At 43.7% G+C, this 965307-nt stretch overlaps 1 protein-coding gene and 1 pseudogene across 1 annotated transcript; one reads left to right on the top strand and one right to left on the bottom strand.

Annotated features, from left to right (window-relative positions):
* Window positions 1-245640: 245640 nt before the first annotated feature.
* Window positions 245641-825682, bottom strand: LOC126184472 (uncharacterized; the record flags this gene model as incomplete). The annotated part of the gene is made up of 13 exons (XM_049926864.1): window positions 245641-250536; window positions 258636-258845; window positions 339942-340052; window positions 357862-357931; window positions 365224-365373; window positions 417523-417862; window positions 473713-473959; window positions 489785-489958; window positions 498859-498986; window positions 550552-550897; window positions 612663-612818; window positions 710998-711216; window positions 825584-825682. Coding segments are annotated over 13 exons (2802 nt in total), but the record flags the coding sequence as incomplete, so codon positions are not given.
* LOC126185501 (5S ribosomal RNA) lies at window positions 255292-255409 on the top strand (annotated as a pseudogene).
* Window positions 825683-965307: the final 139625 nt, after the last annotated feature.

Below are 965307 nucleotides of genomic sequence, written 5' to 3'. Positions count from 1 at the left end.
GAGTGGCCGTGCGGTTCTGGGCGCTGCAGTCTGGAGCCGAGCGACCTGTACGGTCGCAGGTTCGAATCCTGCCTCGGGCATGGATGTGTGTGATGTCCTTAGGTTAGTTAGGTTTAATTAGTTCTAAGTTCTAGGCGACTGATGACCTCAGAAGTTAAGTCGCATAGTGCTCAGAGCCATTTGAACCATTTGATAAAAGCATTCAACAAAACTTGTTACGTGAGCTTACAGTGAAGGACGTCAAGTCGTACATCAATTACTTAAGAATGGATAAGCATACATTTCTGTATGTGGTCATTGAAGTGTATCCTCATATCACAAAGCACAATATTCACTTAGGAACTGCTACATCTGCAGAAGACAGGCTCACTGTAACACTCCGATTCCTTGCTACAGGAGAGGGTTAGGTTAGGTTAGGTCAGGTCAGGTCTCCAATTTTCGTAATCTATTTTTGTATTCAGCGTGCCTCACATAGTAAAGCGCCTCATCAGCTTCATACATCTCTATTATTTTTGTAGTTGTCGGCACACACCAACTGTATTTACCCGAAATGTTTATAAAACCACTACAGACGACAGAATGCAGCGATGCTAACGCTCCATGTGGTAACATGTCACATTGCAGTGAACAGAAGACAAGCGACTTCTTTGATCAAATCTACAGCGAGGCCCTAGATTTGATCAAATATTGGGCGACAAGTAACAATGTTCCCTATTACACCATCAAATATCTTTGACAAAGATATTGGACAAAGATATTTGACAACGAAATTTGATAGTGTAATACCAGCCTTACCTCCCTTTCCTGTTCCAGTCGCGTATGGTTCGCGGGAAGAGCAACTGCCGGAAAGCCTCCGTGCGCTCTCGAATCTCTCTAATTTTACATTCGTGATCTCCTCGGGAGGTATAAGTAGGGGGAAGCAATATATTCGATACCTCATCCAGAAACGCACCCTCTCGAAACCTGGACAGCAAGCTACACCGCAATTCAGAGCGCCTCTCTTGCAGAGTCTGCCACTTGAGTTTGCTAAACATCTCCGTAACGCTATCACGCTTACCAGATAACCCTCTAACGAAACGCGCCGCTCTTCTCTGGATCTTCTCTATCTCCTCTGTCAACCCGACCTGGTACAGATCCCACACTAACGAGCAATACTCAAGTATAGGTCGAACGAGTGTTTTGTAAGCCACCGCCGGCCGCGGTGGTCTAGCGGTTCTGGCGCTGCAGTCCGGAACCGTGGGACTGTTACGGTCGCAGGTTCGAATTCTGCCTCGGGCATGGGTGTGTGTGATGTCATTAGGTTAGTTAGGTTTAAGTAGTTCTAAATTCTAGCGGACTGATGACCACAGATGTTAAGTCCCATAGTGCTCAGAACCATATATTTTTTTTTTTTTTTGGCAGCCTGTATCTAATACTTTCTGGGTCTCATGAAGAAATAAAGCGAGTTTGGTCGCACACGATCGCTATTTCCGGAATCCATGTTGATTCCTACAGAGTAGATTCTGGGTTTCCAGAAATGACATGATACGCGAGCAAAAAACATGTCCTAAAATTCTACAACAGATCGATGTCAGAGATATAGGCCTATAGGTTTGCGCATCTGCTCGACGAACCTTCTTGAAAACTGTAACTACCTGTGCTCCTTTCCAATCATTTGGAACCTTCCGTTCCTCTAGAGACTTACAGTACACGGCTGTTAGAAGGGGGGCAAGTTCTTTCGCGTACTCTACAACGGCAATGAACGAGATGGTGCAGCGTGTGGGACCCTGGTATTAAAGAAAAACGGAGTTCACATTGCCTCGCAGCTTACGTGATTAGGGTTTTTCGTGGTTTCCCTAAATCTTCTGAGGCAACTCTATAGGTAGCTGATGTTGATGATCCAATCAGATCTTGACAAGACTTCGAAGTGATGCATAGATTGGCAACTTGTTTTAAATGTTCAGAAGTATAAAATTATGCACATCACACAACGAATAAATATAGTGTCATATGAATGCGACACCAATACGACTGGCACTTTATTCACATGAACTAACGAGTGATATCGACAAAGGATCACAAGTTGATTCCATATTTCTACATTTCCAAAAGGCTTTTAACACCGTTCCTCACAAGCGGCTTCTAATTAAATTTCGTGCCTTCGCAGTATCGTGTCAGTTGTGCGACTGTATTCGTGATTTTCTGTCAGAAAGGTCACGGTTCATAGTAACTGATAGCAAAACACCTGGTATAACGCAAGTGATATCAGGTGTTTTACAAGGAAGTGTTATAGGCCCTTTCTTGTTCTTAATCAATAGACACGATTTGGGAGACAATCTGAGCAACACTTTTGGACGAAGATATCGTTTACGATCTAGTAAAATCATTAGAAGATCAATGAAAATTAGAAAATGATTTAGACAACATATCTATCTACACTACTGGCCATTAAAATTGCTACACCAAGAAGAAATGCAGATGATAAACGGGTATTCATTGGACAAATATATTATACTAGAACTGACATGTGATTACATTTTCACGCAATTTGGGTGCGTAGATCCTGAGAAATCAGTACCCAGAACAACCACCTCTGGCCATATTAACGGCCTTGATACGCCTGGGCATTGAGTCAAACAGAGCTTGGATGGCGTGTACAGGTACAGTTGCCCATGCAACTTCAACTCGATACCACAGTTCATCAAGAGTAGTGACTGGCATATTGCGACGAGCCAGCTGCTCGGCCACCATTGACAAGACGTTTTCAATTGGTGAGAGATCTGGAGAATGTGATGGCCAGGGCAGCAGTCGAACATTTTCAGTATCCAGAAAGGCCCGTACAGGACCTGCAACATGCGGTCGTGCATTATCCTGCTGAAATGTAGGGTTTCGCAGGGATCGAATGAAGGGTAGAGCCACGGGTTGTAACACATCTGAAATGTAACGTAACCGGTTCAAAGAGCCGTCAATGGGGGCAAGAGGTGGCCTAGACATGTAACCAATGGCACCCCATACCATCACGCCGGGTGATACGCCAGTATGGCGATGACGAATACACGCTTCCAATGTGAGTTCACCGCGATGTCACCAAACGCGGATGCGACCATGATGATGCTGTAAACAGAACCTGGATTCATCCGAAAAAACGACGTTTTGCCATTCGTGCACCCAGATTCGTCGTTGAGTACACCATCGCAGGCGCTCCTGTCTGTGATGCAGCGTCAAGGGTAACCGCAGCCATCGCCTCCGAGCTGATAGTCCATGCTGCTGCAAACGCCGTCGAACTGTTCGTGCAGATGGTTGTTGTCTTGCAAAGGTCCCCATCTGTTGACTCAGGGATGGAGACATGGCTGCACGATCCGTTACAGCCATGCGGATAAGATGCCTGTCATCTCGACTGCTAGTGATACGAGGCCGTTGGGATCCTGCACCGCGTTCCGTATTACCCTCCTGAACCCACCGATTCCATATTCTGCTAACAGTCATTGGATCTCGACCAACGCGAGCAGCAATGTCTCGATACGATAAACCGCAATCGCGTTAGGCTACAATCCGACCTTTATCAACGTCGGAAACGTGGTGGTACTCATTTCTCCTCCTTACACGAGGCATCACAACAACGTTTCACCAGGCAACGCCGGTCAACTGCGGTTTGTGTGTGAGAAATCGGTTGGAAACTTTCCTCATGTCAGCACGTTGTAGGTGTCGCCACCGGCGCCAACCTTGTGTGAATGCTCTGAAAAGCTAATCATTTGCATATCACAGCATCTTCTTCCTGTCGGTTAAATTTCGTGTCTGTAGCACGTCATTTTCGTGGTGTAGCAATTTTAATGGCCAGTAGTGCATATGGTGCTTAAGGTGGCAGTTGGCCCTAAATAATGGAAAATGTCAGGACATCCAGATACATTTGCGTTCCATGATAAATCCCAAAAATCTTAAGACACAAAGGAATTAACGAGGTTTAGCTCCTAGCGGGTATTGATTTACATGAAGCGTGAAGTTATAAATTTGTGCCGGACCGTGATTCGATCCCGGCTCTCCTGCTCACTAGGCAGATGCTCTGACCACGAAGCCATCTCTCTTTTTATTTATTTACTTTTTTACTTTTTTCCCTTAGCCATCTGGACATAGTGGTCATCGCAACTGCACAGACTACCATAGCTCGCCTGCAGTCAGTTCCAAATTTTCACGTTATCCAGACGCTACTGACGTAGTGCCCCTTTCCATTATCCTCATTACTCCCAACGTTCCGCCTGTTTCCGTAAGAGTTTGAGCGCGGTGTGCATCTGCACTGAAAGGCTCATTAGCCATCCTCGCCTCAAATATGTCTGTAGTATCTGTTCTTTCTGACATGACCGAAAGGACAGATACCACATATACACTCATCAAAAGAAGTTTTGCATCATCCCGGTTCCCAGAACTCCGTAAGATAGACGTCGACTGTGGGTACTGTATCACAGAATCACAGACACAGTCTCTTTGTTATATTTTGACTAAAGTTCAGTCTTGATCACTCATGTATGTTTTAATGATATAGGTAACCGGTTTCGGTTCTTTATACAGAACCATCATCAGACCCATGGCTCCCTTAGGATGGTAGGCGCAGCGAGGAGAGCTCCGCCTACCATCCTAAGGGAGCCATGGGTCTGATGATGGTTCTGTATAAAGAACCGAAACCGGTTACCTATATCATTAAAACATACATGAGTGATCAAGACTGAACTTTAGTCAAAATATAACAATTAATTGATCACTGCTTTCCAAAAATGTTTACCAAAATTGTGCACAGTCTCTTTGACTGTTCTGAGATGTCACTAAACCCGCCCAAAGATGTAAACAACCATGCATGAGCAGCACCAGTTAGACGCAGGGATCGGACAGCCGATCAGTTCCAGCCAGTCCGCAAGGAAGGAGATACACGGCTCGTGTTGGCTATAGTTCAGTCATGCCTAGACGGTCAATACCTCGGTTGAATCGCTTCAGCATTATTAGTTTGTGCCAGGAAGGATTCTAAGCAAGTGAAGTATCCAGGCGTCTCGGAGTGAACCAAAGCGATGTTGGTCGGTCATGGAGGAGATATATAGAGACAGGAACTGTCGCCGACATGCCTCGTTCAGGCCGCCCAAGGGTTACTACTGCAGTGGATGACCGCTACCTACGGATTATGGCTCGGAGAAACCCTGACAGCAACGCCATTATGTTGAATAATGCTTTTCGTGCAGCCACAGGACATCGTGTTACGACTCAGACTGTGCGCAATAGGCTGCATGATACGCAACTTCACTCCCGACGTCCAGGGCAAGGTCCATCTTTGCAACCACAACAGCATGCAGCGCGGTGCAAATGGGCCCAACAACATGCCGAATTGACCGCTAAGGATTGGCATCACGTTCTCTTCATCGATGAGTGTCACATATCCCTTCAACCAGACAATCGTCGGAGACGTGTTTGGAGGCAACCCGGTCAGGCTGAACGCCTTAGATACACTATCCAGCGAGTGCAGCAGGGTAGCATTATGTGGGGCCGACGTATAGTGCAACTATATCGGCAGCATATTGGCGAGGCATTCGTCTTCATGGACGACAATTCGCGCCCCCATCATGGTCATCTTGTGAATGACTTCCTTCAGTATAACAATATCGCTCGACTAGAGTGGCCAGCATGTTCTCCAGACATGAATCCTATCGAACATGCTTGGGATACATTGAAAAGGGCTGTTTATGGACAACGTGACCTACCAACCACTCTGAGGGATCTACGCCTAAACGCCGTTCAGGAGTGGGGCAATGTGGACCAACAATGCCTTGGTGAACTTGTTGATAGTATGCCATGGCGAATATAGGCATGCATCAATGCAAGAGGATGTGGGTATTAGAGGTACCAGTGTATACAGCAATCTGGACCACCACCTCTGAAGGTCTCGCTGTATGGTGGTACAACATGCAATGTGTGGTTTTCATGAGAAATAAAAAGAGCGGAAATGATGTTTATGTTGAACTCTTTTCCAATTTTCAGTACAGACTCCGGAACCATCTGAACCGAGGATGATTCAAAACTTTTTGATGTGTGTATAAAAAATCTATAGCCTGCCAATTCAACTAAATACCTAGGTATAACAATTACGAACGAATTGCATTGGAACGATCACACAGATAATGTGGTGGGAAAGACGAGTCAAAGACTGGGGTTTATTGGCAGAACACTTAGAAGATGCAACAGGTCTTCTAAAGCGATTGCCTACCCTACGCCGTCCGGGTGGCCGAGTGGTTCTAGGCGCTATAGTCTGGAACCACGCGACACCTACGGTCGCAGGTTCGAATCCTGCCTCGGGCATGGATGTGTGTGATGTCCTTAGGTTGGTTAGGTTTAAGTAGTTCTAAGTTCTAGGGGACTGATGAGCTCAGAAGTTTAAGTCCCATAATGCTCAGAGCCAGCCAGCCACCCTACACTTGTCCGTTCTCTAATGGAGCACTGCCGTGCGCTGTGTGATCCTTACCAGATAGTATTAAAGGAGGACACCGAGAAATCCCAAAGAAGAGCACCTCGTTTTGTATTATCGTGAAATAGGAGAGAGTGTGTTACGGATATTGTATGCGAGCGAGGGTGGCAATCATTGAAAAAAGCGTTTCTCATTGCGGCGAGATATTTTCAAGAAATTTCAATCACTAACTTTCTCTTCCGAATGTGAAAATATTTTGTTGACTCCCACCTGCTTATGGAGAAATCACCATCGTATTAAAGTAACAGAAATCAGAGTTTGCAGAAGGTGTTCATTTATTACACGTGCTATACAGGAGTGGAACGGTGGGGAAATAATCTCAAAATGCTTCTATGAACCGTCTGCCAAGCACTTTAGTGTAATTTGTAGAGTAGTCATGTAGATGGAGAATTAGTCATAGATGGTCACTTAGTACTGGATAATTTGAACGATAATTTTATCGAAATGATGTGGATCATTAGTGGTAACATTAATGACACGTTAATTTTTAGTGATACTCGTGCACCTTTTTTTAACTACCTGTTTTAAACATAAATTCGTCCAAGGCACAGAAGGAACTATCTAGGAGAAATGATTTTAGATCAGACTTAAATTTTACTTTGCTGCTTCTCACCATTTTATGTCTCGGCGAAAGATCAGAGGTTTTTGTTGCTTCATATTGACCTCCATTTTGAGCAAATGACAGATTTATTAATGGATAAAAAAGCTAATTTTTTCTTCTAGTGTCACGTTGTACAGATTTATGAGAATAATGAGGCGTAGGGATATGAAATAGGATTATCACATACGCTCAGTCATAGGTAAAGCTAGTGGTAGTCATTGGTTCATTGGCAGGATACGGGGGAAACGCAGTCAATATACAAATTAGACTGTTTACGAAACACTTGTTGGTCCCATATTACAGTAGTGTACAGGTGTGTGAGATCTGTAGCAAATACGAGTAACTGAGGACACTGAACGATAGAAAGAAGAGCAGCACGAATGGTCACCGATTTATTTTACTAACGGGAGAGCGGGACGGAAACTCTGAAAAACATGAGTTGGCGGGCACTTTAAGATAGATACCAATAATCTTGCGAGACTACGCACAAAGTTTCAAGAATGAGATTTAAGTGATTAGTCTAAAGATATTACTCAGTCCGATACGCATGGTTACCATAGAAATCATGAAGAGTAATTATAGCTCTCGAAGATGCATTTAGACAGTCGTTGCTCCGACGCTTCATAATTGATTGGAACAGGAAAAAAGGCTAACATGTGGTAGCATGATAAGACATCTCTGCCATATACACTCCTGGAAATGGAAAAAAGAACACATTGACACCGGTGTGTCAGACCCACCATACTTGCTCCAGACACTGCGAGAGGGCTGTACAAGCAATGATCACACGCACGGCACAGCGGACACACCAGGAACCGCGGTGTTGGCCGTCGAATGGCGCTAGCTGCGCAGCATTTGTGCACCGCCGCCGTCAGTGTCAGCCAGTTTGCCGTGGCATACGGAGTCTTTAACACTGGTAGCATGCCGCGACAGCGTGGACGTGAACCGTATGTGCAGTTGACGGACTTTGAGCGAGGGCGTATAGTGGGCATGCGGGAGGCCGGGTGGACGTACCGCCGAATTGCTCAACACGTGGGGCGTGAGGTCTCCACAGTACATCGATGTTGTCGCCAGTGGTCGGCGGAAGGTGCACGTGCCCGTCGACCTGGGACCGGACCGCAGCGACGCACGGATGCACGCCAAGACCGTAGGATCCTACGCAGTGCCGTAGGGGACCGCACCGCCACTTCCCAGCAAATTAGCGACACTGTTGCTCCTGGGGTATCGGCGAGGACCATTCGCAACCGTCTCCATGAAGCTGGGCTACGGTCCCGCACACCGTTAGGCCGTCTTCCGCTCACGCCCCAACATCGTGCAGCCCGCCTCCAGTGGATTTCGCGACAGGCGTGAATGGAGGGACGAATGGAGACGTGTCGTCTTCAGCGATGAGAGTCGCTTCTGCCTTGGTGCCAATGATGGTCGTATGCGTGTTTGGCGCCGTGCAGGTGAGCGCCACAATCAGGACTGCATACGACCGAGGCACACAGGGCCAACACCCGGCATCATGGTGTGGGGAGCGATCTCCTACACTGGCCGTACACCACTGGTGATCGTCGAGGGGACACTGAATAGTGCACGGTACATCCAAACCGTCATCGAACCCATCGTTCTACCATTCCTAGACCGGCAAGGGAACTTGCTGTTCCAACAGGACAATGCACGTCCGCATGTATCCCGTGCCACCCAACGTGCTCTAGAAGGTGTAAGTCAACTACCCTGGCCAGCAAGATCTCCGGATCTGTCCCCCATTGAGCATGTTTGGGACTGGATGAAGCGTCGTCTCACGCGGTCTGCACGTCCAGCACGAACGCTGGTCCAACTGAGGCGCCAGGTGGAAATGGCATGGCAAGCCGTTCCACAGGACTACATCCAGCATCTCTACGATCTTCCCCATGGGAGACTAGCAGCCTGCATTGCTGCGAAAGGTGGATATACACTGTACTAGTGCCGACATTGTGCATGCTCTGTTGCCTGTGTCTATGTGCCTGTGGTTCTGTCAGTGTGATCATGTGATGTATCTGACCCCAGGAATGTGTCAATAAAGTTTCCCCTTCGTGGGACAATGAATTCACGGTGTTCTTATTTCAATTTCCAGGAGTGTATTTCACAGAGGTTCGCACAGAAAGGAAGTAGACGGCGATAGTTCCTTAAATAAGACCTTGGCCAATACACACTGAGGTGACAGTCATGGGATGAGGATATGTAATAAACAGATGGCGGCAGTGTCGCAGGCACAAGTTATAAAAGGATAGTGCATTGGCGGAGCTGTCATTTCTACTCAGGTGATCCGTGTGAAAAGTTTCCGAGATGACTATGGCCGCACGACGAGAATCAACAGACTTTGGGGCCGGCCGCGGTGGTCTAGCGGTTCTGGCGCTACAGTCCGGAACCGCGGGACTGCTACGGTCGCAGGTTCGAATCCTGCCTCGGGCATGGGTGTGTGTGATGTCCTTAGGTTAGTTAGGTTTAAGTAGTTCTAAGTTCTAGGGGACTTATGACCTAAGATGTTGAGTCCCACAGTGCTCAGAGCCATTTGAACCATTTGAACCAACAGACTTTGGAGGCAGACTAGTAGGACGCATTGGACATTCCATTTCGGGAATCGTTAGGGAATTTAATATTCCCCAGTCTCAAGAGTGTGTCGAGAGTACCAAATTTCAGGCGCTACATCTCACCACAGACAACGCAGTGGCTGACGGTCTTCACGTAACAACCGAGAGCAGCGGAGTTTGCCTAGAGTTGTCTGTGCTAACAGGTAAGCAACACTGTGTGAAATCACGGCAGAAGTCAATGTGGGACGTACGACGAACGCATCCGTTACGACAGTGAGGGGAAATTTGATGTTAACGGGCTATGGTATCAGACGACTGGAAATCCGAGGCGTGGTCAGATGAGTCCCGATTTCAGTTGCTAACAGGTAATGTAGTGTTAGAGTGTGGCGCAGACACCCATGAAACCGTGGTCCCAAGTTATCAACAAGCCACTGTGCATGCTGGTGGTGGCTTCGTAATGAAGTGGGCTGTGTTTACATTGAATGGGATGGGCTCTCTGGTCAAACTGAACCGATCATTGAGTGAAAATGGTTATGTTCGACTCCTTTTAGATCCTTTGAAGCTATTCGTGGACCTCAAGCTCGTAAACAACGATGGAATTTTTATGAATAACTACGCGTCAAGTCAACAGGCAACAATTGTTCGAGATTTGTATCAAAAGCCTTCTGGATAATTCGAGCGAATGATTTGCCTACCCAGATCGCCCAACATTTATAGGAAATAATCGAGAGATCAGATGGTGCGCAAAATCTCGCACTGGCAACACTTCGAATTATGCGCGGCTACAGAGGCAGCATGAATCAATATTTCTGCAGAACACTTCAAAATACTCGTTGAGTCCATGCCACGTCGACTTGCTGCAAAAAAATGGTTCAAATGGCTCTAAGCACTATGGCACTTAACATCTAAGGTCATCAGTCTCCTATACCTAGAACTACTTAAACCTAACTAACCTAAGGACACCACACACATCCATGCTCGAGGCAGCATTCGAACCTGCGACCGTAGCAGCGGCGTGGTTCCGGACTGAACAACTCGATCACAGCGGCCGGCGAGTTGCTGCACTACGCAAGCCAAAAGGAAGTCCGACACGATATTAGGAGGTATCCTGTGACTTTTGTCACCTCAGTGTTCAATTGTGGCTTGTGCTCCGTTTCTCATTACCAAGACGTTCACAGTACGCTAAACTTTCTTCACGAGTGTACTTCGTGTCACCCTTCAACCGACCGTTTCGTTTAGCCGTGTGCAATTCTATTTAGTGCTTCGTTTCTACTGACTACACCCCCTACAGGGCGTCTAATTTTACCTCCTACTATGTTGTGTAAGACATACTTCTCCTTTTTCATTTGCCTTTCTCATTTCTTCTACGAGGTCGGCATTGTTATACAGGTTGTGGCAATGTTAGTGATATCTGGTGGCCGTATGCCCTTCTTGACGTCACCACTTCCTCCTTCCCCCGCCCGGACGTAATCTGTGTGCCCCATCCGTGGACGTCTAGAGTAAACCTAATGTTCAAGCGTGAGAATGTTTCCTAAACAGATACGTAGTGTGTGTGTGTGTGTGTGGGTGGGTGGGTATCAGCTTGGTATTTACCTTGGAAGATGTGGGAAACAGTCTGGAAACCACATCCAGGCTATCTGACACACTAGCGCTCGTAGTTAATCTGCGAGGCGGATTAGATCCGGGGCAGGTTCGTCTTCCCGTATCCCGGAAGCAGCGGTTCAATACCTTCGGTTGTCCGGGCGGGTCTGGAGAGTTAATTACTGGTCAGTAAAATTGCAGTAACAGTGCTCTACAACACATAAACTGACTGCCACATTTTTCGTGTCCCAAGCGGCCTGAATGAAAAGAGTTTGCCCCAGTTAGTGGATAAGATAAATATTGATAGGTCACAGGGATTTCATGTTATTATTCTACCCAGTATCAGACCTCGGAAAAGCGTGTACTACGACCCTACCTGCAGGGAGCCACTGATTTGTACGGTTATTGGGGCAGGTGGTAGTAATCGCCATACAAGTAAAAGATCTAACCGAGGGTAGCCTCCACTGACATAGACACATACACAGAATGACATAAGGAAATAGCATTCAATTATAGCAACACAAATATAACTGGGAACACTTCAGAGACAGAATACTGAATCATGAGAAGTAGCTTTCAGCAACAAAAAAAGGGGTTGGGGGAGAATTCAGTGAACCTTACAGCATGGCTGGCGCTGCTGCTCTCCCGTAGAATCGCGAAATAATCGTGGTCGGCCAACGACCGAAACGGCGATCAAATACAAGCTTCGTTATGAGACTGTACCCGAAGTTACAATGCGTAAAGCTTTTTCGTCGCATAGCGGAGCGTACGTATGTTCAAATGTGTGTGAATTCCTAAGGGACCAAATTGCTGAGGTCATCGGTCCCTACACTTACACACTACTTAAACTAAATTATGCTAAGAACAACACACACACCCATGCCCGAGGGAGGACTCGAACCTCTGGCGGGAGGGGCCGCACAATCCGTGACATGGCGCTTCAAACCGCACTGTCGCTCCGTGCAGCTGCGTACGTATGAAAAATAGGTTTGTCGCGGGCGAGACGGCACCTAGTAGACCTTCCAAGAAAATGTTTCAGAATAGGGCCCGAGCAGCTATGCTGAGAGCTGTTGTTAGCTGGTCTGCACCTTATACTAGTGTGTTTACGTCTGAAAAAAGTAGTTGCTGTGACAACCTGCTGGGTGATCGAGCGTCTAGCTGTTGCCTGCTGGGCAACAGACCTGGCCACTTCCTGTGTGTTGCAGAAGTTTCCTAACCTGGTGCAGCCTCGGCCGTTGGGGTAGCAGGATGTTGTGTGTTCGTGCGCGCCTCAAGAAGAAAAGACTCTCAGTTTGAAGTTGAATCTTTTTAAGGGCAGCACTATTCTGAAAAATAGATTAATTCCTCTCGAAATGACGGCAGCCAAGGTCTGTTTACGGATTTCGATTCCTCAGTGCACATGGAATTACTATTACAAGGTTTCTTTCATTTCTGTAATTATTTAGATGTTTTATTTCTCAGTGGACTCTTCAGATACTTCAAAATAAAATTGATATGCGAATTATGGATAGATCAGCGGTTTGTTCTATCACGTGATTTCATATTCATTAATTACTCTCGACCCATCCTTTGTCTCCGGCTTTGCACGGCCTCACACGCGCTCATCACTGCATGTAACGTTCTTGAGAGGGCTCGTAACATAGTATGTTACGTTACAATTTGGCCCTCCCCCCTCAAGAACTTTGAGTCTGAGACATGTCGATTAATTATGATTAAGTGATCCCCCCTGTTTCCAAAATAGCATTATCCTTCGTAAAATTATGTAACCTAAGACATGAAGGAGTCAATGGAAGAAATGAACACAATTATTAAATCAACATAAAAGGTACATCGGTACTTTTCATTCGCACATCTTAGCAAGAGCACTGAAAAGACAACACAAACAAAATCTTAAACATATTTCAAAGCTACCTGGGAGTGGCAACAATAAACATTTTCTTCTACAATGCATCGTTTTTATTACATGAATTAACACAAAGCGTCATTAACATAAGATCTCGCCCCCCCCCCCCCCCCACACACACATTTAAAATTAAGAAGTATGGATGGTGAGTAGCACATATGAGACTCTTGTCGAAGCAGAAGAGTTCTTCAAAAACAAGGAAAACACTATTAAGTTGATTAGTGAAAAGAAAGATAAAATGGCACTTCACCAAGTCATTACTTCCGATTTAGCGTTTGTGAGAGGAGCTAGGGTGGAAATGACTTTCCGTTCTCACTTAGAGGGAGCACTGTGGCTTACAGATGTGTTTGGTATAGCACTACACAGACGGGGAGAAGTGGGCGTGACTGTCGCGTGCTTTGACAGCCGACAGCTGGCGCGGTACAAGGGGATCGCCCATTCACGTCGAGCTATCCCCCATGCCGAGACAGACAGGTCGGCTGTCTGCGTGCGGGCCCACCTCCTGCGATCGGCAGACATACGAAGACGCCCAGCTGCACAACTATAAACACTAGACACCATACAACAAGAGGTTTCTCGTAGCACACTGAGTTGGATGTAGTTGCGCTTGATATTCAGCCACGCCTGTCTGTTAGCGCCAGGAGCTGTCATTTCTCAAAAACGCATATCACTAATGCCTTCACTTAATCTACATCTATATCTACACATCTACATGATTACCCTGCAATTCCCATTTAACTGCTTGGCAGAGGGTTCATTGAACCACAATCATACTATCTCTCTACCATTCCACTCCCGAACAGCGCGCGGGAAAAACGAACACCTAAACCTTTCTGTTCGAGCTCTGATTTCTCATATTTTATTTTGATGATCATTCCTACCTATGTAGGTTGGGCTCAACAAAATATTTTCGCATTCGGAAGAGAAAGTTGGTGAATGAAATTTCGTAAATAGATCTCGCCGTGACGAAAAACGTCTTTGCTTTAATGACCCCCATCCCAACCGCGTATCATATCTGCCACACTCTCTCCCCTATTACGTGATAATACAAAACAAGCTGCCCTTTTTTGCACCCTTTCGATGTCCTCCGTCAATCCCACCTGGTAAGGATCCCACACCGCGCAGCAATATTCTAACAGAGGACGAACGAGTGTAGTGTAAGCTGCCTCTTTAGTGGACATCTTGCATCTTCTAAGTGTCCTGCCAATGAAACGCAACCTTTGGCTCGCCTTCCCCACAATATTATCTATGTGGTCTTTCCAACTGAAGTTGTTCGTAATTTTTATACCCAGGTACTTAGTTGAATTGACAGCCTTTAGAATTGTACTATTTATCGAGTAATCGAATTCCAACGGATTTCTTTTGGAACTCGTGTGGATCACCTCACACTTTTCGTTATTTAGTGTCAACTGCCACCTGCTACACCATACAGCAATCTTTTCTAAATCACTTTGCAAGTGATACTGGTCTTCGGATGACCTTACTAGACAGTAAATTACAGCATCATCTGCGAAAAACCTAAGAGAACTGCTCAGATTGTCACCCAGGTCATTTATATAAATCAGGAACAGCAGAGGTCCCAGGACGCTTCGCTGGGGAACACCTGATATCACTTCAGTTTTACTCGATGATTTGCCGTCTATTACTACGAACTGCGACCTTCCTGACAGGAAATCACGAATCCAGTCGCACAATTGAGACGATACCCCATAGGCCCGCAGCTTGATTAGAAGTCGCTTGTGAGGAACGGTGTCAAAAGCTTTCCGGAAATCTAGAAATACGGAATCAACTTGAAATCCCCTGTCGATAGCGGCCATTACTTCGTGCGCATAAAGAGCTAGCTGCGTTGCATGAGAACGATGTTTTCTGAAACCATGCTGATTACGTATCAATAGATCGTTCCCTTCGAGGTGATTCATAATGTTTGAATACAGTATATGCTCCAAAACCCTACTGCAAAACGACGTCAATGATATAGGTCTGTAGTTCGATGAATTACTCCTACTACCCTTCTTAAGCACTGGCGCGACCTGCGCAATTTTCCAATTTGTAGGTACAGATCTATCGGTAAGCGAGCGGTTGTATATGATTGCTCAGCAGGGAGTTATTGTATCAGCGTAATCTGAAAGGAACCTAATCGTTATACAATCTGGACCTGAAGACTTGCCCGTATCAAGCGATTTGAGTTGCTTCGCAACCCCTAAGGTATCTACTTCTAAGAAACTCATGCTAGCAGCTGTTCGTGTTTCAAATTCTGGAATATTCCATTCGTCTTCCCTGGTGATGGAATTTCGGAAAACTGCGTTCAATAACTCCGCTTTAGCGGCACAGTCGTCGGTAACAGTACCATCGGCACTGCGCAGCGAAGGTATTGTCTGCGTCTTACCGCTTGTGTACTTTACATACGACCAGAATTTCTTCGGATTTTCTACCAAGAGACAATGTTTCGTTGTGGAACCCATTAAAGGCATCTCGCATTGAAGTCCGTGCCAAATTTCGCGCGCGAAGCTAGTAGACTCCTCGCAGACAATGGTGGGTCACTGGCTGATGCTTTATCTCCGCTACTAGCAGAGAGCAGTTAACAGTTCATAACTTACATAATAATAACTACTCTTAATTTCATACGTTAATATAATATACTTATTTAACTACGCCGGCCGGGGTGGACGAGCAGTTCTAGGCAATACAGTCTGGAACCGCGCGACCGCTATGGTCGCAGGTTTGAATCCTGCCTCGGGCATGGATGTGTGTGATGTCCTTAGGTTAGTTAGGTTTAAGTAGTTGTAAGTTGTAGGGGACTAATGACCTCAGAAGTTAAGTCCCATAGTGCTCAGAGGCATTTGAACCATTTGAACTTATTTCACTAATAAACACTGCAATGTGGGTCCTAAGGAATTCATGTCTCTTTGAGTTCGAATCACACAATGCTTTGATCAAATGGGCAAAACGTATTCAAACACATTAAATTTGAAAGCAGTATTAAGCTGTAGTCTTCCAGGAACTTGGGAGGGTTCACTGGTTTTTCTCTTAGTGCTTAAAGTCTCTAAATTAACCTAAATTCTTACTTTTCTAAAACAATGTACACCCTCCGAGCTGTCTGGACAGGACACATAGCAGGATATTACCGCATTAATTATAAATTATTAGAAGCAAACATGAACACTTTGACCCTTGTGGAGCAAATAGTGAAGCGATTTAAACCTAATATTGTTACCAATCCAGTGACGGAATGGCATGTAGACCCTTTCTATGAGTAACAAGTGTGACGAGGAATACAAAGAAATGTTCATACCAACTGTTTCTCTCAGCGTGCCGCGTGGGGTAGCCGCACGGTCTGCGGCGTCTTGTCACGGTCCACGCAGCTCCCTCCGTCGGAAGTTCGAGTCCTCCCTCGGGCATGGGTGTGTGTGTCGTCCTTAGCGTAAGTTAGTTTTAATTAGATTAAGTAGTGTGTAAGCATAGGAACCGATGACCTCAGCAGTTTGGTCCCATAAGACCTTACAAGTTTCAAATTTTTCTCTCAGCGAGCCGACTCAGCGACGGCCGAGTCTAATACAAGAGACAATGAAATTCGCACAGATCGTCTAAGTTTTTGGGGAGCGACAGCAAATGGATTCTTGGGGCAACGAGAGTTTTGTCTCTTCCCTGCCGTTTTTCGGAAACTGTTAGTTGAGCAAGAACCTCGTTCTGACAAGAGTGAGCGTTTGAATGTTCGTGTCAAAACTTCCCTAACTAGTAAATCACTTACGATACGTCAGCTACTTCACAGGTTAAAAAAAAAAATACATTGATCTGCTGCAGCAGTCACACACATCAGACGAGTCCTACACAAACTGGCGTCGTTAACTCTAACGACAACTGACTACCTCCAGACAAGTAATTTTTTTGCGGGTCGCGACGGAACCTGAAGAGTCAACCTTGCGAGAAGTTTTCGGTGCACTGCCTACTAGCACTCATAAATAAAAACAATCCAAGTGGGACATTATCTCTTACATGATTGGAATCAGTGAAACCAGTTTGGTTCTGCAGGACCACCAATGGCCTAGGACCACATAATGGCTGAATATCAAGAGACAATCTCACAGTATTCTGCATTATTTAATGCGATCTTACTAGATTTAAATTTGCACAGAAGCGACTGAAATGAACAATGATATTACACTGTACTTGCAATATTTAATAGCACCGCTGGAATAACACATAAATAACAGGATGCTTCTTTAAATAATCTTTAATTCTTCTGCGATATACTAAGGAGATAAAAGGGGCAGTCTATCTGAGGATTCTTTCTGAGCTCAACAGAAAAATATCTTCAGGTTACTTATATCCTGAAAACCTTTTTCAGGGCCGTTGTCCGGGTCTTATAATAAACATGAATGGACATCTACGATTTTCTGGCTAATTTCTCTATCTCTTGAAAACACTGTTCTTCCGTGTTTCTGGCCGCATGGCAGAAACTTGTCTGGGGTACTCCAATGTTCTGCGGCCGCATTTCGGTAATCCAGGAATGAGAGATGACCTAAATTTAACTCAGAGGCCTTTCAGTCTACGCCGGCGACACTTTGTTCTGCAGGAGCGACACGTTCTACAATTGTTGGGGATTGATTAAACCCTGCAATGCTGGCAGCACTTTAATCTGCCGGTGTGGGAAGGTCTACAATCGCTGGGGACTGACCAACACTGTCGTCATCGTTTCGTCGCTTCCTCTGCTTCCAGCAGCCATGTCGGAGACACGTCGGTGGTGGCGGTGGCTAAGTCGTCTATCACAGTTGCAGGTGCCGTATCTGTGGTGGCATCGCTACGCGACGGTGTGCTCCCCTCAGATTTAGATGCGGTGACTGGAGGCTGTGGTTCGACGCCATCGTTGGCCGGTTGGCTGTCGCCATGCAAGTTTTCGTCCGTTGTGGCGTGGCCGGTGCAGGCAGAAAAGTATTTGGTCTGCCTATGCATCTTCTTGCTGCACCAGCCTAACCCCCTTAGACTTTAAACCTTGTCTCATGACACTAGTTTAATTCTCTATAGCCTGATGACTCTCTCTCTCTCTCATCAATCTCTCTTTCACTCTCTCCGAAGTTCTTCAGCAATAGCGCCTGCCCAAAATAGCCAAACGTGGTCGAAGGATGTGTTTATTCCAGCGGGAAGGATTGTAATGCTGTTAGCGTGGCTACGTTCCTCGGATCTCAGACAGGGCCGGAATTCTAGGAAACGGTTCAGCAGGGAGCCGTAAACTTCGCAGCTCACTGTGACGTCAGTGAAAAGGACACCGCCTGTGGTTAACGTGGGCCCGAAACGGGTCCTGAAAACGGTCACCAAGTTGCGCTTCCGCGCCTAAACGGACTGTCACGGTTTTCGTATCCCAGGCGGCCTGAATGAAAAGAGTTTGACCAAGTTAGCGAGGGGCCATCGGGATCTCATGTTATTATTCGCAGGGAGCCACTGATTTGAATAGATACGGGGGAAGGTGGTAGAAATCGCAACACAAACAAAAGATTTAGAAACTAGCACAAAAAGACATATGTTATGAAATTAGCATACAGCAATGTACACCTAACCGAGGTCAGCTTCCTCCGGCATAGACACGTTGTAACCTCCCCCTCACTTATCGACCTTAATGACAGTGAAAGATTAAATCGCGTGTACCTAATGGAAATTTGGGAAAAGCAATCGTCACCGAAGTTAATATGTCGGTAAAGAGAGAGAAAGGGTTATATCTAAATAAAAGGAAAAATTCAAATGAAATTGGTGGAAACTAATTTTGAAAAAGGGTAAAGTTAATGGAGAAAGTAAATGTGCGGTCGTTACGTTAACAATTAACTGGCGTTAATTAGATCTTTGAGATTTGGGGAAAATTACGGTCGCCAGTCCTATGGACAACTACTATAATAACTGAAAAAGAAAAGTTAATGCACATATAACAGCACTAAAAGCGTGGCAACTGAAGGTTGACACGTGTTGTGTGAAAACTGAATGTTTGCCAGAAGTAATAAATTTCGCTACACTCTGACTTAATTTAGCAAAAGAATTAGTAAAACTGAAAAATTGAAAGTTAATTTAGTGGCTGAAATTAATAGTGAACTTTGCTTCTGAAGCACTACGAAATAAAATAAAATAAGGTTAGTCTTGGGCTACCTCAACAATCGTCTCAAAAGCTACTTGAATCTACGCAATTTAGAAATAAGAGATTTAACTTTGAACTTAAACTAAATGATTTTGAACAGTTAACAATAGCAAAATTTAGTACGTATCAAGCTGAGCTGTAGTCACAGGTAAGCTAAAATATGGTAACGAAACTCGCACTCTTAATTTGTGCTTGTGTAATCTAAATATTGTAGCCAGCTATGAATACTTTAACTGAACTTTAAAATTAAAGCAGTGAAATCGAATGATATTACTTTAATGCGAGCGTCTGAATTTCAACGACACTAGGGTTCATTCCGGAAAGGGAAGGGACCCTGCTTGGTAATGCAATTGGGACAATGAGCAACAAAGGTTCATGCTAAGTTGCTGTATTTTTGTGATGCAAATGTAACAGTTTGAAAAGCCGAGGTCTGCCATACAATTCTAAAACTTACCGTGGTTTCAGTCTTCCTTGTTGGTTGATTGAAGGTTTGAAGTCGTCGATCGAGGAGGCGGCGACAGTCACTTATTGTCGGCCGTCGCTGTTGTAGAAGCTGGATGTTGGCGCGCCTTCTTCTCAACACGGTCACCAGGCAAAACGGGCTCTTGATGTGTGCCAGCTAATGCTTCCTGTCCGCAACACCGTGCCAGAAAGTATCATAGCAAGTCGAGCGCAATTACATACTGCCAAACCCCGAAAGCGTGGCAACTCGCGGGAGCGTCACTCAACACACCTGATCCACCGCCCTACTCCAGCCAAACTCTCTCTTCCCGCGCTCCATGCGGCAGAGTTAACACTACCCAAGATCCTAAACATTTTGCTTCTCCACACGACCTATCGATGTAATCTTTCGATAGCATAGTTTTCCCTCGGCAAGACCCAGCGTAAAAACACAAATAATACTTACAAAACAAACCAATTATACATCGACATAAATGTAAAACAATTACGATATATAAAGACACAGAAATGTCATATCTTCAGGTAACAAAATAAGGAAAAAATTTATAGTACAATAGATGGAAATAGGAAGATATGCATTTCCGGCGTTACAACATTCACGGAATGACATATACACTTAGCATTCATCTATTGCTACACAAAATAAACCGACAACACTTCAGACATAGAATACTCAATCGTGATCGCCCAACAGCTGAAACGGCAATTGAATCCGAGTTTCGTTATCAGACTATACCCGGAGTCACGAAGCGTTAAGGTTTCCCACCGCACGGCGGAGTGTACGTATGGACAATAGGTTTGTAGCGGGTGAGACATTACCTAGTGGACTTTCGAAGAAAAATGGTTCAAATGGCTCTAAGCACTATGGGACTTAACATCTGAGGTCATCAGTCCCCTAGACTTAGAACTACTTAAACGTAACTAACCTAAGGACATCACACGCATCCATGCCCGAAGCAGGATTCGAACCTGCGACCTTAGCGGCAGTGCGGTTCCAGACTGAAGTGCCTAGAACCGCTCGGCGGACTTTCGAAGAAGACGTTCCAGAATGTGGCTCGAGCGGTTATGCTCAGGGCTTTGTTAGCTGGTCGGCACTTTAAACTAGTGTGTCTACGGCTGAAAAAAATAGTTGCTGTGCCAACTTGCTGGGTGGTCGAGCGGCTAGCTGTTGCCTGCTGGGCCATAGACCATGTCGTCTCCTTTCTATCCCAGAAGTTTCCTAACCGGACGCAGCCTAGGGCGTTGGGACGGCGGGATGTTGTGTGTTCTTGCACGCCTCAAGACGAGAAGTTTTAGTTACTGCCTGTATATGATATTGTAGGAAGAATGCATGATAAAATTTGTAGGTGATTTGAACGTATACAGAGTGTGAAAGTTAGTTTTCGTAGCTGCCCAATATGGGAGCAACAAGGGCTCTAACCAGAACGAGTATTGCATCGCAGTGAGCTGACATAAATGGGTAGGTAATTCCACGATGCTTTAACTCTATGCCATATTTCATCACTTGTAGCAGCTGGCGAGAGGTGGCGCCCACCCGCTCGGCAACCACTGACCCGCCGTTTCAGTGCTTGAAAGAACGTGCTGTTTGGGACAACATTCGATCGCACACCGTCTATAAGGTGTGTCCCAGGAAGAATGATCAATATTGAGGGATATGACAGGAATTGCCTACGAAGCAAACAGATATAGTAAACATGAGCATGTGCAGCACGAAGTCTTCTGTTATCTTGCTGAAAGAGATGTCATGGAGATCCCGAAGGTAGGGCACAACGCCGTGTGTAACAAGTCATAAATGTGACACCTGCTATTAAAACTGCCAGCTTTGTGACCCAGAGGTAATTGTGTTGTACCTCATGGTATCCCATACGGCCAGGACACGCACTAGGCCCATATATGAAGACGACTGCAATTTGGCAACGCTCACTCTCCTCGAAGCATTCACACACGGTTATGTCCATTGCAATGTTGTACACAAACTCATCTGAAAGATTGTGTGACGTCACACCTGTATCCAACGACAGTGGTGCACTTAATGAAAAGACTGTATCCAATTTTTTCATTAAGCACGCCACTGTCGCGTCTCGGACAGTCTACGACACGCCAGTCACGTAGGAGCCCTGAGAGTGTTTACTCGCGAGTACGGGCCCGTTGTTCGTTACGGTCAGGAGTGTTGCTCAGCGTTGTGTAGTTGTACTGTCTGAGTCGATGTTGATTTATCGTTCGCCTTGTAAGGCAGCGTTGTTATTTCGTACGCGTACCTGGTATATATCGGAGACAGGTGTTCGTGCCTATAGCCTGCCAGCGCCCTGCCTACGTCAGTCGGGCCGGGGCTAAACATGAATAGGGCCAAGGACAGGAATCCGCGGCTAGGTGACTCTTCCGCCACCCCTTCTCGCAGCAATGTGACACCGGCCACTCGACGGCCGTCCCTGCAAGCTGCCGGCTGCGCTGATACTGACACCACCCAACGGGCTAAGGACCGCACGCATCGTGCCTCCCGCCACAAGTCACCGATAACCACTGAGAGTGATACTAATTCACGTCAACCCTGTACATAGCGTCGCGTGAGGGACCGATTTTCGTCTTCGTCGTCTGACGATTCCCATGGCCGCCTGGTGATAGACCTCTCACCTAGTGACTGTCAAGCCATGTCGGCCCCCAGCATTAATACAACCGACCGCCACGCGGACGCCCGGTCGGGTGCTGCTTCTACTATACACCATCTCGTCGGCTCAACGGGCCTGCTGAGAATTCCGACCCTGTCGGTCCCCCCTGTGATCGACAGTCTAAACGATCTTCCGCTCGCACCCGTCACAGCGGTCGTGGTTCATATTCTGTTGCCTCCGCACCTGCCGCAGCAGCACCTGATGCTGCCATGGACCAGGGCGTGGGTTCCCGTCCCGGCCCCACTTCTCAGAATCCACCGCCACCACCACCTAATAAGGAGAAGATCCCTCCTAACTTTGTTTACAATCCCACGAACTACATTAAGCTGAACTGCAACGCCTTATTGGGGCCCACTGTGGGCCGTATACCAGAAAGACCATGTCAAGTACCTGCTTGACACCATGGAGCATTATCTCCAAGTCTTCAACTTTGTGAAGTCCAGGGTTCAAATGGTTCAAATGGCTCTGAGCACTATGGTACCTAACATCTATGGTCATCAGTCCCCTAGAACTTAGAACTACTTAAACCTAACTAACCTAAGGACAGCACACAACACCCAGTCATCACGAGGCAGAGAAAATCCCTGACCCCGCCGGGAATCGAACCCGGGAACCCGGGCGTGGGAAGCGAGAACGCTACCGCACGACCACGAGCTGCGGGAAGTCCATGGCTATGGACTACTACACTCATCAGGCTTCTGGCGACAGAAGAACAAAAATCGTCATTAAAAACATTCCTTGCGAAGATACAGAAACAGATGTGAGGGATGAATTACTCTGTCTCAAGTTCCTGGACCCTTTGGTCCACCAATACAATAAGAGGGGCCCTGAGGCCCGGATATTAATTGCTATGCCCACCCATGTTGGCTCCCTTATTAGGAGAGAGGACATCGAACGCATTTACCAAATCAAGTATCTCCTGTGCACCAAGGTGTCTATTGAATCATATGAAGGCCACACCAGCCCCTCCATCTTCCATAGGTGTCAACGTTTACGCCACACTGGCAATCACTGTTCGCTGCCTTTTTGGTGTGTCAAGTGTGCTGGCTCGCATCCATCAGAGGACTGCAAACTGGCCTCAGAGAATTCCACGTGTGCCCGCTTTTTTGGCACGTCTCACGATACCCACCATTTGGCTTTCTGGAAGGGTTGTCCCATATACCAGAAGGCTATGAAGTCTTCCCGCCCTTCACCAAGGAAACCAAGGACGAATCGGCCACCCTCGCCATCACGGGACCGCAATCATTTCCCCATCGTATAGGGTAAATCCGACGACCATCCCACCACTGATGCTCAGGCGCCTGGTGCATTTGCGACACAGGAGCCCCCTCCAGCTCCATCCCCTACGACCACATTCGCTGCTGCAGCTCAGTCTCCTCCTGCTAATCTGTCTTCTGTCACGCATACCAACGCCCACCAAGCTGAAAGACTGTCTGTAGCCTCCTCCTACCCACCTGCTAACGTGCCACAAACCTCAATTGCAATGCCTTCTCCACCAGCGATGTCGACCCCACTGCCTGTTGCAGGGTCAAGCAGCCCATCCAGGGTGTTCCTCCAGTGGTGGTGACAGATGCTTCTTTCGGGGATGACATGCGAGAGATCCTCCAGGTGATCTCTCTTTTCATGTGGCCCCAAATCAGGACTGTCATTCGTGAAACAGGTCAAAAGATCCGTCGGTCGGAGCACGAGCTCACTAAGGTCATCGCCCTTGTAGAAGGGCTCAGCCAGATTTTGTAATAATGGTGAATCGCCCACCACCCAACCATCAGCCCTCTCAGGATCAAGTTGTCTGTATTTTTAATGCTAATAGCCTTAAAGACATGAAGACTGAACTGAACGCTTTTCTCTGTGACCACCATGTGGACATTTTACTTGTCTGAGAAACCCACCTGAAACCCGCCGACGATTTTCGTCTCCACAACATGGTTTGCTATCGCACTGATCGACTCCATCGCCAAGGTGGGGGCATGGCAGTGTTTCTGCATAAGTCACTCTTCCAAAATCACGAGGTTCTCTAACCACTCGAACATATAGAGGCTACAGAAATTACTGTTTCTACCCGCCTTGGTGCTATAACTTTCGCTGCGGCGTATTTGAGGTCTAACTTACCACTTCTTGAAGCTGATCTCCATACCTTGACATCATTTGACAAACTCATTGTTGGGGCAGAGCTCAATACTAAGCATCTGGCTTGGCAATCTGGCATTGCTAATCCCAAGGGAAGACTCCTCCTTGACCTAGAAGACCTTCTAGCGCTGTCAGTCTATGATCCCCACTCTACCGCCCATATGCTAGCTTAACAACCAATGAAATTCAGTTTAAGAGAAGCCTAAAGGATTTATTGGTGGCCAACTCCTTCTACTCCATTGATGAATTTCTTAGTAAAACCAACTGATTTGTATATAAGTACAACATAACTTCTGCACAATTTCAGTGCAGTAATGTGTTCACTGAAAATTTGTGTGTCTGTGTGTGTGTGTGTGTGTGTGGTTGTGTGTAAGTATAATATAACTTCTGCACCATTTCAGTGCAGTAATGTGTTCATTGTAAATAAGTATTTCAGTAGTTGTATTACATGTTTATTACTTTATAAATAAATAAAAAAACTTTTTTATTTTAAATTCAGTGCATTAGTATTTGTAAAATGACTCTTAGTGTTCATTAAAATATGACGATCATTCCACTTGGGATCTGTGGAATGGTACATTAGCTTATTTGTTTTAGTTGTAAATATTTGTCATGTATTGTTGTTTTTCTGACATGTTCCACATCCTGGAGGATCTCCTCACTACGGATCAATTGGAATGAAAGTAAATCTAATATAATCTAAACTGTCAATGCCAGCCATACGTTTTGGATGTGGCCATTTTCAAGAACATTGCAGTGCAGATTTCGTTGGAAACACTCCACGAACTGGTCTCTGACCATGACCCAGTGCTCCTGTACCTTACTGATGTCGCTCTGTCTTTAGACATCTGTTCTACCTTGGCCATCATGGATTGGGACTAATTTTCCAGGATTCTTAATAACACCACTCGGCAACATCTCGACCTAACAACCCCTGCCAATCTGGTTAGTGCTGTTGATTACCTCACCACAAAAATCCAAAAGGCGATGAAGGCCTCTACTCCCATTGTCCCAAGGGCTTTAACCCCACTCGATGACTTGCCTTCCCTCTTGTGCGAACTCAAAATCCAGAAGAACCGCTACCACAGGCGGTGGAAGCAGTTCCATAATCCTTGGGATAAGCATCGCATGAAGCGTCTCCAGCGTGAATTCTGCCACCGGCTCGCCGACTGGAAAACAGGACAATGGAAGGACAAGATGTCTGCCTTCCTCCTCCAACATAAATCCAAATGGGCTTTTGTCCGAGCCCTGCAGCGCTCCACAGTGAAGATCAACCATCTCATCGCACAGTGGATGGCTTAACTTATGATGCCCTCTTTGTTGTAGAAACCGTGGCTGATGCGTTTGAGGCCCAAAACCAATTGCTCATCTAGGACCTCACGCCTGATGAACTCAAATATGAACAGGGTATTCTAGTAGCCGTTGCCGCTTTCAGACAAATACCAACTCTGACTGCCCCTCACCTTACGTCCACAGCAGAAATCCGACGGATCCTCTGGGAGAAACGTGGACAGTCGGCTCCAGGTTTGGATGGCATCTTAAACGAAAACTTCCGCCAGCTCCCACACAAGCCACTGGTCTTATTTACCAGCATCCTGAACTGCTGTCTCACAACTGGTGTTTGTCCCCCATGGTGGAAGCAGGCCAAAATGATTGACATCACACGGCCCTCAAAGCATTCTACTGTCCATACTAGCAACAGGTCCATTAGCCTTCTGAATACCATGGCCAGGGTTCTAGAATCTTTGATCCTCCACCGCATTTCCCAGCCACTGGCGGCGGCTGGGGCAATCCGTCTGGGGAAACTTGGATTCGCTTCTCACCTGACGGCCGAATTCCAAATCCTTCGGATCATGGGACGTGTTATCAAGGGTTTTAATTCCACCATGTCGACGCCAGCGATTTTCATGGACCTGCAAAACGCGTATGACAAGATCTGGCAGGACAATCATGTGTACAAAATGCTGACACAGACGACCATCACCAATATCTACGTGAAGATCTTGAATAATTTCCTCCATGATAGGACTTTCTTGGTTACTCAGCAAGATCAACGCTCCAGCTTGCGTCACATGTCAATGGGTGCCCCTCAGGGCTCTATGTTGTCTACCATACTTTTTAACATTTATGTTAACGATATGCCAGTCCTCCCAGCTCACTGCTTGCCTCCAGAGGCAGGTGGACGCGACAGTGACCTGGTGTAGTTCCGACAAAATTGCCCTCAATTCCGCCAACACTACGGCAGTCTACTTTACTAAATGGCGCCTCATCTTCCGCCACAACATCACTATTGCAGGTTTCCAGGTCCCGTGGTCCCCTGATACCAAATACCTAGGTGTACAGATGGATAAAAAACTGCTCTTCCATCGCCATGCCGAATATGTAACCCAAAAAGGATTGAAGCTGATGAAAGTGTTGTACCCTATGTTCGCCAGCAGGAAACTGAACCTTAACACCAAGCTCCAGCTGTACTGGATGGTAGTCCACCCTTCCCTAACCTATGGCTCCATTGTGTGGGCTACGATTAGTGCCTCCCGGATGCAGAGCCTCCAATGCCTGCAGAATAAGGTGCTTCGGTGGAGTTTGCATGCCCCTCCCCTCATGAGGGTAGTTACCTTCCATGAGGAAACGGACATGGCCACTTTCAAGACGACCACGCGAGAGAAGGCAAGGTGCCTCTATGCCAAAACAGAAGCTCTATGCGACACGGTCGCTGGCTTACAAAGCATTGGCACCACGCCTCCCAGGCACTGGCACTGATACCTTGTTCCTCTCGCCATCCTTGAGGACTCCGACTCTGACCATGGCTAGCGATAGCCTTGTTATAGCCACTCATGCAGCGCTAATATTGCCTTGACCACTCGATGGGTGTCGACCATCATAATCCACCAATATTGATACCTAATGTAGTTAGTGGTTTAGTTACCTATTATCTGCACCCTGAACTTCCACTGTCAGAGGGTGGTATGGGACTTCAAGTCCCACCGCCACACCTTGTCTTTTGTATGACATCACTGTCGAATGGAACAGTTTTCAGATCCACCAAGACAGTAAGACCGTGAGTCACTGGTGAAGCTGTATTTCAACCTCCAATAAAAATAAGTGTCTATGATAGTTGCACACCAGAGCAACTTCATAGCTAGCTGAAAACCATTCACGGTTCTTTGGTACGAAACTCTCCCCACCGAGTGCAGCAGCAGCAGCAGTAGTAGTAGTAGTAGTAGTAGTAACAGCAGCAACAGCTGCTCTTGCTGCTCATCGATAGTTATACTGTGGCTACCTCGCCACGGTTCCTGAGTACGGCGCTGACATCGCCGAGCTCACCAGACTCGTCTGACAAACGTTCGCCAGCACAAGCAGTCGAAGGCGTACATCGTCTACCGCGTCCAATATTCTGGCCCTCACAGAGTACTTTCTCTGCACCACATTGCGGGATGTCACCACTGACTTCATCTTCAAGCTCCCAACTTCTTGGAGCTTGAAGTACAACCAGCTCAAGAACATTCCACTACACGGTAATGAACACTATGCTAACACCAAGCCACACACCCAATAAGTATTGGAATTACATTCTCCAGGAGGCATGATTAGTCTCAGCTTTATCCTCGATAATGATAGAAGCTGAGATAAAGAATTAAAATTTGTGCCAAGTTTAGCATTTGAACCCAGGTCTCCTGTTTACCAAGCAGATATGCTATCCACTGCAACAGCCTGGCGTTCTGGCTAACACAGCTGCATGAACTGCCCTTGTTTAATGCCCTGCCTAACTTCAATGCACACCTCAGTCCATATTGATTTTCCCCATCTTAAATCGTCAGTATTGGTGAGGCTCACCAATATCGGAATAGCACCCAATTACACACAAAGCTGGGGTGCTATTCCAATATCGGATAGCGTTGGCAATACTGACGATTTAAGATGGGGAAAATCAAGATGGATTGAGGTGTGAATCGAAGTTTGTGTTAGGGAGGGCTTTAGTATAGGGTAGTCCATGCACGCGTGTTAGTGAGAATGTCAGGGTGGTTTAGTGGACAGTACATCTGCCTTGAAAGCAGGAGACTTGGGTTCAAGCCCTGTTTCTATACTTATCCAAGAACTATTTATTGTTATTCATATTGAATCTAGAAGTAGTAGAGCAAATTGTATTCTACACCACTTTTCATAACAAGTTGATATCAAATTAATTATGGAAATTAAGTAATTCATCAATTAATTATCCGAATCCCCTTATGACATCACGGATTTTCCCAATCCGGCATGTGGCTTACTTCTCCACAACCCCACCCGACCCCATCCGACCTCACCACACTCCTCCCTTCTTCCCCTTCCGCTCCCCTCCCGACGAAATGGTGGAAATTGAAATTTTGGTGAGAAATTGAAATTTTTTCGTGGGAATATCAAATTTTATGTGTTCACCTTGAGGTTCGGGGACCAACTGAGATAGTTCACAACTCTATTACCAGAGAACGCCATTAAACCTCCCCACTAACCTGTTCACCATTCACCCTCTTTCCCTACCCTCCTCCTCTTGTGAGTGAGCTTCAGTCTGTGCGCGGTAGGATGGACATAAGTCTTTATTTTGTACACCGTGCAGAACATTGTTTATTTAAACCATTTGGGTTGGGAAGGGGTAGCAGCCATTGATCGAGCACTAGACAGTAGCTCCATCCAGTTTCGTCAATAACTGCTGGATGTGGAGTGGATATTTTCGTTGTTAGTCTAGCACTAGACAGTTGCTCCAACCAGTCGAACCAATATCCCTATATGGGAAGGATGGGTAATAATAATAGGGCAGCAAGCTATCACTAAAGTACAGGCGAGTAGCTTTTTGCCGGTCTACAAGTGAACTGCCGCTGGGTGGAACATAAAGATGGGTAAAAATATTAGGACAGTGACCCACTGTCCCAGTATGCGTAACTCCCTGCCCCAATACACAGGACTCCTGTAGGAACGTCATTTGAGAATGAAACACACTTGCACCTATTTACGAGTTACGTCACATACTAACCAACAGAACCATGGGAAGCATATTGTACGATATTTTTTACAAATGTGGTGATCATTGTCTTACCTGAATACTATGTCTCAAGAGGGGTAAAAAAACTGACCAATCATCTCCAGTCTAGTCCAGCACCATTTACCGAGTATATTGTGTATTTAAAGAGCTGGCCAGCTGAGAAACCGCTGCTTGCAATGAACATAAGCCTCAACTTCCGGTTGCCCGACCCCCATATGACCACTCCCATCTCTGACTGTGCCACAATGCTGCGTGACTGGGAGTAACTGCAGCTCCAGCCCTGATATAGACTCCTCAGTTTACAAAATCCAAAATGGGAAAGTTGTTTTGTCAAAACACCTCGAATTTCTTACGTGGAATGTAGATTCCTCCCTTTTGTGGGAGCTATTTTTGAAGACAGAAGACCATACACGCGTTTTCACATCGCTGAAGTATCGTCACTTGTGAAAATCCTGTACAACACTATGGCTTAGATTATATTTCCTCTAAGAATTCTGTCATCAAGTACAAAAATATCTTTTCTTATCAGGTAAGAACTGCTACGTCCTGCATCACAGGACTAGAATATTAAATTTAGCCGGCCGTTGTGGCCGAGCGGTTCTAGGTGCTACAGTCCGGACTGCTACGGTCGCAGGTTCGAATCCTGCCTCTGGCATGGATGTGTGTGATGGCCTTAGGTTAGTTAGGTGTAAGTAGTTTTAAGTTCTGACGATAAATAGTTTGGACAAGAAGAGAATAGAAGCTTTTGAAATGTGGTGCTTCAGAAGAATGCTGAAGATTAGATGGGTAGATCACATAACTAATGAGGAGGTAGTGAATAGAATTGGGGAGAAGAGGATTTCGTGGCATAACTTGACTAGAAGAAGGGATCGATTGGTAGGACATGTTCTGAGGCATCAAGGGATCACCAATTTAGCATTGGAGGGCAGCGTGGAGGGTAAAAATCGTAGAGCAAGATGGTTCAAATGGCTCTGAGCACTATGGGACTTAACATCTGAGGTCATCAGTCCCTTAGAACTTAGAACTACTTAAACCTAACTAACCTAAGGTCATCACACACATCCATGCCTGAGGCAGGATTCGAACCTGCGACCGTAGCGGTCGCGCGGTTCCAGACTGAAGCGCCTAGAACCGTTTGGCCACACCGGCCGGCGTAGAGGAAGACCAAGAGATGAATACACTAAGCAGGTTCAGAAGGATGTAGGCTGCAGTACGTACTGAGAGATGAAGCAGCTTGCACGGGATAGAGTAGCATGGAGAGCTGCATCAAACCAGTCTCAGGACTGAAGACCGCAATAACAACAACAACAACAACAACAAGTTCTAGCGGACTGATGACCTCAGATGTTAAGTCCCATAGTGCTCAGAGATATTTGAGCCATATTAAATTTATTTTTTGCACATGACGGAGTGCTCTACCTGTGTCACACGATGCCTCCTCACTTTCAAATTCTCTTAAAGTAAACAAATGTCTCATAACATAAATTCTCACAAGGTAACAGCACAGAGAAGTTGCAAATATCAGGTTTATACTACGTATCACTTTACAAATGAGGTAATATAGCTGATTTTATTACGATAGTCACCCCCCTATGTGGGTTAGAGACTGAAATTTCGTTATAAGAACCACGACAAAACGCTTGATTATCGCTCCAACTCTGGAATCACATTCGTGGTACTCTCGCGCTCGCTACCACCCACCTAGCGACACCTCATTGATATCAAATTAATAGGCTAATTAATTAAGTTGATTGTGAGAGTCCTATTCATGGTGAGTAATTTTTTTTCTGCTGTCAGATTACACTCCCCAAGTAACCGATAGAAGCTTCCGTGACATCTATGGAGGCTTGCCACAGGCTAGATAGTCACTTCCTCTGATACCAAAATGGGTGGTAATCGTCGTCAAATAATGAAGACGTCCGTGATAATTGTGTTCTCAGTCTTGGTTGCCTTGTCATACTGGTGGAAGAAAGTCACCTAGAATTCTGGTATACTACTCCTGAGCTAAACTTGCTGAAACCTGTCGGTCTGTGGGTGCAGTAGGATGTTTCACTCTCTTTTTCTCGCCGCCACCCTTCCCGCCAGCGCCGCCTTCGCCACTGGATTGCATGAAAAAAGCTGCCACCACCGCCATCGGTTTGCGTGCCTCCATCCACGTGTCACGAATGTACTGCCCCCGGCCAACAACCTACTGATCACCGCGCCAGGCAGCTGTTAATGATTCTAGACCCGCAAAAGTTGTCCTATGCTTCTCAAAGGAACTGGCCACTTAAATGCCGTTCTAGGCGCTACAGTCTGGAACCGCGCAACCGCTACCGTCGCAGGTTCGAATCCTGCCTCGGGCATGGATGTGTGTGATGTGCTTAGGTTAGTTAGGTTTAAGTAGTTCTAAGTTCTAGGGGACTGATGACCTCAGATATTGAGTCCCATAGCGCTCAGAGCCATTTTTGAACTTAAATGCCGCTGGCGTAAATATCAGGATGTTGAACAATATGCGTCCCTTTATCCCTTCTGTAAATTGAAACGTTCTGAGATGTGCTTTCGAAATATTACAGAAATGCTGACACAGTGAGCAATAACAAAATACTTGTATACTGACTGCCAGATCTCAAACGTGTACGAGTCTGCAGACCTAGGTTTCCCTCAGAATACATCCCTATAGAAGTACACCTATTGTCTCCCGCCAAATTAGCGGGCAAATACTTTGAGAACTCAAATGGGAATCCCTGCAGGGAATGCGATGTTCTTTTCAAGGAACACTATTGAGATCCAACATTTGAAGCTGACTGCAGAACGATTCTACTGCCACCAACACACATTTCGCCTACGGACCACAAACATAAGATACGAGAAATTAACGCTCATGCAGAGAGATATAGACAGACTTTTCTCCCTCACTCTATTTGTGACTGAAATAGGAAAGGAAATGACCAGTAGTGGAACGGGGTACCCTCCCCCACACGCCGTACGATGGCTTCGGAACCAAGCTGAGATACCTAAATGTAAATTTAATCTGTCTTTTAATATGTCACTCCGTCCATTTATAGGCTCAAAAAACTCATGGAAGAATGTCTTCCCTTATTTACCGAAAAAACAAAAGACAGAACTTCTGCTGCTGATAGTCTGTTTGCAGAAACCTTCGTATTAGCCCCCAATATTCTCATTGCAGTCACCTCATGAGACGTATGTGAGAGTTATAATATGTTTTCTCACAATATTTAGAAGAAACGGCGTAGAGCTCTCTTCTCAAGCCCCTTTCGCTACAGCATTGCTTAACTGCTGTATTCTCCAGTCTTCGATATTTAGTACTAAAATCCACCTGATTTTGTTGAGTAACAAATGTCCCCCGCCAAGTTACAGACACGTGCTAATTCTATCAATATCCCATCACGTCCTGGAAGCACTGTTCCTTTAGGTAGAAGGCTGACAGGTAGAGCGCTGTCACAATGAGATAGGAGGAAATTCACAACGTACAGGAGGAAATTCACAACTATGCTGAGTATACGCAGACTGAACAATGAACTTCAGAAGCATAACACCTACAATATTTCGATATCAAATGACGGTCTATAAATATCACTCTGTACATGTCCTAATCTCCTTGATCATGTTCCTATGATTGCCATACTAGAAATACGACAGTGTAATGGTGTCTGAGTCTTCATTCACAGAACAGTGTCTCTCTCTCTCTCTCTCTCTCTCTCTCTCTCTCTCTCTCTCTCTCTCTCTCTCTCTTCCCTTATTACTTTTGTAATATCCAACAGAGTAAATCTATGAACTATAAAAACTTCACCAACGTCACTTGGTAGAGAAGGTAGGTACCATGCTGAGTATACGCAGACTGAACAATGAACTTCAGAAGCATAACACCTACAATTTTTCGATATCAAATGACGGTCTATAAATATCACTCTGTACATGTCCTAATCTCCTTGATCATGTTCCTATGATTGCCATACTAGAAATACGACAGTGTAATGGTGTCTGAGTCTTCATTCACAGAACAGTGTCTCTCTCTCTCTCTCTATCTCTCTCTCTCTCTCTCTCTTCCCTTATTACTTTTGTAATATCCAACAGAGTAAATCTATGAACTATAAAAACTTCACCAACGTCACTTGGTAGAGAAGGTAGGTACCATGCTGAGTATACGCAGACTGAACAATGAACTTCAGAAGCATAACACCTACAATTTTTCGATATCAAATGACGGTCTATAAATATCACTCTGTACATGTCCTAATCTCCTTGATCATGTTCCTATGATTGCCATACTAGAAATACGACAGTGTAATGGTGTCTGAGTCTTCATTCACAGAACAGTGTCTCTCTCTCTCTCTCTCTCTCTCTCTCTCTCTCTCTCTCTCTCTTCCCTTATTACTTTTGTAATATCCAACAGAGTAAATCTATGAACTATAAAAACTTCACCAACGTCACTTGGTAGAGAACTCAATAAGATTTTACCACGTCTCTCCCTTCAGATATATTGGGAAACAAACAAAATTTGCTTGTTGACATCGACCATATGTGGAGGTCCCATAAACATACATGCACTGGTCCACTGGAGCAGGTGACCAGTGATCGAAGCTGCTTCCACGGACCTGTGTGAAGTTCTTTCACCTCTACTGGAGGAAGACCATATCGACTACAAGTCACAAAGAAAGACTTCTTATGTTGTTTCATAAGCAGTTTGGTACATTGCTTTTTGCTGTACCACATCCAAGTTGTGTATGACTACAGTTGTGTACATAGACATACATTTTGTTTTCCTACCATAACTTTGAGGCCTGTGTCAGGTGCTAAACCGACGTCAACACGTTTCGATTCATTGGCTCTCACAGAAAGCTGGACATCTCATGGTGTAAACTATGCTGCTCTCAAAACACACACGATGGTTGAAATAAAACACAGAGATGGTGTTTCTTATTGACAGAGATGTGGAAGGCATCGCAACATATGGAAATTGGAAGAGTTCGCAGCATTGAGGAGTATTTCCAAATAGTTCTCCAAAGGTAATGACCTCTACATTTAATCTCATCTTCCGTAACAACCTGGTAGTAGATGTCTCGCTGTTCTGTTATGAAGAGAGCCAGAGCACTGATTCATCATATTACAGCCAAGCATGCGATCACTGTTTTGGTGCTGGCTATCTCTGGAATGTGTTGCTCCCACCAGGATTCTTCCCTCTCAAACAAGTGGTGTCAGTCAGTCATTATGTGATAATCAACAGCGTATTAGTGGACGGATGGGATGGAATAGACACCGACAATATGGGATGATGTACTGTAATAAGCACACCAGTTGATAGTGCGATCAGTGTTAGGAATTTTATCAGTTTCTACGTAATTTCAATGCCGAACAATGACACGGCAGCATGCATCCCATTTTCTGTATCATCACTAAGCCACGCCTACTCTGGTTTGTGAGTGCTATATATTAGACTGCAAATGTAGATAGATGACTGTGCAGTACATCCATTCATGGTTAATTCTTAGACATATACGTCAAGGTATACCAGACAGTGTCCTATAACGGTGCAGTTAGATTATCTACATATTTCTATCCCTTCGATCATAGTGCAGAATTTAAGATTACGATTGGTCACCTTTCTCTGTGTGGATGGGAGTCACAGAGTATTCTCGCATTCTTAGGATAAAGCTGTACATTGAAAGATCTCCTTGCATTGTCTTCGACCAACCCTACATGCAACACTTTCACCGATTTAATTTTCATCTGACGAGAAGTCGGCCACATTCCACTTCTCGTGAAGCAACAGAGCAAACCACACCTATCCAAGAGCACAAGATTTCTCGAGATGCGTGAATGTCGAGGAGGTTAGCACCCCTTATCGGTGTATAGTAAATAGGAAAGTGTTGTGATGATATAACAGATGGTTAAGAACAAGAAACAGGTGGTTTTTATGCATGATGGAGCTCCAGATGGGCGGAGTTTGAAACATTTAATGTAAATCACTTGTGCTAACAATTCTGAAGTATTGTTCCAGTGTTTCGTGTCCGTATCAAGAAAGTACTGGAAAGAGAGAAATTATCGTAGAACATAAACACATTCCAAGGGATACATGGTTTTGCACTTGAACATGCTATAACGTTAGAGCTTTGCAGTTTCCGACCTAATAGTTCTGTGGAATGCAATGCTGTTAATATTGCAATGTAAGAAATAGATTCCCAGCGCATGAAATACATTCTCCCTGCAAGTTTCTCTACGATAAACGGTGACGACAAGCTGTAAGGTCATAAAACAACTACTTTGCACACCAAAGAAAACATCATTTCTTTGTAACAGAAACACTACGTAGGTTTCCGAAAGTGTATGACGCCTGCATTTACAAAGTTCAAGCCCGATTACAGCTAGGAAATTATGATATGTCCACAACAGTCCTATAAAATCATCGACGGCGGCTGAAAATATACACGAAGAAACAGAAACATCTTACGAGGAAATAAGCACCACGATCATTAGCCAGAGGAGATGTAACAATGTTATCGCACTTTACCACCACCCCTGCTAATCTTCCTCTTGCACACACAAGTCCTGGTTCGATGTTAGATTGTATTGCTCATATGCAGGAAAATATGGCCGTTTCGCCTTGGCACCACATCTCTAGAATTCCTCCTCTTTCTCTATTAAGGTGTGTGTATGTAGCATCAGTCCACTCTCCTCCAGAACCCTCAACTTTATTGAGCGTGGTCAGTACTCATTTCATGGTATCCTGCCTCTAATGTTATGTATTCTTAATCAGTTTCTGTAATTTTGCTAGATTTTCGCAATTTTGCATATCTCATCGAATTTCCCCCAATTTAACGTACTTCACATCAATTTTTAATTTTTTAACCAGTTTTTAATCGAATTTTACCCATTTTATGTCATTTTTCACATTTTTGACTGTTTTCCGTATTTATATGGACTTATTGCTGACATACCCATCTCTTGTTTGATTTTCTACAAGAATACTTGCGCATGTTATACAACAACATACTAAAAATCCTAAGACTTCCCACGTTCCCGATGATCCACATGCATGCATTTTGGATAGGAAGATCATGAAAAGTGTAGTAAAGTCGCTTCATACCTATATGAGGCTCAGCCAATGGTGCAGCTGATGGATTTATTGGAAAGTGTAAGTCTGGAAACAATTCCGTGCACTGAGCCAATGCATCAGAGAGCCTGTCTACAGACCTGTGTAGTGTTGCACTTGACGTAAAATAAAAGTCTGCAAACAGTTCTGCATGTTCATTTGATTTCCACTTCATCATGCAGGGATCTGCAACAGGGAGTTGAAATGTGTAAAGAGTTGATTTCTGTTGCTGCTCAGCATTCTTTCTCATAAGTACAGGCTCTTATTGCTTACCAGATGTGCTTCACTATTTCTGCTTATACCTTCCAACTCTGATACGTACCCGCACCCCTATTAGGACATCTACAAACGATAGTTTTTGGGTATTTATTTTTATTAGCCGAGTAATAAGTTACTCATTAGTTGACAGTGTGTCGACTACATGTAACATCTTGTGCCATAAGAGTTCTCTTTCTGTCCATACAGAGGGTGTATCCCCGGCAGCGTCATTTATAGATGAAGAATCAGCAAGTTATGCATCCAAACCGCAACCCTCCACCGTTGACAGCTCTACGCACATACACAGAGAGACTCTGCATGCATATTACCAACTGCAAAGTCTCGATTTCAACCGCTTGTACTCTACTTTCGACAGTGTTACAATCCTGGAAATAACGAAGTACTCCTTGCAAAATGGTACTGTAGCATGAGTAAACATATTTAAATTAATCCTGCTAAATAGCATAACATCTTCGGTATAATTTATATTACCAATATTTGTAATAATATTGTGTAGATCCCCAGTAATAACAACCATCCAAGGTGTCCCACTGTGTCTATCACACCTCATTTTATATCTAAAGATCCACAATGACAGCACATGATCACCCCAATCACGCTATTTTGTGTGCTATATGTCCATTGGATGGAGGGAGACAGTCCTTCGTGAGTATCATTCTTATGCAGAAGATAGAACAACACATTAGTCAGACAGTATAGTATAGCACTGTACTCGAATGCATCCAACTACCTCTATTTGCTGTATGTCTGTGTCTGTGTGTGGGTGTGGATGTGTGTTGCGGATGGCTCTCATGAACGTGACCCAGTCCTGCCACTCGTGGATCCACCTTCAGACACAGAACACATATCCAGATACAATGCGTGATGTGTCCACCTTTGAGCCCCATCCTGGAAATAACCCATTGCGGATCCAACTCTAGAACCTTACCGGATGTAACGTGTGGTGGATCCACCTCCGAACCCTATTCCAGACATATCGTATTGTGGATCCGCCTCCAAACATTGTTCCAGATGTAATACATGATGGATTCACACCCGAACACTAATTCAGGTCTACTCCGGGTCATGGGAGCCATCTGCAACACACGTACAGCAGAGACATACATATAATAGAGCAAATGGACTGCAACTGAAGAATAAGTGACTGGACTCATTCAAGTACAGTGCTAGAAAGTACCATCCAACTAATGTGTTGTTCTGTCTCCTAAATAAGTATGATACTCATGAAGGACTGTCTCCCTCCGCCCAAAGGAAATCTAGCATACAAAACAGCGTGCTTGGTGTGCTCATGTGCCATCATCATGGAACTTTAGAGTATGTAAGAAGGTGTAATAGGTGCAGCGGGACTCCTTGGATGGTTGTTATTACTGGTGAATCTTGTTACAAACATTGGTTCAAATGGCTCTAAGCACTATGGGACTTAACATCTGAGGTCATCAGTCCCCTAGACTTAGAACTACTTAAACCTAACTAACCTAAGGACATCACACGCATCCATGCGCAAGGCAGGATTCGAACCTGCGACCGTAGCAGCAGCGCGATTCCGGACTGAAGCGCCTAGAACCGCTCGGTCGCAGCGGCTGGCTACAAACATTGGTAATGTAAATTATTTCGAAAATGTTATTCTCTTATAGCAGGATGCATTTAGATGTCGTTACACACCCATCAGGGGCTGAGCAGTAATTATTTGATCAATTAATTATTTGCATAATTAATTTTATATCTGTATTATATCAAAAGTGGAGCAGAACGCAGTTAGCCCTACTTCTTCCAGAGACTACCGAGCGAGGTGGCGCAGTGGTTAGCACACTGGACTCGCATTCGGGAGGACGACGGTTCAGTCCCGTCTCCGGCCATCCTGATTTAGGTTTTGCGTGATTTCCCTAAATCGTTTCAGGCAAATGCCAGGATGGTTCCTTTGAAAGGGCACGGCCGATTTCCTTCCCAATCCTTCCCTAACCCGAGCTTGCGCTCCGTCTCTAATGACCTCGTTGTCGACGGGACGTTAAACACTAACCACCACCACCACCTTCCAGAGACTGCTGCTCTCTTTGGTCATTGGCTAAATAAACTTTTATTATTCTCGCTACCTCGGTTTTCGTATCTTGTAACATGCCCGTTCACCTCTTGGACATTCCAATAGACATCATTGCACTGGTGACATGAATACTTGTCTTACAGAAAACAAACTCAGTTCCTATACTCCATTCACCATAAGAATAAACCGCATGTAAACATTACACTATGTATTCTTCCGCATTTCCTGGAGCCTCATTGGATTTCCTTTCACGTGGAGCAGAAGACAAGCAGTCTTGAGTACAGTCAAGTACGATAATGAGGAAAGGTTTTATGCTGTGTGTTACGCGTACATCGACTCAGCGATGACAGAGGACAATAGCTTTACCGGGGCACTTAACTTGGACAGCACTGGCCAGCCACGTGGTCCAGCTGACCTGCAGTGACGTGAACAGTTGTAGTAGTGACGTAAAAAGTGACGAGCAGAGAACACTATAGCCTTGAATGTCATTTAATTTTCGAACAGAAGGAAATAAAGATAAAGCTCAGGTGATAGACTTCTTAGGTGATGTGATGGAAAACATAACATGCTCTCGATCTCAGCTAACATAGTATTGTAAATAAAAACGAGACTGATGAAAATTCCTATCTTTAACAAGGGTAATTTTTTGCATGAGCTATGTGCAGCTTAAAAGCCCACTGCTGGGATTTCACCATGTAGTTAAATGCTGAAGCCACTGAAGGTATTACAGTCAGTCGTTTGGTAATCTCTGAACTTCTTCCATATCAGACTTTGGGGGATACAGTATATTTCAGTACCGCTACGTTTATAACGAGGCGATCAGCAACAGAATCCCAAGCCACCAAATAGTCCACATTCCCTCCTCCTTGTTCATGACGTGTTGTTCTGCTTTTCAGCAGTGACGCGTCACAAAGCTTCGTGCATTAGTTCCAGTAAGTTTGGCAGCCTGAATGTCTTATTATTTCTCCCTTAGCGTCGCTCCAGATCAATTCTGTTGGATTCATATCGCAGTGTTAAGGTGACAACTGTAAAAATGCATCATTTCTACAGTGTGCTCGATGCCGTGAAAATTATTGATTTCCTTGCTTCTACGACACTTATCACTCTGGCTCGTGTGAGACCACATCTGTCCTGTAAAACAATGGGCACATTCAAACAAAGAGTATTTTATTTGATTTTTCAATTTTCTCCAAAAAATTTAATTGTGTAATATTTGCCTAACTTCAAAATCTTTAACAATCTTTTATAAAGTATCGATTATTAAGAATGTGTATTTGAATAGAAACGAGAATTTTGCGTGTGATGTGTAATTAGAAACTAGAAGACGTGCATTTTTCTTGAAAAACTGATGGTAAGGTATGAGTTAATTACCATACATTTGATAAACTTCATATTTAAATGATTTAGGTATTCAAACCGTAAAAAAAATGTGTAGACCATGGCGGGACACGTATTGCCGCGCACGACCGCAGTCAGATATCAATCTAGGACGCTACCGATTACAATACGAATATAATTCGTAGTTTCGCCTTTATATTTATTAGATATTATTTCTCGGAAAACATCAAAGCTGATTTTTCTCTGTAATGTTGTGAAAAACATTAAGAACAACTTATTTCTAGCTATTAACGGTGTTCCTCGCGCGTGTTTCACTGCGAAGCAGGAAGCAGTGTTATCCGTTTTCGCGGCGCATATGAACAGCGAGACGATCAGATCTTTGAAATAAAAATTACGTAGCTAAAGTATGATTAAGGAAAATGTTGGGGGCTGTTAATACATGAAAATGTCTTAAAGTTTCACTTAAACTGTCATAGTAATGAGATATCTAATACATAAGTTGGATCTACTTCCAGAAGCGGAACAACACCAGTGTACGAGAGCTACAGTTGCTGACCAATCATCGCGTTTATGTTTGTGTACATTAGGTTTATTCTTCTGATGACTGGAGTATAAAACAAGTTATGAGACTTGGCTGTACGACCCTACACGAATGTCTGACTTCAGTATGTCTGACCTCTCGGGCGGCAATCGCGTGTGGCCTTTGAGATCTTCCATGACGTTGACTATACTCCTCACGAACACGTCGATTTCATATTCGCATGACAGTCGTGGGATTCCGACGAATGCAAGCAACAATACCCAGGAACGATAAGCCGAAGTCTCGATAGACCACTGTACTACTGCTGTCGAGGTTTCGCCTTCTTACATGAGACATAACACAGACAACTTCACAAACAACCAACGTTCAAACGCAATTTCTGAAGTAGAAACCTACTATGCAATCTTTCTTTGCATAAAAAAATGTAGATGACGTTCCTCCTATCTGCTTCGTGCGACCGCTCTGAAATGTTAATGATTTACACATCCAACGATACAGTAAACGTCATAGCACTTTTATGTTTGTTGCATGTCGCAGTTTTAATGCCCGCCACTGTACTTCGACTCATGAAGTCCTTAAGGGTGGAACGCAAGCTGCACAAAGAAAGACAAGGATCGAAGACGGGTTTAAAATCTTGTCGCTGAAACTACGGAAAACCTATCCCTGAATGACTGGACGAAGAGTGTCTTACTACTGACCAGCTCTCTCACTGAGTGGAAACTTGTAACACTATTGTCGATATTACCTATAATAGTGTTATCTAATTTCTTTGTCTGGTTTTGCTTAATGTAAGATCTGTATAACTATGCTCTTTGATGTAACATAGATGTAAATGTTTTATTCATTATTTACGAAAATTTATCTAATCGTAATCAAAATATGGATGTAATTTGAAAATAAATGTGCTATAAGAGAATGTAAAAGTTAAAACTTAAATTGTAGTACTGGTTCATGCATAGGAAAAGTAGGTTTGTAATCATGTAAAACTTGGAGGGAAGTCCCTCCGCAACGGAACTGAGCTAGGCGGGAAGAGAAGAGATGGATCTGGCGGTCGAACTGCAAGACTCCTGTGCGGCATGTACACTACTGGCCATTAAAATTGCTACACCACGAAGATGACGCGCCACAGACGCGAAATTTAACCGACAGGAAGAAGATGCAGTGATATACAAATGATTAGCTTTTCAGAGCATTCACACAAGGTTGGCGCCGGTGGCGACACCTACAACGTGCTGACATGAGGAAAGTTTCCAATCGATTTCTCATACACAAACAGCAGTTGACCGGCGTTTCCTGGTGAACGTTGTTGCGACGCCTCGTGTAAGGAGGAGAAATGCGTACCATCACGTTTCCGACTTTGATAAAGGTCGAATTGTAGCCTATCGCAATTGCGGTTTATCTTATCGCGACGTTGCTGCTCGCGTTGGTAGAGATCCAATGACTGTTAGCAGAATATGGAATCGGTGGGTTCAGGAGGATAATATGGAACGCCGTGCTGGATCCCAACGGCCTCGTATCACGACAGGCATCTTATCCGCGTGGCTGTAACGGATCGTGCAGCTACGTCTCGATTCCTGAGTCAACACACAGGAGCGCCTGCGATGGTGTACTCAACGACAAACCTGGGTGCACGAATGGCAAAATGTCATTTTTTCGGATGAATCCAGGTTCTGTTTACAGCATCATGATGGTCGCATCCGTGTTCTGCTACATCGCGGTGAACGCACATTGGAAGCGTGCATTCGTCGTCGCCATACTGGCGTATCACCCGGCGTGATGGTATGGGGTGCCATTGGTTACACGTCTCGGTCACCTCTTGTTCGCACTGACGGCACTTTGAACAGTGGACGTTACATTTCAGGTGTGTTACGACCCGTGGTTCTACCCTTCATTCGATCCCTGCGAGACCCTACATTTCAGCAGGATAATGCACGACCGCATGTTGCAGGTTCTGTACAGGCGTTTCTGGATACAGAAAATGTTCGACTGCTGCCCTGGCCAGCACATTCTCCAGATCTTTCATCAATTGAGAACGTCTGGTCAATGGTGGCCGAGCAACTGGCTCGTCACAATACGCCAGTCACTACTCTTGATAAACTGTGGTATCGTGTTTAAGCTGCATGGGCAGCTGTGCCTGTACACGCCATCCTAGCTCTGTTTGACTCAATGCCCAGGCGTATGAAGGCCGTTATTATGGCCAGATGTGGTTGTTCTGGGTACTGATTTCCCAGGATCTATGCACCCAAATTGCGTGCAAATGTAATCACATGTCAGTTCTAGTATAATATATTTGTCCAAAGAATACCCGTTTATCATCTGCATTTCTTCTTGGTGTAGCAATTTTAATGGCCAGTAGTGTAGATTAGTTTCTGGGTCTCCATGCTAATAGTTGAGCCACTTTAAATGTCATATTTCAATCACAGCAACCAATGATGAGCAACTTGCTACAAACATTCAAAGTATAATAGATCCAAGTATCACATATTTCACTTGAGCTAAATAATATTAGAAAGTGAATGTCCCTTGAGAATGCAAATAATAATCAGTACAAAAATACTATTACTTCAGAACTATTTCCATAGTAATAATTTCCTGTGATTAAACTGACAAACGGACGCCTTGTTCACGTCAGTAGTGTTCCAGCATTAGTAATAATTTACCTATAATTATAATTAGCTCCCTACTGTAATTTACAGTTAGTAAGTGCTACTGAGAGCCAGTTGTTGGCTAAATGTAATAAAATTTCTCTTGTGTAGTTCAAGTCAAATCACTGGTACATTACTTGCTAAATTGTCTTGTATGTTATCAACAAAACAGAAGTCTAGTATCAAGTATAGTGCACCCCAATAGTTAACTTCCTTTATGAATCATGCTAGTACATGGTACAACTTTGCCTAATTAGGCTGGCGGACGTTTCTATTTACGCAATTCCGGTTTACTTGGTTACTAATAGAACCTTGGTTTGATTCCCGTTTGTTTTGCCACTGCTTCATTCTAATAGGAATCTTTAGGGAAACAAAATTAGTCCGATATATTTCCATTACGCACGATCACAGTAATATTTTCTCATATTCTTTCACAGAAATAACATTATCGGCATAATACTTATTTTATAGTAGCCGGTATTGTTGTGCCGTGAATCTTTTTCTTTTCTTTCTTTCTTTTCTTTTTGATGATACCATGTAAATCGAAGTGTCACCGTCGACGATGATCCATACTTCATGGTGGAAGGTAATTAGGTGCCTAGGTTCACTTTATTATGAATAAACGTTTGGGCTCAACTTCTTAGAGCCTGTATATCTGTCCGTAAGATACCGCCTGTTGATGGAATGCGTTAGGACGTCATAGTACCAACGAACGTGGTACCTTATACCGCTGTCATGGGAGTCGTATTGTCCTGCCCAGAGTTCTTATGGGGTACTCCGAGTTACACAAAGTGTCTGCTTTGTTGTGCGAGGTTGTCGTCGGTTTGTGAACTGCTTCTACACTGAGGAACTGGTATAGGCATACGTATTCAAATACAGAGATATGCAAACAGGCAGAATGCGGCGCTGCGGTCGGCAACGCCTATACAAGGCAACAAATGTCTGGCGCAGTTGTTGGATTAGTTACTGCTGCTATAATGGAAGGTTATCAAGATTTAAGTGAGCTTGAACGTGGTGTTATAGTCGGCGCACGAGCGATGGAACACAGCACCTCCGAGGTAGCCATGAAGTGGGGATTTTCCCGTCCGATCATTTCAAGAGTGTACCGTGAATATCAGGAACCCAGTAAAACATCAGATCTCCGACATCGCTGCGGCCGGAAAAAGATCCCACAAGAACGGGACCGACAACGACTGAAGAGAATCGTTCAACGTGACAGAAGTGCAACCCTTCCGCAAATTGCTGCAGATTTCAGTGCTGGGCGATCAAGAAGTGTCAGCGTGCTAACCATTCAACGAAACATCATTGATATCGGCTTTCGCAGCCTAAGGCCCACTCATGTACCCTTGATGACCGCACAACACAAAGGTTTATGCCTCGCCTGGGCCCGACATTGGACTGTTGATGGCTAGAAACATGTTGCCTAGTGGGACGAGTCTCGTTTCAAATTGTACAGAGCGGATGGACATATACGGATATGGAGACAACCTCATCAATCCGTGGACCCTGCATGTCAGCAGGGGACTGTTCAAGTAGGTGGAGGCTCTGTAATGGTGTGGGACGTGTGCAGCTGGAGTGATATGGGACCCCTGATAGTCTAGATACGACACGTGACACGTACGTAAACATCCAGTGTGATCACCTGCATCCATTCATGTCCAGTGTGCATTCCGGCGGACTTGGACAATTCCAGCAGGACAATGCGACACCCTACACGTACAGAATTGCTACAGAGTGGCTCCAGGAACACTTCCGCTGGCCACCAAACTCCGCAGACATCAACATTATTTAGCATATCTGGGATGCCTTACGATGTGCTGTCCAGAAGAGATCTCCACCCCGTCGTACTATTTCGGATTTATGGACAGCCCTGAAGGATTTATGGTAGTAGTTCCCTTCAGCACCACTTCAGACATTAGTCGAGCCCGGGCCACATCGTGTTGCGGCACTTGTGCGTGCTCGCGGGGGCCCTACACGTTATTAGGCATTTGTAATAGTTTGTTTGCCTCTTCAGTGTAGTACTGTATCCATGTGGAGGGCGGCCTGCAAGTCAACGATGCGAGTATAGCGGCTGGCACGAAGGACCCATCTGAGTACCGTAACTTGTAAAACTTGTAGATGGCTAATGTGTGTTGGACTGGCAAGACCCCAGACCGAGCTGCCATACAGTACAGGGCTATTACAAATGATAGAAGCGATTTCATAAATTCACTGTAGCTCCATTCATTGACATATGGTCACGACACACTACAGATACGTAGAAAAACTCATAAAGTTTTGTTCGGCTGAAGCCGCACTTCAGGTTTCTGCCGTCAGAGCGCTCGAGAGCGCAGTGAGACAAAATGGCGACAGGAGCCGAGAAACCGTATGTCGTGCTTGAAATGCACTCACATCAGTCAGTCATAACAGTGCAACGACACTTCTGGACGAAGTTCAACATAGATCCACCAACTGCTAACTCCATTCGGCGATGGTATGCGCAGTTTAAAGCTTCTGGATGCCTCTGTAAGGGGTAATCAACGGGTCGGCCTGCAGTGAGCGAAGAAACGGTTGAACGCGTGCGGGCAAGTTTCACGCGTAGCCCGCGGAAAATTGGCTCATGCCACAACTGGAGACCGACTGCGCCGACTTCATCTTTCAACAGTATGGTGCTCCACCGCACTTCCATCATGATGTTCGGCATTTCTTAAACAGGAGATTGGAAAACCGATGGATCGGTCGTGGTGGAGATCATGATCAGCAATTCATGTCATGGCCTCCACGCTCTCCCAACCTAAACCCACGCGATTTCTTTCTGTGGGGTTATGTGAAAGATTCAGTGTTTAAACCTCCTCTACCAAGAAACGTGCCAGAACTGCGAGCTCGCATCAACGATTCTTTCGAACTCATTGAAGGGGACATGCTGCGCCGAGTGTGAGAGGAACTTGATTATCGGCTTGATGTCTGCCGAATCACTAAAGGGGCACATATCGAACATTTGTGAATGCCTAAAAAAACTTTTTGAGTTTTTGTATGTGTGTGCAAAGCATTGTGAAAATATCTCAAATAATAAAGTTATTGTAGAGCTGTGAAATCGCTTCAAACATTTGTAATAACCCTGAATATAATCGATGCTTTGCTGTGGTACTGAGGTCGGTACTCTTGAAAAAAGGGAGGAGTTCCTTGGCCATACCTTACCGAGCGAGGTGGCGCAGTGGTTAGCACACTGGACTTGCGTTCGGGAGGACGACGGTACAAACCCCCATCCGGCCATCCTGATTTAGGTTTACCGTGATTTCCCTAAATCACTTAAGGCAAATGGCGGGGTGGCTCCTTTGAAAGGGCACGGCCGACTTCCTTCCTCACCCTTCCCTAATCCGATGGGTCCGATTACCTTGCTGTTTGGTCCCCTCCTCCATATCAGTCAACCAATCTTGGTCATACCAAAAGCTTTGTTCCTGAGAAAGTCAACACGTTTACAGAGAAAGAAGCGTTTGTCCATAGTAACCCCCAGGTAAGTCACCGTTGCCCCCCATGGGATGTCCCGCTCACGCAGTCTCAAGTTGGTAGGCATCGAGGGGCGTTTCTTGTTGAAATAGATGGCTGCCGTCTAGGCGGGATTTAGATGCACTTTAGTGGTCTTACACCAAGCGGCTGTGGCATCTAGTTGACTCTGTGGGCGTCGAATGTTGGCGTGAATATGTCTGCCGCTGATGAGAAATGTCGTATCATCGGCAAATTGCGTAATTTGTACCCCTGTGACAGTTGGCATGTCTTTGGCATAGAGATTAAATAGTAGTGGTTATAAAACTGATCCTTAAGGCAGACTTGCCTACACCAGTCGGGTATCAGACGATTAACTCTCTACTGTAACAATCATTTTTCTGTCTGTCAAAAAAGTGGGTATAAATTTCACATAACAATTGAGTATCGACGTCAGTTCATCCAGTTTCCGAATTAGTTGTTCCCTCTATACCTTATCATAGCAGCATCTAAGAAGATCGCTGCAGTAGTACTAGACACACTGAAATTTCTGGTAACGTCTTCCGCCAGACGAAGGAGTCGCAGCTCGACGGATAGTTTACGTTGGAAGCCGTACTCTTCTGCCATCATTGTACCGTTTGCCATCAGTGGTTCCAAAATGTGGGCCTGGATGACTCTCTCGAAGGTTTCTCCCAAAACCACTAAGAAGACTAATCGGTCGGTAATTTGTGACCAGTCGCTTGGGAACAGGAACTAACTTGGCGATGTTCTACGCAGCGGTGAAATACTTTGTCAAGAGACCGCCATTGTAAAGTCTTGTCAGGAGCACTAATAGCTTACGCGTCAAATTTTTCATGTGTATGCCGGCCAGTGTGGCCGAGCGGTTCTGGGCGCTTCAATCTGGAACGGCGAGACCGCTACGGTCACAGGTTCGAATCCTGCCTCGGGCATGGATGTGTGTGATGTCCTTAGGTTAGTTAGGTTTAAGTAGTTCTAAGTTCTAGGGGACTGATGCCTCAGATGTTAAGTCCCATAGTGCTCAGAGCCATTTGAACCATCTTAATGTGTAAGTTGCCGATCTTGTCAATACCAGGCGTCTTATTCCGATTTAGCTTCCTGAGTATGGTTCGAATTTCGCTAGGTGTAGTTAGACGGGGACGGAACCAGTCAGGAGTGTCGATGATCCGATCGACGAGCTGTATGGTCGCATACTCGTGGTATCTCTGGGCTGTGTTCAGAGGCTCCCTCAGAAGCGTCATTTGTCGCTCAAACGCCGTCGCGAATGTTTCCGCTTTTGTGAGTGGGTGCTCTGTTAATCACTGAGGATTCTGAAGCGGTCGTTTGGGCGTGGGGTTGGCCTTCAAGTTTTTCACTAACCGCCATTCTTCTCTGGTTTGCAGGAGGAAGAGTGTCATCTTATCCTCTCAAGTTTCTATTCGCCATTAAAGTAATCGCCGTCGAAGCTGCCTTTCCAGGCGATGCAACCATCGGCGGTAAGCTAAGTTGCGAGACCGTTGAAATAACTTCCGGTACCGGTTCTTCTGTAGTTATAGTTCTTAAAGTAAGGGAGGCAACGTATCGTGGGTCTGGAAGTCCTCAAGCACCGTTATAGACGACAGTTTGTGGGACTTCCGGAGCTTCCGCATTAAGTAATCGTCGGCATAACCAATTTGGGCCATTGAACTGGGGCCAGTTATTTTTATGGTGAATTCACTGGTTCGGCGGTTACTCGTCTGTGGTAGCGACGCCACAACAGGATCATAGTTCGACGATAAGTGAGTGATAGCAACAAGACGAGTGTCAATTCCAAGTCCTTGAGTGATAACGATGTCAAGGACATCTGAACGTTGATGGCTGGGGGTGGGGGTGTGAGTCGGCTCAAGAGGCCCCTGATCTCGAGCTGAAAGTCCTGTTCCAGGCGGTGCAGCACCAGATCCCTAGGGTTGCTGGTACTTGAATTCCAGGTAAGATGCTTGGAGTTCCAATCGCCGCCAATAAACGTCTTGCCGTTTGGTGTAGATTGCAAGTCTTTTGCTGTGAGCTATGCTGCAGGGCAAAGATGTGCCGTCACAACAGTGATCTCTCCCAAATCTGTCCAGACTGAAACTGCAGTCGCCTCCAGCTGCTATAAGTTGAGTAGATCGACATGCCGGTGAGTAGTAGACTGCTGTTTCACCACCTCGTGCATGTCTGTTAGTGCGGTAACGCACCATATTTGGAAGTTTGAAAGCTTCATTTGGCCGTAAGTGAGTCTCTGACAGGCAGACGATGAAACTTATACTAGCGTGCGGTCAGAGAGCCAACTAGCGAAGAATACATAATACCGATCAGCTGTTCGTATGGAAGTTGTAGTTACGGCAGTAGAACAGAATGAGAGCGGCACATTACATTGCAATTAACCTGCTTCGGCAGATAACAGCACCAGGGAAAGAAAAAACGTGAACATGTTCGTAGGCGCGGAAGTAAGCGCCGACGACAGTTTGAATACCGACAAAATTTGCGAAAATGAGTTGTCAGGGATTACTAGTTGGTGTGAACAGATCGATTATCTGTACCAGGGGCCAAAGCAGTGCGAGTGGGAGGATTTCAAAAGGAATTGTGCGGCCAAAAGTTTAGGGAGTAGTGAAGAGAGAAAAGTGACGTCCAGTATAGGACGTGGTTCTATACCAAGAAGGAAATGGAAATATTTAGCACCGCGCAAAATTCGCGAGCACCAATTAGTAAAGACGGGGAAAATAGTGAGGACAATAGCGCCCCACAAAGTATGCGAGCTGCCAGAAATACTGGGATCAAAGGCAAGAAAAGAAATGCGGTTGCGGTGAGGAGAATGGAAGTAGATGAAATCCTCAGCGTTGATGACGAAGCATTCCTGAATAAGGAATCGCCAGCAGCACAAACTGTTATCAGTAGACCGGAAGAAGTAGATACAGACCACTGTTTACGAGTTACTGAAGTTCACGAAGACTACAAAAAATACGAGGTTAAGGTAGACGCCATTATAGCCGAAGTAAATAACACTTCAGACGAAGAGGCTACTGTGAAAGAAAAATAACTAAGAATAGTAGGAGGAAACCGCTATCCAGATTACTTAAGAACCGACAAAAGATCAGGTGAGGAAATTAACATGTGTCTAAGAAAAGAGTCTCTGTTAGAATATAACAGTGACCCAGAATGATCAGATATAGAAGACAGTTCAGATGAAGAAAATATTGTAGTAACAGAAATCGAGGAAGGCGTGACGAAATGTTGTTTTGTATCACCAGACAAAGAAACTTCAAAACAAGAACCAGGGGGCAAAACAGAACCGAGAAAGAAAGAACCACCTGACGATGACATATATTATCAAAAACGGGTTCAAGTCGCAAAAGACTTCGAAATCCCGAAACCAAAGAAACTCCCTGATATAGACATTGTGCTGTACATCTCTTACGATAAAATTAGACCTCTTCAAGGCTTATTGTGGCGCAATCAGGAAGATGAAATCATACTGTGTACAGTAGCACATACTGCCACCATAATTAGAGGATGTGGCGCAGATTGAATTCCAAAATTATTTCCAACGACCCATTTGAAGAGCAAGGAACTCCTCATACTGACGCTTACTATTTAGTATATCCAAAATCAAAAAAGCCCATAAATGTTCGTAACATAGCGGCCTTGAAACCATATGTTCACAGAACAGAATAAAAAGGAGCACTGTTTAAAAACATGTCATGAATAATATGTAAGCCTGTTATATTATAATATGTTTATTTTGTTTACAAAATATGTTTTGCAAATATTTTGAAGATTTGCTGTTATTGTTTTTCTAATATATGTCTATAAGTTCCAGATTCTTAACACTGCAACTATAACTGTAACTGTGATTGAAATGAACATTCCAAAACAGTGTAATCACATGCTGAAAGGTTGTACTGCCTAATGAATTGCAGCTCGATAAAATGGACTGCCAATATGTGAAATATGCAGCATAATTTCTTGGTAAGTGAACAGAGCGGGAAAGGGTGTTTCTAAAGGATTGCCAAAAAAATCTCAGTGGGCAGTCAAGTGGTAAACAAGGTTTGTAAACAACGTTGTTGGAGTGGAATGCCTGAAATTATGAAGGGACAGTGAGAAAGTCTATGCTTATTGTAAAAAGTGTTGTGTTGTTTTGTTAAACTGCATGAGGATTAACGCTGCCAGAAACTCTTATCTAGTGCAAGGGATAGCTCTTTCTAATTGATTTTCATGCACACAAAGTGAAAGTAAATACATTAGTAGTATCTTGAGAATAATAAAAAATTTAAAAGTAAATATTTATTTTAAAGAAAAACAAAGGATCCGCTGGGTAGCTCAGGTGGTAGAGCACTTGCCCACGAATGGCAAAGGTCTCGAGTTCGAGTCTCGGTCCGGCACACAGTTTTAATCTGTCAAGAGGTTTCAGAACCGCTTAAAGTTTGTAGTTAAAAAAACTATAAATACAGAACAATATTTAAGTAATGGCTATGTAAGGGTTTGTATCATAGTTTCTCCCCTGTTTTCATGTATTGATCGTTCTCTTATACAGGGTGTTACAAAAACGTCCGGCCAAACTTTCAGGAAACATTCCTCACACACAAAGAAAGAAAATATGTTATGTGGACATGTGTCCAGAAACGCTTACTTTCCATGTTAGAGCTCATTTTATTACTTCTCTTCAAATCACATTAATCATGGAATGGAAACACACAGCAACAGAACGTACCAGCGTGACTTCAAACACTTTGTTACAGGAAATGTTCAAAATGGCCTCCGTTAGCGAGGATACATGCATCCACCCTCCGTCGCATGGAATCCCTGACGCGCTGATGCAGCCCTGGAGACTGGCGTATTGTATCACAGCTGTCCACAATACGAGCACGGAGAATCTCTACATTTGGTACCGGGGTTGCGTAGACAAGAGCTTTCAAACGCCCCCATAAATGAAAGTCAGGAGGATTGAGGTCAGGAGAGCGTGGAGGCCATGGAATTGGTCCGCCTCTACCAATCCATCGGTCACCGAATCTGTTGTTGAGAAGCGTACGAACATTTCGACTGAAATGTGCAGGAGCTCCATCGTGCATGAACCACATGTTGCGTCGTACTTGTAAAGGCACATGTTCTAGCAGCACAGGTAGAGTATCCCGTATGAAATCACGATAACGTGCTCCATTGAGCGTAGGTGGAAGAAACTAAAATGAGCTCTAACATGGAAATTAAGCGTTTCCAGACACATGTCCACATAACATCTTTTCTTTATTTGTGTGTGAGGCATGTTTCCTGAAAGTTTGGCCGTATCTTTTTGTAACACCCTGTATATGTGTCATTCTCATGTTGGTTTACCCATCGCTATTCACTGCTCCATGTAACACAGAACTTATTTTCCACGGTGAAATGTTGTGTGTAATGCAACTAATGCCCTTGTGTGAATGAGGTCAAATGGTATTCTTTGTCTTTGTATCGCTGTTTGTGTAGAGCGAATACTGTTGTGATGTTGTTGTGATGTGTTTTCATATTTTCTTCATCTAACGCTATTGAAAGTCTTACGGATGTTTCACTGATGTATCCCTAAAAGGAAACATCACTGAAACATGGGGCATATGTAACACTATTATCAGTATTACCTATAATGATCTTACCTAACTTCTTTGTCTGTTTTTACTTAATGTGACTTCTGTATAGTTATACTCTGTGATGTAACATCGATGTAAATGTTTTATTCATTATTTGTGATAATTTATGTGATTCTAATTAATGTAATTTCAAAAGTAATGTGCTGTAAGAGAATGTAAAAGTTAAAACTTTAATTGTAATACTAGTTCATGCAGAGGGAAAGTAGGTTAGTAATCATTTAAATCTTGACACAAGTCTCTCCACAACGGGTCCGGATAGGCGGAATAGGAAAGTTGGTGATCTAACTGCAAAACTTCTGTGTGGCATGAATCAGTCGGTAGCTAGCAGGCGATGGGTGCGCATCTTGTGGACTGAAAGAGGCGAGAAGAACTGAAAGATTATATAATATAGCCTCGGAAGTGGAAGTAATTCGGCTTATTAATCATGGTATGCTTTGGTTACGTCTGTACTATAAAAATCCGACGCTAAGAAGAGAATTTTCAGAGCTTGTTACACAGGAAGAACGATGGATACGTTTGCCGCCTTTTTTGAACAGCACAGGAGATCGATGCTGCCACCAACTTCATTCCAGATTAACAGCTGAGTACTGTATAATTGCCTAGACCAGTTATATGGTTTCGTTTTCAATAACAATTTTGTGTTTAAACTTTGTGTCGAGCCACCTTATTTTACCCTTAGTCGTTTACCTATACAGGGTCCTATCCCATGTGCTACGATCAATCCGAGGATCCTAGTTCACTCAACTGAAAAGCAATTATCTTCCTTAACAAAAGCTAATAAATTTTGTGGAGTTGTAAAGTACATAATTGTTTAGTGAGTGTAAACTTTAAAATACTGCACATAGTTTTCATAAATGTGGAGTTAAAGATTCATCAAAGTACAAGTACTAAGAGAAGATTTAGAGTATTTAAGCAAAGAATTTTCTTATTGAAATAATAGTGTTTACAATTTCATGTGTTACGTAATTAACAATGTTTCCTATAGTGCGTTGTGACTGAAGTGTTCCGCCTCGATGTGAGTCTACCGATAGATTAGTTTCTGGGATTCCACACTGATAGTTGAGCCACATTTAACTGTCATGTTACAATATCAGCAATCAGTAATGAGCAACTGAATACAAACATTCAAACTATACTAGATCCAGATTTCACACTTCCCACTTGACCTAAATAATATTAGGAAATGAATGGCCTTTGAGATTGCAAATAATAATCAGTACAAAAATATGATTACTTCATAACTATTTCAAAGTAGTAACTTCCTATAATTGAACTGACAAAAGAATCTCCTGTCCACGTCAGCAGTTCTCCATCATTAATAATAATTTATCCATAATTATCATTACCTTTCTACTGTAATTTACAGATAGTGAGTGTTATTGAGATCCAGTTGTTAGCTAAACGCATTAAAACTCCTCCTGAGTAGTTCAAGTCAAATCACTGGTACATTAGTTGCAAAACTGTGCTACTGTCTTGTATCTTATCTACAAAACAGATGTTCAGTATCAACTAAAGTCAACCCCAGTAGTTAACGTTCTTTGTTAACCATGTCAATACGTGGTACAATTTTGCCTAATTAGGCTGGCGACGGTTTACTTGATTATTCCTAACACATTCTCAGTTTTCATGCCTCGTCAATTCGGGATAAAATCTCAAGCTTTCGACAATAGCCTCCATCGTCATCGTCAGGAGTAACTGACTGTCTTCACTGCTGCTGTGGTGGCCTTTTATAGACCGTGGACGGCTTCTGATTGGTCGGCTTATGATTAGTTGGCGATTGCGTAAAGCTGTCGCGGACGGTGTCAATGTGTGCGCTGGTGGGGCCACTGCTTCCGTTGGAACGTAAACCTTGGAAGGTTCGTCAGCTGGAGAAGCTGTGCGTCAAATATGCACAGTTACGGAGTAGTTTGGCATTTCTACAACTCTGTCGCGATAAGTTTGCTGTGGTTGAACACCATATCAAGTACGCTGGAATGAAGAATATATTACAGAAGACAAGTCGGGCGATCGTCAAAGAAAGGTTACGACACACAAGGTACGAATTGGGTATTAATGCACGAAGTTTATGTCGTTGCCATCTTTTGTTATCTACACGTGCTACAGGTTGTATCGGTGGAAGTGTTTTCTTGTACGAGTGCGTTTCCGTGTCGTATCGTTCTACTTTGCACCATATATCAGCGTTGTTTACCTGCGATTTCCGCGTTGGTATTTCGTAGTTTTTGCCCCAGATTAGCTGGGAAGTATTTGGTGTGCGTAGTCCTCTCGCGCTGGGCCCCTGGCTATGTCAGGTGGACCCATGTCTACCCTGGAGGAGTCCGCGGAGCGATCTTCGCGGTTCTCCGACGCTTCCACCGTCGCCCCTCAGGGTGAATCGCGTCGGAAACGCCGCTCACCCCGGCTTCGAGTCGCGCCTTGTGTTCCGCCCACCTCACAGCGGGTGAAGGATCGCTTGAATCGCGCCAATCGCCACAAATCGCCGGTGGATACCACCGGCACCGAAATCGATCACCGTGATCACCGTGACGACTGTCCACCGTCCCGTGTCAGGGACCGTTCTTCCGTGTCGTCGTCGTGCACGACTCACCTGACCGCTTAGTAATTGATCTTTCTCGTAGTGAGGCAGCGAACGCCTCGGCTGTGTCTGAATACCACCCAGCTGGACCTATGGGTGCACCTCTCACTACGTTGTCCCGCCACCGCGGCGAGTCTTCTGGGCAGCCTGATCCAGTCGGAAAGAAAGTCCTCTGGCCGTCGCTCCAGACGCTTCTCCGCTCACGCGAGCCATGGCGACGGCATATCGTGCTCAAATACCCCCCTTCCGGGGGACGCAGCACCGGACGGTCCTGTGGATGAGGCAATGGCTCCTACTTCCGATCCTCCTCAAGAGACCCCGTCAAGCGCTCTGAAGAAAGACATTGTGGCATATAATGTCACTAATTATACAAAACAGAACACTGAGCTCCAGCGGCTCATTTTCGGCCAATTGCGAGCTGTTTACTAAAAAGATCATGTGAAATACCCGCTCGACGGTAGGGATGACTATCTTATCATTCACGACTTTGTTAAATTAAAGGCGAGGCACTGCTTTGGCTCCGTTTCGAAGACCATTTTGTCCACCAGTATAGCAGGGGTGGAGGAGAGGAAAACCCACCACCACCCCACACATAGAAATAATGAGCCCTGATGCCCCTATAGCCGTCCATACCCGTAATTGTAAAAGTATTGCCAGTGAAGGATTTTCTGCATGAGCTGACCATTCGATGACGTCCCATAAATGTCCGGTGGGATTCATGTCGAGCGACCTGGGTGGCCAAACAACTCGCTCTAACTGTTCAGAATGGTATTCAAACCAATCGGGAACAATTGTGGCCCGGTGACATGGCCATTGTCATCCATAAAATTCCTATCTTTGTTTGGAAACATTAAATCCATGAATGGCTGCAGGTGGTCTCCTATTAGCCTAACAACTATTTCCAGTCGATCATCGGTTCAGTTGGCCCAGAGGACCCAATCCATTCCACGTAAAGACAACCCACATCATCATGGAGCCATCACCAGCTTGCACAGTACCTTGTTGACAGCGTGGGTCCGTGGTTTCGTGAGGTCTGCGGCACTCTCGAACCCTACTTTCAGCTCTTACCAACTGAAATCGAGTCTCATCTGACCAGGCCACGGTTTTCCAGTCGTCTGGTGTCCTGCCGATATGGTCACGTGCCCAGGGGAGGCGCTGCAGGCGATGTCGTGCTGTGTTAGCAAAGCGCCCATTAACGTCAAATTTCGCCACACTGTCCTGACGGATATGTTCGTCATACGTCCGACATTGATTTCTGCGGTTTTCACGCAGTGTTGCTTGTCTGTTAGCACTGAGAACCCTACGCAAACACCGCTGCTCTCGGTCGTCAACTGGAGACCGTCGGCCATTGCGTTGTCGGTGGTGAGAGATAATCCCTGAAATTTGGTGTTCTCGGCACGCTCTTGACACTGTGGATCTCGGAATATTGAATTCGCAAATGATTTCCGAAATGGAATGTCCCAAGTATCTAGCCCCAATTACCATTCCAGGTTCAAAGTCTGTCAGTTCCTGTCGTTTGGGTGTAATCACATCGTCAACTTTTCACGCGAATCACCTGAATACAATTAACAGCTCCGCCAATGCACTGCCCTTTTATATTTTGTTTACGCGATATTACCGTTATCTGTATACGTGCACACTGTTGTCCCATGGCTTTTGTCAACACAGTCTATTCTGTTGTGACACCAAGTCGCAACCTCTGCCAGACAGACTTCGCTCCATGCACTAAGGGTGAATGGGCAACCTCCAAGCCCAGGAGAAGCTAGTCCACCAGCAGCCTGTGAGGGCCGGCTGCAGTGGTGTGTAGCAGCACGGAACTACATTCCACGTCACTCATCACGCTAAACAAACAGAGAACTGTATTGTGAAACAATTAGAGTTAGCCTCAGAACAAGACTGTCCCAGGCTAGAAATGTTGTACAACGATATGCTCAAGTTCATATTCGTGTTTCATTAAATAAATGTGTGATTTTTGGAAACAGGATTATAAAATGGTTCAAATGGCTCTGAGCACTACGGGACTTAACATCTCAGGTCATCAGCCCCCTAGAACTTAAAACTACTTAAACCTAACTAACCTAAGGACATCACACACATCCATGCCCGAGGCAGGATTCGAACCTGCGACCGTAGCGGTCGCGCGGTTCGAGACTGAAGCGCCTAGAACCGCTCGGTCACCAACGGAAGGCAAACAGGATTATAGTCACTTCAGTTGCTGTGCTGATAGGTACGCGTGACTGATGAGAAGTTGGGAGTGGCGTGTCTGTTTACACTGACATCAGCAGCACCCTCGCTGTTTGTTGTCAGTATCCTGCTTTGGCCATGTAGTGTGGCTACAACATATATCATTGTGTAAAATACTTCCATATACACTTGCGTTTATTGTGGCGTATTCTGTTAGAGATAGCTTAGAGTACAGACACGATGAAAGACCCACAGATTGAACACCTTCACTGCATCTGAATGTGACAACAAGACAACGTTCAGTTTCTTTCTCCAGGTTTCCAGCACGTCTCCACACTGTCTGCCATATTACGTACCGGAGTCACACCTCCGTAAAAACGTCATTTCCTTCACAAGCATATAACAGGGTTGAGAGCTCGTCTCTGTAAAGCGACATCACGCATGCTTTCTTGCTTCTTGGCAGCAGTGCGTCGGTAAAATTCGGGGCCTATCACCTGTCTAAGAATTATTACGTTCCTGGGGGCGGAAGCTGTCTACAGCGGAAGTCTTCTGCATAATGTGATATTGATTTTTGTGTATGATTCTCCTTAAACCCTTAGAATTCATCGATCCCTAACAGTTAATGTTTCACAACAGGCTCATTGACATTAGACGTAGGGTACAGTAACTGCTGTTAATTTTGCCTTAACCAGTGGATCTCAACAGTCATGTCACCTTTATACTCACAGAATCTCCAATGTGGAATGATTCCAGCAGAAAACATCTGCATGTTGTCAGAAATGCACTTAACTGAGCTCTAATAAATATCTTGAGGAGGCTTTACAGTATGGTACAAAATTTATATTCGGTAGGATGAATTTTATCTTTCTTTAAATGTAGATAAATGTGAGTTAATTCATAGGGAAAACATTCTTGTAACGTACGAATGTAGTATTAATGGTATATGCCCGCCTATTTCACGTGGAGTAAATAAGCAAGTGATAAAGTTGCGAAAAAGCATGAAATGGATCGAACACATACGTTCAGTTGTAAGGTAGGCGAATGGCCAGCAACGGTTTATCGGGAGTGTCATGCGAAAGCGTATACCAAGTCACCAGCAGTTTTACAACAGGTATTGGGCTTAATAAGGTGATCCAACACGTAATGGTTGTGTATAAGGATTTTACTAAAGTTGTTCGGGTCACTATAGTGGCGAGGGGAAGCGAAGGGGTGGGGTGGCGGCTGAGAATAGTCTGGGTACGGACTGGGCTTATCACACAGGCCGTGACTTGGACTAGATTGCTATTGAAACTGCGACTACTGATATTCGTTTTGTATAGCTGTTCCTTCGTTACGGTCAACCACATCTTGACAGTGCCGTGCCGCACGTCAATATGGAACTTGAGAGGGCACTGAAGACTGCTAACAAGGCGCCCATTTCGTTGGTACTAGTTCAGAGTATTCATAAGTCCTACTATACTAGACACGGCCTATATCTTTATAGGGTTAAGGAGGGGTGCTTGGTGAAGCTTATACGGGACACAATAGTAAGAGGATCTGGGCAGACTCAAGGCTATAAATGTAAATGTCGGCCGGCCGGAGTGGCCGAGTGGCTCTAGGCGCTTCAGTCTGGAACCGCGCGAACGCTACGGTCGCAGGTTCGAATCCTGCTTCGGGCATGGATGTGTGTGATGTCCTTAGGTTAGTTAGGTTTAAGTATTTCTAAGTTCTAGGAGACTGATGACCTCAGAGCTTAAGTCCCATAGTGCTCAGAGCCATTTGAACCATTTTTTGTAAATGTCGTGTGACTAGGGCCAGCCGTCGGATAGACCGTTCGTCGGGTGCAAGTCTTTCGATTAGACGCCACTTCGGCGATTTGGGCGTCGATGGGGGTGAAATGATGATGATTAGGACAACACAACACCCAGTTCCTGAGCGGAGAAAATCTCCGACCAAGTTGGGAATCGAACCCGGGGCCTTAGGATCGACATTCTGTCGCGCTGACCACTCAGCTACCGAGGACGGACGACTCAAGGCTAAAGTTCGTTGATAACGTGTAGAAGGACTAGGTCTTCCTAGAATGAAGTCAGGCAGGCGCATCCATGCTTGGGGAACGTTCCTTTAACGCTGAAAGGTAGTTCAGTAAATGTAGAATGCAGATACTTTGGCGCAGTAAGCTTATTTCAAGCAAATATTGGAGGAATTAAAGGCAATGTAGATGAACTGATAATAGAGATTGACACTGACAATATTTGTATCTCAGAGTATAACTTAAGAGCGAAAAAAATGCTAAGACTTCCTTTGGAGGGGTACGTCTTACCTGATTCCTGTATAAGCGCGAGTAAATGTATCAAAACCTTTGTGAAGAGCAAATATTTGAAAGCTGTGCAGGAGAACTAGAATTTTCAGGGAAAAAAGCTTTTCTTCTACAAATCCATCGGTTCAAAATATAGGGTCTTCTCCTCCAGATTTGACACTACTAAGATCAGTTCTTACTAAAGACGTGTTGTGGATTTGTGTGGCGATTTCAATGTAAATTTTCTACCCCATTCTCCAGAGGAAATAATGTTAACGTTTTTACCGGAATCTTGCAGCCTAGTACAGACAGTACATCTTCCAGCTAGAGTTCAGGGAAACCCCACCTCGATCATAGACACAGTGTGAGAAAAATTAGTAAAAGTCTGTCAGACACAGAAGTACTGGAAGGAATCATGGCACAGTCATACCCCAAAGTAGTAAACAACAGATTTTGAGGTGTGAGTGCACTTACAACGCACACATTTAAAGCTAGTCTCCACGGGATAACTCGGAAAGAAAGTCTGTAATATACACGACTTGAATGATAAATACAATACTTTTGTCAAAGCTTTATCACTTTTGTAAATAGCTACTTTCCACTAAAAACGTGCAGACACGTATTTAGTACTCATAACCAACCGATTTGGATAACTAATGACATTACAGTATCAAGTAGGACGTATAATAATAGGAAGGACAGTCGGAGCCCAGTAACAGAATTTTACTATATACAATACTGCAAAGTGCTGAGGAATTTCATTACACAGGGTAAAACATTGCATCACATAAAGAGAACAGAAAGTTCTCAGAACAAAATTAAAACCATGTGGTCAGGTATGAAAGAGGTATCAAGGTAGAATGTGGGTGTTGAACATACTATATCTCGAATGAAATTTTCACTCTACAGTGGAGTGTGCGCTGATATGAAACTCCCTGGCAGATTAAAACTGTGTGCCGGACCAAGTTCGAGTCTCGGTCCGGCACACAGTTTTAATCTGCAAGGAAGTTTCATACTATATCTCTCTTGTGTAAGAATGAAACTGATATTTATCCATCAGGGTTGTGCAAAATATGTAATAATCACTAAAAGTCAATAGTTGGCAAGTTAAATCAAAATTTATTTAAAATGTGTAGAACCTTTGAAAGACAACACCCTTTAAACTATCGATACACTGGGAAAACCTCTGCAAACCTCTTTGCTCAACCTTGCCCACAGACTTCTCTCCCCAAAACCACCATCCTCTACTCATATCTACTTAGTCCTATCTTTTCTACAATTGAAATACTCACGCCTTCATTCACTCAGTTTCATGAGAAGGTAAAAAGAGAGCTAAGGAACTGTGGCTAGTGAAATAAAACACAGTTTAAATGCATTTTGAGATCCAAATAGTCACTGTGTGAGCGAATTATTACACGTGGCTTCTCCTTGTGCTACCACAAACTGCGATGATCAATATGAAGAACTCGTATATTGTCAGCCCGAAGACCTTAAATGGAGCCTGCAAACAGTACCGCTTCATCACTCTCCGCCTAACTGTTTTGTAAATGCCGTACGGGCTGTGTTTCCCTTACAATGACAGTCCTAGTCATTTTCTTAATTGAAATAACGTGAAGGAGTCCACTAATCTCCGCGGACCTCAGTACAACTTTATTAACACAAGAATCATTATGAATATTGTGCCAAATGCATGAATGAATATCACTGCAACAACAAAGACAATGAAGACATGATCAACAAATACATTGTTACTAGTAGCGCAATACCAGCCTATACGGCACTGAGATGGACGCATTTCGAAAGGCAGCATGATATAGCATCAATGAACAACTAACACAAATATTTCCACCAAAGAAAAATATCAGACTAACATCCAGAAAGTAACTGACATGATACTCTGAGTAGCGAGTGTAACGTAGAACAGTAACGAGCACTGAAGAACTGTGAATAGTGTATTAATTTACATGTTAAAGCAAGAATACATGAGTTATTAACAAAAATATATTGTCAACACCAACAATATAATAATTGTCAAAGAGGAACTGGCACAAACGAATGAATGAAGACATTTACATTTTACAGTAATGTTCAATACAAAAGTCAGAAGTGCATTACGAAGGAATAGACCGGTCCACTGATCTGTCAACAATATTACACGTTACTAGCCTTGTAGAGAATATTCCGGTTCAACACAAAACTTAAATATAAAAGTAGTACAACATTAGAACTATTCCACAGTACTTTTCCTTAGAGGTAAATTCGATATAAGAAATGTACTTTACAACTGTTCATTAGTGAAGCAACATCATTTTGGGTACAGACAATTAACTGAATAACTATTGAAAGCTAATTATACCAGTATGGCAAAAACAGTACAGATTCAAACATCAATATGGAAATGAAATAAATAAACAAGCAAGCAAGAGAATGACACTTCAAGCCACTAAATCATCTTATAACAATAAGGTTATTGGCGCAAAGAAAGTAATATAAAATGCGTATTACAGTCGTGACAGCTTTTCGCTCAAAACACAACACACTAAATACATAGCTCCACAGTTTCACAATTTACTACTCCCAAAATTTCACACAGAAAGCGCTGATTCTGAATCACCTTCTAGGCGATCAGTTGGGGAGGACACCCTTGCCAAGAAACGTTGAGGTGACCCTATCTTGATGTAATCGACGTTAGTCTTCTCCATGGTTTCATTTTTTTCTCCGATTCCGAGGACTGTACAGTCTTTGCGCCTGTGCAAGGCCACCTTTATTCGTCATCATTGTACTGTTATTCCTTGATCCTCCATATCGTCACACTAGTCCATCAAGTGACAAACCGAAAACTTTGCAAGCTACAGTCCACAGCAACGTAGCTGTCTATCATCGTCTTTATGGCACAAGGCAATGTTACAAGAGCTTGATCGAACAATTATGCTGCTGTACCACAACCAATAGCACTCAGATCAGGTAAACATGGGCATGTGTATTTGAAGCAAAACGAAACATGTACACTTTCACGGACCACCGTTGATTTGAGTGAGTTCATCATGACCTATCTATCATCTGTTTTCAATAATGGATCAATTTAAATGGGTTCAACATGGTCTAACCTCTTATCGGTTGATTCTCATGGATCACAGAGGATTCAAGTAACTTCATCATGACCTAGACTATTACCTATTCTGCGTCATGGATAAACTCAGAAGAGCTCATCACGACCGAGGGTGCAACTACGCTGACGGAAAAAAATTGGCAACACCAAAAAATAATCAGTGTAGAGTAATGAAATTTCGGGATTACATTTGTTTAGGTAATATATTTAAGTGATTTACATTGCAAGTTCAAAAGTTAATGAAAGCGGGAGATAAACCATTGCAAATGAGAAATGCTGGTCCATTAATAACCGGTGTAACCGCCAGAATGTTGAATCCAAGCATGCAAACGTGCATGAATTGTGCTGTGCAGGTGCGGTATGTCACTTTGTGGGTCGGAGTTTCATACCTGTTGCACCTGGTGGGTCAATACAGGGACGGTTAATGCTGTTTGTGGATGACGCTGGAGTTATCGTCCAGTGATATCCCATATGTGATCGACTGAAGACAGGTCTTCACCAGATCAGACCAAGACTACATGTTGACACTATGTAGAGCATGTTGGTTTACAAAAGCAGTATGTCGGCGAGCACTATCCTCTTTCAAAACACACCCTGGAGTGCCATTCATGAATGGCAGCACAACAGATCGAATCATTAGATTGAATTACCAATTTCCAGTCAGTGTGGGTGGGGTTAGAGTGTTCCTGCTGTCGTACGAAATCGTACCCCAGACCATAACTCAAGGTGTAGGTCCAGTGTGTCTACCTCACCGACAGGTTGGTTCCCTCAACTGGCCTCCATCTGACCGACACCGGGCCATCACTGGCACTGAGGCAGAACCAGCTTGCACCAGAAAACGCAACGGACCTCCTCCCTGCCCTTCAATGAGTTCTGGCTTGAGACCAATGAAGTCGCAGATGGCGGTGGTTTGGGGTCAGTGGAATGCACGCTACAGGGCGACTGGCTCGGAGATGTCCTTGAAGTAATCGATCTGTAACAGTTCGTTGTCTCACTGCGGTGCCAACTGCTGCTCAAATTGCTGCAACAGATGCATTGTGATGTACCAGAGCATATGCCAAACAGGATGATTTTTCCCTCTCGGTAGTGTCAAACGGCCGTCCGGAGCCTGGGCTTCTTGCGGCCATACTTCCTCGTGACCACCGCTGCCAGCAGTAATGTACAGTGGCTATATTCCTACAAGTCATTCTGTAATATAGCAGAAGGAACAGCCAGATTCTTGTAACCCTATTACGTGACCTCGTTCAAACTCAGTGAGATGTTGGTAACAGCATCTTTACCGCTTTAAAGGCGTCTCATCTCAAAGCTAACTAACAATCACGACCATTGCAACGTACATTTAAAACAAACCTGATTTGCTTCCTCTTAGTGGCACTACTACCCCCCTCCCCCCTCCCTTCCCCATGAAACATAGACGCCGTTGGTGGGGAGCCTTGCGTGCCTCAGCGATACAGATAGCCGTACCGTAGGTGCAATCACAACGGAGGGGCATCTGTTGAGAGGCCAGACAAACGTATGGTTCCTGAAGAGGGGCAGCAGCCTTTTCAGTAGTTGCAGGGGCAACAGTCTGGATGATTGACTGATCTGGCCTTGTAACACTAACCAAAACGGCCTTGCTGTGTTGGTGCTGCGAACGGCTGAAAGCAAGGGGAAACTACGGCCGCAATTTTTCTCGAGGGCATGCAGCTTTACAGTGTGCGTAAATGATGATGGCTTGCTCTTGGGTAAAACATTCCGGAGGTAAAATAGTCCCCCATTCGGATCTCCGGGCGGGAAATACTCAAGAGGACGTCATTATCAGGAGAAAGAAACTGGCGTTCTACGGATCGGAGCATGGAATGTCAGATCCCTTAATCGGGCAGATAGATTAGAAAATTTAAAGAGGGAAATGGATAAGTTAATGTTAGATATAGTGGGAATTAGCGAAGTTCGGTGGCAGGAGGAACAAGACTTTTGGTTAGGTGAATACAGGGTTATAAATACAAAATCAAATAGGGGTAATGCAGGAGTAGGTTTAATAATGAATAAAAAAATAGGAGTTCGGGTAAGCTACTCCAAACAACATAGTCAACGCATTATTGTGGCCAAGATAGACACGAATACCACGCCTACGACAGTAGTACAAGTCTATATGCCAACTAGCTCTGCAGATGACGAAGAAACTGAAGAAATATATGATGAGATAAAAGAAATTATTCAGATAGTGAAGGGAGACGAAAATTTAATAGTCATGGGTGACTGGAATTCGATAGTAGGAAAAGGAAGAGAAGGACATGTCGTAGGTGAATATGGATTGGGGGTAAGAAATGAAAGAGGAAGCCACCTTGTAGAATTTTGCACAGAGCAAAGAATCATAAAAGAAGGTTGTATACATGGGAGAAGCCTGGAGATACTGACAGGTTTCAGATAGTTTATATAATGGTAAGACAGATATTTAGGAACCAGGTTTTAAATTGTAAGACATTTCCAGGGGCAGATGTGGACTCTGACCACAATCTATTGGTTATGAAATCTAGATTAAAACTGAAGAAACTGCAAAAAGGTGGCAATTTAAGGAGATGGGACCTTTATAAACTGAAAGAACCAGAGGTTGTACCCAGTTTCAGGGAGAGCATAAGGGAACAATTGACAAGAATGGGGGAAAGAAATACAGTAGAAGAAGAATGGGTAGCTTTAAGGGATGAAGTAGTGAATGCAGCAGAGGATCAAGTAGGTAGAAAGACGAGGGCTAGTAGAAATCCTTGGGTAACAGAAGAAATACTGAATTTAGCTGATGGAAGGAGAAAATATAAAAATGCAGTAAATGAAACAGGCAGAAAGGAATACAAACGTCTCAAAAATGAGATTGACAGGAAGCGCAAAATGGCTAAGCAGGCATGGTTAGAGGACAAATGTAAAGATGTAGAGGCTTATCTCAGTAGGGGTAAGATAGATACTGCCTACAGGAAAATTAAAGAAACCTTTGGAGAAAAGAGAACCACTTGTATGAATATCAAGAGCTCAGATGGAAACCCAGTTCTAAGCAAAGAAGGGAAAGCAGAAATGTGGAAGGAGAATATAGAGGGACTATACAAGGGCGATGTACTTGACGGCAATGTTATAGAAAGGGAAGAGGATGTAGATGAAGATGAAATGGGAGATATGATACTGCGTGAAGAGTTTGATAGAGCACTGAAAGACCTAAGTCGAAACAAGGCCCCGGGAGTAGACAACATTCCATTAGAACTACTGACAGCCTTGGGAGAGCCAGTCCTGACAAAACTCTACCATCTGGTGAGCAAGATGTATGAGACAGGTGAAATATCCTGATTTCAAGAAGAATATAATAATTCCAATCCCAAAGAAAGCAGGTGTTGACAGATGTGAAAATTACCGAACTACCAGTTTAATAAGTCACAGCTGCAAAATACTAACGCGAATTCTTTACAGACGAATGAAAAAAACTAGTAGAAGCCGACCTCGGGGAAGATCAGTTTGGATTCCGTAGAAATATTGGAACACGTGAGGCAACACTGACCCTATGACTTATCTTAGAAGCTATATTAAGAAAAGGCAAACCTACGTTTCTAGCATTTGTAGACTTAGAGAAAGCTTTTGACAATGTTGACTGGAATACTCTCTTTCAAATTCTGAAGGTGGCAGAGGTAAAATACAGGGAGCGAAAGGCTATTTAGAATTTGTACAGAAACCAGATGGCAGTTATAAGAGTCGAGGGACATGAAACGGAAGCAGCGGTTAGGAAGGGAGTGAGACAGGGTTGTAGCCTCTCCCCGGTGTTATTCAATCTGTATATTGAGCAAGCAGTAAAGGAAACAAAAGAAAAATTCGGAGTAGGTATTAAAATCCATGGAGAAGAAATAAAAACTTTGAGGTTCGCCGATGACATTGTAATTCTGTCAGAGACAGCAAAGGACTTGGAAGAGCAGTTGAATGGAATGGACAGCGTCTTGAAGGGAGGAAATAAGATGAACATCAACAAAAGTAAAAGGAGGAGAATGGAATGTAGTCGAATTAAGTTGGATGATGCTGAGGGAATTAGATTAGGAAATGAGACACTTAAAGTAGTAAAGGAGTTTTGCTATTTGGGGAGTAAAATAACTGATGATGGTCGAAGTAGAGAGGATATAAAATGTAGACTGGCAACGGCAAGGAAAGCGTTCTTGAACAAGAGAAATTTGTTAACATCGAGTATTGATTTCAGTGTCAGGAAGTCGTTTCTGAAAGTATTTGTATGGAGTGTAGCCAAGTATGGATGTGAAACATGGACGATAAATAGTTTGGACAAGAAGAGAATAGAAGCTTTCGAAATGTGGTGCTACAGAAGAATGCTCAAGATTAGATGGGTAGATCACATAACTGATGAGGAGGTATTGAATAGGATTGGGGAGAAGAGGAGTTTGTGGCACAACTTGACTAGAAGAAGGGATCGGTTGGTAGGACATGTTCTGAGGCATCAAGGGATCAATTTAGTATTGGAGGGCAGCGTGGAGGGTAAAAATCGTAGAGGGAGACCAAGAGATGAATACACAAAGCAGATTCAGAAGGATGTAGGCTGCAGTACGTACTGGGAGATGAAGAATCTTGCACAGGATAGAGCAGCTTGGAGAGCTGCATCAAACCAGTCCCAGGACTGAAGACCACAACAACAACAACATCAACAACAACAGTGGCACTATTAGCGGCAATCTTGTGCGACTGGTGCGAAATTTCAATAGATGCCATCTTTCATATTTAAAAACACGCCAACCGACTTTTGTTTGTCACACTAGTCCTTTTTGGTGTTGCAATTTTTTCCCGTCGGTGTATAAGTACAAGACATTCCAACTCATCATTTAGCTTGCAATCAGAATGACCTACAGTGTCTCCTTGCTATGTTTGTCGCAACAAATGCTATACATTCCAGTAATGAATCTGTCTCACCTTCAGGCCTGCTCTTGTAGCGATCACAACATATGTCTCTTAATGAGTATAGTAACTAAAGTTCACATGAGTACCGTGACGTAAGTACTAATTACGACGTCCCTTCTTATTCTGGATCACTGTGTTCGCTTCTCGCGCTTGTATGGGTCGCTGCTCAATACCGCCGTGTTTGCTGTGTCGCGGACGCAGCAAGGGGGCGTGCCTCTGTGGCGCTCTCCCTTGTTGTGACGCCTGAGCGCTGGCGTGGAAAGGGGCGTGCCGCCATTGACTAGGCGTGCCCGCTCTGATGCCACTGCCGCAGCTCGGGCTTTGCGCCCCTCGGCTAAGCCGCAGTGCTGTTGTCGGAAGGGGGAAGCGGGTGGCCACTGCAGGATGCCCTGGCTGCTCATCTTGAGCCGTAATGCAGACACCGAGAATGGTACTGCTGCGGCGTTGCCGTCTGCTACCGCCACCCGTCGCTCAAGTCTTTCTCCTCTCCAATGCTTGGTTATAACATGCAGACAACTACACATTATTAAAAGTACTCGTGAACGCAAACCCTTACACCCTCTGTTCTCATGTATCTCCGTATACAAAACAAATTTGTTTATTAAATCTATTTTTTATACAAATAAAATTATTACTCGTTTGATTATACTCTCACAGAGTTCTCCTCCTGATTCACTTTACATAGGTTGACGGAGGAACTGTCTAATTCGAATAAATATTAATGCTGATATGATAGTACATAAGTTATCTATCAGAATTACTCGTGTAGCTTTACAGAATGTAAAATTTCAGCCTCATAAAATTGATCCATTCTCACTTACAACTATGTGAGGTCTTCCTTGTTATTTTACAGTCCGGAACCGCGCGACTGCTACGGTCGCAGGTTCGAATCCTGCCTCGGGCATGGATGTGTGTGATGTCCTTAGGTTAGTTAGGTTCAAGTAGTTCTAAGTTCTAGGGGACTGATGACCGCAGCTGTTAAGTCCCATAGTGCTCAGAGCCATTTTGAACCTTGTTATTTTAGAAGCACGTAATGACTGGATAGCTGCAGGAATAGGGATGTGATCAGGTCTGGTTTTATTTGCTACCCCGTCACCGCTACATTATCACTCTAACATATCCTTAATTTTTATTAAAAAAAAAGGAGAAGCCAACATCATTAATCGTTAACGTGATGTATTCCAGCCATCAACATAGATTATAGACTCCTCAACTGTCCTCTCAAACCTTATCACATCGAAAAATTTGTAGCAAACTGTTACTGAGCAAGTGTAGCTATTCTTATGATCTTAATAAGGCTTCATCATAAAATGTCATGATAGATATCTGTACTAACAGCAGCATAAAGTAAACGCAAAAGAAACATCAGATCAGCCTTACCTATCCTCAATTTTACGCACGTCATTCTCATACGAATACCTGTATTTGTTACAAATGATATACAGTGGGATATCACGTAGACCAGCAAAAGTTGTGCATCTCCTATAAGTCTCGTCGCAACTGAACGCACTCTCATCCTAAACTGAGAGCACATCCCCCACATCTCAGATCACAGTTTTCTGTCAACAAAAATTTTGCACAGATTAGTTTTAAACCAAACCACACTTCAAAATTTAAATCCTTCTTTAGGGCATAGTTATCACGAAGATGTAAGGTAAAGCTCATTATCTCAGTATAATCATGATAGCACAAGTACTAAGTACATCCTCTTCGTCTTACTCTCAGTCTCCTGTAACATATTTTCCTCATGGTTCAAATGGCTCTGAGCACTATGGGACTTAACATCCGAGATCAGCAGTCCCCTAGAACTTAGAACTACTTTAACCTAAATAACTTAAGGACATCACACACATCCATGCCCGAGGCCGGATTCGAACCTGCGACCGTAGCAGTCACGCGGTTCCGGACTGAAGCGCCCAGAACCGCTCGGCCACAGCGGCCGACTTTCCTCACGTATTGCAATTTTTTCAACTCACTTCGGCCAGCCAGAGTGGCCGAGTGGTTCTAGGCGCTACAGTCTGGAACCGCGCGACCGCTACGGTCGCAGGTTCGAATCCTGCTTCGGGCATGGATGTGTGTGATGTCCTTAGGTTAGTTAGGTTAAAGTAGTTCTAAGTTATAGGGGACTGATGACCTCAGAAATTAAGTCCCATAGTGCTCAGAGCCATTTGAACCATTTTGAACTCACTTCCTCCCAGTTTCTGTACATTTGCCCTTGAGCTTTTCTCACCTCCAATGTTTGTGAATTTAATTACCTTATAAATCCGTGTCTCTCGTCTTCATTGCCTCCGCTAAATAGCGCAACATCATAAAAAAAATTTTTTTCGGCGCCATCGGCTACCGACTAAAACAAACAAACAAACACATTCACACACACACACACACACACACACCACTCTCTCAGCGCAATTTCAATAGTGCTGTCTCCAATGCCTAACCTACAAATCTCCTCTAACACTCTTCTCAGAGTAACTACTTGTGCGGTACCTATCCAGCGATTTTCACTCTCTTGCAGTGTACACCTTCCATAGAGGAACAAAATCTCATAGATACAAAACAGATCCACTTTTACGCCTTCAGTCATCGACCAACATTACTAAACACCATCTATTCAGTATGAGGAACGGAAAGTTTTACCACATTACAGTCGTCATTTTACTCCTTGCTCTTTTCAGAGCTTAATGTTCGATACATGGTGAACTCTCTTGGATTTGTCCATTCGGCTCTTTCCAGAGCTTAATGTTCGATACATGGTGAACTCCCTTGGATTTGTCCATTCGGATTGTTTCAACTTTGACTCCACTAAGGTGTGCTACATGTTTAACTCTATAGGGTTTTGAGTATATATTAAAGAATTTTCTGCATATGAAACGGCTCTCTTTCGACAATTTATGCATCTTAATTAAAACCTTGTCACCAATTTGGTGATATAATTTCCTGATCTCTCCGTTTTAGTCACATTTTCTCCATCATGCTTCCTTCTTTATGTTTTCGATAGATAGTCTTTGTGCCTAGCTCTTCTTTTTTGTGGGAAATCTGCTAATTCTTAATCCTGTCAGCTGATGGTATATTTTTCAGTACCACTGTAGGACAGAGGCCTGTGGCACTGTGCAGCCTCTCTTTTAACATATCTCCAATGTCACTTAGATGCATGTCGCGTTTGCCACGTTGACGGTGGCCATATATTCTGCTAAACTTGACAAGCTCCTCGATTGTATGCTGCGCCAGACTTGAGGCTCGGTGCCAGTGTGAGAAAAAAATTGAATTTATTCTTCTTCTTCTGAGGATTGTCAACCACTCTTGATCTGTACTGCTGGCTGCTATCAGAAATAATTTTCTTATTCTTGCCGACGTCTCTCAAAAACTATCGCCGAATTGCAGTGCCAACCGTCTTTACAGTCGCGTTTCGCAATGGTGTAAACGTTACGTATTTTGACACCAGTTTAGTGACCAGTAGTACATATCGGTACCCATTACTCGACCCGAGGAAAGGGCCTAGAAGATTCGTGACACCTAGTTCTTTTAGCTTTGTTGAAACAGTGGAGAACATGGGTGCTCGACTACACATAGTGGAGTGTTTAGCCCTGTAATATGTTTTACTGTTTCTGAGCATTTTTTGTACCCGGCGTTCCACACTGTTGAAGTAATGGTTTCACGTAGCTTCGTACAGCATTTTCGCACCCCAAGGTTACCGTAACACAAGCGAGTGTACCATGTGAGTTTATTAACCATTTCGTCTGGGCTACACATTAACAGTTGGGAACTATCAACGTGGCGTCGATAAAATACACTCCTGGAAATTGAAATAAGAACACCGTGAATTCATTGTCCCAGGAAGGGGAAACTTTATTGACACATTCCTGGGGTCAGATACATCACATGATCACACTGACAGAACCATAGGCACATAGACACAGGCAACAGAGCATGCACAATGTCGGCACTAGTACAGTGTATATCCACCTTTCGCAGCAATGCAGGCTGCTATTCTCCCATGGAGACGATCGTAGAGATGCTGGATGTAGTCCTGTGGAACGGCTTGCCATGCCATTTCCACCTGGCGCCACAGTTGGACCAGCGTTCGTGCTGGATGTGCAGACCGCGTGAGACGACGCTTCATCCCGTCCCAAACATGCTCAATGGGGGACAGATCCGGAGATCTTGCTGGCCAGGGTAGTTGACTTACACCTTCTAGAGCACGTTGGGTGGCACGGGATACATGCGGACGTGCATTGTCCTGTTGGAACAGCAAGTTCCCTTGCCGGTCTAGGAATGGTAGAACGATGGGTTCGATGACGGTTTGGATGTACCGTGCACTATTCAGTGTCCCCTCGACGATCACCAGTGGTGTACGGCCAGTGTAGGAGATCGCTCCCCACACCATGATGCCGGGTGTTGGCCCTGTGTGCCTCGGTCGTATGCAGTCCTGATTGTGGCGCTCACCTGCACGGCGCCAAACACGCATACGACCATCATTGACACCAAGGCAGAAGCGCATCTCATCGCTGAAGACGACACGTCTCCATTCGTCCCTCCATTCACGCCTGTCGCGACACCACTGGAGGCGGGCTGCACGATGTTGGGGCGTGAGCGGAAGACGGCCTAACGGTGTGCGGGACCGTAGCCCAGCTTCATGGAGACGGTTGCGAATGGTCCTCGCCGATACCCCAGGAGCAACAGTGTCCCTAATTTGCTGGGAAGTGGCGGTGCGGTCCCCTACGGCACTGCGTAGGATCCTACGGTCTTGGCGTGCATCCGTGCGTCGCTGCGGTCCGGTCCCAGGTCGACGGGCACGTGCACCTTCCGCCGACCACTGGCGACAACATCGATGTACTGTGGAGACCTCACGCCCCACGTGTTGAGCAATTCGGCGGTACGTCCACCCGGCCTCCCGCATGCCCACTATACGCCCTCGCTCAAGGTCCGTCAACTGCACATACGGTTCACGTCCACGCTGTCGCGGCATGCTACCAGTGTTAAAGACTGCGATGGAGCTCCGTATGTCACGGCAAACTGGCTGACACTGACGGCGGCGGTGCACAAATGCTGCGCAGCTAGCGCCATTCGACGGCCAACACCGCGGTTCCTGGTGTGTCCGCTGTGCCGTGCGTGTGATAATTGCTTGTACAGCCCTCTCGCAGTGTCCGGAGCAAGTATGGTGGGTCTGACACACCGGTGTCAATGTGTTCTTTTTTCCATTTCCAGGAGTGTAGCACCTCATTCCTTAGCATATAGTATATGCTCAGCTGTTTCTCACTGACATCCTTCGCTCTTGCCCATGCAATTTTCAAGTTTTCTGCAATTTCTTGCTTTCTGCCTATATTGTTTAAAGCTGCACCAACACAGTTTCCAAAGTTTACATTCTTCATACACATTATACCACACTGATTCTCTTCAATTTCTCCATCGTTTCCTCGTAAGAGCGTCATAAGATTAGGCTGTAAATCATTGACAGCGGTATACACAGTGATATACACAGTTCTAAATCTTAATTCATGCAAATAAGACACCCATCTCAAAAGCTGTTGGTGCGTAAATTTTGCTGACAGCAAACATTGTAACGCTCTATCGTATTCCGAAAAGATAACAAAATCTGGCAAAGCCCCACACTATGGTGAGCGCTTAGATCTCTGTAGTTCTTTTGGCCATGTTCAAAACTCTGCTTGCAAACGCCACCGGTTGTGGGACAATTCTGCCATTTTTCTCAGTCTCTTGAAATGTGGTCACAGCAGTTCCATTCCGAGAACTGTCGGAAGACATGCAGAAATCCAGGTCCAGCTGAATGAACAAAGGCGCGTCTAACGGTGCTCTTTTGAGCTCGTCGAACTCGTGCTGTGCTCTTTCATTCCATCTCCAAAATGTTCACCTTCCTGTTAATCGACATAAATGTGGGACGGTTAGCTTGTCCATGCGTATGAGCCGACTGGAGAAATTTATAATTCCCAGAAAGGATCGGAGGACTGCGCAAACGTGTCATGAGGCAGCAGAATATTACAAAAACGGTGAAAATAACGCATCACTTAGATTTTGTTTCAGCACATGTCAGACTTTAAAATCCTCCGACAAACTTACTTGTCATGGTCAAAAAGAAGCCTTTTTACTGTAGAAATTAAGTAACGTCAGATGAGTGTGTAGCTCTGTACAGGGTTATTACAAATGATTGAAGCGATTTCACAGCTCTACAATAACTTTATTATTTGAGATATTTTCACAATGCTTTGCACAGACATACAAAAACTCAAAAAGTTTTTTTAGGCATTCACAAATGTTCGATATGTGCCCCTTTAGTGATTCGGCAGACATCAAGCCGATAATCAAGTTCCTCCCACACTCGGCGCAGCATGTCCCCATCGATGAGTTCGAAAGCATCGTTGATGCGAGCTCGCAGTTCTGGCACGTTTCTTGGTAGAGGAGATTTAAACACTGAATCTTTCACATAACCCCATAGAAAGAAATCGCATGGGGTTAAGTCGGGAGAGCGTGGAGGCCATGACATGAATTGCTGATCATGATCTCCACCACGACCGATCCATCGGTTTTCCAATCTCCTGTTTAAGAAATGCCGAACATCATGATGGAAGTGCAGTGGAGCACCATCCTGCTGAAAGTTGAAGTCGGCGCTGTCGGTCTCCAGTTGTGGCATGAGCCAATTTTTCAGCATGTCCAGATACACGTGTCCTGTAACGTTTTTTTCGCAGAAGAAAAAGGGGCCGTAAACTTTAAACCGTGAGATTGCACAAAACAGTTAACTTTTGGTGAATTGCGAATTTGCTGCACGAATGCGTGAGGATTCTCTACCGCCTAGATCCGCACATTGTGTCTGTTCACTTCACCATTAAGAAAAAATGTTGCTTCATCACTGAAAACAAGTTTCGCCCTGAACGCATCCTCTTCCGTTTGCTGTTGCAACCGCGCCGAAAATTCAAAGCGTTTGACTTTGTCATCGGGTGTCAGGCCTTGTAGCAATTGTAAACGGTAAGGCTTCTGCTTTAGCCTTTTCCGTAAGATTTTCCAAACCGTCGGCTGTGGTACGTTTAGCTCCCTGCTTGCTTTATTTGTCGACTTCCGCGGGCTACGCGTGAAACTTGCACGCACGCGTTCAACCGTTTCTTCGCTCACTGCAGGCCGACCCTTTGATTTCCCCTTACAGAGGCAACCAGAAGCTTTAAACTGCGCATACCATCGCCGAATGGAGTTAGCAGTTGGTGGATCTTTGTTGAAATTCGTCCTGAAGTGTCGTTGCACTGTTATGACTGACTGATGTGAGTGCATTTCAAGCACGACATACGCTTTCTCGGCTCCTGTCGCCATTTTGTCTCTCGAGTGCTCTGGCGGCAGAAACCTGAAGTGCGGCTTCAGCCGAACAAAACTTTATGAGTTTTTCTACATATCTGTAGTGTGTCGTGGCCATATGTCAATGAATGGAGCTACAGTGAATTTATCAAATCGCTTCAATCATTTGTAATAGCCCTGTACATAGTGAAATGATGTAAATTATGTGAAATATTAGTAATGTTCACATAAATCGCTACAAACAAATGTTCTAACGAACTGTTTACCTGTCAAGTAAGACCGTTGGTGCGAAAATACATTCACAAGTCAGAGTGTCTGTGCACTAATCATAGACGACACATTTAAGCGATAACAGCTGTAAGGTTCATATCGTAACATATTTTTACATCTGTTGACAACATACAGCTTTCTAGGTGATGAAATGGCTCTGAGCACTATGGGACTTAACATCTATGGCCATCAGTCCCCTAGAACTTAGAACTACTTAAACCTAACTAACCTAAGGACAGCACACAACACCCAGCCATCACGAGGCAGAGAAAATCCCTGACCCCGCCGGGAATCGAACCCGGGAACCCGGGCGTGGGAAGCGAGAACGCTACCGCACGACCACGAGATGCGGGCTTTCTAGGTGATGATATAGTGTTAAGGTGCAAGGGGACAGAATAAGAAACTTTATTTATAAATGAGTAGCGTAAACCTAAATATGTTATCCGTTCACATGTCTCACACTGACTTGGGCACTCACGCAGAATATGAAAACAGAACTCTGACATATTACTTTGTTTTACGTATTTATTGAAACTGATGAAAAAAACAGAAGACGTAGAATTCTCGCCAGTGATACAGTCAACAGCACAGCACAACACAACAAATGTGGACAATACGTCACGAGAATCTACCTCGGAAATACAGGATATGTATTCTTACAAAACCCGAATATTGGAAATTTAGGCATGCCAAACCATATGTACTTGTAACAATAAATTCCAGAATACTTAAAAAGGTTTCGATAAAAGTGTGAAAACTAATTATACGATTTACTGCTCAAATAGATTAGGTACGACGAGCCCACTCTAAAGATAAAATGAAAGGTAGACGATAAAATTAATTTACAAAAATAAAATTTATGAGAGGGTACTTGACCCTCCCTCGTTATCACGTATAAAACTTGCAGTACAATAGAAAACTTAGGGAGCACTGGTAAAACTTGTTACATAGCATTTATGAAGAGCTGGTAAAATACACCACTTAAGATAAGAGATTCTAAAAATAAGTGAAATAAAAAGTGGTAAAGCATATGATTCTTCCATGTTTCCAAACAAAAACGTCGTAAGCATCATACATGTTATGAAATAAGGGTACACACATTTCTGTTCAAAATGTTAGAACAGTAAACTTGCATCAGATGGGGAAGGCAATGTTTCCTTATGCTATATTACTTTCCGTCATTTGCTCGTGAGTTAGACTGGAAATTATCTAAAAATCTTCTATTTCTTAAGTCAGTTTGATCATTAAGTTAGTGGTCAGGATGATTTTTAATGTAGTTGTAAATTTGTGTTACTTCGAGAATGTTATGATTTTCTTACCTAATGTGCTGTTCGTGTGAAAATTGTTTCCTACGTTGGTTTTCTTGGATAACTGTCTGATTTTAACCGCGACTGTACCTAAGTGTGGTAATTTGGTAAACTTAGTCTGTTTGTACTTAACACTTTGTCGTTATAGTATAATTTCGTCATGTGAGCGGAAAGCTAAAAAAGCCAGTCTAGATATAGCTGATGATATTACGCTAGAAAAGAAAGTGCTAAATACAAAAATACTAAGTTTACTAAATTACCATACTTAGGTATAATCTCGAATAAAATCGGACAGGTGTTCAAGAAAAACAATGTAGCGATCAGTTTTCACACAAACAATACATTAGGTAAGAAAATCAGACACAGAACTGGTAGAACCAACCAGTTTGCAAGATCAGGTGCATACAGAATAGAATGTGGCACATGCACAAATTGTTATATTGGACAAACTGGGCGGGCTTTCAGCGACAGATTTAAAGAAAGTATCAGACAGACAGAGAGAGAGAGAGAGAGCAGTACCTCTACCTTCAGCAAACATTCAAGTCAGGACAAACATATGATGAGCAACATAGATTAAGCCCTTAAAATACTGCATACGGCGACTAAACGTGGAATTATGAACATTCTCGAAGAAAACTACATTTCACATAAAGTACATCATTTCACGATGTACAGAGCTTCACTGTCGTGTGATGTTACTGTAGTTCCAAAGTGAAAAGGCTTCTTTTTGAAAATTACATGTATACATGTCGGAGGATTTTAAAGTCTGACATGTGCTGGAGCAAAATGTAAGTAATGTATTATTTTGATCGGTTTTGTAACGTACTACTGTCTACATGACATGTTTGTCGAGTTCTGTATATACACTCTGTGCTTCATTTCTGTGTTCTTTTAGCTTTTGCATTACGACATTGACTGGCGCATGTGTTTTTCAACAGACAGCAGTCGTCACTTTCACTAGAACCAATAACTTTTTGTGTGTGTGTGTGTGTGTGTGTGTGTGTGTGTGTGTGTGTGTGAGTGTGTGTGTGTGTGTGTGTGTGTGTATATGTGTGTGTTTTCGTGTTCACGCACAATCTGAATCAATACTATTAACATTAGTGAGACAACCAGCAATAAATATTGTATCAAATATGACTGTAAAGTATTTTAATGCGATGGGGAGTTACAAACTGAATTTTTACCCAATCCATGTCCTACTATTACGTTAAGTGAGTAAAATCTATTAACTCCATACTGTCGTTAGCAGAGACAGTGCGCTCTAGTTGTCGCTGCTCGGGACAAGTGCAGCGATTAGCAGTGACCAATGCCGCCGCGATTTGTGTATGTTGGCTGTGCGTGAACACTGCAGCAGACGCTTCGCCATAAACGGAAAGAAATCACCTTGGCTGCAGTGAGCGGACATCACTGTCTGCATGTTCTTATAGTAACCAACGTTAGACTCTACTCACAGGTGCATTGGGAACAGGTATCATGTCATTAGTCATCATAATATTAACCAGTGATGAAATGTCCACTATTTGGATTCCAAGAAAACAAGAAAATAGGAATCTTCTCACAAAGTAATGTGAGGTGATATCAAAATTTATCGAACACACAAAAATTAACTGCAGAGCTTTCATGCACGCAGTGGTTTCACACAAGGAAATATTATGTCTTGGAAGCGTATACTTCATTTCCTCGTCTCATATCAACGTTCTTGTTTTAGTATGAAGCGAGAAAATAAAACAGTTTAGAGTTCTGGAGTATAATATGACCCCAGATTCTTATCGTAGGCCCTATCGTAAACGCAAAAGCAGGGAGCTGTCCATTCTTTTGTCCAACAGTTTGCTTCCTTTCAGGCATTCCTACCGCTCGCAGCTTCTTATTTAAGGACTTGAGAGCATCAAGCTCTTCAGCAGAATGAGCCTTATGTTATTGTGCTGATTGTGGTATGGAAAAAATTCAACACAGAAGTGGTCCCCTAGAGTAGTGAAGATATTTGCAAATGTCTGTATTCAGCAATGACTGCCAGCTGCCACAACACTTTACAGAATTTATGCTGCAGACAACACAACTGTGAGTGCACTTCAGACTTCATTCAGTAAGTCGTCAGGAGACGGACGGAAACGTCAAATTAACGTCGCTTTCCGAGTCATATTCCGTCCAAAATGAGGTGTTATTAAGGTAGTTACACTTTGATAATTTCCTTATGAGTATTCCGATAGCGGAAAGAACTCGATAGTGTGAAACCATCGGGAACTACATTAATATCAAACTGCAAGAACTCGAGACAATACGTAAACTCTTCCCTTCGCTGGATAGTCTCTTACTGTTATTTAGGATTCTGTGTATCCTAGGCGTAATGCAAATGGTACTTCACATTCATGAGGCGCTTTCCGCTATTCTTGACAAACATCAGCAACTTGTAATCACTGTGAGTAACAACTGTGTGATGATAATGGTACAGGTTGTCAGTGGATGTAGTGGTGTTATGCTGTCAAACCGCTCACAGTAACGTTAATGGTGGCGCACATTATCTAGCGCTGACTACCTCAGTAAAGATAGTGTGGTGGCGTCGTCACTTCTCTTTATTTGGCATCGGCTTGAGTAATCTGATTTAACGAACATAGTACTCCATTCACGAACAAGATGACTACAGAAATCATCGTGCGGGTGTTACATTTTCTGCAGTGAACTGCTTGACAAATATTACCGTCAACTATGCAGCTGAAATGAGTCACTACACAGGTACTTGCACTTGGTTAAGTGATCAGCTCGATGGAATCCTGCGTCTACTGTTCGTAAATGCTTGTACACTGATCATTCATTATTTGACTAAATATGCCCTACAATCTGATTTGCATGTATATGACTTGGGTTAGCGCTATCACAAAGCAAGGACTACGGAATGAATGCCGTTGAAGTCATGTTACATTGATGGCAAGACAAATGTTCACAAATCACCTGTATTGCTCTAAAAAGAATTGCATTTTAAGTATCGTAGGACTGACGTCCACACTGTTACAGGGCATTGAAATACAGCAACGGCGGCGGATGAAAATTTGTATCCGACCGGGATTCGAACCTCAAACTCCTGCTTATTAGGCAGACGCGCTGCACAACGGCAAACTTGCCTGCAGGATCTATCTACACACGCTCCGTGTCAGACGCAAATTCTCATTTTTGCCGCATACCACATACGCGGTACCCCCCCCCCCCACCCCCCTCGTCCATTATCCCTCTCGCTGGCAGCTACACTGTATTCCCGCGAGGGTTCGGACGATGACGTGAGTCTAACACTGGAAACTTTCGATGGTCCGTCGAAAACTGAATAATTATACAGGATGTTTCAGGAGGTTGGTTCAAATGGCTATGAGCACTATGGGCCTTAACATCTATGGTCATCAGTCCCCTAGAACTTAGAACTACTTAAATCTAACTAACCTAAGGACAGCACACAACACCAAGTCATCACGAGGCAGAGAAAATCCCTGACCCCGCCGGGAATCGAACCCGGGAACCCGGGCGCGGGAAGCGCGAACGCTACCGCACGACCATGAACTGCGGACGTTTCAGGAGGAACAGTAAAAATTGTATGAGGCGGTAGTATAGACAAAGTGCAGAAAAAGTGCCACATAACATGTGTCCGATTTTTGTTGAGTACATACAGCTGGGTTCAACGCATTTTCGTTTTGTTTGTTTGTCCTTACAGGACACCGTTTTCTACACTTCTTTGAAAATGAGCTTCCAGCACTATTGAAAGAGGTTCCTTTGGCTACAAAAATGCGTATGTTTCTCCAGCATGACGGGCCTCCAGCACATTCCAGTCGTCTGGTGACACATCATCCACACCTAACATATCCTGAAGATGGTTCAGTAGATGTGGGCACTTTTCTTGGCCACCAAGGTCCCCGTATCTTATCCCTTTGAATTTTTGCATGTGGGCACGGTTGAAAGGCGAAGTCTACAAAGAAAAAGTAAACCTACGAGCCGATTTGATCGTTTGGATTATGAACAGTGCAGCCCTCATAAAAGATCGCAAAGATGACCTTAGAAGAGCTACACGTGGTGTTATCAGAAGTCAAAAGTGCATGGAAGTTGGTGGGGGAATTTTTGAAAATCCACATTTAAAGTCATTTTCATTTACTTTTACTTTGTTAGGGTTGTGTTCTAACAGCTGTATTTCTGTACTCAATAAAAAGTGGACACATTTATATGGAATTTTTAATGCGATTCGTCTATAGTACTACCTGCTAAAATGTCTACTGTTCCTTCTGAAACACCCTGTATATTTGTGTAAGCGTGGTGTCTGTTCTTTCGGACATATCCGAAAGAAAATGCACCACGAATCTGGGTTCGAACCTGGTCAGGCACAAATTTTTCATCTGCCGCCGTAGCTGATTTTAACGCCATGTGACAGCCTGGTCACCTGTCCTTCGATATTTAATTGGTTAACGAGGCTGTCCGTTTCGGTTCGTAGTGTCTGTTTTTTCGGACACACACAAACACACACACACACACACACACACACACACACACACACACACATACACATACACATTTATGTCTTAAGTGCTATTCGGAAAATGTTTGGCAACTCAGTAATAGTGACGGACTGGAGCTGCATTACCATACTCATTTCACTAGATATAGTTGTAATTTTTTGAACAATTCATGTTTAATAAGTGACAGCGATTTGGAAATTTACGTTTGCTAGATGGTTACTTTATACGTTAATTACAGTGTCTCTCATCGTTTACTTCGTGGGAAACCTGCTTCTTTCTACCCTAGCCTAGACTACAGCAATGAGTGAATGAGCACATTATTGATACCTCACTGGATGTGCTACTGCAACTGTAGCCAAAGATTCAAATCCCACTGGAAAATAATATTTCCAGTCAAATGGTTTTGCTCCTCTTCTACTATAATTGAAAACGATCACAACGAAATTAAGTATAGGGATCCAACGAATCCCTTGAGTTCATACTGAAGTAGTTTTTCACAATTATCAGATGACAAATGGAGTTTATCAGATTTCACTGATTATGACTGAATTATTAATTGTTGGTTCACAGGCGCTTTTCTGCCCTTTATTGTAACTATTTTTTGAATGTTAGAGCTGGAAGAACAGAAACATAAAATTTTAGTCATACGGAATATTCGAATTCATCTTTAAGTCTTCACGTTTCGAGCAACAGCAGAATATCCGTCAGGAAAGCTGACAACAAGAAGCCAGGCCATGCCTGTCTTCCGGCGGGTGTGCCAATGGCAGTGATCTAAATAATAATATTGTATAGCAAACATACGTTGCTAACTTAACCACTAGAGAAGCTCCAAAATTGTGAATCGCTTCTGGTGGATACGCTTTCATGGTTTCGGTCCGATTAAGACAGTAAAACACAAATAATTGTCACAGTTATTCATTTATGGCGTTTCGTTTGCACTCATTACACTTAGTGCATCGGTGTATTACAAGTAATTACACTCTATCCCCTAAGCCTTTTTACAGAAATGCGAATAAGACTCATTGACATATAATGAGGATATTCCGGCCTTTGCCACCCACAACTTTGTGACAAAGCTATAGTCACCTCCGAGGTCACTCACATAACACATCAGCTGGTATCCTTCCTAGTATTATAACTGAAATTTGGCAACAACGCAGAATATGTTTGACAACTCTGTGACCGACGAGTTACTCCCTAGATGACACAGAATTATCCTGCTAAATTCACTCTATATTATCATACCATTTCAGTTGAATAATGTGAATGATTTTCTCTTGAGATGTGACATGAGGATATCAGTCAATTATTTTGAGTCAACGACTATCGTTCCAAACGGGAAATACAACTACTCTCGTCTCGTTTGTTGTGGTTTATCTGTCGTAGCGCCTACTGGGCCAATAAGTAAGAGAGACACTCCGCACCTCCTCGCTAGCTGCGAGGTAACATGCTTTGCATATAGGTGCAGACTGCTTTCGAGACTCGCTGAAAGCAATATTGTTAATTGTTTTGTAGCAGAGCTACAAGCAGGCAGATAGAAACTCAATAAACCCAATAAGGGAATCGTGAGACAACTCTCGAGCAAAATTCGTCTTGCTGCTTTCAGTACACCTTAGTGCCAGAGCAAAAACTTTATGCTGCTACAAAATAATGCCACTTTTATTTTAAGCCGACATATTTTTGTTGTTGTGAATACATAATTTTATCTGTTAACTGCCACATTTCCATAACACTTGAGTATGACACAGGACGTGAAGTAAATACAGACCTTTTGGAAGTCAAAAGTCGTTAATATCCTACTAATTCGTGTTAAAATAGGCACAGTCGTCGTACAGACGCTTAATGCTTTATTAAAATAAACTGCCGTCATGATGTTTCTGTAGTAAGTTGAAGTTAATTGGTATTAGTACAGTGAATATTTTAATCGCGTTTCCATTACTTTGTTGAACACGAGAGTAATCATAAAGAGAAATTAATCAGCAACAGTATATTCTTTCACAATATCTAAAACAATCTGACAATGCTAAAGTAGTTTATAAATTCTACGCCTGTAGAAACTTACTGGTTCTAACGATGTCATTATACCAATGTATTTTGAAGTGCATTTTCGTCTAGAAATGAATTGTCTTGATGACTGGGCAACAAATGCCTGGGATATGACTTCCCTATCAAAAAATGGCTCTGAGCACTATGGGACTCAACATCTTGGGTCATAAGTCCCCTAGAACTTAGAACTACTTAAACCTAACTAACCTAAGGACAGCACACACACCCATGCCCGAGGCAGGAGTCGAACCTGAGACCGTAGCAGCCTCGCGGTTCCGGACTGCAGCGCCAGAAACGCACGGCCACCGCGGCCGGCACTTCCCTATCAATACAAGTGCCTGAGAGATGACTTCCCTATCAATCTCCTGGGTTGTTTTGTTTCTCAAACCAACAGAGTGCGTTATCATGCAGTAGCACACGTGATGTAGTTTTGTCGGTCGATTTTCTTAAACTGCAACCGAAAGGCGTCTCGATTGTCGGCAACAAATTCCAGCTGTGATGGACACACCCTTGGGGAAGAATTCGTAGTGTAAACACACTTTTGAAGCTATCATTAGGAAAATATTATGTTCTCACTACTCTTTTCTCGAGTTTACGTCTTTTGGTAGGTCTCAGCCTTTCATTTCTTCTCAGGAAGTTAACGATAAAGGCATCATAACAGGTCACCAGTAAAAGTATTGCATAGGAATGTTCCATGTGCGACCTGATGACGTTCAAGCAAAACTGCAATAATAGTCTGTTGACTTTTGTTGTTTCGAATTAGAGCATGCAGTATTCCTACACCAGACTTTTGAACCTTGCCAGTTGAATGCAAATGTCGCATGATGGTTAAATGGTAAACTATCACTTATATCAGTAGTCGGGACTTCCTTAATGTGGAAAATCATTCACGACAGAACGATCTTTGTTGAAACAACAATATCTTTTTCTGGCGTATTTTTCCCAAAAGCCCTCGCTCCGCACACACTTCAAATCTTTCGAGCTGCCTCCTCTGCATTCACCCCTCTATTATACCAAAAGTAAATATTGTGTTACAGATGTTACGCCTTTTTCCACTCGCGACCCAATTTTGCAACTTAAGTTCATGACTTTCAAGTATGCAAACTCCAATGCTAAACAGCAAGATGATAACTAGAACTTCAAATTTGAAAATGACAGTTGATACATTCACTGAGAGCGTCGCGCCGCGTTCACCTGAGCGGCGCCCGATTTCACGCGGCGGGTGGCGTCTGGCCGGTGGTCGGTAGCCGCTGCAGCACGAGGATACGCTGTTCTGATCGCGACGCAGCCACGAGCTATCCTGCGGAATTGTTTCTGGAAGTAATTATTACTGGTGGATAGAATGTGAAGCGAATTATCTTCGATGTTCAATCAGACTCATAACTTTACAGAAGGGCTGAAATATGGTAAAAAAAAAAGGAGGCACAGTTGTACACGAACACATGACTATGAGTTTAGAACGCACGAAGATTACCACTTTTTTTTTCTTTCTCTATAGTTCGTTGCGTTTGGTCTGGGAGGACGCCACAAGACATCCGTTCAAGTTGATCGTTGTTTCCTTTAGTCAGTTTTTTTTTTTTTTTTTTTTTTTTTTTTTTTGTTACAGAGGTCAAGCAGCCCTCAGACCCAACACGCTGAGCTACCGTGCCGGCAGCACTAGATCACCGACTCACACAACATAACAACATCTCGGAAGTAGACAACACTTCCTCCTAACACTTATGCATCTTAGAGTGTTGCCAGATTGTGCAGATGGCCGGACTTAGAGTTGTCAGGGGCGGTCGGTTTTTTGGCCACCTTAAGTGAAGGACTCGGACTTATTCTCTGTGGTGGCTGGCCGGCGGTCAGTTTTTATGTCTAAGACAGTACAATGAGTATCTGTCGCTAGCGAAATCGCCTTATTAATTGTGTCTTCAGCTGACTTGCCTCTTCTAAAACCGTACTGGCGGGGCTCATCCCGTGTAGCAGTCTGTGATTTTGTTATCTTTTGCACAATAGTTTTTCAGATACCTTGATGAGAACGTTCAAAAGACAAACTGGTCTGTAGGATTTGGGTATCGTTGGATCCTTATCTTGCCCTTTACTAATCATTACTCCTTCATCGTTCTTCCACGGAGCAGGGACATTTTCTTGCAAGAGACGCTCGTTGTACAGCTCGCGCAAGTAACTATAAAATTGGTCACATAGAGATTATATTACTTCGGCAGGTATCCCGTCCGGTACTGGAGATTTTTTTCTTTTTCACTCCTAAAATTATTTACCTAATTTTCTCTTGTGCGAAGGGATACACAACTCGATTGTTTTTGTAATCTCCCCATAAATTTTTTCTTGAAACACGCTGGTCACCTGTCTCGCCTTCTCCTCCATCGTCAGGAAGTAGTGTGTGCATTAGGAGGGCAGCTGACTGTTCCCAACTTTCTGTTACCGTCCCATCATTCCTTCTGAGGTTGGATAATACTGTTCGTGATCGTATTTTCTCTCAGACTATTTTATATGGTACACCCCAGGGGGCGGTTTCTAAGCTAGCCTCCACGAATTGCTTCGATTGTTCTATTTTTCTTTTCTGTAACTCCTCCTTAACATGTTGTTTAACATATCCATAGCTATGCCACCTTCGGTCTCTTTCTTCTTGGCTCATGAAACTCTGGTACAGCTTGCTGGCTCTTCTTGTTTCACATCTTAATCTATGCAACGTCTCGGTCCATATGCACAGTACTCCTTTACAATAACATCTGCTGACAGGTATCGATGCTCTATGTACAGCTTCTGTCAGTTCTTACGCTTTAACATCTACTTTATCACCCAGCGATGAACATCTGGGAAAATAAAAACACACTTTTTAGTTCTTCACAGTTAGCGTCCTTGATGCTGTATTTGGGCCTGAAGTGCACGTTTTCTTTGCAGACTTGGATTTCCCTTCCAGTGTATGATTTTGTGGTCACTTGATGTATGTCATTCCACTCTCAACCTTCCAGCCTTTCACACGGCGCTTCACTGTCGTACTTGTTAAAGTGACGTCATCATTTGACGTTGCTCCGATCCTCTCTACGTAGGTTGCCGGATTGCAAGGTGCATTCAATACCTCTATGTTGCGTTCCATAATGATTTCCTCTTGTTGTCTTCCACGTCCCTCAGTCAGGCGGCTACGTCACAATACTAACTTCGCATTTGCATCAGTGGATTACACAAGAGGCTTAGTTCGTCTTAAGTGACTAATATCCTTTAGTTTTAGCACATACTCGTCGATATCATCACTAAATTGAAGATACATGGAAACCAGGATGCAACTGTCCCTTTCAGTTAATGTTTCCATACGATTACGGGTTCTGAACATTACTGTGATATATTTGTGTCTGTTATGGCCTTTGATTACTATTACTGCTTACATAGGACGTTGCCCTTGTGTGACTACCTGGGCAGTTACTGGCATACTGGAGATCTCTCTGCCTTCGTATACTGTTCTTGCAGACACAATATATCTAACTGCATATCTTCTGCCACTCTTGTAACCTCATCCAATACTCTAACACTTCCCATGGCATTAAAATGTCCTATTTTTATCTCAATTAGGTATGATGGGTATATATTCGACAACCTTGCCCTACTCGAATCCCATGATATACGACCATGTGTCATCACAAAGTGCTTGTACAACGTATTTAAAGAGAATGGTTCATTTCTTCTGGCGGAAACCTGCTTCAGTAACTTCTCCAGCTTTTCCACTTCTGTTGGCAAACTGTTCACTTTGAGATGGATTGTTGTTGTTGTGGTCTTCAGTCCTGAGACTGGTTTGATGCAGCTCTCCATGCTATCCTGTGCAAGCTTCTTCATCTCCCAGTACCTACTGCACCCTACATCCTTCTGAATCTGCTTAGTGTATTCATCTCTTGGTCTCCCTCTACGATTTTTACCCTCCACGCTGCCCTCCAATACTAAATTGGTGATCCCTTGATGCCTCAGAACATGTCCTACCAACCGATCCCTTCTTCTGGTCAAGTTGTGCCACAAACTTCTCTTCTCCCCAATCTTATTCAATACTTCCTCATTAGTTATGTGATCTACCCATCTAATCTTCAGCATTCTTCTGTAGCACCACATTTAGAAATCTTCTATTCTCTTCTTGTCCAAACTATTTATCGTCCATGTTTCACTTCCATACATGGCTACACTCCATACAATTACTTTCAGAAATGACTTCCTGACACTTAAATCTATACTCGATGTTAACAAACTTCTCTTCTTCAGAAACGCTTTCCTTGCCATTGCCAGTCTACATTTTATATCCTCTCTACTTCGACCATCATCAGATATTTTGCTCCCCAAATAGCAAAACTCCTTTACTATTTTAAGTGTCTCATTTCCTAATCTAATTCCCTCAGCATCACCCGACTTAATTCGACTACATTCCATTACCCTCGTTTTGCTTTTGTTGATGTTCATCTTATATCCTCCTTTCAAGACACTGTCCATTCCATTCAACTGCTCTTCCAAGTCCTTTGCTGTCTCTGACAGAATTACAATGTCATCGGCGAACCTCAAAGTTTTTATTTCTTCTCCATGGATTTTAATACCTACTCCAAATTTTTCTTTTGTTTCCTTTACTGCTTGCTCAATATAGAGATTGAATAACATCGGGGAGAGGCTACAACCCTGTCTTACTCCCTTCCCAACCACTGCTTCCCTTTCATGTCCCTCGACTCTTATGACTGCCATCTGGTTTCTGTACAAAATCTAAATAGCCTTTCGCTCCCTGTATTTTACCCCTGCCACCTTTAGAATTTGAAAGAGAGTATTCCAGTCACCATTGTCAAAAGCTTTCTCTAAGTCTACAAATGCTAGAAACGTAGGTTTGCCTTTCCTTAATCTTTCTTCTAAGATAAGTCGTAAGGTCAGTATTGCCTCACGTGTTCCAGTGTTTCTACGGAATCCAAACTGATCTTCCCCGGGGTCGGCTTCTACTAGTTTTTCTATTCGTCTGTAAAGAATTCGTGTTAGTATTTTGCAGCCGTGGCTTATTAAACTGATTGTTCGGTAATTTTCACATCTGGCAACACCTGCTTTCTTTGGGATTGGAATTATTATATTCTTCTTGAAGTCTGAGGGTATTTCGCCTGTTTCATACATCTTGCTCACCAGATGGTAGAGTTTTGACAGGACTGGCTCTCCCAAGGCCGTCAGTAGTTCCAATGGAATGTTGTCTACTCCGGGGGCCGTGTTCCGACTCAGGTCTTTCAGTGCTCTGTCAAACTCTTCACGCAGCATCATATCTCCCATTTCATCTTCATCTACATCCTCTCCCATTTCCGTAATATTGTCCTCAAGTACATCGCCCTTGTATAGACCCTTTATATACTCCTTCCACCTTTCTGCTTTCCCTTCTTTGCTTAGAACTGGGTTTCCTTCTGAGCTCTTGATGTTCATACAAGTGGTTCTCTTATCTCCAAAGGTCTCTTTAATATTCCTGTAGGCAGTATCTATCTTACCCCTAGTGAGATAAGCCTCTACATCCTTACAGTTGTCCTCTAGCCATCCCTGCTTAGCCATTTTGCACTTCCTGTCGATCTCATTTTTGAGACGTTTGTATTCCTTTTTGCCTGCTCCGTTTACTGCACATTTTATATTTTCTCCTTTCATCAATTAAATTGAATATTTCTTCTGTTACCCAAGGATTTCTACTAGCCCTCGTCTTTTTACCTACTTGATCCTCTGCTGTCTTCACTACTTCATCCCTCAAAGCTACCCATTCTTCTTCTACTGTATTTCTTTCCCCCATTCCTGTCAATTGTTCCCTTATGCTCTCACTGAAACTCTGTACAACCTCTGGTTCTTTCAGTTTATCCAGGTCCCATCTCCTTAAATTCCCACCTTTTATTATATCTAGGAAATGATGCAGAGGAGAAGTAATCTACTCCTCTTCTGGATGCTTATTCCTTAGATGTCCTAACGATGTAGTAAGCGTCATCGGCTCTTCGAGCTTAGTGAGCTGCATAAAGTTCTCTATGCTTTCATAAATCTGTCGCGGATCCGTTCTGGTCTGTGTTTTATTGTTTACTTCTTTGTAGTAGGCATTTGTTTCCTTTACGAACTGCCTCTGATTCACGTACTGTTTTTGTTGCAGACTCACGTCCTGCATTGACGAATCGTCTTTTACTTCTCTAAGTATCGCAGTGTATTCCTCAGGATGTGTGCTGTCGCATTCTATGTACAACTGCCCAGTTTGTGTCACTAAATCCTCATCACCTATGTCATATGTCACTTCTATATCCGCCTCTGACCTCACTTCTCTGTTATAGCACGTAGTTATGAATTTTATTGCAGTCTTTTCTCATACGGCCTCCCTCCCCACAATGTCTGCAAATTACTTCTTGGTTATCACAACTTTTTGCCAAATTACCAAGGTCTTGGCATTAAATGAACTGCCTCACTACTCTATTCTTTCACTGAAACCGAACGAGACACAAAATGCATTTTTGTCGCTTCATGAGAGCTGTTCTAACCTCAGGGTTCACTTCAAAAACTTGATGGACCACTTTTCTTCCCACTGATTGTGTCCTGAAACATACCGTAAAGCTACTTTCGAAGCTTTCCTTCGTTCATGTTCAATATTTTGCATGCATATTGTACCTTTTAGTGTCTTTGCATCTGTATCCTCTGGTATTCGTACAGTATCATTAAAGGTCCCTTTTTCTTAGGCTGTTAACAAATCAGTGTCTCTTCCACCGTTTTGTTGTTCATTATCTCTTCTATGTCCCTTTGCATAGCAGTTTCCGGGATAGAGTGTACAAACAAGTGAGACTTCTCTGCTGACACAATACGTAGTGAATAAGGTGGTGTAGAACGTGGACGAGTTGGCAGTTGCCATGGAACAGATTGCATTAAACCATGACACTGCGTCAGACCGAACACAACCTTTGCCCATGGTGGACAGTGAAGATGTATGTTCACTGCTTCGCTTTAAAGAAGTTCAGAGCAAAGTAAACCATATAAATCTGAAAGCAACCGTGGGTTTCCACCAGCGAATACAGTTTGACAAACGCCATAAGAAAGAGAAGCGAGAGAATACGAATTACAATGAAATTGCAGGCTGCAAGCACCGGTGGTAGGAAGACGAAGAGTTGTGTGATTCAGATGAGAGACTTTGTCTGTTACGTCGCTTGGGTGAAACATTTCGTGACACGCCCAGGGAGCCTATCGATGTAGACAAGGAAGACAGTGGCAGGCGCTTAGAGTCAGTGCAGACATATTCGGTGTTTCTCGATGCGAATAACTGCATTCACCGGTTATGAGAACAGGACCACTGGATCGCTCATTACACGCTTCCTGGGGACATTTGCTGCGCATGGAGTTCGTCTATAACCCCATACAGGGAGAGGATTTCGCACATGTGCAAATTGGGATGAAGGATTGTAGTAGGACACTGGGCTGCTATTTTAACTAGCAATGACTGAACATTAGTAAAGAGCACACACTAATGATTAGTAACTACTGAGAACTTGTGGCGAAACGAGCGCTGCATCATTTAAGGAATACAGATCATTGCTACAAGTACCATAATTTAAGAATGAAATTAAAATAAAAGAAACATTTCCAAAGTTTGTCAACATATGCTTCAGTATATTAATGTTTAAATTGTCAAATTTAAGAGTGATTATATTAAAATGTTTATCTAAATATCTAAATACATCGTTTTAAGAAAAAATAAGTGGCACTAAATAGTAAAGCTAGAAATCCAAAAATTGATCAAAATGGGCAAATGTATGTCAAAATAAACTGTTAAAAGTCTCAACTTGATTGGAATAATATTTTAGTCAGGATCGACATTTTTACGAAAAATTGAAGGCACTAAATATTAGACTTAGAAAGATGAAAATTCATATGAAACTTCGTTTCAATAGCTAGCCATTGTGGCCGAGCGGTTCTAGGCGCTTCAGCCCGGAACCGCGCTGCTGCAACGGTCGCAGGTTCGAATCCTGCCTCGGGCATGGATGTGTGTGATGTCCTTAGGTTAGTTAGGTTTAAGTAGTTCTAAGTTCTAGGAGATTGTTGACCTCAGATGTTGAGTCCCATAGTGCTCAGAGCGATTTGAACCATTTTTTCAGTTCAATATAAAAACATTAACTATGTGACCCCATTAAGCTACCTCTAATATTTTTCAAGTAATTTGCTGAAAACTAAATTTAGGACAAAAACATCCCTACTTGTAATATATTACGTATCACTTATATTAAGAGCTAGAAAGTTCTAATTACAGCACCTGATGAACCCCGTTAAATAATACAGCTATTCAAAGTTTAAAGACGTTGATGTAATTAACAATCAGTACAAGGTCTCCTAAAGATGTAGTTCAGAGGTAATGTTCTACTGTCAGTTCCGTTGTAAAAATTCTAGTCGGCAAAGTTGAAATGCAGTAGAGCTACAACTTTTTCCGTGACTATAGCCAACATAACTCCATTCATACAAAGATTCTAAATTAATACACAACAGTGTTATAAAATAATATGTGTCCGATAAAGCGGCCGTTTAGAGGCTACTGCTACGCCGTAGAGCCGATAACTGCAGGTGTTCGCTTCAAGCCGTCCACTGCGCCGATGTGCACTGAAGCGCCAAAGAAACTGGTATAGGCATGCGTATTTGAATACAGAGACATGTAAACAGGCAGAACACGGCGCTGCGCCCGGTAACGCCTATTTAAGACTACATGTGTCTGGCGCAGTTGTTAGATCAGTTAAAAAATGGTTCAAATGGCTCTGAGCACTATGGGACTTAACATCTAAGGTCATCAGTCCCCTAGAACTTAGAACTACTTAAACCTAACTAACCTAAGGACATCACACACATCCATGCCCGAGGCAGGATTCGAACCTGCGACCGCAGCAGTCGCGCGGTTCCGGACTGAAGCGCCTAGAACCGCAAGACCACCGCGGCCGGCTAGATCGGTTACTACTGCTATAATGGCAGATGATCAAGATTTAAGTGAGTTTGAACGTGACGTTACAGTCAGCGCATGAGGGATGGGACACAGCATCTCCGAGGTAACGATGAAGTGGGGATTTTCCCGTACGACCATTTCACGAGTGTACCGTCAACATCAGGAATCCAGTAAAACATCAAATCTCCGACATCGCTGCGGTCGGAAAAAGATAATTCAAGAACGGGGCCAGCGATATCTGAAGAGAATCATTCAACGTGACAGAAGTGCAACCCTTCCTCAAATTTCTGCAGATTTCAATGCTGAGCCGTCAACAAGTGTCAGCGTGCGAACCATTCAACGGAACATCATTGATATCGGCTTTCGCAGTTTAAGGCCCACTCGTGTACCCTTGATGACCGCACGACAAAAAGCTTTATGCCTCACCTGGGCCCGTTAACACCGACATTGGACTGTTGCTGACAGGGAACATGTTGCCTGGTCGGACGAGTATCGTTTCAGATTGTATCGAGTGGACTGACGTGTACGGGTATGGAGACAACCTGATCAATCGGTGGACCCTGCATGTTAACAGGGGACTGTTCAAGCTGGTGGAGGCTCTGTATGGTGTGGGGCGTTTGTAGTTGGAGTAATATGGGACCCCTGAGACATCTAGATACGACTCTGACAAGTGACACGTACGTAAACATCCTGCCTGATCACCTGCTTCCATTCATGTCCATTGTGCATTGCGACGGACGTGGGCAATTCCAGCAGTACAATGCGACATCCCGCACGTTCAGAAATGCTACAGAGTGGCTCCAGGATTGCTCTTCTCACTTTGAACACTTCCGCTGGCCACAAAACACCCCACACATAAACATTATTGAGCATATCTGGGATGCCTTGCAACGTGTTGTTCAGAAGAGATCTCCACCTCCTCGTGCTCTTGTGGATTTATGGAAAACCCTGCAGGATTAATGGTGTCAATTTCCTCCAGCACTACTTCAGACATCAGTCGAGTCCATGCCACTTCGCCGGCATCTGTGGCCGAGCGGTTCTAGGCGCTGCAGTCTGGAACCGCGCAACCACCACGGTCGCAGGTTCGAATCCTGCCTCGGATGCGGATGTGTGTGATGTCCTTAGATTAGTTAGGTTTAAGTAGTTCTAAGTTCTAGAGGACTGATTACCTCAGATGTTAAGTCTCATAGTGCTCAGAGCCATTTGAACCATTTGAACCATGCCGCTTCTGCGTACTCGCGGGGCCCTACACGATATTAGGGAGGTGTACCAGTTTCTTTGGCTCTTCAGTGCATAAATGCAGCCTGAGAGGCAGTGACACTTCACTTCGCATCCAACTACCATACTGTCCGCGTCAGTCAAACGCCGGCTTACGCGCTACTTCGTATGACGTCACAGCCAGGCTGCAACCAAACGCTTGTTTTCGGTACAAATTGGACGTGAACGCGCGAGGGCTGTACACCGTCCTGGATACCCTTAGATTTCGCGGAAGAAACCGTTTGTGCGCCACCCTGAGCCTACGCAAAGTACTTAGAGGCGTGCATTTGCCTTTCTTTGTGCCCATACTTCTTTCATTCTTTTGCTGTGAGCTTCTTTTCTTTCTTGAGAACACGTTGTTCCAGTCTTCTTCTTTCGTTTCTCCTCTTTGTCAGCTTGCCACTTGTGAATTTTGTATCTGAAGATTTCCCTGTTTTGCATATCCTCTGGTGTAATTCCAGCTAGTTTCAGATCTGTTTTGATTTCGTCAATCAATTTCATTGGGTCAGTTTTAGATTTACTTCTGTTTTCATAGAATTCAACTATTTGCTTTGTAAGTCTGTCCGGATTCATTCTTTTGATGTGACCATAGAATCTTAATCTGCGTTTTCTAATGTCACTGTGAATATTAGAGTATTGTTTGATTTCCTGTTTGCCTCTGAGCCGATACTGTTCATCTACAAGTTTTGGGCCTAAAATTTTTCTTATGATCGTCCGTTCCTTTTTCTGAATGTTTTCTATGTCTGTTTTCCTGTTTAAAATTAGTGTCTCTGATCCATATCGGGGATTCTGGTTTTATGACGGTACTGTAATGTCATAGTTTTGTGTAATTGGAGACACATTTCTTATTGTAGATATTTTGAGTGAGTCGATAAGCGGTGTCCATCTTTTGGCATCTGACTTCGTTGGCTTTCGTTTCTATTCCACGTTCCTGAATCGTTTCACCGAGATATTTAAATTGTGGGGCTCGTTTAATAAGGATGTTTAAGATGCAGACGGAAAATCCGTTGCTAAGTTTTGGTATTACCCGTTCCTTATTAAAAAACAACAAGTTACACGATTACTCTCAAATTGCAACGAAGGGAACGATTCGTTTTAGCCTGACTTGTTAACCTTCTCTCTTACCAAAATGTGTGATCAATGACGATTGTTGGCTGGGAAAGTTTAACAACTCAGATGACAATAATTCGCCAGTTCTGTTGCAATTGCAGGGGAATATTGTAACGTGGTGTGTCTTTAATAATGAACAGCTGGTACTGAAACTTACCAGAGGATTTTCATTCCACATCGCAGTTATACCTGACATATGGGAAAGTACTGCACATACCATATAATCTATCCGTTCCTATCCCTGTACTGAGTGAGGAGGGAATCCTATTACTACAAGTATTTTTTATTTCATCAATGATAATGACTTCGACGAATATTGGCAAGATTCTGCTAGTCGTCAATACGTTCACAGATTCAGTGTAACGGAATAGTTTTATTTGGTCAGTTCTACTCTTCAGTAAAAATGAAGTATTATTTTATTAGGAATAAAAAATTTGGTGCCTGTGTATCTGTGGTTAAGAATGTTACAAATACGCGATAGTTATTTCTTTATGAACCGCTTCAGACTACTCATTAAGTTAAAATAGATTATAAATATATACAGTCTATCTTCAACACATTAAAAGATAATTACGATAAAGAAGTTCACCAGTTCGCTCTAAATGGGAATAGGAACAGAAATGTGGTGCACTATTTACTTGAACTATTTTCATATTTATGTGTTGGAAAACAGGGAACGTTCCCTTCGTAAGTTTCCATTCCAATTGTTCACTATTAAAAATACGGTGGGTTACAGGATTCCGCCAAAACTGCAACAGAATTGGAGATTTATTTTCGTCTGGATTGTTAACTGTTTCTCATTTGAAGAAGCTTCATGAGTTATGAGTAACGCCTACATTTTTCTTTTTGACAAGTTTAATTTTGCATTTTTTTCAAGACATAGTAAAAGTTCTACAAACTCACCTTGCTATAGCTACTGCGACATAATCTTGAAACAAAATGTCTTATTAAAGAAGCAATAGACGACCAGGGTGGTCAATATCTTCCAGGAAATCTTTTGGTCGATTTGTTACAATATAAGAGAATAAATTTCACGTTTATTCCCGTAGTAGGAAGTTCTCTTTTCAGCAGCTGTCAAAGGCTCTTAAGAAATTACAGTTATGGATTGACAAAATAAAATAAAATCCATAGCTTTTGCTACATCGCCGTAGATAAGAAATTTCCGTGTGTTAACCGTGTAGCAAAATACTCTCCTCTTTGCGTGGTATTACTTGCCAAAATCTTGCATCGATATCTCCAACGGTCTAGGAGATATGAAGTATGTTATGAATATTTCATTCTTAAGGGCGTCCGCTCGGAAGTGTACGTCCTACATAAATTTCATTTACTCGAGACTGGAGACAGACAGAGACCTCCTCCCAAGTCTAAAGAAAAATTCAATGTCATGGCTAAATTTCGTTCTCGGCAGTATATGGTATAAAATGCACTAAACGCAAAATCATAGCGACCCATATTTTTCATTGCAATTTTTTTCGAATTTCTCGCAGCGTCTTACTTTGATGAGAATATCACAAGACGTTAACCATTGTCGAAATTTTGGGCACTTCACCATGAAGATGACATATTAAGCTACAAGTAACGTGAAAATCAATTTTTATACCAATTAGTTTCAAAAAAATCGTTTGAAAAAATTGCTGGGCGTGTGCCTTTATTCAGTCAGCCCAGAGCGTCGCCAACCGGTGCACCGAAAGCGGGCGATGAATGTTTCTCAGTGTAGTTCGCAAGCAGGGGCGTGGCCGCACCGGTCGGCGCCGCCACCTGGTTCGCTGGGTCAGGATCAAGCACTTCGCGGTGGGCCCCCTTGCGCAGGTGGCCAGCCTTCTTTCTGTACGCACCCTAACTGCCGTACCTAAGCAATTGCGATCATCTAAACTGTCCAAAACATGGAAATGACATAGTTTTCGAACATTTCCCTATCTAAGTTGCTTTTAACTCGCGCGTTTCTAGAGTGGTCCTGGATAACAGAGTACATTTTATCTAGTTTTCTCACCATACTAGTACACCCGGCGTGGAGACCTCCGCAGTCTTGCCTCTCCTACTACACAGTGCCTAAAAATGGCACAACCAGGGGCCAAAGTCTTCCAGTTTGAGCCGCTGGGGGGAAGAAGTCTCCCATTTGCTGAGCTGCCTGATGCCCTTTAAACTTCCGGTACTTTGTGAAAACCTCTGCAAACCTCTTTACTCAAACTTGCCCACAGACTACTCTTCGCAAAACCACCACCCTCCACTCACCTATGGTTAGTCCTATCTTTTCTACAACCCAAATAATTACTCCTTCATTCACTCAGTTTTATAAGAAGCTAAGGGAGGACCAAGGAAGTGTGACTAGTAAAGTAAAACTCAGTTTAAATGCATTTTTAGATCCAAATGGCCATTGTGTGAGTGGACTGTTTCACATAGCTTCTCCTTGTGCTACCACAAACTGCGATCATCAGTATAACAATCTCATTTATTACCAGCCTGACTGGCTTAAATGGAGTGCGCGAACTGTATCTCCTCAATATAATATACACTCTGGCAGAATGAAAAATAACAGCTATCATTTTTCCATTCTAAATCTTTAGAAACTTTTTTGCTCTTTTCCCAGGTGACCCTCGCTAGACGGAAACTATCTCAGTTGGGTGATGGCTTCAAAGGACATCTTGTCAAGGTATATTTTCGCAGTTTATTCCACAACCTTGTCATGATACAGAATTACACTCCCGTCATACGTAGCTGTTGTGCTTAACTCTCAGGAAGTATGGGAAGTCTGGTCACAGGATATCTTTTACATGAATGGTGGCGAGTTTTTTGTCCGTTCAGTTGCAGACATGCATTTGGTCTTCGCGTAGAAATATGTTGCAACCGCGAAATGCATCCGTTTAATATTACTATTAAATGGAAGATATATTAAAATATTTACTTAAGTTTGGGGAGACCTCCTTTCCTTTAGGGTTTCACCATAGGCCCACCCCTTGTTTGCATCTGACAATTATTTAAAAGGGATCAGCAACGAATAGCTATCTTTTACACTTAACGCGTAAATCGAGAAGACAGAATAGAACGTCTAAATTTGTTAATGAGGTTTTCAACTCACTCTTCCACAAACACACTAGAGATGGGGGATGGGATTGCAAGACAGAAATCATGAATTAAACTATGTAATCAAAACTATCCGGACACCCCCAAAAACATACATTTTCCGTATTAGGTGCATTGTGCTACCACCTACTGCAAGGTACTCCATATCAGCGACTTCAGTACTTATTAGACATCGTGAGAGAGCAGAATGGGGCGTTCTGCGGAATTCAATGACTTCGAGTGTGGTCAGGTGATTGGGTGTCACTGTACGCGAGATTTCCACACTCCTAAACATCCGTAGGTTCACTGTTTCCGATGTGATAGTGAAGTGGAGACATTAAGGAACACGTAAAGTACAAAAGCGTAAAGGCCGACCTCGTCTGTTGGCTGACAGAGACTGCCGACAATTGAAGAGGGTCGTAATGTGTATTAGGCAGTTATCTATCCAGACCATCACACAGGAATTCCTAACTGTATCAGAATCCACTGCAAGTACTATGGCAGTTAGGCGGGAGGTGGGGAAACTTGGATTTCATGGTCGAGCGGCTGCTCATAAGGCACACATCACGCCGGTAAATGCCGAACGACACCTCGATTGGTGTAAGGAGCGTAAACATTGGACGATTGAACAGTGGAAAAACGTTGTGTAGAGTGACGAATCACGGTACACAATGTGGCGATGTGTACCGTGGGTGTGGGTATGGCACGTCATCTGTTAGGGTGTGCAATGCCAACAGAAAAATTTGGAGGCTGTGGTGTTATGATGTGGTCGTGTTTTTAATGGAGGGGGCTTGCACCCCTTATTGTTTTGCGTGGAACTATCACAGCACAGGCCTAAATTGATGTTTTAAGCACCCTATTGCTTCCCACTGTTGAAGACCAATTCGGGGATGGCGACTGCATCTTTCAACACGAACGAGCACCTTTTCATAATGCACGGCCTGTGGCCGAATGGTTATACGACAATAACATAACTGTAATGGACTGGCCTCCACGGAGTACTGACTTGAATCCTGTAGAACACTTTTGGGATGTTTTGGAACGCCGACTTCGTGCCAGACCTTACCGACCGACATCGATACCTCTCCTCAGTGCAGCACTCCGTGATGCATGGGCTGCCATTCCCTAAAAACATTCCAGCACCTGATTCAACGTATGCCTGCAAGAGTGGAAGCTGTCTTCAAGGCTAAGGGTGGGCCATCACCATATTGAATTCCAGCATTACCGATGGAGGGCGCCACGAACTTGTAATTTATTTTCAGCCAGGTGTCCGGATACTTTGGATCACATAGCGTACTTTTTAACATGTGGTCCGAAAGGTTTATTAAACAATTTTGATTGAACGTATACCAGATACAGACAAAACAACAGTATTCTAAATATAATACATTGGTGTAGTCCTCTATTTTACACGATGGTTCAATGAAATACATCAGTGCACCAAATTGGACCAATGATGTGGGGTGGTTGGGATAACCAAGTGGAACAGGAATTTGGAAAACAAATCCAGCACTCGTACTCTCGCTCAGACCACAACACACCGAGATAAGCCCCGTATTATTACTACCAGAACTGCCACAAAACCCAATGGCTACTCAGCAGAGAATATCTAGGCTAGACATGTGAGACAGAACGTGGGCTGATCAACACGTGCTCGCACATGGGACAACACGTACTAAGAAAAACCTTGCCACACGAGATTAGCCGAACGGTCTAGGGCGCTGCAGTCATGGGCTGTCCGGCTGGTCCCGGCGGAGGTTCGAGCCCTCCCTCGGGCATGGATGTGTGTGTTTGTCCTTAGGATAATTTAGGTTAAGTAGTGTGTAAGCTTAGGGACTGATGACCTTAGCAGTTAAGTCCCATAAGACTTCATACACATTGTTTGAAGAAAAACCTTGGTTTTAGCTATGACAAAATTAACGGAAATATACTAAAGCGCACAAACGATCCACGAACGCTGTTGGCGTGAGAACATGTGAGGAAAATTAATGGAGGGACGGACTAGAAGTGGTCAAGTTTCATAAACCACAAAAGTTCTCTAAAGTACACAAATCTTGAACTACGAAAATAAGTTAGCTAAGTAAATACTTGTTCCTTACTACAGAATTAGATCAGTCTACTTACTGATTGTAAAAATGTGATACACTTTATTCTGCTCACGTTGTTCAGGAACCCAAATTCCCTCAGTGAAAAACCGGTTTACGACAGAAAACATCAACAGAAATTTGGCTTGCATGTCATACATGACTCACGCACTGATGATGCACACATTTACAACAACTTAACAAAGAATGGGATTAGGCTCTACCATTGGCCACGTGGCAGTGTGGCTGCACAAGGCTGCCAACTTTCAAGTTCCAAAAACTCATGAACGATTTAAAATTCAGTCTCGCGCCTCTGGAAATTTCGTTTAACAGGTTTACCCTATACAGTGAGAATGTATCCACTACACTACCCACATGGGAAGCCAAAGTCTTTTTGTTTTACCACACAGATGGCGTCCAGCTCACTCATAACGAAGTATTCTTACAACAATCTCCAGAATGATATTAAATCTTCACATGAAATTATTCCCAAGAGAATTATCATGACCATTCCTGACTACCAAACGAACTGAGATAAAAATGATTTAAGTTCACACACTAAATAATTCGAATATCTCTCTTACTTCGTGAGAATGAAGTCCTAGTTGTATTTCACAAGCACGTTTTTTTTCTGAAACTGTGATGACTATTTGTAAATAAATCGTTTTCTTAGAGGTAATTCATAATGTTCGAACATAGTATATTTCCAAAATCATACTATAAATCGACGTTAGTGATATGGGTCTGTAATTCAGTGGATTACTCCTGTTTCCTGTCTTAAGTACTGGTGTGATATGTGCAGTTTTCCGGTCTTCAGGTACGGATCTTTCGATATCGAGTGGTCTATTCCACATTACATTTCGGTGTCCAGATATTTTGATCAGATAGTGTTTATCACAACGCTTGCACTGCGCGGCCACTTGCTCGTAGAAATTAAGTTCAACACCAACTTTAAATTCTCGAATCCTGAAGACAGAGGTCTTATCTGTTCCGAGTCTAAACACCACGTCTCCCAGAGTCTCAACATCGAATTCCAGATTGCTACGCTTCCCATCCGCTGCGTCTGTTAGCTTGCTTCCTATTGGCTCCACTATCTTCTCTCCCTTACTCCGCTGGTCCATGCTAGCGACACGCACTACATTAAAATTTAATCAGAGAGTTTTTGAATCAGTTGGCCGACGTTAATAAAGAAAGCTCCAAAAAAATCACGCAAAAATGCGGATCAAAAAGATATCAAATACTATGTACCGATAACTAAACGAACTGGTTCTCATAACACATTACGTTATAAATTCTGTCGCTTTCGATGCGTTAACAATTGTAATTCAATCAGTTATGTTTTCTATCTGTTATTCAGTCATGAAGTTCAGTCAACGTAATAAATATACTTAAATTTAATGGTTCAATACTACGTACCTCAGTTCGTCATACCATTTCGTTAACAGGAAACTTTGTTGCTGACCGAAAACATATGTGATCTGCGTGTTTTAAGTATCAAGTAAGGATATGGAAATTTATAAATAAGGTGATCTAGTTTTGCATACTGCGGTGTGGGTGCATTCAGTGGTTGTAAGTTTGATCTGATGTAATTTCCACCCTAGTCTCTCGTGGTGAGAGCTGCATCTGTACACCAATGAAGATACGTTGGTGTCTGCTGGTTTCTGTCCTTTGACGAAGCTCAGCTTGGTCGCTAGAGTACCTTCTCCAGCTGCTAACAACCTTAACCATTTTAAACTGCATACCAGATCGCTTTCGATACAAACACACGATGTCCTCATGTTCCAGGTTTTTTCATTCACGTATGTTATCCAGCTTTATCCTACACCAGATGGAATCCATGTTAGTACTGATATAAGCTTTGAAGAATACGTAAGGAGATCACTCGTGCAGCAGGAATTCCATGTGACTGGAAAATGGCGCAAGCCACTTCTTTTCCTAAAAAGCGTAAAATACCGAATGAATGTAATTATACTGTCCTTCTGTAAAATTGCAGGGATGCAGAATAGATACACATTTCTTACCTTCATTAGACGAAATTCCAGCTACTGCCGATAGGCAGAAAAATGGTTCAAATGGCTCTGAGCGCTATGGGACTTAACGTCTGAGGTCATCAGTCCCCTAGACCTAGAACTACTTAAACCTAACTAACCTAAGGACATCACACACATACATGCCCGAGGCAGGATTCGAACCTGCGATCGGCCGGCGATAGGCAGTAAAGTACGAAAACTGTTCCTCAGGGAGGAACGAGGGGAAAGATTAAGGGAGGTTATAACGGAGTTCACGTCATTCAGACGTCAAATTCAGCACGATCCATCTGTTACGAGAGCAATTTCTAATTATTAAATTTACATACACACATATGCCCAGTTTTCAGTGGACGTGCTGAGGCAGTTGTTTGAGTGTTATGCCTGAAAGAAATCTCCGAAATAATCTACTGAAGAGATTTATTGAAACAGAAACACACGAGTAGTAGGTTACAGATTACATGAAATGTAGGAAAACCGTACCACTAATTTCTAGAATCCATTCAAGTCAGCCTTATGTGATCTTATTATAATGACATTTTGTTGTGCCATCGTTCATAAGGCGAACGTCTTGTTTGTATGTTCTTACTTCCTGTACGTAGACTTTTGTAGCCATTCATACTCACAGACAGTCTGACTGCGGTTCTCGCGAATAATGAACGAGACCTGTGTGGCTGATTCCGAAGGAACTTCTGATGAAGAGTAGAATATGCAGGAGTTCCGTCATGCTGAAAGAATAAGCCCTGTTTGGTTATCGAAAGAACCTCCACCAGTAATAGTGACAACTCAGTCTGTAGGGAGTTTCTGTTTGTGAGGTTTGTAAGATAACTGCTATGACAGTACGCCCAAGAAAGTGATTATCTATGAGAGCAGAGCAGTAGCAGCAGCATCAGCTGCGGTAGTAGTAAAAAAAAAAGGTCAAATGTGTGTGAATTCCTAAGGGACATGGCGCCTCAAACTGCGCGTCCACTCCGCGCGGCAGTAGTAGTACCTGCTTCGTTTCCATCGCTTAGTTTAGTAGATTTCTTACCTGCTTCTATGAAGAAGTGAACGGTAACTATTTATTTATCTGTTTTAGTAGTGTTATCAATCTTGTTCTTAGAGTTTCTGAATTTGAAAGAGTTAATATCGCGCAAGTTTGAGTTAGCTGTATACCTCTCGTCTGATAGTTTAATGCGGTTAAAGATATTGCTGCTCTCTGCTTGACGAAGCGCTGCCAACATTAGCAGTCACTAAAAGCTCCCTAAAATTCAGTACGGCAAGACAATATCTACAACCGATATTGCATATATGTCTGAAGGAACACTGCATCGCTCTTCTTAACAACACAGGCACTGCAATATCGTATTCATCCACCGACATCAGACAGAAATTTTCAATTAAAATGTCCTCCCCTGAACGGAAACTACATACTGTGTGTACGAGTACAAGTTGTGACGCAGGAAGGACTACATATGGAAGTCTGGATCTAGCAGTGAGTCGTGCGCGGATAGCCAAAACTATTAAGACGACCGCTCGTGTAAAGCGGGAAATCCGTTTTCGAGTCCCAGTCCATCACAAATTTTCGTTATAGTTATTCCCTCACACAGCTGATGATCATTACATTCACAACTGCGAATATATTTCATAGATATCTGCAGCAATAAGGAATATAAGGGAGACTGGAGTTTTTATTTCAGATTAATGCGTAGTTCATTGCAATGCAATAGTCTCTCAGAAAAAATTATGAACACCCAAACAGTGTATTAATCCTCGTCATTCTGAAATTAACAGCAACGTTGTGTATCCTTAACTAATAGCTAGGTGCTACATAACACATTCTTACTGCTTGAAATAAAATTCCACATTCACATTTAAATCGTATTGACAGATAACTGGTCGTATGCATGTCTGATTCAAATTAGTTTGTGAGATTTCACTTATTTCGTGAACAGTGAGTATGTATTTATTCCCTTCCAAGTTTACATACGACTGGTACTGCAGTATAACGACCATAGTTCATACTTTGCTTGAAATTCAAATAACCTCACCACATTAGTTCATAAATAATCAGTCTCGATATCATGATTAAATTAATTATCGCAGGCATGAAATATAAACATATTATTCAGATGTTGGACAAAACTATGGAACCATCGCGAAAAATGCATGCTTGAACATTAATACAGATGCTAAACAAGCCTCCAGTTTGCGCTGATATGTTTGATCACGAATGGTACCTTAGCAGTGTCCTCAATGTATTGCCGGTGTCAGTCGTGGGCCGCGCTGGGTAGCCATGCGGTCTTAGGGATCTTGCCGCGGTTCGCGCGGCTGCTCCCGTCGGAGGTTCGAATCCTCTCTTGGGAATGGGTGTGTGTGTTGTCCTTAGCGTAAGTTAGTGTAAGTTAGATTAAGTACAGGGTTATTACAAATGATTGAAGCGATTTCACAGCTCTACAATAACTTTATTATTTGAGATATTTTCACAATGCTTTGCACACACATACAAAAACTCAAAAAGTTTTTTTTAGGCATTCACAAATGTTCGATATGTGCCCCTCTAGTGATTCGGCAGACATCAAGCCGATAATCAGGTTCCTCCCCCACTCGGCGCAGCATGTCCCCATCAATGAGTTCGAAAGCATCGGTGATGCGTGCTCGCAGTTCTGGCACGTTTCTTGGTAGAGGAGGTTTAAACACTGAATCTTTCACATAACCCCACAGAAAGAAATCTCATGTGTTTAAGTCGGGAGAGCGTGGAGGCCATGACATGAATTGCTGATCATGATCTGCACCACGACCGATCCATCGGTTTTCCAATCTCCTGTTTAAGAAATGCCGAACATCATGATGGAAGTGCGGTGGAGCACCATCCTGTTGAAAGATGAAGTCGGCGCTGTCGGTCTCCAGTTGTGGCATGAGCCAATTTTCCGCGGGCTACGCGTGAAACTTGCCCGCACGCGTTCAACCGTTTCTTCGCTCACTGCAGGCCGACCCGTTGATTTCCCCTTACAGAGGCATCCAGAAGCTTTAAACTGCGCATACCATCGCCGAATAGAGTTAGCAGTTGGTGGATCTTTGTTGAACTTCGTCCTGAAGTGTCGTTACACTGTTATGACTGACTGATGTGAGTGAATTTCAAGCACGACATACGCTTTCTCGGCTCCTGTCGCCATTTTGTCTCACTGCGTTCTCGAGCGCTCTGACGGCAGAAACCTGAAGTGCGGCTTCAGCCGAACAAAACTTTATGAGTTTTTCTACGTATCTGTAGTGTGTCGTGACCATATGTCAATGAATGGAGCTACAGTGAATTTATGAAATCGCTTCAATCATTTGTAATAGCCCTGTAGTGTGTAAGCCTAGGGACCAATGATCTCAGCAGTTTGGTCCCATAGGAACTTACCACTTACCTCAGTCGTGGTCAGAACAGTGTTCTATGTTGTTGTGAGTACATTATGTCGGAGCTCAGTATTTTCGAACATGTTCAAATTGTTGGTTCTCATATGGTGGGTGCTACCGAAACCGAGATAGCCGACGTATTTGATGTGTCAAGAGACACGGTATCTACGATTTATACCGTATACAGGGAGAAACATCATCAGCTAAGTAACAACTCGAACGAAAATATGTGTTGAGTAACTGTGCTATCCACTGAAGAGGGTAGTTACAAAATGTAAGACGACGGCAGCTGCAAAAGTCATAGCGTAACTGAATGTCGCACTCGCGAACCCTGACAGCACCAAAACAACACGAAGGGAGCCCCAGAAGCAGGGAATTGCAGGGTGAGGTGGAATTACAAAACCACTCAACAGTGATGCAAATGCCCCTAACAGAAAGATATGGTGTCGAGCCATGGCGCTATGGAGTATTGGAAACAATTTCATTTGGTAGGATAAGTCTTGTTTCTAACTGTTTTCAACTTCTGGCCGATAATACGTCCCAAGAATGAAACATGGCGCGGGTTCGGTGACGAGATGGACAGCCATATCGTAATATTTCATGGACCTTAAGGTTACTCTGCAAGGTCGCCGTACTGCCATGAATTATGTGACCATTTGGCTCATAAAGTCCATCCCTTGGTACAGTGTTTGTACTCCCACACAGGTAACATAGTCGAGGGCTGGTTTTGTGAGCTCGAGAATGAAATGTCGCATCTTCCTGGACACCAGATCTGAACATTATTGACCTCTGTGGCCTGCTTTGGAGAAAACGCTGCGTCATGAGTCACCACTTCCACCGTCATTACCTGAACTAGCCGCTGTTTTGCAGGAAGAATGGTGTAGATTCCCTTGAAAACCATATGGGACATGTATTTTCAATTTCGAGACGACTGCTAGCTTTTGGAATACTAGAGGGTCCTCTACACCGTATTAGGCTTGATAATGTATTGTGTTTTTGATGTCTCCATATTTTTATCTCAACCCTTGTACGTCAACAATCTTGCTGTGCGATTACAATGCCTTCCTGACGATTCCGTTACAAAGTGATGTTGAAACTATGTCCGCATTATGATATGTGATTTTCCGCTATAATACCGATCTGCGTTGCACGCGAATGTATTTTCAACACTAAACAGCATGAATTGGTTAGCAATCTACTTTCGATAAAATTGCAGTTGTGTAAATTCGTAGTGCCCATAAAGGTATGGCGAAAAGGTGTACTGCCTACTGTTTGTCACACACCTGTATCTAGAACATCGATGCAATCTGAAATTCTTTGTGTTATTGTTATAGGTCTACTACTTACTAAGAAACGGTTTCCACCTCATCAAGATTCACTGAAACGCACGTTCGGAAGTAATGTGTAAACTAGGAACTGTACCAATCTCGAATACAGTTCTTGCGGTATTAATGGAGACAATGAGCTCCAAACTATAATCTCGGTAGATTCAGACGTCATAGTTGTAAATGCTAGACTGTTGTTTCAAATTTGGGCGGGCATTTCTAATCTGCCAGTGGCAATTACAGGCAGCTGTGCCCTCACTCGCACGGAAAATTCGAAATTTGCCATACAATTGCCTTCTGAAATATTTATCATTTTTCCTGAAACACCATTAAAAGCACATCTGACGCAAATGTCGCAATTGTATTTCATGTAGTAATAGCGTCTTTCAACAGTTCTTGAAATATTTATTCTTACAGTGAATTGTTGATGCCCTGACGAAATGATCATTGGCTATGTAAAACGAAGGAAGGAAGATTAGTTACACGTAACGTCGGTAGCGCTGTTATTAAAGACTGCTCTATGGAAATCTAATCTTTAGAAAATGTTTGCATTTCTACGAGTGAGAATATTTGTGTGCAAAATTGTGACTATAGGGTCGGTTTGCAAGCTTTCCGTATTCGTTTGAACCTGAGCTATGGACTGCTCAGAAGGAGAAATGGGTGATGCCGCTGACTTTCCACAATTGATCCACTTAGCGAACACTTGAGGGTCTGGCGAACTTGGCCGGGCACGTGGCTACGCGGCTTACCACTGCCGGCACTCACGTTGCTTCGGAGCCGAGTGAGAGGCGGGAATTTCCACAGCGCGTGTGTTCAGAGTTTTCATGTACAGGGAGTCCCAAGAAGAATGGTCAGTATTCAGAGATATGACAGCAACGATCATTCGAAGCAAGAAAGTCTAGTAAATATGGGCACCAAAATTCACATCTTAAGTGCTATGAGTAGTTCTTCAGTGGAATAAATATGTTTCACTGTAGCGAAGATGAACAAATACTCATAGCTCTAAAGGTATGCTTCTTAGACCCCGTGTTTGTTAGACTTCATTCCTCCTGGGACACCCTGCATAAGCCGGCCGTGGTGGCCGAGCGGTTCTAGGCGCTTCAGTCTGGAACCGCGCGACTGCTACGGTCGCAGGTTCGAATCCTCCCTCGGGCACGGATGTGTGTGATGTCCTTAGGTTGTTAGGTTTAAGTAGTTCTAAGTTCTAGGGGACTGATGACCTCAGATGTTAAGTCCCCTAGTGCTCAGAGCCATTTGAACCACCCTGCATACGGCACTGAGCTTGTGCACTTTGAGGCAACACTATATTTTGACAGTCTGCATTTTTACTTACTAATGAAGCTGGAGAAGAATGTGGCATGGTTAATCCGAAGTCATTTGACAGTTTTAACCGTAAAATATCCCTCTATGCGTTAGTATGGTTAAAATTATAGTTCTGGTTCTGGTTATATCTGAAACGAAAAACTGCACCTACGGGAGAGTAATTTCCCCATGAAAGTGTGTGAATCCAACATTCACTTCAGAAAAGTTTTAAAGTCCTGCAAGGAGCCAGCATCTTCCAGAAGCGATGTGAGCAGGAGCAGGAAATGGCCAGTGAGAATGCTCCTGATTCGGGTTGACTGGTAGGCTTCAACATTAAATTATTTCGTGGAGTGGTCTAGAGCTCGCGAAATCGAGGATTCGCCGGCAGCCCTCGTGGGGCCAAGAAGTCCTTTGTCCTCTTCGGTACAGTTGGTGTTTTCCATTGTGAATATCAGAGATCGGGTCTAGGTGATCCTTCGCGATCAACCAAGTTACGCAATGCACTACGGAAGTGTGCTTCCAGGAGTGAGCGTGGTATTCCACATACCGCTTTCCTGTTTTTTTCTTTGAGTGTTGCGGAATAATGAGCAGACGTGTTCGTTAAAATAAGGCCTCTGAGCAGAGCGTGGGGACATTAGCTAGCTGGATGTATTGTTGGATAAAAGTGACAGACTTTATTACAGTTAATTGATACCAATAAATTTCATTTGTTCCACGCCAGTTTGAGAGTGAGTTTTAAGTGCTTCTTTCCCTGCTGACATAACTGTGTTCCTGTTTTTTTGTTGTGGTTATCGGCGGGAGCTGCTAGTACCCAGTCGGATGCGGTGTGTTGAACTGTTATGGGTGAATACTCTTATATTACAGTCCATTGGTCGGATCTCGGACTCTTTTCCTGAAAGTAGTTTTTAATTATTGACTTTGGGGTTGTGACTAATTTACCCCTGTATCGACGGTCAAAGCGAAGCTGGCGACCCTTATTAAACTGATTTCATTGACACCCAACGCAAACAGAAGTGTGTTATAAGTTTAACGTGTGTATCTGTGTATCTATGGATCTGTCTGGGGCGTCGTAACTCCCAAACGAAAGGCGCGATTTTAATGGAGTCTTTTTCTTATTATTTGAAAGCTGATTTAATCGGAAATTGTTGCATGAAAGCCTATTCAGGCGTTTCAATTTCATCAGCTAAATTAAGTAAAAATGTTTTCCGCCATATTATGTACATCAAGTTACGCAGTACCACACTGTAGATCTCAACAAAATCTAAATAAAAGTCCGTGAAGACATATGTTTATCTTTTACGATTGACCAACAATAATGAAGTCGCCAGTTTCAGCATCTACAAAACACAGTAAGGGAGATTGTGACTCAACTGTAAAAGAATTTTTTGTAGTAATTTTTGAGGTCTAAAGTTCAGTACTAAACTAAAAGATTTTGCCCCAATAATCTAGGCAGCCTATTGCAACAGAACACAGTGACAGCAGACATTCTTTCTATTTGAATTATAATTATAGCGGCTGCTTATTACTTATGTTACATTTGTTGGATAAATGCAATGAAGAATCAAAGAAACTTGTACACCAGCCTAATGTCGGGTAGGGCCCCCGCGAGCACGCAGAATTACCCCAACACGACGTGGAATGGACTCGACCAATGTCTGAAGTAGTGCTGGAGGGAATTGACACCATGAATCCTCCAGGGCTGTCCATAAATCCATAAGAGTACGACGCGGTGGAGATGTCTTCTGAACAGCACGTTGCAAGTCATCCAAGATATGCTCAACAATGCTCGTATCTGGGGAGTCTGGTGGCCAGTGAAAGTGTTCAAACTAAGAAGAGTGTTCCTGTAGCCACACTCTGTAGCAATTATGGACGTGTGGGATGTTGCATTGTCCCTCTGGAATTGCCCAAGTCCGTCGGAATGCATAATGGACATGAATGGAAGCAGGTGATCAGGCAGGATGCTTACGTTCGTGTCACGTGTCAGAGTCGTATCTAAACGTATCAGGGGTATTATATCACTACAACTGCACGCGACCCACACCTTTACAGAACCTTCACCAGTTTGAACAATCCCCTGGTGACATGCAGCGTCCATGGTTTCATGAGGTTATCTCCATACCCGTTCAAGTCCATCCACTCGATACAATTTGAAACGAGAATCGTTCGACCAGGGAACATGTTTCCATTCATCAACAGTCAAATGTCGGTCTTAACGGGCCCAGGCGAGTCGTAAAGCTTTGTATCGTTCAGTCATCAAGGGTACGCGAGTGGGGCTTCGGTTCCGAAAGCCCATATCAATGATGTTTCGTCGAATGGTTCGCATTCTGACCCTTGTTGATAGTTCAGCATTGAAATCTGCAGCAATTTGCGGAAGGGTTGCACTTCTGACGCGTTGTACGATTCTTTTCAGTCGTCGTTGATCCCGTTCTTGCAGGATCTTTTTCCGGTCGCAGCGATGTCGGGGATTTGACGTTTTACCGGATTCCTGACATTCATGATACACTCATGAAATGGTCGTACGGGAAAATCCCCACTTCATCGTTACCTCGGAGATGCTATGTCCCATCGCTCGCGCGCCCGCCTACTGTAACACCACGTTCAAACTCACTCCCATCTTGATCAACTGCTATTGTTGCAGCAGTAACAGATGTAACACCTGTGTCAGTCTTTTGTTGACTAGCCGGCCTGTGTGGCCGACTGGTTCTAGGCGCTTCAGTCTGGAACCGCGCGGCCACTACGGTCGCTGGTTCGAATCCTGCCTCGGGCATGGATGTGTGTGATGTCCTTAGGTTAGTTAGGTTTAAGTAGTTCTAAGTTCTAGAGTACTGATGACCTCAGATGTTAAGTCCCATAGTGCTCAGAGCCATTTTGATCTTGTTGTCTTATATAGGCGTTGCCGACCGGAGCGTGGTATTTTGACTGTTTACATATCTCTATATTTGAATACGGATGCCTATACCAGTTTCGATGGCGCTTCAGTGTATATACTAAAACGGGAACACGTAAATCGCACATGAGGAAAAGATGTCCCGTCGTAAATTCGTGTTTCGTCCCGCCAAATATTTGTGTGAATGTGGGGATAGAGTGCCGATCGTACCGTGTCTACAAGTAAAATATAAAGTTTAAGCTTTTTAAGCTTGAAATAAAACTTAAACTGAAAATTAAAATAAAGATTCAAAAAACCTCTAAAACATAAATAAGCTATATGTTCTGCCCTTTGAAGTGTAAATAGCAATATTTTAGCTTAGCGTCGTCACGTCAGAGAACCGCTAAGTAAATAAAATAATAACAGAACACGTCTAAAAATGGTAAAGTATGAAATTTAAATACAAGTAAACTACCTAGGAAACGTAGACAAATATCAAAACAACAATCTCTAATCTTTGAGTTTCCGTCGTAAATAATTTACTCCTAAAAATTCGCAATACAGCACAACAGTTAACGACGCTAAGTCGACTGCCCGTTCGGGTCGCCGCTCTGTGTCACGCCCCGCGCGCCGACTACCACGCAGCGCGCGATTCGCGCTCGCAGTTTGATGAAGCATGAGTTAGTGTGCTGTCACCAGACCACTGGACGACCTAAGTATCGTAAGGTAGATTTATACACGAAACTAAATTCGTACGTAATTATGGAAAAAAGTGATATAAAATAAATAGTTAACTCTAATCCATAACAATGTTATGCTAATTAAAGACGGTATAGTTTTCATGTTTTATATAATAAGTAATTACAATTTCGTAAGTTATTTTGAGCTGTGGATGAGGGACGCGCAGGCCTGGAGGAGATGACGCTAAACGGAAGAGGCTTATACCCAGCAATAATAAAAGTATGCTGTATTAGAAAGGATACCTTGCTGTTAACTTCTTTTTCTTACGTACTTACTTAGCGGCCCACCGACGGGACGACGCTTGGATCAAAATATTATTGCCTACTAAACTCAAAGGCACAATACATATATTTTTTTTATTTTTAGAGGTGTTTTGTGACAGTGTTTTCTTTTAATTTTTAATTTTAATTTTATATTTGTAGCTGTAATTTATCGTAAATCGCATGAGCAAAGAAAGTTACCTAACGACAGGAAAATAGTACAGATCATTCCGGTTTTTAAAAAAGGCCGTAAGACAGATTTACACACTTATAGACCTAAATCGTTGACGTCAATCTGTTGTAGAATTACGGAACATGTTTTATGCTCAATAATTATGACGTTTTTGGCAAGTGAACATCTCCTCTACAAAAATCAACACGGATTTCACAAACAGAGGTCCTGCGAAACTCAGCTCGCTCTGTTCCTCCATGAGCTCCACAGCGCACTGGACAACGGCGCTCAGGTTGATACCGTGTTCCTTGATTTCAGTGAGGCACTTTGTAACGTCTACGCTCTTGCGCACGTTAGCTCTTTAAAGCCTGTACTATGGTAAGTTGACGGGCTTCACCTTATAAGAAAGGCTTTTAGTGTATATGTTGACCGCGTGTATCTGAATGGAGGCAAAATCAGACTTACGCCCACTCAGTAACAACAATGATACGTCAAGCAAGTCTAAAGTGCAACTACACGTTAGGACGGACAAGAAACATACACAGCAGATGCTACCAATTGTTAATAATACGGTCGCCAGCCTAATTAGGCATTAACTGAGTTTCTTCCCTGTACAAGAGGAATTATGTTCAAGCACAACAACACGTAGTAACACCGCATTATATGGTAAATTTTAGAACCAGAAAATCTACTGAACTAATATTTTCACTTTCTGTACTAATATGGACAAGCTATAAATACACAACAATACACTATAATGTTTACTACAAAATTCGTATTGTCTATTGATCTGATTGAAATCGGGCGTAGGTTACCCTAGAAATAGCACTTTCGAAACACACATACAATGTCAATTTTAAAAAGGGTAAAACACTGATAAATTTAGGATTTATATTGACTTTAACTTTGCTGGTCAAATCAGTTCAGTACACTTCAGAATTCAAATGAATAGAAAAGAGAAAAAAGACAAAAGGGGGGGGGGGACCCTGAAACTGTTATGATCACTGTATTGAAATTTTGATTATTGGAAGCATTAAGCATTTAAGATTTCCAATATATGAATTACTACTCTTTTTGTCTTATTTCCTGCTCATTTAGCTACCGTTATTTTTGTCTCAAATTAATTAAATTTCATTACTAAACCAATTTCAACATTTTCTTCCAACTTTGTCAGACCTATGTTATTTACCTATATATTCATTAACAACAAAGTTCTTTAAACATCATTCTAAGATAGATAGGTCTGCAGGTAATTATTATTAACATAAACTTTAAATCTTCATCTCGGGATACTCGGATTGCACAACATGTGGAAAGGACCCTGTCTAGGTTAGTTGTGAGGATAATTAAATGATAGGACAGTTCTGGTAAAATTTAAGTTGTTATTGAACAGTATGTAGCAAAAGTAACACTGGTCCACACGAATACAGTACTAAAAGTTTCAACCTGTTCATATCGATGAAGCGGTGGGCAGGCGGCGAGATGGCGAGGCACAAAGCACACATACAATTACAGCAATGGCTCTTGATGTACCGGCACTTTGCTTCTTCTTAGCGTCGCAATACTTTTCCTTTTAGTGCCTATGGAATTTTGCCCTGCTGTATCGGCGTCGGAAACGGCGCATCCGAGGCTCAACGAAATCACGTTTTCCAGGAGAGCCTCCTCGATCCAGAACGTGTTTCTCAGACCGACGCCGGCCGCGGTGGTCTAGCGGTTCTAGGCGCGCAGTCCGGAACCGCGCGACTGCTACGGTCACAGGTTCGAATCCTGCCTCGGGCATGGATGTGTGTGATGTCCTTAGGTTAGTTAGGTTTAAGTAGTTCTAAGTTCTAGGGGACTGATGACCACAGATGTTAAGTCCCATAGTGCTCAGAGCCATTTGAACCATTTGAACCATCAGACCGACACCCAACTCCGACTACTACTGCTGAGCCCGTTATGCCGTACAGCGCCCGTGTGTATTTTCCCGCGCTCGCCTGCCTCCACCTTTTCCTGCTCCCCTACAGACAGGGTATTCACCAAAGGTTTTGCATTCTACATGTCCTAATACATTGCCTACGTATGCACCAGGCGCACAATTACAACTTTAACATCTTACAATAGTTTCAACATTAGTTACACTTCACTTTGATAACAACATAGCTTGAAATTGAACATAAACATTAAGATTCACGTCGAAAATTGTTTACAGTTTCTTTAACATAATGGCATTAAACAAAAAAGAAATAAAATCAGAACATCGATTATACTAATTTATCGAAATTCAGGAGAAAAAACATTATTATATATACAATAGTATAGCGTTGTTGTTGTTACAACTTGACACCACCCCGCATTGTCATTTAATGGAAAAAAAAATACGAGCTTACGGAGTATCGGAGCAGACTTGCAATTGGATTCAAGACTTTCTTGGAGATAGAACTCAACACGTCGCTCTTAACGAAACAAAATTGACCGCAGGGAAGCGTGATAGGACTGCTGCTGTTTACGATATATATAAATGTTCTAGTAGAAAGCGGCGAACTCTCTTCAGAGCTGTTCTCAGATGATGCAGTTGTCTATACCAAAGTAGCAACGCCAGAAAATAGTATGAATCTGCAGAACGACGTGCAGAGAACTGATGAATGGTGCAGGCCCTGGCAGTTGACCCTGAGCGTAAATAAATGTAACACATTGCGCATACATAGGAAAAGAAATTTACTACTTTACATCTACAGTATTGATGACAAACAGCTGGAGATACCGTTTGCTGTAAAATATGTAGGCCTAACTATCCAGAGCGACCTTAAGTAGAATGACCACATAACGCACATAGTGGGAAAAGCAGATACCGGACACAGAGTCATCGGAAGAACCTTAAGGAAATGTAGCTCATCCACGAAAGAAGCAGCTTATAAGGCGCTTGTTCGCCCGATTCTTGAGTATTGTTCATGTGTCTGGAATCCCTATCACGTAGGACTGATAGAGGAGCTAGAGAAGATCCAACAAAGTGCAGCGCGTTTCGTCACGGGGTCGTTTAGTTGGCTAGAGAGCGTTACGGAAATGCCAAACAAACTCCACTGGCAGACGTTACAAGAGAGGCGTTGTGCATCACGGAGAGATTTACTACTGAAATTTCGGGACAGCACTTTTCAGGAGGAATCGGACAACATATTACTTCCCCCCATATACATTTCGTGTATTGACCACGAGGAGAAAATTCGAGAAATTAGAGCCAATACAGAGGATTACCGACAATCTGTGGTGTCACCGCCAGACACCACACTTACTAGGTGGTAGCCATTAAATCGGCCGCGGTCCGTTAGTATACGTCGGACCCGCGTGTCGCCACTATCAGTGATTGCAGACCGAGCGCCGCCACACGGCAGGTCTAGAGAGACTTCCTAGCACTCGCCCAGTGGTACAACCGACTTTGCTAGCGATGGTTCACTGACAAATTACGCTCTCATTTGCCGAGACGATACTTAGCATAGCCTTCAGCTACGTCATTTGCTACGACCTAGCAAGGCGCCATTACCAGTTACTATAGATTAGGAATAATGTACCGTCAAGAGCGATGTTCACCATTTATGGATTGAAGTTAAGTGTTCCAGCAGCTACGTACGTTTTTTGCTAAAGTCTAATTTCCTTGTCCTGTTCCAGACCTCACGCCAGCCTGCGTGAGCTAAAACGCGTGCCTTTCGGCTTCCTCGTTATTTGATCCTGTTTGGTGGAGAAAAAATAAATGAACTGCTGCCATTGCAGCAATAATAAATGGTAGTACAAAATGGAATGTAAAGAATCGATTTAATGTTAAGTTATCAACAGCAAACCCTCCCCACACTCATTGAACTAAATGAGTGTGGGGAGGGTTTGCTGTCTAGTATACCGGGTTGGCTCTCCTGCCAACCCACAACACAATCATTCTTCCCGCGCACTATTCGCGGGTGGAACAGGGTTGGAGGATTTAGCGTTACCGAAAATACCCTCTGCGACACACCATTAGGTGGCTTGCGGAGTATGATGTAGATGTAGATGTAACGGCGCAGAGATTTAATCCAGATCCGCCAATAAATGTTTCAAAATAAACCCGCTTATCAGTATGTGGTGTAATTTGTTTCGTGCGCCGCACATCGCCAAGAATCCTAAGTGATTTCACACCGCGGCCACGAGTGACTAACTGACAATGAGCGGAGTGGCGCCGTGGTTACCACATTACACTCGCATTCTGGAGGACGACGGTTAAATTCGCTTCCGGCCCTCCCAATTTCGGTTTTCCGTGTTTTCCCTAAATCGTCTAGATAACTGCCAGGATGGTTCCTCTGAAATGGCACGACCTATCTCCTTCCTCTTCCTTGAAATATTCCAAGCCTGTGCTCCGTCGCTAATGACCTCGACCTGGACGTCAAATCCAAATCTTCCCTCCTTTCTTCGCGCGATGCAATGGAAGCCTCGAGGAATGGGAGAAAGGCGCGTTCTTAACAATAATACCTGTCCATCAGTTTCCCCATTTCTTGCCCATAATTTGTAAAAGGTAATTAACGTTTTATGAGGTTACTATACTTACTGTTAAAAGTAGCCGTCCGGAGTGACCGAGCGGTTCTAGGCGCTACAGTCTGGAACCGCGTGACCGCTACGGTCGCAGGTTCGAATCCTGCCTCGTGCATGGATGTGTGTGATGTCCTTAGGTTAGTTAGGTTTAAGTAGTTGTGAGTTCTAGGGGACTGCTGACCACAGTAGTTAAGTCCCATCGTGCTCAGAGCCATTTGAGCCATTTTGTTAAAAGTAGTTTCCCGTTATCCACACAACTTGTCGTTATGGTGCGACAATGTTGCAGCAGGCTTGAAAAAAAAATGTGTAAGTGACGTAGTTATGACAGACATTTTATAAGGCTAATTTCTTTGAAAGATTTACTAGCCCGAGAACACATTAATGAAGTATTTCCGCAAGGAAGCGTACCTTTACCAATGTATAACAGTCAGCATCCGTTAGTTACGTAATATTCTTACACAAACTTAGGTCTATGTTACAGAATCACATGCACAGAATATGAGTACAGTTCTTGAACTAAAGAAAAGGGCCATGAACTAGCAAATAAAGAAAAAAGTGTAGAGCTCATTGTAGGGATTTTGTAGCGTCACGGGATGGAGCAGGGCCCGATGGCAAAATCCTGACGCATGCCGACACCGGCTCTCTTAGCACTTACGCCATCTCTACAACTGCGACTTGGGTGCTGGGTTAATAACCGGCTTTTAAAGACGTTTCGGTGTCAGTTGACGGGCCGCGCGCAACAAGACCTGGCCTGTCGTGCAGAAAAGCTGGGCGTCCAGTCAGAGTGGACAGGTTGAGACAGATGAACTTCGAATCGGCGTCCGCGGTGTGTTCGCTTCACGCACGAGGTCGCTATCACCCTTCCGCCATCCCGTAAGGACCACCTGTCGGGAGTCGTGCCGCCGCCGCATGGGCTGAGGAACGAACCGGCGCTGTCCTAGTCACAGAGCCACGGGGCGCCTGCCAGCAACCCACAGGCGCCTCATCTGGGCAGGACACTGCCCTGCGAGCAGCGTAACACCAGGCTGCTGCCGAGGTATGCCGACCACGCGAGGCCTTGGTCCTGCTGGGCAGCAGTTGCTGGCATCCACGTGACACTGCTTGGACTCCACCGTGGGGCGCGAGACAGACGCCTTAGATGCCACGGAACCAGGGTGGTGTGCGTCGACGCCAGGCCGCGGTACCGGATGAGAGCTTGTACTTGTCACCGCTGTAGCCTGTGGGAGTGAGAAGGAGTTGACATGCACGCCATCTGTCTTGATGCAGCCACCTTCTGCTCGCGACGGCCTCTCGTAGCCCTCGCCAACACATCAAACTCCCGCCAATCCTGACAACTAGAAGAACGGATGTGACTCCCCTGACCCCTTCCGACCCTCCCATAGCGATCTTTCCACATCCGATGTACTACAATTTCTTTATAAAATTGGAGATATTAACGGCACAATATATCAGCTCGTATCTAGTGGGTAGTAGGAAAAATTTTAGTTGTCATTGCCCAAATGCCGGCCGGTGTGGCCGAGCGGGCGTGGATGTGTGTGATGTCTTTGGTTAGTTATGTTTAAGTAGTTCTAAGTTCTAGGGGACTGATGACCTCAGAAGTTAAGTCCCATAGTGCTCAGAGCCATTTGAACCATTTTGCCCAAACAGTTCCGTCCATAATCATGAAACCAGTGACCATAAGCCTACCATCTAACTGTGGGTTAAAAATGGTTCAAATGGCTCTGAGCACTATGGGACTCAACTGCTGTGGTCATAAGTCCCCTAGAACTTAGAATTACTTAAACCTAACTAACCTAAGGACATCACACACATCCAAGCCCGAGGCAGGATTCGAACCTGCGACCGTAGCGGTCGTGCGGTTCCATACTGTAGCGCCTTTAACCGCTCGGCCACTCCGGCCGGCGTTCTAACTGTGGGTATTCCCATCACAAAAGGGCACTGTGTGCCATAATGAATTCATAGTTGTGCTAAATGTGAACGAACTCAATGATAGTAAGATAGTTTCCAATATACTGATAAGTCGTGGACTAGCCTGGACAGTGGTTCTCCCCCTTTTCACATGGTGTGCTCCTGGGTTACGTTACAGTTATTGCATGAACAATGAAATTCAGATAAAGAGATATGTGACCATGGTATAAGATATCAACTACAACCACTCAACAAACGTAAGATGAATGGAATTGATGTGATAGCTATACTGATCTGTATAAAGCATGTGGAATAATTTGTCGTCTTCCAGCAGCAGTCTGTTTTAGGCTACTGGACGAAAAATCGTGGATGCAAAAATGCGCAAGTCATTCCCATTTTCAATACTGGTCATCGAACAGATACACACAACCATAGAACTCGTACCGAATTATATTCATTGATATATTGAAAATGAGATAACACCACCCTGAGAGCCCAAATGTTATCAATTAATTCATTTGCCGGCCGGAGTGGCCGAGCGTTTCTAGGCGCTACAGTTTGGAACCGCGCGACCGCTACGGACGCAGGTTCGAATCCTGCCTCGGGCATTGATGTGTGTGATGTCCTTAGGTTAGTTATGTTTAAGTAGTTGTAAGTTCTAGGGGACTGATGACCTCAGAAGTTAAGTCCCATAGCGCTCAGAGCCAATTAATTCATTTGAAAAGTGATAAGTACATTGATACATTTATGTTTATTAGCAGATAAACAATGTAAATTACATCTCAGGGCCAGTTTGACAGGACATATACACAACTCAGTAACTGGGTATGCAGGAGGGGGGAGTAACCATTTCATCTCACCACTTACAGGAATGGACGCCTGATATGATGTCAGCATAAGTTGTTGTACTCTCGTGTTGTGTTTTTGCTCGCTGACGGATGGCTGTATTTTTCTTCCAAGTTTCGCATCGCTGAGGCGAAGACCTGGGCAGCTTAACCCTAATCATTCTCAAGGTAGAATGGCTCTGAGCACCATGGGACTTAACATCTAAGGTCCATCAGTCCCCTAAAACTTAGAACTACTGAAACCTAAGTAACCTAAGGACATCACACAACACCCAGTCATCACGAGGAAGAGAAAATCCCTGACCCCGCCGGGAATCGAACCCGGGAACCCGGGCGCGGGAAGCGAGAACGCTACCGCACGACCACAAGGTGCGAACTCTCAAGGTAGAACATAGCCCATTAGCCTGCACAGTGTTATTGCCCTCGTGCTCGGCGGCTGTTGTGTGTTGTGACTAACTCGCGGAGGTGGTGTCAATGAAATATTTTGAAGTTGAGATTAGACAAGGAGAAGACAGTAAAATACTTAAAGATTCAAGTACCGGACCACAAGGAAGTCCATTTGTCAATGAATGGAAGACGTGTACGTCACAAGGTCGCAACGAATTCAGAGACCCCACTCAAAGTCTGAAAACTGACTAAACAGAGGCTGCATGCCTCCAGAAGGCAAAGTTAGACTTGTTTTTGCAAAAAAGCACGAAAATCGTTTCTTCTCAGACATATCTCAGTTCTCTATCGATCTTCACTCACTGTCCATCTCACTACCTGTCTCTTTTCTTACTGACGTTTTGCTCTCCTGTCTCTTTGGGGATACCCCGCTCAGAGTTATGTTCATTGTTCTTCTGCTCTGTCCTCCAAGGCACTGAATATTCGGCTGTATCGTCTACCCCATTGTAAGGCTCAATTTGTAACTTCACCCAATGAAATATCGACATTGTCTAACCACGCCTCGCTGTCTTCATACAGGGTGGCCAAATTTCCAGTCTTGCGGTGGCTCGCGTGTAACTTGGCATGTCCTGTGCCACTCTCAGATGTTCCTCATACTGGCTTTAAATCGGAATGCTTCAAGTGTTCACCTGTATTTATAAGTTGTTAAGAAGGCTGTGACACATTAAAAAACTCCCTTGTTTGTAACAGGAAAGCATGTTCTTTTCTCTAGTGTCCCCAAGCACTTAGGACTTTGTTGCGTCTCTCTGCTGCCAGTTAACATTTAAATGTGACAATCCTTTCAAAGCGAAGTGAACACCTCACTTAAACCGTACATGTCTGGCCTTTGGGAATGCCTATGTCCAGATGTGGCTAAGTGGCGTCATTTTGTTCTGAGTGCCAGGTGGTGAGGTATTACAGACTATACGTCTAACGTCAGTCTTGTGAAACCCATCTCGTTCCATTCGTCTCTGAGACTCAGAAGGAAGTAGACATTAGCGCTCTGGTTGCTGCTGTGTTATTGACTTACGAAAGGCGTTCGAAACAACTCTGCATTGTCACCAAATGAAAAATATGAGAGCGTAGACAATACCATACTAACTTTGTGATTAGACTGTAGAATTCCTAGCAAATACAAATACATGTTGTTATTAACACAGAGAAACCTTCTGGCACGTAATTGTGCCCGAATCTTGAGTGCTCGTCAACTTGGGACACTTCCGTTGTAGCATTTATAAAGGAAATAGGGAATATATGAAGAAGTGTAGTGTGCTTCGGAGCGGGATGGTTTCTAAGTGCGGAAACGTCACTGACATGCTCGTCCATTTCCGGTGGTAGACGACAACCAACAGCCGCTGTGTATCACAGCGAGGTTCACTGTTAAAGTATTGAGAGTTCTGCAGAAGAGCCAAGCAACAGACGCTGAGGTAACAAAAATCATACGATAGCGATATGTTCAGATGGCGGTAGTATTGCATACACAAGGAATAAGAGGGCAGTGTATTGGTAGAATTGTTTTTGTACTCAGGTGATTCGTGTGGAAAAGTTTCTGACATGATTATCGCCCCACGACAGGAATTAAGACTTTGAACGCGGAATGGTAATTGGAGCTACATATATGGGACATTCCACAACGAAAATCGTTAGGGAATTCAATATTACGCGATCCACAGTGTCTACAGTGTGCCGAGAATACCAGATATCAGGCATTACTTCTCACCACGGGCAACGCAATGGCCGACGGCCTTTGCTTAACGACCGATAGCAGCTTCGTTTGCTTAGAGTTGTAAGTGCTAACAAACAAGCAGCACTGCGAGAAGTAACCGCAGTAGCCAATAAGGGACGTAAGACGAATGTATCCGTTAGGAGAGTGCGGTGAAATTCGGCGTTGATCAGCTATGGCAGCAGACGATCGACTCGAGTGCCTTCGCTAACACCACGGCATCGCCTTTAGAGCCTCTTCTGGGCTCCTGACCGTATCAGTTAGACACCACACGAGGAAACAGTAGCCTGATCGGATGAGTCCCGATTTCAGTTGGTAAGAGCTGAGAATAGGGTTTGAGTGTGGGGCAGGCCTCACGAATCCATGGACCCAGGTTGTCAACAAGGCACTGTGCAAGCTGCTGGTGGCTCCATAATTCTGTGGGCTATGTATACGTGGAATGTATTGGGTCTTCTGGTCCAACTGAAGCGATCGTTGACTGGAAATGGTTGGTTCGGCTACTTTGAGACTATTTGCAGCCATGCATGGACATCATGTCCCCAAACAAAGACAGGATTTTTATGGATGACAATGCGCCATGTCACCAAGCCATTCCCGTGCCCGGGTTCCCGGGTTCGATTCCCGGCGGGGTCAGGGATTTTCTCTGCCTCGTGATGACTGGGTGTCGTGTGATGTCCTTAGGTTAGTTAGGTTTAAGTAGTTCTAAGTTCTAGGGGACTGATGACCATAGATGTTAAGTTCCATAGCGCTCAGAGCCGTTTGAACCAAGCCATCACCAAGCCACAATTGTTAGTGATTGGTTTGAAGAACGTCTGGACACATCGGGTGAATTGTCTGGGCAGCGACTTCAAACGACTTGTTTAGTCCACGCTACGTCGAGTTGCTGCATTACGCCGGACAAGAAGGAGCTCAGACACGATTTTAGCAGGTATGCCATAAGTTTTGTCACCTCGATATATAGCTTCCTCTGGTATATAACTGGCGGAAAAACCATAAAGATAAAGTGAGAGAGATTGGAGTACACATTAAAATAATTCAACTTTTAAAGACAGAGGAGAAAGAGGGCAGTACGAAACAGTACACTGCGGGCCTTTATGAGGGGAGGAACTGAGTGCTAACATGATAAAAGAAGGAATGGGTGTCCATTCGGAAGACATAGAAGATGCAGCGTTAGAGTGAGAGCTTATCGGCTCTAGACGGGATAGAGAATGTTCCTTCGAAATTTATACAATGATTTGGGGAAGTCGTAAGTAAACGATTATTCAAGTTAGTGTGTAGGATGTTCAAATGGTTCAAATGGCTCTGAGCACTATGGGACTTAACAGCTATGGTCATCAGTCCCCTAGAACTTAGAACTACTTAAACCTAACTAACCTAAGGACATCACACAACACCCAGGCATCACGAGGCAGAGAAAATCCCTGACCCCGCCGGGAATCGAACCCGGGAACCCGGGCGCGGGAAGCGAGAACGCTACCGCACGACCACGAGCTGCGGCCTGTGTAGGATGTATGAGATTGGAGAAACATATCGAAATTTCGGAAAAATAACATCCACTCAATCTCAAAAATAACAAGCTTGATAAATCGGGAACTATCGCAAAATTAGGTTAGCACTTCACACGTCTAAATTACTGACAAGAAAAATATACAGAATAACCGAAAAGAATATTGGAGGTATGTTAGATAACAATCTGTTTGACATCAGTAAAGGTGCCAGAGAGACATTTCTGACGTTGTGCTTGATAACTGAAGCAAGACAACGAATTCGATACACTTCTCGTAAAATTGATCGGTCTATAAAACGCGTTTTTAAACGTAAAATTGTGAAAGATGTTTGAAATTCTCAGAAAAGTAGGTAAAAGCTGCAGAGAAAGACGAAAACTACACATTTACAAGAACCAAGAGAGAAATATAACATTGGGAGATAAAAGGAGAAGCACTGTTTTACAAAACGAGTCGGTCACCCCTGTACAGCCGTCTGTGTTGTCTCATCTGGGGGCTGTAGCACAGCAGTTAACGAGATTGAACAGAATGACCGGGTTACAGTTCCTCGTTTGGGCATCCGTTATTTAAGTTCTCCGTGGTTCCGTACGTCGAGTAAGGCAAATGCCGGATTGTTTAGGCCTATGAACCTTCCCGTCTTTCCCCAGTCCGAGATTGTGTTCCGTCTTTAGCGACAGTTGGGTTAGAACCTGATGTTTCTTTTCCGGCACACAGCCAATACTCTAGCTTATACAAAAGCTGTCTGGTCACTGTTGGTCCATGGTTCTAAACAGGCTCGGCCAGAAAATATAATCATAAACTTTACTTCCTACGGCACTCAATGCGCTTTAAATTGAGAAATTTGGAGATTGTGGGAGGTCGGTCCTAAAACTAAGGTTTTCGTTCGAATATCTCATCTTTGTTGCACTAAAATGTAATGATTTTCATAAGTGATATCTGTTCAGTGGTACCGCTCTGATAATTTTGGGATCTTTGTAGCTTGGGTAGCACTAGTGTGTGTAGTACGGTGTGACCCAGAATCCACCCTTTTTCTTGGCGGCGCGCCTTTACTTTAATGTCCAGTGTGGTCTAAAGATACTCAAACTCCTCGCAGGAAACGGTAGGACGCTGTAAAGCACACGACGATAGGTGTTGTTCTCGACTTGGACAGAACAGAATTTTAGTCTTCCACCTGTTCGTTTCGACATTTTAAGCGCTGCCATTCTCCATCAAGAATCTCCTCAGTTCTGGATACTATCCACACAACGTTATACCAACAGCGGTCAGTATCACAAGCGTACAAAATCCCAGTTTTTACACAGTCCAATCTAGCAACTGTCACGAATGATGATGAAATGATGAGGACAACACAAAACCCAGTCCCCGGGCAGAGAAAATCCCCGACCAGGTCGGGAATCGAACCCGGGACCCCGTGATCCAGAGGCAGTAACACTAGCGACTAGACCACGAGCTGCGGACATCACAAGCGTGATTAGTTATCGCAGTGCAGCGAGGCGGCTATGGGGAAGGCAGTGCGAATTAAGTTACACACGAGCCTCAGCGCTTCCCTTCCCTGTGGCCATAGCCACTGAACTCGAGCTAAGGGTGGCACGCTGAAGCGTGGAAAAAATCATGCAGTTCATTTACGAAGCCGGTAGCTGTCTGCAGCTAAAGTGCTTATTTGGAATCAAATACACTGAGCGAAATTGCGTCTCGGTTAAAAGATTCCGGATTAGTTTTCGAGAAGAACTAAGATCAAATACCATTCTATCCACCAAGATTTCGGCTTCTAGTAATTTTCCTAGATCTTTTCGGATAACTACTGGGGCGATCTTTTTCATTAGGCCGATTTTCTTCCCCATGCTTAACCACTTATTTAAGAATAGGAAAAGTACATAAGATTAAATTAAACAAAACATTCTCCTACTGATAAAGTGAATATCACACAGACATAGACGAAACAAGTGATTATTTAACAAAAGCACCTTTGTAGGCAGAAAACGTTGTAGGTACGTAGATAGCAAAGGGAAAGAAAACCTCTAGTTGAGCATGTCAGCTATTAATGAGAAGGAAAGGATTCGAAGTAAACGATTGTAGATACTTGGTGGACTATGCTAAATGAAACGAAATTATTCAGATATGTCTCAAAGAAAATGCGATAAATTACACTGGAAATTTGGTTGGTTGGTTGTTTGGAGACGGGGGCCAAACAGCGAGATCATCGGTGCCATTGGATTAGGGAAGGATGGGGAAGAAAGTCAGCCGTGCCCTTTCAAAGGAAACACCCCAGTATTTGCCTGAAGCGACTTAGCGCAATCACAGAAAAAATAAATCAGAATGGCCGGACACGCGTGTGAACCGTCGTCCTTCCGAATGCGAGTCCAGTGTGCTAATCACTGCGCCACCTCACTCGGTACAAATTTGACAATAAAACGTTTGTAAGCAATAAAGTGTGAAGAAACAGAAATAGACTCTTATATTAGGCGGACACCACATTTAATCAGTTAATATGGCACAGTTTCTAACACCAAACTCACAGTTATGCAAGTATTTGAAGATTTATTTAAATGTTTTGTAGTTCAAGAGGTAAAGCAATAGCTGATCATGAAAATAACGACATTCCAGAAGCATGCCAGACGTTTCGTGTAAATCCATTAGAGGTATGAAGGAAAGTAAGATACCTGAAAGTAGTTTTCAAAAGAAGAGGCCAAAACTGAAGGCAATGTATGACAAAAGGATCTTGTAAAGTTATTTACACATGGAAGACAATTCTCCAAAACTGAAACGCTGCTGTAGGTATTAATCCAAAACAAAGTGAAGACAAATGGTTCAAATGGCTCTGAGCACTATGGGACTTAACTTCTGAGGTCATCAGTCCCCTAGAACTTAGAACTACTTAAACCTAACTAACCGCGGTCTAAGGCGCTGCAGTCATGGACTGTGCGGCTGATCCCGGCGGAGGTTCGAGTCCTCCCTCGGGCATGGGTGTGTGTGTTTGTCCTTAGGATAATTTAGGTTAAGTAGTGTGTAAGCTTAGGGACTGATGACTTTAGCAGTTAAGTCCCATAAGATTTCACACACTAGGTGTGTGACATCACACACATCCATGCCCGAGACAGGATTCGAACCAGCGACCAAAGTGAAGACCTATCAGTCTACTAAGTGTAGTGTGTAAAACATTAACTGAAATAATCAGCTATGCATATAAAAATTGTATTTTTATCAGGCAAGGGATCAAGCTGGCTTGGGAGTGGATAGATTGGAAGCTCGTATTAATTCTCACTGTGACACAATGGGCAGTAGTTGTACTAGTGCAGTATATTGAGGAACAAAAGTCATGGAATACCTCTTAATATTGTGTCGGACCTCCTTTTTTCCGGCGTAGTGCAGCAGCCCGACGTGGAATGGACTCAAGAAGTCATTGGAAGCCCCTGCAGAAATATTGAGCCATGCTGGCTCTATAGTCATCCATAATTACGAAAGTGTTTCCGGTTCAGGATTCTGTGCATGAACTGACCTATCGATTATGTCCCACAGATCTTCGATGACATACGTGTCGGGCAATCTGGGTGGCCTAAGCATTTACTCGAAATATCCACAATATTCTTCAAACCAATCGCGAACAATTGTTCAAAATATTTCAAATAGCTCTGAGCACTATGGGACTTAACATCTGAGGTCATCAGTCCCCTAGAACTTAGAACTGCTTAAACCTAACTAACCTAATGACATCAGACACATCGATGCCCGAGGCAGGATTCGAACCTGCGACCGTAGCGGTTAGAACCGCCTAGAACCGCTCGGTCACATCGTCCGGCGAACAATTGTTGCCCTGCTACATTGTGCGCTGTCATCCATTAGAATTACATCGTTGTTTGGGAACATGATATACATGAATAGCTGCAAATGGTCTCGAAGTGGCCGAACATCAAGAGCACCCAGCACATTCCATGCAAACATAGCCGATGCCGTTATGGAGTTACCGCCAGTTTGCACGGACCTTGTGGACAACTTGGGTCCGCGCGAAGTGGCCTCACGGTTAGAGGCGCCATGTCACAGATGGCGCGGCCCCTCCCACCGGAGGTTCGAGTCCTCCCTCGGCCATACGTTTGTGTCTGTTGTTCTTATTATAAGTTAGTTTAAGTAGTGTGTAGTAGAGTCCTGCATGACCGAGTAAGCGAGCACAAAATACGAGGTGGGGCGAGCACACCCTAACTGGATAGGCTACCCGCACGAGTTCTTGTGACCGAGCATAGAAGCCGTGACCGAATATGTAGCACATAAGTTCGAACACATTGCACGTGTTATTATCCGTGTGAACCTGCAGCCAGTACGGGCTTCTTATTTGTGGTGTGTCTCTCTCTGTAATCATGCAGCGCGAGGAAGCCAGAGTAGTAAGACGTCATATTGAAACCAATGTTTACACATTAAAGAAACGGGAAGGTCTAAAAAGCCAAGTATGGAGTAAATTTCTGTTGGTTGTAGATGAAAACATTGCGTCGACTGGGTACGTATCGTGCATAAACTGCTCCACTTTATTGTTTTTCCAGTCGGGAACCACTCATTTAAAGAAACACAGTTGCAAGAAACCTCACAAAGATCGTTTCTTTGGCCGTCCTTCCGTTATCTTAATATGCTTGAAATAAGTGAAAAGCAGGAAATTCTTAACAATGTGCGACAAATGTGTGCTACGTACGCAGGTACAACATTCAATCATTAACATAATCGTTTTTGCATAGTTAGTGGAAAGTGTATTATAGAGAAACGGGAATGTTGTGACTCGTATAATATTTCATTAACGTAAAACATCTCGTTTTTATGGGAACGGGGGCCAGGTTGTTTGGGAGGAGAGACCAAACAGCGAGGTCATCGGTCTCTTACGGGAATGTTTCGATGATTTCCATATCAGTTCTGTATTACTTGTCTCTTTTGTTTATTATCATAGATCCTTCAAGTACTGTGTCATCACCACCCAGAAAGAGAGCTCGTTTCAAGGAATGGAGGAACAACAGATCATCCGCAGCAGATGAAGTAGATCTGTACATTTTAATGCACCCCGGAGATGATGATGACATCCTAAAGTGGTGGAGCAGACATGAAACAGATCTGCCAGGTTTGGCTGCAGTTGCAAGACGTATTTTATGTATCCCAGCAACAAGCGCACCTAATGAAAGGTGCTTTAATAAAGCCGGCATGTTACTAACAAATTGCCGCAGCCAATTAAATCCGGAACGCGTTAGTGATTTCCTGCTGATCAACAATAACTATAATTTTGTTTATGTTGCAAACAATTGAAACGTATGTAAATGTTTAATGTTCTTTGTATGCTTTCTTTATGAAGATGGTTGTCTTCTAGATTACAGAGAAAGCACATATTTAATGTTTCCTATAAATGAAAGGAAAAATATCTCTTTTGTTTGGAAATGAGACTCGTCTTCTATCCGCGATTGTATTGAAATATCATTTTACTTTCCAGGTGCTTTATGAATTTAGCTGTGTCACGTACTCGTTCTTGGAAATGTTACTTTTGTATTAAAAGAGAGAGAGAAAGAGAGAGAGAGAGAGAGAGGTGTTGGATTTGTACAGTAAAGTACAGTGCAGCGAGCCGGGGCGAGGCGAGGTGAGACGTCAGCGGTGGCCGGTCATGCTCGGTTATCCGCGTGTCCGGAATCCGGACAACAGACATGCAGCGAGTACGTGACCGAGCCGAGTCGTGTGGGGCCGGACACGAGCGGCTCGGTCCCCCCGTCAACAGGCGAGCCGTGACCGGTCAAACATGGAGCGTTGCAGTACTCTAGTGTGTAGTCTAGGGACCGATGACGTCAGCAGTTTGGTCCCTTCGGAATTCACACTTATTTGCACACGTTTGAACAACTTGGGGCCATGACTTCGTGCGGACTGCGCCCCTCTCATCTCTTACCAACCAAAATCGGGACTCATTTGATCAACCCACGGCTTCCCAGTCGTCTAGTGTCTAACCGATACAGTCAGGAGCCCAGGAGAGGCGCTGCGGACGATGCCGTGGTATTAGCAAAGACAATCGCGTCGGTTGTTTGGTGCCATAGCCCATTAACGCCAAATTTCAAGGCGCAGTCCTAACAGATACGTTCGTCGTACGTCGCATATTAACTTCTGCGGTTACATCACGCAGTTCAGCTTGTTTTTTAGCACTGACAACTGTACGCAAATGCAGCTGATCGGTCATTAAGTGAAGGCCGTCGGCAACTGCGCTGTCCATGGTGAGAGGTAATCCCTGAAATTTGGTATTCTCGGCACACTGTCGACACTGTGGATCGCGGAATTCTGAATTTCCTAAAGATTTTCGAAATGGAATGTCACATATGTCTAGCTCCAACGACCATTCCGCGTTCACCGTCTGTTAATTCCTGTCGTGCAGCCATAATCACGTTGGAAACCCATCGCATGAATCACCTGAGTACAAATGACAGATCTGCCAATGCTCTGCCGGTCGGAGTGGCCGAGCGGTTCTAGGCGCTACAGTCTGGAACCGAGCGACCGCTACGGTCGCAGGTTCGAATCCTGCCTCGGGCATGGATATGTGTGATGTCCTTAGGTTAGTTAGGTTTAATTAGTTCTAAGTTCTAGGCGACCGATGACCTCAGCAGTTAAGTCGCATAGTGCTCAGAGCCATTTTGCCAATGCTCTGCCTCTTATGCCTTGTTTAGGTAATGCTATCCCATGACGTTTTTCACCTCAGTGTATAGCGTACACGACATGAGACCTGTTTAACAGAACAAACATTATGGCTTTCGTGGTGTCACTGCCAGATACCACACTTGCTAGGTGGTAGCTTTTAAATCGGCTGCGGTCCGCTAGTATACGTCGGACTCGCGTGTCGCCACTGTCAGTAATTGCAGACCAAGCGCCGCCACACGGCAGGTCTAGAGACAGATCCTAGCACTCAGCCCAGTTGTACAGCCGACGTTGCTAGCCATGGTTCACTGAGAATTACGCTCTCATTTGCCGAGACGATAGTTAGCATAGCCTTCAGCTACATTTGCTACGACCTAGCAAGGCGCCGTATTCAATTGATATTGAGATTCTTTTAATGTATCATCAAGAGCGATGTTCTACAAATGTGGATTAAAGTTAAGTATTCCAGAAGCTACGTACTTTTCTTTATAGCATTCATTACGTATCCCGTTTCAGACCTCACGCCAGCCTGCGTGAGTTTAAGCGCGTGCCTTTCGGCTTCCTCTCATTTGTGTCTAGGCTGTCTTGTCTAGACACAACAGCTTTCCGAACTGTGTGTGACTTTCGAGTGGAGTGAAGTGAAGTGAACATACCTGTTTATTGCCTTGAGCATATCAGGTTTTATACCTACTAGATAGTATTTGCGGGAAATGTTACCCATCTGCTGTTTTCTCAACAAATATCCAGCGGAAAGTCATCGGTTGCTAGCGGAAGCGTATGGAGAGTTTCTCTGTGGGGAATGAAGTACAGACATTGGTTTCGACGATTCAGATACAATGATTTTGAGGTGAGTTACATAATATGCCCTGGAGTGTGTGGTGTACCAAGTGCTGCTGCAAGCGGATCAAACGGTCGATGCTGAATGCTACAACTAAACTAAACTCCTCCCGAACAGGACAAGAAGGCCCACCGGTACCGACCTGCCGCCGTGTCATCCTCAGACCATAGGCGTCACTGGATGCGGAAATGGAGGGGCATGTGGTCAGCACACCGCTCTCCCGGCCGTATGTCAGTTTCCGAGACCGATACTGAATTCTACGAAGCCTAATTACTCAATCAGAATCGCGCAAGCAAAGACAAGCGCCCGAAATATGCTCAGAGTCATGACAACGTTATTTTGCTTCTTGACAATTCCAAACCAGATGTTGTAACCGAGTGAAGGAAACCTGGAAGGGACTTAGATGTGATTTGTTACCCCAGCCGACATATCCTCCAGACATCGTCCCTTCCGATTATCATTTGTTTCGGTTTTTGCAGCATGGCATATCTGATGATGATGATGATGTTTGGTTTGTGGGGCGCTCAACTACGTGGTTATCAGCGCCCGTACAATTACCCAATCTTTGCTCAGTCCAATTTCGCCACTGTCCTGGATGATGATGAAATGATGAGGACAACACAAACACCCAGTCATCTCGAGGCAGGTGAAAAACCCTGACCCCGCCGGGAATCGAACCCGGGACCCCGATGGCATATCTGAAACAGTGTCTTTTAACGGTCTCGAAAACTGGCTGCACGAGTAGATCACCTAAATGAACGTGATTTTTTTGATCAAGGAATCCATTTGTTATCCGAAAAATAGAAAACGGTTCTAACTTCCGAAGGGCATTGCTGTCAGCAAATCATCTAAAAGAATTATATCAAAATAAGATAGTGTTTTCCATGAACCCAGCAGCGAAAATTAATTCAGACATAATGGACCATTTGAAGTCGTGAAAGAAGCTACAGACCGGAGCACTGAGTTTGGATTAGCACTTAGAGATCGACACCTGGAGAGAATAATTTTCATCAAAACCTGTATTGAGAACTCTTGAGAAAGATGGCACTGATTCAGTCCATGTTAGTGTAATGAAGACGATTATATGTTAATGCTACAGCTTCTATTAGAGTTAATCAGGAAAATGTGAAAGACAGTATAGGAATAGGATTCTTTCTGTGGTGTGATATGCAATGCTGGTCACACCACTTAAGAGACATTCGGAGATGTTAATGACGTGCTACAACCGTCTGCAAGCTGAATTGGCTTCAGAAGGAACAATTAGTTGATGCTGGCAAATTTTTGTCCATACATAGGTGATTAGGAAAGACAGGTGGCGAAGTATAACGGGTATGCGGAGTGGCATTGGGGGAATTAATGCTGTCAGTTGACAAGAGACGAAATTTGTGGTAAGGTCTCACGGGACCAAACGGCTGATGTCATCGGTCCCTAACCTTACGCGCTATCTAAACTAACTTGAACTAAATTACGCTAAGAACAACACACACACCCATGTCCGATGTAGGACGCGAACCTCCGAAGGAGAGGGAGGGGGGGGAGGGAAGCCGCGCTGACCGTGACAAGGGGCCCTAGACCGCGCGGCTACACCGCGCGGCGAACAGAGACGGATTGGAACCCATGTCACTAGCTGAAAAAGCGACAGAAAGCGTGTGAAACGTGCTGTGACCGTATTGATGATTTAAACGTAAAATTTGTCGAATTGAATGCACTTTGCTAAGTACTAACTATAATCCTAGAACTATTAAACGAGGGGCTCTCAAATGAAATCAAATACCCGCCGCAACGAGACCGTGGAATGGTTCCATTCGAAAGTAATCACCGCTCGCGTTAACACATTTGGCCCACTGCGAGACGAGACGATCAGTTCCTGTTTCGTAGAGTGCAGTTGGCCGTTGACGCACCTCCTCATTCGACTGAAACCGACGTCCACGCACGTGTTTCTTCAGGTCGCCAAAGGTGTGAAAAATCACTCTGTGGAAGGTCCGGACTGTACAGAGGACGTTGCAGTGTTTCCCAATCAAGTCGCTGAAGGGTATCTTTCGGCAGCTGGGGGCGGGCGATTCCGTCCGACAGCATTCCCTGGGTTTTTGGCCTTATGGCGCGTCGCAGTTTCTGCAAAGCGTCTTCGTAGCGCTGCGCGTTGATTATGGTTGTATTCTCGAGGAACTCGACGAGCAGGGGGCCTCTACAGTTGAAGGAGAAGTCATCATAACTTTATTGGAACTTGCGTGAACAGCTTTGTATATACACTCCTGGAAATTGAAATAAGAACACCGTGAATTCATTGTCCCAGGAAGGGGAAACTTTATTGACACATTCCTGGGGTCAGATACATCACATGATCACACTGACAGAACCACAGGCACATAGACACAGGCAACAGAGCATGCACAATGTCGGCACTAGTACAGTGTATATCCACCTTTCGCAGCAATGCAGGCTGCTATTCTCCCATGGAGACGATCGTAGAGATGCTGGATGTAGTCCTGTGGAACGGCTTGCCATGCCATTTCCACCTGGCGCCTCAGTTGGACCAGCGTTCGTGCTGGACGTGCAGACCGCGTGAGACGACGCTTCATCCAGTCCCAAACATGCTCAATGGGGGACAGATCCGGAGATCTTGCTGGCCAGGGTAGTTGACTTACACCTTCTAGAGCACGTTGGGTGGCACGGGATACATGCGGACGTGCATTGTCCTGTTGGAACAGCAAGTTCCCTTGCCGGTCTAGGAATGGTAGAACGATGGGTTCGATGACGGTTTGGATGTACCGTGCACTATTCAGTGTCCCCTCGACGATCACCAGTGGTGTACGGCCAGTGTAGGAGATCGCTCCCCACACCATGATGCCGGGTGTTGGCCCTGTGTGCCTCGGTCGTATGCAGTCCTGATTGTGGCGCTCACCTGCACGGCGCCAAACACGCATACGACCATCATTGGCACCAAGGCAGAAGCGACCCTCATCGCTGAAGACGACACGTCTTCATTCGTCCTTCCATTCACGCCTGTCGCGACACCACTGGAAGCGGGCTGCACGATGTTGGGGCGTGAGCCTAACGGTGTGCGGGACCGTAGCCCAGCTTCATGGAGACGGTTGCGAATGGTTCTCGCCGATACCCCAGGAGCAACAGTGTCCCTAATTTGCTGGGAAGTGGCGGTGCGGTCCCCTACGGCACTGCGTAAGATCCTACGGTCTTGGCGTGCATCCGTGCGTCGCTGCGGTCCGGTCGCAGGTCGACGGGCACGTGCACCTTCCGCCGACCACTGGCGACAACATCGATGTACTGTGGAGACCTCACGCCCCACGTGTTGAGCAATTCGGCGGTACGTCCACCCGGCCTCCCGCATGCCCACTATACGCCCTCGCTCAAAGTCCGTCAACTGCACATACGGTTCACGTCCACGCTGTCACGGCATGCTACCAGTGTTAAAGACTGCGATGGAGCTCCGTATGCCACGGCAAACTGGCTGACACTGACGGCGGCGGTGCACAAATGCTGCGCAGCTAGCGCCATTCGACGGCCAACACCGCGGTTCCTGGTGTGTCCGCTGTGCCGTGCGTGTGATCATTGCTTGTACAGCCCTCTCGCAGTGTCCGGAGCAAGTATGGTGGGTCTGACACACCGGTGTCAATGTGTTCTTTTTTCCATTTCCAGGAGTGTATTTGGCGGGGAAGATGTAGGATGTTTCCACTGCTGGCTTTGCCGTTTGCCCTCTGGCTCAAAATGGTGACATGGGATAAGGTCATGATGAACTTGTTATACGACTGCAGAGGCCGTCCGCACGTCGTGTTCTTCGAGCGTGGAATCACAGTCAACGCGTAGTGAAGTCAAAACCTCCAGGAACGCAGTTGGACGGAATCATTGCACGATAACGCCTGCCCCGATACTACCAATTGGACGATGGCTATGTTTCTGCGGTTTGATTGGGAAACAATACGATATTCATCATACAGCTCGAATCTTTCACCATGTGATTTTCACATCTTTGGCGACCTGAAAATAAACATGCGTGGAGGTCGGGTTCAATCCGAAGGGGAACTGCAAGAGCAGATATGTTTGTGCATCCGTCAGCGGCCGAGCGCGTTCTACGAAACAGGAACTGATCATCTAGTTTCCCAGTGGGATAAAGTTCTTAACGCGTGTGGTCATTACTTTTGGATGGAACCATTCCATGGTCCCGTTGTGGCGAGTGTTCGGTTTTCCATTGGACAGCGCCTTATAAATAGGAAAACGCCTTATAATGATTGCGACTAGCTATGAATAGACACGAAGCTTGATGATGCTTGAGGTTGTGGAACATTAGGGATGTGAATCTATGGCACTTCAAGACGCTACATCGGTGGATTCAGACGTGATTTTGTGATTAATTTAATTTTAATTTCGATAAAATTCTAAGATTATAGATGAAATTTTGCAAAGTGCATCCAGTTAGCAACAATTTCGATTTTTATGCTTCTTTGGTTAATAAAGGCACATGACATCCCCAAGAAACGAATTTACGTTAATCAGCATTGAACCACTGCTTCATTAAGACTCTTGGTAGCGACGGCCGTCCGACACCTGTTGTGATTAATTGTCGTGGTCACGCAGATAGCTGGTGCGCAGCCACAAGTGATCATCCAACAATTAGTTGGAATGATTACAGTTTTGTTTGTGATGGGCGTCACAAGACATCCTGTGAAACATTATTAAATGCATTCTCTGGAAAACACCTAGAACACATGGTCCGGAATACTGTTCATGAAAGAGAAGGAGGAGGAGATTAGTGTTTAAAGTCTCATCGACAACATGGTCATTAGAGACGGAGCACAAGCTCGGATTAGGGAAGGACGGGGAAGGGAATCGGCCGTGCCCTTTCGAAGGAACCATCCCGGCATTTGCCTGAAACGATTTAGGGAAATAACAGCAAACCTAAATCAGGATGACCGGAGACGGGTTTGAACCGTCGTCCTCCCGAATGCGAGTCCAGTGTGCTCGCTGCGCCACCTCGCTCGGTATATTCATGAGAGAAATACACTCCTGGAAATGGAAAAAAGAACACATTGACACCGGTGTGTCAGTCCTACCATACTTGTTCCGGACACTGCGAGAGGGCTGTACAAGCAATGATCACACGCACGGCACAGCGGACGCACCAGGAACCGCGGTGTTGGCCGTCGAATGGCGCTAGCTGCACAGCATTTGTGCACCGCCGCCGTCAGTGTCAGCCAGTTTGCCGTGGCATACGGAGCTCCATCGCAGTCTTTAACACTGGTAGCATGCCGCGGCAGCGTGGACGTGAACCGTATGTGCAGTTGACGGACTTTGAGCGAGGGCGTATAGTGGGCATGCGGGAGGCCGGGTGGACGTACCGCCGAATTGCTCAACACGTGGGGCGTGAGGTCTCCACAGTACATCGATGTTGTCGCCAGTGGTCGGCGGAAGGTGCACGTGCCCGTCGATCTGGGACCGGACCGCAGCGACGCACGGATGCACGCCAAGACCGTAGGATCCTACGCAGTGCCGTAGGGGACCGCACCGCCACTTCCCAGCAAATTAGGGACACTGTTGCTCCTGGGGTATCGGCGAGGACCATTCGCAACCGTCTCCATGAAGCTGGGCTACGGTCCCGCACACCGTTAGGCCGTCTTCCGCTCACGCCCCAACATCGTGCAGCCCGCCTCCAGTGGTGTCGCGACAGGCGTGAACGGAGGGACGAATGGAGACGTGTCGTCTTCAGCGATGAGAGTCGCTTCTGCCTTGGTGCCAATGATGGTCGTATGCGTGTTTGGCGCCGTGCAGGTGAGCGCCACAATCAGGACTGCATACGACCGAGGCACACAGGGCCAACACCCGGCATCATGGTGTGGGGAGCGATCTCCTACACTGGCGGTACACCACTGATGATCGTCGAGGGGACACTGAATAGTGCACGGTACATCCAAACCGTCATCGAACCCATCGTTCTACCATTCCTAGACCGGCAAGGGAACTTGCTGTTCCAACAGGACAATGCACGTCCGCATGTATCCCGTGCCACCCAACGTGCTCTAGAAGGTGTAAGTCAACTACCCTGGCCAGCATGATCTCCGGATCTGTCCCCCATTGAGCATGTTTGGGACTGGATGAAGCGTCGTCTCACGCGGTCTGCACGTCCAGCACGAACGCTGGTCCAACTGAGGCGCCAGGTGGAAATGGCATGGCAAGCCGTTCCACAGGACTACATCCAGCATCTCTACGATCGTCTCCATGGGAGAATAGCAGCCTGCATTGCTGCGAAAGGTGGATATACACTGTACTAGTGCCGACATTGTGCATGCTCTGTTGCCTGTGTCTATGTGCCTGTGGTTCTGTCAGTGTGATCATGTGATGTATCTGACCCCAGGAATGTGTCAATAAAGTTTCCCCTTCCTGGGACAATGAATTCACGGTGTTATTATTTCAATTTCCTGGAGTATATAGTAGATAGCAAAAAATTAAGCCGACCCCTCTGAGGACGATCACATCGAATCTGGTAGCAGCGACCACGAGGCAGTTATAGCAGCTCTGATTACTGAAGTACGAAGGACAATTAAAAGAATTTAAAAAAATTATATGATCAGTAAGCTGTTCTGGCCCATTAATCTATTTCTAATTAGACCTATATCTCAACAGGTCATCGAGAACTACAGCTTCAGGCGCTCCCGCATGAGCAATTCTGGTGATTAACCAGGAAAACAAGGAAGAAGGAGAAGACGGTAGACAGCGTGAGTTTTGATACTGAGAATAACTACTCAAAGAATCTGTTGTGTACACTGGAAGACACTTCAAGTTTCTGGAAATTCTTGAAGGGATCGACAGTTAATTTCACAGCTAATCAGAAACAGAGGTTTATAACAGGGTATAATATTAGTAAAAGATTCCGATTTATATCCGTAAATCGTCCACCTGGCGGTTTCTTGTACGTCGAGATTCATGTACAAGTTTTATGTATATCTTCAAATTATCCAAAAGGAGTACCAAAAATTTCGCTTATGTGACGTGCGAAGCCATGTATTCTTAAGTTCAGGAATTATGTGAAGGTAAGAAAGAGGTCTTTTTTTTTTTAATTAACTTTCAAGAAATTCAGCAATTGGATTCCGTAAATTTTTTTAAAAGTACCAGTGTATTCTTTATTATAAAACTGTTAATACTATATTCGTATTATTCCGAACGATACAGAATAACACTCGTAATCTAATTGCTGAAAAAATTATTTATATATCTCTAAAAGATGAAGCCCAGGCTGCTGATGACGTGAATACAAATGATATGGGAATTTAAGGTCTTGAAACGAAGATGGACTTGGTTTAATGAGGAAATTTACGTCCATAATTTAAGACAAACAGGCTTGATATAATAGCCTGATTGCGCTACTTGAATTTAAAAGGTATTCACTTTATATCCTGTTAAGCCAGTGATCACTCCATCACGATCTAACGTTATCCCGTAAATTGACCTTCTATCCAAAGGTAGTAAACTCGTCATTGTTAAATGCCGTATCCGGCAATGATTTCTTACATATTATTGCTATTGTAACATAACACTTTTTGAGGCCTTTAAACCACATTTGGCCGATTAAAAGTCTCATTATCAATTCTACTATTAACGACTTGATATTGATACTCAACTCAAGTTAGTTTTCGCTTCTGTCACTAAACTATTGCAGAAAATACATAAAATACAACTGTGTTATCAAACTAAAATATCAGTGGAAATGGTTTTGAAAGACACATATAACTGATTCGACAAGCCAACTGTCCATTCTGCAATGAATGGTATCTCTGGTATCTCGAAACCGTTAAAAAAAAAGTTACAGGATTCATAGTCAAAACGTATTGCTTAAAACGGGCTAAACGAAAAAATCCGAAACAACACATATGATTCTCTAACCTTCATACTGTGCTCGCACAACATATCAACATATGTTCTGTTGCATCCTCCTCATGCTATCTTGTGGGTGATGTAGGTAGAAGATATCGCCTGCTGTTGTTGACCTCAGGCTACTAACAGGGCGCAGACAATGTTTTACTGAGTGTTCGAATGATATCGCTCTCTTGTTCTTCAATTTGTCAGGAAACTCCACCTGCTGGCAACTGTTCTCCCTGTAAAACCAGAACACTCTTGCGGTCTGAGTTTAAAGCGACCAGTGGAGGGATGTGACAGATTGAACAGCGTAAACAAGCCTCACTCTCCTGTTCACGGCCCCAGATACAGTGCTCTGTACTGAGAACACAGGTTTACTTGTACCTCTGCAGGTGACTGTGAGTAGCAATTGTATGTGATCAAAGGAGTTTTGAGAAAGATGTTTCCGAGAAAAGAACAAAATTGTTCAAGGGGTGTAACACTTAATTTTTGCACTTTAATAATCTATAGCCGAGCACTTTCGAGAACCTGAGGTAGCTAACTACAGTTCGGATTTGACTGAAACTAAAAATAAGTGGGGAATTTCATCCTTTCGTATTTTAATAGGTCTTCATACAACGGTGGATATCCGCTTGTTGCAAAGTCCTAAGCAGGACGGCGTAATCCGCGGTGAATAGTTGCCGGTAAATTGTCGCATTTGTGAATACAGATGTTCCTGCTTCAACTGATTCCGTAGGAAATCTTGCCCACTAACCTTCTAACTCTAGAGCATTAGAGTATCACGTAGTTGAGATCCGAAATTTTATCTGGTTGAGCTTTACTCGGTGGAGACGTCATTTGTTTCATCCTCGAAATCCGCGACTCAGACTGATGAGAGTATTTGTACGTATATATAATTGGGATAATCCTGTTTTAGAGAAACGGTAGTTTCTTATGGATAGGGGGTTGTACTTTTGGATAGTGTCGTTACTAGTATAGCTATGGCGACTCCAGGTCACTTTTCGATGTAACCGGCATGCAAAACATAAGGACGAAAGTGACTTTCGCATGATGTGTCACTGCGAAGTGACTTATCTCGATGAAAGTTGTACCACACACATAGAAAGAACAGCTACACTATAGTGCAGAACGCAACTGAAATAAATATGCAGTGAGACGAACCAAAATGACACTTTTATTGAAAGGCAATAAATTCATTGAAGTCACCGCAATGTATGACGGTCCACTCGACATTGCAGAACGCGGGGCGTGGTTCTTAATAGAGCGTGTGATCACCAGGGATGGAAATGCACGCTGTGCAATATGCTCCCATGCTGTCCAGAAGGCCGGTAAGGAGTTCTTGTGGCAGGGCGTTCCATTCTTGATAAGCGCTTCATGGTTATTGGTGCATGTGGGCGGGCTGCAGTACATCCCCCAACGCACCCCACACGTGCTCAATGGGATTTAAGTCGGAGGTAGTCCATTCGCTGAATATTCTCTATTTCCAAGAGCTCCTCTACCAGCGCAGTTCGATGCAGTCGCGAGTTATCATCCATGAAAATGAAGCCGGCGCCCAATACTTTCCTGCAAAGAGATACATTGGGAAGGGGTACAGAATCATAATAACGTTGACCATTCAGTGTACTGTGCTTAAAGATTTGGAGGTAAGTATGCCCACGCAGCGTTATGCCTCCCCATATCATAACACCTTGATCACCAAACTGATCATATTTCACAATGTTCCTGGGTGCATTACGTGTTCCCATCTCTCGCCATATCAGGGTTCGTCCAGAATCACTACTCAGACAAAATATACTCTCAACCGAGAAGGGAATGTGACCGCACTCCTAGTTTTTCTCGACACCATCGCAAACGGTGCACAATGTTCCGGTGTCAACGGAACACAACTTATTGATCGTCGGTCAAAAATCCACTCCCATGCAATCGCCACTGTAGAACAAGATTGCGCCGGCCGATGTGGCCGAGCGGTTCTATGCGCTTCAGTCTGGAACCGCGCGACCGCTACGGTCGCAGGTTCGAATCCTGCCTCTGGCATTGATGTGTGTGATCTCATTAGGTTAGTTAGGTTTAAGTAGTTCTAAGTTCTAGGGGACTGATGACCTCAGATGTTAAGTCCCATAGAGCTCAGAGCCATTTTTGAGAACAAGATTGCATGCCTTGGATTCCTGTTAACTGTGGTGCCTTCTTGCCTGTTTCATTATGTAGCACTCATCTGATGCTGTAGTTAACCGTGATCGACCATCTCCTCTCCTTCTGGAAGCAGTGCTGTTGTTCGGAATGCTCCCCATGCAAGTGAGACACTGCTGTGGGCCGTACCAAACTCCTGTGTTACACTCGTCACACTTCGTCTTTCTCCCAGTTTCCCAATGATTCCTCCCCATATGAAATTATCCAAATGTTGTCTCCTCGTCATACTGTAATGTAGGTCACCACCACAGAGCATCGTGATTGCTCTCTGATTGACACACACTTTCTTCTCCCGTTCCTTCAACAACCTCTTGCTGCGAGGCCATCTCCATTCGGTGATATAATCACGCTGACCTCACGCCATATGTCGTCCAGCTTCCTGTGCACGATTGGTAGACCTCTGGAAGCATGATTCAGCACTTTCATTCATTTCCACCCAGTTAGTAATATGTTAAGTTACTATATCTGTCTCGTCCTTAAGTTTTGCAGAGCGATTGCATGTACAGTATACACAGTTTCGTATGAGTACCGTACCCCTCACATAACATGTGCAGGTTGCCTAGATGCAGGAGGCAGATGAGCAGCGGAAAGCACTGTCAGTTGCAGCCCGACAGAATTTTTAGCAAAATTTCTGCCGTCCCCAACTCCCTACCTCCCTCCCTCCCTCCCTCCCTCCCTCCCTCCCTCCCTCCGCCCCCCCTCTCTCTCTCTCTCACACACACACACACACAAACACACACACACACACACACACACACACACACACACACACACTACACTCACACTTGTGCTTACAGCATCAAAAATACATAAAAATGTTGACAATGGGTCGTCTGAATAAAGAAGAGAATGTTTTCCAGACAAGATTCTCTGAGTAAAATAACGCTCTCTGAGAAAGTTCTCAGTTTCGTATGAATAAAAAATTCGAAGGGTGTTCTCTGACGAGGGAGTTCTCTGTCCGTACCTCCCCTCCATCTTCAGAAGGTTCTCTGTGTGTGTTGTGCGCCGCGTCTTGCACAGAACACCCCCGTAATCTTACATTTCATTCAACTCGTTCAAACAGGCGAACTGTTCAGTGTGCAAGTATGGAACTGATATCAACGTGTTCTGGAAGAGTGGCACTACGTTTCGATTTTAGTTTTTTGTGCCCCAACAAATTATTAAGACGATTACGGACAGTTTACGAAAATGCATTTTCTGACGATGTTACACATTTTCGACCTGCGGGAAACGTTCTTATTGAAGTTACAGGGTGTTTCAAAAATGACCGGTATATTTGAAACGGCAATAAAAACTAAACGAGCAGCGATAGAAATACACCGTTTGTTGCAATATGCTTGGGACAACAGTACATTTGCAGGCAGACAAACTTTCGAAATTACAGTAGTTACAATTTTCAACAACAGATGGTGCTGCGGTCTGGGAAACTCTATAGTACGATATTTTCCACATATCCACCATGCGTAGCAATAATAAGGCGTAGTCTCTGAATGAAATTACCCGAAACCTTTGACAACGTGTCTGGCGGAAAGGCTTCACATGCAGATGAGATGTACTGCTTCAGCTGTTCAATTGTTTCTGGATTCTGGCGGTACACCTGGTCTTTCAAGTGTCCCCACAGAAAGAAGTCACAGGGTTTCATGTCTGGCGAATAGGGAGGCCAATCCACGCCGCCTCCTGTGTGTTTCGGATAGCCCAAAGCAATCACACGATCATCGAAATATTCATTCAGGAAATTAAAGACGTCGGCCGTGCGATGTGGCCGGGCACCATCTTGCATAAACCACGAGGTGTTTATGTAGATGTAGATGTAGATGTAGATGTGTTCGCAGTGTCGTCTAAGGCAGTTTGTACCGCCACAAATTCACGAAGAATGTCCAGATAGCGTGATGCAGTAATCGTTTCGGATCTGAAAAATGGGCCAATGATTCCTTTGGAAGAAATGGCGGCCCAGACCAGTACATTTTGAGGATGCAGGGACGATGGGACTGCAACATGGGGCTTTTCGGTTCCCCATATGCGCCAGTTCTGTTTATTGACGAAGCCGTCCAGGTAAAAATAAGCTTCGTCAGTAAACCAAATGCTGCCCACATGCATATCGCCGTCATCAATCCTGTGCACTATATCGTTAGCGAATGTCTCTCGTGCAGCAATGGTAGCGGCGCTGAGGAGTTGCCGCGTTTGAATTTTGTATGGATAGAGGTGTAAACTCTGGCGCATGAGACGATACGTGGACGTTGGCGTCATTTGGACCGCAGCTGCAACACGGCGAACGGAAACCCGAGGCCGCTGTTGGATCACCTGCTGCACTAGCTGCGCGTTGCCCTCTGTGGTTGCCGTACGCGGTCGCCCTACCTTTCCAGCACGTTCATCCGTCACGTTCCCAGTCCGTTGAAATTTTTCAAACAGATCCTTTTTTGTATCGCTTTTCGGTCCTTTGGTTACATTAAACCTCCATTGAAAACTTCGTCTTGTTGCAACAACACTGTCTTCTAGGCGGTGGAATTCCAACACCAGAAAAATCCTCTGTTCTAAGGAATAAACCATGTTGTCTACAGCACACTTGCACGTTGTGAACAGCACACGCTTACAGCAGAAAGACGACGTACAGAATGGCGCACCCACAGACTGCGTTGTCTTCTATATCTTTCACATCACTTGCAGCGCCATCTGTTGTTGAAAATTGTAACTACTTTAATTTCGAAAGTTTGTCCGCCTGAAAATGTACTGTTGTCCCAAGCATATTGCAACAAACGGTGTATTTCTATCGCTGCTCGTTTAGTTTTTATTGCCGTTTCAAATATACCGGTCATTTTTGAAACACCCTGTAGATGAACACATTGTGCGAAAGAAATCTAAAAAATACGTCACATTTTCATCTGCTCCAAACGAAACTTTGTCAGAATTTTCTAACACTAGATAAATTGGGTTAAATGTGACGCATAATGATCCGCTCGCGCGTCAGGTAACTAAGAGGTCGTCCGTGCAGTTTTACTGCGAGAAACAGAGAGCTAGGTTTGTAATAAACGAATTATTAACTTTTATGATCCACCTATTTATTTCTAACATAAAAAAGTATAAGATACATGCGGTGAGAGAACATGGTGAAGAACATCTGAAAATGTCAGGGACACAGGTGTCTGTTTTATACTTAAATCTTCTCCTACACCAGTCTGAAAACCTGGGTCAACTAAATAGTACAAAAACGTTTTCCCTTTCGCTTCGTTTGGAAGATCGTCCCCTCTTCTTTCATGAGTTTCCGGAAGGAAGTTCTCCAGCCAAATATGTTTCTATTTCTAAACCTATACAAACTTCTACAGTTTCTCTCTTCAGTATTTTTTCGGACAATGTATGTGTTTTTTTGCCTTCCCAGAAAAATAAATTCTGTCATTTTTATCAAAACTCGTTATGAAACGTGACCTCAAAAGAACTTACACAGCTCGAAATATGGTACAGGGCTCACTTCAAAAAACGAAGAATGTGTTCCGCTTGTGAGAAACATCTCTAGTTTTATTCATATGGAATCGGGGAATATTCACGTTGAGCAACTTCCCCCACCCTTTTATTCAAACTTCTCAAGTGAAGTATATTCCCCGAATAGCTTTATTCATGTGAACCTGAGAATGTTCTCGGAAAATCCAGCGGTGGAGTACATTCTCCGTTTTATTAATGAACAAATACTGTATTTCCATGTATATATTATTCATCAAAAAAGTAAGCTTCGTCAGTAAAACATACACACACGCGCACAGTAACATTAGAACGTGGATGTCTGCATGCAGCCAGTTCTTACTCTGTATGCTACTATGTGATATAATTTAGGCTATGCAGGACAGAGATGGAGTATTCTGTCTGTCATGGCTGTTCAAACAGGACATGATAGGTATCCGTCACAACAGAAACACAGAGTTCTGTGACACATAATATATTATGAAAATTTTTCATTACTTTTTCATAATACATCGACAATCACCTTGTTAAAATCACATTTTAATAATCCAGTTGTAACATGAAGGTTACATTTACATTTTCATTATACATCTACAATTAGGGTGTTACATTTTCAGAGCAGGATGTTATATAATTCTCGTCCACTGGAAATCGTAACAGCTGATCAGCACATACGATGAGGGCATTATAAGCAGGCGTCTCAGTTTATACCACAATATGGAACTGCTCATATGTGACGGTTGAGGTGTTTCTTCTTCTATTACCCTAGAAAATTTAAATATTGTTATCAAGATTAATACGATAATGTCAGTTATTTAAGTCATCATTTTTGCTTGTGATTATAAAATTACATGCTTTATCACACCATGCTCATTAACACATTTTGAGGAACGCATTTAAAGGCGCATCGGGGTTATGATGACTGAATACATCCTTCAGATTTTATAGAAGTTTTCTGTATGTTTGATATAAATCAAAGCTGTCTGTCTCAGGCAATATCATCGAAAATAAAAATCGAAAACTGCAACATTTCGTCGGGTGACATTACATCGTCATTGCTTGAAAATGTGAAATATTCGGTACGGTATCATTCAAGTTTTCAGATACTTGTAAAAATTTATACTTATACAGCTTAAGAATCTTGGTGAATATGTGAAGGGCTTATTTCAATACTGGTACAAGTCCATTAATTCCACTTTTCTGCCTATAATGCTTCTGAAATTAATGATCCAAAAAAACAGAAATAAAGGTTCATCTGTAGCAAGAAGCCATATGCTAGACTATTTCTGGTATCTCAACTACAGATTTTCAGCGCTCATTTAACTTTAGGACTGTGTATCTCAATATGAACAAAAATGGACTTATACCACTATTGAAATAAACCCTTCATATATATGTTGTTAAATTTGACAACATTTTCATGAAGGGGGCGTTTATTAATCACGTAGTATGGGCCAGGAAGTAAACGTATGAAATGATTAAATAGAATGCGATGTTGGAGTCAGTTGATTAGATGGAACATATAAGGAACAATACAATACATCCACCAGTTTGCAAAACATACAATGAGCAGACAAGATTCTGGCTGAAGAAGCATAGCAAAGGATGAAAGCAAAGATCAATGAAAAATTGATTGCTTTAGCAGCGGATGGTGCAATGAAAACTAAAGTTAAGATAAGAATAAGTATGCAAAAGGTGGAGAAGATGAAGTTGAAGATGAAGAAGAAGAAGAACAATACAAATATTATAATGGACAAAATAATAAAACATTTCGAAGTAGCCTTAAGTGTATGAGGTCAGACAGTAACCTCAAAGCAGCTGTGAACTTTTCTCATAAATTCGACTCGAAAATTGCTCGAAAAGCCCTATCGCTATGTAGGGAGTGTATGATTCCCATCCTCAAAACAGGTGGAAAAATACCTCTCATTCCAATGTTTGCTGCTTTCTCAGCTCTTGGAAGGTTAGCTGGAGGTACGGTGGGGATTTTTAAACCTCTTAATGATGCAAAAGCAGTTCCCAAACTGTTAAATGAAATTCAAATCCATAATACAACAATGTAAGCAGTAGCACTTCATGAAGGTAAAGGGCTGTATTTAGAACCATACAAGAAAAACGGGTTTGGTCTGCATTTAACAAAACAAAGTTCTCCTTAAACAGTACTCCAACGAGACCGCTTATTAATACTGACTTAGAACATTGTGCTAAAAAACTGGGTATGTTTATGAGAGATATAGTACTTTGCACAGAAAGCCTAAGGGTTATGATAGTGTGATTATTTAATATCCAGGCGGAAGTTAAACGTGGTTCACAATGCGTATCTTTCAAGATGCTGTGTATTATTTCAATACTTCGGCACTTTACCACCTCCTCCAGAAACTGAGAGGTATTTCAAAACTGTACAATAAAATAACTCTACAATAAATTTCAACGATCTAAAAGTCATAGGTGTAGGCACCGTTGTTTAAAGTTTCTGAATTCGAGATAAACTAGCAAATCTTTTAGCACATACTGACAGTGTCACAATGGTTTACATGGAAAACTGTGTAACACTTGAACTATCAGGTAGGAACTTTATCATAGCAGCTGCCTTTAATCCCACGCACTAAATTTGTCTCGTCACACACACGAAATTGTCTTACACAACTAATTTACCTACAATTCCATAGTGAATATTATGTCGAAAAACAACAACTTCTACTTTAACAGTCAGATAGGTGACCACGAAATTCTTGATAGAGTTACTTCAAACGGTGTAAATTATGAACTCCATGACATTATTTCCGCATTGTTGAGACAGATAGTCACAGAAATTCAAGAATGATTAAAAAAACGCTGTGAAGAAAAAGAAACACGAATCAAAGTAAAACTGAACATCACTTACTATAAAATTCACAAACAGTGCGAGATGAGGAGTAACGTATACGTTGATTTTTAAGCTGGATAATAATATAGGATCATTTTTAGATTTTTAGGGAGAAATAATTTGAAAGAAACCTTAAAGACGACAGAACATCCAGTAAATATTAAGAGTGTTAACGTCCTACGCGTTGACTGTAACATTTCTGGAGCTTCATTCCACAATACTGTTCCTATGCACACCTAACATCAGTTCTGGCCAGTAGTACCTTTCGGACGTAGCATTGTAGACTCACCATATCCATTCATTTGTGTGCCGGTTATGGTACCATACGTTTCAGAACCAAGCGTGTCAATCAGAGATCAAAACGGAAATCTTGTGGATTTAAATAGTGAAGAAATAAGTATTGCATTATATTTACGGAAACACAACTGACATCGTGTACAGGCAGCATGTTACGTCCGAACAGGAAAAGGTGAATACGGAGAAGAACAAGAAAGTGAGAAACGTTTTATCTCCCCACAGTCGTCATATACTATCATCACTAGGATACTTAGTGCTAACAGTACTACGAGTAACATCATTCTCCGCGAGGTCTCATTCGACATTGTGGTGAGTGAAGGAAAAGAGGAAGATAAATAGAAAAAGAGAAAAAATTCTCGCTAACAACTGTATTACTCGCTTTGAATATCGTAAGTGTAAACCATTTGGTCACTTTGAATATCGTAAGTGTAAACCATTTGGTCAACCACTGTTCGATCACAATGATTTTATACATACTGTGATACAAAATGAAAACATTTATACACTCCTGGAAATTGAAATAAGAACACCGTGAATTCATTGTCCCAGGAAGGGGAAACTTTATTGACACATTCCTGGGGTCAGATACATCACATGATCACACTGACAGAACCACAGGCACATAGACACAGGCAACAGAGCATGCACAATGTCGGCACTAGTACAGTGTATATCCACCTTTCGCAGCAATGCAGGCTGCTATTCTCCCATGGAGACGATCGTAGAGATGCTGGATGTAGTCCTGTGGAACGGCTTGCCATGCCATTTCCACCTGGCGCCTCAGTTGGACCAGCGTTCGTGCTGGACGTGCAGACCGCGTGAGACGACGCTTCATCCAGTCCCAAACATGCTCAATGGGGGACAGATCCGGAGATCTTGCTGGCCAGGGTAGTTGACTTACACCTTCTAGAGCACGTTGGGTGGCACGGGATACATGCGGACGTGCATTGTCCTGTTGGAACAGCAAGTTCCCTTGCCGGTCTAGGAATGGTAGAACGATGGGTTCGATGACGGTTTGGATGTACCGTGCACTATTCAGTGTCCCCTCGACGATCACCAGTGGTGTACGGCCAGTGTAGGAGATCGCTCCCCACACCATGATGCCGGGTGTTGGCCCTGTGTGCCTCGGTCGTATGCAGTCCTGATTGTGGCGCTCACCTGCACGGCGCCAAACACGCATACGACCATCATTGGCACCAAGGCAGAAGCGACTCTCATCGCTGAAGACGACACGTCTCCATTCGTCCCTCCATTCACGCCTGTCGCGACACCACTGGAGGCGGGCTGCACGATGTTGGGGCGTGAGCGGAAGACGGCCTAACGGTGTGCGGGACCGTAGCCCAGCTTCATGGAGACGGTTGCGAATAGTCCTCGCCGATACCCCAGGAGCAACAGTGTCCCTAATTTGCTGGGAAGTGGCGGTGCGGTCCCCTACGGCACTGCGTAGGGTCCTACGGTCTTGGCGTGCATCCGTGCGTCGCTGCGGTCCGGTCCCAGGTCGACGGGCACGTGCACCTTCCGCCGACCACTGGCGACAACATCGATGTACTGTGGAGACCTCACGCCCCACGTGTTGAGCAATTCGGCGGTACGTCCACCCGGCCTCCCGCATGCCCACTATACGCCCTCGCTCAAAGTCCGTCAACTGCACATACTGTTCACGTCCACGCTGTCGCGCCATGCTACCAGTGTTAAAGACTGCGATGGAGCTCCGTATGCCACGGCAAACTGGCTGACACTGACGGCGGCGGTGCACAAATGCTGCGCAGCTAGCGCCATTCGACGGCCAACACCGCGGTTCCTGGTGTGTCCGCTGTGCCGTGCGTGTGATCATTGCTTGTACAGCCCTCTCGCAGTGTCCGGAGCAAGTATGGTGGGTCTGACACACCGGTGTCAATGTGTTCTTTTTTCCATTTCCAGGAGTGTATCTTGCCTTGAATGACTCGTCTTTATATCGAAGGAAAACTTCTCGATAAACCAGGACTGCACTAAACTGCTGACACTGACTTAAATAAAAACTGCGCACTTCATTTGTTTTCAGAAACTCATTGTCGTTTGAATAACGAAATTATTGGTCGGCTGTACAGTCCAGGAATTGCAGTGCTGAAGAAAGGAGATGCATCTTTTGCGCCACTGATGCTCAAATCGTTATAGGCACTGAAAGCTGGCTAAAGCCGGAGGTAAGTCCAGCTGAAATTTCTGCGAAGAACCTAACGGTGTTACCAAAGGATAGGCTAAAGACAGTTGGCGGTGGCGTCCTTGTTGCTGTTAGAAGTAGTTTATCTTGTCGCGAAATTAAAGTAGATAGTTCCTGTGAGTTAGTATGGGCAGAGATCATTCTTGGCAACCGGAATAAAATAAGAATTATATCCTTTTACCGACCTCCCAGTTCAGATGATACAATTGCTGAAAGGTTCAAAGAAACTTGAGTTTCATTACAAACATGTATCCGACTCACACAATTATCGTGAGTGGTAAATTACATTTACCCTCGATATGTTGGAGAAAATACATATTTAATTCCAGAGGTAGGCACAATACATCATCCGAAATTGTCCTAAACGCATTCTCTGAAAATTATTTCCAGCGGTTAGTTCATGAGCCCACGCGAATAGTAAGCGGTTGTGAAAACACAGTTGACCTCTTAGCAACATATAATCCTGAGTTAATAGCATCAAAACGGACACAGGGATTAGTAACCACAGGGATGTCGTAGCGAGATTGAATATTGTAACCCCAATCCTCCAAAAATAAAAGAAAAATATACCTATTCAAAAATGAAGATAAAAATTCACTTGACTCCCTCCTGAGAGACAATCTCCACTCCTTCCAAATGAACAATATAAGTGTAGATCAGATGTGGCTTGAATGCAAAGAAATAGTATCGGCAACGATTGAGAGATCTATAACAAATAAATTAACAAACGACGGAACTTATCCCCCATGGTACACGAAACGTGTCAGAACACTGTTACAGAAACAACTAAACAAACAAGCCATATTTAAACAGACGCAAAATCTCGAAGATTGGCGATCTTTTACAGAAGCTCGAAATTTAGCGCGGACTACAATGCGAGATGCTTGTAACAGTTTCCACAACGAAACTTTGCCTTGTAACCTGGCAGAAAATACAAAGAGAGTCTGGTCGTATGTGAAGTATGCTAGCAGCACGACACAATCAATGCCTTCTCTGTGCGATAGAAATGGAGATACTGCCGGAGACAGTGCTGTCAAAGAAGACTTACTAAACACAGCCTTCCGAAATTCCTTTACTGAAGAAGACGAAGTAAACATTCAAAAATTCGAATCAAGAACAGCTGCCAACACGAGTAACTTAGAAGTAGATATCCCTGGAGTAGTGAAGCAACTTAATTCACTTAATAAAAGCATGTCCTATGGTCTAGATCGCATACCAGTTGGGATCCATATAGAGTATGCTGCTCTAATAGCTCCATACTTAACAATCATATACAACCATTCGCTCAACGAAAGATCCGTACCCAAAGACTGGAAAGTTGTAAAGGTCACACCAATATTCAAGAAAGGTAGTAGGAGTAACCCACTAAATTTCAGGCCCATATCATTAACTTCGATAAGCAGCAGGATTTTGGAACCTATATTGTGTTCGAAAATTATGAATTACCTCTAAGAAAACGGTCTATTGACACACAGTCAACACGGATTTAGAAAACATCGTTCTTGTGAAACACAACTAGCTCTTTCCTCGCGCGAAGTGTTGAGTGTTATTGACAAGGGATTTCAAGTGGATTCCGTATATCTGGATTTCCGGAAGGTTTTTGACACTGTACCACACAAGCGGCTCGTAGTGAAATTACGTGCTTATGGAGTATCGTCTGTTATATGACTGGATTCGTGATTTTCTGTCAAAGATGTCACAGTTCGTAGTAATTCGGAAAGTTATCGAGTAAAACAGAAGTGTTATAGGCCCTATGCTGTTCCTTATCTATGTAAACGATGTAGGAGACAATCTGAGCAGATGACTTACATTGCTCGCAGGTGATGCTGTCGTTTATCGACTAGTAAAGTTATTAGAAGATCAAAACAAATTGCAAAACGATTTAGAAAAGATATCTGTATTGTGCGAAAATTGGCAATTGACCCTAAATAACGAAAAGTGTGAGGTCATCTACATGAGTGCTAAAAGGAATCCATTAAACTTAGGTTACACGATAAATCAGTCAAATCCAAACGCCGTAAATTGAACTAAATACCTAGGAATTACAATTAAGAACTACCTAAACTAGAAGGAACACACAGAAAATGTTGTGGGAAGGGCTAACCAAAGACTGCGTTTTATTGGCAGGACACATAGAAAATGTAACAGATCTACTAAAGAGACTGCCTACACTAGTCTTGTCCGTCATCTTTTAGAATACTGCTGCACGGTGTGGGATCCTTACCAGGTAGGACTGACGTAGTACATCGAAAAACTTCAAAGAAGGGCAGCACGTTTTGTATTATCGAGAAATAGGGGGGAGAGTGTCACTGAAATGATACAGGATTTGGGATGGACATAATTAAAACAAAGGCCTTTTTCGTTGCGCAATAATCTTCTCACTGAATTCCAATCACAAACTTTCTCCTCCGAATGCGAAAATATTCTGTTGACGCCAACCTACATAGGGAGAAACGATCACCATGATAAAATAACGGAAATGAGAGCTCGCACGGGAAGATATAGACGTTCGTTCTTTACACCCGCTGTACGAGATTTGAATATTAGAGAATTGTGAAGGTTGTTCGATGAACCCTCTACCAGGCACTTAAATGTGATTTGCAGAGTACCCATGTAGATGTAGATGTAGTGAGGTAATCGCATTATAGAAAGCTGGTTGATGAACGAGAAATGTGCTAAAGGAATTTGTTGCTGACGATCGACGTTAAGGCTTCCGTATCCCGCCCAGTGCGGTACTTCGATTCGCAGAGGTTGTTTACAGGAAGATTATTTTAAATGCTTGCCATGAATTGTTATTGATTCGCAGCAGAGAAGACACGAAATGTATTAACTCAAATAAAACAGACACCAAGTCGAAAATTGTGTTCGAATTAATGCATTGGGAAATGCCAGATATACGAGTGTCTGAGAAAGAACAAATATCATAATGGAACATCTCGAAAAAAGATCTGATCTCAGTCTGGAATTCCATCATTGGGATTTAATTGAATTGATTGCATCATATGTTAGTACAATAATGTAGCAAATTAAATTCAGTACAGACCTCGACATACAAGGTACATAATTTCATCTTTTCAGTCAAACAAGAATTCAGTTTTCAATTATGGAAGCATATTCGATGCAATGAACATAACAGAGTTAAAGGTAGGTCTGAATTCGTCTAAATATCCTGTTGAGAATTATTCATTCGATTTTACCACAATGAATGCTGTGCAGACGTATGAAATGTACTGCAGTTTAAAGTGTCTGTACTATGAAGACAGAGGATCAAGTGGTACACAGTTCCAAAAGTGCCCCATACATTTTAACAGTCATTTGCGTCAAGACGAAGACACTGAAATCAGCTGTCGTTTACCCGAAAACTGAAATGCAAATCGAAACACTGTTCCCAATAAATCTTACTCAAGGTAAGAGAAACTTCCCTCATGCTATGACAGAAATGCGATATATTGGTCATTGCTATATCATATGCATGTATACCGTCCTCTTTGATTGTTGTTCTTCGGATATTGTGTGTTGCTATTAGTAGTGTAATTGCTACTGGAGATTTCATTTCACGTTGCACAACGCTCTACTATGATTTGGATATAACTTTAGTGAAAAATCATCATGATCACATCATTCGTTCAGCTGGAGTGTGATTGGAGATGTCACGAAATGGTTTACGCTCAGTTATACGAACATTGTGGTGTGTGTTGCTGAAGGGTTTGGAGAAAGTGAAGTAGGTTAAGGAGCTGTTGCCAGAGTATGATGTCTATAATATTGAAGTCAAGGGTTACCCGTCAGTTCCTACACTATGATTGAAAATGTGTTTTAAGAAATATGAGCCAATGACTGTTAAGTTAAATGTGAAGTTCTTGGATCAGTGGTAGTGCGATTGTCACACTCGAACTTTCCCATTTGATACTAATGAGCGATGTGTACTTGATGTTAATGTTTTTACAGTAAAATTTATACCTACAGTATTTTTGTATGATTGTTTTCCTTTCTTTTTGTAATATGTCGTAAACAGAAATATTTTATTGCTGATGTCTCATTCCAGCGAGATCTTACTCTTGTTGCTGACTTCAGTATAATCACCACACAAGCTGAAATAGCTGAAGAACTGCATCGCTCAACACACAAAATTTGTCTGAGGAGAAAAGCTATCATGAAATCTACTGACGACCTCCATCACACAGATTTAGATGACCTGATTGCAAGTTACAAACACGATTTGGGCTATAAATAATTATGAACAGTAATTTGTGTGTACTCCAGATATGCATGGAGACTGAAGGCTAAAACTGGTACTGAGGTTGCAGATGCACTTAGAAAAATATACAGAAGAAGCAGTAGGATTCCAGATAAAAGAAGTAGTACGATTCCAAATCATTTACAAACCAACTCAGGCAATGAATTTTGCAACGCCCATTTCAAGAAGCTGATACAAAAACTTAAGATTAATCGCTACTTATCATTTTCTCCTATTAACGTTTCAGTTGTGGCACGATTCAGTAGAACTCTTAAAGGTAAGATGTTTAAACGTTTCACTGCCTAAGATTCTTTCAGCTGGATTGGTTTGGTGTAAGTTCTTGTAAGTCAGTTCAATCACACGAAACATACATGTTGATGTGAAAGATAATGGCTTTTTGCCTACTGCGTGTAGTAATATGATAGATTCTCAAAAAGCTACAACAAAGGCGGTGATTATTTTAAAAATAAGCAAATATTACACAACTTTTGAAAAAGGTTTCATCCCAAACTCGTCTAGTGCGATATTCAAAAATCGAGCACATCAGGAAAAGACCGAAGGATATATCTGATGGAAAATTATATGCTTCAACTTGTAGCAGTAAGTTTCTACAACACTGATCTAAAAAAAACAGATACTCGTTCACATATACAGCGTTTAAAGAAAATATACGATATTTTGAGAGGTGGTGGTACGGGGACATGATGACACACTCATCTGTAATTGACCACGGATACAGTACGCAGTAAACATCTGATAGTGTTGTTACCGTAAACAGTATTCACAGTTCTGTGTAAGTGCAGTGCATACATCAGTTCTAACAGAACCAATTTGTATTTTGTTAATTTGCGAAAATTTTTTACGTTGCAATTTTATCTTTGTTCTTACCACCATAATGGAAGCCTATAATGCCACAGAGGAAGTGGATACCATATTGAGCACCTCCTTTAGTGATGGCTCTCAAGTGCAAGTCATAGGTAATAGCAAGCAGGTTACACTAGAAGCTCTGCTGTTTCATTGTAACAGAATAATGTTTTCTCCTATGCTTACTGCATACTGTAGGTCGTTTTTAATAGCTGCGAACTTGCAGTAGAAGAGACGTACAAAATAATAGCAAAAATGAAGAATTACTCATAGCTCTTAAGGTATGTATTCTGGATTCAATGTTTATTGGATGTTTTTTCTTGTTTTGGTCCATACTATCACATCACACAGTATGGAACACTTTTATAACAGCCTTAATAGCGGAAAAAACAAAAAAATAAAAAATGCTTCATAAACTGTTGGATTTTGATATAAAACACGATTCCTGGATTACTTTGTAAGAGAGTGGATGTGTAAGGGGTTGGTTGCATTTACACAAGCGCAATACACGCCTGCAAGGCAGACATTATGCTATTGGCAACAGCACTGTATGAGGGTTGTGCATGTATGTTTGTGCGTGCGTGAGTGTGTGCGTGAGAGAGATAGAGAGAGAGAGAGAGGGGGGGGATAGAGAGAGAGAGAGGGAGAGAGAAAGAGAGAGAGATGTGATATTTACTGATAAGGCAGAATTTTTGCTGACGAAACTGTTAAAGTTGCTGCTGAAAATATATCTCGCCACTCTTCTACCCTCTGGATCAAAGGACAGTGACGGCCCCAAGAGTATGGCTTGTGAGCCAAGCCCTGTCACGAGTGCCATAGTGCTCAGCCCTCAGCCTAGCTGCACACATCCCCACGGCCAAGGCACATTGTCTGAGCATGAGGAGGGGGAAACGGTGAACATTCCGCATTTAAATGGCAATGCAGTCACACCACATAAGACTATGTTTTATATTTCATACTTCTCAACCACACTGATCACAAACGAATTTATTTTGGGAGCACTGAAGACATAATATAATTTTTATTATTGCATTGACTGACTGTCGGCATACGGACAGCCACGGTCAATTTCATAGATTTTCCCAGCCAGGTTGCAACGTATTCGTGATTTATTTAGTACCATAATCGAAGAAAGGCCTCTCATACACGTTGTTCAAAATATTTTAACACTTTCGTAACCTAATTATGGAGATGAGGAGACTCTACCTCAGGAAAACAATTTAGAAGTCCTGGACAATTTTAACGTAAAAGGATTTGTCTCTAAAATGGGAATCACTGCATATCAGTCAACTACATCAGCACATACACAGAAGCGCTTTCAACTGAAATGGCAAACGATCTCGAAAATTGGTCGCAAAAGGATGTGAGATTGGCAGTGTCCTCGAAACGTTTAGAAAACTATCCTTGTATTTATTTGGAGGCTGTAATTAATTCTTCAGACTTCAAGTTTTCTTTGGCGCCAGTGCCAGTGAGCAAAGGGAAATTGATGGTGTTTTTTGTCCGAATTTGCTCATTCCACAATGCGATTTTCTTTTTAATTGCATGTGCATTAAATCCAAAAATTAGCTGTTTCTCACTTTGCGCTGTCTTATTGTATGCACTGTGTAGTCAAAGCCACTTAAAAAGCGAGGGCTGCAATCCTTTCCTGATACTCTAATTCCTGCAGTCCTCTTTCCTTCATAAATTCCATAACAGCGGATTTTAAATCAAAAAATCGTTCTAAGCATGTCCCTTAACTTAACCAACTTTTTTTCAGTGTTATATATCCAACGTCTCCATACTCGTCGTCCATTTCCACCGAAAACTTTTGCAACTGACAGTAGAATAACGTGTGAAACTTCAGAAATTCTACTATTCGTACCATCAGTTTCTTCACCTGCTTCATACCTGTTAATTTAGCTTTTGATGTATATAAAAATGAATTCTATCTAGCGATTATTATAATTTTTTCCTCTTTCATTGTCAACTAAACCTTCAAATTCTTTCTGCGTGGTAATGTAATGTCGTTTCACAACAAATTTGCAGTACCTTTCAATTATGCCATGCATAATAGATATTGAGAATTCTCATCGGTTTCTTCTTTCATTCCGATTCAGTTCTAAGGGCTTGTGACGATAGATCGCTCTTTTTGTGCAGTCTGCCACTGGACGATGAACAAATAGCGAAGGGTAAACAAAGCTGACACCAAGACTCTGCCAAACTGAAGAGAGTTGCGCAACGTGAGTTCACTATAACGTTCCTCAAACCAATGTAGGACTGTTATGGTTACGAGAAATGGACAATTACTAAAATATGATAGCGCCGTCGGGGAAGATATCGAGCATCAAGGGGTGCAGGTGGTTCGCAGCTGTCAGCGTGTCTTCGAATACTACCACAGGCGCCACGCAAGCGCAGGAAAATATCTCCCATAACATAATACTGCTCCCACTGGCCTGTGTCCGTGGCGCGCTGCACGTTTCGAGCCGCCGTTCACCTCAATGACGGCGTTTGCAGAGACGACCATCGAACCAGTCTAGCAAATACACTCCTGGAAGTTGAAATAAGAACACCGTGAATTCATTGTCCCAGGAAGGGGAAACTTTATTGACACATTCCTGGGGTCAGATACATCACATGATCACACTGACAGAACCACAGGCACATGGACACAGGCAACAGAGCATGCACAATGTCGGCACTAGTACAGTGTATATCCACCTTTCGCAGCAATGCAGGCTGCTATTCTCCCATGGAGACGATCGTACCTGGCGCCTCAGTTGGACCAGCGTTCGTGCTGGACGTGCAGACCGCGTGAGACGACGCTTCATCCAGTCCCAAACATGCTCAATGGGGGACAGATCCGGAGATCTTGCTGGCCAGGGTAGTTGACTTACACCTTCTAGAGCACGTTGGGTGGCACGGGATACATGCGGACGTGCATTGTCCTGTTGGAACAGCAAGTTCCCTTGCCGGTCTAGGAATGGTAGAACGATGGGTTCGATGACGGTTTGGATGTACCGTGCACTATTCAGTGTCCCCTCGACGATCACCAGTGGTGTACGGCCAGTGTAGGAGATCGCTCCCCACACCATGATGCCGGGTGTTGGCCCTGTGTGCCTCGGTCGTATGCAGTCCTGATTGTGGCGCTCACCTGCACGGCGCCAAACACGCATACGACCATCATTGGCACCAAGGCAGAAGCGACTCTCATCGCTGAAGACGACACGTCTCCATTCGTCCCTCCATTCACGCCTGTCGCGACACCACGGGAGGCGGGCTGCACGATGTTGGGGCGTGAGCGGAAGACAGCCTAACGGTGTGCGGGACCGTAGCCCAGCTTCATGGAGACGGTTGCGAATGGTCCTCGCCGATACCCCAGGAGCAACAGTGTCCCTAATTTGCTGGGAAGTGGCGGTGCGGTCCCCTACGGCACTGCGTAGGATCCTACGGTCTTGGCGTGCATCCGTGCGTCGCTGCGGTCCGGTCCCAGGTCGACGGGCACGTGCACCTTCCGCCGACCACTGGCGACAACATCGATGTACTGTGGAGACCTCACGCCCCACGTGTTGAGCAATTCGGCGGTACGTCCACCCGGCCTCCCGCATGCCCACTATACGCCCTCGCTCAAAGTCCGTCAACTGCACATACGGTTCACGTCCACGCTGTCGCGGCATGCTACCAGTGTTAAAGACTGCGATGGAGCTCCGTATGCCACGGCAAACTGGCTGACACTGACGGCGGCGGTGCACAAATGCTGCGCAGCTAGCGCCATTCGACGGCCAACACGGCGGTTCCTGGTGTGTCCGCTGTGCCGTGCGTGTGATCATTGCTTGTACAGCCCTCTCGCAGTGTCCGGAGCAAGTATGGTGGGTCTGACATACCGGTGTCAATGTGTTCTTTTTTCCATTTCCAGGAGTGTATATGATTCAGCCGAGGGGTCGACACGTTTGCATTGACTGACTGTCGAATCCCAATGGTTTCACTACAATAGTAATTGACAATGTCATTGGGTCAATTTGTGAACACGTAAGGATGGTCTGCTGCGGACTTCCATGTTCAATAATGTACAATGAACAATGTGCTCCGGAACACCTGTGCGTGCACCAGGATTGTGCTCTTTCGGCAGAGATGCCTCATATCACCATCTATCCTACTTTACAGAGCAGACAACCCTCCGAACCCCACGTCCAACGATTTAGTCTCTCGTTGTAGTTTCACTGTCCTACTTTTTTCTGTAGGTGCTCACGACAGTAGCACGTGAAGATTCGACCAGCTTCGCCGTTTTCGAGATACTCGTTAACAGGCTCTGCGTAATAATAACCTGCTCTTTGTCAAAGTTGGTTGTCTCAATGGATTTCCCAATTTGCAGTCAATATCTTCGGTAGGGTGATCCCCCGTCTGTGTCTGCTCTGTTTACATACTTTTGTTACTGCGATACGTGCCCGCAACCCCAGCTCGCGGCATCCAACGTCGCGGTGGGGTGAGCAACATCTTTACACCTGCTACGACAAAGTTCTTTGACCATAGCCCACATGTTTGTATGTAAGCACAGTGTATTTCACGAGTGCACGTCGTAAATAGTGAAATATACTGCTAAACTTTATAAAACTGAACTATGAACGTGAAAAAGATAACAAGTGTGCAACTAAGTGGAAAAACTGCGACCACAGCGTGATTATAATAATGACGCTTCATCTTTATGTAAATACAGACATATTTTCGACACATGCTGCCTTGTCACTTACAATTGTCCCACTTGTATGTGTTTAGTCACCAGCAAATATTTTTTTTTGTATTTATACAGTGATCTCCAGTAATATAAACATGTACATGAACCTATAAACACCTGAGGATGGGCACAAGCCCGAAACCGGCCGTGTGACAAATAAATAATCTTTTATTGTGACTGGTAGCGGCAATTTTTCTACACCCTGTAAAGGAACAGTCACGGAGTTCAACAGCATCCACTATGGATCAAATTCACATAACGTATTGGCTTATCAGTGTGTATCCTACGGTACATTAACAATCCAAAAGTGGCCTGTAGGCGCACTAACTACACTACTGTCGTCCTTTGTGTCATATGAGAAAACTGTCACTTCCTTTTTACCTACTTTTTCAGTGAAGGACAAAAGTCAGTATGAATTAATCTTAAATAATAGGCCAAAAGTCAGTATGAAGTAATCTTACATAATAGGGCAGAAGTATCACACTCGGCTTTGCCACTTTGCCTAATATCTCATTTTGTCTGATACTGGAATGGCCTTTACTAAAGTGATATTTCCTAATAGGCCTATGTCATCATACAAGAATGCAGTTAATTCTTCCTGAGAGTGAACTCGTTGGGGACGTTGCAGCTGCAGTATTCATGTAAGTAATATTTAAATTCAGGCACCTGAAGTTGGTTTCGAAATATGTTCCCTGCAACCAATGCAAAACACAGTTATTTGCAAAATTCAGTATTTGCTGATGTAGGCCCTCCCTACATCTTTGTAAGTAGAACATGTCTCTTTGAAGACACCATCGATTATTCCTAATATGTAGACCGTTTCATAAACGTTGTTCAGTTTGAGATTTCATTGTACATCGTATATGTTTACCACACCTTTGGGGAAGTCTATTTTACCATCTGTTCTTAAAGCGCTGTTAATATAAATGCATAATTTCATTTTGGATGATATGGGAGACGCAACAGGTCCCATGGTTAACTTAAATGCAGCTGACTGTTCCACAATTTGAAGCGTTTGAGAACAAAAAAGAAAACGTTTAAAACGAGCCATTGTAGTCTGCATGGAACTTATGCACTTTAGGTTTGAATGTAACGGGGTTGACGACAGTATGAAAAACACAATAATAAAACTTAAAATTTGTTTTCCTTTCTTGCTACATAATCCTAATGTACGTGACTTACGAAAATTTATAATAATTACGCAATAATATTAAAATATGAAAGCTTATGTATTACAGTGTGAAATATGTATTATACTAAAAATATGTAACAATATGTAATTGAAAACATTTAAATAAGAGTCCTTTCAGTGTAATTCATCGACATTTTAGTTTTTATTGCAACATATAAAGAAGCATTATATACAGGGTGGTCCACTGATCTCACGAAATAAGCGTCAAACGAAAAAGCTGCAAAGAACGAAACTTGTCTAGCTTGAAGGGGAAAACCAGATGGCGCTGTGGTTGGACCGCTAGATGGCGCTGCCATAGGTCAAACGGATATCAACTGCGTTTTTTAAAATAGGAAACCCCATTCTTTATTACATATTCGTGTAGTACGTAAAGAAATATGAATGTTTTAGTTGGACCACTTTTTTCGCTTTGTGATAGATGGCGCTGTAATAGTCACAAACATATGGCTCACAATTTTAGACGAACAGTCGGTAACAGGTACGTTTTTTAAATTAAAATACAGAACGTAGGTATGTTTGAACATTTTATTTTGGTTGCTCCAATGTGATACATGTACCTTTGTGAATTTATCATTTCTAAGAACGCATGCTATTACAGCGTGATTACCTGTAAATACCACATTAATGCAATAAATGATCAAAATGATGTCCGTCAACCTCAATGCATCTGGCAATACGTGTAACGACATTCAGCGAGTAGTTCGCCTTCCGTAATGTTCGCACATGCATTGACAATGCGCTGACGCATGTCGTCAGGCGTTGTCGGTGGATCACGATAGCAAATATCCTTCAACTTTCCCCACGGAAAGAAATCCGGGGACCTCAGATCGGGTAAACGTGAGGGCCGTGGTATGGTGCTTCGACGACCAATCCACCTGTCATGGAATATGCTATTCAATACCGCTTCAACCGCACGCGAGGTATGTGCCGGACATCCATCATGTTGGAAGTACATCGCCATTCTGTCATGCAGTGAAACATCTTGTAGTAACATCGGTAGAACATTACGTAGGAAATCAGCATACATTGCACCATTTAAACTGCCATCGATAAAATTGGAGCCAATTATCCTTCCATAATGCCGCACCATACATTAACCCGCCAAGGTCGCTGATGTTCCACTTGTCGCAGCCATCGTGGATTTTCGTTGCCCAATAGTGCATATTATGTCGGTTTACGATACCGCTGTTGGTGAATGACGCTCCGTCGCTAAATAGAACACGTGCACAAAATCTGCCATCGTCCCGTAATTTCTCTTGTGCCCAGTGGCAGAACTGTACACGACGTTCAAAGTCGTCGCCATGCAATTCCTGGTGCATAGAAATATGGTACGGGTGCAACTGATGTCGAGGTAGCATTCTCAACACCAACGTTTGGTCCGCTACTGATCCGTGGATTAGGCGCGACAGCAACTAAAATACCTACTTGGGCATCATCATTTGTTGCAGGTCGTGGTTGACGTTTCACATGTGGCTGAACACTTCCTGTTTCCTTAAATAACCTAACTATCCGGCGAACGGTCCGGACTCTTGGATGATGTCGTCCAGGGTACCGAGCAGCATACGTAACACACGCCCGTTGGGCATTTTGATCACAATAGCCATACATCAACACGATATCGACCTTTTCCGCAATTGGTAAACGGTCCATTTTAACACGGGTAATGTATCACGAAGTAAATACCGTCCGCACTGGCAGAATGTTACGTGATACCACGTACTTATACGTTTGTACCTATTACAGCGCCATCTATCAAAAAGCGAAAAAAGTGGTCCAACTAAAAGATTCATTTTTCTTTACGTACTACACGAATATGTAATAAAAATGACGGTTCCTACATTAAAAAAATGCAGTTGATATCCGTTTGACCTATGGCAGCGCCATCTAGCTGGCCAACCATAGCGCCATCTGGTTTCCCCCTTCAAGCTAGACAAGTTACGTTCTTCGTATTTTTTTCGTTTGATGCTTATTTCGTGAGATATTTGGCCCGGTCACTATCAATGGACCACCCTGTATAGTCAGATAAAATCTGGTCTCTATTGGTCAGCAAGCTGATATGCAGTTACATCAATCATAATTCTGCCTCGTTAGCAAAAATACTGCCACATCAGTAAATTTCGGATTATACTTACCAGTAAAACAAAACAGCTAACCTTTATGTAGCCACCATCTTTACCATTTTCAGAACGACCTGAATTTTTTGCAAACTGCTGCTATTTTTAAAAGTATCCAAATGACCTGAAAGTTTCATAAACTGTCACCACGTTGAAACGTACCCAAATGGTCTGAGTTTTGTTTAAATTAATGTCATGTTCAAAAGGATCCAAATGTTCTGAATTGAGGGTAATGTTTGTAAGTATCCAAACGATATGAATTATGTATAAGTTGATGCCAAGTTCAAAAATATCCGAACAATCTGAGTTTCTCATAATTTAGTGTCACGTTGTGGCTGAACGGTTCTAGGCGCTTCAGTCTGGAACCGGGCGACCACTACGGTCACCAGGTTCGAATCCTGCCTCGGGCATGGATGTGTGTGATGTCCTTAGGCTAGTTAGGTTTAAGTAGTTCTAAGTTCTAGGGGACTGATGACCTCAGATGTTAAGTCCCATAGTGCTCAGACCCATTTGAACAATTTTTTATTAATCATAATAATGTGGAAATAAATAAAAATTTAAATGTCCCAATGTAAATTCAAAGACCACTTAAAAACTGGTGAAAATTTAATCAGGGTATGATATGTTACACTTGCCGTAGCAATCATTTTCATACAATTTTGATAAATTAAAATTTATCACGTGATGGACGAGATACAATATGCAATACCTGTAAATCACAGTGAAGTTAGCATATTCGAACGTGCCAATGGAATGAAACGGGCATTGAGAATTGTGAAAGGGAAGCCGACTGGTTGCCTTCGGGTTATCAAGAGAATTTTGGGAAAGTTTGGTTTATCTGTAAAGTAGACTGCACATAGTACACTAGTGCGACCTGTTCTTGAATAATATTAGAGTGTTTGGAATCCGTACCTGGTTGGATTAAAGGAAGACATTGAAGCAATTCGGAGGCGGGCTGCTAGATTTGTTACGGGTGTGTTTGAACAACACGGAAGCATTAGCGAGATGCTTTAAGAACTCAGACAGCAATTTCTGGAGGGAAGGCGATGTTCTTTACGAGGAACACTATTGAGAAAATTCAGACAACCTACATTTGAAGTTGTACACAGACCGATTCTACTTCCACCATATAAATTTCGCGTATGGACTAAAAAGATGAGGTACAAGAAATTAAGGCACATATAGAGACATACAAACATCGTTGTTACTTCGCTCTATTTGCAAGTGGAACAGGAAAAGAAATGACTAACAGTGCTGAAGAGTACCCCCCGCTATGCAACTTACGGTGGCTTAGAGAGCATGCTTGTAAATGTAGATTTAGATCAGCCATTCAGACTTACAATTATTTATGAAGAATCTAGTTCAATTTACATTCTGCAAGCATGATGAGAACGGTGACATAAAGCAAGACACTAAGTTGTCTTTGATGTAAATAGATGATATGCAAGTTCGCTGAATGTCAGCTTCACTCTGAACGTATTACGAAGCCGTAGAGTACAAAAGTGGGAGATATTAAAGTTCGTCTTAAGTTCCAGGTAGCACAGTTACCAGGCGACACCAGGCACCAGAAAGAAACAATCAACAGTGTAAGTTGGACACATACATGAGCACATGTTACCACATCGGCACCAATCTGCAGGCACAAAATACACATTTACAGAACGTCCACTGATGGAGAGAGACAGAAACATATTCGTTGACTCTTTTTACGTGGAGCAACAAGCTGTAACTGAGATGCAATAACATCTGTCACAGACTTGACAGTGTAGTTAATAGCCTACAGCAAATTGTGAAGCAGATACTGCGGAATGAGGACCGCTGACCACAAGTAAAGAATTCGGTCATAAAGAACAGAGCCTTACATCATTGCCTCCTGTCCATCATATAAATATCGCAGTTCTCCAGCTCTAAATTCAGTTGGTCATTAGGATCGATGGCATTCATACCAAAGTACTTGATTCAGTGATTATTATTATGTAGTGACATCCATCTATCAGGTCTTCCAGTACTTATCGTGAACATACTGCTTGTCGTTCCCAAGACGACAGCGCCCAAGTTACCACGACCTAACATTCATGGGACTTCACAACGACCGCTGTGAGAGAGGTCTTCCAACACCAGTAAATCTCGCAGTGCTTATCGCACTGACGTAATCGTCACTTCTGGGTGAGAGAGCCTTCTGGTTCCTTTGTTCCTGATCATTGCTGTAGGCATTCGAGCACCAGGTCCTATGGGGTGGGGCCACGATCAGCCAACTACACGCCTTCTGACAGCACGGTACATTCCAATAGACCTTTATGGATCATCTTCATCTTCTGGAGTGGGAACGAGGACGCTCTAACGCAGTATGGGAGCATAATGTCACGCTACAACTTCACGTGCCAGCCTCAGCTCGCAAGACTTCGGCTGAAATCCTGGTGTCACTGGCACGAGGTGTTAGCCAAGCCTGACGTGAAGACACTGAACTGTAAACTGTAATTAACTTGTTAATCACTTCTTTTAGCGCCAAAGTACGGTCTACAGGTTCCATAACACAGTCCTCACAATGCAGAGGTGTCTCTGTTCGGCACCCCTACAATATTGTGTTATATATTGTTGGTTTCCAGTGTTGTCGTTGCAATGCCTTGAGCCACAAGTTTTTCCTTGCGCTGTCCTTCCTGAACATACATGTTGTTGTTGTTGTGGTCTTCAGTCCTGAGACTGGTTTGATGCAGCTTTCCATGATACTCTATCCTGTACAAGCTTTTTCATCCCCCAGTCCTTACTCCAACCTACATCCTTCTGTATCTGCTTAGTGTATTCATCTTTTGGTCTCCCTCTACGATTTTTACCCTCTACGCTGCCCTCCAATGATAAATTTGTGATCCCCTGATGCCTCAGAACATGTCCTACCAACAGAACCCTTCTTCTAGTCAAGTTGTGCCACAAACTCCTCTTCCCCCCAATTCTATTCAATACCTCCTCATTAGTTATGTGATCTACCCATCTAATTTTCAGCATTCTTCTGTAGCACCACATTTCGAAAGCTTCTAGTCTCTTCTTGTCCAAACTATTTATCGTCCGTGTTTCACTTCCATACATGGCTACACTCCATACAAATACTTCCAGAAACGACTTCCTAACACTTAAATCTATACTCAGAGTTAACAAATTTTTCTTCTTCAGAAACGCTTTCCTTGCCATTGCCAGTCTACATTTTATATCCACTTAAATCTATACTCAATGTTAACAAATTTCTCTTCTTCAGAAACGCTTTCCTTGCCATTGCCAGTCTACATTTTATATCCTCTCTACTTCAACCATCATCAGTTATTTTGCTCCCCAAATATCAAAACTCCTTTACTACTTTAAGTGTCTCATTTCCTAATCTAATTCCCTCAGCATCACCCGATTTAATTCGACTACATTCCACTATCCTCGTTTTGCTGTTGTTGATGTTCACCTTATATCCTCATTCCAAGACACTGTCCATTCCGTTCAACTGCTCTTCCAGGTCCTTTGCTGTCACTGACAGAGTTACAATGTCATCAGCGAACCCCAAATTTTTTATTTCTTCTCAATGGATTTTAATTCCTACTCCGAATTTTTCTTTTATTTCCATTACTGCTTGCTCAATATACAGATTGAATAACATCGGAGAGAGGCTACAACCCTGTCTCACTCCTTTCCCAACCACTGCTTCCCTTTCGTGCCCCTCGACTCTTATAACTGCCATCTGCTTTCTGTACCAATTGTAAATAGCCTTTCGCTCCCTGTATTTTACTCCTGTCACTTTTAGAATTTGAAAGAGAGTATTCCAGTCAACATTGTCAAAAGCTTTCTCTAAGTCTACAAATGCTAGAAACGTAGGTTTGCCTTTTCTTAATCTTTCTTCCAAGATAAGTCGTAATGTCAGTATTGCCTCACGTGTTCCAACATTTCTACGGAATCCAAACTGATCTTCCCCGAGGTCGGCTTCTACCAGTTTTTCCATTTGTTTGTAAATAATTCGCGTTAGTATTTTGCAGCTGTAACTTATTAAACTGATTGTTCGGTAATTTTCACATCTGTGAACACCTGCTTTCTTTGGGATTGGAATTATTATATTCTTCTTGAAGTCTGAGGGTATTTCGCCTGCCTCATACATTTTGCTCACCACATGGTAGAGTTTTGTCAGGACTGGCTCTACCAAGGCTGTCAGTAGTTCTAATGGAATGTTGTCTACTCCCGGAGCCTTGTTTCGACTCAGGTCTTTCAGTGCCCTGTATAACTCTTCATGCAGTATCGTATCTCCCATTTCATCTTCATCTACCTCCTCTTCCATTTCTATAATACTGCCCTCAAGTAAATCGCCATTGTATAGACCCTCTATATACTCCTTCCACCATCCTGCTTTTCCTTCTTTGCTTAGAACTGGGTTTCCATCTGAGCTCTTGATATTCATACAAGTGGCTCTCTTTTCTCCAAAGGTCTCTTTAATTTGTCCTCTAGCCATCCTTGCTTAGCCATTTTGAACTTCCTGTCGATCTCATGTTTGTGTTCCTTTTTGCCTGTTTCATTTTCTGCATTTTTGTATTTTCTCCTTTCATCAATTAAATTCAGTATCTCTTCTGTTACCCAAGGATTTCTACTAGCCCTCGTCTTTTTACCTACTTGATCCTCTGCTGCCTTCACTGCTTCATCCCTCAGAGCTACCCATTCTTCTTCTACCGTATTTCTTTCCCCCATTCCTGTCAATTGCTCCCTTATGCTCTCCCTCAAACTCTGTACAACCTCTAGTTTAGTCAGTTTATCTAGTTCCCATCTGCTTAAATTGCCACCTTTTTGCAGTTTCTTCAGTTTTAATCTAGATTTCATAACCAATAGATTGTGGTCAGATTCCACATCTGCCCCTGGAAATGTCTTACAATTTAAAACCTGGTTCCTAAATCTCTGTCTTACCATTATATAATCTATCTGATACCTTCTAGTATCTCCAGGATTCTTCCATGTATACAGTCTTCTTTTATGATTCTTGAACCAAGTGTTAGCTATGATTAAGTTTTGCTCTGTGCAATATTCTACCAGACGGCTTCCTCTTTCATTTCTTAACCCCAATCCATATTCACCTACTATGTTTCCTTCTCTCCCTTTTCCTACTTTCGAATTCCAGTCACCCATGACTATTAAATTTTCGTCTCCTTTCACTATCTGAATAATTTCTTTTATCTCATCATACATTTCATCAATTTCTTCATCCTCTGCAGAACTAGTTGGCATATAAACTTGTACACTGTAGTAGGCATGGGCTTCGTGTCTATCTTAGCCACAATAATGCGTTCACTATGCTGTTTGTAGTAGCTTACCCGCACTCCTATTTTTTATTCATTATTAAACCTACTCCTGCATTACCTCTATCTGATTTTGTATAACCCTGTATTCACCTGACCAAAAGTCTTGTTCCTCCTGCCACCGAACTTCACTAATTCCCACTATATCTAACTTTAACCTATCCATTTCCGTTTTTAAATTTTCTAACCTACCTGCCCCATTAAGGGATCGGACATTCCATGCTTCGATCCGTAGAACGTCAGTTTTCTTACTGTAAACAAAAAAATTTGAAGCTAGTGACTGAAAACATCGAAAGGAGCAGTGTATATTTAAGCCAAAAGTATTAATTTAGCTAATGAATTTACCTGCAGAAACAAACAGCTGGCTTTCCACTTCGTTTTGCGATCTGTGGGAAACATGAGTATCCATTTCTACACAAATTTACTTTTTTATTGCAGTGAATAACACTAAAATACACACATTCCCTTTACAGTGTTGAGGTCTTCCTAAAGTAGCGGAGTGCGCAAGTCATTCTACGGTTTATTTGCGGTCTCTTAGTTCTAAACTACAGCGTGATGTTTAAGACCTACAAGCAGCCCCCTCAGATTTAGTGGTAAGATGGCCCAGTGGATGCCCCGTCAAAAACTGAACACAGATCAAGCATGAAAACAGGAAGAAGATATACTGAACTGTGAAGAAAAATAAAAATAAAAAAAGTGAACGGTCCATGCTTAACAAATGTAATATTGAGCGCAGATGCACAGCCGTGGCGTCGTAGTTAAGGGGTCGCGCTGTTGTACTACAAAGCGTACGAGCCGGGTTCGAAAGTCTTTCGAGCCTTTTATATTTATTTTTATTTCTTTCACAACATTATGAACTGTCCGTTCGGTCATTGAAATATTCGTTCTCTTTCTGTAGTCTTGGCAGCTGTCACATTGTACAATGGTTATAGATTATGAGTCATGTGGTAAGAATACGTTACCGTCGTAAGTAAACGTGATGAACAGCGAGAGCCAGCGAGATACCATATAGGCGTCTCACGGAAATGAAAACGATAAGCAAACGGGTGTGAACTATGTTACAAGAAAGGAATTCAATAGTCAAAAATCCCAAAACGGAACGCATCTTCAAAAATGCTAAAAACATATGTTTTGACGGAACACAGAGAAACGGTGACTGTGAAACTGTTGCGTTCATTTGTTACAGCTTATGTGACACAACTATTATGTTTTTATCATTTCCTTTTCAGGGATCACAATCACAATCATACGAACACCTAAATCGGGCAAGGAGGCATACCTCACTCACTTACCAATCGTACAAATTAGGTGCGTTGATAAGAGATTCCTATTATATGGCACACGTACTGTCACTAATGCCAGACGTGTTTTCCGGTGGAGGAAAATCAGTTCGTGAGCCTGGTCGGGCATCGCCGCCAAAGCTTGAGGTGCGTACTAACGTATAGAGACACTGCTCGATCACGAACGATTACAAAGCTAGTCCGCCCCGTTATTTAGGTAGAGTGAGGGAGTCGTATCGACACTTAAATACCATTCCAGCGCAGACAAAGGAACCGAATGCCGCCAGGATGCTCCGGGCTATGTGTTAGGAGTTGGTAATGTTTGCACTACATATGGAATTCGTGAGGCCTGATGGACATTAACAAATTCGGTCTGTTGATGAAGGTCCAAAGAAAGAAAACGATGATCCACAAGTCCAGTACGGACGTGATGCAAGAAGCTCCGATAGTTAATGGTCGTCGTGCGTGAGATGTCGTCCGTGTAGTCGATACCAAGACAGCGGATTTTATCGCACATTCTGAGTGAGGCGACACTTGCAGATGCCATCCCAGTCCCAATAGTCAAAGCCATCGATTTATGTACATTTATACGGCACCCCGAAGTTTCGCCACAAGTGGCTAAACAATCCAAGGCTCTGCGAACATCATGTTCCCCACGAAAAGGTAACATCAGATCATCGGCATACGCAGTGCACCTAAAAACGAAGCCACCAAGAGGCAAAACCGCGAGGCGGTTCCGCAGACCGCACAACAAAGGTTATAATGCTGAAGCGTACAGTATAGCCGATAACGTACATCCCTGTCTAACACAGCGGCGAATTTGAAAGGTGTTCGACAGTCTACCGTTGACAAGCAGTTTCGATGTTACGCCGAGTAGGAGACGGAGTACCATTCGACGAAAGCGCCCAGGTAATGCATATTCTGAAGAACAGCAGTTAAGTACATATTACTTACGCGATCAAATGCTTGACTAAAGTTTGTCGCAGCCAGTGCTACCAGTACGCGACGCCACTTAGTGAGCGCAATCAGGTCCCTGTAGCGGCACAGGGCGGCTCGGATATTATGCGTCCCACCCATCGATGCCCGATCCACTGACATGACACGATATGTTGTACGGTGAATTCGAGCTGTCAGTAGACGTGTGAAGATTTTCATATCACAGTTCAACAAAGTTGATGGCCGGTAGTCCGTAATACGTGATCCTCCGCGAGATTTACGGTTTGAGATGGTGATATTTTCCACAAATGCAACTGGAAGTTGCACCTCTGGTGTCATGAGCTCTTGACATATACACTACTGGTCATTAAAATTGCTATACAACGAAGATGACGTGCTACAGACGCGAAATTTAACCGACAGGAAGACGATGCTGTGATATGTAAATGATTAGCTTTTCAGAGCATTCACACAAGGTTGGCGCCGGTGGCGACACCTACAAAGACATGAGGAAAGTTTCCAACCGATTTCTTATACACAAACAGCAGTTGACCGGCGTTGCCTGGTGAAACGTTGTTGTGATGCCTCGTGTAAGGAGGAGAAATGCGTACCATCACGTTTCCGACTTTGATAAAGGTCGGATTGTAGCCTATCGCGATTTCGGTTTATCGTATCGCGACATTGCTGCTCGCGTTGGTCGAGATCCAATGACTGTTAGCAGAATATGGAATCTGTGGGTTCAGGAGGGTAATACGGAACACCGTGCTGGGGACGTTTGCAAGACAACAACCATCTGCACGAACAGTTCGACGACGTTTGCAGCAGCATGTACTATCAGCTCGGAGACCATGGCTGCGGTTACCCTTGACGCTGCATCACAGACAGGAGCGCCTGCGATGGTGTACTCAACGACTAACCTGGGTGCACGAATGGCAAAACGTCATTTTTCGGATGAATCCAGATTCTGTTTACAGCATCATGATGGTCGCATCCGTGTTTGGCTACATCGCGGTGAACGCACATTGGAGCGTGTATTCGTCATCGCCATACTGGCGTATCACCCGGCGTGATGGTATGGGGTGGCATTGGTTACATGTCTCGGTCACCTCTTGTTCGCATTGACGGCACTTTGAACAGTGGACGTTACATATCAGATGTGTTACGGCCCGTGGCTCTAGGCTTCATTCGATCCCTGCGAAACCCTACATTTCAGCAGGATAATGCACGACCGCATGTTGCAGGTCCTGCACGGGCCTTTCTGGATACAGAAAATTTCCGACTGCTGCCCTGGCCAGCACATTCTCCAGATCTCTCACCAATTTAAAACGTCTGGTCAATGGTGGCCGAGCAACTCGCTCGTCACAATACGCCAGTCACTACTCTTGATGAACTGTATTGTGTTGAAGCTGCGTGAGCAGCTGTAGGTGTACACGCCATCCAAGCTCTGTTTGACTCAATGCCCAGACATATTAAGGCCGCTATTACGGCCAGAGGTGGTTGTTCTGGGTACTTATTTCTTAGTATCTATGCACCCAAATTGCGTGAAAATGTAATCACATGTCAGTTCTAGTATAATATATTTGTCCAATGAATACCCGTTTATCATTAGCATTTCTTCTTGGTGTAGGAATCTAAATGACCAGTAGTGTAGTACTAGAATAAGGCACCAATAGTCTGTGGTACTCCTATAAGACTCCAAGGATAACCTATCCAGTCTTGATGACTTACTGGGTGCCCCTTTTCCTATGGCAGCCAACATTTTCTTCAGTCACCGGTTCTAGCAGTTCCTTTTAGAGTTCCAAAGTAACCGTTGCGTGCATCAGACCAGCGACGGTAGTAAAGATCTCTGTATCAGATCTCCGCTCCGCGCATGGATGAAAATAATGGGTAAAGTATGCATTGTTTATGCCTCTTTGCGTGACGTGACGGACGCCATATTCTGTCGTCACCTCATGGATCAGTATCCTGTGTCTGCGCTTTCTTTCCATGGCTGTACGGTACATGGAGGACCGTTCGTCGTCGATTCCGACCGTTTGATGTGTACGAATGATGGTCCCTTCCAGGTGTTGACGCGTCAACGTCTTGCTCGATTGGCAGTCATCTGGCGGTTCGGTGATCGAGCCATAACGGAAAACTCCCTCAGGATGGCGTAGTATAGCTCTGTAGTGCTGCATCTCCATGCTACAGCTTCCCTACTAGAAGTCTTCAAGGTACGTCGAACGCTCGGCTTGATACAGTTCAGCCACCACTTTAAAGCAGATGTATACGCTCCCCGCCGTCGTAGGCACAGTGTCCACGTGTCTCCCACTGCCACTTGACATTCAGGTGAGGACAGGTGAGCGGTGTGAAATTTCCATGGGCTGCCTCTGCGCCACACCTGTTGGCGTCGAAACGTGATAGTACAGATGTAAGCAGTGTGGTCAGTAAATGCTGCTGGCCACAGCTCGGCTGCCGTGACCGCATCCCTGAGAGAGCGGGAGGTATAAATCCAATAAATTCTGCTAGACAAATGTTCCGTAAAGTGCGTGAAACCCTGTCTATCAGCATAGATGATGTACCAGGTGTCTACCTAACCGAGCTCGGGAGTGACAACGCCGAGTGCTGAGCGTGGTGAATACTGAGGAATTTGGTCCTTCCGAGATTGTGTACAATTAAAATCGCCCCCGATCACCATATCGTCTATCCTGACTTGGCATAATTGTGCTAATTCCTCAGTAAAGAATAGCCAACGTACACGCCTCTTGCTGGTGCCGGATGGTGCGTACACATTGACGAGGTGTATCCCTTGGACTGTAAGGGACATGCCCCTGGTATTCTGTAGGTAACGTATCGATGGCTATTAATCCTTCTTTGAGAAGCATTGCGACGCCATTGCCCGTCTCCAACGCGTGTGATATGCATGTCGTGCATCCGGAGATGTCCTGGAAACCAAGAACGTATATCTCTTGCAATAAGGCCACGTCATGCCAGTCGCAAGAAGTGTGTCACATAACAATGACAGTTTCTCTCGCGACGGGATGGTATTGATGTTAATCGTCGCGAATCGATACGAGTGTCGTTCGCCCTCGAAGGCAGCGGCAGTCATCGGTGTACGCAGTGGCGACGGGTTTGGTCACTTCCAAGCCACCCTGTCGTTTCTATTATCATGTCCGCTTGGCAGTACAACACCGTGACCACTTAACTAAGACCCCATTGCCTTCTCAGGCTCCTCTGTATTGCACTTCCTGTCCTTGGACCCTTCACTGTTTCTATTTTTTTTTTTCACAGGTCAGTACTCCTCCTTCCTGATTTCATGCTTAATCGTTCAGTTTTTGACTGGGCCCTCTTACCACTAAATCAGAAGGGGAGTGCGATGGGGAGCTTTCCTTGTTAGTAGAGTCTTCCGCAAGTTCGTAGATTCATATTATTTTCAGCAATGAGCTGGTCCAATGTAAGAGACGTCAGATTAGGTTAAATATACAAATAAATAAAAGGGACTTGCGATGATTTTCATGGTACATCACGATCGAAGAGAATTTATTGACGCAAACTATTTTTAAGTAGTACGCTGTACTGAGGAAAAAATAGCACATCAATCACTCATTGTACCTACAACATTTAAGAATAAGCAAAGTAAATGTTTATTAAACGAAACTCCAGCCACACTGTGTAGACGACGTTCATTTTCCACAGCCATACCGTGCTGAATTCGATCACTTACCAAGATATAGCAGAACGGTAATCGGGCGATACGGCGTGTGTGCGACCGCCCCCTAGACACAAAGGACGCCAACCTAACGAAGTCGGTTTCGCACAGTTATTAAACCGTACCATCAAACGAACAGTATTTACTTCTTACATTAAACTGTCTCAAATCGTTGCTGCTATCTATACTTTGAGAGCATTTGGCGCTACTGCTTCTTCTGTTTTCATTGTTATTATGACAGATAAAATAAAAATTTTGCTTCGAGATACACCAAAGTTTTCCTTATCCCAATGGTTATCCAAAATGTCGAAGCATTATTTTGGCTTTCAAAATTACTCTGTTTACCTTGTACTGAAATCTAGTTGTATTATATCGTCCGTATTGACTGTTTTATTGTACAGTATGTGAAACTACAGTGAAATGATTCTCAAGATACTGTCCTGTATGTCTACATGAAATGCATTGATGGGTTGCTTCCTGTTGTATCTCATATGAATTCCCATTTCCTTGTTAAATATTTTTGAGGTGGTGTAAAGAGAACGGGTGCATTACTTTTCAGTTACCCGTCGTTACCCTATTCTAGCTCAGAGTGACACCAGTTTAAGTGACCTAATGTAGCGAAGACTGTTTGCCAGTGCTCTTTTTCACCGGAAAACATGCAATTCACTCATTGGGCTCCAATAGTACACTGTAACAGTAATTTCTGTGTGTATGCAATGCATGCGGATTGTGGAATTTAGTGGTGCTCTCTCTTCCACTTCCGGATACAATATGCCTGACCTAAACGGGCCCTTTATAAGTACAGGAACTGGGCATTGCAACATCATACTGACAACAGTAATGTGCTTATACTGACAGACTCACTGTTCGTTTTAGCTGATTTTTTAATCATTTAAATAGAACAACATGACCTTCCAGTGGGAGACATTTCGTCTCCATTTTCCTTGTGTGAAATTTGTCAGTAAGCTTTTTGCCTTCCAGCCAGCGAAATGCGGCAGAGTACAGCCAGTAAACGATTCACATAACACGATTTAGTGCCGTTAAGACGATTTCTTTAAACATTGTCGTAGCTTAAGGAATTTAGTTGCTTTTTAAATCGTCTTATGCAGCAACGTTCACAGATATCTCAAATAGGAAAAGCTCTTTATCCAGGTACGAAGTTTGTAAAACAAACTTCCCACAGTTTATGTCAGGTTGATCTTTTCGTCTGGTAGCACTACATAAGTATTTTGTCTAAGAGGTATCACAAGTAGTGTTCCTGTAGCTGTGGGAATAATTGGTTGAAAACGAGTTTAACGCCAATGGGTACAGTACTGCCAAATATTCAAAATGATTATCAACCTAAGTCTGAGTTCATCCACAAACTGAGGCGTATTTATGATACGGTAGCTAGACTGTGTATCCTTGTCTTCTTTGAGTGGGCATTGGAAGACATTTACACACACGTATACAATACTATGAACACTTCGAACGCTGTAGCTATCGTTGCTCTCAAATCTAATTTTAGCAGATGGGAGGATACAAAGAAACAATCAGACTCATGGGTGTGGACAGAAACTAAAGGGCAGATGCGAGCACTGTGCAGATCTGCGCTCTTTCTTCTTCCGATCTATACAATTAATGTATACAAATCAGCGTATTCATCGCTTTCATAATGTTTCCCTCTTGTGTAGTCTTCTAATGAAGTGGATCCACACCCATGAGTCTGTTTCTTTGTATCCTTCCATCTACTATCTTTGTGCGTTACTGCTCGGTGTTGAAAGAATAATAAATTATGCCTGCTCCCACGAGGTATTAGAACGAGGTCGCAAGAAGGCTAACGAATTATAATCAAAATATATTGGACACCAATTTGTCCGTCGTCATGGTGTTAAGTCGGTAGAAATAGTTGGGTATTATTGCCTGCATCACCGGCATCCCATTGCTGTCTTCTCTTTCGTTTGTGTGTTGCTCATGGTGCAAGAAATATTTGTGTTTTGCTTGCTTCTGTGACGGGTTTCAGCGCACTGAATGAGAGCAAGCTCACGAATAGACTATCAATAATTGGAATAAGGCAATAGTACACTTAAAATGTGTATTTTTGCATTATGTATCCCGATGAAAATAACTGTAAATAGATTATGTGCCTACTTGCTTATTACTCGCGCTTCTCGATGCTTTCCTCAGAAAATGAAAAGAAAAATAAATAGAGGGAGAGAGACAGAGAGAAAACAGAAATTTATTTCACATATCAGCTCGGTGACGCCATGTTCGTCTCGTGATGTAAAGCAAGGATAGTTGATAGGTAGTATCTCGTTGTACTAGCAATATGTATGGCTACAGGGGTCGTTCTTTTCTCTCTGCAAACAACCAGAACAGAATTCAGTAACAAAGACGTAAGAAGACCTATGCAGTGCGACAGTTAAAAACTCAGTCTTTCTTGGTTATTTTGTTAATCCTTAACAATCGTCTGTAATGCAGTAAACATCTTTGATTACTGATTTTTTATTACTACCACTGTCATTGTTATTCGTCACCTCACAACAGATTTCCTATCACTCACTGCTGCCGATGCACGTTACGAATGGATCAGGATGAATGGAATGTGGGATGTTTCGTCACGGAGAATATACACATTTCTCTCGGCGTCTTATGTTCTGGGTAATATGAAAATCTCAGTAAGAGCAGACGTCAACGGGATGCCGGTGATAGAGGAAACAATATCCAACTGTTTCTGTCGACTTAACACCGTGACGACAGACAAATTGACGTCTCGGTGTATTTTGATTATAATTTGTTAGCCTTCTTGCGACCTCGTTCTAATACCTCGTGGGAGCAGGCATAATATTTTGTTTTTTGAACACCGAGCAGTACCACACAAAGATAGTAGATGGAAGGATACAAAGAAACAATCAGTCTCATGGGTGTGGATCCAGTTCATCATTAGAAGACTAAACAAGAGGGAAACATTACGAAAGCAATGAATACGCTGATTAGTATACATTATTTGTACAGATCGGAAGATGAAAAAGCGCTGATTTGCACTTTACTTTCTGTGTTAATGGGCATGATTTTTAGTTTCTTCTCTTCTGAATTTTCAAATGAATTGATTATTACATGACACAGAATAATCAGTTAAATCTGTTTCTTACAGCTTCCATTTGCACCAATATTTTTCTACATTCTCGTTCAATTCATGAAATTCTACCTGTATGATCACAAGACTGCACATAGATGCAATCGATTTCCAGGTGCATAGTGTTTGTTATCTTACTTTTTGTGACAGGTGGGCAAAGTTTATTTCCAAAAACTTTTTATTGTACTGAAATAATCTTTGGTCACAAAGTAACAAGGTAAGTGTTTTATTTGTATATTTTGTGGGAAACTAATCGTTATGGAAGATTATACACCTGAATGTTTGACACAACTGGTAGGAGAAAATGCTGCATATAAACCAAACCACACGCCTCCTCTCCGTATCCTGCTATGACATGAGCATGGGATTCTCCTCACATACCGCTACAGATCTGTTCCTAGCACAGCTAAGAATTGCCAACACCGTCACAAACATTTGGCAACACTGTGACAGTGAAATCACTTCCACTTATGGTACTGAATTGACTCGCTAAATTCGCTTGATATTCCCTTTCCATTTGAATGACTCGTGCTATATAATCCTCATGTAAACTAAGACACTGAGACTGAAAATTCAATTTTTTGGCTAAAGAAATTCTGTTCTTCACATAAGTGACAACTTTTATTATCTTTCACGATGTGTTATGAGGCTGAGCGACCAATACCATGATGAGAGTATAGTGCTCGCAGCAGTGTGTCCGTAGCCCCGTGGTAGAGCCCGTGTCTCGTGTCGCAATGGCTCAATGAATCGTCAGTTCTAACCGTGGTTGGAGCCAGCATGTGCGAGCTTTCTTTCTGATTTATTTAATGGAGCTACGAATTTCCAGAAAAAATTCTGTAACGAAATCGGAAGAAAAACCTTTACACTTTAAGTCCTCTTGGTAGCTCGACCCAGTAAGTTGTGTTAATGGTCATAGATCTTGGCTTTCTGACTGTCAAGCTGCTTCACAATACAAGCGTCTCTGAAGAAATTCGAATCGACTGTCAACGATACGAATTTCAATCTTGTTCTTCACATAAGACTCACATGCCAGGGTGATAAGTATGAAGGGAATGAACCTCTTGATTACTGTAGGGCCTCTATGCTAAATTTCTACAGTAGCAGTTGGGAACTCTCTGCAGACATTTACTAACAGTGGCTCTAGCAACTTACTTTTTCTCTGGGTAGCTTCAAATATGAGCAATTTTGTCGCCTTAAATCCAATTGAATATTTTAAATATCACTTCTGAACAGCGTTCACTTCTCCATTAATTAATGTATAGACCCCAAAACAAGCAATATGCCTGAGTAGCTATGTAGAAGGTTCTGAAAGATATTGACACTATGTTTTGCATCCATCTACCAGGGGGAATCAAAAAAAGGAACCAAACACATTACACTGCATTTACTCTCTGTGCCTTGACTAATACATATGAATCCACGAAAAAAATAAATTATTTGATGAATCCCTTGAGAAAGGAAAAAGAACAGGATATGACACTTTAATTATAGCGCACTGGATCACAATGAAATTAAATCTGTGCCACATTGATGTATTGCATACTAGTGTAATAAAATATTCACCAAATAAAAACGGTTTTGTGCCTCCATTGCAATACAGTGTGAAACACAAATCGTAGACAGATTTTATGGGTCACCACTCAACTACATTAAAGCATTTTCCATCGTCGAGAGTGAGGAGTGGAGAAGACGTTGCCGGCAGAAAGCGTGGCAGCGCAGTGCCTCAGCTCCCGCCGGTAGGCAGCAAACGGGTCACAGAGAACTCGAGACGCATGCGGTGTTCAGAGGCGTATGGTCGGCCAAGATATCTCTCGCTAAAATATTGTTGAACCAAACTGTTATTACGAATGTGACAGAAAGCGAAATATTTCGTATATTCGGTTGAAATACACTCATAGCTTCAGCACCGAGAGGAAAGGGGTGATAAAAATTACGTCGACATGTGCTCTTGGTCGCCAGATGTCATAGTAGCTAGTCTTGCGTTTTACCACAAGACTACAGTCACAGTGGAAAATGATGCACTCAGACTGCACTCAAGACTTCCTCCAGGAATTGACGCAGTCTACAATGTAGCCAGATCGAGCATATTGGCGGACATAGAATTCTGATGGTAGCACAATTGTATTGTCCACCTTACGGACATTTTTTTGTTGAAGACTGTATTTGCAACACATATTGCACGCTGAACACCCAGAAAAATTAACAAAACAGAATTATTTTATGAGAGCAACGTTAGGTACAGCGTTCGAAGTATCCATAGTATTGTATACATGAGTGTAATGCCCACTCAAAGACGACAAGGATACACAGTCTAGCTACCGTATCATAAATACGCCTCAGTTTATGGATGAACTCAGACTTAGGTTGATAATCATTTTGAATATTTGGCAGTACTGTACCCATTGGCGTTAAACTCGTTTTCAACCAATTATTCCCACAGCTACAGGAACACTACTTGTGATACCTCTTAGACAAAATACTTATGTAGTGCTACCAGACGAAAAGATCAACCTGACATAAACTGTGGGAAGTTTGTTTTACAAACTTCGTACCTGGATAAAGAGCTTTTCCTATTTGAGATATCTGTGAATGTTGCTGCATAAGACGATTTAAGAAGAAACTAAATTCCTTAAGCTACGACAATGTTTAAAGAAATCGTCTTAACGGCACTAAATCGTGTTGTGTGAATCGTTTACTGGCTGTACTCTGCCGCATTTCGCTGGCTGGAAGGCAAAAAGCTTACTGACAAATTTCACTCAAGGAAAATGGAGACGAAATGTCTCCCACTGGAAGGACATGTTGTTCTATTTAAATGATTAAAAAATCAGCTAAAACGAACAGTGAGTCTGTCAGTATAAGCACATTACTGTTGTCAGTATGATGTTGCAGTGCCCAGGTCCTGTAATTATAAAGGGCCCGTTTAGGTCAGTCATATTGTATACACAAGTGGAAGAGAGAGCACCACTGAATTCCACAATCCGCATGCATTGCATACACACAGAAATTACTGTTACAGTGTACTACTGGAGCCCAATGAGTGAATTGCATATTTTCCGGTGAAAAAGAGCACTGGCAAACAGTCTTCGCTACATTAGGTTACTTAAACTGGTGTCACTCTGAGCTAGAATTTATGGTCAGCGACTAAGTATAAGGTCAATAAGTCGGATGCGGGTTTTGCAACTGTGAAATACTTTCCTACATTATAGAAGTGAATATTAAATCTGAACTAATAATGCAAAAATTTTGTAGCTTACAATGAAACTCTTTCTGCTTATTGCAAAGGAGAACAATTGATTTTGTAAAACATTCTCTGCCATACACAACTTGAAACATGTCACGTCGACCAAATCTTGTGGCAGAACTGACAGCGACGTATAGCGGAAGGCAGTAAGATCCCTCGGCTTCTGGTTTGGCAGTATTCGACAGCCATTTCTAGGCGCGTGTAAATTAAGAAAGGCAGCGCGTTTTTGTTATCAAGTAACGTCTTCATCAAATACTTTAGTTTTAATGTAATCTGCGAGTAATTGCTGATGTTTGATATTAACAAGAAAAGGACTCCGTAGACAGGGAAAGAACCCCTTCTAGGGCAAGTACTTCTATAATGACCAAAAGGCATTAAATAATCTTCAAGCACATGCGTCCCAGCAACGGTATGAAGAAAGTGATAGTAACAATGACGGTAATAATCGAACTATCCGGTAACTTCACACTTCACAGTGGATTTTCTCGAACTAAGAAATTTGCTGAATTAGAGAATATTTCAAAATGGCTTTACATCGAGGCTATGATGCCTAGAAGAGTCGTTACATCCTGCTGACATGAGAAAAGCATAATCTCCACGTCGGAAGATTGCTTCTATTTAACCATTTAATAGACTCGCATTTTTTACACCGTGACTGATTTTGTAAGATAAGCATATCATCCGTTACAACACACGCCTGGGGCTGGGAAATGTGGCCACAATGGTCTGGTGGAACGAACTATCGCAGGTGCAATGCGTGGGTTCAGGCATTTTAAGAGGCACAAATAGATTTACTTTACCTCTGGTAACCTCAAGAGAAAGACGTTATAATCCAGAATCCGCTTGAAACATCACGTTCCTTCATTACCAATTGGGCAGAGACGGTTACCGTTGAGAAATGACATAGGCGGAAGTCATGCTAAACAGAAATACTGTCTCCAGTAAACTTACTTACATTAGAAAACTTTATTTTATTTGATGAAACGATAGCCATTTAAAGGAACAGGGCTCTTATTTTTCTAGTACTTGATTGAACTAGGGATGTGGAAAAATGTGGTGCTGGACTGTGATTCGAATTCGTATCTCATCTTTCGAGGATCTGAATCTCTCGGAACAGTATAATTCAATCATTTCGTTTCTTTTCCCAAGACTGCAATCTTCTTTAGGTCTCTTCCAAAGGTAAGTATGTGGGACCGAATCCTGATCCAGTACAAAAATATTCATAATTTCATTTCAAGCCCTATCACGTGCATACCAGTGTGCTATTGAAAATTAACGCGCATTTTTAATGTATCTTCATGTGTTGCCAACAATCGCAATAGGTGTCGTTATTTCTGGTCAAATACGCACACATCTTACTGTTGGTGAGTAAGCAAGTTTTACTTAAGCTATGTTCCTGGATGATAAAGAAGGACGGTAGGTGTGCGGTTCAATTGTCGCTCAGGCACAAAAATTTGTATCCTTATTTTAGATTCAAACATCTAGCAGCTGGTAAAGAAAACCGATACGTAACATCTGATTTTACTTAGTTAACAATCCGATTGCGTGCTGGGTTCGTATCTCCGTTACAGAACTTCACATCATGCGCTTCATCTTTAAATGCATTAACACTTTGTTCCTTCTGAATGGAGGTATATCACACATCTTTCGTGGTCAGTTAACAGGGGTGAAGGGTCTTTACAATAGTCCCAGTTTATTACGAAACTGTCTTTTTTTTTTCAAGTTTAGATTTGGTTACTGATATTGATGAAAATTTCTGTAATTCGTGCCTCTTCGTGACTAGTCAGCAATATGATTAGATTAGATTAGATTAGATAAATACTTGTTCCATAGATCATGAATACAACATTTCGTAATGAGGTAGAACGTGTCATTTTAATGAAAGATTTCTTTGCATACCATGATTCAGTTTCTTTGCAACAATTTTTTACTCTCTATCTCTCATTCTTTTTATTTTTAACTCTCTCCTTCACTCTCTCTCTCTCTCTCTCTCTCTCTCTCTCTCACACACACACACACACACACACACACACACACACACATACACACACTCAAACACACACGCACACACGCACGCACACGGTCTTTTTTTATTGTTATTTGTTTGTTGTGCTCGACTATCGGCGAGGCACGAAGACGTTCGTCAATGAATTTCTTAGTTTTGAGTACACTTACGAAAGATATATAAAAACAACTATGAGAGTTACTGATTTATGAAGCTTGGTATGCAGTCAGTTCTGAGTATTATTAGTAACTACCCTCCCGTCCCTACACCCAGTTACAGAAATGTGAATCAGACGGATTACGTATTCCAGGCCGTAGCAGCCGCGTCTTTGAGACGTCAGCTATGGTCACTTCCCAGCCCACTGTAGGATCACATCGGTTCGTCTTCTTCCTGCTGGTAATGTATCTGAGATTTGGCAACAAGGCAATGTATATTTGGCAACTCTGTGATCGACGAGTTACTTCCTGGTGTGCACGGAATTAAGCCTCAAAGTTCACTTGATTTTTCCTGTCACTTCCATTGAATAATCTGAGTTATTATTAACGCTTGAGCTGTAACAAAATATTGTAAATTTACGGTTTTCAGCACCGGAAAGTCGTCGCACGTGAAAATCGCATCTAATCTCGTCCTTTAAACAGCGGTTTACGAGTTCTAGCCACTACTGGTCTCGTAAGAGGAGACCTACACGCATGCCTCTTCCCTCGCTCTGTGGAAACGTGCTAAACTGAGAGAACGCGTCTATTATGGTTTACGGTTCCAATCTTGCTGACTGTAACGTTTTTTATCCTTTCTGTGAAAGAGCTACAAGCAGTCAGATCACACATACACATCGATAAGGAAATCGCAAGAAAATACTTTCGGCTCATAGTGCAATGGTGAAAAACTTACAATGCTGCACAACAGGTAACGGCTCTTTCCGTTGCTGACAAACAAATTTTGGGTTTCTAGGAATACATAACTTTATTTATGAAATGCCATATTTGCATATGACACAGCATACCAATCAAACACAGACCCAATCGAAATCTAAGTGATTAGTATTTTACTAATTCGTGCCGACAGAGGCACGCTTGTGTACAGATACTCAGTTTTATTGATATAGACTTTCGTTGTAAGGTTATCGTGGGTAGTTTTATTTCATTTCTTATAATACAGTGCACGATTTTCGTACGGTTTCTTTCAGTGTTGTTGAAACGTTGGTTAACATGAGAGAGAAATTAAACATCAACGATATATACGAATTCTCTGATGTTATCTACAACAGTCTGACAACGCACATGCAGTTTATTGATTACATGCATGTAGAAAACTTGTTCTGACTTAAAGCTGTCAAGCAAGGTTTTATGAAGAATAAAATGCCACTGCCACACGACAGCTAATGTAGAAAATACTTTTCTGACGTATTTTGGTACGATGCGCTCTCCCCATACATAATACAAAAGTTTCGAGATGCATCTGCAGCCTGGCCATCTATTAAACCTGAAAAGAACAAAATGTCGCAGAAGTTAGCCCTTTTTCCACATGCGACTATTTTGGGTTGAGAAGTGAAGGGAATTATGTTCAAAGTTCCATTAGATCGATAACGTCAGCAGACAGCAGTATGGCGTTTTAAAAAATGTTGCAGTGAATGTACCCAAACTCGCGACGTTTTATCAACATTGCGCGACGCTTAGCGTTACGCTACTAGCGGACACAGCTGCAACGCCTCCAGAACTCAACAACAATTCCTCCAGAACTTGTGCATTGCACAGTGCTGTGAGATAATGCATTTGGCCGCATCTAGACTTATGAGAGACAGACAGTTACAGCTTTTCTTTTGCACTGCACGACATTTTTGACAAACAGATAACGCAATAGAGTAGCTCAAGTCGAAAGGAACACTTCCTGTTTAAATTTATGCACCCTACACTGTTCGCAGTTCTGTGTAGGTGTCAGTTTCGTGATTTTATTTCGGTGATTACAAAATAGAGTCGAATGTATGCACTGGGTAGCCGAGGCAGCTAGTTCATGGCGATTCGGTCAACCAAGTAAATGAATGTACTGAACATGCTGCAAACCACTGCAGGGAGTGTGTCTGTCAGAATTCTCATCCAGTGATAGAGAATAAAATTTGGTGGTCTGTTGGATAGACGCTAGGTTCATATGGTTATGGTCTGGGTTCGACTCCAACTTCTGCTAACGATTTTTGATAAGGAGAGACAGAATCTACGCCGAGAGAGAAGGTATAATGGCATTGTGGTCTGACATTCATGTTAAACATGATATTCCTTCTCTACCAAGTAGGCGTTAGGTTGAACCACAATAAAGTCAGGAGTCGCGACACGTAGAAACTCTATCAACAGTAACCTATCTTATACTAGTTATTTATTTCTAGTGACGAAACAAACGCTATGTAGGGGCACAGGACGCTTATCCCATCTTTTATTTGAGCATCTGTATGTCGATAAAATTAGTTCTGATCTGGGAATGCAACTCACACCACCCTTAACGCGGAATTTGATCCCTTCGTGACAATACAGCTCGACTGAAATTTGTTGTTTGTTCAAAACTGCAGATTCTTCAACATCTCCACATATTGCGCGTGACAGGGTTCGAATCCTGGCCCGGCACTAAAGCTTTCATTATTATCAAGCTCTAGCATGAGAACACCTATCTGCTGGTGGGTAATAATTTTGATTTTTAATGTATTTTCATTCGTTGTCAACACTAACGGTATCTGACGTTTTTGAGTCCCAGTGAACAGAACTGTTTGCGAAATCATTGTAAATTCAAGGATGTTATTCCGAGCTGCTGGTGGAAAAAAATTCGGTAGCTGACGTCTCTTTGTGTGCAGTCAACAACGATATGTGTGGGGCTCGATTCCCAGTCAGCACTGAACTCTTCGTCATATTATTACTAGTTCAAACATGCTCACATATCGCTGCTGGTGTAACAAACCCATTTTTAACGTTCGCTTTCTCTAGAATATAACAGCGATAGGTGCCAGGTTGGTGTCCTGGGAAAGAAAAAATTAAATTTACGTCGCGTCATTTCAGTTGAAACATCTAGCTACTGCCGAGAAAATCCGATATGTCACAGTTGATTGTGCTTCGATGACAATCCAATTAGGTTCTGGGTTCGAGTCCCTGTCGACATAAAGCTTTACCTCACGGCATTTCAAGTAAGTTACTTGTGAAGACGCAATATTTAACATCTCTCGTAGTTCGTCAACAAGGACAATAGATGCTGGGTAGGAATTCGCGTCCGTTAACAATGTTTACGTTATGTAATTTAAAGTTGATATTTGCTAACTGATACTGTCTAAAATCGAGGTATATCACTCTCTGTATGTCTAGTCAGGAATGACTGTTAGTTTCCGTCAGTCACGAAGTCTTTGCTTAGTCTGCATGACTTGGGTTTGAATCCATATGCAGAACGAGACGGTTCGTCGTGTCATTTGAAGTTCATACATATTCTCAACTAGCTGCTCTTGAATAACTTAAATTTTTAATGTAATTTTGTGTTAAATAATAAGTACGGTATGTTATTTTGAAGAGGAAATCATGAATACGACGAACATACTACGTGAATTACCTATCTGACGTAATAATGAGAGTGGTAACATTTCATGTATGTGATTTATTGTAATAAACGTGAGCTTACAAGCCTGAAGAACCGTCTTATTTGTGATAAGATGTTCCCTGATATTTGTAGTACCTTGGTATTACTTTACATCTTGAGTTATTGCGATACAGAGCAGTGTTTTCTAGTGGTGACTTGTTGGAACCATTTTCAATAGTCAAACGACTGTACCGAGGGGCGATTAGAGGACCTGCTAGGCAGCTGCGCTATGCGGGTTGCATTCGAATCAGGCGAAATGCAATTCATGTCGTTTGGATACTTTTGTGCACGACTGTACATGACTGCGCACGTGACTGCCCAGTCTTTGGGGCGGGTTCGGTCCTTATAACCATCTCATGGCCAGTTTTTGTATCGCTCTCTTGTTCGGTCTTAGGAAACAAAACGAAGAACACGTTTTGCGGCACCATCTCTGGTAGGCTGCTTGAATTTGAGCGTGCAACACCTGATTGACTGAATTCAGTGCTAATTACCTCAAAAACGGCACAGAGTATCGATTGGTTTTTAACAATTATTTCTCAACACAATCTACCCTGTATATCGTTGACCTATTTCCAAGCTTATATTCGACAGAATTCTCCACTATTTGTGGGTGTGAACAACATCGCTGTTACTGCAATGCAGCGACACACATTTGTTTCCATTCCTCCCCAACACGTCGATCACTGAATGTAACTAAGTTGTCATTTGGACTGTTTGTGCCCTGGTTTTCACTATCTTGTAATCACAGCATACAAGAATATCCCTCCAAAATAACTCACTCACACACGCACACACACACACACACACACACACACACACACACACAACTATGTAAAAAAAAGTCAAACAAACTTTGTAGAACACTTTGCTTCTGTTAACATTATTTAAACAAAACAGTCTAGATTGGAGGAAAATTGTATATATTTTGTTTGGTGATTGGTGTTGGTCTTTTATCAGACCTCAACAGACCATTTGCTATTCTGTAAACAAGAGTATTACGTATTGTAAGTGGTCAAAAAATGAATACAATCGTAGAAGTAAAATAAGATAAAACAAATGGCTGGTATATCCGTGGTAACATCAGGAGCCGGTGGCGCGGAACAACTCGTTTTGGAGGCGCATGGAACACTGCCGGGTACAGATCAGTCGCTTATGGTTCCATAACAAAAGCACCGCCTACCATCTCCTACATAACGTCATCAACACCCAGTCGTAGAGAAACGTTACTGTAACGTGTGAGAGCTGTTTGTAAATGTGTATGAGTGTAAGTTAAAGTCAGAAAAACCATAGACAAAAAACATTAGGAATAGTATGAATTTAGATAAAAGACGTGGATTATAAAATGTTCTCGAATATGTCCAATGACACTGGCTCATTTCAGCCAATTACTTTTTTTTTTCTTTATTGATTTTCAATTCCCCCTGAAGGCGGCGGGCTGGCAGCAGCTTACTACGCTGCTCTACAGCCTTTCAGACTTTTTTTTTAGAGGAAGAAGAAAGAGTCAAGGAATAACAGGCGATAAAATGGTGAATTAAAGTGTAAAATGGCGGAAAAATGCGGAAAGTTAAAACAGAAAGCAAAAGGGGTTGGCAAAGTTGATAAAATACACAGGAATCAGACAAGTAACATAGTAGACACACAATTAAAAAAAACATGGCGACAGTCTGGTTTCTGTTCGCAAGAGATAAAAAATCACACCCAGCGACAGTATGATGGCTGTTCGCTACACTTCCCAAAAGACACAACACGGAACACTCACTGGAAAAACACACCGTAAAACACTGCACGAAAATGGCGGCACAAATATGGCACTCCCGATCCAAAGGCAGATGGGGGGGGGGGGGGGAGGGGACCTGGAGAACGGGGAAAAACAAGGAGGGAGGAAACAGCCAATTACCTGTGTGTAGTCATTAAGTACATCTCTGCCACGCTCACGTTGATACAACCACTTCTAGAGGGCAGCATATACTGAAATGAGCCAGCTTCATTCAGCGAAACGTTCTGTTCTATTTGAGAACAGTTTATGATGAAAATATTTTATGCATACTAATAATATCCCTAATTGTTTTTGGTATGTTTTATCTATGACTTTAACTTATAGTAATACACGTTTACAAATAGATCTCGCAGATTACAGTAAAGGTTCGCTACGATTGGCTATTGGTGACGTTACGCAGGAGGTGGTGGGCTGAGCCTACGCTATAAAAAAACCACGAGCGAGTGAGCTTTACTTAGCAGTGTTCTACACGCCACCAGAGCAGGCTGATCCATGCCACCGGCTCCTGATGACACCAAAGGTATGCAAACCATTTATTTTATGTAATTTTACTTTTACGATTGCATTTATTCCTTGACCACTAGCAATGTGTAAGTCATCCAGACTGAGACTTTCAATCTGCAGCGGAGTGTGCGCTGATATGAAACTTCCTGGCAGATTAAAACTGTGTGCCGGACCGAGACTCGAACTCGGGACCTTTGCCTTTCGTAGGCAAGTGCTCTACCAACTGAGCAACAGAAGCATGACTCACGCCCCCTCCTTACAGCTTTTACTTCTGCCAGCACCTTGTCTCCTACCTGCCAAACCTTACAGAAGCTCTCCTGCGAACCTTGCAGAACTAGCACTCCTGAAAGAAAGGATATTGCGGAGACATGGCTTAGCCACAGCCTGGGGGATGTTTCCAGAATGAGATTTTCACTCTGCAGCGGAGTGTGCGCTGGTACGAAACTTTCTGGTAGATTAAAACTGTGTGCCGGACTGAGACTCGAGTCGTGCTTGGGTAGCTCAGTTGGTAGAGCACTTGCCCGCGAAAGGTAAAGGTCCCGAGTTCGAGTCTCGGTCTGGTACACAGTTTTAATCTGCCAGGAAGTTTTGTAATAGTCATGTTTACACAGTAAAAAATGGTCTGATTATGGTCTAATAAAGGACCGAAACTGGTCACCAATCGAAATACATACAACCTACCTGCGAAGTAGACTTTTTTCTTAAAACAATTCTAAAATATACTTATCGATTGCTATTTTGCTAAGGGCAGTGTTCCAAAAAATACTTTGCTTCTAGTTTGTAGTTTAAGTAAGCCCTGGTGAAAACAACGGTAGTATACAACGCCGTTTCACAATGTAGGTTCAGTCACAATGCTGCCAACAAAAAATGGTTCAAATGGCTCTGAGCACTATGGGACTTAACATCTATGGTCAGCAGTCCCCTAGAACTTAGAACTACTTAAACCTAACTAACCTAAGGACAGCACACAACACCCAGCCATCACGAGGCAGAGAAAATACCTGACCCCGTCGGGAATCGAACCCGGGCACCCGCGCGTGGGAAGCGAGAACGCTACCGCACGACCACGAGATGCGGGCACAATGCTGCCAACTCTTAGCACTTATAATGCAGGGTGATCTTTTCACCATGTACAAACTCTAGGGATTGATCAGTGAGAGCACACGGAACAAAAATATCTTATGAACTTATGTCTGGAAATGCATAGTTTCCATGCTAGAGAACATTATTCAATCATACTCTTTTACAGAGACTGCGGTCTAACAGGTGCTGCACCACGCAGCCACAGTTACAGTTTGTGTTGAGAATGGTTACCATTTGCCACAGCGCATGCGTGTACGCACCGTAGCAAGTTCTGTCTCACACGTTCACATCGGCCAGCCTGCATTCGAACAGTATCAAACGTAGAATGAACACGCTGCTCCAGTGTCTCCACATCTAGAATGGACTCTACATACAAGATAATTCTGAGATGGCCCCATAACCGGAAATCGCACGGGTTGAGATCCGGTGAACGAGCAGGCCATGAAATTGGATCCTCTCGTCCGATCCATCGACCAGCGAAGACACGACTGAGAAGCGTCCGGACGTTAACGGCGAAATGGGCTGAAGCGTCATCATGTAGCAGCCACACAAGCCTTCGAACCATCAATGGCACTTCTTCCAGCAGAGGAGACAAAGTCACCCACAAGAAACGCCTATTGTTCCGGCCTGTTAGGTGACGTGGAAGGCAGAATGGTCCCACACATTCCGCCTGCACCGAAGCTGATAATTCGCTGTCACCATACCACTGGGGTACTGCCTACTATTCCACAGATGACTGTTATGAAAGTTGAAGATGTCACTCCACGTAAAGGTGGCCTCGTTTATGATTATCATGAATGACACAAATCGCGGAATCGTAATTGTGAAGAAATCATTGACAAAATTGCTCCCGATGTGGAAAGTCTGTCGGTAGCAGGCCCTGCACACGGTTTAAGTGATAAGGGTAGTAACAATTGTCTTGGAGAATGTTCCACAGGTCATCTGGCTTACCCTGTACTGGCAGACCAACTGCCTGGTACTGACATGGCGGTCGCCTGCTACAGTGTAAATCACATTTTCCTCCAGTCTGGTGTCTGAAAATTTCGGGTACGTCCTTCGTGATTTCCTGCTTCCTGAAACGACCCTGTCTCAGACAAACGGCGAAACACTGTTGCAATCATTGAATGCTGTGGTTGTTGTCGGCAGGGACCGGTCTCCTGATACAACCTTGTTGCCCGCCGCCCGTTGCCATTTGTCTTTACGTAAGTAAACATCACGTGGGCAAGCTCTCGATTCGAATACGGAACCATTGTGTTCAAATGGCTCTGAGCACTATGCGACTTAACTTCTGAGGTCATCAGTCGCCTATAACTTAGAACTAATTAAACCTAACTAACCTAAGTGTTGTGTCTAGACAAGACAGCCTAGACACAATGAGAGGAAGCCGAAAGGCAGGCGCTTAAACTCACGCAGGCTGGCGTGAGGTCTGAAACAGGATACGTAATGAATGCTATAAAGAAAAGTACGTAGCTTCTGGAATACTTAACTTTAATCCACATTTGTAGAACATCGCTCTTGATGATACATTAATAGAATCTCAATATCTATACTGGTAATGGCGCCTTGCTAGGTCGTAGCAAATGTAGCTGAAGGCTATGCTAACTATCGTTTCGGCAAATGAGAGCGTAATTCTCAGTGAACCATGGCTAGCAACGTCGGCTGTACAACTGGGCTGAGTGCTAGGATCTGTCTCTAGACCTGCCGTGTGGCGGCGCTCGGTCTGCAATTACTGACAGTGGCGACACGCGGGTTTGACGTATACTAGCGGACCGCGGCCGATTTAAAAGCTACCACCTAGCAAGTGTGGTGTCTGGCGGTGACACCACACTAAGGACATCACACACATCCACTCCCGAGGCAGGATTCGAACCTGCGACCGTAGCGGTCGCTCGGTTCCAGACTGTAGCGCCTAGAACCGCGAACCATTGTGTACAACGCAGTATTATATCCCCGTGTGTCTGCAAGATGAGTGAATCGGACACATTACCTATTACTATGGCAGACTAGAGCGTTAGGCATGACGTATGAGGAACAGTAGCATCCTCTAGGTGGAAACAACGTGTGCTGTAACTGTGGCTGCAGGGTACAACGCGTATTAGACCGCAGTCTCTGTAACAATGTATGGTTTTTATCTTAAAGCAAGTAAACAATTGGAAACCTTTTTGACTGATTTTTCAATATATTAATTACTAAAGCAACACTGAATCATAACTATAATTACGGACAGGGGGAAAAGCTTTCAACTCAGGATTCAGAGTCCTACATGAACAGAAAACACATTTGAAAGTCCTTCGAAAACACTGTACTGCCAATTTTAATTACTGAGTGGTCGTTTCATAAGCCGAATTTGGGTCTAGCTGAAGTATTACAGTTCAGAAGCACATTACTCTAGTAGTTGATAGATTTTTCCAGCGTCTGCAGCTTCATGAATAAGTCTTGTCGAATAGTAGTATTGGCATACAGGGTGTAATGGGTACAAGTGCACATGATTTATATGTGGTGCTTTAATACGTGCAGCCGACCGGAGTGGCCGAGCGGTTAAAGGAGCTACAGTCTGGAACCGTACGACCGCTACGGTCGCAGGTTCGAATCCTGCCTCGGGCATGGATGTGTGTGATGTCCTTAGGTTAGTTAGGTTTAAGTAGTTCTAAGTTCTAGGGGACTTATGACCACAGCAGTTGAGTCCCGTAGTGCTCAGAGCCATTTGAACCATTTTTAATACGTGCATACCTCATTTTGTTGGCTGTTTTTTCTCTGCGTCGAACAGTCTTCCCACAAACACGTCACAAACTTTACGGACTAATTGTTTTATTTTCAAGTGTCCACACTTCGACACCTGACCTGATGCCTAGGAGAAAATAAGTATTAATGGCTTGCCCTTGCCACACATACTTTGAAATAGCAACAAAGGCAACCGCTTGGGGTAGCCGCACGGTCTCAGGCGCCTTGCCACGCTTCGCGCAGCTGCCCCCGCCGCCTCCCCCCCCCCCTTTCCCCATCGGAGGTTCGAGTCCTTCCTCGGGCATGGGTGTGTGTGTTGTCGTTAGCGTAAGTTAGTTTACGTTAGATTAAGTAGTGTGTAGGCCCAGGGAGCGATGACCTCAGCAGTTTGGTCTCATAGGAGCTTATCACAAATTTCCAAGTAACAAAGGTAGAAACATCGTATTCCTAGTAGCTGTAATTACCAGCCTGCAAATGAAGTAAATACTGATGTAATGTTATTCAGTACACTGTCCTAGTCACCAACAGAAATATCTGCACTTACACCCATTACCCCATATTTTTCACTAACAGCCTCTTAAATACTGATCATTCAGCAAAATATATGCAGGAGACACAGTCATCCACATCAATTAGCCAGCCAAGCTCGTCTCCTTCTCGCACTTCCTTTGTCTGAAATGCAACAAACAGTTATTACCAAGGAAGTTACTATGCCTTAACGACCACGCACTAAAGTATGTGTTGTTTACGAAGGATTTCAAAAAAATGGTTCAAATGGCTCTGAGCACTATGGGACTTAACATCTGAGGTCATCAGTCCCCTAGAACTTAGAACTACTTAAACCTAACTATCCTAAGGATATCACACACATCCATGCCCGGGGCAGGATTCGAGCTTGCGACCGTAGCAGTCGCGCGGTTCCAGACTGTAGCGCCTAGAACCGCTCGGCCACACCGGCCGGCGAAGGATTTCTACAGCAACACTTGCACTGCATTACTGTTACAAATGATTTGTAATGTGTATAGACATTACACAAAATGTAAAACTTCACTATTTACAGAACTTAAAATTGCGTAATTCAGATACTTACCACAGCCAACAGATATCACCATGTAGTAGTCATCTCGCATTTACAGGAAGGTACCATAGCAAACCAGTGGTCAGCATGTCTGGCTGCCGTGCAGAGGACATGGATTCGCTTCCCGGTAATGCCAATGATTTTTCTTCAGTTGGAAAACTGAAACGGGGAGCACTCAGCCTCGAGATGATAATTCAGGAGCTTTTTGAATTAGAAGTAGCGGATCCAAAGTCAAGAAAGCCGACAACGTTCGGGAGAACGATTTCCTGTTCGCACGCCCCTCCATGCCGCATCCGACAACGCCATTGGCAGAGGATGATACGGCGGCCGGTGGTCCAGACTGACCGAACAGGACCAGAATGCGCTGCTTTGCTTGCTTGCTGCTAGAGTTATAAAACTACTGTAGGCTACCGCATACTATCGTAAGTAAGCGTAGATTACCGGTACGGTAGTTTTTCTAGTAGCTTCGGTCAGTTAAGATGGTAACCGCGTTAGCTGCACGTTAGACGTTTTGCATACATATTGGGTATTACCTCATTTCGATCGCTTTTGTGCGTATGACATCAGGTCTTACTAGATTCCCCTAGAAACCAGAAGCGATGAACGTCTAGAAACTGGCTGTGGATATGTAACTCGCCACATAACCTACGAAACATTTTTATTCTACATAGTTATCTTCCTGTCTGTTACTTAATAATAAGTAGCATTCATCGCAAAATTGAAACTGACATTGTTTAATTCAGGTTTTATTCAAAGTGTGTAGATTTATAATGTGGAACTGCGGGATGTTGCAGTAAAAATAAAAAAAAATACAGGTTTCTCATATAGCGATAGAAAACTCAATTTCCTCAAAAAATGGCAAAATTTTAAAGAATGAAAAGCTAGGAACATATCAAACATCGCTTCAATACTTCGTCGAACTTATATAAAACATGTTTCAGCTACTGCTAAACAACTTTCGCACTTATTAGTTATGACATGAAACCCTTGCCTTTGATTACGATGCAGGATGTTCTACTGAGTACAGTATAACAACAATAATTATATAGATTTATTGTGTTTGTGCATGTAAACTGTACTTGCATCAAAAGTAATTGTTTTGGTTACATAAAAGCGCAGAAGGTGCACGAGCTGCTAATTTTTTAACTTATGAAATTCAGTTTATATTTTGCGAGGATATAAGATACGCAATGGACTAACACTGAACGGTATGGTGCTCTGAATACGTGGAAGCAAACAAAAAACAGTTCCTCTCTCACACATTCATTTATGATAATGATTGAAGCAGAATAACATGGTTTTTTCCTCGGTGGGAGGACTGAAACGAGGTGCATTCAGCCTTGTGATGCTAATTCAGGAGGTTTCTTCAATGAGAAGTAGCGGATCCAAGGTTAAGAAAGCCCACAACGGCCGGGGGAGCGACGTGCCGACCCCACACCCCTCCATGCCTCATCGGCAGATAAAGAAGAGACTTAAATATCTCACGGAAAAATATAACATTCATTTATATTGCTTTCTGTGCAATACTACCGGCAATCCTAACATTTACTACTACCAAACCGTAGCTCTGGCAGGGCGCAACTCTGCTTGCTGCTATAGCGAGCAGTTTAAATTAGTTAGGCGGCCAACACATGAAACTCGCATTTACGCACGCTCAGCCTTAATGTTGTGAGATCAAGTAATGTTAGTTTTCCAACTAGTATGTGGTGCGATGCACGTCACCATAAATTGGACGGATAGGGGTGTGTGAAGTGGCGCACGAGGAGCTGCAGTTGTGCTGAGAGCCTTCCCCGTGTTGACTGCGAGAACAGCGGGAGCAGCACTACACGGATGCATTGTCCCTTTGTGCTTCGCTCATTACTGGCGCTCCCCCCTTCGCGAGTATCAGCGCGGCTCTTGTGGGTCTTGGGATGAGCCCGTCCGTTATAGCGCCGTCGGCTCTAACAGTCTTTTTTATGGAGTGCAAATGACAGCAGCGCTATAGAGCAAACAGCGTAACAGTGACATTATTCGGCGATAGCATTTGTTCCCTCGTGTGATGAGACAGGTCTATTGCAAATTATACAACGTAGCCGAAAGAAGGCTAGGCTGAGAACTTGCATACTGATAGGGGTTCTCTTGTGCGCAGTGAAGCATGCTCTGTGAGTTCACATATCTACGTAGTCATAACATAGGCACACATGATGGTTGATCCCAAAGCTTTAACTTGACAACAACATAAAATTTGCGCGGACAAATGCTGCAGATCCTGTTTTTATGATGTAATGACACAACGAACTTCAAATTTCACTTGTACAACTGACTGGGTCGTTGCTACGTTGACCGACTTTTCTGCAAGATACCTTGAGCCTGAACTTGGCAAAAGGCTCCCGGCGTTTGGGTTCGCTTCGGACAGCTTCCTTGAGGTATAAATCCTGTTAAAATTACGTAAGAACAAGTTTATCAATTGAAGACATGAAGTCTGAAAATGAGTCGTGATCATATTTTCGGCACCTTGTTTTACAGATCCGTCTTGATCGCACAAACTTCTACACTTCACTATTACCGGTTTCAGCTACTGCCGTCTTCAGATACGTTACAAACAAAAACGGTATGTAACCAACTAAGTTCAGTTTGCTTACGCTAAATCTGTAACAAAATTAGAATTATATTAACACCTTCAGCTGCTTACGGGCATTGATATATATCAACGGGGAGAGGTGATAATGGGTGCCCCGACCGGGGCTCGAACCTGAAATCTCCTGCTTACTTGGCAGACGCTCTACCCATATCTTTTTGTTTTTCTTTTTTTTTTCTGAATTTTGTGCGTTGTAGATCGTTATGTTTGTCGTTGCGGATATCACATGACGCTCGTTTTGCCATGTGAATTAATTTTAATTATTGACTTCGCCGCAGTGGTTAGACACTGGACTCGCATTCGGGAGGACGACGGTTCAATCCCGCGTCCGGCCATCCTGATTTAGGTTTTCCGTGATTTCCCTAAATCGCTCCAGGCAAATGCCGGGATGGTTCCTTTCCAAGGGCACGGCCGACTTCCTTCCCCGGCCTTCCCTAACCCGATGAGACCGATGACCTCGCTGTCTGGTCTCCTTCCACAAAATGCAATGACTTCGCATACCCCATTTTAACCATTACATTTGCGATATTGGTTAATCATGTACCCTAGCTATAGTGCACTCTGCTGGCCTCAGTTTCTTTATATAAATACCAGACATATTCTGATCATCACTAGCACTTACTATATACCTACATGTTTAGTGTCACGCTGATACTACATCAGAATACTTTACGGTATGTATGGCTGGCATACACAGCTGTTAATCTTGTAAACACCTTTTATCTTTCTTATGTAGCACCAGAACTTTTATAGATTTAGTGTAAGCAAACTGAACTTAGTTGATTACACATTGTTTTTGTGTGTAACAGATCTGAAGATGGCAGTAGCCGAAACCGGTAGTAGTGAAGTGTAAAAGTATGTGTGATCAAGACGGACCTGTAAAATAAAGTGTGAGAACAAATACCGAGAACAGTTTTAGGGGCTGTTTTATTTTCGCCATTAGGTATTTCAATATGCAGGAATAGGATCAAATAACGTGAAAATCATGGTATAAACTTCACACATATATTGTTTTGTTACTTGTAATACACTGGAGTTTTCTTTTGCTTTCATCTTCCAAAACAACATCAGAAGAAGTAATTTCGTCCATAACGAACTACGGGACATAAAGACCCCACTAAGGAAGGATTTTCAGCAACCAGTTAATTTTTAGGTTTCTAATTTATGATTGGTTTCGGGCGTTCTGACATTAGTCTACGAACAGTGCACATTTAGGTTGACTGCACAAATCACGAGAGAACTTTGACATTTTCTCCGAATTCTAGAATGCTTTTATTTCTTCCTATCTATACGGCTACGGAAATCTCAGCGGAATGCCTTGCATACACAGTTTGTAGGTTTTTTCCTCGCGAATCAACAACACAGCATGTACTATCGAAAAACAACCGGAAGCAAAAATCGGTTTTTACATTATCGACACACGCAATAATTACATATATTTCAAGTTCGTTTTTAGGCAGTATTATGTGAACGTAATTCAATAATTCTGTGGAATTACCTAGCTTTAGAACATAAATGTACAATAAACATAAAATTTCTCCACGTCTCTCGAAGAAGTGGGACCAGTTTTTTTTCCGATCAATGGTATGAAGATACATTGACAAGCACTTAGGATAAATATTCATCCATACCCAGAAGGATTCTCTCTATTACTTTCAATTCCAGGTCTGGTGGTTACTATTATAACCAACAGCTTTAGGCAACTAGATCCATCGTGAAGCATCGGTTTTCGCTCTGATGACGTTGGTGACGCGTCGTGTCATGGAATCCACGAAACACCAAAAACATTGAACAATTATAATATTTTTATGACGGCCCAGCCTCCGCCATCAAGTGGAGGCCTATTTCAGATCATATGTACACTGTGAGATCAAAAGTACCCGGGCACCCCCAAAAGCATCCTTTTTTGATATTAGGTGCATTGTGCTGCCACCTACTGCCAGATACTCCATATCAGCGACCTCAGTAGTTATTAGACATCGTTAGGGAGAAGAATGGGGCTCTCCGCGGAACTCACGGGCTTCGAACGTGATCAGTTGATTGGGTGTCACTTGTGTCATACGTCTGTAGTCTACGCGAGATTTCCACACTCCTAAACATCCCTAGGTTCACTGTATCCGATGTGACAGTGAAGTGGAAACGTTAAGGGACACGTACAGCACAAAAGCGACAGGCCGACCTCGTCTGTTGACTGACAGAGACCGCCGACAGTTGAAGAGGGTCGTAATGTGTAATAGGCAGACATCTATCCAGACCATCACACAGGAATTCCAAACTGCATCTGTATCCACTGCAAGTACTATGACAGTTAGGTGGGAGGTGAGAAAACTTGAATTTTATGGTCGAGCGGCTGCGTTGTGCGGCGTGACGAATCGCGGTACACAATGTGGCGATCCGATGGTAGGGTGTGGATATGGCGAATGCCCGGTGAACATCTGCCAGCGTGTGTAGTGCCAACAGTAAAATTCGGAGGCGGCGGTGTTATGGTGTGGTCGTGTTTTTAAAGGAGCGGGCTTGCACCCCTTGTTGCTTTGCGTGGCACTAACACACCATAGGCCTATATTAATGTTTTAAGCACCTTCTTGTGCTTTCCACTGTTGAAGAGCAATTCAGAAATGGTGATTACATCTTTCAACACGATCGAGTACCTGTTCATAATGCAGGGCCTGTGGCGGAGTGCTTACACGACAATAATATCCCTGTAATGGACTGGCCTGCACAGAGTCCTGACCTGACTCATATAGAACACCTTTGGGATGTTTTGGAACGCCGACTTCGTGCCAGGCCTCACCGACCGACATCGATACCTCTCCTCAGTGCAGCACTCCATGAAGAATGGGCTACCATTCCTCAAGAAATCTTCCAGCACCTGACTGAACGTATGCCTGCGAGAGTGGAAGCTGTCATCAAGGTTAAGGGTGGGCCAACACCATACTGAATTCCAGCATTAAAGATAGAGGGCGCCACGAACTTGTAAGTCATTTTCAGCCAGGTGTCCGGATACTTTTGATCACATAGTGTGTATGTTACTCGGGAATTTTGACGGCTATACTGTACTCTGAGGCGACAAAAGTCATGGGATAGTGATATGCACATATACAGATGGATGTAGTATCGCTTACACAAGGTATAAAATGGCAATGTATTGGCGTAGCTGTTATTTGTACTCAGATGATTCGTGTCAAAAATTTCCGATTTGCTTAAGGCCGCACGACGGGAATTAACGGACTCTAAACACGAAATCATAGTTGGAGCTAGAGGCATGGGACATTCTGTTTCGGAAATCGTTAGAGAATTCAATATTTCGCGATCCACAATGTCAACTGTGTGATTAGAATACCAAATTTCAGGCATTACCTCTCACCACAGACAATGAAGTGGCCGCGGCCTTCACTTAACGACCGAGAGCAGCGGCTTTTGCGTAGAGTTGTCATATCTAACGTATAAGCAACACTGTCTGAAATAACCGCAATAATCAATGTGGGATGTAAGCTGAACCTATACCTTAGGACAATGAGTAGTAAGTCGACACGTTGGGTGCAGTCGGGGATAATTTACTGAGCAAACCCAGCCCACCCACAAAAAGAGGATATAAAAAAATAAGATATAAAAAATTAAATCAATAAAAAAATTAATCAAAATCACACAATGAACTTTAGATAATGAAAGTCGTTATGATTATTTTTAATTCTCTTCTTACCTATATACTTTAGTTTAATATCACCATCTTTAAAAAACGTAATGTCCCAGTTAGTTATCATTTTCTTAAACTTTTCAGGCAAAAGAATTTTAAATTTATGATATAAATTTTCTCCACATATCTAGTTTTTTAACGTTCACAACCTGTAAAGTAATACCATTTATTTACCTCTAACTCACTAATATTTTTAAACAAATTAGAGTTGCTTGCGTTTTTTGATTCTCCAGTAGAGTATCCATTTATATAGAATAAAATTTTAATTATCTGTTAAATGTTTTAATCTTGTAAATATGACTAGTGTATAGGATAAATTTAAATTCGACGTTTTCTCAATACAAATAATAAACTGTGAGGAAGACCAGTTGAATGTAATGTCTGCAACGAATACTTTAAACCATCTTCAATTATAGAACATTTGAGAAGTCAGAACTATGAAGTAAAAATAAGTGATACAGAAATGTGTGAGGAAATAGAAAACTCAGATTCTCTCTTTTTTATTACTGTAAAAGTAATGGCAAATCATAATTTACCTATAAATAGTTTACCAAAAATTACAAAATTACATTAAGGCCTATTCGTCATTTTTAAAAGTTTTTCACTCTATAACCAAAACATCTGTGAGCATACATGTTGTTATATGGCTTATTACAGCTATCACAGAAATATAATGATCCTAGGAAATCTGTCATACTGTTAATTGCATCAAAATAGTTGTGATCTTTGTCCAGGCATTGAAATTCTCAGCACATACAACATTTATTTGAATATCCAACAATTGTTCAACATTTTTAATGTCATCTAGAGAAATCCTTCTTCATTGTATTCACCCAGCTGATTACATAATATGTCACTTAGCTCTTTTTGTAGATTGTATTTCTCTCCTACTCTGGTTTTCTTAATCTCATTTGTAGTTAGTTCTATGCTTAAAATTTTATTTGTATAGTATGTTAATGCCACAATTACTGCTTTAGGACAACCCAAATTGTCATTGTTATTAATTCTTGTGATTCATCTTTTAGTCTTTTTTCTTATTCCTCTAGATTTATTATATTTTTACCTTGGCACCTGTAGGAACTGCTATCATCTGAGCATTAATGAGGTATCATCTATATCATACTCTCATTAGATGTTAAGATATCTATCATTTTACTGCAAAAAACTTGAACAGATTCTCTAGTATTATCTGATGCTTTATATCCAGAAGAAATCAGATAAAACATATTTAGATTCTTGATTGCTAATTGAAACTTATCCTCTTTTCTAAAATTAGTTCTTGCTTTAGCTACTTTTACCATAGAATTGAGTGCTTTCGTTATACTGTATAATCTGTTTTTTAACTTATGGTATTGAGTTTGGCAATATTAGCATCATTAAAGACAATTTTATAGCCAACAGACCATACTTTAAATTTTTCATTAATCTCGATCTAATTTCGTTAATCTCGAATAATTCCTTTTGACATGGTTTATCCTCCTTTTCTTGCTCAAATAGTTTGCTACTGAAGGGGTAAATTTGATCTAGTCTCACTATTTTTTTGTATCTCAGTGGATGAAGCTTTTCAATAACGTTGTCATCAAATCTGTAGACAAAATTTATATTAGGTTCACATTGTGGTCTTGATCTTGTTGCCTGGGATACTTCTGGATGAAATTTAAACTCTTGTAATCCAATGGCATTAATTAAGTCTGATTTCTTTAATGTACTGTAACCTCTAATACCAAGATTCCTAGCTGTATCTATCAGTTCCTTTAATTTCAAATTATCGAGAATTCTTGTAGGAGGAGGCCAATTATTTGAAAACATTAAGCCAGTTAAATCAGCTTTTCTAAATCCACTATAAACTGATAAATTATTCATCCTGCAATAATCACGAAATTGGTCAACTGTAAACTTTGTCAGTGCAGCATCCATTTTTAGTCCTTATTTAATTGATATAAAAAACAATAGTCTATCAAAAATAATAGCAAAATTAAGCTTCATCTTCAGTCAATTTCTTGTGCTTATTAGACCATAAATATCTTTTGAGACCACTTTTAACTATTTCTTTTCCACACTTACACTATATTTTCTTTTTTGCTCATGTTCTAATTTACTTCAGAGCTTGTCCCTAGTTGAGCAGTTAAAGTAAAAACAATCGAAATCTTTAATTTCTTGACAACCAATACATTTTCTGCAGTCTGTTTGTTGTTCATTATCATCACTCAAAGTTCTGTTAATTTTATTTCATGGTTTATAATAATGCCGAATACATATCTTACATCTACTAGGTAGTTTGCTTTTAGATGGAGGATACGAGTAAAAACAATCAATCTTTAATTTATGAAAACCGATACATTTTTTTTAGAATTAGCATCAGTTTCTTGCTTTTCATCTCTTTCAGCTGCTATTGCATCAGATTCTTGCGTTACCATTGGCAATAACATTTGAGTATACTCTTCACTTGAAATTTGTTTTAAAAATACTTATGATTGTTTATATACTGTTAAAAATTTTCTTTTTATTATTATTATATCTCTTGTAAATATTTAATTACATTCTTTACAGATATATGCAGCCTTACCCTTTGAGTATTTGTGTGAATAAAAATTACCAATCGACATCTGCACTACATATTTCTTACACTTCTTGTACTCTTCCATTTATTAAGGCAATTTTTCCTTAGATTAATAAAATTTTTACGAGAAACTGATTCCACTTTCATGTTACTGTTCACTAGATAGTTGTGTAGATAAAAATATTTACACTCTTAATTTTTTTCAGTGTCACTAGCATTCCTACTATGTAGTTTTTATTTCTCTTATGAGTTAGCAGTACATTACACATTTTGTGAAAGGAAATTGTGATCTATAATAACATACTCTTAAGGAAATTACAAGTGGAATTCCAGGTGCTAAATATTTAGCTCCTGAAAAATTAACAGAGTGCTATAGAATCACAGTGGCCAGTGTCATGGCAACTGAGAGTGATATAGCGTTTTAATTTACTAAATATATTTATCTCCTGTATAATTAAGAGAGTGCTATACAATTTTAGTGGCCAGTGTCATGGCAACTGAGAGTGCTATAGAGTTTTAATTAACTAATGCATTTTCATTCTACACTCCTGGAAATGGAAAAAAGAACACATTGACACCGGTGTGTCAGACCCACCATACTTCCTCCGGACACTGCGAGAGGGCTGTACAATACAATGATCACATGCACGGCACAGCGGACACACCAGGAACTGCGGTGTTGGCCGTCGAATGGCTCTAGCTGCGCAGCATTTGTGCACCGCCGCCGTCAGTGTCAGCCAGTTTGCCGTGGCATCGGAGCTCCATCGCAGTCTTTAACACTGGTAGCATGCCGCGACAGCGTGGACGTGAACCGTATGTGCAGTTGACGGACTTTGAGCGAGGGCGTATAGTGGGCATGCGGGAGGCCGGGTGGACGTACCGCCGAATTGCTCAACACGTGGGGCGTGAGGTCTCCACAGTACATCGATGTTGTCGCCAGTGGTCGCCGGAAGGTGCACGTGCCCGTCGGCCTGGGACCGGACCACAGCGACGCACGGATGCACGCCAAGACCGTAGTATCCTACGCAGTGCCGTAGGGGACCGCACCGCCACTTCCCAGCAAATTAGGGACACTGTTGCTCTTGGGGTATCGGCGAGGACCATTCGCAACCGTATCCATGAAGCTGGGCTACGGTCCCGCACACCGTTAGGCCGTCTTCCGCTCACGCCCCAACATCGTGCAGCCCGCCTCCAGTGGTGTCGCGACAGGCGTGAATGGAGGGACGAATGGAGACGTGTCGTCTTCAGCGATGAGAGTCGCTTCTGCCTTGGTGCCAATGATGGTCGTATGCGTGTTTGGCGCCGTGCAGGTGAGCGCCACAATCAGGACTGCATACGACCGAGGCACACAGGGCCAACACCCGGCATCATGGTGTGGGGAGCGATCTCCTACACTGGCCGTACACCACTGGTGATCGTCGAGGGGACACTGAATAGTGCACGGTACATCCAAACCGTCATCGAACCCATCGTTCTCCCATTCCTAGACCGGCAAGGGAACTTGCTGTTCCAACAGGACAATGCACGTCCGCATGTATCCCGTGCCACCCAACGTGCTCTAGAAGGTGTAAGTCAACTACCCTGGCCAGCAAGATCTCCGGATCTGTCCCCCATTGAGCATGTTTGGGACTGGATGAAGCGTCGTCTCACGCGGTCTGCACGTCCAGCACGAACGCTGGTCCAACTGAGGCGCCAGGTGGAAATGGCATGGCAAGCCATTCCACAGGACTACATCCAGCATCTCTACGATCGTCTCCATGGGAGAATAGCAGCCTGCATTGCTGCGAAAGGTGGATATACACTGTACTAGTGCCGACATTGTGCATGCCCTCTTGCCTGTGTCTATGTGCCTGTGGTTCTGTCAGTGTGATCATGTGATGTATCTGACCCCAGGAATGTGTCAATAAAGTTTCCCCTTCCTGGGACAATGAATTCACGGTGTTCTTATTTCAATTTCCAGGAGTGTACATAAATGGAGGTATCTAATGCAGTTGTAGCTAGTATGATGAATATTTTTGAATTTATTCAACAGAAGAATTATGAATTAAGTTTGGGTTCTTGGTGTCGAGATATTTGGGTTCCATTGTGTAATAAAAAGCTTTGATTACGAATGACATTTTACGACTCATTCATTATGGAATTTCAGAGTCTGAGCTCCTGGACTCTGGAAAATTGTGAAAAATTAAAAATCATTTGTTGGAATGTTTAAACAATTATAACCTCAAATACAAAGAATACAAATATATCCAAAATGAAATCAAACAATTAATACCAAATGATTTAGTCTAAAAATCTTGGATTTTGTTATCTGTTAGAAATTTCAGAAAACTCATAACGAGTTTGGGAAGTAAAGTAGTTAATGAAAGAAAAGATTACTATATGGCTCTTGAAGAAATGTTTCATGATTATGCTGACTATGTAAAAGAATACAAAGCTATTCAAGCTCAACAACAAGCTATTGAATTAAAAGATCAAAACCTACAACTGCAGCTACATTTGGATGAAAAGGAAAAAGAAAGCTACAATAAAAGATGTAGTGTCTGATGTAGTAGAGATGAAGAAAGAACAAATTATATACATTGCGACATCAAAGCCGTATGATAGAAATGTTGTTGGTGGCGTACTATCTGAAAATAATCTTTCAAGAAGATTATCACACTATAATAGTGGAAGACATAAAGATGATAAAATATTTTATGTCAGAAAATAAAAATGTACTGATTATAAATTAATAGAATAAATGGTTAACATTTATTTTGGTGTACACAGAGTAGATAAAGGAAAAGAAATATATAATATGCACTTCAACAGCCTATGTAATTTTGTTGAGAAATTACGTGAACAATCCAATGATATTGCTGATGAAATAAATGAGAAGAGAAAAAAATTTATGATGGAAATTTTGACTGTTCCTGCTGTACAATTTTAATTTATTGATGTATTTCATTCTATATAAATGGAGGCGTTTAATGATCTAAAGAATGATAAGATCACTCATAACAACAAAATTTTTTGAATAATTTTTGATGAAAAAAAAATTACTCATGGTTTAGAGCAAAAGATGCTGCAGAAGTTTTAGAATATAAAAATACAGAACAAGCAATTTGTGTAAATATTGATATTGATGACACAAATAATTATGAAAATTTGAGGGTGGACCATCAGTCCCCTATTATGAATAATGGAAAAACAAACAATTTTCATCAATGAGGGTTGCCTATATTCTGTAATTTTATAATAAAAAAAGGAGAAGCAAACAATTTAAAATATGGGTTACTCATGAAGTTTTCCCAGCAATTTGAAGACATGGAGTATATAAGATTAGAAAAGAGATGATAGATCCTTATAAATATCAAATAAAATCTTTATGAGAAACAAGTGAACTGGGTAAAAAACAGATCGATATTTTAAGTGAGATGGTCGATATGACTCTTGATGTAATAAACAGGTAACACAGAGAAATATGTGCACTGTTACCAAATGTTGTTCCACAATTTAACGATAAAAATTTAAGACAGACTTTCATTATTTTAAGACTATGTAATTTTAGTTATGGTTAGTATGTTATTCAAGCACAATTCACAAATGCACAAAAGCAGATAGATTTTATGAGAAACATGCACTGAAACAGCAAACAAATTTTAAGAACTGACTGCATACCAAAATCAATAAAATTTCTGTCATCGAATGAAAGAAACTTTAAGAATTGTTTATCAAAATTATTTCAATATTTTGGATAACTATACACAAGAAGAATTGATTAACGACATAATGGATCTAAGACTGCTTTAGCTGTCTGACACAGTCTAAGACTGCTTCAGTAGTCACTAAATAAATATAAGACCGAAAAGTTCAACAAAAATAGGTGAGCTACATTTGGGCCCCTCACAAAAATTTAACTTTTAATGAAAAATTCAACTTCTTATTAGAATGGTATTATATAAATGGGAAATAAGTTGAGCAAATCAGTAGAGTGTTTTATCAACTCTAAAACATACAAAAGATACAAATTATGAAATAAAGAACTTTTGAAGAAAATATTTAGAGTTATGTGAAATATCAAAAACTTTAAACATACAAGGCTATTCTTACAAACATAAATGAGATTTAATAGAATGCATCGATAAAGTTCAAAACAACCATGCTGATAAAAAAATCGTATATCCTAAAGAATCGGAAATAGAGGGATTAAATGTAAAGCAACTCCAGGATGTGGCAAAAATTGTAAAGATAGAAAAATACTAAAACTATCAGAGAGAAGAACTAATTGATTTAATAGAAAACTATAAACATGTATTACAAAGACCATTTCCAGATAATTTAAAGATGATGAAAGTTGTCGAATTAAAACAAGTAGCAAAAGAATACAATACTCCTGGATATTCTTATGGTAATGGTACAAAGAGTATACAAAAGCAGATTTAATAAAATCAATTTTGCAAGAAGAGGAAAGGCTTAAGAGATTACAGGACTTTAACTTTGATGATTCAATATTTTTATGACCCATATGTTCGTTCACTTCTCAAAAATTAAACTTTTTCCATCGTTGATTTTTTATTCATTATAGAATTTCAGGTCCTACTCTCAGAGGGCCTGAAATAAAAAAGGGATTATTCCCCCTCTAGAGAAATCTGATTATTCTCATGAAGATATTCTTAGGCCAATATCGAATAAAAGTCAAACTTATAATGAAAAAAAGAACAATTTAGGCAGTCTTTCAGTGCTCCCACAAAAATTTAACTTTTATAATAAAAAAAGATAGTTGTTCATTTGCTACAGTAGCAAAAATTCAAACAAAATTAGTAGGGGACTGTTCATTCACTTACCAAAAATTCAACTTTCTGTATGGAATTGCAGAGCATATGCTCATATTCTCTGAAAATTTTTAACTTTTTTGTATGGAATTATAGAGTGGGCAATTTCCCTACTGTGCAGATGTTAAACAAAATAAAAAGGATTTAGCAAACATTTCTTTGTCATTATCAGTTCGCAAAGTTTTTGATACTCCACCAGTGAATATTTTTTCGAAAAATTCAACTACATTCTTGCCTGTTTTATCTTTAACTGGAATAGCCCAAGCAAATGTAGAAAAGACAGCTATAACAGTCAATAAATATTTATACCCTTTATTTATTTTCGAAATTCCTTTCAGTTTGGCAGAGCCCATGTCCACTAAATCAGCTTCCCATAAATCATCAATACTGAGAAAAACAATATTTCTTCTTTTAAAATGTTTTCTCATTGGATTATGCAATTTATTTATAATTTGCTCATGAATAAAAGTGGGAAAAGATTTACCAACATTTTCATCTACAAAATATTTTTAACTAATTTACCTTTCTCCTTTTTACAAATTGTACATAGACCTTCAATTCTTTCTTTTAAATTTGTTGTGGTGGCTCTGTGAGAGTCATGAGTATTGATAAATTTTTTACACAAATAGTAGATGAGTTTATCCATTTATGTAGATGGAAAAGTTATTTAAGTTCAAATTAATATAATGACCTCCATACTTCTAGAAATTTGGCAACTCTCTTCTCTAAACTTTTATTAATTTGTGAATCTAATGACTTAAGTTTGCTTTCTAGTGACTCTATTTTATCTAGTGCATGAAGGTGACTTGTTTTCATATTGTTTGTTTCTTTATTATGATGTTGCATGATACAATCGAAAATACCATTTCTTTGCTTTAAATCTGAGAGAATCTTGTTGTGTTCGTTTTTTGTAACAAGTTTTTCTATTTCTTCTTTATTGACATAATTACCGAATTGTTTAAGAACGCTTGTGTTTTCGGGTTTTGTTACAAGATTGGCTACCTCTTTTTCTAGATACTCTTTTGTAACAGCATCATAACCATTTACTGGATCTTTTATATCTACCATCCTTCTCCCTTAAAATCAATATAAGTCTTAGTTGATTTAAAACAGCTCGTAATTCTCTATGGAAATGTTTAATTAACCTTTCTATTTTTGGATCAATTTCAGTTGTGATTTTTTTTCTGATTCTCCATTGGCATGTTCATTAGTCTTATCCCAAAAATGTAAATTTAGTAGATTTAGAATATCATTAAACTTATAATTTTTGCGTAACAATTCCAAAACAAACAAACACAAATAACCACAAATTACTTCGTTGAAGTTTTGTATCCTCTCGCTACAATAGTACAGATCATTTTTTCCCCAATTAACAAGCTGTTTGGGGCATATTTCAGCCATATGAATCAAAAACAAATTTTATATCATTTGCTTTGTATTAACTATTCCAGTGGATGCCAATATGATCAGAAGTATCGAAATTTACTATTCCACTATCTACATCTTTTGGTTCATTGGGCAATTCATCAATCGTAAAAGCATCTCGAAAGTGTTTTATTTTTAGTTGTGTAACTAATTCTTCTATGTCAAAATTAAAGGTGTATCGTATTTTTCGATTATTTTTACGAATTTCTTTTTGTTTTTTGAGTCCAGAACGTGTATTATTTTCCATTTCCAAATTATGTCTTTTTTGTTCTTCCAGTTCTTTATCAGCTTTTTTCTTGTTTATGAATGCACTTGCAATTGCTGCAGATCCACAAGCAAGGGAACCAATTGTTGCATGATAAGGCAAAACAGCCAAAAGCCAAAGGAAGAAAACACATTCATGCTTTGTTTCTTTCTTTTTTCTTAGATAGTCAATGATTTTTTCACAACTGGAATAATTAATGTAATAAGCAAATTTCCACCAACAACAGTTTTGTTTTTCAACAACAGTCAAAATGGTTCAATCACATTTAATTGATCATCATTAAACTTTAATTTAATTGATTTTGGCTTAGTTTTGCCACTTGGAAGCAAGGTGTAATCAACCGAAAAGTTGTTCATTTATACAGATTCAAAATTAAATTATATTTCTAAACTCCCCAACCATTTTCATCTCGGCCTAGGCTGGCAACAGCTGTAGCAGACGCAGTCTGAAGACTGCTTTGGCAGTCGCCAGTCTTTTGACTGATTCCCATTCCTATTTTTCGTTTTCCATACATAATTCCTCGAACTGCAGTTGCTCCGATTTTTTCACATAAAGAAGCATTACTTGCATACGTTCTTTCTTTTTCAGCTAACTGATGTTCTTTATATGTTTCATGCCTATTTTTCTACATCTTTATGAGCGTGATACGTAATTTCATGCTCTTTGCAAGCTTCATCTAATAGATTTATTCCTGGATCACCATGTGCTAATCTTTCTTCTAGTTTAGTAACCGATCTGCAATAATTAAATCTCAGTAGACGCATCTCTGGCATTGTTATATTATTTAAAACTCAACTGACTAATTCTTTTCCATGTTTCTTCACTTTTCCAAAACGTATGAGGAAGATTAATCAAAATTCTGATCAAATATAGAATTCCATTTGGATTGTAGACGACGAAATTACTAAATTTATTTGTCAACATTTGTATTAATCTTACTTTTTCATAGGGATAATTTTTATTTCCTGCTAGTCCTTCACCATGAATAACTGCTAATCTGTGAATTAATTGATGAACATCATTCATCCAAACGTATTCGACTGGTTTGTCTGTATATTTTTTAACTACACCTTCACTAACTTTTTCTCCTTCACTTTGCAATGAATCATCTAAACTTTTCTGTCTCAGTGCTGGGAAAGTCATCACCAATTTCCTTTATCAAATATTTGTACTTATTTCCCATTCTCAATTTTTTATTTGGATTATTATCAGAAAATAATGCTCCTGAATTGTATAATATATCTGCATAATTTGGTAAATCAGAACCTGTAAATAATGTATTCATGCCTTCCATAGTTAACTGTATTTTAGTTAAAAGATTCATTAATGTTTCTGTACCTTATTATGTACTGTCACCAATAGTTAATTCATGTCCATCAAATTTTACAGGTAATTTACCACCGAATCTAAATGAACCAACAGGTCTTAATCCAAAAACTTTATCTTCACTGTGATTAATATATTCTAACATTCTTTCACTTACATTTTTATCGTTTTTCCTCTCTGTCTCTCTTTTCCATACTTCCTTAATAAATCTTGTATTTCTGATTCTCTTAAAGTATAAACACGCTGTGGACTTTCATATTGTTTAATTGATGGTACATCATTAAATTCTTCTAACTGATAAGGAGAATAAGCGACCATTTGATTTTGAACTTCTCTATTTTCTCCAGTAACTTTCAGAACATTAACACCTAATCCTTCGATACCTTGTTTAACCCTTTCAGTTGCATCGATAACTGGTTGATCTTCTTTTTTAAATTTTTCATACTCAGTTCTTTTTTGTTTCTTCCATTTTTAAACTCTTCTTTTAGTTGTTCCTTTTCTCTTCTATTTTGCGTAGCTCTTTTAACAACTTGTGGATTGTAAACTGAAGTTGTACTTAGTCCTTTAGGATGATCGTATTTTGCAAACATTTATTAATGATGGAAAAATATTAACTAAAATTTTTTTAGTATTTACATTCATAATAAAATTTGTATTGTATTGTGACCGGGGACCTAGAAACGACGGAATGGCTCTGTCCCCGCCACAGCCACAGTGGTCCACAACCCCACGACAACTACTACAGTCCACTTCACCCCTTCGCCGCCCCACACTGAACCCAGGGTTATTGTGCGGTTCGGCCCCCGGTGGACCCCCCAGGGAACGTCTCACACCAGTCGAGTGTAACGCCTATGTTTGCGTGGTAGAGTAATGGTGGTGTACGTGTACGTGGAGCACTTGTTTGCACAGCAATCGCCAACATAGTATAACAGAGGCGGAATAAGGGGAACCAGCCCGCATTGACCGAGGCAGATGGGGAACCGCCTTAAAACCATCCACAGACTGACCGGTTCACCAGACCTCGACACAAATCCGCTGCACAGATTCGTGCCAGGGACCAGGCACTCCTTCCTGCCTGGAAAGCCATACGTTAGACTGCACGGCCAACTGGGCGGACTAATAAGATTTAATTAGATGCCGTATTCTAAATATACATCTATCAAAATAATAACAACCACATGTGTCTGGTCCATATCTACCATCATTATCAGACCATACACAGTTGCTATAACGTTGTAGTGGGATCTTCTGCCACTGAATGTAACAGCAACACCAAATGTAGTGGGAAGATGTAGAAGGCTCCGTATTAAGACTTGCCCAAGCTTTACAAGTCATTTATTGTTTCCAGCTACAGTGCCCCCGTTCCTCTCGATCTGTGTCACTGGGTCCTGCAGTGCTGAAGACACCAATTTGCCATCTGCAAAATGGCTTATTGCGGAATGGCAGCCTCAGCGACCCGTACATGCACTGCTGTGTGTCTGCCTTGTACAGCAACAGAGTTGCGTCATCGTCAGGATGTCAGCAGTTGACTCAGCGGCCTGCGTTCTTGCCGACTCAGCACCACTCGGTGTAAGCCACAGAAGGCCAGCTGCATGCTTCTCACCAGCGTGGCTAAGATCGCGGCGACAACAAGCGCTCGCTATCCAGAGTCCGAATCTGCGGCACTCGCCTCGGGATGCCTCTGGCATGTGTTGGAAGCCAGGACTACTGCCCATAATGGCGAGCCATGAAGTGGCCCGTCGCTGGCTGGCTGCGGACCCCGTGTCGGCCTCAGAGGGTCAAACCAGTGACCCACTGTGGACTGGAATGCTGGTGTCCCATCTGCTGCTGCGTGTAGCTAGTGGTGTGACACGCCCCACCATCCAGGAGAGCTGCTACACTTGAATGAATCTCGTTAGAAACTGGCACCTATTTATATGCGGCTGGGCGCCTCTGTTTTGCCGTATGCACCACTTCATGTCATGTATTCATAACAGGCTAGGTTGGCCAGTGGGCCCCTTCTGCCTGTGATTTGTGACATGCAAAACTGCTACGTATACACTTTCAGCAATCTGACAGGCCTGTGGCCTCTATTCTACTTTGCAGCTGTTGGTATGTGTACCTCACTGTAATGCAGCCCACACCTGGCTGTAACTTGTGCTCAGAATATTGCACAAAACTAACTTTCCCTACCCTAAACGGTGGTTCCACATCGATGTTCTCCAAATCTCGATTCAATCTTATCTAATTTGTTGTTAAGGCCTTGTTATTGGAATTGAGTGTGTGTTCGACCCTGTAGAAGACTGTCTGTTGTGCAATCTTTCTGCAGGGGCTATAAGAATACCAAAAATTTGACAGGTGTATAATAACATTTCAAACCATCATGAAGGAGAAAAGATTATAAACTACATTCTGTCTGCCATTAAGTTTTAATTAATTGCCTGTAAACTATATGTAGGTTGTTAATACCGACTCCAACAAAGACGATATAAATATTATATATAAGTGTTATATTAAAGCTGGAAAACACGTCATCACTGTAAAAATGCTAGTTCTTCTACATTAGAAGGACAATGTGTGACAGCGAGAGGAAGCTAAGAAATATCTAAGTCGGCTAAAGGTGCAGTAGCAAGACTTATTTGATGATTACTTTGGGGAACTGTTAATCTGTCTTCCCCTATATTCTCGCCATTGAAATAAATTATTGTCTGCTTGATATACAGCAATTTTCGTCTTCTTGATTTTGAAATGCAATTCGGTTATTATAATCAGCACTTTTATTTCTATAGTTGCTGCATCACAATTGCGCAGTCATCCAGCAGTGCACCTATCCCATGCATGTCAGAGGGTTTTACTAACCTAAACTTCAGACAGCATGCTAACACCCATACCATCTGAGGATCTGCATCACCAAGTACTCTTCAGAATTGTAAAGGACGCCACATAAGGTGTATAAGGTAGGCCGAATTTTTAAGCTTGAACATTTGTTAGAGGCAAGAATATAGAGTCAGTTTTAAAGAAGTGGATGGTGTCTGTATTAAACTTCAATCTCATCTGATGCTTAGTTGACATGACTAGATTATTGATGTGTTGCACATAGCTCCGTTTGAGTAGCCTACTGCCAATTCTTTACATTTTAATGTCTCTGTTTACACATTTCGATTACACAAATATCGAAGTATACTAATTTGTTATTATTCTATCGAATGATGAACACTTTATCTCTAATCGGTAAGATAATAGAACTTAAAAGAGGGGAATGCATTATACAGTGGGAATAATCAGAACTTCCCTTATCTATATGTAGATTTAAGTGCTCAAAGCTTGAAATACCCTTCTGTTATTAGTGCAACACCTTCCAGGAATGGAATTATACGTTGCTTAGTATTTTCGTATTCGCTATCCTGCCAAAACCCTCAAAAATCTCCTATTTTAGATTATCTACAAAGCGGATAGTTAGACTGTTCATTCGCTGGGTCAAGTGCAAGTGGATCAGATGTCAAGATGTCAAGTTCCTCTCTGTGAAATTCGACTCCACAATAAAGATCCTATTTCTCGTACTTGATACGGACGGCGGAACAGCAAGAGGGATAATGTAAAGCAATTCGACAAAAATCCTATTACAGCCAAGGCAAAAAGTGCATGCGCCTGTTAAAAACGAGGTGGGAGTGCTAATGGTAATTTCCAACCTTGTGTATACTGTATTTAAACTTTGTGTGGTGTATTATGCATCTGTGGGTTACCATTTACGTTCTAGTTAAGTGCCACACAGTGTGCTCCACTAAGGTGAAGTGTGCACATAAGGCGTGTCGAGAAAAGATGAATTACGCATGACAATGTTCAAAACTAGGACAACCCTGGCTGCATCCAGTGCACTACAGAATGGTGGTGGGATAGCCATCATTACTCATTTAAATATAGTTGAACCAACATAAAAATGGTTACTATACAGATCCTATTGTGGGAAAAAGTTGAGGTGGTGGTTTGTTAATAACATCTCATCTCTGGAGATATTATAGTTGTAAAATTACTAGAGTTTGAGTCTGCCTACATATGATACAACCCACAGAGCATAACTGCATCTCTGCAGAGTGCTTGCTGGTGTATAGGCAAGTAGCCACAAGTCTTGTTAGGCTGAGGGCTGAGTGGGTGGAGCACTGATCAGAGACAAATTTCTATCTGATCCGTCTGCACTTGCTTGTGCACATGGCCAGTGAAAGTTCTCCGCACCCTCACATGAAGGTGCCACTGGATGCACTATTGAATCATTTTACACTTCATCTCCAGCCACATGTGGTGGCTGCTGGCTGCCACACTGACAGTGACCGTAGCAGCAGGGGACCGGATCCTCATGGCAGCATGAGTGGAGACAACCCAGATGATCAGTACAGAGGTCACACATTCTTTTGAAGCAAATCACAGAAGATATCGTTTGCTAGTTTTAAATACTATGCATATGTCTATCGCTCCTATCCAAGGCCAGTGGTGGTAACAGCAACACAGGTGTTGGGTATTAGTGTAATTTAACTAAGTCTTGTGTGTGTATATATATATCTGTAGAAACGTACCTCTGTGGATTTTTTTAATTTCTCACAGGTTTTACGTGTCCACAGTAATGTCACGGTGTTAGACTCCTCTTAGGTAGCCCGATTTTGACATCTTAGAGTGTAGACCATTGTTTTTAAAACGCTAATAATGCAAAGAGAAGTATCCTTACAGTGAGATGTACACCTGTTATTTAGCTAGAGTGTGTTTGTTTAAATAACACACTGGTGGTAACTGTTAAACATACCCTATATTTATGTGTGTCCGTGGATGATGACTTTGAAAAGTGGCATTGGGAATACTGGGAGAAAATCATTGTACCTAAGAGCTTCAGAACAGTAAATAGAAGTGGATGGTGGTCATGTATTGCAGAAAACGCCATTAATACCATTAATTAATAGTAATGCAGCCAATTCTTCCTACATGCAGTGAGTGTACTGTCGAATGTGTGATGTCATTCTTTGGTTCACAACTCATAGTACCATAATTACTATAATTCAGCCAAATCAGACATTTATACACCGCCCAATTGTACTAGAGGAGTGGTGAGGGAAGTACCTCCGTTTTGGGTCATAATTTATGGTAATTAAGATTAGATTTCCATAAACATAAATGGCAGCCATTTTTGATCAATTATGGTAACTGAGATTAGACTAAAAATATTTCGCCATAAATTAGACTTTCATAAACATAACTAAGTTCATACATATCTAGTTTGTTTACATTAGGATCATAAGTTCCACTGGTTTGTTTTCATAAGGATGCTTGCTAGGTCAAGTGGCCAGTTTGTTTAAATAAGGAGGACAGTGGGTCCAATTCATTTGAACATAAACTGCTCTATGGATCTGTGTTGACTGCTGTGTTGTTTTCCCAGGATGTATCCTCAAGATCCAGTTACCTCAAGAATTCCTGCGTTTGATGCAGAATTATACATCATCGTGAGGGCATTGGAACAGATGAGATGTGTTGTGACTGATAAATTTCTCAGTTGTCTGCTTCCCTGAGTGTCATTAACTTGATTCAGCACTTGTACTCAGCAGATGAAATAGTCCAGAATATTCACGATGCCTTCTGTACCTGCAAAGGTTCGGGAAGGAGGCGTGTTGTGATCATAAGATAATTCAGTGTGTCATTCCCCTACATGTTGACACCTCATTGTTGAGGTAAAGACCCATGCATAGATGGGTAAGGAGTGTCAGGACGTGATAAACAATAATGTGCATCTGGCAAAATCAGGAGCTTGCCCATGGTGTACCTCCTTCTGATCATACAGACGGGATGAGGTCGTCCTCACTGGACCAAGTATGATTCCATCAGGAACTGCTGTGCACAGCCACGACAGGAAGGAGAGGCACACAGCATTCAGCCGCAATCTCATTAGTATTTAGTATGCTCACAACAAACCCAGATTTCGACTATAAATAGCCATCTACAGTGCATTTCCGTAAAAATTCAACATACTCGCTGCAGTTCATGTCACCATAGGTTCTTACATATGTATAGGCTTGTAGGCCTGTAAGATCATATGGTAACATGAATAGCCGCGAGTCTGTTGAATTGTAACGAAAATGCATTGAAGATGGCTATTTATAACCGAAATCCAGATTTGAAGTGAGCGTAATAAAAACTAATGGGATTGTCACTGAATGTTGTGTGTGTCTCCTTCTTTCTCACTTCTCTTCACACAGGACACAGCCCTAAGACACATGACTTCTTGCTCCAGCAGAAGAACCATCCAGTGTGGTGCTAGTGGTGTACAGATAAATGTGTGCCCCAAGTAAGCAGACTGTTTTATAATCAGAGAAGATTTATTGTCTGATTTCCTAGCAGATTTGTTCTCTATTTTAATTGAAAATCGAACGAATGCTTTACGACTTTGTGGAAGGTTCACTTCTTCCTAAAATTCTGAGGGAGATGTTATTAACACGTCATCAGGGTGGGTGGCTCATCTATGTTTTTTGTAAGTGGTCAGCCTAAATTTATCTTCCCTCTTGTATTACTTGTGTTTTAATTGACAGTTTTAGAACATCCAATCGATTTTACTTACATTCAAGCATGTGAGATGGTGAGATTGTGTGGCTGACCCTGTGTAAGATTTGCAGAGTGTGAGTGTAGTGGTGTAAAACTTACTCTTACTTACAACAAAATAAAGTTTTGCATCACCCCGGTTCCCAGAACTCCTGAAGATAGACGTTGACTGTGAATATTGTATCATAGACGCATTCCCATTGACTGTTCAGAGATGTCACTAAACCAGCGCAAAGATGTAAATAACCATGCATGAGCATCGCTTATTACTGGGAGGGGATCTGACAGCCAATTAGTTCCAGGAAGGAGGTACACAGCCCGTATTCTCTGTAGTTCAACCATGCCTAGACGGTCAATACCGCGGTTCGGTCCTGGCCGCATTGTTACTTTGTGCCAGGAAGGGCTCTCAACAAGGAAAGTGACCAGACGTTGTTGTTCAGACATGAAGGAGATACAAAGAAATAGAAACTGTCGATGACATGTCTCGCCCAGGCCGCCCAAGGGCTACTACTACTGTGGATGACCACTAACTACGGATTATGGCTCTGAGGAACCCCACAGTAATGCCACCAAGTTGGATAATGCTTTGCGCGCAGCCACAGAACGTCGTGTTACAACTCAAACTGTGCGCAGTAGGCAGTATGATGTGCAACTTCACTCCCAACGTCCATGGCGAGGTCCATCTTTGCAACCACGACACCATGCAGCGCAGTACACATGGCCCCAGAAACATGCCGAATGCACCGCTCAAGATTGGCATCACGTTCTCTTCACCAATGAGTGTTGTATTTGCCTTCTACCAGACAATCGCCAGGGACGTGTTTGGAGGCAACCCTGTCAGGCTGAACGCCTTACACACACCGTCCAGAGAGTGCAGCCAATTGGAGTTTCCCTGCTGTTTTGAGGTGGCATTATATGGGGCCGACGTACGCCACTGGTGGTCACGGAAGGCGCCGTAACGTCTGTACGATACGTGAATGACATCCTCTGACTGATAGTACGACCATATCAGCAGCATATTGGTGAGACATTCGTCTTCATGGACAACAATTGGCGCCCCCATCGTGCATATCTTGTCAATGACTTTCTTCAGGATAACGAAATCGCTCGACTAGAGTGGCCACATGTTCTCCAGACTTGAACTCTATCGAATATGCCTGGGATAGATTGAAAAGGGCTGTTTATGGACGACGTGACCCACCAACCACTCTGAGGGATCTACGTCGTTGAGGGGAGGGAAAATCTGGACCAAAGTGCCTTGATGAACTTGTGGATAGTATGCCAAGACAAATACAGGCATGCATCAATGGAAGAAAACCTGTTACTGGGTATTAGTGGTACTGGTGTGTAGAGCAATCCGGACTACCACCACTGAAGGTCTCGCTGTATGATGGTACAACATGCAACGTGTGGTTTTCGTGAGCAATAAGAAGGGTAGAAATGATGTTTATGTTGATCTCTATTCCAATTATCTGTACAGGTTCCTTAACTCTCGATGCCAAGGTAATGCAAAACCTTTTTTTGATGTGTGTATTTTATGAGAGTTGAGACATTTTAACCACATTCACTTCAGTTAATTTTTTTTTGATAATATCATCACACACACACACACACACACACACACACACACACACACACACACACACACACACACACATACATGAATGTGCATGCAGTCAGTTTACTCCCACTGTCTGTGTCTCATGATTTAGCTACCCACTGTACCTCTAGTCATATGTCCTTCCTATTAAAAATTTTCAGTTAAAATTCCATACCTTGAATCATAAGGTAAATTATTTACACCATACATAATGATATACACAATTGTATCATTAGGTATATTTTCATTAAAAATGCATATAATTTCATTGTTGTTTTTTGAGTTATTAAAAGATTCGTTATTCTAGTCATATTTATAACATAAATTGGGTACTTTTCAATAAAATTTAATAGATTTACATATACACCATTACTTAATTCTGTGATCCTTTTAAAATCTCTAAAAGCATTGTAAGCTTATAAAAAGTTACTGAAGGGAACAAGATTCCATAATTCTTGAGGAACAACTTCATTCATTACATTTTTTATATAAATATTTTGTAATATAAAATGATGAAATAAAGAAGAAGCATTTAACTAATTATTTTTTCGATTAGTTAGGACAACAAATAAAGTAAAGTAAGGCACATGAAATTCAGCAGAATTATAATAATTAGTAATATCTAGTTCAAAACTTTTTTCCATTTAATCCAGCAAATTCCATTGTTTGTAGTTCAAAGAAAGAAATTGGAGTTTTTAGACTTTTCAGTCTTTGTCGTTCTAGTTCAAGTGAATATTCTGATTCATATTTAACAACAGAAACACTAATTTCCTTACTTTTTTAACAGTTTTACTTTAATATCATCATTAGTAATCCATCAAGGAATGGAATCTTCTTGATCTTTTCTTGAACTCCAAGTGAACAATACTGTTAAATCTCCTTCCCAAATTATTTCTGTATTATCCTTAAAAAATTCAGCAAATAATTCTAGACCATAAAGGACTTCATTTTGTTTGTTTTTAATTTTATAATTGTTAAGAATATGTCCTTTCATAGTTAATTCATTTAATAGAGATGAAGCTAATCGAATAAAAGTTGATGAGGAAGTAAATCGTTTTTCCATTCTAGATAAAATATTGTTTCCTTTAAATGTAATAACAGCAAACAATTTCAACATATAATTATCAGTTAGTTTGTTAATCGATTTAGCATTGTAAGATCCGTTCCACCTGTGTAAATGAGGATGAATCCATCCAACGCCAACATTAATACTATTTTCTGTTTCTTTGTTAGAAAGATTTAAATTATTTTGTTTTCTCATTAACAGGAAGTGAGTACCGTTGATTACTCTCGATTTTATTCATGATATATTAGGGAAAAATTTTATTAATTCATTTTTAAAATTAATGTTACACAAGTCTCACTGAAGTCAATAAAATTATAATTTTCATCAGTGACACTAATTATTAAATTAATTAATATCAAGAATTTGAGTATCTATAGGATAATTTGTTTCATAAATTATTGTTCAACCTAATTCAGCATTTTGTTTAAATGAAAAAATAATATTGTATTCTCTATGAAAAATGACCATGAACTTTTTTGAGTTACCATACTTGTAGAAGCAAACCTCCAATATATTTCTCATTTACGTCCAGGTTATTACATCTTATATTATTATATGTTAAACCCGGACACCTGGTACTTGCCATTCCATTATGAAAACATGAAGTGACAGAGAAAGAATTAGATAAGATGTTTGAATGGGGTGTAGTAAGGAGATCAAGAAGAACGTTTTACACTGCAGATCTTACTGAGGAGGAATTAAATTAGTAGTGGATTGCCTCAAAAAGGCTCTTGGTACAAAATAACTTACCAGAAGCGCTGGAGATCTTCTGACAGGCTTCCGAAAACCCAAAACTTCCTCCACAATATGATTACATCGTACAGACAAATTCCACTGTCGGAGGAATCCAAGAAGCAGAGAGCATTTCTAGTCAATGGCAAAAGCTACTAATATGCTGTGCTGCTATTTGCGTAAAACCCAAGTGCCACTACGTTTTGACGCACAGAGGGTACAGTGTTGAATCAAGACCATCCTACATCAATCACCTTGTATGACGATGACATAGTGACATCTACAGAGAACATCGAAGAGCACTGTGGAAGTGTATGAGTACTGTTACAATTATTGTCTCACGCTGTCATGACCCTCAACTAGGGAGATTAGATTTTCTGGAAGTTGAATTTCTAGGTCGTATTTTAAGTATGGATGGTATGTGAGAAAAGGAGGAGAAATTGGAAGCTATCTACCAATTTCCTTCACACACAAACCACCCAGCGTTAGTTAAGAGCATTCTTGTGTTTATTGGGATTATTCCGTTAGTACGTACACAGTTACACTGGAGACAGCATCCACCTTACGGTATTGCCAAAGAAGAACGCCATCTTCTTGTAGAGTGAATAGCATGAACGTGAGCTTTGGGTTATACGGAACTCGCTAGCTACCGTACACCATCCAGACTCTAGTAAATGTTTTCTGGTTCCAGATACCTCGCATCTGCCGTCAGAGCTCAACCCTACCAAGAAAACGTTGAGGAACATCATGCAACTTGTTCTGCAACCCGTATACTAAGCGACGGTAAGTGAGGCCGCATTATGATAGAGAAAGAACTATTAGTGGTAGTCTGGTACGTGCAATGGTTCTGGTAGTATCCCTCAGATAAACAGATAATGGCAGTGACTTATCATAGGGCACTAACGGTCCTGAACAGCTGTCCGCAGCTGAACGTCAGGCCTATTGAGGTGGAAACTTGTGCTTCAGAAATTTAATTATACCGTCCAGAATATGTCCAATAAGGACAACAAGGTTCAAGGTACCTTACCCCATCTTCCTCTGGGACTGTCCCGGGAGGATCAGGAGCATGCAGAGAGCAAAGAGAAAGAAATCTGCAGGATTCAGAACGTGCCAGATAGCACCGAAATGAGCCCCAAATTCAGAAAATAGAACCAAATCAAGTAAACAATGCCAGTCTATATATTATGCCTTTAGAATTACATTATCAAAGATCGAGATAACGAGGCTTTACGCGCTCGCTATAGGTTACAGAACTGGGAACTGTATGTCTTAACCCGTAGAGACAGCGAGTGATGGAAGCTCTGCATATTGCAGCAAATGGAGGCCGACATTATTGAATACACCCACGTGATATTCAGACATTACAGTGCTGAAAAATGCCTCATATTCTAGAACAGGAGACTCACTTTTAAAAGATGGAATTAATTATGGTGAAACAGTTAGCCAAGTGCATCCTGTGCCAACTGCAACATGTTTCCGCATCATCACCACATATTTTGTATTAATTGACATAATGGGTAGCCTCCCTGTAAGTAGACGAGGGATACACTTGGTGTTTACAATCCTACATGTGTTTTTTAAACGTGTCAAGTTACATCCCCTAAGAACAACTTCAACTATCATGTTGGTAAGATCCCTAAAGCGTTATGCACTAGAGTTTGGCAACCCCAAGGGCGTCTCATCGGAATATGGTCGTCAGTTCAACGTCCCTAAATGGGGTCAGTGAGAGGTAACAGTGCAGAAGCACCATCAATAGGATGAGAGTTTACCATTTCACTGCTAACACTGTCGCGAGATGTTCCTGAGTAGACAGAAAACCAACCCATATTCATTGTTCAGTAAAACACACCAAATGGTTAGAATATGAACAGCAGTTCAAATTTCAAATGCAGTTTGGGAGCAAACCCCACAGAGAGAGAATGGGAGCTGTTAAGTAACCATGAGATTTCTAGAGATTCGTTGATAGGAGCAGAACAGAATGTAGCACTTACTAAATTAGTGGCAGCATGTAGGTGGCTGGCTGCTTGTAACGTCAACCCCAGGCATTTGTTGCCTCAATTATTACATCCGTCAATACCATAGTCTTCCAATATGATAGAATTAATAGCAAGTCTGGACTCTGCAAATCTGATTCCAAGGTACTCGAGGTCAGAGAATTCTGTTATCTAGCATGACACGAGGACGTTTTAACTCTAGGGATGCCTTCTCCCAGAGGTGCCAACGTCTGCGAGAAATGGACCACGAGCAAAATCTGACTAGAAACAGATTTTCCTAATAGCCAACGCCACATTGGGATTTTTAATAGAAGTGTTTCATATCAACTATACACTACTGGCCATTAAAATTCCTACACCAAGAATAAATGCAGATGATAAACGGGTATTCATTGGAAAGATATATTATACTAAAACTGACATGTGACTACATTTTCAAGCAATTTGGGTGCATAGATCCTGAGAAATCAGTACCCAGAACAACCACCTCTGGCCGTAATAACAGTCTTGATACGCCTGGGCCTTGCGTCAAACAGAGCTTGGATGGCGTGTACATGTACAGCTGCCCATGCAGTTTCAACACGCTACCACAGTTCATCAAGAATAGTGACTGACGTATTGTGGCGAGCCAGTTGCTCGGCCACCATTGACCAGACGTTTTCAACTGGTGAGAGATCTGGAGAATGTTCTGGCCAGGGTAGCAGTTGAACATTTATCTGTATCGAGAAAGTCCCGTACAGGACCAGCAACATGCGGTCGTGCATTATCCTGCTGAAATGTAGAGTTTCGCAGGGATCGAATGAAGGGTAGAGCCACGGGTTGTAACACATCTGAAATGTAACGTCCACTGTTCAAAGTGCCGTCAATCCGAACAAGAGGTGACCGAGACGTGTAACCAATGGCACCCCATACCATCACGCCGGTTGGTTGGTTGGTTTGGGGGAAGAGACCAAACTACGAGGTCACCGGTCTCATCGGATTAGGGAAGGACGGGGAAGGAATTCGGCCGTGCCCTTTGAAAAGAACCATCCCGGCATTTGCATGGAGCGATTTAGGGAAATCACGGAAAACCTAAATCAAGATGGCCGGACGCGGGATTGAACCGTCGTCCTCCCGAATGCGAGACCAGTGTGCTAACCAATGCGCCACCTCGCTCGGTCCTCGCCGGTTGATACGCCAGTATGGCGATGATGAATACATGCTTCCAATGTGCGTTCACCGCGATGTCGCCAAACACGGATGCGACCATGATGATGCTGTAAACAGAACCTGGACTCGTCCGAAAAAATGACGTTTTGCCATTCGTGCACCCAGGTTCGTCGTTGAGTACACCATCGCAGGCGCTCCTGTCTGTGATGCAGCGTCAAGGGTAACCGCAGCCGTAGTCTCCGAGCTGATAGTCCATGCTGCTGCAAACGTCGTCGAACTGTTCGTGCAGATGGTTGTTGTCTTGCAAACGTACCCATCCGTTGACTCATGGATCGAGACGTGGCTGCACGATCCGTTACAGTCATGCGGATAAGATGCCTGTCATCTCGACTGCCAGTGATACGAGGCCGTTGAGATCCAGCACGGCGATCCATATTACCCTCCTGAACCCACCGATTCCATATTCTGCTAACAGTCATTGGATCACGTCCAACGCGAGCAGCAATGTCGAGATACGATAAACCGAAATTGCGATAGGCTACAATCCGACCTTTATGAAAGTTGGAAACGTGATGGTACACATTTCTCCTCCTTACACGAGGCATCACAACAACGTTTCACCACGCAACGCCGGTCATCTGCTGTTTGTGTACGACAAATCGGTTGGAAACTTTCCTCAAGTCAGCATGTTGTAGTTGTCGCACCGGCGCCAACCTTGTGTGAATGCTCTGAAAAGCTAATCATTTACATATGACAGCATCTTCTTCCTGTCGGTTAAATTTCACGTCTGTAGCACGTCATCTTCGTGGTGTAGCAATTTTAATGGCCAGTAGTGTATAATTAATCTGACATGATAGCCCTATCCTACCACAACACATTGTTAGTTTCAGAATTTCACACATAATTAATTCATTGGTAGAGATTCGCATATTAAGCTTATGTAGGAAGCAAGGCTCCACAGACTGGTTTTGACAAGGCATTCGTTACCGACCGGCCGCCATGTCATCCTCTGGAAATGGCTTCTTCCAAAAGCGTCATGAACAGGTATGATGCGAGCACACCACCCTTCTAACAGCTGTCGTCCTTCTTGACAACGGAGCGGCTACCTATCTTTAAAGTAGTTCTTCATTTAGCTTCACGAGGCTGATGCAACCTGTTGCAGTCCTCCCTCTAAGAAAAAATCCCTGACAGTACCACGAACTCCGGCCTGTGTGGTCGAGCGGTTCTAGGCGCTTCAGTCTGGAACCGTGAGACCGCTACGGTCGCAGGTTCGAATCCTGCCTCGGGCATGGTTGTGTGTGATGTCCTTAGGTTAGTTAGGTTTAAGTACTTCTAAGTTCTAGGGGACCGATGACCTCAGATGTTAAGTCCCATAGTGCTCAGAGCCATTAGTACCACGAACTGAACCTAGGTCCCACACACAGAAGTCAGACAAACTGATCGCTTAGCCACAGATGTGGACATTAAGTTTATGTACTTAATATACATGTAATCGACCCGTGATTGAATCCATTCCATTCGTAATTTCATTAGCTGTTATAATCTGTGATGGGCATTTATTTGTTATGATTTACAGCATGCTCTTTCTTTGGATGGGCGGAATGTATTGGTTGACATGACCTCGCCAACACGTGAATTACTCCAGAAATGTCTATAATCTACAACCAGTTGTTGTTTTCCAGTGTGTAACAGGGCTATTAATACTGATAATCCAGCAGTGCGTATGAGTGACTCCCCTAGTGGTAAGGCTGCATCAAGTTTAATTTGTATTGAGGAATATATCTAAATCATGTTAAAACTCGCCTAACTCTCTCTTTTCTGTAACCATCCATCCTGTTCCAGTATATTCATATAACAAGTCTGAACAGAAACACTTGCAGTACGAAGATAACTCCGGCGCTGATGTAGTTATGGTGCCCCAGGCAAAGGGTCATTAGTTACACCAGAAATTAAACTGTTTGAAATGGATTTGGAGAGATCGTTGGGATTTATGAAGTGTAGGATAGAGAGCAAGTAATGTGGTGTCACACTGAAGGAGGTGGGCTGGTGGAGTTTACCAAGTTTGAAAAGGAGACTGGAATGCCATACATAGTTGAAGGCTTTCTCCAGGTCAGTGTCGAAACTTGCTATATGAATATACTGGGACAGGATGGATGGTTACAGAGAAAAGAGGTTTAGGCAAGTTTTAACATAATTTAGATATATTCCTCAATGGAGACAAAAACATCATATTTATAGGCACTGAACTGGTGGAAGAGGAGATGGGGAGTTGCAGGAGCTGGTCATCAGAATAGACGATGAGATGGAAGTCACACTGGTTTGTGGGAAGGCATTGATGGATACAACAGAAGACGATAGATTCGAAGATCTTGCTGAACACTGAGGTGAGACAGTTAGGGCAGTAGGAGGTGGAATGAGTAGGAAGTTTCTGTGGTTTAAGAAAAGTATGATTTTGAAAGTTTTCCACAGCTAAGGATAATAACCTGTGAAGAGGATTGTGGTATAAAGGATTGCAAGTGTTACGTAAAATCTGATGGAGCATTCTTTAAGGTGTTGATAGGTGATGCAGCAGTGACCAGGAGTCACTTGTTTTATGTCATGTGTGCTAATATGTGTATTCAATTCTATTTATGATGTGTTGCTCAAGTATTGCAAGCTGGGAGCCAGGAGTGGAGCAGCAGCATTAGTACGTTTGTGGATGGGAGGAAACAGGGAGTGATCAAAATGAGAGTCATCTGGGATGGAGAAGATTTTCGAGAGATAGAATACAAAGTGGTCAATTGCTGAGGCTTTGACCAAAGCCTTCGATTTGTAACAGTCAGGGAAGAAACTGCGCAAGCATGAACATACCAAATTCGGTGACCAGTAGTACAGATATGCTGATCAGTAGCCATAGAGACAGCTATGCCACCTGTTGTACAATGAACACATGCACATTGGCTGTCAATCATATTGTGCACTGCTGTTGGCTGCCCTAGTGCCCTCTGAGAGCTGCCTGTAAGAAAAACGTGTCTGCTCTGGCATGTGCCCATCCTACTGCTGTCAACCAAATATCTATGTCACCATCATTGCTTCATCCCTTGTACGACCTTTGTAGTCACTGCGATTTCAATTTGGCCAGCACTGGATCCCATGCTGTGCTGAGTTGTTATCCTGTGTCACTGCCATAAACAGGAGGCTTTGGTTGGTTGGTAGTTTTTTGGAGAAGGAGACCAGACAGCGAGGTCATCGGTCTCATCGGATTAGGGAAGGACGGGGAAGGAAGTCGGCCGTGCCCTTTGAAAAGAACCATCCTGGCATTTGCCTGGAGCGATTTAGGGAAATCACGGAAAACCTAAATCAGGATGGCCGGACGCGGGATTGAACCGTCGTCCTCCCGAATGCAAGTCCAGTGTCTATCCACTGCGCAGGCTTTGGTCACAGCCTTAGCAGAGTGCTTTCTGCACCTGAAGATGTCAGTCAGTTGCGTCAATGAAATATTGTCGAAATTTTACAATGATTTCCAAAGTCTCACCTGAAAACCATATTTAGAAATGGATTTTTATGGGGGAATTTGACATGCTCATTCAATAGAGGGATCCCAAATTAGACAATACGTTTTATCAATAGGTTTTAACAGAAACAGTAAAACTCAAACAATAACTAGTACTCCAGCAGCAACTGAGCAGTGCTGCTACATGACAGTAGTAGTCAGTGCAGGCCAGTTGGTGCTCTCACTGTTGGAGTACTGGTTATTCTTCGTGTTTCACTGTCCCTGTTACACATATAAATAAAACAAATGTCAGACTAGACAAACTTTGGACCACTGTATTGAATGAATACATAAAATTCTGCTTTAAAAATCACTTAGTTTGTATGAGGAAATAAACTGACACTTACCATCAATGATGGGTGTTGTGGTGTCACCGCCAGACACCACACTTGCTAGTTAGGTCCGCTAGTATACGTCGGACCCACGTGTCGCCACTGTCAGTGAATGCAGACCGAGCGCCGCCATACGGCAGGTCTAGTGAGACGTCCTAGCACTCGCCCCAGTTGTACAGCCGACTTTGCTAGCGAAGCTACACTGACAATTACGCTCTCATTCGCCGAGACGATAGTTAGCACAGCCTTCAGCTACGTCATTTGCTACGACCTTGCAAGGCGCCATTTATCCTTTGCTATGTATCTAATGAAGCATGTACATTAACGAGAGATGTACACCAATTATGGATTAAAGTTAAGTATTCCAGAAGCTATGTACTATTTTTGGCTACTATAATTCCTTGTCATTTTCCAGACCTCACACCAGCCTGCGTGAGCTTCAACGCGTGCATTTCGGCCTCCTCTAGCAACACTGTGTTGGCTCTTCTGCCAACACTACATTGGCGCCGAGGATTGGCGACGAGCCCACTTTGTATTCGTCTTGATATTGCTTTGCCCTGATTTACTTGTGTAATGGCTTCGCCACATTCTCCAGATGTACTGTCCGATTTTTATCGCTTGCAGAATCAGCAGACGCAGGTCTTATTGGATGCCCTGGGACAGCTCGTCCAGGGTCAACGAGCACTGCAAAACGATGCGGCCGCCGCCGCTCCGCCGCTACCGCAGCCACAACATGCTGTTGCACCACCTATTCGTCCATTTGAAACTGCACTGGAAAGCTGGACGGAGTGGTCACGCCAATTTGGATTCCATCTCGCCGCCTACAGAATTCAAGGTAACGAGCGGCAGCCTCACTTATTGGCGTGCGTAGGCATCCAGACGTACCGAGTGATAGTGAAATTGTTTCCCCGACGCAACATAGCAACTCTGTCCTACGAAGAAATTTGGTCTGCTTTAGATGCCTATTTCAAAGAATCAGTCAATGTTGTTGCAAGAAGGTATACTTTCTTTCGTACAAAACGTACGACCGGTCAAACTAATCGGGAGTGGGTTGCAACATTGCAAGGCCTTACAAGGGATTTTGCTTTTGAGTGTGAGTGTGGACTCCCTTATTCAGATACTATGGTGTGTGATGCAATTGCACAGAACGGTTCTGATGTTTGCATAAGGGAACAGATTTTGAAACTACTCAATCCCTCCCTTCAACAAGTGATGGACATATTGGATAGGCAAGACACACTTGACTTTGCTCAGGAATCATTTGAAACTTCGCCAGCCGTGTGTCACATTAACCGGCCCGCCGTGCGAGCTGCACGGAACTGTAAACAGCCCTCGCGCCCGTCTGCGCAGCCGCGTGTGCCGCGTAAGCAAGGAAATGCAGTGCTAAAATCATGCCCGCGGTGTGCTACTAGACATTCGCGTGAGAATTGCCCATCACGCCAAGCTATTTGCTTTTTCTGTAATAAAAAAGGACATGTTCAAAGTGTTTGCCAGAAAAAGCTCCGATCGGACACTCACAACCATTCCAGGCCCTTTGATTCGCGTCGGAATCGAACCAAGCATACTCAGGCTCCTGAACCTTCACCTATGGAAATTCATGTAGTTCATGCCACTTCGCCCAGTGCTACTATCTCTAACAGTGACTGGGTTCGTCCCACAAAAAGTGTGCGTCGACATCGACGGAAATCCCGTCTAGTCGCAAGTGCTTCTGTCCCAGAAACAGTTCACGTTGCACGAGACAGTCGCTCTTGTCGTCAGCAGGACAATAAACTTTTTGTAGATTTGGACTTTGGCGGAAACGTGATACCATTCCAGCTCGATACTGGAGCTGCAGTTTCTCTAATCAATCACGACACGTACATACAGCTGGGCAAACCTCTGTTGCGTGCCGCAAATGTTAAGCTAACTACATATTCAGGTCACAAGATCCCTGTGTTAGGACAGTGCAGCCTTCTTGCAACATACAAGGGACAAACAAAACTTGTGTCATTTTCCGTCATTCGTTCTTCTGCTGAAGTGAACTTGTTTGGTTTAGATTTATTTCAGTTGTTTAACTTGTCTATCGTCAATCAGGTCCTATCAGTGAACCAGACTGTGCCTTCAGCGAGTGTTTCTCGTCTATGTGAAGAATTTGCAGACATTTTTGCACCGGGCCTTGGTTGCGCTAAGAACTATGAAGCACATTTGGAACTGAAAGTAGACGCGCAACCGAAATTTTTCAGGGCGCGCAATGTTCCCCACGCATTGCGTGATGAGGTCGCAAGAACATTACACGATTTGGAATCACAAGGTGTAATTGAACGTGTGCAGGCTTCTCTCTGGGCATCACCCTTAGTAATTTTGCAAAAACCTTCCGGAAAATTGAGACTTTGCGTGGACTTCAAGGCAACAGTGAATCCACAACAAGTGACTGCAATTTTTCCTTTACTCCGCCCGGAAGATCTTTCTGACAAACTGTGCCCTGGTAAATATTTTTCGAAGTTGGACCTAGCAGATGCGTACTTGCAAATACCGGTGGACGAAGAATCCCAGCGCATATTGGTGGTTAACACGCATCTTGGTTTGTACCGATTCAAAAGACTGCCATTCGGGTGTGCATCCGCCCCTGCATTGTTTCAGCAATATTTACAAACTGTTTGTGCGTCAGTCCCTACTGCAGCAAACTATCTGGACGATATTGTGATCTCCGGAAAGATGGAAGAAGAACATTTAGTCAACCTCAGAACATTATTTCAGGTCTTGCGACAAAATGGTCTTCGCTTGCGGAAGGACAAATGTGTGTTTTTTGCTCGTGAATTGCCATATCTGGGACATGTACTCAATGCCCAAAGCATACATCCCAGTCCAGAGCACCTCCGTGCCATACAAGACTTGCCTTCGCCGCAGAATTTGAAGCAGCTACAGAGTGTGCAGGGAAAAATCAACTATTATCATAAATATATCCCCCATGCCTCTTCCATTTCAGCTCCGCTTCATCACTTACGCCGTAAAGGTGTTCCGTTCGTCTGGACGACGGAATGCGAACGCGCCTTTCGCCAGTTGAAATCGGCGTTGCTTTCTAATACTTGCCTTACGCCATTCGATCCCCAGAAACCCCTTTTGCTGATGGTAGATGCATCGGATTTCGGGATCGGTGCTGTGCTTGCGCACAAAGATGGTTCGCATGATCGCACTATTGCCTTTGCGTCCAAATTGCTCTCGTCTGCGCAAAGAAATTATTCACAGATCGAGAAAGAAGCATTGGCTCTCGTATTTGGTGTTACTAAGTTTCATGATTTCTTGTATGGTCGTCAGTTTACCATCATCACAGACCACAAACCTTTGACATCGCTTTTTCATCCGACCAAGCCTGTACCTCCACGTACAGCGCAGAAATTCATTCGCTGGTCTATTTTCCTCTCGCAGTACCGCTACGATATCTTGTATCGGTCCACTCCTAAGCACGGAAACGCCGATGCGTTGTCCCGTTTGCCTGTTGCTGAGGATAGAGCATTCGATTCCTCCGAACTTGCTTGCATGTTCATTGATTCGGAAACCGATGACGTGGTAGAATCGTTTCCGATTGATTTTCGTCGTGTAGCTACAGCCACAGCTGCAGACCCTGTCCGTGCTACCGTTTTGCGTTTTGTTGCTACGCAATGGCCCTTGTCAAAGTCACGGATCGAGGATCCGTTGGTTCGCCGATTTTTCGCTCACAAGGAGAGACTTTTTGTTCGACGTGGTGTTTTGCTGTTGCGTTCTGATAATGATCAGTCCAGGGTCGTGGTCCAACGTTCGTTACAGTCCTCTGTCTTCAAGCTTCTCCACCAAGGACATTGGGGTATAGTGCACATGAAACAACTTGCTCGTCAGCACTGTACTTGGTTCGGAATCGATGCTGCGATTACGAATATGTGCTCTTCTTGCATGGCGTGTGCTGAACAACAATCCGCACCACCGTGGAAATTCTTTGCATGGCCGAAAGCCACTTCCCCTTGGCAACGCTTACACATCGATTTTGCTGGTCCATTCTGGAATGCTCGATGGTTGTTTCTGGTCGATTCATTCAGTAATTTTCCTTTTGTTGTCCGGATGTCTTCCACGACGTCTTCTGCCTCCATCCAAGCGTTGTCCGCTATCTTTTGCATTGAAGGTCTTCCGCAGACTATTGTGTCCGACAATGGCCCACAATTCCTGTCCGCAGAATTTCAGTCGTTCTGCAAGGCCAATGGTATTTAACATCTGACATCCGCGCCATTTTCGCCTCAGTCCAACGGTGCCGCTGAACGTTTGGTCAGGACTTTCGAGTCACAGATGTTGAAGTTGAGAGTCGCATTCGCGGGAGGACGCGTTGCTGCTCTTTTTGTCCTCGTATCGCTCTCAGCCCCGAGGTGGTCGCTCGCCGGCTGAGTTGCTTCATGGTCGCCCTCATCGAACCTTGATGTCTTTGCTACATCCGCCGCATCAGGTTCCTGTGCAGCGGCAGACACTTGCTTTTGCTTCCGGCGACGTTGTACACTATCGCAACTTTCGAGGTTCACGGCGTTGGCTCGCCGGGCGCATTCTTCGCTGCCTCGACCGCGCTATGTATCTGGTTTTGGGGGCCTCTGGTGAGGTGTGTCGGCATCTCAATCAGCTGCGCCTCTGTCGTCGCACGGGTTCTGCCGCTCCCCGTCTGCTTTCAGCTTACCGTCCGGTTAGCGCCCTGGGGACCCATCTACTGGCTCGCCTCATCCCCAGGTGTTACCGACGCTGCCTTCCATTTTGCCCCATGGCGACGCGCCGCCGCCGCCTGTTCTCCCGCCGGCGCCGCCCGCAGTGGACGCGTCGCTGCAACTGCCATGCGTCTCCCTGGGTCACGCGCCGACGATCGCTTCCCGTGACCAGTTGTCCTCCGCCATGGAACTCTTGCCCGCTCTGGACCATCTGTCGTCTTCGCCAGTCGGGTGCTCCGACTTGATGGAGGTCGACCCTTCGGCCCCTCTTGACTATCTACGGGCGCATACACTGCATGTTGGCGTGCACCCTGGACTAGGTTTTCAGGCGTTTCCTAGCTCCCCTCGGACCGAAAGGCCGGGTGCGGGTGGCACAGCCTCGCCTGTTGTTAGGCTCCCCACCTCGTCGCATACGTCAACATGGGGTCCTCCCCACGGCGGGCGGAAGCCTTATAACACAACCGTTCGCCGATTTGCGGGGGAGGAATGTCGTGTCACCGCCAGACACCACACTTGCTAGGTGGTAGCCTTTAAATCGGCCGCGGTCCGCTAGTATATGTCGGACCCGCGTGTCGCCACTGTCAGTGATTGCAGACCGAGCGCCGCCACACGGCAGGTCTAGTGAGACGTCCTAGCACTCGCCCCAGTTGTACAGCCGACTTTGCTAGCGAAGCTACACTGACAATTACGCTCTCATTTGCCGAGACGATAGTTAGCATAGCCTTCAGCTACGTCATTTTCTACGACCTAGCAAGGCGCCATTTATCCTTTGCTATGTATCTATTCCAGAAGCTATGTACTATTTTTGGCTACTATAATTCCTTGTCATTTGCCAGACTTCACGCCAGCCTGCGTGAGCTTTAACGCGTGCATTTCGGCCTCCTCTAGCAACACTGTGTTGGCTCTTCTGCCAACACTACAGGTGTCACTTGAAAGATGTGATGAGCAGTATTTGTTAGAACCAACTCTGGCCACTCATTGAAAAAGAAGAAATTGCAGATATCTGCCAAAACACCAGAGAAAATACCTGATGATTCTTGGGAAGAAAACACAATGTACGCAACTGAAAGAAAAGAGACTTACACACCAGCCAAGTATCAGCAGTAAGCAGAAACCATGCATCCAAAGTGATCAAACCCATTTAATTTCACTTGTTCTTACAGGTCTATGTGAGAAACACCATTGCCATTTGAGTGAGTTTGGAATTCAGGTACAGCCTCCTTGGCTCTATTTATTTTCCTCCACTTGCAAATTTAGACCCATACACGAGAATTATAACAGTGTCAACCATAACGCTGGATGATAATCTCATAATTAGGGACTGTAGGTATGATACCACAGCAAACCATACTCCTAAAGACATTGTGTATGATTGTGGTCCATTTAACTGCTGTTATGTAAGTACACTTTTTAATTAAATAAAGATGATGGGATTCTCTTAATGACAACTACTTCTAGACCAGTTAACATCTCCATTAATTCCTGAAACTCAGTGCTCTAACTAGAACTTGGTCTTTAGTTTCTCTTTTTCATTCCCAGATGTAATGATAATTTAACTATGATGAAGTGTATTTTCCCCTAAGGTTTTCTTCATATGTCCTGCAGTAATAGGGAAAATGTGTAACACACTTATTCCTTGTGGTAATTGGAATCCATGAAGAAGTGACATGAAAAAAGTTAATTCTTATTACTTTGTAGTTGGAAACATAGAATTCATTTGTTACAATAATAATAGTAATTCCTTGAAGCTTAATGGCCTGGTTCAAGTTTTCCAATTAAATGCTGCTTGGATGACTAATATGCACCTAACATATGCCAGTAATTCTACTGAAGGAAGGGGACCTACTGTTTAAGGGGGGTAGGATGTCAAATGGGCCGACTTGGAGCAGGAGAGGCACCACAGGACATTTTAATTTCCACTGTCTATACTTTTACAAGTAAATTCATAAAACTTTGTCAGCATGACCGGGAAGGATTCAGGATTCACACTTGTAGCAGCAGAAGTTCAAAAACATAACAAAATATTTTTTTTTACATGTGAAATTTCATCATGTTTTCGCTTACTATTGGCTGCATTTGTTGCTATAGGTACACTTTTCTTCATAAGAAGAGAGACTGTTCGATGAATTTTGCACAGCATACAAACCATACTTACAGGTGTCTGAAACTCTAGAATCTATTTAATTTATGAAAAAATGAATGAGCTGTTACGTTTTAAACTTTATGTTTAGAAAAAAATCTAATTTTGTAGTTAATTATCTCAATTTTTACCACAGTTCTTAATAGATTTGGAAAATTCTAGAATTTCATACACCTGTAAGTATGGTTTGTATGCTGTGCAAAATTCATCAAAGAATCTATCTTACTTGTGAAGAAAAGTGTGCCTATAGCAACAAATGCAGCCAACAGTAAGTGAAAAAATTATGAAATTTCATATCTAAAAAATTTATTTTGTTATGTTTTTGCACTTCCACTGCTATGAGTGTGAATCCTTAATCCTTCCTGGTCATTCTGACAAAGTTTTATGAATTTATTTGTAAAAGTATAGACAGTAGAAAATAAAATGTCCTGTGGTGCCTCTCCTGCTCCAAGTCGGCACATTTGATGTCCTACCCCCCTTAATGCAGCATCTGAACCACAAGTTGTTCCTGATAGTGTCACGTCATTGAGAGGTGAAGGCCAGGTTAGAGACCAACTGGAATATTTCATAGTCTGACCAGAATTCAGTCCCTTGATCTTCCAGTTTCCAGGCAATCGTTTTACTACTAGACCACCATGCCTAGCAATGCATGCAAGAGACTATTAAATTGTCAATTTCGAGTATATTATTCAATTAAAATAACAGCAACATTCTTTGTCACTATTATGCCTTTGCTGTCTACAAGTACACAAATAAGTTGTGGGATATGTATATGAAAATATAGCCAAACCTTTACTTGTCTCACATTTTGAGAAAAGTGGAGCAACTTGTGGTATAATATACAAAAATTTACAAAAAGCTAGATAGTCTTAAATATTTTATTCAGATAAGCATTGCAATCAAATACAGTTTCTAAGAAACATTTACCACATGTACTTCTGTTGAGGTTTTGTATTGAGATGTGTAGTAATGTGATGTCATTGGATGAAACAAAATTGTAGAACAGAAGTAAAAATACCAGCCTCTCAACAGATGTTCTATTAATGATAATGTGGAACCTGATCCCAAATGAGGAGTACAGTGATCATAATTATGCTTATGTTTGGTTTGTGGGGCGCCCAACTGCGTGGTCATCAGCGCCCGTTCAAAGTACCAATTTTTTCACAGTCCAGTCATTTAGACAGTTCAATCTAGCCATTGTCATGAATGATGATGATGAAATGATGAGGACAGCACAAACACCCAGTCCCCGCACCAGAGAAAATTCCCAACCTGGCTGGGAATCGAACCCGGGACCCTATGATCCAGGGGAAGCAACGCTAGCCACTAGACCACGAGCTGCGGAAAAGGAGTATAGTGCAATATCTCTTGTCACGCCAGTTATCATTTCATTTACTAGAGGACATTTAGAGATTCATTCAGTATTCAGAAAGAAAATGAATGAAAACTCCATTTTTTGTTATTCCTAGATGGTAATTTAACTGTCACTGTATCTGTAATACCTGAAATTTTGTTGGTACAGCTATAGAGATATACATGATAATGGTCAGTTGTCCATATTTAAATTAGGGGAGACTGAATTGACACATATCACCAGTTTCAGTATTCAACCATGATCCATTGAATTTCATGTCATTTTCTCATCAATCAACACTCTTGAAATGGGAAGCAATATGTACACTGTCCAGTCACATTATTGTGATCATCTGTCAGAAGCCTGAATTATCAACTTTTGCAGCACAAGATGTACAGGAAGAGAGTCAGTGAGCTTCTGAAAGGTACTGATGGGTATGTGGAGCCATGCTGACCCTGTTGCCATCGCCAGATGCACTCGGTTTCTTGGTCGAGGGTTCATAGTGCAAACAGCCTGATCAAGGTTCATTGGTTTGAATCCAGGGAGTGGTGTAAACTCATCTTGGTCTCTTTGAACAATGCACATACACTGCAAGCAGTGTGATGCATTGCAGTGTCCTGCTGGAAAATTCCATTGTGCTGAGAAAAAACGATCTGCATGTAGTGGTGGTCATGGTACCTAAGGAAAGATGTACACATGTGTGGATCCATTGTGCCTTCCAAAACAACGAGACCATTCAGGGAATGCCACAAAGCGCTCCCAGACCATAACACTCCCCCTAGTTGCAGGGCATTTGTTTTCAGACATTTCACACTCTACACACCATCAGCCATCTATCCATTGGGGTATAAAATGTGATTCACTTAGAACGGTTGCTTGTCTGCACTCAGTGGATGTAAAGTTGTGGTACTGGTATACAATTTCCAGCCTTCATCACCAATGAATTGCAATCAGCATGGGCTCATGAACCAGATGCTTCCCACAGAGGCCCACATTCAGAAATGGTCATAGACAAGACAGTGTTGGTAGCCCCTTGGCTGATCTGGGTATTCAATTTCTCAACAGTTGCACATCTATTCGCCTGTACACATCCCCACAGCTATTATTGACATCTGTCATCTATGGCCCATGGTGCACAACAGTTGTCTTGCTGCAAGTTTTGCATAGTGCCACTTTCTCATGCACAGTAAACTTTAACCATTGTGACATGTGAACAGTTTACAAATTTAGCCATTTGGGAAATGCTTCAACCTTTGGCCTGAAAGCCAATGATCATGCTCTTTTGGACATAAAGTAAATCACTCTGTTTCCACATTATGACAATGACTATACTGTTCCCCATGGCTCTCCCCCTCCTCCTCCCCCCTTCCCACTGACCAACATGGTTGATATACCCTGCTGTCACCTGCCATGTGTGATGGTTATTGTACACTGATGTTGAACAGAGGCCATGGTCACAATAATGTGACTGGACCAAGTATAATAAAATTCTGACTATTATCTGTCTTCTTGGTACATTAGAGCTTGGTGGTGTTTATTAGTAGTATGTTAAACTAATAGAAATAGCCTCTTGAAAAAAATTTTCAATATTGTATGCTCACACTTTACTTTAAGAGAATATGAGAAATGTATCCATTCTGTTGTCATCATGTGGCCAAAATAAATTATATCAATATGTTTAAGTCTAATTTATATATTTTAACTTTTAATGACTTGGAAATCTAATGGAACTTTGCTCACATTACTGACATGTCCCTCATAGCCAGAAATCTATGGCATGAGGATCAGGTGAATGAGGAGACCATGTTATTCCACATTCTTGACTGAGGCAATGCTTATATTAGGTTTGTGTTAGTTACTGTAGTGTGGGATTTTGAAAAGGTGACTCATTGTACAGAATGACAAGGAATGTAATTTATGAACAATGGCACATATTCATGGCAAGTGATTTTTCATATATACTTACCAGGAGAATGTTTCCATATGCCTTTGTGTGCTTGAAAATGGTCTAAAGCCCAGATCTGGCTAGTAGTGTTAAATAATGTATTTATTTTAACGGAACACACTGGTGGAAACGTTCTTGGAATTTATTGAAGCTGTGGTGCCCAATCAGTAGAAATCAGGGTATTAAGATGATGAATATTTCAAAGAGCTTATGAAAAGGAGGTATGATGATGCAGCGGTTTTTTCTGTGACAGTTTTACTACTTTTCCAGCAAAATTTGTTCAAAGAATATACAAACAGAAATTACAAGCTCCTTCCAATTAAGAGCGTAAGTACTAATGTAAAACAGCATAAAGTTTATTTATAGACATAAGTGCTATGTCCTCCAAGGTGTGCACATATTGTGCTAGACTCAGTGAAACTTGGCATTAGGGTCATGAGCACACCTTCTCTCGTGCCCAATTTAAGGAGCTTCTGCACATGTGCAACTGGCATGACATAATTGCCTCATGTGCCAAATACATATGGACTTGATACACAATGTGCACAGTTCATGGCATGGACTTACCAGTCAACTACAAGTTTACATCAGTGCCACCAGGTAGTAGCACACAGCAGCAGACTTTTATCCACATTTACTTGGCATAAATCCCTCTAGGTGGTAGCACACTCCAGACATGCCAATTCACTCACTAAAGAGTAAACTTAGATCAGACATCAGTATATGTTATAGAGCTATACTGAGAGAAAAAACCTATTTTGTGGGATTCTGAAAGAGATATTATAGTTAATTAAGTTTTGGATTTTATCATACAATAATCCATTTGAGGCATTGAGAACCAAAAAGCACATCATTGTCGATTGTGAGATTTATTTATTCATGCTTCTGACATCCCTCGATCTTCTGGTTGGTCAGATTTATTTGTACTGTAGGCCCACATTGTAGGTACATCCGCACATTCATGAAAAGCTGTCTCACTGGTTTCTTTGATATTCACTTAAATATGGGGTGTCAAAGATACTGTGCCTTTGACCCTTATGACTCTCAGCACCTCATTTGTATTCTAGTCAACTGACTTTGTTGGTAGATAATACTACTTGAATTTAATAATTTCCATAATGGCAGTTTGTGTTTGGAATTGGTTGTTTACTGTGCAGGAATCGGCTTTCTTGTGCAGTGTCAATATGAACCCTGTTGAACCTGTGTTAAGTGCCAATAGAGAAGAAAATTACCAGGAAAAGTTAGACACAAAGGAAGTAGAGTCTCCCAGACCAGATCCGTTGTCTGAGAAAGTGATATAATGAAATAAGTGTGACTAAAAGTGAGCATTTAACAAAGAAGTGTATAATAAGCATAAGTTGCATGGGTGCAATGTAAGACTGCCTGATTTCACCCAGAAGTTAATTTGTTAAATAATACATGACTTACGGATCCTGTAAGTCTTTCTGAAAAAATAAAAAGCACAAAAACTCCCACTTACTCAAAAATGTGAAACGGAGAGTAGCAATTGCTTAAACAGTATTTCGTTCTTGCTTTAAACTGTACCTAATTGTGTACAAAGCAGCAAAAGTCCACAAAGACAATTCTTCCTTTTTTAAGACAAGTTAGGCATATTGTTGTTGTTGTTGTTGTTGTTATTATTATTATATTTGAAAGTGGTTGAAGTTATATAAATAGGTTGATAAGCATAACTGTTATACGGAAGATGTTATTAATTTCACACTCTCAAATTTATCTGAATTTAAAAATTTGTGAACACCCAGAATGTATATCTATGAGCCACTACTGGTTTAGTCCAAATTCTGCAGAGGAATATATCATGTGCAGTCTCTGCGACGTTAGAATTATGCAAGGGACAATTGTCCAAACATGTTGTTGTGCATTGTGTTTGAGGATTTAAATTCTCTCTAGGCACCCTAATGGTCGAGATACATCAAAGACAACTTTGTGTTCATTTTCCTGTCCTGACTTATTTTGCATCATAGAATTATGTGTCAAGAACAGCTACATAGTCACACTGAACTGGCAACTATTGGCAGCTGTTTGATCATGATTTTTGACTGACAACACTATGCACTGCACACAAAACATTAAATTCCATTGTTTGTTGATCACAGTGTTTCTACAAACACAAGAGCAGATGGATTTCAGAATCAGTTAATTAATTTTGGGTGTTTGCATATATATTTCTGTAGCCACAGTAGAAGCTCAAAACAGATTAGGACTATGAATATGCATTAATCTGCCATGTGATTTAAGTAGCCAGTGCCTTAGAGTGAAGATATAAAATGCAATACCAGCCAAAAAAAGGTAGGCTCATGGTCATGTGCAAAGTGTATAATCCAAAGTCAGAAATAGTCCAGTGTAGATAGTGACATGGAAAGTGAATATACAATTTTCAGCAGAATGGTTGAGAGTTGTAGTCCAAGAAATGGAAAATATGGGTCATAAAATTATAGAAATGAGTTAGGACCACTGCAGGTAATAGGTGCTTCTGTAATGAGAAAGTGAAAATGTACCACTGAAATATACTACTCCTGTAAAACTTCATTTACTAGTACCACAAAAGCTTTGACAGCTCTGTCTTACTTCATTTAATTAAGTATGTCTCTACTTTTTGAACAGCACTTAGTTCTTGACTACATCCTCAAAAATAAATAAATAAGTAAATAACAATTAAAATAAAAAACGATTGTAAGCACCAAGCTCTAATAAATCTTCAGATGATGTAGATACTGAAAAATCACAATATGAATTCTGTTGCTTGTGAGCTCAATGGAAAATGACAAAGCCATAGTTGATAAGACTGTGGACCCATATGAATGTGGCCAGAGAAATGATAAAAGTGAGAGGTAAGTACAGTTGTGTGAATAATATGAGCTAATTGTCACTAACACCTAGTTCCAGGTATCACCTTGCCTCTTAGGAACTTGGAAATCCCACTGGACTGAAGGCAATTGATAAACCAGAGACAGATCTACTCCCTTATCACCAAAATGTGCTTTCAAAAGTGTGTGGAGGAGTATGCAGGCATGGCAACAATCTTGTACAGATATAATTGCATCTGACAGTCTGTGTCAATCAGGAAGCAGATTAAGTGAATAAAGATAAGAAACAGAAATATTAATTTGAAAACAGCTTCTCAGTTAATATTAATGGCAGGTATAAACACTTGGCCTGTTCCACTTACAGAAGAAACCTAGAAATCTCTTAAAGAGTCAGCTATAGTAAGAGCACTAGATATACTAGGTTTCCAAACTTGTAAGAAGAGAAAAAGAATGGGCAAGTTATGCTACCTCATACTAAAAGAAAGGATGAGGATTTTGAAGAGGTAATAAATTGGTTTATGATAGAATACAAAGACTCTTCAGGTGAACAATACCAGAAACAAATGATATGGGGCTAAATAAAAAAATGTGGAGGAATAGAAAAACTTCATATTGTACTACTTGATAACTTCAGTTCCCATAAGACTATAGAGAAAGTAACATATACTATTCAGAAACAAGCTCAAGCAAAATTATTTGGAAGTATTAATGAATTAACTGTGTATAAAAAAAGAGCGAGTGAAATTATAGAATAATTATATCACAGATGTCTTCACTAACCATTGATGAACCTGATGCTAAAGAGGAACTAGGGGACCTAAATGTACAGAAGGAGGTACTGAAAAAAGCAAAAAGGTAGGCAAATCCTGCTGGAACAACTGGACCAGATGAAACAAGTCAAGAGTTTATCGAACTTGCAGACACAAGTGCTACTTACACCTAAACCTGTTCAACCATTCAGTGATTCATACTATTCAATTATTTCATTCAGCCAGATATACCTTGATAAACATTGAAACTCACCTTCATAGTTCTGCCTAAAACGTTTAATGCTAAATAAATGCTGCAGTGAGTAAAAAGTTATCTGCTTAATAAATTATATTCTGTACTGGTACCAGATCTGACGGTGAGAGTTTTACATGGCTGCCAATGGAGAAAATAATCCAGCACAAAAGAAATATATTTCAGATTTAGGCACTTTCTTTATTTTCTATCTAGGATGTTGCCCTAAAAGTACTGTCTTGCAAGTACAATTTTTCCTTGCTTTGTGTGGAAAGTATTAGCAGTTGACATCAAATAGCACAGCCTTGCTGGTCATCTTTATTCCATAGTTGCTGAGGAAAAGACAGCAATATGATTGAAAAGCTATGCTAGAATCAAACCTCCTACACATTATAGACAACATAAGAATACAGGAAGATGTGAGATATGCATATTATATTCAACACTCAACATATGTTCTACGACAGTTTCATAAATTCCTTGGATAATGTTGGTAAAAGAAGAAAGGTTAGAGGTAAATGGTTCAGATTCATCCATTTTTCACATAACATAGTGGTATTAACAAACAACAGAGAATTTTCGATGCTTTCTAGACAAATTAACATAAGCAGTGAAGAATTTTAACCCTAAAACAGTTTGCTTAAAAGAAAAATCATAGTTTTGTGCCAGGAGAAGAGAGACAACATGACCATCAATTATGATGGGAATGTACTTGGCAGAGTAACTTAATTATAAAACCTTACATCATGGTTAAACAAAACAAAACAAAATCCAATTCAACATACGGTAAAGGATCATGAAGCACTATGTATTATCAGAGCTGATGAAGACTGAACATTCATCTCATCCATGAATAGGTTGCAGTTGTTTGAAACATGCATGTACCATTGAATCTTAAAAATGTCATGGCTGGACCCAGGAATCAGTGGTGAAGAACTTCATCTTGGCGGCAAAAATCACATGAATTCTAATTATGTCTTGGATTCATTTGATGTGTTTGAGGTCTGGCAACCATACAGATCAGAGTGAAAGCATTCTTGAAGCTCTTGCAAGCCATAAAACTCAAAAATTTACCATTTGGGCCATGTATTCTGTAGTGAGAAGTGTAACCTTATGCTTCTCGTCATTAAAAGAAAGTTGGGGGAAAAAGTAAATCCAGGAAGAGAAGAGATTTATAATCACAGAGTTGTTGACAGTTGCCAATCATTGCAAATATTGTCTCCTTGATTAGATGGTTGCCAATCTGCTGTAAGGTTATGACACATGAAGAAGAAGAAGAAGAAGATGCATTTAAAGAAGCTGTGAAAAGCTGGCTGTACTTTTCAGAAAATTTGAAGATGCAGGGATAGTAAATCATCTGCAATATAAGATGTAAACTTTACAAAGCAATACCTAGAATCATCTATTGTAAAGAAACAAAGCTACACAAAATGGTAACAGTAAACTATAGGAAGTGTATTTATGCTCTTGCATTTGTCTAGCATGTTTAATTTTAAAACTGGCCATTATAATGATTATCTTAAGTGGTATTGAGAAGAAATGGACTGGTGAGATAAAAGTAGATTATCTTAATCTTCCAATAAAAGGCAGTTACATAATGAATGAAATGATAAACTACTTCATTTCTGTGGACATGTGGATCAGTTGTATCTTCCATCATCTATTTGTCCTCAAATGTCAAGAACTCAGAGCAACTATTATGTTACAGGAGACAGTAAGTTGTGCATACTGTATATTTCTGGCATTTCTTCAGAGGAATTTACAACTAAATTGCCCATCTGTTACATTTGAATACTATTCACTGATGTAAGCAGCTTGTGGTCTTGTGGTGAATGTTGGCAACTCTCAACTGCAGGGCCACTGGTTGGGGTTTTACTCCCTGCAGGATTGAGTGTATGTGTGTTGTCCTCATCATCATTTCATTATTATCAATGCCCAAATCATGAAAGTAGTGTCAAATAAAGACTTGCAGCAGATGGCCAAAAATCCCAGATAGGGCCTCCAGCCACCAATGATACTGTTCACTGACAACATGTTGTCGTAACATAGGAATTCACATTTGCAATTCACAAGGAACATGCAGTATTCCATGAAAATACATGGTTTATGTCTTGGCCTATTATGTATCCATAATTATGACTTACAAACTGTATGTGGGACTTAGACAGACTAGATTTGACTGATACTGCAACACCTGCATGACAGTTGGTTCAGCTAAACAAAGCTGTACAGTATACACCAAAGACAAATGTTTAAATAGAAGTCGTTATTTGTATGACATAGTGATGCAGACTGATAACAGCTAAAATCTTCAACACTTTCCACACCAAATTGACATACCTAGTGAAGAATTTGGACTTATGAGCAATTTATGTGAAATGAAAGTTATGGTTTTGTGCCAGAAGAGGATGGTCAACACGTTTATTAACTTGGATGAGGATGTACTTGATAGAGGAAACTGAATAAGATACCTTTCATAACATATCATATTCTTTACTTACTCACTCTGGGTGATGAAACTTATTTCTAACAATGATATTGTAGCATACTTTCCTCATCTTGCTCAACATGTGGTACATTTCATATGAATTTCAGTTTTTGAAAATTATCAAATAGCATCACATCCTCCCTGTTTACCAACTTTGAAAAAAATATAGGAATTTATACTGATTGTTCCCAAACATTGTTTCAACAGTGTACTTTAATCATCTAAACTAATAATACTAAAAGCTTTGTGAATGACTGCTATGAGCATTGCTAACACCAGAACCACTAAAAACTTATCACATTCTGGGGGGGCTAGCCTCTAAAGAACATATTTCAAGGAACTCAGGAAACAGAAAGAGATACTCTGTGGTGATGGACATTCTGAGGATCTGTGGATAAAAACAAATTGAGATACTTGCACAACAGTTAAAATATGGAATGAATGCTAAAATGTCTCCCAAGCCAGTTTTGATCATTTTTGAGTTTATTTTACTATACAGTCATGACATTCAAAAGTCAACAGCTCTAAAGCAATTAAGCTATGTAAAAATGATTTAAGAAGTAAACAAACTGAATAGCTAAAGTGCTGAATGATTAATTCAAACACAAATACTGCTTATATGGCTACATTTCTCCGACTTACTGCATTGTTTATGTGACTGTCAACAACTCAGCACCTCAAATATTTGGCCAGTTATTATTATCTCTGTTTCTTAAACCATGTGTTTTCCACAAAAGATCTTACAATATCAAATTTATGTGAAAATGGTGCATGTACTTGGGGCACTGAAAAGGAGTAGTAAAGGTAATGATTCAAAGAAATTTGCTGTGGAAAGAATATGAACCATTTACAGAGCATGAAATTGATGATGCCACAATAACTGTTTTTGGATTTCTTAAAGAACTGTCTATGATTTTGAGCATTGTGCTACGTATGTACACAGCACACAGAAGCCAAGACAGTGCCAGTTGACACAATCTGTGCAATGAACCAAATTTCAGCTAGACTGTACTACCCATATGTGGAAGCAAGTAGAAGAGTTGAGAGCAATTAAGTCACCAGGGCTGCATGGAACCCATTTCTGTTTTACAGAGAGTGCTGTATAACATTGATTCCTTACTTAGCTCAAATTTATCTCGAATCTCTTACCTAGTGCAAAGCCCCAAGTGATAGGAGAAAAGTACAGCGGACTCCTGTATATAAGAAGGGTAAAAAAATATAGTCATGCAAAATTACATACCAATATCCTTGACATCAGTTTGTTGCAGAACTGATGAACATTTTCTGAATCTGAATACAATAAATTTCCTTGAGAGGGAAGAGCTTCTGACCACAGATCAGCACTGATTTGGAAAGCATTGTTCATTCAAAACTCAGCCTGCCATTTTCTCACATAATATCCTGCAATATGTGGGTGAAGGGCAACAGACAGTTTGCACATTCCTAGATTTTCAGAACGTATTTGACATGGTGCCCCACTGCAGACTGTTAATGAAGGTACAAGAACATGAAATAAGGTCCCTGATACGTGATTGGCTCAAAGGTAATAGAACCCAGTACATTGTCCTCAACAGCAAGTGTTCATAAGAGACAAAGGTATCAGGAGTGCCCCAGAGAAGTGTGACAAGACTGCCCAGATTCTGTATTCATATAAATGATCTGATGCACAGGGTGAGCAGCATTGTGTTGCTGTTGCTGATGATGCTGTGATATTTGAAGAACAGACATTTGAAGTTGACTACAGAGTGATTTTGCATGAAGACCATGAAGATTAATAAGTGAAATTAGTGCTCGTACAGGGGCACATAGATAGTGGCTTTTTCCTAGCTCTTTTTGAGACTGGAACAGCAAATGAAATGACCAATAGTGGTACAAGGTAACCTCTGCCATGCACCATACAGTGGCTTGCAGAGTATGCCTGTAGATGTAGATCAAGATTTAGATCTAGAAGATTTACCTTCCATATTGAATGTGTTGTTGTACATGTCTGTCATGTTCATTCATTATGACAATGATGTATCAGTTCACATAGGAACTGCAGTACAAATTAGGACCAATGTTGTACCTCAACAGTCAGTTTTGCATATCAGTGAAAAGAATTGCCCAAACATGTTGTACATATTGGTGCCAGTAGCCCAAGGACAAATTGCATAGTCATTGTTCTTCGCAATGATTGCAACATATGGATTTACACCTGGATTATATCAGAGGAGCAGTCACTGCTCATTTCACAGCAACTGCCATACAAATTAGTATCAATGTTACACCAAGATAGTCTGCTGAAACTATTACTTACTGCTTGACAAATGTGGGACTATGAGGAACAGCCATGAGTTGGCATTCCTCCGAAATCTCATCAGTTTGCAGACCATCTATAATGGTGTAGCAAAAGATATATTATGATGAATAAATGGCTCATAGTTGTGTTTAATGATGACAGTATATTATATTTCGGCTTCTATAGTGTTTATTTGTGAGAGCAACACTGATCGGAGTGCAAGAACTACCAAATTGTAACCACAATATGTGCATGCAATCAAGTGCCAGTATCATGTTGTAGGGACCCATAAACAATGATGCTCATACACTTATAGTGTTTGCTGAGGGGTATTAAACAGTATAGCGTACTTCCAGAAATTTATCCATCCCACTGTGTTGTCCTCTCTATAACCTTCAGGATATGCAGTCTTCCAGCATGACAATATCCATGTACGCAGTTCTCAAATTACCCAACATGCTGTTAAAGAAGTTCACCAACTCCCATAGCCATAATAATTGCTAGACCTGTCGCCCACAGAGAAACTGTGTTTCTGGTAACATCCAAGCCAATTGTAACAACAGATGAAAGTAGCATGGAACAGTATGTTGGAAAATGACCCCTAACACCTACTTAGTCATCTCTGTGTTCAGTAGTAGGACTGCATTGTACCTAGGTTGTGTGATAAAAAATACTGAAATTGTTCTCCTAGACAACCTGTTAATAGGTGTATAATGGAACACAATTTACACTCTGTATAATATGGTTTTTAAAGAGGATGGATTCATTAAGAAGCTATGCTAAGCCCTGTTTCTGTTCACCATACATTGTTCATTGTGTCATCTGTTAGAAAGATTATGGAGTTTTATTATAAAAATAGAAATATAGTACAACATTTTTCTGTTATGATGTAGCAAATGAGACAGTAGTCAGAAGTTTGAGCTCTTCTTGCTGAGCGTTATCTCAGTTATGATACTTATTAGTGCTTGTAGGGATGAACACACCACACATAACTATCAAAGAAAATTTTAATGGTAGGTGTGTCTTATATGAAAAAATAAAACACAGTCTTTTTAAGCAATAATATTACTTATGTTGGTCTTTGGTATTTCACAAATCAGCTGAATTATAAATTATGAAATCATTGTTCACAATTAAGAAACATTACATATTTATGATAATGTCTATTAACAGAACATAGAGTGCAAATCACAGCAATAAAAAAATGTGACACTGGATGTAACTAATCTAAATGCAGACTTCTTTAATAATACCACAGTCACTGATCAATTGCACTGTGCCCAGACATTGTTCAGTTAACTTTGGTTATAATTTTCCATTCCACAAGGAATTTCAACAACATGAAAAATTAACTGTAAACCTGAAATACTATTGTAAAATTAGGTGATTTTTATGTACATAAAAGATACATAAATCATCTTGTCAACATGCATACATTTGGTAACAAACATAAATACTATTAACATTTTACATAAAAATAATTTGTATACTTCCAGGAAATGTTGATATGACTACAACAGTTTCAGGTTTTGCTAAGATTAGTCATTTTTGTAAACTACAATGATCATTATAAACGTTTTTCAAACACAAGTTGAACCTGAAAGATTGTTATTCAGTTACTTAGTGAGCTTGCATAACAATCTTTTATTCTGCGTAAGTTTTGACAGAAAGTATATATTTCCAGAAGAGAACAAATTTACATTTCTTTAATATTGCTGGAATTTGAGAGGTTGATGTTGGACATTTAATTCAGTTATTTTACTTAAAGAACTTTCAGTACATAATATCTCATGTTTCCAGTACTTTGTCATTCATCTTATCATCCTTAATGAATTATACACTACTGATGTTTGGTTAATTCACAGATACATTTGAACTGTCTTAGAAATTTTCAAAACTGTTGCTGAATAAAGGATACCAAAAAAAAAGAATGAGAAATTTTCTGGAGAGAATTTAATACAATGATACCATAAAATGAAATAAATATTGCTTCCACCCATTAAAACATTTGCTCATGAGACTGTGCTGTTCAGAAGGTGTCATTCACAATTTCATTCATTGATACCTTCAGTATATCTGTGTCCTAGTGAGATTCAAAACAGAAAACTGTTTAATAAATTTAAATAGTTATCACATAAAAACCATGAGTGCTGCTGTTTACAATATCAAAGGAGAATATAACTCCCATAGCATTGTGGCACTAAATAATGAGGATCATCCATCCATTATCCAAATATGATTGGAGAAAACTGAAATCCATACGCAATATACTTCAGAGTCACAACAAGAGTGAGATACCATCAGCATAATCCTTGGTAAACACTATTTCAATTTTGTTTTATAGTTGCACGTGATATGTAAGTGTGAGCTTACAATACTCAATAAAATTTTATTTTGCTTGAGCTGAAATATTTGGAAAGCTTTAAATTTCCACACATGGTAATATCAGAGGCATTGTATGAGAATACTATCTACTCTGAAACCAGACTATGTCTGTACAAAAGGCCACATCATATGTCTCTTAAAAATATATCTATTTCATCCAATATTTAACAAACAACCGATCAGTATTTTTAAATTTTCCACACAATAGCCACAATCAAAATGTAATTGCCTCTGCATCTTTTAAGCAACCACTGGCTGTAAAACAGTTCACTAAATAATTTTTTTGCATGATACATTTTGATACATTTAGGAACAACAATTTATCTGTAATTTTTATGCTGCTACTATTGTCTCTTTGAATTATATTTACTGAAATGCAAATTCATATCTCATACAGGTACCCGTTAACTATTACCAACAGGCCTAGGCTACTGAATGGTATGTCATTCACTAACTGCATGTAGCTGAAAAATAATGAATTTTGGATTACTGTGCATTTCATATTTTAAATAGACACTGAAGCAACATAAATATATTACTATGTTGACTAATTTTATTCATGATATATGCCTGGCTAGTGTTTAATGCTTCTTACAAATATTTTTTGTAAGAAATCAGCAACAGAACTGCATAGATTCCATGGGTCATTTAAGTATAATGTTGACGGAGTACATAAAAATGTGTACTCTTTCAGCTGAAGTTTTTCTTGATGAGAAAATACTTTGTTCCTTCTGCAAACTTGAAAGAGTACTTTTAGTCATTGAGCAGTAAATTCTCTTTTCTTTTGGGATCATAGTTCAGCACACAGTGGACAAATGTGATGAGCTTGCTTTATGTTAAAAATAATTGACTCCTTATTTCAATCCATATTCTCCCACAAGACATGATACAATAAGGAATGCTTTTTCTTTATACACAGATTGTTTGCATGAGAATACATTTATACTTAAAAGCAAGAAGTTCTTACTGGTACAATTATTTTAATACTTCAGCACTGTACATCAGTTCTTTGCATTGCATGGGATTATAATGATATACTGTTAAATAGATAACCTTAATGAGGACTACTGGTGGCAGAGGATCCCATTCAGACCGGTTACACATAAACAGCCATGTAACTGACTTATTATGCAACTACTCACCATCAGGCTTCACAAGAAGAGTGTGGAAGTAAAACTTTAAGACAAAATTTTTGTGTGCCAGAGTCATATGAAAACCACAGTATGGCAGTTAATCAGCATTCCCTGAGGTAAGATGATTTACAAAAACTGGAATTAGCTACCATAAGACACAGCTCCTGGTTTTCAGTCACTGTTGTTTTATGCTGAAAATATAACATTCACAAATATCTACCTCACGAGCACAGCATGATAATGAAAACTTGAGATATCTCCAAAATTAGTCGTAGAATTGTGAGTGTCGCATGAATTATGACTGATGTACCAGTAATTATCTGTTTTTGTGAAACTGATGGTTTCATTATAACAGTATGATAATTAGATTCTGATAGCTGCAGAAATATTTGTTTGTGGCACTGTTAATTCCAGAAAACTCTGCAACTGATGCCTCAACAAGAAAGAGAAGATTTATCTACATCTTTCTGCAAGCAAAGTTCATCTCTATTATTCCTTAATCTTTGTGCTTCTCACCCTACTTATGTCTAAGCATACCTAATACAGTTACAAAAACAGTAACAATAAATGTTTAAAAAACAAACTGTTGAATACAAAAAAGAGAAAATCCAGGAATAAACATGATTTAGGCATTCAGGCATTTTACAAGATTATTAATACAAAACACACCATGCTCTTCATTGAGAAACCATTAGCCTCAACATACATGGAAGAAGTTCATAGTATCAGTTTCTGTTCATCATATGTTTGGCTATTTATAATTCTGTAACAAGACATATAACCATACAACACTATATTGATATTAATATAATTCTCTTTGCAGTGATTTCTTATTACATTTATAAATTACCTTCCCTGCTGCCATAGTTGATTTTGGACAAGTAATAAGTCTCCATTGAGTAAATGCAAATAATTGGACTAATGATAGTGTGTGTGTGTTTTTTTTTCTTTTCCAACAGATGAATAAATCCAAAACTGCAAACGTAAATTCAAAGTTAACAGTCTCTCTACTTTATGACTGCTGAAGTGTGACAATCTTATAGTAGCATAATTGTGTATGCCTTTCAACACCAGCAACAGCATGAGCCTAATTATGTCTGTTTCATATCACGCAACACAGTTATTGTCTTATAAGACCTACAATAACTGGTCTCTAAGGCATACAGGTAAGTTAGACCATGGATACACATCACTTTATTGTTGAAACTGTATTAGCTCATGCAGGATCTCTCCTGATCGTAACATTCAGCTAGTTTCACCAAAGGCTGCATTCATTTTTCAGCGAGCAATAGAGAATTTGTCATGAACTAGCGGAAATAAAGGAAATGGAAAAGTTTTATACATAGTGGTGTAGGATGAAAAAAAACAGTAGATGGATCTGGTCACTATTGTCATAATGCTCCAACACCTATATATTTAAACTTTCAGCAACATTTATATGAAACTCAACATGTGTTTATCTATAGCTGTGAGGTAGAAGATTAATAATCAGAACAGTGTCCAATATTTGAACATTTCCATCAGTCAGTTAGTAAAAAAAAAAGAAATAAAGAAATAAAAACCTCATTGAATGTGGCTTGCAATTGAGAAACAGAATTAGGGGCAAATGCAAAGGAAATTATCTTTCAGATTTTATTTTCTCCAGCAGTTTCTCATTACCGGAAATTATCTGCAATATGGTGCTTACCAATGAAACATTTACATTTGTCTGATTTATTGATACTGGTTTTGTCCTTGAGATATGAATATAACAACAAGATGTATATTGTGGTTCATCTGTTTCCAAGAAAAATATTTGTAAAACAAGCAACTCTACTTACTGGGTCACTTTACCTAAAATAGGACACTTTGGTAACATCTCCATGAACAATACACTTATCATATAATCAGGGAATCACATTTACTTTCATCTTCTTCATCTTCATCTGCAAACTGAATATTGTCTAGTATATCTGCATGTGCAGAAGAAAGCTTTTTCAGTGTGCTTTCCTTACTGTTGACACTACATATTTGATGCACTTTGACTGGTGACTCAGATTTCTTGGAAAATTCCTTCAACATTACATCCTCTTTGGATCTGACATTCATGACATGACCAAGACTTCCAACTTTGCTATACTCCTGATGATGCAAGGGACCTATTAACTTTGACATACTGTCTGAAAGTCTAATAGTATTAGCGGCATTATTTGTGTCTGTTTTTTGATCTTTAGTACTGATGTTGCCTGTAGATGCAGTCTTGTTGTCCATGAGTTTGTCTACATCTGTTGAACAAAATGTTGTCACTTCATCCTTAACCTGCTGATCCTTGCACACTGATGGAGGTACTTGTGTGTAGTACTCTCCTTTGAGTGGGAACACATGCAGCTCATGCTGTGATTGAAGCTCTGGCTGATTACTGTATGAAAGTAAATTGTCACCTTCCTCCTCCTGAAAAAGGAAGATTATTTTAAAGTTAAATAATGCAGTTGTCTTTTATCATGTTAGGGAATGTATGTTTTTACTGTGAGGTGGTAGAAAAACATCAGATGTCTTCAGTTAATGGCAGTATTAAAGTACTGGTATATGTACTTAAATGTATCAGTAAAAATATTTTTTTGTTACATGAGTGTCTAATTAATTTTCATATTAGTTTCACAGCAACCAAAAACACAGTGATAAAGAAAAAGTGAAGAGAATAATTTAGGACCAGCTACATGTGCCATGTTCGTATAAAAGCAACTGATGAACAATAAAATTTCCAAAATGTAAGAGAATGCATATGCTACAATCTAAATGCTTTTTTCTCTCATTTAAATGCTTATAATAAAATGCAGAATACAGTTGCTCTAATATGTACAGTAATTTCAAAAATAGAGATTTCATATCAGTACCATATTTCATAGTTAAGTTTGGTCATATCTTCTTCATATATAGCCTGTTTATTGATGTTTATCATATAGGACTATGATATTATAATTAATTGTAGATCTAAATCTTCATGAAGCATTTACTTTAAGACGAAGTACTCTCTTCCAAACATATGAGACTAACTCTAGGTATTATCTCTTTTTCTGTATGGTTTATGTTGTATGCTTCAGACTAATGATAGATAGTCTTTTGTGCCATTAGTGTGATCTTAAAAGTTCCATTAAGAAATGTACAAATATTTTCTCTCATAAATTATAAACAAAAGAAAATAGGAATGTAACGAGATAGTTTTTATTTTGAAGGGCTACTGTTATCTAACTTGATTTATTAGTGGCCATCTGAAGTCGCCAATTTACATAATGTTTGTCACTTAACTGTAGATCTCAGATCTGCTGAGGACAAAATGAATTCCATGAAAATATAAAAATAGCCTGATTCTTGTAGCAACTGATAGACTATACCTAGCAAGGCGATCCAATGGTTCAGTAATTCCAGTTGTATTTGAAGACTTCTGATACAGATCCCTGTAATATGTATATAATGTGCGTCAGTGTGCTCTTTGTGTATATGAAAACTTTGTCTTTCAAATCACAACATAAAAATGTAAAAAAGTCCCATTGTGACTAGTTGATGCCATAGTGTGCAATATCAGTGTTTTGAGTCAGTTGAAATTGTGCATAATGATTGATTGTCAAGAAATGGGCTTATAATAGATTCACATTTTGGCTGTTAAAGTGCATGCTGCTTTGACGGTGGAGTGAAGAAATGGAAGATTGTAGAGCACAAAAATAAGCTGGTATCGTACCAAACAATGTACCCAGAGCACAGGATTACCACTGTTTTATATGGATTCGTACAATAGACCACACAAATTCTTCCATAACATTGACTCAATACTGGACCATTGCAAAGGTATGTCCCGGTGAATGGCTTGGCACAATCTAACATAAACTAAACTGGTGTCAACTTCCATTGACCTGAAACCACAAATGCCACAGACTGCAATGGACCCATGAATGCTGTCATTGGCATGCTGAGTAGAAAAAGCAATCCCAATGGAATCCATTAAATGGTGGTGGTTTCATAAGTATTAGACACTAGACACTACTATGTTGACTGCCGTCTGGCAGTTTGGTTGTTTAGCTGCACAACAGACAAATGGAACTGCAATATGTCTGAGGTACCATTTGGTAACAAATGCCGTCTTGTATCCTCCATAATGGCATTGACAGTTACTGCCACGTAAAGGATCATTTAAAGCCCAAGATATTGACCTTTCTAGTTATATTTTGTTATATTTTAGTAAGAAAATGCACAACCACCATATTTGCTGAGGTATTTGCTAGACATTTTTGATGAGTGCTTCGATAAAGCTATAGGCTACGTGCCTCCCTGGTCATTCTAAATGGCGAGCACTTCAAGGACCTCAGCATTTGTTTGCTGAGTATGGTCTTGGCCAACCTAGGTTTCCTGAGCTGAGGACTTGTGGGCACTGCCAGTCTTTGTAACCTTTAGCTCTGGGCACGCTTCAGCGACCATGGGACAGAGTGGTAGTGGAGCATTGTGTGTCACAGGGAACGAGGATCTTGGCTTAGCAGCTTGGATCACGAGTATTGCAGAAACCTCTATATATTAAGAAAATCAAGGTGTGCTGCACGCCGATGGGATTTACGACAGAGCAGTCATTAGCATGTGACATGTGAGGAACCTTCCACACCTAATTAGTATATGGTGAGTTCTAAAAGTCATATTTCTTGGCATTTAATTTACCCAAGTACCTGGGTATATTCCGGCAGGCTTTCTGTTCCTTCAAGTTAGGCCCTATGTACCTAATCCAATGCACTGGTTTTAGTGTCAATTCTTTGGGCATACCACCATTGGTTGCAACCGTCAGGGTAAGTGTTGAAAATAAAGCTCTGCTGTCCCAAACCCAGTGTACAACATTCTGCACTGCCCAGGTGTGTGAGTTGCTCCCACACTCATCCAGTTTGGAGCAAAGAATTTCCTGTCTTTGCATAAGGGAAGATAATCCAGGAGATTAAGGTGACACAGCGCATCACATACTTCGACGCATTGAAAATATTTAAGGCCTCGCAGCTATCCCATTGTGGACAGTCGTTTACCTCAGCATAGAACCCGCCTGTACAGAAAAATAGTGTTGGCACGCTGACATGGACAGCAGCACAGACCACATCTGCATACAAGTGTCACTGTAGCTGCAGAGCTGCGAAGTGAGTCGAAATATCAAGCATTTCTACAACTGAAATACTAGTGTAAACAGAACCAAAAACTTTATTTCCATTAAAACGGCCGTATCTCCATCGCCAAAATCCAAGATGGGGACAAAAACGAACAGGCCAAAACGATCAGGTCCGAAGCTGGATCAGATGATGACCATACTATGGTATGGATGTCGACGTTTGCCTGAATGGCAAGTCCCTCATGTAGCCTCCTCCCATCCCCACCATGCTGTCTTCCCACTATGGCGGAATGACAGTGGGAAAGAAAGATGAAAACCTCTCCGTTGAGATGGCTTCCATACTTCAGTGGAACTTAAACAGATGAACTATGTCTATCAGCTCAGGGAAGTCCAATGTTTGCCACGCGGGATTAGCCGAGCGGTCTTAGGCGCTGCAGTCATGGACTGTGCGGCTGGTCCCGGCGGAGGTTCGAGTCCTCCCTCGGGCATGGGTGTGTGTGTTTGTCCTTAGGATAGTTTCGGTTAAGTAGTGTGTAAGCTTAGGGACTGATGACCTTAGCAGTTAAGTCCCATAAGATTTCACACACACAAGACCAACGTTTATTTGCCTTCAAGAGACACAAATTAATTTCTCAGACGTGCCTGGACTAGGTAGCTACATTCTCCACAAGAAGGACGACCTTCGTGCAGATAGAGGTAAAGGAGGAGTGGCTATTTTCGTAAACAATGCCCACCACTCCTTGCTTCTCTCCCTCACGACCATCCTACATGCAGTCGCTATATCAGTGTATGTGTGTCATACGCTGGCAATATGTTCACTCTGCACAGTCCACTCACATTAATGTTACCACCGTCTACGTTCAATGTCAATGTGCAATAATCGCTCAGAGACGACAGGTGGCAGCACTAGCAGTGGGGGGGGGGGGGTATATAAAACATGTTGGGGAGATACGGAAAAGAATGCAGTTAGTGTCGTAATACGGAAATGGAAGGGTTTTACGACGTCCAAAAAGAATGTAATCATTCGCTTTGGGGTCAAGTGTGGAAGCATTTCCTAAACGGCTAAGTCTGTAAACTATTTGCGTGCCTCAGTGGTTAAAGCATACCCTGCATGGCACAATGTCACCATCCAAAACCGTCGCCGAGGCAATTGTGGTGCACCATGGGCCATAAATGACATCGTAAACGGCTGTGGAGATGTGACCAGGCGAAACTGTGAACAACTGAACTCCCAGATGAACCAAGGTGCTAACAACAGTGTCTCCTCAATGACTGTTCAATGGAAGTTGCTGCATATGGGCACTCGCCGCAGATACCTGTTTCATGCAGGGCCTTTTCAGATGACAAATATCCACTGGCGCACACATTGTGGAACATCTGAAAGCAAACACCGTGCAACAGTAATCGGAAGGCTCTAGGCCAGAGGAGGGAATGTTTTCGTAGCATTCCCTGGGTGACAACGTCATTCTGGAAGGCACAGTGGTTCAACAACAGTCTGTATCTATTCTTAAGAACCATGTCCACCACATACATGCACTATGTTTTTCCTCAGCAGGATGGTATGTATCAGCAGGACAATACAATATATCACAGGATTTGCAGTGTATGAGTGTGGTTCAAAAGGCACCAGGATGTTTGCTGTACCCCCCTGGACACCAGATTCCCCGAATTTAAACCCAATCGAGATTATATGAAGCCGCCTCAATCGGGTTGTTTCACCAGGATCGTCAAACCAAGAAACCTACCGCAGCTGACCACAGCACTTGAGTCGGAATGGCTTCACATCCCTGTCAGTACCTTCCAGCACCTCATTGACTCTTTTTTTGCATGTCTCACAGCGGTCCACACTGCAAAAGTTGGTTATTTAGGCTTTTGACAGGTGGTCAAATTAATGTGACTGTATGGTGTATCTGCCCCCTCATGATGTACTAGACGAATACACTCTCAGTGAACACCTCACTTAGCTACCCAACCACTGATCCTCTGTGGTGATTATAACGCCCACAGTGTGCTTTGGAGCTCTGCAACCACCTGCTTCAGGGGCAGAACAATTAAGAGCCTTCTCATGTCCTCAAGGCAACGGCCTTGCCGCAGTGGATACACCGGTTCCCGTCAGTTCACCGAAGTTAAGCGCTGTCGGGCGTGGCCGGTACTTGGATGGGTGACCATCCGGGCCGCCATGCGCTGTTGCCATTTTTCGGGGTGCACTCAGCCTCGTGATGCCAATTGAGGAGCTACTCGACGGAATAGTAGCGGCTCCGGTCAAAGAAAACCATCATAACGACCGGGAGAGCGGTGTGCTGACCACACGCCCCTCCTATCTGAATCCTCAACTGAGGATGACACGGCGGTCGGATGGTCCCGGTGGGCCACTTGTGGCCTGAAGACGGAGTGCTTCATGTCCTCAGGTGCGTGCTTGTTGAACATGGGGCAGAGTATGTGATTTAGCACTACAACAGAGTGGTTCACTGCTGTGGATCTCTCAGTATGCTCTCTAGTCCCTGCACTCACCACTCTGTGGGATGTGTTCGATCACTTCCGATCCGGATTCACCTGCCAGACAGAGTGGTGCTTCAAAGGAGTCCGACAAGTGCAGAATAGAGAGTGGACTCCTTACAGCCGACTTGTTGTGATTGAACATCGTAACAGTGTCCAGGAATGGGTGAATAATACTACCAAAATGACCCGCCACACAGCTGAAGCATCCATTCCACAGTCTTTGGCTACCTGAAAAGGCAGCCTGTCACTTGGTGGAGCGACGAATGCTGCCCTGCAATCAAAAATAGTCGGGCGGCACTGTGTAGTTTAGAGTGCCGGCCAACTGCAGAGAACCTCTAAACCTTGAAGCTTAAAGGAATGGCTCCACCAGGGATATAATCTTTTTGTTAAAATTAAAATTTATTCACATAAACATTGTGATACATAGGCGTGGAACCAACTTATCGCAGATATATTAAACGAGTGCCACCTAGACAGACCATCCGCAACCCACAGTGCGGTGGTTAAACTCTCACGAAATTGCTTGAAATTGGCTCTGTCGCAGACAAACTGAAAGATGGACTACTGAAAACTGCTACAGGTGTAGCAACATCAACTGCTTTTCTGGCAGCATTCAGTACCAGCCCAGAGTGAAGTACTGGCACCATCTCACAGGGAATTGGGCTCTGCCCTACACCAATAAAGATAATTTTGACCTCACATGATACCCTAACATAATGCCAAATTTCCGGGATTTAGGTCCATCAAATTTCCATTTCTGGGGACATGTGAAGGCAGCTGTGAATGTTTTGAAGAGCAGAAACGTTCCACACCTGAGGGAGCGGATTATTGATGCTTATGCTCGCATTGCAGTACATATGTTGGTTAAAGTGGAACAATTCGGTCACATCCTTCGATCACAGCCTTTTTGTGTTTTATTTGCCTTGTTCTGCACGAAATATGACAAACTGGAGAAAGAATAAAGCTGTGCTCAAGTGAAAGGTACCGTTGTTTTTCTCATGCAATTGTCCATCTGTTTGATGTGCCACTTGACATCCTTTCCATTTGAAAATTATGAGTTGCAGCCAAAATGGCAGCTTCCAAATTGGCTACCATGCCGGTAACAGTCTCACAGGTTTTTCTTCTCTCCCATCTCATACTACTGGACGTTCAGTGTGTGTTCATCCACCTGTTTGTGTCTCAGAACGATGGTTTTACATCTACTACAGGCCTGTTTCTACTTTTAAACCAGTGCCAAGATTTACATCAAAATCATTTATGCTCTGACCTCGTTTTGATTCATATTTACATGTACTTTACCCGACACTGTAGTTAAGTGTAGTCTGCCTGAGGATCATCAGTTAGGAAGCACAGGTGACATGAATATAATCTCTATAATCTCAACAGGTGGAGCTGTAAAATGTCGTAAATAAAACATTGAGAATTAGGTGGAATGACAAAGTAGAGAATGAGGAAGCTCTCCACAGAAATTGCAGAAGAAAGGAACATTTGGAAAACACTATAACAAGAAGGGACAGAATGATAGGACATGTGTTTCGACATCAACGAATAGCTTCAGTGCTACTAATGGAAGCTTAGGGGGTAAAAACTGTAAGGGAAGACAAAGATTTGAATACATTCAACTTCGACAAATAACTGAGGAAGTAGGGTACAAGTGCTACTCTGAGACGAAGAGATTAGCGCAGGATAGGAATTTATGGTGGACCGCAACCAAATTAATCTAAGACTGATTACAAAAAATAAAGAAAATTAATCGTATTTTAAGACACGTGTCCACGTTATTTCCGGATTCACGTGTGGTCTGTGATTCTTAGGAGCTTAATAATGACGGGAACTATGAAAGAAACCTGAAGAAGTTTGTAATCTGCTGGCACAACCATTTGCTGGGATTTGTTGTAATTCGTGGACGTTTCGACAGGACATATGCTGGAGATCTCAACACTTGCTGAGTTCGCCGTTACCTTATATCACCTTCCATTTTAAGAACTGCTTTCTATTTTAAGTTGAAAATGCCGCGAAAATATAAGAATAACGATACTTGTGGACAGTGGAATCTAGAAGATAAGGCAAAAGAAACAAAATATATTCAAGAAAATAAGATTTTTCTCGCTGCAGCTTCGAAATCAGTTACTATACCAAGAAACACACTGCGATGTACACTGATCCAAGGGACGTCAGAAAACAGACCAACTGATACAGAGGTAACCCCGGACAAATATTCGGGGCACTAGTCAGTAGGCCATATGTATATGGTGACTACAAAACACTTCAAACTAAACGAATCCTTAGGTATTAAATGATTGGAAAGATCAGTGTCACTCAGGGAGGAACTGATATACATACATATGCAAATATGTATTATAACCAAACAAATGGACAGAATGTCATAATTACAATTTCGTTAACGAACAACTAAAATGCAATTTTTTTCTTAAAAATGTCAGAAATTACAAAAAAATCTTTTTTTCTCTTAAAGTATCGGATACCCCTAAATGCGGCTCATTCTTCTCTCACGCTACGCAGACAAGTATGACAGCGTAACGCATTCTTCCAATCAGTATAGGTAGTCAAAAAGGAAAAAGAAGAAATATTTATCGTATTCGGTCCTCGATTGACTTTGTCCTATTATTCATTACGTTGCTGATCACGTATTTATTTCTCGCTCGTTACATTAAGATTCGGTAGTTTCTAACAAGAGATTAACACTGAACATCGTAATCGGATTCGAACTCGGATCTCTAAATTTGTTGGACATTGTGTGACCGATAAACTGAAAGTTTCGCTGTTCTGTAATAACATTCTGTTCCACATGTTACAATATTCCCTTCCAGCAATAACGTGTCGCACATATTTTGTAAGCACTGCTTGCCTGCAGTAAGCTATACTTCACAACTTGTTTTGTTTGTATGGTTGTACACACCCAACATCCTGGAGCGAAAGGTGGTATCCACAGTAGGTAGGCGGGGTCCATGCCCAGGAGGGAGCCTGGAATGCCTCCAGCGTTTGTGACGTTGTAGTCGTAGTAGTCCAGCTCCAGGTCGTGGTCTGGCCCGGACAGACTGAACTCTGATCCAGCGAGCTGACATTCACGGTTAGTCAGGTCTTTCCGTGCCTTGGGAGAGCTCACGATCTGAAACAGAATTTTCGGTACGAATTAGAAGCATTTTTGTCCTTTATAAACTATTCCTACGATCAAAGAACGAGAAGGGAAACTGCAGTTAGTCTTGCGTTTACAGAACTCAAAACAATTAGGTAAATCTTTATTCATCGTCTCAAAAGAACATCTTAAAGCGATCACAATGAGAAAAGAATCAATGTTATGATACCCTGTGTTATCAAACTGTGAAGCACTACTTACATCCTTCGCACTCATGTAAATAATGAATACATTAGTTATAGGTACTGTCAACATAAAATAATAACGTATAGTTTGAAATACTTGTTGCGCACGGACAATATACACTACTGGCAAAACTACTGCTTGAACACGGCAGCAAACAGCAGACGTTGGACACATGTGTGTATTATCGTACGAATTGCTACATTCAATAAGAATTATGTCTACTGACCACTAGAGTAATAAGAAGCATGCGAGGTCACATTAAAGTCACAATAATTTTTTACACACACACACACACACACACACACACACACACACGCGCGCGCACGCACACACACACACACACACACACACACACACACACACACATACGCACATGTAAATACCAAACACAAACGAGCACAAATTGAGACCAAATTTCTGAAATCATTTTTTATACATCTATTCAAACACTTCTTTTTGGGTTTAGTGGTTAAACAAGATAAGTTAGCGTAAAAAAGTAATTCTCAGCTTCACCCAGCTGTTATGCTTGCCTTGGCTACCACACTTTGGAGAGGATGTCCTAATAACATTGAGGTGCATCTGGAATAAGGGATGTCATAAAGATGCGTCACTTGATGGCTCAAATTTTTTTCTTTTTTTCTTTATTTTTTGGGAGGGGTGAGGGGGTTTTCCTGGAGAAGGCTGAATTCTGGTTTTGACTTCTGAGACAGCGCACGGTTTTAGCATCCCAGGTACATCATTACAACACTCCACTAAGCGTAATGCGTAACAGATACAGGAACAGATAGTGAGGGATTTTAACACCATTCTTTACCAATGTATTTCAAAGCTTAGTTTGAGACCGTACCCCAAAGTTGTGTAGTTAAACATGTACCGTCTCAGTTTCTTTATTTAGACCCTTCATGGCATTGTCTTGAAATATTTCCAGGCCCATCGGAATGGTTGGTTATAATAAGCGCCGTGGTCGTAGCCTTTCCCTGTACATGATTATCATTAGGAATTTCAAATTAAACTCTCAGGGAACCACACTCCTTTTTGTATTCTTATTATTGTTCTTAAATTTATTTAATTGACTTTCACTTAACTTAGTGGTACATTTCGTGGTTATGGCCTCAGTTATATGATACACTCTTTCACAAGTATTTCAATAGATATTACTTAATTAATTTTTCAGCTTGTACCTAGACAGTTTAAGGCTCAAGAGATAAATAAGATAAATACAAGGAGTGGGCAAAAATATGGAAACACCAAAAACATAACACATTACCATGCCTAATAAGGTGTAGAAACACCGTTAGCATTCAAAACAGCTTCCAGTCGTCTCGGAATGGATGAATATAGATCCTGTATGGTTATAAAAGGAACATTATACCATCATTACAGCAAAATAGTGGCAAATTCAAATAATGATGACGGAGGTGGATGGCGTTAAGGCACCCCTCTCTCCTATGTAGACCACAAAGGTTCAGTAATGTAGAGATCTGGTGTCTATGGTGGACAGGGAACGTGACAATTCATCATCGTGCTCAGAAAAGCAGTTCTGGACCCTGTGAGCTATGCGGACAGAGGCCTTGTCGTCTTGGAACTCAGTATCGCTATTAAGAAACAAATATTGCACCATCGGAGGGCCCTCATCAGCCAAAGTGGTCACAGAATCTCTGGCGGTAGTGGGATGTTGCAGAGTAACCATACTCCCATGGGATACCACGATATGGCTGCCAGAATCATTACCGAAGCACTGCTGTGTTTCACATTTGGGACGTAAACTCGGCCAGATCTTGAAAACGTTATGAAATGAGACTCATCCGACCAATAACTTTCTTCCATTGCCGCATAGCCCAGGTTTTATAGCTTCGGCAACACGTTTTCCTGTTACATGCATTTCAGTCACCAATGAGTGATTTTCCCGACTTTTGGATCTCCCTTCGTGTTGTTTTGATGCTGTCAGGGTTTGCAAGTGCGACACGTTCTGTTCTGCAGTGACTTTTGCAGCTGTCGTTCTTTTATTTTTTGTCACAATACTCCTCAATGACAGTACGTCACGATCACTCAACGCACATTTTCGTCTGCGTTATGATTTAGCGGACGAAGTTTTCCCGCTTTCCATGTACACAGTATGAATCTTCCATACGGTGCAGGCCAAACACTTCGGCTTCTTTGTTTTCGGAAATACTCACCATACGAGCACGAACAATTTGCCAATGTTCTTCGGGGTGCACTCAGCCTCGTGATGCCAGTTGAGGAGCTACTCGACCGAATAGTAGCGGCTTCGGTCAAGAATACCATCATAACGACCGGGAGAGCGGTGTGCTGACCCCACGCCACTCCTATCCGCATCCTCCACCGAGGATGACACGGCGGTCGGATGGTCCCGGTAGGCCACTCGTGGCCTGAAGACGGAGTGCTTTTCCAATGTTCGGTCACATAGCTTAGACATAATGCACTCCCAGCTGTACAGAAAACTGTTCTGACCACGAATGAACCTTGCAAAGTTTTGAGGACAATGCACAGGTTCCGTTTGTGATCAAGTACAACAGTGCAACCAGCAGGCTTGGTTAGCATCTTCATTTATGTTCAAGCATGGATTTGTCTCGGTGTTTCCATATTTGTGACTAACCCCTGTACCATTGTTTCAGAGCCTACCATCACACTGAGTCGTTCTTAGTTCTACTTAGATGACAGGTACCACGAAAATAAGTACCACAAGCTAAAGCATTGCAGTACATAACATATTAGAGAATATGACAGTATTAAAAATACTCACAGATGATGATGGTGCAAAGGTGCTGAAACATATTCAGGCATAAAGAAGACTATCTGTCTGCCTGACAGTCAGACCTTAATTCCTATAATTTATCTACAAACACAGTTGCTGTTAGAATTTTAGTTTTAATAGATGTGCGATAATGATAGAAGCTAATGAAATGATTTAAAATTTGTCCCACGATCAGGACCTGAAACCATTCTCCTGCTTACTAGGCGGCTGTGTTACCCATTACGCCACTGTAACACTATAAATACACTCCTGGAAATTGAAATAAGAACACCGTGAATTCATTGTCCCAGGAAGGGGAAACTTTATTGACACATTCCTGGGGTCAGATACATCACATTATCACACTGACAGAACCACAGGCACATAGACACAGGCAACAGAGCATGCACAATGTCGGCACTAGTACAGTGTATATCCACCTTTCGCAGCAATGCAGGCTGCTATTCTCCCATGGAGACGATCGTAGAGATGCTGGATGTAGTCCTGTGGAACGGCTTGCCATGCCATTTCCACCTGGCGCCTCAGTTGGACCAGCGTTCGTGCTGGACGTGCAGACCGCGTGAGTCGACGCTTCATCCAATCCCAAACATGCTCAATGGGGGACAGATCCGGAGATCTTGCTGGCCAGGGTAGTTGACTTACACCTTCTAGAGCACGTTGGGTGGCACGGGATACATGCGGACGTGCATTGTCCTGTTGGAACAGCAAGTTCCCTTGCCGGTCTAGGAATGCTAGAACGATGGGTTCGATGACGGTTTGGATGTACCGTGCACTATTCAGTGTCCCCTCGACGATCACCAGTGGTGTACGGCCAGTGTAGGAGATCGCTCCCCACACCATGATGCCGGGTGTTGGCCCTGTGTGCCTCGGTCGTATGCAGTCCTGATTGTGGCGCTCACCTGCACGGCGCCAAACACGCATACGACCATCATTGGCACCCAGGCAGAAGCGACTCTCATCGCTGAAGACGACACGTCTCCATTCGTCCCTCCATTCACGCCTGTCGCGACACCACTGGAGGCGGGCTGCACGATGTTGGGGCGTGAGCGGAAGACGGCCTAACGGTGTGCGGGACCGTAGCCCAGCTTCATGGAGACGGTTGCGAATGGTCCTCGCCGATACCCCAGGAGCAACAGTGTCCCTAATTTGCTGGGAAGTGGCGGTGCGGTCCCCGACGGCACTGCGTAGGTTCCTACGGTCTTGGCGTGCATCCGTGCGTCGCTGCGGTCCGGTCCCAGGTCGACGGGCACGTGCACCTTCCGCCGACCACTGGCGACAACATCGATGTACTGTGGAGACCTCACGCCCCACGTGTTGAGCAATTCGGCGGTACGTCCACCCGGCCTCCCGCATGCCCACTATACGCCCTCGCTCAAAGTCCGTCAACTGCACATACGGTTCACGTCCACGCTGTCGCGGCATGCTACCAGTGTTAAAGACTGCGATGGAGCTCCGTATGCCACGGCAAACTGGCTGACACTGACGGCGGCGGTGCACAAATGCTGCGCAGCTAGCGCCATTCGACGGCCAACACCGCGGTTCCTGGTGTGTCCGCTGTGCCGTGCGTGTGATCATTGCTTGTACAGCCCTCTCGCAGTGTCCGGAGCAAATATGGTGGGTCTGACACACCGGTGTCAATGTGTTCTTTTTTCCATTTCCAGGAGTGTAATATACCTGCAAAGACTACCCTAATCCGACTCTCTCGTTTGTTCCTAAGACAAACTTCAGTTCACTTGTTCAGCCTATTTTCCACTTCTTAAATCGTCGGTATTACTTACTTTCTTCAGTACTGGAATAGCACCCATGCTTTTGTACGTAATGGTTGAATCCTGGTTTTACCTCAGGCATAGGTGATATATTCAGATGATGGAACTAAATTTTCCTTGAGACATGTGAGTCTCAATTTTACTTTCCATAGAGATAGAAACTGAAGGAATGAATTGAAATTTGTGCCCTAGCTGGGATTTGAACCCAGGTCTCCTGCTTACGACGTAGATTTGCTAGCCGTTACGCCACTGTAGCAGTATGGTTAACAATGGACTACGGCGCTAAGGTGCTTTAATGCAGAGTGGTACTGTGCTGTAACGGCTAGCACGTCTGCCTAACGTCTGCCTAGTAACAAGGAGACTCAGGTCTAAGTTCCGACCATGGCACAAATTTTAATTCATTTCTTCGGCCTCTATCATTATTGTAGATAAAGTTGAGACTCATATGTCTCAATAAAAATTTAAGTCCATCAGATCAATAGATAGAGGACAATGGACTAGGGTTTTCCGTGCAGGTGTGTTACCTCTACTGCTAGGGTGTTGCAATGGTTAGCACATATCCCCACTAAACAGGAGACCCGCACTGAAGTTCCACCTGTGGCCCAAATTTTAATTTATTTATTGAGCTTCCATAATGATCGTAGATAAAGATGAGACTCATATGTCTCAAGGAAGTTTTAATCCCATTTAATAGATGTGTTGTACAGCAACACTCTTCCCGTATGCAATATTAAATTTTCGAAGCTATTGCTCGACACATACGTTAAACAGACCGAGTCCGACTCAGATCGCGTGTCACAGTCATAATCTAGAGCTCGCGTAGAGTGTCAATACTACAAAAGCAGGGCAACGCCCCTAGCTCATTGCCACACAACGAGCACATTCGTAACAAGGTTCAAATGGTTCTGAGCACTATGGGACTTAACTTCTAAGGTCATCAGTCTCCTAGAACTTAGAACTAATTAAACCTAACTAACCTAAGGACATCACACACATCCATGCCCGAGGCAGGATTCTAACCTGCGACCGTAGCGTCGTAACAAGGAGTGCAATCGGTGAGGTATGACAGTACCCAGAACGTCGTTCTACAAACTCTATAATACTGAGTAATAACATGCAACATACGAGCTCCGCCACTCCAAGGCGTTCTAGTCCTGATGAGAAATGCAGAGGCATGGTAAACAGTCCGTAATTGAGACACAACAGTGCGGACGGGACCACTGACACCTCTGGTTAAAAGAGGGCAAATAGTTGCCTCCATTTTAAGGGCTTTCTTCAGCATTAAATTTCATTCGTTCTCATTCAGCAGAAATCGGAAGTTATCGGTCACAAAGCATTCACAGCAAATGAAACTTATCTGCTATGGATGAAAGGACGTCATGAAATTATACACAACGAAATAGTCCATTACCTAACACAGAGGACTAATGGTGAAGGACAGTTATCTCTCGTATGTTTCCCATACTCATTTCAAACCTAAGATCAGGAAAAATGCTTACCATGACTGGAAACGTGAATGGCATGTGTCTCAGCAACATAATGGCAGACACATAGCGACCAAGCAACATTACATCTCTCTTCGACCATAATTCGATATTGTGGAGCTAAGTAAACGTCATGTGACGTCCATCATTCATACGAGGCTGGCATGTGGATGTTACTCCGCACAATTACATCGGATTCATTCTAGTTTCTGGACGTTGTGATCAGACTGATGTAAGATGTTTGTCTAAGAATGCAATTTTCTCTCTTTTTTGACATTTTCTTCTTTGATATGGGTCGATCATATTTTGGCAGTGGATAAATACTGGATAAGCCTACACCTGTTCGTACATCAGCTCTCTGAACTTCATTTGTGTTACGGTTCTTGGTGTTTTCCTGGTGACTGCACAGACAAATCAACTGTTACTGAGGAGCAGCGTTTGTCCGTGTTACGGCGTAAAGTCAAGCGCTGGCACACCAGTCGGGAACGATCGAGAAGAGGTGGCTGTGAGAAGACGTCAGCCATTCGTACGCTGACCGACCCTTCTCCAGGATGACAACGCGACAGCAGCGGCTCCTATGCAAAGAGGACATAAGCGCCGCGCCCAACTGGTCGCAGCCCCAGTTGAATTGTAGCTTCAAGAATAGGCACTTGTATAGCGGCGTCAACACTATTCACTTTGCTAGTACTTCCTATGTAGCAGCGACTTGTGATTGGTTATACTGAATAACATGGCTTGTTTCGCATCTCGCCCTTTGCTCGCGACGCATTTGTATAATTGAGTTAAGTATTGTAATCTTTTTATTTTGTAAAAACTCATGAATATGACTTGATTGAATGTTGTCTAGCGATCCGAGAAAGCAGGTTTCCTAGACCCCCCATAATTGACGACTAGGCTGGATTTAACAGTCCGTGGGCTCCTGTTAAACGTATTAGCCCTCTTGAGTTGTTGGAAATCCGGCTCGCTCAGTGATTTCTGGTGGAGCAAAGTCTTCTGCTGTGTATACATCCGGACTAAACGGAAATATTCCCATTCACTCGAAGGATTTCTCAGCCTTTCGGATTGCGGATACTCTAGAATATGCAGTACGAAACAAAGCACTCAAATCTTTCTGCCAAATAGGTCTTTCTGGATTAGTAACAGTTAGAAACGAAGAGGGAGGGGGCGGGAGGAGGTTAACAGTACACGCGGAGTCTTTTCCGCTATCTTACAGGTACTCTTAACCGATGCGCTACACAATTTAAAAAAAAAAAATATCACAAATGGCAGTCTCTGCTCCGTTCCGCTGTTCGTAGCGTCGTGGTCTGTTCCTGACAGAACGATGCTTCTTTTGGCAAATAACTTTATTTTCCAGCGCATACCTAGACAGTACTTACAGCTTAAGATTACATAATTTGAAACAAATCTTATATTTACCTGCTATAACCAATAAATCTGGTGGAGCTCCCCACGATTACATGTGATGGCGCCAGTGTAGAACCAACAGCTGAATGTAGTTTTTCGTTGTCGGTGAGTGTTGCCAGCGAAGAGAAGATGCCACTGCGAACTCAGACGCGTCCTCTTACCCCACCTTACCCTGTATGTATGCGCCTGCTTCTAAGGTGACTAATTACGATAGAATGGTTCACATTTATGATATGGATCCGGTTCGATGTACTGAGGAGCATACTACATTAGATTCTGCGAACATTTACATAATTTACCGAGCAACACCGGTGTACATATACTGAAACAGACTGGAACTATAGCAATCAGAGCCGAGTGGCCAGAGACAGTCGGCCGCGAATATCCAGACTGACAAGGAGCCCCCTGAGTGCGACGTCACAAAACACCAATGATGTTCACCGCATTCTACACCACCCTACATCTTGTCTACCATGCAACGACAATATTAACTGCTAATGCCAACAAGGGATGGGAGTGATGACCACAGCATGAGGCTTCGGAGCGCAGTTGAACTGCGTAGTCGACGAGTAACTCACAACAACGCTACATTGCTAGTGGTACTGATACAAAACAGAGGAATTTCAACAATGAGCTAAGTAAACATTGCATTATATCTACGACAACAATTGCCGAAGATGACATTTCGACAGAAAGGGAACCAAGGAATTTCGCAGAGTGAGAAAGAAGTGACAGATGAAATATTAGCGTTTCTGAAAATGAGTCATTGGAATGTGTGGACTCGTATATGCTCGACTGTGCGAACAATATACAGGACGATACGTGCATAACAAGTGAAAGTGATACTGAAACAGGTGTCGAGCCCTGTAGCTCATCATCCTTGTCGGACAGAGAGCCACATATCCCGTTTCCAGTGAAACTTAGTAAAGGACAATCGTTGTCAACGGACTGGGTATGAAACATATTTATGTACATGGAAGGTCATCCACAGCACAGAAAAGAAAACAATTATGAGCATATTTCGTACAAGTGCGCAGGAGTATGACCGTGTAGAAAAACTACGGATGTTCATGGGAGGACAAGAAGCAATGGTTACAAAAACTGGGCTAAGCGCGTTTCAAGAACGCTCGATATAATTTACAAGATGTGCGTGATGGTGACCTACGATGTTATACACATTAAACTGCGCTATACATAGATTGCAGTGGTTTCAAGGGAAGCAGTGGATGGTTGCATAACTTCAAACAGTGCTATAGAATTGGGAGACATAAGACAACGAAATTTCAAACAAAGTGTCAACTGGACGATGTGCAACAAAGTGTGGAATTGGCCCAAGAATTTGTAGATGAGATAAATAAACTTATCCCATCGTTCAGTAAGAAATTTGTTTTCAACTCCGAGCAATGGGGATCCGAAGAGGAAATGCACATGAAAGGAACCCTGAAATTAGAGGTACGAAGAGAGTTGTATCAAGATCATCTAACGTCAATGCTTTAACGCATTCGTGATCAAATATGTCGACTCTTTGCGATTTCAGTCTTTCTCGGCGTATTCCACTCATGAATTCTTCTCGGGTTATCAGCCGAGTGGTGGCGTCGTCTTGTCGCGAGCTTCGTACCGATCATCTTCGCCAGAAGATGATGGGAACGAAACTCATTGAAACGTTGCGACAAGACGACGACACCACTCGGCTGATAACCCGAGAAGAATTCATCATGTCGACTCTTAATCTGGGTGGTAAACTAACTGGAAAGTTATGCTGTGAGAAGTCGAAGATGCTCTGCTGCGTGATTCATCACTCCAAATCACTCGTTTTCAGTCACCCACTGTCCAGTGGGTCGCTCTTTACATCACCTCAAGCGTCTCTTAGCATTTTCTACAGAAATGTGGGGCTTACGAGGAGATATTCGACCACTGTAGGCCACTCTTTTTATCCTTATGCTGAGTCGTTGTGCTGGACTTCCGGTACCATTTCTGAACTCACGAGTAATCCGTTCCACTGATTTACTGCGATTTCTACAGCCATTCTCCGCATTCCTCAACTGTTCACAATCACATCATCAATAGTCGACTTAGGGACCTTTAGATGAAGTAAAATATCCCAGATGGATTTGGTACTCAGGTGACATCCAATGACTAGTCCACGTTCGAAGTCACTGTGACCCATTCGGCTGTTACTGGTGTTCTACTGACAACACAGCATTCCCCTCCTCATTTTATTGTGGTGGGTGGGCCTCTCGTCACATTGGTGACCAATTCAATATTCAATTATAAATTATGTTTTGTATTTAATTATATAACGGTAATTAAATATTTTTCATCAGAACGTGTATTTGCTCGGATCGGATTTCTTCCTCTCGCTTCTCTTTCTCACCGTCATCAACAACAAAATCATAATCGTAAACGGTACACGTGAGTATCATTGTCTCCTACGCTAGTCGGATACATTAGTGATACAATACACACATTACGAGAAGGATAGGTGCCATTGTGCACCAAGAAGGAAATTCTTTCTTACAAGTCCTCGAGTTTCTCCCACGTACCATGAGCATACTACTCTCCTTACTATCACTGTGTGCACTGCATCGCTGCTCGGATCAGTGCGCTTCATAACAATGGAACGAGGGCATGCTGGAAAGTACTGCCTCTGAAATTTTTATGTGAGAATTCTTAGAGCTTTTTAGGTGCAACAGACTTTACTAACAGTCTACATCTCTATTCTTCACTTCTACATATCTGTTTCTCAACATACTCATCTTGTCGACGAGCTGATACCGTCATTGTAGAAGTTTTGACTTTGTTGTCGGAGCCACTATCCTATCTCTGCTTGCATCGCTTCATCCCTATCAAAGTAAATTCCTTGAAGCCTAAGTTTGGGAAACAGAAGAAAATCGGATAGAGCCAATTCGGGACTATATGGAGCATGGTTAGTGACAGTGAACTCAAGGTGTCGGATTGTTCCAAGTGTCGCAGCGCTCGTGTGTGCTCTGGCGTTGCCATTCTGAGTGAGAGGGTGCTTCATGTGTGCACGAACTCTTCGGATTCGTGCTTTCAGTTGGCTGATCTCGCAGGAACTTCAAGAATTTGTTTTGGTGCCTTCAGGCATGAATTCCAAATGCACCACACCTTGAACATCTCAGGACTCTGTGAGGATGATTTTGCCTGCGGATGGCATGGTTTTGAAATTTTTTCGAGTCGTTGGTCATTTGTGCCGGATCTCTGTTGATGATATCATATCTTCGGAATCAAAATGGTGAACCCAGCTTTTATCAAATGTCAAAATATTGTTAAGGAACCCATCACTCTCACTCTTAAAACGCAAAAGAAATTGTTGACAGATGTCTAATCTCCTGTATTTCATGTCTGGAGTGAGCATTCGAGGCGACCACCTGCAATAATGGACCTGTATGCGCTCTCAGTACATGCCACACTTACATCTACATCTACATCTACTTTATACTCCGCAAGCCACCCAACAGTGTGTGGCGGAGGGCACTTTACGTGCCACTGTCATTACCTCTCTTTCCTGTTCCAGTCGCGTATAGTTCGCGGGAAGAACAACTGCCGGAAAGCCTCCGTGCGCGCTCGAATCTCTATAATTTTACATTCGTGATCTCCTCGGGAGGTATAAGTAGGGGGAAGCAATATATCCGATACCTCATCCAGAAACGCATCCTCTCGAAACCTGGACACCAAGTTACACCGCGATGCAGAGCGCCTCTCTTGCAGAGTCTGCCACTTGACTTTGTTAAACATCTCCGTAACGCTATCACGCTTACCAAATAACCCTGCGACGAAAAGCGCCGCTCTTCTTTGGATCCTCTCCATCTCCTCTGTCAACTCGACCTGGTACGGATCCCACACTGATGAGCAATACTCAAGTATAGGTCGAACGAGTGTTTTGTAAGCCACCTCCTTTGTTGATGGGTTACATTTTCTAAGGACTCTCCCAGTGAATCTCAACCTGGCACCCGCCTTACCAACAATTAATTTTATACGATCATTCCACTTCAAATAGTTCCGTACGCATACTCCCAGATATTTTACAGAAGTAACTGCTACCAATGTTTGTTCCGCTATCATATAATCATACATTAAAGAATCCTTCTTTCTATGTATTCGCAATACATTACATTTGTCTATGTTAAGGGTCAGTTGCCACTCCCTGCACCAAGTGCCTATCCGCTGCAGTTCTTCCTGCATTTCGCTGCAATTTTCTAATGCTGCAACTTCTCTGTATACTACAGCATCATCCGCGAAAGGCCGCATGGAACTTCCGACACTATCTACTAGGTCATTTATATATATTGTGAAAAGCAATGGTCCCAAACACTCCCCTGTGGCACGCCAGAGGTTACTTTAACGTCTGTAGACGTCTCTCCATTGAGAACAACATGCTGTGTTCTGTTTGCTAAAAACTCTTCAATCAAGCCACACAGCTGGTCTGATATTCCGTGGGCTCTTAGTTTGTTTATCAGACGACAGTGCGGAACTGTATCGAACGCCTTCCGGAAGTCAAGGAAAATGGCATCTACCTGGGAGCCTGTATCTAATATTTTCTGGGTCTCATTAACAAATAAAGCGAGTTGGGTCTCACACGATCGCTGTTTCCAGAATCCATGTTGATTCCTACAGAGTAGGAATTACCCGAACGCTGTGTTTGTGCTACCCGACGATTTTCTCTGATGAGCTCCATCAACCCTATTCCGATGAGTCTCGTCGGTTGCCGTAAGCGGTCATGCACTCCGAGCTCTATCACACAAGTTGAGGTTAGCGCCGCTATTTCCCTTATTACGGGAAAGAACAGCCCACCGTCACACATTACTGAAGTCAATACAGCCATCACCATACACAGCTTTCATTCTTCGATGGATTTCAATTAGAGGGACCTTTTCTGCGGTCTGAAACTCGATTACAGTACTCTGTTTCTCTCGCAACCGCTTACTTATGTTGAATACCGCCATGTTACACGCTAGAGAGCCTATATAGGGAGAGAGTGGCCAATCGGCCCGTATCCGCCATGTTTTTACCAGATTGCGCGCGGGACGTGCAATTAGGTAGCGACGCAAGCAGAAAGCTAGCCACTTCACAAGTAAAATAAGGCATGTGTTTGACACATGAGACCAAAGTAGATCTTCTAGCTTAATACTCGGTACATGATTAAAACAAATGCCATTCGTCTGTGTTTATATAGGCCTAATAAATATGTGAGCAAATGAAAAAATCGTGAATCAATGTGTATGTCTGCCGAATTTCAACAGCTGTATTTTATGATGCTATATACACATTGACAACTGATTAATGAGAAAAAGAAGTTTCATTTGATGTATCTCAAGGTACATGATGCTATTTCATATTTTTCCGTGCAGGTATTCATCGCTGAAATTGGTAAACTCTTGTCTCTTTCCGTCCCCACATAATGCATTTTAAGTGTGTGTCGATCTTACAACATTTTCTTATGATGGCAAAACATGTCATTCTGTACACACCTTTAGAAACTCTATACCACAGAAAATCGGGAAAATACCAATGTTTAGTTACTCTACTGAAACAGCAGGAAGTAATTCAAAATAGGTAACTGAATATCCACACGATAATTATAATTTACAGGAATGTGAGTAGCCAAGACTACAGAGCCAAGTGCGAGCCGTCAGTCGGAAGTAGGAAGACTTAGGGCTCCGTATACGTGTTAAAACACATCGTGTAGCATGAATTGTCTCCCTAGAACCATTAAAAGTCTAGAAAATAATGTTTAAGAAAACAGGGATTGAGCAGGATTTGAACTCACGACCTTTGGATTACGAAGTTAAAACTCTAACCTTATGCCTTTTTAAATCTCATTTTGCTTGCCTTCGTTCGTTGCATCTGCTCGGGGCGGACGTCTAAGACATCCGTTTAAGTTCGTTGTTGACCTGTTAACTCCGTTTTTTTATTACAGAGGGAGCTAACCCTCTGACCGAACACGCTGAGCTACCGTGCCGGCGCCATAAAGCCACGTTAGGAGTACTATAGTGTTCATATACTTTTACTGTCATGGAGGGGATGTATCAGTAAAAAGGTTATTCTGTAATTTTTTAATTTCGTTTTGTAGGCATTATAAGCAAATAGAAAGAAATAGATTGTTCGATACACAAAGAAACCAAACGAACTTTCTAACAGTTTCTTCATTTCTTGGGAAAACGAGCACCATATATCTGTCTTCACTTCGGTTTTTGCACCCAACAGCGGAGCAACCAGGCATTCCTCTTGACTGTCCTTGATGATTTTGTAATTCATATGATCAGTGACGCTCAGTAAATCACTTTAAATAAAAATTTTGCCTCTAAAATTGCTGTGAAATTCTGAAAGTATCGTCATAGATCCGATCAACAGAGTGACTGTAAGGTAATTTACGCAAACAGAACCGACAGAGAACATGCAAAAGTTCTTCATAATTGTACAATGGAACTGGTGTTCGAAGCGTTGAAGAGAACCAATGGTACAGAATCATAGACAGTATTTATTTATACTCGTACCAAGTCAGCGTCAGTTTGATAAAGACATGGCGTCCGCGACACTTAGCCAATCAGCTACGCTATCACCAGTGGCCACTCTCTCCCTCTATATGGGCTCTCTATTACACACTAGAGAGCCTGTATACAGAAAGAGTGGCCATAGGTGAAGTTGCCCGTGATTGGTTGGTTAGCTTTGGCGCCGTTTTTCTGCCAAACGTCTCCCGCGCTTCCTATGTTCGCCGTGCTTCAGAGAACTTTTGGAAACGATTAAAAGGCATTTGAATTATTGAGAGACTTGTTATGCGTTGTGCCTGCATGTTCGATTTAGTTGTATATCGTTTTTAGTACGTAATTAGCGTCTTCGATCTTAAATACGAGTTGAAATAATGAAGCGTTTCGTGATGAAGTCGGTAGGCCTACATGTTTGAAGTAAACACGTTAGTAATTGTACAGTATTGTTTTTGACATCTGTAATTCGTTCTGCAGACAATAGGCGTTATTTTGGTTTCAGTATTATTGCCTGACCGTTGACGCAGGCAAGTTGCAAGCACGTTTTCCGCAGTTGTCGTGGTTGAGGAAACATTATTCGTAGTAAATAATTGTAGGTACTCTTGAAGACAGTTTTTAATAGGCCTACTTACTGGGGGTAGAAGGGATACGATAGTTTTCTTGTTATATTTGGTCGTTAATACAGTAGACTACACACCGTTAGGCCGTCTTCCGCTCACGCCCCAACATCGTGCAGCCCGCCTCCAGTGGTGCCGCGACAGGCGTGAATGGAGGGACGAATGGAGACGTGTCGTCTTCAGCGATGAGAGTCGCTTCTGCCTTGGTGCAAATGATGGTCGTATGCGTGTTTGGCGCCGTGCAGGTGAGCGCCACAATCAGGACTGCATACGACCGAGGCACACAGGGCCAACACCCGGCATCATGGTGTGGGGAGCGATCTCCTACACTGGCCGTACACCATTGGTGATCGTCGAGGGGACACTGAATAGTGCACGGTACATCCAAACCGTCATCGAACCCATCGTTCTACCATTCCTAGACCGGCAAGGGAACTTGCTGTTCCAACAGGACAATGCACGTCCGCATGTATCCCGTGCCACCCAACGTGCTCTAGAAGGTGTAAGTCAACTACCCTGGCCAGCAAGATCTCCGGATCTGTCCCCCATTGAGCATGTTTGGGACTGGATGAAGCGTCGTCTCACGCGGTCTGCACGTCCAGCACGAACGCTGGTCCAACTGAGGCGCCAGGTGGAAATGGCATGGCAAGCCGTTCCACAGGACTATATCCAGCATCTCTACGATCGTCTCCGTGGGAGAATAGCAGCCTGCATTGCTGCGAAAGGTGGATATACACTGTACTAGTGCCGACATTGTGCATGCTCTGTTGCCTGTGTCTATGTGCCTGTGGTTGTGTCAGTGTGATCATGTGATGTATCTGACCCCAGGAATGTGTCAATTAAGTTTCCCCTTCCTGGGACAATGAATTCACGGTGTTCTTATTTCAATTTCCAGGAGTGTATATATATATATATATATATATATATATATATATATATATATATATATATATATATATATATATATATAATGAAAGGAAGTCGTAAGCAGTTGTTTACTTGTGATATGCAAAAAGTTTGAAGACGGGACAAGAAGTACTAATACGTCTCACACTTTTTGCATGTCACAAGTAAACAACTGCTTACGACTTCCATTCATCTGACGTAATACAGGTACGTTAAATATTTAGCGTTATGCACTTCCGATACAAAACAAATGCTATACACTATATTTTTTTATTTACGTTACTTTCACTGTATTATGTCCACTAAACGAACTTGAAAGGAGATAAATGCAAGTAACAAATAATTTTTACAGCCACTGTATCAAATTTTCCTGTGCTGTACGTAGTAGGCTGCTATGAGTATATTATCGCTGTAAAGAAAGGCATTTAACGAATGATTTCGCCATATTGTCTTGTGCTTTTGATTCGGTGAGTCTGTACTCCACTACTGGCCATTCAAAAGTTCCGCCTGCAGTTTGGCAGGAAAATGGCAGCCGTATCGTCCGTCTTTTTTTCCTTTCTTTATTGTGATTTCATTCCCCTGCCCCATATGGGCAGGGGAGGGCTGTCAGCGGCACAATCCGTCGCTCTTCAGCCTAGTGACATGACAAAATAAGAATAAAATGTTACATACATAAGGTGATAAATGGGAAATTAAAACAGAATAATGGGAGAAAATGGAGGTAAAAAATAGACTAACACGGAGACGTTCATGGAGGACAGTTAAAAAAAAAAGTCACCAGAAAGTTAAAAAAACACAGTTGGCGATGCTTCAAAACTCGGAGAAGACACTGAATGGACATGTAAAGATTAAAAGTCGGCCTCAGTAGTAAAAACACTCCGGAACAACACTCTTAAAACCCACTTGGAGCACACACGACGAAGAATAGAACTGCAGGGCGTGACCTGCATCGTCCGGTTGGCCACTCTCTCCCTATATAGGCTCTCTATTACACACTACAATTCGGAGCCCTCTAGCGGCAGGGGGTTGTAACTAGCGTCAGCGAACTGAGGAAGTTGACATTTCAAACATATTGTAGTTACGAACATAAATTCTTTGTGTGGAGCTGTGTTTTCATGTGCTACTAAACCCCTGTTACTTGTTCTACAGTTTGTAGAAATACAACGACAGTTAATATCTTAAAGATAATACTGCGATTTTTTTTTATTTTTGCAAATAAGTGTGGTTTCTTTCTACTGCTTTTCTCGGTTCCGTATAGTCTTCGCACCCTCCGACGTTCGTAACGTGTTTGACGCGTGTCTGAATGCTGCGGCGTCAGTCAGTGGAGAGGAGAAGCAGCTGAGTGTGAGGCGGCACGGTGGAGTGCGACTCGTCAGCCGGCGTGGCGAGTGCCCGGAGAGGAGCGCTCGCAGCTATCAGCTGGCTGCAGCTGCTGATGACCGCTGGCCCATAAATACCCTCCACCGCGGCCAATCGATACGGCGCTCGCCTCAAGTGCCGCTCCGACTCCGCAAACATTAGAATGCCGTTTGTGACGAAACGCGGGCAGAACGCTCGCCTCCCGTGTAAATATACGATTCTCGAATAAATTCGCGGGCAGTATGCTTACTTTCTATGAAGCAGAGAATGCACATTGACACTTGAGAGGATCTTAATTGGCTCGTATTTCTATAATGTCTCGATGTCACCTACGGACGCTGGCGTCGGATTTTAACATCTCTCTTCGTTTAATTTCCATGAACATTGTAAACAATATAAACACAATATTATACTGCACAGGCACTCATTACAGGTCTGCCCAAAGGTGTGTGTCATCGAACTCGGCTACGGAGGAGATTTTCTCGCTTAGAGACTGCACTTAAAAAATTTCGGAGAGCCATGGAACAAATTCAACGAAATGAGTAAATAAAATGCACGAAGGTGTCTGTAAATGATACTGTAGTAACTACCGGGTTGTTTATTCCTTGCCGCCATCTTTTGTTCCATATTTATATTCTTTTGTATTCGATTTGTCTCTCTAATTTATACAATAGCACGAAGACATCGTCAAAGTTTGGTATTCAGATACCGACTCGCGCGTACGCTGTATTTCATTATTTTCCTTTTTTTTAATGGTGTCGTACCTCAATCGGTGAAAACGGAACCCTTGTAGTATAACTTTGTTGTCCGTCCGTCTGTCTGTCCGTCTGTCTGTCTGACTATTTAAGACCCCTTTTTGTCAGATCGGATAGAGATATAAAGTTGAAGTTTATGTCACATTCTGAGGTCTACAGTTCCTTTAGCGGTATGAAAAACTTAAGCTTCTAAGTTAATGCAGTCCAAAGATTTGGCCAACATATGTCACATATTTTTACACTTGCAAACTCGCTCAACAAAACTTATAGGGTAGTCCCGTTGACCTAAAACCATGAGTTTTGACAAGTCGCAACGTTTTGTAACAGAAGTAAAAGAAAAAAGAACGAAAATTGTTAATTTGTAATTTTATCACATGAAAGATATTTGTTTGCCATTCTTGTCCGTCTGTCTGTCTTCCCCTTTGTTAACAACCCTTTTTCTCAGGAAAGGTAGATTTATCAAGCCGAAATTTATTTCAAAACTACTAAGGTCTACAGTATCTTGGCGGTATAAATAATTTAAGCTTCTAAGTCTCATCAGTAGAAAGATACGGGCATATATATATCACATATTTTTATACTTGTAAACTCACTCAGCAACGGCTATATATGAACTATCTTCATGTTTCGAAGTTAAGCGCTATCGGGCTCGGCTACCACTCGGATGGGTGACCGTCCCGGTTTGCCGAGCACTGTTTGCGATCAGGATGCACCCAGTCCTTGTAAGGCCAATTGATTGAGACGTAGCGGCTCTGGTCACGAAAACTGACAATGGCCGGAAGAGAGGTGTGCTGATCACATGCCCCTCTATACCCGCATCCAGTGTCGCCTATTGGCTGTGGATGATACGGTGGCCGTCGGTAGCGTTGGGCGTTACGAGACCTGTTCGGACGGAGAGGAGTTATGTACACGTCGGGCCTAGTGGTCTAGCAGTATAACGCGTGACTGCAAGCACAGGATCACGGGCTCGAATCTCAGACGACGGACTTTTCAATTTTCATTTTAAGCTAGCCGTCGCGTTACAACGATGTAAGGAGCAGCCAGAAACAACACGTGGTTCGGATTCCGTGTTAAACTGTAGGTCTCTATTAACTGGTTACATAACTGGGGTAGATTAGGGGCACACAAGTCGCCGGTGTAGCACCAATAGGAAAACTTGCACGAGGCAGCTGAGCCACACGAAATTATTATTATTTTATTATTATATTTTTATTATCAATCAACTATACACGTAATTACGGTTGTACAGAATGCTCAGAGAGCGAGCTATACTCGCACTTGTCCGGTTTTTTTAAGCTCCATGCTATTCGGCTCCGAACTAGTCAATATCACATAATTCACAGAGATCTGATTAAAAAGGGAAACATGACACTAAGAGATTCTCGATAGTATATACGCTAGATTAATATAATAAAGCGAAAGACTCTAAACTACAGCAAGGAATTCCTCTACGCAATTAAATGTGTGTTCTGCAAGGAAACTTTCCAACATCGGTTTGAAAACGTAAGGTTTATCACTCACTTTTTTCAGCTCTGTTAGAAGACTGTTACGGTTAAGACATTTTTATTCGAGCCCGTGTCGCTTTTCTACCTAATGTTCAATGAGAGTATGTTATAGTTCCTTTCACTTGAGGCCATATTGCTAAAGGCACGTTCGCTGGTCGGGTGTGGCATGAGCCATTTATGTCATCCCGATTTCCAGGTAGCGGTTGGCGCCTGCATTACCGTACTGTACTCTTTCTGCTACGCTAACCGTTTCCTGGAAACTATGCTAACATACATGGTTCGTACCTCATCCGGCCCGAGCTCAAGGTCCTATTTTTCATAAACAACTGACCATCTGGAGCTGCGACTTCTATCACTTTCATATCTGGCCAAGCCTAGCACGTACCATAAGTTTAGAGGAAATCGATGACAACGATTGGGCGTGGTCCCCTTGTAAGTAATCCCTCATGAACGCTCAGAGTTCCCCAGAAGTATAACCTTCAGAGTCATTGAAACTTCCTGGCAGATTAAAACTGTGTGCCGGACCGAGACTCGAACTCGGGACCTTTGCCTTTCGCGGGCAAGTGCTCTACCAACTGAGCTACCCAAGCACGACTCACGACCCGTCCTCACAGCTTTACTTCCGCCAATACCTCTTCTCATTCTTCAGAGTCATTGTTCGCAGTCGTTCTTTTTATCCTAAAAACAGCATTCACTTTTTACACTATATACTGAATGTGATTTTTTTAAAACAAAGCTTTGTTCTCTCTTCAGTCATAAAGGCTTGAAATGTTGGACTTCACTGAAGATTTGTTCATACTAAGATAATAATTTCTCTCTTTTACAAAAATGTGTGTCGAAACTGTATGTACTATCAAGTTTGTTGGAGTGGCCATTTATCCATATTGGAATAAGCAGAATGTGTTGCGTGTGATCGAATACATATTGACTATATTTAGAAAATGTTTGTCAATGTCGGCCCCATTGGTAGAAGGTGACAACCGATAGATCGCCGGACCTCGAAACTCCAGTTAGTACGGGCAGATCTGATCACGAAAAGATGTCGTGAAGATATTTTTTGTTATATGTAGTTTTAGAGACTACATCATAACCAACCAATGTTTCAAAGCAAAGTGCAGCCTTATACACACTGAGTCGCCTACGAGTGGCACTAGAATGCCACTAAGAGGATGCAAATCAGGTTTGCTTTAAATGCACACTGTAACGGTCGTGAGCGTTGGTTAAATTTGAGATTTGGCATGGTGAGTTGATTCTGGTCAAGAATGTCTTTAATGTGACAAGGACGCCAATATCAGCATCTCACTGAGTTTGAACAAGTTCGTGTAACAGGGCTACGAGAAGCTGGATGATCATTCTGCAATGTTGCAGAAAGACTTGTCAGGAGTGCAGCCACTGCACATGATTGCTGGCATAGATGATCACGAGAATGTTGGGTCGCAAGAAGATCGAGATCCGTACGACCACGTGGCACTGCCGAGAAGGAAGACTATCGTATTCGGCGTATGGCTCTGGCTCATCGTACTGCATCTGCAACAGCAATTTGAGCAGCTGTTGGCGCGACAATGACACAGCAAACTGTTACAAATTGGTTACTTCGAGGACAGCTCCGAGCCAGACGCCACACAGTGTGCATTCCACTGATCCAAAATCACCACCTTTGCGACTTCTGTGTCAAGCGAGAGCTCACTGGAGGGCAGGGTCGAGAGTTGTGTTTTCTGATGAAAGCAGGTCCTGCTTCGGCGCCAGTGATGACCGTGTGTTGGTCAGTAGGAGGCCAGCTGAGGGCCTGCAACCAACCTGTCTGCGTGCTAAATACAATGGACCTACACCTGGAGTTATGGTCCGACCTGCGATTTTGTATGACAGCAGGTGCCATCTCGTGGTTATACCAGGTGCCCTGATTGCTAATTTGTACGTCTATCCACTGATTCTACCTGTTGTGCTGCCATTCATGAACAGCATTCCAATGGGTGTTTTCCAACAGGATAACGCTTGTCAACATACCGTTCTTGTAATCCAACATGCTACACAGAGTGTCGACATGTTGCCTTGACCTGCTTCATCGCCACATCAGTCTCCAGTGGAGCACATATGGGACAGCACTGCATGACAACTCCAGCGTCATCCACAACCGGTATTAACCGTCCCTGTACTGAACGACGAAGTACAACAGACATTGAACTCCATCCAGCAAGCTGACATCTGACACCTGTACAACACAATTCATGCACGTTTGCACGCTTGCATTCTACATTCTGGCGGTTAGACCTGTTGTTAATGTAGCAGTATTCCACATTTGAAATGGTTTATCTCGCGCCTTCATTAACCTGTGAACTTGCAATATTAATCACTTAAATATGTTACCTAGACAAATGCATTCCCGTAATTTCATTACTCTACATTTATTATTTTTTGGTGGTGTGCTTTTTTTCGTCAGCGTATTAAGTTTCCAATTTTATTGCTGCTTATTTGCAGAGGTTCAAATGGCTCTGAGCACTGTGGGACTTAACTTCTAAGGTCATCAGTCCCCTAGAACTTAGAACTACTTAAACCTAACTAGCCTAAGGACATCACACACATCCACGCCCGAGGCAGGATTCGAACCTGCGACCGTAGCGGCCGCGCGGTTCCAGACTGTAGCCCCTTTAACCGCTTGGCCACCACGGCCGGCTATTTGCAGAGGACAACATTCATGGACTATTGACGCATCCATATCAGACTCTCGTGAGTTTTACATGTTGAGCTAGGAGATCTGCAAGGCTTTTGAAGGGTCGAGTCTCGTTCGTACTTTGTAGATCGGTTTGAAATTTAAAACCGCAACCGAGAATTACAGAACAAAAATGTTTACTTTTGTACTGTTTAGCATCTGGTAAATGGTCTGCGATGAGCAAAAATGACGATCCATTTCTACTGGACCCAAAACCAGTGGAAGGGAGGAAGTTTAGAGCTTAGCGTCTCGTTGCCCTTGAGGCCAATGGGCGCGGAATAGTAGTTCCGATCGGATGAGGATTTGAGAATTAATGAGACACGATCATCTAAGCTTTGAAGAGCCATCTGGCTATGCCTCTCTGAGGCATCCGTGCGCGCCCAACAATCCAAATCACAGCTCAGTCTTTGCCAGTATTTCTCTCTTCTAACATTCATCGAAGTTCTCTTCCATATCTTGGCTGTCTAACACTTGTAGGTAATGAATGTGATTAGATAAATAACTTGTCCTCAGGTCGAGACTTTCCTTCTTTGGGGGAGGGGGGGGGGGGGAGGCGTAGGCTGCAATACAGCTACCTGGCATATTACGAGTTTGCTCCACACTATGACCCAGTCGCAGATCTTTGTCTTTCGCAAGTAAGGCGGGCGCTAATTGGATCAGCTGAGTGCGCCCCACTTTTCTACTGAAAACTTTAATCTGTCTGTGGCGTTGTTCTTCTATACCAGACCCCACTGTACTTCTCTTGAACGCTTAACAAGATTAACAGCCCTATGGAAACGTATATGACTGATAATGGCTGCATACAAAATGTATCCTTCTTTCTGCAGCGGAGTGTACATAATAATCAAACATCCAGACAGATTGAAACTGCGTGGTGGACCGTGTTGGAGCCAAGATCTTCACCTTGTGGGTACTTATCCTGCCTATACTTTTAACATGTCGGGATTTTTCATTACGACGAGCAATGCACTGCACCGACAAAGATTTTATCTAAAGATTTTTTTTTTCGTTTCTGATAAAGGCCGTTGCTCATGAACACGGAAGTATTACCATGAGGCAGCTGATAGACATAAAGAATGTAATGAATCTGTAATGAATCTTGCCTCCTCAGAACTTACATACTTGAATTGGAGTGTTCGATTCCGATTAAATTTCGGCCTGACTTGAATTAATTTTTATTCTTACGTTTTATACTCCACATCTAAAGATAATTTTTCGTATACACTGATGAGATAAAGCATTATGCCCACTGCCCACCACGACGTTGGATGACATCTGGTGCGTTGCGGGTACGCGACGCGGTAAAAAAGTACGTAAGCGGAACAGGCACGGACAGAGAATCGCCCTACTGAAAATACGTGCTGAAAATGGGGAAATCCACTGAGATAAGCGACTTTGAGAAAGTGCAAACTACTTTTAAGCAAAGCCTGTGAACGGGTATCTCGAAAACGGCGAAGCTTGTCGAATGTTCACGTGAGCATCTACGGAAAGAGGTAGAAGGACATTGAAACCACCACTAGGCTCTAAATGGTTTGAGGTCCACGACTCTTCACAGAACGTGGGGTTCAGAGTCTTGTCTGCTCTGTAAAGTAGGATAAATGGTGATCTGAGGGCTCTCTGCCGAAAGAGCACAATGCTGGTGCACGCACAAGTGTTTCGGAGCACACTGTTCATCGTTCGTTATTGATTATGGAGCTCCACAGCAGACCACACCACATGTTGACCCAATGACGCCGGCCGGTGTGGCCAAGCGGTTAAAGGCGCTACAGTCTGGAACCGCACGACCGCTACGGTCGCAGGTTCGAATCCTGCCTCGGGCATGGATGTGTGTGATGTCCTTAGGTTAGTTAGGTTTAAGTAGTTCTAAGTTCTAGGGGACTGATGACCTTAGAAGTTAAGTCCCATAGTGCTCAGAGCCATTTGAACCATTTGACCCAATGACATCAACAATTATGATTTCAGTGGGCACGGGACCATAGGGATTCGGCCGTAGATCAATGAAAACATGTCGGCTCTTCGGATGAATAACATTTTTGCTAATTAGGTCGATGGTCGTCTCCACAAACGCCGTCATCGAGATGAAGGGCGGCTTGAAATGTGCGGCGCGCCATGGACGAAGGCGGATGGGAGCAGTACTATGCTACTGGAGACATTTTCATGCCCTTGTGTGGTACCTGTGGTAGTAATCGAAGACACGCTGACAGCTGCGAACCACCTGTTTCCTTTCATGCCTGATGTATTCGACGACGGCGATGTCATCTTTCAGCAGTATAATTGTCCATGTCTCCGAGCCAGAACTATGCTACAGTGGTTTGAGGAGCATTACAGTGAACTCACGTTGATGTCTCGGCGACCAAATCCTATAGAACCTATCTGGGTCGCTATTGGGTGCCATCACCGAGTACGCAAAGCAGCGGCCCGTTATTTACGCGAATTACATGACCTGTGCGTAGACATCTAATGCCACATACCTCCACAAACCTACCAACAAGCTGTAGAAGCCCTGATACGCAGAATCAGTGCTGTATTTCATTCCAAAGCCGGACAAGAAAGCTATGAAGCAGGCAATTATAACGCTTTGGCTCGTCAATGTAGATATCATCGCACCGACTCCCGTGTGGAGGGCATAGTAATAAGTATCGTTAGGGTGGAGAAACAATTGATAGAGTCGAAAGCTAGTAAGTCGCCGGTTGCTGATGGAATTCCAGTTCGGTTTTACAAAGAATACTGTACGGTATTGGTCCCTTACGTATCTTGCGTTTATCATGAATCTCTCGCCCATAGCAAAGTTCCAAGCTACTGCAGAAAAGTGCAGGTGACTCCTATAAGAAGCGTGAAAGAACGGATGCACAAAATTACAGACCAATATCCTTAACGTACATTTGCTCCAGAATCCTTGAACATATTCCCAGTTCGAAAATAAACTTTCTTGAGAGGGAAATGCTACTGTCCAAAATCAGAAAGCATCGCTTGTGCGAAACTCAGCTTGCCCTTTTCTCACATGAGATCCTGCGTACCATGGATGGAGGGCAACAGGCGGATTCCATTTTCATGGATTTCCGTAAAGCATTTGACACGGTCCTACACTGCCAAATGTTAACAACGGTGCAAGAGTACGCAATAGGTTCCCAGGAATGTGAGTGGCTCGAGGACGTCTTGAGGAACATAACCCAGTATATTGTCCACGACGTCGACTGTTCATCAGAGACGAGGGCATCGTCAAGAGTGCCACAGGGAAGTGTGATATAGTCGCTGCTATTTTCTATGTATATAAATGATCTGGCGAACAGGGTAAGTAGCAGTCTGCGACTGTTTGCTGATGGTGCTGTGGTGTATGGGAAGGTAACGTCATTGAGTGATCGTAGATGGAAAAATGGCTCTGAGCACTATGGGACTTAACTTCTGAGGTCATCAGTCCCCTAGAACTTAGAACTACTTAAACATAACTAACCTAAGGACATCACACACATCCATGCCCGAGGCAGGATTCGAACCTGCGACCGTAGCGGTCACGCGGTTCCAAACTGAAGCGCTTAGAACCGCACGGACACACCGGCCAGCGATCGTAGATGGACTTCTAGTTGTTATGACCAGTGACAGCTAGCTCTGAACGTAGAAAAATGTAACTTAAGGCAGGCGTGTAAGAGAAACAAACCGATATTTTTCGAAAACAGTATTAATAGTGTGCTGCTTGACACAGTCACATCGATTAAATATGTAGGCGTAGCAACGTAATATGAAATTGATGGCAGGGAAAGCGAATGGTCGTCTTCTGTGTATTGGGAGACTTATAGGAAAGTTTGATTCATCTGTAAAGCAGATCGTATTAGTTCACTAGTGCGACCCATTCTTGAGGACTGTTCATGTGTTGGGAATCCACATCGGCTCAGATTAAAGGAAGATATCGATTAAATTCAGAGGAGGACTGTTAGATTTTTTACCGGTAGGTTCGAACAACATGCAAGTATTACGGAGATGCTTCGGGAACTCAAATGAGAATCACTGGATGAAAGGCGACGTTCTTTTGGAGGAGCACTGCTAAGAAAATTTTTTAGAGCCGGCGCTTGAGACTGAATGCAGGACGATTCTAGTGCCGCCAACGTACATTTCATGTAAAGACCACGAAGATAAGATTAGAGAGGTTATTGGACTTCTATGGAGACATATAGGCAGTCGTTTTTCTCTCGCTCTATTTGCGAGTGGAACAGGGATGGGAATGACTAGTAGTGGTACAGAGTATCCTCCGGCACGCTCCATTCGGTGGCTTGCGGAGTATGTAGATGTAGATGTACAGTCGTGGACAGAACGAGCGAGACCCCTCGCCTTTTCGTTATGCTGATCCGCACAGCTTTAAGGTCTGCTACACAGCATGAAAGGCAAGGCGACGAAGTGCTACCAACATACTATGCACAGGCGTGAAACTGAAAAACTGTCCGAAATTTGTCAGACTATTTTCAATCATGTGTAAGACTACGTCAATGCTGATTAGTGTCTTAACCACAACACCTAAATATAAGATATAAATGAAAGAAGAAACGCTAATTAGTATGAACTGTATTAATAAAAATGAATTTCAGCTTATCGAGATAACATAACTGTTTTAGTTAGACAAATTATCCCAGATCGTTACGAATTAGCAAAATATTATGCGCATTCGGCCGCGAAATGGTCTGTGTCAACGTTCAGACCAGTCATACTGGATTACCGTTGCTGACCTACCATGAAAGTGTGCAAATTTAGCAATGCGTGAAGATTCATAACGAAATTCAGTTAAAAATCATTCAGTGCCACACTTAAGTCAATTCAGTTATTGACAGAAGCGGAAAAAGTAGGTAGTAACAAGTATGAAATTCTACAAGAGTTTCATTCGACATCCACGGGGCGCCGGTACAGAATAAAGGTAGCAATAAAACGTATTGGGGGTGCGAGAATTTCTTAAAATTCCTTTACTGATAGTCTATCTGCCTCCATCGAGATTAGAACCGAAAACAATTGACTGGGTGTTGTGTGATGTCCTTAGGTTAGTTAGGTTTAAGTAGTTCTCAGTTCTAGGGGACTGATGACCTTAGATGTTAAGTCCCATAGTGCTCAGAGCCATTTGAATCAGCCAACCATCCCTCTATTATTACCCCAGACATGAATAAACCGGCAATTTCCCAATGAAAATGGCAAAATTATCTGCAGTTTCTGTTGCACAGAGCTTTCTGGACTCAAAAACATGAATTGTCTACCGTTATGTCACCGCTTATGTGACAATCATTCGGGATGTTTATCGAAATAACAAAAAACTGTTATTTGCGATTAAATTTTGTAGGATAATTCTGTACCAACCCAGGAAATAAACGGCGACGTAGCTGCCAAACGTATTCTACAATGTTTCGAATTCTCCATTAGACGTGCCACAGCCAGAAAACGTTCATTAGCCGAGGTGTTCCTTAAGGTAGCTAGCAATGGGAATGCTCGCACAACTAAAACGCGGTGGCATTAATAGTGGGATCTGAATTACTACGTGTATAGGCAAATGGATTTTATTTACATTCCTGTAAACGTGATTTGAATCGAAAGCTTAGTTACGATTAATATGCTGATGTATCGACTGCAACTGGAACATTTCGAATAAAGAGTAGGGGAAATTATTATGCGGCCCTCATCTTCAGTAGCTGTCGTAGCTATTTACGTTGTTAGGATTTCGTTACGTAAAACGGTAAAAATGGAACCCTACTAGTCTCACTTTCTTGACCGTCTATCTGTCTACCCAACCCTTAAAACCCATTTACCTCGAGTACGGGTGGACATAATAAGCGGAAATGTATCGCACTTCCTGCGGTATACGGTCCCTTGGTGGTGTAAAAAAGTGAGCTATGTCAACGCAATCTAAAGATCGGCCGTTTATGTGAAGAAAATTTACGCGAAAGGTCAAAACATGACTCTAAGAACTATGCCACCAAACTGCTTAGGTCATCAGTCCCCTAGACCTAGAACTACTTCAACCTACCGAACCTAACACACACCCATGCCCGGGGAAGGATTCGAACTGACGGCGCAAGGAGCCACGCGGTCCGCGATTAGACGCCGTTGAACTAACCCGCGCCGGCAAGCTGTTAATATCATCTCGTGTTACTACAAAGTTATTCACTTCTGGTGAATGATTTTCTGCGCAGTTCTTTTAAGAAAGAATACCTAAAATATATTTGATGTTACTGAAGAGGAAGGACGCCTAATTCATTTCCCCTTGTCTTTATTCATGATGTTAGATTTGCAATCTGAGCATATGTACTATCCATAACCACAATTTAGATTGGCTCAAATGGCTCTGAGCACTATGGGACTTAACATCTATGGTCATCAGTCCCCTAGAACTCAGAACTACTTAAACCTAACTAACCTAAGGACAGCACACAACAGCCAATCATCACGAGGCAGAGAAAATCCCTGACCCCGCCGGGAATCGAACCCGGGAACCCGGGCGCCACAATTTAGATCCAAGTCATAGTCACAGATATGCGAATACAACACACTGGCTTATACTTGAGGTATTTCGTTTTTCACGAAGTGGTGGCAGACGATGCTGTGGTGTCTTCGAAGCGCGAGTTTCTCCAGCACATCAGCTGAGCGAACTTGCATAGTATGTTGGTAGCACTTCGTCGCCTTGCCTGTTATGCTGTGTAGCAGACTTTAAAGCTGTGCGGATCAGCATAACGAAAAGGCAAGGGGTCTCGCTCGTTTTGTCCACGGCTGTACATACACGGCGGACAAATTCATATGTGGATTAACAACAACGGCAGGCAGTCAGAATTGAACGGCAGCCAACAGCGTGTAGCGAGCGAGGAGAGGAATGCCAGAACAAGCGCAGCTGAATAAGTGAAGCGCCGCCGCCAGCCATCACAGTGGAGCCGGCTCCGGTTTGCCCCAGGCCACAGATGGCCGCTCACCAGCATGGCCAAACACCTTTCCTTCACTCAAAGACCAAGCAAGTTTCCTCGGTGTAACGTTTAAAGCCAAAAGCACCGAACAAAACGTATCTTATTAAGCCGTTCCCGTTCTTACTGCGGTGGAGAGAAAAGAAAAATCAGCCTTTCAAGTAATAGTTTATAGACGAGTGCAATTTGAGCTTCTGTGTTAGTGATAACGACAAAATACAACAGTATTAGCGATTAATTACAAGGCTTTACAAATATGGTGCTCGCTCAATAAACTTTTTCTTCATTTTCTTGGGCCTTTGTCCGCTATCGGTGCAGGGTCGACATACTTATTTACGGATATTATAAGCGGTTCTTGGAGGAAACTCATGACAGTCTTAAAATAATCACTAGCTGTGGGACACAACATTTTAAAAAAAATATACGAACAATTTATTTTCGAAAATTGGCTGGATTTAATTGAATTTATCTTTCGATAGCAATTAGTAATGTGTTTGTATTTCGACTACGCGATAAATGACATAAATCTAAAGGCTGTGAATACAATTAAATACCTGTGGATTGCAATTACGAATAACTTAAAGTGGAACGATCACATAGATGATGTTGGGAAAGTTAATACTTGGCTGAATACCTAGGAGATGCAACATGTGTACTAAAGAGACTGCTCATATTAGGCTATACCTTAGGTAAGTTATCATAAATATTAGTTAGTCAAATCCAAGTATATTTTTAAAACTACAGAATTCTTTAAAAACAAAACGGAATAAATTATTGCATTACGCGACGCGTAGTCTCACTGTGATCCTGAGTGTGGCTGACTCTGCCTGATCAACCATTGAAAATATTTAGAATTCACTAACAAAAACATAATAGTTAAATATGGATGACACCAGAACGACTGCAAAATGCTAAGGCAACGTCGAAAAGCGACAGCCATCACAGCCAATCAGCCATTTCCAAAAACACATAAATGTTACTAGTATATATGAAAAAAGTTAAAATCCAGTATGTTATGTCAGATTCAGTGATATTAATAGTTACCGAATATAACTTTCAAAACTTAAGTAAGATTGCTGTAGTCCAAAATTTACGGAATGACTTTGGTAACAACCAAGAAATGTTCAGTTTCAGAGAACCATACAGATATCTTATGTAAATTATTTTGCAATTCGATTTGGTCGTCTGATGACTTTACAGGACGGTAAATGACAGCATCATCTGCAAACAGTCTAATAGGGCTACTCAAATTGTCTGCTATGCCATTAAAATTGTTCAGGAACAATAGAGGGCCTATACACTTCCTTTGGGAACGCCGGATTATTACTTCTGTTTTACTCGCTGACTTTCCGTCTATTACAACGAAATGTAGCCTTTCTGCCAGGAAATCACGAATCCAGTCGCGCAACTGAGGCGATATTCCATAGACACGCAGTTTGGTTAAAAGACGCTCGTGAAGAACAATGTCGAAAGCCTTCTGGAAATCTAAAAATATGGAATGAACCATACATCCCCTGTCGATAGCACTCACTACTTCATGAGTATAAAGAGCTAGTTGTGTTTCACTAGAACGATGTTTTCTGAATCCGTGCTGAGTATGTCTCAAAAAAGCGTTTTCTTCTAGGTAATTCATAACGTTCGAACACAGTATATGTTCCAAAACCCTACTGCAAATCGACGTTAGTGATACGGGCCTGTAATTCAGCGGATTACTCCTATTTCCCTTTTTGGGTATTGGTGTGACTTGAGCAATTTTCCAGTCTTTAGGTTCGGAACTTTCTGTGAGCGAGCGGTCGTATATAATTCCTAAATACAGAGCTATTGTATCAGCATACGCAGAAAGGAACCTGGCTGATATACAATGTGGAACGAAGGCCTTTCCTTTATTAAGTGATTTAAGCTGCTTTGCTACAGCGAGGCTATCTACTTGTATATTTCTTATCTTGGCAGTTGTTCTTGATTGGAATTCAGGAATATTTACTTCATCTTCTTTGGTGAAGGAGTTTCGGAAAACCGTGTTAGTAACTCTGCTTTAGTGGCACTGTCATCAGTGACTTCACCGTTATTAATTTAGAAATGACCGTCTCTCAAGGCAAAATCGAGGGTAGAATACATGAGGAAGAGCAGCAAATATATTGTTGGATCAAGCGAAGAAGATTCCCGGTTTACCTTTTCAAATTATATTAAAAAGCGCTGAAGGTCGCTTTGTATGGAGACGTCTAATCAGAGATTCAGTAACTGCCGAAATGAGGTCATCACACTAAGTAATGAGCAAACTGACTGATGATCATGACAAGACATAAGAATAATGACCAGAAAGAATTCATATTCTGAGAATATGTAAAATGGGTACCAGCTCCATTGGTTCAAATACACATCGAAGACGAACCCATAGTTCGAACAGCTTCCTGTGACAAGAAGGGCAGTGTTACACAAAGGTCTGTCAATAGAAGTGGAAATGTGAAAGCAACTGTCAATATGATTTGTAGACGTCATCTGACACGTTCTGCCCCGCCATCGACGTCAAATGTCCAGAACCTACACACGCCTCAGTCTGCTTGAAACAAGTGAACACCGCAGCTAATTAGCCAATGGCAGCATTTTGAAACGACTCCCGCCACAGTGTGTTTTGATGGCTATGGCTGCATACATTCTAGACGCTATCGTGGCGACCATAATCCGTAACCTGCGCTAGGGATCGTCAAGAGGAAACAAATATGATATTTTAGACATTACTCCACACAATATATATGTTGTGGACTGACAAGACAGCCAGTCCACAGAGACGGGTAACCGAAAGGCACGCGTTTACACACGCCGAGAGGCGTTAGGTCTGAAGCAGGATACGTAATGAATGCTATAAAGAAAAGTACGTAGCTGCTGGAATACTTAACTTTAATCCATCATTTGTATACAGCATTCTGGATGATACAAGTGAGACTCTCTCTAGAAATGGTTAATGGCGCCTTGCTAGGTCGTAGCCATGGACTTAGCTGAAGGCTATTTTAACTGTCTCTCGGCAAATGAGAGAAAGGCTTCGTCAGTGTAGTCGCTAGCAAAGTCTTCGTACAACTGGGGCGAGTCCTAATACGTCTCTCTAGACCTGCCGTGTGGTGGCGCTCGGTCTGCAATTACTGACAGTGGCGACACGCGGGTCCGACGTGTACTAATGGACCGCGGCCGATTTAAAGCTACCACCTAGCAAGTGTGGTGTCTGGCGGTGACACCACAATATATACACCTGTATTTTACAAAGAATGTGACAGAGAGTACCTCATGTGCCACTTTCATTTTTCCCATTACCTGTGGTGCAAGACGCGAAAGGCGCACGAGAAGAACCTTTTTTTTTTTTTTGTACTCTTGCGTGAAAGTAATTTCTCGGAACTTTAAAAGTAAACCTATTCCTGATGAAGAATACATTTATTGTAACGTCAGCCATTGGAGCGAACGACTCCTTCCATGATGCTTCTGTGCTTACCAAACGAATTCGTGATGAACTCACTGCTCATTGATCATCTTCGTTTCATCTCTACTTCGTCTACTTCCTCTACAATCCTCTTTGATAACAGACCCAAACTGACGTGAAATACTAAAGCCTCAGTCTTACGATGAGCCTGTAAAATGTTTTGTGAGCTACCTCCTTCTTAATTTCACTATATTTACTGAGAATTCTTGCTATGAATACACGCTTTTGTGGTCGTTCCATTTTCCGAACGCATGCTCCTATATACACTGACGAAAAAAATCGGAACACAAAAAAATGATTAATATAGAGTAATGAAATTTCGGGAATACATTTGTGTAGGTAACATATTAAAATGATTAACATTGCACGATCACTGGTTAATGAAAGCGTGAGATAAGTCATTGAAAATATGAAATGCTGGTAATGGCTCTGAGCACTATGGGACTTAACATCTGAAGTCATCAGTCCCCTAGACTTAGAACTACTTTAACCTAACTAACCTAAGGACATCACACATATCCATGCCCGAGGCAGGAACGGAACCTGCGAACGTTGCAGCAGCGTGGTTCCAGACTGAAGCGCCTAGAACCGCTCGACTACAGCGGCCGGCTTGAAATGCTGGTGTAACTGCCAGAATGTTGAATACAAGCTGCAAATGTGCATTCGTTGTGTTGTACAGGTGCTGAATGTCATTTTTTTGGATGGAGTCCCATGCCTGTTGCACTTGGTCTGTCAATACAGGGACGATTAATGCTGGTTGTGGATGTCGCTGGAGTTGTCGTCCAATGATGTCACATATGTGCTCGATTAGAGACAGATCTGGTGATCGAGCAACCCAAAGCGCTATGTCGACACACTGTAGAGAGTATTGGGCATGGCGCTTGGGGGCGTGGGCTGTCCTGTTGAAAAACATCCCCTTGAATGATGTTCATGAATGGCAGCACAACAGGTCGAAGAACCAGACTGTCGTACAAATTTGCAGCCATGGTGCAAGGGATAACAATGAGAGTTCTCCTGCTGTCATACGAAATCGCACCCCGGACCATAACCCCAGGTGTAGGTCCGTAGTGGCTAACACACTGACAGATTGGTTGCAGCCCCTCAACTGGCTACCTACTAACCATCTTACGGCCATCACTGGCACCGAGGAAGGACCAGCTTTCATCAGAAGACACAACAGACCTCCAATGAGCTCTCGCCTGACACCATTGAAGTCGCAAATGGTGGTGGTTAGGGGTCAGTGGAATGCACGCTATTATGCGTCTGGCTCGGAGCTGTCCTTGAAGTAACCAATTTTTGACAGTTCGCTGTGTCCCTGTGGCGCCAACTGCTGCCGAAATTGCTGCTGCAGATTCAGTACGATGCGCCAGAGCCATATGCCGAACGCGATGATCTTCCACCTCGGTATTGCCACGTGGCCGTCTCGAGCACGGTCTCCCTGCGATCGGACATTCTTGCGACCACCGATGCCGACAGTCCTTTAGAGTGGATACGTTCCTACCAACTCCTTCTGCAATATCACACAAGGAACATCCAGCTTCAAGTGGCCCTGTTACACGACATCGTTCATACTCAGCGCAGTGCCGATAACGGCGTCTTTGGCGCCTTAAAGGCATTCTTGATTGACATCAACTCACCACGTCCGGTCTCAAAGATAACTAACACCCGAAACCGTTACAGCGTGTATTTACAGCAAAACCTGATTGTATCCTCATAGTGGCGCTACTAGTGTCTGGTGCGAAATTTGACTCGACATCATCTTTCAGGTGTAGAAACACGCTTACCAACTTTAGGTTGTGTCTCACAGATTCTCCTTGGTGTTGCGATTTTTTCCTGTCATTGTATTTATTGAATGTCATTCTTTTCAGCGGTTTTTCTGCGATCATTAATCAAATAATAACGGATATTACTCCAATTTGCGCACAATATGTTACATTTACTTATGTTTAGAGCCAGTAGCCAATCCCTAAATGAAACGTCGATCCTCCGCATGTCTTCCTTTATTTCACTAAAATTTTTCAATATTGTGATTTCTCTATATACCAGTGACTTTCAAACTTTTTGGGTTCACGGCTATCTTGGCCTGAACATAAACATCCGCGGCTCCTTTCGATACATGAGATCCGACACGAACTTTGGTTATCCCAATAAAGGACAGTTTCGAAAAAAATGAATAACGGTAATTATTTCTTCACTAAATGCTGACATAATATATTTTAATCAGTTTTTAATATCATCACCTCTTACCTTTGCATCGAAATCAATCGCAGAATGAGCTTGCTTCTTCATTAGCAGTTCTTAAAATCTCGGCGCAAGATAGAAAGTTGTGTCTCGCATTTCTTTCTCCACATTCATTCGTGATCTGTAGTTCGTGTTGATGATTTCCAATGGTGCGAAACCTTCCTCACATAAGTAGGATGTTGCAAAATTTATTGAAACTTGTAAAGCCCTGTTACGTACTTGTGGATACTCTTGCTCCTCCAAGCCCCAAACCTAAAGCAGTTCAAAAAATGGGTCTGAGCACTATGGGACTTAACATCTGAGGCCATCAGTCCCCTAGAACTTCGAACTACTTAAACCTAACTAACCTAAGGACATCACACACATCCACGCCCGAGGCAGGATTCGAAACTGCGAGCGTAGCGATCGCGCTGTTACGGACTGAAGCGCCTAGAACCGCTCGCCCACAGTGCCGGCTCCTAAAGCAGTTATGAAGAACGTCGATTTCGTCATGGAGTTTGAAAGTTGCATAATGTTCATCTCATTACCTTGAACGAACACATTCAATGAATTTTGTTTCGAAGATGTTCCAAAGATACACATGCTTCAAAACAAAGTCACTTTCTTCTAACTTGTACGACCTCAAATATGTCCTGAGCTCATTTGCTCTTTTCAGGTATTCCAACCTGCAAGTCAGTGAGAGTTACTGCAATAAATTAGGAATATGTGCTCAGCCACCATATCAACGCTAATTTGTTGAAAACACCTCTTCTTAAGTGGCCGACTTTTTATGTTCGGTCACTTGTTTTCGGTGAATAGAACAGCATGTCCTAATAGCATGAAAAGCTTCGTTAGCGATCAGAGCTTGCAATCCGGCGTAATAGCCAGCCATACTGCGATCACCACCTGTACACACAATTTTCCAAATTAGTGTTGGTCCCTGCCCTAAAAAGGTGTACTATTTCAAAGTATTTCGAATCAGATGCACATTATTGTGGTTCACTGTAGCTTGATTCGCCTGAATAGCGAAACCTGAAAACTTACCAGCTGCTTGGTAGTTGACTCACGTACCAATAGCGAATACTATGTCCAAAGCATCTAGTAAAATAAGGTATTCCGTTGTGGTGTGAGGTTTCTTGCTCTTTGGTATACGGTAGGCAACTTCGTAAGATTAAAGAAGAAGAGCCTTCGTAGGAATCGAGGTTTGCATAGCGAAAGTATTTTTTGTTCTGTTATTTCTTTTGTTACCAGATCTGAGTGATTTGACTTCAAATGTCATTTCATTTTATTAGGGAGCATGATTTGCAGCGGATAGGACTTACAAACAAATGGCAAACTGTGGTCGTTCTTCATTTCCAACATTAGTACCTGAAAAACCGGAAGTCAAGTAGCTGTCGTCATACTTCCTGCATCTTCGTCTATTCATGTCTTTTGAAACATCACATTTTGTATTTACCTTTAAAAATTTGTCCATGCTGACAGAGGAACACAAATCATACGAGGCAAGCAACAACTAAAAACGATCTGCATTCGACAAAATAAACCTTCTGACTGACTTCTATTAAATAAAAATAAATGAGTTTTACTTGTCGTCCCGCTAAATATCATTATTAGGACACATGTTGGTCCTTTACTCATGAAGCAAATAAACAAAAATATTATTTTTATGAAACCACCGCCCTGCTTCTACTGTATAGATGCGACGCATCTGGGAGCGGTGACTCACAATTTGGAAAGACTTCATATGTACAATAACGTCTACAGTCCATTAGGTCATTCATCGTAATGGTCCTATCCCACGCCACTGGGGTACGGCCGAATTTTCTTTTACGTCGGTAGATTTCTCTCCCATCTTTGGTGTGACGTCATAAGCGAGTGACTGCGTGTGAGATCGCTCTCTAAGTTTTCATATATTTTTAGGTTTCAGATACATATTTTAACGGTTTTTGTGATAATATTTACTATATAAGTGACGTATTAGTGGTTTCTTCATTCACCTCTGCCTTTCTTGTGTTGTGACCTGATATTTGTGAGTGTTTCGTATCGAGCAACTTAACCTCTTGCCTGTGTTTACATTCCGCGCTGACCAGTTGCAGCTGTAGCGGCGCATCGAAAGCTAAGTACTAATTAATTGTTTGTGTATAGTGGTTTATGTAGGAACTTCAGTAGTCTTCAACCGGTTTTCTTGGTGTTTTCTGGTGAAATAATTTCAGAAGAACCTTTTGGGAACTGTTTACAGCTTCGTTACTGTGTCATTAGACGTTTGATTCTCTTTCTGTATTAGTCTTTTGTTATATTCACATTTGTTGTTTATTAATACTGTTAATAATAGTAGTTACTTCCCTTGTAGGGTAAGTTTGTGATTATTGTAGTCAGGTTTTTAACATCTTCTTATTGTAGTAGCGAAACTTAGAAAATGTAAAATTTTACCATGAGTGAGAAGTGTGGGCTTTATCGTAGGTTCGTGAGTAGTGGATTGCGGTGTGAGACTTGTTCGAAGTATTTTCACTGAGGGGAATGCAGTGGGGAAGCCAGTGGGCATTCTGGTGAGATCCTCTCCTGGAACTGCAGGTTATGTAGCAAGAGTAAATTGATAGAGGAGCAGGAGCGTAAGATCTGTGCCCTTCAGGTGCAGTTGAAAAACGCACAGGAGGAGCTAGATAGGATGAGGAGGGAGAAGGGGGTTGGGGAATGGGAGCTGGCTGTTGGCAAGAGATCTGCTAGGAGAAGGAGATTTTCAGATAGTTTTACTATTGGTGTTTGTAATAGATATGACCAACTGTCAGAGTCTAGTGGAGAGGAATCTCTAGTAGCTGTAGATGTAGGAAGTATGCAGCAGATCTCAGTAGTTACTGTGCCTAGAACGGTTGCAAAGTCGAAGAGGAAGAAGGAGGTTCTGCTGTTAGGTAGTTCTCATGGCAGAGGTGTAGGCCAGCAGTTGCAGGAAGTGCTGGGGAGTGAGTACCAGGTCACCAGCATTGTGAAGCCTTATGCAGGGTTGGCTCAGGTGACATAGGGGGGTTATGTAGGGATTTTACTAAAGAGGATCAGGTAGTGATTGTGGGTGGGGCTGGTAATAGTATTGATAGGGATGGGGAGTATAACATAGATGGTGACCTGGAAAAGATAGCCACTCAGACTGGCAACACGAATGTGCATTTCGTGGAACTGTTTCAGCGTCACGATCGACCTCATCTTAATACAGCCGTCAGGCGTAATAACATGAGACTTGAAGGTGCGCTGATGACAGAAAGCATGGGTCGCGTTTCATTGGTGTCGGTGGAGTCTATCACCAGGACGGGTTTTACTAGACATGGCCTGCACCTCAACAGGTATGGGAAGGGGAGGTTGGCAAAGCTTATAGGCGACAGCATAGGTGGGGTTGGTGGGATCACTCATGGGAAAATTCCTGCAGTAGTGGGTGTTAGAGCTGCACCTTTCTTAGATTGAAGTCAGCTGATAGGTATTCCTGCTTAAGGGAAGTCTCTCTAACAAAGAAACCACTTTCGACAAAGCTTAGGTATCCGAGTAATGAGGGAATAAGTATATTTCATCAAAATATACAAGGTATTAAAGTTAGTGAACTGCTTATAGATGTTGACTCTGAAATTATTGGTATATCTGAACACTTCTTAAATAAGGAGATAATTCAGAGGCTTCCTTTACCAGGATACAGGTTGGCTGGCAGCTTTTCGAGGAGCTCTTTGCGGTGTGGGGGAGTAGCCATGTATGTGAAAAACGGCATCCCATTTGAGTCAATTGATGTTTCAAAGTACTGCACTGAAAAGGTGTTTGAATGTTGTGCAGGTGTGGTTAAATTTAACGGAGCTAAACTTGTAACTGTTGTTATTTACAGATCCCCAGACTCCGATTTCACAACATTTTTGCTAAAGCTAGAGGAGATTCTTGGTTCACTTTATAGGAAATACAAAAAGTTAGTTATATGTGGTGACTTCAATATTAATTGTATAAGTGATTGTGCAAGGAAGAGGATGCTGGTAGACCTCTTTAATTCATATAATCTTATGCAAACCGTATTCTTTCCAACGAGAGTGCAAGGGAACAGTAGAAAAACCATAGACAATATTTTTGTTCATTCTTCATTACTAGAAGGGCATTCTGTTAGCAAAAAGGTGAATGGTCTTTCAGATCATGATGCGCAAATTTTAACTTTAAAAGATTTTTATGCTGCAACACGTGTTAAATATAGTCATCAGCTGTTCAGGAAAGCTGATCCAGTTGCTGTAGAGACCTTTGTAAACCTTATAAAGGAACAAGAGTGGCAAGATGTTTATAGCACTGATACAGTAGACGATAAATATAATGCTTTTCTCAAGACTTTTCTCATGCTCTGTGAAAGTTGCTTTCCGTTACAACGTTTAAAACAGGGTACTAGCACAAACAGGCAGCCTGGGTGTCTGACTAAGGGATAAGAATATCTTGTAGAACAAAGTGGTAATTATATCAAAACGTTAGAAACAGTCAAAATCTAAATGCAGCAGCCCATTACAAACAGTATTGTAAGGTGCTTAAAATGTTATTAGGAAGGCAAAAAGTATGTGGTATGCAGATAGATTAGCTAAGTCTCAGGATAAAATTAAAACCATATGGTCAGTCGTAAAGGAAGTGGCTGGTCTGCAGAGACAGGTCGAGGATATAGAATCAGTGCGTAGTGGGAATGTCCGTGTTACTGATAAGTCGCATATATGTACAGTATTTAATAATCACTTTCTGAATATAGCAGGTGAACTAAATAGAAACCTAGTCCCAACAGGGAATCACATAGCGCTCTTAGAAAAAAGGGTTCCGAGACTGTTACCTGAAATGCTCCTCCATGATACTGACAAGAGGGAGATTGAGTTAATAATTAAATCATTAAAGACCAAGAACTCTCATGGATATGACGGAGTATCTAGCAGAATACTGAAGTATTGTTCTATGTATGTTAGCCCAGTTCTCAGCCATATCTGTAACTTTTCCTTTAGGAGTGGTCGGTTTCCTGACCGATTAAAGTACTCGGTAGTGAAGCCACTTTATAAAAAGGGAGACATTGATAATGTTGACAATTTTAGACCTATTTCTATGCCATCGGTGTTTGCTAAAGTTATCGAGAAGGTTGTATATACAAGGTTACTGGAGCATTTAAATTCACATAATTTGCTGTCAAATGTTCAGTTTGGTTTTAGAAATGGTTTAACAACTGAAAATGCTATATTCTCTTTTCTCTGTGAGGTTTTGTACGGATTAAATAAAAGGTTGCGAACGCTAGGTGTTTTCTTTGATTTAACGAAGGCTTTTGACTGTGTTGACCACAAAATATTACTGCAGAAGTTGGACCATTATGGAGTAAGGGGAGTAGCTTACAATTGGTTCGCCTCTTACTTTAAGAACAGAAAGCAGAGGGTAATTCTCCGCAATATTGAGAGTGGTAGTGATGTTCAGTTCCAGTGAGGCACTGTTAAGTGGGGCGTTCCCCAAGGGTCGGTGCTGGGGCCACTGCTGTTTCTTATTTATATAAATGATATGCCTTCTAGTATTACAGGTGATTCAAATATATTTCTATTTGCTGATGACACCAGCTTGATAGTGAAGGATCTTGTGTGTAATATTGAAACAGTAACAAATAATGTTATGTCGTATGGTATTATTTTTTGGGGTAATTCTTCTGATTCAAAAAGGGTATTTTTGGCTCAAAAACGGGCTGTTCGAGCTATATGTGGTGTGAGTTCGAGAACCTCTTGTCGACCCCTATTCAAAAACCTGGGAATTCTGACATTGCCCTCACAGTATATATTTTCTTTAATGTCGTTTGTTAGCAATATTAGCCTATTCCCAAGAGTTAGCGGCTTTCACTCAGTTAATACTAGGCAGAAATCCAATCTGCATGTGGAATGCACTTCCTTGACTCTTGTGCAGAAAGGAGTGCAGTATTCTGCTGCATCCATTTTCAATAAGCTACCACAAGAACTCAAAAATCTTAGCAGTAGCCCAAACTCTTTTAAGTCTAAACTGAAGAGTTTCCTCATGGCTCACTCCTTCTATTCTGTCGAGGAGCTCCTGGAAGAGCTAAAAAATTAAGCTAATTCCAGTGTTACATTGTTGATTGTCTTCATTTAAACTTACGACTTGTCACCTGAATATGTTTTTTTTTTAATATTTCATTTTATCTGTTTCTAATATCACTTTATAATTTCATGTATTGACTCGTTCCATGACCATGGAGACGTCTCCTTAATTTGGTCCCACGGAACAATAAATAAATAAATAAATAAAGTTAAGAATGACGTGTTGTCTGTTATTTAAAAGGAACCCTTCAGTCCAGTCGCAAAGCTGCTCTGATATTCCGCACGCTCATATTTTGTTCATTAGGTGACAGTGCGGAGCTGTATCCAGCACAAGCACAGCGAGCTGGATTTCACAAGATACAGTCTTATCTGTTGTGTACTGAGGGCAATCTGAGAAATTACCAGTACAGGGAGAGCAGAGAACCCTAGCTACTGCCACTCTTTCTAGCAGCTGCAAGTGTCATATTGTATCAGAGCAATGTATGCTCACGTTTGGCAAGGAATTTGTCAGCCTTTTTCCGAAAATAACGAGTGACATTGCTTTCCTTGCCTTCACGTTAATGTTACTTTGACTGTGTCAGGGTACTGGCTGGTTGGTAACTCTGTTGTGCCGGCCGGTGTGGCCGTGCGGTTCTAGGCGCTTCAGTCTGGAACCACGTGACCGCTACAGTCGCAGGTTCGAATCCTGCCTCGGGCATGGATGTGTGTGATGTCCTTAGAACTACTTAAACCTAACTAACCTAAGTTCTAGGGGACTGATGACCACAGATGTTAAGTCCCATAGCGCTCAGAGCCATTTGAACCATTTTGAACTGTCGGCACTCGAACCTTACGAACTCGTAAACAAATCTCACGTACGAAAATTTTCCGAAACAAATCCAGGCCCTTTTTCGTTCCTTGCTACGGAAATAACATTCTGATTGTAGCACCATACTGTGTCCTCAGAGTCAGAGAGCATGTAAAGCTCTGTAACCCTCGAAACTGATACATTCTCATGTAATTGTCCGTGGAATTATGTGCAGTACAGACACATGTAGACTTCTGGGCGCTGAAATTTTCAAAAACTTTAGTATGTGAACGACAATGGACACTGTTTTATTCGATTATTTTCTTACGAAATTTCTTGAAAAGGCTACTATTTACAGTGATATACCGAATTTAACGCCATTTAAACATAGTTCTTCCAGTAATATACACGATGAAAGGAAACAGCACTAGATTAAGCCCTAGTAGCTGTCACCAGCGTAAGGCATACCTAACATCATACGTTTCATTCATTTCAGAGTTTAATATTATGATTCAGTTTATAGTAAACGTCATTTATTGACATATGTGTTTTATAAAGGATAGCTGAACTTCGCTTGTGGAACAGCAAACTGTACAGCGGTCGTGCAGCAAGTGAGAAATAATTTTCAGCAGCCCGCCCAGTCACGAAAGTTGCAGCTTGAAGAGCGTTGTTGCGGAGTACACGGTGGCGGCAGATCCATTATAATTATCGATTAAATGACACCGCCCCTTGGGTACCGCAGATAAATGGCTTCCTACTTCAGCTAGATCGCAACGCGATGGCATTCCAACGACACTAGGCTTTGTAGATACTCCACTTTCAAGCCCATAATTAATTAACTGAAGCAGCGTACATTTGTGTATTAATGCACAGTTTGTTTTGGAAAGTAGTATAAGAGGTTGAAGTTGAAAGGCTCTTCTGCCGCTATGAGGATTCAAATTTGAGAACTATATGTTGCTTGACGTATTACCTGTTAGCTCTTATCTCGAGTTCTTCAGCCGACGTTTGTTTCATGATTTTTCTGTGATTTGACCAGCCACTCATGCAGGCGAAACGTCAGAAAAGTCGTCAAACAAACATCGACAGAAGACCCCGAGACAGAAGCCTAGATGCAATGTGTCAACAAGCAGCACAAAAGCCTCAACAATTTTGTAATATGTTGCTTGTTAATGACGAGGAAAACGGTACTAGTGATTTTGTCACGTGGATGTCCTGAACGTTTCCGATGTTCGTAGTAACAGTGCACTGAACCTTGGCATTGTTCACCTTCGCTGCACGGTTTCAGGATAATCTTATCGTACGGTCTGTGAGAAAATATCTTCCTTCCATAGAATCGCAGTATCGCACTAAAACTCGATGTGTGTTTGCGTTTAGAAGATCCATTTCTCAATTTGTTATACAGTATGTTCGATTAGCCACCAGAGTAGTGATTTATACCTAACGCCTGTATAATTTGTCAAAATATAGAAACATTGCACCACAGATGACAGTTAGGTTCGTGCCAGAGAGTGTATTGCTTCTCGTCTCAATATTTTTTTTTCCCCTTGCTCGTGGAGTGAAACACAGACAGGCTGAAAAGAAGACATTTATAGTTACAGATGCTGGAATAAGGTTTTTTTTTCAAATTATTTCGAAGTTTTCTAACTCAAAAGCATAAGCCTGTAACATCTTTGGAGATGGCCTTCAACAAAACTATGGTGGTGTTACGCTTGTAATGACTTCCATGAAAATGAGGCGCATATTCTTTCCTGACTTTGTTCTGGCACTGGACAAACGCTAGTTCCACCACTCAGCGATCTTCAGAGGTACCGTCTTCTGTAATATCAGTCGGCCGGAGTGGCCATGCGGTTCTAGGCGCTACAGTCTGGAACCGAGCGACCGCTGCGGTCGCAGGTTCGAATCCTGCCTCGGAAATGGATGTGCGTGATGTCCTTAGGTTAGTTAGGTTTAATTGGTTCTAAGTTCTAGGTGACTGATGACCTCAGAAGTTAAGTCGCATAGTGCTCAGAGCCATTTGAACCATCTGTAATATCATATGCTTATCAAAACACACAATATTCTTCTGGAAGTCTGCCATTGGACTTTGTTTACGTATATCACTACTACGATCGCATTCATAACTTTACTATATTCGTAAACTAATTGAATGTTGTTAAAATTACGTATTTTCGTGAAGTATTGATTGACAATTTATAGACGCTTGAGTTCTTCGGCCGACGCGGTTTGCTTACACACACACACACACACACACACACACACACACACACACACACACACACAAAGTTTCTAATGGCTCTATGCACAATAGGACTTAACATCTGAGGTTATCAGTCCCCTAGACTTAGAACTACTTAAACCTAACTTACCTAAGGACATCACACACACACATCCATGCCCGGGGCAGGATTCGAACCTGCGACCGTAGGAGCAGCGCGGTTCCAGAGTGAAGCGCCTAGAACCGTTCTGTCGCAACGGCCGGCACAGATAACACACTTCACATTGCAAATACCCTTGTCATTGCAAACGCAAACTAAGAAGAATTAGGTACTATATTAAGGGTAAAGCGTTGTAAGTAGACATCTGTAAGTTTTGGTCTGTGGTTTAATAAAACCTGCAAAACGACGAAAACGCCAGGACTAACAAAGAAACTGACAGGATAGCATTGTGGAAGACAAGAAACAAAATTTCGGCTACTTACGTCAGCAACTGCGAACATCTCACCATTCGCTAAGCAATATATCAATGTGTAGCTCCCTTATGTAGGTTAGGCATTGTTTTACATAAATGTAGTAGTTCCAGATGCTGTTTCGTAGATCCCTTATGTAGATTAGGCATTGTTTTACATCAATGTAAAACTGTTTCAATGTTATTACAAGTTGAGTGTGAACATGTGCGTAATTAGTGAGCAAATTATTTCAATAAGCAAATATTTATTTTGTTACAGCTCGGTTTTTAGCTTAACTGTTTATGAGCAGCTGCGAAAGCTGGTGATTGATGTAAGCCCCTTAGGCCGAATGCCGATTTGTACAAAAATAAGAACTAATATAACATAGGCCATATGTGTATTTTTCTTGCCTAAAAGATTTTATGGTGTTGTTCTGTTGTACACAGGAAAACCTGATCCGACCCTAATGAGTTCATTGTCCATGGAGCTATAAGCAGAAAAGAGTAACAGAAGTAACTGTGCCCAATGATGACTAAAGGAACAAAAGGACAGATTACACTTAAAAACAACACTGTGTACTAAAAAAATGGTTCAAATGGCTCTGAGCACTATGGGATAACATGTGAGGTCATCAGTCCCCTAGAACTTAGAACTACTTAAACCTAACTAACCTAAGGACATCACACAACACCCAGCCATCATGAGGCAGGGAAAAATCCCTGACCCCGCCGGGAATCGAACCCGGGAACCCGGGGACCCGGGCGTGGGAAGCGAGAACGCTACCTCACGACCACGAGATGCGGGCACTGTGTACTAAAACTCGATCTGTTCCTCCTTTTGCCGCGCGGAGGGGCCGCGCGGTTTGAGGCGTCATGTCACGGATTCCGCGGCCGATCCCTCGGGAGGTTCGAGCCCTCTCTCGGGCATGTGTGTGTATGTGTGCGTGCGTGCGTGTGTGTGTGTGTGTGTGTGTGTGTGTGTCGTTTTTAGCATAAGTTAGTTTATGTTAGTTTAAGTAGTGTGTAAGTCTAGGGACCGATGACCTCAGCAGTTTGGTCCCTTAGGAATTCACACACACTTGAACATTTTGTTCCTTCTTTTGTGTTCGATTGCTTACCGAACCGTCAGTTTCCTTCATATGAATACAGAGCAGTTTTCTGAGCGACACGAGATGAACCACTACTGCATGCATAGTGTAATACATCACATAAATTACTCTGATATATCCAGAACGTTTGAGTAATTCGAGTTCCTTCTGCATGAATACGCAAATGTGTGTGGTTGAATGTCCTGTCTTCGTAGAAGCACTCTTACAGGAGCCAGACTATCAGAATAAGGTTGTGACTCAGCGAGGTAACGTTGTGGTTAGCACACTGGATCGCCTTCGGGAAGATGAGGGTTCAAATCCGCTTCCAGCCATTCAAATTTAAGTTCTCCGTGATTTCCCTAAACCGCTCCAGACAAAGTCCCAGAGGATTCTTTTGAAAGGAATCTTTCCGAGCTTGTCCTCTGTCCCTGATGACCTCGATGTCGACAGGAAGAAAGCTCTGATTTTCCTTATTTTATTATGATGATCGTTTCTCCCTTGTAGGTCGGCGTCAAAAAAATGTTTTCGCATTCGGAAGAGAAAGTTGATGATTGAAATTTCGTGAGAAAATTCAACCGCAACGGAAAATACTTTTGTTTAAATGATGTCCACCCCAAATCCTGTATCATGTCAGTGACACTCTCTCCTCTATTTCACGATAATACAAAACGTTCTGCTCTTCTTCGAACTTCTTCGATGTACTCCGTTAAATCTAGATGGTAAGGATCCCACATCGCGCATCATCACTCCAAAAGAGGGAGGACAATCGTAGTGTAGGCAGTCTCTTTAGCAGGTTTGCGGCATCTTCTGAGTGTTTTGCCAGTAAAACGCAGTCTTTGGTTCACCTTCCCGACAACATTTTCTATGTGCTCTTTCCAATTTAAGTTGTTCGAAATTCCTCGCTATTTAGTTGAATTTACGGCCTTTAGAAATGACTGATTTATCATGTAATCGAAGTTTAACGGATTCCTTTTAGCACTCATGTCGATGACCTCACACTTTTCATTACTTAGGGTCAACTTCCATTTTCACCCCATGCAGATAGTTTTTCTAAATCTTTTTGTAATTTGTTCTGACCTTCTGATGACTTTACCACGCGATAACCGACAGCATCATCTGCAAACAACCTAAGACGGTCTCCTAAGTCTTTTATATAGATGACGAACAGCAGAAGGCCTATAACACTACCTTGGGGAAAGCCATAAATCACTTCCGTTTTACTCGATGATCTTCCGTCAGCTGCTACAAACTGTGACTTCTCTGACAGGAAATCACGAATCCAGTCACATAACTGAGACGGTATTCCACAAGCACGAAATTTGATTACAAGCCGCTTGTGAGGTACAGTGTCAGAAGCCTTCTGGAAATCTAGAAATACGGAATAAATTTTGAATCCATTGCCAATAGCACTCAAGAGTTCGTGTGAGTAAAGAGCTAGTTGTGTTTCACAAGACCGATGCCTTCTAAATCCGATCGATCTGTTATTAATGTCCTAACACAATATATGTTTCAAAGTTCTGATGCATACCGACGTTAATGATATGGGCCTGTAATTTAATGGATACTCCTACTGTCTTCCTTGAATATTGGTGTGACCCGTGCAACTTTCCGCTCTTAAGAGTACGGATCTTTGACTGGCTCTGAGCACTATGGGACTTAACATCTGAGGTCATCAGTCCCCTACAACTTAGAACTACTTAAACCTAACTAACCTAAGGACATCACACACATCCATGCCCGAGGCGGGATTCTAACCTGCAACCGTAGCGATCGCGAGGTTCCAGACTGAAGCGCCTAGAACCGCTCGGCCACTTTGGCCGGCACGGATCTTTCGTCCAGCGAGCGGTTGTATAAGATTGTTAAATATGGAGCTATTGTATCATCATACTCTCAAAGGAACCTAATTGGTGTGTAGCCTCGACCGGAATACTTGCTTTTATTAACTGATTTAAGCTGCTTCACCACTCGGGCTATTCTACTTCTAAGTTACTTATGTTGGCACCTGTTCTTGATTCGAATTCTGGAATATTTACTTCGTCTTATTTTGTGAAGTAATTTCGGAAGCCTGTGTTTAGTAACACTGTTTTACCAGCATTGTCGTCGAAAGTATTTCCATTGCTGTCGCGCAGAGAAGGAATTGACTGTCTTGCAGCTAACATACTTTACATACGGCCAGAATCTCTTTGTATTTTCTGCCAGGTTCCGAGACAAAGTTTCGGTGTGGAAACTGTTGTAAGCATCTTGCATTGAAGTCTGCCTTAAATTTCAAGCTTCTGCAAAACATCGCAAATCATGGAGATTTTGCATTCGTTTAAATTTGACATGCTTTTTTCGTTGTTGGTGCAACAGTGTTCTGACACGTTTTGTGTACCAAAGGGGATCAGCTCCGTCGTTTGTTAATTTATATGGTATCAATCTCTGAATTTCTGTCGATGCTAATTCAAGCCACATTTGGTTACACTTACCGGTACTTGTAATTTGGAAGGAGTGGAGAATGTCTATCAGGAAGGCGTCAAGTAAATTTTTATCTTATGTTTACAGAGTTAGATCAACCAAAAACCATAAAGAAAGGTATTAAGAGCATCTTCACAGCTTCCTCACACTCTTCGCACAGCAACTGAAAGAAACTGGAGACGAAACCTGCTTTCTATTCGTTGTTTCTAACCGACATGTTGTTTGAAGACAGAACCGCGGCCTGGTTATGCCCGGCACGGAGTGCCCGCTGCTATCGAGCTGCTTTGCATTCCGCCGGCGTCTAGTAGGCGAAGTATTCGGAGCCAAGGCCCCCATCTTTGAAGTTATTTAAGCAAAAGAAAAAATGTGTTTTGGTCTATATGAAGAGAATTATTTGTGGTTAGATGTGTAAAATCTAGGATTCAGGGGTAAGTACTTTGCAGTCTCATGTAACCACCGGTGTCCTTTGTAAGAGCTGTCAGTCCTACCCCCCCTCACTTATTTGCGTTCCTTTGTTTTTATTACTATGCGACATTCAGAACTTGCACATGGTAGAAGCTCTTTGTAGCATATAGGAAATGTCTGCGGGATGTGTATGTGATCCCAGTATATCTAATTACGAGAAAATAATTACTATTGCTCCATAGGACTCTCAGAAAGAAAGAGATTCTTGCAAGTAGATCTACATCTACATGTACACTCCACAATCCATCATATGGTGCAAGGTGGAGGGTATGTTGTATCATTACAATGAAATGAACACCCTTAGCTGCTTACAGACGTTGACATACGTCAACGTAGACAGATGAAAGTGTGTGCCCCGACCGGGACTCGAACCCGGGATCTCCTGCCTTACATGGCAGACGCTCTATCCATCTGAGCCACCGAGGACACAGAGGATAGCGCGACTGCAGGGATTTATCTCTGGCACGCCTCCCGCGAAACCAACATTCTCAACGTATTGTCCCGCACTACATTCGTAGTGCCCCCGCCCATTATACTCATTACTCGCGGCGTGTTGCCGATTCCCGTAAGAGTTCGGGCACTGCTTGTGCATTCGCACAGAAGAAGAAGATGGTCAAGTGGTCAGTGAGCCTGAACTAAGATGGTGTCTGTTCTTTCGGACATGTCCCGGTCGGGGCACACATTTTCATCTGTCCCCGTTGACGTATGTCAACGTCTGTAAGCAGCTAATGGTGTTCATTTCATTGCAATTTCATTCTACCGAGCTGCTTGGTCATCGATGGTATCTGTTCTTTCGGACATAACAGATACCATATTAGTAAATTTTGTATCATTGATACTCATTCCGTTGCTTGTTCCACTCACAAACGAAGCGAAGGAGAAACGCTTCAGTACGAGCCCTGATTACTCTAGTTTTGACAGTCCTTGAGCAGGATGTACGTTGGTGGTAGTAGAGTCGTTCTACTAGCTGTTGCAAATGTCTGTTCTCTAAAGCTTTCCAACAGTGTTTTGCGAAAAGTGTGTCAATCGAATCTACAGGTAGGAGTATGCCTCTGAAATACTTCGAAGCAAATATGTATATCCTGACTCTTTAATAATTACTGTGCCGAATCTTAAAATTCACCGATCGCAGTGATAAAGACTCTAGGAAATATATTCTAATTAAGGGTTGAAAACCTATCCGGTGTTCTACACGAGGCTATGTATTTATAACTATGAACTCGAAATAAGAATTACATGAATAACACTGGTTATCACAGTGATCGCGTTGATACACATCTAAAGTAGCACTTGGAGGTTTAGCATATCTGTGGTTTCTGTAAATCACTTAGGTGAATACCGGGGCATGTTCTTAATAAAGGCTACTACCGTATTCTCAGAAGAGGAGTTTGTGGCACAACTTGACTAGAAGAAGGGATCGGTTGGTAGCACATGTTCTGAGGCATCAAGGGATCACCAATTTAGTACTGGAGGGCAGCGTGGAGGGTAAAAATCGTAGAGGAAGACCAAGAGATGAATACACTAAGCAGATTCAGAAGGATGTGGGCTGCAGTAGGTACTGGGAGATGAAGAAGCTTGCACAGGATAGAGTAGCATGGAGAGCTGCATCAAACCAGTCTCAGGACTGAAGACCACAACAACAACAACACGCTTATCGCCGGACATGGGCGAATCGAGGAGTCAGTTTGTGCACAAAATCCTTCACCGGAAACACTTTTGCATTTGTGGACTGCTATAGATACAGCATGGCTCAATATTTCTGCTGCAGACTTCCAACGACTTGTTGAGTTCATCCAGGTAGAGTTGCTGCACTACGTTGGGTAAAAGATGGTCCGACATACTTTTAGGAGATATCGATGACTTTTTTCACCTCAGTGTGTGTGTGTTATGCATGTTGGCAGGTGTATGTTGGTTTTATTCTGCATATGTACATAAATTGCTACACAGAGAAATGGTTCAAATGGCTCTGAGCACTATGGGACTTAACTACTGAGGTCATCAGTCCCCTAGAACTTAGAACTACGTAAACCTAACTAACCTAAGGACATCACTCACATCCATGCCCGAGGTAGGATTCGAACCTGCGACCGTAGCGGTCACGCGGTTCCAAACTGAAGCGCTTAGAACCGCACGGCCACACCGGCCGGCGCTACACAGAGAGAAATATAGCTGATGAACTCGATTATCGCCGTAATTATGGTGAGACTTGTGTGTTACAATTTCCACAAGTTATACTATGGTGAGAGAGGGGAGGGGTGGAGGGGATGTTGTAAATAAATAAAAAATATCGATACAAAGAAGCTAGCTTGTGTTGTTTCATTTTACGGAGGAACTTTTGATACGTGTTTTGTCTTCTAGCTGCTGATTTGAATGTGAACACCACTTTTTTCGCGCGAATGTTAATACCAAGCGTTGTCTCTACCACATTTCGAGGCTTAGCCGGTGATATAGTTGCAATCGAGGCTATACTAAATGGAGTGGCCGAATTTCGGACGAAGAGTTGTCCCATTAGAAGATATGCCGCGTATGACGCACGAATGTCGCGGCTGAATGTGGCGTATGGTGCCAGTCTCGACACGATATCTGAGGAGTCTCTTACACACAAGCGTGTACTGAACACGACTCTCGGTGTGTGATGCAAAGGAGATTCGTGTTTCCATGATCAGTAGAGTCTAGGATCGATCTTCAATAACGCAGAGACGATTTTCTAAGCGCGAAAACAGCTGCACTGCACGGTCACAAATATTTAACGAAAGAAAGGAACGATGCCCTTGCTGAGTCGCACGGGGCGGTCGGCGTTCTGCTAAGTTCCGATCGTATTTCTATTATGTCTCTTGCGAATAAAGTACTACATTTCACAACTATGTGTAACGTTAATGAATAAATTGTTTACTAATTATGGTGGCAGGAAGCTAAATGGTATAGCGGTGCATGAGACAAAGTAGTTTAATACGGCGATGATTTTAATTTGTCTGTAGATGAGTGCATTAGTGCAGGCAGTACTATACTGAAACAGATCTGATGCTTACAGAGTAACGAGTCTGTGTAAAGTAGTGATTCAGTGCGTAGTAAATAACTCGAGAGCTTAGGAACAAAAACTTTATCGAAATATCTGATGACATTACCTACATGCACGGTCCAAACGCCGGCCGGTGTGGCCGTACGGTTCTAGGCGCTTCAGTCTGGAACCGCTTGACCGCTACAGTCGCAGGTTCGAATCCTGCCTCGGGCATGGATGTGTGTGATGTCCTTAGGTTAGTTAGGTTTAAGTAGTTCTAAGTTCTAGGGGACTGATGACCATAGATGTTAAGTCCCATAGTGCTCAGAGCCATTTTAACCATTTTGAACGGTCCAAATGGCTCTGAGCACTATGCGACTTAACTTCTGAGGCCATCAGTCACCTAGAACTTAGAACTAATTAAACCTAACTAACCTAAGGACATCACACACATCCATGCCCGAGGCAGGATTCGAACCCACGACCGTAGCGGTCGCTCGGTTCCAGACTGAAGCGCCTAGAACAGCACGCCCACTCTGGACGGCCATACACGGTCCAGTCACATTAATCTGACCATTGCCTATGTTTGACGTTAACGTCCAATAACCACTCACAATGGGCAGGTGGCAGCCCTAGCAGTGGGGGTATGTAAAGCTCGTCCGGAGAACGCGATAACAGTTCCGTCGTTGTCGTAATTCCGTAACGGAGTGATTTATCTGACGTCCAAAAGGACATTGGCTTTCAGGCGAAGGGCAGCTGTAGTTCACCTCGGGGCCATAGATAATGGGGGTGAATGACTGTTGCGAAGATGTGTGTGAGCTAATAGACGTGCAACTGTTGAGAAACTGACCGCCCATATGAACCAAGGGCCTACCAACAGTGTCTCTTCAACGACTGTTCAACGAACGTTGGTGCGTATTGGCATCCGTAGGAGGCGCCTGGTTCATGCACCCATGCCGACTACCGTTCATCGGCGAAGAAGGCTGGAATTCGCACGCCAGTACCACAACTGGGCGTCCACTGAGTGGCAACAGCTGGCCTTTCCAGGTGAATCACGTTTTGTGCTCCATCGGCGAGAAACGTCTGAAAGCAAACACCCTGCAAAAATCCTTGGAAGGTTCCAGGCCGAAGGAAGGAGTATTGTGGTCAGGGGAAATTATTCGTGACGTTCTCAGGGTGGTCTCCGTATTGTGGAAGGCACAGTGAATCAACACTAGTACGCATACGTCCTTGGGGACCGTGTCCATCCCTATACGTAGTTTGTTTTTCTTCGGTAAGATGGCATCTACCAGCAGGACAGTGAAACCTGTCACACAGCTCGCTGCGTACATGCGTAGTTCGAAGAGCACCAGGATGAGATTGCCGCACTCCCCTGACCAACACACTCCCCGGATTTAAACCTAACCGAGAATGTGTGGGAACACCTCGATCGGTCTGTACGTGCCATGGATCCTCAACCGAGAAACCTCTGTCGGTGCCTCTCCAAACCTCATTGACACTCTTCCGCACTGAGAAAGGTGGTTATTCAGACATCTGATAGATAGTCACATCAATGTGCCTGGACGTTGTATAATATGATTCAGAAAGCATGCCATCGTGGATTAAAAAACATAGCGACCGAAGCGGACAAAGTATTAATACATCTATGTATACTAAAACCTCTTCTGCTTAAAATGGTTCAAATAGCTTTGAGCACTATGAGACTTAACATCTGAGGTCATCAGTCCCCCAGACACGTTGTTGTTGTTGTGGTCTTCAGTCCTGAGACTGGTTTGATGCAGCTCTCCATGCTACTCTATCCTGTGCAAGCTTCTTCATCTCCCAGTACTTACTGCAGTCTACATCCTTCTGAATCTGCTTAGTGTATTCATCTCTTGGTCTCCCTCTACGATTTTTACCCTCCACGCTGCCCTCCAATGCTACATTTGTGATCCCTTGATGCCTCAGAACATGTCCTACCAACCGGTCCCTTCTTCTTGTCAAGTTATGCCACAAACTCCTCTTCTCTCCAATTCTATTCAATACCTCCTCATTAGTTATGTGATCTACCAATCTAATCTTCAGCATTCTTCTGTAGCACCACATCTCGAAAGCTTCTATTCTCTTCTTGTCCAAACCATTTATCGTTCGTGTTTCACTTCCATATAAACTTCCATATAAACTCCATATAAATACTTTCAGAAACGACTTTCCCCCCAGACTTAGAACTACTTAAACCTAACCCCAGACTTAGAACTACTTAAACCGAACTAACCTAAGGACATCACACACATCCATGCTCGAGGCAGGATTCGAACCTACGACCGTAGCAGCAGCGCGGTTCCGGACTGAAGCGCCTAGAACCGCTCGGCCACCGCGGCCGGCAGACCTCTTCTGCAATTAACGAAAAAAGTGAACTGTGACAACGAGATTGGTACGACATGAAATTCATCGTGGATGACATCCCATTAAGTAGATCAGAGATATTCTGCTATCAGCCTACAGTTAGGCGACTAAAGGGAGGACATAATAGTTTAGACTTTCGCACCTGCTTTTGAGCATCAAAAGGTGTTACAAATTCTTTACAATTGCTCCAGTATGCTTTAGCTTGGAATGAAATAAACCTAATGCTCGCATGTAAATTTATATAAAACTACTAAGAAATTGAATAAGAGATGGCTGTCACACTGCAGAAATAACACTAACGTATCTTCAGTGAATAAAGCTCTAAACAGATTCATAGCTTTGGTGTAATAATCCAACATTGTCTTCCATCAGCTTTACCTGTAAAACTATTCATATGTATCTTAAGAAAAATGCCTTATGTAGAACTGTGTAATAGACACCAGATAAAATAATGGGCGAAGAGGGATTTGAGAGACGTCAGTCTTACCAGAAGAATAAATATTTACTGGTTTTACAATAGCCAGATCCTTATCTTCACGTTTTTCATTATACAGTTCCATACCCGTTGTCTATCAAATGTGTGCCGCGAATGGCGTGCTGAAACACAGAGGAAAGTACGTTCTGTTCAGTTCCATTATTTTGCACTTCTTTATTTTAAGAACAAGCTGCGTAGCACTACATTTGCATCTTACGGAGAAGAGATTCTCCATAGATGGAATATTATACCTGCCGCATTTTTTAAAATGTCGCAATCTCGTGTGCGACAAGATTAGTTTTTACCGAGTCAAAATGGTGAATCTGGATCACATGTATTACTTTTTTGATACTAACAAGTGTTACAGTTCCCCAAGAGATATCATCTATGACTCAATTCGACCAAGAAAAAGATTTCGTGCGTGATATGACTTTACGGTGCGTACTTAACAGGAGATATTTTTAACACAACATTTCATAAATCATAGTCTCCCTTGCAACAAATATTTCCTATTTGTAGTTTTGTACATCACGGCTTTTAAAAATACTCATCTTCACTTGGAAGTAAAGCATAAATTCAGAGACATTGGATTCTGGGTGGTAGTTTCCATTGTTGCACAACTCAGAATATTGTTACTAATCTCCAGCAATAAAAGAATGTGAAAGGGCGAACGGTAATTCCTAACAGTCTGTTTCACATAAGACAACGCGCTAGAATTCCAACAATGAAGTATGATTTCAAGAAAATATCCCTCGGAATGTACTGCGCTGAGGAAACGAGAAAGATGATGTAGTAGTTCCATAAAACTCAAATAGTCAGCAGCACTGTAGAGACTGAATAACATGCCTGATACAAGAAAAAATTTTAATAAAGACACTGTAATTGATCTTGTAGGACAATGACAAAATAACGGATACTTCACGAAAGTAATTGTGCTGGGGGGACCTTGCTCGTATGAATGCCGACACAGGAACTAGCCATACTTTGAACTAGCGCGGTTCAACAGCTGACTTACAGAAAAAGAAAGAAAACTTTCAGTTTCATGTCTCATTAACAGCGAGACAATTACAGATACAGTGCTAGGTGATTTTTCATGAATACTGTACAGCTGAAGGAATCAGCCACTATATTTTAAAAGGAAGCATCCTGTAAGCCACCTAAAGTGATTTAAGGAACTAACGAAAAACCTAAATCAGGGTGGTTAGCTGCGGTGTTCGAACCTTGCTCGTCGAAATGTGAGTCCTGTGCCCCAACCATTTTACTACCTTTTTCGGTAAATGACTTATATCTCAGCAAATGGGAATGATTGTAATAGATGACAAATGGACTGTCATCAACATTGACGTTTGTAATGTTTGAAATGCAAGGAACAATTCGCTGATGTTCCTCGCACAATCGTGTTGGTGCAGCATTTGAAAAACGCACACTTCACTTGGTCTGAAGTAAGGCCTGCTAACTGACGTCTGAGGGAGTCAAGTTACCAACTGGACAGGCATGCGCAGAGCTCGCGTGACAGGCAATCGATAGCGTTCTAGTTCTTAAGTTGGCGCTAAGAGTAGGTCAGGAGTAACAGCCTCTCACAGTAAGGATACTGAACGTTCACGATGATGCAGTAGACGAGTATACATAAGAAATGGACTAGCTACTTAAGAACATATTAGACCACTGATCAGCTGCCGATGTGCCCCGTACGTTTTAGGCGATCAGTAGAGGTGATACAGCCCATGCGAGTGGATGAGCACAGGGCCGGTTCTAGAAGTCACCGAATGGGGGGGGGGGGGGGGAGCTAATGGGGAAGAGGGGGTTCGGGGGAATGGAATATCGCTTAAGAAAAGGAGAGTTGGGATCCTCCACCGACAAACTGGTAAAATTTGGTTTTGCTTAAAGCAGTTTTTTGGAACTGTTTTGGAGTTCAGGGTAAAAAATTGTATTAATAAATAATAAGACGTCCATTTTAAGTTAAATGATATTTATTGGTTTAGATAGTAAGCTATTTCCCGCTCTTATTCGTTTGTTAAAATGTGTTTGAAATACATTGCAACCTATATTGCTACATAATTATAAAAAAAAATGATTGAATCTGTTGGACTTGGAGTAATATATTCACTGCTTTCTGAAGTCATTTTATCCCGTGTAATATGATACTCCATTGGGGGGGAGGGCTTACAGACCCCATAGTCCGCCCCCCCCCCCCTGCCACCGCCCCTAGAGGACTATGAGCTGAAGAAATCATCCAACATCTTTTACCACACAGACACAACAGTGAAGGATTTAATTTATAACTTGTTTTATCGGTGTTTATGCATTTAACGCAACTACCGTTGGATCAGATAGTCTGTTGAAAATAAAATTTCACTATTGCACAAAACGAACTACAGTGTTGTGTTATCATAGGGCCACTATCTTCTAAAAATAATAAAGAACGACTGCTCGCCAATCAGCTGTCATTAGCACATAGCGTATAGAAGTTTAAGTACGCTGTCCGCAGGTCGTGGTCGTGCGGTAGCGTTCTCGCTTCTCACGCCCGGGTTCGATTCCCGGTGTGGTCAGGGATTTTCTCTGCATCGTGATGACTGGGTGTTGTGTGATGTCCTTAGGTTAGTTAGGTTTAAGTGGTTCTAGGATCTAGGGGACTGATGGCCATATATGTTAAGTCCCATAGTGCTCAGAGCCATTTGAACCATTTAAGTACGCTCTTCTTCAAAACTTGAGGAAGAAATAGATAAAGCAACATAACATATTAACTACTGGGTGGAAATTTATGGAAGTGAGGGTGACTGTTGCCAGAGGTCTCCCAGTCGTGCACAGAAAATTGGACGTTACATGGCGTGGGGTCAGTGTGATTCTATGGCCAAATTTGGCTGACCAAGGAACAGGAGGCAGTTGAAGGAATGCGAAAAAGACAGTGTCTGTCAACCAACGAGCAGTTACGGTGCACTGCGGCAGCGTCCTTCATTATAACACGGCCTGGAGACAAGAACTGAATGACTTCACACGAGGAAGTATAATCGGGAAAATTGAAGAAGGATGAAGTGTAACGAGTACAGCCGAGGAGCTTGGTATTGCTCATGGCATTGTTTTACGTGTGTGGGGAACTTTCCGAACCACAATCACTACCACCCGAACGGGGGAAGTTGGCCGACCACAGTCAAATACAGTAGCAGACGAGCACGACATTGTGTAAGAATGAGCGCAATTACAAGAGCATTTAACAGAAATGCAAGGTACTCTATCTCACTCTCCTCAGTGGAACGGCAACAGTATAGATATGGTTTCTTTGCCCGCCGAGAGGATGTTGTGTCCCGCTGACACCCCCACATCGGCAGCACCATTTGCGTTGGTGTCAAGAGCGTAGGAAATACACCAACGGAACGTATGTCGCGTGCTCTTCTCGTATGAGAGCAGATGCTGTCTGAGTAATGATTCTGGACGTACCCTCGTATGGCGAGAGGTGGGAACACGTAATACACCCAGGAAGATTGTCGAACGCGATCGTTTTGGTGGTCCAGGTATTATGATGTAGGGATGCATGACGTTGCGTGGGCTCACTGGCCTACAAATCTTTGAACACGGCACTATCACCGGTCAACGTTATTGTGACACTTTACTCCTCTCCCAAGTGCATTTGGCCTGACTGCTCTTCAGTGGATGACAATGCATTGATTGCATCGAACAGCGCAGGTGGAGCAGCTCTTGGAACGGGAGGATACCCGACCAATGGACTGGTCAACGAGTACCCCCGATTTAAATCCCTTCGAGTACGTATGGGATGAGTTGGGGAGGCGTACACTACTGGCCATTAAAATTGATACACCATCAAGAAATGCAGATGATAAAAGGGTATTCATTGGACAAATATATTATACTAGCACTGACATGTGATTACATTTTCACGCAATTTGGGTGCACAGATCGTGAGAAATGAGTACCTAGAACAACCACCTCTGGCCGTAATAACGGCCTTGATACGCCTGGGCATTGAGTCAAACAGAGCTCGGATGGCGTGTACAGGTACAGCTGCCCATGCAGCTTCAACACGATACCACAGTTCATCAAGAGTGGTGAATGGCGTATTGTGACGCGCCAGTTGCTCGGCCACCATTGACCAGACGTTTTCAATTGGTGAGAGATCGGGAGAATGTGCTGACCAGGGCAGCAGTCGAAAATTTTCAGTGTCCAGAAAGGCCCGTAGAGGACCTACAACGTGCGGTCGTGCATTATCCCGCTGAAATGTAGGGTTTTGCAGGGATCGAATGAAGGGTAAAGCCATGGGTCGTAACACATCTGAAATGTAACGTCCACTGTTCAAAGTGCCTTCAATGCGAACAAGAGGTGACCGAGACGTGTAACCAATGGCACCCCATACCATCGTGCCGGGTGATACGCCAGTATGGCGATGACGAATACACGCTTCCAATGTGCGTTCACCGCGATGTCGCCAAACACGGATAAGACCATCATGATGCTGTGAAAAGAACATGGATTCATCCAAAAAAATGACGTTTTGCCTTTCGTCCACTCATGTTCGTCGTTGAGTACACCATCGCAGGCGCCCCTGTCTGTGATGCATCGTCAAGGGTAACCGCAGCCATGGTCTCCGAGCTGATAGTCCATGCTGCTGCAAACGTCGTCGAACTGTTCGTGCAGATGGTTGTTGTCTTGCAAACGTGCCCATCTGTTGACTCAGGGATCGAGACGTGGCTGCACGATCAGTTACAGGTCGTTGGGATCCAGCACGGCATTCCGTATTACCTTCCTGAACCCACCGATTCCATAGTCTGCTAACAGTCATTGGATCTCGAGTAACGCGAGCAGCAATGTCGCAGTACAATAAACCGCAATCGCGATAGGCTACAATCCGACCTTTATCAAAGTCGGAAACGTGATGGTACGCATTTCTCCTCCTTACACGAGGCATGCCGGCCGCGGTAGTCTAGCGGTTCTAGGCGCTCAGTCCGGAACCGCGCGACTGCTACGGTCGCAGGTTCGAATCCTGCCTCGGGCATGGATGTGTGTGATGTCCTTAGGTTAGTTAGGTTAAAGTAGTTCTAAGTTCTAGGGGACTGATGACCACAGATGTTAAGTCCTATGGTGCTCAGAGCCATTTTACACGAGGCATCACAACAACGTTTCACCAGGCGACGCCGGTCAACTGGTGTTTATGTATGAGAAATCGGTTGGAAACTTTCCTCATGTCAGCACGTTGTAGATGGCGCCACCGGCGCCAACCTTGTGTGAATGCTCTGAAAAGCTAAACATTTGCAAATCACAGCATCTTCTTCGTGTCGGTTAAATTTCGCGTCTGGAGCACGTCACATTCATGGTGTAGCAATTTTAATGGCCAGTAGTGTATTAGACGTATTGCAACACGCTCACCTGCACCAGTGACCACCTAATAGTGTTTAACCGCACTGGTGGAGGAATGGAACGTCCTACCTCGAGAACTTCTTAGCAACTTGATGACTGATTGAGGTGGCGCAGTGGTTAGTATAATGGTCTCGCATTCGTTAGGTTGACTGTTCAAACTCGCGTCCGGGCATCCTTATTTAGATTTTCCGCGATTTCCCTAAATTGCTTCAGGCATATGCCAGGATGGCACGGCCGTCTCCCTTTCTCATCCTTCCCTAATCCGACTGGACCGATGATCTCACCGTCTGATCCCCTCCCTCAAATCAACCAACCAACCAAATAACTTTACGGACAGCATGGGAGCACATTGCAAAGACGCATTGCTCCCTGTGGTGGTCACCCAGCGTATAAAGAAACATATGGCGCCTTTAGTAATGCCCAGGGGACCATCATAAATAGCGGCGACTTCAGTATATATGGTGTCTGTTCTTTCGGATATGTCCTAAAGATCAGACAACAGTTTGATCCGATAGTCGTTATAAATTAAGACACAAAGGAATTACAGACATCAGCCGCGAGTAGGCATTGATTGAAATCAATCAGCAAAGTTGAAAATTTGTGTCAGATCGGGATTCGCACTCGGGTCTCCTGCTTACTAGGCAGATGCTTTAAGCCATCCAAACACAGTGGTCAGTGCAACTGATACACTTTTCATCACACCCAAATTCTCAACTTATCCACGTACAACTAATGTAGTGCCCTTTTGCCCTTATCCTAGTTACTCACGGCATTTCACCGATTCCCGTAAGTTCGAGCTTTGTGTGCATATGTGCTGAAGAGATCACTGGCGTCTGGAGCCAAAGAAACTGGTATAGGCATGTGTATTCAAATACAGAGATATGTAAACAGGCAGAATACGGCGCTGCGGTCGGCAACCCCTATATAAGACAACAAGTGTGTGGCGCAGTTACTGCTGCAACAATGATAGATTATCAAGTTTTAAGTGAGTTTGAACGTGGTGTTATAGTCAGCGCACGAACGATGGGATACAGCATCTCCGAGACAGGGATAAAGTGGGGATTTCCCCGTACGACCATTTCACGAGTGTACCGTGAATATCAGGAATCCGGTAAAACATCAAATCTCCGACATCGCTGCAATAGGAAAAAGATCCAGCAAGAACGGGACCAACGGCGACTGAAGAGAATCGTTCAACGTGACAGAAGTGCAACCCTTCCACAAATTGCTGCAGATTTCAGTGCTGGGCCATCAACAAGTGTCAGCGTACGAACCATTCAACGAAACATGATTGATATGGGTTTTCGGAGCCGAAGGCCCACTCGTGTGCCCTTGATAACTGCACGACACAAAGCTTTACGCCTCGCCTGAGCCCGTCAACACCGACATTGGACTGTTGATGACTGGAAACATGTTACCTGGTCGGACGAGTCTCGTTTTAAATTGTATCGAGTGGATGGACGTGTACGGGTATGGAGACAACATCATGAATCCATGGACCGTGCAAGTCAGCAGGGTACTGTTCAAGCTGGTCGAGACTCTGTAATGGTGTGGGGCGGGTGCAGTTGGAGTGATATGGGACCCCTGATACGTCTAGATACGACTCTGGCAGGTGACATGTACGTAAGCATCCTGTCTGATGACCTGCATCCATTCATGTCCATTGTGCATTCCGTTCCATCAGAACAATGCGACACTCCAGACGTCCAGAATTGCCACAGAGTGGCTCCTGGAACATCCTCCTGAATTTAAACACTTCCGCAGGCCATCAAACTCCCCAGACATGAATATTATTGAACAACGTGCTGTTCGGAAGAGATCTCCGTCCCCTCGAACTCTTACGGATTTATGGACATCCCTGCAGGATTCACGGTGTCAGTTTCCTCCAGCACTACTTTAGACATTAGTCGAGCCCATGCCACGTCATGTTGCTGCACTTATGCGTGCTCGCGAGTGCCCTCCACTATATTAGGCACGTGTACCAGTTTCTTTGGAGCTTCAGTGATTTATATCCTGCTGACTTTTTTGGTATGTAACCTCCCTAGCGCCCAAAGGAAGGAATGGTGGCAAAGTGGGCAGGGGTCGGAACCTACCCTAGTGGCCACAATGCTCCTCTCCTTCCCCCAGGAACCACGGAAAGCGTAGAGAACTTGGTACAGAGGTACAATGCAAGGTTTATTTATTTATTGATTTACATTTATTTATTTTTATTTATCTTCTTTTTATGTTTTATTTCCTTGCCGTCGAGCTTATCAGGAATCCGACGTCGCCGAGAAGAACATTGCAATGACCGGAGAAGGGCCAAGAGTGGATAGTGCGTTTATCAGTTCGTCATTGCAGTAACACCGCAACTCCAAGGTGGTTTAAGAAAGACACTACAAAGAAAATGAGAGAAAAATTATCTGTATTTGGAACAGTGGACAACTGCATAATGTCATTCATTAAGGAAGTGCCAAAATCAAGGACATGTTTCTAGCTGTTAGCAAAGAAGTAGTGAACTGCGTGTCCACAGATACACTCTCGGAGTTAGGCTTCATTTGTGGGAAGTATCCTGAATCCGGAAGGAGGAGCAGACGAAGTGGTATCTGATGAAGTGTCGTACAGGTAATTCAGGCCAGAATCGTAAACGAGACACCAGACACCTATCGCCGATCCGCACCCTGGGCGATTCTCGTCTATGACCAGAACATCACAGGCGACACAGAGTGGAGTGTCCGCAAGGTGAATCCTCTGAAAGGGTTAACGGCATAACTGCTTCCCATTGGCTATAAGGCACCATGCAGACTGGACGTCAGTGGCGAGGTAAGCAGCGGACACTGATTGCCAGTCGGCACACCATTCGACGTGGGGATACTTTTCTTCAGCCACATTCGGTGACCTGCTCTGCTCACGAAAACCAGAGGTTACCTTCGTGGAAATCAAGCGCGTTGGCAGTGTTCCTGTGCAGACATAGTTCATTCAAGGAAAAAATAGGCAGAAGTAAAAGATGGGCAACTGGTCGTCCAAAAGCTGGATAGTGGCTGAGAGAGAGCGTGGTTGGGCATCCAGTAAGAGGCTGGTGAGGCTCGTGGGGCAACGGTGCCACACCATCTCAAAAATGGCTCTGAGCACTATGGGACTTAAAAGCTGTTGTCATCAGTCCCCTAGAACTTAGAACTACTTAAACCTAACTAACCTAAGGACATCGCACATATCCATGCCCGAGGCAGGATTCGATCCTGCGACTGTAGCGGTCACGCGGTTCCAGACTGAAGCGCCTAGAACCGCACGGCTACACCGGCCGGCGCCACACCATTTCAGAACTGACGAAATTGGCTATCGCTCTGTCAGGGACATGACACAGACCTAAACCGCTTCTGAACCACGGGATTTTGTACTGAATCCCGAACAGCAAGCCGTGGCAAACGTATGAACACAATGCCGCTAGCATGCGGCGTACCATTGGTGGTGGAGTGAGGAGACTGTCTACGTCACGTGAGGGATATGTGACGCCCAATGTACATTTACATAGTGTGTCCGTCGCAGAACATCGAGAGCTCGTAAACAATGTTCAAGGAGCCCAGCTCTAAATTAGGAGAGTAGGTGCCTGCAGCTGAGGGCAATGGCGCGCTGCGAATCACTCGAAAAATCGGGTCTTACGCATAGGATACTGGCAGCTACATGCAACGGATCAGTGCAGTCCTCAGAGAGCCTGGCACACATAGCCGTAGGCTTGATTTGTGGACGTTAAGGCAGCTACTGGGAGCTTCGCCGTAGGTGGTAAACCACGACGATGATTCCAGACCTCAGTACCATTACGAAGAACAAGGACGGGATCGTCCACATAAGTAGTGCAGCAAAGACATGGCCACCGAGAGACATCTTAGACATGTGTCGACAGAGGTCTCAGAGCAATCGTTCCGTGGCGAAAGCATACAACAGTGCAGAGAGTGGGCAGCCTTGACACACCAAACGACGGACCAAGATGGGACGAGGGAGATGGACATTGCAGAGCACTCGGAATGTAGCTCTGCGAAGGAGATGCATTGCGTCGACGGTAGAATCACGGTATCCCATATTGCGGAGCACCCCTTCCAGATAGTCATGATCGATCCTGTCGAATGCCTGACTGAAGTCAACAGTGGTCAAAAGTCTAGGCATACGACGGGCATGGGCAAGAGTGATTATGTCTCGACAGCGATAGAGGGCAGTGGGGATGTTATTGGCACATTCCAGATAGGTATCATCAGGGGCAACCACATATCGGGCAGTCCGCTGAAGATGTGCAGCCAACAGCCAAGTAAAGACCGTCGTGTCGCTGTTGAGCAACGTCAAGGGTCCATAATCACATATCCATTATGTCCCCCAAGGCTTGTGGATGTGAATGAGGATAACGTCAGGGATCTGCACGTTAGGCGACATAATGTCCTGACAAATTTCTGTCCACACCAGAGCTAGTAGGGGATGAAATATTTGATAAAACTCTAGTGGAAGGCCATCAGGGCCAGGTGACTCATTCATAAAACCTACCTGGATAGCATCATGGACTTCAGCCTTCATAATTTCGGCAAGCAGATCCATCATTGCATCCTCAGGAGCCTAGCCACAACAGAGTCGGGAGACTGCCGTAATGTTGGCAGCTTGGTAACGTCGTGCAGAGAACAGCATAACGTAATGCACATGGAGGGCAGACCCTATATCGTGTTGGGTATCTACGATGGGTATCTAAGCGCTGCCCATCATCAGTCATAAATTCATCAATCAAAGCTCTCCGATTATTCCGCTATCATGTGGTACATAGACGGACGCTCCTGCGCTATCCTGTATTTTGTGCGTCTACAGACTACAGGTCCTTCAAGGTGACGTCAAGAGAGGGCACTGAGTTGTGCCTTGGCACGATTCACCATCGCATGGCACTCTGGGGAATACAGCATCTGAATACATTCCTGGAGAACGGTGAAGTAGAAATCCTGGGTTTGTCACCTCTATGACGTGATCAACCTTCTGAAACCAATCAAGGTCTTGCGGAGGGTAGGTTTTGTGCAGAGGACCCACCATGACACGGCTAACTGATACGTACCGCGACGTTGATGACAGGCTATCCACGTGGTCTCAATAAGCTGCCGGCAGTCGAGTAAAATAACGTGGATTGTGTTCAATTTCCTTAGCTCACGTCCACGTTACACCCTTTGGGGGCAGAGTCTGATGGCACAGATACTGGTGTGATGGTCAGAGAATGTCATGGGCGAGACTACGACAGCCTGCACCCCACCGACAATATCGCAGGAGATATAAACACTATCAAGGCGACTGGAAGAATGGCTGGTGAAATGTGTAAGCCCTGGACAATCGCCATGAACATGCTCCCAAAAATCCACAAGTTTGAGGTGCTGGAGAATTTTCGCTAATGCCGTGCAGAGAGAGTGACGCGGTGGTTGTTCTCTCGGGGCCTGGGTTGAGCTGATGTTGCTTCCCATGATGAAAGCATCGTGCCGACTCAAGAGGAGAGGCGTGACCATCTCGGGGAAGAAAGAGGAACGTTCACAGCAGCGACCCGAGCCTAGTGGCGCATAGACGTTGATGATCCTGACGGTACCAAACGTGAAAGCCATACCTTAGACATCAGAGAGATAGTCAACTGCATCAACGAGGATACCGTCACGTAAGAGGATCTACACCCCACTGCCACTAGGGAAAGCACGTGAGACATGTCACATAAAGCCATGGGGAGCACAAAGAGCTACAACATTCATCTCCTGAAGGAGAGCAACGACAACGTCCGCGCCATGTAACATTTCATGGAGGAAAGTCAGTTTGTGGTGTACACGAATGGTATTGACATTGACTGCGGCTATGTGATGGGTTTGAAAAGCTGCAATCAGGAGGAGAGTGGGCGAAGCCAGCTGCAGATCTGTTGTCATGTACAATGGCAGGCCGCACACTTGTTCAGGTTGTAGCCCTCCATGGGAGGGCACAATACTGTGACGGGGAGGAAGCTGACCACGCTATCGGGGTTCCATCGTCCTGTACAGCTCCTGAACGTCCATCCTCAGCATTGACGTCGTCAGCCTAGGAGACAGCGTCTCATCTGGTTGTTTCAGTGGAACACTATCAGAGATGCGCCCACGAGTAGTGTCAGACACAGAAAGAGGGCAACCACATTAGACGCAGGCGGGGGAGGGCGGTGGTCTCCACAGGTGATGCTGACCGGAGACTGGAGTGAGAAGAGACGTCTCATCGTCCGGTGCTAGGGCGTCGCAAGACAGCGGATCATCAGCAGGAGGGTCGTCATCCTGTGGACAAATTCGATGGAAGCAATTATCAGGAGGAGTACGGCGCTCTCTCTTCCGTTTCCCCGGCGACCGCTGCTCCGTAACGTGTTGTTCCATGTCATATGGCTGACGGCTGCTCTCCGACGTGCGGCCAGACGGCAGAAAAGCTGAGGTTGGTACAGCTCTATGATCAACAACCATGGGGTCAGCACAGACGGCTTGCGCATGCTGGCGGCCATCGTCCGATGGTACTGCCTCCGGCGGCAGTGTAAGTGAGGCAGACAAAACGTCCATCGCTTTGTAGAGAGGAGTCGACGCCGGCGCCGGCTGAGTTAAAGTGGGAGCAGCAGGCAGCCCCACCGCGGACGCGTAAACGAGTTAGAGATAACGCAGTGGCGCCACAGTCTTCAGTCGGCATCTGAACCAGTCTTTGTCGGAGGCATTTCGAACAGGCATGGCCTTCCTGGCTACAACCTGAACAAGTGCGCGGCCGGCCATTGTACATGACAACAGATCTGCAGCTGGCAATAACCAAGTAAGAAGGCACGTGTTTCTTCAGCTCAGTTTTTATCTGACGGACATCATTGAGGACAAAGTATGTTCACAACGTCTTCCACGTTTCAGCAACGTGACTGACGACATTGCCGTTAGGTTTAAAGGCGGCCACCACAACTTCCGACGGCATCTCAAACGAAGTACTAAAACCCTCTTGGCTCGGTGCCAAAACCAGCGTAATCAACCACGACAGCCCTAATATGGCCGTCAGATTATCAAAACTTGAGATCGTTAGCATGGCGTCGCACAACGTCAGCGCACAGCTCTTCACTGGCTAGCTTTAATAGGTTTGTATATAAATAAATCTTCTCCTACCAGTCACGATTTTCTTTATTTACTTTCCGCACGACGCGGTTCGGGAAGTGATTCCCATTTACAAGTGCGTTTTTTGTGTGTATTATGCCATTTCTATTGATATTTTAAACATAGCTGCACAACAGCAACGGTTCCACGTAATATAATTATAACCAGCCTACCAGTTGCAATGGATAAAGAAATTCTTTACCTAGGTTTCGAAAAATATAAATTTGTATTTTGCAGAAGGTAGCAATTTTACATTAGTAAGGGATAATGTACCATCGCCGTTTTTACAATTGTTGGCCTCGATCCATTTGTCAAAAATGAAATATAGTCCTAGAATTAGGATTTAGATCCATGAACTATTTTATATTTACGTGACATTTTGACAAATGGATCGATGCCGACAATTGTAAAAACGGCGATGGTACATTAGTCCTTACTAATGTAAAATTGCTACCTTCTGAAGAAGACAAATTTATATTTGTCGAAACCTAGGTAAAGAATTTCTTTATCCGTTGCAACTGGTCGGCTGGTTATAATTTTATTATTTCTATTGATGTTGTCAATGTGTGAGAGTCTGCTTCATTTCGCTGACTTTTTCTGCAATATATTAAAAAAACACACGATTTTTTTAATTGGTTACCGATTCTTTTGGTGAAGTTAGTGACGAAATTTAGAAGAATTTGTACTTATAGTTATCTAATGGTCCATTTGTGCAGTCTCTCATACACACTAAACATGACCTAAAACTTGTTGTACCCTTTAAACATCCAAAATATCTTACATAAACAAAATAGTTACAAAGATGTTCTTACAAGTAGTCCACAGAGATAACATTATAGGTCTTCCATAGACTATGATATGCTTTTGAACAGAGGTTATTTATTTTAACAACTTTGCTCATAATTTACTTATATCGATTTCACAATTCTGCTTATTTCTGTGTGTTACTATACTATCAAAACATCTGGATAAATTCACTGATTCAATTTCGTTTTTCGTTTAATATTTTATCTTTATATTTCCTGCGATGGGAATATATCTCCAGTTCTTCTAGCAAATCCTTTTTATGTCCTTTATTTAGTCGGTGGAGTACTTCGGCATTTTGCTCTATTTTGCCAAATTGGTGCCCTGTATTATGTATGTGGGTTGCTATTGCTGATGTAGTGTGTTTGTTGTGTGTGTAGACTTTAATGTATTCTGTGTATCTGGTGTTCAAACTTCGACCTGTTTGTCCTAGGTAGAACATGGAGCATTCTTGGCATGTTACCTTGTATATTCCAGAGTCTGAATATGAATCATGATTACACTTTATATATTCTGTATTAGTTTTTGTTGTAGTTTATTAGATGTAGAAAACCAAATCTTTACCTTGTGATTTTTTAAAATGTTTGCAATCTTCTTTGATACGTTGCCAATGTATGGGATACTAGATATACATTTGTTTTTCTCTTTTTCTTCTGTGGTGAAACCGAGCGAGGTGGCGCAGTGATTAGCACACTGGACTCGCGTTCAGGAGGACGACGGTTCAATCCCGCGTCCGGCCATCCTCATTTAGGTTTTCCGTGATTTCCCTCAATCGCTTCAGGCAAATGCCGGGATGGTTCCTTTGAAAGGGCACGGCCGACTTCCTTCCCTAATCCGATGAGACCAATGACCTCGCAGTTTGGTCTCCTCCCCCCAAATCAACCAACCAACCAATTTGTGGTGCAGTTTGCACCTGGGTCTTTCTTCACTTTGTTTAGGGTTGTGGCAACCATGGAAACATTGTAACCATTGGCAACTGCAATCTCTTTCACTGTATTTATTCCTTGTTGCATATTTTTTTGGTTCAGTGATATTTTTGTTGCCCTATGTGGCGTTGACCTGTATATCTCTCTGAAATTCGGTTAATTGGGCGACTAATATTGATCGTGTCGTATTGATAGCTACATCTGGAATGTAAAAGCAGACTTAATGTCTACATAGAGTTACAGCATCCCTTGTGAATTTGTTGCTAGTTATATGCCTACAGTATATAATAGTTACAGTTGCTATGCAATAAAGGTGTATAGAATTTTGGGCTCTTAGAAGTTGGTTACGGAGTAACACGTCAACTTCATCATCAGTTGTAAGTTGTCGTTTGATGTGGTTGGCGGCAGCGTCACCTTGGTGCAGCTAGTTCGCTCGTTCACTCGCTCGCACATTACCCAAGGGGCCCAGTCGAGATGACAATACAGTCGCAAATGGCGTTTTACGCTCTTCGTTTCAACATGTGCAGTTCAGTTTACAACTGTGTGACGTGATTTTCGTTGAGAGTACGGCACTGCACATCGAAACATGGATCTCACAGTGCACCATTTGCCTCGAATGTCTACTGATCTCACAGTATGTGACATTTTTGGTGAATGCTAAATGAAAACTTTGATCCTAAACGGAATTGTAGAAAGTACGCCAAGGTTATGCGCATGCATGAGAAGCTTTACCCTTGTAAAATCGGATGGTTCGTTATAATATAATAGCTATATTTTCCTATACGTAAATTGACGTTTACACAAAGTTTCTATATTCATTCACGTAGAAGATACAGTGTTGCGAAATCGGACGAATCTTTTTAAGATACTGTAACCCACGCCAATTTACTTGCTGTATTTAGCGATAGATTACATTGAATTAATCATTCTATCGCAAAAATCGAATACATTTTAATCAGAACTTACCTATTAATAAGAGGAACAGTAGGTCAGGAAAAGATGAGGCTGTTAAGGCAGCACCTTCGACCCATTGCAGGGATGTGCCGCAGATCTCTCTGGATGTTGCTGGGTAGACCACTCCATAACACAGCAGTAAGTGATTGGCGTCTCCCGAAAGGATTAAAGGCTGACCTAGTTGCTGCTCCGAGCGAGCAAGGTATCTGTGACGTCGGAGGGTCAGCTACGACTCTACTTTATCTTCGGGATAGAGTGCTATTTCTTTAGACTACATGCTATAAATAAGTTCACGAACTCATAACCAGTAAACTGTAACCCGCAAATATTAAGGTTTCTTATTTTAAGACAAAGTTTGTTACAAGTAAATTCTAAAAAAAATTAACGTCAAACTCTCTTAAAAATGATGGATGTCTCAACAAGCCGTATTTCAGATTCCTATGTATTTCCATTGATAAATACCTCCGTGAGCAGGTGCAATGTCCACTAGGAAACTGATTTAATTTTATCTTTTTTATAATTCAGGTATATGTTGTACCTTTGATATAGTCGGTACAGAAGGCTCGAATTGCATACGGCAACTATTGTTGTACCCTTTGCATGGAAATTAATTAGAAGAATCCCTTTTATATTCCAGATAAATTTGAGCATAAACTTTCCCATTAATAAAATCGACGTCACATTTTCTGGTACAATATCACCAGCTTCCACCTGCTGCCGGACCCTCGCATCAACCACAATAATAACTTGACGCATCAAACGAGTTAATTCTTGTAGAAAAACTCACGTAAAGCTGATTATGTAAATATTCCGCATTCCTTCTTTTGATATTGCACCATTATTCGCTGATCGTCCAAAATCACGTAGAGAACTTTGTCATTGTTTAATATCTGGTTGAAGTTTTCATTTACTGTGCATAAATACAGTCGTTAGAGTTCAGCTGTCTCTTTCTCAATTAACCCTATGCACCAGAGAAATGTTATCGGTCTGGATGATAAAAGGGCCTAATTCAGACGTTTAGGTCAGACATTTGTGTAGCACGATCAAGTGAAGGGAGTATCTGGAAGGATGGCGATACAGTCTGGATTATTTCGAGGTACGTTTCGATTACTCATACTCTGGCAAACACTGGGGTCACTTCCGTCTACAAGCGTCTCGTATTTAAACACAGACGTAGCTTATTTAGCTATAAATATTTAAATTTATAGTCAAAGTGCCTGTAGTGTATAGGAAACACTGGATCAAGTGAAGCTCGTTTCTCAAAAATTTTTTGAAGCACTAACTGCAGTTTTCGGATCACGTTATCCGCACCTAAACGACCTATTTTCTCCTGATCATTTTACAAAAGCAGAAGTAGTTCAAAATAATAACCATTAAGAATCCTCTAATGCCGTTACATTTACAATATTACTCCTGTAAGATTATACAGGGTGACAATTATTAAATTATATGAAATAAAATCGTCATGAATTCCGAACGATTTGCCGACGTTCAAACTGTACCATTGGCCGCGGGGGATAGTGGGAATTACTAGACGCATGCGCACTCACCTTTTTTGTTGTCGACCATTTTCATTTGGATGGGTTCGTCAATAAACAAAACTGACGCATTTGGGGGACTGAGAATTCGCATTGCGCAATCGAGAAGTCTCTTCACCCTCAACGGGGGATTGTGTGGTGTTCAATGTCCAATTACGGATTTATCTTTGATGTCACCGTGACTACCGAACGGTACGGGAAGGTTTTGGAAGATGATTTCATCCCCATTATCCAAAGTGTCCCTCATTCTGACTCGATGTGGTTAATGCAAAACGGAGCTGGACCCCATCGAAGCAGGAGAGTGAAGCCTTGGGGGAGCACTCTGGGGACCGCATTCTGGCTCTGGGGTACACAGAGGCCACTGGCATGGGCCTCGATAGGCCTCCATATTCTCCGGATCTGAACACATGCGACTCCTTTTTGTGGGGCTATATTAATGACAGGGTGTACAGAAGTAGCCCGCAAACCACTGATCAGCTGAAAACAACCATTCAGGAGGTCATCACAACATCGATGTTCTAACACTTCATCGAGTCACGCAGAATTTCGCTATTTGTCTGCGCCACATCATCGGCAATGATGGCAGGCACATCGGACATGTCATAACCTAAATCAGAATATCTGTAGGGACGTTTACAAGTTGAATAAAGTGTACTCATGCCGTAGTTTGTAACTAATTTACTTTATTTCATATATTTCCATAATTGTCACCCTGTACGTGTGTATCTAAAATTAGTTCACAAACTGTCAATATGCCTTAAAACAATGCGATCCGAGTAAGGTCTTAAGGGATGGCGAAGACCCACCAAGGTATAAAAGCTCTGTTAGAAAACTGATACGTAAACGAAGAGAATTTCACATGAGATTCAAGAGAAGTAAAAACCTAGCTGACAAACAAAAGTCGAACGAAACGAAAATGAGAGTAAGGAGATCAATTAGAGATGCGCACATTGACTTTGAAAGTGAAACTTCGTCAACCGATCTGAGTAAAAGCACTGAGAGATTTTGGTCGTATGTAAAATCAATAGGTGGGTCAATATCATCTGTTCATTCACTCAGTGACCATACTGGCACCGAAACGGAAGATTACAGAGAAACGGCCGAAATACTGAATTCGGTCTTCCAAAATTATTTCACTACGGAGGATCATAACACGGCCCCTCCTTTCAATCGTCGTACGAACGTCAAAATGGCAGATATTGAGATAACCGATCGCGGAATAGAAAAACTACTACAGCCGCTTAGTAGTGAAAGGCGTCAGGACCAGATAAGATACCTATAAGATTCTACAAAGATCATACGAAAGTATTTCCTCCCCATCTGCCAATAATTTATCGTAGATCACTTGAGCAACGAAGAGTACCTAGCAACTGGAAGAAAGCGCAGGTCATTCCCGTTTTTAAGAAGGGCCGTAGGACAGATACGCACAATTATAGACTTATATCGCTGACGTCAATCTGTTGTAGACTTATGGAACATGTTTTATGCTCAAGAATTACGACGTTCTTGGAGAACGAAAATCTCCTCTATAAAATCAACATGGATTCTGCAAACAGAGGTCCTACGAAACTCAGTTCGCTCTGTTCCTCCATCAGATCCACAGTGCCGCAGACAATGGCGCTAAGGTTGATGCCGTGTTCTTTGACTTCAGGAAATTATTTGATACCATCCCGCACTGCCGTTTAGCGAAAAAAACGAGCTTATCGAGTATCGGAGCAGATTTCCGGCTGTATTCAAGACTTCCTTGCAGACAGAACTCAACACGTCGCTCTTAACGGAACAAAATCGACAGATGTAAAAGTAATTTCCGGTGTACCCCAAGGAAGTGTGTTAGCACCGTTACCTTTTACATTATATATACACTCCTGGAAATGTAAAAAAGAACACATTGACACCGGTGTGTCAGACCCACCATACTTGCTCCGGACACTGCGAGAGGGCTGTACAAGCAATGATCACACGCACGGCACAGCGGACACACCAGGAACCGCGGTGTTGGCCGTCGAATGGCGCTAGCTGCGCAGCATTTGTGCACCGCCGCCGTCGGTGTCAGCCAGTTTGCTGTGGCATACGGAGCTCCATCGCAGTCTTTAACACTGGTAGCATGCCGCGACAGCGTGGACGTGAACCGTATGTGCAGTTGACGGACTTTGAGCGAGGGCGTATAGTGGGCATGCGGGAGGCCGGGTGGACGTACCGCCGAATTGCTCAACACGTGGGGCGTGAGGTCTCCACAGTACATCGATGTTGTCGCCAGTGGTCGGCGGAAGGTGCACGTGCCCGTCGACCTGGGACCGGACCGCAGCGACGCACGGATGCACGCCAAGACCGTAGGATCCTACGCAGTGCCGTAGGGGACCGCACCGCCACTTCCCAGCAAATTAGCGACACTGTTGCTCCTGGGGTATCGGCGAGGACCATTCGCAACCGTCTCCATGAAGCTGGGCTACGGTCCCGCACACCGTTAGGCCGTCTTCCGCTCACGCCCCAACATCGTGCAGCCCGCCTCCAGTGGTGTCGCGACAGGCGTGAATGGAGGGACGAATGGAGACGTGTCGTCTTCAGCGATGAGAGTCGCTTCTGCCTTGGTGCCAATGATGGTCGTATGCGTGTTTGGCACCGTGCAGGTGAGCGCCACAATCAGGACTGCATACGACCGAGGCACACAGGGCCAACACCCGGCATCATGGTGTGGGGAGCGATCTCCTACACTGGCCGTACACCACTGGTGATCGTCGAGGGGACACTGAATAGTGCACGGTACATCCAAACCGTCATCGAACCCATCGTTCTACCATTCCTAGACCGGCAAGGGAACTTGCTGTTCCAACAGGACAATGCACGTCCGCATGTATCCCGTGCCACCCAACGTGCTCTAGAAGGTGTAAGTCAACTACCCTGGCCAGCAAGATCTCCGGATCTGTCCCCCATTGAGCATGTTTGGGACTGGATGAAGCGTCGTCTCACGCGGTCTGCACGTCCAGCACGAACGCTGGTCCAACTGAGGCGCCAGGTGGAAATGGCATGGCAAGCCGTTCCACAGGACTACATCCAGCATCTCTACGATCGTCTCCATGGGAGAATAGCAGCCTGCATTGCTGCGAAAGGTGGATATACACTGTACTAGTGCCGACATTGTGCATGCTCTGTTGCCTGTGTCTATGTGCCTGTGGTTCTGTCAGTGTGATCATGTGATGTATCCGACCCCAGGAATGTGTCAATAAAGTTTCCCCTTCCTGGGACAATGAATTCACGGTGTTCTTATTTCAATTTCCAGGAGTGTATAAATGATATAGCAGAAAGCGTCGGATAGTCTCTAAGGATGTTCGCACATGATGTGGTTGTCTGTTACAAAGTAGCAACGCCAGAAGATAGTAACAATTTGCAGAATGATCTCCAGAGAATTGTTGAATGGTGCAGGCTCTGGCAGCTGACCCTGAACGTAAATAAATGTAAGATATTGCGCAAACATAGGAGAATAAATTCACTACGTATAGCTACACTATTGATGACAAACCGCTGGAAACTGTATCTGCCGTAAAGTATCTAGGAGTAACTCTACGGAGCGACTTAAAGCGGAATGACCTTATAAAACAATTAGTGGTAAAAGCACGTGCCATACTCAGATTGATAGGAAGAATCTTGAGGAAACGTTACTCACCCACGTAGAAAGTGGCTTATAAGGCGTTTATTCGATCCATTCTTGAGTACTGTTCATCTGTCTGGGCTCCCTACCAGACAGGACTGATAGAAGAGTTAGAGAAGATCCAACGAAGAGCGGCACGTTTCGTCACGGGATCATTAGTCGGCGCGAGAGCGTTTCAGTGATGCTCAGCGAACTCCACTAGCAGACGTTACAAGAGAGGCGTAGTGCATTACGGGGAGATTTATTATTGAAATATCGAGAGAGCACTTTTCGGGAAGAGTCGGACAACATATTGCTTCCCCCTACATACGTCTCGCGTAATGACCACGAGGAGAAAATTCGAGAAGCATACCGACAATCATTCTTTCCATGCGCTATTCGCGAATGGAACAGGGTTTGGGGGCTCAGTTAGTGGTGCAAAAAGTACCCTCCGCTACACACCATCAGGCCGGCCGGTGTGGCCGAGCGGTTCTAGGCGCTACAGTCTGGAACCGCTCGACCGCTACGGTCGCATGTTCGAATCCTGCCTCGGGCATGGATGTGTGTGATGTCCTTAGGTTAGTTAGGATTAGGTAATTCTAAGTTCTAGGGGACTGATGACCTCAGAAGTTAAGTCCCATAGTGCTCAGAGCCATTTGAACCATACACACCATTACGTGGCTTGCGGAGTATGATGTAGATGCAGATGTGGATGGAACAAATCAACAATAATGATTAAGCACGTCACGATGTTTTCCTTTTTGCCGTTTATGAGACTTCTATGGAACACAAAACTGATAGTCAGTTCTTGCGTTCGCGGAGATTCATGTGCTAACAACAAACATTTTATCATGAATGTATAATTAAACCTAGACTTACGCAGTAACACAAACTGATGGCTACCATGAATCATAAATCTACGATTATTCCGTTGTTTTTGCTGTAAAAACACAAAAGACAATTACTATTGGTAAAGGACCCATTAATAATGAACTGATAAAAGATATGACTGTAACGCCAGTCTAGATTAAGAACTGCAGCACATCTTTACAAACAAGAGGAGGCACATTGTGAAAGAAACGGGGACGAGCTGCATCGATCAGCCAGAGGTATACGTCACGGGCTGTGTGTCGCTTCACAAGGCTACTTTCCTTCACTGTCAAACTTCAGTTTGAAATCTCGAAAGATAAGAAACTTCAGTTATTACAACAAAAGGACTTAAATACATAATTGAATTCCCTTTTCTTCAGTTCTTCAGGTTTTTAAATCCCCATTTTGCCTTTGTGTGTTTCCTCTTTTTGTGACCACGTACCGCTTTTTATGCTGTGATTTAACCAGGAAATCGTCTGTTCGACGTTGCAGTTAAGATGTTTTGAGAACTGAGATGAAGTGTCACACCTGTCAGCGAGTGTTATTTCGTGTCTAAGTAGCACTGTCCCCACTTTCAAAAACCGTGATCTGTGGAATAACTCTATGTTCTAAATTAGATGACGAACGAGGGAGGTCAGACGAATCACTGTCAGGTGTTGGATACAAAGCAAACAGATGAATTTTATTATGATTTTTGGGGATAACAGTTGTCGTGTATGAGGATACGACATATACTTGAGTATATGGAATGTTCATATATTACTAAATGAAATCAGTTTGTTCCTGGAGAACTATCATGGAATGCAAGAATAAGAGCGTCTTTGCTAGCGATCTCGCTAGGCAGGTGATCTAGCTCAATTTTGATATAGACAGCGGATGGAATCAGATATGCCTTACTTAACGTTCCGAAATTCGCCTATAGTGACTTTGGTGAACTACAGGATACATAGATGGAGAACGCCCCAACGGTATTCAAATCCAGCTCGTATCGAATGCGGCTCCCGAGTTCTTGTACTGCACATTCTCTCTTAATGTCCAATATATACGTGCTGGATTCGACCATGAAAATGTATTATTTGGGATGGCAGTGAGAGTTATGTGATATCAGCTCCTAACTGACTTGTGGACAACTGATCTTTTCCGATGTTTTTTGAATACGATGTACCGTGCTGGCAATCAGAAAAACTTAATTATCTTAACGTCCCACATATGAGATGGATTTTTCCACGCCGATGAGTTAAACGGAAATCACATTTCTAAGATATCGGTGTTGGAAATTTTAACAGTAACAGCGCATTCAAGTAAGGCAAATCGCTTGTTTGGTTTCAAATCACAAAACATTATCCGTCAGTCTTCGTAGAAATAAAACACTGATAATGCGGAAAACTCGGAATTAAAACTAGAATTTAATGTCCATTCAACGTCGGGGTCCGTAAAAACGGAGTAGAAGCAGTGAAGGGACAAGGATTGGAAAGCTTGTTACGAAGCTGTACCGGCATTCGTTTGAAGTGATACAGTGATACCACCGGACTATTCAGAGCATTGGTAAAAAATCAGATTAAGTAGTATGGTAATTTGCCTACAATGGATAACCACTGGGGACCAAACACCTTCGGAAAATCTTCGCTTTTTAAAGAGAATGAGGAGAACAACCTTTAGTATAAAATTCTGAGCGAACTGAAATGCAGACCGTTTCACGTACGAATTAAGCGCTTTCACCGGCGCTAAGTGGCAACCTGTGTCAGCATCTGCTCTCAGAAACGCACACAAACGAAAACTGAAACCTTACTACGTAACGATAGTACGTCGACAGACTAGTTCATCCAAATAACGTGAGTGCTACAACTTACTGTTGCTGTCTGCGCTTGATGCACTGGCTCTTTCTAAGATGCTCTTTTATTTCTGATGGGGTGTCGCATGCATTTGTCAAAGTATATGAACTTTCGGAAGAATCAATGTTGTTATGAAAATCGTCATCGGTTACATCAAGAGCCTCTGTATGATTTGAAAACAGGATTGCGGCGTGCAGTTAGATTGACGGGAATTATTGGGCAGATGTTTTTCCAAGCAACCATGGCTTTTGATGGGTACCTGAAAATAAACTGCAAACATTTTTCAGAGAACCAACAGCTAACAAAATATTTACGGTTATTTAATGCTAGACTACTGCAGGTACACGTACTGTCAATGCATCTATGGCAATATTACGAGGATGGTTCCTATCATAAAAACGCACCTCGTAATAATTAACTGACGCATTGACGACGTACGCTCTTGTACTGTCCTGCACGAAATAACTGTAGGTCTTTTCGATAGTTGTTAGTTTTCTGAAAAATGTTGTAACACCCACCAGGTTAGCCGAGAGCGCTAATGCGCTGCTTCATGGACTCGGGTAGGAGCGCCGGCCCCGGATCGAATCAGCACGGCGGATTAACGACGAAGGCCGGTGTGCCGGCCAGCCTGGATGTGTTTTTTAGGCGGTTTTCCGCATCCCACTATGTGAATACCGGCTGGTGCCCACGTCCCGCCTCAGTTACACGCCTCACAGACATTTGAAACACGTTTGCACTATTTCATGGCTTACACTAGACGTAGACAGCTGCGGTACACTAACTTTCGTCCCAGGGCGTGCGGGGTGGCGACAGGAAGGGCGTCCGGCCACCCTATGGCTTTAACATTGTCAGATCCATAGTAACAAGGCAGACCCCGCGTTGAAGTGGCACAAAGGCCCTAAGAAAATGATAATGATGATCTGAAAAATGTTGCAATACAGTGTTCACATAACCATGAGAAGTTATGGATTGCTGGAGAAATATCCGTACAGTAATTCGTGCAACACTAAAAGCACACAACATTCCCATTTTCATACCATGCAAAGCCTCTTGAAGTAATAGATGAGGATTTTCAGGAGAACATCGTCGATTGTTCTGCTACTTCATGTACCCAATTAATGCAGCTACACTTATAAGAAAAAAGAACATTCCATCATACATAGACTGCAATAGCCAGCTGCAGTACTGGCGTCGAACGAGAGTATCTGAGCTGGTCAGTCGATGCACAACCGTTACTGTGGAAAGTTTAAGTTCGGACAGCTCTGTGAGTGTATTTTACTGACACACCAGTCTGAAGTGCTAAAACTATTTTCTAGAACTTCTTCCAAGCTCCCCCCCCCCACCCCTCCCCGTACGCTTCTGTCTCCGCCCCCCCCCCTCTTCCCCGCCTCCCTCGCTTTAAAATAAGCTGCCAGCTGCCACAGTCCGTGGAACGAGGCAGAGTGTATCGACGATCGGAGCAGTCTTTCCCGGCATTGATTTCCGCACATAGCTAGGCATGGTGCTTAGGTCGTATAATTACACCACTGGCCATTAAAATTGCTACACCACGAAAATGACGTGCTACAGACGCGAAATTTAACCGACAGGAAGAAGATGCTGTGATATGCAAATTATTAGCTTTTCAGAGCATCCACACAAGGTTGGCGCCGATGGCGAAACCTACAACGTGCTGACATAAGGAAAGTTTCCAACCGATTTCTCATACACAAACAGCAGCTGACCGCGTTGCCTGGTAAAACGTTGTTGTGATGCCTCGTGTAAGGAGGAGAAATGCGTACCATCAAATTTCCGACTTTGATAAAGGTCAGGTTGTAGCCTATCGCGATTGCGGTTTATCGTATCACGATATTGGCGCTCGCGTTGGTCGAGGTCCAATGACTGTTAGCAGAATATGGAATCGGTGGGTTCAGGAGGATAATACGGAACGCCGTGCTGGATCCCAACGGCCTCGTATCACTAGCAGTCGATATGACAGACATCTTATCCGCATGGCTGTAACGGATCGTGCAGCCACTTCTCGATCCCTGAGTCAACAGATGGGGACGTTTGCAAGACAGCAACCATCTACTCGAACAGTTCGACGACGTTTGCAGCAGCATGGACTATCAGCTCGGAGACCATGGCTGCGGTTACTCTTGACGCTGCATCACAGACAGGAGCGCCTACGATGATGTACTCAACGACGAACCTGGGTGCACGAATGGCAAAACGTCATTTTTTCGGATGAATCCAGGTTCTGTTTACAGCATCATGATGGTCGCATCCGTGTTTGGCGACACTGCGGTGAAAGCACATTGGAAGCGTGTATTCGTTATCGCCATACTGGCGTATCACCCGGCATGATGGTATGGGGTACCATTGGTTACACGTCTCGGTCACCTCTTGTGCGCATTGACGGCACTTTGAACAGTGGACGTTACATTTCAGATGTGTTACGACCCGTGGTTCTACCCTTCACTCGATCCCTGCGAAACCCTACGTTTCAGCAGGATAATGCACGACCGCATGTTGTAGGTCCTGTATGGGCCTGATTCTCAGGATCTATGCACCCAAATTGCGTGAAAATGTAATCACTTGTCAGTTCTAGTATAATATATTTGTCCAATGAATACCCGCGTATCATCTGCATTTCTTCTTGGTGCAGCAATTTTAATGGCCAGTAGTGTAATACCATGTATTATTAGTTACAGCAGACTTATTCTTTTATAAATTTAGCGTTACTTACCGCTCTATGGATTTTTAAATGCAAATTTCAATAAAATTACTTTAATAAATTGCGCAACAACCGTGAAACTCCTTGTTAAGAAAAACTTTGTTCAACTTTACTTACATGTCATTACTGAAGTAGCTGTAGGATTCATGAAATAATTAGTGTGTAAAGAACATGCTTTGGTCCAAATAAAGTGAACACCATGCTGTGAAATTACAACTTCTACTTATCTGTAACATTGATGAGGTATTTTATTGTGTCCTTCTACTAGAACTCCTTTGGAAGTTTTCTGTGCCATAGTGTTCTTTTGTGTCTCTTTAGCGTCGTATCGGACCTTACACACTTTCGACCCGTGCAAATTGTCAGCACTCTGTTAGCTGGTGCATCCTGGACACATTCGATAATTTATTAGGAGGTTATCTCGTATCCTGACACACTTGAGAGTTGGTGCGAAATATCCGTCCAATTAATATAATATTATAAGAAAAACTAAAGTTATCAGGCAACAGCTGAACATTAAAGAGACACTTTTCATCCGTCAACAACGCAAAGGCCATGTTTCATTGTTCCAAACTGCTCAGCATCTGGACTTCCTACCAATGGAACCATGTCGTGCAAAGACTATGATTTTAAACATGTATGTGTTGTAAGACGTATGTGCATATGGGAAAGACTAGGACGTGGATAGCTTTCAGAACATCTTCTCCTACTTTTACTGTATAGCGTATATTCCACAATGGTTTGCCTTTCTCGACGAGTACTACGCTGAAGTCGAACTTCAAGGTACCTTATGAGCGTTGTCAGAGAGCAGTAAGTGACTTCGTGACCCAAGTATTTTCCCCAGCTGTGAGCTGCATTTTCCAATACGATAATGCCCCACACACAGTGCTGTAAATGTTCGGCACAGGTCTGATTAGGTTGTTCTTTGACTGAAACGCTTTTCAAAGTCTCCACAAGCTCTTAATTTGATTTATAGTGGAGATATTGTGGTTTGAACTAGAAAAGCAATTAGGAACTCAGTATCTTCCAAAGAATAGGCAAAGTTCCTTTGAGAGGAATGATATACCAGTAACATTTTAAATGCATGAATCGCCAGATGGAACAAGGCTGTTTTCGACTATGAATGTGACCCTACGTAGAAGTGAATGGGTGTTGGTATTATACAGCCATCACCTTCATGTGTGAGTGTTAGATTTAACGACAGTAAAACTTTCATATTTATTCATTATCTGTGATTTTCAAACATTATTTCTCCGCTGCAAACTATTTTTGATGTTTGTTACAACGTTGTTCGAGTGTGCCTCTTATCTGTAACCAATTTTATTGTGTATCTAGACGGATCTTGAGGGTTTTGTAAATGTTAGAGCTGTGTTTACCTCTTCGGACTGGGACAGAGAATCCTCGGCGGTGGCCACAGGTATCCTTGCTGGTGCACTTCGGGCTGCAGTCACGTCGGTGTCGAGACGTTTCCGCTGGTTTCTCCGTTCCTGTGCACGTTCACAATAGTCAATGCCTTACTGCACTTTGGCAGCGAAATATGTTGACTTATTTTAAGAAAATCTGCCGGTACTTTAGGGCATTTTCCTCTTAAGCGCTATATAACACAAGAGATTTTTTTCTTTTATTTATTTATTAGTTTACTTATTTACTTTGCCCGTGCGTCACTTTCGAGAGGATGAGTCCTCTCTTCCCTTCATCCATTCCTACCTCTCCCACTGGTTCACTAGTAATGTAGTACGCACCCCAATGAGGCGAGAATTCTGCGTAGTTGCAAAATTTAATGTTTGAAATATTCACTCAGTTTTTGTAATTCCATGTCTACGCTGGAGTTTCTGTGGAGAGGGCAGTCATCGCTACAGTATCTGTAAAAAGAATTGTCAACGCTCGTCACTGAGTAATTTTTCTGACATTCTGCTATGATGTTTTAGGCATACGAGAAGTTATCCACAGCGGTAACCAAGTTCTGCGCAACACAACTTGCTAGTGAGCCAGGATGTGCGGTGTTCGGAAGAGATCTGAGAATATAGGGGTATGCAGCTGCCTTATTTATAGCAATTGTGAAATAGTACACATTGTAGTTAACGTTTCAATAATATTTCACTAATTTTATTCCGGAATCAACTCATTGTTTTATAAAAATTACTCACAATATTGCTGTCCATAAGTGCCATACTGTTATAGCTGAAAAACTGTTAGGAAAAATGATAAATCACTATTATGTAAAAAAAAGAGTGATTTCTTGAGTTGAATATAGATTTCGTAAATGTCTTTATCTAACTGTCAACGTCACTGTAGAGACGTATAAGTAATAATTTGTGCGAACGAATTTCACGCCAAATAGTTATTGCTATCTACCGCTTAAAAATGCAACAGGAGGAAACCAACTATAAAACATATTTTTGAGGTGCGATCTGAAGTTTTCACGGCGTATTTCTGAGTTGGAGAACTCTTATTCGTAAATTCTTATGACATGACCAGGGCAGACACCAGAATTCAATAAGCTTTTGAGGTACTGTCAGATGACCATTTTGGTGGTGGCTCTAACCGATGCTAGTAGCATTAACCTACTCTATCAGTAAAATATATCAAGGAATGTATAGATACAGTCATAAATTTCGATCATCTACAAAATCTTGAACCACTAACTTGGCACAGTGTTAAACGCACTAGACTCGCATTCTGGAGTAACGAGGTTCTAATTCACATCTAGACATTTAGATTTGTCTGGTTTTCTTAGGTTATTTATAAGAACTGTCAAGGGTGGTCCTTCCGTTAATTCGAGTTTGTACGCCGTCTGTAATGACGTCAATGTATTAGGTTGGTGCATAATTTCGTAGTGTTTTTGTTTTTCATATTGGTATTCCGGTTGGCATGGGTTTGTTTACCGATTATCATTTTTTATTTGTAATTCACTGTTGCCATCTGAGTGTATATATCGTCATTTTTTCATTTGGAGATAGCAAATGGAGATGTGGATGCTGAAAAAAGGATTACCAAGTGGAGAAATCGGAACATTTCCGACTAAGTCTTCTGTTTGAGTTCAGTAGAGGGGTGACAGCAGCGAAGGCAGCTGGAAACATTTGCACCGTGTTTGGGGATAATGTCATTGGACAGATCACGGCAAGAAAATGGTTTTCTCGTTTTAAGGAGGATTGTTTGACATTAGTAACTCTACACGGATAGGAACACCTTCAGGGTTTGACGAAGATCGCTTAAACGCGTTAATTCACTGTAGTCCACGTCAGTGTACTCGAGAACTAACAGATACTAATTTTGAACATTCCACCATCGCGTGACATTTGCATGCAGTGGGGAAGGTTCAAAAATCGGGTGTGTGGGTATACTCTAAGCGAAACTCACAAAAATCAGCGTCACTGCTTGCTTCTCATCAACTGGTTCGTCAGTAACACCGACCAATGCTATCCTGCTTTAACATAACTTCGTTCACAGTTTCATTTCGCATTCACCACTCATTCACCGAAACCCTTTGATGAACAGTTTTGGTTGCTTAACACCAACATTCAATGATAATGATACAGCTTTTCTCCTTTTCATAAACTGAAGCCCGCTCTCCGTGATATAATAAACATAAAACCGGTCTCAATACCGCGTCCCTCGTGAGAGGCGAATAGACTTATCCCGGAATTGACCGCCCTATAGGTGTACTCAATTTAATGACCACACTTCGCTGTCCGCTATTTCGCGTAACTGAATGTCCATTTGTTAGTCTGATTATACACTGTAGCTATTTAAAATTCGCCCCTATATTTTTCACAACGCACAATTAGCACTTCATTACTCGTTTTTTGTTTACTAAGAGTAAACGGAAAAAAAGACGCCGTATCATGGGCTTAGTCGACATAAAGCAAAACACCTTAATATGCCCAATTTCACCTCTTCTTATAGGATCGGCTACCTTACTCATTAATTTACTACATATTGTTTCCAATAACACTAAACAGGTATCGCTGTTATATTTTAATTGTATTCAAAAGCATGTTACTACTATTATGACCAAACAAATCGTCACAAATCGCGCGGCGTGCGTTTTTAATGATAACTTTCCGCTATTCAATTTCCGTTACAGCTATCTTGACTCGTAATGTTACACTGCATCGTTACTGGGTAACGAGAAATTGTGTTTTTACGGTAACACAAGGAAAAGAAAGTAATGATTAAGCCCAAACAAAGCAGCAACTCTCCGTACAAAGACCTTTGCGCATCCCAAAAGATAATGCTATGTACCTGATCGATCAGCGATGATGTGGTGTACTCCGAATTGCTTCCGCGAGGTGTAGCCATCACTGCTGACATTCAATGTCAACAACTGAGTAGTCTTGCAGACGCAGTCCAAGAAAAACGTCCAGGAATACTGCATGAAGTGATGTTACTCTACGATAACGACCAGTCGCATTCTGCAAGACTAACAAAAAAAAAACTATACAGGAGTTGCGTTGTGAAGTCATTCCGTACCCACCTTTTTCACCTAATGCTGCGCCCTCATATTTTCACTTTTTCCGCTCTCTATCGAACAACCTTCAAGCAACTTCCTTTCCGGATGAAAACGCTCTCCGAACATGACGAGTTCTTCGCCTCTAAACCACGTGACTTCTGCAGTCGCGAAATAGAAAAGTTACCCCAGAATTGGCAGACTGTTGTAAACAGTGAAGGAGAATATACTATTGATGACTAAAGTCTCTCTTATGTATATCTATTATTATTATATGTGGAAAAACGCTATGTACTTATGCACCAATTTAAGATAATGGGCCGGCCGAAGTGGCCGTGCGGTTAAAGGCGCTGCAGTCTGGAACCGCAAGACCGCTACGGTCGCAGGTTCGAATCCTGCCTCGGGCATGGATGTTTGTGCTGTCCTTAGGTTAGTTAGGTTTAACTAGTTCTAAGTTCTAGGGGACAAATGACCTCAGCAGTTGAGTCCCATAGTGCTCAGAACCATTTGAACCATTTTTTAAGATAATGGTGTTTACGAACTCATCTTGACTCTGTTAAGGGTTCCTTGAGTTTTCTTGACACCTTCTCATATTATGCCTTCCTTGTTCGAAGCACTTTACTTATGATAAGATGTCTTTCCTCCTTAATTAATCTCCTTTTTACTGTTGCCTCTTAAGATTCAACTCAACATATGAACCACGAACCCAGTAGATGAGATGTTAAGCTAGACTCTAACCTCCCATTCCTTTCATTACAGTTATCGACTAAAATAAAATATATGGGCTTCACATCTTTAATGGTTGTACCTCTACCCACAGTGCTTGTCCGAGACTGTTGTTAGGGGAAGCATCACATGTTTACCTTTTTCTCATACTGATGTGTGGGTCATAACATACTGTCAGCGCAAGAGTCTTATTGGCATTTAGCCTGATAATGCCTAAGTGGGCGCAATTAGGTTTCTGCTAAATACTAAAATGAGTATTTATTTCACAATAAATGAAAGCATACGTAGGAAAATTGCTTCGTTTAAGGTTTTGAAATTAATGAGACTAATAACATTTCCAGCATGGAGCAATAAGACATCAGAGTAGAAGTTGTTTGGTTTCCACAGCTGAGTGCCGTAATAGCAGGAAATGATTTGCAGGATTGTCGAACAAATCACTAACATATCAGTGCGTTCCGGGATAGGGCACTCATCTGTCACTAACAATGGACGTAGAATCTCATTTGAAAATAATGGCCGCTCGCGACATTTATAGTTCAGGAGACTGTTGCAATAGACGTCTGTGTTAAACATCGAAAACTAAACTTAATGTGTTATTGTTGTAAATGACGAGATACTTTGCTCAAGACGATTTTACTGAGGCAGAAACTGCATCAAGCAGTCACTATATCATCAATTTCATTTTATTACGTTTTACCCGTTTCGAGTGTTTTCTCATCCATCTACGGATAGTGTTCATATAAGTTATTACATAAAACAAATAGTGGGTCTAGCATTTGTTTGTAACACTAACATTTTGTTATTTCATTTCAGGAACGTTTGATATATGAACACAATGGATTGCAAACATAATGTGCAGGCCTTTTACATGTGAGTGTGCAGCACAATTGTAAATATAACGCAAATAGCGACTGTTAACTGCGATTTTCCTTTGTAATATACGACATAGCCACATCTCTTTTTCTATTACGGAAAGTCACAGATGCAACTATTGCCGAACGTCGATAACTATTTCGGTATGAGTAGAAGCGATCTCAAGGTTTTATCTACCCAATTATTCTCACATAACATGAAAGTACGTATATTTCATCAAGTCCATAGCTGACGCGTGGGAAAGAATGTACACTTATACTCTATTATATCAGATATGTACTCAAAAATCTACAGAATGGTATGTGTCGGCGGGTACATGGTGTATTGAAAGATTATTCCCCTTCCCACCTCTATCCTCCCCTTCTCCATTTCGGATCGTAGACACGAAGAAAGACTGTCGTTGACGCTCTGCGCACATCCTAATTCTTCTTCCTTCGCTTTCGTAGCCATTAAGTTGGGGAAAGATATATGTTTATTGGCTAATAGTGCGAAGTGGGCGGTAGTAGTTTCGTGTGTAAAGTTCTGAGTGATGCACAGCGCTATTCGAGTATCGTCTCCCATCGGATTTTGGCGAGTATTTCTGGGGCATTCCCGCAATGGATAGGCAAACACACGACGATGCTCGCATCATTTCTTTCAATACCTCCTTTTCTTCCGTTAATACTACTTGATAAACATCCCCAAGCCAGTAAACAATACTCAAGAATAGGTGGAACGAGGGGTTTGTGAGCGTCCTTGGCTTTGGGCGAAGCAGTTATTTGGGCGTCTTCCAATAGGTCTCAGCGTGACATATGCCTTCACATCGGCTACATTTATAGCGTAGTTACACCCTAAATTACCCCGAAAATATACGGCTATATATAAGTTGTGTGTGGTTTCAGCGAAAGATCACTGATCGTACAGGCCAAATGCTACCAGGTCTTTTTGTCTAGTTACGACCATCACATTCCATTTATTTATGTTGAGGGTCTGCCGCCTGTTTTTCACAAAGTGCCTATCACCTTTAAGTCTTCGTAAAAATTTTCTAGAGGTGTGATATTTTGTTCACAACTGCACAGTCTGCGCACAGCGTGAACAGCCTCAGGGAGCTAAGAACAGTATTTGTCAAGCCGTTGCCGGCCAGGGTGGCCGAGCGGTTCTAGGCGCTACAGTCTTGAACCGCGCGACCGCTTCGGTCGCAGGTTCGAATCCTGCCTCGGTCATGGATGTGTGTGATGTCCTTAGGTTAGTTAGGTTTAAGTAGTTCCAAGTTCTAGGGGACTGATGACCTTAGAAGTTAAGTCCCATAGTGCTCAGAGCCATTTGCACCATTTTTTTGTCAAGCCGTTCATGTGCACAGTGAAGGTAACTATCCCATTACACTTTCTTACAAGATGACTTGTACAAAATTTCATGAATGGCAGCTTGCTCTAAATGTAGATAAATGAAAGTTAATGCGTATGGGTAGGAAAAATAGTCCTGTAACGTTTGAATACAGCATTAGTAGGGTGCAACTTGGCAAGTCACTTCGATTAAATATCTAGGCTAGCGTTGCACAGTGATATGAAATGGAATGCGCACGTCAGGTTGGCAGTAGGGAAGACGAACGCTCGACTTAGTTTTATTCAGAGAATTTTGGGAAAATGTAGCTTCTCGAGTACTGTTCGAGTGATTGGGATTCGCACCTAGTCGGATTAAAGGAAGATACCGAAGCAATTCAGAGGCGGGCTGCTAGATTTTTTACCGGTAGATTCCATCAACACATAACTTCTTCGTGTTGAACTCACATGGGAATCACTGGATGGAAGACGATGCTCTTCTTGCAAAGCACTATTGCGCAAATTTAAAGAACTGGCAGTTGAGACTGACTGCAGAACGATTCTCCTGCCGCCAACGTACATTTCGCGAAAGGACCATGAAAATAAAATGTTAGAAATTTGGGCTCTTGAGGAGATTTTTAGACAGTTGTTTTCCCCTCGCTCTACTTGCGAGTGGAGCAGGAGAGGAAATGACAAGAAATGGTACAAGGTATCTTCCGCCATACACTGTACGGTGGTTTGCAGAGTATTTATGTATATGTAGATGAAATGAAATGATCGCGTGGCATTGTTGGTCGAGAGACCCCGTCCGGGGAAGTTCGGCCGTCGTGTGCAAGTGGCGCCATACTGAGCGACATACGCGGCTGTGATGATGAGTGATGAGGAAACCACAATACCCCGTCCACTGGCGGGGAAAATCTCTAACCTGTCCGGGAATCGAACCCGAGCCCCTGCATGGTAGGCGAGCTCGTTATCACTCAGCTAAGCAGGCAGACGATGTAGACGAAGTTGTAGATACACTACACTACTTTCACTTCTGACGATGTCTCCTTATTAAGAACGACATTCTGGGTAGTTATAGCGAGGAAATAATCTGTCCAATCACATACTCATGACCGATATTGCACAAGCCCCTTTTACACTGCCTATAACGATACCATTTGTTTGCTGTTACTGCATCATTACAATGCATAAAAATTGTGCAAAGCTGACGCGCACGTGCAGCTTACCGCCACTTAATTACTTTTAGAAACATCAGATCATTGGCATGAGGGACATGGGAGTATCATACCGAAAGTTGGCTGTTGTACAATGATTGCAGAACGAATGGTGACGACATCCGCTGAGGACAAAAATATGTCAATGAAAGGGGGCATTGGTTCTTCGGGAAGCAATAAACGACGAGAAGATCGTAGGATTGTTTGACTGGCTGTGAAGAATAGGCAAACGACTGCAGTTGAAATCTAGGCAGTGGTTATAGGCAGAGTGTCATCACGGATCGGTGTTAACGGATGACTGGACTTTGGGTTGAGATTTGAAGTTGCCATGTGTCGTTCACCGCTGACTCCACACGACAGACGACAGAAACTGGCATGTAGTAGATGCAGAGTCTGCTGGCATACTGAGTGGCATTCTGTGACGTCCAGCAACGAGTCTCGCTTCTGTTTGTGGTGGCAAATCGACCTTAACGTGCCCGTAGACGACCTGGTGGAAGGTCACAAGAAACACCGATTGTCGAGACCCACAACTCTCCAACTCCTGGAATCATGGTGTGGGGAACTACTGGATCTGAAACGGGACTGATTCCGTAATTGTTGAAGGGACATCGAATACTCGCCACTAGAATGGCAGATCCTTTTATCACGTCCTTCGTGATTAGAGAACCAAATGTCGCATTCCAACAGGACTGTGCAAGGCCACGTACTATAGATCAGACTACAAACGCTTTGAGGAATGTACGGATCGTTGATTGGTCAATCCGATTCCCCGATTTACACCCGAAGACTGTGCGTGGGATGTGATGGAACGACGTGAACTTTCATGTTAGCGTCCAATGTCTTGAACTGAGACAGCATGTGTTTCATGCCGTTTGCTACCATGCCACCACGAATAGAAGAGTAAATTAGTGCCTGTCGGGGGCGTGGGGGGGGGGGGGGAAGGAGGTTGCACTCTCCAAATAGAAGACAAGTTTAATCATTTAATATCTGTTGCGTGATGAACACCTCCACAAAGTTTGATAAATTTTGGGGTGATGCTTCATACTCTAGCTCTTACCACTCCCATAAATGTATTTGGTCCTCCTTACAATATAAAATATCCGGGAAGAGTGCTATAATCTGAACAATCTATTTACAAAACAATGTAATACGTAATGTGAAATATGATACATCAACGCAATTATTTTGTAGTCAATAGTGTGTAACACGGAAATAAGCAGGGATAATTATCTGTCATGGCCCTATATCCACACAGGGATGGTAAAATGTAGTCTGAAGAATAGACACATCCGTCGAGAAGCACTCTTGTATCATACGGAGAAGCTATTGAGCTCATCGCCCGCAGCTAGACTGGAAAGTAGTGAGTCACTACGTAATGAACTGAAGTCGTTCTGCAGTTCACCCACATCTTGGAGCTGAACCATCCTCTCTCGGCTATAAGAATCATTTACGACTTGGTATGGCCTGTAAACTTCGTTTCCCTCTTTTTTTCCGGCGGTTGCCCCACGAGGGGACCTGCTCTAGACAGCAAGAAGAATGGCTGCAGGGCGACCTTAATGCCATCTTTGTCTCCGACAAAACTCGCCGCGCCTCTCTCGAGTTTACCCCGACCATTCTCTGATTTAAGCTCACAAAAATTCACTTGTTACTTCTGCCTCAGACTCATGTACAAAAATGGGTAACAGGTGGTACTACTATTTATACCATCATGATTGCTCGTGCTGTAACGATGCTTGCATCTTTATGAAAGCAGTTACCGATTTGAATGAAACTCAAAAGGTATCTTTCCGTCCATAAAGATGTGACAACATGCCAGAAATTTAACTTGGGAGCACGATGCGTATAGGTACATCGACATCTAGATTCTGTAGATGGCAAGTAAGTACAACTGAGTGCAATAATATATAAAGCATATTTCTTGTCCTAACTGTGACTCTGACGTTTCACTGACAGATGATGAATAACAAATATTATTCCAGAGATGAAGTACGAAAGTGATAGAATCTTAGATTACTGTTCTAATGTATAAAAATGTGTAGCTGAACATAGTATCATGTAACAGACGGCCACTGAGAATCATCAGTCTTTATGAAAGTGACTGCTGAATAATCACGTACTCATTTATACATTTACTATCGATATCCTTTCATGTAACTGCGTAATTCATTCCCATATCTCAAAACGGTGATTAAACTGAATGGAACTAAGGAACGTACTACGCTTCAGCCAACTGCGCAGGTGTAAAGTATGAAGCAACGGTTGGGCAGGGGCACGCATGGAATAATCAACTTACTGCTTCTCTTCTTACAGGTCAAACTACTCGGAGATATACTGAGCTATTATTTAATTTTCTTGTTTTATTGAAAGTACTATTTAAGAATGAATCTGTTTATGTATAGGTTGACTCTTACACAGAAGATTACAGCAACCAGCCACTTTTTACAGTGTCATTTATTTATTTAAACAGCGCCGTTACCGGTTTCGAACCGATAGGTTCATCTTCAGACGGCTATTTCACGTTTAAAATTACATTTCGTGGTTTGTTTCCCCACCTGACGAAACTTCCTTGGGGTGGTGAAGCCAATGAAGAATCCGTGCCATTACGTTCCAGTGCAGGTCTCTTGTCAGCTTGCAACATCGAAAAATGTATAATGCAGTTTTTGTGTATGTATGTGCACATAATGTAACGCACCACACATACTTAGAAGTTTCACCACATGGAGGTATGCATACAAAGATGGCAATATTACAATCATAACAACCATACTATGGCATTGTTATGGTTGTAATATCGCCATCTTTGTATGCATAGCCGGCCGGTGTGGCCAAGCGGTTACAGGCGCTACAGTCTGGAACCGCGTGACCGCTACGGTCGCAGGTTCGAATCCTGCCTCGGGCATGGATGTGTATGATGTCCTTAGGTTAGTTAGGTTTAAGTAGTTCTAAGTTCTAGGGGACTGATGACCTTAGAAGTTAAGTCCCATAGTGCTCAGAGCCATTTGAACCATTTTTGTATGCATACCTCCATGTGATGAAACTTCTAAGTATGTGAGCGGTGCGTTACATTATGTCCATTATACATTTTTCGATGTTGCAAGATAAGGGACTTGTACCGGAAGGTAATGGCGCGTATTCTTCATTGGCATCACCACCCCAAGGAAGTTTCGTCAGGTGGGGAAACAAACCACGAAATGTAATGTTAAACGTGAAATAGCCGTCTGAAGATGAACCTATCGTTTCGAAACCGGTAACGGCGCTCTTTCAATAAATAAATGACATTGTAAAAAGTCAGCAGACCCAATCCAAGAACAACGACCAGGAAGACTTTGTGAAGTGATGCTACTCCATGATAACGACCGCCCGCATTCTGCTACATTGACAAAAAACTCTATAGAGGAGAAGGGTTGGAAAGTCATCCACCACTCAATTTATTCACACGATATTGTACCCTCAGACTGTCAAATTTTCCGCTCTCTATCTCAAATTCTTCAAGGAACTTCCTTTTGCGGGTGAAAATGCGCTCCGAACATAGTTCGACGAGTTCTTCCCCTCAAAGCCACGTGATTTCTACAATCGAGGAATCGAAAAGTCATCCTAGAGTTGGCAGATTGTTGTAAATAGTGAAGGAGGAAATATCATTGATGAGTAAATTCTCTGTACGTGTATCTGTTGTGCTGATAAACTTACGCAAAAACGCTACGAAGATATGGAACACCTAATACGTTTCTGTTGTGTTTCGTTTTTGCGAATCCAAACGTCTAGAAAATAAATTCAAATTGTGTTTCGTTAAGAATATTTTTTCTCGGTATTCTGAGAATAAAAAACTAATAGAATCGTGTCTGAGTTTATGCAGTGAAATCTTAATGGATTAGTTAATCTACGTTTAACTAGTATGTAAAGAAACATTCTGGCAAGACTCAGTGCCATTTTCCTTTAAGCGCAGGTTGTCTCTAACAATTCGTAAGAAGCATCAGTGAGTAATTGCTAGGATCAGAAAAAGACAAACCTTGTTGTGAATACGAGGGGCGTTTGAAAAGTCCGTGCAAAAATAAAAACTACTTACGTGTTGGGGGTAAACATTTTTTATTTTTCGAATTAGTCTCATTTTAGACTTACACACTTCGTCCAACGCTGTTCTAATTTGTTGATCCCTTTCGAATAATGGGAATTGTCCAAGTCTGCAAAATAGCTATTAGCTGCTGCAATCACCTCCCTGTTTGAATAAAATTTTTGTCCCGCCAGCCATTTCTTCAAATCTGGGAACAAATAGTAGTCCAAGGGAGCCAAGTCTGGAGAATAGGGGGGGAAGTGAAAGAAGGTGGAATCCTATTTCCAATAATTTTGCGACAGCAATTGCTGAAGTGTGGGCTGGTGCAATGTCGTGATGGAAAATGACATTTTTGCCGTCCAATCGCCGGCGTTTTTCTTCCAGCTTGGTTTTCAAACGGTCCAATAACGGTGAATAATATGCACCTGTAATAGTTTTACCCTTTTCCAGATAGTCGTTGAGGATTATCCCTTGCGAATCCCAAAAGACAGTTGCCATAACCTTTCCGACCGAAGGACTGGTCTTCCTCTTTCTTTGGTGCAGATTCTCCTTTGGCACCCCATTGTTTAGAGTGTTGTTTGGTCTCAGGAATATAGTAATGTATCCATGTTTCATCCACAGTGATGGAACGACGCTTAAAGTCTTGCGGATTCTTCCTGAACAGCTGCAAATCATCCTTGCAACACTTCACACGATTCCATTTTTGGTCAAGCGTGAGCAATCGCGGAACCCATTTTGCAGATAGCTTTCTCATGTCCAAATGTTTATGCAAAATATGATGTACCTGTTCATTCCAGATGCTCACAGCACTAGCAACCACATGCACCTTAACTCTTCTGTCATCCATCACCATATCATGGATTTTGTCAATGATTTCTGGAGTCGTAACCTCCACAGGATATCCAGAACGTTGAACATCACTTGTGCCCATATGACCACTCCGAAAATTTTGAAACCACTTATAAAGTGTTCTGATCGAAGGTGCAGAGTCACCGTAATGTTTATCAAGCTTCTCTTTAGTCTCTTGAGGCGTTTTGCCTTTCGTAAAGTAATGTTTAATCACCACACAAAATTCTTTTTAGTCCTTTTTTGACAAACACTCAAATTCCTTGATTCACACGAATGTCAAACACAAAGAAATAGACTAATATGGCTGAAACTTGGTGTGCATTCTTTCCAAAGATGCTACTGACTAAGCATGACCTCGATATGCACCGGTGGTGCCATCTCTCTGACTTTGCACGGACTTTTCGAACCCCCCTCGTATATAGTGATGAATAACAACATTATAACAACCTGCTGAATAACGTGTCGGTCAGCCTTTGGAACATAATACAGTGAGAACTCTGGAGGGTACCGAATTCGACAAGTCCTTGGTAAGTTTTCAGAGGTATGCGCCACCAGATGCCTACGCAGAAGTCACGCAGTTGTCATACCCAGCGAGCTGATGATTTGTGGGCGTGGAGATGGAGTTTGATAACGTCTCAGATGTATCCCATCGGGTTCAGACAGGGCGAGTTTGGTGGCCGCAACGTCAATGTGAGTTTACTATAATGCTCTTCAAGCTAATATAGGACGATTTTGGTCTTGTGACATAGACAGTTGTCCTACTAGAAGACGTTAACGCCGTCAAAGGCAAGCGTGAAAGGATGCAGGTGGTCTGCAATAATGTTCACATAAGCCGCAGCTATCACGGTGTCTTCGTTTACTACCACAGTTTCCATGAACCTCAGGTGTGTGACCTCCGTAGCATAATACTGCCCCACCAGTCTGCGTCCTTGACACAGTGCCTGTCTCGTGCGGCCGTTCGCGTGGATGACGGTGCATCAGGGCAAGACCATTCATCCGACCAAACTATAGCTTTCCATTCATACACGGTCAAATTTCATTGATCCTGCGCCCACCACAATCGCAGTTGTCGTTGGGTCAGCTTGGGAACACGTAGGATCGTCAGCTGCAGAGCCCTGTGTTCAACAATGTGCGCTGAAAGGTGTGCTCCGACATATTTGTGCCTGCAGTAATGTACTTCTTCGTCAGATCCGCCACAGGTCGCCTGTTACCCTACTTTGCAGAGCAAGACTCTGGCGTTCATATTCTGTGATGAGGCGTGGACGTCCAGCGCTTTTCATCTACTCCTGGTTTCAGCGTCCTTCAACCACTTTCCACAGATGTTCAAGTTGCGAACACCCGATCACCTAGGCTGTTTCAGGGAAGCTCGTTCCCATGCGCTGGTCAACAACAATCTCCCCTTTGTCAAAGTTCCTTGTGTCAGTGGATTTCTTCATTTGTGGCCCGTATCTTCGCTTCAGTGATTCCCCATGCCAGTCTATTCCGCTTAAATGTTTGCCTTACTGCGTTACATGCCTGCAACGTCACCAGATGGCATTCTCTTTCATGGTGGGCAGTGGCGATAATGGTGTGTCTCATCAGTTTTGTGTGTGTGTGTGTGTGTGTGTGTGTGTGTGAGAGAGAGAGAGAGAGAGAGAGAGAGATTGTGGTTGCTCATGATGATTATGTACGTTCTCCATTCGAAGTATAATGAAGATTAGTGTTTAACATACCGTCGACGACGACATCATTATACACAGGACACAAGCTCGGAAGAAGGTACGGCGGGGAAAGAAAATCGGCCGTGTCATTTACAAGGGAACCATTGAGGAATTTGCCTGTTGCATGTAAGAACTTAAACTTGGATGGGCGGGCGGTATTTGAGCTATATTCCTCCCAAATTCGAATCCATTGTCTTACCACTGCATCATCATGATTCCGTATCCCAATCAGTTGTCGGCGTAGCTTAAATCAGCCAACTAGGTGATTGTGTACGGTGCTACACTACAGCATATCACACAACATACTGAGACTAAACCAGCGCTAACTTTTAGCAGCAGCCGAGCCATGGAGATCGTCATCAGCCCAAATGTGAGACAGGAAGTCTTTTATGAATTGCATATGGAGTGGCAGAGCCATCACCACCATACCACGCTGCAGTAGGAGTACGCGGTACCACTTTTTGTGCAACACGTGAATCTCACTAACATAGTGTTTTAAGACATACACTGTCTGGTCACATTAATTTGACCACCAGTCAAAAGACCGTATAACCACTGCTGGGAGACGTCCTGGAAGAGAGTCAACGAGGTTCTGCAAGGTACTGACAGGAACGTGGATCCACGCCAATTCCAGTGCTGTGGCCAGCTGCGCTAGGTTTCTCGGATGAGGATCAATGGCGCGAAGAGTCCGATTGAGGTTGTCCCACAGATTCTGTCTGGGTTTAAATATGGGGCGTTTTGTGACCAGATAAGTACAATGCACTCATGCATCAGACTTACATTAAAAGCTATGTGACATAATCTATTGACCTGCTAGTAGATGCCATGCTGCCAAGGAAAAACAATCTGCATGTAGGGGTGGACATGGCCCGCCGGGCAGACGAATACTTGTGTTGATCCATTGTACCTTCCAGAATGACGAGATTACCAAGGAGTACCACGAAAACCAGACCATAATGCTCTATCCTCTGGCCTGGACTACTCTGAAGATCCAACGGCCATCTGGCCGATGGAACAAAAAACGTGATTCGTCTGAAAAGGCCACCTATCGCCAATCGGTGGACGTTCAGCTGCGGTATTGGCGTACGAATTCCAGCCTTCGTAGGCGATGAACAGCATTCAGCATGGATGCATGAACCAGGCGCAACGTTCACTGAACCGTCGTTGAGGAGACACTGTTGGTGGCTCCTTTATTCATCTGGGCGGTCAGCTGCTTGACAGTTGCACATATATTCTCCCGGTCACCCCTGTCATCTCCCTTGATGGATCACAGCTGCCTCTGTGCCGGTTTTGGATAACGCCAAATTCCTTTGGACGGTAAACTTCAACCACGGCGCTCGCAAAGAGTTAACAGATTTAGCCATTTTGGAAATGTTTCCACCTCTGGCCTGAAAGCCAATGATCACGCCCTTTTGAACGTCAGATAAATTGCTCCTTTCCCCATTTCGACAACAACTGCATTGTATTTCCGCATCCCACGGACGCACTTTATATACCCTACGCTGCTAGTGTTGCCAGCTGCCGTCTGTGAGTGATTATTGCACATTGACGTCGAACACGGGCGGTGGTCATATTAATGTGACTGGACCATATACGTTCATTGAAACGTTTTGTGTTACTTGTTGCATATGATTAGAAACACACAACAAGTAAGTACAGTACTTTAGAAGCGAATTTATACGAAAGTCAAGTGCTTCAGAAGTGAGATAACTCTTTTTAAAATGCTGGTCCCTCTGTTATGAAATCGTAATTGTACTGGAACTATAATGAGTGTGTTCTCCTTTGTATCATAATAATTTTTGTAGTTTAATTGTGGCGAATACCACGATCGTATCTTAAAGAAGAAAATCGATTTGTACACCACAGGCGGAGGAAGACCAATGTTCTTAGGATTTTGTTCACTAACTGTGGACTACGGGAGTGTATTATAGAGGAATTATGTTGAAACCACATCTATCCGCAGTAATTTACTATCTCTGAGGGTTAGGCTCTTTTAAATCACATCACACAAATGCCAAGACGTTTCAGTGAAAAGTAGTGGCCCGATGCTTGTCCAGTGGAATCTAGGAATGCTCTGTGACCTGATAGCTATGGACGTTGCTCACTAACAAATACGTGTTCCAATCATCATTGACATTTAAAAGTCAGGTTTTAGAAGAAGAATGTATTAGAATATGCTAATAATGTTATTTGGGTGAACGTGATATGTTCTTGAGTAGTCACGCGCTTTCCGGCAAGTACTCTCCAGTTAACTCTGCCAACAGTTGGCGGTTCTCACGCAGGGTCTGAAACTCTCCGCTTCTATTCGAAGTTACTTCAGCAATTCTTTAAAACCTCTTACTTTTTAAGTACGGTGTGGGGAAAATGAAGTGGGCAGAACTGTATTACTATAGGAATAATACTTCTGCTCTAAAGACCAATATAATGTTTGAAAGTATTTTGAAACGCATGTCATTTTACAATGATGATTTAGTGCGCACCCCCACATAGCCGATCCTAAGCCGGTATGTATAATGCTATATTAGTCTGATAATGTCTGTGCATCTTTGCAACTAGTATCTACTATGTTCGTTTTTCAGTCACCGTATGCGTTTCGTTTTATTGAGTTAAAACATTTCCAGCGGTCTGAAAAAACAGATAATTTACGATTTTTTATTTTTATTTATTAATTAATTTATTATAATTATGTTTTTGTTTTTCAGTCTCATGAAGCGCGCTTCATTTGCTTATGACGCTTCCTCACACGTTTCACCTTATATGTAGATATACATGTGCGTATTTTAAATGAACTTTGGTAGTGAGTTTATCTTTCTTATGTTACTTTCGGGCCTACACATTTCCCACATAATACATACATTTACATACTGCATCACTTTCACATTGTTGCGTTTGATATGTTGTCACACATTAAAAATCTGCGTAATAACTAAACAAACACTGGAAAGCAGACACTGTACAAAATTATGGAATACATACGGGATTAAACCAATGAGACGAAAATAATTTCAAGCTCCTAATCCTCGCGAATACAGGAAAGAGAGAAACAAATTTCTCTTTTCTTTCCTTATTTCTGTTTTCCCCTCTATATCACCCTCTTCAGTGATTCATGTACCTCCGTCCCCTCTCTCACCACGCCTCACCACTGTATCATTTACATTTACTACGCCCCACCCAATCTCCCTACCGACTCTTGTACTCAGAATTTTCTGCCACAAAAAAAACAGTAAGCCTCAACGTGATACAGTACGTAAACATGCTCACCGTGTGGAACGACTGTTGTCCCGAAAATAAAAACCAAAATAGGGCACGAAAATCAGTAGTGTAAGTAGTTGTGGAATATGCACGCAGGAAATACATATACATGTGATAGAAAGAAACCAAACTGTAAACTATCTACAGCTTTCAGACCACTAATCATGTTTTATTTCACCGGTATGAAACGTGTATTGCGAAGAAGAATGGCATTCATTAATTGAAAACACAGCACGAGCGTTATTAAAATATTTAAGTGTAAACTACAAGTATCATGGTCATAGAAGTGATATTTATAAATTCCTTGGGGAGGAAGTCTAATTTAATTGCGACATTTGTCCTCTGTGACAATTCTCAACTTGGTAGCATGTTGATCCTTTTGGTGAAAAAGAGTCATATTAAAAAATGCAGTACTGACTGTTTTCCTGTTAAATTTATAGACCAGGCAGGTTGGCAGCAAATCCAGGCCATTGTCAGTAGCATCCTTCGTGTTACTATTCCTGGCGAAAAGAAGTTGTGACGTCCCAGCATGAAATTTTCACTACAGGGAAATAACTTCGATAGTCAGATAACTACATTATACAATGCCTTTATTGATCTAAATTACAATTTAATGAAAGACATGATTTCTTTTACTTCACTACAACTAACATTTTAAATTTTTTCGAGCTGTAACACACAAAACAGTGCATTCCCTATGAATCTAACTTTTTCTACCACTTATTGCTACAATATTAATTTATAATACTGATTTTTTTCAACAGGTACTTAGAACAGGAGAGACAAAAAGCCTAAAGAGTATACATTCTTAAATTCCGGGAAGTTTTGAGTGTCCCATTTGCTGGACAAACGCGCAAAGCGTATTTTATGCAACAATACTCACGCTGGTTAACTTGTCGCTGTTGTTCGAGCTGAGTCCATTAGAGGAAGCTGCGCTCGTGACTGGAGGTCCACTGAAACATTAGCCCTCTTTCTATATGTGACATGTTTATGACATCTGGTTTAAATAGAATAAATAACTTATTTATAAAGGGATAGTATTTTATATGAAACTTCGTACTTAAAAATAATTATATATTTCAGTTCTATTAGATATGCAATAAATTAGTCAGTCAGGTATTTCAATACAATTTGGCATTGGTCTAAAGGCAAAGATAACAAATAAAGAGTGTTGACGACGAATCGAGATAGGAGAGATTAAGGACGCTGTTAAATTCATACAGTCATGGAGAGCAGAGAAACGTATCTGACTTTATTTTGTAGACTACCCTGTTTAAACGCCGAGAAGTGTAATCCGAATGTAATAATTCTCGATTGAATTATTTTGCTGAATCGAAATGGTGTCACTGTGTATTCGTTTAGACCTAAATCGCTGAGCACCGCAGGTGTGATATTTTCTCCTTTACCTGCTTTTGCGACGCTCTACACGTGCTCTATTGTACTGTGCGAACTCCGAGGAACGTCATGGGGTGAATTCGCGGATATATAAGTAAATGCACAATCTATAAACCCCATAAATAATTTTACTGCAAAATCAACCGACGATAACCAGCCACTGAATTAGAAGGAGGCATAGTTGTAATTGGCCCACAAGGTCGAGCATTGTGTTTGAGAGATTTAGCGTGAAGTGGAAAATTTAGAGAAGAATTAAAGTGAATTATACCTTACGGTAGACCTAAATCTGCATCAACACACATACTCCGTACCGTACAGTGCGTGGCGGAGGGTACCTAATAACACTCAAACGTACTGCCCAGCGACGTGGAGCTATCGTTGTGGAACTGAAATCGCACTCGGGAGAAATGGGCCTCAAATCAGCTTTCGGGTACGTAGATGTTCTCCTGAATCGATTAACATTAGTGCCGTGATTGCTCCCTTGAAAAAAGCCAAGGCTGAATCCCTTCCCCATCCTCCTCCTACCCGAGATTGATCATACCTAATGATTTCATCGTCGACGAAACTTTAACATTCCTTCCCTTCTGAAGCGTGTTGTACGGAAAACGTGGCAGACGTCCAACAATTGCCCAGTTATTGCGTTGCAGGTGGGGCATAGAGCCATCGATAGAACGATCCCTCTGTTAAGCGATGCGACACTGTTTTCGTGGTCACCCTGAGTCGCAGAAACCACTGATGACAAGAAGCAAAGAGCGACATCGCTTAAAGTGTTGTAAGCAACGCTTCTTTGCTGCCGGCCGCTGTGGCCGAGCGGTTCTAGGCGCTTCAGTCTGGAATCGCGCTGCTGCTACGGTCGCAGGTTCGAATCCTGTCTCGGGCATGGATGTGTGTGGTGTCCTTAGGTTAGTTAGGTTTAAGTAGTTCTAAGTTCTAGGGGACTGATGAAATGGCTCAAATGGCTCTGAGCACTATGGGACTTAACTGCTGAGGTCATCAGTCCCCTAGAACTTAGAACTACTTAAACCTAACTAACCTAAGGACGTCACACGCATCCATGCCCGAGGCAGGATTCGAACTTGCAACCGTAGCGGTCGCGTGGTTCCAGGCTGTAGCGCCTAGAACCGCTCGGTCACACCGGCCGGCGGGACTGATGACCTCAGATGTTAAGTCCCATAGTGTTCAGAGCCATTTGACCATTTGAGCTTCTTTGCTCTGTGACGCACTTGTAGAAAGTTTTGTGGGTGATTTAGTCAACTGGCCCTGTGCTGGCAGGTCGAAGCCAGACAAACCGTTTTCACCTGAGTGTGGTACTGGAAAAATGAAATTCAGTGAAAGTAATTGATGGCTTGGGGCTGTTTTATTGCTTTATAAGCAGCTAATTTGCTTTTCTCGATGGATTAATGCTAAATTAGTCTGTGTCTACAGACTGGAAATGTATCTTATCTGTTACAGTTTGAAAATGCTCCTGTCAACAAAGCAAAGATTATTCTGTTGTTTTTCGAAGAGATTCAATGGTTACTCCCCTGCTTTAACCCCGACACTACTTCACTCAACATCTTTGAAATGAAGTAGAGCACCGGATGTGCACGAGACCAGTCCGCCAAGAGCTCGGCGTGACGTTCCCCATGTTCTGTCCAAGAAGAATGTTAGTAAATGTCTGCAAGTGTTTATCGAACATACTGGAATGCAGTCCACGTGACCGCAGAGAAAAGGTACCCTGCACGTTAATGGATACATGAATGTTGTGTTTGTTGCTATCAGCAATGGGTGTTTGTAGACATATGAACAGACAGCCGAAGTATAAGCCATTTCGCGACCAGTTTCGTCGTTATCAGTCTGCAGCTATGTCGGTTTCAAAACGCAAATATAAGTTAATTACCAAGATTGCACAAGTTTTTAAAATAAAATAGAATAATATTCTGAACGAACTTTCTTAAGTGAAAATGGAAGTATGGGTTTAAAGTGATAAGAAATAAAGGAGTTACTGATAAACGAGCTTCGTTTATAAAACCAAAGTTCGAATCTCGACGTCTGTAAGAAACTGGTTGCAATACACCGAAGCCTCTTACAAACAAGAATTAGTGAAGGGAGATTAAATGACAAAGAGGGAAAACAGAAAACTGACCACAAAATTTTTGAATGAATGGATAACGGGTGTAGTTACAGCACTGTATGCTAACTTCCGGGACTGTGTGTGGTTAAAACTAGATTAACTTTTTTTCCGTTTTGAGAAACATAACGCTTCCTTCTTTTCTACACAGAAACGTTTAGCTGAAGTTACAGCATCATCAGTCTTTTTTTCTTTTCATTGCTATTAAATAACAGGAAAAATTGGTTTATACTGACTGTACATATAGAACTTCAGTTCTTAAGTAGATTATTCGCAAACTTAAAACAGACATTTTTTATGTATACACCTTGTTGACATATTATTTTATTCCACGCGAAAGGTGATTTGTGTGTGTGTGTGTGTGTGTGTGTGTGTGTGTGTGTGTACAAACAAATGTCTATTTTTAAATTTACGAATAACTTACTCAAAAACTGAAATTCTACATTTGCAGATACAATAACGCAATTAATAGAAAGGAAATATAAAATACAGCCACTGATGATGCTGTAACTTCAGTGAAACATATTGACGTAGAAAACAAGAAAGAATTGTGTGTGCTAGAGGTGAAAACTAGCCAAAGACAGATTTTATTTGGAAGGAAACACAGGCACAAGAGTGAGCTTCAGCCTCAAGATGAGTATTAGATTAAAACTTATTAAATTTTATTATTGGCTGCAGTTCGAGGTTCTTTCTTCATACCGTTGCTTTTGGACGGTTTGTAAGAAGTTAATTTTCATGCTAAGCTGGAGAATTTTCTCTCAGCTACGTGTGTCACAACCACTCTTGACTGACTGACTGTTAGTTACAATGAAATAAAATTAAGTTCTTTGTACTGGTAACAATAATAACCAAACAATCGTGTTGATTGCGGTACATAATTGCGTAATTCGTTGTTTGTTACACGAGTTGCAAGTGTAGCGAGGCGTGATGCACGTAGGATTTCCGAAGAAGCTTATATATTATCCACGCGATATTCTTCTGTTGTTTAGTCATCCATTTGAAGAAGTCAAAAGTGTTCAGCCAATCGGTAATCTTCGTCAGCGACCACCAACGATTGGAGTCGAACAATATTTCTGAACAAGGGCAACAGAAGTAGCTCTCCCGAGTCTCTCTATTTTTAAGAACGTATATTCCTTATAGCTAAATTGTAGCAGTGATCACCATGAAGTGCATTTGACCATTTATAATGTAGTTTAAGGCCTCAATTAGGTCTAACACTTAAGCATTTATGTATTCTCTGGATATTAGTCCTTGTTTCGCAAGAAACACAAGCGCATTTTTATTCTGGTTGGCGATATTATACGAGCGAGGCACCAGCGTACATTTCCACGAGGCTCTCTACAACTGCTGCCTGGGACTTTCTCTCCCCATTCCGCACATCACTCCTTCAAAATGAAAAAGGAAAATTGCGTTGATGGTATTTGTTAGGCAGTCGGTCACGAATTTCTAGTAATTTTCGATATTTGACGTATTAAATAGAACTATTTTCAAATACAACCGTAGACCACGAAAAAAATGTCTTGACTGAATTATATGTGTTAACAAACCGTCTGAAAAGGTTTAGCGTAACTTTCATTTATCAGCAGATGTAGGAAATCGATTTCTACAGTCAACCAACAGTGTATTTGTAAAAGTTGCTTTCAATATAAAATATTTGATTCAGCTGATGAAAGAATCCAGATGTCCAGATGACAGATTGCTTCGTCAGTTTCATATGCCTGTTCCCCAGTAGATTCAAGATGTAGATAGTAATAACAGCGAGAATAATGACATTTGTAACATGATGCCGTGACTCTGATACGTTGCAGTAGAATTCTTCTCAAGGATGCGCCTCAGGTAATTGACTGTTATGCTGCTGCCCCTTTCTTTACCTTTAGTGACAGGCACTACTCTCGAAAATGTACTCCCGATCAGGAAAAAAAAAAAGGTTTGGATAGTCACAATCCATTATCTGCAGACCTGTGTAATAGTTTAGGATTTGGCGCAATGCTCTGTAGCCAACGGTGATGCCGCAGATCATCGAAGCTAAGTGCTGCAGGCTTGGCTAGCCCTTGGATGGGTAACCGTCTGGTTCTGCTGAACGCTGTTGGCAAACTGGATGCACTGATCTCTTGTAAGGGTAATTGAGGAGCTACTTGGCTCAGAAGTACCGGCTCTGGTCTCGAAAACTGACAGCGGCTGGGAGAGCGATATGCTGACCACATGTCCCTCCATATCCGCATTCAGTGACCACTGTCCGCTGATGATGATGCGGTAGTCGGTTGGTACCGTTGCGCCTTCCGAAGCCTGTTCGGATGGAGCTCAGTTTTTTTTACAAATCTTTATTGCCTGGTGTGAAATATACGCTCCTAAATTTCCCATCAGCATTCTAGTCAATAATGTTGAGCACACTAGTCCGTAATTGGTACTTTTTTCGACATGTAATCTGCTCGTATAGCGTAAGGCGCAGCGCGATAGCTTGCGAAACAGGGAGGTGGATCAGACCTGGATCAAATCCGCACGGCATATTAACCACCGTGGTTGGTGCACCGTGCAGCCTTAAGTGTGGTTTTTGGGCGGTTCCTCACACTCGTTTAGACAAATACTGGGCTAGTCCCCAATTTATGCCTCATAAAATACAATACACAGACAGTTAAAATATGATCACGCACGGAAAAAAAGTGATAGACATGTGGCGCACACGACTTTCCTCCCTTAGGTAACTGACGACTGCGGCCACAGGAAGGGCATCCAGCCGAAATGTCAAAAATAAAATAAATATGCCAAACTCCGAGAATAGCGGAGCCTATACTAAGAAGGATTAACGCTAACTAAAACAATAATAATAATAATCATCATCATCATTTATCATCATCATTTAAGACTGATTATGCCTTTCAGCGTTCAGTCTGGATCATAGTCCCGTTATAAAATACCTCCATGATCCCCTATTCAGTGCTAACATTGGTGCCTCTTCTGATGTTAAGCCTATTACTTCAAAGTCATTCTTATCCGAATCCAGGTACCTTCTCCTTGGTCTGCCCTGACTCCTCCTACCGTCTACTGCTGAACCCATGAGTCTCTTGGGTAACCTTGCTTCTCCCATGCGTGTAACATGACCCCACCATCTAAGCCTGTTCGCCCTGACTGCTACATGTATAGAGTTCATTCACAGTTTTTCTTTGATTTCCTCATTGTGGACACCCTCCTGCCATTGTTCCCATCTACTAGTACCTGCAATCATCCTAGCTACTTTCATATCCGTAACCTCAACCTTATTGATAAGGTAACCTGAATCCACCCAGCATTCGCTTCCATACAACAAAGTTGGTCGAAAGATTGAACGGTGCACAGATAACTTAGTCTTGGTACTGACTTCCTTCTTGCAGAAGAGAGTAGATCTGCATTAGCTTTGCTACATCTCGCTTCCAGTTCTCTCACTATGTTGCCATCCTGTGAGAATATGCATCCTAAGTACTTGAAACCGTCCACCTGTTCTAACTTTGTTCCTCCTATTTGGCACTCAACCCGTTTATATCTCTTTCCCACTGACATTACTTTCGTTTTGAAGATGCTAATCTTCATACCATAGTCCTTACATTTCTGATCTAGATCTGAAATATTACATTGCAAACTTTCAATCGAATCTGCCATCACAGCTAAGTCATCCGCATATGCGAGACTGCTTATTCTGTGTTCACGTATCTTAACCTCACCTAGCCAGTCTATTGTTTTCAACATATGATCCATAAATAATATGAACAACAGTGGAGACAGGTTGCAGCCTTGTCTTACTCCTGAAACTACTCTGGAAATAATAACAATAATAATAATAAGAAGAAGAAGAAGAATCAGACTCTTGTTGAGCACACAACGTCGAGAAACCTTTCGTGTCAGTACGAACTATTCTCTAGGAGGTCATAGACATTAATAAATACCACAGCCCCACTCCGTAGTAAACAGGACCACACTATAAACTGAGCAACCGCGAATTCCTTTGCAGGCTCCACGTAGGTAGATCGATCTCGTTTGCCACGTTTTGTTACAAAACGCAACTCACATAGTAAACCACGATTAATTAGTTTGCGGCGTGATTAACCGATCTACGAAAGTATTTGATCGTTTGACGGTTATATGGCAGCACAGCATACACTTGGCGAGGCAGTCTTTAGTGGTATTTGCTAGTATGACGTCTGGTTTATGTATGGCTGCTTGGCCAAATCAACATAACATCCTTCGTATCTAGCAGCTACAGTTTTGAGAACAGACACAGTACAGGAGTTATAAAGAGAAGAGCTCTTTGATGGGGATAGCGATATATGAGCATGGGTTAGTCAAAGCTTCTGAACATTCAACCATACCCAGTGACGAAGTCCATTTTATACACGAAGGAAGAAGCGTATCTGAACTACTGAAGGAGAAGTGTTTTTGTGTACGTAATCCACAATACTCACTCAAAAGAATTTTTCACCCTCAAGTACACGTGACATAGTGTCCAAAAAGACTAGGTTTTTGATTATCGCATCATCATGAATATGCCATCTTAAAGAGAATTTAATCATTGGTGTACTGTTATCTGTAATAAAATGCCATTGCTGACAGTGTGGCATTTTTTTACACGTCAGTAAACCGTTGTAACATGTAGACAGTTTCTGTTGACTGCAGCACCTACGGAACTGACCTCTAACAGCTCGTCGACCTATTGCTAACATGCTCCCCATTCTTGCAGTAATTGTTGTAGGGTTCTATTCACAAACTCACCTCGCTCTTGACGATGTTGGCTTGACGACAACAACTTCAGCCGATGATCTGGAATTCTTTTCCGCTTTCTCGCTGCTTCCACAGCTCTTCACAGAAGCAGTTTTAAAGTCTTTAACGTCAGGCTGCAGTGGTTCAATTACTTCGTATTCACTGTAAAAAGAAATGATCACAGTGTCAATGACCGTTCGAGAACAAAACTCAAGGAAATTAATATTATATATATCCGGTAAAGAGCTTTATTAATAAACACACAGGTGCAAAATCTGAAGTCTAAAATTTTTTTGAGTTTGAGGCACAAATGGTCACACCAGAACTTTGAATGACTTGAGCTACTGTTTAATGTGATAAGAATGTGACGCTTAATTCAAAGCCGTAAGATATAAATGTAGGATTTGAAACACAGAAATCTCTCCAAAAATTTATAAACTGAAGGTATTAAAATATGTCCTTATGAGAACCGAACAAGACCATTTGATTCAATAACTTATCCAAAATCATTATAAGTAGTGTAACATTTTCCCTAGATTTTTGCTGAGAAGGACAAAAATGTATTGCTGAATTCTTCTGTATGAAACCAGAGAAATACTACGCAGCCCCTGTTGCTTTCTGCTAGTTGCAGGTAATGCTTTCTAAATGCAAAGGGCTTTCGAATAACGATTGGAGTTTATCTTCAAGTTTCAAATTGCTTTCTCTGCACTCAGGCGAGGTATTTCATAAAGTTGGACGAAACAAGTTCCGCCGTATTGACCAAGCAAAATCTCAGCTTTTCATCTCATTTCCACCTAGTATTATCTGAGCTACTCCAAGGAACGAAAAAGAAGCTAATGAAAATGAAATTACAGAGACAGCTAACTCGGCGTTCCATATGGCACAGGTACATGTGCGTTTACGTCTATGCAGTACCTGGAAGCGGCATTAATAGTGATAGGTTTTTTTATTGTTTATTGCAAGAATGTTATATATTGTAAACATACAGTGAGTGAACCGATTCTAGATATTCTGACTCTGTGAAATGTCTCTCCATTCATTATGTATAAGACGACCGCTTTGTATCATTTATGAAGAGAAAAACACGAAGCTCATCTACTGGGCCGGCCGGAGTGGCCGAGCGGTTTTAGGCGCTACAGTCTGGAACCGCGCGACCGCTACGGTCGCAGGTTCGAATCCCGCCTCGAACATGTGTGTGTGATGTCCTTAGGTTAGTTAGGTTTAAGTAGTCCTAAGTTCTAGGGGACTGATGACCTCAGACGTTAAGTCCCATAGTGCTCAGAGCCATTTGAACCATTCTTCTGCTGGAAGTGTGTCTGCCTCCGTAGCGCAACGGTACCGGTACCGCCTACCACGCAAGGGGGTCCCGGTTCGATTCCCGGCAGGGGACTGGGTGTTTGTCGTTCATCACCATTTCATCATCATTGACGCGCAAAAACAAAAGAAATGGTTCAAATGGCCCTGAGCACTATGGGACTTAACTTCTGAGGTCATCAGTCCCCTACACTTAGAACTACTTAAACCTAACTAACCTAAGGGCATCACACACACCCATGCCCGAGGCAGGATTCGAACCTGCGACCGTAGCGGTTGCGCGGTTCCAGACTGTAGCGCCTAGAACCGCTCGGCCACCCCGGCCGGCATTGACGCGCAAGTCGCCGAAGTGGCGTCAACTAAAAAGACTTGCATTAAGGCGGCCGAACCCCGAAAGGGGATATCCCGGCCAATGAATGCCATACGATCATTTTGTTTTTACTGGAAGTGTGAATCCTAGTACTGTAGTACACTGAGTCCAGTTGTCATTATTTATCTTTAGTACTTTTCAGTCGATTACATTCCTTATCATTATGAATAAAATAAAACAAATCATGCTGTTTACAACACTGTAATTAAATAAATTCATTCAGTGGTTACAGGAAAAGAAACCTTTGAGAATATTGTTGTGTTGTTGTAGTCTTCAGTCCTGAGACTGGTTTGATGCAGCGCTCCATGCTACTCTATCCTGTGCAAGCTTCTTCATCTCCCAGTACCTACTGCAACCTACATCTTTCTGAATCTGCTTAGTGTATTCATCTCTTGGTCTCCCCCTACGATTTTTACCCTCCACGCTGCCCTCCAATACTAAATTGGTGATCCTTTGATGCCTCAGAACATGTCCTACCAACCGATCCCTTCTTCTGGTCAACTTGTGCCACAAACTTCTCTTCTCCCCAATCCTATTCAATACTTCCGCATTAGTTATGTGATCTACCCATCTAATCTTCAGCATTCTTCTGTAGCACCACATTTCGAAAGCTTCTATTCTCTTCTTGTCCAAACTATTTACCGTCCATGTTTCACTTCCATACATGGCTACACTCCATACAAATACTTTCAGAAATGACTTCCTGACACTTAAATCTATACTCGATGTTAACAAATTCTTCTTCAAAAACGCTTTCCTTGCCATTGCCAGTCTACATTTTATATCCTCTCTACTTCGACCATCGTCAGTTATTTTGCTCCCCAAATAGCAAAACTCCTTCACTACTTTAAGTGTCTCATTTCCTAATCTAATACCCTCAACATCACCCGACTTAATTCGACTACATTCCATTATCCTCGTTTTGCTTTTGTTGATGTTCATCTTATATCCTCCCTTCAGGACACTATCCATTCCGTTCAACTGCTCTTCCAAGTCCTTTGCTGTCTCTGACAGAATTACAATGTCATCGGCGAACCTCAACGTTTTTATTTCTTCTCCATGGATTTTAATACCTACTCCGAATTTTTCTTTTGTTTCATTTACTGCTCGCTCAATATAGAGATTGAATAGCATCGGGGAGAGGCTACAACCCTGTCTTACTCCCTTCCCAACCACTGCTTCTCTTTCATGCCCCTCGACTCTTATAACTGCCATCTGGTTTCTGTACAAATTGTAAATAGCCTTTCGCTCCCTGTATTTTACCCCTGCCACCTTAAGAATTTGAAAGAGTGTATTACAGTCAACATTGTCAAACGCTTTCTCTAAGTCTACAAATGCTAGGAACGTAGGTTTGCCTTTCCTTTATCTTTGTTCTAAGATAAGTCGTAAGGTCAGTATTGCCTCACGTGTTCCAGTATTTCTATGGAATCCAAACTGATCTTCCCCGAGGTCGGCTTCTACTAGTTTTTCCATTCGTCTGTAAAGAATTCGTGTGAGTATTTTGCAGCTGTGGCTTATTAAACTGATTGTTCGGTAATTTTCACATCTGTCCACAGCTGCTTTCTTTGGGATTGGAATTATTATATTCTTCTTGAAGTCTGAGGGTATTTCGCCTGTTTCATACATCTTGCTCACCAGATGGTAGAGTTTTGTCAGGACTGGCTCTCCCAAGGCCGTCAGTAGTTCTAATGGAATGTTGTCTACTCCGGGGGCCTTGTTTCGACTCAGGTCTTTCAGTGCTCTGTCAAACTCTTCACGCAGTATCGTATCTCCCCTATCATCTTCATCTACATCCTCTTCCATTTCCATAATATTGTCCTCTAGTGCATCGCCCTTGTATAGACCCTCTATATACTCCTTCCACCTTTCTGCTTTCCCTTCTTTGCTTAGAACTGGGTTTCCATCTGAGCTCTTGATGTTCATACAAGTGGTTCTCTTATCTCCAAAGGTCTCTTTAATTTTCCTGTAGGCAGTATCTATCTTACCCCTAGTGAGATAAGCCTCCACATCCTTACATTTGTCCTCTAGCCATGCCTGCTTAGCCATTTTGCACTTCCTGTCGATCTCATTTTTGAGACGTTTGTATTCCTTTTTGCCTGCTTCACTTACTGCATTTTTATATTTTCTCCTTTCATCAATTAAATTCAATATTTCTTCTGTTACCCAAGGATTTCTACTAGCCCTCTTCTTTTTACCTACTTGATCCTCTGCTGCCTTCACTACTTTACCCCTCAAAGCTACCCATTCTTCTTCTACTGTATTTCTTTCCCCAATTCCTGTCAATTGTTGCCTTATGCTCTCCCTGAAACTCTGTACAACCTCTGGTTCTTTCAGTTTATCCAGGTCCCATCTCCTTAAATTCCCACCTTTTTGCAGTTTCTTCAGTTTTAAACTACAGGTCATAACCAATAAATTGTGGTCAGAGTCCACATCTGCCCCTGGAAATGTCTTACAATTTAAAACCTGGTTCCTAAATCTCTGTCTTACCATTATATAATCTATCTGATACCTTTTAGTATCTCCAGGGTTCTTCCATGTATACAACCTTCTATCATGATTCTTAAACCAAGTGTTAGCTATGATTAAGTTGTGCTCTGTGCAAAATTCTACCAGGCGGCTTCCTCTTTCATTTCTTAGCCCCAATCCATATTCACCTACTACGTTTCCTTCTCTCCCTTTTCCTACACTCGAATTCCAGTCACCCATGACTATTAAATTTTCGTCTCCCTTCACTGTCTGAATAATTTCTTTTATTTCATCATACATTTCTTCAATTTCTTCGTCATCTGCAGAGCTAGTTGGCATATAAACTTGTACTACTGTAGTAGGTGTGGGCTTCGTATCTATCTTGGCCACAATAATGCGTTCATTATGCTGTTTGTAGTAGCTTACCCGCATTCCTATTTTCCTATTCATTATTAAACCTACTCCCGCATTACCCCTATTTGACTTTGTGTTTATAACCCTGTAGTCACCTGACCAGAAGTCTTGTTCCTCCTGCCACCGAACTTCACTAATTCTCACTATATCTAACTTTAACCTATCCATTTCCCTTTTTAAATTTTCTAACCTACCTGCCCGATTAAAGGATCTGACATTCCACGCTCCGATCCATAGTACGCCAGTTTTCTTTCTCCTGATAACGACATCCTCTTGAGTAGTCCCCGCCCGGAGATCCGAATGGGGGACTATTTTACCTCCGGAATATTTTACCCAAGAGGACGCCATCATCATTTAATCATACAGTAAAGCTGCATGCCCTCGGGAAAAATTACGGCCGTAGTTTGCCCTTGCTTTCAGCCGTTCGCAGTACCAGCACAGCAAGGCCGTTTTGGTTATTGTTACAAGGCCAGATCAGTCAATCATCCAGACTGTTGCCCCTGCAACTACTGAAAAGGCTGCTGCCCCTCTTCAGGAACCACACGTTTGTCTGGCCTCTCAACAGATACCCCTCCGTTGTGGTTGCACCTACGGTACGGCTATCTGTATCGCTGAGGCACACAAGCCTCCCCACCAACGGCAAGGTCCATGGTTCATGGGGGGGGGGGGGCTTTGAGAATAGTGACAGTATTTTATCGAAACATCAAGATACTGTCGCGGAAAGTCAGGTAACCAGAAGTATATCTCGCTTCTGATATTTCTTGTTTCTCAACTTCAAAATGAAGAGACAGTGAGACTCCTCCCTTTGCGTGGACATATGCTAAACATTTTTTTCCCTGGTATTCTTTTCGGACGGGTGTATTTGAAATGTATGCCGGAGATAACATTTCATTCTCAGAGACTAATGTTTCAAACCTTCATAGTGTTGTGCAGCAATGTTTGACTTACGGGAATCAATTTTTTAGAGATTGTGATACACAGATCCCTGAATCCGAACTGCAAGATTTCTCGGAGCGAACATGACACTATGTTAAGTTTTGCTTGTGATGTAAACACTAATGTAATAATATGTGAGGGCATCAGGGACGGTTTGTGATATTATACGGAGAATAGAGGAGGAAAAAAGTCTCCTTTCCTCAATCAATTTGCTTTAAATACGCGTTTCTGAACAAATATTTAATATGGAACGACTACACAAAAGTCTTGTTGGATAGCCAGTTGCAAAACAAATTCATTGTACGAACTTCAATGAAATGTAACACACGCATGAAAGATATACAGGGTGGTCCATTGATAGTGACCGGGCCAAATATCTCACGAAATAAGCATCAAACGAAAAAACTACAAAGAACGAAACTCGTCTAGTTTGAAGGGGGAAAGCAGATGGCGCTATGGTTGACCCGCTAGATGGCGCTGCCATAGGTCAAACGGATATCAACTGCGTTTTTTTAAAATAGGAACGCTCATTTTTTATTATATATTCGTGTAGTACGTAAAGAAATATGAATGGACCACTTTTTTTCACTTTGTGATAGATGGCGCTGTAATAGTTGGTTCAAATGGCTCTGAGCACTATGGGACTCAACATCTTAGGTCATAAGTCCCCTAGAACTTAGAACTACTTAAACCTAACTACCCTAAGGACATCACACACACCCATGCCCGAGGCAGGATTCGAACCTGCGACCGTAGCAGTCCCGCGGTTCCGGACTGCAGCGCCAGAACCGCTAGACCACCGCGGCCGGCGCTGTAATAGTCACAAACGTATAAGTACGTGGTATCACGTAACATTCCGACAGTGCGAACGGTATTTGCTTCGTGATACATTACCAGTGTTAAAATTGACCGTTTACCAATTGCGGAAAAGGTCGATATCGTGTTGATGTATGGCTATTGTGATCAAAATGCCCAACGGGCGTGTGCTATGTATGCTGCTCGGTATCCTGGATGACATCATCCAAGTGTCCGGACCGTTCGCCGGATAGTTACGTTATTTAAGGAAACAGGAAGTGTTCAGCCACATGCGAAACGTCAACCACGACCTGCAACAAATGATGATGCCCAAGTAGGTGTTTTAGCTGCTGTCGCGGCTAATCCGCACATCAGTTGCAGACAAATTGCGCGAGAATCGGGAATCTCAAAAACGTCGGTGTTGAGAATGCTACATCAACATCGATTGCACCCGTACCATATTTCTATGCACCAGGAATTGCATGGCGACGACTTTGAACGTCGTGTACAGTTCTGCCACTGGGCACAAGAGAAATTACGGGACGATGACAAATTTTTTGCACGCGTTCTATTTAGCGACGAAGCGTCATTCACCAACAGCAGTAATGTAAACCGACTTAATATGCACTATTGGGAAACGGAAAATCCACGATGGCTGCGACAAGTGGAACATCAGCGACCTTGGCGGGTTAATGTATGGTGCGGCATTATGGGAGGAAAGATAATTGGCCCCCATTTTATCGATGGCAATCTGTACAACACTATGAAGTTTTGAAACATTACTCTCTGAGAATAAAATGTTATCTCCGGCATACATTGCAAATACTCCCGTCCGAAAAGAATACCCGGGAAAAAAATTTGTTTAGCGTGTATGCTGATATCCTACGTAATGTTCTACCGATGTTACTACAAGATGTTTCACTGCATGGCAGAATGGCGATGTACTTCCAACGTGATGGATGTCCGGTACTTAGCTCGCGTGCGGTTGAAGCGGTATTGAATAGCATATTTCATGACAGGTGGATTGGTCATCGAAGCACCATACCACGGCCCGCACGTTCACCGGATCTGACGTCCCCGGATTTCTTTCTGTGGGGAAAGTTGAAGGATATTTGCTACCGTGATCCACCGACAACGCCTGACAACATGTGTCAGCGCATTGTCAATGCATGTGCGAACATTACGGAAGGCGAACTACTTGCTGCCAAATGCAATGAGGCTGACGGACATCATTCTGAGCATTTATTGCATTAATGTGGTATTTACAGTTAATCACGCTGTAACAGCATGCGTTCTCAGAAATGGTAAGTTCACAAAGGTACATGTATCACATTGCAAAACCGAAATAAAACGTTCAAACGTACCTACGTTCTGTATTTTTATTTAGAAAACCTACCTGTTACCAACTGTTCGTCTAAAATTGTGAGCCATATGTTTGTGTCCATTACAGCACCATATATCACAAAGCGAAAAAAGTGGTCCCACTAAAACATTCATTTTTCTTTACGTACTACACGAATTGTAATAAAAAATGGGGGTTCCTATTTAAAAAACGCAGTTGATATCCGTTTGACCTATAGCAACGCCATCTAGCAGGCCAACCATAGCGCCATCTCGTTTCCCCCTTCAAGTTAGACGAGTTTCGTTCTTTGTAGTTTTTTCGTTTGATGCTTATTTCGTGAGATATTTGGCCCGGTCACGATCAATGGACCACCCTGTAGATAGAGAATCCTCGTACGACTGATGCTTTAGTATTTCACATCGTTCTGGGACCATTAACAGGCATGTTTAAAGCATGAAGTTGAAAAGATACAAAGATGAGCTGCGCATTTCGTCCTGGCTTCGTTTAACCATCGCGACAATGTCACGTGGATGCTAATTCGACTTTAGTGGCAGAGGTGTTGTTCATTACGGTGACAATAAATTTTTAAATTATTGTAAAAATTATGTGAATATGCGTTCCAAGAAGAAGGACAGGAGGAGGTTAGACTCTCACGTCACATCGAAGAAGATGCCGTTAGAGACGGAGCACAAGCTGATTTGGAGCATAATACAGAAGGATAACGTCAGTGTCCTTTTCAACGGAACCATCGCTACATCTGCCTTAAGCAATTTAGGGAAACCACAGACAATCTTATTCTGGAAGTCCGGACTGGGGTCTGAAGGGCTGACCACCGCGCCATCTCGCTCGCTCAAAGAACGTATATTACTTCTTCGTATACATATCTCGGAAAATAACCAGTACATATTTTGGCTGTCTGGCGGCTTGTGCACTAGAAATAAAGATGTAGAGAAATACAGATATATACCAGAAATGCTGTGGACTGAAATCTCATTGGTGAATAGGTTCAGTGTCAAATCTGTTTTAATGTCTTATGAGAAAATGAGACTTTCGCCTCTCTGTTGGAAGGTATTAAAATGGAAATCAGTAGACAGATATGCACGAAATCTGAAGTTACTACCCTGCGTTTTGTAGAATCATTCATTCAACTTTTGAAAATCATGCGGCAGGAGGTGTACAGCGCACACAGCAAGGATGTTAATTTCATTGTATTTATATAGTCTATTATAATGAATATACTATGCTTTGAACTAAATTATTTAAAAAAACCATCCTATTATTGGCAGACAGGCAGTTTGTATCGTACAAGCATCAGAATACCACTTAAAAATTTGAGAGTTGAACTTATCTAAATTTACAATACAATCAAGAGCAATATATTGCATTTCATAACAGAAAATACATTAAAGAGGCTATGAGCTGGTGTGTAGTAAGGGCAGCGTCAGAGAAAAAACATAAACGCTCAGTTAGTTATCAGTTCGTACAAGTAAGAGAATGGTGAACTTACTAACATTACTGAGCTATTTAAAATTTTCTGTGATCATTTCTTGTCTATTCTGGGTAAACTGAAATATACACAGGTTTCTCTTAGAGCGTATATTTCGAGGAACAACAGAGATAGGACTACTGAAACAAACAAAATAGAATTATGGGCAATGGTGAAGTCTCTAAGTCTGAGATTCATATAATTACGATAAAAAACCAAACACAAAAGAAAAGATTTGTACACTGCATATTAGCAACAAGAAAACACCGATAAAAGCTTCAAGATATTACCATTTGCCGCTTCAAAGAACTTGTTTATCAGCTCAACAACATTTTCACGTAAGGAAATTCATCTAGAAACATAGGGCTCACCGGATGGAATCCATCCACCGGATGGATCATGTAATGATAGTGACAGGCATGCAGCGCAAGACTAGGTTGAAAGATTTCGTAGCCTGACGAGGAACAGAGTGACTGACCTTCTTGGTAGAAATGAAACTAGACATAGAAAATTTCAGGTCTGGTAATAAAACAAAAAAATGGAAACGTAGGGTTTGACGTGGCAAAACTAGAAAGAGAGGAAAAACGTAAAGAATCTGAGTTACAAACAAATAACCGTTTCGAAGTATTAAAAATGCAGATAAGGAAGATGTGGAGGAAGTGTGGCTCAGTGTGAAGACAGCCGTTACAGATTCTGGGAAAAAAGTGCTGGGTAGAAAGAAAAAAACTGGGAAAAAGAAGATGGTTTAATGAAGAATGCAGAAATGTAGTTAAGAAAAGAAAGAAAGCACGTAAGTTAGCGCTATAGAACTCACATAATGGAACACTGAAGGAAACATATCTAGACCATATGTAAAAGCTGGCAGTGACATCAAGAGCACTGAGAGCTGAAAAGAGAAAATACTTAACAAAAATTATTGAAAATGTGGAACTGAATAGCCTAAACTGGAACAGTAGGAGTTTCTTCCAAAATGTGAAAACAGCAAGAAAAGAGTTCAACGCAAGAAATCATTTTATCAATGACAAACGTGTAAACGTGATTATGAATGGTGAATCAGCCTTAGAGAGTTGGAAAAAGTATTTCAGCGAGCTGCTCAACTACCCTAACCCAGAGCTACGTTTCAGTCAAAACAAGAAGAAACAAATGAGACAGAGATTGACATCACGGTGGAGAAGATAGTCAAAGCCATCTGATAGATTAAACGCAATAAAACGACAGGAGAGGATATGGTCTAAGCGAAGATGTTGATGTATTGAGGAAGCAGACTACTGGTCGAGCTGTGTAAACTCGTTCAGCTCGTTTGGAAGACAGAGACGTTACCAGATAGCTGGACGACAGCAGTTATTTGCCCAATATAAAAGAAAGGAAGAAAGATAGATTGCTCTTACTAGCGAGAAACCAGCTTACGTAACGAGGCGTACAAGGTCCATTCTACAATTATCTTAGAAAATCTAAAACTATTTGCAGAAAATGTCATGGGAGAACATCAGACTAGATGCCGTCCAAGCAATTCAACTACTGACAATGTGTTTGCTCTTAGGCAGATTCTTGAGAAAGTTAGTTAATTAGTTAGTTAGTTACATGTTTCATGTATTAATTGAACAGTTCTTTCATCGAAATTAATTGGAACGAGTCAGCTTACAGGATATTTATACATCATTACATGATTGACGTTTGTTAATTTTTTTTTTTTTTACAGGTAGACATTCGTCAATTTGCTTCGTTACATGCCAGATTTTTATGTTATTGGGCGAATGATCAAAAATATTTATTGCTGCATATTGAACTCCTCTCTGAGCCACTAATGGCTTTAATAGTGGGTAATAATGGCCATTTTTCGCTATAGTGGAAGAAAGATAGAAAATTCCAAGTATTGTCCATAGATTTTCAAAGAGCTTATGAAACTATTCATCGAGATAGCCTCTATAGAATCCTGAAGGAGTTCCGAATCCCAAATAAGCTCACTGAAATGATTAGAATACGTATGACTAAATCGAGTGCGGTAGTAAGAACTGGAGGAGTATACTCACAACCTTTTCCCATAACAACTGGATTAAGACAGAGAGATACGCTGTCATGCAGACTGTTTAATCTCACCCTGTAGAAAGTCGTAAGATAGAGCAAAGTTGAACAGTGTAATGGCCTACGATTGTAAGGTGACAGATTTCAGATATTTGCTTACACGGACGGCATAGTGTTAGTGAGAGAGAGCGAACAAGATCTTGGGAAGATGTACAAAGGATCGTCGTAGCAGCAAGTAAAACAGGACTTCTCATCAATAAAGACAAAATTGTACATATGCAAGTAGGCAGAACTTAATATGCACAAGAGCACTTCACAAGTTCAAGTCAGTTGATCAGTTCACGTATCTGGAAAGTTGGTACAGTTGTTGTAATCAAGTACCCACAGATCGAAACGAAAGAATTTCTGCAAGTTCCAGATGCCTACTTGTCCTCAGAGAGATGTTCAAGAATAAAGCCATATGACATTCTGCGAAAATAAAAATCTGCAATGCCTTTATGCGCCCGATTGTCCTCTATGGTTCAGAAAGCTGGATACTAATTAAAAGGCAGAAGGAAAAGCTTCTAACATTTGAAAGAAAGACGAGGAGAAGACTCTGGGGCCCGGTGACAGATGGACATACTTGGAAAGCAAGAAAGAATAATGAAATTTGTGAGATCAAGAATCAGTCAAATGTCTTACAATATTTAAAGAGCAAACGACTCGAGTGGGCAATCACGTAATCTGTATGCCCAACACTCGACATCCTAAGCAAGCTTTCATTGTCGACATTAAAACGAAAAGACCCTTGGGTAGGCCAAGAAATAGATCGGAAGACGACGTAAAGAGAGATGCGGAAGCTCTGAATGTAGTCAGTTGGGAGGAGGCAACAGCAAAAGACAGAATGAGTGGAGACTGATTGTTGAGTAAGTAAGTATAAGTAGTAACAGTTACTTAGTTGTTTCTGTGGCACATATTTTCCCAGAATTCAGAGGCGAGATCTCTATGGCAGAAGTAAAAAAATGATGTTAATTACTGTAGGTCTAGATAATTTTTACCACTGTTTTCAGAGAGTTTTGAAAATATAATGTACAACTGAGAAATTATTTATTTCCCTGAGAACAATGTACTGACAGATAAGCAGTTAATTTTTACAAATTTCTTTTCTATTGATAAGACAACACTTTTTTGGATAAGGTAGCCGATGGCGTTGATTAAAAAAATCTGGGTCCATTGGTATCTTCTGTGACATAGTGGAAACGTTTTACTCTTTAGGCATGCCACTGAACTGGTTTTATGGACAGTACAAAGCCGGAAGTTTCTTTACACTCTCACATAACAAGAAATAAGCACGGTCAATGAACGTAGGGTGTTCGTATGGTTTATACAAGGATCTTTCTTAAGATATGCATTAATGACTTCTCTTGAACTGTAGCAAACAGCAGTAAACCTATTACTTTGCGGGTGAATCAAGAGTAACTGTTACATATTTAGGTAACTACATGCCGATTTGGCTCACACATAAAAAGTTCACTCTTAATAGCAATAAATCACAGTAAATCCAAAAGCATGGCACACAGTTGTTTTCGTGCTCACATCGCACTTTCTTGCAATATGATAAGTTTAATTAAACAGAAGACACTATATTAATGCGGCACAGGGTAGACGGCAAGCTCTCATCAAAGCTCCGGCAGGAGATGAAATCAGCTGCTTGTATTATTAGTATATTTCCGACTATATCATCAACAACAGTGAATATTTTCACCACGTAATTGTTGATCAGTGAAGTTTTCAGATTGCAGAAGGAAGCAACACTTCTCTTTTTCCAGTATTTCGGCCGCGAAACGCCCAGTTATTTTCGGGGCGAGCCCCAAGACTGACAGTACAATAGTAGTATTAAATTACAATAAAACATGATTGGTGTCTTTTTTTGTGTAAATGAGAATTCTGCTCCTGGCAAGTCCATAGACAATAGCTCCCACCAAGAACCATAAAGATAAGTTATGGGGATCCAATGATCAAGGGCAATACGAATGCGGTGCCGTGTCTGGCGGCAGGGCACCATCAGCTGGTGGGCTGAGAAGTATCTGATCGAGAAATGTGGAGCAGCGAGCGTGCCTTGACGTAAGAAAAGGATACGGAGACTGAAGCACTTCCGTCCGTCATATAAACCAATGAACCAACGTGCATACGATCACAGACACTAAGAGTTGGAGACGTTATACTAGGGTGCCACAGATATGCAACGTAATGACTGCGTACCAATTATAGAGCACATCTGAATGACACATTCTGATCAGAAGTATTAAACAACATCGAAATGAGCACAGTACCCCTGTCTTTGAGAACCTACAACAGCAAGCTTATGATTCCCCACTATGTTCATACTGAAGCCGCCATAGCGATTAAGTCTTTCATCAGATGGGTTCCGATACTTGACGACCGAATCCCACAAAGAGCATAAAGAAGGAAAAGTTTCCGATGTTAACGTAGTCCATAGAGAGGTTGATTTTTGAATGGTTCGTTCATTTACTCGACATAAACTACACTCGACGGGGACTTTGTACACAACTGGCTTTCAAAACAACACGTTATCCGTAACTGAACTGACAAGAGGGATGGTCTTCGGTGGGGAGAGAAAGATGATATTTACTTTCTGCTTCGTGAAGATCCGACGACACATCCTCTTACTGTAGGAACGGAAGGGTATTTTTTGACTGGAACGAAATAGGCAGTTCAGTGTACGAAAGAAATTTGGTCTGAAACCATGAGATAAAAGCTTTCTTCTTATTGACAAAGACTATATGCTAGGATGAGAAGCAAACGAGAACTTGTCAAGTAATTAACAAAAACATTACTTACTGGAATGTATAGAAAGCGTACGACGAAAAAAAGCGATTGGTTCGAGAAAGTAATGAACTGGACGTAGAGAATGGCACCAAACTTCGATATCCTTTGTACTTTATACTAGAAAGCTTAATGTGGTAAGTGGACAGGACACTAAGCTAGTTATGCAACTGGAGATGCTCGACGGCGCACAAAGGCCTAGGTAAATTCGGCTTTCTTATGAGGGCAGTCAAATGAAATCGAACACCCGCGACAACGGACAATGGAATGGTTCCATTCGAAAGTAAACACCGCACTCGTTAAGACATTTATCCCACTGAGAGACGAGACGTCCAGTTCCTGTTTCGTAGAACGCGGTCGGCTGCTAACAGATCCACAACCACAACCATTCTTGCACTTCTTCGTCCGACTGAAACCGACGTCCGCGCGTGTCTTTCTCCACGCCGCTAAAAATGTGAAAATCATACGGTGGAAGATCCGAGCTCTGCGGAGGATGCTGCAGTGTTTCCTTACCAAATCACCAAAGCAGAGCCTCTTTTCAATTGGCAGTGTGGAAGTGGGCGTTGTTTGCATCAGGATGATTCCGACCGACAGCATTCCTGGACGTTTTAACCGTATGACGCTTCGCAGTTTCTGCAAAGTATCTTCATAGCGCTGCGCAATGTTTGTGGTTCCACACTCGAGGAACTCGACGAGCAAAGTACCCTTGCAGTCGAAGAAGGTCATCATGACCTTACCGGAACTTGTGTTAACAGTTATGGAGTTCTTTGGCGGGGGAAATATGGGATATTTCCACTGTTCGTTTTGCCGTTTTCCCTCGGGCTATCGGAATGCTGTCGGACTGAGTTATTCTGTTGTACGATAACGGCCGCCCCACACTGCCAATCAGACGAATTCTACGATTCGGCGGTTTGGTTGCGAAACAATGCAACATCCTCCGTACACCCCTCGTCTATCTTTCGTGACCTTTAGAATGGCACGCGTGGACGTCAGTTTTTGTCGGACGAGGAAGCGTAATGGTGGGTGCGATTTCGTCAGTGGCCGACCGCGTTCTATGAAACAATAATTGGTCGTCTAGTCAGCCAGTGGGATAAATGTCTAAATGATTAGTTTTGAATGGGACCATTCCATGGTCCAGTTGTGGCGGGTCTTCAGTTTTCATTTGATTGTCACTTGTAGTTCGCTGAAAACATCAACAGTATATAGGAGGGTTATTCGGAAAGTAAAGGAACAATCACTCGCGAAATCGAAACCACAGTGAAAATCTGATGAAATTTTTGGACAGGTGTGTTGGGAAGTGTCCTTAGTATGCCCGTCGATCGCGTTACGTCGTTCTTTTTAGTTCTGAGCACACAGGGAGCACATAAAGGTACCTAGAGCAATAGTGTCTCCCGCCAAGTACGAGGGCCTGGTGAGAAATTTCGCCTGAAGCTATGCAGCCAACATTACATATCGGTAGTGTGTTTTCTTCTTCAAGACAATTCTCAGCCGCATTCGCAGGGGCAATGAAGATGCTCTAGCATCGTTTTCAATTGGGAATGTTTGATTACTCACAATACAACCCGTAATTGTCTCCCTCTGAGTGTCATCTCTGCTCACATGAACCGCTGGCTATGTAGACAACATTTAGGCACAGACTACGAGCTGCAGGCCAGCGTAGAGAATTGGCGAAAAGCACTGGCGGCTGCCTTCTATAACGAGGGTATTGTTAAGTTGGTAAAACGCTACGACGAACGTCTCCGTCAAATCGGCGACTAAGGAGATAAGTAGCTGTAAGTTGTAGCTAACTGTTGCAAATAAAACAGTTTCGATTTTCACTGTGGTTTCCATTTCGCGAACTATCGTTCCTTACTTTCCGAATAGCCGTGGTAAATCTCACTTGACACGGTGAAGAGGTTATGATGGAAGAGGGGTTGAAGATTCGTCGATAGGGCGAATGACGAATCGGGTATTCCGTAGGTAGTAAGTGGTGGTTTCGGGCTTATTTCTTATAGCGAATGAACGTCGTAAGATGAGAAGCCCAGTACCATTTATCTTGGGAGGATTCTCCGTTTTACTGAGGGTGTTATTTTTTTCTACGTTTCGCTAAGTTTTCTGAATATCTACGTATACATCAATCAGTATCATGCAAATCGCTATACATAGTGTACCACTTTCCCCTTCTAATTGCATCTGCGTGTGATTCGCCGAAGAATGATTTTGGGTACTCCAACTTTTAAGGCCGAATTTGTATAATTTTAACACTGTGGTAGTTGCGCGAGATGATGCCTAAAGACGTAAATTGTTTCTTGAACTGTCATGGTAATTACATTTTCCCAAATAAAAAGGTAAGACTTTTTATAATTCATAACTTTTTTTTCTAGAGATCTCTCACACGCTGCCTGACAAAAGAAAGTGAAACATTCACGAGAGAAGTGGGAAACAAAACTTCACGGTCTGAGTGGGTATGTGATATTATTTCAGTGTTTACAAAATTGTTAGAAACAACTTGGCAGTATGAGTTCACTTATCAGTATAACGTTGCACCCCCTCTGGCCTGGATGCATGCACTAATTCGTTTGGGGAAGGTGTCATAAAGCCGTCGCATTCTTTCCTGAGGTAAGGTGGATCACAACTGTTGCAAATGGTCCTTGACATCCCGGATACTAGCATTGGGACGTTAAAAAATGGCAGCACGATGCTATGGAATGAGAAGTAACACATGATCACGCATGATATCCGTGATGTACCGTTGTGTCATTAGAGTTCCTTCAGTTATTAGCAGCCGTGACCTCAAGTCATGCCCAATGGCTCCCACATCATGACGCTGGGAGTAATACGGCTGTGACCCTCTAAAACATCGGAATAATGGGTCCTCTCCCTATGTCGCTGCCATACTCGCCGACAACAGTCATCCGCGGTAGTGCAGAACCGCGATTCATCACTGAACACAAACGATGCCACCCATCGCCAGTCCATGCTTCACGATCTTGGCACCATTGCAAGCGCAGCTGTTCTTGTTGTGACGTTAACGGGGAATATGCATGGAACGGTAATTCCCTAGTATGGCTGATTACGGTCTACGAACAATGGCGCGGGATGACGCAGAATGCTGCAGGGAGTTGGTTGGTTGTTCTCGGGTAGCAGGCGCAGATGTGAAGGGGTTACGATGTGCTTGATGCACAGTACGGCAGTCCTCCTATGTGGTGGTCAGACGTGGTCATGCGGAGCCTTGAAGACGAGTATGCCTGCCTTACGTTCCTATCCAATCCAACATCAGGCTCTGTCACACCTGAGTGCCCCACATAGCTGGATATTGCACGATTCGACCAGTTGGCAAAAGTCACGCGTACAAAGAGGTCCCTTTCAAATTCTTTCAGGTGCTGATAACGTTCCCTTACATGGGTACGCGATATCTCCTTGTCCTTCGTGATCATTTAACGTTAGACGCTACTAGCGCCCTTTGTACACCTAGCTGACAAAGTCATGGGACAGCGATATCGTCCCATACAGATGGCGGTAGTATCGCATAAAAAAAATGTAAATGTCGTGTAACTAGGGCCTCCCGTTGGGTAGACCGTTCGCCGGGTGCAAGTCTTTCGATTTGACGCCACTTCGACGACTTGCGCGTCGATGGAGATGAAATGATGATAAGGACAACACAACACCCAGTCCCTGAGAGGAGAAAATCTCCGACCCAGCCGGGAATCGAACCCGGGCCCTTAGGATCGACATTCTGTCACGCTGACCACTTTTTTTTTTCTAAATCTCATTTTGTTCGTGTTTGTTCGTTGCTTCTGCTCGTGGCGGACGTCGCAAGACACCCGTTTCAGTTCGTCGTTGATCAATTAACTCAGTTTTTTTATTACAGAGAGCAGCTAACCCTCTGAGAACACGCTGAGTTAACCGTGCCGGCTTAAACTTTTCACTCGATGGAACCACTCAGCTACCGCGGGCGGAGTATCGCATAGATAACGTATAGAAGAGGAGTGCATTGGCGGAGCTATCATTTGTACGCGTTCGCTGACCGTTAGCGCTGCGGATCACGTCGGGGTAGTTCCCAGAGAACAATCGCTCTGAGATAGTAGCGAATAAACTGTGATTCACATAGCGCTGCGCCGCGAAAGGGGTAACACTGGACACGGTCACGAGTGCTTGCCACTGTTTCCTCCGAAAACTCCCTGGAATCTAGGCACCCGCCGCTTTTTCTATTTCTGCAGGAAGAAGACATCTTGCCCTGGCTACCACCTCTGGATGCAGATAGTGCAGGGAGATTAGGGACTCCCAACTGTTAGATCGACATGGGCGTGTCGTTCCCTTTCACAAAAGAGTGGAACTATTGTGCATTCGTGGAAAGTAAAGTGTTGTGTTCAAGGGAAGACCCAAATCTACGCCTGAGATGCCAGGAGAAAGTCGCGTTTGCGACACGAGGAGTGTGGGGGATCGGTGTCTAACGGAAACTTTCCTGTCAGCGCAGCCTCCCTGCTCCCAGCCTTCGAATCCCACCAAGTTGGCGAGGACCGCTTTGAGCGACTGAGGCGGCCATGTCTGTCAATACCGTCGTGAAGTTGCTACGCACCGCGTCAGCACTGGAGACACCCTGTACCGCTTCACAGGGGATGAGGATCTCATCATGGCAAAGACCAGGTACACAGCAAGCAGTGACACCTGCAAGCTGACCACCGCCACCACTCGGTCGTAAATTGCTGCCTGTGGAGTGACTGTCAAGGAGCCTGCAGTACCGCGACCGATGCGGCAGGAGCAGCCGCACCGAAGGAAGGTGGGACGCACCGCCCGTTCCGGAAGAGGACATGGAGGTGTCCCAAACCTCGCGGAAGCGCAATGCAGCAGCCGTAGAGGAATCCTCCTCCATCCAGCCCAGCAAGCCAAAGCAGCAGAAGAAGAGGCCTAAGAGGAGAGGTGGCGCATGCCCGCACCAACCCGATGAAGACGGCTCCATCGCTCGCGACAGGAAGCACACTGTCGGAACCGCAAGTGGGACTGGCTGGTGTGGAGACTGCGAACCGTTATAGTGACATGCCGGAGGCAGCCGAAGAGGAAGGGACAACGCTGCCACAGCTGCAGAAACCGTCTCGCCCATCAGCGGTCCCCATCCGGTGGTCAGCAGGCTACGCGCACTTCCACGAGAAAATACACTCCATCGCCAATCTCCATGGTGTTCGCAAGGGAGACTCCTACCTGTGGAAGGTCCAACCGGAGAGTATCGGTGACTACAGCAAGCTCATGAAGCTCGTGGGGGAAAAAATGATATTGTTTCACACACAATGGCGAGCTGCAGAAACAGTGGTCTTCCGCCACCTTCCAGTGAAGATGGAACCGGAGTTCCTGAAGCAGCAGCCCGCTGCTCAGGCTTTTCCAGTCCACTCCAAAGGCCTGTTGAAGTATCCTAGGTCAGACAGGAACATGTTTCTCTTCCTGGTTGTCCTGGCCGGCAACATCGAAACTCGGAAAATTTTCGATGTGGGAAAGTTCGCGGACTTTTCGGTGCAGGTTGAGCCCCTTTGTGCAAAAGGTAGGAGAGCCCAGTGCTTCTCTTGCCGAGGCATGGATTATGTGGCACGTTACTGCCACATGCCAGACCACTGCGCGAAGTGGGCTGGATGCACCAGACCAGGAAGTGCAGCAAGAAGACGGAAGACCCGCCGACTTGCTGCAACTGTAGGGAGCCGCATGTGGTAAGCTGCAGGTGCTGCAATGCCTTCCGCCGCAAGAGAGCCGCCAGGCGTGTCCAGCCGGGACGCAGCTGCCAGGGGGAAAGCGCCACCCGCGAATTACAAGCCTGCGCCGTCAGCTGCGCCACAGGCAGCAGGAGAGGGGCGCGGACGTCAGACGGAGCGACGCACGTGCAGAGCACACGCAGCAGCCAGCGGACAGCACCCCAGCGACGAAGAACGTCGCAGCCGCCGGAACGGACGCCAGCGAACTCAGTATACTCCTGCGGGCACTGAGCCAGCTTATGAGCCAAATTCAAGCACTCATCGAAGAAGCAACGGCGGCCCTCCGGACCAAAGCCGTCAAAATCCAAGGACACCATGGATAATGCCTATATTTATGCTTTAACCATATGCACGTTCAATGGGAACAGACTGTGTCCCCAGCAGGGCGAATTTCGCGAATGCCTACGGGACGAGGTTGTTGAGACCTGACTGGTACAGGAAACATTCCTCAAACCCGGGGTCCGGCCGCGGTGGTCTCGCGGTTCTAGGCGCTCGGTCCGGAACCGCGCGACTGCTACGGTCGCAGGTTCGAATCCTGCCTCGGGCATGGATGTGTGTGATGTCCTTAGGTTAGTTAGGTTTAAGTAGTTCTAAGTTATAGGGGACTGATGACCACGGATGTTAAGTCCCATAGTGCTCAGAGCCATTTGAACCATTTTTGAACCATTTGAACCAAACCCGGGGTGAACGTGCGACCAGCGAACTACTTATTGCTGCTACCGAGACGACAGAGCCACGCACAAGGGTGGCACTATCATCTACGTGAAGAGGCCGCTGCGACATCATCGAGTCTTCCTGCTGGAGTTCGGCATGTTCAAGGCCACGGGTGTGGTCTGTATAGCGTCTCGCCTAAAAAATGCCAGTGGACGTCGGCTCTCCCGCGTTGTTCGTCGAAACGGCGCAGTGTGCTGAGGCCGTTTGACCCCACGCACTTTTCCGCCCGAGGTCAACCGGATGTGATCGAATTCGCACTACTGAAGGACATCGGACAATTCACGCACCGGTACGCCAAAACGCGGAACGTCCTATCATCCGACCATGCTCCAGTCATCTATGAGAGGGACGTGATCGGCGCCTCCCTTCCAGATCAGCGTCCAAGTTAAAGAAAATTGGACTGCGACCATATCCAGGAGGAAATATTAGAGTCTCTAGAGGGGGCGGCAAACCCCGAAGTAGTAGGAGCCGACGCAGCCCTAGCTTTCCTCAACTGAAGGATAGTACGAGCAGCAAGTTAGGCCATTCCGAGACGACAGCAGCGACCACGAGACTTCTCGCAACAGGTGCCGCCACACAGCCTGGCAGCTATCACCGAGAAGAACCGACCGTTCCGGGAATGCCAGCTCACTCGCCAACGCAACACTAAACGCAGCGTCAACCGCATGCGACGGGGGATGTAGGTAGTAGTCGCAGAACATAGGAACAGAGAGTGGGCAGACTTAGTGTCCACGCTCGACCCAGAGGACAGCAGCGCCTGGAAAATCGTGAAGAACCTCCTGCGGCCCCGATAGCGCATACCATCGCTAAAAGTCGGGAACGAATACTTCAGTGAGTCAGATGCAAAAGCCAGCGTGCTGGACAAAGCATTCGCCGCAACCTTCACGCCAGTGGCCGACGTCGTGGATGAGGCGCACAGCCGTTGGGTCGACGAGCAACTTCCGATCTTCCTAGCAGCTAGGAATGAAGAAGACGTAATCGAGCCGATTACAGTGGAAGAAGTTGCGGTGTAATTTCATTCGCTGAGCACCAGGAGAGCAGGAGGCAGCGACGGAATAAACAAACAACTGCTGAAGAACCTCTCACCAGGAGCTCACCAGCATTTAGCTTACGTGTTCAACGTGATACTTCGCAGAGGCAGTTACCCGGCAACGTGGAAACACGCTGAAGTTGTGGCCATCCCGAAGACCGGCAAAGATCCACGCCAGGTCACCAGCTACCGCCACATCAGCCTGGTCCCGTCCCTCTGGAAAATTTTCGAGAGGCTGTACGCGAAAAGGCTGGTGGAACACGTCACCCCGGAGGGTGTTATTCCAGATGAGCAGTCTTGTTTCCGTAGCTGTCATTCTACTTCTCAGCAGCTTCTGAGACTGGTGATGAGAGCACTGGAAACAAGAGAATACCTTGGGGCAGTGTTCCTCGATATGTCCAGAGCGATCGATTGCGTCCTGCGCGGCGGTCTCGTGTACAAACTCCTTGCACTCGGGATGCCGACATTGCTCGCAGTCCTCCTCAGAGCCTACGTAGCGGAGCGAACGTTCCACGTCAGGGCAGACGATGGTAGTCCAAAGACAGACGGATACATACTGAGGTGCCACAGGGATCGTTGCTCGGCTCCTTGCTGTATTCACTGTACACTGTCGAAATACCGCGGATGGCCCGCTTCGAATTGGCACTCTATGCCGATGCTACAGCGCTGTACACACGCAGCATGGTCGTGCACACGATGCAACGCTGTCTCCAACTCGAATGCGGCACCCTGGGTTTGTGCTCAACGAAATGGCAGCTCAAATTCAACGCAGCGAAGAGCCAGGCAGTGGTCCTCATCTGAAGAATGCTGCCGCCAGATCTCCCGCCAGTCGAAATCCTGGGAGCACCTATCCCACGGAGCAAGACCCCTAGACCAAAGACTCTCCTTGACGCCTCATGTCGGAGACGTCAGAAGCAGAGCCGTAGGGCGCCTTCGCGCTCTTTACCCGCTGCTGAACCCGTAGTCGACACTGCAGTCGCACCGCGGCATCACGCTGTACCTAACACTGGTCCGATCAATGTTAGAATATACAGGGCTATTACAAATGATTGAAGCGATTTCATAAATTCAATGTAGCACCATTCATTGACATATGGTCACGACACACTACAGGTATGTAGAAAAACTCATAAAGTTTTGTTCGGCTGAAGCCGCACTTCAGGTTTCTGCTGCCAGAGCGCTCGAGAGCGCAGTGAGACAAAATGGCGACAGGAGCCGAGAAAGCGTATGTCGTGCTTGAAATGCACTCACATCAGTCAGTCATAACAGTGCAACGACACTTCAGGACGAAGTTCAACAAAGATCCACCAACTGCTAACTCCATTCGGCGATGGTATGCGCAGTTTAAAGCTTCTGGATGCCTCTGTAAGGGAAAATCAACGGGTCGGCCTGCAGTGAGCGAAGAAACGGTTGAACGCGTGCGGGCAAGTTTCACGCGTAGCCCGCGGAAGTCGACGAATAAAGCAAGCAGGGAGATAAACGTACCACAGCCGACGGCTTGGAAAATCTTACGGAAAAGGCTAAAGCAGAAGCCTTACCGTTTACAATTGCTACAAGCCCTGACACCCGATGACAAAGTCAAACGCTTTGAATTTTCGGCGCGGTTGCAACAGCTCATGGAAGAGGATGCGTTCAGTGCGAAACTTGTTTTCTGTGATGAAGCAACATTTTTTCTTAATGGTGAAGTGAACAGACACAATGTGCGAATCTGGGCGGTAGAGAATGCTCACGCATTCGTGCAGCAAATTCGCAATTCACCAAAAGTTAACGTGTTTTGTGCAATCTCACGGTTTAAAGTTTACGGCCCCTTTTTCTTCTGCGAAAAAAACGTTACAGGACACGTGTATCTGGACATGCTGGAAAATTGGCTCATGCCACAACTGGAGACCGACAGCGCCGACTTCATCTTTCAACAGGATGGTGCTCCACCGCACTTCCATCATGATGTTCGGCGTTTCTTAAACAGGAGATTGGAAAACCGATGGACCGGTCGTGGTGGAGATCATGATCAGCAATTCATGTCATGACCTCCACGCTCTCCCGACTTAACCCCATGCGATTTCTTTCTGTGGGGTTATGTGAAAGATTCAGTGTTTAAACGTCCTCTACCAAGAAACGTGCCAGAACTGCGAGCTCGCATCAACGATGCTTTCGAACTCATTGATGGGGACATGCTGCGCCGAGTGTGGGAGGAACTTGATTATCGGCTTGATGTCTGCCGAATCACTAAAGGGGCATATATCGAACATTTGTGAAAGCCTAAAAAAACTTTTTGAGTTTTTGTATGTGTGTGCAAAGCATTGTGAAAATATCTCAAATAATAAAGTTATTGTAGAGCTGTGAAATCGCTTCAATCATTTGTAATAACCCTGTACAACTGTGGTGTGGGGAAAGGCCACAGATTCGCTCATCGCAACGCTGTAAAGGATCCAGAATCGAGCTCTGAAGACCACTCTACGTCTTTCGAGGGACTATTCCACTTGCCTGCTGCACAATCGCTTCAATCATTTGTAATAACCCTGTACAACTGTGGTGTGGGGAAAGGCCACAGATTCGCTCATCGCAACGCTGTAAAGGATCCAGAATCGAGCTCTGAAGACCACTCTACGTCTTTCGAGGGACTATTCCACTTGCCTGCTGCACAAGCATCCCTTCCCAGCTGGACAGATTCAGGATTATCGTGAGATCGTTCTTTGAGAAGGGGGTGATATCCTGCAACCGGTTCGTCGTGGTCTGGGCCATCACCCTCATCACAGGCCAAGAACACATTGGCCTGATCTGCTGCGAGAATAATGTTTTTTCAGCCGACACGGGATATCATTAGCTCCACACCCAAGGACAAGTCGTGTAGGTAAGTTTCTTTTCTTTTCTTCCCCACAGGAACAGCAGGAACAGCCTTTTTATGCTTACACTGCTCAACATGCCGAGCAAGGAGAGCTCACCAATGGAGCGACAGCGACAGGAGCTGTCATTTGTACTCGTGATTCACGTGATAAAGTTTCCGGCGAGATTATGGCTACACGACGGGAATTAACAGGCTTTGAACGTTGAATGTTAATCGGAGCTAGATGCATGGGACATTCCATTTAAAGGAATCCTTAGGGAATTCAATATTCCGGGATCCACAGTGACAAGAGTGTGCCGAGAATACCAAATTTCAGGCATTGCCTCTCACTACAGACAACGCAGTCTCAGACAGCTTTCACGCAAGGACCGGGAACAGCAGCGTTTGCGTAGAGTTGTCACTGCCAAATCCTGGGAGCACCTATCCCACGGAGCAAGACCCCTAGACCAAAGACTCTCCTTGACGCCTTCTAACAGCCGTGTACCGCAAGTCTCTAGAGGAACGGAAGGTTCCAAATGATTGGAGAAGAGCACAGGTAGTCCCAGTCTTCAAGAAGGGTCGTCGAGCAGATGCGCAAAACTATAGACCTATATCTCTGACGTCGATCTGTTGTAGAATTTTAGAACATGTTTTTTGCTCGAGTATCATGTCGTTTTTGGCAACTCAGAATCTACTATGTAGGAATCAACATGGATTCCGGAAACAGCGATCGTGTGAGACCCAACTCGCTTTATTTGTTCATGAGACCCAGAAAATATTAGATACAGGCTCCCAGGTAGATGCTATTTTTCTTGACTTCCGGAAGGCGTTCGATACAGTTCCGCACTGTCGCCTGATAAACAAAGTAAGAGCCTACGGAATATCAGATTAGCTGTGTGACTGGATTGAAGAGTTTTTAGCAAACAGAACACAGCATGTTGTTATCAACCGAGAGGCGTCTACAGACGTTAAAGTAACCTCTGGCGTGCCACAGGGGAGTGTTATGGGACCATTGCTTTTCACAATATATATAAATGACCTAGCAGATAGTGTCGGAAATTCCATGCGGCTTTTCGCGGATGATGCTGTAGGATACAGAGAAGTTGCAGCATTAGAAAATTGTAGCGAAATGCAGGAAGATCTGCAGCGGATAGGCACTTGGTGCAGGGAGTGGCAACTGACCCTTAACATAGACAAATGTAAAGTATTGCGAATACATACAAAGAAGGATCCTTTATTGTATGATTATATGATAGCGGAACAAACACTGGTAGCAGTTACTTCTGTAAAATATCTGGGAGTATGCGTGCGGAACGATTTGAAGTGGAATGATCATGTAAAATTGATTGTTGGTAAGGCGGGTACCAGGTTGAGATTCACTGGGAGAGTCTTTAGAAAATGTAGTCCATCAACAAAGGAGGTGGCTTACAAAACACTCGTTCGACCTATACTTGAGTATTGCTCATCAGTGTGGGATCCGTACCAGATCGGGTTGACGGAGGAGATAGAGAAGATCCAAAGAAGAGCGGCGCGTTTCGCCATAGGGTTATTTGATAACCGTGATAGCGTTACGGAGATGTTTAACGGGCTCAGGTGGCAGACTCTGCAAGAGAGGCGCTCTGCGTCGCGGTGTAGCTTGCTCGCCGGGTTTCGAGAGGGTGCGTTTCTGGATGAGGTATCGAATATATTGCTTCCCCCTACTTATACCTCCCGAGGAGATCACGAATGTAAAATTAGAGAGATTAGAGCGCGCACGGAAGCTTTCAGACAGTCGTTCTTCCCGCGAACCATACGCGACTGGAACAGGAAAGGGAGGTAACGACAGTGGCACGTAAAGTGCCCTCCGCCACACACCGTTGGGTGGCTTGCGGAGTATAAATGTAGATGTAGATGTAGATGCAAGCAACACTGCGTGAAATAACCGCAGAAATAAATGTTGGACTTGTGACGAACGTATCCGTTAGGAAGTGCGGTGAAATTTGGCGTTAATGAGCTATGGCAGCAGACGACCGATGCGCGTGCCTTTGCCAACAGCACTACACGCCTATCCTACCGTGACCATATCGGTTGGACCTTACACGACTGAAAAACTATGGCCTGGTAGGACGGATACGTCCCGATTTCATTTGGTAAGAGCTAACGTTAGGGTTCGTGTGTGGCGGAGACCCTACGAAGACATGGACCCAAGTTGTCAACAAGGTACTGTGCAAGCTGGTGGTGGCTTCATAATCGTGGGGGGCTGTGTTTACATGGAGTGGACTGAGTCCTCTTGTCCAAATGAACCGATCATTGAATCATTGACTGAAAACGGTTATGTTCGGCTACTTGGAGACCATTTTCAGCCATTAGTGAACTTCGTCTTCCGAAAAAATGATGTAATTTTTGTGGATGATAATGCATCTTGTCACCGAGCCACAATTGTTCGTCATTTGCTTGAAGAACATTCTGGACAATTCGAGCGAATGATTTGGCCACACAGATCAAATAACATGAATCCCACCGAAAATTTATGGGACGTAATCGAGATCTCATTTCGTGCATAAAATCCTTCACTGGCAATACTTTCACGATTATGGACGGCTATAGAGGCAGAAAGGCTCAATTTTTCTGCAGGGAACTTCCAACGACTTTTTGAGTCCATGCCACGTCGAGTTTCTGCACTACGCCGGGGAAAAGGAGGTCCGACACGATATTAGGAAGTATTCATGACTTTTGTCACCTCAGTGCATAGCCTATGACGACTGGTAACAACACTAAAAACGAACAACACTAATGCACTCTGGTTGCCGTTCCAAGAGTCATAGAGAATCGCAGGTGTAATCATTTACCTACTGTCAATCATGTGTACGTGTACGAAATTAAATTGACATCCGACAATTTGTTCTCAGTGCTTCACTTTTTCTGTGAGACAGTGTAGTAGTACGTTGCGCATTGCTGCGACACTCTCACGCAGTATTTCTCTAAACCCCTTCCATCGCTTGGGTTAATTCACCTCGAGAAGGCACCAGACTGTAATGACTATAGACCGCGATGTGAACCAGTGTTCTGTAAACTTTATAGCAATGCGACGCACTGCAGACGGCAGCGGAACAAGAGATGGTGTCTGAAAGCGAATGTGGCTTCAGTCTTGGAAACGATGAGGAGCGAGAAGGACTAATTGGCAACTATTCCGCCTGTCTTACCTCTGGAGCGAATTTATTCGGAGCAACAGACTGGTGAAGGAGAGTTATGTGAGCAGCATTATTCGTCTGACAAACTGAATGAGGTGGTGCAGTCACTCAGTCACTAGATTTACATATTGCAGGATCGTTGTTACAATACCGGCGCACTCGTCCGTTATTTTCGTAAATAATTTCCAGCAAGTAGCAGAAAGTATTCATTTATGTGCTGTACTCGTCTTAGGGCTCCACCTATAGTGGTCTAAATGCCAACAGGAGTTTAATTTAGCGTCTATCCTAGAGAGATGCATATACAGGGTTAAAAAAGCGGTGCTAACAATCTCAGAGGGGCTGTAGACGTGGCTTGAGGAACAAACTGAGGATACGCACCCACAACCGGGACCGTCATCCGATCTTACTACAGAGCTTTGCAGAGTAATCATGTAGATGTAGATGTAGATGTAGAGCTTCATGTGCAAGGCGATCGAAACCTCCATCTAGGTCACCCATACTCTAGCAAACATGAGTTTGTACGCTGATCGACCGCAACTAAAGTTCCGACGGGCGTGGGCGTCTTCGACGCCATCTAACGTCCGTAGTACCATCGGTCTCTTTCCGAATGTCACTGTTGAAGTTCGTCAGCGTCCCAACTTCTGATGAACGGCTTCTCTAGTTGCAGGGAACTTTGAAGTTCTGTAATGTCGTTGTAAAACGTTTCCGGAACTGGGTTTCTATAGTCAATTTGTTCCTCAAGACACCCCCTATGACTCCTTGCAGTTTGTCGATGTCGTTTTGTGACGTCCTGTTCATAGGGTTTCTGCAAATAAGTGGCAGGAAGTCATGAGCTTCAGTGCATTGTCATATCTCAGACCCGACAACTCAGCATTTCTTAATAGAACTTTTACTGAATTTTCAGTCATTAGCACATAGCAAGCATTGGAAAACCCTTTTTGTTTCCCGCGAGAACGTCCTTCTATAAGTTCCGTATTTCATTTTCAGACGCCCTAAAATGGTTCAAATGGCTCTGAGCACTATGGGACTTAACAGCTATGGTCATCAGTCCCCTAGAACTTAGAACTACTTAAACCTAACTAACCTAAGGACATCACACAACACACAGTCATCACGAGGCAGAGAAAATCCCTGACCCTGCCGGGAATCCAGACACCCTATATACTAGTTAGTGAAACTGCGTATTTTCCGAAAAATATAGGGACGAAGATTACTTTTTAACGCCCATCGACGACAAGGCAGATACAGATTGAGCACAAGCTTGATTTGTACAAGGAGGAAGTAAATCGTCGGTGTCATCTTCAACGGAACCATCCCAGCTTTTATTTTAAACAGTATCATAAAATCATAAAACTAACATCTGGATGACCGCGAGAGTATTTGAATTGCCTCCCTCCTGGCTGTAAGTAAAGTGTCTTAACCATTGCATCAGTAATAAAGCTGTACGGGTACGAGGACAAAGGACCCTTTGTACTTCTTATGTAAACAAACTGACCTAGCGTCTTTATGTAAACAAACATCTCACTTATGCTCCATAAGTTATGTTTACACTTCTGTAGTTTACGACCCAAATGTAGATAAATTGGCTGTGCGTACTATTAACTTATGTTGACATAATTCTAATCGTTGAGCAGGTGCTTTTAGCCCAATCTTAATGCCCCTAATTTACAACCCGCTCTTCTAGCCCAGTTGGGTGGAGTGAATTTTTATGATTTATGATCCGAAAATGACGTCACACTCTTTGACATTGCAGTGGATGCGTGAAATTCAAAGGGATGCTATCCTATTGGCTGAATTGCCATAATTTAATGATGTCATAGCTATCCAGACACTTTGGCATTACACTGTACAAGGGCAATTTAAAGAAATCCTTCCCCACACCTCTACGCCAATTGGGTTATGTACAAACAGCTTAGCGGGCATCAGTGTTATTTAGCACATATTTTGCGAATTTTTCTTATGTAGCTACTGCTCTAAGTTCAACAATGACTTTGCAATATTTGAATCTTCCATTACTATTTACAGGTTTGGGGAAGTTTGTTAAAGTTTTGGGGCAGTTTATTATAACTTTTGCTCAAGACCGTCATTCAAAGACTCACGTTTATGATCATAAATAAGAGACTTTCAAATTTCAACAATTACCACAGTGCATTATTTAAACAAATACAGTGATATACCAAAGTTTAATGTTTACCTAGTGCCACAATACGTTATTTAGAATATACACTCCTGCGACACACAGATTACACTGGCATCAAACGTTTAAACAAGTGCTACGTTGCTACTGACGTCACTGAGCCATTGCTGCTGCCAATAGTGGCAGCCCAGCGCACTGCATTTTGCGCCCTGTATACCCCAAGGTCCTTTGGACAACAGCTGAAATTTAATTATTTGCTATTGCCTCCGGTGTTGCAATTTTAATTTCCAGCTACTTATTGCACAGCACTGACGCAGGTAAAACAGCGGTGCTACAATCCTTTTGCATATGTATACGTACATATGGACAGATAAATATTAGACACTGTGGAAGTAATTCATTGCGTGAGACAGAGAAGACTATAGGGACAGGCAGCGTGGTAGAGTGGCATCTAGACTTCATTTGCAGGAAAAAAGTAAGATGGAAAGCTACTACAGATAAGAGACAGGATATTTCAGCTGGAGGTAGCAAGTGTTCGTCCTTGTGCTGTCAATACGTTAAGGTTAGAATGGTAAACGCCGGCATGTGCTTTACGTAGAGAACGGCTACATTTTAATATTTGTTTCCATCGATGTAATATGGTCAAAAATTTGCGGTTCCGGTATATCATTGCCAGCTTCACATATTTATGAATCTACTATACAAGCAGGCTACTACATTTCAATTCATTCAAAAGCTTATGTTGCCATATCCTCTGCCGAAAATTTCGATGCTCTTCTCAGCATGGATAATTGGATGAGTTGCTAACAACAGTTATCAGTTGTAAAATATCTGCTGAGGCAGTGTCTGTATGTAAGGGGGTATATGTTTCGGTGGACTCATAAGCCTCCCCAATTTCCCAGACGGTACTGTTGGTTCACAGATACATAGGGAAGACGTATTTGGTACCCAGGTTCTCATGAGAAATAAGATGAGATACCGCTAACTGTTTTGTTTGGGGGGTGGGCGCTCCTGATGCCATGGCGAATGCAATAGTGCGCCCTATTACGTAATTAGGATGTTAAGAGCTTGTACTGCTCCTCAACGTCACGTGGAATACTAACTGGGTGAGACGTGCGGTATCAGCACGGATTATCGCTCTCAGACAATGCGACAGACAGTCCCCGAAGTCATGCACGTGCTGGACTTCCCGCTAGCCACCACATCAGGAATGTTCCATGAGTACCACGATTCGGGAAAAGTCGCCGTCGTAGACAACTGCGGTGAACAAAAAGATGTTGACAACCAGGCTTGCCGTCGAATATCGCGAATTACGAGGGGGTTTAAAAAGTAAGATAACAACTCCTCTGCAAGATAAAGTTTAGTTAGGAAAATCGAAGACATACACGACGTTACTAGGCCACTGGACATATACACACATCAAAAAAAAGTTTTCCATTACCCCAGTTCCTAGAATTTCTGAAGATAGACGTTGACTGTGGATATTGTATCATAGACACAGTCCCTTCGACTGTTCAGAGATGTCACTAAACCCGCCCAAAGATGTAAACAACAATGCATGAGCAGCGTCTATTAGACGGAGGGGGTCCGACAGCCGAACAGTTTCAGTCATTCCACCAAGAAGGAGGTACACGGCTCGTGTTGTCGGTAGTTCAGCCATGCCTAGATGGTCAATACCACGGCTCGATCGCATCCGCATTGTTACTTTGTGCCAGGAAGGGCTCTCAACAACGAAAGTGTCCAGGCGTCTCGGAAAGAACCAAAGCGATGTTGCTCGGGCATGGAGGAGATACAGAGATACAGAAACTGTCGATGACATGCCTCGCTCAGGCCGCCCAAGGGCTACTACTGCAGTGGATGACCGCTACCTACGGATTATGGTTCGGAGGAACCCTGACAGCAACGTCACAATGTTGAAATGTTGAATAATGCTATTCGTGCAGCCACAGGACGTCGTGTTACGACTCAAACTGTGTGAAATGGGCTGCATGATGCGCAACTTCACTCCCGACGTCCATGGCGAGGTCCATCTTTGCAACCACGACACCATGCATCGCGATACAAATGGGCCCAACAACATGACTAATGGACCGCTCAGGATTGGCATCACGTTCTTTTCACCGATGAGTCTTGCATATGCCTGCAACCACACAATCGTCGGAGACGTGTTTGGAGGCAACCTGGTCAGGCTGAACGCCTTAGACACACTGTTTAGCGAGTGCAGCAGGGTGGAGGTTCCCTGCTGTTTTGTGGTGGCATTATGTGGGGCCGACGTACGCCACTGGTGATCATGGAAGGCGCTGTAACGACTATACGATACGTGAATGCCTTCCTCTGACCAACAATATCGGCAGCATATTGGCGAGGCATTCGTCTTCATGGACGATAATTCGCGCCCCCATCGTGCACATCTTGTGCTCCACGAATACAGGCATGCATCAATGCAAGAGGACGTGCTACGGGGTATCAGGTTCCGGAACTCTGGGAATCGAATTGATGTAAAACTTTTTTTGATGTGTGTATTATTTTTTCAGATAGCCACAGTAGTTGTCTAAGAATTAGGTCAACCAGTGAACCAATATATTGACGCCGGCAAAAAAAAAAAAAGAAAAAAAAAACAGAATGTGTGTCTGGACGCCACTCAACAACAACCTCTTGAACGTCGGTATCGGTTCTGAAATGACGACCGGCCAGGTGCTTCTTTAATAGTGGGAAAAGGTGAAAACCACCCACTTAGTGTGAGATCTGGGCTGTACCGCGGGTGTTCCAGTGCAGTACATCGGAAAGGCTGAACAAAATTATGCGAAGCTGAGACAGTATACTTCCCATACTGACAGACGTTGTCGCGCAACAATACATCTTTCGAAAGCCACTTCGGTTATTTCCATTGAAGCGCCTTATCACTGTCTCTAAGTGGGTGAGTAAATCAACCAGCGACACATCCTGCGTGTCACATAAGACAGTGTCAACTTTCTTAGAAATAGGAATAGGGAGACAAGGGGTGTCTGAACAACATTGTTATTTTCTTTGCTTCAGGTTTCACGATATGGCGCAGGAATGAAATAACTTCTGCCTGATACTGAAACTAAGTGTCGAAGACAAAACCTGATTGTCTTGGCTTTATTTCTCATTTCAGAAATGCAGCGGTACCTAGCGACAATACGTCTTCACGTAGCTCAATACGTTGAGTACGATATCCACTGCATTGTCATTGAAGATTTTGAGTCCACGTGCAGTCTGTGTCGTATGAATGTGACGACAGGTTTGAACCAACACTTTAACACAGCACACGTTCGCGTCTGAAGGGGACGAACTGGCCCACCCCAATCTTTGCCGCCTCACGTAAATTTCTGACTCCAGTATTACACCTGTTTTCGTTACATTACACACTCTCTGTAAACTTCCACTAACTGGCGACGAACTGCAGGTGGAGTCGCCAACTTTAAACGCAAAAACCGTACTAAATTTCTCGCTTCAATTGTAGACCACGTACCTGTGAATAACTTCATCATGAAAATGTATTTAGAATCACAGGGGCGCAGCTACCACCAATCTAGTTGTGTCGCTTGAAAGACTGATCGCGTTTTCTATGTAGATATGGAATTTAAGTCGCACGGTAGATTCACACAGCTGCGACAGCGCGTGTTGCCTTACTTATTCAACTACTCTGGTATAACAGCGGATAGACAGACATCAACAACAGCCAATAACTTGCCAGTTCAGGATTGAACAATAACAATCTGCGAGCAGCCGCTATATCCACAAAACCTCATCGCAATGAAGCAAGTGGCCCACATTATTACTCTGATCATAGCACGCCTCATTTCCAACAGTTAACGATAGACGCAGAAACGCCGCTAGTTGACGCTCGAAGTATTCTAAATTTCGTCTGGACTGATGATACGCCGTTCACGTTGACACACGCCATGCAAAACTTCGACAATGTCAGATATCACATCTGGCGATGTATACCGTTTGCCAACCAAACACCCTTCTGCCAGGTGACTGGGTGTTGTTCCGTTTGCCGGAAGTCTACATGAGCTGAAGCCTCATAGGTGAACGAAAAACAAATTTCTGTCCGATCATGTGCATTAGTTTTTTTAACTAACTTCAGCGAGAAATTCTCGACACCATCGTTTCTGCATGTATCTGAATGGTTAGAAGAACGCTCCACGAACTTGAGGGTTCATCAGTCTTGACCATCATTCTATTGAGCCCATCTGGACAACATAGAGCGAGATCGAAAAATATTAGTCTGAGATACAGCTCCGAATAACGTCCATCAGTCGTTGGCGGCGACTGAGTGGCAGTGGAGAAATATTTATTCCAATGCTTTTGCTACCTCGTGGATACATACCACGAGTTATCGTCGTTGTTATCAGGATGAGATGAGGAACTACACTTTAATTACATGAGTGACATTTTTCATGCATGTTGGTGATGTTTTCACCCTTTAAGACGAGGACATGTCACTTAATGAGTTCTGCAATTAGGATACGTTTCACTGTACGTGAGGTATAACTTGAGTTATTTTTACTTTAATTGTTGTTTTCTGGGTTACATAAGTCTCTGGACGCAAAGTTAGTGGTTATTACTATAGGGTGTGATCACCCTTCGCCTTTATGACAGCTTGAGTTATGCTGGTGGCATTTTCAGTGAGGTGTCTAAATGTCTGTGGCGGTCTGGTAACCCAAACTTCATCAAGAGCCGAAATCCGATGCAAGGGTCTGGAGTGAAGTCGATCTTCTCATTCATCCCACTGGTGTTCCATTGAGACCCTGGTTAGGCCAGTCCATTTGAGGAATCTTGTTGCCCACAAACCATTGCCTTACAGATGCTGCTTTACGAAAGGGTGTATTGTCATGCTGATACAATCAGTCATCGTCTCCGAACTGTTCCTCTCCTGTACGCAGTACACAATGCTGTAAAATATATTCATATCCTTCCGCATTTAGCGTTTTCTTAAGCATGATAAGGGGACAATATCGCAACTATGAAAAAAAAAAACATACTGCCATACCACCTCCTACATACTTCACTCTTCGCAATACACATGATGGCAAGTAACGTTAACGTTCTCCAGGCATTCAGAACCAAAAATGCTTCTATCGGATTGCCAAACGGTATGGCGCGATTCATCACTCCAAATAATTAATTTCCAATCATCCACCGTTCAGTGGCGTCGCTTTTTGCACCACTTGATGCATCACTTTTACTGACTACAAAAAGTGGGGATCGTAACGAGCTGTTCGACAAATGCATCCCATTGTTTTTATCTCCCTACGCACAGTCAGTGTGCTAGATACACTGATGGTAGCACTTTGGAAGTCACGAGTCATTCCTTCTAATGATTTCTTGCGATTTTTACAACAACCCTTCACAATGCTCAACGGTCTGTGTCTGTCAGTACATAAGGTCTGCCTGGTCTTGGTTTAACTGTCGTTGTTTCTTTGCGTTTTCACTTCACATGTCATCACCAACAGTCGACTTGGGCAGCTTTAGATAGGTTTTAATGTCTCTCATGGATTTATTACTCTGATGACATTCGTGTTCTAAGTCACTGAGATCTCCTGATCGACCCTTTGTGATGTTACCGCTTCTCTACTGACAACACAATGCTCCCCGCCTCCTTTTATGTTGGCAAGCCGCACTCACGTGACATCAAGTAGTTAATTTTGCATTCCATAAGGGTGTCTGCCTCCCCCCATGAACCATGGACCTTGCCGCTGGTGGGGAGGCTTGTGTGCTTCAGCGATACAGATAGCTGTACCGTAGGTGCAACCACAACGGAGGGGTACCTGTTGAGAGGCCAGGCAAACGTGTGGTTCCTGAAGAGGGGCAGCAGCCTTTTCAGTAGTTGCAAGGGCAACAGTCTGGATGATTGACTGATCTGGCCTTGTAACAATAACCAAAACGGCCTTGCTGTGCTGGTACTGCGAACGGCTGAAAGCAAGGGGAAACTACGGCCGTAATTTTTCCCGAGGGCATGCAGCTTTACTGTATGATTAAATGATGATGGCATCCTCTTGGGTAAAATATTCCGGGGGTAAAATAGTCCCCCATTTGGATCTCCGGGCGGGGACTACTCAAGAGGATGTCGTTATCAGGAGAAAGGAAACTGGCGTTCTACGGATCGGAGCGTGGAATGTCAGATCACTTAATCGGGCAGGTAGGTTAGAAAATTTAAAAAGGGAAATGGATAGGTTAAAGTTAGATATAGTGGGAATTAGTGAAGTTTGGTGGCAGGAGGAACAAGACTTTTGGTCAGGTGCCTACAGGGTTATAAACACAAAATCAAATAGGGGTAATGCAGGAGTAGGTTTAATAATGAATAGGAAAATAGGAATGCGGGTAAGCTACTACAAACAGCATAGTGAACGCATTATTGTTGCCAAGATACACTCCTGGAAATGGAAAAAAGAACACATTGACACCGGTGTGTCAGACCCACCATACTTGCTCCGGACACTGCGAGAGGGCTGTACAAGTAATGATCACACGCACGGCACAGCGGGCACACCAGGAACCGCGGTGTTGGCCGTCGAATGGCGCTAGCTGCGCAGCATTTGTGCACCGCCGCCGTCAGTGTCAGCCAGTTTGCCGTGGCATACGGAGCTCCATCGCAGTCTTTAACACTGGTAGCATGCTGCGACAGCGTGGACGTGAACCGTATGTGCAGTTGACGGACTTTGAGCGAGGGCGTATAGTGGGCATGCGGGAGGCCGGGTGGACGTACCGCCGAATTGCTCAACACGTGGGGCGTGAGGTCTCCACAGTACATCGATGTTGTCGCCAGTGGTCGGCGGAAAGTGCACGTGCCCGTCGACCTGGGACCGGACCGCAGCGACGCACGGATGCACGCCAAGACCGTAGGATCCTACGCAGTGCCGTAGGGGACCGCACCGCCACTTCCCAGCAAATTAGGGACACTGTTGCTCCTGGGGTATCGGCGAGGACCATTCGCAACCGTCTCCATGAAGCTGGGCTACGGTCCCGCACACCGTTAGGCCGTCTTCCGCTCACGCCCCAACATCGTGCAGCCCGCCTCCAGTGGTGTCGCGACAGGCGTGAATGGAGGGACGAATGGAGACGTGTCGTCTTCAGCGATGAGAGTCGCTTCTGCATTGGTGCCAATGATGGTCGTATGCGTGTTGGGCGCCGTGCAGGTGAGCGCCACAATCAGGACTGCATACGACCGAGGCACACAGGGCCAACACCCGGCATCATGGTGTGGGGAGCGATCTCCTACACTGGCCGTACACCACTGGTGATCGTCGAGGGGACACTGAATAGTGCACGGTACATCCAAACCGTCATCGAACCCATCGTTCTACCATTCCTAGACCGGCAAGGGAACTTGCTGTTCCAACAGGACAATGCACGTCCGCATGTATCCCGTGCCACCCAACGTGCTCTAGAAGGTGTAAGTCAACTACCCTGGCCAGCAAGATCTCCGGATCTGTCCCCCATTGAGCATGTTTGGGACTGGATGAAGCGTCGTCTCACGCGGTCTGCACGTCCAGCACGAACGCTGGTCCAACTGAGGCGCCAGGTGGAAATGGCATGGCAAGCCGTTCCACAGGACTACATCCAGCATCTCTACGATCGTCTCCATGGGAGAATAGCAGCCTGCATTGCTGCGAAAGGTGGATATACACTGTACTAGTGCCGACATTGTGCATGCTCTGTTGCCTGTGTCTATGAGCCTGTGGTTCTGTCAGTGTGATCATGTGATGTATCTGACCCCAGGAATGTGTCAATAAAGTTTCCCCTTCCTGGGACAATGAATTCACGGTGTTCTTATTTCAATTTACAGGAGTGTACATACGAAGCCCACACCTACTACAGTAGTACAAGTTTATATGCCAACTAGCTCTGAGAATGACGAAGAAATTGAAGAAATGTATGTTGAAATAAAAGATATTATTCAGATAGTGAAGGGTGACGAAAATTTAATAGTTATGGGTGACTGGAATTCGATAGTAGGAAAAGGGAGAGAAGGAAACGTAGTAGGTGAATATGGATTGGGGCTAAGAAATGAAAGAGGAAGCCGCCTGGTAGAATTTTGCACAGAGCACAACTTAATCATAGCTAACACTTGGTTTAAGAATCATGAAAGAAGGTTGTATACATGGAAGAACCCTGGAGATACTAAAAGGTATCAGATAAGGATGTAGAGGGTTATCTCACGAGAGGTAAGATAGATACTGCCTACAGGAAAATTAAAGTGCCCTTTGGAGAAAAGAGACCCACTTGTATGAATATCAAGAGCTCAGATGGAAAACCAGTTCTAAGCAAAGAAGGGAAAGCAGAAAGGTGGAAGGAGTATATAGAGGGCCTATACAAGGGCGATGTACTTGAGGACAATATTATGGAAATGGAATAGGATGTAGATGAAGATGAAGTGGGAAATACGATACTGCTTGAAGAGTTTGACAGAGCACTGAAAGACCAAAATCGAAACAAGGCCCACGGAGTAGACAACATTTCATTGGAACTACTGACAGCCTTGGGAGAGCCAGTCCTGACAAAACTGTACCATCTGGTGAGCAAGATGTATGAAACTGGCGAAATACCCTCAGACTTCAAGAAGAATATAATAATTCCAATCCCAAAGAAAGCAGGTGTTGACAGATGTGAAAATTACCGAACAATCAGTTTAATAAGCCACAGCTGCAAAATACTAACACGATTTCTTTACAGACGAACTAGTAGAAGCCGACCTCGGGGAAGATCAGTTTGGATTCCGTAGAAATACTGTAACACGTGAGGCAATACTGACCTTACGACTTATCTTAGAAAAAAGATTAAGGAAAGGCAAACCTATATTTCTAGCATTTGTGGACTCAGAGAAAGCTTTTGACAATGTTGACTGGAATACTCTCTTTCAAATTCTAAAGGTGGCAGGGGTAAAATACAGGGAGCGAAAGGCTATTTATAATTTGTACAGAAACCAGATGGCAGTTATAAGAGTCGATGGACATGAAAGGGAAGCAGTGGTTGGGAAAGGAGTGAGACAGGGTTGTAGCCTCTCCCCGATGTTATTCAATCTGTATATTGAGCAAGCAGTAAAGGAAACAAAAGAAAAATTCGCAGTAGGTATTAAAATCCACGGAGAAGAAATAAAAACTTTGAGGTTCGCCGATGACATTGTAATTCTGTCAGAGACAGCAAAGGACTTGGAAGAGCAGTTGAATGGAATGGATCGCGTCTTGAAAGGAGGATATAAGATGAACATCAACAAAAGCAAAACAAGGATAGTAGAATGTAGTCGAATTAAGTCGGGTGCTGCTGAGGGAATTAGATTAGGAAATGAGACACTTAAAGTAGTGAAGGAGTTTTGCTATTTGGGGAGCAAAATAACTGATGATGGTCGAAGTAGAGAGGATATAAAATGTAGACTGGCAATGGCAAGGAAAGCGTTTCTGAAGAAGAGAAATTTGTTAACATCGAGTATAGATTTAAGTGTCAGGAAGTCATTTCTGAAAGTATTTGTATGGAGTGTAGCCATGTATGGAACTGAAACATGGACGATAAATGGTTTGGACAAGAAGAGAATAGAAGCTTTCGAAATGTGGTGCTACAGAAGAATGCTGAAGATTAGATGGCTAGATCACGTAACTAATGAGGAAGTACTGAATAGGATTGGAGAGAAGAGAAGTTTGTGGCACAACTTGACTAGAAGAAGGGATCGTTTGGTAGGACATATTCTGAGGCATCACGGGATCGCCAATTTAGTATTGGAGGGCAGCGTGGAGGGTAAAAATCGTAGAGGGAGACCAAGAGATGAATACACTAAGCAGATTCAGCAGGATGTAGGTTGCAGTAGGTACTGGGAGATGAAGAAGCTTGCACAGGATAGAGTAGCATGGAGAGCTGCATCAAACCAGTCTCAGGACTGAAGACCACAACAACAACAAACAAGGGTGTCTGGAGACTTTTGATCGGATAGTGAATATGTACCGTGATCCACTTCCATAGATAAGCAGTCGACGTGTCAGCGGAGGTCCTAGATCAATTCCCAGTACTGAGAGACTGTTTTTCTTTGTGGGAGGACTTGAATAGGGTGCACTGTCTTCGTGATGCCAATCGCGGAGCTATCTGAATGAGAAGTAACGGCTGCAAGCTCTAGAAAACTCTTAATGGTCGGGACAGAGTTGGACTAACCCCACGTCTCTCCGTAGAGCATCGTACTGAGGCCATTGACCGAAGTTGACCACTGCCAGTCTAGCGTGATATGGTCCTCAAGGCACGAACGTGGAGTTCGTAAAAGTGTATATGTACTGTAACTACTGCATAATTGGATGGTATTAGGAAATCGAAATTCTTTGAACAATTGGCAGTGATACCACAAATGACATTTCCCCATTTTCGTGGCCGAGCGGTTGTAGGCGCTTCTGTCCGGAACCACGCGCTGCTACGGTCGCAGGTTCGAATCCTGCCTCGGGCATGGATGTTTGTGATGTGCTTAGGTTAGTTAGGTTTAAGTAGTTCTAAGTCTAGGGGACTGATGACCTCAGGTGTTAAGTCCCATAGTGCTTAGAGAAATTTGAACCATTTGAACCCATTTTCGTGATCCGTTAAGATGGGTGCTGGTGGGTGGCCCACAGAGATGGGATCCGTATAATAGGCGGAGGAGTGACTTAAGACTGCCAACAATTTATATATTGACAGCCCAATTCAATTAGCCGCCGTCAAGACAACTTATTCTTGGATATGCTTCTCCCAAAGAAAGCTAATATTCGCCACAGTAGCGTTCTCTGCCTATAGAACTGAAGCCCCGGGGCAGTAGAAGCCCCTGAAGTCCAGGAGTGGCCGCAACATAGCGCGTCAACGAAGAGCAAACATTAACTGGAACAGAACCGCAAAAGTCAGACATTTTGGCTGCATTTGTGCGAAAGTTGGAGCTATGGAATAATACGAAAATAATGGGAGGACGTTCCTTGCTATCAGAAGGCCCCCAAGAAAGAAAAGAGGAAAGACGGGCGACATAGTGGATGGCGCAGGGGAAAAATTCGCTTTTTTTTTTAGACACTAAAGAAGAAATATTCTAGTGTTGTTGTTGTTGTTGTTGTGGTATTCAGTCCAGACACTGGTTTGATACAGCTCTCCATGCAACCTACTCCTGTGAAACCTTCTTCATCTCCCAGTACCTACTGTAACCTACATCCTTCTGAATCTGTGTAGTATATTCATCTCTTTCTCTCCCTCTACGATTTATACCCTCCACGCAGCCCTCCAATACTAAATTGGTGATCCCTTGATGCTTCAGAATATGTCCTACCAACCGATCCCTTCTCCTAGTCAAGTTGTGCCACAAATTTCTCTTCTCCCAATTCCATTCAATACCTCCTCATTAGTTACGCCATCTACCTATCTAAATTTCAGCATTCTTCTGTAGCACCACATTTCGAAAGCTTCTATTCACTTCTTGTCTAAACTATTTATCGTCCACGTTTCACTTCCATACATGCCAACACTCCATACAAATACTTTCAGAAACGACTTACTGTCACTTAAATCTATACTTCATGTTAATAAATTTCTCTTCTTCAGAAACGCTTTCCTTGCCTTTGCCACTCTACATTTTATATCCTCCTACTTCGACCATCATCAGTTATTTTGCTCCCCAAATAGCAAAACTTATTTACTACTTTAAGCGTCTCATTTCCTAATCTAATTCCCTCAGCATCATCAGATTTATTTGCCTACAGTCCATTACCCTCCTTTTGCTTTTGTTGATGTTCATCTTATACCCTCCTTTCAAGACGCTGTCCATTCCGTTCAACTGCTCTTCCAAGTCCTTTGCTGTCTCTGACAGAATTACAATGTCATCGGCGAACCTCAAAGTTTTTATTTCTTCTCCATGGATTTTAATTCCTACTCCGAATCTTTCTTTTGTTTCCTTCACTGCTTGCTCAATATACAGATTGAATAACATCGGGGATAGGCTACAACCCAGTCTCACTCCCTTCCCAACCACTGCTTCCCTTTCATGTCCCTCGACTCTTATAACTGCCATCTGGTTTCTGTACAAATTGTAAATAGCCTTTCACTCTCTGTATTTCACCCCTGCCACCTTCAGAATATGAAAGAGAGTATTCCAGTCAACATTGTCAAAAGCTTTCTCTAAGTCTACAAATGCTAGAAACGTAGGTCTGCCTTTCCTTAATCTATCTTCTAAGATAAGTCGTAGGTTCAGTATTGCCTCATGTGTTCCAACATTTCTACGGAATCCAAACTAATCTTCCCTGAGGTCAGCTTCTACCAGTTTTTCCATTCGTCTGTAAAGAATTCGTGTTAGTACACTCCTGGAAATTGAAATAAGAACACCGTGAATTCATTGTCCCAGGAAGGGGAAACTTTATTGACACATTCCTGGGGTCAGATACATCACATGATCACACTGACAGAACCACAGGCACATAGACACAGGCAACAGAGCATGCACAATGTCGGCACTAGTACAGTGTATATCCACCTTTCGCAGCAATGCAGGCTGCTATTCTCCCATGGAGACGATCGTAGAGATGCTGGATGTAGTCCTGTGGAACGGCTTGCCATGCCATTTCCACCTGGCGCCTCAGTTGGACCAGCGTTCGTGCTGGACGTGCAGACCGCGTGAGACGACGCTTCATCCAGTCCCAAACATGCTCAATGTGGGACAGATCCGGAGATCTTGCTGGCCAGGGTAGTTGACTTACACCTTCTAGAGCACGTTGGATGGCACGGGATACATACGGACGTGCATTGTCCTGTTGGAACAGCAAGTTCCCTTGCCGGTCTAGGAATGGTAGAACGATGGGTTCGATGACGGTTTGGATGTACCGTGCACTATTCAGTGTCCCCTCGACGATCACCAGTGATGTACGGCCAGTGTAGGAGATCGCTCCCCACACCATGATGCCGGGTGTTGGCCCTGTGTGCCTCGGTCGTATGCAGTCCTGATTGTGGCGCTCACCGGCACGGCGCCAAACACGCATACGACCATCATTGGCACCAAGGAAGAAGCGACTCTCATCGCTGAAGACGACACGTCTCCATTCGACCCTGCATTCACGCCTGTCGCGACACCACTGGAGGCGGGCTGCACGATGTTGGGGCGTGAGCGGAAGACGGCCTAACGGTGTGCGGGACCGTAGCCCAGCTTCATGGAGACGGTTGCGAATGGTCCTCGCCGATACCCCAGGAGCAACAGTGTCCCTAATTTGCTGGGAAGTGGCGGTGCGGTCCCCTACGGCACTGCGTAGGATCCTACGGTCTTGGCGTGCATCCGTGCGTCGCTGCGGTCCGGTCCCAGGTCGACGGGCACGTGCACCTTCCGCCGACCACTGGCGACAACATCGATGTACTGTGGAGACCTCACGCCCCACGTGTTGAGCAATTCGGCGGTACGTCCACCCGGCCTCCCGCATGCCCACTATACGCCCTCACTCAAAGTCCGTCAACTGCACATACGGTTCACGTCCACGCTGTCGCGGCATGCTACCAGTGTTAAAGACTGCGATGGAGCTCCGTATGCCACGGCAAACTGGCTGACACTGACGGCGGCGGTGCACAAATGCTGCGCAGCTAGCGCCATTCGACGGCCAACACCGCGGTTCCTGGTGTGTCCGCTGTGCCGTGCTTGTGATCATTGCTTGTACAGCCCTCTCGCAGTGTCCGGAGCAAGTATGGTGGGTCTGACACACCGGTGTCCTCAATCATGTGCTTGACGTATTCCAATCTCTGTCTTCCTCTACAGTTTTTGCCCTCTACAGCTCCCTCTAGTACCATGGAAGTCATTCCCTCATGTCTTAGCAGATGTCCTATCATCCTGTCCCTTCTCCTTATCAGTGTTTTCCACATATTCCTTTCCTCTCCGATTCTGCGTAGAACCTCCTCATTCCTTACCTTATCAGTCCACCTAATTTTCAACATTCGTCTATAGCAGCATATCTCAAATGCTTCGATTCTCTTCTGTTCCGGTTTTCCCACAGTCCATGTTTCACTACCATACAATGCTGTACTCCAGACGTACATCCTCAGAAATTTCTTCCTCAAATGAAGGCCCGTAATTGATATTAGTAGACTTCTCTTGGCCAGAAATGCCTTTTTTGCCATAGCGAGTCTGCTTTTGATGTCCTCCTTGCTCCGTCCGTCATTGGTTATTTTACTGCCTAGGTAGCAGAATTCCTTAACTTCATTGACTTCGTGACCATCAATCCTGATGTTAAGTTTCTCGCTGTTCTTATTTCTACTACTTCTCATTACCTTCGTCTTTCCCCGATTTACTCTCAAACCATACTGTGTACTCATTAGACTGTTCATTCCGTTCAGCAGATCATTTAATTCTTCTTCACTTTCACTCAGGATAGCAATCTCATCAGCGAATCGTATTATTGATATCCTTTCACCTTGTATTTTAATTCCACTCCTGAACCTTTCTTTTATTTCCATCATTGCTTCCTCGATGTACAGATTGAAGAGTATGGGCGAAAAGCTACAGCCTTGTCTTACACCCTTCTTAATAGGAGCACTTCGTTCTTGATCGTCCACTCTTATTATTCCCTCTTGGTTGTTGTACATATTGTATATGACCCGTCTCTCCCTATAGCTTACCCCTACTTTTTTCAGAATCTCGAACAGCTTGCACCATTTTGTATTGTCGAACGCTTTTTCCAGGTCGACAAATCCTATGAAAGTGTCTTGATTTTTCTATAGCCTTGCTTCCATTATTAGCCGTAACGTCTGAATTGCCTCTCTCGTCCCTTTACTTTTCCTAAAGCCAAACTGATCGTCACCTGGCGCATTAGCAATTTTCTTTTCCATTCTTCTGTATATTATTCTTGTAAGCAGCTTCGATGCATGAGCTGTTAAGCTGATTGTGCGATAATTCTCGCACTTGTCAGCTCTTGCAGTCTTCGGAATTGTGTGGATGATGCTTTTCCGAAAGTCAGATGGTACATCGCCAGACTCATATATTCTACACACCAACGTGAATAGTCGTTTTGTTGCCACTTCCCCCAATGATTTTAGAAATTCTGATGGAATGTTATCTATCCCTTCTGCCTTATTTGACCGTAAGTCCTTCAAAGCTCTTTTGAATTCCGATTCTAATTCTGGATTCCCCATCTCTTCTAAATCGACTCCTGTTTCTTCTTCTATCAAATCAGACAAATCTTCACCCTCATAGAGGCTTTCAATGTATTCTTTCCACCTATCTGCTCTCTCCTCTGCATTTTACAGTGGAACTCCCGTTGCACTCTTAATGTTACCACCGTTGCTTTTAATGTCACCAAAGGTTGTTTTGACTTTCCTGTATGCTGAGTCTGTCCTTCCGACAATCATATCTTTTTCGATGTCTTCACATTTTCCCTGCAGCCATTTCGTCTTAGCTTCCCTGCACTTCCTATTTATTTCATTCCTCAGTGACTTGTATTTCTGTATTCCTGATTTTCCCGGAACATGTTTGTACTTCCTCCTTTTATCAATCAACTGAAGTATTTCTTCTGTTACCCATGGTTTCTTCGCAGCTACCTTCTTTGTACCTATGTTTTCCTTCCCAACTTCTGTGATGGCCCTTTTTAGAGATGTCCATTCCTCTTCAACTGTACTGCCTGCTGAGCTATTCCTTATTGCTGTATCTATAGCGTTAGAGAACTTCAAACGTATCTCGTCATTCCTTAGTACTTTCTTATCCCACTTCTAGGTGTATTGATTCTTCCTGATTAATGTCTTGAACTTCAGCCTACTCTTCATCACTACTATATTGTGATCTGAGTCTATATCTGCTCCTGGGTACGCCTTACAATCCAGTATCTGATTTCGGAATCTCTGTCTGACCATGATGTAATCTAATTGAAATCTTCCCGTATCTCCCGGCCTTTTCCAAGTATACTTCCTCCTCTTGTGATTCTTGAACAGGTATTCGCTATTACTAGCTGAAACGTGTTACAGAACTCAATTAGTCTTTCTCTTCTTTCATTCCTTGTCCCAAGCCCATATTCTCCTGCAACTTTTTCTTCTACTCCTTCCCCTACAACTGCATTCCAGTCGCCCATGACTATTACATTTTCGTCCCCCTTTACATACTGCATTACCCTTTCAATATCCTCATACACTTTCTCTATCAGTTCATCTTCAGGTTGCGACGTCGTCATGTATACCTGAACTATCGTTGTCGGTGTTGGTCTGCTGTCGATTCTGATTAGAACAACCCGGTCACTGAACTGTTCACAATAACACACCCTCTGCGCCACCTTCCTATTCATAACGAATCCTACATCTGTTATACCATTTTCTGCTGCTGTTGATATTACCCCATACTCATCTGACCAGAAATCCTTGTCTTCCTTCCACTTCAATTCACTGACCCCTACTATATCTAGATTGAGCCTTTGCATTTCCCTTTTCAGATTTTCTGGTTTCCCTACCACGTTCAAGCGTCTGACATTCCACGCCCCGACTCGTAGAACATTATCCTTTCGTTGATTATTCAATATTTTTCTCATGGTAACCTCCCCCTTGGCAGTCCCCTCCCGGAGATCCGAATGGGGGACTATTCCGGAATCTTTTGCCAATGGAGAGATCATCATGACACTTCTTCAATTACAGGCCACATGTCCTGTGGATACACGTTACGTGTCTTTAATGCAGTGGTTTCCGTTGCCTTCTGCATCCTCATGTCGTTGATCATTGCTGATTCTTCCGCCTTTAGGGGCAATTTCCCACCCCTAGGACAAGAGAGTGCCCTGAACCTCTAACCGCTCCTCCGCCCTCTTTGACAAGGCCGTTGGCAGAATGAGGCTGACTTCTTATGCCGGAAGTCTTCGGCCGCCAATGCTGATTATTTATCAAAATTTAGGCAGTGGCGGGGATCGAACCCGGGACCGAGGGCGTTTTGATTACGAATCAAAGACGCTACCCTTTTTTTTTTAAATCTCATTTTGTTCGTTTTCGTTCGTTGTATCTGCTCGGGGCGGACGTCGCAAGACACCCGTTTCAGTTCGTCGTTGTTCCATTAACTCAGTTTTTTTATTACAGAGGGCAGCTAACCCTCTGACCGAACGCGCTGAGTTACCGTGCCGGCAAATGATGATGATTAGGACAACACAACACCCAGTCCTTGAGCGGAGAAAATCTCCGACCCAGCCGGGAATCGAACCCGGGCCCTTAGGATTGACAGTCTGTCACGCTGACCACTCAGCTACCAGGGCGGAGAAAGACCACGGGATTTTCCTGTAGGCAGTATCTATCTTAACCCTAGTGATATACGCCTCTACATCCCTACATTTGTCCTCTAGCCAACCCTTCTTAGCCATTTTGCACTTCGTATCGATCTCATTTTTGAGACGTTTGTATTCCTCTTTGACTGCTTCATTTACTGCATTTTTGTATTTTCTCCTTTCATCAATTAAACTGAATCTCTCTTCTGTTACCCAAGGATTTCTATTAGCTCTTGTCTTTTTACCTACTTGATCCTCTGCTGCCTTCACTACTTCATCTCTCAAAGCTACCCATTCTTCTTCTAATGTATTTCTTTCCCCCATTCTTGTCAATCGTTCCCTAATGCTCTCCCTGAAACTCTCTACAACCTCTGGTTCTGTCAGTTTATCCAGGTCCCATCTCCTTAAATTCCCACCTTTTTGCAGTTTCTTCAGTTTTAATCTACAGTTCATAACCAATAGATTGTGGTCAGAGTCCACATGTACCTCTGGAAATGTCTTACAATTTAAAACCTGGTTCCTAAATCTCTGTCTTAAAATTATATAATATATCTGAAGCCTACCAGTATCTCCAGGCTTCTTCCATGCATACAACCTTATTTCATGATTCTTGAACCAAGAGGTAGTTATGATTAAGTTATGCTTTGTGCAAAATTCAACCAGGCGGTTTCCTCTTTCATTCCTGACCGCCATTCCATATTAAACTGCTACGTTTCCTTCTCTTCCTTTTTCTACTGTCGAATTCCAGTCACCCATGACTATTAAATTTTCGTCTTTCTTCACTATCTGAGTAATTTCTTTTATCTCATCATACATTTCATCAATCTCTTCGTCATCTGCGGAGCTAATTGGCATATAAACTTGTACTACTGCAGTAGGTATGGGCTTCGTATCTATCTTGACCACAATAATGCGCTCACTATGCTGTTTGTAGCAGCTTACCCGCATTCCTATTTTTTATTCATTATTTAACCCACTCCTGCATTATCCCTATTCGATTTTGTGTTTATAACCCTGTATTCACCTGACCACAAGCCTTCTCCTCCTGTCACCAAACTTCACCAAGTCCCACTATATCTAACTCTAACCTATCCATTTCCCTTTCAAAATTTTCTAACCAACCTGCCCGATTAAGGGATCTGACATTACACGCTACGACCCGTAGAACGCCAGTTTTCTTTCTCCTTATAACAACGTCCTCTTGAGTAGTCCCAGCCTGGAGATCCGAATGGGGGACTGTTTTACCTCCGGAATATTTTACCCAAGAGGACGCCATCATCTTTTAACCATACAGTGAAGCCGTATGCCCTCGGGAAAAATTACGGCTTTCAGCCGTCTGCAGTACCAGCACAGCAAGGCCGTTTTTGTTAGTATTAAAAGGCCAGATCAGTCAATTATCCAGACTGTGCCGCTGCAACTACTGAAAAGGCTGCTGCCCTTCTTCAGGAACCACACGTTTGTCTGGCCTCTCAACAGGTACCCCTCCGTTGTGATCGCACCTACGGCACGGCTATCTCTATCGGTGAGGCACGCAAGCCTCCCCACCAACGGCAAAGTCCATGGTTCATTGGGGGAGGGGGGGGGGGGTATTCTAGTATGAGATGCAGAAGACAAAGCAGCTGTTTGGATGCAAGCCAGCGGGATGAAAACTTTTGACATCAGTCACCACTGAATGCAGCTCACTCCAATGTGTGTGTTACGAAATGTCGTGACCGAACAACAGATGCCGAACAAAAGTGGCCGAACTGTGTGCCACTACGAGGCACACTACTTCCGGGGGCCAGAGATGCTTGCAGCAGCAGCTACCTCGCAAGCAAATACCAGTTCACCTTTTCTAAAAATACTCTTGCCTTCTCGCACACAGATAAGCCAGTAAGAGGAAATCACGATTCGCGTTCTGTAACTGCTTGAATTTCATTTATCTTTCATGATGAGAGTGAACACCTAAAAGCTATCTGATCGACTGAATTAAATATGTCCTCAACAACCATGTGTTTTGTATGCGTGTGTCTGTTTACGGAGATAATTTACTGATGACACACTACGGTATCTGATGTCTAGAAATAGATTTAAATCACTGCAATCAAATCAACTCGGTACAATACTGGAAGGGAGATAATTTGTAGCCGGCCGTTGTGACCGTGCGGTTCTAGGCGCTTCAGTCTGGAACCGCGCTGCTGCTACGGTAGGTGGTACGAATCCTGCCTCGGGCATGAATGTGTGTGCTGTCCTTAGGTTAGTTAGGTTTAAGTAGTTCTAAGTCTGGGGGACTGGTGGCCTCAGATGTTAAGTGCCATAGGCTCAGAGCCATTTGAACCATTTGTGGTATCGAGGAGGAGGAGGATATTAGTGTTTGACGTCCCGTCGACAACGAGGTCATTAGGGACGGAGCGCAAGCTCGGGTGAGGGAAGGATGGGGAAGGAAATCGGCCGTGCCCTTTCAAAGGAACCATCCCGGCATTTGCCTGTAGCGATTTAGGGAAATCACGGAAAACCTAAATGAGGATGGCCGGAGACGGGATTGAACCGTCGTCCTTCCAAATGCGTTGTGGTATCGATAGCTACGATGCCACGGCGTAGGTGCAAGTTCATAGGTTGGTACTACGACACAGACGCCGACGAGAGCGCCCTCTAGCAGGCGCTGTTCAGCTCTACGAGCGACGCTGCAGATTCTGCCCATTTGATTCAGTGGAGACGACCTGACAACATTGTTTCTACTTCATAGGGGGCCATTACTGACTTGGTTACTTCAATGATAGTTTGTCCTACTACTAGTGGCTATTAACGTTGATGCCTATCGAGTCGCACCTACGGGCTCTTCAGTGTAAATTTACGTATATCATTTACTAATAATTAATTGTACTTTCACGTAAAAAGCTGTACCGAGAATCTTACCTCACCCCCCCTCCCTGTCGCGTCTGCCCCCCACCCCTCTTATGGGTCCTCATCCTCCATCAGCTCCTTTCCCGGTTCCCCTCCCCTTCGCTTTTACTCTCCTTTCCCCCCCTTTTTGTTTTCCCATCTCCTGTCCAGTTTCCCCCCACCTGCTCTCGACTGTGGTGTCACCTTTGCCGACTTTTTCGTGCTGTGTTCTAGTGACTATTCAGTGTTGTGTTGCGAACAGAAACCATGCTGTCGCTGGGTGTGCATTTTATATACTTTGCGAACAGAATCCAGACTGTCGCCGTGTTTTTTTAATTGTCTATTGTTTTCCCCGTCTGCTCCGTATGTATTTTTATTCGCTTCATCATCCCTCTGTTGTTTGTTTTAATTTCCCCGTTTTCTTTTCACCTTGTTACTCACTAAGTCCCCGATTTTATCGCCTGTTTTTTTATTATTATTTATTCTCCTGCTCTTTGTCAGAAAATCTGTAGGCTGCAGAGCGGCGTCCTAAGCTGCTGCCAGCCTGCCCCCTTCGGGGGGAATTGAAATTCAATAAAGGAAAAAAAAAATCTTACCTCACCTGATCCTGCTCACTTCCTACATTCGGCCTACCTTTCAGTTTACAGGAGCAGACCCACGCGCCGCCTATCCAGGCGGGATACAAAACCATTTTAGGTAATTTTTGTGTTATGTAAATTGAAGGTGGACGGTGGGGAAAGGAGAAGAAACGGTGATGTCAGATGCATCAGGACTTCACGCGGATTCAGCGGTGATAAGTGAATATGTATGCCAGCCCAGGACTCAAACCCGGGATCTCCTGCTTACTAGGCAGTTAGGTTAACCACTGCACCACCCAGACAGAATGTTCATCGGAAATGCGCAGACTATTTCGGAACGCTCCCAGGCCAACTCACAATCCCACCGCACGCCATCTATCCACAGACCCCGTCCGTGTCCTCCATGTTCGCTAATTTTAAATTCCCGCCGGAGGTCGAACGTAAATGTACATCCTTACTGAAGGTCGTAGATCAATTGTCCATCGAGGCGAGTCGATTATACACTACTGGGCATTAAAATTGCTACGCCACGAAGATGACGTGCTACAGACACGAAATTTAACCGACAGGAAGAAGATGCTGTGATATGCAAATGATTAGCTTTTCAGAGCATTCACACAAGGTTGGCGCCAGTGGCGAAACCTACAACGTGCTGACATGGGGAAAGTTTCAAACCGATTTCTCATACACAAACAGTAGTTGATCGGCGTTGAATGGTGAAACGTTGTTGTGATGCCTCGTGTAAGGAGGAGAAATGCGTACCATCACGTTTCCGACTTTGACAGAGGTCGGATTGTAGCCTATCGCGATTGCGGTTTATCGTATCGCGACATTGCTGCTCGCGTTGGTCGAGATCCAATGACTGTTAGCAGAATATGGAATCGGTGGGTTCAGGAGGGTAATACGGAACGCCGTGCTGGATCCCAACGGCCTCCTATCACTAGCAGTGGAGATGACAGGTATCTTATCCGCATGGTTGTAACGGATTGTGCAGCCACGTCTCGATCCCTGAGTTGACAGATGGGGACGTTTGCAAGACAACAACCATCTGCACGAACAGTTCGATGACGTTTGCAGCAACATGGACTATCAGCTCGGAGACCATGGCTGCGGTTACCTTTGACGATGCATCACAGACAGGAGCGCCTGCGACGGTGTACTCAACGACGAACCTGGGTGCACGAGTGGCAAAACGTCATTTTTTTCGGATGAATCCATGTTCTGTTTACAGTATCATGATAGAAGCATCCGTATTTGGCGATATCGCGGTGAACGCACATCGGAAGCGTGTATTCGTCATCGCCATACTGTCGTATCATCTGGCGTGATGGTATGGGGTGCCATTGGTTACACGTCTCGGTCACCTCTTGTTCGCATTGACGGCACTTTGAACAGTGGACGTTACATTTCAGATGTGTTACGACTCGTGGCTCTACCCTTTATTCGATTCCTGCGAAACCCTACATTTCAGCAGGATAATGCACGACCGCATGTTGCAGGTCCTGTACGGACACAGAAAATGTTCGACTGCTGCCCTGGCCAGCACATTCTCCAGATCTCTCACCAACTGAAAACGTCTGCTCAATGGTGACCGAGCAATTGTCTCGTCACATTACACCAGTCACTACTCTTGATGAATTGTGATATCGTGTTGAAGCTGCATGGACAGCTGTACCTGTACACGCCATCCAAGCTCTGTTTGACTCAATGCCCAGGCGTATCAAGGCCGTTATTACGGCCAGAGTTGGTGGTTCGGGATCTATGCACCCAAATTGCGTGAAAATGTAATCACATGTCAGTTCTAGTATAATATATTTGTCCAATGAATACCCGTTTATCATCTGCATTTGTTCTTCGTGTAGCAATTTTAATGGCCAGTAGTGTACGTCCGAAAAAACTGACACCACGCGTTCGTATACTTTCTTTCCTGTCGGGCGTCGAAGTATCAGAGTAGACTGGGCAATATACGCTACGTTTGTCTGATAGAACATCCAGTTGTTTCTGCAGAGGCTTTCGTAAATAACTGGCGAGACGTGTACGCCGGTGACATTCGATCAGTTTTATGGCAAGTTGCCGACGAGTGAGTAGGTAGGGAGCGTACTTGTCGGTGTGATCGTCGTCGGGCTCGCAGTCGGGCAGGCGGCGGTGCGAGCGGCGCAGCGACACCACGTCCGACAACAGCGTCAGCGTGGAGCCGAGCAGCGAGCAGGCCGAGGCGGGCTTCCGCTGCACGGCCAGCCGGTACTGGCGGTAGCGCAGCACGTACTGCGCGCCCAGCGCCAGCCCCGCCGCCAGCGTCAGCGCGCCCACCACCAGCGCGCCCACGCGGCCCGCCAGCGCCGCCCCCGCCGCCCCCGCGCCCGCTTCTCCCGCCGACCCCGCAGCAGCCGCCTGCGACGCCGCCGCTCCCGCCACGGCGACGTCCGTCTCGTTCCCGGAAGCTGCACAGTAACCGACAGTACGCTGCTTTATGCACTTCAGTCACAGGGTTCAATACTTGGTCCACTCGAATTACTTACACAGGTTGTACATGACTAATTGACAATTCATAAAGTAAACAGTTGTTTAAATATAGGTGTTAAAACTATTAAATATAAAACAGAACGAAACATCCAATAGTCTGCTGTAGCTGTATTTGTTTAAGTCAGGTATAGACCCACACAACTTTTAAGTTGAATCTTCTGGTGTATATACAGGGTGTTACAAAAAGGTACGGCCAAACTTTCAGGAAACATTCTTCGCACGCAAAGAAAGAAAACATGTTATGTGGACTTGTGTCCGGAAACGCTTACTTTCCATGTTAGAGCTCATTTTATTACTTCTCTTCAAATCACATTAATCATGGAATGGAAACACACAGCAACAGAACGACCAGCGTGACTTCAAACACTTTGTTACAGGAAATGTTCAAAATGTCCTCCGTTAGCGAGGATACATGCATCCACCCTCCGTCGCATGGAATCCCTGATGCGCTGATGCAGCCCTGGAGAATGGCGTATTGTATCACAGCCGCCCACAATACGAGCACGAGGAGTCTCTACATTTGGTACCGGGGTTGCGTAGACAAGAGCTTTCAAATGCCCCCATAAATGAAAGTCAAGAGGGTTGAGGTCAGGAGAGCCTGGAGGCCATGGAATTGGTCCGCCTCTACCAATCCATCGGTCACCGAATCTGTTGTTGAGAAGCGTACGAACACTTCGACTGAAATGTGCAGGAGCTCCATCGTGCATCAACCATATGTTGTGTCGTACTTGTAAAGGCACATGTTCTAGCAGCACAGGTAGAGTATCCCGTATAAAAGCACGATGACGTGCTCCATTGAGCGTAGGTGGAAGAACATGGGGCCCAATCGAGACATCACCAACAATGCCTGCCTAAACGTTCACAGAAAATCTGTGTTGATGATGTGATTACACGATTGCGTACGGATTCTCGTCAGCCCACATATGTTGATTGTGAAAATTTACAATTTGATCACGTTGGAATGAAGCCTCATCCGTAAAGAGAACATTTGGACTGAAATGAGGATTAACACATTGTTGGATGAACCATTCGCAGAAGTGTACCCGTGGAGACCAATCAGCTGCTGATAGTGCCTGCACACGCTGTACATGGTACGGAAATAACTGGTTCTCCCGTAGCACTCTCCATACAGTGACGTGATCAACGTTACCTTGTACAGCAGCAGCTTCTCTGACGCTGACATTAGGGTTATCGTCAACTGCACGGAGAATTGCCTCGTCCATTGCAGGTGTCGTCGTCGTTCTAGGTCTTCCCCAGTCGCGAGTCATAGGCTGGAATGTTCCGTGCTCCCTAAGACGCCGATCAATTGCTTCGAACGTCTTCCTGTCGGGACACCTTTAGTTCTGGAAATCTGTCTCGATACAAATGTACTGCGCCACGGCTATTGCCCCGTGCTAATCCATACATCAAATGGGCATCTGCCAACTCCGCATTTGTAAACATTGCACTGACGGCAAAACCACGTTCGTGATGAACACTAACCTGTTGATGCTACGTACTGATGTGCTTGATGGTAGTACTGTAGAGCAATGAGTCGCATGTCAACACAAGCACCGAAGTCAACATTACCTTCCTTCAATTGGGCCAACTGGCGGTGAATCGAGGAAGTACAGTACATACTGACGAAACTAAAATGAGCTCTAATATGGAAATTAAGCGTTTCCGAACACGTGTCCACATAACATCTTTTCTTTATTTGTGTGTGAGGAATGTTTCCTGAAAGTTTGGTCGTACCTTTTTGTAACACCCTGTAAATGCTATTTCATATGGTCTAGGGATTAATTACAGTATGCCGCAGAGTAACAGCAGGCGTGGCTAGGCAATGCTCTCAGTGCTCCTCAATTGACAAAGAACCATCTTCTTCTTCTTCTTCTTCTTCTGTAGTGGTCAATCCAAGGATTGGTTCGCAACAGCTACAATGGCAGTATGTCTCCATTCTGTGCGTCTTTCAGCTTTTCTCTTCATTTCTTTATAGGTGTTACATCCCACATCTTTCACGATTTGATCCACGTACCTCAACCGTTGTCTTCCTCTTGGTCTTTTTCCCTCGACATATCCCTCTATGATTGTGTTGAGGAGTCCTTTCAAAAATGGTTCAAATGGCTCTGAGCACTATGGGACTTAACATCTGAGGTCATCAGTCCCGTAGAACTTAGAACTACTTAAACCTAACCAACCTAAGGACAGCACACAACACCCAGTCATCACGAGAGAGGAGTCCTTTATGTCTTAATAGATGACCTGTAAATTGCACTCTTCTTTTAACAATGAAACTCCAGAACCTTCTCTTCTCACCTGCTCTTTCCAGAACCACTCCGTTTGTGACCTTGTCGATCCATTTTATTTTGGGCATGCATCTATAGCACTACATTCCAAAAGAATTGAGCTTCTGGTCTTCCTCTGTCCCGAGAGTCCACGTTTCACACCCATAGCCTGCCACACTCCACACATATGATATAAAAAATGTTTTCCTGATTTCAAGGCTGACGCTAAGGATGTTAAGATGTTTTTCTTCTTGTGAAAAGTAGCCTTTGCTTAAGCAATTCTACTTCTCACTTCTGCCTTGCTCCTTCCATCCCTGGTAATATTATTGCCAAGATAAGTAAATTTATCAACTTGTTCAAGCACTTCATTGCGTACATGAACTAGGACATTCACTTGATCTTTTTTGTCGCATGCCATTACTTTTGTTTTTGCTTTATTAATTCTCATATTATATACTTCCCCCATAACTTTATCCATTCTATTCAGTAGGACTACAAGATCTTCTTCACTTTCAGCTAGGACAGCTATATCATCGGCATATCATATCTATTCGTTGGCCATGAATTGCTACACCTATCTGTGATGAATACCATGTCAGTGTTAAAATCACGAACTGTCATCACTTAACCGATTACGATATGTTATTGTCGGACAATGTCAAGCAACAGACAATGCCCATTATAAATGTTACACAGGGAATTACTGGGTCCACGAACCGAGACGCTCATGTATGTTTGTTACCAACATAGCAGTTGACAACTTAACCTACGAGTATCCCGTGTGTTGTCGAGGCATGTGCTGTGGCTGCCATCCGGGTGTGCAGAATAATGAAAAGATGAACTGGAAGTAGCATATTACCGTACTACTCAAACGAAGTTCAACGACTCTGCTCTTCCTAAGCTTACTAGCTTTGGAAACAAACATATAAACTTTTTAACATATTTGATTTCTTTCCGCTCATTAATGCCTCATGGCATAATTTTTTGGAGTAACTTATCACATAGAAAAATGGTACTGATTCCACAAAAAGGCCAGTGAGAATGTTATGTGGCGTCCACCCACAATAACCTTGTAGACGCTTCTTCAATGAGTTACATATTTCAGCTGCTTCTTCACAATTTGTATATTCGATAATAAAATTTTATGTAAATAATCCATAAAATTTTGAGAAGAATAGTGGTGTCGATCTCTATAACACTATAACAATATAAAGATACAGCCAAAAAATTCATTATTTATTTGCCCAAAATCAAAGAAGTCTAGTAGGCAAAAAAGAAAATTTTCAATCAAGTACATGATTTGCTTAGAACAGCCCCATCAATTTCATAGACACACACAAATTGAAAACTGGCAGTACCATATGTAGATGAAAGGAAGAAGGAACTAAATTTAGGTGTATCGTTAGTTTACATGAGTAATATCGAAGACTTATATGTTCATTCTTATTAAATATAAGCCAGGGTGCTATTTAGTAACCTGTAAATGGCTAGCTGGTAGCCACACTCACAAAAATATCATGTATTCGCAGTCTGGAAACTACTTCGTTACACATAATTTTGATAAAAACATGCAAAAGATCTATGAAACTAAAACTTAATGTTACATAAAAATAACTAAAAGTGTACCTAAGTCATTGAGTTAATTCCAACTTTACCGCCTGTGTTTCACTTACATTTACACCAACACCTACATCTACATACATACCCCGCAAGCCACCATACGGTGCTTGGCAGAGGGTATCCTGTACTACTGCTGCTCATTTCCTCTCCTGTTCCACTCGCAAACAGAGCGAGGGAAAGACCACTGTCTATAAGCATCCGTACGAATTCTAATCCCGCTAACCTTATCTTTGTGGTCCTTCGCGAAATGTACGTTGACGGTTGTAGAGTAGCTCTGCAGTCAGCCTCAAATGTCGGTTCTCTAAATTTTCTCAGTAGCGCTCCTGGATAAGAATGTCGTTTTCCCTACACTGATTCCCATTTGAGTTCCCAAGCATCTCCGTAATACTTAAGTGTTGTTCGAACCTACCGATAACAAATCTATCAACACGCCTCTGAGTTACCTCGATATCTTCCTCTAATCGACACAGTGCGGATCCCAAACACTCGAACCGAACTCAGCAATGGGTCACACTACTGTCCTATATATGCGGTCTCCTTTACAGATGAAACACGCTTTCCTAAAATTATCTCCGCAAAACCGAATCCAACCATTCGCCTTCCCTACTACATTTCTTGCCTGCTCATTCCATTATATATTGGTTTGCAACGTTACGCCTAGATATTTAACCGACGTGACTGTGTCAAACAACACACTACTACTGATGTGTTCGAAAATTATGGATTCGTTTTCGATACGCATCTGCATTAACTTACATCTTTCTACATTTAGAGCTACCTGAAATTCATGACGCCAACTAGAAATTTTATCTAAGTCATCTTGTATTCTCATAGTGCCATGCAATTTCAACAGCTTACAGTACACCAGAGCATCATCAGCAAACAGCCGGAGACCACTGCTTATCCTATCCGCCTGATCACTTATATATATATATATATACACTCCTGGAAATTGAAATAAGAACACCGTGAATTCATTGTCCCAGGAAGGGGAAACTTTATTGACACATTCCTGGGGTCAGATACATCACATGATCACACTGACAGAACCACAGGCACATAGACACAGGCAACAGAGCATGCACAATGTCGGCACTAGTACAGTGTATATCCACCTTTCGCAGCAATGCAGGCTGCTATTCTCCCATGGAGACGATCGTAGAGATGCTGGATGTAGTCCTGTGGAACGGCTTGCCATGCCATTTCCACCTGGCGCCTCAGTTGGACCAGCGTTCGTGCTGGACGTGCAGACCGCGTGAGACGACGCTTCATCCAGTCCCAAACATGCTCAATGGGGGACAGATCCGGAGATCTTGCTGGCCAGGGTAGTTGATTTACACCTTCTAGAGCACGTTGGGTGGCACGGGATACATGCGGACGTGCATTGTCCTGTTGGAACAGCAAGTTCCCTTGCCGGTCTAGGAATGGTAGAACGATGGGTTCGATGACGGTTTGGATGTACCGTGCACTATTCAGTGTCCCCTCGACGATCACCAGTGGTGTACGGCCAGTGTAGGAGATCGCTCCCCACACCATGATGCCGGGTGTTGGCCCTGTGTGCCTCGGACGTATGCAGTCCTGATTGTGGCGCTCACCTGCACGGCGCCAAACACGCATACGACCATCATTGGCACCAAGGCAGAAGCGACTCTCATCGCTGAAGACGACACGTCTCCACTCGTCCCTCCATTCACGCCTGTCGCGACACCACTGGAGGCGGGCTGCACGATGTTGGGGCGTGAGCGGAAGACGGCCTAACGGTGTGCGGGACCGTAGCCCAGCTTCATGGAGATGGTTGCGAATGGTCCTCGCCGATACCCCAGGAGCAACAGTGTCCCTAATTTGCTGGGAAGTGGCGGTGCGGTCCCCTACGGCACTGCGTAGGATCCTACGGTCTTGGCGTGCATCCGTGCGTCGCTGCGGTCCGGTCCCAGGTCGACGGGCACGTGCACCTTCCGCCGACCACTGGCGACAACATCGATGTACTGTGGAGACGTCACGCCCCACGTGTTGAGCAATTCGGCGGTACGTACACCCGGCCTCCCGCATGCTCACTATACGCCCTCGCTCAAAGTCCGTCAACTGCACATACGGTTCACGTCCACGCTGTCGCGGCATGCTACCAGTGTTAAAGACTGCGATGGAGCTCCGTATGCCACGGCAAACTGGCTGACACTGACGGCGGCGGAGCACAAATGCTGCGCAGCTAGCGCCATACGACGGCCAACACCGCGGTTCCTGGTGTGTCCGCTGTGCCGTGCGTGTGATCATTGCTTGTACAGCCCTCTCGCAGTGTTCGGAGCAAGTATGGTGGGTCTGACACACCGGTGTCAATGTGTTCTTTTTTCCATTTCCAGGAGTATATATATATATATATATATATATATATATATATATATATATATATACTGAAGAGCCAAAGATACTAGTACACCTACCTAATATCGCCTAGGGCCTCCGCGAGTACGCAGAAGTGCCGCTACACTTCGTGGCATTGACTCGACTAATGTCTGAAGTAATGCTGGAGTGAACTGACACCGTGAATCCTGCAGGGCTGTTCATAAATCCGTAAGAGTACGATGGGGTGGAGATCTCTTCTGAACAGCACGTTTCAAGGCATCCAAGATATGCTCATTAATATTTATGTCTGGAGAGTCTGGTGGTCAGCGAAAGTCTTTAAACTCAGAAGAGTGTTTGTGGAGCCACTCTGTAGCAACTCTGGGCATGTGGGCTGTCGCATTGTCCCGCTGGAACTGCCCAAGTCCGTCGGAATGCACAATGGACATGAATGGATGCAGGTGATCAGACAGGACGTTTACGTACGTGTCACCTGTAAGAGTCGTATCTAGACGTATCAGGGATCCCCTGTCACTCCAACTGCACAAGCCCCACAACACTGCAAAGCCTCCACCAGCTTGAATAGTCCCCTGCTGACATGCAGGGTCCATGGATTCATGAGGTTGTCTCCATACCCGTACACGTCCATCCGCTCGATACAATTTGAAAGGAGACTCGTCCGACCAGGCAACATGTTTCAGTCATCAACAATCCAACGTCGGTGTTGACGGGTCTTGGCGAGGCGTAAAGTTTTGTGTTGTGCAGTCGTCAAGGGTACACGAGTGGACCTCAGGCTGCGAAAGCCCATATTGGTGATGTTTCGTTGAATGGTTCGCACGCTGACACTTGTTGATGGACCAGCACTGAAATCTGCAGCAATTTGCGGAAGCGTTGCACTTCTGTCGCGTTGAACGATTCTCTTCAGTCGTAGTTGATTCCGTTCTTGAAGTATTTTTTCCGGCCGCAGCGATGTCGGAGATTTGATGTTTTACTGGATTCTGATATTCACGAAACACTCTTGAAATGGTTGTACGGGGAAATCCCCACTTCCTTGCTACCTCGGAGATGCTGTGTCCCATCGCTCGTGCGGCGACTTTAACACCACGTCCAAACTCATTTAAATCTTGATAACCTCCAATTGTAGCATCAGTAACCGATCTAACAACTGCGTCAGACACTTGCTGTCTCACCTAGGCGTTGCCGACCGCAGCAACATATTCTGCCTGTTTACAGACCCCTATATTTCAATAGGCATGCCTATACCAGTTTCTTTGGCGATTCAGTGTAGAAATCAGCAGGGATCCTGTCACACTTTCCTGTGGCGCTTCGGATTATACCTTAATCTCTGATGAACACTCGCCGTCGAGGACAACATATTCGTTTCTGTTACTTAAGAAGTCTTCAAGCCTATCACATATCTGGGAACCTATTACGTATGTTCGTACAATCGGCAACGTGGCACCGCCTCCAATGCCCCTTCAACCATAGTTCGCAGGATTCCATGTGAGAAAAGGGCAAAATGAGATTCGCATGCACGATGCTTTCTAAACCGTGCTGATTTGTCGACAGAAGCTTTACGCTCTCGAGGAAATCTATTATATTCCAAATGAGAATATGTTCAAGGATTGTGCAGCAAACCGATGTTAAGGATTTTAGCCTGTAATTTTAGAGATGTGTCTTTTACCCTTTTTATATACAGAAGTCGCGTGCGCTTTTATCAAGTCGTTTGTGACTTTGTCCGTGGCGAGAGATTAGCAATAAATGCAAGGAAAAGTAAAGGGCCAATGCTGTAGAGTGCTCTTCATAAAATCGAAAATGGGTTCCATCAGGACCTTGTGACTTATTTGCTTTCAACTCTTTCAGTTGTTTCTCTGTGCCAGGGGTGATTGTTACTATATCGTTCATACGGGAGTCTTACGTGAACGAGTTCTTAAATGTGAACTTTGAAACTTCAGCTTTACTTTTGCTACCTTCTACTGCCACACCAGACTGGTCAACGAGTGACTGGACAGATGCCTTAGATCCGCTTAACGATTTTACGTAGGATCAGAATTTTCTAGGGTTCTCGGCAAGATCTATTGCTAAGGTATAACGGTGGTAGATGTTATAAGCTTCGCATATCGATCTTTTTAGAGACGCACGAATTTCTATTCAAATTTGCCTGTCACTATTTGCACGTTCTCTTTTGAACCGAGAATGCAACAGCCTTTGCTTCGTCAGAATTTTTTGAATTTCATTGTGAAACCAAAGTGGGTCTTTTCCGTTCTTAATCCACTCCATATACTTCTCCAAAGTATGATTTACAATCCGTTTAAACTATGCGCATAATTCCTCTACCTCTATCGCACTGGGGCTAAATAATGTCAATTCATTGTCTAAGTGGGATAGTAAGAACTGTCTATCTGATATTTCTCGCAAGAAATAATCTTCTAGCCTTGTGACTGATTTCTTAACTTTAGACTATTACGGATATGTTGTTGTTGTTGTGGTCTTCAGTCCAAAGACTGGTTTGATGTAGCCCTCCATGCTACTCTATCCTGTGCAAGCTTCTTCATCTCCCAGTACCTACTGCAACCTACATCCTCCTGAACATGAACATGCCGGGTGTATTCATGTCTTGGTCTCCCTCTACGATTTTTACCCTCCACGATGCCCTCCAGTGCTAAATTGGTGATCCCTTGATGACTCAGAACATGTCCTACCAACCGATCCCTTCTTCAAGTCAAGTTGTGCCACAAACTCCACTCCTCCCCAATTCTATTCAATACCTCCTCATTAGTTATGTGATCTACCCATCTAATCTTCAGCATTCTTCTGTAGCACCGCGTTTCGAAAGCGTATATTCTCTTCTTGTCCAAATTATTTATCGTCCATGTTTCACTTCCATACTAGGCTACACTCCATACAAATAATTTTAGAAATCACTTTCTGACACTTAAATCTATACTCGATGTTAACAAATTCCTCTTCTTCAGAAACGCTTTCCTTGCCGTTGCCAGTCTACATTTTATATCCTCTCTACTTCGACCATCGTGAGTTATTTTGCTCCGCAAATAGCAAACTCATTTACTACTTTAAGCGTCTCATTTGCTAATCTAATTCCTGCAGCATCACACGATTTAATTCGACTACATTCCATTATCCTCGTTTTGCTTTTGTTGATGTTCATCTTATATCCTCCTTTCAAGATACTGTCCATTCCATTCAACTGCTCTTCCAAGTCCCTTGCTCTCTCTGACAGAATTACTATGTCATCGGCGAACCTCAAAGTTTGTATTTGTTCTCCATGGATTTTTTATACCTACTCCGAATTTTTCTTTACGGATATAACTACAGTTAAAACGTTGTGGGATGTGATACGAGCAGGGAAGGCTGCATGTTATATACACTCCTGGAAATTGAAATAAGAACACCGTGAATTCATTGTCCCAGGAAGGGGAAACTTTATTGACACATTCCTGGGGTCAGATACATCACATGATCACACTGACAGAACCACAGGCACATAGACACAGGCAACAGAGCATGCACAATGTCGGCACTAGTACAGTGTATATCCACCTTTCGCAGCAATGCAGGCTGCTATTCTCCCATGGAGACGATCGTAGAGATGCTGGATGTAGTCCTGTGGAACGGCTTGCCATGCCATTTCCACCTGGCGCCTCAGTTGGACCAGCGTTCGTGCTGGACGTGCAGACCGCGTGAGACGACGCTTCATCCAGTCCCAAACATGCTCAATGGGGGACAGATCCGGAGATCTTGCTGGCCAGGGTAGTTGACTTACACCTTCTAGAGCACGTTGGGTGGCACGGGATACATGCGGACGTGCATTGTCCTGTTGGAACAGCAAGTTCCCTTGCCGGTCTAGGAATGGTAGAACGATGGGTTCGATGACGCTTTGGATGCACCGTGCACCATTCAGTGTCCCCTCGACGATCACCAGTGGTGTACGGCCAGTGTAGGAGATCGCTCCCCACACCGTGATGCCGGGTGTTGGCCCTGTGTGCCTCGGTCGTATGCAGTCCTGATTGTGGCGCTCACCTGCACGGCGCCAAACACGCATACGACCATCATTGGCACCAAGGCAGAAGCGACTCTCATCGCTGAAGACGACACGTCTCCTTTCGTCCCTCCATTCAAGCCTGTCGCGACACCACTGGAGGCGGGCTGCACGATGTTGGGGCGTGAGCGGAAGACGGCCTAACCGTGTGCGGGACCGTAGCCCAGCTTCATGGAGACGGTTGCGAATGGTCCTCGCCGATACCCCAGGAGCAACAGTGTCCCTAATTTGCTGGGAAGTGGCGGTGCGGTCCCCTACGGCACTGCGTAGGATCCTACGGTCTTGGCGTGCATCCGTGCGTCGCTGCGGTCCGGTCCCAGGTCGACGGGCACGTGCACCTTCCGCCGACCACTGGCGACAACATCGATGTACTGTGGAGACCTCACGCCCCACGTGTTGAGCAATTCGGCGGTACGTCCACCCGGCCTCCCGCATGCCCACTATACGCCCTCGCTCAAAGTCCGTCAACTGCACATACGGTTCACGTCCACGCTGTCGCGGCATGCTACCAGTGTTAAAGACTGCGATGGAGCTCCGTATGCCACGGCAAACTGGCTGACACTGACGGCGGCGGTGCACAAATGTTGCGCAGCTAGCGCCATTCGACGGCCAACACCGCGGTTCCTGGTGTGTCCGCTGTGCCGTGCGTGTGATCATTGCTTGTACAGCCCTCTCGCAGTGTCCGGAACAAGTATGGTGGGTCTGACACACCAGTGTCAATGTGTTCTTTTTTCCATTTCCAGGAGTGTAGTTTAGAAACCAGTAACAGCTGCGTATTCATCTTGCGGATTATTACAGAAAGTGACGTCCCCAGGTGGATTATCAGCTACAAGAGGTAAACAGAAGGGCAGGCTATCTGAATATAATGTGACTGTCTAAACCCGTCGTAACTATTAAATCATATTTTGCGCCTGCGAATGCGTAAAATATTAATCCTATCAGCAAATTAATAAAAGTTCAGGCAGAATAACAGGTAATCGGCGATTTCACAGCAATGATTTGGTCTCATAAAAAAATAATTTCACATTATAGTAAAGTTTTCTAAACATCTACATCTACATCTACATGGATACTCATCAAATCACATTTAATTGCGTGGCAGAGGGTTCATCGAACCACCTTCACAATTCTCTATTATTCCAATCTCGTATAGCGCGCGGAAAGAATTAACACCCATATCTTTCAGTACGAGATCAGATTTCCCTTATTTTATCGTTGTGATCGTTCCTCCCTATGTAGGTCGGTGTCAACAAAATATATTCGCATTCGGAGGAGAAAGTTGGTGATTGGAATTTCGTGAGAAGATTCCGTCGCAACGAAAAACGCCATTCTTTTAATGATTTCCAGCCCAAATCCTGTATCATTGCTGTGACACCCTCTCCCATATTTCGCCATAATACAAAACGTGCTGCCTGTCTTTGAACTTTATCGATGTGCTCCGTCAGTCCTATCGGGTAAGGATCCCACACCGTGCAGCAGTATTCTAAAAGAGAACAGACACGCGTAGTGTAGGCAGTCTCCTTAGTAGGTCTGTTATATTTTCTAAGTGTCCTGCCAATAAATCGCAGTCTTTGGTTAGCCTTCCCCACAACATTTTCTATGTGTTCTTTCCAATTTAAGTTGTTCGTAATTGTAATACCTAGGCATTTAGTTTAATTTACGGCTTTTAGAGTAGACTGATTTATCGTGTAACCGAAGTTTAACGAGTTCCTTTTAGCACTCATGTGGGTGACCTCACACTTTTCGATATTTAGCGTCAACTGCCACTTTTCGCACCATTACGATATTTTTTCTAAATCGTTTTGCAGTTTGTTTTGATCTTCTGATGAGATTATTAGTCGATAAACGACAGCGTGATCTGCAAACAACCGAAGACAGCTGCTCAGATTGTCTCCCAAATCGTTTATATAGATAAGGAACAGCAAAGGGCCTATAACACTACCTAGGGGAAGTGCATTAGCAGATGAATATCTGTGCTCAGATTATGCCTGTTGAACCGTCAGGTTGTTTTATGAAGTATGGAAATGCCATATGGTATTGTTGGCTGGAATATACCATAGGGTGGGTACAGCCGCCGGTCGGAAACACTGTTCCTCTTCCGTGCTCCTTGGCCTCCTTTCCAAGTGTATGTGTCACAGCTGTGTCGTATGAGTACCGTAGAGTATAGCTTAGTGAAATGGATGCGTGTATAGTGTGGCATTGCGTTGGTGTTGTATGATGATAATGATGATGATATTGAGAGATACTCCTTTCGAATAGCAGCAAAATGGTCGCCAAGCTTTACGTCCCCATCCGACGTACGGATCACCGTCAACTGTGTCACATACCTTCACTTCTTGGGACACTGCGGAGAGATTTGGAATTTAATCCAGTACATGGACGCAAAGGCTGGTGATCAGGAACCTTAAGGCATCATCTTTCCTCTCCTGGTCATATACTGGCAGTGGAAATTTCACCCCCCAACACAATTCGATCTGGCGAACTACTGAGTCGAACAACACTTCGGCCACGGAGGCGGGTTCGTTGACTCATTCATTTACATAGAGAATAAAACCTATATCCGCCAGCCACCATCGCGAGCGAATGATGAAACAGGAGAGAAGAGAGCGAATTTGTGTAAATTTGAGTATACGGAAGGGTACGACACATAGAGTGAGGAGACAGAAGGGTAAGAGTCTGGATTTATACTCGGGATGTGCGGAGATGAAATCTCCTGGTAGCCATGAAGATTCATATTTCTTGTTGTTTCTTGCAATAAATGAAAGTGAGTGGTGGGATGATTCGTTTGAGAAGGTCATGGCCGATTTCTGCTCCTGTCCCTCCCTATTGAGTTAGTGATCCATGTCTAATATCTTCGACGTTGATGAATGCCTAACTATTTTACTTCTTTTATTACGTGACAGGCTTTCTGTTAAATAAAATTACAGCAGTATGATGAAATAATATAATCTACAGTTTTTCTTATTATTTGAGAAACCGGTGAGAGTCTCTCGGCAGAGTGCGATGAATTCATTTTTTGTTTGGAGATGGACCAGTTGGCTGCAGAATTCCCGCACTGTGATGATAAAAATATCCTCAAAACTAAGCATTTGGATATCTCGAAAGTAACAAGGATTCATTTAGAGGGTTTCTGTTTAACGTCTCAGTTAGTTTTGAGTGCCTGGAGAAGTATACAGCAGGAAATCAACAGCCCCTTCCGGCATTTCACCCGTTGCAGAACACCTCGGCACCTCAGTCGCCATGAATTCTTTTTTTGGATGATGCATCGAGAATATTGTCTCCGCCATAATATGCTCATAAGGTTCGACTATCTATAACATCGTTCAGGTGAAGTGAAGGAGACTTAAAAATCGTTTTTCAGTACCCGATATCGTGTAGTTATCTCCATTTCGTACGTAACAAATTTGCCACTGGTGTAAACGCGTCTGGCAATGAAATTCGGTAAAAAGTATACTGTTCCAAAAATATCAGGACTATTAATCTTTCGTTTGTTAATGGAGGGTAAATTTGAACTGTGTAATGCTACAGAGATAATGATACAAATCAATGACCGTTCTATGGTTTTCGACACGGAAGGAGCGATCTTATCAGTATACAAAAAGCTCCAGGCGCTAATATTTGTGGCGTCTGTATAATTTTAAAGCACGTGCCCGTGAGCTTCGGGCATAAATCTGCTCACTTACGCCGGTACGTGACCGCAGTGGCTTCGTGTTACATGATCTGATAGCAACGTCCACTGTTGCCGTGTGTGCAGCTGCACATTTCTTTAAAATTTGTGGGAGCTCGTAGTGATCCATCTATATGACGTCTGACTAAGAGAAAGTAACGAACATTTAGCTGGTAAAGGACATTTATTAAAATACTTCAAAAACAGGTTTTTGTCATGTTCCATAATTCAATGTATTTGCATTCAATTTTGAATGCAAATACATATGGTGTAATAAGGCATTATCCTACGTCGACTCTACGTAGCTTAAGAAAAATTTAAAATGCTTTTTGGGAATCATTAGCCGGATTTATAGGACCATCCATCACGTTGGTACCACCTGGCCTGTCTTACATCCAATGCGATGTCTTCTGACAGCAAATCTGCTAGAAAATGTACAGTCATGCTCAAAAGTATCCGAACGACCTAAATTGCACTTCGCCTGATTCGCATGCAACCCACATAACGCAGCTCTCTAGCAGGTCCTCTAATCGCTCCTTGGTACAGTCGTTTGACTATTGAAAATGGTTCCAACAAGTCACCACTAGAAAACACTGCTCTGTATCCCAATAACTCAAGATGTAAAGTAATACCACGATACTACAAATATCAGGGAACACCTTATCACAGATAAGACTGTCCTTAAGGCTTGTAAGCTCACATTTATTACAATAAATGACATACCTGAAATGTTACCACTCTCATTATTACGTCAGATAGGTAATGCACGTAGTAAGTTCGTCGTATTCATGATTTCCTCTTCAAAGTAACATACAATACTTATTATTTAACACAAAATGAGATTAAAAATTTAAGTTATTCACGAGCAGCTAGTTGAGGATATGAACTTCAAATGACACGACGAACCGTCTCGTTCTGTATATGGATTCAAACCCAGGTCATGCAGACTAAGCAAAGATTTCGTGACTGACGGAAACTAACAGTCATTCCTGATTAGGCACACAGAGAGTGATATACCTCGATTTGAGACAGTATCAGTTAGCAAATACCAACTTCAAATTACATAACGCAAGCACTTTTAACGGACGCGAATTCCTACCCATCACCTATTGTCCCTGTTAACTAACTACGAGAGATGTTAAATATTGCTTCTTAACAAGTAACTTACTTGAATTGCTGAGAGGTAAAGCTTTGTGTTGGACAGGGATTCGAACCCAGAACCTAATCGGATAGATATCGACGCACAATCAACTGTGACATTTCGGATTTTCTCGGCAGTAGCTAGATGTTTTAACCGAAATGACAAGATGAAACATTTTTTTTTCTTCCCAGGACTCCAACCCGGCACCTATCGCTGTTATATTCTAGAGAAATCGAACGTTAAATATGGGTTTGTAGCACCAGCAGCGACATGTGAGCATGTTTGAACTAGAAATAATGTGATGAAGAGTTCGGTGTTGACGGGGAATAGAGCTCCACATAACGTTGTTGACTACACACGAAGAGACGTCAGCTGCCGAATTTTTCTCCAGCTCGGACTAACATCTTGAACTTATAGTGATCTCGCAAATAGTACTGTGTCTCACTGGGAGTCAAAAATGTCACATATAATTAGTGTTGACAACGAATGAAAATACATTACAAATCAAAATTACTATCCACCAGCAGATAGGTGTTGTCATGCTAGAGCTTGATAACACATAATGAAATCTTTAGTGCCGGGCCAGGATTCACGCGCAATATTTGGAGATCTTTAGGAATCTGCAGTTTTGAACAAACAACAAATTGTAGCCGAGCTGTATTGTCACGAAGCGATCAAATTCCGCGTTTAGGGAGGTCTGAGTTGCATTCCCAGTTCAGAACCAATTTTATCGACATACAAAAGCTCAGATAAAAGATGGAATAAGTGTCCTATGAGCCTACATAGCGTTTGTTTCGTCACTAGACATAAATAACTAGTATAAGAAAGGTTACCGGTGATAGAGTTTCTACATGTCGCCACTCCTGACTTTATTGTGGTTCAACCCAACGTGTACTTGGTAGAGAAGGAATATCATTTTAATGTTAATTTCAGACCACAATGCCATTATATCTTCTGCACTTGGTGTAGCCAGAAGAGAATGGAATCTGTCTCTCCCTATCTAAAATCATTGCCAGAAGTTGGAATCGAACCCAGACCATAGATATACAAACATATCACCAGTCAACCGACCACCAAACCCGCTTTCTCTGTGGCTCATTTTTCTATCGTAACGCCGTTGCGCCACACTGGTTGAGAATTCTGACACACAGGCTCCCTGTAGTAATTTGCAGCATGTTCAGTAAATTCATTTACTTGGTTGACCGAATCACCATGAACTAGCTGCCTTGGCTACGCAGTGCATACATTCGACTTTATTTTGTAATCACCGAAATAAAACCACGTAACTGCCACCTACACAGTACTGCCAACAGTGTAGGATGCAGAAATTGCCAGTTGCCAACAATAGCAATAGGTGTCGTTGTTTCTGGTCAAACACGCACTCATCTTACCGTTGGTGAGTAAGCAACTGATATTTAAGCTATATTCGTGGATGCACGGTAGGTGTGCAGTTCGATTGTCGCTTAGGCACAAATGTTGGTATCCTTATTTTAGATTCAAACACCTAGCAGCTGGTAAGAAAAACCGATACGTAACATTTGATTTTACTCAGTTAACAATCCGATTACGTGTTGGGTTATAATCTCCGTCACAGAACTTCACATCATACACTTCATCTTTAAATGCATGCACACTTTGTTACTTCAGAATGGAGGTATATCAGACATCTTTTGTGGTTAGTTAACAGGGACGAAAGGGTCTTGATAGGAGTCCCAGTTTATTACAAAAATTGTCGTCTTTTATTTTCAAGTTTACATTTGATTACTGGTATTGGCAAAAATTTCGGTAATTCATGACTCTTCATGGCTAGTCATCAATATGATATGATTAGATTAGATTACATTAGGTCAATTCTTGTTTCATAGATCATGAATACAATATTTCGTAATGATGTGGAATGTGTCATTTTAATGAAATATTTCTTTACATACCATGATTCAATTTCTTTACAACAATTTTTTACTCTCTGTCTCTCTCTCTCTCTCTCTCATTCTTTTTGATTTTTATCTCTCTCTCTCTCTATCACACACACACACACACACACACACACATTCTTTGTTTTTATTTGTTTGTTGTGCTCGACTATTGGCACGGCACCAAAACGTTTGTGAATGAGTTTCTTAGTTTTGAGTACACTTACGAAAGAAATATAAAAACAGCTATGAGAGTTACTGATTTATGATGCTTAGTCTGCAGTCAGTTTTGAGTATTATTAGTAACTACGCTCCAGTCCCTAAACCTAGTTACAGAAATCCGAATCAGACGCATTACGTATTCCAGGCCGTAGCAGCCACGACTTGGAGACACCAGCTATGTTCACTTCCCAGCCCGCTGTACGATCACATCGGTTCCTCTTCTTCCTGCTGGTACTGTAACTGAGATTTGGCAACAAGGCATGGTATGTTTGGCAACTCTGTGATCGACGAGTTACTTCCTGGTGTGCACGGAATTAAGCCTCAAAGTTCACTTGATTTTACCTCGTTCTTTAAATAGCGGTTTACGAGTTCTAGACACTATTGATCTCGTAAGAGGAAGCTAAGACACGTACTTCTTCGCCAGCTCTGTGGTAATGTGCTGACCTGTAAAAAAGCGTATGTTGTGGCTCGCAGTTCGAGTCTCACTGCGTGTACCGTTTTTATCCCTTCTGTGAAAGAGCTAAAAGCAGTCAGATCAAACATCGATAAGGAAATCGCAAGAAAATACTTTCGGCTCATAGTGCAATGGTGAAAAACTTACAATGCTGCACAACAGGTAACTCCTCTTCCCGCCGCTGACAAGCAAATTTTGGGTTTCTAGGAATACAAAACTTTATTTATGAAATGCCACATTTGCACTGCACGACGTTTTCAACAAAGAGATAGTGCAATAGAGTAGCTCAAGTGGAAAGAAACACTTCCTATTTAAATTTCTCCATCTTACACTGTTGGCAGTTCTGTGTAGGTGGCAGTTACGTGGTTTTATTTTGGTGATTACAAAATAAAGTCGAATGTATGCACTGGGTAGCCTAGGCAGCTAGTTCATGGTGATTCGATCAACCAAGTAAATGAATTTACTGAACATGCTGCAAATTACTACAGGGAGCCTGTGTGTCAGAATTCTCAACCAGTGTGGCGCAACGGCGTTACGATAGAAAAACGAGCCACAGAGAAAGCGGGTTTGGTGGTCGGTTGACTGGTGATATGTTTGTATATCTATGGTCTGGGTTCGATTCCAACTTCTGGCAATGATATTAGATAGGGAGAGACAGATTCCATTCTCTTCTGGCTACACCAAGTGAAGAAGATATAATGGCATTGTGGTCTGAAATTAACATTAAAATGATATTCCTTCTCTACCAAGTACACGTTGGGTTGAACCACAATAAAGTCGGGAGTGGCGACATGTAGAAACTCTATCACCAGTAACCTTTCTTATACTAGTTATTTATTTCTAGTGACGAAACAAACGCTATGTAGGCTCATAGGACACTTATTCCATCTTTTATCTGAGCTTCGGTATGTCGATAAAATTGGTTCTGAACTGGGAATGCAACTCAGACCTCCCTAAACGCGGAATTTGATCGCTTCGTGACAATACAGCTCGGCTACAATTTGTTGTTTGTTCAAAACTGCAGATTCATCAACATCTCCACATATTGCGCGTGATTGGCTTCGAATCCTGGCCCGGCACTAAAGATTTCATTATGTATTATCAAGCTCTAGCATGAGAACACCTATCTGCTGGTGGATAGTAATTTTGATTTGTAATGTATTTTCATTCGTTGTCAACACTAACGATATGTGACATTTTTGACTCCCAGTGAGACACAGTACTATTTGCGAAATCACTATAAGTTCAAGATGTTAGTCCGAGCTGGAGAAAAATTCGGCAGCTGACTTCTCTTCGTGTGGAGCTCTATTCCCCGTCAGCACCGAACTCTTCGTCATATTATTTCTAGTTCAAACATACTCACATGTCGCTGCTGGTGCAACAAACCCATATTTAACGTTCGTTTTCTCTAGAATATAACAGCGATAGGTGCCGGGTTGGAGTCCTGGGAAGAAAAAAAATTAATGTTTCGTCTCGTCATTTCAGTTAAAACATCTAGCTACAGCCGAGAAAATCCGAAATGTCACAGTTGATTGTGCGTCGATATCTATCCGATTAGGTTCTGGGTTCGAATCCCTGTCCAACACAAAGCTTTACCTCTCAGCAATTCAAGTAAGTTACTTGTTGAGAAGCAATATTTAACATCTTTCGTAGTTCGTTAACAGGGACAATAGGTGGCGGGTAGAAATTCGCGTCCGTTAAAAGTGCTTGCGTTATGTAATTTAAAGTTGGTATTTGCTAACTGATACTGTCTAAAATCAAGGTATATAAGTATTGTGTGTTACTTTGAAGAGGAAATCATGAATACGACGAACTTACTACGTGCATTACCTATCTGACGTAATAATGAGAGTGGTAACATTTCAGGTATGTCATTTATTGTAATAAATGTGAGCTTACAAGCCTTAAGGATAGTCTTATATGTTATAAGGTGTTCCCTGATATTTGTAGTATCGTGGTATTACTTTACATCTTGAGTTATTGCGATACAGAGCTGTGTTTTCTAGTGGTGACTGGTTGGAACCATTTCCAATAGTCAAACGACTGTACCAAGGAACGATTAGAGGACTTGCTAGAGAGCTGCTTATGTGGGTTGCATGCGAATCAGGCGAAATGCAATCCAGGTCGTTCGGATACTTTTGAGAATGACTGTACATACCAGGGCTATTCGGAAAGCAAGGACCGATAGGTCGCGAAATGGAAACCACTGTGAATACCAAAAATATTTTATTTGTAACAGTCATCTACACCTTCTAGCTACTTCTCTACGTAGCCGCTGCTCCGACTGAGACATTTTTCGTAGAATAGCACGAAATTTTCAATACTCTCGTCACAGACGTCAATCGCCTCTGGTTTTTGTCGATTTTCACACTGATCTCCAGCTTGCTGCCTGTGCCAGAATGCTGTCATAAACAGCGGTTCATGTGAGAATAGATGAAAATCAGATGGAGCCAAGTCCGGGCTGCATGGTGGGTGATCAGACACATCCTATCGAAAACACATCAGGAGTGACCTCATTCCGCCTGCAGTGTGCGGTCGAGAATTGTCATGAAGAATGTAGTGCATGATAGTTACGTCGTTTGGCGTGCAGGAAATCAGGCGCAATCTGTCACAAGCACTCATACGTGGCGGGAGACATCATTTTCTAGGCACCTGTAGTGCTAACTACGCGCTCAGAACTGAGCAGAGCGACTTGACGCGATCGACGTGCATGAGAGAGACACTATCTAACATATCTATGCAAAGCTTCATTGGAATTTTAGTGTTGTACCCATTTCTCGGTCGATAGGACTTTACTTTCCCAACCACCGTCGTATTTGTGGCTTTGTAGAGTCCCATCCATAAAACAGGACTTATGATGCGATTGTTGAAAAGCACGAACGACAAGTTGATAGACCACGGTCTTTGTTTATCCGTTTCTCTCAGCCAGTGTAGATTTTCAACCAACCAGTAATGTTTATCTGGAAGATTGATTTGCCCACAGTTTGTGAACGACACTTCATCCTTAAAAAAAAAAAAATCTTGAATAGAAACACCGCGTCAATTTACAATTGACACCATTCGGAGAACTGTAACCGATTTTGGAAATTATTTATTCTCAGAGTCTTTCGCGGTGGCATGCCTGAATAAAATCTCGGTTTTGCAAGCGGCGTCACTTCGAATAAAACACTCGAGCTTTCGACAGCTGTTTCCGCAGTCGCCATTAGGAGTTAAAAACCGCACACTAACCGGTAGTTGAACGCAAATAGTTGCATCACCTTGTACAAAAGAAAGAGGTCCTGTAGACGTTAGTTCACAGAGAAAAGATTATTTCTGACTATGACCATCTACAGTCTGGATTGCAGTTTATGAGACGGGTGTTACAAAAAGGGAGACATTACAAACTCTTTATGGAGCCACCGAAAAATGACGCCTCTTAAATTTGGGGAATAGGCCAAGCCGTCTGTATTCCTTCCGTACTGTGGACCAACAAGAAAGAAGGGATGAATACTGCGGAGACATGCCTCCAAGATACGAAATGTGTTACGCCCCATTAAGGACAACGATGGTCTTCAAAATGGTTCAAATGGCACTGTGCACTATGGGACATAACATCTGAGGTCATCAGTCCCCTAGAACTTAGAACTGCTTAAACCTAACTAACCTAAGGACATCACACACATCCATGCCCGAGGCAGGATTCGAACCTGCGACCGTAGCGGTAGCGCGGTTCCAAACTGAAGCGCCTAGAACCGCTCGGCCACACCGGCCGGCAGCGATGGTCTTGGAGTGCCCGATGTGCATGGTGATCCTTGCGAATGCGGCAGCATTTAAACAGACCAAATTGTTCTTATTGCTGCTGAGCGTTGTACTGAGTGTACGCGACACATCAAACGAAGCGAAATTGTGAGTTCGGCGAAGGCTGAACATTGCCTGAAAAACAGGCACAAAATACAATTTTAAAAAAAAGATTGGCTTAGCTCGTATGTCACAATATTTGAGTTCCGCTACGAAGAGCGGCTGGGATCAGAATAAGCCGCAACAGTTTTTATCGACACCAGGTTTACACGCTCAGCATGACTTGTATAGGTGGTGTTTGGAAATCGAAGGGAAGCAAGGACTGACTGATGCTTGGCGCTCTTCGGGAGGTAGGAGCGACAGTTTCAAACGTAGCGTCATATGACGTCAGTCGGTCCTGCAGCGGGCCGCAGCTGTTATCTAGTGTCCTCCATGCGCATGCGTAACCTCTGTCTTCTCTGGAAAGTTCCAGACGCTACTACCGAGCCTGTATAAGTGGCGCACCGTTCCCGTAGGCGTTACCCAGTCGTCGTTCACGCGCGGCCAAGAGATGTGGTGGGTCCGCCCTGAGTTTCGTCGAGCGTTGAATAGAGCTACGGGTGTGGCGGATCGCCATCCGGCGGAGCTTGCACCGTTGGCGGCCACATGCGGCTCCGCACGTACGACGACTTGACCTATGTATCTGAACATGAGCACGGAGGTGACTGATGATAGCGACGAGGAGAGTGCTTCTTACGTACCGCAAAGGAGCGCACAACTCCTTGAAGAGATGCCCGCAACCCCGTCGTCTCCCAGAGCAACCAAGCGAGCACACAAGCGTTGTGTGTCGTTCAAATTCACGGCTCGCCAGGCACAGCCTACCGAGACAACTGCAACCCTTACTGCCAAACGGTTCCTACCATTGGCGGCGGAGCGCGAGCCGACAGAAAGCAACCGATTTGCAGAAGTGGCCAGGTCCAACCCAGTGCCCTTCGCCTGGGTGATCCGAGGAATAGTAACTGAAGTCAAAGACGACTACAGAGGATTCCTGCAGCCCCTCGAGCAGTGGACAACCTCCGACTACACCCTGAGCTCTGTAGGAAACGACACGACGCGAGTTCAGCTTGCAAACTATGACGACTTCTGGAATATGGCGAGAGAGGAGACAGCGCTTTCGCTGTTCTCCTGCTCGCTCGTCGCCGTTACAGAACCACTCGTCCAGGCCGTCTCCAACGGTTTTGCATGCTGTACGGACCCTGATCTCCTGAAAGAGGAGCTGGAAGAGCTCACATTTAGGATGCGCACAATGACACACATCATGTTCCCCGGGATGCAGAGAGAGTCTCCGTCTCTCTTGGTCATTGCAGATGAAAACCGAGAGAACAGAAGGCTCTTCCAACTTAAGAAGCTGGCCGACACAATGGTCACCGTCGAGCCACTGAGGCCCAAGAGAGGCGGTCTCAGTGCTTCTGCTGCCAAAGAGTGGGGCACATGACATGCCACTGCACCTACATGTAAGTGTGGGTGGCCAAAAGAGATCAATTTGCCTGCATCTGAAGACATGCCCACCAAAGTGCAATGGCAAGAGAATTGCGAGTCAGCGTGGCTGTGAGAAATTTAAGGACATGGTAACTCGCGAAAGTGGCGTGCCCTGCAAGAGGATGGACGATCGCTCCGCCTGACGTTCTTCCCAGGCAGGCGGACAACGTAAGGCCAGACCATCACCACCAGCACGGCTCCAAGGCCGCCTTGAGATGCTCTACACCTGGAGGCAGCTGAGGAAGCTGTGTCAACAAACGTACCAGGATGAGTATGCCAGACGATCACTGAGATGAACCCCCAGCAGAGGTCACCAGTACCGTGGCAGGCGGCAGTAGCAGAAGCACTACTACTTCTGAGGCAGTGCACTGCCACAGTACAAGATCTGCCATCACCAGTGGAGACCTGACTGCACTCTTCGCCTTGCTGTGTACTTTGCTTATCAAAGTGTCATAACTTGCATAGACGCTGCAAGAATTCTTCTATGCAGAGGTGTCGACTGCCCAAGCATCCAATCGACTGTACATCAGCCGGCGGGCAAAACTCTCTCCCAACGTGGTCCGTGCCCAGAACAGTGATATCAGGCCAACTGCTGTCTTCCAATGAGCTGACAGCACCGCTACCAGCGATAGACATCGTAACACACTGAAAAGGGGATCCAAACTAGCACAACAAGAAAAGGAGGTACAGGAACTCTATTCACAGATCCTGGAGGGGAAGCACAATGTGCTGGTACTCCACCACCACCAGTGGATGAACGACTGTTCACGTTCATAGCATTCCTTAAGGTACACGTGTCCCTTGGCTGGTGTTAAGCCTGAGTCACTTCAAGACACAAGCCTACAGCCAGAAGTCACGGCAGCAAAACCACTTGAGGATTTTTCTGGTTTTCAAAGAACTGGGCTGATTAATTCGAATATGAAGACGTGGAAGTATCATGATCCTGACTCTGCACTCACAAGACAGCTTTGCAGCACCACCCGAATTTGCCAACTGAATCTAGCGGGGCATAGTAGTTCTGGCACCGAGTACCTTTCATAGCCAGCAACAGCAGCCCAGAGGTAGTATCCATGGCTATGATCTAGTGGAAGCTGTGTATCACTGACAATGCGGTCTCACATTTTGCGTGACGAGCAATATCGAAAACACTTCAGCAGACTGTTACCAACAATAGTCACAAAATTTGGTGAACTAACGGTAGTGTACGTATAAAAGCCCCCTTAAACAGCATGGCCATAGTATGTTATACACACTCATCTCTACTCTACAATACGTGCCGATTGGAAATATCCTTACATTCGATGACAATGGGGAAAATTTATCAAACTGGGCCGAAGAAAACAATCTTTATCTGGTCTTTGGTGCAAAAGATAAATGCAGTTTCAAATCTGCTGCTCACAAAACTGAAACGAACCCTTCCTCAGCTTTACTACGTGGAATTACTGGTCATATCGTGTACCCAAAAGTAGAATAGTTAAGGACAGTTTCCCACACAGTCAGTACTGCCTCATATCTCTAGAAATTGGAGTCAGTATCCCTTTTATCTGTTCCTTCCCGAGGCTTTCGTGGAACTTGCAAAACGCAAACTGGAAAAAGTATTGTAATGACGTTGACCAAATTCTGCGATGGATCACTACGAGGCAGTACAGCTATTGTAGATTTGTAAATATAACAATAACAGCTACAAAACGATATATTATCGTGGATTATTTCAAGTGATATATTGGAGGATGGAATAAAGAGGCGGAGAAACTGTGCCAGAGATTCTTGCAGGTGACTGACGTCGAAACAGCTGATTAACTAGTACAAAACCTGCATGCAACCCGAAGGACTACACGGAAAGAAACCACGGAACCATTAAATTTCACCAACTCAAGAAGGAAGACATGGAATATCTTGAGAAAACTCAGAGATGATAATGCACCTGAGCGACAAATATCAGATGTCTCTCCCAACCCAATTTCCTCACGAATTGTATCCTTACCAAGAGCTCCTAAATACTGGAAACATGGCGAAGAGTTCTCAGGCTTCCAGCCGGGTGGCGGTGTCTTCAAACTGCGACGTTTCGACGAGTGACATACTCATCATCTTCTGGCTGGAAGCCCGAGAACTCTTCGCCAGCTGTATACGCCGGGAAAGCATACATTCACATTAACTGGAAACATATAACTTTCGTCAAACACCAAATGAAACTATTCTGTCAGTCGGTACAAGTTCCAGATAAAGTCTCTTGCTTCGCAGTTGATGAAATAAGTACTGTCATCAGTAGAATGAAAACAGGGAAGGCCTTAGGATTTGGTGGTGTCCTGCCTGAATTCCTAATACATAGCGGCCAGTGGACCAGATAATGTCCGAGTCAGCTCTTTTCACATGTTATGCATACTGGTCATGTACCACCTGAGTTCAGTAAAGCTGAAATAATATCTTTTCCAATGTATGAAGGCTGCTATTCTTCAACACCAACTACTACAGGCCTGGACCTCCTGATGCAGTGGGCAACGCAGTGGTGCTTATTAAACAGGACAAAGACGTAGGCCCTTGTTATCGCCAGAAGACCGGTTCCAGTGGACCTCATGCCGATAAACGATCAGGTAATGGCACTACTTTGGAAACACACAGCTGGGTGTCATCATCGGCTACCGCCTCACTTGGGATCAAGACATGGATGATCTCTACAAAAAAGTGACAGGTAGGCTGTGGGTACTCTTCATCTTTCTCAATCCCCAATCTTCACTCCCGCCACAAGTTGGAGACACCATATTTGTGACACTAACGCATTCCATTCTCCGGTACATGGGCATCGTATGACGCAACGCTGCGAACACCAACATAAAGTGGCGCGACAGACTCCAGAACAGGGCGACCCGTCTCACCCTTCATCTGCCTCGAATTTTCGATTCACCAAACACCACAGGATCAGCTAGGTGCCTCTCATCAACGAGAGGATATAATGGATTGGGCGGGTTTTCTACCAGAAGACAGCACACTCACCAGATAGCCACATACACAGGCTTGGGACACGTGTGCAACGCCTGAACGCCACAGTATAGCCTCACCTGCTCTGGAACTAAAGTTTCGGCAGCGCTGGTACCGAGGAAACACAAACAGAAGAACAGTACAACAGAGGCCAACCAACAAGTTAGGAAACATAATACAGCTTGAAAACAGAGAGGATTTTATTTTGGAAATCGCTGCCATGAAGCTGTTGATGGAGAGAAATGTGGAGTGGATTAAATGTATTGAGATGTGGTGATAACGTAGCATTCTTTTACTGATACCACTAGCACATTCATGCCTCGTAGAGACATGTGGATTGTATGTTACCAATGGTGAAATGTTAATTCCATTTCTCTCATCAGTTGCGCCTGTTTCTTCGTTGGCATATTTTATTCCACATCCCTCCAATTTCTTCAAGGTTTTTTTAATGATACCAGCTACAGGTCTCCGTGGTGTGAAACGATCAGGATACCTTTGAGCGTAAATCACACTGCTGTTCCAGCAGTTTGGCGAAATTCACCATAAAGGAAAAACCAAACCCACTATTGGGCCTGTCGTATGAGTAGCTTCATGGCCAGGTTTTTTTTTTATATAGCCCAGACCGATGGCATTCAGTTTTACGTACAAGTAAACACACGAACCACATTTGTATCACGCGTTTTACTACGTTTGGTACTGGACAGACATTTGTAGGGCCTCTTCTTCTGACGACGGGACAATGGTTTGAGGCATTTTTATCTTTTTATCATCTGATCAAGATCCACACGCATTACGTCATTGACGTCCACTTAGGAGACTCATTTCAATGCCACAGAGAAAAGTACAAAGCAATCCAAAATGAATATAATGGTTATAGACGACTATAAGTACACCGGTGTGCAAAACGTAAGTACGAAAGGAACTTACGCATGACGTGTCACTACCAGGTAACAGAGCTCGATGAAACTTGGACCATACACACAAAAAAACTGTTACAGTATATTACAAAAAGTAACTGAAATAAACGTGGAATGAGGCGAAAAGAAATGTCATTTTTATTGGAAGACAAAAACTGCACAGAAGTGACAGGGATTTATAATAGACACCAGGACGTCACAAAATGCGGGACATGGTTCTTAATGGGGTGTGTGATCTCCGCCGACAGCATTGCACGATCTACAACGGGCTCCCATACTGGTCACAAGGCTGGTAAGCAGTTCTTGTGACAGGACGTTACAGTCCTCCACCAGCTCGTCAGTAACCATCCACTGGATGGCCATTGGTGCATGTGGACGCGTGGCAGTACGTCTCCACGACGCATCTCGATGGGATTTAAGTCGGAGAACGGGCAGGCCAGTCCATTCGGCGAATATCCCCTTGTCCCAAGAGCTCCTCCACCTACGCTGTTCGATACGGCCACGCGCTGTCATCCATAGAAATGAAGTCAGGCGAATGCACCCTTGAAAAGGCACACAATGGGGGAGGAGTAGAGCGTCACAGAGCCATTCACCGGCCAGTACACCGTGTACAAAGGACTGGAGGTCAGTACGCCCATGCGACATTGTAACTCCCTACACCATAACACCTGGACGACCAAAATCTTCCTAGATGTATGATATATTCCCACCTCCCGCCTTATGAGGACACGAATGACACTTGTCATTTCTGTTCTCCCCATAGCGTATTACATTCACTTACCTTTTGTTCTATAAAGTAGTTGTTCTTTCCATGTATGGTCCGAGTTTCGTTGAACTACACAACTGGCCATTAAAATTGCTACACCACGAAGATGACGTGCTACAGACGCGAAATTTAACCGACAGGAAGAAGATGCTGTGATATGCAAATGATTAACTTTTCAGAGCATTCACACAAGCTTTGCGCCGGTGGCGACACCTACAACGTGCTGACATCAGGAAAGTTTATAACCGATATCTCATACGCAAACAGCAGTTGACCGGCGTTGCCTGGTGAAACGTTGTTGTGATGCCTCGTGTAAGGAGGAGAAATGCGTACCATCACGTTTCCAACTTCGATAAAGGTCGGATTGTAGCCTATCGCGATTGCGGTTTATCGTATCGCGTCATTGCTGCCCACGTTGGTCGAGATCCGATGACTGTTAGAAGAATATGGAATCGGTGGGTTCAGGAGGGTAATACGGAACGCCGTGCTGGATCCCAACGGCGTCGTATCACTAGCAGTCGAAATGACAGGCGTTTTATCCGCATGGCTGTAACGGATCGTGCAGCCACGTCTCGATCCCTGAGTCAACAAATGGAGACGTTTGCAAGACAACAATCATCTGCACGAACAGTTCGACGACGTTTGCAGCAGCATGGACTGTCAGCTCGGAGACCATGACTGCGGTTACCCTTGACGCTGCATCACAGACAGGAGCGCCTGCGATGGTGTACTCAACGACGAACCTGGGTGCACGAATGGCAAAACGTCATTTTTTTCGGATGAATCCAGGTTCTGTTTACAGCATCATGATGGTCGCATTCGTATTTGGTGACATCTCGGTGAACGCACATTGGAAGCTTGTATTCGTCATTGCCATACTGGCGTATCACCCGGCATGATGGTTGGTTACTCGTCTCGGTCACCTCTTGTTCCCATTGACGGCACTTTGAACAGTGGACGTTACATTTCAGATGTGTTACGACCCGTGGCTCTACCCTTCATTCGATCCCTGCAAAACCCTACATTTGAGCACGATAATGCACGACCGCATGTTGCAGGTCCTGCACGGGCCTTTCTGGATACAGAAAATGTTCGACTGCTGCCCTAGCCAGCACATTCTCCAGATCTCTCACCAATTGAAAACGTCTGGTCAATTGTGGCCGAGCAACTGGTTCGTCACAATACGCCAGTCACTACTCCTGATGAACTTTGGTATCGTGTTCAAGCTGCATGAGCAGCTGTACCTGTATACACCATCCAAGCTCTGTGACTCAATGCCCAGGCGTATCAAGGCCGTTATTACGGCCAGAGGTGGTTGTTCTGGGTACTGATTTCTCAGGATATATGCGCTCAAACTGCATGAAAATGTAATCACATGTCAGTTCTAGTGTAATATATTTGTCCAATGAATATCGGTTTGTCATCTGCATTTCTTCTTGGTGTAGCAATTTTAATGGCCAGTTTCACATTATGCGAAAGTTACTTTCATCCTTAAGTTATGCACACAAGCGAATTTAGTACATAATGACACATCCATAAGAATTACAGAGAATCTCAAAGAAGGCTCAAAACATTTTTGCGTACTTTATAGGTGTTTTATAGACTCCCGATGGTCGCACGCACAACATCTCAGCAATAACCCATTTTACGCCACGCTCTTTCACCTGACAATGGGTGTCAGATACAGATATGTATACGGCCAAGAGCAGAATACAGCGTCATTATGTCCAGTGCGATCGATTCAAAGGTGTGGATGCCATCAATTTAAAAATATACGAACTTCCAGACCCCAATGTGTGGATGTACCATCTTGCTGAAAGATGTAGTTCGTGTAATCCTTATCAAACCGTAGGATAAGCTATTGCTGAAGCTTGTCGAGGTAAATGTTTGTTGAAACACTAAACTCAGTGAAGAAAAATGGATCGCACAAGTTTTGTGCTGGCATAGCACATTATCTTCTAGTGAGTCACGCTGATATTCAGTTAAACACCTAGGCTTTTTGTACTGTGTATTCGAATGTCATGCAGTGTAATCTTGCCACATATGTGGAAGGATGCCTCGTTGCTAAAATGAGACGTGCAACAAATATTTATTCCTCCATTCCTTCCAGATTTGCTGTAGCATAAATCGAGCGTTCAACATAATCTTCCTGTTTTCAGTTCGTGTAAAAGTACAATTACGCACGGTTTCAGTCTCAGCTGCGTTTAGAGAGCAGGTCAAACTGTCGTTTGTGGCTTTTGTAGCTCCTTACCGGCTTTGTTCGTCGATTCCTGTGGACTGCGTTCAAATTAAAGGCGAATTCTTTCAACTTGTTGTGCTGATGCACGTATCCTTCCGGGAATTTCCCTTTGCATAAACAAATTGTTTCTTCAAAATACCGAAGCCATCTGCGAATGTTGTTCCATCTGCACGTGCTTGACTGCATAGCTGACGAACTCATAATTCGGCAGTTATGATGGTTAAATATTTATTGCGTGCGCCGTAAAATTAGGCAAATTTTCCGCTATAACAGCAACTCCGTACACACTGTCCAGTCACAGTAATGTGACCACCTGTGAAAAGCCTTCCAGTGTGGACCGCTCCATGACGTGCAGGAAAAGAGTCAATGAGGTTCTGGAAGCATCCATCAGGGATGTGGAGCCATGCTGACTCCATTGCCGTGGGCAGCAGCGCTAGGTTTCTCGCTTGAGGATCCATGGCGCGAACAGCCCCACCGAGATGGTCCCAGAGATTCTAGATTGTGAGTAGATCCGGGGAGTTTGGTGGCCAGGGGAGTATGGTAAACTCATCCTGGTGCTCTTCAAACCATACGCATATACAGTGAGCTGTGTGACACGTTGCATTGTCCTGCTGGTAGATGCCATCGGGAAGAGGAAAAGCAAACTGCATGAAGTGGTGGACATGGCCTCCAAGGAGAGATGCATGCTTGTATTGATCCATTGTGCCTTGCAGTATGACGAGATCACTAAGGGAATGGCCTCGGTCTGGACACTTCCTACAACTGTTATATGAGGTTTGCTTTCAGGCGTTTTATGCCGTACACGCCGAAGCCCAATTGCCAAATGCAGCATAAAACATGATTCGTCTGCAAACGCCACCTGTCACCACTCAGTGGACGTCCAGTTGCGGTACTGGTGTGCGAATACCAGCTTTCGTTGCCGATCGACAGCAGTCGGCATGGGTGCATGAACCGGGCGCTTGCTGTGGAGTCCCATACGCAGCAACGCTAGCTGGACGGTCGTTGAAGAGACACTTTTGGTAGCTCATTGGTTCGTCTGGGTTGTCAGCTGTTCAACAGCTGCACGTCCATTCGCCCCGTACACATCTCCGCAGCTGTTGCGCTCCCCTGTCATCTATGGCCCGCGGTGCACCACAGCTGCCTGTGCGCCGGTTCTGGATAGCGCCAGTTTGCAATGCACCGTAAACTTCAACTACGGCGGCACGTAAAGAGTTCACACATTTAGCCATTTTGGAAATGCTTCCAAACTTGGCCCAAAATTCAACGTTCATGCTCTTTTGGACTTCAGATAAATCGCTCCGTTCTCGATTTACGACAACGACTGCAGTGTTTCCACGTCCCCCCGGCACGCTTTATATATGCTTCACTGCTAGTGCTGCCACCTGCTGTCTGTGAGTTGACGTCGAACACAGGCGGTGGTCACATTAATGTGTTTGGACTGTGTGTTTCCTAGAATGAGGCTTTACTCTGCAGCTGACTGTGCGATGATATGAAACCTCCTGGCAGTTTAAAACTGTGTGCCGGACCGAGACTCGAAGTCGGGACCTTTGCCTTTCGCAGGCAAGTGCTCTACCAAATGAGCTACCCAAACACGACTCACGCCCCGTCCTCACAGCTTTACTTCCGTCAGTACCTCGTCTCCTACTTTCCAAACTTCACAGAAGCTCTCCTGCGAACCATGCAGAACTAACACTCCTAGAAGAAAGGATATTGCGGAGATATGGCTTAGCCACAGCCTTCGCAGGAGAGATTCTGTGAAGTTTGGAAAGTAGGAGACGAGGTACTGGCGGAAGTAAAGCTGTGAGGACGGGGCGTGAGTCGTGCTTGGGTAACTCAATTGTTAGAGCACTTGTTCGCGAAAGGCAAAAGTCCCGAGTTCGAGTTTCGGTCCGGCACACAGATTTAATCTATGTTTGCTCATTGTGGATTCGCAGGGTAGTTAGAGACAGTCTGAAAAACTTGTAACGGTCTTGCGTAGTAGGTTGTGCTGAAAGATACTTGTTAATAGAAATTCGATATGTTGCACCGTTCCAAGTTAACTGGCATTGAAGATAGTCAATCAGACGTTTGCGCGCGAAAAGTCAAGCGGCCTGCCTGAAACGGTGTCGATAAAAATGTTCTTCGTTTGGTTTCCTAAAACTGAACAAGAGGCCGATATAAAAAATTGGACATGGACGGAAGTAAGTGTCAAACATGAGCCAGAGGCTGAGTAGCCTCTTGAGCTATCATCTACACTATGAGAACAACTGACAGTAATTGTATGTGGCGGACCGCTTAAATTTGCATGCACACTTGCATGATTGGCTAACTTCAATGCTAATAAACTCGAAAAGGGCGCAACGTATCAGTTTTTCCCAGCACAGCCTTCCTTGTAGTATCCTTACAAGCTTTGCACACTCTTTCTGACCACTTTCAGAGAGTTTCTGACCACCACATTTTAGGTTACCCTGCCTTAGCTGCATCACGCTGTAAACAATGGAGGCAGTACAAATGCTGCACAGCTTTCCAAGAATACCGGTACCTTAAAGTTACGTAACACACTCTCAGGAGAAGACTGCTTTCTTTCTTCAAGAGATTACCATTTAATTTTTGTGAGTATACCAGTTATAATTTCGTATGGAATACACAGACCTATTGTGATCCTAGCAGCACATATCTGAATTCTTTCGATATATGTTTGTAGGTTTTTGTATTTCATTGGATCTGTCACTTTCTTGTACATATTTTAATAAATACACTGGTTAAACATATGGCTCATTTTATGCCGTCGTTGCCATGAGTGCCCTAAAGCCTACTTTTGTCTCCATAAATTAATACAACACGTCTGAATACATTTGTAATAGTACTAGGCGAGACATATGAGCACGGTTTTAGAGGAGGTTGTACCTGGACACTTAAAACAGTTATCACACGGTTTTCGTCTTACGACTGTGAATTTGTGTGTGCCCGCCCACACGTTGTTTCGAGGACGCTGCAGACATTTCGCTAGGAAACCCTTACACATCCTCCATGCAGCTCCGATCTCTCCCATACGTTCTTCATATTTTTGGAGTCCTGAAGAAAGATATTTGTGGCCATCGAGTTGCTTCGGACGAAGAGATGAATGCCTTGGAGCAGTCATATTTCCGTAGGTAACCGCATGTGGTTTTCCATGAAGGTATTGACCGTCTTGTCTCACAGTGGGATAAATAAATTAACAGTTACGGCGATTACTTGTGAAATAATAAACAGTTTACTTACTTTTTTCCCGTCTGACTCGATTCCATTTCACTACCCCTTATATTTTCGTAAGGGAGGACTACTTCTTCGAGCAATATGCGTCGTGTGGTGCTATTTTGCACAAGATGTCAAGTAACATAAGGGAATTTTGTAAATTTTATTTAAGATACCAGTAAGCTAAGTAACTGGATGTGGCATTTCTCCACCTGTAAACTGATATAGAGTTTTCATTCTATGCTTAAATCGAGACTAACAGGTCCTGGATGGGTAGAAGTAGGTGCACATGTCAGTATGGTTCTTAGCATTCACTGTGAAGATTCCTCTTGATTTAGTATTATCCAGTACTGTTTTGTTTCGTTAGAATCAAAGTCCTGCTTCCCTATAATGTATCCTGGTCTACCAATTCTGACAAAGTGATGCCTTCTTTGGATCACCAGTCGCATCCCGAAAAAGGTGAGCATGATATCCAACGTAACTTGAACTTTGATTTGTCGAAGTCATCATCAGCACCCTTAACAACCACCTTCCATTATTTTGTCATTCAGTATAACATTCTGACTTGCAGATGATGCGAGAAACAAGTAACGCTGTGCCTGGACTGTATTCTACAGGGACGTAATGGAATACAGTACGATCGTATTGTCTGATTTGCAGTTAGTTATTATGTTAAAGAAGAGTAAGACTCCTTCTTGTGGCAGAAGGAAATAAAGAAAGGCACACATTAGCATGAGTTGAAACAAAATGAACAATGAAGCCTCTGAAAGTAATGACGACATTTGTGCTTGGTCAAACGCTAATGAAAAAGATACAGCGTACGGCAGCACTATAGTCTAATACGTGACCTGACATCGGTTTGATGTACCGCAGTTGAAATAAGTCCAAATTATCCAGTAAAAACAGAGTTATTTTCATTCCGCTTTGCCATGATGCCGCGTCAGTTTCTCACCGTTACGTTAACCATTTTGTGTGTGAATGTAGCAATGAACTATGAAGAGACATTAAAAATAGAGGTAAAATTAAAGAGAAACATGTCTAATTGTCCATTCTGTAATTTTGTGGCTCTTCCTCATTGCTAAGATACGCTCATAGCACAAACCGAGCGCCTGCGTTTATTGATAGCGCGTTTCATCTTCTTCAGTGTAGGAGTTTTCTTTTGTAATACAGAATTCTGATTGAAACATTGAGTTTTCCTGCCATACACTTTCACCAGCAGAATACGGTGAAAATTTGCTCCCTTCCTGTGCTGCTCGGGTTGAACATGCAGACTTTATGGATTCCCCGCGCTGCGGAATGCAGAGCACACAATCGTTAAAGCAAATTTCTGCCTCTGGCTTCCTAAACAATTCAGTGTTCTCCGAAAGCATCAGGCTGATATGTACACAGTGAGTTAAGGACATCGAAGCGAATATCTCTGTGCCTTTACAACGTTGCAAAACTATTTAGCGGCGTACATATTGTTACAATCATGTATGACAGTAAAATTTTCGTAAAATTTATAGAGACACTATGTCTGTAAATACGGCAAACATGTAATTAAATCAACGTAATGAGTGATATTTAGCCCATGTACGACCAACAGTGATATTAAGAAACAATCACATATGCAGTACAAACCACAAAAATAGTAAATGCACTCGTACACAATCTGCTTACGCAAAGTAACAGGATTTGAATGTATCCCAGTGATATCATCGCAGCTACTGTACAAACTTCATGAAATAAACACTAGCCCAACGAAATCAGAAAATGCAATAACAGGTAAGCAAAAACTACTCTGATCCATAAAATTGCGGGAATTTACGCGTAACCAATCATTGTCTTCTGTTAATATTTCGAGTGTAAACCGTTCGGCCGTATCTGGAGTGCTCAGTGAAGAATGACGGTAAAGCGCTCCTGTCCACTACATATACCGAAAGGGCGAGCCAATTGCGCATGCGTACTCGGAAGATAGTAGTGGATGTAATATGGCTAGTTCCGAAGATGGCTAAACGGACTACAGCCGAAATTTCAGCAAGCTGACAAAGTTGGTTACTGCTGGATTCCCGTAATTTTATAGATCAAGTAATACACCATGAGAACATGAAGATTTAAAGAACTACTCTTTTCGGAATATAAAATTTAGGCTCCTTAGTTGCCTATTCACATGTAAACCTATATGTTGACTAGCGTATTGCAGCTGCGCGAAGAAGAAGAAGAAGAATCAGGGTCTAACGTCGCGTCCACGGTGACGTCTTCAGAAACGGAGCTGAAGGTCTTATTTGGGATCCATGGAATAGAAAATTGGACGTGCTCTATCAAAAAAATCATCTCGTCATTCACATCGAGCGATTTGGTGGAATCTCGGGAAACCTAAATGTGGGATTTGAACAACAGTCCTCGTAAAAGAGAATCCAGAGCCTTGCCCCTGCGGAATTTCTCACAATCGTTGCAGCTCGAGACCACTTTTGCTGTGGGCGGGACGGTGTTTTGCAGCGCTGATATTTTGTTACTATTTGATCGAGTTCCACACACGTTATGTCGCTCAAGTCTTCTTCGAAAGATCTTTCGGATTCACCAGAAAATAATAGTATATACACTATCTGATCAAACGTATCCGAAGACGCCTGTGCCATGCGGAATTCGCCACTAAATGTCAAGAGAGGCAGATACGTCAGTATAAAAGGAGGCAAGGAATACTGTGTTTTCAGTAAAGAGGCGGTAAGTAACAGAAAGGCACAAATTCGGACATGGACTGGTCATTCTACATCTACCTACAGCTATCTAGCCCGCCCTGTTGGCCGTGTGGTCTAACGCGCGGCTTTCCGGGCGGGAAGGAGCGCCTGGTCCCCGGCACGAATCCGCCCGGCAGATTTGTGTCGAGGTCTGTCGAGGCCCGGTGAACCCGCCAGTCTGTGGATGGTTTTTAGGCGGTTTTCTATCTGCCTCGGCGAATGCGGGCTGGTTCCCCTTATTCCGCCTCAGTTACACTATGTCGGCGATTGCTCCGCAAACAAGTTCTCCACGTACGCGTACACCACGCAAACATAGGGGTTACACTCGTCTGGTGTGCCGAACCGCACAATAACCCTGGGTTCGGTGTGGGGCGGGGGAGGGGTGAAGTGGACTGCGGTAGTCGTCGTGGGGTTGTGGACCACTGCGGCTGCGGCGGGGACGGAGCCTCTCCGTCGTTTCTAGGTCCCCGGTTAACATACAATACAATAAAATACATCTATCTACATACTCCGCAAGCCATCATACGGTGCTTGGTGGAGAATTTAGTCATTTTCTTTCCTGTTCCACTTACAAATAAGGCGAGGATGCCTCCGTACGAGCCCTAATTTCTCTTATATTTGCGGCCCTTATGTGAAATGTACGTTAGCGGCAGCAGAAACGTTCTCCAGTCAGATTCAGCTGCCAGTTCTCTAAATTTTCTCACTAGTGTTTCTCGAAAAGAACATCCTCTTTCTTCCATGGATTTCCATTCGAGTTCCGGACGCACCTCTGTTAGACTTTCGTGTTGTTCGAATCTACCGCTAACAAACCGAGCAGCCCGCCTCTGAATTGCTTCGACGTCTTCATTCAATCCTACCTGGTGTGGATTGCAAACACTAGAGCAGTACTCAAAAATGTGTCGCGTTAGTGTCCTATATGCGGTCTCTTTTATAGATGAACCACAATTTCCTAAAATTATTTATCTACATTATCAAGTTTAACATTCACCTACCCTACTACAATCCTTACGTGCTTGTTCCATTTCATATCGCATTGCGTCGTTACGCCTAGGTATGTAATCGACGTGACTGTGTGAACCAGCGGATTACAATTCTGTATTCGAGCATTACGGGTTTGTTTTTCCTACTCATCGGCATTAACTCACAATTTCCTACATTTAGAGTCATCGTCTAACCTCCTACAATCACTCACCTTTCCGTACACCACAGCGTCGTCAGCAAAAGGCCGCAGATTGCTGCTCACCCTGTCCGCCAGATCATTCATATGCATAAAAAAATTACAGCGGTCCTATCACACTTCCAGGACCACTCCTGTCGATGCCCTTGTCTCTGACGAACGCTCGCTGGCGAGGACAACGTACTGGGTTCTGGTACTTAAGAAGTATTCGAGCGTCTCACATATCTAGCAACCTATTTGATAAGCTCTTACTTTCGTAAACAGCATGCAGTGCGGCACAGTTCCAGGCGCTTTCCGGGAATCTAGGAATACGGAATCTGTCTGTTGTTCTTCATCCATAGCTCGCTGGATATCATGTTTCGAAAGGAAAACTGAGTTTAGGACAAGCGATGCTTTCTAAAATCGCAGTGATTCGTAGACAGAAGATTTGTTTTGTATGTAGAAAATGACAGCGAATCTATCACACTTCTCTGGGTCACTCCTGACGATACCCTTCTCTGTGATGAACATTCGCCGCAGAGGACAACTGGATTGAATATCATCTGAGTAACAAATCAATCAGGAACATTTCAACCCTTCTAAAGTTACGAAAGTCGACTGTTGGTTATGCCACTGTGAGGTAGGAATACGAAGGAAGAACTACAGTTGAAGCAAGACCAGGCAGATATCTTGTACTCACGGTCAGGAACCGTCGAGCACTGTGGAGAATGGTTGTAAAATATCGCATGAAGTCAATGAAAGAAATCATTGGTGAGTTCCAAAGTACTACGAGCAGTTCAGCACATTGCTGTAGTCAGTGATAAGAGACGCTCGAGGTGGTGTAAAGAGCGATGCCACTGGACAGTGGATGGCTGGAAATGAGTGATTTGGAGTGATAACTAACGCTATACCTTGCGGCAATACGATGGAACTGGTTGGGTTTGGCGAATAGCTGGTGAATCTTATCCTCCATCATGTCTAGTGTCAACAGTGAAGTACGAAGAGGATAGCGTTACGATATGGGGGTGTTTTTCGTGGATAGGATGTGCTCCCCTTCTTGCGCTTAAGAAAACGATACATACAGAAGAATATCAACATATTTCGCACCAGTGAGTACTGCGTTCAGTAATGGAAAAGTTCTGAGACGATAATTGTTTATATTAGTATAGCAGCGCACTCTGTCACAAAACAGCTTCTGTGAGGCAACCGTATGTGGACAGTAACATTCCTGGAAGGGTTTGACTTGCACAGATTCCCAAGTCGAACGCACTGTAACACGTCTGGGATGGATTATAAAGTCAGCTTAGCTCTATAACCCAGCGTCCAACATCACTACCTTCTCTGGTTTTGGCTCTTGATGAAGAAGGGCTGCCAATCCTCCATAGACATTTAGACACCCCACTGAAAGTGTCCACGGCTGAGTTCAAGCCGTCGTAAAGGCCAATGGTTGAATCACCTGATATTTATGTCAAGGAGTAGGTTTGTGCCAACGACCTTTCCGCAGTGGTAACACCAGTTCCCGTCAGATCACCGAAGTTAAGCGCTGTCGGGCTGAGCCAGCACTTGGATGGGTGACCATCCGGTCTGCCGACCGCTGTTGGTAAACGGGGTGCACTGAGCCCTTGTGAGGCAAACTGAGGAGCTACTTCATTTGGAAATAGCGGCTCCGGTCTCGTCAACTGACATACGGCCGAGAGAGCGGGGTGCTGACCACATGCCCCTCCATATCCGCATCCAGTGATGCCTGTGGACTGAGGATGACACGGCGGCCGGTCGGTAAAGTTGGGTCAGTTTCAAAGTACCTGCGTACGTCAAAAAATTCGCCGTATTGCCCGTCATGACTTAGCGAAAACCGGGCCTTGATATATTTTCCCGTTCTACAAATACTTCAGGCTCAAAAATGGTTCAAATAGCTCTGAGCAGTATGGGGCTTAACATCTGAGGTCATCAGTCCCCTAGAACTTAGAACCACTTAAACCTAACTAACCTAAGGACATCACACACATCCATGCCCGAGGCAGGATTCGAACATGCGACTGTAGCGGTCGCACGGTTCCAAACTGTAGCGCCTAGAAACGCTCGGCCACTACGGTCGGCTATTGAAGTTACTGACTCCACAAAAACCCTGGTCGCATTTTCAATACCGAGAGTGAGACACATTCTGCCACACATATGACATACATGCCAATTGTTCTGAACTTACTGTGCATAATTTAGCGTGAAACTGTGGATTTTGACGCAGGCTTAAGTTCTACTGGTAATTTTATTGCAGATATCGTTGGAGTCCAAATTCATTTACGGTCACATATCTCCCCTGCTTGGCCATGGTTAATATTGGGCGATATTGTTCTGGCCTCCGATGTACTTTGCTATCTATCGAAAACACAGTGATGTCCGGAGACGACATTTTGTGGCATATTCAGAGCTGCGAATCTAATATCTCTGTCCAACCTGCTTGATGGCGTCCGATTGGGCTTTCCTACACATTAGGATGTAAGGGGCGCCATGCGGCATTAAGTTATACAATTCGCTGCGATACTAAAAACTGCTTACAAAGACAAATGTAAACACGACTGAAACGTTGTGGACTCATGCATTCGATACATTGAATCAACTGCCTACTAGGAGCAAGGAATATGCCTTTTCCATGCAGATGGCTCAATTTTGGTTTGTGGAAAAATACAATGAGTTCTTTCCTTCCCTCTTTCTGTTTCATCTCTTTTCCAGAATATTCTTAACATTTAAACAATAGGGTGAATACAGAGGAAACTCTAAAATCATGTGCATTATGCAGGGACCATCCGTTTGGAGGGAGTACAGACGAATTATTCAAAATTTTTAATTCTTAGTTCATTTCGGTCAGAGACCGCTCACAGCCTGACCAGCGTCCCAACACGTGATGGTGGGCTAAGCATGGTTCTCACGGCAAGGATTGCTGATGTACAGACGTCCTGGTAAAAAATCGGTCGCAATTTTCGTCCACTAGAAGCTTAGGAAAATTTCAGTGAAATTCAAGACGTTGTTAGCTGAGGGCTAGTACAAAGACACTTCGCCCTCTTGGCTCATCATCATCATCATCATCATTTAAGACTGATTATGCCTTTCAGCGTTCAGTCTGGAGCATAGTCCCCCTTATAAAATTCCTCCATGATCCCCTATTCAGTGCTAACATTGGTGCCTCTTCTGATGTTAAGCCTATTACATCAAAATCGTTCTTAACCGAATCCGGGTATCTTCTCCTTGGTCTAACCCGACTCCTCCTACCCTCTACTGCTGAATCCATGGGTCTATTGGGTAACCTTGCTTCTCCCATGCGTGTAACATGACCCCACCATCTAAGCCTGTTCGCGCTGACTGCTACATCTATAGAGTTCATTCCCAGTTTTTCTTTGATTTCCTCATTGTGGACACCCTCCTGCCATTGTTCCCATCTACTAGTACCTGGCCGGCCGCGGTGGCCGTGGGTGTCTAGGCGCGTCAGTCCGGAACCGCGAGACTGCTACGGTCGCAGGTTCGAATCATGCCTCGGGCATGGATGTGTGTGATGTCCTTAGGTTAGTTAGGTTTAAGTAGTTCTAAGTTCTACGGGGCTGATGACCTCAGATGTTAAGTCCCATAGTGCTCAGATCCATTTGAACCATTTTGAACTAGTACCTGCAATCATCCTAGCTACTTTCATATCCGTAACCTCAACCTTATTGATAAGGTAACCTGAATCCACCCAGCTTTCGCTCCCATACAACAAATTTGGTCAAAAGATTGAACGGTGCACAGATAACTTAGTCTTGGTACTGACTTCCTTCTTGCAGAAGAGAGTAGATCGTAGCTGAGCGCTCACTGCATTAGCTTTGCTACACCTCGCTTCCAGTTCTTTCACTATGTTGCCATCCTGTGAGAATATGCATCCTAAGTACTTTAAACCGTCCACCTGTTCTAACTTTGTTCCTCCTATTTGGCCCTCAATCCGTTTATATCGTTTTCCACTGACATTACTTTTGTTTTGGAGATGCTAATCTTCATACCATAGCCCTTTCATTTCTGATCTAGCTCTGAAATATTACTTTGCAAACTTTCAATCGAATCTGCCATCACAACTAAGTCATCCGCATATGAGAGACTGCTTATTTTGTGTTCACATATCTTAATCTCACCCAGCCAGTCAATTGTTTTCAACATATGATCCAAAAATAATATGAACAGTGGAGACAGGTTGCAGCCTTGTCTTATCCCTGAAACTACTCTGAACCATGAACTCAATTTACCGTCAACACTAACTGCTGCCTGACTATCTATGTAAAGGCCTTTATTTAATTGCTCGCAAAAGTTTGCCTCCTATTCCATAATCTTGTAGAACAGACAATAACTTCCTCCTAGGAACCCGGTCATATGTCTTTTCTAGATCTATAAAGCATAGATACAATTCCCTGTTCCACTCATAACACTTCTCCATTATTTGCTGTAAGCTAAAGATCTGGTTCTGACAACCTCTGAGAGGCCTAAACCCACACTGATTTTCATCCAATTGGTCCTCAACTAATACTCGCACTTCCCTTTCAACAATACCTGAGAAGATATTACCCACAACGCTGATTAAAGAGGTACCTCTGTAGTTGTTACAATCTTTTCTGTTTCCATGTTTAAAGATTGGTGTGATTACTGCTTTCGTCCAGTCTGATGGAACCTGTCCCGACTCCCACGCCATTTCAATTATCCTGTGTAGCCATTTAAGACCTGACATTCCACTGTATTTGATGAGTTCCGACTTAATTTCATCCACCCCAGCCGCTTTATTGCACTGCAATCTATTGACCATTTTCTCCACTTCCTCAGATGTGATCATATTTCCATCAACATTCCTATCCCATTGTACATCGAAATCTGAAACATTACTGATCGTATTTTCTCCTAAATTGAGCAACTCTTCAAAATATTCCCTCCATCTGCCCAAGGCATCCACAGGATTCACCAGCAGTTTTACTGACCTATCCAAAATATTTGTCGTTTCCTTCTTACCTCCCTTTCGAAGACTGCTAATTACACTCCAGAATGGTTTTCCAGCAGTTTGACACAAAGTCTCCAACCTGTTTCAAAAGTCTTCCCAGGATTTCTTCTTGGATGCTGCAATTATCTGTTTGGCTTTGTTTCTTTCTTCACCATAACTTTCTCTGTCTACCTGAGTTCCAGTATGTAGCCATTTTTGATACGCCCTCTTGGCTGCCGGCTTCAAATTTCTAACATGTCCTTTTTCCTGCTCTGATACGCTTTGGCTGTAAAAGCTTCCAAGAACTTACCTAGGTGCGCCATATGTATCCCTTATAGAGCAATAAACAACCAGATTCATTTAGTTCTCGGTTTACAAACACAGCCGGCCGGAGTGGCCGAGCGGTTCTGGCCCTGCAGTCTGGAACCGCACAACCGCTACGGTCGCAGGTTCGCATCCTGCCTCGGGCATGGATGTGTGTGCTATCCTTAAGTTGGTTAGGTTTAAGTAGTTCTAAGTTCTAGGGGACTGATGACCTCAGAAGTTAAGTCCCATAGTGCTCAGACCCATTTGAACCATTTTACAAACACAACTATCCTGGATGTCTGCCCATCCGCCTATCCGAAACCCATCTTGTACATCTGGTGTCAGAAGTAGGATAAATACCACTTTTCGATTGGGTGCCACCATGAACATGCTAACCACGGACAGAAGCCATAACTTTTTGTGTGGCCTGTAGCCATTTCTAGCTTGCTTTAGGCAGCGCTGCAGGTGTGAACTTTGCCCATTTCATCCGGCACTGGCACAGCACCTGACGTTCAGGTATCCAAGGCTTACCAGGGTTCTATAAGCAGACGAATGCGTAGTTTGTTAGGAAGAACAAGTCTTAAATTTGAAAATAATATCATTAATGAATGTAATAAGAGGAAAATTAATAGCCTCCACTATCCACAACTTAACCTTATTCTTGCACAAAGAGGAGTTGCCGTAAAAATAATTGACCACCTCCCTTGTGATTCGGAGTGCCACGGAGTGTAGCGGCAGTGGGGAGTCTGGTGCGTCGCATGCTACACCCCAGGTGTTACATGCTTCACCCACTGTCCATGATGTCGAGACATCTTCGTGGGTACCGTACGTGGTTGGGCCACCCTCTCTCCAAGGGGAGTGGCGGGTTCAGCGGCGTTCGCGGCACACGAGGCGGAGGGTCAGTGTGGAGGCTGGCCGTGTGACATCACCCGCTCTGCCTGTAAGTGGACATGTGGCCGCTCCTTCAGCAAGGTCCTAGCAGGCACGCGGGCGGAGAGGTTTATTAGGGATTGGGAGCTCCAATGTTAGGCGGGTGATGGAGGCCCTTAGGGCAAAAGCGGAAAGGTCGGAGAAGAAGGCCAGTGTTCACTCTGTCTGCTTGCCGGGGCCTCTCATCCAAGATGTGGAGGAGGTCCTGCCGGTAGCGACAGAGAGCACTGGGTGCACCCGACTGCAAATTGTTGCTCATGTCGGCACCAGTGACTCCTGCCGTCTGGGTTCAGAGGTCATCAGCAGTTCATACAGGCGGTTGGCGGAGTTGGTGAAGGCGGAAAGCCTCACTCGCGGGGTGGAATCTGAGCTAACTATTTGTAGTATCGTTCCCAGAACCGATCACGGTCCTCTGGTTTGGAGCCGAGTGGGAGGCTTAAACCAGAGACTCAGACGATTCTGCGGAGATGTGGGGTGCAAATTTCTCGACCTCCGCTATCGGGTGGAGAAATGTAGGGTCCCCCTGAATAGGTCAGGCGTGCACTACACTCAGGAAGCGGCTACAAGGGTAGCAGAGTACGTGTGGAGTGCACATGTGGGTTTTTTAGGTTAGAGACTTTCCTCCCTAGGCCCGACAAGGCGCCTCCTGAGACGCGGCAAGGTAAGAGTAGGCAAAATGCAACAGGGATTAACAATATTAATGTGCTAATAGTAAACTGCAGGAGCGTCTATAGAAAGGTCCCAGAACTGCTCTCATTAATAAACGGTCACAATGCCCACATAGTATTAGGGACAGAAAGTTGGCTGAAACCAGATGTAAACAGTAATGAAATTCTAAACTCAGATTGGAATGTATACCGCAGAGACAGGCTGGACAGTGAAGGGGGAGGCGTGCTTATAGCGATAAGAAGCGCAATAGTATCGCAGGAAATTGACGGAGATCCGAAATGTGAAATTATTTGGGTGAAGGTCACGGTTAAAGCAGGCTCAGACATGATAATTGGATGTCTCTATAAGCCCCCTGGCTCAGCAGCTGTTGTGGCAGAGCACCTGAAGGATAATTTGGAAAATATCTTGAGTAGATTTCCCCACCATGTTATAGTTCTGGGTGGAGATTTTAATTTTCCGCATATAGACTGGGAGACTCAAACGTTCATTACGGGTGGCAGGGACAAAGAATCCAATGAAATTTTTTAAAGTGCTTTATCTGAAAACTACTTTGAGCAGTTAAACAGAGAACCGACTCGTGGGCGGTTCTAGGCGGTTCTAGGCACTCAGTCCGGAACCGCGCGGGCGGCTGCTACGGTCGCAGGTTCGAATCCTGCCTCGGGCATGGATGTGTGTGATGTCCTTAGGTTAGTTAGGTTTAAGTAGTTCTAAGTTCTAGGGGACTGATGACCACAAATGTTAAGTCCCATAGTGCTCAGAGCCATTTGAACCATTTGAACCGACTCGTGGCGATAACATATGAGACCTTCTGATGACAAACAGACCCGAACTATTTGAAACAGTTAACGCAGAACAGGGAATCAGCGATCATAAAGCGGTCACTGCATCGATTATTTCAGCCATAAATAGAAATATTAAAAAAGGTAGGAAGATTTTTCTGTTTATCAAAAGTGACAAAAAGCAGATTTCAGAGTACCTGACGGCTCAACACAAAAGTTTTGTCTGAAATACAGATAGTGTTGAGGATCAGTGGACAAAGTTCAAAACCATTGTACAATATGCGTTAGATGAGTATGTGCCAACCAAGACCGTAAGAGATGGAAAACAGCCACCGTGGTACAACAACCGAGTTAGAAAACTGCTGCGGAAGCAAAGGGAACTTCACAGCAAACATAAACATAGCCAAAGCTTTGCAGACAAACAAAAATTATGTGAAGCGAAATGTAGTGTAAGGAGGGCTATGCGAGAGGCGTTCAATGAATTCGAAAGTAAAGTTCTATGTACTGACTTGGCAGAAAATCCTAAGAAATTTTGGTCTTATGTCAAAGTGGTAGGTGGATCAAAACAAAATGTCCAGACACTCTGTGACCAAAATGGTACTGAAACAGAGGATGCTAGACTAAAGGTCGAAATACTAAGTGTCTTTATCCAAAGCTGTTTCACAGAGGAAGACTACACTGTAGTTCCTTCTCTAGATTGTCGCACAGATGACAAAATGGTAGATATCGAAATAGACGACAGAGAGATAAAGAAACAATGAAAATCGCTAAAAAGAGAAAAGGCCGCTGGACCTGATGGGATACCAGTTAGATTTTACACAGAGTACGCGAAGGAATTTGCCCCCCTTCTTACAGTGGCGTACCGTAGGTCTCTAGAAGAGCGTAGCGTTCCAAAGGATTGGAAAAGGGCATAGGTCATCCCCGTTTTCAAGAAGGGACGTCGAACAGATTTGCAGAACTATAGACCTATATCTCTAACGTCGATCAGTTGTAGAATTTTGGAACACGTATTATGTTCGAGTATAATGACTTTTCTGGAGACTAGAAATCTACTCTGTAGGAATCAGCATGGGTTTCGAAAAAGACGATCGTGTGAAACACAGCTCGCGCTATTCGTCCACGAGAGACAGAGGGCCATAGACATAGGTTCCCAGGTAGATGCCGTGTTTCTTGACTTCCGCAAGGCATTCGATACAGTTCCCCACAGTCGTTTAATGAACAAAGTAAGAGTATATGGACTATGAGGCCAATTGTGTGATTGGATTGAAGAGTTCCTAGATAACAGAACGCAGCATGTCATTCTCAATGGAGATAAGTCTTCCGAAGTAAGAGTGATTTCAGGTGTGCCGCAAGGGAATGTCGTATGACCGTTGCTATTTACAATATACATAAATGAACTTGTGGATGACATCGGAAGTTCACGGAGGCTTTTTGCGGATGATGCTGTGGTATATCGAGATGTTGTAACAATGGAAAATTGTACTGAAATGCAGGAGGATCTGCAGCGAATTGACGCATGGTGCAGGGAATGGCAATTGAATCTCAATGTAGACAAGTGTAATGTGCTGCGAATACATAGAAAGAAAGATCCCTTATCATTTATCTACAATATAGCAGGTCAGCAACTGGAAGCAGTTAATTGCATAAACTATCTGGGAGTAGGCATTAGGAGTGATTTAAAATGTAATGATCATTTAAAGTTGATCGTCGGTAAAGCAGATGCCAGACTGAGATTCATTGGAAGAATCCTAAGGAAATGCAATCTGAAAACAAAGGAAGTAGGTTACAGTACGCTTGTTCGCCCACTGCTTGAATATTGCTCAGCAGTGTGGGATTCGTACCAGATAGGTTTGATAGAAGAGATAGAGAAGATCCAACGGAGATCAGCGCGCTTCGTTACAGGATCATTTAGTAATTGCGAAAGCGTTACGTAGATGATAGATAAACTCCAGTGGAAGACTCTCCAAGAGAGGCGCTCAGTAGCTCGGTATGGGCTTTTGTGGAAGTTTCGAGAACATACCTTCACCTAGGACTCAAGCAGTATATTGCTCCCTCCTACGTATATTTCTCGAAGAGACCATGAGGATAAAATCAGAGAGATTGGAACCCACACAGAGGCATACCGACAATCAAAAAAATGGCTCTGAGCACTATGGGACTTAACATCTATGGTCATCAGTCCCCTAGAACTTAGAACTACTTAAACCTAACTAACCTAAGGACAGCACACAACACCCAGTCATCACGAGGCAGAGAAAATCCCTGACCCCGCCGGGAGTCGAACCCGGGAACGCAGGCGCGGGAAGCGAGAACGCTACCGCACGACCACGAGCTGCGGACATACCGACAGTCCTTCTTTCCACGAACAATACGAGACTGGAATAGAAGGGAGAACCGATAGAGGTACTCAAGGTACCCTCCGCCGCACACCTTCAGGTGGCTTGCGGAGTATGCATGTAGATGTATATGTAGATGTAGATGTAGTGCTGAAAACTGGTCAAAGTCTTAAAAACAAGCTGAGATACACTGTGTTTATAATTAAACTTTCGCTACTTGCTAGGATCCCCATGAAAAACGAGTGATAGTAGGACAAGAAACTTTGTGGAAACATTTGTAAGGACATTCTGAAGAGAAGTAATGAATAAACCATTTAAAGAAACACATATTAATTTACACATTGGATGGTAACATTTGGTTAGTGCATACCATGTTTGAGTTGCAGGTTACAAACTTTGCACAATGTGACGACCATCTGCATCCACAATAGCCTGGAACCGCACTGAAGATTGTTCTACTGCTGCCCGAAACAATGGTGGACAATGAAATGTTCAGTTGTCGTGACACAGTTCATCTACTGCTCGAAGACTGCACATTGCGTCCTACATTATTAGCCTTGGCAACAATAACTTCTTCAACAATTTGTGGCTCAACTGACCATCAGGTTCTCGCAGGAACAATTCCCAAATCGCCAGTTAATTTGAACTTCCGAATCATGTTCTTCAACTACGGTGCGGAAAAATGACTTCTCCGTATCTTTTAGTGCGCCGATACTCATGAAGAACAACAGAACTACTGCTGTTGTTTTGATAAAAAACAGTTTTGCAAGTAGAGTCCTGTTCACCTTGTCCAGATCCATGTTGACTGTCTGCAACTGTAATGCACACTCGATGCTTGTGTTTCAACCCTACGTCGGCGTGCCAGTATCGGCGCCTTAAGGGATGTTATGACACTAACGCTATTAACAACGGAAATACCGCAGTGCGCAGTCTGAACATCAGTTCTACAAAGTGGGGTACCCATATGATAAAAGTTCTCCGGCTAAACTAGCCCAAGTAGCGAAAGTATAATTATGACTACTTTGTATATCTTCTTGATAACTTCTTCTACGGTCTAGCAGAATTTCTGAATGGATAATATCGGTCTGTGGCTGGGATACATTTATCGAATTTTAGTGTAAATCTGTACATGTTATAAATCAAAGTTTCCCCCCACGTCTTCCTGTTTGTACATTATGGCTTACCTCAAGAACTACTGTAGAGATTTTGACATGGTTTTCACTAAAAGACAGACTGGTTCATGGGGAAGGTGTATAATTTATATTCATAGTAATATTTAGTATGTAATAGATTTACTGCTATCTACTGCATATTTAATTGGCAATTGAAGTGACATCTGTTTACAATAATGGGAGCTATATGCTGGCCAGCTACTGAGGAGGCGATATCTGTCGGGAAAAGCAGTAAACAGTCGCCGAATCTCGAGAGAGCGGCGAGGATTGACCAAAATCTATGTAAAAACTACGTGTAAATTATAACCCCTGCCGTGTTTTTTCTATGCCTGTGAATGCTAATCTCAGGGACTATTATAGTGATTTTGATACTATTTTCGCTAATAGATACATACCAAAATCTATGTAAAAACTACGTGTAAATTATAGCCCCTGCCGTGTTTTTTCTATGCCTGTGAATGCTAATCTCAGGGACTATTATAGTGATTTTGATACTATTTTCGCTAATAGATACATTGAACTACAAAAAAATGGTTCAAATGGCTCTGAGCACTATGGGACTTAACAGCTGTGGTCATCAGTCCCCTAGAACTTAGAACTACTTAAACCTAACTAACCTAAGGACATCACACACATCCATGCCCGAGGCAGGATTCGAACCTGCGACCGTAGCAGTCGCGCGGTTCCGGACTGCGCGCCTAGAACCGCGAGACCACCGCGGCCGGCCATTGACTCACACGGAAAGTTTGTGTGTCACTACATATCACGAACAAGTCGCCCGGCCATACATACGCTGGTGTCCAAAATTAAAGCAACAAACTGCTGCTTCCCCGTCCTGTGTCTCATTCACTATATAATCATATAAACTGTCAAAAGATGTCGTTACGATCGTGTTCTGCACGTAAGATGGCATTCCGATCAACGGACAACCACGCTAACAATGATGTCATGGCATCTATCAAGCGGGGTAGTGTTTGCAGGGTAGTTCCACATCCACAGTCACTTTGAACACAGTCACAGACGGTGCAGTATGGCACAGAGAAGATATGTACAGACTCTCTGCTGTGGAGGGCCATAGGAAGAATGGAAGCAGGAGACTTGCAAACTGATTTGGCCCGATGGCTTAATGTGAATCGTTCTGTTGTTTCTCGGATGAGGCGACAGTTTATAGATGCCAGGACAGGACCGATCACGTGTGACATCAGAAAGAGTGGACCATTATTTGACTGTAAGAACACCACGGTACCGCGCTAGTACTGCGTTGCAACTGGCATCTGACGTTGCAGCATCCACTGGACGTGTTGTATCGAGACAAACGGTGTACAGAAGGCTTCAGCAGAGTGTCTTTTATTGTTGGAAACCTGATGTCTGTTTACCTTTGGCGTGTCTTCGAAGAAGGGAACGTCTAGAGGGGAGCCGTCCACATGCCACCTGGACGGTCGAACAGTCGGCCAATGTTCTTTTCACAGATGAGTCACGATTTGGTCTGGAGAGTGATCTCGACGGATTCGCATTTGGAGGGCACGTGTAACACGATTTTAGGACCCAAAAGTTGTGGCAAGAGGCCGATATCGTGGAGGATCCTTAATGGTGTGGGCAGGGATTATGTTGACCAGAATGAGATTTTTCACTCTGCAGCGGAGTGTGCGCTGATATGAAACTTCCTGGCAGATTAAAACTGTGTGCCCGACCGAGACTCGAACTCGGGACCTTTGCCTTTCGCGGACAAGTGCTCTACCATCTGAGCTGTGAGGACCGGGCGTGAATCGTGCTTCGGTAGCTCAGATGGTAGAGCACTTGCCCGCGAAAGGCAAAGGTCCCGAGTTCGAGTCTCGGTCGGGCACACAGTTTTAATCTGCCAGGAAGTTTCATATCAGCGCACACTCCGCTGCAGAGTGAAAATCTCATTCTGGAAACATCCCCCAGGCTGTGGCTAAGCCATGTCTCCGCAATATCCTTACTTTCAGGAGTGCTAGTTCTGCAAGGTTCGCAGGAGAGCTTCTGTAAAGTTTGGAAGGTAGGAGACGAGATACTGGCAGAAGTAAAGCTGTGAGGACCGGGCGTGAGTCGTGCTTCGGTAGCTCAGATGGTAGAGCACTTGCCCGCGAAAAGCAAAGGTCCCGAGTTCGAGTCTCGGTCGGACACACTAATTTAATCTGCCAGGAAGTTTCATTATGTTGACCACTCGAACACCTCTTCATGACATTGTACAGGTGAATCAACAAGATTTAACTGCTGTCAGGTACCATGACGAGATCTCGGGATCTCATGCGCGGTTGTTGCGAGGTGCTGTGAGTCCAGACTTCATACTGATGGGCGATAATGCTCGACCTCATAGAGCACCGGTGGTTGATGTTTTTATGGAGACGGAAGATACTCCATAAATAGCGTGAGCTACTCGCTCTCCCGATTTGTATCCCATGGAGCATGTCAGGGATGCAATAGGGAGACGGGCTGCATCAAGTCAACCTCCACCGACAATTCTCCAAGAGTTTTGGGCAATTCTGCAGGAAGACTGGGCGTTATTGTCTCAACATGAGATTTACGACGTCATTTACAGCACGTCCCGTCGTTGTCAAGCCTGTTTTGGTGCCCGAGGTTGTCACACCTCATACTGAGCACATTAACCAGTTGTCAGAATGTACGTGCAAATACGTTAACTTGGAAAAGAACGAAGAACATTTTTGTTTACCGTTATGCATGTTGCAGTTGATTACGTTCTGTATTCTTTACATTGTTTCTACTTTACTATCACCTGCTTATATTGTTTTGTGGCAAAATAAACACAACCTTGCAAAATTTTCATTTGTTGCTTTAATTTTGGACACCAGTGTAGATACTCAGTGCTACCCGTGCGAATCCAGATCGGATTGCTAGTTGGAAGCAAAGAAACATCTTATGTATGTCAATCAACAGCATCTAGCCATGTTTTCAAAAGGAAAAAGTAGTTTTGTTAGTGTACGTACTAGATTTTTTACGTGGTACCGAGTTTATGACAGGTATCAACCAGAGAACATGGAAAACTAACTAAATTTACTTGTAGCTTTCACAGTTTCATGAGACAACCAGAGACGAGAGACCAATTGACGTCTATCTGAAATGTAAGGGCACATCGAGAATATATAATATTACGACGTAGCAGACGAAATGAACTTTGAAAGGAGAAGACAAGGATCTAAACAACTCCAGATTTTCCCGAGGAGAAAATTAGATTTAGTGTGGCTAACCACGCTGTCACGTATGTGGCTGACGGTTATAATCTCTCGGCCGCAGGCTGCAGCAGTGTTTCCACCGCTTTGTGCTAACAGTCTCTGATCCGCAATACCGCAGACTCTCATGAATATTGAACGAATTTGCATGCTCCCCTCGTATACAGTGACAGAACACTGACATGACGAGTATTTGGACGATTCTGATAACTTGGGACAGGATACCTTCTACAATGGGAGTGTTGCGGCTGCCATTAAAACTCGTAACTGCTATATTATGGCGCCTGTGTCTAGCGTAGCGTCATTAGTTACGTTGTCTGTTTATCGCAACAGAACAGGTTGCTGCTTTCCGTCGCATATTATTCCCAGGGCGCCATATTTTAGTACGGCACTTATCTGACACTGACAGTTATTCTCCCATAAAATGTTCAAATTCACTTATACAGCTATTCTTATAAAATTAATGAACGATGTGACGCAGTGCTGAGAAATTGTATTCGTATTTGGGAGAACGGCGGTTAAAATCCCATTCGGCCATACAGGTCTATATTTTCTGTCATTTCGCTAAATCACCTTCAGGCGAATGCTGAAGCAGTTCCTATGAAAGGCCGGCCGGGTTGGCCGAGTGGTTCTAGACGCTACAGTCTGGCACCACGCGACCGCTACGGTCGCAGGTTCGAATCCTGCCTCAGGCATGGATGTGTGTGATGTCCTTAGGTTAGTTAGGTTTAAGTAGTTCTACGTTCTAGGGGACTGATTACCTCAGATGTTAAGTCCCATAGTGCTCAAAGCCATTTGAACCAGTTCCTATGAAAGATAATGGCCGATTTCTTTCCCCTTCCCTCTCCAATCGGAGACTGTGCTCCGAATCTAATAACTGTGTCATCTACTCGTCGCTAAATACTAACATTCCTTCCTTTCTTGTCAAAATGCCAACTAATGAAACTGCATCCTTCTTTATGTCTCACGACATTCATCCGAAGATACTGCGCTCAAATCCTAACTGGCAAGTTTTTTATTTGCCGCAATGTCTACTTTTGGCAAAGGTTCGTATTCATGAAAATCGCCAAATTACCGAGCGCTCATTCATAGTTGTTCGTGTGAGTTTTAATGAGGCGACAACATTCTGCCTCCTACAGAACGGTGCATAACAATTTGCAGAGCATTTCGTAACAGAATTGCTAGCACATCGAAAATCGTCAAGTCATCTCATAGAATAGATATTGTGTTACACAGTGTCGAAATTATGGTGCTCAAGTAACCTAAAATTTGAGTGGCTAAAAGCATTAATTTTCGTACCTGTTGTTCAAAACGTTGAATTATATCTGTGGTAAGAATACAAAGAATCAGATATTCAAATACGAACAATATTAAATAAACCAACTCACCTAACATCACTTCTTCATGGCACATGCGGGGTGTAGGAGTACTCATTAATGAAACTGGGGAAGATATAAATAAGAACCAAGCTATACGGATTTTTCATCCCATTCCCCATAATCCGAGAGCTGATTCATAATGACTGCACCAATATGTTTAATGGGAACACTTGTTGCTCTTGAAGTTGCGCACTTGTAGTCACATTCGGAGACCATAACTACATGTGAATATGATCAGACTAGTTTGTGTATAGGTTTTCTGGATGAGCCCCGGATTCTGTCCAGTATGGGCGCAGTAAAAATGATATATCTCTCAGAGAATGGAATTATGCAGATATTTTACGCCTAGATAACGTAGGGAAAGGCTGGTCGTAGCTAAGTATCTGCTCTTTAATCATAGTTTTTTAACATAAGAAATTGGAAACAAAAACATTAAAACACGAAAAAGTAGATGTCATCATTAAAATTAGCGATATGGCAAAGAACGGTTAATGAGTAATTTAAAAAAAATTGCAATGAGATTAGAGATAACACTTCAGTAAGTAAATTAACCAAAGTCTTAGCCTCTTACGTTAACAAATTGTTTTCTAAACACACATAATTAACCAAGAAACACGTTTCTCCCCCTCTCTTTCCCTCTCTCTCTCTCTCTAAGGAAAACTCATTAAATATAACTTAATGCCTATTTTTAACGTGAATTTTACAATGTACGTATTCAGTTTTGTCAAGAGTATCAGTACTATTTAACTAGCTCTGTCAGTAATCAGACCGACTCCTTTCTGTGTGCCGGGTACTCAAAATACGAGGGCGTGCAGAAAAGTAAAGCCTCGGAGTATTGTATGTGACAACTGACAACTCTTAAAGCTTTTCAAATAAAACAAACGTTAGTAACATTCTACAGCTTCATTCTTCATGTCTACATACTTGCAGATAGAGGTCTTCGAATTGTAGCGTGTATCATGGCGGTGTGTAGCGTAACTACGTTAGTGCATGAGAAACAGCGCGCTGTAATCGAGTTTCGAATTCGAATAGTTCATCCACACATGGAACATTTGCTCCTTCTGCATGATAGTGCCAGACCACACACGAGCGCTACTACACATACAACAGTCCTATCATCGATCATCCTCCATCAATCTCGATTTGGTCCCATCATATTTTCTTCTGTTCCTAAAACTTGCACAACACTTTAGAGAACTTCAGCTTGATAGCGAAGGAGATAATCAAGCAGAGAGGTGTGTCAACAACGTCAAACACTCTACAGAGACGTTATCAACAAACTGGTCTCTCGTTGGAAGAATTGTGTTCGTCGCCAGTTTGACTATACTGAGAAATAAACATGTAGACATGAACAACAAAGATGTAAACTGTTGATAACTTTTGTTTTATTTAAAAAACTTGAGAGTTTTTGCATAAAAAATTCAGAGGCATTACTTTTCATCACGCCCTCGTATATAGGATTGACCTGGATTTCCCCACAGTCGCAGTGTGCGGATGGCAACATGATTTCTATGAAAGCATTTTCGGTAGCAGCGGTGGCTGTATTTACGTCTGACAAAGGTAATCAGTAACCGACTCGTGCTACTTTTGCCAGTGGAATCATGTTTCATATTCCAGCTTCCTACGTACCATTACGCGTTTGGTGTATGCGATTGGCTTTGTAGGAGTTGTTCAGCTCATCTTCGGGCTTCGACTCTTAAGTTCTATTCACTTTTTACCATTTTGCTGCCTACGGAAACTAGACGTTTAGCTGGGACACGTCTATCCTGTATTCTATTAATTACTGCGTTCTTTGGCAGTCCGTTTGCTTCCTCATTCCTGGCAATCCCAGTATGCCCCGTGATCCACAGGAATGATATGTACAATGGAATACCTTTTGTTATAAAAAAAAATGTTCATATGTGTGTGAAATCTTATGAGACTTAACTGCTAAGGTCGTCAGTTATTTCTTTCTTTTGCTTGTGCCTGTTTACCGCAGCCAGCCGCGGTGGCCGTGCGGTTCTAGGCGCTGCAGTCCGGAACCGCGGGACTGCTACGGTCGCAGGTTCGAATCCTGCCTCGGGCATGGATGTGTGTGTTGTCCTTAGGTTAGTTAGGTTTAAGTAGTTCTAAGTTCTAGGGGACTGATGACCTAAGATGTTAAGTCCCATAGTGCTCAGAGCCATTTGAACCATTTTGTTTACCGCAATGACGCAGGGTCGGCATGGTTAATCGGAATTGGCAAGGATAATTTAAGGGGTGGCATCTGGCCTTCCTGGCGCAAACCGTATCCCCGGGATGGAATTAGTGTACCCCAACTGTTTGTGTCTAGTGTAATCCATGGAATAGTGCAAATGTGTTCAGATGTCTGCGAGCCGTGTAACTGAGGCGGAACATGGGGACCAGCCCGGTATTCACCTAGTGGGATGTGGAAGACCGCCTAAAAACCACATCCAGGCTGGCCGGCACACCAGCCTCCGTCGTTGAGCCGCTGGGCAGATTCGATCCGGGGCTGGCGCACCTACCCGAGTCCAGGAAGCAGCGCAATAGCGCTCTCGGCTAACTTGGCGGGTCTGCTAAGGTCATAAGTCTCTAAGCTTCAACACTACTTAACCTACATTATCCTAACGACAAACACACACACCCAAGCCCGAGGGATGCCTCGAACCTCCGCCAGGACCAGCCGCACAGTCCATAACTGCAGCGCCCTCGACCGCTCGCCTAATTCCACGCGGCGCTTTTGTTATACCGCCGAAGGTATTGATATTTGTGCTGCAATGGTCCTGATGGAGATATGTCTATTTCTCAGGTCTAGTTAAACATTAGGACGGAATGCGATTCTGGGAAGGAACGTGGAGACGGAGTAATAGTAGAGAGTAGATTATGTCATGTATGCACTGTGAGGGTTGGTGTAATGGAAAGTGCTCTGGCAGTCTTTCTGGTGGAGAGTCGACCTAAACACAGATCAGTGTCACTTTTTGGATTTTTTACGGCTACATCGCTAACGAACATTTTTGATTTTGTTGCTATGGCAAACAGAAGTCGCAAGCGCAGCCGAGAGACGTACTTACAGAGGGGAGTGGCGCGAGCGACGAAGCTGCCGCTGCAGCCCAGCACGGCGAGCGGCACGTCGGAGAAGAACTCGATGAGCAGGAAGGGCCCCTCCGAGATGACGGTCAGCGGTACGTGCGGGCGGCCGCTCAGCTGCGCCAGCAGCGTCGCCGACAGCGAATCGCCGTCGCGCACCTTGAGCCAGTGCGAGCCGCACGGCAGCACCACGTGCTCGAACGTCAGCTTCAGCACCCAGCCGTCGTCCGCCTGCGGGCAGTCGCCTCAGCTTCATCTTCAAGTCGAGTCTACACCCACGGAAATAGGGAGTGCTACTCCGTGTATCAAACTGTTCTGTTTTTGAACTCGAAAGAGACTCCCCTACAACGTTTTAAATGTCTGTCTACTCATCTATTCGTACTGCACCTTTTGAAATTAGATGGCCTCTATCATATACACTACTGGTCATTATAATTGCTACACGACGAAGATGACGTGCTACAGAAGCGAAATTTAACAGACAGGAAGAAGATGCTGTGATATGCAAATGAATAGCTTTTCAGATATTTCGCACAAGCATGGCACCGGTGGCGACACCTACAACGTGCTGACATGAGGAAAGTTTCCAACCAATTTCTTATATACAAACAGCAGTTGACTGGCGTTGCCTGGTGAGACGTTGTTTTGATGCCTTGTGTAAGGAGGAGAAATGCGTACCATCACGTTTCCGACTTTGATAAAGATCGGATTGTAGCCTATCGCGATTGCGGTCTATCGTATCGCGACATTGCTGCTCGCGTTGGTTGAGATCCAATGACTGTTAGCGGAATATGGAAGCGGTGGGTTCAGGAGGGTAATACGGAACACCGTGCTGGGGACGTTTGCAACACAACAACCATCTGCACGAACAGTTCGACGACGTTTGCAGCAGCATGTACTATCAGCTCGGAGACCATGGCTACGGTTACCCTTGACGCTGCATCACAGACAGGAGCGCCTGCGATGGTGTACTCAACAACTAACCTGGGTGCACGAATGGCAAAACGTCATTTTTCGGATGAATCCAGATTCTGTTTACAGCATCATGATGGTCGCATCCGTGTTTGGCGACATCGCGGTGAACGCACATTGGAAGCGTGTATTCGTCATCGCCATACTGGCGTATCACCCGGCGTTATCGTATGGGGTGCCATTGGTTACACGTCTCGGTCACCTCTTGTTCGCATTGACGGCACTTTGAACAGTGGACGTTACATTTCAGATGTGTCACGACCCACGGCTCTACCCTTAATTCGATCCCTGTGAAACCCTACACTTCAGCAGGATAATGCACGACCGCATGTTGCAGGTGCTGTACGGACACAGGAAATGTTCGACTGCTGCCCTGGCCAGCACATTCTCCAGATCTCTCACCAATTGAAAACGTCTGGTCAATGGTGGCCGAGCAACTGGCTCGTCACAATACGCGAGTCACTACTCTTGATGAACTGTGGTATCGTGTTCAAGCTGCATGGGCAGCTGTACCTGTACACGCCATCCAAGCTCTGTTTGACTCAATGCCCAGGCGTATCAAGGCCGTTATTACGGCCAGAGGTGGTTGTTCTGGGTACTGATTTCTCAGGATCTAAACACCCAAACTGCGTGAAAATGTAATCACATGTCAGTTCTAGTATAATATATTTATCCAATGAATACCCGTTTATCATCTGCATTTCTTCTTGGTGTAGCAATTTTAATGGCCAGTAGTGTAACTTCTGAAGCCTTCCAGAGCTATTTGCTTCCTTAACGTCACCAAGAACGGAGTGATGGGATTAATACTTTCACGCCAACGTGTATTACCGGCGGTTCGCGCTTGACTCTGCCAGTTATGCGACTAACAGTAGAATAACGTGTGACATACATTCCCGGAAAAAAATTTGTACACCCTTTTAGACGTTTCAGATTCACTCAAAATTTATTGTTCCAACAGTGGATATGAAGTACATTGAAATGATTACGTTTACAGATCAATAGAACAAACGCTTCTGAGGCACTAGGTATCGACCCATGCCGAAGCACCCATATTGGTAGTGGTGTAGCTACCACCGGTAATGATGCAGGCGCTGATTCTGGCGTCCAGTCAATCGTACAGACGACGAATACTGTCCTGCTCGAACTGTTCACGTAGTTCTGTAATTGTTTTTGGTTGAAGAGTCGCACGAATCACTTCTCGTGCCATCATATCACACATGCTCGATTGGAGACAAGTTCAGCGATCGTGCTGGCCAGAGAACTTGCTGCACGTCTTGCAGAGTACGTTAAGTTTGGCGTGCAGTGTGTGGGCGAGCGTTATCATGTTGAAACAACACATCACGTTCCTGTTGCAAGAACGACAAAAGAATGGATCTAAGAAAATTGTGCACGTACCGCGCGCTGTTTAACGTGCCCTTCACAAACACCAGAGGAGTACGAGAGTTGTAGCTTATCATGCCCCGGACCTGGGTTGGGACCAGTGTGTCTCGCACAAATGCTCTCTACAAGATAGTGCTCACCAGGTATGCGTCGTATATGCAAACGACCATCACTTGGATGCAGGCAGAATAGGGTAAACACAGGTGGCGCTCTGGTACTATGCCACTATGCTGTGTGCTGGCGGACGACGTTGAAATCATTATAACTACATCTAGTATCCCCCGGGTGGCATATGCCGTCATTGGTCAAAATCGCCGTCGTCTTTCCAAGTGTACTTTTTTTTCGGCAGTGTTTACCTATCAGCCTGGCGCAATGAACAACTGTGAACACAATTTAGTGCGACCCTTCAAGGAGAGAAAAGGAGATCTCTGAACAAATATCACATAATTTGCCATTAATTTAGTACAAAATCATTTTATATTATCTCTCCTTCTTTAAAAAATAAAAATCCAATATATTAAAACATTAGCCCAGGGTGTTTGAATATGACAGCCGCCCTACGGTGAGAAACGGGAAAAGCAGCTCCACCAGATGAAACAACGCATGAATACTTGCGCCCCCGACAGCGAGGAACACAATTCGCAGCGCCGGCGTGAACTTGTTCAAAAGGGTGTAAGACAGGGCTACAGTATTTCTCCCGTACTGCTCAATCTACGCATCGAAGGAGCAATAACGTAAATATAAGGATGGTTCAGGAGAAGGATTCAAATTCAGTGTGAAAGGATGTCAATAATAAGATATGCAGATGACAGACCATCCTTGGTGGAAGTGAGGAAGGATTGCAGGACCTGTTGTACAGAATGAACAGTCTAATGAGCAGATACTCTTGACAGAAAGTAAACAAGAGAAAGATGAAAGTAATGAGGAGTATCACAAACGAGATTAGCGATAAATTTAACTTCAAAGTTGGGGGCCACGAACTAGCCAAAGTAAAGGAAGTCTGTTACCTTGAAAAAAAACCTAATACATTACGAACGAAGCAAGGGGGACATAAAGAAACAGACTAGCCCAGCGAATTAGGGTATTCTTGGCAAAAAGAAGTCTACCAGCATAAAATATCTGCGTTCATTTGAGGAAGAAATTTCTGTCAATGTATGTTAGGAGCACAGCATTGTATGGAAATGCATCAACCACTGTGGGAAAACTGGAAAAGAGGAGAATCGAAGCGTTTGGTATGTATTACAGAAAATGTAGAAAATTAGGTGGACTGATCAGATAAGAAATGAGGGGGTTCCTCGCAAAATTGATGAGAAAAGAAGTATGTAGGAAATATTGAGAAAAAGAGGGGACAGGATAGTAATACTTGTGTTAAAACATCAAATAATAATTTCCGTGGTACTTGATGGAGCTTTTCGGGGTGAGAGCTGTTGGGGAAGACAAATATTGAATTTATGGACGTTGGGTATAAGTGTGCTATTGTGAGTTGAAGAGTGTGAAACATGAGAAGAATTCGTTGCGGGCTGCATTAAATCAGTTAAAAAGCTCATGACCAAAAGTCACCACGTTTGTTATATCACATGCAACTAATATGATTTGTCTCTTAAATATCTTTCTGAGTGTTTATTCCGCAGGTGCATAGTCCACTGCTTTGCCATAGCTTCTCCATTTCGCTTTGCTGCCGACATTTTCAGGTTCTAAACAAATGATGTCTGTTCATCGATTTGTTGGATTTCCACGTGATTGTATGCCACCTGCTCAATTGGAGAGTAGTTTTTGCGACAGAGTTGTGCTGTCTTCCCATTACGTGACTGACCATCGGAATCAAACTTTACTCACTTTATCCACAATTCGGAAGATGTCAAATCTTTGTCGAACATCCTCAACTCTTACGTGGTCATATCGAGACTGCCCGAGAGTCCATCGAAGTATCTTGATCTCCGTTGTATGAAGGATCTGCTTATATGGCTTATACGTGTTGTCACTGGACGGCATTCTGCGCCATAAATGGGTACAGGGCTTACCATGGCGATTTAAATTTTTGTCTTTAGATGTAATAATGTGTGAGGTGTAAAATACAGGGAGCGAAAAGCTATTTACAATTTGTACAGAAACCAGATGGCAGTTATAAGAGTGGAGGGACATGAAAGGGAAGCAGTGGTTGGGAAGGGAGTAAGACAGGGTTGTAGCCTCTCCCCGATGTTATTCAATCTGTATACTGAGCAAGCAGTGAAGGAAACAAATGAAAAATTTGGGGTAGGTATTAAAATCCATGGAAAAGAAATAAAAACTCTGAGGTTCGCCGATGACATTGTAATTCTGTCAGAGACCGCAAAGGACTTGGAAGAGCAGTTGAACGGAATGGATAGTGTCTTGAAAGGAGGATATAAGATGAATATCAACAAAAGCAAAAGGAGGATAATGGAAAGTAGTAGAAAGTTATGTCGGGTGATGCTGAGGGAATTAGATTAGGAAATGAGACACTTTTAGTAGTAAAGGAGTTTTGCTATTTGGGGAGCAACATAACTGATGATGGTCGAAGTAGAGAGGATATAAAATGTAGACTGGCAATGGCAAGGAAAGCGTTTCTGAAGAAGAGAAATTTGTTAACATCGAGTATAGATTTAAGTGTCAGGAAGTCGTTTCTGAAAGTATTTGTATGGAGTGTAGCCATGTATGGAAGTGAAACATGGACGATAAATAGTTTGGACAAGAAGAGAATAGAAGCTTTCGAAATGTGGTGCTACAGAAGAATGCTGAAGATTAGATGGGTAGATCACATAACTAATGAGGAGGTACTGAATAGGATTGGGGAGAAGTGAAGTTTGTGGCACAACTTGACCATTCAATTGAGTCATTTTGACACAAAAGACGCACATGACACCCCACTGTGCATACACTTACATGTTCTAGCCCACATTGGCTTACATCACAAAGTCCGGTTTCTGTGAAATGTACAGGGTGTCAGAAAAGTCCTCGTATTCCTCTTGGCTTTGTACATTGTGGGAAATAAATATTTGTTTTATTAGTATCCCTGCTTTGAAACTGAAGAAAGGAACTGTTGCCTGTGTACTATTGTCTCCAGTGGTTCACGATCGTCGCGTCGGATAATTTCGTGTAAACTGCAAAATATTTCAACGAGACAGCTGCTCGTCATCTTCAGGTGCTTATTAATGTGTTGCTGCAGTGGGTCGCCAAGATATTCGCTGGCTCTTTAGAAAAGCGCAGTGGTCAAGGGGCGTGGCTATAACATCATCCCAGACGAATCATAGAGGATGACGACATCTAGTGCCTCTTGTCGGAAAAACTGACCACGGTCTTCGTAGGTGCGACGCGGGAAAAGCGTGACCGTAAATCGCGGCCTAGTGCGCGAGCAGGAAGTGAGTTGGCAACCAGTTCAAGTGTCCGGATTCTGATTCCCAGTCTGTGTTTACTCACATTCATTCGTCCGCGGCCGGCGATGCCGTAGCACCGCCAATGCTGGTTCCCATACCTCGCTGAGTTGAGATCCCATGTCTCTAGTAATCAGGTCGCTACTTACGCGTGTTTCGACTGCTTCTTTTATGGTGGAGTCCCGGTACGTAGAGGCGGGCGAAACGAGCTTTGATTCCCCATAGTTTATGCAATGTCCCATGTCAAGAAATTGTCCAACAACAGACTTTTGAGGCTGACTCAATCTGGTATGATGTCTATATTCGGCGCATCCATCTTTAACAGTGCGACACGTCTGATTAAGGTATGATTTACCACACAGGCAAGCGATTTTATACATTCCTGGCCACTTCAGGCCTAAGTTGTCTTCAACAGCATGGTTTGCATGCGCTCTGAAGGGCAGAAGACAAAATTTTATTTTATGTTTCCTGACCAGCCTGCCGATCTTAAAAGACACGCTACCAACAAAGGGTAGAAAAACCAACTTCGTGGAGTTTCCGGTTCTTCTGGCTGTCCTTGAGATTTAGTATTTGCGGGCTGAAATTAATTTCGAATCTGTTTATCAGAGCACCAATTTTTTGCAAACGCAGAGCAAAGATGGCTAACTTCTGCTTATATTTTCCGTGCATCCGAGATAACTGTAGCCCTATGAACGAGAGTCCGCAATACAGCTCTGCGTTGAGATAAGTGATGGCAGCTCGCATCTCGTAGATATAGGTCAGTGTGAATTTGTTTACGGAGCACACTGCGACCCAAGGAACCGCCTTCTTTTCTGCGGACCAAAACATCTAAGAACGGGAGGTTTCTATTTTTCTACACATCCGTGGTGAAGGAAATTCTCGGATGGAGGGAGTTAAGGTGTCCCAGAAATGTAGGAGGCGTTGCTGATCCATGTGGCCATATTACAAAGGAGTCGTCCACATATCTTCAGAGACATTTACATTTGAAAGCCGCCTATTGAAGTGCTTTTTCCTCGAAGTCTTCCATAAAAAGTTTAGCTACTGTGGGAGACGAAGGGCTACCTATAGCAACATTGTCATTTTGCAAAAAATATTGCTCATTAAATAAAAGTAAATCGAGGTAAGCACATGTCTGAATAGAAGTAAGATGAAATTAGAATTAATGTAATACCTTTAGCTGCTGACGGGCGTTGATATATATCAAGGGGGACAGGTGAAAATGTGTGCCCCGACCGGGACTCGAACCAGGGATCTCCTGCTTACATGGCAGACGCTCTATCCATCTTTTTTATCATACTAATTTATTTATTTATTTATTATATATTTGTTGAGATCACATAGGACGCCCTCCAGGCGAAAAATAATTATGTGTAATTACCATCAATAACAAACAAAATAAAAAGGGATTTATAGAATTTAAAGGAAACGCCCTCCTGGCAGAACAGACAAAATGGCACTGGCGTCCCGCCAACTCGTGGGTAGACGCACACTGCATCCCAAGGCAGTCAGGCATGTTCCAGGCACGTCTTCGCGAAGGATATTGCATTTACCGATATATTAGATCGAGTCCTGGTATTACACGACCTCACTGAAATCACCTTCTCATACTTGGGACACCGCAGCTGCAGGGGAGATCGAAGAAGGCACTACCCAAACAGTTGGAATAATACTGACGGTATCGCGGATGGTGCACGAGAAAAGTAAAGCGATCTTGCAGGAACGTCCAAAAATCAAGAACACTCTTATCACCTTTATGGGAAAAATAAGAGATCGAGAGGCCTTTTATCCAGATCACACCGCTGGTGTTCGTACGTGGGAAGTATGTCTCATCTGGGAACAGAAGAGATTGCGGTGTAATGTCATGGGGAGCCGTACGTAGAAGAAAGGCAAGCATCCTCTGAATCAGCATCCTCACCTCTGCAGAAGATAAACACATCAGGCGATGTTCGTCCGTATCAAGCGTGTGGCAGCGAGGATACAGCGGCGAATCTGTCATTTTTATGGCATGTAGACGAAGGTGTGTCATGTATTTTCCATTAACGACCAGATACCAAGTCGCACGAGCTCTCGTTCGATGAGAATATGGTGCACAGAACGCCAAACCACGGGACATGCGATCGTTGGATGTCGGCTTTCCACCACATTCCTAGTATGATTTCTCATCGTTAGGCGGTAAACATCACTAGCGGTAGGGTTTCTGGTACTAGGCAAGTCGGCATGGACATAACTGTATTCGATGAAAAAGGTCCTGACATGTGACAGCGAGGAAGAAATATGGGCTACTGTAACAGGTGCCACTCGAGAGGGAGGGGCCAGTTCGTCACTCAAGCTTCCCGATAATCCGGTTCGGCGGCGGGTCCACGACTTAACCATCGTACTTATATAAAGGGCAGCTGCTCTCGCTTGGACACTGACACGGCCGAGGCCGCCATCTCAAGGAGGAAGTGTCAGCGTGTCGTAGCGGACTTTGAGACCCGCGTTCACAAAGTAGCCGAACGCCGCCTGAAGTCTGTCTGCCATTGCCTTTGGCATCGGGAAAATCTGTGCTAAATGGGGCAGCCGAGAGCCTAGATGAGTGTTAACAAACTCCACCCTTTGTAATATGTCCAATGCTCTCAGGAGGTTGCCACGAACGTTCGCGCGGATAGCTTGAAGCAGGCGTTTATAGTTAAATGAGATCGTGCGCTGCATATCGCGCGTGCAGGTGATCCCCAAACATTTGAGCTTGTTCACTAATGGCAATGGAGCCACACTCTCTGCTGGAAGACCTCTACCGACGGACATAGCACTAGATTTCGTCAGGTTCACACGGCTGCCCGCAGCAGTCCCGTACTGGTTGATCCATGCCAGTGCCTCTCGAACTTCATCCTCCGATAGAACCAAGAACACCACGTCATCTGCATAGGCGCGGCAGATGAAAGCATTCCCCCTCATTGTTATCCCTGTGAGCCGGCTCCTCAAACCGTGTAACAGTGGCTCAAGGGCAATGGCGAAAAGCAGCATCGACAGCGGACATCATTGACGGACCGACCGCATGACATTAATAGAGACCGTCACACGGCCATTGACCAGCACTCGCGACGTGGCGCCTCGGATGAGCCGCAAGACGATGTGTATAAACCTGTGGGGAAAGGCCATCCGTCGGAGTACGTTTTCTAGAAAGGCATGACTCACTGTATCAAAGGCGTGGTCGAAGTCCACTGTCACTAAGGCACCGCGACGGCGGCAGGTGGTGGCCAGTGGTGTTACGTCACGGTAATCGCTGAGTGCCGTCTGAATGTTCAAAATGGTTCAAATGGCTCTGAGTACTATGGGACTTAACATCTGAGATCATCAGTCCCCTAGAACTTAGAACTACTTAAATCTAACTAACCGAAGGACATGACACACATCCATGCCGGAGGCAGGATTCGAACCTGCGACCGTAGCGGTCGCGTGGTTCCAGACTGAAGCGCCTAGAACCGCTCGGTCACACCGGGCGATGACTTGAGGAATGACGCGCCGGAGGCGAGCGGCAAGAATCCAGGTAAAAATCTTTAACTCACAATTTAACATGGTCAACGGTCGATAATTCCCAACTCCCCGACCTCCCGACGGCTTGGGGACCGGAATAAGCAAGCCTTTTACGAACTCCGGTGGGAGGGGAAGGTCAGGGTTCATCAGTTCTTCATACATCGCAGTGCAGCGTGAGCTCATGTAGTCGTGGAATGTGCGGTAAAACTCCAGCGGGAACCCATCTGGATCTAAGGCTTTATTCGCCGCACCCTTATGAAGAGCATCGGCGACGTCATCAGATGTAACTGTCGCTGTGAGAATCTCCGCAGCAGCCTCATCCAGGGTACCCGTCAAGGAACGGAGGACATCAGTCGTTACCGCTATGTTCTGGTCCTCTGCTGCATAGAACTGATTGTAGTGATCCACAAACGCTTTTACGATGTCATTCTGGGACGTCAATCGACGACCATCTGGCATGTCGAGGGCGTTGACCAGCTTTCTCTGACCCCGCTGCTTCTCTCGGATAATATGATGCATGGACGTGGGCTCTCCTAGTACACAATCGTGACATTTCGCGCGTACTATTGTGCCTTCAAGGCGGTGACGCATAAGAGAAATTATCTTCGCCTTAATACGTTGAATTTCAACCAGTCGCCGAAGATGGGGGAGCATGGTTTGAGAGTTCCCGGAGAATTGTGAAGTAGTATTCCATGGTATGTCGTTGCCACAGCATTTTGCTGCGACAGTAATTCATCATCGAACGACGTAAAGCAGGCTTGGTGCAGTCGAGCAACCACCGGAGTGTTGAAGGATATGCTGGAAGGCGTCTCACACAGTTGTTCCACGTCGTTTCTACGACCTGCCTGCATTCCAGATCCTTGAGATGGGCGACATTCAGCTTCCACAAGCTTCGACAGCGCCACACCTTCTGCCTCTGGAGCGAAACAGTGCAAATGTAGGCGATATGGTCGGAAAAGGAGGCAGGCCATAACTCAGCGTCGAGCGTGGCAGTTGAGTGTCCTTGGGAAACGTAGACACGGTCAAGACGACTTGCTGAATGGCTGGTGACGTACGTATATTCAGGCCGATCACCATGCACGCGGTCCCAAGTATCGGTGACGTTCAGTTCATGCACGAGCGGCTTGAGTTCCTGGCATGTGGTGAAATGCGGATGTTGGTCCTTGTGGGATAACACACAACTGAAGTCGTCGCCAAGAGTAATATGGTCGTAGCGGCCTACAAACAAAGGAGCGACCTGTTCTGAATAGAATCGCGACCGTTCCCGTCGCTTGGCAGTGCCCGAGGGAGCGTAAATACTGATGACTCGGACACTGTGGAAAGTTGCAGCAAGACCCCTAGCAGATGGTAGGCAAATCACGTTGTCTATCTAAATGCCTTCCTTTAAAAGAATAGCTGCCCCACTGCCTCCGTCAGCACACGGTGTGAAGTAGGACACATAGCCGTAGATATTAGGAAACGTCGCCAGGCGAACTTCCTGCAAAAGGGCAACATCGACGTCCGACGCCCTCAACATTTCACGGAGCAATTGTAGTTTGACAGGGGTGCCAATGGTGTTGACATTGATGGACCCAGTCCTGTTAGCTTGTCGCGGAATTGGGACTACTGGGACGCTCATGGAGGCACGAAGAGTAGCAGCGAACATGATCGTTGTCCCAGGAGGCTGCACATCCCCTTCCAGCAACCCTGTCGATTATCAGTCGTGGGTTGGAGCAGCAGCATTCGCTGCTGTCTCAACGGTGCGTGTTTCGTCGTCTACATAGTCAGACCACGCAAAGGTGCGTGAATGGTGTGCGTCCGATGGAGTACCTGTGGAGTCCGAAGGCGGCGTCACGCCGGCGGTGGAAGAGTGGTGCTGGCTCAGCTGCTGTTCAACGTCCATAGGTACAGCGTCTGGTGCATGCAAAGATGGTTGTAGATCCTACGGGGTGCAGATTGGTGCTTTCACCACGGAATCGTCCATCGGGGTAACGTCTTGATAGGTGTGATTCTCATCGTCTTGAGACTGCCTCCTGCAGGTGTCAGACGGGGCGATCCGCCGTTTCCGGCGTCTTTTCGGCGACCGTTGCTTGCACACGTGACCTTCAGTGTCCGAAGACGCCTGGGGATCCGGATGTTCGGGCACAAAAGCATCGGTGGCCGAGCAGTTTTAGGCGCTACAGTCTGGAACCGCGCGACCGCTACGATGGCTCTGAGCACTATGGGACTCAACTTCTGAGGTCATCAGTCCCCTACAACTTAGAACTACTTAAATCTAACTAACCTAAGGACATCACACACATCCATGCCCGAGGCAGGATTCGAACCTGCGACCGTAGCAGACTCGCGGTTCCAGACTGTAGCGCCTAGAACCGCACGGCCACTCCGGCCGGCCGACCGCTACGGTCGCAGGTTCGAATCCTGCCTCGGGCATGAATGTGTGTGATGTCCTTAGGTTAGTTGGGTTTAAGTAGTTCTAAGTTCTAGGGGACTGATGACCTCAGAAGATAAGTCCCTTAGTGCACAGAGCCATTTGAACCATTTTTGAACAAAAGCATCGGTAGGCACAATGCTCACCAACGCACATGGCGGGAGGAGGAGGTAAAGGCGACGGTCCTTCCGCAACAGCCTGAGACAGTACCGGAGACGACGATGTGGCAGTAGTAGGAGCCATTTGTGATCTCGGTCGGGGGTTGTTATGGAGAGATTCGACAAACGTCAGCGGTAGCGTCGTCGGAGCGGTCGTAGCCGGCAGGTCCCCAGGCGGTAACTGTGTGATTCTGTGTTGCAGACAGCTGGAACGGAGGTGTCCTTCTTTGCCACATCCCGAGCATGTTTTCGGCTGGCCATCATAAATAATAATTGCACGGCAGCCACCAATATATAAGTAGGACGGCACATGTTTGGTTAGCTCTATTCGGATCTGTCGTACTCCATTGAGAACCGGGTATGTAGTGAACTGAGCCCGCTTTTCAGCTGTATGACTAATCATCTTTCCATATGGGCGGAATGCAGATACCACTACCTCTGAAGGCACCTCGAAAGGGAACTCAAATAGAGGTATCGTCCGCAGTCGGAGTCCCGCATGTTCCACAGTTACGTCATCGATGTGTCCATCAGAGTGACGGAACTTAAGACCACTTCTAGTTGCAAAATGGTTCAAATGGCTCTGAGCACTATGGGACTTACCATCTATGGTCATCAGTCTCCTAGAACTTAAAACTACTTAGACCTAACTAACTTAAGGGCATCACACAACACCAAATCATCACGAGGCAGAGAAAATCCCTGATCCCGCCGAGAATCGAACCCGGGCGTGGAAAGCGAGAACGCTACCGCACGACCACGAGCTGCGGACTTCGAGTTGCACTTAGAGTTTTGTCACATATGTCTTCGTTAACCAACTTCACGTAGACCACACTGCTCACTATAGACAGGTGGATCCCAACAAGATCGTTCCAATCAATCTTGACTTCATCTCTGATAAACTGTTCGATTTTCAGTGCTTTTGGTCGGGCATATTCAGGTGCAAAGCTAATCTTTAGTGTCGACTTTCTGTGGGCATAAGCCATTTCCTGTCGAACGAAATATAGCGCGCTAAGACGGCAGATTCACGTAAACAACTCTGTGAGCTAGCTGCGCGGCGAGGACGTAAACAAGACGTCCGTGCCGCTAGCGTGCCGAAAGGCGACTGACCCAACCATCTGAGCCACCGAGGGCACAGAGGACAGTGCGACTGCAGGGACTATCTCGCGGACTCCTCCCGCGAGACCCACATTCTCACGTTGTATGGCCACACACTACATTCGTAGTGTCCCCCACCCCAAGACACTCATTACTCGTGGAAGACATTCTTACCAAGTCCCGTAAGAGTTTGGGGAATATGTGCGCATCCGCACAGAAGAAGAAGAAGAAGGTCATGGCTGGTATTGCCAGAACTATATATTTATATGGATATCGTGGTGGTGGTGGTTAGTGTTTAACGTCCCGTCGACAACGAGGTCATTAGAGACGGAGCGCAAGCTCGGGTTAGGGAAGGATTGGGAAGGAAATCGGCCGTGCCCTTTCAAAGGAACCATCCCGGCATTTGCCTGAAACGATTTAGGGAAATCACGGAAAACCTAAATCAGAATGGCCGGAGACGGGATTGAACCGTCGTCCTCCCGAATGCGAGTCCAGTGTGCGAACCACTGCGCCACCTCGCTCGGTATATGGATATCGTGTCTGTTCTTTCGGACATGTCCGAAAGAACAGATACCATATCCATAAAAAAGAAGTAAGATGTTCTCCTCCACCTTACGTCCTATAAGTCGTGGTGAATCTACCAGAGGTGCTCGTGTGAACAAAGAGACGACATTGAAACTCATTAACACGCTAGTTGGTTGAGACGCAAAGTCTTCAGTCACTGTATAAAATCTTCTGAGTTTCGAATATCCAAAGGGTGCAGAACAAAATCCAGAAGATAGGTAACACTGTATTGTTTCACTATTGCATTCCTACAGTTGTGAATCCATGGCAGATGTGAACGGACACAATTATACTATTGAGGAATGATTAGTTGTGTATGTGTCTGTGTGTGTGTGTGTGTGTGTGTGTGTGTGTGTGTGGTGCACGAACGTCCACAGACAGGGATGATGAGCGTGTATAGAGATCACTTTTGCAAGGCTCCTTCTCATAAAGTAACCCTCGTTGATTGCGAAAAACATGGTTCTGCTTCATGCAGTGCCAAAGACAAATCGACGACATAGTGCAGAGAGTTGCAGCCTTCCGTTTTATTGGCACAATAGCCAAATGCCGTCTCTCCCTCAAGAGCGTTATTTTCCCACGAATATCTGATATATCGCAGTTCAAACAGGAGAAATATGATTTTCTAGTCTAAGGAAAATCCCCACTACGTGCAAGCGCTGGAAAGAAGCCCGCCTTATGCTATGATATGGGCTAGGAGACAAGGAACTGAAATTCTTATTTTGACATGTTAAAAAAGTGGTTAATACCTCAGCATGGAAACATGGGTTACGTCTGGTTACAGCGCACTGGAGCTCCAGCACAGTTCACTATTCAGCTTCCTTCATGAACAATTTCGCCGCCACTGGGTTGGCCATGGTTCACAAACGCCTCCAACCCAAGTGAAACGACCATCACGAAGCCCGAATCTTACCACTGCAGTCAAATAGCGATGGGGAATAATCAAGTACATATTTTTCAATGATGGACTAATCAAGAAATACCGCAAACTGTTGAGGAAGCCTTTCGAAGCATAGCTCCTGAGACGGGCTGGGTATGCAGTTTTAGATGAAAGTACTCCAATAAATACAATATACTGTACTGACATACACTACTGGCTATTATAATTGCTACACCAACAAGAAATGCAGATGATAAACGGGTACTGATTGGACAAATATATGATACTAGAACTGACATATGATTACATTTTCACGCAATTTGGGTGCATAGATCCTGAGAAATCAATACCCAGAACAACCACCTCTGGCCGTAATAACGGCCTTGATACGCCTGGGCATTGAGTCAAACAGAGCTTGGATGGCATGTACAGGTACAGCTGCCCATGCAGCTTCAACACGATACCACAGTTCATCAAGAGTAGTGACTGCTGTATTGTGACGAGCCAGTTCCTCGGCCACCATTGACCAGACGTTTTCAATTGGTGAGAGATCTGGAGAATGTGCTGGCCAGGGCAGCAGTCGAACATTTTCTGTATCCAGAAAGGCCCGTACAGGACCTGCAGTATGCGCTCGTGCATTATCCTTCTGAAATGTAGGGTTTCGCAGGGATCGAATGAAGGGTAGAGCCACGGGTCGTAACACATCTCAAATGTAACGTCCACTGTTCAAAGTGCCGTCACTGCGAACAAGACGTGACCGAGACGTGTAACCAATGGCACCCGATACCATCGCGCCAGGTGATACGCCAGAATGGCGATGACGAATACACGCTTCCAATGTGCGTTCACCGCGACGTCGCCAAACACGGATGCGACCATCATGATGCTGTAAACAGAACCTAGATTCATCCGTCAAATGACGTTTTGCCATTCGTGCACCCAGATTCGTCGTTGAGTACACCATCGCAGGCGCTCCTGTCTGTGATGCAGCGTCAAGGGTAACCGCAGCCACGGTCTCCGAGCTGATAGTCCATGCTGCTGCAAACGTCGTCGAGCTGTTCGAGTAGATGGTTGCTGTCTTACAAACGTCCCCATCTGTTGACTCAGGGATCGAGACTTGGCTATCCGATCCGTTACAGCCATGTGGATAAGATGCCTGTCATCTCGACTGCTAGTGATACGAGGCCGTTGGGATCCAGCGCGGCGTTCCGTATTACCCTCCTGAACCCACCCACTAACAGTCATTGGATCTCGACCAACGCGAGCAGCAATGTCGCGATACGATAAACCGCAAACGCGTCAGGCTACAATCCGACCATTATCAAAGTCCGACACATGATGGTACGCATTTCTCATCCTTACGAGGCATCACAACAACGTTTCACCAGGCAACGCCGGTCAACTGCTGTTTGTGTATGAGAAATCGGTTGGAAACTTTCCTCATGTCAGCACGTTGTAGGTGTCGCCACCGTCGCCAACCTCGTGTGAATGTTCTGAAAAGCTAATCATTTGCATATCACAGCATCTTCTTCCTGTCGGTTAAATTTCGCGTCTGTAGTACGTCATCTTCGTGGTGCAGCAATGTTAATGGCCAGTAGTGTAAGTAGCTCTTGGGCAGTCAGTACGCAGCGTACAGTAGAATGTGGGTAGTTTTATCGGGGTAATTGCTGGCGAGTAGATTTCGTTGAAAGGCAGTACCTGCAGCAGCCAGAGACTGCGGCCAGGGCAGCTGGTAGAGGAGGCGGCGAGTGTGGCGGTGGCGCCGTCGCGCACGCGCAGCTGGCAGCCGCCGCAGCGGCAGCCCGGGCCCGGCACGACCGCGCCGTCCGCGCAGTCCTCCGCGCCGCACGGCTCCGACTCGTAGCCGCGGCCCTGCGCAACGCACGCCATCAGTAACCTCCTAAGAAATCGCTAAAATTATCTGACGAATCTTTGGCGGAACTTAGAAAAAGTTTCCAATATGTAATAGGATATGGATAATAAATGCATATGACACTAGCTCGGTAGTGAAGGATCTTGTGTGTAATATTGAAACAGTATGAAGTAATGTACTTGGTTAAATAAGTTCGTGGCTCGTGGAAAATAATTTGATGCTAAATCACAGTAAGACTCGGTTTTTACAGTTTCTAACTCACAATTCGACAAGAACCGGTATTTTGATCGGACAGAATGGGCATATTATAAGCGAGACGGAACAGTTCAAGTTCCAAGGCATTCGGATAGATAGTAAGCTGTCGTGGAAAGCCCGTGTTCAGGATCTTGTTTAGAAACTAAATGCTGCCTTATTTACCATTAGAACAGTATCTGAAATAAGTCACAGTTCAACACGAAAAGTAGTCTACTTCGCATATTTTCATACGCTTATGTTGTACGGTATTATCTTTTGGGGTAATTCTTCTGATTCAAAAAGGGTGTTTTTGGCTCAAAAACGGGCTGTTCGAGCTATATGTGGTGTAAGTTCGAGGACCTCTTGTCGACCCCTATTCAATAGTCTGGGAATTCTGACATTGCTCTCACAGTATATATTTTCTTTAATGTCGTTTGTTGTTAGTAATATTAGCTTATTCCCGAGAGTTAGCAGCTTTCACTCAGTTAATACTAGGCAGAAATCAAATCTGCATGTGGAATGCACTTCCTTGACTCCTGTGCAGAAAGGAGTGCAGTATTCTGCTGCATCCATTTTCAATAAGCTACCACAAGAACTCAAAAATCTTAGCAGTAGCCCAAACTCTTTGAAGTCTAAACTGAAAAGTTCCCTCGTGGCTCACTCCTTCTATTCTGTCGTGGAGCTCCTGGAAGAGCTAAAAAATTAAGCAAATTCCAGTGTTACATTGTTGATTTTCTTTATTTAAACTTACGACTTGTCGCCTGAATATGTTTCTTATATTTCATTTTATCTGTTTCTACTATCGTGTTATAATTTAATTTATTGACTCGTTCCATGACCATGGAGACTTCTCCTTAATTTGGTCCCACGGAACAATAAGTAAATAAATAAATAAAATAAAAAACACACAGTTACAGATAAAAGATTTTTGTCCTAGGATATGTAACAATAGGGTGAATTATGAATGTGATTATCCTGAGTAGCAATACATGAAATATGACAATGTGTGATGCAGCGAGGAGCTTCTTAGGGCTTGAATACATTTTGTTTCCTCTGAAATTACACTCGGAATGTGAACAGATTGAGAAGTACTAGTGTGGGTTCGAAATAGATTTTCCAAGAGCATCGTAAGTACGTTATCCAGGTCCAGTTGGCCAGCTCAAACGCTGTGTTGACTGCTGGTGTTCCAGCGTTCCCGACTCGTAGGGAGAATTTAGTACTACGGTAAAGATGTTAACTACCGCTGATAGGCAGCCAAAGTGGAGATAACTACCTAGTAATATGTCATCCTGATGACGGCGGTAATGCGTTGTTGCAGGAATAACATGAAATACCCAAAGTGTTGAGGAGCCACACAATTCTGTGAGCAACAACTGCTGCCCACAGATCACGGAGACTGGCACCGAGAAGCGCACGTCTTGTTCGATGGTATCTCAAAGTGCTCTGTAGAGTTACGGCCATGTGGTCTAGGGGGTCTCACGAGCACCTCCTAAAACCGTTGTGACACCATTCAGGAGAGATCGTGTTGTGCATTTTCACGCAGAGGGTATGAGAGACTATAGCAGACGTAGCAGAGGCCCTACTACATTCCAGAGGAACACCTTCAATATCAGAATATCGCTTGTACTTAACGGATCGCTACCATGTTTACACGAAAGTGGACTCGCATTCCGGAGGACGGTGGTAAAAATCCCGATACGACCACCCAGACGTAGGTTTCCTGCAGTTTCACTAAATTTCTTAAGGCCAATGCCAGGAAGGTCTCTTTAAAAAAATGGCCGAATCTCTTCCTCATCCTTCCGTTATCCAAGCTTGTATTTCGTCTCTCATGAAGCCGTCGTCGAGAGGGGGTTCGACGTTGATCCTCCCTTCTTCTACTGTTGCCAGGCGCGAAGCGCCGATTTGTGTGCTTCTATGCAACCGTAACGAACACGTCCTTCTAGTTCATACGACCTATCATCACTTGTAAACTTCTATCGTCGGATCTTTTACTCTTGCGCTCGACGACCCGTACGTCTGGGGCGCCTTGCCACGGTTCGCGCGGCTCCCCCGGCGGAGTTTCGAGGCCTCCCCCGGGCATGAGCGTGTGTGTTATCCTTAGCGTAAGTTAGATTAAGTAGCGTGTAAGTCTAGGGACCGATGATCTCAGCAGTTTGGTCCCATAAGAACTTACCACAATCTTACCAGTATGTCAGACGACACACCAGTCACGTAACAAGCTGAACTATTCCATTCTTTGTAACAACAGAAGCGCCTCCCCCTAGCCCCTATCTCTCTCTCTGTCTGTCTGTTTCTCTCTATCTCTCTGTCTCTCTCCAGCGCGGCAGCTATCTCTGATTTAAAGGAACTGAGTGCAAAACGGGAAGATCAAACGCGAATTTGAACTAGACTCCTAAACAGAGTTCAGAGACTAAATTACAATAACACAACACAGCATATTCGTCGTACAGTTTACTACTACAACAATCAATTATTCATGTTTATTGTTGTTACTTTAGTTTCAGTTCGAAACATTAGTACATACATTGTCTGATCAAAAGCGCCCGAACACCTATTGTTGGACCATTCGCCTTCGTGGCGGTTTGAAGTCTGCTGGGAGCACTTCCAGTGACGAGTCGGAATGTTTGTGGAGGAATAGTAGTCTATTCTTCCTCAGGAGCTGAAACTAGACAAGCTAGTCACTTTGGACGCTGGTGTCTGGAGTGAAGTCAAGTGTCCTAATTTCCACTGAGTTAACATCGGGACTGCGCAGGTCAGTCCATTTCAATAATGTAATTATTCACAAACCATTGCCTCAGAGATGCTGCTTTATGACACTATGCATTGCCATGGTGATACAAATGATCATCATCTCCGAAGTGTAAGCATTCGCCGGCCGGAGTGGCCGAGCGGTTCTATGCGCTACAGTCTGGAACCGCGAGACCGCTACGGTTGAAGGTTCGAATCCTGCCTCGGGCATGGATGTGTGTGATGTCCTTAGGTTAGTTAGGTTTAAGTAGTTCTAAGTTATAGGGGACTTATGACGTGAGCAGTTGAGTCCCATAGTGCTCAGAGCCATTTTTTTGTAAGCATTCAGGAGGCTGTAAAATGTGTTTATATCACTTCGCACTTAGCGTTCTCTTAAGGGCAATGAGAGGACTACACCTTAATCACGAAAAATACCCCCATACCGTAACACCACCTCGTCCGACCATCACTGTTAGCATTAAACGCGATGGAAAGTAAAGTTCTCCAGGCATTTGTCAAACCCAAACTCTTCCATCGAATTACCACAGGGTATAATGTGATTCATCACTCCAAAACACTCCTTTCCAGTCATCCACTGTCCACTGGCGTCGCTCTTTACACCACCTCAAGCGCAGCGTAGCACTGTCTATAGAAACGTGTAGCTTATCAGCAGCGGCTCGACCACTATACCCCATTGTATTTAACTCCCTACGCACAGTCATTGTGCTTGCTGGATTGTTGGTAGCATTTTAGAAATCACGACTGAGTAGTTTCAATGGTTTCATGCGATGTTTTACAACCATTTTCCACAACGCTCAACGGTCTAAGGCGCTGCAGTTATAGACTGTGCGGCTGGTCCCGGCGGAGGTTCGAGTCCTCCCTCGGGCATGTGTGTGTGTGTTTGTCCTTAGGATAATTTAGGTTGAGTAGTGTGTAAGCTTAGGGACTGATGACCTTAGCAGTTAAGTCCCATAAGGTTTCACATACATTTGAACATTTTGAACAATGCTCGACGGTCCCTCTCCGTCGGTACATGAGGTCTGCCAGGTCTTGGTTTAAATGTGGATCTTTTCTTCGCGTTTCCAGTTCACAGTCTCATTATCAACAGTCGACCTGGGCAGCTTTTCAAGGGTTGAAATATCCATGATGGATTTGTTACTCAGATGACATCCAATGACTAGTCCGCATCGAAGTCACTAAGCTTCTTGATGGACTCTTGCTGCTGAACTGCTTCTCTGCCAACGTCGCAACATACCCAGCTTCATTTTATACTCTCAGGATCGCGTCATGTGACATCTAGCGGACAATTCTTCATAACATAGGGGTGCCCGGATACCTTTGATTAGGTAGTGTGACAAGGGCAACGATCATAATCGGCGGACAGCGGTCACTATCCAAACTGCAGAAGGCTGAAGACCACTAAGAAATACTTTGAAACATTAATTTCGCATTCAGTTTCCATTCAAGAGAGGGTTGTCTTACTTTTCACTTGCCATTATGTTCTGCCACCCTGATAATAGTGCGACTGAGCCGCAGGTACAAAAATTTTTAGAGGGGACTAGTAACTCTGCCCTGTACTAGCATCCAGGAGGCCGTCCGGTGACTAGTCAGGCTTACGTAGGTTTAGAGCTGACACACATCTGGCACAGAGCAGAGCATACTCGAACAAATTTCTACACTGAGGAAATTCAACATTGCTGACGTTGAAATAAAGTGAAAAATAAATAAACTTAATTCAGAGAAGCATCCGCGTTCGCATTCTTGAACATCCGCTTTGAGGCTCACGTAGACTGTGGTTAAGTTTATTTATTTTTGATTTTATTTCAACGTCAGCAATGTTGAAACATATCTGGCACAGAACCTCACAGCTTTTCCCTCCACCAGTTGTGATGACCCTTCGTGTGACGAAGGTGTGTGTTGTGATGCTGGTGGTACCTGTCCGACGTTCGTCGTTGCGATCCCATGTGACGTGAGCGTTCTTTAGCTTGTGTTTTTTTCTGACGTGTGCTAATAAATTTTCTTGCATCAATCAATACGGTCCTAAAAAGCCTGTAGCTGACAGTGAAAATAGAAAGTATCTGACTGAGTGGATCGAATAATATTATTTTGCTCTGCCTGATGGGGCTAAAGCCGTTCCAGTTTGCCACATGTGCAACAAAACGGTCGTTGTTGTTAAGTGTGCTGGTTTAAAGCGACACCACGAAACAACTCATGCGTAGTTCCATAAAAACTCTCCCCCTGGCAGTGCAGCGCGCCACGATAAACGTCAGGCATATTTCACGTCTTACAAGAAAAAAAAAGCACAGTCCGGTGCATGAAAAATCAGCAGGAGCATGTTTGCTGGAAGCTTTATAAGAGCCAGAAGCCATTTTCAGGTTCTGAGATAGTGAAAGACTGTATGTTACAAGTGGACAATTTCTGAAGAGAATAAGGGTATTATCACTGTTATTCACGTTACTCCATTGTCTGCAAGAAGCAGTAAAGGAAGAACAGAAACTTTGCCTGCCGACAATAATAACAGTTTGTTGAACTTTTACAGAAGACACCATGCTAAGCCATTAACCTTGACGAATCATGTGACATTGTTGTTGATGAATAACACCAGCTTTTGTAAGATTTTTTGACATTGAAAGTGAAGTATTTATGGATTAAATGCTGGCATTATCGCCGTTTAAAGACAAGAAGAGTGTAGAAGATTTGTTCAAGAGTTTTGATGACTGCATGACTGTTTCACTTTTCTCCCTAAAGTCACCACACGAACGTCAAAATGACAAATCTCGAAATAGGAGACAATGAAATAGAAAACCAACTAAAATCGCGCGACAGGGGAAAGGCCACTCGATTTATCGAGATGCCAGCCTGATTTTAAATAGAGCACGCGAAAGAACTAACTCCTCTTCTAGCAAAAGAGTACCGTAGGTCGCTGGAGGGGCGAAGCGTTCCTAATGATTGGAAAAAGCGCATGTCATTTCCGTTTTCAAGAAAGGTCGTCGTACAGGCACAAGAAACTACAGGCCTATGACTCTAAAGTCGGTCTGTTGTAGAATTTTGGAACATGTTTTGTGGTCGCGTATTACGGCATTTCTGGATACAGAAAATTAAAAAATGGTTCAAATGGCTCTGAGCACTATGGGACTTAACATCTGTGGTCATCAGTCCCCTAGAACTTAGAACTACTTAAACCTAACTAACCTAAGGACATCACACACATCCATGCCCGAGGCAGGATTCGAACCTGCGACCGTAGTAGTCGCGCGGTTCCGGATTGAGCGCCTGAACCGCTAGATCACCGCGGCCGGCACAGAAAATTACCTTTGTAGGAATCAACATGGGCTCCGAAAATAACGATTGGGAGAAACCCATCTCGCTCTATTCATCCATGAGACCCAGAATAGATACAGACTCCCAAGTTACGCCGTGTTCTTTGATTTCCGAAAGGCGTTCGATACAATTCCACACTGCCGTCTAATGAACAAAATACGAACATACAGAATACCAGACCAGTTTTGTGACTGGATGGAAGAGTTTCTAACAAACAGAACAAAGCATGTCATTCTTAGTGCAGTGAGATCTTCAGACGTAAAACTAACTTTGGGCGTGCCAAATGGAGTGTGATAGGAGCATTATTCGTCACAAATTATATAAATCATTAGGGGCACCGCTCCTTGGTGTAAAAATCTGTCAATTTACATATGAATGGAATTCTACCTACCATCCTGAGGAAAGACGGTAATATCCAAATCTACAATGAAGAGTAACAACTTTAGCACATCATTTGAAACTTGCCAATGTGTTCTTAGAACCACTCCATCACACTCTTGGCCATGTGACATGCCGCGTTATCTTGTTAGAAATGCCACTGCCATCAGGAAACATGATCGTCATGAAGGGGTGTACGTGGTCTGCATCCAGTGCAAGATACTGCTTGGCCGTCATGGTGCCTTACACGAGCTCCACTGGACCCATGGGTGCCCACGTGAATGTTTCACAGAGCATAATGGAGCCGCCGCAAGCTTCTCTCCATCCCGCAGTGCAGATGTCAAGGAGCTGTTCCCCTGGAAGACGACGGATTCGAGCACTACTATCAGCACGATGAAGAAGGTATAAGAATTTATCAGACGATACAACGCTCTACCACAGCACAAACGTCCATTGCCGATGGTCAAGTGCCCATTTCAGTCGTAGTTGACGATGCCGTGGTGTTAACATTGGCACGTACATGGATCGTCGGCAGTTTGGGCCCATCGTTGGGAGTGTTCGTTGCACTGTTTGTTCAGATATACTTGTATTCCGCCCAGCATTAACGTCTGATGTTAGTTCCGCCACAGTTCACCGCCTGTCCTGTATCACCAGTCAGCCCAGCCTACGACATCCGACATGTGTAATGAAGATTGGCCGGGCAACCCCACGATGTCTGGACGGTTTCACCTTAGTTTCGCCACGTGTTGAATACGCTCACCACAGCACTCCTCGAACACCCGACATGTCTTGCAATTTCCGAAATGCTCATGCAGAGCCTCTGGGCCATCACAATCTGCCCTCGGTCATATCGCGCGTCTTCCCCACTCTACACTGACAGCTCGCTCATTGATAGTGCATGGTTCAAATGGCTCTGAGCATTATGGGACTTAACATCTATGGTCATCAGTCCCCTAGAACTTAGAACTACCTAAACCTAACTAACCTAAGGACATCACACAACACCCAGTCATCACGAGGCAGAGAAAATCGCTGACCCCGCCGGGAATCGAACCCCAGAACCCGGACGCGGGAAGCGAGAACGCTACCGCACGACCACGAGCTGCGGACGATAGTGCATGCGCCATGCGTATGTCTGACTAGCAGCCATTTCTCGCCAGGTGACGCTACTATCGCCTGGACGGTTTATATTAACAGTAAGTCGGTAGTCATAATTATATGGCTAATCTGGGTGTGATGCCTTCAATTAGGCCTCGGCAAGACCATCTCTTTCAACTGTACAGTGTCTCCACCCTTTGATACATGACCTCTGTTTACCGGTCATGTCCACACTCACTGAGCCGCCACAACATCTACTAGTAACTGGAAAACGGATCAGAGTTCTCCTCCCACACACGAGAACACATTTTAAAATCCTTATTAGCTTTCTGCACGCTTTTTGCATTGGCGGAATAACTTTGGCGACTGCTGCGGATCACTAACTCTGAAACTCAAGAATATGAAATACTTGTAAGATCAACCCCACTGCAGAGGGCCCGAGACGTTGGAGGGCTGGTGGCCAATCCGCCGACTCGGCAAATTATCAGTGTTCGTTTGCTCCTCCCACTAATAGCAGTCCTCTGCAAAGTGCTGCTTCTAGAAAACAACTGCCATCAACGTCCTAAGGCCAAAAGCCAATTTTGGCAAATAAGGGAAAGACATCCAGAATGAGATTTTCACTCCGCTGCAGAGTGAAAATCTCATTCTGGAAACATCCCCCAGGCTGTGGCTAAGCCATGTCTCCGCAGTATCCTTTTCTTTCAGGAGTGCTAGTTCTGCACGGTTCGCAGGAGAACTTCTGTAAAGTTTGGAAGGTAGGAAACGAGATACTGGCAGAAGTAAAGCTGTGAGGACCGGGCGTGAGTCGTGCTTCGGTAGCTCAGATGGTAGAGCACTTGCCCGCGAAAGGCAAAGATCCAGAGTTCGAGTCTCGGTCAGGCACACAGTTTTAATCTGCCAGGAAGTTTCAAGGGAAAGACATATCCCTCAGATCTGGGCTGCACAAAGCTCAGATCCTCCGGATACAGAATGCTGACCCTCATCTCCCTAACAGCCAAGAGGACGAACCCACAACTTGGTTGCGATGATGTGTTACACCCCCACATTTCATGTATCTTGTGAAGTGGTGACACGCCACTAAGGAGGTGTCCCTAACTAAACTGTTGAAGAGTGTGTGGCGAGGAATGAGATGTTGGCTTACCTGGCAGAACTTGGCGCCGTATCTGGGCGGCGGGTTGTCACAGATGCGGTAGCGGTTGCGCGAGCCGGCGCACGTCGCGGAGCAGGCTGACCATGCGCTCCACGCTCCCCAGTTGCCGGCCTCGCCCTCTGCAACAACGCCAGCTACGATATTCTCTCTGTACATAGCATAACACAGCATACATGTGACAGATAGAATGGCCATCTGAATTAATTAGTGTTGTTCGTATTTAATGTTGCTGCCAGGCCTGGTAGGGTTTATAAGGGGCGTGGACAGCGTCAGATGTTTGGTGTTCACTGTGAAGGGCACAGAGATACTGCGTACTCGTGTGAGTCACCGTTATCAGCACCCAACAGTGTTTGAATTGGCCTCACTGTGAGTCTCCATTGGGTGGGCCGATCGAGTTGTGCAGTATCCAGATTGTGTGACATTCGGATGTGACAACTGCCCATTGTTGGACAAACATAGTCGTCGTCAAGGTAATGGTCGACCATGTCCGACCACTGCATAGGAGGATCCCCATATTGTGTACCAAGCACATTGTAAACACTTCACATCTGCATCTGCGATTCGAGAACAACTAATAGACTGACTGTAACATCTTGTGTCAGCCCATACCATAGGTCGGATACTAGCATCAACTGAACTGGGAAACTGCTGTCCCACGTGTAAATTACCACTTACACCACAACACAAACGCCTGTGTTTGTAGTTGTGCCGTGACCGGGAGTTCTAGACTGCTGACAAATGACATCGCACTGTGTTCATCGATGAATCGCAACTCTCCGTTACCCTGGATGACCATCGTTGGCGAGAATGGCAGCGATCTGCGAAGAGGTCCCATTTTTCCAATGTTTTAGAGAGGTACAGCGCTGTTACTCGTAGCTTCATCATGACTTCAGATCATGGGTGGTAGTGATGAAGCGAACTCTGGCAAAAAAATGGTACGTCACAGAGATCCTGTGTGCTCATGTGCTACGCCTCATGCCACAGTACCGTGGGGCCATTTTTCGACAGGACAGTGCTAGTCCACACATGACATGTGTTGTCTGTGAGCTGTCTGGGTGATGTTGAGGTACTCCCGTGGCAACCAAGGTAACCAGATCTTGTGGGACTGTAGTAAATGGTCGGGCGTTAACTCCGTCCTTGTGCCAGTAAAAACGATACCAGGGACTAGCTGTAATAGCTGTGGGTCAGCTTGCTTCAAGAGATGATACAAGGGCTCTGTTCATGTACCCAGGTCAGTGGGTTGCAGCGTCATACTTATAAATGGGCTCATACTGCAAAGTTCTTTGTAAATTTGAATCGATGTTGTAGTCACTGAAATAAAATCAGATACCGTTAACCCGTGACTTTCATTTTGTTTCCTTCTCTCCTTATGAATGTTTTTGACAGGCAATGTAACTTCATTACACCCTCTCCAATAACCGAGCGCGTTAACGTGCCACTTCCAAGATTCGAGGACACGGACCTGCCCTCAGTCGAATCCATCTCGCGGATTAACGACGAGGCGTGGTGAGCCGGCCAGTCTGCATGTGGTTTTCAGGCAGTTTCCCACTACCAACAAAGTAAGAACCGAGCCGCTACCCACGTCACGCTGCACTAACAGTTTGGAAACTATCTCATATTTGAGAATGAGATTTTCTCTAGACTCTGACAGATGGAGTACACAGATTTCGTACCGGGGAAATAGTGGCGTCATTAAGGATACCCAGTCACTAACTGCCACTAGCATTGCGAAAACCCATATAACAATGCCGACCTTGTAGAGAAACGGGGAAACAGGCAAAGAAAAAGAAAAAAGAGAAGAAGAGGAAAAAAAAGAACAGGAGGATGAAGAGTGTAACTGCAGTACTTCATCTTTTTACCTCTGCGTATTTTGTGTATTATATCGACCACAAGGGGAGACGTTAAGCTCCGCATTTCCATCCACCTTGATGCTTCTCCTATGTCCTACCAAGACCAAATGGATTCTTTCCCTGATGTTGTAGTTTTATTGTCTATCACTGCCTCCGGGGGCCGGCCGGGGTGGCCGAGCGGTTCTAGGCGCTACAGTCTGGAACCGTGTGACCGCTACGGTCGCAGGTTCGAATCCTGCCTCGGGCATGGATGTGTGTGATGTCCTTAGGTTAGTTATGTTTCAGTAGTTCTAAGTCCTAGGGGACTGATGACCTCAGAAGTTAAGTCCCATAGTGCTCAGAGCCACTGCCTCCGGCCGAGTGAAAGACTAGAATCATTCTGAGGCCTGATGTGGAATTCATCTGTAAAGAGTGCACTACTCCCTTCATATGTGGTTCAACACTGAAGTTACTGAATTAGCCACATACATTCTCGGCTCTTTAATACCAAAAGTGATACACACTCGCAGCCGAACACCTGGTATACAGCCTAATTGCTTTGAGAATTCGATGAATTCTTCGACGGGAAACTGCAGCTGATGAGACAGCTGTAAGTTCCGCAGAAAAAAAGAAAGTTTCATATGACACTGTAATGTGTGTGAACCCAACGGGTTGTTCAGTTGCCCAATCGGTAAGGGTTTTCTTCCTCGGCAAATACGGCACCTATCCATGGGACGTTTGAGAGTTGTTTCTTAATTGCATTTGCTGACTGTAGCTGACAGCAATGACTGTCTGTATAATGTTGTATGATGATGAAAGAAAGGAGAGGGTGAAACCCAATGCAGGAACACAGTCTAATCACTCGAATACCATGTCCGCAGCTCGTGGTCTGACAGTCGCGTTCTCGCTTCCCGAGCACGGGGTCGATTCCCGGTGGGGTCAGGGATATTCACCTGCCTCGAGATGACTGGGTGTTTGTGTTGTCCTCATTATTTCATCACCATTCATGAAAGTGGCGAGTTTGGATTGAGCAAGGGTTAGGGACTTGTACGGGGGCTGATAACCGCGCAGTGGAGCGCTCCACAAACCAATCATCATCATCATCGAATACCATCAATGGGGACGCCGGGCTAAACGGTCCCATCTGGCAAAGTCTCATGTCCCCACTCCGTAGGACAATAAGGAGAGATTTGGAATCTAATCCAAAACAGTGGCGAAAAGGCTGGTGATCAGGATCTATGCACCATCATCTCTCATCTTCTTGCAAGCCAAATACTGGCGCAGAAATCTTATTCCACCAGCATCATTCAAGCAGCCTACCTTCGAGTCGTGTGCCGTCATACAAGCATGCATATGCGACATCGGCTATGGAGGCAGGTTGTGTCAAGTTTTTAAACTGAAATAGAAGAGAAAACTCATGTTTTTTACCGACAACAAGGTGTAAATATACGAATGTCACTCATCATCATCATCATCATCATCATCATTTAAGACTGATTATGCCTTTCAGCGTTCTGTCTGGAGCATAGCCCCCCTTATACAGTTCCTCCATGATCCCCTATTCAGTGCTAACATTGGTGCCTCTTCTGATGTTAAACCTATTACTTCAAAATCATTCTTAACCGAATCCAGGTACCTTCTCCTCGGTCTGCCCGGACTCCTCCTACCCTCTACTGCTGAATCCATGAGTCTCTTGGGTAACCTTGCTTCTCCCATGCGTGTAACATGACCCCACCATCTAAGCCTGTTCGCCCTGACTGCTACATCTATAGAGTTCATTCCCAGTTTTTCTTTGATTTCCTCATTGTGGACACCCTCCTGCCATTGTTCCCATCTACTAGTACCTGCAATCATCCCAGCTACTTTCATATCCGTAACCTCAACCTTGTTGATAAGGTAACCTGAATCCACCCAGCTTTCGCTCCCATACAACAAAGTTGGTCGAAAGATCGAACGGTGCACAGATAACTTAGTCTTGGTACTGACTTCCTTCTTGCAGAAGAGAGTAGATCGTAGCTGAGCGCTCACTGCATTAGCTTTGCTACACCTCGCTTCCAGTTCTTTCACTATGTTGCCATCCTGTGAGAATATGCATCCTAAGTACTTGAAACCGTCCACCTGTTCTAACTTTATTCCTCCTATTTGGCACTCAATCCGTTTATATTTCTTTCCCACTGACATTACTTTCGTTTTGGAGATGCTAATCTTCATACCATAGTCCTTACATTTCTGATCTAGCTCTGAAATATTACTTTGCAAACTTTCAATCGAATCTGCCATCACAACTAAGTCATCCGCATATGCAAGACTGCTTATTTTGTGTTCACATATCTTAATCTCACCCAGCCAGTCTATTGTTTTCAACATATGATCCATAAATAATATGAACAACAGTGGAGACAGGTTGCAGCCTTGTCTTACCCCTGAAACTACTCTGAACCATGAACTCAATTTACCGTCAACTCTAACTGCTGCCTGACTATCCATGTAAAGACCTTTAATTGCTTGCAAAAGTTTGCCTCCTATTCCATAATCTTGTAGAACAGACAATAACTTCCTCCTAGGAACCCGGTCATATGCCTTTTCTAGATCTATAAAGCATAAATACAATTCCCTCTTCCACTCATACCACTTCTCCATTATTTGCCGTAAGCTAAAGATCTGGTCCTGACAACCTCTAAGAGGCCTAAACCCACACTGATTTTCATCCAATTGGTCCTCAACTAATACTCGCACTTTCCTCTCAACAATACCTGAGAAGATTTTACCCACAACGCTAATTAAAGAGATACCTCTGTAGTTGTTACAATCTTTTCTGTTTCCATGTTTAAAGATTGGTGTGATTACTGCTTTCGTCCAGTCTGATGGAACCTGACCCGACTCCCAGGCCATTTCAATTATCCTGTGTAGCCATTGAAGACCTGACATTCCACTGTATTTGATGAGTTCCGACTTAACTTCATCCACCCCAGCCGCTTAATTGCACTGCAATGTCACGAATGTCACTATCACAACAAAATAAGTGATAGAGTTATGTGACGTAAATACATTGAAGCTCCAAAGAAACTGATATAGGCATGCGTATTCAAATACAGAGATATGTAAACAGGCAGGTTATCAAGAGGTAAGTGAGTTTGAAAGTGGTATTATAATCGGCGCACGAGCGATGGGACACAGCATCTCCGAAGCACCAATGAGGTGGGGATTTTTCCGTACGACCGTTTACCGAGTGTACGTTTAATATCAGGAATCCGGTAAAACATCAAATCTCCGACATCGCTGCTGCCGGAAAAAAATCCTGCAAGAACGAGACCAACGGCGACTGAAGAGAATCGTTCAACGTGACAGAAGTGCAAATCCTTACGCAAATTGCTGCAGATTTCAATTCTGGGCCATCAGCAAGTGTCAGCGTGCGAACCATTCAACGAAACATTATCGATATGGGCTTTCGAAGCCTAAGCCCCACTCGTGTACCCTTGATCAATGCACGGCACAAAGCTTTACGCCTCACCTAGACCTGTCAACACCGAGATTGGACTGTTGATGACAGGAAATATGTTGCTTGGTCGGACGAGTCTTGTTTCAAAGTGTGTTGAGCGGATGGACGTGTACGGCTATGGAGACAACCTCATGAATCCATGGACCCTATATCTCAGCAGGGGACTGTTCAAGCTGCTGGAGGCTCTGTAATGGTGTGGGGAGTGTGCAGTTGAAGTGATATGGGACCCCTGATACGTCTACATACGACTCCGACAGGTGACACGTACGTAAGCGTCCTGTCAGATCACCTGCAGTAATTCATGTCCACTGTGTAATCCGACGGAATTGGGCAATTCCAGCAGGACAATGCGACAGCCCACACGTCCAGAATTGCTACATAGTGGCTCCAGGAACACATTTCTGAGTTAAAATACCTCCGCTGGCCACTAGACTCCCCAGACATGAACATTATTGAGCATATCTGGTATGCCTTGCGACGTGCTGTTCAAAAGAATCTCCATCCCCTCATATTCTCACGGATTTATCGACAGCCCTGCAAGATTCATGGTGTCAGTTCCCTCCGGCACTACTTCAGACATTAGTCGAGTCCATATCACGTCATGTTGCGGCACTTCTGTATGCTCGCGAGGGCCCTAGTTGTCATTAGGAAGGTGTACCAATTTCTTTGGCTCTTCAGAGTATAATGGTGTAACTGTCTCAGTTTCCAAAATAGTACCGTAGGTCTAATTTTTGATACAGCATAAATAAATGCGTATTATAAATTAATATGAATTAACGTCAAATCATCACCTCAGTTTATATAGAAATAACTTTAAGTCGAATCGATGTGAGCTCCGTAAGTTGTCATCTACATCTACATCTACATATATACTCCGCTAGCCACCAAGCGGTGTGTGGCGGAGGGCACAATTCGCGCCAAAGTCATATTCCCTTCCTCTGTTCCATTCACGGATCGCGCGAGGGAAAAACGGCTGTCTGAACGCCTCAGTAATAGCTCTTATTTCCCTTATCATGTCACAGAAATTATTTACACAAAATAAACGTGTGAATAGGAGAGTAGCACATAATGTACTGAATCCTGTGTGGGTAAAAGAAAAACAAATTATCAATTTGATACATAAGGCTGACGTTCTCTCCAGTTTTCTCTGAAAGCAAGGAAATCAAAATGAGTTCAAATGGTTCAAATGTCTCTGAGCACTATGCGACTTAACTTCTGAGGTCATCAGTCGCCTAGAACTTAGAACTAATTAAACCTAACTAACCTAAGGACATCACACACATCCATGCCCGAGGCAGGATTCGAACCTGCGACCGTAGCGGTCGCGCGGTTCCAGACTGAAGTGCCTAGAACCGCTCGGTCACAGAGGCCGGCTCAGTGTTAGTCAGAAAGGTCGACAGCCCTGGATGAAGTCCACATATTAGAATTGAAAGGGGCGAAATTTGCAAGCTATCACTGAAGTAGAGGGTACTCCAGGGCAGCTCCAAAACAACGGCCGCAGCAAGAAATAAAACGCCATTCTTGGTTGACCAGATGGCTGTACGCACCATTTTCTGTTAGTTAATGCAACAATAATACTTGCTTCGGGCTAACTATTATTCTCACAAACTTGTTAAAAGTGTTCAAGAAATTTACACTGGCTTCTCCGGTAAGCAGTTCAAATTGGGAGAAGCTGTTCTTGGAAGGTAGATGGTTACCAAGAGACAATGGAAGGGACAATACCAAAACCTATTTGGGTGTTGGTGTAAAAAGACCTACCATTTGATAGTGGCAAATCACATAACATATATTGTGTAAGGATATTTCTATTTTTAGTATAATACGCGTATTCCACCGTTCTTCCGATTGTCTCTAAGCGTTTTCTTTTCAGTGTTTCATAAGATAATCTGAATTCAATGAATGGATGAATGAATGATTGAAGGAATGCTCCTTGTTTTCGTTCACTTCTCTGAACACCTTTTGTATTTGGCACAGAATCTTCAAATATGTACTTTTAAAAGCAACTATCACATACAGCTGCAACAACGGTCGAGAAGACCTCATTAGGCAATTCGTAGATTACGAAACCAAATATTTCTTTACAAGATGTCAAAGCTGTACAATGAAAATACTGTCGTCTTTACAATGAATCTGCATGATTTTTAGTTTTCTCATAAAAAATTGGTTTCAAATCACAGATGCATGTTTTTATAGTAGCAAGAGCATCAATATTTACATAAAGGTCGGAAAGCCGAGAATTATCATATCCATACACACAATGAAGGGTTGTGAATGATCTGGGATACAGCTCGCTTATGGCATGCTGAACGCTTGCAGCGCAGTTCTGTCAGTAAACATTTCACGACTGTTCATGGACAATAATATCTACGACCATTACTTATGTGAAAATCGCTAGTATTTGATGAACGAGTACGAGTGAACCCGCTTACCTGACATAAGCTTGTGAACCACTTACTTATTCGCATTCGCTGTAATATTTTACATATTAGCGGTATGTCACTTCTTCTTCTTCTTGTTCTACTTCAGAGCTCTTTCAATTAGAAAGTTCTAAATATGTTCTTAATCAATGTATTCAATTGGCAGTGTAACATACTGACAGTCACCCGAAAAGCTGATGTTTATTTTCTTTGTAGCTCCGAAAGACGTAACCATGACACAGAATCTTGTAATGCCTTTCTGTCTTATATCCACCAAAGATCTAAAACTAATGCAACACTTTTTTCTGTAAGCAGGCTGGATTTATTTGGAATTCCAGTACACCGTATTATTTCATATTCTCTTGGCTATAAAACCCTAGTTTTCAACAAAGCCTCCGTTCAATGTGACGGCCTCACGCCACCTTACTAGGAGGGCCTTTATGCCCGCCTGGTACCACTCTACTAGTACATGTCGGGGCCAACGTCTTGCTTCGTCAATAACCTCCCCGTCATCCAGTCATCCACGTACTGCTTTCCTCGGAGTGCATCCTTCCTTGGGACAACCAGATGGAAATCGGAAGGGGCGAGATCCAAGCTCTCGGGTGGATGAGGAAGAACAGTCGAGTAATGTTTTGCGAGCTCCTTTCGGGTGTGCAGACTTGTGTCTGGCTTTGCGTTGTCATGAAGGAGAAGCTTGTTTCCACTTTTGTGACAGCGAATACGCTAAAGTCGTTTCTTCAATTTCTTGATGGCAGCACATTACATTTCCGAGTTGATCGTTGCACCATGCGGAAGGGCGTCAAACAGAATAACCCCTTCAGTGTCCCAGAAGAAGGTCGCCACGACTTTACCGCCTGAGGGCGCGGTTTTCAACTTTTGCTTCGGAGGACAGGTGATGTGGCGTCACTCCATGGATTGCAGCTTTGGTTCAAATGGTTCAAATGGCTCTGAGCGCTATGGGGCTTAACTGCTGAAGTCATCAGTCCCCTAGAACTTAGAACTACTTAAACCTAACTAACCTAAGGACCACACACACATCCATGCCCGAGGCAGGATTCGAACCTGCGACCGTAGCGGTCGCGCGGCTCCAGACTGTAGCGCCTAGAACCGCTCGGCCACTCCGGCCGGCTTGCGGTTTTATTTCTGGTTCGAAATTATGAACCATGTTTCATAGCACATGATGATGTTCAGCAGAAAATTGTCACGATCAGCCGCGTAACGCGCAAGCAATCCGCACAGACGGTCTTCCGTTGCTCTTTCTAATTTTCCGTTATGCAGCGAAGAAGGCAGCGGGCGCACATCTTTGGGTACCCCAATTGGTAGATGAGTGTGTCAGCTTTACCAAAAGAGACGTCCAGTTGTGCAGATTCTGATTCTAGGATCACCTCGAATGAGAGTGTCCGCATAACAGCGCAGGAGTCACAGCTGTGCATGGCCACCCGGCACGTTGGAGATTGGACAGGTTTGCGTGACCTTGTTGGAATGATGACAGATGCCTCTCGCAACGACTCACATTACCAGGTCTCTGTAGACATTCTCCAAACCGCGTATGAACTCTGCAATCTCTGGTTTTCAGCCGAAAAAAACTCAATGAGAGCTCTCTGCTTGGAACGCACTTCCGTTACAGACGCCATTTTGAAGGCTACGTATAGAGACGCCATCTATCGGAACTTCATTAAAGGGACTGGACGGAGAATAATCCACGATGTCCCACGAAAAATTATTTATTTTTTCAACCGAAACTTGTCGATAAAAAAAAGTGTGGCGTTACTTATTGAATGCCCCTCGTAGGTAGTTAATTAAAATATAATCTTGTTTGAGCGAGCTCAGGCATCGCCGGCAGGGCGAACAGCGGCCGTTATGAATTAAAATTGTGGAGCAGCAACAAGTCGCATACAGATTTCCGTTATTGGCATGTTTCGCTTGTCACACTCGAGCATCATCAGAACTGTGGGAAATTAAAATATGTTACACCAACATAAAATGAAACAAAATCACAGATTTAACTTACAGTCTAATAACCCACATTTAGTACCCAACGGCCACGTGTTTAATTCCGTATATCACGCTGTGTACGGCGCCGAAATCATACCATACATAAAGTGGAGTACGTTTGCTGTGTTACAGTTATCGTCAAATCTGTGGTCAGGTATTCAGGTACATTCAAAGATAAACCAGCTAGACCAAGAGATATCGTTTCTCATCTGAAGAACCAGGGCCCTGTCGGTATACACTTTGGTCCTGATGCAATACCAAAAACAGTAACAGTGTATCATTAAACTGTAGCAAATAACCAACGCTTTCAGGGGCGTTAACGTACATGTGTTGTACTTGCAACACCTCATTAATATCCTTATGATTAATCTAATCTATTACCTGTACTGCAGATAATTTTGGAATAAATTCAGCTGTCAGACATAGCGACGTTTTCGTCTTAAGCTTATGGTTTATTCGGGTGCAATATATGAAACGGTAGGTGTTTACGACGTACAAGATGTGTTAGAATGCAACCTGTGACTGCTCCACAATTTTAATCACGTGCCGTTTGCCTGAAGAGACTACAGTGTAACATTAATCTGCACGTCACAGCCGGCCGAAGTGGCCGAGCGGTTCTGCACGTCACAGAGGTAGCAGCAATTTTAACGACATCCGAACGAATAACATCAAACTGATGTGTTCTTAGAATGTACATTTCAGATCTAGGCTGAACAGTTCTTCTATGAAAGTAATTTATGGTTCAAATGGTTCAGATGGCTCTGAGCATTATAAGACTTAACATCTGAGGTCATCAGTCCCCTAGAACTTAGAATTACTTACACTTAACTAACCTAAGGACATCACACACATCCATACCCTAGGCAGGATTCGAACCTGCGACCGTAGCGGTCGCGGGGTTCCAGACTGAAGCGTCTAGAACCGCTCGGCCACACGCGGCCGGAAGTAATTTATAAAAGGTCTCTTAGAGTTCAGTAAGTGTCATGGAATCCCATGTTTTTCTTAAGCCGCTTTGATGATGTTTCGAAACAACAGCAGTGGAACAAAGATTGGCTGTATTACTTTCAAGAGATCCATTCCAGTTTTCCAATTAGTGAACTATGGAAACTATAAAATATCTAAATCTGGGCGGATTGTCTGGGATTGGAAACCAGAACCTTTCGAATTTGATTTTGGATATCCGATACGGTATTCATCAATCTCGTGAAAACAGCGTCTAGGTGTTTTCATATATAGCTGAAATACATGAACTCAATTGTGCGACAGTACACATGGGTCCATTAGTGACATGGCCAGGAATAAGAGCTTCTTTAAGCGGGTGTTATAATTGCAGTATGATAATGTATTACATGGATACTGTTCAACTTTGATGCAGACCAAACAGGCCAGACCCTAGCCACAAAAATTGAAAGAACGATTCGCGCAGCATTGGCGGGTGTAGGTTAGGATCATTGAATTTATTGTGTTAAAGTGCAATTCTGTAGTTTCAGTTTTGAAGAGTATTGCACTGGAACACGTGAGAGATGTCGCGGAGATATGAAACGACGTAAATGTCTATTTTACGATGGCAGAAAGCTCGCATATATTAAGCTGAAGCTAAATGTGAAGTACTAAGTTAGTTTCTCGAACGTCTGTATGCTCTGAAAAATTTCCACAACATAAAGGCAGCAAAAAATGTCAGTATCATTACAACAAAATAACCAAACGAACAATCGTTGACTCACGCGACAGGTACTTGCATGGTACACTGCTAGGCCTCCACTCATTACGAATACAAAGTTACTTCCCAAATCACTAAACAATACATTCACGACAACCTACGGACTATAGCTGTCATTTTGCCTCATGGGAGCGTCATGGTTAGACAAATGTAAACATAAATGTTTACAAAACTTCTCCAAGTGTCAGAGGAAGTCAGCGTAGTGGATGACAATCACGAGGCTCATCCCGTAAGCTTTTAAGCCTGGTAGTTTCATTCCAACAAACAAGCTGCGTTGCAGCACTCTCCGCTTTGAAAGAAGAATCGTGTGACTCAAGAGGCACTCTTGGTATCTCAGTGCTTACCACTCACCTCTTGGAGTTCTCTTTGAGGGCCTCAATTAACGGCGCTGCGCGAGCGGGTGAGCGGTTGCAACGAAGTTTTACATGCTTTGAAATTCTTATATTTGGAATACCTGTTACTGTGTCGGTCACAATTTTTAAAACCGCATTTACAAATTTTCCTTTACTTAAGTAAAGAAACGAGCTACATTACTGGATCAGCAATAAATAATATAAAGAGGTTCACATTCACGTATGGCACAGTTCCTTGCTTTTTTAAATTGAAACTTGTTCTGTACTGTTACCTTCAGCAGGTAATTAACATTAGCTTGGAAATAAAATAAAACAATACAAGAAAATTTGATCCTTAAAGCAATTGGTGGGAAAATAATTTAATACATTTTGCACTATCTTCATAATTTACACGCTGTGTTGCGTAATTATACACCCATGGTGTTTGTCAAAGTTTCAGAGTATCATCCCAGAACTAGGAATGCATTTATTTTCGATCATTTAGGGCTAACGTAACAGAGCTGCAGAATAATGATTTTTATTGAGTTAGGGCTTTCGAAATCGTGATTAATGGGTGCTTGCCATAAACTCTTTACCTTCATCGGGCAAGGTTCTGTTAACTACGACATAGCTTAGTCTTTCACTACTAAACTAAGAAATTTTGCAGCTTAATACAAGCATTTCGGATGGCTTTTCTCATATTCATTTGGATAATTTCCGCTCTAGCACCAAGGTTCCATCTCATTCAACATAGGCCATGTAATACGTTCACGTAAGTTTACAACTATTCCAAAGATTTAAACGCAGTGTCTGCAGCAATACGTTGGATGCTGTTGACTTAATCTTCATTATCTCGCTGTCGACGAGTCTAAAACACTTAATAAAAAAGTCCATTTTATACAGCTCGCGGGAACCAAAATTACAAGAGATTTTCTTGACCTGCCTTCATAACATAGGGTAAAACTGTCCTCGATCCAAAGATAATTTCGGTATCGTAATGTTGTACGAGGCGTGGTCATGTTGGTGGTGATATGGCCTTGCCTTTCTCCGGCATTTAAACAAATTTGCTCGGCCAGTTACAGGGGAAACAACACTTTAAGATGGATCCAGTACCATGGATCAGCTTTGGTTTTTACGTATACAAATAATCCACAGAGAAGAACGAAGCGATAAGTATAGAAAACTCAAAAAGCGACTGAGAATTAAACTTCTGAGATTTATGATCGTAGTAAGAGTCTTACCTATTCACCTACCGAGTAAGAGACTTCACAGTTTCGTGGCATCTGGAAGAAGCATGTTTCCGATCCCTCTCTGGGATACTGATTTAGGATTTTTATGGTTTCACTGCTCCACTAATGTCGAATGTCAGGACAGCTCCACGGAAAAGTTACGACCGATTTTCTGTAACATACTTGACGAATCCGAGGTTATATGCGTTTCTAATGAATTGATCGTCTGCGACAGTTAATATACCAGTTCCAGTTACTTCAGTCCACATGAGTTATAATGTTTTAAAGAAGTCACAATTACAGTCATCAGACCAACTTACAAGCACAAATGAAGAGTCTCTGAAAAGATTTTGTTTGTTCCTGTCAAGCACTGTGCCTAGAAGAAGAAAAAAATGCTCCTTCTTTCCAATCATGTTAACAGATTTTGGTACTTTCTCGTGGTTCTCTGCAATCCTGGTATGGAGCTGATCGCTGAGATGAGCAAAATCATGATAGCGATAGCCACATATACAGATGGAGGTAGTTTCGCATACACAAGGTATAAAAAGATAGTGCGTTGGAGGAGCTGTCATTTGTATTCAGGTGATTCATGTGAATAGGTTTCTGAATTGATTATGACTGCACGACGGGACTTAACAGACTTTGGACGCGGCGTGGTAGTTGGAGCTAGACACACGGGACAATCTGTTTCGGATAGCGTTAGTGAATTCAATATTCCGAGATCTACAGTGTCAAGAGTGCCGAGTCTACCAAATTTCAGACATTACCTCTCACCGCGGACAACGCAGTGGCCGACTGCCTTCACTTAACAACCGAGAGCAGCGCCGTTGGAGTAGAGTTGTCAGTGCTAGAAGAGAAGCAATACTGCGTGAAATAACCACAGATGTGAGACTTACGACGAACGTATTTGTTAGGACACTGCGGCGAAATCTGGCATTAATGGGCTATGGCAGCAGACGACCGACGCGGGTGCCTTTGCTAACAGCACGACATCGTCTGCAGCGCCTCTCTTGGGCTCGTGACTTATCCGTTGGACCCTAGACGACTGGAGAACCGCGGCCCGGTCGGATGAGCACCGATATCTGTTGGTAAGTGCCAATGATGCAGTTCAAGTGTAGCCCAGATCTTACGGAGCCATGGACCCAAGCTGTCAACAAGGCACAGTGCAAGCTGGAGGTGGCTCCATTATGGTGCAGGCTGTGTTTACATGGAAAGGACTGGATCTTCTGAGCCAACTGAAACGGCCATTGACTGTAAATGATTATGTTCGGCCACCTGGAGACCGTTTGCAGCCATTCATGGACATGACGTTCCAAAACAACGATGGAGTTTTTATGGATGGCAATGCTCCGTCTTACTGGGCCACAGTTGTTCCCGATTGGTTTGAAGAACGTTGAGGACAATTTGAGCGGATGATTTGGCCACCCAGATAGAACATTTATGGGGCATAACCGAGAGGTCAGTTCCTGCACCAAATTATCCACCGGCAACACTTCAGGAATTATGGATAACTATAGAGACAGCATGACTCAGTACTTCTGCACTGGACTTGTTGAGTCCATGGCACGTAGAGGTGCTGCACTACGCCAGGCAAAAGCGTGTCCACCACTTTATTAGGTGGTACCTCATGACTTTTGCTTCTTGGCTGAACTAAAGATCTGACTTAACAGGCATTACGGGCAGGACATTTACAAACAGACAAATAGAAAACTAGCCTCGGTGATGTCACAGACTATAACGGACTCGGAACATTGTTTCACGCTACTAACACAGCAAGCCTAGAAAGATTTATCAGAGTCCAGAAAACTATACTTTCTACATGAATGAAGACAGAAACGTGTGGTAAATTTTAGTTTACGCATCGAAACTAAAAGTTCAGCTTGCAGCCATATGTAATTTGGCGGTTGATGTGGTTGCCGTTGCGTAGCTACACTCATGCTCATGAATTAAGTGTAATTCTGATACATGATGAAACAACGCTCTGGTGGGCAGTTTGCGGGTTTAAATAACCTCGGGGTATGTCCATGCGGTGCATTTGACCTGCGGTCGTCACACGGTGGCGCTGGCAGCAGTCCACGTACGCAGATGTGTGTTGGTGCATGTCAGATTATGGTGCAGCGAGTAAGTGCCCAGACGTTTTCAGACGTGCTAATGGCGACTGTGTGTTGAAAATGGCTCAAAGAACACATTTTGATGACGTTATGAGGGGTAGAATACTAGGGCGACTGTAGGCTGGTCAAACACAACAGGTGTGCCACAAAGTATGGTCACAAGATTATGGCAACGATTCCAGCAGACAGGAAACGAGTCCAGGCGCCACAGTACGGGACGTCCACAGTGTACAACACCACAAGAAGACCGATATCTTACCATCAGTGTCCGCAGACGGCCACGGAGTACTGCAGCTATCCTTGCTCAGGACCTTGCTGCAGCCACTGGAACAGTTGTCTCCAGACACACAGTCTACAGACAACTGAACAGACATGTTTTATCCACTCGGAGACGTGCAAGGTGCATTCCACTCACCCCTGGTCACAGGAGTGCCCGTAGAGCCTGGTGTCAAGAACACAGTACGTGATCATAGGAACAGTGGTCCCAGATTATGTTCATGGACGAGTCCAGGTATAGTCTGAACAGTGATTCTTGCCGGGTTTTCGTCTGGTGTGAACCAGGAACCAGATATCAACCCCTTAATGTCCTTGAAAGGGACCTGTATGGAGGTCGTGGTTTGATGGTGTGGGGTGGGATTATCATTGGTGTACATACACCCCTGCATGTCTTTGACAAAGGAACTGAAATAGGCCATGTGTATCGGGACGTAAAGTTGCACCAGTAATGTCCGCCTTTTCATGGGTGCAGTGGGTCCCACCTTCCTCCTGATGGATGGTAACGCATGGCCCCACCGAGCTGCCATGGTGGAGGAGTACCTTGAAACAGAAGACATCAGGCGAATGGAGTGGCCTACCTGTTCCCACGACCTAAACCACATCGAGCACATCTGGGATGCTCTCGGTCGAGGTATCGCTGCACGTCTTCAAACCCCTATGACACTTCAGGAGGTCCGACAGGCACTGGTGCAAGAATGGGAGGTTATACCCCAGCAGCTGCTGGGCCACCAGATCCAGAGTATGCCAACCCGTTGTGCGGCCTGTGTACATGTGCATGGTGATCATATCCCATATTGATGTCGGGGTACACGCGCAGGAAACAGTGGCGTTTTGTAGCACATGTGTTTCGGGACGGTTTCCTCAACTTATCACCAGTACCGTGGACTTACAGATCTGTGTCGTATGCGTTCCCTATGTGCCTACGCTATTAGCACCAGTTTTATGTAGTTCCACATTGTGTGGCACCACATTCTCCAGTTATCCTTAATTTATGAGCTTGAGTGTAGTTCATCACTGTCTACTCGCTCCTTCATTAGCCAATGCGCATTGAGTCGTGATGGCGATGACACAGCAACAAAAGGCGATTTGCGTTCTCATTTCAACAAGTGCAGTTTAGTTACAACTGTGTGGAGTTGCTTTCGTCAATAGCACGGCAATGCACCTCCTACAGTGTAAGGCACGTATGGGCGTCGCACTGCACATAGGCCTTCAAGGTCCCCTTGCGTCACAGTATGTGATTTGTTTGGTGTGTGTTTCGTGTGGTCTATTTGCCAACAACTTTAGGTGGACCACGAAGACACACAGCAACAGCAAAAGATGCAGTAACTGCAGACATGCGCGTAAAAGCATGGAAGAGTTTGGCTGACGTTTGAATGTTTGTCGTGCATCCGGTAGTGGACACACTGAACATTTGTAAAAAGTAAAGGGAATGTTTGATCCTACAAAATGTACCACAAGGTTGTACGTTCATTAGTGTAGAAGACATACAGTCGTAAAATCGCATGGTTCTTTTGAAAATAAAAAACTGATGGGCCTGTGTGTAAATTAAAATCTACCCCATGTTTCTATCTTCATTCATGCAGAAGACAGTCTTGTTAAATGGAGTGAATCTTTTTGAAAAAAATAGTTCAAATGGCTCTGACCACTATGGGACTTAACCTCTGAGGTCATATTCCCCTAGAACTTAGAACTACTTAAACCTAACTAACCTAAGGACATCACACACACCCATGCCCGAGGAAGGATTCGAACCTGCGACCGTAGCGGTCACGCGGTTCCAGACTGTAGCGCCTAGAACCGCTCGGCCACCCCGGCCGGCGAATCTTTTTGACATACCCTGTATAATGAGATGTGAAACAGCATTCTCTGAAAGCGGTCAGTCATTGCAAGCACTTATAGTGTTATATACCATGGGTGGGAACATCGGCGGAATGTGTCAGTTACACTCATTGCTGGCTAAAATCAATACTACGTGTCTTCGAACCAATGGTTCGTAAATTTAATTCATAACTTAATTCGTAATTTTAATAACAATATATTTTGCAATGCTATTAATGTCAAATAAATTTCTGTCTGTGCTTACACAAAAAAGGAAAATATCGCTCTAGATGTCGCCTCCCTGTAACAAGTAATACCGTAGTTCCACTGTCGAAAGTGAAGACATTAGAGACGGATCACTAAATTGACAAGAATGGGAAAAATTTGTGGACGTGATATTACTGTAGGAATCCCCGCAGGATTCGCCTGAAGTGTTTTCGGGAAACCTAAAGCGACGTGGCCGGGGATGAGTTTGTGACTGGCTCCTGAAAACGAACCCAATTTCTCAAAATCACACTACCTCCGTTGGTACTTTGGCGTGAATATTCGGATAAGTACACTTCCCGTATCGCTCGGCTTCATCTAACATGTTGACAGGTGTCTCTGTGCACGATTAAGCAATCATCTCCCTCTCCACCAACGATTTCTCCGTGATTGTTATTCATGCACAGAGTTGTAATATGTTCCTCACGTTCAAAAACAGATGGGTGCTTATTTCAGTACGACGGCTAACACCACTGTCGTAGTATCTATGACGGTGAAGGTGCTTGGAGATAGCTTCAGTTAAGAATAAATCTCGGTTAGCGTGCAACTTGAGGCGAGAATAACTTGAACTTATCGGGCACCTTGTAGTAACAACGTTGACGGCTAGAGAACACGCAAATAGCGTGTCTTATTGATATATATGGCTGTCTGTATCTTTCGTTACTGATTGAAGCTGATTAAAACGACAATTAGTGCACTGAATAGCTAATATGAAAGTCGTTGTAATTTACTTGTAGCGTATATATAAGGTTGCAATATATATATTCTTTTGTTGATATGATGGGCATACTTACTCTCTGCACTCTATGTCAAACTTCCTCAAGGTTAAAGGGCAGATAATCTTCGAGAAATACGAACTTAATTTATATGCATCATAAGACAATTTAAAAACTAATTCTACGCAATTTATGATAATTCTGTTCTTTAGTTTTTGCAAGTGTAGCTGCTGATGATGAATAGGAAGGTAGCAATCATTCACCATGTTATATTGCTTTTCATTAGTGAACTATTCTATAACAGATGAGCCGAATCATTTTCTATTTTTTATTTTTTTGTATATTTTTTAAGGATGAAGAACACAACTACTTTTTGTTTCACTTGTATGGGGTGTACTTGTGAATGAAGTTGTTCTTCACTAGAGCGGCACAAGGAACCGATAGTAGAATGTTTGTATGTTGATTATTATTTTTTCTTGGCGTTAGGTCAGCTGAAATCTGTATAAAGGATAAATAATAACATCAAAGATACTCTTGATTATCCTAACTCTGTGGTGCACATTTCCACTGCAACGGAAAGTGTGTGTGCGTGAAATCTTGTGGGACTTAACTGCTAAGGTCATCAGTCCCTAAGCTTGCACACTACTTAATCTAAATTATCCTAAGGACAAACACACACACCCATAAGAAGTGACCATTAACAGTTCTATACTGTAGTGGACATGTGCACCACAGGATTAAAACTGTAAAGCATATTACGGTGATATAAGATACGACTATTTAAACGGAAATCATGCTGAGAAGCGGAGGCAGAAATTTGGAACTGACTTTATATCAATCCAAAATATTGTTCAAAAAAGCCTATATCACATATACACTGTCGTTTAGCGATACGTCGGTGTAAGAGATTTTGTAAGAGATTTCTCATACATTGATGTATTGGCTGTGGGTGGAAGCTCCACACCTTCCTGTGTTTGCGCATAAAGTAGACAAAAATCTCGGAACTTAGTCCAATGACCTTTCACACAAAGAAACAAAGGAACATATTTCTCCAGCAACATAGCACTTAGCACTTTGGGGCGAATATTCGGATAAGTAAACCTCCTCTGCAGCTCGGCTTCATGCACCTTACATAAGATAAACATCGCTATGGGAGACCTTGAACCTTCGAAAGTCAGTTACACCACCTAGAAAATCCGTCCTTTTGTACCAAGAATGTCAACTCAGACCACAACAGAAATTGCACATGCGGGGTAAGTGTACGGAGGAGGAGGAGGAATAGGAGAGAAGCGGAGAAAGTTGTGCTGGTACAGAGTAGAGTTTTGACGTCGCATCTAAGGTGATAGAAAAGGGACCAGTGGTTAAGCTGTGAAATGATGCAGTGGGAAATCCAACGTAGGTGACTTAGATTTTTTTCCTCCCAAATACTATTTCAATGTCGTATCCAATGCGCTGAAGATCTACATCTACATCGATAGTCCGCAATCAACTCAGTCATTTCCTCTCCTTTTCCACTCGCAAATAGAACGAACGAAAAATGACTGCCTATATCCCTCCGTATGAGCCATACTTTCTCGTATCTTACCTTCGTGTTCCTTGCGCGATGTATGTTGGAGGCAACAGAATCGTTCTTCCGTCAGCTTCAAATGCTGGTTCTCTAAATTTTCTCCATAGCGTTCCTCGGAAAGAACGTCACCTTCCGTCCAGGGATTCCCATTTGAATTCCCGAAGCATCTCCGTACACTCACGTGTTGTTCGAACATATCAGTAACAAATCTAGCAGCCCGCCTCTGAACTGCTTCGATGTCTCCCTCTAACCCGGCATGGTATGGATCCCAAACCCTTGATCAGTGCTCAAGAATAGGTCGTATTAGCGTCCTACATGCGGTCTCCTTTACAGATGAATCACACATTCCTAGAGTTCTCCCAACAAACCGACGTCGACCATTCGCCTATCCTACCACAATCCTCACACGCTCGTTCAGTTTCATATAGCTTTGCAACGTTTCGCCCAGATATTTAAACGACGTGACTGTGTCAAGCACGAGACTACTAATGCTGTATCCAAATATTGCGGATTTGTTTTTCCTACTCATCCGCATTAACTTATTTTTTTTTTTTCATTTAGAGCTATCTGCCATTTATCACACCTACTAGAAATTTTGTCTGTCGTCTTATATCCTCCTACAGCCACTCAGCTTCGACACCTTCCCTTATACCACAGCATCATCAGCAACCAACTGCAGATTGCTGCGCACTCTTTCCGCCAAATCATTTATGTATATAAAGAATAATAGCGGTCCTATCGCACTTCCCTGAGGCATTCCTCACTATGCCTTGTCTGTAACGAACACTTGCCGTCGTGAACAACGCTCTGGGTTCTATAACTTAAGATGTCTTCGAGCTTCTGTGAACCTATTCCATTCGTTCGTACCTTCTTTAGCAGACTGCAATGGAGCAAAGAGTCAAACAGTTTCCGGAAATCTAGAAATCTGTCTGTTTCCATTCATCCATAGTTCGCAGAGTATCATGTGAGAAAAGGGCAAGCTGAGTTTCGCACGAGCGATGATTTCTAAAACCGTGCTGATTCGTGGACATAAGCTTCTCGGTCTCAAGATATTCTTTTGTATTCGAACTGAGAATATGTTCAAGGATTATGCAGAAAACCTATGTTGAAGGTATTGATCTGTAATGTGCGTCCGTTCTTTTGCCATTCTTATACACAGGACTCACCAGTTCTTCTTTCCAGTCACTCGGAACCTCAAGTTGGTCAAGAGATTCGCAATAAATGCAAGCTAAGTAAGGGGTCAATGCCGTAGTGTACTCTTTGAAAACCGAATTGATATTCCATCCGGACCTGGTGACTTACTTGTTTTCATCGCTTCCGTTGTTTTTCTGCGCCAGGAATGCTTATTACTATGTCATCCATACGAGAGTCTGTTCGATGGTCAAACGACGGTATGTTTGGATGATTATCCTGCGTGAACGATTTCGTAAACGTGACATTTAAAACTTCGGCTTTCGTTTTGCTGGCTTCAGTAACCACACCTCACTGGTCAACAAGCGACCAACTTCGCGATTTTACATAGGACCAGAATTTTCTCGGGTTGTCTGCCAGATCTTTTGCTAACGTATTACAGTGGTAGTATTTGTATGTTTTGCGCGTAGATATGTTCACAGACGCACGAATCTCTACTAACCTTTGCTTGTTGTCATTTGCGCGTTCTCTTTTGAACCGAGAGTGCAAAAGCCCGTGCTTCCTCAGCATTTTCTGAATCTCGTTATTTAACCATCGTGGGTCTTTTCCGTCCTTTATCCACTTAATAGGCACATAATTCTCCAAACCAAGATTTACAGCCTGCTTAAACGTTCCCCTAATTCCTCTATGTGCATATTACTGCAACTAAGTGATGTCAGTTCACTGTCTAACTGAGATGCTAGCAAGTGCTCATCTGCTCATTGTAGCAGGAACACTGTCCTAGCCTTCTTAACTGATTTATTAACCATAGTTGCTATAGTAACATCATGATCGCCAATCCCCGTTTCTATACTAACGTTGTTGATTAGGTCCGGCCTATTTGTAGCTACATCCTCTAGGATATTCCCATTGCTTGTGGGCTGCCGAACTAGCTGCTCAGGATAATTTTCTGAAGCATCTCGCACGACTGTCTGTCTGCACTGCTGAAATGAATCCGTAGACATCTTGATCTGTACTCGTTACGTTTACGTCGCCTCCAACTAGTAACGTATTAGTAGTTCGAGGCGACGTAAACGTAACGAGTATAGATCAGAATGTCTACGGATTCATTTCAGCAGTGCAGAACGTATTATTCTTTATGTCTTGTTTTTTAGTGTCAAAGTTATAAAGTTATTGTAGCAGCTTATTTCTCTATAAACGTGATTTGTACTTGGCATACGCTAAATAAATAAATAGTAACGTATTATCTGGGTATTTACGCGCTACTGACCATAGACATTCTTTGAATGACTCTAGAACTGTCACGACAGAATCGGGTGGAAGGTAAAAACTTCAAACAATTAAATTAGTTTCCCCTAGAGTTGTTAACCGCGACCAGAGAATTTCACTGTTACACTCAATTTCGACTTCAATAGAGACAATATTTTTGTCAACTGCAGTGAACACTCCCCTTCATGTGGCCTCTAACCTGCCTTTCTAATACACGTTCCATATCTCGCTAAACATCTCAGTTTTTTTCATTTCGGGTTTCAGCCAGCTCTTGGTCCCGACAATAGTTTGAGCGCAAGAACTTGCTGCAGGGCAGTAAATTCTATAACTTTGTTACAAATGAATCGACAATTTACTGATCAAATGTTGAAAGTGAAGTGTCTTTACTCTGAACGTCATCTGACTTTCCTTGCTTTGTGTTGATTGGAGGGTGCTCTTCAGAGCACCTGAAACTACCGCCTAGCCTAAGAAGCTCTCATGTGCTCTCCACGAGTACTGCGTTACTAGTGTAGCTGCTTCCTTCGTGTGGTGCACCCCTGGCTTATCAAGTGGGTACTACAAACCCCCAACCGATGATGCAGGTCCAGATATCTGCATCCAAGACTGTCACAGAGTCGATAAATCCTGTGGTTAAGACCCTCCACTCGGCCCCAAACCAAAAGACCTCGATCAGCTCTGAGAACAATGCTGCATATTGCGAGCCCTGCTTGCACCCTCTCATGAGGCCAGCAGCCTTAAAGTCTTCACCACTTTCGCCAGCCGCCTGTATGAACTGAGGATGGCCTGAGAACGCATGTGACTTGTGTCGTTGGTGCCGACGCGAGCCACAACTTGCAGACGACTGCCTCCTGCACTCTCGAGAGCTACAGGCAAAACCGCCTCCGCATCTCGGATGAGGCCCCCGGCAGGCATACCGGGTGGCTTCCCTTCCAGCCCTGAACGTTGCTGTCTGCCTAACGGGCTCCATAATCCGCCTAACGTGGGAGATCCCGATAACTAGTAAACCCCTCACCACGTGTACCTGCTCGGATCCTGATGAAGAAGTGGCCACCTTTCCACTCGAAGGGTGAATGGACGAGGCGAGACGACCAGTCTCTACATTGGGCCTCCGCCTCGAGCGGCGCGAACGTGACACCATCTCCCACTCACTGTACTGCGAGGGCAAATTCCACGCGTCGGGTATACTAGCAGGTGCCTCGGTAGCAGAATCCGTGGGCGAAACAAGCGACACCTGAGGTGTCCCATGCGACGCGCCAGAATCTCCACCACCGCTACACCCCGCGGCAGCAGCCTGAAAGAAACTGACAATAGCCAGAAGCACATTCAGCTGTTCGCGAACTCCTGCATCCGCCCACAGCATGCACACACCCTACCCATCTTAGCAAGACTAACTGAAGAAGGAAACTATAAAAGCTGACAGAATCCTAGATTTCTTGATGCAATAATTTACCAACAGTCGTCTGTATTGTAGAAATTTATTTTATGAACTTCTTATGTTCTACCAGTTTCGGCATTACATTGATGTGATCTGCAGGCCCCATACGTCGTAGTCGTAAAATCGCTATACACGGAAGGAGCCATATAACTGGATCCGTGAATCAAATCGCTATGCAACAGCTCTTGGTGGCCAGGCGACACAGAAGCAATGAAAACTGCGCTACAGATTGCCCGAATTTACAACTACAGAATGCGAGTTAACACCTCTTACACGGAACACGCATGAAATTTTAGAAATATACTAATAGGAAACCCCAGGCAAATATAAACACTTACCTTGCCACTCTGTAGATGCGTATCAGCCGAGGGGTGGGTCAAATGGTTATATCGTTTACGTAATGGAGGGATACGGACCCGAACTGGAGAGAAAATAAATTGGTGGCACAGCTTTACTAAAAGACGGAGTGAAGTGTGTATGTAAGAACTGTAGAGGGAGACCAACGCACCAATACAGTAAGCAGATTTAAATGTAATTGAAGTGACGAACACAACAACAAAAAAAAAAAAACAATGTGTAAAACTTTTTAAAAGTAATACTTGAACGTCAGTAGCGTCTAGAACGCATAGCGTCCGAAGTTTTTGTAGAGAAGAGTTACCAGTAGTGAAAACTGGATCTTGGAAAAAGCTACAGAGAGAAGAAAACAATCCCAGACCAGAAAAGAGAAGCCACAGAGCTATTGCAAAAGACAGGAACTAGGAACTAAATAAATCAATCATATATTAGCTTGCTTCTCTCACTGTCAGGTAATCCTTACTGAAATATTCGGGGTCCTATGAAATATCGAGATTCGGCACTTCACCATTTCCAACTTTGGTCTTTCGACCTCATTTCATGCGCTTTCTTTTTGTGGAGGCTTACAAGAGATTCGTTATGTACGTCATCCATGCTTAACAGTTTGCATGGGGCTGAAGACACACAATGACGCAGATGATGCTGCTGTGACGGTAGGCACGCCACCTAACATTTGGCGAGAGTTAAATCTGACGCACCTATGGTAAACATTATTACAACAAGCGCGATAAGTGCATTGCTGCCAGAGAGAAAATTCAACTGAATTTTATTGACAAATTCATGCATCTGAATTATTATGCAAATATTAAAGAAAGTGTTTCACTTCGGAAAGTACACTCTTTAGAAATTTGATAAGGAATTTAATGAAACCATCATGAGTTACACACGTGTGGAGTGGATTCGACTACATGAATGTTAATGAAATTTGTAACACGCAGAAAATGTTGCCTCACTGCACCCAAAATCGGTAGCTGAGTAGAAAAATATACCAGAACTAAGTGCTTGAAAATCCGCAGAGATGACGTACATGTAATTTTAGCAGATCCGTGACAGCAAAAGTCAGTGGTATGCCTAACGTAGTCAGCGAAGAGCCATCAAACGAAATGGAAACGTGAACTCAAGTCCCCTAAAACTGGTACAATAAAAGCATCTGAAGGGCGGTGAATGGGTTAGAATGATCGCTATTGTGAAAGGTCAGCCTCTGAGTTTTCGGTTTGAGCAGTGCGTGCTGCTACGACAGTGAGGCACGCGAGCGTTACCACTGCATAGAGAGCGTCGAACACAGCAAAGAGCGGCTGTTGAATGACGTCAGCAGCGAGTGTGGATCTGTCTAATTCAAGTATGGGTCTTTCTAATTCGTCGGTGTCTGATACGGGCTGGACTGGTGGCAAACACGTCACTAAATCGGCTGTCTTAGACAAGTAGCCACTAAATGTTATCTAAGCATGTGACGATCGGCATCCTGTCCGCAAGGACGTATTGCATTGTACAATTTCTTCCATCGTGTTGGCCCAATCTGGAGCATTGCAGTTTGTTACGATCTGTCTGTTGACTTCCATCGTTCAGAGAAAGCAAACCTTGGAGACTGGAATGGGCGGTTGAACGTCGCTCCTGATGCGCTGGAGGAAAAAGGCAGTGTTTTGAGACAAATCCTGCTTCAAATTAACCTACAGTAATAGCCATATACTGTAGGTTCTGTCAGGTGCTTCCCATGTGACTGAAACCTGTAAATATCATGAGTTCAGTCGGATAATGTACAAACGTCAAATGTAATGGATTGGATCCAGTAGCCAGAATATGCGATACGGTCTCCAGCACACCGAGGACAGTGAGAACCGCAATCGCAACTTCATATATTTTGCATCTTGCTGTAAATAACTTTCAGCAATTACATTCAGCTGGTTGGTCCACAACTACAATTGAGGGTACCGAACATCCACGTACGTCTAAATATTTTTTGCGTTTGCGTATGTAGTGACAGATGAGAAAGTTTTATAAGTTCTGAGATTTAGCCTAGACCTTTATGTTTTACCGAATTTGTAAAGGGTACTCAAACGAAAACGAGGCAGATGGAAAAAGTAAGCAAACTGATCATTATTTCAAAAGTAATCACCATAACCGTTAACATATTTATCCCACTGGGAGACAAGACAGTCATTGTTGGCATGGAAAATGGATGTGGTTGCCTACGGAACCATGACTGTACCCAGGCGTGCTCCTCTTCGTCCGAAGTAAATTGACGACCACGAATGTCTTTCACCAACTCTGCGAAAATATGGAAATCACATGGGGAGAGGTCGGGACTGTATGGAGGAGGCGTAAGGGCGTCCCAGCGAAACGTAGTCGAAAGAACCATAACAACATATGGGCCCGTCTGGGTACAGTCTTGGTTCCGTAGGCGACCGCAAACATTTTTCCATGCAGGTGTTGTCCGTCTTCTCTCACCGTGTGATAGGTGAATTAACAACTATGGCGATAACTTTTGAAATACTAAAGAGTTCACTTACTTTTTCCCATTTGTCTCGTTTTCATTGCACGCTCCCTTACACGTATAATCATATAATTTCATCATTTAAATGAATTTCATTATCTAAATGAATAACTTGAGCTGTATACGTATGAAGTATTCAGCAGTGGCAGATGAACTTGATATAGCACATAATTCAATACAATATACACTACTGACCATTCAAATTGCTACACCAAGAAGAAATGCAGATGATAAACGGGTATTCATTGGACAAATGTATTATACTAGAACTGACATGTGATTACATTTTCACGCAATTTGGGTGCATAGATCCTGAGAAATCAGTACCCAGAACAACCACCTCAGGCCTTAATAGCGGCCTTGATACGCGTGGGCATTGAGTCAAACAGAGCTTGGATGGCGTGTACAGGTACAGCTGCCCATGCAGCTTCAACACGATACCACAGTTCATTAAGAGTAGTGACTGGCGTATTGCGACGAGCCAGTTGCTCGGCCGCCATTGACCAGACGTTTTCAATTGGTGAGAGATCTGAAGAATCTGCTGGCCAGGGCAGCAGTCGAACATTTTCTGTACCCAGAAAGGCCCGTACAGGACCTGCAACATGCGGTCGTGCATTATCCTGCTGAAATGTGGGGTTTCGCAGGGATCGAATGAAGGGTAGAGCCACGGGTCGTAACACATCTGAAATGTAACGTCCACTGTTCAAAGTCCCGTCAATGCGAACAAGAGGTAAACCGAGACGCGTAACCCATACCATCACGCCGGGTGATACGCCAGTATGGCGATGACGAATACACGCTTCCAACGTGCGTTCACCGCGATGTCGCCAAACACGGATGCGAGCTTCATGATGCTGTAAACAGAACCTGGATTCATCCGAAAAAATGACGTTTTGCCATTCGTGCACCCAGGTTCGTCGTTGAGTACACCATCACAGGCGCTCCTCTCTGTGATGCAGCGTTAAGGGTAACCGCAGCCATGGTCACCGAGCTGATAGTCCATGCTGCTGCAAACGTTACCGAAATGTTCGTGCAGATGGTTGTAGTCTTGCAAACGTCCCCATCTGTTGACTCACGGATCGAGACTTGGCTGCACGATCCGTTACAGCCATGCGGATAAGATGCCTGTCATCTCGACTGTTAGTGATACGAGGCCGTTGGTATCCAGCACGGCGTTCCGTATTACCCTCCGGAACCCACCGATTCCATATTCTGCTAACAGTCATTGGATCTCGACCAACGCGAGCAGCGATGTCGCGATACGATAAACCGCAGTCGCGATAGGCTACAATCCGACCTTTATCAAAGTCGGAAACGTGATGGTACGCATTTCTCCTCCTTACACGAGGCATCACAACAACGTTTCACCATGCAACGCCGGTCAACTGCTGTTTGTGTATGAGAAATCGGTTGGAAACTTTCCTCATGACAGCACGTTGTAGGTGTCGCCACTGGCGCCAACCTTGTGTGAATGCTCTAAAAAGCTAATCATTTGCATATCACAGCATCTTCTTCCTGTCGGTTAAATTTCGCGTCTGTAGCACGTCATCTTCGTGGTGTAGCAATTTTAATGGCCAGTAGTGTATTAATAGGTCCTTCATACTGCAACCAAGATGCTGGTTTTTCTTATACCACATGTGCGCCCCTCTTAAAAAAAAGCTTAAAACTATTACATGAAGAAGTAATTTCTATAGTCTTCTTTCCTGTTCTTGCTTCATATAGCTTAAAATCGACGCAATTAGGTATGCTACAGCTATTACACTCTTGAAAGTGCATACATGGTTGTTACACAGCTGTTGTTGTAGTGTATTGTCCGAAGACCGCTTTGATGCTTCTCTCCATGCTAGTCTGTCCTATGTAAATCTCTGCATAACTAATGTAACCGACATCCGTTTGAAACTGCTTATGGTATTCGGTCTTCTGTCTTCCTCTACACTTTTGTGTCCCCCATACTTCTCTTCGTTACCAAATTGACGGTTCCTTGCTGCCTCATGATGTGTCCTATCAACTTGCTTTAGTCACGTGATTATATGAACTTTTTTACTCCTTTCAGTTCAGTATTTCGTCATAAGTTACTTTATCTACCCACCTAACTTTCAGTTCCCGTCTGTAGTACCACATTTCAGTAGTTTGTATTCTTGTCTGAACGGTTTATCATACACCAGTCACTTTGTACAAGACTATGCTACAGACAAATAACTTCAGAAAAGACTTTCTAACAAGTAAATCTATTTTCGATGTTGATTCAATTGTTGGGTATCAGCCCAGGTCACGTCGTAAGTTCTCCAAGATAAACAAATACATATCCTCCACCTCCCCCTCCCTCTATACTCTAGGAAGGGGAGGGGGATAATATGTATTTGCTTATCTTGGAGAACTTACGACGTGACCTGGGCTAGGCGTGGCTGCTACGTTGGTAAGGCATAATTCAGTACCTGATTTGATCAATTATAAATGGTTTGTGAAAGCCAAAAACTGTGAAATCAATGAGTTTGTTCATAAATAACTTTCCTGTTACCAGTCACAATTTTGCATTATTTATTTTTTACACGACGCGTTTCGGGAAATGATTCCCATCTTCAAGTGCGTTTTTCCCTGTGAACTGCGCCATTTTTACGTTATGATATTTGAGGTTCTGTTTTGTTCCTTTGTTCCTTTGACTTTACTGCAGTGGTAAAAAACGAACAATTTTTTAGTTGGTTACTGAACCTTATACGTAGTTAGTGGCGAAATGTTCAGTTTTCTTATGGTCCGTTTGTGCAGGATCTCACACATGTTAAACATCACAGGCAGTGTACAGTATACATCGAGAATAACGTACATGAACAAACAGTTACAAAAGCGTTTTTAGATGCAGTCGACAGAAGACACAGAAGAAAAAGACAAAATTAATGTAAATCTATCAACCCATACATTGGCAATATCTCAGAAGATAGCAAATATTTTTCAAAATCGCAAAGTAAAAATTGGGTTTTCTACAGTACATCTAATAATGTACAACACAAACTTATACATAATGTAATCTGTAATCATACCCATTTTCGGACTATGGAATATATAAAATACTATGCCAGGAATGCTCGTGTTCTACCTAGGACAAACAGGCCGAAATTTCAACACCAGTTACAAAGAGCACACTAAAGCCGACACACACAACAGACATACATCATCATCAATAGCCATACACATACATAATATAGAACACCCATTTGCACATATAGAACAAAATGTCCAAGTACTCCACCGACTAAATAAAGGGCATAAAATGGATTTGTTAGAAGAACTAGAGATATAGTCACGTTACAGGAAATATGAAGATAAAATATTAAACGAAAAACTTGAAAGTGAGTCGGTGAATTTCTTCACATGCTTCGACAGTATATTTAAATAAAAATAATAACAGATAGAAGTAAGCACCATTGTAAGATGGATGTAAGCAAATTATAATTGTTAAGGTAAATACTCTCTGTACAAAAGAATATTGTATGTGTGGAAGACTTATAACTTTATCCCTGTCGACTACATCCAAAAACGTCTTTGCAACTGTTTGTTAATATAAATTATTGTCTGTGTATACCGTCCACAGAAAATTGTTTGTGATATTTAAAATGCGTGAGACACTGCACAAATGGACCATAAGAAAACTAAGTACAATCCTTCCAAATTACGGCACTAACTGCATTTAAAACTCGATAACCAACTAAAAATTGTTCGTTCTTCATATATTGCAGTAAAATCAACAGAACAAAGCAGAACCTCACACATCAAAAACATTACGGAAAAAGGCATAGAACATAGAGAAACATGCACTTGAAAATCATTACCCAGAAAGAGCCGTGTAAAATATAAATAAAAGAACGTCGTGACTGGTGGCAGAAAAGTTACTTATAAACAAACCTATCGTAATTCAGTCCTGCTGTTGTCGAGGCACTACCTGCCTAAATGCACCCGCTATCTGCTTCTTACTGCACCCATTTTTCAGCATGTTGTCTCCAGTTGCTTCATCTCAGTTGGAAGGCTGTCTTGCTCTCAGATAAATCGAGTCTTACGAACAAATGTGAGTAAAACGCCTTCACGCTGGGAGTTGTGGTGACTGCTGGAGGTGTGTGGACATAGATCAACGTGTGTAGGCTTTCTGTACACAGTGTGTCCCAGCTTACCATCCTGTTTCCGTTTCACCAGGACGTCAAGAAAAGGGAGGACGCCATCCTGTTCCAACTCCGTGAAAAAATGCATTTCGCGGTGAGGCGAGTTGAAGGCATGGGGAAATTGGCCTAAGCTGTGCAGCTCACCTGGCAAAACGACCAACATGTTATTCACGTAACGGTAGAAACAGGTTGTTTTTAGTTTGGCTTGCTGCAAGGCCTCCTCCAAATCTTTCGTGAACAACTTATCGACAAAAGGTGACAGATAATACCCCATAGCGACGCCATTCATCTGTTCATAATAATTTATATCTAACAGGAAGTTAAGTTGAGATGGCCCGCCCGATTAGCCGTGCGGTCTAACGCACGGCTTTCCTGGCGGGAAGGAGTGCCTGGTCCCCAACACGAATCCGCCCGGCGGATTGTGTCGAGGTCCGATGAGCCGGTCAGTCTTGTATGGATTTTACGCGGTTTTCTATCTGCCTCGGCGAATGCGGGCTGGTTCCCCTTATTCCACCTCAGCTACACTACGTCGGCGATTGCTGCGCAAACAAGTTCTCCATGTACGCGTACACCACCATTACCCTACTACGCAAACATAGGGGCTACACTCGTCTGGTGTGAGACGTTCCATGGAGGGGTCCGCCGGGTGCCGAACCGCACCATAACCCTGAAAGAGTGGTTCGGTGTGGGACTACGGAGGGGTGAAGTGCACTGCGGTAGTCGTCGTGGGGTTGTGGAGTACTGCAGCTGCGGCGGGGACGGAGCCTCTCCGTCGTTTCTAAGTCCCCAGTTAACATACAATACTATACAATACAAGGTGAGATGAGCAAAACTGGAAGAGTCTCGATAGGTTAATACTGAATTTCCTGTTTATCAATTCCATGAATTCATGTAGTGGAGTCTAGGTGAGGAGAGACACTGCATCAGAATTCACCAACAGGTCACTATCATTGAGGGGCTATGGCTCCGAGTACTATGGGGCTAAACATCTGAGGTCATCAGTCCCCTAGAACTTAAAACTACTTAAACCTAACTAACCTAAGGACATCACACACATCCATGCCCGAGGCAGGACTCGAACCTGCGACTGAAGCGCCTAGAACCGCTCGGCCACACTGGCCGGCTATCATTGAGGGGAAATTCTTATAGATGCTGTAAATAATAAATGCAATTATGGATGTGATGTTAGCACTTCCCCACAGGTGGACTCAGGAGAGCAGTCAGGTGTTTGGCCAAGGCATTTGTTGCTGCTCCTATATTGCTGTTGGCCGCAGTAGAGTGCCCTCTTTGTGGACTTTTGGCTGCCCGAACAATCGTAACGGAGAAGCAGCTTATGGCCGAAGTTTCTTGAGAGTGTTCGCATCGGAGGTACTGCGAAGATGTTCGATACTTTTTCTCCGGAGACAACTTGTCGGATCCACTTCTGCTTTCCTGAAATTTCTTGTTTTGTTGTGCGCGCAGGATCGACATGGCTGCGTTTCCTTTGATCCGAGCAGATCAACAGTCATCAGGAACTACTTGTAGCCGGCAACAAGTCTCTTTTCCGAAATCTCGTGGAGCACTTACGATGTGTTCTGAGCGGGCACTCGAGGATTATACAGGTTAGACATATACCAGGAAAGCATCGGATCTCATATTATCGATGTTAACAAATTTCTGTTTTTCAGCAGTGTTCTTCATGTTATTGCCAGACTACATTTTACACTGCCTGACAAAAAAAGTGAAGCAAGTGGAGGACTAGGAAATGGAATGAGACTTCATGGGTTGAGTGATTACAGGTGATTACAAAACCGAACCCACTTTATAAAGAACTTGGCAGTATGAGCCACTTACAAGTATGATGCTGCACCTTCTCTTACCTGGATGCACGTACTGATCCGGTTCGGAGGGGGTATCATAAAACCGCTGTATCCTCTATTGTGGAAAGCTCGTGCACAACCGTTCTAACTTAGCCCTGATATCCTGTATACTGGCACTGGGACAGAGGTGTCTTTCGAATTGGTCCACAGGTTGTATTAGGGACATATTGTAGGATCTTGCTGGCCACAGAAGTACCGGGTGCTTATAATTAAACTGAAAGTATTCCTACTGCCGTGGTGTGAACAGTATACATCATAGGACGCTCAAACATCTTAGGAATGTCCGTTAATAGGTACGCTCATGGAGTATGCTGAAAAAGATAATAGTTTCACTTTCTGCCTCCTGGTGAAAGTATGGCGCTGTAAGCAGTCAGAATGTGGTGTGGATGCAGGAAAAAAGAAGGAACGATTAAACACATGATAATGGTTGTTACAACATGTGTTCACTACGGTCTCTCAACTCAGCCACATGCTGCATCCGTTACACGGTATGGTCGACAGTTGCCCACAGCAGCCTATCCGGTGCTATTAGAGTGATACGTCGTCATATGCTATCCTGCAGATCAGGAAGAGTACGGATACATCCCTGATAGACACGATCTTTCAGATATCGCCACAACCAGAAGTCACATTGGTTTAGGTCGGAGGAACCGGCTCAAATGGCTCTGCGCACTATGAGACTTAACATTTGAGGTCATCAGTCCCCTAGACTTAGAACTACGTAAACCTAACTAACCTACGGATATCACACACATCCATGCCCGAGGCAGGATTCGGACCTGCGATCGTAGCAGCATCGCGGTTCCCGACTGAAGCGCCTAGAACAGCTCGGCCACAGCGGCCAGCGGAAGATCCGGAAGGCCACAGATCTTGAAACTGCGTTGAGATGATGCGGTCGTTACCGAAGATTTCTCGAAGCAAATCTTTCAACTGCCAAGATACATCGCCCCATCTCACATCAAAATAATGGCAGGGGCACATCTGCGTTCTTGCAAAGCTGAAAACACCTCTTGCACAAGGAGATCATTTTAACGTGCAGATGTCACTGCATACCTAACACGCCCACGATGTATCATTTCCTCTAAGAAAAACGGAACTAGAATGAAGGAGCTTTTGAAACCACACCAACAGTCACATAAGCTGAGTGCAGGGGATGTTCCTGCACAACATGTGGCGGAGTAGAGCCCCATAAGAGACATATGCGACAGTTCTGTGTATTCACGGCAGTGTGCAGAGTAAAATGTGCCTCGTCCATCCAAAGAATGTTTACCGGCCACATGCCATCTATTTCCATGCTTAGCAAACCCGAACAGCGAAGTTATGACTTTGTGTCCTATCTTGTGGCTTCATTTAGTGCACATTCTGGATCATTCTGGATCATGTAGGGATACCAGTATAAAATGCGCCCCAAAATCTTTCGAAGTGTTGGTCACGCCGGAGACAGTTCCCGTGACACAGCTCTAGCACTGGCTGCAAAATCTGAGGCATGTGCTGCAAAGGTCGGCTATAGCTACAGCAACTTCCTTCCCACCTGCGATGGGAATGGGCTGCCGCCTTCTTCTTCCTGCTGCACCACTAAATTCTTCTCTTTCTTCAAATTTGTTTCTCATGTTCAAAAAAATGGCTCTAAGCACTATGGGACTTAACATCTGAGGTCATCAGTCCCCTAGACTTAGAACTACTTAAACCTAACTAACCTAAGGACATCACACAACACCCAGTCATCACGAGGCAGAAAAAATCCCTGACCCCCCCCCCCCCCCCCGCCGGGAATCGAACCCGGGAACCCGGGCGTGGGAAGCGAGAACGCTACCGCACGACCACGAGCTGCGGACTCCTGACTGGTTACAGCGCCATATTTGCACCTGATGGCAGAAAGTGGAACTATTATTTTTTTCGCAACATACTCTGCGAGTGCGCCGACTAATGAAGGTACCTATTAGGCTTCACCGTCCTACGATGTATACAGCCCGCACTGTAGCACTCGTAACACTGTTAGTTTCATTGTAACCAACCGGTACCTCAGTATTTTGCAAACAGTACATGGATACACGCGTCATGTGCGGACGAATATTTTCCTTTTAAAAATGGCAGTACGTTATTGTTACATGGGTGGTAACACCTAAGGGCACAAGATGTGTGTGACGTACTGTTGTGCTGTCAGAGGTCCCTTAATCGCTACTAGCCGTCATACCGAATGGCGTCCCACATGATTGAAGAATAGGACTGATCCCCAGGTCGCCTGCAGACTCAATCGCGACGGCCATTCGGGGCAGTGCTGAACCACGAATCATCGCAGAACACACTACGATGTCATTTATCAACAGCTCATGCTTCCCAGTCACGGCACCACTCCAAGCGCATCCGTTTGTGTTATGGTGTTAATGACAACAAACTCATGGAACGGTAATTCTTTAGTAAGGCTGCCACTCGTCTCTGACCAATGGTATGGGACGACACAGAACGTTCAGTTCATTACCTGTTCTTAGAAGGCAGGGGCAGATGTGGAGGGATTACAGTGTGCTTGGAACACAATACACCGATCTCCCCACGTGCTGCCGAAACCTTGATGGCGAGTATACTTGCCCTCATGTTCTCATGCGGTCCAACATCGAGCCATGCTACATTCGAATGCTTTACATGAGTTTACCTTCTGGCGAAATGGAGACCCACAATAAGACTTCCACCGAACGCTGTCAGGTGTTGATAACTTCGCGTCACATGAGCACGCGGCATCTCGTGTCCTTCAGAGGGACCACTCAACATCTGACACTGTTCACATCAGTTACTACTTCATATCTAAGAATTCATCTATTGAGTAGAAGGAGTTGTCATTCAGAAATTCTTTTAATTTCCTTTTAAATGTTGGTTGGCTATCTGTCAGACTTTTAATACTATTTGCGAGATGATGGTTTGCACGTATCAGGAGAATGTCACCTCGGCAGACAGTTTGCAACCGTCGTGAACGCTGTACGTTGGTAGAAAAATGAGTGGTTTCGAAAAACTCCTTCTCACTGAGCATCACAAAATGCTACGATGCAAAGAGTATCTTGGTTGCATGACATTAATATGAAGAAATAGAAATTAGGGCCGTACCTTTCGACTGGCCTTCAATAATTAATGCAACACTTTTTTTTTCTCGGCCCATTTCGGTTGAAAAATTACAGAATTTGTTGTGGGACATTATAGAATATTCCCGATTCAGCCACTTCAGTTTCATGTTCTGATAGCTGGTGGCGCTATACTTAGCCTTCAAAATGGCATCTGTAATGGAGGTTAGCCGGCCGGTGTGGCCGTGCGGTGCTAGGCGCTACAGTCTGGAACCGCGGGACCGCTACGGTCGCAGGTTCGAATCCTGCCTCGGGCATGGATGTGTATGATGTCCTTAGGTTAGTTAGGTTTAAGTAGTTCTAAGTTCTAGGGGACTGACGACCTAAGCAGTTAAGTCCCATAGTGCTCAGAGCCATTTGAACCATTTTGTAATGGAGGTTCAAAAAATGACTCTGAGCACTATGGGACTTAACTGCTGTGTCATCAGTTAATGGAGGTTCGTTCCAATCAGTCAGCTGTCATTCAGTTTCTTTTGGCGGAAAACCAGAGCGTCGCAGATGTTCATAAGAGCTTGCAGAATATCTACAGAGACCTGTGTGAAGAAAGGGACAGAGGGTCGTTGGGCGATGCGTCTGTCATCATCACAAAGGGATCACCCAAACTTCCGAACTCCTGCGTGCCGGCCGACCGCATGCAGCTGTGGCTCCTGTTATGCTGGAACGTGCGGACACTCTCATTCGAGGAGATCTACGGATCACAATCAAACACTGGACGTCTCCATCAAGTGCTGACATACTCGTCCATCAGCTGGGGCACTCAAAGATGTGTGCCCACAGGATTCCTCATCGCCTAACAGAAGAGCATACAGGGTAACGAAAGGCCATTTGTGCGGAATTGCTTGCACATTACCAGTCTGATCGTAATCATTTCCTGTCGAACATCGCCACAGGCGACGAAACATGAGTTCATCACTGCCAACCGGAAACAAAATGGCAACGCATGGAATGGCTCTACACCACCTCTCCATCGAAGAAAAGCCGCACCTTCAGTTGGTAAAGTTATGGCGACTGTTTCCAGGGTCTTTGAGGGGTACTAGTGTTTGATGTTCACCCTCATGGTGCAGCTGGCAGCTCTGAAGTGTGTTGTGCTATCCTCAGGAAACTAAAGAAAAGACTTCAGCAAGTTCGTTGCCACAAAAATGCAAACGAACTTCTCGTTCTCCATGACAACGCAAGCCGTTACACTAGTCTGCACACCAGACAGGAGCTCACAAAACACCCTACAGCCTGGATCCCGCTTCTTCCGACATCCATCTGTTTTTGCCCAATGAAGGATGCACTCCGCGACAAGCATTACGTGGATGATGGGGAGGTAATTGATGCAGCAAGACGTAGGCTCCGACGTCCACCAACTGTGTGGTATCATGTAGGCATATAGGCCCTTCCAGTAAGGTAGCTTAAGGCCCTTGCATTGAACGGAGTTTATCTTGAAAAATTGGAGTTTTAGCTAGAAGAGGGGGGGATAATATGGTGTATTGGATTGAATCTTGAATAAAATCAAACTCCTTTTACAAATGTATTTCATTACTTATTGAACGCCCGTCGTAGCATTGAGAGATGCATAACACAGTAGAGAAAATCAACTAACACAAGGTAAAAGTTAGTCGTTTGTTTAGGGTACGTTTCATCCTTTGTGTAAATCTTGTGCGTCGCATAGCAGCAGTATGTAGTATTTCAGCTGCGCTGCATAACCTGGAGCAAATCAATTATTCCATCGAGGATCGGCAACGAAACATTACAACACGCTCAACAAATATAGCGAATACCAAGAACTATGAAGCCGCACTGGCAGCACATTACATTTTCTTTCTCAGTGTGGTAGCCGCTATATATTTACTGGCGATTTTGTGAAAAACTACACATTCAATATCGTCATCCCCAGAACTATTTGTACGGTTAACTGAATGGCAGTAAACCAAATACACTCCTGGAAATTGAAATAAGAACACCGTGAATTCATTGTCCCAGGAAGGGGAAACTTTATTGACACATTCTTGGTGTCAGATACATCACATGATCACACTGACAGAACCACAGGCACATAGACACAGGCAACAGAGCATGCACAATGTCGCCACTAGTACAGTGTATATCCACCTTTCGCAGCAATGCAGGCTGCTATTCTCCCATGGAGACGATCGTAGAGATGCTGGATGTAGTCCTGTGGAACGGCTTGCCATGCCATTTCCACCTGGCGCCTCAGTTGGACCAGCGTTCGTGCTGGACGTGCAGACCGCGTGAGACGACGCTTCATCCAGTCCCAAACATGCTCAATGGGGGACAGATCCGGAGATCTTGCTGGCCAGGGTAGTTGACTTACACCTTCTAGAGCACGTTGGGTGGCACGGGATACATGCGGACGTGCATTGTCCTGTTGGAACAGCAAGTTCCCTTGCCGGTCTAGGAATGGTAGAACGATGGGTTCGATGACGGTTTGGATGTACCGTGCACTATTCAGTGTCCCCTCGACGATCACCAGTGGTGTACGGCCAGTGTAGGAGATCGCTCCCCACACCATGATGCCGGGTGTTGGCCCTGTGTGCCTCGGTCGTATGCAGTCCTGATTGTGGCGCTCACCTGCACGGCGCCAAACACGCATACGACCATCATTGGCACCAAGGCACAAGCGACCCTCATCGCTGAAGACGACACGTCTCCATTCGTCCCTCCATTCACGCCTGTCGCGACACCACTGGAGGCGGGCTGCACGATGTTGGGGCGTGAGCGGAAGACGGCCTAACGGTGAGCGGGACCGTAGCCCAGCTTCATGGAGACGGTTGCGAATGGTCCTCGCCGATACCCCAGGAGCAACAGTGTCCCTAATTTGCTGGGAAGTGGCGGTGCGGTCCCCTACGGCACTGCGTAGGATCCTACGGTCTTGGCGTGCATCCGTGCGTCGCTGCGGTCCGGTCCCAGGTCGACGGGCACGTGCACCTTCCGCCGACCACTGGCGACAACATCAATGTACTGTGGAGACCTCACGCCCCACGTGTTGAGCAATTCGGCGGTACGTCCACCCGGCCTCCCGCATGCCCACTATACGCCCTCGTTCAAAGTCCGTCAACTGCACATACGGTTCACGTCCACGCTGTCGCGGCATGCTACCGGTGTTAAAGACTGCGATGGAGCTCCGTATGCCACGGCAAACTGGCTGACACTGACGGCGGCGGTGCACAAATGCTGCGCAGCTAGCGCCATTCGACGGCCAACACCGCGGTTCCTGGTGTGTCCGCTGTGCCGTGCGTGTGATCATTGCTTGTACAGCCCTCTCGCAGTGTCCGGAGCAAGTATGGTGGGTCTGACACATCGGTGTCAATGTGTTCTTTTTTCCATTTCCAGGAGTGTACATACGTTTTTCATATTAGGTGCATTGTGCTGCCACCTACTGCCAGGTACTCCATATCAGCGACCTCAGTACTCATTAGACATCGTGAGAGAGCAGAACGGGGCGCTCTGCGGACCTCACGAGCCTCGAACATGGTCAGGTGATTGGGTGTTACTTGTGTCATACATCTGTACGCGAAATGTCCACACTCATAAACATCGCTATGTCCACTGTTTCCGATGTGATAGTGAAGTGGAAACATGCAAGTACAAGTAACAGCATAAAAGCGTACAGACCGAGCTCGCCTGTTGGCTCACAGAGACCGCCGACAGTTGAAGAAGGTCGTAATGTGTAATAGGCCGACATCTATCCAGACCATCACACCGGAATTACAAAGTGCATTAGGATCCACTTCAAGTACTATGATAGGCGGTAGGTGAACTTGGATTTCATGGTCGAGCTGCTGCTCATAAGCCACAAAATACGCCAGTAAATCCCAAACGACGCCTCGCTTGCCGTAAGAAGAGTAAACATTGGACGATTGAACAGTGGAATACCGTTGTGTGGAGTGACGAATGACGGTACACAATGTGCAGATCCGACGGTAGGGTGTGGGTATGGCGAATGTCCGGTGAACATCTACCAGCGGAGGCGGTGGTGTTATGGTGTGGTCGTGTTTTTCATGGAGGAGCCTTGCACCCCTTGTTGTTTTGCATGGTTCTATCACAGCACAGTCCTACGTTGATGTTTTAAGCACCTCCTTGCTTCCCACTGTTGAAGAGCAATTCTGAGATGACGATTGCATCTTTCAACACGATCGAGCACCTGCTCATATTGCACGGCCTGTGGCGGATTGTTTACACGACAGTAACATCCCTGTAATGGACTGGTCTGCACAGAGTCCTGACCTGAATCCTACAGAACAACTCTGGGATGTTTTCGAACGCCGACTTCGTGCCAGGCCTTACCGACCGACATGGATACCTCTCCGACATCGATACTTTGTGAAGAATGGGCTACCATTCCACAAGAAACCTTCCAGCACCTGATTGAACGAATGCCTGCGAGAGTGGAAGCTGTCTTCAAGGCTAAGGGTTGGCCAACACCACACTGAATTCCAGCATTACCGACGGAAGGCGCCACGCGCTTGTAAGTCATTTTCAGAGAGGTGTCCGGATACTTTTGATCACATAGTGATTATCAGTATTTTGGAAAAAAAAATTTTGCTCCTATATTTCCTACGGGGTATATCTGAAATCTATCGATACAATTTTGGTTGTTGCTCTTGGATATTTTCTGAGTATTTTAGTACAAGGGACCCTTGATCTCCTGAGCCTCGTTACAGAGTAACTGAATTCCGTTTGATTTTTTGCGCACAGTTGTCTTTTGCATCTTCTGCCCAACAGTATTAATGCCGACGGAATGCGCTGTTTGCTTCTTTGGAAAAAAATTTTTTTCTTTTACTTCGTGCTGTGCCACCACTACTTAAACCTAACTAACCTAAGGACATCACACACATCCATGCCTGAGGCAGGATTCGAACCTGCGACCTTAGCAGTCGCGCGGTTCCGGACTGAGCGCCTAGAACCGCTAGACCACCGCGGCCGGCTAAATGTATTAGCTGGGAAGGCGAACTGGTAGCGGGCGCCGCCTTTGTCACATCCATTGTTCACTGGTGCCGCCATTTACATCACCTCAAGTGTCGCTGAGCACTGGCTACACAGTTGTGTGCCTTATGAGGAGCCGCTCGACTATTGTATCCCGTTGTCTTTAACTCCCGTTAGCGCCATTCGCCATAAATCATCTTTTTAACTTCCTACGCACAATAATTGTGCTAGCTGGACTTACGGCAGCACTTACCAACTTCCGATTGATCCCTTCTGCTCATATCATTCAAATTTAGCAACCACTACCCGTAGTTCTCGACGGTCCCTGTCCGTCTGTACATGAGGCCTGCCTGCTGTGGTTGTCCCTTCGTGTTCCCGCTTCGCAATCATGGCCAGCTTTAGAAGGGTTGAAATGTCCCTGTGGATTTGTTACTCAGGTGACAGCCAATGTCTAGTCCACGTCCGAAGGAATTCCGCATTACATAGGGATGTACGGACACATTCGCTCAGACAGTGTACTGTATGTTCTGGTCCTGTTCTTGTCTGTTCTGTCTTGTGCACAGACGTGTAGCATGTGACAGCACTCCGCTAAGACCACCTCCCTCCCCCGGCGCCTCACGGGCGTAACCACGCCTCCAGGCAACCAGTTCCCTTTGCTAGGTAATATGTTAACAGTGATACATAGCAGTACAGATAGGTTTACTGATGAACAACTGGCTGATATCCACCTCGTGACTGGTTTCATTGAACTGTATTGTATTGTAAACTGAGAGGATAGATTGAACACACGGTGACCAAAGTGTACGTGTATCCTCAGTGGTTTGTTGCGTTACTCTGTATTCCGTGTTGTACGTTTGGTAATTGTATATTACACTTTCTTACACTGTTTTGATATTATTTAGACAGAAGAAAAGATATCTGGGACAGCCTTTCGACGGGATAATAACCGGTAAAGAAAACACTTGCTGTGACCTTTTGAGAGCATAAAAAACCTTTTTAAGACCTGTAAGCTGTTCGTTGGGTTCATTTCATGTTTTTTACAAACACATTATCCCAATAAAACAAAGAAAAATTTGCCTAAAGTGGGATTCGATCTGAATCCCGCTGTAGTGTAGTTACTCAATAGTCTGTGGACAATACCACAGGACTAACTTTCTTTTGTCCTTTTAACTGTTTTAATTTTTTCTTCCTTGAAAATGCAAACGTTTTCTTAGGAAAAATTATAACTTTTAGAAAGAAACTGAACTCTTTATACACTATGTGATCAAAAGTATCCGGACACCCCCAAAAACACACATTTCTCATATTAGGTGCATTGAGCTGCCACCTAATGCCTTGTACTCCATATCAGTAGGCACGAGACATTGTGAGAGAGCAGAATGGAGCGCTGCGCGTAACTCACGGACTTCGAACGTGATCAGGTTATTGGGGGTCACTTGTGTAATACGTTTGTACGCGAGATTTCCACACTCCTAAACATCCCTAAGAGCACTGTTTCCGATGTAATAGTGAAGTGGAAACGTGAAGGGACGCGTGCAGCACAAAAGCGTATAGGACGACCTCGTCTGTTGACTCACAGAGACCGCCGACAGTTGAAGAGGGTCGTAATGTGTAATAGTCAGGCATGTATAGAGACCATCACACAGGAATTCCCAACTGCATCAGGATCCACTGCAAGTACTATGACTGTGAGGCGGGAGATGAGAAAACTTGAATTTCGTGGTCGAGCAGCTGCTCATAAGCCACACATCACGCCGGTAAATGCCAAATGACGCCTCGCTAGGTGTAATGAGCGTAAACATTGGACGATTGAACAGTGGAGAAGCGTTGTGCGGTGTGACGAATCACGGTACACAATGTGGCGATCCGATGGCAGAGTATCGGTATGGCGAATGCCCGGTGGACGTCATCTGCCAGCGTGTGCAGTGCCAACAGTAAAATTCGGAGGCGGTGGTGTTATGGCGTGGTCATGTTTTTCAAAAATGGTTCAAATGGCTGTGAGCACTATGGGACTTAACATCTGAGTCCCCTAGAACTTAGAACTACTTAAACCAGACTAACCTAAGGACATCACACACATCCATACCCGAGGTAGGATTGGAACCTGCGACCGTAGCTGTCGCGCGGTTCCCGACTGAAGCGCCTAGAACCGCTCGGCCACACCGACCGGCGTCTTTTCATGGAGGGGGCTTGTTTTGCGTATCGTAGCGCAGGCCTACACTGATGTTTTAAGCAACTCCTTGCTTCCCACTGTTGAAGAGCAATTCAGAGATGGCGATTGCATCTTTCAACACTGTCGAGCACCTGTTCATATTGCACGGCCTGTGGCGGAGTGTTTACACGACAAAAATATGCCTGTAATGGACTGGCCTGCACAGAGTCCTGACCTGAATCCTATAGAACACGTCTGGGATATTTTGGAACGCCTATTTTGTGCCAGGCTTCACCGACCGTCATCGATACCTCTCCTCAGTGCAGCAATCTGTGAAGAATTGGTTGCTATTCCCCAAGAAACCTTCCAGATTGAACGGACGCCTGCGAGAGTGGAAGCTGTCATCAAAGCTAAGGGTGGGCCAACACCATATTGATTTCCAGCATTACCGATGGAGGGCGCCACGAACTTGTAAGTCGTTTGCAGCCAGGTGTCCGCACACTTTTGATCACATAGTGTATACATATAAAAGAGCTCTTCATCATAAAAATAAGGCTGTTCTCCGTAAAGTATCCTTCGAAGGACTAAACTACTATTTGTTGAAAATACTGAAAACAGATCTTTGATGAAAAATCTGAAAACGATTCTTTTGCAAAATCTACGAAGCCACCATGTTATAGGCAGTGATATTCAGATGTATCTTACTGGTGTCCCATCCATGGCTCAACTTCACAACTTCGTGTGTCCTTTACACGTCTCGATTCTTAGGAATAACATCGAGCAGATTTTCCTGTGCGTCTTTAGAGCGCACATGCTTCGTGGTGAGTGTCAAAAGGGCATACTCGCAAAATCACACTCACAGTTACAAGTGCTCTTTACTTTTATGCGCTGTACTTTACACTATGCAGTACGATTGACTTTTGTGTAACATGGCGGTCATTTCTCATTTCAGCTACCGGCAGTTTTTGTGCTGTGAAATATACATGTCTTCTCTGAGGGTTGTCGCATTATTCTGTGTTTTGTGTTGTTCGTTTTGGTGATTGCACAGTACGGGCTATTTCACTATTCTGAACATCCTTTCATAGAAAAAAGATATTAAACGGGAAACGAGCCGAAATAACCATAATTGCGTTATTAGTCTGCGACGAGGCACTAGAGATCAAATTACTCGGAAAATGTGAAACTGAGTTTCTACTGGCGTATAAATATTCAGAGAGCTTACGGGAATGCAGCCGGTTGACGCCTTCGACAACTGCCGAGATTTCGACGGACAAACACCTCGTTATTTTTGAAGCACAAATGCCTTGTCAAAGACATCACCCAGTTGCGTTCCCATAAGTTGTTTGTACGCGGAAAATACTGCTCAACAACTTCCGAAGTTTCGGTTTCACGCTGCGCACCTCTGTTGTTAAAAATGATCCGATTATTGCCCGATTAACAAAATAGCCCACTCAGACCCCGTTTCTAAACATTAAACCATATAAGAATTACTGCAGGGCTGCAAGGCGTTTACAGGCGCAGGATAAGAACCGGACGTCTTACGTCATACGGTTGCTACGTTTACAGGAGACACTAATTCCGGAAAATGAAAAATGAATTTTGGAAACCGTTTTTCCCGTTCGTGTTTACATGGTAAGTATTGAAGCAGTTTTGTTAGACCAGTCCAAATCGATTATCCGATCCTCAGCTGTTGTACAGAGATAGTCCCTGGAAATCAGCTGTTCCGGTTTCTGATTTAGTCAACACAGTGACTATTTCCCTTCACTTAAATACCAGAGGCAAACAACCTCATTCTGTCTGACATTTCTGTTTCTCCTTCACAGCACAGATGGTCACTCCATCTAGAGTGGGCGAACATTTTTAAAAACAAGACGTAAGCTAATAAATCAAGCACTTTTCAAACACAGTTTTCCGTTTAACCCTTTAACTGCTAGCGATGTATATAGATTGATTAGCCAGAACATGATAAACACCTCCTAATAACTGGTATGTCCAGCTTTGACATGGATAACAGCGACAACACATCGTGACATGGACCTTGGTAGGTCGCTGGAGGGAAATGGCACCACTCAGAGAACACAAGTCACTTAACTCCCGAAAATTCCGCGTTATGTAATTACAAATTAACAACTTTCGGTTACTTTCCTGTAATTGTACTGTGAAACTTAGTTTCGTTCCACGTCTCATGGTTCTAGGTCAACGCAAAATGCTCAACTGGGATTGACGGCGCGTCTCTTTGTTTCAAAACGTGTGACATAAATGGCCGTAAATTTTGATTTCCTTGCCTTAGAAGTATAAAACTTTTACACCGCCAAGGGACCATCGATCTTAGTATGTGACCGAAATTTGAACTTTATACATCAAACTGTCCCAGAGAAAAACGGAGGGAGGGGTGGGGGAGGTTGGTGAGTTTGGGCGGGGGGAAATCACATCAATTGAAACTCGCCACTGTGGTCCTCGAACCACTGCAGCACACTCCTGTCCTTGTGGCATGGTGCATTATCTTGTTGAAAAATGCCACTGCCGTCGAGAAACAGGATCATCATGAAGGGGTGTACGTGGTCTGCAAACACCGTATAATGCTGCTTGGCCGCCGCGGTGCCTTACACGAGCTCCACTGGAACCATGGATGCCCACGTGAATGGCCCCAGACCATAATGGAGTCGCCGCCAGCTTCTTTGCCCATTTCAGTCGTAGTTGCCGATGTCATGGTGTTAACATTGGCACATGACTGGGTCGTCGGCTGTGGAGACCCATCGACAGGCGTGTTCAATGCAATATGTGTTCACACACACTTGTATTCTTCCCAGCATTTAAGTCTGATTTTAGTTCCGTCACAGTTCGCCGCGTGTCCTGTTTTACCACTCTGCCCAGCCTACTATGTCTTACATCTGTAATGAGGGGTGGCCGCCCGACCCCACTGCGTCTGGACGTGGTTTCACCTAGGTGTGGCCACGTGTTAAAGACACTCACCACAGCACTCCTCGAACACCCAACAAGTAGTGCAGTTTCCGAAATACCGAGCCTCCGGGCCGTCAAAATCTGCCCTCGGTCAAACTCAGACAGACCGCGCGCCTTCCCCATTCTACAAACGAACAGCGCGCTCACTGATACTGTATGCACAATGCGTGTGTCTGACTAAAGTGCGCGTCATTTATGTTGGCGGCCGAGTTTAGGTTCGTTCTACGCATCTGACGTCACAAAACACAGTCAGCCAATGAACAGAGAACGACGTTGCCACATCTCGACTGCAGTGCAGAGCATGGACGAGCGTCTTCAGTTTTAGAAACGTTCAGTCATAAATAAAGTAATAGAACAAAAGCAATGTCTTGATAGCAGACATTCTTTTATAGAAAGTTTGGAAAAAGCATTCTTTATACCAATTGCTTCATATTCTATTAATTAATTAAACCAAACAAGCAATAAGACTCCTAATTCAGGCGATAGCAAGGAAAGGTGTTTGTATCACTCTTACGAACCGCGTTTTCGCAATAAAGAACAGCGGTAATTGTTTATTTCCTATTGTACTTCGACGAAACGTGAGTAATTCATAGTCATACCAACAGTGTTTGTCAGTATTTTGCGTGACGTGTTATAATCCTCATGGCGTTATGTACCGAGACGAGATGCGTTAGCGTAACGGTTAAGGTGTTGGGTTGCTATGTGAAAGGTTTTGAGTTCAAACCTTGTGCGGTGCTTAATATTTTCATTATTTAAAAACAATATCGAAGTGCCTTACTTCACGAATAATATTCGTTTGAATGCAATTTTTTGAAATTTCTAGTGCTTTGTCTCTTCATTAACCCTTTCGCTGCTGCAGACACGTGCACGCCGCATTCCGCGCTATGCGCGATTTTATCATCATTGCACTGCTCGCCTGTGCAGACAGATGGTGTTCCCACTGCTTTGACACACTTATCATTCGATTTCACAAAAACTATTTGGCCCAAAAATTTGATTTTTACACGTCTTCTTGACTGATACCTTCCCCCCATAAATGACTTAATTTTGTTTCGATGTTCAACGCAGTTATTATGCAGCATTAAATATAGTAAACCATTGCACGAAATTTTGAAGAGCGTATACTTTCCGTATGATCGATTTTAGTTGCCACAATGTTGAGAATGAAATGTGGACAAGATACCTAAATTTCATATAAAATTTACTATGCTATACTATGGCGCTGCTTCTATTGGAGCGTGCGTCGTGTGCAACTGGCAACGCAGCAATCTCCCGCGTCTGGGCGGGCATGCGCGAGCCGCCAAGATAAAAGAATTGAACTATAGCAGTCGTTCCTCGCCAGGAGATGCTGCTATCGCCTGGACGGGTTTATATCGATAGTAGATCGGTGACCATATTTTTCTGGCTGAGCAGTGTATACGTAGACAGTCGTCGATCCTCGAGTGGTAATGGCATATATATGAGACAGGAGCTGAGCGAGCCAGCAGTGCTTACGTCGGATATACAGGTGAACACTAATAAAACCGTCAAACGGCAGGGACGGATTCCTGACTGGAAATGAAGGAAAAAAGGTTCTAGGAACATGTGTTCGGAAATACATCGTTGCCACTGTAGATGGCGCTGACGAATGGAAGTTCCTCTGACCACGTGTCGTGTGGTCTTTGTGTGCTGCAGGCTGTGTGATTGACGCAACGTCCTGTAAGATTCATAATGGCCCGGTATTCATGTCGGGAACAAGACGATATGGTGTTTGTGTACGGCCAAGGAGATGGAAATGGTCGACAGACAACACGGCTATACCAAAACAAGTACTCTTACAGACACCAACCGCATCTCACAACATTTCAACCTCTCTTGGATGTTTGTGTTACCGTGGGTCCTTTCAGACAGACGAACCTGCAGGAAGGTGGCAGGCTGTGGGTACACCAGATTTGGAGGACCCTGTTGTACAGGATATTGAGAAGAACCCTATTACAAACTCCAGGCATGTGCCCCGCTAACATCGTGCAAACCAAAAGTACAATTATGCGTATCCTGGATGACAACCTCTACTATGCCAATCAACTGCAACGAGTGCAAGGATTGTCAGTAGCGAATTTTTTGATGATTTTTGCACCAGACCATCAAAATTATGAGATTTCTGTCATCAGTCCTCCTTACCGACGATGCAAGCTTTACCAGAAGTGGCATCATCACACTGCATAATCGTCTTCTGTGGGCTACAGACACGGCACGTGGTCAGAGGAACTTTCATTCGTCAGCGCCATCTACCGTGATAAGGATGCATTTCCAGACACATGCTCACATGATCTTTTTCCCTCCATTTCCAGTCAGGAATCCGTCCCTGCAGTTTGTCGGTTTTATTAATGTTCAGCCTGTATACATTTCGAGGTTTTCTTATTAATTGTGCGCTTTAAAACACACGCTATATGTGAACATTTGGTTCACAAGTCTATCTATCTTCCACCACTTGCATCAAAGAAGAACAAATACAGTAGGTACAGTTCGCAGGAACGGGAAAGGAAAGCCAAAACTTGAAGTTAAGCTGTAAAGACGCGTGATAGAACATGACAACCGACGCTATGATAGCCTTGAAATGACAAGGCAAAAGAGACTATGTTGGCTGCATGCGGTGCAGCTACAACGAAATCAGCTGTGAAAATGGATCAGATGGTTCAAATGGCTCTGAGCACTATGGGATTTAACATCTGAGGTATCAGTCCCCTAGAACTACTTAAACGTAACCAACCTAAGGGCATCACACACATCCATGCCCGAGGCAGGATTCTAACCTGCGACCGTAGCGGTCGCGCGGTTCCAGACTGAAGCGCCTAGAACCGCTCGGCCACTGCGGCCGGCCGAAAGTGGATCACCAAACTAATACCGATAGATTTAAACCAAAATTTGTGTTGTAACGGAAGGTATTCTCAAAATACTGAAACGGCACATAAACTATTTTTTGACTCTCTACACTCATACGTGTTAAATTCTCACGTTATTTACAAGGTTCATATCGGAAAGAATACTTCAGTCCCCGAATTTCACTTCAGCATCATTTTTGAGATTCTGGAGACATACTACCAAGAAAGGAAAGCATCAGGAGGTCGTCCAGCAGACGAGCAGTCCACTGTGACTTCACCGAGCGATGTGTGGCAGTGGTTAGCACACTGGACTCGCATTCGAGAGGACGACAGTTCAATTCCGCGTCCGGCCATCCTGATTTGGGTTTTCCGTGATTTCCCTAAATCGCTCCAGGCAAATGTTGGGATGGTTCCTTTGAAAGAGCACGGCCAACTTCCTTTCCCGTCCTTCCGTAATCCGATGAGACCGATGACCTCGCTGTTTGGTCTCTTCCCCCAAACAATCCAACCCCGCATTGTGACTTCGAGAAAGGCAGAAGAAACATGGACATGTAAGGAGATGCCTCATATGAAACAAGAAGAAGAAACGAACGGAATCACGTTACTACTGTAAACAGTGTGATGTGGGATTATATGTTGTGCCTTGTTTCGAAATATAAAGGGTGTTTATAAATGAATATCGGGGGTTTAACGCTTTATAATATTTATTATATTAAGCTTACAGCTGTAAATGATATGTCAAATGAAAGAGCAACTCAAACAGTTTTACCAAGAACCTTATAAATTTTCAATATGAGCCCCATTTGTCGCACGGTACACATCAAGTCTATAGCCGAGTTATTCCGAAGCGTTGATAAGTGTGTCTTCAGTGGTTATAGCAATAGCTGCTTCAATCCGGTTTCTTAATACACGGAGGTCTGCTGGTAGCAGAGGCACGTACACACTATACTTGATGAAGCCGCAAAGGAAAAAATCGCATGGCGTTACGTCGGGTGAACGTGGAGGCCATGCAAAGCAAGCCCTGTCATTGGGCCCCTTGTGGCCTATCCAGCGCTTGGGTACAGTGAAGTTCAACCAATCTAGCGGATTGCAGCGGAAACATTGTGCGCTGCGCATGCGCACTGCTGCCAAACACAACTGTTTGAGTTGCTTTTTTATTTGACATATAATTTATAACTGTAAGTTTAATGCAATAAATATTATAAAGCCGTAAAACCCCGATATTCATTTACAAACACCCTGCATATGGCAAAAATACTTTCTGAAATGTGCTTCTTTTTAACTTCATCTAGTTTACGAACTTCAACAGAAAAGAATATTCGAAGTGCATTGTATTTTAAGAACTTATTGGTGAGAATAGAAATGGCTCTGAGCACTATGGGACTCAACTTCTGAGGTCCTTAGTCCCCTAGAACTTAGAAATAGTTAAACCTAACTAACCTAAGGACATCACACTCATCCATGCCCGAGGCAGGATTCGAACCTGCGAGCGTAGCGGTCTCGCGGTTCCAGACTGCAGCGCCTAGAACCGCACGGCCACTTCGGCCGGCTTGGTGAGAATAAATACATATGAACCTACGACGATACTGACGCAGCGCACCAAACACTCGAACACTCTGCGCCACGAGCAGCGATGTGCAGAGCGTCCCTGCCGGACACGCGTATGCGCACTGTTACAAGACACTCACACACTCAGCAGTGAAAGGGTTAAATGGGAGGGAAATTCGACTGCGGAAGATGAAGTCAGTCAACCTGAACGGATTTTCAGAATCGCTAATGAAGTTTTTACGTGACCGTCCAGAAGCTGTTTTGGGAAATTGTTTTCCGAACTCCAGTTCTGGGATCCACGTGTAAACGTAGTGTGGCAGCTGTCCGCCGCGTCAAGTGCTGACGTAACGCAACAGCGTCCACGTTCGGCCGCGGGGGAAGGTAGCGTTCTGACTGGCAGGGCCAAAGACCTTGTAAAAAATAACTAGTCTCACTGATGGCGCTGCAGTCGCGGGATAATTTGAACCTTCGGCTGGACGCCATTATAGTGGTTGTAGTCTGATGCCGGCACGGTAACTCAGCGTGTTCGGTCAGAGGGTTAGCTGCCCTCTGTAATAAAAAAAAAACTGAGTTAATGGTTCAGCTACGAACTGAAACGGGTGCCTTCGACGTCTACCCCGAGCAAATACAGCGAACGAAAACGAACAAAATGAGATTTAAAAAAATGTGTTGTGTAGTACTGTTGTTTATGAAGACCCTGATTCAACGTTGTGTATTTGTTGGGGCGTACATGCAGTATTTGTTACTCGTAATTCTACTGTCTGTACGTTCCCAATCAAAAGAAGTACAATGGTGAAGAGTTGTGCAGCGATTAATTGTACAAATAAATTCGAGAAATGTACGAATACTACAGTTCACAGGTATGTGAATATTTGAAGTTGTTTTGTATGTCAGTGCACTTGCTTAAAAAATGTTTTCGTCACACGGTATTAGCATAATGTCTGTGCATCTATTTGCAGGTTTCCTTTCTCAAAACGACAGCTGTTACAAAAGTGGTTACACGCTGTCAGGAGGCAAGATTTCCGACCGACAGAATACCATTTTATATGTTCTGATCATTTTGAAGAAAGTTGGCTGATCGGTAGTGTTTTCATGGTCTAGGTTAGGTCGAAACTTGATAATTTGGTCGTGAGTTGCCAAAGCACTATGCCATATGTAACGCACTTCTCGTCATAAAATCTAAAGGAAGGTAGAGTCAGAAAATATCTATTAATACAGTGGGAAATCTTCGAATATTTTAATGCATTTTGCGTACATCTATCGTAAATGAACTACGAAAAATGCCAGGGGCCCAGTACATAACTTTTACCTACGGCAGATTCCATGTAGTACGTAAGATAAATTCATAAACAGTGACTAGTTGCCGTTTGTTCATAAATTAAAAAGTATATTGTAGTAACGTATTTAAATGAGGCATTATGTTTGTGACCTAACTCAAGGGAAGGCATTTTGTAACCAAAAGCGATGTACAAACATTCGAACTCCGCGCGTCAGTTTACCACTCTAATGGCCGCCGCCCAGCTATTCAATTTGTCCGCTCTCCACAGTCGACCACTCGTGCCGTTGTGGGGGCCTGGTCAGGGCTTTGACTCTTCGGGCACAGCTAGCGCAGCGGCAACTGCTACTACTACTGCGAAGGCCGATGCGCTACTTCACCTACCAGACACGGGCATCGTGGGCACGCAGTCGACGCGCAGGTCGGAGACGGCGCCGGTGACGGCCTGGCTGACGTAGACGAAGCAGTACTCCACGTAGCGCTCAGAGAAGACGGAGCAGGGGAAGCGCAGCGCGTGCTGGCCGCGCGTCACGCGCGCCTCGGCCGCGTACACCAGCGTAGACGGCGGCGCCACAGACGCTACGTCCGCGCGCAGCCGCGCGAACACGCGGATGCGGTCCGCCGACGCGAGGATGCACTCCGGGTACTGGAACAGCACCGACACGCCGTCCTCGCACGGGAAGACGCTCCGCGCGTGCACGTTGAACACGAACTGGTCGCTCCACGCCGCCTGCACACAACGCGACATCTCCTTTGTCAGCTGAAATCATACTTCACTTAAACTAACACGTATCATATGAACGGCTTATTACAATAGTGATACAAGTCCATTTTTGTTCAGTTTGACATACAGAAGCCTAAAGTTAAATGAGCGCTGAAAAATCTGCAGATGAGATACCAGAAATATTGAAGCATATGGCTTCTTGCTAGAGATGAACCTTTCATTCTGTTTGTTTCGCTCATTAATTTCAGAAGCATTATAGACAGAAAAGTGGAGGTAATGGGCTTGTAACACTATTGAAATAAGCCCTTCATATGTTCTTTAGTGGGGTGGGGGAAAGGGAAGAGTTTGTGTAAGCAACCTATTCCAATGACGAACAGGCAACCCTCGTCTCATAACTAACTTTAAGTTTCCAGTCGGCTGCCGAAGATCATATCATTCTTCCAGCACAATTCAGCAAAAGGTCGAGTAGTATCGGACACGTATGCTTCTACAAAAATATAATACTGTCTGAGGATAGTATTGAAACATTCCTTACACTAAGCCTTACTCTGCTAAGCTAGTTAATATTATCCATAAAGAATTATAAAAATTATGTATGTATGTATGTTCCATATCTCCTTCTAAATCACGGTACCGATTTCACCCATACTTGGTACATATCCACTACTGGTCATTAAAATTGCTACACCAAGAAGAAATGCACATCATAAACGAGTATTCATTGGACAAATATATTATACTAGAACTGACATGTGACTACATTTTCACGCAATTTGGGTGCATAGATCCTGAGAAATCAGTACCCAGAACAACCACCTCTGGCCGTAATAACGGCTTTGATACGCGTGGGCATTGAGTCAAACAGAGCTCAGATGGCGTGCACAAGTACAGCTGCCGATACAGCTTCAACACGATACCACAGTTCATCAAAAGTACTGACTGGCGTATTGTGACGAGCCAGTTGCTCGGCCACCATTGACCAGACGTTTTCAATTGGTGAGAGACCTGGAGAATGTGCTGGCCAGGGCAGCAGTCGAACATTTTCTGTATCCACAGGACCTGCAACATGCGGTCGTGCATTATCCTGCTGAAATGTGGGGTTTCTCAGGGATAAAATGAAGGGTAGAGCCACGGGTCGTAACACATCTGAAATGTAACGTCCACTGTTCAAAGTGCCGTCAATGCGAACAAGAGGTGACCGAGACGTGTAACCAATGACACCCCATACCATCACGCCGGGTAATACGCCAGTATGGCGATGACGAATACACGCTTCCAATGTGCGTTCACCGAGATGTCGCCAAACACTGGTGCGACCATCATGATGTTGTAAACAGAACCTGGATCCCTCCGAAAAAATGACGTTTTGCCATTCGTGCACCCAGGTTCGTCGTTGAGTACACCATCGCAGGCGCTCCTTCCTGTGATGCAGCGTCAAGGGTAACCGCAGCCATGGTCTCCGAGCTGATAGTCCATTCTGCTGCAAACGTCGTCGAACTGTTCGTGCAGATGGTTGTTGTCTTGCAAACGTCCCCATCTGTTGGCTCAGGGAGCGAGACGTGGCTGCACGATCCGTTACAGCCATGAGGATAAGATGCCTGTCATCTCGACTGTAAGTGATACGAGGCCGTTGGGATCCAGCACGGCGTTCCGTATTACCCTCCTGAACCCACCGAATCCATATTCTGCTAACAGTCATTGGATCTCGACGAACGTGAGCAGCAATGTCGCGATACGATAAACCGCAATCGCGGTAGGCTACAATTCGACTTTTATCAAAGTCGGAAACGTGATGGTACGCATTTCTCCTCCTTACACGAGGCTTCACAACAACGTTTCACCAGACAACGCCAGTCAACTGCTGTTTGTGTATGAGAACTCGGTTGGAAACGTTCCTCATGTCAGCACGTTGCAGGTGTCGCCACCGGTGCCAACCTTGTGTGAATGCTCTGAAAAGCTAATCATTTGCACATCACAGCATCTTCTTTCTGTCGGCTAAATTTCGCGTCTGTAGCACGTCATCTTCGTGGTGCAGCAATTTTAACGGCCAGTAGTGTATCATTTACTATCTGTAAAGATCAATGTGGGTGTAAGAACCATCCACCAATCAAAAGTGTAGGGGTGTGGGTGAAAAAGCAGTGTAGCACACGACGCGAGAATGCCCATACTTTCGCTATCCAGTATTTCAGAATGAGGGCACTTAGAGACTTGCAACAGTCTTTACTCATAATTTCAAACCTTTGTGAAACTTTGTCTGTGACGATCCCCGTAAAAAGATGAAAGGGGAAAAGTTTGTCACTTACTACATTTTCGCTGTTCATACAGTAAAACTGCCACATGAATTATGATGTTTTAGTTTACGACTCCTTTACTAATAACTGTATTCGTGACAAATATTTTTCGACAGTATTCACATACACGACTGAGGGTACCAATAAAATTACATCATTATACACTTAGCTCAGGAGGTACGGCGTATAAACACTGAACTACAGCACGATGTTACCACTTTGCTAGCAATTGTATTCGCAACGGATTTCGTGGTTAGTATCATCATATATAGTTGAATGTACCCAGAAAAATATAGCAGATTATGACACATAGTTCAGGACATATGATGTCAAACACTGAGCTTCGTGAAAAATTGCCACATCATGCATAACGATTTAATTTGTTTCTTCTTTATTACTAACTCTATTTACAACACATTTCACAGACAGGGGCACATATATCACTACATGTACCTACAAAAGTATACAAATGTACAGCATATGGTTCAGATTCAATTTAATGATGAGGCAGATAATTGTTTTTCTACTATAAATAGTACATTTGACTTCCAATCAGAAAGACATATAAATCAAGAAAAACAATCCTAGTCCTATCTATGAGAGCTTTTATTAGATTTATTATCCCAATAATTGTTATAATCCTCACAACAACACTATCAAAAAAAATTAATCGATGACTGAGAAAGAAGATCACTATTTCAATGTGGATTTGAACCAAAAACATCGGCATGAATACCATTATCCATCCAATTCTTTCTAATCGCTGTAATTTTTCTAATCTTAGATGTAAAAATTGCATTCATTCTACCAACTGCAATTATTTTAAAAGCATCAGACATTATAATCTGAACAGTATCAACAATATTCTTCCTCTCTAGTTCTATTAGGTGGACTATACCATGGATGAAATTAAGGGGCTCTACAATTAGCATAACAACTATAACATATATGGTACATTCAGTAAGTAATGATATAACTAATCAACCTTAAACAGAATAAGAAGCGAAATATTGCAGTCAGTTTCGACCTGAAAGGTTGGTAAATAATTACCTTTATTCTTTATTAATTGAAGCCAAAAAGAGATGTATTACTGTTACTAATATAATTGAACTATAAAGATCCAATTAAGGATATGTAAAAACAATATGTAAGTTGCTAACTTTTTATATTAGCATTTAAACTCCATTAACATTTCCAACATTTATATAGTTTAAATAAAACATTACATTTTCACTGTAAAAATAATATAAATTATATTTATAAATATGTAAAAATAAAAATATTTCCATAACATCTTCAGTATCACACTATAATTACAAGCTACTTAGGTATAAGAAAAATCACTAAAGTAAATACCCAAAAAATTAAAGTTGAAAGGTAACTCTTAAAATTTGTAGCAACCTCTAATATCATTTATTAAATAAATAAATAATCTATACAAACCCTGACCACCTGATACCTCACCCCAACCATAACCAAAAGACTTTGATGAATAATGACCCAACTTTAAAGGTATATATCTAACAAACGTATTTGAAAGGAAAGGTAAATATCACATAGAACCAGCAAATCTAACAAAAGACAATATATTCAAAGAAAATAAATTGTTAGAAATATCAAACTTAGAAATAAGATAACCTAAAGAAGCACCTAAAACGTCAACAGTAATTGTTAAAAATTTCAAATAACAAGATAAAACAATCACATGAGGAATAGGAAAAATTAATCAAGACAAAAGACTACCACCAAAAACAGCAACAAATAGTAAAGCAACTATACCAAATGAAATATAATAACCCTTATTGTCAAAAGAAAATCTTGAGGAAAAATTATTATACCTGATGTTGAATAATAAAATAAACGAAAAGAATAAGAACAAGTTAAGCCTGTAAAAAAAGTAAAGATAAATCAAACAATTAATTCATCTTAAGCAATCCCTATCAAGAACAAAACCCTTTTTAATAAAACCCAGCCAAAAAAGGCATACCACACAAAGACAAACTAGAAACATTGAAACAGGCAGAAGTTAAATGCATAAAATTAACAATGGAACCCATAAAACGAATATCCTGAGAATCGTTTGAATTATGAATGATTGAACCTGCACACATAAATAATTATGCCTTAAATAAAGCATGAGACAATCAATGAAATAAAGCAAGCTTTGGAAAACCTATAACCAAAATTCTTATTACTAAACCAAGTTTTCTTAAAGTAGAAAGGGCAATAATCTTCTTTAAATCAAACTCAAAATTTGCCCTCACGCCAGCCATAAATATAGTTATACAACTAATTAAAACTAAAAACCAACCACAATTATAAATCTCTTATATTGGTCTAAAACGAATTAACAAATAAACTTCCACAGTAACAAGAGAAGAAGAATGAACCAAGGCAGAAACAGCAGTAGGAGCAGCTATAGCGGCAGGAAGTCAAGAAGAAAAAGGAATCTGAGCTCTCTTAGTTATAGCAGCTAGAACAATTAATACAGCAATAACCTTTATTTCAAAATACACTCCTGGAAATGGAAAAAAGAACACATTGACACCGGTGTGTCAGACCCACCATACTTGCTCCGGACACTGCGAGAAGGCTGTACAAGCAATGATCACACGCACGGCACAGTGGACACACCAGGAACCGCGGTGTTGGCCGTCGAATGGCGCTAGCTGCGCAGCATTTGTGCACCGCCGCCGTCAGTGTCAGCCAGTTTGCCGTGGCATACGGAGCTCCATCGCAGTCTTTAACACTGGTAGCATGCCGCGACAGCGTGGACGTGAACCGTATGTGCAGTTGACGGACTTTGAGCGAGGGCGTATAGTGGGCATGCGGGAGGCTGGGTGGACGTACCGCCGAATTGCTCAACACGTGGGGCGTGAGGTCTCCACAGTACATCGATGTTGTCGCCAGTGGTCGGCGGAAGGTGCACGTGCCCGTCGACCTGGGACCGGACCGCAGCGACGCACGGATGCACGCCAAGACCGTAGGATCCTACGCAGTGCCGTAGGGGACCGCACCGCCACTTCCCAGCAAATTAGGGACACTGTTGCTCCTGGGGTATCGGCGAGGACCATTCGCAACCGTCTCCATGAAGCTGGGCTACGGTCCCGCACACCGTTAGGCCGTCTTCCGCTCACGCCCCAACATCGTGCAGCCCGCCTCCAGTGGTGTCGCGACAGGCGTGAATGGAGGGACGAATGGAGACGTGTCGTCTTCAGCGATGAGAGTCGCTTCTGCCTTGGTGCCAATGATGGTCGTATGCGTGTTTGCCGCCGTGCAGGTGAGCGCCACAATCAGGACTGCATACGACCGAGGCACACAGGGCCACCACCCGGCATCATGGTGTGGGGAGCGATCTCCTACACTGGCCGTACACCACTGGTCATCGTCGAGGGGACACTGAATAGTGCACGGTACATCCAAACCGTCATCGAACCCATCGTTCTACCATTCCTAGACCGGCAAGGGAACTTGCTGTTCCAACAGGACAATGCACGTCCGCATGTATCCCGTGCCACCCAACGTGCTCTAGAAGGTGTAAGTCAACTACCCTGGCCAGCAACATCTCCGGATCTGTCCACCATTGAGCATGTTTGGGACTGGATGAAGCGTCGTCTCACGCGGTCTGCACGTCCAGCACGAACGCTGGTCCAACTGAGGCGCCAGGTGGAAATGGCATGGCAAGCCGTTCCACAGGACTACATCCAGCATCTCTACGATCGTCTCCATGGGAGAATAGCAGCCTGCATTGCTGCGAAAGGTGGATATACACTGTACTAGTGCCGACATTGTGCATGCTCTGTTGCCTGTGTCTATGTGCCTGTGGTTCTGTCAGTGTGATCATGTGATGTATCTGACCCCAGGAATGTGTCAATAAAGTTTCCCCTTCCTGGGACAATGAATTCACGGTGTTCTTATTTCAATTTGCAGGAGTGTAACTCGAAATAAAGTCATAATAATAAATATAATTCCAACGCCCAAAATTTAATATTCAAGCAATATGAATTAAAATAACGACATCGCCAAACCGATTAGATAAAGCAATTAATATACCAGCACTATAAGACATTACATTTTGATAATAAATAACGAAACAGTAAGAAATATTTTCGCCGTCACCAGCGGACCAAAACCCAGCCGATTATTCAAAGACCGCTATGCACAGCAAATGGATGAAAGTTTTGCTATATATTCCTAAGATCCCGATCTCGAACAACCTCGGGAATTTTCTTGATATCTTTATCCGTTTCCCAGATACCAAGGTCCCAATTACCCTAATTCTACACGTATGAGGCGAAATCTAAATAATAAATAACCGCAGCAAATGCCCAAATTTTAACGGTATATTCTCTAGCCATTTATCTAGAGCAGCCACTTAGTTTTATTTATTTATTTAACCCCATCTTACGTCGGACCAAGTTTTCACACATACAGTAACTTTTTCACATCGTAGCTACCTAAAAAATAATAATTTTAATTTGAAAAAAGTACTAATATTGTTTGAGTGTCTAAAGTGGCAATGTCAGTAAATAATACTGACTAGGGAACTAAAAAATTAATGCTGGAAGTGCTTGTACCACTGCAGCTGCTGCCAGTAATAGAGACAATAATAATAATAATTATTATTATTATTATAGGGGCAAATATAAAAAGAATTTATAGGTATACAAAATAAACGTTTTCTGATATAGCGAGTTCTTGGGAAAGGAAATTTAATGAGTGACTCATCTAAGAATACTGGGAAATGAAGAAAATCTTGTTGGAAAGAAGGATGCAAAAGGGTAACGAGTACGTTCAGGGACCATGGTAATCATAACAGATATTTTATTAACAGTCTTGTGAAGCTGGAGATGTTATTCAGTTCTCTAATACAATACGCGAGATTATTTCCTACTACTAATGAGGACTTCGAGCAAGTGGCTGAACGGTGGAATGAGACAGAAAGGATTTTGCTCTGGTGGGAACGGGTGCCTCTGCCACGTTGCTCAGACAAGAGCGTTAAGGTCGAGAAGAGATATAACGGACTGTGTTTGTTGATAAGACAGTAGAGAAGACAGAAGGTGTGGAAATCTCTGCGCTTGTCTGCACTCCGCCAGGATAGCTGTGCATTTGATGGTGAAATACGATCAAAGAGTCGAACATCACAGATATAACGAACACAGGCATTCATAGCAAGTTCCAGGAGCCGTGAGCTCTCCTGAGAAATACCTTGCAGGTTAAAATCGCTGCAATCAATGAATGGAAGTACAAATGCTTATAAAAGTTTCTTTCGCAGGTGAAGAGGGAAGAATTTTTTTATATTTTTGTTGGACGTGGAGAGATGCTTATGCCTTCATGCACATTACAGTTATGTGCTCAGTACAATTTAGATTTTCATCTATTATTTCTCCTAGACTCTTCGCTGAAGTAGAGAAGTTGAGATTTGTCCCATTTAGGGTTAAACGTAGTAGGGATCCCCGATATTTCAGGGTAATGAGTCTAGAATGACCAACCAATATCCCTTGGGTTTTGAATGAGTTAAGCTTTAATCCCATATGCTGCGCCCATTTTCATAGTGCACACAGGTCGGAATTTAGATTCTCGATAGCTGTCTCCTGGTTTATTGGTTTTGCACTTATATACAACCGGAGACCATCAGCGTACATTTGGTATTTTCAGTAGGGCAAAGCTGTTGACACATCATTTACGTACACTGAGAAGAGTGTAAGACCTAATACCAGACGATGGGGGACGCGTGACACTACCTGCCTCCATTGTGACTTAATGGTGCAGGACATACGCATTGCTGCCATCACGTCAAGTATGAGCGGAACAGTTGCACTGCAGATCAGAAATATTGTGCGCAGATGACAGTTTGATTTGGCGACAAGAATTTTTACCTGCTAATGCGCCCTTAAAGTCTACTTAGTCACACTGGACTGCCGTTGGCGAGATATTTAGGCTGCTAAGTTTGGCAAGCAAGATGTCTAAGTCGACAGTGTCAAAGACCCTGTTGAAGCACAAGTTAGTTGCGTCTGGTAGATTCGTGGAAACTTCATGTTATCTGTTACCTTTATTAAAGTAGATGTTGTGCTGCGATGTAAACGGAAACCTGTTTGGTAATCACCTAGTAAGTTGTTTGTAGTTACGCAGTTTGTTAGCTGGTCTTGGACTGCTATATTCTGAGGCATTGGACAGTGCAGGAAGAACGAAAGTAGGCCGGTAATCAGACGGTGCTGTGGCAACATTCTTTTTAGGTAGTGGCTTAACGAGTCTCTGCTTCCAGGCCTCAGCGAAAACATTTGTCGTTAAAGAGTAGTTGAAGATATCTGTTATAGTGTGCAGTAGTGGTTCAGTAATACTCTTCACCATTTGGACTGTGATGCCATCGTGTCCATTGACGGTATTCCAGCAACATGCCTTATAAGAAATTTTTGTAGTTATAGTCGGTTACCCCCCTAATATAATCAATGAGTCTCTGTTTCGGTTGTAGTTCAGTTGTGGTTGTAGGTAATGTGAAGTATCGGATTAGTTCTTCGGTTGGGACAGTGGGATCATCAGCAGCTTTTAGTTTGCCTATACCAAGACCACGCAGGTTTATCCACAGAACAGCTGATCTATTTCTGTTGTAGGTTAATGTAGGGTTATGCGTGAGCTTTGCACTCCTCAATTTCACTGAATCTGTTGCTCTTCTGCTTGAAAGCAATTTGATTTTCAGGTGTGGGGCATAATTCTGTGTGCCAGATGTGCAGCGTCTCTGATGTGTATAAGCTGTTTCAGTTCTTCAGCTAGGCAAGGTGCAGGTTTCCTTCTTACTTTTACGGTATTTATGAGATCACTAACGATTCTATTTTTACAGTAAACCGAAAAGCACCAACAGAAGCCTAAAATGCAATAAAGCAAAAACTAATCAGACCTTATCTTCTAATGAGTTTTGCAGCTAATTTCTAGGTGGCAGGCCTCAAAATTTACATTACCACTTCTACGTTATAACTTTCTCGACCAATGCTACCAACCACATAAAATTACCAATCACCACAGACTTCATCATGCCGATATCTGCAAACATACCCTCACACATAAAACTTTCAATTAATTGCTTCATTAACATTCAGATTGTTCGCTTTATATTTAATTTTTGAAAGCATTCGTCCCTACATGAGCTGATATTATCATCTATAGGTTGCTGATACTGCTCTCCACGAAGTTATTGAGTTAACTAAATTTGAATGACTGATTTGCAGGATTATTGCCTTGTTCTTACTTTATTGTGCTGTTATCAGTTCTTTCATACTATCGTAAGGCTGACATCTTGATACTGGGTTGATTTGATATACAGAATTTCATTAAAGCTAAGCAAAGCTACAGAGAATTTGCTGCTCAGTTACACTTGAGTGTAATGGATTGAGTAAAACCGTTGATTACAATGTAAAAGAAATTTTTAACAAAGAGAGAGAGAGAGAGAGAGAGAGAGAGATAACTGCGTGATTTAGATACCAAAGACGCTCTTCTATGGGGAATGTACGAAAGTGAACTGGATTGTTGTAGTCTTCGCAACGGATTCACAATATAATCCACATGACAGGTAGGTAAACGTCGAAAAGGAAACGTCAAATTTCACATTATCTCATCTAAAACACGTTTATAACGTATTTGGTTTACACATATCAATTAAAAAGAGAAATAAGCAAGACAATTCCTAACCTTTACGTTCTCTCTGTTACAGTGCATTTAAATGAAGATATAATAACAGATATTTTTCAGACAGAACTCCGATTTTTGCATGGTGAATGAAGTAGCCGATTTTCCTTTTCTCGTAACACTGTGGTTTTAAAATGGAAGTTATCTGTCACAGTCGGAACTTTCAGAACAGATTTTTGTGTTTGCAGACACTCTGCGGGAATTTCTATCGTGAGGGGTTGCGGCAACCAGTCAGGGTCGAGTCGAGCATGCCACGTGGTCCACTCGGGAATGTTTACTTTAAACGCAGAAAGGGAGTAGTGATTCAATCCTCTTTGCCGTGTGATTCCGGTCCGCATACGTTTGTGTGCAGAGACGCTGCTGTGGTTGAGTAATGTATTAAGTAGAACTGGGGTCAGCTTCTGTCACGCGTTCTCAGATGTCGTGCTGGATTGTATTTCAAGGATTGGTGTAGTGGTATTTACAGCATTTGCAGATGTTTAACGAGCACTTGTCTATGCTGAAATGATGCAATAGTTGTTTATTTTGATGGTCAGTTCCCAAAGCACAGTACAAAATTAGGTTTAAATTAACCCAGCCGAATAACAGCCTAGTTGAAATCATCACACACTCGTTTAGTAAGTCCTAATCAATACTTTCTAATGCGTATGGAATTCTTTTGTTTGAACCTTTGAGTTATTGCAATTTATTGTACCACGTATTCCGCACATGGATGTTGTGTGCGTTATTATGGCTATTACAATCCTTTAAAGGCAATTATAGTTTCTAGATCAAAGATTCTAGGGTTCATTCGTGATCCCTTGTGGCTGCTTTAAGATTCTACTAGTCTACAGTTGACAATGAACTTTCCAGTAGGCATACTGCTATCTCACGTAGAGTGGATTTTCTGCCTTGAACAGAGAGAGCAGTTTTTCTTAGCCATTATTACAATCAGTATATACGTTTCTTAGAACTGCAATCAGCAGTACGCTTCCTCTATTTCTTCGCTTGTTTTTCAGACCAGAAGATAAGTCAGAAGTTGTAGATGCAGAGAAAGCTGGCGGTTCATCACTTTATATACGACGTAACTGTCAGGTATCTTTAATGTCAGAATTCTAAATGGAAAAGTCAGGTTAACAGAATGACTCAAGCCAGCTCACTTCACGTAACTTGGCTATGAATTGGGTTACTTACGCGTTATTGATGCCACGCTATGAGCTTATCACAGCTTAGTATGTTCGCAGAATTCAGTCTAATGTTCATTTACGCCCATTATTACTTTGTTGCGCAAAGTAAGCTGTTTCTGCCCTTCTCTTGTTCTGTTCCTTCAACAAATGGTATTAAGATAGGATTATTATACAATTTCACGGGTGTAAACCTCATATAGAACAGAACATTTTATTCATGGATTTTTTTCAGGATATATATTTGCTTGCATCCAGAATTTAAAAAAGAGAGTATGAGGCTGACAAAAATCACTAATGTTTTTACATAAATCTCCGACCCATAACCGTAAATCACCGCCTGTACGTTTTTTTTCTGTGTCCGCGCAGAGACCCCCCCCCCCCCCCCACCCAGATCGCCGAAAGGCATAAATAACGCGTACAAGACGTGGGCACACAAATGTTGTTATACAGGTAGATATACGTTGTTTGCCAATTATTTCTCTGTGAGTTCATTCCATACAAGAAACTAAAGTGTCTACATAAAACTGGTGCCTTAAGTACGAAAGGAAATGAGCTAAGAGTCACGAAAGCTTTATTTACCAAGACGTGAAAATCTTCACTCTCTATCCGGAAACCGAAATATCTTCTGTCGTCTGACTAAGAAAATAGAGATATTTTTTGCAGTAACCTTTTTACTTCTCTTATTAATTACGAACGCAACAGTAATCACAGGTTTCTGAAACACCAGATGCCAACACAGTTCAAAGGCAGGCACCCGTCATGAATGAAAGCACGTGCCGAGGGCTTTGTACATTAGCGATAAATGCAAACCTTGTTCCAAACCGGGTACCAAAGCCGGATTGGGGGCTGGCAGCCAGATATTCGGAGTCGAGTTCTGTTGTGCGGTCTTAATCAGAGATTAATGTTTGATTTCAGCACAGTCAGATCCTACTTGGAAAGCCCTTGAGTTGCGAGGTCGATAACTCGATGACGAGTGGTTAACCGCACTGCTGAGCGAAGTATGTGACCGTTATTACGATACTCACCCATTGTATTTTGTTTGTAGCTGTGATTACACCGGTTCGTAATAAGTATCATTAATGGTAGTTTCCAAAACTACTACTTTGTGGCACGAATGACAGTAAGAACGAACATTCCTGTTGACCAGCCTTCTTTTTTCAGAAAGGTATTTAAAAAAAAATGACGAATGAGCGTAGACTATTGTGTTCGCTTACATTTACTTTTAACAATTGACGAATACAAAATTAGACCGGTCGTGGATTTAAACACTGCTCCTCGCGGATGCGTGGGGAATGTATTAACAATTGTGCCTCGAGCTCAATAATAAATGCAATTTATTTCTTGCGTACAACAGATTTTTGTAGTAGTTTGTATTGGCTTTACGGCGCAGATATATTTTGGAATAGTTTTATGTACTGAGCATACTAGAGCATAACAATTATAATATTTATGAATTGTAATCCAAATGGTTCACATGGCTCTGAGCACTATGGGACTTAGCATCTGAGGTCATCAGTCCCCTAGAACTTAGAACTACTTAAACCTAACTAACCTAAGGACATCACACACATCCATGCCCGAGGCAGGATTCGAACCTGCGATAGTAGCAGTCACGCTAGAGCTGGTAGCTACAAATAGGCCGCACCTTGTCGACAGAGTCAGTATAGAAACATGGACTAGCGACCATGATGTCATTATAGCAACTATGATTACGAAAGTTAATAAATTAGTCAAGAAGGCTAGGAGAGTGTTTCTGCTAGCTAGAGCAGATAAGCAGTTATTACAATCTCACTTAGACAGCGAACTGGCATCAATTAGTTCCAGTAAGGTGGATGTAGAGGAATTATGAGCAAAGTTTAAGCAGATTGTAAATTGTGGTATGGAGTGTTTGTACCTAGTAAGTGGAAAAAAGATCTACATCTACATATATGCTACGCTAGCCACCAAGCGGTGTGCGGCGGAGGGCATAATTCGCGCCAAAGTCATATCCCCCCCCCCCCCCTTTGTTCCACTCGCGGATCGCACGAGGGAAAAGCGACTGTCTGAACGCCTCAGTACGAGCTCTAATTTCCCTTATCTTTGAATGGTGATCATTGCGCGATTTGAAAATTGGTGATAATAATATATGCTCTACATCCTCGGCGAAGATCGGATTTCGGAATTTAGTGAGCAGCCCCTTCCGTTTACCAGTCACGAATCTTGCCGATCTCCTTTGGACCTTTTCAATCTCTTGAATGGGGAGCCCATACAGACGAATAATACTCTACGACTGGATGAACTAACGTATTGTAAGCAATTTCCTTTGCTGAAGTACTGCATCGCTTCAGGTTTCTTCTGGACATTTATTTTGTACTCGTACGTTAATGGGGATTTTCGCCTTGTAATACGCAGTAGGTTACACTTACTAATACTGAGAGATAACTGCCAGTCATTACACCACACATTTATTTTTTGCAAATCCTCATTGTTTTGTTCACAACTTTCGTGTGATACTACTTTCTTGTAGACTACGGTACCATCGGCAAACAGTCTAATGTCACTGTCAATAACATCAACCAGATCGTTTATGTAAATCGTAAAAAGCAGCGGACGTATTACGCTGCCCTGGGGCACACCTGAAGTTACGCTTGTTTCTGTTCAAGTCACCCCATTCGGGACGACATACTGCTCTCTGTCTGTTAGAAAACTTTTTATCTAACCGCATATGTCATCGGACAGACCGTAAGCGCGCAGTTTTTGGACCAAACGACAGTGCGGAACTGAGTCGAACGCGTTTCGAAAGTCGAGAAACATGGCATCAACCTGCGAGCCGGTATCTAGAGCGAAATTCGGCGGATGCTGAAAAAGCAGAGGCTGTTGCACTCTCGGCTCAAAAGGGAAAGTATGAATGACGACAAGCAAAGGCAGAGATTCGTCCGTCAGTGAAAAGATCTATGCTCGAAGCATAGAACAGCTACCACAGTCACACCTCAGCAAAAGATCTGGCAGAGAACCCGAGAAAATTCTGGTCGTATGTATAATCACCAGGTGGATCTAAGGCTTCCATTAAGTCCCTTGTAGACCAGTCTGGTGTGGCAGCTGGAGATAGCAAAACGAAAGCTGAAGTTTTAAATTTCACATTCAAGACATCGTTCACACCGGAGAATCGTACAAACATACCGTCATTTGGCTATCGGACAGACTCCCGTATGGACGACGTAGTAATAAGCATACCTGGCGTAGATAAACAAGTGAAAGATTTGAAAGCAAATAAATCTTCAGGTCCGGATGGAATCCCAGTTCGATTATAGCTTGCATTTATCACGAATCTCTCGCTCAGCACAGAGACCCAAGAAGTGTAAAAAAGCGCAGATTGCTCCACTGTATAAGAAAGGTAAAAGAAAGGGCCCGCCAAATTACAAATCAATATCCCTGACTTCTGTTTGCTTCAAAATCACTGAACATATTCTCTGTTCGAACATAACAAACTTTCTTGAGACTGAGAAGCTTATGTGCACGAATCAGCATGGTTTTAGAAAGCGGTGCTTGTGCGAATCTCAGCTTGCGCTTTTCTCACATGATATACTATGGATGAAGGGCAATAGGCAGATTCCATATTTCTCGATTTCCGGAAAGCATTTGAGGCGGTGCCCCATTTCAGGCTGTTAACGAAGGTGCAAGTATATGGAATAAGTTCACAGATATGTGAGTGGCTCGAAGACTTCTTAAATAATAGGAATCAGTATGTTGTCCTCGACGGCGAATGTTCATCAGAGACAAGGGTATCGTAAGGAGTGCTCAAGGGAATTGTGATAGGACCGCTATTGTTCTCTACATACGTAAATGATTTGGCGGACAGGGTGGGTAGCAATGTGCTGTTGTTTGCTGATGATGCCGTGGTGTACGGTAAGGTGTCGAAGTTGAATGACTGTAGGAAGATGCAAGGCGACTTAGACAAAATTTCCAATAGGTGCGATGAATGGCAGCTAGTACTAAATATGTAAAAATGTAACTCAATGCGGATGAGTAGGAAGATTAAATCTGTAATGTTCGGATACTATACTACTAGTGTCCTGGTTGACACAGTCCCGTCGTTTAAATATCTTTGAGTAACGTTTCAAAGCTATATGAAATGGAACGGGAATATGAGGATTGTGGTAGGAAAGGTGAGTGGTCGACTTCGGTTTGTTGGGAGATTTCTACGTACGTGTGGTTCATCTGTAAAGGCGACCGCATATTGGACACTGGTGCGTACTATTCTTGAGTACTGTTCAAGTGTTTGGGATCTGTACCAGGTCGGATTGAAGGCAGACGTCGAAGAAATTAAGACGCGGGCTGCTAGATTTGTTACCGGTAGGTTCGAACAACACGTAAGTGTTACGGAGATGCTTCGGTAACTCAAATGAGGATCCCTGGAGGGAAGGCGACGTTCTTTTTGAGAAACACTATTGAGAAAATTTAGAGAACCGCCATTTAAAGCTGATAGGTGATCGATTCTACTGCCGCCAACATACATTACGCGTAAGGACCACAAAGATAAGATACGAGAAATTAGGCCTCATACGGAGGCATATAGATACTCATTTTCCCTCGCTCTATTTGCTGAACAGGAAAGGAAATAACAACTAATGGTACAGAGTACCCTCTGCCACACACCGTACTGTAGCTCGCGGAGTATCTGGTTCAAATGGCTCTAAGCATCAGTCCCCAAGAATTAGAACTAATTAAACCTAACTAACCTAAGGACATCACACACATCCATGCTCGAGGCAGGATTCCAACCTGCGACCGTAGCAGTCGCGCGGTTCCGGACTGAAGCGCCTAGAACCGCTCGGCCACAGCGGCCGGCGCGCAGTATCTATGTAGATGTAGGTGTAGAACGTGTTGACTTCGATCAGTACAATAAGAAGGGCAATAACCTATGTATTATATTCGTAACATGAGCACAGGGCAGCATTTACTATATAGTACTTGTTGGAAGATTGGTATAAAAGAAAATATTATTCTACGATTAATTTTCTCAGTTAAATGTAATTATCTGAAAATGGCTTGAGAAGAAGTTGAACGCTTGCGCTTCGCCAGTAAATACAATTATGAAAATAAATCTTCGGTCCACATTGAAGATTGGGTCCAGTTCTCATTCGGAAAGCTGTGCGTGATATTGCATAACGTCTTTTTAGCATAGCTGAGTGAACAAGATTCACCCATCGTTTGCGAAATTTTAATTTACGGAAGCTGTATAATTAGGAACAACACTTTCAACGGGAAATATTTACTGAACTGAAAATCAACAACAAACACGGTCAGTTTTCAAAGAAACGTGACTTGTTTGAGCGTACCTGCGTTTTATCGTTGCCATATCTCGGTTACTTAGGCATAAAAGTTAATTTCTCTATTTATCATTTTATTTAACTGTTTTAATCATTTAAGATTGTTTCTGAACCACTGAAAACAGACTTAAAGTTTGATATTTTCTAAATCCAAAGTTTAGATTAATTGAAAACATAATTAGTAATACTGAAGGTGTTAGAGGATATGTACTGGAAAGATAATTCATACTGCATGGTGTAGAGATCACTCGCTGATAAATAAACCATACGTAAAATGACAACGTTGAATACGAAACCAAAATCGGGTAACTTCATCCCATTGTACTCAACGGAAAGATGTACACAGTGGTTGACTGACGAATGTCGTCTACCGCAGTCGCTTTTCCGGCAAACATAAAGCAGTGATTACCGGGGAACAGCGCAGCTTTTCACGAAAACTAGCTATGCCATTTATACATTAAATGACGTCATTATCCACACGTTCTGGCATAAAAGATATTGGACTCTCCATTCCCATTTTTTTTTCAGATGGAGAACGCAGTCCTGATGTTCTTTAGCTGTTGGCCGCTTATATCACGTAACTTGAGGGTTAACTGGGGAATCAGGGAATGTGAGTAACACCAATACAAAAAAGAATCTCATCATCTTCAGCGCCTCGCATATACACTGACTGAAAAAAATCGCAACACCAAAAAATAATTAATGTAGAGTAAAGAAATTTAGCGAATACACTTGTATAGGTAACATATTTAAATAATTAGCACTGCAAGATCACAGGTTAATGTAAGAGTGACATAAGCCATTGAAAATGTGAAATGCTGGTACATTAATAAACGATGTAACCGCCAGAACATTGAATACAGTCATCCAAACGTGCATGCATTGTGTTGTAGAGGCGCCATATCTCAGTTTGTAGGATGAAGTCCCACGCCTGTTGAACTTGGTCGGTCAATACAGGGACGATGAATTGTGCTCGAGGATGAAGATGGAGTTGTCGTGCGATGGAGTCACATATGTGCTCGATTGGAGACGAATATGGTGATCTAACAGGCCAAGCCAACATAGTGACACTCTGTAGAGCATGTTGGGTTACAGCAGCGGTATTTGGACCACCGTTATCCTCTTCGAAAACACCCCCTGGAATGCTGTTCATGAATGGCAGCACAACAGGTCGAATCACCCGATTAACTTAGGAATTTGCAGTCAGGATGCGTGGTATAACCACGAGAGTGCTCCTGCTGTCAGAAGAAATCGTACCCCAGACCATGACTCCTAGTGTGGGTCCAGTGTGTCTAGGCCACAAGACAGGTTGATTGCAGGACGTCAACTGCCCTCCTTGTAACCAACAGACGGTCATAACTGATGCCGAGGCAGAACCAAATTTCATCAGAAAACACAACAGGTCTCTCCACCCTGCCCTCCACTGCGCCCTCGCTTAACACCACTGAAGTAGCAAACGACGGTGATCTAGGGTCCGTGGAATGCACACTACAGGGCGTCTAGTTCGGTGCTGTCTTGGAGTAGCCAATTTGAAACATTTCGCTGTGTCACAGTGATGCCAACTCCAGCTCAAATTGCTGCTACAGACGCAGTACGATGCGCCGGACCCATACGCCGAACACGATGGTCTTCCCCCTTGGTAGAGCCACGTGTCCGTGTGGAACCCAGTCGCGACTTTAAATTCTCGTGACCACTGCTGCCAACGGTTTTGTACAGTGGCTACATTCCTGCCAAGTCTCTCTGCAGTATCACAAAAACATCCTGCTTCTCGCAGCCCTATTACACGACCCCATTCAAACGCACGAGGGGACATTCCAAAATGTCAATAACCGATCATGATGAAACTTGTCAGTTGTGTAGAGGGCAAACTACTACAATACGCATCTTTATTCTTTGTGTCTAGTTCCACTTTTAGGGGATAAAACACACCCCGAAAACTAATTTGGCGTATTAGGTTTCGAGGGAATACCTTCGAACTGATGATACAAAAAAAAAAGCTTCTCACATAAAAGTTGATATGTAATAAACCTTTCCGAAAACTGTATAATCGAATTTTGTAATAATCGGGCATTTAGTACAAAACCACACCACCATTACTTGATTTTGAAAAACGAAAACTTCCTTTGCAGAATTAATTAATGAAGCTTTCAGGATACATACACTCCTGGAAATTGAAATAAGAACACCGTGAATTCATTGTCCCAGGAAGGGGAAACTTTATTGACACATTCCTGGGGTCAGATACATCACATGATCACACTGACAGAACCACAGGCACATAGACACAGGCAACAGAGCATGCACAATGTCGGCACTAGTACAGTGTATATCCACCTTTCGCAGCAATGCAGGCTGCTATTCTCCCATGGAGACGATCGTAGAGATGCTGGATGTAGTCCTGTGGAACGGCTTGCCATGCCATTTCCACCTGGCGCCTCAGTTGGACCAGCGTTCGTGCTGGACGTGCAGACCGCGTGAGACGACGCTTCATCCAGTCCCAAACATGCTCAATGGTGGACAGATCCGGAGATGTTGCTGGCCAGGGTAGTTGACTTACACCTTCTAGAGCACGTTGGGTGGCACGGGATACATGCGGACGTGCATTGTCCTGTTGGAACAGCAAGTTCCCTTGCCGGTCTAGGAATGGTAGAACGATGGGTTCGATGACGGTTTGGATGTACCGTGCACTATTCAGTGTCCCCTCGACGATCACCAGTGGTGTACGGCCAGTGTAGGAGATCGCTCCCCACACCATGATGCCGGGTGTTGGCCCTGTGTACCTCGGTCGTATGCAGTCCTGATTGTGGCGCTCACCTGCACGGCGCCAAACACGCATACGACCATCATTGGCACCAAGGCAGAAGCGACTCTCATCGCTGAAGACGACACGTCTCCATTCGTCCCTCCATTCACGCCTGTCGCGACACCACTGGAGGCGGGCTGCACGATGTTGGGGCGTGAGTGGAAGACGGCCTAACGGTGTGCGGGACCGTAGCCCAGCTTCATGGAGACGGTTGCGAATGGTCCTCGCCGATACCCCAGGAGCAACAGTGTCCCTAATTTGCTGGGAAGTGGCGGTGCGGTCCCCTACGGCACTGCGTAGGATCCTACGGTCTTGGCGTGCATCCGTGCGTCGCTGCGGTCCGGTCCCAGGTCGACGGGCACGTGCACCTTCCGCCGACCACTGGCGACAACATCGATGTACTGTGGAGACCTCACGCCCCACGTGTTGAGCAATTCGGCGGTACGTCCACCCGGCCTCCCACATGCCCACTATACGCCCTCGCTCAAAGTCCGTCAACTGCACATACGGTTCACGTCCACGCTGTCGCGGCATGCTACCAGTGTTAAAGACTGCGATGGAGCTCCGTATGCCACGGCAAACTGGCTGACACTGACGGCGGCGGTGCAGAAATGCTGCGCAGCTAGCGCCATTCGACGGCCAACACCGCGGTTCCTGGTGTGTCCGCTGTGCCGTGCGTTTGATCATCTCGCAGTGTCCGGAGCAAGTATGGTGGGTCTGACACACCGGTGTCAATGTGTTCTTTTTTCCATTTCCAGGAGTGTACATCCATATGTAATAAAGCTGGTTTCTGAAATACCATTTCTGGAAAATACGCTGTACACAATGTGCTGTCAGAGTATTTTTAACATACCTAATAAAAATATCCAAGCATTAATTATTAGTCTAGTTATTTATTTATAGTTTTTTGTTATGTTTTGTTTCTGTTTACCATTTCACATACGTTTATTCTGCTAACTGAATATGAATAACTCATTATTATGATACTACATCATTACAATAATGATGATCGGTAAACAAATGCTTAAAAATAACGTTTTCTTACGCAATGCACATGAAATGAACGAAATTTCTTTACATAATATACATGAAGGTGAACACAACATAAAACAACAGAGAACACAATATAAAACAAAGTCCATCAGCATTTCAAATCGTCGCGGGTAATCCTCTAAATATCCTGAGTTGTATCAGGCCATATTTCAGTACATTGGTAAGCCTTGGTGAAAAGAACTGATTATATACACACATCACAAAAAGTTTTGCATTTCTCCGGTTCCCAGAATTCTTGAAGATAGACGTAGACTGTGGACGTTGTATCACAGACACAGTCCCTTTGACTGTTCAGAGATGTCGCTAACCCCGCCAAAAGATGTGAACAACCATGTGTGAGCAGCACCTATTACACGGAGGGGGTCCGACAGCCGATCAGTTACAGTCATTCCACCAGGAAGGAGGTACACAGCTCATGTTGTCTGTAGTTCAACCATGCCTAGACGGTCAATACCGCGGTTTGATAGCGTCCACATTGTTACTTTGTACCAGGAATGGCTCTTAACAAGGGAAGTGTCCAAGCGTCTCGGAGTGAACCAAAGTGATGTTGTCCGGACATGGAGGAGATGTGTTTGTAGGCAACCTGGTCAGGCTGAACGCCTTTGACACATTGTCCAGCGGAGTGCATCAAGGTGAAGGTTCCCTGCTGTTTTGGGGTGGCATTATGTGGGGCGGACGTACGCCGTTGGTGGTCATGGAAGGCACCATAACGGCTGTGCAATACGTGAATGCCATCCTCCGACCGATAGTGCAACCATATCGGCAGCATATTGGAGAGGACTTCGTATTCATGGACGAAAATTTGCGCCCCCATCGTGCACATCTTGTGAATGACTTCCTTCAGGATAACGACACCGCTCGACTAAAGTGGCCAGAATGTTCTCCAGACATGGACCCTATCGAACATGCCTGGGATATATGGAAAAGGGCTGCTTGTGGACGACGTGACCCACCAACCACTCTGAGGGATATACGCCGAATCGCCGTTGAGGAGTGAGACAATCTGAGGCAGCAGTGCCTTGATGAACTTGTGGATAATATGCCACGGCAAATACAGGCATGCATCAATGCCAGAGGCCGTGCTACTGGGTATTAGGGGTACTGGCGTGTACAGTAATCTGGACCACCCCCACTGAAGATCTCGGTGTATGGTTGTACAACATGCAGTGTGTGATTTTCATAAGCAGTAAAAAGGGCGGAAATGATGTTTACGTTGATTTCTATTCCAATTTTCTGTACAGGTCCCGGAACTCTCGGAACCGAGGTGATGCAAAACTTTTTTGATGTGTGTACTAATGACTGCTGCTTGATAATATTGTTTTTCAAGTGGAGACTGACATCAAAAGCATTCAATACAACTAGATTTGAAAAACCTTCTCACAAAGTTCTTCCAACATCGAAAGTCATATAAATCTCACAACTGTACCTGTGCTGTCAAGCCCTTTGGGACCACCAGACGGATGATACACTTGACATGGACAGCCTTAATAATCTAACAATAATACAGATTTCTCTCTCACTGGGAAAGAAAACATCTTTCAAATATCTTTCGAGCTGGTCAGCCATTTGTTTACCTGATGTAGATGCAGTGACAAGGACATTTGGGGCTACAAAAAGAGCTTCTCGAACTCTTGGTTCAGACTCACCAGCAGTTTCTACTAAAACTATGAAAAAGCGGGTGGTCAGTGAGAAAAAAAGGTTTTGACTATCATATTCGATGACAAGGAATTTGTTCATCTGATAATACTAAAGGGCACGACAGCACAGGTACGCACACGGTATGTATACGATTTTTCATATGGAAAGAAACTTATGAAAGGTTTTCAGATCTTGTTCTGTTGTATGATTTTGATGTCACTCTATACTTGAGAAACAATATAATTAAGCTGCAGTCACTATTACATAACCAGTTCTTTTCACCACGGCTTACCAATGTACTGATATGTCTGACACAAACCAGGATATTTAGAAGAACATCAGCACCAATCTGAAATCCTGCGGAATTTTGCTTTATATTGTGTTCTCTTTCGTGTATATTATGTGAAGAAATTTCGTTCATTTTATGTGTATGGCGTAAGAAAATGATATGTTTTAACCGTTTGTTTACAGATTATCATTATTGTAATGATTTCTAACATACCTATGAGTTACATATTATTTTCAATCAACAAGATAAACACATGTGAAACAGAAAACTAAAAAATAATGAATTTAAAACTAAAACCAACGATTTCAAACATAAAACAAATATAAGTGAGACAAATAAGTATACTAATAATTAATGCTTAGATATTATAATTAAGTATGTTGAAAATAATACAATGTGTACAGCGTATTTTTCAGAAATGGAATTTCAGAAACCAGCTGTATTAAACATGAACGTATGTAGCTCAAAAGCGTCTTTAATTTATACTGCAACAAAAGTTTCCATTTTTCAAAGTTAATTAATTGTGGTGAGGTATTTTGGAAAATTTCGTATTTATGTCATTGTTAGATGATTCAAGGACTGTCACACATGGAGAGTGAAATGAGATGACAGCAGAACAGTAGATTTATTTAATTGAGTTCTATATTTTGGCCCTCAACCCGCCAGGGTAGCCGAGAGCGCTAATGCGCTGCTTCCTGGACTCGGGTAGGCGCGCCGGCCCCGGATCGAATCCTCCCGGCGGATTAACGACGACGGCCGGTGTGCCGGCCAGCCTGGATGTGATTTTTAGGCGGTTTTCCACATCCTACTAGGTGAATACCGGGCTGGTTCCCACGTCCCGCCTCAGTTACACGATTCGCAGACATTTAGGCACATTCACACTATTTCACGATTTACACTTGATGCAGAAAGCTGGGGTACACTATTTCCGTCCTGCGGGGTTTGGGGTGGCGGCAGGAAGGGCATCCGGCCACCCCTTACAATTAACCATACCAAATCCGTTCTTAGCCCTGCCGACCCTGCGGATAAAGGCGATACCGAAAGAAAGAAAGAAGATGTGGTGTCACCGCCAGACACCACACATGCTAGGTGGTAGCCTTTAAATCGGCCGCGGTCCGTTAGTATACTTCGGACCCGCGTGTCGCCACTATCAGTGATTGCAGACCGAGCGCCGCCACACGGCAGGTCTAGAGAGACTACCTAGCACTCGCCCCAGTTGTACAACCGACTTTGCTAGCGATGGTTCACTGACAAAATACGCTCTCATTTTGCCGAGACGATAGTTAGCATAGCCTCCAGCTACGTCATTTGCAACGACCTAGCAAGGCGCCATTACCAGTTACTATTGATACTGAATCATGTACCGTCAAGAGCGACGTTCACCATTAATGGATTAAAGTTAAGTATTCCACCAGCTACGTCCGTTTTTTCTAAATTCTAATTTCCTTGTCCTGTTCCAGACCTCACGCCAGCCTGCGTGGGCTAAAACGCGTGCCTTTCGGCTTCCTCTAGTAACACGGTGTTGGCTCTCCTGCCAACCTCAGCAGAAGAATTTTGGCCCTCAGCTGTACTACATCAGGAACAGCTTGGTGGAGGCGTCTAGTTGCCTCTCATGCAAAAAAATAGATGTCCAGTACTGCTGACAGCGCAAAGAGCAGGACCCAGCCTGGCTTCACTTGAATGCCGCTGTCAGCAACGCCTCTGACTCTGACTGTGATGACCACATGCCAGCACAGCTGGCAATACTGCATGGCCTCCCTCCGGCGAGCGGGCAGCTCTCTGCTTCGGCGGCAGCTGTCCAATCAGGACAGGCTGCCCCGTCCTGTGGTCGAACAGTGGACTCCATTGTGCATTCCGGGTTGCTGCTCGGGAGTCACAGGCTCGTAGTGTAGGCTCTGATACTAACACAAGAGCATTTTAATACATGAACGGCTGAGTACTTATACAGTCCAGGCTATGTTTCTTTAGGGCTTAAAGAATGTACTTCGAACATTTCCATGGAGCAAGTAAGGAAAGACATCCGTCCTTCTGCTAGCGTATTGCAATCTTGGCTGTTGCTATACCGTGACAGCTGGCTCTGGTTCACAATGCGTCGGCTGTGTTTTGCTTCAAAATATGCAAAATTCTTGCCTGCCTGCAGCTGGCTCACTTCCACTCTGGCGTACTTTATGACCAAATATAGTCGATACTCTACATTGCCTTCCTTTTTATCAAGACCTGGTCCCTTGGATTGACCAAATTAGATTATCCTTTACACCAGCATTCCTAGCGGCTGGACGTTCTGGCCCTGTCTCACCTCTAAGGAATTATTCTAACGGTAGGTTTCCTTAATCCGAATGGCATTTTTCTGAACTATTGGTGTCCCCAGGGTACGGGCGGGAATGCTGTTCTATGTCGATCCTGTGGTGCAACTTCTGTCTGGTGACAACCACTCTTCACATCCATTGTTGAAAAATAATTGCATTGCCTTAAATGAACCAAGTTTTCTGTGAAGTTTGGCAAAGGTTAGGCGTCCGTAATGGTTTTCGCATTTAGATGTCTGTAATCACAACAAAACCTATAATTTCATGTTCCGTTCGTTGACCATTGATATTTTAGGCATGACGACTATACCTGCCCAGCATGCGATATTACTTTCTTCAGTTATTCCTTCTTTCAGTTGATGATCGACGAGTTCCTCCAAAACTGGCTGCAAGTATCTTGGTATTATGTGTGGTTTGCAGTAGACGTGATTCGTTTCCTGTTGGTATGCGGTGCTGTGTAATATGCGTAGCTGGTAATGGCCCTTTTGGAAAAATTAAATTCTTAAATTCCAAAAGTAATTTTTCCATCCGTTCCCTATGCTTCCGTCTAGGTGTCTCACTTTTCCTCGTAATGCAGTTTCAATGGGATCCAGCGATTGCCCATGGCCCATGGCCTCGTCTCCCAATCTTCTTCCTCCAGGTTATGAATAGTAGCGATTAACAGTCCCTTTGTTAATCCTGTGACAACTGCTCTAAAATTATCTGTAAAAACGGGTACCTTCTTTTCACCCTTTATTTCTTGTATGCGTTCAGTACCTCTCTTAACTAAGCAACACCCCTCATCTAATTCTTCATTCTCTTCTAATGGTTCCACCACACACAAAATTCCTCCTGGCAAACTAGACTCAATACTAACCCAAAATGATTTTCCACCCCTTACGTACACAGTCGTGCAAATCAAATGTTTGTGTGATTGTTCGTCTTTTGTGACAGACTCCCCTCGCGAGATCGCTACATTGGCAACAGCATCACCTAACTGAAACATTTTCCCGTCAAGTTCCACCCTATGTTGCCGAAGATCGATTATGGCACAATGCTGATGATGTAAGAAATCTAATCCTAGAATCATGTCGTAGCCCTAACTCGCGTGTGACACAATCTCTACACATTGTTTAAACTGAACGATACCCAGGCAAAAGTCCGTGTCCACCGATCGTATGGCGTGGCATCTTTATTCCCCACTCCACGCAATCTGTACTGTGGTGGGTCTGATTGGTTTCGTTTCACCTGACCACTACTGGCGACTGACACATTCGCCCCTGTGTCTAATAATATCCTGCAACCTTTTTTTCCTGCTATTCCTCTTATCGCAAAATCCAACTCTGCATACGATTTCGTAGCATCCAGTCTTACTAGGAACCTGGGGGTTCTCATTGGCGTTTAACGCCTTATTCTTCGCTGGCCCTCTACTTCTAAACCTATTACCTCCTCTTACGTTATTCACATCACCCTGAGGCTGGCGACACTGCCTCCTTATATGCCCTGTTCGTGCACACGTAAAATATTTTATACTAGCTGCAAACACTGTCCGTTCACCCTGCATTATAGGTGATAAACTCTGTAGCTAACCGCACTACTGTGCAAAAATCCATAAAAATGGTTCAAATGGCTCTGAGCCAACATCTTAGGTCATAAGTCCCCTAGAACTTAGAACTACTTAAACCTAACTAACCTAAGGACATCACACACACCCATGCCCGAGGCAGGATTCGAACCTGCGACCGTAGCAGTCCCGCGGTTCCGGACTGCAGCGCCAGAACCGCACGGCCACCGCGGCCGGCCAAATCCATAAAAGCCCCTGTCTGTACATGTCTTGATATTTCAGCATGCAGCCCTCTAAAAAATCACAAAGAGCTCCTGCTCAGATTCTTGCAAAATAATTTCCTATTCTAATTCATAGGTACATCCGCAAATTGTTCCACAGTTCCCATATTTCTCTTAGCTATTACCCTTAATTGTTCCCTATAGTGTCTGGCACTATTTCGTTTCGTATATCTGTGAATTAGCTCTTGTTTAAATTCTTCGAATGTTATTGTTCCTTTAAGAGCTTCTGTATACCCCACATGAGTCTTAGCTTCCCCTGTTAGTCTCAGTTTTGCAACACTCAACAGTTCCTTATCAAACCAACCTTCCATCTCAGCCAGATTTCTAAGATCTCCCACAAAGGCCTGCACATCTTCGGTTGCCTTACCAGAAAAAAAGAGCAATTAAACTTGCGACTGACAAATCTACATCCCATTGAGACAATCGCGATTCTGCCAACCCACGCAGTTCTTTATTATCCACTGTTAACTGCGCTACCTTTTCTAACAATATGCGTACTGCTTCCAGCTCTGACACACCTTGTGTCTCTGGCTCTGTCGAAGCTTTATCCTTTCCAGAAAGAACCAACACTCACAAGACAAGAAAACAAAATATATTAACTTAATTCTTATTGCTAATCATGAGACAATACGACGACCAGCACTGCCTAGACATATGCCCCCAACCATTACATATATAACATTTTACTCGAACTGATTCCGTACATGGCGCTGAGCGGCCCTCAGGATTACACTGTGCATATCTAAGAGTCACTAATCACCTGTGACTTCCATTACCTCTAAAACTAGACTAATCTACGGGTTCTCTATTCAAAATAAAATCCACTTTACAAAGTGCACGACCGCCAAACGTTGTCTCCATGATCAAAATACAATCAAATTTTTGAATTCACCATACCGTAGGCTACAGGTTCAGACATTGCTCTAAGAATGTGACGTCAGTGATCTGACACCAGTGTTAGATGTCCCATGGTTTGTCATGCATAGGGAGTGAAATGAGACGTCAGGACGACAGTAGCTCTGTTTAGTTAACTTCTTTATTCTGGCCCTCGGCCTTACTACGAGGTGCATTCAAGTTCTAAGGCCTCCGATTTTTTTTCCAATTAACTACTCACCCGAAATCGATGAAACTGGCGTTACTTCTCGACGTAATCGCCCTGCAGACGTACACATTTTTCACAACGCTGACGCCATGATTCCATGGCAGCGGCGAAGGCTTCTTTAGGAGTCTGTTTTGACCACTGGAAAATCGCTGAGGCAATAGCAGCACGGCTGGTGAATGTGCGGCCACGGAGAGTGTCTTTCATTGTTGGAAAAAGCCAAAAGTCACTAGGAGCCAGGTCAGGTGTGTAGGGAGCATGAGGAATCACTTCAAAGTTGTTATCACGAAGAAACTGTTGCGTAACGTTAGCTCGATGTGCGGGTGCGTTATCTTGGTGAAACAGCACACGCGCAGCCCTTGCCGGACGTTTTTGTTGCAGTGCAGGAAGGAATTTGTTCTTCAAAACATTTTCGTAGGATGCATCTGTTACCGTAGTGTCCTTTGGAACTCAATGGGTAAGGATTATGCCCTCGCTGTCCCAGAACATGGACACCATCATTTTTCAGCACTGGCGGTTACCCGAAATTATTTTGGTGGCGGTGAATCTGTGTGCTTCCATTGAGCTGACTGGCGCTTTGTTTCTGGATAGAAAAATGGCACCCACGTCTCATCCACTGTCACAGCCGACGAAAAGAAAGTCCCATTCATGCTGTCGTTGCGCGTCAACATTGCTTGGCAACATGCCACACGGGCAGCCATGTGGTCGTCCGTCAGCACTCGTGGCACCCACCTGGATGACACTTTTCGCATTTTCAGGTCGTCATGCAGGACTGTGTGCACAGAACCCACAGAAATGCTAACTCTGGAGGCGATCTGTTCAACAGTCATTCGGCGATCCCCCAAAACAATTCTCTCCACTTTCTCGATCATGTCGTCAGACCGGCTTGTACGAGCCCGAGGTTGTTTCGGTTTGTTGTCACACGATGTTCTGCCTTCATTAAACTGTCGCACCCACGAGCGCACTTTAGACACATCCATAACTCCATCACCACATGTCTCCTTCAACTGTCGATGAATTTCAATTGGTTTCACACCACGCAAATTCAGAAAACGAATGATTGCACGCTGTTCAAGTAAGGAAAACGTCGCCATTTTAAGTATTTAAAACAGCTCTCATTCTCGCCGCTGGCGGTAAAATTCCATCTACCGTATGGTGCTGCCATCTCTGGGACGTATTGACAATGAACGTGGACTCATTTTAAAACAATGCGCATGTTTCTGTCTCTTTCCAGTCCGGAGAAAAAAAATCGGAGGCCTTAGAACTTGAATGCACCTCGTACATCAGTAAGGCTTGGTGGAGGCGTACAGCCGCCTCTCGCGCGAAACAATACACGTCCAGCATTGCTGACAGCGCAAAGAGCAGGGCCAAGTATGGCATGAATCAATTATCAACGTCTCCAGCTGTGACTGTGATGACCGCGCAGCTGCGTTGCTGGTGAAATTGTGGAGGCAACCGTGACTTCCCTCCAGCGAGCGGGCTGCTCTCTGCTTCGGCGGTGGCTGCTTTTGTGACTCACGTCAAGCTACCCTGTCCCATAGACGAACGGTGGACCCCGTACTGCATTCCGGGTTTTTTGCTTTGAGCGTCACAGGCTTATAGTGTAGGCTGTGATACTGAGACGAGAATATTTTAGAACACGAATGTCTGAGTACATATAAGTTCCAGACAAAGTTCATTTAGGGCTTAAGGCGTGTACTTTAAACATTTCTGTGATGGCAAGTGAGGAAAGGCTTCCGTCCTTCCACTAGCGTATTGCATTTTTAGCTGTTACTATTCTGTGCCCAGCTGACTCTGCTTTGCAACGTCTGTCGGCCATGGTTTTCTTCGAAATGCTTAACTATCTTGCCTGCCTGCAGCAGATTCTGTTGCAATTCGCTTCTGCTCTAGCATCCTTTTTGGCCGAATATGGTTGACATGCATTGTTCTGCCTACTCTACACACCCGCCAGTTTAATCAAGATCTTTTGTTGACACTTTGGAATGTTCTCGTATCAGTGAGGTGTTGATAAAAGCGTCTTTGTCGCCTTAAAGTTATTCTTGACTAACATCAACTCACCAACCCAGTCTCAAAGATAACTAACGCTCATGACCGTTACAGCATGTATTTAAAGCAAGACTGATTTGCATCCTCATAGTGGCGCATTAGCGCCGTTCTTATACGATTGGCGCGAAATTGGAACAGACATAATCTATCAGATGTAGAAACATGGCTGCCAACTTTCATTTATGTCGCACAACTCCTTGGTGTTGTGATTTTTTTCCCACCAGTATAGTTTTATACTGAAGTTGATGAATTTGAAGATGTGCACTACTGGTCATTAAAGTTGTGACTCGACACGCAACGAACCTCAAACAAGAATGAGGTGAACAGCATTCTTGAATATGTAAATAATTAGCGTTCCAGCGGAAGTAGGTCGAAGTAGCGACGTCTAACTATATGACCGCGCCTACTCTTCAGCACCAATTTCGTCCAAATTTGTGGTATATGTACGGCTTGGCTGGAAGTAAAAGTGACGGCAATAGCACCTCCAGATGACCAAGCATTTAGAAAAAACAGGATTTAAGATGCGGGGCATGCGATGCGTGAGCCATTTACGTCAGCGTCGTTTCCGACCAGCGGAAAGACTGCTGGATGGTAATCCCACGGTCCTGGGGTCGAGTTCCTACGCGAAACCTTTTTTCCTTCTTGTATTTTCAATATTTATGCTACTTACACCGCAAATAAACAAAATAAGGCTCAGTATATTGTATTTACTAATATTTTCATTAAAGGCATGAACAGCAAAAGCAAAGAAAAATTGGGTTTGCAGTTAAATTTTTCAGGAAATGATTGTTAGGCGTACAAGAGAACTTCGTATATAATATTAGACCATTCTATATTTTACAGGGCTTCCTTGACGCTTTCATTGCAGTAGGGGAAATTGGTTCAAAGGCATGTACATTTGCATGAAAATTAACATTGTCAGTTGGAATAGTTGTGTACAATATATATCCATAGTATGTCTCCATAATTGTGTGACCTGTGTTTATATTGAATGGACTGGGTCCTCTGGTCCAACTGAACCGATGATTAACTGGAAATGGTTATGTTCGGCTACTTGGAGGCCATTTTCAGCCATGCATGGACTTCATGTTTCCAAATAACGATGGACTTTTTATGGATGAGAGTGGGAGAACAACAATCGGCGTACGTCTCTCTGCTCCCGTTTCAGGGAAAGCGGAAACAACGTACCTTGTGCTGACAGTCCGCGGGACTTGAGAAGTCACTGCGCTGTCTGTATGAGTACAGGTCTTGCTGCAAATAAGACCATTTTTTGGTGAGGCTGTACGATCCTGCACGACGGGCAAACACTATACCTATAGTTGTCACAAGCAGACAACATTCAAATGCATTTGCTGGATGAGAAACCCGCTGCGTAGTTACTCCTTACGTGAAGAACTTACACAGAGAGCGCGCCTACTCGTCATCTTTGATTCCGTCAAAATTTACGGTACCTGCAGAGGTCGGCTAGAAATGAATGTGACAGGTGTGGGAGTTCCAGATGGCCAAGTGTTTACAAGAAATACCATCTCTGGCGAGGGTCGGGAGAGGCATGAGCCACTACACTGAGGTGAAAAAAAGTCATGGGATAGCGATATGCACATAAACAGACGACGGTAGTATTGCGAACGCAAGGTATAAAGGTTGTGTCCATAGGCGGAGCTCTCATTTGTTCTCAGTTGATTCACGTGAAAAGGTTTCCTCCGTAGTTGTGGCCATACAACTGGAATTAACAGACTTTGAACGCGGAATGGTAGTTGGATCATGAGACATTCCATTTCGGAAATCTTTAGGGAATTCTGTATTCCGAGATGGACAGTCTCAAGAGTGTGCCAAGAATATCACATTTCAGGCATTACCCCTCACTACGGACAACACAGTGGCCAACGACCTTCACTTAACGACCGAGAGCAATGGCGTTTGCATAGAGCTGTCATTGCTAACAGATAGGCAACACTGCTTGAAGTAATCCCAAGAATCGAGACGGGACGTACGACCTACGTATTCTTTGGACAGTGCTGCGAATTTTGAAGTTAATGAGCTATCGCAGCAGATGACTGGGACGAGTTCTTTTGCTAACAGCACGACGTCGCCTGCAACGCCACTCTTGGGCTCGTGACCAAATCCGATGTACCAAGACGACTGGAAATCCGTGGCTTGTCGGATGAGTGTCGATTTGAGTTGGTAAGAGCTGATAGTAGGATTAAAGCGTGGTGCATATTCTCGAAGCCATGAACCCAAGTTTTCAATAAAGCACTTTATGCTGGTGGTGGCTCCACAATAATGTTGGCTGTGTTTTCGTGGAATGGACTGGGTCCTCTGGTCCAAAAATGGATCAAATGGCTCCGCGCACTATGGGACTTAACATCAGAGGTCATCAGTCCCCTAGAACTTAGAACTACTTAAACCTAACTAACCTAAGGACATCACACACATCCATGCCCGAGGCAGGATTCGAACCTGCGACCGTAGCAGTCGCGCAGGCCCGGACTGAAGCGCCTAGAACCGCTCGGTCACCATTAACTGGAAATAGTTATGTTCAGCTATTTGGATACCATCTGCAACCATTCATGGACTTCAAGTTCCCAAACAACGATGGACTTTTTATGAATGACAATGCGCCACGCTACTGGGCCACTGCTGTTCGCGATTAGTTTCAACAACATTCTAGGCAATTCGAGCGAACGATATGGCCATTCAGATAGTTCGACATGTGACATAATCGGGGGTCGGTCCGTGCACAATACCATGCATTGGCAACACTTTCGCAATTATGGACGGCTATAGAGACAACATGCTTCAATATTTCTGCAGGGGACGTCTAGTGACTTGTTGAGTCCATGCCACATTAAGTTGCGGCTGTGCGCTAGGCAAAATGAGGTCCGACACAATATTAAGAGGTATCTCATGACTACTGTTTTTAAATATTATATTTTTATTTTCAGTTATTACATTGCTCATACTACAAATAAACTGAAAAAGTGCTCAGTATATTGTATTTATTAATATCTTCATAAAATCCATGAAAGATTCGGGAGGACGACGGTTCAAATCCGCGTCCGGCCACCCAGGTTTCCCCAGATCGTTCCAGGCCATTGTCGGGATGATTCCTTTGGCAGGGCAAGGTTGATTTCCTTCCCCATCCATGACACAATCCGAGCTTGCGGTCTGGCTCTAATGACCTCGTTGTCGACGGGACGTTGATCCCATTTCCTTTTTCTTCTCTAAAATGTATGAAAAGGAAAGGCAAAAGAATATTTCTTATTGAAATAAAATTCCAAGAAACACTGTACGTACAGCGTCCACAAGGCAACTTTCCAGGAAGGGATGTACAGTACTGGAAATCAGTATAAAGAGAGGGGTTCTACAAAAGTAATAGTACAATGTCTGAAGCATACGTGTATCGAATTTATTATGAAAGTAGTAGATACACATAATAAATGAATAGTCATGACGGAATCACATAGTTTGTTTCATAAAACGAGTAACAGGAAATGATGTTTGTATTCTCTGGAGCGAAACTGGTATAAAGGCACTCACTGTTCTGTTGTGTTATTGCACTGCCAGTACTTTGTCCAACCTCTGTTCTTCCTAATTACCTCAAAAATGCTCTTCGACGCTAATCTTGTTACGGTTCCTAGTTCTTGCATTCAAGATGTTTGCCATTTGACAATTTGTCGTACACGTCTGGCAGTTACTGGCAACTGTAAATTAGCAACAACTTGAGAACAATAACGTTTTGTGGTCGTTGCTTTGCGCAAAAATAGTCACTTCGATATCTCAGATAATTTTCTACGTTGCCTATATTTTCCGTTCTCTCCGTGACGTGCGTCCAATCGAACGAAATTAACAATCACTGTACTTGAACAGTTAAATTTCCTGGTAATTTGGCGTTTAGAGAGTTCAATTTCCTTGTACGCACCGATTTTTGTTTTTTCCTCGCATGATAGTTGTATTCGCGTGGCATTGTGACAATCGTCGTTTACTGCATATATATTGTACATAATATGCATATATGCAATAGTATGAGATCCAATACATCGACAAATGCAATCAACTGGTATGGCATTTGATATCAATAGTACAGTATATAACAAGGCATCAACGATTTAGGTGATAAAGGGTGGAACTCTGTATAAACTCACTCGAATCTTCTACTGTGTGCGAACGTGCCTTTACAGCAGATAGGAAACAGAGACAATTAATGACGGTGCGTCCTTTCAGCCGAGTCCCGGGTATGCGTACAGCATGACCATGGGCGTATCGGCGAGCAGAGGGTCTGAGGAGAATGAATGTTGTTACACTGCATTCTTTATTGTCACACGGGTCCACAGCTATTTAGTACACAACACGATCACCTCTGGGTCGCATAGACGGTAACTGGTAAAGCAGGAGTTGCATTTCTGCTGTGTTAAGCGCTGTGCCCTATCTTAGAAATTTCCGTTACAGCACATTCTCCAGATCTTTCACCAACTGAAAACATATGATCATGAGTTGTCGAGATACTGAAATGCCTTCACGCATCAGCCTCCTTGACTGAGATGTGTGGCAAAGTCCCAGCAGCATGGAATGATGTACTCATATCTGTCATCCATCATCAGTTGAACCTTAAGCCCAATCGTTTTGAAGCCACTGTTTCTCCCAGGGGTGACAGCTCTGAGTACTAAATTTCGCTCCTTGTACACTCAGGTCACAAACGTCATGGGACAGCGAAATGCATATAAAGAGATGGCAATAGTATCGCGTACGCAATGTATATAAGGGTAGTGCATTGGCGGAGCTCTCATTTCTACTCAGGTGATTCGAATTAACAGACTTTTAATGCGAAATGGTAGCTGGAGCTAGGCGCATGGGACATTCCCTTTCGGAAATCGTTGAGAAATTCAGTATTCAGAGATCGGCATTGTCAAGAGTGTACTGAGAATACCACATTTCAGGAATTACCTCTCACCACGAACAACGCAGTGGCCAACGGCTTTCACTTAATGAAAGAGAGCAGCGGCGTTTGCGTAGAGTTGTCAGGTCTAACAGACAAGGAATAGTGCATGTAATAACAGGAAAAATCACTGTGGGACGTACGACGAACATATCCGGTAGGAGAGTGCAGCGAAATTTGGCTTTAATGGGCTATGGGTAGCAGATGATCGATGCAAGTGCCTTTGATAGTAGCACGACATCGCCTGCAGCGCCTCTCCTGCGCTCGTGCCATATCGACTGGACTCTAGACTCATCTGGGCTGGTTCAAAAATGGTTCAAATGGCTCTGAGCACTCTGGGACTTAACATCTATGGTCATCAGTCGCCTAGAACTTAGAACTACTTAAACCTGACTAACCTAAGAACATCACACAACACCCAGTCATCACGAGGCAGAGAAAATCCCTGACCCCGCCGGGAATCGAACTCGGGAACCCGGGCGCGGGAAGGGAGAACGCTACCGCACGACCACGAGCTGCGGACTCTGGGCTGGTCAGCTGAGTCCCGATTTCAGTTGGTAAGAGCTGATGGTAGGCTTAAAGTTTGGCGCAGACACCACGAAACCATGGACCCAAGTTGTCAGGAAATAACTGTGCAAGCTGGTACTGGCTCCATTATGGTGTGGACTGTGTTTACATGGAATGAACTGGTTCTTTTGGTCCAGCTGAGCCGATCATGACTGGAAATGGTTATGGTCTGCTACTTGGAGATCATTTTCAGCCATTCATGGACTTCATGCTTCCAAGCAATGATGTCATGTCACCAGGCCACAATCGTTTGCAGTTGACAGTTCGAGCGAATGATTTGGGTACCCATATTGCTCGGCATGAATTCTACGGAACGTCTATGGGACATAATCGAGAGGTAATGTAACGCGCGCGAGGGGCACACAATACTCATTAAAGCCTGTACTATGGTAAGTGAGCGGGGTTCACCTTACCAGACAGGATTTTCGTATAGAAATTGACCACGTGTACCTGAATGGTGGCAAATCAGACTTACACCCACTCTGTAATAACAATGAATCGTCAAGTAAGTTCAAAATGCAATTACACGTCAGTATGTACCAAAAGCAACACTGAAGATGATACCAATTTGATAAAAATACGGTCGCCAGCCTAATTAGGCATTAACTGAGTTTCTTCCCTGTACAAGTTGATGTATATTCATGCAAAACAACACGTAGTAACACTGCGTAATATAGTAAAATTTTAGTACCAGAAAATCTATTGAACTGATAGTTTCACGTTCTGTACTGATATGGAAAAACCATGAATACATAACACTACACTATAATGTATACTACGAAGCTTCGTACTGTCTATTGATCTGATTAAAATCGGGCATAGGTTACCCTAGAAATAGCACTTTCGAGCCACACACAAAATGTCAATTTTGATGAAGATAAAACACTGATAAATTTTGGCTTTTATATTGACTTTAACTTTTGCTGGTCAAACCAATGAGGAACGCTTCAGAATTCAAATGAATAAAAGGGGGAGGGGACCCTGAAACTGTTATGATCACTATATTAAAAAAATTGATTACTGAAATTATCATGCGTTCAAGATTTCCAGTATATGAGTTACTACTCTTTTTATCTTATTTACTTCTCATTTAAATACCTTTATATCTGTCTCGAAATAATTAAACTGCATTACTATATCAATATTAAAGTTACCTTTCAACTTCGTTATACCTTCGTTATTCATTTACTGGTTCATTAACAAAACAGTTCTTTAAACACCATTCTAACATAACTAGGTCTGCAAGTAATTATTATTAACACAAAATTTAATTTTTCATTTCGGGACACTCGGATTGCACAACATTTGGAAAGGACCCTGTCAAGGTTAGTTATGAGGATAATTAAATGAGGAGAAAGTTCTGGTAAAATTTAGGTTATTATTGAACAGTTCACTCTATGGTCCATACGAATACAGTACTAAAAGTTTCGACCTGCTTGTATCGATGTGGCGGTTGGCGGGCGGCGAGATGGCGAGGCACAGAGCACACATACAACCACAGCTATGGCTCTTGACGTATCGGCACTTTAATTCTTCTTAGCGTCGCAATACTTTTCCATTTGGTGCCTATGGAATATTGCCATGCTGTGTGGGCGTTGGAACAGCATACCCGAGGCTCAGAGAAACTACGTCTTCCAGGAGAGCCTCCTCGCTCCAGAAGGTGTTGCTCAGACCAATGCCAAACTCCAACTACTACTGCTGAGCCCGTTGTGCCGTGCAGTGCCCGTGCGCATTTTCCCGCGCTCGCCTGCCATCCACCTTTTACCGCTCCCTTACGGACAGGGTATTCACCCGAGGTTTTACATTCTATATATCCTAACACATTGCCTGCGTATGGACCAGGCGCACAGTTACAATTTTAAACATCTTACAACAGTCTCAACATTTGTTACATTCCAATTCTATTACAATATTGCTTGACATTTGACATAAACATTAATATTCACATTGAAAATTGTTTGCAGTCTTCTTAACACAATGGCATGAAACAAAAAAGAAATGAAATCAGAACATCAATTATACTAATTTATCGAAAAATCAGATGGAAAAAAATTTACTTATATGTACAATAGTACAGCGTCGTTGTTGTTACAGTCAGTCGTGCAGAACTTCCTGCATTGGCAACGCTTTCGCAATTATGGACGGCTGTTGAGACATTATGGTTCAATATTTCTGCAGGGGACTTCCAAAAATTATTGAGTTCATGCAACGTCAAATTGCTGGACTACGCCGGGAAATAGGAGGTCCGGCACGATATTAGGAGCTATCCTGTGAGTTTTGTCACCTCACTTGCAAGTCAACTATAAATTTAGTCATGTAATCTTCCTTCTGTATTGCATACACACAGCGGGTAAAATTACATTATTTACAAACTTTCTTGATGTTAATGGTTGTCGGTGTATGTATGCAGCATGGTAAAAGGTTATTTTGGGCGTTCAACTTTTCTTGCCGGTTCATTTTTGTAGGACAACTCCATCAGTGGTGTCTTCGTGATCGTTTACTCATATTTATTCGATGATTCTCATGACAACGTATTTTAAATTAGTGAGTTGGCGAAGTACTGTCTGATGGTTTCGGCAGGAGACTTAAGTCCCCAAACGAAGTGTCTTAAGTGTTACCTTCTTTGCCTTAGCGCTGAATAACATAATGTTCACGATACGAAATTCTGTTTAATGCTTCTTATTTGTGGAAGATGTCGCGGTTTGTTGCTCCTTCTCCGATCCTGCAACATCAATCGTCAATTTCGTCTCATAGCTGAGGTTTTTGAGAAGTGGTCTGCAGAGATAGATACTTAATTACTACGTGTAAGTTTGCGTACGTTGATTTTTACCGTTGTCGACAAATTTTTAATTTACATGGCTAGTCAATGAGGAATAACACCCTACTTTTTACACATTCTTGATGTTTTTGGGCCTCATTTCCTATTCAAAGCGGTAGTGGCTACCACATCTAAAGAACCTGCATGTAAGGACATCGAAGGCATTGAGCGGCATTATCAAGAGGCTAAGCCATCCATACAGATGACTTGTTTCTTGTCGCGAAGAATGCCAAAAGTGGTGTCCCTCGTGGCTGCTGCATGCTCTGAAAGGAACGTGCTTCTCACCGTGATTTGTAATCCCAGCGCTCTTCACCGGTGGTTCTCGGCTACATCACTCGTGCAAATCACACAGTGTCCTTACGAAAATAGAAGCATGTAAAATAGCTGCGTTAACTCTGCTGAAGAAGAGCGGAGAAAATCGCGAAGAAGTTTCTGGGCTCGTCGATGGCATGAACAGCGAATTACTGGTAGAAGAACTCTACACAGTGGTGTACAACGATCTGAGATTCATACCAGTAAAACTAATTTGTTAATTGAATTGAATCTCCAACTCGTTTTCAGTTTTAAATTGAATATAGTTAAAATACAGTGTCTAATGTCAGTTTGTGCATGCGTAATAGCCATATTCTCAATATACTATTGACTACCATCACTCTGAGGTAACGTACTTCATACTTCATATAAAATACAGTGTCTAATGTCAGTTTGTGCATGCGTAATAGCCATATTCTCAATATATTATTGACTACCGTACTTCATATAGGTTTCAAGATCGGATTCGTTTCGTTATTTCTTTTGAATGAAAGGCGAATTTTTTTCGAAACTGCTCACAATCATTGAAAAAGATATTTACTGGCAAGATACAAACATGAGGCAGTCCACAAAGCTAAGAGGTAGGTAGATATTTTTCACAAAACCTTTCAAATGGTTCAAATGGCTCTGAGCACTATGGGACTTAACATCTATGGTCATCAGTCCCCTAGAACTTACACCCACTTAAACCTAACTAACCTAAGGACATCACACACATCCATGCCCGAGGCAGGATTCGAACCTGCGACCGTAGCAGTCGCGCGGTTCCGGACTGAGCGCCTAGAACCACTCGGCCACCGCGGCCGGCCACAAAACCTTTCATAGTAGCAAAAACTTCCAGTGTGCAACTTATGTTTACTTTCTAATTAGACCAGCGGTCACTTTATGATTTGTGGCCACTGGGGAAACATTTCGGTCATTTCCCTATGCAACAAGAATTGCAACGAATGCGTTATTTATAATACTTAATTTCGACCAATATAGGTAACATATATATTAAATTAATAAGAAAGATGCAGAATCTTTTAGAAAACAAAAGATGAAGAATAAAATTTGGAACTAGCTTGATGTGAGCCTGCTACTTTTCTTTCTGAAGTTAGCAACACTACCAAGTACGCTACGGCTTTAACATAAGTGCAATGCCTAACTTATATTGTATACACTCTGTAACAACTGTATGTAGAGGTGTCATTATTAATCTTTAACTACCACACATTGTACCGAAATGACGTGCTTCTGCTAGGTCAGGGGTCTCGAAACCACTGCCCGCGGGCCGAAACCGACCCGCGAGTGCCGGCAAACCGGCCCGCGTTAGCTGGCCGGACATCCCCGGTATCCGGCCCGCCAAATATTTGAGGTGGTACCTATACTGCCAACAATTGAGTTTCGAGGCCTATCGCGACCAGAACACCGCGACATTGCCGGAGCTCTATCTTTACAAGGCGGAAGGTCATGGTTGAACTTTGGCTATCCACAATAAACAGACAGACCATTCTACATGCGATAGTGAAAAAAAAAGAACTGTTAAAAGTCTAGTGTGGCGAAAATATTTCAAGTAAAAAAAAAATTATTTGCATTTTATTCTACTCACAAGTCTGGTGCAAGTCTTTCAAATGGACGCCACTTCGGCGACTAGCCTTAGTAATCAATCATTACGGAAGATGCTTCTTAAGCGAGGTTTCACTTTCTTTTGATTACGTTGTAAAATACACTTAGCAAGTAAATCATATAAAATATTTTTATTTAAAGGCAATTTAAAGAAAATACAATACCTGATGTACATAAGGATATTGGATATTTTAGTTGCAATTGATGTATAAAAATAACTGTAATTAATTTATATCTTGAAAACTCAGTATTCACGTGAAGAGATTTAACATCTTAGTGATAATTAGTGTCTTTTATGTAGCTACTAAAATGTAGACTTTCACGACCGAAAATATCATGTCCATTATAATTATCCGAGCTGTTATGCCGTGGTCGGTTGATGAATTCTGTGTCGATTTTATGTAGCTGTAACTTTCCTTTCATAATTACCTCCAGGTGTAGATCAAGTTTACTGGTAGAGTTAATCATCAGCGACTTCAAATGCTCATCACTTAATTTTGATCTGTAAATACTTTTTGCATGTTTCATTTTGTAGAAAGTTTTTTCACACAAATATTTAGTGCCAAAAGCGAAAAAAAAGCCACGGGCAAATTTATGTAAATTTGGAAACTGTTTTGTGGATGGAAAACACTTATAAAATTCCAGTAATGTTGACTCTGAATGTTTTTCTTTAAAACAGTCGCTACATTGCAAATCAATAATTTCAAACTGAAGTTCTGCGGGTAACGCTTCTATGTCGACGTCAAAGGGATTTTGAAATGTCTTGATATCGTTTGAATTTGCATCGATATCTGAAAAACGTGATTCAAAATTAATTTTTAAAGCGCCCAATGCTTCAATTGCGAAAGTTACAGGAAACAGAATTCCAGTTTCGCATGTATTAAAATGCGTGAAGCATACTTTGTTCAACTGAGATTGAAACAAAGCAATCTTTTGTCGAAAGGACTTAACATGCGTGTATAAATCAGGCAGAATCTGGTTTTCACCTTGCAATTTTAAATTAAGGTCATTCATATGTTTGGTTAAGTCCGTATAAAATGCTAGCTTCGATAACCGCTCACCGTTCCGTAACTCAGCCAGAGGGCGATTCCTTTAGTTCAAAAAAATTTCAGTTACTGTTCGGAGTTCAAAAAAACGGGTCAGAACTTTACCGCAGCTAAGCCAACGCACTGCAGAATAATGTGGCAAGTCGCTTTCCTCAATATCTTCAAGAAACACGCGGAACTGGCGATGACTGAGTGCGTGATCTCTGATATAATTAACAACTGAAATAACTGGCTTTAAAACTTCTGACATATCTAAATGTTTTCCACAGAAAGATTGTTGGTGAATAATACAATGCACTACTAATGGTTTTGAGCCACCGTCATTTTCTACGGTCTTAGAAAGGAGAGCAACAACACCTTTATTTTTCCCACTGGGTAGATCTTGGCCCTTATGACTTCGTGGAGGAGTCAATGTGGCCCGCAGACTAAAAAGTTTGGAGACCCCTGTGCTAGGTTATCATTGAACCGTAGCACTGAACTGGTATACTTTCATGGCACACAAGTTATAAAAGCATCAAATACGGGAGGTCTTTAACTACCAGTATGTAGTTTTCTGTCATTTTGTTATAACAAATCATACCTAAAACGACTCGTTTTTGTGAGATTCTCAGTTTGCTGATGCTTTGAAACAGGTTATATCCATTAAGATAAACTTCGTATTTGTCGGTTTATTTATTATAGAGTATGTAGTATGAACATAACCCGTTTCAAAGCATCAGCAAACTGAGAATCTCACAAAAACGTAGCGTGGTTTCCATGTTCTGCTTTTGACGTAAAACCTACGCCATCTCTCACTGGCCAGATTCCTCTACACGAGACAAAAATCTGAGAAGCCAGATTCTCCACTTCACGTTTCGCAATGTAGTGGACTGCGAAATTCCAAGCTGTGACGTCACCAGCTCCTATGTTTTCGTATGTTTTCAAGTCCCGTAAGAGTACGGCTTTAAGCATAGGTTTTAAAGAGCAGACATGACGCATTTGCTCCAGTTAGGAGCTTACAAGGCCAGTCCTATACCTAGTCTCTTTGCTGAGGCTATGAATCCGCCACTTACCATCCAACGGCAACTCCTCATGGTGTGTCCGGCACATAAGATCCTCTTTGTTTCGAATTCACCAGCATACCAAACCGTTGCTCACACTACTTTGGGGCAGATCTTGCACGAGCAACGAGGTCACTTGGGATCGGCGTGAAGTACGAGCTAGAGATAGTTGATACAGGACAAGTGCCCACTCATACCCAGGGATGGAACCGACTGGCACATTGGTTACTGAAGATTTTAGATTTAGTGCATACGGCAGAGACTCTACGTCTGCTTTTTTAGTGCTAGATTTTATGCAATTTTATATTAAAGTTGCAAGTACAGGACGGTGCAAAGTAGGTGTTAGAAAGATTTTGTCCACTACGACGCAATAAGGGGTGAAGTATTCTTATTATTATATTTGTACTACAGCACACAACCTGAATTTTAATACAGATGCATATCAAAGTGTTTCCTTCTACAGCAGTGATTGTGTAGAGCCTTGATCTGAATTCTGTGATGATTTTCTGATGAACATCATTTTCGGCTGCACGAATCTCTCTGGAAATTACAGTTTGAGGATCATGCAGCGTTGGAGGACCATCTTTGGAGGCACTGTACTTCAGATAACGGCATAAGAAATAATCGCTCGGGTTGAGATCGTGACTATAAGGGTAGCATTCCACACCAGGTCCAATGAATGGTAATCTGTCAAGGCCAATAATCCGATAGCTGAATGTCGCCTGAAGAAAATGGAGGACACCTGCAGCACGGCGTGAAAGTGCTCCATCTTTCATGAACCAGTAGTTTCAGAGCATTCGGTAGCGTTGATCTTTCCCTAATCCTCCTAAACGGGTACTGGTCTGAGCGTGCTACGCTGATCTAGTGCGTGAATAGTTTTCCTATGGCGGCCGGTGTTTTCCAGCACCTTTTGGAAAGAAACTTCTGCGAATTGTGGCAGAAAGCAGTGCTTAACAGTGACGCTATTAGCGGGAGCAGCAAACAAAGGACATGCCTGTAGTCTGCTTCTGAGTCTGATTGGCTGAATGGGCTAAATGTTCAACAATTTCGTGGAAATTTTTGGAACTTGTGAAATCAGGGAGTCAGCCGATATCTGTCGCGAGGTTAGGAGAAGTCACTTGCTCTCTGGGGTGGCGCTGGTGTTAGAAAGTAACTGACTTTCTGAAGTAGGGAGTAAGTAATCCTTCGTGACCAAACAAGTTATGTCTTGTAGTACATAAAACCGAAAGAATCCCAATGGGATTCCCGTGCGTGGGCGTGGAATTCTGCTTTTTCGATATTTCTAGCGAATGCTGTGATTTAGTGAGAGTACACTTGTTTGACTGAAGATGCATTATATTTGATCGCGGAGTCTGTAGTTAGCTTGAGGTAAAAAATGTAAATGTCGTGTGACTAGGGCCTCCCGTACGATAGTCCGTTCGCCGGGTGCTACTCTTTCGATCTGACGCCACTTAAGCGACTCGCGCGTCGATGGGGATGAAATGATGATGGTTAGGCAACACAACACCCAGTCCCTGAGTAGAGCAAATCTCCAACGCAGACGGGAGTCGAACCCGGGCCCTAAGGATTGACATTCTGTCGCGCTGACCACTCAGCTACCGGGGGCGCACAGCTGGAGGTGGTGTTCGATGAACGAAGTGGCACTTTCTGTAACTGTTAACTTGCCATTTTGGTGTAGACACAACATTCACTATTGCTTTAACTGTGAATACTTGGGGGTGTGTTACCCAGAGCACAAATATCTTTAGTGTTTGGGCAAGTTACCCAGTATGTTGCAAATGAAAGTGGCACGGACTAGTGGATGCGATTGGACGTGCGTGTATGCTTCCAACCACACCCTGTGACGAGCACACCACGTGTACGCCTGCCACGTGATCCACATCGGTTCAGAGCGTAGTGCGGGCTGTGCCAGTGTGAGTGGAGGGGACGATGATACTCACAGTGGAGCAACGGGTGTTCGTTGTGGGAAGTTACGTGACAACAAAGTCTAGGAAACCGCGTGATCAGTTGTATACTGAGAAGTTCAGTGGTGCCACAGTGCTCGCAACTAGTTCCATGCTCACTTATTCCGAACACGGCATCAGACAGGATGTGTTTTGAACAAGTCAAGAAACATTCCGAAAATGCCCGCACACCAGAAAATGTGGCGCAGTTCACCAGAAATGCTTCAGATTTCTACCAAACGAACCCGACGCCCGTCGCAAGAGACAAGCATATCAGACGAATTCTCCACCTGGACCTGCACGTGCATCGCCACCGAGTGACTGTTGTTCATGCATTACAACGAACAGATGTTCCTCAGCGCCTCAAGTTTTGTGAGTGGCTGTTCACTGAGATAACAATGAATGGCTTGGACGTGGACCTGTTCTTTATGTCTGATGAATCCTGGTTTCACCTGAGTGGTTATGTCAACTCAAAGAATCACAGGTTTTGGGCAGCGGAGAATCCGTTTAACTTCCACGAAACACCGTTGTACGATTAGAATGTTGGGCTTTGATGTTGAGTGCACTGATACTAGTCCCATCTTCTTGCGTTTGACACTGACTTCGGATCGTTACATATCCATCATTTGGAAACCATTTGCGGCAGCATTAACGGAAGAGGAGAAGTCCTTCATTTACTTACAACAGGGTGGAGCAACTGCCCACACAGCCGGCCGAAACTTGAAGCCCATTTATACACTTTTCGCCCCTGACAGAGTTGATAGCATAGGTCAGTCTGGTCGAGGCCCTACCTGCTCATCCAGGACACCTCATCTGTCTGTGTGCGATTTCTTTGTGTGGGGAGCCTTCAAGTCTAAGGTGTTTCGCAACAACCCTCATAGTTTTCCAGAACTGCAGCACAACATTTCGGATGAGATTGCAGCAGTTCCAGCAGTCCAGCTTCGATCTGCCTTCAGCAACTTACTGACCAGGGACCAAAAGTGTCAAGACATGAATGGTGATCACTTTCAACAACTGAAATAGTCAGGTTAGTACTATATTTCCTTTCGTCTGTTGTGTTTCTTTGCACCCTGGAACTCTTGCCACTTTTATTTGCCCCACCCTGTATTTTACGTTTTACATTTGACTTCAAGTACAGCTTAAATGGTATCTTCACTACGACTGTTTACTATTTTGAATAATCATATTGCTTTTATTATCTGTTAACTAAGAGCAAACATTTCTTACTTGCCTATCTTTTTGGAAGTCAAATCTCTGTTTGCAGTCAATTACTGTAATGAAAATAGTTATATAGACGTTTTACTATATCTAATTTTTATGATGCTGTGCAGGCTATTTGTTTTAATTTCTGTAACAGATAGCGTGGTACGTTCAACGAACTAGTCTCTCTTCTTATTCTCTTGTTAGCCAGTACATAATGTATTTGCCCTTACGTTCGTTTTAGGCTGTACATAATATATTTTACTAAAGACTTGAAAATAAGAATGTTATGGACGAAGCAACAGTGTTGTACACTATTAGATGCCTTTATAATACTATATGAAAATAAGAATGTTATGGACGATGCAACAGTGTTGTACACTATTAGATGCATTTATAATACTATATGACGTATGTTAATTCCTTTAAACATTTTTTAAAAGTAAGACAATAGCAGTTTTTATATAACTTATTCCCTGAGGATATTTTTCTTTGGCTTTCACTGCTCTCAGTTCTCAAGATGGTAGTAGAGTCATCACTTTGTAAAATTTTGTTATGTTAAATGCGATTGAGACAATTTGCAGAAAAAATTTTGAAAATTTTTAAGAAGTTTGATAGAAAGCTCAAATTTTTTATAATTCTGTATTTAATTATGTGCTTAAGATCGTTTTTTCCTATTCTGATAATGTCACTTATAATCAGAATGAAGTGGACTTGGTGAGTTTTCCGCAGCAGAATTTTGAGTTGTTGGTTTTTATTGAACATTTCGATTTTAAACTGTATTCGTGTTTTGTTGCAATGAGATTATCGGCCAAAGTTGCTAGAATTCCGCTAGAGACAGTGTATGATCAGGTAGTGGTGTACATTATCCGGTATAGTGGCCAGATCTAAATCTTTTTAGGAGTGATTGGATACCTACAGGACTTTAGTTACTTGTAACGCCGGAAATGCATATCCTCCTATTTCCATCTACTGCACTGCAAATTTTTTCCTTATTTTGTTACCTGAAGATATAACATTTCTGTGTCTTTGTATATTGTAATTGTTTTACTATTTGTATATATATGCATTTATGTTGATGTGTAATTGGTTTGTTTTGTGAATATTATTTGTATTTATACGCTGGGTCTGGCCTAGGGAAAACTATACTATCGAACGAATACATCGATAGGTCGTGTGGAGAACGAAAGTGTTTAGGATCTTTGGTAGTGTTAACTCATCGCCGCATGGAGCGCGGGCTGAGCAGAGGGAGTCTGGCTGGAGTAGCGAGTGGAGCAGGTGTGTTGTGTGACGCTCCCGCGAGTTGCCGCGCTTTCGGGGTTTGGCAGCATGTAATTGCGCTCGACTTGCGATGATAGTTTCTGACATGGTGTCGCGGACGGGAAGCATTAGCTGGCGCACATCAAGAGCCCGTTTCGTCTGCTGACTGTGTCGAGAAGAAGGCGCGCCAACATCCAGCTTCTGCAACAGCGACGGCCGACAATGAGTGACTGTCGCCACCTCCTCGATCGACGGGTTCAAACCTTCAATCAACCAACAAGGAAGACTGGAATCACGTAAAGTTTTAGAACTGTATGGCAGACCTCAGCTTTTCAAACTTTTAAAATTGTTGCATCACAAAATTACAGCTACTTAGCATGAACCTTTGTTGCTCATTGTCCCAATTGCATTACCAAGCAGGGTCCCTTCCTTTTCTGGAATGAACCCGAGTGTCGTTCAAATTCAGACGCCAGAATTAAAGTACAATCATTCCATTTCACTACTTGAATTTCAAAGTTCAGTTAAAGTATTCATAGCTGGCTACAACATTCAGATTACACAAGCACAAATTAAGAGTGCGAGTTTTGCTATCGTATTTTAGCTTACCTGTGACTGCAGCTCAGCTTGGTACGTACTAAATTTTACTACTGTTAATTGTTCAGAATCATTTAATTCAAGTTCAAAGTTAAATCTCTTATTTCTAAATTGCGTAGATTCAAGTAGCTTTTGAAATGATTGTTGAGGTAGTCCAAGACTAACCGTATTTTACTGAATTTCGATGTGCTTCAGAAAGAAAGCTCACTATTAACTTCAGTCACTAAATTAACTTTCGATTTTTCTGTTTTATTAATTCTTTTGCTAAATTAAGTCAGAGTGTAGCGAAATTTATTGCTTCTGACAAACTTTCAGTTTTCACACTGCTCATGTCAACCGTCAGTTGCCACGCTTCTAGTGCTAATTATATGTGTAATAACCTTTCTTTTTCAGTTACTATAGTAATTGTCCTTAGGACTGGCGACCGTAATTTCCCCCAAATCTCAAATATCTAATTACCGCTAGTTAATTGTTAACGTAACGGCCGCACATTTACTTTCTTTATTAACTTTACCCCTTTTCAAAATTAATTTCCACCAGTTTCATTAGTATTTTTCCTTTCATTTAGATGTAACCCTTTCCTCCCTCTTTACCGACAGTTTAACTTCGGTGACGATTGCTTTTCCCAAATTTCCATTAGGTACACGCGGTTTAATTTTTCACTGTCGTTAAGGTCGATAAGTGAGGGGGAGGTTACATACTGACCAGTAAAACGCCAATTCGTATGTCATGAATGGCTGGGAGACCCTGAAGTGCTTGTTCAGTTGCCTAATTGGAAAGGTTTTCCCCTATTTTCCGGGCCTGAAGGCACCTTTCTGTCGAGAAATATGAGGGCTGTGTCTCGAAGTGTGTCTGTTAAGTATTGGTGAGTGTAATGGTGTATGTGTAGTGTAGTGTCATGCTCGTGTCGGAGACGATGAGAGAGGACAGAGGGTGAAACGTGGTGCGTACATTGTCCACTCCTCTCGAAAAGCAGCAAGGGGTCCGCTAAGCTTAACGTCCCTGTCCGACAGACCCTGAGGAGGAGGAGATTAGTGTTTAACGTCCCGTCGACAACGAGGTCATTAGAGACGGAGCGCAAGCTCGGGTGAGGGAAGGATGGGGAAGGAAATCGGCCGTGCCCTTGCAAAGGAACCATCCCGGCATTTGCCTGAAGCGATTTAGGAAAATCACGGAGAACCTAAATCAGGATGGCCGGAGACGGGATTGAACCGTCGTCCTCCCGCATGCGAGTCCAGTGTGCTAACCACTGCACCACCTCGCTCGGTGGACAGACCCTGATCAACGGTGTCACATGCCATCGCTTCATGAGACACTGCAGAGTGGTTTGGAATTTAACCGAAGACACTGGCGCAAACACTAAATTAATGTCGTGTGACTAGCGCCTCCCCACTGGACTCGCATTCGGGAGGACGACGGTTCAATCCCGTCTCCAGCCATCCTGATTGAGGTTTTCCGTGATTTCCCTAAATCGCTTCAGGCAAATGCCGGGATGGTTCCTTTAAAAGGGCACGGCCGATTTCCTTCCCCATCCTTCCCTAACCCGAGCTTGTGCTCCGTCTCTAATGACCTCGTTGTCGACGGGACGTTAAACAACACTCACCACACCATACCACACTAGCGCTTCCCGTCGGGTAGACCGTTCGCCGGGTGCAAGTCTTTCGATTTGACGCCACTTTGGCGACTTGCGCGTCGATGGGGATGAAATGATGGTGATTAGGACAACACAACACTCAGTCCCTGAGCAGATAAAATCTCCAAACCAGCTGGGAATCGAACCCGGGCTCTTAGGATTGAAATTCTGTCGCGCTGACCATTCAGCTACAGGGGACGGACGGCGCAAATACAGGTGATTAGAAATTTTATGCCGCCACCTCCTCCCCTTGCTGGCTTAATTCTAGCTCTGAAAATGTCATTCACTGCCAGGATTCGAACCGTCCTATCCTCGACACGGGCACCACCACACAGGCGTGTGTTAGAGACCTCGGCTTTGTAATTATTGGCTTTGGAGCAGTGAGGAGATTAACCCTGTCTGACAGGTCAAAGCGAGCCTGACGACCATTATTAAGACTGATTTTATCAGCGCAGTATTACAGAGAATTAATCCGGTTCCGCTAATAAACGTTTCCGAGTAAATCTGGGGAGCAATATGTCACGTAATTGGTCTCGCGCGCCGCTCAGCGCCGAGATTGAGTGGATTCTTGCCGCGGCCGCGAGTAAGACTTTATACTACGCTGCAGAAGCTCCAGGGACAGATGAAAGGAATGTTTCACCTGGCGACCCTGCCCGGATCTTCAGAAATTTATTTTCATCAGGCACTGAAGGACACCACCACATTCTTAGACGGGTATTCTTTCTTTTCCCTTCACGATTAGAGTTGTTGAGTGGATGTTAAACGCTAATATTCTTTCCTTCTTTCACCTTTGGAGTCTGACACAGTACCTTCAGGGTTCTTATTAGCGATACATGTTGCTAACGTAACTTCACACTGGAAATAGGATGCAATACATTCTGAGAGTGAAAGATGTAAACTGCACTAAAATGTCAATCGTGTCATAGATTTCCCCTGCCGACTGTAGTTACTAGTTCAAGTCCAAACACTGTGAGCCACCTTGAGATACTGATTAATGGTTCTGTTTCATCCCGCAGTATAGTAGGTTTAGATTTATTCTTTGTAGTGAGAATTTACATTTCCTCTCCTACGACGCGAATACTCCTCAATTCAGTGTATAGCAAATGCTGGAGATTACTTCTTATTGTTCCTTGCCCCTCTCTTTACCTCTTACACTAGCAAGTAGAGCGTTATGAATATCACTGCATGCGTCCATACTTTCTCTAATCTGTCGAAATTTGTTCTTCTATAAGACGTATGGTGGACGCAATAGAATAGTTGCCGTTTGCATAAAATATTGGTTTGTTAAAATTCAACAGCTTTCCACGAAAAGATGGTCAAAGACAGTTTAGTGTCTCCTTACAACAATATAAATACGCGAAGGCCTCACCTGCTGTTTGATTATCCTGTTGCCAGCGAGTCACTGGAAACAGTAACTACTGTAAAATATCTGGCGTTCCTGTAGCTCTTAGCGCATGGAAGATCTTTTGAGGACTGTGGTATCCGTTTTTAAGGTAAGTGATTATTTCAGTGTTATATTTCAGTTCTCTGTGTTTTGGAAGGATTGACATTTAACATACGTTTCATGAAAATTTCTATAATAGAACGTACAATATGACTAGATCCTATTGCTGATATGCCGTACAGTACCGGAAACCCCATTGTCTTTCAGTATCTGTCAGAGTAATTTTTAAATTATATTTTCTTCTTCTTACTTCTTTTCAGATTGAAATTCCGCAAACTGAGAGAAAATTAAGAAGAAAATAGAATAAAGAGTGCATGAAAATGATTGTGAGTAAGGTCATGTGCAACAAAATGACTGTGAGGAATGCAGGTGAAAGGTTTTCAATAATTAGGAAAGAAAAATATCGCCACAGAAGAGCAGCGATTAAAAGCAGGAAAAATAAAATCTCAAAGAGAGTTGAAGAAGTCTGGAGTGTTGCAAAATAAAATAAACAAGCAAAAAGGATGGCCATCTAAAACTAGTTACAAAGTGGCGAATGAAATCGGAATTTACTGGAAATAAAGGGTCTAAGGAAGAGACTGAAAAGTTCATTATGTGTCTGGAGTCATTTGAAGAAGGCTGGGCACATGGTGGAGGCATTAACCGGGAGAATATTTTGTACTGTCTTTGGGATCTCTGTAAAACAGTGAGCTAAACATTGGGTAACTGAACTGAAATAGTAACGATATGTTCCCAGGCATACTTGTTATGTTATTATATCAGCGCAGCGTATCATAAAAAGAGATATTATCACAGAAAAGACAGTGCCCGAGATACTGAAAGACACTTTCTGCAACCCTTGTAATTGGAGCTGTTTTATTTCCAATGTAATTAAGTGCTATAAACAAAAATTAAAAATTATTACACTGTAAAATCTTGAACATGATTGGATGCACAACTGTAGAATGGTATCTTCGTGAGAATAATATGAAATACAGCGAGTCAGATGCTGAAATGAAAGGTTTATTCAAATCCCTTAACCTAGTTTTCGATATTTTTAAAATATCTTCAGCAGGAAGCTCAGTGGTTACACCCATAACAATAGATAGGTATACAATTAAAATATAGGTGTACAGAAAAAGTGAAAAATAATTCACTGCCTTACAATGAATTATTTACACTTACTGATTGCAAAATATTTTGTACGTACGTTAAAATTGTAGCCATAAGGAACCAATAAAAGATAGCGCCTCCGTAATAGAACAGCATACGAATCATGTTTATCATCAGACGACAGTACTCGACAAATGTAACTTGTGATCTGACGTCGCGCCGATCTCTGCTATGTTAAGGGAAGTTTCGAAAGAGAGCGGGCGGCACTTGTATGCGCGGGATGCGTGCCCAAGAGTGTGAAACAATATCACTAAAATAGCTTCAGACCATTAGAAAATTAAAACAATAACCTACAATCAAGGGATATAGTGAACATATGACAATACTAAAATGCAACATATGGCATTTTTTTAGGTTATCACCCAAAAAGTTTAAAAAAAAACAATTAATTCTGTAAACTGTAAAATAACTTGATGTATATCATTTGTGAGGGAGGGAGGTGGACGTGGGGGGGGGGGGGGAAGGGGGTCGGGGTGGGGAGGATGAGAGAGTGAGTAAAATATTAGAAACAATTATTATACAAAACGAGTAAAACTGTGAGAGTAAAAATTGTAGACTTTCATAAGTGTACCAAAGACAGAAAGGTAAACTTATATAAGCAAAGCATAAGTAAACGTCTAAACTGAACCATTTACATTATCAGCGTATTATTGGAGGTGGTAATACACTGAGATTCCAATAGTCATGGGATATCGATATGCACACACACAGATTGCGGTAGTATCGCGTACACAAGGTACAACAGTGCAGTGCGTTGGCGGAGCTGCCATTTGCACATAGGTGAGTCATGTGAAAAGGTGTCCGACGTGATTATGGCCGCATGACGGGAATTAAGAGACTTTGAGCGCGCGATTGTAGTTAGAGACAGACGCATGGGACGTTCCATTTCTAAAATCGTTACGGATTTCAATATTCTAAGAGACACAGTGTCAAGAATGTGCCGATAATACCAAATTTCAGGCATTACTTCTCAGCACGACCAATGTAATGGCCGACGGCCTCCACTTAACGACCGAGAACGCGTCGTTTACATAGAGGTATCAGTGCTAACAGACAAGCAACACTGCTTCAGATAACCGTAGCAATCGAGGTGTGACGTACGACGAACGTATCCGGTAGAACAGTGCGGAGAAATTTGGCGTTAATGGGCTATGTCAGTAGACAACCGAAGCGAGTGCCTTCGCTATCAGCACGACATCGCCCTCAGCGCCTGTCCTAGGCTCTTTGCTGTATAGGGTGGGCTCTAGACAACTGGGAAACCGTGACCTGGTCGTACGAGTCCCAAATTCTGACGAATGGGTTCGAATTTGGCGTAGACCGCACGAAGTATGGACCCAGGCTGCAACAAAACACTGTGCATGCCGATGGTGGCTCCATAACGATGTGGGCTGTGTTTACATGGAATGGACTGGATCCTCCGATCAAACTGAACCGATCATTGACTGGAAATGGTTACTTTCGGCTACTTGTTGACCATTTCTAGCCATTCATGGACTTCGTGTTCCCAAAGAACGATGGATTACGATGTGCCTTTTCACCAGCCCACAATTGTTCGCGAATATTTTCAAGAACATTCTGGACAATGCGAGCGAATAATTTGGGCACCCAAATCGCACCACATGAATCCATCAAACACTTGTGGAAGATAATAGAGAGGTCAGTTCGTGCACAAAAACCTGCCCAGGCATACCTTTCGCTATTATGGACGGCTATATAGGCAGCATGGCTCAATATTTCTGCAGGATACTTCCAACGAATTGTTGAGTCCATGCCACAACGAGCTGCTGCACTACGCTCGGCAAAAGGAGGTCCGACACGCTATTAAGAGGTATCTCATGACTTTTGTCTCCTCAGTTAAATACACTCCTGGAAATGGAAAAAAGAACACATTGACACCGGTGTGTCAGACCCACCATACTTGCTCCGGACACTGCGAGAGGGCTGTACAAGCAATGATCACACGCACGGCACAGCGGACACACCAGGAACCGCGGTGTTGGCCGTCGAATGGCGCTAGCTGCGCAGCATTTGTGCACCGCCGCCGTCAGTGTCAGCCAGTTTGCCGTGGCATACGGAGCTCCATCGCAGTCTTTAACACTGGTAGCATGCCGTGACAGCGTGGATGTGAACCGTATGTGCAGTTGACGGACTTTGAGCGAGGGCGTATAGTGGGCATGCGGGAGGCCGGGTGGACGTACCGCCGAATTGCTCAACACGTGGGGCGTGAGGTCTCCACAGTACATCGATGTTGTCGCCAGTGGTCGGCGGAAGGTGCACGTGCCCGTCGACCTGGGACCGGACCGCAGCGACGCACGGATGCACGCCAAGACCGTAGGATCCTACGCAGTGCCGTAGGGGACCGCACCGCCACTTCCCAGCAATTTAGGGACACTGTTGCTCCTAGGGTATCGGCGAGGACCATTCGCAACCGTCTCCATGAAGCTGGGCTACGGTCCCGCACACCGTTAGGCCGTCTTCCGCTCACGCCCCAACATCGTGCAGCCCGCCTCCAGTGGTGTCGCGACAGGCGTGAATGGAGGGACGAATGGAGACGTGTCGTCTTCAGCGATGAGAGTCGCTTCTGCCTTGGTGCCAATGATGGTCGTATGCGTGTTTGGCGCCGTGCAGGTGAGCGCCACAATCAGGACTGCATACGACCGAGGCACACAGGGCCAACACCCGGCATCATGGTGTGGGGAGCGATCTCCTACACTGGCCGTACACCACTGGTGATCGTCGAGGGGACACTGAATAGTGCACGGTACATCCAAACCGTCATCGAACCCATCGTTCTACCATTCCTAGACCGGCAAGGGAACTTGCTGTTCCAACAGGACAATGCACGTCCGCATGTATCCCGTGCCACCCAACGTGCTCTAGAAGGTGTAAGTCAACTACCCTGGCCAGCAAGATCTCCGGATCTGTCCCCCAGTGAGCATGTTTGGGACTGGATGAAGCGTCGTCTCACGCGGTCTGCACGTCCAGCATGAACGCTGGTCCAACTGAGGCGCCAGGTGGAAATGGCATGGCAAGCCGTTCCACAGGACTACATCCAGCATCTCTACGATCGTCTCCATGGGAGAATAGCAGCCTGCATTGCTGCGAAAGGTGGATATACACTGTACTAGTGCCGACATTGTGCATGCTCTGTTGCCTGTGTCTATGTGCCTGTGGTTCTGTCAGTGTGATCATGTGATGTGATGTATCTGACCCCAGGAATGTGTCAATAAAGTTTCCCCTTCCTGGGACAATGAATTCACGGTGTTCTTATTTCAATTTCCAGGAGTGTAGTAGGGAAGTAGGAAAAGAGGAAAATGACATCTTCATGACCGCCTGAATGACAAAAGCCCCTCTGTTATCTTGTCAAAAGTATCGGCCTGAAGCTCTCTAGGATATTTCTGATTTTCATGTTGAACCTGTTCATTTATTTTCTCTCTTCCCCTCTCCCCTCGCCTTTACTTTCACTCACAGATGATATACTTGAAGGTTTTTTTTTCAGTTTACGAAATTCATTGGTTTACAAAAGAATTGGACGATAACCTAATAAAATGCTATATGTTATGTCTTCGTATTATCATATGGTCACTGAATCATTTGCTTCTATGTTACGGGTTTAATGTTTTAATGGCTTTCAACCATTTCAGTGATATTTTCATACTCTTGCGCACACATCGCGCGCGTACAAAACTGCCCTCTCTTGTCTGAAATCTTTCTTAACATGACAGACATAGGCGCCACGTCAATAACTAGTTATATTTGTGAAGTACTGTCTAATGACGATTAGCATTATTTGTATGGTTTTACTATTATGGAGATGAATTTTATATTTCATTGGTGTCTTATGGCTACAATTTTAACGTACATCCGCAACATTATGTAACCAGTAAGAGTAACTTATTCAATGTATGGAAGTGAGTTATTTTTCAATTTTTTTTGTATACCCATATTTGAAGATGTGTATAATGTTAACTGTTATAAATGAAATCACTGATCTTACTGAAGAAGATTATTTACAGACGTCGAAATCTAGGTCAAGAGGTTTGAATAAATCTTTAATTTCTGCAACTGATTGGCTGCATTTCACGTTGCGCTCACGAAGATTTCATTAAACTGTGCTATTCGTAGAACAGGTCTTGAGGTAAAAGCATAGTATATTAATATTCCGATTAACCACCACAATTTCACAGTAAAGTCACAAAAAAAAAAAAACAGCCAGCCGACATTGCAGCATTTTTCCCTAGATGTAAACGTAAACTTAGATGTAGAGACACTGTCATACAGGTTTAATCGGTCGGTTACAATTTTATCAGTACGAATTTCAAATATTACGACCTCTTGTTTTTATCCCATCCGGAGAGCCACATACACTGACGGAAAAAAAATTACAACACCAAAAAGTAGTTGTGTGACATAAACGGAAGTTGGTAGGCGTGTTTGTACATCTGAAAGTTGATGTCTATTTCAATTCGGCCCCATTCGCCTAGAGTAGCACTAGTAGTGCCACAATGGGGATACCAATCAGGTTTGCTTTGAATACACGCTGTACCGGTTGTGATCGTTAGTTACCTTTAAGATTAGACATGGTGAGCTTATGTTAATCAAGAATTCCTTTAAGACGACAAACACGCCATTATCAACACCCCACTGAATTTAAACGAGATCGTGTAACAGGGCTAGGAGAAACTGCATGTTCCTTCTGTCATATTGCACAAATACACTCCTGGAAATTGAAATAAGAACACCGTGAATTCATTGTCCCAGGAAGGGGAAACTTTATTGACACATTCCTGGGGTCAGATACATCACATGATCACACTGACAGAACCACAGGCACATAGACACAGGCAACAGAGCATGCACAATGTCGGCACTAGTACAGTGTATATCCACCTTTCGCAGCAATGCAGGCTGCTATTCTCCCATGGAGACGATCGTAGAGATGCTGGATGTAGTCCTGTGGAACGGCTTGCCATGCCATTTCCACCTGGCGCCTCAGTTGGACCAGCGTTCGTGCTGGACGTGCAGACCGCGTGAGACGACGCTTCATCCAGTCCCAAACATGCTCAATGGGGGACAGATCCGGAGATCTTGCTGGCCAGGGTAGTTGACTTACACCTTCTAGAGCACGTTGGGTGGCACGGGATACATGCGGACGTGCATTGTCCTGTTGGAACAACAAGTTCCCTTGCCGGTCTAGGAATGGTAGAACGATGGGTTCGATGACGGTTTGGATGTAACGTGCACTATTCAGTGTCCCCTCGACGATCACCAGTGGTGTACGGCCAGTGTAGGAGATCGCTCCCCACACCATGATGCCGGGTGTTGGCCCTGTGTGCCTCGGTCGTATGCAGTCCTGATTGTGGCGCTCACCTGCACGGCGCCAAACACGCATACGACCATCATTGGCACCAAGGCAGAAGCGACTCTCATCGCTGAAGACGACACGTCTCCATTCGTCCCTCCATTCACGCCTGTCGCGACACCACTGGAGGCGGGCTGCACGATGTTGGGGCGTGAGCGGAAGACGGCCTAACGGTGTGCGGGACCGTAGCCCAGCTTCATGGAGACGGTTGCGAATGGTCCTCGCCGATACCCCAGGAGCAACAGTGTCCCTAATTTGCTGGGAAGTGGCGGTGCGGTCCCCTACGGCATTGCGTAGGATCCTACGGTCTTGGCGTGCATCCGTGCGTCGCTGCGGTCCGGTCCCAGGTCGACGGGCACGTGCACCTTCCGCCGACCACTGGCGACAACATCGATGTACTGTGGAGACTTCACGCCCCACGTGTTGAGCAATTCGGCGGTACGTCCACCCGGCCTCCCGCATGCCCACTATACGCCCTCGCTCAAAGTCCGTCAACTGCACATACGGTTCACGTCCACGCTGTCGCGGCATGCTACCAGTGTTAAAGACTGCGATGGAGCTCCGTATGCCACGGCAAACTGGCTGACACTGACGGCGGCGGTGCACAAATGCTGCGCAGCTAGCGCCATTCGACGGCCAACACCGCGGTTCCTGGTGTGTCCGCTGTGCCGTGCGTGTGATCATTGCTTGTACAGCCCTCTCGCAGTGTCCGGAGCAAGTATGGTGGGTCTGACACACCGGTGTCAATGTGTTCTTTTTTCCATTTCCAGGAGTGTATTTTGCAGGAATGCAACCACCCGTGCATACTTGCTGGCAGTGGTGGTTACTAAAATGTACGGTTGTAAGAAGATGGCATCATGGAGCTACCGAGAGGGCGTGTGGCTCTGCATCTGCAGCAGCAATTTGAGCATCAGTTGACACCACAGTGATACAACGGTTAAAAATCTGTTACTTCAAGGATAGCCCCGAACCAGAAACCTCGTAGTAAGCATTCCACTGACCCCAAATCACGACCATTTGCGACGGCAGTGGTGTCAGGCGAGACCTCGTTGGACAACATAGTGGAGGTCTGTTGTGTTCCCTGATGAATGCTGGATCTGCCTAGATACCAGTGATGGCTGCGTGTTGGTTAGAAGCAAGCCAGTTAAGGGCCTGAAAGCTACCTGTCTGCGTGCTAGACACGCTGGACCTAAACCTGGAGTTATGGTCTGGGGTGCGATTACGTATGACAGCACCAGTACTCTCGTGGTTATCCAACACAACCGGACTGCAAATTTGTATATCAGTCTCGTGGTTCCATCTGTTGACCTACCACTTATGGACAGCATTTCAGGTGGTGTTTCCAAAAGGATAACGCTGGCCCACATACCGTTGTTGCAACCCAACATGCTCTACAAAGTGTCGACATGTTGCCTTGATCTGCTCGATCGCCACATTTCTCTCCAATCGAGCACATGTCGAACACCATCCCATGACAGTTCCATCGTCGTCCACAAACACAATTAACCGTCCCTGTATTGAACGACCAAGTGCTACAGGTATGGAATTCGATTCCACAAACTGACATCTGACACCATTACAACACAGTTCATGCACCTTTGCATGCTTGCATTCAGCATTCTGGAGTGTCACACCGGTTATTAATGTACCAGCCTTTCTCATTTTCAATGGCTTATCTCGCGCTTACGTTAACGTGTGGTCTTGCATTGTTAACCACTTAAATACGTTACCTAGACAAATGTATTTATGAAATTTCGTTACCCTACATTAATTATTAATTGGTGTTGCGATATTTTCTTCCGGCAGTGTACTCGGAAATCTTTCTTTTTCTTACTTTTTCCCCTTGTATCTATCCTGTCCGCTTTTTTCTGGATTTGTCAAATTTCATTTTAATTCTTAACTTTGTGACCGGATTCCCTTCCTGGCACCACACTCGAAAGGGTAACCTAAGGGAGGAATGTCGTGTGAGCCGCCTGTGAGTGCATCGTGTAAACTTTGGTTGGTTGGTTGTTTCGGGGAAGGAGACCAGACAGCGAGGTCATTGGTCTCATCGGATTAGGGAAGGACGGGGAAGGAAGTCGGCCGTGCCCTTAGAAAGGAACCATCCCGGCATTTGCCTGGAGCGATTTAGGGAAATCACGGAAAACCTAAATCAGGATGGCCGGACGCGGGATTGAACCGTCGTCCTCCCGAATACGAGTCCAGTGTCTAACCACTGCGCCACCTCGCTCGGTCGTGTAAACTTTGTTCTGTAAGTTATCTTGTTTTAATTGATTGGGTGTCGTATCTTCTGAAGTGGATTTTCGGGGTCAGCCCAGCACTTGCTAAACAAGTCTGGGAAACCGCCTGAAGACCACATATAGGCTGTCCAGTGTACCGGCCCACGGTCGTTAATCCGCTGCGCTGATTCGACCTGGGTCTAGCTCACCACTTGCGTCGCACGTGAAATGTATGCACACTTGTGAATATGGACAGCCATCAGCTGTACAATGGAACGACGAGAGTGAAAATTTATGCCAGACCGGCACTCGAACCCGGATTTCCTGCTTATCGTGAGCGGTCGTGTTACTATTAGGCTACCCCAGTACGACTCACATCCAGACCCAACTTCTATATGTTGTCGCTCTAGTGTCTACAACCTGTACTCATACATCCATTATGTGTATTCCCGTACAGCGGGAACATTTTAATTGAAAGTTGCTTGCCCGGTATCGGTAGATAAATACGATACTGCAGTGCCTGTGTTGTTCAGAATTTCGATACAACGTTTCTTCGAGCAAGCATGCATGCAGTTTTGGTCTAGCCATGAATCGTGCTGGGATAGTCTAAAGGGAAGGCGACCGCCCGTGGTAAGTAGATTAGGGTTCCAGTCCGGCATAAATTTTCATTGTCGTCGTTCCATTAACAGCTGCCGCTTGTCCATATTCGCAATGCGACTATATTTCATTTACGTCACATATTGTTTTTGTATATGGTATGTATTAATTAAAACTTCCGTGCTGAATTACCGTGGTCCATATATAAAACTTTTTCTCCTTCCTGACGTTTCGTTTCGTTTCGTTTCCGGCTGCGGGCAACATCTTCTGAGGTGAGTCGGCGACTGGCTGCTAGGCGCTGGTGGTCCCACTTATATAGAGCGCTTAGATGGGGCCACCATTCGTCACATGCTTTCGACTTTAAAACTATCTCTGAAGTAGACAATATATGGCGTTCGACTTTGTACCAACGGCGTGACAATCGATCACCTGTAATCGAGAGAGATGGCACTAGCCAGAGATAGTTTTAAAGTTGAAAGCACGTGACGAGTGGTGGCGCCATCTAAGCGCTCTATATAAGTGGGACCACCAGCGCCTAGCTGCCAGTCGCCGACTCACCTCAGAAGATGTTGCCCGCAGCCGGCAACGAAACGCCAGGAAGGAGAAGAAGTTTTATATATGGACCACGGCAATTCAGCCCGGAAGTTTTAATTAATGAAGACGCCGGCCGTGAAAGCTTACATGCTATGTATATGGTATTGTTTGTAGCCGCACTGTACTTTCGAAATATTCTTTCGACAAATCCGCGGCAGAAAAACGCTTTCCTTAGAAGTGATTTTTTATTACTATTTTACATCATTCTATCCCGTTACGTTATGCCTAGATATTTTATCGATGTTTGGGGTGAGCTGCTATAATGCACTTGTATGTATTGTTTTTTGCTGTTGTTGATCCATAAATATAGAACTAGCGGAGAGTGAATTGTGGTGTCACCATATAGCCTACTTGCTGCGCAGATTGGATTGGCTAACTTAACGTTCCTAACCGTCGAAAGCAACATCATCAAAAGTATCACATTCTCATACTACATTATCGAATCCCGAAAGGTCTAAGTTTTAACAGCGGGACATTCCCCACATTCTGATGATCAGAATCTGTAAGTCAACATCTCCCACCACTTTATCGTCAAATACTTGTATTTCCGACTGCATTCTTCCGCACGAACGACGCCACATGAGTTTGCGTTAGTGATTCAGATAACACAAAGAGAAACTTTCTACAAACTGCAGAGCTTACGGAAGATCGAGCTGGTCCAGTTTTCTCCTAGATAAGACAGGGGTTGCTGGGAAAATAGTGCCTGCCTTTCCCTGTTTTCCTAAAATTATACCCAGAATTGAACTAACAGTTGTGAGTGGAGTGGAAAGCGGATGATCACCCCTGTCCTACTTTCTCACTTCATCTACATGTACATACAGACTCCCCAAGCCTGTGTATAGTGCGTGGCGGAGGGTATCCTGTACCACTGCTAGTCATTTCCTTTTCTGTTCCACTCGCAAATCGAGCGAGAGGAAAACGACTGTCTATTTGTCTTCGCATGAGCCCTAATCTCTCTGATCTTATCTTCATGGTCCTTATGCGAAATGTACATTGGTGGCAGTAGAACTGTTCTGCAGTCAGCGTCAAACGTCGGTTCTCTAAATTTTCTCAATAGTGATCCTCGTAAGGAACGTCACATGAGTTCCCGAAGCACCACCGTCATACTTGCGTCTTGCATGATCCTATCGGTAACAAATATAGGAGCCCACCTCTGAATTATTTTGGTGTCTTCCGTTAATCAGACCTGATGGGGATCCCAAACACTGGAACAGTACTGAACAATGACTCGCACTAGTGGCCTGTATGCGGTCTCCTTTACAGATGAACCACACATTACTAAGATTCGCCCAAAAATCGAAGTCGACCACTCAACTGCTACAGTCCTTACATGTTCATTCCATTTCATACTGCCTTGCAACGTTACACCAAGACATTTAAACAACGTGACTGTGTCAAGCAGCGCACTACTTATACCGTATTAAAACATTATGGTTTGGTTTTCATACTCATCTACATTAACTTACATTTTTCTACATTTAGAGCTGGTTGGCTTTCATTACACCAACTAGAAATTTTGTCCAAGTTATTCTGTATCGTGCTACAGTCGCCCAACGACGACACCTTCCCGTATGCCACAGCATCATCAGCAAAGAGCCGCAGATTGCTGCTTACCCCGTCCGCCAGACCATTTATGTATGTAGAAAGTAACAGCAGACTTGTAACACTTCCCTGCTGCACTCCTGAAGATACCCTTTCCTCTGACTGACACTCGACGTCGAGGACAACATACTGCGCACTGTCACTTAAAAAATTTCTGCTCTTGCGCTGATATTCATAGCGCTCGTCAGCGTCAGTTCGCCGGTACTCTGCATATAACAGCGAAATAGGGAAACCGCTTGAAAGAAATTTGAGTAAAATGTTTCTGTTCCTTTCTAAGACAGGTGCAACGTACTATGTCGTAACGTGGTTATTGTAGTGCACATCCAGGTTTCAGTTGAGACTGTACCTTAAGGTAAGCAGGATCGCCAACGAGGAGCTGTAGGCCGGACTTGGCGGCCTCGGTGAGTGTGAGCGCGTAGTAGCCCGCGATGCCGAACAGGTCGCACGCCAGCGTCAGCAGCACGCGCTCGGGGTAGCCCTTCACCTGCCGCCGGAACAGCACCTGCAACCAGCCCTGCTGTTCAGACTAGGCGCACAGTGTGTAGCGATATAGCCTCTGCGGCTTGTTTGTTAATCGTATTCACTAAAGAGTCATAACAAGATGACCATCTGCTTAATAACGTATTGGTCCGCATTTTTGACGCAGTACAGTAGCGATTGTGTATGACATGGATCGACAACAGCTTGGTAGGTTTCTCGAGATATGTGGCACCAGATATCTATGCACAGGTCACGCAGTTCCCATTATTTATAGGCCGGTAGTTTGTGGCCGCACAGCTGGCGCCAAAGATTTTGTGAGGTGGGGTGGCTGTGGTTATAGTGTACATACCCCTGAGATGCAAAATTAAGTTCCCCGTGATCGGGAAACTGACGTTCTCCATTCAATCACTTTTCAGTTACTTTTCAAAGGTAATGAAACATGTCGCGCAACTGATAACGTCTTCTAAAATCTTATTTTAACAGGGGTAAGCCCACCTTTAAGAGTCAATGGTCATACATGAAATACACAGGTCAGCCACTACAATATAGCGCATTTTAGTTAAGGGAGGCATATAATTATGAAATTAAAATGCACGCTCGTAAAAGATGCTATTTATTTCCCTTAACCCTTGAACAAGGTAGCAAGGAATGCAAAGGTAGAGAACAGTTATGTTTAATTCTGATCTCGGTACCAATTTTAGGATCGTGTAGTGAATATAGCCAATAGTCAAGTGAAGAGCGTATCAGAAAGTGGTAATGAAAAGTGAACTCGAAAGAACAAACAATTGAGACATGCAAAGTGCATCCTTAAGATCAAACAACTAAGTGTGCTCATTAGTTACCGAAACGATTAACTCCACTAGGTCAACAAAAACAGTGCCCCCTGAGCTATTCCACGGGAAAGCACTGCTGATCGAATCTCACCAAATAAACTTCCAGTACTCGGCTGCGTGCGCGCCAGCTGTGACCGGCAGTTAATAGCGTACTGGACACATACACTACTGGCCATTAAAATTGCTACACCAAGAAGAAATGCAGATGATAAACGGGTATTCATTGGGCAAATATATTACACTAGAACTACCATGTGATTACATTTTCACGCAGCTTGGGTGCATAGATCCTGAGAAATCAGTACCCAGAACAACCAGCTCTGGCCGTAATAACGGCCTTGATACGCCTGGGCATTGAGTCAAACAGAGCTTGGATGGCGTGTACAGGTACAGCTCCACATGCAGCTTCAACACAATACCACAGTTCATCAAGAGTAGTGACTGGCGTGTTGTGACGAGCCAGTTGCTCGGCCACCATTGACCAGACGTTTTCAATTGGTGAGAGATCTGGAGAATGTGCCGGCCAGGGCAGTAGTCGAACATTTTCTGTATCCAGAAAGGCCCGTACAGGAGCTGCAACATGTGGTCGTGTATTATCCTGCTGAAATGTAGGGTTTCACAGGGATCGAATGAAGGGTAGAGCCACGGGTCGTAACACATTTGAAATGTAACGTCCACTGTTCAAAGTGCCGTCAATGCGAACAAGAGGTGACTGAGACGTGTAACCAATGGCACCCCATACCATCACGCCGGGTGATACGCCGGTATGGCGATGACGATACACGATTCCAATGTGCGTTCACCGCAATGTCTCCAAACACAGATGCGACCATCATGATGCTGTAAACAGAACCAGGATACATCCGAAAAAATGACATTTTGCCATTCGTGCACCCAGGTTCGTCGTTGAGTACACCATCGCAGGCGCTCCTGTCTGTGATGCAGCGTCAAGGGCAACCGCAGCCATGGCCACCGAGCTGATAGTCAATGCCGCTACAAACGTCGTCGAACTGTTCGTGCAGATGGTAGTTGTCTTGCAAACGTCCCCATCTGTTGACTCAGGGATCCAGACGTGGCTGCACGATCCGTTATTGCCATGAGAATAAGATGTCTGTCATCTCGACTGCTAGTGATACGAGGCCGTTGGGATCCAGCACAGCGTTCCGCATTACCCTCCTGAACCCACCGATTCCATATTCTGCTAACAATCATTGGATCTCGACCAAGGCGAGCAGCAATGTCGCAATACGATAAACCGCAATTGCGATAGGTTACAATCCGACCTTTATCAAAGTCGGAAACGTGATGGTACGCATTTCTCCTCCTTACACGAGGCATCACAACAACGTTTCACCAGGCAACGCCGGCCAACTGCTGTTTGTGTATGAGAAATCGGTTGGAAACTTTCCTCATGTAAGCACGTTGTAGGTGTCGCCACTGGCGCCAACCTTGTGTGAATGCTCTGGAAAGCTAATCATTTGCATATCACAGCATCTTCTTGCTGTCGTCTAAATTTCGCGTCTGTAGCATGTCATCTTCGTGGTGTAGCCAGTAGGTTATTCGTCTGTGCGGCCTCTCGAGGATGTCAGCAAGACCGTCGTTCGCGGAGGCAGGAGACAGAGTGTCTCCAAACAGGAATTCTAACTTCTCTCTCAAGTTTTGGAAAAGCTCCAAGTCACACACCAGTGACGATAATGATTCCGAGCGCCGCCCAATCTCCAGCTAAGTTTTAACGAGATTGCGACCATTGCTCCAATTAAACTCCAAGATTTCGACAGAGGGCCAGCAAGAGTGAGACTTTTTGTTTAATTAATGGGCAGGAGCACGGACCGAAGCTAATCGTTTTTCTAGCCACGCCCAGAGCAGCTGTTGAGACGTTGTGTCTTTCGGTACCATCAGAAAATTTCATCTGCCGTTTTCTTTAAGTAAAGCAGAAATTCCTCCACATAGGCATCGCACTTTTGCACGAGCGCTTTCTTGTCACCCGGATCACTATCTCCCATCGTGCTAACACAGCCAACTCCGAAACGGGGAAAGTGCGATGGTGGAGGCTATATTGACCATGAAGACCACTTAAAGCTACACGTTTATGGCTGTGGCGAAAGTCCAATGTTTGCGTCCCTTCACTGTCTCTCTCTACTAGGCTGTTGTGCTGAATAAACAACTTCTCACAAACTGAAGCTAGATTGACCGTAGGCAACATATGGAATTACATGTGTATTTTGCATACAGTAATACGAATTACGAAAAGAACATCTCAGTTATCTATTAATCATGTTAATATACCTAGCGAGTACTGTTAGAGCATAAAAATATGAATAAAATATGCAGGGTGGCGCTACATGAATAATTAAGGTACCATTCAATGAGTTCCATAAGGTTCAAATCAGGAAAATTTCATGGCCAAATATCAATGTGAGTTTTTATCATGTTCCTCAAATCACTCCAGCACGATTGTGACCTTATGACACAGACATTTATCATCCTGGAATATGCCACCGCTGTCGGAGAAGACATCAAACTTGAAGGGAGGGACGTAACCTACAATTATGTTCACGTAGTCCACAGTTGCCATGGTGTCTTCGATTACTACTACAGGTACCATGGAAGCCCATGTGAATGACCCCATAGCATAATACTGTCCCTGTGAGGATACATTGAAGTAGCCTCCCTGCAGATTGCTTGTTAATCAGCAGTTGGGTGTATCTGGGGCAACGTTAGCGCTATGCCAATGGCAAACACTTCAACTGCCAGGAGACATCATAGGGGAAACAATATGCTTTCCTCAAGGTCAGCAATAACTTCAATTAACAATCAAGGTTTATTCAGCAATAAATAAATTTTATGAGCTTATATGTGTAAGAAAGCTTTGAGTGGACATTCTTACAATGCAAGGAACACATCGTGTAAGAATGAACTGCAGACCTAAAATTTAAGAGAGACTGGCATTGTAATATCAGTATGCAAACCACCTAATACAGACTTCAATTTGTAGAAGCCAAGGAGTTTAAATGTAAGAGTATCAAGACCATATTGGAAGATTTCAACTGCAGAAGTACAGGCTATGAAACTACAGACAAGAACTGACATGAACTGGAAAGCTGGGTGAAAAGGGAAGGCCGGGAACTCATACACATTCCTAAGCTGAGACCATCTTTTAAAAGCGGAAGATAGTGCAAGAGCTACAATCCGAAAAATGTTTTCATTACTTCGCAAGCACGTCAACATGTGGTAAAACAATTAAGGAACCTATACCAAAAACACAGCATAATGCCATGATGTGTGCAGTATTTCAGTCCAGAAGAAATTTCTGTAAACCCTTTGACCGCCATTTATTCCAAAGACATTGATGTTTGGTTATTTTAATTAATATCGTTGTCAGAAGCAGGAAAAGAAAAGAAAATTTACCACTGTTTCATTTTCCAACACGTGGAGGGCTGAGACATGCAATACCTCCACTTTTTCAGAAGATGACTGTGCAAAAATTACAAAACTAAAGAAAACAGAAACAAATCAGTGGACGTAGCATCTATGCGACATTGTAACTCATATTACATGTGGCCAATTTGGGCCTCATTTGTGATGTGGCAAGCATCATTGCCTACGCGCATTTCCTTGATGCGATGTGTCCGGGAAGGTGCGAAAACAACGCGCTTCACAAATGTAGTAATAGGGTTGTCTAGACGCAGGTGCGAACAAATTCAGTGCAGCAACACGGAAACGAGGGTCAACAATGAAACTTGATGACAGCATGTTCAACAGGTGCAATCTATAACTAGAAGAATTCGGCAAACCATTAGTATGCTTCCCTTTGTCAGCGGGACGATGATAAACAGCAATAACATGCAGAAAATTCCAACTGGTTCTCTGCTCACATATCGTGGGCTGCATACGTCCCGATATTAGTCAAAGGATTAAACGACGATTCAACTTCAAATGTCACACTGAGAAAGTTTCTCAAAAGAACTGAGGTTTACATAGTTCTGATAAAAAGTCTCTCGAAAGCACATTGTAACGGAACTGAAATGATGGTGGGCTGACAGTAATTTGGAGCCCGCGCGTCGGAAATGGGCGCGCTTGTGTGAGACTGCCAGGGAGTGCACCCTGATGCCATCTATTGGCGAAACTGGGAATTAGCGCTACCTGTCAGACAATGCACTAAGCTCTCGGAGTCAAATGTATTCTTTTTCTTGGTAATTATAAGTTATTACTGTATAATTTAATGTTGTAAAGCGCTAGGGTAATAAATATAAATATTCTTAAATACTAAATGATTTTGGTAAAAAGGTGGTAGGGGAACGCCCCCACTCTTGGTGATACGAGTGTAGCTAGAGGAGGAGGATATTAGTGTTTAACGTCCCGTCGACAACGAGGTCATTAGAGACGGAGCGCAAGCTCAGGGGAGGGAAGGATGGGGAAGGAAATCGGCCGTGCCCTTTCAAAGGAACCATCCCGGCATTTGCCTGAAGCGATTTAGGGAAATCACGGAAAACCTAAATCAGGATGGCCGGAGATGGGAGGAGTGTAGCTAGGGGTAGCTGGAGACACAGGGAATGAACAATGGAATGGCCTGGGGAGTGTTGACGTGATCGGACGTGCGTAACTGTGCTCATGCAAAAGTGATTGTGCAACAGTGAAGAGGTGAATATCGTCGCCGTTTGTGGAGTAGAACGCGACGAATGGTTGTTGAAGCCGCCTCTACGCCACTGGGGCTGACTGTAAGAGTTCCTCCGCCCAGATTTTATGGCGGACGTGCAGTAGCTTATACGAGTGCTACAGCTCGTAGTTCCAGCTGCCATTAAGGGCATGGGGCGTGAAGAGCTGCGTTAGCCACATGCATCTCACCACCAGCACCGACACGTCTACCCAAGGCAAGACTGCTTGCAATTGTTAAGTCGAACTTTGTATACATGTAAAAGGAGAATACCAGTTTTCTTTTATGCAAGTGCAGAGGACAGAATATAGTAATGAGTAAAATTACGACGCATGTTGTTCATTGTAAAGTGTAGTAACCTCAAACATAGTATAGTGAAATCAGACTGAGGCCACCATCGCCTCTTTCATTTACAATTCTTTTGGTTGTAGAATACTTTAGCGTATAAGAATGTTGAAAAGAGCAATGGTCACACCAGAATGAGTCGCCTATTTATAGTTACTAAAATTTTTCTGAGTAACCTTTCAAGTAAAGTCACTTAACTAATTCTCTATCAATTGTCCAAAGAGTAATATCCAAAATCATTAAATAAGTTGAATAATAGAATTTTGTTAACCATAGTTGCATAAACTGTCTTGGTAGTAATTACCAAGCCAACTCACAGAAATTGAGAGAGTATTTGCTTTGTAGAATCATCTAGAATGATCAGAAATAGTAATATTCAGAATTAAGTTTAAATTCAACTCAAGCCATTTCACTTTGAAACGAGCCAAAAATTGATTTATTCTTTTGCTCCTTCAGAGCTGGCGACCGTAGTTATAAGTATTTTCAGGAGGATTCGACGGTAAGTCTGCTGCTCTCGTCGTGCTGATAGGATTATCCACTGCTGCTAGCAGTGGTGATTGGATACATAAGCTCACTACCAAGTTAAGTGGGTCAGGTAGGCAGTGTTACCGTGTGAACTGTAGGGCACTGTAGGCTGTAGATCGAACCCATTCAATCATCACAGCTCTTAGGGAAATAGTCCGGTTAGGAGTGTACTAATCATTAGGTAAATACTGGCGAGTAACGGTCAAAAATGTATACGCAAGTGAATTTAGCAAGGTCCACGTAGCACCTAGTTAATGTGGTGCAATGGCGAGGGTAGGAGTGGAGTAAAAGTGAGCTGACCTTGTGGCAGCTGTGCTGTATTCAAATATTAACAACGTGAATTCACTACTACCTCTTACCATTAGGACTGAGCTATTTACAGTTAAAATACGTAGCAGTAAGCGCAAAGGCGTGACAGCTACAAGTCCGTATTGGTTTTATACATACGGAATTAGGAAGCGGGTCATTCCGTCAGTGGAGGGGGTTAAAACAACCGAGTCAGTTGAGAACATACCCCATTTACTGATGGAAAGATTCGGCGGTTCGGTCGCAACATGCTTTGTGGGTGTCGAACGCAATAATCAGAATGGTCAGAAACAATCTGAAAAACTTGTAAGGAAGTTGCAGGATAGGTTGTGCTGAGAAATAATTGTTAAGGAAAAGATTCGATACTTTGCTCATTTTTCGAGTTAATTAGCACTGAAATTAATAGGCTAAAATTCAAGTTGCTAGCCATGTAAGATTAGTGTTCAAAAAATGTTCAAATGTGTGTGAAATCGTATGGGACGTAACTGCTAAGGTCGTCAGTCCCTAAGCTTACACACTACTTAACCTAAATTATCCTAAGGACAAACACACACACCCATGCCCGAGGGAGGACTCGAACCTCCGCCGGGACCCGCCGCACAGAGATTAGTGTCAGTTGGTCTCATAGCAAGGATGATAGCGCATGAGACTGCACAGACTTTGGTTCGGGTTCGATCCTTACCACTGTCCCAAGTCCAATTATCGTATCACTCTCTTGTTCGGTTTTAGGAAACCAAACGGAAGACACGTTTGGCTACACCGTCTGTAGCGGGAAGCTTGAATCTGCGCACGCAACAGTCTGATTGGTTAACATCAGCGCTAATTAACCCTAGAATATCAAGGTGTGAAACGTAAATAACAAGGTGGGGTAAAAATTCACCCCACGTTTTTCTAAATCGTCTCTGTTAAAATAAAGATTCTGGAAACAAAGAAGCAATATGCAACATTTATTAAAAGGTATTGTTAATATTTTACAATATGATAAAATCAATAGTAATTACAATGTCAATTTATTTTATTACATCACTGGTATCTCTGGAAATATGAGAGTGTAATTATCTTTTTTATTAATTTAAACTTTTTATTATAACATTCCGAAACACAGTAGAATATTTAATAAAACATATTGAAACAAACAAGTATTATTCAGCGCAGTATGATAAATAATATGTATCTTGGCAAAAATATGAAGCTAACAACAACGAATAAAAATAGTTTATCATGTAAAAGGAAATAAAGATCTTATTAACTAATTTCGATTTGATAAAATTTTGAATATGTAAAATATTTTCAAACGAAACTTTTGTGGAAACTTTGACAAATATTTTTCCGATGGTCTTTGCACACTGGTTTCGAACAGACTCAACATACAAAGGAACTTCTTTGGTCTTCTTTTCAACTCTTTAAAAAGCATTTTCCACTTTTTTTATATTGGTTCTGGTTATGTTGCTGATCCTGGAATATCACTCCCAAATGTGTCAAGATCTGTACCATCGTTAGGCAAAGATTTTTAGGTAATTTTCCTTTTGTAGGTCTCTGTTTCACTTTTCCTTCGACCAGCGCAAACGCCAATGAGTTGAGAAAGTTGTTTCGGCTGTTTGTGCCGCCATTTCCCTTATACAAATAAAAGCGTTTATCCCCGACGCATCTAAAAGCCCATACACACACTGCCGGAAAAAAGTATTACATCCTCTGAGAACATTCCAATTCACTCAAGAATTATTGTTGCAACAGTGTGTATGGAATAAACGAAATGATTACATTTTCAGATAAATAGCACAAGCGGTTCTGAGCTACCAGGTATTGATCCATCCTAAAACACACATATTAGTATGTCGTGTAGCCTACACAGGATGCAATGCAGGAACTGACTCTGACATCCAGTCGGTCTTTCAGATCACGAATACTGTCATGGTATACTTTATGCCACTGTCATGGTATACGTGGCCTGCTCGACGTGTTCACCTAGTTCTTTAAGAGTTGTCAGTTGACCAATCGCACGAGTCATTCCTCGTCCCACCATATCACACTTGGTCGATTGGAGACAAGGCCGGAGATCGTGCTGACCAGGGAAGTTGCCTTACGTCTTACAGAGAGCGTTGGGTTTCACGGGCAGTGTGTGGGCGAGCGTTATCCTGTTGGAACCACACATCACCTTACTGTTGCACGAATGGAAAAACAACGTAGCTTACAACATTCTGCACGTACCAGGCGCTGATTACCTACTCGTTCAGAAACACGAAAGGTGAACCAGAGTTGTAACTTGTCGCACTCCAGACAAGAAGGCCTGGGGTGTGGCTACTGTGCCTTGGACGAATGCACTGTACGAGAAAGTGCTCACCAGGTCTACATCGTATGTACAAACGACCATCAATTGCGTACAGGCAGAATCTGCTTTCATCGCTTAAGACGACGGCATGCCAGTCCATCTTCCATGCGAACCTCTCTCGGCACCAGTCAAGCTGCACACGACACATATACCCACGCCCGAGGGAGGACTACAACCTCTGGCGGGAGCGGCCACGCAATTAGTGACATGGCGCCTCTAACCGCGCGGCCACTCCGCGCGGCATTTCAATGTGTTTCCCTGATTGTCGACATCTATACGAAAGATCATCCAGACCTTAGATTTGAAAAGCGATTTATCTTCGTGGATGACGCAATTACAACAGCGTAAGGGAGAACCTATCTGGACGCTGAAGCCAAATAACATTGCACATTAAAGTTAGGGAGAGTATTACGATCTGAACCATCTTGAAGCCAATCAAAGAAAGTCTTAAGTAAGTGCCTTGCTCTTAAGAAACAGGGGCGCTAAGAGAGAACTTAATATTAAGTGGAGAGGATCGGAAATTCGACACTGGAACATCCCAAAATATCTTTCAATTACTCTGGACCGATCCTACGTTTTGGAACACACTATATGGCTTTGAAAGGAAAAAATCTGCAGATGAAATAATATCCTGAGCATGCTGACAAGTTCTACGTGACCTGAGAAAGCTGACAAGTTCTACGTGGGGACAAAATCCCCACGTTCTTCGGACAACTGCGATGGGAATCTTCTTTTCCGAGGCAGAATATGGAGTACTAATTTGAGGAGTGTCGGTTCACACTAGGCATGTGGACGTGGCCTTAAAAGAGTTAGCCCGCTTAGTTAAGGGGTGCCTCAGACCAACCCCAGTCCCAAATTTCTGCGGCTTGACCGACGCTGCACGCCCACATATAAGACACAGGGTGGCAGAAGGAACAGAAAGAAAAAAGCAGAATGAAAACTCAGAACAGGTGATGTTCACTTATACACCTGCGACACGTTGTCTTAATTTCAGGAAAAGTTTCTCCAGTGAACGTTACGTACGGTACCGTCAAATGTTAAGCCATATTTTAGACGTGTTTTCCTGTGGCAGAAAAGGACTCCTAATCGAGCAAGCTTCACCACAGTGAAAGAAATTAACTACTGTCACCACCTACCTACTTGGAGACTCAATAGATTAAGAACAGAAGTCTCAAAGTGTAGGACAAATTTGGTCATATGGGGGAATGTGCAGGACGTAGTGTGTAGCTGCGGAGCAGTCCAGACAACTGATCACCTACTAATATGCCAAAACATGGACTGGACGAATCCTGAACTCACGTAGGTATTTTAGATGCCACCGTAAAGAGCATAAAAGTTACGGAGATCTGGAGAGAAAAATGTGATGTGTTTCTCCTGACCAGCATTCGTAGCGTGGTGTATGTTTAGAGCAGCTGTTCGCGTGAATGACGGTGTATCCGGACACGATCATCGACTCAGTGTAATAAGAGACTCGATTCATCCGACCAGACAACGCGTTTGCATTGATCCTCAAAAAAATGGTTCCAATGGCTCCGAGCACTATGCGACTTAACTTCTAAGGTCACCAGTCGTCTAGAACTTAGAACTAATTAAACCTAACTAACCTAAGGACATCACACACATCCATGCCCGAGGCAGGATTCGAACCTGCGACTGTAGCGGTCACGCGGTTCCAGACTGAAGCGCCTAGAACCGCACGGCCACAACGGCCGGCCATTGATCCTCGTTCCTCGTTCCAATTGCGATAACTCAGTGGCCACGGGAATTGGAATTGACAATATTGGATCAACATGGTAACACGTAGGAGTAGTCTGATGTGGAGCCCCATGTTGAACAATGTGCGATAAACGGAGTGCTCGAACACACTTGTGGCTGCATAAGCAATGTCGTCAGATCCGCCACAAATCTTACTTTACAGAGTAGGCAAGCTTCTGTCCTTGACAGTCTGTGATGAGTTGTGGAGGTCCAACACTTTGTCATCTATTCATGGTTTCGCCGTCGTTCTACCACTTTCCATATATGCTCACGATAGTAGCATGAAGACAACCGACCAGTTTCGCCGTTTCCGAGATGTTAGCTCCCAGGTGCCAGCCATAACTATCTATCCTTTATCAAAGTCACTGATGTCAGTGGATTTCCCCTTTTGCAGCCTGCATCGTCGCTAAAATGATTCCCCCATTTGTCTCTGTTCTTATTGCATACTTTCCGTACCGCTTCATCTTCCAGTAACGCTAGCAGTCGGCATTAGTAGAAGGACAAAGCAGGTTCTGGGGTGTTTTGTTAATGCAGGTCGAATACGTTCAGGGCCAAACTTGAGTGATTTGTGACACCCTCTCCCTTGGCTTAACTTATTGTTGTGCTAATTGATGTATGACCCCCTGCACGTTGGGTTATGACCCCCTGGGGATAATCTGCCCTCAGGCAAACCCTCTTTAAAATACAGGCACACCTTTGATATCAAATTAATGAATAATTAATTCAATCGATAAATTAATTAACCCCTCTCGCCTCCCCTGCGTGGTAACTGTTCAGAGTAAGACTCAGTCTGTGCTGGAGAGAAAGGACATCACAATAGGAAATTCAAATCAATGTCATTTACATAGCAGAGGATATACTGTCTGTTTATAAAATTCAGTTCGCAGGAGTAGGATCTCTCTTTTATTTTGTGGGAAAAGCTCATCAGTCTCTGCTGTTTTGGAAGATGCCGGTCTTGTAAAATACATGGACTAGAAGCGATTAAGTACATTGCTTTTTTGTTTGATTGCGCAAGGAATACTGTCATGAAATCGATGTCAACTTAACTCACCACATGTAATTATGCTGTTAAAAGTCCTCTGATCGTGTCTTCATACTAATAACAGGGCAAACGTACTGGCTGCTTCATGCATTCCGATGCACACAGGTCGAGAGAGAGGCCTGTGCACAGGACCGGCTCATGCATCGCACAGGCTGGAAGTCATGCTAATCGCTGAACATAGTGTCTGGTGACAACAACCATTTGCATGGCTATGCCAGCAAACATCAGACATGATGTCCTGCTCTGATTACGGTGCTACAGATTGGCAGTGAAAACAACACATCACAAAAAAATCGCTAAAAAAGATCTGAACATTCCACAAAGTTCACAAAAAAATTCCGCCTAACATGTATACCGCAAATTGACTCTATGAAACATGCACACACTAACAGCTCTGCACTACACATACTAAGCACTAGTTCACTATTTATGCACCCAGACACCCAGGAAGCGCCTCAAACTTTGTCACCTGGACAGTCCAGGGACCCAGAACAAAACTCAGCATCGTTCTGATATTTCATACCTGGAAAACCACCTGTGCTCTTTCTCAAGTGACTAGTTCCTGTTTGTGCATGAACCAATGTATGCAAATACACACAAACCAAGATGTCCTCCCCATCCCTCCTCCCTTCCATTCCCCTCTCCTGCCCTCTCGCTACTAATACAGACCTAGCGCTGGTAGTCAGTATATCCCTTTGTTCTAATACTTCCACTACTATGAAAACCCGTAGCAGATGGAACAAAGACAGTAGGTAGAGTCTGTCATGAGCCACACTAACCCTGCTGTTGTCCTGAACAAAGCAGCAGATACCTGGGAAATCCCCAGTCCTTCCTAAAACCCAAGCCTGTGGATGTCTTGGAAATACTCCCTCACTCAATTAGATTGATTGACTAATTAATCAAATCGATACCCTACATGCGGAACAGTTTTTCCTTGATTCCTGTTGGCGGATAATAGGACTGGTATATGTAGTGGAAAATTCCAGGATTGAATTCCACAACTGCCCATTTTCCAAACCCTACTCCTCCCCCTCCCGGATTTTTTCCTTTTATACTGTGGGTGGATACTGGCACAGGTATGTCGTTTGGCAGGAAGTCCATTACGTTGGAGGCAACTAAAAATTTCAAATTTAAGCTCAAATGCGCTATGTTATTAAGCAGTTTGCAGAAGATGGGGCAGGGGTTGGACTGGAGTGTGCTAACAATATGACTATTGGAAACAACAAACTGATCAGTTGGGAAACTCGAACTCGGGACCTTTGCCTTTCGCGGGCAAGTGCTCTACCATCTGAGCTACCGAAGCACGACTCACGCCCGGTACTCACAGCTTTACTTCTGCCAGTACCTCGTCTCCTACCTTCCAAACTTTACAGAAGCTCTCCTACGGACCTTGCAGAACTAGCACTCCTGAAAGAAAGGATATTGCGGAGACATGGCTTAGCCACAGCCTGGGGGATGTTTCCAGAATGAGATTTTCACTCCGCAGCGGAGTGTGCGCTGATATGAAACTTCCTGGCAGATTAAAACTGTGTTCCCGACCGAGACTCGAACTCGGGACCTTTGCCTTTCGCGGGCAAGTGCTCTACCATCTGAGCTACCGAAGCACGACTCACGCCCGGTACTCACAGCTTTACTTCTGCCAGTACCTTGTTGGGAATCTGATGCCACATATTTATCAGTGTATTACGATTGGAGCCCCAATCTGGTGACATTCAACAATGAACGAAGTACTGGAAATACCTCCTCCTGATGGCTGTGTTTCTGAAAATATCAGTTGCCCACGTTAATCTACATCCTTCTTATGACTGGACATAACTTTCCACATAAAATCTTTCACCCCCCCCCCCCCTTGCGGTTATCGATGCATTGAAATTGCAGTTTTCCATGTCAGTTCCATACATCTCTTACGAACAGTCATTTCCTTTGCACATGTTGGAACACTGACCACAGTAACTTTACAGCCCCCGACACATACTTTATAGGCCTACCGATCACAGCTAATCTGTCACACATTCCCTACTAAGTAAAGTACTTTGCCAGTAACTGACTGCTGGTGCCACCAACCACTATTGGGCGAAAATTCCAGAATGTATGGACATCCTCTTTTTGTTCTTCTTGCGAGTGGTACAAGGTACAAGCATACGGAATAGGGTGCCAGGTATGTGAGCGGCCCAAAGACTTAGTAGGTAACGGAACCCAATGTGTTGTCCACGACAGAGATTGTTCGTCAGAGACAAGGGTTTCATCAGGAGTGCCCAGGGAACCGCTGTTATTATCTATATACGTAAATTATCTGACGGATAGGGTAAGCAGCAGTCTGCAGCTGTTTGCTGATGATCCTGTGGTGTGTGGGAAAGTGTTACCACTGAGTGACTGTAGGAGGATACTAGATGACTTAGACAAAATTCCTAGTTGGTGTGATGAAGGGCAGCTAGCTTTAAATGCAGAAATATCCAATTTAATGCAGATGAATAGGAAAAACAAATCAATAATGTTCTAATACAGCGTCATTAATGTGTTGCTTGACACAGTCACGACGATTAAATATCTGGGGGTAACATTGCAAAGCAATATGAAATGGAATGAGCATTTAAGGACTATAGTAGGGAAGGAGAATGGTCAGCCTTGGTTTATTGGGAGTATTTAGGGAATGTGTGGTTCATATGTTAGTAAGACCGCATATAGGGCACTAGTGCGACCAACTGTTTAGTACTGTTCGAGTGTTTGGGATCCACATCAGGTAGGATTGAAAGAAGACACAAGCAATTCAGAGGCGGGTTGGTCGATTTGTTACTAGTATGTTCTAAAGACATGAAGGTATTACGAAGACAGTTCGGGAACTCAAATGAGAATTACTGTAGGGAAGGGGACGTTCTTTCCGAGGATCACTATTGAGAAAATTTAGAGAACCGTCATTTGAGGGTGACTGCAGAAATATTCTACTGCCTTCGAGGTACGTTTCACGTAAGGACCACGAAGATAAGATTAGAGAGATGCCTCGTACGGAGGCATATAAGTAAACGATTTCACCTCTTTCAGTTTGCGAGTGGAACAGAAAAGGGAAAGACTCTTAGTGGTACAGGGTATCCTTTGTCATGCACCTTGGTGGTTGGCACAGTGTATGTGTAGATGCAGATGTAGATGTAGATGGAGGGTGATGCGAATACGCCGCCCAGCCCGAGTATCGACAGAGAGAACACGTCAGAGGTACTCGGGCTCCAGGCGACAGCCCCCCACGGCCACGCCCACGCCGCGGCAAGCCCGTGAGGTGGGGCCGCCCTCTGACGAGAGTTCACCGATACACCACAGCCCAGCATTGGCAGCCATTCTCTCACTAATCACTGAAGCCTTATTTACACGGTGAGTTTCGATCTTGCCTGTTTTACGTTTGTGATTCGATTTTACTCCCTGCATAGTTGTATATACGTTATACGACTTTGTTATGTTCTGGACTGTGTCACCTCGTGATCTCCGCTTTCATTCGTCTCCGGGACTGTCTGTTTCGTTCCGCCGATCTCTACGTCACCATCGGTGTGAGTTATCATAAACCATGTTTCCGCCGGCCAGGGTGGCCGAGCGGTTCTAGGCGCTACAGTCTGGAACCGCGCGACCGCTACGGTCGCAGGTTCGAATCCTGCCTCGGGCATGGATGTGTGTGATGTCCTGAGGCTAGTTAGGTTTAAGTAGCTCTAAGTTCTAGGGGACTGATGACCTCAGAAGTTAAGTCCCATAGTGCTCAGAGCCAAACCATGTTTCCACCTACGCAGAATACAATAGAAAACTGGTAAACTGAAATCTTCGTCTGACGGGAATTTTAGCCGCCCCTTCTCGGATTCGAGTCCAGTGTCTTACCACTGCGCAACACCGCATTCTAGGGTATCGTAGAATCCCACATTGTGCGATTTAGAGCTGTTCAGAGTGTAATATATGTATCTCTCAAACAAAATGTTGTTCATCGGAATAAATGAATACAACATAAAATGAATGTCTGAGAGTGACAAATGAAAGTATTTTTGTGTGATGCTACAAAGTGAAACAGTTTCATTTTGCATTTGTTCTCACACAATAGTCTGATGTTTGTTAGCAACGTACGTATTTCCGGTACCAAATTTGTTGCTTGAAACTTCCACAGTTACAACGAGAGGAAAATGCTGGTTGTTTAGTTCAAGTGGACTATCAGATACTCTTGAGCAGTTACCGGCGGCTTCTTGCACCCGTTAGTGTGGACACATGGTGAGATCATCATAGTAGGCTCCAGCCAAGAGATAAATACAGTATATTTGTAAGTGGGAGGCAACGAAAAGTTACAGGCATTAGCAGGTTGTCATACAAGCGTGTTTTCTAGATGTTTGTTCTCAGAAAGTAAACAAATGCGTGTAGGCTATGTTTTGGATACCTATACACAGTAATCAATATTTCCTAAATTCAGCTCCTCTCTTTCCTCATTAGTTTTCAAAACACAAAAAAATGGTTCAAATGGCTCTGAGCACTATGGGACTCAACATCTGTGGTCATCAGTCCCCTAGAACTTAGAACTACTTAAACCTAACTAACCTAAGGACATCACACACATCCATGCCCGAGGCAGGATTCGAACCTGCGACCGGAGCGGGCACGCGGTTCCAGACTGAAGCGCCTTTAACCGCACGGCCACACCGGCAGGCTCATAACTCACAGTTGTTGAGAATTTCCCGTTGGATAACCAGCTTATGTGGACGAAACTACGTATAAACAGGATAGAGCAAAGTATGAACAGCTCGTATTCGACCAATGTAACTGACCCAAGATGGATACAAACAGGCTGAATAAAGCGAAGCAGCAGTACTGCAAATACTGAACAACTAAACCGTGCAGCAAACAGATCCTAGTAACAATAAATCTACACCAACTTTATATAATTCGAAGAAAGAAAATTAAATTTCAAAGTTATGCGGACGACGAAGTTATTCGATGCGGAGCGCAAGTTCGGATATGGGAAGGATATGGAAGGAAACTTTTCGCGTTCTTTCCTACATATACATTCTGATACAAAATTCGCAACTCGTCACATGCTGAATGGTGGAGGGAAGATTATAACACTGCTACTCATCCACTTTCTTGCTGCACTCACAAATGGAGCGAGTGAAAATTTTCTAGCGACCTAATCCCTAGTCAGCAGTGTTACACGTTTTAAAACATTCTTGACTCATCCGAGACTTGCCAGGTGTGCAACTATTCAGGCACATCTATGCTGCTTCGAAGTCTGGAAGAAGGACAAATCTGATCTCAGTGTATTATTAACTTAACCTCTAAAACTGTAGGAGGAGGTAGTCATTGTATTTACTAAATGGCACTCGCAAATACGATCGTTCACTGTCATATCGATACAAAAATTAGCTACACTGAGATTGGTGGTAAGGAAGTATCATGAATACAACAAAGTCAAATGTACCTCACGTACCATGCCAGAAGCATGGAATTCGTGGCGTTCAGAGATTTATTTGGTATGCGAAGGAGCTAATTTTAACATGTTCCTACATTTCAACGCTATCTTCCACTGTAACACTCGTCGACGGAAACGCTTTCTATCAAAGAAAACACTTCTCAGTCAGAGAATTCGTCTCGCAATTTTGCGACCAAAAACATAAACGATGGCAGCCTCTTATATACGGACAAGTACGCTACTCGCCTTAATTTTGGCGTTGAAGTGATTCAAAGCATCAAGCCGCCGCTGTCAGACGAGAAATTCGGTGCTGCGAGGATGTGGAATGCAGAACTCCCCTTATTAGCCTTGCTCAACAGAAGCATTATGCGCGCTCCACTTACGACGGGGGGATGGAAATTACGTCTCTCAAGAACAAGCGACGTGGAATACTCGTACATTTCCAACAAAAAGACCCCGGGAAACATTTTGCTTGTGAAGCGTATGTACCTAAGAATCAAAAGTGAATTTAAAAGGTATTGCAGAGGAGAAAATTGGTTTTCCAGTAAGGGAACACGGTGTAGCAGGGCTAAGAAGCTTTTCTCCTTGTTTGTATATATAATATCGCTCTGAAGTATTTGTAATTAACTTCTGTTTTATGAGATTTCATCGTTTGTGGTGCTTGTATGACTTTCCGATGGCGTATTTTTTTTTTTTTTTTTCTGCAGTAGATATTTATACAGAGAGTCCCAGAAGGAATGGTCAATATTCAGGGAAATGATAGGAACGATCATTCGAAGTAAAAATTATAGTAAAATGGGCTCTAAGATGCTTACGTTAACAGCTATGATCACTTCCGCATCTTCGATGCTGTGAAACAAATCTGTTGTACCGCTAGCTCTTTGCTTTCCATAATTTGGAAGGGACATTACGGATCAAATCGAGAAAAAATTGTCTACTAAACACGTACTGTAAAATGTTTATTGTAAGAACTACAAGCACTTTTTCAATAGAAGAGATGTGTTTCATAGTACCGAAGATGAGCAAGTGCTCCCAGTGCTTAAGGTTTGCATTTTAGAGCCCACTTTTGCTGGACCTTTTTTACTTCGAATGATGGTTTCTGTCGTCTCGATGAATGCTCAATATTCCTCCTGGAAGACCCTGTATAGCTCCTCAGAAATATAGGTCATGTTATTGGAGATTTAATATATAAAATTAAAATGACAGCTAATACGTGCGCTTCTATTAAAAAAATGAGGCGTGACAAGTAATCGTTAAGATTTGTGAACTGGAGAGCATTGAATTTGAACGCCACTGAACGTGGCATCTCGACATATACAACATAAATGAGAAACATGTACTAAGGTGGATTAACAGGGAAAGATAAAACATACCGCTAAAACGTGAATACAAGCGTCACACAAAAATAATATTTATTTCAATTTTTACAGGTTGTGTGCAAACATCTACAGAGCACTAATGCAAGTACAAATAGGTAAAATAGTTGGTAACATATAATTTGCTAGCCGCGCCCGTCGGCCTGTGCTGGTCGTTAATGCAAACGCCAGTAACAGTTTCCCGTTTTCCAGGGGGCGGGGTATATTCTCCAGTCTGGCAGTAATAGGCCTGCCTTTCCTTAATCCGGATAAATGGCTGCTGGTCTGGACCACCTCTGCTGTTTTCAAGGGCGAGTGATTTCCATAGGATGGGAGATTTTTCCTAACACCTTTTGGAAAATAAATTTCTGGAGGCCCTAGCAGAAAGCATACTTTATAGTAAATAATGAGCGTTAGCAGGAAATGGCCAATTGAAGTGCCTCCATTCTTTTGGATGCTGATTTGGTAATATAAGCAGTGTTACAACAGTTTCGTAGAGATGTTTGAAGCATGTGAAATCTGGAGTCAGCCGGCAGTCCTCGCGTGAGTAGTGAGTCGTGGAATCGTGGCCGAGGTCCGCGGGGGGGGGGGGGGGGGGGGGGGGAGGGAGGTGTGGCGAAGTTGAAGTATTAAAAGGGTTGCGTGCATGAAATAGGGAGTGATTGGTTCTCAGTGATCAATACAGTTGTTCTTCTGGTTCGGCAAACTAGTAGTTGGCAAATGCGATTCCCATTCATGAGTATTAGGGGCTAAACTGCTTTTGGGTTTCAGTGAGAAAGCGTGCGATTTAGTGAGCGAGCGCTTGCAAGGTGGACAGTTGTCTCATATCAGGACGTGGGAGCAGATAGCTGAAGGTAGTGTTGATAAAAACGGTGGAACAACTGTGTGTGTGTTGTTCTTGTCCTTCTCCATTTTAACTTCAGACTATTATCCTGTTTTATTTACGGAGGAGATGCCAGCAATCGGGTGGCGGCGGTATCGTGGCTGGTTCAGTTCTCGTTTTTCAATCTTATGGTCATCTGAGAGAATTTTTAAAACAGTTGGATTGCTTCGGAACACTGACTATTGTACCAGTACATGGAATTCATCTACATCTACAGGGTGTTTCAAAAATGACCAGTATATTTGAAACGGCAATAAAAACTAAACGAGCATCGATAGAAATACACCGTTTGTTGCAATATGCTTGGGACAACAGTACATTTTCAGGCGGACAAACTTTCGAAATTACAGTAGTTACAATTTTCAACAACAGATGGCGCTGCAAGTGATGTGAAAGATATAGAAGACAACGCAGTCTGTGGGTGCGCCATTCTGTACGTCGTCTTTCTGCTGTAAGCGTGTGCTGTTCACAACGTGCAAGTGTGCTGTGGACAACATGGTTTATTCCTTAGAACAGAGGATTTTTCTGGTGTTGGAATTCCACCGCCTAGAACACAGTGTTGTTGGAACAAGACGAAGTTTTCAACGGAGGTTTAATGTAACCAAAGGACCGAAAAGCGATACAATAAAGGATCTGTTTGAAAAATTTCAATGGACTTGGAACGTGACGGATGAACGTGCTGGAAAGGTAGGGCGATCGCGTACGGCAACCACAGAGGGCAACGCACAGCTAGTGCAGCAGGTGATCCAACAGCGGCCTCGGGTTTCCGTTCGCCGTGTTGCAGCTGCGGTCCAAATGACGCCAACGTCCACGTATCGTCTCATGCGCCAGAGTTTACACCTCTATCATTACAAAATTCAAACGCGGCAACCCCCAGGGCCGCTACCATTGCTACACGAGAGACATTCGCTAACGATATAGTGCACAGGATTGATGACGGCGATATGCATGTGGGCAGCATTTGGTTTACTGACGAAGCTTATTTTTACCTGGACGGCTTCGTCAATAAACAGAACTGGCGCATATGGGGAACCGAAAAGCCTCATGTTGCAGTCCCATCGTCCCTGCATCCTCAAAAAGTACTGGTCTGGGCCGCCATTTCTTCCAAAGGAATCATTGGCCCATTTTTCAGATCTGAAACGATTACTGCATCACGCTATCTGGACATTCTTCGTGAATTTGTGGCGGTACTAACTGCCTTAGACGACACTGCGAACACCTCGTGGTTTATGTAAGATGGTGCCCGGCCACATCGCATGGCCGACGTCTTTAATTTCCTTAATGAATATTTCGATGATCGTGTGATTGCTTTGGGCTATCCGAAACATACAGGAGGCGGCGTGGATTGGCCTCCCTATTCGCCAGACATGAACCCCTGTGACTTCTTTCTGTGGGGACACTTGAAAGACCAGGTGTACAGCCAGAATCCAGAAACAATTGAACAGCTGAAGCAGTACATCTCATCTGCATGTGAAGCCATTCCGCCAGACACGTTGTCAAAGGTTTCGGGTAATTTCATTCAGAGACTACGCCATATTATTGCTACGCATGGTGGATATGTGGGAAATATCGTAGTATAGAGTTTCCCAGACCGCAGCGCCATCTGTTGTTGACAATTGTAACTACTGTAATTTCGAAAGTTTGTCTGCCTGAAAATGTACTGTTGTCCCAAGCATATTGCAACAAACGGTGTATTTCTATCGCTGCTCGTTTAGTTTGTATTGCCGTTTCAAATATACCGGTCATTTTTGAAACACCCTGTACATAGGTACTCCGCAAGACACCGTACGGTGGCTGGCAGAGGCTGCCCTGTACCACAACTAGTCATTTCCTTTCCTGTTTCACTCTCAAATAGAGACGGGGGAAAAACGACTATCTACATGCCTCCGTAAGAGCCCTATTTTCTCGTATCTTATCTCCATGGTCCTTAGGCGCAATGTACACTCCTGGAAATGGAAAAAAGAACACATTGACACCGGTGTGTCAGACCCACCATACTTGCTCCGGACACTGCGAGAGAGCTGTACAAGCAATGATCACACGCACGGCACAGCGGACACACCAGGAACCGCGGTGTTGGCCGTCGAATGGCGCTAGCTGTGCAGCATTTGTGCACCGCCGCCGTCAGTGTCAGCCAGTTTGCCGTGGCATACGGAGCTCCATCGCAGTCTTTAACACTGGTAGCATGCCGCGACAGCGTGGACGTGAACCGTATGTGCAGTTGACGAACTTTGAGCGAGGGCGTATAGTGGGCATGCGGGAGGCCGGGTGGACGTACCGCCGAATTGCTCAACACGTGGGGCGTGAGGTCTCCACAGTACATCGATGTTGCCGCCAGTGGTCGGCGGAAGGTGCACGTGCCCGTCGACCTGGGACCGGACCGCAGCGACGCACGGATGCACTCCAAGACCGTAGGATCCTACGCAGTGCCGTAGGGACCGCACCGCCACTTCCCAGCAAATTAGGGACACTGTTGCTCCTGGGGTATCGGCGAGGACCATTCGCAACCGTCTCCATGAAGCTGGGCTACGGTCCCGCACACCGTTAGGCCGTCTTCCGCTCACGTCTCAACATCGTCCGGCCCGCCTCCAGTGGTGTCGCGACAGGCGTGAATGGAGGGACGAATGGAGACGTGTCGTCTTCAGCGATGAGAGTCGCTTCTGCCTTGGTGCCAATGATGGTCGTATGCGTGTTTGGCGCCGTGCAGGTGAGCGCCACAATCAGGACTGCATACGACCGAGGTACACAGGGCCAACACCCGGCATCATGGTGTGGGGAGCGATCTCCTACACTGGCCGTACACCACTGGTGATCGTCGAGGGGACACTGAATAGTGCACGGTACATCCAAACCGTCATCGAACCCATCGTTCTACCATTTCTAGAACAGCAAGGGAACTTGCTGTTCCAACAGGACAATGCACGTCCGCATGTATCCCGTGCCACCGAACGTGCTCTAGAAGGTGTAAGTCAACTACCCTGGCCAGCAAGATCTCCGGATCTGTCCCCCATTGAGCATGTTTGGGACTGGATGAAGCGTCGTCTCACGCGGTCTGCACGTCCAGCACGAACGCTGGTCCAACTGAGGCGCCAGGTGGAAATGGCATGGCAAGCCGTTCCACAGGACTACATCCAGCATCTCTACGATCGTCTCCATGGGAGAACAGCAGCCTGCATTGCTGCGAAAGGTGGATATACACTGTACTAGTGCCGACATTGTGCATGCTCTTTTGCCTGTGTCTATGTGCCTGTGGTTCTGTCAGTGTGATCATGTGATGTATCTGACCCCAGGAATGTGTCAATAAAGTTTCCCCTTCCTGGGACAATGAATTCACGGTGTTCTTATTTCAATTTCCAGGAGTGTATATTGGGCGGCAGTAGAATCGTTCGGCAGTCAGTTTCAAATACCGTTCTCTAAATTTTCTCAATACTGTTTCTCGAAAAGAACGTCGTCTTACCTCCAGGGATTCCCATTTGAGTTCCCGAAGCATCTCCGTAACACTCACGTGTTGTTAGAACCTACCAGTAACTAATCTGGCACTCCGCCTCTGAATTTCTTCGATATTTTTCTTCCACACGACCTTGTACGGGTCGCAACCACTCCAGCACTACTCAAGAATAACTCGCACCATGATCCTAGATGCTGTCTCCTTTACAGGTGAACCACTCTTTCTTAAAATCCTCCCAACAAACCAAAGTCGACGATTCGCCTTCCCTACCACAGTTCTCACATGCTCGTTCCATTTCATTTCGGTTTGCAACGTTGCACCCAGATATTTAAATGACTAGACTGTGCCAAGCAGGACACCAGCAATACTGTATCCGAACATAACAGCTTTGTTCTTCCCACTCAACCTCATTAACTTACATTTTTCCACATTGAGAGCTGGCTACCGTTCATCACACCAACTAGAACTTCTGTCTAAGAATTCTTGTATCTTCCTACAGTCACTCAACTTTGATACCTTACCGTACATCACAGCACAATCAGCAAACAATCGAAAATTGTCGCCCGCCCTGTTCGCCAAATCATTTACGTACATAGAGAATAATAGCGGTCCTATTACACTTCCTTGGGTCATTCCTGACGATACCCTTGTCTCTGATAAACATTCGCCATCGAGGAAACATACTGGGTTCCATTACTTAAGAAGACTTCGAGGCACTCATATATCTGTAAACCTATTCCATATGATTGTACCTTCATTGGCAGTCTGCAATGGGGCACTGTGTCGAGCGCCTTTCGGAAATTTAGAAAAATGGAAACTACCTGTTGCCCTTCATTCATAGTACGCAATATATCACGTGAGAAAAGGGCAAGCTGAGTTTCACGCGAGCTGCTGACCATAAACTTTCGTTAAATGACTCTAGAACTGTCACAGCGGAATCGGGTGGCCGGTAAAAACATCCAGTTATTGACTTGGCTTCACCTACATTTCAGTGTCACATCAACTTCGAACTCACTAGATTCAATATTTTTGTGTACTGAAATGGACACTCCCCCCTCCTTTGAACAAGAAACATTTTCAAGTAAGTCTACGGAGCAATATGTCGTACCATATGGTGCTTGGTGGATTCCGGCTGCGATTGCGGGTGGCTGGCCGACACTGTGAAAGTTCCAAAGAATGACAAGAGTGAAAATTTCAAGTTTAAGGAAATTCACAGTTAATATGGAAGTGGTTCAGGAAGTAAGGTAACAGCAGCTCTCACGGTTGTATAAATACCCCATGTGAATTGAACTGTATGTCTAAATACAGGGTGATTCAGCTGCCCCCACCCATGAGTTTTATGTAACCCGCAATGCCTTCAAATGTCACATGCTGATTTTCTCATTATCTCCCTCGCGACACGCAAATTACTAGTCCAACAGGAAAATGAACATAATCCTTTTGTAGGGAATTTAATGTATTTAAATTTTGTACTGGGATAAAAGGCCATAGTTTCTGAATTATTGAAGAAAAACGTACAAACTTGTAAGGTGGCGTGGTCTCCTGACCTTCATTTCTTACATATTCCATCCTCACAATCGTATTTTGCATGTCAAGACGCTTCATTCCAACCCAAACTCGATAAGGTAGAGTCAATTTTGTATGAATTCATGTAAGTGATATGCAAATCTAATAAGTAAACCGCAAGTGTGCATCGAGTTTGGCTGGCTGGCTGGCATACACAACATAACGGCCACAGGAATTTTCGTTCTAAAGAGGAAACCAGTCCGCTTGGAAGACCGTCCCTTCAGAGGGCTGGGTCAACAACATACCTATTTCGGCTGAAGTGAAGAGAGAAGACAGCTTTTGTCAGAGCGAAGGGATAACGGCCCCCGTGTTCGAATTAAAAGCAAATTCCGCTACATTGTGTGGGAGTGCCCAGAAGATGCATTTTTTCACGGACCGACTGCAGAGTTATGGAGTTCTTACAGGAGGACAATATACGCCTAACAGAGATGCTACAGATTTCCGCATTGGTCGACTCAAACGAAACGTCATTCTCCCGTTTAAAAGAGCAACACTGATTGGCGGATTATTTCTGACGCTAACAGCCAGAGGAGTGAGGGAAGACAGCGAATGATACACCCTTACAACTTTTCCAGAAAAAGGCCATTCCGTTGTCATTCTTCAAGCTGGAACACGTAACGAGAGCAATTGCGCTCATACGTGCATGCAAAGAGCTAGGAACAAAGTCTCTCCTCAGTACTTCACTGGGAGAGCACCCCTGTCGTTAGCGAATCGGAGTGACACCCTATACTGAGTCGCTCGCGATTAAGCGTTGTTCACTGTGTTGGCCGCCACACTTATTGTGCAGTATGAACATGGACAAAGTACTATTTAAATGCCTGCGAGTTAGTATTGAGTGGCATCGCGAGGCGGGTGGGAGTCCTTGACTTCATCAAGGCGTAGGGAGAGTTTGATTGGCGAAGGTCAATCCAGATAGAAAGAGATAGTTGTGCTATTTGTCAGCAGCGAGCGACGCTGGCAGCAATCGTCACAGCTCACAGGATTGTGCACTACAGCGTATGCGAGCCCCATCTGTCCTCCATAACAGTACACTCCATTACATTTCTTGCGCGACAACCTTGACCATACCTATATAAGTTATTCAAGTTGTGCAGGCGTGACTCTCAGCCATTCTGCCGAGTAAATACCATTCTTAAAGAAAAGGGAGAAAAGAACCTTTCCTCACTTTGTAAAATAATAGAATTCCTATCCATAAGAGGCAATTTACTGTTCCGAAAAGAACCCGGAAATTTATTATTATTTTATAAGAAAAAGTTTCACTTGATTTCTGAGAATGTTTTGTAATAAATAATATTTTTCGTCCGTTTGATGTTTTTCTTGCACTAACTAGCAATACTCCCATACCCAAGCATTCCACTAGTTATGTAAGAATATAGAATATTTTTGTGTCTTTTCTTTACTGTGGACGACTCCAGAAGATATTTGTTGCTGAATGTTTTTCAAGCAGTTCTTGTTGGTACATTAGGAGCGTCTGTCTGATTTCTGAGGTAGTGTGGGGTGGAAATTGTTTCTTGCAGGAGCCAAAGGGTACCTGTTGGATCAATCCATTGCGCAACTTGACAGAATAAAACCCACACACTCACAAAGTGACCTTCAACGCGTTTGTCTTGAATAACTCGAAAACCGTGGCCTCCACAGAAAACGTATCCCAGTACAAAATTTAACTACATTGCATTCCCTACAGAAAGATCCTGTTCATTTTCCCTGTACGACTAATAGTTTGTGTATAGCGAGAGAGACAATGTAAAAATCTCGTGCGTCGATTTTGGAGCTGTTGTGAGTTGCATAAAACCCATAGGTGGGGGCAGCTACATCACCCTGCATAAGGGACAATGGAAACGTTCCTATTGGCGGACGTTGCTGCAGCGTATATGTAACATAGCGCGGCTTCGATGCGGGTATGAAAGCACTGACGTCTAGGCAAGGGATTAGTGTGGCATTCGTGTCTTTCTGACGTGCCTGAGGTAAACGCGAAAATGTGAACTGTCGCGACTATATTACCAAATGCATCCATACAAGGCCACCATGTTGTTAGTATTTTCTTAGACGCCAAAGAACGAACACCGGTAGATATGTATCGAAGAATGGGGATATGTATGGGGCAGCATATATGTCGTAATCGCCGTTATGGAATGGTGCGTCAATTTACGTGCTGGTCGCGGTTCGACACAAGACATCGGTTGATCTGGGAGACACTGGAATACCCGTACTATCCCTGCTCCCTTCCCATTTGATTATCATGCTTTCACACCTTAAAAAAGGCCTCGAAGGGTCAGCGCCTGTCGGATGAGGATGAGTAACGGGGGGGGGGGGGGGGGTGTAACAGAAGATAATATTCAGATGTCATTGCTAGATGGATGTAGAATTGCCGTTTCATTTTGAAATATAGTCTCAAGATGGATCCATTGACAGATACATGGTCGGCGACTGAAGTGTGGAGTATAATAGGGTTTGTGTGTTAAAGGAAACATCCCAAGCTCCAATTCACGCCCATCTAGTAGAATACTAGAAAGCGGATGTAATGTTACGAAAATATTTTCCGTATTTGTGTCTGGAATTTGATAGTGACGTAACAGAGGTTAATACGAGCAAACGTCAGCGCATCCAAGCATGTCCACCTCATATGACAACGTGTGCTCGTGACTTAATTCAAGCCGATCGTCGCATTCATGTGACGCACATTGCACACCAACTCAAAATCTCCGTTGACAATGTAATGTATATCGTACAAAATACATAGGACTATTGGAAGGCGTGTTATTGCTAGGTACCGCCAAAGAAATGGCGTTGTGTTCAGCATATAATTGCACGATCTGGTGGAAGATGTTCTATTCCATAACGTGGGTACATCATGTGAAACCTGAAACGAGAAAAGCTGAAACGAGAAAAGCGTCAATATTTTGGAGAAACCCATCGTTTCCCTATGTTCTCCCCTCTCTCGTAATATACACAAAAGAAGGATATCCGTGAAGAAACTTACTGCTTTAATTTCTTTGGACTCTCATGGAATGTCGCTCGTCGATTTCCTCACCCGTTGAGGGACCGTGAATGCTGACAGTATTTGTACCACGCTAGAATGTGTGCAGAAGGCGTTTCAGAGGAAACGAGCGGGACTGCTTTTGAAAAGAGTTGTGTTGCGGCACGACTACACCCGATCGCGTACGGCCTATGTTACGCGTGATTTACTCTAGTCTATCCGATGGATCATTTTCGAATACCCTCCAGCCTGGATCTCACTCTGGGTGGTTTTCATCTTTTCGGACCATTAGGGAAACATCTAGATGGTCGCCACTTCAGAACTGCTGCCGACGTTCAGAAGGCTGTTGTTAAGTTGCTCCCAGAAGTTGACACTGATTTCTTTTATCCAAGTTTCGACAGATTTTTATCGATGGAACAAATGCTCCGACATGCATAATTTCTATGTGAATAAGTGACATATACCACTGCCTTAATAATTGTGTGCCACTCTTTGATTTGCTGAATAAACTGGACCTCGCAGTGGACTTGATACTTTACTTTCTGAAAAATACTCGTATACAGTATCAAATGATGCTGAGATAAAAGTGAGAAGTCTCTATGAGAGTGGATGTTACCATTCTCTAAATTATTTATTAAAATCCACAGTCATATCACCTAAGCTGTAATTCGAAGTGCCAATACTGCAGGCCCTACCCTTGGTTGCCATCAGAAGAGGGCCCAATATAAACCTAGAACAACACACGAAATATTGTTAGATCAATGAAGGCCAGAAGACGTTAATGGGCTGGTCTTACAAGAAGAATGAGAGATGAACAGTGGACGAAGACAGCAGTTACATGGTTCCATCAAGATAAATATGACGGGAGATCGATGACTGGAATTATGTGTTAAGGAGGACTTGCAGTGAATATATCAATGGATAATCTTATTGATAGTAACATGTTGGCCACGGTGCTCAACAGCGTGAAGTAATGTATAAGTGTTATACGGGTGGTCAATTGCGTATGATCTTAATCAGAGAGTCACACTTCTAATGACAGAGTATCTTGGACAGTAATTACAGTATCTTTTAAATGCCCTCTAGCTACAGTACAGTTCTGCACTCCATATGTCACTCGCAGACACACATGATAGCGCCAAGGAGGAATCAACTCCACTTACTAAACATAGCTTTAGCGTCTTTTATTCATCCGGTTGCATCTTTCGCTACATAATCGCGGGAGTAGTGGACTTCACAGTCATTAAATGTGAGAGGACATATGCTGAAAGAATCTCTTGCCCTAGACCACGATCAAGTTAATGTGCCCTTGTGGTCCTGGATTTTGCCAGGTTGAGAGGTGCAACTACCAACTGCCCTGTATAACAGCTTACTACGTTATTGCGAAAAAGGGCAACAGTGTGGTAAGCAGAACACCATAAAGCAGTCAAGACAATAACAAAATGATTCTCAGAAGGCTCAGTCTGTGGACCAGTATTTGGGGACATTGGTATCAAGCTGCTCCTAAACAACTTGGACGCGGAGGACGAGGTGAACGGGATAGTCGGTTACGCAGATGACATTTGTATTTGCAAATTCACCAGTACACCTAGAAAACAATACTAAACAACGTCTCATAAGTATAAGTAACTGGTGTAGCCAAAACAAACGCAAAACAGAAGCAAACAATACAGAATATCTATTATTCAAAGTGGCACTGAAACCTAGCCCAATTATTAAACTAGAGTAACATTAGCATGAAGAGGAAATAAATAATTTGATATTGGGGAACACATATTGACGAATGACTTATTTTCAATGTGCACGCTAGACTGACAATTACGAAGCGACGAACCTAATGCACAAACTGGCAAGACTAAACACCACACATTACAGACTACCTTTGAAGACGCTACTAACGTATTACACAGCTTTCGTGGAAGCCATAGTAAACTTTGCAGCAAGAGCTTTGCTGTAGTGACCTACAGAAACAAAGTGAGGCGAAGATAGAGGAGCATAGTACTCAGAATGTCGGGTGCTTTTGCCACTACATCCGTAGAACCCTAGTTTGTGGTTCTGGGGACTTTCCTCATTGGCATCACTATTCGCCACAGAGCAGTGGCGTACTGGCTAAAGAGGGACAGGTCAGACACGATAAGATTCATACAATAACAGACGAAAACATTGTGGAGTGGCCGAGCGGTTCTAGGCGCTGCAGTCTGGAACCGTGCGACCGCTACGGTCGCAGGTTCGAATCCTGCCTCGGGCATGGACGTGTGTGATGTCCTTAGGTTAGTTAGGTTTAAGTAGTTCTAAGTTCTAGGGGGCTGATGACTTCAGAAGTTAAGTCCCATGGTGCTCAGAGCCATTTGAACCATTTTTTTTGAAAACATTGCAGACATGCATCACGTAAACAGCTGGCGCCTTGATACAAAGCAACAGGAGTAGGAGACGATCGACAAATGCCGTAGGGTTTTCTCCTCCTTCCCCAATACATGGGAATGACTGAATCTGAAGCATGCAGATCCAAGCCGTGGCATGGTTCACTTTTTGATCAGCCACGGCCCGCATCCGGCACATCTGAACCGCGTGGGCCTCAGCCAGAGCGCTACATGCGCAAGTGGGGAGTATGTGTCTCCTGGACAAGTGCCATTTTATTGCAACACACTCGCACAATTAACGCCTGTAAATGAATACGATGACATCAAAGATACACTAATGGCCATTAAAATAGCTACACCAAGAAGAAATGCAGACTATAAACGGGTATTAATTGGAAAAATATATTATACTAGAACTGATATGAGATTACATTTTCACGCAATTTGGGTGCTTAGATCCTGAGAAATCAGTACCCAGAACAACCAGCTCTGGCCATAATAACGGCCTTGATACGCCTGAGCGTTGAGTCAAACAGAGTTTGGAGGGCGTGTACAGGTACAGCTCCCCATGCAGCTTCAACACGATACCACAGTTCATCAAGAGTAGTGTCTCGCGTATTGTGACGAGCCAGTTGCTCGGCCACTATAGACCAGACGTTTTCTATTGGTGAGAGATCTGAAGAATGTGCTGGCCAGCGCAGCAGTCGAACATTTTCTGTATCCAAAAGGCCCGTACAGGACCATGGCGATGACGAATACACGCTTCCAGTGTGCGTTCACCACGATGTCGCCAAACACGGATGCGATCATCATGATGCTGTAAACAGAACCTGGATTCATCCGAAAAAATGACGTTTCGCCATTCGTGCACCCAGGTTCGTCGTTGAGTACACCATCGCAGGCGCTCCTGTCTGTGATGCAGCGTCAAGGGTAACCGCAGCTATGGTCTCCGAGCTGATAGTCCATGCTGCTGCAAACGTCGTCGAACTGTTCGTGCAGATGGTTGTTGTCTTGCAAACGTCCCCATCTGTTGACTCAGGGATCGAGACGTGGCTGCACGATCCGTTACAGCCATGCGGATAAGATGCCTGTCATCTCGACTGCTAGTGATACGAGGCCGTTGGGATCCAGCACGGCGTTCCGTATTTCGCTCCTGAACCGACCGATTCCATGTTCTGCTAACAGTCATTGGATCTCGACCAACGCGAGCAGCAATGTCGCGATACGATAAACCGCAATCGCGATAGGTTACAATCCGACCTTTATCAAAGTCGGAAACGTGATGGTACCCATTTCTCCTCCTTACACGAGGCATCACAACAACGTTTCACCAGGCAACGCCGGTCAACTGCTGTTTGTGTATGAGAAATCAGTTGGCAACTTTCCTCATGTCAACACGTTGTAGGTGTCGCCACCGGCTCCAACCTTGTGTGAATGCTCTGAAAAGCTAATCATTTGCATATCACAGCATTTTCTTCCTGTCGGTTAAATTTCGCGTCTGTAGCACGTCATCTTCGTGGTGTAGCAATTTTAATGGGCAGTAGTGTATGTTATGAGCTCAGACAAATGGTGTGCACAAGGCAACACTGCTGTTAAGGTTTCAAGAACACTGCATGATGTCCATAGACAAGAAAATCAGTGTATTAGCATGTCTTCGAGAAATACAGATAATTTCTGTTTATTTTTAGAAATTTTGGACTATAATGTGCTTCGATCATGGTGCAATATGCAAATATATCAGACTCTATGGAATAAGTGATTGTTTATTTCATCACAACAATAAAGCGATATATGTATTTCGATGTGATGCTGGGAATTCATTCAGTAACAATCTATATTTTCACATTCAGAGGCATTGTTTCCCATAATTTTTAGGTGTTTAGTAATGGATTTTCTGAGTGCTGCACATATTTCAGTTATTTTATAACATGGATAGTGTCAACTCTGAACACGTTCCAAAAGTTGGTGGTTTACACAAACATTTTCATGTATAGTATTTGAATCTTATTTTTTTACAGAAAAAATATTGATCACTAACAGAAACATTTCATTCGTAAAATCTAAGCTGAGGACTGAGGAGGGTAATAGGATAATTACTGCGAGAGGAACACTAGGATTCATAGCCTTGACTGCGCAGAAACACTTTCTACAGCCGTACTATGCGAATCACTGTGAAGTTAACAGCAAAATGACTTCTCCTTGTACCACATATTAGTTCCTTCCGCTTCATTCACGGATGGAGTGTTGGAAGAACGACTACTGAAATTGCTCTATGTGCACTGTAATTACTCGAATCTTCTCTTCGCGGCCATTGTAGAAGCGATGCTTAGGCAAAAAATATATGTTGCTCACAAATTGATACAATCAGATACAGAGTAATAATTTAGCAATACAACTCGCAGTATCCCTGACAACGAAGAACCATGTTTGCAGAAACTCCTGACCCACAATAGCGGGTTTTCAATAATACCCACTTGCAGTATATGATCAAAAGTATCTGAACAATTATTAGTGGTTATTAGTAGGGGGTATGTCCACTCTTAGCCTTTACGACGGCTTGAACTGTACTGGAGACACTTTCAGTGATGTATCTGAACGTCTGTGGAGGAATGGCAGTCCATTTTCCCTCCAGAGCCGACATCAGAAAAGGTAGTTATGTTGGACAATGGGGTCTGGGACGAAGATGTCGACCTAACTCTTTCAAAAGGTGTTCAGTTCAGTTCACGCCGGGACTCTGGACAGACCAGTTCATTTCAGGAATGTTACTGTCCGCAAATCATTTCATCACAGACGCTGTTTTATGATAGGATTTATTGTCTACTGATACAAACAGTTGACGTCTCCTTTACTGTGCACAGTGTGTGTGTTCATATCATTCCTCATTTAGCGTTTCCTTAAGCACAGGGACTACTCCCCAACCACAATAAACACCTCCATACCGTAATATAATATTTTTCAGCTTCACTGTCGGCACTACACATAATGGCAGGTAACCTACTACAGGAATTACTCATACCCGAACACTTCAATCGGACTGTCACTCGAAAGCACTCGTTTTCAGTCACCCACTAACCGGTTGCTTCGCTCTCTACGCCACCTCAAGCATCGCTTAGCAGTTACTTCAGAAATGTGTTGTTTACAAGGAGCTACTCGACGACTGTACTACACTCTTTTTAACTCAATATGCCCAGTCATTGTGCTACCTGGACAGTTGGTAGCATCTTAGAACTAACGAGAGATCTCTTCCGTTGAATTCATGCGAATTTTTATAACCACTCTTCGTAATGCTCGGCGGTCCCCGTCCTTCAGTAAATGGGACCTTCCTGGTCTTGATTTAGCTGTCGTTGTCCCTTCGCGTTTATATTTCACAGTGTCACAGTGTCATCACCAGTAGTCGACGTTGGCAGCTTTAGAACTGTTGGAATGTCCCCAATTGATTTGTTTCTTAGGTGGCATCCAACGACTAGTCCAATTTCGAATCCACTGAGCTCTCTTGAACGACTCATTCTACTGCTATTGCTTTTCTGCTGACAAGACAATTCTCCCTGTCTCTTTTTATATTGAGGGCTCCACCTCTCGTGACATCTAGTTTTCAATTCTGTACTACATAGAGGTGTCCTTAAACTTTTTATCAGATAGTGAGAACGATTATCCCGCCAGGGTAGCCGAGAGCACTATCGCGCCGCCTCCTGGACTCGGTTAGGCGCGCCGGCCCCGGCCCCGGCGGATTAACGACGAGGGCCGGTGTGCTTGCCAGGCTGGATGTGTTTTTTAGGCGGTTTTCCACATCCCGCTAGGTAAATACCGGGCTGGTCCCCACGTTCCGCCTCAGTTACACGACTCGCAGACATCTGAACACGCTGCCACTATTCCATTAATTACACTCGACGCAGACAGTAGGGGTACACTAATTCCGTCCTGGGGGGTATGGGGTGGCGGCAGGAAGGGCATCCGGCCACCCCTTTCCACTAACCTTGCCAAATCTGTTCCTAACAATGCCGACCCTGCGTCAGTGCGGGATATGGCACCAGTGAAAGAAAGAAAGAAAGTGTAGAGCACGATTGTTCACCTCACACTATTCCAGCACTTAAAGAACCACCAGGAGAGAGGCCTCTATATAAGGGTCACGGAATAGTTTGACAAACTGGTTAGAGCAAAGCAAAATTTCAGTATGAAACTACATCGTCTGGAAAATTTCCAAAAGTTAGGTAGAAACCACAGAAATCCATGACACATATCGACAGAGACAAAAGCTTAATATGCACTCGGTGTTTAACGTATGTGCTTTCTCCGGTGTTGCGTGGGAGTGAATACCCCTGTTGGTTGGAAGGCAGGCCGCGAATGCCACATTATGCTCGAGCCCGTTGCTCAGATTATGTAGCAGGTTTATGTATCGGTTTTAACTGAGAACCAAACTAAACGAGTCACATAAAATCATGAATCTGTTTAGCACTTCAGACTGGTGATTCAGTATCAGCTGCCCACAGGACTGTACAAACTCGTACTGAACCTCTACATAGTAACGGAAGTGCATCTTCTGACCAATTCAGATACTGTTGTTCGACGCTGGTGGTAGCAGTTGTCTGTGATGTAGATGTTGGTCCAGGAATTTTTTCTCCCTTATGAATCATTTTTGCATTTATTGGAGTACGTGAACTCTAAGATCAATCGACGCTGGAGTTCTGAAAACGCTCGTCAGTTACATTAAGAATTTCTGCGTGATGAGATACAGAAGTGGGGTATGAAACTGCCGCTGCAAAAATTATTGGGAAGATCTATTTCCACTAAATTTTACCGTCTGTTGGGTATGTGAACAACATGTTTCGGCACCATTTCAGAGAACCAAGAACTAACGGAATGATCTAGGATCATTTCATGCAGAACAATGAAAGAACACATAACGCCATTCCGTTAATGACAATATTACGACGTGTGTTTGACTGGAAAGAAAATTTGCTACTAATTTATGAGTGTGCTCCTTGTATTTCAAAGAAACGTGTGGCTGAACTAAAACGTGGCTGTACCTCCCTTGAGAATAATGCAGTTGATCTTATGCGCATCACTGTGGATGAGATTTAAGATAATCGCTTCACCCCAGAAACAGCTATCAAAGCGCTGGGCGGAAGCCCTGCACTAGCAAAACGTATCAGTCTACAATGGTGCTTCGTCATTTTGACTACGGAGAGTGTTTAAGGTACAAATCATTGTAACTTTCACACTCTACTTCCAAATATTACCACATCCAAAGATAGTTGAGTCTGGACCGCCTTTCCGTCCAATGAACGGGTTATGACAGTCGTAGATGGATATATTGCCGACCTTACAGACTCGCGTTACGGTGTTGGCATCTTTTCGCTGCAAAAACGTATTCCGAAGTGCATTCACATAGAAGGTGATGTAACACCTATTTTCAACCTATTTTGTATCTGTATCGATATTTCTATGTCAATTTGTAGTGTTGCTTATGTAGAGTGCTGTATCTGTGATGGAAAATCTTTGACTATGCATACATGTTTCAGCTATGTGAACTTTTTGAACGATGTTGTTTAAACTGTGCTTGTGGATTTAAGTAATTACTGGAATGACTGTTATACAATGTACTGTAAATGACTTGGTCCATAGTTAGGGAACGTAGGGTTGAATGTAAAAGATGTGGAGAAGCCCCGCAGCTACAGATGTAGCTTGGGGGAGAGGAAAAGGTGAGGTTGGCGCGCAAGTGGCAACTCGTCCTTTGTGACAGGTAAGGAGTCTGGGCTGAACAATGCTGTGGTTAACATCTCACTAGCGGTAGCGGATCATTTTTGCTCATATGCTTAGAGTTTTGAGGCCAGAGGGGCTTAAGAGCAGTGTTTATGAGACTCGGATGCTGCATTTGGTGAAACTATTGTTACGGCATGGTTTTTAGGCCTATAAAAATATAATGCCGAGGCCAAGATGATCTGTAACAAGGCGAGACTAACAGTACTGCCACGACTGCATCGCCGTCAGGTTAACAGCCACTGCAAATTACGCCACCAGTACCACCAGCCTTCCATTAAATTGTTTATATTTGGCATTCTGTAAATGGATCAGGAATTTGGTAAATTTAGTGTTGATTTTAATAATAATAGCGGTGTTGCTAAAAACTCTATCTTACACCCGTGATTATCCCAAATCACAAACCTGAACAGGAATCCTATCCTAGTGAATTTAATTCCGAGTGTCCTAATTTATTATGGAAAGACTTATTCGGCAGCTGTAAAAATAGTTGTGATTGCTTTCTAATGTGTGGAGTTATAGTGTTTAAAGCTCAGTTTTACAGTTTGAGAAATACTCCACTTCCAGTGCATTTTTAAATCAATCTGCTGCCATTTACTTAAATAATTTGCCCTGCTTGAAAAGCTGCCTGAAAATAATAAAGTGAAAAAGATTATTAATTGTTGCATGTATGCAGTTTAATCACATTTACAAAGTTTTATCAAAGTTCATTTCATGAGAAAGTGTTTGAACTTGAATTTAATGTTGTGTTGGCATTTGCACAGCCAACTATATTTTGAGTAGGTTAAAAGACTGCTTATTAAAGCACATTTGTTATTTCAAGAGTTATAGTTTGTTGTGCGTTATTTAATTAATAATTATCAATGAGCATACTTACCATTTGTCATACATACTTGTGTAGTGTTTTTAATGAGCATGGTTAATCAAACCATGAAAGTAAGGGGTCTCATGTACTAGGCTAGTTAGTCAATGAAGAAAGCAAAGGCTCCTCCAGAGCCAGTGTAATTAGATCTGCATTCTGTTTAATTGGTTCAAACCGAGTTTAGGGAAGAAATATTTACTGTGTTAGCTATTCCAATGCAAGTTGCTTAATGCACAGGCATAGATACCCTGTACTAAGCAATGAAGTTACAGAATATGATCATTAGCGGACCCCTGAATTAAATCAAAATCATTTCATACTCTTCCCTGTTTAATATTGCTACTAGTTTCATGCGTGTTGGTAACTGGTTCTATAAATTGCTGCAGCTAGTTCATTTAAGGTACGTGCTGTTGAGAGACATATGTTACAGTTTGCTATCTCATTCGCCATTTACTTCCAAGTTAGTAATACATTTATCTGCAAAGTTAGGTTACTGTGTTGTTGTGTGAACAGATATAAAGAAAGAGTTTAGTGCGTGTGTCGAGGAAGGTTAGGTTAGCCTTAGCACTGCCTTCTGATTTAGTATATTGCTTGACACAAGAATGCCTAATTAGGCAGGGAACCGATATTAATACGTATTGTTACAACTTGCTTTTGCGCTGGGAGAACGTCTGTTCCTGGCCCACCAGTATACTGTTGGTTATATTCTGCCACAGTGTTTCGGAAACGAGTCGCCGTTTGATTGTTCTGTTCCCATTAGGTTATCTCACGGTCACAACTTTCTCAAAAATTCGTTGCAGAGGTTTAAAGTTAGCATCTATTGCCGTTTAAGGTAGTCGGTCTTACCTTTGCAGTGAGAAAAGTGTATATTTGACTCTAAAAACGGTTTTACTTCAAAAGCGGTTTGTTTTCGCCTCACTCTCACATGATTTTCTGTCCTATCCATCCGCATAATGAGAGACGGAAGAAGGCTCCTTCATCTCTGCTACCTTGTTCTCATGATGTCTACGCGAGGTATTTAGAGGTGGCAGCAAAAATTTCGTACAGTCTTCTATCTTTTTTATCTACCTGCTGACCTGCTGTTTTGTGATCGGAGGTTCGCTTTGTCTCGTGATTCTGTAACTTATTTATATTAATTTCGGTGCCAGATGCCATTCCTGCCGCAACAGGCGAAAGTTTACGTAAGGAAAACGATTCATGTGCGCCAGCTGTTCAAAATGGTTCAAATGGCTCTGAGCACTATGGGACTTAACTTCTGAGGTCATCAGTCCCCTAGAACTTAGAACTACTTAAACCTAACTAACCTAAGAACATCACACACATCCATGCCCGAGGCAGGATTCGAACCTGCGACCGTAGAGGTCGCGCCAGCTGTAACCTTTGTTCTGTGCATAAATATATTTTAACTATTTCTTTCTAGCGTTTACTGAGGAGTACATAGGGGCCCAACCAGTCAATTTCCTAAAGGAGAATAGAAAGCTGCCAGAAACCACACTCGGCTGGCCAGTGAGCCAGACCAATGATCGTTAATCCGCTGGGGAGATTCAATCCTTGTCTAGTTATCTATTTGTGCGTTAAGCTATAGCGGCAGGACTCTGTCATCAATGCTGAGATATAAATCTTTGGTAACATTGTGTGCAGGCGAAACTTTACGAAAAAAATCGTCAGGCTAAGAACTCAAGAAGATAATCAATTAGCAAAACACTATGCTGCGAAAGACTTTCGCCTTAACAATTTCATTCGAGGTAAGAAGGTATGTTTCGTCATTTCTATGCTACTGAGATATCCGTCATTGAGAACCGATCTCAGATCTCATGAATAACACTCAGTCAGTGCATTATAAGAAATTCAGCAAGTGCTCCCTGCAGATCAGATAATTCAGATTGTGTAAGACATTATCTTTCTTCTTTCTCTTACAATGGAGAGTAAAAGAAGCGGTATTGTGCTGGATATTGGGACACATTGGCATCGAGGAGACGTAGCAGCTAATAGAGCATGATGCCGCCGCCGCCGCCCCCTCCCCCCCCCCCCCCATACACGCTTTAGAGTCATGTGTGATAAAGATGGTGATGGATAAGTGGGAGAGAAAGTGGAAGGAAGTCACAGACAACAAACTGCCTTTGATCTTCCTAGGGACGTAACCATCAATTTTAAATAGAAGAAAATCGGAAAAATTTTTGTGGTATCAGAGCTCCTCTTCATTTTGATCGGCGAAGATTTATTCAAATGTTCAAATCGGTGTGAAATCTTATGGGACTTAACTGATAAGGTCATCAGTCCCTAAGCTCACACACTACTTAACCTAAATTATCCTAAGGACAAACACACACATCTATGCCCGAGGGAGGACTCGAACCTCCGCCGGGACCAGCAGCACAGTCCATGACTGCAGCCCCCAAGACCACTCGGCTAATCCCGCGTGGCCGGCGAAGATTTTAACATGTTTTAGGATGGAATGAGATTTTCACTCTGCAGCGGAGTGTGCGCTGATATGAAACTTCCTGGCAGATTAAAACTGTGTGCCCGACCGAGACTCGAACTCGGGACCTTTGCCTTTCGCGGGCAAGTGCTCTACCAACTGAGCTACCGAAGCACGACTCACGCCCGGTACTCACAGCTTTACTTCTGCCAGTACCTCGTCTCCTACCTTCCAAACTTTACAGAATCTCTCCTGCGAACCTAGCAGAACTAGCACTCCTGAAAGAAAGGATATTGCGGAGACATGGCTTAGCCAAAGCCTGGGGGATGTTTCCAGAATGAGATTTTCACTCTGCAGCGGAGTGTGCGCTGACGAGGTACTGGCAGAAGTAAAGCTGTGAGTACCGGGCGTGAGTCGTGCTTCGGTAGCACAGTTGGTAGAGCACTTGCCCGCGAAAGGCAAAGGTCCCGAGTTCGAGTCTCGGTCGGGTACACAGTTTTAATCTGCCAGGAAGTTTCATGTTTTAGGATGGTTCTTTTCATCCCATTAAATGCGCTATCTGCGGTACGCATTAATTTGCTTTTGTGTCTCACCAGTGTTTTAAATATATGAGAACAGTATGATCATAAATTCGTGTGACTATATCTGCAACATGTTAAAGACTGAGTATCTTGATATGTAGTTTTTATTTTTAGTTTAACAATTTTAACCATTCATAACATTACATTGGGAATGGATTCTGGTGACCTTGCTGTTTAGCACCCAAAATCAAATATAACTAACCGTCAAGCACTCTCTCTTTTGGACATGTCTTCCATGCACACATCTGTAGTAGCGTTATGTCTCCTAAGGGCCGCAGTTTTCTAGCACGACAAAAACGTTAGTCACTGGCAGCCAACGATTCAAAACATTGATGGCGCCTCCATATAATTTTAGGTACTCACCAGATATACTCGCCCAAGGGAACCGAGAAAGGTGGCAAGGTGGCGTAGTGCTAACACACTCAGATCGTATTCGGGAGGACACGCGTTCTAATTTCTTTCTGGCTATCAAGAGTTAGGTTTACAGTGATTTTCTTAAATCGCTAAAGGAGAATGCTGGGATGGCTCCTGGGGAATGGCATGGGCGATTCTCTCGCCCACTCTTTCCCAATCCAAGATTTTCCTCATCGTTGTCGTCGAAAGAATGCTAAACCTCGATCTTCCTTATTTTTCGACCAAAAGACGCTATTAAAACACGCACGCAGTATTGTTATGTTATTATTATTGTATGCAGCATGTGCCACACTCTTAATGTGATGTGAAGTTTATTTTTAAGCTTGCTTCATGATATTACAGTTTTCTGCTACTCGCTCAATTTTTACGACGAGCCAGTGTGCCAGCCAGCATGGCTGTGGTTTTTCGGCGGTTTCCAACATCCAACTACGTGAATACTGGCCTAGTTACCCCATCCCACCTCAGTTACAAGAAACGAAAACATTTCGAAAACGTACACACTCTATCATAGGAGTAACTCTAGATGCAGACAGTTGGGGAATAGTGTAGTTGTGCCAGTTCTGGGCCACACAGAATTGTTACCAGTTTTCCCTCTCCCACTCAAAATTCCACCTCGCCCTCCCCATCGGTCTGTAACGTATTCGATGATGCCATACAACGTTGCAAGATTTCCTTCCCCCTCCACTCTGACATAGGGCAATTGCCCTATATTTAAAATGACAGAACATTCAAAAACTGGCGGGGAACCCACTAGTATGGCGTCATAGTAGAAGCGGGGCTGTAGTCCTATGTGTAAATTAGAGGGGAATTTAAAAATTAAAGATGGATATATCATTCTATTGTTGGCACTATGACATCATAATCCAAGATGTCAATTCAAGATGGCGGACACTGAGATACTGGGCCAGCCTGTACGGCTTCAGAATCGAAGACAGCAGACCCTGGGATACTGGTCCAGTCTGTATTATGTCAGAATCCAATGTGGCGGACACTGGGATAATGAGTCACCTCGTATTTTTGTCAGATCACTTGTGAGAAGTATATAATTCAAGATGGTGGACGTTGTCGGTACTGGCACAGCCTGCATGGTAGCCACGTCACTTTTGTTCTGATTGTGGAATCTAGCCTCGTTGGAAATTTCAAAAATATCTGGTTTACCACCGACTTCTATGACCTTAATTTCGTCCAAGTTTAAAAATCGCTCAGCTTACGTGTTTATCCAATCCCCTCCAACCCTGTGATGGCGCAGTCTAAACAATTTAAACCACTCCAGTTATCTTAGGTTTGAAACCCGAGAGCTCACTTCTCCAAAGTTTATAAGGCGGTAAAATTTAAAAAAAATCACTTTTCCAACATTTAAATGACGATAAATCTAAAAACCACTTACACTAAGTTTAAAATGACGAGAAGGCATATGGTTCTTAGAAATAGAGCAGTTGGCTTAACTTTACAACTGTATAGCTCAGTGGTTCAGTCTTAGGGTTGTCAGATACACGCAACTGTTGTGTGTGTGCATAGCAGGATAGATAGTGGAGAGGTCCTGAGTTATATTTTGTTTAAACACGCCACGTCGTCTGGTCATGGATCTTGCACTGCTGCCACTGAGTCCCATGAGGTTCACGGGTGCAGCTCCTGGATCAACGGAGGCTGAATTGTAGCTCCATATTGCACCTCATCACACTGCCTCAGACTGATGGCTCATAACCATCACGCTGCCGTTACGACCTATCAGTCAGCACAGCTCCACATAAAGTCACATGGTACCTGCCTGCCCTGGCATGCCTGCTTACGCTATTTGGAACATGACTAAATGTTCGTCAGTCACCTATTGTACTCCGCGAGTAGTGCATCCTCACCACAGTCAGCTATACGATTTCATTCTTTAGAACCGTACGGCATCGTCTGTTCGATATAAGTTTCGTCTACATTAGTATCATATTACCATTACATCATGGCATACCTACGACGAAATTCAGTGCTAGTTGAAAATGCAATGCTAGCCAGAACATTAGATTGCTTAATATTTATAGGGAAGATGATTGGAGTTTAACTTTTCATCTACATCAATATCAAATTTTCATCACATTTAGGTATACCTACAGCGAAAAGAAAGTTGAAGGATAAGACTTTCGTCAATCAAAAAAGTGTGTGGTCATTGTGTTACAGGTAGTTGAGTCTATGGCGTGAATCTACTACTACTAGTACTACTACTACTGGGACCGATGACCGTAGCAGTCTGGTCCCTTTAATCTCCCAAACCAACCAACTACTACTACTACTACAGCTAGTAGGGAAACCATTTGAACCTACAGTATGAATCTGTTCCTGCTAATTTACTAAAATCGCTATTGGATTTACTGTCTGAATCTATAGAATGAATGTACTACTACAGTAACCGCTAGTTTGCTACTAACTGCGCCACACTACTATATGAATTATTATAGCGCATTTTCATGGAAAAACACCTCATATTTCACCGTGGTATAAGGTGTAAATCGAGCTAAGTACTTTGGGGAGCATTCATGTTGATCTCTTCACCATCAAATACGTCTGATCTGTATTCATCTGGAACACTATAGGGCGTCAGCTCTAAACCAACAATTTACAGGAGCTGTGTGAAAACATGCGATGTCAAATATCTCTGGAAAGCTAGAAGAATCCGTTGTAGTATCCATATCTACATACATACTCTGCAAGTTGCGTACAGAGCTTGACGGAGGGTAGGTTTTCCATAACTAGTCATTTCTTTTCCCGTTCCACTCACGAAGAGAGCGAGAGAAGAAGGACCTTCTATGTGGTTCCACACGAGCCTTCACTTCTTTCATATTATTTTCATGGTCTTTACGTGAAATGTACATTTGGCGGCAGTAAAAGTGTTTAGCACTCGGCCTCAAATTCCTGTTCTCTAAATCTCCTCGTGAAAAAGGCATTGCCTTCCCTCTAGGGATTTCCTTTTGAGTTAATTAAGGATTTCCGTAATACACTCCTGGAAATGGAAAAAAGAACACATTGACACCGGTGTGTCAGACCCACCATACTTGCTCCGGACACTGCGAGAGGGCTGTACAAGCAATGATCACACGCACGGCACAGCGGACACACCAGGAACCGCGGTGTTGGCCGAATAAAATGGCACTAGCTGCGCAGCATTTGTGCACCGCCGCCGTCAGTGTCAGCCAGTTTGCCGTGGCATACGGAGCTCCATCGCAGTCTTTAACACTGGTAGCATGCCGCGACAGCGTGGACGTGAACCGTATGTGCAGTTGACGGACTTTGAGCGAGGGCGTATAGTGGGCATGCGGGAGGCCGGGTGGACGTACCGCCGAATTGCTCAACACGTGGGGCGTAAGGTCTCCACAGTACATCGATGTTGTCGCCAGTGGTCGGCGGAAGGTGCACGTGCTCGTCGACCTGGGACCGTACCGCAGCGACGCACGGATGCACGCCAAGACCGTAGGATCCTACGCAGTGCCGTAGGGGACCGCACCGCCACTTCCCAGCAAATTAGGGACACTGTTGCTCCTGGGGTATCGGCGAGGACCATTCGCAACCGTCTCCATGAAGCTGGGCTATGGTCCCGCACACCGTTAGGCCGTCTTCCGCTCACGCCCCACCATCGTGCAGCCCGCCTCCAGTGGTGTCGCGACAGGCGTGAATGGAGGGACGAATGGAGACGTGTCGTCTTCAGCGATGAGAGTCGCTTCTGCCTTGGTGCCAATGATGGTCGTATGCGTGTTTGGCGCCGTGCAGGTGAGCGCCACAATCAGGACTGCATACGACCGAGGCACACAGGGCCAACACCCGGCATCATGGTGTGGGGAGCGATCTCCTACACTGGCCGTACACCACTGGTGATCGTCGAGGGGACACTGAATAGTGCACGGTACATCCAAACCGTCATCGAATCCATCGTTCTACCATTCCTAGACCGGCAAGGGAACTTGCTGTTCCAACAGGACAATGCACGTCCGCATGTATCCCGTGCCACCCAACGTGCTCTAGAAGGTGTGAGTCAACTACCCTGGCCAGCAAGATCTCCGGATCTGTCCCCCATTGAGCATGTTTGGGACTGGATGAAGCGTCGTCTCACGCGGTCTGCACGTCCAGCACGAACGCTGGTCCAACTGAGGCGCCAGGTGGAAATGGCATGGCAAGCCGTTCCACAGGACTACATCCAGCATCTCTACGATCGTCTCCATGGGAGAATAGCAGCCTGCATTGCTGCGAAAGGTGGATATACACTGTACTAGTGCCGACATTGTGCATGCTCTGTTGCCTGTGTCTATGTGCCTGTGGTTCTGTCAGTGTGATCATGTGATGTATCTGACCCCAGGAATGTGTCAATAAAGTTTCCCCTTCCTGGGACAATGAATTCACGGTGTTCTTATTTCAATTTCCAGGAGTGTAGTTGCGGGTTGTTCGAACCTACCGGTAACAAATCGAGCAGCCTGCCTCTGAATTGCCTCGATGTCTTCCTTTAATCCAATCTGGTCAGGATCCCAAACACTCGCTCAGTTCTCAAGAATGGGTTGCACTAGCGTTCTACATGCGGTCACCTTTACACATGAACTTTCATAAAATTATCGCAATAAACCGAAGTCTACCATTCGCCTTCCCCACTACAGCCCCTACATGCTCGTTCCATTTCGTATCACTTGCAACGTTATACCTAGATATTTAATCGACTTGACTGTGTTAAGTATCACACAACTAATGCTCTATTCGAACATTCTGGGCTTTTTCTCCCTACTCATCTGCAATAACCTACATTTTTTTCTAAATTAAGAGCTAGCTGTCTTGCATCATACCAATTAGAAATTTTGTCTAAATCATATTGTATCCCGCCACAGTCACTCAGTTACATCTTCCTGTACACCAAAGCATCAACAGCAAACAATTGCAGATCATTTATGTGGAGTATAATAGCCGTGCTATCACACTTCCCTGGGGTAGATACCCTTGTCTCTGATTAATGTTCACCGTCGAGGAGAACATACCGCGTCCTATTACTTAAGAAGTGTTCGAGCCTCTCGCACGTCAGGGAACCTATTCCGTATGCTCATACTTTCATGAATAATCTGCAGTGGGACAATGTGTCAAGCGCTTATCGGAAATCTGGGAAAACAAAATTGTCTGTTGCCTTTTAGCTATAGTTCACAGGGTGTCATGTGAGAAAAGGTCAAGTTAAGCTTCGTAAGAGCGATGCTTTCTGAAACTGTGCTGTTTTGTGGACAGAAGCTTTTCTATCTGAAGGAATTTAATTATATTAGAACTGAGAATATGATCAAGAATTCTGCAGCAACCGATGTAAAGGATATTGGTCTGTAATTTAGCGGGTCAGTTCTTTTGCCCTTCTTATATACAGGAGTCACATGCGCTTTTTCCAGTCGCTTGGGACTTGGCGCTAGGCGAGAGACTCGCGATAAAAGCAAGCAACCTTGGTCAGCAAAAGACTTCCAACACAAGTGCACTGTTGAAGGAATCGCATCTGCATTAATCAGAAAAGGTTTAGAAATCCTTTTGAAACATGTGTTAACTCTGTCTGACAGTTAACTCACTACACTTCTTATGTGACACTTGTCAATGGGTGTGCTGTGCTACCATCTACCTTCGAAAATCGATTTTTTAATCTCCAAACAGTAATCGAATTTCGTGACATTTAATACATAGCTCAATTGGCCTTTATCAGGGAGGAGGGGATAGGGAAATCTGGCAGCAATGTAGGGTGACCAAGAGGTCAAGAGGTCTTACAGCTACATTACTTCGATTTACTCAAGTTCTGTCCTGGGGGGAGGGGGGAGGGCACAGGAAGGGGATCCCACCACCCTCTACAACCAACATCACCAAATACGAAATTTAACATTCCAGGTCGGTGAAGATACGGGATAAGGACAAAGAAAAAGAATTCCTATAAATTAGTGCTAACTGATAAGCACGATGACTAAGATTAAAATGAAGGGTGGAAGCGGAAACTGCATGTGTGGCAAGGGCAAACGTATGTATCTCGAAACTGCACATCTTTGATAGTGAACAAGTAACCCGCTTTAGTGTCTGGCGTAGCACTCCTCAAGTTTGATGAGGAACTTAGTTTCAGATCGGAAATTACATACAGGCTGCTGGCTGCGAGAGCTTAGCAAACTTAACTTGCAACGCGATCCCCACACAGTTCCGTGGAGCTGTACCCAGCGGCATCTTACAGCCTTAGCATGACGAACCAATTTAACCTGCAGTTTTAGGAAGCGCAATTTAATCTAAGAAATTAAAGCTACGATCCAAACCAATGTGCAGACAGCAAAGAATCGTTAATAACATAGTAGAACAGATAATAATCATGTTCTTCATATTCAAAAACATGAACACACAAAAACGAAAAATTATAAGGTATTAGAACTGGTTTTCATTGTTAGGAGATTCTGAATTTAATGTGTGTTATGGCACTAACACATACATAAAAAGTCACGTTAATGATTGACAATTAGCAGATTAATTTTAATTTTGGAAATAGTGAGTATTATCGAATAAATATAATTTTACAAAAATATTTTTGAAGTGTGTTGATAGTTGAATAGTGTAACACTTAATGAACACATAAATGAAGCAACAATGTTTTGAAAGTCTCTTCGGGTTTGTTAGCAGATACTAAAATCAACTCAGTTCAATATTTCGGAGATCCAACTGTTCGTCATCTTCAGGAGAACGCTGCTTCTGCTGCTGAGTCCCGCTGAGAACAGATGGCAAGGCTGCAAATCAACGTCCTATATAGGCATCTGTACCGTACATGGCGCATGCGCCGCCCATCACAGTTGCTGCCATCAAAGGCTGGGCAGGTGGCGCTGCCCTTACTAGAACACCGGTGGCAACGATATATCGCACTCAGAGACGATTTTCGAACATTCGGACTGGCCGCACCGAATTATGTTCTGTTTTGATACGGGATAGTACAGGATTCCACGTCCCGCTAAGAGGAAACCCATTGGCTCTATTAATCAAATTATCCGCCAGCCTAATTTCAATTGTGGCCGGCCGGAGTGGCCGAGCGGTTCTAGGCGCTACAGTCTGGAACCGCCCGACCGCTACGGTCGCAGGTTCGAACCCTGCATCGGGCATGGATGTGTGTGATGTCCTTAGGTTAGTTAGGTTTAAGTAGTTCTAAGTTCTAGGGGACTGATTACCTTAGATGTTAAGTCCCATGGTGCTCAGAGCCATTTGAACCTAATTTCAATTGCCTCTTTATAAACACTACTCCAAAAGCCGGAAGCGTTGGCAACTATCACAGTTTCGTAAAAATTTCATATCGTGTCCTTCTTTTAACTGAAATCGGCGGTACGTAACATTGTTTAAACGAGGGACACGATATGAATTTTGGCGAAACTGTGACAGTTGCCAACGCTTCCGGTTCTTGGAGCAGTGATTATAAAAAGGCAATTGAAATTAGGCTGGCGGATTGTTTGATTAATGGAGCCAATGGGTGGAACCCTGTACTATCCCGCATCAAAACAGAACGTAATTCGGTGCGGCCAGTCCGAATGTTCGAAAATCGCCTCTGAGTGCGATATATCGTTGCCACCGGTGTTCTACTACGGGCAGCGCCACCTGCCCAGTCTTGGAGGGCAGTAACTGTGATGGGCGGCGCATGTGCCATGTACGGTACAGATGCCTATATAGAACGTCGATTTGGAGCCTTGCCATCAGTTCGCAGCGGGACTCAGCAGCAGAAGCAGCGTTCTCATGAAGATGGAGAACTGTTGAATCGCCGCAATTTTGAATCGAGTTGGTTTTAGTATCCAGCAGCAAACCCGGAGAGACTTTCAAGACTTATTAAGCCGGGAGAACCTACGGAGTCAAATCAAGAGACAATGTTGTTTGTACTTCCGTAGTGTTATTTTTTTTAGCTGCCGTCGTAGTCATCACAATGACAAGTCATACTGGAACACATGAGAAACACATTTCGAATAGTGCCAAATTTTAATGAAGCCACATTGTTACTGAAGTTGCCGGCAGCGGTGGCCGAGCGGTTCTAGGCACTTCAGTCCGAAACCGCGTTACTGCTACGGTCGCAGGTTCGAATCCTGTCTCGGGCATGGATGTGTGTGATGTCCTTAGGTTAGTTACGTTTAAGTAGTTCTAAGTTTTTGGGGACTGATGACCTCAGATGTTAAGTCCCATAGTGCTCAGAGCTATTTGAACCATTAGAGCCATTTTGTTACTGAAGAAATAAAAATAATTATGAAACTCTATATGTTACACGCCCAACGCAAACTGCAATGACAAAGTAACAATAATCTGCTATTAGCAAGAGCTTTGAATTTATAAAGGTTCTCTTACAATTCATGCGAGATCAGTAGTTTTTCCTGACCATAACAGGCATGTGTCTACAATTTAGTCCACGCAACAGATGTTCGTTAATAATCCTAGGTGTTACGATAGCAAAGAGGCCTATAATAACTTAAAAATATACATTTAGAGCACGCAAATGTACAATAACATAGCCTATCCCTGAGTTTGGTTATACGACTGCTTAAATAGTGCAACGAAGTGCAAAAGGCAGTACACAGTGCTTGTGAAAGAGGACAGACACAGTTATGAGTAAGCGCTAGTTATAGTGCATGAACATTTAATGCTACGTGGCCCCTAAAACCATACTGATCCCGACTTCTGTATGCGTTATACATAGGAAAATGACGCGTCTTAACTGATGTAGCACAATGTATTTTTTGGTGTGTCGTGAGTTTTGTTGGAATTGAACAGCGCTTACCACCGAAACAATCAGCGGACAGAAAGATAAAAGGTAGAACAATCGTTCTTTATTAAGATTTGCAGAAACTTTACTTCCAACACCATAAATAGCAAAGAATTCAGTGGCCCTTATATTTTCATTTCTCTTTTACCTCGCAAGAAAGTATACTCTCCATAAATTTTTTGTCTACTTTGTCACCGCCTAGATGTCACCGTGGGTTGACACCGGTTTCATAACTCTGACGCCTTTTCCGCCCCTCCAGTCAAAATTCGCTACCATAAAACTCGCTGTGAATGATTTATGGAACCCATGGTAGCCTTAAAAGTAAATTGCTTCGGATGATATTGAAATCGAGTTCTACAATATTCGCAGCTCTCACATCAGATCCTTACGTCTTAATGCGGAATCAAGGAGAACGTTGCAAAATAAATACTCAGAAGAAATAATAATCACCCGCCGTCCATTTAGACAGGAAATCCCAGCTCTCATATGTATAAAGCATTATCCACTTCTGCCCTCTCCCACGTTTCTCTCGCCTCCAAGATACAGCGAATTTATTTAGGTTAACTATATAAATAGCTATCCAAGTTATTTTGTGTGTGATCCAAGACAATGTCACTATCTACTGAGGAATGTTCCGTGGGGAGAAGCACCTGCGGGAATCCATATAAGCACGTACTTCATCGTATTGTACTTTCTACGTGGGTTGGAACTTTAATAGTGGCAACTATTTATTTTCAGCTCGTACACAATAGATACGTGTTTCAAAGTTTTACTGACCTTCAAAGTAGTCACCAGCATTGTGTATAACCCGCTGCCAGCGGTGTGAAAGTAGGAGGATACTCTTAGCAGTGCCAGTTGTGTTGACAATTCGATTATCACATCAGTAGCAGCTTGCACTGTACGTGTTTGAGCATTGTTCTGCCAAATGATAGTCAGGTCCTGCAAAAAGTGTCATCACTTCTGTCCCTGTGCTGTTCATTTTTGGAACACAACCTACGACCAGCTTAGAGACAGAACTGATGACACTTTCTGCAGGACCTGACCATCATTTTGCAGGACAATACTCAAGCACGTACAGTGCAAATGGTTCCAATGGCTCTGAGAACTATGGGACGTAAGATCTGAGGTCATCAGTCCCCTAGAACTTAGAACTACTACGTATCTGTCGCTCGGATCCAGACTGAAGCGCCTAGAACCGCTCGGCCACTCCGGCCGGCACGTACAGTGCAAGCTGTTACTAATTTGTTTGACTGATGGGGCTGCTAAGTGCTATACCACCTACTGCACTCCCCTGACTAAAGTCCTCGTGAGTTCAATTCGATTTCAAAACTGAAGGAAACACTTCACGGCATTCGCTTCAGAACTGCTACAGATTCGTCGGGCAATAGACGGTACCTCTCGAACTGTCAACACAATTGGCACTACTAAGAGTATCCTAAGACTTCCACATCGCTGGCAACGGGTTATACATAATGCTGGTGACTACTTTGAAGGTCAGTAAGGCTTTGAAACACGTGTATATTTTGTAAGAGCTGTATATAAATAGTTGCCACTATTAAAGTTCCAACCCTCGTATATTGTTACAATGCACTTCTAAGAACTATTGCCGCGCGGGATTAGCGGAGCGGTCTCAGGTGCTGCAGTCATGGACTGTGCGGCTGGTCCCGGCGGAGGTTCGAGTCCTCCCTCGGGCATGGGTGTGTGTGTTTGACCTTAGGATAATTTAGGTTAAGTAGTGTGTAAGCTTAGGGACTGATGACCTTAGCAGTTAAGTCCCATAAGATTTCACACACATTTGAACATTTAAGTACTATTCAAAATACGACAATAAGGATTTTAGCGAATATTTTGCTGCAGAGTTAATACTCGTGATCGCTATCTAAATACATACTAAAGAAATTTCCAATTTTCCAGTGTTCTGTTTGAAAAACGTTGGACAAATCTAGAAAATTCTCACCACGGGAATTAACAGACCTTAAACTTTGAACGCTATACGCATGGGACAGTCCATTTCGGAATCCGTTAGGGAATTCAATGTTCCGGGATCCAAAGTGTCAATAGTGTGTTGAGAATACCAGATTGCAGAAATTACCTCTCACCACAGCCAACGCAGTGGCCGACGGCCTTCACTTAAAGACCGAGCCGGCCGAAGTGGCCGTGCGGTTAAAGGCGCTGCAGTCTGGAACCGCAAGACCGCTACGGTCGCAGGTTCGAATCCTGCCTGGGGCGTGGATGTTTGTGATGTCCTTAGGTTAGTTAGGTTTAACTAGTTCTAAGTTCTAGGGGACTAATGACCTCAGAAGTTGAGTCCCATAGTGCTCAGAGCCATTTGATCCATTTAAAGACCGAGAGCAGTTTTGTTTGCGTAGTGTTGTCAGTTCTAACAGACAAGCAACACTGCGCGAAATAACCGAAAAAAGAAATGAGGGACGTACGACAAAATTACCCGTTGGGACAGTGAGGCGGAATCTGGCGTTAATGGGCAATTGCAGCAGACGACCAACGCGAGTGCCTTTGCTAACGGCACGGCATCGCCTGCAATGCATCTCCTGGGCTCGTGACCATATCGGTTTCACCCTAGACTCCTGGAGAACAGTGGGCTGGTCAGATGAGTCCCGATTTCATTTGGTAAGAGCTGATGGTGGGGTTCGAGTGTGGCGCAGACCCAACAATGCCATGGACCCAAGTTCTCGACAAGGCACTGTGCATGCTGGCGATGGTTCTATAATGGTATGAGCTGTGTTTACATTAACTGGAAATGGTTATGTTCGGCTACTTCGAGACCATTACAGCCATTCATGGGCTCATGTTCTCAAACAACGCTGGAATTTTAATGAATTACGACGCATCATGTCACCAGTCCACAATTGTTCGCAACTGGTTTGAAGAACGTTCTGGACAGTTCGAGCGAATGTTTGGCCACCCAGATCTCCCGACACGAATCCCATCGAACATTTATAGGACATAATGGAGAGGTCAGTTCATCCACAAATTCCTGTACCAGCAACACTTTCGCAATTATGGACGGCTATAGAGGCAGCATAGCTCAATATCTCTGCTGAAGACTTCCAAAGGCTTGTTGAGTCTTTTCTGCGTCGATTCGCTGCGCTACATCGGGCAAAAGAAGGTCCGACACGATTTCAGGAAGTATCCCATAACTTTTTTAGCCTCAGTGTATGTGACAGAGGGCGTGAGGGGAGTCCACACTTTAGTTAAACAGCTTCATTAAACAGCAGCGATGACATCTTCAGCCCATCAGTGGATAAAAAGGTCAAAATAATTCCCCATACAAAAAAGTAGAAGTACTCAATATATTGCTTTCTATCAGTAACCGAAAACCATGATTCCATATCTAGAACTGCGTCTGAATACAGGCTGTATCTAAAAGTACCGGAGACGGGAAGGTTTCGTTGAACTTAAAGGTCGAGTATATGATCATTGGTGCGACAAGTACTTCATGCTACAACTCCTCCATACCGAATTATTTCAGCAACTGGACATAATTCAGAATTAATTTTCCTCTATGCAGCAAGGGACGTGCTATTTTTAAAATTCTTGGTAGATTAGAAGTGTGTGCCAACCTGGTACTCTAACGCGGTATCTTGTTTTGGCGGGAAATACTCTTAGCGACTGACGTATCCAGGCCCGGTTCATTACCCGTCGTCACAGCTCCATCTCTCCCAGTACATCTCCCCTAGTTTCCTAACTTCACAAAACAGTTCCTGCTTGTTTTTATGGAAGAAAGGATGTTGCGGGAAAAGATTTATACCTATCATGTGGACAAAATTCCTGTTGAGAATTATATAACTGGTCAAATAGCTTTTCACAGTTTTCTAGTAAATGTAGATTTAGAATTTCGAGTTCACCAATGAGGGGTGCAATGGTCTCGAAGCAGTCGTTTCAAATGGAAGGAAGGAAGCAAATGATAGAGCTGAAAACAAATAAGCCACCAAGTTCGAACGTAATCCCAATTCTGATTTACAAAGAGTAGTCTTCGCCGTTGGCATCTTACTTCGCTTCTATTTATCGCAAATTTATTGCCCTGAACATAGTCCCAAACCACTGGAAGGTAGTGCAGGTGACTCTTGTATGTAAGTTGGTTAAAGGAACGGACATGGCCGGCCGGGGTGGCCGAACGGTTCTAGGCGCTACAGTCTGGAACCGCGCGACCGCTACGGTCGCAGATTCGACTCCTGCCTCTGGCATGGATGTGTGTGATGTCCTTAGGTTAGTTAGGTTTAATTAGTTCTAAGTTCTAGGGGACTGATGACCTCAGAAGTTAAGTCCCATAGTGCTCAGAGCCATTTTGAACCATTTGAACGGACACGCAAAATTACAGATCAATAGCCTTTACATAGGTTTGCTGCAGAATTGTTGAATGTATTCTGAGGTCGAATACAATAAATTTCCTTGACACAGAAAGTCCTTTGTCCACAGATCAGCGCGGCTTTAGGAGGTATTGCTCATGGGAAACTCAGCCATTCAACAGGCACATTCTACAGATTAGCGAACATTTGGCACTGTGTCCCACTGCAGACTGTCGACAAATGTCCGAGCACACGGAATAAGTTCTCACATATGTGAGTGGCTCGAAGACTTCTTAAGTAATGGAACCCAGTACGTTCTCATGAACGACGATTATTCATCAGAGAAGAAGGTATCATCAGGAGTGTCCCATGGAAATTTTATAGGGCCGCTATTGTTGTCTTTATATATAAATGATCTGAATGATAGGATTGGCAACAATCTGCGATTGCTTGCTGACGATGATGTATTGTACGGGTAGGTATGGTCCTTGAGTGACTGTAGGAGGATACAAGATGACTTACATTGAATTTCTAGAAGGTGTGATGAATGGCAAGTTGCTTTAAATGTGGATAAATGTAAGTTAAAGCAGATGAGTAGGAAAACCAATCCTGTGATGTTTGAATGTTGTATTAGTGGTGTGCTGCTTGATACAGTGATGTCGATAAAATATCTAGGCGTAGCGTGGCATAGCGATATGTGGAAGGAGGACATGATGTTGTTAGTATAAAAGAATAATGCTTGACTTCGGTTTATTGGGGAATTCTAGGGAAGTAGAGCTCATATACAGAGGAGACCGCGTATAAAACATTAGTGCGGCCTATTCTTGAGTACTGCTCGAGAGTTTGAAATCCCCAGGAAAGGAAGATATCGAAGCAATTCAGAAGCATGCTGCTAAATTTGTTACCAGTTGGTTTGATCAACATGCGATTATTACGGATATGCTTCGTGAATTCAAATGCAATCCCAGAAGGGAAGACGACGTTCTTTTCGTGAAACACTAGTGAAAAAACGTAGACAACCAGCATTGGCGGCTGACCGCAGAGCGATTCTACTGTCGCCAATGTAGACACAGATAAGAGAAGTTAGGGCTCGTGCGGACGCTTATAGACAGTCCTTTTTCTCTCGCCCCATTTGCGAGTGGAGCAGGAAAGGGTATTACCAGCAGTGGTACAAAGTACTCTCCGTTATGTACCATAAATTTACGGAGTATGTATGTAGACGTAGATGCAGAAGGATGGAAAGAAGGGGGAAGAAAGCAAAGAAGAAAGATGATATGGGTCTAAAGCCCCGACGGCGATGTCACTATGGACGAAGACATGCCTGAATTGAGGAAGGGTGGGGAAGATACGCGATTTATCATTTTTCAGAAGAGCTATCTCCTCCAAGTTAGGGAAACCACAAAAGACCTATATCTGGGTCGCCGGACGGGGATTTGAACTGCCATCCTCTCATACGCGAGTCCAGCATCTTATCATTATGAGTGCTCGCGCAGGGGACGCACCTAATTCAGATCTCGAGAATATACTCCATTCTTTTATGGGAACATTACCCAATTTAACAGTGGGTGAATGGTGTCATATGGCTTCCGCTATGCTTGACTCGAGCATTATCTCGAAGCAATTGGTGCTATGACTCATCTGATTACGTGACATGTTCCAAGAAAGTATAGTGCTATGAGTGTTATGTACGAGGGGACTTCAAAAAGTAAGTTACTTATTATTATGACAGACCAAGTAAATTTAATGGATGCTGCACTACATTTTAAAGATACGGGAATACATGACAATCTTCTTCAACATAGTCACCAAGTCTCTGTAAACAACGGTCGGAATGTTCTACCAACAATTCAGATACTGGACGTCAGATATCCGCTGCTCCGTCACGGAGCCATTCAAGAAGCTCTTTATGATCGTCCCGATCAGTGGTGAACCTGCGATTGCTACGAATCAGTTGCTCGATTTCTTGGACACTGTCATCTGTTGATGTTGATGGCCTTCCTTCCTGGTCAGCGTCATCCATGTCTGTGCGACCCACTTTCATCAAATAATTGACACCATTTGACTACCGCTGTACGCGACATATACCGCCACAATTTTGCGGTGAATATTTGTACAGTTTAAACAGTTTGCCCACACGAATCATACTGTCCCGTGTACTTCAGCTACCACGCCATTTCAGATTCACACTATGGTGCAGCTGTTATCTGTAAGCCGGCCGGGGTGGCCGAGCGGTTCTAGGCGCTTCAGTCTGGAACCGCGCGACTGCTACGGTCGCAGGTTCGAATCCTGCCTCGGGTATGGATGTGTGTGATGTCCTTACGTTAGTTAGGTTTAAGTAGTTGTAAGTTCTAGGGGACTGATGACCTCAGATGTTAAGTCCCATAGTGCTCAGAGCCATTTGAACCATTTTTTTTTTTTTTTTTTGTTATCTGTACCACTGAACATGTACTCTCTTCTGACAACGCGCCACTCTTATAGCGCAATGATCTGGGTGTGGCATGACGTGTGTAACTTACTTTCGATGTCCCGTCGTATTAAAGGGAGCGTTTTTTCGGTCTCCTGCTTCGGATACCGAATTTAATGAAAAAGTCGCAATCTGAGACATGAAATGTAGCTGTTGTATCAAATTATGATTTTCTGTTCCTGATGCGGCTTGTCAATTTTTGTACAATTTTTCATCTCGTTAAGACTCAGAGTTACGTGTAATAGGTCATAGCATTACTCCCAGTTGATACTCGTGTCATCAACATTCCATTTTTTGTATATACGTCAAACCGTAGACTGAGGAACACTTAAGATTCTAAACATTTCGGAGATGAAATATTCTATTCGTCTTCCTAACATTATCGTGTCTCGTGCCTATTCCATACGTTAAAATCATCTTTCCGTAAGAAGTACAGTCATTCTTAAACAATTGCTGACTCGGACACCATATTTGGAAGCAGTTTACTGGGAAATGTAATTAATGATCATTCTCTCGTGGGGCACCACAACCATATGGAATTTTTTGAATGAAATTTCTGCCATTTGGCTGTTAATTGCTCATTTATTTTACCCAAAGTCACGACTTCAGCCTTGCAGCCATTCTCAAGTGGATATTGAAATGTTAAAAAATGTCCGACCTGTCTGACGACGAAATGTCACAGACAGTCATGCATATTTTAACATTTCAACATACACTTGAGAATGGCTACTAAGCCGAAATCATGATTGTGTAAAATAAGAGAATAATTAACAGTCAAATGACGGAAGTTTCTTACCAATAAAAGAAAAAAAGAGAAAATGTGTCACTGTGCCTCTTTTCCTGACATATTTATGTAAATGAAAAATTATTTAGAAAAATCTTCAAATATTTGATTCTATACTAGACTAGGATTTTAACCACGCCTTCCAAAGTTTATTGCAGTTTTACTATGGATTTATTAGACCGTTTTATATCATTAGGCACAGGTATCTCCACAAGTATCGTATAAAAGACATCTGTTGCTTGTACACTTGACGAATCTCAATTTAATCGCCGCTGTATAAAGTTACGACTAAGAATTTCGCCAGTAGCTGTCTACGTACATTCATCGGCTTTGTCTTCTGCGGAAACAATTGCCGCCTAATTAGTTTTCGGAGAGGAATTTCAATAAATGCAGTTATGACTGTCGGTTTATTTAGTGGAAATTGAATCATAACTTCATGCAACTTTTCTTGGCGAAGTCTCTCGCAACATTCCAAGTTCTACCTGCAAGCAGCGAGGCGCAACCCCGCCAGACAGAAGGCAATCGATAGTCCTTGAGTCAGTAACTGGAATTTTCTAGTTCGCTTTGTTCACAGAACACGAACAATGCCCTCCGTAGTTCCTCAGGTAACCACATATGTATCGTATTGCGCCGGAGGAGACGCTATATTTCACCAGTACAATACTGAAAGAGATTAGATAAAAAATACACGCCCGTCCAAGCTGGAGTTAGAGGGGCTGCTGACTCGATGTTTCTTCCTCATCTTGAAGCTTTATGTTGTTGACTCCGAAGTTCATAAAATACTCCAGTGAATTATGGAGCTGCCAAAAAAGTTAAAATACGCAACACCAACAAAAACTGCGCCGAATGCATCCGCACTTCCAGGATGTGAAGAATTCATATAGAATGTTAAGAATTCATATAGGTCAAAAAATACAGGATCTAAACGATGTATGGTGCGAAAAAGTTCATAAAGTTAAGAACTTTCAGACGATGTGAATGTAAATCCAGTATGCTTCATAAATGAAAAAGCGTGCAGAGTGCACACTTTCCAAGTGGTTGCGTGATAGGTTTATGTGAAATGTGTTCATAATTTAGTTGATGGGGGCCACGTTGTTATAACGGATATGTTTGTGATGAACCAGATGGAGAAGAGCCGCACACAGTGACGGGTCGATACAAGACCACGTATTCTGATCACAGCATGAGACGTTATTCATTGTGTCTCTGTGACTGTAATGAACCGTAGAGTTATGTCAGCACTGTTGTCGTCACGGTGGAATAATGCAACAGGTGTGGACCTGTTTGCATCGACACCTTCTGCAATGGGCTGGACTGTCTAACAACCCTACCACAACAAAGGTCAAAACTTAATTAAGATTGTGGTGTTGCTCACGCTGCTAAATACTGCATTTTCGGGCAACAACAAAGTTATATTATGTGGCAGGTGTCATTAGAGCACAGATAATAAAGGCATTTCATGAAATAATGGATAAACTAGGCACTCATCTTTTCGTGCTTCCCACGCTGGTCTCGTTGTGAACTCATGGCTCAATCGTCGAAAAATCTAGGTAGTGATGATTCCAAGCTCGGATACAAAGAGGCCTAGGTGTTATTCTGCGATATTCAAAAGTTTTATAGATGTGTTTCACAAACCATTCTTGAAGATTAAACTTTTGCAAGTTAAGACAATGGTGATGTAAAAAAGTAATCAGCACTCCGAATTTAAGTTACACTTCTTTTTTATTACTTTTGTTGCAATGTCACTTCACTTCACAAAATAAAACATACTTGAAAATATCTTCCTCACTGTTAAAGTTGACATTTTATAAACTGACTACAATTTGCGTCTTTCCAACATGACGTCCAAGACTTGGGTCTCTAATAACCGCTTACGCGCACAAAAATCAGAGTTACAAGTACGACAAGGATCATAGTGACAAAAGAAAGAATACACATAAGAATAATATCATTGCAATATAAACATATCGATGTATCAAAGTACCTCTACATTAATGAAATCAAATCTGAATGTTGTCTCAGAAATATGTTAACTACTTTACAGAAACACAGTAGAATATTGCTGGTATCGAGAGGTTGAGGTAAGCTGCCGTAATGGTTACGTAATTCAAGTACCATTACAACTGGTAACACACTTATCACTGCAAGTCTTATTCCATACCCAGATCTAGCGAGGTGATGCACGCATTTAAGGCATTGGACTGACATTCGATAGAAATAACGTTGATATCCGCCATTCTCTGTTCAGATTTACGATTCCCGATATTTTCCCAAATCTCTAAAGGAGAATGCTGTGATGGCTGCTTTGAAAAGGTTGTTGTGATATCTTCGACATCCTTGTCCGATCCGAGATAGTGTTCCATCTCCAACCAACTTAAAGTCGACGGATTGTTAAACCCTAAGCTTCCCTTCTCCCTTCCATTACACAGAAACCACAAGCGCCTCAGACTGCAATGAGCACGTGGGCTTCACTGATGGTGCACTGAGTGGCAAAATGTGTTTTTGGACAGATTTCTTATCACCCTGCCTTCAGCGATGATAGCACGTATGTTACGATGCGTATACACTCATCAGTAACACGCTCGCGAACGACTTACGAACCACTCGAGGAACTAACTGAAGCGGAGAGCCTCGGCAGAGCGTTGTGTAAGCCACATTTCCCGTGAGCGCATAGACAATTATGAGCACGCAATAGTGCCGCCCCCGCTGACACTGAACGTTGGCGTAGTCGCCGGAAAAACGGATAGCACGTTGCTCTCTCCGAGTGCTGTGGCGCGCCTGCCGCTGAGCGCTGGAGACCGACTGCCTGCCAGACGCACAGTTCAAACTCCCGCGGCGCCACTCGAACCGCGGCAGGGCCGACAAGTCAGCGAGTAGCTCGTTAGATGGCGACGCCGGCGCCCGAGCCAAAAACTCAATCGCAGGGCGTAGGTAGCATTATCTTGTCTGCGTATTAACTGTCTTGCGTCCTGGTTCACTAAACTCGGTCTTATATGGTTCAAATGGCTCTGACAAGGGAACATCCCCATCGCACCCCCCTCAGATTTAGTTATAAGTTGGCACAATGGATAGGCCTTGAAAAACTGAACACACATCGACCGAGAAAACAGGAAGAAGTTGTGTGGAACTATGAAAAAAATAAGCAAAATAGACAAACTGGGTCGTCCATGCGTAAGATAGGCAATATTAAGGGGAATATAAGGCGAGGAGCGCCGTGGTCCCGTGGTTAGCGTGAACAGCTGCGGAACGAGAGGTCCTTGGTTCAAACCTACCCTCCACTTAAAATTTTGCTTTCTTTATTTTCGCAAAGTTATGATCTGTCCGTTCGTTCATTGACGTCTCTGTTCACTGTAATAAGTTTAGTGTCTGTGTTTTGCGACCGCACCGCAAAACCGTGTGATTAGTTCACGAAAGGACGTGCCTCTCCAACGGGAACCGAAAACATTTGATCGCAAGGTCATAGGTCAACCGATTCCTCCACAGGAAAACACGTCTGATATTTTGTATACGACACTGGTGACAGCATGTGCGTCACATGACAGGAATATGTTGTCGACCCACCTAACTAGTACACTTGGCGAATGGGTGAAAAGTTTCTTCTACCTTGCCCGATTTAGGTTTTCTTGTGGATGTAATAATCACTCCAAAAAAAGTGATGAAAACATAAGAGTTTTTCACGTAAACAGAAAATAAAAAGTTAAAATTTTCGGTCGAGGGAACATTTGAACCAAGGACCTCACGTTCCGCAGCTGTTCACGCTAACCACAGGAACACGGAGCTCCTCACCTCATATTGCCCTTAATATTGCCTATCTTACGCATAGACGACCCAGTTTGTATATTTTGCTTATTTTTTCATAGTTCCACACAACTTCTTCCTGTTTTCTCGATCGATCTGAGTCCAGTGTTTCAAGGCCTATCCACTGTGCCAACTTATAACTAAATCTGAGGGGGGTGCGATGGGGATGTTCCCTTGTGAGCACTATGGGACTTAACATCTGAGGTCATCAGTCCCCTAGAACTTAGAACTACTTAAACCTAACTAACCTAAGGACATCACACACATCCATGCCCGAGGCAGGATTCGAACCTGCGACCGTAGCAGTCGCGCGGTTCCAGACTGAAGCACCTAGAACCGCTCGGCCACACCGGCCGGCGGTCTTCTACGTCTTAGGGCGCTGCAGATGAGCACTATGTGTTCAGGTGTATCATTCTCGCCACAGGCACGAGTTTGAATCTGTTTTAGGCCAAATCTATGGAGAGGCACAGGATACAGGCCGTAGTCCGTGAGAATGTGCACCACGCCGCTTGTTGGATTTATGTTCTTCAAATTCATCCGCTCTTGGATACTAGGGAAGAAAGAATAGACTCGTCTTCCCTTATCAGTTGTATCGTGTTCTGTCTGCCATGTATCAATTCTCCACTTGGTTAATTTCCCTTGGTTGGTTACTTCTTGTCTAGTTATTTCTCTTATTTTGTCGCGTCTTACCCTCTTCAACCAGTTGGCAGCTGCTCTGTGGCGAATTGTAATATCTATAAGGAAAACTCCCAGTGCCACACATAGCGCCTCCATCGAGGTCGTGCCGAAAGACCCCGAGACTCTGAGTAGAACACACCCATGGCTGCGCCTCACAATGGTTTTACGCGTACCTAAGGATAATCGATGTGCCCAAGTACTAGCCGCAGAACAAGTTATTGACTCAAAGAGTGCTGTGTAATGTATCCTCATAGTTTGTAGGGGTAGTTTGTATCTTATAGTGTTCAGTCTTGCAAGTTTATGCATGTGTTTCGTCGCTTTGTTAACTGTTAGTCTGGCAAGTTCGCTAAAATGTTAAAGTTCATCAATTCAAATGTCGAGTTATCTCGTCATAGCTTTGCTTTTTATAAATATGTTGTTCAGCTTTATATTTGGATTTCTTTTCAGTGTGCCTCTTAGCAGTAGGTAAAAAGGTTTGTTTGTTGCTATTGTGAGTTTGTTGTTCGTGCACCATAAGCAATACAGAATATAGGAGTGAGTCTACCTGATTAAGGTATATATATTCCTTGATACAAAGTGTAAGGAAAACCATTATTTATTTTAATTGCTTTGTTTTGTGAAAGAACTGGAAGCGAGGTGTAGCAAAGCTAATGCAGTGAGCGCTCAGCTACGATCTACTCTCTTCTGCAAGAAGTAAGTCAGTACCAAGACAAAGTTATCTGTGCACCGTTCAATCTTTCGACCAACTTTGTTGTATGGGAGCGAAAGCTGGGTGGATTCAGGTTACCTTATCAACAAGGTTGAGGTTACGGATATGAAAGTAGCTAGGATGATTGCAGGTACTAGTAGATGGGAACAATGGCAGGAAGGTGTCCACAATGAGGAAATCAAAGAAAAACTGGGAATGAACTTCATAGATGTAGCAGTCAGGGCGAACAGGCTTAGATGGTGGGGTCATGTTACACGCATGGGAGAAGCAAGGTTACCCAAGAGACTCATGGATTCAGCAGTAGAGGGTAGGAGGAGTCGGGGCAGACCGAGGAGAAGGTACCTGGATTCGGTTAAGAATGATTTTGAAGTAATAGGTTTAACTTCAGAAGAGGCACCAATGTTAGCACTGAATAGGGGATCATGGAGGAACTGTATCAGGGGGGCTATGCTCCAGACTGAACGCTGAAAGGCATAATCAGTCTTAAATGATGATGATGATGATGATGATGTTTTATTTCCTTACAAAACAATCGATTAACATCGTCTTCGATTAATTTTTCTTTGAATCAGCTATATTATCTTTTACCGAACCATTTCTTATTTGTGATACGTGTAATGGGCATTTGAATACCAGACAATGAATGTTACTGAAATATACAGGGTGTTTCTAAAATGAATACAAAAAATGAGGGCTGGTAGAATGGGTCATAACAAGCAACTTTCACATCTCTTAGCGTTCGGCGCTAGGCATCATGTAACAGTCTCGCGTGCATCCGAAAAGCCGCCATCCGAGTCGAAATGGTAGCAGGTCTCCGGACGGTACAACACCACGGAGTTTCTTCCGGCATCTTCTGAAATGCGAACGCATTGCGTTTGGCAGTACAAATGCATGTTTGATACGATGAGACACAGAGGGCGACATTTGTCCACATTTCAGAGTCTGGTTCACCCTGCGCCAGTGTGTCAACCAACAGGGACGCTGTTTTATTTGACACTGTGAAAAGCGGACGGGAAATGGAGCGCTTTTCATGGTAGGAAAGGGCAGACATGCAATGTGCTTACGAGGCGGTTGATGGAAATGTTCTCACTGCTTAACGGCTCTGCGTTCAGCAGTTTCTCAATCGTGGAGCCTGCCGGAGTCGCCGAGCGGTTCTAGGCGCTACTGTCTGGAGCTGCGCGACCGCTACGGTCGCAGGTTCGAATCCTGCCTCGGGCATGGATGTGTGTGATGTCCTTAGATTAGTTAGGTTTAAATAGTTCTGAGTTGTAGGGGACTGATGACCTCAGAAGTTAAGTCCCATAGTGCTGAGAGCCATCTGAACCATTTTTTGAATCGTGGAATGTCAGATCTATGCACGTTCACCACAACCCACAAGTTCCTAAGAGAGACAGTTGCACCTGAGTTAGTTGTCCACTGACAAAGGTATCGTAATGGAGCATGTGCGTTTAAGAAAGAAATTCATTCATTTTGTGATATTGGTGCGGCCGGACAGACGTGGTCGTCAACGTACAGTGCGTACACCGTTATTTGAAGAGGAGAAATTAGCACTGTTGCAAAACAGCGGAGTGTTGCTCGAGAAATGGGTGTAAACCATGGCGTTGTGTGTAAGGATGACGATTTGCGTACTTACCATCTTCAGAAACTTCAGGCCCTTAACCCAGAAAATTTTCCGTGCCGCATTGACTTCTGCACTGGTTTTGCGGGAGTGTGGCATTAAAACGGAGTCCCCACACTTCAAGCTTTTTACGGATGTAGCATCCTTTGCAAGGGAACGTGTGTTCAACAGTCACAAAACCGTGTGGGCGCGGGAAAAAGTGCACGTCTTCTTTGTTCGTGGTCACCAAGAGCTCTTGGCCATCAACGTTTGGGCTGGTGTGATAGGCGATAATCTGACTGGTCGATACATGCTCCCCCAACGACTGAACGGCAAACAGATACTCGATCTTCTGAAGGGAAACACTGCCAGAGTTATTGGAACATGTCCCATTCAACCTGCAACAGCGCATGTGGTACCAACATGATGGTGGATCTGCGCATTCCGCTCATGCGGTACTAAGTCATTTGGACAAGACCTTTGGTGAGAACTGGATAGGGTGCGGTGGGCTGGTGGTATTGCCTAAATGTTATTCCTACTTGACGCTGCTTGATTTTTTCTAAGGACACGTGAAATCTGCTGTTTACGAAACAAGTAACAAGAAGGATGAAGAGCTGACAGCGCGAATTATAGTAGCCTCTGATACAGTCCCCACTCGGTTAGTGGTGTTTGAAAGGGTGCTGAGGTCACTCAGGCGTCGTTGCACGGCGTGCGTTTAAGTAGGAGGACATAATTCCGAGCATTTTTTGTAACTGTTTGCAAATAAAGGTCATGAAACTTCAATCGTACCTCTATTTTACTTTGATGTCACAACGAGTTTGAAAACGTTGCCCTGCAGACGTGTTACTATGTCGACTTAGGTGGCGGTTGTATGTCTACTTTTCTGGATGCGCGGGATGCTGTTAAATGATACCTACTGCCGAATGCTGAGGGATGTGGACATGGGTTGCTATGTGAAAGTTGCTTTTTATGACTCATCTTAGCATCTACCTCAATTTTTACTTTCATTTTAGAAACATCCAGTATGACCACGACTAAATCAGCAACAGTCTAAGGTAATATTTTTCAAAGTTTTGGAGAAGAGATGTGTAATATATAATTTCCAAGCCCCACCCGCTCCCCCCTCCCTCCCTGTTCGGTGTTTAAGTCGCCTCGACCAATTTGCAGCTGCATGGGAAAAAGGATTACTATTTCGCCTGTAGATGACTAACAGGTCTTTACCTAATACTCCTTAACAGATACAAGGAGGTTGGAGGGGGTGAGGGGGCGTTCGGGTGGGTAATTCTCGGCGTGTCCATGCAATTCAGTAAGCCACATGTGTCCCGCAAGTAGTGTTAAATAGCGAGTCACAGCATTTGTTTGCTGGATCCGATGAGACACGTTGCTGTTGAGATGGAACGGTCATTAGCAGGCAACTTCTTAGAAACGTGTTGAACCCCAGTTGCACAAAGCGTACCGAGGTAAGCCGAGATCTGGGTGGCTTTTAATATCCTTAACTGCTCGTGGGGATATAATGGCGAGTCAAACACACATATACCACCCAACACAATGAGTGAACCGTCTGGGATATTTACATCACCTCTTCCTAGAGACTGAGGGAGTCTAGTCCACGTGATAATCTGATTGTATTGAGTAACGAGACTCACGAAGCAGTAAACGAGAATGTGTTGCTAGTGATCAAGATAATGGAGGGGACGTTTGAAAAAGTATCCGTTTTCTATATCCACTCAGGATTACAAGTGCTTGCTGGTATCTTAAAATATATTAAGTGATTGCGAAATGTTTCCTAGCTGGTTGAAACCAATAGCTCAAAGCACGTGGGTCTTCTCCGAAAGTTGAAACAATTGGGTGATTATAGCATAGTTATTGAGAGGCACAACTCTCTCAACTCAAGTAAGGGGAGTGGTCACCTGCCGTGATTCTTATGGACATGAATATATCTAGGAACTTTAACAGGAATGAGTGTCCAGCGCTGTCTGCGATAGCAGGTTTCTTCCGAATTGTGGTTAGACCCCACATATCTAACCCTATAAGATGTTACAAGTACCATCGATTTGGTCACATAACACTGAGTTACAGAAGTGAAGCAACTTGTGGGACATGCTGGAAGGCAGCACATCAATCTGTCACTTCTGTCTCAGCAGTATGTATCAACTGTTCTAGAAGCTATCCAGTCTGAAGCTGAGAATGACAATTATTTCCTGAGGAATGTAAACTTCAGGAAATAAAACTGACGAAGCATATCGCTTACACAGAGTCCGAAAATAATACAGGGAGACAAAATCCTTTGTCTTTACCACTTCTTATTCTTCCTTCGTAAAGAAACCTGTCCACAAGGTAGACTCTTCGACGCAAACCACGGCCAGCGAAACAGTACCTACCACCAGCACTTGTACCTTCATCTGTACAGCCCAAAGCAAACAAAGTAAAGATATAGCAACCCAAGCACCTTTGACACAAGTGACAGGCAAAATATTAGCAGCGTGCCTAGAGTGTGCGCCCCAGAGTGCATCTCAGCTTCCAGTTACGTCATCAACCTCGAAGGTAAAAGGGGCGGGAATGGATCACGACGTTTGGGTCAACAGGTGTCCCACGCGCCATCAGACGTCTTACTGGCACGTCTGACTGATGAGGAAGACATCATGAAGTTAGATGCTTCGACACCAGACCCAGACAGCCTCTCCACTCTTCTTCACTCTAAAAGTCCCTAGCTATCCCAGTAGATAGATAGTGGTAAATTAAAATCACGATGCTAGAATGGCTTCAGCAGTTTAGTGGCATATGTCTCCAAGAGACTCATTTTAAAAATACTGCCGCACTGTATTTAGAGGCTATCACCTCCACTGGAAAGACAACCTCACTGGTGACATGGCGAAATGAGACATACGAGTGTTCGTCAAACCTACATTCCTCTCCTCGCCTGTATCCTTAACCACAACACTCCAAGCAGTGGCTGTAACATCCAAGGCCCACGTTAATGTCGCTGTGTGTCCCGTGTACCTGCTGTCCCATCATCCAGTTGTCAGTGAGATTCTGAAACAGTTTGATGCTGAACTGCCACATTAGGGGATTTTAATGCACACATTGCATTACGGCGATCCAACATTACCTGCCACATGGATCGAGTATTTGAGGATCCCACATAAGCTGAAGACATCATACTGATGAATATGGGTCAAGCTGCTGCAGGTTCGTCTGCCGCCATAGACTTCTTATTCTACTAACCTGCCCTGCAGACACAGCTCAGTGACAAGAGGATGACGAGCTTCGTGGAAGCAACCACACCCTATCTGAATCCAACTGCTAGATGGAACAAATGATGAAAGAAAGCTGTCGGGATGGCTGTTCAAAAAGGCTAACTGGATGCTTTAAATCAGTCACTGTTTCTGAGCGGTGTGAATGCGTCCAGGAATTGGTGAATCACGATACTGTCATGATTCACCAAGCCGCTGATGTATCCATCCGCAAGTCCAAGGGGAGGCAGCCTGTCCGTTGGCGGAATGATAAGTGTCGTTCTGCAGTCAGGGACAGGAATGCAGCTAGCGAATCGGTGCCATACAGACCTCTAGGGTGGCGAGGGCAAAGGCGAGGAGAATATTTCGACGCAGTAAGCAGAAGTCTTGGAAAGAGTTTCTGAACTCCATTAATAGGTCAACACCAGCAAGTACAGTATGTGAAGCCATTAGGAGGATTTCCAGGCGGAACTCACGACCACCAGTACCACCTGTACGTGAGCGGGAATGCCTCCAAACATCACCGGGAGACATCGCTCAGACACCGACTTATTCATATAAGAACTCTGCGTCCAATTCTAGCCAGGATCCAGCTTTCCATCATTATCAGGAGATACAGAAGAAGGTTGATCGTGATTTTCATTCCACCAGTACTGCCAGTCTTTCGACATTGAGAGTTGGATTTTGCATCGTCAGTAGCTCGTGTTGCCACGCCCGGTCACCGCCTGATAACATCCAGAATTCTGCAACAATCGAAACTGCAGTCGAAGGAGGTCCTCCTTCAACTCTTTAGTGAAATTCGTGGAAATAATCCATTTTAAGCGCGATTTTAAAACAAGGCAATGATTGCACTAAACCGAGGAGTTATCGTAGCTGTGTACGAAAGAGACTGGAGCGCACGATCAACAGGTGCCTAGTGTGGATTCTCGAAACCAAGTCACTACTACGTCGTTCCCAATGCCGGTTAAGGAGATAAAATTCCGAATTCGATAATCTGACCCTGCTCGAATCAGCAGTTCAACGAGCTTTCCTTAGTCGATTTGGAAAAGGCCTATGACACTAGCTGCAGGCATACTACTTTATTGGAGCTCTACGAGTAGTGTTCCCGTTAACGTTTCCTTCCTTTCATACAGTCCTTCCACTAGGAAAGTTATTTTAGATACAGGGTCGCGAATTTCCTGCCCGACAGTTTAAGCAGGAGAACGGCGTCTCTCAAGGGAATGTTTTAAGTGTAACAGTGTTCACCATTGCGATAAACTTTACTAAGCCAGTGGTGAGAAGTCTGGTACAGTATTCCTTGTTGTATTGAAGGAAAATTCTTCATTTTCAGTGCATCCTCCAACCCTGCAACAGCTACTTGGCAATTGCATTCGTCGATCAGGCGGTTGGAGGAATGGGCAAACTCCACATGCATCAAATTCTCTTTGGAGAAAACTACCTTGATTTCAATCAGTCTCTCCCTTCCTCCCTCTCATCCCCCCTTTCTCTCTCTCTTTTCCACGGCCAGAGGAACAGTGATAAATGGATAAACGGAGTGTCAAATTGACCAGCGTAATGTCTACTTTTGCAAATAAGGATTTCATTACTTGAAAGAAATCAAGATTATTAAGAGAAACTCAATTATCTGTGATAAAATTGAACTATTTCACGAACAGCTGCTGATAGCTCTGTAAATGATGTGTCAAAGTCCGTCTCTTCAAGGTCCAGCAGTTTCGTGCAAAAAAGTATGCATTTGTGAGAAGTTTAACTGTCAAAATGACTTACTTAGACTTAAGTACTAAATTCAGTACAATTCAGGAACAGAATACTCTAGGAAAGTGTTGCAGCAACTTTCAAGGCAGAGAAGTATGTCAGAAGAACCGAGAACGGAAAATATCATCCAGCAGCTCTGAATTACTGAAAAAGTAGTGAGAAAATTCTTTGTAGGCATTGACACTTTCTCTTGATTTATATACTCATAATAATTATAGAATACCGATCGATATTCGTTCAAAGGTGCATCAAACGTTTCTCTGTTCTATTTTATTTCTTACTTATAAACAATCATTTTATGCTCTCTGACCAAAACCTGAACGTAAAGAAAAACTGAAAAAGAACGGTCAAATGTTTTGTGAAATCATTTTCCTAAACTTATGAAATAAAATAGGTTAGAAAAACATTTGACGTGCATTTGAATGATGCTCAAAATCATGTGCAAGTGAGGTGCCGTTTGAGAATTTAAAGATCAGTGTTCACCATAAAATCCTAGAATTTTAAAGCATACTATAGGGCATTTGTCGGGTGGATTATGTAGACCGAGCAATCTCCTGTTGTGTGGCCTTGATATATTCCTACCATGCATGCCCAAAGGTGGTAAAAAGTTACAACAATTTGTCACTCACAGAAATGTTTCAAAAGAGAATCCCTCAGATATCAGGGAAGACAATGCGTGAAGAGCAAGAAATAATGTCACCCTTACAAACTCTGGCATCGTCATTGTTCTCCCAATAAGAACAGTACAGGACTTCGAGCGTCATTCAAAGGCGCATCAAATTTTTCTCTAACCTATTTTATTCCTCATTTTTAGAGAAGGATTCCAGAAAAAATTGACCTTTTTCAATTGTTTTAATTTATCTGTTTTAAAACCGAGGAATACTGTTATCAGTTTTAGGGAAAACGTGAAATATCTGGGCCTCACTTTTGATAAGAGGCCTAAGTGGCTACAACACCTTAAAGAAGTGAAATCTCGATGCCTTAGGGCTTTAAACATCCTAAATGCGTTAGTCATAGGTCTTGGGAATTGGGAATCCGACGGGGCACGTCTGCATCAATTTTATAAGGCATTCGCGAGATCCCGACTTGAATACGGGTGCCAGAGGTATGGATAAGCAAGGCCTTCATACGTCAAAATGCTGGATGCTGTTCACCATGTGGGTATTAGACAGTCAACAGAGGCTTAAAGCACGAGTTAGGTTGCCAGCCTGTGTGCAGGGGCTGGTGAGTCGCCAGTGTCTGCTCGACATTGTTGGTCAACGAGCATTGCGCTCTCATTTAAATATATGGCCGAAAGAGTCAGCTTACAGGAATTGTGAAACGAACCCTGTCGTCCAGCACCGTGTGCCACAAAGGGCGCAGATTCACCACGAGATGGGGAAATTCGCGCCTATTTTCTATTGAGGACTAAGCGCTGTAGTGTGCGATTGAGACAGTCGAGAACCTGCGTCATAGGGAAACCCAGTAGATGCCGTTTGTGGCCGAGGAGACGTAGCAGGAGTGTTAAATATTGCGGACCTAAGATCGGCCTTAAAGGGAAACATTTATGGAAACTATTTAATTCTGTAGTAATGCAGGGAATTAAGCCACAGTTATTTTAATCTGCCATCCTTCATAAATTTTCATGGTGATGCCAATAAAACTTGAATACTGGTCATATCTGTAATAATTAAGGATTTACTGTTAAAGTGAAATTAACAAGTTTTGTAACAAAGACGTGAATGCTAAAATCTGAACGCTTTGGTCGATCTTAACGATCGACATTTCATATCGAAGCGCATCATAAAAATGAGAAATGTTGTAAATATCAACTCTGTAACTTCATTTGTTTAAAAGATATAGGAAGTTTAAATTATCGGTGTTTTCAGTTAAGCATCAGATCATCATTTCCTCCACACAAAACACATTGAACGATGACAGCATGGCACCTTATTGAATCATTAGGTAAGAGAATATTTGTTGTAAAGTTTAGTGAATAATAGTTACTTTTGTTCTTTATTTATTTTTCAGAACGCACATTGGTACAAGGCTCCTGGCCGTGGCATTCAAAGTTAAGAAGGAAATTGTATTGGTTTTACGTAAAAGAATTCAACGTTTACTATGTAATAGATAATATTGTCACTTTATTTAGAACGTGAAAGTGGACAAGCTTTGATTATTTAAATATCTTAAAATGTAGAGTAATGTAGAATAAGCTGTAGCCAATCAGATGGACGGCTTCAGGAAAGGGAACTGCCACAGTCAGTTAAGCGAGGATATTCGACACGCGGAAAACGCGGTCGAGAACGGGCAGAGGGTACAGTGCTGGTGGAGACGCGAAAGCGGTCGGTCAGTCTTTAGGTAGCTAGGAAGTGAAACTACTTACAAAATTTCGCTTTGTGTGGTATCGTGGGACTGAAACTCTGAGCGGTTTGCAGCCGCACGCCTGGTGTGAACTCTGACCTTTCGCGTAGGTAACTTGTATTTCGCGATGAGATTGTGAATGATCGAACTGTATCAAATGAATATGCGCTCGCATGTAACAGTGACTTTAAATACGACCACTTTCGCTATTAGTTTGCTTTCTGAATAAAAATTATTCTGACCAAATCGCAACTGTTTGGCCTGCATCATTTATGGGTCGTTAATTTAGTTCCCGATGTTATTATTACTGTTATTATATGTTATGTTAACTTTGTATTTCTCAAACTTACCATCAGCCAGACAATTTAACCAAAGGGTCACAAATTTCGAATTTAGGGCGTGTGATGCGACACGCGTGGTTCAACCACTAGACGAGTTTGTGCCAAGACATTTCGACGAAGAGGAACCGCATTTGAGCCCGAACATCTACGGGATGTTAGCTCGCAATGTCTTCTCCTCTTGGTACACCAAGTACGCAGGGATCTGCCTGTTTCAGAATCGCCAGCAACCATCTCCGTTGACCAGCCATCACTGGAACGTCTGATCAGTCACGGTCCGCGGGCAATGAGGCCATTTCGGATCCGTGTGAGGGAGAGTCTTAAGGTATTACAGGCACTGAGATCCCACGCCAGGGGTGGAGAAGGGGATCTCCTTAGCTAATAAAGATGTCCAGGTTGCTTTATGAATTCGCAGGGTACAGGAAGAATAGATTGTACTCCAGATTATATTTTTAAAAATAAATTTTATGCGTTTTTAAATCGCTACTCGGGTTATAATAGTATTTACACGGATGGATCTAAGCAGGATGAGTTTATCGGCTGCTCCGTCGTGTTCCCCGACTTTGTCCTTAGGATATGGCTCCCAGAGTACTTTTTAGTTTATTATGCGGAACTGTTTGCTATCTCGAGAGCACTAGAGCGGGTGAGACGGCGTCGTGGTAATAAATTCCTTATTTACTCAGATTTCCAAAGTATCCTTCTCGCTATTGGTCAGATGTAACCAGTAGACTGGTTTGTGGAAGAAGTCCAGGACGCATTCCTTTTCTTGCAAAGACAGGAAAATGAAATAATGTTTTGCTGGTTGACAAGGCACATAACGATCCAGGGAAATAAATTCGCTGATACGGCTGCCAAGGAGGCTTGCTCCCTTCCACCTCAAGCTCGCTATTCTGTCTCCCTACAGAGAGTTAACCACATGCGTGAGTCGTAAGACCATGTGTTAGTGGGAGTCTCATTGGTTGGAAGTCAGGAGTGATAAGCTGCGGCCAGTGAAACCTAGAGTGTGACCGTGGCTTACCTCCTTCCAACCACGACAAGCTGAAGAAGTAGCCCATACAAGGCTTAGAGTGGGACATTGCCCATTGACACTCGGCTTTCTCTTACGACACGAGAAGCTACCAGAGTCCCACACACAGATGTGGAACACCGCTGTCGATATGACATATTTTAATCGAGTTTCTTTTGCTAGGGCGTGCTGAAAAGTAATGCCTCCGAATTTTTTATTTTGTTTTCAGTATCGGTTGAGGTATTACATGTGATGCATACTACTCATGATCAGTGTTCTGGGATGTTCAAGGTGTGGTGCCTTTGGAACACATGCCTAAAGGCACCACCATCAACTCTGCAGGGTACTGCCAGATAGTCTGAAAACTGAAAGCATGAATTCTAAAAGTTCGCCCACACTCGGAGCACTTTCTTCTTCAGCATGACAATGACAGACCACACAACAGCGCTGCAGCTCCTGCAACAATCCTACGCGTTGGGTACAATGTGACCCATCAACCCCATACACGCCCGACTTGGCCTCATGCGATTTTCATCTGTTTTCAAAACTTAAAAAACACCTGGAGGTAAGGTTCTACCCCGTCAAGAATGTAAAACACCCTGGATCGACGGTATCAACAACCTGGTCTCTCGTTGGGAAAAATGTATCCGTCGCCAGGGTGACTACGTTCGTAAGTAAACATGTAGACATAAAGAATAAAGACGTAAGGTGGTAATAACTTTGCTTTATTTAAAACGTTTAAGAGTTTTCACATAAAAAGATTCGGATACATTAGTTTTTAGTACATGGTTCATACCTGGGAGATCTGGGTAGCGATGAGATTTCTCATGCTGGAAACAAAACAATAGAAGGCATTTGTCGTCAATCGTGTGACGTTCGCAATTGACTGGCGTAAAAATAAACGCATGGTTGGTAGGTGTGTGCATAGATCAATACTGAATGTTGCTCACAGTGAATAAAAGCTATCGTTTAAAGTCTTCATACATTCAATTTTTACCTAAAATCTTTGACATGTAAATGCGCGATGATGACAATAAATTTCGTTGTTAGTTTTCGTGGAGCAAGTTTTCTCCTAAATTTCGGATTTTCAACAATTCCTGAACTATTCCCAACAGTACACACATCAAAAAAGTTTTGCATCTTCTCGGTTCCGAGAGTTCCGGAACCTGTACAGAAAATTGAAATAGAGATCAACATAAACATTATTTCCGCCCTTATTATTGCTCATGAAAACCACACATTGCTTGTTGTACTACCGTAAAGCGAGACCTTCAGAGGTGGTGGTCCAGATTGCTGTACACGCCGCTACATCTAATACCCAGTAGCACGTCCTCTTGCATTGATGAATGCGTGTATTCGTCGTGGCATACTATCAAGGCACTGTTGGTCCAGATTCCCCCATTCCTCAACGGCGATTCGGCTTAGATCTCTCAGAGCGGTTGGTGGGTCAAGTCGTCCATAAACAGCCTTATTTAATCTATCCCAGGCATGTTTGATAGCCTTCCTGTCTGGAGAACATGCTGGCCACCCTAGTGGCGATGTCATTATCGTGAAGGAAGTCGTTTACAAGATGTGCACGATGGGGGCACGAATTGTCGTCCATGAAGACGAATGCCTCGCCAATATGCTGCCGATATGGTTGCACTATCGGTCGGAGGACGGCATTCACGTATCGTACAGTCGTTGGGGCGCCTTCCATGACCACCAGAGTGGTTGGTGGATCACATCATCCATAAACAGCCCTTTTCAATCTATCCCAGGCATGTTCGATAGGGTTCATGACTGGAGAACATGATGACCACTCTATTCGAGCGATGTCGTTATCCTGAAAGAAGTCATCCGCAAGGGGCGCGAATAGTCGTCCATGAAGACGAATGCTTAGCCTATATGCTGTCGATACCGTTGTACTATCGGTCGGAGGAAGGCATTCACGTATCATACAGCCGTTACGGTGCCTTCCATGACCGCGAACGGCGTACGTCGGCCCCACATAATGCCACCCCAAAACATCAGGGAACTTCCACTTTGCTGCACTCACTGGCCAGTATGTCTAAGGCGTTCAGCCTGACCGGGTTGCCTTCAAACATGTCTCCGACGATTGTCTGGTTGAAGGCATATGCGACACTCATCGGTGAAGAAAACGTGATGCCAGTTCTGAGCGGTCCATTCGGCATGTTGTTGGCCCATCTGTACCGCGCTGCATGGTGTCGTGGTTGCAAAGATAGACCTCGCCATGGACGTTGGGAGTGAAGTTACGCATCATGCAGCCTATTTCGCTCAGTTTGAGTCATAACTTGACGTCCTGTGGCTGCACGAAAAGCATTATTCAACATGGTGGCGTTGCTGTCATGGTTCCTCCGTGCCATAATCCGTAGGCAGCTGTCATCCATTGCAGTAGTACCCCTGGGCGGCCTGGGTGTGGCATGTCGTCGATGCTTCCTGTCTCTGTGTATCTGCTCCATGTCCGAACAACATCACTTTGGTTCACTCCGCCGCCCGCTGCTGCCGAGCAGCTCTAGGCGCTTCAGTCTGGAACCGCGCGACCACTACGGTCGCAGGTTCGAATCCTCCCTCGGACTTGGATGTAGGTTTAAGTAGCTCTAAGTTCTAGGGGACTGATGACCTCAGTTGTTAAGTCCCATAGTGCTCAGAGCCATTTGAACCATTTGGTTCACTCCGAGATGCCTGGTCACTTCCGTGGTTGAGAGCCTTCTTGGCACAAAGTAACTATGTGGACGTGATCGAATCGCGGCATTGACCGTCTAGGCATGGTTGAACTACAGACAACACGAGCTGTGTACCTCCTTCCTGGTGGAATGACGACTGATCGGTTGTAGGACCCCCTCCGTCTAATAGGCGCTACTCATGCATAGTTGTTTACATCTTTGGGCAGGTTTAGTGACATCTCTGAACAGTCAAAGAGACTGTGTCTCTGATACAATATCCACAGTCAACGTCTATCTTCAGAAGTTCTGGAATTGGGGTGATGCAAAACTGTTTGTGATGTGTGTATGTGAGCTAATAATTAATGTTATTCTTTTACTTCGTGCATCTGAAAATATTGCTATTCATACGTTGCACTATCCCACTTTTTTAGGGCAACAAAGAATATTCGAATATTATGTAAGACACGAGCACAAAATACGTTGCCGTCTACGTCCATCCCCGAACAGCTGACCGCTAGGTGACCTAAGTGGTATGTTACGTCACTGCTGTTTAAGGGACACTTGGTGTCATGTCTTTAACTGCAAACTTCGGCCAAACTTATTCCACACGCAACAGCAATGAATATCATTTGTCCTTTGCTCAATTATTCGGACTTGTTTGTCTCCTTTCAGGAGGGGGTTCGAGTCCTGTACTTTGGAAGATAGTGGTTTTACTATTTACCGTAACCTCCAAGCGATAAGTTATCTCCTTCCTTTCGCAGTTACTTAACACACACAAAAATACACTCCTGAAAATGGAAAAAAGAACACATTGACACCGGTGTGTCAGACCCACCATACTTGCTCCGGACACTGCGAGAGGGCTGTACAAGCAATGATCACACGCACGGCACAGCGGACACAGCAGGAACCGCGGTGTTGGCCGAATAAAATGGCACTAGCTGCGCAGCATTTGTGCACCGCCGCCGTCAGTGTCAGCCAGTTTGCCGTGGCATACGGAGCTCCATCGCAGTCTTTAACACTGGTAGCATGCCGCGACAGCGTGGACGTGAACCGTATGTGCAGTTGACGTACTTTGAGCGAGGGCGTATAGTGGGCATGCGGGAGGCCGGGTGGACGTACCGCCGAATTGCTCAACACGTGGGGCGTGAGGTCTCCACAGTACATCGATGTTGTCGCCAGTGGTCGGCGGAAGGTGCACGTGCCCGTCGACCTGGGACCGGACCGCAGCGACGCACGGATGCACGCCAAGACCGTAGGATCCTACGCAGTGCCGTAGGGGACCGCACCGCCACTTCCCAGCAAATTAGGGACACTGTTGCTCCTGGGATATCGGCGAGGACCATTCGCAACCGTCTCCATGAAGCTGGGCTACGGTCCCGCACACCGTTAGGCCGTCTTCCGCTCACGCCCCAACATCGTGCAGCCCGCCTCCAGTGGTGTCGCGACAGGCGTGAATGGAGGGACGAATGGAGACGTGTCGTCTTCAGCGATGAGAGTCGCATCTGCCTTGGTGCCAATGATGGTCGTATGCGTGTTTGGCGCCGTGCAGGTGAGCGCCACAATCAGGACTGCATACGACCGAGGCACACAGGGCCAACACCCGGCATCATGGTGTGGGGAGCGATCTCCTACACTGGCCGTACACCACTGGTGATCGTCGAGGGGACACTGAATAGTGCACGGTACATCCAAACCGTCATCGAACCCATCGTTCTCCAATTCCTAGACCGGCAAGGGAACTTGCTGTTCCAACAGGACAATGCACGTCCGCATGTATCCCGTGCCACCGAACGTGCTCTAGAAGGTGTAAGTCAACTACCCTGGCCAGCAAGATCTCCGGATCTGTCCCCCATTGAGCATGTTTGGGACTGGATGAAGCGTCGTCTCACGCGGTCTGCACGTCCAGCACGAACGCTGGTCCAACTGAGGCGCCAGGTGGAAATGGCATGGCAAGCCGTTCTACAGGACTACATCCAGCATCTCTACGATCGTCTCCATGGGAGAATAGCAGCCTGCATTGCTGCGAAAGGTGGATATACACTGTACTAGTGCCGACATTGTGCATGCTCTGTTGCCTGTGTATATGTGCCTATGGTTCTGTCAGTGTGATCATGTGATGTATCTGACCCCAGGAATGTGTCAATAAAGTTTCCCCTTCCTGGTACAATGAATTCACGGTGTTCTTATTTCAATTTCCAGGAGTGTAGTTGAATTGTTGCTAACACTTCGTGGCAAAAACGTGTGCAATACTCTGCAGATGCCATCCTCCCTTTAAGAAGACACGACATAAATGTATAGCTTTGTAAGACATTGCCAGTTGAAGTAATGGAAATGATAGTTCATGTGAAATAATTAATTAAAGTAGCTCATCCCTGGAATCCAAGCTTTAATTGGTAAATCAAAGGCAATAATTGAAAACTGTCAGAAGAACTAATCATCTCACTAAACTATCTCCCACTTTATGTTTGGTTCCATTAAGTGAACCATCGATGGCATGTTTATTTAATTCAACAGTTATGTTGCAGGTACTTGTAGGAAAGCTGCTACGAAACAGGTCCTCTAGTGTGGCCATTAGGCGTAGGGACGGCAGGTTTCGTGATAGGCCAGCACACAAGACGCGTCCGCTACTTTCGACACTGTGTGGCCTCGCTTTCCCAACTGTGGGAAGGTCTCTACGGAAATTTGACCACTGGCGTAATGATGATGGGTGCTGTGACTGCATTTATTGGTGCAGATTTTGAATTGCATTCTCTTATAACGCTATTTGTTGTCACATTTTCGTTGTTTTCCAGAGAAATAATGTTTTTAACTTCTGCTGCATATGAAAAAGAAAATACTATCACATCTGTTTCAATGCGAATTGCGATATTGAGTCAATTTATCAATCTTTTTTGCGACAAATATACAAGTTGTAACGGATATTAGTGCAGTTATTTTTAAATGTGGTACCTTAATGTGAACACACATCAGCGTTGTTGGTTGTCTTTTCTCTGCATCGAATAATATTCCCACAAACACATCACAAACCTTACATGTTTCCTGCATGGTCATAACTAAATCACTATGTGGACTGCATACATGTCGATATAGACTAACAGTCTTACATCTACGGGTCCACATATGACTTTCTATCAAGTGCACACATACTTAGAGGTACTAACCAACCTAAAAAAATGGACTTGTAATAGGGATAATTATTAGTCTGAAAATGACGTAGACACTTATGTAATGTTATTCATACACCGTCCTCAGTGGCAAATACAAATATCTGAACTTACAACCGTTACCTTCTGTATATACAAGGTGAACAAGAACTCCCCCGATAAACTTCCGGCAGTGGTACTATGGACCAAAACAAGGAAAAGAGTCTAGCAAACATGGGCTCTAAAGTGCACACCTTAAAAACCACAAACGCTTATTCATCCTCCCTATTGTACATCACGTCTCTTCTAACGAGCAAGTGCTTGTAGCTCCTAAGGTATGCATTTTACATTTCGTATTTACTGACATTTTTTCTTATTTTGGTCCACACGACGACCAATAGCAAAAGAGCTGGCAGTGAAAGAAATGTATTTCACAGTATCGAATATTCACAGTTGCTCATAGCTGCTAAGGTATGCCTTGTAGGGCCCAATTTACTAGATTTTTTCCTTGTTTTGGTCCATACTACAACCTCAGAGAATTTGCCGATGTAGTTCTGGTTTACCCAGTATATTTCAAATTTGCACTTTTTATGATACTCTGTTCGTTTTCTTTCCGATAAATGACTGCATTCATTCTTGTAATTACCATTTCGATTTATTGTTGATAAGTATATACAGGGTGATTCAAAAATATCTGTACACAATTCGTGGGTGTAATGTAGGGATAAAAATAAGAATAAGATGTTAAATAAAGTTTTGTCTTAAACCACTTCCGAGCTATGATGCCTAATGTCATTTGTGGTGGGCATTACGTCATGGGCCAGAACAGGCCTTTTGCGTGTATATCGACTGAGGTTGCTTTGACAACGGTGCCCGTGGACATTTCCGTGGGAAGGCAAGAGAGTATCTCAGTGTACGGTGTTCTGACTGGGACTGTAGCACAACTACAGCAGCGAATTGAAAATGACTGTGCCGCTGTGCAGAATGAGATGAATGGAGCCTGCTACTTTCGTGCGGTAGCGTTCTCGCTTCCAACGCCCGGGTTCCCGGGTTCGATTCCCGGCGGGGTCAGGGATTTTCTCTGCCTCGTGATGGCTGGGTGTTGTGAGCTGTCCTTAGGTTAGTTAGGTTTAAGTAGTTCTAAGTTCTAGGGGACTGATGACCATAGATGTTAAGTCCCATAGTGCTCAGAGCCATTTGAACCAACCTGCTACATTCCGAGAGCGGTAGGAAGCCCGTCACTGACTTCGTCTACAGGGACGTCTTTTTGAACATGTCCTGCGGTAAACATATATTACATAGTTGCGCTGAATTTCGGGCCGCTTCGTGTCGTTGCTTTCTGAGGAGAACTAGTATTATGTTGTTTGTGTTGTGCCTTTGATCCCTACCCTACTGCATAACTCTGAAATAAAGCCAATTGAAAGAAAACGTTATTTAACGTTTTACTCTTATTGTAGTGCATACATTACACCCACGAAGTGTGTACAGTTACCTATGAATCACCCTGTATATTCGGAACTGTTTATCGTAGTTTATAACTGAGCCATAACTGAAGCTGAGAAAGAAGAAATTCCGATCTCTGCCACATCCGGGCAATGAAGGAATTCATTTCCAATAAATTAAAATTTGTACCTGGGCGATGACTCGAACTCGGGTCTCCCGCTTAGTAGGCAGATGCATTAACCATCCACACCACTTTTGTCAGCTAATTTTGTTCGTTACTGGTCGTTGTATTTGTTCGGGGCGGACGTCCCACTAAACTTGTTCAATTTCATCGTTGATACATTCACTCAGTTTCATTATTACTGATGACAACCAACCCTCTGACCGAACCACCTGCCGGCCGGTGTGGCAGAGCGGTTCTAGGCGCTTCAGTCCGGAACCGTGCGACCGCTATGGTCGCAGGTTCAAATCCTGTCTTGGGCATGGATGTGTGTGATGTCCTTAGGTTAGTTAGGTTTAAGTGGTTCTAAGTTCTAGGGGACTGATGACCTCAGCTGTTAAGTCCCATAGTGCTCAGAGCCATTTGAACCATTTTTTGAACCGAAGCCCCTGAGCTACGGTGCCGGTGACCTGGGCACAGTGGTTAGACATAACTGCACGGACTACCCAAGCCCGCCACCCTCTCAGTCCAAATTCCCATTTACGTACTCTACCAAAGTAACTTCTCCTAGACGGCTTTCCTCTTTTCGCTCGTCACATCACGTGAAGTACCGCACGAGGTTGGCCGAAGAGTGCTCAGTACTGAATGATTACATCAGCCTTCACTGCGCATGTACATCTACACTCCTGGAAATTGAAATAAGAACACCGTGAATTCATTGTCCCAGGAAGGGGAAACTTTATTGACACATTCCTGGGGTCAGATACATCACATGATCACACTGACAGAACCACAGGCACATAGACACAGGCAACAGAGCAGGCACAATGTCGGCACTAGTACAGTGTATATCCACCTTTCGCAGCAATGCAGGCTGCTATTCTCCCATGGAGACGATCGTAGAGATGCTGGATGTAGTCCTGTGGAACGGCTTGCCATGCCATTTCCACCTGGCGCCTCAGTTGGACCAGCGTTCGTGCTGGACGTGCAGACCGCGTGAGACGACGCTTCATCCAGTCCCAAACATGCTCAATGGGGGACAGATCCGGAGATCTTGCTGGCCAGGGTAGTTGACTTACACCTTCTAGAGCACGTTGGGTGGCACGGGATACATGCGGACGTGCATTGTCCTGTTGGAACAGCAAGTTCCCTTGCCGGTCTAGGAATTGGAGAACGATGGGTTCGATGACGGTTTGGATGTACCGTGGACTATTCAGTGTCCCCTCGACGATCACCAGTGGTGTACGGCCAGTGTAGGAGATCGCTCCCCACACCATGATGCCGGGTGTTGGCCCTGTGTGCCTCGGTCGTATGCAGTCCTGATTGTGGCGCTCACCTGCACGGCGCCAAACACGCATACGACCATCATTGGCACCAAGGCAGAAGCGACTCTCATCGCTGAAGACGACACGTGTCCATTCGTCCCTCCATTCACGCCTGTCGCGACACCACTGGAGGCGGGCTGCACGATGTTGGGGCGTGAGCGGAAGACGGCCTAACGGTGTGCGGGACCGTAGCCCAGCTTCATGGAGACGGTTGCGAATGGTCCTCGCCGATACCCCAGGAGCAACAGTGTCCCTAATTTGCTGGGAAGTGGCGGTGCGGTCCCCTACGGCACTGCGTAGGATCCTACGGTCTTGGCGTGCATCCGTGCGTCGCTGCGGTCCGGTCCCAGGTCGACGGGCACGTGCACCTTCCGCCGACCACTGGCGACAACATCGATGTACTGTGGAGACCTCACGCCCCACGTGTTGAGCAATTCGGCGGTACGTCCACCCGGCCTCCCGCATGCCCACTATACGCCCTCGCTCAAAGTCCGTCAACTGCACATACGGTTCACGTCCACGCTGTCGCGGCATGCTACCAGTGTTAAAGACTGCGATGGAGCTCCGTATGCCACGGCAAACTAACTGACACTGACGGCGGCGGTGCACAAATGCTGCGCAGCTAGCGCCATTCGACGACCAACACCGCGGTTCCTGGTGTGTCCGCTGTGCCGTGCGTGTGATCATTGCTTGTACAGCCCTCTCGCAGTGTCCGGAGCAAGTATGGTGGGTCTGACACACCGGTGTCAATGTGTTCTTTTTTCCATATCCAGGAGTGTATATTAAAATATAGCCTAATTGCTCGGCTGCCTACTATAAATGGGATGCGTTGTTCACTTTTAGGGACCACTGGACAAATGTTTTGTTTTCTTCTTAAAACACTCCTCTTTTACATGCTTCGGAGCTTCCAGAGATTGCCAGGGATTCATACAGGGTGTTTCAAAAATGACCGGTATATTTGAAACGGCAATAAAAACTAAACGAGCAGCGATAGAAATACACCGTTTGTTGCAATATGCTTGGGACAACAGTACATTTTCAGGCGGACAAACTTTCGAAATTACAGTAGTTACAATTTTCAACAACAGATGGTGCTGCAAGTGATGTGAACGATATAGAAGACAACGCAGTCTGTGGATGCGCCATTCTGTACGTCGTCTTTCTGCTGTAAGCGTGTGCTGTTCACAACGTGCAAGTGTGCTGTAGACAACATGGTTTATTCCTTAGAACAGAGGATTTTTCTGGTGTTGGAATTCCACCGCCTAGAACACAGTGTTGTTGCAACAAGACGAAGTTTTCAACAGAGGTTTAATGTAACCAAAGGACCGAAAAGCGATACAATAAAGGATCTGTTTGAAAAATTTCAACGGACTGGGAACGTGACGGATGAACGTGCTGGAAAGGTAGGGCGACCGCGTACGGCAACCACAGAGGGCAACGCGCAGCTAGTGCAGCAGGTGATCCAACAGCGGCCTCGGGTTTCCGTTCGCCGTGTTGCAGCTGCGGTCCAAATGACGCCAACGTCCACGTATCGTCTCATGCGCCAGAGATTACACCTCTATCCATACAAAATTCAAACGCGGCAACCCCTCAGCGCCGCTACCATTGCTGCACGAGAGACATTCGCTAACGATATAGTGCACAGGAGTGATGACGGCGATATGCATGTGGGCAGCATTTGGTTTACTGACGAAGCTTATTTTTACCTGGACGGCTTCGTCAATAAACAGAACTGGCGCATATGGGGAACCGAAAAGCCCCATGTTGCAGTCCCATCGTCCCTGCATCCTCAAAAAGCACTGGTCTGGGCCGCCATTTCTTCCAAAGGAATCATTGGCCCATTTTTCAGATCCGAAACGATTACTGCATCACGCTATCTGGACATTCTTCGTGAATTTGTGGCGGTACAAACTGCCTTAGACGACACTGCGAACACCTCGTGGTTTGCCGGCCGCGGTGGTCTCGCGGTTCTAGGCGCTCAGTCCGGAACCGCGCGAGTGCTACGGTCGCAGGTTCGAATCCTGCCTCGGGCATGGATGTGTGTGATGTCCTTAGGTTAGTTAGGTTTAAGTAGTTCTAAGTTCTAGGGGACTGATGACCACAGATGTTATGTCCCATAGTGCTCAGAGCCATTTGAACCATTTGAACCTCGTGGTTTATGCAAGATGGTGCCCGGCCACATCGCACGGCCGACGTCTTTAATTTCCTGAATGAATGTTTCGATGATCGTGTGATTGCTTTGGGCTATCCGAAACATACAGGAAGCGGCGTGGATTGGCCTCCCTATTCGCCAGACATGAACCCCTGTGACCTCTTTCTGTGGGGACACTTGAAAGACCAGATGTACCGCCAGAATCCAGAAACAATTGAACAGCTGAAGCAGTACATCTCATCTGCATGTGAAGCCATTCCGCCAGACACGTTGTCAAAGGTTTCGAGTAATTTCATTCAGAGACTATGCCATATTATTGCTACGCATGGTGGATATGTGGAAAATATCGTACTATAGAGTTTCCCAGACCGCAGCGCCATCTGTTGTTGAAAATTGTAACTACTGTAATTTCGAAAGTTTGTCTGTCTGAAAATGTACTGTTGTCCCAAGCATATTGCAACAAACGGTGTATTTCTATCGCTGCTCGTTTAGTTTTTATTGCCGTTTCAAATATACCGGTCATTTTTGAAACACCCTGTATTACAGCCACGAGGCTGCAGTATGAATGCTTGGCAGTGTGTGGCGTGCGAGACAAGTTATTGGCGGACCCTGATTAATTTTCTGCGCTGCTACACATGTTAAATCAGTCTAAACAAGAGTCGCCAGCTTCGCTTTGGCACGAAAGACAGGGTTATGTTTCTCAAACCTCAGAATTCGATTATTAAAAAGATTGTAGCTAAATAACCACTTACAGAGAAAACTGTGAGTTCTGACTGCTGGACTGGAACATGTTCACCGCTAAAAGTTCAATACACCGCCTTCAGTTAGTTACTAGCAATTCCGGCCGATAATAACAACTGAACACTAATGTACATCCAAGTCAATACGGAAAAGTCGCTCAAAAAAGACACTGAATGGGATGAGAAGTTCCGCACGGACACAACAAGAAGAACTGCACCACAAGATGAAAGACACTGAAATTTTCGCGGAAATATATGACATTTACCTGTTTCCGCTTTATATGCATAGCTGGGCCCCTGCATATTCGACCACAACACTAGCGTATATCAAAACTAGACATAGTTGTCTCACTGGGAATTCCGCGATCGTTCAATAAGTAAAATATGGAGTTTCAGTCTTCGATCGCTATTCTTTATTTTCAATTACCGGTTTCGGGCTAGCTGCCCATCTTCAGATCTGTTAGACAATGTTAAAAATGTAATTAATAAGGGAGATACAGTTAGTGAAAAACTATCTTAGTTTACAAAATGAAATTTTGGAACATATAAAATGCCAACATACCATATGTTTTAGTTACAGAGTAACTTGTCCGTACAGAACACACTGTTCACTGTCATAAGTAAAGTAAATTTCAATCTGTTAAAACATTATATCGCAGTATTTAAGAGTAATCTGATTGGTAACAGTAAAAAGTGCCCTCTACCTATAACAATTGTGCATCTGTTATTATTTCGCCGTATATATTATTGGCGAATATTCTTTTCAATAAAACAATTTTTAAGGTAATAACACATGAATAATCTTTTTGAGTGGACCATGAAAAAAAAAATTTTTACATTAATTTAAAATTTCTTTATAAAGAAACATAAAATATAATTAAAATGTAGATATCCTTCCGAAAATGTGCGTTTACTCTTCTTTGTTTTTGATTGGTGGTTGAGTGGATTTCCCTATGCCTGAGCGTATACAACGCCACGCCGAGTTGTCTTGCGCCGCGCCCAATTCACCTCGCCGCCAGTACGCTGAGGGCCGTTCCGCTGTAGCTGTTTCTTACTGGGGCGTGCTGCTGCGTTCAAGAGTAAGCCTAAAACAGGTCTTTAAAAATCTCATAATAATTCCTGTGCATAAAATCACTTTGCTCGTTTAGTAGGCCTGGGGTTTTTCTTTGATGTGCGTATATTTCAAGCTCTTCGAGGACGTTGAGATAGAGACTTTTTGGAGCTTTATGTAGCACCTCCATTTGTTGATTTATATTACTAACTTCATGTCTACTCTCTTTTACATGTGTTCCAAATGCTGTTCGATTGCTATGGCTACAATGTTCCCTGTATCGAATTTCAAAGTTCCGCCCTGTTTGTCCTATATAATAACTGTCACATTCAGCACATTTAATCTTATATACTCCGGAATTATTGTATTTCATTTGTTTCGTCGTTGCTGGTTTATGTCTTAATCTATGTGCCATTTGCCCTTCGTTCTGAAATGCCACTGCGATGTTTTTTGGAAAGCATTTAGCAATTCTTTCCGACACACGCCCTTTGTATGTCAGGGTGACAAACTTCTTCTTAACTTTAATTTTCCTAGAATCGCTAATGATGCCCGCGGATTTGTTTTTGATTTTGTTAAACATACGTGTAACATCTTGTGTCCTGTATCCGTTAGCTGCTGCTACTTGCTTAATAATACCCAGTTCTTTCTGCAGCTCATCTTCCTGTAGTGGCAATCTGAGGGCTCTGTTGCACATTGCATGAAAGTACGCTCTTTTATGCTGTGCCGGGTGGTGCGACGTCGCTACTATGATGTTGTCGGAGCACGTGTCTTTTCTATAGACGCCGAAAACGTGCCTGCCTCCCTCCTTTCTGACAGTCAAATCTAAATAGTTAATCGTCCTGTTGTTTTCCATTTCTAGTGTGAATTGAATTTTTGGATGCTGCTCGTTTAAAACTTTAGTCATTTCCTCTACGTCTTCTTTTTCCCCTTTGAATAATAAAATAGTGTCGTCAACATACCGTCTGTAATAAATTAACTTCTCCTTAATTTCTGGAAAAGAGCTAAAAACTTTGTTCTCAAAGTCATTCATAAAAATTTCAGCTAAAATGCCTGATAGACTGTTACCCATAGCTAAACCTTCATCTTGAATAAAAACTTTATCGTTAAAGATAAAACTATTAAAACTCAGTGTGAACTCTAGCATATCTACGAGTTCGACGATTTCACCCATGCTCATTGACTTATTTTTTATCAGGTTTTTTCTTATAATTTGCAAAGTTTCTGGTATTGGTATATTAGTGTAGAGGTTCACGACGTCCAATGAGGCTAGGACTGCATCCTCTGGGATTGCAATGTCCTTCACTTCGTTCGCGAAACATACACTATTTTTTACGTTGTAAACTTGCTCGTATTTATACGCAGATTTTAACTTACGGTACAAAGCTTTATTCAAGAGCTCATTAACGGCTTCCTTCCCATTGCAAATAACACGCATTGGTTTATTCTCCTTGTGCAATTTTATTTGCGCTCTTGCTTCTGGTGTTCTTGGATTCATCTTTACTAATCTAGCTTTTTCATTTGGAGTGAATAAAAATTGTATTGCTTCTATCCTTGCCTTTAAATCTGTCTGAAACTTCTTTGTTAAATCTTTTTTGACTTCTTTAATTCCATTTTCCTGAAAAAACCGCATTGTCTTATCTATATATTCCTTTTCGTAAATGACAACTGAGGTACTGCCCTTATCTGACTTAATCACGATTGCGTTATTAGAATCCAGTTTTAAGTTAATTTCTTTCACTAACCTCATCTCACTATATTTACCGTTATGTAAAGTTTTCTGGCATTCAATTGCCTCTTTGGCTTTGATGGCGATACATGTCTCCTGGAATTTAGTTAACTTAGCATCCCTACATGCTACCTTAACTTCTGCGATCATTCTCTTGATGTCTCGATCTTGCAAGTTCGTTCGCGGATTATGCTTAAGCCCCTTATCCAAAAGCTTCTGCTCTTCTTTAGAAAAGACAATATCTGTTAGGTTAACGGTTCTATCATAAAACTTATGTACATACTGTATTTTATCTGTTTCCCTCTCTGCCTTTGCTATTGCTCTACACAGATTAGTAATTTTCTTATTGTGTCTTTTTATGATTTCGTCCCTATGTACCTGGATTCTTGCTTCAATCTCATATTCAACTTGTCTAAACTGCAGTGGCGACAATAGGTTACCTAACTTCATATGTAAATCGTGCGTAAGCTTATTGAGTTTGTCTTTCTCGATGTACCCTGATTTGATCTCCTGTCTTATCCATGCTTCACGGATCAGGCAAGGCCCCTGCTGGAGCTTCGTCAAGAGAAAGAGTTCTGTGATGTTTACCGCCAACACTCCTTCCGTCGCCACACCGTCTGAGGGCGCCGATGCGCAAATGTTCAAATGAGTGTGAATTCCTAAGGGACCAAACTGCTGAGGTCAACTACGCTTATGCTAAGAACAGTACACACACCCATGCCCGAGGGAGGACTCGAACCTCCGGCGGGAGTGGCTGATCAGTCCGTGCCATGGCGCCTCAAACCGCTCGGCCAGATCGCGGTAAACATCGCTACAGTCGCAGGAAACGACACGCGGCCGCGCGTACAGGTGTCCACGTGATACCGCGCCGGTATCACTCCGCGGACTGGTACACTACTGGCCGTTAAAATTGCTACACCAAGAAGAAATGCAGATGATAAACTGATATTCGTTGAACAAATATATTATACTAGAACTGACATGTGATTACATTTTCATTCAATTTGGATGCATAGATCCTGAGAAATCAGTACCCACAAATATCCACCTCTGGCCGTAATAACGGCCTTGATACGCCTGGGCATTGAGTCAAACTGAGCTTGGATGGCGTGTACAGGTAGAGCTGTACAGCTGCCCATGTAGCTTCAACACGATACCACAGTTCATCAAGAGTAGTGACTCGCGTATTGTGACGAGCCAGTTGCTCGGCCATCATTGACCAGATGGTTTCAGTTGGTGAGAGATCTGGAGAATGTGCTGGCCAGGGCAGCAGTCGAACATTTTCTGTATCCAGAAAGGCCCGTACAGGACCTGCAACATGCGGTCGTGTATCATCCTGCTGAAATGAAGGGTTTAGCAGGGATCGAATGAAGGGTAGAGCCACGGGTCGTAACACATCTGAAATGTTACGTCCACTGTTCAAAGTGCCGTCAGTGCGAACAAGAGGTCACCGAGACGTGTAACCAATGGCACCCCATACACTCACGCCGGGTGATACGCCTGTATGGCGATGACGAATACACGCTTCCAATGTGCGTTCACCGCGATGTCGCCAAACACGCATGCGATCCTCATGATGCTGTAAAAAGAACCTGGATTCATCCGAAAAAATGACTTTTTGCCATTCGTGCACCCAGGTTCGTCGTTGAGTACACCATTGCAGGCGCTCCTTCCTGTGATGCAGCGTCAAGGGTAACCACAGCCATGGTCTCCGAGCTGATAGTCCATGCTGCTGCAAAAGTCGTCGAACTGTTCATGCAGATGGTTGTTGTCTTGCAAACGTCACCATGTGTTGACTCAGGGATCGAGACGTGGCTGCACGATCCGTTACAGGCATGCGGATAAGATGCCTGTCATCTCGACTGCTAGTGATACGAGGCCTTTGGGATCCAGCACGGCGTTCCGTATTACCCTTCTGAACCCACCGATTCCATGTTCTGCTAACAGTCATTGAATTTCGACCAACGCGAGCAGCAATGTCGCGATACGATAAACCGCAATCTCGATAGGCTACAATCCGACCTTTATCAAAGTCCGAAACGTGATGGTACGCATTTCCCCTCCTTACACGAGGCATCACAACAACGCTTCACCAGGCAACGCAGGTCAATTGCTTTTTGTATATGAGAAATCGATGGGAAACTTTCCTCGTGTCAGCAAGTTGTAGGTGTCGCCACCGGCGCCAACCTTCTGTGAATGCTCTGAAAAGCTAATCATTTGCATATCACAGCATCTTCTTTCTGTCGGTTAAACTTCGCGTCTGTAGCACGTCATCTTCGTGGTGTAGCAATTTTAATGGCCACTAGTGTACTTAGGTCACCGCTCAGCCCTGACATTGTTTACTTGCGAGTACGTACGCGCTGTTCGTTACGGTCACGAGAGAATCTCAGCGTTGTGGATTCATAGTGACTCAGTCGACGGTGATTTGTCATTCGCCTTGTAAGGCAGCATTGTTATTTAGTAGGCGTTCCGTTGTACCAGGCACACATAGGCGACGCGTTCGTGCCTATAGCCTGCAAGCGCCCTGACTACTTCAGTCGGACTGGGCTAAGCAGGCATAGGGCCAAGGACAGGAATCGGCGACTAAGCGACTCTTCCGCCGCCCCTTCGCGCGGCAGTGTGACACCGGCCGCTGGACGGCCTCCCGGCCAGTTGCTGGCTGCGCTGATACGGACACCACCCAACGGGCTAAGGACCGAGCGTATCGTGCCTCCCGCCACAAGTCACCGATAACCACTGAGATGATACCGATTAACGTGAACCCTGTACACAGCGACGTGTGAGGGACCGATCTTCCTCTTCGTCGTCTGATTCCCATGGCCGCCTGGTGATAACCTCTCTTCTAGTGCCAATCAAGCCATGCCGGCCCCCGCATTAAATACAATCGACCGCCACGTGGACGCTCCGTCGGGTTCTGCTTCGTCTCCACCATCTCGCCGGACCAACGGGCCTGCTGGGAATTCCGACCCTGTCGCCGCCCACCCCCCTCCCCCCTCCTCCGTGGTCGACAATCTAAGCAGTCTTCCGCTCGCGCCGTTCGCAGCGGCCGAGTTTCAGATTCCGATGCCTCCACAGCTGGAGCAGCGACACCTGTTGCTACCATGGACCAGGACATGGGTCCCCCCTCCCGACCCCACTTCTCAGAATCCGCCGCCACCACCACCAAAGAAGGAGAAGATCTCTTCTATCATTGTTTACAATACCACACACTACATTAAACTGAACAGTGAATTGCAACGCCTTACTGCGGACCAACTGCAAGCAGTATATCAGAAAGACCACCTCAAGTACCTGCTTGACACCATGGATGATTATCTCCAACCCTCAAATCCGTTAAGTCCAGGGCTATGGACTACTACACTCATCAGGCTTCTGATGACAGAAGAACAAAAATCGTCATCAAAGACCTTATTTGCGAAGTTACAGGAACCGACGTCGGGGATGAATTACTCCATCTCTATTCCTTGGACCCGTTGGTGCACTAACACAACAGAGACTCTGAGACCCGGAAATTAATCCCTATGCCCACCCATGTTGTCTCCCTTCTGAGGAGAGAGGTGATCCAGCGCATTTGCCAAATCAGGTATCTCCTGTGCACCAAAGTGCGTATTGAATTATATGAAGACCGCAACAGCCCGCCGGCCGGAGTGGGCGAGCGGTTCTAGGCACTACAGTCTGGAACCGCGCGACCCCTACGTCGCAGGTTCGAATCCTGCCTCGGGCATGGATGTGTGTGATGTCCTTAGGTTAGTTAGGTTTAAGTAGTTCTGAGTTCTAGGGGACTGATGACCTCAGAAGTTAAGTCCCATAGTGCTCGGAGCCATTTTGGAGCAACAGCCCCTCCATCTGCCGTAGGTGTCAAAATTTGCCCCACACCAGCAAATTACTGTTCACCACCTTTAAGTGTGTCAAGTGTGTTGGCTCACATCCGTCAGAGAACTTCAAATTCCCAGCCTCAGAAAAACCCACATGTGCCTGCTGTTTGGGCACCTCTCACGATCCCCACCATCTGGCTTCCTGGAATGGTTGTCCTATATACCAGAAGGATATGACACAGGACGAACAGGCCACCCCCACCATCACGGACCACACCCATTTCCCCATCTTACAGGTTAAATCCACCGCCCATCACACCACTGATGCTCAGGCGCCTGACGCATCTGCGACACAGGAGCCCCTTCCAGCTCCATCCACTACGACCACAGTCACTGCTGCAGCTCAGCCTCCTCTCGCTCATCCGTCTTCTGTGACGCATACTAACGCCCACCAAGCTGAGAGATTGTCTGCGGCCTCCTCCCACTCACCTGCTGAAGTGCCACAAGCCTCCATTGTGGCGCCTTCTCCGCCAGCCATCACGCCCACCACTGCCCGTTGCAGGGTCAGGCAGTCCACCAGGGACGTTCCTCCGGTGGTGGAGACAGATGCTTCTTTCTGGGATGACATGCAGGAGATCCCCAAGTCAACTTTCTGTTCATGCAGCCTCACATCAGGGCTGCCATTCGTTAAAAAGCTCAAAAGATCCGTCGATCAGTGGACGGGCTCACTAAGGTCATCACCCTTGTTGAAGGGCTGAGCCAGATTTTGTTATAATGGCGGATAGCCCACCAAAAACCATCAGCCTTCTCGGAATCTAGTCATCTGGATTTTTAATGCTAATGACCTTAAAGGTATGAAGACTGAACTGAACACTTTCCTCTACAACCATCATGTGGACATTTTACTTGTCTCAGAAATACATCTGAAACCCGCCAATGATTTTCGTCTTCATAACATTGTTTGCTATCGCATTGACCGACTCCATCGCCAAAGTGGGGTCACGGCAGTGTTTCTGCATAAATCATTCACCCATAATCATGAGGTTCTCCAACAATTCGAACATATAGAGGCTATGGCAGTCACCGTCTCTACCTGCCTTGGTGCTATAACTTTTGCTGGGGTGTATTTGAGCCCTAACCTACAACTACTTGAAGGTGATCTCTGTACCTTGACATCTTTTGCCAAACTCATTGTTGGGGCAGATCTCAATGCCAAGCATCTGGCTTGGTATTCTCGTGTTGCTAATCCCAAGGGCAGACTCCTCCATGACCTAGAAGATCCTCTGGCACTGTTGGTCTATGGCCCCCACACTACCACTCATATACCAGTCCACTCTGACTGCCAGCCAGACGTTCGGAATGTGACCACTTTCAAGAACACTGTGGTGCCGTTTTCATTGGAAACACTCCATGAAGTGGCCTCTGACCATGACCACACATGCTCACGCAACTTGCCAGCATCGCTCTGTCTCTAGACATCCATTCTACCTTGACCATCATGGACTGGGATAAATTTTTCAGGATCCTTAATAACACCACTCGGCAACATCTCGACCTGACAATGCCTGCCATTCTGGTTAGTGCTGTTGATAACCTAACCACAAAAATCCAAAAGGCGATTAAGGCCTCTATTTCCATTGTCCCAGCCGGCCGCGGTGGTCTCGCGGTTCTAGGCGCGCAGTCCGGAACCGCGCGACTGCTACGGTCGCAGGTTCGAATCCTGCCTTGGGCATGGATGTGTGTGATGTCCTTAGGTTAGTTAGGTTTAAGTAGTTCTAAGTTCTAGGGGACTGATGACCGCAGCTGTTAAGTCCCATAGTGCTCAGAGCCATTTGAACCAATCCATTGTCTCAAGGGTTTAACCCCACTCAATGACTTGCCTCCCCTCTTGAGGGAACTCAAAATCCAGAAGAACCACTACCACAGGTAGTGGAAGCAGTTTCATGGTCCTTGAGATAAGCATCGCATGAAGCATCTCCAACGTGAATGCTGCCATCGGCTCTCCGATTGGAAAACGGAACAATGGGACGACAAGCTGTCTGCTTTTCTCCGAGCCCAGTGGCACTCCACATTGAAGACCAACCATCTCAAACGCACAGTGGATGGCTCAAGTTACGATGCCCTCCATGTGGTAGAAACTCTGGCCAATGTGTTTGATGCCCAAAACCAATTGCTCATCCAGAACCCCACGCCTGATGAACTCCAAGATGAACATGATATTCTAACGGCTGTTGCCACTTTCAGACAAAGACTACCTCTGATTGCCCCTCAGCTTATGCCCTAGCGGAAATCCATCGGATCCTCTGGCGGAAGTGTGGGGCAGTCGGCTCCCAGTTTGCACAGCATATTAAATGAACACCTCCGCCAGCTCCAATGCAACCCTCTTCTCTTATTTATCAGCATCCTGAACCGCTGTCTCACAACTGGCGTTTTTCCCCCGCAGTGGAAGCAGGCCAAAATGATTGCCATCTCCAAGTCCTCGAAGGATCCTACATACCTGCTAACAACAGGCCCATTAGCCTTCTGAATACCATGGTAAAGGTTCTAGAATCTTTGATCCTCCACCGCATTTACCAGCCTCTGGTGGCTGCTGGGACAATCCATCATGAACAGTTTGGATTAGCTTATCACCTGTCGTCCGACTCCAAGTCCTTAGAATCACAGAATATGTCAGCAAGGACTTTAACTCCACCATGTCGGCAGCAGCGGTTTTCCTGGACCTGCAAAACGTATATGAGAAAACCAGGCAGGACAATCTTGTGTATAAAATGCCGACAGACGACCATCTCCGACATCTATCCGAATATCGTGGATAATTTCCTCCACGATAGGACTTTCTTGGTTTACTCGGCAAGGTATGCTCCAGCTTACGTCACATGTTCATGGATTCCTCTCAGGGTTCTGTATTGTCTCCCATCCTTTTTAACATTTATGTTAACAATATGCAGTCCTCCCACACTGCCACCTGGTTCAATACGCCGATGATACGGCGCTCTATACCATCGGCAGCAACACAGACCAGCTCACTGCTCGCCTCCAGAGGCAGGTGGACGCGAACGTGACCTGGAGTCGTTTCAGCAAAATCGCCCTCAGTGTCACCAAACTGGAAAATTTGTGGTAAGATCTTTTGGGACCAAACTGCTGGTCCCTAAGCTTACACGCTACTTTACGCTAAGGACAACACACGCACCCTTGTCCGAGGGAGGACTCGAACCTCTGAGGGGGGGAGCCGCGCGAACCGTGACAAGACGCCATAGACCGCGCGGCTACCCCCCGCGGCAATGTCGCCAAAACTACGGTAATCTACTTCACTAAACGGCGCCCCATCCTGTGCAACATCACTATCGCAGGCGTCCAGGTCCCGTGGTCCCTGGTACCAAATACCTAGGTGTCTGGATGCATAAAACACTGCTCTCCCATCGCCATGCAGAATATGTAACCCAAAAAGGACTGAAGCTGATAAAAGCGTTGTACCCAATGTTCACCAGCGGGGAAATGAACCTCGACACCAAGCTCCGGCTATACCGGATGGTGGTCCACCCTTCTGTCACCTATGGCTCCACTGTGTGGGCTACGATTAGTGCCTTCCAGATGCAGACCTTCCAGCGCCAGCAGAATAAGGTTCTCCCGTGGAGTCTGCATGCCTGTCCCCTCACGAGGGTAGTTACCCTCCAAGAGGAAACGGACATGGCCCCTCTAGACATCCATGTGAGAGAAGGCAAGGCATCTCTATGCCAAAGTAGAAACCATATGCAGCAAGGTCGGTGGCTTACAAAACATTGGCACAACGCCTCCCCAGCGCTGGTACCGACACCCTGTTCCTCTCACCATCCTTGAGGTCTCCGATTCTGACCATGGCTAACGATAGTACTGTTACAGCCACCAATGAAGTGTCAGTGTTGACTTGACGACTCGATGGGTATCGACCTTCGTCAACCACCACTGTTTATACGTAATGTAGTTCGTAGTTAGTTAATATTTTCCTGTGAACTGAACTTCCACCGTCAGGGGGTGGTATGGGACTTCAGATTCCACCGCCACACCTTCAACGTGCACTCCAGTGATGTCTTTGGGATGACATCAATGTCGAATGGAATAGTTTTACTATCCACCAAGGCAGTAAGACCGTGAGACACCGGTGACCGAGCGAGGTGGCGCAGTGGTTAGACACTGGACTCGCATTCGGGAGGACAACGGTTCAATCCCGCGTCCGGCCATCCTGATTTAGGTTTTCCGTGATTTCCCTAAATCACTCCAGGCAAATGCCGGGATGGTTCCTCTGAAAGGGCACGGCCGACTTCCTTCCCCATCCTTCCCTGATCCGATGAGACCGATGACCTCGCTGTCTGGTCTCCTTCCCCAAACAACCAAACCAACCAACCAACCAACCAACACCGGTGAAGATGTATCTCACCCTTCCCCCCCCCCCCCAAAAAAAAAAAAAAAAGACAGCCAATTCAGCTCTGGACTCCAGACCAATCGGCTGCCACGCTCGAGTCTACATTACGGACCACGATGACTGACTTTGCTGTTACACACGCGATAGTGCCGAACTGCGCCTTTGGCCGATCACCGCCGCTGCCAGTACATCAGCCGCTTTGGAAGGCCCCGCTTCCGAAGCTTATTACCACTACTGACGATCGTGACTTTCATCCTACTACGCGTCGTTACAGAAGGACATTTAAGCTGTATTCTTGTGTGGACCTTCGTCCACATGACTGAGTTTAGTTCACGATGAATGAACAAATAGTTCCCGTTTCATCGCTTACATATCAGTCACAGCCTTGGCACGCCACTTGGCCAAGGATACTTCCATTTCAGTCAACCCTAGCCAGGTCTGTCTTTTTCATCCAACACCACCTCCTGCAAGCTATGATTCCACACTGTGCTACTGAGCGACTTTCTATCGAACAAGTACACTGTCACTAACCCCCAACACTCATAAAGAAAAATTGGACAGTGTCTAATTATAAATTTGAACCTGTGCAAGTGAACGCACTTTCGATTGTTTTATGTCGTAAAAGTAACCTCGTTAAACAACCTCTGACCCCTAAAATGATAACACTAAAAAACATAATTCGTCCTAGTGGGTCCACGACTTGTCAGCTCAGCCCCATGAGAGTTGCCGGCTGACTCCTCCGTTTCGCGAACCCCAGGCCGCTCTACGAAATCGTTTAACCTCTAGCCATTCCATCAGAATCAGAAACAGAATGTAGGCCCCCTTCTTGACTATTTCATTCTCCTGACTGCAGTGCTTCTGTAAGGTGCTGCCTCCTGGCAGGAATTCAAAACCTTTTTCTGGAACAGATGTTGAAACTGGTACTCTACAACTTGAAGGCACACTTCAAGGATCTGTACCGTACTGATAATGTTTATCTTGTATGTTAATGATTTATCGGTTCTTCCGCAAGTGGTCTTGGCTCAGTGACAATTAGCTCCTCATAAGCAGTCATCGAATTAATACCACAATCGGATAACTCCAACGACAACTGGAATTGACGGAACAACGGGAAACGACCAAAAACGGCAGACTTAATGCCGAAAAAACCACAGCTGTCATGTTCACCCATCCTACGGGACTGGCTCAGAATTAAAAATATTCAACTGACCCGAGTGGATAACTATCTTGGAGTTACAACTGACAGGAATCTTATCTTTAAAGCGCACACACACAAAGAAAAAAAGGGTGAAGATTTCTGACCTCCTTCACCTACTTTATCCACTTATCTCAAGTACGCTAGCGAATATACAAACCAGTCTATGACTATACAAGGCAACAGTCTTGTGTGCCATCCTTTATACGTGGAGAATGAGGAGCAGCTTCAACCTTGGACCACTTCAGAGGTTGCAGAATAGGGGCCTAAGATGGATTCTCATGGCCCAGAAATGGGCACACTTACGTGACCTACATCGACACCTTAAGACTCTGCAAGAGAGGCGCTATGCATCGCGGTGTAGCTTGCTGTCCAGGTTTCGAGAGGATGCGTTTCTGGATCACGAATGTAAAATTAGAGAGATTCGAGAGCGCACGGAGGCTTTCCGGCAGTCGTTCTTCCCGCGAACCATACGCGACTGACAGTGGCACGTGAAGTGCCCTCCGCCACACACCGTTGGGTGGCTTGCGGAGTAAAAATGTAGATGTAGATGTAAATGTGCAGACGTTACCAGACCACACACGGGAACTGCTAGACAAAATACACGCCCTTAGTCAACGTCGCGCCACCTCGACTATGTTGGTTTGGTCGCCCCGAAACAATGACACAGAGTTAAGATACCTCGAGCCATTATCGAGATATCTCAGTAGCTTCACAAAATGAAGACGACCTCCATCCCAAAAGGGCAACTGTCCTTCTCGTGTGTAAATAAAGCTGTTGTCGTTTCACCTGCCATCCAGGAAGTTCAAAGGCTAAGCGGTATCGCTTTTGCCACACCTGCCCCGTCCTCACCCTTCCCTCAGAAAAAAAAGGTGTTGGAAATGTCGACTGTCGTAGGGAAATTACTAGTCCTGTATGCTAGCCATGTTGCCTCCGGCCACAACCCATTTAGGAGGATTAGAAGACGACCGGCCAGTCAGTTCCAGGCTGACGTAAGTCTTATCTCTCCAAAAGCTGACCCTGTTGTAGACAATGGCGACAGGAAGAGCACACAGGCACTTCCAGGGAATGAGATGTTACATTACATGAAATCGGTAGCTCGAACACGGACACGAACATTCCTTTTACCGGCAACGAAACGTCATTTCCAAGTTCAATCTCCACAACAACTGCTTCACACACAACATTGTCTTGTCTAGAGGTAACCAACTGTTCTAGCCAAATACACTCCTGGAAATGGAAAAAAGAACACATTGACACCGGTGTGTCAGACCCACCATACTTGCTCCGGACACTGCGAGAGGGCTGTACAAGCAATGATCACACGCACGGCACAGTGGACGCACCAGAAACCGCGGTGTTGGCCGTCGAATGGCGCTAGCTGCGCAGCATTTGTGCACCGCCGCCGTCAGTGTCAGCCAGTTTGCCGTGGCATACGGAGCTCCATCGCAGTCTTTAACACTGGTAGCATGCCGCGACAGCGTGGACGTGAACCGTATGTGCAGTTGACGGACTTTGAGCGAGGGCGTATAGTGGGCATGCGGGAGGCCGGGTGGACGTACCGCCGAATTGCTCAACACGTGGGGCGTGAGGTCTCCACAGTACATCGATGTTGTCGCCAGTGGTCGGCGGAAGGTGCACGTGCCCGTCGACCTGGGACCGGACCGCAGCGACGCACGGATGCACGCCAAGACCGTAGGATCCTACGCAGTGCCGTAGGGGACCGCACCGCCACTTCCCAGCAAATTAGGGACACTGTTGCTCCTGGGGTATCGGCGAGGACCATTCGCAACCGTCTCCATGAATCTGGGCTACGGTCCCGCACACCGTTAGGCCGTCTTCCGCTCACGCCCCAACATCGTGCAGCCCGCCTCCAGTGGTGTCGCGACAGGCGTGAATGGAGGGACGAATGGAGACGTGTCGTCTTCAGCGATGAGAGTCGCTTCTGCCTTGGTGCCAATGATGGTCGTATGCGTGTTTGGCGCCGTGCAGGTGAGCGCCACAATCAGGACTGCATACGACCGAGGCACACAGGGCCAACACCCGGCATCATGGTGTGGGGAGCGATCTCCTACACTGGCCGTACACCACTGGTGATCGTCGAGGGGACACTGAATAGTGCACGATACATCCAAACCGTCATCGAACCCATCGTTCTACCATTCCTAGACCGTCAAGGGAACTTGCTGTTCCAACAGGACAATGCACGTCCGCATGTATCCCGTGCCACCGAACGTGCTCTAGAAGGTGTAAGTCAACTACCCTGGCCAGCAAGATCTCCGGATCTGTCCCCCATTGAGCATGTTTGGGACTGGATGAAGCGTCGTCTCACGCGGTCTGCACGTCCAGCACGAACGCTGGTCCAACTGAGGCGCCAGGTGGAAATGGCATGGCAAGCCGTTCCACGGGACTACATCCAGCATCTCTACGATCGTCTCCATGGGAGAATAGCAGCCTGCATTGCTGCGAAAGGTGGATATACACTGTACTAGTGCCGACATTGCGCATGCTCTGTTGCCTGTGTCTATGTGCCTGTGGTTCTGTCAGTGTGATCATGTGATGTATCTGACCCCAGGAATGTGTCAATAAAGTTTCCCCTTCCTGGGACAATGAATTCACGGTGTTCTTATTTCAATTTCCAGGAGTGTATAAAATAACGCAGTGATGTTTGGTTACTAACTCACTGAGGAACGAGTGAATACAAAAATGCATAAAGCCATTGGACGCTTTTGACGCGCGCAGTTTTGTTTCCGTGAATCTGACGTAGCCGACGGTAAAGTAAACTGTGACGTCCAGCTTACCTGTGTGCGCGTTACGTTGGCCACGTGGCAGTTCTGCTTGGAGTGTCCGCAGAAGAGCAGCTGCAGCCAGAGGTCAGGGAAGTCGAAGCCGGTGGCGGGTGCGCAGGCGGTGCGCGCGAACTGCAGTGCGGCCGACACGGGCTGCGAGGGGAACGTCTGGATGTGCGACGGCTCCAGGGCCAGCTCGGGCCGCGGCCACCGCACGTCGAGCGAGCGATCCTGCAACCACACGGCGTTACTCTGTCACACTGCAAGACCAGTGAAATAACAAAAAGAAACGAGGCACCCGGAATAGATGACATGTCTCCATAATTACTCAGATCCTTGGGAGAAAATACCGCCACAAAAAAGTACCACCAGGTGCGCAAGATTAAAGACATACGCGAAAAACACTCTGATTTCAAGGGGAATGTAGTAATTCCAGTTCCAGAGAAATCGGCTGCTGAAAGGTCTGAAAATTACGGAAGGTACAGGTAAAGTTTCACGTTCTAGCCTAAGATGGGGCAGTCGTGACCGACCGACCGACCGACCACCACGTCACCCTCTGCCAATAGCGTCTTCGGGTGCAGTATGAAAAGGCAAGTAGTCAGCACACCGATCTCCCGGTCGTAGTCAGGCTTCTTGCCCGTGGAACCGTTACTAACCCTTCGAGCAGCTCCTCAGTTGGCATCATGAAGCTGAGTGCAACTCGTACCAGTCCACCAGCCTAGGAAAACTCCCTGGCAGTAGCGGGAATCGAACCCGGCCCCCCCCCCCCCCCACGTGGCAGTCAGCCACGCTCACCGCTCAGCTACGGAGGCGGACGAATATTAAGGATCCATCAGTTTAATAACTCATTAATTCAAAACACTACCACGAATTATGAACAGAAGACTGGAGAAAATGATGTAAGCCAATCTCGAGGAAGATTAATTTTGGCCTGCAGAAACATGAGGAAATACTGAGACTGCGACTTAGCTTAGAAGATATACCGACGAACGGTAAACCTACTTTTATAGAATTTTTAGATTCTGAGAGATGTTTTGGAATTTTTGAGTGAGAAAAAGTTTTTTTCATGTTCTACGGGCAACAATGATAAAACACAGAGAACGAAAACTTTTTATAACTCGTGCAGAAACCAGCCTGCAGTTGGAAGATGCAAAGGACGTGGAAGGAAAGCAGTACATAAGAAGGTAGCGACCCAGGGTTGTAACCTCTCCAACGTGTTGCTCAGTTTGTACGTACAACAAGTACTGAAGCAAACCAAGGAAACATTTGCAAAGGAAATTTAAGTTAAGGGTGAAGAAAGAAAAATTTTAAGGTTTGCCGATGACACTGGAACTCTGTCAGAGATGATAAAGGGCTTGAAACATTATATGAATGGAATGAAAAGCGACTTCAAAAGAAGTTTGAAAACGGAAATAAACAACAGTAACGCAAGGGTAATGGCGTGTAGTCGGATTAAAATAGACGACTCTAAGTGCATCAGATTAGGAAAATGGCATACTAACAGTAGTTGATGAGTTTTATCATCTGGAGAGCAAGATAACACGATAGACGAAGTAGAGAGGGTGGAAAATGCAGACGTGCAACGGTAATAAGAGCTTCTGTGAAAACACATCTAGTGCAACGGTAATAAAAACTTCTGTGAAAACACATCTAGTATAAATTAAAGTGTTAGGAAGTATTTTTGAAAAGGTTTATCTAGAATGTATACCGGTACAGAAATAGTACTCCGTCGATAAACTATTCAGGGAAGAAGGAATGGAAGTTTTTGAAATATGCTGCTACAGAACAATGCCGACGACTACGTCGGTAGATCGTATAACTAATAGAGGAGAGCTGAATCGATGGGTTGCAGTAGATACGCAAGGATGAAGAGGCTAGCACAGGAAAGACTAGCATGTGATATGTGTCAAACAAGTCATCGGACTGAAGACAAATAGAACAACAACGTGCCAAATGTTTTCTCCAAGCGACATTAGGGCGTTGGAATGATGAGATAATTAAATCTCAGTTTATATGACAGTAAAATATTGAGACAAATTTTGCACACTTTTCTGAACAACAATTTAATCAGTGGCAAATTCGTCGATGTGCTTGAAACTTGTCGAAACGATCTATTTACTCGGCTGATTTACCGAGAAGAATTCGTCAATGAAATTCACCGATACACGATACATTCAAATTTAATAATTTATGCAGTTAATTAATAAAGATGTTAATACATCCGTAATGTATCACCACGTCGCAGAGTGCAACAAGGGATACACACTTTCGTTTACACAAGGGAACATGCGCTCCTAAAGAAGATTCAAGTTAATAACATGCTTCCGTGGACGATGTATGCTGATAAGGCAAAACGTAATGACCTCTACCCACAGCAAAACTGAACGCCGCCTGATACCGTTGCGCGCACGTCACACGGTAAGGATAGTATACAAACCGAGCAGAGACGTATGAGGAACAATCTGGCAATAAAATGGCCTGCAAAAGGGGAAATCCACTGACATAAGCCACTGCAACAAGGCGTAGATAGTTATACCCCGGCGCCTGGGAACGAGCATGTTGAATACGGCGTAGCTGGTCGGCTGTTCACGTGCTACTGTCGTGGGCATAAAGCGACAAAAGAACGGAGAAACTACGAGAGGACGACAAGGCGTTGGCTGTCCACACCTCATCACAGAACGTACAGGTAAAGCAGGATAGGCAACCATCTGTGGCACATCTGACGACAGATCACAACAATGGTGCAGGCACAAATGTTTCGGAACACTGTTCAACGCACATTGCTGAACACGGGGCTCTGCAGCTGGCGACCCCTTCGTGTTCTATTGTTGACACAACGACGTAGTCAATTACGATTTCATTTGGTCTTGGACGGTCGTTCCCAGTCTAAAGGCAATTATTCCCTGATGGGTAAAATGGGTAAAAGCTGATCGATTCGATTACGTTTCTGTCATGAAGCTAAATTATTTTCAATAGATCATTACTATCATCACAACTTTGTAAGACTTTAATGTTGATTATATAAGTTATCAATAATTACTTTTCGCAATTAGTAGCATCAACGAGGTGGAAGTTACAGGTTCCTTACATAGTCCACGCACTACACACATACGTTGTGCTTTGTCCCGTACACCGCTGATGATAAAAGTGAGTAAAAAATGCTAAAGGTCTTAAGAAAATATCTTCTCCAAGTTGTAGATCTATCTACAGTAGTCCAGAAATTACTTCATTATTTGCTTCGAAACAGATAAATAAATACACATCAGTAACTACATAATGGCTACTATAGTACTGTGCACAGTTTTATTATTGTTCAATTTGTGCCAGTTCAGAAGTAAAGAGTGCAGCAAAGAAGTGATTTACGAACATTTGCAGAGTGTAGGTTAAGCAAGTGCCGCAACGGAGAGGAGTAATGCAGGGAAAGCATTTTTTGTGACAAGTGAGTACCCTCACTGTGGATAATTAGAATTATTTTGTCTGAGGAGGACTTGTGGGTAGTACTCGCGATGCCCCACGAATTCCTTCGTCATTCATCCTAACACATACACACACACACACACATACGCACAAATTAAATATCATTCATCTTTCAACATTTTACAAATAAAGGTGTTCCAAGAATTTCGTTCTACAGTTTAGTTAGAAAATTGGTGATAATGTGCTCGGACGAGGGAAGGGGGGGGGGGCACAACAGATAGGGGGGGGGGGGGGAAGGGCGGGATGCGGGGTTACTGGTTAATGTTTGATTGCACTGAGAAGCAGCAGAGACGCAGGCTGGTTGTAATGTGCGCGTGGGGCACACAATACTCGTTAAAGCCTGTGCTATGGTAATTGAGCAGGGTTCACCTTATGAGAAAGGATTTTCGTATAGATATCGACCGCGTGTACCTGAATGGCGGCAAATCAGACTTACACCCACTCTGTAATAACAATGATCCGTCAAGCAAGTCCGAAATGCAATTACACGTCAGTATGGACCAATAGCAACACTGAAGATGCTACCAATTTAATAATAATACGGTCGCCAGCCTAATTAGGCATTAACTGAGTTTCTTCCCTGTACAAGTTGGTATATATTCATGCAAAACAACAAGTAGTAACACTGCACAAATAGTAGAATTTTAGAATCAGAAAATCTCTTGAACTGATAGTTTCACGTTCTGTACTAATATGGAAAAACCATGAATACATAACACTACACTATAATGTATACTACAAAACTTTATACTGTCTATTAATGTGATTAAAATCGGGCATAGGTTACCCTAGAAATAGCACTTTCGAGCCACACACAAAATGTCAGTTTTGATGAAGATAAAACACTGATAAATTTTGGCTTTTATATTGACTTTAACTTTTGCTGGTCAAACCAATTTAGAACACTTCAGAATCCAAATGAATAAAAAAAGGGGAGGGGGTTCCTGAAACTGTTGCGATCACTGTATTACAAAAAAATGATTACTGCATTTATTATGCGTTCAAGATTTCCAGTATATAAGTTACTACTCTTTTCATATTATTTACTGCTCATTTAAATACCGTTATATCTGTCTCGAAATAATTAAACTTCATTACTATATCAATATTAAAGTTATCTTTCAACTTCGTTAGACCTTCGTTATTCATTTACTGGTTCATTAACAAAACAGTTCTTTAAACACCATTCTAACATAGCTAGGTCTGCAAGTAATTATTATTAACACAAACTTTAATTTTTCATTTCGGGACACTCGGATTGCACAGCATTTGGAAAGGACCCTGTCTAGATTAGTTGTGAGGATAATTAAATGATGGGAAAGTTCTGGTAAAATTTAGGTTATTATTGAACAGTTCACTCTATGGTCCATACGAATACAGTACTAAAAGTTTAAACCTGCTTGTATCGATGCGGCGGTTGGAGAGCGGCGAGATGGCGAGGCACAGAGCACACATACAACCACAGCTATGAGCCTTGACGTATCGGCACTTTAATTCTTCTTAGCGCCGCAATACTTTTCCATTTAGTGCCTATGGAATTTTGCCATGCTGTGTGGGCGTTTGAACAGCATACCCGAGGCTCAGTGAAACTACGTCTTCCAGGAGAGCCTCCTCGCTCCAGAAGGTGATGCTCAGACCAATGCCAAACTCCAACTACTACTGTGCCCGTGCGCATTTTCCCGCGCTCGCCTGCCATCCACCTTTTACCGCTCCCTTACAGACAGGGTATTCACCCGAGGTTTCATTCTACATATCCTAACACATTGCCTACGTATGGACCACATGCACAGTTACAATTTTAAACATCTTGCAACAGTTTCAACATTTGTTACATTTCAATTCTATTACAATACTGCTTGACATTTGACATAAACATTAATATTCACATTGAAACTTATTTACAGTTTCCTTAACATAATGACATGAAACAAAAAAGAAATGAAATCAGAACATCAATTACACCAGTTTATCGAAAAATCAGAAGAAAAAATATTATTTATATGTACAATAGTACAGCGTCGTTGTTGTTACATGGTGTAGCTGTATTATGTTATGGGGGCACATTCATCTTCATTTTCGTGTAACCTGTGGTGGTAACCAAAGCCACCATGACAGCTATGGACTACGCGAACATTACTGCGGGTCCCTGCATCCTAGACGGCAATGACAACTTCCAGCAGTATAACCGTCCGTCTTACAAGGCTGTAACAATGCTATATTGGTCTGAAGACTGGTACTGAATTCACTTTGGTATCTTGACCACTAAATTTGCTTGATCTGAACATAATGGAACACATTTAGGACACTATCGAGCGCCGGCTCCACACTCAGAAACCAGCCCGTAATTTACAGGAAATGTCTAACAGTGCGCAGAGACGTGTTGCCACGTACCTCCCGAAACCTACTAAAGACTTTTAGAATTCAAGCCACACAGAACTGTTGCTGTACTGCATTACAAAACTGGACCAACACGTTATTAAACTGGCGGCCGTTACTTTTTGGCTAATCAATGTATGTTGATTATAGCGGTATTTCGACGACTGATTTGACCGTCTTTCTCAACTGTTACAAGCGACGGAAGAATATTTTGTAGCAACCTGAACTTAGTTTACTTCTATATTTATGCTCCGCAAGCTATTTGGGTGTGTGTGATGGAGGGTACTTGTTGTATCGTTGTCATTTCTCGTGGTCCAGCCGCGAGTGATGTGCGGAAAGAACGACTGCAGGTAACTCTCTGACTGAGCTGGACTCTCTAATAAATGCAAGAGGAAGCAACAGCATACACATTCGGTATGTAACCAGTGACTCACAGCTTGGCGTCCAACGCCTCCCTTTACCGAGTATCACAAGCGTTAGATGAGTATTTCCATGACTCTTTTGCACTCACTAAACGAACTAGTGAGGAAATACAATGCTATTCCTTAGATCTTCTGTATTTACATTATCAATCCTACGTGGTAAGGGTCCATTATTGGGAGCAATGCTCAAGTATCGGCTGAACGAAGTTTTTGTACGCTACCTTATCCGTTGGTTGACTGCCCTTCCTAAGGACTCTTCCAATGAATCTACCTGGCATCTCCCCTTCCTTAGCTTAATCTGATGTAGTCGTTCCACATTAAATCGCTTCTTACCGATACTCCCAGATATTTGGTAGATGTGACTGCCTTGCGAGAGACAGACAAATACTAAAATCTCCGTTCTAATCAGCTTTTTTTCCTTCAAGTTGAAGGAACTGTTCCTTAGGGAGGGAACCGAAGCCAGATCACCCTCATAGAAGAGCTGTCGGTCTTACAGATAGGAAAAGAACATGTCAATGTATTATTACCGAACTGCAAGAGCGTCAGTGCTCGGATCCTAAGACTGGTCTCACTTATTAACGGTAATAATAACCACTTAGTATTAGGAAGAGAAAGTTAGATGAAACCGTAAATCAACAGCAGTGATATCCTTAATTTAGATTTGAATGTACAGTATATCACAAGGATAGGCTAGGCGTCAGTGGTGGTGGCATAGTTACTCTCGTAAAGAACTCAATAGTATCCAGTGAGCTTATTACATATCCTGAATGTGAAATACTGTGGGTAAAGGTGAGCATCAAAGGTTGGTCAAACATGGTAACCGGGTGCGTTTATAGAAATGCGTTAAGAGTGGCAGAGCGCATTAGAGACAGCGTGGGTGAAAGTTTCCGGAGTAAGCTGCCCGATCACGCTACTATAACAGGGAGAGACTTCATTTGCCAGATATACAGTAGGAGAGTCACAGAATAAAAACTAATGTTGTAGAAATTGCATCGTGTGAGATTGTTCTGAATGTCTTCTCTAAAAATTACTTAGAGCATATAGCTAAAGAACTGACGCGTGAGGACGATGTCGTAGACCTCCTAGTAGTTGACGGACCCCAGTTTTTCAAATTAGTTAACGTCGAGGAGGGAAACAGTGATTATAATATTCTGATAGCATCAAAACCAAGGATATTACAAGGACTGTTAAGAAGTAGGAAAATATGCACTCATATTCAGAAAAAACAGAACATCTTGAACGAATAGAGATAGGACATTCATATTCAGAGGACATGTACATTAGTTCAGACACCTCGGTTCAGCATGTGTGCTGTTGCCTACTAGGCACAGGTCCTCCATGAGCCCTGACAACTTGTTCCAAGCGTGATGGCATCGAAGAGTATAAGGCGCGAATGGCGTCCTGTGTTATATCCACCCATACTCCATTAACCTGATTCCAAAGTTCATGTGTGGTGGTTGGCATTGGATCACAGCGACGCACCCCCCTCTACTGGTGACAAGTCTGCTTATCTGGCGGGCCAGGGCAAAAGGCTGACATCCTGTGACACCTAGAAGTCGTGTCTCCGTCCAACAACATGTGGTCGAGTATTGTTTTGCAAGAAAATGCCGTCTGGGATGTTGTGCAGAAAGGTTATGGCTGGGGGTTACAGGATGTCGCACCGGTTACAGCACCCTGGACACGCACCAACTGTGGTTTGTAGTTGTACCCACTAGCACCGCACACCATAAGGCCATGTGTTGGCGATGTATGTTTTGTGCAAATGCAGGCACCGTGGTGCCGCTCCCCCTGTCTGTGGCGAACCAAAATGCGGCCATCATTTTCGAACAAACAGAACTTTGATTCGCCCGAAAACACTATCTGATTCCATTCCTGTCCCCGAGTGACGTCGTTCCATACACCATCGCCGTCTAGCATGTTTCTGCACATTCGACAAAGGTAGACAGAGAAATGGACCACGCGCACGTAACCTATGCCATAATAAACTGCCACGGACTGCACCCCTGATACTGCACGATGTGTTACACTGTCCCACTGTTGCGCCAGAACGGAGGAGGGACGCAGATCTGTCATGCATTGGCATTCGGGTGAGGTTTCGATTTTCTTGAGGGGGGGCTTAGGGGGGAGGGAGGGGGGCGGGCAGGGTGGTGCGACCTGACCCATCTCGTCGTGTTCTGCGGCTTTACGTGAACCATTCCCACACACCCGTTGCACTGCCGGAACACTTCGTCCCGCATTAGCGGCAATTTCCCAGACGCCTGGTTCAAATGGCTCTGAGCAATATGGGACTTAACATCTATGGTCATCAATCCCCTAGAACTTAGAACTACTTAAACCTAACTAACCTAAGGACATCACACAACACCCAGCCATCACGAGGCAGAGAAAATCCCTGACCCCGCCGGGAATCGAACCCGGGAACCCGGGCGTGGGAAGCGAGAACGCTACCGCACGACCACGAGATGCGGGCCCACACGCCTGTATCACATTGTATCATGCCAATAATGCTCCCTCTTTCAAACTCACTGATTTGATAGTACGGTTCACGCATACGTCTGCGAAGCACCCTGCACGTCTGCACCAGTCACACTGATCCATTACCTTCAGTTTATAGCGATAACGAGAGCCGCAGGCACATTTTTACGATAGGTGGTGTTGCGTCGCAATGTCGATGTTGACCTAGAGCTCGCGGGCCGACATGTTTCAAATGCTAATCATTTCTGCAAACATACTAATGTACATGTTCTGTGAATATTAACGTACTACATCTAGTCGTTCGCCGTGTTCCGTTTTTTTCTGAACATGCGTGTATTTGGTTAATAAGTGCGACAGGATTCTGAAACTAATCTGCATTAATAACGGTTTGAGCTCCGAAATAAAAAAAAAACTGCGAGCACTACCCACTCGACACCACAACAAACAGCTTTGCATGTTACGCCATATTTTATACAAAATTCGGCAACTGCGTACAAGGGAAAACAGCATCACATAGAAACCAACACCTTAGTGTATTCCTGATTATATTTGTTAAACAAGAGTCGCCTAATCATTGAAGAAATTGTAGGAAGTGGGATTAATAAGAGTAAGTTTATTTGACAATAATATTTATTCAAATTTGAAACCATCATCGAATCTTATTGCAAAGTGACTCTTGGAAAACAAAAACACAGAGAAGTAACATGAGACAATGGAGTTAATAATGTAATACTTTGAAATACATAGGGAGGAAGACTGAAAGACAAACAAAATCAGAGTTCCTCGTCTGTGTAACTCGCAATTTCAAATACACAAGAGAATGAACCCAGTGAACTATGCGTACACAATGCACAAAGAATTAGATAAACATGAGCTGTTCAGAGTACGGACTCTCGAATAAGAAACTAACAGACAGTGCTGCTAGCGAAAGCGACACTTATATCGCCAAAATGCACAGTCAGCACGTGACGACAGCCAGGAAGCGAACGATAGGAATGTAAAGTTCTCTGTTGTCATACCGAGCTGCCATTGGAGAGGCGGCAGCAAGCTTGTAGCCAGTGTCCTAAACATAAACGCGGCTCAAAGCATGAAAATAGAACGGAACGCTGCAAAAGTTTCCCTGTTATGACGTTCAAATACGTATAAACCATTTACTAGGTTGGTACAAAGCTTTAACTGTCTTCCTCTATTGGAGGACGTAGCACTCACAGTATCTACACTCCTGGAAATTGAAATAAGAACACCGTGAATTCATTGTCCCAGGAAGGGGAAACTTTATTGACACATTCCTGGGATCAGATACATCACATGGTCACACTGACAGAACCACAGGCACATAGACACAGGCAACAGAGCATGCACAATGTCGGCACTAGTACAGTGTATATCCACCTTTCGCAGCAATGCAGGCTGCTATTCTCCCATGGAGACGATCGTAGAGATGCTGGATGTAGTCCTGTGGAACGGCTTGCCATGCCATTTCCACCTGGCGCCTCAGTTCGACCAGCGTTCGTGCTGGACGTGCAGACCGCGTGAGACGACGCTTCATCCAGTCCCAAACATGCTCAATGGGGAACAGATCCGGAGATCTTGCTGGCCAGGGTAGTTGACTTACACCTTCTAGAGCACGTTGGGTGGCACGGGATACATGCGGACGTGCATTGTCCTGTTGGAACAGCAAGTTCCCTTGCCGGTCTAGGAATGGTACAACGATGGGTTCGATGACGGTTTGGATGTACCGTGCACTATTCAGTGTCCCCTCGACGATCACCAGTGGTGTACGGCCAGTGGCGGAGATCGCTCCCCACACCATGACGCCGGGTGTTGGCCCTGTGTGCCTCGGTCGTATGCAGTCCTGATTGTGGCGCTCACCTGCACGGCGCCAAACACGCATACGACCATCATTGGCACCAAGGCAGAAGCGAATCTCATCGCTGAAGACGACACGTCTCCATTCGTCCCTCCATTCACGCCTGTCGCGACACCACTGGAGGCGGGCTGCACGATGTTGGGGCGTGAGCGGAAGACGGCCTAACGGTGTGCGGGACCGTAGCTCAGCTTCATGGAGACGGTTGCGAATGGTCCTCGCCGATACCCCAGGAGCAACAGTGTCCCTAATTTGCTGGGAAGTGGCGGTGCGGTCCCCTACGGCACTGCGTAGGATCCTACGGTCTTGGCGTGCATCCGTGCGTCGCTGCGGTCCGGTCCCAGGTCGACAGGCACGTGCACCTTCCGCCGACCACTGGCGACAACATCGATGTACTGTGGAGACCTCACGCCCCACGTGTTGAGCAATTCGGCGGTACGTCCACCCGGCCTCCCGCATGCCCACTATACGCCCTCGCTCAAAGTCCGTCAACTGCACATACGGTTCACGTCCACGCTGTCGCGGCATGCTACCAGTGTTAAAGACTGCGATGGAGCTCCGTATGCCACGGCAAACTGGCTGACACTGACGGCGGCGGTGCACAAATGCTGCGCAGCTAGCGCCATTCGACGGCCAACACCGCGGTTCCTGGTGTGTCCGCTGTGCCGTGCGTGTGATCATTGCTTGTACAGCCCTCTCGCAGTGTCCGGAGCAAGTATGGTGGGTCTGACACACCGGTGTCAATGTGTTCTTTTTTCCATTTCCAGGAGTGTAGAAAGGGAGGCAATACTAGGGATACTTCGAACAGAAATACTGTTGATACGGCGCTAAATTTCTCACATTTCGTAGGAATGGAAAGTCAGGAGTCTTGTAGACATCCATGCTAAGTAGCTACTAGGTACGTCTCAAGTGGTCACTTCGAAGCTTAAGGCACCATTGTCGATCCACGTCAGGGATTAACTCCTAGAAGCGGCAACTTGATAATACGCCAAGCAAGTCCTCGGTAGCAACTCAGGATGCCACCCGACTCTTGAGCAAAGCTTTGTCACAAGTCTGCAGAAAACAAGGGATGTCTCGGAATTTGGAACGTAGCGTAAGAACCTAACAATCAGTAATGTTCACATTGTATATGAAATAAAATGCAACTGAACTGATACAGGACTGAGAAGCGATCTGTACCAGTCATGTTAAATGACAAATTGCAAAATATCTACGTTGTCAACATCAAGTTTTTAGCTCTAAGAACGAGGATATGGAGAAAAAAATATAAAACTCGAAATAATTGTATAATATAGTAATTAGACAATTATGTGCCCAGCAACGTTGTGAGGGACGTAAAAGACCTGATGTGGTTAAGTGACCGTATTAGAAAGTTGACACAAAGTCAAAGACAGAATCTCAGAGTTAAGCGAAGTAAAAATTAGCAGGGAAACAGAAGTTAAATGAAACCAAAATGAGCGTGAGAAGAGTGATGCGAGAAGCATCCAAGTAATTTTTTTTTTTCATCTATACTCCGCGAGCCACCTTACGGTGTGTGGCGGAGGGTACTTATTGTACCACTATCTGATCCCCCCTTCCCTGTTCCATTCACGAATTGTGCGTGGGAAGAACGACTGCTTGTAAGTCTCCGTATTTGCTCTAGTTTCTCGGATCTTTTCGTTGTGATCATTACGCGAGATATATGTGGGCGGTAGTAATATGTTGCCCATCTCTTCCCGGAATGTGCTCTCTCGTAATTTCGATAATAAACCTCTCCGTATTGCGTAACGCCTTTCTTGAAGTGTCCGCCACTGGAGCTTGTTCAGCATCTCCGTAACGCTCTCGCGCTGACTAAATGTCCCCATGACGAATCGCGCTGCTTTTCGCTGGATCATGTCTATCTCTTCTATTAATCCAACCTGGTAACGGTCCCATACTGATGAGCAATACTCAAGAATCGGACGAACAAGCGTTTTGTAAGCTACTTCTTTCGTCGATGAGTCACATTTTCTTAGAATTGTTCCTATGAATCTCAACCTGGCGCCTGCTTTTCCCACTATTTGTTTTATGTGATCATTCCACTTCAGATCGCTCCGGATAGTAACTCCTAAGTATTTTACGGTCGTTACCGCTTCCAATGATTTACCACCTATGGCATAATCGTACTGGAATGGATTTCTGCCCCTATGTATGCGCATTATATTACATTTATCTACGTTTAGGGAAAGCTGCCATCTGTCGCACCATGCATTAATCCTCTGCAGGTCTTCCTGGAGTACGTACGAGTCTTCTGATGTTGCTACTTTCTTGTAGACAACCGTGTCATCTGCAAATAGTCTCACGGAGCTACCGATGTTGTCAACTAAGTCATTTATGTATATTGTAAACAATAAAGGTCCTATCACGCTTCCTTGCGGCACTCCCGAAATTACCTCTACATCTGCAGATTTTGAACCGTTAAGAATGACATGTTGTGTTCTTTCTTCTAGGAAATCCTGAATCCAATCACAAACCTGGTCCGATATTCCGTAAGCTCGTATTTTTTTCACTAAACGTAAGTGCGGAACCGTATCAAATGCCTTCCTGAAGTCCAGGAATACGGCATCAATCTGCTCGCCAGTGTCTACGGCACTGTGAATTTCTTGGGCAAATAGGGCGAGCTGAGTTTCACATGATCTCTGTTTGCGGAATCCATGTTGGTTATGATGAAGGAGATTTGTATTATCTAAGAACGTCATAATACGAGAACACAAAACATGTTCCATTATTCTACAACAGATTGACGTAAGCGAAATAGGCCTATAATTATTCGCATCTGATTTATGACCCTTCTTGAAAATGGGAACGACCTGCGCTTTCTTCCAGTCGCTAGGTACTTTACGTTCTTCCAGCGATCTACGATAAATTGCTGATAGAAAGGGGGCAAGTTCTTTAGCATAATCACTGTAGAATCTTAAGGGTATCTCGTCTGGTCCGGATGCTTTTCCGCTACTAAGTGATAGCAGTTGTTTTTCAATTCCGATATCGTTTATTTCAATATTTTCCATTTTGGCGTCCGTGCGACGGCTGAAGTCAGGGACCGTGTTACGATTTTCCGCAGTGAAACAGTTTCGGAGCACTGAATTCAGTATTTCTGCCTTTCTTCGGTCGTCCTCTGTTTCGGTGCCATCGTGGTCAACGAGTGACTGAATAGGGGATTTAGATCCGCTTACCGATTTTACATATGACCAAAACTTTTTAGGGTTCTTGTTTAGATTGTTTGCCAATGTTTTATGTTCGAATTCGTTGAATGCTTCTCTCATTGCTCTCTTTACGCTCTTTTTCGCTTCGTTAAGCTTTTCCTTATCAGCTATGATTCGACTACTCTTAAACCTATGATGAAGCTTTCTTTGTTTCCGTAGTACCTTTCGTACATGATTGTTATACCACGGTGGATCTTTCCCCTCGCTTTGGACCTTAGTCGGTACGAACTTATCTAAGGCGTACTGGACGATGTTTCTGAATTTTTTCCATTTTTGTTCCACATCCTCTTCCTCAGAAATGAACGTTTGATGGTGGTCACTCAGATATTCTGCGATTTGTGCCCTATCACTCTTGTTAAGCAAATATATTTTCCTTCCTTTCTTGGCATTTCTTATTACACTTGTAGTCATTGATGCAACCACTGACTTATGATCACTGATACCCTCTTCTACATTCACGGAGTCGAAAAGTTCCGGTCTATTTGTTGCTATGAGGTCTAAAACGTTAGCTTCACGAGTTGGTTCTCTAACTATCTGCTCGAAGTAATTCTCGGACAAGGCAGTCAGGATAATGTCACAAGAGTCTCTGTCCCTGGCTCCAGTTCTGATTGTGTGACTATCCCATTCTATACCTGGTAGATTGAAGTCTCCCCCTATTACAATAGTATGATCACGAAACTTCTTCACGACGTTCTGCAGGTTCTCTCTGAGGCGCTCAACTACTACGGTTGCTGATGCAGATGGTCTATAGAAGCATCCGACTATCATATCTGACCCACCTTTGATACTTAGCTTAACCTAGATTATTTCACATTCGCATTCGCTAATAACTTCACTGGATATTATTGAATTCTTTACTGCTATAAATACTCCTCCACCATTGGCGTTTATCCTATCCTTGCGGTATATATTCCATTCTGTGTCTAGGATTTCGTCACTGTTCACTTCCGGTTTTAACCAACTTTCCGTTCCTAATACTATATGCGCACTATTTCCTTCAATAAGAGATACTAATTCAGGAACCTTGCCCTGGATACTCCTGCAGTTCACCAATATTACGTTAACTTTTCCTGTTTTTGGTCTCTGAGGACGGACGTTCTTTATCAACGATGATAATGTCCTCTCTGGTAAGCCGTCAGGTATTTTATCGTTTCGCCCAAGTGGGGGGTCCCTCTAACCTAAGAATTTCAAACTTTCTTCAACCGATCTGACTAAAACTTCTAAGAAGTTTTGATCTTATGTAAAGTCAGTAAGCGGATCGACGACATCTGTTCAGTGGCTCAGTGCCCATATTGGCACCGAAACAGAAGATCACAGAGAGATTGATTGAATGAATAAATGAATGAATGTGTGTGTGGGGCTATGGCCGCCCGTAAGGTATACCGTTCGCCCAGTGCAAGTCTTTTTACATGACGCCTCTTCGGCAACTTGCGTGTCGATGAGGATGAAATGATAATGAAGACAACACAATACCCAGTTCCCGAACGGAGAAAATCTCCGACCTGGCCGGGAATCGAAGCCGGGCCACTCGCACGGAATTCTGCCCCGCTGACCACTCAGCTACGGAGGTGGACATCACAGAAAGAAGGCCGTAATACTGAATTCGGTCTTCCGAAATTGTTTGACAGTGCAAGATCGTAACACGGTTCCTCCTTTTGATCATCGCACGAATGCCAAAATGGCATTTACTCGTACTGAGATAAACGAGCGTGGAACAGAAAATCAACTAAAAATATTCAACAGTGGAATGGCAACTCGACCGGATTAGATACCTGTAAGGCTATACGAAGATTTAATGAAAGAACTTCCTCCCCTTCAAGCAATAGTTTGTCATAAATCACTGGAGCAACCTATCGAAAGGAAAAAAGCACTGGCCATTACAGTTTTCAACAAAGATTGTCGGACAGAGGTGCATAACTATAGACCTAGATCGCTGTTGTCAATCTGTTGTATAATTATAAGACATATTTTGTGTTCACGTATTATGATGGTTTTACAGAACGAAAATCTCCGCCACAAAAATTTATATGGATTCCGCAAAGAGAGATCTTGCTAAACTCAGATGTCTCTGTTCGTTGATGAGACTCATGACGCCGTAGATAATGACCCTCAAGTTGATGTCATGTTTCTTGACTTCCGGAAGGAATTCCAAACAGTTCGGCACTGTCGTTTAGTGAACAAATTAATAGCTTACCGAGTATCAGATCAGCTTTGTAATTAGATACAGGACTTCAATGCGGGACGAACTCAGTACGTCGTTCTCAACGCAACAAAACCTAGGAATGTAAAGTAATTACGGAAAACCCCTAAGAGAGTGTAATAGGGCTGCTACAGTTTACAGTTTGCAATAATGATAACATTGGTGGCTCCGTGAGGCTACTCATGGACTATACTGTTGTCTTATATACGACGATTGCAACGCCAGAAGACTGCACCGAGATACAGAAAGACATGCGGAGAATCAAAGATTGATGCAGGGACTGTCAGTTGACCCTGAATGTAAATAAAAGTAACGTATTGGGCATAAATTGGTGAAGAGATCTATTACTGTTCGATTAAACTATATTAAACAGTAATTATCGTAAAATAGCTATGAATATCCATCCGGAGCGATCTAAAGTGGAATGACCACATAAAACAAATAGTAGGGAAGATAGATGTCAGACAGATTCATCGGACGAATCTTAAGGAAATGTAACTCAATCAAGATAGAAGTGGCCTGCAAAAAATTAGTTCGGCGGATTCTTGAGTATTACTCATCAGTGTGGGATCCTTACCAAATAGTAGGAATAGAAGAGACAGAAAAGATGTAATACTTGGCGGAAAGCGTTATGGATACACTCAAAACCTCAACTGGCAGGACGCTACAATGGAGGCGTTGTTCATCACAGAGAAATTTTGAGAGCATAAGTTGCAAGAAGAGTCGGGCAACATATTATTTTCTCACATGTAGCGAAATGACTACGACGAAAAAAGAAAAATCAGAAAAATTAGAGCTCATACGTAGCTATACAAATATTGATTTTTCCCACGTGCCATTCGTGAATGGAACAGGAAAGGAAAGAAAATATAGCAGTACCAGAAGTTCCCTCTTCCACATACCGTAAGGTGGTTTGCATAGTATAGACGTAGATGTAACCTACGGGATCACAGTGCCCGTGGTGTTCCAAGGTAGGATGCAATATTCCTTCGGACATGCTTGCATGTCCTTATGAACAGGCATTGCGGCCACTGCAGCCGATATGAAATATGGACAACTATCGTAGTGTAATGGAATGACGACACTGAAAATTTATACCTGACTGGACTAGAATCTGTATTTCCTGCTTAACGCGAGTGATCGCCCTGCTATTAGGCTATCCGAGCATGACTCGCGAAGAGCCTCGAGCTTTCCTATATATAGTAAAATGAAACGCCTACAGCTGTCCTTATGATATTATTTACTATATATCTACTATGTTAACTGAATCTTCCGTCGGTTCTTGGTAGAACAACATTTTAATAAATGAAAAGCACCAGTTTGTTTTTGTTATAACTTTAACATGTGTTCAACCACGTGTCTACAGCCTCTATTCTTGCATCCATTATGTATATTTCCGAACAGGGGAGACATTTTAATTGAAAGTCGAATGCCCAGAGTCCGCTCGGATAGCCTAATGGTAGGGCGACCGCTAGCGATAAGCGGGAAATCCATGTTAGAGCCCCGTCCTGCCAAAATTTTCATTGTCGTCATTCCATCATACAACTGATGGTTGTCCATATTCGCAAATGCGAATACGTCTCATGTAGGTGTAACCTGGTCAGAAGAGAGACAAGAAACAACTCGTAGATTATCGATGGCAGTACCTGACAGAGTCGACTCGTCCAGTTGTCGGAAAATAGAGCAGAAAAATAAAATAGCTGGACAGGCCTGACACCCGAAAATTGTACTTCTTCAAATGATAGTTCAGGATTGAATTTACAGAAACGATCGTCATAATTTAAAGTCCTGTACTGTAGCAAGACTGGTCATCTTGGTAGAGTTCGTACAGGAGAACTTGGCCCATACACAGAAACGGATTCTCGTTCTCAGTGCTGGGCGACTCCACCCCTGTGTTCCGAAAGGGCTGCTACCCCCCCCCCCCCCAACATTTGCCTGTCGCCGACTGAGCTGTGAACTTCGTCTGTTATGAACGAAACATTCTCTGCCTGCCTCGTCTACAGTGTGGGAACGGGTGCGTGCGCACGCCGATTGCGCTGCAACAATTCTCAAACGATTTCAATGAAACTATTCGGTAAAAAGGATTGATCCTCACACACCTCATAGCCTCAAGCGTCAGCTTCATGTTGAGCTGACTACCATTTCCTTAACGGTCATAGTTAGTGTGATGTTTCAAAATTTAGTAAGGAACTGTGCGGAATGCGAATGTAAAAGAGAGGTTTGCATTTGATGCATGTTAGATCACAAACTGCTGCTTAGAAATGGAGGTAATATGTTGAATTTCTCTTGAAACTTGAGAAGTGAACTGTACATATTGCCAATCTCAAGTCAGTGGACTGTATGTGGTGCACTCACTTCCTCGTCGATCATTCTGCAGCCAACTGTCTGTGCGATACGTCCATTATCATTCTCCCATGCTCCTTGTGCCACAACTTGGAAAGATGGCGATCTGCATACTCTGGGCATGTTGTGGTGCAATCTCCTCATATTTAGTCTCACATATTAAGGAAAAACACAGAATTTTCTTTACCACGATCCTATGTCAAGAAATACCAGTGACATTAATTTTCATAAAATAATGAAATAATGTGAAGGGACATTTTTAGTTCTACTGCTACTACTACTTCTTCAACTGGTATTGTGTATCGAGGTTAGCTGCCACAGGGAAAGGAAACTCCGTAAAATCAACATTAAAGTGTATGCGTTGCATTGTTTTTGTTGGCATTTCTTTAAGGCACACGAAAAAGAATCGCACTTCTAATGTCTTAGTTAAAACCAAACGAACGCTATATAACATTGAAAATAACGAATCGCCATTAAACAAGACATTAAGCTTTATAAGCATTTCATAAGTACTGTACGAAATTAAAAATGGATTGTACGAAATTAGAAATGGACTTCTAAGTGCGTAAGCGATGGGAATAGTATACGTGCCACTTTAGACAGTGAAACTTTCTGACGTTCTTAACATGTTTCTGAGAGAAATAGTGATTATTCTTCATTTCTCTGTAACCGTTTGCCGAAAAAATTCCATGTTATCTGCTTGTACCTAACCACTTAATCCTAGAGAGGCCGAAAATTCAAAATACTCCTTCAGGCGTTCATCTACTAAGCAAAATTTTATTACTGAGCATAAAAGCTATTTATTCCTATTCATCACTAATTTTTATGTCAAATCAGCTATATTTAATATTTTTTCACGAATTTTGATCGATTTCAAACGACAAATGCTTTATCCTCGTGTAAATAGCGTGGTAATCGTATTAAACGTCCTCAAGAAGATCTGGTCACCATAAAAAGACGTCTATACGCTACGTTGTCTAGTATTGTGACACCGCGAATGGTAAGTTCATCTCATATACCAGCTGCGGTAGAGTCATACGGGAGTTGTCTTATGACGACCATATACACTTGCACTATAAACGCTTTTTATTCTTCGTAATAAGATACAGTGTGGTTATAATTAAACTTTATCTACCTGAAAGCGCCCTCATGAGAAACGAGTTATCGAAGGTCAGTGATACTTTGTGGAATCATTTGTAAGGACGTGCGAAAGAGAAGTAACGAACAATCCATTGAAAGAAACACATTTTAATTTCCACACGAAAGAGTAGCATATTTTAGCTGTGTACCACGTTTACGTTCCCAGTTACAACCGTTGCTCAATGTGACGACCATATGCATCCACGATAGCCGGAAGCGCAGTAGAGATAGCATTTCACAGTTGCTCCAAAACTTTTAGAACGGTGGAATATGGAATATTCAGCTGTCGTGACACAGCTTGCGAAGTGTTTGAAGATCGCACGTTGCGTCCAGCTTTCTCAGCCATGGTAACAGTAACTTCTTTTTATCAATTTGTGCCGCAATTCGCCGTCGGTCTCTCCCAGGAGCAATTCCCACATCTCCAGTTAATTCGAACTTCTGAAATATGTTCTTCAACCCCTCTAGAGGAAAGAGTACCTCTCCGTTTTCCTTTAATGCGTCTATATTCTCAAGTAATTTTTGATACAAATAAGAGGTAGTTGCGCCGTGAAAGACGTATGGCGCAGCAGGACATGCCTTAAGCCTTAGGTTCCCTAGTTTCCGTGAAATTGTTCGCCTTTTCTCTATTTTTTATATAGTAAGTTCAGTAAGTTGAGTAATAACAGTTATCTAATTTAGCAAATTCACTGACATAAGTGCTAAACCAAGAACGTCTACCGAACGCTAGCAAACTGATACTCCAGTATTTCGATGCTTCTGGAATGTGTTGATTAAAATTTCATGCTATGGAAGCTTACTTTCAGTACAGGAAAAACTACTTTCAGAAGATGAAGAATGATGTGACTTCAGCCGGCCGGGGTGGCCGAGCGATTCTAGGCGCTAGAGTCTGGAGCCGAACGACCGCTACGGTCGCAGGTTCGAATCCTGCTTCGGGCATGGATGTGTGTGATGTCCTTAGGTTAGTTAGGTTTAATTAGTTCTAAGTTCTAGGCGACTGATGACCTCAGAAGGTAAGTCGCATAGTGCTCAGAGCCATTTTTGATGTGACTTCATGATTGCTGTTCTCCCTCTTTTTGTGGCTCAACTATTTTATGTTTCCTTCGGCACAGAAAATCCACCACCACTGAGAAATGTATTTCTACAGAAAATTCCAATAAGTAAGAGACGGCTTAAATTCTGGAGAACGTTTCTACAAACAGATATTCTATTATAAAGTGATTAACGTAAATCCTCTTGGTGGAGAATCTAATTAAGTGGGATATCTGTTTTGCGTCTCAACCAGAGCTGAGAGCCTGCTATTTCTGAAAATGTACCCAGCACAGCTTATGAAACTGAATGAGTCCTCCGAAGACATTGATGCTATGCTTTCAGCAACTAGGACTCCAGTAGCTTGCGTACGATCCGTTACTTTTTTAACCTTGTGCGAAACAGAAGCAGCTCTAGGTGCGAATGAAAGTGTAAAGTTTCACATTGCAAAGTTTTAATATTTGTTACAAAATTTGAAAACTGAGAAGTCAATCGTCGATTAGCTGTATTGTCAGTTTGATAATAATGTTTGACTCAAAGTTTTTTTTGTGTTTTATCCTGCGCATTGTCGTTTTTTATCAGTGCCAGAAAATCCAGAGTAGTTGTATAAAAAGCCCAATATATGACATTAGGTGATATTTTTTCAAAACGCTGGCTGGAAAATGAGGACTTTCTTATGCAAAACACATACAAACTGCCTCAAAAAACTGTGTAAAATGTAACTGTGAGGTAGAAAACAAGTATCTAAATCATAGTTGATTTTTCATATTCCCGGCTCAATACTTGATTTACAGTCTACGGCACACATCACAATTAGATGTCAGGTAACGTATTCGAGTGCATATAGGCGCAGGCACAAAGTTTCAACATACAGACTTATTTTCGTCACTTTTACCGTTTTCCCTCGTGCGTAAGTGGCTTCGAAATTCATGGATGTATGTTCCGTTCTTGCAACTAAATGAAAGGCCGTTTGTTTTTTGTCATACTCGTTTCGCTTCTTTTATTTATGAAGCATCTTCAGTGACCTGTAATACATGTTTCTTTTTATATCTACAATAAATGAATTATTCAGTGATTGAAATATGTTACTATGTTACATTTTCTCATGTTTTTCAAATTAGAAACTACTTTTGTAGCACAAGTTTCGTGAGGTTAAATTATCGTTAGGTGTTATCATTTCCAATGTTTCTAGTCCGTGAGTGCATTCCTGAATATATGTTTTTCAGTCCCCATACTTCAGCTGGCCGATTTCCGGCGTTTTTCCACAGGCTTTTATTGTAGCACATAACTTGTATCTTTCACTAAGTGGTCAACATGTGTCTGTTTATAGTGTGTAATGCTATCAACTGTCGGTGTGTGTTTATCTTTAGTCTTTTGTTTGTGTAGTGTGTGTGGCTTGAGATTTTTCAGTTGTTTTGTGTGTGTGTTTGTGTGTGTGTGACATTTCAAGAAAATTACCGTATAAAAAAGTCCTTGCAATGAGAAAGAAAGTAATTAATGACCAGATCAATATAAGCAGTAATCCTCTGGTCATGTTAGCCAATAAAACAATACCAAACAGAAATGTGAAGTACAACCAGAATAAATAATGAATGAGTCTTCCTCCCCAATCTCTCTCTCTCTGACACACACACACACACACACACACACACACACACACACACACACACACACACACGCGCACGCACGCACACACACCCACTCTGAGTCACATAAATAATAACACATGCACACATTAAAAATATATATAAATAAATAAAATTCTGGAGCCACAACTGACACATTTGCATATCACAAAACACCCACACAACAAATTAAAAATATCAAACGACACAAACTACACGTAAAATAAATACACAGAGGCAGTTGGCAACACTGCACTCTGTAAACACACACATGATCACACAATGAAAAATGCTAGAGATGTGCTATAAAAATGTGAGTGAAAAAAAACACCGGAAATCGACAAGCTGTAGTATCAGGACCGAAGGGACACATCTCCAGGACCATACACATGGAAAGCAACATTGGAAATCGTAAGTAGGATCGAATGATAATTTAACTTCAGGAAACTTGAGCTATCCGGCCCCTTTGGCAGAGCGGTTCTAGGCGCTTCAGTCCGGAATCGCGCTGCTGCTAAGGTTGCAGGTTCGAATCCTGCCTCGTGCATGGATGTGTGTGATGTCTTTAGGTTAGTTAGGTTTAAGTAGTTCTAAGTCTAGGTGACTGATGACCTCAGATGTTAAGTCCCATAGTGCTTAGATCCATTTTTTTAAAACTTGCTACACAAAAAATGTTTCTAATGTGAAAAACATGAGAGAGAAAACGTAACATAACGACATATTTGTAAATGCTAAATAATACATATATATATATATATATATATATATATATATATATATATAAACATGTATTACAGGCCACTGAAGATGCTTCATAAATAAAAGAAGTGAAAAGCGTATGACAAAAAACAAACTTTCATTCAGTTGCAAAGACGGAACGTGCCTCCATGAAGACTTGTTGTAGAACGATATGCAGATATTTTATGCACACCGTCAATATTCTAAGCGTTCAAATATGAAGACGATGACCTAGCTGAACGTAGGTAAATGACATTAGAGAAAAGACTGGAGTGATATGATGGTGTATACCTAAAGACTGCAACACATGGAAAAGTCTGGAGGAGAGCTTTATCGAGCAATGGATGTCAAATCCTTACACACAGCTGAGTGCGTTTAACAGAGTAATAGGATTTTGGGGACACACAAAAAAGTTTCTGCACTAGGACTCACATGTGTTCAGGTCACCCACGTTCACCACGGCCAGGCCAACCACGCAGAGGCACAAGATTTTAATAATAATAATAACAATAGAATGCATAAAATGATTTAATCCAATAATGACAATTTGTTAACATCAGTACTTAGAACATAGCTTTAGAACAACATTCAAGAAATTGCAATTCGGAGAAATGTAGCATATCAAAAGCGTTTGGGCGAAAATTTAAAAAGAATTGGGGTCATGCAATTAATTTAAGAACTGCACTGCCTGACAAAAAATGAAGCACCCGGAAGGTGAGAAAGAGCAAAAGTAAAACTTCATGATTTGGGAGGATATTTTATGTTATTTCAGTGATTACAACGTCGAACCAAATGTACACAGAACGTGGCCATATCAGCCCACTGCTGAGTATGACGTTGCACCCGCTCTGGCTTGTAAGCATGCACTGATTCGGTTGGAAATGGAATCCTAAGGCTATTACATCCTCTCCTGAGGCAAACCGGCCCATAACTATTGTAATTGGTCCTTGATATCCTTCATACTGGCAGTGCACGACATTGACCTCCAAGCTGTCCTACACATCGGGGACAGATATGAGGATCTTGCTGACCATACGAATACCTCAACAACAAGTAGACAATTCATACAGACACATTACATGTGTAGACGAGCATTATCTTGTTGAAGAACGGCATCACGATACTGTAGCATGAGAGGTAACAAATGAGGACGCAGTACGCCCATGTCGTACCGTTGTGCAATCAGAATTCGGTCAATCGCTAGCAGTCTGTGTGACTTGAAGTCATACCCGATGGCTCCCCACACCGTGATGTCAGGAGTAACACCGCTGTGCCTCTCCAAAACACTCCAGCAATGGGACCTGTGGTGTCACCGCCAGACACCACACTTGCTAGGTGGTAGCCTTTAAATCGGCCGCGGTCCGTTAGTATACGTCGGACCCGCGTGTCGCCACTATCAGTGATTGCAGACCGAGCGCCGCCACACGGCTGGTCTAGTCTAGAGAGACTCCCTAGCACTCGCCCCAGTTGTACAGCCGACTTTGCTGGCGATGGTTCACTGACAAAATACGCTCTCATTTGCCGAGACGATAGTTAGCATAGCCTTCAGCTACGTCATTTGCTACGACCTAGCAAGGCGCCATATTCAGTTACTACGAATGTATTCTGAACAGATAATATTGTGAATCATGTACCGTCAAGAGCGACGTCCATCAATAATGGATTAAAGTTAAGTATCAAACTAATTACGGCCACTTTCTTAATTCTAATTCCTTGTCATGTTCCAGACCTCACGTCAGTACAGTCCTTCCCTCCTCACGCCAGCCTGCGTGAGCTAAAACGCGTGCATTTCGGCCTCCACTAGTAACCGGGTGTTGGCTCTTCTGCCAACACAACAGGACCTCTCTTCACCTCGCCGCCACATTCATCGACGATGATTATCTAGTGCAGCACAAGACCGTGATTCATCACTGAACACAAGGCGATGCCATTCATCAGCAGTCGATGCTTCCAGGTCATGGCACCACTCCAAACACAGCCGTTTGTGTTGTGTTATTAACAGCAGCCTACGCAGAGGACGTTAATTCCCAGTCCGGCTGCTGCTGGTCTCCGACAATTGATACGGAATGACACAGAAGGTTGCAGGGAGTCCGTTACTTGTTCTCGGGTGGTAATAGTAGATGTGATGGGGTTACGATGCGCTTGGGGCACAATACGGTCATCCTTCTTTGTGGTGGTCTTAAATGGTCGACGAGTACAATGGCCCTCATGTTCCGACGCAATCCGTCATCGGGCCGTCGTCACTTCGAATTTTCCACAAGTCTAGATATACACTCCTGGAAATTGAAATAAGAACACCGTGAATTCATTGTCCCAGGAAGGGGAAACTTTATTGACACATTCCTGGGGTCAGATACATCACATGATCACACTGACAGAACCACAGGCACATAGACACAGGCAACAGAGCATGCACAATGTCGGCACTAGTACAGTGTATATCCACCTTTCGCAGCAATGCAGGCTGCTATTCTCCCATGGAGACGATCGTAGAGATGCTGGATGTAGTCCTGTGGAACGGCTTGCCATGCCATTTCCACCTGGCGCCTCAGTTGGACCTGCGTTCGTGCTGGACGTGCAGACCGCGTGAGACGACGCTTCATCCAGTCCCAAACATGCTCAATGGGGGACAGATCCGGAGATCTTGCTGGCCAGGGTAGTTGACTTACACCTTCTAGAGCACGTTGGGTGGCACGGGATACATGCGGACGTGCATTGTCCTGTTGGAACAGCAAGTTCCCTTGCCGGTCTAGGAATGGTAGAACGATGGGTTCGATGACGGTTTGGATGTACCGTGCACTATTCAGTGTCCCCTCGACGATCACCAGTGGTGTACGGCCAGTGTAGGAGATCGCTCCCCACACCATGATGCCGGGTGTTGGCCCTGTGTGCCTCGGTCGTATGCAGTCCTGATTGTGGCGCTCACCTGCACGGCGCCAAACACGCATACGACCATCATTGGCACCAAGGCAGAAGCGACTCTCATCGCTGAAGACGACACGTCTCCATTCGTCCCTCCATTCACGCCTGTCGCGACACCACTGGAGGCGGGCTGCACGATGTTGGGGCGTGCGCGGAAGACGGCCTAACGGTGTGCGGGACCGTAGCCCAGCTTCATGGAGACGGTTGCGAATGGTCCTCGCCGATACCCCAGGAGCAACAGTGTCCCTAATTTGCTGGGAAGTGGCGGTGCGGTCCCCTACGGCACTGCGTAGGATCCTACGGTCTTGGCGTGCATCCGTGCGTCGCTGCGGTCCGGTCCCAGGTCGACGGGCACGTGCACCTTCCGCCTACCACTGGCGACAACATCGATGTACTGTGGAGACCTCACGCCCCACGTGTTGAGCAATTCGGCGGTACGTCCACCCGGCCTCCCGCATGCCCACTATACGCCCTCGCTCAAAGTCCGTCAACTGCACATACGGTTCACGTCCACGCTGTCGCGGCATGCTACCAGTGTTAAAGACTGCGATGGAGCTCCGTATGCCACGGCAAACTGGCTGACACTGACGGCGGCGGTGCACAAATGCTGCGCAGCTAGCGCCATTCGACGGCCAACACCGCAGTTCCTGGTGTGTCCGCTGTGCCGTGCGTGTGATCATTGCTTGTACAGCCCTCTCGCAGTGTCCGGAGCAAGTATGGTGGGTCTGACACACCGGTGTCAATGTGTACTTTTTTTCCATTTCCAGGAGTGTAGCACGATTCCACCAGCTGGCCAAAAGGAAACCCTCAGTGAGGCCCCTTTCAAACTCTGTCAGTTGCTGATATGCTGTCTCAAACGGGTGTGCGGCACCTCTGTGTCCCTCACAGCGATCACTCAAGATCTGACAATGTTGACGCCCCTAATATACCCTACCAGGCCTGGTAACAATACTCAACGCAAACAACACTAGTGTAAAATGTTGGCCGTTCCACTTGTCATATTGAACTACAGCTACAATCATTGCCATACTCGCAAATGGTCAATACGTTTACGAAGTTTCAACGATATCCGACCATGTCTTCTGGGTGCTTCAATTATTTCGTCAGGCAGTGTGTAACAGAAACAATCTGTCACAACTTTCATAAAAAATATAAAAACGCACTGTGCCCTCGTCATTAGTTGACTTAGCGCTAAGACTGCGAACACAGGCCTGCAGACTGTGCTATGTGAGTGGGTAACTGAGGGGAATGCTGGTTCTTTGAGTCGTTTCCACCTACTTTCGGGAAGACACTAATTCCGTTATTTCTCTCTTTTTTTGTGTTAACGATTTTTCGCTTACAGTCTTCCCTTACAGAACGTCATTTGGTTCGCCGGTTCTACCTGTGTATTTAAGAACTGATTTCAATTTGTTGCTGATAGCAGGTGCGGACAGACAGGGTATGTCCGCCCTTACATGAATAGTACGTCACCGGTCAAATCGTAAGCACAACCACGTGGGCAGGCCTACACGCAAGCAGTTGTAGAGCATCCTGTGTTAAATGTAATTTCTAATTTATAGAATTATTTGCGAATTTCTAGATTCTTAGTTTTAATGCTGCTTTTGTCTCCGAAAGTTAGCTTTGACATTTTTACAGTGATATATGTAAATATATAAGCTGTTTACTGAAGTGTGTTTTGAAAGGGTAGGCGATCGTGAGACACCTTCATCTCCCCCCCCCCCCCCCCCCCCCCGGCCACACCCCTGAATACACGCCTGCTGGTGTCAACGTCATTGTTTATTGCGAACAGTAAGCTTAGTCGTCCCTAACGTGAGGCTAAGAAATTAACTTAGTAGACCATCGAACTCCAAGGTATACCGTACGAAACAATCGTCAGACATTCTGCTCTCTATCACGGAGAACATCAGTTGCAGCTCAGGTTGTTACATCGAGAGTCGTTCGTGGCCGTGCTGCTGTTCCGAAGCTACAGATCGCAAGAACTAATGCACGGCGTCGATTAGAGTACTGCTAATGGCGCTGTCATTACTCTGTGGTGCGATGGGAGTAGGCTTTGTGAAGTGATCAGTCACGATACATGGGATGCCACTCTGGTAGGTGGGTTGGTGTAATCCTGGCGGATTCCTGGCGACCGGGATTGATCGGACTGTGTTTATGCAACAATGAAATCAATTCCAAAATCCCATGATAAACATGTTTCTCCAACTTTTACTATTTCAATATTGTCCTATATATTTACAGAACAAGTAACAAAATATTTAAAGTTACTTCAAGAACCCTCACAATTACTAATAACATTCCTGAGGTTGATAGCCAGTAGCCAATGAAATCGATTGCAAGTTAAATGGCTCCTCGAGGACACACGAGCCTCCGTCAGAATTTACAGAAGCATTTATTGATTATCATTTTATTCAGCGTCTGGTGAAATGACAAAATTAAAGATAGTTTATTTCACAGGTGTTATTGATTTCTTTCAAAGTAGATGAACCACAAATAAGGAAGAAGGGAAGATTATGAGCTTATTAGCGATGGAGTATAATTTAGTTCTGGGAAAATATGGGGAAAGAGAACACTGCGTACTTTGCGAAGGGACCATCCCAGAATTTACCTTGAGAGATTTAGAGAAACTACTGAAAATATTAAAATGGATTCCGTAGTGGGTATTTGGCACCAGCGCGGCTTGCAGACTATAATTATTAGCGTCATATTGTAACACGAGTGCACCTGCAGATGTCCTTTTCTTTCGTAAAATTTTAGAGGAAAGTATATTCTGCTCTTTGCATATTTTCCCTGAGCCAGTCTAGTTCACTACTGAACAATTAGTACTTGTGTCTTTTATTTTCAATTCTTTTTAAAGATGAAGAAATGTTAGTCAGACTAATATTTTATCGTGTAAAATAACATTTCGTTTAATTTCTGAAAATTAATTCGGATCAAACGAGCTTCTCCTCAAGTCACGCAGATCACAAAAGGTTTTGCCTCACCCCGGTGCCCAGAACTCCTGAAGATAGACGTTGACTGTGGATATTGTATTAGACACGCGACCTTTGACTGTTCAGAGACGTCACTAAACCCACTCAAAGATGTAAACAACCATGCATAAGCAGCACCTATTAGACGGAGCGGGTCCGACAGCCAATCAGTTCCAGTCATACCACCAGGAAAGAGATACACTGCTCGTGTTGTCTGTAGTTCAACCATGCTTAGACGGTCAGTACCGCGGTTCGATCGCGTCCACGTTGTTACTTTGTGCCAGGAAGAGCTCTCAACGACGGAAGTGTCCAGGAGTCTCGGAATGAACCAAAGCGATGTTATTCGGACATGGAGGAGATACAGAGAGACAGGAACAGTCCATGACATGCCTCGCTCAGACCACCCAAGGGCTACTACTGCAGTGGATGACCGCTACCCACGGATTATGGCTCGAAGGAACCCTGACAACAACGCCATCATGTTGAATAATGCTTTTCGTGCAATCACAGAACGTCGTGTTGCGATTCAAACTGTGCGCAATAGGCTGCTTCATGCTCAACTTCTCTCCCGACGTCCATGTCGAGGTCCATCTTTGCAATGACGGCACCATGCAGCGCGGTACAGATGGGCCCAACAACATGCCGAATGGACAGCTCAGAATTGGCATCACGTTCTCTTCACCGATGAGTGTCGCATATGCCTTCAAGCAGACAATCATCGGAGACGTGTTTACAGGCAATCTGGTCAGGCTGAACGCCTTAGACACACTGTCCAGCGAGTGCAGCAAGGTGGATATTCCCTGCTGTTTTGTGGTGGCATTTTGTGGGGCCGACGCACGCCGTTGGTGGTCATGGAAGGCGCCGTAACGGCTATATGATACGTGAATGCCTTCCTCCGACCGATAGTACAACGATATCGACAGCATATTGGCGAGGCATTCGTCTTCATGGACGACTATTCGCGCCCCTTGTGGATGACTTCTTTCAGGATAACGACATCGCTCGACTAGAGTGGTCAGCATGTTTTCCAGACATGAACCCTATCAAACATGCCTGAGATAGATTGAAAAGGGCTGTTTATGGATGATGTGATCCACCAACCACTCTAAGGGATCTACGCCGAATCGCCGTTGAGGAATGGGACAATCTGGGCCCACAGTGCCTTGATGAACTTGTGGATCGTATGCCACAACGAATTCAGGCATTCATCAATGCAAGAGGACGTGCTACTGGGTATTAGAGGTACCGGTGTGTACAGCAATCTAGACCACCACCGTTGAAAGTCTTGCTGTATGTTGGTACAACACGCAACGTGTACTTTTCATGAGCAATAAAAAGGGCGAAAATGATGTTTATGTTGATCTCTATTCCAATTTTCTGTACAGGTTCTGGAACTCCGGAACCGAGGTGATGCAAAACTCTCTTTGATGTTTGTATATAAGAAAGGAGCTGACAGTGTCCGTTATATTATTTTCGCAATTAAAATATTCAGCGTAGTCTTGATGTAGCTTCAGAAACTCCAGAACTTTCATGACTTATATCAGTAACTATCATACATTCATGAATGTGGTTTGCCTGCAGAAGATTCAGCAGGAACTTTCACCATGTACGTTCCACATGTTATGTCCGGCGTCAACGCAAAAACATAATGAATATTCACTTAAATATTTTCTCCGAAATAAAAAATGTGAGCCGCAAGCTGACAGGTTGACACAGATAATCAAAATAAAAACACCTACGACTAAGCTGACTGAGCAAGCCAGAAGGACATGATGTGTATATTATTGCAAATGCACTCAGTGCTTGATCTTTTCCTTTTGTTGTTAGTAGGTTACAGAAATACTTTGTCGACTTGGATTCTTTCCCGTAACGTTTTGTACCTACATGAATCTCTATGTGTATGCTGTGTACTAACAAGATGAACGGCAGGATTTGGAGGTATGGCAGGGACTGGCATTTAGAAAATCCTTCGGCCGCCCGCATGTCTGACAAGCTTGCTTTGAGTATGTCAAGTACGCCAAGAATGCCGGCGAATCGAATACCATCTCAAGCTTCTGTGCTTGCCTCGTGCTCGCCGCTTCTCATCCTGACACTGTTCTATAAAATTATGGCCCAGTGCCTGTTAAGGGAAAGAGTGGAAAATGCCAAATAACGGCAGAATCCACATTGGGAATTGCCAGGTCTGCAAAGTGAAAAATTTCTGGTGTATGATAACGGGGCATGCCACCCTTTCTCTCTCTTCCCAACACATTGAGAGTCATCACTTACGAATTTTGGTACACGCACAGCCATAACTGGGCAAAATAAGTAGATTAATAAGCTAGTAAGCGTCGCAAATTGCAATAAAGGTATTTAAGTAGTAATCAATGAATGCGAAATCGTTCGGAACCAATTTGCGTTCACTAAGTTACATTACTGTTTGATGAAATCTGAACTTCTTGACATGGCGCTGAAACACGTGAATGAAATTTTGAGAGTAAAAAGAACTGCAGCTCTTTTATGCCTCTTGTTAAGGATCTGAGTGTTTCAAACAAAGACCTGTTGTTTTCGAAAAACTCGTAATAATATTGCGAAATATGTATTACATATGGAGTCAATGACAACACTCCTATGAGTCCGTCAAAATATACGTTACTATGATCAATTTTTTGAAATATATTGTGGGTTATCGAAGTAAAAATAATTTTAATTCTGTATTCACGGTACAGTTTGTACATCGTATCACTTACGGGAAAAATTCCTACAATGTGTCCTAATATAATCGTTAAACAATACAATAATTATTTCACTTAGATACCATGTGTTACCTGTTTGCAACTCATGATACTTTTTTTTTCAAACTGAATTAAACAGATGTGCGACCTAAAACAGTTACTCTCCGATTGTTGTCCTGGGCAGGGAACTTTCTTTTTATCGTACATACAATCAATATCCATTGAAAACTACAGACAGTCATAACATTTTTAGTAGATCATGCAGTTGCTGCAGTCTGCTGAACGAGATTAGATACTGTTAACTATTACGTGTAATGAAAAATGGGTATGATATCAGTAAAGTCGTTGATTTTAGGTGGTCGCAGAAGGAAAGAAAACAGGTAAACTGTATGAGAAAAGCAATTTCCAATTTTGTTTTATTTTTCGTCGAGCTCAGGACTAACATATACATCAGAATTTGTGATTTGCTACCATTTGAAATACGTATGATAAATTTGCTGTAATTCCTTGAGCAGTAGCGTGTTATGAGCATATGTGCACAAATCTCCATTTTAACACAAACCAATGTGAAATTCGTGAATTAGTATCAGTTGTTTGTTCGTTATCGTCTACGATATTTTTAATTTTTCGGTATCAGTACTACTATGTGACTTTGATGACTCCAGATGGCAGTGTCTAAGGTACTGGACTCGTATTTTTTGAATAGCACTCTTCAGATATCAGTCCAGCCATCATGATTTTGGATTTCTACAGTTTCTCCAAATAGCTTTAGGAGAGTACTTAAGTGATATCTTTTTCTATCTAGAACTTTTATCTGAGAAAAGTAATGTCTCCTTTCTAATGACCTCACTGTTGACGAGTATTAAACACTAATGTTCCGTCACTCTTACTTCAGTCTGTGTTCGTCCTACATGGGTCCGGGAACTTCAGATATAATTTTGCTCGTATTGCTTATAATAAAGAAAGGAAGATTATTATTTAACATTGAATTGAATACAGCGAGCGTGTGCGTATGTATGTGTGTGATGATGATGATGTTTGGTTTGTAGGGCGCTCAACTGCGCGGTCATCAGCGCCGTACGAAGTCCCAGTTTTTACACATCCCAATTTAGCCACTGTTACGAATGATGATGGTGATGATCATGAAATAATGATGACAGCACAAACACCCTGTCCCCGGGCAGGTTAACTCCCCAACCCGGCCGGGTGTGTGTGTGTGTGTGTGTGTGTGTGTGTGTGTGTGTGTGTGTGTGTTCATGTGTGAGAGTGAGTGTGTCAGAGATGGAGAGGGGATGGGGAGACAACTAGGATAGTCAACTAGGTCAAATGGCTGCCGGGCACAATTTAGCCGGCAGATTGGAGGCAGATGAAACTCGGACAGTGGTGGCCATGTGGAGAACGAATTGAAGCGCGATGCTATTTAACTATGATGTTCCCTTGTTATAGCCAATATAAAAGTTAAATGACCGACCACTACGTGCAAAACACATCATGAATATGGATTTCAGATGAGGTGCTCAACCATAAATGTACTGCTCATCTCTCGTTAAAGGGAGGGTATGTGCAACCGATACGTTGAAATGCACACTGGATCCATAGGTAACATTTTTAGTTATGGAGAATACAAGCTTAGCTTAAAAAGCGAAAGAAGTAGTTTCTACATATGGCTAAAAGCTGCGTCGAACATTGTTAAAGATTCAAAATGAGAGTGTGATGTGATCTCTTTCTCTTGATAAATGCATATGTGACACCTCCACTTTTCCTGTATCTCTTGTGTATCTTAACAAGTCTATTAGCTGATATTAGGTAAGGGGATAAATGCTGTTTGCTCTGAGTATCTATTTTCGGTGGTATCTGAAGCTAGCTAAGATACGCACGGGTACAGTTGTGAAATGAATTGCATAGGGTACCGTACATAACTGGCGTGAAACGAAGGAACTTTATGAATCCAGTACACATATTTATCTACTAAAGTGAGGACTTCCCTGTGCACGAAAGGAAGGAAGATCTGGGGTAAATGTCCCGTGCACGACGAGGTCGTTAGAGACGGAGCGCAAAGTCGGATTCGAGAGGGATGCCGGAGGAAAATGTCCGTCCCCTTTCAAAGGAACTGTCCCAGCACCAGTCTCAAACGTGTTAGGGAATCACGACAAACTTAAACGTGGATGACCGGAAGGAGATTTGTAACACCGTCTTTCGAATACAAGTCCAGTTCAACGACGATGCTTTATAAATCGAATAAAGGACAACTGAAGTACAACGAAAGTCAAATATTGCCAATGTACGATGAGATAATGCCATGTGAGATTTAATACTAGATTGGAGTCAAAATAATTCAGCAGTTTGCCTATATAAAGAAATCAGTCATTTTTGTTAATAGTTATATTTTTGTAAGATGCTCTGGATAGGCAAGATGTTATGAAACTAGCGGAAAACACATACTTGTAACGAATGGTAAGTTATTCAACAAATATGAATTATCAGCCCTCTAAAAGCTATGTATTAATTTAAAATATTGTCATAGCGAATAATACGTGCATCGCTGCCACAACTTCAATTAGAGTGAAACTTCCTGACAGATTAAAACTGTGTGCCCGACCGAGGCAAGTAGAGCACTTGCCCGCGAAAGGCAAAGGTCCCGAGTTCGAGCCTCGGTCGGGTACACAGTTTTAATCTGCCAGGAAGTTTCATATCAGCGCACACTCCGCTGCAGAGTGAAAATCTCATTCTTCAATTAGAGTACTACATCACAGTAGTGTGTAATTCGGAACTGGAAGAGAAAAAAGCTAAAACTTTGTTGTAGCACGAAATCTATTCTCAGTTGTCTATAGGATGTTTTGGGACCCTTGACCTCAGAAAACGAAGAAGTAATGAGTGTTAATAGAATATGTGTAAGAAACCTTGATGTCATTCGGGCCTATACTGCAGAGATTTTTGGTCACGGGACAGTCAGTCCACGGTCGAGTTTCAGACGAAGAACCTGTGTTGGTTAGAATGACAACAACGCATCAACTTAACAGAGAAATAAGGGAATAGAAGAATTTAATACAATTGATAGAATAAACGAAGATTACGTTTTAATGTCCCGTCGACGACGAAGTCATTCGAGATGGAGCACAAGCTCGGTTTCGGAAGGATGGGAAGGAAATTGACCGTGATATTTGCAAAAGAGCACTCCATCATGGAAACCACGGAAACCTAAACCGGGATTTCCAAACAGAATTTGAACTTATGTCCTCCCGAATGCAGAAATAAATATACGAAGTTGGAAAGGAGGCCGGAAAATTAAATATTGTGAAAAATTAACTATAGTGAAACTAAAATAATGTAGAATCAACACCTATAAAAGAAAATTATACAAGGTGCGATCAAAAAGTTTCCGTTTGAAGGCGTTGCTTCAGCGTATATGTAACGAGGCACGACTCCAATACGGGTATATAAGAACCGACACGTAGGCAATGGATTAATGTGGCATTCATGTCTTACCGACGTTCGTGTGGTAAATGCAGAAACGTGAGCTACAGCGACGTTGTTACCAAATCCGTCCGAACAGGATAAACTTCCTGTTATTCTTTTCTTGCCTGCCGAAGGAGAAACATGGGTAGGCAGCCATCGGAGAATGAAGAATATGCATGGGGCAGCATCTCTGTCAAACACCACCGTTGTGGAATGGTGCGCCAAGTTGCGTGCTTGTCGCTATAACGCACGTTCCCATATCAAAAATAACGTAACGCAGAAGTTACGCCAACTGAAGTGGAAGACACTCGAGCTCTCATACTATAATTTTCACCTCTCCCCATGTGGTAGTTGTGCTTTCTGTGGTGTCATCGCCAGACACCACGCTTGCTAGGTGGTAGCCTTTAAATCGGCCGCGGTCCGTTAGTATACGTCGGACCCGCGTGTCGCCACTATCAGTGATTGCAGACCGAGCGCCGCCACACGGAAGGGCTAGAGACACTTCCTAGCACTCGCCCCAGTTGTACAGCCGACTTTGCTAGCGATGGTTCACTGACAAAATACGCTCTCATTTGCTACGTCATTTGCTACGACCTAGCAAGGCGCCATTACCTGTTACTATTGATACTGTAAAACATGCACCGTCAAGAGCGACGTTCACCATTTATGGATTAAAGTTAAGTATTCCACAGCTACGTCCTTTTTTGCTAGTCTAATTTCCTTGTCCTGTTCCAGACCTCACGCCAGCCTGCGTGAGCTAAAACGCGTGCCTTTCGGCTTCCTCTCAAAACCCGGTTGGCTCTCTTGCCAATCCACAACACTTTCAGTCCATCAAAAAGGCTCTGAAGTGTCGAGAATTTCTGTCGGACGAGGACGTGCAGTAGGCAGTAACGGACTTCTTCACACAGCAGAAGACGGTGTTATTCCAAACGGGTTTCTTTAACCTGGTGCGTCGGTGGAATGATAGCCTCAATGTTCACGGCGATTTTACCTGACTGGCATACCGGGTCTGGACTGTAAAACCTTCGAGCAGAAATGTTTTGCTCGCCATTATTCATATTAGCAACGAAGTCACCGAACCATTTGATGACTTTTCTTCTACGCAATGAAGATGAAGACGACGACTGGTTAGACAGCCAAAGAGATAAACGCAAAAGCGATGTGGCCCTCTCTATGTTTGGTATATCTAAATACGTTTCGTATGTGTGGTTCAGCGGCCGAGTGCAAGTATTTGGATTGGACGCCACGTTAGCGATTTTTTTTTCTTTATTGTTATTTCAACCCCCACACCCCATATGGGCAGGGTGGTACAGGAAACACGCACTTCAGCCAGTTGACAATGAAAAGTTAAAAGAGACAATAAACAAGAAACAAATACTGGGAACAGCTATACTGAATTTTAAAACTATTTAAAGGGGAAAAATAAAATGGACGTTTTCAGATATAGGATGGATGAATTCTTGCACTGGTAATTAAAAACAGTAAGAACAAAATGTAAATGAAACACAACAAGCACACATTTAAAATATTTAAAACGTGTTGCCGAAACACTGTTACGTAAAACATGCACGTTTCTGTCACTATAAACTGGAAGGACCTGCTACAGGACAGGGAGTCAGTTGTTGAAGGGAAAAAGGTGGCCGGTGAAGAGGGTAGAAATATGGGGATATAAGAATGGAAGACTGGTGCACAGAAGCGATGGGGCAGGAGTGGCTGTTGCGACAGAAGCGGGGGTGAGGTAGAGGGGGAGATTGTTGACACTAACAGTTGGGAGAAAGGGGATTGGGGAAAGAAAGGCAGAAGTGAAAATGGGGGGGGGGAGGTAAGGATATATGGTGAGGGGAGGGAGAGGATGCTATGATGAGATTGACTCGGTGGGGTTGACCAATAGCTGGTTCAACAGGTAAATGTCAGGCTCTCTATAACCAACACGGGAGAAGGGACTTACAGAATAACACGGAACCCGAACAACATGCCATGCCTGGTGATCCCTCACAACGCTGAGATGTGAATGCTACGAGAGGTGTTCAATGAATAATGCAACACATTTTTCTCAGCCCATTTCGGTTAAAAAAATGCGTAATTTGTTGTGGGACACCGTGGAAGGTTCTAGCTTCAGTCCCTACAGTTTCATAAAGCTCCGATAGGAGGCAGTGTTATACATAACCTTCAAATGGCGTATATAACGGAGGTGCGGTCCATGCAGAGAGATGTCATTTAGTTTCTTTTAGAGGAAAACCATAGCATTGCAGATGTTCACTGGTGTTTGCAAAATGTCTGGCAATGAACAAAATCACGGTGCGTCGTTCAATGAGGCGTCCGTCATCATTGCTGCTAGGTAGCGCAAACCTGTCAGATCTCCCGCGTGCCAGCCGGCCGCACACAGCTGTGACCCCTGCAGTGTTGGAACGTGTGGACACTCTCTTTCTAGTTGATCGACGGATCACAATCAGATACCTCGCTGCACAACTGGACTGATTAGACAGCCAAAAAAATAAACACAAAAGCAAATATGACACTTTCTACGTCTGATATATCTAAATAAATTCCGATGTGTTTCGTGCTGACACATTCGTCCACCAGTTGGCGTACTCAAAGGAGTGTGACGGCTAGGTTCCTTGCCGTCTAACAGAAGATCATAAACAACGACGAAGAATCATCTGTGCGGAATTGCTTTCGCGTTACTAGACTGATAGTGACAATTTTTTTTGTCAAATATCGTCACAGGCGATGAAACACAGGTTCATCACTTCGAACAGGAAACAAAACGGCAATCCATGGAGTGTTGCCACACCACCTCACGTCCGAAGAGAAAGTTCAAAGCCGGACCCTCAGACGGTAGTGTCATGGCGACGGTGTTCTGGGACTCTGAAGGGTTCATTCTGTTTGATGTCCTCCCTCATGGTGCAACGATCAACTCTAATTTGTATTGTTCTACTCTCAGGAAACTTAAGAAACTATTTCAGCGTGTTCGTCAACACGAAAAAAAAATACAAACGAACTTTGCACCCAAGAAAAGCTCACAAAACTTCATTGGACTGTTCTTCCTCACCCACCCTACGGCCTGCATTTCGCAACTTCCGATTTCCAACTGTTTGGCCAAATGAAGGAAGCACTCCGCGGAAATCAGCACGTGGATGATTGGAGGAAGGGGGTGGTGGTGGGAGGGGGGAGGGGGGTTATTGGTGCAGCAAGACGTTGGCTCCGACATGTACTAGTAGAGTGGTACCATACGAGCATACAAGCCCTCCCAGGAACGTGGCGTACGGCCGTAGCATTGAACGAAGGTTATGTTGAAAAAGTAGGGTTTAGTAGTCAAAGGAGTGGGGATGTTGTATTGTAATCCTGAATAAAACCAACCTGCTTTCAGAAAAAAAGGTGCTGAATTACTTGTTGAACACCCATGGTCCATTAAAGACAGGCTGAAAACTTCTACAGTCTGCCGGGATAAGATACTGAGATCTCTTTGTTTCTAGGCACGCACTTTACCGCTAGATCATAAGGCCCAGCTTTCAGATGTGTTTAAAACCTAATGTTTTTAATCGATGTGAATTACCGTTGTTGTCTTACGGCTGTAAGACTTGGTCTTTTAATGCGAGAATCATTCAAAATCTGATGGATTTGTAGCGAATAATGGACAGATAAATTTTGGAATTTACTAGGAGAAGGAGGGAAAGAAACAAATTGATTAAGAAACTGGTTGGAGCAGAGATTTACTCGTAATCATGATTGTGATGAAAATTAAATGTAGATGGTTGGCACCCAAGCAGGCATTAGATAGATCAAGGAAGCTATTTACTGGTTTCACTATGTAATATAGGACCGATACATCAGCGTTATGTAAGGAGTGTAGTCGACATTACAAAAGACGCAGCACCTGTATGGAAGTGTATCGCTGAAGATTGCAGTAAAAGGAAAAGTAAATATCAAACTCTTGTTCATGATCAATACATGATGTGATGTTCCATCTGAATAACCAAAGAGTCATTGCGCGATTGGCAAAAGCTTTGCGACGCTCTTGAAATGACACCTAATGTCAGTATCAGCACAACGAAGGAACTGCAAGAGCATCTTTCGAGACAATGTACAATAGACTGGAACCCTACTAAACTCACACTGATAGCGAGCAATAAGGCGCAGTTCCTAAAATTACTAATCGGTGCGGTCATCACAAAACACTTATCAGGGCTGTGAATTTTCTTCGAAATACACACATTGTGGCACTGAGAATGTGTTTCTTTGTAAACATGTTACCCTGTGTGATTATACAGCCACTAAACTGCATGATGATTTTATCCTCTTCGATGTGAATGCTTGGTTACACACGTGCCCGCTCCTGGATAAATATTATCAACATTGCACAATTATATACTTTTCCAAACAAGTAAAAGGCCACCATTTAAGATTTTACAAACTATTGCTAAATGGTGCCATTGGGATGTGACATTACTGTTGTTTTAAAATTGGTCATTTGTTACTGTTAAAACAAGGGCAGCTTATAAACTGTGAGTTGTATGTCCTCCAACGCGCGCCGGCCGGCGTCTCTTTACTCGAAACGGTGCCACCGGTTACATATTCAGCAGGCGAGGCCGTTTCGAGAGGTTGACAGCTGCGGCTGCTCAATAGGGCACCGCAGCCGCCGGAACTAATTTACCACCCCTTCCACGGATGCCTATCACCCACTAGATGACATCAAGTTATCAAGCACCTCGTCACGTCGGCTAGTGGCAGCCAATTACGCGGATTGAGTGTGCTCACCCGCGTGATAATAGAACCGGATCCAGCGGGCTTCTAGAGTCATTGCACAGCGGGTTCACAGCACGATCAGTCCACGGTTGGAGTCCATGCTCCGAAGCCAGCGAGCTACCGTCTACAGCACTCACCTGTGAGTTGTATCGTCCCCAGTACCGTGGACCTGTAGGAAGTCATCTCGGAAGATGACTTGGCGGATACGGATTTGTAATAGGAACTGCCAGGCTTGTTCTTTTTATCAGGTTCCAGACTTAGTTACTGGATGTACGTGTTCCGTGAAGTGTTGTTTGCATTCAGTTATACCACAGTTCTGCGTTCCGGTCGAGTGTTCTAATAAATGTAGTTATTGTACCTGGATTACTTATTTGTGTCGTTGTCTCCGACACTACCCTGGCACAGTTGTTAGTGGACGTCCCCAATTATCAACATATAACCTCACTCACAATAGTCCAGCGGATTACACTGGTTGCAGTCGGTCATTGTAACAGCTGTGTTGACAAACATAGCAGTGGCACTGGTGACACGCATGCAACATTGGCGCATCATCTGCACGTAATCATTATTTGATTCGAAGCCTCCACTTTCCCTACACGTGCTCAGGTTTGAATATTGGTTCAAAATGGCTCAGCACTATGCGACTTAACTTCTGAGGTTATCAGTCGCCTAGAACTTAGAACTAATTAAACCTAACTAACCTAAGGACATCACACCCATCCACGCCCGAGGCAGGATTCGAACCTGCACCGTAGCGGTCGCTCGGTTCCAGACTGTAGCGCCTAGAACCGCACGGTCACTCCGGCCGGTTTCCAAGTGATATGCATTGACATTGTGGCTGTCTGTGTCATAGAACATTTTACGTCTTTTCACAAATCGACTGCAGTACGGGGTGCTTGCTCTGTTCTCTGGGTATTTTGTTGGTGGTTCCACCATTTCCACAGTCACCTAGTGCTGGAACTCTGGACAATGTTTTGCTCACCGCCGGACATTGGTTGTGCGTTCTGTGCCACTAGTTCTTATTGCATGCGTAATTTTTCAGATGGTAGAACCTGTGACTTCTCTGTTCCCATGTTTACTCTTTTCCAATCCCTACAGACTACGCAGGGCCGGTTGCTATGCTACCTGGAGGGCGTGACGCATCACTGCCTTGACGTTCGGCGATCATTCCTCGTGTTCCCCCTGTTCGACCCGGCCTGGGACCAGTGAATTGAGTTATACAAGCATAACGTATAGACTAGGTACATATTTTCAGGCTAACCTTCCTGTGACAGCATCTCGTCAAAAGTTTTTTCGTTGTTAAAAGAAATCTGGACAATCAAATACTGAATGGATTGCTTCCTTGTAATTCCTAATCCGTGACTGGCAGTTTGCATGTGAAAATTCTAAATGACTCAGGTCTTACGTGGATTCCACGGTCAGAGATATGTTGCGTGTTGCTGTCCCACTCAGGGCCCTATAACGACCTCGTTTGACTGAGAAACACCTCATTAAAAGAATGTCTGTTAGTGGTGCATACTTTCCGACAGGCTCAAAAATCAGCACAAGCATTTCAGTGCGACGATTCTGGTGTGTTTCAGATGCCGTTGCCGACGAAAGTGAGAACCTCGGGCCACACTTCAGGATTCGGCTCCATCCCCTTCTCTTGCTGGTTGTCTGTCACCTAGGCATTACGCTGCACCTCACCGACGGGTGACTCACCACCAGAACCTGGGCTATACCACAGGACCAGGACTCGCCCCTTACCAGTAATCTGACGTCGCCCGTCAAATCTCGTGCCCATTAATTCATCCACCATGACATGTCGTGCTGTCCTTCTCGGCGCCTGAAATGCTTATTTGGCCACAAATGGGGTCACAAAGCTGAAGTATTTTTACAAAGACTGCACCGCACTGGTCTTTCCAGTGCTACAGACGATCCAGTCTTTCTATATGACTCGTAAACTCATGCTTGATAAACCGATTCTTATATCAATCAGTTTGAGAATAAGATGTATTATATTCAATTACGATGTTCTAATAGTGATACTGCTCACAGTGTTTTTCAACTACAGATAGTATAGATAACGATAATACTATTTGTTATCCTGTCAGTTCTATTCAAAATAATGTTGTCTCCATTCTTGAACATTTTGGTGATGAGATTTTTGTGGATTATGACCTTTGTCTGACACATTGTTCAGTTTAAAATGGATACTGTGTCTTCTAAATATATTATTAATGCAGATACTTATGCTTTAACTATTTCCCCGCAACTGTTCTCCTCTGGTACTCTCAAAAGCTATAATAACCACGAATTTCCACTTCGATGTAGCTGTCAGGTGCATGTGGATTACGTACTTGTTACTCACTCGCGCACCTCAACTAACATTTTGAGCCCTTATCTTCTACAGCGTCTGTGTCTATGTATCCACGATTCAAGTGCCCACGTCCAGATCTCAGAGGTGGCCGACAGTGGTGCCACACTATTTGCTGCCACACCTGGTTCGGAGCAACTGCCACCAGGGTATCGGCTGCTCTTCCACTCCTTTGAGCACCTTCAGGACGCAAACTGGATTGTCATACTGAATGATTTCACCACGTGCACATAAGTCACAAGGTGAGACATTTCACGGATGCCTCCCATTGCCCAAGTGCATAAGCGAATCTATGCAGTCCACAACCTTCCTCACCCCATAATGTCAGACTCTGAAGCTTACTTCATGCTGCACGATCCTTCATCTTCCAGTGTGGCTAGCTGTATGTGCCTCGGAAGGACCCACCAGCCATGTCCTCCACCACGAAGGGTTCTTTTGCTGATGTTCTTCAGACAGAAGCCACTATTCAATACTGCTCTCCTTCCAGGCACTATTCTCTCGGGAACATGTCACCACTGGGAGTGTCTCACTATCTCTTTGGGCAGCACCTTCTGTCTGGATCTGTGGTCCTCCATCACAACGCTCCTGGTGCTTCTAGCACCCCTCCTGTGCTACGGCAGTGCTCCATCTAGGCCTTTGCTTCCCCATAGATGCCTCCCATGGGTAAGCCAGGCCGAGCGCACCTGCTGCCCTTCCGCATCTGACCTGTCTCTTGAACATCAGTTCCTTTGGCCCGTCCCCATCTCAGCTCCAGGAGCAATTATCCTGTCTTTCTCAGGGAGGAAGTGGACGTTTCACTGGTTTGCAGCATGGAGGCAGCGATCTACTATATCAAGTGAAGATTGGGCACCAGACAGACATTACGACAGTCTTGGTTATAGTTCACCCCGAAGGTTCTTCGCTCCGCTTCCCATGAAGGGGAGGGTGTGGGGATGTTACGTCCTCCAGCGTCCGCCAGACATCTCATTGTACGGCACAACGTCACTCGTCACATAGTCAGGAGGCACAGCTGTTGTGCAAGGATGACAGTGACGGACACCTCAAGAGGGCACCGCAGCCGACGGAACTACTTTACCATGCCTTCCGCCAATCGCCCCCTGGATAATATCCGGCAAGCAGTTTATCACACTGTCCAGCAGGAGCCAATCACGCGGATTGAGTATATTCATCTGCGTGATAATATAATCAGCACCGACGTGCCTCAAGATTAATTTCACAGCGAGTTCACAGTACGATCATTCCACTGTTGGAGTCCATGCTGAGAAAGCAGCGAGCTACCATCTACGGAAGTCACCACTGAATGGTATCGCCAGCAGTACAGTAAACCTAAAGGAAGTCCCCTTGAAAGATAACTTGGTAGAGACGTACTTCTAAGAGGCACTTTCAGACTTGTACAGTATGTCAGGTTGTAGTCTTAATTATTGGAATTGCCTGTTCCAGGAAGTGAAATTTGTATTCAATTATACCCAAGCTCTAAGTTGAATTCGAGTATTCTAATAAATGCAGTTATTGTAGCAGGATTACTTATTTGTGTAGTTTTCTCTAGCACTAGACTGGCCCAGTCATTAATGGACGTTTCCACTTATCGGTGTTTACCCTCGCCTACAACAGAAGACCGGCATGTTACACACATCAAAAAAGTTTTGCATCACCGCGGATTCCAATACTGCTGAAGACAGACGTTGACTTTGGATATTGTATCACAGACACAGTCCCTTTGACTGTTCAGCGATGATACTAAACCCACCTAAAGATGTAAACAACCATGCATGAGCGCCTATTAGACGGAGGGGGTCCGACAGACGATCAGTTCCAGTCATTCCACCAGGAATGACAGTCGTGTTGTCTGTAGTTCAACCATGCCTATACGGTCAGTACCGCGGTTCGATCTCGTCCGCATTCTTACTTTGTGCCAGGAAGGACTCTAAACAAGAGAAGTGTCCAGGCGTCTCGGAGTGAACCAAAGCAATGTCTTTCGGACATGGAGAAGATACAGAGAGACAGGAACTGTCGATGACATGTCTCGCTCAGGCCGCCCAAGGACTACTACTGCAGTGGATGACCACTACCTAAGGATTATGGCTCGAATAAACTGTGACAGCAACGCCACCACGTTGAATAATGCTTTTCGTTCAGCCACAGGACGTCGTGTTACGACTCAAACTGTGCACTCGAACCCGGATTTCCCGCTGGCAAATTGAAATGTCCTGTGGTGCCTCTCCTGCTCCAAGTCGGCCCGTTTGACGTCCTACCCCCCTTAATAGAACATGTAATGTCAGCGTCACTCGTGATATTTCACTCACGAAATAGTTGCGAGGAACACAGAGCTTCATACAGGAACTACTAACTAAGTCATATTTCGTGTAATATAACCACTAGATTAGAACGACGAAGCGGCCTGATATTTGCAGACACATTTCTTGTGATTACGATCGTTTCCTCTCACCATGGCCTTCCACGCGACACGCAAACTGCTAGCGCACGGCGACGCCCTACGGTCGAAACTCTCGTCAGTTATCGATTCTGAATCTCATTCACAACGGCCACTACTATTTCTGTAGTAGCCTCACTGAAGCACGTTGGTTAATTAAACCTTATTCTTAGTGCGGCCTGTTTGATTTTAGTAATTCATACAATAAAGGCAAGAGCGGAGCTCTGAATGGCGGCTAATGTTTTGGCGTGAACTCCTCTGGGACTCATCAAAAGAGAGGAGAGGATTTCTGACAACAATTTTTCTTTCGTGTTAACTGAATCTTCCGTCGGTTCTTGGTAGAACATTAAGAACATTATAATAAGTGAAAAACATTAATTTGCTTTTGTTCTACAGTATTACTTTTATTGTGTTAACCGGTTTTCGGCTTACAAGGCCGTCTTCAGACATTCTCTGATAGGTCAACAAATAACCACAAGCCGTGGTTGGCTGGTGTGGTTTTCAAGGTCTTCTTTTCGGTGGGACGCGGGAATTAGAGATACGCAGTACTCAGGAGGCATTCGAGGTCTGAGGGTGGAGCAGTATGTATTCAGGGTGTCATGCTGATAAAGTAGCCCTATAGATGGGTTTTCGACTCAGGCGCTGTGAATGCTGGTAAGTGTTCTCGCTCCGGTGTTTAAATGTAACTGAGGCTGGTACCGTGTGAATTTTATGAACGTCACAATAACGTAAGATGTTATTTAAATCCGTATGACTTCCAGTTCATGTCTGAATATCACTATGGTAACATGGGTAGGGGAAAGTGGGGGAAATTGGCACAGAGGGTAAAATAACGCACGTCAATATTTTTTTTTAACTGGAAGAGCTACTCTTGTCTGGTTGGTGCTGCCATCTGGTGCTCAGTAATACAAATAACCATACAGAGTGCGAGAAGAATTACTTGCCAGTTGTTGGCGCAAGAAGCAATAGTTTGTTTTGTCTTTGTTTCATGTAATATTTCATCTCTAGTTTCTAAGAGATGAGCCATTTCCTTTTATGATAAAATACAAGTCTTAGTTGTTATGCCTATTTCTGCAATTAACGCTCACGATTATATAAGTATTATTTTTCTTAAGCATAGCGCAAGTGTGGAACTATAGTTTTATACAAGCCATGCTTGTTGGGGTAATTTGAAGATCCTCGAGCACCATGCACTCCGTGTCGCCTTCCGTATGCGCCTCCCACCCTCCACGATGATCCTCTACGAGCTGATTCCTTTCCTCATCTGCTCCTTTTCCTCGAACATATCCATGTCCTCTACACCTCCCGCCGCCTTGATCCCCCTCATCCCTTGGTTGCTCCTCTCCTCTCCAACCCCTACCCTCTGCCGCACCTTCACCGTTGTGTCCCGCTACCCTCCACCTCTACACCCTTCATCTCCGTTCCCAAGGTGGCTTCCGTCAACTCCCCCTCCCAGATGATGCCCTCTCTCCCTCCATTTATCCCTCCTATCAAATCTGATCCTCACCTCCCCCTCCCTTCCTCTGTCCTTTTCCTGGGCTCCCCCTCCTCCCCCTTCCATCCTGTTTTTTCCCCGTCTACCCTCTCTCTGCCTCCCTTCTCTCCCCCAAGTCGTTTTTGCTCCCCCCCCCCCCTCTACTGCCTTTCCCACTCCTTCTAGCGTCCGCCCAGCCCCCCTTTTTCTATGTCCCCTCCCTCCGTCGGCTCCCCTCTTTCTTCCTTTCCTCTCCTCCCCCCTTTTTCCCCTCATCAGTACAGGTCCTCCCCCTCCCTTCCCCCCCCCCTGCCATGTGCTGCCGTGTCGCCTCTATAGTGCTGTTTTAAGTGAATGTTCAGTGTTGTGCGTCCCCTGTCAGTTTTGCAAACAGCCACCATACTGTCGCTAGTTGTGTGTGTGTGTTTTTTTTTTTTAATCTCATGCGAACAGAAACCAGACTGTCACCATGTTTTTTAAATTTTGCTTGTCTACTTACTATGTGTTCTAATCAGCATCGACGACTGTTTTGGTTTTACATTTTCTTTGTATCTTTTTCTCCACGTTTTATCGCCTGCTTTTGTTTGCTTTTCATGTCTCTTGATGCTGTTTTTTAACTTTTCTGTAGGTTGCAGGGCGGCGTATTGTGCTGCTGCCAGCCCGCCCTCCGTCTGGGGGGGGGGGGGGAAATCGAAATCCAATAAAGAAAAAAAAGAGTAATTTGACGCACAGAAGTCGAGTGCGTCATTTTACCCCACATCAGTTTCACACTAATGAAAGTAAGTAGCTAAATGAGATACGCTAACGCATATTTACTGAAAGGAAAAATGACCTACTGCGTCTTTTTATAAGACTGGGTTCCTCTCCTCAAATGCCAAAGACATACACCCGTAAAATAAAGAGATCTTCTTCGACGGCGAATGAATTACAAAATTCCGTAGTTGATGTTCATAATGTGACTTCTATTAGACAGAACCATCCAGCACAACATACCAGAGTAAAAGATTTGTGCATAGTGTGTGGTGAATTTGGAAAATATGACGAGAAAAGGTACAGTTGTATTACTTGTTTTCTTTGGTGTCGTTCTGAATGCAGTGGGTGGGACAGTCCTGGAAATTATAACTGTGAATCCTGTCTGAATAAGTGTTAGTTATTTTACAAATATCCAAGAGACCAATTACTGAATACGCTTATACTCGAGTCTTCTTCTTTATTTTCGTCACTATTTTATAATAAAACTATTATCATTATTTTATATCTATTCCATAGGTAATTAGTCTGATATTTTCGCTATTTTCTTTTTTGAACCATGTTGTTCAATGTTTTGTCCAACAAACATAATATTTAATACATATATTTTGTATTATAAGATGTGTGGAACTAAACCTGCCGGCCGAAGTGGCCGAGCGGTTCTAGGCGCTACAGTCTGGAACCACGTGACCGCTACGGTCGCAGGTTCGAATCCTGCCTCGGGCATGGCTGTGTGTGATGTCCTTAGGTTAGTTAGGTTTAAGTAGTTCTAAGTTCTAGGGGACTGATGACCTCAGCAGTTGAGTCCCATAGTGCTCAGAGTCATTTTTGAACTAAATCTCTTATACCATTCCTTGCTCCAACTTACTCCTCCCACTACATCATTTTACACGGTATGTCGGGTAATATGACGCAATGCAATGATGTTATAATTATCAGTTTTTTATCTAAAACGTGTAGCTGTTAATTTATGGTTTTAAGATATGTTACTGTAAACACACGCAGCTAATGCTATAAGAAAGTTGGAGCCTCTAGGTATTACAGAATAAAGTTTGTAGTGAAAATGTCTTAGGTGCGCCACATGTCTTCAGTTCCTTTGTGTATTAGTACACAGAACTCAAACATCTGGTTTCAACGATGGCTCTAACCTTGCCGGTCATTTAGTCGAAATGAGCATTGAAGATACAAACGGGTACATCATTGCATGCTGCTTCAAATCTAGTCCAAAGTTCATCGATCATAGTGATTGGCGACTGGTGGCAACCAGTCTCACGGCAACCCAACACCAGATGTTTTCAGTGGGTAAGAGATCTGGCCAGTGGCCAGGGCTACAGTCCAAAACACTCTGTATCCGGATAGATAATGACAGCACGGGCAACATAGCTTCTTGAATTATCTTGCTGAGAGAGAACGTGGTGCAGAACTGGAAGAGAAAGCAAAGCCACCGACCTTAACATGTCAGAACGGTAACGGCTGCTGCCCGAATTACCGGTATGTGTACCCAGTGGCGCCCCACACAATCACAATAGCTGCCGGGCCCGTCTGACGCTATCTGGAAATCTTCCTTCTCCTTGGAGTCTCCATGTGATGCTGTGCATAGGAGCAGGCCTCTTCTGAAGAGATGACGTGATGGCACTGCTGTTGTCGTTGGGGGCACCTTTGTCGGCAGTAGAGATGGGTAGTTCGCGAACGAACGGGTGCAAAGGAACGGTTCACCAAGATGAACGAAAGAGCCGAGGAACGAATTCTAAGGAACGATCGGTTCATAGTTCACTTCGGTCGCGGCGGTCTACTTATAGTTCCCAGGAACGATGGACGATCGGTTCATAGTTCACTAGTTCACTTCGGTCACGGCGGTCACTTCGGCAGTTCTCGTTCCAGCCTCGGTCGCGTGCTCGTCTCAGTCTCGGTCTCCCTTGGTCGCACTCTTCGTTCTTCGCATGACCACCTGTCCCAGTTCCACTGCTGACAGCTCCTAGTTGTTCAGTATCCAGTAGTTCGTTTCGTTCACTGCGCTCTCCCATTTTACATGTGTTCCAAACTGTTCTTGCACTTGGTTCTGGCTATTCAGGGTCCACGACCGGTAATCAAGAAGTATTTTATAGATACGTAAATTACATAAAAATTATGTTGTATCTAATAGGTACGTCTTTTCAGGTAACAAAAGGGCATATCAGCTCACTTCATTATATCGATGAACAGCAGAAGACATACTTATAACAAGGCATTTTTTTTTTTTGTTATTCCTATATTTTTTGGTTTCATCGACTTGATTTAGCAACTAACTTTCAATAAGTTGCTTAATTTTTAGTGTAACAAAATTCATATAAAACGATTTTCGTGTATCTTTCATATACAAAACATTACATTTAGGAAGGCTCTAATTATTTTTAAGTTTGGTTGTTTCCAATTTGCATTACCTGCTAGTTAGGTTTCTCTGAGAAAAAAAGTGGGTTGTGGGTCATTTTGGCTCAGTAGGAAAAGCGGTGCCTCTCCACTTGGAAAGATATAGGTTGCCATAAAATCGTATTTACTTATTATCTACAAAACATTTGTTCAGAAGGAGCTTCCAAACCAAAAACTTTATTACTGCGAACTTAATTATTATTATTATTGCTGCATTAACTTTAATAATGTAACATAAAAACCTAATTTTTACTAAGCGTGTGACATAAGTATGCTAAGAAAACCACATTTTATTTTATGCTTCCATAAAGTCTCTACTTCGCCTACGAACTCAGAGACAACGTGAAGTATATATAGGGTGTAAACGATTATTGTTTACAACGTAGCATAGCTATGTAGTGGAAGTCGAAACGAAGAATTTTATACAAGACAAGTTGGGAAACAGCCACCAACAGGTTAACAAGACTACATGAGCTATAGACCATGCGCGTCGCGTGAGATTTTCATGTTCTCTTCTCCAGCTCTCTACATATCGTCATTGATTGTTTCGCGATTGTTGCTTGCATTAGCTTGTTATTTCTTCACTGCCTAATTATTACATGTTTGTCTGTTTGTTGTATCTGCTCGTAACGGGCAACACATCGTCCGTAATTGGCGAGCAGTCTACTCGAGGCCGGTTTTCCGTGCGCCACCCTATATTATTTTCCTGCGATCAGGCACACAACGCTACAGTTGGCTGAACGAGAGGTTCTGCAGAATCACGGAAATTACTTCTAAAAGTGTGTAAGAATTCTGTAATGAATAAAAACTCTATACTCCAGGGGGGAGGCAAGTGCCCCGCCTTGGTGCCCTCCATCCTTCAGTCACCTACTTTGGCCGGCCGATGTGGCCGTGCGGTTAAAGGCGCTTCAGTCTGGAACCGCGTGACCGCTACGGTCGCAGGTTCGAATCCTGCCTTGGGCATGGATGTGTGTGATGTCCTTAGGTTAGTTAGGTTTAATTAGTTCTAAGTTCTAGGCGACTGATGACCTCTGAAGTTAAGTCGCATAGTGCTCAGAGCCATTTCAGTCACCTACACTACCAGTTTTCAGTTTTCCATAAGAACCATATACCAAGGACAAATGAATGGTGAACGAGTAAATTGAGTTCCAAAAAAAGAACGATCAGCAGTGAACTAGTTTCCAAGGATGAACGAGTTTGCCCATCTCTAGTCTGCAGGCCTCTCTGCAACCGTCTCAAGGGAAGCCGCAACCGCAGTGCTGGCTGTCCCTCGTGCTACAGACGTCATCGCACGCACCCTTTCCCAATCAATCTGCTAGCTTCTTCACTCGCTCTCTTCATTACTCCTGTTGTATAGATATGCTCTATCTCTCGCTCTCCTATCCCTTTTCGCCAGTGCCCTTAGTTTAAACCCTTATTCTTGTAATACTTGTGTTTGTTAGCCACTTTTAAAGAACGAATATAAACTGCAGTCTTTCTGCAGCCAAGGTTGTTACTTCCGCTATTTATGTTACAGTTATCTGTGAGCATAGGATTTCATAGTAAATGTATTACTCATTACAGCGTGTGCACCGTCATTAACATACACTCTAAGACAAAAAAAAAGATGCACCACAAAGAAATTATCCGAATGGGACCGAAATCGGGAGATGTGTTGCACATATACAAACAATTGACTACAATTTTAGAAAAATTGGATGATTCATTCAACAGGAAGGGCTTCACAAACTGAACAATTCAGTACAGTGTTGGTCTACCTCTGGCCCTTATGCAAGCAGTTATTCGGCTTTTCATTGAGTGACAGAGTTGTTTGGTGTCCTGAGGCATACCGTGCCAAATTTTGTCCAACTGGCTCGTCACATCATCAAAATCCCGAGCGGGTTGCAAGGTCTCTGCCCATAATGCTCCAAACGTTCTCAGTTAGGGAGAGATCTGGCCACTTTCCTGGCCAAAGTAGGGGTAGGCAAGCACGAAGACAAGCAGTAGAAACTCTCGCCCAGTGCAGGCGGGTATTATCTTGCTGAATGTAAACCTAGGATGGCTTAAAATGAAGGGCAACAAAAGACACGTATTTGCTGATCATTGGGGCTCAGTTCAAAGCAGAACTCATCACTGAATACAATTCTACTCCGATCAATAAGATTCCAGGCCAACGACGTGTCTGGAGCCACCCCAGACAATGGCGGGATACCTGCCTGAGTGTCGTCCGCCATACGCCCTGACAACCAGAAATAATGGTCTGGGTTGCCACTGCTTTTCATATGAGGGCCCCTTCCGTAGTCATCTGTTCCACCCTTACAACACGATGTACATCGACGACATTGTACACCCCATCTTGTTGCCCTTCTTGGAAAGCCATCCTGGGCTTACATTTCACCAAGGTAATGCCTTCCCATACATGGCTTTTCTTCGTGCTTACCGAATGTTATCTTCAGGGCCGGTTTAAAACCCAAGCGACGCAAGCCAGCGTTGGGGCACCAAGCTGAGAGCAACGCCAGAGGCGCCATAAGTTTAAGTTTTCTGTACATAATGTATTGGGCAACGACCTTGCCGCAGTGGATACACCAGTTCGCGTGAGATCACCGAAGTTAAACGCTGTCGGGCGTGGTCGACACTTGGATGGGTGACCATCCAGGCCGCCATGCGCTGTTGCCATTTTTTGGGGTGCACTCAGCCTCGTGATGCCAATTGAGCAGCTACTCGACCGAATAGTAGCGGCTTCGGTCAAGAATACCATCATAACGACCGGGAGAGCGGTGTGCTGACCCCACGCCCCCCCTATCCGCATCCTCCACTGAGGGTGACACGGCGGTCTGATGGTCCCGGTAGGCCACTCGTGGCCTGAAGATGGAGTGTACAGAATGTATTACAATTAGAAGAAAAAATAGCAGCGGCCGCTTGTGGCTTCAAGCTGAGAGGGGTACCGAGCTAGTCCAAGGGCAAGTTTTGTATACAGTAGTTATCACAATTATTAGCGAAAACTGACACGAGGCAAAAGAAGGGGAGGGAGGGAGTACCAAATTATAAGTCGTGTGTGTGGACGAATGTTCTCTAACCGGGCCTGTCTACCATGGTTATCAAGGTCTCAGGATCTCTCGCCAGTTAAGAACGTCTGGAATATTTTGGGCAGGTCCCTCCAACCAGCTCGGTATTATGGCAATCCAGCGCTCTAATTGGACAGAATTTGGCGCGATATTCCCCGGGAGGACATCCAGCAACTCTCAGTCAATGCTAAGTCGAATAACTGCTTGCTTAAGAGTCGGAGGTGGATCAACGCTTTATCGATTTGCTAAGTTTGTGAAACTCTTTCTACTGAATAAATCATCATTTTTTCTGAAATTGTAATCATCTGTTTGTCTGCTCATGCACATCACATCTACCGATTTCCGTCCCATCCGGATGATGGATAATTCCTTCGTGCTAACTGTTTTGTGAAATACCTGGAAATTGTAATGCAGATGAGACGCCTTTTCGCTGTGATCACTTGATCAAGCTTTTCCTCTAATTATCAAGTCACTTTTGACGGAAGCCTGATATGTTTTCATCTTGAACATTCATACATCTATAAAGCATTTATTTATCACATCTTCTTTACGTGTGTTCGACATGTAAAGTTTACTGCTGTTATGAATTACACTCGGAAGCATCGAGACATTACCTGCATCTATCATAAAACAACCGAATCAAGTCGATTCCTCTGTGTCATTATGTTAAGTAGGGTGTGTGGTGCAGGCTCGTGACCAGGCTATTGGGCCGATTGCAGATAAAGTGCAGCCTTTCGTCGCAGCGACACTAGGAGGAGGGGAGTGGTGGTTCCGCCTTTTACCCCCGGGAAGCATCCCCACTTTATGGTAGTATAAGTGGACCTGGGGACTTCCTGGAGGGGATGGGATGAGGTAAAATACCCGCCCCTACGCAGGATTGAACCCAGGACCTACATGGCGCGTGTCTAGTGCTATTCCTGCCAGACCACTACGGCCATTATGCGACAATCCTTACAGCTAAATATAAATGGCGTACCTCCTCAGTGAAAACAGACAAAAATGGAATTCAGTTAAAATAAGTAGTTCTGACAGTTAATTTCAATGTCCTGCAGTTTCGGTGTAGAACCCCGCGAATCTATTTTATATAATTGTAAGAACTCCGTAAGAAAGATAGGATAAAACCTGACAACAAAAATCTATCTGTTACAGCCCACTGTGTGTGTGGCCTAAGGCTCTGTCCTCTCTACTCATTGTCCCGTATGCGATCGACGTACACAAGCCGGCCGTTCTGGCCGAGCAGTTCTAGCCGCTTCAGTCCAGAACCGCGCGACTGCTACGGTCGCAGGCTCGAATCCTGCCTCGGGCATGGATGTGTGTGATGTCCTTAGGTTAGTTAAGTTTAAGTAGATCTAAGTTTTAGGGGACTGATGACCTTAGATGTTACGTCCCATAGTGCTCAGAGCCATTTGATCCATTTTTTGAACCATTGGCAGCTTCCGTCTCCATGAATCGAATTCACCATTTACAACGGTCTTGTTCACTTAAGTATTACGCCAAAATTTATTGGACTACCCGTCGACCGACTACACCTGGTAACCATCAAGTAGGAAGCCCATAACAGACAAACAATTGAAGCTACCAACTGGCCAAACTTGGAGATTACATCCCACTATTATTCTCCCGTCTCAAAAACCTTGATCCTCTCCTATGCAAATATTGCATCGATATCCGCTCCTCCAAATTTCTATCGTTGTGGTCTTCAGTCCTGAGACTGGTTTGATGCAGTTCTCCATGCTACTCTACCCTGTGCAAGCTTCTTCATCTCACAGTACTTACTGCAACCTACATCCTTCTGAATCTCCTTAGTGTATTCATCTCTTGGTCTCCCTCTGCGATTTTTACCCTCCACGCTGCCATCCAATGCTAAATTTGTGATCCCTTGATGCCTCAGAACATGTCCTACCAACCGGTCCCTTCTTCTTGTCAAGTTGTGCCACAAACTCCTCTCCAATTCTATTCAATACATCCTCATTAGTTATGTGATCTACCAATCTAATCTTCAGCATTCTTCTGTAGCACCACATTTCGAAAGCTTCTATTCTCTTCTTGTCTGAACTATTTATCGTCCACGTTTCACTTCCATACATGGCTACACTCCATACAAATACTTTCAGAAACGACTTCCTGACTCTTAAATCTATACTCGATGTTAACAAATTTCTCTTCTTCAGAAACGCTTTCCTTGCCATTCCCAGTCTACATTTTATATCCTCTCTACTTCGTCGATCATCAGTTATTTTGCTCCCCAAATAGCAAAACTACTTTACTACTTTACGTGTCTCATTTCCTACTCTAATTCCCTCAGCATCACCCGACTTAATTCGATTACATTCCATTATCCTCGTTTTTCTTTTGTTGATGTTCATCTTATATCCTCCTTTCAAGACACTGTCCATTCCGTCCAACTGCTCTTCCAAGTCCTTTGCTGTCTCTGACAGAATTACAATGTCATCGGCGAACCTCAAAGTTTTTATTTCTTCTCCATGGACTTTAATACCTACTCCGAATTTTTCTTTTGTTTCCTTTACTGCTTGCTCAATATACAGATTGAATAACATCGGGGATAGGCTACAACCCTGTCTCACTCCCTTCCCAAACTACTGCCTCCCTTTCATGCCCCTCGACTCTTATAACTGCCATCTAGTTTCTGTACAAATTGTAAATAGCCTTTCGCTCTCTGTATTTTACGCCTGCCACCTTTAGAATTTGAAAGAGAGGATTCCAGTCAACATCGTCAAAAGCTTTCTCTTAGTCTACAAATGTTAGAAACGTAGGTTTGCCTTTCCTTAATCTAGCTTCTAAGATAAGTCGTAAGGTCAGTATTGCCTCACGTGTTCCAACATTTCTACGGAATCCAAACTGATCTTCCCTGAGGTCAGCTTCTACCAGTTTTTCCATTCGTCTGTAAAGAAATCGCGTTAGTATTTTGCAGCTGTGACTTATTAAACAGACAGTTCGGTAATTTTCACATCTGTCAACATCTGCTTTCTTTGGGATTGGAATTATTATATTCTTCTTGAAGTCTGAAGGTATTTCGCCTGTTTCATACATCTTGCTCACCAGATGGTAGAGTTTTGTCAGGACTGGCTCTCCTAAGGCCGTCAGTAGTTCTAATGGAATGTTGTTTAATCCCGGGGCCTTGTTTCGACTCAGGTCTTTCAGTGCTCTGTCAAACTCTTCACGCTGTATCGTATCTCCCATTTCATCTTCATCTACACCCTCTTCCATTTCCATAATATTGTCCTCAAGTAGATCACCCTTGTATAGACCCTCTATATACTCCTTCCACCCCTCTGCTTTCCCTTCTTTGCTTAGAACTGGGTTTCCATCTGAGCTCTTGATATTCATACAAGTGGTTCTCTTCTCTCCAAAGGTCTCTTAAATTTTCCTGTAGGCAGTATCTATCTTACCCCTAGTGAGATAAGCCTCTACATCCTTACATTTGTCCTCTAGCCATCCCTGCTTAGCCATTTTGCACTTCCTGTCGATCTCATTTTTGAGACGTTTGTATTCATTTTTGCCTGCTTCATTTACTGCATTTTTGTATTTTCTTCTTTCATCAATTAAATTCAATATTTCTTCTGTTACCCAAGTATTTCTACTAGCCCTCGTCTTTTTACCTACTTGATCCTCTGCTGCCTTCACTACTTCATCCCTCAGAGCTACCCATTCTTCTTCTACTGTACTTCTTTCCCTAGTCCTGTCAATTGTTCCCTTATGCTCTATCTGAAACTCTGTACATCCTCTGGTTTAGTCAGTTTATCCAGGTCCCATCTCCTTAAATTCCCATCTTTTTGCAGTTTCTTCAGTTTTAATCTACAGTTCATAACCAATAGATTGTGGTCAGAGTCCACATCTGCCCCTGGAAATGTCTTACAATTTAAAACCTGGTTCCTAAATCTCTGTCTTACCATTATATAATCTATCTGATACCTTCTAGTATCTCCAGGATTCTTGCATGTATACAACCTTCTTTTATGATTCTTGAACCAAGTTTTAGCTATGATTGAGTTATGCTCCGTGCAAAATTCTACCGTACGGCTTCCACTTTCATTCCTTACCCCCAATCCATATTCACCTACTATGTTTCCTTCCCTCCCTTTTCCTCCTCTCGAATTCCAGTCACCCATGACTATTAAATTTTCGTCTCCCTTCACTACCTGAATAATTTCTTTTATCTCATCATACATTTCATCAAATTCTTCATCATCTGCAGAGCTAGTTGGCATATAAACTTGTACTTCTGTAGTAGGCATGGGCTTCGTGTCGATCTTGGCCACAATAATGAGTTCACTAAGCTGTTTTTAGTAGCTTACCCACCCTCCTATTTTTTATTCATTATTAAACCTACTCCTGCATTACCCCTATTTGATTTTGTATTTACAACCCTGTATTCACCTGACCAAAAGTCTTGTTCCTCCTGCCACCGAACTTCATTAATTCCCACTATATCTAACCTTAACCTATCCATTTCCCTTTTTAAATTTTCTAACGTACCTGCCCGATTAAGGGGTCTGTCATTCCACGCTCCGATCCGTAGAACGCCAGTTTTCTTTCTCCTTTCTATCAGTTCCTCCAAATCCTCGAACGTTGTAAGGACCACTGCTATCTTTGATATAGTAACATATCCATAATGTATTCCTTACTTATCGCTGGCTTCTGGAACTTTCAGAACCGAGTGCGCCTTTTCTGTGACGCAGCAATGTCTTCATGCATAAAGTGTCATCGCTAGTGGTCACGCGCCGTCTTAATGTGGGTAGTGGAGTCGGTGTTAAGCTTTCGTACTAATCGCGGATAAATAACCTGCAGGATTTGGTATTAATAGCTAAAAACGTTACATCGGTTTATATAGAAAAGTGTTACAGTAATTCACTTAACTCGCGGAAAGGCATGGGGTATTAATTAAGAGATGTATGGTTGATACAGTATCGTGTCTGAATATAAGTAATTTTCGTCGAGAAACGTATTGCTAGTAGAACGTAAGTGAAAAGGCTTCCTTGATCAGTGATTGCCTGCTTAATTAATGTGGAAACACAACGTAGCAATAGTTGCTTTAGTGTGAATGTGAAACAAACACAAGTGTTTAACGATACTGGGTGAGCGTACGCATTGTTGGGGAAGATTGTTACTTGCAAAAGGAACAGTATACCGAAGTACTTTGACTTGTAATGTTATTATTTTAAAGTGACGTGTTTCATACATTAATTAACTTAAATATCTGAAACTTAAGAGACACATATTCGTATTAGACACATATTCATGTTATTTTCGTAACAAATCTTGATTTCTCAGCAAACCAAGCAAACTCGAGTCTGACAGTCGCAACATGTACCTTATGAAAACTAAGGCCAGACATATGACATTTACCTCTGTGACATGACACAGTTTACATTTTATCATCGCAACACAACAGATATATTTCAACGTCATGCACTCGGCCTTACTTTCTGCATATGTTTACCTATCTCCACATCGACTCATTATCATCTCATGAAATTCCTAGCTCTCCTCACTCACAACTGACACCTTCGAGAAAACTTACACCATCCGCAAACTCGACTACAATAATTCTACTTTCTCCCCACTAACATCTGTTCCTAGCACGCTGCAGCGCTTATACCAATACATTACATCAACCCTACACCTGCACATTATCCACATCCTCTCCCAACAGCATTTCAACCGTCTCCCTCCCCCAGACCTTGAAATCCTCCCGACGTTTACCCATCCTACCAACTATAATTCCATACCATCCATGTTACCTCACCACGGATCCTTTTTTTCCCCTTCTTTCTCCATCTCTCCTTACCCACTTTTCCCCTTTCACATTATGGTCTCACCGACATCTCAGACTACTCCTTCCTTTATGTCTCTCCAACATCCACTCCTTCTCCATCAGTACTACCCATCAGTCCTCCATATTTATATTCACACTCTCCTACCGTACTAAACTTCTGACGTTTTTCTGTCAAACGACATAGCAGGTCATTCACCTCTTACTGACAGTGTAGCACTTCATTGTCAAGACCACAATTTCATGCCTAGTGTTTTAAACGTATTTTTATTGTTATCGATGTACCTTTTAGCATTCCTGTCTTAAAATTAACGACAGGAAAAATCAAGTTTATTTTATATAAAATCTCTATTAAATTCATTGTTTCAAATTTTCAAATCACCCCATCTCAGTTTTCAATTTATTCTTATCGGTTTCTGCTTTTATCGTGTTCTGTTTCCCCTTCGGCTGAAGAGGGTGATAGTAACGCTTACAGCCCAACATCCGCCTGGTCTGTGTGGGGGGAGGGGAAATAATAACAACAAATAAGAAATATATATTTGTGACAATGCCACTAAGAACTCGAGGGCAGCCATGCTTTCATTCTACACTGCGCAACGTAATTAAAGGATCTCTTTCTCGAAGCCCCGTAACTATCTCCCAATACGACGTAGAAGTCTGAAATTTGGCACAAAGCCGCCTACAACCTTCTACATCTACCTCTATACCCATACTCCGCAAGCCACCTGACGGTGTGTGTGTGTGGGGTGGGGGGGTACCTAGAGTATCTCTATCGGTTCTCTCTCCTATTCCAGTCTCGTATTGTTCATGGAAAGAAAGATTGTCGATATGCCTCTGTGTGGGCTCTAATCTCTATGATTTTATCCTCTTGGTCTCTTCGCGAGATATACGTAGGAGGGAGTAAAATACTGCTTGACTCCAGGGTGAAGGTATGTTCTCTAAACTTCAACAAAAACCCCTACCGAGCTACTGAGCGTCTCTCTTGCAGGGTCTTCCACTGGAGTTTATCTATCATCTCTGTAACGCTTTCGCGATTACTAAAAGATCCTGTAACGAAGCGCGCTGCTCTCCGTTGGATCTTCTCTAGCTCTTCTATCAACCCTATCTCGTACGGATCCCACACCGGTGTGCAGTATTCAAGCAGTTGGTGAACAAGTGTACTGTAACCTACTTCCTTTGTTTTCGGACTGCATTGCCTTAGGATTCTTCCAATGAATCTCAGTCTGGCCTCTGCTTTACCGACGATTAATTTTATATGGTCAGTCCATTTTAAATCACTCCTAATGCCTACTCCCAGATAATTTATGGAATTAACTGCTTCCAGTTGCTGACCTGCTATAATGTAGCTAAATGATAAAGGTTCTTTCTTTCTATGTATTCGCAGCACATTACACTTGTCTACATTGAGATTCAATTGCCATTCCCTGCACCATGTGTCAATTCGCTGCAGATCCTCCTGCATTTCAGTACAATTTTCCATTGTTACAACCTCTCGATATACTACAGTATCATCGACAAGAAGCCTCAGTGAACTTCCGATGTTATCCACAAGGTCATTTATACATATTGTGAATAGCAACGGTTCTACGACACTCCCTTGCGGCACACCTGAAATCACTCTTACTTCGGAAGACTTCTCTCCATTGAGAATAGCATGCTGCGTTCTGTTATCAAGGAACTCTTCAATCCAATTTGTCTGATAGCCCGTATGCTCATACTTTGTTCATTAAACGACTGTGGGGAACTGTATCAAGTGCCTTGTGGAAGTCAAGTAACGCAGCATCTACATGGGAACCCGTGTCTATGGCCCTCTGAGTCTCGTGGACGAATATAGCGAGCTGGGTTTCACACGATCGTCTTTTTTTAAACCCATACTGATTCCTGCAGAGTAGATTTCTAGTCTCCAGAAAAGTCGTTATACTCGAACATAATACGTGTTCCAAAATTCTACAACTGATAGCCGATAGAGATATAGGTCTATAATTCTGCACATCAGTTCGACGTCTCTTCTTGAAAACGGGGATGACCTGTGCCCTTTTCCAATCTTTTGGAACGCTACGCTTTTCTAGAGACCTACGGTACACCGCTGCCAGAAGAGGGGCAAGTTCCTTCGCGTACTCTGTGTAAAATCGAACTGGTATCCTATCAGATCCAGCGGCCTTTCCTCTTTTGAGCGATTTTAATTTTTTTTCTATCCCTGTGTCATCTATTTCGATATCTACCATTTTGTCATCTGTGCGACAATCTAGAGAAGGAACTACAGTGCAGTCTTCCTCTGTCTTAATGGTGCAACAGTGTGGCGCGCCACATCCCCTCCGGCTTGACGACACTTCAGACAGAAATGTGTCGACACATGCGAAAAACAGGCCAGAGCTCAGAAGCTCACTGATGTGTAAAACGGGTTAATGAAGTCACATTGGTACCCAATTTCACCTGAATTATTCCAGTTGCTCATCGCACTGCGAACTGCCGCTTTCGACTGTGAAATGTATGGGGATCAACGCCCCAAGGGAAGGAGTGGCTTCAATTACGCCCTTTATGCCACCCATGAGGCCTTTTTCGCGTCAATTCTGAGCAGCGGAGTGTCTGAAATACACTCCTGGAAATGGAAAAAAGAACACATTGACACCGGTGTGTCAGACCCACCATACTTGCTCCGGACACTGCGAGAGGGCTGTACAAGCAATGATCACACGCACGGCACAGCGGACACACCAGGAACCGCGGTGTTGGCCGTCGAATGGCGCTAGCTGCGCAGCATTTGTGCACCGCCGCCGTCAGTGTCAGCCAGTTTGCCGTGGCATACGGAGCTCCATCGCAGTCTTTAACACTGGTAGCATGCCGCGACAGCGTGGACGTGAACCGTATGTGCAGTTGACGGACTTTGAGCGAGGGCGTATAGTGGGCATGCGGGAGGCCGGGTGGACGTACCGCCGAATTGCTCAACACGTGGGGCGTGAGGTCTCCACAGTACATCGATGTTGTCGCCAGTGGTCGGCGGAAGGTGCACGTGCCCGTCGACCTGGGACCGGACCGCAGCGACGCACGGATGCACGCCAAGGCCGTAGGATCCTACGCAGTGCCGTAGGGGACAGCACCGCCACTTCCCAGCAAATTAGGGACACTGTTGCTCCTGTGGTATCGGCGAGGACCATTCGCAACCGTCTCCATGAAGCTGGGCTACGGTCCCGCACACCGTTAGGCCGTCTTCCGCTCACGCCCCAACATCGTGCAGCCCGCCTCCAGTGGTGTCGCGACAGGCGTGAATGGAGGGACGAATGGAGACGTGTCGTCTTCAGCGATGAGAGTCGCTTCTGCCTTGGTGCCAATGATGGTCGTATGCGTGTTTGGCGCCGTGCAGGTGAGCGCCACAATCAGGACTGCATACGACCGAGGCACACAGGGCCAACACCCGGCATCATGGTGTGGGGAGCGATCTCCTACACTGGCCGTACACCACTGGTGATCGTCGAGGGGACACTGAATAGTGCACGGTGCATCCAAACCGTCATCGAACCCATCGTTCTACCATTCCTAGACCGGCAAGGGAACTTGCTGTTCCAACAGGACAATGCACGTCCGCATGTATCCCGTGCCACCCAACGTGCTCTAGAAGGTGTAAGTCAACTACCCTGGCCAGCAAGATCTCCGGATCTGTCCCCCATTGAGCATGTTTGGGACTGGATGAAGCGTCGTCTCACGCGGTCTGCACGTCCAGCACGAACGCTGGTCCAACTGAGGCGCCAGGTGGAAATGGCATGGTAAGCCATTCCACAGGACTACATCCAGCATCTCTACGATCGTCTCCATGGGAGAATAGCAGCCTGCATTGCTGCGAAAGGTGGATATACACTGTACTAGTGCCGACATTGTGCATGCTCTGTTGTCTGTGTCTATGTGCCTGTGGTTCTGTCAGTGTGATCATGTGATGTATCTGACCCCAGGAATGTGTCAATAAAGTTTCCCCTTCCTGGGACAATGAATTCACGGTGTTCTTATTTCAATTTCCAGGAGTGTATTTTCCTCCGCCACCCATGAGAAAACAACGTGATCTCAACGATGGGCGTCACTGCTCTAACCTACATTTTAGAGGCGCCTAAAGAAGGGGTGAAATGTGGGTAAGAGGGATTGTGACAACGTTACCATCGTGTGACACGTACACGGTTTCGTTGGGCAGAATTATGGTGAAATTGTGTGACATCATTAAGTCACCTTACACGTCACATGACCTTCTGAACTGTGACATTTTTTCACTTGTGTCCGTATCTTGTTGTTTGAAACGTCATCGGGCCTAAGAGTGACGTAGCAGGGCGCCACGCTTTTGAAGCATTACAAAAGAGGGCACCTATGAGCCGAATTTCAAACTTCTACGTCGCAATGGAAGGCAATTATGGGGTTTCGAAAAAGTGATCCTTTTATTGCGTTGCTCCCTGTATTATGCGACACTAGTGTAATTCCGTTAAAAAGTTTTTTTGATTTGTGCAGCTGTCTCTAGTCAAGTCGAAAATTTCGCCTCCTGCCTATCACTATAGTGCAACAATCATAAACTACTCTTAAATTGCGTTTTACATCTTGTCTTCACTAAACCGATCGAGATGGAGCAGGAATGAAGGGATGGTACTCACATTAGAGAGGAACGGAGTACAAACTCTCGTCGAGCCATTCTGATTTAGATTCCCTGTGGTTTTCGTACATCGATTGAGTCACATTCTAAGAATGATCCTTTGGAAAGGATACGTCAGATTACTTACTCCATTTTGGTCACATCCGAGTTGGTACTCAGTCTTTGATGACCTACTCGTGATGAGACGCTAAAACCCAAGCATCCTTCCTTCCTAACTTCTATATTCGAAGACCGTAGAGTGTCAGCTTATGACCTTGAAAAAAAAACATTGATACTTGCGCGAGTGAATAACTAGAACTACGGTCTCAGTTCCTTTATCACATGAAAGTACGAATTATACCAAACTTACTAACGAATATTTTTAATTTTATTAATACTGAAATGAAATTCTGTTAGGTTTGTGGCTGGTTCTAGCCGCTTCAGTCTGGAACCGCGCGACCGCTACGGTCGCAGGTTCGAATCTTGCCTCGGGCATGGTTGTATGTGATGTCCTTAGGTTTAAGTAGTTCTACGTTCTAGGGGACTAATGACCTCAGATGTTAAGTCCCATAGCGCTCAAAGCCATTTGAACCTTTTGTTAAGATTGTGACTGTATCAGAAAATTTGCAAAATGAACATTGACACTTTTCTGCTTGAGGCATTTTTTTACATTTATTTCACAAAATGGCGTGGCGGATTTCGATAGCATGCTGCTATCATCAGATGCAAGACGCATTAATTTATCTTGCGTTCTGTACATTCCACTTATTTGCTATGTTCTTGGTGAGTGTACCAATTACGTTATGTGGCTACATATCGTCTCTGATCGGAAAATTTAATAAAATTTATTTTACATAACCTTACGGATTACAATGCCTGATATCTTTCTAATGCCATCATTTTACATTTTGGATACGTTCGACAGTTTTCTTTTATGTTTTCATACTTTCAAATGAAAGAAAGAGCTAAGGATCAGAACTCTAAGACTTTGCTGAGGTGGAAATAATGTTTTGAGATGAATAATGCGTTGCGAAGTTGACTTCATTGCGAAACACGAGGCAGGAAGCCATTAAATCAGTTCTTGCTTATAAAGTTATTTTAATGGAAAACTTTTCTCGTTACCTCTTATTTTGTTAAATGACGCTGACGAAGTAGATGAAAAATGTATACGCTACTGGTAATAAGGAATCTAACAAGCCTGAATATAGAGTTTATAGCTTCGAACGCAGGGAAGATAAAGTTATAAAACAAAGGCCAGCGCTTTCTCGCCGATCCTACCCTTTTGGCGTCACAGAGGACGCACTTTTGGTTGTTATGGCAACCACGACAAATTGCCTTCGATGTTACTCGCTGGCCCATGCTGTCGATACGGAGTGGCGAAGCAGTTACTCATTCTCTGACATCGGCGTCCAGGCAGGCAGTTGGCGTTGCCGCTTTCGTGTCTTTTATTCATTACAAGGAAGAGGATTAAATGTAGGATATATGAACGGGATTTATCGAGTGGTATAACTGTTGCTGTCCTTTCCTGGCTTTCTGTCGATACAATCTGAGACTTTTGAACCTCACTTACGTTCATTAGTCCTCATTTCTGTGCCTAACGGTCTCTTAAAAAGTCTTCCCCCCTATAACTCAATACAGTTGCTGTTTTGTTTGCTGCAAAAAGCAATATACCATGATGAGATTAATTTATAACGATAACGTGTCGCTGACAATCAAGAACATTATTTTGAAATTTAAGTAGAAAATCTGGAAATGCTCAGTAACTTATGTTCTTCAAATGTATAGTCCTTTGATGATCAGAAATACCATTGCTTTTTACTGAGCTATTTAGGTTCATGTTCCACGAGTAATTTACACGATAAATCGTAATGATGTGGAAAGAGCAATTTTATATTCACGTCATGCTGATGATTGATGAGTGTACTTTTTAAGACAAAAAAAATGTGAGTTAATAATTCCAACCCATCATCTTTTGCTCACTACAATAATAAAAATTATTCTACAAAATAGACATGTCAAAGAAAAACTTTGTCGCTTTGTTTCCAAATTTTACATTGCTGTCTGCCAGATATTTCATATCACTGGGTGATCAAAAATTTTGGATTCAGCACTGTGCACCGCTTTTTGTGCTAACGACATCCGCATTGTGAAGCAGTGAAAGTCATTTTTTGCTTCTGGTGTTGTAATTATGTACAGTCGTGGACAAAACGAGCGAGACCCCTCACCTTTTCGTTATGCTGATCCGCACGGCTTTAAAGTCTGCTACACAGCATAACAGGCAAGGCGACGAAGTGCTACCAACATACTATGCACAGGCGTGAAATTGACAAACTATCTGAACTTTTTTAGACTGTTTTCAATAATTTTTAAGACTATATTAATGCTGATTAGTGTGTTAAACACAACACGTAAATATAAGACAGAACTGAAAGAAGAAACGCTAATTGCTATGAACTGTACCAATAAAAACGAATTTCAACTTATCGAGATAACATAACTGTTTTAGTAAAACAAAGAACCCCAGATCGTTACGAATTAGCAAACTTTTATCCGCATTCGGTCGCAAAACGGTCTGTGTCAACGTTCAGACCAGTCATACTGGATTACCGTTGCTGACCTACCATGAAAGTGTACAAATTTAGCAATGCGTGAAGATTCATAACGAAATTCAGTTAAAAATCATTCAGTTCCACACTTCAGTCAATTCCATTATTGACAGAAGCGGAAAAAGTAGGCAGTAACATGTATGAAATTCTACAAGAGTGTCATATTGACATCCACAGGGCGCCAGTACAGAATAAAGGTAGCGATAAAACGTATTGGGGGCGCGAGAATTTCTTAAAATTGCTTTACTGATATTCTACCTGCTTCCATCGAGATTAGAACCGAAAACAAACCAGACCTTCCTTTCACTAGGCTAGCAGACAACCCAGTTAAACAGCCCTCTATTATTACCCCAGACACGAATAAGCCGGCAATTTCGCAATGAAAATGGCAAAATGATCTGCAGTTTCTGTTGCATAGAGCTTTCTGGACTCAATAACATGAATTTTCTACCTTTCTGTCACCGCTTATGTGACAATCATTCGGGATGTTTATCGAAATAACAAAATACTGTTATTAGAGAGTAAATTTAGTAGGATAATTCTGCACCACTCCAGGAAATAAACGGCTACATAGCTGCCAAACGTATTCTGTACTGTTTCGAATTCTCCACTGGACTCGCCACAGCCAGAAAACGTTCATTAGCCGAAGTGTTTCTTAAGCTAGCTAGCAATGGGAATGTGCGCACTTCTAAAACGCGGTGGCATTAATACTGGGATGTGAATTACCACGTGTACAGGCAAATGGATTCTATTTGCATTCCTGTAAACGTGATTTGGATCGAAAGCGTAGCTACGATTAATATGCTGATGTATCGACTGCAACTAGAACATTTCGAATAAAGAGTAGAGGGTGTTATTTATGCGGCCCTCATCTTCAGTAGCTGTCGTAGCTGTTTTCGTTGTTAGGATTTCTTCACCTAAACCGGTAAAAACGGAACCCTACTAGTCTCACTTTCTTGACCGTTTATCGGTCTACCCAACCCTTAAAACCCGTTTACCTCGAGAACGGGTAGACACATTAAGCGGAAATGTATCGCACTTCTTTCGGTAACCGGTCCCTTGGTGGTGTAAAAAAGTGAGCTTCTATGTCAACGCAATATAAAGATACGGTCGTTTAGGTAATTTGCTAATTCGTAACGATCTGGAGTTCTTTGTCTTACTAAAACAGTTATCTCGATAAGTTGAAATTCATTTTTATTGGTACAGTTCATACCAGTTAGCGTTTCTTCTTTCAGTTCTGTCTTATATTTACGTGTTGTGTTTAACACACTAATCATCATTAATATCGTCTTACAAATTATTGAAAACAGTCTAAAAAAGTTCAGATAGTTTGTCAATTTCACGCCTGTGCGTAGTATCTTGGTAGCACTTCGTCGCCTTGTCTGTTAAGCTGTCTAGCAGACTTTAAAGCCGTGCGGATCAGCATAACGAAAAGGCGAGGGGTCTCGCTCGTTTTGTCCACGACTGTGCATCATAGTTCCTTTTCAACTGCAGTGTATCATTTACAACAAGCTTCATGAGAGAATAAATATACTGTGAAGCAGTAGTCAAAATGCCCAACTCCTTAAACAGATATCTACAAACTGATCGTGGGTGAGCGACACATATTATTCTTACAGTCCGTTTTGGAACAATGAAGACTTCCTTTTTTAAAAATGAGTTACCTCAGAAAATTATTTGACATGACATCATTGAATGTAAATACGCGAAATATGTCAGCTTAATGATTTGTCTCTCCAAGATTTGCAATGATTCCTAATGCAAATGTGGCAGGTGTTTCAAACATGCCTTTTCCAGTTTAAATCTTCATCATTATGGATACCTAAGGATTTTGAACTCTCCATCCTATTTATTCTTTACTTATGTTGTGTTACACATGTCATTGCTGTAGTACCTCTAGATGTGCAGAACTGAATATAATGTGTCTTTCTAAAGTTGAGAGTGATACCATTCGCTCAAAGGCGAAGAACATGCTTTACATTTCTTCTGTTGTTGTATGTATGCTGGGACTGGTTAGAGTACTATTGTCAGCCGCAAAAAGAACTAATTCTGCTTGTATATTAGAATTACACGAATTAGGATTGAGCCTTGGGGAACCCCATATGTGATACCTCAACAGTCAGAAGAAGCGTACCTGATCACATTATCCATTAGTTGACTATACCATCTATCCCATAAACCTCAGTATATGTAGGAGAACATTGTGATTAACAGAGTTAAATACCTTAGCTACGTAGCAGTAAATACCAACCATTGCTAATTTGTTACTTAACAATTCTAAAATTTTGTGAGTGAACGTGTAAATGACATTCTCAGTAAAGCAACTCTTCAGAAATTCAAACTGTGATGTACTGCGGACATTATTGTTGCTCATGTGGGATACAATTCTAAAATACATCACCATCTAAGAAATTTTCGAAAATGATGTATGTAATGAAACAGGCCTGTAGTAATTGACATGTTTCCCATCACCTTTCTTACACATTGGTTTACCAATGGCATATTTCAATACCTCTGGAAAATTGCCAGGAGTTACTGATGCATTACATGTTTCAGATAGGACACACCTTATTATGTGGGAACAAATCTTTAGTGCTTTGTTGGAAAAACCAGGAAGTCCAGAGAAGTTTTTATTTTTGAGAGAATATAAAATTTCCTCAATTTCAGAAGGGACGTTGATGATACATGCATATGATTCAATTTTATGAGAGTTGCTTTTTCAACATACTGCTCTTATTTTCCTCTTTAACTGTTTGCCGGCCGAAGTGGCCGTGCGTTTCTAGGCGCTGCAGTCTGGAACCGCGAGACCGCTACGGTCGCAGGTTCGAATCCTGCCTCGGGCATGGATGTGTGTGATGTCCTTAGGTTAGTTAGGTTTAACTAGTTCTAGGTTCTAGGGGACTAATGACCTCAGAAGTTGAGTCCCATAGTGCTCAGAGCCATTTGAACCATTTAACTGTTTGAACATATCTTTTCTCCTACATAAGAAATTATTGTTAAACATATTTGCTACCTGTGACACACCATTTTTACTCCTGCCGTTTTATTCAGTAGTGATTTTATCCTGCTCTTTGGCCAGTTGTCCTGTCTCTCGTTTCACTACTTTCCACATATATCTTTAAGCCTGTTGTTGGAAACACTGATTTCTGACATAGTGTGCATGTTCCGCGATTATTTGATAACTTTTATTACCAATTTGCGTTCGTATAGGCCCACAGCATGATACAAACCTTGTAAAGACATTATATACGTGGATAAATGAATCCGAATCCGCCCATTTCGGCTGTAATTGACGTTATCAAGCTATATACAAGTAATACATAGCATTTTATCATTATTTGATGAATTTTTTTGTATTTACATGTTATAGCTATATAGTCTGTCTACACGTTAGTACATTCGTCTAGATATTCTTGGCTTCCATATCATATCGGCGGCTACCGTCGTTTATTAAATTGCTGTCTATGTTTTGTGGTCTTTCTTTGTATTTTATCAAATTTTTGACAGCTTGTTGGCCCTTTTTCACACCAGTGGATGTTGTCCAAAGTATGTTTGTTTATGTTTATATGTTGACGAATTTGTGACAGCATATTTGACAGTTGCACCAACGATGCTGGATGGTTACGAAGTTTATTGTTCTTGAAGTTAGTTGATTAATGTTTTAATCTTTGCTAGTAATTTTATCTTTGACTATGAAACGTTTTCTTTATGTGTGTCAGTATCCGTTATCTTAATTTAAGATTTCAGTAAAATTTTCTATGTAGTTTTTATGTTTAAAGTCTGTTCGTCTGTTCTGTGGTTGCTTAAATGTGTGGATCCATATTTCAGTTGCTTAAAGAAAGTTCATCCTAGTGCCTTTGGTATTATGTAAAAGGTATTCATTGTTTGTTCTATATATTCCGCTTTGTGGTTCCCGGATTTTAGGCGTTTGAAAAAGTAGAAATATAAATCTCGTGATCTCTAGTGTGCTCTCGACATCTAATGTCAAAATTTCGTCCTGTTTGAGTAACGTAAAATTTTTCAGAAATTTTACATTCGGTTTTATACATGCCTTCTGTGGCGTGAACTGCTGGTTTCGTTTTGCCTGGGTGAATTCGTGATTTTAAGTTATTGCTGGTTCGGTAAGCGAATTTTACTGTTGTATTTTTTAGTAATGCATCCGATTTATTAGATGTTTCCTAGATATATCATCGATATACACGAGGTTTTATGTTTCGTCGGTGATTCTCTTATTAATTTTATGCCCTTATGAATATTGTTGTGTGTGATTTTAGTGTATTTTTCACGGAATGGGGCTACTGAGACCGCGTTCAAATCGTTCCGTTGGGCTGCATATTCGAGCACGGCAATCTCCTTATGTATTGCTGATTATTGTAGCTGTTAACTGGTCTACACATTAATAATTATGTGGAAATATGTGTATTTATGTGTCTTAGGCTGGCAGAATTTTTCTTTGACGGTAGTACCTATATTTTTGGGGTTCCCGTAAATTTCAAATTTTTGTGTGGTGTTGATATTGCTAATTGTCAGGTCCAGAAAATTTACTGATTTGTTGGTTTGTAAATTTCATTCTTGAATGTTGTTGATTTAGTTCTTTGTGTAGGCCTATATGTCGGATGTCGGGGTCGTCTCCACCTATTAGTAACAAAGTACGAGTATCACCTACACACTCGTATCTGTGATAATATGTAATTTTTTTTTACTAATGGATTTGTGGGAATAAAAAATTTTTCTTGTGTTTAAGGAGTTTGCTACTGAACGGCAATGCTACATCCCATAGCTACCCTCAGTTTGTGTATAAACTGTATTGTTGTACCAATCGGATCGTGGCTGCCCGACGCATAGGACGCTCCAAGTTTGAGCTCTTGAAGGCACTGAGTTTACACCTGACACCACATCAAGGCGTACAGTGGTTATCTCGGCGAAGCGGACTCGGCCAGCATCAAATGTGGTGGAAGATCCCGATACAGGATTAATGCTGCACGCTTTGAGCATGTCATATCGAATAAGTATCGTGTGAAGAGATGTGAAATGAGACCATAACGTAAAATTAGTTTTATGGAAGGCGAAATGAAGACATAGATTTTTTGGTAGAATTCTGGGAAAATTTAATGCAACTGCAAGGGAAATTCCGTAAAAGACACTAGTCACATAAATTACAGAGCATTTTTCCAGTGTTTCAAGTCCTTATCAAGTAGACATGACAACACACATCGAAAGACTTCAGTGACGCTTTGGCAGGATCGTTACAGTTCGATATATCCTATACGAACGTGTCATAGAAATGCTCGCAGAACTGAAATGGAACTGCTTGGAAGAAAGATGGCTTAACTCTAACTGAATTATGTTAGGTGAACTTAGATAACCTGAATTTGAAGATAACAGACCATTTTCCTGCCACCATCTAATATTTCACGTAAGGTTGATGACAGCAAGGCAAACAGAAATAAACAATAAGAAACAGAGACACCTCACGGTGGTAGTTTCCATCTCTGACTACCACGCGCTTCTGGCCCCGGAAGTTTCTTTTTGGGATCATATTCTACTCGGTTCACCATTTTCCACTGATGTCTGATGAATTTGCTCCACTCTGCCGCAGTCGTTCTTGAAGAACGAACGTTTTCTGTGTCCAAGAGGACTGCTAGAGCTTATAAACTAATCTGCGTCACAGAAGTAATCGAAAAACTTCAGTGGAAGCAATTGTCGATGTGCATCACGTGAAGGTTTGCTTATATAATTTCGACAATCGACGTGCATTACTTGAGTCCCTCACCCCAACCTTCGCCCGCTCGTGGGCCATACGTATTGCGTACTGACTATGACTATAAAATTTATCGAAATCGTGCTTTTTACCAAGGAGTACCAATAGTCTTCTTTCCTCGCATCCGACTCCAACGTAACAGGAAGGAGAGAAGGCATATCACAGAGTTTACAGGGTAGTACGTACCTTTCAGTTGTTTGCGAGAACAATTGGCTGTCGTATAGACGAAAGTACTTTCCTCTCAGAGCACTGAGTGTCAATCAGCACAAAAGGTTTAAGAGACAACATGCGTCTTCACGAGATTGCGAAGCTTGTTCATTAATATAAAGTGTATTCAGATCGTTGCGTCAGAGCGTTACGTACGGTATGCAGAAGACCTGCCGGCACACAGCACAGTTATCTGCTCGCTCAGTTCAAATTAGAATCTAAGCACAAGTATTGCTATAGATGGAGCACTAAAATGAGAAGCACAACAGAATTTCTCTATTATACAGAGAGTCGTGAAATCCGATAAGCGATCGAATTTAGAACGTAATAAACTAGACAAGAAATATTAATGATAATCAGCTTTTACAGGACCACTAGAATGAAGTACTAGCATTTTTTCCCGTCTCTTCTTACACACTTTTTCAACTTTTTGTATAAATTTCTAAGAGATAATTTACTGCCTTTCGTTTTTCATTTTCACTATTACGGCATCCTGCTTCCCTTACATAACAGAAAAAATTGCACCAATAGCAGTATGCTTTTTCTTTTCACTTTTTTTAAAGAAAGATTTTTGTTTCTCTTAATGATCACAGTACCGAAAACATACTGAATTAACGTGGGCAGGACTTTATTCTATGTTATAATGGAGAAAGATGATCATTCTTTCATTTTATATAACAATTATTAATCGAGAATGAGATTTTCACTCTGCAGCGGAGTGTGCGCTGATATGAAACTTCCTGGCAGATTAAAACTGTGTGCCCGACCGAGACACGAACTCGGGACCTTTGCCTTTCGCGGGCAAGTGCTCTACCAACTGAGCTACCGAAGCACGACTCACGCCCGGTACTCACAGCTTTATTTCTGCCAGTACCTCGTCTCCTACCTCCCAAACTTTACAGAAGCTCTCTCGGTCGGGCACACAGTTTTAATCTGCCAGGAAGTTTCAATTATTAATCGTTCTATATACAGTGAGATCATTTGTGTTAGAGAATATTTGAGTCTAACAACTGACAACACATGGTGCAGGAAATATTAGCACATCTTTAACGTAAGTGCAACATACCACCTTAGCGTAAAACACATGAACTCGACCACACTTGTTAATCCGTATACTTCGATTAAAGTAGCATTGTGATTGATGTTTCGGTGAGTCGGGTGGCGGGGTCCAGCAGCCAGACAATCGCGGTTGCTTACCGAGCGCCACGTGTTCACAGTATAGCCTGTTCTGTAGCTGCAGAGTCTTGTCTAACGCTTCTGATTGCACATCGCTTACACTGCACCCTCTTCGCCCCTCCCCCCCCCCCCCCCTCCTCACCAAACACTGCGATCTGCAAGTCACAAAGTTATTTCAATCGAAGTGCAGGTGTAACATTCGTAAACGATATGAAGGATGATGAATACCTAATAACTGTTTGTAAGGCTGTTTGTAAGGAGATGCACTGGAAAAGTCCGGGAAGAGTCAAATGCCTTTGAAAATGAAAATGGGTCCAAAAACATTGTGATACGTGCGGAGGTTCTGAGTGTAATTAGGTAGAAGTCTTTGGAAGCGGGATGACATTCACTTGGCTAAAATGCTTTTTAGTAAATTACAAGAGAAAAAGTGTGGCTAATACATCATAAAAAATGTTGTACCTTATAACTGGTGTGGCTGGGTGGCTCAATGTGTGTCAGATTACCCATCCGAAGATATGTGGTTTCGTCCCCAGTCAGTCTTAGGATTTTTTCTGATGCTTGTCGGTATCGACCCCCCCCCCCCCCCACGCCCCCCTGGGCACTAAATACTATTCTCTTCCACACAGGTATTTCGTGGGAAAGCATGGCATACTGAAAATTAAAGAAGAAGACATCCTGCAAACTACAGCCTGCTCTTTTCTCACATGTTATCCTGTGAACAATGGATGAGGGGAAACAGAAAGATTCCCTATACCTACATTTCCAGAAATCGTTTATTACGGAGCTCGACTGCTAACTGTAAACTGTCCTCTACTTACATAAATGATATGATGGATAGAACGAGCAGCAGGCTGCGACTGTTTGCTGATAGCGCTGTTCTCTACGGAAAAGCAACGTCATTTGGTGAAGGAAAAATTTCTACTTGGAGTGATAAAAGGCAACTTGCTCTAAATGTAGAAGTTAACCCAGATGGGTAAGAAAATCAATCCTGTAATGCTACAATATAGTATTTGTGGTGTGATGCTTGACACAGTCACATCGATTAAATATCTTGGTGTAACGTTGCAAAGAGACGTGAAACGAAGGAGCACGCAAGGATCGGAGTAAGGAAGGCAAATGGTCCACTTCAGTTTATTGAGAGAAATTTAGAAAAGTGTAGCTCATATAAAAGAGATGGCATATACACTGAAGCGCCAAAGAAAATGGTATAGGCATGCATATTGAAATACAGAGGTATGTAAACAGGCAGAATGCGTCGCTGCGATTGGCAACGCCTTTATAAGACACAAGTGTCTAGCGCAGTTTTTAGATCGATTACTGCTGCTACAATTGCAGGTTATCAAGGTTTAACTGAGTTTGAACGTGGTGTTATAGTCGGCGCTCGAGCGATGGGACACAGCATCTCCGAGGTAGCGATGAAGTGGGGATTTTCCCGTACGACCATTACGCGATTGTGCCTTGAATATCAGGAATCCGGTAAAACACCAAATCTCCGACATCGCTGCTGCCGGAAGAAGATCCTGCAAGGAGGGGGCCAACAACGACTGAAGAGAACCGTTCAATGAGACAGAAGTGCAGCCCTCCTGCAAATTGCTGCAGATTTCAATGTTGGGCCATGAGCAAGCGTCAGTGTGCGAACCATTCAACGAATTATCAGCGATATGGGCTTTCGGAGCCGGAGGGCCAATCGTGTACCCTTGATGACTGACGACACAAAGCTTTGCGCCTCGCCTGGGTCCGTGAACACTAACATTGGATTGTTGATCAGTGGAAACATGTTCCCTGGTCGGAGGAGTCTCGTTTCAGATTGTACGAGCGGATGGACGTGTACGGGTATGGAGACAACCTCATGAATCCATGGACCCTGCATGCCAGCAGGGGACTGTTCAAGCTTGTGGAGGTTCTGTAATGATGTGGGGCGGGTGCAGTTGGAGTGATATGGGACCCCTTCTACGTCTAGATACGTCTCTGACAGGTGACACGTACGTAAGCATTCTGTCTGATCTCCTGCATCCATTTATGTCCATTGTGCATTCCGACGGACTTGGGCAATTCCAGCAGGACAATGTGACACCCCACACGTCCAGAATTGCTACAGAGTGGCTCCAAGAACACTCTTCTGAATTTAAACACTTCCGCTGTCCACGAACTCCCGCAGAAATGAACATTACTGAGCATATCTGGGTAGCCTTGCAACGTGCTGTTCAGAAAAGAAAGAATCTCTACCCCCTCGTAATCTTACGGATTTATGGACAGGTCTGCAGGATTCATGGTGTCAAGTCCCTCCAGCACTACTTCAGACATTAGTCGAGTCCATGCCACGTCGTGTTGCGGAACGTCTGCGTGTTTGCGGGCGACCTGCACGATATTAGCCAGGTGTACCAGTTACTTTGGTTCTTCAGTGTGGAATACTATTGGGACACGTTCTTGAGTACTGATTTAGTGTTTGGGGTCCTGACCAGGTCAGATTAAGAGAATTCATTGAAGCAATTCAGAGGCGTCCTATTGATTTGTTACTGGTAGGTTCCATGCTTTGTGAATGGGAAAATCGACCTTCCTTTTGGTAAACAGAATTGAAGAATTTAGAGAAGTGGCATCTGTGACTTATTGCAGAGTGATTCTGTTACCGCCAGTCTAGATTTCGCGTAAGGACCGTGAAGATAAGAGAAATTAGGGCACTTACAGAGGATTATAGGAAGTCATTTTCCCTTGCACCATCTGCAAGTGGAACACGAAAGGGAATGACTAGTAGTGGTACAATGTTCCTTCCGCCATGCACCATATGACAGTTGTCAGAATGTATATGGATGCAGATGTGGAATCTGGCACGAATCACAGAATTCTTCGTTGAATCATCTCTCTTTCTTCTTTTAAGGACTCTTGACATTAGTAGGCCAATGCCAGTATGGGCCCAAGAAACACTGGCAACAGCATCAGCGCTTTCTTATCTGTGGTGTCATATTTCAGCTGAGACAACTGCTCATGTCGTATTTTGCTGACATCATCATCACCACTTTGTTATCTCCAATTCGTTCCAGGAATCATGATATCCTGTAGTGTGCTGAGGTCAAGAAGGGGAAGAGGGAAAGGAGGGAGGGAAGGGAGGGGTTGGGGTGGGGAGAGCAGGGGGAGGATGGGACCCCTCCCCAATTTCACACACTTCTGCAAATTTTGCATGAAGCATCCCCCACCCTGCCCACCTCCCCCACTCCATGCGTCCTGTGAACCGCCACCACCACACTTCCACGCTCCCCCGTTCCAGCGCTCCCGCGCTCCCAGGGCTCCCACATTCCCATTCTCCCACGTTCCCACACACCGTGTGTCCTCAATCTGCAACAAAATATGGAAAAGTATCTGAAATACTACGGAAAATTTTGAGAACTATATTTGCATTACTGAGTTCCAAAACTTCGTTTAAGAACTGGCTCACAGTCACGTTGGTAACACTGATTCGAAGGTATATATCATTTGCCTATGGTTGTACTGTATGATAAGACAGTTAGGGTTAACTGTTGAACCTACCTGACCTCCAGTTTCAGGGTAAAACTTATATAACATGTATGCCAAATCACAGGCTCAGGAGTGGACAACACTATTGGTAACCACCAACCACCTTATAGGTTTCATAAAGTGACCAGATATGTGACTCAGTGTGGTAATACCTGGCTGGAGACCACTACAGAATGCTCCCTGTGCAAGACTGTTTAGGTATTTGCATAATGACTTGTACGTTTCTTTTGAACAACTCTGTTATAGAATATAATTCAGTCACTTTGACAATTATTGGTAATGCGTCCCCACTATTGCTGCTGTAATCACATCATTTCGTCTCTGTTTTCCATATGCAGGGTGTATTAATCATATCTGTTACATTGTTTGAGGTATGTGCGTGAGCATCGTACTGCTGGAAAGAGCAAACTCCTGAGTTTTACATGCTTCCCGCTAGGCAGCAGCAGTGTGCGCCCACTCCAGTTCTAGTAAAACGTGTCAGGGCATCTTTTGTGTTCTATGCTCTGTGCAGTGTAGGTCAGTAATATCTGTTCATCGTGACATTCGTATGGTGTGGATCCTCCTACAGCACAGCGAATTAGACGATGGCATGAACAATTCAGAGAAACAAGTTCTTTGTGTATAGGCAAATCGCCGGGCAGTTCCCGAGTGTCTGACACGGACGTCGAAGCGCGCATCCGCCATAGTTTCACAAGGAGTCCGCAGAAATCTGTTCGCCATGCAGATGGGCAACTCAACATGCTACCGATGTTCATCTGGAGTGCGTTGCGTGGACCTTTACCCATGAAACCATACAAAATTCAGCTACTGCAAGCTCTTCGTGAAGGTAACAAACAAAACGTGTGGAGTTCCGTAATTTCGTTCTTGGCAAGATGGAGGATGACAGTTTAATTCCTTGCTTAGTGTTTACTCACAAGGCAACGTTCCATTTAAATGGAAAGGTGAACTGTCATAATGTGAGAATATGGGGAATAGAACAACCACATGAAGTTGTACAACATGAGGGGGACTCTCCAAAATTTAATGTGTTTTGTGCAGTTTCACCGGAAAAGGTGTATGGTCCAGTTTTCTATGAGGAGAACACTGTTACAGGAAGCACATAGCCTGAGAACTTTCTTTTCCCACAGATGGAGGCTGATTCGAACGACTTCAGTTACCAGCAGGATGAGGCACCGTCACACTGACGTCTAGAAGTGCGGGAATTTTTAAATCAAAGGATTACTGAACGATGGATCGGTTGCACTGGACCAAATGATTCAGCCTATACATTACTGGCCTCCAAGGTCACCGAACCTTACTGTGTAACACCCATTTCTTACCTATTTTGTATCTGTATCGATAGTTCTGTGTCAGTTGGTAGTATTGCTTCTGTATAATGTTGTATCTGTCATGGAAATTCTTTGACTATGTATACATGTTTCACTTATGTGAATTTTTAAACGATGTTGTTTAAATTATGCTTGTGAATTTCAATAACTACTGAAATGATTGTTATGTAATGTACTATAAATGAATTGGACCATAATTAGGGAACGGAGGGTTGAATGTAAAATATGTAAGGAAGCCCCGCAGCTACGGAAGTAGCCTCTGGCGGAGTGGAAAAGGTGTGGTTGGCGCGCGAGTGGCAACTCGCCCTATGTAACGAGGAAGGAGTCTGGGATGAGCAGCACTGTGGTTAACATCTCGATAGTAGTAGCAGATAATTGTGGCTCATATTCCCGGAGTTTTGAGGCCAGAAGAGCCTAAGGGCAGTATTTATGGGCCTCGGATTCTGCATTTCGTGGTACCATTATCATGGCATGGTTTTTGGCCCTATAAAAATATTACAGGGCTCTTACAAATGATTGAAGCGATTTCATAAATTCACTGTAGCTCCATTCATTGACATATGGTCACGACACACTACAGATACGTAGAAAAACTCATAAAGTTTTGTTCGGCTGAAGCCGCACTTCAGGTTTCTGCCGCCAGAGCGCTCGAGAGCGCAGTGAGACAATATGGCGACAGGAGCCGAGAAAGCGTATGTCGTGCTTGAAATGCACTCACATCAGTCAGTCATAACAGTGCAACGACACTTCAGGACGAAGTTCAACAAAGATCCACCAACTGCTGACTCCATTCGGTGAAGGTATGCGCAGTTTAAAGCTTCAGGATGCCTCTGTAAGGGTAAATCAACGGGTCGGCCTGCAGTGAGCGAAGAAACGGTTGAACGCGTGCGGGCAAGTTTCACGCGTAGTCCGCGGAAGTCGACGAATAAAGCAAGCAGGGAGCTACACGTACCACAGCCGACGGTTTGGGAAATCTTACGGAAAAGGCTAAAGCAGAAAGCCTTACCGTTTACAATTGCTATAAGCCCTGACACCAGATGACAAAGTCAAACGCTTTGAATTTTCGGCGCGGTTGCAACAGCTCATGGAAGAGGATGCGTTCAGTGCGAAACTTGTTTTCGGTGATGAAGCAACATTTTTTCTTAATGGTGAAGTGAACAGACACAATGTGCGAATCTGGGCGGTAGAGAATCCTCACGCATTCGTGCAGCAAATTCGCAATTCACCAAAAGTTAACGTGTATTGTGCAATCTCACGGTTTAAAGTTTATGGCCCCTTTTTCTTCTGCGAAAAAAACGTTACAGGACATGTGTACCTGGACATGCAGGAAAATTGGCTCATGCCACAACTGGAGACCGACAGCGCCGACTTCATCTTTCACCAGGATGGTGCTCCACCGCACTTCCATCATGATGTTCGGCATTTCTTAAACAGGAGATTGGAAAACCGATGGATCGTTCGTGGTGGAGATCATGATCAGCAATTCATGTCATGGCCTCCACGCTCTCCCAACTTAACCCCATGCGATTTCTTTCTGTGGGGTTATGTGGAATATTCAGTGTTTAAACCTCCTCTACCAAGAAACGTGCCAGAACTGCGAGCTCGCATCAACGATGCTTTCGAACACATTGATGGGGACATGCTGCGCCGAGTGTGGGAGGAACTTGATTATCGGCTTGATGTCTGCCGAATCACTAAAGGGGCACATATCGAACATTTGTGAATGCCTAAAAAAACTTTTTGAGTTTTCGTATGTGTGTGCAAAGCATTGTGAAAATATCTCAAATAATAAAGTTATTGTAGAGCTGTGTAATCGCTTCAATCATTTGTAATAACCCTGTATATCGGCGCCAAGAAGATCAGTAATAGGGCGAGGCCAACAGTGCTGCCATGACTGCATCGCCACCAGCTTACTGGCCACTGCAAATTGCGCCACCAGTGCCACCAGCCTTCCACTAAATGGTTTTGTATTAGGCACTCTGTAAATGGACCAGGCATTTGTGATATTTGCTTGATTTTAATAATAATCGTGATGTTACTAAAAACTCTATCTTACACCCGTGAGTATCTCAAATCACAAACCTGAACGGTATTGCTATCCTAATGAATTTAATTCCGAGTGTCCTAATTTATTATGGGAAAATATCTGAACTTGAATTTTAATAGAAAGCACTGAAGCTCAAATAGTTATAGGTACAGAAAGCTGGCTAAGGCCGAAATAAGTTCAGCCGAAATTTTTTCAAACGATCTAACAGTGTTCAAACAGGATCGATTAAATACAGTTGGTGGTGGAGTGTTTATTACTGCCAGAAGTAGTTTGCCTTGTGGTGAAATTGAAGTAGATAGTTCCTGCAAAATAGTATGGGTAGAGGTGGGCAGCGTGGAGTGTAAAAATCGTAGAGGGAGACATAGAGATGAATACACTAAGTAGAGTCATAAGGATGTAGGCTGCAGTAGGTACTGGGAGATGAAGAGGCTTGCACAGGATAGAGTAGCATGGAGAGCTGCATCAAACCAGTCTCAGGACTGAAGACCACAACAACAACAATAGAGATTATACTTGACAATCAGAATAAACTATTAATTGGATCGTCTTACCGACCCCCAGACTCAGAACATATAGTTGCTGAACAGTTCAAAGAAAACTTGAGTCTCATTTCAAATAGGTACCCCAGTCATACAATTACAGTCTGTGGTGACTTCAATCTACCCTCGATATGCCGGAAAAATTATACGTTTAAAGTCGGCGTCAGACATACAACGTCATCCGAAATTGTACTGAATGCTTTCTCAGAAAATTATATAGAACAATTAGTTCATGAGCCTACTCGAAGCGTAAATGGTTGCGAATGCATGCATGACCTCTTAGCAACAAATAATCCTGGACAAATAAGGAATATCATGACGAATACAGGGATTAGCGACCACAAGGCAGTTGCTGCTAGGCTGAATACCGTAACACCCACAACCATCAAAAAGAAACGCAAAGTATATCTATTTAAAAAAGCTGATAAAAATGTTCTTAACGCCTTGTTAAGAGACAGTATCCACTCCTTCCGATCTGATCACGTAAGCGTAGAAAATCTGTGGTATGATTTCAAAGAGATAGTATAAACGGCATTTGAGAGATATATACCACATAAATTAATAAGTAATGGTACTGATCCCCCATGGTACTCAAAACGGGTCAGATCTCTGTTGCAGCAGCAACGAAAAAAGCATGCCAAATTTAAAAGAAGGTAAAATCCCGAAGATTGACAAAGTTTTGCAGAAGTTCGAAATATAGCGCGTACTTCAATGCGAGATGCTTTTAATAATTTTCATAACGAAACTCTGTCTTTGAATCTGGCAGAAACCCCAAAGAGATTTTGGTCATATATAAAGCACACCAGTGGCAAGACGCAATCAATACCTTCACTGCGCGATAACAACGGTGAAGTCACTGATGCCAGTGCCATCAAAGTAGAGTTATTAAACACGGTTTTCCGAAACTCCTTCACCAAAGAAGACGAAGTAAATATTCCCGAATTCCAATCAAGAACTGCGAAGATGAGAAACAAAGAAATAGAAATCCTCGGTGGAGCAAAGCAGCTTAAAGCACTTAATAAAGGCAAAGCTTCCGGTCCAGATGGTCTACCAGTCAGCTTCCTTTCAGAGCACGCAGCTGGAATAGCTCCATATTTAGCAATTATATACAACCGCTCGCTCACAGAAAGATCCGTACCTAAAGACTGGAAAGTTACTCAAGTCACACCAATACCCAAAAATGGAAATGGGAGTAATCCGCCCATATCACTACCGTCGATTTGCAGTAGGGTTTTGGAACATATACTGTATTCGAACATTATGAAGTACCCCGGGGAAAAGATTTACTGGCACATAGTCAGCCCGGATTCAGGAAATATCGTTCTTGCGGAACACAACTAGCTCTTTATACTCATGAAGTAATGAGTGCTATCGACAGGGGATGTCAAACTGACTCCATATTTTTAGATTTTCAGAAGGCTTTCGACACCGTTCCTCACAAGCGTCTTCTAACCAAACTGCGTATCTACGGAGTATCGTCTCAGTTGTGCGACTGGATTCGTGATTTCCTGTCAGAAATGTCACAGTTCGTAGTAACAGACGGAAAATCATCGAGTGAAACAGAAGTAATATCCGGCGTTCCCCAAGGAAGTGTTATAGGCCCTCTATTGTTCCTGATCTATATTAACGACATGGAGACAATCTGAGTAGTCCTCTTAGGATATTTGCAGATGATGCTGTCGTTTACCGACTTGTTAAGTCATCAGATGACCAAAATGAATTGCAAAATGATTTAGATAAGATATCTGTCTGGTGCGAGAAGTGAAATTGATCCTGAATAAAGAAAAGTGTGAAGTTATTCACATGAGTACTAAAAGAAATTCACTAAATTTCGGTTACGCGATAAGTCACACAAATCTGAAGGCTGTAAATTCAACTAAATACTTAGGGATTACAATTACAAATAACCTAAATTGGAACAATCACATAGATAATGTTGTGGGTAGAGCAAATCAAAGACTGCGATTCATTGGCAGAACACTTAGAAGATGCAACAGATCTACTAACGAGACTGCTTACACTACACTTGTCCGACCTATTCTGGGATATTGCTGTGCGTTGTGGGATCCGTACCAGGTGGGACTGACGGATGATATTGATGAAGTTCAAAGAAGGGCGGCTCATTTTGTATTATCGCGAAATAGGGGAGATGGTGCCACTGACATGATACGTGAATTGGAGTGGCAATCATTAAAACAGGCGTTTTTCGTTGTGACGGGATATTCTCATGAAATTTCAATCACCAGTTTTCTCCTCAGACTGCGAAAACATTCTGTTGGCACCCACCTACATAGAGAGAAATTATCATCACAATAAAATAAGAGAAATCAGGGCTTGCACAGAAAAAGAGACAGCTTGAAGGCGGTTCATTGAACCCTCTTCCAGGCACTTAATTGTGAATATCAGAGTAATCATGTAGATGTAGATGGTTCTTCAAACCATGAAGTTTTAAGGGCCTTCATGCACCAGCTAGTTATTTAATGAAGCAATGCAAAGGATCCCTCAGAGCCAGTGTATTTAGATTCGCATTTGTTTAGTTCCTTCAAACCGAGTTTAATAAAGAACTGTTTGTTGTGGTATCTATTCTAATGCAGGCTGGTTAATGCACAGGCATAGAAACCCTGTATTAGGCAATGAAGTTATAGATTATGATCATTAGTAGATCCCCTGATTTAAATTCAGAATCATTTCAAGCTTTTCCCCGTTCAGTATTGTTACTAGTTTCATGTCTGTTGGTATTTGATTTTATAAACTGTTGCACCTAGCTCATTAAAGATACGTGTCGTTGGGAGGCATATGTTGCTGTTTACTATCTCATTGGCCATTTGCTTATGTGAATTACTAGTTCCGGCCGCTGTGGCCGAGCGGTTCTAGGCGCTTTAGTCTGGAACCCCGCGACCGCTACGGTCGCAGGTTAGAATCCTGCCTCGGGCATGGATGTGTGTGATGTCCTTAGGTTAGTAAGGTTTAAGTAGTTCTAAGTTCTAGGGGACTGATGACCTCAGATGTTAAGTCCTAGAGTGCTCAGAGCATTACTAATTAGTAGCAGATTTATCTGCAAGGTTAGTTTACTGTGTCGTAGCGTGAACAGATATAAGGAAAGAGTTTAGTGTGTGTGCCTTCTGCTTTATCATTATACTTGACACAAGAATGCCTAATTACACTGGTGACCTGTTTTAATATGTAATGTTACAACATGCTTTTGCGCTGGGAGAACGTATGTTCCTGACCCACAGTTTACTACTGTTTATACTCTGCTGGAGTATTTCGGAAACTAATCCCAGTTTGACTGCTCTATTTCCATTAGGTTGTCTCGCGGTCACAACTACTTAAAAATTCCTCGCAGAGGTAGAGCGTTTGCATCAATTGCCGTTAAAGGAGATCGGTGGTAGCGTTACAACTGTATGTGATTATTTCTTGTGGGGGCTTATAAAATGCCCTGTTTATGTGCTTCCGTTACCAACAAAAATGAATGAACTGATGATGATGATGATGAGCGTTTGGCGTCATTGGCCGGGAGGCCCCTCGCGGGGCAGGTCCGGCCGCCTTGGCGCAGGTCTTATTACAGTCGGCGCCACATTGGGCGACCTGCACGCCGGATGGGGATGAAATGATGATGAACACAACACCCAGTCCCTGAGCGGAGAAAATCTCCGACCCAGCCGGGAATCGAACCCGGGCCCGGAGGACGGCAATCCGTCACGCTGACCACTCAGCTACTGGGGCGGACAATGAATGAACTGAGACATCGTGTAACAGCAGCTATAGAAGCTGTAACTCAAGACATGCGTGCTGCAGTTAAGAACAATCTGAATACTGCATTGACATATGCCGTGCGTCTGAAGAGGGACACATTCAACACCTATGAAAAGGAATGAAAAAAACTTTTTGAGTTTCCCGTTCATAAAAAAAAATTCATTATACGTTTATTAGTTTCAGAAATATACGCGTGCCAAATCGGATGATTCTTTTCGATACACCCTGTATTACGACGTCGATATCTTCGTCCTTGCAAACTGGCACTGTTATGTTGACACACTGCAATGTTGAGGTACCATAACTTGTAATATTTAGAGTCATTTTTTTAAGCTTTGCTTAATGGAAGTGGATGAGAACAATGTGGTTGAGGACATAATGATAAGCGTGTATTTCAACTGTCGCAGTGTCGTGGGTTGGTAGAATCTCGAACGTCATTCCTGGCCGTGAACCACTAATGTATAGAACACGACGACTTCCACATCTACGTTTACATATCTGTACGTTATAGTGAATAGTAGTACTATAATACGTGTTGTGGATTTTTTTTGCATTTATAGCAATGGTGGGTGGTCATACAATGTCTCGTGTTAAGCGCTGGGCGTACTATGATGGCTCTTTTTTGTCTGCAAGGCATACTAAATCGAATTTTCGTAGCGATTTTGTTTATATTACGATAAACATATATTTTAACGCGTTATACAGAAAATTTAGATGTGGCAGTATCCAAGCTGTGCTTGAAAAGTGTAAAACATCTCAAATTATCTGTTAAGTCATTTTCTGAGTTATCGATTCTGACATTGTCAAATAGTTCAAATGGCTCTAAGCACTATGGGACTTATTATCTGAGGTCATCAGTCCCCTAGACTCAGAACTACTTAAACTTACCTAACCTAAGGACATCATACACATCCATGCCCGAGGCAGGATTCGAACCTGCGATCGTAGCAGCAGCGCGGTTCCTAGACTGAAGCGCCTAGAACCGGCCTGACATTGTCTTCGGATATGTCACGTCTCTCACTGTTACTGTCTTTGGTCATGTGTTTACAAGCTGTATGCTACATGGTCTTCTGTTCTTTAAGTAATATTTTTGGTAATAAAGTCGCCTTATTGTTTCCTGTCTTTCCTAATAAGACAATCGTATGTGTGTTTGTGGTGGTGCAGTTGGTTACAGGTTTTATTTTTATGAGCCATAGTTTCCGGAAATGCAACTGTACAGATTGAATGTACACTTTTCGTATTTATCCACGTGAGCATCGCTCTTTTCGGGCTGATGACACGTTTTTAGAATGTTGTGAGCAATAATATCGGACATTTACAGTCTATAAAGCTTTTAGGGAACTTTCTGACTGCAGACAGCTGTTACTTACATAGCTCTTAGTTGGCATGTGTCATTTGTAATAATAGAAATAAGTGGCAATCAATACTACTGTTTATTTCTTTTTGCAGTGAATGACATGTAGTATTATCTTTGATCCTCCTAAAATGGTGCTTGAGAACTATTTTAAAATGTGGAAGTATATACTTTGAGGATGTGTTGTTAGTGGGCTGAATTAGTTACATTCAGTCTTTCTATTTGCCTACTTAGCTAACAAGTACTTTTCTGCAGTTATTAGGCCTAAATTCTAAAATGTCAGTTGTTCTTAGGTGTTCAAATCTATTATTGTGGTACATGCTTTAGTATTTTGGGGGCACCAATTTGAGGAATATGTGTATATGTGGGAATCAACTCACACTTTCTTTTACATTTCAGATGTATGTAATGTTACTCCCACTGATTTGAGTGCTACAGCATTTATTTATGTAATGTTACTCCCATTGATTTGAGTGCAACAGCGTTTATTTCATATATTAACCTCAACCAGCAATGTAAACGTCGTACTTTTTGCACTGCGTCAGAAATATTTTATTTGAGGATGTGTTAAGAGTAGGTCTAACTGGTTACATTCAGTCTGTCTATTTACCTACTCAGCTAACACTTATTTTTCTTCAGGTATAGGTCTGGTCTGCATAGTTTTACTTCATAGAATTTAAGCCTAATTCCTAAAATGTTAACTGTTATTAAGCATTGAAACCTACCACTGGCATACATACTTTAGAATTTTTGGTACTAGTTTAGCAAATACATGTATATGAGGAAATTAACTCGCGTTTTCTTTTACATTGCAGACTTTTTTCAATTTTGTGACATCAAACAGCGGCTTTTGTGTATTAACCTCAACATAGCTATGTAAATATTGCACTTTTTTGCACTGCTGAAGTATTTTGTAGACACTTTAGAACTTTTTCGTCGTATTAGCAACAGAGAAATAATTAATTTCCGACTGTTGTGTTTTTGAAATGTGATGATAATGATCATGATGATGATGTTGGTTTGTGGGGTGCTCAACGCGTGGTCATCAGCGCCGTTGCAAGTTTTTTAACTGTGCATCAGTATATTGATGGCGGTACGAAATAGTTCTCTAAAAATCGAACTTCGCTTTGACTTGCTACGGAACATCGCATTTTTCGCGCTACTTACGTATTTTGCAGATATTTCAGAATTTTTTCAGCAACTTAAATGCAGAGAATAATTAATTTACAACTCTGTTGTTTTTTAATTGCAATATTGTGGCACCTCATTAAATGATTTAATTCTTACGGCGTTTTTTAATATATTAACGTCATCGATACCCCGTGTAAACATTGCATTTTTTGCACTGCTTACAGATTTTACAGACATTTTAGAACAATGCAACATCTTAGCTGCGGAAAATAATTGATTTACGACTATGTTGTGTTTCTTTTTTTTCAGCCATTTGTTGGTAAAAATGAGTACTACTCACTCATAGTACAACCAACGACCTAAGGACGATTTTGAACTGTGAAGCCATCCATTGGTGTGGTACAGAGATCGAACTAAGGTCGATATTTCAGTGCAGCTATCTGCTGGTGACAGAAGGAACTGGGGTATGTAACTGAATTTGCTATTATTTCGTGTTATCTGGGTTTGAGGGGACGTATTTAAGGTAACATTCATGTTCAATAAACACGAAATCCTAGTTCGTTATTTATATTTTACAAGCAAATGTTGGTTTTTAATTATTTATAGACAAATATAGATTTTTCAATGAAGCCATTTGCTGGTAATAGGAGCAAGTAGGATGTGAAAGTGGACTTGCCTTTATGTACGTTGTGGGATAGTACTTAAGGTATAAAACTTATTTCCAACAAATAATAATTCCTATTTCACTATTTATATTTTATTAGCAAATGTTGGTTTTTAATCATTTGTAGAGAAATGTGCTGTTCACTTGTTCCGTATTCCAATGCGAATGATCTCTAGTTTCGAATCAAAGTTACCAACGTGACTGGTAAGCCAGTCCTTAAACGAATTTTTGTAAGTCAGTGATGCAAATATAGTTCACAAAATTTTCGGCAATTGAGATACCTTACCGTACTTGGCCGCAGAAATTAGGCGCGAGGGGCCTGCAGTACGGATGTGTGGGAGTATGGGCCAATAATAAAACAGACTGTCGTACGATTGTATTTTGTAAGCTATCGACTGCTTAAGCGAATTGAGTTTCTGTATTACGCCTCCATTGCATCTTAGTTTTACATCTGCCACCCTGAAATCCAAATTTATGCGTTTGTTACACATGATATTCGTCGGTGTTGATAACAATGGTTATTTAATAATTTGACTGATTGCAATGATTATTAGCAATACCATATTGAAATAATATTGGGCTTTTCGACTTTTTACTGGTGTTACTGTGGTGTGGTTAATCGAAGCATTTATTACACAAAAATAAAGAGGTAGATTTAAAAATGAAGTCACAGCTCTCTAAACCTGTCCAGGTTTGACCATCAGTAGTAACCCAGTAAAATGTATACATGCAGACTGAAACGACGAATAAAAATTTGTACGAAGGCCAGGATTCAAACCCGGGTCTCCTGCACACTAGGCAGATGGCTAACCCCTGCTACAGTGACTTTGCACAAGTGTTCGGACTACCTTGTTAAATTTAAGCGGGAATGTCGAGTGGGCTGAGGCGCGAAAGGAAATTTCGATTGAGGAGGGAGGCGTGATTGTGTAGTCCACGTCCATGACAGTGGTCGCTCAACATCTGACGGCGTTCATGTCCCTTACGTACGCTATCAGGCCTGGTAACAACATTACACACGAAAAACGCAAATGCACTCTGGTGGACGTACTACCAGGCACATAGAATTGCAACTCTAATATTTCATATTGCTGCCACTTGCGTGAATGTGTACGAAGCTACATTGACATCCGACCATGTATACTGAGTGATCAACTTTTATTGTCAAGCAGTGTAGTTTAAATTTTGTGTATCGATTTCAGTCCTCTAAATGGGTGGTAAAGAAGTTGTAATGTGGGAATAGCCGTGCAATGGTATTTTGGGGCCGGTACAGAACGCTGGAGAAGATGGCATTTAGGCAGTGTATTGATGCATAACCTGTGGGGGTGCTTACAGTGATGAAACACAACATTATGATCACAGTCCACAGTGAGACTGATGGCGTTGTGGCCACTTGACGCAGTAATAAAACTACACTACTGGCCATCAAAATTGCTACACCAAGAAGCAATGCAGATGATAAACGGGTATTCATTTGACAAATATATTATACTAGAACTGAGATGTGATTACATTTTCACGCAATTTGGGTGCATAGATCCTGAGAAATCAGTACCCAGAACAACCACGTCTGGCCGTAATAACAGCCTTGATACGCCTGGGCATTGAGTCAAACAGAGCTTGGATAGCGTGTACAGGGACAGCTGCCCACGCAGCTTGAACACGATCTACATCTACATCTACATCTACATTTATACTCCGCAAGCCACCCAACGGTGTGTGGCGGAGGGCACTTTACGTGCCACTGTCATTACCTCCCTTTCCTGTTCCAGTCGCGTATGGTTCGCGGGAAGAACGACTGTCTGAAAGCCTCTGTGCGCGCTCTAATCTCTCTAATTTTACATTCGTGATCTCCTCGGGAGGTGTAAGTAGGGGGAAGCAATATATTCGATACCTCATCCAGAAACGCACCCTCTCGAAACCTGGCGAGCAAGCTACACCGCGATGCAGAGCGCCTCTCTTGCAGAGTCTGCCACTTGAGTTTGTTAAACATCTCCGTAACGCTATCACGGTTACCAAATAACCCTGTGACGAAACGCGCCGCTCTTCTTTGGATCTTCTCTATCTCCTCCGTCAACCCGATCTGGTACGGATCCCACACTGATGAGCAATACTCAAGTATAGGTCGAACGAGTGTTTTGTAAGCCACCTCCTTTGTTGATGGACTACATTTTCTAAGGACTCTCCCAATGAATCTCAACCTGGTACCCGCCTTACCAACAATTAATTTTATATGATCATTCCACTTCAAATCGTTCCGCACGCATACTCCCAAATATTTTACAGAAGTAACTGCAACCATTGTTTGTTCCGCTATCATATAATCATACAATAAAGGATCCTTCTTTCTATGTATTCGCAATACATTACATTTGTCTATTTTAAGGGTCAGTTGCCACTCCCTGCACCAAGTGCCTATCCGCTGCAGATCTTCCTGTATTTCGCTACAATTTTCTAATGCTGCAACTTCTCTGTATACTACAGCATCATCCGCGAAAAGCCGCATGGAACTTCCGACACTATCTACTAGGTCATTTATATATATTGTGAAAAGCAATGATCCCATAACACTCCCCTGTGGCACGCCAGAGGTTACTTTAATGTCTGTAGACGTCTCTCCGTTGATAACAACATGCTGTGTTCTGTTTGCTAAAAACTCTTCAATCCAGCCACACAGCTGGTCTGATATTCCGTAGGCTCTTACTTTGTTTATCAGGCGACAGTGCGGAACTGTATCGAACGCCTTCCGGAATTCAAGAAAAATAGCATCTACCTGGGAGCCTGTATCTAATATTTTCTGGGTCTCATGAACAAATAAAGCGAGTTGGGTCTCACACGATCGCTGTTTCCGGAATCCATGTTGATTCCTACATAGTAGATTCTGAGTTTCCAAAAACGACATGATACTCGAGCAAAAGACATGTTCTAAAATTCTACAACAGATCGACGTCAGAGATATAGGTCTATAGTTCTGCGCATCTGCTCGACGACCCTTCTTGAAGACTGGGACTACCTGTGCTCTTTTCCAATCATTTGGAACCTTCTGTTCCTCTAGAGACTTGCGGTACACGGCTGTTAGAAGGGGGGCAAGTTCTTTCGCGTACTCTGTGTAGAATCGAATTGGTATCCCGTCAGGTCCAGTGGACTTTCCTCTGTTGAGTGATTCCAGTTGCTTTTCTATTCCTTGGACACTTATTTCGATGTCAGCCATTTTTTCGTTGGTGCGAGGATTTAGAGAAGGAACTGCAGTGCGGTCTTCCTCTGTGAAACAGCTTTGGAAAAAGGTGTTTAGTATTTCAGCTTTACGCTTGTCATCCTCTGTTTCAATGCCATCATCATCCCGGAGTGTCTGGACATGATGTTTCGAGCCACTTACTGATTTAACGTAAGACCAGAACTTCCTAGGATTTTCTGTCAAGTCGGTACCTAGTATTTTACTTTCGAATTCACTGAACGCTTCACGCATAGCCCTCCTTACGCTAACTTTGACATCGTTTAGCTTCTGTTTGTCTGAGAGGTTTTGGCTGCGTTTAAACTTGGAGTGAAGCTCTCTTTGCTTTCGCAGTAGTTTCCTAACTTTGTTGTTGTACCACGGTGGGTTTTTCCCATCCCTCACAGTTTTACTCGGCACGTACCTGTCTAAAACGCATTTTACGATTGCCTTGAACTTTTTCCATAAACACTCAGCATTGTCAGTGTCGGAACAGAAATTTTCGTTTTGATCTGTTAGGTAGTCTGAAATCTGCCTTCTATTACTCTTGCTAAACAGATAAACCTTCCGCCCTTTTTTTATATTCCTATTAACTTCCATATTCAGGGATGCTGCAACGGCCTTATGATCACTGATTCCCTGTTCTGCACTTACAGAGTCGAAAAGTTCGGGTCTGTTTGTTACCAGTAGGTCCAAGATGTTATCTCCAAGAGTCGGTTCTCTGTTTAATTGCTCGAGGTAATTTTCGGATAGTGCACTCAGTATAATGTCACTCGATGCTTTGTCCCTACCACCCATCCTAAACATCTGAGTGTCCCAGTCTATATCTGGTAAATTGAAATCTCCACCTAAGACTATAACATGCTGAGAAAATTTATGTGAAATGTATTCCAAATTTTCTCTCAGTTGTTCTGCCACTAATGCTGCTGAGTCGGGGGGTCGGTAAAAGGAGCCAATTATTAACCTAGCTCGGTTGTTGAGTGTAACCTCCACCCATAATAATTCACAGGAACTATCCACTTCTACTTCACTACAGGATAAACTACTACTAACAGCGACGAACACTCCACCACCGGTTGCATGCAATCTATCCTTTCTAAACACCGTCTGTGCCTTTGTAAAAATTTCGGCAGAATTTATCTCTGGCTTCAGCCAGCTTTCTGTACCTATAACGATTTCAGCTTCAGTGCTTTCTATCAGCGCTTGAAGTTCCGGTACTTTACCAACGCAGCTTCGACAGTTTACAATTACAATACCGATTGCTGCTTGGTCCCCGAATGTCCTGACTTTGCCCCGCACCCGTTGAGGCTGTTGCCCTTTCTGCACTTGCCCAAGGCCATCTAACCTAAAAAACCGCCCAGCCCACGCCACACAACCCCTGCTACCCGTGTAGCCGCTTGTTGCGTGTAGTGGACTCCTGACCTATCCAGCGGAACCCGAAACCCCACCACCCTATGGCGCAAGTCGAGGAATCTGCAGCCCACACGGTCGCAGAACCGTCTCAGCCTCTGATTCAGACCCTCCACTCGGCTCTGTACCAAAGGTCCGCAGTCAGTCCTGTCGACGATGCTGCAGATGGTGAGCTCTGCTTTCATCCCGCTAGCGAGACTGGCAGTCTTCACCAAATCAGATAGCCGCCGGAAGCCAGAGAGGATTTCCTCCGATCCACAGCGACACACATCATTGGTGCCGACATGAGCGACCACCTGCAGATGGGTGCACCCTGTACCCTTCATGGCATCCGGAAGGACCCTTTCCACATCTGGAATGACTCCTCCCGGTATCCACACGGAGTGCACTTTGGTTTTCTTCCCCTCCCTTGCTGCCATATCCCTAAGGGGCCCCATTACGCGCCTGACGTTGGAGCTCCCAATTACCAGTAAGCCCACCCTCTGCGACTGCCCGGATCTTGCGGACTGAGGGGCAACCTCTGGAACATGACAAGCAGCCATATCAGGCCGAAGATCAGTATCAGCCTGAGACAGAGCCTGAAACCGGTTCGTCAGACAAACTGGAGAGGCCTTCCGTTCAGCCCTCCGGAATGTCTTTCGCCCCCTGCCACACCTTGAGACGACCTCCCACTCTACCACAGGTGAGGGATCAGCCTCAATGCGGGCAGTATCCCGGGCAACCACAGTCGTAGTCCGATCGGGGGATGCGTGGGACGAGCTGGCCGTCCCCGACAAACCCCCATCCGGACCCCCACAGTGACCCCCACAGCCTCAAGCTGTGTGACCGAAGCCAACACTGCCTGAAGCTGGGAGCGAAGGGATGCCAACTCAGCCTGCATCCGAACACAGCAGTTGCAGTCCCTATCCATCAGTTCATCAAGAGTATTGACTGGTGTATTGTGACGAGCCAGTTGCTCAGCCACAATTAACCAGACGTTTTCAATTGGTGAGAGATCTGGAAAATGTCCTGGCCAGGGCAGCAGTCGAACATTTCCTGTATCCAGAAAGGCCCGTACAGGACCTACAACATGCGGTCGTGCATTATCCTGCTGAAATGTAGGGTTTCGCAGGAATCGAATAAAGGGTAGAGCCACGAGTCGTAACACATCTGTAATGTAATGTCCACTGTTCAAAGTGCCGTCAATGCGAACAAGTGGTGACCAAGACGTGTAACCAATGGCACCCCATACCATCACGCCGGGTGATACGCTAGTATGACGATGACGAATACACTCTTCCAATGTGCGTTCACTCCGATGTCGCCAAACACGGATGCGACCATCATGATGCTGTAAACAGAACCTGGATTCCTCCGAAAACATTACGTTTTGCCATTCGTCCAACCAGATTCGTCGTTGAGTACACCATCGCAGACGCTCCTCTCTGTGATGCAGCGTCAAGGGTAACCGCAGCCATGGTCTCCGAGCTTATAGTCCATGCTGCTGGAAACTTCGTGGAACTGTTCGTGTAGATGGTTGTTGTCTTGCAAACGTCCCCACCTGTTGACCCAGGGATCGAGACGTGGCTGCACGATCTGTTACAGCCATGCGGATAAGATGCCTGTCATTTCGACTGCTAGTGATACGAGGCTGTTGGGATCCAGCACGGCGTTCCGTATTACTCTCCTGAACCCACAGATTCCATATTCTGCTAACAGCCATTTGATCTCGACCAACGCGAGCAACAATGTCGCGATACGATAAACCGCAATCGCGATAGGCTACAATCCGACCTTTATCAAAGTCGGAAACGTGATGGTACGCATTTCTCCTCCTTACATGAGGCATCATAACAACGTTTCACCAGGCAATGCCGGTCAACTGCTGTTCGTGTATGAGAAATCGGTTGGAAACTTTCCTCATGTCAGCACGTTGTAAATGTCGCCACCGGCGCCAACCTTGTTTGAATGCTCTGAAAAGCTAATCATTTGCATATCACAGCATCTTCTTCCTATCGGTTAAATTTCGCGTCTGTAGCACGTCATCTACGTGGTGTAGCAAATTTAATTAAAGTATTTTACGTATGCACTGTCACGTGATACCACGCATGTATCCTTTCGCAGGCGTGTGCTTAAGGCGGCGCTCAGACCACGGAGAGACAGTTACGTCCCGAGCTCCGAGCAATCAACAGACGCCTCAAATCTACGCTACGGATACCGCCTCCTGCTGCCTCTTTGCTGCCCGCAAAGTGCCGTGCGCTCTCACCCTGACCGCTTCGCAGTATCTGTTGTGACTGCCCGCGTGTTGATCGCCTTACGGGACCGTGTCGTTACCGGCATGCTGCCTACGAGCTCTCAGCCTCATTGGACTGTGTCGTCACAGAAACTGCTGCTCTTTCGGAGAATGCGTACGAGTTACCAGCCTCGTTGGACTGTGACGACATTAATCTTCCCTGCTCCTCAATACATTGTTGTTCACCGAGCGAGGTGGCGCAGTGGTTAGACACTGGACTCGCATTCGGGAGGACGACGGTTCAATCCCGCGTCCAGCCATCCTGATTTAGGTTTTCCGTGATTTCCCTAAATCACTCCAGGCAAATGCCGGGATGGTTCCTCTGAAAGGGCACGGCCGACTTCCTTCCCCATCCTTCCCTAATTCGATGAGACCGATGACCACGCTGTCTGGTCTCCTTCCCCAAACAACCAACCAACCATTGTTGTTCTCAAATTTCGTAAACATTATACTCAGAGGTTGTATTTAGCTTAGTTTTTGTTCTAAACAGTTGTTATTGCAAAGTGTATGTATCACTTCAGCGAGTCTCACTCCTCTAGAGAGGGTAGAACATAAGCTACGAAAGGTTCCGATATTAACAACCGCCATCTGGGAACGGGCATCTCGGAATCGGCTTTTAGACGACACTTTAGTGAGCGTATAAGGAAAGTGCCTGAAGGACGGCGAAACCAAGAGCAGACGACAAGTGTTGTACGTCCATGCATCAAAGAACTAGGAGGTCAGGCTTGCCCCCTCTGTGAAGCAGAATAGGCGGCGATTGTGGCAGATCTCAGAACAGAGTACAGTTCTGATGCAAATACAAGTGTTTCGGACCACGCTGAGCGCATATTATTGAGCATGGAGATCTACAGCACACAATCCATTCGTTTTGGCATGCTGACCCAACGACATCATCTCTTACGATTGCCATGGGCAAAGTGGGATTGGACCGTGGATAAATGGAAATGCGTCGCGTGGGCGGTATTATGCTATGGGGGACATTCACTTGAGAACTGTGGTACTAACAGAAAGTACCATGACAACTATAGGCTATGTGAACATTAGTGTTGACCGCCGCATCCCTTGACGCTAGATGTCTTTCACGAGGGTGATGGCATCTTACATCAGGGTCACTGTACTTGTTCGAATGTGACAATCGTGCTACAGTGGTTTGAGGAGCATGACAGTGAATTCGTGTTAATATTTTGGCGATAAAATTCACACAATGGAATACATTTGGGCCACTATCTGGCGATTATTCAGGATCCACAAACCACTGGTCCATAACTGAAGGATACTGCGTAGGTTGTTCGTTAGCAGATGGTGCCACATACTTCAGGAAAACTCGATTTATCGAGTCTATGACATGCAGAATCGCTGCTGTATTGCTCTCCAAATATGTAGAAACACGCTCTTGAACAGGTGGTAATAATGTTTGGCTCATCGATGCGCAGGCGGCGATTTCATCCACCCAGTTTTGAATATCTGAATTTAAAATCAGTGCCTCGCTGGAATACTTGTAAATACACACATCAGAAATGTTTTCATCACCCCAGTTACCAGAACTCCTGAAAATAGACATTGACTGTGGATATTGTATCACAGACACAGTCCCCTTGACTGTTCAGAGATGTCACTAAACCCGCCCAAAGATGTAAACAACCGTGCATGAATAGCGCCTATTAGACGGAGGGGTCCGACAGCCGATTAGTCCCAGTCATTCCACCATAAGTAGGTACTCGGCTCGTGTTGTCCGTAGGTCAATCATGCTTAAACGGTCAATACCGCGTTTCGATCGCGTCCACATTGTTGCTTTGTGCAAGGAAGGGCCCTGAGCAAGACATTTGTCCCGGCATCTCGGAGTGAACCAAAGCGATGTTGTTCGGACATGGAGAAGATTCAGAGAGACAGGAACTGTCGATGTCATGCCTCGCTCACGCCGCCCAAGGGTTACTACTGCATTGGGTGACCACTACCTACGGATTATGGCTCGGAGGAACCCTGACAGCAACGCCACCATGTTGAATAATGCTATTCGTGCAACCACAGGACATCGTGTTACGATTCAAACTGTGAGCAATAGGCTGCTTGATGCGCAACTTCACTCACGACACCCATGGCGAGGTCCATCTTTGCAACCACGACACCATGCAGCGCGGTAAAAATGTGCCCAACAACATGCCGCATGGACCACTCAGGACTGGCATCACGTTCTCTTCACCGATGAGTGAATGAGTGTCGCATATGCCTTCAACCAGACAATCGTCGGAGACGTGTTTGGAGGCAACCGTGTTGAACGCCTTAGACATACTGTCCAGCGAGTGCAGCAAGCTGGAGGTTCCCTGCTGTTTTGGGGTGCCATTATGTGGGACCGACGTACGCCGGTGGTGGTCTTGGAAGGCGTCGTAACGGCTGTACGATACATGAATTCCATCCTTCGACCGATAGTGTAACCATATCAGCAGCATATTGGTGAGGCATTCGTCTTCATGGACGACAATTCGCGCCCCCATAGTGCACATCTTGTGAATGACTTCCTTCAGAATAGAGTGTACAGTAATCTGGACCACCACCTCTGAAGGTCTCGCTGTATGGTGATACAACATCGAATGTGTGGATTAGAAAGGGCGGAAATGATATTTATGTTGATCTCTATTCTAATTTTCTGTACAGGTTCCGGAACACTCGGAACCTAACTGATGCAAAACTTTTTTTGATGTGTGTTTCTCGTGCTGGTCAATACACCTTACTAACTGAAATTTAGAGGGTGACACCAAAGATACTTAGAGAGATTTTACGTATGCACTGTCACGTGATACCACGCATGTATCCTTTCGCAGGCGTGTGCTTAAGGCGGCTCTCCGCCCACGGAGAGACAGTTACGTCCCGAGCTCCGAGCAATCAACACACGCCTCAAATCTACGCTATGGATATTAGCCATTTGAACCATTTTCATCCAAACTCACCGGTACGGTTCGCGCATACGTCTGCAAGGCATCCTGAACGTCTTCTACAGTCACACTGATCAACTTCCTTCGGTTTATAGCGACAACGAGAGCCGCAGGCACATTTTAGCGGTAGATGGTGTTGCACCGAGATATCAATGTTGACCCTGAACCCGAGGGCCGACATGTTTCAAATGCTTATCATTTCTGCAGAACATACTAATCTACGTGCACTGTGAATATGAACGTCCTACGTGCTGTCGTTCAATGTGTTCTGTTTTTCTGAAGATGTGTATGTATATTTGAATGTGGTCTAAATCGTATACATTATCATACGACCTCGACATCGTTACAAAGTGTCAAGGTGCAGTGATTCCTTTCAGTAACTATAGTTCTAAAATTTTGCTGCTCTGATATTACACACGCACTATTGACGATTCCTTAAACAACGGGTAAGATGAATGCAAACTACGTATTCATAATTCGATCACTCGTTAACAGACTAAGGATCTTAGTACTCCCACGGTATCATAGTTTCTCACAACAGAAAAACACGTGAAGGAAGATTAAGATTAGTGACCCGTCGACATGATAGTCATTAGACACAGAGATAATAATAACTGAGTCAGAATAACCATCCCAGTATTCATAGTGAAGTGAGTAAACCGCTGGAAAAGTGGATCAGAGTAGCTGGAAGAGTACTTACAGTCCATTCAATAAGAATCCTGCGTTCTGACCACTGTGTCTCCTTGCTAGATCTCTGTCTAGCGCCAGAGTTCATTTCTCACGGCTCTAACAACAAAATGTGAAATAATCGCATCGTCTAGAAGCACGTATAGTACGTTCTTCTGTGTTGGCTGTACTTTCAGGGACACTGCCACTGGCTGGCTGTGGTGTCACTACGTATCGACATGAAGACGAGACGTTTGGTGATGCTCCTCTATTCGTTCTTGGGATTCCGGAAAGAAAAAGTTTTTGATAGGATCGAAGTAATATACACTCCTGGAAATTGAAATAAGAACACCGTGAATTCATTGTCCCAGGAAGGGGAAACTTTATTGACACATTCCTGGGGTCAGATACATCACATGATCACACTGACAGAACCACAGGCACATAGACACAGGCAACAGAGCATGCACAATGTCGGCACTAGTACAGTGTATATCCACCTTTCGCAGCAATGCAGGCTGCTATTCTCCCATGGAGACGATCGTAGAGATGCTGGATGTAGTCCTGTGGAACGGCTTGCCATGCCATTTCCACCTGGCGCCTCAGTTGGACCAGCGTTCGTGCTGGACGTGCAGACCGCGTGAGACGACGTTTCATCCAGTCCCAAACATGCTCAATGGGGGACAGATCCGGAGATCTTGCTGGCCAGGGTAGTTGACTTACACCTTCTAGAGCACGTTGGGTGGCACGGGATACATGCGGACGTGCATTGTCCTGTTGGAACAGCAAGTTCCCTTGCCGGTCTAGGAATGGTAGAACGATGGGTTCGATGACGGTTTGGATGTACCGTGCACTATTCAGTGTCCCCTCGACGATCACCAGTGGTGTACGGCCAGTGTAGGAGATCGCTCCCCACACCATGATGCCGGGTGTTGGCCCTGTGTGCCTCGGTCGTATGCAGTCCTGATTGTGGCGCTCACCTGCACGGCGCCAAACACGCATACGGCCATCATTGGCACCAAGGCAGAAGCGACTCTCATCGCTGAAGACGACACGTCTCCATTCGTCCCTCCATTCACGCCTGTAGCGACACCACTGGAGGCGGGCTGCACGATGTTGGGGCGTGAGCGGAAGACGGCCTAACGGTGTGCGGGACCGTAGCCCAGCTTCATGGAGACGGTTGCGAATGGTCCTCGCCGATACCCCAGGAGCAACAGTGTCCCTAATTTGCTGGGAAGTGGCGGTGCGATCCCCTACGGCACTGCGTAGGATCCTACGGTCTTGGCGTGCATCCGTGCGTCGCTGCGGTCCGGTCCCAGGTCGACGGGCACGTGCACCTTCCGCCGACCACTGGCGACAACATCGATGTACTGTGGAGACCTCACGCCCCACGTGTTGAGCAATTCGGCGGTACGTCCACCCGGCCTCCCGCATGCCCACTATACGCCCTCGCTCAAAGTCCGTCAACTGCACATACGGTTCACGTCCACGCTGTCGCGGCATGCTACCAGTGTTAAAGACTGCGATGGAGCTCCGTATGCCACGGCAAACTGGCTGACACTGACGGCGGCGGTGCACAAATGCTACGCAGCTAGCGCCATTCGACGGCCAACACCGCGGTTTCTGGTGTGTCCGCTGTGCCGTGCGTGTGATCATTGCTTGTACAGCCCTCTCGCAGTGTCCGGAGCAAGTATGGTGGGTCTGACACACCGGTGTCAATGTGTTCTTTTTTCTATTTCCAGGAGTATATATATATATATATATATATATATATATATATCATTTAGCCAGAGGTGGTTTGCTGCTGGACGGCAACAGGAGAGTAGAGTGCAAAAACATTTTACGTAACGAAAATATGCTTATACAGTCCTAATATTTTTCTCCTTGTAATATAATTGCAAGAGATGAAACTGTAGTCCAGATCATCGATTATAATAATACGAATAGAGACAATAGTTTAGCGAAGAAACCCTGCCAGGAACTTCTATGGGAATTCTAGAATTCAGTCCCGTAAGCGAGCAAACGCATACGCTCCTTTCTAATATGCACTCTACCGAAATTCTCGTCAATTGACAGAATAAAGTGGAGAGCGCAAAAATTGTAAATCCTTCACCCATATGCAGTGAAGAATATTCTCGAACAGAAACAGAAGGCAAAGGACGGAAAGGAAAACCGAAGGGGAGAGGAGATTAAGAAAATATGAGAACAGAAAAAACCTCTTTTTGAAAAGAGTAATCTGCTCATAGCTCCGCAAAAAAATTCATTTGCCCTGGGTGCTGATGTTATTTTGATAATGATTGGATAGAGTGTGATGAATGCAAGTAATGTTAGCGTGAGGACTGTACGGGTTCTGAAGGTCTGTGACCACTGCTGAAGAATTTCGTATGCGAAAGTTTGGGCTACTGTGCAAATAACAGTACGAAGTTAACGGTTTTAGACTTGCGCTCTTATTGTGTCTGTCTTACGATTAAAAATACGTGTATAAATACTTAGATTACAAAAAGCACTCTATCTGAAACTTCCTTAAGTGTGTGTAAAAATATAAAGAACAACTAATTCACAAATGTAATGGAAATGTCTTCCTCTTCCTTCCTATATGAACAGAGCATTGTTCCTCAACAACCGAGATCCTTGTTGTATTTTAGTTTAGCAGTTCTCAACCAAATAACCCTGCCACAACATGGAATACTATGATCAGTATCGATGTTTTAAAAGTGCATTATACCTGACAATAGCTACATAGAGGCTCATTCATTTATAGCTGAAACAATTTTGTTTTCGGCAGTAGCTCGTTCAAGTTTTTCGGTTATTGGATATGAATTAGCTCGGCGTGAGGTAGAGAGATTGAAGGCAGGAGCTACGAGTGCATCGCGTGAATTATCTAGCTGTCAGACGAAGATGTCACAGTGCCAAACAGATACGAATCGTAAATGGGTAGATCCCATTTAGAACGTTGGCACTGGCATGTGTTTAGATTGAGTAAATTGGTATAATGTACACCCAGTTCTCAGTGACGGAACCCTTGCGTGCATTTTCCAGAGAAAAATTTCCCCTGCTCACAATAGTTAAAATTTAGGAGTGGTCGATAATGTCGTTCCTATCTCCTTTTGGAAGTAGATGTCTTAGTCAGGGGGTCAGCTCACATCGCAGTGAGTTTGCGTGCAGAGGAGCGCGTTGCTACCAGCACTAAATTGCGTTGAGTGATGTAATCACAGCCACAGTCGCCTGATACCGTGAAAGGGTCTGCTGTAGGCCTTATGTGAGCTCCTCACGGTCTTAAACATTTATGCACCGGCATGGAATAATATATATGAATACATCATATCAACGTATGCTAACCGTCGATACGATTCGTGTGAGAATGCACTACGAAGACCATGATTACGTCGAATCTATATGCAAGAAATAGATTATTAAATTTCCTTCTGATACACGGGGTCATTACGGCTAATCGAATTAGTGAAAAGCCTTACTTTCAGCTGCTATCGCTTCTAAATACCTCCCCGTAATGTCGCCTCAGTAGAGCAGTGGAAGTGCTTGTAATTATAATAAAAGAGACGTGCGTCTTGTAATTAGTGTGACCTGCATGTTCCGTGCACATTCGTGGAACATGCAGAAATAATGAGGTAGAATCTCGCCTATTTCCTCAACGCCTTATGTGAAATTTTTAGCTGTAGACAGGATGACTGTGATGATAGTTCGTTCAGTGCAGTTTGCGTTCGTTTTTTTTTTTTTTTTTTTTTTTTTTTTTTTTTTTTTTTTTTGCGAGTGATTATGAAAAAGGAAGAAGCACTCGCTTTAAGCGAGCTGGAGGAGCCACTGAAACCTAATTTGGGAAGGGCGGACGGGACTTTGAAACCCAGTTCGTAACCATCTCTCTTGGTACCGTGCCGCGTGGTTAGAGGCGTCGTATCACAGATTGCGCGGCCGCTCCCGCCGGAGGTTCGAGTCCTCCCCCGGGCTTGGGTGTGTGTATGTGTGTTATTCTTAGCATAAGTTAGTTTAAGATAGTTTAAGTAGAGTGTAAGTCTAAGGACCGATGAGCGCAGCACTTTGGTCCCTTAGAAATTCACACACATCTGAACATCTTGATGCCGTCAGTTGGAAGAAGATCATCTACATCTACATCTACAACTACGTGATTACTCTGTTATTCAAAAGTGCCTGGCAGAGGGTTCAATGAACCACCTTCAAGCTGTCTTTCTACCGTTCCACTCTCGAACCGCACGCGGGAAAAACGAGCACTTAAAATTTTCTGTGAGAGCCTTCATTTCTCTTATATTATCGTGATGATCATTTCTCCCTATGGAGGTGGGTACCAACAAAATGTTTTCGCAATCGGATGAGAAAACTGGTGATTGAAATTTCATGAGAAGATCCCGTCGCAACGAAAAACGCCTTTGTTTTAATGATTGCCACTCCAATTCACATATCATGTCTGTGACACTTAGCTAGTTGTGTTTCACAAGAACGATATTTTCTGAATCCGTGCTGACTATGTGTCAATAAATCGTTTTCTTCGAGGTACTTCATAATGTACGAATACAGTATATGTTCCAAAACCCTACTGCAAATCGACGTTAGTGATATAGGCCTGTAATTCAGCGGATTACTTGTAATTCCCTTTTTTGGGTATTGGTGTGACTTGAGCAATTTTCCAGTCTTTAGGTACGGATCTTTCTGTGAGCGAGTGGTTGTATATAATTGCTAAATATGGAGCTATTGTATCAGCATACTCTGAGAGGACCTGACTGGTATACAATCTGGACCCGAGGCCTTGCCTTTATTAAGTGATTTAAACTGCTGTGTTACCCCGAGGACATCTACTTCTATGTTTCTCATTTTGGCAGTTGTTCTTGATTGTAATTCAGGAATATTCACTTCGTCTTCTTTGGTGAAGGAGTTTCCGAAAACCGTGTTTAATAACTCTGCTTTAGGGGCACTGTCATCAGTGACTTAACCGTTGTTATCGCGCAGTGAAGGTATTGATTGGTTGGTTGTTTTGGGGAAGGAGACCAGACAGCGAGGTCATCGGTCTCATCGGATTAGGGAAGGACGGGGAAGGAAGTCGGCCGTGCCCTTTGAAAGGAACCATCCCGGCATTTGCCTGGAGCGGTTTAGGAAAATCACGGAAAACCTAAATCAGGATGGCCGGACGCGGGATTGAACCGTCGTCCTCCCGAATGCAAGTCCAGTGTCTAACCACTGCGCTACCTCGCTCGGTGGTATTGATTGCGTCTTGCCACTGGTGTGCTTTATGTATGACCAGAATTTCTTTGGGTTTTCTGCCAGATTTCGTGCCAAAATTTAGTTGTGGAAATTATTAAAAGCATCTCGCATTGAAGTAAGCGCAATATTTCGAACTTCTGTAAAACTTTGCCAATCTTAGGGATTTTGCGTTCTTTTAAATTTGGCATGCTTTCTTCGTTGCTTCTGCAACAACGATCTGACCCGTTTGTGTACCATGGGGGATCAGTACCATCACTTATTAGTTTATGTGGCATATATCTCTCAATTGTTGTCGATACTATCTCTTTGAAAATATTCCACATCTTTTCTACAGTTACATGATCAGATCGAAAGGAGTGAAGACTGTCTCTTAAAAAGGAGTTGAGAGCATTTTTATCAGCTTTTTTAAATAGGTATACTTTGCGTTTCTTTTTGATGGTTGTAGGCGTTACGGTATTCAGCCTAGCAGCAACTGCCTTGTGGTCGCTAATCCCTGTATTCGTCACAACACTCACTATTTGTCCAGGATTATTTGTTGCTGAAAGTTCAAGTATGCTTTCGTAACCATTTACGCTTCGAGTGGGCTCATGAACTAATTGTTCAAAATAATTTTCTGAGAAAGCATTCAGTACAATTTCGGATGACGTTTTATGCCTGCCACTGGCTTTAAACGTAATTTAATATTCAGTTTAATTTAATATGGTGTTCGGTGTCAACGAGTGACAGCCCGTACGTACATCATGATACTCAGTAGTGTCTCTCTCACAGAAGCATTGCGATATTGTGTCAACAAACTAAGTCGCAGCAAGAAATACTGTTATCTGTTTTAAATACAGAGAAAATCTAAGTTCTAAGTTTTTGCGAGAACTGTCATCATAAAAGGATTGACCGTACAGATATCTGTTGGCATTTGAGGAAAAGTGGAGACATATTTTCGTTAGGAAAGCTGACTACACTACTAGTCTTTCTAGGCAACACGTATTCTTCGCAGAGCAAAGGTGTCAAAAGTTACTTACTTTCTATCTGGACCGTCTTCTTGGCATCTTATCTGACAGAAACGTACCTTATAGTGCATACCAAGTATGTAATTTTCGATCCAGATTTCAGAACATGTGCGTCTATTTGCATTAATTGCAGTGCGAGCACCGCCGTAGGCACTGAGACGGGCATGACATTTCCGATGATTCTCGGAACCATTCGAGGGATAGAACACTTTCTGATTATGAAAATACTGATCTACATATCTTAGCAATCTATACCTATCATACCTGTTTTAACTTGTATGGCAGACAGAATATTCTATCTTCCTCACGCATATGTACCTTTGCCTAGATTATACACACTGAGCAAGAATGATGTTATGTCCCACCAATATTTACCATAGGAGGCTCTCTGGCTCTTCCATTTTTATGACAGTAAAATAGTGAGGGGTTAATGGAAGTCCGTCGAAAAAGTTCCGAGACTGATTTTATTGCTAACGTACAAGCGACATCAGCGATGAAACTACTGTGGCACCCTGCACTAACAGTTGTAAACAACAGATCTGCATTATGTGCATTTGAATGTTAAGCAGTGGACATGCGACCGTTCTGTGACTACATTGATGGGTTGCAAATCACAATGCAGCAGTATCTCTAAATCAAGTGTTCAGGAAACTCTACAGAATATTTTGAAGCAGAGAAAAATGTGTGTAAGGTTTGTCTTGCAGACATTGATTCCCAAACAAAAACAACGACGCGTGAACGCCCCACAACTTAACTGAAATGCAAGATGAGGACAATTCTTTTCTGGAAAAAATCATCATGGGTGACGAAACCTGGTGTTGTCAATATGAACTTACAACTAAGTGCACGAATTCACATGACGGGTTAACTCTTTGACGACGTAGCAGACATTGAAGCCAATGTGACGCACGAGTTGATCAACATCCCAAAAATGACTTTTCTGACTGTTTTACATGGTTGTATGAACGCTCTGTTCATTATACTCAAGTGGGTAGTTACTCTGAGCAACACACGAAGCCGGCCGAAGTGGCCGTGCGGTTAAGGGCGCTGCAGTCTGGAACCGCAAGACCGCTACGGTCGCAGTTTCGAATCCTGCCTCGGGCATGGATGTTTGTGATGTCCTTAGGTTAGTTAGGTTTAACTAGTTCTAAGTTCTAGGGGACTAATGACCTCAGCAGTTGAGTCCCATAGTGCTCAGAGCCATTTGAGCCAACACACGAAGCATTAAAATCATCTTAACTTTTCTCCAATTTTTATTTTTAAAGTCTAGAAACTTTTTGTACTAGTAGTGTATGTGTCACACACTCAGCTTAGAAGCTCTCTGATTGCCATATTTCGTTGAATGGGAAGTTGCTTAGCAAGCAGTTGAGAAATGTGATTGGATGAGCTGATGTGACAGAAAAATACTGAGCTGTTATTGGGAGAGCTCATATTTGTGTTGGCTTAGAGGGTCTCTGGATGGCCTGTTTCCTTGTGAGAGACGGATAGTGGAGGGGAAGAGAAGGGTAAAGAAGTGGGGAGGGAAAGGGAAGGTAGAGTGTGGGGAGAGGGAGGGGAGGGAAAGGAGTCCAAGGTCAATTTTATCCAAAATTTGCATTGCACTCATTCTAATGACCTCAGGATTTCATTACTCTCTCCTGTTCTGATTAACTTATCATTCATCTGACTCACGAAAATTACGACTCTTCCCGATTCTAGGTTTCCAGAATGGGAATGTCTCCAGTCAGAATACATCTCATCACATGTGCCATTCTTAGAATTATATCTCCTATCATTTTTCTATCTCTATATTTCACGATGGGAATGTGAATTACAATAACATAATTTTACGCAAGTGACGGTTTGTCAGGTGCAACACAATCGTCTTTCTCCTTCAGGCATTCATTCTTTGATAAACAAAACTCATCTCTTCTAACTGACTATGAAGTGCTCATGTGTTAACTGCCTTTTAAAGGGATTAAATGCTTTCTATCGTCTAAAACAGTACAGTATAGTGCGTTGCACCTGACGCCATAAAACACCATCTGTACACTTTGCTTGGTTTAAAGTTTGACGAGGGGCTGGATGGAAGGGAATCGTAAAAACGAAACTGCCGCAGTTATAGACTACGCCGTGTAGAAGGGGAGACAAGTTGATCTTTATGGATGTCTTGGAATGCTAGTTTCACGTCAAAAACTATGGCTAGGATCGATCTCTGTAAAACCAAAAGAGTAAAACAGGAATCATTGTATGGTCTTGTTTGTTGGTACGCTCTGAGGGTTGTTTGGTCGTCCATTAGTAAAATTTTCGCCCACGCACGTAGGCACTATTTTTCCGCAGGTGCATTTTATCTTTAATGCATCTGTTTAATATAAATGAATGCGATGCTAGGATGTAGAGAGTAGTATTGTAAGTAATGGAATGAAAAGCGTAAAACTCGGAAGTTATACGTAGACTAGTCCTCTTGAATAATGACAAAAAAAAAAAAGATTCAAATGGCTCTGAGCACTATAGGACTTAACTTCTAAGGTCATCAGTCCCCTAGAACTTAGAACTACTTAAACCTAACTAACCTAAGGACATCACACACATCCATGCCCGAGGCAGGATTCGAGCCTGCGACCGTAGCGGTCACGCGGTTCCAGACTGTAGCGCCTAGAACCGCATGGCCACCCCGGCCGGCGAATAATGACAATAATGTTTAATGTCCTCATTTGAAGTTAAAATCATACGCAATTTCTTACGTCACGAAAAATTATCTACGAAACTGGTGTACCATCCGCTATCAGAAATGGACATGAGTCGCATCTTACGCCGGTCAAATATCACCAATCGCACAGGTGTCGTCAGCAGCGAATGGTAACTGCCTCAGCTATAGAGGCTAGCAGTCAATGCCTTCGCTGAGATGAGTGCAATGAATGGACACCAGTTCAGTAGCAAACATTTCAGCACCCATTCGTTACTAAATTGCAGTGCCTGTGTTTTTACGATGTACTCTGCAATGTCCATCAAAAAATGGTTCAAATGGCTCTGCGTATTATGGGACTTAACATCTGAGGTCATCAGTCCCCTAGACTTAGAACTACTTAAACCTAACTAACCTACGGACATCACACACATCCATGCCCGAGGCAGGATTCGAACCTGCAACCGGAGCAGCAGCGCGGTTCCGGATTGAAGCGCCTAGAACCGCTCGGCCACAGAGGCTGGCGCAGTGCCCTTCAGACATGCACGCATCGTAAAAACACAGGTACAGCAGTATAGTATTTCACACCAAGAAAAGGCCGCGATAACAATCATAAGTCTCTCCTTGTGCGGGAATCACAGAAATTATGCAAGCATAGGACGTAGTCAAATGATGATATATGGAAGTTGGGACCGGTCCTGGAGGCGTGCTCGGATGGCCGAGGCAGATGAGGCGACCGCTCGCATAAATCCGGGTTCGAGTCCCGGTCAGGCACAAATTTTCATTGTTACCAATACATTGTGCTGGTGTCGGATCATATTCGTAATTCCAAATACATTTCTTGTATTCTTGTACCTAATCGTTAGTATGCCCTCGAGAATGCGAACACTAATAAAGGTGGTCGCTATTTAAGTTTTCCGTCGTTCCAAGAACAGATAAAGACTTCAGTAGCCATCCATGGCGCGGTTATCGATTTAGGCAGCGAGGAAGTTATGCTGGTACTGTCTTGTAGGCACATCATCAAGCTGGTCCACTAGTTTCTTAGTGGGAGGATGCAGTGGGAGGAGCCTCTGAGCCGCGTCGCCTAATAAAGACCGGCGCCACGTGGCCGACAGACACCCTCACTCTCAAACATGTTGTTGCCAAGTCGAAAAATGGTGGGGAACCAGCGTCAGCTATACACTTTGCCAAACTCGATATACCCAGTCCACAAGGCCTTGGTGTTGTTTTGTATTAGACGCTGTTGTGCCTAGTGTTGGAGTACGCACCCGTCGTCTGGGGAAACTCGGCCGATACAAATTAAGATCTTCTACAGAGGGCGAAAAATGGCACTACCAATTTCGATTTGCAGCTACCCTGGGATCTCCTGACGGCGGAACTCAATCAGAAAAATTATCTCCAGAAGAGCCAGTGAATTTTAAGTGAAATGTAGGACGTCACAGCACCGACACACGTGGAAGCTAACACCACGTTGCAGTGCCACAACACTATCAGGTGGCCTTATCTGCTGGCGTAAGAACATTCTTTCGTAACTTACTAATGTAAGTTTTTTTCGTGTGTTTCAGATAGATCAGAGGCAAGAGCGTCGTCAAAAGTGCCACAGGAATGTGTGACAGGTCCACTCTCGTTTCCTGTAAACGTAAACGATCTGACGCATAAAGTGAGCGGCAATCTGTGACTGCTGATGATGCTGTAGTGTACCGGTAAGTGTCTTCGTTGAGTGTCAGCAGGAGGTTACACGGTGGCTTAGACACAATTTCTATTTGGTGTGACGAATGGCAGCTTGCTCTAAATGAGTAAAAATGTAGGTGAATGCATTCCTGTAATGTTTGTATGTAGTACTAGAGGTGTACTGCGTGACGTAGTTACTTTGATTAAATACCTAGGCGTAACAATGCAAAAAGAGATGTGAAATCGAAACAGAAGTAAGATCGGTAGGAAATGAATGTTTGATTTCTGTTTATTGGGCGAAATCCCTGAAAGTGTAGCTCATCTATAAAGGAGACCGCCTATAGATATCTATTGGGACCCATTCTTGAGTACTGCTAAAGTGTTTGGGATACAGAACTGGTCGGATTAAAGGAAGACATCGAAGCAATTCAGAAGCATGCTGATAGATTTGTTACTGGTAGATTTTGTTGAAAATGTGGTGTCTACGAAACCTGCTTTTTTGGATCGCCAGACAACAATTCAGACACATCGTATTAATGAGTTTTATTACAAAAAGTAAATGAAATACTTAAGTTTGAGAATTACATAGACGTGTCGCAAGTAAAGGGTGACATCCGAAATAAACAAGCTTCTTCAGTATAACAATTCTAAGTCACTACTATACAAGTTCCTAATCTTGATGCTGCTGTTCACCTGGCCGCGACCAGTGGGGCACGGCGCTTATGTCATCTTCGCATAGAGACCGCTGCTGCCGCATTGTAGTGTCGGAAAGGGGTCGGTCAGCGTGCAATTGGCTGACGTTTTCTTTACAGTCCTCTCTGCTCTGTCGTTCCCGACTGGCGTGTCGGCGCTTGACTTTACGCAGTAACAGATTTGATCATCATGTACCCGCCAGGGTAGCCGAGAGCACTAATGCGCTGTTTCCTGGACTCGGGAAGGCGCGCCGGCCCCGGTTCGAATCCACCCGGCGTCTTAACGACGAGGGTCGGTATGCCGGCCACCCTGGATGTGGTTATTAGGCGGTCTTCCACATCCCACTAGGTGAATACCGGGCTGGTCCCCAAGTTCCGCCTCAGTTACACGACTCACAGACATTAGCAATCGTTCGCACTATTTCATGACCTACACAAGACGCAGACAACTGAGGTACACTACTTCCACTTGGGGTGGCGGCAGGAAGGGAATCTGGCCACCCTCTGCCATAACTGTGGTGTCACCGCCAGACACCACACTTGCTAGGTGGTAGCCTTTAAATCGGCCGCAGTCCGTTAGTATACGTCGGACCCGCGTGTCGCCACTGTCAGTGATTGCAGACCGAGCGCCGCCACACGGCAGATCTAGAGACAGATCCTAGCACTCGCCCCAGTTGTACAGCCGACTTTGCTAGCGAAGCTACACTGACAAATACGCTCTCATTTGCCGAGACGATAGTTAGCATAACCTTCAGCTACGTCATTTGCTACGACCTAGCAAGGCGCCATGACCAGTTTATATTGAGATGATATAATGTATCAACAAGAGCGATGTTCACCAATTATGGAATAAAGTTAAGTATTACATCAACTACGTACTTTATTTGCTACTATAATTTCCCTTAACTGTTCCAGACCTCACGCCAGACTGCATGAGATTATAGGGTGCATTTCGGCCTCCTCTAGCAACACGGTGTTGGCTCTTCTGCCAACACTACGATAACACTGCCAAATCTGTCATAACAAAGCCGACCCCGCGTTGGAGTGGGACAAAGGTCCGAGAAAGAAAAAGAAAAAAAGAAAGATTTGATCACCATGTCTGTGTTATAGAGGTGCTTCGTGAACGCAAATGGGAACCGTTGAAGGGAAGACAGCGTTATTTTTGTAAAACACTACTGAGAAAATTTAGGGAGCCGGAATTTGCGTCTGCCTGGAGGGACTACCTCCTGCCGCCAACGTACACTTCGTATAAGCACCGTGAAGACAATGAAACAGAACTTAAGGCTCGTACGGTGGCGTACAGGCAGTTGCTTTTATCTCGCTCCATTTGCGAGCGGAAAAGAAAGGGAAGAATGACTAGTAATGTTACAAGGTACCCTCCGACCTGCACCGTATGGAAGGCTTGCAGAGTATATAGAAAGCTGCTTCATCACTTCCTTTATACGACAGCCCTACTGTTAGTGCTGGTTTCTCATCGGCTGCTATTTGAACAGACTGACTAGAGTTAATGTTGGATGACATGTTTTTTATTGCTGTTCATTTCTTCAGTAAAATAGTCCGCAAACGACGGCTTACGAGGAGAACACGGCAAGTGCCATAACATGATTTTCCAGAAATTTCGGTGAGCGGAAGAGTTGTCAAAAAAAAGCGAAAATGTATTTAGGTTTATACATAGATACTCGAACGTTTCTGAGACAACAACGGTCATTGTTTTGGAGGTACATTATGTGCCTTTTAGCGAGCAAGTTGTTCAACCGAAGTGCTGTCACAGTGGCTAGCCTCACGACTTCACAACTTTGAGCCCTCGTGTTCGAAACCCGATTATTACTTTTATTTTTGTTTTTAATTTATCTACCAATATCTATAGAAAATTAGTACTCGAATGTTTTCCAGTGTATACTGAAATAACATTTCCTTATTCGCCCATTGTATGTTGGCAAAAAAATTTAAAAAACGATAAACAAATGAGAAAATTATTTGAAATTGTTTTCTGTGAAATTTCTACAGTGAATCTTGATTGATAATCAACTGCAAGCACCAGTTTTCGGAAAAATGATCCATTATCCGTGGTTTGCCGTGAAATTATGGCCAAAGTGTGAAATCTTCAGCAGTGTTAACAACGTTTATTTTCGTAGTGAGATTCTACCAGTAACAAACCTATCAGCATGCTTCTGAATTGCTTCGATGTCTTCCTTTAATCCGACCAGTTCCGTATCCCAAACACTTTAGCAGTACTCAAGAATGGGTCCCAATAGATATCTATAGGCGGTCTCCTTTATAGATGAGCTACACTTTCAGGGATTTCGCCCAATAAAAAGAAATCAAACATTCATTTCCTACTGATCTTACTTCTGTTTCGATTTCATATCTCTTTTTGCATTGTTACGCCTAGGTATTTAATCAAAGTAACTACGTCACGCAGTACACCTCTAGTACTACATACAAACATTACAGGATTGCATTCACCTACATTTTTACTCATTTAGAGCAAGCTGCCATTCGTCACACCAAATAGAAATTGTGTCTAAGTCACCGTGTAACCTCCTGCTGACACTCAACGAAGACACTTACCGGTACACTACAGCATCATCAGCAGTCACCGATTGCCGCTCCCTTTATGCGTCAGATCGTTTACGTATACAGGAAACGAGAGTGGACCTGTCACACATTCCTGTGGCACTTTTGACGACGCTCTTGCCTCTGATCTATTTGAAAAACACGAAAAAAACTTACATTTGTATGTTACGAAAGAATGTTCTTACGCCAGCATATAAGGCCACCTGATAGTGCTGTGGCACTGCAACGTGGTGTTAGCTTCCACGTGTGTCGGTGCTGTGACGTCCTACATTTCACTTAAAATTCACTGGCTCTTCTGGAGATAAGTTATCTGATTGAGTTCCGCCGTCAGGAAATCCCAGGGTATCTGCAAATCGAAATTGGTAGCGCCATTTTTCGCCCTCTGTAGAAGATCTTTATTTGTATCGGTCGAGTTTCCCCAGACGACGGGTGCATACTCCAAAACTAGGCACAACAGCGTCTAATACAGAACAACATCAAGGCCTTGTGGACTGGATATATCGAGTTTGGCAAAATGTATAGCTGACGCTGGTTCCCCACCATTTTTCGACTTGGCAACAACATGTTTGAAAGTGAGGGTATCTGTCGGCCACGTGGCGCCGGTCTTTATTAGGCGACGCGGCTCAGAGGCTCCGACCGCTGCATCCTCCCAGTAAGAAACTAGTGGACCAGCTTGATGATGTGCCTACAAGACAGTACCAGCATAACTTTCTCGCTGCCTAAATCGATAACCGCGCCATGGATGACTACTGAAGTCTTTATCCGTTCTTGGAACGACGGAAAACTTAAATAGCGACGACCTTTATTAGTTTTTGCATTCTCGAGGGCATACTAAGGATTCGAACCTGCGACCGTAGCGGTCGCGAGTTTCCAGACTGTAGCTGCTAGAACCGCTCGGCCACCCAGGCCGGCGGCATGTGTGTGTGTGTGTGTGTGTGTGTGTGTGTGTGTGTGTGTGTTGTTCTTAGCGTGAGTTAGTTTAAGTAGTGTGTAAGTCTAGGGAGCAATGACCTCAGCAGTTTGGTCCCACAGGATTTCACACACATTTGAACATTTTTTTTTTTTTTTTTTTGTAAACTGTTAAACCACATAGCTATTAATTAATAAGTGTCCGAGAAAAGGGCCATTTAGGTACTACTACCTGTGCCTAGGGCGGTTGACAGTAATGTTCCGTTTGGCGGTCCTCTGCGTCCCTACATACAATCAGCCACAGAGGCAGTGAGAAGAGGCATATCGTACCGTATCAATCTGTTCGCGTCGGTCAAACGCCTGCGTGTGTGGTGTCTCGGATGACGTCAGAGTAGAGCAGACCTAAAGGCGTTTTCGCTGAAAGTAGGATGTGAACTAGCGAGGATTGTAAACCGCCCTGGCTCGGTTAGGTTTCACGGAAGTAACTGTCTGCGTGCCGCCTTTATGTTGACAAAAGCCGCGTAGCAAGTGGCGAAATTATTTTCCACTTTTAAGGCGAGAAATCAACTTTTTGTGATTATAAGTAAGGGTGATAGACCATTTTACTTGGAACTTCCCGTAGAGGTCGCCTCTGAACTGTAAACAGTGCAGTTCCAATAGGGATATTATTGTTATTGGGGACATTATTAGAGCCATTTGAACAATTTAAGTGTCTTTTCATAACGACATAGCGAAGTAACGACCATTAGATTATTTACCCACCACCCCACAACTGTGACCTCTGAAAATACCACACATACATATATAATAAATGTAAGACATTGTGAAACCCATATCTCAATTTACAATCAGTAAAATTTCCGCGCTTTTGTCCCCGAACTTGACAAGAAACATTCGTCTAGTAACTTTCTACTGAAACGAGTAGATACATGAAAAATAAAGTAAAATAAATAAAAACAATAATCGGATTTCGAACACAGAACGCAAAACTGATAGGCTGTGACGATAGCCACAGTGCCACTGTTTCGGCTGACATTATAGCACTCTAAAAGGCATCTAAATTACGTCGGAAACTTTGACCGTCGTTTTCTCAGAAACAGTTCAGTATCTATGGATAAGCCGAGACACGTTTTCGCTTATTTTGACTCCTCTTCCACTGAGCGAAGTTTCTGGCACATGTCGTGTTTTCCTCGTTAGTTAGGGCCTGGTTTCGTACATCCATCTGTGGTCTCAGCTCTGTCCACCCTAGTGACCTCTGTAGTGATTTTTTCTGCGAGGTGAGTGGCAGACGCCGGCCGGTGTGGCCGTGCGGTTCTAGGCGCTTCAGTCTGAAACCGCGTGACCGCTACGGTCGCAGGTTCGAATCCTGCCTCGGCATGGATGTGTGTGATGTCCTTAGGTTAGTTAGGTTTAGGTAGTTCTAAGTTCTAGGGGACTTATGACCTAAGATGTTGAGTCCCATAGTGCTCAGAGCCATTTGAACCATTTGAGTGACAGACGAAGGAGTAGACTATGCCCCATGAGACCGCAGTACGCGAAACGTGAGACTAAAGTGCGCGTCATTTATGACGGCGGCCGAGTTTAGTTTTGTTCTGCGCATCTGACATCACAGAACACAGACAGCCAATGAACAGAGAACGACGTTGCCAGAGCTCGACTGCAGTGCAGAGCACGGACGAGTGTCTTCAGTTTTAGGAACGTTCAGTCATAAATAAAGTAATTGAACAAAAACAATGTCTTGATAGCAGACTTTCTTTTATAGAAAGTTTGGAAAAACCATTCTTTATACCAATTGCTTCATATTCTATTAATTAATTAAACCAAACAAGCAATAAGCCTCCTAATTCAGGCGATAGCAAGGAAAGGTGTTTGTATCATTCCCACTAACCGCTTTTTCGCAATAAAGAACAGCGGTAATTGTTATTTCCTGTTGTACTTCGACGAAACGTGAGTAATTCATAGTCATACCAACAGTGTTTGTCGGTTTTTTGCGTGATGTTTTAAAGTCCTCCGGGAGGTGTGTTGAATGACGAGCTGCGTTAGCATAATGGATTAAGTGTAGGGATGCTGAGTGACAGATCCTGAGTTCAAACCTTGTTTGGTGTCTAATATTTTCTTTATTTAAAAACAATATCGAAGTGTCTTACTTCATGAATTTTATTCGTTTTAATGTAATTTTTTGAAATTTCTAGTGGCAACTAAAATCGACCATACGGAAAGTATACGCTATGGACTTTTACCTGTGCAAACTCTTCAAAATTTCGTGCAATGGTTTACTACATCTAATACTGCACAGTAACTGCATTGAACATCGAAACAAAATTAAGTCATTTATGGGGGAAGGTATCAGTCAAGAAGATGTGTAAAAATCAAATTTTTGGGCCAAATAGTTTTTATGAAATCGAATGATAAAGTGTGTCAAAGCAGTCGAAACACCTTGTGTCTGCACAGGCGAGCAATGCAATGATGACAAAATGACGCACATCGCGGAATGTGGGGAGCACGTCTCTGTAACAGCGAAAGGGTTAATGCCGCCGTGTTGGCTTTACTTCATAAACTGCGCGCTCCCCCTTAAACGTAAGTTTGCGAACTATACTATGGCGCTGCTTCTCTTGGCGCGTACAACTGGCAACGCAGCAATCTTCCGCGTCTGGGTGGGCATGCGCGAACCGCCAAGATAAAAGAATTGAACTACGGTGATAAGCAAACGTTACCGGCAGCTGCTGCGGGGGGTCGAGGCGCAGCGTGTAGCGGCCGCCGTAGGCGAGCACGGCGCAGGGCAGCGTGGCGCGGCTGGCGTTGATGCGCGCCGCGTGCAGCCGCAGCCCGGCCCGCAGCAGCAGCAGCCGCTGCGCGCCCGCCGGCACGCCCTCCAGCTGCAGGGGCACCGCGCCGGACAGCGCGCGCACCTCCTCCGCCAGCGGCCGCACCTCCCAGCACATGTCCCTGCCTGCAACACGCCACACACCGACTCACAACACGATCCGGCTTCAGAGCAAATCCTGCAGAGGTTGTAAGGTTCTGTCTGAGACACACATAGAAACTTGACCAGCAGCAAAATAAAGTCACGAGCACATGTTATCTAATAGGGGTCCAATACGAGATAGTGTCTCCAAAAATATGGATTTTTTAAAATTTGATTCTTTGGAGTCTTCTTCATACACTCTCCAAAGGACTTTCCTGAATAATTGTTTTAGAACATTTATTTTATTGAGCATCGTGTGCTTGTAGCTTACTAAAAAAAAATGACTCTGAGCACTATGGGACTTAACATCTTAGGTCATCAGTCCCCTAGAACTTAGAACTACTTAAACCTAACTAACCTAAGGACATCACACAACACCCAGCCATCACGAGGCAGAGAAAATCCCTGACCCCGCCGGGAATCGAACCCGCGAACCCGGGCGTGGGAAGCGAGAACGCTACCGAACGACCACGAGATGCGGGCTGTAGCTTACTCCCGGATTTGCTGTGACAGTAAGATTTAACGTACAACGTTTCCTTATTACTTACCTTAATTTGGTTCTATTAGCTGGTGCCATAGTTAATAGTGATCCGATGTGTGCACCTTGGATAGGCATTGTATGTATGTATTGTATGTTAACCGGTGACATAAAAACGACGGAGAGGCTCCGTCCCCGCCGCAGCCGCAGTGGTCCACAACCCCACGACGACTACTGCAGTCCGCGTCACCCCTCCGCCCACCCACACCGAACCCAGGGTTATTGTGCGGTGCGGCCCCCGGTAGATCCCCCAGAGAACGTCTCACACCAGACGAGTGTAACCCCTATGTTTGCCTGGTAGGGTAATGGTGGTGTACGCGTACGGGGAGAACTTGTTTGAGCAGCAATAGCCGACATTGTGTAACTGAGGCGGAATAAGGGGAACCAGCCAGCATTCGCCGAGGCAGATGGAAAACCGCCTAAAAACCATCCACTGACTGGCCGGTTCACCGGTTCACCGGATCTCGACACAAATCCGCCGGGCGGATTCGTGCCGGGGAAAGCCGTGCGTTAGACTGCACAGCCAACGGGGCGGGCTTGGATAGGTAACTGTGTTTATGGGTGCTGTGCATCACACTGAGGTCCAGGTGGGATGAACACTTATCGAACTCATATTCACGAGTGGCTCGGTCACCACCTCGTATAAAAATAATATAATGAAAAATAATATAATAAAAAATAATATAATAAAATGGCGGAACTTCCAGGTTGTTTTTAATCAGAATTATAGGTTCTTTTGAAATGTAGTTAAAAATGTTTTTGGGCAACTTAGTTGCAAATCTTCCACCCATGAAAGTCCATGTCATTGTCTTTGGCCAACAGGTGACCCATAATGGCGCAAGTTTAACACGGCAAATGTGGCAGGAGAATATTATTCGCCTAAGCATAGTGTTCCAGCAGCTGCACTTGGAGCTATAAAGCCAATATTTGGAGGTGTGGCCGGGAATGAGCTACTGAAGAAGTTTTTTCATGGGCGAAAACAAAATCCAAATGAGTCAACAGTTTAATCCATAATCGTCTGCCACAAACCGTGTTTGTAGGTATGTAGATATTAAAAGTAGGTGTACATGATTGTATTGTATGTTAACCGGGGACCTAGAAACGACGGAGAGGCTCCGTCCCCGCCGCAGCCGCAGTGGTCCACAACCCCACGACGACTACCACAGTCCACCCCTCCTCCGCCCCACACCGAACCCAGGGTTACTGTGCGGTTTTGCCCCCGGTGGATGCCCCAGGGAACGTCTCACACCAGACGAGTGTAACCCCTATGTTTGCCTAGTAGGGTAATGGTGGTGTACGCGTACGGGGAGAACTTGTTTGAGCAGCAATCGCCGACATTGTGTAACTGAGGCGGAATAAGGGGAACCAGCCAGCATTCGCCGAGGCAGATGGAAAACCGCCTAAAAACCATCCACTGACTGGCCGCTTCACCGGACCTCGACACAAATCCGCCGAGCGGATTCGTGCCGGGGACCAGGCGCTCTTTCCCGCGCGGAAAGCCGTGCGTTAGACCGCACGACCAAACGGGCAGGCAGGTGTACATGATACTGTTCTCATATACAGCTGTGGAAATATTGGCAAGTGTTGGGAATTAGAAAAATTAGGGATTATTCTAGGGAAGAGTGTGGTGTTACATCTTCGCCGTTGTGGCAACTGTAGAATGCAAGTTGCTGAAAGATCTGTCACAGGTAGATGCAAAACAATGCTCGAGGACAAGCTAGAGGCAGAAGAAGATAAAACATACGCATCAGGCTGTTTATAATCACCTCTAAGTTCAAACTCAACTCATTTTCTTTGAAAGTGGTTTCGTTGATATGTCATTTTTTACTATAAAAGACAATTTTCTGAAAAAACTATTCCAGATAATTCATTGAAATTTGGTTTGCATATAGATGACAACCATCTTTAACTATGCATCCTCAGATAACGTAAAATTTTCTGATATTTTCTTCTAAATAAAGTTATAAGCGAAGAAAAATGTGTCAAAATTTCTAATCCTTTCGTTTTCTACATTCCTTTTTGATAAAAAAAAGCAACTCAAAAAGATTTTTTTAGGTTCAATATAATACACAGTAGGTACTTAAAGTTTGGTAGAAATTTCATTGCTGTTCATTTAATAACCTTCATATACATGGGACAATGGTTTGGTATGAAATTAAGGTTGACCGGATGGGCCACGTCTTAGTCTCCATTAACGGCAGATTGCGTTTCTTGTAATTTTGTTCGTTACTAAGATACGGATAGCAGCACTCCTTGCCGGCCAGCGTGGCCGAGCGGTTCTAGGCACTACAGTCTGGAACCGCGCAACCGCTACGGTCGCAGGTTCGGATCCTGCCTCGGGCATGGATGTGTGTGATGTCCTTCGGTTAGTTAGGTTTAAGTAGTTCTAAGTTCTAGGGGACTGATGACCTCAGAAGTTAAGTCCCATAGTGCTCAGAGCCATTAGTAGCACTCCTTCTTTAAATAACGCCCAATAATTTTTGCTCGGTAATCCACTTGCACTCCTCATGACCTGTTGATGATTATGATGTCGTGTGACGAGGGCCTCCCGTCGGGTAGACCGCTCGCCTGGTGCAAGTCTTTCGATTTGACGCCACTTCGGCGACCTGCGCGTCGATGGGGATGAAACGATGATGATTAGGACAACGCAACACCCAGTCCCTGAGCGGAGAAAATCTCCGACCCAGCCGGGAATCGAACCCGGGCCCTTATAATTGACAGTCTGTCGCGCTGACCACTCAGCTACCGGGGGCGGACATGACCTGTTCAACCACATACGATAGTATAACACTCAAGTAAACATGACATTATTTAAAACGTAAAACAAAATCGACTTTGAGTATCCTGTAATACGTAGTGTAGGTACTCTGGGAAACATAGTTGGTCCACTTGATGGAGTACACAGTAAACAAACGGAAACATCAGAAAAATTCACAGCGCTCATTCCGTCAACCATTTTCAGCTGAACGTTTGTGTGAGTACAATGTATACCAACGAAGAGAAGGTACAAATGTCATTCATCTGTGGAGAAAGTAATGAGAATGAAACTGGTGACGTATTAGAATGTGATGTCCACTAACTTTAGAACTGCCAATCTTCACTTCAACCTGCCGTGTGCTCACGTGTGGATTCAGTGTAACTTCAGTGGCCTCGTCTGTGCAAGGTCTGCCACGATTTGGTTGAAACTTCCGTTTCCTGAAGCGTTACAACAAGACGAGAAGGTGTCTATCGAGAAGGTGGGGTCTTGTCATGATACCCTCCATTAGATTCCCTCTGCCGCAGAACCATTAGGCCTAATTTCAGCCACAATAACAGAAAAGTAATGATGATGCAGTTTTTAACCAAGGACGACCTTTACTGCACACAACATATAGTTTAAAGTCGCTATAGTACTGTACCGCATGTCACTTATCGTAAATAAGAAAACATTGTTGCAGTAAATGTTTTCCTAACTCATGTTCTCCATCGAAGAACAGCATTTCCGCCTTCCCTTCATTGGTATACACTGTACTCACACAAACCTTCAAATGAAGACAGTTGACTGGCCGCTCTGCATGTTCCTTGTGTTTCCATTTGTTTACTGTCAACGCCATCAAATCGACGAGCTACGTTTATCCTAACAGCATACAGTGCAGATGCCCTACGTACATTGTGTGCTGTTACAGGAGGGTTGGTTCAGATGGCTCACTATGGTACTTAACATCTGAGGTCATCAGTCCCCTAGAACTACAGGGCTATTACAAATGACTGAAGCGATTTCATAAATTCACTGTAGCTCCATTCATTGACATATGGTCACGACACACTACAGATACGTAGAAAAACTCATAAAGTTTTGTTCGGCTGAAGCCGCACTTCAGGTTTCTGCCGCCAGAGCGCTCGAGAGCGCAGTGAGACAAAATGGCGACAGGAGCCGAGAAATCGTATGTCGTGCTTGAAATGCACTCACATCAGTCACTAATAACAGTGCAACGACACTTCAGGACGAAGTTCAACAAAGATCCACCAACTGCTAACTCCATTCGGCGATGGTATGCGCAGTTTAAAGCTTCTGGATGCCTCTGTAAGGGGAAATCAACGGGTCGGCCTGCAGTGAGCGAAGAAACGGTTGAACGCGTGCGGGCAAGTTTAACGCGTAGCCCGCGGAAGTCGACGAATAAAGCAAGCAGGGAGTTAAAGGTACCACAGCCGACGGTTTGGAAAATCTTACGGAAAAGGCTAAAGCAGAAGCCTTACCGTTTACAATTGCTACAAGCCCTGACACACGATGACAAAGTCAAACGCTTTGAATTTTCGGCGCGGTTGCAACAGCTCATGGAAGAGGATGCGTTCAGTGCGAAACTTGTTTTCAGTGATGAAGCAACATTTTTTCTTAATGGCGAAGTGAACAGACACAATGTGCGAATCTGGGCGGTAGAGAATCCTCACGCATTCGTGCAGCAAATTCGCAATTCACCAAAAGTTAACGTGTTTTGTGCAATCTCACGGTTTAAAGTTTACGGCCCCTTTTTCTTCTGCGAAAAAAACGTTACAGGACACGTGTATCTGGACATGCTGGAAAATTGGCTCATGCCACAACTGGAGACCGACAGCGCCGACTTCATCTTTCAACAGGATGGTGCTCCACCGCACTTCCATCATGATGTTCGGCACTTCTTAAACAGGAGATTGAAAAACCGATGGATCGGTCGTGGTGTAGATCATGATCAGCAATTCATGTCATGGCCTCCACGCTCTCCCGACTTAACCCCATGCGATTTCTTTCTGTGGGGTTATGTGAAAGATTCAGTGTTTAAACCTCCTCTACCAAGAAACATGCCAGAACTGCGAGCTCGCATCAACGATGCTTTCGAACTCATTGATGGGGGCATGCTGCGCCGAGTGTGGGAGGAACATGATTATCGGCTTGATGTCTGCCGAATCACTAAAGGGGCACATATCGAACACTTGTGAATGCCTAAAAAAACTTTTTGAGTTTTTGTATGTGTGTGCAAACCATTGTGAAAATATCTCAAATAATAAAGTTATTGTAGAGCTGTGAAATCGCTTCAATCATTTGTAATAACCCTGTACTTAAACCTAACGAACCTAAGGAAATCACACACATCCATGCCCGAGGCAGGATTCGAGCCCGCGACCGTTGCAGGAGAGTCAAAGTCATTTTTGTGTTATGTTTTTAATAACGTCATGCTTACGTGAACAGTACACTGTGATACGTTTAGAAAAGGTTTTGAGGAGAGGTAGTCGATTACCGAATAAAGCATTTAGAGAGCTATCTAAACAGACGAGCTGCTGTTCATATCTTCGTAAAGAACAAAGTACTGAAGAAAGGAAATCATACTGCTTCAAGTGCCTCTTGTAACTAAACAACATTAGCTTAATAAATTTCTTATTTTATTCTGGAGAAAGAATTATTTGGGAAGGAAGAAACAAAATGAAACTTCACGGATTAAGAAGGTATGAGGTTCTATTTCAGTATTATGAAATCGAGTCAAATTTACAAACAACTTGGCAAGATGAGTCCACTTTGCGGCGGCGCGGTTCCTTTCGTCATGCACCTACCCGAGAACTCGTCGCAACAGATCGCCGGTAGGAGAGCCGAGCAGAAAGCTACTGTACTGCGACTCGCACCAGGCTGCATACAACATAACTGTTCTAAAAATCGGGAAAAGGTCTTAATTTTTAATGAAAGGTGGAAATACTGGCAAAACTTGGGTATATTCTGAAGTTAAGAATTACACGTTCACTGCCAGGCCCGTGTTAATCGTAACACAGCCATGCACAAATCCTTTCATTCACGTTAGCAAGTTTATGATAACGTATTGCCCGAAATCTGAACAGCTACTAAGCACGGATTGTTCTTAAAGGAAAATGCTCGCCATACTATTAAGTTTATCAGTATCTAAAGCACTCCAGTTTTTAGTCACTAATCTGCTCAATATGCCACGCCGAATTACTGTCTTTTCGCATACACAAAATCACTTAAAAATCCGTACTTTGAAAAAAACACACACACACACACACACACAACTAAAACCGGCAAATTACAACCTTCTTCGGAACTCATACTACACAACACCGTACCATTGAAAGGCTGGGCTCCGACTCTTTTGACTGCTGTTAGCATTTATACGTCCAAGAGAAAAGACGCGCAAAGAATACACCGTTCTGATTGGTCAATTTTCTTTAATGCCAACGGAGAAACATTATTCTCATTATTCTCCCGCGGTAGTCCGCAGTTTTCACGACTAACCATTCAACAAATAACACACTTTCGAACTGTACTTTTTTCTGGAATAAATCTTTAACATTCTCATATTTTGTTCATACTTCACGTTATTAAATGTTTTCATTTGCACTCGAATTAGCTTTCCTTTTACCATATACTTAACATATTATGATACAAAATTGCCCGGCGTCTGCATTCACACTGCCTTGAATCTTTCTCACACTACAACGTTCATTAGTAGAACAGTGATCTACATATTTACTTTAGACCACATTCACGCTTCATTCACACTACTAAAAGCATATACATAATTGTACAAACATAAATAAACAAAAAAGTCTTCAAGAAAAAAATAGAACAATTCAGAAAAACATTCCCTTGAGCTGTTTCTTGAATGTCTCTGTCTGCTACTGTACTCTAGTGGATGAAAATTAGAACTACGTACTCGACTGAACCCGACAGTGACAGACCATCTGTCACTGTGCACGTGTGAGTCATTCTCCTGATAGACAGGCTCTAGACAGGAGGGATATAAGGCACCAAGCCTCAGCTTGTCCATATGACGTTGCACCCATCTGACCTGGATGCATATGCTGATTCGGTTGGGAAGAGTGTCATAACGCTGTTCTATCGCTTTCTGAGGCAAGCTGGCCAACAACTGTCCCAGCTTAATATCCTGCATACTGGCTCTGGGACGGAATTGAAGTCCCAACTAGTCCCACCAATTTTCTATCAGAGAGAGATCTTGGGATTTTGCTGCCCTCGGGAGTAGCTCAACAACATGCAGCCACTTCATAGAGACACGTCCCATGTGAGGGCGAACATTGTCCTTTTGAAAAATGGCACCACGATATTGCCGCATGAGAGACAGCAAATGAGGGCGCAAGATTTCCTAGACGTTTGGTTCTGGCCTCAGTCACTACAATCCGTGACTTGAAGTCACAAGCGATTGCCGCGCGGGATTAGCCGAGCGGTCTCAGGCGCTGTAGTCATGGACTGTGCGCCTGATCCCGGCGGAGGTTCGAGTCCTCCCTCGGGCATGGGTGTGTGTGTTTGTCCTTAGGGTAATTTAGGTTAAGTAGTGTGTAAGCTTAGGGACTAATGACCTTAGCAGTTAAGTCCCATAATATTTCACACACATTTGAACACAAGCGATAGATCCTCACACCATGATGCTGGGAGTAACACCACTGTGCCTCCCCAGAACACTGGAGGACTGGGACCTCTTCCCAGGTCGCCACTGTATTCGCCGTCGATGGTCATCCGAGGCAGTGCAGAACAGCGATTCAGCAGTGAGTTCAATGTGACGCCATTCGTCAGCAGTCCATGCTTCCCAGTCACAGCACCACTCCAAACGCAGCCGCCTGTGTTGTGACATTAAAGGCACGTTACGCATAGGACTGTAATTTCCCAGTCCGACTGCTGCTAATCTCTGACAATGGTGTGAAATGGCGATTCGACCAGCTGGTGATATGGAGATCCTCAATAAGGCCTCTTTCAAACTCTTGTCCGATGCTGATAACGCTGTCTCATGCGAGTACGTGGACATCTACGTGTCATTGGAAGTGACACTCAACATCTGACGCTGGTAATGCCACTTATATGAGGCACCAAGCCGGGTAGCAACACTAAACAGGGACAACACTAATAAACTCGGTGGCTGTTGTGTCCCTCGCAGCGATTTGCAAATCTACTCATTTGTATACTCGTCGGTGGTGTGTATGTGTATGAAGCTACATTGACACCCTATCATGTCCTCTGGGTGCTTCCCTTCTTTGTCAGGCTGTTCATAAATCGCACGAGAGTCTGCTCCAATTTCACACATGTTGCAGTATCTACGGCCGGACGACTAGACTGGTGTAGTGGTAATCGGTCTATTAGTGAGATAGTACAAAAATCCCTACAGTGATTCCTGAGATTAGCTTTTACATACAGACATAAAACGCAGCAGGGGAATTTATATCGAGTAAAAATGTACGTGTGTATGCATGTGTACGTATAAGGGGCAGTCAAATGAAAACAAGGCAGAATGAAAAAAGTAAGCCGGCCGGTGTGGCCGTGCGGTTCTAGGCGCTTCAGTCTGGAACCGCGTGACCGCTACGGTCGCAGGTTCGAATCCTGCCTCGGGCATGGATGTGTGTGATGTCCTTAGGTTAGTTAGGTTTAAGTAGTTCTAAGTTCTAGGGGACTGATGACCACAGATCACAGATGTTAAGTCCCATAGTGCTCAGAGCCATCTGAACCATTTTTGAAAAAAGTAAGTAAACTGTTTATTATTTCAAAAGCATTGACCATAAGTGTTAACACATTTATCCCACTGTGAGATAAGTTGGTCAATGTCCTGATGGAAAAATGTTTGCGAATGCCTGCGGAACCAAGTTTGTATCCAGGTGCGCATCACCTTGTCCGAAACAAATCGACGGCCACGAATACCTTTCTTCAGGGCTCCAAAACTATGGAAACCGCAAGGGGAGCATTCAGGACTGTATGGAGGATTTGCAGGCGCTTCCCAGTGAAGCTTCGGCAGCGTACTCGAAGCAACATTGGCAACATGTAGGCGGGCATTATACTGCAACAGAATTATGCAATCCACGAATATTACTGGACATTTTGACATCCATTTTTGTGCCTTTCGTATAGTCCCGATTTCTCCCTATGCGACTGTCATGTTTTTGGTGCCATGGAGAAAGACTTTCGTGGCAGTCAATTTTCTTCGGACAACGATGTGCGCGCCTGGATACAATTCTGGTTCAGTTGGCAACCACAAACATTTCCCAAGAAGGTACTACTGTTTTGTCTCACAGTGGGACAAATATACTAAGATTACGGAGATTACGTTTGAAACAATAAGCAGTGAAATTACTTTTTTTCAGTCTGTCGCGTTTTCATTTGATTGTGCCTTACAGTTGACTTGGAGTAATTTTAAAAGTGTGAAGTGCAATTTGTCTTATTTGTGCTGTTCAGAATGTCAGCCAGGTCGCGAGAAGGAGCACTGAAGTGAGCCAAAATTTTGTCAGCATGTTTCGGGACCTAAGATCAAGAAACATGGCTCAATACTACAGATAAATTTAACATTTTGTCTGCAGTCGTATGATGTGCAACAATAGAAATAGACACTTGTTCAATACATGTCACATAGGAATATTTTCAAAATCACCAGAGCCCCTTGGCTGAATTCAACCAAACTTGGTACACATATTACTTATTATCTAAAACGAAATACTGCGAAGGTAAAAACCACCATCCTCCCTTTGGGATGGGGCAAGTGGGATAATATGGTGATGGACGGAGAAGGGGATATGAGATGGACAGCCAGAGGGGATGAGGGCATGGACAGGCAGAGGGGGAGTGGAAGAGCTGATGGACAGACAGAGTGGGGAGGAACAGATGGACAGATAGAGGAGTGATGAATAGAGAGAGGGGAGGAGGAAGATGGAACGAAGATTGGAGTTTAATGTCCTGTCGACGGCGTGGTCATTAGAGATGGAGCACAAGCTCTGGTTATGAAAGGACGGAGAAGGAAACCGCCTGTGCCATTGACAGAGGAACCACTGCCTGGAGTGGTTTGAGGAAATCATGGGAAACCTAGATCTCGATGGCTGCATGGGGATTTGAACCGTCATCTTACCGAATGCGGGGGGGGGGGGGGGGGGGGGAGGATATTGGCAGAAAGAAGTGAGGAAAATATTAACAGAGAGAGATGTGAGGAGGAGATGGAGAGAGAGGAGGAAGGAGAACATGGGCAGATAGGGAAAGGAGGAGGTGGACTAAATATTTAGATAAAGAAATATACAGGATGGTTAGAAACAGTCTGAAGCGCTAGTTGCAGGAGAGGTTGTGCTGAGAAGTAATTGTTAAGGAAAAAATTCGAAACGTTGCAAGGTTTCCGAGTAATTTAGCGTTGAAGTTAGCCGATCAGGTCGTTGAGCGCGCAAGTTCACGCACCTGCACGAGCTAAAATGCGGTAGCGCACAGACATCTGCGGGTCCGTGAGTTACCACTTGTTCAGATGCTCATTACCAATTAAATTGTGCCCTTTTCGGAAGTGACAAATCTAAGCTAGGTGAGCAAGAGCTACGTTTGTTCGGTATGAGGAAACCAAAAGAAGAAGATTTTTTGCGTCACTGTCTCCGGTAGGTTGCTTGAATTTGCGCGCCCGACGATCTCACTGGCTAATTTCAATACTAAACAGCTCGGAAATGGCGCAACGTTTCGGATCGTTTCATAACAATTATTTTTCAGCAAAACCTCCCATGCAACGCCCTTGCAACCTTTCCAGAAAGTTTCTGAACACTCTGTATATCTGGAGGGAGAAAAACAACGCTACAATTAGATCAGAGCGGGGAAGGGAACATCTAATCGAGCAAAATTTTCCAAATAACCGTAAGTCAGAATGTATGTATGTAGATGCAGAAATGCACTGTTGTGGAGCTATGCCCATGAAACGACAGCCTATCAGCGAGTGTGTAAATGTAAACTAACAATCCCCAGCTGATTCTTGTTCTGCTAATTAGCGGAGAAATTAATTAAATTAGCTGAAGATACTGGTTGCAGCTGAACAGTCAGAGCGTGGCTGGTTCCGTATAGCAAACATCACAGTTTTAATCTGCCAGGAAGTTTCAAGCTAACTGATGATTGCCGAAGCAGAGAGAAAATAAAATGTAGATCCGCAATGGCAAGAAAAGCGTTTCTGAAGAAGAGAAACTTGTTCCACATTTGCATCTACACCCAAAAATAAAATTCACCACTGAGACAGAAGAGGAAATGAAGCTTAATTTCTTAGAAATTAACATACTCAGAATCCACAACAAACATAATTTTGGAATTTTCAGGAAACCTACAGCCACAAGTCCAACCATTCACATCAACTCAAACCACCCACAAGTACACAAACCATCAAGTTTCAGACACACGCTACACAGGCTCAACAGAACGCAACTGGACAAACTCAACTACACACAGGAACTAAATACAATACACCAAATAGCCACAGAGAACGGGTACAACACACAAATGATAAACCAACTGAACAACAAAATGTTCGTCGATGTTGCAGTTGCATACATAAATATTGCATCATTAGAAAATCACTGCAAAGGCACTACAACCGCCAGATGATAAACGCTTCGCAGCAAAGCTTCAAAGAAAACCAAATACACGTTTGAGGGTCAAACTCACGTGCCTGGTACTCAGACTTGAGTACACTAAGAGGAGGAATTAACGATCGTTAATGAATATTTAGCATATCAAACAGTAACAAAATACGTGCATAGCGAATGTCCAAAATGACCACTGTTACGGTCAATCCACGCATTACATCATAATCTACTGGCAAAACTGAACACTTTTTCCAGAATCATTTGGCTTCATTACTTGCACACGATATTTATGGTAATGGTGTGACTGCTGCTTCACAACTACTTTCCATACTGGATTTTTCAAAACGTGAATTTCATGGTCCAATTGACTCAGTGCGTAATTGTAACGGTCAGTAAAATGGAAACGAGACGTATGGAAAAAGTAAGTAAACTGTTTATTATTTCAAAAGTAAACGACGTAATTGTAAATACTCTAATTCCGCTGTCAGATAAGACTGTCAATGCTTTCATCAAAAAATATTTTCCATTACCTACTGAACTATGACTGTACCGAGTTGTTCACCTTTCCTCTGAAGCAAATCGACCGCCACGAGTGTCTTTCCTGAGGAATCCAAAAATATGGAAATCGCATGGGGAGAATCGGGAGTGTCCAGTGGACGCGTACGGGCTTCGCAGCGAAATTTCTGCAGCGTACTCGAAACAGCCTTGGCAACACCATGTGGGCGGGCCCACACTGTATAAGTTTCGGTGGGAAGCTCTTACACGCCTTCCTCACTGTCCCGATCTGTCGCCATGCGATGTCCATATTTTTAGAGCACTGGAGATAGAAGTCGTGGCCGTCGATTTGCTTCGGTTTGCCTCGGACGAAGAGACGCACTTCTGGATACAATTATGGTTCCTTAATCAACTGCGAACATATTTCCATGAAGGTACTGACCATCTCGTATCACAGTGGGACAAATTTGTTAACCTTTCTGGCATTTACTTTTGAAATAATAAACAGTTAACTTTTTTCGAACTGTTTCGTTTCCATTTGATTGCCCGTTATACGAATCTTCTCCGCACAATGCAACACACTCTCCTCAGACTGAAAGTGTGAACAGAATTTTCTGAGCACTATGGACAGCTCTTTATTGCTTCAACGAAGAAGTTTCCTTTTGTTTCTATCCACGGCGATACGTTTCATCCAATGCGGCTGTCGGCTGTCTCGAAACTTCTCTCTGTACATTTTATCCGTCCCCAGGCAATATACCCTGCAGCAACACACGTTAAATGTATGTCTGTAAGTTCTTTTAACTATTAATGCTACCTCGCCCATAACAAGACGTGAACTATAAACACTAGACACATCGCAGATGATTGAGTATCCCCTACGTATATCTCGCGATGAGGATAAAATCAGAGAGATTAGAGCCCACACAGAAGCATACCGACAATCCTTCTTTCCACGAACAATGCGAGACTGGAATAGAAGGGAGAACCGATAGAGGTACTCAGGGTACCCTCCACCACACACCATCAGGTGGCTTGCGGAGTATGGATGTAGACGTAGATGTAGATTCTCATGAGAGCGCCACCAGCCTTGGGCCGGCCGCTGTGGTCGAATGGTTCTAGGCGCTTCAGTCTGGAACCGCGCTGCTGCTACGGTCGCAGGTTCGAATCCTGCCTCGGGCATGGATGTGTGTGATGTCCTTAAGTTAGATAGGTTTAAGTAGTTCTAAGTCAAGGAGACTGATTACCTCAGATGTTAAGTCCCATAGTGCTTAGAGCCATTTGGACCATTTTGGATCAGCTTTGCGTTGCAGGAGATTGTTTTTCATACAACATAAGTAGCTTCTAGAAGCTGCACATTTCTCATTCTGGAGTTTGCACCGTCTGAAATATTTATTTCCGAATCTCTTTCGAAATACTCACTTATACTTCACGTAATTTTGCACAAGAGTTTCGTGAGTAAGTAGGCAAAACACGCGCCAGTTTTTGAATATATTACTGCCACGCAGTCACTGAAATCACAAAAGTGTTTTTAGGTGTACATCGAGAGCCATGGAATATATGGCACTGTCATATGCAGCATCGCTTTGATGTCAAGGTAACTTCAGATGCAGAAGCAGATGAGGATGGACGATTAAATTGGAGGTGGCCTTGCCAAGCTAGCAAGAAGGGATTTAAGGAGGCAATGAAAAACCTCAATATGGACTGCCGAACAAAAGTTTTAGCATTAACGATGCCCGGCGTTGCCCAGGTTTACATTTATTCTAATCTTCTAATAGTCCATCTCCTCTTTCGCCTCTTTCTGTCCATGTTCTCCTCACCCGTCTCTGCCCACCTCCTCCTGCCCCTCTGCCAGTCTGCACCTTCCCCCACTCTCTGTCCATCTGCTCCTCACCCCTCTCTCAAGCTCCATTTACTCACTCACCCCTCTGTCCATATCCAACATCCGTCACTGTACCCTTATTCCTCCCCCACCCCCAACTCCAACTCCTCACCTTTTAACTGTCTGTCTGTTGCTAGATCCTTTCTTTTCTATTCTTGCAATAGGGAGGCGATATGCTGTTCCAACAGGATAATGCTCGCCCACACACTGCCCGTGAAACTCAACGTACTTTGCAAGACGTCAGGAGCTTCCCTGGCCAGTACGATCTCCGGACTTGTCTCCAGTCGAGAACGTGTGGGATATGACGGGACGTGAAGTGTCTCATGCGAATCGTCAGACAACAACTCTTACAGAACTATGTGAACATTTCAAGCAGGAGTGGAATAACGTATCCCAGGACAGTATTCGCCGTCTGTACGACCGACTGGTCGGCTGCGGTGGCCGTGCGGTTCTAGGCGCGTCAATCCGGAACCGTGCTGCTGCTACGGTCGCAGGTTCGAATCCTGCCTAGGGCAAGGATGTGTGTGATGTCCTTAGGTTAGTTAGGTTTAAGTAGCTCTAAGTCTAGGAGACTGATGACCTCAGATGTTAAGTCCCATAGTGCTCAGAGCCATTTGAACCATTTTGAACCATTTGAACTATTACGACCGACTGGATGCCAGAGTCAGCGCCTGCATTTCCGGCTGTGGTGCCTACACCACATATTAATATAGGTGTTTCAAGTATTTTCGGCATGGGTCCATACCTTGTACCTCAAACCGCTTGTACTACTGATGTGTAAACGTAAGTGGTTGGTTGGTTGTTTTGGGGGAAGAGACCAAACAGCGGGGTCATCGGTCTCATCGGATTATGGAAGGACAGTGAGGGAAGTCGGCCGTGCCCTTACAAAGGAACCATCCCGGCATTTGCCTGGACCGATTTTAGGGAACTCACGGAAAACTTAAATCAGGACGGCCGGACGCGGGATTGAACCGTCGTCCTCCCGAATACGAGTCCAGTGTGCTAAACGTAATCATATCACGTAATCCATACGCATTCTTGCAACAATGAATTTTGAGCGAAATCGAAACCTCTAAAAGGCTTTACTAATTTCTTTCCGGCAGTGTAACTTGGTCCTCCACCTCTCTCGATCGAACTGTTATTTATTCCACGCATTAGCAAACTTACGATTTGTCTGAAATTTTCGGCTGCATTAGGAAGTGAACCTGGTGGTCGATAGAAGGCTCAAATTATAATTTTATCCCCATCCATGAAATTGTCTTTCTCAAACAATCTCGCATACAGCTCTAATTTCTATCTCGTCGGATTTGAGTTTCCTGTCTACTGCGCCAAATACACCGCCTCCATCTTCCATTACCCTGTCCTTTCGATATATGCTTAAATATTCCCCAAAAATTTCACTGCTGTCAATTACGGGTTTTAAACCGCTTTTAGCTATCATTATGTGAGCTTCACTGCATTTTAGGAACGCTTCAAGGTGTGACATCTTGTTGCAAATGCTTCAGCAGTTAAACACTATGATTTTAATAATCTCTCCTGAGGGGAGCATTTCTTTGGATCTTAAACTGATACCGTCACGTCTCCTGTAGCTGTCGGGTTCTGGACAGGATGAAGACTCACCTAACCTAAAAAAATAAAAGTAAAAAAAAAAAAAGGGCTTGTGTGCATCCCGCTAACACCCAGTTACGTAGGTGCCTCGGATGTGTAGTACGGACCTGACCCATTTAGAGGGCCCAGGAATTCTCAAACTTACGACGGAAGTCTAGAAAGCCACAGACTAGCTTTTCACAGAACATTCGATGTCCCTAGTTGGGCTTTCCACTCGACTGAGAGCCTGGGGGTGATGATCAGTTCTGGGGACAATCCTGCAGATTGTGAGCGTCGTTGTAACTCCGTGAGCAAGAATAGTCTTTTCAAGATTTTCTACCAGTCACTGGAGTTATCGAAGTGTGACCCTACATATCAGACGTCTGGCAACTTTTGATCCAACATGCCCCACAACCTGCATCTGGTTGCAAGTTGTTCTCTTAATGACTGTCGGAACAGTCTCTTGAACATGTTGAATTAGGACCTCAAGGATGCACACTGAGCGCACCTTCTCTTTCCTATCATTTGCTGCCAGTTTCCCTATTATTCACAGCACGTTTCAAATGCTGACGATAAATAGATTCTTACACCTTCGTGTTTGCCTCCCCTTGACACGGGACACAATAGGTTTACCTACATGTGATTTGAGTCTTGCTGGCTTAGTTTCGGAGTTTTCACAGGTCCCTGTTTCCCCTGTACATAGCGCCTAGCTCTACCAACTGGTATGCTATTCACAGTTAAGTGGACGAGCAGTAACAATCCCATAGTTCCTGCAGAAGAGACTGCATCCACAGGAGAGAACTGTACATGGAGTAGCTTTGGTTTCTCCGGTGTATGACTGTTGGTTCCCCTCCCAACACATCCATTCGCAATAGATTCTAGTCGCTTGACTGCTGCTTACGAACATTAACAAATTCATCCTGTGTCCGAGAACAGCATTCACAGTGTGGCTCATAGTGGCTGGTGCAATGTTTTTAATGAACAATAACTTCAAACTAAGCTTGCTTCTTCTCATTTTTAGATATGTTAAGCTGAAGGTATAGCTAGTTCCCTTTGAGAGCTGAAGTAATTTATACGTAAAATGAGATTTCTGTTAATGCAAAAAGAAGAAGTCGTGAATAAAAATTACGGATTTCCTGAAACTTTGAGGTTATGGTCACTAAAAAAGTGTAAAATAGCGTTAATTTACGTTAAATGCAGGCAATATGCACTGAGGTTACCAAAGTTATGGGATAGAGTTATGCACGTATACAGATGGCGGTAGTAAGGATTACACAAGGTATAAAAGGGCAGTGCTTTGGCGGAACTGTCATTTGTACTTAGGTGATTCATACGAAAAGGTTTCCGACGCGATTATGGCCACACGACGGGACTTAACAGAGTTTAAACGAAGAATGGTTGTTGGAGCTAGACGTGTGGGGTATTCTGTTTGGGAAATCGTTAGGGAGCCGGCCGGAGTGGCCGAGCGGTTCTAGGCGCTACAGTCTGGACCCGCGCGACCGCTACGGTCGCAGGTTCGAATCCTGCCTCGGACATGGATGTGTGTGATGTCCTTAGGTTAGTTAGGTTTAAGTAGTTCTAAGTTCTCGGGGACTGATGACCTCAGAAATTAGCCGGCCGCGGTGGTCTAGCGGTTCTGGCACTGCAGTCGCAGGTTCGAATCCTGCCTCGGGCATGGGTGTGTGTGATGTCCTTAGGTTAGTTAGGTTTAAGTAGTTCTAAGTTCTAGGGGACTTATGACCTAAGATGTTGAGTCCCATAGTGCTCAGAGCCATTTTTTTGAACCTCAGAAGTTAAGTCCCATAGTGCTCAGAGCCATTTGAACCAGTTTTGAAATGAACCCTGTTGTCCAGGATCGCGTGCCACAAAGGGCGCAGATTCACCACGAGATGGGGAAACTCATAGGCGTCTATTGTCTATTGAGGCCTAAGTGCTGTAGTGTGTGAGTGAGACAGACGAAAACCTACGTCATAGGGAAAGCCAGTAGACGGCTTTTGTGGCCTAGGAGGCGTAACAGTGTTAAATATGGCGGACCTAAGATCGGCCATAAAGGGAAACATTCATGAAAACCATTTAATCCTGTAGTAATGCCACAGTAAATTTAATCTACCATCCTCCGTAAATTTTCATGTTGATCCCAATAAAACTTAAGTATTGACCATATCTATAATAGTTTAGGATTTACTATCAAAGTGAAATTAAAAAGTTTTGTAACAAGGAGGTGAATGCTAAAATCTGAACGCTTTGGTCGATCTTAACTATCGACATTTCATATAGAGCCGCATCATTAAAATGACAAATTTTATAAATATCAACTCTGTAACTTTATTTGTTTAAAAGATATAGTAAATTTAAATTATCAGTATTTTCAGTTAAGCATCAGATCATCATTTCCTCCATACAAACACTCTGAACGATGACAGCATGACACCTTATTGAATCATGAGGTAATAGAATATTCATTGTAAAGTTTAGTGCATAATAGTTACTTTTGTTTTTTATTTATTTATGAGAAAGCACATTGGTGCAACTCTACTGGCCGTGACATTCAAAGTTAAGAAGGAAATTGTATTGGTTTTATGTAAATGAATTTAACGTTTATTATGTAATGGATATTATTGTTACTTTATTTAGAACGTGGAAGTGGTCAAGATTTGATTCTTTAAATATGTTAAAATGTAAAGCAATGTAGAGTAAGCTGAAGCCAACCAGATGGACGGCTTCAGGAAAGGGAACTGCCCTAGTCTGCTGAGCGAGGATATTCGACGGGCGGGAAACGCGGCCGGGAAAGGACAGAGGGTACAGCTCGGATTGAGACGCGAAAGCGGACTGTCGGTCTTTACCCAGCTAAGAAGTGAAACGACTTAGAAAATGTCGCGTTGTGTGGTACCGCGGGACTTACTCTCTGAGCGGTGAGCAGCAGTGCGCCTGGAATGAACTCTGACTTTTCGTGTAAACATCGAGGTGGAGTATTGTGTTTCGCGATGAGATTGTGAATGATCGAACTGTGTCAAATGGATGTGCGCTCGAGTGTAACAGTAACTCTAAATACGACCACTTTCGCTATTAGTTTGCTTTCTAAATAAACATTATTCTAACCAAATCGCAACTGTGTGGCCTACATCATTTATGGGTCGTTAATTTAGTTCCCGATATTATTATTAATGTTATTATATGTTATATGAACTTTGTATTTCGCAAACTTGCCATCAGCCAGAAAATTGAACCAAAGGGTCGCAAGTGTCTTATTTCGGGCGTGTAATGCGTCACGTGCGGTTCAACCCCTAGACGAGTTTGAGCCAAGACATTTCAACGAAGAGGAACCGCATGTGAGCCCTAACATCTTTGGGATGTTAGCTCGCACATGTCACCCCGCCACAGTTGTTCGCTGTTGGTTTGAAGAACATTCTGGACAATTCGAGCGAATATATTTGGTCACCCAGACCGCTTGACATGAGTTACATCGAACACATATGGGACATAGTCGAGAGGCCAGTTTGTGAACAAACTCCTGCACTGGCAATATTTTCGCAATCACGGACGGCCATAATGGCAGCATGGCTCAATATTTCTGCAAAGGACTTCCAACGACTGCACTACGCCGGGAACAAGGAGGTTCGAAACGATGTTAGGAGGTATCTCACGACTTTTGTCATCTCACTGTACATTCCTCTTTGAAACGGAAAACTGAATCTATCGCGATATGTTAGTTAAAATTCTGCTACAGTAACTGTAAGTCACAAATGTCTTCTTATTAGGACTCAAATGGTTCAAGTGGCTCTAAGCACTATGGGGCTTATCATCTGAGGTCATCAGTCCCCTACACTTAGAACTAATTAAATCTAACTAACCTAAGGACATCACAAACATCCATACCCGAGGCAGGATTCGAACCTGCGACCATAGCAGCAGCGCGGTTCCGGACTGAAGCTCCTAGAACCCCTCGGCCACCGCAGCCGGCACTTATTAGGAAATATGTTATTTGCAGTATTTGCAAGTTTCTAAAATTCTTAAAAATATACATCTGTTGACGTAATTATAGATTGAAATTTCTGGCTCACGATGTTTTTAACAATGATATTACTGCTAAAATTGTTTAAAGCACAAATGTATATTGCAACTGTTGCTATAGCATAAAATACTTTTTTCGCGCCACTCAGCGTACAGAAATACAAATTATATCACAACACACGCACAAGTGTTGATACAGTTAACACGAAAGCACTTTTAAATTTTACGAGAGGACTTCGGAGCTAAGTGTCCGAAACGACATATCTGGCTCGTGATTTCACAAAAGAAATGCCGGAAATCTGCTTATATACGTAACTATATGTAAACAAACCTACAAAATACTTTGATTTTGCCGTTATATATATCTACAACTACACAGGCAAACCAGCATACGGTGGTTGGCGGAAGGTACTAGTCATTTCCTTTCCTTGTTCCACTAGCAACCAGCGCTTCGGACACCTAGATCCGAAATCTTCTCGTAAAATTTAAAAGTGCTGTGCTATAGCATCTGTTTCAAAATACATTGTGCTCCATATCAACTTGACTCGATATTTCGGCGCTCCAACTGTTCTCCATCTTCTGCTGATGAGTCCCCCTAAGTACACGCCAGGCTGCAAATCGATTTTTCCCTCACTCTCAAGAGACTTCCTGTCACAGAGCACAGAGTTCATACGCTCTGTAAAACAAACAGTACACAGCCTACCAGAGGACCAAGTGGAAGAAATAAAACAAGAAGTGTCCCACAAATTAAGTCGGGCTCGGCCACCGCGGGATAACATTTCTTCCGCAGAGAGAGCAGTCATTCGTTCCCTTAGGAATGATGATGAAGTAGTAGTTTCACCAGCTGACAAGGTTGTAATGACGCGGGATGATTACGTCCTAAAAATCGATTTACTACTCAACGACCCGGCGTACAGAAGACTATCTAGTGACCCCACAGAAAGGATTAAGCGCAAGACAATTTCACTGTTGAAAAAGAGTTCGTTGTACGGAGATTTACGTAAGGAACTTCATCCTGGTGTTACCGTTCCGCCTAGGTTGTATGGTCTGCTTAAGTTGAATAAGGAAGGGGTTCCTCTACCCTCTATTGTTAGTAATTTGGGTGCATCAACTTATAACCTGGCGAAGTATTTATCATCTGTTCTCAGCCCGTATGCTGGCAAGTGTGAACACCATATCTCCAGTTCGGTGAATTTTATTCGACGATTGAAATCTTTGAAGCTAAATCCTTCAGATCTATTAGTGAGTTTTGATGTTTTATCTCTGTTTACACGAGTCACTCTGGAAAAGTCCCTTAGTTTCATTAGTGAAAAACTGAATGAAGAGTTGGTGAAGCTTTGTCGTCATGTGCTGACATCCACGAAATTTTTATTCAACGGTGATATTTTTGAACAGAATGACGGAGTGGCTATGGGTAATCTTTTATCACCCACTTCAAGGATATGGCACTGAGGACTTCGGATTTGCAACCAGCGTGCTTCTGGATATATGCGGATGATACCTTTTTCGTCTGGCCACATGGACGTGATGCTCTTAATAGATTTTTGGATCACTTCAACTGTCTTCATCCCCGCTCTAAATTTAACATGGAGGTTGAAAGTGATGGGGTGCTTCCATTTTTAGACGTTTTGGTTTATAAAAAACCAGATGGTACGTTGGAACACAGCGTTCACAGAAAGCCGACGCACACAGATCGGTATCTGCATTCTAAGAGTTGTCATCCACCACACCAACGCATTGACGTCCTTAGGACTTCGGTACGCAGAGCTTATGCCATTTCCGACGCGGACAGCTTAACCCAAGAACTTGCGCATTTGATGGCTGTTTTTAAGGAAAATGGATACTCCAAGAAGCAGATTCGTCGGGCTATGGAGTTTGGATCATACACTGGAGGTGCATGAAGAGGGAACATAGAGCTGTGGCCTTTCTTCCTCATGCTGGAGGCATATTGCTTACGACTGGAAGAATTTTAAGGAATTTTTACATTAAGAGTGTGTTCCGTCCACCTTCTAAGGTTAGAGCACTACTCGGCTCTGTGAAAGATGATTTGGGGCTTAGGAAAGCCGGTGTATACAAAATTGTATGTCAGTGTGGGAAGGCTTAATAAATCGGCCGTTAGATTCGCACAGTTCATGACAGGTGTGTGGAGCATCACCGTCATACGAGGCTACAACAGCCGGAAAAATCGGCAGTAGCAGAACATTGCTTAAATGGGGGACACGGTATAAAATTAAAACAGTGATAGTTCCCAACAATTCCGGTTTTTGGAACAATGTCTATAAAGAGGCAATTGAAATTAGGTTGACGGATAATTTAATTAACAGAGATAATGAGTTTCCTCTTAGCAGGACGTGGAATCCTGTACTATCCCGCGTCAAAACAGAACGCTCTTCGGTGCGGCCCTGAGTGCGATGTATCGTTGCCGCCAGTGTTGTATTAAGGCCGGTGCCACCTCCCAGTCTTGAAGGCGTCAGTTCTCAGCGGGACTCATCAGCAGAAGCAGCATTCTCCTGCAGATGGCGACCAGTAGGAAGCCGAAATATCGAGTCAAGTTGATTTTAGAATCCGGCACGAGACCCGAAGAGACTTTCATGGAATCTACCTGTTGCCCTTCACCCATTGTTCACAGTATATCATGTGAGGAAAGGGCAAACTTATTTTCGCACGAGCGATTCTTTCTAAAACCATGCTGATTCGTGGACATAAGGCTCTCAGTCTCAAGAATGTTTATTATACTGGAACTGAGAATGTGTTCAAGGATTCTGCAGCAAACTGAAGTTAGGGATATTGGTCTGTAACTTTGCGGGTCTGTTCTTTTACCCTTTTTATACAATGGAGTCACCTGCGCCTTTTTCCAGTCGCTTGGGACTTTGTGTTGGTTGAGAGATTCGCGATAAACGCCGGCAAGGAAAGGGGCCAGTGCCGTAGACTGTTCTTTGTAAAATCGAACTGGGATTCCATCTGTTTCCAAAGATGAACACTGTGTGTTAGTACATCTCACGAAAACAGAGTATATTGTGGAGCCCAATAAAACATGTCTTCCCCATCGGGTGTCTAACATTTCACCATGTATGACAGAACTAAAAAACCTTACGCCACGGAGTCTTTGAGAGCACTGAGTTCCTAGCAGTGGTCTTTTAGCATTGTGTGAATGTGCATTTGGTGTACACACACGCATATAAAGTGTTAACCAAACCTCCGAGTGCCCCCCTGTCGGCAACATTGTATGCTGTCGCCACTGACTCATAATAGTCGAAATTGACCAATACACAAAACAGATTCGTATTTCAAGAAGTGAAGCTGGTAGCAAATACCTATGGGAACGTCATCTTACATAACTAAGAGAATACTGACTTTGCCATTCAGATTATTCAGGAGTATCCACAGGATGGTGGAACTGAGCATGGATAAACAACAACTATAGCAATCGAATTGAAGCCCCATGTCAAAAACGGGACCTGGCTGAAAAGGATGAAGGTACTGAATCAGTTTGGTTTATGAAGCGTTGCAAATCCAAGAGATGTGGCATCCATCAACTGGGAGGAAAATGTCGAGCTATCCCTGTGACCTAAAGGACGCAAAACATGAGAGACCTCGATTGTTTGCAAAAGGCGTTCTTTATCACAAAATTACATGCTCACTTCATTACAGAATATTACCGCTCTTTTCCAGTTACTCAAAGGTCTTAACGATGTGGTTTTGTCAGCGTAGATTTGGAACATTAGGCATATGAACATGTACTATTATTTGTTACCGCCACACCTCTGACCAACGGCAGGCTAGGACTACATATTCCGAACGTACACTGCAAAGTAACCTCTATAAGAAGAGCTTATAAGATATTAGAAAGCACATAAGATTCTATAACTAAGCAACTATTCAAGACGCCCCATTTCCAATACTCGACCCCGCGCATTGACTTGAACATCGCAGTTGATGGGTTAGTCCATTTTTACCACTATATTGAAGTATACAGACACTTCATCTCATAAAGCGTTGCAGACACGAAAAGGTCATGGAGCAACACGCCCCACATCCAGTACTGCGCAGTCAGTCCACACGATTGGCCCCGCATCTGAGCGAACGTGCATGCCAAAAAGCCTTGTCCGCAGTGGTTCCCTCCAGATGGTATGATGTGGTCACAGATATAGTTTCTACTAGAGAGAAACCTCACTTATCAGTGTTCTAAATCTCATACTGTGAACCATGTCATGCAGTGGCATCGCTGTCCCACTAAAGAGAAACCTCACTTATCAGTGTCCTAAATCTCATACTGTGAACCATGTTATGCAGTGGCATCCCTGTCCCACCGTTTTACTTGTGCCGAACAATACAAGATCTGAATTTGGACCAGGAAACCCTCGCTTTCATAACTAGCTCAGAGCGACAGATATCTTTGAAATGTGGTTTTTCCAGATTGGAGTTTCTACCCAGTGATGCCTGGAAATTTTATTTACTAAAAGTGAGCAAGCCACAGATAGAGGACTATTGATACTGCACACTTGATCAGCACTGAATGCTGAAAGTGGTGTAAATATAAGAAAACGTTTCAGATATTTTTAATACAGATCTTGTATCAATACCTGGAGGAAATATTAATAATAGAGTTCAGATCGTGTTGTAGAAGGTGGCAGACACTGATTACTAGATCGCTACATATCTAAATTGGTAGCACTCTTAATGCTTCTTCTTTCTGTTTTTATTTAATTTTTCTGTCCATAATTATTATTTCATTGCACCCAAATGTTACTGTTACTTTCGTTGCCTCAATCCGAAGGTGCCACTTCATCAGATTTCACGCTTAGAAGACAGTAGTCCCAACAGCTTAGATATGAAGTATCAGCCAAATATTCTTCATTTTCCTTTGAAATAACCAAGGGACAATAACGTTTTCGTAAATTTTCTTGAGAAGAGAATTTCTTTAGCTAAGTACTAATGCAGACGAAGTCGATTTTGGTGAAAGTAAAATGGGCTAGAAAGGTAAATAGGAGATCCATAAACATTGAAAAAAAGTTGGTCAAGAGAAATGATTAAAAAATAAGAAATAAAAAAGACTGTGTGATGTCGATTGCTTACGAAGAGTGGAATTAGGGCTCCAATCTGGAACAAAATTTTCAGTCCCCATTATATTTTTTAAGAGATTGCAGTTTTAGTGTATATTCAAGGTTTTCACTAATATCATTTCATTCATTGCATCTCCATTAATTTCATCATTTTTCATTTCATTTTAGTGTATTTAATTTTTTCCAGTTAGCATTGCTTACTTTTAATGAACCATGGACCTTGCCGCCGGTGGGGAGGCTTGCGTGCCTCAGCGATACAGATGGCCGTACCGTAGGTGCAACCACAACGGAGGGGTATCTGTTGAGAGGCCAGACAAACATGTGGTTCCTGAAGAGGGGCAGCAGCCTTTTCAGTAGTTGCAGGGGCAACAGTCTGGATGATTGACTGATCTGGCCTTGTAACATTAACCAAACCGGCCTTGCTGTGCTGGTACTGCGAACGGCTGAAAGCAAGGGGAAACTACAGCCGTAATTTTTCCCGAGGGCATGCAGCTCTACTGTATGATTAAATGATGATGGCGTCCTCTTGGGTAAAATATTCCGGAGGTAAAATAGTCCCCCATTCGGATCTCCGGGCGGGGACTACTCAGGAGGACGTCGTTATCAGGAGAAAGAAAACTGGCGTTCTACGGATCGGAGCGTGGAATGTCAGATCCCTTAATCGGGCAGGTAGGTTAGAAAATTTAAAAAGGGAAATGGATAGGTTTAAGTTAGATATAGTGGGAATTAGTGAAGTTCGGTGGCAGGAGGAACAAGACTTTTGGTCAGGTGATTACAGGGTTATAAATACAAAATCAAATAGGGGTAATGCAGGAGTAGGTTTAATAATGAATAAAAAAATAGGAGTGCGGGTTAGCTACTACAAACAGCATAGTGAACGCATTATTGTGGCCAAGATAGACACAAAGCCCATGCCTACTACAGTAGTACAAGTTTATATGCCAACTACCTCTGCAGATGATGAAGAAATAGATGAAATGTATGACGAGATAAAAGAAATTATTCAGGTAGTGAAAGGAGACGAAAATTTAATAGTCATGGGTGACTGGAATTCGTCAGTAGGAAAAGGGAGAGAAGGAAACATAGTAGGTGAATATGGATTGGGGGGAAGGAATGAAAGAGGAAGCCGCCTTGTAGAATTTTGCACAGAGCATAACTTAATCATAGCCAACACTTGGTTCAAGAATCATAAAAGAAGATTGTATACATGGAAGAATCCTGGGGATACTAGAAGGTATCAGATAGATTATATAATGGTAAGACAGAGATTTAGGAACCAGGTTTTAAATTGTAAGACATTTCCTGGGGCAGATGTGGATTCTGACCACAATCTATTGGTTATGAACTGCAGATTGAAACTGAAGAAACTGCAAAAAGGTGGGAATTTAAGGAGATGGGACCTGGATAAACTGAAAGAACCAGAGGTTGTAGAGAGTTTCAGGGAGAGCATAAGGGACCAATTGACAGGAATGGGGGAAAGAAATACAGTAGAAGAAGAATGGGTAGCTCTGAGAGATGAAGTAGTGAAGGCAGCAGAGGATCAAGTAGGTAAAAAGACGAGGGCTAATAGAAATCCTTGGGTAACAGAAGAAATATTGAATTTAATTGATGAAAGGAGAAAATACAAAAATGCAGTAAATGAAGCAGGCAAAAAGGAATACAGACGTCTCAAAAATGATATCGACAGGAAGTGCAAAATGGCTAAGCAGGGATGGCTAGAGGACAAATGTAAGGATGTAGAGGCTTGTCTCACTAGGGGTAAGATAGATACTGCCCACAGGAAAATTAAAGAGACCTTTGGAGAGAAGAGAACCACTTGTATGAATATCAAGAGCTCAGATGGCAACCCAGTTCTAAGCAAAGAAGGGAAGGCAGAAAGGTGGAAGGAGTATATAGAGGGTTTATACAAGGGCGATGTACTTGAGGACAATATTATGGAAATGGAAGAGGATGTAGATGAAGACGAAATGGGAGATAAGATACTGCGTGAAGAGTTTGACAGAGCACTGAAAGACCTGAGTCGAAACAAGGCCCCGGGAGTAGACAACATTCCATTTGAACTACTGATGGCCTCGGGAGAGCCAGTCATGAGAAAACTCTACCATCTGGTGAGCACGATGTATGAGACAGGCGAAATACCCTCAGACTTCAAGAAGAATATAATAATTCCAATTCCAAAGAAAGCAGGTGTTGACAGATGTGAAAATTACCGAACTATCAGTTTAATAAGTCACAGCTGCAAAATACTAACGCGAATTCTTTACAGACGAATGGAAAAACTGGTAGAAGCCGACCTCGGGGAAGATCAGTTTGGATTCCGTAGAAATGTTGGAACACGTGAGGCAATACTGACCTTACGACTTATCTTGGAAGAAAGATTAAGAAAAGGCAAACCTACGTTTCTAGCATTTGTAGACTTAGAGAAAGCTTTTGACAATGTTGACTGGAATACTCTCTTTCAAATTCTAAAGGTGGCACGGGTAAAATACAGGGAGCGAAAGGCTATTTACAGTTTGTACAGAAACCAGATGGCAGTTATAAGAGTCGAGGGGCATGAAAGGGAAGCAGTGGTTGGGAAAGGAGTAAGACAGGGTTGTAGCCTCTCCCCGATGTTATTCAATCTGTATATTGAGCAAGCAGTAAAGGAAACAAAAGAAAAATTCGGAGTAGGTATTAAAATTCATGGAGAAGAAGTAAAAACTTTGAGGTTCGCCGATGACATTGTAATTCTGTCAGAGACAGCAAAGGACTTGGAAGAGCAGTTGAACGGAATGGACAGTGTCTTGAAAGGAGGATATAAGATGAACATCAACAAAAGCAAAACGAGGATAATGGAATGTAGTCAAATTAAGTCGGGTGATGCTGAGGGAATTAGATTAGGAAATGAGACACTTCAAGTAGTAAAGGAGTTTTGCTATTTAGGGAGTAAAATAACCAATGATGGTCGAAGTAGAGAGGATATAAAATGTAGACTGGCAATGGCAAGGAAAGCGTTTCTCAAGAACAGGAATTTGTTAACATCGAGTGTAGGTGTAAGTGTCAGGAAGTCGTTTCTGAAAGTATTTGTATGGAGTGTAGCCATGTATGGAAGTGAAACATGGACGATAACTAGTTTGGACAAGAAGAGAATAGAAGCTTTCGAAATGTGGTGCTACAGAAGAATGCTGAAGATAAGGTGGGTAGATCACGTAACTAATGAGGAGGTATTGAATAGGATTGGGGAGAAGAGAAGTTTGTGGCACAACTTGACTAGAAGAAGGGATCGGTTGGTAGGACATGTTTTGAGGCATCAAGGAATCACAAATTTAGCATTGGAGGGCAGTGTGGAGGGTAAAAATCGTAGAGGGAGACCAAGAGATGAATACACTAAGCAGATTCAGAAGGATGTAGGTTGCAGTAGATACTGGGAGATGAAGAAGCTTGCACAGGATAGAGTAGCATGGAGAGCTGCATCAAACCAGTCTCAGGACTGAAGACCACAACAACAACAACTTTTAATGTAAATCATGACCTTTGTCGTTGAAACTGGCTCCGTTTTACTATAAGATTGTCTGTTACATAAAATACTCAATATAGCAACATATCATAAGATCAACAAAGACCAAACTGCTGCTTTTCTCAACTGGAGGTCTCTATCCAGGCGTTTACTAAGAGGGTGGACGGAGGCAACTCTTTGTATCCTAGAGTTTACGGGCTTCGTAAGGTCCAGAAAATTATACAGAAGCAAGAAGAAAAGTTTCAGATTAAAAAGGAAGTTATAAACCATGCTTGGAGCAGATGCTAAAAGCATTGACTTTTATACCAATAATGAGTAACACAGGTCCACCTATATATTGGATAGCGAAATATTTAGCCTCGTTGTTGAGACATTTTGTGGGAGAAATGTGAACATCATGTCCGTAATTCATCAGATTTTATTAACAGGTTAAAATGTCTGAAACATAAATGCTCTGATGTACTAGTTAGTTTTGACGTCGTCTGCTTGTATACCGAAGTACCTATTCTTGACCCTTTATCAATGGTTAGCAACAATTTTTAGGAAGACATAATAGCATTATTTAAGCATGTGCTGACCTCCAATTTTTATTTGATAATTAATATTTTGCACAGATTTTAAGAGAGGCGAGTATTTCTCGGATTCATTGTTAGTGTGGTAAAAGTTACATAGGACAAACCATACGCACCGTACTAGAACGGCCCATCGAACACCAGTGACACACCCACCTTCTGGAGTCCCAATCGATATACGGTGGCTGAACATTGTACCGGGTAGTTATAATTAAACTTTCCTTATAAACGTTATAACACACAAACTAATTACCGTACGAGTACCAAACTTGGTAGCATTAATGCCAAGGACATGGGGAAGAGTAATACACTCCTGGAAATGGAAAAAAGAACACATTGACACCGGTGTGTCAGACCCACCATACTTGCTCCGGACACTGCGAGAGGGCTGTACAAGCAATGATCACACGCACGGCACAGCGGACACACCAGGAACCGCGGTGTTGGCCGTCGAATGGCGCTAGCTGCGCAGCATTTGTGCACCGCCACCGTCAGTGTCAGCCAGTTTGCCGTGGCATACGGAGCTCCATCGCAGTCTTTAACACTAGTAGCATGCCGCGACAGCGTGGACGTGAACCGTATGTGCAGTTGACGGGCTTTGAGCGAGGGCGTATAGTGGGCATGCGGGAGGCCGGGTGGACGTACCGCCGAATTGCTCAACACGTGGGGCGTGAGGTCTCCACAGTACATCGATGTTGTCGCCAGTGGTCGGCGAAAGGTGCACGTGCCCGTCGACCTGGGACCGGACCGCAGCGACGCACGGATGCACGCCAAGACCGTAGGATCCTACGCAGTGCCGTAGGGGACCGCACCGCCACTTCCCAGCAAATTAGGGACACTGTTGCTCCTGGGGTATCGGCGAGGACAATTCGCAACCGTCTCCATGAAGCTGGGCTGCGGTCCCGCACACCGTTAGGCCGTCTTTCGCTCACGCCCCAACATCGTGCAGCCCGCCTCCAGTGGTGTAGCGACAGGCGTGAATGGAGGGACGAATGGAGATGTGTCGTCTTCAGCGATGAGAGTCGCTTCTGCCTTGGTGCCAATGATGGTCGTATGCGTGTTTGGCGCCGTGCAGGTGAGCGCCACAATCAGGACTGCATACGACCGAGGCACACAGGGCCAACACCCGGCATCATGGTGTGGGGAGCGATCTCCTACACTGGCCGTACACCACTGGTGATCGTCGAGGGGACACTGAATAGTGCACGGTACATCCAAACCGTCATCGAACCCATCGTTCTACCATTCCTAGACCGGCAAGGGAACTTGCTGTTCCAACAGGACAATGCACGTCCGCATGTATCCCGTGCCACCCACGTGCTCTAGAAGGTGTAAGTCAACTACCCTGGCCAGCAAGATCTCCGGACCTGTCCCCCATTGAGCATGTTTGGGTCTGGATGAAGCGTCGTCTCACGCGGTCTGCACGTCCAGCACGAACGCTGGTCCAACTGAGGCGCCAGGTGGAAATGGCATGGCAAGCCGTTCCACAGGACTACATCCAGCATCTCTACGATCGTCTCCATGGGAGAATAGCAGCCTGCATTGCTGCGAAAGGTGGATATACACTGTACTAGTGCCGACATTGTGCATGCTCTGTTGCCTGTGTCTATGTGCCTGTGGTTCTGTCAGTGTGATCATGTGATGTATCTGACCCCAGGAATGTGTCAATAAAGTTTCCCCTTCCTGGGACAATGAATTCACGGTGTTCTTATTTCAATTTCCAGGAGTGTAATTCAGAATCAATTCGATTGAAATACTTTTAATGTGCTGTTAATGTAAATCATGCCATTACATACCTGTACCATTACCGTCACAAAAGGGGTTCAATATGCCGCCCATCAGTGTCCACAAGAGTCTAAAAGCCCAGAATTGCATCCTGCACAGCAGAACAAAGCTTGTCCGTAGGTATGCTGGCTACCAATCTTGATATACTGCACTTCATATCAGCACATGTGTGAGTGTTCCCCTGGTAAACCCTGTCGTTCAGGTAGCTTGGTTCAAAATGGTTCAAATGGCTCTGAGCACTGTGGGACTCAACATCTTAGGTCGTAAGTCCCCTAGAACTTAGAACTACTTAAACCTAACCAACCTAAGGACATCACACACACCCATGCCCGAGGCAGGATTCGAACCTGCGACCGTAGCAGTCTCGCGGTTCCGGACTGCAGCGCCAGAACCGCACGGCCACCGCGGCCGGCTCAGGTAGCTCTACAACCAAAAACCAAAGGGAGTGAGATCCTGTGATTGTGCCGGCCAAGCATTTGGAAACAATCGTCTGATAATGCGATCGTTTCCAAATGTGTTTCGGAGAAGCAAGTGAACTTCACGAGCGATGTGCATTGAGACTCCATCTTGCACGGAAACTGTTGAGTTCAATGCGTCTCTCTCCTGTAGGGCGGTTATGACATGCTGGCGAAGCATATCGCAGTAACGCTGGCCTGTCACACAGCACGTCTTTTGTCCTTGAGAGTCAACCAGTTCAAAAAAAAAAAGGGCCAATGACGAACGTAGCCGTGAAGCCACACCATACGGTGACACGTTCACCATACAGAGGAACTTCATGCACAGTGACTGGAGATGAAACTCCCCGCACTCGGCAATTCTGTGTGTTTGCCTCACCCGTCAGCAAAAAACGAGCTTCGTCCGTCCATAGGATGGTCCAGGGACAGCCCCCGTCAATTTCAGTTCTTGCGAGAAAGTGGAGAGCGAAGTCAACACGTCGCTGTGCGTCCTGTGGTGCAAGCTGCTGTAGGATATGGATCTTGTACGGATACCATTTCAGAATAATTCGAAGAACCTTCCGTGCAGAGGACCACGCGATGTCCAACTGTCGTGACAAAGCACGCTCACTGCCTGACGTTCGGGAACTGCGTGGAGTTGTCTGCCATAGCAACAACGATTTAATCAACCACCTGAGGTGCAATCGGGCGCCGGCTTCTTCCCGGAGCGACGCCCAGTTCTCCAGTTAATTCGAACTTCATCATGCTCTGCATAACAGATGGAGAAAGAGGATCCTTCCGTAATTCTTTCAGCCAGTAATATTCTCGAAGTTCAGCTGCAGCATTACTGTTGTTTTGATAATAGACCTTCCCCAATAATGCCCTGCTGCTTTTGTCCAAGCTCATGTTGACACGTCAAAAAGAGCACTGCGACTGGTCAGATGTGTGAGACTACGAATCACGATGGTGGCCGTAATTGGAACTGGACGGTGGCTCCCAGACTAACGCATGGAAATCATGCACCCTATACTTTGGACATTAATGCTACCAAATTTGGTACTTGTACGGTAATTAGTTTCCGTATTATTACGTGTTAAATACGGAAAGCTTAATTATAATCACCCGGTATATCCTCTGGTCATTCCGTGGATTGAGGAAGAGTCAAAATGTGACCTTTGAGGCTTTTCTGACGGATCTGTTGCAAATACACTTCTTGGGTCTGCCGTCGGATCATATTGTGCAAATCCCTCAATGTTTCGTCGATACAACTGTTCGCCTTCTTCAGGTGGTGGTAGATGCTGTTCTCCTTGCTACAAGAAGGAGCGATAATCGAGTGGCAGCGCCGACATGTGTCAGGCCAGGAGAAGGCAATACGAGTACGCGGGGAGACGCTCGCAGTTTGAGGAAAGCAGCGCTCACAGTGCGCTCTGCCGGCTAGAGAAGGCAGAAAGGCCTTCCTCGCGTGCGCTATGAGGAGATTAGATTAGATTAGTTTTTCGTTCCATAGATCCGTGCTGAGGAGATCCTCGTGGATGTGGAACATGTCAATATATTTTTTTTTATTTTTATTTTTTTAAGCTGAAATAAGAATACTAATAGTATGAATATATACAATACATCATTTGTTTGTATTTAAAAAATTCGTCAATGGAGTAGAAGGAGTTGGCCACTAGTCAGTCTTTCAGGCTCTTTTTAAACTGATCTTTATTTGTAACTAAATTTTTTATGTTTGCTGGCAAATTATTGAAGATGAGTGTTCCTGAGTAGTGGACACCTTTTTGAACTAAAGTAAGTGATTTTAAAGTCCTTGTGCAGATCGTTTTTGTTCCTGGTATTGTATGTATGAACTGAGCTGTTTGTTGGAAAAAGAGATATATTATTTAGGACAAATTTCATTAAGGAGTAAACATACTGAGAGGCAGTAGTTAGTATACTCAGTTCCTTGAAGAGGTTTCTACAGGACGTCCGTGAATTTACTCCACAATATAATATGTATTACACGTTTTTTGACTCTGAAAACTTTTGACTGATTTGAAGAGTTACCCCAAAATATTATAACAAATGACATGGAATGAAAGTGGGCAAAGTATGCAGGCTGTTTCATTTTTATGTCGCCTATGTCAGCTAACACTCGAATTGCAAATACAGATTCGTTAAGGCGTTTCTGCAGTTCTGTGGTGTGCTCCTCCCAAGTGAATTTATTATCAAGTTGTAATCCCAGGAATGTAAGACTGTCAACCTCTTCTATCTGTTGTTCTTCATACTTTATGCATATGCTGGGTGGAAACCTCTTACAGGTTCTGAATTGCATATCGTGAGTCTTTTCGAAGTTTAATGGCAGTTAGTTGGCTTTAAACCATTTATTAAGATCCATGAAAATATCATTAGCAGATCTTTCTAGACTTACACTCGACATACTATTTATTGCAATACTTGTGTCATCTGTAAACAAAACAAACTCTGCTTCTGGCAGTGTAACTGATGAGAGATCATTAATGTACACAAGAAAAAGCAATGGCCCTAAGATGGATCCTTGTGGGACACCACATGTAATTTCTTCCCATTCTGATGATGACTGATGACTTAATTCACTAGTCCCTTGCACTGACACCCTTTGTTTCCTGTTAGCGAGGTATGACTTGAACCATTTTGCAGCACTGTCCGTGACACTATAGACTTCTAATTTATTTAAAAGAATGTTGTGGTTCACACAATCAAATGCCTTTGACAAATCACAGAAAATACAGAGGTATAGAGAAACAATTAAAATCGCTCAAAAGAGGAAAGGCCGCTGGACCTGATGGGATACCAGTTCGATTTTACAGAGTACGCGAAGGAACTTGCTCCCCTTCTTGCAGCGCTGTACCGTAGGTCTCTAGATGAGCGTAGCGTTCCAAAGGATAGGAAAAGGGCACAGGTCATCCCCGTTTTCAAGAAGGGACGTCGAACAGATGTGCAGAGCTATAAACCTATATCTCTAACTTCGATCAGTTGTAGAATTTTGGAACACGTATTACGTTCGAGTATAATTACTTTTCTGGAGACTAGAAATCTACTCTGTAGGAATCAGCATGGGTTTCGAAAAAGACGGTCGTGTGAAACCCAGCTCGCGCCATTCGTCCACGAGACTCAGAGGGCCATAGACACGGGTTCACAGGTAGCTGCCGTGTTTCTTGACTTCCGCAAGGCGTTCGATACAGTTCCCCACAGTCGTTTAATGAACAAAGTAAGAACATATGGACTATCAGACCAATTGTGTGATTGGATTGAAGAGTTCCTAGATAACAGAACGCAGCATGTCATTCTCAATGGAGAGAAGTCTTCCGAAGTAAGAGTGATTTCAGGTGTGCAGCAGGGGAGTGTCGTAGGACCGTTGCTATTCACAATATACATAAATGACCTTGTGGACGACATCGGAAGTTCACTGAGGCTTTTTGCGGATGATGCTGTGGTATATCGAGAGGTTGTAACATTGGAAAATTGTACTGAAATGCAGGAGGATCTGCAGCGAATTGACGCATGGTGCAGGGAATGGCATTTGAATCTCAATGTAGACAAGTGTAACGTGCTGCGAATACATAGAAAGAGAGATCCCTTATCATTTAGCTACAATATAGCAGGTCAGCAACTGGAAGCAGTTAATTCCATAAATTATCTGGGAGTACGCATTAGGAGTGATTTAAAATGGAATGATCATATAAAGTTGATCGTTGGTAAAGCAGATGCCAGATTGAGATTCATTGGAAGAATACTAAGGAAATGCAATCCGAAAACAAAGGAAGTAGGTTACAGAACCCTTGTTCGCCCATTGCTTGAATACTGCTCAGCAGTGTGGGATCCGTACCAGGTGGGGTTGATGGAAGAGATAAAGAAGATCCAACGGAGAGCAGCGCGCATCGTTACAGGATCATTTAGTAATCGCGAAAGCGTTATGGAGATGATAGTTAAACTCCAGTGGAAGACTCTGTAGGAGAGACGCTCAGTGGCTCGGTACGGGCTTTTGTTAAAGTTTCGAGGACATACCTTCACCGAAGATTCAAGCAGTATATTGCTCCCTCCTACGTATATCTCGCGAAGAGACCATGAGGATAAAATCAGAGAAATTAGAGCCCACACAGAAGCATACTGTCAATCCTTCTTTCCACGAACAATACGAGACTGGAATATAAGGGAAAACCGATAGATGTACTCAGGGTACCCTCCGCCACACACCGTCAGGTGGCTTGCGGAGTATGGATGTAGATGTAGATGTAGATGTAGATGCTTGTAATTTGTTATTTAATTAATTAAGTACATTTTCACTGTAGGCCTTCTCGATATCAGAACGCTTCAGAAATCCAAACTGTGTTCTTGATAATATGTTATTTGTGGTCAGATGGTTGAGAAGCTGCCTGTACATTACTTTTTCTAAAATTTTTGAGAATGCTGGCAAAAGTGAAATCGGTCTGTAGTTTGATGGAAAAACTGTGCTGCCGGACGCTTCTGTGGTTAAAAACTGAATAAAATCCCTGCAGTGTACTGCGTCGAGTCATGAATCAGAAGTTCTTGTTTTAATTTAAGGGCAGCCAGTGCTGTATTGCAGGCGGCGCTTAATTGAAAACCTGCATCCCTGTTGATAAGAGTGTCCGCTGTACGGATACGTACGGCCTCCTTAGTATCACAGTCTCAGAAAGATGACGGTGAGGATAAAACTTCAGTCTTCACTTAAAATATGCGATGCCCCGCGTCCAGGAAGTGTTTCACTACCGCTGACTTACCAGCTTGCACCAGGTATGTATGAGGACGGTGTTCAACACAATGTTCTCGCACGGTTCGGCATATCTGACAAATGGAAGATTTCCCACATTGGCGTAGGATCTTACATACGTCACATTTCCTTAGGTCAAGATCGTCTTTGACCGAATACAACAAGTTCCTCAACTTTCCTGGTGGCCAAAAACACACATGATGTCGTGTCCCTTGAGGATTCTTTCTATTCTTGAAGACATGCCACCAAAATAGGGCAGGAAGGCCGTTGTGGTGGACGCTTTTGTCGTATTTTGGTAGCATATGTTCAGGAATAAAAAGAATCCTCGACATAGGTTGATGTGGGAGCAGAATCTTTGATATTTTCATTTTGCGTGCTCACGGCAATTCGTGGCAGCCATGTTGTAATTATGCAAGGAACGAAATACTAGTATCTTTATCCAGTACTTTCAGATAGGTGGAGTTTAACATCCAGATAATATAGAGATCATTGCATCCGCATTTTACTACACAGTATATCTTTGTCACGCGGTTGTAGCTTTTTGCGACATAAATAGGCACGGTTGGACATGCATAAACCAGTTAGCTTTGAAGATCACTTTGCGGTTAAACGCCGAAATATCTCAAGACCAAATATTGCGTCCTAGGTGCCCACCCGGATGATTTTGGAATATTCTCCCCGTCAGGAAAACTGTCATGTAGAGAGGAATTTATTCTGAAGTTGCAGTGATGGGCAAACACGTGTTATGAGGAACATACAGAGCAGCGATCTTCTAACGTAAATGTAGTACGTGTCGGCTACCCGAGCAAAGTACAACACTCACGGATAGCCTTGTAATTGGCCACTGAAGACCCATCGGGCAGTGGTGTACGTTAATCCTGCGGCACACCACTAGGTGGTCAGCCGACGGGAGACGCCGGAGGGCAGAAATTGCCGGAAGGGAGCGCCTCGGAGCTCGCCCGCGCCCAATGGCTGCCTGGGGAGCCATTTTCTAAGATGGCTGGACACACTTGTTACTTGTGTTGTCGGCACAGCGTTTCGTCCACAGCTGTCCGCGATCTGTTTTGCTGCTGTTCCCCACACATCGTTGGGAGGCCATTCTGCAGCACAGCAACTCGCAGCTACACACGGAAAGGCTCCCTGCAGAGTACTTTTGTACAGACGATACACTTCCACAGTCAGGCTGTTTGTTCCAAGATATACCGACTGCCAGTGTTCGAGACGTGGCTCAATACTGATTATCCTGATGGCGGCAGGTCAGTGATATACCGGGTAATCAAAAAGTCAGTATAAATTTGAAAACTGAATAAATCACGGAATAATGTAGATAGAGAGGTACAAATTGACACACATGCTTGGAATGACATGGGGTTTTATTAGAACAAAAAAAAGTTCAAAAAATGTCCGACAGATGGCACTTCATCTGATCAGAATAGCAATAATTAGCATACCAAAGTAAGAGAAAGCAAAGATGATGTTCTTTACAGGAAATGCTGAATATGTCAACCATCATTCCTCAAAAATAGCTGTAGTCGAGGAATAATGTTGTGAACAGCACTGTAAAGCATGTCCGTAGTTATGGTGAGGCGTTGGCGTCGGATGTTGTCTTTCAGAAGCCCTAGAGATGTCGGTCGATCACGATACACTTGCGACTTCAGGTAACCCCAAAGCCAATAATCGCACGGACTGAGGTCTGGGGACCTGGGAGGCCAAGCATGACGAAAGTGCCGGCCGCAGTGGCCGTGCGGTTCTAGGCGCTACAGTCCGGAACCGAGCGACCGCTGCGGTCGCAGGTTCGAATCCTGCCTCGGGCATGGATGTGTGTGACGTCCTTAGGTTAGTTAGGTTTAATTAGTTCTAAGTTCTAGGTGACTGATGACCTCAGAAGTTAAGTCCCATAGTGCTCAGAGCCATTTGAACCATTTTTTTGAGCACACGTCATCACCAAACGACGCGCGTAAGAGATCTTACACGAGTCTAGCAATATGGGGTGTTTTTTTTTTCGTTCTAATAAAACCTCATGTCATTCCAAGCATGTGTGTCAATTTTTACCTCTCTATCTACATTATTCCGTGGTTTATTAAGTTTTCAAATTTATACTGACTTTTTGATCACCCGGTACTTTGCCAAATCGGTCACATACGGTACGCTACACGCTGCACAAGTAAATGTGAACCGCGTTCGGCCTTACAGTTTGTCTAGTTCTACCAGCGTTAAATTTCAAATTGAAGGTAAATAACATTACATACACCTGGAATCACTGTTGTAACTTATCACTTCCGGACTACCCATGTGTCCTCGTGGGATATAGAAGTTGTGTGCCCTTTGGAGAAGATGTGATGTTTTCACTGTGTAGATCAGAAGTAGGGAACAGGTGACACTACGTGATGATGCGAGTTACTTACAAGGGGAGGTTCAAATGGCTCTGAGCACTATGGGACTCAACTGCTGAGGTCATTAGTCCCCTAGAACTTAGAACTAGTTAAACCTAACTAACCTAAGGACATCACAAATATCCATGCCCGAGGCAGGATTCGAACCTGTGACCGTAGTGGTCTTGCGGTTCCAGACTGCAGCGCCTTTAACCGCACGGCCACTTCGGCCGGCTACAAGGGGAGGCATGACCTTCGGATCACGGATTTATTTCAACCTTTGCGCACTCGTAGTAGTCCGCTTGGACAACATAATGTGCTAGTTGTAAGGCGTACCACTTCGGCAATTTCGATAAAATAGCAAGAGTTTCACGCGTCAATGATATACCGGTGCGTTGCGGTGCTGAGCTCGAGATAGCGGCGGTCGGTGGTTAGCGTTCATGTTGAGTGATCGCTGTATCGAGTCCCGCTCGTGTCTTTTTATTTTTTATATTTTTGTTTTCAACATTAGTCAGATCATTTAGTACATGTCATATCTGAACGGTAATATAATGAAAAACGACGTGTATTTGGATGACCTTCTCTTGAATTTCCAAAGTCATTTCGCTGTTTATTAATTATTTTTATTACAACAAATATTACGCGAATTTTAACGCTGTAGGCTAGTAAAAACTTTATCAAGCGCATTCAAACTTGTTCACATTTGATCGACACCAAACGAGGAATTGCTTCTTGTGAAGATTCTGTTAAAACACGTTCTCATACACCGCCAATCTTCGGCACCGATATTTACGAAAATATTGCGCTACGCATTGTTTACATCAAAATTGTCTGAAGGAAGAGAAGTGTTTCAGAATGTCAAAGAGCATGGTTTTTCCTTAGAAACTCTGAAGATTCCTTCTGCATTCAGCAAAACTGCATTTATTCGATATAGTAGATGCCGTTTCAATCTACGTTGTCCGTGTCCGTATGAAAACTATCATCCTGCAACATGTAACGTCGAAAGCACATCCGACGATTAATCGTACATTACTCTCATATTCTGGCATATTGTAACTCATTGTATTGTTGAATAAAGTTATTTGTATCTTTATTTATCGATGTATGACTTGGGCTTTCCAAGCCTGTCCGTCTTTTAAACATGTGTCAGCAGATCGAAGCCTTTAGGTGCAAAGCAGTTCTCGGTACCTTACTCGATTGCAGGTGTAAGGAATTTCGGAAATCACGACAGGTTTCAAGGAAACTTTATTCGTTTGATCGGATACTTGCGATAGTTATAAATATAATACTTCTTACGATAGTAAAAATTAGCAGAAAACGAAATAAGATTGTAGATTCAAATACAGGTGTCTTTTTATCATATTACCTTTCAGATGTAATATGTGCGAAATAACGTGACTAGTGTTGAAAACATAGAAATTAAAAAAAGGAGCCGGCCGGAGTGGCCGAGCTGTTCTGGGCGCTACAGTCTGGAACCGCGCGACCGCTACGGTCGCAGGTTCGAATCCTGCCTCGGGCATGGATGTGTGTGATGTCGTTAGGTTACTTAGGTTTAAGTAGTTCTAAGTTCTAGGGGACTGATGACCTCAGACGTTAAGTCCCATAGTGCTCAGAGCCATTTGAACCATTTTTTTTTTTAATAGGACATGGGCGGGACTCGATCCTGAGAGCCCATGATAACAGAATATGAACGGTAACATCACCTCCACCAGCTCGTGTTCAGAGTCGCAACGCACCGGTACATCACGGAAGCGTAAAATTTCTCTTACGATTTTCTCGTAATCGTCTAAGTAGTACGGCTTACTACTTGTTGTCCTAATGGACTACCAAAAGTGTGTTCGAAGCAAATCCGTGATCCGAACGTCGTGGCCTCCACTTTTCGGTGCAGAACGGAAGGCAGAGAATCCTAAATGCGTTCTCAGGAGCGGGCGCGTAATTCTACTGAGCACTTCCCTGTTTTTCTCGGCGAGTGTTGCGGATTAGTGAGTTGAGACTTGTTCGAGTAAGAGAGAGCGTTAACCGTCAGCTAGTTAGTGTGGGATTAAACTGACTCACTCGACTGGAGTTAATTTGTGCCAATACATTTTATTTCTTGCAGTACGGCAATTTGACAGTGATAGTTTTGCGTTAATCTTCCCCTGATTACTTTGAGTTATGTTCGTGTTCTGTTGTTGTGGTGATTATCTGCAAGAGTTGCTAGTGGCCAGTTGGAGGCGGTATATCAGGTACAAGTGTAGAACGTATTCCAGTCCTGCGGTCAACTATCTGAACCTTTCTGAAAGTAGCTGGATTCCCGAGAACACACTGTCTTTTTCCGCGTGCAATACGCGAACAATAGACATACACTACACTTAGATTACACAGATACAGACATAGATATATACACAGCAATAAGAGACGAAGAACAATGGGCACAATTAAACGCGCTGACAAACAGTATTTCAAAAACAACACGTGAAGAGTATATGCGGACACGACATCACAGACATGCCTATGTGCAGCGTAACAGAAATCTCCAGAGGATGGACATCGATACCCACAGTGGCAGTGAAAATAGTGACAATGAGGAGGAACGGGAGGAGGAAGCTGAGATGTGACAGTAAATAAGCTAATTGCTAGCAATCTAGCCAAGAAAACACCAAATGCTGTACATGGATGCACACCTAAAGTAGTTAATACATAGGATTAGCAACAAATAGGATAAGCAACATTATTTCTCTATTAATAACCATTTGTTTGTGTGTGTGTGACTGGCGGTCAACGGCTCGAAGAAACCATTCCGAGGTATTCACCGTCAGTCACATCGATGATGGTACTAACAAATCTCTCATCTATCCTATCTTCTTTCTATATTCTTCTTAAAAAACAACAAAATTTTATTTATATTTAAACCTTAAATTATTGTTATTTTGAAAAGTGTCATTCTTTGTAAATTTTGTAGATAAAACAAAAGGAAAGAAAACTGTAAAAAGATGAAAAACGAAAATTGTAAGATCTACGACCTGTTTTAAACATCAGGTAACAGGTCTATAATTTGGCAACAAATAAATAAATAAATTGCAAAAGGGCTTTGCTATCGACACTAGAATAGTGAGGAGCTTAAATGTGACTCACGGGTCAAAGCTACGATGTATGAACTGTACGTATTCCAATCCTGCGGTCGACACTCTGAACGTTTCTGAAAGTAGCTAGATTGTAACAGAGCTTTCCTATTGACACTGAAGTGGTGAGAAGCTTAAACCTGACTTGCGGGACAAAGTGAGACTGGCGACCCTTATTTACATTGATTTGGTAGGGTTGCAGCGCAGATAATTAATCCTGGTCCGCCAATAAACGTTTCCAATTAAATTTGCACAACTGTACGTCGTGTAATTCGTCACGCGGAGCAAATTGCCAAGAGTGCGTGGATTCAGACCGTGGTGGCGCGTGTGACTTGGTACGGCGCCACGGAAGCTCCGAAGAACGGATGAAAACAGCTTTACACTGTAACGCAATCCGCACAGTATTTGTAACACGTATCAGTGTAGCTTAAGTGGACCTCGACGTCTTCGCCTGTAGTTTTTACCAGTATTTTGAAATTTAATATCTCAGAAACTTTGATAAATATTAAAATTAAACTTGAACCAAATAATTAATATATTGTGACCTCTTTGCGAAATAAAATTAAAAACTTTGGAATACATAGTAGAATGGATATTCATTATTATCTTACGTACTGAATTACGTGTAACTGTTGTTTTAGGTACTCTGTACTTCCATCGTATTCAAAATAAAAGGTTAAAACAAACGTTATTCTTTTAATTATTAACTCGTTGGAACAGTAAACCAGGAATATTTACCAGTTAGTCGTTCTGTTTTTTTAAATGTTTTTTAGAAGTCAATTTTTTCTTATCTTAATTTAAGAACATATGACATGCTCCACGTTGAAATATTTAACACTTTGTTGAATAATGTGGTTCACTGCATAGGCCAGCACCATATTATTATCCAGGCAATTGTTTTTCTATAGCTTTAATATTGGATGATGTAACGATACTTAAGTATTCAAAATCGTTGGTTACTGGAAATAGAAATGAAAGAGTTGCATGTCATTTTCTTCTTAATTATAACATATCAAAACATTCCAGCCCCATAATCTTGTTGATTCGGAGTGTCCTTTTCATCTTGTTTAGCTTTTCTTCTTTTCTTTGTTATTCTGGCCTCTTCTGTCATGCTTTCAGTAGGTTTTTGTTTCAGCGACAAGTTGCCTGTTCACTAGTAGTGGCCCATTTTTCAAGTTGTCCCCAGTTTTGATGTCTAGTCTGCTCATGATTTTTAATCTGCTCTTTACTCCATCATTAAAACATAATATGGCGTCCGTCACACCAATCTGAAAAGCTGACAGCCTAACAAAAACAGTTTTTGGCAAGAGTTCCCAATTGCATCTATTGAGGCTTTCATTCGGATTCTCTGTTTTGCCATATAAACATTTTTCCGGGAGTTTAGAATCTGAAAGATCTCTATACATTCGCTTTAGTTCTGCCATAATAGTTCCTGGTATGGGGTGTGCATGTGTATGTTTTTGTCCATTTGCTGCACACATATTATGCTTACACGATGAGATGTTTCATTTTGAGCTGAGGCTATGCTGTGGATGCTCATCAGTGGATATTCTCTGAAACAGTGGCCCAAATTGATTTTCTCATCTCGCTAACATTTTCGCTGTTTCTCCTGATGGCTAGACAACGATATTTTGTGATGATTTCTCTTTCTGATTTGATGAGTATACTTTGTCCATTAAGTGCTTTGCCATCAGAGAGGTTGTTTCTCCTGTCATATCCCTGCAGAGTTTACTAAGTCTTGCCCCAATTCGCTTCTGCGCATGTCCTATACATTCTATTTTTTTCCCATAGAGACCAAAAAGCTCATGTTTAAGAAGCAGCGCCGCGTGGGATTAGCCGAGCGGTCTCAGGCACTGCAGTCATTGGACTGTGCGGCTGGTCCCGGCGGAGGTTCGAGTCCTCTCTCGGGCATGGTTGTGTGTGTTCGCCCTTAGGATAATTTAGGTTAAGTGGTGTGTAAGCTTAGGGACTGATGACCTTAGCAGATAAGTCCCATAAGAATTCACACGCATTTGAACATTTAAGAAGCACAGCGGCTTTAAAAAGTGTCGCTCGTGCGAAACCCAGCTTGCTCTTTTCTCACACGATATACTGTGAACTATGGATGAAGGGCAACAGTCAGATTCCAGGTTTCTAAATTTCCGAAAAGCATTCGATACGACATCTCAGTGCAGACTGTTAACGAAGTTGCGTGCATATGGAGTAGTCTCCCAGATATGTTACTGGTTTTAAGACCTCTTAAATAATAGAATCCAGTATGTTGTCCTCAACAGCGAGTCTTCATCTGAAACAAGGGTAACATCAGGAGCCCCACAGGGAAGTGTGACAGGACCGTTGCTATTTTCTATATACGTAAATGATCTGGCAGACAGTGTGGGCACCCTTTGATTGTGGCACCATACACAATCATTAACCCGGCTCCAGGGAGGTTAGGGTCCCCTTCCCTATGCCTCCACTGGGGTAATTCCTGTCCGGCGCGTCTACGTCGCGGAGGTGGGCATCCTACACTTCAGTAGGCTGGAATGATAGGATGGCTGAGCTCAGGCAGGGACTCATTTCCGTGGGGTATAACACGGAACCCATGCCCATGGTTACGGGTGAAGACCTTAATGGCAGCAACGGTGGAGAAGAAAGACTTAGGAACGGCATAGCTGGCAGATGAGGCAACCCTCCTTTTTGGGGAGTAAATTAAAAGGGAACCACTGCCGTGTGGTGGAGGAGGAACTCCAAAGGCTAAGGGAGACAACCCCAACAGAAAATCCTTTCTTGCATTAGGCCTAGCAAGCCAGTAGGAAAGTCTTCGTATATGGCTTTCATATATTGCTTTCAAAACACAGACGGGACAGTGTGAGCAGAAATCTGCGTTTGTTTCCTGATGATGCTGTAGTGTGCAGAAAGATGTCTAAGGTAAGTGACTGTAGGTTGATACAAAATGACCTACACAAAATTTCTAGTTGGTGCAATGAATGACAGCTGGCTCTCAATGTGGAAAAATGCAAGTTAATGCGGAAGAGTAGGCAAACGAACCCTTAATGTTCGGATGCAACATTATTAGTGTCATGCTTCACACAGTCACGTCGTTTAAATATCTGGGCGTAACGTTGCGAAGCGATATATAATGGAGAGAGCATGTGAGGATTGTGGTAGGGAAGGTGAACTGTCGACTTCGTTTATTGGGAGTATTTTAGGAAACTGTGGCTCATCTGTAAAGGAGGCCACATATAACACGCTAGTGTGACATATATTCTTGAGTACTGATCGAGTGTGTGGGCTCCACGCCAGGTCGGATTGAAGGAAGACATCGAAGAAATTCAGAGGAGGGGTTCTAGATTTGTTACCGGGAGGTTCGGTCAGCATGCAAGTGTTACGGATATGCTTCGGGAGCTCAGGTGAGAATCTCTGGAGGGAAGAAAACATTCATTTCGAGGAACACTTCTGAGAAAATTTTGAGAACCGACATTTGAAGCAGACTGCAGAACGATCCTACTGTCGCCAATATACATTGTGCGTAAGGACTACGAAGGTGAGATACGAGAAATTAGGGCTCATACGTAGGCATATAGACAATCGTTTATCTCTCGCTCTATCTGCGAGTAGAACAGGAAATGTAACGACTAGTTGTGGTACATGGTACCCTCCGCCATGCACCGTACGGTGGCTTGCGGAGTACCTATGAAGATGCAGGTGCGGATGAAGCCTTTAGAGTCACCATCACCAAGGAAGTGAGTGTATCGCACAATACGCACAGCAACTGGCGCACTAAAAGCACAGACAGCTCCTTGCTGAAATTTTCAAAATTCTTGTCAAATTTGTATTTATTTACCTTGTAGGCACATCATTGACCGTGTTTTGTCAGAAATTAAAGAACCAGCTCCTTTCCTGTATCTACAGAGGTAACTATGACAACTCCATTCAGCGACGTTCGGCCTCTCTTCCGCCAGGAATTGCCCAATGCTGCTACAATGTCTGTAGACTGACAAATGCTTCACTGACTTCTGTTAGGGCGTTATGCAAACGTTTATAACACCTCTCAAATTTGACAGGTGGCGGTGGGAGATCCATCATAGCGAAGAGTATCTGGGCTGCTGTTCTTCCCTTCCCAGCACACTTCATGGCCTAGGCAAGGCCAATATTCGCTTCACTGTATTTTGTGCATGTTACAGCGGATGCCAATGTACATTTCGTTATTTACACACTTGACATTCCACTACAATTTTACTGGATAGACCTCTTCTCTTACTTATGTCCTCACCAAACGTGAGGGACTTTTCACTATTACGGTATTTACATTTAGTAACAGACAAAAGCAATTCTGAAAGCTTGCACTTACTATTTAGAATGCAACCGTTATTTTCCCTATTTACAACACTTGTTCATTTTCATGTTTCAACTTGCGTTTTGAAGCACTGCCTGACGAACTTCTAGGTAATTTGAAGAATGTTCTTCACCGAAACGAGCTGTCTGCGAATAAATATTAGTGCAACAGTTTTAGGTCGCTCCATGATGCCGTTCATAGCAGAAAGTTTTTGTCCTGCCAAAGACAGAGACACAGCTATTCCACTTGTTGATAAATTTGGTTTCATCTAATCCCCTGTCGTCTTTTCACGCAGTTTGCAATTTCCTTGGATGTTGTGAACTGAGACTGAAAGTTCAATAACAGTGGAAGACATGGTCTTAGTGTATGTATTTAAAGTGTCACAGGCTACAACTTACCAATCGGACGATGTGTCAGATGCTCCAGCAGAACAATCTATTAGACAATAGTAGACACATTATGTGCTCTCGTCGTCTGCTAATACGTGTATTATTAGCCCCCGTAGCCGGCCGGAGTGGCCGTGCGGTTCTAGGCGCTACAGTCTGGAACCGCGAGACTGCTACGGTCGCAGATTCGAATCCTGCCTCGGGCATGGATGTGTGTGATGTCCTTAGGTTAGTTAGGTTTAAGTAGTTCTAAGTTCTAGGGGACTGATGACCTCAGAAGTTGAGTCCCATAGTGCTCAGAGCCATTTGAACCATTAGCCCCCGTAGCTCGTCTTCGGAGTGATCTACCACGGAGTTCTTAGCATACTCGTTGCCGTCGCAGCTTGTCGTCATGTCCAGACTGTTTCCGACCACATAAGCAATGCCTCGTCGCTGTCACGTGGCTGCAGTTAGCGGATGTGGTGGTGGTTAGTGTTTAACGTCCCGTCGACAACGAGGTCATGAGAGACGGAGCGCAAGCTCTGGTTAGGGAAGGAAATCGGCCGTGCCCTTTCAAAGGAACCATCCCGGCATTTGCCTGAAACGATTTAGGGAAATCACTGAAAACCTAAATCAGGATGGCTGGAGACGGGATTGAACCGTCGTCCTCCCGAATGCGGGTCCAGTGTGCTAACCACTGCGCCCCCTCGCTCGGTGCAGTGCAGTTAGCGGAAGCGGAGCCCAGTGATAATCCGCCGTGACGGAAGAAAGGCTAATCGCTCATGGACATTAAAAGTGTGACCGCTACGTGTCCCACAATAACCTTACTCCACGAAAGTAGTATATTGCGTTGCGCAAACATCAACAATCAATCCAGCTACAGGATTACCCAGGAACTCTGTTTAACTCGTTAGTCTGGATACTAGTCTGGATACAGTCAACCGCAATAAGCAGCCGTTTCAAATTGAAGGAAAATTCAACGCTGACACTGTTCACTCAAACCATTCTCTCTATTTTTTCTATGTCGTATATGGTTCCAAGTCCGAGAAACTATTCTGTCTCGACGCCTTTGTTACTTTGGACTTGGCAGTTAAGAGCTATGTGAAGATCTATTCCAATGAAATTCTTCCTAAACGTCTGCAGTGGATTTGTAGCAATCATACCTGCAGGATTATTTGCCCTGTAAATTAGGAGCCTACATGACAGCGAAAGAGCGTAACTCTGACGTCCGTCCTTTGCCTTTCACAGTAAAACTGGATTTCATGTAAGAATAAGACACACAGCAGGTTCAAGACGCCATAGGACCTGTCTCACACAACCCGTAGACACAACCTTTGGTGGTCATCCGTAAACCAATGCGAGCTGTCCGCTCATCTGGGTAGTTGAAATCCATATTGGACGTTAAGCCGATTATTTATTCCTCGCCGGCCGGAGTGGCTGTGCGGTTCTAGGCGCTTCAGTCTGGAACCGCGTGACCGCTACGGTCGCAGGTTCGAGTCCTGCCTCGGGCATGGATGTGTGTGATGTCCTTAGGTTGGTTAGGTTTAAGTACAGTAGTTCTAAGTTCTAGGGGACTGATGACCACAGATGTTAAGTCCCATAGTGCTCAGGGCCATTTGAACCATTTTTTGATTTATTCCTCAGCCCAAGGATTTACTCGTTTACTTGACAGGAATGTAGGGCTTTTTTTTTAAATTAGCCTTGGTTGATGTATATTTACAGTTGCCGTTGGGATACGTAATATTTGTAAAATCACGGTTGGTCTTCATCGCTAAGCCATCTACTTCTCAACGTATCAAGTGCCACCCCAACTTTTTGATGGTTTTTAGAATAGTTTACTCATCCAGTTCTTAACTGTGCAAGTTAATTAGACGATATTGTGGTTAAATCTCGACAGTAATGCATGCCAAATCACTGTGCCTTGTTCACTACCTTGAAAAAATCGGGCAAAAAGAAATATTTCAGTAATCATCTTACTCGTCAGACTATCGTGGAATACACACTATCTTCTGTGAGCGTCGAATCGCAGCCATAAGTAAACGCCTTGAATAATAAACACTTGGCTGCGCTTGTAAATAATTTATTTAAAGGTCGGTTTAGTAGCCTAGAAGCCACATCATTTCGTCAAATATGTTAAATCACGACATCCCGTCCATGCTGCTAGTTTAGTGACTGATTCAGCATATCTAACCTGATTATGAAGCATGCCCTCGGGAAAAATTACGGCTGTAGTTTCCCCTTGCTTTCAGCCGTTCGCAGTACCAGCACAGCAAGGCCGTTTTGGTTAGTGTTACAAGGCCAGTTCAGTCAATCATCCAGACTGTTGCACCTGCAACTACTGAAAAGGCTGCTGCCCCTCTTCAGGAACCACACGTTTGTCTGACCTCTCAAGAGATACCCCTCCGTTGTGGTTGCACTTACGGTACGGCCATCTGTATCGCTGAGGCACATTGTAGAGTACTTAGGCGCCGTCATTTCTCAAGATGGTATCGGATCTGCGAAACAACATGTCGCTCCAGTTGAGATCAAACACAACGACGCAATTTAAAAGTATAACGATCCATTTTGGGAAAAAGTAATTACTACACTAGATTAACTCTTCACGTAGAAAAAAAACCATTTTCATTCAATAAACTGCGAACGGACAGAATTCGAATCGAGTACACGTCAAACTGCGACGGAGTGTTCAACCGAATAAAAAGGCATGGGGTCGGTAACACGCGTGACGGCTGTCACTCTAGGGAAATAGCTTTTCCACGCAGCAGATGGCTCTCTATGCATGGTTGAAGCCGTACTATCGCTCAAAAACTCTGATGTGCCTGGGCAGACAGGAAGTGCTCTTTGTCTGTAACATGCCAATAAACGCACTGACAAACTGTTCTCCTATAGTAAAGGGGGCCTTAGCTACAGTCTATGTCATAACGAAATTCGTCATGAATAATCCATCACAATTTGAAAAGAACAGTGATGTCCACGCCTACAACACTAGAAGGAAAAATGATCTTTGTTGTCCATTGTTAAAGCCATCAGTGGCTCAGAGAAGAATTCAATATGCAGTAGTAAAATTTTTTGATCCTTTACCCAATAACATAAAATGTCTGATAGGCAGCGAAGCAAGTGTTAAATCTAATTTAAAATCATTTCTCCCGGACAACTCATTCTATTCCATTGACGAATTTCTACTGAAGAACTGGTAGCTAGAAAAACAAAAAGGAAAAAAAAAGACTTGTTTTCAAGTTTAGTTGCATGAGCAGAAATAAAATGATAATGTGTTCATTAATGTTAACACTAATCATTAACACGTATACTGTAGACCAATTCGTTCCACATCATTCTGATAAAAGAATCGTTCAAATGATCTATTGAACACGTAACTAAAGTAAAGAATACCCCCGTATTTCTATTCAGAAATAAATTCCGCGTGCTTACAGACTACTCAGGCATAAACGCTGTTCCTAAGCAGCAGTGTTTCTGAGCTTCGCTCCTTTGCTATCACGTCGTATCGCCCAGCAGCGTTGGTCGGGTTGGTTCCTTTACTATCGCGTCTCATCTAACCTGCTATACAGCTACAAGTAGTATCCGTCGAGCGCTGCAAAACTATGACATTTCTACACATGTCCGGATCTGTCAGTGATCGTCTATATGGATTTATGTCGTTACAAGTTCAGTCTCTATACACATCTGTAAGTAGCAGGCAGCAGTTCCTCAGTTCTCAAATGTGTCAAATGGCTCTGAGCACTATGGGACTTAACATCTGAAGTCATCAGTCCCCCAGAAATTAGAACTACTTAAACCTAACTAACCTAAGGACATCACACACATCCTTGCCCGAGGGAGGATTCGGGTCTGCGACCGTAGCGGTCGAGCGGTTCCAAACTGAAGCGCCTAGAACCCCTCGGCCACAGTGGCCGGCTCTTCGGTTCTGCTGGTACTCAGAAATACAGTCGTAACTTTCGAGGTAGAAACAACTGAAAAGCAGGAATTTCATTGCGGAAAAGATAAAAATTAGTGCTTATGTTTTGGCGAGAAGAAAAGTGTGAGGTACGAGATCTGGAAGTATATAGACTTGATGGTTTATGAACCAGATTTTTTTTTTTTTTTTTTTTTTTTTTTTTTTTTTTTTTTTTTTTTTTTGTCATCAGTCTACTGACTGGTTTGATGCGGCCCGCCACAAATTCCTTTCCTGTGCTAACCTCTTCATCTCAGAGTAGCACTTGCAACCTACGTCCTCAATTATTTGCTTGACGTATTCCAATCTCTGTCTTCCTCTACAGTTTTTGCCCTCTACAGCTCCCTCTAGTACCATGGAAGTCATTCCCTCATGTCTTAGCAGATGTCCTATCATCCTGTCCCTTCTCCTTATCAGTGTTTTCCACATATTCCTTTCCTCTCCGATTCTGCGTAGAACCTCCTCATTCCTTACCTTATCAGTCCACCTAATTTTCAACATTCGTCTATAGCACCACATCTCAAATGCTTCGATTCTCTTCTGTTCCGGTTTTCCCACAGTCCATGTTTCACTACCATACAATGCTGTACTCCAGACGTACATCCTCAGAAATTTCTTCCTCAAATTAAGGCCGGTATTTGATATTAATAGACTTCTGTTGGCCAGAAATGCCTTTTTTGCCATAGCGAGTCTGCTTTTGATGTCCTCCTTGCTCCGTCCGTCATTGGTTATTTTACTGCCTAGGTAGCAGAATTCCTTAACTTCATTGACTTCGTGACCATCAATCCTGATGTTAAGTTTCTCGCTGTTCTCATTTCTACTACTTCTCGTTACCTTCGTCTTTTTCCGATTTACTCTCAAACCATACTGCGTACTCATTAGACTGTTCATTCCGTTCAGCAGATCATTTAATTCTTCTTCACTTTCACTCAGGATAGCAATGTCATCAGCGAATCGTATCATTGATATCCTTTCACCTTGTATTTTAATTCCACTCGTGAACCTTTCTTTTATTTCCATCATTGCTTCCTCGTTGTACAGATTGAAGAGTAGGGGCGAAAGGCTACAGCCTTGTCTTACACCCTTCTTAATACGAGCACTTCGTTCTTGATCGTCCACTCTTATTATTCCCTCTTGGTTGTTGTACATATTGTATATGACCCGTCTCTCCCTATAGCTTACCCCTACTTTTTTCAGAATCTCGAACAGCTTGCACCATTTTATATTGTCGAACGCTTTTTCCAGGTCGACAAATCCTATGAAAGTGTCTTGATTTTTCTTTAGCCTTGCTTCCATTATTAGCCATAACGTCAGAATTGCCTCTCTCGTCCCTTTACTTTTCCTAAAGCCAAACTGATCGTCACCTAGCGCATTCTCAATTTTCTTTTCCATTCTTCTGTATATTATTCTTGTAAGCAGCTTCGATGCATGAGCTGTTAAGCTGATTGTGCGATAATTCTCGCACTTGTTAGCTCTTGCCGTCTTCGGAACTGTGTGGATGATGCTTTTCCGAAAGTCAGACGGTATATCGCCAGACTCATATATTGTACACACCAACGAGAATAGTCGTTTTGTTGCCACTTCCCCCAATGATTTTAGAAATTCTGATGGAATGTTATCTATCCCTTCTGCCTTATTATGAAGCAGATACAGAATACCAGAAACGAGTGACTAGGACAAATTTATATCCTGATCTTAATTTCTGTTGTTAATGTCTTTTAAAAAACAAGACTCTATATACTGTATAAATTTAACTGAAGGTAAATTCAGTTGAACTGGAGCAGCTTCATTTAATAATTTTTCTGGTACAGGTGACGATACTGTTCGCTGTGCACTCACTTTAAAGAGACCGCGGCCGCTCCCCTACCAGATGGTTGGCAGCGCGCCCCTCGTGTGGCAGGTGCTCAGCCGTGCTGCGTGCACGATTTGCCACTGGCTGGCTATACACAAGTCGGAGCTCTACTGTGCCCGAGCGCCGAAGCGGAAACGCTGCACGAGGCGCCGTCGTCGCTGAATAGACCGGCACTACGCAGGGTCTGCTAAACAGCCGTCATTACTAAATTCATTGTATACGAGCAGCACAAATTGAATGGTTACCGCGGGCATGCCGTTAGACTCACAACTACATGTCTGCCTTCAGTTAGATGAGTAAGTTTCAAAGACTTAGATATATTGTCAGTAATGGTGCGACGTGAAACTGAATCCCCCTTAAGGTGTCATTCTCACACAGGCAGTCTACTGTATGCAAATCGGGTGCCCCGACATTTGCCTGTCGCAACAAAGGACTCTTCCCATAATTACTTTGTGCTTGCTACATCCCAGTATTCGACAGGGCACTCCAGCGAAGCACAGAACGGGACGAATGTGATGTTCTCATTCCCCAAGCCCTCCGAGTAAGAATACTTACACTCTTACCCAGGGGATGAATGTCCTCCTGGCGCAATCTGTATGGCTCACGTATCTACTCAGTGCGAGTAAGCGAAAAAACAGATACACTACTGGCCATTAAAATTGCTACACCAAGAATAAATGCAGATGATAAACGGGTATTCATTGGACAAATATATTATACTAGAACTGACATGTGATTGCATTTTCACACAATTTGGGTGCATAGATCCTGAGAAATCAGTACCCAGAATAACCACCTCTGGCCGTAATAACGGCCTTGATACGGCTGGGCATTGAGTCAAACAGAGCTTGGATGGCGTGTACAGGTACAGCTTCCCATGCAGCTTCAACACGATACCACAGTTCATCAAGAGTGGTGACTGGTGTATTGTGACGAGCCAGTTGCTCGGCCACCATTGACCAGACGTTTTCGGTTGGTGAGAGATCAGGAGAATGTGCTGGCCAGGGCAGCAGTCGAACATTTTCTGTATCCAGAAAGGGTCGTACAGGACCTGCAACATGCGGTCGTGCATTATCCTGCTGAAATGTAGGGATTCGCAGAGATCGAATGAAGGGTAGAGCCACGGGTCGTAACACATCTGAAATGTAACGTCCACTGTTCAAAGTGCCGTCAATGCGAACAAGAGGTGACCGAGACGTGTAACCAATGGCACCCCAAACATCACGCTGGGTGATACGCCAGTATGGCGATGACGAATACACGCTTCCAATGTGCGTTCACCGCGATGTCGCCATTCTTGCACCCAGGTTCGTCGTTGAGTACCACACCACAGGCGCTCCTGTCTGTGATGCAGCGTCAAGGATAACCGCAGCCATGGTCTCCGAGCTTATAGTTCATTCTGCTGCAAACGTCGTCGAACTGTTCGTGCAGATGGTTATTGTCTCGCAAACGTCCCCATCTGTTGACTCAGGGATTGAGACGTGGCTACACGATCCGTTACAGCCATGTGGATAGGATGCCTGTCATCTCGACTGCTAGTGATACGAGACCGTTGGGATCCAGCACGGCGTTCCGTATTACCCTCCTGAACACGCCGATTCCATATTCTGCGAACAGTCATTGGATCCGACCAACGCGAGCAGCAATGTCGCGATACGATAAACCGCAATCGCGGTAGACTACAATCCGACCTTTAACAAAGTCGGAAACGTGATGGTACGCATTTCTCCTCCTTACACGAGGCATCACAACAACGTTTCACCAGGCTGCTGTTTGTGTATGAGATATCGGTTGGAAACTTTCCTAATGTCAGCACGTGGTAGGTGTCGACACCGGCGCCAACCTTGTGTGAATGCTCTGAAAAGCTAATCATTTGCATATCTCAGCATCTGCTTCCTGTCGGTTAAATTTCGCGTCTGTAGCACGTCATCTTCGTGGTTTGGCAATTTTAATGGCCAGTAGTGTAGCTTCTCCGCAAAAAATTACTTGTTCCCGCGATCCACCCACAGTAGCCCTATACTTCACGAAACCATTTGCGGAGGAGGAGATTAGTGTTTAACGTCCCGTCGACAAGGAGGTCATTAGAGACGGTGTACAAGCTCGGATTAGGGATAGATGGGGAAGGAAATCGGCGTGCCCTATGGAAGGAGCCATCCCGCCATTTGCCTGAAGTGATTTAAGGAAGTCACGGATAATCTAAATCGGGATGCCGGACAGGTGTTTGAACCGTGGTCCTCCCGAATGTGAACCCATTTGTAAATTCTCTGTAGCTTGTGGTTGTGAACGTTTTGTCTAAACATTCGTATGTAGTAACCACATGATCCGCTACCACGGACGACATTGTGTAACCTCACCCTAGTCCTAGCTATGGAGTATTTGCAATACTCGGCTTCACAAGGATTTTCTTCAAGAGAAATATGAGCAAGTCTGTATCGTCACACTCATTTCTCAAATGTTGAAAATTAAGAAACATAATTCTTATCAAACTTTACAAGCTTTTGGTGGATTACTGTAGATGGTAAACCATTAAAAACAAAGAAATTTTTGTGTCGCATTCTATTCCAGTGTATCTATTTGAAAGAAACACACACTAAACGACTTCCTTAAAATTCTGTATAAATATAATTATTCCACATACCATGTATACACTTGGCTTACAGTGTTGTGGAACTTGCACTAACTTAACAAAAACAAAATGTGATTGATATCAATGCATCTCTGGGAAATCATTGACCCGTCCAAGTAACTAAAAGGAAGTTTGTGTCTAATATTATATATGGTTCAATACACAACTGATTAATATTAAAGATCTGTACATTATCTGTGGTAATGAGATTTTATTATGGTGCCACGTCCATAGGGGCGGTATCGGATGATTTCTTATCATGGTCTGTAATCAAAGAGACTCTTCATATGGCCCAGTGGAACTACAACCTTGTTGCTTCCATTCCGCTGGGTGTTGGGCTCTTCAACTGTGAATTATTTTCTTATGGAACGCAAACGCCATTTTCATACTAACTTTCTATTCAGCTGTGTTTGTTGTTTACCGTATTTGCAATCGATTAAGAAGCCTTTTATTGATTCATCTTCAGAAACTTAGCCACAGTTATCGAAATGGCGCGTACCCATAGTTATATGCTGTTGTCGTACCACATCATCATCTAATGTGCCAAATATTAGACTTGCATAGTCCTATACGAGTCCACAAAGCATCAATAACGCTTGCTGGACCGTGGGCCACATTTTGGCGATCAACCACAACTCACACATGTTCCTCGGGAGAAATACGAGGTCAAAGTGCAAGCCTAGAAAGCACTAATGCTACTCGTTCTTTGAAGAAGGCTTATACGTTCCTTGATACTTGTAGCGGAGCACTGTCCTAACGAAATATTGCATGTGGATTTGGTTGGAAGGGATTAGCTCTCGTACTCCATGGCTTTTCTGAGATTTTCGCAATACTTAAACGTCACAATCACAGCTTTCTTCCCGGTTTCTGGACAATGGAAACCACCACAATAGTATGAGTGTCACCAGTTGAGTCGCTGTGGAGGGCATCATACCACCTATCGAACAAGTCCGTGTCCGTTGGAGTGATCCTTTGTCTAATCAGTATAGTGGAAGAAGCTGTACGGTCCCGCTATGGTAATGCGGACAAGATAGCAGTCATGCCGCTGGTGTATTCCACCCTATTTCTCACATTGTTTCCACATATGTCTTACTGCCCTGGTAGCATTCCTTGCGTTTGTCTGCTTGTTACGATATGACAGACCCTTTTTCCACATATCGACCATTCTATCCATTAGATGTCATTTACAAGCTGACACTGTGTCATTTAACGTCAGCCACGAATATTTGTATATATCTTTTTGTTTCCAGGTTCCTGGACGGCTCTTCATTGAATGAATAAGGCGTCACGTTGACTTTATCGGACGTACTGGGGAGAAATCTTGTGTCCCTTCATGTATGCCATCTTTCTATAACCTTAATTACTTATTGCTGGTATACTCGTACTGTTCCGCGCATCCTCAGAGCTTAGATTCATTCGAATCATTATTTCGCAGCGTTCTAATCTTCACATACGTTGCATATATCAGTCCGGCACTATCCAGAAGACGGCGATGATATTCCAGATCATAAATTAATGTTGTCAGCATAGCTGACAATATTCTGTGAATAACAGTTAATCAGTGACAACTGAGGTGGCTATTGATCACACCGAGTAGTACTCCTAATGTGAGAGGATGTGACACCCATCTACAGGACGAGAGAAAATGTGTTTTTGTACTAGCCGGTGTTACCTGTTCTTACCAAAATGCTCACCTGCCTTACAAATTTCTGTCCTGACCATGACTCATGCATCACCATCCTCTCACATTCGTGAACGTAATTAACCTTTTCCTCTCGATTTAACACTGTGATTATGCTCAAGCTGTCAACATAGATAAAGGACAGGTGAGGAGATTACAACGCTACGTAAATAGACAGATAAACACGTACAGGATGTCCGGAAATTCCTTGTTACAAACTTCTAGGACCTGTAGAGTGGAGTGAGTACATAATGTTTTGAACAGGAACTCATGCCCAGTAACATACCGTTTCCGTGCTGCAGTCGTTTAAAAACATGTTTGCTAGATAGGTATGTAACAGGATAGTCACGGTTGAGGGTGGTTACGTCTGATCGGCTGATACCATTTGACGTCTATCATATCTCTCTGACTTGGTTCAGGTTCACTCACGCACCTGAGAGTGTTAAAGCAGCGTGGTTGAGTACACGTTTCACAATACACGGACATGATTCTTCTCAATGGCGAAGCTCACGGTAATGGAAGAGCTGCTCGTCGCCGTTTTAAGATCGTTCTCCACAACGTCCGACCCCATCGCATACCTTTTTCGCCACAATTACGCAACTGTTTGGAGAAATGGTGCCTTCACACTTGTTAGGCATGACTTTCGTGCTCCAAGGAGACGCCACACATTCGAGTTGGAAAAAGTCGTATTGAATTAGGTTGAAGAGATCCCATCAACGAGTACACGAGCAGTTTCTTTGGTTATTAATGAGTGGAATTGTAGAACAAGTAATGTACTGGGTCACGTCTAATCAATTACTTGTAAAAATGGTCGTGTTACCAACATATTTTGAAATAACTGTAGCAAGGAAATGGTACGTTTCCGGAGACGGGTTCCAATTCAAAATATTATCTACTAAGTCCCCTCTACAAGTCCTAGAAGACTGTAACGGTAATTTCCAAACGCCCTATATATCGAATAAAGCCCTCTGTGACAGACACAGTAGGCTTACTTAATCAATCAACGTGACAGCACGAAAATGATTGTCAAAGCCTCATTACCATCATTTTCTTTGGGCCTTTGTCCCACGTCAACGTGGAGTCGGCCTTGTTACTATGGATTTGGCGATGTTAGTGTCAGAGGATGGCCCAATGCCCTTCCTGTCGCCATCCCGTACCCTCCGGGACGGAATTAGTGTACCCCAGTTGACTGCGTCAAGTGTAAGCCGTGAAATATTGCGAACAGTTTCAAATGTCTGCGAGTTGTGTAACTGAGGCGGGACGTCGGGATCAGCCCGGTTTACACCTAGTGGTATGTGGAAAACCACCTAAAAACACATCCAGGCTGACCAGCACACTGGCCCTCGACGGTAATCAGCCGGGCGGATTCGATCCGGAGCCGGCGCGGCTACCCGAGTCCAGGAAGCAGCGCATTAGCGCCCTCAGCGAACCTGGCGAGTAATAATTGGCAAAGCGTACTTAAACATTTCAACTTCTACAGCTTATTTTACCAACATTCACTACGCGGGCAACATGTGCAAATCACCCACAAAAATTATTCAGATACACGAGAAAATGAATGCGAGCGAAAAATTCTGCCAAGTTATGATACAATAAAATTGAAGCACGTAGAAGACATTATCGGATGTCCGTGTAACTTCGTGTATATACACACCATTGGCGGATATGTAAATGATGATAACTGCAGTTTTCTGTGACGAGTATAACACCACCAGACTGCAGTAGTGTTGTTCGTGTTTAGTGTTCCTAACAGGCCTGATAGCGTATATAAAGGGCGAGAACAGCGTTAGATGTTGAGTGATCACTGTGAAGGACACAGAGATACCTGGTACTGTGGGGACCGTGTTGTCAGCTACTGACAGAGTTTTTAAGGGGCCTCTTTGTGGGTGTCAAAGTTGGTGGTGGGTCGGATCATCCAATATCTAGAGTTGTGTGACACTAGTTCGATGATGGGCTACATGGAAACGAGGGGGAAGTCATATTCGTCGTCAAGTTTCCAGTCGAGCACGACTGACCACCACGAGGGAGGATCGCCGTACTGTGCTTCAATCACATCATATCCCGCTCACATCTGCTCCTGTCATTCTAGAACAAGTAATCGTTTCCCTAACATTATATGTCTTCCTGCACCATTGTTTGGAGACCAACAGTAGCCGGTCTAGGGACTTCCCGTCACAATCGCAGGTTGCCATTAACAGTATGACACGAGCGGCTGCGTTTGGGGTGATGGTATGACCTGGAAGCATTGACTGATGGAGAACGGCGTCGCATTGTGTTCAAGATTAAATAGCGGTTCTATACTACCCCGGCTGACCATCGTCGGTGAGCATGGCGGCGACCTGGCATAGGTCTCATTCTTACAATGTTTTGGAGAGGTTCGGCGGTCTTAGTCCTGGCGTCATGGTGTGGTAGGCCAATGGGTGTGACTTCAGTTCACGACTGGTAATTATTGCGAAAATTCGGACGGCATGACGGTACATCACGGTCATCCTGCATCCTCACCCGACAGTGTCATGGTGACACTTTAGAGCAGGAAAATGCTCGTCCGTACATGTTACGTGTCTCTACGAACAGTCTGCGTGATGTTGATGCACTCTCGTGGCCATAAAGATCATCAGATCTGTCTCCGATAGAAGGTGTGTAGGATCAGCTCATACGTCAACGCCGTCCCAGTGTCAGTAAACAGGATATCAAGGAACAGTTACATTTGTGGATCATCTAGCCGCAGGAGAGACTGCACTGTTTTGTGACACACTTTACAACACAATCAGTGCATGTATCCAGGGCAGAGGGGACATAAGGTCATTGTGGTAAGTGGGGCTAACTCGATTTTGTAGTCACTGAAACAACATCACATACCCCCTCAACCAGTGAAGTTTCATTTCGTTTTCTCCTCCTTTTTTTGATTCTTCACTTTTCTTGTCAGACAGTTTATCATGACAGCAGTGCATTTAGCGTTAATACCACGGCAGTACGGATGACTCTGTGGTTCTCTCATGATCGTACTAATTACCTATCATTGTAAAATTTATTAATCAATTGCTCGTGACTAGTGAGTAACGAGATGCTTAAATGGTATGTTTTTCGAAGTCTGTCAGCCTTCCCCAAACTTCTGAGGCTTCATTACTTGGGAACACGGGTACAATATGGCACCTAAACTGTTGGTCCATGATCCTGGAGGCTGACTGTACCTATCACAAGGGTACCTATTGTCTTCTCAAAGGCGGTTCAAAAAGAGAGTCACTAATCGCCTTGGGTGTTGCTTAAACTCTCTGCTCCTCAACAAAATAGATGGCAGACCAAAGGGGTACTATTTTTTAGGGCTAACTTGTGTCTTTTTTAGCAGTTCTTAAAGTATCACTCTGGAATGTTAAGTTGCAGACACAAGAGTCTTCTAACATACAGTTTCACTTACCAGGTGTTTCCCTGCATGTGAAGATGATGATGTTTGGTTTGTGGGGCGCTCAACTGCGCGTTCATCAGCGCCCGTACAAAGTCCGAATTTCTTGCACAGTCCAATTTTTTACACAGTCCAATCTAACCACTGTCCCGAATGATGATGATGATGAAATGATGAGGAAAACAAAAACACCCAGCCCCGGGCAGAGAAAATCCGCAACCCAGCCGGGAACCGAACCCAGGACCCCGTGATCCCAAACCAACAACGCTAGCCACCTTTTATTTATGTTATTTTGTTTTATTTTACTTTTTTGGTTTAAGAGTAGAATGATCAATTCTGAGCAGGGCGGGCAGGGGTCAAAACCCAAAGCCTGTCCGCGATGCCTGCCCCCTCCCATCCCTGAATCACTCCCTCAAGTAGCTTTTTTTTACCGGGAACAGGGCAAATAAACAAAATATTTTTATTGGTACGAGCTTAAATACAACAGAAATGCCATTCTTCCGGCGGAAATGAAACGAGACATTACACTCGAACAAGGCGAGCAAATTTTTTTGTTAACAAGGTGCCGCGCGGGGTAGTCGTGCGGTCTAGGGCGTCTTGTCACGGTTCGTGCGGCTCCCACCGTCGGAGGTTCGAGTCCTCCCTCGGGCATGTGTGTGTGTGTTGTCTTTAGAGTAACTGGGTTTAAGTTAGATTAAGTAGTACGTAAAGCCTAGGGACCGATGACCTCAGAAGTTTGGTCCCATAGCCCTTACCACAAATTTCCATTTAACAAGGTGCAGCAAAAAAATAATAACAATAATACTAATATAAGCAAAGAGATGTGAAGCAATAGACAGTAGAGTTGGGGGAATAACCAGCGTGTTCTGGTGTAGTGCACAAAAGAAAGGAGGCGCGTGTCCATGCGTCTACTCCACTATGGATTACGATATAGAAAGTAGCGAGGAGAGTCTCAGATGTCAACAGGGAGGGGGGAGTATTGTCCGCGTGTAGCACCATCCAGCTGAGCGGGGATGACGTAAAGATCGCGTGTAGGTAATTGACGAAGAAGGCGGTAGCGCGGTCGGTGGTCAACTTCACTGTGGGCGGTTTGTAAGTACAGCCAGAAGTCAAGGCGTGATTTGTCGCTATCATTATACATGTAGGTAATCGTCCACCCCTTGACCCATAAATCGCATTATTTTTGGTGGCGGGGAAATACGTATCCTCAGGATGGATAAAAGTCCATCGGTCAATCGAATCCGGCGGAACGCGGAGGTAAAAAGCAACGAACTGTCGGCCAAGTTTCCAGACGTCACTGGTGGCAGCATAAGTCAGTTGGTGGATATCGTCGTCCATGAGGTGGCAAATGGAACAAAGCGGAGAGTCCGTTAGTCCGATGGCATGAAGACGTTGATTTGTGGCGAATTTTCTGCTTGCGACGTGGTGCCATGTTGCCCGGACATTGGAGGGAAGGAAAGTCTAGTGGATATGACGCCAAACCGCGAGCCACCCCTTGATGGAGGTCTGAGTTCGATGTTGTTGCTGTATATATAACGATGAAGCACTCACCCAGCCTTCAGGCCACGAGTGGCCTACCGGGACCATCCGACCGCCGTGTCATCCTCCGAAGCCATTCTTGACCGAAGCCACTACTATTCGGTCGAGTAGTTCCTCAATTGGCATCACGAGGCTGAGTGCACCCCGAAAAATGGCAACAGCGCACGGCGGCCTGGATGGTCACCCATCCAAGTGCCGACCACGCCCGACAACGCTTAACTTCGGTGATCTCACGGGAACCGGTGTAACGACTGCGGCAAGGCCGTTGCCTCTAGCGATGAAGTGGGGTGTAAACATCTTTAGGTCGAGGAGAACGCGTGGACGGTAAGTGTGTGTGAGCATAACTGAAGTCGACGATGATGGTTCAAATGGCTCTGAGCACTATGGGACTTACCTTCTGAGGCCATCAGTCCCCTAGAATTTAGAACTACTTAAACCTAAGGAAATCACACACATCCATGCCCGAGGCAGGATTGGAACCTGCGACCGTAGCGGTCACACGGTTCCAGACTGTAGCGCCTAGAACCGCTCGGCCACTCCGGCCGGCCGTCGACGATGAAATAGGAAACGTGCGTCAGATGGCGCTTGATGTGTCCGACTGGTACTGTAGGCATTATGGTTGCGGGCATAAGAATTTCCAGCAAGCTACGCGTAAGGGAGGTGCCCACGTTCCACTGCTTGTGCATGGTGGACATGTACAAGGACGCCGCTCGGAGTCGCACATTGACAAGACCGAGGCCTCCCGCTCGCGGGGGAAGGGTGAGCGTTTCGTAGCGGACTTTAAAGACCGTACCGGCCGTAACAGAGTATCCGAAAGGTGACTGGTAGCTGCGTCCAATAGTTGATGGCAGCAGGAATACCTGTGCGATGTGGATCATTCTGGACGCCACATGTTGATTGAGGTATTGGACACATTGTAAAGAATCGAGTCAAATGGTTCAAATGGCTCTGAGCACTATGGGACTTAACATCTATGGTCATCAGTCCCCTAGAACTTAGAACTACTTAAACCTAACTAACCTAAGGACAGCACACAACACCCAGCCATCACGAGGCAGAGAAAATCCCTGACCCCGCCGGGAATCGAACCCGGGAACCCGGGCGTGGGAAGCGAGAACGCTACCGCACGACCACGAGATGCGGCCAAGAATCGAGTCGGCGGAGGAGATTTTGTCGCACCGCCGTGCGGATAATTTGGAGTGCCCGCCGAATATTGATACCAGCGGAGCGGCGCACGGTGGAGGTGAATATGATACCAAGGTATCGTAGTTTCTGGACACAAGGAAGAGGTACTAAGTCGTCGTGTGAGAGCCCGCGTGCAATGTACATCGCCGTGGATTTAGCCACATTCATGTTACTGCCCGCTGCAGTTCCGTACGTTGATATCAAATCAAGCACCGTTTTTGTTTCATTCCGTGAGCGGACCAAGAGGAGGAGGTCGTCCGCATACGCACGACACCGAAAACTATGCTGTCGTAAAGTGAGACCAGGAAGGTGGCTCGTCAGACACCCGATGACTGGCTCCAGGTTTATGGCGTAGAGTAGGGTCGCAAGTGGGGAACCTTGCCTTACGGAAAGCCGGATCGTTACTGGTCCCGCCGCACGGCCATTGACCTGAATCAGCAATTCGGCGGTGCCGTACAGGCGCCGTATGACATTGATAAAGCCTGGTGGAAAACCCATTCGGCTCATCACTGAGAACAGAAAACGAAGCCGCACCTTGTCGAATGCGCTGTCATAATCGATGGCAACCACCGCGGCGCGGAGTCTGCACGCAGCCGCCAGTGCAATAAAATCACGACATTCTCCTGTGGCCGTTTGTATATTAACCGAGCCACCCGGAGTTGTCTGTTGCGGGGATAGAATGCTAGCCAGTATCTTGCGGCATCGCGTCGCCAGGAGGCGTGTAAAATTTTTATAGTCTGCGTTAAGCAGTGTCAGGGGATGGTAATGTGCTGTCGTCACTGGCGGTGTCGGTGGATGGGTATAATAATTCCCGTGACAAAGGACGGCAGTACGGCGTTCCCCATCGTCATCAGTTCATGAAACATCGTCGTCCACCGTGACGCCATTAGTGCGAGGAAAGCGCAATAAAATTCTATCGGCAATCCGTCGACATCAGGTGACTTATTCAGAGCACCTTTGTTGGTTGCATCGTGGACTTCGTCATGCATAACTGGCTCCATCAGCTCGTCCGCTTCATCGCTAGCGATGGTGCGAGTTACGTGTGGTAACACAGACTCCTCAGCGTGGTTGTTGGTAGTCTCCTCCTGGCATATTGTGTGGCAGGGCATTGACGAACTCGACCTGGGAAGTGACTTGCAGGGCGCGACAGATTTAGATCTCGGTGATGAGTCGTTGTCGTCGGTGTTTCCTATCGGAGGTGATATGATGCATGGTGGGATGTTCTTGTTCCGCCAAATCTTAACGTCGGGTCCGCACCATCGCCCTCTGCAGTCGACGGCGTGTCAACGTTACAATTTGTGCCTTAATCCTGCTGCGCTCCCTCTGGGTGTCAGGGGTGGGCGGCTGCGCGTCCAGGTCGCGGAGAATGGCGTAGAAATAGTCGGTAGCGTGCCGGCGCCACGCAGCTACTTTCTTGCCATACTGAATCAAGGTACGTCGAATGGCAGGTTTGGCACATTCCAGCCACCAAGTTAAGGTCGTGCAACACTCAGGTAAGCGACGTTCACAGGTGGCCCATGTCTCGGTAACACGTTGAAGACATTCGGGATCATGAAGATTGGAGGTGTTTAGCTTCCACGGTGCACGACTACGCCGGACCACTTGCTGGGGAAGGAGAATGTTGCAGATGTAAGCACAGTGTTCCGAAAGGCCAAGGGCCGAAGTTCTGCACCTTGCAGGTGTGAGTTCCCGAGAGACGTAAAACCTATCAAGGCGGCTCGCGGAGTGACTCGTCTGGTTCCCGCGCCCGGGTTCCCGGGTTCGATTCCCGGCGGGGTCAGGGATTTTCTCTGCCTCGTGATGACTGGGTGTTGTGTGATGTTCTTAGGTTAGTTAGGTTTAAGTAGTTCTAAGTTCTAGGGGACTGATGGTGGTGGTGGTTGTTGGGATGTTTAACGGGGACTAAACAGCTAAGGTCGTCAGTCCCCCAGAGGGGACTGATGACCATAGATGTTACGTCCCACAGTGCTCAGAGCCATTTGAACCATTTTTTACTCGTCTGGTAAGTATGTCCAGGCGCGTCACTGTGCCAAACTTCCCAAGTGTCGCGGAGCAACAGATCACGAACGACAAGACGCAGTTTTTGACAGGCGTTGTAGTGGTTCATTTGATCCTTAGGGTGTAGGACACAATTAAAATCACCCCCAAGCAAGTAATGATCACAGCGTCCAAGAAACAAAAGAGTGATTTCTTCTGAATGGAAGTGTGCCCCATCGCGTCTGCGGGTGGAGCCTGACGGAGGGTAAATGTTGACAATACGCGTCCCCATGACGGTGACGGCCATGCCTCTGGCGGATGGAAGGTATGTGATATCAGCCACTGGAATGCCTTCTCGTGCGTAGATGGCTACGCCGCATCCCAGGTGGTCACCAGGAGAAGAATAAGTGTTATATCCCGCGACGTCTGTAAGTGTGACCAAGTGTACTTCCTGTAGTAGTGCGATGTTGACGTCCGATGCCCATATCATCTCTCGCAGCAGTTGAAGTTTCACGGGGGAGCTAATGGTGTTAGTGTTGATCGTCGCTACTCGGTAGTTTTGCAGCCGTACCCCGCCGTGGAGTGGAACTCCATCAGCGGAGGGTGAAGAGGGGCGAGGCAATGGCGAGTCATGCCGGACGCTACCAGTCAGCGTTATCGGCGGCGTAACTAGGCTTCCGTCTGGGGTAGCTCAGTCCCCAACGTGTGGTCCGGGCCTTCGTCAACTTCGTTACTCTACGCAAATGAAGGCGTTGTCGTTGTGACGTTCGTACGTTGCACTTCGGTCGTAGGAGTTGAAGATGTCTCGGCGGCAGTCGCAGTGATGGAGTCCATTGGCTCAGGTGCACCTGGGCGAGCCAGAAGAATAGGCACCGGCACAGCCACAGTCGGCGTCATGTCGTCATTCGTATCGTCGTGCAGGTTCTCCGAGGCCTCGTCGGGCCGGACGGCCTCTGGAGCCTCAGGGGGACGTGATCCGTCTCGTTCCGAGACCGTATGACGCCTCCTCTCGCGCCTTTTAGGTGGACGTTGTTTGCATGTTCGTCCCTCTGTGTCGGAAGACGGAATGGAGTCACGGCGCTCTGGGAGGAAAGCCTTCGCAGGAACGATAGTTAGTTAGTTAGTTACGTATTCCATTGATCAATATCACGGAAAACCGTTATGATGGGGAACGTGTCAAATGCACAAGAAATGCACACAGGAAACAAGGGTTTTCTTACATTATAGTGTTATTCCTGTTATACCTAAATATTTCTGTTATCTATCCCATTCCCTTAAATGGCACAAAATGCATATATTATATCTCCAGATTTATTTACTCACATTCAATAATTCATCTATGGTATAGAAAGAGTTGTCAAGGAGGTATGATTTCAGTTTGTTTTTGAAACTATTACCGCTGTCTGTCAGACATTTTATTTCATCTAGTAATTTATCAAAAAGTTTTATAGCGGCATATTTTACCCCCTTCTGTGCCAAAGATAGGTTAAGTAAAGGATAGTGTAGGTCTTTCTTTTTTCTGGTATTGTAATAATGAATGTCGCTGTTGATTTTAAACTGGTCCATGTTGTTGAGAAAAAAATTCATTACTGAGTAAATGTACTGTGAAGCAGTTGTAAGAATTCCTAACCTTTTAAACAGATGCATACAGGATGTGCGACTATGAACCTCACGCATTATTCTAACTACTTTCTTTTGAGCAGTGAATACCTTTTGCCTAAGTGTTGAGTTGCCCCAGAATATTATTCCGTATGACATCAGAGACTGGAAGTATGCAAAGTATGTTAGCTTTCTAATTTCTACATCCTCAAAATTGGTAATTATTCTGATTGCAAAAGTTGCTGAACCTAGTCGCTTTAGGAGATCCAAAATATGACTTTTCCAATTAAGATTCTCATCTATATGTACACACAAAAACTTAGTGTGCTCTGCCCTGCCTACTGACTTCTTCTGATGTGTTGTGTTCATTGAAGGAATTATACTTTTTGCAGCAGAAAATTGGATGTACTATGTTTTTTCAAAGTTCAGAGCAAGCCCATTCGCAGAAAACCAATTAATAACTTTTCCAAAGACCTTATTTGTATCATTTTCATCGGACTTTCTTTTACTGGATTAATAATTATGTTTGTATCATCAGCAAACAGTGTCAGTTGAGCATCTTATTTCACATGAGAAGGGAGGTCATTCACATATATCAAGAACAGGAGGGGACCCATGATCGAACCTTGTGGAACACCTAATGTAATTTCACCCCAGTTAGATGAAGTGGCAAACTCCTTTGAATCATTTGAAGCATATAAAGAGATTTTTTGCTCCCTGTTCTGTAGATATGACTTAAACCACTCATATGCTGTTCCATTTATACCATAGAATTGTAATTTCTCCAGCATAATGTCATGGTTCACACAATCAAATGCTTTGGATAAGTCGCAGAACATTCCTACTGGTGACATTTTACTATTTAAAGACTCTGTTATGTGGACAGTGAAATTGTGAAGGGACGTCCATATCATCGGCCGGGTGGGGATCGTAAGTCGTCGCTGTTGGTAGGGAAGCCAGAGTAGCGTCAGGTTGTGAGTGCGACGCGTCGACCCCTGCGATATCCGTATGAGCAGGAAGGGTCACCGGTACATGGTCTGACGGGCGGCGGCCGGTGGGAGGAGAAGAGAGCGCCGATGCGCAGGTAATCGGTAAAACCGTCGTCCGAGTCAGTGGCGCCACGGTAGCGGCTGGCAATTTGGTGATTCTTCGCTGAAGACACTCAGACCTAAGGTGGCCTCCTTTGCCACATCCGGAACAGGTCCTGGGTTGGCCGTCGCATATGACGACCGCGCGGCATCCGCTAATTTGTAGGTAAGATGGCACGTGGCGATGGAGATCGATGATGATCTGTCGTACACCGTTAAGAACGGGGTACGTTTGGAATTGCGCCCAGAATTCGGCAGTGTGGCCATGTACAGTCCCATGAGGGCGGAAAGTCGCGATAACGTCTTCCACCGGGAGCTCGAACGAGAGTTCGAAAACTCGTATGGTGCGCATTCACAAGCCTGCGTGGTCGACAGTGACCGCACCGACATTTCCGTAGGCGTGGCAAAAGCGTAGTCCGTGTTTGGTGTCTCGAAGTATTCTTTCGCACACCGCGTCATTGACGACTTTGACGTACACCATACTGCTTAATATGGACAAATGGAAGCCCAAGATGTCGGAAGCTGGGATCCTTTGGTCTTGTGTAGTCGTTGCAGAAGTTGAAATGTAGTGTTGATTTTCTAAAACGGTTGACCATGGTTCTAGTACACGTAAGCGACGCGTGACGGTCGCTGAAATGTAAACAACAGCGAGCGCGTGGGCTCCGCAGGCGGAAACAACAGCACGTCCGCACTGTACGGCTGTGAAAGCCGAATTGTCGTGGTCATCAGCGCCCGTACAAAGTACCAATTTCTTACACAGTCCAGTTTTATATACAGTCCAATCTAGCCACTGTCACGAATGATGATGATGATGATGATGAAAACACAAACACCCAGACCCCGGGCAGAGAAAATCCCCAACCAGGCCGGGAATCGAAACCAGGACCCCGCGATCCAGAGCCAGCAACGCTAGCCACTAGACCACGAGTTGCGGACCCTGCATGTGTTTGCTTTTCTTCAATCTGCAAAATTATAAATGTTTATAATTTTATATCCACCCCTCGAGGGTGTGAGAACACGTGTTTGGTTCAAATGGCTCTGAGCACTATGGGACTCAACTGCTGAGGTCATTAGTCCCCTAGAACTTAGAACTAGTTAAACCTAACTAACCTAAGGACATCACAAACATCCATGCCCGAGGCAGGATTCGAACCTGCGACCGTAGCGGTCTTGCGGTTTCAGACTGCAGCGCCTTTAACCGCACGGCCACTTCGGCCGGCTAGAACACGTGTTTTTTCGCAATATATTGGTAATGAAAGAGTTCTCATTGCAAACATTATGTAAGCATTATGGTATGTAGAGACACGACATCAACGTCGACAAAGTTAGTTCAAGTCAAAAGTAACGCAGGATAGCATTGGGACGTAATAGGAATTTGTTCATACCTGCACAACAGACCCCTGCCGACTGATGTCGTAGTTGCTGATCCATAATTCCAAAACTATCCGGTTCACGATTCCTGACACCTTCGGTTATCGCGAAAGTAAAATCATTAGACCTAATGATATAGGGGAATGCAAGAGGTGGGAGTTTGTAGGTCAACAGAAGTAGAAAATTTTGAGGTTCTGGGAGTGATCTTGAGTCTTAAAAATTGTAACAGATTAATTTTTGAAGCTGTGAAAGAGGATTTAAAGTCAAAATTATTAAAGAACGGAATTTTATTTTGTGTTCTCTGATAGGCTAAACCGGGATGTACTGCCTATGCAGCGATATCGTGTACCGGGATACCTACAGTAGAATAAGTGAAACTAGAAACGGAGCGAACCTAGAGGGTATCATAATTGTTGTTGTTGTTGTTGTCTTCAGTCCTGAGACTGGTTTGATGCAACTCTCCATGCTACTCTATCCTGTGCAAGCTTCTTCATCTCCCAGTACCTACTGCAACCTACATCCTTCTGAATCTGCTTAGTGTATTCATCTCTTGGTCTCCCCCTACGATTTTTACCCTTCACGCTGCCTTCCAATACTAAATTGGTGATCCCTTGATGCCTCAGAACATGTCCTACCAACCGATCCCTTCTTCTGGTCAAGTTGTGCCACAAACTTCTCTTCTCCCCAATCCTATTCAATACTTCCTCATTAGTTATGTGATCTACCCATCTAATCTTCAGCATTCTTCTGTAGCACCACATTTCAAAAGCTTCTATTCTCTTCTTGTCCAAACTATTTACCGTCCATGTTTCACTTCCATACATGGCTACACTCCATACAAATACTTTCAGAAATGACTTCCTGACACTTAAATCTATACTCGATGTTAACAAATTTCTCTTCTTCAGGAACGCTTTCCTTGCCATTGCCAGTCTACATTTTATATCCTCTCTACTTCGACCATCATCAGTTATTTTGCTCCCCAAATAGCAAAACTCCTTTACTACTTTAAGTGTCTCATTTCCTAATCTAATACCCTCAGCATCACCCGACTTAATTCGACTACATTCCATTATCCTCGTTTTGCTTTTGTTGATGTTCATCTTATATCCCCCCTTCAAGACACCATCCATTCCGTTCAACTGCTCTTCCAAGTCCTTTGCTGTCTCTGACAGAATTACAATGTCATCGGCGAACCTCAAAGTTTTTATTTCTTCTCCATGGATTTTAATACCTACTCAAAATTTTTCTTTTGTTTCCTTTACTGCTTGCTCAATATACAGATTGAATAACACTGGGGAGAGGCTACAACCCTGTCTCACTCCCTTCCCAACCGCTGCTTCCCTCTCATGCCCATCGACTCTTATAACTGCCATCTGGTTTCTGTACAAATTGTAAATAGCCTTTCGCTCCCTGTATTTTACCCCTGCCACCTTTAGAATTTGAAAGAGAGTATTCCAGTCAACATTGTCAAAAGCTTTCTCTAAGTCTACAAATGCTAGAAACGTAGGTTTGCCTTTCCTTAATCTTTCTTCTAAGGTAAGTCGTAAGGTCAGTATTGCCTCACGTGTTCCAGTATTTCTACGGAATCCAAACTGATCTTCCCCGAGGTCGGCTTCTACTAGTTTTTCCATTCGTCTGTAAAGAATTCGTGTTAGTATTTTGCAGCTGTGGCTTATTAAACTGATTGTAATACCGAATGAATAAATTCATTTGTTGGTTAGCTCATCTGTAGCATCATCAGTTATACACTTGTTGTCACTTTTGTTTCAGATGTCATTTCATCGAATTAGCGCAGTAGTGCCCAAGCTGAAAATATTGGGTTCGAATCATAGTTGTGCAATACGTTTTAAGTGTCACAAGTTTGAAACTGCCTCAAGTAAGATTTCAAAGTAGGAAAACATCTGCAGACCAGCCTTTACCTCTGCTTTCTCTTAGTGACTTTTATTTATTTTTCTTATTTTACATATCTAGTGCCGTAGTACCAAATTGAGAAGCCAATCTCCATGGTCATGGGACGTGTCAGTACATGAAATTACAACAGAAAAGTAATAACAGATAAGATAAAATATTTACAAATCCTAAAAAGACGAAAAGCTATAAGTTAACATAAACGATGTTAACATTACAGCACGGAAATCAGCTTCATTTGTCAAGGAAGTCTTTGACAAAATAGAAGAAGTGACCCATGAGGAAACTGTTCAGTTTAGATTTAACATCGCGTTGATTACTGGTAAGTTTTATAAATTCTTGTGACAGTTTATTGAAAATGTATACAGGAGAATACAGCACGCCTTTCTACAGAAGAGTCAAGGAAGTGCTATTCAAATTCATATTGGATTTCTGATTTGTATTAACTGACTGAAAGCTGCTAATTCTTGGGAATAAGCAGATATTGTTAACAAAAAACGACATTAAAGAATATATATACTGAGATGCCAGTGTCAGAATACCGACACTGATGATCAGCGGTCGACAGGAGGTTCGCAAACTTACGCAAGTTGTTGTCCTAACCTCCCATTTCTGAGCCAAAAATACCCTTTGAGGAAGGGGAAAAGTTACCCCAAAATATAATATCATACGTCCTAAGCAAATAAAAATAAGTGAAGCAGACGTGTCAAATTGTAACTTACTTCAGATATTGTTCGAACAGTAAAAATGGCAGCATTGAGTATTTTACAAGATCCTGAACATGGGCTTTCCACGATAGTTTACTATCTATCTGAACACCTACAGATTTGAACTGTTCAGTGTCACTAATCACATGCCCATCCTGTGTATTAAAACATCAGGTTTTGTTGAATTGTGGGTTAGAAATCGTAAAAACTGAGTCTTACTGTGAATTAGCGTTAGTTTGTTTTCTATAAGTCATGAACTTACATCCTGAACTCCACTATCTGAAACAGTGCCAATGTTAGACAGGCATACTAGAAGGCATATCATTTATATACTATGTGATGTAAAGTATCCGGACACCTGGCTGAAAATGACTTACAAGTTTGTGGGGCCCTCCATCGTTAATGCTGGAATTCAATATGGTGTTGGCCCACCCTTAGCCTTGATGACAGCTTCCACTCTCGCAAGCATACGTTCAATTAGGCGCTGGAAGGTTTCTTGGGGAATGACAGCCCATTCTTCACGGAGTGCTGCACAGAGGAGAGGTATCGATGTCGGTCGGTGAGGCCTGGCATAAAGACGAAGTTCCAAAACATCCCAAAAGTGTTCTATAGGATTCAGGTTAGGACTCTGTGCAGTCCAGTCCATCACAGGGGTATTATTCTCGTGTAGCCACTCCGCCTCAGGCCGTGTATTATGAACAGGTGCTCGATCATGTTAAAAGATGCAATTGCCATCCCCGAATTGCTCTTCGACAGTGGGAAGCAAGAAGGTGGGTATAACATCAATGTAGACCTATGCTGTGATAGTGCCATGCAGAACATAAGGGATCCAAGCTCCCTCCATGAAAAAAACGACCACACCATAACATCACCGCCTCCGATTTTTACTGTTGGCACTACACACGCTGGCAGATGACGTTCACCGGGCATTCGTCATACCCACACACTACCATCGGATCGCCACATTGTGTATCGTGATTCGTCACTCCACAAAACGTTTTTCCACTCTTCAGTCGTCCAATGTTTACGCTCCTTACACCAAACGAGGCGTCGTTTGGCGTTTATCGTCGTGATGTGTGGCTTATGAGCAGCCGCTCGACCATGAAATCCAAGTTTTCTCACCTCTCGCCTAACTGTCATAGTATTTGCAGTGGATCCTGATGCAGTTTGGAATTCCTGTGTGATGATCTGGATAGATGTCTGCCTATTACACATAAAGACCCTCTTCAACTGTCAGCGTTCTCTGTCAGTCAACAGATGAGGTCTGCCTGTACGCTTTGTGCTGTACGTGTCCCTTCACGTTTCCACTTCACTGTCACATCGGAAACAGTGGACCTATTGATGTTTAGGAGTGTGGAAATCTCGCGTACAGACGTATGACACAAGTGACACCCTATCACCTGACCACGTTCGAAGTCCGTGAGTTTCGCGCAGCGCCCCATTCCGGTCTCTCACGATGTCTAATGACTACTAAGGTCGCTGATATGGAGTACCTGGCAGTAGGTGGCAGCACAACGTACCTAATGCGAAAAACGCATGTTTTAGGGGTGTCCAGATACTTTTTGTCACATAGTGTATCGTTCTACAGCACAGTATTTCACTACAGACACGCTCACTACACAGCTACACATTGTGTCGCTAGTTGGTAGAACATGTTCGTTTAAGAATTAGAGACACAAAAAAAAAAAAAAAAAATCCGAGTAGGAAGACACAGCGTGGTTGGGTGACCAGTGGAATCCGTTTTCTTTCTTTTCAGGGGTGTATCTGGCGAGTATTGACAAGCTAAAGAAGATGGAAATTAGGGTCTCCGAAAAGGAAAAAGTAAGATTAGGGTTTGCTGTTCCCTCGCAGTCGATATCACACGAGAAAAAATTCGTTTTGTGCAGGTACGTGACCGGAAATCTTTTGTGACTTTTACGATGAAACTGTTTCAGCATTCGTTTAAACTCTTCGGGGAAACCACGAAAAACTTGTTTGGCGGAGATTGACCGCTGCCCATCCCGAATGTCTATCCAGCCCCCTAAACATTGCGTCACCTCGCTCAGAGACAATACTGTTGTAATTACATCTTTTTATTAATGTGATTACACCTTTCTCCCATGATCTGACAACAATGTAAGCCGAAAACATGCTAATAGGAAAAAGAGAAGCATAGATAATCCTCTCTCTTTTTCTTTTCGCTTATTACAACCAAAACTCTCAATAATTTTTGACTGCCGAAAGAACTAAGCTTGGCTGTGATCCACATACAATAGGTGGCTGTAAGTCACCGGACAACACACTGAACGTGCTCTGTATGCAGACACAATGCATAAACTTCGTGCCGGCTGTAGTGGCCGAGCGGTTCTAGGCGCTACAGTCTGGAACCGCGCGACCGCTACGGTCGCAGATTCGAATCCTGTCTCGGGCATGGATGCATGTGATGTCCTTAGGTTAGTTAGGTTTAAGTAGTTCTAAGTTCTAGGGGACTGATGACCTCAGAAGTTAAGTCCCATAGTGCTCAGAGCCATTTTAACCATTTTTTGAACCATAAACTTCGTGCACGTGTTTAATGCCAAAGTGAGTGAACGAAGAAAAAAATGGTTCAAATGGCTCCAAGTGCTATGGGACTTAACGTCTGAGGTCATCAGTCCCCTAGACTTAGAACTACTTCAACCTAACTAACCTAAGGACATCATACACATCCATGCCCGAGGCAGGATTCGAACCCGCGACCTAGCAGCAGCGCGGTTCCGGACTGAAGAGCCTAGAACCGCTCGGCCACAGCGTTTGGCGACTGAATGAAGAGAAGTAATTTCTAACAGGATGTCACAGTATGCGCTCACTAGCATTCCTCTATACAGACTTTATAGTAGTTACATATGCTCACAGTTTGTGAGTTATTGCGAAGTGAAAAGAATCGAGGAAGTACGGTTAGCTACTAAGTTATGTGTTAGGACTCGTTGAACTGCAAAGAACAGTACACGAACCAATCCCCTATTGAGGAGGACTTCCGACGCAACTCAGGGTGAGAGATCAATGACGGAAAGATCCACTGAGAGGCGGCAGATTACAGTTTTTATTCCATAAACGAGTCGCTGGCCATTAAACACAGACAAGAACAGGGGAACCACTTCGAGTACTGCAAAAAATGTCGCGAAGGACCTGTGGAGGTGTGGTGGTTTTAGTTAATGATGTGAGGAGTTATGCTAAACGATGTAGAACATATATGGGTTATGTAAACACGACAGATGCGTGACGAAAGGTACTTACCTGATGTTATTGGACAGCACTGTAATTTAGTGGGTGTGGCGTGATTGTCTAGTTTGGACACATGTCACTATTTTTAACCGATAGAAAAACGTAGTCAAGTGCTCATGCAATAATTTTTACATCGGCTTACATTACACACTGTAGCAATAGTTTGTGACTGCACCTCTTTGCCTCAGTTCCTCTTCAAAGCCCCGACCTATATCCCTTGAACATCTTTCCGGTGAACAAGAGCGTTAGTAGTGTGCAAAGTGAAACTTAAAAACTGTTCGTCATGACTTGGGGTTGTCAGAAACAAATTCCGCGTCCATTACATTTTTTCCACGCGCTGTGCATCCTTTAAAGATAGAACACGGGAAATATGACAAAGGAAACTATGCACGTTTGTAGTCTTTGACGGACAGCTTCCTTCTACTTGAAGGCAGTCCCTCAGAGCCTTGGAAGGTACTAGCTAGGTGGAAGCATATTTTAAACATTAACCTTAATGGCTCCTTGGTTAAATGACGACGTTAGCTGACTTGACCCATACTGACGGTTACTGTAGGACTGCTCCGGCTATTTTGTAACCGAAATTTAAAAAATATGGACTAGGTTACGGTTACTCAAAATTGTCGGAGATAAGGTTTCGATAGACGTAAACAGGAACTTCCGCAGCTGGAATTCGCCAACGCACGGAGGTGCCGTGATTTTCGACAGGGAAGCAACAAACCGAATAAATCGAAATTACATTATTACTGTGTAACGAGCCACCGGAGACCAATGGTCCCTGATACCAGAATACTCATAAAATATCCCAGAAGAGCCTCAGAAATGTTTTTGGCGGAGCACGAATTTTTCCAGCAGATCTGAACTTTCACAGCCACACGGGCCTGTCTCATTCGGAAGCGATGATCGTCGGTCAGTGAACTGGACAGGCCCTCAGGTCAGGACATCACAACACACCGTAATTGCAATGTAATTTCAGACGGTAGTTGTTGGGTTGTTATATTAATAGGCGTCGGAAGCGACCACAAGCGCCGTAATATGTTGCCACGAGTTAATTAGAGGAGTCAGTTTCAATGCGTAGCCGAATCAGCGAGGTTGCCGTAGGAACTCCGTGACGAAACAGTGTCGCGGTAATTAAAATACAGCAAGATGTATTAGCTGCATCGAAATAAAAATTAAATCAGTACAATACAATGAAGATACATGCAAGTGAATCCTGGATGTCACAGAGAATTTGCAAACAGTAGTTTCACCTAATTTACTTGTAACTTTAACGACGGGAGAGCGGACTGAAATCTTGCTCAAAGATTATGGACCGTGCGAGTAGAATGTTGTTTATCGTTATTCTGGATACAGGCAGTGCTTTCCTGTGAAGTACGATAATTATTTCGTAATGCAACTAAGCGTATACAGATAGCTGTTACAGCAGGTGCGGTGGAGAAAGCAACTGATATTTGGGCAGTACAATGAAAAAAGTACCAGCAGTGAAGTTTAACTCTAATCCTGATTCTCTTCTAAAGCTGTATCACAAAAAGGAAGAAAAAAGTACCGCAGTAAGCTTTTGTTGCAAATATATTTTTTTTTTTTTGTAATTATGTGTGTCATTTATCATTTGCCCTTGTAAACACCGAGCGAGGTGGCGCAGTGGTTAGACACTGGACTCGCATTCGGGAGGACGACGGTTCAATCCCGCGTCCGGCCATCCCGATTTAGGTTTTCCGTGATTTCCCTAAATAGTTCCAGGCAAATGCCGGGATGGTTCCTTTCAAAGGGCACGGCCTACTTCCTTCCCCGTCCTTCCCTAATCCGATGAGACCGATGACCTCGCTGTCTGGTCTCCTTCCCCGAAACAACCAACCAACCAACCCTTGTAAACAGAAAATCATCTCATAACTACATGAACGTACAAAAAATATTCCGAAACTTATAAATAAACTGTAAAAATAGAAATATCGGAAAAACACAAGTGCAGTAGTTCTCTAAACTGAATACATGTATAGCGCATCCTATTACTGCCAGTTAAAGACAACACAAACTAGTATCCTGACTGGACACCGCCTTCTTCTTCAGAAGCGGATTACAAATGCACTTACTTTGAATTTATAAATAATTGTTGTTGGTGTGTCCTAAGTAAATATTTTTTAAAACTACATAGAAAGCTATGTAATACTTTACGCATTGCCAGAAAAGTAATAAGGTCGCAGAAGAGCGACCATAAAAACCTGAGTTTGACGCGTTCTTCTGTTGTCATAGTAATAACAATGCACTCTACATTTTTAAACCATCAACGTCAAGAACTGTCTTACGACGAACAAAGGACTTCGCTACGAGGTCCGTCTTTATGCTAGACCACTGAAAGCATGTCCTCACCACGAGACGATATAAAAACTGCCAGCTGTTGAGTGTTATCAACGTGGAGCTATAAGATTTAACCACTCAGTTTAAATACCAGTTCCTTCTTTCTTTTACTTCTTCACTTTCTGTCGATTTACTTTGAGTGAAGTAATACGTAAACGTACTTTCACTTCAATTAAATGTTCCGGTAATATTTCTCTCAATGTTTCTTCCACCTCTACACTGTCGATTGGTAATTATAAAAGATAATAAAGTTATTGCTCCAATAGTTACTACAGTAGCGTACATAACGCAGAAAAAATATTGTCTCAATCATCCATCACAATATGTCGAAGATTATTTCTTATTATCGGGAATGGTTGTATGTACCTTTTCAGAATGGAGAGGTAATAACATTGCTGTGACGTAATGTGAGTGCACAACTCTAGATTAGATTCGCAAACAGTCATAAAACAACAGACATTTCCTTTCAACACACAAATAATAAATGAAACACAGTCATTGTCCACTGAGACGCCAAGTCAAATAGATTCACGATACACAACTTAGGTATCTTCTTGATCCCATACGATTTAAATATAATTGTCTCGGCTGGTTCGTAACTGATAGAACGCTTGAAGTAACTATGTCCAGGGTGGACTTCAGTCACTGCAATTCTAAGACCAGACTGACATCTATGAATGACGGTAGTCCCTGAGCAGAGCTTAAATAATTTACACTTGTCTTAGTCGCCGAAATAATTTTGTTTTATCTCCCGACGCGTTTCGATATACAGCATGCATAAACAGTATATATTCAACACCGAACATATTTACTTAACACTGGAGGCAAATGTTAGTAAGGATGTTCAGTACTGACTAGATATTACGCATTCATTAAGATCTGAGATACTGAGCATCAAAACGCGTCTGGAGTAAAAATAAAAGAATTTTGTCTACTGAGACAAGACTAAATTATTTAAGTCAGTGTCTGACACAAACCCATTGAAGAATTTCATGTCCAAAGTAATGACATAATACAGTACGCAAGAGAATTAAAGGATCACATTTTCGAAACCACGTAATTGTCTGTCACTGCTACGCATAAGTTTTAAATCTGGCTCAAAGATGTCTACAATTTTCCTCTGTAATGGTGCAAAAGCCTGGCGCCATTCGACATCGCCCTAACGTTTGATGACGCTTCAAATACCAAGGTGTCGATATATGCGTAAAAAAAGCTGGAGCTCAGAAGTTCATGTGACGCGTAAAGCTGGTTAATGATGTCACATTGGTACCAAATTTCATCACAATTCTGCCCAGCGCTCTGCCATGGGCGTCTCACAAGATGGGAAGGTCCTCTTAGCCTTCTTGACCACATTTCCCCCTTCTTTTGACGCCCCTACGATGGAGGTCAGAACCGTGACGCCCAGCATTGAAATCTCGCAGTTTTCCTATGAGTAACCGAAGAAAGCATTTCACAAACACCGCATTTCAGAATCGACACGAAAAGGCATAAATATCGCCAATGAAACCACCCCTTTGCATGGGACGTTGATTCACAGACATTTCGCAGTCGGAAACGACAGTTCGCTGTGTGATGAGGAGCAGGAAGATATTCTTGACACTCTTTGCTACTGCTGACATCTCCCTGACGCTTCAACCCTTCTTGAAGGACGTCGTGGGCTAGAAACCCCAACGAACGTGATCTCACACATTGGAGTGCGGTGCGACAGCAACGTTTGCTCTGGTGTACTGTGTGGAACCACTAGGGATTTCTCAAAACCACCAGATGCCATTTGATTTATATCCGAAGCAGCAACGGTGCTTATATTTTTCAGCCCTCCTATTTCGCGCCCTTTTGTGGCGTGATTACAGAGGGGTGTGACATCAACACGAATAAAACGACAAAGGGTGTCTCTAAGACCTCACGGTTCAGCAGCAACCTCTGTGCTGCTCGCCCACGTTTGTTGAGCATTTTAAAAATGTATCTGCGCACAGAGAAAACCTGTGAGGCAGTCCTAGGCACATGCAGGATCCGAGGGATGTCAATGGGTTTCCTGCCTGCAGGCACCTAGGAATCTCCTCAAGGGTTTTCTCTGTGCAGGTATATCTTTAAAGTCTTCAACAGACGTTGGCGGGTACACTGAGGGTGTTGCCGAACTGGGGGCCTTACACTCCTGGAAATGGAAAAAAGAACACATTGACACCGGTGTGTCAGACCCACCATACTTGCTCCGGACACTGCGAGAGGGCTGTACAAGCAATGATCACACGCACGGCACAGCGGACACACCAGGAACCGCGGTGTTGGCCGTCGAATGGCGCTAGCTGCGCAGCATTTGTGCACCGCCGCCGTCAGTGTCAGCCAGTTTGCCGTGGCATACAGAGCTCCATCGCAGTCTTTAACACTGGTAGCATGCCGCGACAGCGTGGACGTGAACCGTATGTGCAGTTGACGGACTTTGAGCGAGGGCGTATAGTGGGCATGCGGGAGGCCGGGTGGACGCACCGCCGAATTGCTCAACACGTGGGGCGTGAGGTCTCCACAGTACATCGATGTTGTCGTCAGTGGTCGGCGGAAGGTGCACGTGCCCGTCGACCTGGGACCGGACCGCAGCGACGCACGGATGCACGCCAAGACCGTAGGATCCTACGCAGTGCCGTAGGGGACCGCACCGCCACTTCCCAGCAAATTAGGGACACTGTTGCTCCTGGGCTATCGGCGAGGACCATTCGCAACCGTCTCCATGAAGCTGGGCTACGGTCCCGCACACCGTTAGGCCGTCTTCCGCTCACGCCCCAACATCGTGCAGCCCGCCTCCAGTGGTGTCGCGACAGGCGTGAATAGAGGGACGAATGGAGACGTGTCGTCTTCAGCGATGAGAGTCGCTTCTGCCTTGGTGCCAGTGATGGTCGTATGCGTGTTTGGCACCGTGCAGGTGAGCGCCACAATCAGGACTGCATACGACCGAGGCACACAGGGCCAACACCCGGCATCATGGTGTGGGGAGCGATCTCCTACACTGGCCGTACACCGCTGGTGATCGTCGAGGGGACACTGAATAGTGCACGGTACATCCAAACCGTCATCGAACCCATCGTTCTACCATTCCTAGACCGGCAAGGGAACTTGCTGTTCCAACAGGACAATGCACGTCCGCATGTATCCCGTGCCACCCAACGTGCTCTAGAAGGTGTAAGTGAACTACCCTGGCCAGCAAGATCTCCGGATCTGTCCCCCATTGAGCATGTTTGGGACTGGATGAAGCGTCGTCTCACGCGGTCTGCACGTCCAGCACGAACGCTGGTCCAACTGAGGCGCCAGGTGGAAATGGCATGGCAAGCCGTTCCACAGGACTACATCCAGCATCTCTACGATCGTCTCCATGGGAGAATAGCAGCCTGCATTGCTGCGAAAGGTGGATATACACTGTACTAGTGCCGACATTGTACATGCTCTGTTGCCTGTGTCTATGTGCCTGTGGTTCTGTCAGTGTAGTTGGGAGCTCCAACGTCAGGCGGGTAATGGGGCCCCTTAGGGATATGGCAGCAAGGGACGGGAAGAAAACCAAAGTGCACTCCGTGTGCATACCGGGGGGAGTCATTCCAGATGTGGAAAGGGTCCTTCCAGATGCCATGAAGGGTACAGGGTGCACCCATCTGCAGGTGGTCGCTCATGTCGGCACCAATGATGTGTGTCGCTATGGATCGGAGGAAATCCTCTCTGGCTTCCGGCGGCTATCTGATTTGGTGAAGACCGCCAGTCTCGCTAGCGGGATGAAAGCAGAGCTCACCATCTGCAGCATCGTCGACAGGACTGACTGCGGACCTTTGGTACAGAGCCGAGTGGAGGGTCTGAATCAGAGGTTGAGACGGTTCTGCGACCATGTGGGCTGCAGATTCCTCGACTTGCGCCATAGGGTGGTGGGGTTTCGGGTTCCGCTGGATAGGTCAGGAGTCCACTACACGCAACAAGCGGCTACACGGGTAGCAGGGGTTGTGTGGCGTGGGCTGGGCGGTTTTTTAGGTTAGATGGCCTCGGGCAAGTGCAGAAAGGGCAACAGCCTCAACGGGTGCGGGGCAAAGTCAGGACATGCGGGGACCAAGCAGCAATCGGTATTGTAATTGTAAACTGTCGAAGCTGCGTTGGTAAAGTACCGGAACTTCAAGCGCTGATAGAAAGCACCGAAGCTGAAATCGTTATAGGTACAGAAAGCTGGCTGAAGCCAGAGATAAATTCTGCCGAAATTTTTACAAAGGCACAGACGGTGTTTAGAAAGGATAGATTGCATGCAACCGGTGGTGGAGTGTTCGTCGCTGTTAGTAGTAGTTTATCCTGTAGTGAAGTAGAAGTGGATAGTTCCTGTGAATTATTATGGGTGGAGGTTACACTCAACAACCGAGCTAGGTTAATAATTGGCTCCTTTTACCGACCCCCCGACTCAGCAGCATTAGTGGCAGAACAACTGAGAGAAAATTTGGAATACATTTCACATAAATTTTCTCAGCATGTTATGGTCTTAGGTGGAGATTTCAATTTACCAGATATAGACTGGGACACTCAGATGTTTAGGACGGGTGGTAGGGACAGAGCATCGAGTGACATTATACTGAGTGCACTATCCGAAAATTACCTCGAGCAATTAAACAGAGAACCGACTCGTGGAGATAACATCTTGGACCTACTGATAACAAACAGACCCGAGCTTTTCGACTCTGTAAGTGCAGAACAGGGAATCAGTGATCATAAGGCCGTTGCAGCATCCCTGAATATGGAAGTTAATAGGAATATAAAAAAAGGGAGGAAGGTTTATCTGTTTAGCAAGAGTAATAGAAGGCAGATTTCAGACTACCTAACAGATCAAAACGAAAATTTCTGTTCCGACACTGACAATGTTGAGTGTTTATGGAAAAAGTTCAAGGCAATCGTAAAATGCGTTTTAGACAGGTACGTGCCGAGTAAAACTGTGAGGGATGGGAAAAACCCACCGTGGTACAACAACAAAGTTAGGAAACTACTGCGAAAGCAAAGAGAGCTTCACTCCAAGTTTAAACGCAGCCAAAACCTCTCAGACAAACAGAAGCTAAACGATGTCAAAGTTAGCGTAAGGAGGGCTATGCGTGAAGCGTTCAGTGAATTCGAAAGTAAAATACTAGGTACCGACTTGACAGAAAATCCTAGGAAGTTCTGGTCTTACGTTAAATCAGTAAGTGGCTCGAAACATCATGTCCAGACACTCCGGGATGATGATGGCATTGAAACAGAGGATGACAAGCGTAAAGCTGAAATACTAAACACCTTTTTCCAAAGCTGTTTCACAGAGGAAGACCGCACTGCAGTTCCTTCTCTAAATCCTCGCACCAACGAAAAAATGGCTGACATCGAAATAAGTGTCCAAGGAATAGAAAAGCAACTGGAATCACTCAACAGAGGAAAGTCCACTGGACCTGACGGGATACCAATTCGATTCTACACAGAGTACGCGAAAGAACTTGCCCCCCTTCTAACAGCCGTGTACCGCAAGTCTCTAGAGGAACAGAAGGTTCCAAATGATTGGAAAAGAGCACAGGTAGTCCCAGTCTTCAAGAAGGGTCGTCGAGCAGATGCGCAAAACTATAGACCTATATCTCTGACGTCGATCTGTTGTAGAATTTTAGAACATGTCTTTTGCTCGAGTATCATGTCGTTTTTGGAAACTCAGAATCTACTATGTAGGAATCAACATGGATTCCGGAAACAGCGATCGTGTGAAACCCAACTCGCTTTATTTGTTCATGAGACCCAGAAAATATTAGATACGGGCTCCCAGGTAGATGCTATTTTTCTTGACTTCCGGAAGGCGTTCGATACAGTTCCGCACTGTCGCCTGATAAACAAAGTAAGAGCCTACGGAATATCAGACCAGCTGTGTGGCTGGATTGAAGAGTTTTTAGCAAACAGAACACAGCATGTTGTTATCAACGGAGAGACGTCTACAGACGTTAAAGTAACCTCTGGCGTGCCACAGGGGAGTGTTATGGGACCATTGCTTTTCACAATATATATAAATGACCTAGTAGATAGTGTCGGAAGTTCCATGCGGCTTTTCGCGGATGATGCTGTAGTATACAGAGAAGTTGCAGCATTAGAAAATTGTAGCGAAATGCAGGAAGATCTGCAGCGGATAGGCACTTGGTGCAGGGAGTAATATAGACAAATGTAATGTATTGCGAATACATAGAAAGAAGGATCCTTTATTGTATGATTATATGATAGCGGAACAAACACTGGTAGCAGTTACTTCTGTAAAATATCTGGGAGTATGCGTGCGGAACGATTTGAAGTGGAATGATCATATAAAATTAATTGTTGGTAAGGCGGGTACTAGGTTGAGATTCATTGGGAGAGTTCTTAGAAAATGTAGTCCATCAACAAAGGAGGTGGCTTACAAAACACTCGTTCGACCTATACTTGAGTATTGCTCATCAGTGTGGGATCCGTACCAGATCGGGTTGACGGAGGAGATAGAGAAGATCCAAAGAAGAGCGGCGCGTTTCGTCACAGGGTTATTTGGTAACCGTGATAGCGTTACGGAGATGTTTAACAAACTCAAGTGGCAGACTCTGCAAGAGAGGCGCTCTGCATCGCGGTGTAGCTTGCTCGCCAGGTTTCGAGAGGGTGCGTTTCTGGATGAGGTATCGAATATATTGCTTCCCCCTACTTATACCTCCCGAGGAGATCACGAATGTAAAATTAGAGAGATTAGAGCGCGCACAGAGGCTTTCAGACAGTCGTTCTTCCCGCGAACCATACGCGACTGGAACAGGAAAGGGAGATAATGACAGTGGCACGTAAAGTGCCCTCCGCCACACACCGTTGGGTGGCTTGCGGAGTATAAATGTAGATGTAGATGTAGATCATGTGATGTATCTGACCCCAGGAATGTGTCAATAAAGTTTCCCCTTCCTGGGACAATGTATTCACGGTGTTCTTATTTCAATTTCCAGGAGTGTAGATAGACCCTCTGCCGTTTTATTCTCGCATGTGTCAATGTCACACCCCTCTATAATAACGCCATACTAATGTGTGTTGAAGGAACCCTGAAAAAGCATAAGAGCCTTTACTGCTTCATATCACGTTCAAATTTCAGTGAATGGTTTCGAACGGTTCTTAGTGGTGCCACCCTTCACATCAGCGTAAAAATTGTTGCTGCCCTGTACTCCATAGGGGTGAGATCATGTTCAGTGTCCTTAGAGAAAGGTTGAAGCGTCAGGGAGATGTCTTCAGTATCAAAGATTGTCAAGAATGTTTTCATGTTGCACATCGCACTGCGAACTGTCGTTTTCGACCGTGGAATGTATGGGAATCATGGAGTGGTTTCATTAACGGCATTTACGCCACTACCTGCGGCCTCTTTGTGTCGATTCTGAACGGCGATATGTCGGAATTGCTTTCCTCAGTTACTCATAAGAAAACTGTGTCATTTCAACTCTGTACGTCGGGGATCTGGCCTCCATGGAGCAATCGTCAGAAGAAGGCCTGAAATGTTGTTAAGAGGGATGCGAATACCTTCCCATCATGTGAGATGTCCACTGTGGCGATCGGCCGAATCGGGGTGAAATTTGGTGCCAATGTGAAGTCATTAACCCATCTGACACCTCACATGAACTTACAAGCTCTGGCCTTTTTTTCTCGTAAGTGTAGACACCTTGTTGTTTGACGCATCACCAAGCCCGAGGGTCACGTCGCAGGGAGCCACGCTTTTGCACTGTTATAGAGGAAAGCTTTAGACATCTTTGAGACAACTTTCAAACTTCTACGCCGCAGTAGGAGTCAGTTACAGGGTTTCCAAAAAGTGATCATTTAATTGTGTTGTGCAGTGTAGCATTCCTCCTCCGTCCGCCCGCTCTAGGGGAAAAGGTGGTGGAGTCACCTCGATGACGAGTGAAAATCCTGTAACATTTAGCCGTCTTTTTTATCTAAATTTACATATTCTAATAACATGCAGTACCTTATGAGTTACAACATATCAGTCAACTAATACATAGTTTTAACTTGGGCAGTGCCGGTCCAAAGACTACATCCAAAAGAAAGATGGAAAACATATTATTTATCCGGACATGGCTGGACTCGTGTTGTATGTCTATTTGCTGATGCATTATTTCTCTGTACAGCAGAGTATGTTTTCACGGGTGAGTATGTGTCATGTGTAGCCCCCACTCTACTACTATCGTTAATGTTGAACGGTTAATTAAAATGCTGTAGCTATAATTTGGAACCTGGAAGCACTGGGTGAATGTCTAAATAGTAATTTCGGAGGTTGGTGATCGTTTCTGAACAATAAAATACCTCACATTCATGAAAAACATCTTTCCACTTTGTCCGCCGAATTTTTTGAAATAATTATTACTGGATCAATGTTTTACTTCAGATCTTTTCTGGATGTTGTAAATATGATCAAAGAAGCTTTGTAAACTCTTTCACGTTAAAAGAAAAAACTTTGAATGAAAGGTATTTAAATTGTGTAATAATTCATTCGTTACACACTGGATGTTGAGAATGGAAGCTGTACATATTAATTTGTATCCAGGAGAAAATTTCGCATCACATTCAGGTATGAGAGCCTGAAATTTCCCATCTACATCTACATCTATACTCCGCGAGCCACCTTACGGTGTGTGGCGGAGGGTGTAGTTCATCACATGTAGTTCATCACATCATATATCGCCAGGGCGTTGTTTTACCTCGTGCGTGCAGCTCTGCCCATTGTACTAATAAATGGAGTGTAGGAATGTCTCCGTAATAACTCCCTCTCTTTTGTCCATTCACTTCATGCGAATTTCCAACATTTATCCACTGAGGTTTTAAGCAACGAATTAACAGACGAAAATTCTTGCAGTATCAGTCCACAGCATGCATATAATCGGCGGGCAAATGCAAATGAAAGTGTTCCCCTCCGTAACACTGCAAAAAAAAAAAAAAAAAAAAAAAAAAAAGTGAACGATACACATGCGTCGATTTCCAGTTATTCACTTCCATTTGCGACTGATCTATAACAGATAAATCAGTAATGAACATCTTACTTTCAGGATCAGGCTCTGTACAAATAATTCATAATTTCGAACGTTAGGATTTCGCCACAAAGAAATTAATGCTTTCTCGCTTATTAAAATAGAAAACGTTACACATTTAATATTAAAGTAATAAGGCTTCAGAGAGACGTGGAAAATGCTTCAAGTTGAGATAAAGTAAACTGGCTAAAGGCAATATCTACACCTTATCGTTTCTTACTGGATTATACGTGACGGACTGCAAGATATATTATGAGGGTCGTGTCGTTTCAGCAGTTATTCTTCCTAACAAGAAGGCTCATATGAGTAACTGATCACGCAGCTGGAAGTCATCCCAAATTTTCTCGAAGAAAAGCAGCAAAGGCATCATTGCGGAATAACAGATGTGTGGCTATGTACAGCATCACCTTATAGTACTGTTACATGTGCTAAGAAAATTTATAGTTTGACGTCATGCCGTCGTAGAGTTCATTAGAGATGAGCAAAAACTTGACAGGGGGAAGAAGATCTGTCGTATTATTGTTAAGGCGCCATCCCGACATTTCCTTCAAGCGATTTATAGGAATTAAGGCAACCATAAATCTTGGATCCGCAGTCCTCTCTAATAGCAGCCTAGTGTCTTACCACAGCGCTACGTTGATCTGTACATGTGCTACAAGATCAGATTGTAGGAAATACAGTTTACTGCCTTAATAAGACCTACAATTACTCCACCGTTGTGGTAGGTGTTTGTAAAATTCAGCAGGGGATTACGAAAATTCAAAGCTTCTAATTGTAGACATGATCGACAAATTCAGTTAATCAGAGGCCTCTTAGACTCATTTTTAACAAGTAACATTTACTGCAGATCCACATGGCATATTATAAATTTGCTGTGGTCATGTGTTGTTTATTGATAATTATTATGGCGACGGTAACTGAATTTTATGGGCACAGCAGCACGGATATCAGCACCCTTACAAAAAGTCTGGCGATGAGCATCGTAAAAACGTTTCAAATTGAAGAAACAGGTAAAGCAGAATTAATAGTTCATTTTCTTAGTATCATCCACGTTAATTCACTCATTCACATCCAGTCACGTTGAACTAAGGTTTATATAAGTAGTATACTTTCAGCTATCTGTTGAAACGCAGTCATAACGTTAGGAAAATTCTGCAATTGTAGGTAAGTGTTCTACGGCGGCTAGGTCACTGCAATAGAAACAGATGAACCAGCCGCCTTGAAAACACTCTAAAATCTTCTACAAAACTATTTATGTTGTAGGTATAGTATTAGAAAAAATTGTTTAACTCCAAATGCGTTCGTATTGTTGTCTGCTAAAATAAAGGACAAATCATCCAGTACACCGAAAATTGTCCTCTTATCACAATATTATACACATTCTGCCAAAACGTCACAAATGGTCTGATCACGCCAGAGGTGGAACGTGGCATCATAAATCGGTACCTTATTCTGACGCACATTCCAATTATTTTTCTCCATTGGAGTGGCCAGAAGAAAGTACAACTCGTTAAGTAGGTGGATTTCAATCATTGTTTTTTGCTGTCTGATCTTCCAGACACTCTTACTCCCACTGACGCAGAAACCTATATCTCATGAGTTGCCGTAGTACTCAGAGAAACGAAATCTCTCCTTTCCTCTAGCATGTACATCTCATTTTTCCTGTATTGCACCAAGCAGCTTTAAACTCATTCCCCTATCTTTTATGTGCAGCAAAATGGTTCTGGATATTAGCGGCTTGTTTGTCTACCAGGTAGCATCACACAAAAGGGGCGCCAACGGACGAGAAATTCGAGAACGAAAACGCTCCTCTATGACTTTGAGATTACGTCCAGCTGCACAACAATAACTCTGAATTTGTATTTACATCGAACCGTGACGGTACATTCAAGCAATATCGTTCAACAGTCGAGAGAATTTCCTTTGTTAGGCCTAAAGGTGTGTACTGTCATAAAGTATAGCTGAAAAACGCAGTCTGGAGCCAAAAACTCCCCTGCTTTGTAGTAAATTTGAAACAATCCTTGACCTCTTCATCTACAGTTCTGTGTGTGGCGGAGGGTTCTTTGTGTACCTACATAGGCCGGCCGGTGTGGCTGAGCGGTTCTAGGCGCTACAGTCTGGAACCGAGCGACCGCGACGGTCGCAGGTTCGAATCCTGCCTCCGGCATGGACGTGTGTGATGTCCTTAGGTTAGTTAGGTTTAATTATTCTAAGTTCTAGGCGACTGATGACCTCAGAAGTTAAGTCGCGTAGTGCTCAGAGCCATTTGTACCTACATATTTTTTCGAGTTCCACTCGTGAAAGATTCATGTCGAGAAAGGATGACCGTAGGCCTCTACATGTGCTCTAATTGCTTTCATTTTGCCGTCATACACATTTATGAAGATTTATGTAATAGAAAGTAATACGGAACTACGATAAAACATATTGCTTTTCTTTGCATGTCCTTTATCTCCTTTATTAATGCCACTCAGCAAGAGTTTAAGACTGACGAACAATACTCACAAATCGTTGGCGCGGAGGTTTTGTAAGAAACGCCCTCGTGGATGAATTGGCCTATGTCTCCTTCAGATTCGATCAATGACTCTCAATCTGGCACCTGCCTTCCCTACAACTAATTTTGTATAATGTTTTCATCAATGATGTAGTGTGTACACCATAAAACATGGTTTCTCCCCAAACCAGGACACTATCGTTATGAAACTTCTCTCTTTCCACGACGTTACTGTGACAGCAGGAGCTCCATCAACAGTGGCGAATTCATCTGTGAAGAGCACATTCATTTATGACGTAAATTTGAGGACATTGACTCTACAGGAGCGAAGGTTTTGTAAGAAACTCCTTCGTGGAGGAATTGGCCTACGTCTCCTTCAGATTCAATCAATGACTCTCAATCCGGCACCTGCCTTCCCTACAACTAATTTTATATGATATTTCCATCAATGATGTAGTGTGTACGCCACAAGACATGATTTCTCTCCAAACCAGGACACCATCGTTATGAAACTTCTCTCTTTCCACGACGTTACCGTGACAGCAGCGGCTCGATTTTACCTTCCAGTCGAATGTACGATAGTAAATGTCCTATCAACAGTGTCGAATTCATCTGTGAAGAACACATTCATTTGTGATGAAATTTGAGGTCACAGACTCTACAATAAACTGCTCAATCTCTATCCTGTCGTGAGCGAAACACAACTGACGAACGTCTGGAAAGTACAACAGTTGTTAGCCTGACAGCATGTTAACAGTACAGGGTTATTACAAATGGTTGAAGCGATTTCACAGCTCTACAATAACTTTATTATTTGAGATATTTTCACAATGCTTTGCACACACATACAAAAACTCAAAAAGTTTTTTTAGGCGTTCACAAATGTTCTATATGGGCCCCTTTAGTGATTCGGCAGACATCGAGCCGATAATCAAGTTCCTCCCACACTCGGCGCAGCATGTCCCCATCAGTGAGTTCGAAAGCATCGTTGATGCGAGCTCGCAGTTCTGGCACGTTTCTTGGTAGAGGAGGTTTAAGCACTGAATCTTTCACATAACCCCACAGAAATAAATCGTATGGGGTTAAGTCGGGAGAGTGTGGAGGCCATGACATGAATTGTTGATCATGATCTCCACCACGACCGATCCATCGGTTTTCCAATCTCCTGTTTAAGAAATGCTTCTGCTTTAGCCTTTTCCGTAAGATTTTCCAAACCGTCGCCGTGGTACGTTTAGCTCCCTGCTTGCTTTATTCGTCGACTTCCGCGGCTACGCGTGAAACTTGCCCGCACGCGTTCAACCGTTTCTTCGCTCGCTGAAGGCCGACCCGTTGATTTCCTCTTACAGAGGCATCCAGAAGCTTTAAACTGCGCATACCATCGCCGAATGGAGTTAGCAGTTGGTAGATCTTTGTTGAACTTCGTCCTAAAGTGTCGTTGCACTGTTATGACTGACTGATGTGAGTGCATTTCAAGCACGACATACGCTTTCTCGGCTCCTGTCGCCATTTTGTCTCACTGCGCTCTCGAGCGCTCTGGCGGCAGAAACCTGAAGTGCGGCTTCAGCCGAACAAAACTTTCTACGTATCTGTAGTGTGTCGTGACCATATGTCAATGAATGGAGCTACAGTGAATTTATGAAATCGCTTCAATCATTTGTAATTGCCCTGTATATTAGGGGCGTTCATTAAGTAACGCAAAACATCTTTTATCTGGAAGCTGGTTGGTTTTATTCAGGATTCCAGTATATCATATTACTCCCCAGTCTTTTAGCTACAAATCTTATTTTTGAACATAATCTCCGTTCAGTGCGACGGCCTTACGCCACGTTACTGGAAGGGCCTATATGCTCGCATGGTGCCACTGTACTGGTCTACGTTGGAGCCACAGTATTGCTGCATCAATAACGTCCCCGTCATCAACGTACTGCTTCCCGCGGAGTGCGCCATCAGGGAAACAGAATAAGCCCTTAAGAGCCACAGAAGACCGTCGCCATGACTTTACCGGCTGAGGGTGCGGCTTTTCCTTCGGAGGAGAGGTGGTGTGGGGCACTCCACGGACTGCCGTTTTGTTCCCGGTTCCAAGTGATGAACTCATGTTTCATCGCCTGTGACGATATTCGCCAAAAAATTGTATAATTGTCACGATCGGCCTCGCAACGTGCAAGCAATTCCGTATAGATGGTCCTACGTTGCTCTTTACGGTTTCCTATTAAGTAGTGAGGGAACGAGCGGGCACATTCCTTTGAGTACCCCACTTGGTGAAAATGTGTGTTAGCACTACCAACAGAGACGTCCAGTTGTGCAGCGAGGTGTCTGACTGTGATCTGTCAAACCACCTCCAATGAGAGTGTCCGCACGTTCCAAAAGTACTGGAGCCACAGCTGCGAGCGACCGGCCGGCACGTGGGAGGTCGGACAGATTTGCCCCACCTTACTGAGATCATGGCAGATACCTCGCGCAACAACTCACCGTGCTTTTGTTCACTGCCAGGTCTCTGTAGGCATTCTGCTAGCGCATATGAATACCTGCAATGTTCTGGTTTTCCGCCGAAAGAAACTTAATGACAGCCACCTGCTTGGAACTCACCTCCGTTACAGACACCATTTACAAGGATACATATAGCGCCACCACCTATCGGAACTTCATGAAACTATAGGGGCTGAAGTGGGAATGTTCATCCATCTCCCACCACATATTCCGCATTTTTCAACCGAAGTTGGACGAGAAAAAATATAGTGCATTACATATTGAACGTTCCTCGTACGTAACCAATTACTCAGACTGGATCAGAAGCGCCGTGAAATGGTTCACCTACGATACTTTTTCCTGCAGCAAATTAAAACTGTTGGACGATCGTAAGGAAATCCATAATGACTTGGATAAAATATCCACTTTGTGCAATGAGTGGCAATTCTCTTCGAATGTGGATAAATGCAACGTAATGCTTATAAGAAAGAGAGAGAGAGAGAGAGAGAGAGAGAGAGAGAGAGAAAGAAACCGATCGCACTCGATTACAGGATTAATAGTGAACTTCTTCACCACGTCCCATCGTTTACACTATGAGATCAAAAGTATCCGGACATTTCTATTACTGCTGAAATGATCACTAAAGGTTACGGGAGGCGGACTCGCCATTATAAAAGAAGGCCGGGAATACTGCATTTTCAGTAGAGAGGCAGTAACAGCACAGTGGGTCGCTTAGGAGAACTCAGTGACTTCGAGCGTGGACTTTTCATTGGATACTACCTGAGTAATATATCCACCAGAAGTATTTCAACACCTCTCAAGCTGTCCGCCGCTCGTGGTCTCGCGGTAGCGTTCTCGCTTCCCGAGCACGGGGTCCCGGGTTCGATTCCCGGCGGGGTCAGGGATTTTCACCTGCCTCGAGATGACTGGGTGTTTGTGTTGTCCTCATCATTTCATCATCATCCAGGAAAGTGGCGAAATTGGACTGAGCAAAGATTGGATAATTGTACGGGCGCTGATAACCACGCAGTTGAGCGCCTCACAAACCAAATATCATCATCATCACCTCTCAAGCTGTCCAAGGTGACAGTTGGTGCTGTGATTATGAAGTGGAAACGCAAAGGAAGAACCATAGCTAAACCAAGACCAGTTAGGCACTGTCGAGCATTGCGGAATGTGGTTCTAAAAAGCGCGTGTAATCAGCGGAAGGAATCACTCTTGAGATGCAAAGTGCTACCAGATGTGCAGCTAGTACAGTGACCGTGCGCAGAGAGTTAAGGGGAATACACCCTGCCTCTCTAATCCATGTCAATTTAGGCAAGTATTTGGCCCATTTCTGTAAAAACTTTTTGATGCAGGACCATAATATTTTTATTGTATCTTCCATGATGCTAATAGAGTCAACTGTACTAAAAACTACGTTATCCATTTTATAGTTTTTAAGAAATACGTTTTGAAATATATTAACAAAAAGTATTAAGTTTTTTTCTGCAGAAAATATTTTTTTGTAAACTTCCTAATGGGGAAATATTAATGAATGTAGTACCAGAGGTGGCTTTTTATATTATGCAGAGTCTCTGAAAATTTCATTCATTTCTGTATGATAGTTTCTGATATATAGGGGCATATGTACTGAAAATTTTAGTTTGCGGGAAATTGACTTTAAAGAAAAAACTTTTTAAATTTGTTACTTACAGTTAATTAAAACTGTCCTGCTGCATATGATGGCCCTTCTTTGGCCTCTAGCAGGTTTTCCAGCTTCTTTTCCACCTTCCTGGATGTTTGTCTTGCTTTTTTGACCATATTAGATGCAAACTTGTCTGCATCAGCTATCCTCATTTTATCGCAATGTTGCAGCCCAGTGATCATATTTTCACCAGGATTAATTCCCAGCTTTTTCAGTACCTAACACTTTCCAATATTACCACAATTGAATGTAATAACAGCATCATGAACTCCAAGTTGCATTCTATTACAGCTTTAGGAAGGCGGTTCCAAATTATGCTGTTGAAACATTCATTTGGGTTCTGTGTCTACCCATGCATACATTTCCTTAGAAGGTCAGAGTGAGCCAAGTCTCTGAAAATGGGTTTAATTGCTGTAATAACAGCAGCAGGAAGAGAATGCTGGTGAGAATAAGATTCTCCAGTTGCCTGTGCCCTACTGTATTTGCACCACGAATTTTCTCCTGATGGACACAATCCATGACATGGCTTATCATCAATAGAGGACCTAAGGAAGAATATGGCCCAAACATCTCTCTTCATTGCCTCCAGATTTTCTTTATTTCTCCTAATTGCCTGCCCATAGTATAACTGCAAGTTTTCTATAACAACTACTCGCACTTGAACAAAACTAACCGCAGCCGGCCGGGGTGGCCGAGCGGTTCTAGGCGCTACAGTCTGGAACCGCGTGACCGCTACGGTCACAGGTTCGAATCCTGCCTCGGGCATGGATGTGTGTGATAATCTTAGGTTAGTTAGGTTTAAGTAGTTCTAAGTTCTAGGGGACTGATGACCTTAGAAGTTAAGTCCCACAGCGTTCAGAGCCATTTGAACCATTTTTTGAAAACTAACCGTGCGTTTGAAAGCGTGTTGTTTACTAACAGCAGAAACAAAAGAATACCGATTGTTGCATTCCAAGGATAGTCAACACAGTCGGGAGTAAAAAAAACCCTAACGTGCAATGTAGGAGATACAAAGATCTAAAATATATGAAGAAAAATGGGTGACAGAAAATTGGGCGTGGCACATAAACACACGTGGTAGGAAAATGCTCTTTAAATGCTCGAAAAAAAATTTCAGCAAAATCCTTTTCAGAGTACTTAAATAAAACCTTCATCTATCGAAATATAATGAAAACCCCAAATCGATTTTTTTCGACCTGAACCACGGTGTGGTTTCTGGCGCTGCAGTCCGGAACCGCGGGACTGCTACTGTCGCAGGTTCGAATCCTGCCTCGGGCATGGGTGTGTGTGATGTCCTTAGGTTAGTTAGGTTTAAGTAGTTCTAAGTTCTAGGGGACTTATGACCTAAGATGTTGAGTCCCAAAGTGCTCAGAGACATTTGAACCATTTGAACCACGGTGTGGTCCCCTTAATAACGATGGCATACAATGGTCGAGCAGCTCCTCATAAGTCACACATTTGCGTACTCAGTGTTAAACGACGCTTCAGATGGTGTAAAGAGCAGCGCCACTGGACCATGGATGAGTGTTTTTTTTTTTTTTTTTCACTCACTCAATACGTGGATGGAATAAGACAGAAAACCACCAATACTGTAAGAAGCATCCTGAGCCATAAACTGTACAGTGTTTATGTAGGTGATGCATATATAGTTTGTAGGAAAACTGCATCCCCTGGTGCAGCTGTAAGCCCTGCAAACTATTGCCTGGCATACTTAACTACCGGGTGATCAAAAAGTCAGTATAAATTTGAAAACTTAATAAACCACGAAATAATGTAGATAGAGAGGTAAAAATTGACACACATGCTTTGAATGAAATGGGGTTTTATTAGAACCAAAAAAAAAAGGAAGCTCACAAAATGTCTGACAGATGGCGCTGGACTCAAAACGTCAGTGACTGCGGATGCCAGTCGTGTATAAAAGGAGCTGTAATGAGAGAGAGAATCAGATGCGCCAGTAGTCGCAGCATGTTGACGTTACCTGAAAAGGCGCTTTTAGTGAAGCTGTATTATCAGAATGGGGAATGTGCTAGTTCAGAGTTACGATCCTATCGCCATAGGAAGGGGATTCGAACGGGTTAATGTCCGTTGACAAATACAGCTGTGGCGAGAATGATTTCGAAGTTCGAAGCCACCGGATGTTTAGACGATAGACCCCGTAGTGGCCGACCGAGCACAAGGCATAATGCTGCTGAGACAGTTCAGGAAGAAATCGAGAATGTAGCGGGTTCGTCTATGCACGGGGAAGATAGCGCCCGTGCAGTCGCACGTCGCACCGGCATTCCATACACTACTGTTTGTTTGTTGGCACTGAGGCGTACCCTCCAATGCTATCCGTACAAAATCCATGGGCATCATGAACTGTTACCTGGCGATTTAGTGAAGCGGAGGGAATTTGCGGTGTGGGCGTTTCAAAAGATGGCGGAAGATGACGATTGGTTGAGTAACGTGTTGTGGACCGAAGAAGCTCATTTCACGCTTCGAGGGTCTGTCAACGTCCACAACTGCAGAATTTGGACTGCCGAAAATCCTAGAACTGTCATGGAAACTCCATTGCACGACGAGAAAGTCACGGTATGGGTTGGATTTACCACATCTACCGTTATCGGGCCTTTTTTCTTCGAGGAAACGCGTGATTATGGTTTTGTAACTGCTACCGTGACGGGTGAGAGGTACGCCCATATGATACAGAATCGCATCATCCCCAGCTTGGCTGATAAACATCTGCTGGAACATAAGATGTTGATGCAGGATGGCACTCCACCCCGTATTGCTAGACGCGTGAACGATCTTTTGCGCGCGTCGTTTAGTGGTGATCGTGTGCTCAGCCGCCACTTTCGTCATGCTTGGCCTCCCAGGTCCCCAGACCTCAGTCCACCCGATTATTGGCTTTGGGGTTACCTGAAGTCGCAAGTGTATCGTGATCAACCGACATCTCTTGGGATGCTGAAAGACAACATCCGACGCCAAATCCTCACCATAACTCCGTACATGCTTTACAGTGCTGTTCACAACATTATTCCTCGAGTGCACCTATTGTTGAGGAATGATGGTGGACATATTGAGCATTTCCTGTAAAGAACATCATCATTGCTTTTTCTTACTTTGTTATGCTAATTATTGCTATTCTGATCCGATGAAGCGCCATCTGTCGGACATTTTTTGAACTTCTGTATTTTTTTGGTTCTAATAAACCCCCATGTCATTCCAAGCACGTGTGTCAATTTGTACCGCTCTATCTACATTATTCCGTGATTTATTCAGTTTTCAAATTTGTACTGAGTTTTTGATCACCCGGTACATTTCACGGGCCAGTCTATGCATACTACTAACGTTTGCTGGCTGTCTGAACTGTCGTCAAAGCCTTGAAATGACAGTGTGGTGCATTCAGTGTTGGCTAACTGCGTTATTTATGTAGACGGCTAGGCAGCAGAAGATTGGCCATTGCAAATCAAGGTCCATATAGCGTCGTTTTACTCAAGACGACAGTGTAGACCAGTACCGAAATCATCATGTGCCCATGACAGAACTGTCAAAGTTCCGCCTCCCTTCCTAGCTCCCCACCCACCCAATCACTCCCTTCTTAAACTACCTTTCTGCATGTTTCCATTGACAGGTTTTCCTAATTTTACAGTTTTATAACTACGCTGAATAAAAATGAGTACTTACAGAAAAATGTTGCTTAAATCAAGTACCCTGATGAAAACTATTGAACATAACCAATTAAATGCATCGTTCTAGTTAGCAAATTACAAATCGTATAAACTTCCTAAAAGTTGAAACTAAAACAAAATCTGTATCTTATGTTTATGGCAGCTACTGAAAAATTTCTTTTTATATTGAGTATAATAAAGAGCAGATTTTGTTTGCTCCTTACAAATTATTAATAGTTCATAAATTATTAATTAGTAGCAAGCAAGGGCTCTAATTTAGAATCGATAAAATATTCCTTTCTAGGAATTGCGTTTTTATTATAATTTTACTCTTCATTTTTTTGCTTTGACTCACTATGTCAGTGAAGTGTAGTAGCTGTGTCATATTCTGTCGAGAACATGGCTAATTTTGACAGAATGCTTCACCCATGCTCGACCTTAAATAGTTTTACATCTTCTTCGATTTGCTGAAACCGCTTAAATATCTTCAAATTTATTTCAGTGTTAGGATAGGCATCTATAAAACCTGAACAGCATATTTAATTCAGCATCCGCTCGTCGAAGTTGAGATCATACCATAGTGCAACTAAGTAACAGAAAGAACTTCATTGTTGAATACGACGATTGTGCAGGCGGCAGCTGTATGAACCTCATAAACTACGTTAGCAATAGACGTTCGTTCAGTAGTAGTAGTTTATTTATCATGCTATTTGTATGAAATGATTCTGTAGGAATTACGTAGTGACAACGGTGTGCGTTTACAGTCACGGACCGAGGAAAAGGCATCTTCCTATAGGAAGAAGATAGGAACACGAAAGGTAGGACAACTGACGTATATTTCCCGGTTCATTTTTAAACCGTCTTTCTGTCCCTTTTTGTGTTTTTGCACCCCCTCTGTGCCTGCAGTCTTGGCAAAGGCTGCGTCACCACACCCTTTGCTACGGCTATGCGGAAGTACAAATATGACTGAGGCTTTATCGGTGTAATGCTCTGTTTTTCATTACTTTTGAATTAAGTGGCTATCCGAAGCAAGGAATGTGTCTATCCTATGTAGATAGCACAATATGAGTTTGTGAGAAAACCCTGACGGTAATTTATAGTGTTTCCTTACGTTTTCTCTTTCAGTTTTCCGATTTCTGATTTTGTGCAGGCATATATGAAGAACCTCATGCTGTGGCAAATGCATTTCTTGAGGGCTTGAAATAATGAATAATACCTGTTTCATTTACAGATACTATTAAAAATGTTATAATACCTAAAAGTACCATTTTCGCCACGTGTCTTACGTTTAAAAGGCTTTAGTCGTTAACGTTCTTCCAGAGAGTGATATAGAGAGAAGAGAAAAGAGTATATTTGTTTTTCTAAGCTGTAAACATTTTGACTGCAAATAGCGCAGCAGATATTAGTGAATGCTGTAGGATAGCAGTCAACGTAACGCTAGTAGAAAATCCGTAGACAGTGATGGAACAGTTCAAAAAATGTCTCATCCAGGGAGAACGCTTCTAACCAGAAGCAGAGGCGACTTCCCATCAATAAGAAACTATGGTCTTCAATACAGGACACATACGAGGCTTGAAATTTCCTACCCCCCCCCCCTCCTTAATCTCTCCCTTCGTAAACTACTTTTTTTGCATGTTTCCATTGACAAGTTTTCCAAAATTTAGAGTTTTATAACTAGGGTCAATAAAAATGAGGATTCATAGAAAAACGTTACTTAAATTAACTATGTTGATGAAAGACCTTGAACATCAGGAATTAAATGTACCATTCTAGTTAGAGAATTGCAAATCTTAGCGATCGCACTATTCATTCTGTGACTGACCCGCTGATAAAAACAGCCGGTCTTGCTTTATCTCAGTTTTAAATTTCAGAATACGATTTGTAGTGCTGCGAATAGGTAAACATGAAAGGCATGTGAGATATAACTCTCAGTCACCATACCAGTACGTTGTATGTGAAATAAAGGAAAGGAAAACATTTCGGCAATTCTTGTGACAGAAAATGTACCATGAATGTTTTTACTGAATTAAGTAAATTATAAATGTATTGTAGCTCCTAAATCCTAAATTGCAGTAAATCATTTATTTTGATGATACTTTGACAACTTGCGTGTCTCCATCGCTAGCGACTTTGCTATTGAAGCTGTAACCAAATTAATTAATTAGAATACGTGGACATATTCATATACTATACTAAACAGGGACCTAGCGACGTGGTGCAGTAGTAAGACATTGGACTCGTATTTGGAAAAGCGACGCTTGAATCCAATTTAGGTATTCTGTGACGTTCTTAAATCGCTTAAGGCCAATACCGAGATGGTTCCTTTGAAAAGGGCACGGTTGCTTTACCTTCCCGTGCCCTTCCCCAACCTGAGATTCTACTTCGTCTCTAATGACCTCGACGTCGACGGGACATTAAAATCTGATCTCCCGTCATTCCCTCACAAAAAAGAGTTTGCCCTTTCTTACTTCATAAGGGATTTATTATTAAATAACAGTAGAAAGCGAACGGAACTGTTTAGTTGCACGATGGTAAATCATAATCTTTGACTTTATGAAACATTGCGAGCTTTGACTTCATTAAAAAAAGAGTTTCCCTTTATGTTAAAATATGTTCTCTAAAGTTAAAGTGTAAAACGGTATTAATGTCCGCACAATAACATGAAGCAGTGAACATTTCTTTCGGTATAAGCGGCTAATTACTCAAACATAAATATCTTTCCAGGTCCACCTTGGTTAGCTGATACCGCAAATTAGGTGTTCATCATTTTCTTTTTAAATAAAAGCTATTTTTGCAATAAAGGGGCGAAAATATTTTAAAGACGTCTTTCAGCCTTCCTGTTATTTACTGCAAGTCTACTGTTTTGTGCCCAAAACACAGCTGTTACTCTTTAGCCCTGCAAGTCAACGAAATACAAGGACTGAAAACAACATACGACAACAGTAATGACACGGATTCCTTGAATGTGAGGCTTAAAACTTATTCTTCGTTAGGCCTTGGTCACATGAAAATATATCCAATGCCAGAAAACAAAATCTAGTGGAGCACTTCCTGCCTGGGTCCAAAGATATTATTTTCCAGGCCAAGCAGCGTCCTTACTGGAGACTGGAGTTGTTTCTCACTATCAAATACCTCATTTGAAGATTTAGCTTATATCATTCCGTCCACACCGAGATCATTTGAAACGAAGGAATAGGTTTCCACCGTATTGAAACAGCTGTTCTTGCTTTCTTATGAAGTTACATAAAAAAAATCTTAAATGAACTTGGAACAAAGGGGATTTGTATCCTTCTCCATGCCATAAGAATTTTAACTATTACACCACCTTTTATGTTGTGGGTTTTTGACTGTTTTTTTATTACGAAACAAATAACCATCTTAGTAGATGAGTGTCTTCGCTAACAATGATCAGAGAAAACTAGCAGCAGTGTTATGTACGAATTGTTTTCGCTGCTCGCACCTGATAAATGATAAACAACAAGGTATCAAATTTAGTCGTTTCTATGCGTTAATTATGTAGCAAAATATTCAAAAACTAAACTGGAGAACTAACTGCATCTGTGTTTGCTATGAGAAATGGCTTTTCTATAAGAAATGACTTATTCTGGAATTCATTTCACACTACTATACGACAAAATTTTGAGAGAAGCAACTGCATAGCAAAACTAAGTTCTGTACGTTACTTATTTTCCAAACATATCCATTTCCTACTTTCTTCTGCTCCTGTTGATTATCATATCCAAAGTATCGTTCTCTTAAATCATCCTCTTACATTGGGGTTGGTTGGTTGATTTGGGGAGGAGGGGGGGGGGGACAAACAGCGAGACCATCGGTCCCATCGGATGAGGGAAGGATGGGAAAGGATGGGAAAGGAAGTTGTCCGTGCCCTTTCAAAGGAACCATCCCCGAATTTGTCTGAAGCGATTTAGGGAAATCATGGAAAACCTAAATCAGGATGACCGGATGCGGGTCTGAACCGTTGTCCTCCCAAATGCAAGTCCAGTCTGCTAACCATTGCTCCACCTCGCTCGAGCATTGGGGGGGTCCCTAAACTCCACACAAGGTGCCTATTAGTAAAGAATGCCAAACATAAATGGCAAAACACACTTGATTGTAAAAAAAAAATTCTGAGCTTATTCTCTGTTATCCCGCCAAGAGTGCCTCATAATTAACAGGTTATGAGTTAAGTATTTTCCTCTGTTCACCGTTTAGTGCTTGTCTTTTTCTCTCTCATACTTGTTTGCTTTGTCTAACGAGAAACGTAATTAGATCTCAAAACATACGTTCATTTTCTTTAAACCAAATGTCGATATTCACTGCCGCTAAAACATTTCTTCTACATTCAATTTTTTTCACACATATTACAACAAAAGTAAACTCCTTAGAATCACGGGTTATAAACAACCGTCGATTACGGAAAATTATAACACCAATTTTTAATTAATGGTTAACACTCCAGTAAGGCTACTTTGGGCAAGTGGAAATGGGCTGGCATGAAACTTTCAATATAACATACACGCAGTTTTGTACTGTCGAAGACTGAGCAACTATGATTAAAGAAATGTACCTAAGTTTTGGGCATACAACCGATGACTTCAACTGGGCAGCTAATTTTGTGGTAGGAGATCTTGCTGAATTCGGTGATAAACTCGCACCTACTCTACGTTTCGCAAAAGAAAGTAATTATGATTATGCGTGGGCTTAACACACGTGCGGTACACCTCGTAGGCATCTGTTTAAACTGTAGAGAATGTTAACTACAGTCTCACAGCGCCATTATTCACTGATTTCATTTGCTGTCAGTAAATTATTGGAGATTCGGAATAATATACATATTCCGAAATAAAATGCCAAAAAGATAACAGGATTGTTTTTATAAGTAAAACAAAGTTACATTTTCACAACACGTACTTCCATACCTTAATTGATACAAGGTCCGCCTGTTATGGGAGCATTTTTTTAATGTAAACCCAGACATGTTTCAGCGCATTTGTACCGTCGCCAATGGGTATTCTTTATTCAGTCTGTAAAATCTAAAAATGTTTAAACTAGTAATTACTGTAACGAAGATTAGGCCTAAAAATACATACCGTACTCACTCGGAATATCGATCGATGTGGCGCAGTAGTAAGGCGCAGAGCTCACATTCGGGAGAACAGCAGTTCAAATCCAGATTTATCATTTCCAAAATTTCCCTAAATCGTTTAAGGTGAATGCTGGAATGGTTCCTATTAAAAGTCACGACCTATTTCTTTCACAATCCTTACCAACTTTAACTTATACTCAATCTCTAACGATCTTATCGTCGACGGGCTGCTAAATCCTAATTTTATTTCCATCCTCATTCAGAATCATACATATTAGATTTATCATAACGAACACAATGGGATGAGATGGTACGTACGACACGAAACGTAAATAACATAAACGCTACACAGGTGACGAACAGCATGCCGCTGTTTGTGGAGAACATTCTGAAAAAGTTCGAGGGCGCTAGAATTATAGCAGAGGTCAGCATCTATGTTACCACGATGATATCATCAAGAAACCTTAATAACAGTTGATCATTTTCAATAATAATTGGAAAGATATACATAGTAAAAACTACACTAATGTCAGTTTTGTGTAGGATATAAATTTCGCTACTCATTATTGGTTTAAACAACGAGCAATTTTTTTTAACATTTCACAATGTATAAACATTAATATACTTACAATTATTATAAAGACAGTTGACAGACAATACTTTTTCACTCATGTAAAGCGCGAAATGCCTAAGAACAGTCCTCGGAGAGAGATAGGCTTTTGTAGCAAGTACGTGCGTTTACACTCAATTTCCTTTGACAACAAGCGTGCAGTTGTAACCTACGTAATCATTTCCTATTCAGATTATCATTTCTTTAAAAAAGGAATTAGAGGTTAAATGGAGCTGTAGATGTAAAAATTTGCGCAAACAAGTGAGATAACTGACCAGCTCGGTGAAGTCGCGAGAGCTTAAACAAACACTGAACGTCACAGTGAAATTATTATGCCTGAAGTTTACAGCTTTCCGCATATTCATCAGGGCTGATTAGCTGCACGAATGAAAACATGCTAAAATAAGAGGAACGTAAGTGCACTAAATAAGTTTTCTTTTACTGCATGTACAGACAAGCACATAAAGAATTCCGCGCCATAAAACAGCCTTCCCAACACACAGCCACAACGAGCTCAGAGCGTAGCAGCATGTGGAACGTATTATAACGTCAGTTTTCAAAAGCTGATTTACAGTAGGAAACTTACAACTGAATGATGAGGTTAATGAGATGCGACGCAAACTTTCGTGTCATAGCAATTTAGGAATCGAATAGGCACAGAGTCATAATAAAGACGAGGATAAAAAACGTGTCACCGTGTTAACTAACGAAAAAATACGAAACAAAGAGACAAAAACAAGAGAAGAGGTCGGCAGTCAGGGAAAGTAAACAAAAAAACAATCTTATTTGATATTTGAAGAGTAACAACCAATTGTTAACATGCCATCCGATTACTAGACACAGGAATGCGTTTAACAGAACCACAACTCTCACTGTTTTACTCTGTATCCACTTTGTAGCCACCTTTGGATCTTGTAACATGCAATATACAAGAGCAGAACAGCACACATCACGCGGAAGCCCAGGATTTCGTTGTGTCCTCCCTACTCCGTCACTGGTTCTCCTCTATGAATGAGACGTTTTTCCAATATTTTATATTTTTATTTCTTATTTATTCATTAAATAAAATAAATGTATGTAAACCAGATTACCTTGACACTACAGTCTACATATAGTATAGTACACCAATATACACTGTAAGACAACGTTATGGCTCCCCATACCATCACTCCTGATGGCGGGCAACAGTCAGGCTGGTATCCCACCGTTTTCCGGGGGCTCTCCAGAGACGTCTTCGGCCTGGAAACTCATTGACTGGAGTAAAATATCTTCAGTGATGAGTCCCACTTCGAAGTGAGCCCCAATGACTCCGTAGCAAGCATGATATCTACTCCAGGGAAGATGATTCGTAAAAGCATACTTTACTGTGGTGTTGATTCACTGCCGGCCGCGGTGGCCGAGCGGTTCTAGGCGTTCCAGTCCGGAACCGCGCTACTGCTACGGTCGCAGGTTCGAATCCTGCCTCGGCCATGGATGTGTGTGATGTCCTTAGGTTAGTTAGGTTTAAGTAGTTCTAAGTTCTAGGGGACTGATGACCTCAGATGTTAAGTCCCATAGTGCTCAGAGCCATTTGAACCATTTGTTGATTAGCTCTTCAATTCTAAATTTTTACTTTGATTTCGTCTTAACCTTGAACCATATGTAATTTACGAGTACAAAAATTGAATCAATAATCAATGTGGATACAAAAGACAGTAATTTTTTAAACATTAAGGCCCTTATACGCAGAATACATTTATATGTAGAAAGGTTGAGAATGTGGCCATAATACCATGATTCTACTAATTATTCGTAAAGGTTTTTTGCTATATGTAACTTTGAAAAATACTTCAACCGACGAATTCGGTAATGATGTCGATTGGCAGGAAACATCTGCCTAACGGTCAAAAAAAAATGGCAGGTAACATCTCTTCTTCGACCATAGATACTAGTAGACTGGCCTTGTTGTGCAGAAGCTATAGGGCTGGTGTGGCTCCAACATAAACCACGTGACTGTTGGCAAAAAGTGGCGGGATTTCAAATGAGCGGTCTGCCATCCTGTGTTTGTATCGTATTTTACCCACATTTCTCAATTGACTGCCAAACGCTTCCAACAAAAATTACTTTTTTATTTGCGAAAAATTATGTCAGAACTACATTTGACCTGGATTTGTTCACAGTACCATTTATAAAATCTAAAAAATATATCGAAGGCCCCTCTGGTGGGCAGTGGGACTAAATTACTATAAACTATCAGTTAAAGTAAAATGTCGTTAAAATTCTTTTAAACAGTAGGAGTGGACTCGTGTCAAAACTTTAAATATTGGATTCGCCGCGTTTTGAGCTCTAGTCACTTATAAAAGAAAATGGTATATGGGAATTATGTCAACTATAGGTCCCAAAATTGTCGACTTTAGGAGCAGGTCCATTTTAGAGTATCAATTTTAGGTGCACTTCAAAGGTTCAGTTCCTATTATTTTTAGAAAAGTTTAAACTATCAGTTTAAAAAAATGATATTTTAGATGAAAGGTGAGACTCTGAAGTTTCAGAAAATAATTTTGGAACCTACATTTATTTAATAGTATTAGAAGGTAGAAAAAAATGCTCTTCATGTGTCGACTATAGGTGCTCTTACCTTATTATAATCTCACTTGTATATACAAAAAGGCGCAGATGGCTTAAAGTTTTTCCGTTTCAGGGCCTGTATCCAAAGCTGTCTTCGGTTTTCATCCTTAGGGAACCTATGAGTAGGAACGAGAAACACTTATACTTACTTCTGTAACCGAACTTTCACAGATACTTTCCACAAAGGTAATATGAGTCTGCCTTTACAGGCATCACTTTCAACACTTTAATTTACGTGATACTCTATTTCAAGTGTAAAAAACATATAAAAGTCACTTCAGCAGATTTCAATAAACGCATCTGCATTATCATAGAAACACACGTGAAATGTAAAGCCATTTCCCCCGACAAAACGCTGAGTACAGCCATAAGCGCAACACGAAACAACCATGTTTTGCCAACATTCACGTGACTTTAGCCCAGAGATGTTGGAGCCACGAAAATGACGTCAGGGCCAGTCTATTATATTTATGGTCGAAGCATCTCTTTACACAAACTCTGTAACTGTAAGCGCAACTATTCCACAAACGAAAAGCCTGTCATTACGAACATCGACAGTGGGATCAATAATCTGAGCTTGGAAAATTCTCAAGTGTATTATTAACGTTACACAGTGCATAATACTATCGCCAGCCCACTGCGTAGTCCAGCGGGTAATGTATAGAACATAAGTGGTGGACGGTGGTGTATGATTACGCAACTATCAAAGTGAAGTAACATGGAGTATCCATTACCTGCGTATACAGCTCGTTCCAGTTCTATCGTAGTCTGATGAAAAAGCTAGCCCTGGAGGAGGGGCGAGGTGTAGCCCCATTAGAATGTGTGATGAGGTGCGTACTCCGTAGAATTTGTAGGCTACTCTCAGCATTGCACAGTTGCGCAACACCTTACCAGCTATGCAGGGAAGGAAAGCCTTCCACATGCCAGTTGTTCGTCAAGGCATGAATGTCCAGCGATTGCCATTTACTAACAATTTCAACTTTATTCTTCCACTTATAACACTGCTTGCTCTTTTGTCGCATAGTATTCTGCGAACCATGGATGAAGTGTAACAGGCAGATTCCATATTTCCAGATTTCCGGAAAGCTTTGGACACAGTGCCACACTGCAGACTGTCGACGAAGGCCAGATCATATTGGATACGTTCTCACATATGTTAGTGGCTCGAAGACTTTTTAAGCAGTTGAACCTTGTACGTTGCGCTGGAAGGTGAGTGTTCATCGGGGACAAAGGTACTGTCAGGAGCGTCCAAATGAAGTGTAATAGGATTACTGTTGTTCTCTATATTCATAAGTGATATGACAGATAGAGGGAGGAACGATCTGCGACTGTTTACTGCTAAAGCTATAATGTAGGGAAAAGTTTCGGTTTTAAGCGACTGCAAAAGGATGTAGGATGACTAGAACAGAATTTCTATTTGGTGTGATGAATGGCAGCTTGCCCTAGATGTGGAAAATATGTAAGTCAATGCAGATGAGTATGGAAAAAATTCTGTAATATCTGAGTTAACATTAGCGGTGAGCAACTTGATGCAGCGAAGTCGATTAAATAACTAGGCGTAACGTTCCAAAGCGACATGAAATGGAAAGAGCATCTAAGGTTGGTAGTGGCGAAGGCGAACGATTGACTACGGTTTATTGGGAGAATTCAAGGAAAATGTAGCTCATCTATAAAGAAGATCGCTCACCGAACACCTGTGCGACACATTCTTGATTACTGCTAGAGTGTTTGGGATCTCCACCAGGTCGGATTAAAGGAAGACAACGAAGCAATTTGGAATCCTGTTACTATATTTGTCGTCAGTATGTCTGATCAAAACGCGAGTATTACCTAGATGCTCCGTCAACTCAGATCGGAATCACTGATGTGAAGAAGACGTTCTTTTGCGAAACACAACTGATAAGGTTCAGAGAACCGATAGTTGCGATAAACTGCAGAACGATCCTACTGCCACCAACATTTTTTTGGCATAAGGACCGCGATGACAATAGAAATCAGGCTCCTAAGGAAGCATATGCACAGTAGTCAAAAACAGTGTGAAAAAGCTTGTAAGGGTGTTGTAGGATAGATTGTGGTGAGAAATACTTACTAAAAAAAATTCGATATGTCGCGCCGTTTCAGAGTTAATTAGCATTGAATTTAGTCAATAGGCCGTTCCCCGTGAAAAATCAAGCTGCCCTCCAGATACACTTGGTGGCAGTTGTTCTCATGGCGTAGATGATAACGCACGAGACTGCTCGAACTTAGGGACGAGTTCAACCCTTACTAGCCCCATCCTGTTACCAATTTTTGCATCGCTCTCTTGTTCGGTTGTAGGAAACCAAGCTAAGAAGATTTCTGGCGACACCTTCTCTGGCAGCAGCTTCAGTTTGCTAACACAACGACCTGATCGGCTAATTTAGATGCTAATTAACTCAGAAACGGCGCCACGTATCGAATTTTTTTCTTAACAATTATTTCTCAGCACAGCCTACACTGCAACACCCTTACACGCTTTTCAAACTGTTGCTGACCACACCGTGCTACAGTCCCATATTCAGAGAACGAATGTATGGGGAGAAGATGCAGAAATCCTGCATCGCCGGTCATGGAAAGGTGGAAGAAGTTTGCGGTTGCCTTCTTCCTATCTGTAATGAAGTGCTGAGTGTGTATCTGTGTGGTATGGATGACTGTGATGAGTGCTTGTACAGTGTAGTGCTGGTTTATGTTGTTGTGGACGAAGGGAAGGGAAGGAAGTGCGTGAGCATATACTCTACCCCTCTCGAAACGGGGTCCGCCAGGCTTAACGTACCCATCCGACGACTGATCACCATCAACAGTATTACTTGCCCTCACTTCGTGAGACACTGTGCAGAGGTTTGGAATTTAATCCAGGCTATTGGTGCAAATACCATTAATTGTAAACTTTACGCCTCAATCTCTCCTCCATTGCCGGCCCAATATGGGCAGCGAATATTTCATCCACCACCAGGATTCGAACCGGCTTACCTATGAATCGAGGGCAACTACACAGGCGTACTTTAGCGACCTCGGCTGCAGAGTCGGGTGCGGATACGGATACGTATAGACAGAAGATTTTATCTCGTTCCATTTGCAGATAGAACAGGGAAGGGCATGACTAGCACTGGTACAAGGTACCCTCCGTCATACACCGTATGGCAGAGTATGCAGATGTATATAATCTGGCGTCAGTACGTGAATGTCCGCGGACCTCACCATTTCCGAAATACTCGTTTCCAGAACCGTGCAGTTACATCTGCCCTCTGTCAGCGAGGCTTAAATCTGCTGCTCCCTCCAGTCCTTCCACGCTGAGTCGATTTAATGTTTCGTTTGCAACCTTGCCACCGGTTACACACCTTTAGCGTTCCTGTACAATATAACTCCACTTAGTCTAGCTGTGTCCATTTATGGGGTAGATGGACGGCAATATGGTTCTAGTGGAATAATGTACGATGTGCAGATACGTTAAAAGCAACACCATTTTAAAAAACTGTGGCTTCCCAGTATTACTTTTAGGTATGATTAAAAAAACTAGAACTACACAGTATTTTTGGTTAATGTATTTTATTTAATACCATAATCAGTTCTGAAGGGATAATCTCTCATCTTCAGGTAACTGACATATGCACTATTACAGATACTTGTTCAGCCAATCTAGCGCATAGCTGCCCAAAAGCTTGACAATGTGTGAATTTTAATGTTGTAACAGAAATAGTTGTAAATTATATATACTCCTCGCTGCACATGTGTTCCTGATTGGCGGAACGGTGGAGCCAGGAGACGACTATGTAAGAATTATTGCTGCAAGTATGCCAGAAAAACTTCACAAATACAGGGTTTTCAGATTTCAGGTTCCATATTCTAAAGGGGAGTCAAATGAAAATGAGACAGATGGAAAAAAGTAAGTCAACTGTTTATTGGTTCAAATGGCTCTGAGCACTATGCGACTTAACTTCTGGGTCATGAGTCGCCTAGAACTTAGAACTAATTAAACCTAACTAACCTAAGGACATCACACACATCCATGCCCGAGGCAGGATTCGAACCTGCGACCGTAGCGGTCGCTCGGCTCCAGACTGTAGCGCCCAGAACCGCACGGCCACTCCGGCCGGCAACTGTTTATTATTTCCAAATTAAACTTCACAATTGTTGATACATATATCCCACAGTGAGACAAGCTGGTTAATGTCTTCACGGGAGAATGTTCTTCCGGTTGCCTACGGAACCATGATTGTACCAGGCGTGCATCTCTTCGACTGAAGCAAATCGTTGTTGTTTGTTGTCTAAGGGAGATGCTCTGATTTTCTCCTAAGTCTGTTACATTGATTAAGAACAGCACAAGGCTTGTAACATTTTCTTGGGGTAAGTCAGGTGTCACTCATCTTAATATTTTTTGGTATCCTAGAACTATCGATTCAACCTGAGCTTCTCTTCTTAAGCAGTTGTTAAAAAATGTTGCTTCAGCTGTATAGTAAGCTGATGGGACAATGGTTAGTCGATATTGTGAGGTCTCTGGCTCTCTTTGGGATTAGTACCACTTTAGCCTCTTTCCATGTGTTTAGGAAGCAGTTGTTTAAAAAGCAAGCATTGTATCTTCGGGTCAGTAATAATAGCAGCTTCTTCGGGAGGTTATTGAACCGTGTATTTGTGATATTGTCAGGGCCAGTCACCTTTGCGTTGTTCACCTTGCGAGGAATCGTTTTCACTCCTGATGGCGTTGTGAGTTGTGGTTGTGCTTGCGTGTCGTTGACCCGGTTGCACTCGGCAATTTGTTTCATTGCAAACTCGTACTGGCGTTTCGCTAAATGCAATGGCTCGTTGAGTACATATGGTCGTACTTCAAACGTCGTGGTTTTCCTCATTCATCTCGACTCAGTTTGCATACTTTCCTTATCGTTTCACTTGACCGCAACGGCACTTATATCTGTGGAATCAGCATAGCCTACTGCACATGTTCTCAACATCAAACCGGGCTAGTCTATGATTCTGGTACGACGCTGTTTGTCTACATCTTATGATAATAGCTAAACTTGAATATTACGCGTATTCGCCTTTTTTATATACGTTTCTAAACGTTTGAGTACTAGTAACAGTTATAGTGCCGCACTGTTGTTGTTAAGGGTGTACAGAGAAGTATGTGAAAGGAGGACCAGTTACTTTTCATAGGTATGTACAAAAAAATGTGTAATTGTAAATGTCATTGACATGAGGCACTTTTTATGTTAGAAAAATATTAAGACACGGTACAATGCGGTCTTGCACTGCAGAGGTAATCTCTGCGATTTTTTGGCCACGTGCTTATGAGACAGGTGATCGATAGATTTGCAAGTTTGTTTGAGTTAACTGACAGTCAGTGTATACATATTCGTTCTTTGTTCATATGCAGACAAAATTCATACGTGACCGTCTGATTAATTTCCTCCAGTTTACGCAGGTTCTCAAACCGTTTTGTGTACCTAAGTACTTCTGCATGAGACAGTTTTCTACACTGTGTGATTTTCGTATTCTAGTTTACTGAAATATGAAAAAAGAGTCAAAAATTGATAATAATAATAGAAAATCAGGTGGTGTGATTACTTTATGTACTGTAGCGATTTCATAGTTTCAAATGCATTGTTTTTTGTCACATTTCGGTGCTCCATACAGTGTCATTGTAACGTCATTAATTAGAGCAGATAGTCGACAAAATGAATAACGAGAATAGAAAACGTAACAAAATACTGTAGAAGTAACATCTTCCCGTAACCGAAAAAAAGTAAATAAACTGGAATCTGAGCTATGACATGTGGCGAAAAAGTACAATACTCTTGTTCCTGACATCTTAAAGCTAACTTTATTTCCTGATATCGAATTGTTAAGATATCTATAAAAGACAAAGTTGCACGGTATTTCAGAAGGAGATCTATCTGAACTAGCGAAGTAGTAACGCGCAAAATACGTTAAGCGCTATACGGGCTAAAATGCGCCGTCCTAAAATCACGTGTCTTGAACTGCAGGAGATGTTGCGAACAGAATTGTCGTTCTGTGAATGCGTATGCTCACTCCATGGATATTTAAACTCTATGACGGCACAAACGGTCATTCAGTTTCGAGGTGAGTCAGCGGACAGAATGTTTTTGCTCACCAGGGCTTATTTCTCAACATTACGAACCAGTTCCCCAACTCTGAACCAGGCTGATGTAAAAATGTGACTGCACTTTCTTTGGGATAGTGACACATATTCTCAGTTATGAGCAACGAAAACATTTTAAGAAATTCAAAATGAAGAGTAGTGACCCCGTCACACTTCAAAAAAATGGCTCTGAGCACTATGGGACTTAACTTCTAAGGTCATCAGTCCCCTAGAACTTAGAACTACTTCAACCTAACTAACCTAAGGACAACACACACATCCATGCCCGAGGCAGGATTCGAACCTGCGACCGTAGCGGTCGCGCGGTTCCAGACTGTAGCACCTAGAACCGCTCGGCCACCCCGGCCGGCCGTCACACTTCGCTGGCCAAGGATAAAGGAAGATTGGAATTTAATGTCCGAATGACAACGAAATCACTAGTGACCGAGCACAAGCTACTATTCAACAGAAATTCAGCTGGTAAAAGGCCGGTCCTCTTCCAAGGCACCAACTTGGCATCCGCTTTAGATTATTGAGGAAAACCACTTGAAACCTATATCTGGTTGGATTTGAACTTCAGTCCTCCAGAATACTAGTCTAGTGCCTTAATCATTACGTAACTTCTTTCGGTACATAGCACTCCCAAATTAAGTAACTTTGTGTGTTACATAGCACCCCCAAATTATGTAAGTTTTTATGTGCAGTCCTCCATCCAGGGTAGAACGTTCCTTCTGACTATCAAGAGCGTCTCAGTCCAGTTCTAGATATGAGTTATAGTCGTTTGTAGGTGTAGCTGCAGCACTGATTTATATTTCTTTCACAAATCAAGTAGTATCCAATCTACCTGATTGCCTCTAACCAAGGTTCTTAGGATACTGTATCTACAGAGCAAGATCTGTTTTCACAAGGCCGGTGTGTTCGGAATTCATCCTGGTTGTCGTATGCTCCATGTGGGTGGCAGACTTGTGAATTCGAACTGAGTAAGTCTCTAGAGGAAATCTACAACGTAGTTTTCTGTTGGGACATCTTCAAGAAATTCATGTTTCGTAAATTTTGTATTTCGTGGAGAAAAATTCTGACATGTATTAATCTAAAATGTGTCACAAACTTTTCCTTGTATAATTTTGCACCAGTGACAACATCACAGCCCTTTTCCTTCTCACTAACAGTATGTCAGCGTTTAATTTGCACCTGCAGCTTATTATAAGTAGAAAAGTTGGCTTTTCTTTCCTTGGCAGACTATCGCAGCAAGAATCTTCGACGATAAACAAAGGCATTCAGTCCTCTGAGAATAAATTACCAACTCTCTCGCTTCCATTAATAATTACTCATCCCCTCACCACGCCAGTACCTCTCGTTTCTAAGCCTTCCTCCTCCTCTGCACCACAATCACACTCTCTGTCACAGCAACAAGTGTTCAACCTGAATCCTTTTGCTGCTTTTGGGGACGCTTCGTGCCGTTTTGTTTTCTTCCCTGGTTGTGCCTCTTAACAGGAAGCCTCATCAAAAGCCAGCAAGCCCCATCCCACGACCCTCTGCCGCATTTTGTAGCTGCGGGGCTTTCTTTCGTTTGTAGGGAACACCTGCTAACTACGCACAAGAACATCAAAAAGTAGGACAGCTCCTTCATTACAGATAAAGAAGCTTAGCTGAGGAAAGGCGCTTTCAGTTCTTTCATTTTCAACGTAGCTCACTGCTGAGTATAACAAGGCCGTTAATTAACACTTCTCCATTTCGTTAGATGAAACAAAGTCTTTTACGCAACTTCTTAATGCTGAGTCAATACTTAATATTTCAAGTTTAAATTACTGCTACGTGTTGCTTAATAAGATACTTAGCAAACTAAACATTCTGTATTTTATTCAAGATTACTTCATATTAAACTAGTATTAGTTTCATTGTAGTTGCGATATTTCATGATTATATCTGATAACACTGTCAGAAACAAAATGCATATCAGTATGATATGCGTCAGGGTTCACGCTTATGCTAAATTTGTCTTTCATGAATATCAAATAAAGCTAAATTATAGATGATTGGCAATATTTCCTTGTTAGTTCCAGCATTTGCGTCCAAAACTCGTAAAATATTTCATTCAGACGTCTACGAAACCTAATATTTCAGAGCAAATTCAGTGGTATGTCAAAACTTGAAACCAGGGTGGTATAAGCTGATTAATGGAAGGAACTTAGCGCTAGACAATGGTCAAGTGACGACATGGCCCGAAAAGGTATCTCGAGCATACAGTGAAGTCTGACATTCATTTCAGTGTCTGCTTTAACTTCCAATTAAAAGTAACTTGTATTTCATCTGCACTATAAAAAAGTAGTGATGATCTTTAGTTTGAAATATGTGTAATCCTAAACTTATTTTCAAAGTCGATAGCTGCATGTAGAGTGAAACGTTATAACTGACCACTTTGGTGAGAAGATCAGATTTCCGAATTCTAAAATATTATGCAAAATACATTGAAGGACATAAGAATTGCAATAAAATGAAGAAATAATTTTAAAAAGAAAAATGCAGGGCGTTTATGAGCAACGATAATTTGAATAAACCAAACAAGCTTGAGACTAATACCGTAAAGCCAACGCCACATGTTAATCGATGACTAAAAGAACCATCCATTATTTCTTTTATAGCTTACTTCTCCATCACGTGTTTCATGTATCGGCCCATCTTCAGAGGGATTAATGCTGTTACATTGTTACTGCTTTTCTAACCAACAGCTGCTTCAAATTGTTCATTTTTGTTTAATGCCACAGCTAAAGGTTTCCTTCACATTTGTAATCACGTTTTAGGCACATGAACAACTGAAATAGAAACAGCATATGTATGGGAAAGTAAGCACTCCTATGAAACTGCGAATGGAATCGTTCGACTTGCCACGTGACTGTGATGACGATGATGTACTTCCTGTATCCGTCACATTTGAGCGCAAAATGGGTAATAGGCGCGATATCAGCCGAGGGCACCCCGTTTGGGACGTCGTGCAGGTACTTGGCTCTTCAAGTGTTACGCAGCCACCGGTGTACCGTCACTATACAGTTTGGCGAAAACCGTTGCTGCCAGAATCAGACACCGTTGGAAACAACATATTGACGACAGAGGTCACCGTCGAACTCAGAAGATTGTAACAACGGACAAACGGGAAACAGCGCAATGAATCACTTTCCAATTGATTGCTCGACGACAACCGTTGAACAGCCACAACTGCCAGAACCATCTCCTCGTTATGTGGCACAGCTATATAAGAGATGGACCTCTAATCACGCAGCCGGCCAGTGTGGCCGAGCGGTTCTAGGCGCTTCAGTCTGGAGCCGCGCGACCGGCAGGGTCGCAGGTTCGAATCCTGCCTCGGGCATGGATGTGTGTGATGTCCTTAGATTAGTTAAGTTTAAGTAGTTCTAAGTTCTAGGCGACTGATGACCTCAGATGTTAAGTCCCATAGTGCTCAGAGCCATTTGAACCATTCTACTCACGCCACGTCACAGGGCACAGATGTTCGCATGGCTCCAGTTACACCGGCATTGTTTGGACCTAGCACGGGGACAGATCGCCTGAGTTAATAAGTGGTGGAACACGACGGTATATGTTGGTGACACTGTACGAAAAAAGAAACAAAAACTCTAAGAAGACCAGGGTTCAACACCATGTCGATAACGAAGTCATTAAAAGCACTACAAACTAGGAATGGTGGAGGGTAAGGAAATAAGTTAGTCATTCTCTTGAAAAGAAACCATCCTGGTGTTCACCCGAAGGGGTTTAGGAAAATCACGCAAAATTTAAACTTGGACAGCTGAACGGAGATTTGACCCCGTCCTTCCTAATACGAATCCAGTGCCTTCCTACGCCGCCACCTTCTTTGGTGACGCTGTACGTGCTCTAAAACTACATGTAGCGCTCCAAACAAGTCACAGTTCAGTTCCCGTGTGGGAGGATTCTTCCATGGAATGACACCATGCTCCTTATACGTCTGCCATCGCTCCCGAAGGGTGAAAGATAGTAACGAGAATTCTGACTATGTGTCCATTTATTTGCTGACGGCACTCTGTGAGTGACCCGTGACTTCGAAAATACTATGAACCACAGCATCGCTTCCGAATTTTGTCAGAGTATAAGGAACAGTCCTTGGGCATTAGGGTGCTTATCTACAGGAACCTGATATCAATAAGGTTTGGTCGCCGTCGTGCGAAGGGTGCTTGTCTTCTTGTACTTAATTCCGAGCATACTCCGTAAGTATGGCTTTGTTCCTTGTGCTTACATTCCATGAGGGGGGTCACCATCGGCGTCAGCGTGAAAGCTAGGTGCATCGGATCCAACAGCTCATGAGCGTATTATGCATTCTCTCTCTCTCTCTCTCACTCACACATGCACACACAGATGCGTACACACACACGCATAAACAAACTATTAAACAAATGTGAGTGCACTCTGTAATTAATCATTCACAGCGAAGAGTGCTCTAATTCCATAACTATGCACAACGTCAGGTCAAAGAATACTTGAACAGTTTGTAGTGAGAAGCGTGGAGGAGAGAAACAGTGGCAATCTATTATCATAGTCATTACCATAATTACGTGGGTGTCATTTTGACCACTGGATGTGAACCACATCTCTGTATAGCACAGCTTTCCAAACATTAAAATATCCCTAGTCGGCATATACCAGCCAAAGTTTGTGAGTCCAGAACGGAAAAGTTCTGTAGCCGGACTATCTATGAGTGTGAATAAGAAGTTCTCTGGTTTCCAGACGCGTCAGTTGATTAAAATTGCACGATCTTTCGGCCAAGTACTCCTTGGTCACTGTAAAGTGGTATGACTGCCAATGGGCTGCTGGCACGCCCCTCATATATCCTAGCTGCAGGCTGTGACGTCACTCGTATTCGCGGCATCGCCACATATGGGCACACGTGGACTCGGCGTTAGATGTGCCCGCTTCAACCGCGCTATCGCTGGATCCCATTCCGTGCTGAGATGCAGGTCACCCTCTCCATTTAGCGTGTTATTTGCGACTTTCATTTCAATGACCTCTTTCATTACACAATATAAGGAGCCGTTAGTACGAGCCACGACGGATGTTTCGTCAAATTTTATACGGTGTCCGTTTTCTAAAACATGCTCAGCTAAATCGGATTCCTTGGGATAGTGAAGGCGATAAAACCTCTCATGCTACTTTCTGCCTTGTTCCACAGTGCCTACTGTTTGTCAGACGTAAGACTAGCCACTCTAGCTAGGTATCTATCGACCCAATGGTGAATTGGAAAAAAAATGATACGTCGCCCTTCCTCGACGTCATTGTCCGCTGCAAAGGAAATGGATACGTTGCCCACAACGTCCATAGAAAATCCACCTACACCGATCTGTACTTGCACACCATCGGCCATCATCACCCGGCATAGAAGCGCATTGTTCTACAAACATTGGTGCATCGTGCAAGAATGGTATCAGACGCTGATAACCTGCTCCATGAGCTGAGCCACCTATGCAAGGCCTTCAGAAACAACGGCTCTAACGTTCATCAAATAACTGCATCGATTTCCGGCAAGAATCACAATAAGTTCACCGACAGGGAGCAGGAAAAGAAACTTTCTTTTTTGCCGTTCTCTGGATCCTTGTCGGACAAGATAAGCCGACTGCTGAAAAAACACATGACCAAAATGATCTTCAGGCCTCTGACAAAAATCCGTCAAAGACAGACCAGTTAAAGATGCAGCAGATGCCAGAACACCTGGGTTCTACAAGATAACTTGCGAGTGTAGATAGTCGTAGGTCGCATTAACGGCTTCTGGGATTGTGTAATTAAAGATGCCATTGAAATAAAAACCACAAATAACACGCTAAATAGAGGTGGTGGCCTGCATCTCAGCACGGGGTGGCATCCAGCGATCGCGCGGTTGAAGCGGGCACATCGAACGCCGAATCCACGTGTGCCTATATATGGCGAAGCCGCGAGCACCAGTGACGTCACAGCTGGCACCTAGAGTATATAAGAGGTGTACCAGCAGTCCAATGGCAGTCATACCACTTGACAATAGCCAAGGAGTGCTTCGCCGGAAGCTCGTGTAATTTTAGTCATTTTGCGTCACTGGAAACCAGAGAACTTCTTATTCAGTGTTACCGCCGCGAGACTCTGCTTTCCTACATTATTTACGAGTGTGGTTGACAATGACAGTACTGTTCTGTGGAGTGGTTCGGGGCGAAACAGATAAACCTATTCATGTTCAGAGGACAAATCAATTATTATTTCGCCGCGCGGGATTAGCTGAGCGGTCTGGGGCGCTGCAGTCATGGACTGTGCGGCTGGTCCCGGCAGAGGTTCGAGTCCTCCCTCGGGCATGGGTGTGTGTGTTTGTCCTTAGGGTAATTTAGGTTAAGTAGTGTGTAAGCTTAGGGACTGATGGCCTTAGCAGTTAAGTCCCATAAGATTTCGAAAAAAAAATTATTTCTAAACAAGAGTTACACAGAATTAGAAAAAAGACATATTGTGAATATGGCTAATGAGTCATAAAATTCCTGCTTGTTCTCCCAGACCTATTCTTCTCTAGTTCAGGCTATTATTGTGGCTTAATTTAGCGAAATACGTTATTTCAAATATTGTTATATATTCATGAAGTTTAAGCGGGTGGAAAGACATTACACTTTCTCTTGCTCCTCTTTGAAGATACACCGCAAGGAGCGTGTGGCGAAGCAATCTGGGATATTTTTTACTTCCCTCTTGTTTTGCCATTTGCCTTCTTAAATTCGGTTTGTTACTTTTAACGATTTACCATTAGCATACGTGAATGTAATCAGCATTTTCATAAAAGAGAAAGATTGGCCCTCAGTTTTAAAGAATACAACACCAGATCTAATTTTGTTTTTATTTTTATGTATGTATTTGATTTTCTACTTTATTTTGACTATTCCTAGTTATAGATCAAAATCAGTGATTGTTTCGTAACTTAAATTCTAATGTTTACGTATAAATAAATATAAATTGTGTAATAATTGGAAACATTTGGAAGACGAAATGCTAGTATTCTTAAACTAGTATTTGTCTCTAGTCGGAAACATATTAGCAAAACCAGCCCTTCATTAATTCCAAAGTAATTAACAGTTTTTTCAAAAGTATTGTTTACGTAACCATATATGTTAATTTCATCATTTAAACAAATAATTCGTCTTAACCCTTGCAGTAGAAGAAACTGTTAAAAAGACGCAATGTATTCATTAAATTTAATGAGTTAAGTTTTAATTGTAATTTCTGTAAATTAAACTTTGAACAATGTGTAGTTTCAGCACCTATTATTGTGATGATATATAACGGCCTGTTGTTTGGTCACGAGACAGTCTGTCCACCTCCGAGTTTCAGACGAGTAACCTGTGCTGGTTAGAACAACAACAATGCTTCAGTTTAACTGTGAAATAAGTATTAAACAATTAGTGTGTAAGAACCAGTGACACTGACTACACCATACGTTCCTGATTATTCTTCTAGAACTGTGGACTTTTTTATGTTTTTACTGCTTGTAGATGTTCAACAGTAAACTATTGTAGCATTATGTGGAGTTTCGCATGCAAACTATTAATGAGGCTTATCGCAAGTTAAACAATAATGCACTGGCCATATAACTGTGTATTATTGGGGGGTTGTTAACAGTGAAATTGAAGTACTATGAAACACAACAGTGCACCTGTCGGCTACATAATTTGAAGTAGTCAGTATCGGAATCCACAACTCATTTTTTCAGCCCGTGCAGCAACGCAGTACGTCGACATCGAGGGCAACAATCAGCGACAAACGAAGAAATAAAAGCATGAGGGACCGCCACAAGCGGCCTGCAAATCATCGTCCAGCGTTCTCGGTTTATATCTCTTGCGGCCTCGCTAAATTACTTCAAGTGAACGTCAGTGTGATTTCTTAAGATAGTTTAAGGCCGATATCCTTCCACATCGTCTTCAATACGAGCTTGTGCTTCGTATCTAATTACGACGACGTTAGAGGGACGTTCAAACATAACCTTACTGTCCCTGTTTCAAGGAAAAAGGTTCAAGCAAACCATAAATACAGATATTGCAGGAAAAGTGGTACCGAAAAGTGTAGTTAATATCGCACGGTATTCACAGAGTTACGGAGCACTCTATATGTCAGCATGTCTAACGAGCTATAAACTGACAGTGGACTAATGTTCGAATAACAGCGGAACACCACGCAGGATTAATGTAACGGACATTTTGTTTCCTGGGAACCGGATTTACCTGTAACACACCTAACATCGTAATACACACGGAAGGAGTGATTCATTTGTACTTGGTATTTTGCAAAATGTGGGAACACACTAAGCGCAGTTTCCCCAGCAGTTTATGATTTGCAGTTATTCCCATTTCCTACTTCAGATTTAACACACGTAAAGTAAAAACACATTATGTATATTGAAGGTGGAAGGGGCAAAGTAATGGGAAAGGAAGGAACTAATGACATCAGCTACATCGGAACTTTATGCGAAATAAGTTGGAAAAATCGAAGAACATTTTTTTCTACCGTTATGCATGTTGCAGTTGTTTACGTTCTGTATTGGTTCAAATGGCTCTGAGCACTATGGGACTTAACTTCTGAGGTCATCAGTCCCCTAGAACTTAGAACTACTTAAACCTAACTAACCTAAGGACATCACACACATCCATGCCCGAGGCAGTATTCGAACCTGCGACCGTAGCGGTCCCGCGGTTCCAGACTGTAGCACCTAGAACCGCTCGGCCACCCCAGCCGGCCGTTCTGTATTCTTTACATTGTTTCTACTTTACTTTCATCTGCTTATAGTGTTTTGTGGTAAAATAAAATCAATCTTGCCAAATTTCCGTTGTCGCCTTAATTTTGAACACCAGTGTAAATAAAATCGGACAGTTTCTTCTTCAGTTATTATGATGCTGACAAAAAGAGACACTGTGTTGTGTGGAACGTAATAAATGTGAGGGAATTACTTTCATTCCATTATTCGAGTAAAGGTGTAATTATTGTGCTTCAAAGGATTATCTCAATGTTGTAGATGGTCGAGGGTAGCGTGTTGCATACTACCCTAAGAAAGCAGATTTCAAAATTTTCTTTCTTATTTCAGTACATGACCTACGTAATAGATCAGAAAATGTTAAGTCTAGTGATTTACAGTATTTTTTCTTTCATGTTGCTTCGCTGCGTGTACACAAGAGTCTAAATATTTCGCAACCACTACGTTGAATCCAATATAGCAGACCATTTTCTGTGACATTTACTTATTGCATAAACTCTTGATTCTCTCAGTTCGTACTGTCGTTTCCACTGAGGTAGAACGCGCTTGGATAGTCGTACGCGTTAAAAAGCCCACTTCTGAGATACGGGGAGGTGTGCTGGCGCCAGTTCGAAATCGCTCGGTGGAATGACGACGTAGACCGATATGCCGATGGGCCTGGATGTGGTATTTAGGCGGTTTCCCACGTCCCATTATGTGAATACCGGGCTGGCACTCAAGTCAAGCCTCACATACGCGCTACGCAAACATGTAGAAAATTCTCTCACGCTTGCATACAGAATTTTCTCTGGACACAATCAGGTGGGGTATACTCATTCCGTCCTGGGGAGTTAACAGGAGACTAATATCCTTAGATATTCCTTAAACCAGTATTTAGCTGCAGCAACAATGAAGTATGTGAACACCGGCAGAATATAAGCGATCTTGCTACGTGAAAGTAGAAAATCAAACAATCTAAAGTAATTCTTATTGTAAATTATCTACGTAGATGGAACTTAACTTTAGTAAAAGTCAATGATTATTAGCATCGACGAAAGTAATTACAATTGAACACTTAACATAAACAAATAAACAACTTCAGTATCGCTAGGCAACTTTAAGAAACTACTTATCTCCAATGAATTACAAGGATAAGTATATGGAGACGTCAATTACTGAATCGCTTTCTAGACCAACAAAGCCAAACATCAGAAACAGAAAATATAAGATATCTCGTAAATCCGTGCTAATACGGAAACTTTACAGATGGCTTCTTTCATCGTCAACTGTTTGTGCGGTGGCATAGTGGTAAGACAGTGGATTCTCATTCGATAGGACGGCGGTTTAAATCTCCGTTAGGCCATCTATATTTAGATTTTCTGTGGTTTCCTTAAATCCCTTATGGCGAAATAAGGACATGGACGATGTGCTTCGGCAGTCTCAAATCATGCTCTGTCTCTAATCATCTCGTTGTTGACGGCACTTTAAATCATAATCTTTGTTCCTTCTTTCATTTAGCATAAAGTCATCCTCCGTGTTACACTCTTCATCCACAGACACCCATGTTCCTCGTGCATGTTTCTGACGTCATCTACCCACCTTCCTTTATGACGTCGTCTTGGTCTTTTATTATTTATCAAAGTTTGTGGTTTACTCTGAGCTCGCTGAAATCGGGGAATCGATTACAGACCCTCTTGGAGATAGGAGGCAGGTTAAGAGGTACCAGTATAAGGAATATTACAGGCAGATCAGAGTTTCGTAGACTAGCGCTTTTATTTAGCGCATGCGCGCGACGTCTCGCAGGGTTAACTTTGTAATAGATTAGGCAACTAATAGTTAGCTGGAGGATGTGGTGTTCGAAAATATGTTCTTGGCGAGAATTATTCAGATGATAATAAGCGATATTGTTCCCGTCGAAGGGGAAGTGTTTGGTTTTGGTGGGGTTCTCTGACGATTATATCTTGATACGATTATGCAGACATTTCTTCTTTACGGTATTGCCAAGCACGTTGTAAGGAACCAGTTGAGCGCTAAACGTGATATATTTAGAGTCCAGTGGTTAGATATTAAAATTTCTCTGTGTCAAACGAATTGTTACAGACTGGTGGCAAGTAGTGTAATAGTTGTCTTTGACGTTGTTTAGTGGTTCAAAACAAGGCTGGCGATACTTATAAAATATATCACTGATATAGCAGTGCCGCCTGGTAGTCCGTGCCGATTAACGGTTCCATCGCTGCCAGTTGCACAGTTTGGTCACGTAGCGGGATCGTGTACGTAGCAAGTAAGTGAAGCGCGTGACCGCGGCAAGGACGTTCTTTAGCGACACCGTGCAGCTCTCAAAGAGGAGGGGATTAGTGCACTATCAGGACTCGTGCTGTGCAATTGCAGCTTTGTGTACCTACCGCTTATGCGAGGTATTAGAGCAGTACTGGGGGCCCGTGTCTCACGCATATTTGAAATACACGATGAAAGCGTTTAAATAGGCAGGCTAACTGGAAGTAAGATACTCAGAAAATCAGTTGTATATGAGGTCTACACACAAGTGCCAGATTCCGCACATGAGGATAGTAGTCCACGTGGAATTTCTAGGCATCTCACATTGAACTGTGCGGCGGTCATCTTCGATCATCTCAAGATGAAAATTCGACACGTACTGTAAGTAATCGATTTCGACGAATACCAAAAATCAAATGCAAATTTTCTACAAACAGAAAATAACTCGGACTAGCTTTTTAGTTTCTCCGGTCAGACTGGCCGTAGCGGCCGAGCGGTTCTAGGCGCTTCAGTCCGGAACCGCGCGACTGCTACGGTCGCAGGTTCGAATCCTGCCTCGGGCATGGATGTGTGTGATGTCCTTAGGTTAGTTAGGTTTAAGTAGTTCTAAGTTCTAGGGGACTGATGACCTCAGATGTTAAGTCCCATAGTGCTCAGAGCCATTTGAATCATTTCTCCGGTCAGCCGGGATGTAATTTTCACTTTATTCATCTGGTTGTCGTGTAAAATTGAAAGCCCCTTTGTGTCCATTAACGGGGACACCGAATTGCATAAGAGCGAGGTAGTGCAGTGGTTATCACACGAGTTCGTGAGGGCAACGGTTGAAATCCGCGTCCGACCATCCGATTTTTCTAAATCGCTCCAGGAAAGTGCCGGGATGCTTCATTTGAAAAGGCACGGCCAATTTAATTCCCATCCTTGAAACAACCCGAGCATGTGTTCCATCTCCAATGACCTGGATGTTGACGGGATGCTAAACCCTAATCTTCTTTCTTCTTCTTCCTTTACGAATTGTAGCTTCTTTGTGTGTTTATCAATTCCTTTTTCTCACCAGAAATCGAGATATGTACATTTATAACTGTTTTTCTGTTTGCTAAGCATTATGCATGAGACGCAAGCTATTCCCTGCACGCTACATAGCCCGTTCGGCCACCGCTGCGGTTGACATATAGTCATAACCGCTTCGCTTATGCGTTCTCCAAGCACTAATAGCTTCAAAGTTCATCAGTCCATACACTTCGCAGTTTTTATTACGAGGACTTTGTACAGCACAGGTGTACAGGGAAGAAGCTTGGCGTCAAGTGTCAACAATGTAAGCTGAAATCTTCATTAGTGGTCTCCAGCGTTGCACCCGATTTCAAAGCTGTTATAACGACTAATGACCGTAATACTGAACATTCTGTACGCTAGCTACATTGTGAACAGTAGTACGCCACTACAGAAATTACAACCTCAGCTTAAGCTCAACTATTTGGAAAACTACTTTTTTCGTTACTGTTAAAGTGACTTACTCTAAAATCTAAATTCCTCCACTGGCTATACTTTCCGAATCACCCACTTCTCGTTTCTTTGCTTGCTTTTCAATGAAAATCTGAAGTAATAAAAACCTAACTGGGTTGACTGTTAGGATGGATGGCAGAGAAGCAGAATTTTGTCATGTACAGCTGGGGATAAGCTTCGACCATGGTAACCACGTACGGTCAGCACTCGGTAAACTTACTCCCTACATTGAGGTCCGGAAGGAATTTTCCACGTCTGAGACGCGTGGACTTCTCCGAAGGGCGGTTTCGCTTTAATTTTTGGAGGCGCGTATTACGCTAGGAGGGAGAGGAACCGTTGGTCCACGTAATGGCCAAGGTTACGTCCCCCTGCAATCGTAAAACACGCCGCTCCCCAAGGTATAAAGCCACGCTGCACCTCACGATATCGACTCCGCGCCGCTTCCTCGGTCCCTGCTGCGTAGGCGGAAGTTTACCCACACGTCGCACGACCTGTGGCCCGGGAACAATATTGCAGCGGCTGCCAAGATCAGAACAGCGAACTAACTATGTAAGGGTGGCACTCGGCGGACGTAACTAGGCAGTTTTTTCCCCCGTATGGCCAAGACATGAAGTTGTCTTGGCAACTCAGACTCTGAGGACCTCACCGCCTTTTTACATTCAAACTCCGTAGGAAACAAGCGCTCTACACCAAATGTTTTTGCAGTTCACAAATTGATCACAGAGAGTTATAGCTCAGCGATCCCTTAGCACTTAAACTACAGAAGAAGACTAGAAGACTAGAAGAAATGTTCCTATAATGATATATCCGGAAAGAATACCTGTTGAAATAAGGGCCAATCTGTCTCCTGATTCCCACGTTTCTGCTACGAAGATGTAAACATTATAAGCAGTGCTGCATGTGGTACAACATATCCTGACACATCCTTCAGCCCTTCTTCGCAGTGAATCACGCATTCTTTCACATACATCTGGTTCCATTCTGACTGCGTCACATGCATTGACCACACACTCTTGTAGCGTCTGTCCATTGTTGAAGGGTTGGTCAATACTAGTGTCTTTATATGTACACACAGATGGATATGTGTCCTGTGGACAGGAAGGCTGTGGTATCGGATCTCTTCGACCAATTCTCCGCCGCTGTAACGTTTCGGTGAGGTACTGTCTCACGATCCGTAGAAAATGGATGGTACCCCGCCGTACGCAAACGCCAGACGTCTTTCTGCAAGGGTGAATTTATCTAACAGCGCTAGTAATTCATGACGCAGAAATTGGTAATACATAGCAGCTGTTAATCTGTTTGGGAATGCGCATGGCCCTATGAGTGTCACCCACATTTCCTGCCAATACATCCATAGTTAAGTAATCGTTATATCTCACCTCCGTGATTGCTAGAAAATTTGCAGAAGTGTCCTGCAAATTACAACGATTCAGACATGTATAGTGAACTGCAACAGTAAGATGGCCTACACTACCGAATAATACGCACTACTCAGGAAAAAAGGCCCATATCTCAACAGCTATTAAGTTTCCGGACATATCATTATTGGAACTTTCTTCTAGTTTTGACCAGTACTAGCTCCTATAGGAATATGTGACACTTTTCTTTAAACACCATAAAATAATATTTCCGACTTTTATTTCTGTAACAAACCAAAGTTTCTCAGAAAAGTTGGTTTACAACATTTGAGGATTGAAAAGGGAGGGGAGTCGGCGTCTGCAATAAAAATTTGTCTGGCGTATCTTTTTAAACCGAAATAGCCCAAAAGAGTAATCAACAGTCGATCTATAGGCTAGCAACGTTTTCTTTAAAAAAACTGTGTTATATTCCTACAAGGAGTGCTAACATAATAGTCGGAGAATGACTCATTAACAGTTGAATAACTGTTAGAGTACAGCATGCCACGGACTCTGCACTCTTTGCCATCCGTGTCAGGGATTATGTCAATTCTGTTCTTACCAATCGTTACGCTGACATGATTGGCTGACTAATTTTGACATCACTTTGTCTTGAGGTAACGCACGTGAGTTTCACTGAATCTGGTGGCTCAGTGGTTTAGACCCTGCACTTGCATTGCAAGGAGGAGTGTTTAAATCAGGTCCAGATTGAGTATTCTCGTGATTCCGTAATTGTTGTGACGTAGCTATATGACAAGCTGCACGTCACCTCAATACAAATGTGACAGCGTAGTGCCAGGAACAGCTACACAAGACGGAGTCCAAGTTAAAAACTATTTATCAGAATACGCAACTTCTAAGTAATGGAATACAAAGAACGTTCCACGCGGGCTTCCGAGCAGACGTCCCGATTATCCTCGGTGGTGACCCTCGCCGGAACTCCGGCTTCAAGGTCAGTGATGACTGTCACGTAAGCTCGGCAGGGCCGGATATATCATCACACGCAGAGATACACTCGCAGCCCTTGATTGGCTGCCGACCGTCGTTATGACGAGCTGCTCGCTAATTGGCTCACCAGGCGAGATGATGTCGTCCGGCGTTTGATTGGCTCCTGAGAGGGGCTTGTAAAAATAGCTCCCCCGTTTGGAGTTCTCTCTGGAGGAGAGCATCGATGTCTGCCATGCTGAGTGGCAGCGCCTGCGAAGTAGGCCGCTTGTGACACAGTGCCGCTGTTCGGCGGGTACTGCCTAACGTAACAAAAAAAAAAAACGTTTTACTGTATTTAAGCTGAAGGTGGGGGTGGAGGGAGGAAAGAAAGGAAAGGAAAGAGAAGGAACTGTTGATACCAGTTGCATCTGGACTTCATATGGAATCAGCGTAGGGGGGTGAAAATGATTGTCGGACCGTGACTCAGATCTTGGATCTTCTTCTTACTAGGCTGTTGTGTTAGCCAATGCGGCACCTGGACACTGTTTATCAAAAACGCGCGGACTATCTCGACACGCTCCCCTGCCGACTCACACACACATCTAGCTCCACCTACCCGCGGTCCCCGTTGATGTCCTCCATGCTGCCACTGGAGGTCGAATGTAATGTGTACCCGCAATGAAGGCTGTGGATTCATTGCCCATCGAGGTGCATCAGTTATATGAACGCGTGGTGTCTGCTCTTTCGGACATGTCCGAAAGAACAGACACAACACATTAATATAAAATAAGCAATGAAAAGTGTAGTACAGAAGTGCCTTGCCCTCCACCCAGTAATGTCATATAACAAAATAAAGTAAAAAAAGACCTATGCTGATGGTTCAAAGTTGTAGACTTAACAAATATTTCAATTACTGGCTATCGCCTTCAAAGCAGGAGCCCATTTGGCGTCCGTACGCAATTCCATTCACTCCTTCCACATCTTAAAATTACACTACTGGCCATTAAAATTGCTACACCACGAAGATGACGTGCTACACACGCGAAATTTAACCGACAGGAAGCAGATGCTGTGATATGCAAATGATTAGCTTTTCAGAGCTTTCACTCAAGGTTGGCGCCGGTGGCGACACCTACAACGTGCTGACATGAGGGAAGTTCCCAACCGATTTCTCATGCACAAAGAGCAGTTGACCGGCGTTGCCTGATGAAACGTTGTTGTGATGCCTCGTGTAAGGAGGAGAAATGCGTTCCATCACGTTTCCGACTTTGATAAAGGTCGGATTGTAGCCTATCACGATTGCGGTTTATCGTATCGCGACATTGCTGGTCGCGTTGGTCGGGACCCAATGATTGTTAGCAGAATATGGAATCGGTAGGTTCAGGAGGGTAATACGAACCGCCGTGCTGGATCAAAGGGTTCAAATGGCTCTTAGCACTATGGGACTTAACGTCTGTGGTCATCAGTCCCCTAGAACTTAGAACTACTTAAACCTAACTAACCTAAGGACATCACACACATCCATGCCCGAGGCAGGATTCGAACCTGCGACCGTAGCAGTCGCGCGGTTCCGGACTGCTCGCCGTGCTGGATTCCAACGGCCTCGTATCACTAGCAGTCGAGATGACAGGCATCTTATCCGCATGGCTGTAACGGATCGGACAGCCACGTCTCGATCCCTGAGTCAACACATGGGGACGTTTGCAAGACAACAACCATCTGCAAGAACAGTTCGATGGCGTTTGCAGCAGCATGGACTGTCAGCTCGGAGACCATGGCTGCGGTTACCCTTGACGCTGCGCCACAGACAGGAGCGCCTGCGATGGTGTACTCAACGACGAACCTGGGTGCACGAATGGCAAAACGTCATTTTTTCCGATGAATCCAAATTCTGTTTACAGCATCATGATGGTATTATCCGTGTTTGGCGACATCGCGGTGAGCGCACATTGGAAGCGTGTATTCGTCATCACCATACTGGTGTATCACCCGGCTTGATGCTATGGGGTGCCATTGGTTACATGTCTCGGTCACCTCTTGTTCGCATTGAAGGCACTTTGAACAGTGGACGTTACATTACAGATGTGCTACGACCCTTGGCTCTACTCTTTATTCGATCCCTGCGAAACCCTACATTTCAACAGGATAATGCACGACCGCATGTTGCAGGTCCTGTACGGGCCTTTCTGGATACAGAAAATGTTCGACTGCTGCCCTGGCCAGCACATTGTCCAGATCTCTCACCAATTGAAAACGTCTGGTCCATGGTGGCCGAGCAACTGGCTCGTCACAATACGCCAGTCACTACTCTTGATGAACTGTGGTATCGTGTTGAAGCTGCATGGGCAGCTGTACCTGTACACGCCATCCAAGCTCTGTTTGACTCAATGCCCAGGCGTATCAAGGCCGTTATTACGGCCAGAGGTGGTTGTTCTGGGTACTGATTTCTCAGGGTCTATGCACCCAAATTACGTGAAAATGTAATCACATGTCAGTTCTAGTATAATATATTTGTCCAATGAATACCCGTTTATCATCTGCATTTCTTCTTGGTGTAGCAATTTTAATGGCCTGTAGTGTATCTGTAAGTTGTTTTCCCTGAGGTTTCAGAGGGTGTCCTCAGTTTTTATTTTCCGTCGAAGTGAGAAAACATGACAAATTAATAACTATAACCACATTAGTAACTATATAATTATTCTCTTAACCCTATGTAAATGACCCTTGTACATTCAACCTGAGCAAACAATAGCTGAATAAAAACACTAAGAGCATGGCAATGATCTTTTCCACTGTTTCCCTTACGCGCTTGTGTGTTATGAAGTTTAACGCAACTGAAAGCTCAGTACATATGAATAAAAAGCCAAAAAACACATTTTGGTGGGCGGGACGTCAGACAATCTTTCATCATTATGATGATAAGATATGGAACAAGTTTGGGTCACCATTCTGGAAACCAAGTGCTACAGCATCAGGTTACGCTAGAAGGTAAGGACCATCATAGATTAACACTGGTGCAATAACGAGTATCGTCATGCATTCCGCAATGACATTCAGAATGCAGGTACAAAAAGAGGATATACACTTACGAGCCAAAATGTTATGACTACTGACTACCACGAACTGAGTACCATCTGGTGACTTTGAGAGCATGTGATGCGGTAAGGAAATTACAAAAGTGGAGTAGAGACGAATGGGGAAGAATGGGGAATCATTCTAGTGACGAGACAGACCACAGATGTGGGAATTCACTAACATGACCGGCTCTGACAAAGGGCAGATAGTTATGGCCCGGTGCTTGGGAACGAGCATCTCGAAAACAGTGAAGCTGGTCGGCTGTTCGAGTGCTACTGTTGTGAGCATCTATGGAAAGTGGTTGAAGAACAGTGAAACCACGAGTAGGCGTTACATATCACAGATCGTGGAGGTCGTAGGCTTGACCGCGCTCTTAAGTGGAATAGCTCTGACGACACAGTACACAAAACTGAACATGAGATTTCCCAGAAGATGACCTCTATATGTTATGTTGATCCAACGTCATCGTCAACTACGATTGAAGTAGGCAGGGGATCATCAGGATCATATCGCTGATCAATGGAAACGTGTCACCTGATCGGATGAAACAGGTTTCGTGTTACGCCAGTTCAGTGTTCATGCGTGGATGTGGCGTCATCCAGGTGAAAGACTGCTCGAAACATGTACGGCGCCACATACGCAAGCTGGTAGGGGCAGAGCTGTGATGCGGGGACACTCACCTGGGTTTCCGTGGGATGTATAGTAGTAGTCTAAGGTACCGTGACAACTGTGGACCACATAAACATTACTGCAGTCCACTTGCATCCCTTCATGTTTGATTATGAACCATGTCCGTCAGGAATGGTCCATGGATAAATCGAATCAATTTAAGTCCCAGTAGCGTCCACTTCACATAGTTAGCCGGACGCGTCAGATGATTGCCAGAATATGTCGTGGCGAGGTGCCCCCAGCTTGCGATATACCTTCCTTAACAAGCAGCGCAACTGTTCGTAGTACGAAAAAATAACTTTTGCCCCAAAAGTTCAGTTTAGCTGTGAAGGACTGACTCTAGCGTGGGGTGATTAGACACTCCCCCGCTCTTTCTCGATCCAGCATGACGTCCCTGGAGGATCGACGCCTGTGGATTGAGGTATACTACCTGGATTGTGATGATCATCATCGTTGTTTGGTTTGTCCCATGGACAAAGGCTCCACCTTAGTTGGTTCTCAGTTTTCAGTTCTGAGTTTTACTCCACTAATCTTAAAAACAAGCTACCCTCCCCATTCCCATGTAAGAATAAATGTGTGAAATTTAGTCAAGTGCTGGAACGTTCGCGTCTTGCGTGGGCTGTCTATAGTCTAGCACGTTGTTCCCATGCCTTCACTCATTCATCAAAACTACTGATTCTGCTTTTTATAAAAATTTGAGTTTTTAAAGATCAAATGCTTGAAATGAAGCTTTCTAGCTGCTCTTGTCTCCTTCATTTGCAACTTTCCCTCGACGTAGTTAAGTACATTGAACATCAGCAAACACCAGTGGTTCACTGGGGTGCATGGTTCTCGGAATTCGTCAGCATCATTCGTTACGCATTTCAGGCGGCGAACTTGAATCAGTTTGTTATCGAACAGGAATAAAAATTACGTGTATCCCTCATTTTTATTTGATTGCTCAGCAAGCATTAATAAATTTAATGTCGAACTTTGATAAATCATACAAGCCCTTTCAATGTCTTCCCTAACAGATTTTCCGGCAGGGTAACAGTCCGTCTCACAAAACAAGAACCGTGGTAGATTGGTTTCAGAAGCATGAGAGTGAACTGACGTTGATGTCTTTGATACTAAATTTTCCTTATCTGAACCAGGTGGAACATACAGGGTGTTTCAAAAATGACCGGTATATTTGAAACGGCAATAAAAACTAAACGAGCAGCGATAGAAATACACCGTTTGTTGCAATATGCTTGGGACAACAGTACATTTTCAGGCGGGCAAACTTTCGAAATTACAGTAGTTACAATTTTCAACAACAGATGGCGCTGCAAGTGATGTGAACGATATAGAAGACAACGCAGTCTGTGGGTGCGCCATTCTGTACGTCGTCTTTCTGCTGTAAGCGTGTGCTGTTCACAACGTGCAAGTGTGCTGTAGACAACATGGTTTATTCCTTAGAACAGAGGATTTTTCTGGTGTTGGAATTCCACCGCCTAGAACACAGTGTTGTTGCAACAAGACGAAGTTTTCAACGGAGGTTTAATGTAACCAAAGGACCGAAAAGCGATACAATAAAGGATCTGTTTGAAAAATTTCAACAGACTGGGAACGTGACGGATGAACGTGCTGGAAAGGTAAAGCCACCGCGTACGGCAACCACAGAGGGCAACGCGCAGCTAGTGCAGCAGGTGATCCAACAGCGGCCTCGGGTTTCCGTTCGCCGTGTTGCAGCTGCGGTCCAAATGACGCCAACGTCCACGTATCGTCTCATGCGCCAGAGTTTACACCTCTATCCATACAAAATTCAAACGCGGCAACCCCTCAGTGCCGCTACCATTGCTGCACGAGAGACATTCGCTAACGATATAGTGCACAGGATTGATGACGGCGATATGCATGTGGGCTTATTTTTACCTGGACGGCTTCGTCAATAAACAGAACTGGCGCATATGGGGAACCGAAAAGCCCCATGTTGCAGTCCCATCGTCCCTGCATCCTCAAAAAGTACTGGTCTGGGCCGCCATTACTTCCAAAGGAATCATTGGCCCATTTTTCAGATCCGAAACGATTACTGCATCACGCTATTTGGACATTCTTCGTGAATTTGTGGTGGTACAAACTGTCTTAGACGACACTGCGAACACCTCGTGGTTTATGCAAGATGGTGCCCGGCCACATCGCACGGCCGACGTCTTTAATTTCCTGAATGAATGTTTCGATGATCGTGTGATTGCTTTGGGCTATCCGAAACATACAGGAGGCGGCGTGGATTGGCCTCCCTATTCGCCAGACATGAAACCCTGTGACTTCTTTCTGTGGGGACACTTGAAAGACCAAGTGTACCGCCAGAATCCAGAAACAATTGAACAGCTGAAGCAGTACATCTCATCTGCATGTGAAGCCATTCCACCAGACACGTTGTCAAAGGTTTCGGGTAATTTCATTCAGAGACTACGCCATATTATTGCTACGCATGGTGGATATGTGGGAAATATCGTACTATAGAGTTTCCCAGACCGCAGCGCCATCTGTTGTTGAAAATTGTAACTACTGTAATTTCGAAAGTTTGTCTGCCTGAAAATGTACTGTTGTCCCAAGCATATTGCAACAAACGGTGTATTTCTATCGCTGCTCGTTTAGTTTTTATTGCCGTTTCAAATATACCGGTCATTTTTGAAATGTATCTAGGGTACTATTGGGCACCAGCTCCTCTTCCTAAACCACCGACTAGTAATTTACGGAAACTGAGTAACCTGTCCGTAAACAACTGGTGTCACATAGCTCCGGAAACCTACCAAGAATTTGTCGAATCAATGCGACGCAGAATCGTTGCTGAACTACGTTCCAAAGATTGACCAACAGGCTCTTAAGCAGGAGCTGATAATGTTTTGGCCGATCAGTGTATATTAGCTGACTGACGGTAGCGTCACTTTCTCTTTACGCCAAACAGTTCTTCTAAACAGCCCTTTACGTACTGTTTCAGGCAGTTAATGTTTCAGAAGACAACATACTGTAAAATTAAACGCGTCTCACGGGCGCCTGTAAATATAATTTATTCAGCTGAAGAGGGACTCTTCCTTGTTGGAAACGTACTGAAGTTTCGAAGCAAAAGCAACAACAAGAGAATTACATAAATAACTATTCTTCTATTTTAAATGGTGCTGGACTGCATCATAATTATAAAATAATTGATACGAAGCAGAATATTTTTCAACAGTAGAGTGCAATAGTATGTGTTTTCTGCTTTATGCCGCATTACGAATGGAATCCGACGTTACAACTTCATATTTAGAAAATATGGAAGCGATGGAAACACATATGTATTGCAATTTAATTTCCTTTTGTATATCTTTTATCCATATCTTTCTAATTCGATTGGGAAATTATTTGATTTTTATATGTAGAGACGTTTATGCGGAAATAATCATATCCAGTTCAGTAGGATTTCTGCTGAAATAAGAAATACAAAATTCGTCGTTATTCGCCGACTCTCAGTTGCAGACATAATGATATGTTCTTTTCTAGCACAATAGCCAATCTTTGGTGGCACTTATTGTAGAAGAGACTTTTTGAACTGAAAGAGCAATTCATATTAGTAGAATCTAAGCTCAATCAACCTAATACTGACCTTCTTTTCCTTAGCTCCATCCGGTAGGTATCGTTGCACATGATTCGGCTAGGCATAAAGAATGACTCTTGTGACTGAATCAGCAAAACGACGTTATCGCAAGTCAGCTCAGTAATTAGGTGCCATACCACATGAACGCATATTCACTACACAAGAAGGAGTACTCAGTACGTTGGCTTTGCAGAAGATGCCGCCGAGCACATCCGAGAGGCGAAGTTGTGACACATTACAGTGCTGACAGGGCTTCTGGTGGCGCTGAGAAGACATGAAAGCCAGAGCGGGAGTAGAGGTCTACACGCATCTGCTGCCTGAGATGAACCAGCAAGCTTTTACCTTCAAACTCTGCCATCCATACCTCCAGGACACTGCCTGGACTGAGTCTGTATGCTGCTGGCTTGGGCCCTTCACACCATCAGGCCACCCAATGGGCGACTACCATCTGCCGACGGCCCACTTCCTGGTTGGATGTGTGTTACAATTCGGGCCATTTAGCTCTCCAGCCATCACCGCCTGAGCACGACAAAAAAACACTGACACTGTGTATCGCCCCATAAGGTGTCACTGCCCATCATCGCTCAATGCGGGCACAGAGCACTGACATCACCCACACTGGAGATTGCAGTTTGATCCCACTTGCCCTGGTGCACACCGAGCTGAGCAGCGGAGCCAGGCCAGGCTAACTGTGTGTCCACTGTGCACCACCCAGCGTCACCCATTGTCAGTGCCTACTGCCGCCGTGCTGAGGACAGAAACTCACCAGTACCTGCCATCACCTGAGCTCCTACACTACTGCTGTTCTTCTGACGGGCTGTTGCTGACGCCCACATACTTCACCGATCACGGTTGCCTGCGACACAAAGACTACTGCCCACCTTTCCAGATCCAGTTCAACTGCCGCAATTGTTATAGAATAAAAGACTTAATCAACCAGTATTGTTTCCATGAAGGATCCCCATCCAACATCTGACACCCACCAATGCGCCACTGTGGCCAAGTACGGGTAGGTGAACTGCCGTACATCCGGACTTATCACAGCCAGGTTCACCTGCTACTGTAGAAGATGTACACCCCAGGCTCTATAGCATAGACCAATAATAGGTAATATGAAATCCCTTCAAAACATCTGCCTCCCATTGTCTCCATGTATCTCACCGGCAGAGAATGTTTCAAGTTTTATTGTTTAAGGATTTAGTCGTCCTAATTTGATAGAATTCAAATTTTGAAATGAATATATGATGTGTCTACTTTGTACACTGATGGAAAAAATCGCAGCACTAGAAAAAATTAATGTGGAGTAATACATTTGTCTAGGTAACACATCACAGGTTAATGGAAGCGCGATATAAGCCATTACAAATATGAAATGCTGGTTCATTAATAACCAGTTTAACAGTCAGAATGTTGAATGCAAGCATTGAAATCTGAATGCATTGTGTTTTAAAAGTGCCGGATGTCAGTTTGTGGGATGGAGTTCCATGTCTGTTGCAGCTGGTCGCCCAGTACAGGGATGGTTAATGCTGTTTGTGAATGATGCTGGAGTTGTCCGGTGATGTCCCATAAGTGCTCGACTGGGGACAGATCTGGTGATCGAGCAGGCCAAGGTAAATATGTCGGCACTCTGCATAGCACGCTGGGTCACAACGGCGGTATGTGGACGGGCGTTATCCTGTTGGAAAGCACCCTGTGGACTGGTGTTCATGAATGACAATACAACAAGTCGAATTACCAGATTAACATAGAAATTTGCAGTCAGCGTCTGTGGGATAACCATGGGAGTTCTCCTGCTCTCATTTGAAATCGCACCCCGGACCACTACAGGTGTAGGTCCAGTGTGTCTAGCACACAGACAGGCTGGTTGCAGCCCCTCAACTGCTATCCTACAAACCAGCACCGATGGAGAACCAGCTTCCATCAGAAAATACAACAGACCTCCACTCTGCTCTCCAATGAGCTCTCACGTGGTACCACTGAAGTCGCACACAGCTATGGTCTGGGGCCTGTGCAATGTACAATACAGGCGGAGCTCTCCTGAAGTAACCGAGCTGAACAATTTGTTGTGTCACTGTGGCGCCAACTGCTGCAGATGCAGTACGATGCACCAGAGCCACACGCCGGATACGGCGGTCTTCCCTCTCGGTAGTGCCACGTGGCCATCCGCAGCCTGAGCTTCTTGCGACCGTACATTCTCGTGATCACCGCTGCCATCAAACGTGCAAGAGTGGCTACATCCTGTTATGTCTTTCTGCAACATCGCAGAAGGAACATCCAGCTTCTCGTGGCTTCATTACGTGACCTCTTTAAAACTCAGTGAGATGTTTATAGTGGCGCCTTTGTCGCCATAAGGGGGGTAGGACGTCAAACGGGCTGACTTGGAGCAGGAGAGGCATCACAGGACATTTTAATTTCCAGTGTCTATACTTTTACAAATAAATTCATAAAACTTTGTCAGCATCTCCACGAAGAATTCAGGATTCACACTTATTGCAGTGGAAGTTCGAAAACATAGCAAAATAATATTTTTTACGTGTGAAATTTCATCATTTTTTCACTTACTAATGGCTGCATTTGTTGCTATAGGTACATTTTTCTTCATACGTTAGAGAGAGTCTTCGATGAATTTTGCACAGCATACATGCCATACGTGCGGGTGTATGAAACTCTAGAATTTATTTAATTTATGAAAAAACGAGTGATCTGTTGTATTTTAAACTTCATGTTTAGAAAAAAAACACTAATTTTGTAGTTAATTACCTCAATTTTTACCACAGTTTTTAATAGATTTGGAAAATTCTAGAGTTTCATACATCTTCAAGTATGGTTTGTATACTGTGCAAAATTCATCGAACCATCTCTCTTACTTATGAAGAAAAGTGTACCTATAGCAACAAATGGTTCCATTAGTAAGTGAAAAAATGATGAAATTTCACATGTAAAAAAATTACTTCGTTATGTTTTCGAACTTCCACTGCAATGAGTGTGAATTCTGAATCTTTCCTGCTCATGCTGACAAAGTCTTATGAATTTATTTGTAAAAGTATAGACAGTGGAAATTGAAATGTCCTGTGGTACCTCTCCTGCTCCAAGTCAGCCCGTTTGACGTCCTACCCACCTTAAAGGCATTCCTGGCTAACATCAATTCACCACGTCCAATCTCAAAGGTAACTAACTTTCAAGACAGTTATAGCGTGTATCTGAAGCAAACTTGATTTGCATTCTCATAGTGGCGCTGCTACCACCATTTTCACACGACTGGCGTGAAATCTGAATAGACATCATCTTTCAGATTTAGAAACACACGTAACGACTTTCGTTTATGTCGCACAACTCCTTCTTGGTGTCTCGATTTTTTTTCCTTCAGTGCATGTTATAAGGAACTCGAAGAAAATTTGCACTTAATATTTTTGTATGTGAAGCCCAGGAAGTGCGGGGTAACGGTGGTTGGGGGAAAAGCCATTCTTTTGGTTGTCAGGATGGCGTTTAGTACTCCCAATTGGGTGTTGTGGGCTCGTCAGGTTGGCGTGGAGCTGCAGGGAACTATCGGAGCCGGAGAACAACAGCGTTCAGGATAACTTTTTGCTACTAGAGCAGATGCATATGTACGTTCTCGTCCGGTGACGTGTTCTGGCGTCGAACCACGTGTCTTTGTATCGGTGTAGCGACGGCGGAAGTCCTTGAAGGTTACGGACGCTGCTGGGAGCCACTGTTCGGTCTGGGCGCTAAGTGGGACAGGCGGCCAGCTGAGGCTAGCACAGCACTCCTGCAGACCGGCGGGACTGTGCTTAGCACAGCCGGTGGTGTGTAGGTGAAGGCTGTGGCGACCTGAACTCCAGATCTCTCCGTATGAGTGGCGGGCTGATGTCCAGTGGAAGCTGGGGAGTTCAGCGCCACAGCAGCCGTCCGGTTATGGTGTCCGGCTTGAATCTGCCAGGTACTTTCATCAGCGCGTATAAATTACGCCCTGATGCTAGTTTCTTTGTCTATCTGTCGGCGAAGTAATGTACCGCCGATTGACACCATGCTGCGTGGATGAGTCATTACGAGCGAGCGTCTTGCCAAACGGTGGCATAACGTGAGGTGCGTTTTGCAAGTCGGCTATCGGTACAATTATTATAATACCGTGTCGCGAATTTCCTTGTCATCGTGATACTCCATCGATACCGAAACAGGTAGAAGAAACGCCTCGACAATTATAGCTATAATTGTTTAGCCAGCCATAGGTGATGGCATAAGGTGGCAGTATTCTATATTTATCTTTTTTGTCTTACTTCATTTTCTGAACAATAATTGTGAACTGAGATATTAACAACCTCACGGTCGCTGGTCGTCTCCTTTCGTAACGAAAGCAGTGCTCACCCCGAAGATAATTCATCACAGTGCTTTACTGAACATGGCTCTATTGGAGGTGGCAGAGGTGAAGATGTATAAATTTCATCACTTATCCGAGGATAGAACCTCGTCATGAATAAATTTACGTCCTTTGAATACCTTCAGACTTTCGTAAACAAGGAGTGAGAAGGGAAGTTTATGGTTCAAAGTGCCTTCGACGATAAAATACAAGCTCCAATATGACAAAGATAGAGGAGGAAATCTGCTATGTCCTTTTCAAAGGAAACTTTCTACATTCGCCTCAAACTTGTTTTGCAAAATGCTGGTCTCAACTGTGTGAACAAATCACAAACAAACGGGGCGTCAGAAATAGTCTGAAAAGCTCGTAAGGGTGTGTAGGGTAAGCTGAGCTGAGAAATAACTGTTCAGAAAAAATTCGATACTTTGTACCGTTTTCGAGTTAATTAGCATTGAAGTTAGTCAAGCAGGCCGTTGCGCACGCAGATGTAAGAGGCCCGCCACATACAATTAGTGTCAGTTTTTCTCATAGAGTAGTTGACAGTGCACGAGACTTCTCAGTCTATGGCTCGGGTTCGATCCTTACTACCGTCCCGTGTCCAATTTTTGTATCGCCTTCTTGTCCGGTTTTAGGAAACCGAAGGATGAACACTGTTGGCGACACCATCCCTGGTGGACCGCTTGAATTCGCGCCGCAACGTCCTCATTGGCGAACTTCAGTGCTAATTAACTCGGAAACGCTGCGATTTTTTCCCTTAACAATTATTTCTCAGCAGGACCTATCTTGGAACACCCTTATAAGCTTTTCATACTGTTTCTGACCATCCTCTATTATTATATCGTACGCTCCTTTTATTTTTTCATCGGATAGCTGCCTTACTACCTCTAGTGATAGAATGTGTTTGCTATTTTATGCTGTTATAGTCCAGTTACATAACGTGTTTAACATTTTGAAACACGAAGTAACATTAGAGTCTGTTTTTTTTACAATTATAAGATACGTAGAATAATATGTGGTAATGTATTGGACATATTGCAGTAGGTTACATAACCGCATGCACACATTTAAACCGTGTTTTGTTAAGAATATCTGCCTTATGGTGCTCAGTGGTGTTATTCGGCGGCACCCATGTCACATATATATTAGGAAACTCAATCAGTCATTTCTTTCAATGCACCATTGTTGATTACATTGCACAACTGCAGAAGTTTCTGATGTGACAGGTATAAACAACCCAGAATCCTCCTTAACTGTCACTGATCACCTGCAAATTGCAAAACCTATACACATTCATAACTTAATTTGTGACATATTTAAAAAATTAAAATAGAAATCGGAGATAAGTCTTTACATGCCGTTCTTTCTTGTAAGCCATTGCATAAATAAATATTCAGTATGCTTCACATCAACTAGATTTGCATGATTAATCTCCATAACATGGAAATTAGAATAATGACCGGGGTGTATATTAAATACCACTAAAACAGAATCGCCCTGTTATGTCAGGTGCTTTCCTTGTTAATGCATTGCTTAATATCACCGCTATTGAACTGAGCGACTATGGCCCAGGATCAGCTTTTATTGGCTTACGATTCTCATTTACGATGGCTGGCAGAGCCTTGGAGAAACAATAGCTTCTTTGCTGGCACTCCTCCAGGTCTCGAACAAATGATCGGTGATTTCTAGTGACCGATAATTGCTCACGAAATTCACTTCCACTTTACACAAAGATTTGACGACGTGCCAAGCGCCTTCATAACAATGGTTGAGGCAAGACCTTTGTGATAAGGAAGCACAAAATGAAACTGGTCTGCTCCCTTTCTTTCAAAAATAATACAATTTAACAACTGGTTCCACCTTACTTATGAAAGAAGGAAACAAGTGCACTCCATATTTATGTATTCTTTATGCTCTGTTTGAACATATCTTGTATTTCACATTAAAATGTTCAGAAAATAACGTTACGTGATATTTGTTGCAACCTGCATCTTTGACGTATGTCAGAGTGACTATTTTAGCTAAATTAGCTAACTCTACAAGACAGTGTAGCACTCAACATAGATGTGAAGGAAGTAGAGAAGGAGGTAAATGCTAGACATCCAAATTCTGGTGATGCTGAGATTACAGTAAATAGGACATAGCTGTACAGCGCTTGAATTTCTAGAATAAATTCCGTCTGCTGGTTTCGGAAGGCAAGAGGAATCTATGAGCGGGTGTTCTGTTCGGTTTCCACTACAGCGTCGAACAGAATAGCGCGGTTACACAGCAGTCAAACTTCACAGCCATGAGGAACACGGTCAAGATTTAGCCATGCATGGAGTACCTGAGTACGCTAAAAAGTTCTTCATAAATATGTTAAAGTATGCTGCTCTCAGCCTCAGAAGAACGTTTCATAATTCATGACAGAGAATGGATTTCTTTGAAATGCATAATGAGAATGGAAGGGATTATCATAGGGAACTAAACATACCGAAATCGGTAAAGAGTGATCCTAAACTCATTCTGAAATGGTTGAAAAGCGGTCAAAGCGGAGATGTTTCCAAGCGTTTACGTTGCCAGCTCCCAACTATTGCGCTGTGTCTGTTGTGTATATATGACAATGTTTCATATTAACTGTAATTTAATGTCGTATT

Source organism: Schistocerca cancellata, chromosome 4 (assembly GCF_023864275.1).
Source record: "Schistocerca cancellata isolate TAMUIC-IGC-003103 chromosome 4, iqSchCanc2.1, whole genome shotgun sequence".
Classification (NCBI taxonomy): domain Eukaryota; kingdom Metazoa; phylum Arthropoda; class Insecta; order Orthoptera; family Acrididae; genus Schistocerca; species Schistocerca cancellata.
The sequence above is the reverse complement of the archived record's forward strand: the minus strand, read 5'-3'. Positions and strand labels throughout refer to the sequence as shown.